Source organism: Lepidochelys kempii, chromosome 2 (genome assembly GCF_965140265.1).
Source record: "Lepidochelys kempii isolate rLepKem1 chromosome 2, rLepKem1.hap2, whole genome shotgun sequence".
Lineage (NCBI taxonomy): Eukaryota > Metazoa > Chordata > Testudines > Cheloniidae > Lepidochelys > Lepidochelys kempii.
In genome coordinates, this window is record NC_133257.1 from 85,563,720 (window position 1) to 86,625,135 (window position 1,061,416).

The 1,061,416-nt window shown below is 42.1% G+C and overlaps 5 protein-coding genes across 20 annotated transcripts; 2 read left to right on the forward strand and 3 right to left on the reverse strand.

Annotated features, from left to right (window-relative positions):
• Positions 1-33,820: 33,820 nt before the first annotated feature.
• TGIF1 (TGFB induced factor homeobox 1) lies at positions 33,821-45,059 on the forward strand. The gene is made up of 3 exons (XM_073331495.1): positions 33,821-34,680; positions 42,266-42,492; positions 44,075-45,059. The coding sequence occupies exons 1-3, from the start codon at positions 34,665-34,667 to the stop codon at positions 44,636-44,638; spliced, it is 807 nt and encodes a 268-aa protein (XP_073187596.1). The 5' UTR covers positions 33,821-34,664; the 3' UTR covers positions 44,639-45,059.
• Positions 45,060-76,117: 31,058 nt separating this feature from the next.
• On the reverse strand, positions 76,118-715,712 carry DLGAP1 (DLG associated protein 1). Of its 14 annotated transcripts, none has more exons than XM_073331534.1 (14): positions 715,457-715,712; positions 477,955-478,064; positions 402,648-402,756; positions 400,937-401,011; positions 283,253-284,278; positions 263,645-263,859; positions 216,777-216,954; positions 213,944-214,184; positions 118,753-119,126; positions 105,380-105,471; positions 94,282-94,703; positions 86,055-86,146; positions 83,013-83,165; positions 76,118-79,947 (listed from the first exon to the last, which is right to left on the reverse strand). In XM_073331534.1, the coding sequence occupies exons 5-14, from the start codon at positions 284,204-284,206 to the stop codon at positions 79,738-79,740; spliced, it is 2,931 nt and encodes a 976-aa protein (XP_073187635.1). In that variant the 5' UTR covers positions 284,207-284,278; positions 400,937-401,011; positions 402,648-402,756; positions 477,955-478,064; positions 715,457-715,712; the 3' UTR covers positions 76,118-79,737. The 14 variants fall into 14 exon arrangements, with proteins under 14 accessions (XP_073187635.1, XP_073187636.1, XP_073187633.1 ...); XM_073331535.1 differs by having other exon boundaries at positions 400,928-401,011; XM_073331532.1 differs by having other exon boundaries at positions 400,924-401,011.
• Positions 715,713-718,747: 3,035 nt separating this feature from the next.
• LOC140906117 (uncharacterized) lies at positions 718,748-720,521 on the forward strand. The gene is made up of 2 exons (XM_073329622.1): positions 718,748-719,391; positions 719,980-720,521. Exons 1-2 carry the CDS (start codon positions 718,809-718,811, stop codon positions 720,519-720,521), a joined length of 1,125 nt encoding a protein of 374 aa, XP_073185723.1. The 5' UTR covers positions 718,748-718,808.
• A 232,825-nt stretch (positions 720,522-953,346) lies between these two features.
• On the reverse strand, positions 953,347-983,198 carry AKAIN1 (A-kinase anchor inhibitor 1). The gene is made up of 2 exons (XM_073329430.1): positions 983,057-983,198; positions 953,347-953,734 (listed from the first exon to the last, which is right to left on the reverse strand). Exons 1-2 carry the CDS (start codon positions 983,070-983,072, stop codon positions 953,544-953,546), a joined length of 207 nt encoding a protein of 68 aa, XP_073185531.1. The 5' UTR covers positions 983,073-983,198; the 3' UTR covers positions 953,347-953,543.
• A 10,185-nt stretch (positions 983,199-993,383) lies between these two features.
• On the reverse strand, positions 993,384-1,002,834 carry ZBTB14 (zinc finger and BTB domain containing 14). Of its 3 annotated transcripts, XM_073331498.1 has the most exons (4): positions 1,001,897-1,002,274; positions 999,356-999,438; positions 999,177-999,226; positions 993,384-998,804 (listed from the first exon to the last, which is right to left on the reverse strand). In XM_073331498.1, the coding sequence occupies exon 4, from the start codon at positions 998,787-998,789 to the stop codon at positions 997,461-997,463; it is 1,329 nt and encodes a 442-aa protein (XP_073187599.1). In that variant the 5' UTR covers positions 998,790-998,804; positions 999,177-999,226; positions 999,356-999,438; positions 1,001,897-1,002,274; the 3' UTR covers positions 993,384-997,460. The 3 variants fall into 3 exon arrangements, with proteins under 3 accessions (XP_073187599.1, XP_073187598.1, XP_073187597.1); XM_073331497.1 differs by lacking the exons at positions 999,177-999,226; positions 1,001,897-1,002,274 and adding an exon at positions 1,002,520-1,002,834; XM_073331496.1 differs by lacking the exon at positions 999,177-999,226.
• Between the last annotated feature and the right edge of the window lie 58,582 nt (positions 1,002,835-1,061,416).

Consider the following 1,061,416-nt stretch of genomic DNA (forward strand, 5'->3'; position numbering starts at 1 on the left):
AAAATCCCAGTGATACTAGAAACTACCGTCACTCTTTGTCTATCCTGTTTGTGCAATCATTCTAAATAATATTGTAAATCTAAAGAACAGCCCTTTTTTCAAGAGAGATTCAGAGTGGAAGAACTAGAGAGTAAAACCACTCACTTGTAGATGTCTTGGCCACACAGCTGAGGATCCTGACTGAGACCTAAAAAAGTACAATAGCATGGCGGCAAGGGATGCATCTCCCCTAAAAGTCCCTGATCTGTATATAAAGACAAACCCCAAACTGGATCCCAGCCCCCTCCCTGCCACCTACCACACCCCAAAAAGTTAAGATAAAGTTCTAGAGATGGATTACTTGAAGAAAATACATTATTATAAAATAAAATGCATGAAAGCCAGGAAAGTCTAAGTTTAAAGATTTTTTTTTTTAAATATGAAGGTTTGGAAATCTCCTAACTCTGCCTTGTCCCTTTATTGTGTCATATGGTGCAGAGTCCACAACATGGATTTCTCACATTCAGAACTATCACAACTAACTTTCAATATTTTGTCAATCTAGCTAAAGTCAGAGCCTGCTGAATTCATTAGGAGATTGAGATACTCTGTGGCTTATGGTTATTATTTGGTCAGTGGATGGGGTCAGGGTTGAGAGCTGATTTATGGATGCTAGATCTCAGACCGAGGAGAATTAAGATACTGATAGTGGTATGTGCATTCTGTATGGAGATTAAACAGGGTAGATATGACTGTACCAGCTCTGTTGCCTTGGCAATTGAACTCCTTGAAGTGGAATGCTTCATAATGGTGAACATATGGGGACTGTACCTAGCAAGTAGAATGTAAACATATTGTGGTCTCGTGACCACAGTGAGAATGTGAAATAGCGGAAGAGACAGGGTTCTGGTCATTTTTTAAAAGTATACAACTGCAACATTATATTGAAGTTAAAAGACTATTGAGGCTGCAAAGTCAAGCACTCAAAAGTTAGGAAATGCCAAAATTTGGGTTATTCATGCAGCATTAATGCAGCCCTTTTGTGCATATGCATTATGATACAGTCTTTAATTTCATGTTTATATCCTATTTTTAATACAGGAGTCCTGCCCCTTTCAGTGAATTAGTAGTTATTCCGTATTTCTTTTTTATCCTCCACATTCAGTGGGTGGCACCAGGTCTTACTTAACACACATCATCCAAACCCTGCACTGAATGCAAATGTGTTCATTTTCCCATTAACATTTCCATGGTACTTGGTGCTTCACAAACATTAATTTATTTTCACAACCTCCCAGGAGAATAGGTGATATTATTACCTTTTAATTACAGTGGGGGAATTGAGGCAGAGAGAGATTAAGACCAGCATTGCCAAAGATATCCACTAATTAGGGTTAAGGCTAAGATTTAGTCATGGTTAATTGGAGTAAAAGTCATGGACAGGCAGAGGTGAAAGTAAGCCGGTACGCCCCCGTACAATGTACCGGTAAGAGCCGGTGTGCCATACCAGGACCAGCTTTCCCAGACAGCAATTTAAAGCCCCAGGGTAGCTGCGGCGGGGACTTAAAGGGCCCCGGAGCTCCAGCTGCCACTACCACCCTAGGGCCCTTTAAATCCCCGCCTGATCCCTGCTACCCGAGCCCTGGGGTAGGGGTGGGGGGGTGGGCTTCCGGCGGGGATTTAAAGGGCCCCGGAGCTCCTGCCGCCACTACTGCCCTGGGCCTTTAAATCCCTGCTGGAGCCCTGCTGCCTGAGCCCTGGGGTAGCAGCAGCAGGGCTCTGGAGGGGATTTAAAGGGCCGGGGCGGTAGCGGCGGCTGGAGCCCCGGGGCCCTTTAAATCCCCGATGGAGCCCGGCCACCGCTACCCCAGGGCTCGGGCAGCAGGGCTCAGACGGGGATTTAAAGGGCTTGGGGCTCTGGCAGCCGCTACCACAGCGGAGCCCCAGGCCCTTTAAAACTCTGCCAGAGCCCCGGGGTAGCGGTGGCAGCCGGAAGCCCCCAGGGATCCTCAGTGATTTAAAGGGCCTGGGGCTCCACTGCGGTAGCAGCAGCTGGAGCCCTGGGCCCTTTAAATCGCCCCCCAGCCCCGGGGTTCCCAGCCGCCTCTGCAGCTGGTAGCTCGGGGGTGATTTAAAGGGCCTGGGGCTCCCAGCCACCACTACCACAACTGGAGCCCTGGCCCTTTAAATTAAGATTTAAAGGGCCCAGGGATTTAAGGCCCTGCTTCTTCTGGTGAAGGCCACGCCTTTTCCAGTTGAGGCCACACCCCCTGCTCAGGACTCCAGCGTACCGGTAAGTCCTCTAACTTACTTTCACCCCTGTGGACAGGTCACAGGCAATAAATAAAAATTCACGGGCCCGTGATCTGTCCATGACTTGTACTATATACCCCTGACTAAATCTTGGGTGTTCTGGGGGACTCTGGGGGCACAACTGCTGCTCTGGAGGGGGGCCTCTGGGGCGTCTGCTGATGATGGGTGGGGGAACAGCCCCGGGGCCGCCACTGCTGGGGCGGGAAGGTGGCCCAGGACTGCTGCTGTTGTGGGGGGCTGGTGCAGCTGGCCCCAGGGCTACCCAAGCTGCTCCGGCAGCCTGGGGGACAGTTGTACCTGCCAGTTACAGAAGTCACGGAGGTCCCGGAAAGTCACAGAATCTGTGACCTCCGTGACAGACTCGCAACCTTAACTATGGATGCCCAACTTGAGATGCCTATGGCCTCATTTTTCAAAATATTTAGCATTTTTACAGCACTTAATACATCTAAAGCACAGCTCCTATCAACTTCAGTTGCAGCTGTGATTGCTAAACATACAATTAACAACTACCTGTGAGTATTTTGCTTTAAATTACTTGCCTAGCACAAGGAACTCTGTGGCATAGACAGGAATAGAATCTAATTCTCCATGGTGGCATTCAAGTGTATTAACCATGAGACTCTCCTTTCTCTTCCTGCAGTCCCCTGCCTCATTCACTACACACCATCCGACTTCTACAACAAATGAGGTATGGGTCCTACAGACAACAGCCTCCTTTACTACACATCGCCAGGGCAGGTCCAGCCTGTGCACTGAATGAAACAGTGGTCCTGTGGGAAAAATAGCACGTGATCATGGAATTAAAGGGGGCTGAATTAAGTTTGCACAGGAAACTAAGGTAGTACTCCTGCCACCCCAGCAGAGGTCTGGGGGAGAGGAGCTCTCACTGCCACCACCCAAACAGACGATTCTGTGTGGGAGCCACCCCTGAAGCAGCAATCTTTGGGGGGGCAGATCATTGTAGTAGCATCTCCCCTGCCTTCTGCTAGGAAGACAGGAAACCACCCAGAAAGCCATGCTTGGCACAGTGGTATCAGTAAAGATTGATCCTTACAGAAGACCTCATTTCCCTACCAGTCCAACCAAGGCTCTGTATAAGGGAGCTGCACAGTTCTGGCAACTGGGGCATCAGAATGGGGGCGGCCAAGGGGCCATGGCCCTCCCACTTTTGAAAGTGAATGGGCCTGGCCTGTCGCTTTTCACCACGGGCCCGGCCCCCTGCCCCTCCACTTCCTCGCAAGGCCCGCCCCCTGGCCAGGCCAGAAGCTGGAGCCCGGTCAGGGTAAGAGGGCTCGGGGAGCCTGGGCAGCTGCAGACAGCCACAGATCCTCCACCTGCCTGGGGTGCCCCACCCCAAGAGTAGTCCCCATCCCGTGTCCCTGACCCGGGCAGGTGGAGGGTCTGCAGCTCCCCACAGCTGCCCAGGTAGCTCTTACCATAGCCCAGCTGCGGCTCTTTGGCCCCCAAGGCCCTGCCCCCAGACCAGGCTGGAAGCTGGAGCTGGGTTGGTGTAAGAGCCGCACAGGCAGCTGTGGGGAGCCACGAACCCACCACCTGCCCTGGGCAGGGGATCTGGGGGGCAGGGACACAGGCCAGGGGCTGTTCTTGGGCATCCCCAGGCAGGTGGAGGAGCTGGGGCTCCCTGGCCCAGTTCCAGCTTGGCTGGAGGCTGGGGCCTCGGGGGAGAAGAGGAGGGGCAGAGCCTCATGCCCCCCCACTTTTAAGAAGAATCCATCGTCCCCATCTGGCAGTAATTTAAAAAAAATCCCCATTCATGGTTTGGTTGTGGGGTTTTTTTGGTGCTACAGTTCCCTGGTGCAGATAAGGCCTGAATCAGTCATGGCATGGGTGGCTTCCCCAGCCTCCTGTGCGGAGCCAAGGTGTTGAGGATTGTTCAGGGCATTTCAAGATCCTGCCTTACAAAAGGACACTTGCATGGACAGAACTCATGCTTCCGTGGAGGAGGGAAGTATCTACCAGCACTACCTCCATAAAGAGCTCCAATTACAGATCCGGAAAGGACACTTTTCGAATTGTATAATTCAGCCTATCCAAATGGGGGTAATTAAATGCAATTTAAAACTTTTTCATTTAATTCAGTCACTGGTAAGCACTAAAATATGCAGTCCTGAAAACGAGTGATACTGCACCAAACAAACTCTGCAGAGGCATTTTTACTGCTCTTTAAAGTGCGGCACCATTTCAGTTCACTGGCAGGCCCCTACCTTTCCTGGGCCTGAATCTTCTCTCACTTATACCAGGGTAAATCAGAAATAACTCTGTAAAACCGGTGTAAATTAGAATCCGATACCTTATTTTTAATTCCTTAAGGTACTGTTTCCATGTCGTTTTTCAGCATGACGTGCAGCAGACACAGCACTTTTCCTAATTAATGTTCTCAGTTTGATTTTTCAGCCTTTCCAAAAAGCCCACATTTCATTCCTGTCAATAAAGGTTCTCCCAACCATTTAAAAAAAGTAAAACAATTGTTCACGGGCAAAATTCTCAGTTGTTGCAAACTGATGTAGCACCATTCAAGTCAATGGAGCTATGCAGATTTACATCATTGAGAATCTGTCTCCATATCCTAAGGATGGTAGCACTGATTCTTATAGGTTGGTATGTGCCTTTGAAAGCAATAGATTAATTACAGTGATTGCTCTTTGGAGCAGAGGAAGAGGAGGGATTCTGAACACGCCAGGAGGACTGTTGCAGCTTATCCACTATCCTACTGGGAGATATTGGCAGAGCTTCACTGTAATTAAGCTCCTGAAGTGTCTCAGCCCTGTCACTGATGGGTGTAGCCACAAACATCAGAGAAAAGGAGATGCGAGGGGACCATCAGTGCGGCAGCATCACCAGAGTTATGGGATAGCGTGTACCTAAAGGACCCTTATTCTCCCCTCATTTGTGAGTGTTAATTGGGAATAATAATTGAAGTCAATCGAGTTTAAAAATGGTGTGCAATCAGAATCAGGCCCACTATGTCCACAACAGAAAAATACAAGATACAAATGTGTCCTGTCTTCCTAAGCTCTGCTCCACAGAGTGTTTGTGGGAAAGTAAATATGAATTTAGATACTTAACTTTAACCATTGTTTGCCTCTGTGCCTGTTTTCCAGTCTGTGAAATGGGGATAGTGACTTGCCCAATGTCATGCAGTAAGCACGGCCAGAAACAGAACCTCTTGATTCCCAGCCCATTGCTATTCAAAGCAATCCACCACGAGACCAGAGCTACTCAAAGGATAAAAGAATATTAAGAAGCTGACAAACCTAGGGTCCAATCAGGATTACTCATGTGAGTCAAGGATCAAAAGGTTTCAAGATTATTCTTCAAAATAAAACTATATTCACTTTCTGTTAAACCAACGGCCAGATTCTCAGTTAAGGAGCTCTAGCTATAGAACAATCTTCCTGAGGAGATCAGGCAAGTCCAGAGAGTGACCATCTATATGAAACACTACCAATCTCTGTTACAGCCTATCCCACTACCCCTCTCTCCTCACCAATCAGTTGCAAGTAGACGCAACATGCTTCCAAGCAGACTGGATCTGGGCAGAGCCAGATCACTGTTCCTAGCTCTGGGTCTGTGACACATGCTCCTAGGGTGACCAGATAGCAAGTATGAAAAATCGGGACAGGGAGTGGGGGGTAATTGGTGACTATATAAGAAAAAACTCCAAATATCAGTACTGTCCTTATAAAATCAGGACTTCTGGTCACCCTACATGCTCCCAGGTTCAGACATATTGTTTGAACCGTTTCTTGCAATGTGGGACTCAGCAGTGCAGCACGCCAGACTCTGGAACCAGTGCCTCAGGCTTCTCAACCCCCCTAGTCACTTACATGTGCTCCCTCAGAATCCCACTTAGCCTGTGGTCATGCTGGGCTTCTAGTTTAATCCCTTCAGAAACAACATGGGAGGAAAGCAAGGAACACAGGCTAAGCAAAGGAATTACTTAACCACAGTCTCTATACTCTTAGAAAGCACTAGAGAGCTACAGATCTTTGAATAACAAAAGTTCTAAGGCACCCCTGATCTTACCCCTTCTGAGAGTCCAAGATTTATCAGCGTTTCAATCTCTGTGGAGTCCCTCCTGCTCTCTCTCTCACTAGCTAGTCCTGGTTATAAGTAGTAGTGAACGGTCCCCTGCTCAGAAAAAAAAACCCTTAAATATAGGTTCTCTTTTGTTGCCATGTGCTCAGATTGAGCAGGTGCAGATATTGTTCCTTGGGGTTGGGCCAGCAGTTGTGACACAATGAAAGCCGATGGCCCTAAACTGTTCTGTGATGATTTCTCAGTGACAGTCCTAGCCTCTTTCCTGGCCAGGGCACGTGTCTGGCATGTATTACAGTAAGCCTGCCTTAGGCAAGGTTAGATGTGTTTAGTACATAAGACTAAATTCAGGTCCTAATACAAAATGGAGGTTACAAAGCTAAAAGGAATTCAAAATGTGAGAGAGATTGTGATGAAAACCTAGTCAACCAATGGATAGATTTTGTTTCCCTGCCCCTTGTGCAGTTTACACCACTGCAAAGTGAGTGCAAATTTTTGCCATTCTGAGATTTAGTTGCATTTGACTCCCATTTGTTGCACTGGAGTAACACTGCCACAAGGGACAGAGAAACAATAATGTAGACTAGAATCCTTTTTCGCTTGGGAGGAAACGTCAATGGTACAGATTTTACCTGGGACAACCACAAGTGAAAAAGTGCTAATTGTTCTCAGTGTCTGGGTAGGCTTGCAGGGGCCTCTGTCTTCCTGGCTGTAGTTCAGATTTATCAATGACAGTTGCAGAGAAAAATCAAGAGTATTTCTGTCCAAAATAGATCCTAGCAATGTCTTGGAAGAAACTGTATATAGGCAGGTCCACATTTTCATTAAAAATAAATCCCCCATTGCCTCTAATAATCCTGGCAATTAGCTTTCAAGAGCTGAATTACAGTTGCCTTAGAACAAAAGTGCAAGTGTTCAGGATCTAAAGCAGAAGCTGAGGTGACCACTTCAGATGCTTTAAAGAGTGTATGTGTTCTGACCTGAACGGCACTTCAAAGCCAATGAAAGCTAAGAGAAGAGAAAAAGGAAAATGAAAAAGATTTCTGTGACCACTTAGCCCTGGAATTTCAGCAGTGGGGAAATGGCACATGCTTAGGATGGACCACACTTCCCAACTTCATGATAAGCAAGTTGATATTTTAAAAGAAGCTAAGAAATCAATATTATTTTAACCATTTTAACACATTCTTTTCATACCATGATATTTCATCAGTGAAACACTTTTGTTCCTGACCACAAAGATGTTTTATAAATAAATCATTTGGGGGGGGGGGGAATGGGTTGAATGAACGTTAAGTAAGTTCTACAATATCATAGCCTGTATTCTATGTTTGTTCTTTGCTTAGTCCCTAATCCTACCAATACTTATGTACATGAGTAACTTCATACACAACATGGACCATGTATGTAATTTGCTCTATATAAAATTTCAATGAAGTTTTAATTAGCAGGTTTTACTGCAGACTGCAATTTATTGAAGTCATTGCAGTTTTCCTGCTATACCTATGTGTGTCTATCTGTCCGGGTACTTAATCCTTTAAAAACCACTTAATCTTTTCAAAAAGGAGCATTTTTACATTTTAAATAATCTCAAAGCATGTGGATGTGCACACCTACAAAGGTGATTTAAAAATCTCACCTTTATACCTTCCTGATCCTGCTGTAGCTCTGTACTCGCTGCTTCTCCATGCTGTGTTAGACCAGCCCAAAGGCTATTGGAATTAACACTGGGCTGTAACAGCTATAAGGGTTTGAAAATGCAGCCAAGGATCAATGTAGCACATGAGAATCCTTGCCACAGCCTTTTCCCTTCCATCATGCCCCCTGCCAAAACACACCCATTTCCCCCCTACTATTCTGGCAGCATGGTGGAGTGCAAGGGAAGAAAGGGGCTGAGAAGTGCAGGTGAGTAACGTATAAAGTCCTTTTGTCAGCTCTAAACCACAAGAAGATCACCTTTACACTGGGTCAGACTAATTTACTTTAGGGTCACATTATGTCAGCAGTGTGGTCCAAAGCATCTTGCCCAATGTTTCTGACCCAAATACCAAACTGAGGTTATATCAAACTAGAACAGCCCTGGCTTCCTAGCCATGTTCAATAAACAACATTAAAATGTAAAAATTGGTAACAGGTCAATGATGCAAAAAGGTTGATGAATATTTTATATGGAACAAGGTATTACACATAAACATAAAAATGGCCATACCGGGTCAGACCAAAGGTCCATCTAGCCCAGTATCCTGTCTTCTGACAGTGGCCAATGCCAGGTGCCCCAGAGGGAATGAACAGAACAGGTAATCATCAAGTGATCCATCCTCTGTCACCCATTCCCAGCTTCTGGCAAACAGAGGCTAGGGACACTGTCCCTGCCCATCCTGGCGAATAGCCACTGATGGACCTATCCTCCATGAATGTATCTTTTTTGAACGCTGTTGCAGTCTTGACCTTCACACCCTCCTCTGGCAACGGGTTCCACAGGTTGACTGCATTGTGTGAATAAATACTTCCTTTTGTTTTGTTTTAAACCTGCTGCCTAGTAATTTCATTTGGTGACCCCTAGTTCTTGTTTTATGAGAAGGAGTAAATAACTCTTCCTTATTCACTTTCTCCACACCAGTCATGATTTTATAGACCTCAATTACATCCCCTCTTAGTCGTTTCTTTTCCAAGCTGAAAAGTCCCAGTCATTACGCTCTTCTCGTAATCTCTTCTCATACAGAAGCCGTTCCATACCACTAACCATTTTTGTTGCCCTCTTCTGAACCTTTTCCTATTCCAATACATCTTTTTTGAGATGGGGTGACCATATCTCCATGCAGTATTCAAGATGTGGGAGTACCATGGAATTATATAAAGGCAATATGATATTTTCTGGTTTATTACCTATCCCTTTCTTAATTATTCCCAACATTCTGTTCACTTTTTTGACTGCTGCTGCACACTGAGTGGACGTTTTCAGAGAACTATCCACAATGCCTCCAAGATCTCTTTCTTGAGTGGTAACAGCTAATTTAGACCCCATCATTTTATATGTATAGTTGGGGTTGTTTTCCAATGTGCATTACTTTGAATTTATCAACACTGAATTTCATCTGCCATTTTGTTGCCCAGTCACCTAGTTTTGAGAGATCCTTTTGTAGCTCTTTGCAATCTGCCTGGGACTTAACTATCTTGAGTAGTTTTGTGTCTGTGATGTATCATTCCATATTCTTTATGAAAATATGCTTATGATATGAATATGATATAAGATATACTTTAGGACAGATGGCTCATGTGAGATATCATGGGAATTTGTATTCCTGTATCATTTCTGTATCTGAAGTTAGGAATATTGACTATGTATCTGTATGTCAGCTATGCTACTTTGGGTGATGCCCACTGCTAACACTTCAGGTACAACAGTGGAAAAGCCAGACAGGATGGATGGCCCATCAGCAAGGACAATAGACTGAGAAAAGCTTGGCCTTCCTGTGGATGTTCCATAGTGCCACTGACTCATGGATGCTGTGAGCCTACAGAGTCAGGTGGTCTTGTCAGCTGATACTGAAACATTACCTGGGACTTCTTGTAACTTTCCACTGTAAGGGACGGGGGGTTAAGTTTGGGAAACAAAGGATTCCTGCCTTATGTAAATCCTACTTAAGGGTGGGGAGGAAGGCAAACAGGACTCCTCCTCTCCTTGGCCTGTCTGCCCAAAAAGAAAGATTGACGGCAAGGGGGGAGTCCAGACTGAGACAGGGGTCCAGTCTGAAAAGGAATATAACTGGAACTCTGTAAACTTTGCAAACTGCCTTCAACAATATCTAGGGTGAGAAATACTATTTGTAACCAATTTCTTTAGTGAAACTAGCTTAATTTGCATGTTTGATTTCATTTGCTTAGTAATCTGTTTTGTTCTGTTTGTTACCCCTTTTACCACTTGAAATCTGCCTTTTATAGTTAATAAAATTGGTTTTGTTGATTATTAAATCCAGTTTCTGTAATTTCTAATGGAAGGGAGCGGGGGGAGAAGTGTGCACATCTCTCTCCACATTGAGGGAGGGGGCAAATTTCATAATATATCTTGGGTCTGCACTCCAAGGGAGGTGGACATCTGAGTGCTTGAGCAAGTCCCTTAAACTGAGTCTTCCCAGAGCTGATCTGCAGCTGGGTGTGGCCCTGCCTGTGTGTGTGTTAGAGGAGGTTTTAAGAACTTGGCTCAGCAAGACATGTTAAAGGGGGCCCATGCTGGCGGAACAGGTAGACTTGGTGGTATCTCAGCATATCAGGTGGCTTCCCAGCGGGTCCAACCCATCACAGTATCATCTGCAAATTTTGCCACCTCACTGTTTACCCCTTTTTCCAGATCATTTATGAATATGTTGAATAGGACTGGTTCCAGTCTCCATTCTGAAAACTGACCGTTTATTCCTACCCTTTGTTTCCTATCTTTTAACAAGTTACCAGTCCATGAGAGAACCTTCCCTCTTATCCCATGACAGCTAACTTTGCTTGAGAGCCATTGGTGAGGGACCTTGTCAAAGGCTTTCTGAAAATCTAAGTACACTATATCCACTGGCACCCCCTTGTACACATGCTTGTTGACCCCCCTCAGTGAATTCCAGTAGATTGCTGAGGCATGATTTCCCTTTACAAAAATCATGTTGACTCTTCCCCCAATAAATTATGTTCATCTACGTGTCTGACAATTTTGTTCTTTACTGTAGTTTCAACTAGTTTGCCCAATTCTGAAGTCACCTGTAATTGCCAGAGTCACCTCTGGAGCCCTTTTTAAAATTTGGCATCACATTAGCTATCCTCCAGTCTTCTGGTACAGAAGCTGATTTAAATGATAGGTTACAGACGACAGTCAGTAGTTCTGCAATTTCACATTCAAGTTCCTTCAAAACTCTTGGGTGAATACCATCTAGTCCTGGTGATTTATTACTGTTTAGTTTATCAATTTGTTCCCAAACCACCTCTAATGACACCTCAATTTGGGACAGTTCCTCAGATCCATCACCTAAAAAGAACGGCTTGGGTTTGGGAATCTCCCTCACATCCTCAGCCATGAAGACCGATGCAAAGAATTAATTTAGTTTCTCTGCAATAGCCTTATCGTCCTTGAGTGCTCCTTTAGCATCTCGATCATCCAGTGGCCCCACTGGTTGTTTAGCAGGCTTCCTGCTTCTGATGTACTTAAAAAAATTTTTTTGCTATTACTTTTTGAGTCTTTGACTAGCTGTTCTTCACATTCTTTTTTGGCCTTCCTAATTATATTTTTACACTGCATTTGCCAGAATTTATGCTCCTTTTTATTTTCCTCACTAGGATTAATTCGCTTTTGAAAGGATGCCTTTTTGCCGCTTACTACTTCTTTTACTTGGTTGTTTAGCCACAGTAGCACTTTTTTGGTTCTCTTACTAGATTTTTTTTTTGGGGTGGGGAGAGGTGGTGTGTTTTTTTTTTAATTGGTCCTAGTACAGTTCTTGCTGTATACACGGCATCGCAAAACTCACCATCATTGGCATGCTTTTTCTTTGTTTCCCCCAGTCTTAGAAACCGGGCCAACCCTGGCAAAATTCAGAGGTAATTCACCACTAGTGCAGTTCCATCAATGGTAACAGTGATGGAAGCTATGGAACAGGTTAAACTATTCTTGCCATGGCATCTAGGCACGTCTACCCCCATGTCTTGCTCAGAGCATGGCGAGATGACATACGGGTGAAAAACCTGAGTCTTTCCCACACTACAGCTTCCTCTATTATTTTCCCAGGTGATGCTGTTCCACTAGTGGTTATGCATCCGATGCCTAGGTGCAGAGAGGCCAGCAGAGAGACCAGTGACTGAAATGACTTGCAGAATGAACTATTTTCATACCTAAAAGTGGTCCTGGTCATGTTTGAGGCACATTTGGTGGGAAAACATTCACAGGAAAATGTTTCCCCATTATTTGCCCAGCCCCAGTGACTGGTGTGGACATGGCTTTTCAGCCAGGGAATCAGGCATGGAAAGATATAGGGACTTGTCCAAGGTGAATTAGTGGCAGGAACAGAATTCCTAGTCTCCTAACCACTAGACCATACTTCACACATGTTTACTCACATTCAAATGTTTGAGGCTTTATTCTGAAAATTGCTGCCAACATGACTACTGCAAGTAATATTAGGCCAAATAAAGGCCTAAGATTAAGTTTATCTGAACTGAATCCCAGGTACCAATGTGTAATCTGTCAGAGGATTATATCATACTCTTGTGGTTGGACACACAGTAGAACCTCAGAGTTCCGAACTGACCAGTCAACCACACACCGCATTTGGAACTGGAAGTACACAATCAGGCAGCAGACCCCCCCGCAAAAAAGCAAATACCGTATAGTACAATATGTGTTCAACAAATGACTAAAAAAATAAAGGGAAAGTTTAAAAAAGATTTGACAATGTAAGGAAACTATTTCTGTGCTTGTTTTATTTAAATTAAGATGGTTAAAACAGCATTTTTCTTCTGCATAGTAAAGTTTCAAAAAGTCAATGTTCAGCTGTAAACTTTTGAAAGAACAACATAACGTTTTGATCAGACTTATGAACATTTCAGAGTTACGAATAACCTCCATTTCCAAAGTGTTTGTAACTCTGAGGTTCTACTGTACTCTTTTCAAACTATGGCACTATGATCATAGTCATGTTAAAAAACCTCTTAAAATACACTCAAAAGTACGTGATGGAGAGTAATGTGGATTTGAGAGTTTGGAGCTCAGAGATGGGTCGCTGCTCTGTTAAGTCCCAAACATTAAATATCTGGAAACCACAACTTGGTAGAATCACATAAAGATGCCTAAAATAACCCCTTGTTTTTTGTGAAACAGCAGGAGAAGCTGAATGTCCTAATCAGCTTGTAAACATTAACTTTTATTTACTTTAAAAGATGCCAATATTCTTCTACCCGTTGGCACTCTTGGGGAAAATTTCCTGCGTGCCGAGCACTAAAACAAAAATGCAATAGCATATAGCTTTGGGAGCTCCCAAACTGCTGGCAGCAAGAGGTTATAAATAACCTCTCCCTGAGATGCTAGAAATAAATAATTATGAAATATATTAAAACAAACAATATACTCTTTGATCTTTGTATGAATAGAGCCTCTTTACACAAGCAGTTCTCTATTACCAAAGATGACATCATTAGAAATGGGAGGCTGAAATAAATGGCTTGTCATCCGTTATCTGTCATCTTTGTTTTGTAAACTTCCTGGTCTGTTATAATTTAAAAGTGAATACAGGCATTATCAATTTCTTCAAACAAGTTCTCCCACATTTTGACAAGGGTAGGATCAAAACAAGTTGAGGTAGAGTTCCTAACGGTGTTGTACAGAAATCAAAAGCCTGTTATTTCACTGCCAAAAAAAAAGCTTATTTCTTTTGGGAGGGAAAATGAGTCAACACCAGACATAGTGTTAATAAATTATGATCATCTGCATTACAGCTGTAGAATTCCTACAGTTAATCTTTACACAAATATACCTTAACAGCAAAGCAGCACAATTGAGGCTTGTGTACACATGGCCCATCAACTCTATAAAAAGACCTGCTTTGGGGTAATCAAGTTACAAGATGGTTGTCTCCTGACATGGATTTTAAAAAAAGTGTTCTATTTTGCAGTGACATGACAGTATTCTAGCAACGTTGCAGAACTGCACAAGACTAGGTTATGTCTCATCTGCACTGCAAGACAGAACCACGTTTTTTCCATGACATCAAGGGATAACTCTGGTAATTGGGTCCTATGTCTGCACTTTGTAAATTGTAGATGAGCCTACAGGCTGAAAATGAAGCATAGTATTCCATCCCCATGTATTCTTGGACATCCTCTCTTTCTCTTCCCCAGCACAGCTCAGAATTTTCCTCTCTAATAGATCAGTCATCTTTTATATCTTTTTTCTATCCTGCCAAACAGTTACATTTTATCAATCTGCTGATGAGATCCATCCAGACTAGGGAAACTAATTTAATGAGAAGGTCAAACTATTTGTATGAGCACAGGACTAGAAGTCTTGGAATCTTGCCCCACTGACTGAAGTCAATGGCAGTTTTGCCATTAACTTTAACTGGGTCAGGATTTCACCCAGGATTCTAATACCATTTCTAACACTGTGGCCAAGTAACTAGACCTGTCTGCAGTACTGGATTTACCATAGTGCCATGGCACCAGGCCCACAGTCCAAAGGGGCCCCAGCCCACTCTTCTCTACCCGCCCACCCCACTCTCTCCTGTCAGGGCAGAAGCTTGATCCTATTGGGATCCAGGAAGTGGGCGGGCTTTGCTTTGCCCACCCACTGCTAAAGCATCCCCCCCAAGCCTAAGAGGGGGATCCACAGGACCTGGAAACCAAATAAATACGGGGGACAACTAATAAAATAACAGGGACAGGAGTGTGGTCAAAGGGTCAGACGAAGGGAACCGGACGGGGACACCGAGCAGAGAACCCCAGATAGTGCCCACTGCTCCTCAAAGGCGTCAAGGGAATCAGTGGACGCTGCCCAGAGGAACTCTGCCCGGATACGTGAATGGACGGAGGATCGGAAATAGGCCCCACAGTCACAGGACACTCCATCGGCCAACCTCTTCGCTCTGGTTTTATAGATGGCCATTTTAGCCAGGGCCAGGAGGAGGTTGACCAGGAGGTCCCATGACTTTGTGGGGCCATGGATAGGGAGTGCATAAATAAGAAGGTGAGGGGAAAAGTGCAACCAAAAACGTAACAAAATATTTGTGAGGAGCCAGAATAGGGGCTGCAGCCTGGCACACTCCAAGTATATGTGTGCCAGGGTTTCCCTCACGCCGCAAAAAGGGCAGGTGTCTGGGATGGGGGTAAACTGCGCCAAGTACATGCCCGTGCTCACAGCTCCATGAAGGAGTTGCCAACTGATATCCCCACTGGGCCTCAGGACCAAGGTGGAGTATAGACTGGCCCACTGGGGCTCCTCACCCTCCAGAGGTGGCAGGAGGTCCTGCCATTTTGTATCGGAGTGGGAAGCGAGGGTGAGGATGTGAAGGGTGTAGAGCATGAGCGTGTATAGATGTTTCCTTGGCGCGGTCTGGAAGCAGACTGCTGAAGCTCAATGCTGCTGGCTCCTGCTGCAGCAGGGCAGGCTCTGCCAGCAGCCACGCTCCTCCTCCCCCGCCTCTTCCCCCAGCGTGCTGCATTCCCGCCCCTCCCCCTCTCCCTGCCGCTGATCAGCTGTTTGCTGGCAGGAGGGAGGGGGAAGAGTGGAACCTCAGCACGCTTGCCGCTCGGGGGCGGAGGCGGGGCCTTGGGGAAGGGGCTGGAATCGGGGCATACCCCCTCCAGCCCCCTGCCGTGAGCACCCCCATGACCCCAGCCCAGCCCCCCAGCCCTCTGCCCACCCTGACCCCTGCAACCCCTCACACCTCCCCAGCCCCCTGCCCTGACCCCTGCACCTCCCACACCCCAAGCCCTGACTCCTGCACCCCCCCCATTCCCACCCCCATCCTGAGCACCAAATGGGAGATCCTGCACACCCACTCATTCCCACCTGCACCCCTTGCACCAAACAGGAGCTGCCCCAGGTAAGCGCTCCACACCCCAACCTCCTGCCCCAGCCCTGAGCCCCCTCCCGCACTCTAGCTCCTGACCAGACCCCGCACCCACCTCCCCCCAAAATTTTTTTACAATATTTGGAAAGATCACTAAGTGTCTGAAGAGACCCTCCACGATTTTCAAGTGGTCTGTGGAAAAATAAGTTAGACTACAAGAACGATCAAGATACCTCACTTTATTTTCATTTACTTGCTATTACTTATAGAAGGAGGAGGAAGAAAAAAAAAGAATGAAAAACGGTGGTGGTGGGGAAATAAGAGAGAATGTTCTTTTTCTTGGCTGGGTCCAAAATTGAAACTGAGCACCGGGCCGGGGGGCCCCACTAACTCTAAATCCACCACTGGCTGTCACATCACCTTGGCTGGGGATACTGTGTCAGCTGATCCCCAGTCTCCAACCTACCTGGGCAGTACAGCAGACATGGCCCTGCCCACGAGCTCCTCTCCACTCCCTAGCCCACCCACCACTTGCTTCTCCCCCCTCCCCTCCCGCTTAAGGCTTAGCCCTCTCACTTTTAAAAATGATTGCTTGCCCCTCCGCCTCAGGCTTTTCTGGCTGCCCTGTTGCCAGGTATCCAGTTTTAGACTGGAAACTCCAGTGGAAAATGGGCCTGGGTGTCCGGCTAGCTGTGCTGACTGGAAACTAAAAGTCCGGTTATAGGAGTAACCACATTAGCCTGTGCTCCTCCCACTCCCAACACTCATCCCAGAGGGCTGGAAGAGAACCTGTCCTGCTGCTGCGGGAGGAGGGGCAGCTCAATGCAGAGGGAGATGAAGAGAATGGGCTAGAACCAGGTAGGTACCCACTCTATATGGGCAGGGGCGGGGGGATCTTGTTTACCTCCTCCCCAGCCCTGCCGCGCTTGCAGTTTACCCCCTTGCACCAGGGACCAACCCTAGCTCCTGCCCCACTGTGCTTTTGCCCCCAGCCCCTTTTACAATCATTCCCCGGGGGGCCCACAAATACGTTTGGCGCCAGGCCCACAAAAAAGTTGATCTGGCCCTGCCTGTCTGCATCGTTTTTTCCCCTTGTAAACTGTAACATACATTCCTAATAGGGTTATCATACCTTATGAAATAGTAATAAACCAGTTTTGTCTACTCTAGTCCGGCACTTAACTCATTTTCACTAGCACTTCAATTCTGAAATCAGCCTGGTTCATTTTCCTAGCATAAACCCTCCCATAGGCAACTGATATACAGAGGTCCATCGTTCTCCAGCAGAGGTCAGTGCAACACATGTACAACATGAAGTTCATTACTTTTGACCATTCCATTTTTATTTAAATTTTGTAAAAAGTCAAGTGTTATCTATACATTCATTCAAAATAATATCCTCTGAAAATCGTCTTGGCTACATATTAATTATTATAATAAGACAGCAATGAAAAGTGATAAACTATCCTCAAGAGTCTGTTTTATATTACAAAGTTATAACGTTGTCATATATATATATACACACAAACACACACACACACAATACATATACACACAAGTTATACATTTCTGTACATGCAACTTAAGGATATGATCTTCTCTGTTTATCCAAGAACTTCTAGGATGCTCACCACCTAAGCACCTCCTGAAATCCTTATTCATTGACTAATCACCCTCAATCATGTAAATAGTCCTTCTGAGTCCTTTGGGGGTGGGTAAAGACTGCCAAAGTGGACAAAGTCTAATATACATGCTTAACTTTATACACTGAGTAGTGCCATTATGTTCAGCAGAATTACTCACAGCGTATAAAATTAAGCATGTGCTTAAGTCTTTGCAGGATTAGGGCCTAACAAATCACTATCATCACTAACATGCTTATGGTAATTTACAATTATGTTTTCTATGTCTCAACACACTAGCCAGAAAGCATACACTTGCCATCACTATAGAACCTATTCCTATGTGGACCTCTCAAAATACCCTGCAAAGACCAACAAAAAGTAATTCTTCCTATGAACAAGTGTAGTTTTAAATTCAGGTATTCATTTGTAAATATAAAGTACACTGATCAACAGTCTATGGTGATAGCTGTACCAACTGTTGCAATGAAACTGACAATACATATGCACTCTATGTATTAGTTACTCTTTCCCTAGAGTGGTAGGATTTACCACAAAAAAACCCAACTCTTTTTTGGTCAGTGTATTGTATGTTTTGCTATTAAGCCTATTCTTCAGTGTACACCCACATAGTTTTACTGTAAGGTAAGATTCATCCTGTGCTGTTTCATAGCATGTTAAGATAACATTAATAAAACAGAAGAAAACAAGCTTCTCACCTTAGTAGTATGTTAACTATCTTTGTTAGGACTCTTACATCACCTATCATCTTTTGAACACTTTAACATCCTTGTTCAGTACAAATTACATGTGTCCGAATGTTAACCTTTGGAGTTTAGAACTATTCTAAAATGGTCTATTCTGCTTTGTAGCAAGAGTGAGAAGTATACCCCTTTTAAACAGCAAATTTACTTTGAAATTCCTGTTTGGTAACATATTAAATAACACAATGATTCATTACCAGGCAATGAATGCACTGTCTTGTATGTAATCCTTATCTGCGATCAGATTTAGGCCCTACGTTTTAAAATGAACGACTAGTGCTGCTACCCCAAGTTCTTGATAAAACCCACAAAATCTCTAAAACCACACCTGGAAGACCAACATTTTTTGATTGACACAACAAACACCACTTTAAGGACATGCATAAGCACTGCTCACAGATCCTTTGGATTATTCCAATTATGAATGCTATATAGGACTATATTTATAAATAAAAATAAAATAAATAAATAAATAAAAATTGCAGCTTCACTTCTGTGGCTTTGTCTCCACTGCCAAAAAGGTGGCAGTTTTAACTATAGGTTAACTAATACAGTGTTATTATCCTGCTGTAAAATCCTAGTGGAGACAAGGCAGTGTAGTTTTTACCATTAGGTAAATAAGTAAGGGCAGGAGTATAGTGTTGACTTTGCCCAACTACACTACAATCAAGAGTACAGGGCTTTGTCCCCACGAAGACTGACAGCAGGACAACTAACCAATGTTAGTTCTCCTGTGATAAAACACACACCTTTCTTGGCAGTGAAGACAAAGCCCATGTAATTTCTTTTCAAATAAGTGAAACGTTAGGACACACAAAGTACACCGAATACGTGCATTAGCTTTATTTTCCCCGTTATGAGAAGTGCCAGGGAGCCTTTAAGGACGTCTGTATTTAAATACTCCTAATCAGTGTCACAAGGTGCACTCACCATGGTGGTGCCTTCTGCTGGCCATCCTGAGAATTAGCTCTGGCCAGGCATTGCACCTTCCTCTGGCTGTCACTCCCACACTGTCCTCTTATCCTGTGACACCCCCTCTCATTCCAGGAACTGCAGACTCCTTTTCATGCAGACTCCTTTTCCACCAGGCAGGTCACAACGTGGTTCCCCCTTCCCAGACCAAGTTGCCCCAGGCAGTCTGCTCTCCTCTGCCTGGTACTTGCCATATCACCAGAGACCAATAGGGGAACCTGGGCCCTCCCTCTATTCCAGGCTCCAGCTCAGGAGCCCTCTGGTTAGCAGCCAAGGCCTGCACTGTTTCTTGCTGCTGAGCCTTCTTCTATCTTCCCGGCTGCTCTTTGGGTTTGCCAGCCTCTCAATTCCCTCCTCCCAGGGAGCAACTGTGGACTATCCTCTATAGTCCCAACACACCTCCCTCCTCCCAGGGAGTGACTACAACCTACCTTTCCGCCTTTTGCTCTCTGCTTCTGGGCTTTACACAGGCCCCTCTTGTTCTTGCCTAGCCAAGCCTCATTTAATCAACCCCTGCTCCCCAGCTGCTCCTCCAACTGGAGCCTGCGCAGTTAATTTGGCCTAATTTACCCTCTCAGGGCCAGTGTGGGGAGTACACCCCATCACAATTAGGTTTTGGAGAGAAGTCATTATGATAAATATGGGAGCTTTATACTTCTCTGTATTACTGTTCAGTATTTATGTTTGAAGCACAAATGGTCTATCTCTACTAGGGAAATTTTCTAATCAATTTGAATACTGGTTCAGCTCAAGCTATTTTAAAACTAGTCAAACCACAGTGTAGATCTGGTTTTATGCAGCAAGAGTAGAGATCAAAGTTGGTTACATAAGAAATACAAATAAATTTGCAGTGTAAGTTCTACAAATGAAACAGGATTTGAAGCAAGCAATGCCTCACTCTGAATGATGGTACAAGCAGATTTCAGATCCAGCCTGGGATCACCCTTCTCCAGTTCAAAGTCTGTGTCCTCCAGATGTTCTTCCAGGTGTTGACAGGAGTGGAGGGAGAGAAGAGAAGGGGCCAAGTGATGTCAATTCCCCTCTTTTATATTTTCTTCTTGCTGGAAAGATCTTTGCTGTGACATGGGGATCAGGCAGTCCCCATTGGTCAAGCCGTCTCCATTGCTTACGTACTCCGAGAAGTCTCTGGGATGGCTGCTGGCCCATTAAAGGGACTCTACTCTCGCATCAGAATGTCTGTCTGGTCCTTTGTTGCAATTGAAAGGTTGGCTGTGGACAGCTCAACATATTTCCAGTTACACTTATAGCAATGCTTCATAACTTCATACAATGATAGCACACCCATCCAACAGGACATTAATGTTCAGCAGATCAAGACTTTTAAAATTATACCTGGAGGCATACTTTGCATAAAACATAATTTTATGACAGTGGTGAATATGGGGGTTCCAGGGTGCTACTTTGAGGTACAGAGCATCACAGTAATGCTAACAGAAAAAGAGTACTTTTGGCACCTTTTTACCAAGTACTCCTTTTCTTTTTGCGGCTACAGACTAACACGGCTGCTACTCTGAAACCAGTCAGTAATGCTAAAGATATACTTTGGGTATTTTACTCCACAGGGAATTACAGCATATGAAGACACAGAGGAAACAAGCCCCTTTGAGCTTACATCAAAAGAGGAAGACTCTCCAGAAACTTTGAAAAATGTTATTTGTCAGGAAATTAAAAGAATTCATACTGTCAAAAGACACCAGTACTGGACAGAATTCTGTGATGCTTGCAGTAGAAGCCAGGAGAGATGAGTTATATTGGCAGCTATGAGATGAGTTTTCTAGTTCAGAAGATGTACCACCAATACTCTATCACAGAGGGTGCTTTCAGAAATACTCAAGCAAGTCAAACTTGGCACTTGTCAGAGTTGTATTGAACCAAGGAAAGAAAATACTCTCTGATCAGATTCAGAGTCTATCATGTTAACCTGCTTCTATATCCACCAGAGCAAGCATGCCCTCCAGCAATTGGTCCTGTTGCATTGTTTGCTTGAGGGGGAAAAAAACAAACACACACACACATACACACACACACACACACACCAAGAAACTTCATACAATAGTAACACTGGAGAGCAACCAATCTAAGGGAGGGGGCACTTCAAAAGAGGAGATGATCACACATTGCACAGAATATCTGTGGAAGACTTGATTGCTAAGGATGCAGTTTAATCACTCAAAATGCCTTTCTTCCTACTTGAGTAAATCAAATCTTAAAGCAAAGCCACCTGTTACACTGCAGCAATGTAATCACCTTACAATATTGCATTTTATCAGCTGATTGAAGAGAGAGATCGATCTTGTATATAAAATAGGTTCTTCTCCTGTCCAAGCTGCTACAAGTTCTAAAGCCCTACTACCCTCAGAAGTAGAAATGGCAAGCTATGCCAATAGCAAATTACATGCAAGATTAGAAAAATACTGTGGTTCTGAAATTTCATTCCATGCACAGCATGGATAAGGCAAGTCTACCATTATTCTATGCTGCACAACAACATCAGCTGATGTTATCCAAACTGCTAGTAATCTGAGGCAGGAACTTAAGTCATCTAAATGTTTCGTGGATCTCCTTCTGGTGAGTGAGCTTGACAAACAGCTTTCAAATGAACAAGTTGTTTTGTATAATGCCGCTTCAATCCTTCACTCTGAAATAGCCAAAATGAAAGCATCAGATCATCATCAAAAGTCAGGCAATTGTATTTTACAGAGGTCTTTTGTGTGCAGGAGTTCATAGGTGCTGACTCCATGGGTGCTCTGGGGCTGGTGCACCCACGGGGAAAAATTGGTGGGTGCTCTGCACTCACCAGCAGCTCCCCGTCCCGCCCCCCCCAACTCACCTCCACCTCCGCTCTACCTCCTCCCCTGAGCGCACCTTCCCCACTTCTCCCCCTAGCTCCCAGGCTTCCTGCTGTGAAACAGTTGTTTCGCAGCAGCGAATGCTGGGAGGGAGGGGGGAGGAGGGGGAACGTGGCACGCTTGGGGAAGAGGCAGGGCCGGGGATTTGGGGAAGCAGTCCAATAGGGGCAGGGAAGGGGTGGAGTTGGAGTGGGGATTTTGGGGAAGGGGTTGGAATGGGGGCAGGGCAGGGGTGGAGTTGGGGCGGGGTTGGATTGAGCACCCACTGGCGCCGGGAAAAGTTGGTGCCTATGCAGGAGTTTGTTGTTTGGTTGACAGATAAAGAGGCATACAATTCACCCAGGAGTGTCATCCTTCAGAAGACATTCAAAGAAGGTGCCTCAGAGTGAATAGTATTTAACAGTTCCAAAGTTATCACACTATTGTACATAAGTCTTGCTGCATACCTACACCAAAAGTTTGGGTCCCAAACTTAACTGACATACTAACTTTCATGGATTCTGCATCAATTATGATGAGCTGAGGCGGTTCAACACTAATGCTGCAAAAACTGGAATAGAAAGACTCTTTTGTGTGTTCATTCCAGAAGAAATTTTACCACTTCATGCTGGTGGAAATCTCATCATGAAGGAGAGGATAATGTAGACAACATATAGACCACTGATGGAAAGAATACCTTCCATTCAGTAGCTAGAGTGGTATTACAAGAACAATCTGCACATAGTCCAGGATCACAAGAAAGATCACTGAAGTGTGGGAAAGTTAAAAAACAAACAAAACAAAAAAGCCCCACAAACATAATTCTGGGAGGTATTAGCAGGAATGTTGTAAAAATTACTTCTTGTGTCTTTCTTCCAAATCCACTCCGCACTGATTAGGCCTCAACTTGAGCATTGTTTCCAGTTCTAGGCACCACATTTCAGGAAAGATGTGGACAAATTGGAGAATGTCCAGAGAGGAGCAACAAAAATTATTAAAGGGCTAGAAAACATGATGTGACCAGAGTCCCAGGGGAGCCAACTAAGGTCACTCAATTAGGGTGAACTGCAAAGAATGGGGCAGACAATTCCCAAAGCTGGTAGATATTCCAATACTTAGATTTACCAAACAAGCACAAAACAGCTTCTACAATACCTCACTGGTTACCCAGAAGCCAACAATATAGTTCCCTTAAAGTAACCCAACCTCAGGCCTCCATCTAGGCATGCCAGTCAAATATGATGAGGATTACTGAAAATCTTATTCATCATATCAAAAAGGTTCTACTAATCTCAAAGGATCAGACACATTACCTCCCAGGTTAATGAAATATTTCAGATCTTACCCAAATACATGCTTACAGCCAATTCTTATTAACTAAACTAAAATTTATTAAAAAAGAAAAGAGAGCATTGGTTAAAAGATCAGTATACATACAGACATAAATACAATCTTGAGATTCAGATTCATAGCAGAGATGTTTCAGAGTAACAGCCGTGTTAGTCTGTATTCGCAAAAAGAAAAGGAGTACTTGTGGCACCTTAGAGATTAACCAATTTATTTGAGCATAAGCTTTCGTGAGCTACAGCTCACGAGATGGTGAGCTTTGTAGATGCAAAGAGGTCTTTCAGAGTCCATACATTATAGTCCAATGTCTATATTCAGGGCGGTCCAGTCAGAACTGGGATCTCAGTCCTTATGACTTGGGTTTCCCCTGCATGAAACCTCAAGCAGATCTGAGATGACAGAATCAGGACCCAAGCCATTGTTTATACAATTTCAGGCCTTCTTTGACAGCTCGGAGTCGTTCGGCGAACAATAGGCACTCATGAGGACTTTGAAGTGGCCCCATTTCCTAAGCATTGCAGGTAATTATTCACACAGATTAACATAAGGCAATTACCTGTTTTTCTACCATTCGCAGATGATTTGCTATACATTTCAAAGAGAGATGAATACAGCCATATCCTATGTTTGCAGTTCATTTAAATGTTAAGATGTCCTTTTGATCTCTGAATTAACAGAATACAGCATAGACAGGGACGGCTTGATTACATTTCAGAGTAACCTTTACCAATATATATGTAAATACAGACATATGGGGAGATAATGTGTGTGTGTGTGTGAAAAGGTCACACTCAGAGGCTTGCTATGTGAAAGGGGTCACCAGTACAAAAGTTTGAGAACGACTGGTCTAGATAGTACTTAGTCCTGCCATGAGTGCAGGGAGTGCATCTGGACTAGATGACCTCTTGAAATTCTATGAAGTCGCTCACTCCCCCTGGACAATCAGAGTCTCTTATGCAGTGAACAGCATTTGGGAGAAAGGAAAAAAAAAATGTAGAACACATCCAGAACAGACTCATCATGAAAAAGTACTTGAGAAAATCAACTGTGTGTGTATGCAGAACAATGTTCTCTGCACAGAACTATGTACATGCCAAGGCAATGAAGACTGTGGCAACCCACACACTCAGAGATCAACGAAAATTATGATAATGATGTTGACTAGAAATGTCACCAGTGCTATTACAGTTTAATGATACCTGTACAAATTATTAGAGTTTTTTTTAAAAAGCCTTTTTGATTGTTGTTGTGATACTTTGAGGTCACAAAGAAATACCATTTTATGTCTCAAAATAATACATAGAGTAATTAAACTTGCAGAAATGAATGCAAGTGGTCATTTTAACATGCTATGGAAAGACAGGAAGTACGGCAAGAGACCACCCAGGCTTAACCAGGAGATCTTCAATGATCTAAAACTCAAAAAAAGAGTCCTACAAAAAGAAGAAACTCAGTCCAATTACAAAGGATTAATATAAACAAATAACACAAGTATATAGGGACAAAACTAGAAAGGCCAAGACACAAAACAAGATCAAACATCAAACTAGCTAGGGACATAAAGGTAAAAAGAAAACACTCTACAAATACATTAGAAGAAAGAGAAGAAAGGACAGAATAAACCCATTACTCAATGAGGGGGGAAAGACAATAACAAAAGATGTGGAAATGGCAGAGGTGCTTAATGACTTCTTTGTTTTGGTTTTCAACAAGAAGGTTGGTGGTGATTGGACATCTCACATAGTGAATGCAAGCAAAAATGAGGTAGAATCAGAGTCTAAAATAGGGAAAGAACAAGTCAAAAAGTACTTAGACAAGTTAGAGGTCTTCAAATCACCAGGGCCTGATGAAATGCATCCTAGAATACTCAAGGAGGTGACTGAAGAGATACCCTAGCTATTAGCAATTATCTTTTAAAAGTAATGGAAGACGGGAGACATTCCAGAAGACTGAAAAAGCGCAAATATAGTGCCCATCCATAGAAAGGGAAATAAGGACAACCCGGGAAATTACAGACTAGTCAGCTTAACTTCTGTACCCGGAAAGATAATGGAGCATATAATTAAGAAATCAATTTTCAAACACTTAGAAGATAATGAGGTGATAAGTAACAGTCAGCATGGAATTGTCAAGAACAAAGCGTGTCAAACCAACCTGATAGCTTTCTTTGACAGGGTAACAAGCCTTGTGGATAGGGGGGAAGCGGTAGATGTGGTATATCTTGACTTTAGTAAAGCTTTTGATACGGTCTCGCATGACCTTCTCATAAACAAACTAGGGAAATACAACCTAGATGGAGCTATAAGGAGAGTGCATAACTGGTTGGAAAATAGTTTCCAGAGAGTAGTTATCAATGGCTCACAGTCATGCTGGAAGGGCATAACAAGTGGGATCCTGCAGGGATCGGTTCTGGGTCCATTTCTGTTCAATATCTTCATCAGTTATTTAGATAATGGCATAGAGAGTACACTTATAAAGTTTGAGGACAATACCAAGCTGGGAGGGGTTGCAAGTGCTTTGAAGGATAGGATTAAAATTCAAAATGATCTGGACAAACTGGATAAATGGTCTGAAGTAAACAGGATGAAATTCACTAAGGACAAATGCAAAGTATGGTACTCCACTTAGGAAGGAACAAATCAGTTGCACACATACAAAATGGGAAATGACTCTGTAGGAAGGCATACTGCGGAAAGGGTTCTGGGGATCACAGTGGATCACAAGCTAAATATGAGTCAGTAACACTGTTGCAAAAAAAGCAAACATCATTCTGGGATGTACTAGCAAGAATACTGTAAGCAAGACATGAGAAATAATTCTTCCACTCTACTTCACGCTGATTAGGCCTCAACTGCAATATTGTGTCCAGTTTCTGGGCACCACATTTCAGGAAAGATGTGGACAAATTGGAGAAAGGCCAGAGAAGAACAACAAAAATTATCTAGAAATGTCTAGAAAACATGAAGAAATTGGGTTTGTTTCATCTGGAGAAGAGAGGACTGAGGGGGGACATAACAGTTTTCAAGTACATAAAAAGTTGTTACAAAGAGGAGGGAGAAAAAGTGTTCTTCTTAACCTCTGAAGATAGGACAAGAAGCAATGGGCTTAAATTGCAGCAAGGATGGTTTAGGTTGGACATTAGGAAAAATTTCCTGTCAGAATTGATAAGCACTGGAATAAATTGCCTAGGGAGATTGTGGAATCTCCATCTGTCATAAATATAAAGGGAAGGGTAAACACCTTTAAATCCCTCCTGGCCAGAGGAAAAACTCTTTCACCTGTAAAGGATTCAGAAGCTAGGATAACCTCGCTGGCACCTGACCAAAATGACCAATGAGGAGACAAGATGCTTTCAAAGCTAGAGGGGGGAGAAACAAAGGTTCTCTCGGTCTGTGTGTTGCTTTTGCCTGGACCAGAGCAGGAATGCAGGTCAGAACTCCTGTAAAGGGCTAATAAGCAATCTAGTTAGATATGCGTTAGATTCTGTTTTGTTTAAATGGCTGTTAAAATAAATTATGCTGAATGGAATGTATATTCCTGTTTTTGTGTCTTTTTGTAACTTAAGGTTTTGCCTAGAGGGATTCTCTATGTTTTGAATCTGATTACCCTGTAAGGTATTTACCATCCTGATTTTACAGAGCTGATTCTTTTACTTTTTCTTTTCAATTAAAATTCTTCTTTTAAGAACCTGATTGTTTTTCCCTTATTCTTAAGATCCAAGGGTTTGGGTCTGTGTTCACCTATGCAAATTGGTGAGGATTTTTATCAAGCCTTCCCCAGGAAAGGGGGTGTAGGGTTTGGGAGGATTTTGGGGGGGAAAGACATTTCCAAGCAGGCTCTTTCCCTGTTATATATTTGTTAGAGGCTTGGTGGTGGCAGCAATAAAGTCCAAGGGCAAAAGGTAAAATAGTTTGTACCTTGGGGAAGTTTTAACCTAAGCTGGTAAAAATAATGCAGGTCCCCACATCTGCACCCTAGATTTCAGAGTGGGGAAGGAACCTTGACACCATCATTGGGGATTTTTAAGAGCAGGTTGGACAAATACCTGTCAGGGATGGTCTAGATAATACTTCATCCTGCCTTGAGTGCAGGGGACTGGACGAGATGACCTCTCGAGGTCCCTTCCAGTTCTGTGATTCTCTGTCATTGTCTATCCTCATTTCTGTGGTAACATCACCACTTGACAGCACCACATCATGCCTCCTCTTAAAGTAGACATAAGCTTTCAAATGATGTATATTATGTGTGTGTGGATCTAAATAGAGAGGGTACACTAAATCAACCAGATTGTGGTGTTTGTTGCTTGCCTACAAATTCTTGAGCTATGCTGAAAAACCGTCAACAAGGATTCCAGTTATTATGCTGGTGTTGAATAGACACATGTGTTCCATTACAATACAAAGTGGATTTTAAACCACCAACAGGTTACACACAGAACACAAAACAGCTGAGAGACTTGTCAGTAGTGGACAAAATTGTCACTAATACAGATGCAGAGATGATAGGTTCCATATTTCCTGAGGTATCCCTGACCACATTTTATTTATTTCTAATTCCTGAAAATGAACACCATCTAGTACAGTTAATTATCCTAAATGAGATTAGACCTATAATTCACTCAACATTTTTAAATTTCACACAAATCTGACAAGATTTTAGTGGAGAAATTACATTTCATAAACCTCCCCCATGGCATCTATGTGGGAGGTTTATGTAAATCTTTATGTAAATAAATACTATATTCATAACTGGTTGATTTAAATTATTTAGACTTCCAAAAAGCCTTTGACAAGATCCCACACAAGAGGCTAATAAAGAAGCTAAATAATCATGGTGGGTGGGAGGCAAAGTATTTTCATAGACCAAGAACTGACTAAAACCCGGAAAGCCAAAAGGAGGATTTCATTAAAAGGTTAATTTTCATCAAGATTCCTTACTAGATCTTCTGTTACTTAATACATTAAAGATCTGGAAGAGGGGCAAGTAGTAATTCACAGATGAGGAAAAGTTACTTAGGATTAGTTAGGATGAGAAGACTGTGAGGAACTCTAGAGAGACCTAAACAAGCTAGCTGAACACTCTGGAAAATGAAATTCAGTGTCGAAAAATACAAAGTAGAACCCAGAGGAAAAATTTTAAACTACTCATGCACCTTGCAGTAAAATTTTTTCAGTACATCAGAAACAGGGAGCGTGCCAATCAGTGGGGCCACTGGATTATTGAAATGCTGAAGGAGTACTCAAGGAAGGTAAGGCCACGGCGGAGAAGCTAAATGAATTCTTTGCATCAGTCTTCAGTGCAGGGGATGCAAGGAGATTCCCACACCTGAGCCATTTTTTTAGGTGACAAATCTGAGGAACTTTCCCAGATTGAGGTGTCAATAGAGGAGATTTTGGAACAAACAAATTAACCAGTAATGTGTCACCAGAACCAGATGGTATCCACACAAGGTTCAAACTCAAATATGAAATTGCAAAACTATACTGTGGTATGTGACCTATCATTTAAATCAACTTTTATACCAGATGACTGGAGGATAGTGAATGTGACACCAATTTTTTTAAAAAGGTTCCAGATGGGATCCTGACAATTACAGGCCAGTAAGGCGAATTTTAGTACTAGGCAAATTGGTTGAAACTATAGTAAAGAACAGGATTGTCAGACACAAAGATGAACATAATTTGTCAGGGAAGAGTCGACGTGGCTTTTGTAAAAGGAAATCATGACTCAACAATCTATTATAATTCTTTGAGGGAGGTCAACAAACTTGTGGACAAGAGTAATCGAGTAGATATAGTGTACTTGGACTTTCAGAATGTCTTTGACAAGGTCCCTCATGAAAGGTTCTTAAGCAAAGAGAGCAGTCACAGGATAAGAGGGAAGGTTCTCTCCTGGATCAGTAACTGGTTAAAAGACAGGAAGCAAAGGGTAGGAATACTCAGTCAGTTCTCAGAATGCAGAGAGGTAAATAGTGGTGTCCCCCAGTTATCTGTACTAGAACCCATGCTGTTCAACATATTAATATGATCTGGCAAAATTTGCAGACAATACAAAATAACTCAAGATAGTTAAGCCCAAAGCAGACTGTGAAGCATTATAAAGAAATCTCACTAAAGTGGGTGACTGGGCAACATAATGGCAGGTGAAATTCAATGCTGATAAATGCAAAGTAATGCATATTGGAAAAGAATTCCAACTATACATACAAAATGATGGGATCTAAACTAACTGTTACCTGATGGCACTGGCCAGCACATCCATCCATTATACCAGGAGGAGCAAGCTAGATGAGGGGAGTGAAACTCTATGACTGTGAATCTTATTTCTGTTCCCCTGTTCAGTTACGCCTCCCAGCTAGGGTTGTCAGGCATCCGGTTTTTGACCAGAACATGGGTTGAAAAGGGACCCTGGCTGCTCCAGTCTGCATCGCTAAAAATCCAGTCAGTGGTGCAGCAGGGCGACAGCAGGCTCCCTGCCTGCCCTGGCTCCACATGGCTCCCAAAAGCGGATGGCATATCCCTGTGCCCCCTAGGCTCAGGGGCAGCCAGGGAGACTCCACGCACTGCCCCTGCCCCCGCCCCTGAGCAGCCAGGGACAGCGCACAGAGATTCCTGGCTGTGCCTCCACCTAGGAACCTGCAGGGACATACTGGCCGCTTCCGGGAGCCACTTGAGGTAAGAGCCGCATGCAGCCCGCACCCGCTCCCGTGCCCCAACTGCCTGCCCCAGCTCTGAGCTCCTTCCCACACCCAAACACCCTCCCAGAGCCCACACCACTTTCCGCACTGTGAACCCCTCATCCCCAGCTTGGAGCCCCCTGCTGCACCCCAAACCCCTCATCCCCAGCCCCACACACCAGAGCCTGCATCCCCAGCCGGAGCCATCACCCCTGCATACACACCCCAACCCCAGCTCAGAGCCCCTTCCTGCACCCAAACTCCATCCCAGAGCTCCCACCCTGCACCCCTTCCCACACTCCAAACCCCTCAGCCCCAAGCCACCTCCTGCACCCCAAACCCCTCATCACCAGAGCCCACACCTCTAGCCAGAGCCCTCAGCCCCCCTGCCCCAGCCCTCCCCACACCTCCCCCTTGCCCCAGCCCAGAGCCCCCTCCCAGATTCCAAACTCCTTGACCACACCCTCCATCCCAGAGTCCCCTCCTGCACCCCAAACCCCTCATTCCCTGCCCCACCTCAGAGCCCTCACCCCCCAACCCCCTGTCTCCACCTTGAGCCTCCTCCCACACCCCAAACCCCAGCCTGGTGAAAATGAGTGAGGGTGGGAGTCAGGGAGTGACAGAGGGAGAGGAGACGGAGTGAGTGCGGGTGGGGCCTCAGAGAAGGGGCAGGGCAAGGCAAGGCAAGGCAAGGGGGTGTTTGGTTTTCTGAAATCAGAAAGTTTGCAACCCTACTCCCAGCCGAGTTTTTCCTGGACAGTGTCCACTGACTCCTTAGATGCTTCTGAGCAGCACTAGGCACCATTAGTAGTTCTCTGCTCCGTGTCTCCTCTTGTTATCTGACTTTTACTCTGACCGCCACTCCTGTCTGTGTTTTCCTCATTTATTGTCCCCAGAAATCACTGGTAATCTGTGCTTAGTTGAGGGAGTAGGCCTTTAGTTGCGTGGCCGAAAGCACCTACAACCCTCTAACTTCTACAACAAAGGAGACAGGGGCATCTCAGTAACCATGATTGGTACACAACCCTAATTTATCCTCACCAAATGGCTCTACTTGTTTTTCAAATACTCAAAATGTACAAATTAAGATTTAAACTATTAACATGTAAGTAATTGCAAAGCCAATAAGAAACTAGTAAGTGAGAACTGGCCTGGCCATTATGTAGCATCTTCTAAAGCAGGGGGTCTCAAACTTTCCAAATTACCACACCCCTTTGAGGAGTCTAATTTGTCTTGCATATCTCAAGTTTCACCTCACTCAAATACTACTTACTAACAAAATCAGACATAAAAATACAAGTGTCACAGCCCATATTCTGAAAAAATTCTTACTTTCTCATTTTTACTACAATTATAAAAATAAATCTATTTCAATATATATAGCGTATAAAGCAATAAAAACAAATAATTGTCTGTATTAAATTTTAGTTAACTTTGCTAGTGCTTTTTATGTAGCCTGTTGTAAAACTAGGCAAATATCTAGAGGAGTTGATGCATCCCCAGAAGACCTCTGCAAACCCCATTAATTATATTTTAGGATTATGTGGCAAAAGATGTGCAAAACCCCAGTTGTAAACGCAAATCTCACATCTGGGAGCAGAAAAACCATCAAATAAAAAAATCCCATGAGTCATCACCAGTGCCTCAGAAGCTGTGTTATTTCATTTCAAGTTAAAAATACCCACCCTTGACTGGGTCTCTTTCTTTCAAGCTCTTAGAGGGGGATAACTAACTGAGACATGAAAGCTTATAAAGCACCTTGAACTTTAGCTACACACTTATACCTCCCTCACCTGAACCACAGAATTAGTCAATTAGTATTTTTTGTAAAGCCACCCACCCAGCCCCTGTGGCAAAAAAGCTTTAAAAAAATCTACACAGCTGGTTGGAAAAGGAGCTACATTCCCTCACCCCCTCTCCCCAGCTGGAGCTGCCCAACCCATCTAGTAACACCAGGGAGTTTTGAGTAGCAACTGTGTTAGTCTGTATCCGCAAAAAGAAAAGGAGAACTTGTGGCACCTTAGAGGCTAACAAATTTATTTGAGCATAAGGTTTCGTGAGCTACAGCTCACTACATACATCTGATGAAGTGAGCTGTAGCTCAGAAAAGCTTATGCTCAAATAAATTTGTTAGTCTCCAAGGTGCCACAAGTCCTCCTTTTCTAATTTAGGCTTTGCAAAAGGTAACCCACTCTGTTGTTGCTTTCAACAGAGTTACACAGCATTCCCTCCCCAACCTATGCTCTAATCTGCCCTGCTTGTCTCCTCCCCTACTCTCACTACACTGGCCTAAGCCTCTGTGAGTCAGTATGTCTGGCTGGCTGTCGCTAGGCCCTTCCCCACTCACTCGTTGCTCAATCGCTTTCATACAGACACACCGGATATGAGCTACCAATCCCTGTGCCAAACTGCCCTAAGTTACATAAAAGAGAACCACTAAGAAGGCAGCAGCAAACACTGGTGCCTTGTTAACTTAAATTGCTCCAAAGCCACCCGCCCCATTCCGCATATGGCCCTCATTCAGAACGACCCAGCTGTTTTATCTTCAGCGATGGCAGGGTAATTACTCCCTCGAAAAACAGCTACGAGGTGTTTCAGGGCATTTAAAAAAATACTATTGCTTCCCTTTCTGTGTCAGATACGAATGGGCTTTTGTGCATATATATATCACTAGAGGCTGCTGGACCTAAAGTAAAGCCACGGTTCCTGGTCTGTTTCTTTGTGTAATTTAAAACCAGATTTACTTTTACAACCTAAACCACGAGGAACGCTCCGTCCTTAATTCAAACACTGTTACACGGTGTTGAGAGTGAGTGCACAGGGGCTAGCTTGCTTTCCCTGCTAAAGTTCAAGCAGAGATGAGCCTCTTGAATTCCTCGTCTCACACGTTTTATGCGAATGCTTTTATTTGTCCTGACCAAACAAAATCCAATTTTGGAACCGCTGAAGGAAGAGCACAAAGGAACTCCGGGAAAGCAGCCTTTGCTATTTTACGAGTTGGAGCCAGCTCCCATTTCAGTCAATGGAAAGACCTGGCGGTGGGGGAATGGATTGAGCCCTACAGGAACAACTACCTCCAATTCCAGCATGTCTCATCTCAGAGTCAGACTCAGAGCAAAATAAACTGTTGCTGGACCACGTGATCACTTAAAGAGGAATGAGTCGAGCTGGTTTTTAAAAACCCACGAGCGAGCGTGTCTCGTTGAAACGCACAGCAAAGCCCATCAAAAAAAAAAGTGAAAACAAAACAAAAAACACCTTTAAAAACCGGTTTAAAATAACCTCAGCAGGAGAGAATCTTCTTTCACCTGACAAACCCGAACGAAGGGGGACTTTCTGTGTTGTGTTTGTGCCTCAAAAAATAGTAGGCTGGATTGGGGGGGAGGAGAGGGAGAAACAACCCCGAGGCCACCAAATCCGTGGGGGCCAGGGGTCTGGATTATTTACCGGATGAGCTGCTAAAGACGCGTCGCCCCGCTTCCAGTAAGGGCAGCCACAGCTGGGGGCTGGCTGGGACGAGCGAACTGCAGCGCGCTGAATCAGAGCACGCCACGCTGCGGCGCGCCCCGTGATTGAGAAGTTTGAAAGCATGTGAGAATGACAGTGTGTCTCGGGCTGCGGCGTGCCAGGAATTTCGAAACTGCCCCGCAAGCCCATCAGCATCATAACAAGGCGCCTCCAACCATAACAACCCCCGAGCAGAAGAAGGAGCAAAAGAGCCTCTTGGGGTGGTGGTGGTCCCCTCTCCCGCCCCTTTTTTTTGGTCTGAAACTAGTCCGTGGGGGTGGGGAGGAAGAGCGGGGCTTGTTCAGTGCTATGCTAATCTTTTAAGCGCTCTTTTCTTGCTCTACCCTGCTTTTCTTTCTTCTCCATTCGCTTCACCCTAAGGAATGGGTGGCTCATCCGGCAGCAACAGGAGGAGGCTAAGTCAGGGGCAGCTGTCAAAATCCTCCTCCCCCGCCCCCTTCCCAGTTTAATGATCAAACGCCTGGCTGGGAAGAAAGGCAGGAACCAGGAGGCGCAGAGGCTCTGCCCTGCACTGTCACATCACACGGTCTGTTGTGTGTGTGTGTGTGTGAGAGAGAGAGAGTATCCCCTCTCTCCCTCCCCTCCGCTGACAACCGTCTCCGCAGCCAGGGAGGAGGAGGAGGCAAAGCGGCTATTGCTCTGTTACTCTCTCACTTACTCATTGCTGAAAGGTGGGCGGAGGGTACCTTTCCCCCTGGTGCCTTTTCTCACGTTGACAAGCTGGGGCCCAGCACCGGAGGGGGGGGGGGGAAGAACAAAGACAGAAGAGGAGGGAAAGCACTAAATCCGGACCAAACATCCCAGGCAGAAGGAAGCTGTCAGCTGGCGGTGACACAACACACAGCCCATTGAAGCGCCCTGGTTAGCAGCCACGGCTGGGAAGGGAGCCCTCTGCCCGCCTTCCAAGTTGCAAAGCGGGGACTGCTCCGCACGCAAGAAAAGGCAACTTGATTTGTGCGTGCGGTGCCCGTTGGGTAGCAAGCCTCGCCAGCTGGTGCGGTCCGCGGCTCGAGACCACGATGAAAAGTAAAAAAGGTAGGGAGGGGTGCGTGCGTGCGAGGGTGAGAGAGACAGAGTGATTTGATTCCTCAGCGTGCTGTGGCGAAACCTGGATGGGAAAGTGGAAAGCATGTTGCTTTCGCCATTTGGAAATAACAGGCGTGTGGTTTAAACTTCACTGCAGTTTGATTTGGCTTATTAAATAAAGTGGAACCGGTTTTCTTCTCGCAACCCCCCCCCCCCCCCGCTTTTTTTCTTTCTAAGCTGGTCCCTTTCCTCTTTGTTGAGCTCATGTCTGAAATGGCAGTTGATAATGTTTCACTTCCAGACAAAACACGAGGGGCTGTTTGGACGCTGCTTTCTTTCCATGCTGCTTGGCTCCCTGTCAAAAACCTGGTCAACTGCCTGCTTTGTCCCCAACAAAGTTTTATTTTCGCTTCTTTTTTAACAGCCTTTTTCTTCCCTCTTTCCTCCTCACCCTAATTTCCCCAGTCCGGTCCCCAAGGACGGGACTGGAATTGTTTTCACAACTTTAAAAACCAAATCCCAACCCAAATACAACTCTCTGAGCAATGCAGTCTGAACAACGGGGTGGCAGGAGCTCTTTGTTTGCGAGTTAGCGTGGGGAAAGGGGACAAAAGCGAGGGGCTGTAGGAGAATTTAAAGTGAGGTTTTTTTAATCGATCTGCAAATTTATCTCCAGCCTTTTGATCAAAGACTTTTCTTTCTTTCTTTCTTTTTCTTTTTTGGAAAAGACTAAAAGTAAAGTGATTTAAAAACTTACCCACCACGTGGCGGGGAAGCAGCAAAAAAGACGTTTGAAAAACTTTTCATTGGTGTTACTTACGTAATTACCACTTGGACAGACTTTATAATCAAGGGATTGTCAGTATTTCCATCTGTAGTCCTCTGAGTATCTTGAAACCTTAAACGTGGCTGCGAAGAATTGGAAAACATTTTAAAAATTTGTTAGTCTCCAAGGTGCCACAAGTACTCCTTTTCATTTTGAAAACGTGGCTGCTGTTAAAAAAAAACATTTCGGATGTTTGTTTCCTCCTCAGTTCCCCCTCTTCTCATTTTTAAGGGCTAATCAGTCATGTAGATTAATGAATTTTTTCTATTTAAAGACCTTTAAAATATCCGAGATACTGAGAGTTTAAAAAGCAGCACTGCGCATGTTTACTACTCTAGAGCAGTGGTGTTTTTCCTGCTACAGGGTCTTGTGGTTCAAGAGTACAGAAATCTACTTCATTGTTAATGTTCCTGGAGCCATCAGAGTATGTGTTTATATACACCTATTAAGCACCTTCTGAATTCTTGGTGTATAATTTAAGATGTGCTCTAATATAGTTTGTAGTTCTCATAAGTAATCTTGGACTATACTGATTTAAAACAAAACATACAAAGGAAATTCAGCCCCAAAAACAAAGTTTAGACAACAGTCAGTGCCGGTCCTGTTTACACTCTCAAAAAAGCAAGGAATTCAGAGTTAAAACCGAAACTTTGTATTTATATAACCCACCCTCCCTGCCAAATATTTCAGTGTTCTCCTAACTGGAGTGATTTTAGATAACAACACGTGTTGCATCCCAAGCCCAGCCCTCTGTACCTAGAGACAGTTACAGCCTTGACTCTAGATTTTCCCATTTTTGTAGATTTGTTCAGATTGTTACGGTTACTGGAGGTATATGGTTTTACTGAATTATTTAGACTAGTTATTTTTAGAACATTCCTGTGCTCCCTATTTGCACAGTAGTGGTGATGAGTTGTCTTCCTGTCTGCTGCTGCTTCCATTGTTCAGATTCCTCTCCCGGAGGGCAGCTACTGGTTGTCTAAATACCAACTTCACACACTTCCAACTCTTATTGTCATCTCCCTCCAAACTAAATATGTGTGAAAAATGCTGACGAGGTTACCATGTCTGCCTATGTATTTCTCTCAGTGTGTAATCTGCCTTGTGATTTGGGAGTTCTGCACTGCAACAATGAAAGGCGGCATGTTGGAAGGCAAACCTTTGAGACAGAAGACCATTGGTTTAGAGTTTATGTGGCAGAAATTAGGAAGTGAGAAGAAACTCAAAGATGCATGGAAACTTTTCAAGGAAGTTAGGACAATGATTTCTGTTGGTTTTTTTTAATTAAAGGTTGGGCTTGCAGTTTGCATTTGTGGCCTGTATTTTGATACTCAAGTTTCAGAGCATGACCTGATTTCAGATTTCTTTCTTGTAGTCTAAAAAAAATTAAAATTTGTTTTCTATAGTTACAGCCAAGTTTGCCTACTCTGTGAAACCAGTAAAGCTCAAGCAACTCAGAGGAAAGAAAACTGGTTCTTCCACTTGTAAAATCACATTTAAAGAAAAAGGAAAACTTTTCTAATTTTCTGCTATGGAAAATTCCCTTACACATCCCCATAGCTCCTGTGTCTGATCTGGTTAATTATCAATACTATTTAACTTGATTTTTTTAAAAAAAGATTCACAAACCTTTAACTAAAGTTCCTTTCCAAATTGCTATATCTTAAGTTAAATCCCTTAAACCTCTTCCCGTGGGTGGCAAAAGTTTATTTCTTAAATAATAAAAATTATCAGGGTACACTTACTCTATAGGCTGGTATGTTTTTACATATTAATGACATATTCATACCATCTGTTATTTCTGGCCTAGCCAGTTATTTCCATGTTCTTTATGGTGTACCTGTTAAGTCCTAAAGACTATATGAAGTTAGGTAGCCCCTACCTATACTAGCTTCCTTTTAACCATCCTCACTTATCTGTATTAAAGGTCACAAACGTACATACATATATATACTTTGTTTTAGCTCATCATCACCTATCTAGGCTAACAGTCTCAAACATATGTATGCTAACTTGTATTAGCTCAGCATGCAGGATGCGGCCTGCAGGTTCCTTGCATTACAGCCAGAAATACTCTTAATACAAATTTATAATCCTATTATAAAACAAATAATCAAACCCATAAGAAAAAATATATTAGCAGGCAGGCTAGCCCCTATAAGCTACACTTGCTAGTTAGCTATTGTAGTCTCCAATCCTGCAAAGACATAGCCCTGTTGAAGATTATGCATGTGTAGTCCTAGTGAAGTCAATTACAGGAAGATTGGGGGCTTTTTAGATTGGAAATAATATCTAGATATATACATGTAAAACCCAACCAAAGAAATTCACAGAAACATAAAAATTGAGCTAGATTATCCATGAGCTGATCTAATCTATTCCTTCTGCCAAAGGAGACTGTGCCTTGCAGTATACTTATTCAGTTTCAAGTGATTCAAACAATTGGTTTCTACCAGTTCTCTTGTGAAGCTCTGCCATAATACAAGAGGATATTTTTACTGATATTCAGCCTAAATTTTAATTTTCTTAACTTCATTCCATTTCTCCTAGTTAAGGCCCCAATCCATCCCAAATAATTCTTTCTCCTTTTTGGTGTTCATACCTTATAAGTACTGATAGTTTTTTCCATATCAACTTTAGTTATCATTTTGAAAAACTATGCACATAATTTTTTTTCCCTCATCAGATTTATGCCTCCAGGCCTTTTAACCAGGAAGCTTTAACTGAATTCTTTCCTGTTATTTAGTATCATCCAGATATTGAGGTGCTCAGAATTTTATGCAGTGTTCAAGGCATGATCTCACTAGCAATGAACAAGAAAGGGACCTAGGAACTCTTTGGCCTGTGATGTCATGCATGCATGTATGTATGTATGTATGTTAAATTCTCTACATGCTGCAAGACTAGAAGCTGGGTGCAGGTAAATCAATTCACATTATATAAAAGAGAGGGGGCCTGCTGATCCTACAACCTTTAGGAATAGTCCTCACTGAAATCAGTGAAACTATTTTTGTATGAATAAGGACTGCTTATCTGAGTAAACCTTATAGAATTAGAGCCAGGGTCACTTCTTAGGTCCAGTTTACATACAGTGCACCAGTTCAGTTTAAGTAGTGCAAAACACTCTGTAGACATTCTTGCATCAGTTTAAGAGGGGCTTATTTTAGTTTAAACATATAATCAACTGAAGCTAACTTGTAAAAGCCTGATTTAAACAGAAATAAGTGTCCACAAAGCCTTTTATACTAGTATAACAGAATCAGTTTAAAATTCACAACTTAAAAATAAAATGGAGGTATTCTGCATGTAGAGAAGCCCTTATTCTGGGTTTGTAAATAACAGTAAATGGTCCAGACATGGAGCTTAGGTGGGAAGCCTTTCAACTGTGCCCTGCTAAAGAGGAAACCAAAAGCATATAGTCTGATTACTAACAAGAAGGAAAAACAAAGCTGAGTTGCAATCAGCATGAATGTTCTAATGAAAACAGAGGTTTGACAGCAACAACGTGGCTTCTGCTATAGTAGAGTATCAGCTGAGGTTGTATGAGATCTACAGCCTTAACTTCCTGTTGCTACAGCTTCCGCACATGCCGTTGGAGAGGTTTGTTAAAGGTTCAGAGGTCTGGGGCTCTTTTATTTAAATGAGCTCATTTGAATGAGAAGCTGCAATGCCCTTTGTTCCTGTTTAACCAAAACCTGTTTTGTGTCATAAAATTGAGGGAACACGGCACACTAAGGAAGCAGCTCAAAGGGCAGACTCCAGTGTTGTTTCATATCTTTTTTCATTACTGTGTTACAGTTAGGAAACTTACAGTTGTTTGAAGGGCATCTTTATTATATTTTTAAAAAAGGAAATGTGAACTCAGAAAGATTGCATTTGCAACAAATATTTTTGGTGGTTGGTTTTTTGGGTAAATCTTTATGTCAAATTTTAGCAGCGGGTAAAGAACAATGGTTCCAAACCTAAACCTTTGTTATCAAAGCAGAGCTCTGGTCTTACTGTTTAGAAAGAAGCTTTGCATGGAATGTTTACTTAACCTAGAGAGTTTAATCTCAAATGATTTTTATATAACTGCACTTATGAATGTAAATTTACTCTTGTGAGGAGGCACACTGGCTGCAACTCCTTGGTTCCTACTTTGCACCATAGCTGTGCCTTCAGCTCCTTCATTTCTGCTTTTCACTATTGTCTTTTCCTGTCTCTCAAGGTCTCTGTTTTGATAAGTGGCTCTGTAGTCTAATGTTTTTATTATCCTCTTAAAAAAATCAGTGCAGCAACATTTTTAATCTGCCCCAAGCAAAGACAGCAATGTTTGGAACATTAGATAAATTCATAGATTTCAAGGCCAAAAGGAACTATTATGATAATCTATTCAGACCTTCTGCATAGCACAGGCCATAAAACTTCCCCCAAAATAATTCCTAGAGCAGATCTTTTAGAAAAGCATCCAGTCTTGATTTAAAAATTGTCAGGGGATGGAGAATCCACAACAACCCTTGGTAAATTGCACCAATGGTTAATACTCTCACTGTTAAACATTTAAAAACGCCTTATTTCCAGTCTGAATTTGTGTAGCTTCAACTTCAAGTCATGGGATTGTGCTATACCTTTCTCTGAATTCTGTAAACTAATTTTAGCTACTCATATGTCTACTTTACAGTTAGTGAACTGCTGTGTTGAGCCATCATAACTTACTTTTCAAGCAAAGTAATATTTTAATGTGAAGCTATTAGAGTCCTGATAGATTTCCATCCTCCCGCCCTTGAAAATACCACATACATGCACTTCTGAAATACAATTCAGAATTTACCGTGAGTTGGTTATTTAAATTACCTGTCATTGTTTTTGTTCCCTGACTGGATAACTTATGTAACTAAGCATCATAGGGCAAATTGTATATTCAACTGTAACATTCAGAGTGTTGGTTAGTTACATAAATCATCCAGACAGGAAACAGAAACATTACCCCACAAGTTACTTAAGTAACCACCACAGACTGAATTGTGAATATTTTTATTAACAAAAAAATTCCCTGGATAAATCTGAATAATTGCAAATGACAAATTCAAGAATACTGTGAGTTGCTCGTGACTAGAGATAAGGCAAAATTTCAAATGCTTAACTCTGTCACACTGCATTTGTGCATTTCGTAGGTATCTGTGAAAGTACTATGCAAAAACTCACAATTAGTTCTCTCTTTTGGGTCTGACATCAATTGCCATTAAATCTTTAAGTATGACCATAAATGTAGAGTTTCATAGTTGTATTTTTTCACAGGCATGGTTTCCATTTTAATAGAACTGATCTTTTTTTCTAGTTTAAGTATTAGTTTTGAAATTTGGACAGCTGCCCATATGAAGCCTTTCTGCCTGGTGTTTAACTTTGCTTGCTATTATAAAAGTGAAAGTTTCTTCTCTTTTTTAAATGAAATGGATGTTCAAACTAACTTAAAAGTGATTTAGGGCCTCGTTTTCCTTTTGTCATTTCTAGAAAATGCTTTTGAAACCTACTGTGAATCAAAAAAACTTCTGAACTGTGCTAGCTGAATCTAATGGTATCTGTGATTTAGATTTATATATGGTTTGTAAGATTCCTAAAATTTCTGGTGGGATTAAAGTACTTAAAGCCAAAGCAAAGTTTCCTTTGTGGACTTCAGTGCTATTGGTTTTGTTTCCTCAGTCACACTGTACACTTTACTAAAAGAGCAGAATTGCAGCCCGTTGTTCAGCCACAGAATATGAAGTATTTGATTGTTCACATATTGTAGTTCCAAATTATTAGTAATATGGTTTACTGCATTAATTATAGAAGACAGAGACTAAATGAGATATTGAAATAAATTCCTTCTCTGTGGGAGAAAAATGTGCAGTAAAACTGTAAATCTAGAGTCCTTGCAGTAAACATATGTCAAAATCTGAATAAGTACACTACTTGAAGTGTGAGGAAAACTATAAGGTTCAAAGCATAGGTAATTAGGGCAAAGTTGAAGTGTGGCATGTTCTCTAGAAAAATAAATGATAGCAATTCTATACTACCTTGTGGCACTATTTAGGCACTTACTGTTACCTTGCTGTACACTTTTTCCTCAATGAGTGAATTTTGTGTCACTTTAGAAGAACCAGCCACAACTTGCTTTCTGTTCTTTTCTTGTGTCATTCATTTTTATTAATAATTCTGGAAAGCGCTGTTAACATTTTAAACCTATAAAGCTATCCTTAATCAGAAGGAGACACACCAGCATGTTAAATTGTAATTCAATACAGCCAAGGTTTAGGTTGGGTGTATGTTTTGAAATTCTTTTTTATTGGCTTTTTGCCTAGCCATGAAACAGCCTTGAAGAAAAAAGATTGTTGGAGGCATACCACAGTAGCACCCTTTGCTGACCAACATTTGGCATGATATTGGCATCAGATGGAAGTTACTTACTGCATGTGACCAAATAAAAGGTTGCTAAGGGAACCAGTAAATGAGGTTGTGTGGAGAAATGTCCCCTAGGAATAGGTAGTTGGTGCTACTTTTGTTACAGTATACATCCTCTAAACATGAGGCCTGGTTTGACTCACAATAAAAGCACAAGACATCTGAACTGGCAAGGAATTGTCCACTTGTTAATGCTTCATAAATTAAAAAATAATTTATTTGTTTACATATAATTATATATTTTTAAATTAGGAAGCAGAGAGAGAGAGAGAGGTGTTGAAGTGAAAAATGCTGCAATAAGAAGTGTATTGAATTGAAGTGACTATTCTCACCTTTTTATTACTGTAGGTGTAGCTGCAATATCTGGCAGTGAGACGGAGGATGATGACACCATGGATGTCCCACTGGATCTTTCCTCTTCCACTGCATCAGGCAAACGGAGGAGACGTGGTAACCTGCCCAAGGAATCAGTGCAGATTCTTCGGGACTGGCTGTATGAGCACCGATACAATGCCTATCCGTCAGAACAAGAAAAAGCAGTATTGTCCCGACAAACACACCTTTCTACACTACAGGTATTTTTAAAAGCTCCAATTAAAATAAAAATGAGCCTTTGTTTTAACTTCTGAAGTTACCCACTCTGTAGTCTCTCTAAAAATGTTCATATTACAGATGTCATTTTCTTTATATGTTGTTACTGTTTGTGTTGTGGTAGCACCCAAAGGCACTGACTAGGATTAGGACCCTGTTGTTCTAGGTAGTGTATGAACACAATCTTACAGATGATGTCCCTGATACATGCTTAATTTTGCACATTGTGACTAAAGTGACTTCAATGGGTCTACAGACAGTGCATGAAGTTAAGCATGTGCATTAGTCTTTGTAGGATTAGGATCTAAAAGACACTTTGCATACAAGCAAAGTGATCAGGGTGATAAGCACATGTATTAGCAGTATAATTTTCTTTACTCTATTAAAATGGTGACTTTGGGCCTAATCCTACACTTGAGTATATGTAACTTTTATTTATATGAGTCTTCATGATTCATAAAGTCAGTGGGACAATTCACATGGGTAAAGCTATTCATATGCATGAGTGTTTGCAGGATGAAGCCCTTATTTGGGAATTGTGAGTCAGGAAATTTGGGTTTTATTCTGCCACTGAAACATGTGTGACTCTGGGCATTTCACTTAGCTTTTCTGTGCCTTTCTTTCCTCCATTGTAATATGGGCATAACCTCATAGGAAAGCTGAGAGACTTTAGGGCTTGTCTACATTAGCGAGTTTACAGTGGCACGACTGTACTGATGCAGCTGCACCACTGTAAAATCGCTAATGTATCCTGTCTCCTGCCAAGAGAGTGCTGTCCACACCGGTGCTTCTGTTGGTGTAACTTACGTCACTCCGGGATGTTTTTTCACAGCCCTGAGCGACATAAGTTATACCAACAAAAGTGATAGTCTAGACAAGCCCTTAGTTCATGAATGCTTGTGCATTTTAAAATCTTTGGATGGAAGGTCATGTAGGATTGCAAAGTATTATTATTAGTGGTAAATTTTATTTTTTTATCTTTATAGAGCAGTATTTTGATATAAATGTTGCAATTAGTTAAGTAAAATCTCTTTAATATAACATTGTGAGGAAAAACTACTTTATATAGAAGTACTTAAAAAAAAAAAGACGTTAAGTCATCTGTTATTGCCCAGGAAACTGGTTTGATATTTAAACAAGGATGCATTTCAATGAGGTAATTCATGTTATGTCTGTTGACACAGTCAGTTGAGCAGGAAAAATCAGTAACTGTTTGTGGGAGGAGTGGCTCTTTTAATAGAGAACAGGTTTTCCTGTTGTTAATTAACCTAAATGCAGAGAACAATAGGTAATAGGTTAATATATGTTCAGAGTTAAAAGCTAAACCTTTCACTTCAGGCTAGCAGTCTTCTTTTTTTTTTTTTGCAAGGGAGAGAAGAGTTGGGGGTAGAAGAAGAAAGAAGAGAAAGGTTTTTACTAGATGTGTCAGAACTTGTCGATCAGTCTCTTTTGTTGTAGAGTTAAGGAAACTGCTTGGAGGGATTCATTAATCTAACTGAAAGACTCTACTGGCATGTAGTGCGGAAGTGAATGAAGGTAGAAATTAAGATATCATTATGTTCTCAGGTCTGCAACTGGTTTATCAATGCACGCCGCAGGCTTTTACCTGACATGCTGAGGAAGGATGGCAAGGATCCAAATCAATTCACTATCTCACGAAGAGGGACCAAGATTTCTGAAGGCAACCCAGTGGAGTCTTCCACAGGCACAAAAAACTACATTCCACTGTTAGAAGAGAACTCATTTCTTTCTGGTACCACAGGACTAAACAAGGCTGTCTCTTCTAAACCTTCTTCCCCAGGATCTGTTTTGGCTCGACCTTCGGTGATTTGCCATACCACTGTAACTGCAATGAAAGATGCCCCTTTCCTTTTGTGCCAGTCATCTGCTGTAGGCCCGACCACCGACCTGCAGCAGACATCAGCTAGCAGATTCACAGACAACTCTCTTGCATACCACGAGGATGCTTCTAAACTGGGACCTAGTACAACTGCACAAAGTGGCCTTTTCAACACTCCTCCTCCTACCCCACCAGACCTCAACCAAGATTTTAGTGGATTTCAGCTTCTGGTGGATGTTGCACTGAAAAGGGCAGCAGAGATGGAGTTGCAGGCAAAACTTATGGCCTAATTCCCCCTTTTTTTTTCAGGCAGGAATTTAACAAATATGTGATTATTGCTGCCCATGTGATATCAAAAGACTAACTGCATTTTTTATTATTATTATTAATCTTATTTGCACAAGGGATTGCTTGAAATGAAGCTTCCTGTCACTGAGGTGGTCTTCAGTGAAATATGGTCATTCCAAGAATTATAAACTTAAAGCTACTGTAGAAACAAAGGGTGTTTTTGTTTGTTTGTTTGTTTTTATGTTTCTTAGTAGGTTTTTCATAATGTGAGATGGTTCCCAAGATCATGTGATTTTTGTTTTCGTTTCTTTCAGACTGTGCAATATCTAGTAATGATGTAGACTTCTTACCATTCCTATGTGGAACAGAATATACCGACATGCTGTCTAAAACAAATGTTCAATTTTTTTAAACAATATGAATCTGGATGATTATGCTTTTTTTCCACGATGTAATAAAATATTTTCTTTAAAAATGGATGCATACAGTGTGTTTTGTTGAACAGGAGCTTCACAGGGGACACCAAGTTGTGCTCCAAATATAACCAAAATAGAAAGAAGCCAGCATGAGCTTGAAAAGGATGCCTTCTCTCTGTGTCGATCAGAGACCTACACTAGCAAATTACAAAGTTGTTGTAAAAAGGATGTTTATAGGGATGAGGTGGACCAGAGGTACCTGACAGTGTCCTCTGGGGCTGAGCTTTTCAAAGGAGCCAAAGGGAGTTATGTGCCCAACTCCCATTGACTTTCAGTGAGATTTGCGCACCTCTCTCTTCCTTAGAAATCCCTTAAAAATCCCAGCCTCATTCCTTAAATATTGCTGAATTGATGTACATTGACAGCTCAGGGGAGAACATTCTTTTGAAGGTGAACTGAAAAGAGTAGACCAGTTGCGTTTGTGCTCATCACTGGTCTTTTGTGATGTACAGAGAGGGCCTCAGAATTTTTTTCCTGCTTCTTTTCTTACACCAGTAATGTCAGGGGGTTGATTTGCCTGTTTTTTCTGGTAGACTGGAGTGGGATAGACATCACAATAAGTTGAAATATGACGTGCAATTTTCCCAGCCCGGAAGTGAGATATGAGGGATAAAATTTTCAAAAAGTCCGAGTCTATGGGCTCGTGTTGAGGCACCTTTCTGCTTAGGTACTTAGTAGAATTTACGAAAGCTCTTAAGTGAGTGAGGAACTTAGGATCTTTTGTAAAATCACACAAGGTGCCTAAATATCTTTGAAAATGTGTCTGAAGTCACTTCTGAAAATGGGCCTTAAGCTTCTAAATCACTTACCTGTTTCTAAAAAAAATTTACCCTAAGAGCTGCAGCTTGGATTTCAGTCTATTTGAATGTTGCTACCCAACTCCAGTCCTCCAGCTACAAAACCAACCCCCGCCTTTCTCTGAAAAATCAGTTCCCTAATGATTTTACAGTGTTTTGGGGGTATGTCAAGGGGAGGGTCATTCAGGACATCTTTATATAAGTAAAAACAATTCTTTTTAATTTTGGTGCATTGCAGTAGACTTCAATCCTTTGGAGATAATAGACAGGTCTATATCCTCCTGAGTATTCTTTGGCTGGAAGTCTGGAACTCTTAAAAGATTTAAACTTCATTGCTGCTTTAGCTTTATTTATTCTGCCCATCTCTTGCTCTCCATTCACTTCCATGTTAGGGGTTACATGTGCTGCACTTTTTAAAAACAAATTCAATGGTTAGGCGACTCTTTTGGTTGAAAATATGACACTCCAAGGTCATCTCGTATGTTGTATGTTTAGAAAATACTAATTTATTTCCCAGCCTGGCTAGACACAGTTCTTTCTTCTTTGTGCTGTTTTGATTGGAATACCTATACAAAATGTTTAATTCCAGTTTTATAACTACCTGTAAATATATATCATAAGTATGAGGTTGACTCTCAGAAGGAAAAATCTGGTCATAGATTGTAAGGCCAGAGGAGTGATCATGTAGTCTGACCTCCTGTATAACATAGGTCATAGAACTTCCCTGAAATAATTTCTAGGACGTATCTTTTGGAAAAACATCCAATCTTGATTTAAAAATAGGCAGTGATGGAGAATCCACCATAATGCTTGGTAAATTCCAATGGTTCCAATGGTTAATTATCCTCTGTCTTTAAAAAAAAGTACACCTTTATTTCTAGTCTGAATTTGTCTAGCATCAACACCCCACCATTTCTAGATCAATGAGTTAGAATCAATCAATCAATTGCTAGATCAATGAGTCCATTATTATATATTTGTTCCCTGTGTAGGTACTTACAGATTGTAATCAAGTCACTCCTTAACCTTCTCTTTTTTAAGATAGATTGAACTCTTTGAGTCTATATATCTCTATAAGGCATGTAGTCTAATCCTTTAACCATTCTCTTGGCTTTTTCTGAACCCTCTCCAATTTAGCAACATCCTTCTTGAATTGTGGGCACCAGAACTGGACACAGTATTACAGTATTCCACTGAATGCATCCGATGAAGTGAGCTGTAGCTCATGAAAGCTTATGCTCAAATAAATGTGTTAGTCTCTAAGGTGCCACAAGTACTCCTTTTCTTTTGGCAGATACAGACTAACATGGCTGCTACTCTGAAACCAGTATTACAGTAGTGGTTGCACTAGTGCCAAATATTGAGGTAAAATATCCTCTCTACTCCTACTTGAGATTCCCCTGTTTCTGCATCCTAGAATTGCATTACCTCATGTTCAGCCACCAGGACCCCCAAATCAATAAGGGAGGAATTGTTTTACATTCTCCTGTGGTATGGGTATTGTCTGAAATGGTGCTAGAGGCTAATTACTTTGATGATCTTTGCTTTGAAGTTTTATGTAACATACAAGAGGGAGATGGAGTTTGCTGCTCACTATCCTGACTCACACACCCCAGGCATTGGGTTAAGGAGAAACTGACCTTAAGCAAAAATTAAGCTAAATGTTTTCTGAAGTGTGTAAACAAGCGCCCATTCACATAGTTTTCCCCATGTTACAGATTACTTCTGGCTGCTGCTAGGGTGTTATGAGTCGGGGGAGGGGTGAAAAATGGAAAGAAACAAGGCCATAAAAAGGCAGTCTTTTCTGAGATCTTTTTTTCATTTCTTACCCTTTTAAATGGGACGTTTACTCATCAGATTGAAAAATATTAAGAGATTCACTTGCTGACTTCTGCAGTTCCACTAGAATAGCGACCAGCATGAAGGTGCAGGAGGATGAGGGAGAAAGCTGCTGTTGCTCATAGCTAAAATAGTCTTAGCTGTGAAATAAGAACGGTGGGCTGTAGGCCTGATTTTCATTTACCCATATGTCATGGGATCAGGCTAATAATCTCTACTGAATGGTATAGGTACCATTCTGGGGACTTTTTGAATTTGCAACCTATTTTATTTGGGGCCAAACTTTATTATTTTTGTTAAAGCAGCAGCTAGACACCCCAGTCAAGAGTAGAAGCCCTTTGTGCTGGGTGCTACTTAACCACAGAGTAAGGACTCTTCCTGCCCTGAGGAGTTTATTTAATTTGGAGGTAAAAAATGTGACTCATGTCGAAGTGTCTACCAAAATAATCTCAAAAGAGAGTTTTATTTACTGTTTGCTGTAAATTAGTCCTGGTAAGCTCGGGGAAGACTTCTCAACAGATTGGAACAGTGGCGATGCAGTCACTGCGGTACTAGCCAGCAAAGGGACTAAGATGACTTCAGAACAAAACCGTGGCGATAAATTTAGGGTATCAGATGGAGCTAGAGCTCAAAACTGAACATGAGGCCATGTAGCTAATGAGTAAGGCTGGGAGAAGTGTGCCTGCCAGCCACTCAGCCTTGAAAGAACAAAAGCAAAGTTTATTTCAGGAAACGATGTTTAAAAAACATTCAAACAAAAAAAAGAAAAGAAATAATGAGACGACAGAAGCAGCTCTGACAGTTTTTGCTGCTGGGAAAACTGGTGCTATAGCTAATTAAAACAAAACTGTCAAGTACTGACCACTACCTAAATTCAAGAGGCACAACCAGATTGACATTTAGCACCACTCGCAGAACCCAAGGAGAGGAGGAGAGGACATGACACAGTTGTTTACCACATTTGACTAGAGAGCAATAACGTATCCTCCACTGGAACAGAGTAAGTGACCAGAGAGGCATGACAGACCTATGCCAGTAAAAACAGCTCACTCACAAATTGATCAAAAGCCAAGAAAACTATGTTGCTGAATATCTATAGCTTGAGTGACGACAGAGACAGTCTCTGTCTACGATGCTGAAATGATGAAACTCGACTCAGGAATCTTCAGACTGGGGCTGGTGGTATCACAACTGCGGCTGTATTCTTAAGCTTAGTTCAGTGCAGAGGCCTGGGAGCTTGGAAGCATAGCAGCCAGCTTCGTGTGCTGAAGGGAATAGTCTCACAGCCAGCACTGCACTCTCTTGCTGGTGCTAGGGGCCATTCTCATCCCACTTTCCCCACCCTGCCCTTCTAACAAGCCGCAAGGAGGGGTGGAGCTAGAGACTGGTCTAGCTCACTTGAAGTCGGAGCAGCTTGTTTCCAGGCGCCTGGGTGGCACTGACCCAACTTCTGGAGTGCTGCATGTGCACCAGCAGAGCATGAATTGAACCGGGAGAGTGAGAAGTAAGGGTGGAGTCGGTACCATGCTGAATGGGAAGAGGTTTGAAGGAGAAAGGAAGCAGAACTTGGGATCTGGAGGGAGCACCAGTGGAGAGCATAACAGGAATATGTATGGCCTGGAGAGAGGGAAAGAATACCCAAAGTCTGTAACCAAATGATGTGGGGATGTACTGCCTATGTTGTATGTGTACGATGAACATACTGAGTATTAGTTATACCTATTGTGTTTATGTCATTTACAGTTAACAGCACATTGTATAACTCAAAAGTTTGTATTGTTCAGATTATTGGTCTGCATGTTTCAGCATTCTGTGCTGGCTTTCTGCAAATGCTATAAACATATTTCGATATTAGCGTGCAATTCTTTTAAGATCCATTTCAGTTTTTTCTCCATGCCAATGACTGTTTCAATCCAGTGTGTATTACGTTTGTTAACCTTTTCTCCTTGTTGCCAGAAGTCAAGTCCACAAACACAGCAAATGTTGCTGGTGCAGAATGTTACTTGTTTTAAGTCTGTTTACTGGGTTCTCACGTTCTTATGTCTTCAGCCTGTTTCACTGGTTTAGCTGGATCTTTGCCTGTAGCTCCAGTATTTAGATTAAAATGAAAGAGGTTAGATTATCCACAGTCTAGTGCAATGTCACTTAATCCTGGCCCCATTCTTGATGTAATAATTACATTAATGTGTGCTGTATAGTCTCCACTGTCCACTTGAATAATCCGTTCCATGTCATGACTGGGATTTCCTCACAGTTGTGCAACATATTGACTTCCAGTATTACACAAAATACTGCTGGTTATGTTGCAAACTCAAAACTCAGACCAGCTGTATCCAAAGGCTCACAAAGGTTTGTACCAGACTCACATGAAATTCAGTATTTCATGGTGTTTCAATTTGAAATTAGATGTCGATCAGCCATTTCGCTTGACGTACACTTTGAGATTTGGAATTCATTGGCAGGGTTGCACTTTTGCCATCTCCAAGCATTCAAAAGTCAGGAGCCAATTCCCCCCCCTCCCCCCGCAAGTCATGAGATTGGCTTAAGAATCATTAAATCTTTTTTTTTAAAAATGGATTCTGCCTTTTTCATTTGCCTTCTGTTTTTTGAGCCTTTAGGGTGTAGCTGGACCACATGTTCAAGCTTTTCTCCACACCCATAAAAACTAAAGGCTTGCTTTGTTCTTTAGAAGGAAGCTGAAATTCTTGCAACCACATGACTCCAGGAACTAGGGCTTAAGGAAAATATTGCAAGATTTACCAACTACTCATGAGAGTTTTCAGCACTGGGTTGCAAACCAATGAGGATATAAACTTGAGGCGGGAGTTTGTATGAACTCCTGTGACATAAAAGTGCAGGGTTGCACATCTCTACAGTTAGGTTATACGTATACAGCAGCCTGCCATGGTGAGCCTTGATTAAGTATGGATCAGAGTTACTGTGTAAATCAGACTTGTCTCACCAGCTAATCCCATGCTTGGAGAGTGGGCAGAGTTGCTACCACCCTTCTTTAGTGTTTTCACCCAGAAAGAAATAGCTCTAGACCCAGATCCTGCAAATACTAGCACACATGCTTATCTTGGGGAACAGGGGACTACTCACATGTGTAAAGTTTCTCTCAGTGATTCCACAGGAGAACCGTGGTGATTGGTTTCTGAGCGGATGGGTTGAATTAGGGCATCACTGGCTGTTCTGGCCATGCCCCCATATCCATTTGGGGCTGCCTCTGACCATTGGCTGGTCCTTTCCCAAGGATGCGGATGCTGCTTTTGACCACAGCAACTTCCCAGCATTTGTCCAAAGGCTTTCCATCAGTGTTTGGCGGGGTCTTGTCCCTGGGTTTATGCCAGTGGAGTCCAGTATGAACATGGTCTGAATCTGGCCATATATCACATGTAAGCAACTCAGGCTTGGTCTAAACTACACAGTTAGGGTGACATAAGCTGCTTTACTTTGACCTAATAATGTCTGTGTCTACACTACAAGGTCACTTCTGCCGATGCAACTTGCCTGCTCCGTCGACTTTATTACTCCACCTCCAAGAGAGGCGCAGCACTTAATTCAACACAGTTAGGTTGCAGTAGTGGCAGTGTAGACACTGCATGGCTTATATTGACTTAACTGGCCTCCAGGAGGTGTCCTGCAATGCTCCACTGTGAGCACTCTGGTCACTGTTCTCAACTCTGCTGCCCAGCAGCCAGGTACACAGGAAACAGCCCCTTCCCTGTTAAGGGACTGGGGACTCTTGAATTTCCATTTCCTGTTTTTTTCCAACTGATCATGCCTTCTCCACGCACCCCTGCCTGAAGTACACAGGAGGTGGTGGAGATTCTGGGTCTGCAGGGAGAAGAGGCTATGCAGGCACAGTTCCGATCCAGCTGTAGAAGTGTACAAATCTACATGCAGATAGCGTGGGGACTGGAGGAGAAGTGCTACACCAAAGAGACACAGCTGTGCCATGTGAAAATTAAGATGCTGCAGAAGGCAAAGGAGGCGAACAGTCACTCTGGTGCAGCACCGCAGACATGCCACTTTTACAAGGAGCTGGATGCAATTCTCAGAGGTGATCCCCCCACCCGCCACCCCCCATCCAAGAGTAGTGTGGATACCTCTGAGGAGTCAGAATCCCTGGCCAGCACAGGAGGAGAAGAATGGGAGACAGGCGAGCAGGAGATCCATTGTCCTGGAGAGCCAGGAGCTGCCCCAGAGCAGGCCAGCCAGTTGCAGCACAGCAGCATGGCCAAGTGCGATGCCAGGAAGGACCCTCTGGTGAATATTCAATTTCAAGGGGAGGGAGGGATGTGCACAAGAAAGAAACGAAGCACTCACAGCAACATTCAGACTATGGGAAGGCACAATACAGAAAAGCAGTGCGCATTACTGTGGGTCATTACTAAAATGGACTTTTCAAAGCCTCCCTGAGATGCATAGCTCCACACTGAGCTTGTCTTATAGCCCTGGTATATGGCTGCTCAAAATCAGCAGACAGTCTATCCACCTCTATGCCCTATCTCTCTGGAAACTTCTCTCCCTTTGCTTCACAGATATTATGAAGCACACAACAGGCAGCTATAAACATGGAGCTATTTTTGTCACTGAGGTCTAACTAGTGAGCAAACTGCGCCAGCGACCCTTCAAACAGCCAAAGGCACATTCAACCACCATTCTGCACTTGCTCAGCCTATTGTTGAACTGCTCCTTGCTACTATCCAGGTGTCTGTTGTATGGCTTCATGAGCCCTGGGAGTAAGGGGTAGGGTGGGTCTTGCAGTATTGTTGGATCATATTAAAGAAGTTCTGTATTAAAATCACAAATGAGTTTGATTCCCCAGAGTTTAAATTCCAGGGTATTACTAATTAAGAGGTCTCTTGGTTTTTGGTACTGTTTCTCTCCCTCTATGTGTGAAACTTGCAAGCTGCTAATTGTGTTAGTACATTCTAAGACAGAGTCTGTTCTCAAAGCAATTCACAGAGAGAGAGACTCAAAGCAATACTCTAACAACAGAAACAGCACCCAGAGACTCCCCACCCTTTTGTTGTATTAACAATTGTGATTAAAATAGAGGTAGAGGATGTATGTGGATGGATGCTTGGTGTGGATAATAACTGAATGATCAGGGAGGTGCCAGCCTAAGAATCCAGTGTCCATCGGCTGAAGAAGGCGTCAAGTGGAAATAACCAGACGACCCCCCCCCCCCGGAGGGCAGACTGGAATCCACCCAACAGCCTCAAGGATGGGAGAACCAAAGAACAAGATAACATCTTGGAGCCATCAGGAATGTGCTATCTGCTGATTGATTCAGCAACAGCATGATGAAGCAATTCCCATAGACTGGCATAGGAAGAAATTCCTATAAAAATAGACTCTAAAAAGTGAGAACTTTGGGGTCTGATTCTGCAAACCAACTTCCAGGAGCATCAGATGAGCATCTGACAAGGCCCTGCTCCCTCCTCATGTCCAGGCCACCTGGCCAGTGGCTTGGCATGAGCAACTCTAAGGCTGGTAACTATGATAACAACCTTGCAGAACCTGTGTGTGTGTGTGTGTGTGTGTGTGTGTATGAATGAGTGAATGAATGAATGTGAGAATAAATTTGAGATTGAATGGAATGTTATAACTATAACTAACTGCTTACTATGATTCTTTCTGTATTCACAATAAATGTGGTGTTTTGCCTTTTTCCCTTTAATAAGATCCTGCTGGTTTTTATTTTATTGGTACAACATTTTGGTGGAGAATTGCGAAAGGGGGAATATTGGTAAAAAACCTCAGTTATTGTAAATATTGGTGTGCACACCGCCAGCTCTATTGAGCTAGGCATTTCTATTAGGTTAACCAGACCTGCTGGCCTCCGAGAAGGTAGCAGGGAACCTGCTGGCCTCCGAGAAGGTAGCAGGAAAAACAGATTAAACCAGACCTGCTGGCCTCCGAGAAGGTAGCAGGGGACCTGCTGGCCTCCGAGAAGGTAGCAGGAAAAACAGATTAAACCAGACCTGCTGGCCTCCGAGAAGGTAGCAGGGGACCTGCTGGCCTCCGAGAAGGTAGTAGGGAAAACAGATTAAACCAGACCTGCTGGCCTCCGAGAAGGTAGCAGGGAAAACAGATTAAACTAGACTTGCTGGCCTCCGGGAAGGTAGCAGGGGACCTGCTGGCCTCCGAGAAGGTAGCAGGGAAGAACAGGTTAACCGGACCTGCTGGCCTCCGAGAAGGTAGCAGGGAGAAACAGGTTAACCAGACCTGCTGGCCTCCGAGAAGGTAGCAGGGAGAAATAGGTTAACTGGACCTGCTGGCCTCTGGGAAGGTAGCAGGGGACCTGCTGGCCTCCGGGAAGGTAGCAGGGGAAAAACGCATAGATTAAGCTATGATTTCAGAATCTAGGCTGTGTCACTTGCTAAGTAATACCAGCAGTGACAAAGAGATTGAAATATCCATGTTAAGATGTTTAAAAGAAAACAGGGTAAGCCAGTACTAGAGGGAGGAATGGAGTCAGAAGGAACTCCAACCTCACCTTTTGTTAAAGAAATTACACCTTTTAAACAAATCCTTCAAAAATTTGGGCACAGTCCTTGGACTAAACAAGCCCTAGCTGATGTCTGCACTATTTCGGACCTAGAGGATAGATTGGCTCAGTATATCCTCATATACAAACCTTCTAGTGCTGCCAAAAGAGATGCAGCAGCAATTTGGTTGTTGTGGGAGGCATGTAAGGATTCTTCCCTCCGCTTGTCTTCATGTAAAGAGGAAAAGGCACAATTGGAAAAGGGAGCAGACAATTGGAAGGTGCTGGCTACAAATACCCAAAGCCAGCTGAAAATAGTGAAAGAGGCACTCCAGGAATACAAAAAGAGTGAAAAAGTTAACTCTGCAGAGGCTGGAGGGAGGCAGGTAAAGGGGGAGAAGGTCCTATGTACGGCACCACCAGGCATAATTACAAAGAGAAAAGAAGAGTAAAAAAAAAAAAAAAGTTAACTCTGCAGAGGCTGGAGGGAATTAAGCAGTTAAACTTTGTATTTCACCCAAACAACTTTTAACCGAAAATGTTAAAAAGGAAAAGTGTTAGAGCATTCTTGGTTTCTTTGCAGCCATTCTGAAAGAAAAATGGGCCCTTTTCCAAAGGAATGTCTGTAAATTAGCCAGGCAAAAATAAACTATCTGATTAAAATAATTTGACTGGACAATTTAGTCAAATTTGCTAAAAGAACATAAGAGGGTTCTATTGGAACTTAACTGCCTCAAATGTATAAAGGGAATGTAAGATGTAAAAAACAGAGCAGTGTGGAAGGGATGTTAAGGAAAAGAAAATGTGTATGTATCTGTCTGTGTGTGTGTAAATATGTAAAGTTCTAAGGACCAGTTAGTTTTGTTTTTGTTTTAAATAATGCCACTAAAAATCCATTTCACTCTTTAATTCAAAGTTGCAAAACTGACAGACCTTTTTGCTAGACACAGGTAATTAGTGTTGTTTGGCTTTGGGATTTGGCATTTAACCCTTAAAAGGTAACTCAATGCTTTACAAAATTTAAAATGTTTTTAAGTTGTGGCTGCAGCAGGGCAGTCAAAATCAGGAGAATATAAAAAAAAAAATTTGGATTCTTTTTGTTTGTTTTTTGTTGGTTGTTTTTGTAACAAAATAGCAGATGAGAGTTGTAGTAAAAAAAAAAATTAAAAAAAGACAGTGCCTCTCTGAAGCAACAGCAGGGGTGAGGTGCACAAAACAAAAAGAAGCAATGTTAGAAATACTGAGTCTTAAAAAGGCTCTGAGTAATCAGACTGTCACTTTGATAAAGGTACATGAAAACTCTGTAAGCAAAAAAAGAAATAGTGACACCTTATGTAAAAATGGATCTGGATAATGTTATAGAAGTTAAACTATGGAAGGAATGTGCATTTGCCCCAGAACATGTGCAGGGTATATTGTAGAAGGGGCAAAAGAAATGCAAACATACCATGCTACTTAATTAAAATGCTATTAGGGCTCCAAAGGGAGCCACAATAGGTTGGGTTTTCTTTTTCAGATTGCTGTGTGTTTTGGAAGCAGAAGTTAAAAGTAATCAAAACTCTGGTGAAAGTTGATTGTGTCCCTTTTAAGATAGAGTCTCTGAGCTGCTGATGGCTTTAAATCCAAAAGCAGGAAGTTTCTGTGAAAATGCAAATTACCTAAATGATAAAGGAAGGAAAGAACTAGCAGCACAAAGGAGCTGCAGATAAAGGACATACCTGGTCAGCAAACAAATTGTCTAAATAAAAGGCATGGGATAACAAGATAATTTTAATAAATTTAATGATAATAAGTATCCCTGTAACAACGTATAGTGTGTATGATTTTTGGAAAAATCCTTTAAGGTCGTATGGTAATGATGCTTCTCAGTTATTACCTGTAAATAAAACTTAAAGCTTAACACAGCAGGAAAAACATTATAAACTTGGTCTGCTGTATAAGAAGGAAAACTCAGGGATTTAATGACTAAACAGTGGGATAATTTCCCCATAACCCTTAAAAGATAAAAGCCTTTGAAACCTGGCCTGCCTATAGAACAAAAACAGGAAAATATGGGGGCAATTTCTCTGTTTTGCCTGCAATCAGCAAGGGTATTTGTAAAAGAAATATTTTAAGCAATAATCTGCCACCCCAAAAGGGGTAGAAACATGTTCTTTTTGTCTTTCAGAAAATCAGGAAAAGCTGCCAGCTGAAAAGCAACCCAATACCATGAATCTACTGTCACAATAGAAATTGTGTTCTGTGTTCTATGTTTTGTCTTGTGTTTTGTGTTGTTGCTAGCACTGTTGTGTGTTTAAAAAAAAAATACTGAAGACCTGCAGGAACTTAAAAATAAATTAAGCTTTCTGTCCCAGCTACAGGACAGCCTGATACAAAAACAAGTACATGCCAATGTAGACTTGGTCCAAACTGGTCTGGGTAACCTAAAAGACCAATGGAATCTTTAGTAATGGCTTAATACTACCACATGGCTTATCCATAAGAAAAAAAAATATTAGAAATAGGAAACTACACAGCCATAGCTATGGGATGCACTGAAATGCAGATACTTGCACTAGCTACTTTGGAACACAAAATGTTCTGGGTCATATTGGGAAATATTAAGGGTTTGATGCATTTGTTAAAAAAGAAAGAGATCATTGTTTGACACTTATCAATATGAATGGATGCAACATGTTTCCACTATTGTAAACCAGACTTGTTAATGGGAGAAATTGTTGTCAAAATTGCACACCAACAGTCCCTGGAGGCAAAGGTATTGAAGGTTAACCCACTCCCCATATTACACATGGGATCCTTTTGGCTACCCTGGACCTTGAGCCAGTGGGCTGGGGAGGGAGGGAAGCTATTGAACACTAGAGGTTGTACCGAATGGACTCCTCAAAAGTGGGTGTGCCTCACCTTGCCTGTTGCCCCAGAACCTTGTAGTAAAGATACATCACTAGGATCATGTATGTGGCATGAATTGGAATCACAAACTCAAATTGCCTCACAGTACTTTCTCTTGAATAGGCTACATAGAAAGTGACACTGACGATTATAAATCTTAGTGTCAAAAGGGTGATTATGTTGGATCATATTAAAGAAGTTCTGTATTAAAATCACAAATGAGTTTGATTCCCCATAGTTCAAATTCCAGGGTATTACTAATTAAGAGGTCTCTTGGTTTTTGGTACTGTTTCTCTCCCTCTATGTGTGAAACTTGCAAGCTGCTAATTGTGTTAGTACGTTCTAAGACAGAGTCTGTTCTCAAAGCAATTCACAGAGAGAGAGACTCAAAGCAATACTCTAACAACAGAAACAGCACCCAGAGACTCCCCACCCTTTTGTTGTATTAACAATTGTGATTAAAATAGAGGTAGAGGATGTATGTGGATGGATGCTTGGTGTGGATAATAACTGAATGATCAGGGAGGTGCCAGCCTAAGAATCCAGTGTCCATCGGCTGAAGAAGGCGTCAAGTGGAAATAACCAGACGACCCCCCCCCCCCCCCGGAGGGCAGACTGGAATCCACCCAACAGCCTCAAGGATGGGAGAACCAAAGAACAAGATAACATCTTGGAGCCATCAGGAATGTGCTATCTGCTGATTGATTCAGCAACAGCATGATGAAGCAATTCCCATAGACTGCCATAGGAAGAAATTCCTATAAAAATAGACTCTAAAAAGTGAGAACTTTGGGGTCTGATTCTGCAAACCAACTTCCAGGAGCATCAGATGAGCATCTGACAAGGCCCTGCTCCCTCCTCATGTCCAGGCCACCTGGCCAGTGGCTTGGCATGAGCAACTCTAAGGCTGGTAACTATGATAACAACCTTGCAGAACCTGTGTGTGTGTGTGTGTGTGTGTGTGTGTGTGTATGAATGAATGAATGAATGAATGAATGTGAGAATAAATTTGAGATTGAATGGAATGTTATAACTATAACTAACTGCTTACTATGATTCTTTCTGTATTCACAATAAATGTGGTGTTTTGCCTTTTTCCCTTTAATAAGATCCTGCTGGTTTTTATTTTATTGGTACAACAGTATCACTACTGGCATGTCAACGTGATTTTGTAATCTGGAAAGAAAGTCTCTGCTTGCAGTTTTCTGAATAGGTCTGTGTTCTTAAAGATGCATGTGTCATGCACCTTCCCATATTGATGTTGGTAAAATGCCCCCAATGATCCACCGGTGCTTGCAACACCAGAGAAAAGTGTCCCTTTCTGTTTACGTACTCTTTGGCAATGTGGTGTGGTGCCAGGATAGGGATATGCATACCATCTATTGCCCCACTGCAGTTACCCCACTGTAGTAAAATGATCCAGTATCTCCTGCACATTGCACAGAATCACAACCCTTCTTAGCAGAAGGCAATTAATGGCCCTGCGTACTTGGATCACAGAAACCCCAGGGGTTACAATAACATTGTTAACGTTATTGAATATTTGTATTACATTAGCACCCCTTGTTCTGGGTATTTCACACAACTACTACAAAGGAGGGTCAACGATCTCTGATTGGGACCTATATGTGCTACCACAATACATATACTAATAAAAAATATGAAGCTGTGCTCCTTTTCCTGAAGTACTTATAATCCTGGAATTACAGATGGGGTGGTGGGTGAGTGGCTAAGCTTGCCCCCACCTCTCTCCCACAAGTGGATCTTCCTATCTGCAAAGGGTTGGCTGCAGAGTCCCAGGTGGGGCTGCAGCCACATGGGGAACTGTGCCCATACAGGTCCTGATGCTTTTATATATCTATCTATCTAGCTCTTTCTCTATATATATCCTTGGAAGCATGATCACCCACAGAGTGAGGCGTGCGGTACTAGAGGATGAACCCTCACCATCTGATTAGTCTTTGATTCATGTGATTTATGGACCATAAAATTTGGTCATCCCTTTGCTCTTAACCTCATTTGTAGCCTCATTCTGTTGTAAGTTACAGATGCAAAACTGGTTCCCGGTTTGTTTGGTGACTGAACCTTTAATGCGTTGGGTACAGGACTTCAGCAGTCTGAAAGTTGTGGGAGGGAAGAGAAATCTTTATGGTAATTTCCAAGAACTACTGGATTTTTTTCAACCATGATATATTTAGTATTATAATTAAAGCTCGTGGTTGAATTCCATCTATTGCTAGGCTAGGAAAAATTTGTTTTATTTGACACATTCCCGCTTGCTTTGTAAAGTTGTCTGGCTGGTTTCGAAGTTGTGGATACTAGACACACATTCACTGTCAAGATGGCAATTGTTGTGTTAGTTCATTGAGTAAGCATTCAGCTATTTTGCCAGTCCTTGTTATTTCACTTCCCTTTCTAGCCCACAGTGTTCTGATTGTCTGACCTTGTATTAAGCAGCTCTTATTTTTTCCTTTTGTATGTCTAATATCGTCATGTGGTTGAATACTTCCCCCTATTGTGTCTCTCTTCTGTGTTATTTTAGAGTGCTTACATAATATTACATGTAGTCTAATTAACTAGTTTAGCGGTTATTTTGACTATATTTGTGTTGTTTTGCAAGTCATCTAATCCTTGTGTTCTCGCTAACAAAAAACAGCCAATCCCTACTTTGCCAGGAAGCAAACATAGTACCCGTATGGTATGAAAGGAGATTATACAGGGACACCAATGTGCTGTTCTTAAACATGTGACAAGTGTGGCTTTTTCTAATTTCTGCTTTAGTACTACAACAAGGCACAGTTTAAAAGAGAATGCATTAAGAAGCGCTAGGACTGGTAAAAATGCACTCAAAAACTGCCAACTTTTATTTTGATCAGTCAACTGTTTAAAAGCTGGTTTGTGGCATCTTTAGTTTCAATAAAAAAAATTCTTCATCTGGACTGCTGAACTGCATGCCAAATTTTTACTCTGTTGTGATTTGCAACAGCCAGATATTAACTCCCCCAAATAAGGTATAAGGCAGTAGAAATACCAGCGCCAAGCCTGACTCAAAGGTTAGTTCAGGTTCACGCTACTGATGTCAGCAGGTAGGTGCTGCTGTAATTCATGGTTCATTTTAAGTACAGCAGTTTTTATTCAGCTGAAGTGTTTTGAGCGATGTGCTGTCTAATTTTAACAAAGGGCTCCCTCAAAAAGTTCCATAGTTATACATGCGACATTTGATGGGTAAAATACTTCACCACTATCAGAAATGTCCATTTATTCCATCCCAATCACCACGCTCTTCCTACTGACCGATCTAGCAATCCTTTCACTACCTCCTTCAGCCCAGTCCCTCTTGACCCACTGTACTGCCCCTTCATGAGTAGCTCCTCCCTAGAGAGCCGCTACTCCTAGCAGTTCCTCAGAAGAGCAGCAACTACAGTGGCAGTAGATGGACCATCATGCAATGTCTGGCCTTGGGGTTAGATAGGGAGTGCATCCACTTTGGTGGTGACGTGGGTGGTCAGTCAGGGAATAAGTCCCCTTTGGTTATTTAAGTGGGTAGGCCTCCTTTGACTTCTGAAGCTCTTCCTGGGCTGGGGGGTGGGAGAGGAAGGCCCAGCTTCTCCCCTCCCCCGGAGAGGGGGACCAGGGCTCTTTGGACTCTGGACTGAGGTTGGGTGAGCATGCAGACTCCAGCTGCAGTAGCAGCAATAGATACAGGACTTCCTACCCAGTGCAACAGCATCTTGCTCCATGTACTGCATGTGCGACTGGAGTGGCAGTGGCTGGTGTGGACAATGCTACCCACCCACCTCAACAAATGGGAAACTTGAAGAGGGGGGCTGGTGGTGATTGGGATAGGCCCAGTTAAACAGGGGAAGGAGAACAGTACACTGAGGGGATGCAGAAGTGCCCCTCCCCTTTGGGGTCTCTAGCCACTCATTGGCTAGCTTGAGGAGGAAGGGAGCTGATTGACTCCTTGCCAGCTCCTTTCTTTAATTTAAACCCTAGCCTGGCTCAGGGAGCCTCTTTTTGCACAGTCCCAGCTGTCCTATCCTGTGCTGGTAGCCCTAGTTGGAGTTGTGTTTTGCAGATGCTGCAGATCTGACCAATCTCCTTTTTTGGGGTCAGAAGGAATTTTTCTTCTTATACCCCAAATTGGTAGTGGTCAGGGGAGTTTTTCCGCTTTCCTTGCAGTGTCCTGGAGATGCAGTGAAGTTAAATATGAACAGGATTAATAATTAGTGATAGTACTTGGTAAGGATGTTGGTTCATTGCAACTTGTGGCTGGTTTGCAGTGCAGTTCAAAGGAAAGATTCATAGAATCATAGAATCATAGAATATCAGGGTTGGAAGGGACCTCAGGAGGTCATCTAGTCCAACCCCCTGCTCAAAAGCAGGACCAATCCCCAATTAAATCATCCCAGCCAGGGCTTTGTCAAGCCTGACCTTAAAAACTTCTAAGGAAGGAGATTCCACCACTTCCCTAGGCAACGCATTCCAGTGTTTCACCACCCTCCTAGTGAAAATTTTTTTCCTAATATCCAACCTAAACCTCCCCCACAGCAACTTGAGACCATTACTCCTTGTCCTGTCCTCTTCTACCACTGAGAATAGTCTAGAACCATCCTCTCTGGAACCACCTCTCAAGTAGTTGAAAGTAGCTATCAAATCCCCCCCCCCATTCTTCTCTTCTGCAGACTAAACAATCCCAGTTCCCTCCTAAGTCATGTGTTCCAGACCCCTAATCATTTTTGTTGCCCTTCGCTGGACTCTTTCCAGTTTATCCACATCCTTCTTGTAGTGTGGGGCCCAAAACTGGACACAGTACTCCAGATGAGGTTTAAACTTTCCCAGAAGTAAAAGCCCTGGGATATTACTGGTGGGCCTTATACTCATGGGATAGGGCAAGATCTTGCGGCCTTTGCAGCCCTGCTTTTAGTACCCCCTGAACCCCGCATGGGGTGGCAGGACTCAAAAGAGTGAGCTGAATCCTCAGAGTAGGCTGACGTGAGTAGGCTGACGTGAGTCTACCTCAGATTATGGGTTATATGGTAGAAGCCCTGGAATCCCCACACTGGAACCACTTAAAATGCCTAATAGGCATGGGTGACAGGGCAGGTAGCCCCCTCCCTGTGTTAAGTTTGGTAAAGTTGCGGCCTGCCACTTCAAATCCGTCCCTTGGTTTGTTCTCATTCCTGGCCGTGTTTACATCAGTGCACGTGCCTAGAGGCTCTGGTGAGGGAAGACGAGAAGAGAGTTCCTCTTGCAGCAGCTGCCAGAGTCACTGCACTCAGAGAAGGCTGCAAATGTTAACAAGCAAAGTCGGCCCGCTTTTGGGTGGGCTGCAAAACAGAGCAGTGCTGCCACCCCCTTTTGTAATAGTTTCCTCTTTCCGGTTATCATACCATGGATGCACAGAGCCAGCCGAAGGGAAGGATTAGCGAGATGCTTCTTTTGGCTGCTCCACAACCAGTAACTCACTAATTTAAATAAATAGTATCTATGGAAGTGGAGAGGGGGGCATTTTGGCCCATCTTGCTGAATATTCCTTTTAGTCTTTGCAATCACTTTGCATCAATTTTCAAAGCTAGCTTTAGCATGAAAAGAGCTAGAAACTTCTTCATTTATTTAAATGAAAGCTAAGATTCTCTACAGGGACAAAAAGATGGCTCTGGTAACAAGGGATTTTCAACTGGCACGTTGACGTTCGTCAGGCTTTCTTAGTGATTCCATGAGAGATTTTCTTGGGGCACAAAACAACACAAGGGTAACTCAGACTATTCTTGTTTAAATTCCTGAGGAGCAGAGCTCAGCATCTCTCTCACTTCCCTTGAGAATCTCCTTTTATTCCCAGCACTACACCCCACCACGCTCATTGAGCTGACCAAGACTGTAAGAGCTTCCTTCCAAAGCTCATTTGCACTGCTTCTTCAATGGTCAGTGGGGTTGTTGAAGAGCAGTTGGAGGCACTCTCATCACCCAGGGACTAATTACTTCTGTAGCCCTTCCTGCGGGCCTGGGAAATGAGACTACACATAAACCGCTACCACAGGTGCTGACGTTTGTTTTTAACCGCTGGGTGCGCCTCTCTGCTCCTGGGCAAGCGGCATTTGGGACCTTGGGGGGGAAGAGGCCAAATCGGGGAGGGCCTCAGGGTGGAGCAGCGGGCAGGCCTTCAGGGGAAGAGGCCGAGTGGGGCGGGGCCATAGTCCGGGCGGCAGGGCCTACAAAAGTTTAATCCAGCCCTGCGGGTGTTGCTGAGCACCCACTATTTTGTTTTGGTGGGTGTGTGAGCTCCAGAGCACCCATAGAGTCAGCGCCTATGACAGCTACAGTGGCTCAGAAGCAGCACTGTAGTGCTTCAATGTAGATACACACTGCCGCAACAGGAGGGGTTTTCCTGGCACCGTAGTTAGTGTTCATGTCGCACGCCCGGGCCGGGGAAGCTAATGATCCAACCAGGGGACCAAATTTGGTGATGAATCCTGGTCACGTGCCACCTGAGGCACTTTGTGCATACACTAAGAAGAAGATTAATGTAGATGGACAGAAGAATTCTTCTGTCAAACTAGTGCTGTGTAAACCACAAGGGAGTGGATTTTTCACATCCCTGAGTGATATAGCTTGGTCAATCTAACTTGTTAGTGTAGAGTGTTGTAGGAGCAGCCGTGATCTGTATGCTTTATATAACCTGTAGGTTCAAAAGGTCTCTTATACCTCCCCCGCCATTTTTTGTCTCCTCTCCGTCTTTGAATACCTGTGAAGTGACTTTCCCCCATCTCGTCCCTCCTGGAATACTTGTGGGATGAATGGGCTACTCGAGCAGCTGGAAGATCAGAAGAACTCCCAGGTAGACAAGGTGTCTGGCACTCTGATTAGGCAGCAATCACACTCCCAGTGCATGGACGCTGCACAGACAATGCTCGAGGTGGAGTGTGACCAACCAGATGCGGCCATGAGAAGGTCCTTAAAAGGGGAAGGGGCCATGTGGTCAGGAGTGCACTCACAAGATTGTACCTCCTGTGAAGGCCCTTCGCCCTAACTGCCTGGCCAGTTGTTCGCCACGTTGCATTTCATCGTGCCTCGGGAAGACTTACCTTCATCACATCGTCCATTGCTGCACTGTGGAACACTTACCTTGAAGAATCCTGACATCTCCAGTGCCGTGCCTGTCCTGGGAGCGTGAGAATGCGAGTGTGAGTGTGACACCCCCCCTACCCTCGCTTCTCTTGAGCTTAGCTATCATTATAATAAATGTGCTGCTTTCTGCCAGACTCTGGTGGGTCATTAGTCCTCCCTAAGCTTACTAGCTGGCCCAATTTCAGGTAACATAGACCTGGCCTGAGGTAATGTCCATGCTACTCATGGACATTCCCAGAATACCGGACGTTCCAGTATTTCTGGGAACAACGTGGGAACGCCCCCACACCAGTATGACCTCACACACATGGTATGTTTGAGATCATGCCACATGAGTGATGCCATTTTTAAGAGACCATCCCCTTACCCTCATCTGTATTCCTGAGCTATGTTGTCTTCCGCCTCCAGCCAATGGTTCCCCTACACTGCATACCTGTTGCCCATTGGCCAGTGCTGCTATCAGGTACTGCCCCCAAAACAGCTTATTAAGCCTACTCCTCAGTTCCGCCATGCCTTACACCCGTTGGCCAGGCTTCCCCAAAGCACTGCCCCCTTCCTATTTCCATTGGTCAGTGTTCCTTCTCCACTCAGCTTTTTGAAAAAGATTGCTTTGGGCCAGATGCCTTCTTCTTTGGCAACCTCGAGCATCCTCCTTGGCCAACTTCTGTGCCAAGTCAAGGCTATTGCCTGCTGTGATTGGATGACACTGGGGATGCCTGCTGAGCAACTGGAAACACATGCTTCAAAATGGTCTCCCCTGTCCAATACTGGACGAAACCCTGTCCAATTCTGTCTCAGTAAATCCTTGAAAAGCAGGACTGTCCATGTGGCCTGCCTACACTATGGTATTGGTTGCTACAGCGATACAGCTACAGGTATGGTGCTGTAGTGCAGATTTTTCCTACAGCAATGGAAGGGTTTTTTCTGTAAATGTAGGGGAATCCACCTCCCTCAGAGGTGGTAGCTTTGTCAATGGAAGAAGTCTTCCATCTATTTAGCCATGTTTACATTGGAGGTTAGGTCAGCTTAACTATGGTGCTCAGGGCTATGAATTTTTTAACCTACCTTTTAAGAGTAGACCAGGCCTAAGTCTATCCTTGAACTTTTTTGGCATAGCCCCCTAGCGTAGGTGCAGCCTGGGAATCAAACATGGTCATTTCCATACCAGAGCACCAGCAGAAATTTAGTCTTTGGTGCATTGCTTAGTTTTTGCAATTGCTAGGGAAGGCCCTGTTGTATCTCATCCACATGGAAAATAAACATTTTAACAGGCATACTTAATGATAAAAATTAACCTGGGGGACTTACCTTGTGGGTTTCAGTCCTTTAAACTACAGCCAGTAATTACTGCATCAATAAAAGCTGTTGTGGGTTGGGAGAAATGTCATTGAAGCTGATGGGTGTAACTGCCGCCCTTCATTTAAGATAGCTGTAAGAAATAGTTAAGCTCCTTTATGAAGCAATAGTGGCCTCCACTCTGAACTTAGGCATGTCACCACACAAAAAAGGCATATGTGAGACTGCTCAAGAATCTGACCTCTATGGGAGGGGGGATTGGCTGGATAGTTCTTCCAGTAGAGGGATGTGTGTGTGCGTGCACGTGTGCACGTGTGAGAGAAGCAGACAGAATATCCCAGAAATAGACACCATGAAGGACCCGAAAGCCAAACACAGCATGAACAAGCACGGAGTGTGTGTCCCTGAGAAAAGCCTAGAGATAGCTCTTTTGAGCTGAGTGCTGGCTGTAAGGGCATTGGAGCTCTGAGTAAAGAAACTAGCTCCCGTTTGTTGGATCCCTCCTGAGTTCAGGGAAACAGGACGTCGCAGTCTTTGTAAACAGGACTGCATCAAAGATACCTGACGCCATCATCAATTTCGCCTTCTACAGGTAGCAACTAGCAAGATTGGCTAACTGCCCAGGCCGAAAGGGCTAACACTACAATGTGTGTGTGTGTGATGGGGAGGTGCATTTTTAGGCAGTTTTATTAAAAAATTAAAATGTAAACAAATTAAATAATCTACCCAAGAAAAACTGCTTAGTCACCTGTACCACTCATTTAAATTTACATCCTTAAGAAATGTCAAAGTCAGGCAACACTTAGAAGTTACATGGAAAAAAACATACATGTAAAAAAGGAGCTATTATGCTACCATCATAACCTGACCTTGATCATATAGCGTCTCACTACCATACTACTGATCTGAATTACTATACATTTAACCAGATGTATACATATCAAACATGACAAAAATCTTCTAGTGCAAAAGTAAGTAGGTAATATCAATTCTTGAAACCACATACTAATAGCTTGCAGCTAAATGGTTTGGATTTTCACATTATAGCAAAGATAATAATATTGTGACTGAATTCCCATTGTTTCTGTTATTTTTCGTAATGCTGATGACCATAATGATACACAGTCTAATTGTGCAACCATTACTCAAGTTGGTGAGCACCGACAGGAGTAATTCAGTTGACTGCAGTGGGATTCCTCCCAGAGTAAGGCTTGCGCATTTTGGCCCTTTGGCTGCATTTTTGTCCTGGGCGTCACAGGCACTGCTGGTTTCATGTTTGTGTTTAAATCCCCATGACTTTTGACATTTGGGGATTTTTGCTGTTGGGTGGGTGGATGTGATGGTAACAGACGAAACAATTTCACTGAGAACCTTGAGAGCTGCCAAGGCTGCATGGAAGATTGAAAGAGGGCAGCAGCTCAGCAACAACACCCTAACAGCACAGACCCAGGTCAGAGAGCTTTGAGGGCTTTAGTTCCCCTGAGAGTTATGAGATTTTGCCTTCCCCAGCGTTTTAAAAGTAAGACTGTTAAAAATGTGGCGGGCGGGGTTGGGGTTATGATGGTCAATGTGACCACTGCTGTAGTCAAAACTGTAGTTACTCTCCATCTCAAGGACAGCTCCAATTAGCACTAAAACTAGGGGAAAAAATAAGTTATTTGGTGTACAAACCCATGTGCATGACACAGGACTGTTCATTTTTTAAAATTTGCATTTTAACCATCCTATGAATCTTGTTAGAGGACTAATGCTAACCAGAATACATTCTTACTCGTTTAGTCATAATGCCTCTTCCCAGCCCTTTTGTGCCTGAGGGACACATTGTTGGTTGGTCCTATGGATCCTTCATTAGCTAATTATTTGTTACCTGCCTGGACTATGCAGAAATGTAGACACCATTCATTATACATAGAAGCAGCCACTAAACGGAGTACAGGCTTTTCTTTGTTCTTCTGGATTTTTTTATTTCCCTGTTAATCATTAATCTATGTCTGATGTACATTACTACCGTCTGTGCTATCCCACAATAATTAAAAACTTAATAACTAAAACAAGTCTGGGATAGAGCTTTTCACTACAAAAGAAACAAGACCTTTGCATTGTCATATGCTGACATGAAACTATATTCCAAATTTGCAGCTGTGACTCACTCGCCTCTCCTGTGTAAAGATACCAAAGTGCGTATATAGAAATCAAAGTTATGTCTGTGTTTGACAACATTGCAATGTTTTTGGTTATCCATGAAGGACAAAGCTGGCAGAGATCAGCACTTTTGGATGAGATCCCTCGTCTCTGGTTTCCCTAAAGTGGTGGAAACAAACCTATAACCAATAATGTGCTGTGTGTAAGATCAAAGTACGTGCCCGTGATGGTTAGGGGCTGAAACATTAACCAGACCTTGGGAAATTGTCTGTAGTTGCTGCTTCATGTCCTCAGCAGCACTTTTGCAAATAGGGAATACGAATCGTCATATTACTGTGTGTGGAAAGGGCACAGCAGTGTTTGCACAATGCAGCCGGAACTACTTATGGTGGTACATAAAAGTGTCTGGTGTGCTGTACAAACAGCAGTAATTAAAAGGTTTGTTCTTGCCAGTAAAGAGCAGCAGGCGATCTGTCAGAAGTGGAGAGTCTCCTGAGTCAGAGATTCTGGCTTTTGGCTCATAGAAATCATAGGCACATACTATATCTGATTTTGTGGGTTTTCTTTTTTTACGTGTGCCCCTGCTTTAATAAACTTACCTCACCTCCATGTGGAAAACTCACCCTTTTAAATCCCCCTTCCCCCCCCCGCCCCCACGCACTTTTTAAACAAACCTGAGCTCCCAGAGATCAAGAACAAAGATACAGCAAACCACCAAACACTGCTGAATGCCGGGATGTTGTAATCATCTTACTTCTCCTTGGGCTCGAATTACACAGCTTTTCAAAACCAGTAAGCAGCGTAGGTGACAATATATAAATCTTAGGGGCACACTTGGGAAAACAAGTCTTTTGCAACCTTGTAACCGTTGTGTTTAGCTGATATCTGGCAGTGTTCAGATGGGCAATGCAGTGCCCAGATATCACTGCAAATGTTTTCTGCCCAGCTGGAGAGGAGCCAACATGTACATAACCACAGACACTCACAGCTGTAAAAATTGTCATTCTCTTTACGAACACTCACACCTTCAGTGAGGCTCTCAGATTCTGCTTACACTCAGTTCCTTGGTCGCGGGCCATAAATGTCTCCGCGGGTTCCTATACTACCTGCTTGTATACCATCTCTAAAAGCATTAACTCACCTGAGTCCCACTTTTAGCTTTCTCAGCGGCTACTAACTAAGCTTGCCTCACTAGAAGGGCTGTTTAGGAATTAGTCCCTCCAATAATGGAGGAACAGCCGAGTTTAGCTTCCTTAAATTGCACAATGTCACACACTATTCTTGTTCTGGAATAGCAAAATCCTTTTTGGTCATTAGTGCTTCACTTGGCGTAAGATATTTTTGTTTGCCCACAGCCTCTGCCAAAGGACTAGCTCAAGATTGTCTATCTAAATGGTAACATTTTATTTAGATTGTAAATTTGTTCGTGCATAGAACTTTGTCTTTATACCTCTCTGTAAGTGTCTAGCACACTGTTAGTGCTAGACTAGTAATACATTAAAGAGGACTAATTATTGGGACTTCAAATAATAATATGCAGCTCTTTTTTGCATCTTTTTGCATCAGTAGATCTTAAAGCACTTCACACTCTCGAATAGATATATCTTTACCTGTGCGGTAGGGAGCTATTACTATCCCAGTACGATACATGGGGCACTGAGGTGGGAGCTAAGTGACTTGCCCAAGGTTGTACAGGAAGTTTGTGGCAGAGCAGGGAATTGCCTCATGGTCACCTGTGTCCTAAGTTAGTGCCCTAAGCACATAGCACTACTGTAATATAAATACTTTCCACATACACTATTTGCAAGTTTGTTTTTAATTCTGTGTTTACTTGAATGGAATACTGTGGAATTTTAATTCTCTACTGTTGAAAATAATGTTCTGGTGCAATAATGCATCAGTGTGATGAAACAAAGTTTTGATTATATTAAGACCCTGGTCTGGTCATGTTCTTCTTATCACACTCATAAAGGGGTGACTGGATTTCAGATGCTATTGATAGGAATAAACTCATCAGAACTAGATGGTACCAAGAGAGGAGGACATGCAGAAATTAAAGCTGTATAAGATGCTACAGAAGGTTCCAAGTATTCTGCATCCAAAAGGGGTGGGGGAGGAATGTTAAAAATGTCATTTGCCATGTTGACCTCTGGACTTACACTAGTGGAGCAGGGAGAAGACCTTAGCCATTTCTCAGTTCTTAAATGCCGGGTAAATGGAATAATCCCCCTTCACAGAGGTGTAGCTGAAAGCAGGCTTCTAAGCCACTTGCTGGAAATCTATGGGGCTACCTCAAAGATAGGAAGCTGCTTGAATGGCATTTGGCTCAGGACCTAAGGTATGACATCCTTATTCAGGCTCAGTAATTTCTGGTCCCACCTGTGTTGAATTATTGCTACCTGGAAGTGTATAGTTAGTGCTTCACTTGCACTTTTCACTTGCAGCAATTTCTGAGTTAGCATGACAAGAGGACATAGGCTAAGACATGTAGGTTTTCTGTTGCCATGGCTTACTGGTATGTGAACAGGAAAGGGGACATAAAGGGAGGTTCTGAAATAGCAGAACCTCAGTTGTTGGTTTGCTGGATAGTATTGGGACTACCCAACTTTGTGGCTACGATTGTACAAGGAAAGTCTAATACTTAGCACATGAGCTTTGTGGCACCTGTTTTGTGCCCTCAGGTGGATGCTGGATCTTCAGATCATGTTTGCCATTCATGGCATGAGGCCACTGAACATTAATTTTAACTTACATGCCCTATTGATTGGGTATTTAGCACATAACACTCACATTTTCAGTTTCAAACCTTTACTGCTCAGCTTCAAACTGATACGTGCACGTGTTTATGATCAAAATCTACTTTGTAATTCTTAGAATCTAATGACAAATGTCATCTACATTTTGACAGCCATTTTATTTTAAAAGTTCACCCCTTTGTCACTGAAAATTGTTTGTTATTTTTATTTTGGCAGTTACAGCCAAATGTACAGGATCTGGTGGCTGCCTGAGCTCTTGCTGCGAGAAACGAATTGAGAATAATAATAAAAATCAGGAACATCACTATTCACTTACATTGCATTTTTCATCTGTATGCAGTGCACAGCGGTTTGCTAACATATGGCTGAGTTCCTAGCTCTACGTACATTTCTGCAGACATCACTGCTGCTGTCATGAGGCTTTTCCAAAGAAAGATGGAAACTAAAGGAAGTTGCCTTGTCAGCTGACACGTAAGATTAGAGGAACCATATTAAATTGTAGCTAATAGAGTTTTTTGGAGTGGTACAAGCCCTTAATGACACAAACCATTTTTTATCTTCATACTATTTACTAAGTGGAGAATAAGGACAGTGACCTTGTTCCCTTGCATATGATTGTGGCCTGAAATGCAGGTACTTTAAAAAAAGAAAAGGAGTACTTGTGGCACCTTAGAGACTAACAAATTTATCTGAGCATAAGCTTTCGTGATCCGATGAAGTGAGCTGTAGCTCACGAAAGCTTATGCTCTAATAAATTGATTAGTCTCTAAGGTGCCACAAGTCCTCCTTTTCTTTTTGCAAATATAGACTAACACGGCTGCTACTCTGAGACCTTTAGAAAAAGTGTTTCTGGTTCACTTGGAAATTGATGAATGCACCTTTTCCATTGGAGGAGCTAATATGCACCACCATTGTTATAGGAAAATCAAAAAGGTAATTACACAGGAGTTCTCCTTTCTCTTACAGTAGTCAAATATTGGAGTGAAACTGGATTTAAACTGGTGTGAGATGTGAATGAGACCCATTTGGTCTACCTCAGTGGTTGTCAACGCATGGCCCGCGGGCTACTTGCGGCCCAATCAGCACATAGTTGCGGCCCATGTGACATCCTCAGGGCCCTACAGGTAGTGTATATATTGTGTGGATGAGGCCCACATAACGCACAAAGAGCTGCATATGTGGCCCACAATAGTAAATAGGTTGAGACCCACTGGTCTACCTGAATCTCTGCTGCAGTTTTGATTGGCTATAGCACTATTCTTCTCTTCTTGGCCTAAAACTGATGTGTATTGTTACTTGTGTTTAACAGCTGTCACATTTCATCCCAAAGGCAGCTGCACTTCAGTAGCGTGGGATGAACTCTCCATGTAGTAGAAGCCTACACAGATTTGCAAACATGCTGAACATTTGCAGATCCCATTGACTTCAAGGGGATTTTTGGATGCTCAGCACTTCTGATGCACTTTGAGGCTTGCAAAAGGCACCTCATCAATCAACCAACAAAACTACAAGTATTACAATGACATTGATGTTTTGGAAAGTTGAAATTTCTTCAGCAGAGTAGCATGTTTAGAAACTATTTTTGATGGCAAAGAAACAAGTTCTTGGGAAATGGGTGAAACAGAACATTCCATCCCTGGGTACAAGGCTCAAGGAGCTTAAGGGCTACCTGCCTTCAGTTGAGGTTCTAGAGCAGTGGTGGAAACATTTGGGTCACAAATGAAATTGATGCAATTCTCCAGTGCCAAACTTAATAGTACTATTGTTATCCATTCTCTGCCTTCCAGTGTCTCTCTCTTTCCTCTATCACTATGCTGCTCCCTTCCCAAAACTGTCATTGGCAGCTCTCACCTTCAGCTGCTCATACCAAAGGCATCACTACCTGCAATGTCAGGTGCCTGTTTCTCTCCTGGTGCTAGCCATGCAACCAGGCCTTGTTGCATCATACCCCTTCAGTATATAATTTATGGTCCATCACTGGTACCAGTTTCCCCGTCCAATGTCAATTACTCAATAGCGGGATTAGGCATCCCATCCTCGGGCATATCAACTACTGTAAATCTAGGATACATGAAAAGCTGGGCCATCACTTGCCATTATTGTCTATAGACTAACAAATGATTCAACATTGTTTTCTAAAAGGTGGAAAACTTTTCTGCCTAAGATATCCCAGGAACTGTTGTGTACTTGGTTACAGTGAAGATCATTAAAAAAAAAAAATCAAATGAAAATGGTATTAGAGAAGAACTTTATGAATGGTCTAAATCAGGAATTGGCAACCTTTGGCATGTGGCCTGTCAAGGAAATCCGCTGGCAGGCTAGTACGGTTTGTTTACCTGCAGTGTCCACAGGTTCAGCTGATCGCAGCTCCCACTGGCCGTGGTTCACCATTCCAGGCCGATGGGGGCTGCGGGAAGTGGCGCGGGCTGAGGGATGTGCTGGCTGCTGCTTCCCGTAGCTCCCATTGGCCTAGAACAGTGAATTGCAGCCAGTGGGAGCTGCTCTCAGCTGAACCTGCGGATGCTTCAGGTAAACAAACTGTCCCAGCCCTCTAGCGGATTTCCCTAATGGGTCATGTGCCAAAGGCTGCCGAGCCCTGGTCTAAACCTTCCACCGTGCACTGGGCTTTATTTCATTTGTTTGCATAGGTTTTATAAAATAAAAAAGGAATGGTTTTAGCTGTATTTCAAGAGCTTCAGTAGTCCAAGAATGATTGCATTCTCATGCAGTTACCTCAGGCAGCCTGAGACCTATTAACAATAAAATTGTAAAAAGGAGGGCACATTAGTTCAAAGCCAAAATATTGATACAGGACCCCCCTCCAGGTCTCTCTCCAGAGTTCAATGAGAGAAGGAACTGGTAAAGTTAATACTTCCCTAGTAAAAATAAGTTATCATATAGCAAGCTATAGTATGTGAAGACAGACTGTATAAGGCGTTCCTCCTTATTAAGTATTTAACCATTCAGTCTCCTTTGTTATACTGTTATGAGCCCTTGAATAGGTTTTTACTTCAGCAGAGATTTTACCCAAGTGACTTTTCTTACTCTGTGTGGTTTTACATATGATACACTCAGCCTATTCTTTGCATTCTGGCCTGATCCTTTTTCTTCCGCTCAAGGCCCATTCCTTTCCCTGAATATTTGACAGTTCTTAAATGTACCTTCCACAGAATGGCAGCCCCCATGAGAAGCTCTGAGAGGCCGTATTGTCTGAATCCTCGAGAGGCTCTAAAACTCTCAGATATTTCTCTCTCAATGGAGCCGGCAAAGCCCATAATTGCTTCCTTTCTGTTCGGATGAAAAAGGCACCCAGCCATGGGGATTGTTCCCTCCTGGGTGAGAAGATGGAGGCCTCACTATGAGTCATGCAGAGCAGCTTATGTCAGTGCCACAGCTCAATTTTTCCACCTGGTTTTGCTCGGTGGAGCTCACTCACTAAAGTCAGGATTTACCTGACACAGCAGCACAATAGATAACAATCTTGCATTGGCAGAGGGATTAACACAATGACCTAATAAAGCTTTTCTGTCTCTAATTTCTATGATTATATTGTTACTGGATCAATGAAGAGAACTATGAAAAATACAATTACCAGGAAGCCCCGTTCCTTTCCTTGTTTCTTTGTCTTTGTGCGGACTGTACATGTGTCTCACAGAGAAATACAAGACCTGCTATATTAATTTGCACTAGTGAGAGACTGTTGAATGAAGATCAGTCCTACGCGTGGGAAAGTCTGACTGTTCGCTGAACATGCCAATAGTAGCTGAAAGCCAAACAAATCCTGTGGAATAAAATAATAGCATCTACCTTTTTGCTATACACAATATCCGAGCAAGAACACCAAAGGGAACTGTGAAGCCACCTCTGTACGCACAAAAACATCTTAAAGAGAGAGAGAGAGAATGTGTTTGTGTCACCGGCAGGTGCATGACGTGCATGGAAGGGCAGATATTTTTTAACTTGATGCAGCGCACAGACACACACACACACTAAGGTTTTTTAATGTGTACTTGGGGAAATGTTAGTTTTTTGTAACACAACTTTCTCATGACACGCTGGTAAGCCTAGTTCTATTTGTGTTGCACGTGAAGCAAAGATTTTCCTAGTAAAGGTGCATTTTTATTGACTAGCTGAACAGCTGCATTAACTCATGGCTTGGTGTGCCAGTTAAAAGAATTTTCTCTTTGCCAGGAGTTGTTGTTTGTCACTTTTCTTTCAAATATCTTGAAGAGGAAGAACAGGAGGCGGCATTGTGTTGATTGAACACCACCAAGCTTAGTTACAATATACAAGGAAGCTACAGGTGCCAGTTTTCACACAACGTTGTTCCTATTTATAGTGTGCCACAGTGCCCAATTAGTCATAAAACACAAAAACTACAGGAATTCGCCTTGATTGCATGTCACTATTTTTCTGAGTGAAAAGTCTGACTGCTCCAAACAGTTAAGCACAAACCAACAATGCGTGGCAAATCACCTGATATTAAATCACACTTGCAGGAAGTAATCATAATTCGGTCTTGAAAAACAGGCCAAGTGTATTGGTAGCACAGATAATGTTCACCTTGATTAATCATGAGGGTCGGGTGGAGGTAAAGACCTTGCACAAGGGCTTTGTACATTCTCTCTCTGGAAAACAGTTTGAACATATCTGTTATTTGGTGCATTCTGGTCCATTCTGAATGCAAAAAAAGTCTTCAGAAGGATTTTTAATGAACCTCAGGGATATCACCTCTAGTTGAGACAGTTTAATTGTATCCAGAGAGGACTGAATTCTGTCAAAGAAAGGAAAATTCTCTCCCTCTGGTGGGTGGTAAAGCTTTAACAATGGGTCTCCATCTATCACATCACTGACACAAGCCTCCACTGTAGTCTTCCTGTGCTTAGACTCTGTCTCTTATAGAACACAGTTAGTGTGGTTATATCATGTGAGGGTGACAAATTAAAATGTAATTGGCTTAACTAGCATAAGGTATGGTACATTGTGGAGTACAGGCATGAAATTAAAATAATTATCCTTAATATACTGACTCCACAGCCTGAATTATTTTATAATGTTGGCATTCATTTGTATTGTTATGAAATAGAGATGACAGGCTTAGAATTCAGATGGGCATTGCTTTAAGAATTACAGAATGTCTTTGTCACACATACTGGACAAAGTTCATTCTGGTGGACAGAATTCCACTGAAAGGAATTCAGCTGTACTTCCTTATGCCAATTTGTCTCACCACGTTTTAGCCACAAGTGAAGGTAATTACAGCATGAAGGAACCCAGTGTGATGAAAAATAAACAAACATAGGGCTTGTCCTCACTTCACTGAAGTCAATTGCAGATCTTCTGTTGTCTTTGTGGTGCTTAACCCCATGTAGCTTTGCCTTTGAAAATATTTCTAAGCAGCCAGGCCTTGATCCTGGTAACACTTACATATGTGAGTAACTTTATTCATATGAATATTTCCAGTGAGTTCAATGGGATTCTTCATGTGAGTTGAGTTACTCATGCAAAGTTTTCGGAAGATCAGAATCTAAACCTCTGAATACTTAACGGTAGCTTTCTGGTGGTTATGCTTTTATACTTGACCACATCAAATGAATCATTTTTACTGTTATGGAATTGTGAATTTGCATTGAAAACCCGCAGCTCTTACAAACAGTGCATTAATTATTTTATTAATTTGCTCTTTTTTTACATTATGGGAAACATTTGTCTATTTACATTTTTCTCTCCACACACAAACTAGATAGATAATCCTATGAAAACCCAATTCATAAAGCCATAAAAATGCTTTCCACCCCTCCTTCTAAAGGCTTTCAATTTTGTTCCTTTTTTTCCAAACCAAAAACACTTTTAAAATCACATTTGGGAATGCAGGTAAGCCAGTGATTTACATTCCAGTTATTATTTAAAATATGCATTTAAACATTTTTTAAAAAAAGAAACTATAAATTCACAAAGATAAAATTTAAATTAATAGTGCACATCAGAACATTAAGGGAACACCAATAAATAAACTGAAATATATTACAAATAAGTTATTTCTATTTACCGTTTCAAATATTAAAAATCTTTACTCCATTTCTTCATCATTCTTTACAAAAAGATTATGAGAATTTTATGGAAACATCTGCGAAAAATATAATAAATACTTCTTTTAAAACTTTCAATGCAGGAGACAAAAACAACCTTTTTGTCTTTTAAATTTTCCCCCAAGGGAAAAAAAAGCAACAATTTTATACCAAGTTAAACGGAATATAGTAATTTTTAGTTTATATTTGAACAGATAAGAATAAAAAATAAATAATTACAACTTACACTAAAATAAATGATGTAACAGATGTCTGTGGTGATATGTAATAAGTCAAGTGGCTAACTAGTGGCATTGTAGGGGGCAGAAGTAGTTTCTGCCTGTATTTACCAATATCTAAATTCAAATTTTGCTGTAAAGCTAGGCAAATGTTATAATGGCCGGTCCACAGGTGTTAGGAACCAGCAGGCATTCAACTAAGAATCAATCTAAAATACATTCCAAAAATATCATATAATGTACAAATACAATTCATAATCTACAAGACTAAAAAGTCTTCCATTTTCCATTTTTTGGAATTCACTATGACATAACCTTTGTATAAATGTCTGTAGCCACTTCTCAATCTAAGTCTTAACTCTTCTTTCAGAAAACTTCAACTGAAACGTACTTATGAACGTGCATCTTCACCTGAATGCTGCTTTGTACATCTTAGTACAAAGGAGTTCCAAATAATTTTTAATACTTAACATGACTATATGACCAAAAGTGGCAGTTGGCACTATATATACTGCAAACACTGTGATTTTTCATTGCTGCTAAAAGTTAAATGAAGTGGGTTCTTTTCAAAACTAGCAAATACACTGGTATTCAAATGCTTATAGGGCCAACCTTTCAAAGCTCCCTTAACATGAAGCACTCAGTGGGGTTACACTGGATTTCTGATCACTGTAGTTAAAAGTCTTTTAAATATTAAATTATTAGCCCTTATCTTGTAAACCACAGCAGTAAATATTTGTGCCCTGTTTATAAATACATAGCTCAGATACCAATGGCTTTGAGAGGTAGCAAATTCTCTAGTGGCTTTACAATGTTTTCATGACACTATTTGGTGCCAAAACCTATTACCTCTCCTAATTTCTTGAATGAAATTAAATTAGCACCTGGCTATGTTACATTAAAAGAAGCTGTCTGGCATGATCTTAGATGTATATTTTTAGAAAGCGCTTAACTTTCTGGTGGGAATTTCAAATGTTTTAGATGGGAGCTACACAGTTAAGGCTACCATGCACTGGAATTTTCACAGGTGGAATGTTCACACTGTTTAAATAAGGAGGGCATTTACAGCCAACTTTGGTTGGATGCAAAGTACACATTAGCCACCACTCAGTGGACTCTGTCACTATACTATTTCCAGGTTAGAGAGAAAAGATCTTCCTTTCTTGTAAGGGTAACACCCTGCTGTATGATGTCCAAGTGGGAGAAGAGATGATAAGAACCACCCTGAGCAGGGCAGGATTCTAACCTAGAGCTCAAGAGAGCACTAACAATGGGGAATGGCTACTATGCCAGAAGACACAAAAGGGCATGGTCTGCTGACTAGGGGGCATAGCCAGGTGGGCCCGGCCAACTAGCACCAATGTTGCCTTCTGCAGCATGTTCAGGCTGCTCATTTTCAGCGACATACCCAAGACCTCCTATCCTGTGTTGGCACAATGGCTGGTGTCACTAATGCACAGCCAACGCCTTCCTCCATCAGTGCAATTCCAAGCAGCAAGAACAAGATTTTACCTTAAGTATCAAGTAAATTGCTGAAGACTAGGGAATGCATATTGTTCATGATTTCAAAAGCTAGTGTAGTGAACAAATATAGGCTCATTATGGTCCCACTGTGTCTGAAAAATCCTCATTTTTGAAAAATGGGGTATTTTATATTATTAAAAAAGAGACTAAAGGAGAAACTTACTCCCAGCTATGAACCATCTGATGGAAGCAGTCTGACCTGAAGCTTACAACCAGCTGTGTATAAAACAAAACAAAGTCTTGCTTTGAAAAACATCATGGATTCCATTTACAGTATTTCAGAAACAGGGGTGGATGGGTGTGAAATCTGATCATTTCACCAAGATTAAGACATCAACAAAACCAAGCTGTTTTTTCTTTTTTTTTCTTCTTTTTTAAATCCAATATAATTCATACAATACAATACAATAGGAAATGACAATACAGTACAGTTTTAAAAATTCTTAATACTTTGACAAAAAAGTCCCTTTTTATATTATCTTCAACCATCATTTCTTCTTATCTCCTTTCCTTTTGCCTTTTTATTGCCTTTCAAAATAGATGATTTCCCTGGAAGATTGAATTTACAATCTTCTGCTGATCAGAATGTTTAAGTAGTGATTGATGAAATACAAATGAGGCAGTTTGTGCAGCTGTGACAGTGTGCAGGTATCTTTTCACAGGATCTTTTCTGTCCCTCACCATCTCACCTGCACAATTTACTTCTCCCTCCTTTTTACCACAACACAGCTATCTCTCCCCTTACCTCGCCCTTTGTGACGTCTTAAATTCAGGTGAGATATGATTCTGAGGTTTAGAATAAAGTGCGCCATCTGCTTTAAAAATAATAGTAATAAAAAGAAGGGAATCTGAGCCATAGCTCCTTTAATCTTTAATGAGGAAGACGGCAGAGTCCCAAAGGATCACCCTGCATTACTGAATTTCCAAAATACTCTATAGTTTTATATTGCTGTACACCAGGTAACAGACTAACTTTAGATAAACTAAAGATCATGAATGAGTTAAATGGTGCATTTACTATACAGGTGCATGTGTGTCTGTGTGTACGTGAGTTCTGTATTTATTTCTTAAACAGAAAAAAGGATTGTACTCTCTTACATGAGGCAAAGTGGGAGCATCAATACATGTGACAAAGCATTATAATGACATGGGCAAACCTTTAGAAAGCAACGGTTATTAGAGGACACCTCTTGGATGATCGACAACTACACCACAAAAGTGGACTTCATTGGGATCATTGGGATTATGGAGGGAGAGAGAGAGAGAGAGAGAGAGAAAGAAAGAAAGAAAGAAAGAAAGAAAGAAAGAAAGAAAGAAAGAAAGAAAGAAAGAGAAAGAAAGAAAGAGGAGAATACAAATACTTAATGGTGGCTCTGAATAGGGACCTAGAGGAGCAGATTATACAAGAGACTTGTCTTGCCAGTGAGAGTCCTCCTGGTGGGATCCCTTCATAGCCTCGTCTGGGCTTCGGGGATGTAAATCTCAATGCTTTCAGCGCTCTCAGTGGCTGAATTCTGGCGGACAGATGCGGCTCGTTTGGCAGCCATCAGCCGTTTCCGGGCCTCTTGACGCTGTGAGCTTTCCAGAGAACGTTCCCGTAAGAGTGGCACCTGACCTTTCGCTGGCTTCTTTGGCACTGGAGGAGGGACCCTTCTCTCCTGATCAAAGCAGAAGGTTAATGACATTATACAGCTTCTCAGGGAAAGCTTGGAAAAAACTAGGATAGGTCAGTAGTTAGAACACACATTTTACCTAAGGTTTGTTAGTTCTTATCTGCATTTTTTTCTTCATTGAACTGGCTTTTGTATTCAAGGGTTCATAAAAATAATGTAAGCTTAAAGCAAAGGATAGTATTGATAGCAGTGCTAGTTCTCCACAGGTACGGTGTGTATTAAACGCCTGGCGCTGAAAGGGCCGAAGCTCCCACAGCTAACCAATTAATGCGGTTCCCATTGGGGAATCCAGACTCCTCGTCCTGGTGCCAGGGATTAGAAAGGAGAGCATCTTAAACAGAACTTTGTAGCACTATTTAAGCTAATACAGTTTCATAAACCTAATGTTTAAATTCTACTACGGAATTAAAAAACCCCAACTCCTATCAAACTCTTTGGGTTTGTCAATAAAATTAATTTACTATAGCAGCAATCTGTGTTACAGAAGTGAAAAGCACAAATGATCTTGTCCCTTACACACAGTACATACATAACACTAGATGGGCTTACAACACAGATTCAATGGATATATATCACACAGTAAATGTAATGTAAACTAGCAGCTTGGAGTTGGCTATACAGTTAGAATAAAAAACATGTGCTTAGTGGTGGCTGATCTTGGTAATAGCTCAAATAATCCACACTTTTCATGTCTCACTATAAAAATTCTTTAAATTTAGCACCATGCTGAATGAGCGTGAGGAATTACAATAACCTACACACTGAAAAACGGGTAGGAATTTTAAAAAAAATCACTGAGAGAACATACACTAATCGTCACTTGAGCAGCCAAAGATACGTGGTTAACAAAGATGTAATTTTTATATCTATAAGGATGGCTTTAGAAAAAGTGTGTATTCAGTTCTGAATTTCAGGCAGCTATAAAGTTTTTGTCATGTCAATTTAGATGGTATTTTAAATTACATCCCCTTCCAAATGTGAACATGGTTTCTGAGAGTAGGGATTTTATTACTACAAAGATTCCATTCTAGCCTTTAGTTTGCTCTCATGTTGATCACAACAGCCTTTATTACTTGAAATATAAAGCTGCCTAGTTGCACTTATTGTTCACACTTTGCTTTTTCCTCTACATCTAAAGATTAATCTATGCTGTTTAACAGGCCCAGGGGGGGAGGGGGGGGAGACAGAGGCAAATGCAAATATCAATTCCACAGAAAGTTTTCATTCTTTTTTTCCTTTTAAAATAGGAGATGAACAGTTTAATTTAAAATCACAGTCAAATGAAACAGGAACAGAGTCAGTGTAATTCTTTAAAGTGCATAACCTCTACCTTCCTACTGCAGATTGTAAATACATACGATCCTTTCTTCATTACTGCTTAACTTCTTTTAACCCTTTATAGTCTTCCTTTTGGTGGGATTTCCTTGAAATGTTTTCAAGGAAAATGAAAGGGACATTTTTAGTAAAACTCTCTTTTCTTCATGCTGAAGACTGGACACATTCTTTTGCATTAGAAGCTAATGAAAAATCGTATATTAGCATGTGCGCGCATGTGTGTTTGCAGTTTTACAGCTCCTTCTCAAAAAAGACATATTAAAAAGTAATTACCTGACTTCTGTATTGTAGCCTCAGAAAACAAACAAGGGCCACCCCCAAATAAAACACTAATGGTATTCCTCTGATGGTTTGGGATTAACCTGGAATTTGGCTCTCCTAATTCAGAAACAAAGGGCATGATTTTTTAGTTTTGTTTGGTGGGAACAGGATTCTAACAGAACTGTATTTGGAAGTTCTGTGGAAACTTGTGTTCTGTGGAAATCTGCTGGAAGATTTGTGGAAATCTGTGTTATTATTTGTCCAAAAGAAAATGCCACTTTGCTTGTCCGCAACAAGATGGATCAGAGCTATTTTTAGGGCAGTTAATCCAGACATCAGTTTGGGTTACCCAGACGTATATATTACTTGAAAAAGGGTATAATACTTGGTCTGCAAATGGTGCACTCCTTGCTCCCTTGCCTTTTTGGTGTATGTTATATCCCTACCTATGTGTCATAGTTATCAGCCAATGCCCATTTCCGAGTCTAATGAGGCTAATGGAAACCCAGCTGTAGTGTTAGATGGCAGCAGGAGCATAGCATTAGATTGTACATTCCTCTGGACACAGATCTGGCTTTAAGTGTTTTCTGTGAAGTTTCTAACTCACTTATGGGTTCTATAAAATAAACAATTATGATAACAATAGTTTTGGAGAACTGTATTGTGGCTCACCCAAGGTGCTGTTTGACCAGCTGATCAGCTGTCTTGATGGTGAGGATTAAAAATAAGGATATGTGCCAAACCAGAATGAAAAAAGGAACGTGGTTCACACTTGGAAACCTGGTAGTCTCTTTATGGCAACAACGGAAAACTCTGTTAAAAATAATTACCAGTGCTACAAATGATTTTTGGGCTATCTCAGAAAAATAACATTACCAGCAAAATGAACCCAATTACAAGAATTTCCATTTAAAAAACAAAAGAAAGCAAACAAAAAAAAATGGCATGGAAAGATTACCATGCAACTTGTAGGAAGTTTGGTTTTAGCTCTGTATGACGGCAGTTGGTTTATCACTGTACTTATGATCTGGTTACCAAAGTCAGTGATGATTTCTAGTTTTCTCAGTAACAAAGCCTAGAGTGTGCAAGTAAACTGAATTCTTGCTATATGCAATAATATGCACCATAAATGTGATTTATTTAAATTTAAGAATCAATATATATGGCAGTTCCTTCCAACGACTGATAAACTAGTATGATTAAATGTAAAGTTTAACAAAGTACTACATTCCCATTATCCAATTCACAAAGACAGATTTGGTTTTAAAATATGCCTGAAACATATTACAGATAATATCCCAGATGATTGTTATGTAAACATTGTTGTTACAGTGAAATGAATCTGATATGAGCTTCATTGCACATTTTTAACATCTGTACGCAGAGGACTATTTAATTTGTCCAGTATTTGTGCAGGGTTTTAAATGAAGCATACAAAATCTACATTGTTCTACCTTCTTGTCATGAGGATCCATCTGTTTCCAGTTATTGGCCTTTAACTGATGAAGTTCATCAAATTTCATACTAATATTTTCTATGGACAACTGGAGCATATCCCAAAACCCTGCTAAATCCTGGGAGGTCGGCCTTGGATGTGCATTAGGATTCTGTACAACAGAAGAAAAAATATTTTGGCTTTAGTATCTTTTAATATAAAGCATTTGTGCAAATGGCTATGCACCTCATAGTAAAGCAGTTTACTTTGATTCAAATTGATCAATGAGATACTTAGAAGAAGTTAATAGAAATGAGAAAGAACACTTTTTACTCGTATTTTTACTTATAAAGATTTAGAGCTAAATTCTGACAGGTGTGCTCCAGAAAACCTGTGGTTTCCCCTGAAGTCAGTGGCCTCAATTCTGGCTACCCATCAAAACATAGGGAAAGGTTGCTTCTCCGTCCTTCTGTAACAGGAGCAGCAGGGTGGCACTCTTTGGCACAGCCAAGGGGTCTACCCTTGGTAAAATCCTGGCTGCACTGAAGTCAATGGCAAGACTCCTGTTGACTTCACTGCTGTCAGGATTTCATCCCACATTTCTGCATGTGCATCTACTGATTCAACAGGGCATTAATTCACATTTGTACAGTGCTTCAATGATATTAAGGACTATGAAAATATTACATTTTAAATAAATGTACCCTGGACAGATTATTTATATTCCTGGCAAAAATAATCTGGGCAGAGGGAAATATATGGGGAAAGAGAATATAGATGCACATTAACCCTACTTTTGCAGGGTACTCTTTTGGGGAGAGTTATATGTTGAACCAGAATCTGACTGTTAAAACTTTACTTGTGCCACGGGCTAGTAAGATTTTGACCTTCCAGTCAAATGATACACACTGCTGTGGTGAAGTCTGTCTAAAGGATCTCTTTAAATGATTTACATCAAATAGACTGTTGGATACATGGGTTTACAGCTTGATTTTTCAGAAGTGCTGAACATCCACAACTTCACTTGAGGTAATGGGCTCTATGGGTGTTCAGCGCCTCTTCAAATCAGACCTGTCCTGACACCCAACAATTCTATATGATAGCTGGCTCAGTTGAGATTATGGTTTTATCTCACATTGTGTTAACATATCTTTCTCCAGCAAAAAGTAAAGCAGGTGCTGGTTGTGAAACTGTTTCCCTTAAGAAATTTCTACCACTGTATTTTTTTCATAGTGGGATGCCTATCCCACTATGAGAGAAGCAAGATGCCTATCCCACCAAAGCAGTGACTGTGGAAAAAGAAGAAGTCACTTTTCTGCATAGAAAGGATACAGGTTATAACAGGATTCTTAGTTCTTGACCATTGACATTATTAGGTAGGCAAACTGAAATAGTAACTTTTACATACACAGATATGGGAACAAAATACTTTTTCATTCTTCATGGTAAAAAGAGAAGGACTAACTCATGCAGAACTGATTTCCATTGCATCTTGCAATTTAGGCAGATTTCTAATTTAGGCCCTGATCCTCTGAGGTGCTTTGCCTTCAGTGAGAGCTGAAGGCCCTCAGTACTTTGCCACAGGAGTGAGCCTCTGATTCCAAAGTAGAGTTCAGTATGGAGTTTTTACAGTTATATTTTTCTCTTTAAGGCCTTGATCCAGCTCTCTTTGAGAGACTCCTAATGACTTGGATGAGAACTGGGTCAGGTGCTGAAAGAAAATGTCATATTAAAATATACACTATCCCATAATGTCAACTTGGCATAGTTCAAAAAGTGTTTTTGTAACAATGAAAAACAAAATCAGTTTATCTGTAATTTGGAGCCATGGCAGTCTTATCTCAGCCTGATTGGATGTTTTAAGAAGAGAGCTTAATAACAGGATGGTTAGTGCAGAGGAAGGAAAGCAATGAGTTCTGCGGTCCATTCTCTGCTCTGCCCTGAACCTTTCTGTGCTACAGATTCCTCATGAGTAAATTGGGGGTAATTGTGCTTATCTACTCTGCAATGGTGAATCATTAAACATTTGATAACCGAGGGCTCTTCTGTTTAGCAGACAAAGGTATAACAAGTTGAAGTTGAAACTAAATAAATTCAGACTAAAAATAAGATGAAAATGTTTAATAGTGAGGATAATTAGCTATTGGAACCACTTATTAAGGGTCGTGGTGGATTCTCCTTCACTAGAAATTTTTAAATCAAGATTGGCCAGTTTTCTAAAACGTGTGCTATAGCTGAAACAGGAATTAATTTAGGGAAGTTCTATGGCCTGTGTTATACTGGAAGGTCACAGTAGATGACATCTGTGGTCCCTTCTGGCCTTAAAATCTATGAATTAGTTTAAAACGTGGTTTGAAATCTTTGATAAATGCGAAGTATTATCATCATTTTAGGTATGTGGTATACAATGTATTGTGCATTATTAGGGATAAGCAAACTGATTCTGAGAAATTAAGAACTTTGTTTTGCCTTTTTTGGGGATCTGGAAGAGTTTGATTAGCTTCAATAATTCATTATTTTTCATTTTTGCAAAATGGTACACTGCCTTGGTTTGGAGGCAGATGGGCCAAAACTCCACAATAGATATTGATTTACGGTACATCTGTCCAACTGAAAGCAAGCAGCACTGGAAATCCCATGAGAAAGTGTCATCCCACAAGATTTCCAGTCCAATTTTGAAAACTCAAGAGGTTCACTCAGTTTTGAAAAGCTTCCAAACCTTTGGGTGCTTATCTGAAAAGAGTCCATTCCAAGTGTGAAATCCTGCCTCTGTAGAAGTTATTGGCAAAGCTCCTATTGAATTTCATCCTAAGCCTTTTGAGTTTCTCTCTTTTTAAATTATTATGGGCCTCACAGAGATCTCCCACTGTTTTTACACTGGTATAACTCCATTAAATTCAATGGATTTACATTGGTTGGATGAATCAAGCCCTTTATTGGAATAAATTGGAGATATTCTAATCTAGAAAAAGCTTTAGACAATTTAAGGCATAGTGACTCACAGAGTAAATTCCTTAGCAATAACAGAAGCACAATCATATCTATAATAAACATTACATACCAGGTTTTCTTCACACAGTTCTCTGAACTGGTAAAATTTCTGGGCCATGAGAAGCTGGGCACTGCCCACTGCAGTTCGAATTTTCCCTAGAACTGACAGGAAAGCAAACATAAGTCAGCACCAGTTATACAGTGGTGCCTTTCTGTAGTGATTGAACCAGATACACCAATGAGGAAGTTATGGAGTAAACAACTTTCATTTTACCTCTTTTGCTGGTATAGCTTATACAGGATCCCCAAATGAAAACATTGGTGAAACAGGATAATCTGCCCTTTTAAAGGACGGGGGGCTGGTGATCAGCCAACCCTGTTTGCTTATCAGACCCAGTTGGGAAGGAGAGAGGTGATACTTATAAAGGGCTGAGAGCACTCAGTTGTGGGGAGCTGTGGGACAGAGGTTGGCTCTTGTGACGGTCCCTGGAGCAGAGAGGTGTAGCGTGAAGCCTGTGTTGGTCAGGGGAATAGCTTTGGTTTGTGTTATCTGGTGAGTTTTTTGTTTGAATTAATAAGCACACTTCTATGCTGGTATAACCACATCTACATGGTAGCTTTTGCTGATATAGAAATGTTGTGAAAAATCACCCCCTTTCTGACACTGTTATATCTGCCAAAGTTTCTAATGTAGACCTGATCTCACATGCAGAAAAGTAAAGAGCTTTCAGAAAGTGTTACAAATGTGGAACTAATCATGTGCCATATTGGGGAAACACAGTTTTTACCAAAACCTCTGCTGTTTACCTCAGAAACAGAGGGCCCAGTTCTTGGGTCTGGTTGACTGCTGGCTGGTGCTGGTCCCAGGAGGAGGAAACAGTGGCTGTATGTCACACTTAAAACCCCCACCCTGATCCTAGGGCCATCCAGAGGCTTTTTCAGTCACCACTGCAACTGTGAGCAGCTTCAGGGCTGCTCTCAATTGTCCCCAGCCACCTATGGTCCTAACTGGCCATTTCAATAGCCAACACTCACCAGAGCATAACGGTGCTCCATGTCATGTTTCCCCCAGCTGCGTCCACTACACTGGTAGCCGGGAGGAAGGCAGCAAATGGTCACTATGGCAGCTTTGCACCTCTTGGCAATTCCCGCACACTGGTCAGTTAAATCAGCTTTATGGTCTCTTTGCACCGTCAGAGTGGTGCAATGAGTTAGAGTAGACCCTGGCCCATAGTATATGGTTTTACAACAGTCTGGATGGACTTAAATTGGTATTTACCACTTTACTAATGAAAGACATTTGTTCTGCTTTGATCTGAACCATTATTATTAAAAATAATTATTGTAGCGCCCAGAGGCTGCAACTAAGATAGGGCCCCATTGTGCTAGGCAGTGTTCAAGCAGAGAGAGGCAGTCTGTGAAGAGCTTATAGTCTAAATAGACAAGACAAACAATGTGAAGTAGGGAGAACTGAGGCACAGAGAGGTGAAGTGACTGGCCCGAGGTCACCCGGCAGGTCAGTGGCAGAACCCAGAATAGATCCCAGTCTCCTGACTCCCAAGCCAATGCCATGTCTATGGACCACGCTAAACCCCTATAAATTCAAACACAGTGTTGAGGAGAGCTCAAAGGGGGAAAATGCCTTCGACACTTTGGGGTTGTAAAATCCACAGTAAAGAACTCAGCCCACCCACAGGCCAGACTTTATAGGTGGCTACCAGAGGCACTGCTCCAAAATCATTTAAAACTGAAAGACTCTTCGGGGTATTCACAAACACGGAGACCCCAAGCAAGTAGGGACAAAACTAAGTTATGAACTGAAGTAGGCTTAACTGAAGCCAGGTATACAATCACAGCTCCATGTTTTACCCTTTTAGGGCTGATTAATGTAGCACAACAACTTAGCCGAGTGGAAGTAAAGTTGGACATAGAATACACTGTAAAAGGAAGAAGGGTAAAATAGTCGGGGGGGAGGGAGGGAAGGGGAAGCCTTTTATGATTCTTCCTTCAGAGCCCTACAGAAAAGAATGCCATGCATACACAAGCACAATCCAAGCCTTTCACTTTGCTCCCAGAGCTTAGCACTGCCAGGAAATAGCTCTGAACTAGAAGATTCACTAAGTGGAATATTTTCAGCACGTTGCACCGGGAATTCTACTTACAACTGTCATTATTGTTAGTAAAGGTTGCGTGTCTAATTCCCTGCGCAGTGTGCTGCAAATGCACCCCTTGCAGTGTCTAGTCATTTATGCAACCCAGTGTGCAAACCACTCAACTGAAAGGAACTTTCAATGGTGGGGAGGAGCTACTTTGAGAGCTTTCATGTGGTTCCCATTGTTATGAAAACTCTTCCCACTGTGTGTATTTCAGAACAGCTGCCTCATCTGGAGCTTGGCCATCTGATGCTTCACAACACAGCCTGGGAGTTGAGAGGGGGGAAAATGGTCCCTCAACTTTTCAGTAAAAAGTTAAGATAGAACTTTATATGAAATATACATTGATTGCATGGAGGTAATGTTGAAAGTCTGTTTATAAGTGAATTTAAAATGCACTTTTTGGTGGGGGATGGGGATGGACACGAACCCCTTTCTTTTTGTTTTTAAAGACTACTTAATAAGTTTAATATTCTAAAATAGCATTCGATAGAACTGGGGGGAAAGGACTGGCTAGTTGTTTAAAACCTTCACCCCAGCTGATTGTGAGATGCATGCTGATGTTCTCCACTGTAACCACTTCTGCTGTCGCTCCTGCTGTATCTAGTCAAGTGTGTCGTCGTCCCCCCCCCCCCCCCCCGACTATTTTCCTACCCCTGGAAAACAAGCAGGCCATTAACATGTTACCAGTCAACAAGACCAACCCTGTCACAGAAGTTTAAAAAAAAGACTTCAAACAAAGCAGGTGAAAGACTGAAAGGAATCTCCCCAGAAGGCAAAAAGTCTCCTCAATAGCTAAATACTAACTTACAATACTTGTTGCTTTTAGTTTTCAAGGCAGCGTGCCTACTCCTCTGACTCAGTCAAAATCTCTAGTGCCAGGAATGGAAGGGTTAAGGTGTACTGTGGTAAAAGAAATAAAAACACACTGATGCACTTATCTGGCTAAAATCCTGAGCGGCTCCATTCTTGAACACAAGTTTGGGGACAAATACTAAGTGAATAAGAGGAAGTGACAATATATCAGAAAACGACTGATGGAGTCTTAAGCAGCATGGGGAGGTGAGTGTAGGAGGAAGGTAGTATATATAAAAACATTGAAATTGACTACTTTAGTTCATAATGCTACAAACAAAATTTACAAAGCAAGCAGACAAAAAATCCCTCCTGTTCATTAAATCCATCAAGATGCAGTCATAACAGACCCTAGCAACCATTTACTTCTCTTCCAGAATAAAGTGTCCATATGGGAGAGTTATTGTGCAATAGCTATAGTGAAATATTTAATCTGGAATAGCTAAACTGGTCAATTTCCCAGACATGCTCTTAATCTGGTATATTTTCAAAGTGGTCTAGTACATCGAGCACTGGTCAGGGATTCTGGAGACCTAAGTTTTATTTCCATCTTGGCCATTGGCTGCTGGGTGACCTTAGGCAAGTCACTTCACCCCTCTGTGCCTCAATTTCTCTCTGTGTAAAATGTGAATAATGATGCTGACCTCCTTTGTAAAGCGCTTTGAGATCTACTGATGAAAATACCTAGGTATTATTTATAGCCACACAGATTATAAACTCTTTGGAGCAAGGACCATCACTTCTAATGGTGCCAAGTACACATTTTGGATGATACATAAATAAATGCAGGGGTAGAGGAGTGAAAATGCAACCCCCTTCCCCCACCCAATAAGACAAAAAGTGGAGTTTGGTACATCTTGAAAGGAGTTTGCCTGCATATGTATCAAAGAGTAACAAGAAATAGAAAAAAGTGATAAAGAAGTAAAATTGAGGTGATGTGAAAAGTCATAATATGATGAGGGTTTTTCAAAAATATTATTTGACCTCTAAACACCAACCAAACTCTTTGCACTTTGATTATGATGGACCTCAGGGTCTAACAAAGAAACCACTTTGGGACTGTGGTTATAAAATGCCACATAAAGAATGAACACCTGATGTTTACAGTGTTGTTGTAGTCCTGTTGGTCCCAGGATATTAAAGAAACAAGGTGGGTGAGGTAACATCTTTTACTGGGCCAACTTCTGTTGGTGAGAGAGGAAAGCTTGCCTCTTGCACCAACAGAAGTTGGCCTGAATAAAATATATTACTTTCTCTCTAACACCTGACAGTTAGTCAGGGGGAACAAGCTGGATAACAGAGGAGACAGGCTGACTGCAAGGCTGAGCATCAGGAATAAGGGGAGGGAACAGTGGCAGAAAATAAAATGGACCAAGACTGAGGTTTGTGTTGCAGATGTTAGCTGTGCACTGTGCATATGAAAGAACCCTGCCATAGAGATGGTACAATCCATTTCCCAGCCAGGATGGACCAATATTTAGCCTATTTGTGTCAACAGACTTGCATTTAAATAACTCAGAGCATGACAAAAGCCAGGAAATTCAAAGTTAATGCTAACACTCCTGTCCTTAGTCAGCTATTAAGGAGAAAAGAAGCGGAATGAAACAAGCTAAGGACTGATTCTACAACCTTATACTGAGTAGCATTTATTATTGTGAGTGATCTCATTGGAGATTAATGGCACTATCTGGATGAGTAAGTGCCACTCAATATGAATAAGCATTCCAGAATCAGGCCTTCGGTCCTTTGATTTACCTGGTTTTTTTAGTGTGACTGACAAGTTTTCTAGTTATAGTATTTTGTAGCCCATGGATATTTCTCTTTTCTTTAAATCTTTGTACACTGGCAAGGATAACATCTGGCACCTGGCTCTTCTGAGGCTTTGGGAAATCGGCTGGTGTAGAGGGAACTAGTCGGGGAGAAGAGTTATAGAAAAGCAGAGTACGCAGAAGAGCCAGGGAGCTGTAAGAATAACTGATTATTTTATTTGCTCATAATTAGGACTACAGGAATACATCTGAGGGACAAAGAGAAATCAGTGTTTAGTTTTATTTTCTCATGCATAATCACTTGCAGAAAGAAGAGTCACTCCTATCTCTCTCTAAACTTTCCTCCCTTTTGTTCCTGAGCTTCCAATTTCATACTTCATTTAAAACAAACTACTAAAACTTTGAAAGCCCCACATTAATTTGTCACAGTTTGTTGCCTTTGCTTAGCAGAAACCCTAGATTTGAATACAGGGTTACTACAGATTTGAGGTCAACTTTTATGTCTAAACAAGCCCAAAGGGGTACAATATACATGCTAAGTGATAAGATTGATGATGGGCACAAATTTTGTTAAATTCCTTTGTTTTCTTTCTTAGTCTTTCATTTGTTGGGTCTGACTCATCTCTCCATTACACCAGTATTACACATCAGACCGACTGTTTGCTTTGGACAGTCATCTGAAAGTTTATGAATCAATAAGCTACACTACTTCACAAAGATGAATGGAGATGTTTCTTAAGATTAATGAAATCAAATTAATTTTTGAAACTCTACGTGAATTCAGTATATGGCCCAAGGATTATAGGAATGCTTTTGTTTGTACCCACAACCAGCTGCAAATGTGCCTTGAGATCATATTTCTATTGATTAATACCAGTGTGAGAGGAGAATCTGGTCCATTTATATAAGGTTTGTCAGAGTTTGTTGTGTGGTAGGGTCAGTTAAAGGCCTGATACAAAGTCAATTAAAATAAATGGAAAGAATCCCATTGACTTCAGTAGGCTTTGAATCAGGTCCTTAATACATGCTTAGGTTTGCATGCTTACTTCCAACTGTTTCCTTTCATCAAGAGAAAGCTCTAGAATCATTGCTGAATTCACAAAATAGTAAAATATGGTGAAGGAGTATCTGGTGTCCTGACTGAAAGAGTGAGTATACAACGATAAAGTGATATTAATCTGCCTACTACATATGCTACAGTTTTGTGAGGAAATGTCTTCAGATAAAACCAGCAAATTTCATACAATAAGTAGTTTATGACAAGAAAGTGGGGCAAAGACATATTTATGTATACTGGTATTTCTCCCTTGAATGACTGAAACCCTAACCAGTGTTTTTATACACAGCAGTAGACTGCATTCCTAGCTAGAAACATTCAGTCCCATCTGGTAGATTCATTCCCAGTTAGATAATACCAAACGTATCTATGTAACATACAAGCTACTGTCAAATAGCAGCGAGCCGTCTCCCAGAGACAGCTGTTTCACACAAGGGCTGCATTGTCTGAGAGAAGCTTGTATCATTTTACTTCAAGTGCTGAGGGAACAAGCATTCTGTCAGCTGCCATGGCATTGAAGAAACCTCGCTCACTGCAGATTTTCATTATTTTGTTATCAGGCCAAAAACACACTGCAGACTGTCCGAGTTGAAGGTTGAAAACAAGAGATGCATTCCTTGTTCTACTTACATTTTATCAATTACAAATCCCCTCCTTCTCTGAAGCATTTGTGTGTGTGTGTTTGTGTGTGTGTATGAAAAAGACATGATTTGCTTCTGAGTTTCCAACAACAAGCTTTTGTTCTCAGCACAAGTGAGCCGGCTACTGTGGCCCTCACCATATGCTTTTATTTGGCTTCAGATAGAATAGGAAACTCTGTCCTGCAGTGGAATGTCAAACACAATGTCCTCAGGAAGCAGCTGTCACATTCAAGAATCGTAGATGACATCACAAAGAAGCCAGTAACTCACTAATGATTGTTAAACAAGGTTGACCCCTTTACCCCCTGTAACCTCCACCAAAACCAGGAAGTGACAGTTAATAAAGAGGTAGATAAATAATCTGCAGGATATGTAAAATGTAATTTTACATGGAGGCAATAGTAGAGCCTACATAACTCTTACCTTACTCGCCCCAAATTAGAATTTTTCCACTGATTGCTAAAAGTTTTAAGATGTTATAACTAAAAAGACAATGAAACACATCAACAAAGTTCTCATTAAAAGCTGTGTATAAATTAGCCTTAATAAATTCTATTTCCCCACTTGCCCTACATGAGTAATTGTTTTGATGGGCAAGTAAAATATCATTAGGTTTTTCAATTATCATCAGTCATTATGGTAACAAGCAGGCCAAGTATATTTTGTGATTGGACTGATATTCATTTTTCCCACATATGTATGTGTGCACACACTTTTCAACATAACCCCCACAGCCCAGTTCATGCGTTTTATCGTCTGCATACCTACAGGGGGTAATTGTTCCATTGTGGCATGTCTCCTGTGCAAATCACTGATAATATATATTAAAGATGAAACCCAACCAAAACCCTGAATCCAAACACACCTCAAATTTGGGAAGTTTGGATCTGCCGCTGGAAGTTGTGGTATGGGCTCCAGTTTTTTGGTTCAGTGGAATGGGTAGTTATATCCTAGCATTAAGGTTTTGGTAACACTTTTTTTATAAACCCATTTTCAGTTGTTTACTACCTTGCCAAATTATAACCATTTGGTCTGAAATTCTCCACGGTGGGTTTCTACATTGGGTTGAATAGTTTCAGTAACAATAGTTCAGCCATTTCTGGGAATGAGGCTAGGGAAAAATAAACAGGTTGTAGTCTGAGTGTGCCAAATCTATGTGTTGTCTGCCTTGAACTCACAATGTTGTGTAATATTTGCATGTGCAAAATTAGAGGCCACATTATATATATATATATATATATATATATATATATATATATATATATATATATATATATATATATATATATATATATACACACCTAGTGAGGGTCACAGAATATGGGGAGCCTGCAATATCCAGAGGACCAGCTCAGTGGCAGGAAATCAGCTGTGCAACTCCCATTTAATCTAAAGTTTATCATATAAAGAGGAGCATTTAGCCGCGACTCTTCACAGCATCACATATAGAATAGCGCAGAAAAATTATTTCATATGCCAATCCATACACTGTGGATGTTTATCTAAATAAGGCCCATATTTGTCATCTATACAAATGTACACAAGACAGCTTAATTTCCATCCACGACCTCTTAGGAACATGGTATCCAAGGAAACTATTATGGCCTGACTTCCAGAGCTGTCCCAACTTCAAATGGAGTTGCAGGTACTGGGCACTGCTGCTAACCAGGCCTATCGTCTGATTATTGTGCAGATAAATGGCAAATTGCCTTATCAGACCTCATAGGATTCAATGGAAAGACTCCTGCTGACTTCAACAGGCTTTGGATCAGGTCTGAAATGACTATTTTTAGCAGTGATATTATTGTATTCAGTTACTTACTGTCTTCAGGTAAGTTGCTTTCCTGTTCTTCCCTCTCCATCTGTTGGCACCAGCCCTCCATACGATCTCTTTCTGCCTGAAGAAGCTTCAGAAACCAGTGCCCATCTCTATGACAAACTGACCTTTGAACAGCCTCCAGAGTATCTTCAGTAATAGAATCAATCCAGGGATCCGGAGGGGGTAAAATTGAAGGATCAAAATCTGTATCAAAGTCATCATCTACTGCACATGCATGATAATGGTTTCCTGACCCCTGTATGCTAACAGTGGAGGTGCTTGCATCTCGGGAATATTGTCTTGATATTTGCCCAGTGAATGTACTGTCCTCCTGAGGGTCCACTGATATTTCAAAATTCTCATGGAAGTCCAGGTCTGCTTGCACAGCTGCTGTTACACTATTAGATCGCGTAAACCTGCGGAAGCTTCAAAGAACATAAAAACAAAATGCTTAGTGTTAAAGATATTTTCCTAGATAAATATTCCCAATGATAAACTGGAAATACAATAAAAGATGATATTCTAAGATTCTGCCTCTCCTTGCATGGACTGAGGGAATGGCAGTCCCTGCTATAGATTTTAAATAGAAAGACTGATTTCTTTTTTCATAATATTTTTCAGCATAGATTTTTTTCTTAAAACAAACATTTCCCGCCCTCCCCCGCCCCAATTATGATTTGAAGTTAGCGTTTGTGATGGTTTTTGGATTGACAGGCCTGGAGACTAGGCCAAGATTTTCAGAGATAACTATCGACTTTGGGTGTCCAATTAGACTAGAAACTTTAAAGGAACCTGATTTTCAGGAAGTGTTGAACTTCCATTCTCTGACTAAGACTTCCTTTAAGATGTCTTAAGTGGGCTCCCAAAAACTGAGGCAGCCAAAATTATTAGTCACTTCTGAAAATCTTGACCTGAAGTTCTCTATGCACTAAGCAGGCACAGCCGGAGAAGTGAGAAACCATGCTTCACCGGTCAATATTATCACCTGTAGGTGCCATGGTAGTTCAGCGTCCATGTACATTCAGTCCTTGCCTCTCTGCTGAGATTGCCAATAAGCTATGACCATCAAATTAATAACATAAAGCATTTTTATGAAGGCACAGGTAAGGAAAAGTCTTTTCGGCATAAATATTCTATATGTTAATTTCTAATGTATCTCAATCATGAATAGGTTAATTTACTTCTTCACAAAAAGTCATTATTGCCAACTCTCGTAATTGTATTGCAAGTCTCACAATATTGTTTTTTTAAGGGATTCTGGGATTTTCTAATTTCCTCCCTCAATATCACAATCTTCTGCCCATATCCATAATGGCCACCATCTCCCACTACTCAGCCAGACTAAAGCCACAGGCTACCCTCTGCAAGATGGTCACCATGTCCTAAGATTTGTAGATGACAATGACGCTTCCCTCAGCAAATATGGCCTTCGTCTCCTATTGTTTCTAATAGGGCTGAAGCCAGGTTCCTCTGAGGGAAGAAAGCAGCCCTTTAGTCAGCATGTAAGGGAGATGGGAGAATATGGAGATACCAGGAATGGGACTGTTTGGGGAGGAGGAACGGGGAGTGTGTTGAGGAAATAGTACAGGAAACTATGGGGAGTCAGAGAAAGGCCAGGGCAGGAGGCAGACTGAGGTTAAGTCTATACTACCTACTACTGTTGATGAGGTATGGTACATGTAGCTACACGCTGCAGTGAAAAACAGGCTGTGTTCACACTGCAGTGTGTAGCTACATGGGTCAGTGAAAGACTCTAGCAGCCTGGAGGTAGCGGAGAAAGGCTTCAGCAGCTCCCTGCCGTGAGAGCCTTTCACTGCGGGGAGGAAGAGGGTCTGGCAGGGGAAGGAAGTGAGGAAACACCATTGCTAGAGCCTTTTACTGCTGCCAGAGTCCTTCTCTGCTGCAGGGAAGGGCACCAGAGAAAGATGGTGAGCCTTCCCCTGCTGCCTCTTTGCCAGAGTTTTTTCCTGTGGCGGGGAAAGACTCCAGCAGGAGGGAGGCAGTAGGACACTATGCAGCTGAAAATAACAGTGTAGAGAGGGAGGCACCGCTTGGGCGAGCAGAGAGCTGTGTAGGCTATGTACTTGAGTACATACCCACAGCCTTCTCAGGCACGTCTTTACTTGCCTAAGCTATGCATCACTGGCTACACTACTATTTATACCCATGGTAGGGGGGCCTGCGCATATGTACGCGCCGTGCTCCCAAAAGAAGCATGCAGTGTAGACGTACCTTGAAAGGGGATGCAGCAGGAGAGCGTGAGAGGCAGGAGGCAGACAGAGAGGGTACAGGAGAATGTGGGGGGAAAAGGCAAACTGAAGGGGCAAAGAGGAGCGTAAGGGGCAGGAGGCAGACTGAAGGGTTGCAGGAGGCAACTGAGTGTGTTGCAGGAGAATGTGGCATGGCAGAAATGGTGAATATGAGGGGTTGTAGATGGTGAAGAGAAATGGAGGGAAATATAGGGGGTCAAGTGAATGTTGTGAGTAGGTGAGGTCTGGAGACCTGTGTGGGAGCACAGAGGAAGAGGAAGTAACCGGGGCAGCTGTCTAGCCTACCTCTTTAGGGAGGAGAACAGAGAGCGGTGGAATGATGAAATAAGTAAAAAGGATAACATTTAAATTAATATAATTAGGCTTCAGAGTGAACATCCACCTGCAATGATTAGAGACAGTTCATACCTCTCCACACTGCTAATTCAGGCTGTCTGCAATAGTGTCTGTCTGAATCTGCATTAGTTTACACTTGGTTCACAATCTGACAATAATCTCTGCAGCCATAAATTCTTTTGCACAGCTCCAGTGATGCAAAGTAGCCATAGAGCCCTGCCCCCCTTAATTAGCCAAAGTTAAGCCAGGTGTACCACTGCTCTATTGTGGGAGAAGTGCAAAGCAGCAATAGTGTACTGGGGAATCCAGCCCTTAATTGTGTTTAATGTAAACATAGATTCTGGAGTACAAGATGGCAATTGCCTCCTGCTCCTCACTCCCTTTCAAAGAAAGTATCTGCTTTCCAAGCTACTGTCAGCTAGCCCAGTTTGAACCCTACCCTTCGAAGACCATGGCTCTATTTTCAGGCCTAGCCTTCTAGCGGGTGGGAATACAGGAGAGGCACTAGGCTGGACTCAGACCTCATTTTCATTTGTTCTCATTTTCATTCTCTTCTTATTGCTCCACTGAAGAGTGAGTCCAGATTTACCATATGTAATTGAGAGCAAAATCTGGTCAAGTGTATTTAATCCCTGGTGGAGTGATGGATGGGAGGATGGTGAGGGAGAATCTTGCATCATTTAATAGTGATCATCCAGGCAAGGAGCCTCACTGACAGACTTAGAAGAGAATCCTCTTTAATCCTACTGGAGCAGAAGAAGAATGGCTATTGATATGAAGCTTTGAGAGAGGCACAACAAGGCAAAATGGGAGTTGGGAGGGGCTCCTCAATACTAAAACAAGACACAGGGTTCTGCAGGAAATTGTTCATGGTACCTGTTGTGTTCTCAGTAAAACAGATTTGTGTTATCTGCATCTGTCAAGCTCATTATAATTATAGAGACTTTTTTTTACATCATACAACATAATGTTTTTAATGAAGCAGCTGCTTTTGTGCACTTGTTTTGAAAAAGGTTGTTAGGTGGTGCAAAAGTCAGTTATCCAATTAAAGTTTTACATGATAGGCTCCATTTGCACTGACAAACTACAAAATATGATGTAGACAGATCTCTTCAGTTTTAGGTATTTATTTATTCTTTAATAAGCAAAATTCTTTCTTCACATTTTCTCACTTTATATTTCTTATTACTCCCCTCTTCCTGGAGTGGCCACCAACATATACAAACGCACACGCAGACACACACACACAGAGTCCCCTTTTAGTTGTTCAGTCAGGATCCACAGATAGCAAGACAATTTTTTTTAAAAAGCATTCCTCTTCTAATGATAATTAATATCCTGGGACAGCAATCATGGGGGAAAGCAATTCCTTTAATATGGACAGCACCTCTTCCCCAGGCCCCTCAGGAGGTCTCTTGTGACTTCACCACAGTTTGTGTGTCTAAGGGCTTGTCTACACTTACAGCGCCGCATGGGTGCCGCTGTGCCACTATAGTGCTTAGTGCAGATGCTACTATGCCAACAGGAGAGCTCCTCTCATCAGCGTAGGTACTCCCCCTCCCCAAGAGGCCATAGCTATGTCAACAGGAGAAGCCCTCCCATTGACATAGCACTGTCTACACCAGGGGTAAAGGTTGGTATATCTATGCTGATCGACGTAGTTATACTGACGTAAGTTGGTAGTGTAGACCAAGCTCGAGTCAGATGTTGATATGCTTCTTCCTTAGTGTCTGTGACTTTTTGAACTGCAGTTAACAGTCTGGCTTTCCAATATACAACAAATCCCACGTGTGAAAACATCAAGCTCTGCTTACCAGGACGATATATTGCCAGAGGCACCACATTTTAAAACTTTCAGGAGTACATCCTTCATGTTTTCCATATGAGCTGGTGCCACCAAACACAGACTCCGCTCAACATATAAAAGAGAATGGCCTAGTTTTGCTTGCCTTTGTTTTTATCTAAGAAGAACAATGCTATAGACTTGCCTAACAGACTGTTCTTGGCACTGGACTGAGTAAAGGCATCTGCCTTCAGAAGAAAAATGACTTGTCAACAGAATACAGCATCAGGTTAGAATTAAATAACTCAGAGGTTATGTCTACGCTTAAACTGCCACACTCACTACAGCAATGGGAGGGGTTCTCCCTCTTTTGCCATAGTTAATCCATCTTCCTGAGAGGCATTAACTAGGTCAATGGAAGAACTGGTCCGTCACTAGCACTTCTGTCATCCACCCTAGTGCTGTCTACACCAGGAGTTAGGTGAGCTTAACTATGTCGCTCAAGGGTGTGGATTTTTCACACCCCTAAGCGATGTAGCTGGGTTGACCTAACTTCTTAGCGTAGACCTGTCCCAAAGAAATACAAATTAATTGCATGAAAAAGGCTGGAGATGGAAGGCATTGCCTTTGTGCCCAGAGCATACCTATACAAACTGCCTCAGCTAATATTTGTTTATTCCTGAAAGTAACGTCTGTCCTCCACCCATTTCTAAGATGTTCTATTCTTACAAACTACTATCTGTATCCAGAACCTCTCTGCTTATGTCAGTTAGAATTCCATGCTGCATACATGACTGCATTACAGTAATACAAATAAATAATAATATAACAACAACAACAATAATGCAGAAGAGTTTCTACAGCTAACGTGCAAAGTTTACAATGTCTTTACGCATACAGAGCATTCACAACTAGTTAAGTCTGGAAAAAAAAGCTTTCGTAAATTGCTGACTGTTAGAGTAAGGATCTAAAAACATGAACTCATGGACTTGCCTCTTCCCCTGCTTTTAGATTCAGTTCTTTCATGCTCGTTTGTGCCCTGCAGGCATAAGGTGTAATAATTACAACTTTGGAGAACAACAGATATCTGGCCTAAGTGCAGAAAACCATGAAACCGCAGACTGGATAAACCAGTCTGGGGCACAATACAGTGTCTGTTCTGAACAGCAACAGCAGGGCCAGTCGTTAGTATTCATCTCTCTGCTGCTTCTTTGTGTTCCTTTTGAGAAACATGTTTACATTTCTACTGCAAGAGGTTCCAAAACATCTTACAGATGGCAACTCACAAAGGCACTTCTAATAATTTCAACTGGCTTCATTACGTACCTATTGGTTCTGTTGTTTCTTGTATTGTGCTTGTCTGCCAAGGTTATGGTGATGCTAATTAAACAAAGCAAGTTGTGGAAAAGGCTAGCAGATTCAATATCATTGACATGTGTGTCTTGTAATGGCAGGATCCCGAACCATATATCTTCAAGATTCATGTCATATATAGGTAATAGACTAACGGGGCTATCAGGTTATGGAATCTTTTGTTTGTAACTATCTTTCTTCTACTCCTCTATTGTTGTTCTATGTTATTATGATCTTTTAGAATTGTTCAGTGAAACGTTTTCCACTGACAGAATAAGTGGGGACAGACAATGCTTCAGATCAGAACCAAGTCAATATGAATCCTAGCACCTTAGCTGAAGTACAGATGGAGATTTCTCACCTAAAGATCTAAGATTTGAGAAGTTTGACTTCCAACAGAGGAACAACAGACTACAAACATAAAACAATAAAATCCAATAATCTGCTGGCAGATTAATTTTTGGGTTAAAGCGACACAAGAAGGAACCCATGTAAGTTTGTTTTAATGTTAATGCAACAGCATCTAAGCTAAATTAGATACTAAGTGAAAAAGGCAGCATAGGAAGTATTGTGCTCCACAAACTCATAAAAGCCAGAGTAAAAAGAGGGCTCTCTTTCTTTTCTTCTCATAGCATTTAAAGCAATTGTAGAAGTCTTGGTCGATTTTTCACATTTTGCTGAAAACATTTTGCTCTGTAATTTAGCCTCTTAGAATATGTTATTGTTCTATTTTAGTAGGTTAAAACCCCCCAAACCAAAACTGAGATACTATTCCTTAATGTGAAAGAGTCTCCGTGTACATAATAGATAAAATCTAATGTACTAGACAGAGCAGAAGTGTATCCAGGGGAAGAGGGCACCTTTCCCTGGCCTGGAAAGGTGGGAAGGCACTTATGTGGGTGTTTAACACCCCTGTTTTGCCCCAGGACAGTATTCTTGGTCAACCAACTATGATTATTTCACTGGCTGCATGTCTCTTTCTAATAAACCATTTATGACCGGCTTACGTCCAACGAACCAATGATAGTTATCAACTTAGAATGTGAATGAGAGGTATGGGAATGGCATACCATAGGGATAAAGATAGGGAGGGGATACCATGGAGGCCTAGATCGGGCTGGAGGGGACAATGTGAGGGTCGCAGAGATAGGGAATTACCATTGAGCAGTGGGACAGGTGAGGGCACTGCAGCTGAATCAGTCTAGAACAGTACTAGTGAGGATGTGGAACAACGCTTAAACCAATTCAGAATGGCTAGGGTGGGTGCACGGAATAGCTTGTGCTTCAATTGGTTCGATACAAGTAGTTGAAGCACAAACAATTCAAGTATTCAGTGTAGACAAAGCCTTAGAGGTGGTCCCTTCAGGTGAAGATTGAGTCACAGGTGAACGGAAAGATCAGGAGAGGAGTAGAGAAAATGAAAGACCACAAAATAAGTCTCCATGAACCTGATCCAGCCTATAAAAATGAAGACAGCAAGGGTTTGAAATTTCCCCTTAAATGAGTGAGTCATCTGAGGACTGGGGGGATGTAGTTAGCAATGATGGGTGGGAAAGGGTGAGGGGTAGGTGAGTAACTGCAACCAGTTCATAAGGTTACACATGATCTTTGGACATGTGAAAAGGTGGACAAGGCATCTATATTTGTGCGACATTGCAGAGCTGGGGCTTGGGAGCCAGTATGAAAGAGTTATGATAATAAAGGGGAAAGAGGACACAGAGTTGAATAAAAAGCATAACAGATTTGGACCCAAGGCATTTTTGAATATGGACAACTTTGCAGAGATAATGATGAGGAAATTTATAAACACAGGTAGTGTAGGAAGAGAGCTGTGAGTAAAAGATGCATTAAAGGTCACATATAGTGGACGCGAATGGAAGTCTGAGGCCTCTTCTACAGTTAAAAATTAGAACAACCTACATCACTCATGGCTGTGAAAAATTTCATGCCATGAGTAGTTAGGTGAATTGAATAGTTAGGTCAACCTAACTCTTGGGGTAGATGCAGCTATGTCAATGGAAGATTGTCTCTTGGAGAGATGGATTTATTACATCAAGGAGAAAAACCCCTTCAGTTGGTGTAGGAAGCAGCTGCACTATGGTGCTGCAGCTGTGACACTATAGTGTAGACACTACAAGAGGAGGAAGATGGAAGGGATAGAGCTATGTGTTGAGGATGCTCCCCTTCTGTAAAAGAAGCACTTCTGTTTTTTGAGACATTGAGATGGAGAAACTGAGACAAACCCTCCTGTTTCCTTGGTCCAGACACAGAAGGTGAAGAAGGAGGAGTCATTAAGGAAATAAAAAGACATGTAGAGATGAGTTTCATCAGCATGGAATGGTGGTGAAGATTGAGGGTAGCACGCAGTAAGATGACCAAGGGGAACAAAGTAGATAGAATGAAAGAGAGGGTTGAGAAATTATGGACCTTGTAGAATGCCATAGGGGAGGGCTCTTGATGTAGAGGGAGGCCAATTTTGTTGCTTCATGACATACGTTGATTTGGCTGGTGCAATTTTGTTGCTTCACAACATACGTTGATTAATGATTCGATTAATATATCTATCCTTTTAGAGTCAGTCTTCTACTGTATTTTTTCTTTCAGTGCCCTGGAAGATGATTTCTTTAACAGGTTTATTTCTTTGTCATGTATCCATCTGAAATGAGTTCTCTGTGTTTCTGCAGATGTTGTGGTTTGGGGCCAGGAAGAATGCACTCCATTTACAAGTCTATCCTTTAAGAGATATTCATTAAAAGTCCTCCCCTATGTTAACAAAAGGCATAGGAATCCAAATTGTGATGATAAGCCCTTTGTGTCTTGAGTGCACTCATTTTCTGACTATTAGGTTGCTGTCTTTTATCAGTCAGTTCATTTCTGGAAGTACATGATGGATTACTATTTGCCATTTTGCTCAAAACAGCAGCAGCTTCAACTTTATCAGCAAGAAATCCCAAAACACAGCTGTCCTTAGGTAATGCAGAAATAATGCTATCTCAGTATAGACCTTGACAGGCAAATCCTATCTCTTGATTTTGCTCTCTAGAACAATAAAAACAGCAACAGAAAGAATACTGCTTAAGTAAGGTATTTACTATCAGTGGTTGGCTTATTTTGGACACTTATTTCTTTTGTGCTTGGGGAGGAGTAGGGTGGCTGTCATCACCTATTTAAATGCGCTAATTTACTTAACACTAGAAAAGCAGTGGGGGGTGGAGGCTCAGGATGCGTATGTAAAGGAATGTCTTCCAGAAAGAGATGTTTTAACAGTTCATGAGGATCTTGCTTAGCAACAGCATAATAAGGTCACTACAGTTCAGATTTCCCCCCTGAAGTCCCCTTAACCTTTTAGAACCACAACAGAAATGCTCAGGTAGAAGATAATGACATGCTGGTCTATTTAACAATTATGTAGGTGATTTGGTTATCATCTTAGCAAATGTGCAACAGTCAAATATAGAAAATTAGTGCTAAATACTTTTCTGACCCACTCTCTACTACTGTCAATGGGCCAAATCCTGCAGACTGTAGGAAAGTGCCAGGCCCCAGCTGGAAGTGGTTCATAGAATCATAGACTATCAGGGTTGGAAGGGACCTCTGGAGGTCATCTAGTCCAACCCCCTTCTCAAAGCAGGACCAAATATTTGCTGGTGGGAGGGGGTTCCCCATCATGGAGAGTCTGCACAGGGGAATTATTCTCCCACTGCCTGGAATGAAGCAGTTCTTCACAGTGCTCTTTAGGTTACTGCCCAGCGGCTTTTGGGCAGAGTGGCCCACGGAACCAACCAAAACTCCCCACTGAAAGGGGATCATAGGGACTGTGTCCGCCTCTGCAGCCGTGGCAGTAGAGCACCTCCGCTGGTGCTCCATGTCCTGAGAGGAAGGAGAAAATTCTGCCCCTCACCCAACCCTCATATGAAACCCACTGAGTCAGGTTTGTGCAGGGATCTGGATTTGCCCTACATGTTTGGTTGGTCATAGCTTAAATGTACAAGGTAAAAGTCACTTTGGCAATTTCGCAGAGATGAAGTGCACTTCAGGCGGGGGGGGGGGGGAAGCATAAATACCAGAGGTGGGTTTCTTTATTTTTATTTCAAGCACTAATTTAATAAACAACTCTAGAAGAGATTCAGGTTTTATAAACTGACGTTTTACTTTAGGTGTCGCAAAACAATGGGTTACAAAAAATCTCAATGAAGGATAATTACTCAAAATTTTATGGCTCTCTGAAGTATATAATGTTTTTCATTTAACTCTCCTACCATTCCTGAAAAATCAGTGAGACACAACACTGAATCATACTCAACTTTCCAGCACAGCAACCCAACAACAGCCAATCCAGGAGGTGAATTTTATCATGATTGCAGGCACTCATGCACTTCAGCTCCATCCCCTGCTTAACCTATTTATTAGAGAGACCAAGGCAGGTGAGATAATATCTTTTACTGGACCAACTTCTGTCTCTCTCACCACCTTGTCTCTCTAATATCCTGGGATTGACATGGCTACAACAACACTGCATATTACCTATCTGTTGTCCTCTTGTGAACAAGTAGGGGGATGAAATGTACAAGAAGCCAGCTCCTTGCTTCTACTCATGTACCCACAAACGTCAAGATGGTGCATTTAATTCTAGACTACCAGCTTCAAAACTAGCAATACATATTGTCACTGTATTGGTCAACAGAGCAATAACACAGTATTATTTTTAAAGTGGTTTACAGATATTACTTTATAATTAATCCTCACAGTATAGGCAAGAAAATATTACTATCCATCTTTTACAGATAGGGAAACGGAGGCAGACAAATTAATTGACTTGTCAAAATCCCGCCAGAGATCAGTCTCAAATCCAACATTTGAACACAGGCCAGCCTAATTCCCAGTCCTGAGTTCAGACCACGACCACACATCTCTGCTCAGCTGCCATTCACCTATGATTTCAGACTACAGTGTTTTACTGAGAGAGATAATATCAACAGAAATGGTCTCCTATGGCAAGATTCATATTATTTTTAAGTGAGATTTTGTTTGTTTATTCTTTTAGAAAAGATTTTGAAAATGTTTTTATACCTTTTAAAATATGACATTCCTAATGAACATGCATCACTTTTAATGTAATTGTAAAACAGGAACATAATGAATTGTGGAAACATGTACATGCTTTACCTTCAGGGACCTTTGTTCATATCTACTTTTTAAAATACGAAATGTTATAAAAACTCAAAAGGATGCTGTTTGCGTGCCAGGCTCTTGGATATTTGGTCTCACTGGTGTGATTTTGCTTTGAGATATTTTTATTAAGGCATGAAAGGGAATATTGTACATGTGCATTCAGAAGATCAAATGAATGTTTACTCACCACTTCTCCTCCTCTACTTGAACACCTATGGATTGGAACTTACTGGTTGCTTTATTTTCACCTGGTTTGGTGGATTCTTCAGCATCATCAACCTGAAGAAATAACCAGATATAAATAGAAGGTATTTTTAAGAAAGATAGTAAGGCAGCTGAATCACTTTACTTATTATTGTCTTAATTACCAAGGACATACACACATGGCTGGTACCATAACTACATTCATCTACTCAGATAGTTTGTGTGCCAAATGGTATGCACATTTATAATGTTATTCAAATAACAGTATTTTGTGCTAATTTTTTTTATGAAGTCAATGATGGACTCTCAAAATGCAGATGAAGTTTATCCAGTGTATTACAGATGCTGGTTATTCTACAACACACTTTAATTAACGTGAATGTGAAGTGATGTTAAAATTAAATTTTTAAAGGAATTTGTTTTATTTAAATGTTAGGGTTCTGGAACTGACTATTATAGATACAAGATTTAAAAGACAATTAAGGTTACTTACTTGTAACCCAAGTTCTTTGAGATGACGCTGCACCAGTCAGTGCATTACCCAGAAATGGGAATATGCAGAGCACTCAAAGAACTATCAACTGCTCTTTATTGATGGTGTTATTTTGTTGCTCTCCATATTCATGCATGCAGATATTCAGTGACTTCATATGACTTTTCTAATTTAGCTAGGCTTGCTTTACAAAGTAAATTGAAGTTAAAATTCAATCACAGGAGATTTTCCATTGACCCAGCAGGATTGTAAACTCTTATGGGATTGGGCAGCGAACATCTTTCTCTGTAAAAAGAAAAGGAGTACTTGTGGCACCTTAGAGACTAACCAATTTATTTGAGCATAAGCTTTCGTGAGCTACAGCTCACTTCATCGGATGCATAAGCTCAAATAAATTGGCTAGTCTCTAAGGTGCCACAAGTACTCCTTTTCTTTTTGCGAATACAGACTAACACGGCTGTTACTCTGAAACCTATCTTTCTCTGTGTGTCTTCTCATGTTGAGAAGAATCTTCCTCTGGAATTAGTGCCACTGTAATTAGTGGGATTACTCACGATGTAAAGGACTGCTCAGTGTGCACAAATATATGTAATAGAAATTCTACTGTCTACATCAGGACTGCTGACATTTCATAGCTCTGCTTCAGAGGTCTGGTTAACAACAGCAAGAAAAACAACAACAAAATTAAAGAGACCTGCCACAAAAATGTTTCCTTCTTTCTGACAATGGTTGAATTTCCCTCTAAAGTTACTATTATTTGAGATTTGGGTGAGTAGTAGACCTGGATCAGTGAAAGATTTAAGGTGCAGTATCTCGCAAAACGTTTAAGGGAGCATCTCAACACTGTTGCTTGAGACAGACAAATTCACTGGACACTGTTATGGTTTACAAGTAACTAACATTCCCGCCGTATTTTCAATATGCCTTTCACACTTTGTATAAGGAATATAATTACTTGCAATCAGTTTAGGTCAATATTTTAGGGGAAAATTTCAAAGGCACAAACAACAACTGCCAGTTGTGCCTTTGAAAATTTCCCCTTAATGGCTACTGCAACACAGTGTTAAGTTCAAACGGATTTTACTTACAGCAACAGTTATTTTAAGAATGGATTGAGAGACCCCTAGACAGCCGTTTTAGATTAAGGATTGACAATACTGTTGTCAATTCAGGTTTCCTCCAATGTGATCCGCACAGATTTTTTTTTTTATTCCAAGAATTTTACTTCTAGCTTTGTAATTTTTTCCCCTGTAGGATGTTCTTTGTCAGCAGTAAAGTTGTTCCTTGAAATGAGGGACACAGGGCTAGATTGTGCCATTGCTTTATGTGATGTTATTGACATAATCTGGGACTTTATAGATCATTGTTGCAACCAAGGTCCTGTAGTGGCACCAAATCTTCTATAAAGGGGGTCAAATAAGGTGTCGAAGACAAGGTTATGATTTGCTGGTTATGATTATGCTGTCTATATGTATGTATTATTTTTGTAGTTAAAGTTATAAATATTGGCTCTATACTGTCTGTATTTCAAATTTATGCTATGCTTCTGGGTAACACCCCAGACAAGTTGGTGTCACTGTGCCTAGCCTTCTTGATGGCCCATTAAGGACCATCAGCTATACAACTGACCCATTGAGAGAAGGCAGATATGCCTTGTGGCTCAGCAAAGTATGCAGGGACTTCCCCATGTGACTCCAAACTACATTTTGCTGTAATTTTCCACAGTAAGAACAAAGAGGTGTCCTTACACCTGGAAAAGACTATAAAAGGCTGATGCCTCATCTTGTCTTCTTGTCTTCATCTCCATCTTGTCTTCAATCCTGCTTCATACCTCTGGAGGAACTTTGCTACATTGAAGCTTTGAACCAAGGACTGAAAGACCCATCCCAGCTGTGGATGTACTCCAGAGACTTGATTTGAACCTGCAGTTTAGTCTATCACTGCTGCTAGCCTGAACCAAAAACTTTGCCATTACTGTATGTAATTGATTCCATTTAACCAACTCATGCTTTCATCTATATCTTTTTCCTTTTATAAATAAACCTTTAGATTTTAAATTCTAAAGGATTGGCAACAGCGTGAGTTGTGGGTAAGATCTGATTTGTATATTGACCTGGGTCTGGGGATTGGTCCTTTGGGATCAAGAAAACCTTTTTTCTTTTACTGGGGTATTGGTTTTCATAACCATTTGTCCCCATAACAAGTGGCACTGGTGGTGATACTGGGAAACTGAAGTGTCTAAGGGAATTGCTTGTGTGACTTGTGGTTAGCCAGTGGGGCAAGACCAAAGTCTGCTCTGTTTGGCTGGTTTGGTTTGCCTTAAAGGTGGAAAAACCCCAGACTTGGGCTGTAACTGCCCTGCTTGAAGCAATTTGTCCTAAATTGGCACTCTCAGTTGGGTCCCGCCAGAACCAGCATCATTACACCTTATATGACTGATTAGGAAAGTAAGAAGAATTAAGGGCTCCCCAGCTTGCTCAGCCTATCTGGATCTTGGTTTCAAGTCTAGTGCTGAGCACAGGCCCAGATATCTGGATACTTCCTCCTGCAAGCAAGTGGGTAGGGAGGAACTAAGGGTACAAGGAAAGCAATAAGCTGCATCCTTTCAAGGGCTGCAGAAATTTAAGGCTGGTCTACACCTCCGCGGTAAATTGATCTAACCTACGCAACTTCAGTTACGTGAATAATGTAACCGAAGTCAACGTAGTTAGATCCACTTACCACGGTGGCTACACTGCGCTGTGTCGATGGGAGAAGATCTCCTGTTGACTTCTCCTATGCTTCTTGGGGAGGTGGAGTACACAAATGGATGGGAGAGTGCTCTCCCATCGATTTAGCGTGTCTCCACCAGACCCGCTAAATTGACACACTCTGCATCGATTGCAGCTGTGCTGCTCTACCGGTAAGTGTAGACATGTCCTTACTCTCCACACCCCTGAGCATACGGACCTGGTGGGCTAGAACCTAGGTGTCCAGGGTTCCAGGTGACTGACACTTCCATGCCACCACCTGGCAGCCACAGCACAGCCAAGATCGCTGCACTGTAAATCCTGGGAGACGAGGCACCACAGGATGTGCCAGCCATGGAAAACCTGAATGGTAGCACCCCCTGTGATGCTGATTGGTTCAGGTGCTACTATTTAAGCATGGAGGGAGTCCCAGGAAGCTGTGTGCAACAAGGCCAATCCCTGACCTGTTGCTGGTACAGACCCTGCTTTGTTCCTGCTTCACTGCTGTCTTCTTCTTGTCCCTGTTTCCTCGCCTTGTCCCAGACCTGTCCCAGCCTTGCTCCTGCCTTGAACCCAGCTCTGCTCTTGCCTTCCTTCACTCCAGGTAATCTGGTTCCAATTCCTGGTTCTGACTCAGGTTTGAATTCGGTCTCTGAGTCTGGTTCCAATCCTCGATTCTGTTTCCCAGTCCCTGATTCCTGCTTTGACCGCTAGGCCTGACTGCCCATAACCCAGTTTGTAATAGATTGCACAGACTGTCTCTGATCAGATGATGCCCCAGTAGTAAGATGGAAGGGATGGGCCTCCTTCTGCCTAGCACACCACACAGGGCACCAGATCCACAGAAGCAGGTCGTCTGTCTCCAGACCGAGGTTCATGCTCTGTGGGCTCAGGTGATGCAACTTTTAGCAGAAAACCAAGCCCTCTGTGAATTAGTGGGCTGCTTGCAAGAGAAGAATGTTACACTCCAGGCATGAATGGTGGCTCAACCACTCAAACAGGGGCCTTGACTCAAATGCCTTGATGGAAACCGCCAAAAATTCAAGGGATTCCTTAACCGGTGCCATCTACTTTTTATGTGTCATCCCCACCAAGCAGGCCAAGATCGGACTAGTAATCAGTTTGTTGACTGGTGAGGCACTGGACTGGGTCTCTCCCTTGTTCAAGTGAAATAGTCCAACAATGCTGGACTGGAACACCTTCCTTTGGTCTTTTTCTGTGATTTTTGGTGATCTCCCATCACAGGTGGCTAACTGAAGACACCCTGATAAGGCTCCAACAAGGACAGGGGCTGGCTGCCCCGTATGCTGAACACTTTTGACAGTTTACAGTGGACGCCAAGTGGAACGAGGTGGTCCAGCTGCACCAATTTTGATTAGGACTCAGCAAGGAGGTTAAGGACAAGCTAGCCACATGCCAACTCCTGCAAACCTGGATGCCTTTATCAACCTATCCTTCCCTGTTGACAATCAGTTGTGCAAGTTGAGAGAAGAAAAGAGGGGAGTTATGCCATCATCTTGACCATGTCCTGAGACAGTATCCCTGGGCTCAACTTCCTGGACCCACGCAGGTTGGCCTTGACACACTGGCACTTAACCACCAACCAAAAGGAAAAGGACATTGGTGCAACAACCTATGTTTCTACTGTGGCAAGCCAGGGCATACACATGCTTTGTACCCATTGCAGATGCCAACCAGGAGATAATTGGGAAATGAATGTGCCCAGGCCCTGTCGGGGACCAGGCATGGGTACAAATGTGAAACTATACTTTGGAATGATCCCCCAGTTCCCGATGGGACCCCATCCAGGCTCACTTGGGTCCTTGCTGCATCTTCAAGTGCAGATCCAGCTACGCATTCCAGGCAAGGCCATGTGGATCCCACCACAGTCTGTGCTCATCGATAGTGATGCAACTGACAACCGTGTGGATCGAAGACTCTCCAGGCCCTGTGAATCCCCATCCAGCAGAAGCCTAGACCAGATTTCATGAAAACTACAGCTGGAACCTTCTTATCCTTGGGGCCGATGACTCAGGAGACCGTGCCCCTGCACACTGTAATCAAGGGCCACTGAGAGGTGATACAGTTCAATGTGATTAGTTCCCCACACTTCCTCATAATCCTTGGGGGGGTCACCTGGTTGGCATGGCACAACCCCCACAGTCTCTGTCAGGAACAGAAATTAAGCATATTTTCTGAGCATTGCCAACGGATCTGCCTATGCATCGGCAGCAATGAATTGTTGGATCTGGGAGACCATCCCAGGCAGCATCAATCCCTCCCTTGAAAGAATCCCAGATTGCGGCAGCTGGCAAGTGGGGACCACCCCAGCTTCGGCCTCACACATTCCTGATAAATACCAATATTATGATGACATTTTTCAAAAAAGAAATGTAGACACACTACCTCTGTACTGGGATTATAACTGCCCCATTGACCAGAAGCCCAGGGTGAAGGTCCGTTATGACTGAATTTACGCAATGTGTTGATTACTGCGTGTTGAACCAAAACCGATATTCCCAGATAATCTCAGATCTATTGGATCATGAGCAATCTGTGTGGATTATTCACCACACTGGACCTAGTGCATATCCAGATGGGTACAAGTGGAAGACCACCTTCTGGACTCGTTATGGCACTTTGAATACTTGGTAGTGCCATTCAGAATAACTAATGCATGTGCAACCTTTGAACACTTTGTTAATAATGACAGGTTTCAGAGTAGCAGCTGTGTTAGTCTGTATCCACAAAAAGAAAAGGAGTACTTGTGGCACCTTAGAGACTAACAAATTTATTTGAGCGTAAGCTTTGATGCAGCCAATGCGTCCGATGAAGTGAGCTGTCGCTTATGCTCAAATAAATTTGTTAGTCTCTAAGGTGCCACAGATACTCCCTTTCTTTTCGTTAATAATGTGTTCAGAGAAATTCTGGACCAATATGTAGTAGTCTACCTCAACAATATGCTAGACTTTTCAGAAAACCATGAGCAACACAAATGCCACGTTAGGTCTGTCCTGGAGAGACTTCAACAGCATGGCCTGTATGCAAAATTAAAGAATATACCTTTGACCAAACTTCTGGAGTTTTTGGGGTACATCCTTGCCCCAGAAGGCTTTAGAATGGACCCCCCAGACTGATCAAGAATCAGGACCAAGAGGCAACATTTCATGCAGGACAGAATAATTTATGTTGATGATTGCATATACGTTCTGCAGTTGGAGGTCCTGTAACTGTACCACAATAACCCCCCTAGCAGGCCATTTTGGGTGCCTCAAAACCCATTGTCCAGCCTCCTGCTTATTTTGGTGGCCCTGAATGTGGGCTAACATTGGAGCTTATATTCACTCTTGCGACCTGTGTACCCATACTAAGGTACACACACTAAGCTGCTTGGCACCCCTGTGACAGCAGAAACCCCATCCATGCCCTGGGCTGCTGTCACCATGGACGTCATTGTAGAACCCCCTGAATCCAACAGCTACATGGCAGTATCAATGGACCAAGATGGCACATTTTGTCCTCTGTGACCACTTGCCCTCAGCCAAGATGACCGCTCAGTTCCTAGTAGTGCATATCATTCGCCTCCATGGGTTTCCTGATTGCATCAAATCAGATCAAGGACCACAGTGCAAGGCCCTCCGGTTACTAAATGTCCACTCCTCTGTGTATCATCCCCAGATGACTGGCCAGACAGAGAAGGTGAATCGAGTATAAAGCTCATGCTCAAATAAATTGGTTAGTCTCTAAGGTGCCACAAGTATTCCTTTTCTTTTTGCGAATACAGACTAACACGGCTGTTACTCTGAAACCTAGCAATATCTATGATGTTTAGTTAACTATCACCAAGAGGACTGGTCCACCTCCTGCCTCTATGATGAATTTGCATACAACACCGACCATGCCTCCACTGGGCAAAGCCCCTCTTTTTGCAATTACAGGTGTGATGGATTGACAATATCCTGTAAAATCCTGAACTTTATAGAATTAAGTTAAACTTTACTGAATGAAGTTAAAACTTACTGAACTAGGGTTAATATCTTTGGAGTTCACTGTATGACAAATGCAAATGTTTATGTACTATTGTAAGATTGTATGGAACTTCTTTAGAACGAAAACAAGATTAATGCAATTTCTGGAAGTTCAAAGGTCGCTTTGGAACAATATGGGTGAATATGGGATTTTCCTTAGGAAATACCTTGAGATGAAAGGAATGCAAATTCTCTCACTGTGGAGCAAAACTTTTGCTAAGTTATGGCCTGGGGAGAGAGACCCTTTGTAAACTAACTGCTTCTGGAAACTCCAGTTCAAAGACCCCTGAACTGTACAAAAAAGGAAACTGAACATGTTATGAGTGTGCCTGTTCTGAGCTGGAGTTATGATGAACTTTTAACCACAAGGAATTCCCTAGGGTGGGGTATTAAAAGAGTGCACTTGCCAGAGACCATGTGAGAGTTGGAATGGTCTCTGGTAAGTTTATTAGAATGGGTTTAGGTCCTTCTATTTTTTTAATATGTTTTCTCTGTAACGCTTTGTACCTTAAGAATAAAGTAGGCTTGCCTAGAAAGAGCTGTGGGGTAACTTACAGCTGTAGCAGCTGCACTGTTATTCATCTCTCAAGAGAAAGCACAAGGTATCCTTGGGCAACCTGTCTTTGAGGGGAATTGTACAGTGAAAACAAGGTAACTATCCAGCCTGGATATACCTGGGTCAGAAGAGAGACACTGTCTCTATCCAAGAGAGGCAACAGATGGGGATCTGAAAGCCAAGAGTGGGTACTCTTGCTGAACCCCTGAGAGGACATACAGGTGCAGTTTCCCTAAACTGTGCCAGTGGTTTCCACCTCCAATTCTACCCCGTGCTACTGACAGCCTCCCTGAAGCTGGAAGGGGCAGACTTGGTTCGGCAGATTCACCACTGTCAGAAAGATGTAAAGGGCCTTGAGTATGCTAAGGACGCCTAAAATGGCACACAAACCACCAAAGACAGGAAGCACCAACCTTTCCAGTAGGCCAAAAGGTTTGGCTATCTTTCAAAAATCTCTACACAAACAGGCCATCTCACAAACTAGACCATCAATTCCTCAGACCGTATCAAATTTGTCAGAAAATCAATCCTGTTACTTACAAGCTCCATTTACCTAGGTCTCTCAGCCTGCACCCTGTCTTTCATATTTCCCTCCTAAAGCCATACATTGAAAACCCATTCCCCAACCAGACGCAGCCACCGTCCTGCCAGTTCCAGTTCAAGACCATGAAGAATGTGAATTCCATGCCATATTGGATTCCAGATTGAAATTAGGCAGGCTGCGGTACCTCATAGAATGGGACAGCTATGGTCCCAAAGAACAGTCCTGGGAGCTTGCCACACCCCTGAACAGGTTGAGAATTTTCACAGGAAACACCCAGATAAGCCTGGCCTAGCATCAATGACCCAGGGAACCCGAAGGGGGAATGATGTAAAGATCTGGTGAGCTAAAGCCTGAGTGTGCAGGGCTCTGGGTGACTGATGCTTCCATGCTGCCACCCGGCAGCCATGGCAGAGCCATGAGCAATATGCTGTAAACCCCGGGAGATGAGGCACCACTGCAAGTACTGCCCATGGCGGACCCAATTGGTAGCAACCCCTATGGCTGCTGATCGGTCCATATGCACTATTTGAGCATGGAGGGAGTTCCAGGAAGCTGTTTGTACAACAAGGCAAATCCCAGGCCTGCTGCTAAGATAGACCCTGCCTTATTCTTGCTTGCTTCCACGTCTTGTTCCTAGTCCCTGTTTCCTCTCTTTATTCCAGCCCTGTCCCAGCCTTTCTCCTGTGTCGGCTCCAACTCTGCTCCTGCCTTCCCTGATTCCAAGTACCCCAGTTCTGACTCAGGTTTGACGCATGGCTTGGGCATTTGACCTCTGACTCTGTTTTTTACTCCAGTTTGATCCTTCGTTCTGGCATCTGTTCTGATTCTGACCCTTGGTTCCGTTTCCTGGGCCCTGACTCCAGCTCTGACCTCTAGGACTGATCGCTTACACCCTGGTTCCTCACAGCAAGCACCCCAATATAGACGCGGCTAGGGGAGGTGGTTTACCTACATCAAGGCAACTTGGGTGAGTGTTCTGCAGAAAAGGACCTAGGGGTTACAGTGGACGAGAAGCTGGATATGAGTCAACAGTGTGCCCTTGTTGCCAAGAAGGCCAATGGCATTTTGGGATGTATAAATAGGGGCATTGCCAGCAGATCGAGGGAGGTGATCGTTCCCCTCTATTCGACACCGGTGAGGCCTCATCTGGAGTACTGGTGTCCAGTTTTGGGCCCCATACTACAAGAAGGATGTGGAAAAATTGGAAAGAGTCCAGCGGAGGGCAACAAAAATGATTAGGGGACTGGAACACATGAGTTATGAGGAGAGGCTGAGGGAACTGGGGATGTTTAGTCTACGGAAGAAAAGAATGAGGGGGGATTTGATAGCTGCTTTCAACTACCTGAAAGGGGGTTCCAAAGAGGATGGCTCTAGACTGTTCTCAGTGGTAGCAGATGACAGAACAAGGAGTAATGGTCTCAAGTTGCAGTGGGAGAGATTTAGGTTGGATATTAGGAAAACCTTTTTCACTAGGTGGGTGGTGAAACACTGGAATGCGTAACCTAGGGAGGTGGTGGAAGCTCCTTCCTTAGAAGTTTTTAAGGTCAGGCTTGACAAAGCCCTGGCTGGGATGATTTAATTGAGGATCGGTCCTGCTTTGAGCAGGGGGTTGGACTAGATGACCTCCTGAGGTCCCTTCCAACCCTGATATTCTATGATTCTATGATTGATTGATTCATGAAATGGTAGAGTTCATGATTCTAAGGAGTGGTAGGAGGGAGTACAGCACAATAAAGACAATGGATTTCAGGAAGGCAGACTTTAGCAAACTCAGGGAGTTGGTAGGTAAAATCCCATGGGAAGCAAGTCTAACGGGAAAAACAATTGAAGACAGTTTGCAGTTTTTCAAAGAGACATTATTAAGGGCATTAGGAGCAAACTATCCCACTCCGTAGAAAAGATAGGAAGTATGGCAAGAGACCACCCTGGAGATCTTCAATGATCTAAAACTCAAAAAAGAGTCCGACAAAAAATGGAAACTGTCAAATTAAAAAGGATGAATATAAACAAATAACACAAGTATGTAGGGACAAAATTAGAAAAGCCAAGACACAAAACGAGATTAAACTAGCTAGGGACATAAAAGGAAACAAGAAAACATTCTACGAACACATTAGAAGCAAGAGGAAGACCAAGGACAGAATAAACCCATTACTCAATGAGGGGGGAAAGACAATAACAGAAAATGTGGAAATGGCAGAGGTGCTTGAAGACTTCTTTGTTTCAGTTTTCACCAAGAAGTGAATGTCAATGAAAATGAGGTAGGATCAGAGTCTAAAATAGGGAAAGAACAAGTCAAAAATTACTTAGACAAGTTAAAGATCTTCAAATCACAAGGGCCTGATGAAATGCATCCTAGAATACTCAAGGAGGTGACTGAGGAGATATCTGAGCCATTAGCACTTATCTTTGAAAAGTCATGGAAGACATTCCAGAAGACTGGAAAAGGGCAAATATAGTGCCCATCCATAAAAAGGGAAATAAGGACAACTCGGGAAATTACAGACCAATCAGCTTAACATCTGTACCCGGAAAGATAATGGAGCAAATAATTAAGAAATCAATTTGCAAACACCTAGAAGATAATAAGGTGATAAATAACAGTCGGCATGGATTTGTGAAGAACAAATAGTGTCAAACCAACTTGATAACTTTCTTTGACAGGGTAACAAGCCTTGTGGATAGGGGGGAAGTGGTAGATGTGGTATATCTTGACTTTTGTAAGGCTTTTGATACTGTCTCGCATGACCTTCTCATAAACAAACTAGGGAAATACAACCTAGATGGAGCTACTATAATGTAGGTGCATAACTAGTTGGAAAATTGTTCCCAAAGAGTAGTTATCAGTGGTTCACAGTCATGTTGGAAGGGCATAACGAGTGAGGTCCCGCAGGGATCGGTTCTGGGTCTGGTTCTTTTCAATATCTTCATCAATGATTTACATAATGGCATAGAGAATATACTTATAAAGTTTGAGGATGATACCAAGCTGGGAGGGGTTGCAAGTGCTTTGGAGGATCGGATTAAAATTCAAGATGACCTGGACAAACTGGAGAAATTGTCTGAAGTACATAGGATGAAATTCAATAAGGACAAATGCCAAGTACTCCACTTAGGAAGGAGCAATCAGTTGCACACATGCAAAATAGGAAATGACTGCTGGAAGGAGTACAGCGGAAAGGGATCTGAGGGTCATAGTGGATCACAAGCTAAATCTGAGTCAACAGTGTAACACTGTTGCAAAAAAAGCAAACATCATTCTGGGATGTATTATCAGGAGTATTGTAAACAAGATACGAGATGTAATTCTTTCGCTCTACTCCGCGCTGATTAGGCCTCAACTGGAGTATTGTTCCAATTCTGGGTGCCACATTTCAGGAAAGATGTGGACAAATTGGAGACAGTCCAGGGAAGAGCAACAAAAATGATTAAAGGTCTAGAAAACATGACCTATGAGGGAAGATTGAAAAAATTGGGTTTGTTTAGTCTGGAGAAGAGAAGACTGAGGGGGGACATGATAACAGTCTTCAAGTACATAAAAGGTTGTTACAAGGAGGAAGGAGAAAAATTGTTCTTCTTAACCTCTGAGGATAGGACAAGAAGCAATGGGCTTAAATTGCAGCAAGGGAGTTTAGGTTGGACATTAGGAAAAACGTCCTAACTGTCAGAGTGGTTAAGCACTGGAATAAATTGCCTAGGGAGGTGGTGGAATCTCCATCATTGGGGATTTTTAAGAGCAGGTTGGACAAACACCTGTCAGGGATGGTCTAGATAATATTTAGTCCTGTCTTGAGTGCAGGTGACTGGAGTAGATGTCCTCTCGAGGTCCTTTCCAGTTCTATGATTCTATGATTTCTATGATCAACAGAAAAACCTTTTCTGTCACTGTAGGAAGCGTATACACTATGGCACTACAGTGGCATAGCTTCAATGCTGAACGTGTGCCACTGTACCACCAGAAGTGTAGACACGGTTTCAGTCATAATTCAATCCAGGGACTGCTTCCAATTCCACACCACATGCAGCCTAAAGTCTCAGCCTAGTCCATAGTAATTAGATAAACCTAATAAGACCAACATAGTGGAAATCTGTGAGAGACCATTCATGTGCAAACTTCATCTTTGGGAAAAGACTAACCACTTTTTCCTGGGGGAGGAGGGTTGGTCAGTTTGAGGACACTGCCCTATTTGCTTGAGATTCATTTTCCCTGCAAAAACCAAAGCTGAGTCTTAGTCTGGGTTGGAGTCAACTATCTTGTTCTAACAGCATGAATGAGCAAGTAGATAGTAAGTAATTATGAGTATGTCATACTTCTACAGTAATTATTTAAGGGATGCATGAGAGAGATTAATAAAAAAAGTTAGATCAAATCTAAAATGGAAATGTATAGTTTATTTACATTTACCTTTTCCCTAAGCCTCAGCTGAGTGTGGTTGGATTAGTTTTCTTGTTTCATTTCAGTAGAGGTAATGAAGTTTAATTTATTTTAAACAAGGGCTAATCAGAAGGATCTTATCCTGTGCTCTTGTGGCTGAGATAACAGCTAAGTAGAACAATGCTGCCTCATTCAAATGACTAACAGTTGTTTCCAAATGCATGAATAAGCAGTGACAATTCAGCTAAGCTGCCTGAAAATATTTTTCTGGTGATAGTGTAGTGTAAATCATTGTTTTACAGATTCTCTTTCAATGATTTCATTGACCCCTGCTGTGATATGATTCATCGGTTTGTGCACGTGTGCAGTTTAGCAGAGCTGAATAATAAGTAGCAAAAAGACTCAAGAAATCCTTACATTTGATATATTTAAGATTAATTAGGAAAACATCACCCGCAACACTGAGAATAATTAAATACCACTGAAATCTCTACAGTCACCTGACAGAAACGGGCAACTAACCAAAAAGGGATTCAAAAGAGAAAAAAATGGACCGTTTCATAAGTAATGTAGAAACCCCCACGCCAACAAAACCAGACACTTATCTGCTACGCAAAACCCTACACTGTACCTGTATTCCAATGGATAAACATCTGTTTTTCTTGAAGTGATCCTTCTTTCTGTCTTCTACAGCAACAGTGGCAATGGCGGTGGTTGTGGTGACTGTTGCAGTATTGTTGCCTATATGCTGACTTGCCGGGCCATGGATCTGTGCATTAGCAGCCTCAATCGCAGCTGTCAGGGCCTTCATACTGTCCAAGCTTTCTGTAGAGTTACTAAGTCCAGACTGACTGATGATATCTCCCCTTTGCCCCTGCCCATCCATGTATGCATCTTGGGCAGACTCTGTGCTGCTCTGGGCTGTGATAGAAATAAAAGGTTTTGTGGTGGTTCTTGGTGGAACAGGAGGTGGTGTCTTCTTATATGTGGTAATGCAGGATGACACTGGAAAGAGGAAGAAAGACTCTGACTTACATTTCAGTTTTCACATTTGAGTAGGAAAAGAATGGATTCCAACCATGCAAAGGTCAATCTGTATGGGTGGGGTGAAGGTGAGGAAGGTCCTGTACGTCAACAAGCTGCAGTAGGCTCCAGTTAGAGAGCTGCATGACCCTACTTAATAGTTCTACTCATTCAAATGTGAATCACATGATTATCAATACAGGGGATGGTAAAGACAGACATCTCGTCCCTCCTCTGCCAGTTTATTATTTCCTTCACTGGATTTTTCTATTAATTTGTGTCAGTCCAGTTTTTAAATGAGTCAAGCAATGGGACTTCCCCCCAAATGTCATGGTTTTCAAACAAGATTAACAGAGATTGGCCTCCAGACATTCACTCTGGCTAACCTGTATCATATGCGATGTTTTACTGCAGCCAGGTTTTGTCTCTCTCTAGGTATTTTTACGGTACTTATCACAGTGGTATCAGTATACAACGTTAGACCCATGTTTAGGCAGAATTTTTAAACACAGGTCTTTGGACAGTGAAGACGGGAGCTGCAGCTACTGCATTTGAGGCCTCGTTTGCATTTAAGATTTAGGTCAGCACAGCTACTGTTTCTCAGGGAGGTGGTGTTTTTACAGTGATGGAAAAACTCTTTCCATCGCTGTAGGCTGCAACCACTGTATGGGGTTATGTCAGCATAAAGACGGGGCCATAGCAATGCCAGTACAGTCCCCATAGTATAGGCTTGGCCTAAGAAAATCAAAGAGCATTTAAGGTAAAGTCTGTTACCACTAATTATATGTAAACCTATGTCTATGCATCTGAATACAATAGATGTTCTCATTCTTTGCCGTGGTCCTCAGGTCTCTTTGAAATATTTATTAAACATGAAAAATCACTGTAGAAGCCACTTAAAATAACCCAAACATATTGCCAACCATTATCACAGATTTCTCCTGTGCTAATGACGGCCCCAATTTTGCAAAGGTTTATGCACTCTTTAATTTTACACACTGTGAGAAGTTCGATCAGTGTTTGCTGTACTGGGGCCTATAAAAAAAGATCATCATTCATTGGGATTGTGGTGCCCTGCTTTTCAGAAGGTCAGACCACTTTTATTCAGGTGCCTGAATATGAATTTGGAAGCCTAACTTTACGTTCCCCCAGGTTTGAGAATTTTGGCCTGTGCATACAAAATTAAAGAAATAAATAAAAATCTATCCTCAAAGGCCATTTGGCTGCTCTGTGTTAGTGAAATCGTGGGATGCTCTAAAATGAGAAAAAATATTATTAGGAACCAAAACCCAGTGAAGCCATATTTTATTTTAAAGAAAATAAATACAGGCACTAATCTGTGCATAGTTCAGATGCAAACATGTTCATACACATTATTATTAACAACAATCCCAAGACAAGAAATGACTTATCAGAGCCTCTTAACTGGCAGATATCTGTGCCACCCACATAAAAGGTAACTGTACTACAACTGTTCTGCTGCCTGTTTGAACTATATGTTTGTTGAGCCAGAAGCCATTATGGCATTAATTTGGCTAACCCAGATCCACACAACTGATATCTTTTTGATGGCTGTATGAATGCATTTTCTTTGCTGTGGAGTAAAAGGCATCACCAGGTCATGAAATCACATATGGATTTTTTTTTATTTTATTTTTTAAAGAATTCCAGTATTTCTGGTAATATGTCTGCAAATATAAAATTCTCCATCAGTGGATTCATCAAGCATGTGAAACAAGGATGGAAAAAGAAAAGCTCACTGTAGTAGTTAGGGTTTTGAAAGTATAATAAAGCAAACTGTGATTGGGGCTGGTCTTCACTACAGGGAGTTCAACGCTGCTGCAGTCGATGAAGCAGGGATCGATCTAGTGGAGCTAGTGAACACCCGCTAAATCAGTGGCAGAACGCTCTCTGGTCAACGCCATCCAGCTCTCCGAGAAGAGTAAGGGAAGTTGACCAGAGAGCGTCTCCCGTCGAAGCAGCGCAGTGAAGACACTGGGATAAGTCAACCTAAGCTACGTCGACTCCAGCTGGAGTGGAGCTTATTCACATAGCTGGAGTAACGTAACTTAGGTCGACTGACCCCCGTAGTCAAGACAAGCCCTGATTTGTGATGTATCCACCAGAAACTACAAATTCTTTGTGGGATGGAGGTAGTGTGGGGGGAATGGATAAAAACAAGCTCCTAATATTTTAAAAACAGTGCAGTTAGTAGTTTTCTATGTGAACTAAGGTCTGGTTTAAACAGCCCTTGAAAGGACAAGTTGGTGGTGCTAAAGAAAAGGTAACAATTTCTGAACAGAACTGAATATTATATAACCCTTGACCAGTTCTGGAGCAGCCAAAAGCAGCACCGCATTTATGATGCAAAACCTACTGATGTTCAGGAGAGTTAACAGCTGTTGATGAAGCACATGCAGATGGACTTAAAAAGAATAACAGAGAATGTGGTTTGTGTGCTGATGAAACACATCTGCACCAGAAGTGACTGAGCTGCTTAATGGCCAGGAGAATGTCCTTGGAGTGTTAGGTTTCAGAGTAGCAGCCGTGTTAGTCTGTATTCGCAAAAAGAAAAGGAGGACTTGTGGCACCTTAGAGACTAACCCATTTATGTGAGTTCACGAAAGCTTATGCTCAGATAAATGGGTTAGTCTCTAAGGTGTCACAAGTCCTCCTGTTCTTTTTTCTTGAAGTGTTAGTGACAATACTTTGGATGATCCCCCCTGGAGGCACAGCAATTTGCACTTCCCTGTATCAGAGGGAGTGAATTTGGCCCGTTAAATAATTAATTCTCATAATACCCCAGCAAGGTACATGTAATTTTCCCTATTTAATAGATGGAGAAACCATGAAAAACCTTGAGGAGAGGTCTCAAATGGGGTAAGATCCTCCAAAATAGAAAGGAAGCACTAATAACACACACTGCCTTATCACTTGTCACCTCACACTAAAAAAAGAAGCCAATAAACAATATCTACTATATGGTGGTATATACCAGCAGTCTGGCACTTCCTGAGAGCACGTAAGCATCTGGTTTAGAAGTATTTTATTCCACTGCTCAATGCATCCAATGGGGAAAACAGTTCACACTGTGAGGAAACATGCCTGCATCTAGTTAAACACAGCACTGTTCTCGAGAGGAGCAAAGAATCAAGAAGTCATATGCTGAAATTGTAAAAAGAAACAGAAGAAGAAAAAGACAAAGTTGTTTTAACAAGTCAATACATAGCCTTATTTTCCTGGAGTCACAAGGCACATACTGAGCAAATCCAGGCAGAGTGCAAGCCATAAAAAAGCCCCAGGCACTTCATTACTGGAAGTGATGTAAGCTGCTGCCACTCCTTTGCTGAAACTACAACAAAACAATGCAAAACCTGCAATCTGTAGCAGCTGCTCTCTAAATGTCAGAGCTGACTGAGCCCTTCAAAAGTCTGCAACATAACAAGCAAATGGACTTTGTTCCTCATTGTTCTTCCCAATCACTTTCAAGAACCTGGCAACTTGTGATATGGCAACCGGTAGGGTCTAAAAAGGCATTTGGCTTTTATGTTTGCTACCACATTTGAATATTAAAAAGGTGTTTAAAAATACTAAAAAACCTGGCACTCTGCCTAGCCCAATTGGGACTGAGTGGTCAGTCAGTGTGGGAGAGCATCATGTTGATTTCCTGGCTATGCCAGGAGCTGTGTTAGTGGGGGCCAAAGAGAATCCCACCCTGCTCTCCTCTGCCAGAAAAGACCACTAGGAAGGTGGGCTTTGAGGGAGAAGGTTGCACACTGGTGGATGAGTGACAAAGACAGGAAATCCTTCACCCAAACCCAGAACATTACTATGGTTTTCTAGATACAAAGCTATCATATTATCATATAAGGCCCAGAGTCTGCAAAAGAGTCTATTCTTTCCTTCCGGGGCATACGTAGGACCTGATCCAACCAGTGAAGTCAGTGCAAAGATTCCTACCGACTTCAGTGAGGTTTGGATCAGGCCCATCATTCCCATTTGTATTAATGGACTAACGAAAAATGTCCTAATCATTATTTTTGCTCTTTTCCTATTTTTGTGGCATGACTACTTGTGATATTTTGATCCCAAATACCTGGTGGGACAGAATTTTTTCCAAGGTGGAAAAGAAGTGAGAGTGTTTCTTTTACTAGCTAATGTTTCCGAAGTACTAACTCACAGGACAGGAATTTGCAACAAGGAGTGTCAACCGCCCAGGCCAGAAGGAAGTCCAATGGTTTAAAAAAAACCCCAGGCTTGCTTAATATCAAGACTTGAATTCAAACTTTTCATTGTAAGAGCACTTCTGTTGTTTAAACAAGCTCACTAGGGAGAAGAATGCTAGGGAACAAACACGAGCATGCAATCACAGGCTTGTTGTATAAACCAGTGATGGGTGCTTTACTAAACCCGCAGGCAGACAGATTGAGCTGTGCAATGGGATCAGTTTCAGACAGTATTTTGGACAGTGCAAATGAGAAGATATGTAAGCCATGCAATTCCCTGTCTAATTTGACAATTTCACATAAGCATGGTTAGCAAAAGGAAGAATAAGTGAATGCAGATTTAAAGTTAAGTAACTAATAGTCACTGTCTCATGGCGGGGGGGGGGGGGGGGGGGGGAGGGGGAGCAATTAAGTCCACAATTTACAGGGTGCAGTAAAAGGGTTAATCAGTACTTATATAACACAAATTATTAAACTATAAGGTAAACATAGTTACTTGGCCACATAACCTATAGATGGTGGCCACTTTTCTCATTTAACTATTGTTAAATATCTGTACTGTATTACGTAGTGCCCATATATCCCACCCAGATGCTGTACAGCACGTGGGTAGACAGGGACCCACTGGTAAAGATCTTACAAACTAAGAAACCAGCCTGAGAGTCGTAATTCAGATTCGAAAACTCCCCAAATTCCAGGGTATTTGGGCTTAGGGTTTTGATTTGGCCTGTTACAGAGATAGGACCCAGACACGAAATGTGGATTACAACTAAGATGTCAACCTCCTTCTCTCCTACCCACACTCTACCCTGTTCCATCCAAGTGTGGGGGAGTGCCAGGAACTGGAATTTTGGTTTGGGCACATATTTTATATACTTTTGATAGTACACATTCAATGTTTATGCTTTCTTAATAAAAAAAACTTCCTTATTTCTGAATGGCAGACGGCTGCTGAGGCAGCAAAGCTTTATAATTAAAAATAAAATTGAAATAAAGCCTTCCATAAGATATTCTAAATTGACTGTGAGCATATCAGTGTCAGTTATGGGTATCATCCCAAATGAGAGCCAGTAAAGCCATCATGTATTCTGGGTATGCTTACATGTCACATAGAGCAGCAATTTCTAGCCCTGCAGTGAAGCAAGAAATGAGACCAGAAACTTGTCACAACTATAAGGCTGAATAAGGCTACCCTGCAACTCAAACTGTACTGAGCAGAAAAGATGAAAATATTTCTCTGGCATGTTTTTTTCTTTCCCCCCCTTAGCTGTTTGAAGCTGCTGTGATGTTCAGAAATGTAATCACTGTCCCTGCAGAGATAAATTAGTGTGTGGAGTGCAAGTGAGGCCACGAAAGGAGTCTATGTGCAATTTATTACATGGATATTGCTACCATCTAATAATTACATATAAGGAATTATATGCACACGTCATTCACTTGTTACTGAAATTTAGCCCCCTTGTGCTGAAACAGAGCAGAAGGTTAACAGTACACAGCAGACATTACACAACAGCTGTAGGGGAAGTAAAGAAACCCATACACAATTGAAACTGTAGGGGGAGTTTTATGTAGACTGAATGTAGTTATCTAAATTACAACTCGGCTAGAACAGAGTATAACACCTTACTCATGAAAAAAATGCAATGTAATCTTTAAGGGTTTCAAGTAGTTACGACTTTGATTTTCTCTTATCTGAAGGACATAGATAAAATAGATCTGTATACTGTGCATGGTCAAATCCACAATTCATCTCAGTGAATGAAAATGAGTGCATTTGCGTTAACATCCTGTCTAGTGAAGTAACAAAGCAAATGAATGGCACTCGCCTCTGCTTTGACCTGTGCCAGCCAGTAATTGTCTGAGGAATATTAAACTATTTAGAGAGAGAGAGAGAGAGAGAAAGAGAGAGTTTCTACTTTACACAAGGACTCTATGGATAACATCAAATCAGCCAGTAACCTACATACATCAATGGACTACTGAATGGGAATTCACTCAGGCTGATGACTTCTCATTAACCTTTGGCTACTGGTAAACCACCTGGGAAAAAAGAAGTTGAGAACAGCAGAATCACAGAACCACTATAAAACAATAATGTGGCACTCTTCCAGACAGATTCTCTCGAAAGGAAACTGGTTTAAAACCACTGTGGCAGGTTATACACAATAAAAAACAAACCTCTATGCTCAGTGAAATTGGGGTGTGTTGGGAAGGGAAGAAAAAACAGAAGACTGTTACTTCTGTTAGTTGACATAAGGTATGAAATCATTACACAAGGCTGCAACAGGGGGTTGTGTGTGTGGAATCCAGCATTACTGTCCTGTTTAGTCAGTCTGTAAATTATTTACCCTCTCTTTTCAACTTTACAGTGTTAAACTGAGCTAATCAGGGAAACGCCGTTTGAGCTACAGCTTAATTCAGTGAGCTTTCTTAATTCTTTCTGAACTTAAATTCCTCCTCAAACCCCATTGATTTATTTGAAGAAGACAAGAGCAATATATGAAATATTAGATGAAAAAGAGTCCTTGAAAAGTACCTTATGCTACAGAACTTAAACGTGGTCACAAACATTACAGTAAGAAATTGAAAAACTTTTTTGAATACCATAAATTTGTTCAATAAAAAAAGCTTTTAGAGTGAAGAGAAGAAACTATATTAAAAATGGGAGTTAATAACACTGCAGTTGATGAATGTAATAACCTGCTTTTTAAAGAGATCAGGTCCTTTTCCTGTACATCTTCTAGGAGCTGCATGTCTCCAGCAAAACCCTTTATTGGACACTGGTATTTTATTTGTGTTACGTTTTACTACAATGCACATAAACAGCAAAGAGTTCCCAGCACTTTCTATCAGGTAATATTGTCAATAAATTGAAATGGGCTAAATTTTCAAAGTATGCACAAACAGGTATTTGAGTGTCAAAAACCTGCATATGCATATACCACGGGCCCACTTTCAGAATAACTCAGCTTTGGATAAGATTACCAGTTTTTGTATTACTTTGCCACTTTCTGGTGAAAAGCTTTAATGACCCTTTTCCCCCTCACTTGGGACCAATGTTCCCTGTAAGCTGTGCATCCACACAGCAGGCTTGTAACTGCTATGCATGTCACATGGTAGGAACATGGACAGCACCTGGGTCTCCCTCTCTGGGCCAGGTCCTCAACCTGCTGAAACCGTTGTGGCTCCTTAGGCACTGGGGGTTGGGAAGTAGGATGGACCCGATGCTCACCAGGAGGCAGGGATAAGGAACGGGAGGGGAGACAGGGCGGGGGGAAATTAGTCATAGTTGACACTAGGACTCCTTTTGTTGGTGGGGGTGGCCGGCAGCTGGTTTTCTGTATCCTGGAGGTGGCAACCCTGGGGCTGGACTTTTTTTTCAAGTGCTCAGCACCCACAATTAGGGCCAGATTTTCAAAACCGCTCAGCACCCAAACTGGTTTTGAAAATCTGGTCGCTTATGTTGACACCTAAATAAGAGCTGAGCTCTTTTGAAAACTGGGCCCTAATGGTGACCTAGCACATTGAGCGCTACACTTTTATGAAAATCTGGCCGTGTGTGTCACAATGGGAGATATTTGGGTGTGTGGAATCCAGCTGAGCACTTGACATTAAACCTTATTTAGATGCCTAAATGGGAGCAGAACCCTGTCAAAAATCTGACCCCAACTGTGGTTGCTGAGCACTTTTGAAATCTAGCAGAAACAAGCACCTGTTTCTATGCCACAATACCCATTCTGAGCATGCCAATGCGGATTCTAAGTGCAGTTACTTTATTGTATAAGTCTATATTTTTTTCAGGTGCAACTTAGGTGCCATTTTAATCATTTTTATTCAATATGTGCATGAAAAGATTATGGCATTAGCCATTTTCACCCATGCCCCCCTTTACACACAACTGGAAAGAATACTTAAAATGTATAAGGGGCCACAGTCAACATACGGGTAGCCAATGTAAATCAGAACTAAGTTCAGTGAAACTGGTTAATAGTCCTGTAAGGAGCTCAGAATCAGGCTCATCATTTACTAAACTTCTCATAAAAGAAAGCACTGCAGGTCATGACCTCCTTCACAGTTCAACTAAGGAGCAATTTTTTGTTCTTGCTGCTCTTCTGTTATCTCCTCTCTACCTGATGAATGCTGATGAAACAATCAAAGCTGCAATTTCAGCCAGTCATTTTAGAAATAGCTAGCTCTACCAGCAGTAATTGGCCTCGATGCAGGAATTCTATTCTATGGCCTATGTTATTTATACAGGAGGTCAGACTAGAATGGGGTTCTCAAACTGGCGGTCATGACCCTTCGGGGGGTCGTGAGGTTATTACGTGGGGCTAGCGAGCTGTCAGCCTCCACCCCCAAACCCCGCTTCACTTCCAGCATTTATAATAGTGTTTTTATAAAATGTCAGGTTTCAGAGGAACAGCCGTGTTAGTCTGTATTCGCAAAAAGAAAAGGAGTACTTGTGGCACCTTAGAGACTAACCAATTTATTTGAGCATGAGCTTTCGTGAGCTACAGCTCACTTCATCAGATGTTTACCGTGGAAACTGCAGCAGACTTTATATACACACAGAAATCATGAAACAATACCTCCTCCCACCCCACTGTCCTGCTGGTAATAGCTTATCTAAAGTGATAAAATGTGTTTTAATTTAGAAGGGAGGGGATGTTGTACTCAGAAGCTTGCAGTGTGGAAAGGGTCAGTCAATGGTACAAACGTTTGGGAACCGCGAAAAATCTATAGGTAATGTCTTTGCATACAGTCACAAGAATTCATGTGTCTTTCAGGTACTAGATTACTTGATTTAGCCAATTAGACGCCATATGATCAAATTACTCACAGATAATCGGGTTGGATATTAACATATCTGTCCATCTGTGTTTTAAGTACTTCACTGCAAGCATGGACTGCTTTAACCACTTCACAACAACCATCTTTAACTGGACTATTGACAATTTAAAGCAGTGATCTCCAACCTTTTTACACACAAAATCACTTTTTGAATTTAAGCGCAATCCAGAATCTACCCCGCCCCTTCCCTGAGGCCCCACCCTGCTCCCTCCAGCCCCCTCCCACCATCGCTCGCTCTCCCCCACCCTCACTCACTGGGCTGGGGTTGAGGAGTTCGGAGTGTGGGCTCTGGGCTGAGCCTGGGGCAAGGGGTTAGGGTGCAGGAGGGTGTTTGGGGTGCTGGCTCTGGGAGGGGACTCAAGGCTGGGGCAGGTGGTTGGGGTGTGGGAGGGGTGCAGACTCCCTCTGGGCAGTGCTTACCTCAGGTGGCTCCCAGGCAGCAGCGCAGCGGGGTTAAGGCAGGCTCCCTGTCTGCCCTGGCCCCGCATCACTCCTAGAAGCAGCCAGCAGGTCGCTGCGGCCCCTGGGGAGTGGGCAGTGTGGCTCAAGGCACCAACCCGCAGCTCCCATTGGCCACAGTTCCCCATTCCAGCCAATGGGAGCTGCGAGGGCGGTGCCTGCAGACAGGAACAACATGTGGCGACTCCCTGCACCCCTCCCCCCAAGGGGCCACGCGGCTGCAGGGATGTGACAACAGCTACCAGGAGCAGCATCGGGCCAGGGAAGGCAGGGAGCCTGCCTTAGCCCTGCTGTGCTGTTGGACTTTTAGTGGCCAGAGATCGTGATCGACTGTCAGAGGCTCCAGGATCAACCAGTCAATTGTGATCTACTGGTTGGTAACCACTGCTGATTCTTCGCTGAATGCAAATATAACAACTGCTCCTTCCTCCTCCTCAAAAGAACAGCTCCATTTGTGAATTCAGAGTAATTACTGCTGACGTTAGCAACAAAACACAAATTTTTACCGTTTTTTACTCCCAATAGCCCTGCAACGCCAATTCAATTATGATGGAATGAGCATGATTCTATTTTATTGTGTGCATCATGAACAGAATTGTTTCAAGGGGATGGTCTATCCATTGTTTGAGCACCAATTTAAGTAAACCGCTTTAGAAACCAATTAGGTTAAATTGGTCCAAACCAACCTCTTGCATGGATAATTTTATTCTGGATTAGGCTATTAAAAATTAAACTAAATCAAAATCGGGCTGAAATAAAAGTGTCCACACAAGAAATTGACCCCAACTGAACTCAGTTTATTGGTTTCGAAACAGACTTAGCTACATTGGTACAACTTTTGTGTGTTGACAAGCCCTAAATTCTAACAAATTATACCTGTGCTACCCCACTGAAGTCTGTACAGGTGTAAATGAACTTGTATTACTGATGACAGTGCATGGAATGGAAAGAACCCAGCTTCACTTTTAGATCCCAGGCTGAGTTTGCAGAACTGGCATATTTTTTACCTGTAAACTGAACACCTTTGATCCAGAAATCTCTGAAACACAATAAAAATGAGGCCATTTTTACGAATTTGCTTTTCAGAGTAGAACCTCATCTTAGAGAAGTTATACATGTGATAGATATATTTAGATACATGTAGTGAACTTAGGAGTGTGTATTGTTCCATAAGAATTGTATGTTTGTCAGCACTGAGGTTGTTCAGACATATGCCATCATGTGCCAGCAATGCCCCTCTGCCATGTACATTGGACAAACTGGACAGTCTCTACACGAACGAATAAATGGACACAAATCAGACATCAAGAATTGTAACATTCAAAACCAGTAGGAGAGCACTTCAATCTCCCTGGACACTCAATAACAGACTTAAAAGTGGCCATTCTTCAACAAAAGAACTTCAAAAACAGACTTCAGTGAGAAACTGCAGAACTGGAATTAATTTGCAAACTTGACACCATCAAATTAGGCCCAAATAAAGACTGGGAGTGGCTGGGTCACTAAAAAAATTAATTTTCCCTCTGTTGATACTCACACCTTCTTGACAGCTGCTGGGAATGGACCACATCTACCATGATTGAATTGGCCTCGTTAGCACTGACCCCCCCCCCCTCCTGTCTTTTCATGTGCTGTGTATTTATACCTGCGTACTCTATTTTCCACTCCATGCATCTGATAAAGTGGGTTTTAGCCCACGAAAGCTTATGCCCAAATAAATTTGTTAGTCTGTAAGGTGCCACAAGGACTCCTCGTTGTTGTTTTTTTTGTTAGATAAACTTAATAAACAAGTTATTTAGCATAAAGTATGTAAGATGCAGTTTAATATTTTAAGTAGCTGCCTATATTATTCTTTAGCAAACTACTTGATTATGTTGAAAGAGAGTTTTCCTAGGGCTTCTTCACAGTGCTGAGCACTTTGGCCCTGATCCAGCAAAGCACTTAAGCACCTGCTTAACTTTAAGCATATGAGTAATCCTCTTGAAGCGAATGGGTCTAGTCACATGCTTAAGTGCTTTGCTGGATCAGAGCTACAGTGCTCAGCACCTTGCAGGTGTCATTGCAGGTGTCATGTCATTGAATGTCACCAGCACAAAAGAGGTTATATTGACATCTCTTTTACTATCACCCCAGGAAACAGATAAGACCATTTCAATAACTCACAGCTCAGAAATCACCTATTGTCTGGAATCCTGGGCTAACACAAGGGCAGTAGCCACTCCCTGTTGTTTCAGAAAGTAAAAGATTTAGACAAGGAAGGATTGGGATCCTGGGAAACACGAAAAGAGAAAGGGTAAAACCAGCCTCAACAAGAGCTGAGTGAAAGACATTTTCTTTTTTTCCCCCTAACCCCAACAATATCCCTGAAGAAATGCATGTAAAATGGGTTATGCAATGGGGGGAGTGGGAGCCTGGGGTCCCTGAGGAAATTCGAATCCACTGCATGTAAGAGACTTCAGACATAAAATCTTGTAACTTCTGTGCAGGCTACATACTCAGCATCAGCTGCCTGTGATAATGGGCTGCCAGCTACACTTTATCTACCTTCATAATTTTTTAAAAATAATGTCAATTTCACAACAAAGGAATTTTAAATTTTGTCAAGATGATGAACATGCTGCCCCGAAATTTGAATGTATCTCATGTCATTCCCGTGGCAAAACCCAAGGTATACTTACCATAGTTCCCAGCATTACAAAGTAGCACCATTATAGTAGAGAGACTGTTGATGATTTGATTATATATTTCTCTCTCTTCATCCCCCTCCGCTCCAACCCAATTTGCCCCACAAGATTCAACTGCAACTTATCTAAAGCAAAGATTTAGGAATTCATCCTGGATGAACACTATCCCTCATTCACCCCTACCCAACACAATTGTTTCAGGATTTCTGAAATTCACATGAATATAGGAACCTAAAGATACATTTTTATGCTTGCATAATTGAAAGTTAAGGCTGGGCCATCAGTTAAAAGATACACCCCTCCCCCCCAAATAAAAATACATTGGACGTTGACAATTTGAACTATTTAGACCATTTTTAACCTATGGAAACACTTGTGGAGATCACAAACTCACATAAAATCTTTGCAAACTCCTGCAAAATTAATCCCACAAATTCATAGAATCCCACAAATGCTTGTAACACATTTTTGTAAACTAAGGTGAGAGGAAGACTGAATCAGATTTTCAAATAAAACACCTTTTCTTTCTCCCATTTTTCCTTTCTCTCCCCACAACTTTCAGCACTGGCTCTTTGCTTCCTCTTCCTGAGTCCCACCTCTAACAGGTCCCACTATCTACACAAATATATTCTTTCTCTAGGTCTGGTGTCTCTTCTGCAGTCAATATTTCATATTCTGGGACTTCACTGGCCAGTGCTGCCCCAGAAGACAACCTTTGATGCTGGCTGAGGAAGGTAGAACACATGGAATTTAAAAGAGAAAGCATCCTCTACCTTCAAGTCTGGATCCTGTGTCCAAATCAGTTAGCCATAACTAATCACATAATTCAACATTTCTTTTTACTTTCCTACAGAAATTATAAAACAGAGATTACAGCAGAATATTGAGAGAGCTGGTAGAATACTGCAAAACAGTGCCAGCCACCACTGATTCAGATTTGAAACAGCTGTTCTATTTGACCATGCTCACACCTTTTGTTGTTTGCCATTTGCAAACATTTGTGTGACTTGAATTTTTGTTTGCATTAATGTTTTGGGAATGGCTGTTTTACAGATTGACACCTATATGTGCATGCCAACTCTGGCATGAGTTTATTCACTATTTGTTATTCTCATCCAATCAGGGAGAGGAAACATTACCATTGGTAGATGACCAATCACAGAACACAAAGGACAAATAGTGAACAGTTCATGAATAATCCACAGACTAAAATTTGTTTGATAAACTGCTTGTGGACTAATTATGAACAACAAATAGATTTATAAAAATCAATGAAGCATCTGCAATCAGGGAAAAGGGATAAATTTGCAATGAATGTTAGTCACAATGAGTAATTCAACCAGCTCAGGTTAGTAATAATGATCATATAATTTACATTTGTCTAGCACCTTTTATCATAAAGGATCTGAAAGGATATATACACCACATATATCTAAAAATCACATTAGTGTCACCCACTGCTCAAATGCAATCTCGCCTGGGCACCACACTGAAGCACTGGTTCATTAGGGCTTGTCTACAGTTGGAAATTTACTTAAATAGTTATTCCAGAATAATTATCACTTTCAAAATGGAAAAGGAACTCTTATTCTGGAATAAGTGTTCATACAGCCACTTATTCTATAGCTATTTTAGTAAATTTCCAAGTGCAGACATGCTTAATTGATGCAGAGGGAAGAGTGCAACTTAGTGAATCACCAACCCAACTTCCTGCTGCTACCTTTGTTTTGTAGAGATCTCCCATCAAAGTGCTAACCAGCTTAACTTTGTTTAGCTTTTGAGATCTGATAAGAGCAATGATTCAAGATGGTTTGGCCTAAATTTGGGTCAGGCAGGCTTTTGGAACACAGGAACGGTGTAGATGAAATCAGTCCCATCCTAGAATTATCAGGGAACAGAATTATTAAAACCCCTCAACATAAAACAATTAGATAGTCATACAATTCAAAGGTAGTTTGTCACAGTAATGGAATCTTTGTGTGTACAACACTGGTGTTTAATTAATGTAGTGAATTTCAGGAGTGAAATTCATTTCATTTGAGAAGTGAAATTTACTAATATAACAGAAGCAAATATTTTTAGAAGAGCATGTTTTCTGACGATATCCCACTTTATCCCATTTAGTTGACTTTTCTATACATGATAAGAGTGTGAGGTATATTAGCAACCAACTAGGCCACTGCATCTGCTTTCTCTGAGATTGGGAACCTGCTGATTTGACCTGTTCATCAAAAACGTCACCTCAAAAGGACAAGATTGTTTTAAAAATTTCCTTCCTATTTTTCCCATTTCCGATCCATCTTTTTTTTAAAAAAAACCCTGAACTACAGAGCCAGACTAAAATATAAAAGCATTGTAGGACAAAACCTTTCCCCCTCTTGTTTTATAGAGTTTGAACTTAGCTGCCCCTGTTTGTAACCATTGTTCTTCCAAATGTGATGCACATGTCCATGACACTAGATGTGTATGTATGTTTCATGCACCGATGCCAGGAAGTTTTGCCTAATGGTATCATATGGGTGGCATGCCTGCACCCTGCTGCTCCTTGTGCTCCAAGATGAGGGTATAAAGGGTAGGGAGCCCCCCATCCCTTCTCAGTTCCTTCATACTGGATCCTTAAACAAAAGACTCTGGTGCTTTGGGGGAAGTAGGGTGGGTCGTGTCATGGATGTATGCAACATATCTCAAAGAACAACAGTTAATAAGGTAAAAAGAAAAGGAGTACTTGTGGCACCTTAGAGACTAACCAATTTATTAGAGCATAAGCTTTCGTGAGCTACAGCTCACTTCATCAGTTAAGAAGGTAAGTGTTCTTTCTTTTTTGAGTGACTGCATATGTCCATTAAATTAGGTGATTCACAAGCAGTTTCCAGTGAAAGTGGGGCTGGGAGTCTCACTGGAAGAGGAACATGAGAACGGCTTTCCCTACATTAGCATCTTCCCTTGATGTGTGAATAAGTGCATAAAGTCTAGCAACAGTATGGACTGTGGACTACATTGCTGCTCTGCAAATGTCTACCATCAGGACCTTACTCATAAACGTCATGGATGCTGAGTGAGCTCTGGTTGACAATTTTTCTGGAGGAGTAACATCCTTAGCATTAAGAAAAGGAGTACTTGTGGCACCTTAGAGACTAACAAATTTATTTGAGCATAAGCTTTCATGAGCTACCGCTCACTTCATTGGATGCAATCCTTGGCATTGTAGTACATGGCAATACAGCTGGTGATCCATTTGTGCAACCGTTGTGCCATCACAGGATGCCCCCTCATTTGTTATGGGTAGGAGATGAACAGATGGGAAGATACATGAAGGGGCTTTGCTCTGTCTAGATAAAATGTCTGGGCTTAGCAAACATGCAGAGTCTGAGACTTTTGCTTTGGAAAGCAAACCTGTAAATAAATAGATTTCAGAGTAGCAGCCATGTTAGTCTGTATTCGCAAAAAGAAAAGGAGTACTTGTGGCACCTTAGAGACTAACCAATTTATCTGAGCATAAGCTTTCGTGAGCTACATCCGATGAAGATAGCTGTAGCTCACAAAAGCTTTTGCTCAGATAAATTGGTTAGTCTCTAAGGTGCCACAAGTACTCCTTTACTTTTTAAATAAATAGAGTGGCTGAGATTAAAGTCAGATATTACTTCTGAAAGAAATTTAGGATGTGGCCTAAGCTGTTCCTTGTCCTTGAAGAAAAGAGTGTTTGAAGGATCCATTACTAGGCATGCAGCTCTCCTACTCTCTTCATGGACATGGTGGCTACGAAAAGGCCCCCTTCACTGAAAATTGTAACCATGAGCAGGAGGCTAATGGTTAAATTCAAATCAGATTGTGGAGTAGGGTCCCTAGAGAAGGTGTGAAAAGTCTATCTACAGCTTTTCAGAACCTAGTTGTCACTGGATTAGATGTTATCAGTCTGAATAACTGGCGAGGGCCATACCAAGAGGCTCAAGAGATCTTTTGCAGATGCGTAGGCCTCCAGGGTGGTCAGTACCAAGACAGACCTTTGCCCCACTGTGATCAAGAGTGATGGTCTAATACCTGCTCTAAAGGAGCAGCTGGCCTCGACAGTTCTGGCTTGGTAACTGGATTCAATGGCTCTGCTGTGATTAAGCCAATAGGGAGTGGTACTGTGGGGCAGTGAGACGACAGGCACTCTACCTTCAGTTCTGAAGTGGAAGCCACCCCTTTCTTTGGCTTCAGAGGTTGAGAGGGCTCTGAGTGCTTATGTCTTTCTGAGGAGTGCTTTGACGAAGGCTGGGAGAGCACTCCTGGATGGGCAGAAACTCCTTTCTAACTGACCAATGCCAGGGAAAGCGTGGCATCCATCAGAATATACCTGAAGCGTTCTTCTCTTAGCTTCTTAGGTGTTGACTTGAAGCCTTGGCAAACTGGACACCTGGTCCTGATGTGATCCTCCTCCAAGCATTTCAGACAGCAAGAGTGAGGGTCACTCACTGACACTGGCTTGTGACATTCAGAGCAAGCTTTGAAGCCAGGGAACCTATGCTGCCCAGAATCCACTGATTGACCAACAGTGAAAGGAAGAAAGAAAAGGGAGTTTGAGGACCCCCCAAAATGAGTACTACTAACTAGCCAAAATCAAAAGCAATACTTGTGGCACCTTAGAGACTAACAAATTTATTTGATCTTAAGCTTTCACAAGTACTCCTTTTCTTTTTGCGGATACAGACTAACATGGCTGCTACTCTGAAACCTAGCCAAAATCACTAACTGCATGTTCACAGAGGAACAACTGACAGCACATGGCCACCACTGACCAGGGATGGTAAAGAGGAACTGAAGGGAGGATGGGGTGGTCTCTGTGTGTTATGTGGGCCACATCTACACAATATATATACTATCTATATATATATACTGTATATAATAATATAGTCCCTGGAAAAATCATGGAGCAGGTCCTCAAGGAAACCATTTTGAAGCACGTGGAGGAGAGGAAGGTGATCAGGAACAGTCAACATGGATTCATCAAGGGCAAGTCAACCTGACTGCCCTCTATGATGAGATAACTGGCTCTGTGGATATGGGGAAAGCAGTGGATGTGATATATCTTGACTTTAGCAAAGCTTTTGCTGCAGTCTCCCACAGTTCAACAAGGAGAAGTGCAGAGAACTGGACTTAGGAAGCAAGAATCCCATGCATCGCTACGGGCTGGGGATCGACTGGCTAAGCAGCAGTTCTGCAGAAAAGTACCTGGGGATTACAGTGGATGAGAAGCTGGATATGAGTCAGCAGTGTGCCCTTGTTGTCAAGGAGGCTAATGGCATATTGGGCTGCATTAGTAGGAGCACTGCCAGCAGATCGAGGGAAGTGATTATTCTCCTCTATTCAGCACTGGTAAGGCCACATCTGGAGTACTGCTTCCAGTTTTTGGCCCCCCACTACAGAAAGGATGTGGACATCTGGAGAGAGTGGCAACGAAAATGATCAGGGGGCTGGGACACATGACTTATGGAGGAGAGGCTGAGGGAACTGGGCTTGTTTAGTCTGCAGAAGAGAAGAGTGAAGGGGGAGTCCAAAGAGGATGGAGCTCGGTTGTTCTCAGTGGTGGCAGATGACAGTGTGACATTGCACTCCATATGCTTTATGAAAATATGCTTATGAATGTGAATATAATGTAACTGGAATATGCTTTATGCAAAAGGTCTCTGGTAAGGTTTCATTACAAAGCTTATAATACTGAGTGTGTTCATCCTATTTGTATGCATGTATATTCTTGTATCTGAAGCTAGAAATATCAAGTATAACTTTGAGGTCCTATTGTAATTATACAAAGTGTGGGCCATTAATGGTGGTTTGGAATCTTGATGGCTCCCATTGACTAGGACAATTGGTTGTAAATGGCTTATTCACCTGCAAGCCTTCCTATGTACATGTGGGCAAGCCTGTGGGTAATGAAGAATGAGGTTTCACAGGGACATGTGACTGTGTCACCTGATAATGAAATCCACCTTAAATCTGGTACTTTTCCATTTAGAAGGAGGGGTGGGGACTCAGAGAGACAAAAGATTCCCGCCTTGTGCCAAAGCTATAAAAGGGGTTGGAACAGAACAAAGGGGGCGGCCAGTCATGAGAAAGCCCCTGCTTAACACCTATGATGTCTGCTGGAACTAACAAGGACTGTACTAGGGGAATGGATCGGGCCCAGACTAGGAAGGAGTCTAGTCTGTGAAAGAAGCTTATTGGAACATCTCTGAGGGTGAGATATTACCTATAATCAGTTTCTTAATGTATTAGGCTTAGACTTGTGTGTTTTTGCTTTATTTTGCTTAGTGACTTAATTTGTTCTGTCTGTTATTACTTGAAACCACTTAAATCCTACTTTTTATACTTAATAAAATCACTTTTGTTTATTAATGAACCCAGAATAAGTGATTAATACCTGGGGGAGCAAACAGCTTTGCATATCTCTCTATCAGTGTTATAGAGGGCAGACAATTTAGAGTTTACCCTGTATAAGCTTTATACAGAGTAAAACAGATTTATTTGGGGTTTGGATTCCATTGGGAGCTGGGTGTCTGGGTGCTGGAAGCAAGTAACCTACTGAGCAGTTGTTAGTTAAAGTCTGCAGCTTTGGGGGCATGGACCAGACCTGGGTCTGTGTTGCAGCAGGCTAGCATGTCTGGCTCAACAAGGCAGGGTTCTGGAGTCCCAAGCTGGCAGGGAAAATGGGCTCAGAGGTAATTCCAACACGTCAGGTGACAGTCCCAAGGAAGTCTCTGTGACTGAAGCCGTCACAGAGAGAACAAGGAGCAATGCTCGCAAGTTGCAGTGGGGGAGGTCTAGGTTGGATATTAGGAAACACTATTTCACTAGGAAGGTGGTGAAACATTGGAATGGGTTACCTAGGGAGGTGGTGGAATCTCCACCCTTATTGGTTTTTAAGGCCCAGCTTGACAAAGCCCCGGCTGGGATGATTTAGTTGGTGTTGGTCCTGCTTTGAGCAGGGGGTTGGACTAGATGACCTCCTGAGATCTCTTCCAACCCTAAATTTCTATGATTCTATCTATATGGCCCTGAGGATGTCACATGGGCCGCACATGTGAACTGATCGGGCCGCAAGCAGCCCATGGGCCGCAGGTTGAGAACTACTTCTCTACCCTTTATGCTCTCTGCTCAGAGCATCAGAGGCACCTGGGCACAGGTATGGCTGCCCCTACGAGTACAGCTAAAGAAAACTCTCCAGTATTGGAGTATGAGATTCGCACACACCTAGTGTAAAGGACATATGCAATCACTTGAAGAAGAAAAGCTTCTTTACTTTATTTAAAAATAGACACTGAAGTTGGAAGGGCTGAGCGCTATAACCTTTATTTTACTTCTGTGCAAAGCACAGCTATTTCTTTATATGTGCTTTTAAAAATATATTCAGTGAGTGTTTGACTCTTAAAAGAATAAATAAATGTTAGCAGTCCAGTACTCATGAGCTACTTCGCAGTGATAAATCAGTGTGCATGCACAAAGATGGCAGAAATGAGCTTCCAAGGGTTTAAAATATTTTTTTATATAAACCACAATGAAAAATGTTATTTTAAAAATCATATGAAATATCCTGAAAGAGGGTATCCTTTAACAAATGCTGGTGGTAAATGGATGATCCCTGAGGCCTTCAGAAGAGGCCCACATCTGTAAAATGTTTTACATTTTCAAGATGGAAGGCACTACATTTCTGTATATATATGTTGTTGTTATAATCAAATATTTTTGTATACTATAATCTGCTGTGGAATGGTCTGCAGATTCCAAGGGCTTAATTTTCCTCATGTATGCCAGTATAAATCAGGAATAAAATCCACTGAGGTCAATGGAATTACAGTGGTATCACTTAGGAGAATCAGGCCCAGTATCATCTTGTTTTTTTTATATATATATAAATCTGCTGCTAATTTTTAAAAAGCTACTCTTTACATAGAAGTTGTAAAAGTTCAAAATGTTGCATGCCATTTACCCACATCAACTGAGAATTGAAAACCCATGTGAATGCACAGCCTGCCATGGGGGATATTAGGCCTGCATGACATGTTCAAATCTGTGCATAATTAAGACACATGCCTATCTGTGCAACTTTTTCTGCATTTCTGCAGATTATGCGGAGACAGAACTGAGTGATGATTGTTACTGTGTAAATATGATTTTCTAATCACAACAGTTTGGGTAGCTCTCCATGCAATATCACTCTTTGAAATATAGTAGGAAAAACTCACTATACAATATACAGTATATATGACCGCAGGCCTGGTGGGGCACTGCAAGTATACATACAGTGAACAGGCAGAGTCTACAGATCACTCTTACAACATGCGTGCTTGTGTGCATATGTGCATGCACACGCCACCCCCCAGTATTCAAAATGAACCTCTTCCTGAGTTTTGTCTTTTCCCTAAACTGCAACTGCAGTGTATGTTTTCTCCTGAGCTTGACTTTGTCCTTTGGGTTTCTCCCACCAAGGCCCATCTGTATTTCTGCCCCTAGTTCTACCCTTCCCCTCTTAAACACATGAACCCTTCTGTACCATAGATTGGAGCTAGTGAGACCTGCCTTCCAGGCAAAAACCAGTATGACTCAGAAGAATACAACTGCCTCCCCCTGCAAGTTCCTGACATTTCACATCCTCCCAGAATGAGCATAAGGGGAGGTCTTCAAAAATCATTAAATCTTTGAAAAAAAGACAATTTTCTCCTGTCACATAGAAATGCGTGTGTGTTACTCTAGCTGCTTGGCCAATTTGATTTGCCCCTTATTTCTTTAAAATCTGGCCCTTGATGTTTTATTTTCTGGAGAGCCAGAGGGCTTGTCACAGAGGGCAAGAGGGAGCACAAGTTTAACTAATGCATCTTAATCACTCAGCAGTTCTGCCATAATGCTGCTATTGCACAAAACAGCAATTAACTAAGACCAACACAAAAAGGAAGAGAAAGTTGTCAATATCAGTTTTAATTTCAGACAAGGAAAAACATTGCTAAATACAAATGGGAAAATTTGTAGGAATTTTGTTCTGAAGTATTTAAGACAACATGGAAGAGAAGACAACAGCAGAGGCATGGTTTACTGATGTAACGCATGAGGCCTAGAATACCTAGCAATTCTGTGGTCAGAGGATCAAATCCCAGCAGGGTTGTCTTACTGTCTATGGGTCCCTTTGAATGAAACCTTAAAAAAAACCCCAACATACTGTCTACTCTGGGTAGGTATTAAATAGCCCTTGGTAGCTTTGTAAGAGCAGAGGTTTTCCCTGATGTTGTCCATGTCCAAAATTGACACAATTCTCTGGCTGTAACCTTCTAACCCAGAGTGGCTGCTTTTTGTATGTCTGGTACTGTATATAGTTTTCAAAGTTCTTCAGGAAGAAAGGCACTAATATAAATATGTTATTAATCTGGAAAGAAACCCACCAAAACCACATTATGAAAAGATACATGAAATGTCTTAATTAAAAATGATATGAAAATAACAGCTGCAGCAATGTTTCTGCTTCTCCATACAAAAAATCCATCTGGTTGCAGCTGATGTAAGCTAGTAACATGCCAATGAACATACAGTCTCTTTCAGTTTTAAGATAAATGAAAATGTGTTGCATTATTTTTTTTTGGGGCGGGGGGAAGGAGGAGAGGAAGTAACTGGGGTCTGAGAAATGATAAGATCTTTGATGCATTTGGAACAGGGAATTTTAGTTACAACCACCAGATGGGTGAGCCCTTTCCTGTGTTTTACTGGCCTGGGTGCGACAACACAAACAAAAGCTGCATCTCAGTTACACATGGAACCTGCCTACTGTGACAAAAAAAGTTCAGCTCTAGATACACATTACCTCACCGCTTATTCTATCCCAACTCCACAATTACAGTATTCTTGACCATCGTCCACATTCCCTGACTCCCCCTTGAATGGTGGACTACAAGCTTTCCAGTACTGAATACTAATTCAGTGGCATGATTACCATTTCCACAGGATGCCAAAGTGGTGGAATATCTGATATAAGTATGAGGTAGATTCAGTTATTCAAAGAGAATTTTCTTTGCCTTTCAGACTATTCATCGGTCAAACACAAGGAAAAATATTCCTGAAGGAAGTCCTTTGCAACTTGGTTGATTTTTCTTAGAGATCACTAAAACCCCAATTTTAAAATTCCAAAAGTTAGAGTGTGTTTAGATTGGGATTTTATTTTGGCTCACTTTAAAGAGGGCTGTCATTTGCAGAATTGGCATTCAGATTCAGACCTTGGTTCTATGGTTTAGTGAGTGCTTGATGACCTTTAATTCGCTAAGAACTCTGGTGTCTGCAGAGAGACAAGCGGTCATTTTGTGTTCACTTTGGTGCAGAAAGTTAAAAGGGAGACACACACAAGTCTTAGAGGTTTTAGTTTTGTCTTTTTCTAAATCTAAAAAAGGTCATTTTCACTAAAGGTAAAATATCTGCTCTTTGCATACAGAGAAACGTAACAGCTTTTAATTTGATTTTAATTTTAATTTGCCAACATTTAAGGGAGTTTGGATCTGAGGTTTTGGTTGAAGCCCACCTCTAGTTTTTGTGTTATAAATACATGATGAGAAGAGGGGTTCTATTAATAATTTATTATATTAACTTTTAAAAAGTTAAGGGCCAGATCACTGGTATGCACCTACTGCTGTAACATAGCCACAACCCCACCTAAATAAACTGGTAGGTTAAACTGGGTTTACAGCTGCTTATGTTGCTAGAGCAACACAAAGCAGACAGAGCATGTCGATCAGTGGTTCTCAAACTTTTGTACTGGTTTCCATTTCACATAGCAAGCCTCTGAGTGTGACCCCACTTATAAATTAAAAACACTTTTTTATATTTAATACCATTGTAAATGCTGGAGGCAAAGCGGGGTTCAGGGTGGAGGCTGACAGTTTGCGACCCCTCTCCCCCATGTAATAGCCTCCCGACCCCCTCCCTGAGGAGTCCCAACCCCCAGTCTGAGAACCCCTGATGTAGGTGAATCTGGTCATATGATGAGTTATGAGATTAATATTATTTTGGACTAAATTATATTGAGAATTTTCTGTTTCTTCTTGTGCAATTTTATGTCTCATACAGCAATACAAATCAGAAAAGGCCTCAATGGTTTATAAACAGAGTTCAGAAGTGTGTTATCAAGGAAAAGCGGGTTTGACTTTCAAAAGCATTTTAATTCTTGTCTAGATATAATGATATCAAATAGACTATTCCGCACATTGCTTTGGTCCTGCCAAGGGCTCTAGGCAGAAGTAAGGATTTGCCTGTGCAGAGTTCCACTAAAGTCAATGGGACTCTGAACTGGGAGAGTCTTATATCCACAAGGAGCCTTTGCAGTTTGTGGCTTATGTTTGTAAAATTTATTTCCTGCTACATGCAGTTGTAATCTCTAAGCCACTCCTTGTATACTCTACTCAATAAAGGAATGTTAAAAAGACTAACAGAGAGGTACAAAGGAACCTGTAGATTTCTTTTTGACATGTTTCATGACACAGGAGTGTTTATTATTTGACAGACTACACCCTACTACATTGAAAATAATTTGTAAAAGACTATTATTTAATTAATAACACTTTCTGTAGGTTACATCCAGAGATGTTTAGAAGAAATTGTGGTTAAAGAAATATTTCCTTGTAGTTTTTGTTAGATAGTATGTGTCTGCAAACTGTCAAAATCTGTCAGTAGGCTCCAGCTACAAAAATATGACACACCCACACCCCTTTTCTCCTGACTGTTATTGCCAGGACTCTGGTTTCCCCACTCTAACAAGGTTTTAAGCAAACAAAAAGACCATATTTGGGCTACAACAGAAACTAAACCCTCATAACTCAGTGTCACAGTCTGTCTGTTCTTAGAGATCACATGCACTACATCCTCTCCCATGACTGCTGCTATCACCTTTACACCAATGACTTTCAAATGCACCTCTCCTGTCCTGACTTCTCCCTCTCTGTCCAGGTTGCACCACTTCATTTCTTTCCAACGTTTCTTCCCGGATCTCCACTGCTTTCTGACATTTAATATGGCTAACACTGATCTCCTAATCTTTCCTCCTAGATTCTTTCTCCTCCTCCATCAATATGGCCATTGATGTTGACAAAGCCACTATTATCTCAGCCACCCAGGCTCTCCTCCATGTAGATCTAGCATGTACCAATAGATCTAGCATGTACCAAATCCCAGTATTCTTTCTTTACAACTTACCTTTTTTTTTTCCAGCTACGACCTTTTTTCCCAAGCTTTGCTTGACCTTTTTTCCAAGCCTAAAGACTACTGCAACTTCCCCCTCTCTTTAATTCCCATTTCACACTTTTTTAGTCCATCCGAAGTGTCAAAGTCCAAATGCCAAGATTTTCAGAAGCGGCTAATGATTTGGGGTACCTCAGTTTTAGGGTGCCGACTGGAGACCTCTTAAAGGGGCAAAGGCAGGCCCATTTAATGTGTGTCAAGTTGAGCACCCAACAAATGGGTGACCCCAAATCCCTACACACTTTTGAAAATATTGGCCAGAAGTCATCTTCCTGTCCTTCTGCAAATCACCACTACCACCAATATTATAATTTCAGCTGACACTGGGCTCAGTTACTGCAAATTTCCATTTTGTAATATAAATGACTGCATTGCAGTGTGGAGTCAGATTGTTCCTCTTTGGAGTTTATTCGTTTACTAAATTTTTACAGAGTTTTGGGATCCTTCAGGATGAAAAGTGCTGTAGAAATGAGAGAAAATGTAAGTACTAGCATTAATGTGCATGTATCAAGGGGAGATTGGGTCCCATAGAGATTCACAAAGAAATTTAGGCACGGTGTGACCTATCAATCTTCGGAGGGAGTTTGGTACCTAAATTTGGGCTGCCTGGAGGTGCCTCCCTCTGTCTGCTTGAGATTCTCAGCTGCAAACCCTCTCTTGGGAGTTAGGTGCCTATGCCATTTTTGCAAGAAGGAAATACCCACTGAATACCCTCTGCAGCCTAGTTAGTCGGGAGTTGGGATGTTTAGCACATATTTCTGGGGATTGCTCAGTTTTTATTCTACCTTTGTAGCACTCAATTTTAAAGCTTCTAAGCAGTGCACTTTTTCTGTGATTTTTATTCTTAGTCATCATCCTAGAAACAACAGTGTCAGCCTCATAGTGGAAAACAAACTGAAATAGCTGTCACCAGTGTCAGTAAATCAGAGTCAGATAACAGGACTAATGTATGAGTCATGGTGGGTCAGACAGATAAATATACAAAAACAGTACCCTCAAATCTGTGTACCATTCATTTTGTATATGCAAGTTTTGGGAGTCAAAATTGCACCTGCAAAGAAGTCTTGTGTTATTTATTTTTAAAATTAATAATACCAGTACTTGAATTTGGCTGCACTAAGAACAAGTCTTTTTTGCATGTTGACTTTGCACTCAGAAAACTATAACTGCCTGCTTTGCCGTTGCACCCAGTTGGAGGAAGTGAAACTACTCCGATGTGTGCCTGTAATAGATTCTCCACTATAGCCTATATTCTATATTATGCACCTAGAGATTATAGCTTTTGTAAAATGCTTTGGAGGAAAGGTGCCATATAAAGATATGTTGATTATAAATACTTCCACATTTGGAGATAACCAAACTTTTCCTAACTGTCTTTAATACTATATAGAAATTTGCTGTCACGCTGAAGTTCACTGACACTTAATTCATTTCACATATCCTGTAACTGCACAAGAGGTATTATTCCAAGTGCCCTTTTGATGTTACAGACTATTTCCACCCCACATGACTAAATCAAAGCATTCCAGAAAACCAAAGGGACGGTTAAGTCTCTGGAATTTCAGAGCAAACATTTCTGTATGTCTGGTGCTTCAACTTCTGCCAAGTAATTTCTCCTAGCAGTTGTGCATTTCGTTTAGTACACTAATATAGTACTGGTGTGCGAGTACACTAGTGCTGTTAAACTCATCTTGATTCTCATCTCCTTATACTTAATTTGCATTGGTGTAATTCCGCTGATTTATTCCTCGTGTACATGTGATCAAAATCAGGCCTCCTACTGCTCTTTCAGTAAAATGAATCAAGAGCAGTAGGCCTGGCTTTGATCTCATGTACACTAGGAATAAATCAACTGAAATCAGTGGAATTACACCAGTGTAAATTAAGCATAGAAGATCAGAATCAGGCCCAGCGTGTATAATGTAGTGGACTCTAATTAGTTTTTTAACATAAAGACAGTGGTCAGTTCACGGACTTAAATCTGTGCCGCATGGAAATATAAAGACTCTAATGAGAAAGTGGGTATGCACTTAAACTTGATCTACAATATTTATGTCCTCCAATGGGAAGAATAGTTCATTATGATAATACTACTATTTATTGTAGGAACACATGCCCCAAAGCATCTGGGCATCTTTACAAAGGATAACTAAAAATATAAGTTTCAATCAAACAAGGCAACATGCCTAAAGAACCACAAAACTTGAATGAAGAAATAACCCAATGTACCAGCTCCACATTTAGTAAATAATCAACATGTAACCTACAAACAACAAAACCAAAATTGTAGGTCCTGTAGCTAAAATGACCAAACATTTGCCCCCATATAAACTGACGTCTTTCTTAAAGTTACATCAGTGAAAGGTGTGTGTGGAGGTGGGTTATAGTAGAGCATAGGAGGGTTTGGAAATTGCGATGATTATTACTGATGTCCAGAGGAGCTGATTTAAGCAAGGCTTACCATAGAGTGGAAAGGGCTACTCTGGGGAAACATAACTGGGAAATGGAATGGGGTATTTTGGTGACGGGTCACTGGAAGTGGTGTGTAACTATGTGTTTTATTATTATTAATAGAAGTAAATATTTGTACTATGATAGTGCCTGAAGTCCCAATCAGGAACCGGGCTCTATTGTGCTGAGTACTGTACAAACATCAAAAAAGAGAGTTCCCTGCTGGAAGGGCTTACAATCTAAACAGGTGAATGTGTTACTATGCTATCTGGTTTCCAGAGTGTCACCAGGCTGTTCGGAGGGGAAAATGTGCTAGAGTACTTGGGGGAGTCAGATGGGTCAGTGAAGGGGCTGCTTGCCCCTCCGGTCTGCCAGTGTCTCATTTCTGTCCCATCTTATGTTTCAAACCCCGGCTCTACACTTAAAATTTAGAGCTATGCTTAAAATTCAAAACTAGCTATGCTGTTTGGGGGTGTGAAAAATTCACACCCCTGAGCATTGGACTTAAGCTAACTCAGTGTAGACGCAGCTAGGTCAATGGACGAATTCTTCTGGCAACCTTGCTACAAAGGTGGATTACCTACATTGATGGAAAATCCCGTTCTGTCTAGGTCGGAAGCATCTGCACTATGGTGCTGTGGCAGCATAGCCGCAGTGCTGTAGCCCCTGGATTGTAGATGTGGTCAGAATGTTCAAAGTAAGACTTTGAATCACACTCGGCAAACGACAGACAGCCTGTAGAGCAAGACATCATTGTTTCTGCAGGCCCTTGAGAAGTTGTACTATTGGATGCTGCAGTTTATGTCTGGTTTTCAACAGTATCCTCTAACAAACCACATTCCCTAGAAGTCATGAATGTCATGAAAATGGCAATAACTGAAGCTTTCTAAAAAAAAAATTCAATATGTTAGCACATAAGTCACCTCTTCACTGCTAGCATGGTGAGATCATGATTTTATTACCATTTCTCCTCTGAGACATTTGTTCAAATAGCTGCCTAAATACACTCCCCTCTCAATACACTGAAAAATAATAATGAACAGTCCCAGGTTGCAAAGGATACATCGCACAAAATGCAAAGCATTCTGCCCCACACTACCACCTAATGCATTTTTCTCTGGTTCACTATATTCCCTACCTTTAATTTGTTTCAGAAGTGAGCAATACCAGCTACTAGTTATCACTAGTTGAAAAACAAAAGAGTGAGTATTTCAGATGGAGGATATAAACTGTTTGATATTTCAGGGAGTGAACAAACCCCACGAGCTGTTAAAAATTTGGACTGTGTAGGACAACTTGTGGGACTAATTAATACAAACTATGAATCTAAGTGAGTTCAAATACAGCATTATATCTATATAAGATTCAGAGTCTTTTAGCTAGGTGCCCTCTGTAAAGATAACCATAAGAACTTTAACACTTTAAATATACAATATAAGGCCACACATCTTAAGGATTTAATGAATGTGTGCACTACAGCACTTTTGAGGTTCTACAGTTTCCTTTTGTCATTTTTAAAAGCACGGAAAAACGATGAGCAACAATATTTGTTGGAACTTGGAAGGCTGTGCATGGCAGTAAAACTACATTAAGTGTATAGCTGGGAAAACTTTTCATAAACAAATTATTATTATTTTTTTTTTACAAATTATGAGCAAAAATACTTAGATATTTGTGTGTTTGTTATTCAGAATCATTCCATGTACACTTTGTGTGGAGCTGTTTCAGATTAGAGGTTGTTCTCAAACTATTCACTTTAGTTATATCTTGGAGTATTGAGTATTTGTGGTGTGTGACTGGTCCTCTTTATTACATGGGACTGTTTCGGCTTCTTCTTTGGATGACAAACTTTCTTCTACAAAGGGGAGAAAGATCAGAGGCTTCAAAATGGCTGCAAGAACAACCCTAGCATGAACACACATTCCCCTCAAGTTGTTGTGAGACATTTTGGCTTTCTGAGAACGAGCTTATACTTAAACAAACATTTGTGGAAAATACATGGCAGGTCACAAATACTGTCAAACAAATTCATACTTGTTATTAATTCCCAGATAAAACCTACGTTAAGGAAGAGTTAAGGCTGAGAGGGCATATCAGTGATTTAGGGTAAAACATATTGTAATTATCCCCAAACCAACCATTATAAAACTCAGGAAATTCAAAGTTAACACTAAAACCTAAAATAAATCCAAATATGTTAAGGAATGGAATGCACTGGTGGGCACCAAATAACCTAACCTCTGCCCTGCAGTGACACCATGCAATAGCCATGTTCTTGTCATGATGGCATTTTAATGCTTATGGACCCAGGTTAGATTGAACAGGTTTTAAAGACACGTTAGATTTTGTTCTCGCCTGCCTCCCACCCTTACTCTGTGTCCCTTGCACCTCCTTACATTCCTCTGTGTATACACCAGTTTCTCCCTCCATCATATTCCACTTGCACGCACTCACATATCTTTGCTTCCTGTTGAGTAGATCTTGTGCGGTGAGTAGTTAATAAAAATATTTTTAGGATGAATGGTCATTTTTCACCGTCGTTTTTGAAAAGTGATAGTTTATCTGTCAGCAGTGGCTAGTGCATAAAGTCACTGCCTTCCAAGCAACTCATGAAGAATTGCTGTCATTCAAAGTAACTGCTGTCTCCCAAGGTTCTCAAGAGGACTTGGCCACTGCCTCCCAGTGACAGTGAAGCCAAGCTGCCCTCACTTGTTGAGCTCACATGCTGTCAGGAGGTAGAGCTCACCAGTCAGTCCCATTGAGAATAATGGGAGATAGGTACCTTTCTTAAAAGGCCCACCTGAGACTCCTGGCCTATTGAGAGCAATGGGATGGAAGCTCTTTCTGAAAATGGCAGCTCTTCATGGCATCCTCTGTAGTTGAAGATTATGCGTCAACCTTTGTGGAAGGATTCTGCATGACCAACTCTACAAAATGTGATTTCAAGCCCTGCTGAAGCCACTCTCCCAATCATGGAAATTACCCTCTGACTGGCCACCTTCCTCCCTTCCCCACCTCCTGGGGAAGAGCAGCCAATCAGAGCTGCTGCAGAGGCAGACAGAGCTCTGCCCCCTCCCATCAGGAGCCAGAGGAGTTTTGGGATAGAGGAGGGAGCAGCCAATACCATTTTCATGAGCGGGCAAGGCAAAGGAGGGAGAAGAAAGGGCTCCACATGTCAGAATGGTTCTTTTCCCCTCCTCACCCATCCCCTACTGTGAAAAATGGGTCTCTCTGTTCCTCCCCTCTTCATTACTGCAATTCCAGGCCTGCAAAGGGGGCAGGGGGCGGGAGGGAGAAGAATCCCTGGAGCACAGGTGTGTTGGGGGCAAGGGGCAGACCTGGGGCTGATGTGAGAACTGGTGGGGGGGAGTTGCTGGAGGGTGCATAATTAATTGCTGGGGGAAGACAGATGTGAGCAGAATGAATGAATTAGTATTTTGGGGTTTGGTGGGAAGCCAGAAGCTTTGCACCAAAAGGCAACATTATATACAAATCTTTATAATTGGATTTCAGTTGGATCTTCCAGGAAGAGCTCCTGCAGTGGGGATGGGCAGGGGAATTCAAATATTAAAAGAGACAAAAAATACTGTTTTCCTGTGTGTGTGTGTGTGTGTGTGTGTATGAGGGTAGGGGAGGCTGACTTATGAATTTGGAAGTTTTGGGGAGTTGGCAATACTAAGAACATGAGAAAATTAACGTTAAACCTAAAAAGACCCTTCAAATGTAGCCTATGAATAATATTTCAGTTGGTTTAAACTATATGGGAAGTCTGCAGCATTCGTATTATTCTGTTAAGATAACTCAGGACAACAAAAATGGTTGGTGACCAAGTGCTGAATTTCTTAAAGGACCCATTTTAAAATTAATTTTAACTCCTAAACTAATTAACAGATTTACTTGTAAATTATCTGAAAATTTGTTCTAAACGGAAAGCGCTGTAATGTTGGGAGGATATGCTGTATTTTTCATCCATAGAACAAAGATGTTGAATCCCTGCTTGAAGTGAAAAAATTCAACCTCTACTGTGCAGGTGCAGCTGTCACATTTATAAGGTTTATATTTAAATAAATGTTTGCAAATACTTTTTGCAATATTTGCCCAGCTATGTGTCAATGTGAAGTGATGTCAATTTTGTACCATAATCTCATTTGTTGTTGCTGTCTGAAAGTACAGAAAAAAAATCACTAAATTATATACACTAGATACACTAAATAATATACACTAGATACAGGTGCTTCACATAATCCAGCTGTTGATGATATGTGCAAATAAAAGGTATATGCCCTCTAAATGTATATTTTGATTTATCTGTGTATACTTTTGCATTTATCTAACCATTTGCCAGGACCTGTCTGTTTCAATATGAAACTTGCTTCATGACAATGTTACACACAACTACACAAAGCTTGTTGTGACCCTTCTCCTCAGTATGTACTGTTCCATTGGACTACATACTAGATCAAATTACTATAAATAGACATGACATTATAGGAAACATAGTAGAATTCATCCATGCTTCCTAACATTCTTAATTCCTTACTGAATGGGGGAGGCAACCTCCTGACAGATGATGTGGAAAAAGCTGAAGTACTCAATGCTTTTTTTGCCTCGGTCTTCACAGACAAGGTCAGGTCACAGACTGCTGCACTGGGCAGCACAGTATGGGGAGGAGGTGAGCAGCCCTCACTGGTGAAAGAACAGGTTAAGGACTATTTAGAAAAGCTGGACATGCACAAATCCATGGGTCTGGATCTAATGCATCCGAGGATGCTGAGGGAGTTGGCTGATGCGATTGCAGAGCCACTGGCCATTATCTTTGAAAACTTGTGGCGATTGGGGGAGGTCCCGGATGATTGGAAAAAGGCAAATATACTGCCCATTTTAAAAAAGGGAATAAGGAGAATCTGGGGAACTACAGCCTCACCTCAGTCCCTGGAAAAATCATGGAGCAGGTCCTCAAGGAATCCATTTTGAAGCACTGGGAGGAGAGGAAGGTGATCAGGAACAGTCATCATGAATTCATCAAGGGCAAGGGCAAGTACCTAGGGAGCTGGTAGAATCTCCTTCCTTAGAAGTTTTTAAGGTCAGGCTTGACAAAGCCCTGGCTGGGATGATTTAATTGGGGATTGGTCCTGCTTTGAGCACGGGGTTGGACTAGATGACCTCCTGAGGTCCCTTCCAACCCTGATATTCTATGATTCTATGATGATTCTAAGTCATGCCTGACCAACCTGATTGCCTTCTATGATGAGATAACTGGCTCTGCGGATATGGGGAAAGCAGTGGACGTGATATACCTTGACTTTAGCAAAGCTTTTGCTACAGTCTCCCACAGTATTCTTGCCAGCAAGTTAAAAAATTATGGATTGTATGAAAGGACTATAAGGTGGATAGAAAGCTGGCTAGATCGTCGGGCTCAATAGGGAGTGATCAACGGCTTGATATCTAGTTGGCAGCCCGGTATCAAGCGGCTATAACAGGTGTTAATTAATCTCTTAGTCCATTGTCTTCTTTTTCTCTAATTTCTTTTACGGTAACATTGCTGTATGATGTGAGATATTTGTATGAAAGACAATTAAGTTCTACAGTGTAAGTTACAATGAACAACACAATGAAAGATAACTAATTTTTCCATTATTCCTTATATGCCATATATCCCTTTATCCCTGGCCAGAGGAGATACAGCTAGACACCGTTGAGCTGAGGAAGCTCAGTTGAAGAAAGAAGTTCCAGAAGAGAGGAGGTAGGGAGTTCTTTCCTGCTCTCTCTGGAAAGGGTCTGGGGTAGGAAGATTGAGGAAGGCACGTGGAGAGAATTGATCCCTGTGATGGGCCCTGGAAAGGGAGAAAATCCAGGCAGAGATTGCAATGGAAGCAGGACTCTTCTACAGAGAGAAACCCACAGGGAACAGAGTAGGCTCCTGTAGGGAAGCCCTGAGTTACAGCCTACAACAGGTGGAAGAGACCCACAGGGAGAAGTGTAAGTGCCTGTGGATTTGTAAGTGGAAGTAGAAGACTTCAGTAGCCCAAAAGAGCAGAAGAATTATTCAGATTTGTTTGGACTTTCTTTTGGACTTATTTGTGATACTCCGGAAGAGGTGTGAACTTCATGTGACTTGGCTGGAGCGCTGAGTCACAGAAGACCAGGTGAGAGGCAGATGGCCCGCAGGAGGTGCTGTAGCTGAGGATACCAGTGATGTTACACGTGGGTGGAAGGGTGCTCTAAGGATGAGTGTTTCCCACCTCACTGCCCCAAAGAGGTTTTGGTCTAAATAGCCCGGAGCAGCTCGCACTGGTAACAGTGATCTTGAGACAATGCTCTTATAGTAATTTGAATAGTGGCATATACTTTAGGCCCTCTGTTATTTCCATGCAGAAACAACCTGCAGGTTTCAGTATAATGTAAAAACCCAGTGCCTGCTGCTCCAGCTTCAATTTTAAGCTGGAGTGTCCATGTCTGAATATCACCAAGAAAAGATATTAGTGGGAGATTTTCAAAAGGCACAAATGGCAGTTACTGATCTTCAGTGGGTGTTGGGTACAACTGCCATTTGTGCCTTTGGAAATCTCCTCTTTAGTGTACAGAGAGTTTTAAAAAATAACCATCCCTTATAACACCACTGTAAATGAGAATTATGAACAAAGCACCTGTTTTCAGACAGGTTGACTTGACTTTCATGCAGGACAAATATAAAGACAGAAACCATTAAAAGGACACAGTCAACCAATTTAGGTCATAGAACTGACAAGCAGCATCTTTGGAGAAAGCCATTTATATATTTCAAAAACAAAAAAGCCACAAAAAAAACCCAATGTTTTTTGGGGTGAGAGTGTGTGTGTGAGAAAGAGCTATTCAAGTATGGATTTTATGCTGGTTTGTCATGAAAGCCCCTTTCCAGCATGGAATCCTCCTTTGGAGCAAGTCCGTACTTGGTTTTAAAACAAAACTCAAATGAAAATGTAGTTCTATAATCATGTTTTGTTATTTTAGCCCCTGCCTCCTGTCAGGAGTGGCGAGAAGCTTCCTAAAAGTGGGAGGGTCATGGGAGCCTGAACCATGGCCCCATCCCGTGTTGCCCCTTCCCTGCTGAGTCCCCCCTCACTCTCTCCACCTCCTTCCCCCTGTCACTCGCCCTTATGGCTGGTAAAAAGTGGTGGGGGTCATGACTCCCTACCCCCCTTGTTCCAGTGCCCCTGCCCTCTTAATAGGAGGCAGGGGTAGGACTGTGATGAGTGAGGGGTGAAGCATTCAGTACTGCCGCACAGATGATCTTGTGACACTGTAGTAGTAAGTAAAAATATCCTCCACTGCTAAGGACCTAGTTAGGGAGGGCACTAAGGGAAGAAAGGTACAAACACAATACTGGGGTGGGGGAGGGGCAGGGAAGTGAACCCTTTAGCTGCTGGGAGCCTGGCAGGGAAGGAAAGGGGCTAGGGATGCTGACAGGCTACGGACCAGCTGCTTTTCCAGCTGCAATGAGGGCCAAGGGAAGAGTCTTTGATCTACTGAACAGGCCTGGGCTTGCAGCCAGGAGCTATATCCTTTCTCCACCCATGGCAGCGCACTTCCTCACCAGTTCCTCTCCTACCGCCTGGTCAAAAAACAAGTGACGTACCTTGGACTGGGACTTCACTGAAATTTTTCTTCTGTTTCTGCCATCGCAGCAGAAAACATGTGCTATAAACCCCCCGAAGTACCTGAAATTATTTTCTCATTCATAGGAAAAAGTATCATAAAGTGCTCTGGATTTCATTTTGGGGAGTCTCATTAACAAAAAACCCACAACCCTCAGACATACCAGTGAATCAAACCAAATCCACAACTGCAGCACTGTTGCTGGATAAGTACCTTGGCATGGTAAAGGGAAGCTGCTTTTTCAGGTAAATCTTAACTGTTGTTATGGGAGTTTTGAACAGGCTGTTACTTCCAGGCCTATACATAAAACCATGTAATCAAGCAATTACTTTAACCTTATACATTATGGGCTGTTTCAAGAGAACTCTCAGCAATTTTAGATACATAAAGTGAGACTATGGGCCCAATTCTGTACTGCATTTCCTTAGCAGCATTGCACAGGTGCACAGCCCAAGAATGGGGAGGGCAAGTGCACCACCCTTTGTGCCTCCCAAATTTTGGACCCGTCTGGTGGGCCAGTGTGGCTGCAGCATAAATCAACCCCACGAGTTGCTCTAATTTATGGTGTCCCCCGTGGCTCCCTATGAGGCTGTCTTTCAGTCCAAAATAGCTGGAGAAGAGAATCCCCTGTCACCCATCAATATACTTCTACGCTGGGGACTATGTATGTGGGGGTAACGGAGCTTATGCTACACCTGCACTGTGGGTATTCCTGGTAGGGAGGATCTGCCTGGGTTTACTAGAGCAACCAATGGGAGCTGGCCCTATATCACAGCCCAGAAGCAGGGTCTATTTTGTGAGACTGAGAGGTTTAAATGTTGGAAAGGTGTTAGATTCATTCTTCCTAGGAAGTGTTGGGGTTGTTATTTCACATGGTTACATGGACGTTGATGGTTACCATGTATGCTGAGACTGCTGAAGAATAGGATATAATTTATACATTGGCTCCAGAAGTTTGGATGTTTTTCTTAAGTCGATCCAGATCTTCTCTTCAGGCACAGTATCTTCCCACTCCCTCACTCGAAGAGATCTTGGCCTCTCCCTGTGAAAGTTACTCTGAGAGTAGCGGCAGGTTCTCTCAAGAGGTGCCTGGGAAAATGTTCCTCATGTCCAACATCTTTTCCTTATTCAGAGGGGTAACCCTGCACAGGGGGACTCAATTATCATTCCACTGGGCATGCTACTTTCACAGCTTTAAGGCCCAATCTAAAACCCATTGAAGTCAATAGGAGTCTTTCACTGGGACAGTTTCTCAGCTGGCATAAATCATCAAAGGAAGTCAATGGAGCTAAACCAGTGTATACCATCTGAGGATGTGCCACATTGACTTCAATGGAATTTGGGGACATTCTTCCAGGTAATGCCCTGTGTTGCTGCCTTTCATTTGGGCAGATTCTCTAGAGGGTTTGCTTTTTTGTTTTTTGATTTACTTTTACAATAATATCTGGCATTAAAATGTATGACATTTTAGAGAAGAGCCTTCAAAAATACAGTTATTAATTGATGGAACTGAACATCTAATAAATACTCATAAACACACTCAGTGGCCAGTAAAAATCTGTAGAAAAATCAGACAAAAACAGTGGAATTTCTCCCCCATACTACAGCATAATTTGTGTTACTAGCCCTGTGCTTTAAAAGCTTCTGTTTTCAATAAGACAACGAGTACCAGTTCTTGCTGACAGCATAAGTACTAACAAGGAGCCCAAGCCACAAAACAGGAGCATCAATAGTTTTGAAATCACAAGGCCAAATTCTACCTTCTGATACATGCACCCAACTCCCATTGATACAATTGAATCTGTGTACATGCACCTGAAGGCAGTATCTGGCCCAAAGTGTTTACTGAACAATTTTAAACATGAAATGCTCTGAATTTTTTAACACTTGTGACACTTCCCGGTGTGGACCTACTTGCAAGAAAAACCTATATATTTAGAGAAGCTCATATTTGGAGTCCATCCATGCTGACAATGACCATTTTGGTCAAATCTAATGAGTTTCTTTGCTCATTACCATGATATTTGAGCACCTAAGTAATTAAACATGTATTTTACAGGCTGTATACCTATATATGTGTATATAAACATAGTGAATCTTCTTCCTCACCGTCAATGAACAATTCATTTACTATTATTTTGGTACTGTTCAAGCTTAACTGTGACCCTTCATTTAAAATACATGAATCACAAGCCCCCACCTAAGACAAAGGGTATGTGAGCCAGCCCAGAAATTAGCATAATGTGGATGGAGGGTTCCACTGGGTATTGTCTAACTAGAGTGATGTGTGTGGTATGGGGCAGGGGTAGGATCAAGGTCCAGACTCCAGAGAAACATTTTTCACACCTCAATAACAATAATGATCATAATAAATTAAAAAAAAAAGATTTTGCAATCCATTTAGAAGTGTTTGGCAGTCCATATTTGGCCCACGGTCCATCAGGTGACTACTCATGGTATGGGATGTGTGTGTGAGAGAGACAAGGTGAAGGAGAGATGAGAAAGAGAGACACAATGAACAAGCAGCTGGCAACTCACTGCTGGAAAAAGCCTAGAAAGCGAGCTTTTGGGGTGCTGGCTGAAAAGAGTGCTTTGAGGGCTATAAGCAGGGACACTGTCCCCTGTTAAATTTCTTCTGTGTTTAAGGAAACAGGACTTTGTACATTCCTTGAAAATAAACAGAACTGCATTCAAAACAAAACAAAATCCAGACTCCATCATCAATTTCTCCTTCCAACTGGAACACCCTCAAGACCCTGAACTTTGACTAGCCACTTGGGTCAAAAGGGATAACAGTATGATCAGACCAAAATGCCATCTATGTTCTCCCCTCATTGCTCTTTTGTTCCTGGATTATTCACATTGCTGCTAACATCACTGACTGATGTAAAGACAGAAACATAAACAAAAGGGAGACATTTGCAGGACCAGAAATACGACAAAATAAAGTGTTTGCCAAATGGAAAAGGATAAAATGGATAGTGAAAGATAGTTTCCAGCTTCTAACTGTTCATATTACAAGACACAGAAAGATTGTTAAAAAGAAACAGATCTGAAAAAGTAGCTGCCACTTTTATTTTATAAGATGTAAAAGAGATAAGGTTTTGTGTTGCACAAATGCTTGAAACTTCAGTTTTAATTTGCCATCTGTAATAAACATGAGAGCTGTAAAACTGTCAGCAGGGTTTATATGAACTTAACACGAATATAGAGATATCTCTGCAGAGTAACAGGGAAAATACAACAGTCAAACCCTTTTCACTCGAAGACTTAGCTTAATAATCCTTCTTTTCTGGGTACAATGCTCGTGTATGTAGGTTAGTAACTCAGAAATCCCAGAACCTTGTTGGCATATCAGCTGGACGAAATATCAAAGAAGAAGTGACAGTTTTTAAAAATCATTTGTAATAAAAATGAACACACAACGTTCACAGGGGCTTTACAGAGTGCATGGTGTATGGGAGACTCAGGCCCTGATTTGATAAAGCACTTAAGCATGTGTTAAGTCCATGCCAATTCAGCATAGTACTTAAGCATGTGGTTAAGTGCTGTCCTGAACAGGGATGCTTTCCTGACACTAACAGAAGGTCCCCTACTTAGGGAAGATCATAAATGGTATAACTTGGCCTTAGTAAGCACAATACGTTCCCAGAATGTAGAGGTGAGGCTCGCTCAGATGGGAATCCTGAACCAGAGATGGATGTCTGTTTTAGCAATGTGGCTGTAATGAAAACCACCAGCCTGTCTTCTGAGTCCCTACTTCCAACTAGTGGTAGTTCTGTAGGTCCAGGCTGTGGCTGGCATCAGACAAAAGAAGGTAAATGTATATAATCAGAAACAAAAAACACTCTCAAAAACATTGCTATTAGCATATTTTTCACTTATTTTTGAACATATAATTTATGCTGGCCACTCAGAAACGTGGTCTGCTGTAATGAGTGAGAGATATGCTCATGTTTGTATAGGACACCTACCTCATCTCCCACACCTGCACATTTTAAAAGGCTACATTTTGTAGCCTTCACACAAACATCTGCAACCATTTTAAGAAATGAAACAGTCTCACTATCTTCCCTAGGCTTTTAAAAGGAAGGTACAGTTGATGTCATTCTGGTATTTTGGATTTTCAAAAGAAACCAATAGGTTTGTAGGCAAACCACATCACAGGACATGCCATGGTTATTAGCTCAAATTGCTTGATCAGTTCATCTGCTGCTGCTGTGTTTCATCATGTCTCTCTGAGGTCAGGCAGAGAACTGCTAGCCCCAAAATATACATCTGTGTACACAAAAAGCTTCAGGCTTGGCGTATTTTCACCTCTAAAATAATCCTCTGCTTACAACATATCAAAATGGTTTAGTACAGGCTTGGTCTAGGGTAGGCTTTAACATGAATCATGGACTAATTTAAGAGTGGGTGTTTTGTGCTGTTGTTTTTAAGGGTACAAGAAACAAAGATGAGGTGAAATGCACATTCTTACTGCATTGTCCTGTTGCTTTAATGCAAAAGAGTTACTCAGCCTTATTAATTTATAGACTGTTTGCACTTTGTTCTTTAAACTGGTCAACATCAGAGACAGAAAGAGAAATAAACCCCTATGATCAGGTCCCTGGTGTGAGAAGGTAAATTAGATTCACATAGATTTGTTGGTTAGACCTCAGTTTCTTTAAATGTTGCAAAGTATATTGGACACATTTTGGGGCCCTGCAATGACTCAATGCTGATTCAGGTCTCAAAGTGTGACAGATTAGGTTGGACATGGCAGAGAAAGCGTAAAACTCTCTGGGGATGTTCTCAGCTACCCTGAAAATGCTCTCAGTTAGCAGCCTCTGAAAGAATCTGCCTGCCTCAAGCAGAAAAGAGACAGCAAATCCAGAGTCGATTCCAATGTAGCTTTGTCAAGGGAAAGGTGCTGTATAAATGAAACAAATAAGATCTGATGATGGGGATAATGATAATTTATCTGCCAATCACTGATAAAAGATACTGGTTGACTAAACCTAACTGGCCAGGCACAGTAGTAATATAGGTAAACTAAATGTTGGTAAATCCGTGCTTTCAAAAACTTTGGGGCACATGCCCTAATTTACCATCAATCTGGGAGATATGAAGGCTTTTTGAGTTTTGGAAAATCAGGCAGCAAGATTCTTCCACCCTTACTTCAACAGGACTATTTGTACAGTAAGGTACTATTCCAGTGTGTCTGAATCTGAGGCTGTGTCTACACTTGGAGCTAGGGATTTGATTCTCAGCTTGCATAGACGTACTCACCCTAACTCTCATTGAGCTAGTGCGCTAAAAACAGTAGTGTGTCCATGTAAGCTCGGGCAGTGGTAGCGGTTGCACGGGTTAGCCACGTATCCACGGGGGCCAGGAGGGTTTGCACTTGGGCTAGCTAGCCTGTGCTGCTGCTTGCCTCTGCACCTGCAAATGCAGCTACATTACTGTTTTTAGCACGCTAATTCTCATCAAATTAGCGTGAGTGTGGCTATGTGAGAATCGTACCCCCAGCTCCAAATATAGATGTAGCCTGACTCAGAGCTTGTAAAACTGGGGTTCTAACCAACTGTTCAACAGGCTGGTATCGCAGACAGGAGAGGCATAAATAGGACATTTATAAGAACTAAATTTTGAAAAGTGAACGCACACACAAATTAAATGCCCTAACTACCTGGTGCAAAGACTTTAGACTTTAACAAGAAAGGAGTCACATAGCACACTCATCCAAACTCTGACTTGTGTGCCCAGGTTGGGAGTTCACGTTTGAAGATCTGGTTTTATTTTGTTGCTAGGATTATTGCCCCCAGACCTGGGCTTCTTGTCTAACTCCTGGTCTTTCTACAGTCCGAACTATGTTGAGGGTTTGTGGAAGCGACTGGGTGACATCTCATGATATGAGATTTGCCTTAATGAAAGCGGCCCTCTTACTTCTGTCAGGTGATTTTCAACATAGGCACATATACACAGATTTTAAAAATATATTAGATACTGTATCATTTTACAAACTATACGCTCCAAAAGGTGAGCTAATCTTTTTTTTCTTTTCTTTTTTCTCCTCAGACATGAGGTTTCTTTTCACAGTGGAAGCCTCTGAAGGAATTGTAGAGAGGGAGGGCTCTTTAAATTTAGAAGGTCCTCATTTTACAGACTGCCCACACATGCTGCATGGCAAAAGATCCTGAGGCTTTATTGTAATACTACAGCAGCTTAGACAATGATGACATCTCAGTCTGTTGAAAAGGAGAAGATATTTCAATCCAAATCTGAGGAGGCATTGGAATGCATAAGGCACTTCAAATGCCTGGGTGGTATGACTACAAGGGATGTGAGACATCACTTAGCGATCTGACATAGAATTTGACTTGAAGAAAAGGAGTACTTTTGGCACCTTAGAGACTCACAAATTTATTTGAGCATAAGCTTTCGTGAGCTACAGCTCACTTCATCGGATGCATGCAGTGGAAAATACATTGGGAAGATTTATATACACAGAGAACATGAAACAATGGGTGTTACCATACACACTGTAACGAGAGTGATCAAGTAAGGTGAGCTATTACCAGCAGGAGAGTGGGGGGTGGGAGCACTTTTGTAGTGATAATCAAGGTGGGCCATTTCCAGCAGTTGACAAGAACGTGTGAGGAACAGTGTGTGTGTGTGGGGGGGAATAAACATGGGGAAATAGTTTTACTTTGTGTAATGACACATCTGCTCCCAGTCTTTATTCAAGCCTAAATTAATTGTATCCAGTTTGCAAATTAATTCCAATTCAGCAGTCTCTAGTTGGAGTCTGTTTTTGAAGTTTTTTTGTTGAAGAATTGCTACTTTTAGGTCTGTAATCGAGTGACCAAAAAGATTGAAGTGTTCTCCAACTGGTTTTTGAATGTTATAATTCTTGACATCTGATTTGTGTCCATTTATTCTTTTACCGCACAGACTATGCTGACAGCTTGTGCCACACACTCTCAAAGAAACTGCGGTACCACCCTGATCAACGTCCTCTTCAGCAAACAGGGAAAGATTAAGAATGAGCTCTCAAAACTGGATACTCTCATAAAAAAACAACCTTCCACACAAACCTCCTCGTGGCTGGACTTTACAAAAACTAGACAAGCCATTTACAACACACACTTTGCTTCTCTACAAAAGAAAAAGGACACTAAACTATCTAAACTACTACATGCCACAAGGGGCCACAACAGTGGTTCCCTTAACCCACCCAGCAATATTGTTAATCTATCCAACTATACTCTTAGTCCAGCAGAAGAATCTGTCCTATCTCGGGGCCTCTCCTTCTGCCCCTCCACCCCTATGAACATGATACAGTTCTGTGGTGACCTAGAATCCTATTTTCGATGTCTCTGACTCAAGGAATATTTCCAACACATCTCTGAACAACATACTAACCCACAGAGACCTTCCTACCAAGACTACAAAAAGAAGGATTCTGGGTGGACTCCTCCTGAAGGTCGAAACAACAGACGTGCACGGGCTGAAATTTGGAAAAGCAGCATCACTTGCCCCATAACCTCAGCCGTGCAGAACACAATGCCATCCACAGCCTCAGAAACAACTCTGACATCATAATCAAAAAGGCTGACAAAGGAGATGCTGTCGTCAGCATGAATAGGTCGGAATATGAACAAGAGGCTGCAAGGCAGCTCTCCAACACCACTTTCTATAAGCCATTACCCTCTGATCCCACTGAGGGTTACCAAAAGAAACTACAGCATTTGCTCAAGAAAGTCCCTGAAAAAGCACAAGAACAAATCCTCACAGACACACCCCTGGAACCCCGACCAGGGGTATTCTATCTGCTACCAAGATCCATAAACCTGGAAATCCTGGACGCCCCATCATTTCAGGCATTGGCACCCTGACAGCAGGATTGTCTGGCTATGTAAACTCCCTCCTGAGGCCCTATGCTACCAGCACTCCCAGCTATCTTTGAGACACCACTGACTTCCTGAGAAAACTACAATCCATCGGTGATCTTCCTGAAAACACCATCCTGGCCACTATGGATGTAGAAGCCCTCTACACCAACATTCCGCATAAAGATGGACTACAAGCCGTCAGGAACAGTATACCCGATAATGTCACAGCAAACCTGGTGGCTGAACTTTGTGACTTTGTCCTCACCCATAACTATTTTACATTTGGGGACAATGTATACCTTCAAATCAGTGGCACTGCTATGGGTACCCTCATGGCCCCACAGTGTGCCAACATTTTTATGTCTGATTTAGAACAACACTTCCTCAGCTCTCGTCCCCTAACGCCCCTACTCTACTTGCGCTATATTGATGACATCTTCATCATCTGGACCCATGGAAAAGAAGCCCTTAAGGAATTCAACCATGATTTCAACAATTTCCATCCCACCATCAACCTCAGCCTGGACCAGTCCACACAAGAGATCCACTTCCTGGACACTACAGTGCTAATAAGCGATGGTCACATAAACACCACCCTATACTGGAAACCTACTGACCACTATGCCTACCTACATGCCTCCAGCTTTCATTCAGACCACACCACCCGATCCAATGTCTATAGCCAAGCTCTACGATACAACCACATTTGCTCCAACCCGTCAGACAAACACCTACAAGATCTCTATCAAGCATTCTTACAACTACAATACCCACCTGCTGAAGTGAAGAAACAGATTGACAGAGCCAGAAGAGTACCCAGAAGTTACCTACTACAGGACAGGCCCAACAAAGAAAATAACAGAACACTACTAGCCATCACCTTCAGCCCCCAACTCAAACCTCTCCAACGCTTCATCAAGGATCTACAACCTATCCTGAAGGACGATTCATCACTCTCACAGATCTTGGGAGACAGGCCAGTCCTTGCTTACAGACAGCCCCCCAAACCTGAAGCAAATACTCACCAGCAACCACACACCACACAACAAAACCACTAACCCAGGAACCTATCCTTGCAACAAATCGTTGCCAACTGTGTCCACATATCTATTCAGGGGACACCATCATAGAGCCTAATCACATCAGCCACACTATCAGAGGCTCGTTCACCTGCACATCTACCAATGTGATATATGCCATCATGTGCTAGCAATGCCCCTCTGCCATGTACATTGGTCAAACTGGACAGTCTCTACGTAAAAGAATAAATGGACACAAATCAGATGTCAAGGATTATAACATTCAAAAACCAGTCGGAGAACACTTCAATCTCTTTGGTCACTCGATTACAGACCTAAAAGTGGCAATTCTTCAACAAAAAAACTTCAAAAACAGACTCCAACGAGAGACTGCTGAATTGGAATTAATTTGCAAACTGGATACAATTAACTTAGGCTTGAATAAAGACTGGGAGCGGATGTGTCATTACACAAAGTAAAGCTATTCCCCATGTTTATCCACCCCCCATACTGTTCCTCACACGTTCTTGTTAACTGCTGGAAATAGCCCACCTTGATTATCACTGCAAAAGGATCCCCCCGCCCCCCGCCACTCCTGCTGGTAATAGCTCACCTTACCTGATCACTCTTGTTACAGTGTGTATGGTAACACCCATTGTTTCATGTTCTCTGTGTATATAAATCTCCCCACTGTATTTTCCACTGTATGCATCTGATGAAGTGAGCTGTAGCTCATGAAAGCTTATGCTCAAATAAATTTTGTGAGTCTCCATGGTGCCACAAGTCCTCCTTTTCTTTTTGCGGATACAAACTAATACGGCTGCTACTCTGAAACCCGTCAGAATTTGACTTGTGACTGCTGCTTTGGTGACATTCAGCCACTTCTGGAGGAGGAATTACCATGAAGTGTGAAATAAATTTGCTGTAGTCTCATGTCTTCAGCATCTTGGTATGTGCATGCAAGCCATGGACTCTAAGGAAAGTGGACATTCAAGGCTTTCTGCCTTCAAATTGAAACGCTACAGGTGATTGCTGTGCATTAGCTGTACCTCACATGTGACTAACAAGGAGGTACTTGCCCAAATTTACAGCATAACTGGAGTGAAACTGGATATCATCAACATGATCTGACAAAGAAAACTTGAGTTTGTGGAAAAGGCGGGTTGGATGAGCATCAGAAGATTGCCAAAGCAAGTTTTGCAGGGGCTGGTGCCAAGTGCCAAGGGCGCCTGCTGCGAGCGTGGATCAATGATGTGGCTGACTGAATGAGATTTGGTATGGCTTCTCAAGGCTGTGTGAAGACCATGAAACAGGGAGGAAGACTGTTGGCCAATGACCCCAGGTGTTGTGTTTAGTGTTTATTGTGATGTGAGTGTACGGTGCTTTGCACGATGAGAGAATGTACAACAGCGACTTCAAAGCATAACACATTCCTAAGTGGCAGTATCCTATTTTTGAAACTGTTGGTAATTATATGGGTTTGTACAAATATTATTCCAACAATTAAAAGTGCCGGCACTGAAAAATGGTCAGTGCCAGCATAGCTTATATCCACTGACATCCTGTTTGACAGATTAATTCAACATTTCTAAACATGTGATCGACAGCAAGCCTACTCTGCCTCATATGCATGCATTTCACATCCTGCCACGTCATATTCTTCCAGGACACCAGCAGCATTCAGTATAAAACTTGATTTACACGGTTTCCTTCCACCATCAGTATTGTCAAACAACATGGTAGCACTCCCACCTGCCGGATACATAACCTTATTTGTATACTTTTAAAATACTTTTAGGGTCTATGCTCCCACTGGTTATGTAAGCAATTCACATAGGTAACTCTTAACCTACAAGGTAGTGATGAAAACGATCCCTATTAAAGCTTATGAAAATTACAAGTAGGTCCCCTGCATAGTGATGGAAGACTAGGGCCAATCTTCTGATTCTGATCTCAATTATATCTATGTAAATCAGGAATAACTCAATTGGCTTTTAATAAATGGATTTAGGGCCAGATTTACAAAGGTACTTGAGCACCTAAAGATGCAGACAGGTGCCTAGTGGGGTTTTCAAAAACACCTAAGCAGGGAGTTAAGCACTTAACCAGCTCAGACGTTTTTATATATTCCATTCGGCACCTGTCTGCATCTTTAGTATCTTGTAAATCTGGCCCCTACTTTGTATTTAAATTGGTGTAACTGAGATGAGAATCTGGTCCTAGATCTCTCTGATTTTTTATGTATTGAAAGAAAGATTTATGGTATGGATATTTTGTGCATGGATCTGATTGTCTGAGGTCAACAATTAAATTGACATCTGATGATGTTCCCATAGATTATAAAAAAGTTTTTTTTTCTGAAGATCAACTAGAAAAATGTTACCTTCTTCCTCACTAGATTTGCTTCCTGAGTGTATTAAAAGTTCTTCTCTGCTCCATTAGTCACAAAACTATGATTTGACTACTTTTTATTGCTAATTAGCCCCATAGAGCTAACACAGTTGAAAGAGTGCGAGCGCTAGGTTCCATTGTATACCACACAATGCCAACGGAATTGTTAACCAAATGCAGAATATTTTTTTGAAGTGGTGACATGTCAGCCAGAAAGAAAACAGCTTGACTTTCAGACCCCAGGTTGGTTCTTAGGAACATTATCTTGCTACTTGTAAAGGAGTAAATTTGTTTTGAAAGCCATTGAGAGACCCTAAACATGAAACCCCATAATGCCACTTTTACAAAATCCCCATTTCAGACTATGGCTGCACTTTGAGGTCCTCCCTTTTGAAAAGGCAGATTGTTTCTGTAATGAGCTGCTTTATGTTTTTACTTTGTACAGGTGAAACTCAATTCTATGGCTATGGAATGCTAAGTACCTTGTAAATAATAGAACCTAACAGCCAGAGTAAAAAAGCAGCAATTTCAAGTGGGTGAGGTCAGAGAGAGACTACATTTATATTATTATTGTCTTGGAAGTTCAAATGGAATGATCAGAAGCCCTCCTTCAGAACTGGTGTTGTGCAAATGGCTTTGGAGTTGAATCTGTTTGTACATTGAAACATCCTTCTAATAAATGCACAGATTCATCTTTGGATTTTCTTGGTGCTTTGACATCTGCTTAACCATTAGTGGAAAATCATATAGATAGCACCAATAAATATACAAAGAGCACAATGGCTCGTTTTTCCTGGATCTGGACATCTCCCTTAGCATGAAGGAGGCTGGCTTTAAGCTGGCACAGAGACAACATAGCCAGCCCCTATGTTGGTCTCAGCCTAAGGGGTGAGATTGGGAGTGGAAAGAGGCATGTCTGTAGCAAGGCTGAAGCACAATGCACTTTAGTAATCACCAGACCCAGAGAGTTAGGGAGCCTTAGCTCACAGCTCCACGCCTCTCGGGCCAAGTTCATCTTGGTGTAGGAGAGGATCTGGCTCATTTGTGGAACAGTGCCACAGAGCTAGAACTCCTTCACCAGCAAGGAAAGTGCTCCACATGTGGACAGTAAGAAGATGACCTGGGTCTATATCTGTGGCAATGTAAAGGGAGAAGATTTGTGTGGGTGAGTGGGGTGAGAAGAGAGTGTAAGGGACAATAATATGTGTCTAGAATGAAAGAATTGGGAAAATATTAAGGCCTCAGTCTACCGTGTTCACTGATTACAGCCAGGTATAAGACTTGCGCCTAAATGCCTGGGGGACTGGACAGCATCATCATGTATAGAGGGAGGATGCATTAGAATAGTTCAACAACAGTCTTATTTAAATAAACAAGCAAGAAAGGTTGTTTCTTATTTCCTATTTATCTGGCTCTGATGCTAAAGTGTCATTATTCTAATATTGCAAAAATACCTTAGAGCCATAGTACCATCATATAAAACAAGCAGTACATTACAGCCCTACTCTCCCCCTCAAACTGAAAAATTATGCAGAACGTAACCTCTGTTAATCTCCACAGAGCAATCAAAAGAATGCGAATGACAAATAGTGAAAGCAGAGCTCCTTCCTCACAGATTTTTTTCTTCAGGCAGAGACAGAGTTCAAATCAGACCCTAAGTCTTTCCTTTTATAATTCGTCAGTAGAACTACAACTCCCTCTGGTGTTTGCCTGATGTTGTTACTTCTTCATCCACAGCAACGGAAAATGCTGAGAGATAATTTATGTATTATAAAAATGAACACTACACCTGCTATTACCAGCAGGAGAGTGGGGTGGGAGGAGAGAAACCTTTTGTAGTGGTAAACACCCATTTTTTTCATGCTTTGTGTGTATAAAAAGATCTTCTACACTTTCCACAGTATGCAAAAGCTTATGCTCAAATAAATTGGTTAGTCTCTAAGGTGCCACAAGTACTCCTTTTCTTTTTACTACACCTTCTGACTGTATACTGGACCCTTCACTGAACACGGGAAAGATGACTTGTGCACATATCAGGTAGACACCCATCCCAAACACACTCAGATTCAGGTGAACACCATTCTAGACTGAAAAGTCAGTTGCCAAATTTTCATGGGAAAACTGCTCCTACCATTCTGAACAGTTCTCCTTGCCAATGAATCATTAATCCGCTGCCTGGATTTATTTAATTATACAACTGTTCAGCTAATAGTAATGTTTCTGGATGCAAACAAAAATACAACTATTTACTTTTGCTATGATGATCTCATTGTATGAATGATCCAAGTGCCAAGCATAACAGAACCCACTACGTTGTCAGAAGGCCAGCACCTTGTAGACTTTCACAATATATATATTTGCATTAGTATTGGGCACCCATCTCTGTAGTATCCAACCTCCACCCATAACAAAAATAACACCAGACACGGCCCAAACTGGGGACTATATTTTTACCTCCTTCCTAAGAGGTTGCTGGAAATTCTTCTGCACACTCCCTTCTTTCAGGGTGTGCACATACGCTCTTGTTTTCCTCCCCGTCTACCTTTTCTTAACTATTGTTGAGAGAAAGCTAGGCTACAGAAGTGAGTCTTCCCTTTTATATAAAGCTGGTGTGGTCTGTGGTCCAGAAGGGAGTTACAGAATTTTGAGCCAATGACTGAGAAAGCTCTGTCCTCAGATTCATGAATCTGACCCTTGATGTTGACAGCTTAATGCAGGGGTACTGGAACAATTTTTATAGTGGGCATGCTAGGAGCCATTAAACCAAACTGTAAACACTGTATATGATGACAAGTTTCAGAGAGGTAGCCATGTTAGTCTGTTTCAGCAAAAACAACGAGGAGTCTTGTGGCACCTTAAAGACTAACAAATTTATTAGAGCATAAGCTTTCGTGGGCTATGAAAGTGGGTCATAGCCCACGAAAGCTTATGCTTGAATAAATTTGTTAGTCTTTAAGGTGCCACAAGACTCCTCGTTGTTTTTACTGTATATAATGGAAACCACTTCAAACCGGGGGGAGGGGAAAGGGGGGTTGGCAGCACCTCCAGTTCCAGCATCTATGGCTTCATGTTCTCAAGGTGTGTAACTGTCAAGGAAGATCTTGATCCAATACCATTAAATTTAATGGCAAAGCTCTCAAAGATTTCAGTGGAGCAGGATCAGGCTCTTAAGGATGAGGATCACACTCTTGAAATTAATCTGGTGTTCTGAAGCCAGCCACTTTAAACAAGCAAGATAAAAAACTAAAGACTTTTTTTCCACTTGAATATCCCTGCTTTCATCACCATATTATGATCTTTAGCATTACATGCGCTGTTTACTAATACCTAAACACCTTTAGCTATTAAGCTAGACTTAGCTGAAAAACGGGGAAACCAGTAAATGAAAATTTCTGAAATTTCAGAGTTGTTTCAATTTCACAGGGCATGAAATGGATCAATTTTCCAGAAAATTTTTATTGAAATTTAGCAAACAATGCATTTGTTTACTAAAAACTGAATAAATAATAATTCTAAAAACAATTTCAACAAAATGCTGCGGATAATTTCCTGAAAAACAGAAAAAAAAAGTTTCATTTTCACATCAAAACCTTCGTTGACGAAAACACTTTTTTGCACAAAAGATTCCAACCAGCTCTATATAAAGCTTAGGTTATTATCAGAGATGGGATGAGCCTGAATCAGAATATTGGATGTGATCCTCCTCAAATGTTGAATAAGAATTTTGGAACCAGGACAGATTGGATCCAGACCCCTAGAACTGTGTCCCCCTTTTAACTTTATGGCTGAAGGTCATTCCAAATACAAGAAATTAACTTCCTTGAACTCTTTGAGAATTCAGATCCAGATTATTAACTGTGTTTTTAGCTCTATGGGTACATCTGCACAGCAGCTGGGAGGTTTAATTCCCAGTTTGGGAATTAGTCTGCTTGAGCTAGTGCCTAAAAATAGTGGTGTGTCTCTGGCTACGTGGGTGGCAGCTTGAGCTAGCTATGCGAGTATGCACACATAGGGTTAAGGGGGGGTTATACTCAGGCTCCTAGCCTGTGCTGTCGCCCATGGTGGCATGGTTACATTGCTGTTTTTAGGTGCCAGCTCAAACAGAGCTAGCACATGTATGTCTACCTGAGCGGAGAATTATACCTCCCAGATGCTGTGTCGGTGTACCCTAAGTGATGGAAACTTTTCAAGAGGCCTCCCAGCGGTTCTGCGTTAAATCATTCAAAAAGACAAATGAGTATTGTACTAGGTTTTTGAAAATAAGAGCTCTACATTTCCTGATGATTTCAAAACTGGTGAAGCGTGTCGTTAGTAAGAAAACAGGGTAATAGATTAATGTTGTTTAAAATGCGGCATCACTCTTTGTTTGATGCACCTCTAGAACTTAACTCTACACTCCCATTTCCAGGGGGACCCAGCATACGCACAGGGATATGTCAAATAACTGGACAACAGTTCAGGGAGTCAATGAACTACCATGCAACTTCACAACGCTCCTAGGGACATTATCACAGCTTCCTGGCCTAGAATTTGATCTACAACTTATATTTTTAAGTTGTATCTGTGGACCCAGGTAGCAAAATGAAACGTATGAGAATCCTGCTCTCTGAAATACTCATTGCCCCAGTTTGCACTGACACCCATTTATTTTGTGCTATTAAAATGGTAATTAGCAATTTTGTTGTAATCTAACTTTTCAAGTAGTTGCAAGGATCAGTCGGGAAAAGATTTACATGAAAAATTAAGAGAAATTCAGATGTTTGTGATCTAACCATGTCAAAAACCAGGAGAGGCCATTTGTTGGGCAGACAAATAATGACTGTTTCTAGAAAGAGCAGTGCAATTATTTTTTTCCATTGGATATTCTTCATCCACCAATGGAAAGGCTTTTAACATTTGACCTAAATTTCTGGATTTTGTTTTTTTAACACACCAGAGGCCAGGAATCTGTAAGAAGATTATTTTTTGTTGTTGATGCACCTCCGAATGCAAATAGCTTGCAGTTTGCTTGCTTCAAATGCTGATGTATAAAGCTAAAAACACAGAAACAAAAGTTAAAATGCTTTCTGTTCTCAAAGCTTCTACTAAATTCTAGCTGTCTGGCACAGTTCTGTGTTTTACGAATAACCCAACTGCAGAGGCTTCCACTGCCAAGAGCCTAGTACAGTGTGTACAGTATACCTCTGTATGTAAAATTACTCTACTTAAATGACCTGTAATCTGTGACTCTCTTTGTCTCTCAAATAATAATCTTTGTATATGGTAATCCTCCTAAAATCACATATGCTCTTTCAAGCTCTTTCATCATAAATTTTTCATATGCAGTTTTCTGGCTGCTAGCTACCGGCTGCTAGGGAACACACTTTTTTCCTTACTTGACCATTATAATTAGAATTTTTAAAATGAATGAAACTGTGCTGGATTTGATACTTGGCTGGAACTAGATCAATTTAGCAGTTTTCTGTTGCTAAGAATATAACATCACTTTTTGACCTGTCAAAACTGGGACATTACGTTTCTGGGAGAATTGGAGTCAGGCTCTAGGCCTGGTGGCTGGAGATGGCTATAGAGTCAAGACTGGGACAAAGGAAGCACTGAAACATGACACTTTAGAAGGTGCATGGTACGAAAAGGAGAATTAGGGAGGAAAGATTCAGAGGAAAAAAGTTCTTCAGAATAACAAAAAAACCCACCATTCCTCTCTCCTTTCTTGGACCACTGGAATAGGGGAGGGATAGAGAGTGCCCCACGTTAACTGCTGGCCACTTGCTAGCAGAAATTAAAAAGTTTGTGACTGCTCTAGGTTTCCTTATTATGATATTTCAGATTTGCAGATGTTGCAATACTTCTCATGTAAAAACTCTGAGTGCACCTCATCAAAAGTTGGCTGTTAAATGACAGTGGTCTGCTTAGGGAAGTAGAGGCTGCATCACGATCCTGTTGTCTCCTTTTTGTCCCACTGGGTCTGCATCAATGCTCTCTCTTCTCCCTCTGGCCCAGTAAACCAGACAGGGTGAAAGAATCATCTAGAAACTTTGGGTCTGCTGCTGGCTCATGCCAGCAGCTCCCAGGGTGGATAAACAAATATTGTTGTACTAAATGGCACAGCTATCTGGCAAATTGTTTGATTTGCTCATCCCTACTTATGCATCATAATGTGGGTTGTTTGATTTTGTGACAAGGAGGCTTAAAGCTGTCTTCTGAAGACACATGAAACTATAATATGAATGGAATTAGTAATGGTAGTCGTCATCAAGTCCATATATTTATAATTGAGAACTGGTGACATCATAGCAGAATTTTCAGAAGCCTTCTTAATCCATGGCTAACTTCACACACTCAACAGTTGACTTCTTAGTGATCTGTTGCACACCACCTATCCATCTCTCGCTGGTCGTCCCCTGCTACAATGACCTGCTACCATTTCTTCTATGATAGTTTCTCCAGGTTATTTCCATCTCTACTCCTGATGCAACCAAAGTACGTAAGTTTTCGCTTGTTGATTTCTGAGGGCAGAGTCCACTTCTCTCCAATAATATTTCTAACTTAAGCATTCTTTTCCACCCAGGATATTCGTAAAAGTCTTAAGCAGCACCACATCTCAAAGGCAGACTTGGAGGCCTTGTTTAATACTCTGCCCAATGGAAAACCATATGCTGCTGCCGGCTGCTGTTCTCACCATGATCTGTTGTTGATAGCACAGACTTGAAATAAGTCCAAGAAGATGTTTTGGAATCCCCATGTTTGCCAATCTTCTGCAGAGATGGTCATATTGCATTGCATGGTATTGAATATTTTGAATAGTCAGTGGAACCCATGATCAATGGCTGATGGTACTTTCTGTATTTTTCAGTGATATGACAGATATTCACAATTTGATCTCATCCCTCTCTGAAACTAGTTTGTTGTGGTTGGAGTTTTGCCTCTATCATTCACTTCATGAGATCCTGAATTATATAGAGCGGCACTTTATTTGATTGCAGTATCATGGAAACGGTATGAAAGTTACTGTATTTTGTTATATATCCTTTCTTTGGTAAGGGCAGAAAGCCTCCCTTCATCCAGTCGTCAAGCCAATTTCTAGTCATCCATACATTGTTGCAAATTTTCCACAAGATCAATATTGTGGTCAATATTCACTTTTAGCAATTCAGCTGATATATTATCTATCTCTGGTGCTTTCTCAGGCATTTCTCTTCATTTTCATAACAGTATGCACCACTTCTCTCACAGGATTGATGGCTCTGTACTCTCTTTTCTGTCATGCTGTATTGATATGGCTCTAAAGAGGCATACAGATTGGCAGAGTAATCTCTCCACCTGCGTTTGATATCATGATCTTTTATAATGCTCGGTCATGGGAAAGCTCTGTGGTAAGAAGTCTGACAACTGTGAATATACTTGTGTGTTATTACTTTCTTTATAATTCTCAAGTTCCTCGCATTTTGCCTGGTGTGTTCACTCTTGTCTCATCTAGTTTGAATCAGTTTCCTCAATTTCTTGTATTCCCTCCTGTGATCTTCAGCCTCTAAGATGCTTTTACTCTGCATCGTTTTTTACTGTCTTCATTAATAACCATGGTGCGGTCCGATACGGATATTTACCGATATTTTCTCAATGTGTGCTTTTGATCATAACAGTTTTCATTTTATTCCAAAGTTTGTTTGGGTTGGTCTCCTCTTTCACCTGTGACAATGACCCTAACTGTTCTGTAAAGAAGTCATATAGTTTTCATTGATTTTGTACAAGTCCAGAGGCTGTAGACCTGCCAAAGGTCTTGTCTTTATTTATTTATACTCATGCTAAGGAGGAGTGCAGTGTATGCACTCCACATGCTGCCATAATGAGTGTGCATCTTACATCTTTCCAATTCTTTGGTCACTATGCCAACCTTCCCTTCATACATACTCCTCACATTCAGTGCTTCTACCTTGATGATTCGTTTACGAAGGTTCAGGCCTTAAAATTCAGGAAATAAGTACAAAAGGATATTTATATTATATAGATTTATATCATAATGACAGCTGGACAAAGTTGAACGTGAACGTCCGCAAATCTGAAGGAGTTTGGGGGATGTGTTTTGGTTCAGGCTATTCTAGAGACAGGCCCAACTGCAAAGATCCAGATCTGAACTTTGCCTAAAGTTCAAGGGAATTTGGACCTACTCCACTGGGCAAGTCTGTCTCTAATCATAACAGTGAATAGTATGCTGGTCATACACAGACTCCTATGCTAAAGACTGCAACCTGAGCATAACAGCAATGATGTACAGCACTGATAAACACTCACAACCATATACTCCTGTCTAGCATGTGGGAATTAGCCCATATTATCTCTTGCAAGGGGACAGGAATATAAAAATTGGCCCTCTTATGCCATTCCAGTGTTCACAATAATCAGCAAAATTAATGGCCCTAGGAGAAAGACACTCTTGCTCATTAAGAAATCCACTGCACTGCAAGTAAACTTGGCAAATATTAGTTTCCTTACAGCTGTTCCAACATTTATTTCCTACATTTCAACTAATTAAGTCATCTGAATTTTCTCATGAGTGCAAACATTCATTTGGCAAAAAAGACAAGTCAAGTAACAAATAAGGGTAACTTATTAAATATAGGCATCTAAGCTGTGCCTGCGCAATATGAGAACGTATGCACAGAGACATACACACAAGCACACACACATATAGTTGTATGTACAAAACGAGCAAGAAATAGAGAAAATGTTAATGCTTACATTACTTGTGTGAATGTCATACAAATATAGCCCCTCCAACTTCCCCCCTACCCTCAAAAATACCCCAAACAGGAAGACTTTAAATGTTGTGACATTAAATATCTTGACTCTTTGTATGCAGTTAACATTTCTAGATTCTAAAATTCAGCAGCAAATATATCTTTATAGCTACTAAAAAACTTAAAATGAATCAGTTTCAGTTTCGTGATCAAAATTATTGAAAGCCAGAAGGCCAGCACACCCCGAAGCCAAATCATAACATCCTTCCTTTCCAGTTCTGGCCTTATCGGGGCAAAGAGTAAAAACCCTGGCTGCTTGCTAAATATTAATAATTAACAAAATAAATATGTTACCAAACATCTGATGCAGTATATCTTAAAAAAAAAAAGACAAATTTTGTATTGTAACACACTTTGCCACAGATTCCCTCCCCATCTGTAAAATGGGGATAATGAAACTTATCTTTGTAACGTGCTTTGCAATCTATTGAAGGAAAGCATTATATAAGAGCTATTATTGTTATTATTGTTTCATAACACATCTGACTTCTGAAATATAGTAAGGAGATGGAATGGAAAGCGATTAGAACAGAAGCCGAAGTAAACATGCTGCATATAGGTCACTAAAATGAGGAAGAGGTGTCTTACCATATACAAATGAGAAGTCTAGTGGTATCAACATTAGACTGTGAGCCAGGATGTTCAAATTAAAGCTCTGATTCCCTTTCTGTTACAGCTTCCTCATCTGTGAAAAGGGACTAATAATACTCATTTAGCTAGTTCACAGAATTCTTTCAAGGATTCATTTGTTTGTAAAGTACCTTAGAGATGAAAAGTGCTAGGTAAACGTTGAGTATTATCATTACGAGTTATTAGTTTTAAAAATTCTGGATAAAATCATAGTCATGTTCAGAAATGTAATGAATTTACAACTTCAAACACTGGGCACTGAATCCAGCAGGGAATAATAAAGTGTGATTAGGAAAAAATGTGTTTGTTTTATCTTGGAAACGGGAAGGTTTCAGGAAGTGCCATATTGCATTCACTGACATTTGTTGACATTCCATTCCGAGGTCCAGTCTAAGATGGTTTATGCAGAAACTGTTCACATTTAAATCAATCATACACTCAGCTTTTTGTTGATCTAGGTACAGTGTAACCCCAAAGAGTGGGTCAATGAATAAAAAAGAGGAAGACAGAATTAATAAAGAACTTTGTAGCTAAACATGTATTTTTAAAAAGTCAGTGATACTGGAAAGAAAACTATTAGTCATTTATTTTTTAAATGGAAAAAATTAACCCTACATGAAAAATCATAGCAAAACAAAACGATAAATTGTATAATTACTGCAGGCAAATAAGTCTTCTGAATATATTAAAAGTAATCTAAGCACAAATCAATGCTTTAGACCTGGGTAGGGCATACAGTATTCACAATTTCCTTGTTACTGTTTCACCAACAGGTCAGTAGAACAACAAACAACAATAAAATTAAAAGCCTTATAAATTCTAGGCCAGATCCTCAGCTGGTGTAAATCAGTATCCCTGTCTTGCTAATTTACACCCCTTTGTTAAATCCAGTCCCCTTTTCACATTACTGACACTACTTATTTGGTTATTATTTCTTCTTTACACTGCATTTTTCAGGACTCTGCTCATTTGCCAAATTGGGATTGCAATGCTATACCCAGGAGGAGGATCTGGGTCTTTAACTTTATTGTTCTGAATCTCAACAAAACTTCCTGTTGAAAGGTCATGTTAACCAGATAGCTGCTGATAGAATGAATATGATGCTGCTTTGTGAAAATTAACAGAATTCTCCCCTACTTCCAGGGCTGGATTAACCTTTTGTGGGCCCGGTGCCAACCATATTTGTGGGACCCCGTGGAGGCAATGGAGCATGGCGCAGAGAGGTCAGTCCCCAGAGTGAGAGGCTGGCCAGGGGTAATGGGGCATGGCAGTGGTGGCCCCACTCTGCCTAGTCCAGTGCAAGGCACTATTTACAAACTGGCAGTTGCCAAATGCAGTGGCCCTCCCAGCCAGCATGCCCCTTCCCCTTGGGAGTGGGTCCATGCCATGCCACCCAGCCCCCCGCCAAATGTGCTGACTCTGTGGGTACTCTGGGGCTGGAGCACCCACAGAAAAAAACATAGTATGTGCTCAGCACCCACTGACGGCGCCGCCGATCAGCTCCTCCCCCTCTCCCCCCCAGCACCTCCCACTGATCAGCTGTTCAGTGGCTGGCAGGAGGTGCTGGGGGGAGGGGAAGGAGCAGGGGCAGGAAGAGCTGGGGTGGGGTCTTGGGGGAAGGGGTGGAGTGGGGTGGGGTCTAGCACAGAGTGGTGGGGGTCAAGCACCCCTGGGGAAATCAGAAAGTGGGCCCCTCTGCATCCCTAACCCCCAATTCTCTATGGCTGGAGCCCCTCTGGACCCGCTAAGCCCAGCGCCCCCTCCACAAATGCACAGCGCCCAGCACAACACTGCCCCTGCCCTGCACCTCCTGCCCACAGCCCCACCACAACTACCCAGCACCCCAACACACACAAATCTTCCTCGCCCCGTCACAATCCAGCAATCCCACCCCCAGAGACCCACTCCCCCATACCCTGCCTCCTGGCCGCACTCACTGGCCCTGCTGGGATGCGACTGTACCTGCTAGACTGAGCCGGCAGCACAGCCAGGACTGATCCCCAGGTGGGGAATCACTCCGGTCCCTCCGGAATGGTGTGATCAGCCAGGCCAGGGCCTGCTCCCCTGAACGGGCCAAGACTGGCCAGGCTTCTTCACCAGTCCCAGGCGGCTCAACTCTGGGGAGACAGGTGGGGCAACACAGGTGGTGGGAAGCAGAAACTGTCCGGAGCTGGAGGTGCACTGGGGTCCAGCCGGGGGCAGAGAGGAGCTGGTGAGTGGAGCCAGGGGGCAGAGAGGAGCGAGTGGGCTGGCCGGGGGCAGCCAGTGGGCTGGCGAGGTCTTGGGCTGCAGTGCAAGGAGAACAGGCCAGGGCCCCTTCTGAGCATGGACCCAGCTCCAGGTGCCACCTGCACCATTATAAACGTTGGTACTGCCTACTTCCCAAAAAAGACAGTCAGTCAAAGTTCAAGCACACTACACCGAGAAAACCACATTGTTAAGCTGTCACTAGCTGCCATGGGCCTCTGGCAGGGATAGTATTTTGAAGGGAGAAGGAAGAATTTTTCCACATTTCGGGGAGAAGGAGGAAATGCTTTTGGAAAACATTAATTTTAAAAATGGCATCTGTTTGAAGTTGTTTGATGTCTGGAATATTAAAATAAGGATATTCCACTTAACCATTTACCTCAACGTAATCACCTTTTCTTCAACTTCTGTTTTTTATACTTGTTTACAGCACATTTTAATGCATCTGTGTGAGACAAATGGTTACATGCCAAAGGCAAAGCACCAGTGCATTCATCAGTGCTATAACAACGAGGAATCCTTGTGGCACCTTAGAGACTTACACATTTATTTGGGCATAAGCTTTTGTGGGCTAAAACCAAAAGCTTATGCCCAAATAAATTTGTTAGTCTCTACAGTGCCACAAGGACTCCTTGTTGTTTTTGCTGATACAGACTAACACGACTACCCCTCTGAAACCCATCAGTGTTATGTTGCTCCAGCACCTTTCACTTTCATTTGCCAATATATCTTTAATAACTAGCTCTGTTTTCTGTTTATTTGCAGCCTTATGTTATGATCAATTGCTTCTGAAACACACTGTAGGCCCTTACATATTGTACAGCTGGTTTTACAAAAATATTTTACGTCTGACATTATTGCCCAAGCTGTGTGCTCTGAAAGTGTTCAAAAGCTGGGTGAAATACTTTGTAAGAGCAGAATTGGTAACAGAGGACCCCTAGTGGGGCTGATCTCTCTTTGCATCTCATAGGAATACTGTGGGACTGCTAAAAAGACTAGGAATAAATAGAGTGTTGCTCATGAGCAGACTGACCTGTTAGAATAAGATTTACAGGAACTTCAAGATGGAAAAATACACACACTTAGGCTATGTCTACACTACAGACCTTACAAAGTTGTGCTGCTGTAAGATCTCCCATGTAGCCGCTCTATGCTGACTGGAGAGAGCTCTCCTGTTAGCATAATTAAACTACCACTAACGAGGGGCAGCTGAGCTATGTCGGCGAGAGAGCGTCTTCCGGCAATGTAGCACTGTTCACGCCGGCGCTTTTGTTGGTGAAACCTATGTCGGTGGGGGAATGTTTTTTTACACCCCTGACCAACAAAAGTTTTGCTGACAAAAGTGCTCGTGCAGACATAGCATTTGGCTGAAACCCAAACTGAATTTGCAAAGTAACGGTCAAAGGTCTGAAAGTTAAGTATCACACATATATACATATAATATATATTTGGACATTACCCCTCCCCTCCCCATACACCATATTTATGTATTTGTTATCGATATCTATTTATATAATATAAATTAAAAACTATTAAAAGAACATTATGAAAGTCGCAAAATCAAGTACTAAGAATTTAGGAAACTCCCAACCTTACAACTTCATCTCCCCCCTTGTGCATATGTATTATGATACAGTCTTTGACTAGGTTTCAGAGTAGCAGCCGTGTTAGTCTGTATCCGCAAAAAGAAAAGGAGTACTATTTTTTCTACAGGAGCCCTGCCTCATTCAAGGCACAGGATGGACAATTCTGGGGAGTAAGACTAGATGACCCTTGCGGTCCCTTCTAACCCTATGATTCTCACTTAATCAGCAGCTATTCAATATTTTGTTTTCACTGTTCAATGTGTCGCTCCAGCTTTATTTACTGCACAGTATTCAAATAGAATTATTAACTTCATTAGTGACTTTTCTATGGTTGCTCATCATTATAATATGAGTTATTTTATGTATACAATGTTTATTTATATAAACATTAATTTATTTTCACAACACCCCTGGGAAGTAATGGGTGATATTTCCCCCCATTTTACAGATGAATACCAGAGGCACAGAGACACTAAGGTAAAAAATACCACTAATTTTGGGTGCCCAATTTGAAATACCTAGGACCTGAACATTTAGCATTATATTAGTAGTTTATATGTTCCAAGTACGGCACCCACTGATGTCAGTTGCAGCTCTGAGTGCTGAGCTCTTCAGCAAATCAGAATGAAGAGTCTCAAGTCAGGCACTTATAAAATGAGGAACACGCAGTTAGTGACAACCTAAGAAATGTTTGGTTCACCCAGGAACTCTGTTGCAGAGGCACGGATAGAATTAGTTCTGTGAAAATAATTAATTTTTTGGTTTGCAAGCTGTTGAAAAAAAAAAGTCGGTGCAGGTCAACTGAAAAAGATTTTTTTTCTGAATTTGTGGCAAATTAAAAATAAAGAAAAGAGAAGAAATTACTTTTGGGTTGAACAGAATGCTTTGTTTGACTTGAAATGTTCTTTAGTGTTTTTAAAAACATTTTTGCATTTGCATTACATTTTCAATATAAATTTGAAGGAAATTCCAAAATGAAACATTGTTTCAACCCCAAAATCAAAATATTTCATTTAGAAAATGTTTTCAACTTTTTCCAATTTTTCGAGACAAACAATTCATCAAAACAACACAGATTTATGAAAGATTTCAGTGTTATTGAATTTGCTTTATTTGTCAAAAAAAAGTTTCAGCTGAAATTATTTTTGCAGCTCTAGATAGAATCCAACTCTCCCAGGGCAGCATTCAGCTGCTTTCACCATGAGACCCTGCTTTCTCTTCCTGCAATCCCCTGCCTCATTCACTACACATCTTCCAGCTTCCACAACATATGAAGCAAGGGTCCTACAGACAACAGCCTTCTTCACTACACACCTTGATTAATTCCCACAGCAGTTCCATCCTGGCACACTGAATGAGACAGGGGTTCTGTGGGAAAAATAGTGTGTGATTATGTAACTAAAGATTGAATCTTAATGCATATATATACAAGGGGGCCAGAATAAGGTTGCCCTGGCAACCTGAATGCTGATGTTTCCTAACTTTGGAATGTTTGACTATGCAAATTTAATAACGTTCTCTTACTGTAGCTTTTTGTGTGTCATTTCCTGGTTTTTTAAGAAGCAAACTGAAAAAAAACCCAGCAGAAATTCCATCACTTGGCACCATATTGACACCCATATGGGTCATTAGCAGAATTGAAACCTTTAGATCCACTGCGCAGACATGTGCCACTTGAGCTAACAGAGTAACTGATAGCAATAGTAGTTTTCATCCTCTATAAAGACCAGTATTAAAGGGGGATGAGACACACCTTCTGCCAGTGTGTCTCACAGATATTTGCTTACAACAGAGGCATGGTGAGACTCAGAAATTCTGGGTTCCATTGCAGGCATTGAAGGCGAGTGTGCTCTCGTGGGCCCAGACACCTCTGACCATTCCCCCCACGCTTGACCCTTTCTGCCCTGTCCTCTCCAACCTCTCCTTGTCCTACTCCTGTCTCTTCCCCACCCCTCACTCCTCATTCCAGTCTCATTCTCCTCATCTAGCCAGTTCCAGTCTCCACTCCTCAGGCTTCTTGTCCCAGTCCCAGTTATGCCTCAGCAGTCCCATCTCTCTTTGTCCATCGATCTGTCTCTCATCTCCTTTCCTGCTTTCCATCCCCAGGGTCTTCCAGTCCCAGTCTTTCTCCCAGCACCCTTCTCCAATCCTTGTGGCCTACTCGCTGGTTCCTTGTCCTAGTCACTTTGCTCCTCATTCAATAACAGTCTCTCCTGCACCCTGGTTCCTTGTCAGATGTGTCTCCTCTTCCTCTGGACTTCCATCTCACAGATTGCCAGTCCCAGTCTCCCTCTTCCATTGGCTTCCAGTCCTGATCTTCTTGCCTAACCAGCTCCAGTTTCCTATGTCCCCTGGCTCAAGCCAGTCCCAGTCTCCCTCCACCCCAGACACAGTTTCCCTGACACCCTCCAGTCCCCATTTCCCCATCCCCAGGCTCCTTGTACCAATCTACTCCTATAAACACCTCAGGTGCTGTTCGTGTCCCATCTGCATTAGAATCAGGCAGCTTACTCCTTCTCAGTGCCTGGGTGTTAGCAGAAGGGACATTGAGAGCATAGGAGAGACAGACTCCCTGCTTTCAGTTCTGGTGCCCAGATCTGGCCCCAGCCTACACCAAAAATTGAAGGGAAATTCCTGTTCAGAGCCAGATGGGAGCATGCCCAGTGCAGAAAGAATCTTTGGGGAATTTAGCAAGTTTCTACTGAACATGTGTGAACTGTATTCACAGGCTTAAAAGTTCACCAAATTTGGGGGGATTTTCATGGGGACATCAAAAGATGTATCCTTTACACAAAGACCTCCACTTCATCAAATTTCAAGTCCCTGCTCCAAATGCCTGAACCATTTCGGCTGAAATTTTAAAAAAAAAAAAACGGCCTGAGGCAGATACCTGACAGGGAAAATTTGAACCGGAAAGTTGAACTTTGGCAAAGTTACAAGCAACTGAAAACAGGGTCATAGAATGGAAAGTGCCAGGCAACCTTAGTAACTGGTACTGCTACCAGCTCCACCTACAATGCACACAGAAACGTCGGTGATTAAAAAAAAATTAACTAAAAATGGTCTTATGTATAGGTGTATTTTCCTTCAGCAAAGAGGTTAATAAGAGAAAACCAACTTTATTCTTGATGCACAAGTTATTGGGTGAAGAATTCCAACACCCTTTTTGTCTTCTGTAACTCACCTAAAGAAACATCTATTATTTTTGTTTCCCTGACTGCTTTTAGGTGACCTCTTTGCTTTAGGTGAAAGATATTCCTCTCCTTAGTTATTTCTTTGGGTTGTCACAGCCTTTGAAAGTCAATATTTTCCAAAGATTCTATTTATCTTCCTTTTCCCCCCTGATTTGAATATAAAATAAATATTAACAGCATCTGATCCTATAATATGGAAATAACAGCATGGCCTCTGCGATCTACTGGATTTAGTGCTAATTCTAATTTATAAAGTATATTGTAATATTTCATATTATTCTGTAAATAGGTAGTACAACACATTTCAAATTGATGCTTCAATTTTAATTCTTGAATAAATTTGTTTCCTAAATGAGATTAAAATATAGTTGTACTAGATTAGTTTATTTTGCCCTCTAATGACTCCCCAGAACAAAATATGAGATGGCATATGAGATTGTTTGGGAAACACCGAGCAAATAAAATACTCGTGTTGCTTAGGAAAGAGAAATTCTTCAATAATTCTGTAAATCCTGTCATAACCAATCAACTCTATTAAAATCTACATAATCAAAATCTGCCCGCTACATACTTTCATGCAGGTCACCAGGAAAATACTGTACTTTTCACTTAGCAGTCTTGGTCTGTGTGTAGCTCTAAAAAGGAAGAGAAGCTGATTTAATACTACTACTGTGTGCAATTGATAGTCTCAGAGTGGCAGAAATTAGTGAGAGCTCTGTCTCAAAATCCTGGACAAGTTCACCTTTAAAACATTATAAACAGATGAATGACAGCTTGAAGAACACATAATGAGAAATGTAGAAGAGAAAAAAGCGACAAACAGAGAAGCAACCACTTAACAGTGTAGTCCTGAAAATCTCCTCCGTTAAAGCATTACAGATAGCTGAAACTTGTTACTCCTTATATTAATCAACAGCTGCAAAATGTAAAACAAACATTGTATTTAACATGAACTTTATCAGTATCCTGTTTATGCTATATATATAAGGACACTTACTACTTATTAACACACTGTCAATCACCAATTTCAGCTAGGTTTCTGCATGCTTTCATGAAGATACTTTTTAACATTAAGTTTTGTAAAAACACTTACAAATATAATTAATTTTTGGATTTAAACTATGAAAATGAATTCATCCAAACAAATGCCACTCAGATTAAAAGCTGGGCAACTAAAACACCAAATACAATCAAATTATGCCATAAGAGAATTACAGTGGAGATCCTGATCAACAGAACGTTGACTCATTAGAATACCTAGTCAGTGGCCAGATGAGTGTATCTCCTCTAAGATGAAGACCATGGTTGATAACTCTGCTCCTTTGGCACCACGGAAAGCTGTACAATAAGGGTAAAGCTCATCTTTGTGGGAGAAAGAACTTTCTTGGGGGACAATCCGAGATAGTGGAATGAACTCACTCAGGAACTAAGGACAATCACAAACCTCAGCACCTTTATCTCCAAGTGCACTGCGCATTTCTTTGATCTTACCTTCTCTAACACAAATACATAGGTATGTTAAAAACAAACAAACAAAAAGACCCCAGTAACAGTAAACAAAACAGCCCTACCAAAACAATACACTCCATTGCACACTTCTTCCCCTGGAGAGAGGTTGAGAGAACACACACCACATGACAGACTTTAGTCATATTGTTTAACTCTTATTGGCACTCACACACCTTAGTGATGAACATGGTATAGGAGCCTAATATAGGATAGAATAGAAAGATCCACTATCTCAGAAAAACATACAATCCTAGTTTAAAGGGCTGTGAGAGTCAATATACACTACTCCTTTGAGAGAAGCTGGGGCAGACAGCAAACATTTTGCTGTCTGCTTTATTCTCTATATGGAGAGCAATTCTTGGGATAGAGTAACTTCCTGGGAACTATGCACTGGTCCCTGGGCTGTGATTTCTGGGAGAGGGGAGTGCCCGCATGCTTTGTGACTGCTCTCTTCCAGGATCGGTGTACATGTGTAAATATGAGTTATGCTTAGGTTACATCTACTCTCCGAGCGAGGGGTCTGATTCCCCTGCTGGTGGAGACATACTGGCACCAGCTCCCATCGAACTAGCAGGCGTATGAAGAGCAGAATAGCCACGGTAGCACAGATAGCAGCACTGGAGGCGTGTCTGAGCCACACCAAGTATGAACCCATCTGAAACCAGTGGGTGTATACTCAGCATGGTTCTGCTGCCACTACACTGCGATTTACACTCACGCTAGCTCGATAACAGTTAGCACAAGTATGCATACAATAGCAGGGGAATTACACCCTTAACTCGTAGTGTAGACATATTTTCAGACTATACATAGACTCTGCATCACTAATTTCTCATTCACTGGGAAGCCAACCTACAAAACCATAGAATCTGACCACTTGGCAGAAAGAGGACCCTGATATCGGCCGTGGGACACTAGTTTCAGAAGAGTGGACAACACTATGGGATTTTGTTTCATTGTGGTAGGACCTCTATAGTTATGGATTTTGCAGTTGCCTCTAAGATAGTTCATTTCCCCCCCCTTTTCATTAGTAATAAGCCTTTACCAAAACCACAAATGACTTCTACTTTGAGAATTTAGGATTCAGATCTGAACTTTTTGGCTTGGACCTAATCTCTACACTAATTTAAAGGCAGATGCAAATGAAATACTTTGGCTCAAAGGATGTAAAAAGCCAGAGGACAACTTCAAATGCAAACCCTTACAATTCTTGTCAAGAAGAAACAAAAATGATAGACTGGCTAAAAGTTAATAGGATAGAAACACATTAACAAAACAACAAAATAATCGTTGCATAACAGTAAATTCTTCTATCTGTACAATGCATATTCTTTCCCAGAACTGGAAGTAGGAGTGCATCTGTTAAAATATTTTACCATTTTAATTCTAGACCAACTCTATACACTGGAATGATCTAACCTCAACATTTACTGTTACCTGTGAAGTTCTGAATTATATCTTGGCTGTGGCAAGCCCAAACTTCTTGTACAACTGTGCCTCACAGTCTGTAAAACACTCATATTACATTGGGAGGCATGGATCAGTGTTCATGTCGCATTCCCTGTCAGTACCCAGCCCGGGCTGGGGAAGTTAATGATCCAACCAGGGGACCAAATTCATGTATCCTGGTCACGTGCCACCTGAGGCACATTGCACATATGCTAAGAAGAAGGTGCTAAGACGAGCGGTGCTTTCCCGATTTTGTTTTGATTTCACAGATATCCTCACAGATTTCAGAAGACATGACGCAATAGCATTCCCTTCTGCTATTTCAGAAGGATTATCTGGGTTCCCTTTATTTCAATGACAAATCCATTCCACCTATGAGAGACACTGCTGCCTTTTGTACTTAGCAAGGGATATTATTGTATTTCACTCAGAATGTGTGTACAACAGAAAAGGGGGAGTTAACCCAGGACTTTTCAGACCATCAGTACTGTACATAATTCATAGGTGGCCCTGACTATGAATCAATCCATACATTAAAGATTAGGCAGTTTTATTTAGTTTAAATAGAGTTAACAGATGTGTACCTCTGCGTTGATCTCGATCCTTGTGATGAGTTTTGACATATAATGAAATTCCCTTCAGGCAATCAAAAGAGATGAGACAAATCCACCTTAGCGCTTCTTATGCACATACAAAAGCACTCCCATCCTTGGCCACACAGGATATGGATTTGAAATGTAACACAGCTTCTATTTTCCCAATTCCATCTACCTTATACTCACATTTTCTATTCTACCAGTTGAAAGAATGCAACATATTTAATTATACTATATTTATAACACCTTGTTCAAAAATGGATTTCAGTGAAAGGCAAATCATAAGGTGAAATGGAGCCAGACAAATTACTTATGAAGCCTCGTGCTACGTATGATTAGATAAAGAGAAAATGGTTATAACGGAAAATTGTCTCTCTGCTAAACTTGGTATAATTATACTAAGGGTGAGGTATAACCTATTATTTTATGATTGAATTCTGTGTGCCTCATGAAATGAAAGGAAAACACACACAATCTGTATGTTTGACCTATTCTATGCAAAACAAGGACCAGGTGGTGGAAATGTGACATTAGAAGTAGCACCCTCTCCTCCCTTGTTTGGCTGAATACCCCGTCACCTCGCCTACTCTCTCTCTGCTACCACCCTACGATCACACAATTTTGAGTGGTGGGACCGTGACCCTGGCAGAAAGGTCTCTGGATTATCCAACGGGAATTTTACCTGATGTATGACATTTTAAATGTGTATGTTCTGTATTCTTCTTAAAGATACATTTCCCTACCCTGAGCTCTGCTGCATGTCTAGCTCCTTTTTCATAGAAATAAAATACGATTAATGATGCAATTCTGAGAAGCTTGCTGTACAACAAAGCAGCAAAATTCATATGTAAGCAAGACTTAGAGACCTCTAACAAGGGCTGTTATGGCCATCGTGAGGCTGGGAACGAGCATCCAACTTCTATTAAATGCCCCAAATGGCCAGCAAAACCACCACCCCCGTCAGCCAAACTTTCTTTTAAAAGGTGAGTGTCTGGTGCCTTTTAAAAGAAACCAGACTGTTCAGGTTAGGTGGGGATCTTCAGCCTTGGCAGGCAGCTGCCTAGAAGAAGGAAAACTCCAAGTTCAAACCAGGGATGCCACGCTTCTCAAAGTGGAGGAAGACAACAGCAGTAGATACTGGAGAGGGGATGGACACCACCATAATTACTGTCCATAATCGCTTACAATGCTTTGGTGACACTTCAGCGGAGACGATATGTTAGATACAATATTGGGGGGGAACTGACATTTTGCACTGGATAATTCCAGTGATGCATTTGAGAAGGGGCAACTGGATTTCAAGCAAATTAAACTGGCTAAGCAAATGTTCTCCACTGGCAGATGGAAAGTTTGTACCTTGAAAGCAGGTTACCCACAACTAATACAAAATGAGCTCTTGTCCTATAAGTGGAGTTTGATTGGTTTGTGAGACTCCAGATGCACTGGGAATGGAATGATGATTACTGCGGAAAGAAACATGCTAATCTGAAGTGGGGGCAGCAGAAAAAAGGCAGCATGCAGTTGTGCTGCTGATCAGGAAGCAGATCAGCCCATACGTGATGGCCAACAAACTGGGGCTGATGATCATCGGATTGTCAGCTCATTCCTGTAATGTAACTGGTTTTCCAGCGACTCGTGACTGAGGCTGAAAAATTCTATGGTAACATCAATAAGAAGTTAGCAGCTGTTCAGTGTTGATACATCTTAATTGTACAAGGTAACTGGAATGCACATATTGGTCCCAAGAGTTACCCAGAATGGTGCAGCTGTGTTTGGGAATGACAAAGCAAGGCAAACAGCAGAGGATTGAAACTCATGCAATTGGTAACTGAAAACAACTTAGTATTAACGAATACCTTGTTCAAGCATAAACCATCAAGGCAATGGACTTGGACATTGCCTGATTTGTGGACTCAGAACCAGACTGACTTCATCATAATGTCGTCAGTTCCCATTTAAAAAAAGGGGGACCTAGCTCGGTAGATAGACATATATGAAGTAAATAATCAGACAGGACTCAGTGGAGCAGTTGAAATGAATAAAGGAGAACTGAGTGGCAGATGACTTACACACCTGCAATGTATGAAACATTATCGGTTTTTGTTTCATAAAATGAATGCACTGACATCAAACAGTTTTTGTTAGGCTAAAGATTTTCCTAATTTAATCTAATTTCACAAATTCTAAACTTTTCCTATGAAAACCTGTCATTTTGTGACTTATTAATAGTTTGGGGGAGGCTTTGCGCAAATGTAAGTTTTGCAAAATGTTCATTTTTCAGCTGCAAACTGCCCCAGTGAAAAGGTCTGCCTCATCCCACCCATGTATTTTTTGCTTAATTGCCAACAGGTAAATATGCCCCAATTTTAGTTTACATGTAAAATGTTTCCCACAACAATACAAATGAGCTAGATATCACTGACAGCCTGAATTAATAATTTCCCTTGGCTTCTTTTTCTCCTAAAGAAACAAAGGTCATGCTCCAATGACAATAACACATTTTTCAGGAGGAAAAATTAGTTGTAAAAACTATGCCAGATGATGCCAGTGTGGTACATCAGAAACTGACAAAGTAGTCAAGGCCTCAGGGCCAATTGAAATAATTATCACATTGCCAAGCAATTAAAGAAAGAAAGAGGAAAGCTTTTGGTGCATATTTTTGAAATAGTGACATAGACATTCTGGAAGCCCAGGAAAAGTAGTGGATGTCTAATACTGTTCTCGTGATTATCACTGTTCACGTGATGTATCTCGTGTTCTTCAGTGATTCATGCCATATAGCCAGAATGGTTGCATTTGTATAGTCCTAGAGACACACTATATGTTCTGATACATCCACAGAGATTGTTAGTTATTATTACTTATACAGGGCCAGATTCTGGCCTGGAACAAGAAGTTTAATCCTTCCTTGTGGTTCTGCAGAAGATATTGGCCAGAATACATACTGGATGTGTCGTCCTTGCTCCCTCTCCATGGCTGCTAGGTTCTGGAAAGGTGGCAGGTGAGGTTGGAGACAGTGGTCAGCAAAGTACCTTCTTGCAACCTCTTCAATGGTGGTAAAAGTAAAGGGTCATGTCCCATGTCTGCACTGAACTTGGGAGGATCACAGACTGTAGGAGGGAAGAGTTTGGAGGAGGCACCAGGAAGTTAATCTCTATGTGCATATGGCTAGGATACAGCAGGAGAATCTTTGAAAATAGTTCTCTTAATAAAGAGCCAGTTAAGTTTTACAAGCATGGAGTCCTTTCATGTTATTACCCAGAATGTAGTACATGAAACATGGTGGCAGTGATCAGTCTAGTGAGACCCACAGCAAGGAACACAGTGTGAACAACAGGAAAACAAGGCAGTATCTAGACTAGAACAAACAAACAGCATGGAGGGACTCAGTCCACTGGGAGTGCTGGGTTTCCAGACAAAAAACCTTGGGAGAAAGAATGAGTCTGTATAAAGAGCTGACCATGGAGGATAAAGAGGAGAAAATGAAGATAGAGCTTTTTTACTATCTCATAGGTAAAAAGGATGAGAAGTGAGTGACAGTTGCCAGGAATAATACCTGAAACACTGGAACAACTGATAAAGGGGTTGGTGAGCATTGTGACCACAGACAGAATCAGGCTATAGAGAGATACTGTTTATTTTTTAACTTTGTAATGAAGCTGAGAAACCTCACTCCAGCACAGAAAGGATTAAAGAGAGCCTATGGGCCCAGCTGTACTTGCAGTCAATGCCAGGCCTGAGGGGAGAAGAAAAGGAGGAAATGTGTCTCAGTTCAGGGCTGACTGGCAAAGACGCAGGAGCAAGTTGCTTCCCTACATGAGGGGAGCATCACTAGGAGCCGGAAAGCCAGGATAGCCACCAGGGAAGAAGCACCGAGGAGCACCCAGCTGTAAGTGAACAATGTGAGTTAACTATAGAGACATTGTGCCCCACCAATCTTACAGCCACCCTGCCCAGAGGGACCTGAGACTGCAGCAAGGCACCACAAAAGGTTCACTTGAGTTGAGCCACTATAGACTGTTTAGAATATAGAGGCCACATGCCAAACTGAAAAGACTGAGATAGAAAATAGCCCAGGCCAGTGGATTTATACTTTCTGCTGGGAGGACCCTGTTGGTGTTGCTTCACACAGGGCCCTGGGCTGGGATCTAGTGGAAAAGAAGGGCCTGTGATCCACACCACCCTTCCTTAAGGACTGTGGCACCTCTGCCAGGGAAGAAAGAGGCCAGAAGTCAGGCATGCCTATCACTGGGCCACCCAGCCCTCTGAGCACGCTGTTACAAACTTGAAACCAAGAAGCAGAAGAGGGAATAGATACTTATGTTACACAGCTATGGGGGATATGCTCAGATAGACAGATTCATAGAATCATAGAATCATAGAATATCAGGGTTGGAAGGGACCCCAGAAGGTCATCTAGTCCAACCCCCTGCTCAAAGCAGGACCAATTCCCAGTTAAATCATCCCAGCCAGGGCTTTGTCAAGCCTGACCTTAAAAAAACTTTGATTCCATCAGTGCACCTATGGTTGGGTGACCAGATAGCAAGTATGAAAAATCAGGACAGGGGATGGGGAGTAATAGGTGCCTATATAAGAAAAAGCCCCAAATATTGGGCCTGTCCCTATAAAATCGGGACATCTGGTCGCCCTAACCTGTGGGTACAAGGTGGATGTGCATTTTGATTACAAGCCATTAGAAAACATCATGAAGAAGTCACTGCTGAGTACACCCAAGCAACCACAATTCATGCTATTGAGACTACAGCACTATGAGGTGAAGACAAGGTACTGCCCAGGAAAGTCACTCTTGGTGGCAGATACAATGAGCAGGATATACCTTACAAAGTGAAACACATATAGTTCAGTGGAACAGAAAATCGAGTCTATCAACATGCTACAATATCTTCATGTCTTTGATGGGATGCTCCAGGCAATCCAACACAGCACTGAACAGGATGGGGTGCTGCAGGCAGTAAAACAGTTCATACTCCAGGGTTAGCCACCGGAGGTTACTCTTTACTCCTACATGAGGGACGAGCTGTGTGCGCAAAACTGGATTTCATTAAAAGGGGTCTAATAGTAATCCCAGCCGATTTAAAAGCTAACTTCATGAGATGGATACATGCTTCATACCTGGGAATAGAGGCATGCCTGAGATGAGCCAGGAAGTGTAACTATTGGTCAGGCATGAATGCCAAACTCAGAGGTGAGGTGTGCAAAGCATATAAGGATTGACAACACAAGAGTCAATAGCCACATGAAATCCCAGCCTTGGTAAAAGTGTAGGTTTGTTCATTTTTAATGACAGGAATTACATCATCACACTAAATTACTACTCCAATTTTTTGTGGGAGGGTAGACTGCCTGGAGGATACTCAGGCAAGAACTGTGATAAAAAAAATGAAGGTCCATTTTGCAAGATACAAACAATTCAGTGCCAAATGGGAATTTAAGCACAAGAGGTATTTCTTTAGGTATCCACAAAGCAAGGGAAGGCAGAGTCAGCACAAAAGAGAGCCAAGAGACTGCTGGCAAAGGCAAAACAGACAGGAAAAGATCTCTACCTGGCACTGTTGAACCATTGCAATACACCCTCCCAGGAACTAAGTAGTAGCCCAGCACAAAGATCGATGGGCTGGAGCACCAAGACTCTGCTTCTCATGATGGATAGTATACTGAAGCCTAGCGGAGAACCTACAGACAGTACACGGAAGCAGTTAAGTTAAGCAGGGGGGACAGCCTGCTACAACAAAGGAGCTCTGGATCTGAGGCCACTATGCACAGGGCAGAAGGTCTGGATCCAATCATCAAATAGCCGCAAAATGCAATGGCAAAAGGCAACTGTTCAAGGTACACTGGGACACAAATCATAGGTGGTAGATACACACTCAGGAGAGCAGTGGAGATAAAACCAAAGACAACTGCTGAGGAGTGACAGAAAGCCAAGTCCAGGAGGACATAGAAGGAGCCTCAGCCATCAGCTAGCTTGACATAGGAGAGCCATAAACAAGATTTATAAGCAAGACAGAGGACCAACAGGGCACCACTCAACAGAAAGAAGATGGCAACAGGGTGGAAGCACGTCCCCCACCAACAATAATAACAAACAAGAAATGGGAGACTGGTTTGAAAACCATCAGACTTGATGGATTATCATAGAGCCACAGAACTGGAAGGGACCTCAAGAGGCACTCATGGCAGGACTAAGTATTATCTAGACCATCTCTGATGGGTGTTTATCTAACCTGCTGTTAAAAAATCTCCAATGACAGTGATTCCACAACCTCCCTGGGCAATTTATTCCAGTGCTTAACTAACCTGACAGGAAGTTTTTCCTAATGTCCAACCTAAACCGCCCTTGCTACAATTTAAGCCTATTGCTTCATGTCCTATCCTTAGAGGTTAAGGAGAACAATTTTTCTCCCTCCTCCTTGTAACAACCTTTTATATACTTGAAAACTGTTATCATGTGCCCCCTCAGTCTTCTCTTTTCCAGACTAAACAAACCCAATCTTTTCAATCTTTTCAACAACTCTCCTGCTAATACATTCCAGAGTAACATTTGCTTTTTTTGGCAACAGTGTTACACTCATATTTAGCTTGTGATCCACTATGACCCCCAGATCCCTTTCCGCAATACTCCTTCCTAGGCAGTCATTTCGCATTTTGTATGTGTGCAACTGATTGTTCCTTCCTGTGTGGAGTACTTTGCATTTGTCCTTATTGAATTTCATCCTGTTTACTTCAGACCGTTTCTCCAGTTTGTCATTTTGAATGGATTGGAATACAATTACAAATTATGAGGCCTAATACACTGCAATGGGATGGTACTAAAGGCTGTGTCCCTACAGTGGACTATATACTAGTACCTCTGGCCCCAAGAAATCAGCAAACTTGTACAAAATACACAACAACAACAAAACAAAAAGTTACACAACAAAAGTTAGTACAAGGAAAGATGTAGCAATCTGCAGGGGATTTGGAGGGAGGAGCACAGGTTGAAGGAGGGAAGAGTTTGCAGGAGACACCAGAAGGCCAGTCTGTGTGTGCAAATGGCTAGGAATGCTAGTTGCAGTTACAGCATGTCTGGAAATAGTTCTCTTAATAAAGAGCCAGTTTAGTTTTACAAGCTCGGAGTCTTTTCATATTATACCCCATCAATCTGCCCTTCCCACAATTTTTGTCCTCCCTGACAGATTTTGGGTCTCATTTATTCATGTAAGCAAAGGGGATGATCTAGCCATTGCTCAAAAGTAAGTGGCCCTTGCTGTGTGTATGTTGTGGCATGACTGCTTTCCGAGACAAGTAAGCAATAGAAGGTATACATTCCCCAAGATTTGTTATCTAGTAACAAACAATTCCATTTGAAGAGATTGTCCAGAAATTATGATTTACAAATCATGCTTTACATCACTCCTATTTTCCAGAGGGAAGAGAACAATGAAAAAAGAAGGCTTTTAAAGACTCTCATAGATTGGGAGTGATAGGAATCTTTTTTTAAATCACTGCTTAGGGAGCTTTTCTCACAGGGAGACAGGTAAAAGCTTAAAGCTTGCCTCTGAGATTGAAGCTTTCATCAGAACAAGAACCATAAAAGCTAGGTTTATATTTTTCAAAAGACATTGTAAGCTGGCTTCCCACACATTTATTCCCCTGACCCAGTCTCTTCTCATCGTAAAACCCTCTGCAGCAAAGGAAATGAATGAGATGCTTCTCTGACATCAGGCATATGGAAATTATGGACCAATCCTGTGGTGCTGGCAGTTGAGGATACACAGCACCTCACACTTTTAGGCCATAAAACAACAAAACTTGCCATATAAATTCTAAAAGAAAAATATAGCTCACTTTTACAGCATGACAGAGTGCACTGGGTTGCAATTTTACACTTAAAAATGTAGTAAACTTACTGGGGAAAGAGCAAGTGTGACCGGGTGGGTGTGTGGGGGGGGAGACAGCAAATAACTCTGCACCTTATATAATGAAATTTAATTGCTTTGTTGCTGCAGTCCCCACAAATTTCCAAATCCATTTAAGTTTACTGCTCCTCACCCATTATCTGTCATGTTTAATATTTTCCATTCACTATTTGAGTCTGTCTTATTAATGAGGAGGAGACCTTTGAAGAAGGCATTATTTTTTATGCCTACCAAGCACCTTGTGTGTATCTGCTCACTAGGAGGAAACCCAGCAAACCCATTTTTAAACATGTGCTAGTTACAACATATTAGCTAACACATTTTTAAGTGCATCTTCTTTTCCTACCCTAGACACGGCCCATGGAGATCTTGGACGGAGAAAGAGATGCCCTCGTATGTCACTGCACTAGAGCTGGGTGAATAAGTGATGTTTTGGTTCACAGAAAGTGCTGACAAATGGAAAAGAAAAAGTCCGTTCTTCCTGAACCGAAACCAAAACTCTTCAGGCTTTCCAGCAAATCAAAAAAGTTGACAAAATTTTTGTTTTGGGTCAGACAAAATATTTTGTTTCTAAGCATTTATATTAAAAACTAACTAAATAAAAGCAAAGGAAATGAAGGTCTAGAATGACATGGGAGGTGGTGGAGGTGCCCCCTCATATCCCATAAGCCAGTGCTAAGGGCACTTCACCTGGGATGTAGAAGACCTAAGTACAAATCCCCACTTTGTAGCAGGTGAGAGACCCAAGTCACTCCCATCCCAGGTGAACGCCTAACCATTGGCTATTGGGTATAAGGCTACTGCTGCTGCTGCCACCGCCTCCTCTGATTTTGTGAATGGCTCCTAAGTCCTCTCATGAATTTAGATAATTTTTTTGTCCAAAACTATTCTACAAATTCATGTAAAATTTGCAAATACTATTGGTCAAACTGAAATGGCATTTTTCACTGTATAAACAATTTGTCCAAAACGTTTCATCCAGCTCTGCTCTGCACAGCTGTGAAAGGGTGTGCTGGAGTTAAGGGGGAGTAAGTAAGATTAAAACATTGTTCACCCATTCCTCCCTGTAGGATCAGGCATAACTGAGAACTACATTTTTGGAACAAGCTATTTTTGTGGGATGGAGCACATTTCTGTATTATAAAATGAGTCCAACCTTTCTTGGTCATCTGATAACTCAAAAATAGCTTATTTTTACACCATCAAACCAGTTGCCCCTCGAGGAGGACATGTTCCTTGGAATACTATGAACAATTCTTGGTTAGAATATTAAAAACCTAGAACTGTATAAACGCCTATTCCTTTATAGACACATGAACTTTCATTATGTGAGCTCAGCATCTCCTGAAATTGTCATCCAACAGTCCCACCCATACTTACAGGACACGCTGCTAGTCTTTGCACTCCTCCTAACTTTCTCAGATCCTCCACAAGGAAAGGATATAGTCCCATCCCAGTACTGGAAAAATGGAGGGGAGGCTAAAGGGAGTCTGGTAGCCTGTACCTGAAGGCTGGAAGGCATGAGAGTTGTGAGGATAGTTAGAGTTACGGAGGGGGGTTTCAGGCCTTGTCTAGATTGAGAAATTACATTGTATTAGAACAGGTGTTAATTAACATGATGTTAAACACGCAGTGTAGACAAAGACAGTCCTTTTTAACATTGTCTCCATGACCAGACGACATGATAAACACAAGTGTTTGTTTATAATGAATTCACCGTCATTAACACATGTTCTAACATGATACAATTCTCCCATGTAAATAAGGCCTCAGTGAAACGTGGAGCAAAGCTAAGAAGCACAGTGGTAAGGTTGACAGTGGAAGCTTAATAGCTAACTTCTTGCCCTTAACACTGTGATTAATTTGTCTTTTCCAGAGAATAAAATGAGTTGTGCATTAACATTTTAAGGGAAACTCAACTCTCTGTGTTTGGGGAATGGTGATTATGCTGCACCCTCCTTATAACAACATCCCAAGGAAACAAGCATGTTGAGCATTGCAAAAAGATTGTATTATTGGGTTTAATCCACTTCTCATTGAAGTAAATAGTAAGACATCCATTGACTTTAATGGGAGTTAGGTCAGATCCACAGTGAGAATAACATGAATGGGAATTTAACAAAGGTGAGTACCACGGTGCAGTAGCCTTATTGAAGAGAGCATGTTAAAACAGAACACCCATACAGAAAGTGAAGTGCAACGTAGTAATACACATTTTATTCTTAGAACCATTTTTTATAGTGCTAAACTTTAGATATCTTTGACTTGCAGGTAAAATGCCAAGTAAGCATTCATAGAGCTGAGTGAGTTAACACCTCTTTAAAAGTGCGATATCAATGTGACAGGTGTAAATTATTTTTCATACACTACACTGGGTCCAGGGAGTGAGATTTTCTAAAGGCATTTTGAGACAGCCAGATTATTTTTATAATGCATGGGCTGCCTCAGTTTTATGCACAGTTCGTTAATTTCTGACCTGCTGAAAGCATTTCTAAAATAACACAGTATTAATGATACTGTTTCTGACATAGTTAGTTCATTTTATCTGGCAGTTTACAAAGTAACAAGGTAACACACTGTGCTAACTTAATTGAAGGAAGCCAAGAAGAAAGCTACAACTTTTAAAGCCAAAAAGTCCTAACTTACTTTAAAGAAAGTGTATCATAATCATCATCTATTTCGTTACAATATTGCACAAATCTTTGACTTTTCTCTCAAACTTTCCAACCTAAGTTTTATTTTAAATAAACAGGCAGCTTACTGGAGAATCATTACGACAAAAAGAATGCGATTATTAAGTTGGGTTTCACTGTTTCCTTGGCCGTACTGATGAAAAGCTTCAGGACAAAAACTGGAAGTCTTTTGCAGCAGAACAAACAGAAGATATGTCCTACTAGAGGGATCTGCAGGATTATTTATTTGTCTTTCTCCTTTGATAGTGTAGCTCAAATCCAACTGTGATCAGAGTGACTAGGAATTATTTTTAGACAGTTTACTAAATTTTAAGGAGAATGTAATTTTAGGGCACTCCCAGCTGACCAAAGCCAAATTCAATAAGGAAAAAGAAAAGAAGTACTTTTGGCACCTTAGAGACTCACAAATTTATTTGAGCATAAGCTTTCATGAGCTACAGCTCACTTCATCAGATGTCTCTAAGGTGCCACAAGTATTCCTTTTCTTTTTGCGAATACAGATTAACACGGCTGCTACTCTGAAACCTGTCAATAGGGAAAGTAATTTCTGAAGACCAGAATATCCATTTATTCCATCTAGACGAGCTCTAGGGAGAACAATGGTTGGAGGAGCATTAGGATCAAATACCAGCACCTGCCTGTAATGTCTTTGATCAAGCAGATACCAGGCTCTAATAAGACAGCTAAATTTTCTCTCTTTACAAATAACAACATTAGACTTTTTTACATTTCTGTATTTTTAAGTCCTATTGTGCCTTGTTATTGCAAGCATCTGAAATCAGTGACGAGCACTGAAATGAGATGAGTGCAGACGTACTGCAATACCAAGGCATAAGAAGGTAAATTACATTTGGATGTATATGTCATGTCCTTATCACTTACTAAATGTATGCTTATTGTTGCTGCTTCATTTCCTTTGGGTTTCTCCTTTATGGTTTTTTTAAAAAACAATAGAATATTTGGTTTGAGAACTGCTTAATAATGTATGTGCCAATAGTCCACAGCCGCTTCCAAAAGCCAATAACTGTTATGAACTGTTGTATAAATACATATTTAGGAGGTTTGAAAATATATAGTATGTATTGGAGCACGTAAATAAATATCCAATATGGGAGCTTTGAAATGGGATTATTGACATGATGAAGTGCAATGGCTCCAAAGGAGTTGTTCTGTAGTAGAGAGACCCTGCAGGAGCTGTGCTCATTAAATCCACTTATTAAAAATTCTTACAAAGGTTTTGATTAAAAACAAAATGACGCAGTTGTTTCAAAGAACCAAAGAAACCTGTTTGTGAGTGCTTGCAAAGTCCAATAGTATCTCAATGTGCTAAAATTATTATATGTGGATGACATAAAATTATTCAGGTTAGTGAAGTCTAAAGAGGATTATGTGAAACTTCAGAAGGATTTAAAACTAAGTGATTGGGTAACACATTGGCAGTTGAAAATGAGTGCAGAAAGGCACCTGGTAATACACAATGGAAGGAACAACATGAATTATTCTTACACATTGATGGATTCTAAATTAACTGTAACCACTCAGGAACAAGACCTAGAAGCCCTTGTAGATGGCTCAGTGAAATCATCTGCTAAATGCACAGCTATATTTAAAAAAGTGAACAAGATGTTAGACTGTATTAAAAAGGGGACAGAGAATAATACTGAAAATGTAATGCTACTACACAAATCTACAGTATATCTTCATCTTGAAGACAGTTTGGTCACTCCCATCTCAAAAAGGATGCAGCAGAAATAGAGAAGGTCAACAAAAATAATTAGAAGCTTAGTAAGACTTCCATATAAGGTAAAATTTGAATGATTTTCTGCTCAGCTGTAAGTGGCATCTCTACAGGGCAAAATATGAATCAGAATTCTCTTGTTTCATTGGAACTGAGGACTAATTTGCATACAGTCTTCTTGACAAGGGCTATATAGTCCTTTCATAATTCATCTAGTAAGTGGAAACTGTCTAATTTTTATTTTATATTTTGGGACACACAACAATTTTAGCCATGGGTAGCCAGTGACCCGGCTATTGGGGAAGGCTAGCTCCCGGCCGCTTCTCTTATGCCCAAGGCCTCACCCCTCCCCTTCTGCTCCTCCTGGTTTTCTGCTTCCCTCCACCCAGAGCACCCTCACTGTGGCCCCCGGCCCCAGCCCTGGTGTACCGGGCGGCCAACCCAGAGTACCAGGTAGCATGGCTGCAGTGTCCCCAGCCCTGATGCGCTGGGCAGCATGGTCTGAGTGCTGGGCGGGCAGCATGGCCCCAGCACCAGTCGACCTGAGTCCCTGCAGGAGGCAGGCCAGCCAGCCCCAGCCAGTTGGGAACTGCAGGAGGGGGCCTGGCCTGGGGTGGAGCATGGGCGGGGTCACACTAGGCTGTTTGGGGAGGCACAGCCCCCCGCACCTACGATACTTGCCACCCATGATTTTAGCCCAGATTAGCAGAGAAAATTTGTTTCCTTGAGATCAGAATTCTCTTCTTGTATCAGAACTGATGCCTAGACCCACTCATAGTTCAGGCAACGAAAGAAGTTAGTTGAAAATATGTTGATGCCAGACTCCAGTTATTGATTTGAAACAATATTTACCCAGGGGACCACTGACATCATTAAAATTTCAAATGTATTGATATCTTTAACAAAATAACCAATAACTAACTCTCAAGCCTGCAACGTGTGCCCATGGCCAGGTGACGGAACCACCTTTCAGTCAGTGTTACACTCATCACACCGCCTCCACTCCCTCTACTTGTTTCTTATATCAGCTTGTTGCATTTTGTCTCAATTTAGGCCCTGAGCTGGTAAAACACTATGCATATATTTAACTTTAATCATTTGATTAGTGCTACTGAGGTCAGTGAGACTATTCGCATGAGTAAAGTTAATAACATGCATAAGTGTTTGTAGGATTGAGGCCTCAGACTGTAAAACTGTTAGGTCACAGACTGTCTCTCACTGTGTCTTTGCTCAGCACTCAGCGCAATGGGATCTCAGTCTCACTGGGGATCTGGGTGCAGCTGTAATAAATAATCACACTGGGCAAATTTTGGCGCATGTGAACTCATACACTCCTGTTCTGATGAAAAAGCCTATATCGCACCAAATCTGATTCCTGAATCTGCGCAAAATGGGTTTGGCACCTTTGATCACACAATGATGCATATAAATTTCACATAAGCATGTTCTGACTGTAAAAGCACCCCAATGCCAGAAGGCAAGGGGCTCCCTGCTATGTAGCAGTAAGTCTCAGTTGGCCTGACCAGCTCAATGCATCCCAGCTCACTGTTGTTGTCATCTGTATCTAAAAGGTGTCATGTAAGGTGTCATATGAGAACGGGTAAGTGCTGGTCATCATTATGATTGTGCTGTGTGTGTATATGGGTGATGTATGAAAAATTCTAAATATGTGCTGGAAATATGCTCTTAAAATGTGTTTGCAGGTAGAGCTTAACTCACCCCGCTTTAATTGAAGAAATGTGGTCCTGCCTGCTTGAATGTGTCTCTAATGTAAATTGAGCAAAGAGAAACAAAAGAAAGACATATACATAAAAGGTAAACAAGGCCATCAAACCAGCGAGTGGGGGAGATGGCCGCTTAACTACCACGGTGACAGGAGGAGATGCAAAAATTAACATGGTATCAGCTCCCTGGTGGACACGGCAAGCGGAGCCCCCAGGAGGGCTTCCTGACTTTGAAAACAAGGATAAACTTTGAGGATATAAGCAGAACGAGAAAGCCATTTGGGCATCTTTCACTGGACGAGACAAAGAAAGCAAGCACTTAGCCAGGATCCAGCACAGAGCTCAAAGAACTGGCCAGCCATGCTGGAAGAATAACTGTGGTGAGAAAACTACTTTGAACAAAAGGCTCGAGTTTATTAAGTCAGGTTTGAGTCTTAGGAATTTTTACTTTGTTTAACAATTTCTAAATTCCTTCTACTTGGTAACACTTAAATATCTGTTTTTGATAAAAAACTTAATCTTGTTTTATTCCACAACCATCTCAGTGTTTCAAAGTGAAGAGCAACATTCTCAATCAACTGCCAGGCTTGTGCTGCGTTCTGTCTACATAGCAGCAAACTTGCTAAGGTTTTGTGCGTGCTACAGTGAGAGGGGCTGAGCACTGCAAAGAAGCTGGTTTTGGGTAGACTTGGGACTGGAAGGACTGTTGGTGTCACCTTGCTAGAAGTAACCAGGATGGTGGAGGCCAGGGTGAGGTCACTGGGCTGTAAAAGCAGGCTACTGGTGTCAGAGCTCTGAGCCAAAGCTGCACAACACTTAAGCACCCAGGGTTCTGCTATGGGTACCCGCATGGCCCCACAGTATGCCAACATTTTTATGGCTGATTTAGAACAACGCTTCCTCAGCTCTCGTCCCCTAAAGCCCCTACTCTACTTGCGCTATATTGATGACATCTTCATCATCTGGACCCATGGAAAAGAAGCCCTTGAGGAATTCCACCATGATTTCAACAATTTCCATCCCACCACCAACCTCAGCCTGGTCCAGTCCACACAAGAGATCCACTTCCTGGACACTACAGTGCTAATAAACAATGGCCACATAAACACCACCCTATACCGTAAACCTACTGACCGCTATTCCTACCTGCATGCCTCCAGCTTTCACCCTGACCACACCACACGATCCATCGTCTACAGCCAAGCTCTGCGATACAACCGCATTTGCTCCAACCCCTCAGACAGAGACAAACACCTACAAGATCTCTGTCAAGCTTTCTTACAACTACAATACCCACCTGCAGAAGTAAAGAAACAGATTGATAGAGCCAGAAGAGTTCCCAGAAGTTACCTGCTACAGGACAGGCCTAACAAAGAAAATAACAGAACGCCACTAGCCGTCACCTTCAGCCCCCAACTAAAACCCCTCCAACGCATTATTAAGGATCTACAACCTATCCTAAAGGATGACCCAACACTCTCACAAGTCTTGGGAGACAGGCCAGTCCTTGCCTACAGACAGCCCCGCAACCTGAAGCAAATACTCACCAACAACCACATACCACACAACAGAACCACTAACCCAGGAACTTATCCTTGCAACAAAGCCCGTTGCCAATTGTGCCCACATATCTATTCAGGGGACACCATCACAGGGCCTAATAACATCAGCCACACTATCAGAGGCTCGTTCACCTGCACATCCACCAATGTGATCTATGCCATCATGTGCCAGCAATGCCCCTCTGCCATGTACATTGGTCAAACTGGACAGTCTCTACGTAAAAGAATAAATGGACACAAATCAGATGTCAAGAATTATAACATTCATAAACCAGTCGGAGAACACTTCAATCTCTCTGGTCACGCAATCACAGACATGAAGGTCGCTATCTTAAAACAAAAAAACTTCAAATCCAGACTCCAGCGAGAAACTGCTGAATTGGAATTCATTTGCAAATTGGATACTATTAATTTAGGCTTAAATAGAGACTGGGAGTGGCTAAGTCATTATGCAAGGTAGCCTGTTTCCTCTTGTTTTTTCCTACCCCCCCCCCCCAGATGTTCTGGTTTAACTTGGATTTAAACCTGGAGAATGGTCAGTTTAGATGAGCTATTACCAGCAGGAGAGTGAGTTTGTGTGTGTATGGGGGTGGGGGGGATGTGAGAAAACCTTGATCTATGCAGGAAATAGCCCGACTTGATTATGTAAAGAGTTGTCACTTTGGATGGGCTAGCACCAGCAGGAGAGTGAATTTGTGTGGGGGGGTGGAGGGTGAGAAAACCTGGATTTGTGCTGGAAATGGCCCACCTGTTGATCACTTTAGATAAGCTATTACCAGCAGGACAGTGGGGTGGGAGGAGGTATTGTTTCATGATTTCTGTGTGTATATAAAGTCTGCTGCAGTTTCCACGGTAAACATCTGATGAAGTGAGCTGTAGCTCACGAAAGCTCATGCTCAAATAAATTGGTTAGTCTCTAAGGTGCCACAAGTACTCCTTTTCTTTTTGCGAATACAGACTAACACGGCTGTTCCTCTGAAACCTGTCATTATGCAAGGCACTGCATTTAGCCGTATGGAGTGGAAATCTATCAACTGCATGAAGAAACTTGTACAGATACAGACAGACATCATCTTCCTTTCCAAATGCAAACAGATGGACATCGTACCAAAAGGACTGAAGGTCAAAAATCCATTACAATCTACATACCACACAGACTATGCTGACAGCTTGTGCCTCACGCTCTCAAAGAAACTGCGGAATCACCTGATCAAGATCCTCTACAGCAAACAGGGAAAGATTAAGAATGAGCTCTCAAAAATGGATACTCTCATAAAGAACCAACCTTTCACACAAACTTCCTCGTGGCTGGATTTTACTAAAACTAGACAAGCCATTTACAACGCACACTTTGCTTCTCTACAAAAGAAAAAAGACACTAAACTTTCTAAACTACTACATGCTACAAGGGGCCACAGCAATGGTTCCCTCACCCCACCTAGCAATATTGTTAACCTATCCAACTATACTCTCAGCCCAGCAGAAGCAGCTGTTCTATCTCGGGGCCTCTCCTTCTGCCCCTCCACCCCCACGAACATGATACAGTTCTGTGGTGACCTAGAATCCTATTTTCGACGTCTCCGTCTCAAGGAATATTTCCAAAATACCTCTGAACAACATACTAATCCACAGAGGTCTCCCTGCCAACACTACAGAAAGAGGGATTCTAGATGGACTCCTCCTGAAGGTCGAAACAGCAGACTGGACTTCTACATAGAGTGCTTCCGCCGACGCGCACGGGCTGAAATTGTGGAAAAGCAGCATCACTTGCCCCATAACCTCAGCCATGCGGAACGCAATGCCATCCACAGCCTCAGAAACAACTCTGACATCATAATCAAAAAGGCTGACAAAGGAGGTGCTGTTGTCATCATGAATAGGTCGGAATATGAACAAGAGGCTGCTCGGCAGCTCTCCAACATGAGTTTCTACAAGCCATTACCCTATGATCCCACTGAGAGTTACCAAAAGCAACTACAGCATTTGCTCAAGAAACTTCCTGAAAAAGCACAAGATCAAATCCGCACAGACACACCCCTGGAACCCCGACCTGGGATATTCTATCTACTACCCAAGATCCATAAACCTGGAAATCCTGGGCGCCCCATCATCTCAGGCATTGGCACCCTGACAGCAGGATTGTCTGGCTATGTAGACTCCCTCCTCAGGCCCTACGCTACCAGCACTCCCAGCTACCTTCGAGACACCACTGACTTCCTGAGGAAACTTCAATCCATCGGTGATCTTCCTGATAACACCATCCTGGCTACTATGGATGTAGAAGCCCTCTACACCAACATTCCACACAAAGATGGACTACAAGCCGTCAAGAACACTATCCCCGATAATGTCACGGCTAACCTGGTGGCTGAACTTTGTGACTTTGTCCTTACCCATAACTATTTCACATTTGGGGACAATGTATACCTTCAGATCAGCGGCACTGCTATGGGTACCCGCATGGCCCCACAGTATGCCAACATTTTTATGGCTGATTTAGAACAACGCTTCCTCAGCTCTCGTCCCCTAAAGCCCCTACTCTACTTGCGCTATATTGATGACATCTTCATCATCTGGACCCATGGAAAAGAAGCCCTTGAGGAATTCCACCATGATTTCAACAATTTCCATCCCACCACCAACCTCAGCCTGGTCCAGTCCACACAAGAGATCCACTTCCTGGACACTACAGTGCTAATAAACAATGGCCACATAAACACCACCCTATACCGTAAACCTACTGACCGCTATTCCTACCTGCATGCCTCCAGCTTTCACCCTGACCACACCACACGATCCATCGTCTACAGCCAAGCTCTGCGATACAACCGCATTTGCTCCAACCCCTCAGACAGAGACAAACACCTACAAGATCTCTGTCAAGCTTTCTTACAACTACAATACCCACCTGCAGAAGTAAAGAAACAGATTGATAGAGCCAGAAGAGTTCCCAGAAGTTACCTGCTACAGGACAGGCCTAACAAAGAAAATAACAGAACGCCACTAGCCGTCACCTTCAGCCCCCAACTAAAACCCCTCCAACGCATTATTAAGGATCTACAACCTATCCTAAAGGATGACCCAACACTCTCACAAGTCTTGGGAGACAGGCCAGTCCTTGCCTACAGACAGCCCCGCAACCTGAAGCAAATACTCACCAACAACCACATACCACACAACAGAACCACTAACCCAGGAACTTATCCTTGCAACAAAGCCCGTTGCCAATTGTGCCCACATATCTATTCAGGGGACACCATCACAGGGCCTAATAACATCAGCCACACTATCAGAGGCTCGTTCACCTGCACATCCACCAATGTGATCTATGCCATCATGTGCCAGCAATGCCCCTCTGCCATGTACATTGGTCAAACTGGACAGTCTCTACGTAAAAGAATAAATGGACACAAATCAGATGTCAAGAATTATAACATTCATAAACCAGTCGGAGAACACTTCAATCTCTCTGGTCACGCAATCACAGACATGAAGGTCGCTATCTTAAAACAAAAAAACTTCAAATCCAGACTCCAGCGAGAAACTGCTGAATTGGAATTCGTTTGCAAATTGGATACTATTAATTTAGGCTTAAATAGAGACTGGGAGTGGCTAAGTCATTATGCAAGGTAGCCTGTTTCCTCTTGTTTTTTCCTACCCCCCCCCCCCCAGATGTTCTGGTTTAACTTGGATTTAAACCTGGAGAATGGTCAGTTTAGATGAGCTATTACCAGCAGGAGAGTGAGTTTGTGTGTGTATGGGGGTGGGGGGGATGTGAGAAAACCTTGATCTATGCAGGAAATAGCCCGACTTGATTATGTAAAGAGTTGTCACTTTGGATGGGCTAGCACCAGCAGGAGAGTGAATTTGTGTGGGGGGGTGGAGGGTGAGAAAACCTGGATTTGTGCTGGAAATGGCCCACCTGTTGATCACTTTAGATAAGCTATTACCAGCAGGACAGTGGGGTGGGAGGAGGTATTGTTTCATGATTTCTGTGTGTATATAAAGTCTGCTGCAGTTTCCACGGTAAACATCTGATGAAGTGAGCTGTAGCTCACGAAAGCTCATGCTCAAATAAATTGGTTAGTCTCTAAGGTGCCACAAGTACTCCTTTTCTTTTTGCGAATACAGACTAACACGGCTGTTCCTCTGAAACCCCTTACTTGTTTGGGTGAATCCCCAAAGTGTCACATATGTATGATGCAAGCAGAGTACAGGAGTTTAAGGCAGAAGGGAATCCAACTTTTGCTTAAATCCTCCCATTCCCGACATGACAAAAGGCAGCCAGAGGAAACATTAAATTAATTCAAATATACAAAGACATTCAAAATGAAGGAATCACAATTACACCATATAAACTATATATGAATGAACCCCCAATATGTTCAATTAGTAAAACTAACTGATTATCTATGCATGTCTGATAAAGCCACCTTCTCTGGATAAATCCATGCTTTCTTATTTCATTTAATCCTGTCAAACCCCTATTAACTCTCACAATCAGATATTCTATAGTTAGCTTCATCAAACTGAAAGACACTTTCAACAATTCTTACACATAGGGCATGTAGCTGAATAATACACTTTTCCCCCAAGATGATTTGGCAAAAGATATGATAGACAAAAAGCTCTTCTAAGTGTGGATGGCTGACCAAGGAAACAAAGAATTCGCTAAGAGCAGGCTGACCTCAAGAAGCTAAAGAGGGAAAGAGTAAGTGAGACAGGTAAAAAGAAAAAAGTATCATACATGATAGTCATAAGAGGATGAGAAAAGAATCACAAACTGTACTGTATTTTTCTGGTATATGGATATACTGGCTGATATAGAAACAAACTCTGAGTTGGGAACAAGGAAAATGGGATTAAAAGTAAAAAAAAGAGTTAAATAAAAAGAAAACTGATACCTTCAATTAGCGATCAGATGGATGGAATACTACATGATGAAATAGAAAACTTAGCTCACTGAAGTCTGGCAAAATTTTTGTGAATTCTTAGAAGACAGTTAAACTGCAGCTGAAACAGGCTTTCCACATAAAACTGTATTTTATCCTTGCTTTTAAAATGAAAAATCGAGAACCTGATCTTACTACTTGATATAGAGATGGAGACATGCCCCGTGCACAGTGCATGAAGAAGACATTTAGAAAGCAAAAGTCATACTATTACTGTAGCTTGACTGGAAAGCTAACAAACAATCAATCAAACAAACAAAACATTCCTCTTAGATTTTGCTTTATTAATCCCTGTTTTATATCATGTAGCTATGAAGAGAGCACAGAAGGAGCACTTTGCCATGCTAACAAAGCTAGATATTACTTTAAAGTAAGGATCCCAAATATGCTTTCAAATGTATATTTAATAAAATGAAATTGAGTATCACATAAACATTGTGACAGACGAAAAGCTGCTACGCATTAATCTATGGTTGCTGACATATAATAGAGTGTGATATAATAGTGTGTAATAGTATGAATATTGTAAATATCCTAGTTAGTGAAGTAAAGCTACTTATAACTATGGTGGGTTATTAGAATTTTCTGAATGAGTGTACTGATCTAAGCTAGTAAGGGACTGCGGGAAGAGCAAACAGGAAAGCCACACAATAATAGAGCTAGGTAGAAAATAGTTTTCCTGTCCCATGACGGTTTTTGAGATTTCAAAAATCTCTGTTTAAAACAAAACCAAAACCAACCAACCAAAAAAATAAAATAAAATCAAGTTGTTGGTCCCTTTGTAATCTGCGGGCTACACAGTACATCAGTTGTCGCACAGCTTTGGTTGGGATACAAGGCTTTTTTGTTTTGTGAGGTTTTCGTTTTGGAAAGTGAACTGAATTATGATTTTAAAACTTAAAATATCCTTTACTCAGTACTTGCTAATTTAGATTCTTCAGCTAAATAGGCTGCTTTTATTTCCTCCTTTGGATATCCGGCCAAGACAGGGTAGGTGTTTTATGTACAAATATCTAAGGGGATTGCATACCGAATAGAAAAACTGCAATTGAAATAAACAAAGAACTTGTGGCAGGCAGTATTTAGAAATAAAATGCACATGTACCCGGGGGAGAAAGTTGGAACTGACTGAGCACCAGCTATTTCAAAGTTCTGTTAGACTTCTCAGAGGTTTTTGTCCAAGGGCAAATCTGTCCATAAAGAAACAGATACTTGAGTAATTTAGGAACATTTTAATTCTTAGGATTTTCAGTTTGATTTTCAGTTAGTGAGGAGTCACAGCTGGAGAAAATGCCAAGAGTGAGGCAGAGCCAGTAAAGAGCTGGATAAAAAGTAGCTAAATAAGGCCTTCATGGAAGTTGAGACTGAATTTTAAGATAGATTGAAAAAAGACGTCAGTTCTGGTTAGGCTGTAACTATGCCTCTACAGTGAGAGCTACATACTTGCAGAATCGAGCCTATGATGTTTAAACATATTATAATTATCTAGTTGAATCTGAATGAAATGAAGAGTTAGGGAGCTTAATTTTGCATGAAACCCCACGCTACACATTTGAGCGGTCCTGAAAGAGTTGCTATATCCTATCAGTTCTCTGATTATTTCAGATTCATTTGGTTTCACTGAAAGAAAAAAAAAAAGGAAGAATCCTGCCCCCATCCAATAATAGCTCTCCTGTCCACTATAGACTTTGATGACCAGTGCTGACCAGCACAGGGACCAAAAGTTTTTGAAAATATTGTCACGGCCAGATGTCAGTGGAGTATGCATTTATAAGGGACTGAGTCCTCTGGGGTATGTCTACATTACAGGTGCTACAGTAGCACTGCAGCTACACTGCAGTAGTGTAGACACTTACTACAGCAATGTTGATTTAAATCCACCCTCTTGAGAAGCAGTTGCTAGGTTGATGGAAGAATTCTTCTGTTGACCTAGCGGTGTCTACACCAGGACTTAATTATGTCTGGGAATTTGTCACATCCCTGAGCAACGTAGCAAGGTTGACTTAAGTTTTAGGTGTAGACCAGGCCATGTAAGAATGTGCTGTCATTACCCATTAAGTGAGAGAGAGGTGATCAAATAAAATTCTGTACCAAGTTAAAAGGAAGGCTCTCCTCAGGAAACTGATGACAAGTAAAACCTGTGATAACTGAGGCCATGGATATCTATACTCAGCCTAGATTAAATCTGTTTATTTTGGGTCTCTAAGAAGAGGAGTTTGTAGCAAGTGACTGGGTGGGAACTCTCCTTTTTCTCTTTCCTTTTCTTGGTCCTACTACCTCATGTAACTTAATCTGGTATACCCCCAGGCCAGAAGCAGTTAAGACAGTCTTTGCTGCAATGTACAATCATGGCCGGGTGTCTATGAGTGAGCGAGTGGCAGGCCCACTTAGAGGATAAGAACATAAGAGCTGCCATCCTGGGTCAGACCATGGTCCTTTTTGCCTGGTATCCTTTCTTCTTCAGTGACCCATACAAGAAATTCAGGGGGAGTGTACAGAACAGGGTAATTATTGAGTGATCCAGCCCTGTCTTCCACTCCTGGCTTCTGGTAGTCAGAGATTTAGAGATGCCCCAAGTACAGTGTCCCTGACTATCTTAGTCATTGATGGACCTATACTCAATAAACTTATCCAGTTTTTTCTTGAACTCAGTTATACTTTTGGCCATCACAATATCCCATGCCAATGAGTTCCACAAGTTAGCTGTGCACTGTGTGAAAAAGTACTTCCTCTTGTTTGTATTAAACCTGCTGCCTATTAATTTCATCTTTCATCAAATTTTCACCTGGTTTTTGTATTGGGTGAAAGGGTAAATAACACTTCTCTATTCACTTTTTCTATACCACTCATGATTTTATAGACTTCTATCATATCCCCACTTAGTCATCTCTTTTCCAAGCTGAAAAATCCTAGTCTTTTTAATCTCTCTTCATATGGAAGCTGTTCCATACCCCAATCATTTTTATTGCCCTTCTCTGAACCTTTTCTAGTTCCATTATATCCTTTTTAAGATGGGGTGACCAGAACTGCACAAAGTATTCTAGGCATGGGCACACCATGGATTTATATAGTAGCATTATGATATTTTCTGCCTTATTTTATATCCCATTCCTAATAGTTCTTAGCATACTGTTAGCCTTTTTGACCACTGCTGTTCAATGATTGGAAGTTTTCAGAGAACTATCCATGGTGATGGTGACTCTAAGATCTCTTTCTTGGGTGGTAACAAGCTAATTTAGAACTCATCATTGTATATGTATAGTTGTGATTGTTTTTTCCAATGTGCATTACTTGGCACTTAACATTGAATTTCATCTGGCATTTTGTTGCCCAGTCATCCAGTTTTGTGAGATCCCTCTGTATTCTTTGCAGTATGTTTTGGACTTAACTATCTTGAATAATTTTTTTCATTGTCTGCAAACTTTGCCACTTCACTGTTCACTCCCTTTTCCAGATCACTTACGAATAAGTTGAACAGCACAGGTTCCAGTACAGGTCCTTGGGGGATCTCACTGTTCACCTCTCTCCACTGTGAAAACTTACCATTTATTACTACCCTTTGAGTCCTATCTTTCAACCAGTTACTGATCCAGGAGAGGACCTTCCTTCTTAACCCATGGCTACATGTCTTTCTTAAGAGCCTTTGGTGAGGGACCTTGTCAAAGGCTTTCTGAAAATCCATGGACACTATATCAACTGAGTACCCTTATCCATGTGCTTGTGGACTCCCTCAAAGAATTCTAATAGATTGGAGAGGCATGATTTCCCTTTACAAAAGCTGTGTTGACTCTTCCTCCAACAAATTATGTTTATCTATGTGTCTGATAATTCTGTTCTTTACTATAGTTTCAATCAATTTCCCCAGCACTAAGGCATCCTGTAAATGCCAGGATTCCCTCTGGAGAACTTTTTAAAATCCGTAGTCCATTAGCTACCTTCTAGTCATCTGGTAAGGAGGCTGATTTCATCAATTGGTTACATACTAAAGTTAGTGGTTCTGCAATTTCATTTTTGAGTTCCTTCAGCACTCTTGAGTGAATATCATCTGGTCCTGGTGACTCATTACTGTTTAACTTATCAATATGTTCCAAAACCTCCTCTATTGACACTTCAGTTTGGGATAGTACTTCAGATTTGTCACCCGAAAATAGCTCTGATGTGAGTATCTCCCTAACATTCTCTGCAGTGAAGACTGATGCAAAGAATTTGGTCAGCTTCTTTGCAATGGCCTTGTCTTCCTTGAGTGCTTTGTCATCTAGTGGCCCCACTGCCTTTTAGGAAGGTTTCCTGCTTCTGATGTACTTAAAAAATACCGTTAGTTTTTACCTCTTTAGCAAGTTGCTTCTCAAATTCTTTCTTGGCCTGCCTTATGATACTTCTACAATTTATTTGCCAGAGGTTTTGCTCCTTCCTATTTTCCTCATTAGCTGCCTATTACTGACAGTGAAAGCGTGAATTAATAGAGGCCAGTATTTCTGGAGTAGGTGGAACAGGTTTCTAGTCCTGGACTATTAAGTGCATGTAGATTTTATTGTAACTGTGTCTGATATCTGCAGCAAATATATCTGTTATACCACCTTTAGGGAGAGGTACCCGATACTCCTTTCCCCTCCTTCTGTATCCATCTAACAGACCTACTATCTGTTGTTACGGGGTGGGAATTACCACCACCCATCATGTAAAATGGTGGTAAGAAATGGTTAAATTCCTTTATAGAACCAGATAGCTGAAACAATAGGGGTCTCCACCCCAACCCCAGCCACATCACCGCCCAAAACAAAGATACATGCAAGGCACATGTGGGCAGAGGGGTTTTGGTGTCTATTATTTTGTGAAAGACTGCATCTGTGAAAGTGAGGAAAAAGGTACAGAGAAGTTTAGAGAGAAGGCAGCAAGGAAACAACCGACACAGCTTGAATAAAAACTAGGAATGTGGCCCTGAGAAAAGCCTAGAGAAAGAGCACTTTTTGAGCCGAGTGCTGGCTGAAAGGGTTTGGAGCTGTGAGCAAGAAAACCTCTCTCCTGTTGTTCAATTCCTCCTGTGTTCACAGAAACAGGACTTGTTTATTTACAAAGAATGTACACAAGATTGCATCAAAATTACCTAACTCCATCATCAATTTCTCCTCCTAACTTGGAAGAACCTGCAAAACCCCTGAATTTCTGGCTAACTGCATGGGTCAAAAAGGATCTTCTTTTTTCTACCTAGGCTGACTATTGCATTACTGCCTATCTGTGAATCAGCCTGAGGCAAGGGCAAAGGAGATTATTACATGGATGCTATAAGATGGAATTAAACTACCAGTTGAGGTTGTGAACCCCACAAAAGGTATGGTTAAAGTGGTAATAAAGGACAAAATGTGACCCTGAAGAGCCTGGAAAGACAAAATAAAAGGCAGAATAACCCAGTAATTCCTAAAACACAGGAGAAAGAATGGAAACATGCAGCAGTCTTTTAAATCCTTCTGCAATGTCCAGTATAGGGCTGCAGGTGCTCCCCTCTCCGGACTTTAAAGAGGCACCTGGAAAAGGAGTAGCAAATGACTAAAGATCTGTTTCTTTAGATTATAGTTTTAGGGCCATATTCTCCAACCCACATTCTCTCCTCAGTCCTCTGGGATCATCTACAATCATCTTTCATTCTCTTACTCATACCCTACCCCACCCAATTTTTTTCTAAACCACCAAAACTTCCTTTCAAGTACAAAAAGAATGGACATTCTTCTTATGTGGGTTGATGCTTAGAGTTATTTTAAAACAGGAAACATTTTAACATAGCTTTTCTCATTCTTAAGAAAAAATCAATTTATTGAAAAGATATCTCTCACTTCCAGGCATCCATTACAGGCTAATAATGGCACCTACGTACTGCAGGCTCTCTGCCTTCAGCTGCAAGCCTCCCAACGCATTGGAAATGAACTATTACTGTATGATGAAACAACACACATTTTATGTAAATCCCTCAGCTGCGATTGGGTGCAAATTACATGGATAAATCGTGCACACAGAAAAATGACCTTTCACATTCATAACACTGTAGTTTGGAAGTTGTTTCTTACTAGTCATTGGTTTAGAAGAGAACTGTGCTATCACAATTGTTCAAGATGTTTTGAAGTTTATGATGCGTTGCCAGCATACATCCAATAATGCTTACACTTGATATTTTAAATGGTATAAATTAAGCGGCACATTTTTGATAAAAGGACCGAAAAAGCCTTTTGACGATGAAAACCAGTTGAAAAAGTGGCCTTGTAGAGGGAAAGAGATCAGAGACAAGGAACTCAAGCAACTGCAAGCGTGAGATAACACACAAGAAAAGGGAAAAAATTAGGAAAGACTGTAGAATTAACAGAACATGGGAAAAATGGTAGGTGGAATATGAGATGGCTTCTAGCAACCTGAATGTAGAATGAAGTGGTGCTTGCGTGAGGCAGTAGAATGGATACAGTGAATGGATACAGTCATGGTTATCTTTGCACGTCAGAGAGCAAGAGTTTCTTATTTTCTTTCTTTTTCTTTTTTTTTTAAGCAACCATAAATAATTTAAAAGATTTGAAAAAATCATCACCCTCATATCTTCTGGTTTCTGTTACAAAGCCTGAACCCCATTAGGCAGGGGAGTGAGACGGACATGCCCACTTTTTGCTATCCTGTTTAAACAAAGTGGCTGAAGGAGTAATTCATTACCACCTCTCGTCCCCTCCAATTTTTAAAATGTGATCACACCACCGCAAGGAGGAGGACTTTATGCAGGTTTTATTATGCAAGAGGATCCTCTCAACTCATCTGCAAGTAGAGGGCCAAATCCTCAGCTTGTATAAATCAGCATAGTTCCACTGAGTGCATTGATTTACAACAGGTGAGGGCTGTTAGGATGGTGTTAAATTATTAGGAATTATTGTGATTGATACGAATGAATGTAGACAAACATGATTTTGGTATGGCTTGATATGTCTGAATTTGATAGAGGATTCTGGGAGCAGGGTTCTCTTAGCATCAGACACTTAGTATGGAAATTTACTGAGAGTGATCGGAGGCTCTATCTGTGTGTGTGTTTCAACATGGAACTTTGGAACATATCAGCCGATGGCCCGCTCACCAAGTAGAGAAAATGCAAAAACACGCAATCAATGAGCTTGACACAGGCTGACCAGGGTCAAAATGACCCTTTTGGATGGCACCACCCTAAGAGCTCAAGTGAACAACTGATGAGAGGGTAAATATCAACTGATCTTTGGTCTCTGTTTTGCAGTTCCTTTTAAAATATTAATTAGGAAAAACAAGTAATGAAACGTCCACAGGGCATATTTTGAGGACATGTGACTCCTTTGAGAGCCGAGGGCATAAATGTTAAGAATATCATATGTACAGTTCTTAGTTCCCCAATTAACATCTGAAGAGTTCTGTGATGCTGTAAGACAGAGGGTCTTAGGGCAGCCAACACCCTGCTATGAGGGATTTTTGTAGGACTTTTGAACCAGAGGGCCTCGGGGTAACCAAGACCCTGCTTTGGGGGACATTTGAGAGAAAAAAAAGAGAAGAAAAGAAAAAGAAGTCTCTATCTAGGACTGGTAGCTATACCTGCTTTGTTTGCCAATCAGGATACTGTGTAAGGCCAACATAGTTACTGAGGGTTTATGCTTGGGGAACGGAGGCTTATTAGGGAGGTTTCAGAGTAGCAGCCGTGTTAGTCTGTATCCCCAAAAGAAAAGGAGTACTTGTGGCACCTTAGAGACTAACCAATTTATTTGAGCTTAAGCTTTCGGAGCTACAGCTCACTTCATTGGATATAGCTCACGAAAGCTTATGCTCAAATAAATTGGTTAGTCTCTAAGGTGCCACAAGTACTCCTGTTCTTTTTTTATTAGGGAGACGTATTATATAACCTTTTATTGACTGAGTAATTCTTTCTCCAATAAACTGCTGTGCATTGAGCAAATTGAATCTGAATTTTCACTGGTACCAATAACCATCTGCCCAGCTGTGGGCCCGTAAAGATCCATTTCAACAAGGGCCAGAATGTGTAGCTCCTGCACAGCCTAGCTGTAGCTGCATTCCTGGGAGCAGAAAGAGTAGCAGATGTGACCACTTTGTTCTCCCCACCCCTGTGTTTTTGAGTCAGTGGATCTGCATGTCTCTCCTTACACTATTGACTCTCCTGCTCCCAGGAAGAGCATGGTTCTATGGTATGTGGGGATATGCAGGTTTCCCAGTCTGATCCACATACGCAGAAGAAACTTAGCATCTCCAGTGCATTTCATGCCTAGCAAGGATTTGGAGCAAGCATTTGACTCCTAGTGTAATATATATGGTGCCAAGTGGTGCCTTTCTTTTGCCCCATCCTGAATTCCCTCTTTGTTACTCACCAGTACTGCTCTGAATGGTCCTCACTGTGGTGGCCGTGCGTGGGGGAGATGAGGACCTCAGGGACACGCATTCATCATCTTGGGAACAGCCCTTCTCAATTGCTCTCACATAGCTGTGGCTCCTCATGCGGAAGCAGCCTGGCACTGGCAGATCCAGGGCCTCGACGGCCTGAGACTCTAGTTCGCTGAACACTGACTCACAGACCGATTCAAACTGACCATTTACTTCCATCTCACTCACCTGCAGGCCAAGAACAGGTAGTTTCCTGTAATTATATCTCATTAGATCAATCTATCCTGTAATAACATTTACAAACAAAGATGGAACAATACCTAAAATTTCCATTAAAAGTTCCCTTTGAACAGTAAATGATTTACACTTTAAATCTTTTTTTTTTAACACAGTAACAATTCTCCAAGTAAAATATAAAATGTGCATATTCAGAGTGAAGAAAACAGAGCTGTGGACATTGAGGGCTCAGTCCCAATCTCATGTAAGTAACCCTATTTGGGCCAACAGCAGGGATTAAATCTGGGACTTCTAGGATTAAGAGTCTGAGCCTCTCCAATTTGAATGAAAGGACTAACTCCCTTGGCTGGCAGCTATAACAGACTATTTAACCCTTTTTGAGAACCAGCTCCCAGAGAGAAACAAAGAGCCAGACTCTCCTAGCTTGAATGACACTCAAAACCACATGGCCTTGCCGGGTATCTTACAAACGCTGCAACCATTTGCCTGTGCTTATATGGCAATGGGCACCCACATTTCTAAACTCAGGATTGAGCCTTGAGACTGGTATTAAAATTATAATAATCACAATAGGGAAAATGCAAATCTGAGACAATAATATATACCATGATTTCACTATTTCTCAGGCATTCCAAAGGCACAGAGACCAAGGGAAGATGTGGGGTGGTCGAGGAAGATATGAAAGATGCTAGACTGGGATGAATTTTAAGAAAAAATAGGCTGAGATTCAGGCCATATTTCTAAAAAGTGAAATCTATTAGACTGTGGAATAACTTTCCACGGGAACTAGTGGAAAGAGATTGATTGCTTGAAAGAACAATCCTACATTGGCAGGGGATAAACTAGATTGTCAGACAGGTGTCTCCCAGAGCTCACTTCTAGGATTTCTTTTAAGCTTTCTATTTTTATTGGCAAGGAAGCCTACACTCTTCGGAGCACAGATAGCTTCAACCGTCTCACAAATCCATCAGTCTAAACTGGAGTCAAATGGTTTTATCCCACACTTACAATTTCAGTTTGCTGGTTTCTGCTGGCTTCCTTCATAACTCAGTTTCTACAGCATCTGCTTATACTTTATGCTAGTGCTATAGACCCCTACAGCATATAATAAGCAGACGACTCCTTCGAACATCCACATTCAGCAATCCCTGCCTGAGCAGTGTAGACTTCATCTTGGACCGAAGTCACTTCTCTAGCCCATTTATCCTGCATAGAAGTCCAGGGGTGAAATCCTGGCCTGACTAAAGTCAGTGGCAAAGACTCAGTGAATTAATGGGGCCAGGACTTCTTAAGTCCAACTAGTGACACTTTTAGAATGCCTTGATATTTATATTACATGAACACAGGGACAGCATTATTTTTATGCCATGAATACTTTAAAATGAAAATTGATCTAAGTCCAAAAAGGAAATCTCCACTGAAAATGTACTGTCCAGTTAAATTGGCCTTTACTTTTGCAGGCATAAATTGGAGGTTCAAAACGGTGACAGCATCATCTACAGCATGAGTTATTACCAGTGATTTAGAGCATACAACACCAAATGAAATGCAGTGCCCTGCGCTAGTTGGCAAAAAATACACAACATGTGAGAATACCCTCGCAGAATAATGTATCTGACTATGATGTTTTAATGTGCATATTCATTCAAGTTTTCCCAAAGAAAATTACCTTCTATTTGAGCACCATTTCAGGGCCCAATTTTGTGAAGTACTGAGCATCCTTCGCTCCCACTGTTTTTAAGCAAAGTTGAGGGCACTCAACACATCCCTGACCTGGATCCTATTTTGCATGCATGGCAGCTAGACAGATGTGACAGCATGATGACTCCATATGCATATTTTATACAGGAGCAGGATATTCCACTGTGTCAACACTCACAATTTAAAATGCCCCAAAGTACACAGTATTCAACTGACAGACTGTAGCTGGCACAGAAGAGGATGTTATGATTTTTCAGGAAAATAATGCACATCTTCATAATTAATATGTGAACCAAACACATATGTACCATGTACATCGTAAAGTCAAAGCTCTATCAGAATTAAAAATAATGCGTAAAAGAAGTAATAAACCTTTTCAAAATATTGAATTAATGTCAAAACAACAATTGTGGAATATAAAATACCAGTAACCCTTATTCTTTTCCCCCCTCAAACATTTTATGGTCCTCACTCCTTAAAGGAAAACTCATTCTCACTAGGAATCCAAGTCCTACATTTTTAGAAGTGACTCGTTGTTTTGTATGCTAAACCCGAAACTTCTTAGAGGGAGTGCTGAGCACCTGTCCACTAAAAATCAGGCCCCTTTAAGACATTTCACATTGTGCAACCAAAATCACCAAACAATTTTCAGAATTTAGACTATGACATTTTCAAATCTTAGTCCTTCACAAAAATGTACATGAAAAACATCCCCATAAGTCCTTTTAAAATTTAAATGCTTTTGAAAATATGTAATTTGTTACATGTCTGACTTCACTGCACAACCAAAAAGGGTTTCTGGTTCTACACGTTGCACATACAGCTGAACTGGCTGGGGATTGATTTTGATCTTGTTCTTAGCTGTGCATGCTTGCCACTCACCTGACTAATCGTGCTCATGGCTCTCATGTAGCTCTCATTCCGGGAACGGAATTTAGGAGAAGTTAACAGACTTGCAGGGTCCAGACTGTCCAAACTCCTGTTGATTGAGACTTCACTCACTGCCCTCAAGTAACTGTGGCTCCGGATTTGAAGTTTTGGAGAGTGTTCGCTGGATATCCTTGAAGGAAACAGTGGGAAAGAGACATTTCATCAAATCCAAATAGCTTAACTGTGACTGGGAATGACAGTAAATTGTTCTACAGGAAAGTAAGACTAAAACCAGAAATTATGTAACCCTGGGGCATTTATACATTCAGTACGGCCAGTTCCAGTTCGTTTATAAGTACAAATTTTAGAAGTGATTTTATACACATGCTAGAAGTCTAACTACTAAGATGGGTGAACTTGAGTGCCTGGTATTAAATAAGAATGTTGATATAATAGGCATCACATAAACTTGGTGGAATGATAATAATCAATGGGACACAGTAATACCAGGGTACAAAATATATTGGAAGGAGAGAACAGGTCATGCTGGTGGGGAAGTGGCACTATATGTGAAAGAAACCATAGCGTCAAATATAATAAAAATCTTAAATGAACCAAACTGTACCATAGAATCTCTAGGGACAGAAATTCCATGCGCCCCTGACCAGGATGGTGATGGGAAATGCTCAGGGAAATTAGAGAGGCTATAAAAACAGAGAACTCAACTGTAATGGGGGATTTCAACTATTCCCATACTAACTGGATACATATCACCTCAGGATGGGATGCAGAGATAAAGTTTCTTGACACCATAAATGGCTGCTTCTTGGAGCAGCTAATCCTGGAACCCAAAAGAGCAAAGGCAATTCCTGATTTTGTCCTAAGTGGAGCACAGGCTCTAGTCCAAGAGCTGAAACACTTGATAATAGCGACCATAACTGAGGCTACGATTTTGTCATGGATATTTTTAGTAAAAGTCAGGGACAGGTCACGGACAAAAAACAAAAAATCATGGAAGACGTGACCTGTCCCTGACTTTTACTAAAAATATCCCAAACAAAATGTGGAGGGAGGAGGGTCCAGCACCCTGTCCCCCACCGCCACAGTGGCTGGGAGCTGCAGGGACCCCATTGCCCAGTGGCAGGGAGGGGTCCCCCTGCCGCCCTGCGGGACTAGAGCTGGGGGGACCCCCCACTACCCTGCAGGACTGGGATCTGCGTGGGGAGTGTGACCCCTGCTGCTCGTGGCAATAGGGGAGCTGCAGGGTGGGGCAGTGTTAGTGGCGGAGGCTGGGGAACAGTGGGGAGCCCTTGCCCCCAGCCACTGAGCAGCTTCGGCGTCTGCGAGCTACAGGGGGCCCCTGCCCGCGGTCACTGAGCAGCTCCAGGATCCCTCTGCTGCCATCACTGGTGACTGGGAGCTGCGGTGGAGCCCTGGCTGCTTGCAGCAGCTGAGCTGCTGCAGGGGAGACCCCTGCCAGCGGGGACGGCTGGGCAGCTCAGGGATCGCCAACTACGGTGCCAGGTGGTCAGTTGCAGGGGGTCCTGCCACCCACAGCCCCCCCACGACCCACGACCCCCGTGACATAATCTTAGCCTTAACCATTATACAATTAAATTTAACATCCCTCGGGGGGTGGGGGTGGGGGAGAGACACCCAAAGAAGCCCACCGCAGTATCATTTAACTTCCAAAAGGGGAATTACACAAAAATAGGAAGCTAGTTAAAGAGAAATTAAAAGGTATCACAGTCTCAAAAATGAAATGCCTGCAAGATGCATGGACACTTTTTAAAAACACCACAATAGAAGCTCAAATTAAATGTATACCCTAAATTAAAAATATAGTAAGAGGACCAAAAAAGTGCCACCATGGCTAAACAACAAAGTAGTGAAGTGGTTAGAGGCAAAAAGGCATCCTTTAGAAACAAAGAATCCTACTGAGGAAAACAGAAAGGAACATACACTCTGGCAAGTCAAGTGAAAAGGCATAATTACAGGCCAAAGGTACAATTTGGGTCATTTAAGATTTTTATTATATTTGACTCTATGCTTTCTTTCACATATAATGCCACTCCCCCACCAGCATGACCTATTCTGTCATTGGTATATATTTTGTACCCTGGTATTACTATGTCCCATTGATTATCATCATTCCAACAAGTTAATGTGATGCCTATTATATCAATATAAGGCCAAAAAAGCATTTGAAGAGCAATTAGCCAAAGGCTCGTAAACGAACAGCATTTTTTGTTAAGTACACCAGAAGTAGGAAGCTTTCTAAACAATCAGTGGGGCTACTGGACAATCGAGCTGCTAAAGGAGCACTTGAGGAAGATAAAGTCATTGTTGAGAAGGTAAATGAATTATTTGCAATAGTCTTCAGTGCAGAGGATATGAGATAGGTTGCCACACTTGAGCCATGATTTTTAGGTGACAAATCTGAGGAACTGTCGCAGACTGAAGTGTCATAAGAGGAGGTTTTGGAACAAATTGATAAATTAAACAGTAATAAGTCACCAGGACCAAAGGGTAGAAGAAAAGGCCTACTGGAAAGCCATACAGTTGACTGGTTCATCAAGCACAGAGCTGCTGAGCATCCACTGTTCACACTGAAATCAGTGGGAGTTGCAGGTGCTCCGTTCCTCTTAGGGTTTGTCTCATAGGGAGGTAACCTGGTGCTAATCTTTTGAAATATACATTTGATATCCTATCTATGTATGCATTTTACAGCATATTCCAGTTAGACTTGACAGCTTGCTTCCTAGGCAATTCTAGGAGATAAGGGCCGCTAACTGTAAATCAATTACATAGAATGTACACAAAATGCAGCTGGAGTGATTGGACAACCTAACCCTAACCTTATAGTAAATCATTCCAAGAATATACTGCTACATGGGTGTAATTTGGTTACATTCAATAGTTGTTTTGGATAGTGACAATAGCTGCCAGGTTGGTAGGCATTTTTCACGTCAAACAGCTATTTTCCATTTTCAGGAAACGCATTAAGTAGCTTCTAAATGCACATTCATTTAAATTCAAAAGTTTGAAAAGTCCATTTCTGTTTTTCCACCTATAATGAACACATCATAAGAAAAATGGGGAACTAGCTAGAAGCTGAAGGTCCTCTTTCATCATACTGGGCCAGACAGACCAACGATAAACACATTTCCTTAACTGATGTGTTATTTGACCCAAAGCAATAATATTGTCATCATAAGTGGGAATAATACTTTGTATGGATTCCAGTGTCAACAGTGACTCTCTGGTTGTGATTTCGTATACTGAAATTGTAGCAAAGAAAATCATTTCTGTTTTACAGGACAAATGCTATTTAAAGTTATTGCACTGCCTTGTTCATCATAGTTATCTGATCATGCACATTTCAAATATTTCTGTTAGTAAAACATTTCAGAGATGATGTTTTGGGACAGGTCAGAGGGGGCCCCGTATTCTGGGCATGAGGGAATCATTTTTAGACTTGCAACTCATTTGATGTTTTGTTGAGGCTTGACACTGAAGAATTTCTTGAAAGGAAAGAAAAATGTGTAGAAACTAAAATAAGTTATCTTCAATAATGAGGCGTTTTGGTACTTTTAAGGCAGTTGGAAAAACAATTATAAATTCAGTTCATCCTTTGATTTTTCTCTCTCTCTCTCTCCTTTAAGAGGAATATTTGCTTTTGTATGGTCCATTTAGGATACTGATTTTCCCTTTTAAGAAAACTAGAGTTTGTAGCCAACTGTATTTCTGTTATCCATTGCAGACACATTTACTGCAGGGGTGTCCAAATTTTATATTACCGGTGGCTAACAACACTTGAACCTTACTAGGCACAGCAGGGCCACAAATTCTTTTGCTCAAAATTGAAGAAATTGCAGCCTCAGCCATTCAAAGCTACAAGTCCCTATATGAAATTCTCCATCTGAGCAACTTTTTACATAGATAAAGATGGCACAGTATGGTCTCCACAGGCTGTATCACCATATAAAGAGGATGGCAGCTACACAGCAAAGTGGTCTCCATCATGGCCTTCCACTTAAACAAACAGCTTTAGAGATTTTTTTTTTTAAAGAGCACAGAGTGCAGTAAATGTTGAAAGGAACAGCTCTTCTACATCAAACATGATTTTTTTTCCTGGGGGGATGCCCTCAGTTCCTTACAAAGATGGCTTGGTCACAATATTGAACAAGTCAGTTTTCCATTTTGAAATGGAAACCTCACTACTGTCTGTGTATGTCTGTGTATGAATGAACGAGAATGAGAGACAGAAAACATAAAATTAGTCATAAGAAATACACACGAGGCTGATTTAAAGAGAACCTGTGTGCCATTCTGTGTTTAATTTCTGCAAGCAATTACAGATATTGTGCACTCAAATATGTAATACTAGTTATTTGTATGTGCAGTTGGAAAACTGCACATACAAATAACTAGTATTACATATTTGAGTTTAATGGTTAGACCCCAGGTGTAATTATGACAATACTGCAAAACCTATTAGTAAGGGCCACAATTGGAATGCCATGTTCTCTGGATGATCTAATAAAAATGAATTTGAACTGTTTACTATTAAATAATTATTATTACAGAATTCTGTCACCACTTGAAGACTGGTCATTCATTTGCCTTCTTCAATCAGTGAGTCAGTAATTGGATGGACTAGATATAAAAAATGTTCAGATTACTCTTGGGGCAATAATTCCAGATTTCCAAATGGAATCTGGAATTTCATTTAGGATATTCTCCAGCAGTGCTCAAACACAACACCACACACACACACACACACACACACACACACCACTAAAAATAAAATGGCTGACCTAGCTATCACCTCTATTTGTGGCTGGCAGAGCCTTTTCATAACAATTTACCAGAACCTGATCAGTAGATTTCTTGAAAGTAATTCCTTGTATGTCATTTACTTGGAGCACTGAGAATATGCATAAAATCCAAGTTAAATGAATAATTCATTACAAAAAATTTATCAGATGAATACAAACTGTATTACTGCTCTCTGTAGAGCTGCAAGCAGATCAGAAGGTCCTCAAATATATTTGTTAATCAAATTAATTCATTTTTTGTTTTATTTTATGGATTGATTGTAAGCAGTTTGCTGCCCGTATTCAATATTTGTTATAAAAAATTCAAACTGTGTTGATTATTTACAAATTAATCAAATAAGTCACCTGGTGTTGTTTCTGTTCACTGATTGGATGAGCATGCAAACAGTGAATATAACAAATCACAAAACTCAGTGCACAAGTATAAACAAATTAAAAATGGTTTTTTGTAAATACTCATGCATGCATCTTTGAAATTTGCTTTCTGCAAACGTCTGGTCCACTGTAACGAGTCATACAGATACCTTAGTCATCAACAAGGAACAAACTTGGGATATTTGGTACCAGAAACAAAGGCCTCACCCGCTTGAGCTAAAGGAGATCTCTCCACGGCTATAAGTGCAAGGTGTTCTAGTCAGAGAGACCTGCCATCAGATGGAGACATGATCATGTGCACTAGGCGCCACTAAACTTTGATTGCTTGAATGTTCATAGAAAGCAAATACCAAAGAAGCATGAATCCATGTGAAAATCTGAGCTTTTGTTTGCACAATTTTTTGCAGTATTTTCCCAGTTCTATACAAAATCACCTAATTTCTCTGCCATGGTATATGCTTCTTATTGTTTCTGGATGTGGGTGGTTGAAGCAAATAGGTTCTTTTTCTGACTTATTTTGGTCAGATAGTTGGTCCTTAACTATACAACTGACCAGTTCAGCAGGTGTTTAGAAATGTGTTTCACAGATGGCTACTTATCACATCACTGGTTTACATGACAGATGGGCAGTTACGCAGGGACTGAGATTTTGGCAGCCACTAGAGGAGGTGACTGTTGCTCACTGATGACCATATTCACAGGTTTCACTATGTTTAAAAACGGCGGAAAAAATAACTAAGGTTTAAAATACAGGCAAGGAGTAAATACAGGTAGTTAAATTGTTGTTGAATGCATCCCTTATATAGCAAAAGAGTTATTCAACAGCTCCATACCTGTTCAGGATTGGCACTTTATAAATGTGTAATAAATCATTATCATCATCATATACCACTATAACTATACAATAGTCTTTAAAGAGTAGCTGAAACGCCACAGAAAACTTTGAAAAACATTCTGTTTAGGAATAAGTCTGCCAATATAGCATAGTTTCAAGTTTTCACTTCCTTAGTTTATTATCAGAGACTTCAACCAACTATGATTCACAAAGGATTGACTATGGGCAAGATCTACAGCTGAAGTGAAATGGCTTAGCTAGCCCCACTGACTTCAGTGCATACAATGATTAGCAGCACGAGAAGATGAACTCAAAGATCCTGGAACCAGCTCCTCAGGTGTGTTGCATCCTCTTTGCATTGCAATGCCTGTCTCCATTACTCAGGGATGATCACTCAAGTACAAGAGTGGCCCTGAAGGGAGAGGTAAAGAGCTTACTTATACAGGGCTTGTACACCAGACCCCCTGTGAGTAGTAGAATGGAAAGATAAAGGTGTAGTTGGGGTGTCCTTAAGCTTATCTTGATCTGTGTTTTGATCCCTTGTGGCCATTACATGATGGTGTAATTTAGAGAAGTCTTCAGGCACCTTTAACACAGCACAAAGAGGACAACTTTTATCTAAGCACCATACAAACAGTAGTGAATTGATCCTTTCCAAACTGCTGTGAGACAGGGGAGTATTATTAGCCCCAGATGTAGAACCGAGGCAAGGAAGATGTAGGCCCTGGTGCTGCTACCCTTACTCACACAGCGTGCCCCATTCATTTGCCTTATTCATTTCAATGGGACTACTCGCAGGGTAAGGTACTGCTCAATATGAGTAAGTGTGGGAGAATCTCGCCCTAAATGATTTTCCTAATGTCACACAGGAAGCCTGTGGCAAAGGCAACAAGTGAATTCTAGTCCAGTGTCTAAACCATAAGATAACTGAGGATCAGAACAGTGCAAAGGAAAACTTTTAGCCCCCTTTGCACACCACTTTGTGACTAGTGCTCTGTGCATATTGGCCTACCTGAGTTGGCCTCTGACTTTTATTCAAATACACTTACGGGGTAAAACTATATTAGCAGGATTCCGTCTGAATGGAGTGCTTCTGAATGTTTTACAGGAAAAGCCACTGTATCTTCAAATTGACTCTGAGATGGAAAAGGTAAGATGGACAAGGAGGATTTTTCTGTTTACAGGAACAGGGAAAATCTGATGGTAGGAATATTTCCTTTTATTTTTGAGAGATTGGGAAAAATTGTACTTGTGCTGTCTATGGCAAATGTATTAGATGATCATGTGATCAGTGCAGGCAGCACCTCCACCAATAGGTGGCACAGTATTTTTTTTCTTAGTGTTGTTGTGTACTTTGATATTATGTTGTTGTCTTGGTTTGGGGTAGGGTGGGGCAGAGGCACTAGGAGGATGTTCAGTCCTGCCTGTGTGTGCTGGGGTTGGTACTTGCAGTGTTCCAAGAAATGCTTTGATTTCTGTCAGCAAGTATTACAATGTTTCACTTGTGCATGAAAAGGAGTGTAGAGTCGGGAGAATGTGTTGGCAGTGACTGACTGATTTTTTTGGGAAAGCTCTGACAATTAAATAAGATATCCCTAAAAAAATATAATTAGACGGTCTTTCAATGTGCGAATTCATAGCACAAAACAGAGTGTTGTACCACATGGGTTTCTTGTCATCTCAATATAAAGAGTCATAGCTGTACAAGACAAAAGAAAATGGTGCTGTGTCCAGAAGTATGTAATGAATACCTCCACTAGTCAGGCTGTGAGGAGCAGCCAGTGTAGAAAATATATTTTAACGCATCTTTAAAAAAAAAAATCTTTGCCTCTTGCTGGTTAAACATCCCAGAATTCATTTTTCTAGGCTATCCCTGATAGCATAGTTCCCATGGAGCTAATTATTTCTGTGCTGAAAGTGCCCCCTCCCCTCAACCCGTCTGGTGGGAGCACCCAGCACATAGTTCTGTGTTTAACTATAATTTCATGTTAGCTTTTGCTTTAAGGGAAAAATCATCTGCTGTCTGATGCTAAGTAAAAGCAATGAAGAACATGCACAGAACAAAGCCGTTCAAGTGTATTCAACTTATTCCCCAGTCATGACATGGGCCATCAGATGGGTAATTTTGTCGCTGTTGCACTTGCATTATGTTGTGTTAACTTTTCACTGCACAGTGTACAAGGCTGTCACGGTACAGAAATTGGCAAGGGCAGAATATCAACTACTTTGTGCATTTGTTCTCACTAGAAGTTTGCCACATTTTGAAAAACCTCCTTTCCCATACTTTTTAAAATAATACGATTGTCTTGCTAAGGGTTTCACACTTTGAAGATAAAATCTCAGTACATGTCACGGTACAGTTGCTATGGAGCCAGCCATGAGAAAGAAAAACAAAAACTTGCACATAACCAGAATATCTTACTTGCTGAGCAGAAATTCAACAGCAATTGTACAAAAGTGGCAGCTGTTTCCCTTTTGATTTTGACTCCATTAGTCGGATTATAAATCACACACACCAACTGCCATTCATCCCCATTAATCATGTGGGGTATGCATTATTTTATTAATAATACCTTACACGTCCTTTTGAGGTGGATCAGATGCCAGAAAGAGACAGGGTGAGAAGGGGCGGTGACTTCAGTGTTTTTTCAATCATATTTGTCTCTCTGCCTGATATTACAGACTCTAATATGATTGAACAAGATATCACTTAAAAATTAATCCAAAACTCAGCTCAGTTAAATGCCACACAGCTTTCTGATGTGTCTATCTCCAGCTGGCAAAATGTGCTGTTTTTCTGTATAAGCACATGGTGTCCTGCCAGAGAGCCCTTATTTGTTTGATAGATAAAGGACGAGAGGACCTTGATCAATTAATATTTATAAACATTTTTCAAAAGCACCATTTCTTTAAAGCTACCTGTGACTGGCTGGCCAGGAAGTCACTGCCAGTCAGCTCAGACTCAATCTAGAAATCATTCTTCTACAGCTAGCTGTGGTCCTAGATGGTCTCAGGATGGTCTTTGTTTCTGAGGTTGTGCTGTAAGGACCATGGGCCAGAATCAATGGCATCTTCAGTCTTTAATTGTGATATCACTCTGTGCTTCATCTATTAATGTCTCAGCTCTTATTATACAATAAAGCCATATATGTATATAGTGCTTTTCATCCCAAAGGATCCCAAAACACCATATACAAACAAAAGAATAGGCCAGATAATTAGGGATGCTTTCACCCACTGCTGGAATGCAGTTGCTCTTAGGGTGAAATGCAGCAGTGTTTAACAGTGCACAGCAGAGCTACACAACAGTTATGGACAAATGAAGCAGAATACGATATTGAATTGAATCTACAGGGGAAAATCTAGATAGGCATGATATCATTTTCTTAACCAAAATCTTGCCCAGATACTGGAATTAACCCCTGTAATCTTGTCAAAAGTGGTGTGATGATGCTGTGTCTTTTACATACAGTCTGAGAGCTGATAAAAGAAATACTGCAATGCAGTACTCTGCAGTTTCCAGTAGTATTATTATGGTGGTGTGTAGGGCATTACGATAGAATATTGCAGTATTTTTCATTCCTCTCAGAAAAGAAACCCATCCCGTTTAGTCAGACTCAGTCTGGCAAGATATAACAAGATTGGTAAGGCCTGGTCTGCAACTAAACCTTTGGTCGACCTAGCAACATCACTCAGGGGAGTGAAAAATTCACCCCGGGGAGACATGGTGAAGCCCATCTAAACCCTGGTATAGACAATGCTAAGGTTGATGGAAGACTTATTCTGTTGTCATAGCTACTGCTTCTCCAGGGGGTAGATTTCCTTGCAGAGATGGAAAACCAATTCCTTTGCTGTAGCAAGTGTCTACCCTACAGTGATTCAGCGGCACAGCTGCAGGGCTGCCGCAGTAGCACTCGGACCACGGACATGCCTGAAGGTGCCCAGCTTCACTTCTTGAGGTGTATTAAAACTTTCCCCTCAGTACATACTACAGAGGATCCACTAGCATAGCCTGTGACCCGCTAAGATTTCATGTTTGCTCTGGTCATTTGTCTGGCTATGCTGAAAGAATGACAGGAGACATTAGATATGGGTTTATCAGGCTGCAACTTTATTATTAGACAGATGTCTGAGGCTAACCCGGTGGATGAAATGTGCAGTGCAGGTGCAAAATTTATGTCCCACCAGCAGATCCACTGCTGGGACCTTACCAATTAGAGCCAATTTTGGCAGCAGGGGGCGGGTGGGGGGGCTTCCACCAGCTCCCCCTCCCCTTTTTATCCAGGTCCCTCCAGCAATTCCCTTGCCCGGACTTTACTGACCCCCACCCCCGCAGGAGGGATTAAAGTGGACTATAATGATGGGGGTGGGGGTGGCTCCCGGCTGTACCAATCAGAGCAGTCCCCAACTGCCCCCGGCTTGCTTAATTACTAGATAGGTAAAGAGACTGAAGTTTACTAATCCTCCACCGTTCCCCTAGTCTAGATGCAGAGTAACACATTTTACCTCAATTTAGCTGGTCAAGGTGGTCCAAATTTCAACTTCGTTTACTAATTTAGACAATTCCTAAATTAGATAGTCCAGCATCTTCACTGTTCGTCTCAAGCTGCTTACATTTAATTTATAATTTTTCAACTAGGGGACTGATTTACCTCTGCTAGGAGAGGGAGGAGAAAACGGCAACTTCCTGCCAACTGCATCAGTAAAGGCTGCTACTTGTCAGGAATGCCACCTTAGAGAGCAGCAGATGGTATTTGCATTGCTGCACTCCCTGGGAGTTCTCTCAGTTAGCCTTACAACACCCCTCTTTAGCCAGTGCCTCCCATTTGTGAGACAGCATTGGTCGGCTCTGGACTCCACTGTGGAGTGGGGATAGAATGCTTCTTTACAACAAAAAACATCTTTTGGGCTGACTTTCCACCAATGGGGGCAGTGTGATGGCACTATATGATGCTGGTCAGTATACAGCATATTTTGCCTTTACTTATACTGGTAAAGGCATACAAACAACGTTTGCTAGGTGCAGACTATAATATTAAAAAAACAAACAAACCCACAATCTAGTATTGAGTGCCATGATTACTTAAGAATAAAGCAAAAAGCTTCCTCTTCTGAGAACCTCGGCATACTTCCTGCATAGCACTTTCAGCCCCACGTGGCTTGGGAAACTTGGGATCAAATCTGGATACCGTAAATTCAGGGAGATTAGACTACAGGACCTGCCAGTATTTTTGTTTTTCATTTATCTTTTTTATAGGGGAGAAAATTTCTAAATATCTTAGTTTGGTCTGTCTAGCTCGAAGTAGATAAGTTTAAGAGCATTTCTTGGTTTCACCAATCAAGAGCACTACCCAAAGTTTCACAAATGGTGGAGTGACTGTTTGTTTATGTGAAAATTTACAGCAGAAGTGCACTGCTTGTTAGTTCCTATTTGTTTTCCCCAGTTTAAAACATTTCAGTCATCCAGTGAAGGAGCAGAATCAATACCATGTGACTTATGTAACTAACCACACAACACACATAGCCAGCTACTCCTGAGTGCAGTAGTACTTACCACTGCAAGTGGTTCCATTGACATCAGGTAAACGTTTGAAGGAGGAGAGCCTAGACTTGTAATGAGTATTATTTGTAACAAATAGTTTGACTAGTTCTCAACTTTGAGTATGCATTTTCTGGTTAACACCTGCAAACTGTGGAGTTGTGCTGAGCTATTTTTCTTCGCTTTCCCCCTCATGGCATAATTTGGAGTGTACACTTTTACTAAATGGTTATTTCAACATCCTCCATTTTAGCTTGTTTTGTATTTTAAGAACTCTAAACTATCCAAAGTGCTGCCGAGGAGTCTGCTTTTCTTCTTTGCAGGGTACTTTTTTTAAGCAAGTGGTTTGGATTTGGTAAATTTTCTTTTCCTTTGAACACCTGTGAGCTGTTGAGTTTAATAAGGATAGAGCTGCTGCTGCTGCCTACTGTGTGTGAATTGAGAACATGTTGGGAGCGAGGACCAGTGCCTACTGGATGTCATTATATCTAGTTTCTCTAGCTGTGTCTTAAAAAGGGTAGCTTGAAGCTCAGATATGACCCGGATCCAGCTTCTCCCTGCAGCTGCAAGACCAATGTAAAGCCGTTCAATTGAGTTTACTGTTGGCTAAGAGAAAGCAGCAGCAACTTGTACCTATATATCAAGGAAGATAGAAATACAAAAATACAGTGTTGTGTGCATTTATTTGTGATAAAAATAAATCCAGCATCTAAGTAGCTATGAAAATTAGAGAAACCCGTTGGTTCCTGCCAAGTCAGTCACGGCCCAATTCTTTATTACTTTAAGGACCATTTTCTTTTCAAGTGACCTAGGCGGTCATAAAGGCAATATCCCTGGAGCACAGAGGTTTCCCCTCTGTGCCACCCAAAGAATCTCCCTAACCATAGCTATTGTTCGAGTAGCAGATCCACTGCTTTTCTTTCAGCTTTTTCTCTATTGAAAGAAATCCAGATAATTCCAGATAGCCCAGTTGTCTGTGTGTGTTTCACAATTTCCTGCCCTCTTCTCTTTACAGCTTTGCTTTATGGAAGCTATTGGAGACTTTTCAGATATAGTGAGGATTCAAGAGAGTGGTAACCTGTTATTTCAGATCCGTGTGAAATCTAGTGTTGCCTGGATAATTCAATAGGTACCTGCGAAAGCAATGTTAAACTGTTAAACAGCCTAAGGTAGAACGTAGAGCTTATTTTCACTTTGCAAACTCTTCTTCAAAATCTGAACATGCTCAAAAAAACTCAGAATTGCACTCAGACAAAACATTTTTATTTAAAAAAAAATCCAGATACTTTTTGTGCTATAGGCTGTCTTCAGGCCAGCCCTGTGCATAGTCATTCATGGCAGACAGGAATTGGTTACATTTTTGAGTGAGAGGGAGTACAGCAAAAAAATAGTTTGCAAGCTTGCCTAAAACTGCCAATGCCAGCTATAGACTTAAGCACTCTCTCTTGCAGTCACTTAAAGTACATGGTTTGTAATCTTGTGAAAGTGAAACAAACTGAAACACTCATTTGAGCTTGGGAATAAAGGGGTGAAATTTTAAGAACCAGGGAAAATGTCATTGGGCTGCTAGAGACTCAAGTAGTGCAGGGCTAAAAATGAATGTGAAAACCCTTCAAGACTGGGATCCTGCAAAGTGGTGAGCATCTGGTATGAGGGGATGAGCATCCTCAACTCCCAATAAAGGAATTCAGGAAAGGCATTCAGTCATACTTGCCTAAGCTTCAGTGGGACTTAGGCATCATGCTTAAAATTAATTATGCGATTAAGCATTGAATGTGACTAAGTGCTTTGCCATAGTCTACACATTGCCTATTTAAAATGAAAAGTCAGAAGAAATTCCAAGCAGGGTGGATAAAAATTGATGATTAAAAAAAAATAAAATAAATCGGATTTTTTTATTTAAATCAGATTTTTTTGATAAAATGCTTTTTGAGGGAAAAAAACCTACCTAAAGATAGTTTTAATTAAGATACATTACAGCTCAAAGATATCTCATCATGGAATAGGGATTATAAATTCTAATTCTATAGTATGAGACAATATATTCATGTAATGTTTAAGAAAAGTTTTATAAATGAGTTCCAATAGTTCATGGATTAGGGACCCAATTTTATGGGGTTCCAGGGGCTCTGTATAGATTATTTAGGTTAATCTTTCTATCTACCCAATGGGACTCAGTGCTCAGTCTAGAAGATACCATCAGATATGCTTAGTTTTGCAGTTCTCAAACTGTGGATTTGTGTCTCCAGAGATAAAATGCTTGTTAATAGCAATTTTTTTAAAAATAGATACATAAACAAACAAAAATTAGAGGTGAGAAATAACAGACCTCAACCCTCTTGTCCCTCTGCAAATTTGTGTACACAGAGTCAATCCCTTCCCTCTCTCTAAAAGTGCAAAGTTTAAAAAAGTTCAATGAACAGAAGATTGTTGGGGGCGGAATAGATCTGGACAAGGAGAAGAAGTCTGGAGATAAATGTGAGAAGGGAGGGACAAGCAATAGAAACAAAAGTGAAACTGTTTGAGCAGCATATTCTAGAAGTCTTGAGGTCTTTCTGAGTGTAGTCTTTATTGATTTGAGATCTACCATACCATTCTCTCACTAGAACGGAAAATCTATAATGGTAGAAGGCCATAAAAGAGACCCAGTTTGGGAATAGTTTAATGAAATTCCTCTACCTGTGGATAAGACAGGCACACGTGCAAAATGCAAAAAGTGCCACAAAGAAATGCAAGGCCTGGTTGCCTGAATGAAACAACATCATGAGAAGTGTTCCTTCTCAGGAGGAAGCTGCGTTGACGATGATGAAAGGAATATATCTGAACATGCAGGATCTTCAGGTTGGTAAACTTTTTAATTTTATACTTCTTTCTTAAGGACTGCCCGTCTTCCTTCTGGATTATTCTTGAATTCTCATGTTTGAGCAAAAAATATAGTTGTTACATAATGGTCCTATCATTTTAGATACAGTTGTGATAAAAAATAAATAGCTGAAATAGGCAGATCTTTCTTTTACAATTTCACCTTTAAAGTAGTTCTGAGTGTCGGTGAATGCAATGAGTAATACTAAATGAGCAGTATGGTAATAATAATTAAATAACTGCATTGACTTATTTTGTTTCGGAGACTCCATCCTCAACATACAGGATTCTGAAGACTATTCACCTTCAAGATCACCATCATTTTCCATAGTTTCATAGTTACCTGCCAATGATAGTGTTTCAGTCACATCATGTACGTCACATAGCCAAAGTATAACACCGGTAGCAAAAAGAAAAAAATATCTCCATCATCCAGAAACAGCCATAGATAAGTTTGTGATAAGAACCAGCAGATTACAAAAAGAGGTAATTGGTAAAAAAAATTGTCCCGTTTGTTTATGCAAACAACTCTCCTTTCCATGTGATTGAGAACCCACACTTCATTAACATGGTTCAGTCATTAAGACCAGGATACAGTCCACCCAACAGAGCAGATGTCGCGAGCAAATTGCTGGACAAAGCGTATGAAAAAGAAATGGAGCAGTGTGCAAAAGGTCTAGAGGGTGAAATTGTTAACCTGAGTCTTGATGGGTGGAGCAATGTCCACAATGATCCTGTTGTATGTGCTTGTGTGACAAAAGAAGGGAACGTCTTCCTTACAGAAACAATCGATACACCAGGAAATGCACACACAGCAGAACACTTACAAGTAGCAGCAGTAAAAGCTATAACAAACTGTGAAAAAAAATTCAAATGTCTAGTACGCAGCTTGGTCACAGACAATGCTGCAAATGTATCCAAGATGAGAAGAAATTTAAAAGAGTGATGAGATTTCCAAGCTAATAACATAACGGTTGCAGTGCTCATTTGATGCACCTCCTAGCCAAAGACTTCAGTGTTCCAGAAATAAAGGCTAATGTTGTTGAAATTGCAAAATACTTCCGTAACAACCACTTTGCAGCAGCTGCTCTGAACAAAGTGGGAGGAACCAGGCTAACTCTCCCACAAGACGTGCGATGGAACTCAGCAGTGGACTGTTTTGAGAACTATATCAAGAACTGGCCCAATCTGATGACAGTTTGTGAACAAAACCGTGAAAAAATAGATGGCACTGTCACAGCCAAAGTTCTCAACATTGGGCTTAAGAGAAATGTTGAACACATGCCGAGTACCCTGAAGCCTATTTCTGTAGCCTTGAACAAAATGCAGGGAAACAGCTGTTTTATTGCTGACGCTGTTGACATTTGGAAGGAACTGAGTGAGATCTTAAAAAGAGAAATATGCAATGACAGAGTTAAATTACAAGCATTAAAAAAACGAACTGGACAAGCACTATCTGCAGCTCATTTTCTTGCAAATATTCTCAATACTCGGTACCAGGGTCAAACCATGGTCAAAAGCTGCCTTAGGAAAAATAAATCTCTCTCTTAGATTAAAAACACTAACTACAGAAGTGCTGATTTATGGAACTTTTTTGTTCAGTATTTTTGTTGATGTTTGGATTATCTTCCTTGAAAAGGTCAGCTGAATAAAGACGTGGTGTTTTAGAAAAGTTATGGTAGGTAGAGCTGGGAAAATTTTTTTGGCCAGGTATACAGGTTTGGGTTGACTGAAAATATTTGTGAATTTGACATAAATTCACTGAATATTTTTTGACAAATTTCTTTTCCAGCAAGATTCACTTAGGCACTACTTGAGGAGGAAGAGGTGGCCAGGATTTCCCCCCCTGCCTTTATCCTAATGCCCTGTGGATAGAGCACTCACCTGGTTTGCGGAAGAAGCAGGTTCTAGTCCCCACTCTGCATGATTCAGAACACGGACTGGAACTTGGGTCTCCCACATGCAGAGCAGTGCTCTGAATATTAACTGTTAATTGGAGCAAGGACTCAAACCACTGGTCTATATGGTAAAAGGAGGACCTGGGCTCCCCCACCTCCTCTTACAGTTTTGTGAATGGCATTTCCTAAATACCAGAAAATAAAACCTTTTAACTGACCCCAAATGAATTATGGTGGATTATTTTGGTGGGGAGGACATTGGGGTTTTTTTCCCCTGAGAAAACTGAAATTTTGTTTTGGAAACAATTTTTTAATGTTTTCAATTTGGCCAGTGAACCAATCAATCAATCAAAAGTTACACAGCCCTAGAGAGAAGTCAGGAAAGAGTAAAACACTGAAATTACACACTTTAAACAAATTACAATAAAGTCTACATTGCTTCCCAAAGCTTCTGAGCTCACATATGGATTTCTGAACCTTACAGGGGGCATACAGTTTTACCCTATGTTTTCTTTAACTGAGGGCTGTAAATGCCTTATTCTCATCCAACTTATACATAGATATCACATCTTTGTACAGTTGACCTTTTCTTTTCCTTACTTGGCTGCTTTTGTCTTTGTCAAATGTTTGTCATCACTTACCACTTACTTTTATTTTCTTGCGTAGAAAAATAACAGTCATGGCAATGTATTAATCCATTTCCCCTTGGCATGAACCACAGACTGAAGACATGTCTAATGACATCTGAATACAGAGACTTCCTTGTGTTTATGTGGGAGATGGCTCTTCCAAGCTCAGTTCCAAACCCTGAGCATTTTGCCTTAAGGCCATGGGGCATGCCCACTATGCTGCAGGCCAATGAGGACTATATGTACCACCTTCTTGAACCCATTAATTCTGCTCGTAACCAGCAGGAGGTTATTACAAAACAAAATTAGGTTCTCCCTCTTGTAGAGAGCCAAGCATGCCACTCTACAGCACATCTAATCTCTCCTGTCCCAGCACTGAAGGGATGAGTTTGATCCCTTTTATGCCACCTAAGGGTCAATGCTGCCCTATGCTAAGTGGATGTGATGAAGTGGGAAAGGGCTCAAGGAGCTCTTTCCACTACTAATTTACCCATGCAGTTCCAGAAGGTGTTTATAGCTGGAGGCTTCTAGACAATCCACCCAGCCCAAATCCACCACATATTAAGTTTAAAATCATCTGCACAACGTGCTGTACAGATACAGACTCCTTGTATTTAATTATGTCGTATGTTAAATTAGCCAAAGTGTAGTATACTGCAGAATCTCAGAAATGTAATAAGAAAAGGAGTACTTGTGGCACCTTAGAGACTAACCAATTTATTTGAGCATAAGCTTTCGTGAGCTACAGCTCACTTCATCGGATGCATACTGTGGAAAATACAGAAGATGTTCTTATACATACAAATCATGAAAAAATGGGTGTTTATCACTACAAAAGGTTTTCTCTCCCCCCACCCCAATCTCCTGCTGGTAATAGCTTATCTAAAGTGATCACTCTCCTTACAATGTGTATGATAATCAAGGTGGACCATTTCCAGCACAAATCGAGGGTTTATTATCACACACATTGTAAGGAGAGTGATCACTTTAGATAAGCTATTACCAACAGGAGAGTGGGGTGGGGGGAGAGAAAACCTTTTGTAGTGATAAACACCCATTTTTTCATGATTTGTGTGTATAAAAACAAACATCTTCTGTATTTTCCACAGTATGCATCCGATGAAGTGAGCTGTAGCTCACGAAAGCTTATGCTCAAATAAATTGGTTAGTCTCTAAGGTGCCACAAGTACTCCTTTTCTTTTTGGGAATACAGACTAACACGGCTGTTACTCTGAAACCTGTCAGAAATGTAATAGAAGCAGACTGATAAAGTGCTCTTCTCGGCACCTCTAATATTAGAAGCCTATAGAGTTTGTAATAGAGTTAAGTCAAATTAATGCCGAAATCCAGCAGCACTTTAGCACAGGTAGCCTGATAAAGATGAAAGCAGTGTAATGAAGACATGGCCATATACATAAACAATATGGGTTCCCAAGCAGGCCCTGAACCAGAGAACTTTAGCATCAAAAGCATAACCCCTCAGTAACTGAGCTAAAGTAGTAACTCTGTTAGACGTCAATAAGTAGCTGGTATTATGCTCATCAGGACTAGTCAGCCATCAGAGGGAGAAATAATCCATTGTTACCAACTCTTGAAATTTTGTAGTGCGTCTTGTCTTAGCTTACGTTTTTCTTAAAGACCCAGCTCCTGGAGGCATTAGATTCTCAACTTTCATTTAAAGAAAAAGTTTCTAGCCCTTATGGTTGTAAAAAAAACCCTTGAACACACGAACCCTAAGGACTCTAAAAGCAGAAGGCAAACAACAAAACATCCAAAATTGTTTAAAAATATATTCTGACTTTTATGCACTTTTTGGTATTTTGAAGCATGACTCCTGAACATCTAGGGCTGGCAATGCTGATGATCACACACGAAGCCCATGTGCAGCAGTAGCATTTACTATACAGTGTTAAATAGCTGCAGAGTTAAAAGATTTTTATGTACTCTTCACAAAAACTACACTTCAGTTATTTTATATTTATTCTATTTGTTCTGGTCAACAAGGAAATGTTGATGATGAAAAAAGGAATAGACTTTCTTCTCCAGAAGCTAGCAGACCTGTTAACAAGGTAATCTGCACATGGCTGAGCAGTGAAGCTCCATGGAAGCGGAAAATGGACAGAGCCCAATGTAATAATACACTTATGATGACAATATCTATATTTCCTGTCATTTGTTTGCATAGAGATAGGAATGCTAAATGTCCATTTGTAGGTATGGCAATCTGGATACACATAGGTAGGATTTTTCATGTACACTTCTTCACTAATCATCCTTGTGTAGCAGCTACTCAGCACTTGAAAATATACGATAACTGGATGATAAAAATAACTTTTTAGTTTTATGCAGTATCTGCAGCTATAAAATCCAAATGCATAATACAGGGGCGACACTGACCTACATGAGGAATCAGATACACAGTTTCAATTATTGATAATAGATCAAATCCTGAGTTCTTGACAGAGTCTGTCAATGGAGAAATCAGTTTTAAAATGGATGGCAAAATACCATTTCCAGTTATTATTCAATCATGACTCAGACAATTGTCGCTGAAATGAATGGGACCAATCCTGCCCCCACTGACTTCAATGAGAGCAGGTTTAGGGTCAGCGGGCATTTGGCTGAGGAAACGGGCCAATAACAGTAATAAAGAGTGACTGTTTCAAGGAGGGTAAGGGAACTTGGCTGAGCCTGATAGCCTGCTAGAAATTTCCTGGGGATCCTGGGGCAGCTGCACAAAACACCTTTCCTTCCACAAGCTATTTTGGATGCCCTTTCCCAATCAGCATGGTCAACTCATCGATAGTTTACTAGTGGCACCTTGTCATGGCGGCTGCATTCTACCTTTCAAAAAGGGTAAAAGCCACAGTTTGGAAACCTGTGGAATTTCTGACAAAGTCTCCTTTGAAAATTACTTCTGCTAAAAGCAACATTAATTTCCCATGAGAACACAATTCATACAGGATAACATGGTGACTCTCCTACCATCCAAACTGTGACCCTTTGTGTTACAGTGTGTACGTTCGCGCCCCTCTGCCATACACATGCCAGGAGGCAGGGTCTTGGCAAAATATTTTAAAACATCTTGTGCTACCTATAGAGGCTTTACTTTTCCTGTTATAAAATAAGTCCATGTAACCCATCTGCTGCAGTGTGGAGGAGAACAACTTCAAAGAAAATCTGTAGCTAATGGGGTAGGGGAATTGCACTGAAGGGAACAGAGTCTACTGATCATACCTTCTCTCCCCCACCATGGATCCATCTGTGGGCTCTCTGTGACATATGTCAGTGTTGGGTGTGGGCAGAAGGGGTCAAGGAAGGGGAGACATGCTTGTAAAATGCAGCATAAGATACTGCCGCTCCAAGCAGTGCTAATCCTCCCTTCTGTGGCTGTTAGACATCATGGAGGGAGGGAGTATGTACAGTGGATGGGAAGTCAGCCAATGGCAGCATGACGCATGTGGGAAGATGACTAACAAATACAGGAACTGGCCTCTTTTGGCCCCTGGATCCTCTGCCTACCTTCATTTGAAGGGCCCTACCCCCTGGTGATTCTTCAACCCTAACCACTCTACATCCAAGAGAAATGCATGTGGAGGATTTCACCTCTTCCTAAAGTCATGCATCATCTGCATGTGAAATATACAGGGGAGTTTTCTTACATCTTGGTTAACATAAAGGAATATAATTGCAAGTATTCCTGTAGGAATAAAAATCCAGGGCTAAGAGTATAGTACATAACTAACAACAACAACGGGTTGTACTTCTGTAATCTCCTCCATACACGGTTCTCAGATTGCAGTACTACCATTAATTACAGGTTTCAGAGTAACAGCCGTGTTAGTCTGTATTCGCAAAAAGAACAGGAGGACTTGTGGCACCTTAGAGACTAACCAATTTATTTGAGCATGAGCTTTCGTGAGCTACAGCTCACGAAAGCTCATGCTCAAATAAATTGGTTAGTCTCTAAGGTGCCACAAGTCCTCCTTTTCTTTTTACCATTAATTAATTGATTCTCCTAACATCCCCGATGTGAAGCAGGTAAGTACTATCCCCTTTTTACTCCTGGGAGACAGAGGCACTGACAGGTTTAACAACATACCCAAGGGCACCCATGAAGCTTGTGGTAGCACTGAGAATAGAACCATCTCCTGACTCCCAGTTCTTTGCTTTAATCACTAGACTGTCCTTTCCCTTCCCTACTTTAATGTTGTGATCCAAGTATTCTCATTCCAGGTGCACCCATCATGTTCTGTTTGAATGTGACAGATGCTGAGAAGACAAATCATACCTTGTGGTGCTCTTGCACTATAATTAACCTTAGTGTATCATTTTATGGAAGAAGAAGCTTTTAGATTTGTCTACGCTGAAGAGCCTAGAAGAATAGCAGTAAAATGCTGTTTTTACAAGCAGTTTGGTTTATTCACAGTAGATGTTGTCCTCTGCTTAAAGCAACTGTATTTGTATGGTGGGGGAGGGGGAGTTGACATTTTAAAATTCAAATCTGTTTTGTTGATACCCTCCCCCGCCCAGAAAACCAACTTGCAATTTTAAATACTATAGATGATGCAACTAATAAGCAATACCTTGTAGATGAAGGACAGAGGGTCCAGATCCTGCTTGCTCTGAAGTTCCCAAGGACTTCAGGACAGGATAGGATCCACAGCTTGACACCAGTTTTTCTTTATCATTATTAATTCAAATGAATTAGAACTGAAAGATATCTATATAACATTGGTTTTGGTGGACTGCATATACTGGCATGGAAATATGCATAGGTGTGACAACATGGCTGTTATACAATTAAAATCCAAATAAAACCATATATACAAAAGTGCAATATCCATGAGTTTTTCTCTTGAGAGTGCATTGGAATTTTTTATTCATATTCCATATAGAGGTATATATTGTGTACACGATTGTTTAAAAAAAAAGTTGTTTGGATTATATTATCAGGGACAGGTCCAAATGGAACGTCAAATCTGATTTCTACCCTCATCTTTTTGTGGGGGGAAGGAGGCAGAGGGTTTGCCCTCAAATTCCCACATCCAAAGTCGAAGGAGGCCAGTCTTCCTAATCTGGTTTCAATACAACACAAAATTGCAGAAGCACCGGGGGAATAGCTTGCAAGATTTCAGCCTAATCAAATATGAACCATAGCCCTTGTCCACTCTGGAACTGAATTTTAAGTGTTAACCTAAATCTAATCCTTCCCCTACCTTCTTGGCCCATCTCTGGATAGTATATGTAATTTGCTTAAATGACCTTCTACAGAAAAAAATTAAGCTATATTATTCATGTTGATAATTTAAAACATTTTTTTTCAAATGCACTGTCAGTAAGTTCCAAAAAGTTCTGAAATGGATGCTTTAAGTAGTATTTTACATGGAAATTATGTTAGTTCCTATTTCTTTAAAGATAGATTACTTGTAGAAATGATTGATCCTCCTTTGTAAACCATATGTATAAAATACAACTCATTTAAATAACATCTAACCTCAAAATGTATAAATAGATAAAAAATTCTCAAGAGACTAGGAACAAATTAGTTAACTAGTCTGTTATGGAAAAGATTTATTTTTGTTGATTTACATAAATGTTGAGTTGACTTTTTTTAAACAGTGACTTAGGTTGTTGCCTTTATATGAAATAGCATAAATTAAAGAATTATCTGTATTATCATATGGACTTAGTGATTTGAGTACAAAAGAAAGAGCAGCTTGAAGACAACAGACATACACCTAACTTCAATACGGACAAGAAAATGAAGAGTTGTTTATATTATGGACAAAGCAGAACACATGGACAAGCACATACTGGAAAAAGGAAATCATCCTGGATACATAAAGGATAAATCTGCTACATAAATGTGATTGAGGAAGAGACAATGAGAGTTAACAGGAATAAAGCCACATACTTTGGACTTCATGCAGGTATTTGACACAATACAACATTCAAAGTACTATATAAGGTTAATAAGGATGTTACTGATAGTGGATAATAGGATAAACAACTGCTTAAGAACAGGGTATTCATAAATGGGTACAGATCACGGAGGGAGGTGGGAAGCAGAGGTCCACAGAGATCAATATTAGATTTGGTGTTGTTCACATTATATCTTAACAACCCTGAAGATAGGACCTACCACAAAACACCCCCAACAGATAATCAGCACAATATCTTGCTTCAGTAAAGAAAGGAATTAGAAAATCTTAAACACCACCTTTGGGAATTATGCTTGACTCTACCCAAATGCTATTCAGTCATCATTTGCACAACAATAAATTTATGTAAACAAAAGTAAATAAAATAGAAAACAAAACTGATAACTGGGATGTGCGAACATGTATAGGGATGGTGAGACCACAATACCAGGGGTTTTCCAAGCACAAATCTTGGCACTGTGTTCGTGAAAGAATAGTGGAGAATTAGTAAAAAATTCAGAAAAGGGAAGCTAGGAATGTAGATGGGCTTTGGGAGAAGTTAGAAAAGTGAGGGCTTGATCCTGCAAAGATGCATATGCTTAATTTTAAAAGTATATGATTTTTCCTCAAATTCAATGGGATGACTTAAGTGCTTAAAATTTGGGAACATGAGGCTTTTCTATTATAGGCTTGTATGACTCCTAAGAGATGGAAGCCCAGCTCCTTGTGGTGCACTGCTGGAGGATTGTGGACCTAAACCCAGTGTAGCTGGCCATGGGAGAATTATTCTCCTGGAGATTGAGCCTTCACTGACAGCAGGCCCAGTGCTTTGTAAACCCCCCCACCCACCTCCTTGGTGCCAGCACAGGGAAAGGTGGTAAATGGCCACGACTTTCCTATGCTTTGCTGATCCCTAGCTGCTATATTAGCTGCATGGGACTGATGGCAGTTGGTGCAACTTTGGGCAGGGGATGGCCCCCTAGGATACAACATGCACTAAATCAGGCTAACAAAAAGGCCACCTTTTCAGCCACTCCTGAGCACCGTACTGTGTTCCTTGGCTGGAGGCATGGATCTTGGCCTGAGTTTAAAATTGGCTAAAAAAATCAATATGGCAGGACTGAAACTTGGTAAAGCTCTTTCCAAATAAACAACTGACTTCAGAAATTGTGGGAGCTATGGACACATTTCTTGGGAGCATGTGCATGGCTGAGTAAGAAAATTGATGGGATTTGTAACCTGCTTTCTTGTATTTTGTGTTAGATGTTAATTTATTTATATATATATATATATATATATATATATATATATATATATATATATATATATACACACACCCACTATGTATATTATACATATTCCTGTGCTGTTTTGCAATATTTTGGATTGTTTTGCAATATTTCAGAATGTTTTTCAGTTATATTCTCTTTTCCTTCATAAGATAATAAAAATATTCATTTTTAATAAAAGAAAGAACAAGAGTAGAACAACAGATGCTGAGAAATCTCATGCTGCATGCTTGAAACACTTTTTACTGATTTTACACCATCACAATGGCACAGAGAGACCACAGTGCATATAAGCAGTGAGCTCAAAGTGTCAAATTAAGGCTTTAATGTGTTACTATAATATGGTATAATGCGTATCCCTTCAAGTCAAATGCCACTGTTTGAAGAAAGTAAATGGCAATTAACCCTTGCCCTACTTCACACAAGACATAACGTATGTAACAGAAAAAAGACAGAGTTATTGCTATGTGAGAAATTATGTTCTATTCAATAGCAAAGGACTGAAAGCTGTGATGGAATAATCTGCCTCCGCAGAATTTCAACAAAATCTGAGCAAGAAGTACCGACTCTTTCCAAAGTACAGAGCCTATGTCCCTGAGTTCTATTTGACTCTAGAGTCTAGAGTTGACTGTACATGAGTCAAAGTGGCTCTGGATCAGTCTTAGTGGAGGTTCAGGTTTGAGGTAAAATCAGATCTAGGGCTCCGAGCAGACAGTGCCAAAACACTAAGCGATTTCCAACACTTTGGACTGAAATCTCGTAAGAATGGCCATTCTTGTGATATTCTAGCTGCATTCCCACCAGAAAATAATACTCCTTCAATTTTAGAAGCTGAGTTACCATCCCCTCCCTTGAAATTCAAGGCACTGAATTTCCCTTGAAATTCAAACAGGTACGGATTTAAATTTTGAATAAACATCACCGTAAATACAGATTTTTTTTTGTCCAAAACCCCTGTTATTATAGCAGCACCATTTATGGGATGAAATCTTGGCTCCCCTGAAATCAATGGTGCCAGAATTTTACCCTGGGCATTTATAGACTTTGTGCATTACTTACACCCGTTTGCAGGTCTTAATATATTCTTGACTAAAACATGGCAAAGCAAATCTCAGTCCAGAAATAAATTATTTCGGTAAATGTGATAAAAAAGCAATACAGCAATTCTTAAGTTAAAAAAAACCCAAACACAAACCAGATGCAGTCAGATTCCTAATGTCATTTTGCAGCTGATTACACGTCTCAAATATTGTCAGGCAGACAGTGAATGGAATGATGAATAATACTGGGTATTATTATAAGGAGAGAATTTTGACAGGCTTCTGTCTAATTTACTGACTGCATTATCGCTACACTTGTATGACAAAACCATAAATTCCTGGGACCAGAGTACAACATTTTTGGGGACGAGCCCTGCAGAAAAATGAGTGTCTTTCCATGGGAGTTTTTCAATATTTCCTCTGAAGCGTGCAGATCTGCAACACCAGGTGTCAGATATGAAATGGGAGAGATTTATGTGTTCACCCTGAAAGCTCCTCAACCTGCTTTCAGCATTATACATCACTGTCACATTGCAGACATGCACTGATAAAAAACCAAAACCAAAAGACAAACAAACCATGGTTGCCACTCCTACTTCATTAAAAGAAAAGAAAAGGATTTGAGTGTTCTATATGCAGCTGCTGGCACTCAGAGATGACAAAGTCAATTAGGGCTGGCTAGACTCTGTGGTCTTGCCACAGGCCAGGCTTTGGGCAGCAGAAGTATAGTCTTATCAGGTATCATAATCTTTCTGCATAGTAGCTGGAAATTACTGTAAAACTTAGAAGATGTGACAACAGAAATTTCTTAAATAAGCCAATGACTGTTGTGGTATCTTCAATAAGCACCTTTTCTTACATGAATAAACACAACAACCAATGATCATGTTAACGATCAGACACAATGGTTCCATGACTTTGCAGCATCCATTTAATTAGAAAGCAAGCACATTTTGAGAAAAGTCAAACAGGTCCCCCCGCAAAAGAGAATTATTTATATATTGGTTAGGGAGAAGAGGCAGATCATAAAAAGTCAAATCTGATCAAATGAACTTTGCACTCTCTTATCTACGTGGGATAAAGAGCAATATTTGAAGCTATTCTTTTTCATATTATTCCATGTTTGTTCCTGCTGCGTGCCAGGCTCTGTCATTCTGCCCCCTCATTCATAGAGATTATTTAAAAACACTTTGAATGCTATTTTAGCTTCCTATATAAAACAACTATGCAAAAGTATATGATATAAATGAATGTGCATCAACGTATCTTCTTGCATTATCAGTCAAAGGGTAGCAGAACTTCTCACATTCATGTCTCTCTCACCTAAGGCTGTGTGAGTCAACAGTCTTAGGGTATGTTTACACAGCAGCTTGAGGTGTTATTTCCAGTTTGGGTGACATACCTGCGCTAGCTCTGATTGAACGTGCATGCAAAAAATAGCAGTGTAGTTGCTGCTGCGTGGGTGGCAAGATGGGTCAGCCATCACGAGAAAAATCCTGTGTGAGACCCCAGGTACACACTGGAGCAGCTGACCCATCCATGGCCACAGTATAATTATTATTATTATTATTTTAGTGGGCTAGCATCATCAGAGCTAGTTCAGGTATGTCTACCTCCAGTTCCAGTGTAGACATATCCTTCAAGCAAAAGATACCAAAGAGTTCACAGAGTATGAGACATCTTCATCTTGTAGGAACACAGTATTAAAAAAAACAAAACCAAACCAACCATATATTATTTTATATCACTTTTGCAGTTATAATATAAATGTTCCAGAGTTTCATGGTGAACTAACGTCCACATTCTATGTACTTCTAGCTGCTCAGAACAGAAAATTACCATGAATAATTAACCAAGTTATTGTTGCCTGTTTGCTTATCTCATTATACTGGACGATAAGGACTCTAAATGGAATTTTGTGTAAGTGCACTTCTCTTTTTATTCCTATGAATTTTCTGCATGGCAGATTTACTACAACAGCTGTACTAATAAGAACATAAGAAAGGCCATACTTGTTCAGACCAACAGCCCATGTAGCCAGTATCCTGTCTTTCAACAGCGGTCAAAGTCAGTTGCTTCAGAGGGAATGAACAAAACAGTGCAGTTATTGAGTGATCCATCACCCATCATCCAGTCCCAGCAACTGGCATTCACAGAAGTAGGGACACCCAGAGCATGGGGTTGCATCCCTGACCATCTTGGCTAATAGCCATTGATGGATCTATCCTCCAAGAACCTATCTAATTCTTTTTGAACCCAGTTATATTTTTGGACTTCACAACATCCCCTGGCAATGAGTTCCACAGGTTGTCCGTGCATTGTGTAAAGAAGTACCTTCTTTTGTTTGTTTTAAACCTGCTGCCTATTAATTTGATTGGCTGAATCCCTTTAGCAAACTAAACCAGAGAATACATCACCACACACTGAGATGTAAGTGTGGTGTGGTTAGCAGCATACTAAAGTAGTTTCCAAATGCTGGCATGGGGATTCCACTTAAGGTATATGAAGGAATTGTGCAGGTCTAAATGCAGGCTGAATACCTGTACTTATTATTCAACAACAGAGGAGCAGTCTCCATGACCATGTAGAACCTAGGGACTAATTTCACAGGACAGGAGAACTGCTTCATCAAAATGCATCAGTGCCAACAGTCCTTAGGCCAGTTGTGATCCCTGAAAAATTACTCCCTCCTCTTCCTCTGTGGCACGTACCACTTGTACGCATTCAGATAATGGGCATTTTAATTTTTGAAAGAGATGACTAAGAGAGCAGATTACTAAGCACTATCAGCTCTTCGGTGATAGTAGGAACTGAATGAGGATTTTACAAAAACTACAAGTATGGAACATGGTGCTGGACACAATCAGTAGCTTGTGATACTGGAATATAGACATGGGTGGAGGAGCTTAGAACAAATGGATACAGTTTTCAACAAAAAATAGATCTGGTGCAGAAAGAGACACAAATCTGGAAGACCTGAATGCCTGATATAGATGTAAAACTTGGTTTTGTCCAATTAATCACTATGGAGTTTCTGAAACTATGTCCCACAGTTCTACCCCTAAGATACAGAGACAGACATGTCCCTCCCAATGGTAAGTGCTTTAAAGAGGGGGTAGTATAATTTGCTATTAAGTTAGTAAATAAATACCAGTAATAAATTGAGAGTATGTAAGAATCCCCTACTCTGTTACTTTCTACTTACCATACTTAATCCACTAAATACCAGATATTGCAAACACGTTTCCACATACTCAGATTAAAGAACTCCAGTTGAGTAAAGTGAATCATGTGTATAAGTACTTGCAAGATCAGGGTCTTAATTGTTATGACTGGGGAAAAAATAAAGATACACTGACAACAGTAGTTGCTTGTCATATAAACCAGCAAGAACAATCTGATGATAAAGAGACAGCAAACAGCCATTCTGCTTCCTAATATACTGTTAAATTACTCCTCCTAAATAACTTCTAGCAACTCCTCTGAACTATGATTAAGAAGGAAGTGAAGAACAGAATTTATATACAGTAGTCTCAAATCCCCCCCCCAAAAAAGCGAAGGCATCACAAAATACTGGTTTTTGTATGGAGGAAGAGGTAATTTTTACATAAAGAACCAAAGAATCACAGGTTCTCTGCACTCTTCTACTTAAACAGGAAATACAACAGAAAGTAATAGCAGTCCATGCATTTCTACAAAGCAAGCCAGACTCGGTCAAAACACCTGCAAAATAGCTTTCCCCACCCAAATTAAAAAAAAGAGTCAATAACCATTTCAATAATATTTACATAAAACTTTTAAAATATTAAATTTGGGAACATTTTTGAAAAAAAATAAAAATGGGCCTGTTCTGAACTCTTTGAAAGAAAAGCAACTTTGAAATGTTGATTTTTTCCCCCCCAGCAGTTATAGTTTAATTTTCAATCATCTCTGCTGCAAAGTTTGTTCATTTAAATTTGCTCTCAAAGAATCACCTCTGCAAAGAATCATGTCTTTGTAGGAGTTCAGTGGTGTAGCGCAAATTAAGCAGTCCTTCGTGCTCCAATGAAAACGAAAGCAAACTGGGAAGGGCTAGCATCTGAGAATGGAAAGGGAGAAGAGATGGGTAAGGAAGATCCACTTTAGTGCTGACAGCTTATATTTATGAGTAAAGCTCATTCATATACATGATAAAGCCATGATGTTGTTGTGGGAAGATTACCTGGTGTTCTGGCTTCTGACTGATTACAGCTGCTATTAGATATTCAAGCTAGTCTCTCCTCAGCATTTATCCTGGAGATGTGGACTGCAAAGTTTGAACTGGGATCTGAACATTCCCAAAGCTTGAGGGTGTTTGGATTCAGGCTTATTCCAAATGTATCTTCTGGGCAGCTGGGAATTGTCTTATTAAGCAATGAATAAATGTCAATTAAGTGACCTTGTTGAGAGAAAACATTTCCTCCAAAAGAGATAGCTCTTGCTGCTGCTCTACAGTTGAGTGAATAGTATCACAAATAATTTATTCAAATGTTTTAACCTCTTTTTCTGCTCATGGGTTATTTGCAAGAGGTTTATGATTTTTTCTGAAAGTATGCATTATTCAAATTTATTTGACAGTTTTTCTTTTCATTATTGGAATTAATCAAAAACATTCTATTGCAAGCATTTGATGTTAATTATTTAAAATGTGAACTGCCCTGCTTTGTTATGATTGGTCACATAAGTTGCATGATATTGTTTCTGTTCCCAAATTGCACTACTGTGCAAGTACTTATACTGTAAATACTTATACACACATTTAAAATTCAGTTTCCACAAATATTAGCACTTGTGTGCAAATGTGCTCTCCGAATTTGTGTCAGTAAGTCATGATGGTTGGAGTGTTCACAGAAAGCAAACAGAAATGGAAATGGGGAAATGAATTCATTGAAAATTCAACTTGATATCGATGGGAGTTATTTTACAGTATTCATCTAACACTAATGCTGACATAGATAGTGATATTAGTTAGGAAATCAAGAAGTCACTTTAACCAACTGACAAGGAAGCCCCTATTGGTTCAAATCCCGACAACACGTAAAATGACCAAAAGAAATTGGATGGATATTTGGTGACATCACTCCAGTCCTTAATGATTCACATTGCCAGTTCACAAAACACCCCCCCGCTAGTAGCCTCAGCTGCCTTTTGGCAGATTCAGCAAGAGGCTGAGATACAGAAAGTGAATGGACATGGAGACTGAACTAACCCCGCCTCTGCTCCTCTGCCTACACTCCGAGCTAGGGGGGCGTCATGTGCTCAGCAGTGTAGCCTGGGCAGCAGCAGCTCAGCTCAGCCGGGCTGAGAACAAACCCATCCGAATCCCCTGGGTACGTGTTCTGCCCAGCTAAGCTAAGCCAGTGCTATTCCAGTGTGGCTATTCCACTATTTATACTGGCAGTAGCTCTCAGCAAGCTTGTGCCAGGATGTGCCCACAAGCTGGGAATCTCACGCACCGCTCACAGTGTAGACACAGCCTGAGGGTACACCTACCTTGCAGCTGGAAGGTGTTGAGGACACAAACACACCCTAGCTCTCACTGAGCTAGCATGCTAACAAACAGAAGTGTAGCCAAGGTAGTGCAAGTGCAAGGTGGGGAAGGGCTAGCTGCTCCAAGTATGTATGACACATGACCAGGGAAGAGTATAAAAATATCGCTCGGGCATGCAGGAGGGAAATCAGGAAGGCCAAATCACACCTGGAGTTGCAGCTAGCAAGAGATGTTAAGAGTAACAAGAAGGGTTTCTTCAGGTATGCTGGCAACAAGAAGGAAGTTAAGGAAAGTGTGGGCCCCTTACTGAATGAGGGAGGCAACCTAGTGACAGAAGATGTGGAAAAAGCTAATGTACTCAATGCTTTTTTTGCCTCTGTCTTCACGAACAAGGTCAGCTCCCAGACGACTGCACTGGGCTGGACGAGCACAAGTCCATGGGACCGGATGCACTGCATCAGAGAGTGCTAAAGGAGTTGGTGGATGTGATTGCAGAACCATTGGCCATTATCTTTGAAAACTCATGGTGATCGGGGGAAGTCCCGGCCGACTGGAAAAAGGCTAATGTAGTGCCCATCTTTATAAAAGAGAAGAAGGAAGATCCTGGGAACTACAGGCCAGTCAGCCTTACCTCAGTCCCTGGAAAAATAAGAGAGCAGGTCCTCAAGGAATCAATTCTGAAGCACTTAGAGGAGAGGAAAGGGATCAGGAACAGTCAGCATGGATTCACCAAGGGCAAGTCATGCCTAACTAATCTAACTGCCTTCTATGACAAGATAACTGGCTCTGTGGATGAGGGGAAAGCAGTGGACATGTTGTTCCTTGACTTTAGCAAAGCTTTTGACACGGTCTCCCACAGTATTCTTGCCAGCAAGTTTCATAGATTCGTAGATAGATTCATAGATATTTAGGTCAGAAAGGACCATTATGATCATCTAGTCTGTACTCCTGCACAATGCAGGCCACAGAATTTCACCCACCACTCCTGCGAAAAACCTCTCACCTATGTCTGAGCTATTGAAGTCCTCAAATCGTGGTTTAAAGACTTCAAAGAGCAGAGAATCCTCCAGCAAGTGACCCATGCCCCATGCTACAGAGGAAAGCGAAAAACCTCCAGGGCCTCTTCCAATCTGCCCTGGAGGAAAATTCCTTCCCGACCTCAAATATGGAGATCAGCTAAACCCTAAGCATATGGGCAAGATTCACCAGCCAGATACTACAGAAAATTCTACAGAAGTTAAAGAAGTATGGGCTAGATGAATGGACTATAAGGTGGATAGAAAGTTGCCTAGATTGTTGGGCTCAACGGGTAGTGATCAATGGCTCCATGTCTAGTTGGCAGCCGGTATCAAGTGGAGTGCCCCAAGGGTCGGTCCTCGGGCCAGTTTTGTTCAATATCTTCATAAATGATCTAAAGGATGGTGTGGATTGCACCCTCAGCAAGTTTGCAGATGACACTAAACTGGGAGGAGAGGTAGATACACTGGAGGGTAGGGATAGGATACAGGGGGACCTAGACAAATTAGAGGATTGGGCCAAAAGAAATCTGATGAGGTTCAACAAGGACAAGTGCAGAGTCCTGAACTTAGGATGGAAGAATCCCATGCACCGCTACAGACTAGGGACTGAATGGCTCAGCAGCAGTTCTGCAGAAAAGGACCTAGCGGTTACAGTTGATGAGAAGCTGGATATGCGTCAACAGTGTGCCCTTGTTGCCAAGAAGGCCAATGGCATTTTGGGATGTATAAGTAGGGGCATTGCCAGCAGATCGAGGGATGTGATTGTTCCCCTCTATTCGACATACGTGAGGCCTCATCTGGAGTACTGTGTCCAGTTTTGGGCCCCACACTACAAGAAGGATGTGGAAAAATTGGAAAGAGTCCAGCGGAGGGCAACAAAAATGATTAGGGGACTGGAACACATGACTTATGAGGAGAGGCTGAGGGAACTGGGATTGTTCAGTCTGCGGAAGAGAAGACTGAAGGGGGATTTAATAGCTGCTTTCAACTACCTGAAAGGGGGTTCCAAAGAGGATGGATCTAGACTGTTCTCAGTGGTACCAGATGACAGAACGAGGAGTAATGGTCTCAAGTTGCAGTGGGAGAGGTTTAGGTTGGATATTAGGAAAACCTTTTTCACTAGGAGGGTGGTGAAACACTGGAATGCGTTACCTAGGGAGGTGGTGGAATCTCCTTCCTTAGAAGTTTTTAAGGTCAGGCTTGACAAAGGCCTGGCTGGGATGATTTAGTTGGGGATTGGTCCTGCTTTGAGCAGGGGGTTGGACTAGATGACTTTCAGGGGTCCCTTCCAACCCTGATAATCTATGATTCTATGTAGGACCTCACCCCTCCTGCTATCGTGCAACCATAGCTACACTTCTATTTTGAATGCACGCTAGCACAGTTATGTCTCCAAGCAAGAATTTTCAACTTCCAGGTCTAGTGCAGACATATCCATAAAGTGGTTCTCCCAGGTCGGGACTGAGCCATTGTGGTAGAGCACTGTAGGGGAAGCTTGCCTATGCTGAACCTCTTCTAAGGATAAACAAAGGACTTCGGTTTCCAAGGATGTCAGTCTATATCTTTCACAAACATTAAAAAATTCATTCACAACACTTAAAAAAAAAAAAAAAGCAAATTCCTTAACATGAAACTCATAACACCCTTGTGCCACTTAACTGCAGTTACTCTCCTGAGTGAAACATGAATGAATAAAATCTAGGGTGAGGCATCAATCATAATATTGCCAAACTTGTAAGCAAAAAATAAAATAAACCCCAACCATAAGTATTAAGTTAATGAGGGAGAAACATAACTCTGAGTGTATTTGCATAGAACCAACAATAATGGCTGAACAAAGGAGAGATTAGGGCTACATCTTCACTCTCAAAAAAGGATTTTTTTTTACTATGGGATAACTAACACATGTTAGCTATCCCACTGTAAAAACCTGAGGGGTAAACGAGGCCAAGGGTAGCGAAGGATATAGTGCTGACCTCACCTCGCTACCTTACAGTAAACACTACAAGTGCCTTGTCTCCAGTAGGACTTTCCAGCTATCTCATTGTTCGAAAAAACCCAACCCATCAGTGCCAGTGAAGACAGAGCCTGCAAGAGAGGAGCAGTGTTCCTGACATTCCTGTTAGTAAAAGCAAGGATTAAATAACCAAACATGCTTTACATCTAGAATAATTGCGTTCTGCTGCCAGTGGAAAGTTACAATAGTTGGTCTCCTATTGCCAAGGCTGTCTCATTCTAAGTTCCCACAACAAATCAATATTCTCTAACCCTTAAATATATCGTATCCCATATACAAAGCTAATGAGAGCTGCCATCAAGAAACCACTGCTCCACAACTGCTTTCAGCACCTAGTACAGCACCTAGTAGTATAAATTTGCCAGAAGCTGGGACTGGATGACAGAGGATGGATCCCTCAATAAATGCGCTGTTCTGTTCATTCCCTCTGAAGTATCTGGCACTAGTCACTGTCAGAAGACAGGATACTGGCTTAGCTGGACCATTGATCTGACCCAGTACGGCTGTTCTTATCTATTAACCCTAACTGAGCTCTCTCTTGGCTCCTGGGTCTGAATAGAGAAAACGCTTGAAAACAGGCTGAGCTCTACCTTACAGAGAGAAGAGGGGGTTGCGATGAGTAACAAAGTAATAAGGACAGTAAATGAATTACTGTGACTGGGGCTGGGAAGGTTATTGCAAACCAACTTTGTTTCTTAAATTGGGATCAGGCCTTCTTGGGGAGACCGCATTCTCTTTTTTGTAGGCCCAAACAAACCCAAGGAAAACGAGAATAAAATATTTCTCTCTCTCTCTCATTTACTAAAGACTTGTTGAAACTGAAGCCTAGTATTAAATTTTACTAATACTAACTACTCAGTGAAATATTCCACTTGTACTGAGCCCTAACTGAAAATCACCCAACAAGAAAGCAAAATGAACAGGCTGTCCTATTGGTGTTGAGAAACACATCCAGAGTGAAGATGAAGACCTTTGCTCCCTGCATTCTGCCTCTCCTCACCCTTGGCTGAAATCCTGGCTACTGAAGGCAATTAGATATTTGTCATTAACTTCAATGGGGCCAATATTTCACTCTCCATTTTTGAAACCGCTTGTTTGCATTAGGCCTGAGACGTTTTAGGAGATATTTGCAAAAGTGCCTGAGGGATAGAGGAAAACAAATCCCGTTAAACTCTCCCCCTCTGTACTACAGCCGACAAGGTGGGAGAACCTCACTCTACCACGCAGGGCACTTGCAGGAAGGTGTTTTCCAAGCTGTACAAATTTCTCCCTCCATTCTACAGTAGGTCTGACAAATTCTGCAAAATGTATTGTTCTTTCTTTTTCTTCCCTGTCCCTTCCTTATTTAGCTAATCTTCTCCTGAATTTTTTTATTTTATGTTTACCCTCTTCCATTTCTCTTCTCCTTATTTCCATTTGGTTCTACTGTGGCTTCCCACATCTTTCTTTTCCTTCCTTTTCTTCCTCTCCATCCCACTGCTACTGTTTAAATGCCAGGCCTTCCTTCCTCCCACATCAGTTTAGGAAAAACAGAGAACAATGCAAAAATCATGAATTTCATTATCTTATTTGTATCCCTTTCTCCTGAAATATTGAGCATAATGCCAAAACAGAATCCCAGATATGAAAGCTCACACAACAATGCCTCTTACTACATTTTCAATGCAATCATCTTTTTGGCACTCTTTTTCCCTCCTTTCATTGGGCAGCATCCCAAATGTCAAAATATGTTTCATGTGCTAATATAGAAATAATCCTGTTGCTGTTGCATTACAATGGTGGTCCTTATCATGCAAATGCAGCACACTTCCTCCCAGGTGTGTGGGCTGAGCGTGTGTGCACCTGCCATCCCAACTCTTCCCTCCACAAATTAACTCTGGAGCAAACTCTCTGAGACCTGTGTAGATTATGTGGGATGTTCTGATGTTACAGCTCCATGTACCAGTGATCATGGTATCTCTCTGCCCTTTTATCTCCAGTGGCTTTTTTCAGCCTAATAATGAATAGTATGTTTATTTGGTTATATTTTATAATAAAGGGGGTGGATTATCCCAAAGGTTTGCTTTCTATCTGTAAAGTTTAATGTACCCCAAATGGGAACCCAACCTGGGTCCTAATGCAAATGTCAACATGTTGCAATACAAAGCTTGCCCTCTGGGAGTCCAGGTGGTAGGAGAGTAATAACCATGGGAAGAAGCAGCCAGGGACGAGTTTCTAAAGGAAACAGGGTTTCCTCAAGTGTCTGGCCCTTTTCCGCAATCCAGGCCACTAGCAGCCTGCATGCTATATTGTACATGCAACCCCTGCAAGGTTTATCTGACTCTTGCAGTTTAGTTCTCCAGGGACAGATCCAGGATCAACCTTTGAATAGGTGTTGGGAGACTTAATTCCATGATTTGTAATCAGCTGCCCATTTAAAAAAAACATATAAATGTTACATTTTGTGGAGGTGCGTGGGAGAGCCCCAATTATTTTCTTTGGGTTCATATTATTATTGCAATTTTATAATGAATATTCTGTCAATGAATATTCACTGTAGCTCACTGTATACTGAAACAGTGGGTTTGGGACATCAGGGGGCAATAGACCAGGCTAATCTCTGCTACAAGTCTACTGTTGCCACTGCCATTACTGGGGGTGTGATCTCTCACTCTTTCTGTATCAATTTATCATTATTGTTTGAGGCGGTTGTATAGGTTCTTAGAAGACAGGACACAGAGATTCTCAGTCTCATCTCATTAGATTATATCCTAACACACACACACATTATATAAGTGCACGCTCATGCACACACACACACACACACACACACAATATAAGCATATAATAAGTATTTCTCAGTATATAAATTTTAACGTATTGCTTCCAGCCTATGATTAGTAGAAGGGAGTGTTGGCTCATCTTATTTATAAAGTACTATTTATACTGGTAAGTGGGAGGCCACAGGAAGAGACACACTGATGAAATAAGTTACATAACAGAATTCTGTAAATTATAAATCCTTCCTAATGCTTTCCCCAGACATATGCTACTTCTCCTGTGTGTTACTTTCTCATCATTACTGATGCAACTAATTGTGTAGGGTACAGATCAGTAATGCTGTATATACAACTGGGATGCATAAAACTAACTTATCCATAAAATGGTATATTGAAAAAAGTATGGATTTGTGAGTGTGAATTTCCTCTTACTCATCTCTTTGTAAGTTCTCTTTTATAAGACTGGTGAAGGAAATGCATTGGTGATCGAGTTGGACTTTCTTCCACAACATGTATATGATCAAACATGAGATCAAAGCAACAATGCTTTGATCAGATATAATCCAAAATGTAGAGCAAATGGCTGGAAATGTATCCACATTGATTGTGATATTTTAAAAACATATTCTAAAATCCCAGAAACTTCAGTAACCCTATGCCCCCAAACCAGGAAGGATGTTGAATCCGGCAAGCACAGTCAGAACCCCTGTTTTAAACAGGGAGTTTTTGTATGCTGGAGCTGTCACAGTTCAGGGCCACTGCACCTGTATTTCCCCTCAGTGGTCCAGCACAGGCAGCCACTCAGCTTCCAGCTCCCGAGCTATTGCCTGTCTTGGGTGGAGATGTGTCTCTGTCCCTTCTGACCAGGATATTCCAAGGCTGGACAGCTGCCTTTCCTTTACTGTTGCATATAGTGTTGCTCTAGAACAGGGGTCAGCAACCTTTCAGAAGTGGTGTGCCAAGTCTTCATTTATTCACTCTAATTTAAGGTTTCGCGTGCCAACAATACATTTTAACGTTTTTAGAAGGTCTGTTTCTATAAGTCTATAGTATATAACTAAACTATTGTTATATGTAAAGTAAATAAGGTTTTTAAAATGTTTAAGAAGCTTCATTTAAAATGACATTAAAATGCAGGGCCCCCGGACCAGTGGCCAGGACCCGGGCAGTGTGAGTGCCACTGAAAATCAGCTCGCGTGCCGCCTTTGGCACGTGTGCCATAGGTTGCCTACCCCGGCTGTAGAAGAAGAGTTCTGTGTAAGCTCATCTCTGTTTCCTTCACTGAGTCATTCCTAGCACAGAGATGTTACCCTAGGACATCTGCTCCCTTTCTCTTCAGAGATGGATAACTGTGTAATTGCCATAGCTGTAAATTACCAGACAGCTCTTTCTAAGCAAGCCTTCTTTATTTTTAAGGTACAAAGCATTACAGAGAAAACATATTAAAAACTATAAAAGCCTACACACATGCTAACGTACTGTCAGGTGATTACAATTTTTTAATCTCAATTAATTGTGCTGTTCTACAATAATAGAGTACCATTTATTTAAATATTTTTGGATGTTTTCTACATTTTCAAATATATTGATTTCAATTACAACACAGAATACAAAGTGTACAGTGATCACTTTATATTTATTTTTGATTACAAATATTTGCACTGTAAAAAACAAAAGAAATAGTATTTTTCAATTCACCTAATACAAGTACTGTATTGCAATCTCTTTATCATTTGCAGTAGATAATGCTGCCCGCTTTTTGTTTACAATGTCACCTGAAAGTGAGAACAGGCATTTACATGACAATGTTGTAGCCCGCATCGCAAGATATTTACATGCCAGATGCGCTAAAGATTCATATATCCCTTGATGCTTCAACCACCATTCCACAGGATGTGTGTCCATGCCGATGATGGGTTCTGCTCGATAATGATCGAAAGCAATGCGGACTGACGCATGTTCATTTTCATAATCTGAGTCAGATGCCACCAGCAGAAGGTTAATTTTCTTTTTTGGTGGTTAGGGTTCTGTAGTTTCCACATCAGAGTGTTGCTCTTTTAAGACCTCTAAAAGCATGCTCCATACCTCCTCCCTCTCAGACTTTGGAAGGCACTTCAGATTCTTAAATTTTGGGTCGAGGGCTGTAGTTATCTTTAGAAATTTCACATTGGTATCTTTGCATTTTGTCAAATTTGCAGTGAAAGTGCTCTTAAAACGAACAACATGTGCTGGATAATCATACGAGACTGCTATAACATGAAATATATGGCAGAATGCAAGTAAAACAGAGCAGGAGACATACAATTCTCCCTCAAGGAGTTCAGTCACAAATTTAATTAACACATTATTTTTTTAACGAGCTTCATCAGCATGGAAGCATGTCCTCTGGAACAATGGCTGAAGCATGAAGAGGCACATGAATCCTTAGTGCATCTGGCACGTAAATAGCTTGCGACGCCAGCTACAACAGTACCATGTGAATGCCTGTTCTCACTTTCTGGTAACATTGTAATTAAGAAGTGGGCAGCATTATCTCCCGTAAATGTAAACAAACTTGTTTCTCTTAGCAATTGGCTGAACAAGAAGTAGGACTAAGTGGACTTGTATGCTGTCAAGTTTTACATTGTTTTGTGTTTGAGTGCAGTTATGTAACAAAAAACCTACATTTGTAAGTTGCACTTTCATGATAAAGACATTGCACTACAATACCTGTATGAGGTGAATTGAAAAATACTGTTTCTTTTGTTTATAATTTTTATAGTGCAAATATTTGTAATAAAAATAATATAAAGTGAGCACAGTACACTTTATATTCTGTGTGGTAACTGAAATCAATATATTTGAAAATATAGAAAATCAAAAATATTTAATATATTTCAATTTGTATTCTATTGTTAAGCAGTGCGATTAATTGTGATTAATTTTTTGAATCGTGATTAATTTTTTTGAGTTAATCGCGTGAGTTAACTGTGATTAATGGACAGCCTTAGTTAATACATTTACCAGAATTCATCCCAACTCTCACATGAGCTCTGGCAAGTGCAGTCTTTTAATACCCACTCTGGGAGCATCCTTGTGGTTACACAAGTTCATCATAGCTTCAGCTCACAACAAGCACACAGTCTTATGAGACTCTAATAAGCCAAGTCCCTCCATTCTTCCCCACAGGACTGGGGCCATGAACCAGGGGTCCTGTCTGTTTGCTGGAACAGGAAGAAGGCCCTGAGGCACATTAAACCCCAGACTTTTATCCAAAAATCTTCTTTGTCTGTTGGTCCCAGGAGAATCCAGTTTGAATTAGTATATGCATATCTTCCTAAGGAGGTGTCTAATGGAGGAAGTACATACGCATCCCCTCACACCCCCATCCCTACTAGAGAGGGTACGTACAGTGTCACAACAACACATAAACAGGTGCATTTGTAATTGCACTCCAAAGGCATTAACCCTAAGTCAATAAGGTTTAAAGTAACTCAATAAAGCTTATCTTAATATCATAAGGTATGTTCAGTATATTACAGCATATTGCCAGTCTGTCAGAAGGGCAGAAGGGGACTAGTGTGCATAGAAGGAAGGCACAGAGAAAACTTCCTTTGATTCCAGGTATCAGGAGAACATATGCACCTTTCGCTGAATATTTTACCTACACATTGGATCAGATAGACATGGATGGGGATAAAGACTGCCTTATACCTTATACTTTTATACTACTTTTCTTACCATAACTAAAATAATTTAAAGATGACTGCACATAATAAAGGGAAAGGTGCTGGTTCAGGATAGATGCACCAGGAACATCAGTCACCTGTTTTGTGCACATTCTTTAAAAGTCAGATTAATAAATCCTGTTTCTATCTATTCAACAACAAAAGATAGTCAAACTATTTACCACTTTTCAGTACTGGGCAGAAAAATGTCACCTTTTCTGTAGGGCCAGATTTTACGAGTTTGTTAATTATTAAAATCCAGGGGGATATTGCCAGCAATGAAAAGAAAAAGCTTCTCCCTTCCTGGTAGGATAATGGGAGTGCAGCAGAGGAGGTGTGGATTTTGAGATCACAGCAAGCTGTGCTTTATTCAGAATTTTACCCATAGCATTTGAAACATGTTCTGTAACCACATGGGAACCATGGCATGAGAGGAAGATTGTAGGAGGGAGATTGTATGGTATAACAACAAAAATCAGCAGAAAACAGAAAATAAATTTCATATGACATAAAGGAGATATGACACAGTTGTGCTTTTAAAAGGTTGTTACTTATAGAAAAAGAAACACAGATAATGAAAAGCATTTCTTTCCTTGGAAGAGAAGAAGAATGAGCAATGGTAGGTAGGTGGGAGGGAGTGTGTGGGCTGTGTGAGGCAAAGTACATTTGGAGAGAAAAAAATCCCACATAATGAAAAAACAATGAAAGCAAAAGAGGAGATGGTTTTAAGTTACCCGGCCCATTTTTCTCCCAAAGATAAAGTTAAGACCAACTAGATGTCACACAGGAGTTCATACACAGGGTGGTGGGGGAAGAGATGAGACAAGCAGAAAGGACTGCTAAAAGTCCCTGAAACATTACCACTGCTGTCTCTTTAGAACAACTCCTTTCACATCCACCACTTTCTCTTCTTCACAGTTAGAAAAGACAAGATTGGGGAGGGGAGAGGAACTCAGCTGCAGGGTATTGGAATTGGAATTTAGGGTCTGATCCAAAGCCCACTGAAGTCAATAAGAGTCTCCATTGACGTGAATGGATTTTTGATCATTCCCATAAAGTCTTTTATTTGTGTACAGATTTAGCCTGAGTCAACAGTGACCAAAGGAAGCAATTTGTTATGTATCTCACCATTGCTAGGTAGCCTATGTGAAATGATTTAGGGGCTTTAGTGCAGATCCCAGCAGACATGATCACAAAATCGAAACTATAGATTCATATATTCCAAGGCCAGAACGGATCACAGTGATCACCTAGTCTTTATCTCCTGTAAAGCACAGGCCACAGAACTTCCTCCAAAATAATTCCCAGAGCAGATCCTTTAGAAAACATCCAATCTTGATTTAAAAATAGTCAGTGATGGAGAATCCACCATGACTCTTAGTAAGTTGTTCTAATGGTTAATTACTCTCAGCATTAAAAAATATGCCTTATTTCCATCAAAACTGTAGGATTGGACGACTCAAAGTCATAGACTTTAAAGGTCAGAAGGGACCATCGTGATCATCTAGTCTGACCTCCTGCACACTGCAGGCCACAAAACCTCACCGACCCACTGATCAGGGAAGCCGAGGAATGAACACACAGAGAAAACAAACTATCCTCAACCCCCCTGAGATGGTCTCCTTAAGGTCAAGGTTGAGTCATATTAATAGAGCAGTGAGAAGAAACTTGCACTGCCACTGACTGGGCTGGTTGGGGCTTGTTTTCTGGAGCATACTTGAGTTCCCAGAGATTACTTGGATACTTTTCACAAAAACTCACATTAAAAAAAATATTGTAGAAGTACGTTTCACGCATTAAGACCCTGGGAACGGTGTGGGCATGATCTCACACAAAATGTCAATCTGGACTGTCAGAAAACGATTCTATTTAACATTATTTCATATTGAAAAGTAGATAATAAGGAAAGAGAATTCTCCATTTTTTCCATGTTAGTGACTTAGGTGCTGCTTCATCAAAGCCCATAAGTTTATGACATCAATGGGACTTAAAGGTGCTTAAAATTAAGCATGTGCTTAAATGCTTTCCTGAATAGAAAAGGACTTAAGAAGAACTTACTTAAAGTTAAGTATAGGTTTAAGTACTTTTCTAAACGGAGGCCATAATGAAAACAAAGCTCCTGCCCTCCCCTTTTTTAAATCTCTGGCTACCACATACATTTCTGCTGCTTCGCACCTTAGATTTCACTAAAACCATTTTTAAGTGGTGTGGAGAACTTGTGTTTTTATTTTTTAATTAATTCCATGCATTTTTACTAATCTTGCCTCTCCTATGTCCAAGAGGGAGCATACTTGATGTGGAATATTTTAACCTCCCACCAAACAGCATTTCTATTGTGAGTTTTAGTGTTCTTGGAACTAACAATGGACTTTGGGTCCGATATATTCAAAGGGCTCCATCAGAAGAAGTCAGCACCAGTCCTGGTAGTGTCTCAGCATAAAAGCCACCTGAGTGTGGGGTTTGTGGTGGTGCAAGGTGTTTAGGTCCACTTTCTGACAGGTACTAAGCAGGTACTGCCCCCATAAGTGGAAAATTTTGGCCTAAGAGAGAATGTGGCAAGAGCTGCGGCGAGATGTGCTGATTCACTGTAGCTTTGAGCAGTCATCACTGAGCCTATGAAACTCCCTGCAGAAATTAAAGCTGCCCTCCCCAATGGACACCAGGTAATGACAGTAACGGAAACAACACCTGGCTTCCCCTAGGTCAGAGTGGATCAGGCTGGTATGGAAAGGCACAATTAGCATCTTCTTGTGCCAGAGGGTCTGAATTCGTCCTCCTGTCTATTCATTACTACGGTCAAGAATATGACATTGTTAATAATAACCAATGACCACCATCTCAGATGAGGTGTCCGAGACAAGTGCAGGACAGGAGGACAAGGAATGAGGGGAAATTAATGAGGGAAATTCAGAAGGATACTTTTGTCACTAATCACAGACAACAGAGGAGACATAAGTTAAAAAAATTAAAAGCTGTAGCCCTAGGCATCTTTTACTAATTTTAGGTTATTTTTTTGGTTCAGTGAGTTATGATTCACTATTACAGCTGTGAGGTTCTGCAGAGAACAGGGAGAAACAATTGTTAGCTTAAATCTCAGGCAAGTAAGACTCTAAGTACACCATTCTCTTTTATGGAACAGCATTTCTTTTACAGATTTATGTCAATTCACCAGTCTAGAATCACTTTACTATACATGTATCAGTGCTGCCATCTCTACAATTTTCCTGTGACTCTCATGACATTTGGAGTTTTTCTTAGAGCCCTAGATGCTGACTGATCTCAGCTTTCATTTTTAAAAAGAGGTTTCTCGCTCTCTTGGCTGCAGAGAAAAGTGTTTGAAAATGTGAACCCTAAAAGCTGCAACAAAGGCAACTAAAATTAACCTATATTTTATTATTTTTAACATCTCCAAAGTCAAATTGTAAAAATCCCAACATTGTAAAAATCCCAATGTATTAAAGCCCATCAGATGAGTTTTTCTTGCACACTTGGGGTTGGTGGTATTGAAGTCCAATGAAGCCCTGAGTAAGAGATACAGCATAAACTGCATGTAGAGATTACGGAGATTTTGGCTGTAAATATTCATACCTAAGGCTAAGATTTTGTCATGATTTTCTTAGTAAAAGTCATGGACAGGTCATGGGCAATGAACAAAAATTCAGGGAAGCCATGACCTGTCTGTGACTTTTGCTGCTGCAGCTCCATGGTTTCCCCCACCACCATGGTGGCTGGGAGCTGTGGGGTTCCCTCTCCGCTGTGGCAGCTGGGAGCTGCAGGGTGATCAAATTTCCCAAAGAGAAATTGGGACACCCCAGCTGCTCACCTGAGGCATCCCCCCTGCCACCACAAGAGGCTGTTGCCCGTCACTTGTCGCTACTGTCGCCGGAACCCTGCCAGGGCCCCACTGGCTGTCAGCTCGAGAGTCCTGGAAGCCATGGATTCCCTGACTTCTATGACCTCTATGACATAAATGTAGTCTTATTCATAACTAACTCCAGGAGTGGCCCTGGGTATAATCAGGGTGGATTTGTGACTCTGAGTATCAAAATTCCTCACAGGGCACCTTTCTTATCCCAAAAGGAGGGTAATTTACTGCGGCCGTGATGAGGGTGCAGGTTACTTTTCCCAGTCTGTCCAGCTGTGTGGGCTGGCATATTGGGGCAGAGCCTGCCTGCTCCCTGCCCCTTTTTTCCCTAGTCCCAGTCACTTTATGCGTGGGAGTAGCAACCACTCTCTGAACAGGGCTTGGACTCAAGATCCTTACGTCTTCACCCCTACTCCTCTGCATTGGAGTATGACAGCTACGAACAATCTAGTGCTCAGTTAATTCAGTTAAAAATGTAATTCCCTGGACAATATCACAATGGCACTGTAATACTCTGACAAGATACAGACAGACAGAAGTTGATCAATCTTGGTGTTGCTAGCGAGCCAAAAACACCAGTGAAATCTATGCTTAGTTGATTCATGGCCTCTCGGATGAACCCACAGAACAAAAGTGACAGTTAACAAACTAGGTTCTATTTGTAGCTTTGCCATCCATTTACTGGGGAATGGCCGGGGAGCGGGGGAGAGGCGGGGAGCGGAGTAATAGATTTCTGTATTTTCTAACATGTAGTTTGTTCACTCTTTGCTCCCAACTGTTCTTCCATGTCTATCATTTTGGTGGCATGACTGACTTTAGGGGACTACTCGTATGCTTATTAAGCATAGTGCTTAAATGCTTTACTGGATCAGGGCCAGAGTGCTCAGCATTTTGTAATATTGAGACCAATAAAATTAAGAAGCAAGAGAGTAACTGGAATCCATTTAGATTAGGCCATGGAGCCCCAGGCCAGAACATGGCTTTGCTGTCACAAGGGGAAAAAAAAGTTCAGTAACAAATTCTGCAAACTAAGATTTCTGAAACCTGAACACAAGGCCACAGACTGTGAACACTATCTAGAGTTCCAGGAGAGAAGAAGCCAAAGGACAGGGAATGACAGACACTGATCCTGGATGTTGCTGAATTGCCCTGCCTACACTCGGAAAACATTTAATGATTTCCTAGTATTGCTAACAACAGTTATGCTCCACTGCTATTAGCCATAAATTCTGAATTAGAATCTGACAGATATTCCTGCTTCCCTGGAAATAATAATTCATTAGAAACTCTTTTCACCTAATGTAAATCTAGAGTTTTCTGGCTACTGCCACCAGTTCACAGTTACTCCCTTCAACTGGACACATTTAACTTAATCTAACCTAATTTAACATAATCTGGTCGATCATATTCTGCTAAGCGATTGTCACCTTGGTATCTCAATGCCTCCCAAAATTATGACATGTACACATGTTTTCAGTCTCCTTATTAGATGCTTTGGCTCACTCTCCTGTCTGAGTTGTTGCTTGGGTACTCTTCCTTTCCCCCTCTTTCATAGTGCACTGCATAGTAATCAGTAACATGTTTCCTCAATTTCCACAATAACAACATTTTTCAAATAGTTAATTTGCATTATTATGAATTTTTACTTTGGGTCCCAGCTGTTAAAATATTTTACAAAATGTTATGACATTCTCACAAAGAATCTTCAGAATGAATGTTTGAAACATTAGCCAGCTCTAGTTAGATAAAACTATTTGATTTTTAGTTAGTTTGGGTCAAATCCTGCTTTGATGTAAATCAGTTGAAGTTTTGCCACCGATTTCAGTGGCAGAAGCAGTGGGCTCTTGTTCTTTCATTGTTGTTTTGTGTTCTGACCCAGCACAAATGTAGATTAAATATATGTTATACTATTTGAGTTTTTTAAATTATATACTGAATGTTTTCTTTGGTCTTAAAAACACAATCTATTTTGAGTGCTGCTTTTAACTCAAAAAACACATTCCAAGCAACTTAACATATCTCCAAAGTTGTTTCATCTAGCAAAGCTCTATCCACAAGCTACTACCTCCTCCAGTATATTGACACTTTGCTTCTCCATTATCTGAAACTCCTTAGGGACTTTAGCCTTTGTGAAAAGAGCTACAAATATTAAAAAATGATGATTTTAGATTCTCTGTGTCACTTTGTAATTTTTTTATTGAAGTCTTTTTAAAGCAATTCTCAGTCTTAATTTTTTGGTCATAGTTCTCAATTAAATAATAATGTAATTTTGGATTGGGGGGTTGAAGATATGGACTTCTCTATTTTCTGATGCTCACTCTTCAGGGCTTAATGTCAAAACCCTCTTTGAGGATTTACAAAGACTGATTTAGGGCTAATTTCACATGCCTCGCTCATGTTAAATTTTACTCACCCTTGCATAAATACATATACAGTTGAGTAAGGCTTGTGGAATATGGCACTTAAGGTTTTAATTCAACAAGGTGTTTAAAGAATGTATGTAATTTTGAGCATGTGAGCAGTCTCATGGAAATTAGTGATTTTAGGTGCTTTTGTTGGTTTGAATCCTGAACATGAGTGCCCCAGTTCAGGAAAGCACTTAAACATGTGTTAAAATTCACCCCATTCAGGAAATCATTTATGAGGACTCAACTGGGACTTTAACACATGCTTAAGCACTTTCCTTATTTTGGGCCCAGAAAGTGGAGAAAGGAGAGAGGAACAGAAATGTGTTTCTCTGAGGATCAGTGGTTCATTCCGACACTGTCTTACTTGAGGGTGGTGAGTTCCGTAAGTGAGGGCTGGGTGGCCTTGAGATAGCTCTCCCTTCGTGCTGCAATCTTTGGCGATGGCTTTGGGCTGGTGTCTGAGTCCCCACTATCATCGTCCCCCATGGCTTTAATGTAACTGCCACTGCGCATCCGCCGGCATGGAATCTCGTCATCTTTGCCTCGCGGAGCATACCCGGTCCATTCATCTTGGGGAACCTAGAGTAATAAACACAATTCACATATTCAGTATACCTTCTTCTGTAGCAACAGTAAGATTAGAAAACAGTAAATTGCAACTGAGCTTTCATTGAAAGGATATATGACTCTGATTTTGGTTTTCTAAGTAAAGCCCTGTGGCTCCAGTACAGTTAACATATTTGCAGGAAAGAAAAGGGTTAGCCCTTTGCATGGTACAGAGGGGACAAATCTAGATTCGTGAATCAGAATCTCTTCAAACACAGTGTGTATGCGTTCTGATCTGAACCCAAACCTAGGGTTTTGGTTCAGGATATATTCCACACCAGAAGGCCTTACTTTCCATTTCCAGTTTAGATGCATGTTAAATGTAATGAAGCAACATATATAGCTGTGTGACTCTAAGGCTGTTTTCTATGTACTGCACCTTTTATAGTAAAGTGAACCCAACAGTCTGCCTGCAGGGATGCTCCCTCTGAGTTTCAGAAGTTCAAAATGGCTGTGTGTTCAAAATCACACCTATACACCCCTCTCTCTCTTATGGTGACTTTATATTTGTTCTTTCTCCTTGTTATTTCCTTGAAATTAAAATAAAAATTGTCCAAACATTATATTTTCCCCTTGTTTATAGAAAACCATAACAATGAGAATGTGTTTTCAGACAATTTTGGAAATTCCATGAGAACAGCTGCCTAGTCCATGCCTTGCCTCCCATTGCTGTTGTCCTGGGGTTACTGGACATCATCTTGGCCCGGGGAAGTGGAGAAAACACGTGCCTGAATAACAGCAGCAGCAGAAACGAGAGCAGATGTGAAGTGGAACAGGGTTACTGTAGGAGGGGTCCTGCAGTCAGTTCTTTTACTGAAGCACCCCAGGTTTCCCAGAGTGGTCTAATTTGAGTAGACTCTCCAAAATCAAAAAAGCAAGTAGGCAACATTTTAAAGAAATAAAGTACCTGTAATCTTTAGTTTTCCCACCTATTCTTTTCTCCTTCCCTGTACTGAGATCAACATATAAAGGCAATTTATATGGCTCACACAGTGATCATTATATGTTATACTAAACAGACACGGTCAAATTTTAGGGGTCAAAATTTGATCTACAACATTTGAATAGTAGTGTCCCCCTAATAGGGATTACAATTTGTAGTCCCTTTTCATGTGGAAATTGGTGCTATATAAATTGTTAAATGTGATCCCACAACACACAACTTTCAGTGCAGCTTACTGAGTGTGCATTGCTTCTTATATACTGTCTCCTCTTATAGGACTTATGCAGCAGTTCGTTTAACCTGTCATAACGAAAACTCAAACATTTACCTAGTTGTTTGTTAAATTTAAATTAACATTCAGTTGCTGACTTCCCACAACCAGGAACATGACAAGTCCTGAAGGCAGATAAGCCCTTTCAAATGTAACTACAGCCAATGCAGGTCAAGCTTTATGGCATACGAACTCTGGCAATGTTGCTATAAAACATAACTCAACAAAACACTGCACCAAACGAAGAAAAAAGTATTCCACAGACCCCAAATGATTATAATTAGCCACCCAAGCAAACTGGTGCAGTTTTTGGTTCTTTTATTTTTTTTCCTGTCTCATCCAGGACCTCATCAAATCCTGAATCCTTTCTTCACAACATTTCCAAAATTCATTCCTTCTTCCCTCCCTACTGCCATGACAATATTTCTTTTTTTGGTAACTTCATGCTGACTATTGCAGCTTTTTTCCTTTTGACTTCCTCCTTTCTCATCTCTTCTTCCTCCAGTTCATCATCCTTCTCTGCTACTATTATTGTGTCATCATCTTACTGGAATTTCTGCACTGGCACCTCCTCCTCTTCTGTATTAAGCTTCTGTTTCTCTTCCAAAGTACCCCAGGGGTGCAAATCCTGGCCCTACAGAAGTCAATGGGAGCTTTGCTATTGATTTCAATGGAGACAGGATTTCACCCCATAAGTCTACTCTTGCCTATATCTCTCCCATAATTTCTTTTTACCACTCAAGCATCTTTCCTGACTGCTCCTTACTCCTTTGCACGCTTCTTTCTTCATGCCTTCTTTTACACCCATCTATATCCTTGAAATAATTCCCAGTAACTGTCCTGAAAACTCTAGTTCTGTGAAGCTTTACAGTTCAAATGACCACAGCACACTGAGTTTGTTTTGTATTGTGTTGCACTCTATTGTACCTATTAATGCCTCAGGAATTTAAGCTCTTCAGAGAAGAGACATATTTTGGGTTGGACCTAGTTCACCTATTAAACAATCCCACATATATTTACATTGCCATATGAACCCCCCCCACACACATTTAAATAAATCTCTCTTCCACCCCTCTCCTTCTGAATAACTGGTGGGGGACTTCAGAGGAAGGTACTTTCAGCAGGAAGTACCTGCTAAAGGGAAGGTGGGCCACCTGGAGATCAGGAGTTAAGAAACCAAACAAGAACTGTAAATTAGGCCCAAATCCAGCTTTGGTTTCATATTAACACTCCAGGGACTGATTTAGAGCTGATGCCCTGAACATGATACACCTAACTCCAAATTTGGAGTTCCAGTTCATGCCCACTTCTTGTATGGGTACATTTGTACATGTACATATCTTTTGATATTGGCTTTGACTTTGGATCCACGGCCTATAGAAATAGGGAGTATTTTACACTTTTTCACCAGTACACTTGTGACACACACACACAAATCTCCTTTTCTGCTTAGATTCTTGCACCGTTTCCAGGGTAAATAAAATAAAATGCGTGCAGTCCATACCCTTAGCATTTCTCAAATACACCTAGGAGCATGCAAAATCACCCCCTCCCGTTACCTCCTGTGTTGGGAATAAAGAGTTGAGTTTCCAAATTGTTCATAAAGAAGTTGACACAAGATTAGTAAAATCAGGGCTTGCTGACATCGTGAATGAAAAGTTGGGACACCTCACAAGAACTTTACAACAAATAAGAAAAGCTCAAGAAAAATAGATTTCTAGTCACCCTTAGGATAAAGATTATTTAAAGTCTTATTATGTCCAGTACATCTGAATGCTCTGAGGAAACATTTACCTCATAAATCTCTTCTGTTTAATTTCCATTCATTATGTTTGATTTTAGTATCTATGTTTACCTTGTTATACTAAATTAATTAAAAACAAATTATACTGAATTAAATTAAAAACCTATGTTAATGCAACATTAAGGCTGAGACTTTTAATTGATCAAAAGTTTGGGAATTCAAAGTTAATACACATCACCCATATTTCAGCCAAGTGGAGCGCCTGTAGTTTTTGCAATGCTGTATGTATTGTTGGATGTCATGTTTTAGTATTTAGCTGTAATATAGATGAGACATAGTGTTGTGGGAACCATTACTCTAACAACACAACTTAAGAAATTCAGTGTCTTAATGCATACAGTGCCTTTTGTAACAAAGATTATCCAAGTGGTTTAGATACTACTGAACAAGTTTCCGAAACTGGTTGGAATGGGTTTGCCACATAAGCTCATACTTACATATGCACAAATGCGGATCCTGTCCAGCTTTGAAAATTTAGCTGCGTGTGTGCATGTGAACATAATGCATCAGATCATAATTCAGAAGTCTAGGCTCTCCTAGCTCAGTGACACAGGTTCATTTAGTGAAAAGCAACAAACAATCTTGTTAACATCCGCTTTGCTGTTGCAGAACTACTGAGATGTGAAGGTACAGACTGAGAATTCAGCAGGCATCACAGACAACTGGTTGCTGCTGTCTGAACAATTCCAGAATGGGGGGAACTTGCTGGTGTGAAAATATGGAGGTAGAAAATTTCTAGTACCATTACTACACGGAGGCTGGTAGGGAAAGTCCATATTTGACAAAGAAAATGACAATATACATAGGTACTGGAACTAGGGGTGCTGGGAGTGCTGCAGCACCCCCTGGCTTGAAGTGTTTTCCCTCATATACAGGGTTTGCAGTTTGGTTCAATGGCTCTCATCATCCCACTATACAAATTGTTCCAGCACCCCTGACAATATGGTAAGGGAAAAAACTGAGCTAAACACAGAGTTATGTGATAACTCAGAATGCAGTACCACAAAGAGAAGTCTAATTTCAATTCGTGGCATTTGTGAAGTCAGGTTATGATACATACTGTTCAAGCTTCAGTGAACAAGGAAGTACAAAGACAATTTCACAAAAATAACCATTCATTAAAAAGAGGTGGTACTAGTTACAACTTTTTTTTTTCTGTGCTGAATGCTATATAGTTTGCTTAGCTTGCTTGCAGAAATCCGTTTAAGCCAATTTTCATTTTTGCTTTTCAGGTATCAATTTTCTAAGAGAATATTATAATATTATATTACACAGGACCTGATTCACTACCGCCTTACTCCAGTTTTATGATGGAGTAACTCTATCTATTTTAATCATCTTACACCAGGGTAAAACTAACTAGGAGTCCTTGTGGCACCATAGAGACTAACAAATTTATTTGGGCATAAGCTTTCATGGGCCAAAATCCACTTCATCAGATACATGGAGTGGAAAATACAGTAGGCAGGTATTAAATACACAGCACATGAACAGGTGGGAGTTGCCTTACCAAGTGGGGGGTCAGTGCTAACGAGCCAATTCAATTAAGATAGAAGTGGCCTTTTCTCAACAGTTGACAAGAAGGGGTGAATACCAGGGGAGGGAGAAAACACTTTTGTAGCGCTAATGAGGCCAATGCAATCAAGGTGGCCCATTTCAAACAGTAGACAAGAAGGTCTGAGCATCAGCAGAGGGAAATTACTTTTTGTAGTGACACAAGATACAACCACATTTGCTCCAATCCCTCAGAGAGAGACAAACACCTATAGGATCTCTATCAAGCATTCTTAAAACTACAATACTGACCTAATGAAGTGATAAAACAGATTGACAGAGCCAGTACCCTTCTGGCTCTGTCACCTACTACAGGACAGGCCCAACAAAGAAAGTAACAACGCCACTAGCCATCACCTACAGCCCCCAACTAAAATCTCTCTATCACATCATCAAGGATCTACAACCTATCCTGAAGGATGATCCCTCACTCTCACAGACCTTGGGAGATGGGCCAGTCTTTGCTTACAGACAGTCCCCAACCTGAAGCAAATACTCACCAGCAACTACACACCACACAACAAAAACACTAACCCAGGAACCAATCCCTGCAACAAACCCCGTTGCCAACTTTATCCGCATATCTATTCAAGGGAAACCATCATAGGACCTAACCACATAAGCCACACCATTAGGGGCTCATTCACCTGCACATCTACCAAAGTGATATATGCCATCATGTGCTAGCAATGCCCCTCTGCCATGTACATTGGCCAAACTGGACAGTCTCTACGCAAAAGAATAAATGGACACAAATCAGACATCAAGAATTATAACATTCAAAAACCAGTCAGAGAACACTTCAATCTCCCCAGACATTCAATAACAGACTTAAAAGTGGCAATTCTTCAACAAAAAACTTCAAAACCAGACTCCAACGAGAAACTGCAGAACTGGAATTAATTTGCAAACTGGACACCATCAAATTAGGCTTGAATAAAGACTCCGAGTGGATGGGTCACTACAAAAAGTAATTTCCCCCTGCTGATACTCACATGTTCTTGTCAACTGTTTGAAATGGGCCACCTTGATTGCATTGGCCTCATTAGCACTACAAAAGTGATTTGGGCTTATGCCCAAATAAATTTGTTAGTCTCTAAGGTGCCACAAGGACACCTTGTTGTTTTTGCTGATACAGACTAACACGGCTACCACTCTGAAACCTGTCAGGGTAAAACTGTATCACAGTGATGAATAAGAGCATTTGCAAGGGGAAAAAATGCTGATAAAGTAGTTGACATTTAATTTATTATTAGCTATGTCTCTATAACACCTTATATGAAAGGATCTTAAAGTGCTTCACAAACATTAATAAATTAAACCACACAATCCCCTTACATGCTAGACATTATTATTATTCCCCCTTTGCTGATGGGTAAATTGAGGCACAGAGCATGTAGGCCAATATTTTCATACTTCATATAAAGTTAAGTACTGTGTTGATTCAGATACCTAAGCTCTAAAGTAAGTGATCTAATTTTCAGAGCTCATTTAGAGAGTCCCCATTATGGCTGATTTAGTATATATTTACACATTAACTTTAGGCATCCAAATCTGGTAATTTTGGTAGAAGCGATATAAGCATAGTCTTAAAAAATGAGTTTGTGGCAGAGTGGAAATAGAACCCAGGAGTCCAGCTGAGTCCCAGTGCTCTGTCCTACTAGACTAAACTCCTACTACATATCAGATCCTTATTTTAAAAACTCAACAACATTATATGTATTTCTTGTATTGCCACTTCTACACATCTTTTTAATATAAACAGTAATTTACGAAAAGTATTTCAAATCCATGCCCGGTTTTGGTTTTTTACTTATTGCCTCTAGGCTCTTAAAGCAAAAAGCTTCTGGGGCTTAGTAGACTGATATCATCTGCTATCAGAGAAAAATGTTTCAGATTCTGGGGAAAAAACATATATATTGAGTACTTAGAGAACTAAAAATAAAATTAACTATATATAACCAAATATAAAACAATAATATTTCCAAGCGCCTTATTATTACATTCTCAGATACAGTGTCACATATTACAGTGCTGTGCATCCAAAAGTACTAGGGAAATGTTGAGGAAAGGTGGCTATGTGAGTTTTCAGATCATATTTTCTGATTGGGAGGTTTGCTCAGCTCTTGCAACTTTTGATGGCCAGCATGTATCTTGCAAGGTGAAATACTATGCTGCATGTATGTATGTGTAGATAGTGGCTGTTGTCTTTGAAGATGCAGGGGAATAAGATCTATATATCTTAGAAAGTCAGCACCTTCACTTTTCTTTAATGTTTAAGCATACTGTAATTTCCAATTGCCTCAACCGTATAATTTTTTCCAGCATTAGGAATATTATACTACAGCCTAACTAAATTAAACCAGCCTGCATCATACAGAATATTTTTACTTCCAGAGGAGAGGGGGAGAAGGAGGGACAGAGATAGAAATATAGAGAGAACAGTGGAAAATAAAAGCCAAATCCAAAGAACGTCCCCTCTTTAATTAAAATCTCATTTTTATTATCAAGCTGTTAAACAAAATAATATGGAGACTAGAGGCATTTTATTTTGCAAGTGGGCTTTAATAAATTTAAAGTGCGATCTTTCATAGTGATTTTTCATTCTTTACAGAACTAATAATGAAGAATGTGCTTTAATTAAACAAAGAAGTCTGATGAAATAGAAAACAAATGTAAGGAAGAAAAATAGCACCTAACAGAGGCCTCAGAACTGGGTCAGCTAATGAAACACACCACTTCCATTATAAGTAATCACGTAGAAATATAATGTTCCTTACAAGTATGAAAAATAATATTGACTATGGTTTCTTTCTTTCTGCTCAAACATCAGCTATTAGATTTACTGTACATAAACAGACCATACAAAACACATACAGTCAATAGCCAATCCTTTCATTGGTTTCAGTTGCATTTGCTGTGCCATTTACATGCTCTGATCTTTATCTAAATTTACTTTGCTCTGAAAGAGACTAAATTTATCATTAGCAAGCTTGCGGTGACTGGTAAATTTCTTTTCGTATTCTTTTTGTGCAAAAAGCAGGATTTTCCTTATGTATATTTCTGGGTCCCCAAATAAAGAAAAGACAGGTATATAGTGGCACTCAAGTGCTAGATTATTCATCTCTAATTCACACATTGAATGAAATTTGAAATAAACTCCAGCATGTGAGGATAAAAATATGGATTTTATTCAGGTTTTAAACAATAAAAAAAGAATATTTTCCTTTCTGTTGCCTAGAATGTTTGTTAACTTACCTTATTAGATGAAATATCAAACAGACTGTCTTTTTGGCAAATTAAGTTCATTATTCATCTCAATTTTGATTTGGTTTACTGCAGCTGAGAGCATTAAGCTTCTCCCTGTGCTTTGCCAATGCAATGTGGGTGACTGGAAGTAAACACAAAAGCTAGAGGGGAGTGGCTGGCCATCACTCAACAGTAGACTCGAAACTTTAGCTTTCTATTAGTATGCAAATACTTAATGAAATGAAATCACACAACTAAGAACAATACTTAATGATTGCTCAGTGCAGATTTTCAAACCCATGCAATTTGGTTCTCTTAGCAGTTATTATGGCTATTTTGTATGTTAGAGAAAATTCAATTGCCCTCTTCCACTTTCTTGGTCTATTCTTGGCAGTCATGAATACTGAATTCTTAGAACAATAAAAATGAATATCATAGCATCCTTTCCATGTGCATTTTTTTTAGGAGTCAGTGAAATATGCAAAAAAGGAGGACTTAAGATATAATTAACACTATATGTTTTACTGTATTTAAAAATAACCTTCAGCAGTTTTCAGAAAAGCAGATATATAGGTTATTTCCATTTAGAGAAAATCAAATATCTGCAATATCCTTGCCAACATTTGTTTCAACTTGTGGGATTGTAGCAATCAGGTTCTATTTTAAAATCAGTTCATTTGACTGAAATATCTGCATGCATCTTTACATGGGGAGAAACTGTTATTAAGTTCCGAACAGCCAAGACCAACAAGACTGAGTCAAACTGTTCTTAGCTTAGACCAGTCTGCCCGCACTGGGATAATGCAGTTGTGGTGCTTTTTGATCCCTACTTCAATCTGGGAACAAGATGCTTAATTTAAAATAGCAGAAATATTCCTTACTCCTCACCCTGAAAAAGAGAAGCATCACTTTCAACATTCATCTCCAAACTACTGTACATATCTCCTTAGAAATGAGCCAACATTGTAGAGTTCAGACCAGATTTAGATCTGGATCCAAACTGTCACCGAGGATGGGGTTGTCCAGAACAGGGTTTGGTTTGGGCCCATTATAGAAAGACCCAATCCATAAAATTCAGATTCGAACATCCTCAGTGTTCATGGTGACAGGAAGGTATCAGATTCAGGGTTCTGAGATAGGACCACATCTAGTCTATGTTTTTTCTCTGGAGTTGGAGTTGTTACCAGGCATCAACTTTAATGTCTTAGATACAGTTTCCACAAACACATCTCACAGCTTCTAAGGTAATTTATGATGGGATAACTCAAACTGCTGTATTTAATGGCCCCTTTCTACTATATACTAGCATCACACAGTTGAGAGGAGGCATAGATCCAAGTGACAGAATTTTATACAGAGTGGTAAACATGCCGTTTGAATGAAAGGATGTTCAAGCAAGCTGGACAGTGGTACTGAAAGTCAAACTAGAACAATGTATTGTGTATTTGTGTACAGTCACTGACACTGAGAAGTAATGGAACAGTAGATGGGAAACAACAATCTCAAGTACAATGGCAGATAAAATTGCAGTCATAATCATTAAAGAGCGGACATTGTCATAGAAGATCTAGCTAGGTATTTACAGGACCTCCATCAGTGGGGTACTGAGCAACTAAGATGGGACAGCTATGCCAAAGACCAGCCCTTAACTAATTGTATGAGAAAATGGTGGTTGTTAAAGTGAAATATACAGTGATGTCATTCTCATCAATTGTAATAACTAAGGTGATGGAAAGTTATTGTAGGGTAAATTTGAAAAGAGGTTGCGAGGGGAAGACAGGATTACCTAGAAATGTTCTGCTACATTTATGGGTTATTTTCATAGGAAAGATTTTTCACAGCATATCCAAAGGTGTCTTCGATAGATAGAGAATTAGGCTGACGACTATGTATGCCTAAGTAGAAGATCTGGTTGAATTATTCATTATGAATATATTTGTTGCAAATGTAGCTCCCATTTGTGAATCATTTACAAACCCATCCCAATTTCTACAGATCTACTCATTATTCATAAGCATTCACCAACAGGTTGGATGAACAATTTTCATGGTTGAAAAACTACTTTTGGGTGAATTATGTTTTTCAGGTATGAAATGTGAGATAAATAACCAGTTATGCTACAGTTCAAGAAACTTTTGGGATTCACAAACTTTTTCATGAATACCTGGAAATGGTCCAAATACTTGAGAATAATATAATCCCATTATTATATTTGGTGTTTTATTTGCAAGTATATTTGTATATTTTTCTTTTCAATTATTTCACCAGCTTTATTAAGAAGTATGAAGTAAAGATCAGGATAAAATGATAATAGGAGGCTTCAACTTTAGCCGTTTTGCAGAGCTGATAAGAAAATTGCAGCTGTAAAGGACAGATTTACCATTGAGTGGAAGAAAGGAGTGGAGAATCAAGTCCTAGATATGTAGACTGCAGTGGAGAACAAGACAAGGACACATTGAGTAGATTAATTTAGTAATCACTTCACCGTGACAGAAATGCAAACAAAGTTCACAAGAAAAACAAGTAGAAAATGATTGCAAATTCAGATGAATGTGCACAGATAAACCCAGCAAAACAGATTTTAAACAAATTACTATCCCAGAAGAATAAACAATTTACCAGGTGATTTAATAGACTAAATGATCAAATAATATGATAGCTCACTATACAGAATAGCACCAGGAAGTTAAGCAATAAAGTCCATTTAGCCTTATGAAGAAATGACTGCATCACACCTAAAGGGAGGCAGAATTTGTCTGGGCTTATCCAAAAGAAGGGCAGCTCTACTTTGTGGTAGAGGAAGAAGGCAAAAACTGCTGTAAAAGGTGCTCGGTGGTCAGCTTTGAGGCAATGTCCCCCCCCGCCCTCCACACCAGGCATGTGCATAAAGGTACAAAACCTAGGTGGGGCAATATATCCAATAAATATGTCCAAGCAGCAAGGAAGCCAGCACCCACCCTCCTTCCCAGAGTGGAGGCGAATGGCAGCCTGGGTTAGGACCTGCTGTAGGCATTACACTAGTCGCCCCATTTAAAGGGAGGCTGGGAAGGAATTTTTCCCAGACCACCAGAATTGGCTTCAGTGGAGTGTGGTTTTTTTACCTTCCCCACAGCGGGTGTGTGGATGGACCTTTTCTGGTGAATAGAAAAGGTGGTAGGCCATATGTCACAACTTATTTTGTAAATTGGGCGGATGTTCAGTGCAGGTACTCCATAGGGAGGGCAGCCAGCGACCAGATAAATGGCCTGGTAAAGGACTTAAAAGGAGGTAGTGGATAAAGGAACAGAATGGGGGAGGGGGTTCATGGACTCCTATGATTGGTATGGCAGGGAGCCAACCCACCCTGTTCTCATAGCCTCCTTAACCTTCTTACAAGGCTGGTGGATGGTAAGGTCCAAGCCATGGGTTGGCTGGGGGACCTGAATGGAAACAAAGGGGGGCTGGTGGAAGCCCTGGACAATTGATTTGAATAAGCATAGATTTGCCTGCACTGTACACTTTATCTGCTGGGTAGTCCCAGACATCTATATAATAAAGTTGCGGCCTGATGAAAACCCATAGCAAGTCTCCTGTCCTTCTTGCAGTGTACCCAGACTTTCTGTACACTGGAGTAGATTATGGACATTGTTGATTCATAGATTCATAGATTCATAGATATTTAGGTCAGAAGGGACCATTATGATCATCTAGTCTGACCTCCTGCACAATGCAGGCCACAGAACTTCACCCACCACTCCTAAAAAAGACCTCACACCTATATCTGTGCTATTGAAGTCCTCAAATTGTAGTTTGAAGACCTCAAGGAGCAGAGAATCCTCCAGCAAGTGACCCATGCCCCATGCTACAGAGGAAGGCGAAAAACCTCCAGGGCCTTCCAATCTGCCCTGGAGGAAAATTCCTTCCCGACCCCAAATATGGCGATCAGCTAAACCCTGAGCATATGGGCAAGATTCATCAGCCAGATACTACAGAAAATTCTTTCCCGGGTAACTTGGATCTTACCCCATCTAAAAACCCATCACAGGCCATTGGGCCTATTTACCATGAATATTTAATTACCAAAACCATGTTATCCCATCATACCATCTCCTCCATAAACTTATCGAGTTTAATCTTAAAGCAAGATAGATCTTTTGCCCCCACTACTTCCCTCGGAAGGCTATTCCAAAACTTCACTCCTCTGATGGTTAGAAACCTTCGTCTAATTTCTAATCTAAATTTCCTAGTGGCCAGTTTATATCCATTTGTTCTTGTGTCCACATTGGTATGGAGTTTAAATAATTCCTCTCCCTCTCTGGTATTTATCCCTCTGATATATTTATAGAGAGCAATCATATCTCCCGTCAACCTTCTTTTAGTTAGGCTAAACAAGCCAAGCTCCCTGAGTCTCCTTTCATAAGACAAGTTTTCCATTCCTCGGATCATCCTAGTAGCCCTTCTCTGTACCTGTTCCAGTTTGAATTCATCCTTCTTAAACATGGGAGACCAGAACTGCACACAGTTTTCCAGGTGAGGTCTCACCAGTGCCTTATATAACGGTACTAAAACCTCCTTATCCCTACTGGAAATACCTCTCCTGATGCATCCCAAGACAACATTAGCTTTTTTCACAGCCATATCACATTGGCAGCTCATAGTCAACCTATGATCAACCAATACTCCAAGGTCCTTTTCCTCCTCCGTTACTTCTAGTTGATGCGTCCCTAGCTTATAACTAAAATTCTTGTTATTAATCCCTAAATGCATGACCTTACACGTCCACCAGCGTCTAAGCCATAAGGGAAAGTAAGACATAGGCTCTGGGACAAATCAGGCCCTTCTTTACCAGATCCAAACTACAATAAACTAGAAAATATGCATATAATACCCAAGCCTTTTGGTTTAAAGTTTTATCGATTTTTTTCCCCCATGTTGCTTGTTCATGGGCTGCTGGATAAAGTATGGTATGGTGATAGCTGCATAGGCTTCCTCACCGACCTGATACTTCACTTGCACACCCACCCTGCCACTATTTTACGGCTAAGTCTTCCTTGAACTGTAGCTACCAGAAGCAAAGTTCTACTTTCTGTCCTGTGCCAAGAATATAAAATGATTATTTATACTGCGGTAGTGCCTAGGGGCCCCCAGCCAAGGCCCTCACTGTGCTAGGCACTGTACAAATACATAAGAAAAAGATAGTTTTTGCTTCAAGGAGCTTAGTGAATGCCAATTAAAGCCAGGAAATAAATAGCTTGCTTTCCCTATCCTGTGTGTCTTGATACAAATGATTACAGTGTGTCATGAAAAAACACACGACTGACCCAAATAAAAAAAATGGGGGAAAATATGAAAAATAATCTGTGAACTTTTTCTCTCTTTACGGATAGGCAAAGGCTAGGAAAACAATTGTGGAGACTATCCAGCAGTACACACATCATTAGAGACTAACTGCGTAGTGAGGTAGTGTTGGTGCATGAACTTCCATAGATCCATAAAATTAAGAATTGTAAAATATCTATGCATTTAGACCCGTTTCTTGGCCAGGGAAGTATTGCTTCCTACATTACAAATTCTAGTGATATGTCTAACTTAGAATATTCCGAAGGACTGCCTACCGTAAGCCTTGGGAAACTGTTCCACTTCCTAACATCTCACTGTCAAGGCATGGGGAACTATCATGGATAAAATAAGAATGCTCCTTACCATCTCCTGCCCTCCACTGCTTGGACCATTCCTAGAGCTGAATCAAATCAGAATATTTTCTCGAGGTAAGGAAAAGTTCAGTACAGACTGTACCCCATTCCCTTCCCTCCCACCAACACACACCTACATCCCAGAGAAGAGATGGGGTAGTTCTAATTTACCCTATGCCCACATAAAAGAATAATCTATTCTCTCCCAAAGTCCACATTAATGCAAGCGCCTGTGCACAATCTCCATCCACAGGTATCCTGCAGAAGCACAGAAATATCAGCCTAAGCATACTGTGAGATTTAAAGGAGCAGGTGTAGCAGAACCTAACAGTGAGCTTCTGCCTTTCACTACTGTAGAAATGGTGGGATGGCAAGTTTCCCAGCCCCCGATAATATTTCGCTTGGGACTTTATTGGAGCAGGTCTCCCTGAAACACCATCCCATAGGAAGCGGCAGAGGCAGCAGGCAAGACACCACCATCTCAGAAAAGCAGGTGAGAAGAGAGGTGGTCTATCAGCCATCCTCCTAAAACAGCACAGGGGAACTCGCAGCTACTTGTATAGAAAATGGAATTGGGAGGGGGTCCTACTTGCCACTTCCTCCTTGGACACTTAGCTTTCCTACAGCTAATGGAGCCTACTGGAGAGAGGAAAGATTGTGTTAAGAGGAAAGAATGGGTCCTTGAGGAACATCCATAGGTTTGGATAGCAACCTTAGGTTTGCTCTGAATCCACACTCCAAACCTTCAGAGATTAAGCCATCTCTAATATGGACAAATGCCAGTTGAGGACTATGTTGAAATAATCAAACTTAAGTTATTTCTTCTACAGAGTGAGATTGTTATTGCTTGTCATTTCTATGTCTAAATAATGAGGTGTTGCGATACTACAGTAATAGAGTCCATAAAAACAGCCAGGTATGTAGATTCATAGATAGATTCATAGATATTTAGGTCAGAAGGGACCACCATGATCATCTAGTCTGACCTCCTGCACAACGCAGGCCACAGAATTTCACCCACCACTCCTAAAAAAGACCTCACACCTATATCTGTGCTATTGAAGTCCTCAAATTGTAGTTTGAAGACCTCAAGGAGCAGAGAATCCTCCAGCAAGTGACCCGTGCCCCATGCTACAGAGGAAGGCGAAAAACCTCCAGGGCCTTCCAATCTGCCCTGGAGGAAAATTCCTTCCCGACCCCAAATATGGCGATCAGCTAAACCCTGAGCATATGGGCAAGATTCATCAGCCAGATACTACAGAAAATTCTTTCCCGGGTAACTTGGATCTTACCCCATCTAAAAACCCATCACAGGCCATTGGGCCTATTTACCATGAATATTTAATTACCAAAACCATGTTATCCCATCATACCATCTCCTCCATAAACTTATCGAGTTTAATCTTAAAGCAAGATAGATCTTTTGCCCCCACTACTTCCCTCGGAAGGCTATTCCAAAACTTCACTCCTCTGATGGTTAGAAACCTTCGTCTAATTTCTAATCTAAATTTCCTAGTGGCCAGTTTATATCCATTTGTTCTTGTGTCCACATTGGTATGGAGTTTAAATAATTCCTCTCCCTCTCTGGTATTTATCCCTCTGATATATTTATAGAGAGCAATCATATCTCCCGTCAACCTTCTTTTAGTTAGGCTAAACAAGCCAAGCTCCCTGAGTCTCCTTTCATAAGACAAGTTTTCCATTCCTCGGATCATCCTAGTAGCCCTTCTCTGTACCTGTTCCAGTTTGAATTCATCCTTCTTAAACATGGGAGACCAGAACTGCACACAGTATTCCAGGTGAGGTCTCACCAGTGCCTTATATAACGGTACTAAAACCTCCTTATCCCTACTGGAAATACCTCTCCTGATGCATCCCAAGACGACATTAGCTTTTTTCACAGCCATATCACATTGGCAGCTCATAGTCAACCTATGATCAACCAATACTCCAAGGTCCTTTTCCTCCTCCGTTACTTCTAGTTGATGCGTCCCTAGCTTATAACTAAAATTCTTGTTATTAATCCCTAAATGCATGACCTTACACTTCTCACTATTAAATTTCATCCTATTCCTATTACTCCAGTTTACAAGGTCATCCAGATCCTCCTGTAGGGTATCCCTGTCCTTCTCTAAATTAGCAATACCTCCCAGCTTTGTATCATCTGCAAACTTTATTAGCACACTCCCACTTTTTGTGCCCAGGTCAGTAATAAAAAGATTAAATAAGATTGGTCCCAAAACTGATCCTTGAGGAACTCCACTGGTAACCTCCCTCCAACTTGACAGTTCACCTTTCAGTAGGACCCGTTGTAGTCTCCCCTTTAACCAATTCCCTATCCACCTTTCAATTTTCCTATTGATGCCCATCTTATCCAATTTAACTAATAATTCCCCATGTGGCACAGTATCAAACGCCTTACTAAAATCTAAATAAATTAGATCCACTGCATTTCCTTTATCTAAAAAATCTGTTACTCTCTCAAAGAAGGAAATCAGGTTGGTTTGGCACGATCTACCTTTTGTAAAACCATGTTGTATTTTGTCCCATTTACCATTGACTTCAATGTCCTTAACTACCTTCTCCTTCAAAATTTTTTCCAAGACCTTGCATACTACAGATGTCAAACTAACAGGCCTATAATTACTTGGATCACTTTTTTTCCCTTTCTTAAAAATAGGAACTATGTTAGCAATTCTCCAATCATATGGTACAACCCCTGAATTTACAGATTCATTAAAAATTCTTGCTAATGGGCTTGCAATTTCTTGTGCCAATTCTTTTAATATTCTTGGATGAAGATTATCTGGGCCCCCCGATTTAGCCCCATTAAGCTGTTTGAGTTTCGCTTCTACCTCAGATATGGTGATGTCTACCTCCATATCCTCATTCCCATTTATCATGCTACCATTATCCCTAAGATCCTCTTTAGTCTTATTAAAGACTGAGGCAAAGTATTTGTTTAGATATTGTAAATGTAGATGGGGCAGGGGGAGGGGCTGAGATAACTATTTCACTTGTGACATATGCCAGACTCAAGCCTGTAGCGTCACAGAAAAAAAAATCATATTGAATATTCAGTAGAATAAAAAAGTCACTTATCCATTGTATTCAGACACTTATATCACAAGGACAGTTTACATAAATAAAAAACTAGGCTCATCCGAGGATCATGTAGTCCACTTGCTGGGTCATCAATAGAAACTTAAATTACAAGTGAGTTAAGACGAGCATCTAGTAATCTGGTTAACACGTTAAAAAAAGCAGCAAAGAAATACCACATTAGTCAAAGTCATTATCAGAGTTGTCCAACACTATCATGGCTTTGTAATTAAGTAGTTTTATCTCAATTAGTACATTTCAAATTGTCCTAACACAGGAAACCAGCCTACCTATGTTTCAACGGGAAACATAAAAAACAGTTGAAACATATCTACATCTTATTTACAGAAGGATACTGATCATTTTTATTTATAATATTTATATTGCAGTAGAGTTTACAGGCCCCAGTGTTCTAGGAGCAGTACAAACACAAAGGAAATATTGTACATGCCTTAAAGGGCTTCTAGTCTCAGATGACTAAGGGGAAGGGAATGGGAAGCAGTTAAATATGCACCATTTTTTTACTAACATATACACTTGCTATTTTTTAAAATTGTCAATAGATAAGAGTAAGTTTCAGTTGTCTCAGACTGCCTCTTACACTAGCAATTGTTAGCTGATTGATGTCTTATAATGCTAGCAATGTAAATTAGGGCTTGATTAAGATTTTCCTCTGCTTTTTAGCAACTTCCAAACACTTACATTTTACTGTTTTTTTTTAAAGCAAGTATATAATAATAAAGAAAAACAAACCAAAAATAACATCTGGACATAAATAGCATGGAATATGTATAAGAGAACGTTCAGTTGTTCTAATTCCTGCACTAAAGGATTGCTGGACATATTTCCATGAAGATACAGATAGTGTCCTCTAATTCCACTTATAAGCCTATTCCTGTCAATTAAATATTATCTAAAAGTCCCTATGGAAGTGCTTATTTGAAGCTGATGTTGGCATAGTTTTTTTACTCTTTTTCTATCCATCTGGTTACACACTGAATTGTCGGCTATTCTATTAATACCTGCCTTGAAACTGAATGAGTAAACAAACACATCAACAACAAAAAACTTCAAATCCAAAATAACCAAGACATTCAACTCCAAAATTAAAATTTCTTCTAGCTCCCAAAACTCAGATTGAAGAAAACTACTGTATCAAACCTTTAAAATGTTGTAACTCAGCCCTAAAGTCCCTCCCCACTCCATACGCGCATCTATACACACACTCTGAGCACACATACTTTCTCCATTTCCCCTTCCCCCATGTTGCTATAAATTAATGGAAAACATACACATCCTTTTTTTATATTGTAAACTGAGAGTTTCAAAGCTTAGTATTCTAAATGATTGTATATGCCATTTAACCTATACAGCTCAATTTTAAAATGTGGGTGCCTTAATAGGACCTGCCCTTTATCTGAGTAATGACTTGAGCAACAAAACGTGCAAACCGTATGTCCCATAAAGGTAACCACATTAGAAAAACAGGCTGCTGTATACATTTAAACATGCAAGAGTTCCATTATTTTAAAGCAAAACAAAGTTCTCTTCTCAAACCTCTTTTTTCCTCATGGTCTTCTCTCTTCTCTGTGTAACGTTATTCCATTTTACACATACACTTAGATGTGCCATAACTGCTTCGTTTAAAATGCATAAAAGCTATCCACAGCTCAACTAAGAATGAAACAGTTTTAGTATTTTCTGATCCATGTTTCTGCCACACACATTCACCGGCAGTATGATAGCTCCAAGAGCAGACATCTGATTCTTGACATTTAAAGATACAATACTGGTGAAAAATAGTGACGCCTTATTAACTGCAAACAGCTTGTGAGGGAGTAGGTGATGTACTCTTAAAGTGCATAATCAGAACAAGCACTCATTACAGCCTTTCAATTTTATATTTTTGAATCAATGCCATAAGAAAGAGAAATAGCCAGAGATACAAATCTGGATACTTTACAATAACTATTTCATCTTTTCAGCTAGCAGTTTTTTTCCCTGGTGTCTAAAGGATTAAGACATCTCAAAGTTTCCAAAGGGTCTCTAATTTTCATAATAAAATAAGAACTAATGAAGGCAAACCCTGAAACTACAGAAACAAAAGAATTTGTATACTGGTAACCATAAGTGCTGGAACTAATGGGGTGGAGGGTGCTGCAGCACCCCCAGGCTTGAAGTGGTTTCCATTATATATACAGGGTTTACAGTTTGGTTCAATGGCTCTCAGCACCAGCACTAGAAAAACTGTTCCAGCACCTCTGCTGATAACATCCTGTTGAGTGACACTGTAATCCTAAATAGAAGCAAAGCAACCTCCAACTCCCTATGTCCCTTCTGTGACCGCCTTTGGAATCCAGCCCCCCAAAAGCTCTCATTCTTCCCATATGGGAAAAAAAAACATCAGCCTGTTGCCCCCTGGAAAAGTTCATTTGAAACACTGACTTCTAGCATTAAAATGCACATTTATTTTAAATTTGATCTGGATTCCCTTTCTCTTTTCTACGCCCAATGACCTCTCAAAACATGAGAGACGATGACCTCTGAAATATCACAAAAAGAAAAGGAGTACTTGTGGCACCTTAGAGACTAACCGATTTATTTGAGCATAAGTTTAAAATTGGTTAGTCTCCAAGGTGCCGCAAGTACTCCTTTTCTTTTTGCGAATACAGACTAACATGGCTGCTACTCTGAAATCTGAAATATCAGAGTGAAAAACCATCTGCAAAAAGAACAATTCAGTAAACAGCAGTCAATGCTACATACTATACCTGAAGGTATTGACAAGACCGCTCCTGTTGACATGTCTCTGACTTCACTAGTGTCTGATCCATATTAACTGAAGCTTTCTGGTAAACCTCGCGGGCTCTGCTCACTGTCAGTGTAGAGGACCAAGAGCTTTTCTTCATTAACTGGGGATCCAAATTCACGGGCAGGTTTGCACAAGTAGAGCATTTGACATCATTATTGCTTTTGGATGACTTCACAGTATGTTGACTTACAGTATTATAGGCTTCCATAAAGTACTGAGAAGTGGAACGATCGGGGCACCTTCCCATAGTCATAACCCCACTGGGAGCATGATAAATGCAAACATCATTGTCCAAGTTGTCATCTGAACTCCACCATCCTGGTGCATTGGATCTGGACTTGCCTTCTAACCTCCTTTCTTTACTCTTGCTACGCTTCCCATACCTCATAGTCTGTGTCTCCTCTGGGCTTGCTTTGCCACCATTTACACTTCCCTTTGATGGTCCTTCAAGAGAATGAGACTTTGTGAAGAGCTTTTGAACAGAGTGAACTAAGTGGCGGATCCTCCCTGGACTGTCACTGCGATGTTCCACAGCAGTCCGTTTGTATTGTAATGTATGGTAGCCATCTCGATTAAGAGGCAACTGCCTTTCAAACTGATCCAAAAGATTGGCAGGAATGCGATTAGTTTTATTAGCTGTTCCATGGGGAACAAGAGCACACTCGTCTTTAAGTTCATGGTGGGAACTGTAATGTCGCCGAGGAAATGTGCTGCTGGCAATTTGATCGTTATAAGGTACCATGCATTCTGCCTGAAAAGAGTTCCTCTGAGTATAATAAGGGTGATCGGCAGGGTGAGGGTCGACTGGATTTAACAAATATGACTGCCTGTCTGGGTGATGTGGCAGATTGTCACATGGAGGGTCACAGGTAATCCCATGATGATGACTGCGGTTGCTGGATAATCCTTTCATTATTGATGTAAAGAGTGTCCCAAAGTCATCTAATATGTATAGTTATGTTAGAGACAGATCTCAGAGAAAGGCCTAGAAGAATGGAAAACAACAGAAGATGTGAGATATTTAAGCCACTGCAGTAATTAACATGCATATTTTTCATATAAATTGCCTTTAATATCAGAAATCTTACACATAAAATCCTTTCTCACACCCCTTTGTTAGACAATTGGTCACTCCTTATGCATGGCCTTACATCATCACAGAAAGGATAGCTTAACAAATTACAAAAAGTGAACTTGTTTCACCGGAAAACCAAGTGAAAACTAGACAAGGGAAGATTTTCTTCTGTAAAACCCACCATTGCTAACTAACTGCAGTAAAAATGCTGTCATCTAGCCTCTAAGCCCCAATCCTACAAACACTTACACATGTGTGCAAATCCTTATATGTATATTCAGTGGGTCCCAAATTACTCACATGCATATTTGCAGGATCAGGCCTGAATTCATTAAGCAAAATCATGCTCTTTCAGAACATTTTCTGGGTTACTTATGGCCCAATGCAAAGCACAGAGAAGTCAATGGGAGTCTCTCCGCTGAATTCACTGGATATTGGATCAGGTTCCAAGTGTACTTTCCATTCAGTTTATGTCTTTTCTCTACTCAGATTGTAAGCATCTTTTCTTTCTTATACTACACTAAGAATAACTCACATGATTTATATTTCAGCATGAGACTTTATTTCTTCAGGGGAGAGAAGCAGTGTGGGAGACATGCATCTCAGTTGGATAGTCCGTGTCTTTGCACAAGTGCAGAGAAAAGGTCAGAGTAACACAGTTAGAAAGACCCAGAAACTTCCAGAACATGGTGTGGTAGTTAGCAGATATGATCAGTAGCTGTTCTAAGGCTCTATATGATGTTTTCATTGTGGGCAACTCGCCTGGCAGGTGATAACCTAGTCATCCTCTGAGAGCTGACTCAATCAGAGAGCAAGGTAGTCTGTGGGAGGGGGAAGGTTACAAACAAAAAAGTTCAATACAGCCCAGCAGACCCAGCAGTTAATTGACACAGGACAGGAGGAAAGTCTGTATGAGAACACCATAAATTTACATAAACTACCGTAAATTTACTGCTTAATAGCTTTTGTTTAAAAGTTATTCATAGTACTCTAAATACTATTTACAAGGTGGTTTTGCGCACATTAAATGTTTGTTTTTAGTAAGAGTATGGTATGCGCTCTTTGAAATCGACTGGGAACTATTAACATTCATTTATTTGGGGTTTACATACAATAGCCTGAGGTTTAATTCTGTGTAATGCTTTTTGAAATGTCCTGAAAAGACAGAACCCTGGCCTGTGCTTGAGCGAGGAATAAAGCTGAGGTGCAGGAAGAAGGGGACTGTCATAGATTTATACAGTATATTTTCTGAGCACTCCATCCTTTCCCCCGTCCCCAGTACATAAGCACAATATCAAATCAATAATAAAATAATAATAAAGGTTGCTGACTCCATGAAAACACACCCCAACAGTAATAGTTTTACAGTACACACCTTTGGGACCATTACGTACCTACTGACTTACTCCTACTCTTTACCAGAAATATTTTAGACTTAGAGCAGACTGGTATTTTGCTATTCAGATTTATTCTCATAAATTTTCAAAGAACGAAAGTGTTTGAGTATCACCTCTCCCTCTAAAGTCAATGGGATTTGTACAACCAAATCTTTTAAATGGCTTTTTCAAATGTAAAAGACTATATTATTTGAGTGGATTGGAAACATTTGGCCTCAGAGTGACTTTCAAAGGTTACAGTACTACCACTAGCAACCAGATATATTCCTTTAGCTCAAGTGATTCAATAACTACAACCTTTCAAGTCCCCAGGTCATATCTCACCAGTGGCAAATTTAGCAGTCCAAAGGACCAGTTGGAGTAATGTTGCTGCAACATCTACACCGCTAATGTATGAATTGCTAATGTTGCAAAATAATTCATAGCAATGTCTAAGGAGCTGGTGCGTAGAAGGGTGATGCAGCAACATTGGGCTTTTCAGGGGCATTTTTGTTGTGCAGTCTCTTTGCAGTTTCTTTTAACATAAGTAAACTGGAACTTTTTCACCTTCACTATTGTTTCCATTGGGGCTTATAATGCATTGTATCTCTTGGAACACTATTTCAGTCTGAGTCTTTCTTGGGAATGTGGAAAGTCTTGTGTAGCAACTGGAGTGGCAACTGTAAGGTATTTTCATCAGGTAAGTGTTTATGTTTTAATGAGATGTTGACATAACATCTACCGGAAAATCAACCACAAAGAGACTTTCTGAAATAGCATTAAATTGGTCTTGATCTAGCAAAGCCTGTTTTGCATTAACCAGAACATATTTTATATTTTCCTCTGAATCTCTAGCAAGCCAAAAATGTTTCTCAATATGCTACAGATCTGATGTGGATGTGCTGCATTTCACTCTTCTATACCACCTCTGTGCAATGCAGAAAATGTTCATTGTCCGGAGACCTTGAATGCTAAAAAGTTTTCAGAAGATCACAAATGGCATTTGAAATATTCAAACAAGATAAGCTCACTGGTTTACTCAAATAGAGACATGATCTAAAGTACTTTTAAAAGCACTAAAAGAGACTATGTTCAGAGCTCAGGTCTTATCAACTACACAGTACTTAAAGTATCCAGCAATTCTAAAGAACACTTTACAGCTTTACCAACTCCTTTACAAATATGATCTATTAGGCTGTGGAACAGTCACGATTACCAAGGGAAATGGTAGTAGCACCATTACTTGAGTCATTTAAAATGCAACTTGACAAAGAATATACTGTCAAGAACAGTTCTGCAAAATGGACCTGATGACCAAATAAGTCTCCCTCATTCTTTAATATCTATGAATATAGGTTCACACTATAAAGCTTGGCAAATGGGGGCTTCAACCATGTAATAATGTTGACAAAAATTCCTTCATTATCATATTGTGAGCCTTAGCGCTAAAATAATTATTATTATTATGTAATCTTAACAAAATACAAGTTCACCACACAAGAAAATGATCACAACAATTCCACTCCCAAAGATCTTACAATCTAAAACATAGACCTAAAGGAGACGGGGTGGAGTAGAAAAATTCAGAATGGTGAGTGAGCAACTTTTATTTTTTAATTATTCATGTTATTATGAATTCCCAACTTGTGGGTATTGTGAAAGAAGCAATTTTGCAGAGGAGAAATTTGACTGAGAAGGGGTGGCTGTGGTATAAGAGTTTGAAGACTTGACAGGAGGCCATTCCATGCATAAGGCAGCATGGAAGAAGTCATGGAGATGAGAGTGAGGGACGGAAATGAATGGCATATACAGACTGGTGTCACTGGTGGGGTGGAGTGGTTGTGGGAAGGAGCAAGAGCACCAAAAGAGGAAAGGACTGATTTGTAGGCTGCAGCGGAGCTGTGTGGGAACTAGAAGGCAAAGATGAAAAGTTTAAACTAGATGCGGTGTGCAAGGTGGAGGGCTTCAAAGAAATAGAAGATGTGGTTTGACTGATGGAAGAGGAGAATAATTTTACTAATGGACAGGTTGTGGTCTTGGACGACTGGATGGTGGAAAGGCTTAGGAGGAAAGTTAGAGTTCAGTTTTATATCCATATTAAGTCAGTGTTGTCAATGAATCATCCAGGAGAAAATGTTGGACACAAAGGAGAAAATGGACTGGACCAAGAGTGAGAGAAGATTTGAAAGTCACTGCCATGAAGACGATAAGCTTCACCACTCACAAGTGTATGCAGGGTTACAATGAAGAGGAGGGGCTAAGAATAAGGCCTGGCAGAACCACTACAAAGAAGGTATTGGGGAGGAAAAGAAACACCTACACAGTGCTGAAGATCTCACAATGGCTGGAGAACCAAAAGAGGGCAGAGCCAAGGAAAAAACAGGCTGCCATGGAGAAGGGAGTGATCAGCAGTATCTAAAGATATGGATACAGATAGAGTAAAGGCCAGAAATGTATTCTATATAATGTAAAGTAGAGTAGAATTTTTTTTATTCTTAACCCTTAGGCTGCTATTATATTAAATTATAGAGGTCCTTACATTGCATTGACTGTTGTGAAAATGATAATGCTGAAAATATCTACCCAGAAAAGAGCACCATTCTTTTATCATATATCAAATATCTAATTAACAAAGATATGTCCCACTGTACTTTAATTATTCTGCTACTATAGGAGGATCATACAAAAACAGAAAAGTATCAGGCTAAGTTGGTGAGCTGATGTACATTACATTGAATAAAGCATACTGGTCATATATTTTCCCTAGATTACAGAGGTTTATAGTGCTTCTACTACATATTTAAAGGACTATCCTTATGAACAGTAAAAAGCACATTTGTTTTCATTACTATATAAACTACATTCAGAAAATACTTGAAATACTGACAAACGATATTAAACAACTGCATGCCCTCATCCCATTTGGAAAATGATTTAATATGATTTTACATAACAGAATTGGTTAAACCTATCAAGGAATTTTTCAGTGTCATTAATAGCCAATGGGGAATCTGATCATAACACGAGTAGCTGAGATGAGGAAAATTGAGTTTGTGCTGTATTGTTATATCTTTGCCAAACCAATACTGTTTAATCAATCATAAAAATAATAAAGGATCCTTTCTGAAGATCTTACAGATTTATAAACAATGGAAATCGCAGCTCTGTAACTAGAAGAACAAAAGACCGCTCAATAGCATAGTGATGGATGACATAATAGAGAAATAAAACATTATCTTGTAAGGCTGGAGAAGTCTAATCTTATTCAGAATCAGTATTATGTTTGCCACTGTTATTTTAAGTAAGCGAAGGGGATAAAAACCTATTCATACTTATTTCTGACACAGTATGACCACACATATTACAGTGCACAGTACATATATCAGTTATATGTTGGAATGATTTAATGTGCTGGAACATTGTGCCCTAAATTATTCATATGCCACTAGCATGGTTTGGAATCAAAGTGGCATACAAAACATCAGAACCTGAATATACAAGTTTTACAAGCTTTCAAGTATTCTATGCACATACACTCTATTATGGTGTTTATTTGTATTAACTAATATACAAATCATCTATATTCTGTGTTTATTAATGTGCAATGCTTTCCAGAGACCTGTTTCCTGTTTTATATATCTGTGGAAACCTCACCCTTTTAAAAAGATATAGGGATATGTAGCATAGCCTCTCCAACTTTATCTGAGAAAATCACACAACTACATTACCTGTGTGTCATAAAAAAACATGAAGAAACTATTAGGTAGCAAAATTCTTTAGCTACAGTCATGTGCAAATAATATTTATAGATAAGGCTGCGAGTCTGTCACAGAGATCATGGATTCCATGACTTTCCAGGATCTCCATGACATCTGCAGCAGTCGATGCGGATAACCCCAGGGCTAAGCAAGCAGCTGGGGTGGCCCTGGGGCGAGCCGCACTGGCTGCTGCTGGACCTAGGGTGACCAGATAGCAAGTGTGAAAAATCGGGACAGGGGCTGGGGGGCAATAAGAGCCTATGTAAGAAAAAGCCCCAAATATCGGGACTGTCCCTATAAAATCGGGACATCTGGTCACCCTAGCTGGACCCAACCCGGGGGCCAGCTGCTCAGGGGGTGCCAGAGCTAACTGCAGGGCCCCCAGAGTCTCACCCCCAGCAGCAGCAGCGCCTGGGCCCCCCTAGAGCACCTAAAATTTAGTCAGGGGTATTTGTAGTAAAAGCCATGGACAGGTCAGGGGCCGTGAATTTTTGTTTATTGCCCATGACCTGTCCATACGGCAGAGTAGAGCAGTAAATATAGAATGTAGAGTTAACATTTGTGTATTCTTATGTATTCAGAAATAGGTTATAGTTAGTATCAGAGGGGTAGCCGTGTTAGTCTGGATCTGTAAAAGTGGCAAAGAGTCCTGTGGCACCTTATAGACTAACAGACGTGCATCCAACGAAGTGGGTATTCACCCACGAAAGCTTATGCTCCAATACGTCTGTTAGTCTATAAGGTGCCACAGGACTCTTTGCTGCTGTTATAGTTAGTGTCTTACAAAATACTGCATTATAGGTTAGATGTTTCTTTCATGTGGACAATATATTATATGTAGTAAATACTGATTATTTTTCTAGGAAATTCAGAATTTGATTATGCAACAATAAGATTCATAATGAGACAAACTCCATAACATATAGAAGTACAACTGATACTTATAGAGGGCATTTGAAGGAATCACCACATAATTATATTTGTATTTATATATTGCATATTTTAAATATAGATTTCAGAGGAACAGCCGTGTTAGTCTGTATTCGCAAAAAGAAAAGGAGTACTTGTGGCACCTTAGAGACTAACCAATTTATTTGAGCATGCTCACGAAAGCTCATGCTCAAATAAATTGGTTAGTCTCTAAGGTGCCACAAGTACTCCTTTTCTTTTTAAATATAGAAAAACTCAAAGAATTGAGAATTTTATGAGCAACAAGTGAACATGAAAACTGTATTAGCAATACACAATATTAAGACCAAATAATTACTTTGTGTGAAACGTATGATTTCCTACTTACGGGTAAAAGTCACCTAAGCCAAATTATGTAATCCCTGCAGTACACATCTGTTGAGAAAATGAGGGCCAGACTCCTATGGAGGTTGAATTTTCTTTGTGCAGTGAACATAATTCTTTTGAAATGTCATTCAGTGAGTCACAGCCTGATTTAAAAAACCTCATTTTCAGACAGGGTCAGACTAAAACTATGGCTCTGATTCAGGAAAGCACTTATGCACCCTTCCTGTATAGGATGCTGTCCTGAATTGGGACCTCTGTGTCTAAAAACAGGATCGTCTTTCCAAAAAGTATTGTGTGTGGCTATTTGGAACACATTTCCCCCCCCCCCCATATGCTTTTTAATGTTGTCATCTATAAGTTCTTGCATCTGATCCTATTGTATCCATCCTGGACAAATGGAGGAAATTCTCCTTATCCTCATACTAAATCCTGAGGATTTCATCCATATACTTAATGTGTGTCACCAAAAAGAATAGCTGTTAACAGAGAATACCAGGGATTGAAAATGCTACCTCAAGAGTTCTAACCCCTTACAAACACAGGAAAAATACATCAAACTGCCATAGACTCCTCAGACATAACACAGAGCACTGACCTCCCAGGTCTCATAGACATATAGATATTAAGGTCAGAAGGGACCATTATGATCATCTAGTCTGACCTCCTGCACAATGCAGGCCACAGAATCTCACCCACCCACGGTCTCGATATTTTACAACCAGTTATTCTGGGCTGGCCTTTCTATTGGCTTTAATAATATCAGTGTTACATCACAATAAAATAAATTAATTGTATTATATATAAATAAATACAAGGCTACGTATGTAAAAAAAATGTGCCATGTACTTTGTTAAAGGTATCCAGAGTCCAACAAAAGGAAAATAAAAGATGCCACATTAAGTTTTCCCAATCCTTTTTGGCATATGTCTTGCGCTGAAATGTGTTTAGGGTAAAAGTCTCAAAAGAATGCGTAGATTTGGGTGCCATGCCAAGCAGTCAGACCAGACAAATGACGTTTAAATTATAATGACAGCTTTGAATAGCAGAAGGGAATCCTCAAGAGAAAGATTCTGCTTGTTCCAACAAACAGATCAATAAATGGGAGTATCTTGAAGAAAACAATCACACTCTTGTTGATCTTTGAGGAGTGTATTGAAATTGGCATAGTAGTGAAGGAAAACTCACAACAGAGAGAAACAACAGGATGATGTGATTAGAATGGATGGATTACAACAAAAACACTTTTTTTTGTTATTGTCTACTTTTCCTGTCTGCGGTATCACACCCCAACATCTTTAAGTTCACAAATGACTGTGGTGAACGGTGCCCAATACTTATATACCATAGAATGTGATCACAAATGACCCACTGCATTAGATACACCTAATGGAAACAGCTAAGCATACACTTTGGGGGTTCTAAATGCTATATCAACATAGGAACCAGATTTTCACTAAAATGGGTGTTTGAGGTGAGACAGTATTGAAGTCCAAGCTTATCATGTTATCTGCCTCTGGTAGTTTTTTGTCTCTATGGCTAATAATAAATGAATTCTCTGTGTGTGTCACTAAGATTGTAGTCACTGCAAGAACCTTCTAACACATAATTAATCTGTGAGTCTCATTCAAATACCATTACAAAGTCTGCAAAAGCTGCAACAGTGATACATGTCTGCGACATTTTGACATATTGAGACTGAATTTTAATCATGTTAGGTGTGCAATTATTTGGATTGCATGCACAAATCTGGGAACTGCATATAAAAAGGCACACAGTGATAATTTTCACTCCCACTTACCTCATTAACACACACACACACACAATTGATCCCTTTATATGTTTCTAAGTCAGGTCCATTATGATAAATAATGATATACTATGTAATTAGACTGCTTGTAGCCATGCATTTTCTGTGGTACTTCAGTACAGAATCTGTCTCTCAGGGTAGGGTGCAGCAATTGTATGTAGAATTTGTGGTACTGTAGGTCCTATCACAGATTCATAATTACCATTTTCTATTCTTGCCTTTCAGGAGGAAAATGACCCAGCTGCTTTTGATACATTAAAATATCTAGATGAGCAATATATTATGTTACACACATTATTATATTATAATTGGAGGGCTTGTCTTGTTATGAATCTTTTACTATTGTTACATAATCAAATTCTTAAATTACTAGACATGTGTATGTATACACACACACACAAGGATGTGTATAGGAAAATATATTAAATTATACTATTTGGGAAACACTATGTGAACATACATTTAAAGACTATATTGTAAAAGTATATGTATAAGGAGATCAGTTTAAAGTTGCATATGAAACTCTAATTCTATTTTCTGACTTTTGAATGCTACCTTAGCATTCTGTTAACAGTGTTACATAAAAGTTCAAGATGGATATTTGAGGAGAAGAAAAGCAAAATACCATAATTTGGAACTATATGGTTATATACCACTTAGCTGGCTTGTGTCATTTATCTCACTTCAAACCTAAGGATCTGCAGAGTACCTGTTTTGGTTGGGAATTCTAAAGATCTTTCACTTATTGTAGTGGCACAGTGATCCCGTATTATTTCAGAGCTCGACGTCATAAAGCGAAAGGAGAATCTGGATCATTGCATGCTGGTCTCATGGCATTCAAATGATTGGAACTGCTCAGGATCACACAGAGAAGGAACCTGTCTTGAATTCTCAGTAGCGGCAAGTACCAGAATATACCTAGGACATCCCAACAACACTGAACGTCTTCTGAACATGGAAGTACTGCCACAAGAAGTGCTACATTAAGAACTTACATGCAGAGATATGAAATGATTCATTTTGTATACATTATTCACTTACAAACTGTTGAAGGCTTGTGTTTTCAATCAGAATGCGATGCTCAGCAGATAAAACCTACATACAATACGTGTAATGTACAATGCTATTCTTGTAGAAGTCAGTGTGATACAGCATGGCCAGAGGGCAGCAGGATAGTGTGTTTTTTTTTTTAAAGCAGAAAAGAATTTTATTTGTGTAACACTTAAAAGGAGTCACCAAAAAGGATAAAGCAAAACTATGCAACAAAACAAAAGCAAACACAAGGTATAACACAGCAGCCTTCAGGAGGGAGAAGTGTTCAGGCTAGCCTGGACCCAGAGCGGGGGGGCTTCCTCGACACTCGTGGTCTTCCACCCTCTTGAGTTACCTGGTGGCCTAGAGCGGGGGGGCTTCCTTGACACTCATGGTCTTCCACCCCCTCGAGTTACCTAGTGCCACACCCAGTGTCACCGATTATTCCTCTCCTGAGAGTGCCCAACAAAATGGGCACGGCTGCGGGGTGGGCGGTTTGGGGGTGGGAGGGAACGTACACCACGTGTGATAGGACCCCTCCTTGGTGACAGTGATGATGGTATCCACAGCGGCAACAGCTGCGGCTGGGGTCTCTCGCTCTTCCCCTCAATCAAAGGGTCAGACAGAGGGAACCGGATGGGGTCACCGAGCAGAGAACCTCGGACAGCGCCCACCGGTCCTCGAAGGTGTCAAGGGAGTCGGTGGACGCCGCCCAGAGGAACTCCGCCCAGATAAGTGAATGTACTGAGGATCGGAAAATGGTCCTACAATCGCAGGACGCTTCATTAGCCAATCTCCCCTCTCTGGTTTTATAAATGGCTTTTTTAGCTAGGGCTAGGAGGAGGTTAACCAGGAGATCTCGCGATTTTGTGGGGCCACGGATGGGGAGTGTGTAGACAAAAAGGTGAGGGGAAAAGTGTAGCCAAAAGCATAATAAATTATTCGTGAGGAGCCAAAAAAGGGGCTGCAGCCTGGCACACTCTAAATATACACGCGCCAGGGTTTCCCTCACATTGCAAAAAGGGCAAGTATCCGGGATGGGGGTGAACCATGTCAAAAACACGCCCGTGCTCACAGCTCCATGAAGGAGCCGCCAACTAATGTCCCCGACGGGCCTCGGGACCAAGGTGGAATACAGGCTGGCCCACCGGGGTTGCTCACCCTCCAAAGGTGGCAGGAGGTCCCGCCACTTGGTATCAGGGTGGGACACCAGGTGTTGGCGTGAAGGGTGTGAAGTGTGAGTGTGTATAGATATTTCCGTGGCGCGATTTGGAAGCTGACCAGCTGCAGTTCATGCAGCCGGCTCGCAGTGAAAGGGTGAGGGGTTTGTTGGGATCTACGGTGTAAGGGCCCAATTGAAAGGTCCGGCGGACCTGGGGTAGAGGGTGGGCGGGGTGCACCCTCACGCAGGGCTCGGTTGAGATAAGCCCGAGCAGCAGGTGTCAAGGAGGCCTTCACCTCCTGAAGTACGCGCTGTGGGGTACGAGGTCTGGAGAGCCCCATGCGCTGAGTGAGCGTCAGGGGATCCAGCCAGTCTCCCCAGTCGTGGTCTAGGAGGTCTCCAACTCTCGTGACTTCCACCAGGACCAAACTCTGGCGCACCGAGTGGGACTCCGCCACCTTCACACGGAGCTGGGGATTGTGTAGCAGGAGCTCCGTGAGGAGATCTGCTCCCACGGTGGCCGCCACGGACCTGGTCGTTGAAAACAATTTCCAGGTCCGGAGGAGGTCCTCGAGAAGACCAGCAGCCTGGAGAGGTCTCGCGGAAAACCTCTTGGACAAAGATAAAAGAGCTGCCGGTCGTATCGGAGCCCTTGGAAGCGGCGCAGGAAGGCGTGCACCAATATGCTCCACGTCGAACTACCTGCACTATAAAGGAGCCTCTGCAGGGCCTAGAGGGCGGAAAACACGGACCTGAGTGTGTAGACACTTCAGGCCCTGCCCTCCTTCCTTCAGGGGTAGATGAAGAACCCCAACAGGGGCCCAGTGCATTCCTGACCAAAAGAACTCTAGAATCAATGTCCGGAGGTTGGTCAGGAAACCTAGGGCCGGGACCAGGGTGTTGAGCCGGTACCAGAGCGTGAACAGGACTAGTTGGTTAAGTACCAGTGCTCTCCCTGGGACGGAGAGACATCGGAGTAGCCTCGTCCATTTTCGGAGCCGCTCTATCACCCCACCTTCTAAATTTTGCCAGTTCTCTGGCGGAGAAGGGTGCCTGGCAGAAAGGTAAACGCCTAGGTAGAGCAGTGGATCCTCGCTCCACTGGATGGTCTGTAGCGCGGGTGGGAGGCAGCTCACCTGCCGCCAGTCCCCCACCGCCAAGCCAGAGCTCTTGACCCAGTTGACTCGGGCGGAGAAGGCTGCCAAATAGATGGCCTGGCAAGCCTCCACCCGTGCCAAGTCGCCCAGGTCCTGGACCACGAGGAGCACGTCATTAGCGTATGCTGACAGGACCAGCCGCAGCTCCGGTTCCCACAGCACCAACCCCGTCAACCTCCTGCGGAGGAGACAGAGGAAGGGCTCGATCGCCAGAGTGTACAGCTGGCCCGAGAGGGGGCACCCCTTCTGTACTCCTCGCCTGAAGCTGACCGGTTCAGTCAGGGTCCAGTTGAGCCTAACCAGACACTCTGTGGAAGCGTACAGCACCTGGAGAAAACTCACAAACTGAGGTCCGAATCCAAACGCCTGCAGAGTGCCCAGAAGGTACCCATGGTCCACTCTTTCGAACGCCTTCTCCTGATCAAGAGACAGGAGGGCGAATGACAGACCGTCTCTATGCCCAAGTTCCAAAAGATCTCGGTTTTGACAATAGGTTGTCAAAAATGCTGCGACCCGGAACAGCATAGGTCTGGTCTGGGTGGATCACATCCGCCATCACGGACCCTAGCCACAGCGAGATTGCTTTCGCTACAATTTTGTAGTCCGTGCTAAGGAGTGAGACGGGACGCCAGTTTCGTAAATCGCGGAGGTCCCCCTTCTTCGGCAACAAGGCAAGCACTGCTCGCCTGCATGAAAGAGGGAAGACTCTGCCCTGCAAAGACTCAGCCCAGACAGTGGCTAGGTCTGAGCCAAGGATGTCCCAGAACGCGGTAGAACTCCACAGTCAGCCCGTCCATGCCCGGAGATTTATTGGTGGGCATGCGACGGAGGGTTTCCGAGAACTCGGCCAGGGTGAGAGGCAGCTCTAGTTGGTCTCAGTCGCCCACGCTGACTGTGGGGAGTTCCTCCCAGAGCACCCTGCAAGCTCCAGGATCGGTCGGATCCGGGGAGAAAAGGCTCATGTAGAAGTCACGGGCCCTCCCACACATCTCCACCGGATCCGTGAGGGGGGCGCCGTCTTCTGCTAGAAGGCAGGTGATGTTTTTCTTGGCCCCCCTCGTTTTCTCCAGGGCGTAGAAGAAACGGGAGCCGCGATCCATCTCCCGAAGGAGGTGGATGCAGGATCGAACAAAGGCACCTTGGGCCCGATGGTCCTTGGGGGCCTGGAGCTCCTCCCGCTTCTCCCGGCACGCTCCGCAGAGGAACGGGTCCTCGGGGCTGGCGGCCAGATGCTTCTCCATCTCTAAGACCTCCCGTTCCAACTGCTCTATCGCTGCATTTCTCCGTCGGCTGGAGCCCCGGGTGTAGTCATGGCAGAAGAGCTTGGCGCGCACCTTCGGGAGATCCCACCATCGCCGTGCTGAGGGAAAGGCACACCGCTGCTCTCGCCAGGCCAGCCAAAACTCCCAGAAGGACGTCACGAAGCCCTCATCCTCCAACAGGCTGTTTTTAAAGTACCAATAGGCCGGCCCCGGCCTCTCTGCACGGAGGGAGGCTGTTATGGTGGCTAGATGATGGTCGGAAAATGGGGCCTGCCGAATGTTGGAGGAATGGGCCTGTGAAAGATGGAAACAGGATAAATAAATATGGTCCAACCGAGAGTGGTGTGACTGATGGGCCTCCACCCAGACAAAGGTGAACGTGGAAGTGTCATCTGGGTGGTGGTCATGCCAGACGTCTACTAGGGAGTAATGTTCGACTATTTCTCGGAGAATGTTCGCAGCAGCCGGGCTCAGCTCGGCCCCTGAGCGGTCCTGTTCCTCGAGGGTGGTGTTAAAGTCCCCTCCCAGGACTAAGCACTCGTGAGAATCTAGGGTGCTGAGGAAGTCGGACACCCGCTGATAGAATTGCAGCCGCTTCGGGCTCATTGTCGGGGCATAGATGTTAACGAGGTTGACCACGAGCCCCTCCATACGGACTCGGAGATGCAGCAGGTGGCCCGGCATGGCCTCAGTGACCCCTAGCACCTTGGGCTGTAGATTGGGGGAGAACAGGGTCGCCACTCCAGCTTGTCGAATCGTGAAGTGGCTGAAATAGACCCCGTCCACCCACTCCAGCCGCCAGCTGTCCTCAGCGGTCGGATCCGTATAGGTCTCCTGCAGGAAAACCACAGAGTACCCCCCTTCCCGAAGGTAAGAGAGCACCTGGGACCTGCGGAGAGCCATCCTACAGCCCCTGGTGTTCAAAGTTGCAATAATGACGGGCGTCATGCGGAGGGCTGGGTGGGTGGCGGTTCCATGTTGGCGGGGGTGTTCGCAGCCCCTGGTGGGTCGCGCAACAATCCGTGACCCATCCCGTAAGTGAGTATATCGTCACGGAAGCTGCGGGCCTGCCCGTAGGCCGCAGCACCATGCCTTCCTTTCCCTTTACCCTCCTTTATAAGGGCCCTTGTGGCCTGGAGGATTTGATCAAAGTCCCCCCATAGCTGGAGAGCTAGCTGTACCCTGTTGCGGGAGCCACGGATGTCTTCTAAAAACTCTCGCAATGCTTTTCGCAGCTCATGGGGGGGTGGGGTTGTGATTACTGGGTTATTCCCTGGTGGGGCTCTTGGTGCAGCCTCGTGGTCCACTGAGGCGGGCAGGCAGGGTGCAGACCACCGACGGGGCGTCTGACAGGCTAAAGTTATTAGGTCCGTCTCAAGCCTTGGGGTAGAAGAGGATGGCGGAGGGGAAATTGCAGCTCCTAATGGGTCGCGGCAGGAAAATGCAAAGGCTACTCCTTGGGGAGGATCCGCAAAAAACAGGAAAAAAATAACCCCAGGGGCGGCAATAGCATTGCAGGAGGAGGTGGATTGGGCAGGGACAGGGGTAGGGGTGGGGGCAGAGGCGAGGCTCTGGGCTTCGGGAGGCAAGCAGCTGAGAGGTGGTGCCTCCCGAACAGATTTGAGGGTTAAGTGGGTGGGAGGGGGCTCCCAGTGACACTAGGCACAGGCTCTGTGGTGGATTTGGCAGCCATGGCATCAGGTGGTGGACCACCTTCTGCAGGGTGCTCGCCCGGGAAGGCGGTTAGGGGGAGGGAGCATGGGGAAAGGGGGACTGGGGCAAGGTTGCCCAGATCGAGGCCAGTCGGCAGTAGGTCATTCTTTCCCTGGGTGACCGGGGTCAAACCTAGGGCCTCGGTCTCATACATGGAGGAGAGGTCGTCTTCTGCCACACGGGGGGTCTCCCCTCTGGCGCCCGCTATGACGGTTGCTTCGGGGTTCGCGGCAGGGTTCGGGTGATATTCGGGCAGAAGGGGCTTCCTCAGGGGTCTCGGAGGGGAGGGTCTCCCATGGAGGGAGATTCTACCTTCCAGTGCTATTTTGTCTTCCCTTCCTGACACCGGCGGATGGATCTCACTCGTGGGCATAGCGGAAGGCTCAGTGTCAGTGCCTCCCTTCCTGGTTTTCTGGGGGGCCTCCGCATCGGATGGGTGCAGCGGAGCTCGAGCCTTCCACTTGCCTTGCTTTCCCTGGACTAGGGTCTAGCCCTCCATAGCATCGTCTGGGATAGCAGGGGTTGTGTCTGGGGGCAGAGGCTATGGTTCAGGGGCTCGGGGGGGGTAACGGTGAGGAAGCATGGGGGGGGCGGTTCTCCTTGGGGCTGGCCCTCTCCTATGCCTGGTAAAATCTTTGCTGCACCCTCCTCCATAGGCTCTCCTGGATTGTTAACAGCAAGGGCAGGGCTCCCTTGCTCGTCTGGGCATTGTAGGGGAGGTGTCTCTTGGGCCTGGGTAGGAGCAGCGGTGGATCGAGCAGGTGGGAGGTGGTTTCAGATGTCGGGCGGCCAGGGGCGTCAGCAACGATGGAGCCGATGTCCTGCTGGGTCTTGGGGGTCTCGGGTGCCTCTCCCCGCCAGGCCAAGGGCAGTCTCTTCGGACATGCCCCGCTGATCAGCAGAGGTAGCACCGGGCCTCTCCTGTGGAATAGTAGACCCAATAGCGGGCTCCCTGGTAGGGGACTAGGAAGGACCCCTCGAGCGCCTCTCTGTCACGCGCCGCTGGCGGCAGTAGAAGTTGCACTTGCCGGTGGAATGAAAGGACGTGACAGAGGATGAGGTCCTTGCAGCCCAACGGGAGAGGGCTGATGATAGAAACGGGTTTCCCCAGGGTGGAGAGAGCGAGTAACAGGGCGGCATTGGGTAGAAAAGGAGGGACGGAGGTCAGGACTAGGCGGACGCCCAGGTCTTCTAGCAGCTCCAGGGGGACAAACACCCCCACCACCACCAGGACCTTCTCCACCATCTCCTAGGCGGCAGCCTCCGATGCTAAGAAAAAGACGACCTTCCCGTACATTTTGGAGGCCGCCACAATAGCCGTGGGTCCTACCACCCTTGCCAACGCCTGCACGTATGTCTCCACGTGGGGCAAGGTGGGGACCAGGAGGCAACGGACGCTGTGCTTCCTGGTCATGGTGGGAAAGGGGCCCCGGCCGCTATTGATGATAGCGGAGGCTGTGGGTGGGAGAGATGACGAGGCGGCAGGCGGGGGGGGGCTGCCACCGCCCGGGCATATGCCCTGGGGGCCGGGGGAGGGACGTTCGCAGAGCTGGTGGAGGGAACAGCGGGGAGGGATGCCATGGTTGATGACGAGGCCACAGCAGTGGGGGCGGTGGCAGGTGTTTTGGCAGCAGTGGGGGGGGCTTGGGGGTTGGGTGGGGGGTAGGTGGGGGAGGGGCAACTGAGGTTGTTAGAGGGGCCTCACCCCTCTCATTCCCCACCATCGTAAGCAGGGAGAGACAGGGAGACACCAGAAGGAGGAGGGGGGAGGGGGAAACAGATTAACCACTTCTCCCTGTTGGGCTGCAGGCGGGGGGGGGGGCAAATGGGTCGGACTGGACAGGGGAGGGAAACAGGAGTTGGGGTCAGGTAATAGGGGCAAACTGTGGGGTGGGCAGTCCGGGGGGGGGGGGGAACGTGGACCCACGCGTGTTTGTCCAAAGAGTCTTGTTTGGTCGGCTGTTGTGTCTGGTCCCGATGATGGAATTCAGGGCAAGCAGTTGAGTCTAGAGGCAGATGGCAGGTTGCCAGCAGGGACGGATGGTGGGGGGGGCCGTGACGGTTGTAGTAGTGTTGGGGGGGGCACCGATGGATCGGGGGGCATCTCCGTGCCACACCCCCTGTGCCCCTATAGATGCAGTTAAGACGCAGTCAAACTCTCCCCACACGAGAGTACAGTCTTACAGCCCCCTCCACGATGATTTATAGCTTCCCTGGCGGTTTTTTCTGTCGGCTGCCTTCTCTTCCGGGTTTTGTACCTTTGAACAGCGGGGCTTTCAGCAGGCCCGGAATGTCGCAGAGATAAGAAAATTCTTCATGGCTCTGTATGGGACCATAAACAAACAGCAAAATGGTTGAGTCTGGGGGCTTCCACTCCCCTCCTCCGGGGAGCGGGTCGGCAGTCCTCCCCCTCTCCTCCGGGGGTTGCAGCTGAAGCAGTAGCAGTGGCCGAGGGCAGGTGTGGGGGGGCTGGCAGGCAAGCTGCCAGCCGACCAGCACTCGAACAGCAGCAAAGAAAAACAGCAAAAAAAACCAAAAAAACAAAAAACGAAGAAAAAGCATCTGGCCCGGTCAGGGTCGGGGGACGACTAAAGCAGGGGCAAAAAGCAAGGAAAGCCCAGGCCAGAGGGCAGCAGGAGAGTGTTAGAAGGGAGCCTTCTTCCCTGTAGAGGGAAGAAAGTTTGCTATGGATTAATTAAAGCACCTGAAGCCAGTCACCTGATAAAACCCCCCTGCTTCAATCAGACAAGAAAAGGAGTTGAAGCAGAATGGATTGATGTTGGAGCAGAGAGCAGTTTTGAGGGAAGCAGAGGAGAGTTTGGAGAAGTGCTGTGGTGGGCTAAGAAGACCAAGACCCTAGGTAAAGGGACACCTGGTTTGTGCAGAGGGAGGGCAGGAAGGCCCACAAGCTGAAGGGCAGGAGAGGGAAGTAGCCCAGGGGAAGGAACTGCTAGTTCAAGCGGTTTACCGCTATCCCTAGGGCCCCTGGGCTGGGACCTGGAGTAGAAGGCGGGCCCGGGTCCCTCCCTCTCCACTCTCCTCCTCTAGGACACTAGTGGGGCAGTTAATACCCCAGTTCAGGGGTGAGAAATGGTGCCCTGAACCCTCCCCAAGAAGAGAAAACACAAGACCCATCAAAGTAGTGCCGGCAATTTGCCACAGTCAGGTATTTTAATGTTGTCAAATCCTGGTCATTTTTTTAAAAAAAGGTCACCTTTAATTTATATTATAAAAGCAGGATTTGATCTGAATCATCCAGACAGTACACATCACTGATCAAAGGACATTGTGGTAATCAGTAATTATTTTACAGCAGAATAATGAACACTGCTGATCAAAGCCTACATGGGACTTCCACCAACATTATCCACGGTTGCATCTGCAGATTACTAATCCACTTTCTGCTAGCTAGTTTAATAGTCTGAGCTTCGTGAAACTCTGCTAAATTCTGACCTCAGATACTGACCACACTCCACCTTTAAGCACTGTCCGGCTTGCTGAGAGAAAGGGAACTGTGCTGGGGGGAGGGGGCGGAAGAGGGGAGGGAAACGGAGGGGAAGAGATCAGAAGCTGCTGAAAAACAGGATGTGGATACAGCGTAGCGTTGCAGACTCATCGCCTAGGACTGGAAGGGCTAGGGGTTGAAAAGAAGCAAGCCCAGGCATGAGAAGCCCTTTTTCCATGGAGCAGGCAAGGCAGCATGTGTTAAAGAATTTTAAAAGGAGGTATTGGTTAAAGGAATGGAATGGGTGGAGGGGTTTGGGCTCCTATGAATGGTATGGCAGGAAGCCAACCCCCCCTTCTGATTGCCCACCTTAACCCTCGTATGAGTGGGGTGGTGGATGGTAAGGTCCCAGCAATGGGTTGGCTGGGGCACCTGGATGGAAAAAAAGGGGAGCTGGCAGAAGCACCCCCGGGTAGTTATTGAATGAACATGGAGTTACTTGCACTGTACATTTTTATCGGCTGGGTAGTCCCAGACATCTAATAATAAAGTTGCAGCCTGATTAAAACTGTATCAGATGTCTCCTGTTCTTCTTTCAGTATAGCCAGACAATTGTTTGTATGGTTCTAAGAGGATTCTTGTACACTATCCTGAAATCACAGTATTCAGATTCACGTCAGGTGCCTGGCTTTTCTTAGTCCCATGTGCAGGGGTCCACCCCATGCACAACACATACCATTACGCCTAAGTTTTTATGGTGATGGGAGTCTGTGTGTATGTAACTTTATATGCTTTCAAATAGTGATATATTAAATTCAGAAATTCATTTACTAAAATGGCTCGTTTTTAGATTCATATTTCTTATTATTTAAATATCAAACTGAACATTGTTTTAAATAAAATGCTTCTTCATTTTTTTCTCCCCCTCAGCTGAGAGCACCAGGCTGTCTTGAACATCATAAAATATAGTTTTATGAGGCACCTTCCATTGCTCTTGCTTTCAGCATGGAGTGCTTGTAGGCCTCAATCTACTTAAACAGAAATATAGGATTCTTTGTTTCCTTTCACTACTACCCCCTGCCAGTGACTCTTTACTTTTTACAGGGTATGCTTCTAAGTCCAAGCAACATTATATTCCATACAGGATGTCAATATCACATTCTGTAAGCTTTCCATTTGCCTCTTGTCCTGGACCAGGTTGTCAGCTGCTGGAACTAGTGGCGGAATAATACCAACAACCTCAATTCTGATGAGGCTTTTCCTGAAGGTTTGTTGCCTACCCCCCACATTCCAAATAAATATAATTGAGTCTCTAATGGAACAGCCAGGGCCACGTAAGAACTTGGAAGGGCTTAGTGACATGACAAGAAAGATGAGACCATTGGCCTTAGTAGCTGGGAATTCCATACGCTGCCACCACAAGTCCACCAGAGTGTCACTGGACAACCAATTGTAAGGAACCATAAAAATGCCCCTGAAAATATTATTAGGGGAACCCATTTCACAGTCAGGCTATGTATTATGCAGCCTTGAACACATTCAGAATTTTGCCAGTGTGGTTACCTTGCATGATCCAGGCTCTCCTGCTTCCTAAAGGCTAGCAAGGCATGAGGGTGCTGTGGAAGAAGTTCTATCCTTGGATCAGAAAACTATCCATGAAATTGCTCTTCACAGACGACGATGTGGTGCTGATGGGTTTTTAGTTCTTGGGGAAAAAAATTATTTGTAAGGTAGGGCTTAGTGAGAGTGTTGTGAATGCTTTGGAGAAATTAGGGGGGATCCTGATGATTCCTCTCAAAGCTCTGATTCCTACCAATTATCTGCCCAGACCACATCTATTCAATCGGACACCAAGAAACCAGGCAAGAGGTACAGATGTGAGGAAGTTTCACTTATATTAAGGGCCTACCAACTGCTGCAGGAAATATGCTTAAGGAACTACCCTAAGGAACTTTTTGAACTATCTTATGTATACCACCTCGGACAGTGGCAAAGACAGTTGATAAGATAGAAACAAAATACCTTTGCTTAGCTGAAAACTGGAAATAATTTTTAGAATGCTCTTCAAAATCAACTTCTACAAACTCCTCATTCTAGAAGCAACAGGACACAAAATAATTAATGCTCAGTTCATCTCACTTTCATCTAAATTGCAAAATCAGAAGGAGCTTGGATTTTTCCTGAGCTAATTTCCAGACACCCTTTTATTAAAAAAATGTTAATATGGTGGACTCTTGAGATTCAGTGACCCACATAAAAGGATTATCTGAGCAAATACCTTTAAAGAAAGGTATTGGTACTGGTAAATGTATCATGTTGTTTAAACAGACAATTAACAAAAAGAAATTTAAAGCTCTCCTATAATTCATGAAAGGATTTCCAATTCACTTTACCGAACTGCCAAAACTTACCACATTAGTTTTTGTTGACACTGTATTGCTTGATTGGTTTGTTGCAAATATACAAGTTTAATACATCTAAATATATTCCCAAATTAAAACAAAAACAAACAAAAACCTTGCAGCAAAATGCACTAAAATTGAGTAAATATCAAATATAAGGGTAAAATAAAACAGGGATGTTACAATTATCACCAAAAGTAGCATTATAAATTCAAAAGAAATCCAAACATGTTAAGGTGTGAAAATGCACAGTTAGGGACCATTTTAAAATTAATTTTAACTTAAACTAATTGATTTACTTATAAATTCTTAGAAAATGCATTCGGTGCTCAAACCGTAAGTGCTGTAGTTTTAAGGAAGTTAATCTGTATTCATATGTAAAGATCAGTTCAACTCCACCTTAACTATGGAAGCACTTAATACATATATTTTAAATAAATATAGTTTAAAGGCTTTTAAAAGAGGTTCCCTCTACAATCACAATTTTGGATTCTCTTTTGGCTATCAGCCTGACTGTGAAAATTGAAGATTTGGTTGAATACCTCAAGTATTTCCACTAATATTTGTCCAAACAAAAAATGTAATTTGCTTCAGCTATGTCCATGGCCTTTTTGTGTTCATTTTTCATGAATATTTCAGTGACTTGGTTCAGTGACCTGAATGTGTATGTAAACCATTAATTTTAAGACAGCAGCATAGAATATTAATGAAAAGCAAGTTTTGAACTTCCGTAGTCACAAAAAGAACCTGATTTTAAGAGTTATCTCATCCAGTTAAGTAGCAGAAAAGAATGCTGTGTATTCCATGGGTAAAATCAAAACTAACATTGCTCAACCACTGGATTTTCAATACTTGCAATGAATGACTTGCAAATAACACAACTAAAAATTACTCACAGAAACTATTCAATTAATAATTTAAAATATTGAACAAGTATCAGAAATTCAGAAATTGCTTGTGGACAATTAGCAAACGAGGAGGCAAAATCCATTGGATCAGTTATTTGCTACAAGTTATTCGCTCAGTTTCGTAAAAATAGGGATGTAGGAACTTGACTAACATTGTTTAGCTCAAAAGAAATAATGAATAAACGCTCTGATATCCTGGATTGAACTGGCCAGCTCTAGAGTTCCATGTGTAGTTGATTGACTGACCTTTATTTGCATAGTCTGGGACTGATTTTTCATCAAATTAGTGAGGTCACAGATGGTTAATTCTGAAGCTTTGGTTCTCAAAAGAAAAAGACGGAGCCCCCGCTGGAGGATTATTAGATGTACTTCTTGTTCCTGTATACATGGCAAACAGAATTCAAGCCATGTTGTCTCAGTCACTGCATATGTTCTCTCTAGAAATGCATCACAAACAGCAGAGGTGAAATAATATCAAAAGGTAAATGGGCATGTTATTACTGAAGGATGCCTGACTTTGTCACATCTCCAGCCCCATTACTGTATGTTGTCTATTTAGCTCTATAGGACAGGGACAATGACTGCACTGTACTTTAAGTGGGGGTGTGTGTGGGGGTGTGTGTGTGTGGACTTGTCACATTTGCCAGGAGGCTTTAAGGCGGGGGATAGAGAGGCATGGACATAGCTGCAGATGCAGAGTGGGTCAGCATGACAACGCTCGGGGACCATACGAGAATCTGATAAACGGTGAGCCCGGCAGGAGATAACCCTTGTTCCCCAGACCAGGCAGAGCACCCCACAACCTCACAAGTAGCGAAAGACCAGGTTTGCTCAGGATCTGCTGTGGGCACTGTGCTAGCACTGTGGTTGCTCAGGGGCTGGAAGGAATTTTTTCCGTCACTGCCAGACTGGCCAAGTCAGAGTAGGGGTTATTTTGCCTGCCCCTCAGCGGGTTTGGGGGAGGGCTTAGTTAGAGTGAGCAGGAAATGAGAGTTAGGCTATGATGTCACAACTCATTACATAAGTGAGGGGCGGATGACCAATGCAGGTACTCCATTGGGAAAAGATACAGCGATCAGATGAAAGGTTTGGTAAAGGATTTAAAGGATATGTTTGTTACAGGAGTGGAAACATGGGGGTGGGGGTGTGTGAAGGGCTCTTATGATTTGGACGACAGGGAGCCAACCCCCCTTTATAGCCCACCTTTAACCCTAATTTGCGGGGAGATGGTATGATCCCAGCAGCATTGGCTGGGCACTAGGATGGAAATGCGGGGGGGGGGGGGCGATGAAAGGCTCCCCCTCCCCCCGGGTAGATACTGAAACGATCATGGAGTTACCTACACTGTACAGTTCTATCTGATGGGTACTCCCAGAGAGCTAATAATAAAGTTGCTGTCTAATTAAACTATATCCAGGGTCTCCTGTCCTCCTCCTGGTATAGCCAGACAACGTAGATGCACAGTCTGCGAGGCAGCTGCAGATTGGGCACAAAGGCACCAGTGTGCGTTCCTCGTTTTTCTTTCTCTCTGGAGAGTGCCAAACGCACTGCTAGCACCAAACATAGTAAGAAATTGTAATTATTAATAGTTACAAGTAGAAACAGAATATATTCAAGAATATTTCCAATTCACTTGAGCTTTCCTGCTTGGAAGCATTCTCAGGCAAACAGGGAATTTATAGACTCAGAGACTTTAAGGTCAGAAGGGACCAGCATGATCATCTACTGTGACCTCCTGCACATTGCAGGCCACAGAATGTCACCCACTCCTGAAACAGACCCCTAACCTCTGTCTGAGTTACTGGAGTGAGTCCTCAAGTCATGGTTTAAAGACTTCAAGCTACAGAGTATCCACCATTTATACTAGTTTAAACCTACACATGACCCACGTCCCATGCTCAAAGGAAGGCAAAAATCCCCCAGGGTCTCTGTCAATCAGACCTGGGAAAAAATTCCTTCCCAACCCCAAATATGGTGATCAGTTAGACTCTGAGCATTTGGGCAAGACCTGCCAGGCAGATGCCTAGGAAAAAATTCTCTGTAGTAACTCAGAGCCCTCCCCATCTAGTGTCCTGTCCCCAGCTGTTGAGGATTTTGCTACTGGCAGTCATCAATGGGCAACATGCCTTTGTAGGCAATCTCACCATACCATGGCCTCCATAAATTTATCAAACTCAGTCTTGAAGTTAGTTAGGTTTTTTGCTCCCCACTGCTCCCCTTGGTAGGTTGTTCCAGAACTTCACTCTTCTGATGGTTAGAAACCTTCACCTAATTTTGAGCCTAAATTTGTTGATGGCCGGTCCATATCCATATCGGTTCAAAAAAGAGTTAGATAAATTCATGGAGGATTAATCATCAATGATTAATTAGCCAAAATGGTCAGAGATGCAACCCTATGCTCCAGGTGTACCCAAATCTCCAACTTTCAGGAACTTGATCAACAGGTGGTTGATCAATCAATAATTGCCCTATTCTGTTAATTCCCTCTGAAGCATCTGGTACAGGCCACTGTTGGAAGACAGGTTACTGTGCTAGGTGGACCATTGATCTGACCCAGCATGATCATTCTTACGTTCTTATTTGTAGGTCCTACTGCAAAATGGCTTGACCTGAATGTTTTAAATGATACAAGCTAAATTTACACTGTGATCTGTAAAAATTGTTTGAAGTTCTAACAATATCTGTACTAAGCAGTTGCAAAGCACTCAAAATGCTTCAGAGGAACTATGATTGTTAAGAAGTACTAAAACCTTCAAAATGAGAAAACTATAGAATTCAAATTAGCACACAAAAACACCATGGTAAATTTTTTCCATCCATCTTTCCCTGTCTCCATCACATTTTATTTTGGGGGTAAAGGAAATGAAGTTCATACCAATGTTTTGTATTAATCCCTCAAATTATGCATTTCACAGAAACTACGAGCAGGGAAAAACCCAACTTAAAGTACACACAGACGTTGTCAAACAATATCTTCACTTTGATTATTATGTCTTTGCTATTCAGCAGAAATCCTGCCTTTCCATTCAAAACATTGGGCATATACTCAATTGAATACCAGAATAATCAATTTTTAAGCGTAGAAGGGACCATAAGCACCATCTAGTTGACCTCCTACATAACGCAAACCATAGAAATTTGTCCTTTAATTCCTGCATCAGGTCCACACTTATGGTCCATATCTCCTGGTTGACCTATATCACATCTTTTAGAAAGTATCGGGGGTAACCGTGTTAGTCTGTATCCACAAAAACAACAAGGATGCAACAAGTGGGTTTTTTTACCCACGAAAGCTTATGCCCAAATAAATATGTTAGTCTTTAAGGTGCCACTGGACTCCTTTATCTTTTAGAAAGACATCCACTTTTGATTTAAAGACTTCAAACAATGGAGACCACATCCCTTGGAAAGATGTTCTAATGGTTAATTATCCTGACATTTAAATATCTATATCTTATTTTCTGTCTTATTTTATCTAGTTTCAGCTTCTAGCTATTTGATCTCTTTATGCTTTTGTCTCCTCTGTCATCAGAAATCTTCTCCCCAAGTAGCACTTCTAGGGTATGTCTACACTACGGAATAAGGTCGAATTTATAGAAGTCGATTTTTTAGAAATCGATTTAATATATTCGACTGTGTATGTCCCCACAGAAAATGCTCTAAGTGCATTAAGTGCATTAACTCGGCGGAGCGCTTCCACAGTACTGAGGCTAGAGTCGACTTCCGGAGTGTTGCACTGTGGGTAGCTATCCCACAGTTCCCGCAGTCTCCGCTGCCCATTGGAATTCTGGGTTGAGATCCCAATGCCTGATGGGACAAAAACAGTGTCGCGGGTGGTTCTGGGTACATATCGTCAGGCCCCCGTTCCCTCCCTTCCTCTGTGAAAGCAAGGGCAGACAATTGTTTCGCGCCTTTTTTCCTGAGTTACCTGTGCAGACGCCATACCACGGCAAGCATGGAGCCCGCTCAGGTAACCGTCACCCTATGTCTCCTGGGTGCTGGCAGACGCGGTACGGCTTTGCTACACAGTAGCAGCAACCCAGTGCCTTCTGGCAGCAGACGGTGCAGTATGACTGGTAGTCATCCTCGTCGTGTCCGAGGTGCTCCTGGCCACGTCGGCTGGGAGCGCCTGGGCAGACATGGGCGCAGGGACTAAATTTGGAGTAACTTGACCAGGTCATTCTCTTTAGTCCTGCAGTCAGTCCTATTGAACCGTCTTATGGTGAGCAGGCAGATGATACGGATTGCTAGCAGTCGTACTGTACCATCTTCTGCCAGGCAGGCAAGAGATGAGGATTGCTAGCAGTCGAACTGTACCATCTTCTGCCGAGCAGCCATGAGATGTGGATGGCATGCAGTCCTTCTGCACCGTCTGCTGCCAGCCAAAGATGTAAAAGATAGATGGAGTGGATCAAAACAAGAAATAGACCAGATTTGTTTTGTACTCATTTGCTTCCCCCCCTCCCCTGTCTAGGGGACTCATTCCTCTAGGTCACACTGCAGTCACTCACAGAGAAGGTGCAGCGAGGTAAATCTAGCCATGTATCAATCAGAGGCCAGACTAACCTCCTTGTTCCAATAAGAACAATAACTTAGGTGCACCATTTCTTATTGGAACCCTCCGTGAAGTCCTGCCTGAAATACTCCTTGATGTAAAGACACCCCCTTTGTTGATTTTAGCTCCCTGAAGCCAACCCTGTAAGCCGTGTCGTCAGTCGCCCCTCCCTCCGTCAGAGCAATGGCAGACAATCGTTCCGCGCCTTTTTTCTGTGCGGACGCCATACCAAGGCAAGCATGGAGGCCGCTCAGCTCACTTTGGCAATTAGGAGCACATTAAACACCACACGCATTATCCAGCAGTATATGCAGCACCAGAACCTGGCAAAGCGATACCGGGTGAGGAGGCGACGTCAGCGCGGTCACGTGAGTGATCAGGACATGGACACAGATTTCTCTGAAAGCATGGGCCCTGCCAATGCATGCATCATGGTGCTAATGGGGCAAGTTCATGCTGTGGAACGCCGATTCTGGGCTCGGGAAACAAGCACAGACTGGTGGGACTGCATAGTGTTGCAGGTCTGGGACGATTCCCAGTGGCTGCGAAACTTTCGCATGCGTAAGGGCACTTTCATGGAACTTTGTGACTTGCTTTCCCCTGCCCTGAGGCGCATGAATACCAAGATGAGAGCAGCCCTCACAGTTGAGAAGCGAGTGGCGATAGCCCTGTGGAAGCTCGCAACGCCAGACAGCTACCGGTCAGTTGGGAATCAATTTGGAGTGGGCAAATCTACTGTGGGGGCTGCTGTGATGCAAGTAGCCCACGCAATCAAAGATCTGCTGATATCAAGGGTAGTGACCCTGGGAAATGTGCAGGTCACAGTGGATGGCTTTGCTGCAATGGGATTCCCTAACTGTGGTGGGGCCATAGACGGAACCCATATCCCTATCTTGGCACCGGAGTACCAAGCCGCCGAGTACATAAACCGCAAGGGGTACTTTTCGATAGTGCTGCAAGCTCTGGTGGATCACAAGGGACGTTTCACCAACATCAACGTGGGATGGCCGGGAAAGGTACATGACGCTCGCATCTTCAGGAACTCTGGTCTGTTTCAAAAGCTGCAGGAAGGGACTTTATTCCCAGACCAGAAAATAACTGTTGGGGATGTTGAAATGCCTATATGTATCCTTGGGGACCCAGCCTACCCCTTAATGCCATGGCTCATGAAGCCGTACACAGGCAGCCTGGACAGTAGTCAGGAGCTGTTCAACTACAGGCTGAGCAAGTGCAGAATGGTGGTAGAATGTGCATTTGGATGTTTAAAGGCGCGCTGGCGCAGTTTACTGACTCGCTTAGACCTCAGCAAAACCAATATTCCCGCTGTTATTACTGCTTGCTGTGTGCTCCACAATATCTGTGAGAGTAAGGGGGAGACGTTTATGGCGGGGTGGGAGGTTGAGGCAAATTGCCTGGCTGCTGGTTACGTGCAGCCAGACACCACGGCGGTTAGAAGAGCACAGGAGGGCGCGGTACGCATCAGAGAAGCTTTGAAAACCAGTTTCATGACTGGCCAGGTTACGGTGTGAAAGTTCTGTTTGTTTCTCCTTGATGAAACCCCCCGCCCCTTGGTTCACTCTACTTCCCTGTAAGCTAACCACCCGCCCCTCCTCCCTTCAGTCACCGCTTGCAGAGGCAATAAAGTTATTGCTGCTTCACATTCATGCATTCTTTATTCATTCATCACACAAATAGGGGGATGACTACCAAGGTAGCCCAGGAGGGGTGGTGGAGGAGGGAAGGAAAATGCCACACAGCACTTTAAGTACAGCACTTTAAAAGTTTACAACTTTAAAATTTATTGAATGACAGCCTTCTTTTTTTTGGGCAATCCTCTGTGATGGAGTGGCTGGTTGGCCGGAGGCCCCCACACCGCGTTCTTGGGCGTCTGGGTGTGGAGGCTATGGAACTTGGGGAGGAGGGCGGTTGGTTACAGAGGGCTGCAGTGGCAGTCTGTGCTCCAGCTGCCTTTGCTGAAGCTCAACCATACACTGGAGCATACTGGTTTGGTCCTGCAGCAGCCTCAGCATTGAATCCTGCCTCCTCACATCACGCTGCCGCCACATTTGAGCTTCAGCCCGCCACTTACTCTCTTCAGCCCGCCACCTCTCCTCCCGGTCATTTTGTGCTTTCCTGCACTCTGACATTATTTGCCTCCACGCATTTGTCTGTGCTCTGTCAGTGTGGGAGGACAGCATGAGCTCGGAGAACATTTCATCGCGAGTACGTTTTTTTTTCTTTCTAAGCTTCACTAGCCTCTGGGAAGGAGAAGATCCTGTGATCATTGAAACACATGCAGCTGGTGGAGAAAAAAAAAGGGACAGCGGTATTTAAAAAGACACATTTTATAAAACAGTGGCTACACTCTTTCAGGGTAAACCTTGCTGTTAACATTACATACATAGCACATGTGCTTTCTTTACAAGGTCGCATTTTGCCTCCCCCCACCGCGTGACTACCCCCTCAACCTTCCCCCCTCCCTGTGGCTAACAGCGGGGAACATTTCTGTTTAGCCACAGGCAAACAGCCCAGCAGGAATGGGCTCCTCTGAGTGTCCCCTTAAGAAAAGCACTCTATTTCAACCAGGTGACCATGAATTATATTTCACTCTCCTGAGGATCACACAGAGAGATAAAGAACGGATGTTGTTTGAATGCCAGCAAACCTACACTGCAATGCTTTGTTCTACAATGATTCCCGAGTACGTGTTACTGGCCTGGAGTGGTAAAGTGTCCTACCATGAAGGACGCAATAAGGCTGCCCTCCCCAGAAACCTTTTGCAAAGGCTTTAGGACTACATCTAGGAGAACCACGAATGCCAGGGCAAAGTAATCCTTTCACATGCTTGCTTTTAAACCATGTATAGAATTTTAAAAGGTACACTCACCAGAGGTCCCTTCTCCGCCTGCTGGGTCCAGGAGGCAGCCTTGGGTGGATTCGGGGGGTACTGGCTCCAGGTCCAGGGTGAGAAACAGTTCCTGGCTGTCGGGAAAACCGGTTTCTCCGCTTGCTTGCTGTGAGCTATCTACAACCACATCATCATCATCATCTTCTTCATCCCCAAAACCTGCTTCCGTATTGCCTCCATCTCCATTGAAGGAGTCAAACAACACAGCTGGGGTAGTGGTGGCTGACCCCCCTAAAATGGCATGCAGCTCATCATAGAAGTGGCATGTTTGGGGCTCTGACCCGGAGCGGCCGTTTGCCTCTCTGGTTTTCTGGTAGGCTTGCCTCAGGTCCTTCAGTTTCACGCGGCACTGCTTCGGGTCCCTGTTATGGCCTCTGTCCTTCATGCCCTGGGAGATTTTGACAAAGGTTTTGGCATTTCGAAAACTGGAACGGAGTTCTGATAGCACGGATTCTTCTCCCCAAACAGCGATCAGATCCCGTACCTCCCGTTCGGTCCATACTGGAGCTCTTTTGCGATTCTGGGACTCCATCATGGTCACCTGTGCTGATGAGCTCTGCATGGTCACCTGCAGCTTGCCACGCTGGCCAAACAGGAAATGAGATTCAAAAGTTCGCGGTTCTTTTCCTGTCTACCTGGCCAGTGCATCTGAGTTGAGAGTGCTGTCCAGAGCGGTCACAATGGAGCACTCTGGGATAGCTCCTGGAGGCCAATACCATCGAATTGTGTCCACAGTACCCCAAATTCGAGCCGGCAAGGCCGATTTAAGCGCTAATCCACTTGTCAGGGGTGGAGTAAGGAAATCGATTTTAAGAGCCCTTTAAGTCGAAATAAAGGGCTTCATTGTGTGGAAAGGTGCAGGTTGACATTGATTTAATGCTGCTAAATTCGACCTAAATTCCTAGTGTAGACTAGGGCTTAGACTATGATAAAATCACCTCTTAAGATTCCCTTCATTAGCTAAATGGATGGAGCTTCTTAGTCTCTCATAGTAAAAGAGGTTATCTAGACTTCAGATCATTCCTGTAAGATCCTATTTCACCCAGACCTTAAATCAATTTTGTATGTATCAATCAGGGGTATCGCAAATATAAAATATACAAATGTGCCACCAGAAATCCTGTCAGTTTTAAAAGTGAGCACAAGGAAACAGTATGACAATCATACAAAGATATATCACTTCCTCAAACAATTAAACCATTAACTCATCTATTTATATACATAAACACCATTTACAAAAATCTATAATTTGCAGCCATTGGCTATTCTCCCATTATTGAAGTGGGGATTTACAAGCATAACTTCTACCAGTGGTTGTATCAAAATAAGCACAGATGGATAGTACTTCTGATGTGGTGAACTGTCCATTAAGAACTAGAGTGAGCTCAGATTGTGAACTCTGCAAAGCAGGGATCACGTCTTCTCGTGTCTCTGCAGAGGTTCCCACACCTGAATGAGGCTTGAGTGCAACCACAATACAATAAATCAAAAAATAATTAAAGAAAACTAATTTCACAAATATTACTTAGGTTTGGTCACTACCATCTGGATCAGATTTTGAACTGGTGCCAAACTGTAATGGCTCTGTCCCCTCCATTAAGCATCCCTAAATCACCCATGTCCCCTCAGTCCTTACCCATTCAGATAGAAGGAAGTTGTCACCTGACCTCATCCTGTTTAGCTGGTGATGTAATGCAAAGCTCAGTTGTTTAGCTTTGCTCAGTTCCAAGACTTTCAATGCAAAATCATCAGAGACAACTACAAACAATCAAAACCTCTTGAAGACATCTTGAGGAGCAAGATGGTCTCATTAAAAATTGAACCCTGCTTCCTGTGAAGCCAGACAGCACTGCAACAGACTGAACTTTGGGGGAGAGGGGAACCTACTTTATTAGATAGAAAAATTAACTGCTAAGAAGTGCAGACTCAGGTTCACAACTTATGATTTTGTTTTGTGTCATAACCATTTTTGTCCACCACTCTCTCTTGTTTCTAGGTTAAAACTTTATTCTTTTGTTTTATTACAAGCAGTCATAAGTGCGCTGTGATTTCACAGGAGTGGCGATACAAGGTAAAACTAATCAAATGGGGCACACTTCCCTTTGAGGGCAGAGGAGCTGGGATTTCTGTGAGTAGCCAGTGTCAGTGGCTAGATATCACAGGGGAATGATTCAAAGGGTCTCGGGGACTGGGTTGCAAGGTGAAGCGAGGGCTGGCATAGCCCAGGGAAGAGTAGTTGAGTGGCTGGTGGTTAGGGAGCAGACACCTAGCCAAGCAAAGGCAAGACTCCCTCATGCTAGAGGCAGGGAGTAACAAGGTAACTCACAGTCCTGGGTGCCCCCAGAACCATCACAGTCTCCCAGGAAGAATTCTGGTTACATTATTCATATGATATCTATTTAGGGAGCTGGGTTTAAGTACCTGCCATTCTCAGAAACAATGAAAGTAAGCCAGAATTTATTTCTACTCATGATTAAACCACCCCTCCCGCCCCGTGCTAGTCTGAATTAGGTGAATATAAAAATAGCCATAGAAAGAAATGAAGGAAAGACATAATGGAACAAAATCTCTCGTGGAATAAACTGACACAATTCCATTGACTTCAATGGAGCTGAAGCAATAACAGCAGAAGAGAATTCGGCCACTGCACTCAGAGTTCCTATATTTCTTGCTCAGTTTGACTGTACTAAGCCTCTCACTTGTATATCTTTTATCAGCTCTCGTCCTTCCTTTATGCTTCGGGTTCAGAAAACAGATTCAGAGAGGAATATAGCTGAGAGGTAGGGTGGGGGCAAAGGCCTATTATTTTACCTCACAATATCCATTAGAGAGTTCTGTAAAGTACCGTGCATAGGGAAATTTAAAATACACAACGTCACATGCATCATATAAGCTATTGAAAATGTTGCCTTAAATCAGAACACATAAGTAGCGTCAATCTATCCTGGTATTTTTTATATTAGTGGAGATGTACAATGCTAAGAAGGGGTGACTCCAGTCTCCCTAAGGAAGAAAGGAGATTATATGATTTTTTTAGGCTGCATTCATTGCCGGATGATTACTCAGTCGTGTTCAGAATAGCTTTCAAAAAAAATCATTCATCTCCTCTGTAAGCAGAGTCAGGATGAGCTCCACCCTGACATCTGGTGGTGAGGTGTGGCAAGTTGTGGAAAAGAACTTCAGGGGCCGATCTCATTTGCATAGGCACACCCACCTATGGTCACACCTTTGGCTGCTGTGGAATCCCCAGTGTCTCTGTTATTGGGGCAGGAAGAATAAATTGTTATTACCCTGATTATGGGAATCAAGGACAGTGGAACTGTACTTGGCCTTTTGTTATGATGGAGGGACTCGCCATCAACTAAGTAGCACTCGCTAGGCAAGGGACATGGGTTCCAAAACTCTGTGAATTGAGAGAGGTTGGGGACAGGTATTAATACTTGGTGGCATGGGTCCCCTGGTGAGAACCTTACATGCTGACTGCATTTCCTTCTCTCTCCACTGTGGAATATCAGAGCTAATTTTGATCCCATTAGGATTCTAGTTACAGGCTGCTGAGCTGAATTCACTTTGGGCTAATGGTGCACCAGCACTGAGGCTCCCTTACTACAAGCTGAAATCACAAAAGAGCTAAACTTACTAAGAACTGAAATCACTGAGTGTTGTGTTAAGTAGTGGGGGAGCCTGAAGCTATATGGTAGAGCAGTTTTTGGGATGGCGAGTGGAGCGGCTGAAAGAGCATTGCAGTTTGCATAGCGTGGAGCGGCTGGTGGAGCAGAGCAGTTTGCGGGACAGCGAGCGGAGCGGAGCCCCATGGAGAGGTGGGGCCATCAGCGTTGGACCATGTAAGGTGCCCCTTAAACCCCCCCCCCCCCAATTTCCACCCAGGTTGGGAGGTAAAACTCTGCAGATAAACTTTTGAAGTCTGGGGCTGCCCTGACCAAGGACTTGGACTTTTGGGACTTTGGGTGATTTTGGGTTGCTGGACTCAAGAACCAAAGGGAAAGTACATGCCCCAATTTGCTTGGGGTGGGTTTTGCTCATGGGTTGCGTTATGAATCCTGTTGGTGGTGTTTCCCCAACATAATGCCACATTGTTTCTCTCTGTTATTAAAAGGCTTTTTTTTTTTGCTACACTCAGACTATGTGCTTGCGAGAGGGGAAGTATTATCTCTTGGAGGCGCCCAGCTGGGATGGTATATATTTGTTCCAGGTCACTGGGTGGGGGCTTGAGCCGGTTTTGCATTGTGTTATTGGAATGGAAGCCCTAGATACTGAACCTGGCCCTTGTTGCTGCCAACTCTGACAGGCAGAAGGGTTACACCTCTCCCAGCTGAAAAGTGACTGACAGGTCAAGGGCATCTGGGCAGGAGGTTTGGGACAGAATCTGGGAAAGAGCTGTTATCAAAAGAAAAGGATTACGGATTTCTGCCAGAATAAGTAGACAGAAGAAAACTCTTTTGAGACCCTTAATGTTGGTTTAATTCCATTACACTGTGGTCTAAAAGAGGCTTTTATAGTCTTAACATAATAGTGATGAGAGTGATCTCAGACCATTACCAAAAAGTCTTTGAAGACTACCAACGAGATTCCTGATAATAAAAAAGATGTGTTAAGTATTATTTTATGTTATGACAATAAATAGACTTGTGTTATTATCTGTAATGTTTTTGTATTCTGCCTTATGACAAGTCTTTAAATCAATACATCAATGACAGGAGGACTGGATGCTGATATCAACTAGTCTAAAGGAACAAACAATAAGTTATCTTAAACCAGAAATGTATCTAGTGACTGCTGCTCTTGACCTGGCTCGATAACATGCGGCATTGCTGAGTGTGTCATTAGATGAAATAATAAATTGGAAGGAGAATTTCTGTTGTATTATGACAATTATAAACAAATTATATCTATGTCTCTTTCTGTAAGGGATCAGGGCGTAGGCTGTCTGGCTTAGAAGTCACAGCTGGGCTGAGGTCTGCCCACCAGAGACCACAGTCACTGAGCAGGAGTTGGAGGTAGGGTTGACAACTGTCTAATCACACAAACCCAAACATCCTTGCCCCGCCCCCTGCCTTGAGGCCATACCCCTGTCCCACCCCTTCTCTGAGGCCCCGCTCACTCCATCCCCCCTCCCTCGCTTGCTCTCCCCTCTCATTTTCACCAGGCTGGGGCAGGTGGTTAGGGTGCAGGAGATGGTGCAGGCTCTGGGAGGGACTTTGCACGTGGGGTGCAGGCTCTGGGCTGGGGCAGGGGTTTGGGTGTGGCAGGGGTTGAAGGGTGCAGGCTCAGGCGGGGCGGCACTTACCTTGGGCAGCTCCTGAAAGCGACCAGCACATCCCTCTGGTAGTGGTTCATGGGGGGGGGGAAGGGGCTCTCTGCGCACTGCCCCTGCAGCTCCTATTGGCTGCAGTTCCTGGCTAATGGGAGCTGCAGAGTCGGCGCTTGGGACGGGGGCAGTGCGTGGAGACCCCCCGCCCCCCCAGAGCCACAGGGATGTGCTGGATGGTTCCGGGAGTGGTGCGGAGCCCGGGCAGGCACGGAGCCTGCCTTAGCCTCGCTGCACTGCTGGACTTTCAGTAGCCTCTGGGAGATAGAGCCTGATTCCGGGAGACTGCCAGTGAAACCGAGAGGGTTGGCAACCCTAGGAAGCTCAAGAGTCAGGTTCCATAAGCAAGAATCAGGGTCGGAGTCAGGCTGGGGTTGGAGACCAGAGATCAGAGGCAGTACCAGGCTAGAACTGAGAGGCAGGCATCAGGATCAGAGGCAGGCTGGAGTTGGAGACCAGAAAGCAAGAGATCCAGCAAAGTCTGGCTTGGCAGCAAGGCTGAAGTCTGTGTGGTTGCCCAGACAACTTCCTAGAGAAACCCAAGGTTAAAAAGGGTGCTTGTCAGAGTGTAACAGGGTACTGTCACTTGGGCCTCTTGGGTGGTACTTCCTGCAGCGCCTACTCTTTTTAGACAAAAGAACAGGAGTACTTGTGGCACCTTAGAGACTAACAAATTTATCTGAGCATAAGCTTTCGTGAGCTACTTCATCGGATGCATTTAAATAAATTGGTTAGTCTAAGGTGCCACAAGTACTCCTTTTCTTTTTCGGATACAGACTAATACAGCTGCGACTCTGAAACCACTCTTTTTAGGCTTCCTGGCTCTGCCTCTGCATGATCTCCCAATGGCACTGTGGGAATATCAGCTGATCCCAAGTGCTTACATTTTCTTTCTGTGTATTTATTTTGTAAATACGAAAACATCACAGAGTAGAATGTACTGTATTAAGAAGCTTTGAAATTTGATTTCCTTTGATAAGATGTTTAAGGGCCTGATCTAAAACCCAGTGAAGTCAATGGAAAGACTCCCACTAACTTAAATGAATGCTTAGCTATTATAGCAAGTATAGGTAGCGTCCGTTGTATAAAGATTACAAAACAGTTTCCATGAAGAGGTCATTTTCATGTTTGTTTATAAATGATATTTTCACACTCTCATACCTCTGAAATCTTCCTTTTGGAGCTCAAATGTATCAAGTTTGGCCTCTGCCCAAAGGCTTTTAAATGTAAGCAAAACGCAGTAATATATTTTCCCCTTTTTATAGTTTGGTGCCTCTGGACAAAAAAAGACTATTCCCCTCCTGGGTGGTATGTACATGCATATCAGAGAGCAGAATCTGGACCACTATCTAAAATCAATTTTTAAAATTGTACTAACAGCCAAAACAGAGATTCATTTCCCATGCAGTCAAAATAAACATGCACTGAACAGTATTATTACAATAAAGAGACTATGGGCCATCCATGACATAACTCCAGTGACTTCAATGGAAACATCAGAAATAAATTTGGTATTAGATCTCTATTTTAAGCCCCTTCTAATGACTAGTTAGAACAACTGGCAGAATTAGGATAATTACCTGACTTTCCTTACAAATTATTCATTGAAGATTTCTCTCTTAAATTTTTGGTGACAGGCTAGTTTTCAGAACTAACTAAACTCCACAATGTATGATTTTCTCAGCGTCTGTCTGGACAAATCATCCAGGCTAGCAAGACTACTCTGACTCTGCTGTCCTGTAAGCTTATTGATAGCTCTAATATGAAATATTCAACAGGATTTAAAATAAACAACCTTTTCACAGACCTTACTGAATCCTACTGTATTTTGAGCTGCCAAAGGGATGAATAACTAAAACCTAGTTCTCTAATACTGAATTAGAATGTGCTGGACTTTTTTTTTTAAAGAGATAGAAATTATCATGTGATCATACCATGAATATATTTGGCACAATCTTTAGACTCCGACGATAATCTCAGCCATTAAAATCTGACTGTCAATTTGCCTATTTATTTTTGAATAATGCAAAATTCAACAGCGTTTGAATGTAAACAGGTATGAAGATGAATTAGGCACGAAAAATGGGATGAAATATGCTACAGATTGCAAAGTATTATTATTATTATTACCTATATCAACAGGAAAATTATAGCTTTTTAATACCATTTATTATTAATCCTCTTTCTAGATGCCTGGCTGGAGCATCTTACTCACATGCTCAGGGACACACTGATCAATAGGTTTGGGTTTGGGAAGGAATTTTTCCCCAGGTCACACTGGCTGGCATATTGGTGTTTTTTCCCCTTCCTCTGGCATGATTCAACTGCTAAAATCATCTGGGCATATCTCACCTAATCCATTCCCTGCCATTGCAGAGGCTGTTGTCACACCCCGATGGCCCCCTCCCTCAAGGGGTCCCCTGGGGAAGGCAGATCAGCATTGTATATTGCTAATGCTGTTGCAAGCATTGCAGGATATTTTGGGAAGGGTCAAAGATGTGAGTGAGTGTGGAATGGAAGATTCTTTTGCAGGCTGCAAGAGGCCAAACGGGGAAGGAGAAAGAAAGCAGAGAACAGGTTAACTCAACACTGTAGCTAGCAAGCTCAGTCCAACTATAAGACGCTGGCCCCAGCCCAAGGACGCTGCTCACAGCCGAGACTTGGCTCACAGCCGAGAAAGACGGGGGCGTGAATGTGCCCGAGCAGCCGTGAGAAAGAAAAACCCAACTGTGCAGATCTGCAAGGCAGCGAGGCCAGCAAAGAAGAAAACAAGGTCTAGGACTGCAGAGATTGAAAACTCCGGCGAGACGGCAAGAGGGGGAGCTCAGCCTTGTGTTTTGAGAAAGCTGAAGACACCATGGAAAGCTGGTTTGGACTGGCACAGAGGACATCAGGAGCAGAGGTCCCTGAACGAAGCACCCCCACAAGGAACCCCAGACTTAAAACCCTCCTGAGAGCTGGAGCAACTTGGAGATCACAGCGGATCCTCGGACAACCTGGGCCCAGGACAGAATTCCCATCCACCCTTCCCCCTCTTTTGCTTACGTTACACCCAGGCTTGGTCAGCCTCGGGTACAGCGTGTGTGAGTATGAAAGTGGGTTAGGACTTGCGGCACAAACGCATTCTTCCTTCCTCTGAGTGACGTGGGAAGCACCCACCACTCTCTGCTGTTATTCTATTATTTTATCAATAAAGCTTTAAAATGTAGACACTTGGTGTGTTACGTCATCTCCTCCCTTAATGATCCTGTGGCCTCAGACTGATCACCTGACGCTTCAGGAAGATTGGTAACAGAAATTTGTCACGCTGTGAGCACTAGGGGGTACCTCAGTCTTTCCTGTTCTCTCCCCGTGGCACACAGTTTAGTTTCCTGAGGATTAAAATGCTTTAGACTAACTAAAATGTTTGGGGTTAATACAGGGGTATCTGGATGAAAAATAATGACCTGGGAGATACAGGAGGCTGGACTAGATGATCTAATGGTCCCTTCTGGATTTAAACACTATTAAATTATGAATTATTCTGTATTATTATTAAATATTTACATACTGTTGAAAGAGCAGTAGGTACTTTACAGACAGACATGAAGAACTACCCCCCCCCCAAAAGAGATCCCCATTATGAAGACAGTGTTTACCAATAGTAAAAACACCACAGTACACAGTATCTGAGGTACTGCCGGTATTTCCCTCTGCTAAGAACAGGAAATAGCTGTGGTACCTCAGACATGGCAGTGTGCTAAATATTAAAATCTGCCAACAGTTAAGGGGGAGATTTTTAAAAGCACCCAATGTATTTTCGAAAGCACATTAAATGCTGATTAATATATGTTTTCCACATAGGGTAAGATTTTTCAAAGCAGTGCAGTGGCTTTAGCCACACATGTCCCATTATCTGTAATGGAAAGATGGGTGGCTAAGTTCCCCTGCACCGATTTGAAAAGCTCAACCCGTATATTTTTTATTGTTCATAATTGGTATAAATTACAAAGCCAAAGAATCATAATACAACAACAAATGATGTTTCTGGCTATTATTTTTGAAAGTGGGAACTTTAAATGTGTTTCAAGTTTTCTAGGTGAGCCCTGGATCCCCCAATGATACTAGTCAGCTCTGTGTTTTTGGGGAACCAGGGTGCAGTATCTAGCCTGTCTGGCTCATGAAAGACACCCCACCCCTCACCAGTCCCTGCTTGAACCAAAACCAATCAGAAAAAAGGCTTGCAGAGAGTAATGAAGGGCATTGGGAGACACACCTAGACCCCTCCTGACAAGGGTGACAAGATTAAGACATCTCATTAGCTTACAGAATGGAAAACAGAGAACCACACTGAACTCTGGGACCAGAAAAGCAGGGAAACACTGCATCATGGGGGATCTCTGCTCCAGATGTTAATGAACCTACACCTGCACACAGGCAGCTCAGCAGTTATCAGACCAAATCTAGTACTGAGTCCTTGATGGATATCCAAAATACTGAAGCAGCCTAGTTGCATTGTGAGCTCCCTGGAAGAAAACACCACCCATAGCCAAGAGTGATCAGCTCCTACTGTCTAGCCTAAAGAAAACCCTTGAGTCATTAGTTTACCCATAAACAAATCTAGTGTTCTCCCTTGAATCATTGTTGTTTCTCTACAAAAACCCCTACCTATGTTCAAGTAAGGGTTCTGATGCATGGACCCAAACTCTGTATCAGTTCCACTAGGATTTCATCTTCTCCTGACTGATCGTGCTGGGGGCTCTGCCTGTCTCCAGCACTTAGGACCTTGAGCTACCACCATCACCTGGGAATCCCGACCAGTTCAAGCTCCATGAAATGGGTGAGATCCCTCTCTCTCTTCTCTCTCTCTGTTTTCTTTTCTACCTCAGGTATTAACCGTTCATAATGTAACTGTTATGCTGGTTTAGGCTCTCCTTGTGTAGTTATCACTATTATTCAATAAATAACTTTTATGGTTAAGCTGGTTGCTTCTCCCTCTCTCTCTCTGAACTTTACTCTTTTGTGTTTTTAGCTTCCCCCATTTACTCTGCAGAAATGCTTCTTTTACCTAAGCTAAAGATCCCTGCAGTGCCCGAAATACTGTGGGGTTTGCTCATCCAGTGGGTTACTACCAGTACAATTTTGACGAGAAAATGGGGATAGGGATGTGTTAAACCTGTGGCATATAAGGTGGCAGCTGAAAGAGCTTCTTGGCCCAGCCTATTGAGACCAGGGGCATATAAGGGTGACAGCTTGAAAGTGCTGCTTGATCCAGCCCATTGAGTACAGGGACATAAGGGGGTCACCTTCAGAGTGCTGATTGACCCAATCTGCTCAGACTTGCTCTGTTAGAGTGTGTGTGTGTGTGCGTGGGCGTGTTCATCTGGTCCTAGGGCTGGAGGAACCCAGTCCTGGGGAACCTAGGTCCTGCAGGATAGCTCCATTGGGAGGGAACTTGCAGAAGGAAGGAGTAGACCTCCATATGAACACACAAGTGACATAAGCAGTACATTAACAGAATTACAGACCCCCCCAATCCCAGAAGAGTAACCCTAATAAATGAGCATACCCCAAAGTAATGGGCATATCTGGTAACACCAAATGCTTCCAACACTTATGCACTAGTTAGGCAAAGACATTCCATAGTGAGTTACATTGATGCCCATGCAGAAGCAAGGCTAGGGGATCGGTAGCTGTGTGGAATTACTTGCTACTGAGTGACTGTAAAGAGGCACACAATTGCTGAAAAAAGAGAAGGAGTACTTGTGGCACCTTAGAGTAACAAATTTATTTGAGCATAAACTTTCGTGAGCTAAAGCTCACTTCATCGGATGCATTCAGTGGAAAATACAGTGGGGAGATTTATATACATAGAGAACATGAAACAATGGGTGTTACCATACACACTGTAACCAGAGTGATCACTTAAGGTGAGCTATTACCAGTGGGAGAGCGGGGGGGGGGGAGGAGAAACCTTTTGTAGTGATAATCAAGGTGGGCCATTTCCAGCAGTTGACAAGAACGTCTGAGAAACGGGGGAGGTGGGGGGGGGGGAGGAAGGCGATAAACAGGGCAAATAGTTTTACTATGTGTAATGACCCATCCACTCCCAGTCTCTATTCAAGCCTACCTCTGAACAACATACTAACACACAGAGAGCTTCCTACCAAGACTACAAAAAGAAGGATTCTGGGTGGACTCCTCCTGAAGGTCGAAACAACAGACTGGACTTCTACATAGAGTGCTTCCGCCGACGTGCACAGGCTGAAATTGTGGAAACGCAGCATCACTTGCCCCATAACCTCAGTCGTGCAGAACACAATGCCATCCACAGCCTCAGAAACAACTCTGACATCATAATCAAAAAGGCTGACAAAGGAGGTGCTGTCATCAGCATGAATAGGTTGGAATATTAACAAGAGGCTGCTAAGCAGCTCTCCAACACCACTTTCTACAAGCCATTACCCTCTGATCCCACTGAGGGTTACCAATAGAAACTACAACATTTGCTCAAGAAACTCCCTGAAAAAGCACAAGGACAAATCCGCACAGACACACCCCTGGAACCCTGACCAGGGGTATTCTATCTGCTACCAAGATCCATAAATCTGGAAATCCTGGACGCCCCATCATCTCAGGCATTGGCACCCTGAAAGCAGGATTGTCTGGCTATGTAGACTCCCTCCTCAGGCCCTACGCTACCAGCACTCCCAGCTACCTTCGAGACACCACTGACTTCCTGAGGAAACTACAATCCATCGGTGATCTTCCTGATAACACCATCCTGGCCACTATGGATGTAGAAGCCCTCTACACCAACATTCCACATAAAGATGGACTACAAACCGTCAGGAACAGTATCTCCGATAATGTCACGGCAAACTTGGTGGCTGAACTTTGACTTTGTCCTCACCCATAACTATTTCACTATTTTGGGGACAATGTATTCCTTCAAATCAGCGGGACTGCTATGGGTACCGGCATGGCCCCACAGGATGCCAACATTTTTATGGCTGACTTAGAACAACGCTTCCTCAGCTCTTGTCCCCTAATGCCCCTACTCTACTTGTGCTACACTGATGACATCTTCATCATCTGGACCCGTGGAAAAGAAGCCCTTGAGAAATTCCACCATGATTTCAACAATTTCCATCCCACCATCAACCTCCGCCTGGACCAGTCCACACAAGAGATCCACTTCCTGGACACTATGGTGCTAATAAGTGATGGTCACATAAACACCACCCTATACCAGAAACCTACTGACCGTTATTCCTACCTACATGCCTCCAGCTTTCATTCAGACCACACCACATAATCCATTGTCTACAGCCAAGCTCTATGATACAACCGCATTTGCTCCAATCCCTCAGACAGAGACAAACACCTACAAGATCTCTATCAAGCATTCTTACAACTACAATACCCACCTGTTGAAGTGAAGAAACAGACTGACAGAGCTGGAAGAGTACCCAGAAGTCACCTACTACAGGACAGGCCCAACAAAGATAATAACAGAACGCCACAAGCCATTACCTTCAGCCCCCAACTAAAACCTCTCCAACGCATCATCAAGGATCTACAACCTATCCTGAGGGACGACCCATCACTCTCACAGATCTTGGGAGACAGCCCCCCAACCTGAAGCAAATACTCACCAGCAACCACACACCACACAACAGAAACACTAACCTAGGAACCTATCCTTGCAACAAAGCCCGTTGCCAACTGTGTCCACATATCTATTCAGGGGACACCATCATAGGGCCTAATCACATCAGCCACAATATCAGAGGTTCGTTCACCTGCACATCTACCAATGTGATATATGCCATCATGTGCCAGCAATGCCTCTCTGCCATGTACATTGGTCAAACTGGAGAGTCTCTATGTAAAAGAATAAATGGACACAAATCAGACGTCAAGAATTATAACATTCAAAAACCAGTTGGAGAACACTTCAATCTCTCTGGTCACTCGACTACAGACCTAAAAGTGGCAATTCTTCAATAAAAAAACTTCAAAAACAGACTCCAACGAGAGACTGCTGAATTGGAATTAATTTGCAAACTGGATACAATTAACTTAGGCTTGAATAGAGACTGGGAGTGGATGGGTCATTACACAAAGTAAAACTATTTCCCCCTGTTTATCCCCATCCCCCCACCCCCCACTGTTCCTCACACGTTCTTGTCAACTGCTGGAAATGGCCCACCTTGATTATCACTACAAAAGGTTCCCCCGCACCCTCCATCTCTCCTGCTGGTAATAGCTCACCTTAAGTGATCACTCTGGTTACAGTATGGTAACACCCATTGTTTCACGTTCTCTATGTATATAAATCTCCCCACTGTATTTTCCACTGAATGCATCCGATGAAGTGAGCTGTAGCTCATGAAAGCTTATGCTCAAATAAATTGGTTAGTCTCTAAGGTGCCACAAGTACTCCTTTTCTTTTTGCGAATACAGACTAACACGGCTGCTACTCTGAAAATTGCTGAAAAGAGATTCTAGAATTAAGGCTGAAGCAGTAGCCAGAAGAAGGCTTACCTCTTTCTTTGTGACCTGAGGAAGGATTTCTTTCCTCCAGAGATCTTCAGCATGTAGCTCTGCTCCTTGGTGCTATGAACATGATTTGCCCCTAAAAATATATCCCAGGGTATCTATGACAGCATTATGAATTTTAGGAACACCCAAGGAGGAAGAGGAGAGGAAACAAAGTATACTAAGGTCAGGTTTCAGAGTAACAGCCGTGTTAGTCTGTATTCACAAAAAGAAAAGGAGTACTTGTGGCACCTTAGAGACTAACCAATCCGATGAAGTGAGCTGTAGCTCACGAAAGCTCATGCTCAAATAAATTGGTTAGTCTCTAAGGTGCCACAAGTACTCCTTTTCTTTTAAAGTATACTAAGGAATCCTGTAAAGGGGTGGGGAGTCAAATAGTAATAGCTACATGGCCAGTAGTATTGGCTGCCTCTGCAATATAATAGTGAACCTGGAAACTCATGCTGGTGCTCAGGAGCATTGTATGGCAATGTTAAAAACCTAAAAAACCTTTTCCTACTATTAAAATGTTTCATGTACAGATCAATTACATCTCAAGGGACATGGGCTATATTTCTTAACTTCTTGGAGTTCAGCTTCCTGTGCAGCACGAAGAAACAGAATGTGCACAACTTCCCAGAATACCATGTGATATGAAAGATGAAAGAAACTGCAATATCTCAGTGATGCCCACAGGAACAGTAGCAATTGCCAGTTGGTCACCATGCCTCTGCAATTCCAGAGCACACATGAGCATATGGATAGCTTAGGCTTTATGCCATCAACCTACAGTGGGAAAGCATGGTTCATGCAAATACAATCTGGATCTGTGTCAGTGGAAAAATATCTCCATTGCGATTGGCTTACTGGACTCAGGTAAGAAGGGTCTTGCACTCTGGCAATTCTAGTAAAAACTGCTGTCCTCCACTACAGATTGCTATCTAGTGCATCAGAGTGTTTCTTCAGTGCTTCCCTGTGAGAAGTGCTGTACATGTGACATATGAGTGCACACTGAGATTATGAAACGATGTATGAAACAGGAAATCCTTGCCTTCTGTAGAATGCATAATACTGACAGTGCTGCACAGACCCTGCGTAGAGCCAACATTGTGGAGAGGTTTATTTTTACCATAATTAATGCAGGCTGTGATGTGGAAATATGCGCACACAGCGCTTTCAATTATCTGTACAGGCAGTTGGAGTACTCCTTAGTAAAGGAAAGACATTACCAGAACCCTTAACAGGAAGCTGCATATGCACATCTTGGAAGGGAAAAATACAACACTGTGGAATTGTTACCAGCACGCTTCGAAGTTCAATTTCCTTGGCAAAATATTATTCCCAGGTCTGTATAAGAACCATGAAGGGGGATGGCACAGTGGATAAATGGCCTAGTCTTTCACCTTTCAAGAAATAAATCCCAACTTGTTCTTCAATTACATTATCCACATGACAAAACGACCATTTGGTACAGTTTCCTATATTTGTTTAGGGGAAGATTGTTTTTAAACCAAAAAAATAATATAGAAAAATTTCCTTCCTATGCATCTGACCCTGTAATCTAGTGTCTGATCCATAACCTTTTTAGGATTTCTAGGAACGGTTGCTAGCTGACAATCCATTTGATATTTTGGTGGCAATTATGCAGTTATGATATTAATGAAATATCTTGGTCCATTACAAATAAGAAGTAGAAAAATATAAAATGGTACAAGTTCAATTCATTACTTGTTGTTAGCCATAGAGCCATATATTCCTCTTCTGTGCTCCAATCCTGCAAACACTTACACATGAATAACTTTACACACACAAGTAGTCTCATATAAGCTAATGGAACTACTCACATCAGAATAATAATGCATATGCTTAAATGTGTGTAGGATTGGGGCCAAAATGTTCATAACAGCCTTGCAACTGAATACGGAAGTGTTTGAGAATACTTTTTAGCCTCTGTATTCCATTTTTCAGCATTTAATTCAGTTTCCTTTGCACTGACTGACATACAGTGTGCAAGGAGGATTTAACAAGAACTCTTTAAATATTAATAATCAGGTGGAGGTGTCTTGAAAAACAGAATCTTGCCAGTTACAACATAGATGCATTACTTATTTTCCTGAGTGATGCTTACGTGAGCAGCACTGTAACTGTAACAGTGAAAACACTATGAGCCAAATATGTTCTTTCCTATCTTAAATTAGGTACCTTTTCAATAAATATAAAGAAATACTCTTGAGTCAGCATTACTCTTTATCTCTGATCATCTATGGCACATCTATCTTTAATAAAGGAGCACTGCTCACCCTCTGTCTTCTCTTCCTTGGTTCCACTAAATATAGTAAGTTTCTCACTATTCTTCATATCTGACTTATCTAAGTGGTTTTATATATGTTTCATATGTTCCTTTGAAACTAGAAATGTATTGTGTTAGGTTAAAGTGGAAAACCATTCATTGCGTTTCAATAGGCCAACACTTAAACACTTGCCATACGTTTTCATTAAAAGAATATACACAGAGATTCACCTACAATTATTAAATGGATCTCCTGCACCTTAGATTAATGCATTTACTAGGTTTAAATTTAACTAAAAACGGAACATGAATAATTTCATACAATCTAAGTAACGCTGTTAAGTAAAATAAAACATATATCAGGAAACATTCCTTTTATCATCTATGGACCAGGTAAATAATTATGTGAGGCCAAAATTTCAAATATGGGAACCCAAACTATGCTTTCAAAATTTGCACATGCACCATTCCTTGTAAAACCCCATTAGTAATGGCTTGCACAAACAGGTGCGTATATGCACTATTACCCATTCTGTGTGCACAGAAATCTTTAAGCATAAATTTTGCAAAATATACACATGCAATTTTTATGGGTACAAATCAGACACCAGTTTTGAAAATCTGGTTCATGTATTCCAAGTCTGTTATGCCAATATGGTTATATTCTATAAATAAAAGAGGAGTCAGGACAGTCATGTTTGTTTGGTAAATATTATAACAAGAGTTTATTGTAACCTTTTACATGCTCATAACATTCTGAAAAATTCTTCTTATGAACAGTTCTCATCTACTTTGAGGACCTTATTCTCATTTACACTAAGGCACTTTTATACTGCTCTGGCAGTATAAATGGGCCTTAGAGAGGACACAAATTACACCTTCCCACCTCTTTCAGGTTTCTTCACATTGTCAAAGTGGTGCAAAAAGGCCTTTAGTGTAAATTGTTCCATCCTGGCCAAACCTTATTGAATTAAATTAAACTTTACTTAATTGAGTTTAGCATCTTTGGAGTTCATTGTATTACAAATACAAATGTTTATGTATTATTGGGAGATTGTATTGAACTTCTTAAGCAGGAAAAAAACATTAATACAATCTCTGGAAGGGATGAGGAAGTCCAAAGATCTTTTTGAAACAATATGTGTGAAGTGAATTTCCTTAGGAAATAATTTGAGGTGAAGGGAATGCAAATTCTCCCCTCTGAAGCCAACCTTTTAAAGATATGCCTGGGGGAGAGAGACCCATTGTGTATTACCTACCTGCTTCTGGAAGCTCCAGATCAAAGACCTCTCATCTGTATAAAGGGTGGACTAAACTTTTTCATGAGTGTGCTTGTTCTGAGCTGAAGTTGAGATGAACTGGTAACCACAAAGACTCACCAGGCAGGGTTGCTCCTGCCAGAATCTGTGTTAGAGTTGAGGTGAACTCTGGCAAGCTTATTAGCATGAACGAAGATTCTTTTACTGTATTTAGTATGTTTTCTCTGTAACGCTTTTACCTGAAGAATAAAACAGTGGTAGCATATCTGTAGCAATCATTCTTCTCAGTCTCTGGAGAGAAAGCAAGCAGGTCTGCTAAGGCAGACTGTCTTTGTTGGGAAATACACAGTGAAGGCACGGAACGGTACAGCCTGGAAATAGCCCTGTCAGAAGGGAGAGTGATCCAGGCCTCCACTCAAGAGAGGCAACAGCTAGGGAGCAGGAAACCTAAGGGTATGTCTACACTACGAAATTACTCAGATTTTACAGAAGTCGATTTTTGGCAACAGACTGTATAAAGTCGAGTGCATGCATCCACACTAAGCACATTAATTCGGCGGGGTGCGTCCACAGTACCGTGGCAAGCGTCGATATTCCGAGCGGTGCACTGTGGGTAGCTATCCCACAGTTCCCGCAGTCCCCGCTGCCCATTGGAATTCTGGGCTGAGCTCCCAATGCCTGATGGTGCCAAAAATTTGTTGCGGGTGGTTATGGGTAAATGTCATGAGTCAACCCTCCCTCCGTGAAAGCAACGGCAGACAATCATTTCGCGCCCTTTTCCCTGGATTGCCCAAGCAGACGCCATAGCATGGCAGGCATGGAGCCCGTTCAGCTCACCGCAGCAGTTATGACCATTGTAAACACCTCGCGCATTATGGTGCAGCATATGCAGAACCAGAAGATGAAAAACCAGGCAAGGAGGTGATGGCAGTGCAGTGACGAGAGTGATGAGGACATGAACACATATTTCTCTAAAACCGCAGTCCCCGGCAATTTGGAGATCATGGTGATAATGGGGCAGGCTCATGCTGTGGAATGCAGATTCTGGGCCAGGGAAACAAGCACAGACTGGTGGGACCGCATAGTGTTGCAGGTTTGGGATGATTCCCAGTGGCTCTGAAACTTTCGCATGCATAAGGGCACTTTCATGGAACTTTGTGACTTGCTTTCCCCTCCCTGAAGTGCTAGAATACCAAGATGAGAGCAGCCCTCACAGTTGAGAAGCGAGTGGCAATGGCCCTGTGGAAGCTTGCAACGCCAGACAGCTACCGGTCAGTTGGGAATCAATTTGGAGTGGGCAAATCTACTGTGGGGGCTGCTGTGATACAAGTAACCAACGCTATCAAATATCTACTGATATCAAGGGTAGTGACCCTGGGAAATGTGCAGGTTGTAGTGGATGGCTTTGCTGCAATGGGATTCCCTAACTGTGGTGGGGCCATAGACGGAACCCATATCCCTATCTTGGCACCAGAGCACCCAGCCGGCAAGTACATAAACCACAAGGGGTACTTTTCAATAGTGCTGCAAGCACTGGTGGATCACAAGGGACGTTTCACCAACATCAACGTGGGATGGTCGGGAAAGGTTCATGACGCTCGTGTCTTCAGGAACTCTGGTCTGTTTAAACAGCTGCAAGAAAGGATTTACTTCCCAGACCAGAAAATCACTGTCGGGGATGTTGAAATGCTTATATGTATCCTTGGGGACCCAGCCTACCCCTTAATGCCATGGCTGCCACAGGCAGCCTGGACAGTAGTCAGGAGCTGTTCAACTACAGGCTGAGCAAGTGCAGAATGGTGGTAGAGTGTGCATTTGGAGTGTGCTGGTGCAGTTTACTGACTCAGTTAGACCTCAGCGAAACGAATATTCCCACTGTTATTGCTCCTTGCTGTGTGCTCCACAATCTCTGTGAGAGTAAGGGGGTTACATTTATGACTGGGTGGGAGGTTGAGGCGAATCGCCTGGCCGCCGATTACATGCAGCCAGACACCAGGGCGATTAGAAGAGCACAGCAGGAAGTGCTGCACATCAGAGAAGCTTTGAAAACTAGTTTCATGACTGGCCAGGGTACTGTGTGACACTTCTGTTTGTTTCTCCTTGATGAAAACCAGCCCCCTTGGTTGACTGTAATTTCCTTTAAGCCACCCGCCCTCCCCACTTCGATCACAGCTTGCTTGCAAAGGAAATAAAGTCACTATCGTTTAAAAACAATGTATTCTTTATTAATTGATTATAAAAATAGGGAGATAACTCACAAGGTAGCCTGGGTGGGGTGTGGGAGGAGCGTAGGAGGGAAGGAAAAGGCCACTTCAAAACTTGTTGAATGACAGCCTTCTGTTGCTTGGGCTGTCCACTGGGGTGGAGTGGTTGGGTGCCCGGAGCCTCCCCCACCACGTTTTTGGGCGTCTGGGTGAGAAGACTATGGAACTTGGGGAGGAGGGAGGGCAGTTAAACAGTAGCTGCAGCAGCAGTCTGTGATCCTGCTGCCATTCCTGAACCTCCACCAGATGCTGGAGCATGTACGTTTGATCCCACAGTAGCCCCAGCGTTGCATCCTGCCTCCTCTGATCTTCCTACTGCCACCTCTCATCTCGATCGTCCCTCCTGTCCTCACGTTCATTGGCTGCTTTCCTGTACTGTGCTACTGTGTCCCTCCACACATTCTGCTGAGCTCTGCCAGTGCCAGACGACTGCATGAGCTCAGAGAACATTTCATTGCACGTGCGTTTTTTTTCACCGCCTTATCTGAGATAGCCTTTGGGACAGAGGAGGGAGGCTTGAAACATTTGCAGCTGCAGAAGGAAAAAAAGGGAGTGAAGTATTTAAAAAGATACATTTTACAGAACAACGGCTATACTCTTTCATGGTGAACAACACTATTCACATTACATAGCACATGTGATTTTGGTACAAGGTCACATTTTGCATCTTATATTGAGTGCCTGCGGCTTTGATGTTAGAGATCACACATGCAGTGCCGGGCAACAGAATTCAGCTTGCAGGTGGCCATGGTAAGTCATAGTCTTTTGGCTTCTGCAACCTTCATAACAGCAGTGCCCTCCTTTCCCATACCAAGCAACGCCTGTTGAGTTGGCCATTTAGTGCTGTGGTTTTCGTGTTAACATGCAGCAGCAGAAACCAAACAATCCCCCACCCCCCATCCAATTCTCTGGGATGATCGCTTTAGCCTCCCCCCTCCTCGTGGCTAACTGCGGGAAGATCCCTGCTAGCCAAACACGAACACCTCAGTGCCAATGCCCCCCGCACCACGCGTGGCTAACTGGGGGAAGGATTTCTTTTCAGCCACAGGCAAACAGCCCAGTAGGAACGGCCACCTCTGAATGTCCCCTTAATCAAATTTCCCTATTTCAACCAGGTTACCATGAACGATATCACTCTCCTGAGGATAACACAGAGAGATAAAGAATGGATGTTGCTTGAATGCCAGCAAACACCGAGACCATACACTGCCAGGCTTTGTCATGCAATGATACCAGATTACTTGCTACTAGCATGGTGTGGTAAAGTGTCCGACCATGGAGGATGGAGTAAGGCTGCTCTCCCCAGAAACCTTCTGCAAAGGCTTCTGGAGTACCTCCAGGAGAGCTTCATGGAGATGTCCCCAGAGGATTTCGGCTCCATCCCCAGACAAGTTAACAGACTTTTCCAGTAGCTGTACTGGCCATGAACACATCCCAAGTCCTCAGGGCAAATTAATCGTTAAAAAACTCTTGCTTTTAAAACATGTATTATATTTAAAAAGGTACACTCACCAGAGGTCCCTTCTCCGGCTTCGTTGGGTTGGGAGGGTATTTCAGTCAGGGTGATAAAAAGATCCTGGCTGTCGGGGAGAACGGTGTGCTGCGTGCTCTCCTCAAGCTCATCCTCCTCATCTTCCCCGTCCACAAAATCCTCAGGCATGGTGGAGAGTACCCCATCATTGGAGTCCATGGACAGGGATGGGGTAGTGGTGGCAGCCCCCCCTAGAACTGCATGCAGCTCAGCGTAGAAGCGGCATGTCTGAGGCTCTGTCCCAGAGCGTCCATTTGATTCTTTGGTTTACTGGTATGCTTGTCTGAGCTCCTTAAGTTTCATGCAGCACTGTGTTGCGTCCCTGCTGTAGCCTCTGTCCCTCATGGCCTCGGAAATTTTTTGAAATGTTTTGGCATTTTGTCTTTTGGAACGTAGTTCTGATAGCACGGATTCCTCTCCCCATACAGCGATCAGATCCAGTACCTCTCATTCAGTCCATGCTGTAGCTCTTTTTCGATTCTGGGACTGCATAGTCACCTGTGCTGATGAGCTCTGCATGGTCACCTCCGCGGATGAGCTTGCCTGGCCAAACAGGAAATGAGATTCAAAAGTTCCCAGGGCTTTTCCTGTACACCTGGCCAGTGCATCCGAGTTCAGAGTGCTGTCCAGAGCAGTCACAATGGTGCACTGTGGGATAGCTCCCAGAGGCCAATACCATCGAATTGCATCCACACTAACCCTAATTCGAAATGGCAATGTCAATTTCAGCGCTAATCCCCTCATCGGGGAGGAACACAGAAATCGATTTTAAGAGCCCTTTATGTCGAAAAAATGGCTTCGTTGTGTGGATGGGTGCAGGGTTAATTCGATTTAACGCTGCTAAATTCGACATAAACTCATAGTGTAGACCAGGCCTAAGAGTGGTTTGCCCACGCTGGACCACTAAAGGGAAATACAGGTGCAGTTCCCCTGAACTGTGATATAAATAAGAATTGGGTCCTGAGCATTTAACATTAGGTTAGTCATCATGTCATCTCAGAGTTGTGCTGTAACATACTGTAATTTCCCAGAGTAGACTACCCCATACTGCAAAGACTGTTTCCCCAAATGGAAGCATCTCCTGTACCCATTTCCTTTCTTAATATTTTAAACAAATCTTATTAAAAATAGTTGCATTTTGTACGTCATCAAATATTATTTCAATTGCTTTTAATTCTGTTAAATACTGTATCTAATATATCTAAACATTAAATTGATATTGGTTGAATAATGCAAAACATTTTCTGCAAATATTTGGTTTTCATTTTTAAATAAATTCACTGGATTACGGTTTCTATACCTTTTGTGTTTGCTCATATGGTCAAAGAAAGCTATCAAATTTTACTGGCAAACTTATTGAAAGCAAATTTTATAATTGTGTGTAAGTATTCATATACACTGATTTTTAAATTGGCATACACAATTATTTGGGTGGGAAGTACTTTTCCCTTCTCATCCAGTCAGGAAACAAAACGATGCCAGGTGACATATCTAGCTAATCACCACTAAGCAACGCAGTTCAAAAGTCCAGTATTCACAGTCATTCCATAGAATAAAATACTGAAAATATTTTTTCTGAATACATTCTAATAACAAAAACAAACTGTTCAGGGATATTCTGTGAGAAGAAAAAACAATTTCATCAAATACATTATTTTCTCAGTGATAAATTATGTCTTTGTTCAGGAATTTGGGAAATGCCTACCTGCCTGACAGCATGCAAGTTGAGTACTGTTTATAAGCCTAATGACGGAATGATGCTACACTAAATCAGGACAAAATGTAAATTCAGCTGTTCTTTAGTAGTCCCATTTTTCAATCAACTTTAGTGGGTTTTGGATTAGTCCCTATGCTCAAATTTAAAGTTACTTTGAGTAGATGATTGACAGCTTGGCATTGTCTACACTGGGGATTTGCCCCAAATACAGCCCTTGGTACAAATCTGTAGCACCAACAGGCAAAGCTGCTATTTGAACCAATTGATCTTATCTGTACTTGAAACTGGGGTAAAGTCCACTAGTGTAATAATAGTTTTGCCTCTCTATGCTGGGTATTGCACTGGTGCAGCTAAAATAGTGGCTGGCAACTGATGGCTGTAGTTGGGGTATGGCCCTCAGTATAGCACAATGATGAGCATTCCTTTTTAAAACAAGGATTCTCTTCTAATAGCACCCTGTTCTACTTTCTATTAGTTCCTGCTCTGTTTCCAGAATAATCTCTACAGTGCCCTCTCCCTTCACCGATAGGGGGCATGCAAAGGAATGCCCAAGTATAATGAGACTGTGGCTTAGGATGCGAGACAGGCAAAAAATAATTTACCAGATTTTCTCACACTGTCCGTTCTCTGAATTCCTTTCTCACACATATACATCCCCTCCTCCTCGCTCTTGATTTAGTACTTAACTTTTGACTAGGCCCTGGTCTACACTAGGAATTGAGGTCGAATTTAGCAGCATTAAATTGATTTAACCCTGCACCCGTCCACACGATGAAGCCCTTTTTTTCAACTTAAAGGGCTCTTAAAATCGATTTCTTTATTCCACCCCCGACAAGGGGATTAGCGCTTAAATCGACCTTGCCGGGTCGAATTTGGGGTACTGTGGACGCAATTAGACGGTATTGGCCTCCGGGAGCTATCCCAGAGTGCTCTATTGTGACCGCTCTGGACAGCGCACTCAACTCAGATGCACTGGCCAGGTAGACAGGAAAAGGCCCGCAAACTTTTGAATTTCAATTTCCTGTTTGCATGGTCACCTGCAGCTTGCCACGCTGGCCAGAGCTCATCAGCAGAGATGACCATGATGGAGTCCCAGAATTGCAAAAGAGCTCCAGCATGGACCAAACGAGAGGTACGGGATCTGATCACTGTTTGGAGAGAGGAATCCATGCTCTCAGAACTCCGTTCCAGTTTTCGAAATGCCAAAACATTTGTCAAAATCTCCCAGGGCATGAAGGACAGAGGCCATAACAGGGACCCAAAGCAGTGCCGCGTGAAACTTAAGGAGCTGAGGCAAGTCTACCAGAAAACCAGAGAGGCAAATGGCCACTCCGGGTCAGAGCCCCAAACATGTCACTTCTATGATGAGCTACATGCCATTTTAGGGGGTTCAGCCACCACTACCCCAGCCGTGTTGTTTGACTCCTTCAGTGGAGATGGAGGCAACAAGGAAACAGGTTTTGGGGACGAGGAAGATGATGATGATGAAGTTGTAGATAGCTCACAGCAAGCAAGCGGAGAAACCGGTTTTCCCAACAGCCAGGAACTGTTTCTCACCCTGGACCTGGAGCCAGTACCCCCCGAATCCACCCAAGGCTGCCTCCCAGACCCGCCAAGTGGAGAAGGGACCTCTGGTGAGCGTACCTTTTAAAATAGTATACATGGTTTAAAAGCAAGCATGTTTAATGATTAATTTGCCCTGGCATTTGCGGCTCTCCTGGATGTACTCCCAAAGCCTTTGCAAAAGGTTTCTGGGGAGGGCAGCCTTATTCCATCCACCATGGTAGGACACTTTACCAAACCAGGCCAGTAGCACGTACTTGGGAATCATGTAGAACAAAGCATTGCAGTGTATGTTTGCTGGCGTTCAAACAATATCCGTTCTTTATCTCTCTGTATTATCCTCAGGAGAGGGATATCATTCATGGTCACCTGATTGAAATAGGGTGCTTTTCTTAAGGGGACATTCAGAGGTGCCCGTTCCTGCTGGGCTGTTTGCCTGTGGCTGAACAGAAATGTTCCCCGCTGTTAGCCATGGGGAGGGGAGAGGGGCTAGCCACGTGGTGGGGGGAGGCAAAATGCGACCTTGGAACGAAAGCACATGTGCTGTGTATGTAATGTTAACAGCAAGGTTTACCGTGAAAGAGTGTACCCATTGTTCTATAAAATGTGTCTTTTTAAATACCATAGTCCCTTTTTTTTTCTCCACCAGCTGCATGTGTTTCAAGGATCACAGGATCTTCTCCTTCCCAGAGGCTAGTGATGATAAGAAGGCGAAAAAAATGCACTCACGATGAAATGTTCTCTGAGCTCATGCTGTCCTCCCACACTGACAGAGCACAGACGAATGCGAGGAGGCAGACAATCTCAGAGTGCAGGAAAGCACAAAATGACCGGGAGGAGAGGTAGTGGGCTGAAGAGAGTAAGTGGCGGGCTGAAGACAGGGCTGAAGCTGAAAGGTGGCGGCAGCGTGATGAGGAGGCAGGATTCAATGATAAGGCTGCTGGAGGATCAAACTAATGCACTCCAGCATATGGTTGAGCTGCAGGAAAGGCAGCAGGAGCACAGACCGCCGCTGCAGCCCCTGTGTAACCAACCGCCCTCCTCCCCAAGTTCCATAGCCTCGTCACCCAGACGCCCAAGAATGCGGTGGGGGGGGCCTCCGGCCAACCAGCAACTCCACCCCAGAGAATTGCCCAAGCAACAAAAGGCTGGCATTCAATAAGTTTTAAAGTTTTAAACTTTTAAAGTGCTGTGTGTCCTTGTCCTTCCCTCCTCCACCATTGCTCCCGGTGCTTCTCTACTCCAGCACCCTTCCCAGGCTACCTTGGCAGTTATCCCCCTATTTGTGTGATGAATTGATAAAGAATGCATGAATGTGAAGCAACAATGACTTTATTGCCTCTGCAAGTGGTGATTGAAGGGAGATGGGGAGGGTGTTTAGCTTACAGAGAAGTAGAGTGAACCAAGGGAGGTTTCATCAAGGAGAAACAAACAGAACTTTCACACCGTAGCCTGGCCACTCATGAAACTGGTTTTCAAAGCTTCTCTGATGCGCACCGTGCCCTCCTGTGCTCTTCTAACCGCCCTGGTGTCGGGCTGCGCGTAACCAGCAGCCAGGTATTTACCTCAACCTCCCACCCCGCCACAAACATCTCCCCCTTACTCTCACAGATATTGTGGAGCTCACAGCAAGCAGTAATAACAGTGGGAATATTGGTTTCACTGAGGTCTAACAGAGTCAGTAAACTGGGCCAGCGTGCTTTTAAACGTCCAAATGCACATTCTACCACCATTCTGCACTTCCTCAGCCTGCAGTTGAAAAACTCCTGACTACTGTCCAGGCTGCCTGTGTACGGCTTCATGAGCCATGGCATTAAGGGGTAGGCTGGGTCCCCAAGGATACATATAGGCATGTCAACATCCCCAACGGTTATTTTCTGGTCTGGGAATAAAGTCCCTTCCTGCAGCTTTTGAAACAGACCAGAGTTCCTGAAGATGCGAGCATCATGTACCTTTCCCGGCCATCCCACGTTGATGTTGGTGAAACGTCCCTTGTGATCCACCAGTGCTTGCAGCACTATTGAAAAGTACCCCTTGTGGTTTATGTACTTGCCGGCTGGGTGCTCCGGTGCCAAGATAGGGATATGGGTTCCGTCTATGGCCCCACCACAGTTAGGGAATCCATTGCAGCAAAGCCATCCACTACAACCTGCACATTTCCCAGGGTCACTACCCTTGATATCAGTAGATATTTGATAGCGTTGGTTACTTGTATCACAGCAGCCCCCACAGTAGATTTGCCCACTCCAAATTGATTCCCAACTGACCGGTAGCTGTCTGGCGTTGCAAGCTTCCACAGGGCCATTGCCACTCGCTTCTCAACTGTGAGGGCTGCTCTCATCTTGGTATTCATGCGCTTCAGGGCAGGGGAAAGCAAGTCACAAAGTTCCATGAAAGTGCCCTTAGGCATGCGAAACTTTCGCAGCCACTGGGAATCCTCCCAGACCGGCAACACTATGAGGTCCCACCAGTCTGTGCTTGTTTCCCAGGCCCAGAATCGGCGTTCCATGGCATGAACCTGCCCCATTAGCACCATGACGCCTGCATTGCCATGGACCATGCTTTGAGAGAAGTCTGTGTCCATGTTCTCATCACTCTCGTCACCGCGCTGGCGTCGCCTACTCGCCCGGTTTCACTTTGCCAGATTCTGGTGCTGCATATACTGCTGGATAATGCGCATGGTGTTTAATGTGCTCCTAATTGCCAAAGTGAGCTGAGCGGGCTCCATGCTTGCCGTGGTATGGCGTCTGCACAGAAAAAAGGCGCGGAACGATTGTCTGCCGTTGCTCTGATGGAGGGAGGGGCGACTGACTACATGGCTTACAGGGCTGGTTTACAGGGAATTAAAACCAACAAAGGGGGTGGCTTTACATCAAGGAGAAACAAAAACAACTGTCACACAGAATGGCCCGGTCAAGGATTGAACTCAAAACCCTGGGTTTAGCAGGCCAATGCTCAACCCACTAAGCTATCCCTCCCTCTGGTATTTCAGGCAGGACTTCATGGAAGACAGGGGAGCAAATGAATACAAAACAAATCTGGTCTATTTCTTGTTTAGATCCACTCTATCTATCTTTTACATCTTTGGCTGGCAGCAGACGGTGCAGAAGGACAGCAAGCCATGCACATCTCTTGGCTGCTCGGCAGAAAATGGTACAATAGGACTGCTAGCCATCCTCATCTGCCTGCCTGCCTGGCAATAGATGGTACAATAGGACTGCTAGCCCTCCACATTTCCTGCCTGCTCACCATAAGATGGTACAATAGGACTGCCTGCAGGACTAAAGAGAGTGACCTGGTCGAGTCACTCCTAATGTAGTCCCTGCACCCATGTCTGCCCAGGTGCTCCTGACCGACGCGGCCAGGAGCACCTCGGACATGACAATGACGGCTACCAGTCCTATTGTACTGTCTGCTGCCACAAGGCAATGGGTTGCTGCTGCTGTGTAGCAATGTAGTACTGCGTCTGCCAGCACCCAGGAGTCATAGGGTGACGGTTACCTGAGCGGGCTCCATGCTTGCCGTGGTATGGCGTCTGCACAGGTAACTCAGGAAAAAAGGCGCAAAACGATTGTCTGCCCTTGCTTTCACAGAGAGAGGGAGGGAAGGAGGGCCTGATGACATGTACCCAGAACCACACGCGACAATGTTTTTTGCCCCATCAGGCATTGGGATCTCAACGCAGAATTCCAATGAGCAGCGGAGACTGCGGGAACTGTGGGATAGCTACCCACAGTGCAACACTCCGGAAGTCGACTCTAGCCTCGGTACTGTGGAAGCACTCCGCCGAGTTAATGCACTTAATGCACTTAGAGTATTTTGTGTGGGGACACACACAATCGACTATTTAGAACGATTTTTAAAAAAACTACTTCTATAAATTCGACCTAATTTCGTAGTGTAGACATACCCTGAGAATGAATGAATGAATCTGAAAGTGCCCTAATTCAACACATTTTCCCATGAGTCAAATCATGATTTGAGGGAAATTTTCCTTTTAACGAGAGGTTGGTTACCTTTTGAGAGTATTCTCAGTATGTTCCAGGTGAGCTCCATAATGGTATAGGAACCACTGGGTCCAGTTCTGCTCTTGCTTTCATCAGTTTTGCACCAGTGTAACTCCGTTAAATTAAGTGGAATTATTCCTAATTTAGGACCTGATCCAAAATCCACTGAAGTCTATGGAAAGGGCTTTGGACTAGGCCCCTTATATTAGAGTAAGGGAGAAGAGAATGAAGCCATCTTTTTATGGGTGTGCTTCCTAAAGCTGCAGCTTAAATACTGAAATTTTTCTGAATCTGTAAATAAAAATGAATTTTTATTTGTAATGCAATTGGGAGCATTACATTAAGCATTATTAAACGAGACAAGAAAGCCTTTACTGCAAAAGTGGCTTCTTCTTGAATGTCATATTGGCTTTGCTCCTCTGAAGAACCCAGATTTCTAGCCACCATAGTGTGAAAATCCCCCTCAAACTTGGGCAAGTTAAAAGCCTTAGGAAAAATCACAGTTCACATATGCTCAGTAGAGACTTCCTGAGAATGCCTACACTGCACATAAAATGTGTGTTCTTAAACTGCGTTAGCTAACTCGGGTTAAAATAGCAGTGATGACATGGCAATTCACTTTTAACTCAGGTTAGTCGCTTGAGTTACAGTCTATCGGATAGTAAACTCAAACTGCTAACCAGAGTTAAAAGGTGGTTATCATATTTTCATGGGCAACCTTGTACAGGCAAACTTAATACTGGCATTTCCTAACTTATGAGTGCTTGACTTGGCAACATTAATAATGTTCTTCTAACACACATTCTTTGTGTATGTTTGATTTATCTATCTCACACATACTATACACTTGCAGGCTTATAGAATGCTACATGAAGAGGGTGTGCATGCACATGAAAATTAATTACAAGACGACTAATTAAAACAGTATTATAATGAAATGAAAATATTTTTTTAAAGAAACCCCCCCCCACTATCTCCAGTTTTGAAGCAATATAAAAAAAATTAGGAAAAATGAATGAGAAATTCCATTAAAAATATTCCCATCAGTCCTCACAGGACTCAGAAATTCCATCTTGATGGGAGTAGGAACGATAAGCATGCTACTGTATACCAGCTTCCAGGAAGCTACCCAGCCCGCACAATTCTGTAAATATTTTCAGTGTGTGCATTAACAGTTAGTGATGTGAGTGTAAATGAAATAACTAAAATATAAGTGAAGTGTGTGTATTGAGCCCAACACTGTGATTACTGTACTTTGGAAAGGTGAGGTGCTAAAATACTTTTTGTCTATGGTCAGGATGTATGACCTTGACTATGACAATACTATCATAAAAACTGAGCACATGACAAGTGGTGCTGTAGTCTGATTCCTGATCTTGTTTTATTTCACAAGCACAAAGCTGCCTCCCCTCCAGCACAATGGGTTCCACTTGATTTGTTATAACCAAAATGATCACATTTTGCTGGGGGTAAACTGATCTAATAATTTGAGATAAACACACACCTCCTGCCTCCTGAAACCGGGGAATATACAAGCAGAACAAAAGGTTTTTAAGGACATAGATGAGATTTTTGCAACGCACATCACAGAAAAGCACAGGGGTAAATGAAGGAGTACTCTCTATTACTGCTGATAAATAAACAGTCACAGCTAGACACTGAAAGAAAAAATATAAAATAGCCTGCCTTACTGAATTTGGAGCAAACAGTGAATAAAGACCCAGCTGAAAGTTGTAAAAATCATAACCAAGTTTCAAAAGAGTTTAAAAGAATGGAAAGTTTGTTACTTAAGAAGAACATAAGAACAGCCATACTGGGTCAGACCAAACGTCCATCAAGCCCAGTATCCTGTCCTCTGAAAGTGGCCAATGGCAGGTGCCCCAAAGGGAATGAACAGACATGTTATCAAGTGATCCATGCCCTGTCACCCAATCCCAGCTTCTGACAAACAGAGACTAGGGTCACGATTCCTGCCCATCCTGGCTAATAGCCATTGATGGACCTATCTTCCAAGAATCTATCTAGCTCCCTTTTGAACCCCGTTATAGTATTGGCCTTCACAACACCCTCTGGCAAGGAGTTCCAGAGGTTGACAGTGTGTTGCGTGAAAAAAAATGCTCTCTTGTGTTTGTTTTAAACCTGCTACCTATTAATTTCATTTGTGGCCCCTTGTTCTTGTATTATGAGAAGGAGTAAATAACACTTCCTTTATTTACTTTCTCTATACCACTCATGATTTTATAGACCTCTATCATATCCCCCCTCAGTTGTCTCTTTTCCAAGCTGAAAAGTCCCATTCTTATTAATCTCTCCTCATACACAAGCCGTTCTATACTCCTAATAATTTTTGTTGCCCTTTTCTGAACCTTTTCCAATTCCAATACATCTTTTTTGAGATGAGGCAACCACATCTGCAGGCAGTATTCAAGATGTGGCCATACCATGGATTCATATAGAGGCAATATGATATTTTCTGTCTTATCTATCCCTTTCTTGATGATTCCCAACATTCTGTTTGCTTTTTTGACTGCCGCTGCACATTGAGTGGATAATTTCAGAGAACTATCCACAGTGACTTCAAGATCTCTTTCTTGAGTGGTAACAGCTAATTTAGACCCCATCATTGTATATGTATAGTTAGGATTATGTTTTCCAATGTGCATTACTTTGCATTTATCAACATTAAATTTCATCTGCCATTTTGTTGCCCAGTTTTGAGAGATCCTTTTGTAGCTCTTCGCAGTCTGCCTGGGACTTAACGATCTTGAGTAGTTTTGTATCATCTGCAAATTTTGCCACCTCACTGTTTATCCCGTTTTCCAGATTGTTTATGAATATGTAAAATAGGACTGGGCCCAGTATAGATCCCTGGTGGACACCTTAGGACACTCATCTGGGAGGGGACACCCACATTACAGTCCCTGCGTCAGTGAATATTTAATTTATATAAAGCGGAACAGCTTCAACAGGAGAGGTTGAGAAAGCCCAAGCACAGACTATCCAATCACCTTGTGGTCAGGGCACTCAGTTAAGAGGGGAAACACCTGGGTTCAAGTCTCTGCTCTGAAGTGTGGATTTGAACCTGGGTTTCCTACATCCTGGATGAGTGCTCTAGCTACCAGGCTATCTGGCACAAAGGGGGTGGCACCACCTCCATTCTGTGAATGGCACCTGAGTCCCCTTGTGAATCTAGCCCTTTGGTCTCAAATTTTGTTTACTTTTCATTAGAAAAAAAAACAGTTAAAAAGTCCTGAAATAAAACGTTTCATCTCAGGTCAAATGAAGCGTTTCATCTGACCTCAAATGATATTTTTTCAAATTTCTTGGTACTACCAGTAAACCAAAAAAATCAGCGATGGGCACAGCTCTAATAAGGAGTGTAGTTCACAGAGAACTTGAGTTAAGTGGAGATTGTGGCTTACCCCTCTCAAGAAATGAACTGCTGCATTCTGTGTAAATTAATCATTCAAATCCTTTTCAAGGGTAGTCCCAAGTGGAAAGCATTGCAATAATAAAGGCTGGAGGTAACAAAGTCCTGGATCCTTTGTAACTGAATGACTTCAAGAAGGAAAGATCTCCGCTTCCTGGCTGACTATTAACAGAAAAAGCTACTATATACAACAGCTGTCATGTGAAAATCTAGGAGCAGTGATAGATCCAAAATGGACAACTGCACTAGGAATGTACCCCAAGAGAAAGCACAGTAATAGCCTTGCCCATATCTTTGTCCATGCTTTCCCTTGCCTTTGAGCATTGCGCCTCCATCTTATGTGATCAGTATGCTCTCATCTACATCCCCATCTCTGTCAACACTTGGAAAGCACAGAAACTGCAGTAACTATGCTCAGCGAAAAAGAGATGTAGACCTGAGTGCTAGCCATGAGTGATGCTGCAAACCAACATCTCCTTTAATGGATGTGAATACACACTGAATAGTACGTAGTAAACAGGAGGGCTGAGACATGGAAACCTGTAAAAATTCTTGTCAGAGCTGAGGAAAGGAGCAAGAAGTGCTCATTACTATCCTCAAGAACCTCTCAATGGCAGGAACAAATCTCTTGAGTGCTTTTTCCATCCATCTCTGTCAACTCTTGGAAACCACAGAAACTGCAGTAACTATGCTCAGCGAAAAAGAGATGTAGACCTGAGTGCTAGCCATGAGTGATGCTGCAAACCAACATCTCCTTTAATGGATGTGAATACACACTGAATAGTACATAGTAAACAGGAAGGCTGAAACATGGAAACCTGTAAAAATTCCTGCCAGAGCTGAGGAAAGGAGCAGGAAGTACTCATTACTATCCTCAAGAACCTCTCAATGGCAGGAACAAATCTTCTGAGTGCTTTTTCCATCCACTCCCACAAGACTTCAAAGTGTATAAACAAAACTATATGGTCAACAGTATCAGCAATCTGACAAATCCAGAAGAGGCATTTTACTTGTGTCCATTATTAGGAATAAATCATCACACACAGATAACAAAAATGGGGAAACTGAGGCAAAGAGTGGTGACTTGACTTGCCCAGCATCACTCAGTAGGCCAGTGGGTGAGATGGGACTAGAATCCCAGTCTCCTGAGTTCCAGTCCATTGTTCTATCCACTAGGACGCACTTCCTTCAAGTTATCAATACCCCAGAATGGTTTCTTGGATTATGGGCCTTTCCACTATTTGCTTACAGGCAGCTGGCACCTTGCATTCACCAAGAGAAGTATTTACTCAATCTCATTAATAATTAGCCCCAAACTTCCCAGCTGTTCTTTTACCAGCCACAAGATGTGTGGATCAAACTTGCAGGCAATCTAGCATAGTTTCCCAACACATTTAAGGAAAGAAACAAACAAACAAAAACACCACCACCATGAAACTGAATCACAGAATGGAAGTGCATGCACTGACTCTTTTTCTGACTTCTCTCCCATCATTTTCACTACCTCCTCCTGTTTATCTAGTTCACTATCTTTTTTCTTCAGATACTTGCTCAGATACTTTCATCTCCAGAAATATCATCTGTTCCACATATTCTGAAGCTTGCCAAATTTGATGGAGATGAAAAACTAATGAAATCATTAGTCAACATTTTTTTTGTAACATCAGCTAAATAAATGTATCTGAGAAATACAAAACTACTAATCGGTCTGTTCACAGGACAGCTGTGCTTAGGCTGAGATTCTCTGCTACTCATACCCATTTTTGCAGCTGCATACTGCAGTCACGAATAAGTGATTTGGGGTGCAATTTTGCATCCACCATTATCTGTACCTGCAAATGTGAAGGGCTGGTTTGAACTGGGCTGGTAATTTGGCCTCTACTTAATTAAATTCAAATCCCTATTCATAATCCATAATCAAAGGAAGTTTGGATTCTTTGTAATTAATTATTATTATTTTTAGTTACTTACTATAAGGACTCAATATCAAGCCCATAATGGAAGCATCTCTCTCATATACTACCCCTTCCTATGTTCTTTGCAATAGATCATTGATATTTTGCAAAGTATATGGACTAAAGCAGATGTCCACCAGTGCACTACTGAGACTGATTGTACTGTGACCAGAATTGCTGTGCAATGTTTTCTTCCTTAATTTATAAGTACATAAGAATGGCCATACTAGGTCAGAGCAAAGGTTCATCTAGACCAGTATCCTGTCTTCCGACAGTGGCCAATGCCAGACACATCAAAGGGAATGAACAGAACAGGACAATTATCAAGAGATCCATCCTTGTCATCCAGACCCAGCATCTGGCAGTCAGAGGCTTAGGGACACCCAGAGCATGGGTTTGCATCCCTGGACATCTTGGCCAACAGCCATTGATGAACGAACCTATCTTCCTTGAATGTACCTAATTCTTTTTTGAACCCTGTTATAGTTTTGGCCTGGCAACGAGTTCCATGGGCTGACTATGCACTGTGTGAAGAAATACTTCTTTTTGTTTGTTTTACATTGATGCCTATTAATTTCATAGGGTGACCCCTTACGCACTTTCTCCACATGAGTCATGATTTTACAGATCTCTATCATATCCCCCTAGTCTCTTTTCCAAGATGAACAGTCCCAGTCTTTTTAATCTCTCCTCATATTGAAGCTGTTCCAGACCCCTAATCATTTTTGTTTGCCTTTCTCTGTACATTTTCCATTTCTAATGTATCTTTTTTGAGACAGGGTGACAAGAACTGCATGCAGTATTTAAGGTGTGGGTATACCATGGATTTATATAATGGCATTATATTTCCCGTCTTACTATCTATCCCTTTCCTAATGGATCCTAACATTGTTAGCTTTTTTGACTGCAGCTGCACATTGAGCAGATGTTTTCAGACAACTAATCATAATGATTCCAAGATCTCTTTCTTGAGTGGTAACAGCTAATTTAGACCCCATCCTTTGGTATGCATAGTTGGGATTATGTTTCCTACATGCATTACTTTACAATGATCAACAATGAATTTCATCTGCCATTTTGTTGCGTGGTCACCAAGTTTTGTGAGATCACTTTGTGACTCTTTCAAGTCTGCTTTGGACTTAACTATCTTGAGTAACTTTGTGTTATCTGTGAACTTTGCCTCTTCACTGTTTACTTTTTTTCAAGATCATTTATCAATATGTTGAACAGCACTGGTCCCAAAACAGATCTCTTGGGGACCCTGCTATTTACTTCTCTCCACTGTGAAAACTGACCATTTATTCCTACCCTTTGTTTCCTATCTTTTAACCAGTTATTGACCCATGAGTGGACCTTCCCTCTTATCCCATGGCTGCTTACTTTGCTTAAGAGCCTTTGGTGTGGGATATTTTCAAAGGCTTTCTGAAAGTCTAACTACACTATATCCACTGGATTACCCTTTCCATATGCTTGTTGACACCCTCAAAGAATTTTAATAGATTGGTGAGGCATGATTTCACTTTACAAAAGCCATGTTGATTCTTCTCCAACAAATCATGTTCATCTATGTGTCAGATCATTTTGGTCTTTACTATAGTTTCAACCAATTTGCCTGGTACTGAAGTTAGGCTTATTGGCCTGTAATTGCTCGGATCACCTCTGGAGCCTTTTTTAAAAACTGGCATCACGTTATCCATCCTCCAGTCATCTGGTACAGAGACTGATTTAAGTGATTTACATACCATAATTAGTAGTTCCGCAATTTTGTATTTGTTTTCTTTCAGAACTCTTGGGTGAATACCATCTGGTTTTGGTGACTTATTACTGTTTAATTTATCAATCTGTTCCAAAACACCTTTATTGATATCTCAGTCTGAGACAGTTCCTTAGCTCTGTCACCTAAAAAGAATGGCTCAGGAGTGGGAGTCTTCCTCACATCCTTTGCAGTGAGGACGGATGCAAAGAATTCTTTTATCTTCTCTGCTACAGCCTTGTCTTTCTTAAATGTTCCTTTCGCACATCAATTGTCAAGTGGCCACACTGATTGTTTGGCAGGCTTCCTGCTTCTGATGTACTTAAAATAAATTTTGCTTAGTTTTTTGGGTCTTCTGCTAGTTACTCTACAAATTCTTTTTTGGCTCCCTAAATTATACTTTTACACTTGACTTGCCAGAGCTTTTGTTCCTTTCTATTTTCTTCAGTAAGATTTGACTTCCAATTTTTGTCTCTAATCACCTCTTTTACTCTGTTGTTTAGCCATTGTGGCATTTTTCTGGTCCTCTTACGCTTTCGTTTTTGTTTTTATTTGGGTGTATATATTTAGTTTGAGCCTCTATTATGGTGTTTTTAAAGAGTTTCCATGCAGCTTGCAGGCATTTCTCCATTGCCACTGTTTCTTTTAAACTTCCATTTAACTAGCGACCTCATTTTTGTGTAATTCCTCTTTTGACGTTAAATGCTACTTTGGTGGTCTTCTTTGGTATTTCCCCCACATCAAGGGATCATAAATTTAATTATATTATGATCACTCTTACCTAGCAGTTTAGTTGTATTCACCTCTTGGACTAGATCCTATGCTCTACTTCGGACTAAATCAAGAACTGCTTCTCCCCTTGTGGGTTCCAGGACTAGCTGCTCCAAGAAGTAGCCATTAATGGTGTCTAGAAATTTCCACTCTGCATCCCATCCTGATGTGACATATAGCTAGTCAACATGAGGATAGTTGAAATCCCCTATTATTACTGGGCGTTCTGTTTTTGTAGCCTCTTTTCTCTCTGAGTATTTCAAAATCAATGCCACCATCCTGTGCAGGTGGTCAGTAGTATATTCCGATGGCCATATTCTTATTATTTAAACATGGAATATCAATCCAAAGAGATTCTATTGTAAAGTCTGATTCATTTAAGATTTTTACTATATTTGACTCTTTGCTTTCTTTCACATATAGTGCCACTCCCCCAACAAACTTTCTTAGCTCAGTGCCCCGGAGGCATCCTACTTTCTTCCTTGTTACCCATCCTGAAAATCCAGTCCTTCTATAACAACCACCACCCCATATGGGCCATCATAATTTAAAAAAAAACACCAAACAAGACCATCTGAATTAAAAAGAAAAACAAAACCTTTTAACAGTTCTCAGGGTCTCCCAGCATAGATTGTCTATCTTTCACATGTAAACTTCTTGAGCCAGACACTATATTTCTATTTGACTTGTACAATGTTTGATACCAAAGTACATGCTTAGTTATTAGAGACAGATGTGTAATTTATAACAAATCATTTATATGAATAATTTCACCTTTTTTTTTGTTCTTGGAAGGTCTACAGACAGATTGTGATGGTCTTGAATCTATTCACAACATGAAAGCATTTGACAAAATTTTTCAGGAAGGTAGTTTATTTTTTGCTTTGCTGTTTGAAAGCTAAGTTGCATATCTTATTTCTGAGTAGGAAAAAACAAAAGAAACTTCATCCTCATCATCATTCTTTTCCCTGACTAGGTGAGTGTAATTCTTATCAGATTGCTCGCACAAATGTTCACAAAAAGCTCATATGAATTGGCAGTGGGATCAGAGACAGGAGTAGAACCTAAAAATTGAGTTAGTTTTTTTCCAAATTGACTAGATTTTAAGTGTCTCTTTATGTCTTTTATTTTGTTGCCAACAAATTTTTGTAAGTGTACCAATGGCCAGTGCTGCTTTTTATATCATTTCCAACTTAGTTCTTTTTTCTTGAAAATAAATGCTGATATTTGCTTTCCTTTGAAAAAAATCACAATATGAAGAGTGAGATGATAGGGACTAAATGGTGGTGCAAATCACAATGGGAAAATATCTTTTTTGAAGACCACCTGTCTACTCATATTTGGGCAACAAATGTTTTGTTTTCTTTTGTTCAGGGAAACAAATTCACTTAAAATCCAAAACACAGATGGTAACTGATAAAACCAACAAATCATATGTTGGTTTTTTCTAAGTCATCTGAACTTGGAATGGAAGGAGATATAAACTCTTCTCTGTGTCCGTTGCTCTCTCGTAATGGTTGTCTCTGTATTGCACTCTGGGAGTTCTTTATTGGAGTGATAATTCTAACCTTGAATGTTTGGGCACAAAACTTTCTTTATGATGCTTTCAGCCTTTACTCATGCAAATCTGTTTCATGCATTTTTCATTAGTTTATTGTAAACATTTTGAAAAAATGCTTGAAGCCATTGTATTTATACAAGTTGGTTAAAATGGCTGTTGATTGTGCTCTTGACCTGAAGAAACTGCTTCCCCTCCCACATGCACACAGATTCAGTCCATCCATTAATGTTTTCATTGGTTCAAGAAAAGATATCAGATTCCCTTTCTTAGCCACTCTATCCCAGGATGAGCCATTAAATCAGTTGAAACTCAAATCTAAAGGAAATGTGAACTGGCATTTTTTTTTATCAGATACACACAACAAACTATTCACAAATAATCTAAAGACAAAGAGTTAGCTGCAGAAATTATTTGTTGAACAAAGAATATGTTTCAGAAATTCACAAACTGTCCTTGGAGAATTCACAAAGAAAGGCGAGATTTGTCTGATAGATTCTCTGGTATGGATTAGCCACCCAGCTGTACTCGTGCGGGTCTAAAGCTGGATTTTTGATTAGGGGAGCTCTTGGTGGTGACTTGATGGCAGTACAGAAGGCTTATTGGCTAACTGCACCAATCTGGTATATATCCCTAAAATACATTAATCTAAATTTCCTTTTTAAACTGGAAGGATAAAACAAGGAATCTGAATGGCCAGTGAGTTTTCTAGGCTAGTTATCAGATTAAACTCCTTTTCCTAAAAGCAGAACTATGTTTCGAGAAATCAAATTATACATGAATATAGGCTCACTTTTTGGACCTGATCGTTCCCCTGAGATGCACAGAGGGAACCACCCATATATGAATCTCATTCTTTGCTCACGGAGGAGTGTTAGCTATTTACATGACACTAAACACTGTTCGGTCAGGGATCTATGGTTAGAGAAAGGGGCAGGCTGGGGCACCAGAGGAAGTATGCACAAGTCCAGTAGGGAATTTTCCATCCAGTGCTGTGCAGAATACACACACACACACAATCCAGCAGTCTATGGCTGTGTTAGCTTTCACATTTTTGCACTGCATATTTCCCACCTGACTTCCTGGACAGGCACAGTAGCTGGTAGAGAAAGCCCTGGCTGAGTGCCAGAGACAGGACAGTTGGCCACAGAGCTGGTGTAAATGGTCCTCAGAAAGGGATTCATAGTTTCTTAGAGCAGAACTCCTTGGTTGTTCTAAAGGGACATATCATCTTTCCACCACACACACAAACAGTTGGGAGGCACTCATGGAGTTTTCTTCTCAGAGGATTCCTTCCAGCAAGTTTTTCACTCAGGAGGAGTGTTTGGGCCCCTAGAGTGGTTACAGGCTTGTGACTCACAACATACAGGCACTCTGCAAGGTGCTTTTGCTGAATGGATTTTTAGGCAGTTAGATCACTCAGGAGACTGAATGGCCATAATGGTAGAATTGGGAATGTAAAATTATTTAGAATATGATAAGCTAATGAGTCCTGAAGATATCAAACTATATCCACACACGTTAGGACTCAGCCAGATTGCAATTAGCTGTCTAATAGCAATAAATCAGTAAAAGGGCAGAAAACTAGTACTGTTTTCTGTTTTTTAAATTCACTGTAACTTAATATTGTAGCACTATAGGGTGTGATTCTCATTTATGCTAAGGTCCCTTTATACCCCTCTGGCAGTATATCTATTTTACGACCCCCTACCTATTGTCAGACCAGTATAGTGCCTTAGTATAAATGAGAATCAAGCCTTATAGACTTTAGAACGGCTGCATATTGTTGCCAGAGTGGTTAGGCAATATTCAGGGCCTTGCTGGTTTGTTTCTGTTAGGAAGAGACACTGATGATAGAGTCAGATATTTCTGTGGTGCAATCCTGTTTATTTACAAACAATGTACCCAGAATCCTGTTTCACTCCAGGGAAAAAACAACAGCAGGTAATTTGCTTGCTCAGAGTTTCCATGCCTGCCTCTCCAACCATCACTCTCCAACCATCACTCTCAAAAGAAGCTATCTCTTGGCTTCCTCCCAGGGCCAACTCACACTCTCTGCTCACTTTCACTTCTGACATACACAGCCCTACCAGTCAATGCTGCAGCCCTTGCTTTTCCCATCAGTCCCAAGGAAACCGCTCTTATTGTCCCTGAGTGAGTTCTCGCTCCTGCCTTCTCATGTGTCTCTGTGCCTTGGGCAGCGGCTTCTCTATTGCTTCAGTTACCTTGCTCCATAAATAAGCTCAAACGCTTCTTTGATTTGACCTCAATGAAAGGTGGTTAGTGTGCCTATCAGTTTCAGGGATGTCTGTGTTTGACTATAGATCAAAGACATGTTTATTAGTAGCCACCAACATTCCTCAAGCACAATATTAAATTCAACTGCACCAACAAATGTGCATTGCATGGCTGTAGTTCCCAAAAACTTTGTAACTCCTGTGCTCTTAATCTGCCTGTAGCGTTTAAATCTGAGTTGCAGCAGAAAATTATTTTTATGCAAGTCACTCTCTGAAACCTACCTTTCACTCTCTTCAGTGTGTGTATGTATTAACCTTCAGATTTCAGCTAAAGCCCTGATCCTGACATTACTGAGCCCCTTTACAACTCTCACACTGATGTGATTGGGAGTAGTGAGCACCTTTACCCACAAAAACTTCAGTTTGCCAGTTAATGGGGCGTAGCACCTCCCAGGACTGGATCTGCAAGGCAGGAATGTAAAGCATTTCATTGTATAAATACTGATTGGTGTGAGAATGTTATTTATGTTAAGAATAAAGAATTATTAGTACAGGCGTATCAATTTCAAAGCCTGTCGGCATATCTAGAGCACCTCAGTTTCTAAAAGTAGCTACAAAAGCTAAGATTTTCCAGTTTCCTTTACGCCTTTATTGTTTCTACTCGAGATGGGCCCCAATCAAAACCTCAGGTCCAAATACCTCTGCAACTTTGGGGAACGCTCATCTTCATTTCCCAACTTCGCAGCTCAGGCCCATTTCCAGCTTTACATGAGGATAGATTCAATTTTAAATAAAGGGCTGAATTGTGGCATTGTTGTGCTGCATCAGGAACAGCTTGGGAAGGAAACTGTGACTCACAGTCAATCTGTCTCCCAGTTCCTCCTTCCCTTGGTGGTGGGAGGTGGCCCCAGAGACAGCCTAAGGCTCCACCCATCCCCGCTCCCACCTATTCTCTTCCCATTCACCAGCACGGGAGGGGAAGCAGCAGCTCTGCAGAGGCTGCTTATTTCTTTACACTGTTACCTGCAATACAATTTATGCAGAGCTGCTGCAGAGTAAGGAGGCACCTTACAGCCCCTTATTTCCTGCATGGGCATGCAGGACAAGGCACAATCATGCCAAAACTTTAAAAATGATTAATGAAAACATAATCAAATGCTATCTCCCCCCTGCCAAGCCAAAGCTTCCTCTACCCAGCACCTTACATAACAAAACTAGCCACAACACGTCTCCCCAAGACTGTACAATTGCTCACATGCAAAGAAAAAGACTTCGGAACATTCTGTGTAGCAATCTCATGGTGACACCTGCCATAACAATACATATAGTGGAAATATTAGCAAGTTAGAAGGCAAATGGGAATCGGTGCTATATCTGTAATATAGGCAATTTGAGGGGGAGGGGGGATAACGTTTTCAGAAGCACCTGAGTGACACAGGAGCCTAAAACCTAGTGAAAAATCAATAGGACTTATGTGCCTAAGTCACTTAGTTGCTCTTGAAATGTTACTTATTTACACATAAACACATACTTATTTACACAGATTTAAAATACATGACAGTCATTAGGTCCCACTTTCATGAATGCTGAAAGTCACCAAAATTAAGCATCAATTCTGAAAATAACCATATCAAGATCTGCTTGAAAGCCTAATGCAGTATTTAACTTTTAATTTTTATTCCTTGCCAAAGAATTTACTGAAAAGCAGCAGTGGGCCTTCACCAACTAATAGAGAGTTGCTGGGAAATTTCCCCCTTAACTGGAAAATTAATAATTTTGAAAGCATCTTTTGAACAGTCAGTTTCAATATCTAAAGAGCATCAGTACTTTGGAATGAATGATATGCACTCTAAATCTCTAATCCAAACAAACAACAGAGCTGAACATTGCTTTTCAATTTGCGGCAATTACTGCACACCATCCACTGCTCACAGATCCTTTCGCTCTCATAGAATCCCTCATCTTATTAAGGCTGAATCCTCTGCCTACTATTTTAGCAGAGGCTGTGTGTTGCTTCTGGGCATCTTTCTTTTGCAACACTGTTTATTAGAGCGTCTCTCTCTCCTCTCTGTCGAAGGTTCTGAACCTGCCAAATTCTCTGAGGGTTCTTTGAAGAATGAGCGCGGGGGGCGGGGGGGAGAACAGACAAAATCCCCATGATTAGCAGCAAGGACTTTAGTCATCTACGTTTACAAACTTACTTTATCTTGCACAATGTTACTGTCATAATATATTATCTTACTGATGGAGCTCTCTGAGACTGTAGTTCTGCATTTCCAACGGGTATGTGCACACACAAAAACATCAAAATATTTGACTGGATGAAAGCTGAGCTCCTTAATCACTGAACATCTGCCTACATTTAGTGTAGGTCTTTAAGCAGCACCCTTCTAACACTTGTTACAGAATAATTTAATTGGATTGCACATTGTTTTATAACAGTAAAACCCAATTAGAATGGAAGCTGATGGGAAATAATTCTTGGTTCTGGCACTAAAGTGCACTTTAACTAAATGATACTTTGTCCACATGATGAATCCGTGTATTGAGCTAGAAGCTGCCAGAAAGACAAACATTTCACTGGCATTGAAAATATACCCTCAATTAAAATATCATTAAAACAAAAAGATGCATTACAGATAGTTGATTTAGCTGGCTTATAGTTGACTTAACTATAGTTGACTCATAGTTGACTTAACACTGTTGCACATTTTAAAGAAAAGCATACAAACATATTTGTAAAACAAAGAAAGCATTATTTTCTAAATAGCTCAGAGCAAAATGATATAAACATTTTCATAGTTTTAAGGATATATTTTTAAAAAGGTCACAATAATTTCTCACATAGTTCATTCAAAATTTTATTCTCCTTACTGAACTAGATACATTTCTGACAATGTAACATTTTAAAGCATGTTATCAGTGCAACAGGAACTAAATTTGTAATGGCAAAATGGACTTTCATTTTTAGATATTTTGTGTAGATGCGTGGGGGGGACAATGGGTGTATAGCCACAATAATTTCTCATATATAAAATGCAGTGTATGTTTGTGTCTGTCTATATGTATGAGTGAGACAGGGAATGCATGAGACTGTGGTGTGGCTTTATTAATAAACTTTGAAAAGTTTGCATTATACTTGCTCATGAGCAGCAAAACCATGAGTGAATTATGTAAGCTCACTCCAAACAAGCATGGACCAAATCATAGAATCATGGAACCATAGGGTTAGAAAAGACTGCAAGGGTCATAGAGTCTAGCCCGCTGCCAAGATGCAGGATTTGTTGTGTCAAAGCCATCCAAGGCAGGTGGTTACCCAGCCTCCTTTTGAAAACCTCCAGTGAAGGCACTTCGACAACCTCCTGAGGCAGTCTGTTCCATTGTCCTACTGTTCTTACAGTTAGGAGGTTTTTGCTGAGATTTAATCTAAATTAGCTATGCAGTCGTTTGAACCCATTGCCTCTTGTTCTGCTCTATGTGGCAAGAGAGAACAACTTTTCTCCATATTTTTAATAGTAACATTTCAAGTATTTGAAGACCGCTACATGTCCCCACTTAATCTCCTCTTTTCCAAACTGTGTACTCAGTTCCTTACAAAATCTTTTATACTACACCAAGCCATCATCCCTGGTGTATGCAATGCATTTTACAGGGGGGGAAACTATTTCAGAAATTCTTTTAGCATTTAAAATAATTTTATTGAGACTCTTTTGTTGTGTCCCTCCACCTGTTTGTATGAAACAGGGCGTTGCCCTAACTACACCGATATAAGCCTTACGCCTCTTGTGGAGATGGAGTTAGGAGGTCGGTGTAGTGGGGCTCTTACATCGGTGGGGGGGAGGCGATTGTGTGTACACTGAAATAAGTAGGTCGACTTAAGCTGCCTTACATTGACCTATCTCTGTAGTGTAGATCAAGCCTGAGTCAATAGAACCAACAACTTTTTTCCCCAGCAGCACCAACACCTGCACACAGGGTGGGATGTTTCATACAAACATTGCCTAATATAGGGGCGGCCAACCTGCGGCTCTGGAGCCACATGCGGCTCTTCAGAAGTTAACATGCGGCTCCTTGTATAGGCACCAACTCCGGGGCTGGAGCTACAGGCGCCAACTTTCCAATGGGCCGGGGGGTGCTCACTGCTCAACCCCAGGCTCTATCACAGGCCCTGCCCCACTCCACCCCTTCCTGCCCCCTCTCCTGAGCCTGCCGTGCCCTCACTCCTCCCCCTCTCCCCCAGAGTCTCCTGAACTCCACGAAACAACTGATCAGGAGGTGTGGGGAGGGAAGGGGAGGCACTGATCCACGGGGCTGCCGGTGGGTGGGAGGCGCTGGGAGCGGGGGAGCTGATGGGGGGGCTGCTGACATATTACTGTGGCTCTTTGGTAATGTACATTGGAAAATTCTAGCTCCTTCTCAGGCTCAGGTTGGCCACCCCGGCCTAATACAACAGATATACTGCAGTACTGGCATGTTTTTTGTTTGAGGCCTCTGTTAAAACAGAAAGAAAATCCTTCCTACAAAATGTTAATTCCAGGCTATGATGTGACAAGCTTATAGTGCAGCTAAAACTCTTTTCTATGTGCTCATCATTGCCAGGGCCTTCCCAATTCATTACAAGTCATATGAGATGTGGTTGCTTCATTTTACAAGTATGAGGGAGGGAAACAAGCACTCTAATGAAAGCATGAGAAAGCATTTCCAAATTTGCACTCTTAAATCACTGTATACTGGTTTTACTATATGCAAAGTAAAATGAGAATCAAGTGCTAGAAAAATAACAATCTGTAGTAAACCCGTACAAAAAGATGAATGTCATTGTCACAACATCTTAATGAACATCCTTATGTTTTATAAAACTTGCTCTCTTGCTGAAACAGTGCAGGCTGCATTAGAAAGAAACATGTGAAGAAGCCGCTTGAGGCTACAGATAAATAATAGATTATGCTTTTCCCAAAGGAGAAACATTAAGTGCTTTAAAGCACACCAAAATGAAGAAAACCCATGCCAAGAAGTGGAATGGAGGTAGAATTTCATATGAAAAGAACGTGCTATTCTGTTTAAATTTATAAAGTTGCTATTATCACTGGATTTCTCGGTCAGTGCCCACTCCTGAGGTAAAACAACTTTTGACACATTTTAAAGTGCTACTCACACGATATCAAAGGACAGACAGGAAAATATAAACCTCTAGTGTTTAGCATAGGACATAGTCACTTTGTCTTAAAGTTGCAACAGACAGGAAGCCTCTGCACACTTGAAATTTCAAGTTACATGGTAGCTTAACACAGTAACAAGCAAGGCTTTATTGCAATCCTGACACTGTATTTCATTTCTTGGTACTTCTATTCTAAATGAAATCACTGTAGTTAGTGATCCTTTTGGGATCAGGCAAAGATTCCTCCACGAAGCTTACTGTGCCCAGCTTAGGTTCAGGTCTTTGCTATGTGACAGACGGACTTCATACACAGTAAATGCTATTTTTGCTTTCAGTTTACTCTAGTGTTCTTTAGCTTCATTCTTTTTTAAAAAAAACAACTTCTATATTCTTGAATGCAAAAAAATCAGACATATGAGAGGGCAAAACCATAAAATAATTCAGATTTCCTACCTTTTTCAGGACTAAAACAGGCCCAAAACAGGATCCTAACGCAAGGAAGAAAGGAGAGCAGCAGAATTTGGACCCTGGACTTCAGAATAGGAGACTTTGACTTCCTCAGGGAACTGATGGGCAGGATCCCCTGGGAGAATAACATGAGGGGGAAAGGAGTTCAGGAGAGCTGGCTGTATTTTAAAGAATCCTTATTGAGGTGGCAGGAACAAGCCATCCTGATATGGAGAAAGAATAGTAAATATGGCAGGCGACCAGCTTGGCTTAACAGTGAAATCCTTGCCGATCTTAAACAAGGTTGAACAAATGACCAGCAAGGAGTATAAAAATATTGCTCAGGTATGCAGGAGTGAAATCAGGAAGGCCAAATCACAATTGGAGTTGCAGCTAGCAAGGGATGTTAAGAATAACAAGAAGGGTTTCTACGGGTATGTTAGCAACAAGAAGGTCAAGGAAAGTGTGGGCCCCTTATAGAATGGGGGAGGCAACCTAGTGACAGAGGATGTGGAAAAAGCTAATGTACTCAATGTTTTTTTTGCCTCTGTCTTCATGAGCAAGGTCAGCTCCCAGACGACTGCACTGGGCAGCACAGCATGGGGAGGAGGTGGTTCAGGACTATTTAGAAAAGCTGGACAAGCACAATTCCATGGGGCCGGGTGCACTGCATCTGAGGGTGCTAAAAGAGTTGGCGGATGTGATTGTAGAGCCATTGGCCATTATCTTTGAAAACTCATGGCAATCGTGGGAGGTCCCAGATGACTGGAAAAAAGCTAATGTAGTACTCATCTTTAAAAAAGGGAAGGAGGAAGATCTGGTGAACTAGATCTCACCTCAGTCCCTGGAAAAATCATGGAGTAGTTCTCAAGGAATCAATTTTGAAGCACTTAGAGGAGAGAAAAGGGATCAGAAACTGTCAGCATGGATTCACCAAGGGCACGTCATGCCTGACTAACCTAAATGCCTTCTATGATGAGATAACTGGCTCTGTGGATGAGGGAAAAGCAGTGGACGTGTTATTCCTTGACTTTAGCAAAGCTTTTGATACCGTCTCCCACAGTATTCTTGCCAGCAAGTTAAAGAAGTATGGGCTGGATGAATGGACTATAAGGTGGATAGAAAGCTGGCTAGATCATCGGGTTCAAAGGGTAGTGATCAATGGCTCCATGTCTAGTTGGCAGCCAGTATCAAGTGGAGTGCCCCAAGGGTCGGTCCTGGGGCCGGTTTTGTTCAATATCTTCATTAATGATCTGGAGGATGGCATGGATTGCACCCTCAGCAAGTTTGCAGACGACACTAAACTGGGAGGAGTGGTAGATACACTGGAGGGTAAGGATAGGATACAGAGGGACTAAACAGATTAGAGGATTGGGCCAAAAGAAATCTGATGAGGTTCAACAAGGACAAGTCCAGAGTCCTGCACTTAGGAGGGAAGAATCCCATGCACTGCTACAGACTAGGGACCGAGTGGCTAGGCAGCAGTTCTGCAGAAAAGGACCTGGGGTTACAGTGGACGACAAGCTGGATATGAGTCAACGGTGTGCCCTTGTTGCCAAGAAGGCTAAGGGCATTTTGGGCTGTATAAATAGGAGCATTGCCAGCAGATTGAGGGACATGATCATTCCCCTCTATTCGACATTGGTGAGGCCTCATCTGGAGTACTGTGTCCAGTTTTGGGCCCCACATTACAAGAAGGATGTGGAAAAATTGGAAAGAGTCCAGCGGAGGGCAACAAAAATGATTAGGGGACTTGAGCACATGACTTATGAGGAGAGGTTGAGGGAACTGGGATTTTTTAGTTTGCAGAAGAGAAGACAGAGAGGATTTGATAGCTGCTTTCAACTACCTGAAAGGGGGTTCCAAAGAGGATGGCTCTAGACTGTTCTCAGTGGTAGCAGATGACAGAACAAGGAGTAATGGTCTCAAGTTGCAGTGGGGGAGGTTTAGGTTGGATATTAGGAAAAAATTTTTCACTAGGAAGGTGGTGAAACACTGGAATGGGTTACATAGGGAGGTGGTGGAATCTCCTTCCTTAGAAGTTTTTAAGGCCCGGCTTGACAAAGCCCTTGATGGGATGATTTAGTTGGGGGTGGTCCTGCTTTGAGCAGGGGTTTGGACTAGATGACCTCCTGAGGTCCCTTCCAACCCTGATATTCTATGATTCTAAAAGCTAGGAAATCTCTTTTGTTTTCATATGAAAACTGTTGTCAGAATACCTTCCAGTTAGAAAGCTACTGAAGGGTAACCCCCAAGAGGGATTAGGAATATTTTGTGAGGAATGATCCTTGCCTCTTCACACTGTAATTTTTGTAGTGTTAGAGTATGCTAGTTCATTGCCAGCAATGACAGTGTTAAGCAATCAGAGAAGAACTGCAGTATGACCAGACTCAAATGTTCGAACAGCATGACTGAGGTCCCTCCCAAAGAAATGATGAGATTTTAAAAATCAACACATTGTGTGTGCTTTTTATTTGCCTTCAGTTTTTCAAGCCTTTAGGGTTTAAGTTTACAGTGCCATGGTTATCTGTGCCTTAGACAGCTGAGGATAGCTCAATCCAGGAGGCAACCTATTAGAAGACCAGATGTATAAACAACTATCTCCCAACTCCTTAACTGCACCCTTTCAAATACTATACCTATTAAGTGATCTTGGCTCATTTTGTCCAAATTTTGCTTTGATTTTTCTGGCTTTGCACAGATTTGAAACTGCAAGTGAAACCTGCAACAATGGTGAGCCCATCCAGACTGAAACCAAAGAATATATGCCCATGCTCCCCTATGAAGCAAAAGTGCTGATCGTCACACAACTTTTCAAGTTGTTCGTTCCCTTGCCAGTGCTAGACTGGCCCTCCAGTACATTTTTAGTACATGCTGCCTTCAGTTTAATTTGAATCGACTCAAAGGAAGCCAATTTCAGAATCTAGCCCTGTTAGGAATTCAGATTTAATACAACCACTGTCTTTAATAAAATGGCATTTGGGAAAAATTGAGGCTGAACTGTATTGTCATTTATTCAGAGATAACTCATTTCTCACAAAACCAGCTATTCAGACAGAACAAAACTTCAGGGAAAACTGCTAGACTCTCGGTTTGAATGTAAACAACAATATATGCCTGCCTCAGCATTTTTGCCCACAGTGTAAGATTGCTTTACCTTTGGCCTAGAAAATAAACACAGGATCAATCAAGGTAGAGTAGAAATAAGCTTTCCATACCTCACTCAGCTTTCTTTTTTATCCAGTCAGTCATATGGGGACGCTGCACCAGTCTGAATGGTCCCCTGCAAACATGATCAAGCAGCTTGTTTTTTTAGTAAAAAATGTGGAGAAAACAGTAGGACAGATCCTCAGTAGCATTACATATGCATGGCTGTAAGGATCAGTGAGACTAGAACCTGGGCCTGCAGAGCTACCAGGAAACCAACATCCTCATATTGCCACCGAGCAGCAGCTATAAGCTGGTCACTCCTTGTGACTCACAATTTGCAGAAGTTCAATGGCACAGGAAGTTCCACCTGAAGTGACCAGACTGACAGTGGTCTTAGTGATCCCTGATAAGCTCCTTGGCCCTATATAAACCCACGGGGCATATCAGGAAGTGTCCAGGCAATGATGTGGCTCCTAGCTAGCGGTCATGACTGTACTATTTCTCTGTTCCTGAACTCCTGGTACTGACCTCCACTCTGACTTGGATTCTGACTTCTGATTCACCCCCGGAACTCCAACAAGAACCCTGACACCTGGTACTGACCCTCGGCCTGATTCCTGCCTCTGACTCTTGGCTCTGATTCTTGACTCTGACTCTGGCTTGACCCGCAGCTTGACTCCTGAACTTGATACTGGATCTGATCTCCAGTTTCAGTTCTGGAATCCCAAGCTCCTGCCACTAGTCCTGCCTATCTTTGCCCAGGATTCTGACAGCAGCTTCATAGACTTCAGTAGAGCTGTACTGATTTACATGTGCTGAGGATCTGGCCCAATACGTTTTGTTGAATTCCATGTTTAGTGGGTATCTGCACCCTCAAAGTTTCTCAAACTCCTAATTGACAGTATTCTGTTTAGACCAACAGGTAAGATTACTCACTCCAGAAACAACAGATGAAATCCTGGCCCAATGAAGTCAATGGCAAAACTCCCATTTACTTCAATGGGACCAGGGTTTCACCCAATATTTTAGAATATTTGAAGAATTCCCTGAATTAATAAAGGTTTTATTCAAAACATTTACTGTAACATTAGCCACTACTCTGAAACTACAGCTGGTCGGAAAATTTATTTTCTCTGATAGAAAATGTCAAAAAGGAAAAAAAAAGTCAAAATTTTCTATTGAAATTTTTTTTGGCAAAAAACCCGAAACATTTTGGCCATAAATCAAAATGCCTTGAATTGGAAGTGCCACCACAGGGCCTCATGGGAGTTGTACTTTTGGTTCTTCATGCTTCCATTCGCCTCTATAAGTTGGGCTCTATCTCCCATGATGCACTATGGTATCACCTCTTGATGAGGGAAGGTGATGCATCATGGGAGTCCCTGGCTTTGGTACATTATGGAATATGTAGTTTGGCTGGGGAACCTGTCCCACAGTGAAGAACTGGGACATGAGGCACCCAAACTATAATTCCCATGAGGCCTTCATGGCAGCGTATGTGAACTGAAATATTTTGGGTTTTGGCTAAAATATGTCAGCTGAAAATCAAAACCTTTTCAGTTTTTGAATGTTCATTTTTTGTCAAAAGATCAAAAATTTCCAAGGAAAGCAGACTTTTTTCATGAAAATTTTTGTTGAAAACACCTTTTCACCACTTTTTAAAAGGTACAGCTAATGAAAACATTTTTCAAAAATTTTCATAACAAGCATTTCAACAACTGAATCTCATCCTCAGCAATTAGCAATGTATGAAATGGAACACAGAGTACCACAAACACAGTGCTTTTACCTAAATCATAATTAAATTTACATGAAAATCCATCAGCTATGTTTGGATGTGCAATCAGTTGACAAACCACAGCTGGGGAAAGTTGAACCTGTTACTGCACTGCAAAATCAGCATCCAGCTTTTCTCCACACCCTAGTCCTTCTGTGATCTCATTTCACTGCACAACGCACTTTTAATCTCAGAATGGATTTTCAGGCACAGTTTATGATCATATTTAATCCTGCAGCACAAGTACATCCTTTTGAATATTTAATTCTCTCTTTTTAATTAATTGCTCTATTCTTTTCAGCCTAACAACAAAGCTAAAAGCTGTAAAACTGTGCACAGACTAACAGGTTAGGTGTTCACATACAATGGTGATGGGTATGGAAGATGAATCGAAATAGAATAGAATAGACTTTTTCTAGAATTGAACAGTGAGGGGTGGGAGGGAGGGATTGCGGGAGTTTTAGAGCAAGAAGTCTTCCCACCTGCCACACAGGCTAAACACAATCCTAGTCCTTGTGCTCCTAGGGTCTGATCCAAAGCCCACTGAAGTCAATGGGAGTCTTTCCACTGACGTCAGTGGACTTTGGATCACGGCCCCTGGTGCTCAAGGACTGGAGGAATCTGGCACTAGACTTCCCAGAGTGGGTAGGAAATAAATAGGTAAAGGCGATGGCCCTGTCCCTTCTCTGCATCAGCCAGCAAAGCTGGATGACTGAAGGCACTGTGCCTTCCTCAGATACTACGCCTCGGGGGGTGGTCACATAAGTGCAGCCTTACACTGACCCTGCAGTGTACAGAGATTTTAACTATCAGAATTCTATATATTTGTGTTAGAGTATGTTGTGTTATTTCTATAACAGAAGCCAGGAGTGGGAGCATGGAAAGTCAATGGGCCGAGGCTCCCTTAAGGGGCAAAAAAATTCCTCTCGCCACCTGGACCTTTATAATAACTGTATCCAATGCACATCTTAACTGATCCAATTCTGCTTCTGCTCCTGTGGGTCTTAAAGTTAAATACCCCAAAGGATGAGGGGAGGAGAATCCTGCTCCCATTTCCTAGGTGTCTAATCAACCACTCCATTGTTTTGTTTCTCCTCTCTAACTTGGGAACACAATGGGGCCAAGTATTTTGCATGAAAGCAAGTGGCAGGTCAGTATAAGTACACACGAGCTGTATCTTTATATATCAACACTTGCACTTTTGTTAATTCTCAAAGTGCATAACAGATATTCTTACGATGGCTCTGGCTATTTATAGTCCTAGTATTCTAGTAAGGAGCACACACAAAATATGCTTATTTGCAAATACCACAGTCTATTGTAGATACTGTGTTTAAAAACACTGGGTGTAGACACTGGGTTTGTGGAAACAACTATGACAAAGAAACTGTCATCAAGCAGGAGTGTCTTGGCCAGTTCAAGAATAGTAAGGACAGCGGGCAGACAGACTTGCATAACAGTTTCACACCCTAGCCAGCTAATGCTTCCTAAGCATGATAAGCTTCCAGCTAAACTGACCTGCAGGATAGAAGAAAACTGTGCTGAAAGGAGCTTTTACCCTGCAGACAACTCAGAGATGGACAATCTCACCAATTCCAAAACTGTCTGATCCAGTTTGCTACCACTGAGGTCACCCCTCCACTGCACAGATTTCTCACCCCTCATTTCCAATTCCCCCTCCAGCCAAACTCACAGACTGACTTCAAGAGATGACATTATTCCAACATAATGGAGACTGGGTGCCTCATTTTAATTTGAAATGAAATGTACTCAAATGAATAATTAAAAGTGTTTTTCTATTTCCATTCCAGTCATCAGTATTTAATAATATTGCCTTTTTATCTTTACAGTTCTTAAGAGACAGTGGAAAATACTAATAGAGGAATAGTCGAAATAATTAAACTACTCTATATAAGCTATATATAAGCCTCAAAAGCCTCTCTTATAAAGTCAATAAAAACATGCACCCCATATTCCTGGAAGCTTAAGACATTCTTCATACTTACAAAAACCTGGGACAAAGTTACACACACACACACACACCCCCAATGTTACAGAATACAGATACCATAGTTTTCTTATATTAAATGTAACAGTTTCCCTTCATTAAGAAAAAAGACCAACTGACTTTGAAAGATTTTGGATCAGGTCTTAACTCCATAGGTACTGTAGTATGTAAAAGATCAGAGCAGTCTGAATTTCTGGAGAGGGTAGATATAATGGGACAACCTTTTATTTTCCATTCCTAATGAGTCCTACCTTCTGGCCCACACAAAGGACAAATTCTGGCCCTACTGAAGGTAGTCGGAATTTTGCCATTGACTACAGTGGGGGCAGAATTCAGCCAAGCATTTAAGCTTGGTGGTATACAAATTATTAAACCTGGCTCAAAGCAATCTTGGAAGTGGTTATACACAGATACCCATTAATACGCAAGACATAAAAAATACCATTAGGAAAAAAACAACACTGCTTATTCCAAATATGCAATTTTCTTTTCCAGGTGGAAGAGATTTAATAATTTACATGAAAACATGTTCAAGATGATAAACATCTTGCCAACTAAAAAGTGTTAAATAAAATTAATATGTATCTGCATAATAAATTACCCTTTTCTTAAAAAAATATTGTCCACTGGTGGTGAGAAAAGTGAGTTCAAGTGATACCTTTTAATGCCACTTAAATCATTTTACAATCATACAAAAACGCATTCTCTGGATTACTGAATAGATAAAAACTTGTAACAAAGTGTTATATCGAAGCCAGGGAAATCAGAGCTAAAGCACAGCACTGAATTGCTGCAGGACTCTATGAAGATAAGGAAAATGATATATTTCCTATCAACTATATATTTCATTTGGAATCTAAGAGTCAATCTACTTTCATTCTGTGCATGAACTTCCAGGTGTGTCATTAGGTGTATCATTTTTGTGCAAAGACAGAGATGTATATATACACCTTTGTTCAAACAAATCCCAGTTGTCCTCTCTGACGCATGCAAGTGTGTGAAATTAGAAATTTTAAAACAAATGTTTCTAAATTTGTGTTTTTTTAGTTATTCAATTGTAAAGAGGGCTCCTCAAATACGTTCTATCAAGTTAATATTCAATTTAGATGCACGTTTCTTGGGACATGGATCATGTCTTCCTCTCAGTCAGTTTGTGTCCAGCCCACTAAGGATGGTAGAGATGGGCGCTTTCCTACCCTTTTGCACCAATATAGAGGAGGAGCAAGAGAGGAGTGGAAGCACCTGCACTTCTGTAACACTGGCAGTCAGGCAAAATGACTGTAGAAGCTCTTGCAGGGGATGTTTTTCTACAGCTTGCCTTATTATTGGCTGTGGCTTAAAACAACATATAAATAGGCTTAGGAGGATTAGATTTTTATCAGTGAATGTCGATTTTGCTGCACCCACACAAACTGAGAATAAAATATTTCCAGCAATAAGAATAAAAACTGACAGATGGATAAAGAAAGAAAAATGCTGCTTGAAAACTTAAATCAAACTAAGGATATTTAGTTTGCATAGTGTGACATGTGATGTTGACAATTTGTGTTTTAATGGTTACTAACCTTTAACTTTTTGAATATCAACATCTATCATTTAATAACTGTCAGACTCCCCTCCTGTAATTTCCATAACTGTGAATATTTAAAATCAATAAAAATAGAAAACAGAGGATTTAAACACATAATTTTGCACACCTATAAACATTAAACATGCTAAAAATCAGAAAAAATGCTAAAAATAATGAATATTATCCACCAAAATTATAAAAATTGAGGTCTGCCCAACTTACTTATAAACTTGCTAGGATTTACATAGCACCAAGATGACAAATAATACTCAATAAAAAAACAACTGGATATTTAAAAATGATCAGTTATAAAATATCTTTAAACATAATTCCTGGGATCAGATGAATCATAAGAAAACTAAGTCTCCACAGTCATTGTTTAAACTAAGTTAAAGTTAAGAGGCACTGGAATAGGGAATTGGAATGAAAGCATCAACCCATCCCAATAGCAACTATTGCACCAGTATTGGGATGCTGAATATATATTATGGAGATGGGTTAACTGGTTCAGAAAAATAAGAAAAGACCTTAAGATTCACTGAAAATGTAAAAGGAACATTTTTGAGGGTTCGTAATATTTGGCTTCCTATTCTAATTTTTGTTTTTTGAAAGTGATAATATGCAACAGTTCTAGAAAACAAAGAATAACCCATCAGAATGAGTATTTCTAATAAGAGAATTTAGGTAGGCAGACAACAATCACACAATTTGAATTTGGCTAGGTTACCAGTGCTAATACTCTTACTCTGGCAAAAATCACTAAGGCATTTTTAATAACAAGTGCATCCAAAAGACATTTTTTAAATTGACCACCCATTTGCACAATTAAGCGATGTGAAATTTGCAAAAATGTTTAGAGAATGCTTCTTGAAGAGAGAACTTCAATACTCCAAAAGAAAATTTTCTATCGAACAATTCAGTTACTATGATGAACATAAAACAGCCAGACTGTGTAAGCCACCTGTCCATAAATACATAAATATACAAATACGAGAAGGAAAAAGGAAATCCCAAATGCACATTGCAGAAAATCCAGAGCGTAAAAATAGGAGTCAGAAATAAAGATCCAGTTGCCACCTAATGGCATTTGGAGATGAGTTTGGTATTAAACTGCATGAATGGACAGGTTGCTTTATTTTCTTCACTTTCTAATAAGAAATTGACTGCAGATTGGTAACTGGACAACTTGTCAAGAAGCAACCTTCATTTTCAAGGACTTTTTACCCACCAGGACTTGTGTGGAATCTTAAGGCATGAAATGGAACCGGGGGGACATTTACAAGGCTGAAACAGAGGTTTCTAACTGCTCCCCTCCTCCCCCATCATATTGGAAGTCCACTGCAGACACTAGTATTGACCTTACGCAAACATACATATGAATGTATGTATGAAACAATGGTGCATCTTTGAAATGATTAATTTAATCAGTGTAACAATAAAAAGAAATCTTGCCATTTTAGTTCTTAAACAGGGTATTAAAAGCTCAAATGTTTCCTCCTGTATCTAACTCAACATTGACGGAGATCATATCTCTGCTTTTGTGAAGTCAATTTAATCCAATGTCGAGCTTTACAACTGACTTCAGTGGGCACTGGGTCAGGTCCTTAAGTATTTCTTTCTCAGACGGCAAAGATGACATTTCAAAATTCAGTTAAGAAAAAAAATCACTGGTGGGATAAGACTGCCACCATCTAAATTTTGAAATGAATAGGAATGTCATCCTTCTTAGATAACATATGCAACACAAAGGAAAGTCAGTCACACGCTATGGCCCTAAGCAGTCACATGCTATGGCCTTAAGTCAGTGGCCATTATACCTTAACAGGACTTCTCTTCTTGGTAATTACAAAGGGGTTTTCAAAGGTCTGCAAAAACAGCCAGGTGTGGAAAATGTGCATCCACAAAACTCTATTTCAAGTGCACCTATTGGGTATATGTGTAAGCTATGGTCAGTGTGTTTTACCTGTCCCTCCATCATGTGGCAATTATAGCCCACAGCCACAAAGCCTGGTTCTTCATCTCAAACTGTAAAGACTGATACTTTCTACTCTGGATTTCCCTGGTTCAATCCCTGCACGTTTCCCCTCCTGCCTTTAGAAGCATTGCTTGTAAAGCTTCAGCAAACAATTATAAACACAGAAACACTAAGACACATGCCACTTACAAAGCTCTGAAGCATCTGAATTTACACATGATAAAATAATGTCTATATATAGTCTATATAACAGTTAGGCCTTAGTAAAGTTCCCCAAATGCATCTGTTTATTGGTTATTTTTAGAGTTGTGAATTTAGTCAGCAAGGGCTACTTGTCTGTTGTTGGATGTTATTTTACATAAAAATCTTATAAATAAGGTTTGTATTCTTTCTCAGTTAAAAACATGTATTTTTCTTCTTGAAATGGTATTTGTGGATAACAACACATATTCATAGAATCTGACTAACAAAGAATGAGATGTGTATACGTGTCCTAAGGGCCCCATCTAGCTGAAAATACTTACGACCTTCTCTGCTGCACATCCTGGCTTGGTGGGAATCTGGCCTATCCAGCAGAAAGGTCAGCTTGTCATCAAAATCCTCCCCTGCCTTAGCACCCCCTTATAAAATAAGTAACTCATCCACAGTTGCAAGTTATGGAATCTCTGAAGAGCTCATTTTGCATTCTTAACTGTTACTGTTCAGGATTGTTTCAAACCTCACGCCTCACCACATGCCCTTGAATCAAGAATCACTGCAGTTCTAAAATCTAACTTTCATTAATATCATTCTTCTGTGCAACTCACCATGGGGAGAAGGAATTTCGCAATACGGAGGGAGGTATTACACATTGCTGACAATTAGTATAACCCCTTTTTAACTTCTTCCAAGACCGGCAATTTCAGTCCTAAGGGTGTCCAAGGAAGAAGTCTAAAGACATGGTAAGGCTGAGGCTTATTTAACAAGAGATTGCAAAAACTGGGAATATTCAGCTTGGAAAGAGGAAAATAACTTGAGTGTGACACACTCAGAAAAGTACAGTGAATATGACATACGTGCTGTGAGGGCATAAGAGTGTGCTGGAATCTAAACCTTGATTTGGATCCAATTCTTGCTGCTGGCCCCATTTTTATTGGGCAGAAGAATACTACAGATTTAAACCCTTGAGATTTGTGTATTTGAAGTCCAGATCAAATTTTGGTGATGTGGGCCCATCTCTAGTGAAAACTGATCAGTAATTCAATGGCAGCAAAACTTAGAATAAATAAAAGAAAATGAGAATCTGTAGAAATAACCATTTCAGCAGGCTAAATCAAATACTGTGGCTACATTTTTTAAAAAGGGCAGAATATTACCACCTAATTAAAACTTGGGCTTTGAGATGTAAACTGACCACCTGGTGTACTGTGGCCTTTTTATAATCCCCCATCTGAGATATCAGATAATGGATGCTTCTAGAACCAGCTTTTCATACTTTATGGACAACTGTCTGATGCATCACGGCAAATATTATGTTCCAGTTTCTGATGTTAATGTCACTGGTAAAAGTTTACTTAGCATGAAGAATACGTTCAATATTCCTAGTCCACCAAGTCACCAGATTTTCCTGCATCAAGTGATGTTGCAATGGAACGGCGTAATGGAAACCTATGGGTATAATTTGTCCATCTTCAGAATGGGAGATACAGTGGAGAGGAATAGGGAAGAGGGAGAGAAATATAGCCATTCAATTATTATTCAACTGCTGGGGATCAGACAGCTAAATCCCTCTGCACCACTTTTACAACTCAGAACATTGTGATTAAGGACATTCATTAAAGGAAATTATTGACACAGATTTGGCTTTAGAATAATGTTGGTTAAGGTGAATTATATGCTTTATAGATTTTTTAAAAAATCATTTTGCAGAACTTTAGTCAGTACCTTGAAGATCATGTCAAATAAAAATTATTATAAAAAAATCTGTAGGTCAGCTTCATTCAAGCTGATGCAGGGAAGAGCCATTGCACCTCTATGCACCTGCTCACTCAATGGGATTGATCCTAGCAGAGAGCAGTTTTAGGTTGCTGTCAAATCTCTAAAGTAACCCTGCTAAATAAGGTTATTGAAAGGATGAGTTAATTCAATGTATACCTTGGCCATCCCACTCTTCCTGGCCAACACAGCAATTTCTGGGCAACTGCTGGACATCTATAACCTCTCTCTCAGAGATGGGAAACTGCAGCTGCTTTCTACTGCAATAACCTTTCTTTAGATCCTTTTCTGCTGCCAAAGCCCTGTTGTCTGTGTAAACCCAGGCTAAATTTAACTCTCTGATCTACATTCAGTAGGATTCTCTATAGGTAATTAGCATTGTTGAAATGGATTCTTAGAAATTCTTTTTAGTAATGATAAATTATGCAGTCTAAATTATGCAGGCTGCATTAGCAAAGCTTTAAGTGTTTTGCAAAATTTCCTCCACTGCTCACCTAAATCTGTTGTTTTCCATCTATGCAGAGTTTTGGAAGAGATTTAACACCTCTTCCTAAAAGTGTTTTGTACTGTTTTGAGACTGTGTCATATAGATTACATTTATTCAAAAAGCTATTCAGTTCATTAGAATGGGTAACACATTTAAAGCTGACATAATGCACTGTATATATGTACTGCTGCCCTTTAAATAGGTTTGGCAAATCCAGTTTTTATTTTTTATAATTTTAACCGATATTGATGCTAATTTTCAATTGTGTAAAATATTGGGGGCTTTTTTTCTACTTTTATTTAAATTTTTGCGGTTGTAGGAAACTATGAGTGGGTGGTCAGGCAATGGGAGGAGTGGCAGACAATAATTATTTAACTTTTAGAATCTCAACGTGTCGTCATTAAAGCTTTATAACTATTCAAACACAAGTTGTCAACATCCCATACAAAATATGCAAAGTAAATATCCTTAAATCAAACTCAAATACATTCTCAAGTAGCATTTTTCTTAATTTGCCTGTCTGTAAATTTCAACTATTATTGATGGGAATATCTTTTGCCTGTTTGTGAAACCAATATTTATCTATAAAAATCTAATCATAGAATCACAGAATATCAGGGTTGGAAGGGACCTCAGGAGGTCATCTAGTCCAAACCCCTGCTCAAAGCAGGACCAATCCCCAACTAAAACATCCCAGCCAGGGCTTTGTCAAGCCTGACCTTGAAAACCTCTAAGGAAGGAGATTCCACCACCTCCCTAGGTAACCCATTCCAGTGCTTCACCACCCTCCTAGTGAAAAAGGTTTTCCTAACATCCAACCTAAACCTCCCCCACTGCAACTTGAGACCATTACTCCTTGTTCTGTCATCTGCTACCACTGAGAACAGTCTAGATCCATCCTCTTTGGAACCCCACTTCGAGTGGTTGAAAGCAGCTATCAAATCCCCGCTCATTCTTCTCTTCTGCAGACTAAACAATCCCAGCTCCCTCAGCCTCTCCTCATAAGTCATGTGCTCAAGTCCCCTAATCATTTTTGTTGTCCTCTGCTGGACTCTTTCCAATTTTTCCACATCCTTCTTGTAGCGTGAGGCCCAAAACTGGACACAGTACTCCAGATGAGGCCTCACCAATGTCGAATAGCGGGGAATGATCATGTCCCTCAATCTGCTGGCAATGCCCCTACTTATACAGCCACCAATGCTGTTAGCCTTCTTGGCAACAAGGGCACACTGTTGACTCATATCCAGCATTTCATCCACTGTAACCCCTAGGTCCTTTTCTGCAGAACTGCTGCTTAGCTGCTCAGTCTTTAGTCTGTAGCGGTGCATGGGATTCTTCCGTCCTAAGTGAAGGACTCTGCACTTGTCCTTCTTAAACCTCAGATTTCTTTTGGCTCAATCCTCTAATCTGTCTAGTCCCTCTGTATCCTATCCCTACCTTCCAGCGTATCTACCACTCTTCCCAGTTTAGTGTCATCTGCAAACTTGCTGAGGGTGCAATCCATGCCATCCTCCAGATCATTAATGAAGATATTGAACAAAACTGGCCCCAGGACCGACACTTGGGGCACTCCACTTGATACTGGCTGCCAACTAGACATGGAGCCATTGATCACTACCCTTTGAACCCGATGATCTAGCCAGCTTTCTATCCACCTTATAGTCCATTCATCCAGCCCATACTTCTTTAACTTGCTGGCAAGAATACTGTGGGAGACGGTATCAAAAGCTTTGCTAAAGTCAAGGAATAAGACATCCACTGCTTTCCCCTCATCCACAGAGCCAGTTATCTGGTCATAGAAGGCAATTAGATTAGTCAGGCATGACGTGCCCTTGGTGAATCTATGCTGACTGTTCCTGATCCCTTTCCTCTCCTCTAAGTGCTTCAGAATTGATTCCTTGAGGACCTGCTCCATGATTTTTCCAGGGACTGAGGTGAGGCTGACTGACTTGTAGTTCACCAGATCCTCGTTCTTCCCTTTTTTAAAGATGGGTACTACATTAGCTTTTTTCCAGTCTTCTGGGTTCTCTCCCAGTCACCATGAGTTTTCAAAGATAATGGCCAATGATTCTGCAATCACATCCGCCAACTCCTTTAGCACCCTCGGATGCAGTGTATCTGGTCCCATGGGCTTGTACTCGTCCAGCTTTTCTAAATAGTCCTGAACCACTTCTTTCTCCACAGAGGGCTGGTCACCTCCTCCCCATGCTGTGCTGCCCAGTGCAGCAGTCTGGGAGCTGACCTTGCTCATGAAGACAGAGGCAAAAAAAAAGCATTGAGTACATTAGCTTTTTCTACATCCCCTGACACTAGGTTGCCTCCCTCATTCAGTAAGGAGCCCACACTTTCCTTGGCTTTCTTCTTGTTGCTAACATACCTGAAGAAACCCTTCTTGTTACTCTTAATATTTCTTGCTAGCTGCAACTCCAACTGTTATTTGGCCTTCCTGATTTCACTCCTGCATGCCTGAGCAATATTTTTATACTCCTCCCTAGTCATTTGTCCAATCTTCCACTTCTTGTAAGCTTCTTTTTTGTGTTTAAGATCAGCAAGGATTTCACTGTTAAACCAAGCTGGTAGCCTGCCATATTTACAATTCTTTCTACACATTGGGATGGTTTGTTCCTGTAACCTCAATAAGGATTCTTTAAAATACAGCCAGCTCTCCTGGACTCCTTTCCCCCTCATGTTATTCTCCCAGGGGATCCTGCTCATCAGTTCCCCGAGGGAGTCAAAGTCTGCTTTTCTGAAGTCCAGGGTCCGTATTCTGTTGCTCTCCTTTATTCTTTGTGTCAGGATCCTGAACTTGACCATCTCATCGTCACTGCCTCCCAGGTTCACATCCACTTTTGCTTCTCCTACTAATTCTTCTCAGTTTGTGAACAGCAGGTCAAGAAGAGCTCTGCCCCTAGTTGGTTCCTCCAGCACCTGCACCAGGAAATTGCACCAGAAATAATCCTTCCAAGCCTACCTTTATTGCTTAAAATGTCAGACCTGCACCAATGTTTGTGACTATGTTGCTCTCTACTGCTCGTCTTACAGTGTTATAATATTAAGAATAAGTTTAATAAAGTTAGTTACTTGGTAATAAGGCTTATTAATAATAAGCCTTAATAATACTACAATTAACAGAGATTGTCCTCTAACTCAAGTGACAGAGGCTTGTGGTTTTTGGAACCAAAGGTCTAGAAGCCTGTAATAGCAATGAAAATAATGAGATTGTGGGGGAAGATAATGGAAAATCATGGGCCCAAATCTGATCTTTCTTAAAATAAATATTTTACCAATCCCCTTCCCTCAAACTCTTCAGGTGCACTACATGTCCCTTGGATAAGAAACCCAGAGCCCATCTCCCATTTTACTTAGGAATGTTTCAGATCTGGATCTTTAACTTGTTTTTAAGTTTTAACTATGAGAACCAAGTATGTTAGACACCTCCCCCCACACACCCTCTTATTCTCATTACAACTGTATGATTAAAGTAATAGAAGCTAAGACTTTTGTGATCAAACCATGCAACTTGCAAGCATCATTTCTTGATTTTAATTTAAATGCATTTAGATAATTTATATTTTTAGAGCCCCAGGTTTACTTTTAAAGCAGTTTTTTACACTTCATTTCCCCACTAATTGGTCAAATAATTTTCATTCTTTTCTTTCTCAGTCAACCAGGTTTGCCGTTTTCTTATCTTATGTTCCACATATCTAGATCCCTGGGTTACATCTGATTATACATTATTTGTCTGGATTCAAATCCACCTTGACAAAGTGCGCTAATTATATTTTATACCATCTATGAAACCAGAAGCCACTGATTTTTCCTGTCTCAAACATATCCTTGTTTTTCCTGTTAAATTTATCTTCCTCTTGGATTTTGTGTGAGTAAGCGTGAATTTGATTTCTAACAAAAATAGCAGCAATAACATCAGTTGCGAAGTTGAAGAGTAATCATCATCATGCCTCCTACAGAAGGCTAAAGTAATGAACCAGAAGAAGAATTTTCCTTAAAGTACAAGTTTTAAATGATGAAAAAAAATACATAAATTTTATCAGGCACCAACTGAAGATATACTGGGTCTCCATAGTTCAAGATGCCCTCTTTCCCAAATCCAATCTATTTTCATTAATAACGCAAAGTAAACTGAGAGGGACCAACCCAAGCACTCTATTTGGCTAGCTCATTGAATGAATTCCCACAGGAAAACAGGCAGGTCAATTTCACATAATTAACTAAGATGGAAAAGCTTATGCTCAAATAAATTGGTTAGTCTCTAAGGTGCCACAAGTACTCCTTTTCTTTTTGGAAAAATAATATTCTCTCTCTTCTGGGTGATTTATCCTCTGAACCTCTAAGAAAAGGATTACTAATACCCATTGTCAGAAATTATTAATAGAAGATTATGGTTTTGGATTATTAAGACCTTATTCAATATTAAATCTTAGAGATTTAAACATTTCCACTAATAATAGTCAGTGCATGCCAGGATGTTGGCAACATTTATTAATGTGTCTGATAAGAATCAGCAGACACAGAACGGTCATTGTTAAAAAACATTTCAGTGACTCAGATAACTAATTAATATCACCTCAATATAAAAATACTGTCAAGTATGAAGGAATGCTACCTCGTTATTTAAGTCAACACTGGAAAGATTTTAAGGCTGAGTACAACAGTTCACAATTGGGATAGGTTTGCAGTCCACAATACACAATATACACACAATACACACAATATTGTGCAGTCCACAATACACTTTTACAGCAGTATCACAAGTCAGACCCTTTCATCCACCTGAAAGATAGGTTTAGCGACACACATTTTAAAGAATTATTGGGAGACTGGTGTTCTTTCAGTCAGTGTTTTACCCATGTAAGGCATTGGTCAGCTAGTAATATATTCTCTTTTTAAATTAGCAATGTTTAGCTGAGCAAGATTCAATTACAATTGAGTTTTAGCTTGTATGACCCCAATTAAACAGATAGCAGAAAACAAAAATACTTACATTTTATTGACATCACAGGAAAACAGAGGAGATGTTTAACGAAAAAGCAATGTGTTATAGAACCTCTCACCTCTTTACCATTTCAAATTCTGCCAAATTTTGTAGTGACAAAGTTGTTAACCTCTGGTGACCATCTTGTGGCCGATGTAAAATGAGCATATTGGTCTTCAGTACAGTTACAGCAGAGATGTTCACATCAGAAAGCCATGACCTCAGCTGACAAATTTCTTGGCACCTTTAAGGCATGTCAGCAAAGCAGTGTGGGGAACTTGTACTGCCATTGCCTATGCTGGTCTGGTTGATAGACAATTTCAAGGCTCAAGGACACTTCTCAGAATTAGTAAACTCACATTTCTGAAAATTACATTAACACAGTACATGTATTACACACTCTCACATTCAGAGACTACAAAGAGATGATGTATACAAAAATAAATATTAATAAAAAGCTAACTCTATGTAGACGTTTATCCACTCCACATCTTTATTGAGATAACACTTTAGGAGACTGATATGCAATGCAAATATGGTATTCAAAATTCTTTTTAACTCCCTTAGAACTCCTGTGCTGTATTTGTGCTCTTTGGCTGCTCTTAATTCCTTTGACACTACAACAAGAGCAGGACATACCTTTATAAAATGCATATTATTTTCATTGCAGATCAGAAGAAGAATTTTACTTCCCCTTTTTATTCTGCTTAGTAATTTGCTGGTGTAGTATCCCATAGGGGGTGTGGAAAACTTTCAGTTGCTTTGTAACTTGGATACTTTAAGTATCTTGTTACTGTTGTTTGCTATCTGCGTGAAACAGAGTTACAGTGATTTTAGTTAAATTGTCTGTCTGCCAACTTCCTCTTTTTTTCCTAGTACAGACAGTTTTGTTCTCTTTACAAATTGACAAGATGGGCTATACTGTGCCAGAGGAAATCCTCTACTGCTGGCATGCTCCAGAGTGTGATGGAGTCTACCTGAATTGTTAAGGAAAGAAAAGATTAATTAGATCCAGCAACTCACCTAAACATATTCTAATTAAAATATTTTATTCCTGGACCTTCCAATTTGAATACGGTTTCACCTGGAGTAATTCTCTAAATCAACTAATATTAGCTGGAGATGGACAGCTACTGCAAGCTAGGCAAATTCAATTTTTTATTTTACAAGTAGCTGCAATTGTCCTTTAGCTCGGTTATCCATTTTTTTACGCTGGTGAATCTTGCTGACATAGAATATATATTTTATATCCTAAATACAGTACAGACTTTCCACCAATAGTTTTTCAGCCTCTGGTGGCCTTTTTCCCTTTTATTTTGATTATCAGGGTAATTTGTCTATAGGCCCAGGGTAACTAAGTATGACATGGCGTGATACAGTAATTGGATCTCTAAAATGGGGACTCAAACCAAATAATAGAGAATTAGGTCAGTGGGTAGATAGACAGTGTATACCCCTAGGCAGTCAAGTAGTAACAAACCTCTATATTGCTCCATGTTTGCGGATGTGCCCATTTTCCCAAACCAGCCTGTTATCTCTATTTTTAAATGTATATTGTAAGCACCTCATGATGTGGCAATCTTAAGTGTAATTTACTCATGATTCAGAGAATTGCACAGCATACAGAGCTACAGTAAAGCGTGAACAGATTTTAAAAAAATAGATAAAGAGCTTGCTTTTGCTCCCATTTCAGTCAGGCACAATTCCCATTGACTCCAATAGGAGCAGAAATATGTTCAAAATAGAACAAAGCATAACACTTATCCTAGGACTATCATAGAATCATAGAATATCAGGGTTGGAAGGGACCCCTGAAAGTCATCTAGTCCAACCCCCTGCTCGAAGCAGGACCAATTCCCAGTTAAATCATCCCAGCCAGGGCTTTGTCAAGCCTGACCTTAAAAACCTCTAAGGAAGGAGATTCCACCACCTCCCTAGGTAACGCATTCCAGTGTTTCACCACCCTCTTAGTGAAAAAGTTTTTCCTAATATCCAATCTAAACCTCCCCCACTGCAACTTGAGACCATTACTCCTCGTTCTGTCATCTGCTACCATTGAGAACAGTCTAGAGCCATCCTCTTTGGAACCCCCTTTCAGGTAGTTGAAAGCAGCTATCAAATCCCCCCCTCATTCTTCTCTTCTGCAGGCTAAACAATCCCAGCTCCCTCAGCCTCTCCTCATAAGTCATGTGTTCTAGACCCCTAATCATTTTTGTTGCCCTTCGCTGGACTCTCTCCAATTTATCCACATCCTTCTTGTAGTGTGGGGCCCAAAACTGGACACAGTACTCCAGATGAGGCCTCACCAATGTCGAATAGAGGGGAACGATCACGTCCCTCGATCTGCTCGCTATGCCCCTACTTATACATCCCAAAATGCCATTGGCCTTCTTGGCAACAAGGGCACACTGCTGACGCATATCCAGCTTCTCGTCCACTGTCACCCCTAGGTCCTGTTCCGCAGAACTGCTGCCTAGCCATTCGGTCCCTAGTCTGTAGCGGTGCATTGGATTCTTCCATCCTAAGTGCAGGACCCTGCACTTATCCTTATTGAACCTCATCAGATTTCTTTTGGCCCAATCCTCCAATTTGTCTAGGTCCTTCTGTATCCTATCCCTCCCCTCCAGCATATCTACCACTCCTCCCAGTTTAGTATCATCTGCAAATTTGCTGAGAGTGCAATCCATACCATCCTCCAGATCATTTATGAAGATATTGAACAAAACCGGCCAAAGGACCGACCCTTGGGGCACTCCACTTGATACCGGCTGCCAACTAGACATGGAGCCATTGATCACTACCCGTTGAGCCCGACAATCTAGCCAGCTTTCTACCCACCTTATAGTGCATTCATCCAGCCCATACTTCCTTAACTTGCTGACAAGAATACTGTGGGAGACCGTGTCAAAAGCTTTGCTAAAGTCAAGAAACAATACATCCACTGCTTTCCCTTCATCCACAGAACCAGTAATCTCATCATAAAAGGCGATTAGATTAGTCAGGCATGACCTTCCCTTGGTGAATCCATGCTGGCTGTTCCTGATCACTTTCCTCTCATGCAAGTCCATCAGGATTGATTCTTTGAGGACCTGCTCCATGATTTTTCCAGAGACTGAGGTGAGCCTGACTGGCCTGTAGTTCCGAGGATCCTCCTTCTTCCCTTTTTTAAAGATTGGCACTACATTAGCCTTTTTCCAGTCATCCGGGACTTCCCCGGTTCGCCACGAGTTTTCAAAGATAATGACCAATGGCTCTGCAATCACAGCCGCCAATTCCTTCAGCACTCTCGGATGCAACTCGTCCGGCCCCATGGACTTGTGCACATCCAGCTTTTCTAAATAGTCCCTAACCACCTCTATCTCCACAGAGGGCTGGCCATCTCTTCCCCATTTGTGATGCCCAGCGCAGCAGTCTGGGAGCTGACCTTGTTAGTGAAGACAGAGGCAAAAAAAGCATTGAGTACATGAGCTTTTTCTACATCCCGACACTAGGTTGTCTCCCTCATTCAGTAAGGGGCCCACACTTTCCTTGGCTTTCTTCTTGTTGCCAACATACCTGAAGAAACCCTTCTTGTTACTCTTGACATCTCTGGCTAGCTGCAGCTCCAGGTGCGATTTGGCCCTCCTGATATCATTCCTACATGCCCGAGCAATATTTTTATACTCTTCCCTGGTCATATGTCCAACCTTACACTTCTTGTAAGCTTCTTTTTTATGTTTAAGATCCGCTAGGATTTCACCATTAAGCCAAGCTGGTCGCCTGCCATATTTACTATTCTTTCGACTCATCGGGATGGTTTGTCCCTGTAACCTCAACAGGGATTCCTTGAAATACAGCCAGCTCTCCTGGACTCCTTTCCCCTTCAAGTTAGTCCCCCAGGGGATCCTGGCCATCCGTTCCCTGAGGGAGTCGAAGTCTGCTTTCCTGAAGTCCAGGGTCCGTATCCTGCTGCTTACCTTTCTTCCCTGCGTCAGGATCCTGAACTCAACCAACTCATGGTCACTGCCTCCCAGATTCCCATCCACTTTTGCTTCCCCCACTAATTCTACCCGGTCTGTGAGCAGCAGGTCAAGAAAAGCGCCCCCCCTAGTTGGCTCTTCTAGCACTTGCGCCAGGAAATTGTCCCCTACGCTTTCCAAAAACTTCCTGGATTGTCTATGCACCGCTGTATTGCTCTCCCAGCAGATATCAGGAAAATTAAAAAGTCACCCATGAGAATCAGGGCATGCGATCTAGTAGCTTCTGTGAGCTGCCGGAAGAAAGCCTCATCTACCTCATCCCCCTGGTCCGGTGGTCTATAGCAGACTCCCACCACGACATCACTCTTGTTGCACACACTTCTAAACTTAATCCAGAGACACTCAGGTTTTTCTAAAGTTTCATACCGGAGCTCTGAGCAGTCATACTGCTCCCTTACATACAGTGCTACTCCCCCACCTTTTCTGCCCTGCCTGTCCTTCCTGAACAGTTTATAACCATCCATGACAGTACTCCAGTCATGTGAGTTATCCCACCAAGTCTCTGTTATTCCAATCACGTCATAGTTCCTTGACATCACCAGGATCTCCAGTTCTCCCTGCTTGTTTCCAAGGCTTTGTGCATTTGTATATAAGCACTTGAGATAACCTGTTGATCGCCTAAAAGTACTACAGTACTTTTCTCTCACTTTCCCCACTCCTGGTCTATTTATTTATTTTTCCTTTAAAGCACATGGATTTGCAACGCATACGTGTTCAGTTCACCTCTTCGGAAGTTATAACCTACTGTAATATATGAATGAGGAGTGCAATTTATGCTGAAAAGAACTGACATTTCACCTGACAATTCCAGTTAAATTCAAATAGTAGTTTTAAAAGTGTGTGTGTGTGTATTTCACTGAACTTGATCTGCTATTCTCTTTGCTCAGACTATCAGTTAAAAGTATTTAAAAAAAATAACAGAAGGCCAAATTCACAGCCCCACTTCTCTCTCTCATATAGTTCAGGCAGTGTAAAAGAATGGAAACTGTACACCCCTCTATAAGAGGAAATCTCCTGGTCTGAGGGAACTCTCTGTGAGTTTACAGCTGGTGCAGTTGGTTTGTACATGACCACGCAATGGCCCCTGGAATAGGGGCCTATAGAGGTGTGGCTGGAGTGTGCTGTCCCTTTGCCAGCCCTAGATAATCCGTTGGAAAGCATTTACAGCTGGCACAATTTACAGCAGCACCACAGTCTTTAACCTACACTGATTCCAAGATCAGGCAGAGAATCGGGAGCGGGTTACAGTTCACTGATGGGTCCCATCCTCTGCTGTACTGAGTGATTCTCAGCCCAGCTGAAAATCTATCCCAAAGTCATTCTTTATGAATAACCTTATAAACTGTACTAGGTTTGGTCATCTCCATCTGTGCATAGTTTTTCTATTAGTGACAAGACACCAATTCATCTCAGTATTTCTGTTTAAGCATCTGAATATTATCTAATAACAGTAACTGTGTTATATAAATGACTCTGCTCTCCTTCCATTCAAGGGTATTTTTAAGACTTTAAATTGCGTTCTGATTATTTAACAGAAAAGCCCTTATCTGCTCTCTACACCAATAAAATAGAAAAATAGCAGGCAGTGGCAGAATGTATTCATGTAATTTCTTCTGAACATAAAGTTACCATATTTACATGAAAGAGAAACCTGGGTCCTTTCAGCCACTTACTGGAAACAGCTGTTGTAGCGCTTGAAGCATTTAAAGGTGACATATTTTAAACAACAGCTTTTAGAAATATTCTAAAAGCAAGTTGAAAGCAGGATTCTTGAATATGATGAGTGCAGAATTAGGGTATGTCTACACTATGAAATTAGGTCGAATTTATAGAAGTTGGCTTTTTAGAAATCGTTTTCATATAGTCGATTGTGTGTGTCCCTACACAAAATGCTCTAAGTGCATTAACTCGGCAGAGTGCTTCCACAGTACCGAGGCTAGCGTCGACTTCCGGAGTGTTGCACTGTGGGTAGCTATCCCACAGTTCCCGCAGTCTCCGCTGCTCATTGGAATTCTGGGTTGAGATCCCAATGCTTGATGGGGCAAAAACATTGTCGCGGGTGGTTCTGGGTACATGTCATCAGGCCCTCCCTCCGGCCCTCCCTCTGTGAAAGCAATGGCAGACAATTGTTTCGCGCCTTTTTTCCTGAGTTACCTGTGCAGACGCCATACCACGGCAACCATGGAGCCCGCTCAGCTCACTGTCACCGTACGTCTCCTGGGTGCTGACAGACACGGTACTGCATTGCTACACAGCAGCAGCAACCCATTGCCTTGTAGCAGCAGACAGTACAACAGGCCTGAAAACCATCCTCATCATGTCCGAGGTCCTCCTGTCAACCTCGGTAAGGTCGGTCCGGAGCGCCTCGGCAGATATGGGTGCAGGGACTACATTAGGAGTGACTCGACCAGGTCATTCTCTTTAGTCCTGCAGGCAGCCCTATTGTACCATCTTCTGCCGGGCAGACACGGGATGTTGATGGCTAGCAGTCCTATTGCACTGACTGCTGCCAACCAAAGATGTGCAAGACCAATGGAGTGGATCAAAACAAGAAATAGACCAGATTTGTTTTGAATTCATTTGCTCCCCCCCATCCCCCCCCGTGAAGTCCTGCCTGAAATACCAGAGGGAGGGATAGCTTAATGGGTTTAGCACTGGCCTGCTAAACCCAGGGTTTTGAGTTCAATCCTTGACCGGGCCATTCTGTGTGACAGTTGTTTTTGTTTCTCCTTGATGTAAAGCCACCCCCTTTGTTGGTTTTAATTCCCTGTAAACCAACCCTGTAAGCCATGTCGTCAGTCGCCCCTCCCTCCATCAAAGCAACGGCAGACAATCATTCCGTGCCTTTTTTCCGTGCAGATGCCATACCACGGCAAGCATGGAGCCCGCTCAGCTCACTTTGGCAATTAGGAGCACATTAAACACCATGCGCATTATCCAGCAGTATATGCAGCACCAGAATCTGGCAAAGCGAAACCGGGCGAGTAGGCGACGCCAGCGCGGTGACGAGAGTGATGAGGACATGGACACAGACTTCTCTCAAAGCACGGTCCATGGCAATGCAGGCGTCATGGTGCTAATGGGGCAGGTTCATGCCATGGAACGCCGATTCTGGGCCTGGGAAACAAGCACAGACTGGTGGGACCTCATAGTGTTGCAGGTCTGGGAGGATTCCCAGTGGCTGCGAAACTTTCGCATGCCTAAGGGCACTTTCATGGAACTTTGTGACTTGCTTTCCCCTGCCCTGAAGCGCATGAATACCAAGATGAGAGCAGCCCTCACAGTTGAGAAGCAAGTGGCAATAGCCCTGTGGAAGCTTGCAACGCCAGACAGCTACTGGTCAGTCGGGAATCAATTTGGAGTGGGCAAATCTACTGTGGGGGCTGCTGTGATACAAGTAGCCCACGCAATCAAAGATCTGCTGATATCAAGGGTAGTGACCCTGGGAAATGAGCAGGTCATAGTGGATGGCTTTGCTGCAATGGATTCCCTAACTTTGGTGGGGCCATCGACAGAACCCATATCCCTATCTTGGCACCGGAGCACCAAGCCGCCGAGTACATAAACCGCAAGGGGTACTTTTCAATAGTGCTGTAAGCACTGGTGGATCACAAGGGATGTTTCACCAACATCAACGTGGGATGGCCAGGAAAGGTATATGATGCTCGCATCTTCAGGAACTCTGGTCTGTTTCAAAAGCTGCAGGAAGGGACTTTCTTCCCAGACCAGAAAATAACCATTGGGGATGTTGAAATGCCTATAGTTATGCTTGGGGACCCAGCCTACCCCTTAATGCCATGGCTCATGAAGCCATACACAGGCAGCCTGGACAGTAGTCAGGAGCTGTTCAACTACAGGCTGACCAAATGCAGAATGGTGGTAGAATGTGCATTTGGACAAAAAAAACGCGCTGGCGCAGTTTACGGACTCTGTTAGACCTCAGCGAAACCAATATTCCCACTGTTATTACTGCTTGCTGTGCGCTCCACAATATCTGTGAGAGTACGGGGGAGACGTTTATGGCGGGGTGGGAGGTGGAAGCAAATCGCCTGGCTGCTGGTTATGTGCAGCCAGACACCACGGCGGTTAAAAGAGCACAGGAGGGCGTGGTGCACATCAGAGAAGCTTTGAAAACCAGTTTCATGACTGGCCAGACTACTGGGTGAAAGTTCTGTTTGTTCCTCCTTGATGAAACCCCCCGTCGCCCTTGGTTCACTCTACTTCCCTGTAAGCTAAGCACCCTCTCCTCCTCCCTTCGAGCACCGCTTGCAGAGGCAATAAAGTCATTGTTGCTTCACATTCATGCATTCTTTATTCATTCATCACACAAATAGGAGGATAACTGCCAACGTAGCCCGGGAGGGGTGGTGGAGGAGAGAAGCACCGGGAGGGGTGGTGGAGGAGGGAAGGACAAGGCCACACAGCACTTTAAAAGTTTAAAACTTTAAAACTTATTGAATGCCAGCCTTCTGTTGCTTGGGCAATATTCTGGGGTGGAGTGGCTGGGTACCCGGAGGCCCCCCCCACCGCATTCTTGGGTTTCTGGGTGTGGAGGCTATGGAACTTGGGGAGGAGGGCAGTTGGTTACACAGGGGCTGTAGCGGCAGTCTGTGCTCCACCTGCCTTTCCTGCAGCTCAGCCATACGCTGGAGCCTATTAGTTTGATCCTCCAGCAGCCTCTTCATTGAATCCTGCCTCCCCTCATCATGCTGCTGCCACCTTTCAGCTTCAGCCCTCTCTTCAGCCCGCCACTTACTCTCTTCAGCCCGCCACCTCTCCTCCCGGTCATTTTGTGCTTTCCTGCACTCTGAGATTGTCTGCCTCCTCGCATTCGTCTGTGCTCTGTCAGTGTGGGAGGACAGCATGAGCTCAGAGAACATTTCATCACAAGTGCGTTTTTTTCACCTTCTAATCTTCACCAGCCTCTGGGAAAGAGAAGATCCTGTGATCCTTGAAACACATGCGGCTGGTGGAGAAAAAAAAGGGACAGTGGTATTTAAAAAGACACATTTTATAGAACAATGGGTACACTCTTTCACGGTAAACCTTGCTGTTAACATTACATACATAGCACTTGTGCTTTTGTTCCAAGGTCGCATTTTGCCTCCCCCCACCACGTGGCTAGCCCCTCTCCCCTCCCCATGGCTAACAGCGGGGAACATTTCTGTTCAGCCACAGGCAAACAGCCCAGCAGGAACGGGCACCTCTGAATGTCCCCTTAAGAAAAGTACCCTATTTCAACCAGGTGACCATGAATTATATCACTCTCCTGAGGACAACACAGAGAGATAAAGAACGGATGTTGTTTGAATGACAACAAACATACACTGCAATGCTTTGTTCTACATGATTCCCGAGTACTTGCTACTGGCCTGGTTTGGTAAAGTGTCCTACCATGGTGGATGGAATAAGGCTGCCCTCCCCAGAAACCTTTTGCAAAGGCTTTGGGAGTACATCCAGGAGAGCCGCAAATGCCAGGGCAAATTAATCATTAAACATGCTTGCTTTTAAACCATGTATACTATTTTAAAAGGTACACTCACCAGAGGTCCCTTCTCCACCTGGCAGGTCCAGGAGGCAGCCTTGGGTGGATTCGGGGGGTTCTAGCTCCAGGTCCAGGGTGAGAAACAGTTCCTGGCTGTTGTGAAAACCGGTTTCTCCGCTTGCTTGGTGTGAACTATCTACAACTTCTTCATCATCATCATCATCTTCCTCGTCCCCAAAACCTGATTCCGTGTTGCCTCCATCTCCATTGAAGGAGTCAAACAACACGGCTGGGATAGTGTGACTGAACCCCCTAAAATAGCATGCATCTCATCATAGAGGCGGCACGTTTGGGGCTTTGACCCGGAGCGGCCATTTGCCTCTCTGGTTTTCTGGTAGGCTTGCCTCAGCTCCTTAAGTTTCACGCGGCACTGATTCGGGTCCCTGTTATGGCCTCTGTCTTTCATGCCCTGGGAGATTTTGACAAAGGTTTTGGCATTTCGAAAATTGGAATGGAGTTCTGATAGCACGGATTCCTCTGCCCATACAGCGATCAGATTCCGTGCCTTCCATTTGGTCCATGCAGGAGCTCTTTTGCGATTCTGGGACTCCATCATGGTCACCTCTGCTGATGCGCTCTGCACTCACCTGCAGCTTGCCATGCTGGCCAAACAGGAAATTGAAATTCAAAAGTTTGCGGGCCTTTTCCTGTCTACCTGGCCAGTGCATCTGAGAGTGCTGTCCAGAGCGGTCACAATGGAGCACTCTGGGATAGCTCCCGGAGGCCAATACCGACGAATTGCGTCCACAGTACCCGAAATTCGACCCAGCAAGGCCGATTTCAGCGCTAGTCCCCTTGTCGGGGGTGCAGTAAGGAAATCGATTTTAAGAGCCCTTTAAGTCGAAAAAAAGGGGTTCGTCGTGTGGACTGGTGCAGGGTTAAATCGTTTTAACGCTGCTAAATTCAACCTCAACTCCTAGTGTAGACCAGGGCTTAGCGAGAACTGCTCAGCTGCCTAATCCTCTTTGCACAAAGTGGCACAAAAGGTCCTATGAATCTTAAAGCAGCAGGCATTGTTGCACTACACAATTTCAAATATGTGAAGAGACAGAATTGAAGAGAAAGAGACAGAGAGAACAAAAGCAACAAAAATATTCCTCTTCAATTTTCTCCTTTGATCTGAATATATTTCCCTGTTATTTTTATAGTCTATGTCTCCCGGGTACAGGCCACCAATCTAACACTCAGAAGAGTTTGTGCTAATCTAGACAGGAGAGAGAGAGAGAGAGAGAGAGAGAAAAGAACTGATGAGCAGTAACTGAGAGCAGGAGACACACATTTTGTCTTTTTCACAGCTGGGGACAGCAGAGTGGGTTAAAAGAAATCTAGAAGATGCCTTGCAGTGCTCAGCTAGCTAACAAATAACAAAAAGAAATGCACCAAAACATGGGGAAAACACAGATTCAGTGAAAGAATCCCATAAATTTACAATTCCAAACACTACTGTCTATATCATCCATAACAGACTCAAAGTCCAAATCCTAGTTGATATCGATCAGTATAGTTGATTGACACCAGCTGAGGATTGGCTCTTACAATTATATGAATACGGTACTTCTGAAATCTTGCAATAATGGTATTTCAAAATGGAATCTATGCAATGTAGAAGGCATATTAAAATGTTTTTCTCTATTTATTCTTTTTGCATTTGAACCATATTTATACAGCATCTCATAAGAAGAAAAGATTAAAGACGACTCCTTTGGTCCTCAGCTAATTGGTCCCAACTATAGTACATTTTATGCCACCTCATGCTGTAATTGGTTGCAAATCAGTCATTCTATATTAAATAAAGTATATCCAAAATGGAGTCATTTCTTTTGCAGTGCTACATTACACTATTATTCTCTAAGAAATTCTTGTTAAGATTCAGATTTATCTACTTATCATTCAGTTTTGAAAGATAAGCTGTTAAATAAGAACAGGGTGCAGTCTTCAACATTTTTCATGGACAGTAGCAAAAACATCTCCTTTTCTGTCTTCATTTTTCTTTTTAAGTTTCTACAGGCTTGAAAAATAGTTATGCACCATAAATATTTCTGTATGAGTCATTCACCTAAGTGAACAGCTGCCTGCTAGTTAGCCAAATGTTCTTCATTTTAAATCATACAGTTAAATGAACATCCCGCAACAGGCAGTAGAATGAAGTAGAGGAGCTTTTCTGCACACTTGAAATGGAGCAGACTTGCCATTAGTAGTAAACAGTAGAGGTCAGTAAACTGACCCAGTTCCCAGTGGCTATTACAAACAATCCTGAGGTTACAGGCTGAAAGACGCACAGTAATTCATAGTTCGGTAGGTGGTGAGACTGAACATGACAAATAAAACTGGCTCATGCAGGTGATACTGTTTTTGGTTAAATATGTGCACTGATACAACTTTAAGGATAACACCGGCTATGTCTACACAGCAAAGAAAAACTCATGGCTGGCCCATGCCAGCTGACTCAGACTTGCAGGGCTTGGGCTGAGTGGTTGTTTCATTGCTGTGTAGACTTCTGGGCTTCGGTTGGAGCCCAACCTCTGGAAATCTCCCACTGTACAGGGTGCTAGAGCTTGGGCAGCAGTCCGAGCCCAGAAGTCTACACAGCAATGGAACAGCCCTGCAGTTCAAGCCCCATGACCCCAAGTGGGCGGGCTCAGGTCAGCTGTGGGCTTTTCTTTGCTGTGTAGACATAGCCGCTGTTGTCCTTTGTTCTGATAACAATTATTTCATTATTGTCACATGAACAGTTAGATTAAAAAGTTGTTAGGAAAGATAAATCCAGTTAGGTTTATTTGAAAACAGATGGCCTTTTTATGTAAGGCTAATGATTTATATTGTTCATGAAATCTGATGTCAGGACCAACAACATGTGCTTTTCTTGAAGAAAAAAAGAATGCCTTCAGTGGATTTGAATGGGAATTTTGTTCAATGTAATAAAAAATATATTATATAGACTTGAGTTTCAAGCTAAAGTTAAGTGGTAGCCATTCCTAGAGGATACATTTAAAACAACAAAATCGCTGATCCATTCCCCCGCTAAGTGGCATGAGATGTGCCTGCCGGCTTTCTCTTCTTTCTCCTCCACTTACACTATATTGAACCTTTTGCTAGGCATTGTCATGATATCTCTGGCATGAAAGTGGATAATACTTTATGTGGATGACATTTGCATGGTCACAGGGTTAGCTGCACCTCTGCCCCCTTTTTGATCTCTCTGAGTGCATCCACCCAGTGTCAGGCCTCATGCCTTTACTTCTCCTGGGGTAGAATTCTGCAATTCCCCAACTTTAATGGGATGCCTACACTAGAAGCTAGGGTTATGACTCCCCATTTGAGGAGACATACTCACACTAGCTCTCATCGAGCTAGCATGATAAAAATAGTAGTGCAGTCAAAGTAGCACGGGCAACGGCGAGAGGGGCTAGCTGCCTGAATACTTACCCATGGGTTCCAGATGGGTTTGTACTTGCGGCTGCTAGCCCCTCCCAGTGCACACCACTGCCCATGCTACTGTGGCCACACTACTATTTTTAGCGGGCTAGCTAGAGCAACCATGATTGTGAGCTGGGAATCACACCCCCAGTTCCAAGTGAAAACACACCTTTACACCGAGCCTTGCACTACAGAACCCTGTGTATCAAATGGGCTTACCCAACATGTCTAGCTGAGTTTGGGCACCTGTGGTCCTTCCTTCTATGAGTCTGTTGCCAGTGGTTAACACAGTGACCAAGCAGTCTTCTTGAAACCAGAGCAGTGATCCAAGAACCTTTTAATGCCAACTAGCAAGAGGGTTACAGGAATATCCAGATTCTGGTATGGATATTTTTGATCACCAAAAATGTTGTGTGAAGAGATGCTGGAACAATTTGTATAGTGGGGGTGCTCAGAACCATTGAATCAAACTGTAAACCCCATATATGATGGAAACCACTTCAAGCCAGGGGGTGCTACAGCACCCCCCCGCAACCCTAGTTCCAGCACCTATGGTCATGCGAGGTCCCAAATGAAAGCTGGTGTCACACTGGTTATAATTATTATTGTGAAATTTATGTACAGATACTACATAGGGAGTTATCTATATATACACTGAAAATATGTTCTGCGAGTCCGAATCAAGGTACTACTCACCAGCAGAGGTGAAAAACAGGTTTTCTGTCAGACAACAGATGTTTATTCACCTATCTCTTTGTGGGGATGTAAGCATTGTACGCTAACACAATGGATACCCATTTGCATACAAAGGCAAATGTTAACAAAGATATGGAATCAAGGGGAAAGGGGCACACAGGAAAAAACATGCCACAAGAGATCATCCTGTCTATGAGTAAAGACAGTGAAGTTCAGGGGTATTTCTGGAAAGCGAAGATGACAACTTGTCATCCTGCATCTAGGAAGTAAATGGACAATGCATTTACATTCATGAAAACAGGGTCCCAGACAACGTTGGTTGAAAATGCTAAAAAGGACTTTGGGTGAGAAGTTTCTTTTGACAGGAGGTTCACCTGTTACTTAAGTTTAGTCTCTAGAAAGCATATTATGATTTTGTTTTATATGTAAGCATTTGTTTCCAACATCCTTACTCACTATTTCCTGAATCTCTAGTCTTGGACGATAAACTTATTCTTGTTTTCACTATAAATATATCTCAGTGCTGTGGTGTTAAGCAAAGTGCTGGTCCTGAATTGAATCTTAGAAGCTGATGTGTATACTGTCCATTTGGGGACAACAAACCTCATAATTCTTTGAGTGTTCAGCAGATTAAGGGGCTGAACACTGCAGGGAACACCCTGAGACCTTGGCGGTTGGTGTGTGCCTATTGCTACCTTTATAGAGACACCAAGGTCTGGAGGAGGTCTAGAAGGTAGCGCTTGTGTTGGAGAGGTTGCTGGATTCAGGGAGCTGATCCCCAGTAAGGTCAGCCAAGGCTGTTTCATGCTAAGAACAGGTAATAGTGAGGTGACACACAACCCTGTGTATCCTAGGGAGTGTGACAAAAATATAGATTAATTTCAACAGTAGGAACAAAGAAAAAAATATTTTAAAACATCAAGCATGTCTATCTTACCCAAAGGGTTATACGGTCCTTTAACGGTAGCCTAAGCAGGTTGAGCTTCTTCTAACACTCCAGTGGGTGCCTGTGTCAGCCTGGACAGCTTCCCAATCTCTGGGGAGAGGGAGTGGGAGTCCTTCTACCCCAACCAGAATGCCTTTATTCTTGTCAGTTCCTGAGCTTTTGGCCTTTTGGACCAAGGCAGTGTGGTAAGACAGCTGGAGCTCGGAGGTAATATCTTCACAGCTAATAGTCAGGCACTGTCTCTTACAGCAACTCTTAAGTGTGCACCAAGAAGTGACTTATCTGGAGCCACTGTTTCCTTCCTGCCTGCTTTTTCCTTCTAGCACACTATTAAACTAAACCAACAGTAAACATCCTAAATACCTAGTCAATATATAGTATTCTAAATTATTACAGTGCTGCTCCACATCTATGGCAGACAAATCCTTCTTTGTGTACCTAAACAAATGGATTTCGACCTCACCTCTCAGAATTCCTGTTAGATATCTTGGTGTTTTTCTAGTCTGCTCTTCTGCCTTTGAATTATACACAGTAAAACTGTAATATGCAATTTTTATTTCACACACTATCAGAGCCATTAAATAGAGAGTTTCAGCTACCTCTAAATTTGACAAAGCTATTTAAACTTATAAACTTTCCATTATTACAGATGGATCTTCTTACTCATTATAATCACTATCCTATCCAGAGCGCCAAATGAGGATTATATTGCTGCCATTACCCTCCTCTGGAAGTGTAAATTACATTACTAGCTACTTCTTCTGCTGGAAAAAAAACGGCTTTCACTTCTATGAAAAGTACCACATGGTAGTTTAATTTCTATCACCATATATAACAGGCAAGGTTAATAATAATTTACATTTACAGGATACTTTTCATTGAAGGATTTCACAACAGTTTAAAAATGTTGAATTCCACAACATCTCTTTCAAATAGAGAATATAGAATTGGAGGTTTTTACTCCCCTATCTCATGGGGTGATTTCCATTTAACAACAACACTGAATTCCGGCATGACAGGTGGCAGTTTAAGGCTCCAGGATTGTATGAAAGCTAGTTTTCAGATTAGCAAATTGAAAAGTGAGAGTTTTAGGCTGCGATTGTCAAAGGAAGGCACCTTTGAAAGTCAGTAGGATTTGGGCACCTCACTCCCTTTCACTCCTCTTACAAAGTCACAACAGACCACAATGATATTTAAGCACCTAAAGATGCAGAAAGACTGATTTAAATGGTAACTTCCTTGGGTGCTTTCATAAATCCTATCTGCATCTTTAGGCATCTAAATATCCCTGTAAATATGGACCAATATGAATCAGTGGTAGTGTTGGGATAGAACCCTGGAGGCCTGACTTTAAGTCCTCTGCTTAAATTACTGGACTTCTGGGTTTTTCAATAAAAATCAAGCAGACTGAATTAACATAGAAAAATATATTCCCCTGTTGTCTTCTTCTCAGAACCTTTACTGCTATCAGTACTTCTACGTTTCAGTTGATAAACAAATTACAGTATTGACAGAGGTGAGAGATACCACACTTGGAAGCATTCTGATCTGATTTAATTAGGTTTCTAATCCTCTTTCTAATCCTAATGCACATTTTTTGTTCCATAAACTGGGAGGTGTATTTAAGCCATTCACAATTTATTGGGTCTATAATATTACTAAGATAGCAGTCTCCACTGAAAGTTATTCATAGAATAAATCACTGTCAAATGGGGATAGACCAAAGTGAAGGGCTTTAAACGTGAACTTGTCAACAGCATTTGCAATATTTTAATTTTTTTTAAACCAGTCTTCAATAAAGAAAGATTATCAGGTTGGCCACTTTTTTGTACCTGGTTTTGCAAAGATACAATATTCTGGTAATCATTTATATTTGTAATGTTGTTTTATATGTGACGATTAGAACAGTTGTTAGGAAATATTCTACATTATTTTAGAATAGTCACTGATATTCCTTCACTTTCTTCCATAAATCACCACCAGCCCAGAGCCATCTTTTTTCTGATGAGCTGAACCTCTGGCAGTAGTTTTTTTCATTTCCTTTATCAGTGCTTCAATCGTTGAGTCTTGGAGTTACAAACAATTAAACACTTCTGCTTTACTGATGGTTCATAAATTCAGTGGTCTATCTACATACCCACTTCCACAATACATTGAAATCTGGCCAAAAGGCAGCACAAGATTAAATCAATCAGAATGTTTTTCACTTTTGGAGCTTGATTTTCAAAGGAGCTGAGTTTCACAGCTCTCACTGACTTCAATTTGAATTGTGGGTTCTGGGCACCTATGAAAAAATAAAAATCAAGGTCATACTGGCTTTTCCACCCCTTAATGAGATGTGCATGACTACTCAAAGCTTCCGTTTCATGAAAGGAAATAACAGGAATGGATGGGCAAGAGACTTCTTGATCCAGTCTGTACTGCCACTCAGAATTAATCATTTTAAGGAACCTGGTTTGTAATACAGTCTTTTCATTCTTCCGTTTACAAAAATTGATAATATACTACAATGAATTTTGTCTCATCATGAAACAAGACACCATAAACTGAAACAGTATTTAGTACAATAATTCAGGTGCAGTATGAACAAAGAATTCATAGGACACAATTTGTTATTAAAACCTGCAGGTACCATCTGTTCATTCGAAAAATAAACTGCATCATTCACCTGATATGTCTCTCATCCTTGACAATACCCCTAATTCAACCGCAAGCCTCATGATTTTATAAGGGATATTTGTACTCCACCTTTTAAATACCCAAATTCCATTTCATTACCACGGGCTGTTGCAGGGGCTCCTACGTGAAAAGCTGACTCTTCCTATGTCAGGTCTTCTCCTGAAGTCAAGTGCGCATCTAATCAGCTTTCCACTTCCTGTTCTAGCTATAGCACACGCAAAGTGCTAATTAGACAAGCACGTCAAGAGCAGACCTGGTACAGGAATACCTGGGGAGAGTCCTCAGTGGTATCAGGTAAGGATTAAGTACTCAAGTTTTATTTGATTATGAAAAAGGGATTGATCTGGGCTAAAGAAGAGAGAGAGAGAGAGATAGAGAGAGAGAGAGAAGGTATTAGAAAAGAGAATGAAGAAAATGAGAGGGGGATGGAGAGAGGATTCCCGCAAGACATGATGGCTGGGGGGGGGGTGTTACTCCTGTGGGATTCTACACCAAAAACCTAAAAATTCTGCAAGAAAAAATTAAAAATTCTACAAAATTCTCCAAATTTTATTTATCAAAATAACATACAGTCTAATCACACCAGTTTCAATTATTTTGGTAATTTATTTCAAAATACCTGTCAGCAAATATGTCTGAAGCAATACAGACAAAAAAGATTCAGGAAATGTTTTTTTGACAAATAGATTCCTTACCAGGCACATTAATACAGAACTCTGAGTAATAATTCATTTAAACTACAATACAGAAATGTATTTCCTGTACCCCTCAGAAGCAGTGCAAAGGCTTGGGAGGAGCTGATGAAGGGGGAAGGAACCTGGGAATAAACCTGGAGGATTGTTGGGTGTGGGTGGGAGAAGTATGGAACAAATGTTTTTGGAGAGGGGGCATTGTTAGGGAGTTGGGAAGCCTCCCCCATGTAGACCCTAGCTGGCCCCTAGTCTCTCCCATTCAGTCAGGCACATCTGCCCCTGTACCCAAACATCCCTGCACCACCTTTCCCCTGTGTCCCTGCACCTCCACTGAGTCACCCCCTGCTCATCATCTCCATGTGGCCCTGTACCCCCATTCCTATTCAGCCCTTACCCCAGTCTGTCCCCCACACTATCTCTTCTGAACCCCAATCTGTGTGATCCCCCAGCAGCTCGTGTGCCCACTCTGCCTATCCCCCATCCATATCCCGTATCTCCTAACCTGGACCAGTGGGCAGGACGCTATGAGGAACAGAGCCGGCTAATGGCTGCTACTGCTGGTGAGCCAACTGCTCCGTGATCTGACACCACAGCAGCCCCTGGTGGGCAAAAGTTGTAACTGCAGCGCCTCTCCAGGGGAATGTATTTTCTGCGGAGAAAAAAAGAATCTGCAGGGGACATGAATTCTGTACGTGCGCAGTGGCACAGAATTCCCCCAGGAACAGGGTGTAGTAAAGTATCAAAAGTGACTGAAAGTGATCGTGTTTATTTTTCAACCCCAAAAGTCAATCTGATTAATTCTTAGGATGGATTTAAAGTCCTGTCACAACCATGCAAAATAACGGGTGTAGTATTGAGAAGGAGGGAGATTTTCTGGCCAATGGGAAGCAAAGCAGGCTAGGATAAAGTCCCACATCATATATGCTCCTCATAATCCTCTGACTGGACAAATGATAAACACAAGATGAAGCACCTTATCCCCTTGCTGTCAGTTCCTGACACTTCCCTCAGGTTGGGTAGTTCCTGTCAGGAGACTGGACTGCAGATAGCAAAAGAACTGGAATGGAATCTCAGAGATACAGGCCCAGCACCCAAGATGAGGCAAGCAGGCATTATGAGGCCATTGGCTTATTGGGAAGCGGATGTTCTGACACTCACATTGTGCCGGATTCAGAGCTCACTGAAGATAATGAAAATACTTAAATCGGCTTTCGATCAGGCCCATTTTGTATGTGGAGTGTGGCTATAGAGTTGTGATGGTCTCACTCCCTTTGGAGGAAGAAGAGAGTGGGAGCAGCAGCTGGAAGGAAAGTGGGACACCAGAAACTGTGATTCAAGGTGATTCTGTAGAAAGGACACAAAGATAACTAGATCTGTCCTCTTTATCTTCAGGAAAGGAGTCCCAAACTGAATCTAAGTCACCTTGAACTTCTGTGTACAAGTTACTTAGAGAGACATGCAGCCCAAAACAAATAAATCAGTCAAGAGATTTGAAAATAAATCCTTGCCGGTGTGAAATGAAGGTTTATTTTTAGTTCCAGACTGGGATATAAAACGGAGAAGATACTATAATATAATGTTGCAATGCTATAGGTAAAATTAAGACAGTCATGCAGTACATTTTACTGAGGTCTGAATTTCAGTCAAAAGTCTGCACATAGTTGTTTGCTTATCTGACCTAATTTACAGATGACTATATAGTGTTCTGTGTGCACAAAGCCACAGAAATGCACACGGACTTTCAATCTGAAAATCAAACTTGAACGTGCAATAAATTACAAAAATAAAGTTAAAAGTTCATAAAGTTGTAGACATTTGCTTTAAATTTCATCATTACATTTGTGTTTCAGTTTCCTAATACCTAAATCACTTTTTAAAATGGAATTTACGATTTTATTTTCAATGAGACTCGGCTCCTAAGTACTGAAGTCATTTAAATAGTCATTGGGCCAAAGAGAAAGATAGATACTGACTCAATAATCCTGTGGTCAGAGCACTTGAAAAGGGGATTTTGGATTCTAAATAATTTAGTAGATTTAGAAAATGTTACCCTGTATCAACAATCTTTTTTGCATTACTTTTTTTTTTATCTCTGCATGTAATGATTGTTTTTGCTTGTTCCCAAATGCTATATGAGCAAAGACATAGAAGATGAAAAAGGCCAATTAGTGGTGGTCATTTAGTCAATCTATCTACTGGTGCAGGTTTTGACCTACTGTACACTTTATAGTATATTGTCCAGTCTAGTGTTTGATGAGAAACAAGGGGACTTCAGCCATTTCTTACAGCAGATTATTCCACAGTCTAATAAATTTCAATATCAAGAAGATTCTTTTGATATTCAGCCTAAATTTTCCCTGTATTAGTGCCACCATATTATTCTTTACAATTCCCTCTCCCCTATCTTATTCCATCCTAAATAGTTCAGCACTTGTTATTTATGAAGTTCAGAAGTCCCAAACCCATGAATAATATAAACAGCTTGTCACTGAGTCTTATAAATGAAAAAACAAAACAAAAATAAAAACAAAAAAACCCTGTGTCAGAGCAGAAATATCTAGTACCTTTCAAATGCCACATTTGGCTGTGCCTTGCCAAATTGTCCTCATGACCTGTTTAAACCCTAAGAATTCTTCCTCAGATTGGCAGGATTCAGTACGAGTATAAGAAGGCTGTAATATTAAGACTTCATTGACAGCCATGTTGGCCCTGAGGCTGTTACAGCTGTACACACATTACTTACTCTCTATTGAAATCAATATCAATATGCTATTATTAGTGATGCACAAATGTGAACTGAAAATATCTGAAAATGATCAGTATTTGAGTGAAGTTCTTCAAAGTAAATTCCTATTAAATTCCTAGCTTTAATATTTCTGCATAGATTTTGTGCTAAATGCATATACCTGCCAAATATCAGGCAGATGCTTAAAAAAAAAAAGAAGAGGCACAAGTAGAAGAAAAATCTTGTTCAGCCCACGAGAACAAAGATCTCACACAAACACCCATGCCTGGGAGCAGATTCTTTTCTCTCCACCCCCACCTATTGATACAGGTGGTGCAATCATAGGCTTATATCTAATATCGACCGTCACTGTGACATCTGAAACCCAGGATGACCTCTTAAAATAATTATATTGGGGATAACCGCCTGGAATGAAAAGTGTTCAAGAGCTGATCTCCCAGTGTTCTGTTCTTTTAATGCTAAAACTGCATTGACCAAACGTGTTTCACAAAAGACACGAGGCAGAGATTCAGGAATAATTCACAGGAACTTTGTCGCAGCAAAGAAGATTTAGAAAAAAAATTCAGAAGACTGAGTAAGATTTGATATTTAATGTCACCATACTATTTCAGACATGACAAACCCGTAGAAAAAACACAGAAATGGAGCTTGTTTTTGGCTTAATTGGCTTGTGAGTTGCTTGTTGGTTAGTTTTTGGCTTGTAGCTTGTTGCTTCTTTCTTTTGATCGGCTCCCAGCAAGCGGGAGCAAGGGGGGGCAAGCAGGGAGAAGGAGGGGGGACAGTCAGAGGTGCACAGTGGGCCCACCGCAGTCCCAGACTGCACGCCGGGGGGATCTAGTCACATAAAGTGTTGGGGTTCTTAGGGATTGGCTTGTTTTGGCCTTGTTTTGAAATGTGACTAGCTTGATTTTTGCCTTATTGTGAAAGTCGGGGTGCTTATTTACCTCGTGAAAGTTGGCAACTGTGTACTATTTTTGACTCTACTAAAATAGGTGAAGTAGCCTTAAATTTTACACTCTAACATTACTCGAGATGCTAGATAGCTGAAGAAAACCACTCCAAATCTATGAGCAAGTGTTCATGAACAGCAATTTCTAGGGCTATCTGAAAACAACGGCTACAATGTAAAATCATGACAGCGTTGAGCTGTAATTTTGTGATCACTACTACTGATTGGCTATGAATTGTTCACACAGCTAATTCATGTGAACCCATCCTGTAATGTTTGTAACTCTTTCCTCCCTGATTGATTGTTTCAACCACCTGTTATGTCTTGTATTTTAGATTGTAAGCTCTTTGGGGCACGGACTGTCATTTATTGTATGTTCATACAGTATGAACTTCAATGGGAGCCCAGCCTTGTTGAGAGCTTTAGGCACCACTGCAATCTAAATTAGAAATAATTTTAACAATGACAGACACCACAGTGACTAGAAATATAGCCTTCTCCTTAGAAACTCTGGAATATGGCCAGAAGCACATGATTAAATTGTCCTTTCTTGTTTTGAGGTTTTGGGTTTTATTGGGAGTTTTGAGGAATGTATCACTGAATGCAAAAAATGTATGTTTTAGATTATTCAGAACATCACATTTTGCAAACTTAATCCCAGGTGAAAGCAAATAATACTGTATCACCTAGTACATTCAAAGTATTGGCAGCTACTTCATTAAAATACATTGCTGTAGTTTTCAGTGCATGGATTTTCCACAGGATTTAAAGAATGAAAGTGAAAAATCCATTATAAGTACATAGAAACACACAATATGATTTATGAACCTGTTCCCAAGAATCTGGAAGAACAACAATAAAGTGAAGGGAGGAGAGGGAAAGAGGAAGTTCTAGGATAAATTGAGGTCACCATCATACCTGTCAATCGAGAAGAGAGCAAGGGAGCAGTTTGCCAGAGAACGCAGCACATACAGTAACAAGCAAGCTTGCGAGTCACATCAGGAAAAAACATGAGTCATTCATAAGGGTTTCATATCTCCCTTCATTATAGATATGTGATGTGACATTAAATGATTAGAAAGATCAGATTGTCAGCTTTCATCAGCAGACACTTAAATAGGTCAATCAGAAGGAGCTTTTGAAGTAATCATGTTGTAAATGAGATGGGGCGAGTCTGATATAAATAAATAAATAAAATTACTGGTGCGATGGGAGAGAAGAGGAGGGAAAGTCCTTCGTCACAAATCCTCTCTGGACAAGGTCTGAGGATTAACACTTTCAGCAGACAAGAAAAATCTCTTCAAGAGAGAGACGGCAGCAGAGGGATACAGATGAGCACAAGAATAAGAAGAGTCTGGAGCTCCTTAGTTCTACTTGTGACCCCCATTGACCACTTGCGGCTTTCAGGTCTGTCACTGAGTTTCCTTGTGTCTTCGGGCAACTCACTTAAGCCAACATTTTCAAAAGTGTCCACTAATGTTATGCGCCTCAATTTTTGGTTCGCAATTTATGAAACCCAGAGCCTCCTGTGGGAACTGAGAGTGGATACTTTTGACAATTTGGCCTTAACCTCTATTGATTCTCTTATTTTTGCCTTCTTTAAAACTGAGATACTAACACTTCAAGTGGTTTTATGAGGATCAACTAGTTACAGTTGTGAAGCACCTTAAAGAGGGAAAATACTATTCAAAAAGCTAAAACACTGGTATGGATAGTCTGTAAGGCAAATTTAGTTGGGATAGAAAGGAAAAACCTAATAGAAATCATTGGCATGGGATATCAGGCATGACTATAATTGCCCTATCATTTAATTTCATCCTTCAAGTAGAATCCCTTTATAAATTCTCTTTCTTTATTTATCAGATATTGTGTTTCATGTTTTATGATTTGTTAATTAAACCTACTGCGTTCAACAAGGCTACTCACATACCTAAAAGTTATGTGTTTAAATTCTTTGGTGTGTTGCTGCATCAGGGCCTAACAGAGCATAACCCTCCCTAAAATGTCCTTCAATTATATTTATTTGAATGAGCAAATACTTGTGCTTAGTCCTACTATTTATAAACAGTATAATCCATGTGGCTTCCTATCAGCACTTTCAAATGAATCATTCATGCATTCAGGAATTTGGTTTTTTTCTGCAATTGGTGTCTGCCCATGTTTTTAATTAGGCTGTACTGTTTGGTCTCATTCTTGCACACATTTTAGGGTGCTTATAAACTTTATTTCTAATGATTAAACAAACCATCAGGAACACTATTCTCCTTGAAATATTCATTTTGATGAAATGTCATTCCATCTCAATGCTCATGGCTCTAATTAAATACTTTTTTGAAGGAACTGCAATATTTTTGTTTACCTACGATGCTTACTGTAGCTGCATCCGCTCTCGATATTAAAAGATGATCAAACGGTCACCACAGCTGCATTTCTGGTTCCATTCTTCCCTGGAATGGAAACTTTAAATTAACTGAAACGAATTGCATTTAGCCATAACCACCACTTTGGCAATTTCCCTTCCACACAAAAAGAAAATTCAGGTAGCATGTACTATTTAAATCCTGTATGCTCATTTCACTCTTTCCAAAAGATGTCTAGACCAGTGGTTCCCAAACGTGTTCCGCCGCTTGTGCAGGGAAAGCCCCTGACAGGCCAGGCCAGTTTGTTTACCTGCCGCGTCCGCAGGTTCGGCCGATCGTGGCTCCCAGTGGCCGCAGTTCGCTGCTCCAGGCCAAATGGAGCTGCTGGAAGTGGTGCGGGCCGAGGGACATATTGGTAGGTAAACAAACTGGCCCGGCCCGCCAGGGGCTTTCCCCGCACAAGCGGCGGAACAAGTTTGGGAACCACTGGTCTAGGGGCATTCCTCAGACAACAGAATAGTAGTTTTAATGAGAGAACTCTATGCAAGACTGCTAATCTCTCTGATAAAAAAAGATAAGCACCTTTATAAAGAGAATGAAAGGATTTTTTTTGTCAAAATCTGAGTAACAGGCTTTTAAATTTGGTCCAAGTGACATGAGAGAGAAAAAATGTGCTATATCACTTACTCATTCCTCTGACAAGGCAGTATTGTTCCCTAAAAAGAATATTCTTGAGTATTTTGCCAAATTCAGTTCTTATAATTGATGTGGATAGTAGGAATTTGGAGATTATTCTAGACCCAAAATAATTTCCAAATATCAGGAACATTTACCCAATATTCAACCTAGATTTTCTTTGCTTATTTTCATCCCCTCTTAATATCCCTGTGCATCCCAAACAAGTATTCTAACTCCCTAGGATTTATATCCTTCAAATACTGTCAGTCAGTTATCATAAACCACTCTAATCCTATCTATCTGGTGATTATATAGACCTCATCATGGTAGTAGCAGAGTGCCCCACAAACGTGAATATATTTATCTTTACAACCACATGGTGAGGCAGGGAAGTATTATTATCCTCATTTCATATCCAGAGGACTGAAGAAAAAAAAGAGATTAAGTGACTTGCCCAAGGTCACACAGGAAATCAATTGTAAAGCAAGGAATGGAACTAAGGTCTCCTTGACTACAAGATCATCCTTTCTCTCATTAGCCCTCCCATAGTTCTATTTAGTTCTCTCAATGACTAGATCCATTTAATCACTTTTGTTGCTCTTCTCTGAATTCCATCCAACTTCTTGATATCTTTCTGACACTAAGCTGCCCAGGACTAAATACAAGATGCATGTTGGTTTCATGAATACAACATATGGAAAAACACATGCACTGTTACAGTTGCACAAAGCATGGACTCTGTGTACCTTTGCTCTTTTGGCTGTGATTGTGTGGGTTTTGATAATGCTGCATCAAAGCAGTGCTGAGCAGAGCAGACAGTTAAGAGTGGCAGGAGAAAGCAGGGAAACAGCATGGCTTTTAATTTGTATAGCAGGTCTGCTTACCCAAGGCAAGTTTCCTTAAAAAGATCTCCCCCTATCCCCCGCAAAATGTTCACCACATCGTTGAAAAACAATATATAGTGCTTATGATGAATATATAGAAACTAGAAGTTTGACAGAATCTACTGAAAGAGCTTTGCTGAAGGTGAGGTATTCTAGCTTACTTTTATTGTGTGCATCATCACCCACACAAACGGATAGATGAATAATTCCCGCGTGGAAAAGTGGTGCTGACGTATGGTTTTCACACGCATAGATATCACCAACAATTGTCTGGATCAGAATAAAAAAAGAATGCTGTCAACAGCTGAATTTGGAGATATATTAATTTTGAGATAAATAATTCTAATTGAGAGTCATCCGCACCAAGACATGAATAATCGCTTGGCAGTATGGAATGTTCTAGTTTGCCATTCTAATGTATTACCGTTCTAATCTAGAACATCACTGCAATTGTACAACAGTAGTACAAAAGGAGAAATGACTTTAAAAAGGTGTGACAAAGAAGAACATTTTCAACATAGTTTTCAAACTCCTCTTCATAACATACAGGAGTTACTGTCTACAAACAGTTCCTCACACAGCATACTAAAATCAAGTTATGTCCAGTGTTCAGTCAGAAGATGCTTAACCTTATAATCCAAAAGTCAGTTTTGTAACAATACTTGCTCAGTAAACAATCCAACAGATGCAGCATGTGCAAAACTACTTCACAGGCGATTTAGATACTGCTGGACATGAGAGGCAAACAGCTGCTGATCCCCCTCTCCATGAACCAACTCACACTATGCTTATGAAAAAATATGGAATTAAAGAAAATCTTACCCAAATCTTTTCAGAGGGGACACCAAGTGCATCTTAAAGAGAATGAGAAAGTAACAGGAGCAAAATTTTGCTTCTTGATGTACAGATATAGAAATGGATAGAATAGTCCGGAATCACTACACTGTTATTCCAGTTTTATGTCGGGGCACTTCATTGATTTCAAATGAGTGATGCTGATGTAAAACTGGAGTACTGGGGCGGTGAATAAAACCCAGTACTTTTGTGGAGCTCTTGATGGAACTCTGTAATAATTAAATTTTATATATAAAAAAACAAAAAAAATTGGAGCATTACGTAAGAGCTGATGGGTTAACATATTCTAATAGCAACACTATTTCAGGTTGTATATTATGTATGTATTTTAAAGCACTGTCATTTGTACCTAGGCATTTTTATTTTTATAAATCAAAAAGAAATAAAATATTTAGGAGGCAGAGCTGTCTTCTTAATTTCTCCTAATACTAACATTCTACTGTCTGAGTCACCTACTAGGACATGGGGGGAGAGAGGGAGGAAGATATGTGTGGGCATGAGAATGGTTACTTCTTTACTTACTTTGGATTCAGTGTGGGAGGGTTTGGAGTTTTTCCTGCTCTTTTATTGTACCTGTGTTTCTCAGAGCATGCCTATGGACCAATGCTGTTTTGCCAAGAGGTTTAACATTTTGATTGGATTATTCAGTGTATAAGGCTATGATATTAAATTGTACTCCCATCTGTTTTTAGATTTGTGCTGTTCTTTTCTGTTAATTTCCTTTTGACCATTAGGTGTCTTTCACTTTTATTAATGGTTCATTGCATTTGTGTACCCTCCTCGGTCTCTTAAGCGCAAAGATACTATGCTTACCCTTATCACTCTACTTTGAGTGAGTTTACTAATGGGTATCTACTACATATGCATTTTTAATGCTCCTAACACTACAGTACCTAAGCCTCTGTATAAATCTTTTATTCTTATGTGAAACATTGTAGGTCAGAGATTTTACTGATTTCGTGTTAGTTAAACCAATATAACTTTCATGTGTAGACAAGATCTAAATCATTTTCAAAATTAGAGTGGCCCTCAAATGTAGGGAAGGGGGCAGTGACAGAATTTTATCTAGCACATTACCAAGGCTGATTTCTTTTTTTTTCATTTTTTAACTTCCACACTCCTAACCAAGAGTAAAGTAAAATATACAAAACATAATAACACACAGGCTTTCAGTACATCAGATTAAGGCAACCATCTTGTTAGTGGAGGGGGAATGGAGAGAGGTGATGGTGGGCCCCACTGAGGTGGAAAGATACAGACAAGAATAGATTAGAAGGATATCTCAGAGTTGGGTTTTTGAATGATCAAATATCCTTTCCATTCTAAATAATAAAGTTAAATTTATGCAAGGTTAACTTTATCCTGCTTATCTTGCTTCCATCTTGTTCCTTCACGGACTTCACCTATTTTGGTGGCAGCCTGACAGATAATGGTAGAACACCCTCTCTTACATTATCTGGCAGCATGGTCCATGGACAGAACACTGAATTGGAATTCGAGAAACAGTGATTCATTCCTAGCTCTACTACTGACTCACTGTATGACTTTGAGCAAGTCCCTTGTCTTGCCTCAGTTTCCTCATCTTTAATATTGAGATAATAATGCTTACCCAACCATATAAAGTGCTATTATTTCATGTTATTTCTTCTTCTTCTTCTTTATTATTATTGACCTTGCTTGTTCTCCTCCAAACATTTCAATATATAATTTTTTTTATTTCAGAGGTTTTAAGGGGAATATTTGATTGGGAATAAAATTCCATTGCGTATATGTGCTGTCAAATGACCAATGGACCCATCAGAAGCACTGTGCAGAAAAACATTTTAAAATTGCTAAAAAAAAGTATTTTAAAGTGAGCTAAAACTCATGAGTTAAGTTATTTTTGTGATGTATTCTACACATGAAATGGCTAATTAGCCCTCCATAGTTAACAGCCTCCTGCCTGCAGAAGTCTAATTAGCAGATGACAGTATGCTCTGCTATAATGTTTTTCTTTATTTTATTGGTTGAATAAGTTGTCATTCAGTGTCCTGGTAAGAGTGTGTAGGTGGAGTTCTCTGAAAACTGATCCCAGCTGGAATTAGCTTTCATAGCTGTTCACATAGTTGAATCAAGCTCTTAATAATATGCAGCTGATGGTTTTCCAATTCATTTCAGCACTTTTAATAACTTTCCTCAAAACACAACGCTGTAAACCAAAAACATTTAGCAAGCTACAATTTTAAGTACACATCACCGCAGGGAGGCTCTCCCAAGCCAGTTGTCTCCCAAAACTTAAATTCAAATACCCATCCATTGTCTAGCAAGGCAGAGACAATAGAGGATCATTAAAGTTAATGAGAAGACATTGAATCTGAAAAGAACACCCCAGTCTTGGAAAACTGAAAAAGGAGGGAGTTTCCCCTCCTCAGAATGGCCATGAGTCATAAGAAAGAAAGAAAGAAAGAAAGAAAGAAAGAAAGAAAGAAAGAAAGAAAGAAAGAAAGAAAGAAAGAAAGAAAGAAAGAAAGAAAGAAAGAAAGAAAGAAAGAAAGAAAGAAAGAAAGAAAGAAAGAAAGAAAGAAAGAAAGAAAGAAAATCTGTTAAAAAGGCTTGGATCTGGGGCTTTTTAATCCATAAATGGAAGGCCATCATCTAAGCGGGATCACACATATCCCTGGATGCTAACTCACCACCAGCAAAAAAAATTAGAGTTGGGTTTTTTCAAAATGGAAACCCCAAATCTGGACTCATAACACTGTTCTTGGTTCTTTCTCCTTATACCCAAACTCAGAAAAGATTCTAGAAAAGATTCAGATATTGAAGTAAATCTGCATGATAGATTAAATATGCTTGATACTATCACTTTTGTTTTATGAACCAAGAGTGACAGACACAGTGATAGTCGGGTCTTGCTCAGGCCTAGCAGAATAAGACGTCAACGGCTTAGTGCTCAGGCCCCACATGCCAGTACCTCAGAGGAAGATGAAAAGTTACCTTTACTCTGCGTAACTCCTTCTCAATGACTTACTCAAAGGGGATAGAGAGAAAGTCTGCTCCTCTGACAGGTGCCCCTCCCAGTGCCTCAGGTAGGAGGTTAAGAACATCACCTGTAGCTCCCAACAACCTATTTCCCAGGACCCAGCAAACAAAAGATGGAAGGAATGAAAACAAAGGTGGAAGATCAAGACATCGTGGGCGGAGAAGGGATGAAACCAGGGTGGGATACACAGAAATACCAGAGTAGTAGGAAATTAAAACACATGGGAGTAAATATGAAGGAAGGGGCAACACTGGGGAAGAGGAGGTGATGGGGAAAGGAGTAATAGTAGCAGGACAAAAGAAATAGAGACAAGGGTGGATAAGGAATGGGGAAAGAGGTAGAAGTGGCACAAGAGAAAGGGTTGATACACTTCATTAATCTCATTGTCCTAGGAGCAGAACAGGAATTATCAGAAGGGGAAAAGAGATGATCAGTTTAGCGTGATAATGTGGCAAATGATCAAGGGAAATTTGGAAAGTGTAAAACAGATATTATCAGAGATCACAAATTCTGAAGCAAAATCATGAGTAGTTTTAGTTGTCACTGGAAAGGCAAAAGTAAAACAACTGAGGGTTTTGCCAAAACCAAAGCTCACCTGCCCAAGCCCAACTCTTACAAAATTACAGTATTCCATACTGACAATATTCACATACTTTTACTGACAATTTCAAAACAAAAAGGGCCACCTGAAAAACTACTCAGAGCTTGGAAATAACCATTCAAAGGCCATTTGAGATTTATTACAATTCTCTTTCTAGTCAATTTGTATAGCATCTATTATTTTCATTATCAATGGTCTTTCCACTGAATTCAGTGGGTTTTGGATCGGGCCTTCTCTGGAGACAGCTGCCTAACTGGGCGTAGGAGAAGGGTTCATGACCCAAGGAAAGGAAAATTATCCTATAAATCTTGTTTTTCGCCCTCCAGTGCTTGGTGAGTTCTGTGCCTAAGATTAACATAGGCATAAATAAACTCTGATTGCAAAGCAGTAGCTGTGCACTTAGCACAGGAAGATTTTTCAGTTCATCTATCATTTCCTATTTACGGCAGCCCACCATCAATCTTAAAAGGATGCAGGGCTTCAGTCACAGGTGTTTCCTTGGGTTGGGAGGACCCCACTGGGAAGCAGAGAGAGTTCTTGCTTGCTCCTCAGTCTCTCCCCACAACTTGTATAAAGAGTAAGTGTGAGCAAGCTATGCTGAACCTCTCTCCTTGTGAATCCCGGACGGCCAAGAGTTTGCAGCTCACCGATGGCTAGGACTCATTTCATCCCCAAATGTACACAACTGGAAAAGACATCTGAGGTTAGGGCAATATGAGGCACCATAGTACTTTCCTCCCTGGCTTTCATCTCCCAGTTGCTATACCTGATCCTAATGCTTCTAGACTAGGTAGGTGGATCCTGTTAGCATAAATAGGGCAGTTGTTGGTGATGTGTCACATGCTTTGTATCTCACACTACCAGTATTTTATATTTTAAATTGTTCAAATTTTATTCCAAGTGGCTTGAATGTGAGTGCTGTCAGATCTGCGTATAATCCAGCACAGCATTTGTCCCAGTACAGAATATCTTTAGAGACGTACATCCATTATTAGGAACACTATACATCGGGGTAGGAACATCCTGTCAGTCCAACATGGGGAATTTTCTCCATATCCTAACATACAGATATGCCAAATGAAAGATTGCAGTTTCAGTGTTCTGAATCTTCTGTTGCTTAGTACAGTTTATAGCTTTCTGTATAAATCAATGGTCTTGGTACAACTGAGGTGAGGGAAAGCAAAGGTGACTTTAGACCTTTACTCCCTGCCTCTGCTCCCACTCCACGATGCAGGCCATGAGCTCTAAATTGCACCAGATAGTCATGAACCCAACAAGAATATGATACAAACCAAGGATTGCAACAGCACTGTGGCTTTGCTGCCCTCCCCCAACATGCATCCTGTATGGGAGCTGGGATTAGGAGAGGGAGTGACCTACATGTGACTTTGCTGGCTCTAGTCCACTTGGGGATTCCCCAATGCTAAAGAAAACCCCAACCAGACAGTTACACCTGTTTTATGCTGCTAGATTGATACAAAGCAAGAGATTAAGGCTCTGGACTTTTGTGCAGGGTAAGTAGGGTACTGAAAGAACAAAACAATTCAGTTCCAATTTACATAGACTGGAATCATAGTCTTTAAAGACACTTTTTTCTTGCTTTTAGGCTCATGCTGATTTTGCTTGAGTTGCAAACAGCATGGCAAGAAAATAACTCAAACAACATTCTTGGAGAGTCAACTGGCTGCATTCTTATTTATCGCAATAAAAAAAGTCATTTCACTCTCAGAGAAACAAATTGAGATACTCTGGAGAGCAACACTGGAAAATGGAATAAAATAGGAAGAAACTGAGGAAAAAGAAGTGAGGTGCACATTATAAAATCTCCAGTAGCTACCTTCACTTTTCTATAAGTGGTATGTTATGGCCTCATCACACTGGATAGTTTCATAAACACCACACATCACTTGAATTGGCATAGGCAGATAAACAGAAACATCTTTATTCTTATAATATTGCTTGACCGTACTTGTTTGTTTTTTCTTTCCTCTATAGGCAAAAGCAACATTATTTTCTTACGTCACACTTTCTACAGTGTGCTTAAGATTTGCCCATCACAGTAGGCCTGAAAGGGACCTTGAGAGGTCTTCTAGTCCAGTCCCCTGCACTCAAGGCAAGACTAAGTGTTATCTAGACCATCCCTGACAGGTGTTTGTCTAACCTGCTCTTAAAAATCTCCATTGATGGAGATTCCACAACCTCCCTAGGCAATTTATTTCAGTGCTTAACTACCCTGACAGTTAGGAAGTTTTTCCTAATGTCCAACCTAAACCACCCTTGCTGCAATTTAAGCCCATTGCTTTTTGTCCTATCCTCAGAGGTTAAAGAGATCTTTTTTCTCCCTCCTCTTTGTAACAATCATTTATGTACTTGAAAACTTATGTCCCCCCTCGGTCTTCTCTTCTCCAAACTAAACAAAGCCATTTTTTTCCCAATCTTCCCTGTGACAAAGCGCTGTCCTTGCCTCCATGGATCCCGCATTTCCTGGAGGATTTCGCTAGCCTCAGAGACTCACTGTGACCTTCCATGTAACCCTTCTCTCTCTAGAGACAAGGGTCACAGTCTACTGAGCCATTTTCATCATAAGCCAGTGAGGGAGGTGAGGAGGAGTTATCCTTCCTTGCACAGTCTCTGTTGTCTCCCAGTCTCAGTGATTAATCAGGGGGCAAAGGGGGGGTGGGCGTGGGAGCCTGGGCCCACCCTCTACTCCGGGATCCAGCCCACGGACCCTAATAGTATCAGCTATGGTAGCTGACCTTTTAGAAACATGACATGTACAATTCCTTGGGCTACTTCCTCCACAGCAGCCCCCACTTCCTCAAGCTCCACTTCACCCTTACCTCAGGGCCTCCTTCCTTGTGCCTGATATGGTGTGTACTACTCAGTCTCTCCAACAGCGCAACTTCCTCCCACAGCTCCTGACATGCACACCCACCTGACTAACTGGGAGGCTTTTAACTAGTTTTAGCCAGCCCCTGATTGGCTTCAGGTGTCCCAATCAACCTAGTCTTCTCCCTACCTTCTGGAAAGTTCTTAATTGCCCCCAGGCGTCTTAATTGACCTGGAGCAGCTGCCATTTCGCTTATCCTGGTACCAGGGATTTGTTTAGCCTGGAGCTAATATATCTATCTCCCACTACTTTTCTATAGCCATCTGACCTTGCCCTGTCACGTCATGTTTTCTAGACCTTTAATCATTTTTGTTGCTATTCTCTGGACTTTCTCCAATTTGTCCACATCTTTCCTGAAATGTGGCCCCCAGAACTGGACACAATACTCCAGTTGAGATCTAATCAGTGTTGAGTACAGCAGAAGAATTATTTCTCATGTCTTGCTTACAACACTCCTACTAATAGATCCCAGAATGACATTTGCTTTTTTTGCAACAGTGTTACAATGTTGACTCATATTTAGCTTATTATCCACTATGAACCCCAGATCCCTTTTTGCAGTACTCCTTCCTGGTCATTTCCCATTTTGTATGTGTGCAACTGATTAATCCTTCCTAATTGGAGTACTTTGCATTTGTCCTTATTTAATTTCATTCTATTTACGTCAAACCATTTCTCCAATTTGTCCAGATCATTTTGAATTTTAGTCTTATCCTCCAAAGCAACCGCTCCTAGCTTGGTATCGTTCACAAACTTTATAAGTGTACTCTCCATGCCACTATCTAAATCAGTGATGAAGATATTGAACAGAACTAGAACTGATCCCTGTGGGACCACACTTGATATGCCCTTCTAGCTTGACTGTGAGCCACTGATAACTACTCTCTGGGAACAGTTTTCCAACCAGTTTTCCAATCACCTTATCGTAGTTCCATCTAGGTTGTATTTCCCTAGTTTGTTTATGAGAAGGTCATGCGAGACAATATTAAAAGCCTAACTGAAGTCAAGATATACTACATCTACCACTTCCCCCCTTATCCACAAGGCTTGTTACCCTGTCAAAGAAGCTATTAGGTTGGTTTGACATGATTTGTTCTTAACAAATCCATGCTCTTACTTATCTTATAATCTTCTAGGTGTTTGTAAATTGATTGCTTAATTATTTGCTCCATTATCTTTCCAGGTACTGAAGAAGTTAATCATCAAGAAAAGAAATTGAGAGTTTTTCCCCTTACATTGTCAGAATTTTCTTGGTGTTATCATTAGTGATCCCTGTTTATGATCCTCCTGCCTTTTTAAAGTGATGCTGGGATAGCTTTTCAAACTTCTTTTCTGAGTATGTATTATCTTTCTTGTAATTTTAATGGCTTTTGGTTAGTGTAATAACTGTGACCAGTTTGTACAATATTAATTTTATTTGATGCAGTTTTATAAATGAGTGGTTTCAGCCTGTGGTCTGCAGATCCCTGGGAGTCCACAGACTATGTCTAAGATTTCCAAAGGGATCTGCACCTCCATTTTTAATTTAAGGGTCCACAACTGAAAAAAGATTGAAAAACACAGTTATAGGTAATTTCTAATGTGGTATTCAGTATTAATCTGTTATTCAGAAGTGTGCTATTACATACAAGACTAAACCACCTTGAGTAAAACTGAGTGAGGTGCTAATTAAGTTCTGCTACTAGAAAGGTGCTGATGCACTTATTAGGAAGATAAAAGGAGGGTTAATTAGAAAATATGTAAAGATCTTGTTTCCTTTATTTCAAGTGTGGAAGTTCCCTGTGGTCTATGTAAAGAAAAGCCTTTTGACAAGCTTCCTTGGAAACACACAATGACATCAATGCAGATAGGGGAAACAAAATACTGTATCCTTCATCAAATGTCAATACATTTTTATAACAAATGTTCATAATTAGGTTTATTTAGAGCTACAAAAGAGGAGGATGTTTAATCAGAAATCTTTTTTGAGATGAGGGAACCACATCTGTAGGCGATATTCAAGATGTGGGCATACCATGGATTTATATAAGGGCAATAAGATATTCTCCGTCTTATTCTCTATCCCTTTTAAAATGATTCCTAACATCCCATTTGCTTTTTTGACTGCCGCTGCACACTGCGTGGATGTCTTTAGAGAACTATCCATGATGACTCCAAGATCTTTCTCCTGATTAGTTGTCGCTAAATTAGCCCCCATCATATTGTATGTATAGTTGGGGTTATTTTTTCCAATGTGTATTACTTTACATTTATCCATATTAAATTTCATTTGCCATTTTGTTGCCCAATCACTTAGTTTTGTGAGATCTTTTTGAAGTTCTTCACAGTCTCTTTGATCTTAACTATCTTGAGCAGTTTAGTATCATCTGCAAACTTTGCCATGTCACTGTTTACCCCTTTCTCCAGATCATTTATGAATAGGTTGATAGGCAATGCCAAGAACAACTCTTTGATAACAATCTGATTTCCTCTACCATCTTGTGTAATTCATGTTCTATAGCCCACTCTCAGGATTTTGTCTTAAACCCCATATGAAGACATATGCATTTTAAACTAACTTTTATTTTCTGTTGTGAGAACTGCCTTTAAGTATTACTTTGGTCCAATCTAAAATGAACTGGGCTCTAATGAAAGATAAAGAGGGGACTGGGATTTTCCAAAGGGCCTGTTTAAGAGACTATGCCCTGTCTAAAGGCTTTGCCTATATCAAACTTAGGTCAGTATAACTGGGGATTTTCCACACCCCTGAGCGACAGTTAAACTCCCATCAGCGTAGGCAGTGTCTTCACTAAGCGCTATAATCACTGCAGCAATGTAAGCGTAGACAAACCTTTAGTACACACATTCCATTGAAAGTCAATGGGATTTCTGCTATTAAGTTACTTCAAGACTACCTGGGTCTCAAAGGCACAAAAGTGGCTGTGCTCTTCCTCTACAATAGTGGCATGGAAATGCATGTGAATACCAATGTGATCACAAAGTGGACCAAACAGACCTTGAGGTTCTGTCATAGTTTTGACTTTTAACTGTGCAGTGTTCAAGCACCTTGGCAAGGAACATTTTGTAACTGGTGAAAATCATTCCATTAGTTCAATGGGAATGTAAATAGCACCTACAGAATACTCAGTGTATACCCACCTAAACAGCTCTATGTCTGGTCCCTGGTGAAAGGGCTATTTTGGGGTAGGCTGGGGAAAAGGAGGGTATATGGCTGGAGTACTTGGCACTCTGCTGTCTATGCCAGCATCACAGCTGATAAAGAGCAGTTACAAGCTGGCATGGGGGCCAGGACCAGGTAAAAAAAAATGGCATAAAGCTACCTTTTCCCCTCTTCTTCCCTGGCCTCAGTGTACGAAAGAAGGAATGGAGAATCTGACTCAGTGGACTTGCCCTGGTGTGATCAAAGGCATAAATCTGAAGAAAATGATGAAGCACAAGAAAAAAAGAACAGAACTTGACTTCCAGAACCCAGGCAAAGTTTGCAGGTCTACCATTTCTAAAAGTCCTCTTGTAAACTGGAGGTCAGCAAGGAACAATACATAATGGAACCTCACATTGTCTTTTTGAGAGGACCATTTTTCAGAGAAGAATCACACATTACACAAATATATTTGGAAAAGCCACATAAGAATTTTCCAAACTTTGCATCATAAAGATGGATCTGAGTCCAGAAAATACAAATCACATGTACCGTAGTTTAAAAAACACTATCCTATTATGCAGCTCACAGTTGTGTTTTCAACTTTATTCTCTTTTACTGAGACCTGCTATATAGTTATCTATTCTTCTGATACACAGCACTTAATATAAAAAAGTGTCCTCAAGCAAAACATTGATAAAACAAAGAAAAATAAAAGACTGATTGCCTTCAGAAAAATGCCCCAGTATTTTTCAATAACCAGTTGCTATCAGAAAGGACAGCTTTATTTAGAACCTGAGAAGTTCCCTGCAATTGTACTATTAGACATCTAGCTGTGATCTGTAAATCACATTTAGATAGATTCATAGACAGATTCATAGATACTAAGGTCAGAAGGGACCATTATGATCATCTAGTCTGACCTCCTGCACAACACAGGCCACAGAATTTAACCCACCCACTCCTGCGAAAAACCTCACCTATGTCTGAGCTATTGAAGTCCTCAAATCATGGTTTAAAGACTTCAAGGAGCAGAGAATCCTCCAGCAAGTGACCCGTGCCCCATGCTACAGAGGAAGGCAAAAAATCTCCAGGGTCTCTTCCAATCTGCCCTGGAGGAAAATTTCTTCCCGACCCTAAATATGGCGATCAGCTAAACCCTGAGCATATGGGCAAGATTCACCAGCCAAATACTACTGAAAATTCTTTCCTGGGTAACTCAGATCCCACCCCATCTAACATCCCATCACAGGCCATTAGGCCTATTTATCAATTTATTCAAGCATGCCAAGAACGGACGAGATTACTCTTGATATCTTGAAAAAAATATTAATTTGGTGGTGGCGGGACAATATCTAAATCTGATGGGAACTCCCATGCCATCAAATTCAACCTTTGTAACAGGGTTTCTGGCCTAGCGGATAAGGAGAAAGCAGTAAATGTGATGTATATAGATTTTGACACAGCCCTGTGTGACATTCTCATATGCAAACTAGGGAAATGTGGTTAAGATGAAATTCCTAGAAGATAGGTACAAAATTGGTTTAAAGACAATACTCAAATAGTAGTTATCAATGGTATACCACCAGAGTGGGGGGATATATCTAGTGGGGTCCTGCAGGTACTGTCTTGGGTTTAGTACTACAGGTATTCAATAATTTTCACTGAAGACTTGGATGCTTATAAATTCTGTAGATGACACCGAGCTGGGCAAGGTTGCTAGAGCACTTTGGAGGACAGGATTAGAATTCTAAAAGATCTTGACAAATTGGAGAATTGGTCTGAAATCAACACCACAAAATTCAATAAAGACAATGTACTACACTTAGGAAGAAAAAAGTTAAATGCACAAATAAAGATTAGGGAATAACTGGCTAGGTGATAGTACTGCAGAAAAGGATCTTGGGGTTATAGTGGATGACAAACTGAATAAGAGTCAACAGTATGATACTGCTGCAAAAAAAGGCAAATATCATTCTGGGAAACTTAACAAGAGTATTGTATGTAGGATAGGGTGGAGGGGTGGAAGGTAAGTGTCCCACTCTATTTGGCTCTAGTGAGGCCTCAGCTGGAGTCCTATGTCCAGTTCTGGGCTACACACTTTAAGAAAGATGTGGAGAAATTGCCAAGAGTCCAAAGGAGAGCAACAAAAATGCTGAAAGTTTTAGAAAACCTGACCTACGAGGAAAGGTTAAAAAACTGGGCATGTTTAGTCTTGAGAAGAGAAGACTTAAGGGGGCACATGATAAGTTTTCAAATATGTTAAGGGCTATTATAAAGAAAACAGTGATTATTGTTCTCCATGTCAACTGAAAATAGGAAAAGAAGTAGTTGACTTAATCGGCAGGAAGGGAGATTTAGGATTAAATATTAGGAAAAGCTTTCTAACTGTAGGGGTAGTTAAGATCTGGAATATGCTTCCAATGGAGATTGTGGAATCTCTGTTATTGGAGGTTTTTAAGAACAGGTTAGACAAATGCCTGTCAAGGATGGTCTAGTAGGGTAACCAGAGAGTAAGTGTGAAATATCGGGATGGGGAGCAATAGGTGCCTAAAAGCCAAAGCCCCAAAATAGGTGCCTAAAAGACAAAGCCCCAAATATCAGGAGTGTCCCTATAAAATCGGGATGCCTGATCACCCTATCTAGAAGATATACTTGGCCCTGCCTTAGCACAGGAGGTGGATAAGATGACCTTTTGAGATCTCTTCCAGCCGTACATTTCTATGATTCTATGATTACACAGATTGGTTATCTGAATGGTTATGAATCTAACACACCATCCTCCAATAACCAACAGAAGCTTTAATATGACCACTCAATTCTCTGCAGGCCTTAATATTTGAACTAGTCTGAACCAACAGCTTGCAGCTCCCCTCATGTCAGGGTTTACTAGGCTCTGAAATATACTGGCTTCCTACTAACCACTAACAAGTGCCAGAACAATTGACATTTCAATGACATTCCCAATGTCATTCTTGTCTCCTTTTGTCTAATTAAGTTTTATCTCTGTTCATTAACAGCTTTCTGATATGCTGCTCTTGCATAGACAGAGAAGGCTGAAGATATTTACATTTAATAAGCTACTCTCATATAACAAAGTTATTCTCCTGCCAAGGTCTAGACTGAAAAATATATGGTGACAAAATATAGGGTCATTCCCATTTTATTTTAGCTGCATGGATAGGCTTCCCCAACAAAATCTCTTCCATTCAATTCAATCCCCTTTGAAAGAACAGTAAAAATAACGCCTGTTAAAATTACAAGTCTAACAAGACTCTCCTATGTGTTTTAGCTTCTGAGTCTTAGGGATAAAGACAATGAGATCCCTCTGAATTAAAAATGCAAATAAATTTGTCCTACAAGGCTGAAACACATGTCTGAGTGTACACTGTAGTACAGGGATATTAACAAAAATGGATAGTTTTTGTAATCTGTACAATGCGAGACCAGATTATCTGCCAGGGATGCTTACATCTGATCACATATGAAGAAATGAGTCATCCCACACTACATCATTTCCATCTAGGCTTTAACCCTTAGAGCAGGTTCTACATACAATTCTACTGGATTTGCAGCTACAGGATATTCTCACATGCTTATAGCTGTCATATTGCCATCATGCCACTGACTCACTTGACACTAAAAAAGGTGCTATTGGCTATGGCTAAAGATTTGATTTTATCCCATTTATTTACCAAAGGGCAAAGCCTTAGTCTTCATATGAGTGGGTTTGGTATCAGGGTTATGGACAGTGGGAAAAATAGAATCTTCTCCTCAGTAGGTCACAGAATGGCAGTAGGATCTGAATAGTTGCAGATCCACCAACCCTGCCCCCACTTTGCCCCAACTTTAACTCATTCTCTGGTGTAGAATGAACCCACCATGGAGCTGGAAAAAACAACTCTGCACGGAGACCCAAATCGGACACTCCCATGACTCAGTGGAACCACAATGTCCATAGAAGGAATGGCTGGATTTGCCCCTAGGAGAAAAACTACTTAGAAATTTGTTACAGCGCAAATAATGAATGACTTCCTCCGGCAATTTTGAATTAATTTGAAATTCTTTTATGGTAGGGAAATATATCACATACCTATTTATGGCCTACAGGTTGTTTACTAAATGATATGCTTAGTTGTTAAGGTCCCCACAATCAGACATCTTTGACAGCATTTCCATTTTTTCAGAAATTTCCCGAACACAATGAAATGAACCTGTTTAATTTCAGAAAGAACAGTTACGTTGCCATGGTCTTCCAGAAAAAAAATTCTCTCATTAGCTCAGTGAGATATTGCTGCATGAAGGAGGCCACACACAAAGTATACTGCAAGGAACATTGTATGTCAGTGTAAGGACCTTTATAGAAACAGACATGATCAAACAAAAGATAGGTAAAAATAGAACGCCAAGAACTTGCACCATACAGTATTAAAGAAACACAGTCTCATTTATTAAGGCATACCACATTATGATGTGCTAGGACAGAAATTGTCTGCAGTGTCTTCTCTCTTGCTGTGTACATTTGAAAATAGCAAGGGTGAGAGTCTGTGCTAATAAGAGCAGCAGAATAGAACTTGTAGCTCAGGGAAGGAGTGGGGCAGGCCACTAAGGTGTCTTTAAGCCTCTGGATTGGTGAAGGCCTGGAGTGGCCCCCAGTATGACAGACAGCCATGAGGGCCAGTCTAAGTTACAGCAGCCTCCCTGGGCTGCTCTGTGAGCAACAATGCTGTGGCCCTGCCTCCATAACACCTTTCCAACCTCTAGCCCCCATCTGCCAGGGCTTGTGAGGGGGTCATCAGAGGGCTGGCTTTTCTGGCTGTCTTCCTCAGTTCCTACAACTGAGGAATCCTCCAATGGCTGAAATGGTGATTTTAGGCCCTTTTATGCCTTGTCCCTTTTACTTGGCCTAAAGAGGCTGGAACACATGCTTAAAATAAAGTAGATGTTCAAAGACTTTGCTGAACTGGGGTTGCAATGAACCAGGGTATTCATTAGTTACCAAAGAATATTAAAAATGCCTATATTACATAGATAAAACTGTTTGAACAAATAAAGCATTATCACTGAGTGCTATTATTCAAGGTAAGGAATTAACAATTTCTACTTAGTTTACTATTTTAAATTAATAGAAAATGAAATCTAAACCAATGGCTGACAGAGATGATTAGCATTTTGTAACCTTGGATTTGAGTTACGACTTCAAGATCTTATTAGTAATACTACTGGCAATAATTAAGGAGATAACTTTAGCATCTTCCATCCAAAGATGTTAAAGTGCTTCATCGATATTGATCGATTTAGCCTCAAAACCCCTGTGAAATAGGCAACCATTATTAGGCCCATTTTACAATGGAGTAGGCTGAAGCATAAAGCATAAAGGGAAGTAATTTTCATCAAGCATCATAATAAATGTCTGCAAAAAGATTTTGTATGTGGCTGGAAAAGCGTCATGACAACACTGCAAGACTGATAACAATATCCTTTCTTAACATCATGCTTAAAAAAGGATCTTTGTCAAGCTAGCACAGAGAGTGTTCCTTTTGTAGTTTCTCCAGTCCGACAACAGATTGCACATAAAGCCATAGCCAATTAATTATTACTCAAATAAACCAGACCTATTAACTTTCTAAACATTTTCCTCTGCCTAAATCTGCTACCCTCTCAGAAGAATCAAAAAATCTAATATTTTCAATGACTGGCCAAAATGTACAATATAGTTCAGTACACTTTACACTCTCTTTGAATAATGAAAAATTACCCTTTGTAGAATATTTTCTCCTGAACCAAATCATTTTGTATTAAGTAAAAGCATGATTCTTTAATAGCAATGGTCATAAAACCATTTCCCACCTAAACATCATTGATTTTACTGTTCCAAACGGCACCTACATACCCTGCCACTGATTATAGGCTTAGGGGAGTTTGAAACCTGCAGGATTCAAGTATCATAGTGAGAGCCTAAAGCTCCTTTCCTCCATTGTTAATCAGCTTTCCTTGGCATTATTATTAATTATCTGTATTACATTAGCACCTAGAGATCCCAAACAAGATGAGGGCCACACTGTGCAGGGTGCTGTGACTGTACATAGTAGAGACAGACAGTCTCTGCCATGAAGAGAGTGTATAATTTAAGAAGACATGGCAAACAGCTTGACAAGACAAAGGGGAGGAGAAAGGAAGTCTATTACCATTTACAGAAAGAGAACTGAGCAGAAGTGAAAGTACGTCGGTACACCCCGGTACAGCATAGCGGCAAGAGCCGGTACACCGGACTGGACTGGCTTCCCCAGGCGGCAATTTAAAGGGCCTGGGGCTCCCAGCAGCAGCTGGAGCCCCGGGCCCTTTAAGTTGCCGCCAGAGCCCCGCTGCTGGAGCCACCATGTAGCAGAAGTGGTCGGGACCCCTGGGGCTCCAGCAGTGATTTAAAGGGCCCGGGGCTCCGCTGTGGTAGCAGCGGCTGGGAGCCCCTGGCCCTTTAAATCACCACTGGAGCCCCACCGCCGCTACCCCAGGGTTCCGAAAGCAGGGCCCAGATGGTGATTTAAAGGGCCTGGGGCTCCGGTGTAGTAGCTGCAGCTGGAGCCCTGGGCCCTTTAAATGGCTCCGGCAGTGATTTAAAGGACCTGGGGCTCCCAACCGCAACTACAGTAGCCGGAGCCCGGGGCCTTTACATCTCAATTTAAAGGGCCCGGGGCTCCAAAGGCCCCGCCTCTCCCGATTGAGGCCACGCCCCTTCCAGTTGAGGCCCCGCCCCTGCTCAGGACTCCAGCATACCGGTAAGTCCTTTAAGTTACTTTTACCCCTGGAACTAAGGCACAGAGATGTGAAAAGACTTGCCCAAGTCAAACAGGAAATCTGCAGCAGAGTCCAGGTACAGTGCTTTAGCCACAAGACCAACCTTCCTCTCAAGCTTGTAATACTATCTGTTTGTTAATGCATGTAACAGGAAATGAGCAACATGTTTTTAAACAAGAGGCTTCTACAGGTTTGTTTGCTTGATTTGGATCACACTGGTAAACAAGTAGTAATGCCACGCGAGCTCATGGCGTTTGTTATACCAGAGTAAAACCAGTATGCAAGATGCAGGTCCGCCATTTTTTATCACTTACGGTACTTTGTATGAAATGAGAATTTGTTATGATGAACACACACAGTATTATAAACTCAGTCTAGATTTTTTAAGAGACAATGAAAATGAAAAGCTAGCACATGTAGCATCATCAGGTGTCAGTCACCTATACTAGTGGGTTCCAGATGAACTGAGCACCATCACTTTCTTCATTTCACACCCATCTTAAGGGCTTCAGCCAGGATTTATAAAGCCAAAAATAAAGCAGAGAAGTTATTCCCAAAAAGTTCCCAATGGCTTCCAACCTCAAGGCTAGAGATAGGAAGTCACTGGCTGGCTATTTTATGGAGCTCTACCTGAAACAAAGAAGAAATCCTATTTCCACAAAGGCCTTAACACCCGACCCATGTAATAGCCTGAGTTTTCCTTTACCAAGGAAAACATTAGAAACGCAGCAGAGCTTTAGTCCTTAGCAGCAGAATGGCCCTACTATCAACAACTGAAACCTACAAGCAGGCCAGGCATTAGGGCAAGCATCCCTGAAACCGGATGAGGTTTAAGGCTAAAGTATTAGATGGAGGAGGTTTAGCTCATTTTCTTTCTGGATCTGCTTGTGTCCTGGGATAGTAGAAGGCAGCAAAGCCAACATGTCACGAGTAGCCCAATGCAAAAGCCTTTAAGTGGGACAACTGATTGCTATCGAAGGAAAGAAACATTAGTGCCCTAACCACCATGGCTAAAACTTGTAGAAATGAAGCTCATTCTAAGCTCCTAACCACTATTACCATAAATGGACTTTGTTGAGGCCAAGACTGGGATGATTTCTCTGATTTTCCGTGCACAATGGAGACCTGGTCAACCATGCCCCTAAAGTCACCAGTATTTTACAAACAAAATGTAATATATTTTCAAAAGAATAAAATTAATAAAAAATAAATCAATGTGGAGAACAAAGTTTAAGAAAAGTGCATATTAAAAATGACATTTCCTTATATTATGTTCGTCAGGTTTCCCTCTTTTTTATGAGGCAATTAAATAAACATGCAAAAGAAAAATGCCACGTAAATGAGCCACAATCTCATGATATCCCTGGTTACCAATTGCTTTTCCACATGCACCTTTTCTAAGGTGTCAAATATACTGCCCTGCACAACACATGGAACAGCTAATTCTCACCTGGGTCTCTCCCACACTTCTTAGTAGAGGCTTTCAGAACACATTGGAAAGTTAGCTTCATTTCAATGACAGGTTTCAGAGTAACAGCCGTGTTAGTCGGTATTCCCCAAAAGAAAAGGAGTACTTGTGGCACCTTAGAGACTAACCAATTTATTTGAGCATAAGCTTTCGTGAGCTACAGCTCACTTCATCGGATGCATACTGTGGAAACTGCAGAAGACATTATATACACAGAGATCATGAAACAATACGTCCTCCCTCCCCACTCTCCTGCTGGTAATAGCTTATCTAAAGTGATCACTCTCCTTACAATAAGAAAAGGAGTACTTGTGGCACCTTAGAGACTAACCAATTTATTTGAGCATGAGCTTTCGTGAGCTACAGCTCACTTCATCGGATGCATACCGTGGAAACTGCAGCAGACTTTATATACACACAGAGAATATGAAACAATACCTCCTCCCACCCCACTGTCCTGCTGGTAATAGCTTACAATGTGTATGATAATCAAGCTGGGCCATTTCCAGCACAAATCCAGGTTTTCTCACCCTCCGCCCCCCCCCCCCCCCCCCCACAGACACTCACTCTCCTGCTGGTAATAGCCCATCCACAGTGAGCACTCTCCTTACAATGTGTATGATAATCAAGGTGGGCCATTTCCAGCACAAATCCAGGTTTTCTCACCCCCCCCCTTTTTTTCCAAAAACCACACACACAAACTCACTCTCCTGCTGGTAATAGCTAATCCAAACTGACCGCTCTCCTTACAATGTGTATGATAATCAAGGTGGGCCATTTCCAGCATAAATCCAAGGTTAACCAGAACGTCTTGGGGTGGGGGGGAGGGTGTAGGAAAAAACAAGGGGAAATAGGCTACCTTGCATAATGACTTAGCCACTCCCAGTCTCTATTTAAGCCTAAACTAATAGTATCCAATTTGCAAATTAATTCCAATTCAGCAGTTTCTCGCTGGAGTCTGGATTTGAAGTTTTTTTGTTGTAAGATAGCGACCTTCATGTCTGTAATTGTGTGACCAGAGAGATTGAAGTGTTCTCCGACTGGTTTATGAATGTTATAATTCTTGACATCTGATTTGTGTCCATTTATTCTTTTTCGTAGAGACTGTCCAGTTTGACCAATGTACATGGCAGAGGGGCATTGCTGGCACATGATGGCATATATCACATTGGTGGATGTGCAGGTGAACGAGCCTCTGATAGTGTGGCTGATGTTATTAGGCCCTGTGATGGTGTCCCCTGAATAGATATGTGGGCACAGTTGGCAACGGGCTTTGTTGCAAGGATAGGTTCCTGGATTAGTGGTTCTGTTGTGTGGAATGTGGTTGTTGGTGAGTATTTGCTTCAGGTTGGGGGGCTGTTTGTAGGCAAGGACTGGCCTGTCTCCCAAGATTTGTGAGTGTGTTGGGTCATCCTTCAGGATAGGTTGTAGATCCTTAATAATACGTTGGAGGGGTTTTAGTTGGGGGCTGAAGGTATCGGCTAGTGGCGTTCTGTTATTTTTTTTGTTAGGCCTGTCCTGTAGTAGGTGACTTCTGGGAACTCTTCTGGCTCTATCAATCTGTTTCTTCACTTCCGCAGGTGGGTATTGTAGTTGTAAGAATGCTTGATAGAGATCTTGTAGGTGTTTGTCTCTGTCTGAGGGGTTGGAGCAAATGCGGTTGTATCGCAGAGCTTGGCTGTAGACGATGGATCATGTGGTGTGGTCAGGGTGAAAGCTGGAGGCATGTAGGTAGGAATAGCGGTCAGTAGGTTTCCGGTATAGGGTGGTGTTTATGTGACCATTGTTTATTAGCACTGTAGTGTCCAGGAAGTGGATCTCTTGTGTGGACTGGAGCAGGCTGAGGTTGATGGTGGGATGGAAATTGTTGAAATCATGGTGGAATTCCTCAAGGGCTTCTTTTCCATGGGTCCAGATGATGAACATGTCATCAATATAGTGCAAGTAGAGTAGGGGTGTTAGGGGACGAAAGCTGAGGAAGAGTTGTTCTAAATCAGCCATAAAAATGTTGGCATACTGTGGGGCCATGCGGGTACCCATAGCAGTGCCGCTGATCTGAAGGTATACATTGTCCCCAAATGTAAAATAGTTATGGGTAAGGACAAAGTCACAAAGTTCAGCCACCAGGTTAGCCGTGACATTATCGGGGATAGTGTTCTTGATGGCTTGTAGTCCATCTTTGTGTGGAATGTTGGTGTAGAGGGTTTCTACATCCATAGTGGCCAGGATGGTGTTATCAGGAAGATCACCGATGGATTGTAGTTTCCTCAGGAAGTCAGTGGTGTCTCGAAGGTAGCTGGGAGTGCTGGTAGCGTAGGGCCTGAGGAGGGAGTCTACATAGCCAGACAATCCTGCTGTCAGGGTGCCAATGCCTGAGATGATGGGGCACCCAGGATTTCCAGGTTTATGGATCTTGGGTAATAGATAGAATATCCCAGGTCGGGGTTCCAGGGGTGTGTCTGTGCGGATTTGATCTTGTGCTTTTTCAGGAAGTTTCTTGAGCAAATGTGTAGTTGCTTTTGGGAACTCTCAGTGGGATCATAGGGTAATGGATTGTAGAATGTGGTGTTGGAGAGCTGCCGAGCAGCCTCTTGTTCATATTCCGACCTATTCATGATGACAACAGCACCTCCTTTGTCAGCCTTTTTGATTATGATGTCAGAGTTGTTTCTGAGGCTGTAGATGGCATTGTGTTCAGCCCCCAACTAAAACCCCTCCAACACATTATTAAGGATCTACAACCTATACTGAAGGATGACCCAACACTCTCACAAATCTTGGGAGACAGGCCAGTCCTTGCCTACAGACAGCCCCCCAACCTGAAGCAAATACTCACCAGCAACCACATACCACGCAACAGAACCACTAACCCAGGAACCTATCCTTGCAACAAAGCCCGTTGCCAACTGTGCCCACATATCTATTCAGGGGACACCATCACAGGGCCTAATAACATCAGCCACACTATCAGAGGCTCGTTCACCTGCACATCCACCAATGTGATATATGCCATCATGTGCCAGCAATGCCCCTCTGCCATGTACGTTGGTCAAACTGGACAGTCTCTACGAAAAAGAATAAATGGACACAAATCAGATGTCAAGAATTATAACATTCATAAACCAGTTGGAGAACACTTCAATCTCTCTGGTCACACAATTACAGACATGAAGGTCGCTATCTTACAACAAAAAAACTTCAAATCCAGACTCCAGCGAGAAACTGCTGAATTGGAATTCATTTGCAAATTGGATACTATTAGTTTAGGCTTAAATAGAGACTGGGAGTGGCTAAGTCATTATGCAAGGTAGCCTATTTCCCCTTGTTTTTTCCTACACCCTCCCCCCCACCCCAAGACGTTCTGGTTAACCTTGGATTTATGCTGGAAATGGCCCACCTTGATTATCATACACATTGTAAGGAGAGCGGTCAGTTTGGATTAGCTATTACCAGCAGGAGAGTGAGTTTGTGTGTGTGGTTTTTGGAAAAAAAGGGGGGGGGGTGAGAAAACCTGGATTTGTGCTGGAAATGGCCCACCTTGATTATCATACACATTGTAAAGAGAGTGGTCACTTTGGATGGGCTATTACCAGCAGGAGAGAGAGTTTGTGTGTGGGGGGATGGAGGGTGAGAAAACCTGGATTTGTGCTGGAAATGGCCCACCTTGATTATCATACACATTGTAAGGAGAGTGATCACTTGAAATAAGCTATTACCAGCAGGAGAGTGGGGTGGGAGGAGGTATTGTTTCATGGTCTCTGTGTATATAATGTCTTCTGCAGTTTCCACAATATGCATCCGATGAAGTGAGCTGTAGCTCACGAAAGTTTATGCTCAAATAAATTGGTTAGTCTCTAAGGTGCCACAAGTACTCCTTTTCTTTTTAGGGTTTATTTAGTTTCATTGCATGGCCCTTTATTTTTGCAGAGTCCATTTCACAAAACCCCCACATAAATGTTATCCAAGATTTAAAAAGCATTCCTACAATTTTTGTTTACATTCCGACTATTGAACAGAAAACCTTTCATCATGTCACTGTCACGAACAATGCTAAGAAATGCCAACAGTGCAATACATGATTCTGTAGTTTCAGGACCCATCTTGTTTGGATTAGACCTAATATCTGTAATGGGACTCAAATCCAAACAACCGAGGGTTGCAGCCAATTACATTCACAGCAGAAAAATGTTTTCAGCCGAAATTCAAGGAAGAATCTACTATTTTGGAAAGCAGACTTACCTTTGTGACAACTCGGCAAATATACAAGCCCTACATTCCAAGGCAGAGTCCTTTAAACATCCTCTGCTGACAGGTGTGCTTAGGGAGAATGAAGGGTTGTTTACTTTAATGTTGACATATATTTTCTGCAGCTTGGTTATGCTAGCTAACAACAAAGCATCTTTGAAAACATGCTGCTGATGTAGTTCTGTGCTGTGGCTGAATAGTAATGGCGAAGTGGATCCAGTCTTAGAAGTGCAACATCTACTTTTTTCTTCCTCCTTGGAAGTAAAGGAACTAAACAGAGCCTTTTGAAGTAAATAATGCAGCATCAGGTCAGATATCCAATGCACCATTTGCTTTTCCATCACACACACAGGTACACATGGAAGGCAGAACTTTGTAGCAATAGCAATAGGAACGCATGGTGAAGAAATGCGGTATCGGTTGCAAAATGTGGCAGTGTACTAGGTTAAACCAATCTAAGCGAAAAAATGTTAGGATCTTCTTGTATCTGTCTATATAGAATATACCCCTTTTTGCCTCTGTGTTTGATTCCCCCCATACACACACTTTAGACCTTGGGTCAAGTTCCACGCCAGCCTACACTTCATACAACACCAGCTAAGTCAATGGGTGTATAATGCAGCACAGAATTCAATTTTAATTAATTGACTGTAATTTCAATTAATCATTTAATAGCAGAACCCAACGTCTGAACATCATTCTGTTATTGTGCAGACACTTTCACTTTTTTCCTAATTGTTTTTAATGTGCTTATCTGTATTAACATCAGAACATCTCCATATTACAGGCTAACATAATCCAACAATATTGTGTGAACAAGCTCTTCAGTGCTGTTATCACCTGCATTATGAAAACATTGCAGTAGCCAAATACAGATTAACCCAGGGTTTTATTGTCTTTTCAATAATACATGGGTTTGAAGAGTGCCTAAGCATGTGTTAATTTTGACGTTTCAGCATTTGTTTTTATCCTGCATGGGAATGAAAGCTAGACCTTTTGAATTTCTTTGTGAAAAACATAGGGTGATATCCTCTCCAGAATAGTTAATAGCCTAGTTCTTTGCTCACTCACCTGGGATGCTGGAGACAGAGGTTTAAGTCCCTGCTTTGAATCAGGTAGCGCTTTACTTGAATCTGGTCTCATACACCCCAGTTGAATGCCCTAACTGCTACATCGTAGACGAAGTCAGTCTTTCTTGGGCCCAATGAATATTTAATTTATTTATTTCTACAAAGTGGAACAGCTCCAACGAGAGAGAGAGAGAGCGCGAGCAACTGACTCGATAAACCAGTGGTTAAGGCACCCACCAGGAATAAGGAAGATCCAACTTCAAGTCCCTGATCAGCCTGATTCACATTGCAGAGAGCTCTCTCTCTCCCCACTTCCCAACACTACAAGAAGGATGTGGAAAAAATTGGAGAGAGTCCAGCGAAGAGCAACAAAAATGATTAGGGGTCTGGAACACATGACTTATGAAGAGAGGCTGAGGGAACTGGGATTGTTCAGTCTGTGGAAGAGAAGAATGAGAGGGGATTTGATAGCTGCTTTCAACTACCTGAAAGGGGGTTCCAAAGAGGATGGAGCTAGACTGTTCCCAGTGGTAGCAGATGACAGAACAAGAAGTAATGATCTCAAGTTACAGTGGGGGAGGTTTAGGTTGGATATTAGGAAAAACATTTTCACTAGGAGGGTGGTGAAGCACTGGAATGCATTACCTAGGGAGGTGGTGGAATCTCCTTCCTTAGGGGTTTTTATGGTCAGGCTTGACAAAGCCCTGGCTGGGATGATTTAGTTGGGGATTGGTCCTGCTCTGGGCAGGGGGTTGGACTAGATGACCTCCAGAGGTCCCTTCCAACTCTGATATTCTATGATATCCTCCCAATTTGACAGCAAACAATTGATAACTTCTCTTTAAGTATGTTTTTTTTCAAACCATTTTGCAGCCATCTTCTAATAATTTCATCTAGACCACATCTCCTTAGTTTGGTTATGAGAATGTCATGTGGTACTGTCTGAAAATCATTACTAAAATCAGGATATATATCACTTCTACTGCTTTCCCCATACCCAATAGGCCAGGAATCCTGTCAAAGAAGGAAATTAGGTTGGTTTGGCATGGTCTGTTCTTGACAAATCCATGTTGGCTATTACATACCACATATTATCCTCTAGATGTTTACAAACTGATTGCTTAGTAATTTGTTCCAGTATCTTTCTAAGTATTGAAGTTAGGTTAACTGGTCTATAATTCCCTGGGTCCTCTTCACCCCCCCTTATAAAGATAAGCACTATGTTAGCCCTTCACCAGTCCTCTGGGACCTCACGTGTCCTCCATGAGTTCTTGAAGATAATCACTAAGGCTATGTTTTAGTCATGGGTATTTTTAGTAAAAGTCATGGACAGGACATGGGCAGTAAACAAAAATTCATGGCCCATGACCTGTCCATGACTTGTACTATATACCCCTAACAAAAACTTGGGCTGGGAGGCCGGGGGTGTTCTGGGGGAGGCACTCTGGGGGCGCCACAGGTGCCTGGGGGTGGTGGTCCCAGACCCCCGGTGGTGCTGGGGGGAAGGCGGGCAGCAGCCCAGGACCCTTGCAAGTGCCGAGAGGGGGTGTGTGGCGGCGCAAAAGTCACAGAAAGTCACGGAATCCATGACTTCCGTGACCTCTGTGACAGACACGCAACCTTAATAATCACTAATGGTTCCAAGAGTACTTCAGCTAGTTTCTTAACTACCCCAGAGTGAATTCTGTCAGGCCCTTACAGACTTGAATAATCTGATTTACCTAAATATTAACTGTTATGAGGGATAATAAACATGGAGCCCCACAATGCTATTTTTACAGTTACTTTTCAGAGAAGAATTAGACTTTAAGGTATTTGCATAAATCCTTCATGGTATTGGAACAGCTGTAGAAATAATGTCTTAATCAGTTTTGTTTTCCACTAGAATGTCTCAACTAATAGTCTATCAACACAAAACTATATGTTTTATTGTCACATATTTCAGTTATAGTTTTATATAAAAGCTTAAACTATAATATTAAATATAAGTGAATCTCATTAGATATTAGTTAAGAAGCATTAATAGATGTGGATTCTGTCCTTTAACAGTCAGCAGTGATGTTTAATACCAGAAACTAGAAGCACAGAAAATCTGAACTGGACTTTGACCTGTCAGTTTCTTAGGGTATTTTTAAATACATCAAATGATAAAATCTTGTCATCAGCTATGGAGAAATCTCCTGATTTCCCCCCCTTAGATTTTGTGTACTCTTAAGGGTTTCATCAGGAAAATGGCCCTAATTCTCCTCTCATTTACTCCAGCGTGAATTAGGAGTAACTCCACTGAATTAAAGGGAGCCACCCTTGTGTAAGCTATATGATAATCTAGTTCAATGCTGATAAAGTTCCCAGGGAGTGTCATTATGGTGCCTGACAGGGAAGAAAACAGATCATATCACTAGACTAATGTCTTCAAAGGGGATTGGAGAAAACTTTTCTAAAAGAATGAAAACCAGACTATTCCCTGTAATTTTAGGGGTCAGCAGCTCTATTTTTCAGACTCTCAGGTCTGACTTTGGAACCAAAGGTCTAATTTTTGCAATAATCCTTGTAATCAAAAATATTTTCTTCTGGTATCTGAAAAGTTCATTTTGTTATTTGGCAACATATATAATCACACCCTCTCACAAATCTCTCTCACCATTTGACAGAAGCACACCTAGCTCTAGAGATATCCACACCTGTTGTATACATACGTGTTGGAGAGGAGTAATTTTGTACATTAAGTAGTTCCTGTGGTTAGACTTTTGGTTCCCTTCACAACTGAATAAAAGAGTCATTCTTCTGTAGGTTTTGGCAGCTTTTGCTGGATAAATGAAAAGATTTACTGGTCTTCTAGTATGCCACTGGTTTTAATGAGAGGATGGGACTGTGAATATACTAATACGAGTCTGCTGAGCTTTTCTTGGTTGATTTGCAGTCTAAACTTTTTAAAATGGCATTTTTCTCTCAAGAGCGTGACCAAAAAAATGGCCTTATATAGGGAGAGTAAGGGCTTGTCTACAGAGTGCTTTAGTCCATACAACCAGGGTGTAAATTTTAGTCTGCACCAGCATGCTGTGCAGTAATTAGCTTGCACTGACGCTGCTGGTGCATGCTAAAAGTTCCCTAGTGCGCATAAACACAGTCCTGTTTGAAACAAAAGTTTGAAATGGGACATTAACAAACACTAGGGTACTTTGAGTACCCACCAGCAGAGTCAACAAGCCAGTTAGTGCATGACACACTTGTGCAGACTAAAATTTACACCCCTCTGGTACATACTAAAGCACTGTGTAAACAAGCCCTAATCAACTTTACCTTCCAAAAGAAAACCATTCTCAAACTTACCAATATTGGGTATCATATCACCACTTCATGAGTCAAGCCAGCAGGTTCAGGACATCTTTGGACAAATTAAGTTAGCTGTAAAACAACATGTTCAGCATGTCTAAAGATTAAAAAGACCTGTGACCTTTGACAAGAGTCATGGAGGTCCTTCAGAGGAACCGAGGTTGCATTAGTGGTGTAGTTATATTTTACAGTACTTCTGGATTACCAAAAATATTAAGACTTTACGTAAGACCTTATTTCTTTTCTTTTCTTTTCTCTTCGGGGAAAGACAATGGCCCTGACTCTCACTGAAACCACTGAGAACTTTGCAGTGTTGTCAAGGCTCATGGTTTCATCTGAAATATCAGAATTTTCTTTGAGCCCCATCTCTGAGAAGCATGTGAATAGGTAAAAATCTCCTTACATTACAAATAAAGTAAGTTTCTCTCGTCATAATTATTGCATAGAAACACGTGAAAATGTGAACCAAGTGCACCCTAAAAGCCAAGAAGGCAAATAGAAAGAATCCTGTATATTTTTACATAAAGCCTCATGCTTTTTTAGTCAAAATCATGATCTTTTGGGAGACTGGCACATCTTTTTGAACACTTGGAGTTTGCAGTACTGACTTTGTCATTTATTTAAATTGGAGTAGGAGCAAGGCCATTGCAATTATCCCGAACAGCCTCTAAGAATTAGCTGCTTGGAAAATGTACATGTATTATGATGCCTGGGAGTTTCCATTTTCAGTCTTCTTAGTGTATGCACAATGTGCCTCAGGTGGCATGTGACCAGGTTTCATCATCAAATTTGGTCCACTGGTTGGATCATGACCTTCCAGTAAGCACAAGAAGGACTCAAGTTGAAGGGGCAAAGTAGTACTTTTACAGATGATGTCTTCATCAGTTTTTAGAACAAATGAAAATGTTCATTCTCACTGCTTGGAAACTATAACAGAAGGTTTTACTGTTGTTTATGGTATTCACAGTATTTGCAAGATTCTTTATGTAGAATGAGGAACTATCAAATATTGCTGTAGCTATTAAACAGTTGAATATAGTGAAGACAAATTTTTTCTTGGTGCCCACATACTGAGGGTACTAGTGTTTCTAGCTCTCTTTTTCCCCCATTAGAATAAAAATCAATGTAACTGTAGTCTATCTACTCCCTCCCAAGCTTTCCATGCAAGCTGAAGAGACCACTGATGGGATTCACAATGGGAGGGGAATTCTGCACTTGTTCCCAGATTCCATGGCCTTCTTAACGGTTGTACTATTATGGAGAGTCCTGCCAATATCGTACCCTGATACCTTCTCATATACCCACTGTGGTCCAGAACCTGGGGTAAGTCAGCATTGTTCCATCAACTTCATTGGAGGTACATCGATTTACACCAGCTGAGGCTCCTGTAGACCTTGCATTCTGTGGCCCTATGGGACTGCCAAAACATCAGAGTTACTAGTTTTGTAAAATATGGCATGACAGCTGTACAAAGATGTACCCCAAAGCATCTGGGAGGGTTGAACAGAGCAACAGTCATCCACCTTTAGTTCCAAAAGGACACTTTTATATTGTTAAATATTGGGAAGGGGAGGGTAATTTTAAAATTTGTAGTTTGAATTTAATACTGCAAAATATTTTCTATTAATGTTCTCTGAAATTTAAAGCATTTTATTTGAAGATATTTGTACCTTTGCTGTATGAATTTTCTTCAAACAATAAGAGCTATCCAGTTTTACTCTCATGAATACTTGCAAACAGCAAAATTTCAAAGTTGATTTACGAGTATTCACAGAAATTATATTTAAATTAGCATACCTGAGTATTCTGATTGAAAGTGGTTACATTACTGTTTACATTAGTGTGCATTATTTCCTGCCCCTATTTTCCTCTGTGGAGGCCAAAATAGAGAGGCTGTAAGTTTGCCAAATCTGTAGGACTGCAGCAGGAGGGGATGTTGTCCATCTACTACTTTGTGTGCATGTCGCTATATTAGATTTTGTCCACCAGAATAAAGCCCCAAGCTTCACATACTGAGTAAGATCCAAAGGATTCACACCAGCTGAGATCCTGGCCCACTGTGTTTTATAAGTACACTTGTTCCAATACAACAACAAGTACACTTTAAGATCAGTAAGCCCCATCTCTCACTGAAAAGCTATTTAAATACCTTCCTGGGCTATGTCTGCACAAACTTAGTCATTTTAAATGCCTCACACAAATTCAGTAAAATAAGATTGTAAAGTGTCACTGAAACACATTTAATGGCTGAGGTACAATGAATGAATGAATGAATGGTCTATTGAGACATCACCTCCACCAAAATACATTGTATTATGTTTTTCTATAGGTACTTTATAGATTTCTCAGATCAGTTCTGGCTTTTCCTGCTTTTTAGAGTTATTTTTCATTAACTCTGTAGTTCTCTTATACCACATACATTTATTCAATAATTCCATGGAAAGAAGGTCAACAGCATCTCCTTTTCAGAATCTTGCTGCACTGGCATTACTTGTATTTTATCAACCTTTCCTGGGTTTAAATGAGATGCCAAATATAAATTAGCCCTGGAAACATGGCCTGTCAGGCTCCTTTGCTGAAAATTGGCAACTTAGCTGCATATGTCAAATGTGAATCTCCCTAAGCGTTAGCTATAGACCAAGTGCTTGGCACACTGCAAACCGCAAAACTGATTAAAGCAATACTGCCAAAAATAATAAAGACTCCCATTCAGTTTGAAACATCAGATTGTTCACTTGCTTCTCATTTGCACTGCTGGTTAAATGTGCAGCATTAATTCTTAAAATTAAATGTAAAAGGCCATTTAGGCCTTAAAAATATGAAACATTAAAAAACAATGTTGTTGGTCACAGAATTCTGTTCCTCTCAGAAACTCATTCCTTCTTCCCCCTACACAGTTTTTAGAAACTGCTATCCTACCTCTCTCTGCCCTCCCTGGTTGCTCTTCCTCCCCCTTTTCAGCGTACCTTCCTTTTAAAACTTGTTTTATCCTCCCTTTCTAGTTGTCCATGTTCTGCTCCTACATTTCTTCTTTAGCCCTTGTTTCCCTTTTCACTACCCTCATCATACATGATAGTCTACTACATCAGGCACATTGTGCATTGTGTTTTATTTTGCTGATAGCAGCTGAAACATGTCTCCAATGATCCTTCACCTGTGTTCCATTTGAACTTCAGTGGTCAAAGACCTCCGAGGTTCAGAATTAATCCTGAAAATGGGCTCATAATATACTAACAAAAGGATTTTAAAAGTTTGTGATTCATCAAAATTTGATAAGCAAATATCATTAGGCTTGGACAATAAAAAGCAATATTCAGACAAAAAAGCTGAAGTGAAACCTACCTCCCCCTGTTCACCAAACTGCCACTCATCTATACGCATATAACCAGCAGTCTCTTGAACAATATATTACAATTTCTCTTTTTCATAAAGCAGCCAAAAAATTACCAAAATCCTTTCTTCAAGTTCTGTTTACTAATCTTAGATTTGCCTTGTTTGTACTTTTATACTGTTATCAACATGATTCACTCCACTGCATGTACAAAATCCCAACCACACTTACGTGTCTCCTGGGTAGAGAAGTCCAAGAGCAGGAGGCAGCAAGCCCCCAAAAGGGATGGTTTCTGGTTCCTATGTATTCACTATGACAAATGCTATAAGGAACTTCCATAACGTGCAAAAGCTTGAAGTTCTCCTATCAAGATGAAAAAGTCCCATCTTTTTGTTCTAGTGTTTATGGGACTACCTAATAAGCAGGTGAGAGGGAGAGCAATTCAGAAAGTCAAGCCACAAACATTACAGAAGATTGATATGGACTGAATGAAACATTAAAAAGGCTATCAGAAAACCATATGGTCAATTTTAGCCTGCTCTTGAAAGTCAGGGGAATAAAAGTCATTTTCTATTTATCAATCATTGTTAAACACAGTTTAGGCAGTTGTACTGCACCTACCTTTGGGATCCTGAAGATGAGTTACTCATTCACAACATATTGCAATGAGGGATGAGAACAGCTGGTTGGATAGCTTCCAACACACTTCCAACCCAGCAGCCACTCCACTTTTCCTATACAGCTTACTCCTCCTTCCACTCTTCAAAATGAAATCCCTGCCGAAACACACCACCCAAAAACCTCTAGTAATTCCCGTTGCTATGGGCATAAACAGAGTCACTACCCCATACAGAGCAGACAGCTTCACTCCTCCCTTCTGCAACGGGGCCAACTTTTTGGCATGGAACCTAAAGCCTCCCATCTATGGACTCTGCTGCATATTGTTACTTCCTGAGCTAAAGTAGAGGACAAGAGCTGGCAGGAGTGGGAAGTCAAGGGTAAGTCACCCACTGCAGGTTGGAATCACAACTTGGATTTGTGCCTCCCTGGCACAGAACCTTTTAGGAAAATTCTAGAAATTGTCATATTACGGTGCAAGCAGGAACAAGACCCACAGAGGCATATACGGTTACAAGAGTGGTCCATGTTGGAAGTGACAGTCACACAAACAGTCAGCACTACCTCTAGGTGAAGTGAGACCTTCAGTGTTAACTCAAAGTGCCTTCTACCTCAGGAACTGTTCGAGGTGACAGCCACGGAGGAAGTGGCCATCTACTAAAAGCTAATTAGAATATTACTTAGAACAAGCAAGAATAATAATTATTCATTAGCGTACTTAATTTCTTTTCTAGTCACTTCCACTTCTCTATGTACTTTAATAAACTTTTGATACTGCAAGCACAATTGCACATACATCCTATTGTATCTGCAAATACTGAAATATTTAAATAGTTATACTTAAAGAAGACAATATACTGAGATTTTAGGATAGTTCAAGTAAAATCATTTCTGGAAGAAAACTGTCTACCCTCCATCATATACAAAACAAAAATATTTTAATAATATTGATATTATTGTTGGGATTATTGTATCATAAAGTGTAAGGGCAACCCACTATCATCCAATTATTATACCTTTTACAAAATGTATTTTATTTTTAGTATAATAGGCATAAAGGGAATGTTTTCAAATGTCAGTGCCTAAGTTATACTTCTAATCTGCAGGTATATTACATATACAAATTGTGCAAATACATGGCTAAGTACTCATTACACATACAATTACCCAATCTGCATATACAAATGTCTGTCCGCATCTGCAAATGTGGTTGCTGCACACATAGCAGCTGAGCAGACATATATTGCAGACAGAACTGAGATGGCCATATTTTAAAATACGGGGCTAAGTGTTGCTTGAGTCAGAAACATTAATACCAGCTCCTGTTTTCAACTTTCCCCTCTGCTGTGGTAGTAGAATTTTAATCAAATACAAATTTAATCAAATTTAATCAAAATACAGGTCCAGAAGCTACTCAATGTAATACCTTTACTTCTAAGTAGATTTTTTCCACCATATTAAAGTTTTGAGATAAGAACCAGTCTAGTATGCTTGTATGGATTCATTAAAAGAAAAATCAAACAAATATGAAGCTAAGCAAATATGTCACTAATTAATTTACTTTTAATTTCCCTAAACTAATCAAATATAACAGAATATCATGATCAAATTAAGGTTACAATTGAAATTCAATCAATAGATTAATGGTTCAATTTATCTGGCTCACTAAATTACTACAGTGAGTAATTACATCAATTTATAAGGTTAACACAAGAAACACTTCAACAGGAAAGTTAAAGAAGAAAGCTTTTCTTTTAAACTAATCAGTTGGGCTCAGAGTCTGCTAAAAAACAGATTCTGACTCTCAACTCTGTTTCAAGGAAGACAACTCCTGGAGTTATTCCTTTATAGCAGTGGTTCTCAATATTTTTGGGCTCAGGGCCCATTTGTAAATGGGTAGGGCCTGTTGCGGCCCAGTAAATAGTCTGGGGATGGATGCCCTGCCTGGGGGCAGTGGAGGTCCTGCTTGGCAATCACTCCAGAGTGGTGGCTCCTGCAGCTCCTGTGCTACGGGGCCAGCTGGGCTTGGCTCTCTGCTTCAGGCATTACAACCTCTGGGGTTGCAGCGCCATTCAGGTTTGGCACTTCCTCTGACTGGACCAAATTTGTAAGAGTGGAGTTGTGACCTGGCTCATGCGGTTGCAGTGGCACTCACTCAGATTTGGCCTACCTGGACTCCTGTCATCATGACATCTGGGCCAAACCTGAGTGGCACTGGGATCCCAGAGGTTGCAGTGCCTGGAGCAGGGAGGTGAGCCCAGCCAGTCCTGTGGAACAGGAGCCACAGGAGCTGCCACATGACTCTCTGAAACATTCTGGTGACCCAATTTTCAATCCTGACCCATTGGTTGAGAAATCTGGCTTTATAGTTTCCCACTTTGGTGTTCCACTTAAGTTTCTCTGAATATAAATACAGTCCAACATAGGTTTTACTTGGCTTATTCTCCTTCTCAAATTAATACAATGTCTGTATCTTTCTGGCACTCTTATATAGAGATGCAGAAGTGATTCTTAAAAATCAGGTACTTTGTACTTTTTGGAATAACATGCTTTTAACCCAAAATATTTTCTTACTAATTAAATAACAGACTTGGATTTTCAGTATCTGCCTGGGAAAATGGTTAGTGACTCTCAAAAACACACACTTTCTCTTTTTCTAACGAAATGTTGGTGATTCAGATGTCCATGGATTCTATACAAACACCTCATGTTATTGTCTTCTTAGAGTCTAACTCATGTGGTTGGTCTTATTTGAGAACTAATTCTGGTATTGTAAATAACTTGAGCTCATTTCACATGCACAGAGGTGACTGATCTTTTCTTTCTCTTACTTGTAGACTCTAGATTTGGTTTAGCTGATGGTCAGCATCCTTCAATTCTCCTTCTCTAGCTGACTGGTTCAGAGAAGAGAACAGGATACAATTTTGGGTGTCATTGTTGGTGGAAAAGAGTCCCCACTTCTTTCTGCCTGATTAGAGTCTTTTGTAGGGTTCAGTGTCCCCTTGCTCCATCTTGGGGACCATCCTTGTCCCATTAGAGATTCCAGCATGTCGGCTATAGCTCAACATGGACAATAATTTGATATCTTGATCTACGGTCATAGTTGAAGAATCCAGTCTAAGATGGACATTTTCTGGCACAATCAATTGGTGATAACAAGTAGATGTCCTCTTTGTAAGCAGGACATGTGAAAGGCCTGTGTGAGGAGGAGTCGGCAACAGACTGCCATCTAATGGATAAGGCCCATTCTTACTTTGATAAATATAGTTAAAGGTTCATCCTCAATTACCCTTTCACACATTTCCATTAATTCCTTGTGATAGTAAGCATGACAAGGGAAAAGGGTTATCTTAGGGGGGCCAAGTCCAGGGTGAGTGCCTGGCCTACTCCATTTTTTCACCTAAAATCAGACGCTTTCGCATTCCTTAATAATACTAAACTTCATTTAGCATTTGACCAAATAAAGTTATCTGGCCCAGTCAAAGTTGGCCCACATTCCCTACACCTCAGATATTCACAGCTAAAGTTCATGAACCTGCACGCGAGATGAATATTGCTACTTTCCTGTTGTTCTAGAATCAATTCAGCAAACACAGGAAACTACATTCTGAGATTTATCCGTTCCCTCACAGGTGAGACATTGCATAAGGAGACTGCATTTTTCCAGGAACTGGTAATATATGGTGACCAAGCGTCTTTGCCATAGGTGTTTGTTGGCCTATGTACAATAAGACCGATCACAGCAGACACGTAAACACATCACACAAAAAAACCCTGACAAATTTGTTGGTATCAACAGCAGAAAAGCCAAGGATTGAATGGACAAGGATTACCTTCCATCACCTCAAAAGGTGTTCCTTCCAGACCATGGCTGATGTACAACTGTAAGGCAGTCTGAGGAAACTTACACATGTTCTGTGGCTAAATAAGAGACTTCAGTCTCCATACATCTAAAAATGAATCTAGCAAAAGTAGAAAAAGTACAAAATTTATTAAAAAAGGTTAGATGTTTTTAGCAAATTAAGTATTTTCAGGGGACGCACAAAGTCTTCCATCTCCGTGACACTACTTCAGACTTCCTTTGCAGAATATTTTCCACCTGTGTCAATCCCAAAAAGGCAGAGAAATTAGTTTATTCAATGACTTCAAGCACAGAAATCTGTATTTCTACCATGAAAGATGCCCAAAAGACTCAGATCTCGGAAAATGGAACACTGTATGTAGCTATCTTCTGTCTTGTACAGTAGTAGTACAAATTCAAGATGGATTTGATAGCAACTTTCACCAAAGAACTTTATATCTTCATAATGTGAATTTCACGTTCAGATGTGGAGGGTTATCATTACAAAGTGAAATGCACCAAAAATTACCACATTGTGGTACTGAAGAGTCCACATTCTAAGTGTAAGCAAGTGCTGAGGTAACACGGTAACATGATTACTGCTGGTAAATGTTCACTGTTCAATGGTGATTATTGTAATACCAGAACAGTGTGCAGTTAGACTCGAGACAGAAATGTACTTCCATATTATGGTACAGAACATGATATAATGCAAGACAATCTATTACGAATGAGACAGAAAAATAAAGAACAAAAGGTTCTTTATGCAAAGGAACATGATGACCATTTCCTACAAATCACTTCCCCTTGACAATGTAACTGCCAAGTGTTCGATCGTGCTAATTGAGAGATGCTTTTACACGTACACTGATGTTATGCAATTGTAAGATCTGTCAGCAAATGACAGCCGCCCACCAGCAAGTACTCTACTATAAATCAGAAATAATATCACAGTTTGATGAATTCCTGTAGCATTTCCAAATTAAGATCTCAAAATACTAACTGGAAACCACTTGTTGCAACAAACTAAACTCACTGCAACAGCTACAGTATTATCAAAATCAGATGACAACATGCTGAAATGATGCCACAATATAGCCTTTGCTGCTCCAACTATACTTCATGATCTAAGGTGCTATAATACCTAATAAAAGGATTAACAGAGGGTTTCCCAGCACTGCAAATGCAGTGGTGAGCAAAAGGAAATCTTCCTTTTTTTCCTTTTACTGACCACTACAATGATAGTTCTAATTTTGAGTATATAAATAAGCCAATTTAATCTTATACTTAGAGAGAGGGAGGGATTTTTAACAGTTCCTTAGGGAGACTGATGAACAAATACTAGTAATATTCAATATTATCACTAGTATTTATTTGTACTTTCATAACACCTTGGAGCCCCAATCATGGACTATGACTTAATTGTGCTAGGTGCTGTACAAATACAGAACAAAACAACAAACCCTGCCCCAAAGAGCTTACAATCTAAGACAATAGCGGGATGCAGACAAATCGAGAGGGGAGTACAAAGAAACAATGAAACTATAACAATGAGATCAGCATAATAGGCTGTGGTCTCAGCACACAAGCTGCCTAAAATCCCTTATGTACTTTTGGAAATTTCCTTCATAACATTTAATCATATCAGAATATTTAAATGGAATTTTACTCTATATTCCATATATCACTTGATCAGGACATGCAGGAGAATGATGACGTAGACACGTGAATGGTTTTAAAGAGGGAGGCTGCAACTTTATTAATTTTAATGTTAAAGGAGAAGCTGACCCCCACTTCAAACTACCGGGCATTAATAGTGGCTAGTGTGGGTTGAATGGCTTCATGCCATACAACCAGGGAAAAAGGGTTGGTTTCTTACTCACCCCCCCACTACTCAAGTTCTGATTCAGCCTATTCTGGGATCCCAAGAGGCTCCCTCAGTCTCTCCCAGGTCAGATGCTCCAGTTATTGCAGGAGATGGCCCCCTGGAGATTCTTACCCGCACGTGACATCGGCTACAAGCTGTGACAATTTGATATTTTTATACCTCTTTTCCCCTCCTTTTTTAAAAAAGTACTCTCACCAATTCTTATTGTCCCCAACTTACCAGGCCGCCAGGGTGTTGTGAGGAATGCAAAAACACTCTGGACACCTTGCCAAGTTGTACGGAGGGAAGGATTCCTTCCTGACCCCAAAAAGGTACTTGGGTTAGACCCAAAGCAAGCCTCGAAATACAGCTTTGACAGCCACAGCACCCACAGGGCAGGGTGGGCAGGGCAGCTTTCAGCAGCAAGAAGGGCTGTTGTGCACCCTGGAACACTTAAACACAAGGGAACCAGTTGCATTCTTCGCCCCCTCATATAGGACTGAGGGCTGGCTAAGGCAAACGAACCATTCCTTAACTCTCTCTAGCCTCAGCCCCACATCCACACACATTCTGGGTGGGGAAGAGAGGGAAGGGAGAGGGACCCTACTGGTAGAGGGCATGCCCTAACCCCTCCCAGCAGGACGACAACGGGTAGGCATTCCCCTGCCTGTCCAAACACCCTCCCTCACCACTAAGACAGAAAGACATTCATCTATTCATCATAAAATTTTTAACATAGTAACTTGATCAGAAAAATAGCATTTGCCTTTTACTAGGGCAACTTTCAGTTCAGCTGCTGGGAAAATAAGATCCTTTAAAGTAGTTACTGTAAATACAAAAAAAAAATTCTTACTGACATGGTTTCTTTGAATGCTTAGACTTCATTTTAAATGACAATCCTTTTGCACAAGCACACTACCACCTCACCTCAATATGAGGGTTTTGTTTGTGTGTATATGAGTAGTAGAGGGCAAAAACAATAGGGTCCATCTTTTCAATACATAGGGATATACAGGGTTTGATCTAGAAATGAATTCCAAGATTTTTTTTTTAATTCCTTAGTTCCTCAAACAACCCCCCCGCCTCCCACTCTATGTCTGTGATCCAAACTGCGCTACCACTGTTGAACAAGTCTGTCCTCTGTACTTCCTACTGACCTCAAAGAAAGCCCCCTTCCTTCTACAATATGAACAAAACTGCTGATAACAGAGGAGAAGGCTCCCATGTCTTTGAAAATATATTCTTCCCTCAATGCTGTAGCCACCTTGATTTGACCTTGCCTTTCCCATGGACGATGGTGGGAACCCTTCCAGCTGTGGCTGATCCAGAGGCATGGGATCCTAATGGGGAAGGGAGAGGGGGAACAGGAGTGGATGGGGAAGAGTCCAATCTACGAACCCTACCCCACTGCTGTATGTGTTCCACATGTATACATCAAATACTGACTCTCAAAACAGTTTAAGAGAATATGACCATCTGCAGCTCTTCACAGAGAAATTCATACATCAAAGGTACTGACTGTTTCATAAATGTGGTTTGCAACAATGCATTAACAGTCTATAACAGTGACAGTCATTGTTCACATTTAGTAAAGTAATAAAATACAGATATTATTAATCACAATTAACATAATTTTGTACCGACATGCTTCTGTCGAGCTGCTGGAGACACTTTCAGGTATGGCTTGGTTTTGTTTTGTCACTGACAGTTGTGCTTCATCATTGCAAAATAAAATCATTCGGCTTTTTTTCTTTTTCCTCCATTTCATGCTCCCAATCATTATACCTGGCTCACCAGTTCAATTTTAAGATACATCACTGGGTCGTTTATGCAGCAATATTAATTTAAGCTGTATAAGTCCCCTCCTGCCTGCTGTCTCTCTTTCTTTCTTTCTTTCTTTCTTTCTTTCTGTAGCATTCCTTCCAGAACCTTCAAGTCAACACTAGCTTCTCTTTGTCCTGCTATTTTTGCTGACTGTAACATGACCAAACCAACTGCCATTATATATGTGCACAGCAGCACCGACCACCTTATGTTAAATGCCTTTTCCTAGATATTTTAAACAAACACACCCACACAAAGCATGTAATCACTTCTCAGCACTCAGTAACTGAAAATCTTCTTCAAACATTTTAATTATGAATGTTTATTTCAAGCTTTCAAGTCTCCACTGGTAACTTTCTCCCTTTCTCCCCACTCAAATCCTAAATAAATTGGTGTAAGTGGAGGAGAAATTGGCTAATACTTCTCAGGTACTTCTAACAAATCATATTCAACAGATCCCCCATTTTATATGTCAGCTCATACTAATCATGTTCCCCACTTTTTGAACCCGACATCAGCTTTGGTTTTGTCCTTTCATTCACAGATATACTGTTGCCAAGGTCCAACTATTAAATAATGAGTTACAAGATCCTCATTTAACAAAGCAACAAAGTAAACATGTTATTTCTAGCATCATTAGGCTAGAAAAACAGCACCAAGACCCAACTCTAATAATCTGGAATATAAGAATTAATAATCATATTAAATAAAACGTTAATGAATTCTGCAGCAGCACATGTCAAACATGATGCAGAGTTATATATTTCTATTAGATGTTTTGAAAAGTAACCTTGAATTATTTCCAGTTTGCACAGCATTTATGTTTGCATCCCAACAGCACAAAATGTGTCAAAAAACCTTATTTCAAGGTCTAAAATATAAGATTATGAGGTTGGTCTATCATTCGCCCAGAATACATACATCTGAAATCCTCCTCATACCATGCTAAAGACACTGACACTTATTCACTTTTACTGTAGTCTAATCAATCAAGGTGGAATTTATTTTTTCTAACAGTACTAATATTCAGAAGCAATTAACACATAAATTATGTAGTTTCTCACAAATCTAATAGTTTAGTTAGGTACTCATAGCATAGGGTTCTATGCATTCAGAATCACACACGTAAACCCCCCACCCCAAAACCACTGACGAATTGAAAGTTGTTATAACACAATAGAAGGCAAATGTTTCCTAGTAACTGCTCAAGGGTTTCTAGGATTTTCGGTTTCAAAAGGCAGTACTAGCCACAAGAAGCTGAAAGTTCTGTCCCACTGGGGTATGTTTGTGTGACGTTCCCCAGGATACAATCTGGACTGATTGACAGCTGTGTCCTCTCAATTCTCCAACCTGGTGTGCCTTTTACACTGCTTTGCTGTGAGAACAACCACTCCTGGCCTTCTCACACACACACAGCTTCTAGCGTGTAAATTACTCCCAGCTGAGTTATACAAGTGCTCCTAGCCAGCCACTCCTGAATTATATTGCAGAGTGACATCAGCAAATTCCAAGTCCCAGCCTTGTCCCTAGAAATGTGAGTCTTGTACTGCCCAGTCCCCTTCTGGACAATACAAGCTCACAGAAAGTCTGCCATTTCATTAACAGAAAATCATATGCACAAATCCTGTTATCTCAAATGGAAGTTCCAAACAGTTCAATCCAAACACATTCTGGTTTAGATAAAACAATAAAACAAGTTTATTAACTGCAGACACATTTAAAGCAATTACAAGTAATAAGACATAAAAGTCAGAATTGGTTACAAAAAATAAAAGGTAAAATGCAAACTAACACCTAATTTATCAAACGAAGAGAATTCAAAGCAAAAAGGTTTTTCTCACCACATGCTCACAGTAGTCTGGCTCAATATTTCAGGTAGTACCCCTCTCCCAGTTCAGTGATGCTTTCTTTGTCTTTCAAATGTTGTTGATGTCACGAGTAGAGATGAGGGGAGAGAAAGGATTTGTGTCCTCTGTTCTCCTTTCTTATAGCATTTCTCTTCTTTGAGAATCATTTCCAGCTGAGTTTCAAGCAACAGCAACTCTGTTTCCCAAGATGTAAATTTCTCACTCTCATCCTTCTTCCTACCAAAGAATGGCTGCTTAACCAGGCGATAGTCCATTTGATTTTGTTGACACCTGGCTGTGACGTCAGTTTGCCTTTTGTGTCTGAGAAATTGCTGAGACATGCTCCAAGTTTAGAAAAGCAGGCACAGACCAATGTCATACTGTAGAACCTTATAACTTAACATACAACGTTGCCACACATATTTTACCCCAGGACAATAATGATCAGTTATGAATTTTCAAATGATATCTCACAAGGCATACTTTGTACAAAATCCATTATAGTTTTGTAAAAAGGATGTGTGGCGTGCTGTGCCTCAAAGCAGCACCTTGGAACCCCCATATTCACTATGATCATATAATTATGATATGTTTCGTACAAGGTATGTCCTGTGAAGTATCATTTTAAATGTCTTGGTCTGCTGAATCTTTATAACCTGTTGGATTGTATATGCTATCATTGTATGTGAAGTTACAAATTTTTGCTATGTGTGAGTTACTGAAATATGTTGTGGGGTTGGGAACACCCACAACCAGCCTTTCAGGTACAACAATGGAGGAGCCAGACACACCAATGACCCATTAAAGGGAATCCAAGGACTATCCCAGGAACTGTACACAATGGAGACTTCTCAGAGCTAGCACACAGACAATGGAGACTGCTTGAACCACATTATAAGAAAGGTTCTTTCCAGCAAGCTGGAAGAAGCTATAAAAGAGAAGTGACATCACCACTTGGCCTCACTCTCCCCACAACTCAACACCTGGAAACATGTCTGAACGACAAAGACTGAACTAGGGAGGTGGTCCCAGGCTGAAGGAGAGTTCCAGCCTGCATATTGAAGATCTGTGACCTGCAGGGTGAGACACTGCTTGATTCAAATCGTGCTTATAGAACTTAAATTGTGTGCTTATTTTTATTTTCTTTGGTAGCCATCTGTATCCTTTAAGACTACCACTTATAATCACTTAAAATTTATCTTTCTGTAGTTAATAAACCTGTTTAAAACAGTACATTTTGGCTGAAGTACTTGGGAAATCTGCTCAGGAACAAAATCTGGGATATGTCCTCTCCACATTGAGGGAGGGGCAGACTGGGTTATAAACTTACACTGGTCAGGCTTCTGACCAGGGCAGGACTGTACAGCCCCGTGGTCCTAGGCCAGGGAGCTGGGGGAATTGGCCGAAGCCTCTATTGTTAATTCATGAGTGTCTGGAAGAAGCATTCATGCAACTCAGCTGGGTGTGTCCCTGCCTGTGGATGGCTATGTAAGTACACCTGACAGAGGTTTGTGGCTTAGCAACATCATGACAGTGAGAGAGGGAGCTCAGGTTGGAGGGACAGAGGGCTCTGCACTACCCCAGTTCCAGGTTGCACTGCAGGAAACCCATCACAGGGTACAGACTTTCACAGTTTGTACATGCATGCATGTTTTCACGTGTGACAAACAGTAATGTCAATGTACAGCATTCAGAAGTCACGTGAGGTCCCAAAAATCATGATAATGACTTAAAACATCACGAGACTTTCAAAAATAATAAACTAGGAGGGAGGGCTTTTTATTTGCCACCTGGATTTTGAATCTGTAGGGGTCTTGTTTTCAAGCATTTATCCACAACCATGAAGGTTTTTGGCCAAGCTTGTGAGGCCTTACACTCAACTTGCTGTCATTTCTTGGTTTTTATATAAAATAACTTTTGAACTAACTCTGCAATCATCTATAAGTCAAAGAACTGATTGATGGCAGCCACTAACACATCCCAGAACAACAATACTCATCCATTTTAGCTCTACTCATCCTCCCAATACAGTTTTATAATGTTAACATCCTGAAAGAGAAAGAAAGGAAGAGCCCCTGGTGTGTACAGTGAGTTCAACATGCAGAAGCAACAAAATGTGTGATCTCCTAGTTAAAAAATGAAAGCTGAGATTCTTATGTAATAACATGACTCTAGGAACTACTTCAAATTGGCTACCACTCCCTAGAAGGTTGGCGTAACAGCCCGACCTAACAGACCATAGAAGAACAGTGGAGTTCTGTGGATCCTGACACTCCAAGAAAAGAGCAAGGAGAGACAAACTTCACTTGGGGTGAACAGGCCCTGGGTCTAATTTCCACTTGCAAACACTTACAGCTGGTTAGATCCAAAACTGAACGTATGGCTTAAGTCCCCATATTGTAGATATGAACACCCCAACAGTTAGGCATGTTTGGATCAGGAATTTTGATGCAATCCCATCTCTACTTCCCTCCTCGCTCCTTCTAGCTGCCCACTGTTATCCTACTCTCTGTCCCTTCACACAACCCCCACCATTCTGTGCCAGAGCCTTCTTCCCCCTCGCCTTGTCATTTCAAAATAACCTCCTCTCATCTCTCTGCTTCACTGACTCTCCACTTTCAAAACTCACCTGGAGATATTATTTTCTCCCCTTGCCTACTGTGCTAAAACAGCATTAATCTGTCAATAATTCATGTTTGATATAGAGCTGAATTAATGCCAAGAGGGTAAAATTCACCCTTCTGCAGAGGGTCAGCACGAAGCCACTTTGATGCCAATTAAGCCCTGAATTTCACCCAGATACAATTATAAAAATTATATAAGCCCTATGCCTTTAACCACTAATGCAAGGAACTCTGAGCAGGCTTCTGGCTGAGACCTCCAGCCAGGAAAACCAACATGCAGCAGTATGGTTCCCTAGTCTAGAACAAAGGGCAAAGAGGCCTGGAAGTGAGTAAATTTATCTGGGAATAAGAATGTGAAAGGTGAAGACCAAAAAAATACAAGAATTTAAATGTTTATCCAAAGCAGCAAGTACAATTGTGAATGACTGGAAAACATATGACAGGGCATGAAAGATGTATGGTAATATCTGCCTCAGAGACATCAGCATACACTCTTTTGTGGTGTGACAGGCACAAAGAGACCTAAAAAGCATAGCACCGAGAGCCAGAAAGGTGGACTTAAGAACACTTCAGATAAGCCGTGACAGGCTGCCTGTCAAAAAGGGTCAAAGGGCAGCCGCTAGGTGCTGAGATCTTGAAAATATGGCCATAATAATAATTTACTATTGATGTCATTTTGCTCAGGAACAGAGATACCTTGAGCTTTACTGACTCTTAAACTGGATAACCAGCTAATGTAGCCAAGAAATTCAGTCATAAATGTGGAATTGTAAACATAGTTTATCCTAGCAACCCGAATATCAAATTGTAATATCAGTATAAGAGATGGACCAAAACAAAAACCTCAAAAAAATGACGTAATTCTTCATAATAGGCCCAACCAAAACACTGGATTCACCTAAATTTTGACCACTATTAAAAATCCAGTTCCAAATTTTCAGTTTGGCTCAACTCTACTAAATATTTTTTCTCAAAAATATAATTTTTCATTAGACAGATATTATATATATCCTATAATTATTCTGAAACTGAACATACAATTCTTGTTTTATTTCAGAAACACATGCAAGTAACCTCACAAGAAAACACCTTGCCTGTTCGGGACAGAACAAGGCATCAATATATTGCTGTGACATTGGTACAAGTAGACCCTGAAAAGCAAGCCCAGTGTTATGAATCTAGACTGGTTACTGCATATGGTTTTAGACTATCCCATGATAACTCCTTATAACCTTTTCTCTAGTAAACTGCACTTCATCCATACTTTTTTAATTAGCACCATTTCCTTTTTTTAGTTTATTTCATTCATGTTATTAATATAGTGTGTGTTCATCAAATTCTTGTTCGTCAATCAGACTGGGTAGAAAACAAGAGTGAAAAGTAATTTTAGTATCACAGACAGCCTGAGACCTATTTTTGATAGCTTGGCATTCTACTAAAAATGTTTGTCATGTAAGATTTTATTCTTCCATTAAAAATGCTGTATAGCATCTAGTGAAAGAGCTTATGTTCTTGTTTACCAGGAATGTGAAGTGAGCAACAAACAAATCCAAACTCTGTTTCTAACCTCTGAAAATACCAGCATCTTGTACTTCCTTGCTTAGCTGATTTTTTTAAGTGTTTCATAAGTCAAAGTTCTGAGACAATTTCTTAATTTTAAAGCCTATTTCAGTGTAGACTACTTTGTACCCCTTTCAGGAGTCTGATTTGTCTTGTGTGCCCCCAAGTTTCACCTCACTTAAAAATACTTGCTTATGAAATCAGATATAAAAACACGGAAATGTCACAGCACACTATTACTGAAAAACTGATTTCTCATTTTTACTACATAATTATAAACTAAATCAATTGGAACAAATATTGTACTTATATTTCAGTGTATAGTATATAGAGCTGTATAAACAAGTAATTGTATTAAATTTTAATTTATACTGACTTCGCTAGTGCTTTTTATGTAGCCTGTTGTAAACTAGACAAATATCTAGATGAGTTGATGTACCCCCTGGAAGCCCTCTGCATACCCCCAGGAGTTCATGTACCCCGAAGGGTATATGTACCCCTGGTTGAGAACAACTGCCCTATTTCATTGTACTAAATATTAGAAGGTAGTGCTTTAAGATAAAGCTATACATTTACTAGAAAATAATCTAACAAGATCAGTCCTGATTTTCTAGTTTTTTGAAATGTGCATTGAATCTAGTATCTCTGAAGCAGTTATATATATAGTCAGTAGTGAATTCTTTTAAGACCCTTATTTCAAACCATGAAGCAAATATCAACTTCTATGGACACATTTATAAAACTCAGTATGGAAATCTATTTATTACAATCTATTCAAGAAATCTGCAGTCTCCTAATTCAAAAGTGTACAGGGAAAGTAGGAAACACCTACTTGCATATGAAATTCTCTGTGACTTCAGTCATTTATTTGTTCCTTCTCTGTATTTTGTACAAAATTACTGATGCAAGCTTTGCCCTGTGAGTATAATGGAGTGAAAGACTAAATGAGTAAATGGAAAACTTGGAGCTTCCTCTGAAGAAAAAATAAACTACATATACTAGTTAGAGTCTTTTTACGTGTCAGCTTTTTAAAAAATCAATAAACGATTTATTGCACAGACGTAGGTCTCCTAAAAAGGCAGAGGTGGCGAGGCGCTTTGGAATTTGGGGTTTGATTATCTAACCCATAGCAGTGATTATCTTTATCAACATGCAATTCAGTTATATGTTAATTAATAGCTTTATCTCCATTGAAGACTATGCACTTCCCTATTTACATCAGCACAGCACAGTTACATCATCTCATGCTGTATTATAAGGCTTTTCTTCCCCTCTCCATCACAGTACAAACCATTAACTTTGCCTCACCTACTGGAATTAGACTGCCAATTTATATTTAGACTAGTATTAAATATTAAAAAAGCCTTTAAATAACAATGAAAAATAGAATAACTTTTTAATTACAACAAACTGCACTGTGATGTCTGTCTAGAAGTGGTTTACAAATTCTACAAAGATTAAGGGGTGATATACATGTGGTGTTTAGATGTTGCTTGTAATTACTAGAATTGGGAGCACTGGCTGTTGGGAGTCTGAAAGTACAGGAAACAGGAAGGAGGGGGGAGGAGTTGAGAGGCTGGGAGCAAGCCACAGAGGGTGCAGCAGCATCTTGGTAAAGAGGTTTCCACTTTGAAAATAAAGTCCTGTTGAAGCTTGTTAGTACTTGCCTGGTTGATACAACAAGAAATAGCTCAAATTTATATGAAATTTCTTCCTAGCACCTCAGAATGCATACTTAATCTCCATTTGTAATGAGGAGCAAGAGAGTCATCTCTGATCCCTGCACTGAAGCACTTCCTTTGGATAACTTCAACATTTCCCAAGAGTTGCTTTACAAAAATCTGACAGTTTTCTGGGGTCCTTATAATATAATCCTCCCCCCTCTCACCCACACACACATTTACACATTTGTATTTTCATGCAATTTAACAGGGTTATTTTGCTCTCTTTCCACCTTGCTCATACATCACACATCTTTCTCTAAAAACTGAAATACTCAAAACTCTGTTACAAGGAGGAAACAATAATTTCATGATCAGAATAGATTTTTTTTCACTATATGGGTAGCAAAAGGCAGTAGGCAAGCAATATTTGGATTTCTGTGTTCTAGTCACATTATAAAAAGAGGAATACAGAGAAGAGTGTTACAGTGTAGGACAACCAGGCTCATACAGAAACACAAAAATCTCTGCTTTTCTAAAAGCTTTGATAGAAAATGTAGGTCTGCATTTCTTTAGCAAAGAAGAGATTAAGGGTACGTCTTCACTACCCGCTAGCTCCGTGGGTAGTGATCGATCTATCGGGGATCGATTTATTGTGTCTCGTCTAGATGCGACAAATCGATCCCCGAATTCACACCTGTACTCCACCTTGGCAGGAGGAGTAAGCAGAGTCAACGGGGGATCCGCCGCAGTCGACTCGCCGCCATGAGGACGGCCAGGCGAATAGCGTAGCGAAAGTTGCGTAGCTTAGTTTGAATTCTCCCCCTCTGCCCCCCAGTGTAGCCCAGGCCTAAGAAATGGCTGTATCGATACAGCAAGGAATAGAAAATATAAGGGTATAACACTGCATGAACTGAAACAAGAGCAAACACCAGCCTAAGCTAATGACAGAGAGGAACAATTTATGAAACTTATTTACATAGCTGACACTTCAATAAACTTCAAATAGTTAACCTCAAACTATCCGGGTCCACCATAGGAATCACTAGTATGAAACCATGTTTCCTTGGCATTTCTAATCTAATAGAAACACTTCCTCAACTTTTATAATAGCATACAGCCTTTTAAACAACTGGGCATAATTATAAGTAGGGATGAGCTTTGGGTTTGTAAGATGTCATTTTTAATTCTATCTGTTTGGCACTGTTATGCTGGAAGGTATTAATGGCTGCCATCAAGTGTCTCTCTGATTTATAGGCAATCACAGGCATTGTTAAAGCTGTTCGGCATGCTAGCTGCCCTTCATTCAGGCTAAAGGGAAGAGGCAATTAAGCTCCTTTATGGAGTCAGCTAGCCAAAGGTAATGGAAGTCAAGGCACTAGGTTGCATACCAGGCTGATCAGCAGATGTTAAGCCATGCATGCAAGGGGCTTCCCTGGGGACTGGTTGCAAACACTGGGGCTGCGGCATTGATTGGTTGGAGCTATGTGTGTCAGAGGCAGAAGGCCAGAGAAAGCCAGATTAGCATGGCCGTGGCAGGGAGCAGAGACAGAGCTCCTTGGGGCACAGGTCTAACTGGAAAGGCAGGCTTGGAAATTGTAAGCAAGTAAACTACCTCCTGTTGTTTGGTCCTAGTGTGTGCAGGGAAACAGGACATTAGGTACATTCTTTGTACATAAAGAATAGTGTACCAGAAATACCTGGCTCCTATAATCAGTTTCTCCTGTTAAGGAAAACTACCCTGCAAAGCCATAAATATTGGCTAAATTGCCCAGACCAAGGGGCAACAGTATTTATTTGCCAGAACATGAACAATAATTTGAATTTGGACTTCTATTAGAAGGGCTCATTGTACCACCCCAAACTTCATTATCACATAACAAAAGAGTTAAAAACACCGACATTCAAAGTATCAAGTAATTTTTCATTTTTAATATCTCCTTCAGTTCTTCTCTCTAGTCTATAGAGTCTTTCAAAAGGGAAAAACTGTGCTCGACGGTCTCTCAAATGGTGGCAAATGACCTTGTTTGGGGGAAAAAAGTCAATATTAGGTGGTCCTCAGGTTGTTTTGCTCAAGTCTTAAGAAAAGACAAACAATGGGGAAGTGAAGTAAATATTGCAAACGACAGGAAAATAGAGCTGTTACCTTTGGATTGTAGCTGAGCTACTGGAAAATTTGAAGCACAACACACGACCCAATTAGCTTTATTTTGCCACCATGAAAAACATTTGGGTAATATACTTTTTATTGTCATCTTGCTAGTTTGTGGGAGATCAACATTTTCACTATGATCAGGAATTGTTTTTTGCTTGCCAAACTGGTCACAGCAATACAAATTTAGGTTTGCCTTGGTTGGCTAATCCAGATTCTCATTGTATAGACAACAAAAGAGAAGAGGAATAAAATGTGGCTGCAAACAGGATCCTTAGGTTCACACCTCAGGAGCTGCTCAGAACAGAGCTGTGAATATGTTGATATTATCTGGTTCCCTCTCCTCACTGGGTCTGGTTAGAACAATTTGCAAATCAAGAATAAGGCAAATCTCTGTGTCCCAGCATGTGGTCATGGTCATAACCATGATGGCAAAAGCTGATAAGGATTCTTTTTACACTTTCCAGACACACTGGAGCAGTGTAAGCTGACAAATGCTCTTCAAAAAAGAAATATCAAAAAAGAGTGGCAACCTTGTTCCATCAAAATTATCCAGTCAAAACACATTTCTGATCATTCATATATAGACACTTCCTTTCACCCCTTGGCAACAGTTTTTAGTTTGCATCTTTTTTTACTGTGTTCTGCTCTTTCAACAGAAATTTTACCTACAGGTTTAGAGGTTACAATGCCCTTTCTCTAACTTTTCACCCACCTTGGGCAATGTAAGATTTCATCCTGGGGGTTGAGTTCAAAACATCTGATGGACTAACCAACTCAGGGAAGGTCAGAACCTTTATTTATTTTTTAGAAAAGAACTTGTAACAAACCTTTTGAATTCTTAAATGATCATTCTTAAATGATATTTTTTTATTTTGTACATCTTGGCTTTGGGCAGGACCACATACACCAAAATATCTCTAGAAAGCTTGTATTTGTGTATTTCCGGCCAAAAACAGAAGCAAAAAAATTCCCACGAGAAAACTTACTCTCACAAGATTTCCAGCCTAGTGTTACAGAGTCAAGAAGCAAAGTATCAGCAACAGAACTTTAGAATGCTTTAGAACTCAAACTCCAGATCAAACAGCCAGGAGAGACAGGTTTGGGTAAACTATATGAGGCAAGTGAACAGATACGCAGGAGCATAAACTGAAGTATTCTACTGGAATCCTCTCTTCATTTTGGCCAAGATTCAGATACCTTTACTCATTGGGAGTAGCACCCTACTCCACAAATGGTCCCATTGACTTCAATGGGTTTACTTGTAGAGCAAGATACTTTTACCAAAAGTAAGAATAGCATAATCTAGCCCTTACAAAGGAATCCCATGACAGTAAAATGAACAACAACATTTCTGTGCTGTTGCTGATTTTTCGGTGAATGGGTTGTCAGGATATAGAATGTAGAAATGTGTTCAATAGGTGTATGTTTCAGTAAGAGTTTAATTCTAGCATTACTACTTACATTACAAGTGCAGATACAGACACCATGATTCTAGATTGAAGTTTATGGCACCTACCCTTAAAATACACACAATCGTTATCTTAATGTAGGTTTTTTGATAGGAGCAGAATAGTTTCTCTTTATTATACTCACTAGTTTGTTTATATTTTACCATCTCTGTTTATATTTTACCATGCAAGTTTTTCAATACATACTGTCTTAAGGATATTTATAAAAATGTCAATAAAATCAATTTTTTCATATTGCCTCCTTACACATAGTATCAAAAAGATATACAGACAGTACCAGTGACATGCTAAAGAGAAAAGGAATGCAAGAGGAGAACTAAAAAGATGAACTGGGTCAATGCTTCAGTAGGAGTAAGAGGTCATTCCAGACTGACTGACCCATACAAGCAGAATGGCGACTTTCAAATCATAAGAGGAAAGGGGAATGAATATTAAGGAACCCAAGAATGGGGGACTCAAGTGAACAGTGTTCAGTTGATAAGACTACTTTTTTGTAGTCACACTCTTGCTACCAATACCTTCCTAAACTAAATACAATTGTCTTGAACTTCCAGTTCACTGAGCCACGTGAAAATACAGTTAAAGAGCCTGCTTTACCTAATTGGCACTGCCTAATTCTGCAAGTTATACTGGGTCCACTGGAGTTTTATAATAAAAAATCAGAATAAGTTTAGAAAACAAAAATAAAAGCAAGATAACTTGTTTATTAAAAACAATACCCAGAGACCATATCATTGCCCATAGAGAACAACCATACAATCAATACCCAGCTACATAGTACAAACGTGTGCCCTGGAACCAAGAAAAATTGCCTCAAAAATGTTTCTATTAGAACACAACGTCTTGCATAGGGCCATTTAGAGGAGAATTCTGATGTTAAATTATGTTAAGACCACGGCTCTGCGCGCTGCCCTTGCAGCTCCCACTGGCCACAGTTCCCAGCCAATGGGAGCTGCAGGGGCGGCACTTGGGGCAAATGCAGCATGTGGAGCCCCCTGGCTGACCCCACACCTAGGAGCTGGAAAGGGGACATGCTGCTGCTTTTGGGAACCACGCAGAGCTGCGGCATGTGAGCGCGGAGTGGCCCCTGACCCTGCTCCCCAGCGGATGCTCGAAAGCTGGATTAAATCAGTTGGTGGGCTGGACGTGGCCCATGGGCTGTAGTTTGCCCACCTCTGTTCTAGAATGTTACACTGTAACATGACTTTATTTCTTAAAATCCAGAACCTTACCACACAAGAATCAGAGAGAGAGAGAGAGAGAGAGAGAGAGAGCAGGCTACTCCCTAAGGCAGAGAGACATAACTCATTCCCATCTTCCACTAGGGCAGGCTCTTTGCACACTGACTGAGGAAAGACCCAGAATGCATGCTTCCCTACTGAGCCCCCTGGCCTGTAAACAGGACCAGGAAAACCCCTGAGAACATAAAGTGGTAGCTTATAATTTTAAGCAGTTTTCAACATACCTTGGCTGCTGAAAGGATGGCGTCCCCACCTCCCCGAGGCTAATCTGACAGTGATGGAAAAATTCTTTCCCAGCCATAAAAAGACAACTCACAATATGACTACAGTAAGGCTCAAAAACCCAGAGCTACTCTAACCCCAAGGCAGGGAGAATGGGTGCTGTTGCTTCCAGGTGCAGAATGGCATCGTAGGCAGGGCGAAGGCTTATGAACACTCTCCCCCCATCCTTGTGTGTGTGTGAGCCAATAGGCTTACAGTATACCAATCCATCCCACCAATCGGCATAGGATCCCCCATCCACAATTCAGCTGAGTGCCTAACGAGGCAGGGAGAAAAAAGCTGGGGGTAATTTATGAACTGGTCCAGGGATTCGCTTTCCCCTACTGGCCCAGATGGCGGTGAAGTACATTGTTCCCCCAGTTCTACTCCCATTAAGTGTGCATGTTCTGCATTATTCTTCCCTACAGGCACTAACTTGAAATGATCTAGCTGTGATGTAACATCATCATTCATTTAATTCTTACCTAAGAAGTTATTACTTAATAGAATATTTCACAACCAATCACAATGAAAGATCTACTATGAAGTAGGACAATGTAGCAGTGCTTTGAAAATGCTCTCAGATTACTTGCTTATGAAACAAGATATCTCTTGGCTGTATAAATTCTTTCTGCTTCAAAAAAAAAAAAAACTTGCATGACACATGCTAAAACATTCTTGACCTGCATGATTCAGTGACTGAATTTTAATGGTCCCTTGAAACCCTGTGAAAAAAATCATTAAAAGCAAAGTAAAAGTCCTTGACAATGAACTGTTTTACAGCTGCCTGAATTGGGGGAGGGGAGGAGGAAAGGGGTGCAATGAATTACAGCCCATGACTTGATCGAACGTTTCCCTCAAAAACATACAATAGAGAGAGAATGCATGTTTACCAAGTCTGTAAAGTAACCACTGACAATTAAAATGCACTTTATCATCAAGAGAGCTTTAAAGGATTCATTACTTCTGAAGAATGCTGACAAAACAAGGCCAATGGTTTAGCTGGCATTTTCTTCACTACTGTCAAAAAGCTTTACCCTGCCAGTAAATATTATCAAGCTGCCCAATTAAATTGCTACAGGCCATCAAATAGTGTAATTGATTGGGTAAAACAGTTAGAAATGGATTCTTATCCTCATTGTAAATGGAACAGCCAAACAATAAAAGTCATGAGTTTAATCCTTCACCTGACAGAAAGTCAATATGAAAAGACTGTGTTTGGATCAGGCACAGCACTTTCACAGTAGTTACCTACAACTTTATTTACATTTGAATCTTTTAAAATTTAATTAATTAAAAAACAGTTCCATTAATTTAGTGCTTATGAAAGGCTTATGAAAGGTATGAAAGAGTGAGGTATGTTGTCTAAGTGTGGCACTTGGCATCTACCCCAGGACATTATCAAAGATGGAAAGGAGAGAAAGGCCTGGAGGTTAACAGATGCAGTGATTTAAGCAGCACCTTATTTGCCCATAAATCAAGTTTTCTCTCTTGCCCTTCCTGCCAGAGTTAGGGTGTTTTTACGACCAGCCTGTGTTGGGGGTGAGTGGGACAAAAAGAAATGCAGACAGCTAAGAAAGAAAAAGGTATATGTCCCTGTAGTGAGGCGGTGTGGTTTCCTGCCGCCCCGGAGAGGGACAAGCCCCTCTGGACACCAAAGTGGGCAGAGCCAGAGGAGCCTGCGCCCACCCCCGAGAGGTCAAGGCACAGGACAGGAAGTACAAAAGCCCCACCCCAGAGCTCACTAGGGCCCCAGCTGCTGGAGAAGCCAGTCACCTCCCGGTTGGGAGACTCCTGCAACTAGCACCCAACCCGAGGACTGGCCAGACCAGCTGAGGCCTGATGCCAACCAGACCCCTGAGAAGCTGTTAAGCTTGCCTATGGCAAGTTACCCAGAGGAGCTGCCAAGCCTACTGCTCGCCAGGAACCCTGAGGAGCCCATGGTACTTGATTTCTTGGAGGACACCGTCCCGACGCAGGTACCTCTAGACTAAAGGGGGAGGTAGGAAGTAGCCTGGGGGCAGCAGACCCTAGTCTGGCTGCAGCACACCCAAAGCCGATGTCAGGGTGTTGGGGCCAGGATCCCCACTGACAAAGCAGCAGGCCTTCTGCTGCTACGAGGGCCCCGGGCTGGGACACAGTGGAGTGGGTGGGCCTGCGTCCCCCCTGTCACCCAATGTGTCGGTGGCACTCTCCCCCTCTCCCAGGCCCTTCAGAGCCAGGCCCTGGGCTTGTTGAACGTAACTGTTTGCTCAGCCCCTGCCTGAGGGTCTGAGCCACAGACTTTGTACAGCCCGCCCTGACACAGGGCCTGGGCCTTTCGAACTTACTTGTTTGCTCGGCCCCTGCCTGAGGGCCTGAGCCACGGACTCTTTGCCGCCCACCCTAGCCCAGGGCCTTGGCTTATTGCTTAACGGTTTGCTCTGTCCCTGTCCAAGGATTGGATCATGGGGCTCACTACTGCCCGCCAACCGGGTATGCGTAGCCCTTGTTTTGCCTCTACCGCTGCATGAGAGCCTGCAGCCAGACTAGTTCCCCAAAAGAACCAAATGGATGTAGCAAGGCGGTGTGGTTCCCCACCGCCCCGAAGAGGGACAAGCTCCGGCCAAACCCTTCTACAGTCTCAGTGACTTAAACCATGTAAAAATTATTATTACTGGCTGACTTGTCAAAAGAATTACAGTACATCTGCAGTTAGAGAATACACAACCGCTGTAATGGCCCACTAAGGTAATTTTTAGAAACAAATTATGGGCTGTTCTTGCTGTTTTTAATCAAGTCACTACAATATCTGTAGCTGATAAGATATTTATTTGTTAGATTTTTATTTTTACACTGCTGCACAAATAGTAGCCTTAAGCAAGCTCTTTGGTCTGAGAAGGCAGTAGACAACAAAAACAGAAGAGTCACTACTAGAAAATTACAGTATACTATATTCTAAATACAGCTGAGTGAACAGTGGATATGATTTTTTTTCCAAATCTAAAAGTGAACTGCTCTGATCATGCTAACACCTCTCTAACATGTTCACTTTCCATGGATAATTCAAATTGCTTGAGTTTTGCTTAACTGAATATTAGCAAAACATTAACAACTCAGTGCAAACTGGGTGAAATTCATTCTCATGCACAGAGCCAGAATAAGACTATAAAACACTTTAGCTCTATCTTGACTGTTAGTCAGATATGCTGTTTGATTTTTACACTGTTACATAATTTACAGAACAAAACACAAAATGCGTATTTGATTGTAATATTTGCAATTAAAAAATGAAAACAATCTGCTGCCCACAAATTAATCACAACAAATTATGAGGGAATATTGAATCAGTGAATTATGAAGAAAAATTATGAAACAATTCACTCTGCCATTAACTGAAACATCATAATATGTAACTGAGTAAAGAAAATAGGTTTAAATCATGCCAAAAATTTTTTTAACATTTTTCATGATCTAGGTTAGGAAAGAGGAAGCAGTTCATCACTCTAAAGCACAAGAAAAGCACAGATTGGCAGATTTAGAAGGTAAATTCTTCGAAGAAAATGAAAAATCAATACACTTTCTATTTTTTTTTTAAACGCACAGAAGTGTCTTTACAACAATTTACAAAAACTTTCCCATGCTTCAAAGTGGAAAATTGCATTTTCTGTCAGTCAAACTGTTTCCCAGTGTAATGAGCAGCCTTGAATTCCGTAATGATTACAGGCAGGTCAATGGCAACTACTCCGAACTCCTAGATACCCAACTCATATGTCTCCTTAGTCAATCCACATGATCTGCCTCACTGTCATTTTATGACTGGTTATCCTAAAGAAAAACATGCCAATCCCATTAGTTCTTTTCCTGAGGGCAGAATCATCACACTGCTGGGGTGAGATTGTGAGCTGTGGCATCTCCGGAATGACCTGTAAAAGAGAGCATTTATAGCTAGCCACAAGCAGTTCAAGATAGCCCTCTCCTGCACGGAGAGGCAATTGTTAATATTTAAGGCCTGATCTATACTTAGAAATTAAATTGACCTAGTGATGTCACTCTGTGCTATGAAACATTTTACGTTTGAGTGGCGTCAAACTAATCCCAGTGTAGATGTAGCTAAATTGACGAAAGAATTCTTCCATTGACCTACCTACCGACTCCCAGAGAGGTGGATTAGCTACATTGACAGAAAAATCCCTTTCATCAACATAGGAAGCATCTACACTGCAGCAGTGCTTGTTACTTAACCTGTGTTAATTTACTTTTGAAAAAGAGGTTTGCAAAGGAATAAAAGAGAATTGGTAAACATGTTATGGATTTTCAAGGTAAGAAACAATGAATAATTGAATATCTATCAAATAAAACTGTGTGACTCAAATTGGGTTTTTTCCCCTCAGAAATGGGGCATGGGGAACACTATGGTTTAAAACTCCCAGAGAAAATAGAAACTTTTAAAAAATTCCAAACAGCTGAGGAGAAGCCTCCTGGATTCAATCTTGGATTCAATCTCCAGGATTTTGGTACTGTACATTGAAGACCACTCTGTTTCCTCGCTAAAAACATGCATTCGTACTCTGTTACTGTAACTTTATGTGCATAGTGGAAGATTGTGAAAAGCAATCCAGATTCACTTTCCTTTCTAAAGTGACTAAATATACACAAGGTCATCTAATGTGTGTGACAGGCCTGCAGAGTATAGTGTTGCAGCAACTGAAGGGAATTCAAGGTAAATTTCCCTTGCTGGGAGTAACACTTTTCGACAACCTCATATGTCACTAAACTTGTTAATTAGTGTATATCAAGGCAGATAAAATGGTAAGATGTCACCTTACTATGGACAACCACATGCAACTAAAATTATTTACAGTCTACCAACTAATCTGAGTCTCCCTTTCTTCCTCTGTAACTCAAACAGCCTCTCCACTAAACCAGCACACTTTAAAACATTTAGCTGCCTGAGGTCTGCCACTTTGTACTTTAAACAACTTTTGAGAATGGGAGGCAAAATATAAAGTGTTTACTCATGAACATCTATGACCTTGTCAAATGAAATTGTAAGTGGATAGTAAGAGGCTAAATTTACACTAAAACACTAATGCAATTTATAGCAATCACCTAATTAGCTTCACAGAAAATTATTCATTATCTTTTATGCAAAATCACCATTTTTCAGGAACAGCAAAGAACTATTTGCTGTAAAGAAAGAAAAGTATGTATTTGTAGAGATCTATTATGCCTCTGGTTGTATTTTATTTATATAATTTAAACAAAACAAATTATACTATGCTATAGGCAGTAACTTTCACCAACCACTTTGCTGCCTTCTCTAATAAATAATACCATCTAGTCCTTATATGGTGCTGCTTCTCATGGAGTAGATCTCAAACTGTTTTACAAAGGAGGTCATTATTACCATGGCCATTTTAGAGATGGGGAAGCAGACACAGATAGGAGAAGTGATTTGCGACTCACCTAGCAGACCTGTTGCCCAGCCAGGAATAGAACCCAGGTCTCAGTTCAATACTCTAATTACAAGGCCACACTGCCTTCCTAAGCCACTTCACACACTGAACATGCCGATAGCTAACTGACATGCATTTTGTCCTAAAAGAGTCTCTGGACACTAGCTCCAGAGCCATCTAACCTCCTCACTGAAAACACCCTGCTGCCAGCCCTTAATTTCTGGTACCTTCAGCAGGAGCTCATCAATTAATATTTAGGATAAAATTATAATTGTCAGTGCCTGCATAAACTATTTGCCATTTTTGGTGCTGCTGATGGGTGAAAGCTAATTGTGCTCAGCAACATAGTCAATGGACATGCCTCATCTTCCAGGATTATTTAACTTGTATTGAATGTAGCATGTCAAGTCTTACTGAAAATCAGCAGCAGCAAGTTCCCCAGCACAAAACAAGATGCACATATGCCACCAAATTCAGCGACAGCAGAGATATTTATGGAAGGTGGGTCTCTCCAAATACGTGGAACTGACAGGATCCTGGGGAGCGGTGGAAGTCTACGACATTCCACTTTTCAACAAAGAGCTACTGACAGAAATTTGAAACTGTTTTCCCATTCAATTTCAAATTCCAAGCCTGCCCTCCTCCCATCTAAGAAAGAGACACTTCTTCACATTTGGGCAGGAGGCCCTATCATCTCAAAAAACATTGCCTTTCCTTGAGACACCCACATGCCTCCCACTGAAGAGTGGCTTTCTCTTTGGTATACCCTCTCCAGCTCACTACTTTGCTACCTCACAGGGTGGAAAGAATCAATTAATTAATGTAGGTGAGGAGCTCAGATACTATGGTGAGGATGTTGACAGATCCAAGCTCCTGTAATATCTATGGGAAATCTTATTGGATTTAGTTTAAGTATCTTTGGAGTCTATTGCATTAAATGCAAAAAAGTTATGTATTATTGTGGGAGACAAGAATGAACTTTTGGGACACTATGGGTGAAGTGGATTTCCTGAGAAATATGTAGCAGGAGGCAAATGCAAACTGTCCCTCCCACACCAACACACCCACATCCATTTACCCTTTGCCTCCAGTTAAGCAAAAGCCCAGCCCTCTGAAGCTATGCCCTAAGGAGAGGGTGACTGCATGCTGATTACCTGTTCCCAGGGTCCCAAGATCAGAGGCCCAAATTACATAACAGGAGACCTCAAAATTCTGCGTGTGCTTGTTCTGAGATAATAGCTGTTAATGAACTTGTACCCACAGAAAAACCCCTTGGTGAGGTTGAAGGACTGATCACCTGCCAGAGCCCTTGTTGCAGTTTAGGTGATGTCTAGTGAACTTATTAGCATGCATGTAAGTTCTTTTATTGTTTTTAATGTTTTTTCTATAATACTTTGTACCTTAAGAATAAACGTGCTTGCTAAGAAAGGGCTGAGTGGTAATTTATAATTGTTGACAATTACACTGCTTATATCTGCTCTGGGAAGAAAGCAAAGCAGGACTGCTTAGGCAGTCTTACTTGTTGGGGAACTCACAATGTAGGCAGGGAACTGTGCAGTCTGGAAAAACCTGGTCAGGAGAGAGAGAAATGCGGGTCTCTGCCCAAGAGAGGTGACAGCTGCGAAGCCACGAGGCCTTGTTGGACCATTGAGGGTGAATACAGCTGCAGTTCCTGTGAACTGTGACAATGAGCCATATAAAAGCCAGTTAACAGAGTAAATACTTTCAGTTCAGTTGTTCCTTCTTCATTTCATCAAGATGTAGAGTACCCACGCCACCTCTAAAAATGAGATAAATAATTTCAATGCAAAACGTCTATGTTTAAGAAAAATGTCTGCACTGGATGAAAATAGAGACATCTTTGGCTATGAAAGTATTTATTTAAGCTGGGATTTGAAAATCCCAGTTTTATAATTGTCAGACTTCGAACAATCATTAAGACAGCAGGAGAAAACAACTGAGTACAAGAAGGCAATTCACATTAGTTTAATCTAGATTTTTTTTAAAGCCAATGTTTGATATATAAATAACCTAAGTTAATCAAATATGCCATCAGTTATATTTCCTTGGATGAGTACAATATGGTACTCATACCTGGTACAGCTTCTTTTGTTTTTGAGACTTTATTGCTATAAATAAGTCTACTAGCTATTAACCTTCCTTGAAAATAATGACTATAAAATACTTTAGAATGTCAAATGTTTTGCAGAGGTCAAAATTTGATCAACACTGCAGATATTTCACAAAACTGGAAGCTTCCACTTCACAAAGTTAGAAACTATTGCACATTTCCATAGAGAGTGAACATTGAAATTTAAATCAATTCAAGAATGTATGGCAGAATAAAGTTTATGTTAGACATATCATAAGACTACCTAAAGAGCATAAACTGTTGGTAACTGTAATGAACAGGATTCCATCTATCTAGCTCTAGCCAAGAAGTATCTCTGAGAAGGTATCTGGTCTATTACGAAATATCACAATATCACAAAATTTTGTACCTGATCACTATATGGTACTTGGAACGGACAGGACAGCTCTGATTCAAGAAAGTAGTAATAAACGTAGACTAAATAACTACATTATGTCATCCAGAATTTGCTCCACTGTTTGATGTGAAACACAAATCAGCAGGATTAGTCAATTTTAACTGAAACCAGAAAGTCTGACCTCATGCCAGATATTTTTCCAATTTGTATTCACATGGTAGAAACACATTGTAAAGAGGAAAAGAAAAACAGTTTTAAAAATGTCATTAGGTTTTGTTTAAATGGAAAAAAAATTAAAAAACAAAAAGCAAATAAAATATAGGTAGACAAAAATATACATTTAAAGCCCAGTTAATGTGTACCACACTGACTTCATAAGCAAGTTTTGTATATTAATACAGCTATCTTTGAGTCGCCTTACATGTTGGCTCCTAACCATTTACTTGACAGGACATACCACAACACACACAACCTTGGGTTTTATGTGTACTTTAATACAGGAGAGAGAGAGTTTAGTAATTCAGAATGAAAACCTTCTATCTAAACTATCAAGTTTATTCAAGGAAACAGCAGATAGTCAACACTAGATAAATAAATTCTGGCTGTCCCTAGGGTATCAGGATACTTGATCATTAATGATTTTCTATTATCTCATCCATTCAAGTCACAGATCTCAGTATGGCCCAAATTCATCATGCAAGTAGTCCCAGTGTATTAGTCTGTCCAACCTTAAAAATGGTGTTCTCCCAAACTTGGCAATTTCTAAAACTGCACTGCAGATATATCTGTTATATCTGGGTCTGTCATACTTTTCCCAAAGCATGAACTTCTTGGAGTCATTGTGGCGCTAAGAAACTAGCTCTGTTCATGATTCTTTATGAAAACTGACTGACTGGTGTCACCAAACATTACTGACTCAAAGTTATATTAGAAATTCTGCTGCAGGACTAAGCTGATTCTTCTTGTAACTTTCCTCCAAAAACGAATGACCCTAGGGTAGTTCAATAGCCCCGGGGTAAAAGGTGCCTGTTCTGGTATTGTACCCAGCTTATATATCACATAATAAGATACATCTTAAACAGCTTCCAGGAGGTGTGGTATCTGTGCACTCTCTTGATTGCTCTTGATCTTAAACCTAAAGTAGCTCTACAGATGTTATTTAAAGGAACACTCCAACCCAGTGGTATAATTTCCCTTCTGATGTCATGTTTGCAGATTGTCTTCAGTCCTGCCCTGGGATTATTCAGCTTGAGGGCAAACTCCATACCATATTAAAGAAAATATGTTTTGACCTAATCAGTACAAATTTGTACTTTCAGGAAGGATGGGTTGCCTCATTTCATACTGCACAATTTACCAGTTGCATATACAGTAAAAGCTTTGTTACCTGGAACGCTGGGAACTAAGAGGAAGGGAGCTGGGGTGCAAGATAGGGCTCAGGGCTGGGGCGCAGGGCACGGGCTGTGAGAGGGAGTTTGGGTGCAGAAGGGGGCTCAAGGCAGGGCGTTGGTTTTTATTACAAGTATTTGCACTGTAAAAAAAACAAAAGAAATAATATTTTTCAATTCACCTAATATAAGTACTGTAGTGCAATCCCTTTATCATGAAAGTTGAACATACAGATGTAGAAGTACGTAAAAAAACACACCTACATTCAAAAATAAAACAATGTAAAATTTTAGAGTCTGCAAGTCCACTCAGTCCTACTTCTCATTCAGCTAATCGTTCAGACAAACAAGTTTGTTTACACTTGCAGGAGATAATGCTGCCCGCTTCTTGTTTACAGTGTCATCTGAAAGTGAGAACGGGTGTTTTCATGGCATTGTTACAGCTGGTGTCACAAGATATTTATCTGTTAAATGCGCTAAAGATTCATATGTCCCTTCATACTTCATCTACCATTCCAAGGGACATGCGTCCATGCTGATGACGAGTTCCACTCGATAACACTCCAAAGCAGTGCAGACCGATGCATGTTCATTATCATTAGTCAGATGCCACCAGCAGAAAGCGGATTTTCTTTTTTGGTAGTGTGGGTTCTGTATTTTCTGCGTCAGAGTGTTGTTGTTTTAAGACTTCTGAAAGCATGCTCCACATCTCATCCCTCTCAGATTTTGGAAGGCTCTTCAGATTCTTAAATCTTTAAATTCTTTAGAAATCTCACATTGGTACCTTCTTTGCTTTTTGTCAAATCTGCAGTGAAAGTGTTCTTAAAATGAACAACATTTGTTGGGTTAACATCCGAGACAGCTATAACATGAAATATATGGCACAATACAGGTAAAACAGAGCAGGAGATATACAATTCTCCCCCAAAGAGTTCATTCACAAATTTAATTAACACAATTTTTTTTTAACAAGCATCATCAGCATAGAAACCATGTCCTCTGGAAAGGTGACTGAAGCATGAAGGGGCATACGAATGCTTAGCATATCTGGCATGTATATACCTTGCAATGCCGGCTACAAAAGTGCCATGCAAATGCCTATTCTCACTTTCTGGTGACACTGTAAATAAGAAGAGGGCAGCATTATCTCCTGTAAATATAAACAAACTTGTTCAACCCATCACTAAGACAAACAAGAAGAAGTAGGACTGAGTGGACTTGTAGGCTCTGAAGTTTTACATTCTTTTGTTTTTGAGTGCAGTTATGTAACAAAAAAAATCTACATTTGTAGGTTGCACTTTCATGACAAAGAGATTGCACCACAGTACTTGTATGAGATGAATTTAAAAATACTATTTCTTTTGTTTATCATTTTTACAGGGCAAATATTTATAATAAAAAATAATATACACTTTGATTACAGTTACAATACAGAATACAATATATATGAAAATGTTGAAAAACATCCAAAATATTTAATACATTTCAATTGGTATTCTTTTATTTAACAGTGCGATTAAAACTGCGATTAATCGAGATTAATTTTTTTGAGTTAATCACATGAGTCAACTGCGATTAATTGACAGCCCTAGTCATAAATTTTTAAAATCACTTTAACTAAATTATTTGTTTTGCAGAGTCATTGTTGCATCATATAGCCTAAACATCCTTTCAGTGCTTGCTCATAGCTCCTACTTTTATAAACCTTCCAAAGAATATACAGTAGTTGTCAGTAGCAATTTGTCTCAAATATATATTGCTTCACCTCCTTGTTGGACTCGATGGTCCATGCAGAGCATCTACACAATCACAATGAGAACTGCAGCAATCTCATCAGTATAATTTTTATTCTGATAATGATGTATGGTTCTTGAAGATCACAAATAGCCTCTATAGCACTGATATTACCGCAACAATCTACAATTAGATCTTAGTTGTCAAACAGATGTCTTGTATAATCAGGTTCCAAAATATCCACAACAGATCAAACAGGGAATCAGACATATAAAATATACAATTTATTTATATTTTGAATTTAAAACACTGGGCTCACACATTTGTGTGTATATATATAAAAACACCATTTTAGAATTATATAGGAATGGCAAGACACAGAATTTGAAAGTATATAATGTGTATAGCAGATTATCCTATTTTCTGTTCTGTTTCCATATTGTAAATGTATAGCCGATTCCTGAGTTTGTGCTGAAGAATTCTCTCAGGATAAGGCCAATAGACTGTTTTATTATTCATTTCATATTATTCCTCTACATTTATAGACAGGCTATTTGTGAAAATTCAGAGTTCCACAGCTCTTACAAAAGTCAGAAGCTTCACCATTGCCTGATTCTAAACCTGATTCAAGAATGCATGAAATTCAGCGTATATGACCTCTACTTCATTTTCTCTGGCCACCTTTTCTCAGTTGCATGTCTGAGAAATGACCTACACACCGAAAATAGCTTGCAAACAGGACCTATGTGGGACTATCAGAACTATTTAACAAAATGGGCACTTCTAGCCATTCTGACCCCAGGACATCAGAATCCAGAAAAGTAAACAAAATGGAGTAGCAGATGGAGAGTATGTTAGTAGTGGGACAACTATTCGTGCTAGTCTTGGCTGATCATACATATATTATGTCCACATTGCCACTAATTCAATTTAATTCCAACTGAAATAGAGTGGTGTCTTCCGCAAACCAGATTAACATGGATGACTAACATCACAGAGTAGGTGTGTTTCTAGCATGGCCCCCAAGGATCGGTTCTTGGTCCTATGCTAGTCAATATTTTTATCAATGACTTGGAGGAGAACAAAGTCATCACTGGTAAGTATACAGATTGAGGGAGTGGTAAATAAAGAGGACAAGTCACTAGTGCAGAGCAAGTTACATCGCTTGATAAACCGGGCACAAGCAAACAGTTTGTGTTTTAATACATTTAAATGTAAATCTTTACATCTAGGAACAAAGAAGTAGGCCATACCTGAACGATGGAGGAATCTATCCTGGGAAGCAGTGACTCTGGAAAAGATTTGGTATCAGCTGAACGTGAGTTTCCAATGTGATTAGCACTCTTGGCCACAGCATGTAATCTTGGGATGCATGAACAAGTGAATCTCTAGTAGGCATAGAGAGGTTGTTTTACCTCTCTATTTGGCATATTGTGGAATACTGTGTCCAGTTCTGGTCTCCATACATCGAGACGATGTTGATAAACTGGAAAGTGTTCAAAGAAGAGCCACAAGAATAATTAAAGGATTAGAAAACATACCTTATATCTATTTAGCTTAACGAAGAAAGTTTGGGGATGACCGGATCAAAGTCTATGGCTATCTACATGAGGAAACAAATATTTAATAATGGCCTCTTCAATCTAGCAGAGAAAGGTATAACACGATTCAATGGCTGGAAGTTGAATCTAGACATATTCAGACTGGAAATAAGGAATAATTTTGTAACAGTGAGGGTAATTAACCACTGGAACAATTTAACAAGAGTTGCAGTGGATTCTCCATCACTGACTATTTTAAAAATCATGACTGGCTGTTTTTCTAAAAGATCTGCTCTAGGAATTATTTGGGGAAAGATCTGTGGCCTGTGTTATACAGAAGGTCAAACTAGAAGATCACAGTAGTCCCTTCTGGCCTTGGAATCTCTGAAAATCCTAGCCCTAATCTTGATTGAAAGCCTTCAAGGGATAGAGAATCCATCACATCCCCTAATAAATTGGTTCCCATGGTTATTTACCATAACTTAAAAATGTACACCTTATTTCTCATTTGAGTTTTGTAGATACTACTTCTAGCCACTTCTTGGATCTTGTTGTGCCTTTGTCTGCTACATTTAAAACGCCCTATAATATTCGTTGTCTTTTCCCTGTGAGGTTACCTGTAATGAAGCCACTTAACTCGCAATTTAATAAATGAATAGATTTAGCTCCTTTAGTCTCTCAATACAAGATGTACTTTCCAATCCCTAATCATTCTTGTAGCTCTTTTTTAAACCCTCTCCAGTTTTTAAACATCCTTTTTTAAAGCAATGACACCAAAACTGGACACAATAGTCCAGTAGTGGTATTACCAATGCTGGACACAGAAGTAATATTCACATGTCCAATGATCACACTGGACCTATTGGACCAAGATAAAGCATAAGTCTAGGAGATCGTATTCAGCTGGTGATTCAGCCTGACCCCCTACAATATTTTGAGAGTTACTTTTACAGGAAAGAATTTTCCCCATCTTGTAAAATGGCCTTCATTTTTTAAAAATTCCTAAACGTATAATCCTGTAACTGGCTGTATGACTCTGACAGCATCCACTTTACGAAGTCATCCAAATAGTTCTGTTTAAACAACCCAACCTCATCAGTATTTACCACTAACAATCTTTGTGTCACATCCAAAATTTTATCACAGTTACTTTATAGTTTCTTCCAGTTCACTAGAATTTCCACAGTTTCCCAAGATTTATTAAAATCTAACATCAGTGTTCCTGAAAGTTTCTTGGCTCATTCTTTTGAAAACTTTTGGGTGCAAATTATTCTAACTGCTAAATTTAAAATATTTAAATGTTTTCTCCCTCTTTAAAACATATAAAGGACGAAGATATTAAGAAGAAATTTCCACCCCACTGAAGCTTCAATAAAGGCCTCAGACAAATTCTTGCTTAATATGTGATCTGAGAAGAAAACATGATTGCTGCAAGTTTTATAATTACAGACGACAAAATATATTTTGCTGCACACCACTTTAAGTCAAGTCCTTTTCCTTGACTTTTTTTTCCTTTGGATCTTAGAAACACACCAAGTGGCCAAGTGACTTGTGATTCTGAATACCCTCTTAAGGGCCTTGTTTTTAATTAAATAATGAACACCCATCCTTTTCAATTAGGCTCCTTTAAAGTGTCTCCATTTGGACATCCAAAATAGAGGTACTCAGGCCTTGTCTACACTACAGGGGAAATTCGATCTTAACTACGTAATTTGAGTTACATGAATAGCATAACTCAAATCAACATAGCTTAGATCTACTTACCACGGGATCCACACTATGCGATGTCGACGGGAGATGGTCTTCCGTCGACTCCCCCTACTCTTCTTGATCTGGTGGAGTACAGGAGTCGACGTGAGAGTAATCTGCGGTCAATTTAGTGGGTCTTCACTACACTCACTCAATCGAAAGTCGATGCATCGATCGCCACTCATCAATCCCCCAGTAAGTGTAGACAAGACCCCACCAGAATCCATTTTTGAAAACCTTGGCCAGAATATGTAGAAGAAAGTAACAACAAATTGAAGGAGATAGGAATGAAATTAAAAGATAATTTGAGTTGATGTAATGGTATCCCAGAGATAGAACAACCTTGTAGATATAGATTAAGAGAACAAACAGATAGGAGAGAGAAAGGTATAGAGGCCTTTTTTTTAATAAATCCACAAATGACCAAATTACCACCTCCATGCCAACATAACTTTATATTACCTAACACCTTTGAAGTACGTTTCCGTTTATACTAGGTGTCAAGGTTCCTCCCCCACTCTGAACTCTAGGGTACAGATGTGGGGACCTGCATGAAAAACCTCCTAAGCTTATCTTTACCAGCTTAGGTCAAAACTTCCCCAAGGTACAAAATATTCCACCCGTTGTCCTTGGACTGGCCACTACCACCACCAAACTAATACTGGTTACTGGGGAAGAGCTGTTTGGACGCATCCTTCCCCCCAAAATACTTCCCAAAACCTTGCACCCCACTTCCTGGACAAGATTTGGTAAAAAGCCTCACCAATTTGCCTAGGTGACTACAGACCCAGACCCTTGGATCTTAAGAACAATGAACAATCCTCCCAACACTTGCACCCCTCCTTTCCTGGGAAATGTTGGATAAAAAGCCTCACCAATTTGCATAGGTGACCACAGACCCAAACCCTTGGATCTAAGAACAATGAAAAAGCATTCAGTTTCTTACAAGACGACTTTTAATAAAAATAGAAGTAAATAGAAATAAAGAAATCCCCCCTGTAAAATCAGGATGGTAGATATCTTACAGGGTAATTAGATTCAAAAACAGAGAACCCCTCTAGGCAAAACCTTAAGTTACAAAAAAGATACACAGACAGAAATAGTTATTCTATTCAGCACAATTCTTTTCTCAGCCATTTAAAGAAATCATAATCTAACACGTACCTAGCTAGATTACTTACTAAAAGTTCTAAGACTCCATTCCTGGTCTATCCCCGGTAAAGACCAGCATATAGACAGACACACAGACCCTTTGTTTCTCTCCCTCCTCCCAGCTTTTGAAAGTATCTTGTCTCCTCATTGGTCATTTTGGTCAGGTGCCAGCGAGGTTACCTTTAGCTTCTTAACCCTTTACAGGTGAGAGGAGCTTTCTCCTGGCCAGGAAGGATTTCAAAGGGGTTTACCCTTCCCTTTATATTTATGACACTAGGCCTGACATCTGCTCTTCAGTAATGGCACAGATTTATCTTTTCATTATTTATACAGCAGTTTGGATACTTGTTAAGACTGAATTAAAGAGGTCTACTTGAATCAAATATACGCTGGAGTTAATGCTTTCATCATCATCATTATTATTAATAATAATAATCTTATTCCAACAGAATACAGCATAACCTGTGTTCCCATCTGTGTGAGATTACTCACCTGAGTAGTCTCATTTTACCTTTGTGTCCATTTCCTTTCCCAGTGTTACGGTGCCAGAGTGAGCTGTACCTTTGACTCCTCAGTCTTTCTGTGGGCACCCCTTGCTAGGTAAGGTAATGTTTAGATAAGTCCCACTTGATTCCCGCTGCTACAACACTGGAGCTGAGCAAGGCAGCCTCTACCCCCGCAGCAGCTGCCTCTGTCAGTCTGACCATCAGTCAGCATCTATCCCTCTGAGTTCACCAGCTGACTTTTTAATTCATTTCAAAGTTCCATTGTCCTAAGACCCTTGAACCTAGCTGATTTGGTTTATGCATCTCAATGGAGGGATTGGAGGTAGATTTCCAGCCATGGATTCACTATATTGTCCATTACTACTACTAACTCAATTGCCAATGCTTATTTGCCTACCTGCAGAGAACCAACTGCCCAGGACTGTGTTTACTCTTTGTATAGAACACATCTGATGTTAATCAAAAAGACAGAGGTACACATATTTATTACAAAAATAATATAGATATCTCCCACTTTCTTCACACTCAGTCTTGTCTATTTAAATTGTAAGCTCTTCAGGTCATGAACTGTGTTTGCACAATGCCTAGCACAGTAGATTCACAGAACTAAGTTGGGGGTCTCTTGGCACTACTTACACAAAACATTCACGTACATACACATCTACCTAGAATTTATTTACATACTTTTCAAATAAAGTAAGGGGAAAACAGACAGATACATACATTTAACGATCAAGCCATCCGTTTAAGAACAAATATCCATACTCACTTAAGTTTCCTCAGGAAAATGACAGGACTACCGAAGTAGGATTTTGAACAAGAGGCATGAATTTGGTAGGGGGGTTACTTTAACTTAGGCTCTCCAACTATCATCTCACCCTCCATCAAAGGAATCTTCATTTAAGAGTGTCAAATTGGTGCATTGCATAGGAGTCTTCTAGGACTCCTCACTCTTCTGGACACAGAGTCACAGCTGTAAAAAGTGGTCTCCTCTTCCAACTATGACTAGCCAGAAGACTGGAGCACTTCTTATCCTGCAGAGTTGGTGACAGGGATTCATGCCTTCAGAAAGACCCTTAATCACCTTTTGAATATCCTCAGTCTTATTAGGTCTCGTCCTTTATATTGTTTGTGTGTCTGGGCATTTTTGCTTTAAAGATTTATTTCCTGATCTTTCTTTTGAGGCTGTATTTTCACATGTGTAGAACTGAGAATAGAATTTTTGAAACAATTCAAGTGCTACTTTTATTTCAAATTCCCTGTTTCTTCTCATGGTCAAAATATTTGTCTTTCCCCACCCCCACATTCTAAGCTTGTATGCTAGGAACTCATGGGATTTGTTTCTCTGTTCATAGAAATGTTGCTCAAGCCATAATAAAATCTACTATTTTTTCTAAAAAAGTATCATGTTCAGTTAGCCCCTGAGAGCTCTGAGCTTTTTCAAGATTTCTTTAAAACATGTTTCTTTCCATTGTTGTTCCACTATCTTTATTTCATCTAGACATCTACACTTCTTCTGTGAATTAAAGCTGAGGCTCTACTTATGAGTTTGCCCCTCATTATAGTATAAGCTACAACCTCCACCTTAGCCATCATTAGTCAAATAACCTACGTTTCCTTTTCTATGCCATCTAAAGACCTCACATCTTTCAACTGGTGATTATTTGTCCTCTAGGTCTTTTGCCCTTTTTCCACAGGCCCAACTGATTAGAAAGACTAAGACTGTAGCATGATCAAACTATATCAGATGTCCAATATTGGCTCTAACAGCAAGAGGAAGAAATTAAGAGAGGGAGAAATTACAGTGATACCCATCCTCACACAGAGAAATTGGGGGTCAGAATGACTCAGCTCCCTCCACATACCTAATAGTCAATTTCCCACAAACCTTCATAAACACTTTCTTCTCTTCTGCCATGAGGCCTTTCCTGTTTCAAATTTATTTATATTCCCCTCTAATTATATTTGCTTATGCAAAAGTGGCAAAAATAGGGTGAATTAATTGTTTAAATCCCATTTTTCAAACATAAAGGAAGCATGTCACTTCTTTCCTCATTAGTGAGTTAAAAGATCTCCTTGCTTTTCACTACACAAGGTCTCAAGTTGTAGTGTTTTTCACAAGTGTCACAGATTCACAGGGTCTGGTCTATGCCATGGCCTGTCACCAGTCTTCTAAGAGTATCCCTTTGGTGAACTTGAGCCCAAGGATCCACACAGCTCCACAGGACAGGTGGCCCGCAGCCTCCACAGCTCTAAAACTGGGTCTTTGGGTTCCAACAATCCTTGTTTCTCTCCGCGACTTCCTGCAGCAAGTCTAGCCAAGCCAGACTCCTGCAGGAGACTTGTTCCTACACTACCAGGGTGTAATGCTCTGAGGAAGTATCTGCAGTGACACCACACAGCCTTTTAAAAACAAGGTAACCACTTATTAGTCACCTGGGACACAGAATAGTGAAGTCAGTAAGTTGGCATTAGAGAAGCAGGCTTATGATATTGTTTCTGGTGGTGGAAGCCTGGGTTCTGCCATGCCTTGCTCCCCTTCTGTCTTCCAGTTCAAGAGAGTTCCTTCTGTGACTGTGTACCCTGCTCTTAACCCAGACATATGACACCTTCCCCCTTTGTTCTCCAGCTCAGGGCCTTTGCTCTGAACCCTTGCAGAGGTGTATGTGGAGGGAATCCTTTTCCACTTGGCTGTTGGTCCTTAGGTGTAAATGTCCCAGCCATTGGAGTTTCCATTGTCTCTTCCAGATCCTCCATTCACATGTGTAGGCTCTATTAACTTAATTATTCTAGTGTCCACCAGGTGGCTATGTGAGTCAAACACCTGGTCCCTTCCCTTTACTCTCAGTGCATAGCAGTACAAAGCACAGAAGGAAACTGAAGCGCATATATGAATCATAAAAATGTTACCAACATTCCCACATTCATCACATCAAGATATTTGTTACCTCCCTCCATTTTTTTTTGGCCCAGGAAACGAACTCCTATCGAAAGCAGCCATACACTAGTAGGCTTTTATAAACCTTTGAAAAATGTGAGCCTTTTTACAAATGACGAATTCGTGATGGGATCATATTAGTTCAGTCATGACCCTCTGTCACTTCACAAGTTGATTTAAGCCCTGTGCATTAGATTATAACTTATTATTTTCATTACCATAGCACCTCAGAGCCCCAGTCAGAGACCAAGACCACATTGTGTGTTGTGCAATTAATCAATGGCATCCCCATAATGTTTTGGTTACATTAATGCTATTTTAATGAGAATTATTATGCTCTGTAAGAGTTCTATGTGTTACTTCCTTACGTTATTTTTCAATTCCTTCTCTAACAATTTGATACACTATTTTTATTGTAAAAAGAAAAGGAGTACTTGTGGCACCTTAGCGACTCACAAATTTATTTGAGCATAAGCTTTCGTGAGCTACAGCTCACTTCATCGGATGCATTCAGTAGAAAATACAGTGGGGAGATTTATATACATAGAGAACATGAAACAATAGGTGTTACATACACACTGTAACAAGAGTGATCACTTAAGGTGAGCTATTATCAGCAGGAGAGCGGCGGGGGGGGGGACGACCTTTTGCAGTGATAATCAAGGTGGGCCATTTCCAGCAGCTGACAAGAATGTCTGAGGAACAGTGGGGGGTGGGGTGGAGGGCATAAACATGCGGAAATAGTTTTACTTTGTGTAATGACTCATCCACTCCCAGTCTTTATTCAAGCCTAAGTTATCTTGTATCTGCTGGTACAATTGTACCTGCTGGTAATAGCTCACCTTACCTGATCACTCTTGTTACAGTGTGTATGGTAACACCCATTGTTTCATGTTCTCTATGTATATAAATCTCCCCACTGTATTTTCCACTGAATGCATCTGATGAAGTGAGCTATCGCTCACAAAAGCTTATGCTCAAATAAATTTGTGAGTCTCTAAGGTGCCACAAGTACTCCTTTTCTTTTTGCGGATACAGACTAACACAGTTGCACAACACAGCTGAAACCTATTTTTATTGTGAATGTATCTGTTGCTTGCACAGGTGCCGACTTTCCAAAGTGCCTGGGGGTTCTCGACCCCCAAAATTGCCCCAGGCCCCACCCACCCCTTCCCCGAAGGTCCCATCCCCACCCAGCCCCTTCCCACCCTGCCTCTTCAACCCACATTCCACCTCCTACCCAGAGTGTGCCACATCCTCACTCCTCCCCCCCAGAGCCTCCTGAACCCCACAAAACAGCAGAGAGGGGTAGGCGCTGATTGGCAGGACCCGCCAGCAGGCAGGAGGCACTGGGGGGGGGGGGGGAGAAGTTCTGATGGGGGGCTGCCAGTGGGTGCTCAGCACCCACGATTTCTTCCCAGTGGGTGCTCCAGCCCTGGAGCACCTATGGAGTCGGTGCCTATGGCACCTGTCCTCTCTTTCAGCTCCATCACCAGTTCCCCAAATATTCTGCCATATTGACAGGCCTCCTCTGTGGCATTCTATACCATGAGTTTCTAATGAAGTAGTCTCTTGTCCACACTCCAAGAGGCCTTGCTTGTGCTTCTAGTGTGTAGGCAGCGGGCTATGATATTAAAGAGGGAAATGCTCATCTGCACATATAGGTCCCTTTACACCTAGCCCATGACTGAGCTTCTAAAGCAAACAATATTACTGATTCCAAAGGCTAACCTCTTAATCAATCATTGAAGAAGAAACTCATTTCACTCAATTATCACCAATAATAGAATTGAGATGCCCAGTGGAAAAGGATGCCCCTGGGTCTTCCAGCCTGTCTTTATTCCAGTCTCCATTGTGACCATCCCCAGCACCTCACCTCAGTCCTTACCCTCAGCTCCATCTCAATCCCTTCCCCCACACCCCATTTTCTCATCACAGTTCTGCTCCCAGCTCTACGTCCTAGTCGTCTCCCATCCCTTCACGCCACTCCCTCCCCTTTAGCTACTCAACCTAGTCACATTCCACCCTTCCCTCCCCCCGACTCCATTCCTGACCGCTGTCATAATCTTCTCCCTCACCAGTCCCCCAGGGCTGGCTCCTCACCCTTCTGTGTTCCAGCCAGGCTTCCTCCTTTTCCTAGTCAGTGCCAGAAGCAGGAAAACTGATAACATAGGAGACAGTCTCCCTGCTACCCTTTAGTATACCTGGTGCCATGACAGCTGTTAGCTGTCACAGGCTGCAACTGCAGGGAAAATCCTGTGAAGCACCTGAGGCCTGGGGTGAGGGGTGCTGGAACAATTTGTATAGTGAGGGTTTTGAGAGCCACTGAACCAAACTGCAAACCCTGTATTATGATGGAAACCACTTCAAGCCAGGGGGTGCGGCAGCACCCTCAGCACCTGTAGTTCCAGCACCTGTACCTGGGGCTGAAGCATGCTCTGTTGCTCTGTGCACATGCTCAGTCCAGTTGTGAGAGAACTGGAGCATGCCCAGTGCAGACAGAATCTAGCCACCAAATTCTAATAAGTGTCTACTGAGCATGTGTGAAATGAGATTCAAGAGACTCAAGTTGGCCAAATATGGGTGGACTTTCACAGGTAGAGCAAAAGGCACATCTGTAACACCAACTCATGCCCCCACAAACACCACATTTCAAGTCATTGCTCCAAAGAATGGAGTGCTACAGCTTCTCAATAGAACGGTTGTAAGAATATTTTTTTAAAAACTTGGGCAAAATACATTTTCTTTAGCCTCATTGTGAGAAATGGCTGCAGTTTGCAAAACAAAACAAAAACCAAAACAAAAACAAAACAAAAAACAAACAAAACCCACACCTCAAGCAGGCACCCGGAATGGATAATTTCAGCACAAATGGTTGAAGTCTGATAAAGTTATAAGTAACTGAAAATAGGTCTTATAACCGTCTGAGGCAATGCTATCTATAACATAGGCTTCATTGAATATAATGTGCACGCACACAGGAAGAGACTTTTTAGATTTCAATTTGTACTACTATTGATGCCAAAAATATAAGCAACCAATAAATGTATTATTGAATGTATTGCTCTTTTATATAGCAGCTTTTACTGGGGAGAGTCAAAGCCGTTTACAAGCATTAACTCTCATCATCCCTTCAAGTAAGTATTATAGCAGTTTTACAGAAGGGTAAAACAGAGGCATAGAGAGTTGAACTGACAAAAGCCAATGGCACAGCCAGGGAAAGGACAGCGACATCCTGGTTCCAAGTCCTAACCAGCAGTCAATACTTCCTTTAATATATGCACACAGGACAATTAATCAAGGACACGGTCTGGCAGTTTCAGAAATATTGCCAACAGCACTGATACTTTATTTCCACCAAATACACTAAAATGCACTGTATTTGCCATTGCAGACACTATCTTTATTTAAAAGGAACAAATTACTGGTAACTCTTAAAAATACACATTAACATACCTATTGATAAGCAGTTACTTTTGCAATCAACAGAGAGTATATTAAACCTAATAACCAAATAGGGGAAGAAAATCTCTGGTATAAAAATGTTCCAGAGACTGCAAAACACTGGGTTTGATAAATCAAGCTCAGCTAACTCAGGGAAATCTAGCAGGTGCAATATAAGCATGGTATAGATCTAATTTTGATGTTCTATTGGTCACAGCTACAATATGCTACAAAATTAAATGTCCTTGATTTTTCAGAGGTGCACTAAAAGCAAGTGCTGAGAGTTATTTCACAAAATAACTACAGTTTTATAACAGCATAACTAATGTTCTGAAAGGAAACCTTTCTTTAAAACCCCCACAAAGTTTCCTTCTCCTATTATGTGGCTTGTCAGGCCAGTTGTGTGCTAATGCTAAAGGCCAGATTCTATACCATTTAATTTTCTATTGGCTCCATTAAATTAACATTGGGAAATACAATTTCTCTCTTTTTTTTATGTCTAGATAGGATGTATCTAGGTTTGCATAATGAGTAGTATGCATTCTAAAGTCATTCTTTCATTTTCGCTAAATTACATACTAATTTTTTTTGCAGGAGTGCAAATGCCAGTGTTTTTAAGGTTGGGATCAAAATTTTACAAGTAAGAGAAAAAATATGTTGATGTAAATCAAACTGGGCCACATTTCACCATCATACCAATTGCCCTCAATAGGGTAGAGTTGCTAGAGGCTTATTTATCTTCAATATGTGTGTATGAGATCCATAAGGTCCTGTTTTTCTGCAGCTTTCACTGTAAGGAAGCTGTGGAGAGAGCAGTTCTTTCACTCTCAAAACTCCTCTAGGCCATTCCAATGTTCTTTCCAAGATGCTGCAGCCCTTCCCCCATGCTTTTTCTGTGCTCCTTTTCTGTTCTGATCTCCCTCTCCCCCTCCCTGCCCCACTCCTTCAGGCCAAACCAATCCTCTCTCTCATGCTCTCTAATCTGGCTCTACAGTTACAGTACGTGCAGCCCTTTGGGGCTTTACCCAACAGTTACGTTTATATATTACATTTTTCTGTTCATGCAAGTCCCATGAAAATAGTTTACTGAGATGGAATAATGTTCACAGAAGACTAACCATGTTAATGCTATTTAAAACCTGCAAGCGCTGATGTCTACAGTTACAGGCACCAAGTACAGATACTTTTCCAAATGAAAGATACCAAGTCACCAGATTTATATACATTTTCATTAAGGAGGCAACCAATTTGGGGTCAATATACTTTTAAGGTCGCTTACCCAAAATGTTCAGCGCTATAGAGAAACGTCCAAAAGAACAAATGCAGAGGCAGACTGGAAAAATAAAAATCAGACTAAGAAAAAAGGGCTCACCTCCTTTAATCAGTTTTCCATTTTGGTTTGTTTCAAGGCTTAAAGAGGGAGGAGAATTTTGCACAGTCTTTAATGCAGAAGTCAGTTGTGATATGTGATGCTTGACTGTTCTGAAATATAATAAAAATGCAATAGGTAAACAACTAGCCTGAAACAAGATAAAATTTAACAACAGTCTCAAAAGCAACTACTTATTCAGCCATTAAAAGTAATCACAGTGATGAGAGATTTTGAAACCAAAGCTACTTGGTGCCACATTCTACATTTTTCTGTGTGTAAGGAAAAAAAAAATAGAAAACTGAAGCATTTATAAAGCCACATTCCTGGTACTTACTTGACTTTTTTCCAAACAACATACAAGCACACTGTTTGTTCCCTTACCAAGCCAATCTATGTATGTATATGTTTGACTTTGATAGTTCTGCCACACTTGACATACTTAATTTTCTTTCCTCTCACCACTTCTTCCACCAAGCTCCCAACCCCTTTATCCTACAGCCTTTTTCTCACAAGCCAACTGTAAAAGGATGACGGACAAGGTAGAGAAATGATGTAAAAATAACTCAACCAGCAGAAGGTAGCTCAACCGGAGGCACCTCCCCCACCAACATCCAACAAGTAACTGTTGAAATCCTGACAGCAAATCATATACATATTAATTATATATAAAAGGTGCATTTAAAAATTGTTTAAGGTAACTGAAAAATATTTCTTTTCAAGCCAGCCTCTCTCTCTGTATGAAAAGTTCCATTATTTTCAACATTTTAAAATGATATAGATTATCTTTCCCCTCTAGTGGAATCAAAACTATGTGTTGAGAATAAAGTAAATAAATGTCTTCTCATTGTTAAGCAAGTGAGATGAATCATCTCATCACTCCAAATTTATTATACATCTCATCAAGTACAGGTTTGTTCATTCACATTCTATTGCAGTTTTTCATGTGGACGATACACAATGGTGATTTAGACCAACTTCAAAAACCTTTTTCCTAGGTTCCAGCCTCTGCTAACAGGGCTGATCAAGAAGAGAGCCCTGCCAACCTGTTTATCCACAGAGTAAGCAAACTGAAAGAATGAGAATGAAATGGTATGTTTTAAATTTCTTTTAGTTTTACTAACCTCAGGGGTTACTTTTAACAATAGCAGGTAAAACATTTCAGAGCAAAGTCTGTGGGTGTTTTTAAACTATTTATTTGTTTCGGAAGTTTTAATGGTTTACAAATCCTTGCCCGATAAATATCAGAAACAAAACAGTAACCATTACAATAGTTAGCTTTTGTTTACAGAAACATTACACAGTAATATAATCATCAGAACTCTCTGTTTAACAGTTTGTTATCATATTACAGAGGAAGCATCTTTACATTAACTGTGACAAAGCATTATTTTTTAAACTTGATGGTGTCACAGATTCAGAGATTCCAAGGCCAGAAGGGACCACTGTGATCATCTAGTCTGACCCCCTGCATTACACAGGCCACGGAACTTCGCTGAATTAATTCCTGTTTGTACTAGAGTATATAGTCTAGGAAAACATTCACTATTAAAGTCCCTTGAATAGCACATTATAGCAGGTACAGCTTCTTAACATTACACACAAGATATGGAAGAAGGAATATCTGAGGAGAAAACTGGGAAGGTAGGACAGAGAAGGCCTTGGAGGGGAAGTGTAGGAATGACCATACTCAAGGAGGCTGCAGTTTATGTTAGATTATTGTTTTTTGCATGAGTAATAAATCCAAACTTCCAGTAAGGGGTGAGTTTCAACACTGATTCAGGGTCTGTGAACCCTACAGAAGCAAGGATAGAAAGTCATCTCATTAACAGCGCAGTTGACAGCACTTTGTGTACAACATTGTGTTGTCAATTTGTTAGCCAGTTTTACTGTGTTTGTGTGGGTCTTTCATGGGAGAGGAATTTAATAAAAATAAAATAAATAGTGATTCTAAAGCCACAACAATTGGCAGGAAGACATATGTGGAGGTGTAGTGCTAGATACCCCTTTTAACTCATATTTTGAAATTTAGTAGATTTCAAATTGAGGGTGTTTCTTTAAGGAAAAGACATTAATTTAATGACAATACTAACTTTACCATAAATTTTTATATTTCATTACTGGAATGTAATATTGCTGCAAGTCCTTTTTTTAAAATCATGATTTTTTTAAAATATCTACCTGTACTATATTCACTTTAAAATTAAATCAAAGATGAAATTCATCCAAAGATATACACCAGATGCTTTAATTTTCAGATGTGCTGAGTATCTGCACTTTCTGTTGAGTTCAACAATACCTCTGAAAGTAAGCCTCAATGGGACTTTGTTTTGGTTCCATGTTTTTCCGTTGTTTTTCCCTAACCACAACCGTAAGGCTCTGCATTTCCCCAGATACACAGGTTTCCCTTTGCAAGCTGTCAAAGTTGTTCTTTAAGACCCCAAATCAGCAAGGCATTTAAGCAAGTGTCTAATTTTAAGTATGTGAATTGTCCCATTAAAACTCAAGTGCTTAAGTACCTTCCTGAATTGAGGCTTAAAAAGGAATTGCTGCTGGCCAGCAGAACCTTACAGGCTGAATGAGTTACCTCTGCAAACACCACCACCTCCCTAGGATACAAGAAGTTGGAGCCAGGAACGGAAGAGATGTCACCCACATGGCTGTGTAAAGTACTGAGTGCTAAACCACTGAAAAAGCCCAATACACAAATTAAATTTTGCTTAGTGTTTTTCATCAGCTATCAGAAGAATTTCCTGAAAAAAATAAATGTATTGTAAATACATACAACCCACTTTTTAGAGGTGATCTCTAATTTTCTGTGCCTAATTTTTTTGCATGCTCAGCTGTGGGCTGGATTTTCTCCCCCATCATGCACAGGACTTGCAGATACTATTGAAGTCAATAGCCCACACTGGTTTGGGCCTTTAAAATATTATTTTCAATTCTTCATCCAGTTATTTTTCTACTCACAACATACATTCACTCTCTGCCCTTCTCTCTCACACACTTGCACAACTTTTACCTGAAGGTTTTATCAGAGGTCTACCGTTACTGTATGGCCAGAACAGATCTCATTGCAATAGTTAAACTGCTGCCACACCAACTCTTCATTCTGTTAGCCAGAGGAATTGGAATTCTGATTGAACAGAAGGTAAGCTACACTTGTGATATAATGGTTATAAGACAAAAGTTCCTAAAACTAAAGCCTTTAAAAGTTATTTATGCTCCTTTGAATGATGATTGACTTGCATCCTTAACTGGAACACTAGAGATTTATGGTTTGATCAATGTCAGATCACGGTGCTTTAGTGAAATAACAGGATTAATACTTCACTGTATATTTATGAATTCTCTTCACTGCAAAAACCTAAACCTGAAACTGCTTCACAGACTGTATGTACCTTTTTTCATAACAGATTCACTCAAAATTCAGCTAATGTAAAAGTCAAAACTTTATCTAACCCCTATATAAAAGGTAGACATCTTACAACAAATGAGTCATTGGCTCAATTTCAGCACATGGTGGGGACCAAAATCTTTCACACCCATTGACAATTGTTTGACAGCCTATTTACAGAAAGTAGATTATTAAAAACCAGTTCTTGCTACCTATCACCTCTATCTGTGGCTCCTGTAGTTTTGGTCTGAAGGGAAGCACAAGGAAGATAAATACCCTCACCTCAGCTGTATCTATTATGTGGATTAATAACAGTCTTCAGTTCACAGTGCTCCCATAAGCATTAATATAAGTTTCAGTGAAAAAATCCAGTTCAGAGTTCAGGGCCCTGAACTGCGTTAGACAATTGACTGTGTAGCTTATTTTCTCAGTCTGTTGTTTTCTGCCATTTTGAGTTGACAGGGCATTGTATAGAGGTGACATTAACATTTCAATTAGAGACAAGCGCCTTTGTCCACGGTTATTTTGTTGTTTTTCTTAATATAAAATAAAAATAATTCATTGTGAATGTACATGGTTGTTCTTTGTGTTTGGAAAAGCATGACATCAACCACAGCAAAACCAAATATGTAATCAGAGGGGCCTCACACAATTTTAATAAGCCATTAAAGTCATTGCATTGCACACAGCAGATATCCACATATGTTCAGAAAGGCCAGACATTAAACATTTGCTAACCCTTAGGTACCAGATAGGTAAGTCAGATATTTGCTATCTTATATACAGAGAAAATTGCAGTAACCTCAGATACAAGAACTATTGTGTGGTAACTATTGGCAAATGAGGATTTTTTTATCATCATCATCATCAACCTACTTTGGCAGTAAGAGAAATAACCTAGACAAACACACAAAAAGAAACAAACTTCCTCCTACAGCCACAATACATACTGTTTCCTCCCACTCCACTTCATCTGTAAAATTAACCATCTCCCTCTGACAATTAGAAATCATGCTGCATGCTGAGCCACAATAAATTACAAATATAATTAAATAATATGAAAGCCCACGTTTCTACTTAAGCCTTCTACCAAGTCAACCAATTCAACTAATTCACGCACAGCAAATATTAATGCAATACTTTATTTTCTACAGCTCAATCACTGACGTATGGTAATAATAATGCACATAGATTTTGCTCTAAGTCAAAACATACTGATTATTTTTCCCTTCACAACTGGGGAACCGCATTACCAATACTGAGCTGTAAGTATCTTCTGTCACACTGCAACATTTAGCCTCATTGTATTTGCCACCAATTATACACACACATAAGACTATATTTTAATCTAAACTGAAAAGGAGACACCCTAAAGCTATTTAACAATAAAGGATAAAAAATGAATGCAGATTAAAGTGATCTACAAAGCGTGGTTTTTAATTATGCTATTTTAGGAAGTCAACAGACAATCATTATAGACAATCACTTCTTCCTGTACCTGAAGCAGAAATTATTCACATCTTAAGAAAAAGTACTGATATCAGTGTCTAGCACAAAAATGAAGAGGCATTTTAAATCTCTGAATCACTGAAGACTTCAGCTGTGCACTCTGCAAGAAATGAGAAGTGTCTAAAATCATGCTGACAGCTCATGTTACTTGCTAACAATATATTCTAGTGATGATATAGACTGGTATCTGTTTACACAGATAGACTAAATCTGATTTCATTTATTCACGATTAAAATATGTATTTATTACATTATAGCAGCATGTGAATGGCAGATGCTTTATTCTCGCTGTTCCACTTCAACTGTATTATTCTCAATCTGACCTTAAGTATTAATTGCTTATGAAACTGAGTGGTTAGTCTACACATAACATAATGGAAAAAACCAAACATAGGCCTTTATCCAGCTATCAGCCTGTAAGTGGAAATTCCCTACAAAATATTCAATTAAAACCAATGGGAAGTTCTGCATAACAACGGATGATCTCTGCTGATTAGCTGCAGAACTTGGCCCCTTCCAGTTCACTCTTTTATGCAATGGAAAGAATCAAGTTTTAAGTCTCAGTATTTCTAAAACATTTTCAAATGAGATTGCTCCATCCTCAGGTGGCCAATTCATATGAGAATGTTGCGCCATTAGATTCTTATTGTTCGTTCTCAGGCCTGTCTGAAGGAGTGCCCGAGCTCTAGTTTGGAAAATAACCAAATCAGCCTAACAACAAGAACTGGTCAAAAAAAGAAGGGGGGAGGATTTTTTGATGAAAAGTTTTCAGAAAAAAAATGCGTCGTCCATCAAAAAAATTCAAAACTCAAAACTTTTAAAACCCTAACAGCAACATTTTAGCAACCTTAATAGTCTCCTTGAAAAAGTTTACTTGGATACTTGTAGGAGTAGGATTTTATATTTGTATTAGAGGTTATAATGATTGACAGTTATAATAATGTAGTATGTATTAATGTATGATTTGATCATCCTGCCAGCCACCTTTTTTGAACAGCGGACAGGAATGACCCTCTGGGACTATGGGGTCTTGTTTCTTATATATGCATTACAAATTAGGCCCTTTAGTTAAATATACATTTCTTCGTTTTAAGATTTAGTTAGTAAGAGACAGGATCTTGTATTGTATTGTATCTTGTGTCTATGTTAATGAGATTAGAGGAATGTTGAAGGCCCGGGCCACAACGTGAACTGTTTTGATTACAAGATTTAGTAAGGTTTAATTTACAATGCCTTTCTTGCTCAACATAAAAACTGCTGCATACCTTTGAAGGTCTCTGTAAAAGACTGTTTGTGTGAATGAGGAATGCATGCATCAGGAAAAGAGAAGGTGTGAAGGCCATTGTTAAAGTCAGATGGTCATGGTAGGAGGAGTGAAGAAACTTAACGACACCAGAGAACCATCAACGCGCATCCATAACTGAGGAAGGGAAGATTGACGACCCTGAGATGGAGGCTGGCAACCCTAAGGACAAGATAAATCAAAACCAGGACAGGATGACCCTCTCGGAGGTGCTTTGGAACGTTAACATCAAAAGATAAAACCAATTAAGGAATAATCGGTCACAAACTGACACAGCAAAATTCATAGACTTCAACAGAGAAAAAAGACTATAAGAACAGGGTGCTTGGCCATGGGGCTTTGGGTTTGTCTTGTCACCAACTCCAGGAGCATTGGATTGCGACCGACAAAGCCTGGCTCCCCTCTGCAATCAATCTGGCTGGCCACTAGATTGATCCAGACTCTGTACTGGTAACTATAAACATCGAGTGGAGAGAGAGTGTGTGTGTAAGAGAGAGAGACTGAAAAGCTTATGCTAACTGTTGTATTCTCAATAAATGTGGCATGCTGCCTTCTCCCCTATAAAAGATCTTGTGTGCTTCTTATAAGCATAAAATACTCACCAAGGTCTCTTCTTCCTATTTATTTGGGAATTATTTCTGCAACTTCATGTAACAGCTGGAGTAAAAGGGTGAGTTTTTTCCCCATAGCTCATGTATGGGAAAGTACATCCAGGAGGAAGAGCCATTAAAAGTGGACATTTATCATCTGCAATATTTGAAAACACTGCAGTATTTGCACTCAAAGTGCAGAATATAGTGCAATAAATATCAATTTTTAATGGCAGAATGCCCTGAATGATATTCCCCATTCTACATAACTGAAATGTAGCTGATGTCCTTTTCTGTGGCTGTCCATGGTACTGACTCTTATTGAACTCCAGATACTCTGCAGTGGGGTTAGCATTGCCTTAACTATGGGGAGTAAATTCTACTGGAGAATATCATTCTACTGTCATGGCACTAAAGCTACCCAAATGTTTGTGACTCTTTTGTCCATTGTGGAGTAACTGGCCTCTGAAACAAATTATCATTTATATAATTATGCTAAAAATAGTATTATTGGAGACTCTAAAGGTTACATATGTTAGCAGGTTAGCTTACAATGGTCATATCTGTAGGTATGCAGTAACAAATAATTACAGACTCCGCAAAGCTCCACGTGCTCCATTATCTCCACACTGGGACCATAACAGAGAAGTACTTCAGCCGAATGCAGCTCACAGTAGACACTACCACGCTATACATAAGAACACAGCCATTTTTCCTCACTATGGCTCATTAAAGACAGAACGATGTCAGATGGGAAGCCATAAGTCAGAAACCTCAGATGGGCTCACATAAAAGATTTGAAGAAAAAAAAAAATCACCATTAATCTGGAGGGAGGCCATGAGAAGCCTAATGGAGATTATGGAGGAGAAGAGAGGAACTTGTGAGAAACTAAGAAAGAAGAGGTCCTATACAACATTTATATCTTAAATATAACCATCTTAACAGTGTGATGTCATTCTCTCATTATGCTTAACATCACGGGGTGAACATAAGTATTCCTAGCCCTGGTCTACACTAGGACTTTAGGTCGAATTTAGCAGTGTTAAATCAATGTAAACCTGCACCCGTCCACACGATGAAGCCCTTTATTTTGACTTAAAGGGCTCTTAAAATCGATTTCCTTACTCCATCCCTGACAAGCGGATGAGTGCTTAAATCGGCCTTGCCGGGTCGAATTTGGGGTACTGTGGACACAATTCGATGGTATTGGTCTCCGGGAGCTATCCCAGAGTGCTCTATTGTGACCGCTCTGGACAGCGCTCTCAACTCAGAGGCACTGGCCAGGTAGACAGGAAAAGAACTGCGAACTTTTGAATCTCATTTCCTGTTTGGCCAGCGTGGCAACCTGCAGGTGACCATGCAGAGCTCATCAGCAGAGGTGACCAGGATGGAGTCCCAGAATCGCAAAAGAGCTCCAACATGGACTGAATGGGAGGTACGGGATCTGATCGCTGTATGGGGAGAGGAATCTGTGCTATCAGCACTCCGTTCCAGTTTTCGAAATGCCAAAACCTTTGTCAAAATCTCCCAGGGCATGAAGGACAGAGGCCATAACAGGGACCCAAAGCAGTGCCGTATGAAACTGAAGGAGCTGAGGCAAGCCTACCAGAAAACCAGAGAGGCGAACGGCCGCTCCGGGTCAGAGCCCCAAACATGCCACTTCTATGATGAGCTGCATGCCATTTTAGGGGGTTCAGCCACCACTACCCCAGCCATGTTGTTTGACTCCTTCAATGGAGACGGAGGCAACATGGAAACAGGTTTTGGGGACGAAGAAGAAGATGATGATGATGATGAGGTTGTAGATAGCTCACAGCAAGCAAGCGGAGAAACCGGTTTTCCCAACAGCCAGGAACTGTTTCTCACCCTGGACCTGGAGCCAGTACCCCCCAAACCCACCCAAGGCTGCCTCCTGGACCCGGCAGGTGGAGAAGGGACCTCCGGTGAGTGTACCTTTTAAAATACTATACGTGGTTTAAAAACAAGCATGTGAAAGGATTAATTTGCCCTGGCATTCACGGCTCTCCTGGATGTACTCCGAAAGCCTTTGCAAAAGGTTTCTGGGGAGGGCAGCCTTATTCTGTCCTTCATGGTAGGACACTTTACCACTCCAGGCCAGTAACACGTACTCAAGAATCATTGTACAACAAAGCACTGCAATGTATGTTTGCTGGCATTCAAACAACATCCATTCTTTATCTCTCTGTGTTATCCTCAGGAGAGTGAGATATCATTCATGGTCACCTGGTTGAAATAGGGTGCTTTTCTTCAGGGGACACTCAGAGGAGCCCGTTCCTGCTGGGCTGTTTGCCTGTGGCTGAACAGAAATGTTCCCCGCTGTTAGCCATGGGGAGGGGAGAGGGGCTAGCCACGTGGTGGGGGGAGGCAAAATGCGACCTTGGAACGAAAGCACATGTGCTATGTATGTAATGTTAACAGCAAGGTTTACCCTGAAAGAGTGAATCCATTGTTCTATAAAATATGTCTTTTCAAATACCGCTGTCCCTTTTTTTTCTCCACCAGCTGCACGTGTTTCAATGATCACAGGATCTTCTCCTTCCCAGAGGCTAGTGAAGATTAGAAAGAAAAAAAAACGCACTCGTGATGAAATGTTCTCTGAGCTCATGCTGTCCTCCCATACTGACAGAGCACAGACGAAATGCATGGAGGCAGACAATCTCAGAGTGCAGGAAAGCACAAAATGATCGGGAGGAGAGGTGGTGGGCTGAAGAGAGTAAGTGACGGGCTGAAGAGAGGGCTGAAGCTCAAATGTGGCGGCAGCGTGATGAGAGGAGGCAGGATTCAATGCTGAGGCTGCTGGAGGATCAAACCAGTAGGCTCCAGTGTATGGTTGAGCTGCAGCAAAGGCAGCTGGAGCACAGACTGCCACTACAGCCCTGTGTAACCAACCGCCCTCCTCCCCAAGTTCCATAGCCTCCACACCCAGATGCCCAAGAACACGGTGGGGGGGCCTCCGGCCAACCAGGCACTCCACCACAGGGGATTGCCCAAAAAAAAGAAGGCTAGCATTCAATAAATTTTAAAGTTGTAAACTTTTAAAGTGCTGTACTTAAAGTGCTGTGTGGCATTTTCCTTCCCTCCTCTACCACCCCTCCTGGGCTACCTTGGTAGTCATCCCCCTATTTGTGTGATGAATGAATAAAGAATGCATGAATGTGAAGCAACAATGACTTTATTGCCTCTGCAAGTGGTGATCGAAGGGAGAAGGGGCGGGTGGTTAGCTTACAGGGAAGTAGAGTGAACCAAGAGGTGGGGGGTTTCATCAAGGAGAAACAAACAAAACTTTTACACCGTAGCCTGGCCAGTCATGAAACTGGTTTTCAAAGCTTCTCTGATGCGTAACGTGCCCTCCTGTGCTCTTCTAACCACCCTGGTGTCTGGCTGCGCATAACCAGTGGCCAGGTGATTTGAAACAGACCAGAGTTCCTGAAGATGCGAGCGTCATGTACCTTTCCCGGCCATCCCATGTTGATGTTGGTGAAACGTCCCTTGTGATCCACCAGAGCTTGCAGCACTATTGAAAAGTACCCCTTGCGGTTTATGTACTCGGCGGCTTGGTGCTCCGGTGCCAAGGGATATGGGGTTCCGTCTATGGCCCCACCACAGTTAGGGAATCCCATTGCAGCAAAGCCATCCACTATGACCTGCACATTTCCCAGGGTCACTACCCTTGATATCAGCAGATCTTTGATTGCGTGGGATACTTGCATCACAGCAGCCCCAACAGTAGATTTGCCCACTCCAAATTGATTCCCAACTGACAGGTAGCTGTCTGGCGTTGCAAGCTTCCACATGGCTATTGCCACTCGCTTCTCAACTGTGAGGGCTGCTCTCATCTTGGTATTCATGCGCTTCAGGGCAGGGGAAAGCAAGTCACAAAGTTCCATGAAAGTGCCCTTACGCATGCGAAAGTTTCGCAGCCACTGGGAATCGTCCCAGACCTGCAACACTATGCGGTCCCACCAGTCTGTGCTTGTTTCCCGAGCCCAGAATCGGCGTTCCACAGCATGAACCTGCCCCATTAGCACCATGATGCATGCATTGGCAGGGCCCATGATTTCAGAGAAATCTGTGTCTATATCCTGATCACTCACGTGACCGCGCTGACGTCGCCTCCTCGCCCAGTATTGCTTTGCCAGGTTCTGGTGCTGCATATACTGCTGGATAATGCGTGTGGTGTTTAATGTGCTCCTAATTGCCAAAGTGAGCTGAGCGGCCTCCATGCTTGCCTTGGTATGGTGTCCACACAGAAAAAAGGCGTGGAACGATTGTCTGCCATTGCTCTGACGGAGGGAGGGGCGACTGACGACACGGCTTACAGGGTTGGCTTCAGGGAGCTAAAATCAACAAAGGGGGTGGCTTTACATCAAGGAGTATTTCAGGCAGGACTTCACAGAGGGTTGCAATAAGAAATGGTGCACCTAAGTTATTGTTCTTACTGGAACAAAGAGATTAATCTGGCCTCTGATTGATACATGGCTAGATTTACCTCACTGCATCTTCTCTGTGACTGACTGCAGTGTGACCTAGAGGAATGAGGGCGGGGAAGCAAATGAGTACAAAACAAATCTTGTCTATTTCTTGTTTTGCTACACTCCATCTATCTTTTACATATTTGGCTGGCAGCGGACGGTGCAGAAGGACTGCATGCCATCCTCATCTCTTGCCTGCCTGGCAGAAGATGGCACAATACGACTGCTAGCAATCCATATCGCCTGCCTGCTCACCATAAGATGGTTCAATAGGACTGACTGCAGGACTAAAGAGAATGACTTGATCAAGCCACTCCAAATTTAGTCCCTGCGCCCATGTCTGCCCAGGCGCTCCTGGCCGATGTGGCCAGGAGCACCTCGGACATGACGATGATGGCTACCAGTCCTATTGCACCGTCTGCTGCCAGAAGGCAATGGGTTGCTGCTACTGTGTAGCAATGCAGTACCACATCTGCCAGCACCCAGGAGACGTACGGTGACAGTGAACAGAGCGGGCTCCATGCTTGCCATGGTATGGCGTCTGCACAGTTAACTCAGTAAAAAAGGCGCGAAACGATTGTCTGCCCTTGTTTTCACGGAGGGAGGGAGAGAACAGGGGCCTGACGATATGTACCCAGAACCACCCGCGACAATGTTTTAGCCTCATCAGGCATTGGGATCTCAACCCAGAATTCCAATGGGCAGTGGAGACTGCGGGAACTGTGGGATAGCTACCCTCAGTGCAACGCTCCAGAAGTCGACTCTAGCCTCGGTACTGTGGAAGCACTCTGCCGAGTTAATGCACTTAGAGCATTTTCTGTGGGGACACACACACTCGAATATATAAAACCGATTTCTAAAAAACCGACTTCTATAAATTCGACTTAATTTCGTAGTGTAGACATACCCCTAGTGATGTGAAACCCTCTGAATATAGATGAACAACAGTGAGCTCACCAAACAAATGAAATTACATTTTTAAGTTAAAAGTATCCTGTTGACTTAGGATATAGTGATCTGGCATATAGTCAAAACTATCTCCAATGGCAACAGTGCTGATAGCAATAGTCATTACTGTACAAAAGAATAATTAAACAATTAGTCTCAAGAAATTTATATTCCATGTAAATCATATATGAGAGTTTTCTTAAATATAAAGCAAAAGAATAGGAGAAAAGAATCAAATATTTTAAATATAATTATTACTTTAAAATATTTATTAGGCAAGCTATAAAATATTCACATTGCAGGTGTAGTAGTGATATCAATCTGATAATTGCAGAGTCAAGTAACATTTTGCAGAGCTCATGTTACAAATTTTATCTATCATACACCTTTGTTCATTTGGCCTGTTCTCTGCCTAAAACTCATCCATGCTGGAACTACTTCTAACATTTCAAACCTCTGTCATTTAAAAAAAAAAAGTTAACCTGCCTGGGGGTAAAAAAATACCTCCCCCAAAGTAGAATTTGTCCTCCAAATTACTCTGGTCTGAGGCCCAGGTCAGGCAATTTTCAGCCCTGGACTAGTGACAGATTTATGATCTAATATCTCATGACCCATCCTTATATCATTAGAAAAGGAAATGTTCCAAACTATCAGACTTTAATTGTCATATTTTTATGAAGAGTAAGTTCTTTTTAGTGCTTAGTCGTTAATTTCCCTGCCCTCACCCTCAGAAGCCTATACAGGGAGACATGTATGATGACATCTTGGTGTACAGATACAAAAATATTCCCACTAGAAAATATATTTAGAAATGTTTTAGAAAGTTTCAGTAATTTCCTGTGATTTATGTAAGTTGTACAGGATACATAATGGTATGGTTAGGGTACATTTTCACTTCCCTCTGGATCGGCGGGTAGTGATCGATCTATCGGGGATCGATTTATCGCGTCTCATCTAGACGCGATAAATCGATCCCCGAATCGACACCTGTACTCCACCTCGGGAGGAGGAGTAAGCGGAGTCAACGGGGGAGCTGCTGCGGTCGACTCGCCGCCGTAGGGATGGCCAGGTAAGTCGAACTAAGATACTTCGATGCGTATCTTAGATCGACACCCCCTCCACACCCCCTGTGTAGCCCAGGCCTTAGAGTATTACTGGCACTCGTCTGGAATATCATATAATGTAGTAGCTCTGCCTCTATATTGAATGTTGAGGTTACCTAATCTTATGCCCATGCAGACTTTAAACCACCATTTTACTCTCTCTTCTGTACCCTTCAGCCCAGGACTACATCGTCTCATGAGTTATTGTATATTTATATATACACTCAGTTTTCATCCCCCTTTCTCTTTTCCTACACATTAATGAAAGGGGATAATAAAAAGCAGAGGAAGCAGAAAAAACTGTGGATTCAAGAGTTTTCTGCTTTTCACAAATGTTAGTATACTCTCTAGAATCCATTTTAAATGTTAGTACACTCTCCATTTTAAATGTTCGTATACTCTCCAAGCATTCATTTTAAATGTTTCTATCTCATCTGTAATCAGTCTTGTTTCCCCCTCAGTCAAATATACACCGTTTATCTCAAAGCGGTTTTTACCTGAAGTCTCAATTTTTTACCATTTTTGAAGGCTAAGCCAGTGTGTCCACCACAGAAAGATCTGGCCCTACTCACTGATATCTGATTATTTCATATTAAGCTACAATAAAATGTGAACTTTTGCTTTAACCTTTATTTTCAATGAGAAGACGTCTGGGATCAAATAGTTATCTCTAGACGCTATAGGACAATTTAATTTCAACAAAGCAACAATAATCTAATTTACATCAATTGTGTAACTGGCCCTAAATTATTTCTGGGGTTTTTCTGTTGTTGTTTTTTTATTTTTGTTGTCAGTGTCTAGAAACTGTACTTAGTTGCAGTGAGTTCTCATGAGCGCTAATGTAAACTCATGGCTCTCTCCTCATTTTTAAAAAATGATAGTGACAGACATAGTTTAATGAATCAAATACAGACACCGCCCCACATACCTCAACATGCTGAAAGTAAAATTAAAACTGCTAACACATCTATCATCATAACAAAATAAAAGCCTTACCCTGAGTAATACAGTGCCTTCAGTTTTCATTAAGGATCTGTAATACCATGCAGCCAGCTCCCAAGGAACCCCTCATGGCCAGCAGTCATTCTGCACCACTCAGCCTCTGTTTCTGCCTCTTCAGGGCCCTTTAAGAACTCAGTTTGAAGGTGGTTCAGAAAAATCCCCATAAGAGATCCCATTTATTTGGGCCTCTAATACATACAGGCCCTGTAGGCCCCAAGCAGTTCAATGTCTTTCCTGCTTACCCCAAAATAAAATAAAATCAACACACAAACTCACACAGCCTCCCAGTGTCTTCCTGGAGATTTCTCTCCTGCTCTTTCAGCAGTTTTCCCTGCAGCACTAGTAGACCAGGTGCCAGTTCCTGCCAATGCTGTAGGCATTAGCAGAGCACTGAAAAATTCATAACTGGAAACTAGAATTGCTGCATGTATTAATCTTACTTGTAATGTCTCTATCCCATGCTATACGGTAATATGGAAGTTTTGCTTTGTAACTGTAAAATGCTTGCTCTGAACTTGTGAACCCAGGCAGGAGGATTGGTTCCCCTGCCCATCAAGAAGGACTATCAGAACTAAATGGGCCATTGGGAACATTGGGAAAGACTTGGTTGATGGCCTCTCAGACCTCTGAAAGTACTACATGCAAACAAACTTGTCCCACCCATCATCCTGAATTCTGGAAGAAGGAAATAAAGACAGCTGACATGAATATTTTTTCTCTCTGCTCTCTGGACTCTCACAGGGCTGGAGCTAGGAAAAAGAAGCAGAGATCCCCAGGGTCAACCTGCATTAGCCCTAAAAGACATTCAGTGCTGACAGATTACCACCACTCTATCACCTTTTGGAACCACACACTGTAACTCATTTGTGTATTTATGCTGCCTGCTATCACCTGTAAAAAACTCATTTATTTTTTCTAGTTAATAAATTCGTAGATAGTTTGCTACAGAATTGGCTACAGGGGTAGTCTTTGGTGTGAAATCTCAGGTACAAAGTGACCTGGGGTAAGTGACTGGTCTCTTGGTACTGGAAACAACCTCAATCTTGTGTGATCTTTGATGTATAACAACTACTATCACTAAGTCCAGCTTGCCTGGGTGGCAAGATAGACTGGAATGCCCAAGGGGACTGCCTGTGACTCCAGGGTAAGACTGTTTTAGTGCTTCAGGAGTTCACACTGGTTACTGGGTTGGTGAAACCTAATTATAGAACATATCACCAGTTTGGGGTGTCTGCCCTGATTTTTGACATTCTGCTTTGAGGTCGTCACTCATTCTCATGAACCACTCCAGACAGAGTGACATACTCTGCAGAAGCCTTCTTGCTCCCTGGCGTGTCTACAGAGATCTGCAGTTTCCCTGACTTCCCCCCTTTACTGTAACTTCCTGCTCTTTTCATCCTGGGATCACTTCATTTAACCCAGATGTGACTCATCCTGTAATCAGAGCTGGATTAGCCTCAGGCTCTTCAGCCCCTGGGGCAAGGCATACTCTTACAGGTCATTAAGTAAGTACCAAATACCTTGAAAATGTACTCCAAATAAGTTGCATGAATATCGTACAAAGCTACAATGCAGCTACAACTGTAAGGTCTATTTCATCACCAGTTTATCAGTGAGAAAGTTGAGAGGTAACTTGATCACGGTTTGCAAGTGCTTACACAGGGAGAAGGTATCTGACCCTACTGGGCTTTTTAATTTAACACCCAAAAGCATAACAAGAACCAACTGCTGGAAGCTAAATTAGAAAAACTGAACCCTAAAATAAGTTTTAACTTTTTAATAGTGAGGGTAAGTAACCATTCAAATAGCTTACCAAGTAAAGTGGTAAGTTCATCATCACTTAGAGTCTTTAAATTGAGATTAGATGTGCTACAGTTCAATCACAAGTGACTGGGCTTGATAGTATTTATCTATCTGGCAGGGAAGAACAATTCCCTCCACTGCAGGAATTATTGGTTGAAATTCTATTGTCTGAGTTAAGCAGGATGTGAGACTAGATGATCATAGTTGCCCTATCTGGTGTTAAAAATCTATGACATTACTTTACTGTTCTCTTATCATTTGTAAATACAGTTACATGATCTTTTAAATGTTGTAGCAGAATGTATATGTAGACAAAGAACACTGTGGCTGGATTTATTTTAACATTTGTTTTGAATTACTCTTTGCGCATTTTAACTTTTAATTACTCTCTTTGGAATTGTGAATCTCAGTTGTACACTTTGAAAAAGATTCAAAATCTGGTCGTTTTAAAAAAAACTAGTTAAGAGGGTTGCTAGTGTCCCTTTAGGAAATGAGGTATAATTAACTTTCTATCTTATTAAAGTAAAACAGAAACTTAGATATAAGATTACATTATATGGAAGAGGGACACATTTCTTTTTGGATACTTTAACTTTACTTGCTAAATTTATTTATAGGACAGATTTTCTTACCTGTGTTGGCCAACAATGACCACTTATCACATCAGTATCATGACTGTGTTTCAGTAAGTAGGGAGATGAGGCCAACAGACAATAGAAAACAGAACCCATGTTATGTCCTGCGATGGACTAGAATCCTTGCCTTTATTTATGGTGGTGGAGTTGTGTAATCACTGAAATGTACTTCACTCTAAAACTTTGAAAGCCTGCTTTCAATTATAGCTGAAATAGCACTTGAGATGCATTTAAACCGTTTTTGATAACATACAAACTAACAAACTGCATCCAGCTGACGGCAGGGTAGAATTTTTGATTTCACAGTTGGTTGAAAAACACACTAGAGAGGTGAAGAAGAGCAAATGCAATAACATTCTACCTGTGCAATAGAAGTATACATCAGTCAGCTAGGGAATATTCTACTTATCTTGTCAAGACAATCTGTAATAAGTAATTCATGAAATAATATATCAGACTATATTCCACAGCACATAGGAGCATATTTATATATTTGACTGTAACTAGGCAAAGTCGTTTCTTGTTTACTTTTCTTTACTATTCCCTATTGAAAGTCTTCTTGCGCTTCCCTTGTCAGGTGCTTGTATTTCCATATTATAACCTCTCCTGTGGACCAAACTCAAATGTTGCTCTATGTGTATGCCTGCAGCTGGAACTGCATATGGACAGAGCTGACATTTTACTCTGTGGAAAACTGATGGATAATCTCCATAGACCAGACATATAAAATACACTCACTCTTCATTCAGTAAAGGTACCCCAAATCAAACCTGAGAAATGCTGCACGATATTCTGGATACCACATTCTGTCAAGAGAAAAAAAGATTGCTAACAGGAGCTTCGTTAAGTCTTTGAAGAACTTGGAATGCATGGAATGCATGGAACACTGGCTGGTAGAAAATATTGGAGAAAATTCACTGCCCAAATGAAAATGTGTATAGCATTTTGGATTCTTTAACATTATAACTTATAGCAATTAATAAATGCATTTGAAGATTATAGGAACAAAAAAGAATTTGTGTGTAATGATTTGACCTCACAGCAAATGAATTTAAAGAAAAACACAGCAATGACTGTCAAGATAATTTAAATCAAAAAAAGAGAATTAGATTAGTGGGAAAGAAAAATTGCTAGAAAGATTTCAAGCCTTGGGGGGTTTTGTTAGTTTGTTTTGTGCAAATACAGTATTTCAATGAGGTATTTGAAGCTTATCATAATCTCTTCTTTTTGACGCTCCTTTACTGTTACCCATTAAAATCCATTGCAAGGACAATTCTGATAGCTTGTCGCACGGAACCTCTAGAGCAAGAAAAGAAAAGCATAATACTACTTTAAGGACTAACGGTTTTATAGTTAGAAAATAGGTGCCTTTTTGTGGAGGACAAAAAAGTCCCCACAAAAATCCCCAGACATTAAGATGAAGATGAAGATTTTTGGATCAGGGTATTTTGCACCAAAATACCCAAAGTTTTCTAGCTATTTTAAATTAAAAACAAAGTTACATCACTCCAGCAAAAAATCTTAATTGCTATTCAGAATGGTACTGGGTGACATGCAAACAAGCACATTAAAATGAAGAACAAAAATAAAATGAATAAATAAATGAATGTCTTAAAGCCTTGTCTGAAAGATGACCGGGATCTACAGTAGCAAAAGGTCAAAAAGCAGGCTTCTGATGGAAATGGACATGGCTTCTCAGTTACTCAGGTTCACACCCTGGAATGGGGCATCACCTTAACCCCACCGTTCTCAACTGTCCTAGTGAGACAAGGGGCAGTAAGGATTAGATGTTGTTATATACTGCAGGATTACAATATACCCTTACTAGTGGAATACATTATGTTTTTCATCCTCTGGAGAAGCTATAACAAGATTGAGTCATCTTAATCAGGTTGAGGATGAAAGACCCAGACAAACGTTACCTAGATTTCTCAGGTTTATGACAGTCTTCTCAAGACAGCTGTTTGCAAATAATATACTGACAGTTATATCATCATCCTATTGTATATATCGGAGGAAACAGAATCTCGCTGTACATCTCCAAATGTCAAAAGATTAAGTTATATCACTACTACTCAAAAGAATTAGATTTGTGCTTTATTAGTTATAAACTGAAAAACCTGATTCAAACTTTTTGAAAAGTGAAACAGCAGATAGGTTTATTTTTTAATAACTAAATTTTGCTAGCTGTGAAACACGGCATCAGCAGGCATTTTGGCAGCCCTTTATTCCACAAAGAGCAGGACTTCTACCCTCGTCATGGTGTGAGGTCAGTCCACAGTTTTCTCTTGTTAGCCCTTACCCATAAGCAAGAGGCATTCTGAGTTCAAGATCGCACTGCTTCTTGAATCTTAAGCATAGGATTTTAGGGTTTGCCTATCTCTGATCCTATTGAAGACAATGGGAATTTTGCCACTGATTTCAATGGAAGCAGAGTCAGGCCAATCACGACAGCTTCAGAAAATCCCCTCTCATTATGTAATCAGATTATTTTAATTATATATGCAATTATATTAAGAAGTCTCATTTAAGAAAACTGACTACATCTCCTAATTAGGTATCTCGTCTATACATGCTATTCTTGATTAGACTTTATAGTGTAGCAGTGTGCAAGAGGTTCCTGATTCTACCAATTTTTCAAGATGCAGTACAATTGCTTGCTGTTGTTGCTTGATTAATTAGTTTATTAACTGCTTGATTAGTTTGTGCAGTGCTTAGAAAATGTAAAGCAGTATAAGTGCAAATTAATAGTATTATTTAGGTGACATTTAAGTGCAGTCGCAATTGGTGAGTGAATAATAAAAAACTATAAATATAAATACTGGTGAAGAAACTGGCTTATATTAGTTGAGGAACTAGCTTCAGGGGGCAAAAAAGGACAAGGAAACAGTCACTGTTAGCAAAGGAGAGGAAGACACTGCATGAAGTAGATTTCACTGTAAGAGACAGAAGATGATGTGAATGAATGATATGTAAAAAAGTTCCCCGAGTGTTCACACTGAGGAGACTATATGGAGGAAATGAAGCGAAATAGCAGAGAAAAGTGACAGTGCCGCTGGATTGCAAACTAGGAGTAATAATTCCACCATCCAGGGAGACAGGGTAGTTCTATATTTTATTATGAGCTTTGCTGGACACAGTCTTGGACTCATGAATTAGGGGATGTGATACAACAATATTTAAGGCAGTGAGCTTGGAGCTGTGAAGGTGCTTTTGTAGGCACTTCTGAGGACCCGACGAACCCATTCTAACTGGAACATTGGTTACTGCTGTCACAATGACTTAGGAGCTGAGTAGTAAAGGGACGACAGGGTATTTATCACTTTTACCAAGTCTAAGATCATGCATAAATGGATGAAGCCAGCTGAACAGACTGTTCACTGATGGTAAAAAAAAAAAAAAAAAGTGGGAGAAACAGACAAGGTATATGAAGCATGGAGAACGCAGAAAACAGATAAAGATGCATTGCTTTAAAAGTAAAAGTTTCTTTGAGGACTATGGAAACACCTGAAGAATACAGATGAGAAAGAAAATACCCTAAATAATTTACAACAAATGTCACAAATTCAGTATGGTAAGATACAAAAAGATAGAAATGTTTTGCAAGTAGAACTAAAACCTTCTGAAATATTGTAGTTTAATTTCATAGGTAAAAAGTAAAAACCTCCTAAGAACATAAAAGTGAAAAAGTTTAAGGAAGAGGACATGACAAGTCAAATCAATTTCTCCATAATTGTAAGAGAGAACATTTATATTCTTATATCAAAATTATTTCCACAATAGTTAATCCTCAACAAGTTTTGAAATATATATGGGGTAAACTGTAAACATATTCATAGGGAGGGTTTTTTTAATGTTTCTTTTTCTCTAGCTCTCTGAAATATGAAAATGATCTGCAGAGAGGCTTTAGAAAAATCAAGTAAATGCAGCCAAGTATACAACACACTATATTAGAAATTACTTTATGCTGCTGTGTATACAGAGAAGGCTAGATACTCTACTGGATGCCCACCCTGAAAGGCAGACTTCTGCAGAGTTAAAGTATCATCATCATCAGAGCTGAGTGAATAGAGCAAGAAACGTCTTAATATTCATTTGAATTTTTAAATGAGTTTGCCTTGGCCATGTGTGTGCTCCTTTTGCTTTGCTTTCTGTGAATATTTGTTACTGAGATTTTTTTTATGGTTATTTGAGGGGCATTACTATACTTTATGTTAATGGCATGCACTTGTAAATCTGAAGCCATCAGAGCAAACATGGATGAGTCTCTTTAGGGGCCCCTTGCTGTAATAGGTTATTTTCCTGAGGACATCAGGGTGGTCAGACAGCTTTAATGTTTTGAAAGAAGTAGCTACCCTTTTGCCCTCCTCAACAGAACTTTAACATGCATCATAGAGCAAGGCTATGACACTATGTCTGTGGATTTTAGGAAAATCTTGATAGATTATTTTCCCTTCAATATACACAAACCCTACCCCGATTAACATTAATGGGAGATACTCACACACACCAGGGAGAAAGACCACTCTTCTATGGCCATTCCATTTTGCATTGGCCAGGGATGGGGGGAGGACACAGGGAACTCCTTCATCCAATATCCCGCAGCCTAAGGGAAAATGCACTGTGCTGGGAGCCAGGGGATCATGAGCTCAAAACTCTACTGACAACTGTTTACATTTTATGCACCAAGACCTCACCCCCTGAACCGCAGATGACAATCAAGAATTAGCCAGTCCCAGAGTTCAGTACAGCATTCAAACCCACAACTAGGTAGTCTCCTCTTGGCACCATTAGAGCAGTGTAGGCAGGGTGTGCTCTAGTGGCAGGCTAGTGGGTGAAAGACCAGGTTGGTTCCAGTGGCTGATGTTCCTCCATCTGTTGGAGGCTGTCTGCAGACTCAGTCATATTTCACTCCATCCATTATACTCAGGTCATATTTTTAAGTTTTCTTCACAATCATGAGCACTAGACTACTTTTTTTAAATGAAAGCTGAAATTTTGACATCATTACGTGACACTGGGGCCTACAATGTATCTGAATGGCATTGAACAGGAGCCCAGCAGACCCCGGATAATCATATTTTGAACATAAACAAAATCTGCTGCGAGTGGCAGCTCATTTTTACATTTCAAGTGTGTGGAGCTTAGCTTGTGGACAGAGACTGTGAGACACTCTCCCTCCCCTCACTTTTTAGCCCTGCTTCTGGCAGAATTGCCAATAGATCCAAGCTTTCTAATGTAGCCGACCCAAGCTCACTTGCTCAGCCACAGCACCTTTCAGACGGAACAGGCCAGAGCCAGAGATGGAACCCAGGGTACCTGATCTCTAATATTCTACTGCTGTCTAGCAAAGTAGCTGAAACACATTTTGGGTTACACAACTCTCCCCTCTAGTGGCTGATCCAACATAGAGGATATCAATTACTCCTGTGGTTGTGCGGGGATCCGAAGGCCCAGGGTCCAAACAATGCAAATAGCGGCATGTGTGGGGGAGAAGCTGATTGGTGGGGCTGCCGGTGAGTGCTGAGAACTCACTATATTTTTTTCCGTGGGTACTCCAGCCCCAGAGCACCCTCAGAGTCAGTGCTTATGTGTCTGATTCCTCCTGATAAAAGCAATTTTAAAACAAAAATGTTCATACGAAAAATGCCACTAAATATCAGGAGACTAAGAAACTAAAAGCATTTAGCTAAGTTAGCTGAAATTCTGGGCCAGATCCTCAAGTGGTGTAAACTGATGTAAACTTCAATTAAGTCAATGCAGTTACATCAATTTATGGGAGGTGATGATCTGGTCCTTCTTTCTGCTAATTTCTCTCTTATGCATTTGGATATGAACAATGGGAATTTTCTTTTTTGTTTCTCATTTATTTAATTAGTCAAACTAATCTCTACTGACATTAGCTAAAACTTAATGGCAAAAATATGCCTATATCTGCTACTCCATTTAAAAATCTGTTATATGTACATTGGCAAATCCTTGTAGTCCCTGCAACTTTGTAAATAGCTTCCCATTGCATATAAAGAGGGCTGTTTAGTGGAAGAAGAAAATCAATGTGTTTTTAAAGAACAGAGATTCTGTTGCCATCTTGACAAAGTCCAGAAACCATGTTTTCTTCACCTAAACACAGCCACCTAAAGAAAAATATAGGCAGAGCATGTATTAACGGTTTATGAAGCACTAGGCAGAGCATGTATTAATGGTTTATGAAGAAAGAGAACTAAGGTAAATACAATAGGCCTAATTCTCCCCTGCTCCACACCTTGTGTGGTGATTTACACCTGTGCAAAGTAAGAGCCAAATGTCTGTCAAGTGCTACCAATCATAACAGTAGCATTTTCCATCTACTTTACCCAAGGGTAGATGATTACACAAGGTACAGGAAAGTGGAATATCAGGTCTAGCATGTTTAGTAGGAGCCCAACAGAATTCAGAAAATATCCACCACAGTAAAAACTCCATGATATGCTATGGAAGACAACCATAAACATGTAATGACTGTTTATTGATGAGTGGCACAGTAATTCACAATCCAAGTGAAGGTTTTCTAGCATAATCCTCAATCCCCTAGATGTGTCAGCCGGAGACTTGACAAATCTACCTGGCAATATCTTTTCCATGGCAAACAACAGGTTTTGAGAACAATTTTTTTCCTTCCCGGCTTTCAGTAACATCACCACCTCTTTCTTAAGACAGCTCCTGCCTCTTGCTATTCTTTAGGAATTAAAAAAAAAAAAAAAGAAGACGACACTGACAGTGGTATCCAACCTCACTATGAACAACTCCTCTTCAACAAACTTTCTTAATGGGTGAAGGGGCTTCTCTTATTCCCTCACGTGTAACACATGCAAGAAGTTTCATTTCCCTACAAGAAAATCCTTGCCTAACTGGAATGTTGTTCTGGAGATTCACTACCATCCTATCAGGCTCTCATCTTAGCCACAGTGGTTCTCTGAAAGCATGCTATTTAAAAGTGTGCTTGCTCAACCATGTTTTTAGAGATGGATAATTCCGGGGGGGTTTCTCATCAAATGCTGAGGAAAAGATTAATAATGTACTGGGAAAATATGCAATTAATGCCTCTGGCACTAGCTCTACATAGTGAAGACTCAGATGTCTTAATATGCTCATTCTATACATGTTCTCACTATGCTGGTGAATTTAATCATTGGCATCTAGTTGCTAGATCTGCTGTAGTAGGCGGCTTCATATAAGAAATTATTCAGATTAGTGAATATAAAACACTGGCATTACACAATACTGACAGTGCTGTAGCATCCCAAGTAACTTCCTGTTATATTAGCAAAGTACATACGTTAATATTACATGTGCAATACACTGCCTGAATTAAATACATTTTATTTATGACCATATAAGACGGCTTACACAGCATGATTGCTCAGGTATTAAAAAGAGCTGGCTCTCATGTCTGACAGAAATATGAACAGGGAGTTCTATATTTTCCTCCTAACTATGCTGCCCAGGGAGTGTCTCCACCCCATTGTAGTCATGCACTAGTGTTGAAACAGTGCAGCCATAAAAGGTAGCCTGCAATTTTATATTTGCAAAGAAAGCGTATTGTAGGATGAATCATTTCAATGGATACAGGTTACTTTGATCCAATAGATGATGGGTGAGTTTTTCCCACCTGAATATTTCAAAAAGACTCACCAGAATGGTGAGTGAAGAGTAAGAGACTCCTTTTCCACAATTTCTAGTTTGAATATTGCACCACACTAATTTGGCATCAAATTTCTGGCCCAATGCTGGTTTTTGCTGGATAACCACAAAAGATATATAGTGTTTTGACCAAAGAATCTGTAGGAATTCAAATAATATTTTAAAAATATTTTCCTATCAAATAAATTTCTCTGATTGGCTTAAGGTATTGAAGCAAAGAATCAACCTGCCTGTCACATTTGGAACCAAATTCGTAGTGACATGTCCTGCTTATTACAATCCTTATATAAGACACAGTAGTATTGTTATGACATTACAATTGACATTAATAATAGGACCACCTATACTGCAGCCATTTGATTTAGACTAAAATTTGGTATAATGACATCTCACCAGAAATGAGTTATAAAATGATTCAGATGAGGATTTGTGTCACAAAAAAAGCTGTTACTTGAATCAAATGCCGTTTTGTGCCTTTCTATAATTAAAAAAGCAGCTTGCGTTTTTTTCAGCTGAAGTTCTGCAGACCATCTGTGCACAGAAATTAGCTCCTATAGGTATTCTACCAAAAAGAAAATCACTAACAATTATCAAGTTATTTTATTTAGAAAAGGGGGCTATAATGTAAGCTGACATATGCACCTATAATTTCAAACTATAATTTGGCAAATCTTGTCACAGTGAACAAAATTTGAATGTAAGAGTCCTACACTTAATATAAAAGACTCTATGATAAGTACCTCTTGCACTAGGTGAAAAACTTCTCTAATTCTGGGTTTTATTTGTGTGACAAGACTAGCTTATTTTGCATTTTTGTACTTCATTTAAAAGTAAATAGTGCAGCTTTCAGTCTTTTCTTGAGCTCTCAGACACTTCCGCAACAGATTTTTCTCCTCTTGTAATCCTCAGAAAGGGTCCTCACAGTATCCAACATTATTACAGTGAAGATGTTATTTTACAAATAGTGCTAAGCATATATATTACTCAAAGAACAATTAAATATAACTTTTTTATTGTATAGTCTCTCCTGAACTTTAATTTTTTTTGTACCACATTAGCAGTAGCATTAACTAACTTTCTAAACTAGTCCTTCGATTACATCCCTGTTTCAGTAACTATGAAAGCATTAAGTATCCAAATAGGAAATGGAGTATCTATCTAGTCAAGCCTCAAAAATTGGAGTTCACTAGCTTAAACAAGGGTTCCACCAGAAAAAACATTTCTGCTGGGCTGCAAATATGCTAAGAAAACCTTTAATATAAATATACAAGGACATAGTTTGTAACAACTTATTTATTGCCATCTTACAAAACCTTACCACAATACTCTCTAAACTAGTTTAGTACTCGAGTATCTTCCATGTATCACACCCTCAAAAAGTGCTGCCTGCTAATGACACTAACTCAAATTACAGTGATTTACCAACCCTGATTGCAATAGTCTATAGTCTTTCCAAATAATTTAACTCTCTATAATAAACTCTGCATCTCATATGTAATACTGGCCATTTCCTTGTGCACTGGGACCTGGATCAAGGACCAGAAGAATCATTCTAAGACGAGATGTTCCATAGGAATTGCCATAACAGACTAGATCAGTGGCCCATCCAGCCCAGCATCACATCTCTTACAGTTCTCAAAGTTCAGAAGGTGGCACAGGAAAGCACATAGTGGATTTTCCTCCTAAACAAATCAGTTAGAGAATTGTTGGCTTATTCCCTGGAGCATGAGGGTACTTATATCCCCTTTCAAAAAGTCCTATCTAATGTAACCGTGGCTGCTATCATTATCTATAAAAATGTTTAGGCTTTGTTTTGTTTTTTTAAATTCTACTTGGCTTCAACGAATTCTCAGGTTAATTATTAGTTGTGTAAAAATGTTTTTCCTTGAATGGCACCTTATTCTGGTAGAGGATCACCCAATTTACCATCTCTACGGCAGTCATTATTGTGTATGCCTCTTATTGTCTCCTCTCTAAACTAAATATCTCCTTTTCAATATCTCCATTTATCTCAATATATGGGTACTTAGCACAATTTCATTTTAAGAGTGCAAAAAGGAAATATATTGGGAACAACTCCACATTCTTACTTGAAATGGTCAGAGAACTACTGAAATAACAGGATCTTGAGATCATACTTGTTAGAATACAAAAGATCAAGTCTACCCCATAACAGAGGGCTTTCCACGAAAGATATTAAACTGGCATTACACTTATTCTTAAACCTGCTCATTAACACAATACGCATACTGAGATGCCGCTGAAATGCATTCGCCAGCAATTTTAGCTTTAGTATTGAAGTGGAAGCTACTGAGCACATATCACTCAAAAGCTGGAGGTATGATTAACAATATAATGAGGATGATATTGATAGGACAATTCATGGCCAAATAGCTTATGTCATAAGGCATGCAACATCACATCTAGCAAGTACAGCATCTGTGTGGTACATTGATAGAAGTTAAACTGCATTTAAGGATTTATTTTTGATGCGCAAAGAAAGGTATAAAAGGAGCTTCTGTTGCACCCTTGTCCATGCTAACATCAGAACTTTATGTTTATTTATATTATGCAATCATTTTGACAAAGTTAAACAATATACAACTAAACTAGAACATAGATTATCAAATACAGCAGAGACTCTGAATACCAATCATGTAAAGAATCAACTTATATTTTTTTTAAAAAAAGGCATATTCTACGATGTTCATAAAGTAGCCTTCACCTGATCTTCTAATGCAGAAAGGTTTCAGAGGAACAGCCGTGTTAGTCTGTATTCGCAAAAAGAAAAGGAGTACTTGTGGCACCTTAGAGACTAACCAATTTATTTGAGCATGAGCTTTCGTGAGCTACAGCTCACTTCATCAGATGTTGTGATCATCAACATCTGATGAAGTGAGCTGTAGCTCACGAAAGCTCATGCTCAAATAAATTGGTTAGTCTCTAAGGTGCCACAAGTACTCCTTTTCTTTTTTCTAATGCAGAAGAGTACCAAGCTGTACTTTTTTCACCACCAGATGGTACACTGGCTCTCCTTATTTAAATCTGAATTGCAGAATTCACACTTCCTCTGAATCACTTCCAGGAACAACATATTTCTTATGTTTTGCAAAGAGTCTGCACACACTACATTTTTCTCAATTGCCACCATTTGTACTCCACACAGCATGTGCTTGTTTATATGCCAAAGAAAGATATTCTCATTTTTTAAGTCAGTCATGTGTTTGCATTCATAATGCCTCCAAGATCAGAAAAGCAAGGTTCCAACTGTGCATATGCCTACCACCTTTTCTTGATGGAGGGTAGTGCTTTGGAAGGGCTAACTGGGATAAGAAACAGAACTGGCTCATCCAGGATTTGAGAGACCCTTTAAAGCTGAGTGGGGTTTGTATCCTTTCACTGCCGTAGGAAATTCATTCTTGCTCCCAAGAGTGATTGAGAGCTCTATTGCTCTCTCTCTTTCCTGATTAGTTTTTGTTTTCCCAAACAGCATTTGCAAACCTATCATACGGTTTAATGGTGCAGCGACTCACTTACTCTGAGCTTCAGATAACCACACATTTAAGAGTCAGGATGGGTAGTTTTTCTTCTTGTTGCCAACAGGCAAATGCAACTAGATATTTTATTTATTTAGTCCCTTTCTCCAAGTATTCTGTGACTGCTGCTGAACTTGCTGGTTTGTGGCTATAACAATGACATGCTCAAAGCTCTTATTTTTGTCAGGTATGGCAGTATGCCTTTTTGTTTTTTCTTACACCTGTCTGACATGCCAACTGTGAGCAATCTGTGGGAAGAGCAGTCCTATTTTTTTTATTACCTGTCTATACAGTGCCTTGATTTGGGGTTCCTAGGCACCGCCAGAATATAAGAAGTAAACAATAACAGCAGCTTTAGAGGGGCAGGAGTCTACTGTGATAGTGGCACATGAACACGACTAAAGCTTGTATCCTAATTCAGGATACAGATGTAACAGGGAACACGGCCAGGATACAAAGTATGTTTTTGGAAACAAAGGGGAAGGATGGGCTTTAATTTTAGAGTGAGGTGCTCTCTCATTGGAGTGCAATACTTTTGCTTGAAATAGAGATGGGTTGGAAGAGGTCAGTCTCGACTGCTGTAGGGGCTAATGGAGAGTCCCAGTTTGGTGTGTTATGGCCAAATAACTAATGAGAAGGCCTGAATTGGATAGGTTTGCTACTGGGTAAGGAGAGAGAGAGTGTTTCTCATTAAAATACATTTCATGTAACAAGGTCACTAAAAGTTGCAGCATTCCGTTAGATCCAGATCAATATTGTGGAATCTATTTTTCAAGATCATTGGACGCTGTACTTCTTAGGCTCTCTATGCCTTGGTCTGAAGTAAGCATTGATTAGTTTTTAATACTTAGGCAGATATTGTATTTCCTCAACGTTTTAATATCTCTATAACTGAGAGCCAATGTTCTGATGCACCTCAGTTTCACCATTCCTACTGAAAGAAAGTTGGCATAGATCTCCACAATAAATCCACAATTTAAGGCAAGTGGACAGGCTGAATCCCTACCCAGTTAAAACACAGCACACAGGCCGGTACGGGCAGATTTTCAAAGGTATTTAGTAGGGCTGTCAATTAATCGCAGTTAACTCACGCGATTAATTAAAAAAATTAATTGCAATTAATCGCACTTATGACAATAGAATACCAATTGAAATGTATTAAATATTTTGAATGTTTTTCTACATTTTCAATATTGATTTCAATTACAATACAGAATACAAAATGTACAGTGCTCATTTGATATTTTTTATTACAATAATTACAATATATGCACTGTAAAAATGATAAAAGAAATAGTAAAAAGAACAGGAGTTTCTAACAACTAACAAATTTATTTGAGCATAAGCTTTCGTGAGCTACAGCTCACTTCATGCGGATTTGTTAGTCTCTAAGGCACAAGGTGCCACAAGTACTCCTTTTCTTTTTGCGAATACAGACTAACATGGCTGCTACTCTGAAAAGAAACAGTATTTTTCAATTCATCTCTGAATTGAAGTACTGAAGTGCACTCTCTTTATCGTGAAAGTGTAACATACAAATGTAGATTTTTTTTGGTTACATAACTGCTCTCAAAAACAAAACAGTGTAAAACTTTAGAGCCTACAAGTCCACTCAGTCCTACTTCTTATTCTGCCAATCGCTAAGACAAACAAGTTTGTTTACATTATTGGGAGATACTGCTGCCTGCTTCTTATTTTCCATATAACCTGAAAGTGAGAACAGGCATTCACATGGCACTTTTGTAGCCAGCTTTGCCAGGTATTTACATGCCAGATATACTAAACATTTGTATGCCCCTTCATGCTTCAGCCACCGTTCCAGAGAACATTCTTCCATGCTGATGGTGTTCATTAATAAAAATAATGCCTCAATTAAATTTGTGACTGTACTCCTTGGGGAAGAATTGTATGTCTCCTGCTCTCTTGCCTAAATTCTGCATATATTTCATGTTATAGCAGTCTCAGATGATGACCCAGCACATGTTCGTTTTAAGAACTTCCACAGCATTTTTGACAAAACAAAAGGTACCGATGTGAGATTTCTAAAAAATAGCTACAGCACTCCACCCAAGGTTTAAGAATCTAAAGTGCCATCCAAAATCTGAGAGGGACACTCTGATGTGGAAACTACAGAACCCAAACCACCAAAAAAGAAAATCAACCTTCTGCTGGTGGCATCTGACTCAGATGATGAAAATGAACATGCATCATTCCGCATTTCTTTGGATCATTATCAAGCAGAATCCATCATCAGCATGGAAGCATGTTCTCTACAATGCTAGTTGAAGCATGAAGGGATATGAATCTTTAGCACATCTGGCATGTAAATATCTTGCCAAGCCAGCTACAACAGTGCCATACAAATGCCTGTTCTCACTTTCTGGTGACATTGTAAGCAAGAAGCACGCAGCATTATTGTAATAGCTGTGTTAGTCTGTATTCACAAAAAGAAAAGGAGTACTTGTGGCACCTTAGAGACTAACAAATTTATTTGAGCATAAGCTTTTGTGAGCTATAGCTCACTTCATCGGATGAGACGTTCCCCTCTGGTGTTATCTGGACCGGTGATCTGCTAGGCCTCTCCAATCCTTGGCTCTAGGAACTAGCCTTACCCTGCTCTGCTGTGAGAACCCCCACTCCTGGGCTGTTCACGCACCGCCTCTGGCATGTAAGTTGCTCCCAGCTAATTGCAAGCAAACGACACTAGCCAATATCTCCGGTCTCAGAAACAACCCTAGGAAACGCCATCTTGCAGTGTCCAGTTATGCCCACTGGACGCTGCAAATATGAGTTTGTCAATTTAACAAAAAAATTGATATGTAACAGGCTTGTTATCCCAACGGGAGCCTCTGATACACTTCAAACCAAACGCACTGCTTCAGGTAGAAATAACAAACTAATTTATTAGCTATAAAGATAGATTTTAAGTGATTATAAGACAAAGCATAATATAATTGCTGCGCAAAAGTCAACATGGTTTCTGTAAAGGGAGATCATGTCTTACTAATCTATTCGAGTTCTTTGAGGGGGTCAACAAACATGTGGACAAGGAGCATCCAGTGGACATAGTGTACTTAGATTTCCAGAAAGACTTTGACAAGGTCTATCACCAAGGGCTCTTACGTAAATTAAATTGTCCTGGGATAAGAGGGAAGATTCTTTCATAGAATGAGAACTGGTTAAAAGACAAGGAACAAAGGGGAGGAATAAATAGTAAATTTTCAGAATGGAGAGGGGTAATAGTGGTGTTCCCCAAGGGTCAGTCCTAGGACCAATCCTATTCAATTTATTCATAAATGATTTGGAGAAAGGGGTAAACAGTGAGGTGGCAAAGTTTGCAGATGATACTAAACTGCTCAAGATAGTTAAGACCAAAGCAGACTGTGAAGAACTTCAAAAAGATCTCACAAAACTAAGTGATTGGGCAACAAAATGGCAAATAAAATTTAATATGAATAAATGTAAAGTAATACACATTGGAAAAAATAACCCCAACTATACATACAATATGATGGGGGGCTAATTTAGCGACAACTAATCAGGAGAAAGATCTTGAAGTCATCGTGGATAGTTCTCTGAAGACGTCCACACAGTGTGCAGCGGAAGTCAAAAAAGCAAATGGGATGTTAGGAATCATTAAAAAAGGGATAGAGAATAAGATGGAGAATATCTTATTGCCCTTATATAAATCCATGGTATGCCCACATCTTGAATATCGCCTACAGATGTGGTCCCCTCATCTCAAAAAAGATATACTGGCATTAGAAAAGGTTCAGAAAAGGGCAATTAAAATTATTAGGGGTTTGGAACGGGTCCCATATGAGGAGAGATTAAAGAGGCTAGGACTTTTCAACTTGGAAAAGAGGAGATTAAGGGGGGATATGATAGAGGTATATAAAATCATGAGTGGTGTGGAGAAAGTGAATAAGGAAAAGTTATTTACTTGTTCCCATAATATAAGAACTAGGGGCCACCAAATGAAATTAATAGGTAGCACGTTTAAAACAAATAAAAGGAAGTTCTTCTTCACTCAGCGCACAGTTGACCTGTGGGACTCCTTGCCTGAGGAGGTTGTGAAGGCTAGGACTATAACAGGGTTTAAAAGAGAACTGGATAAATTCATGGAGGTTATGTCCATCAATGGTTATTAGCCAGGATGGGTAAGGAATGGTGTCCTTAGCCTCTGTTTGTCAGAGGATGGAGATGGATGGCAGGAGAGAGACCACTAGATCATTACCTGTTAGGTTCACTCCCTCTGGGGCACCTGGCATTTGCCACTGTCAGTAGACAGGATACTGGGCTGGATGGACCTTTGGTCTGACCCAGTATGGCCATTCTTATGTTCTTACAAGTCAGATTTGATCAAATGAAATTAAAACAAAATGCATTCTAAGCTGATCTTAACACTTTCAATGTCCTTACAAACTTAGATGATTCTCACCACAGGCTGGCTGGTTACTTTTTAGTCAGGCTCTCTCCTTTGATCAGCACTTCATTCGCGTGGTGGTGGTGGTGGTGGTGGTGTCTGTATATGTAGGTGGAAGAGAGAGAGCATGGCAAAATGTCTCTCCCTTTAAGGGGTTGACTCCCTTGAGACGCTAACAGATTCTTTTGTTGCTGCCTAAGCCAGTGTCCATTGTTCCTGTGAGGCTGGGCTTGGTTTGTCCCATCCATGCCCCGACGTCGTGTGAACTGCTTCTCTGTTCTTGGAGAGTTTTTGCATGGGCTTGCTTTAAGCCCTGAGGATACATTTTCAGCCTCATAACTACATACATGAAATTATAACCTATAACCTTACTATAACAACCATGCTCCGTGCATCATGAGCGTTCCAAATTAAACAACATAGCACAAACTTAACATAAACACGCAACATAACAAACTTTGCATTGGATACCACACAGTCATTTTATAAAGATGAACATAGTGGTGTAGGGTGTTCCCCCAAGGTACAGAGTGTCAGAATTATCTCCTGCAAATTGTAACCAATCTTGTTTGTCTGAGTGATTGGCTGACCAAGAAGTAGGACTGAGTGGACTTGGTGGCTCTAAAGTTTTACATTGTTTTATTTTTGAATTCAGTTTTTTTTGTACATAAGTCTACATTTGTAAGTTCAACTTTCATGATAAAGAGATTGCTCTACAATACTTGTATGAGGTGAATTGAAAAATAATTTTTTTTTGTTTTTTACAGTGCAAATATTTGCAATAAAAATAAATATAAAGTGAGCACTGTACACTTTGTACTCTGTGTTGTAATTGAAATTAATATCTTTGAAAATGTAGTAAACATCCAAAAATATTTAAAATAAATGGCATTCTATTGTTGTTTAATAGTGTGATTAATCACGATTGATTTTTTTAATTGTTTGATAGCCCTAGTATTTAGACATCATGGGGGACTTTCAAAAGAGCCTAAGCAGGTAGGGACCTAAATTCCATTTAGCTCCCCTTGAAGCCAATGAGGGAATCTACTTGGGTGCTTTTGAAAATTTAAATAGACACTGATCTGCACCTTTAATTGCCTAAATATCTCACCTCGTTTCTGGGATTTGGCTTTTTTATAATCCCCCCGCAAAAAAAAAAAAAAAAAAAAAAAAACACACCCAGCATAAACCTCAACATAAGCTTCCACATCAAGCTGGACTGTTTCTAGAATTTCCAGCTTGACCCAAACAGATCCTCTCACCATTTTTATGGTATATTCTTCCTGCCAGCCTAACTCTGCGGTAATTGCCCTGAAACTTAACGCAGGGTTTTCCCATCTGAGCCTAGGGTTACCCAACAGAAGAGTAACACATTGCTATGCAGAGTCTTACAATCTGCCACCCTATTAAATGTGTACAAAATGTATGCAGCAAATACACTGCTTTTGTTAAACCAAAGTTACTTTAAAAAAAAACAATAAATACTGGAAATTACCTTGAAGCAAGTCTGTAGCTTTTCCTGTGCAGTCAAACAATGAGAAGGACTTCCCTTTTACCTCTTGCTTAGTGGCTCAAATTCAGCTTAGGTTGGTTCTGACCATCTGATAGCTGTTGAGATGGTGAGTGTTTTTATGATGACACCACTACAAACTGTCAAAACTCTCATCAAGAAGGGTAAGCTGAATAGGCATGAAGACTGAACTACCTTCTCATGCCTAGTAGTGTCCTCTCCAGATATTTTAGTGTCCAGTACTGGTTGCCAGTCACCTTTCTTGAATACTAACCTTTCTTGAATACTAACATTCACTTTTTTTTTAAATAATACAATTCCACTGTTTCAACTGCTCCACTTCACTGCTTTTTAAGTTTTAAAAGTATGCATGATCATATACTGTTTTTCCACACGACGTCTGCCTCACTGATTGCACAAGATGGATGGTGTTCTCTGAATAGGTAGTTATTCACTTTTTTTATCCTCATCATTCAACATGTGGCTCTAGGCCTTATTTACTGCACACCATCCAAACCGTGGACTTAATGCAGAATTATTAATTTCCTCAGTCTTTTAGGGTGCTTGTCACTGTAGTATGAGAATGCACAACAAATATGAAAATATCTTCACACCATCCCTGTGAAGAACCCCAGAACCTCTGAACCCCAGAACCCCATTTACAGATTATTACCCCCATTTTACAGATGGGACACTGAGGCACAGAAAAATTAAGTCCGTAATTGTCAAAACTGTCCACTAATTTTGGGTCACCATCTTGAGATGCTGAGGTCCTTTTACTTAGTATGTTTGTAGCACTTTATATGTTCAAAGCACAGCTCCCACTGACTACAACTGCAGTTATGAACATTCAGCTTTTCTGAAAATCAGGCTCCAGATGTCTTAAATTGGTCACCCAGAAAATGAGGAACACAGAAGACAACTTGAAAACTTTGGTTGAAGTGATTTGTCCAGCATTACACAGGAAACTCCATGGCAGAGGCAGGGATGGATTCCACTTCCCCGGACAACATTCAACTGCCTTAACTGCACAACCATTTTTGTCATCCTGCATTCCCCTGGCTTAGTCACTACACATTTTTCAATTTGTGCAACAAATGAAGCCTGGGTCCTAAAGACAGTAGCCTTAGTCACTAAATAACTTCACATTCATTCCTTGAGAACTGTTCATCCTGTGCACGAATAAGGCAGAGGTCCTGTGGAAAAAGACAGCATTTTTAATTCCATGAATACATCCTACCACAATGCATATGCTCAAAGGGGCCAACTTAAGGTTGCTGGGAAACCTTAATTCTGGCATTTCCTAACTGGATTGCTTGCCTTTGTAACCTTAACACTTAGCGTAGCTCTCTTTTGTAATAAATATAAAACCCCCAGCCATTTCAAAATAAGATTAACTATTTAAATTGTCAGCTAAAAACAAGAAGCAATTAGAGATAATCTCTCTTCTATGGTCTTTATCAGCAATGACAAAATTGGGTCTAGTTCCCTGAAATGCCTTTGAAAATCCCAAGCTAATGTGCTTCCATTCCATAAGTATCATTTTCTAAAGAAAAAAAAAAAACTTAGCCTGCCAAAGCAATGACTCCTAATTTATAAATGTCAAAAGATGGTTTAGTAGTCTTATAACAGATCTGAAACACCTAGATTCTCTTGAACTACAAGTTCAAATCTCAACAGGTTTAACTCAGCTCATCATCTTTCCTTCCAAGCTAAGATGAATAATATCTAGTTTACAGGTTGGTCTTTTGGGCAGCTCCTAAAAACAGACTCCTATATGTTGATTTTCATGATATGTAGTTCAAGCTCCAAATGCATTTTTGAATACAACTGCTGTGACTGTGCTTGCAAATCTGGTACTTGCATGAGCCATTTACATTTCTAAGTGGCAAAACTACATTCAGTCATGGAAAACATATACAAATGCATCGGAACTGCACAAATGTAAATGGACCTCTGGCTCCACTTCATGGCAAACTGATTGAAAAGACTGCATATAATTGGAGGTTTATCCCTCTTCCTACTATTGTGAAATGCTGATGGTTTCCTTGACAGCTGTCTTCCATTGAAGACTTGGATACATTTCAGTAATAAAGCGTTTCCTGCATGTATATCACTGGTAAAACACATCGGGATAAGCAGAATGAAAGACTTTTTCAAAAAAGCTCTTATTGTTTTGATACAATTATCTTAAGTTTATGGTTCACAGACAATTCTGCACTTAAGGATATGTGAAAAACAAGGGACAACAGAAGTATCAAAAGAAAAAATTACTAAAAAAAAAAAATCCCACACAGATACACCTCTACCCCGATATAACGCAACCCGATACAACGCGACCCAATATAACACGAATTCAGATATAACACGGTAAACACAGGGGGAGGGATAGCTCAGTGGGGGGGGAGGGATAGCTCAGTGGTTTGAGCATTGGCCTGCTAAACCCAGGGTTGTGAGTTCAATCCTTGAGGGGGCCATTTAGGGATCGGGGGGAAAAATTGGGGATTGGCCCTGCTTTGAGCAGGGGGTTGGACTAGATGACCTCCTGAGGTCCCTTCCAACCCTGATATTCTATGATTCTATGATTCTATTCTATGAAAGCAGCACTCTGGGGGGTGGGGCTGCACGTTCCAGTGGATCAGCGCGTCAGCGTGTCTGGCTCCGACATGTTGCTGCATGTTAAGGGTGCCGGGCCGAGGCCAAGAGGTTGGATAAGGGGCAGAAGGTCTTGGAGGGTGGTCAGTGGGGGTTGGATGGTTCGGTGGTTCTGGGGGCGGGGCAGTCAGGGGACGGGGGTGTTGGATAGGGTGTGGGAGTCCTGGGGGGCCTGTCGGGGGGCAGGGGTGTGGATAGGGGTCGAGGCAGTCAGGGGTTGGGGGGTTCGGTTTAGTCCTGGGGGTGATTAGGGATGGGGGGGATCTCTTGAGGGGGCGGTCAGGGGTCAAGGAGCAGGGGGCCTTTTGGGAACGGATGGGGTTTTGGGAGGGGTGGTTAGGGGCAGGGGGTCTCTGGAGGGGGTAGTCAGGGGACAAGGAGCAGGGGGGGTTGGATGGGTCGGGGGTTCTGAGGGGTCAGTCCGGAGGCAGGAAGTGACTATTAACGGAAATGTTCAAGGCCAAAGCAAGTTCAATATAACACGGTTTCACCTATAACGCAGTAAGATTTTTTTGGCTCCCAAGGACCGGGTTATATAGGGGTAGAGGTGTACCAACAATTCACTTCTCTCTACATCATCATTCAGGTGCCTGGCTATGCAACGACAGACATGAGAAGAAAATATAAGAATCAGAGACATTCATGAAACAACTTTTAAGATAATGTTTACATATTCCTTTCATCAGACTATTAGTTAACCTCAAAACTTTTCTGGACAGCAATTTTCTGTGAAATTTCGTACTAGACAGTCTTATAAATGAGATGGAATAAGGTCTTATCCTGATAACTTCTCTGTTTGGAGTAAAAGGGACATCGCCAAGTTTCTAATGGTTTTTAGGATACAAAGCTGAGCCTACTTGAATTCCATTGTCAAAAATGGATGCTGAAGATATAAAACTAAACAGAATTATGTTGTTTAATATCACTGATAACAATTTTAATTAATTTTGACTTAGACAGTTGCTTACCTTTGCCAGAGAATTTAGACTTTCAAACACCAAAGCAGTGGTAAGATTCCAGAAAGAACAAAGATTCCTCCAGCTCTAGGTGACGGAGCATGCTTTCCCCAATTTCCCATCAGCTCCTCAATCTTGGCTGGACTGAGCCTCAGATCAAACTTGCTATCGTTTATGTCTCAGTTTTGCTCAGACACTAAGACAGATACCTGTATCTTCTGCACTGGATAATACAGAGAAAAGCTACCTATCAGCAGCACACTGCAAGCACATCAAGCCGTTTCCTCAGTCCTCACTAATTTTGAAACAACTTCATAGGTGCACACTGATCTTCAGCATTGTCATTTTTCAGCAATGACTATAAGCTAGCACTGATAGAGAAAAAAATTTCTGCAAACCCACCAGCGTTTTGAGCAAATTCACATCTTCCAGGGTATGCTCAGATTCGACAAGAGAGGAAAAGGCAGACGTTGGTGGTGTTATGAGGAGTGCATTCTTCCGTGTTTACCATCTTGGACAGGCCTTCCATGAGAAACCACTTTCTAACTAAAAATCAGCCTTTTTCCCCCTTCAGAAATGTGTGTCAATTCTAACTCTCTCCAAAGCTTATTTAATTTAAACTGATAGCAATGAACTCTGTGTGAGCCAATTAGCTAGCTACATGTTTGTCTTTTATTTGCAGACAATTACTGGTTAGGAAAAAAGAAAAAAACTTCCACCATACAGAAGATCGATACCTCAATAAAAGCACAGGGATGAACTGATGTGACTATGTTAGTGTCTGCTTGGCTGAAACAAAGAATTTTATATAATTTTATCCTATTATAAAACTGCAACATTTCATTAATGGTACAATGAATGTGTTTCTCGTCGGGTCTATTACATGGTTTTCATGTATTTTACTTACAGTAGGAGTTATTCGACATAAGAGTATTTATTTAAATTATTTCATATAACAATTATGTCTACGGTCCATTCTGTCCAAATTCACCTCTTATGCTTTATTTCATTAAACTTGCATTCCCCCTTTTGGTATTCATAAATTTGTTGCTATGACGAGAAAATGGTTTCACATTTTGCAGATACCTCTTGGGGAGCCAACTATGTATTGCCATTGAGTGCAGCTCTAATCTGAAAAGTGGCACTAGAAACAGCATAGTGAAGTTCAACATTTATTGTCACATAAGGATTTCCATTTCAAATTCGCTAAGGTTAGAAGTAAAAAAAGCATGGGTTTTCCCCTCAGCCACCAGCCCTGCAAACCAGCCATGGAAATTCAGATCAAGTTGGACTCTTCATCTGGTCCATCACCAGCCCTGCAGGACAAACTATTCACTCAGCCACACCTATGCAACCCATTTGCATTCAGTCAGTTTGCTTAAATGTAGCTGAGCAGACCTCAGTACACATCTGGACGTGAAGGAATAGAATCCAGCTCACTCTCGCCACATGGTGTAGGCTTTTAAGTACTAATAGGAGTAAAAAGCAGCAAGAATTAATTTTTGTCCTTAGAGTAAGCATGAACCCAAATTCTCAAAAGAGCAGACCTGTTATGATACTGCATTGTTACATATTTATGTTTCAGGGTACAAAATTGCTTTATGGCGGGTCATGTTGACAAATCTCATTTTAGGACAAACAAGTGGAACCGTTATGAAACTTTGTACTGGAAGACCAGAGATAACATACAGCTTCCAGATCAGCATGGAACACTAGACTAGTGTTTGTCAAGAAATGAGAACACTGGATCCACATCAGTGTGGATATGGCTCCACCACAGCCTAGTTTCCATGCCTAGTTTCCTAGGTAGAGCTGACAGAGATCCTTTCAGCATAGTGGTTCACAGGCACCCTTCATACATGCTGCGATCTGACCCAGCCATCCTCACTAAAGGTTAATTTGAGTCTTCCAGGGTTTTGCATGGGAGTGGGACAAATAGTGCAGCTTCAACTTTCTCCTCATTAAAAACCTTTTAAATTAGTGTGAGCAATCTTCTTTTTGTCTGAAGGCTTGGACTCAAGTCTGAAAAAAGCAAAATCCACTGTGTATTTTTATACAGCATTTTTTTCATTTGTCTAGGTCTCACTAAGATTCTACCTTTACCTTATAGCTCAGCAACTTTAAAAATAATTGTTTTTCTATCCATTCATTCAAAATTGGTCCTATTATTGGTACTACTGTTGTGACACGATAAGCTTTTCAAGTTGAATAGGGTCTTGTTAGATTTAAATCTAATAATTCAGAAACCAGCAGCTCCATAAACAATTTCAAATCATCTTCACTATCTAAAAGCCCAAGTAATCTCATATTTTTAGTCTGTGTTGGGCTCTACTTTGTGGCTAAGGATTTTATTCTCCTTTGTAAGTGCACTAACAGTTTGAGATAAAAAAAATCCATTTTCTAATCCCCTTTTTTTAAAAAATAGTCATTGTCCACTTTGAAGGTTTTGTTGTTGACCACATCTACCCAATGTTATTACACTTTGCCTCACAGAATCCAATCCTCCAGCCATGACGGCAACTGTAACATGTATGCTTTGAAATTTTCTGTTAATTTATTCAATAATGCCTTTAAATGGTTCTTTTGAGGATTTAGTTGCAGGAGATGTGGCTGAATGTCAGAAGAAGACAGCAGAGTTTTTACATTCAGTTTTGTTTCTATGTCAGATGATCTTCTCTTTGGGTTCAGGCATTTCAGGTTCAGTGGCTCTGTGCAAGTTTCTGGTACCGTTACTCATGCTCACTACTATCCACGCCCACAAGTAGCCAACATTTTCAAAATCAGGTGCCTAAAGTTAGGTTCCCATGTCCCATATTGGGTAACTAAGCAACAGCCTGATTTTTGAAAGTGCTGAGCGTCAACAACTCCCACTGAAGTCACAGCATAATATGAGATCAACAAAAGTGTTTTCTTTCTTCTCAATATAGTATTTACCCCTTTGAGAGGACACATGGATATGCAGAAGGTACGCCTTACCATAATCTGCCTTCATTCAATGGGAAAACAAGATTTACCAGCTGGAAACCAAGCTCTTTTACTAAGAGCAATAGCCCTTCCTCAAACCCCAGTAATGTTGTTGTCTTAATACAGAAATCCAGCGTCTACTGAAAACTGTTAAATAAAATTTGGGGGGGGGGGAGAGTGTTTGTTTTTTTTAAAAGGACTAGGAAAGAATATTAACAATGACTTCAGCTGTGGACTAGCCTCTCTCAACTCAAATGAAAAAATAGAACGTAATAGATCTTATAGCTCAAGCACTGCAAGATGTGCTACATGCCTCAAAAATAGGAAGGAGGCGTGGTCCATGGACTGAAGAACAGGTACTCTAACTTCATCGTGACACATCTAGTGAGTTGTAACCTGATAAAAAAGACTGTGAGAAAGAGAAGAGGGTGGGCAAAGGTAGCAGTAGTCAGGTCATAAAATTAGTCAGGAGAGCATGTATGCATGAGGCACTTATTTTTGGTTACTTACCTATGCCCCCTCTAGCTTCTCACGGATAACAGAGGAAGTGGAAGAGAAAAGGGCATTTTTAGGAGGGATTTGAATGTGGTGAGGAGGGAGATTGTTGGCAAACAGGTTTGGGAAGAGTGAAGTGTGAATGGTAATACGGAAAAAGGCATGAAATGCATGTGAGAGACAGATGCAAGAAAGAGACATTGAGACTATGGGGAGTGGAGGAAAAACAACATGGGGAGATCTGCTCAGAGTCAAGAAGCAGGCAGTACTGCACAGCGGTCATTCCTTTTCCTACCTTTCAGTATGCAAAGAAAGCCATATTCTACCACTTCATGTCTTACACTAGTGTTTGTTTCTGTTGTGCATTGTATAAATGACCTTGAATTCTGCCCCAAGAGAATGATATTTTATCCCTCAACTATTTACCATTAAGTATATATATTCACCACAGTAGCATATTAGTAAACTAGAGAGTAATTCAGTTGAACTGGCTCCCCAAAAGCAGATTAAGGAATCCTAAATTGCCTTGGATGATTTGTCTCTGAAATCTATTTGCAATCAGTGGTATTGCACAGCAGACAACAATTGGACTAAAGAATTCATAGACTCTTGAGCATGGATTAGAGGAAATTGTTCCTGTTTCTCTCTGAAGTGTGGGAATATATAAATATTGGTGACATTGATAGTCTAGTAAAAAAGTAGAATCCGAACCCAATCTGAGCTATCATGTATTTTCACTCATACCTGAATTGTCTTCCTGTAACTAAGAGTACAACCTCAATTTCTTTGTATTCTTAACAAGCCTCTCAACTTTACAACTGTAGCTGATAACTGCTTCACTATTACTATTACATCTAGGACTGTAAAAACAAAACATATTAGTGCCTAATAACTTTGTTTATGATCCAATATCTTCCTCCTTGAACACAGGAACACAGATTATCTCAGTCTGCCAACAGAGGCAAACAACGGCCAGAACCGTCACATAATCTCCCGTGACGTGAGTTGAGAAACACACTAAATTAGCTGTGTGGAATGATTGAATCACTACAGCTGAGTGATCAAATGCCATTCCAGAGCGGGCATCATAGCTCACTCCACTAATGAGACTTTTCTGCTTTAGTGAATCTGTTAGTTTGATTTTCTTTTCTGGCACTATTCAAGTGCTGGAACTGAGCTCACCTAAGAAAGGGAGACCAAAACGGTTTACTTAATTCTCGTAAGTAAAAGAAAAGAAAATGTAAATACTCCGAATACTGGTGCCAAGAGGACTCCCTTCACTCACATTTTCAGCAGCCTCTAAGTTGTCACAGTAAAGAGGATGATTTGCTCTTAAACCAAAAATAACTGCTTTTGGGAAACTACTTTGCCAAACCACCTCTATCAGTTTTAACAGCCACTAAGCAACTAGCACATTCTGTTGCTTAAAAGTGACAGAGAAAGCATCTAGAAGTGCTACACAGCTTCTAGAAAAAAACCCAAGATCCCCTTCATCCAAATTCTAAAAATTTCACTTGCTAGTAGCCATTATAGATAGTCAACAACCTAATAATGCTCTGTAATAATCTTTAAGTCAACTTCAAAAAAGTGTCTAGGGTGCCCAACCTGATGTACTTTAAGGAGGCCTGACTTTCAGTCATCCTCTGAATACCCTAACCTTTAAAAGGTAACTTGGTTTCAGGATGGCCAATGTGAGTCACTCGAAGTCCCTTATCACTTTTGAAAATCTTAGCTAACATCTATGTACACACATACCTCACAGCTGTCACTCAGGAAACATAGTAATTTCCTTTGTACTTTGAACATTATAAAGGTATTTCAGATACCACTATCTTAGAGAGGCAAGGTGGGAGAGTTAATATTTTTTTTTAGGGACAAGATTTTGAGCTTACACAGAACTCTTCTTTGGGTCAGGGAAATGTACCTATATGGCGTATTATATGGTAATTAGGAAAAATGTTGCCAATGTAATGCTTACCACTGTAATAATAACACATATATAGGTTCTCCACTGCACTGATCCACAGTTATAGATGCCCAAAGGGAGACCCTCTGGGCATTAATAAAGAAGACAAGTGTACCTCATTTGGGAGCATCGGACAAGGAAGACATAATATAGCAAATAATCAAATGGTATAATGCTCCTAGTTTGCTATAGAAAGTAAGAAGGATTTTTTAATCTTTATTAAGACACGTTTGTGATTTTCTATTACTGCTGGCCCTGTAAGATACACTTCCAGAAACAATTTAAAGCATCAATTTTACCAGATTTTTAAACACCCAGTTAAAAAATGTTTCTATTTCATTATGTTCCTAAAGCAGGAGACTACTTCATTAAGGAAGCAGGAAGACAGGTTTCACAACTAAAGCAGGGCATCTATGGCCACAGTGGAGTTGCAGAGTTTAATATATTTTCATAAATCACTCCTTTAACTCATGAATAGAGATGGACTGCTCAAAATTTGATCCAGGTCACAAACCTTAGTGAAACTGGGCCAAGTTTTAAGTCTGCAATGAAACTAGAAACCAGCCAAGTTTCATGTGATTTTGGGGTTTGTTACAAAAAGGTCACCCACTTCAAATAATGCTTTCTAGCACAATGGATATGGAGCCAGGTTCTGTAAGGAACAGAAATGGTACTAAAACATGGAACCATGACAGTAACTCCAAACGAGCCTTAATAGAACTGTGCTACTAGGTGAGTAGCAGCCAGTTAACCTGACAAGGAATTGGAATTGTTCATCGAGAGCATGCTAAAGACAGCAATTTGTACAGTCAGAGCTCAGCTTTTGTTTTAATTGGGCATGACACTTTCTGTATACTTACTGCTGATGGAGAGCTCTTTAGTGTGGTAATACCTAAGAAGCCCTGCTAAATTTAATTTCAATTTCCATTTGACACCAGCTAAAATAGCAGCTTGTCATTCACCATTTAATAGCCATGACACTCCATATTTCAAAAAGTCATACAAGCTTTTAAATTTGGTTTCTGAAACTATTTTAGTAAAACTCACAAGACAGACCATATTAAACTAATTGGAATAAAGTGCCCTTGAGATGTAAATGGAAAATTTAATGTTTTAGTATACAACAGCTAAAAAAGTTATGCAATCAAAAGCCCAATCCTGCAAATACTTATGCATATGAGTGACTTTTCTCATATGAGTTGAGTTTTTTTTCAGTAGGACAACTCACATTAGTAAAGTTAGGTCACTAAGTGTCCACAGGTTCCAGCATAAAACGTGTCCCTACTGAGCTCCTAACTACTCAATTAACCGAGGGCGCATCCTTTTTTCTGCTACATTTTCATGTGTGTTCCTCACTGTGGGGAGCTATTGTTACTCTTTTGTGTCTGAATGTTAATAAACATTTCCGAACAAATGCCCAATAGTACTGAGAGAGAGCGAGAAATAATTTTTTGCCAGAGATTTATTTCCCCCAAATAGGAGTAATTTTGCATTAGAAATCAAATACAAACCCACAGATATCTCACTTCCTTACTCTGCCTTAATTTTATGTTCATTGTAAGTCTGATTTTTTTAAAGCATTCTGAAGTGTAATGTTTGACGGTTTGGATGTCAGTAGCGCAATTTTGAGAAGCAGTTTTGCTGCTGTCATAATGATACTGCAGCTTTGTAGTGAAATATTAAAAAGAGTTGGGTGTGCTTTTTTTTAAGAAAAGGAAGCTGGAAATATATTCACAAAAAGAAAAGGAGGACTTGTGGCACCTTAGAGACTAACCAATTTTATTTGAGCATGAGCTTTCCTGAGCTACAGCTCACTTCATTGGATCCGCTATATTGATTTACATCAGCTGAGGATCCAGCAGTCTTATCACTGAATCCAGTGGAAGCAGTATTAGGCCCTTATGTTGCAATGAGAATTGTTTTTAGTGTTCAGAATTTTTCATTCCCACAAACATACCTTACTTACCTTTTTCCAAAGAGAAAAGGAATACTAGTGGCACCTTAGAATAGATTTCCACTCCATACGGCTAAATGCAGTGCTTTGCATAATGACAGGTTTCACAGTAGTAGCTAGTACTCCTTTTCTTTTTGCAAATACAGACTAACACGGCTGCTACTCTGAAACCTACAGTATTGTGAAGAACCATCCATTAGGCGGACACTACCAAATTGTATCCCACTTGCAAGGCTGAACAGAAGCCACCAGAGAGCAAATATCAGTGTGTATTTATCCTCCCTGCCCCCTAGATTCTTACTGTGACTTCCCAAAGACGAGAAACATTCACCTTAGGACACTTTCCAATTTTTGTTTTTAATAAGCAGGGAAAATATTTTATTTAATTTCCAGTGGATGTTTTACAAGAGGCCCTATGCCAATCATTCCCACAATAGGCTCTGGGTGATTTTAGTCCTGTATTTACAAACACAGAGAGAATGAAAGAACCAAACAGCCAAGTGACAAACACATTATAAAAACTATATAAAATTACATCAAAGAAGTGACAAAATGGCATAATGCACATGCTGTACAACCATACAATATACTTTATCTTGCCCTTTGGACCCCAGAGACAAAATGTGTCACTGTATTCTCTTAACACATGAGAAAATGAATGAAAAGGAAGTTAAAAGGAAGCCCAGAATAATAAGTACAAGCAGACTTGCCACAACGGGCCAGAAGCCAGGAATTCCCTTATTCTGGTTCTAGACATGGTAGGGAGACATCAAGAAATATGGTTGGCAGAGACATGAGACAGGAAAAGCGACATCACCCCCACCACCACAGACGCACAGGGAAAAGAGACTGGTTAGCTCAGGGGCAGTGATCCCATAAAGAGATACTTCTCAAGAAAGTATGTGTGCCAAGAGATACCCAGAAACTGGTTCTGCTTCTCAGTCCATCAGACAGACTTGTGGAAAACAGAAATGATGTCTGTGGCTGTGCCTGTTCAAGCCTGTTCAAGCTTGTGTAGTTTATTAACTTACCAGATAGCGCTGTCTGAAGGGCGACCTATATGCTCCCCTCTGCTATGCAACATGGAACATAGTAAAAACCTCTTTACTGCTATGAAAATGGGTGGGAACTTATGGAGAGGAAATGGAGATAGTTCACATAAAAACAACAACATCTAACTTTCCCATTCAGTTGCTGAGCGATAAGCATCTGATACGTTCTAGTGGTTCTACTAGGATCTACTCTATGTCTACATAAAGTGCACTTTACAAGACTTGGAAAAAATAAATTCCATTCCCTGATGGGATTTACTTTGTTCATCTCACTGAGGACAAAGAATCAAGCATGCCACCTGAGAAATCTGTAAAGAATTCTAAGCAAAATCGAGGAGAATGAGAAAATGGCCTGTAGCATTCACTAAGCACTCAGAGCTGCAACTGAAGTCAATGGTAGCTGTGCTTCAAATATAAAAAGTATGATACAAAATTAAGCACACTATATAAAAATAAGGCCCTAGATATCTAAAGTTGGGCACACAAAATTTACAGGACACTTTTGACCTATCTGTGCCTCACTTTGCTATGCACAAAATGCGGATAATACCCCCACTCACTTTACAGGGGGTAGTGTGAAACCTAATGTTTGTGAAAAACTCAAATACTGTAAAGGCATCTGATCCTACTCAAGGTAGGGGCTAAAATGTTCCAGCTATTTCCGAGAATGAGGCAAGAGAAAAATTTATTATTTTACCCATGTTAAACAATTCTTATAAATGTTTCATTAAGAATCTCTGGTGCCTCCATCCTTTAAAGCAGGGTCTTGAAATTTGGTGGGGAAACTGTCCTGGCATCAGAGATGTGCCTTTTGCCATCCCTAGCAAAAGCCACCAAAAGTTAGCCCTCCAAAAAATAATCCGTTTTCCTGTGCTCTGTCGGTTAGTGTTTGGCAGCTAAATCCTCCAAAGAGTCTTTCGGCACTGGGCATGATCCAGTGCAGGGCTACAGGGAAAATCCCTGCAATTGCTCCTCCTAGTTGCCAGGGGCTGCTGTGGAGTTGTGACACAAAACAGAGAGCATGGAGGCTCTCTCCTGCGCTCTCAGTGGTCCCACAACAGGTGCCCATGGAGAAGAAGGAACAACCAGATTGACTTGGATGCTGGGGAAAGTAGGGCAGAGGTGAGGAGATGCACTGAATGAGGCAACGGGTATCATAACGCATACATACAAGGGGGCAGTATTAGGGTTACACTGGCAAACTTAATTAGGGCATTTCCTAACTTTTGAGTGTTTGACTTTGTAACCTTAACCTAAACATATATGGCTTTCTGTTGGACAGAGTAATAACTATAGCGCAGTAGTACCCAAACTTTTCCAGTGTCACTCACACACCCCCTTACCAGTAATGGAATCTGTCCACACACACCCTCCATTTCTGCACAGCTAAGGCTTTGTCAACAGAGGAGCTTGGTCTGAAGGCGGAGCTGGAGGCGGAACTGGGAATGGGGGAGGAGCTGGGGCTGGAGCTGCCCTAGGGGCAGAGCGGAGCTGCTGCTGGGGCTGGAGCAGGGGGCAGAGCGGAGCTGCGGCTGGGGGCAGAGCAGAGCTGCGGCTGGGGGCAGAGCGGAGCTAGGTGGTTCTCCCTCCCCACTCCCATAGGGGCTGTCCTGGGCCCCACCACATACCTCCCCAAATGTTCCTCTGCACCCCTCTAGGTGGGTGCATCCCACAGTTTCTGGACCACTGCTATAGCATGTTGAAAAAACATACGTAAGGATCAAAATTTTCAAACAAGGGTACATAAAGTTAGGAATATATATCTTTATTTACGTACATAAAAAAAAGTTTTCTGAGATGCTTGCCTTTGCAGCTCCTAATGATATCAAAAGGAGTTGTGTGTAAACAGCACCTCTTAAAAAAAATCAGACCTCTTGTTAGGTGCCTAAATATAGATGTTTGAAAATTTTGGCCAAGAATTTTACGGAAATATTTTAGTATGATTTGCAGTCTCTCTTAATATAGGGTATAAAAATTTTAAAACAGCAGAATGAAAAGCTAACGTAGGCTACAAAAAATGGGGAAAATATTTACTAAAATAACTGATGTTAAACAGTATATTACATATATCAAGCACAGAGGGGAAAATAAATGGAAAGGTATGCCTCAGACCACCAGGGCAGACTGGGAACTCAAACTAAGATACTTAGAACCAGCCTTCACACAGTGAGATGGTAGGTTTACCCACCAAATTGGCTGAAAGGATATGAGCTTTGAAATGAGTGAGTAAAAGATAATTTTGCAAAGAGCTTTCCATATATTTCAAAGATAAGAACTGACCCTGATGATGACGACAACACTGCCAATTCCTAGTAATTTAATCAGTTGAGGACTAGTTGCATGCAGTGATCAGGATTTATACAATTTCAACAATGGTAAGAGGTAATTAGTTAGAAAGAATAATCAACATACTCAGAAGCCTTGACCTCCACTATATCATCATCTTTGGCTGTCATACTTTTCTAAAAACTTGCTTGGCAGGAAGACACAACGTGAATATTAAAGTTTAAGGAGCACATATTTTAAAGGACATTAAATTCCAAAAAAAAACAAACCCAGGAGTACTTGTGGCATCTTAGAGACGAACAAATTTATTTGAGCATAAGCTTTCGTGGGCTACAGCCAGCCCATGAAAGCTTATGCTCAAATAAATTTGTTCGTCTCTAAGGTGCCACAAGTACTCCTGTTCTTTTTGCGGATACAGACTAACACAGCTGCTAATCTGAAACCTGTCATTAACTTCCAAGTCTTCCCCAGGTGAGTTATGGAGATGGATCTTGATGTGCAAGCAACTTCTCTGTATGGCAAAAGGATATGCAGCTTGCTTATCACCACACAGAACATCAAAATAAGTATCTGTGTCTCACCTTCTGCATGAGGACTTGCCTAACCACATTTGTGTATATTTTAAACAGAACAATCTCAAGTAAGGTGCCAGTCCTGAAAACATTTCAGTGCATGATTTAACTTTAAGCACATGAATAATTCTATTGATTTCAATGGCACTACTTGCATGTTTAAATATATACATACTGTATGTGAATTGTCTGCAGGACTGCGGCCATAAGTGGATCACTTTACATTTTATTAATTAACAAAGAAGCACCATCTGTTAGAAAGAAGTGGACAAGAAGAGATTGTTTCCATAGCACTGAATGCAAAATATATCCTCCACACAGCCTGCCTATGCCAACAAATCTGATTCTCCCACTGCAAACAGTTGCTATTATTCATTATTTTATAGCATCCAAAAAGGTAGCATGCACTTCAGAGAAAATAACAAAAAAACAAGAGAGTATTCAAAGAGCTTGCAGTCTAAATTACACTCCTGACACAACAAACAATGGTGACAAACAGTCGGTGGGGAAAGGGTACAGACAGACATGGTCTACAGCAGCATGATCATGTGGCAACAGGGTATAGACAGGCGCACATCTTGGTGGGTCAGGCGGTTAGTTATTTTAATATATACCCTAATCAATAATTTTGAATCTATAAAAATATTGAATTACTTATTGTGGGCTCTACAGAAGAGATGACATGTACCACAGTTTGGCCAGAGTACATGGTGAGCCAACTATTCACAATATTGCATACCAGAAAGTAACATGTAGGTATACCACACTCAGCTCTATTTTCAAGCCTCAGTACAGGTACTTAGACACACAAGAATCTTCATACGTGGGGCAAGTTCATGCCTAATTAGTTCCACACCTTGTAAAAAAATGGAGGCAGTGTAGAAACTGAGAATCCAGACAGGCAAATAAAATCCACTATGAAAATTTGCATTGGCAAATCAATTTCTACTATGCCTGCTTTAAATGACTGAACTCCATGACTATGAAAAATTAGAGTGACTAATATTTAACAAAACACAAATAAGATGACTGGATTCACCAGTTACAAAGATACCTGGATTTGGATTAGCAGATGCTATGTCCTTACGAGATTCAAGAGACCAGATCACCTGGGAACAAACTGATCCATACATATACAAATTTCTAGACATTCCCAGAGCCCACAGAGGAAGGGAGCAAGTGTACCTAAAGGTATGACACACTGTACTGTTGATATTTGCAAGCATCTTAGAAATCAACGTATAAAATCATTCTTCACATATGCTTCAAAAATCATACCGTAACTTTCAGGCAAGAGGTCTATTTAACAGCAAAAATTTAGAGATGCTTTCTACAGAGAACAACTTCCCGTAAGATTTGAACTTGCAACTGTGAGACAGAATAATCTGCATTAATTCGATCAATTCTAGGATACAGAGAAGATCCAAATGATAACTGGTTGAATCTCAAACTGGAAAATATTTCATGATCTGAAAATAATTTCTTTCCTTAAATACTTGTGGTAATTCAAATGTAATGTTTTGGGTTATGAAATATAATTCCACTAGCAATTATGCATAACACACTATTATTGAATTAATTGGTCTGGTTCATTATTGAATCATATATCCTTTAGGAGCTATTTTGAGACAGAGAAGGTGAAAGCATCATTTACTGAACATGCCAAAAATGGTTGGGTTTTCCCCATATATTGGTAATTCAGAGCATATAGGTTGTGGTTTTGTACGGTCATTTACCTTATCATGCATCTAAGTACACCAACCTCATACTGTAAAACAGAATAAGGAATTTTCTTTCTGGATTACCGGATATCATTACATCAGTTGTTATGAAGTCATTTTTACCTGATTTTTTCCAAAGTTCACAGATCTGGTTCTTGAACCTGCTTCATCAATTTGGGTTCTTTCATGAATACAACATCAATATCTAGGACGAATCTATCATTTTAAGAGGGAAAAAGTAGGTTTTAAAAAAGACCTTATAAAATACTTATCCTACAGTAAATCTAGTTCAGTGGTTCTCAAATTTTTGTACTGGTGACCCCTTTCACATAGCAAGCCTCTGAGTGTGACCCCCCGCCCCCATAAACTAAAAACACTTTTTTATATATTGAACACCATTATAAATTCTGGAGGCAAAGCGGGGTTTTGGGTGGAGGCTGACAACTCACAAGCCCCCAAGTAATAACCTTGGAACCCCCTGAGGGGTCCCGACCCCCAGTTTGAGAACCGCTGCTCTAGTTCTTCAAAGATGTGCAGTCCACACAGATTCCACTCTTGGTGTGCATGCACTCCATGCATCTGAGATCAGACTGCACCCTGGGAGCCTTTGTGACTTCCACAGCTGAGGGTAGAAGTGGTGGAGAATCATCAACTGCAGCTCAGTTCCTCCACCCATAAGAATCCCATGTCTCATGACTCCTATTAGCAGGGATCGAGGGTGGGTTGTGGAATCAAATAACTACAGTTACAGTAGGGTAAGTAACCGTATTTTCTTCTTTAAGTGACTGTCCACACAGATTCCACTCTTGGTGACTTGTAGGCAGTATCCTTTCTTGAAGATGGGTAAAGAGTCCTACTGTAATACTGACTGGACTGCTCTATCAAAGCTTGCATCTGATTTAAAGGCCTGCAGCAACACACAGTGAGTGGGGAATGTATAGATCAAACTCCATGTTGCTGCCCTACAAATCTCCCTCAGGGAGTTCAGAAAGGTCAGTTGAAAGAGGTGACAGAAGTGATTTGAGTTCTAGTCTAATGAGCTCTAATAAATACAGGTAGATCTTTCTTCACAAGAATATGGCAGGTAAATACCATTCTGAAACTACTTGTACAGTCTTTGTGAGGATACTGGCTGACCCCTTGTCCATTCTATGAATGCCATAAACCGCCTCAGACAGGTCCTATCCAAGTAAAAGGACAACGAGGAGGGGGTTCTCTGGTTAGTTGAAAGGTATGGGTGGTCCCTTAAGGAATCCTGTCACGGAAGGGAAAGAAAATATTGAGTAGCCCTGTACTGGGGGATGGTGAGCCAATATGGTGGCCAGACAGCCCTTAATAAAGCTGGGTGATAGCAACAATTGTTTCAGTGAGAGCAATAGTCCTGAACACCCAGAAGCAACCCCTGTAGGGATGTCACATACTACTGTTCAGACCAAATGGAAAATTGCCTCCATTTAGGTTAGCTAGATTGTTTCATGGACAATTTCCTGCTCTGGAAGGCGACGTTCAGGACAGATACTGAGTAACTCCTCTCAGTGGGTGTCAGCCAACCAGCATCTAGGCCCTACATCTGCAGGAGTTGCTGCATCAAGGAGGTAAGCCCTAGCTGCTCTTCTTAGACAGCAAGTCAGGCAGGCTCAGTAACAGCTGCAGATTGACAGTTCCATCATATCTGAGTACCAAAACAGTCTTGCCCAATGTGATGCTTGCCTGGGGTACCCAGGGTTGCAAGGCACCTTGTTGTCATCTGCCTTAGAGTGAGGAAGCCTTGTCTGTGCCTCTCATGGGTCAGCTCCCTGACTCTCCCAGCCACAGGCAGTACAAGAACTGCCCTCTCAGGCTCCACTGTCCCTCTGCAGGTAAGCAATAGTCACACTCCAACCCCTGAGCGCTACAAGCATCCCTCTGGACTGTCTAGCCTCTGCTCCACTGGACACTCACAGATCCACAACTTCCAAAGGAACAGTACGCTCCACCTTATCAGTTACACCTCAGGATCCCCGCTCCACTTAACACACAGCACATAGATTTGTATAATGAAATCAAGTACAAGATTATTTAACAAAGGACAGACATTCAAGAAGAAGCAAGTAGAATTAGTGGCAACAAATGGTTACATATAAAATAAAATAACACACTTTCTAGAACCTAAACTTAACTAAACAACTCGTTCTCCCGTCTCAGGGGTTAGTTCACCCAAAGTTTTTCTCCCAGGTTTAAACTGCCATACTGGCTGTGATCGTCCATTCATAAGGCAAGCCAGCTGGCAACTTGTCCCCTAGGTGAAGGATACCTGAGTGTACCTCTGCACTCCCAGATATACAGTTTAAACCATCTATTGTCTTCACTTGTAAACAGGATAACACCTGCTGCTTGCTTTTTCCTGTGTAGAACCTCTTCTGGAGACTTTGCAGTCACTTGATTAACATTCTGCTCAGACTGAAAAATAGGTGTTCATTGTGAAATATACAATAGTCAATTTACAAATAGGCATCTCCTGTCTGAAAGAAACTTGTTTATCACCCTCTGGCGATCAGCCCCAACTCATAGACTTTAAGAGCATAATTTTCAATATACACACACAACTCCTTATGCACATCCATTCTGCAATGACTATGTGATCTGTGTGAAACAAGCTTTCAGTAGAGGCCACCCTCCTTTGACAAACTATTATGTAGAGAGCAGATCCAGGGGATCCCTGTAACCCTATGCACCCCTATACCATCTGCCAGTTGGTACCAAGAGATTCCTAGGCCACACTAAACTGAGGCTATCAGGATTATAGTCCCGGAGTCCTAACTGAGTTTCCACAGGACACTGGAGATCCTAGGTATCTATGGAAGCCCATACAGGAGGTCTGGACCCCATGAGAAAAGCATTGGTGAGGGATCCTGGATTCTCATCTCCTCTGGAACACCACCTTTCGCATTTGTAATTGTAACTGTATAAATGTCACACACCGGTCTATCATCAGGTAACCCCATCTGTGAAAGACTGTCTTGAAGGACCAAGGACTTGCGTGACCACTCATGGCTCTTGGAGAAGTCTCTGCTGAGCTAGTCCACCAGGGTTTTCTGAAGACCTAGGAGACAGAGCTCCAGGGTGACTGGTGCAAAACACTCCACAACCACAGACTCATGGCTTCTCGGAAGAGTGTGATGATCAGGCCCCTCCTTGCCTGTTGATGTAGGGCATTGCCATTGTGATGTAAGAATTGCCAGTACCAAGGTCTTTTAGAAAAGAAAGAACAAGGGTCTGAGAGAGTAAAAAAATCGAAGTCTAACAGCAGGGTTTCTTCGGACTTTCCTCAGACTACTCGGTAAGTCTGAGGAAACTCAGAATTTCTACAGCCTCTCTCAAGAGTGTAATATAACCCAGAACAGGCAAGAACCTGCTAACCACACCATTCTTGCAACTGAATAGACTTCCCTTGTACCCATTCTCTAATCTCCTGAGAATGGATGAATTAAAATATAGATACTAAATATAAAGAGATGGTATGAGAGGTTGCCAGATAGAACAGAAAGGGAAAAATAGAAAACTAGACTGAAAAAAATTATTTCGTTATTGATTTAGACTCGGTGTTAATAATTAAACAGCTGACATTTTTCTCAGCTTCCTCTGGTTGAGACCCAATAAAAAGGCAATCCCTTTATATTACATTAAAAATCTCTGATGGTTCCTTACTACCCCAGAAACCAGTAAATACTCACGACACTTATGGAGCAGGGACTGATATTGTATTTGAACTGGGGGGGAAATGTGGCTTCTTTGGACGAATCATCTATTATTGCCAGCTGTACAATGGGAAGGAAGCTTCAGAGTTTACATAATATGTGAAGGAGCTTCCTTTAAATGGGACTGATTCATGGAGAAAAATTCTTATGGGAGTGTTAATTTTGACGCAGATTTTTTATGCATGTAGGGTTTAAATGGAGTGTCTGATTAAAGAAAGAAAACATGCCTGGTCTTATGCAGATGTAGCAGCATGTGGGCTGAATGTGCAAATTAGCAGAGATATATTAAATGCAGTTCAGGGAAGAGACCCTTTTTCTTGTCAGTAGAAAGGATGGAAAGATGTGTACAGTATTATAAATCCCAACTGTATTTCATGAGACAGTGGCGATTGTGCTTGTGTCTCAGAGCCGAATTTGGCCCTTCTATGACTCGAGGATCAGATTGGCAGTTTTTTGTTGTTTTTTTTAACATTCCCATAGCAGAACTAAGAACATTATTGGAGGGGAATGAGTGATCCAGAGTGATGATCCTTGCACTCCCTAGGCACTCCCCCTCTAAATGCGGTATAGTAATTGTAAAGCTGCCTTTTGGATTTGATGAGTCATGGTGCTACAGCAGGGACGGTTATAAAAACTAATCACTTGTGATTTTAAAGGAAAGTGCTTCCTGCACAGCTTCAGTCCTGTGGATCCCAGCTTATCCCAGGTGCCCCAATTTTAGGGCCTTCTTGTTAACATCAAATCAGCTGCAGTCTGATGGAATGCAGCCTGGCCACCTGCAATAAGAAAACTGACATAATTTGATTGCCAAGGTGAGATTTATGTTAAGTGGCTGTATATAGAAGAACTGATTGTGTAAAATTTACAAACAAATTACTAATCTTTGTCCTATGAAAAGAAACAATAAGCAATAAGCAACTGAAATTACATTTAAAGTTCACAGTATTTATACACCTCCGCTGTAAAGGCAAAACTCCTCTTATGGCAATGACATTTTAGAACAGTTTTCTGTTATTTGAATAATAGTTAAATATTTGAATGTCTAGCAAGTCATCACTAAAATGGTACAGCTTTGCAGCTGACTGTTCTCTCTCCATAAAATGTGTACATGTATAGATTTTTTTTCATGTAGTAATAGCATATAGTTAGGGTGAACACATGTCCCGATTTTATAGGGACAATCTTGATTTTTGGGTCTCTCTCTTATATAGGCTCCTATTACCCCCCACACCCTGTCCCGATTTTTCACATTTGCTGTCTGGTCAGCCTACATATAATGTACCGATCCAGACCTGTAACACCTAAAATATCTAACTAACTTAAAGTGTCTCTGTCTTTTTCATATTCTTTTGAAACTGTCTCTCTGGATACTAGGAAATGGCGGTCTGTGACATTTTAAACAAACCATCTTATGTAATACAGACATTTGAAACATAATTGGTGTGCAAAGAATCTTATTCTAGATGTCAATTTCGAAAGGCCAAAATATTTGAGAAAAGCAAATAAATCATCTATTTGTGCAAATGGACTGCCAGTACCATCAATCGGATTATAATATAGTTTACCATGTGGCTGATTCTAAATTTTGAGATTAAGGTTATAATACATGGTCTGTCCTGAATAAAAAAAAAAAAAAATCAGAATCCAGTTTTGCCTAAATTTGATCCACAGCGCAGCTATTTTCTGGCCTTCTTCACAAGAAAAAAGAATGAGTGTAAGAGAGATGGAGACTGAGCTACAGCAGTGCCCCAAAGTTGTCATATCACTAGGCCGATTCCCACTCACTATGATTTCAAATATAGCAGTGAGCGAACTTCAGGGGGTAAATTTAAAATAAAGTTAAACTAGAGTTATATTCTGGAAAATATGAAGTCCTAGTTCCACATCTAGTTCTCTGGGTATATTTTGCCACCATTAAAAATATGTTGGTCAAACCAATGAGCAGTGGGAACTCTAGTAGTTTAGACCAAGGATTTCCTTCAAAATTCTCCTGTTGCAGGAGGGATAGATGTGGAAGGGGAAGTGTCACTCTCCTTGGGTCACTGACAGGAGCCTTCTGATGCCCGGCATTTGCTAAATCCATAGGGCGTCCCTGCTTGCAAAAACGTGAGTCTTCTCTATACTAAATTAAGCCAAAGTGTCTGCATTTGATGGAGATGAGGATTCCGGGCTCCCCACTCAAGTCCTTTCAGTAGAGTCCCCCATTCACCTACAAGATCTTTATCAAGCATTCTTACAACTACAATACCTACCTGTGGAAGTGAAGAAACAGATTGATAGAGCCAGAAGAGTTCCCAGAAGTCACCTACTACAGGACAGGCCTAACAAAGAAAATAACAGAATGCCACTAGCCGTCACCTTCAGCCCCCAACTCAAACCCCTCCAACGCATTATCAAGGATCTACAACCTATCCTGAAGGATGACCCAACACTCTAACAAATCTTGGCAGACAGGCCAGTCCTTGCCTACAGACAGCCCCCCAACCTGAAGCAAATACTCACCAGCAACCACATACCACACAACGGAACCACTAACCCAGGAACCTATCCTTGCAACAAAGCCCGTTGCCAACTGTGCCCACATATCTATTCAGGGGACACCATCACAGGGCCTAATAACATCAGCCACACTATCAGAGGCTCTGTCATAAATATAAAGGGAAGGGTAAACCCCTTTAAAATCCCTCCTGGCCAGAGGAAAAATCCTCTCACCTGTAAAGGGTTAAAAAGCTAAAGGTAACCTCGCTGGCACCTGACCAAAATGACCAATGAGGAGACAAGATACTTTCAAAAGCTGGGAGGAGGGAGAGAAACAGAGGGTCTGTGTCTGTTGGTATGCTGCTTTTGCTGGGGATAGAACAGGAATGGAGTCTTAGAACTTTTAGTAAGTAATCTAGCTAGCTATGTGTTATATTATGATTTCTTTAAATGGCTGAGAAAGGAACTGTGCTGAATAGAATGACTATTTCTGTCTGTGTGTCTTTTTTGTAACTTAAAGTTTTGCCTAGAGGGATTCTCTATGTTCTGAATCTAAATTACCCTGTAAGGTATCTACCATCCTGATTTTACAGAGGTGATTCCTTTACTTCTATTTACTTCTATTTCTATTAAAAGTCTTCTTGTAAGAAAACTGAATGCTTTTTCATTGTTCTCAGATCCAAGGGTTTGGGTCTGTGGTCACCTATCCAAATTGGTGAGGATTTTTACCAAACCTTTCCCAGGAAGTGGGGTGCAAGGGTTGGGAGGATTTTGGGGGGAAAAACGTGTCCAAACTACGTTTCCCAGTAAACCCAGTTAGAGTTTGGTGGTGGCAGTGGATATTCCAAGGACAAAGGATAAAATTAATTTGTACCTTGGGGAAGTTTTAACCTAAGCTGGTAAAAGTAAGCTTAGGAGGTTTTCATGCAGGTCCCCACATCTGTACCCTAGAGTTCAGAGTGGGGGATGAACCTTGACAGGCTCGTTCACCTGCACATCCACCAATGTGATATATGCCATCATGTGCCAGCAATGCCCCTCTGTCATGTACATTGGTCAAACTGGACAGTCTCTACGTAAAAGAATAAATGGACACAAATCAGATGTCAAGAATTATAACATTCATAAACCAGTCGGAGAACACTTCAATCTCTCTGGTCACGCGATTACAGACATGAAAGTTGTGATATGACAACAGAAAAACTTCAAAACCAGACTCCAGCGAGAGACTGTTGAATTGGAATTCATTTGCAAATTGGATACAATTAACTTAGGCTTGAATAGAGACTGGGAGTGGCTAAGTCATTATGCAAGGTAACCTATTTCCCCTTGTTTTTTCCTAACCCCCGCCCCCCCAGACATTCTTGTTAAACCCTGGATTTGTGCTGGAAATGGCCCACCTTGATTATCATACACATTGTAAGGAGAGTGATCACTTTAGATAAGCTATTACCAGCAGGAAAGTGGGGTGTGGAGGGAAAGAAAACCTTTTGTAATGGTAAACACCCATTTTTTCATGGTTTGTGTGTATAAAAAGATCTTCTGTACTTTCCACAGCATGCATCCGATGAAGTGAGCCGTAGCTCACGAAAGCTTATGCTCAAATAAACTGGTTAGTCTCTAAGGTGCCACAAGTCCTCCTTTTCTTTTTGCGAATACAGACTAACACGGCTGTTACTCTGAAACCTGTGTAAGGGTGGCAGCACAGAATGCATAACGGCTCACCGTGGGGCTTTGCTGAACCTATCCTGTCCAACCAGTGCACTGGGGCCAGCTGCCTCCTTGTAGGTGCAGGGAATCAGTGAATGACCTTCTTGAGGGTAGTTTCCCTGAAGTTCTACAGGAGTTCCTCGTGGGAGCTGTAGCACTACTGTCTATTCTCTCCCAGAGCCCCCCACCAACTGTCTGGAACTTCCTGCTTTTAAAACCTTATTCAACTCTGACATAATTGAAAGGGCCAAAGGAGTGGACCAGCCTTTAATCCCTTTGCCAATGTTGCAGGGTTTATACAGCCTGTCACGGGGGTACTGGGAAAGGACGAATTACCAACCCCATGGAAATGACCCGAGTGTCAGCCCCATAAATGCATACCTCTCCCAGGGCCAGGGCTATGCACATGAAGAACCAATACCGCTGTGTAGCCCCTCAGTTTCTATGGCAGTATGGCTCTGAGCCTTCACTACATGCACCTGTCCAGTCTCCTTGGGGAGGCGGGGGGATTTCACTTTAAAGTGTACCATACCATGTAAGCTAACATTGACCTCATGATTGTTTTTTGTGTGGAGATTGCAGTGGGGTTTGAGAGAAGTGATGGAGGCCACACTCCATTCCTTCTAACTCCTAGGCCTGGTCTACACTACAGGGTTAGGTCGAATTTAGCCGCATTAGGTCGATCTTACAATGAATGTGTCTACACAAGCAACCCTGTTCCGTCGACCTGAAGGGCTCTTAAAATCGACTTCTGTTCTCCTTCCCGGCAAGGGGAGTAGTGCTAAAATTGACCTTGGTGGGTCGAATTTGGGGCAGTGCGGACACAAATCGACATTATTGGCCTCCGGGAGCTATCACAGAGTGCTTCAATGTGACCGCTCTGGACAGCACTTTCAACTCCAATGCACTAGCCAGGTACACAGGAAAAGCCCTGGGAACTTTTGAATTTCATTTCCTGTTTGGTCAGCGTGACGAACTCAGCAGCACATGCAGAACTCATGCAGTCTCCCCAGAATCACAAATGAGCTCTAGCATAGAGCGAATGGGAGACACTGGATCTGATAGCTGTATGGGGAGAAGCATCTGTACAGGCAGAACTCCGATCAAAAAGAGAAATGCTAATATATATTCCAAAAATCGCACAGGGCATGATGGACAGAGTCTACAACAGGGACACACAGCAGTGCCTTGTGAAAGTCAAGTTGTTCAGGTAAGCCTACCAAAAGACAAAGGAGGCAAACAGTCGCTCTGGGTCAGAGCCCCATACATGCCACTTCTATGATCAGCTGCATGGCAGTCTGGGGGTGGGGTGGAGAACCCTACCACTACTCCACCACTGTCCGTGGACACCTGCAAGGGGGGAGTCTCATGCAACACGGAGGAGGATTTTGTGGATGAGAAAGAGGAGGAGGAGAATGTGCAGCAGGCAAGCAGTGAATCCGTTCTCCCCAGCAGCCAGGACCTTTTCATCACCCTGGAGCCAATACCCTCCCAAGGCAGGATCCCTGACCCTGAAGGTGAGAAGGCACCGCTGGTGAGTGCACATTTGTAACTAAACATTATTGCTTTTAAACCCTGTACTGTAATATTTGATTTGCCTTGAAGACTTTGGTTGCATTTGCGGCCAGTACAGCTACTGGTAAAGTCTGTTAATGTGTCTGGGGATGCTGCGGGAATCCTCCCGGGACATCTCCATGGACCTCTTCTGGAGGTACTCTGAAAGTCTTTGCAGAAGGTTTCTGGGGAGGGCTGCCTTATTTCATCTTCCAGGGTAGGACACTTTACCATGCAAAGCCAGTAGCAAGTATTCTGGAATCACTGCAGCACAAAGCATGGCAGCAAATGGTCCTAGGTTTTGGTCTCATTCAAGCAACATTCGGTCTTTATCTTTCTGTCTTAGCCTCAGGAGAGTGGTGATATTCATGGTCACATTCATGGTCACCTGATTGAAATAGGGGAATTTTTGTAAGGGAACAGTAAAAGGACCCCGTTCATGCTGGGCTGTTTGCACTTGGCTAAAATGGATCATCCCATAGCCATGCGGCGGGGGGAACGGGGGAAGGGATCATCCCAAATAGCCACGCGGAAGGGTGTGGGGAGGCAGGAGGCGTGTGCTGCACATCCACCCAAAAACTGCAGCCCCTCCTTTTAAATGGCAAACCCAACCGGCATTGCTTGCTGTGGGAAAGGAGGACGCTACAGTTTGAAAACATTCCCACATGTTATGAAGGCGTTAGAAGCCAACCCCGTGTACCCCTTGACTTACCATGGCTTCCTGGAAACTGAATTCTGTTGCCCAGCCATGTGTGATGTGTCACCATACCAGCAGGCACTCAATCTAAAAGGCAAAATGTGACCTTGTACCTAAAGTATATGTGCTGTCTGCTGTGAACTGCTTGATTCACTGTGAAAGAGTCTCCCTTTTGTTCTCAGAAATGTATCACCTTAAATTTTACTCTCCCTTTTTATCCCCCTGCAGGTGCAAATGTTTCTATGCTCCCCCATCATCTCTGTTCCTGAAGTTATCGCAGATTAGAAGGCAGAAAAAAAACCGCACTTGTGATGACATGTTTTCCAAGCTCATGCAGTCCTCCCGCACTGATAGGGCACAGCTGAATGCATGGAGGCATTCAGTGACAGAGTCCAGGAAAGCATTAAGTGAGCGCAATGAGAAGAGGCAGGATGCAATGCTGAGGCTAATAGGGGAGAAAAGGGACATGCTCAGGCATCTGGTGGAGCTGCAGGAAAGCCAACAAGAGCACAGACTGCCACTGCATCCATTGTACAACCACCTGCCCTCCTCCCCAAGTTCCATATCCTCCTCACCCAGACGCCCAAGAATGCGGGGGGGGGCCCTCTGGGCACGCAGCCACTCCACTCCAGAGGATGGCCCAAGCAACAGAAGGCTGTCATTCAAACAGCTTTGATTTGTACTGTGGCGACAATAAGCAATGTGCCCTTGTCCTTCCCTCCTCCCACACCCCACCCTGGCTACCTTATCAGTTATCTCCCCCCCCTTTTTTTTTAATTAAGAAAGAAAGAATGCATGGTTTCAAAACAATAGTGACTTAATTTTCTTTGCAAGCTGTGATCAAACGTGGGGGAGGGTGGTTGGCTTACAGGGAATTAAAATCAACAAAAGGGGTGGATTTGCATTAAGGAGAAACACACACACACACACACCCACCCCTGTCACACCATAGCCTGGGCAGTCATGAAACTAGTTTTCAAAGCTGCTCTGATGCGCAGCATGCCTTCCTGTGCTCTTCTAATCACCCTGGTGTCTGGCTGTTCAAAATCAGCAGCCAAGCAATTTGCCTCAACCTCCCACCCCGCCATAAACATCTCCCCTTTACTGTCACAGATATTATGGAGCACAGAGCAAGCAGTAATAACAATGAGACTATTGGTTGCGCGGAGGTCTAACCTAGTCAGCAAATGGCGCAAGCGAGCTTTTAAACTTCCAAAGGCACATTCTACCACCATTCTGCACTTGCTCAGCTTATAGTTGGGCCCCTAAAGTGTGGGCCCCTTACTGAATGAGGGAGGCAACCTAGTGACAGAGGATGTGGAAAAAGATAATGTACTCAGTGCTTTTTTTGCCTCTGTCTTCACGAACAAGGTCAGCTCCCAGACTACTGCACTGGGCAGCACAGCATGGGGAGGAGGTGACCAGCCTTCTGTGAAGAAGTGGTTCGGGACTATTTAGAAAAGCTGGACAAAGTCCATGGGGCCGGATGCGCTGCATCCGAGAGTGTGAAAGGAGCTGGCGGATGTGACTGCAGAGCCATTGGCCATTATCTTTGAAAACTCATGGCGATCGGGGGAGGTCCCGGATGACTGGAAAAAGGCTAAATGTAGTGCCCATCTTTAAAAAAGGGAAGGAGGAGGACACGGGGAACTACAGGCCAATCAGCCTCACCTCAATCCCTGAAAAAATCATGGAGCAGGTCCTCAAGGAATCAATTCTGAAGCACTTAGAGGAGAGGAAAGTGATCAGGAACAGTCAGCATGGATTCACCAAGGGCAAGTCATGCCTGACTAATCTAATTGCCTTCTAGGACGAGATAAATGGCTCTGTGGATGAGGGGAAAGCAGTGGACGTGTTATTCCTTGACTTTAGCAAAGCTTTTGACACGGTCTCCCACAGTATTCTTGCCAGCAAGTTAAAGAAGTATGGGATGGATGAATGGACTAGATGAATGTGGATAGAAAGCTCGCTAGATCATTGGACTCAACGGGTAGTGATCAATGGCTCCATGTCTAGTTGGCAGCCGGTATCAAGCAGAGTACCCCAAAGGTCAGTCCTGGGGCTGGTTTTGTTCAATATCTTCATTAATGATCTGGAGGATGGCGTGGATTGCACCCTCAGCAAGTTTGCAGATGACTCTAAACTCGGAGGAGAGGTAGATACGCTGGAGGGTAGGGATAGGATACAGAGGGACCTAGACAAATTAGAGGATTGGGCCAAAAGAAATCTGTTGAGGTTCGACAAGGACAAGTGCAGAGTCCTTCACTTGGGACGGAAGAATCCCATGCACCGCTACAGACTAGGGACTGAATGGCTCAGCAGCAGTTCTGCAGAAAAGGACCTAGGGGTTACAGTGGACGAGAAGCTGGATATGAGTCAACAGTGTGCCCTTGTTGCCAAGAAGGCCAGTGGCATTTTGGGCTGTATAAGTAGGGGCATTGCCAGCAGATCGAGGGACATGATCGTTCTTCTCTATTCGACATTGGTGAGGCCTCATCTGGAGTACTGGGTCCAGTTTTGGGCCACACACTACAAGAAGGATGTGGAAAAATTGAAAAGCATCCAGCGGAGGGCAACAAAAATGATTAGGGGACTGGAGCACATGCCTTATGAGAAGAAGCTGAGGGAACTGGGATTGTTTAGTGTGCAGAAGAGAAGACTGAGCGGGGATTTGATAGCTGCTTTCAACTACCTGAAGGGGGGTTCCAAAGAGGATGACTCTAGACTGTTCTCAGTGGTAGCAGATGACAGAACAAGGAGTAATGGTCTCAAGTTGCAGTGGGGGAGGTTTAGGCTGGATATTAGGAAAACCTTTTTCACTAGGAGGGTGGTGAAGCACTGGAATACGTTACCTCAGTGAGCTGAGCAGGCTCCATGCTTGCCCTGCTATGGTGTCTGCACGGGTAAGCCAGGAAAAAAGGCATGAAATGACTGTCTGCAGTTGCTTTCATGAAGGGAGGGAGGGAGGGAAGACTGACGATACTTGCCCATACTTCTTTAACTTGCTGGTAAGAATACTGTGGGAGACCGTGTCAAAAGCTTTGCTAAAGTTAAGGAATAACACATCCACTGCTTTCCCCTCATCCACAGAGCCATTTATCTCGTCCTAGAAGGCAATTAGATTAGTCAGGCATGACTTGCCCTTGGTGAATCCATGCTGACTGTTCCTGATCACTTTCCTCTCCTCTAAGTGCTTCAGAATTGATTCCTTGAGGTGGTGGAATCTCCTTCCTTTGAGGCTTGACAAAGGCCTGGCTGGGATGATTTAGTTGGGGATTGGTCCTGCTTTGAGCAGGGCGTTGGACTAGATGACCTCCTGAGGTCCCTTCCAACCCTGATATTTTATGAAATCACAGAGCTCCAGGAAAGTGGCCTTACACATGCAAAACTTTTGCAGCCACTGGGAATCATCCCATACCTGCAAGACTATGCAGTCCCACCAGTCTGTGCTTGTTTGCCGAGCCCAAAATTGGCATTCCACTGTAATCAACCAGCCCCACTGCCGCGATGATGTCCCAATTGCCACATCCCATGCTTTCAGGAACGTCTGTATTCACGTCCTCCTCGCAATCGTCCTCCCGTCTCTTAGCCAGGTTCTGCACATACTGCAGTATAATGTGCGAGGTGTTTACAATGCTCACAACAGCAGCAGTGAGCTGAGCGGGCTCCATGCTTGCCCTGCTATGGTGTCTGCACGGGTAAGCCAGGAAAAAAGGCATGAAATGACTGTCTGCAGTTGCTTTCATGAAGGGAGGGAGGGGAGACTGACGATATGTACCCAAAACCCCCCACAACAATGTTTTTGCCCCATCAGGCATTGGGAGCTTAACCCAGAATTCCAATGGGCAGTGGAGACTGCGGGAACTGTGGGATAGCTTTCTACAGTGCACTGCTCTGTGAGTCAATGCTAGCCACGGTAGTGAGGACGCACTCCGCCGACTTAATGCGCTAAGTGAGGACATACACAATCGACCGTATACAAATCGATTTCTAAAAATCAACTTCTATAAAATCGACCTCATTTCATAGTGTAGACATACCCCTAGACTGCCTCCCCACCTTGTACAGCCTGTTCCCCCGGGGCAGTTCTGGTGGTAACCATAGGACAGGTGGGGAGAAAAATCAAACTATAGAACATTTTTTCCTTTTGCATCCATCTGATTCCTGCTCCTTTCTGCTCATGGGGTAGAGGGAAAAATGCATCTCATGCCTGACTAATGGTCTAAAATCATAATTTGTCCCTCTACAAATGTAAGACTGTTCCTATAGTAGATTTTCTAGACACAAGGCTCATCAAAGTCAATTTAAAAAAGTAACATCACCGAGGTCCAATAGTATTTAATAAAAACAACTACCTAAATAAACAGGAAATTTATAACATTTATTTTTATTTACTTAAAAATAGTTAAATAACTAAAATGAAAATACCCAGTAAAATTATCTATATAGATATCTGAAGTAATAATATATAATACATACAAATATGAATCCCATGTATTTTCCACTGCATGCATCCGATGAAGTGAGCTGTAGCTCACGAAAGCTTATGCTCAAATAAATTTGTTAGTCTCTAAGGTGCCACAAAGTAGTCCTTTTCTTTTTATCAAAATTAAAGTGTATGTGTCATATATATATGCACATATTTAAATTTCCCAGCACTATTTCTTTTTCTATTTCTAGGAAGCATCAAATGTATAGTATGTTACCATTAGGATATTATTAACTATAATTAATAAAGAAAGTGCATTTATTGTCTGAGAGTATTTGAATTTATCCTGTATCTGTAAAAAAAATACATGACTTCTGTTAAAAAATCTAATACTGGGGAAATCTCTTTAGAGGAACAAAAAAGAAAAATCTGCAGGGTAAGAATGCAAATTAACAGACAATTAAAATATACATTAACCCCATGCACATATACTACCATTTGAGGCTCTTTTTCCCTCTGACGCACAGAGCTGTCCAAAAAGCAGCACCACAGATTGGCAGGAAACTTGGAAGTTTTGATTAACCCAACGTACTGGAGCTCTTGGCAACATGCCTGGATGCTTGAGATTACTGCTTCTATAGCAGTTCCCTTGGGTGATTGCATTGCTTTTCTTTTTCCTTCCTCTTTCTGAAGTGTTGCTCTTTGGGGTTTTTTTTGTCCTCGATAAAAGCAGTTTGCTCCATTTAGCAGCGTGTGCTGCACTACTGTTCTATCCTCACTCAGTAAATGGTACAGCTACACATACAGCTATTACAGATCAAAGGCATCATAAAAGAGTCTGCCATATGCCTTGTCATCTGGCCAAACTGATGACACAATTCTTTCACTTACAGAAGGCTGAGTAATTCATAGGAGGCATACATATTCAGAAGATTTGGAATTCATTTGCATTTCTTTAATAGCGATACTATTTGCCGTATTTTTCACACGAAAATAAATATAAATTAAACCTTTTCAGTTTCAGTTTGTACGCAGTTAATATTGCAATAGTAACAGTTATAGATGTTTATATCTTTTCAAAAAAATTAATTTATGTTAAGCAGATTTGGTATTCCTACCTTTTTTTCCCCCAAGGCACTTGTGGTTTTTCTCTCAGATGGTTTAAACAATGTTCCCTCTAATATCAATGATATCCTTCAATGGGAGCAGGATTAGGCCCCAAAACACTTCCCAAAGAAACAAGCTGCTACAATTAACTCACTATATTTTCATGGCTGAATATATATGATTATTTAATAGTAGAGAACCAGTCTAGTGCAATAGCTTTTGCAGAAAGGAGGGTCCTCAGTGCAAAATCAATTTAAGCAAGTGACTCGATGACCTTTGGCAATAAATAATCTATTTGTTCTTACAGCATAATTAGGGAAAGGTTGTCTCAAAATCTATAGTTATGGAGAACCTCTCTCAGTTGGGAGACTCATTGCAAATGTAACGTATATGGGATTAAGTCATGAGGTGTGTGAGGATCCTCAATTCCCAAGGAAGTTAATGAGAGTTGTGTATGTTCAGCACGCGGAGGCATATATTTTGCAGGAATGGATGCTTAGAGAATAGACAACTAAAAGCAAGCATAAAGCCTCACAAAATGTACTCTGTTTATTTGGGTTTTTCAGTGATAGTTTAAAGCAGATGGATTGCACTTACTCTCAGCAGTTCAGCAAAGTGGTAATTTTCTAACTTTTATCAAACACAAAATAAGTTCTGTGTCTCTAAAATAAGTCTCTAGTTCATATGATTGTGAACAGAACCTTCAAAAACCAATCAGTTTATATCGCTTTCATATCTGCCTGCATTTGCAGAGAGCCTGAAACAACAACTCTCAGAATGGTGCAAGCTGCTCCTGTTCATTTCAAGGGGCTGGTGACTCGGAAGGCTATAACAGGGAGAAATGTTTGCTCACTAATGTCACTTTGAGCACTTATCTCATAAGTTCCCTTACACTTCCTGAGCACAAGGACCATGACTGTGTCTGGCCCCTAACACAGGGGGTGAAGAAAGTAGTGAGAAAGTTTCTTATACTGATCCAAGCTTACCAAAAAGTGAGAGATTATTTTCTGAAGATCTTCACTATCTTATGAATAGCATTTTACTGAGGCACCACGAGTGGGCAGAACTTGACTTACAGTTACTCTGGTGAATACCGTCACCTATTTTTTCCAGTCTGCCCACTGTGTAGCTTAACATTAATTATTTATGATGATGCTTCATAATGTGCTAATAAATATATGGTCAATACATTTTGTAAAAATAATTAAGTCTTACCTTAATACTAAAAAGATAATAAAATATCTCCAACATCACATTGCAGAGTGGGAGATCTAATATGGCTTCCTACTTCAGTTTCTCATCCTCAGATTGGCATGGTCTCAGAATACTATAGCGGCAACACATTCACACTCTGAGTGGAGTGTGGGTGTTTCATCACTCTCCAGCAGTCACTTATGGATGACTGAAGGAATTTCACTGGCAGGCTCTGAAGTGATGCACAGCCATCCACCCTCCCTGGAGGAAAGGTCACTAAAACAGAGTAACTGGGGAGGGATAGCTCAATGGTTTGAGCACTGGCCTGCTAAACCCAGGGTTGTGAGTTCAATCCTTGAGGGGGCCATCTAGGGATCTGGGCCAAAAATTGAGGATTGGTCCTGCTTTGAGCAGGGGGTTGGACTAGATGACCTCCTGTGGTCCATTCCAACCTGATATTCTAGGATAGTGACGGGAGAGAGAAGACTGGGAATTTTGAGTGCAATCACTAGGAAAATAAATAGATTTTTAAAGGAAAGTGCTCAGAACTGGTCTACTAAGAAGAAAGGTCTGTCTCCCCGCAGTAAAATATAAAATGTTGTAAAAATCAAAAACCAATAAAACTAGAGCAATATTCAGTATTATTGTTAAAACACCCTCCAGTGCTAGATTTACCATCCAAATCTCTCAAAGGTATTCAGCACCAGTAAAACATAATATTTTGTAGCATTATTTTCTGACAAGACGTTTTCCCATGAAAACATTTCCTGACATTTTTCACAAAATGTTTTCTGCCTTTTATATGGGAAAATCAGACTACGCAGCTAAAATGACTGTATTCAGAATTATTTTCTCAAGGCTTCATTTTTAGGTTCCATTTATAGGTTTCCATTTTTCTCACTCTACATTCCCAACTTCAGAACCCAACAATAATGTCACAGCCACACCCTTCTGATACAGAGAAATTGGGAGGGACTTCCTCTTTTTCAGGTCCTCAAGATTTCTCCATTATTGGCGGAAGATATCATTGTTCAGTTATGTAAGGCACTTATTTATGCAAAGGTTCTAATGGGTTTATTTTATAGCACTGCCAGCACTTGCCAGCCTGCTGATCAAGAGACTGGGACCAGGAATAGTAATCAGCTACTGTACCTTTTCCCAGATCTGGAGGTGAAAATCATTAACACAGGATCACTTTATTTTTCACAATTAATAAATAATAATAATAATAATAAAAAAACTTAATTCACTAATTAACTACCCATATGTGGACGCACAGGAAGAAGTACCAGAATCTGTCTCAATTTCTTGAACTCCTGTGTAACAAGCCAAGCACAATCATGGTCCTTGTGCCCCAGGAGAGTAAAGAATTTATGAGTCAAGTGCCAAAAGTGACCTTAGATTCCCCAAAGAAGAAAGGGCAGGATTCTGTCCTCTCTTCCCATCTTTCACATCAGCCAGCAGAACTGGAATGGCATATGTGGGAGGACACATTCTGAGAGGATGTAGCAAGTACAGCAGTGGTGTCACTGGTCTGCACTTCCAGAAGCACGGTACTTGATTCACCCATAGGACCCCCATCTCTGTACCCCTCTGTTAGAGGACTGTGACTGAAGAGCCATGATTTATCCCTAAATATGTCTTTTATCTTCTTTTATTCCAGCACAAGCTCGCCCTATCTTGTTATTGCAGGGCTGCTAGACTCAGGATTTGTGTTCTTTTCCTCCTGAAAACAGTTATAAGGAGAAAAACTTATAGCTCAGATTTTAGGCCCAACCAACTGAACAATGTTTGTCTCCAACATTAAGCATTCACATTTGCATGCCTGAAGTCCCAGTATTATTTGCTATGACACTGACTAAATCAAGGCCAACAACGTAAGGGCCAAATTCTGTGTGCAACTCTTTTTTATTTCAGTGGGAACCACATACATACAAACCTGGGTAGGATTCTGCCATGAGAAAGTTCTCCAAGATATCAATTGCAGCTATTTACCTACTTAAGAAGTCTAAAAAATAAAATCCTCTTTAAATGTAGACTACAATGACCACGTAGCCAGAACATCACTGAAATACATGCATATATTCAAGACACTCTTTTCTCCTGATAGATACGTCTATTTGTTCATTTGAAGCCACATTCTATCTATTTCCCTTTTTCTCATACCCATTAAAGTTTATCACCTATCACTTACAGCTGCTGCATTTGTGAGAAATTTAAATGTCTGAAAAATAAGACATAACTGTGTGACTTTCTCAGCCCTAAAGGAAAAAGAATATAGCCAAAACATTAGAATTATGGGAAGAAAGGGAGAGTTTCTTCTCTTTCTTTGCAATGACATAATGTAACACTTCAAGGGCAGCCAAGGCTTGATTGTCATTACCAGCATGTCTTCTTAACATGTCTAAGCTACATTGCATAAATAATAATGAAAAGTCTGAGATGACCAGGATAGTGAGATAAACAGGTGATCTCATAATGGCAATAGCCCCAGAAGACAAATGCAAATCACACCCACCTCCATATACATATAAATGAACACCAGATCCAACCTCATTCATGCAGAAGCTCACACAAAGTCTTTGAAGGTCAGAAAAAGGACTCAGGCTTGAAAAAAAGCAACATGCCCGGAGATCTGCCTGTCTGGCAGCCATCTCTAGACTCTTTGGTCTTACAGTATTTTCTCCTTCTCCCCCGAGGGTGGAACTACAGAAGCAGAGAGCACCCTTTTCAAGTGGCAGTAAGCAACACATGCTTCAATCATTGAAATATGTCATGAGAACAGTCATACTGGTTCAGATCAATGGTCCAACTAGCCCGGTATCCTGTCTTCCGACAGCAGCCAGTGCCAGATGCTTCAGAGGCAATGAACAGAACAGGCAATCACTGAATCATCCATCCCCTGTCATCCACTCCCAGCTTCTGGGACTCAGAGGCTAGGGACACCCAGAGCATGGTGTTGCATCCCTGACTGTCCTGATGGACCTATTCTCCATAAACTTATCTAATTCTTTTTTGAACCCCATTATAGTTTTGGCCTTCATAACATCCCCTGGCAATGAGTTCCAGAGACTGATTGTGTGTTGTGTGGAAGAAGTGCTTCCTTTTATTTGTTTTAAACTTGTTGCCTATTAATTTAATCGGATAACCCCGGTTCTTGTGTTATGTGAAGGAGTAAATAACACTTCTGTACTCATTTTCTCCACATCAGTCAAGATTTTATAGACCTCTGTCATATCCCCCCATAGCCATCTCTTTTCTAAGCTGAACAGTCCTGGTCTTTTTTTAATCTATCCTCCTAGGGAAGATGTTCCATACCACTAATCACACTTGTTACCCTTCTCTGTATTCCAGGTGTGGCCATATCATAGATTCATATAGTGGCATTATATTTTCTGTCTTATATCTATCCCTTTCCTAATGATTCCTAACGTTCCGTTAGCTTTTTTGACTGCCACTGCACATTGAGCAGACGTTTTCAAAGAATTATCCACAGTGACTCAAAAATCTCTTTGTTGAGTGATAACAGTTAATTCAGATCCCATCATTTTGTATCTTTAGTTGGGATGTTTTCCTACATGCATTACTTTGCATTTATCAACACTGAACATTTTATCTGCCATTTTGTTGCCTGGTCACCCAGTTCTGTGAGATCCCTTTGTATCTCTTTGCAGTCTGCTTTGGACTTAACTATCTTAAGTAATTTTGTATCATCTGCAAATTTTGCCACTTCACAGTTGATCAATTTCTCCAGATCATTTATGAATATGTTGAATAGGACTGGTCCCAATACAGATCCCTGTGGAACACCACTATTTACACCTCTCCATTGTGAAAACTGACCATTTTCCCCCTACACTTTGTTTCCTATCTTTTAAGCAGTTAGTGATCTAAGGAGAGGACCTTCCCTCTCATCCCATGACAATTTACTTTGCTTAAGAGCCTTGTGACATGTCATTCCATATTCTTTATGAAAATATGCTTATCATATGAATATGACATAACAGATATACTTTATGCAAGATGGCTTATGTGAGATATCATTGGAAAGGTTATGATTTGTTGAATGTGATTATCCAATTTGTATGCCTGTATCATTTCTGTATCTGAAGTTAGGAATATGGACTATGGGCATGGCTACACTTGCAGATGTAGAGCGCTTTGAGTTAAACCAGCCTTCAGAGAGCACAGTAGGGAAAGCGCTGCAGTCTGTCCACATTGACAGCTTCAAGCACACTGGCATGGCCACATTTGCGGCACTTGCAGCAGCATTGGGAGCGGTGCATTGTGGGCAGTTATCCCAGCATTCAAGTGACTGCAACGTGCTTTTCAAATGGGGGAGGTGGGGTGGAGTGTGACAGGGAGTGTGTTGTGTGTATGTGGGGGGAGAGAGAGTGGGTTTTTGAGGGGCTGAGCGCATGTCAGCATGCTGTCTTGTAAGCTGAGACAGCAGCAGACCGCCCCTTTTCCCCCAGCCTCCCGCTCTCTCTCACATACACACACCATTCCACACTAATGGTTGCTTTGTCTCAGAGCAGATAAGCATGCCGGTTGTCAGAAACGGAGCTTTCAAAGGGCATATCGGCATTCCTACAGCGAGTTCAAAACAATGAGAAGAGTGGCCACTTGACTTAAGGGGATTATGGGACGTTTCTGGAGGCTGATCAGAGTGCAGTAATGCAACATCTCGTTCACACTGATATCCGGGCATTTCAGCCAAGGCGCAACAAGCGTTAATCTTCTCGCCGAGGTGGAGTACCAGGAGCACTCTAGCCATGGAGTCAGAGCACTTTATGTGCCTTGCCAGTGTGCCTGGGGCTCTTTTATTGTGCTGTAACTCACAAGGGTAGCCAAGCCCTATGTATCTGTATTTCAACTATGCTACTTTGGGTGATGCCCACTGCTAACCCTTCAGCTACAACAGTGGAAAAGCCAGACAGGACGGATGGCCCATCAGCGAGGACAACGGACTGTGAAAAGCCTGGCCTTCCTGTGAACGCTCCATATTGCCACTTAGGGCTAGTCTTCACTGGCAATGTCAATGTGGCTTGTGTAGTCACAGTATAGCAGCGCTCTAAAAAAACCCACCTCCTCGTGGGGAGTGGCTCCCCACCCTGGTGCCCTGTCTACGCTGGCACTTTACAGCGCTGAAAGTTGCAGCATTCAGGGGGGTTCAACTCTCTCGCTCACACCCTGTGCAAGAAAGTTGCAGTGCTGTAAAGTTCCAGTATAGATAAGCCCTGACTTATGGATGCTACAGAGTCAGGTGGTCTTAAACCCAGTTTCTGTCATTTCTAACTGCGGGGGGGAGGGGGGGAGAGGAGAAGTGTGAACATCTCTCTCCACACTGAGGGAGGGGGCGAATTTCATAATATATCTTTGGGTCTGTACTCCAAGGGAGGTGGACATCTGGAGTGCTGGAGCAAGTCCCTTAAGAGGAGTCTTCCCAGAGCTGATCTGCAGCTGAGTGTGGCCCTGCCTGTGTGTGGGGGTTAGAAGAGGTTTTAAGAGCTTGGCTCAGCAAAACAGGTTAAAGGGGGCCCATGCTGGCAGAACAGGTAGACTCAGTGGTATCTCAGCACATCAGGTGGCTTCCTAAGGGGTCCAACCCATCATAAGCCTACGGTGATGGACCTTGTCCAAGGTCTTCTGAAAGTCCAAGAGCACTATATCCACTGGATCACACTTGTCCACATCTTTGTTAACCCCTCAAAGAATTCTAATAAATTGGTGAGGCATAATTTCATTTTACAAAAGTCATGTTGCTTTTCTCTAACAAATGGTGTTCATCTATGTATATATCATGTCATATATGGCAATGTATAAGATGACAAAACGTATACTATACAAACAATAAAAAAAATCTGTTATAGCTTTTATCTGCTGCATTATCTTGCTCAATCGGGCAAGTTCAATTCTCTGGCATCTGTTAATAACTTTAATTCAGGAATCCATTACCATAGTATAATTCCAACATGGCAAACTGTTAAGAAAAAACAAAGAAGAAGAAAAAAAAAGCTAACTTGATGAAAGTTAGCCCTGCCCTTCATTAGGACAATATTAATTTTAGGGGTCTAATAGTAAGCCATTAATATTCAGGCCAAATCACTTTTGGAAAAAAATCTGTGCTTGTTCAACAAGAACAGGGGCTTTGTTTGTAATCCAAACATTGTAATTTCCTGGTAGGCTATTATAACATGAATGTGAACATGGCTCTATTTTCATAGAAATCATCATCATCCAAGGTGAACAAAGTGCAAAACGTAAAAAAAAAAAAGTATTACTGTGAAAAGTTTTAGATTTTTAAAATTCTTTCTAGTTTAGTAACTTAAGATGTCATTGAAAAAATAAATAGATTAATAGCAGACTTTGGCCCACGATTTTTAATCTAACAGTTTCTCCATAAGGGAAACATCATCAGATATACCAAACTGTTAGCAAGTCCTCAACAAGCAGGTTAGTCAGAAGTGAATTCACAATACTTCTACTGAGTGATGAGCTCTTGACTCCATATACTTTCAGTTTTATGTTCCTACTGAGCATGCTCAGCATCGTATCACAGCCATTAACATATCATTAGCATACTCAAATTGCAAAATCTGATCAGCATAGTCATTCCGTTAGGAGTAAATCTATCCATCCATGTATCCCTCTTTTTAGCAACTGTAACTACTCTATGACAATTGGAAATAATTTTACATATGTATGGCCAACATATTTCAAAATACTTTTCAGTCATTTAATCAATTATACTTTATTTCAGATGTATATTTATCTAGCCACTTTTCCTGTGACATGGTTCCCAACGTCTCTCAAGGCTACTTATATTTTATGTCACTGTGCAGCGGCACTGCACTGGAGAATCTAGCCACCATCTAGCTATGCAACCTCAGTGTCAGACATAGGATTCTAGGTGGTAAAAGACAAGAGTGGGGGTTTTTCTAGATGTGCTTTCAAGTGATTTATTATCAGTTTCATATTCTTGTAACAGGTATACATCATGGGGGCTCTAGGCCTGTACCTGATTATGCTCTTTATCAAACTCTGATCTAATGTTGAGGAAATTGGTGTGGGAGGGATTTCATAGCTAAGTTTTAGAAACACAGTGTTTGCCCAATAGTTACTCCAATATTTAGGGATAGATTTATGCTAATCCAAGATTCCTCTCCCTGATCTCAAAGCACACAAGGAGCTCACTAGGTATTTTCTTACCTGAAAGCACTATCCTCATACTAATCAAGAAGCATCTGGTCATTAAAGAGAGACAATTTTCCCTAACATGAAACTAAGGACACCAGGAAAAGCAGGCAAATTTCATCACATATGCCATACTGCACAGAATGCACAAGGTTTACTAGTATCAGAGGTGTAGCCGTGTTTGCCGCTTTTCAGATCCAGATTAAGAGTCCTTTGGCACCTTATAGACTAACAGACATATTGGAGCATAAGCTTTCGTGGGTGAATACCCACTTCGTCAGATGTATGATGACGCAGTGGGTATTCACCCACAAAAGCTTATGCTCCAATATGTCTGTTAGTCTATAAGGTGCCATGGGACTCTTTGCCACGGTTTACAAGAATGCAGAGCTTACAGCTTTTTTTCTTGAGAAATCTTCAGCTCCTACCTTCCTTTTATTCCCTCCATGCTCCATTTTGTTGGGAGAGGGCAGTGAGAGGGGAGATCAGCTGATGTCATCTCAGGTGCTGAGATATTTCCCTAGAGAGCCACCTGTGGATCACTGACAACTAGTTCCTCAGACTGGCACTTGTAACAAGCAGGTAGATTGACAACATATTCTGGAGCAAAATTGGAGGGAGACATCATTAGGTGCAAGGATGGGGCATGCATGCTGTTGGGGAATGGTGGGAGTGGAGGTACAAAAGGAACGGGAGGCTTGCAAGGGGAAAACAACAAACACACACACTTTTATATATATATATATATAATCTCCCACCCCCACTGATTCACGACAGTAAACACCCCCCCCGCCCGCCCGCCCACCCACCCATGTACGTTGGATTGAGACTTTCATAAAATACTGTAATTGTTAAAAAGTTTGTCTGACAGTTAACTGTCTGCCTGTCCTTTCAGGCACAGTTAGCACCATCACCACAGCCAACTCTTTCTAAACTTGGAAAATGTATAGAGGCAGCTTGAAAACAAAAACAAGCGATGCAGCCATAGATAACATCTTCACTGTTTCTTAGACCTCACACGTACTTACAGTACATAAAAACCCATTAAATGAGGTTTTTGGTGCATATATCCATGTTCACCATTTAAGCAATAGTTCATTGAATTTGATACTATCTAAAATGTTCAGGCTGCAGTCAAGCATACACTTTCAAAGATTTAAATAAAGTGCATAGAAAAATATAGTTTCCAGCTTACTGCTACTGTAAAAGCTTTAAATAACCCCTGAACATAAATTCCAGATTTTAAGAGATTTGAATGTTTGACAGAAGAATCTGATATAAAATTCTAGACTCCGACATACTATAAGATATCCAATTTTAGAACTATATGTATTAAAACATTTTATATTGGGTTTGGAATATAAAACATCATGGTACGAATGTGATATGTAACAAAGCAAAATAAAAAAGTTAACCAACTTTAGAAAATGAAATGGTCTTTTAAAGTATATTCATTCTGTTTGTCACAAGTTGGTCATCTAACCTGGTTGCCTTTGAATTATCATCATCCAAACATATGGATATCAGACTTTTCTGCTGAGTAAATTATTTCTTTATTCCGCTGTCAGGAATGATTCACTATTTCCTCATTATGGAGCTGAATAAAGTGAGTCGGCGATGTTATTTATGAAATGATTGCTACCATTTTAAAGTAACTTCTGCACTAACAGAAGAACATTTGTTTCAAACATTTGCTTCTAGGCATTGAAGAGCCCATGTAAATCTTGCATGCTGAAATGGAAATTTGCACATGAAAAATCAACTGACTGCATGTCTAATAGCCCAATTTGCATAAACAAATATAGATTTTGAAAGCACAAAGTAACATGTCTTTCTCACCAACAGAAGTTGGTCCAATAAAAGATATTACCTCACCCACTTTGTCCACCCCATGCAAACAAAAACACTCACTAGCTCTGAAGTCAATTTCACCCTAAGTGCATATAAAACAAATGTAAACAAAAATAGAAGAAAAATTCTTAATAATTTAGAGGAATGAAAGAATTTCAGAACAGCACGTTTTCATAACAAACTTAATGTACTGTTATCTATAATACTGTAGTTGATCTTTTAGTTTTAAAGAATTTATGAGATAATAGCGTCTTTTGCAAAACTATCTCCGTAAAAGTTAAACAAAAAAAAATCAGTCTCCCTCTATATTTATGCCAAACTACATTATGTACTAATTTAACCTGGAGTAAAATACCAGCTCCATGGACATAGTATTTCAGTACACTGCTGTCCTAAATCTGTGATTAATGCTGTGAGCTACACCCAGCCTAGCTTTCCTAATCTCTAGGCTTTCTAATTTATAGCAGAGATGGATAGGCTATCAGTGGGGAATTATGAGGATTACTAGCTGTTTATCTCTCCCTTGCAGAGACACTTTACTGCTTACAGAATTACCATAAACCCTCCAGCTACATAGCTACTTCTATACTTATCTGGAAGTCTGGTTCCCAACAGCACCAGGGTGCAAAATGTTTTGGTAGCTATTGCCAAATTATTACAAAATCGAATAGTGAACAGATGTATTTTTATAAATGAACTGATCACAGTGTCAAAACCAGTCATGTTACTTCACTGGTAATTTATGTTGTCTGCATGTTATCTTGTGTTCCCTCAAAAAGCCAGCACTGTGATCCTGTCCACACTAATTAGAGTTCAGCATTAAGGCTTAGAGGTTGCCCTAAAGCATCACCACAGGTGGAACTGTTAAACATGTCATTTCTGAACTAGGAGCATATTATGTAATCCCCCTTCCCCCAAAGAGATTTCATTTTTATGGCCAGAGGGAATATTATTGACCTTCATACCACTACACTTAAGGTTTTGTTAATGCTCCCATGAAAATCCCTTATTTTCAGGACCACAAGTTTTTGCTCTAAGATGAAACTAAACAGAGAGTCCTAGCCTTACAACAAATGCCTTATTTACTTACTTTGGATGCTTGGAGCAAAAAGTAGGAAACAAATCTTTCTTAATTTCCAGCAGGATGCTTTGGGTATAAATGCTTATATACTCTGAGCGCACAACGGTAATTTAAAAAGGAAAACAGCAGAAATTAGAACCACCATGTTCTGTTTTCAGATAGGGTACTGTCCAGGAGCAGTAAGTTTAAATAATTGAAAATGTCTAGCAATAAGATTTTTTTTTTTTTGGTACTGCTTGTACATTCAAGGTATCTGCATTATCACAATGCATTCTAGTCTGATAGCATTCTAATAGCCTTTCAGCTCCAGCTGTTGCCCACACACACACACACACAACGGACTCCTACTGAATTCAATAGCAGCTGCATCCAAAGACAGAATTTGGCCCTTAGTATGTACATACCTAACCTGGTAAATATGAGACATTTTAAGTAGTGCAGAATTTAAAGCTTTGATCATGCATCTAAGCATATGTACATATTTCTCCAATTTACAAACAACACAGGGGCATGTTTTTGTGCTCAAAATCACATTGTAATCAACATCCTTACCTGGAGAGAGGTGCTCTCATTTGCACAATATAAACAACCATTTCCTTCTTAGTGGTTATTCAAATAAACAATGATTGTACATATCTTTGTAACCAAGAAGAGCTTTCGCAGTGACAAATTTGTAAGAGTATTACTTGAAACATGAAAACTTATTTTCTCTTCATTCCCTAGAGTTACTCATTTCAGTTTGTCACACCTACACACCTTCTGAAATACTCACTCCTCTGAAAGAGTTAGAAAAACTAACCTTTTGCCTGCATTCTCCCTATAACCTGGTGGAATGACTCAGCACAAACACAATGTAGGTGCAGTCAGCAAGGCTTTTTCTTCAAGGGATCATATTTATAACAAGAAATCAGAACAAGTTACCCAAAAGAAAAAGAGTGACCACAAATTCCCCAGATGAGGTTCAGCTCAGTTCTGTGACCCTGAGGTGTGGAATCCTGCCTTCCACTAACACTTTCCACTCTCTAAACAAATCTCCAGCTGGTGCAAATCAGCATAGCCCTATTATATTCCTTCTCCTGAGCACCTGTGTAAAGGGGAGGGGAGGAAACCTGAGGTGAGGCCAGCCCCTTGGTTCAGGAAGGATCAGTCAATGCACAATCGCTCCTGCACACTATCACACTCTACTAGTAGAGTGAAAACACCTTCTTACTTCTGTCACTTTTTCCAGTTCCTGTTGAAAACATGCAAGATTGTTTGGAGTTACCAAGACAGATTTGGCTAGATTTATACAGGCAGATTTGGCAGCCTTTCCATAGGTACTTGAAATCTAATTGTGTATTTTACATAAGATGTGAGGCTCTAAACTGTACCATCTGATTAAGCATCTGTTATTGAATCAGATATGGATAAGAATTTTATTAATACAGCACATATATTTCTCATCACCATAGTCCCATTACCACTGTACTTGTTGGCTATGAGTACATATGTTACAGTTTCCCCCTGTTGATTGCTTAAGATTGTAGCCCAAGAACATAGTCCAGAAGCAGGCCACAATTCATTTCCTGTTCCCTCTTACTTCTGGGAGACAGTAATTTGCTGCTGGCCTAATAGCAGCAGAAAACTACTGAGTCTTGCTGGCTCAGCTCCTCTGACATACTCATGAGTAGGGGCAGGCCAACTCCATTCCTCTCCCTTCCCCAGCCCTCTACAAAGGTAAGTGGGTAAGTGTGTACACAGCACCTCTTATGCTTGCATGCCTAGACTCAAGATCAGGGTAGCCTGTGTAATAGTTTAAGGAAATTATAAATGTCCCTTCACACACCTCTTTATGATTGTGCAGTCAAGGTTACAAGTTAGCCCCCCCTTTTTTTTAAATAAGCTTTGCTTTGTGTATTTTTCCTACTGTAGGTTGTAGGATTTTGTGATTGATTCTTAACTAAGGAACACTTTGTCTCAGAGAGAACATATAAAGCAACAAGGAAAACACAATTTCTAAATATATTTCAATTAAATACTCCACTCTGTAAATTTTATTTGTAGGAAAATATGTACAACTTTCACCCCTGCATTGCAAGTGCAACTGGATGGGGGGAGAAAGCAGAGGGGGGAAAGACTTATCTTGTAGCTGACCTACCTATTTTGTACTAATTTAGAAACACTGTCAAATAACTACAACAGAGTTTGCAAAAATGTGTGCATATTCCGCATGGCTGACCTGGTTTCCCATGTTTGTGCCCTTTTTATTTGTTAATAGCCACAAGTGTGGGGTTTTGTTATCATGTCTGCTTGGGGAATAACTTTTTTTTTAATGGATTAATTCACCTCTGCACAGACAACCAGAAGGAAGCCTATGTAACAGTTAATCCCATTTAAGAGGCTAAGCAGAGGGCAGGTCTCGTGCAGGTCCTCGGTGTGGGGATGAATTTCACCCTGTTTCAATACTAGTATCATTGTGACCACAAGGGCATTTATGCATGAACATGAGTATTCACTCTTCTACATTTTCTAATCATCGTTATTCATCAGTTTAAAAATCTTTCAGGGATCCATATAAGGAAGCAGAAATAATACCACATGATTTAAGCGGCCAATCACATGCCATGAACAATAAATAATGAAAAGCTGAACTGAACAGTTAATGAAAACTCCACAGTCAAAAACTGCTTGTTCAAACTATTTGGTGAACACTTGTGAACAAATACATCTGCATCAGTTTGCAAGTTATTCATGATCATAAAGGGCTACATCCAGCTAATTTCTTTGCTATAAAATAATCCAACTAGCTCCGAAAAGTCCGCCAGGGACCTCAAAGCTGTGGAAGCCCCAAAATACACCAGAGACACTATGATTCAGACCCATGAAGAAAGAGAGGGAGTAGAGAGGCCAGACAAGGGACTCCACATCTTCCTGTGCTCTACAGAGCTAAGCTCTGCTGTAGGTCTCTAAGTGTCAGCATGTGAGGAGAGGGTCAGGCATGGGGAGTGGTAGATGGGGCCAAGAGGTCTGCAAAAAGAGTGGATTCGCTTCATACAAACTGAGCAACTGCCTCCTGGTTGCACTGATACTTGGCCATACCCTAAGCTGTGGGAGGTCTTCCTCCTACAAACTCCCACAGTGGTCCTCACACAAAGTCTGTTTTGTCTTTATGTGTGCAAATTACACCTTCTTAAGCATCGCCCGAAGGAAAACAGTAAGTTAATTCACACCAAATGGGTGCATAACTTCATGTTTACATGCACTTGGGCTGTGCATCTTTCTAAAATATTTACTCCTTTACTTTATTCAGTCAAAGACTTTTGCAGCTTAAAGGGACACTGTCGCATTGTTCAGGTACAACATTTCAGTTATCTTAAAAACAGAGGTAAAAATTAAAAACCTACTACAAATATTTTCAGATACTTTTTTTAAAAAATATTTTTAAAAAAAAGAAAATATTCCCAGAAGTGTCAAAAACCCATATCCACCAGAAAATGCAACCAACCAGTATACTGTCACTGCCATAGATCAGTGCAAGAACTAAAAAAAAACCTGGAAAATAAATTTGCTTTTTATACTTTCCACTCTAACCATTTCTAGTGTTATTAGTATTGCTGATAACGAAACTGGGTTATTTAAAGTACATGCTTTTTATCCAAACAACCTCTTCGTTAATTACAAACTCCTTATCTGTCTTACATGCAAAGAATTTGTATCAGGAATGTAGATGCCCCTGTATTTTCAAGATCTCATAAAAAACAAAACATACTATTCTCAAAAGAAGAAAACAATGAGCTGAGTCTTCAGGAAGAGAGTGGCTCATGGCATTCTAATGACATTCACAAGCTGAATTTCATTACGAAAAATGATGTTTGATACTAATTTTCCTCATTATTTGCATGGAGCCACAAACTAGGCATTGTCAGTATGAAAGAATTAAAAAAGGCACCTTCCTCGAATGCCGCTGTGCAGTATCACAGTGCTGTCTGTTTCATTTAGGACTCCATTTAGCAGGACCATAGAAACAAGTGAAAATTATCTTTGGCAGTAAATTGATAGACTTATTACAAAATGATTGCAAAAAAATTACAATAAATATAATTACAAACTAGTTCTCCTCAGACAATGCAGACATAAGATTTATTTCCTTTGACTTGAGCAGTAAAAATCCTCCTTTGGCTCAGATACTAGACATTGCATGAAGATCACCACCTGCTTTAAATATAAAGAACATGCACTGATCCTCCCCAGTTGAGGCCTACATGAAGCTATTCTTACTTTCAGATTACTGATAAATCTTAGCACTGAAAGTAATTGTGTCATTCTATAAATATCTGTACTCTGCCAAAGTATACTCAGCCACACCTTAGGGCATGCTTCTTTCTCCCTTCAGCCTCTGCCCCTCTTTTTTATGACTAGTGAATAAAACTTAAAAAATGAAAAGAAAAAAAAAAAGCAAGAAGAGAAACAACACATAAAAATGCTAAGGATTTTGTACAGAAAACCCACTGGTGGAGAATATAATACAACTGAAATAGTGAGGGTGAGATTTTCTCTAAATAAGCCCTTATTGTTGAGTTTCAAAGACTAACTGTAAAGATCTGAAAAACAACTGTCTAGCAATACATGTGTAAGGGGACTGTTGCCCCCTTACTAACATTCAGTGGGGGTGTTTTAGTTGCTAGCTAGCTCCCAGTACTAAAAAGGGGAAGGGTGTATGGGAAACCAGGACCCTGAGACTGATAGTCCCCAGGAACAATAGGGAGAGGCCAATGCTCTAGGTCAGCCTGAATGACAGGGCAGGCAGGCTAATCAGGGAGTCAGGAGGCCAGGGAGGCCCTGTCCTCCATGTGAGCTGGATTTGCCTGGGTCAGATAGAGTGGGGCCGAGCTAAGGAGCAAGCAGGGGCCCAAACTAAGCTGGGGAGCAGAGCTGTGCCAGATCCAGAGGGACCAGAAAAGCAGCCCAGAGAGAGCAGACCCTGTCCTGGGAGCAGAGCTGCAGCCCCAAAGCTAGAGGCATGGCTCAGAGAGAGCAGACTTGCCCTTGGAGGAGAGCTGCAGCAACCAGAGCCAGAGGGGCCAGAGAAGCAGCCCAGGAAGCAGGTCAGTGCTGGGAGCAGAGTCACAGAAGCAGCCTGCAGAGCAGACCTGTCCTGGAAGCAGAGCTGTAGCAACCGGAGGCAGAGGGGCCAAAGAAGCAGCCCAGGGAGCTTGAGGCAGAGCAGCAGCAGCAGTGCTGAGACAGAGTGGTGGAGCTGGGGCTGGAGCAGTCCGGAGCTGGGTGCGGTGAGCAGCTGGGGAGAGCGAGGACCACCCTGGGCAGCAGGCCCAGCACAGGGAGACACCTCAGCCAAGAGGCTCTGCAGGCCAGGCTTGGATCGTAACCCCGACAGGGCGGGGGCAACACTGGGAAGAAGGGTCCTACCACTTAGAGCCTGAGAGCATGTGGCCACCACCAGAGCAAGTGCCCAACCCACAGCATCCCTGCAGCACAGCCAGGGCCTGAGCAGGAGGCCTGGGACTTACAAGGAACAGACTGTGAACTGCCCTGACATTCCAGAGACACTGTTTGTAATGTTTCCTGCCACAGAGTGGGATGATGTGTTTCCTTTAACCTTTCCCATTTTTCCTTATTCTTTTTAAAATTAATTGTTGATTAAATAACTTGCATTTGCTTTAATTTGTATGTAATGGTTCTAGGTGACTACAGCAGGGTTGGGGGTCGATCCCCCCAGGAATCCTGGGCCCAGCCTTGTTGGGGTTACAAGGACTCTGTCAGACAGGAGAGTGGAAGGGGAGTCCTCAAGGGCAGGAAGGCCACTGGGTAAAGGAAGTCGGAGCGAGGACTCAGATCCTTTCGCTAGCCCATTTCACCGGGGTAGTGCAGAAATCAGCAAAGTTCCACACAATAGCGGGACTATTCCCCTGCTTACACATGGCATGCTGATTATAAAAGAAAATATTGCTATGGGGGGAAAAAGCCACAATCACCTTCTGCTGGGAAACATTCAACAGAACCATGTTCAATGAGGTATATATTGTAATCAAGTTGCAATTATTAAGTCAGAAAGGCTGGAAAGAAAGATGAAGATGGAATATCTCTTTTAAAGTGAAAATAACTCAGGATAAGTACAATAGCGGTGGGAGAACTAAAACCTAGTAATATAGATTATATAATGCAATATAGTCAATCATAAATGATGACTCTCTTGAAGTTAGAAGCATTAGTGTCCAGAGATGCACTCAGCTGAAGCAGAAGGGCAAATGCTTTGTATACACATAGAAGTTGCAAATTGGAAGCTGAGGTACAATCCTGCTTCCATTATCATTAAGGGACAAAAATGCTTCGGAAATGTGGGAAATGAAATTCTCATCTGAAAAACAGCACTAGAGAGCTTTTCTTTATGGAAACAATCAGCTATGCTTTATATTGCTAGCCAAGATAATAAAGCCATCCCCTAGAGAAATGTAAAAATATTCCCCTGGGGAGTTTGTGATCTCTCTCTTTCCCTCCCCCTGACAATCTCAGCATCCAGAGCATATGCTACATTTGCTGTAATAAAAGTTATTTCCTAACTTTGAATTTTGCTTCAAAGGTGTTATCTATTAAATGCTGCAAGAATCAATTTGTTAGATTTGCAGTGATATGACTTCAGACCTTTGCTTGCTGCACTGTGGTTGCCTATGAATGAGCACCTAGCACCACATTCAAGCACTGATGAAACTCTGATGGAGTCCTCACACTCAATACTTCAAAATCATGCACCATGAAGTGAGCTACTTTTCACTACAGTTATGCTCAGAATTTCCTGTCAAAACAATTTCCTCTTTTCTCTTGTGAACCTTCAGCTTCGCATAAGTCTAGATCTGCATATATTATTTGTACTAATAAAAACTACAGTATATTTTTATTCTTCTTTTTTCTCATAAGAACAATCTAAGCAATACTGTAGAGTACGTAAATGATGCATGGCCCAGATCAGAGGTACACTCAACAGGGAAACACCTAGCCACCATGCATCATTAGTGTTTCTGAATAGCCTGATTACTCTACTAGCAAATTCCAGGAGCTGTAACTCCTCATGCAATATTTTCTCAGGAGTTTAGGACGGTTTGTATCTGTGTGAGAAACACTGATGGTAAAGACACTGTACAACTCCATTCATTCTCTTTCACATGAGAAACGATATGGGCCAGATTCTCAGGACTGTAGAGGCTCCTCAGTGCTGATCTAGCAGCACAGACAACTTGAAAGTCATCCTAAGATGATATTCAGGAATTCCCATATCCTGGGGGAAATCACTATATGGCATAGGGCTGCTGAAGTAGCCCTATGTCACCTCTTATGTCTCCATCACTGGGGAATCATGATAGATGTCTGTTCCCACGTGACAGAATGGCCCTTTGGGGCTGTCAATTTACAGCAGGCCAAGGCTCCTCTAAAATTTAATTTGGAATTAGACTAGTGTAGGATTCATGCAAGGTTCATGCACTTGGCAACATTCAGGGCACACCCGGAATGTTGTGTAGGAGCAGTGCACACATGGCTCCTCTCAAGGGCATGAACCTTGGAAACTCGCCCAGATGACATGAACCATGGGAAGCCTCCCAGGGCTGGGCTCAAGGCCCGAGAGCAAGGAATGCGGTAGATAGAAATTGGTAAATAAGAATATTAAACAAAGCCAGTGTATTCCTTTTATCTGTTGGAGTATGTAATGCGCAGGAGGAGGGAGAGAAATAAAAGAGAGGGTGGAAAGCTGACAGGCAGACCAGCCCGTTGGCAGACCAGCCTGCTTGCTTGCTTAAAGCCTTGTTCTGTCTTGTATTTGAACCGCAATAACTGGCGCCCAAACGTGGGGCCCTCAGCACTCACCTCGCCCGGCAAGGGTTTCAGATGCGTCAATCATCCGCTTCGCGGATCCCGGTGAGTATTTTTCGTCGTGGTAAGTATGGGAAGCTCCCTCTCTGCTTTGCAAGTACAACACCGCAATGAGCTACAGTATTTGCTGCGTAAGGCTCAGCATGACTGCCCCACTTGAGAACTCACTCTCCTGCTACAGGAGGTAAGTGCCCAATGCCCATGGTACCCTGAAGCCAGAACCCTTAAGCTAGCGGACTGGGAGCGTTTGGGCCAGACATTACACAAAGAGCCTCGAGCGCCCTTGCAGGCTTTACATGCCTGGCACCTCTGCTGCGACGTGATACAGCGTGTCACCTTGGAAAGGCCTCCCTCGCGCCAGTAGAGAGGCTGGTGATCTCGCCACTCCCGTCCGCTCCTGCAGCCATCCCCCCTCCTGGCGATGCGACACAGCGTGTCGCCTCGGAAAGACCCTCTCCAGCGCCAATAGAGGGGCTGCCGATCTCGCCACCCCCGTCCGCTCCTGCAGCCATCCCCCCTCCTGGCGATGCGACACAGCGTGTCGCCTCGGAAAGACCCTCTCCAGCGCCAATAGAGGGGCTGCCGATCTTGCCACCCCCGTCCGCTCCTGCAGCCATCCCCCCTCCTGGCGATGCGACACAGCGTGTCGCCTCGGAAAGACCCTCTCCAGCACCAATAGAGGGGCTGCCGATCTCGCCACCCCCGTCCGCTCCTGCAGCCATCCCTCCCCCTGCTTCGCCCCCAGTGCCTCAATTACTGCCACCTCCTTTGTTTTCCCCTCTGGAGCCGGTGAGTGGTCACCATCCCCCTGTGGGGCCCCATGCTCCGGGGCCCCCCGGGGGGTCATCTGCGTCTGCTCAGGGGCTTTCGCTGGTGCAACAAATGGTTCACTCAGTGAAGACTCGCCCAGATCTTACGGCAGAGGAATTAGCTGATCTGGTCTCAGTTTGCCCGGTGACCTGGCAGGATGATGGACAGGGCAGCCAGCTTGCAAACTGGCTCAGTTTGCCTTACTCGGTGATCAGAGAGGTAAAGAAAGCAATTCGCGAGTTCGGCCTCACTAGCACGTATGTACGTGGTCTCCTTGAAGGGCTAGGTACGGGGTACACCCTGGTCCCTGAAGATTGGAAGGCGCTGTTGTGCATGATGCTGATGCCCAGTCAGTATGTTATTTAGCTTAGTGAGTATCGGCAGATGGCGGAACGCCAAGCCCAGGTATATATAGCGCAAGGTGTCACTTATGAGCAGTTAGCAGGGGAGGGTCTGTTTGCTACCGTTCAGATGCAGTCTCAATTCCAGCAGGCTGTCTTCCCCATTATTTCTGCCTGCGCCCAGCATGCTTTCCGGAAGGTCCCGGATTCAGGCAAGCCTACGAAAAGCTTTGCCAGTATCCATCAGGGTGCATCAGAGTCCTTTATGGATTTTACCAACAGATTGCAGGAGGCTATCCTCCAACAGGTGGATAACCCTGCGGCCGCTCAGGAGATTCTGTTAAAAATGGCGGTTGAAAATGCGAACGAGGATTGCCGCTGTGCTCTCCAGGCGGCACAAGCCGCTGGCGTTCTAGAGCTGTCGGACATGCTGCGGGCATGCCAAAACATCGGAACCCAAGCACATAAAGCTGGGGTTCTGGCTGCCGCCCTGCGGAAAAGCGGGAAGGAGGGGAAGCGTTGTTATCGCTGTGGTAAGGAGGGTCACTTTCAGCGGGAGTGCCGCTCATCGACGGCGCCCGCCCGCCCCTCAAAGAAGTGCCCCAAGTGTCGGAAGGGCTATCACTGGGCTAATCAGTGTCGTAGCGGGTCGGGAAACCGCACGACGGGTCCCCCCCGAACCCAGGGCCAAACGGGGGTGTTCCCCACTCAGACAACTGTTCCTCTGCCTTAAAATCCATAGACTCCATGAGGGAGGCAACTGCCGGAAGTGCAGGGCTTGATTTGATTATGCAGGAGGATGCTGATTTTCAGTTGCCGGGGGAGGTTTGCGCCATACCTACACAGGTGACGGGACCTCTCCCTGCCGGATTTGTGGGTCTGGTTCTCCCTCGCTCACACGCTGGAAAACAGGGTTTTTTTTGTCATTCCAGGGGTCATTGACGCCGATTACACCGGCGTTATTAAGGTTCAGGTATGGACCCATCTTCCGCAGTCGCTCCCGCGTGGACGGTCAATTGCACAATTGATTTTAGTCCCCTATCAGGTGCCAGCCGCAGAGGATCGAGCCCGGGGCGGAGGCGGCTGTGGATCGACGCTGTCTCAGTCGCCGCCTCACGACACGTCCTCTCAATTTGTTGCTCTAACAATGTTGCTCCGCCCCTCGAAACCTCAGTTAACACTTCTCTTAAATGATGTTCCTTTTACAGGGCTGGTGGACACTGGAGCTGACGTTACGGTGATTCGTGATCCGGAGTGGCCGGTCAGTTGGCCAACAGTTCCTTCTAAAGAGTTGTGGGGGATTGGGGGTAGCAAACCCGGGCGCCAAAGTTTGTCTTGGGTCACGGTCTCTAAACCAGGAGGTCGTGCCCTTGCTACGATCTGCCCTTTTGTGCTCCCTGTCCACCTCAATATTTGCGGCCGTGACTTACTTGTAAAGCTGGACACCACCCTCGATATTAATATATAATGGCTCAAAACCCTCCCCCACCCACCTTGCCCTCCGCATTACCACTGGTATGGCAATCCTTAGAGCCCGTATGGATTGACCAGTGGCCCCTCCCCCTAGAAAAGCTGAAAGTGCTTCATTCGCTTGTGCAACAACATTTGCATGCACAGCGCTTGGAGAGCTTCACTAGTCCTTGGAACTAGCTGCTGTTATTTTGGCCTTTCAATTTTTTGCTGACTGTCCCTTTAATTTGATTGTGGACACGCATTATGTTTATTAGGTAATTGATCATTTACCCCTAGGCCTCATTACCCCTCAGATTGATGCGCACCTCCTCCGCCTGTTTTTGTCCTTACAGTATCTCCTCACCACTTGTAATTTCCCTTATTTTGTTGCTCATATTCGCAGTCATACCCCTCTGCCTGGGCTACTCACTGAGGGCAACGTGCGCGCTGATCGCGCATTATGTGGTCAGGTAAATTCCCTTTTTTCTGACCCCATCGAAAGCCATTCCTTTTTTCATCAGTCTGCCTCTGTTTTGGCCCGACAGTTTCACATTCCTGTTGATCATGCATGTTCTATTGTTTGTTCCTGCCCCCACTGTGCCGCTGCTGCCCCTATCTTTTCTTATGCTGTTAACCCCAGAGGTACCGCAGCAAATCAGCTGTGGCAAATGGATGTCACTCACGTGCCACAATTCCGCCCCTATTCGTTTTTACATGTTTCCATTGATACCTATTCGGGATTCCTCTGGGTGACCCCACAGCGTGGGGAAGCCACTCCCAAAGTTATTCACCACTTGCTAGCCTGTTTTGCTGTTATGGGTCGCCCGAGCCAGATAAAAATGGATAATGCCCCAGCCTATTGCTCCACAGCCCTCTCCATCTTTTGTGCCCAATGGGACGTCCGTCTCAAACACAGGATCCCTTATAATTCCACAGGCCAAGCCATTGCTGAACGTGCAAATCGCACGCTAAAAACCTTGCTTGACAAACAATTAAAACAAGGGGAGCTGCGTCTCCGAACCTTAGGAGACATTCAGCAACAATTGCATGTCCTTTTGTTTACTTTAAATAATTTAACACTGAATACAGATCAGCAGACCCCCGCGGATTGGCATTTTCATAAGTCCGAGGTGCTGGAAAGACCACGTGTCTATTACCGTCAGCTGCCCGATCCGCAATGGTTGGGCCCAGTACTTTTAATTACTTGGGGGCAGGGATATGCTGCTGTCTCTCTCCCTGCAGGACCGTTGTGGGGTCCGGCCCGGTGTGTGCGACCGGCACTGAAACAGCATGGCATGGCACCAGGGGCTGTCGAACCCCATACCGGAGTTTCAGCTGACCTTGGAGGAGAACGCAGTGCCTCCCGGGTCGACAATGGCAGGACGGAGACGGAGGAGACGTAGCGTCCCAAGCCAGCCCATGACATGGGGAGCAGTGAAAGCATTGGTCGCCGCGGCTCAACGAAGACTGGCAGCAAACCAACAGCCAGAGACTCCTGAGACTCTGTTTGTGGCCATTATCGCCCAAATCACTGCTAATTCTGTATTGATTGCGTGCCTTATGTGCCTGCTATTTCCTGTAGGGGTTGACTCGGGAGCGCCTCCTCCATTATGGGCCCGAATGACATATAATCTATGGGAAAGATTGGCTTCAATAGCAAATGTTACCCACTTTTGTTTATTTGATTTTGTAGCAGCTGAAGAATTGTTAGGTACGTGCCTTATTCCAGTATGTCGTCACCCTGAGGAAATAGGGAATGAGATGATGCTCGCTGCTTATGCGAACCTCTCTTCCCAGTACTCTAGCATGGCTAATTGGGGCCCGGCCAATTACACTTTACCTTCTTGGGCTTATTTCTTGTTGTTGCTGTGTGCAATGTATTTCCTTTTTGTTAAGGCTTTGTCGAGAACCGCCCTGACAGGCTCCACGAGTTATGGCCTTGTCTGTCCGGGAGTTAATGGCTTGCAAAAGCAAACTGATGGCTACCATGAGATGGCCGAGCACAAATAAACAAAAAAGGAGGGGATGTAGGATTCATGCAAGGTTCATGCACTTGGCAACATTCAGGGCACACCCAGAATGTTGTGTAGGAGCAGTGCACACATGGCTCCTCTCAAGGGCATGAACCTTGGAAACTCGCCCAGATGACATGAACCGTGGGAAGCCTCCCAGGACTGGGCTCAAGGCCCGAGAGCAAGGAATGCGGTAGATAGAAATGGGTAAATAAGAATATTAAACAAAGCCAGTGTATTCCTTTTATCTGTTGGAGTATGTAATGCGCAGGAGGAAGAAGAGAAATAAAAGAGAGGGTGGGGAAAGCTGACAGGCAGACCAGCCCGTCAGCAGACTAGCCTGCTTGCTTGCTTAAAGCCTTGTTCTGTCTTGTATTTGAACCGCAACAGACTAGTGTTTAGCAGCCCCAGCTCAGGGAACTGACACTCCCCTGTATGCACCTCTGCTGGCATAACCCTTTATGCTCTCCCCGCAAACTACAGCGGGTGAAAAAATGGCTGGTCTTGAAGATTTGGCCCCATATAGACATATTTATCTAGAACCAGGACATGCACTGTGCCATGTAGACTCACAACAACGAAGAGATCCCCTAGTCATGGTAAAAAATTACTTTAAGAAAAAAACCCATGCGTTTGCACAGATGAGGTTGGACTGTGTTTTGTACACCTTTTAATAGGAAGGCTTTTCTTTTCTGAAATCCTTTTCCCCTACTTATCCCAGATCTCTTCCATGGACCAGATGGGAGGATTTTGCCATATCTCTAGGTTGAGAAAGTAACTTCTTTACAAGGCTGACAACTGCACAGGCAGCCAATAGGCGTCTGGCAAAATACAACAACTAAAAAATGTTCACTATTCAATGGATTTTAAAGGGACAACTCTACCCCAACAGACTCAGATTCACATAAGACCTTAGCAGCTGAAATACATCTGGTCCAAGGACATTAAAATACCACAATCCCATTTTAAGAACTGGATTTTTCCCTGGTGTCCTTGGGAAAAATTTCCCCTCCTTCCATTGTTGTTCACTATGCCGTTTGTTGATTGGTTGCCCACCCTCCAAGCTAGATATGTGCTGCATGCATATGGTTATAACATGCTTTGCTAGTCTTTTTCGCAGAAGCACTTCAGTAAATGTAAGGATTTTATCATCACTCACTAGTTCTGCGGATGCACAATAAAAAGCAAAGAAATACTACTGCTATAAAGCAGGCTCAGCTGAGGCATCGGACAGCATCACTAAAAGCTTGCAATAGATCGTAATTTGTTAGACATGATAAATAAGACCATTCCATAACGTTTTCACACTATCATAGTGGATTTGAGGATTTCAAGTTTAACTCTCTTTCTAGCCCTCTCTTTGAAAGATTATCTATCTCTGAGATAATTTTATTAAAAATTATTTCTGTGTTTTTTGCTAAGAATATTTTAAAGGCTTCTAGTAAAGTGAATAAAAATCAGCCAATAAAGTTAGTTGCTGTAGAAGATCATGCATCATTCAAAATGTGAAAATGCCAGAATAGATTTTATATGCAGTATAGTTCCAAAGGACAGAGATGTCCTGACATAAATATTATACAGAACGTATGTCTGTGCACAACAAAAGAGAAAAATCAAACAAAAAATCAACGGTAGAATTTTTTAGCTGAATTTTACTAGTACATAGGCATGTGTCTGAAGAAGGTAGTCAAAAAAAATCCAGAATTTGTAGAGGAACTCCAGATTTTTGATGTGGTATTTCACATTCTTCATGCTCACTGCTTTCCTACTTAGAACAAGCAATGCAGAAGATGCTGCAGGCAATGCAGTGGAAACATTCATTCTACAGTCATTATTTTCCTGAGGAATCAGGGTTGCAACTTCCATTTTCAATGCTGACAAGTTATCTGGAAGGACTGAAAAATTCCTTAAGGGGATCTCTCCCTTTGGAGAGTATCAGCACACAGCCCCACATTTTGGTATACTTAATCTAGCAACCTTACCTGTGACTAATTACTTTAAAATGCAAAAGGATTTGGTGCCAGAAGGAATGACTATTACATTATATATCAGCAGAGATTTCTGGCTGGCTGTCAATAATATCATACACTAAAACGTAATGAATACAAAGATCTCTTTTCATTATTATTATTATGCATTAGTTCCACTTTATAATACTAATAGAACAAAAATTCTCAGGTGGTCAAGTAATTCTCAAGTTTCAAATCACCTGGGACCCAATGCTGTCAGGTTATTCACAGTGAATAACTGTGCTTTATTATGTAAATAGTCCCACACTGATTGATTGAACTACTAAGGGCTTGGCTACACTTGCGAGTTAGAGTGCATTAAAGCAGCCCGGGTGCCCTACCTCACTATCCGTCCACACTGCAAGACACGTAGAGTGCTCTGACTCCACGGCTAGAGCGCTTCTGGTATTCCACCTCGGCGAGAAGATTAATGCTTGTTGTGCCTTGGCTGAAACGCCCGGGCATCAGTGGGAACGAGGTGTTGCATTACTGCACTCTGATCAGCCTCCAGAAATGTCCCATAATCCCCTTAAGTCAAGTGGCCACTCTTCTCATTGTTTTGAACTCGCTGTAAGAATGCCGATATGCCCTTTGAAAGCTCTATTTCTGACAGCTGGCATGCTTATCTGCTCTGAGACAAAGCAACCATTAGTGTGGAATGCTGTGTGTGTGTGAGAGAGAGAGGGAGGCTGGGGGGGGAGGAGGTGGTCTGCTGCTGTCTGAGCTTACAAGACAGCATGCTGACATGCTCTCAGCCCCTCAAAAACCTACTCTCTCTTCCCCCACATACACACAACACACTCCCTGTCACACTCCACCCCCCCCCCCGCCCATTTGAAAAGCACGTTGCAGCCACTTACATTCTGGGATAGCTACCACAATGCACTGCTCTCTGTGGCCTTTGCAAGAGCTGCTAATGTGGCCATGCCAGTCCGCTTGTAGCCTGTCAGTGTGGACAGACTGCAGCGCTTTTCCCTACTGCGCTCTACGAAGGCTGGTTGAACTCAAAGCACTCTACATCTGCAAGTGTAGCCATGTCCTAAGGCTGGCAGAATTAGACTCTTGATTTTTTTGCATTCTGTCTTGTAAAACCACCTCAAACAAACTAAAATTGCCTAGAATTGCTCTCTCTGTCATGCTTTATTACTTAATTCTAGTCACAATCAGGAATGGTCTGGTACAGCTAAGTCTCTAACAGCATTTCTAGTTTCAGAGTAACAGCCGTGTTAGTCTGTATTCGCAAAAAGAAAAGGAGGACTTGTGGCACCTTAGAGACTAACCAATTTATTAGAGCATAAGCTTTCGTGAGCTACAGCTCACTTCCTCAGATGCATATCGTGGAAACTGCAGCAGGCTTTATATATACTCAGAGAATATGATATCTAGTATATATCACAAAATCACAGCTGACATGGTTGCATGCAACATCCTCAGTCATCTAGTCTAAAACACACAGGAAGCTACTTGAATTCATTTTTACTGAAACTTGGTGTACATGCTTGTCAACACAGGATCTGATTTTTATTCATTAGCAGCACCATTAAAAGATATACGTTTTTCTCTTTTGTAAGTAGTTGTGTCATATTTTAACAAAAGGGAAAAAAGCTGATATTTAACATTTAAGCCATTTCAGACAGTTATCCCTTACTTGACTATGTATATTTTAAAAAACTGAAATATCCAATTTACAACTAATAGTTTTAAAATTATTTATAACAGGGTTCTTGTCCACTTAAGGTGATCAATTCCACTTAATATTTTTTTAAATGGAATTCACCTAAGTTCCTGAAAAAAAACCAACCCCCGCCACCCACTCTCTGTAAGACATTTTACAAAGATATGACCATATGCATTAAGGCCCCAATTCACCAAAGCCTACGCCTAATTTTAAGTCCTTTGACTTAAACATGTGCTTAAATACTCATCAATGGATCTTGAAATAACTTCCTTTACACTACTACAAAGCTGGAACTACGTCCCACATATTAATATCTCCATAGTATGGATTTGACATAAACATGCACATTACACATTGTGTTTATTGTGTATCAAAAATGTTCTCAGGAGCCTCGGGTATCCTTGTTACACACGTTCCTTTGGACATAACATCAGAGCTACCCTTTATACACCTTCAAATTTGGTGTATTTCAACACAACACACAAGTGCACAGCTAAAATAATTTCCTTTACAATTAACAATCAATGGGAGGCATATCCTTTGTGTTTTAAATATCTTGCCACCATGATGCTGCTGCTGAGAAAATAAAAGTAAACAGTTACAGTTTATGCAAAATCCTACAATATACACAAACATCAGACATCTAACAAGAACTATGCCAAGGATATACAGGATCAAAAAAGCTTATGACAACAAGAAAATAGCATATATTCTCATATGCCATAAAAAAGAAAGCAGAAGTTAAGTAGTTCCACTGTTCTATAGATATAAGGAAAAAAACACAAATTTTCCAAACCCACTGCAGTATTAAGGACAAAGAGTCAGCAAGCTGAATTTCCTAGCTTTTGTTGGTTTTAGTCACTCAGAAATAAAGATGTTCTTTAAACTGCAAAGTTTAAGATCTAGATTTCAAAGATCCTAAAGTTTGTAGGTATTTGAATCCAGGGTTTTGCCTATTTCCACTCAAGAATCTTCACATTATTGTAAAATGGTTATTTTATTTTCAATATAAATCAGTTTTGGTCCCAGCTCTCTGTATAACCATTTTTGCAATAACAGCATCACAGAATCTGAAAATATCTGGATTATGTGATAACCACTCTCCTTTTCTTCTACAATATTTTACTGTTATTGGAATGGAGTCAACCATAGAAGTTTTTGCAGAAATATAGTTGGTAACTCAGCAATCATTTCTGAAACAGAATTTACAAAGACCAAGTTGAGAAAGTTGGACAGCTACAATAACTGCAAAAATTCTAACTAGAAAGAAATCCTTTACGAGATATTGAACATTTTCATCACATTCATAGAAAGGATTTGAGCTCTAAAATTTAGCTTACTTCATTGTGGTCTTTTCAAAGATCTCAGTCAGCAAGCTACTGGAAGAGTCCAGTTATGAAGGGTAACAGCAAATCCAATAGAGACATGAATATAAAACAGACATCATATAATTTTAACTTTCTTCCTAACAGAGAACCAGCACAGGTAAAGGTACATTCCCATTGTGCCTATCCATAGAGTAATTTTCAAATGTCAAAGAATTCTCAATGAATGCTAACAATAGGGAACACATGCTCAAAGGCTAGCATGGGGCTGAAGTAGGCACAAAGGACCCACTCCTGCAAAGTGCTTAAGTAAGATAGATGTGGGCAGTCTGAAGAAAGGACTCTATGGATCAGCACTGGAACACTCGTACACAGGATAAAGGGGATAAAGGACTAGTTTAGGGGAATTAAACAATAAAACATACCACCAAGTTTTGTACTTAACATTTTGTTTGTATGCCATCTGTTTATTATAGATTCATAGATTAACAGATTCCTAGACTGCAAGGTCGTAAGGGACCTCTGTGATCATCTAGTCTGACCTCCTGTGTAACAGGCCAAATAATTTCCACAAATAATTCCTTTTGAATTAGAGCATATCATTAAAAAAATTATCCATCTTGATTTAAAAACTGCCAGTGATTGAGAATCCACCACAACCCTTAGTAAATAGTTCTAATGATTCATTACCCCTCACTGTTAAAAATTTACACTTTATTTCCAGTCTGAATTTATCATGCTTCAACTTCCAGCCATCAAATCTTGTTATATCTTTGTCTGCTAAAGTGAAGTGCCCATTACCAAATATTCCTTCTCTGTATAGGTACTTTTAGACTTTGATCCAGCCACCCCTTCACCTTCTCCTTGTTAAGCTAAATAGACTGAGCTCCTTGTATCTATCACTATGAAGCACGTTTTCTAATGGTTAAAAAATCATTCTCATGGCTCTTCTCTGAACCCGCTCCAATAAATCAACATCCTCCCTGAATTGTGGAGACCATAACTAGACACAATATGCCAGCAGAGGTTGCACCAGTGCCAAACACAGAGGTAAAAATATTGTCTGACTTGTCTATTTATAATGTAAATTCTTAAGTGCAGGGAACATCTCCGGCTCTGTGCTTGTACAGCATCTAGCACAATGGGGGCTTCAGTCTCTGAATGGGGCATACAGAAGCAGCTGTAATTCAAAACTACCATAAACAACAACAACATTAAAGTCAATGGGACTACTCACATACATAGGTGCTGGAACTAGGGATGCTGCTGCAACCCATAGCTTCAAATGATTTCCATCATAGACAGGGTTTACAGTTTGGTTCCATGGCTCTGAGCACCCCCAACATACACATTGTTCCAGAACCCCTGCTAAGACGCTTCAAGTTTTACATGTTTAAGTACTTTGCTGGATCAGGACCATGGTCTGGGGTAGACTTGCCAATAATGGGGGAGGAGCAGGGTAGACTGCCCTGGTTCCCATTTGCCAGCCTTCAAGAAGGATGTTAAAAAATTGGGAAGGGTTGAGAGAAGAACCACAGGAATGACTGAAGATTGGAAAGCATGCCTTATAATGCAAAACTGCAGGAGCTCTATCTATTTATCTTAACAAAGAGAAGGTGAAGAGGTGTCTTGAACACAGTCTGTAACTACCTGCCTGGGGAGCAAACACTAGATAATGGGCTGTTCAAGGGAGCAGACAAAGATAACAAGGTCCGATGGCTGGAAGTTGAGACTAGACATATTCAAACTAGAAATAAAGTGCAATTTCTTAACAGAGAATAATTAACCATTGGAACAATTCACTAAGGATTCTGCTGGATTCTCCATCACTAGAAATGTTTAAATCAAGATTGGATATTTTTCTAAAGATCGCCTTAGTCCAGTTTTAAACTGGATAGTCCTGTTCTTCTAACGCTTGGCGCTCTTCCAGAACTGAGAAACAACCAGAAGTGGTCTTGTCTGTTAGCAGATGGGTGGGTGCCATATGAAGCATGCACCGCTCTGTCTGCTAGAGTGACCTTGCACACACCGTGCGCATAAAGTCATGCTAGCTGAGGGGGTGTGGCATACTCTCCAAAACTGTGCCTCTCCATGCAGCATCAATTTGCATGCACTGTGACCTTGCACACACCATGCATGCGAGGTCATGCTCGGGGGAGGCAGAGGAGGGGAAACACACCAGCAAGGGCAAGGCCATACCATTTCCAGAAATACCAGAATGTTTGGTATTCCTGGAATCTGAGAGTGGCCACCTTAGTTCTAGTTCAACCACAGCTATGAAGCAGGAATTAATTCAGGGAAGTCCTATGGCTTGTGTTATGCAGGAGATCAGACTAGATGACCATAATGGCTCCTTTTGGCCTTAAGAAAAAAATTTGATGAATCTCATCTGGTTGTTGGACTGGTCTACACTTAAAAGTTACGTTGACATCACTACACTGCTATGGTATGTAAGTTTATCACATCATGGAGTGCTGTTGCTAGGCAGATCTAACCCCCAGTGTAGGCGCAGCGAGGTCAACAGAAGAATGTTTCAGTCAATCTAGCCACTGTCGCTCAGGAAGGTGGAGTTGCTACAACAATAGAAAAATCCCTTCTGTCACTGTAGGAAGCATCTACGCTGAATTTCAATCCCCTTCGACCTGGCCTCCCCTTACCACAACAAAGGTTATCCCAACTACACCTTTCAAGTTCTCTCACTTCTCACCAGGTCATACACTCCTTTATGTTCCTCACCAGGTAACAGAAATTTTTCCATAGATGTTTCACAAATTTTCCAAAATAAAATTTTTGGTAGAAATTTCTAATTTTCTAACTTTTTTGACCAGTATTATAGAGGAAAAAATATTTTGTTAAATGAGATACTGGTTTGAGCTGGTCTTACTATTTACTGAGTACAATTGATTCACCAAGGGTGAAATCCTGACCTCTTTGAAGCCAATGGGATTTCTGCCATTGCCGTCCGTGGGCTCAGTATGGCATTCCAAGTTTTCCCCTATATTTTCTGAGTACAAATTGTCCACAGATCATGATTTTTACAAATGTACTTGTTGTCTGAAATTGTCAGAGTACATTTTACAAATAAATTAGAACTCTGGATTGGTCAAAAAATATTTGTAGTGAGTATTCAGTCAGTGATTCAATATTTGGAAGGAAATTATTACTCAATCTTTCTGATTGGTCACTTAAATCATGTAGTGCTGTTCCCATTCCTTGATTAGATGACAAAGTTTTAAACCATATTTCCACTGAAACAAACTTAGTTACATCATGAAACAATTTTTGTACCTGGATGAGCAATATTTTGGATACGGCCCCAAAATTTACTACTGGCACAAATGTTTGCCAACTAAACCTAAGTATTATGAAGATTCAGGAACAGAGCTGGGCAGAAAATGTTGATTTATTGAAAGAGAAACATTTCTGTGGGGATTTTGATGAATCGTTTGAAGGAAAGCACGAAGGTTTCTGACACAAACCTGCCTGGTTTCCTGACACTTACCTACCCACTTGCTTTGCTGGCTGCTCAGCAACCTTCCAGTCAGGGATTTTGGGTGCTGGACTCCCCAAGCTCTCTGGTTCCTCGACAGTTTGCCTGGTGGGCTACTGTGGAGCTGGGGCTCCCAGGAATGTTGTTTCAGAAACACCAAAACATTCCTGCTGAGGGAACGTTTCTAAAGCAAAATATTGCAGAAATTTCATTTTTGAGAAAGTTTTCAAGGTTTTGGCTTTTCTTCTCAGTTTGGGGTCCCCTCAAAATTCTGCATGGAAATGAAATAGTCTTTCAGGCCATCAAGTGTTATAAATGGGCTAAATCACAACCAAGTTTCAAATTCATTTAATTGTTTGTGAATAAGGTTTTACACTATCTGACTAGCTCTGATAGAATTCATTTGTAGAGAATCTGGGCTGCTTTCAAAGGTCAGGCTGGAGGAGTATTTGTTTGGAATAAAGGAGTAAAAAGAAAAAAAATTGCTCAAGAGGCTATTGTATCACTGTGCTGAACTGCAGTACAAATAGAGTTGTTAATATGCTTTTCAATTAGTGTTATCTCATTATATCCCCTCCAACTTCAATTTCCAACTACTTTGCTACACTGTGTTTCATTAATACAGAGGGAGTAAATGGGAGTGATTTAATTATTAATTACAAGAAAGGTACTGTACAAAGAAGAACTGCACAAATTAGATCTTCATTAGTTTATTAAATGCCTTTCACTGAGGTAATCCTATAGTAGGACCAATGATTGGAGGTTTTTCCCATTACTTATAATTTACTAATACATAATGGGCTATATGATCTCAGTGCTTAATGCTTCACCAGATGTTTATTTTGTTTTGCTATATTTAGTGGCGACAACAGATTACAAAGCAATCTCAATAACGTAATTATAGATGAGACAAATGGCTAAATATAGCCAATGCACCTTACAATTTAATTCCCTTTAAATGGCTTATGTTGAGCACAGCAATTAAAAATACTACTATTACAAAAAAATAAATAACTATTTTGATAATATGAGTAAGACCAGAAGGACCTATTTCAGTATCATTGTTTATATATTACCCCTTTATTCATTCTGCTGAAACTAAGTCAGTTTTCTTTATCCAGACTGTTTAGTCAACACAAATTGTTATTTGACCACCCCACCCCCCACCCCGCCCAAAAAAAAGGTTTTGGAAAACTGATATCTTCCCACCTTAACATTTGTACGAAGCAAAAAGAAGTAAATACTAACTAATGTCCTGACATTTCAAAATCCTTGTTCACTCTTTTTCTTGGTTTCTTTTTAACTTGTTTTTGAAAACAGCTTTGCTTAAGTAACGATGTGGCAGGGTCATGCTTTGCGATCAGCTCAGAGAGGGAGGATGAGAACTGATTGTTACATCAAAGAAAAACAAGAGTCCACAGTGTAATAATCTTCGGTGTAGCTCTATGGTATCTCTTCCTGTGATTTATATGATACAAGTTTAGGACCCAATAGATCTAGACTGGTGTATCAGAGATTGTAGACTTCCCTTTCAGGGGTATCGAGTGAGGGGATGTGTGTGGGGGGGAAGGCCTGAACAAGATCATCCTAAACAATGGCAACCCCAAAGATCTTAAACTGGAATTGTTCTTATTTCAGGGTGCCTTCTGAAAGCTGGTCCTGTGGAGTGCTTAGCACTTTTGGGGTAAAAATTAGTAAAGTGATATTTACTTACCACCGTTCCTTGATTTAAAAGACAATCCGAGAGACTGGCAGATTGGCAATCCTAGAGACTGACACTCTCTGTTTTCCCTCAGACAGGTATACCATGGGCAGCAACAGTGCAAACTTTCATAAAACATCCCACCAATGTACCTCAAACTTGACCAGCTCCGAACAAGAAGGTAGGCTAATTTTTATGAGTGTTCAATGCCTGCCCACTGTGCTGGGAAAGGAGCCAATTGTGATAGGCATATTTTCTGATGTGAATAACTGTCCAACAACTAATGGAGTTAAACCATCAACTCATTTTATTCAGGCTACCTGCACTTGATACCAACATTGTCTTGCTTTATTACCAACATTGTGTCGCTTTAATCCAGTGCCCCAGAAATGGAGACTCCATAACCCTCTGAAAGCCCTTGAGGGTATGTCTCAAGTGAAGTTATGATTGTAGACACATGGAAGCTTTAATTTAGCTAGTACGGATAACAGCAATGTTGATATGGCAGCATGTACTTCACCATGGTATAGCCACCAGAGTATAAGCTACTAAGGAGCCTGTCACTCAGTTTGTTAGCCATGCTGCCACATCTACACTACTATTGTTACCCAGGCTAGCTAAATTAAAGCTTGCACATGTATGACTGACTACCTGTGCTACAATCACACCTTATCTTGCAGTGTTGACATACCTTAGGCGATCTCTAAACCAATTCCATTATTTTTACACCTTCCATGGGACTATTAATACATGCTCTGAATGCTATTGTTACTCTGAATGCTATTTAAACAATGATGATATTAAATATTACCAGTACATGTTAAATACACACACAGAAATAGTTGTGCCACAGGGCGTAGCTCCTCTCCCGCCTTCTCCCCACAGAAACTGCAAGGACTGCAGTGGTTGTGCTTTCACTTCATTCTTTTATCTTAAGTTCCCTCTGCCATTTCTACAACAATCCCCGTACAACAGTCTATGTACAGCACCAACAGCACTCTTGAGGGGAAGTGAGGTCTCCCTCCCTTGAGGCCTCCGTGTTTCTGAACTCAACTAGTCCTGGTCTGCCCTCCCTCTCCTCCTGGCACTTCCTTCCTGCCTCTTTATCAGCCTTGGACTGATGGGGTAATTGGCTTTTTTAGACCATCCAGCCGGCCAGCTTGATTGTCTAATGACCCCCCATCAGCTTTCTCAAGGGGAACTGATCACTCAGATGTGAGAGTGCAAACTTACCTGTTTGCTTACCTGCATTCTGTCACAGGCTGCATGATACAAGCTGACCACTGACTCAAGGCTTACATTTTCTGATTTCCAAATGTGATATATCACATTGCAAACTTTCTCTCCATTTTAACTTACACTATAGAACTATAGCTCATAAACCTCTTATCTCCCTGGATACCACTGCAGTTAGACCAGACAAATTCATTTAGTTGTGACTCTCAAGCTGTTATCCCAAGTGGTCAGTCCACACTGGAGGAGGGGTTGTAGAACCACTTTACCTACATTTGCCTCTTCCTGCAGTGCAGGAGATAGTGCATAACTTCTAGTGAATGTTGGAAGAGAAGACCATGTTGCTGCCCATAATCAGAGCATTCTGTGCCACAAACACTACGCAGGCTGAATGTGCTCTACTTGAGCATGCTGTGAATTTGTCAGGAGGTGTTACCCCTTTGACAGTCTAACATATTGTGATGGAGGTGGTGATCCATTTCAAGAATCTCTGAGTCATGACTGGTTTGTCTCTCAGATGTTTGGCACAAGAAATAAAGATCTGGGAAGAAACTCAGATATACAGACTGATTCAGGTGGAAGTCTCTTTTTAAGAGAAATTTAGGGTGTGGTCTAAGCTGAAACTTGTCCTTGAAGAAAACTGTATATGGTTATCAGTGACCAATGCATTCAGTTCTCAATTCTCCTTGGAGGGTAGGCGATGGCCACTCAGAAAGCAACCTTCACTGACAGATGTAGGAGCAAGCATGGTGCTGGGGCCTCAAGAGGAAGATCCATAAGAACGTACAACACTAAATTCAAATCCCAAGAAGAAGTTGGATATCTATCTAGAACTTTCAAGAATCTGGCCATATTAGGGTTAATGAACACAGTCTACCCATCTATAGGGTGAAACACTGAGATGCACCCGAATAGAGCTGATGGCTAGATCTGATTTCTCAAGGTGCAACAGATCACCCAAGATTGTTTGACTCTTAATCTGAGCCAAGGACACATTATGGGAAGTTGCCCAGATAGAGAAATGCTTCCACTTACTCAGGCAAGTAGCTCTTGTGGAGGTTTTCTGATATTAAGGAGAGCATTCTTGACTGCTACTGAACACAATGTACATTTGCATTCAACCATTGATCAATCATGATGTGAGATGCAGCACTTGAGGATTCAGGTGCAGCACAGGATCCTGGCTCTGTGTCATGAAGTCTCTGGTTAATGGTAACAACAAGGGATCGAGTGGATAATTTTTACAGAACTGAATACCAAGTCTGCCTGGGCCAGGCTGGAGCTATAAAGGATCATTCTGCCATTCTTGTTTGAGCTTGAGGATGACCCTGGGAATGAGGGATACTGGTGAGTATACACACAGCAGACCGTAGTCCCATGGCAATAGCAAAGCGTCTGATATTGGTCCATGGTCCAAGCAGCCCTGGAACAGATCCAGGAACATTTCCTGTACTGCCCAGCTGCAAACAGATCCACCAATAATAGAAAACCCCCCATGTATGTGTTTAAATTGAAGGATCTGCTCAGACCATCCACCAGGCCATTTTGAACCCCAGCAAGTGAGATAACCTGAGTGTGACCAACCTCTGAATGCACAAATTCTGCAACTTGACTGCCTCCTGACGGAGACCGTCTGACCTGGTACCCTCTTGCTTGTTCACATAAGACAATGCTGTGATGTTGTCAGCAAATAATTGGACAGTTTTGCTCTGAATGTAAAGAAGGAACAGCCAACATGCCTGGAATATTGCATGCAACTCAAATACATTTATGTGTAACTTGCCCTCATGGGCAGTCCACAAACCTGGCTGTGGAATCTGCGGCATCCAAAAAAGCCTGCAGAGCTGACTGAGACATGAGGCAGCCCTGGGTGATGAGTGATTGCAATTGTTCTCCGGAACCCTCTGGCAGCTTGCTTGCAATGAGACATTGCCTCCCAGTTAGAGAGGTCAGACCTTGAGACAACAGAGTATTATAGTTGGTGATCCGGAGTTGTAATCTTACTGCAGAATATTTTTTCTACCAAATGTTTGAGCTTTTGGGGATCTTTATTTTTGGGGGTAGCCCTAGCCCAGCCCTGCCAACTCCTCTCATTCACCATGGCCACTACTAATAAGCTAGGTGTGGGATGTAAATAAAACTGCTCAAACCCTTGGGACAGAAGCTGGTATTTATGTTCCATTCATCTGGCCATAGGTGGAATGGAGGAAGGATTTTGCCACAGTGTTTTGGCTGGCTGCATAAGGGCCTCATTGATAGGCAGGGCTACCATTCCTACCACGACAGGATGAAGACTGTCAGTCAGCTTGTGGGTATTCTCCATCACTAGCCCCACTTGAATGCCCAGAGAAGCTGCCATTCTCCTGAAGAGCTTCTGAAATGCCTTAAAGTCAGAGATGCATGATGAGGAGGATGCATAAGGGGGAGGCAAAGGAGTTAGCTCTCAAGGCTGTTCTTGTGGTACCAGGGCAGGTTGCAATTCAGAGCAGAGCAGGTAAATCCTGAGCTTGAGGTTCTGAAGGCTGATTGGTATCAACCATCACAGTCTCCTGGTACTGGCAGGAGATAGCTCCCTTCTGGGGGATCAACTCATATGAGCTATTGGCAATATAGAGCTGGATGCTGCAGGCATCCTAAAGGGCAACCAACAGGGCCATTGATGGGGCTAGAACAGTACCGGGACCCCAGGCATATCTGGTCCAAGCATCCCAATCTCTGGTTAAGCTCTTCTCAAACCCATGCTGATAAGTGTGGGAAGTGGATTGGGAGGAAACTCTAGACTCCCAGTATTAAGATACTCAACAGCCTACCTCAGAGTCTGATGAAGACACAGAGTATTCTGAAATCTATGGTGGTGCAATACTGGAAGGGGACCTCGGTGACTGAGATCTAGATCTACAACAGGGATGTGGCACTAGAGAAAGTATGGGCAGCTTCCTAGCCACCAGTCACATGCAGTGTGGAGGAACTGGTTCTGGACCAGAAGAAATGGAAGGAGGCGGTACCAAGCCCAAAGCTGGTGACCCCAGAATAGAGCGTTCCTGTGCAGATGATCTCAGTATCTGTGCCGCCGAGAGTCTTCGACCTGAAGCAATAGTGAAGGTGGTACAACAGGCATAACAAGTCCCTGGGCACAGCAAAAACCTATGGCATAGTCAGTACGGATATGGGTGGCTGTCCCGCAGTGATTTGGGATGACTGCTCCACTGCGACTGAAGAGGTAGCCAGTCTTGCCAGTCCTTGGGAGGACTGATGCACTGATGTCTCAGTGTCTCTGTATGAGCCTGTACATGGTAGCAGCAAGCCAAAGGGCTCGCGCTACCATCAGTACCTGAACAATCTTCTGTAGAGGAGTCTTGCATTCTGGACTCTGAAGTGCCCAATGCCACCTTCTTCTTGTGTTTCTGGGGCCAGAACTGTTCTGAAGTCTTGGGCCTCAAAGAAGACAGTGCCAGTGACAGGGATCTCCCACATCTCCTGTCTGCAGAAAAGCTGGGCGAAGCATTTCGGAAAGGAATCAAAGAACCTCCCATGGATAACCAATGGGGTTCCAACTCCAGCCTAAGGGCAGTCTCAACCAAGATGTAACGGAGATGCTCCTCCCTCAACTTCCTTCTCCTGGTCTTGATTCCATGACAACTAGGCTAATGGACAAACTGATCTTAAACAACCCTACACAAGCACTTGAGACAGTGCAACTGAGGGCCACTGACTGGCACAGTCTCTCTGCAGCCTGAGTAAATTTGAAATCTGGGAACCGTAGTCAGGATCTCCCAGTACTGGGTGGGCACAATGACCTTCCTGGCTGGAAAATACTACTAAAAACTAAAGTTTGAAATAAAATAAAAAATAAAGGAAGAGAATACAAAATGTAAGCATCAAGCGACTAAAAAAAATACCACTAGGTAAAGCATGTGGGTGATATGCTTTTTGTTCACACATCTCTACAGTGCCATCGCGTGGACGATATGTTTTTTGTTCACACACCTCTACAGACATACGCAAGCCCTCAAAGAACAATTACCAGAAATCCTGAATAGCTTGATCAGTGTAGTCCAGCTGAGCCCTGTCACAAGGACATTAAAAAAAAGCTGCTTCTTTAACAAGAATCAACACCCAACAATTTAATACTCTTTGGGGTGAGGGACTCCCTCCTCCAAGCGCTAAGTAGAATAGGAGATCTGTTTCACATTTCCCAGTTAAACTGTTGCAGCTTGAAAGTGAACACCGAATATCTTCTCGAAACAAGCAAAGAGCACCTGTCTGCACAGTTTTTTATCAGTGAAATTTTAGAATAAATCCTCCTTATTTATTTCACAGGAAAGGTACTATTTATATCTATCACATTCTCAAGAAAAGCCATGGGCAACACATCAGTCAGATAGGAAACAAAATCGTTCCAAGAAATATCTCACTTTAATAACTTCTTTAAAATTGCTGGTAAAGTCTGCAAACTTTGTCATTCCACTTACAACCAATGGTTGGCATCACTTGCGTTAATTTGTTTGTCATACAAAAAAGTTCTGCTCTGCAACTAAAAAGGTACAAACCAAACTCTGTAACAACCCTACAGCAAAGAGGAACAGAAATTAAATCCTCATTTTAAGGCTGGCTGGCCAAGCCAATAATATTGAAATTCTAATGGCTGTAACAACATCATGTAAATCTTTCCTAAATTATCTTTTATTCACAAAATGAGCTTCTCACTTTAATTTTGTTATTCAGACATGTAACATCACTTTGGTATTAAGGTATAAGCATGCTAACTTTTTATACTATCTACTGTCAGACTTGGCAGGTACTGGCCTACACTTGTTACACATAAAATGAGCATTTTCCCCATTTTTAAATATATACAACTTCATACAGGGAGACTTACAATAAAGATATTATGTAGTCGAAATGCGGGATTAAAAGACAACTTCTTCCCGCACAGCTTTTTCCAAAGCTGAGAAAAATCAGAAATTTTTCTAACAGAGGCAATGTTTCACACCAGATGTCAACATATATTAAATAAGAGAAATGAAACAACAGAAGTCACACTAACGGAGTCAAGGAAGTATTTATTTGTTGGAACGTGGTAAATAGGCAGTCTTATCTGCTCACTCTTTGTATATCATTGTCTCTCTCCTGTATTTTAATTTACACTATTTAAAAATCTGTCAACTACCATACTTTAATAATCACACATGGCTGTTTGCACTTCCCCTCCCCTCCCCCATCCACCCTGGGAATTTCCTACTTGTCTAGATTCACTGAGGTTGTGTTTAATAGTTTTTTTAAAATATAAAACAAAAAAGGGCCATAAGTAATGTTTTAGCACCGAAATAATAGTTTCTTTATGGGAGACTAATCCATAAGAATAAACTATTCTTAATCAGAGAGAGAGAGAGAGAAAGAGAGAGAGTCAATCAGAATAAATTTTACGTGTGTCTGTGACAGAGTGGAAATGTGTTCACTCAAAATACTGTGCTGTTCTTTCCTGCCGAATACTAGTGATACTTTCCTTTAAATACTCCCCATGATGTAAATTATTTTGAGCAATGTGGCAGCATCCTTATGTATCCCCTTTCATCCACAGATGACCCTTCTGCTCCAGATAATAGCAAACTGACAGCTCTCTCTAACCACACAACATATACATCTTCTGAACTCAAAAGGTAGGCCTCCCCCACCCTTTTCAAAGAGAACAAAAACATTTAACATTGCTCTGCAGCAGAATATTCTGGCCTCTGACTAGATGAAGGTCTTGGTGGTGAAGACAATTTTATTCTGGTACTAATTTGATTACTAGGCCCTTGTTGTTTAGGCCTAAACATGCCTGGTCAAACAGACATATTTCCTTCCTTTGCTACCATTACACCTTACTATGTGCTGATCAGAAGCAGCGTTCCCAACTCTTGCAATTTCACCATGAGCCTTATGACATTTTCTGAAATCTCCACCATCTTTAGAATCACATCATTAGGGGAGTATCTCAGCTTACATTTAAAAAAATGAAAATGTTTCTAGCCCTCATGGTTGTGGAGAAAAGCTGGAGCACGTGAATCCTGAAGGGTCAAAATCCAAGAGGCAAATGAACAGGATTCAGATTTTTTTTTAAATCGCATCATTTTTAATCCAAATTTATTATAGGGGGAGGGACTGACTCATAATTTTTTTTACTGACTCTAGCAAGACTACATCAGTGAAGGCAGCTAATTAACATTATGCAGGGCACTGCTTATTAACACAAAAGGGAGAAGGTTTTCTCAAAACCTCTCGCCACGGCCAAGAAGCAGTTACATGAATCAGAAAGGGTCTGACTGCAGCTTTTGCAACGAGGACGTACTGTACACTCACAACTACACTGTGTTCAAGGCTGCAGTGATGGCAGACAATTACACACCAGTAAATGGAATGTTACTATTGGTATGTTTATATGGCAACTACTCCCTGGCCCTCCTGGCGGGAAGAGAGGCACATCTCTGGCACAGCCTCGATGCTCCAAAGAGCAGCAATCTAGGAAGCCTAATGCAAACTGTGCAAGGAGGGGGGCCCTGAGGGTGAAGTGCCTACTTCTTCCTGTTCCCTTGTGAGGAAGAGTAGGACCAGTGCACCATCTGGCCCAAAATAACCTTTCAGTAAAATCTGAACAAATACATTCAAATAAGTGACAAGCAGAAAGAGACGCTGAACTCTCAAGTATACAATTTGCTATGATGTGTCCACTCAGCTCTGTTCATTACCATAGGTCACAACTATTCACACTTTCGGTCATGTCATGGGGGAGAAAACAGGCCGAAAATATATGCACTCTAAACAAAACAGGCTTCCAGTGACACTAGCAGCGTTGACTCCTGGAGATGCAGACCAGCTGCTGTTCTTTTAACCACTCCCAGTCCAATGCTCTTAGCTTGCACTTCCTCTTATATGCTCCAACTGGCCTCCTGAAAGGCCCACAGGGTTCAGGTGTTTCATGTTCCAGCTGTTAGCCCTTGCCTCACCGGCCTGGAGCCCCACAGCTTTCTAACTGCCACTGATCTCCTGCCTCTCCCAAGACCCAGACATCTAGCGTATCCTACCGTACAGCATATAACAAAATTCCTACAATTGCGAAGTAGTGTATATTTATTGCATGTCTAAGAGTGGGGTTTGGGCAGATGCTGCTATAGGTAGAACAGAACGAATAATGAAAATATTTATTAAGAAGCTTCCCTGATTAAACCATTCAATGAAAATGTTCATGAATTATTCACCCATCTCTATAAGCCGAGAAAATAATGAGCAAAATATCTGAATAATTTATTTGAATAATATCAGAAAATTCAATGAATAAATTATTCAAGATTGTTCAACTACTTCCAGCTATATGCATACAAAAGGTACCAGGCCGTACTGCAGGTTTCTCCTAGATATATTTTATTCTTCATTTGAAAATTTCGTATTGTTCATTATGTTCCAAATCCAGGCCACTGCAATTGGATGCATGCGTGCAGATCACTTTTCAGCTAAGATGATATGAAATCACCCTTGCTAGATGTTTTGGACACTCCTGAGTATTGTATGACTATGACAATAAGTACCTGGCCTCCAGAAACCAAAAGCATCACTTTTCCAGGACAAATTGAGTTTCCCCCAGACCAAAGAGTGAGATTCACAATGAATGCAGATTCCTTAATATAGGCTTTGCTAATGGCACAATTCTGGAACCCAGGATTGCAGTAAGCAGACTGTCTTTGAAAACAAACACACACATTTTCCTTTTTGGTATTCTGTATAATACAAGTGTATGGCAAGCTGTCAGTTGTATTCAGATTTAGCACCTAGAAACTATAGTGATGTAGTCCTTAGAAATGCTTAAAATAGATTAGATAGACTGATTACATATTCCTAAAATTATAGTGAAAGCACTACAGCATCTCTAAATTATGCCACTAAAAATCAGAGTTAGAAGTTACCTAAATCTAAGGTTGCTATAAATTGCCTCTTGTTGAAAGTTATATAAAACATTCTGAAATCTGTCATATTCCACGTCTTCTGGATTTTTTAAAAATATCTCTCAGAGGTAGATCTGCTCAGAGCTCTTTAAGGCTAAAATTGCATCAGGAGCAACCCCACTGAATGTTAGGCTCCATTTTGCATTTAAAGCAGATGTTCAACCTCTTTGTTTCCTATGGGGGAAAAAGTGTAAATCTGGTGCAGAAACCCTGAGTAACGCTTAATTGTTTTTTAAAGAAACTGAACTATTTTCAAGCAAACCTCTTCATTAGTTTCCAAACTCTAATAAATCAAAATTAGCCTTAAAAAAAGATCACATTCAGAGCCCCATAAACTACGTGGGTTCTACCACTAGCATAAAAATACTTAACGGCTGGAATTTTAAAAATTGTACATGGTGGGGGTTCGGAAGTCTGTCAGAGGGTAAGACTTTTTTTGCTCATTATCAAAATATTGTTAACATTATTCATTATAACTGAATCCTTACATGTTGTGGGCAGTGACCAGAAAACGTGGTTTATGTTGACGACTTCTGTTCATTGACCTGGCAATGCAGAACAGTTTGGGGGGGGGGGTGTAAGATTCTTTTTTGTTATAGGACTCCAATAACATTCCCAGCATCTGAAAGGTGGGGATTAACTCAATGCAAGGCAATGGGTTTTTCTAATCCTGGGCATTCACGTTTCATTTCAGAAGATCTTTGTCAAAGCAACAGCTTCTGTAATGGCTCCTTTGTCAAAGACTTCCATCTCTGTGAAACTGTTCAGATGCCTTAGGACTGGCCAAGTCAAAGTATGATAGTTCCATAGCAGACAGAGATTCAGAAGAGTACATCTCCAACCACTGCTCATCACTCTCTGTTTGCTTACTACTCTATACCTCTTGAAAAACACTGACTAAAGCCAACAGCCTTCCACTGCAAGGAGCACACATATGAGGCATCCACCATTTGTCTTCAAGAGCTGCTTTCTACCTAGAAAAATATCAGAGAGCAGAAACAATCCTTTTTTAGTTAGAATCCTGGAATTAGCCAGTCTGATTAACTACTCCTCAGAGTGAGAATTAGGAGGTCTGAATGAGGAAGAAGGGTGGGGGAGAAAAATGTTAAGCAGAACTGATGTACACCAGGGCTCCTGCTGTGATTGGGTTACCTTTCATGCCGTTTGTACAGATGTCTTTTTTCAAGAAGCTTGAACTGATTGTTGGGGCATGTCATAAATATAAAGGGAAGGGTAAACCCCTTTGAAATCCCTCCTGGCCAGGGGAAAGCTCCTCTCACCTGTAAAGGGTTAAGAAGCTAAAGGTAACCTCGCTGGCACCTGACCAAAATGACCAATGAGGAGACAAGATACTTTCAAAAGCTGGGAGGAGGGAGAGAAACAAAGGGTCTGTGTCTGTCTGTAGTCTGTCTGTATGCTGCGCTTGCCAGGGACAGAACAGGAATGGAGTCTTAGAACTTTTAGTAAGTAATCTAGCTAGGTATGTGTTAGATTATGATTTCTTTAAATGGCTGAGAAAAGAAAGAATTGTGCTGAATAGAATAACTATTTCTGTCTGTGTATCTTTTTTGTAACTTAAGGTTTTGCCTAGAGGGGTTCTCTATGTTTTTGAATCTAATTACCCTGTAAGATATATACCATCCTGATTTTACAGGGGGGATTTCTTTATTTCTATTTACTTCTATTTTTTATTAAAAGTCTTCTTGTAAAACACTGAATGCTTTTTCATTGTTCTCAGATCCAAGGGTTTGGGTTTGTGGTCACCTATGCAAATTGGTGAGGCTTTTTATCCAACATTTCCCAGGAAAGGGGGGGTGCAAGTGTTGGGAGGATTGTTCATTGTTCTTAAGATCCAAGGGTCTGGGTCTGTAGTCACCTAGGCAAATTGGTGAGGCTTTTTACCAAACCTTGTCCAGGAAGTGGGGTGCAAGGTTTTGGGAAGTATTTTGGGGGGAAGGACGCGTCCAAACAGCTCTTCCCCAGTAACCAGTATTAGTTTGGTGGTGGTAGCGGCCAGTCCAAGGATAACGGGGGTAATATTTTGTACCTTGGGGAAGTTTTGACCTAAGCTGGTAAAGATAAGCTTAGGAGGTTTTTCATGCAGGTCCCCACATCTGTACCCTAGAGTTCAGAGTGGGGGAGGAACCGTGACATGGTGGCACAGTGGTGGGATTAACCTGAAATCATTTTGAGATCCAGTTGAGATTTTTTGAACTAGAAATACAGATTTTAAAAAGGAATTTTTAGGAAGTCCAGAAGGCAGCTTTGAAACTGAAAGCAGCTTGGTTTCTCTCTGCTTTGTGGCCAAGCAGAGACAAAAGGGGATTATCTTGTGAATTGCAGGTTTTCTTTGCCTGGAGGCAGGGTACTTAACTCCTGCAGGGAAATTCACAGTCTTCCAACCCAGAGGTTTTTTTTTTTTTTTTTCTTTTCTTCCTAAAAGTAAATAGGGGGTGTGTGCTCTACCCATTTGCCTGGAGACAAAAGTGGCAGGGTTTTTTTTAGGATTTTGATTTTTTTTTTGTTTTACAAGGAGCACAGGTTTGAAAAGAAATTTTTTTTCTTCTTTGGGCTGGGTAAGCAGGTTTCCAAGTAGTTGGAGGTTTTTTGCTTTAATTTGGGCCCAGAGCAGAGACAAGGGAATTGTCTTTTTCTGTAGGCTGACAATCACTATCAGAGAATAGGTATTCTATTCCAGCACAGCAAAATTTTACAGCCAAGTTTTGTTTGTTTATTTCTAAACCTCGGGTGTAAAGTTAGTTAAAAACAGAGAGGTTAGAATGGCCAAATCCTCAGCTCGACTACAGCTGGAATTAGCCAAATTTCAGGCTGAGGAAAAACAAAGGGAACATGAAAGACAGATAGAACTCATGCGGCTGAAGAAGGAGGAGAAGGAAAAAGAGAGGAAGCATGTGGAGGAGATGGAGAGGATAAAGGCCCAGCAGAATATACCAACAAACCCTAGCAATCCTTCTCCAAGTACCACTTCCCATCCCAGAAAGTTCCCCACCTACAAGGCAGGTGATGATACTGAGGCCTTCTTAGAAAACTTCGAAAGGGCCTGCCTTGGGTACAACATCTCTACTGACGAATACATGGTAGAGCTGAGGCCGCAGCTCAGTGGACCCTTAGCTGAGGTGGCAGCTGAAATGCCTAAAGAACACATGAACAAGTATGAACTGTTTAAATCCAAGGCGAGAGTCAGAATGGGGATAACACCCGAGCAGTCTCGTCGGAGGTTCAGAGCCCTAAGGTGGAAACCAGACATGTCATTTACCCGACATGCCTACCACATTGTAAAACATTGGGATGCCTGGATATCAGGAGCAAGTGTTGAATCTCCAGTAAATTTGCCCTTCCTAATGCAAATGGAACAATTCTTAGAGGGTGTTCCTGAGGAAATAGAAAGATACATCCTAGATGGGAAACCCAAAACTGTAATTGAGGCAGGAGAGATTGGAGCCAGATGGGTGGAGGTGGCAGAGAAGAAGAAAACTGGTCGCAGTTGGAGCGGAGACCAGAAGGGACCACCCCAGACCACACCCTATTACCGGGGGCCGCCCAAAGCCCCACCTACCTCCCAAAGAACCCTCCAGACCCCTTATAGTCCCACCACCCCGTTCTCCAGCAACCCTCCTCGCCCCAGTGACCCGTCAGCTGGACGATGTTTTAAGTGTAACGAGCTGGGGCATGTAAAGGCCAACTGCCCCAAGAACCCCAACAGATTACAGTTCATTGCACCGGAATCACACCAGAGGTCCACAGGCCCAGATACCTCCCAGATACCCTTGGAGCGGAGGGAAACTGTGAGTGTGGGTGGGAAGAAGGTCACCGCGTGGAGGGACACCGGAGCACAAGTGTCAGCTATCCATGCTTCCTTAGTGGACCCCAATTTAATCAACCCAGAGATCCAAGTGACGATTCAACCCTTCAAGTCCAACTCTTTCAATTTGCCTACAGCCAAGTTGCCTGTCCAGTACAAGGGCTGGTCAGGAATGTGGACTTTTGCAGTCTATGATGATTATCCCATCCCCATGCTGTTGGGGGAAGACTTGGCCAATCATGTGAAGCAGGCCAAGAGGGTGGGAATGGTCACCCGCAACCAGGCTAAACAAGCCGTGAGGCCTAGCTCTGTTCCGGAAACTTCTATCAGGACCCAGTCAGAGGTGATGGACCTGGACCCCAGGCCAATGTCTGCAACAGCAGTAGTGGATCCAGTCCCAGAGACCCAGACGGAACCAGTCCCAGAACCGGAACCAGCCGAACAACCAACACCAGACCCCGTGTCAGCACTGAATCCAGTACTTGCAACCTCAACACCAGAGGGCCCCACCGAACCTGAACTGGCAGCAGCCGATAACCCTACACAAGAGGCTCAGCCGGAGCCTGAATCCCAACATAGTGCACCAGCGGAGAGCGGTTCACAGTCAACAAACAGCTCCATCCCCTATATCGCTTCCAGAGGGACCAAGCCTAGGTCCACAATCCCATGAGGAACTGATGTCTCCAGCATCAAGGGAACAGTTCCAGACCGAACAGGAAGCAGATGAAAGCCTCCAGAGAGCTTGGACGGCGGCACGGAGCAACCCACCGCCTCTCAGCTCTTCTAATCGATCCAGGTTTGTTGTAGAAAGAGGACTTTTATACAAGGAAACTCTTTCTGGGGGACACCAGGAAGACTGGCATCCTCAGAGACAGTTGGTAGTTCCAACTAAATACCGGGCCAAGCTCTTGAGCTTAGCCCATGATCACCCTAGTGGCCATGCTGGGGTGAACAGGACCAAAGACCGTTTGGGGGGGTCATTCCACTGGGAGGGAATGGGCAAGGATGTTTCTACCTATGTCCAGTCTTGTGAGGTGTGCCAAAGAGTGGGAAAACCCCAAGACCAGGTCAAAGCTCCTCTCCAGCCACTCCCCATCATTGAAGTTCCATTTCAGCGAGTAGCTGTGGATATTCTGGGTCCTTTTCCGAAAAAGACACCCAGAGGAAAGCAGTACATACTGACTTTCATGGATTTTGCCACCCGATGGCCGGAAGCAGTAGCTCTAAGCAACACCAGGGCTAAAAGTGTGTGCCAGGCACTAGCAGACATTTTTGCCAGGGTAGGTTGGCCCTCCGACATCCTCACAGATGCAGGGACTAATTTCCTGGCAGGAACTATGAAAAACCTTTGGGAAGCTCATGGGGTAAATCACTTGGTTGCCACTCCTTACCATCATCAAACAAATGGCATGGTGGAGAAGTTTAATGGAACTTTGGGGGCCATGATACGTAAATTTGTAAATGAGCACTCCAATGATTGGGACCTAGTATTGCAGCAGTTGCTCTTTGCCTACAGAGCTGTACCACATCCCAGTTTAGGGTTTTCCCCATTTGAACTTGTATATGGCCGTGAGGTTCAGGGGCCATTGCAGTTGGTGAAGCAGTAATGGGAGGGATTTACACCTTCTCCAGGAACTAACATTCTGGACTTTGTAACCAACCTACAAAACACCCTCCGAACCTCTTTAGCCCTTGCTAGAGAAAACTTACAGGATGCTCAAAAAGAGCAAAAAGCCTGGTATGATAAACATGCCAGAGAGCGTTCCTTCAAAGTAGGAGACCAGGTCATGGTCTTAAAGGCGCTCCAGGCCCATAAAATGGAAGCATCGTGGGAAGGGCCATTCGTGGTCCAGGAGCGCCTGGGAGCTGTTAATTATCTCATAGCATTCCCCACCTCCAACCGAAAGCCTAAGGTGTATCATATTAATTCTCTAAAGCCCTTTTATTCCAGAGAATTAAAGGTTTGTCAGTTTACAGCCCAGGGAGGAGACGACGCTGAGTGGCCTGAAGGTGTCTACTACGAAGGGAAATGTGCTGGTGGTGTGGAAGAGGTGAACCTCTCCATGACCCTTGGGCGTATGCAGCGACAGCAGATCCAGGAGCTGTGCACTAGCTACGCGCCAACGTTCTCAGCCACCCCAGGACTGACTGAACGGGCATACCACTCCATTGACACAGGTAATGCTCACCCAATTAGGGTCCAACCTTACCGGGTGTCTCCTCAAGCTAAAACTGCTATAGAACGGGAGATCCAGGATATGTTACAGATGGGTGTAATCCGCCCCTCTGAAAGTGCATGGGCATCTCCAGTGGTTCTAGTTCCCAAACCAGATGGGGAAATACGTTTTTGCGTGGACTACCGTAAGCTAAATGCTGTAACTCGCCCAGACAACTATCCCATGCCACGCACAGATGAACTATTAGAGAAACTGGGAAGGGCCCAGTTCATCTCTACCTTGGACTTAACCAAGGGGTACTGGCAGGTACCGCTAGATGAATCTGCCAAGGAAAGGTCAGCCTTCATCACACATCTCGGGCTGTATGAATTTAATGTACTCCCTTTCGGGCTGCGAAATGCACCCGCCACTTTCCAAAGACTTGTAGATGGTCTCCTAGCGGGATTAGGAGAATATGCAGTCGCCTACCTTGACGATGTGGCCATATTTTCGGATTCCTGGGCAGACCACCTGGAACATCTACAAAAAGTCCTTGAGCGCATAAGGGAGGCAGGACTAACTGTTAAGGCTAAGAAGTGTCAAATAGGCCTAAACAGAGTGACTTACCTTGGACACCAGGTGGGTCAAGGAACTATCAGCCCCCTACAGGCCAAAGTGGATGCTATCCAAAAGTGGCCTGTCCCAAAGTCAAAGAAACAGGTTCAATCCTTCTTAGGCTTGGCCGGTTATTACAGACGATTTGTACCGCACTACAGCCAAATCGCTGCCCCACTGACAGACCTAACCAAAAAGAAACAGCCAAATGCTGTTCAGTGGACCGGAAAGTGTCAGAAGGCCTTTAACAAGCTTAAAGCGACACTCATGTCTGACCCTGTACTAAGGGCCCCAGACTTTGACAAACCGTTCCTGGTAACCACAGATGCATCCGAGCGTGGTGTGGGAGCAGTTTTAATGCAGAAAGGACCTGATCAAGAATTCCACCCTGTAGTGTTTCTCAGCAAAAAACTGTCTGAGAGGGAAAGCAACTGGTCAGTCACTGAAAAAGAATGTTATGCCATTGTCTACGCTCTGGAAAAGCTACGCCCATATGTTTGGGGACGGCGTTTCCACCTGCAGACCGACCATGCTGCACTAAAGTGGCTTCCCACTGTCAAAGAAACTAACAAAAAACTTCTTCGGTGGAGTTTAGCTCTCCAAGATTTTGATTTCGACATCCAACACATCTCAGGAGCTTCTAACAAAGTGGCTGATGCACTCTCCCGTGAAAGTTTCCCAGAATCAACTGGTTAAAATCGTCCTTGAGATGTGGAAAATATTGTTAGTCTTTATGTACTTGGTAGTATATTTAGAGATGCATGTGTCTTATTAACTCTGTTTTCCTAGAGCTCCAGGAAGAAATCCCAGCCAGTGTTTCACCCTAGCTGAGATTTGGGGGGCGTGTCATAAATATAAAGGGAAGGGTAAACCCCTTTGAAATCCCTCCTGGCCAGGGGAAAGCTCCTCTCACCTGTAAAGGGTTAAGAAGCTAAAGGTAACCTCGCTGGCACCTGACCAAAATGACCAATGAGGAGACAAGATACTTTCAAAAGCTGGGAGGAGGGAGAGAAACAAAGGGTCTGTGTCTGTCTGTAGTCTGTCTGTATGCTGCGCTTGCCAGGGACAGAACAGGAATGGAGTCTTAGAACTTTTAGTAAGTAATCTAGCTAGGTATGTGTTAGATTATGATTTCTTTAAATGGCTGAGAAAAGAATTGTGCTGAATAGAATAACTATTTCTGTCTGTGTATCTTTTTTGTAACTTTAGGTTTTGCCTAGAGGGGTTCTCTATGTTTTTGAATCTAATTACCCTGTAAGATATATACCATCCTGATTTTACAGGGGGGATTTCTTTATTTCTATTTACTTCTATTTTTTATTAAAAGTCTTCTTGTAAAACACTGAATGCTTTTTCATTGTTCTCAGATCCAAGGGTTTGGGTTTGTGGTCACCTATGCAAATTGGTGAGGCTTTTTATCCAACATTTCCCAGGAAAGGGGGGGTGCAAGTGTTGGGAGGATTGTTCATTGTTCTTAAGATCCAAGGGTCTGGGTCTGTAGTCACCTAGGCAAATTGGTGAGGCTTTTTACCAAACCTTGTCCAGGAAGTGGGGTGCAAGGTTTTGGGAAGTATTTTGGGGGGAAGGACGCGTCCAAACAGCTCTTTCCCAGTAACCAGTATTAGTTTGGTGGTGGTAGCGGCCAGTCTAAGGATAACGGGGGTAATATTTTGTACCTTGGGGAAGTTTTGACCTAAGCTGGTAAAGATAAGCTTAGGAGGTTTTTCATGCAGGTCCCCACATCTGTACCCTAGAGTTCAGAGTGGGGGAGGAACCGTGACAGGGCACCATTGTTGGTTACTTGTATCCACAAAGATAAATGACGGCTCTTTGAAATCCTGAACAATATGACTCTTGCGATTTCCTAGGAACTTTGTCTGCCAAAGGAATAAAAGAAAAAAGACAAACAAATATAAGTCAACTGAAGAGCTACAGATTTTAGATTAATAAAATCTTATTTGAAACTGTGAAAAGAAGCCCTTGAGATATATATATAATTCCTCATTACAGAAGAATATTTCTTGAAAAGTAATTAAGACTTTCTAATTAACTAGCAAAGCAGGAGACACTTGTGAAAGCTGAATGATGCACTTAATCGTACACTTTCATTCCCGGCTGACATTAAGAATCTATTTGATTGTATCTAGGTGTTTATACTATACACATCATATGGTATCTAGCCATTTCACTAACAAAGCCCTTATTTGTTACCATTACAAATAATAAAAAAGGTGGTAGGATTCTTAGTGAACGGTATGGAGATGGAGACGACAGGTGTATCTATGAAGCAACAGAAAGATTAGGAATAATGCCTTTCATTGAAAACGAAGAGATTAGCAGGTGCACATCTCTAGAACTGCAACTAATAACTTTGTACAAAGGCTCCTGAAAAACTAGGAAGAGTGAGGTAGCACATTACTGTTAGACATCACTGAACACTGCCAAAATCATATGGTATTGCCAAGAACATCCATAAACTGAGTTCAATACACAGCAAAGCAGACAGCAGGTAGGGTAGGAAAACCACAGTGAAGCGAGTCAGCTATCCATCACTGACCACTGAAGTTGTTAAAATCAGCAGATGCTGCAAAGCATTTGATTAACTGAAGCTGCACATAAAAAGGGATAGTTTGTCTGTAATAATTCTGTCTTCTAAAGAACAGCTAGCCCTCCCTCCCTCCCCTTCCAAAAATCATTCCCTCTTTCTCCAATCTATTCATTGCTCAATCTGTGTTACACATTCCACACTGACAGCAGCTGACTGCAGTGGATAAATTTCTTTCTTTCATACTTCATTCATTAGTTGGGAGATTTCTTCCTTTGCTGATGGCATACTCAACACATTTTAAACAACCATATAATATAGATATTTAGGTTTCCTGTCAGATTTTTTAAAATTGCTAATAATCACTGCAGGAATGGAAGAAACAAAGAGCAATTTGGATAAATTTTTAGCTGCAGCATCCAGCAACTCAAAGTAATGGGCTTTGATAAAGAAGAATAATTATAGCATTTAAAATTCTTCCTAATGGCATGGATAATCCATGGCAGTTTCCTGTTCTTGGTCCAACTTAGATAAGAGGACATAAATAGAAACAATGTAAATATGAAAGGAAAGTTAATGAAAACAGACCCAATATCAAGAGGCACAAAGAAACTAGCAATTCATATCAGCGTGTGAGAGAGAAGGCTCATGCAATACGATTTCCTCACCCATCTCCCTGTGCCAAAAAGACTGTAGCCAAAGAGAGCCCTTGCTTCAGAATCTCTAAACTTCGAACTAGTCCAGGCAGAACTCATTACATTTTCATCCATAACTACAAGAGTTCTTAAATATTTCATAGCACGAACCAAAGATAGGGCCACAAATCATCTCCTTTCCCACATATAATGTCCTTAAGGCAACCACAGTAGTTGCTTACATGGAAAAATAATATCAGGAAAGTAGTAAGTGTGTATTTATCTGTCTTTTATGTGACTTAGTGGCTTGAAAGAAGAATCAGGACCATATGACCAGCCACCTCTCTGTAAACCACCACCAAGTACTCCACAAACCATAGTTTGAGAACCTCTCCCTACTACATTCTGGGCTGCTTAGTTTTACCCTCATAACTACCTTCTCTGATTGATAATCCAAATACACAATGTATCTATGTAAAAAAGAAACCTGACATTTCTGGTAAAGGTATCTCTTACAGCTACTCTCCTGTCTCCTTCAAAAAAAGAAAATAATAATTCACCACGTTCATTTTCAATGAAAGGCAATATTCCTAAACTTTCTACTGCTTCATAGATACACCTGTCCTCTCCACCTCCATACACTTTTGCTCATCCCATAAAAATAAAAGGGAGTTACACAGTTTTCACACACATGAATTTCTTCCGATCAAATGATCAAGTGTCCCATTTCCATTTACACCAGAGGAAAAGGTGGAGGTTTTTTTATTTGTTGTTTTAACAGCAAACATGGCAGCACTGCACTGTTTCCAGAAATGCATTTTTAAAAGTTTTCTGAATAAACAACCCAAAAATGAAGTTGTCATAAATATAAAGGGAAGGGTAAACGCCTTTAAAAATCCCTCCTGGCCAGAGGAAAAACCCTTTCACCTCTAGGGGTTAAGAAGCTAAGATAACCTCGCTGGCTCCTGACCAAAATGACCAATGAGGAGACAAAATATTTTCAAAAGCTGGGGGGAGGGAGAAACAAAGCCTCTCTCTCTGTGTCTGTGTGATACTGTTGCTGGGGTCAGAACAGGAATGGGGTCTTAGAACTTAGTAAGTAATCTAGCTAGATATGCGCTAGATTCCGATTCCTTTAAATAGCTGAGAAAATAAGCTGCGCTGAATGGAATGTAGATTCCTGTTTTTGTGTCTTTTTGTAACTTAAGGTTTTGCCTAGAGGGATTCTCTATGTTTTGAATCTAATTACCCTGTAAGGTATTTACCATCCTGATTTTACAGAGGTGATTCTTTTGCTTTTTCTTCCATTAAAATTCTCTTTTAAGAACCTGATTGCTTTTTCATTGTTCTTAAGATCCAAGGGTTTGGGTCTGTGTTCACCTATACAAATTGGTGAGGATTTTTATCAAACCTTCCCCAGGAAAGGGAGTGTAAGGGTTTGGAGGATTTTGGTGGGAAAGACGTTTCCAAACGGACTCTTTCCCAGTAATATACCGGTTAGACGTTTCGTGGTGGCAGCGATAAAGTACAAGGGCAAAAGGTAAAATAGTTTGTACCTTGGGGAAGTTTTAACCTAAGCTGGTAAAAGTAAGCTTAGGAGGTTTTCATGCAGGTCCCCACATCTGTACCCTAGAGTTCAGAGTGGGGAAGGAACCTTGACAGAAGTTAACAGGAATTTTCAGTCAATCACAAGTATTTCAGCTTGCTGCACATTTCTAGTTGTGAAACTGCCTGGAAGCACATCAGCAAAGTGAACTTGATCAGCAAAGATGCTACTGCCGAGTGTAAAACTTAAGCAAATAAAGTTGAATTTCACTTCGGAGTTTTGTTCTTAACATAAGCTACAGTACCACAAATCATGAACAACAGACCCATAAAAGCAATTCATGAGATACAGGACTTTTCTATGGACACAAGGAGCTTAGTGACATCCTGGCCCCACTGAAGTCAATAGAACAATTCCCATCCACTCCAATGAGGCAAGATTTCACCCTTTATCTTTAAAAGCTGTCCCCGATGAGATTTCATTCAACATAAAAACATCTTGAGGGAGCACTCCTGTTTCATCCAACAGACTGGGCCACATGTAGAGAATACTGATGGGCCAGACTGCGTAAGTCTTCTTTGTGAATGTACAACTGAGGCTAGAGGGGTCAGGAGTTCCTTTTTCTTGTGTCTCTGTATAGCATTTGGGCCTCCTGGCCTCCCTGGAGCATAGAGATTGTTCCCTCCATGCATCTTCTGGGGACCAAAAAACCCAAAGGGAAGGGTTTGGTCACATCACTGCCTTTTCCACAATTCCCCAGCTGAGCTGGCCAGTTGTGCTGAGGGAGTATGCTACACCTTCTGAAGAACTGTGGCGGTGAATGTGTGTCCTCTGCATACCAGTTAGCACCAGGAGAAATTTTCTGACACTTCATTCTTTCTGGGAAGGGAGGATTCTGCACAGTTCATAGCTCCAGGTTCTGCCTAAATGGAACAACAGAGTCTGATCTAATTATTTAAATAACATATGTGGCTTTCCTACAATCAGTGGCAGATGCAGCAAGCACTACACCATGATCATAGATGGAATCTCCATTAAAGGAAGGATGCAGAAATAATTACACAACTGCACATAGTATGTACTGTCTGGGCAGCACGCACACATTTCCTTAAATCACACAGCTATTTCCGAATCAGTTATATTCAGATGTTTGGGAGAATTTAAGGACTTTGTCAGAAAAATTCTGAACACACAAAGCAAGCACCCCAGTCTGAGACAAGTGAAAATTCAACTTTGGGTTATACAGCATTTGTCTTTTCATTCTATTCTCACAGAAAATGTGTTATGAATTTTCCAGTAAAAACACAGCTACAGATTCAAGTTCTATTTTACATACATAATAGAAAAACAATCTATTTGGACAGAATACCATACAGCTGTAGTTATTTTTCACTTCTTGATTGTATTTCTCTTGCTAAGTCAGTCACTATGAAGATATGAATCTCCATAATAATACTAGAACCAAAACACATATCCATAGGAACGAAGTCAAAAGTCAATGGCAGGCTGGGTTAATTTTGTGATAGAACAGATTATCTAATCACATAATAATCCATAAAGAGCACACAGAAAGCCTACTCTGAGCATATTTGTAACAGTTTGGCTGTAAATAATTTGTTAGTTTATGACTCACAGAGTGGTAAACTCAAAAACTTTGAGGCTGTTCTGCAAATGGTTTAACAAGAGTAAACAGAGGAGAGGCGAGCAGCTACCACACACAGATTTATATTTTCAACGTTAATGAATATGATGAAAATACTTGCGTCATGGTATCAGTTTATGCATAGATTTGAGACCAATTCTTTCCTTGGACATGCATATACACATGCATTCTTGTCTAGAGTTGGTGCAAAACGCTACCAAATTAGATTGGTAACATCTTATACCTCTTTGCCCAGGTATAACTACACAAGACACAAGGCAGCAGCAAATCAGCCCCCTACTGTATATATCTATATTTAAGAACTGCAACGGACACAGTACAATGTATCATAACCTGCAATAGCACAGCAGCAATTATAGTTGTGAGTTTTAGGGTTACATTTCTGTAGTGTTTAAAAGCTCATTCATAAATTTTAAAAATGTGTTTCTGTATTTCTACAGTTCTTTTTTGCCTATATCCTCATCGCTCATGATACCAATTTAAAGAGCTGTTTCCAGTGCATTCCATTCTGTGCAACACAGATGCCACTGTTTATGGCTACTTTGCAAAGAAGTTTTGGGACTCACTCTCTCTCTCTCCCTCCCTCTCTCCTCCTAGCAATCAAGGTCCCAAACCTGCAATAAACTCCATCTGAGCAGACCCCTGAGCCTGCATGGAACCGCATTAACTTCAGTGGGGGTACACCGTTCCCGAGCTCATGACAATATCAGGGCTGAGGCAGCATTTCTTTTGCAATTATGACTCAGTGTCAAAACGTAATTCAGAAAAAGTCACGACAGTGACAAGACTTATGTAGGCACAACAATTCCAACCCACCTGAAAATGCCACCAATTGATTGACAAAAATCTATTCAAGGCTCATGACGCCTGTCATTGAAATGCAGCCCTCCTATAAGGTGGAAGGCAGCAGCAGTTTATTAACACGCAGCAGTACCACATGCCATAGTTCAGAACCAATAGTAAAGAGTATTTAGGAGAAATTTAGATATCCGGAATTTGAACTGAGCCAAGAAGTAAGGAGCCTCCTACCATTTGAATTATTATGTAATGACCATAAGTGAACAGGAAATCAGCTTTATGGCTCATCCAGATAATAGCTGTAATGTCCCTAACACCTAGTTTGGGAATGGTTCAGTAGTGATTCAGAGGAAAGAATACTACCAGCTGAATCACCAACACGATTACCTGCAGCATCTGTGTTTTCCTTTGAGGTCTCTCATCTAACTAGCAACTCGGGTTGACCCTGCTTAATGGATGAGATTTAGCAAAGTAACAGCCTCAGGTGCTATTTCTGTAGAAAAAACGTAGCAAATTAAACTGGCTGTTTTATATCTGTACTGGAAAGATGTCATTCCAATAAAACACTAAGGCACACAAATAGGAAATGTTTCATTAGCATTTACAGACTGAAACTTCCTCAGGTGCAATTTCCTAAAAATCTGCAGTTCAATCTACCGCTTTCAGTCACTTCATAGACTAATCTGAGATTCCCTCTCCACTAAATCTGCAAATTAAAAACACTTTCAGGACAGATGTCCTGATTAATAGTTTATAATGCCTACATTCTCTATTGGATAAAATATTTCTTGCTCAAAACTAATAGTTTCTGTCTGGATGCTGGCAATTTCAGCATCAAGAGAATGAATCACCACTGCTTGCTACTGCCACTCACACTGCAGGCATGATTTCTTATCCCCCTCAGTCAGCTATGAACTACATCAGTGAATAGGCTTTTCTGACGCAAACAGCTCATAGGTTGTCCAATATACCTGCCAAAAAAACCAGTGCATTTTCACAGACATCAGATTACTTTTTAATGCCTCTACGTTTGCTAACTCAAAAAGCTTAATGCCTGTGTGAACACTAAAGGCAACAATACAGGTTATAATCCCTGCGTTAGAACTGGAGGAAAGCTTTGTTCTAGCTAAAATATTAATTGGATTTCACACCCATTGAGCAAAACTACATGCACGTGTATACACTGTTTAATCATGTTCTAATCATGGCTTTGGTTGCTGGTTATATCAGCTACGAATAACTATCGTATAGCAAAGAGACAACAGTCAAACATTTCAAAGGAAAAGCAAATATTTTTCATTTATTTAGCATCTTTCATCCAGGGATTTCAAAACTCTTTACAAATAAATAAGCCTCACAAAACCCATATGAGGTAGGTAACATGAACCTCATTTTATGGGCAAATAAATTGAGCCACCAAGGGTGAAATGCTGGCCCCACCAAAGTCAATAGGAATTTACTCGTCAACTTGAGTGAGGCCAAGACTTCACCTAGAGAGTTTAACTGACTTGACCAAGATCAGACAGAGAGTCAGTAACAGAACTAGGAAGAGAACCAGGGAGTCATAGCAACTAGTCCCTGTCTCTAACCATTCATCAACATACCCACACTTATGAAATAAGTGTTTTATTATTGCTTAAAGTCCTACAAAACATTTAAATCATAACACATGGAACTAAACTGGAAAAACCAAGAATACTGAAGATTAACAATGCATCTTTAACTTTGACCATTGGGAAGAAAGAGAGGAAAAAACCCACAAATGTTAATGAAAGCAAAGGTATGTCTACACTGCAAATAGACACCCGAGGCTGGTTGTGCCAGCTGACTTGGGCTTGTGGGGCTCAGCCTGCAGGGCTGTTGATCTGCAGTGTAGACTTCTAGCTCCCGGAAAGTCAAAACTGCAATTAAACAGCCCTGCATGCAGCCCAAGCCCCACGAACCCAAGTCAGCTGGCAAAGCCAGCCACGGGTGTCTAATTGCAGTGTAGACATACCCCTAGTGTATAAGCCTTATCTTTGAATCTCCTAGCTTTCACTGGTTTGTGTCAGAACCATCAAGCTGTAATTAAAATATTTTTAGGTTCACTTCTCTCTCTTTTTCTGTTAAATAATGCCGCTGAAGGGGAGGAATAAGGATGGAGAAATCTTTGTTAACAGAGAATATTATTTGTTTGTGATCATAATAGTTCACAGTTACTGTACACAAATATATATATTTAAAATCTGTTTCAATTACTTATGTTATGATTTGTTGAATCAATTATTACCACCATATATTACAGTAAACATAAAAATGATAAAATATTACCCCACAGAACAGGGGAGAGGAGTGGTTCAGAGGATAGAGCACTGACCTGGGAGTCAGGAGACCTCTAGCTTTGCCACTAACCTGCTGTATGACCTTAAGCAAGTCTCTTCACTATCCTGTGCCTCGGGTTCCCCTTCTATACAATGGAGATAAGGAGAGGTTATTTACCTGTGCAGGTACTGGAGTTCTTTCAGATGTTATGTTCCATATTGTTTGAGTATACACATCTTCAATCCGAAATTTTTCTTCAGCAGTGTCCACGGGTCTGCACTTGCACCCTAAATAATCTTTGCGCTCCATACTGATGGTAAACAGGGAAGGACAGACCTGCTGGTACCCCAGTTCCTTCTTAACTCTGAAGTCCAAAGGCAAAGACTCTGAAGCAGAGCAGAAAGGAAGGCAGGTGGTAGAGAACCCATAGGGACATAACATCTCAAAAGAACTCCAATTACTTTACAGGAGAAAAGCCTATCCTTCTTCGAGTACATGTCCCTACGGGTCTCCACTTTGTGTGGCATCGGAGCAGTATTTCAATATGGAGGAGGGCGCTAAGGAGATGAATCCATAACAGTATGGAGAACGGCCTCACCAAAGGCTGTGCTGGATCTGGAAGCACAGATGAAAGCATAGTGCTGAGTAAATGTACGCACTGATAACAAGGTAGCAGCTTTACAAATATCAGCAATGGGTACATTCTTGAGCAGGGCTACTGAGGTTGAGTTCTTATAGAATGGCTGCCACCCTAGATGGAAGGCGTAACTTGGGTCATTTCAAAGCATGCCAGGCTGGACAGTGTTCATGCAGATGTCTCGGTCTTGCATGAGCAATAGAGATGAAGTGAAAGTTTAAGTGAAAATCTGAAAGATAAGGTCCTGTCGAGACAGAAAGTGAGGGCCCTTCTCTCATATAGAGCATGTAGGCTAGCCTCTTCCCTGGTGGAAGGAATGAGATTTGTGTTAAAAGACCAGTAGTTGGATATCCTGATTGATGTGAAATCCAAAGTGACTTTCCACAGGAAGCAAAGTTGAGGACCAAGAGTCACCTTGTCATGGTAGAACACTGTGTAAAGATGGGTCAGCACTAAGCGTTCCCAGGTCACTTATTTATCTGGTTGAGGTAATGGGTAGGAGGAACACTGTCTTAAAAGGGTAAGCAGAGAAGAGAGAACTTCCCATAGGCTCAAAGGGGATAAAATATAAAAGTGAGCCAGGTGAGATCATTGGTCCAGGTGAGATCATAGGTCCACCTGAAATGTATTAACTTTCCTCTTGGTTGCAGGAACACAAATACCCAGAGCCACCCAGGAGTCCACGAGAGAATGCAGGGACTTGTCCTTCGTGTTCTGAAGAGCTCAGGCCCTTCAAAGGGTATGTCTTCTGTGGTTAGCTATACTTTGAGGAAGACTGCAGCCATAAAGCTCGCCACATAACCACATCGGTGGCCGCAGAGCAACCTGCTGTGTCAACTGCATCAAGGGACACTTGTAAATGTGCCCGAGCAACGGTCTGATCTTCAGAAATGAGGGCCTGCAATTAGTCCCTCTGGTCCTGCGGCACATAATCAATAAATGGAGAGAACTTTGAGTAGCTGGTGTGATCATATTTTGCTAGCAGGGCAAGATAATTTACGACTCTGAATATTGTAATGTTGCTGAGGAGCAGCGATTGCAGCCGAGGAACGTAAATTCTTTGTTGTGCAGAATAGATCTCTGCTGGTGCTGGCTGCTCCTCCATTGCCCAGATCTACCAATGAGGAGGTGGGATGCAAGAACAGCTACTCAGAACTCTTTGCTGGAACATAGTATTTTTTGTCAGCTGTCTTGCACATAGGTGGAACTGTTGCAGGGGTCTGCCAGATGTTACAGGCAGGTGACAAAAGTGCATCATTAACAGGCAGCAGTAGCTTGCCTTGTGATATAGTATGGATGCTTTCCAACAGGGAATGCTAGGGTTCCTGCACCTCCTCCAGGGGGATCTGTAAAGTCAGGAGGAGATGAAGATTTGTTGGAAGGAGGTGTTTCCTCCTCAGTTCTTAGACACTGCTGCTCCTTGAAGTCCTCCTTAGTATAGGGGCCTTCCCGGGGAAGAGATTTTGTGGGTCCGTTTATGGCACCCTGTAAAACTGGTCACCCAAGGGGCCCAAGGGTTCCAAAATGACTAATGGGGCAGGGCAGAATAAAAGGCAGGACCACCTCAGGAATGCTCCTGCTAAGATTGGCAGGGAGGGTGTATGCATCCGATGAAGTGAGCTGTAGCTCACGAAAGCTTATGCTCAAATAAATTGGTTAGTCTCTAAGGTGCCACAAATACTCCTTTTCTTTTTGGCCAGACCCTTGAGTTTCCTCTTCTGGGTATGGTGAAGGGAGTGGCGGAGTGGAATGGAAAGGTGGCTGAATCCCGGACAGAGATGTCCGATTCAGAAGATGCATCATCCCATGTCCAATAGGGAAACCAAGGACAGTGGTACGGGCAGATGATTTGGTAACGGCAGTTGGAGAGGTTTGACACTACTAGACCATGGGTGCTAGAAGAAGCAGGTACCTAGAGCTGGGCATGAGGTCTCCTTAAACCCCAATTTTTGGGGAGATCTCTCCCAGAGACCTCTGACTTCAGCTCCAGGGAGCAAAGGTAAAAGAGGCCACCAGTACACTCTGAGAGACATACTGATGTATGGGACTGAAGGGGAGGAGAGAATCAGCCTATGGTCTCATTCGATGAGAAAAAACTTCAATCCATCTTCCCTCAGCTTGTGAGACTGGCTTTTAAAATCCAACACAGATCTTGCGTTTAAATGAGATATGAGACCCTTCAAGGCAGCATAGGCGACTGAAGCACCCTTTGCTGAGGGGGAAAGACCTGTGGCAGGTCTGGCAGGGTTTGAAGCCCAGAGTTTTTGGCGTATGAATGTGGCCTGGAATAAATCCCAGCTGCAGAAAAAAGGCCCAGGGCTGGAGGTCCTAGCCATGGCCAAAAAAGAATGGAGGGGTGGTGTCCCTCCAACGGCAGAAGGAAACTGAAAACCAGTGCTGAGGTGAAAAACTAAAACTAAAAATAAGATATTTAAGTAGCATACAGAACAAAGAAGGTAAAGATATCAGGTAAGTAGGGGTCACAACACTCCATTTCTAGGCACAGGCAGCTGAGAAGGAACTGGAATAGCAGCGGGTCTGCCTCTCCCTGTACACCCTCGATCCAGAGTATGAGGATGCGCAGCATGCAGGCATGGACCCACAGATACTACTGAAGAAAAATCTCCAGCTGAACGCATAAAGGTGCATACGCACATGTACACAACATGGAGCACTCACAGGTGCTCAAAAAAAAGTTATACTTACCTCCATTACTTATAAAGTGCCATGAGATCAATTTACTGTTCCATGGTGTGCACCATCAAAATGTTCCTCTGGAAACCATATATTAAAAAAATTATATGCTCTGACAGTTCCACAGTAACACCCAACTTGATTAATGCTCAAAGACACGAAACTGTTAAAATGTTCCTTACACTTTGTATTTATTGACCTTTCAAAAATTCCAAAGGAAAAGGAAAAGCTGGGTTCCAGCATAATGGATTTCAAATTTCTCATTCTTTTTCATCCACCCTGCCTATTTGTAGTGCCAACCATAAATGTATAGTTTCAGTTTTACAGCCAGAACACTGACAAAGGGAGTCAACACATGCAAACTAAATGATGAGGAACAAAAGGGATGAGGAGGGAAAAAATAAACAGGCGAGAAAACATTTTAACCATGTCTTTCAAATAAAGTGGATTTTGCCTAGTATAAATAACATGAATAAATAGGCCACAGCAAACTTTCATGATCTACCCATCAGCTCCCACTAGCCCTGGGGAGATTAGGCAGGAAAGGTATTAAAAGCTGAGGGTGCATTACCCTTTCCAATCTCCAGCTCCACACTAGGGACCTCCCAATTAAGGAGGGTCACAGGTTGCACTGCAGCCAGAGAGTCTATGACTGTCCAACGTCAGAGGAGCAACAGCCAGGAAGCTGCATAGGGTGACAGAAACATACAGACACACAGATGGCTCTGGCCTCCTGGCGGATCTACAGGATTTGGCCAATTGTTCGTTTTCAGGAAGGATGGATGGTCTTGTGGCTAACGCATTGGATTGGCATGCAGAAGATCTGGATACATATCTCAGTTCTGCCAGAAGCTTCCTGGGTGACCTTGGGCGAATCATGTAATCTCTCTGTGCCTTGGTTCCTCTTATTTAATAGGGGATAATAATCCTTTGTCAGCCTTGTGTATCTACACTGTACATTCTTTGGGACAGGGATTGTTTCTTACTCAGGCTTGTCTGCACAGTATTTTAGTCCACAGCACCAGGAAGTGAATTTTAGCCCACTCTAGTGTGTTTTGCACTAACTGGCCAGCGTGGACCTTGCTGGGACACATAAACTGTTCCCTAGTTCAAAACAGGACTACATTACATGCACTAAGGAACTTTTAGTGTGTGCCAATAGGGTCCACACAGGCCAGTTGGTGAGCAGCACTTTAGCACGCACTAAAATTCACACCCATCCAGTGTGGACAAAAACACAGTGTAGACAAACCTTCTGTGGATGTATCACATTTAGCTCAATGTAGCCCAGATCTTAGTTGGGTACCTATGTACACATAACAACATAAGGGATCTCTTCCAGAGTTTTCCTTTCCCCCTGACCAGCCCCTTGTATTGTTGAAGGAGGGTATTCCAAGGGTTGGTGGGAGGGAGGGCCGTGAGAAGAGCAGCAATATAGACCACCAGTATTAATAAAACTTAGTTAATATTTGTACAATTCCTTAAAAATGCAAAGCCCCATATGAACACTAAGTAATATATGCTGTTAATTTAACTGACTATGCCATACCTACAGGGACTGTGAATGGAGTGTTTAGTGCACAGGCAGAACGATTCCCATACTGTCATTTTATAAATATTTACTTTGCAGTTATCTTTCATCAAATTCACTCCTTTGTAACGTGTCCCTGTTGCCTGCAGGAGACTTGCCTTCTCTCTGAGTGCCTGTAGGTTATACACTCACTTTACTTAGGTTTTGACCCCCATGTAGTTCAAATGGTTTCCCAACCTTCAGCTGCAGTACAACCTATCTTTTTGGCAGCCATAAGCATCCATGAACACTGTTTTTTATTTCACCATTGTCAGGGATGCTGGAACAATTTTTATAGTGGGGGTGCTGAGAGCCATTGAATGAAACTGTAAACCCTATATATGATGGAAACCACTTCAAGCCAAAAGGTGCAGCAGCACTCCAAGCATACCCTAGTTCCTGCACCTGTGCAGGTTGTTGGGGTTTTTGACACACAAGTCCCAGAAGGTGTAAAGGGAAATATGTCACCAGTGTAGCAATGCTGTCACAGTAGAGAAACTTCCTGCAGGATCACTTGGCATCTATCCTTGGAGAAGTAACATGAACAGTGTGAAGGAGTAGAATGCCATTTAACCAGATGGGTATAAGCGCAGGGATACAAAAGATTAGTTATAGACACAGTGGGCCACATCTGAAGTTGGGGTAAATCCTCAAAGTTCTATTGTAGTAAAATGGATTTATCCAGAACTTCCCCTTTGTTCTGTAGAGACAATGTGTTATCAAATGTATACTGTTGCTTTTATATATTTTCTTAAATTATTTGTATCATAACAGTATTAGAGGCCCCAAAATAAAGTATTTTGGGGCCATTGCGATATTTTCTGTAGAAACACACGGTGAGGAGCAGGCTTTGCTCCCAAAAGCTTGAGCAATCTAAATAGATAAGACACACAAAAGATGGACTGAGAAACAGACAGACCTCAAGTGACTTGCCCAAGGTCAAAGAGTAGGCCAATGACAAAGCCAAAAATAGAATTTAGATTCTTTTGGGTTCCTGGCCAGTGCCCTATCAATTGGGCCATGCTGCCATTCTAATGGCAAATAAAGATTTTGAAAAGAAAACAGTCCTGTCATTATGTTCCGCTTTCTCTGACATTGCTATTTTGTTGGCTTCTAATACCAAACTAGATGGTCACCCATACTTTAGGGGAGAGCCTCCAGCTCCTCCTGTGTCCTGTTTTTTTTATATGGAGAATGGGCACATTTACAAAAACTTTGTCTGTTTAGGGAATATGGTGATAGGAGAGTAGCAGAAACATTAAAGAGCACTTTTATTTTTCAAGTCCAAATAAGAACATGAAATTTGGAGTTTATAGGCCAAGCCATTCTGAAGGTATGATCATCCAAAAAAAATTAGTGAAATGTTCAGAAAGTCAGTGATGGGACCATTTAAAAAAAACTTTTAAACACCTGTTTTTTCCAAACTTTCCATAAAAACTGTACCCTGGGATGAGATATCATGTTAAGGTATTGTAGGGACCAAGGTGGGTACTGAAGCTGGGATTTGAAATGAGAAGCTAGCTTGAATCAACTATGGAGGAGTAACCGCCGCTACGTTAGGAAGTAATAAACCTATTATGTTAATATTTTAAAAACTTATTTCAAACAGTAATTTTTGGCTGCCTTATTCTCATACCCTCCATGGAAGGGTGAGATGCTTTTGTAAAATAAGCCAATAGAAGGCTCTACTAGACTATTTGGATAAGGCAGCAGCATGCGTTTGAAAAATTTAAAATAAATTAAATCTGGCAACCTGTTATACTACAGCAGTGAGACTGCAGAGATAAGCATTAATTGGCTTTGACTCTTGTTACTGTTGTATCATTGCTACTTAGTGAACATGAAACCTTTCTATGGGTTGCAAACTTTTTGCACATTTCTTTAGTTTCAGAAGACAGTGACATAAATGCAGACTTATGACTAAGGATACAGTTTGGTCACAGAGGTCGTGGATTCCGTGATTTTAACAGGTCTCTGTGACAGCTTCGGCTTCAGCCCTGCACATGGCTCGGGGTTCCAGCTGTCAGCCCCAGGCGGCTGGGGTTTCTGTGATTTATTGTTTATTGCCCGAGTCCTGTCCATGACTTTTACTAAAAATACCCATGACAAAAATCTTAGCCTCAGTGACAAGTGCACAAGAAAAGCATCCCAGATCTGGCCTTCTGGGAACTCCACAAGACCCATCTACTTACCCGGGGAAGGACATGATAAAGATGAGTGCTCATGGTATGAAGGGGTATTTATTTAGACTTACCTCATTTGGTTTTGGGGTAACGAGCCAGCAGCATCTTTTATGTGGCAGTATTATTAATTTGTGGCAATTAGACACCTTGCCTAAAGCCTGGCATAGCTAATATGTATTATTTTAAGCTGAAATAAATAAAATAAAGCTTCTCTGTCTTGGTTTTCTTTTTGGAACATTTAAACTCTTCTAAATCCAGTTTAGATTATGCAATAGACCACTTGAATAAAAATAACCTAATGGAAGCAATAATTCCAAAGCCTATTATTTCTGTTATATTGGCTGTCTACTACCACACACCAGAGGTAAAGCAGGAATGTTCATGAATGATCTAGATTAAAGTGTCTCAGTCGGTGCAGCTTCCTATTGCTCAGGGTCTGCAGTTTCTGACACTGTCCCAGCTGTGTAACTGATTTGCTCTAGTATCCAGAGAAAGCCAAATCTCAGACCCAACCTATTTTAAGACTGATAGTTGTGTGTGTGTGCGTGCACAGGCGCACACACGCCCATGTGCATTTTTAAAAAAACAAATATGGATAGAAGTGCCAAACATTATTTCTTCTTTCTCACCACAAAAAAATAAATAGCTGAATGGAAAAAAATATATAGTACTAAACTGTGCATTACATATACACCGATTTGTAAGGTACTGCAAGTTGTAAACTCTTTTATTGGGGAGTAACCCTCCCTACTTGTGTGATACTTGTCTCCTCATCGGACTTTGGCTAACAGGAAGCCTTCCATTTCTTTTTAATATACATAGATAAGGAGAGAAATAACACTCTATTACGGACAAATGTACAGTACATGCACACAGAAAATGGTGAATGTCTTGGAAGTCTGTGCTTATTTCAGTGCAAAGTCATCCCACTGTTACATTGCACACTGAATTAAATAAAGATAGCTCATTTACAACAATATGCAACCATTCACTTAAAAAAAAATAAACTACAGAACTCAGCCCTGAATGGTCATTGTGGGACTTGGGCTCCCTGTAAGTCGGGGCTTCTGGGAAAAGAAATTTGTATAGCTATATCAATTGCCATGGAAGTCTTCAAAGGTATACACTCATTGTAGATCTTTAAGTGTTTCTTTCTTCTGAGAAGGGGAACTTCTGAAGACAAAAGGGAGAAACTTCATGTTCCCCATTTTATGGTATTATGGGGCATTGCAATAAAGAGACAGCTACCCCCCTCTTTTCTCTCTCTGGAGGATCTAAAGAGAATTAAATATGAGGATGAATTATCAGCCCTAGTGTGAATTCTGTGAAGTAATGGGGTTTTATTATACTATTATTTTATTTCCACTGGCTAACAGCTCTCCAAACTTCTTGTTTCATTATCTTTGCAAGTATACCAGCTTCCACCTAAGACCCAGCTGGGCCATTTTAGGATCCAAAGTAGTTCTGTGTCAGTTTTCCCCCTAAACCTCTGACTTAAAAGGAAGAAAGTAATCTGTGGGGTTTGGTTTTGTTTTTTAAGTGCTTCTTGCATCTTATTTTATTATATATTTTTGTGCATTAAAATTGACAAAAGGATTGAGAGAAAGAGGGATGGTGAACATCTAGATCTGGATTGCTTAGAAAGCGGGGCTCATTTGAACAACATTCTAGGTCATACATTTGGCATCAAAGAATGTAGGTCATACTTATAGGATGGGGGAATGTTTCCTGGAAAGAAATGACTTTGAAAATGACATAGGGGTTACGATGGATAACCAACTGAATATGGAGTTCCCAGGGTGATGCTGTTGCTAAGAACGTTAAATACAATTCTTGGATGCATAAGCAGGGCAATATTAAGGAGGAGCAGGGTGGTGACACTATCTCTATATATAATATTGGTAAGACAATAACTGAAGTAGTTCTGGGGTTCACACTTCAAAACAACACAAGAACATTGAGAAATTGGAAGAGTTCAGGAAAAAACTAAGAATGATTTGCAGTCTGGAAAACTTGCCTTACAGTGAAACAATTAAGAAGCAAAGTCTATTTAGATTACCAAAGAGAAGGTTAATAAGCAATTCGATAAGTCTATAAGTACCTACATGGAGAGAAGACTTCCAACAGTAGAGAGCTCTTTAATCTAGCAGACAAGGGCATAGTAAGAGCCAATGTCTGGAAGCTGAAGCTAGAGATAAGATACACACTTTTAAGAGTGAGAGTAAATTAACCACTAAAACTTACTAAGGAAAGTGGTGGATTTGCTATCACTTGAAGACTTTAAATCAAAATTAGATGTCTAAAAATATATTCTAGCTTCAATCAGGCTTGAGGCAGAAATTACTGGGTGAAATTCTTTGACATATGTTATACAGGAGGTCAGACTAAATTATCATAATGGTCCCTCCTGGTCTCACACTCTCTGAACCCTCCCTTTAGTCAGACAACACTGGCTGTTAAAAAATGGCGCATGAGGGTTTATTTACTCTTGATGTTAGAGTCCAGAAAGAGGCTCAAACCTTGTGCTCAGATACTAAGATAATGAACACGCTAGAAAATGAAATATATAGATTACACTGATTTGAAAGGCTATTATGTGGCTTTGCTATTATGTCAGAGTACAATACACTTGTGCTACACTCTTGAGAAAAAAGGCCTTGCTGGATCTATTTATATTGGTGGTAGTTTCCCCACTTAAATAGCATGCTTGATCTCCTCCTGCACTATGCAGATATGGAGGATTGGAGCAAAGTGAGGAAGAGTCATTTGTATTCCTCCCCTTACTGTGAATAGAGGGTGATGTATGGGTGTAACTGAGTGGTTTAAAGAAAGATTCAGTTCAGAACAGTGGAGTGCACATCTCAGAGAAAGAATCAAGGGTGAAGTTTTGACCTCATTGAAGTCAACGGTAAAACTCCAACTGGCTTCTATGGGAGCAGGATTTTATTCAAGATCTATAAACATTAGATTTGATGCATGTTTAAAAATCAGAATCAGTTTAAGTGACTTGACAAATCTTGAAACTTCATTTTTCTGTTTCAATATAAATTGTTGTTGGTGACTTTTTAGACTGCTACCTACTATCTTGAGGGCCACCTATATATTTTAATAAATGCCTTTACTGGCTATTTTGCTTATAGTTCATTATCTATCCACAACCCAACAATTATCAATCCATCTCCCTACCAATACTGAATTGATCCCTTACAGTATATGTACAGTATACTGCTCCAGTTAAGAAATATATCAAGGCCTCAAGCTAGGGAAACGTTCATATATTTTTCCAGAGAAAATAAATTTCACCTCTTCAGAGCTGCAGCCAAGTAGAACCAAATTATTAAGCAGCAAGAAAACTTAAATAAGAGCCCTTTAGAAAGACCAAGGGCAGACTGACAGGTATAATACTTTAATATATTGGCAACTGCAGAGGAATTAAAATAATATATCCCTTTTTTGGGACACTTGAAAGTCATACATATTCAGCTGAGACATGGCATAAGATATTTACAAATTAACTTTAATATTTTGTTAGTATTTCATTTATTATTTGTTTTTAAACAAGATTTTGTTTTTCAGAAAATGACTTTGCATCCCACCATAATTGCTACCATCTAGCATGCATAATAACAAGAAAGCAGGTTTTATTAAATACTGTAGTTGCCACCCTTAGTTTAATTTTTTAAATTAAATTAGTGCTTATTTACAGTACTGGATTGACTGCCATGGAGACAAGTGTCCTCTATTTATCTGCACAATGATTACAGCACACCGGGAGACAGCAGCCCAGGATAGGGATAACTGGTGAAGACTTCTCAGAGAGGGAACATCCACTTTTGAGGAAAATTGCCTTGCCCTGGTCGCAGAAAAACGCCAGAAAAGAAAGGAAAGATAACAGTCATGCAGCAATTGCGGCCCAGCTCTGTCTTCCAACACCACCTGCAATGTCTGCCAACGAGCCTGTGGCTCAAGAATGGGATTCTTCAGTCACCAAAGGACCCATGAAAAATAAAACCTGTGAAAGAGATCATCCTCGATGGATCACCGACCATTACAGCATAGAAAATGGCAGTATAAGCTTTCCTAAATCACCCACATCCTGAGTCTCATCCCTAACCTAGGAGGATTTCCTCTGGAGAGGGCAATTCAATCTCCATGCAAATTCATAGAGCCCTACCACATTCATGGTCCATTTTTGTAAATTTCACAGTCATAGCATTTTAAAAATCTTAAATGTCAGTGTTTTAACAACCAGGAGTATGTATTTAAAAAAATATATATATATAAACATGTAAAGTCCTTAAGACTCAGCGTTTCTCAAACTGGGGGGGGGGCAACCCAAAAGGGGCTGGCAAAACTATTTAGCGGGGTCATGGTATTGCCACCATGGTATTGTTCTGTGCTGTCTTCAGAGCTGGGCAGCCGAAGAGTGGAGGCTGCTGTCCGGGCACCTAACTCTGAAGGCTACACACCCACGCCCCCCACGCCAGCAGCACAGAGATAAGGGTGGCATGATATGCTGGCAGCAGTATCGCCACCCTTACTTCTGCGTTGCTGCTGGTGGTGGGGGGAGGGGACGTAGCCTTCAGAGTTAGATGCCCAGACAGCAGCCGCCACTCTCCGGCTGCCCAGCTCTGAAGGACAGGGTAAAAGTACACAAAAGTTCAGATGTCACAGTCCGTGACATGTTTTTCACAGCCATGAATTTGGCAGGGCCCTACACTTTTAGCTCTCACCTCTCCTAAAAATGCTACCAAGCATGCTAATTATGCTTGTGGTCGTGATATTGTGATGTTCTGCAAATGCAATTCACAAAGGCCACTGAACAGCAGTCAAATGGTAATAATTTGTAATCACTATATTTTACATTGTAGTAGCACCTAGAACAGGAGTGGGTAAACTTTTTGGCCCGAGGGCCACATCTGGATATGGAAATTGTATGGCGTGCCATGATGCTCACAAAATTGGGGTTGGGGTGCAGGAGGGGGTTCAGGCTCTGGGGTGGGGCCAGAAATTAGGAGTTCAGGGTGCAGGAGGGGGCTCCCAGCTGGGGCTGGGGTTGGGGCTTGGGCTCTGGCTGGGGTGCAGGCTATGGGTGGGGCTGAGGATGAGGGGTTTGGGATGTAGGAGAGTGCTCCAAGCTGGGGACCAAGGGGTTTGGTGTGTGGGAGGGGGCTCTGGGCTGGGACAAGGGATTGGGGTATGGGGGGGGCTTGGAGGGGTGAGGGCTCTGGGATGGGACTGGGGATGAGGGGTTTGGGGTACAGGAGGGTGCTCCAAGCTGGGACTGAGGGGTTCGGAGGGTGGGAGCAGGATCAGGGCTGGGGCAGGGGGTTGGGGCATGGGAGGGGCTCAGGGGTGCAGGCTCTGGGCGGCACTTACCTCAAGCAACTCCCGGAAGCAGCAGCATGTCTCCCCTACGGCTCCTATGCAGAGCCGCGGCCAGGCGGCTCTGTGCACTGCCCCATCCACAGGCACAGTTCCTGGCCAATGGAGGCTGCAGGGGCAGCATGCAGAGCCCCCTCACTGCCCCTATGTGTAGAAGCTGGAGTGGGGACATGCCACTGCTTCCGGGAACTACGCAGACCTGCAGCGCGTGTGCACGGAGCAGCCCCAGACCCCGCTCCTCAGCGGGAGCTTGAGGCCCAGATTAAATCAGCTGGTGAGCCAGATGTGGCCCATGGGCTGGATGTGACCGTGGGCCGTAGTTTGCCCACCCCTAATCTACAAGCCTAAACCAGGTCAGGGTTCCACTGTGCTAGGCACTATACAAACATTCTGCAAGTGACTTTTCCTTTTCACAAGAGATTATAATCCAAAAAAGAAAACAGGCTGAAAGGGAAAAAAAGCGGTTGGAGGAAGATGTAGAGAAAGGATGAGTTAACAGTAAAATGTTTTAGCAGTGATTAGCTCTGTGTACAATTCACAGTTATAATAAACTAATCAGGAGCAGTAATCACATCTTGCCACCCGCATAACCTTTACCGAATGGCAGTATTCTGTAGGCATCACAGCAGAGGTAAGTTTTAAAGGGGAATTTTAAGGAGGATACGGAGATAGTTTTATAGATTGTGACAATGGCTGGCTTCAAACCAGCCATTCAAAACTTATGATATTGAAATTAGCCAAAAACAAGTTTGTTGGCAAGGAGTAGCCAGAAATCAAAGATGAGCATAAGTAGCATCGTTCGGATCAAGATTAGATATAGGGCAAGCTTAAGACTTTGGATCTAAGGATGAACTAGAGCTAAATTTTGGGTCTGAATTCAAGGGCACCAAACTCTCACAACTGGTTGTGAAATTTCTGCTATCTCGGGCTACATCTAAACAGGATCCAGAAAACACACACTTTTTGGATCTGGATCTTCACTAGACCCAAAATTGAAAGGATGAGTTCATATCCAAGAAAATGGATCTAACTCTCACTATATTCAGATACTTCAGGTTTCAATCCTCCCTCATCTCTGCCTAATTACCTGGGCCCTGATCCTGCTTTCATTTACACAAATATAGATGGGTGTAAGTCCACTGAACTCAACAGAGTTGCGCTGGTGTAAGTGGGCCTACAATATCTTTAAGACAATTGCCTATCCCCCTTTGACACTTCACAAGAAAACTATTCTCATTACGTGCTTTTTTCATTGTATGTGTTCCTGTACACGCCACTATTACTGCAGGCTCATTTATAATTCTGATAATATAATAATAATATTAATTCTGCCTCTTTCGTTATGAATTACCTGTCACTTGGATCAGTGTTAGTTTTATTTTGATAAGATGCACAGTATAAAACACAGAACTCTTGCCATTCCCTTTAAAAAAAAAAAAAAAAAAACTTTGTTTTCAGTATATTTTGCAAATCCAAGTAATAAAAATGGAACAAATAAGATATGGGAGGAGACCAATGATTCATTGCTGACAGTCTGGGCCAGATTTTTAGAAATGTACCACATCAACCAAAAAAATGTGGGTTTTTTAAATCTTATGAAATTATTAGTTGTGACGTTTTATTAAATCCTTTAGACAGACTATCATTTATGGACTTAGTCATTTTATGAGCTAATCAGCACCTCAAAGTAGCATCTCATGCGTCTTTGAATAATCTGACTTTGAATGATTTCTTAACACTTAATGTCAGCCCACAATGAAAACTTCATTAGGAAAGAGGGGTGAAAATAGCAGTGAGTTAGAGTGTGTGTAGGGGGGATTGTCACCTTGCTGTTAAACATATGACAGAAAAGGGCTGTTCAGCTTAGAAGAGACATATAAGGGGAAACATGACAGAGATCTATAAAATCATTAATGGTGTGAGAAAAGTGACTAGAGTTACCCGATGAAATTAACAGGCAGCATGTTTAATACAAACAAGAGGAAGTACTTTTTCCACACAACACGCAACTAACCTACGGAACTCATTGCCATGGGATTTTGTGATGACCAAAAAAGCTCAAAAAAGAACTAGATACATTCATGGTTCATCAATGGCTATTAGCCAAGCTGGTCAGGGATGTAGCCCCATGCTCAGAGAAACCCTGAATCTCTGACTACCAGAAGTCAGGCAGTGGAAGACAGGAGAGGATCACTCCATAACTGCCATTTCATATGGTCTTTCTGAAGCTCTGGTATAGGCCACTGTCAGACAGGATACTGGGCAAGATGGACCATGGTCTGACCCACAATGGCAGCTCTTAGGATGCTTCCTATTATGGAGATGCTGTCAATTAAGGCATAATTATATTCTTCATTGTTATTCCTTCTACATACCTGATGTGCCTCAAGTCATTATTGCACTCATTAAAAACCAACAGTATTGTAGCCCATTGTATTCACTATTTAACTGAAATAACAGCATACAGATTCCTGACTAAAGGAAAAAACAAAAACAAAAAACCACCTATCTGAAGCATTCCCAATGAGTAGGATCCTTAAAAAACAATAGAAGCCTTGATGGGAAGGATTCTGCATTTGAGACCTATATACACTAGTCACTGAGGCTTTCAATTGTTTTTGCACTGTGTATTATTTACAAGCCTGATGGCAGGAAAATAATAAAGTAATCCTGAAGGGGATGCATTTTATTCATGACATGACAAATCCAGCTTGTAAGCAACCTAAAAACCATAAGCTTCCTTCTGAAAAAATCAAAACTGAGTCAGAGGTTGAATCAGACTATTCTCTTCTCTCTTTGTACAGCACCTAGCTCAATGGAGCCCTGTCCTGCCTGGGGCCCTTTCTACACTTCATAAATAATGTTTCCATCTGAGCAACGGTGCTTTTTTAGGTGCTAAACAGTAAAATTTATGCCTTATCTTAAAACCCATGTACTTTATGTTCGTACTGTAAATAGCTCAGATCATTTCTTTACCCTGCATGAGATGAGAGGTCACATATTATGCACATAATAATGTAATCTCACTTGCAATTATGCTACAGAAAAAAACAAAACAAAAACCTTCATTTGAAGGCTAACTAGATTCAAAATAACCCTGTTCTCATCAGGGTGTTAACACTCAATTCAATTAAGTCAATCAATTTAACAAGCATTTAATTGAAAACAAGTTAGCAAGTCAACAGAGGTATTTGAAATATTTATTAAGTACATTTCAAACAAACAGGATGTAGTTAAAAATCAAATGTATGATTATAAAACGCATAGGCCTATTTCTTTGCAGACATGAACCACTGGTAAAAAACACAATACTAAGCAGGACACTCCAGAGTGCTAAGCATTAAAAGGCAATCAACCAGCCCTTCCTAACACTCTGCATGGTGAAAGTATGTACTACACATTTGGTGCAATACTCCAATACCGAAGTATTGAAAGAAGAAATGAGCACCTATATTCACCAGTTCTACCTGAAAAATTATGATTGTCTATTTTGCCCTCAGCTGTTTCCACATAAGAGCTATCCAAGAAAGTTAAACAAAACAACCTTATTTCTGACGTTTCTTAATTTTTGTGTTCTTTTAACATAGCTTCTTGGGATGTAGTTTCCTACATACTTAAATTGAAAAAAACAAAAACTGTCTTATGAACCACATTGACCACGCCACTCAACATGGGCCATCAGGAGTTCTGAGATCTTTAGTGCTACCACTTCAGCTAACAGTAGCAGCAGATAGCTAGCTGTTATCTTGTATGTGGACTATGCCACTATAAAGGGATGGTAAGACACTTCACTATTAGGTTTGATCATTATTTGCTCGAGAGCAAAGGAATGTTGACACTCAAGAATAACAGGTTCAAATTCTAGGGTCTGTAGGGGAATGTTCGCCATGGTTTATAGATCTTTCTGTCCTTGTCCCTTCCAGCCTCTTCTCCCTGTCCTCTTCTGTTCCTATGCCCAGCTCCTGTCCGTCCACTCGCCCCACATCCTGTCTGCCCAACTCCTGCCCTGGTTCCCCCTCCTCCGATCCTCCTCCCAGTTCTTTTCCCGGGTTTGTACCTAAAGGTCTTTTCATCGCTTCCAGGAGAAGAAAGTTGCACTGAAAGCTCTGAAAGTTTTCAACAGATCATTCACTGCAGGGAAATGGTTTCTAGCAGTGCAGACGGGGTAGGGGCTGGACCCTCTGACCGTACAGATGCTCCAAGGTCCAAAGGGCAATTTGTAGATCTTGAGGCTTCTGGGGATAGAGCCAGCACCGCCACACTATCCCTTGGTCCCTTACCACTGGCAGCACGTGCCACTTTAGGAGCTATGCAGCCTTCGGTGGTCCAACTGCAGGTGCACTTTATACTTCCCAAAGAGAGGCAGAAGCCTGGAAAGAAGCTGCTCAGAGTATTTATTAATTCCTGTTGGAAATATTTTGTAAGCAGATTGGGCCAGATTGCACCAAATGACGGGCATTTGTTTAAAAAAAATGTTCTGGAAGAAGATAAACCCAGACTCACCAGAAATAAAGTCTTAACTCTCATGTCAAGTTACATGGGCTCAACAGTACTATAATATTCATATACTCATTTTTCAGGAACAAAGTAAGAACATTTCCTACAGTACACTGCTTAATATCACTTTGAGTAGTAAGTCATGGTGCCCCATAATTGTTAACTCGTTTGGTTATGATAAGAATGTGTTTTTCTGGGTTTTTTTAAATGAAAAGGTAAATGAATAGATTTCCAATCTTTCACTTTGCCAAGCTTTATTCTAGACTAAGGAGGAAAAAAATTGTGAGTCCGTTGTTAAAAATATTGGCAGCTCATCTTGGGCTCATCCCCTCTCCAGCTGGCCACTTTCCCCCAAAGAAAACCCAGAGAACCCCAAACATACTGTGTTAGTATGAAGCGGCATCTGCCATCTTAGAGGAGAGAGACAGAATGCCTCACAGCTTCTGTTCTCTCTCTCCCACCTTTACTAGCCAGATATGGCTGATATTTACTGTAGCTTAATTCCAACTATGCCTGGCAGCAGAGGGGAAAATATGGTCCTGAATAAAACAGGACACAATCAAAGTTGTTTGGAGACAATAATGAAAGTGATTATCTTCCCTTTCACCTCCATATTTATTCCTGCCTACTTCCTTTTCTTTAGCAAGTAGTACTGGAAGAGAGTGACATCACTATTCCACCAAAAAGGAATGTGCCAATTTGATAAGAACATTACCTATTTCAGCCATCTAAGATCGCATTCAGAATAGCAACCTAATATAGAATGGCTTCGATAAAACTACTTACATCCTGAAAGAGGCAGTGGGCTTTAATAGAACTATATAGGATATTCCCCAATTCTTTTCAAGAGTCTTAGTTGTCATTCTATCTCACTTTCTTTTCCTTTCTCTTCTCTCAGACACCCCCACACTACTTCCCGCTCCTCTTACGCAATTCAGAAAAGGAGTGAAAAATGAGTAGGAGGTAAATGCAGGCAGAGAATGAATGATTTGGTGAATGTGAAATTCATATTGCTTTTTCAGTGTTCCCCACTTCCCTCCTGTAAATACAATCAAAGCCGATTATGTAGTTCCATTTTTGCCCCCTCACTCAAACAATTAAAGATGTCCTTAACACTTAATACCTCAACATCCATGGAAACCCATGACATCCATGGAAACTCAAATGGGTGATATATTTTTAACATCGCTAATGTTCTGCTTATTCTACAGCAGAAAAGAAATAAGGGCTGCAGAGAGACGTTCTCGTGCAACACTATCCTACCTTTCTCTGTATATGAACAAACTCCCTGAAAATATGTTCTCTTGGATGTAAGGGAGCTCACTGCAAATACTGTACACCAGTAAGAAGCATACCTTGTAATTATAGCATATATTGTCAGAAAGGAACTTTACAAAGCTAATATGGGGGTCATTTGTGCAGAGTAAATAATACAGGCAACTTTTTTCCCCAGAAGAATTGTTTTGTTTTTGTGTCCCCCCACCCCACCCCACCCCCAGACACACACATTATTACAGATGACTCAGAAAAGCTCTGTAAAAAAAATGCAAAGTCTCCCTCTGAGAATTCAGTCCAAAGTGGCTTCTGCTGAGCAGGACTCAAACTTCCTGAACACAAGATAGGCTCAGTCAGACACAGGCAAATTGCCTTGCAGCTTGTACCACGTGATCTATCCTAACAAATTAGGCTTTAGATGGAAACAGATCCTGAAGCACAGCCTGAAAAAATGTGCAGGTAGCCAGATGATTCAAAAGATGTTTTCACAATAATTTTATGGACACATCACAGATACAAACAAAATTTGAGCAAACCATTATTGGTTTGTGGATGCAATTCAAACAGAGAACTGAGACTAAGTATGTGTAATTTTGTGGTTCAAGACACATTATTTGCACAGTGCTGGTAAAGACCCAGTGTTAGAATTTAGCTGCCAAATCTGGAGGCCGATGAGGATTTAGTATAATCTCCCATGATGAGGGATACTGTAGTTCCGACTTGAACTGCTAGGGTCAACCCAGGCAAATTAAGTGCACTCCCATTTCCCATAAAAAAATTAGACGGCTGCACCTTCTAGTCTAAATACCACCCAAGCCACACCTGCAGCGTATACATTCCTTAAGCCCTATAATACGTTTCCCAAAAAAATAAGTTTGTGAATTGGGTCCTCTTTCTTCCACAGGGCTTCGAATAAGCTATCCTAGATGTAGCCTTGAGAGTTCTGTTAGCAGATACATTTAGGCAATCCATGAATCAACACATTCGTCAGCACAGCATAAAGCACAGAGCTCCCCTTAGTGAAATCAATGGGGGGGGGGGGGAGTAAAATACAGAACTGGTTTAAGCTAAATTCTGATATCCCATGAAATTAGGGCTTTTTGAATGGGTGTATATAAATATTTATATATGCACACACACAGCACACCAGATTGAAAGATTAGACACAGCTCTGTGTTGGGAAGAAGACATGTCCGCCCCACCTACCCACCCCCCACAGAAGCGCTCCAAGAACAGCGTGGGAATGCACACACTGCAAAATCTTTTAGGATGCTTTCCTCAGTGCCCAATTAAATCCATGGGCCTGATTCTCATTCATCTGTATAGTGACACTCTCTCCATACTGCCAGTTGTGGTGCAAACGGGGCCTAGTATAAAGGAGAAACAGATCCTAGAGATTTATTCCTCCATAACTGAGATCAGAATATGACCCAGAATGAGTAACCTGAGACAGAGAAAACCAATGAGTAACCAGGGTTCAACGTAATAAAATAAAAAACAAAACAACAATTTAATGTAAATTAAGATTGTGTTTACTGTTTAGACTTTATGAAATCTTTGTAGGATGCTGCATGTATTAATATCACTTATATCTGTATCTCATGTTAATGGTAATATTTAAACGTTTGCTCTGTATCTATAAAAGTGTTTGCCAAAACTGTAAATCCCCACAGCCAGGGGAGAAGCATTGCCAAGTGTCAAATACTAGCCCTGGTCTACACTAGGACTTTAGGTCGAATTTAGCAGCATTAAATCGATGTAAACCTGCACCCATCCACACGATGAAGCCCTTTATTTCGACTTAAAGGGCTCTTAAAATCAATTTCCTTACTCCACCCCTGACAAGTGGATTAGCACGTAAATCGGCCTTGCCGGGTCGAATTTGGGGTACTGTGGACACAATTCGATGGTATTGGCCTCCGGGAGCTATCCCAGAGTGCTCCATTGTGACCGCTCTGGACAGCACTCTCAACTCAGATGCACTGGCCAGGTAGACAGGAAAAGACCCGCAAACTTTTGAATTTCAATTTCCTGTTTGCATGGTCACCTGCAGCTTGCCACGCTGGCCAGAGCTCATCAGCAGAGGTGACCATGATGGAGTCCCAGAATCGCAAAAGAGCTCCAGCACGGACTGAACGGGAGGTACAGGATCTGATCGCTGTATGGGGAGAGGAATCCGTGCTATCAGAACTCCATTCCAGTTTTCGAAATGCCAAAACCTTTGTCAAAATCTCCCAGGGCATGAAGGACAGAGGCCATAACAGGGACCCAAAGCAGTGCCACGTGAAACTGAAGGAGCTGAGGCAAGCCTACCAGAAAACCAGAGAGGCGAACGGCCGCTCCGGGTCAGAGCCCCAAACATGCCGCTTCTATGATGAGCTGCATGCCATTTTAGGGGGTTCAGCCACCACTACCCAGCCGTGTTGTTTGACTCCTTCAATGGAGATGGAGGCAACACGGAAGCAGGTTTTGGAGACGAAGAAGAAGATGATGATGATGAGGTTGTAGATAGCTCACAGCAAGCAAGCGGAGAAACCGGTTTTCCCGACAGCCAGGAACTGTTTCTCACCCTGGACCTGGAGCCAGTACCCCCAAACCCACCCAAGGCTGCCTCCTGGACCCGGCAGGCGGAGAAGGGACCTCCGGTGAGTGTACCTTTTAAAATACTATACATGGTTTAAAAGCAAGCATGTGAAAGGATTACTTTGCCCTGGCATTCGCGGCTCTCCTGGATGTACTCCCAAAGCCTTTGCAAAAGGTTTCTGGGGAGGGCAGCCTTATTGCGTCCTTCATGGTAGGACACTTTATCACTCCAGGCCAGTAACATGTACTCAGGAATCATTGCAGAACAAACCATTGCAGTGTATGTTTGCTGGCGTTCAAACAACATCCGTTCTTTATCTCTCTGTGTTATCCTCAGGAGAGTGAGATATCATTCATGGTCACCTGGTTGAAATAGGGTGCTTTTCTTCAGGGGACACTCAGAGGAGCCCGTTCCTGCTGGGCTGTTTGCCTGTGGCTAAACAGAAATGTTCCCCGCTGTTAGCCACGGGGAGGGGGGAGGATTGAGGGGGTAGCCACGCGGTGGGGGGAGGCAAAATGCGACCTTGTAACGAAAGCACATGTGCTATGTATGTAATGTTAACAGCAAGGTTTACCCTGAAAGAGTGTAGCCACTGTTTTATAAAATGTGTCTTTTTGAATACCGCTCTCCCTTTTTTTTTCCTCCACCAGCTGCATGTGTTTCAATGATCACAGGATCTTCTTCCCAGAGGCTAGTGAAGATTAGAAAGAAAAAAAAAATGCACTCGAGATGAAATGTTCTCCGAGCTCATGCTGTCCTCCCACACTGACAGAGCACAGACTAATGCGTGGAGGCAAATAATGTCAGAGTGCAGGAAAGCACAAAATGACTGGGAGGAGAAGTGGCAGGCTGAAGAGAGTAAGTGGCAGGCTGAAGACAGGGCTGAAGCTCAAATGTGGCGGCAGCATGATGAGAAGAGGCAGGATTCAATGCTGAGGCTGCTGGAGGACCAAACCAGTATGCTCCAGTGTATGGTTGAGCTGCAGCAAAGGCAGCTGGAGCACAGACTGCCACTACAGCCCCTGTGTAACCAACTGCCCTCCTCTCCAAGTTCCATAGCCTCCACGCCCAGATGCCCAAGAACGCGGTGGGGGGGCCACCGGCCAACCAGCCACTCCGCCACAGAGGACTGCCCAAAAAAAGAAGGCTGGCATTCAATAAATTTTAAAGTTGTAAACTTTTAAAGTGCTGTGTGGCATTTTCCTTCCCTCCTCCACCACCCCTCCTGGGCTACCTTGGTAGTCATCCCCCTATTTGTGTGATGAATTAATAAAGAATGCATGAATGTGAAGCAACAATGACTTTATTGCCTCTGCAAGCGGTGATCAAAGGGAGGAGGGAGGGTGGTTAGCTTACAGAAAAGTAGAGTGAACCAAGGGGCAGGGGGTTTCATCAAGGAGAAACAAACAGAGCTTTCACACCATAGCCTGGCCAGTCATGAAACTGGTTTTCAAAGCTTCTCTGATGCGTACCGCGCCCTCCTGTGCTCTTCTAACCGCCCTGGTGTCTGGCTGCGCGTAACCAGCAGCCAGGCGATTTGCTTCCACTTCCCACCCCGCCATAAACGTCTCCCCCTTACTCTCACAGATATTGTGGAGTGCACAGCAAGCAGTAATAACAGTGAGAATATTGGTTTCGCTGAGGTCTAACCGAGTCAGTAAACTGCGCCAGCGCGCTTTTTTTGTCCAAATGCACATTCTACCACCATTCTGCACTTGCTCAGCCTGTAGTTGAACAGTTCCTGACTACTGCCAGGCTGCCTGTGTACGGCTTCATGAGCCATGGCATTAAGGGGTAGGCTGGGTCCCCAAGGATACATATAGGCATTTCAACATCCCCAACAGTTATTTTCTGGTCTGGGAATAAAGTCCCTTCCTGCAGCTTTTGAAACAGACCAGAGTTCCTGAAGATGCGAGCGTCATGTACCTTTCCCGGCCATCCCATGTTGATGTTGGTGAAACGTCCCTTGTGATCCACCAGAGCTTGCAGCACTATTGAAAAGTACCCCTTGCGGTTTATGTACTCGCCGGCTTGGTGCTCCGGTGCCAAGATAGGGATATGAGTTCCGTCTATGGCCCCACCACAGTTAGGGAATCCCATTGCAGCAAAGCCATCCACTATGACCTGCACATTTCCCAGGGTCACTACCCTTGATATCAGCAGATCTTTGATTGCGTGGGCTACTTGCATCCCAGCAGCTCCAACAGTAGATTTGCCCACTCCAAACTGATTCCCAACTGACCGGTAGCTGTCTGGCGTGGCAAGCTTCCACAGGACTATCGCCACTCGCTTCTCAACTGTGAGGGCTGCTCTCATCTTGGTATTCATGCGCTTCAGGGCAGGGGAAAGCAAGTCACAAAGTTCCATGAAAGTGCCCTTACGCATGCGAAAGTTTTGCAGGCACTGGGAATTGTCTCAGACCTGCAACACTATGTGGTCCCACCAGTCTGTGCTTGTTTCCCGAGCCCAGAATCGGCGTTCCACGGCATGAACCTGCCCCATTAGCACCATGATGCATGCATTGGCAGGGCCCATGCTTTCAGAGAAATCTGTGTCCATGTCCTGATCCCTCACGTGACCGCGCTGACGTCGCCTCCTCGCCCGGTATCGCTTTGCCAGGTTCTGGTGCTGCATATACTGCTGGATAATGCGTGTGGTGTTTAATGTGCTCCTAATTGCCAAAGTGAGCTGAGCGGCCTCCATGCTTGCCTTGGTATGGCGTAGGCACAGAAAAAAGGCGCGGAACGATTGTCTGCCATTGCTCTGACGGAGGGAGTGGCGACTGACGACACGGCTTACAGGGTTGGCTTCAGGGAGCTAAAATCAACAAAGGGGGTGGCTTTACATCAAGGAGTATTTCAGGCAGGACTTCACGGAGGGTTCCAATAAGAAATGGTGCACCTAAGTTATTGTTCTTATTGGATCAAGGAGGTTAGTCTGGCCTCTGATTGATACATGGCTAGATTTACCTCGCTGCACCTTCTCTGTGAGTGACTGCAGTGTGACCTAGAGGAATGAGTCCCCTAGACAGGGGAGGGGGGGAAGCAAATGAGTACAAAACAAATCTGGTCCATTTCTTGTTTTGATCCACTCCATCTATCTTTTACATCTTTGGCTGGCAGCAGACAGTGCAGAAGGACTGCATGCCATCCACATCTCATGGCTGCTCGGCAGAAGATGGTACAGTACGACTGCTAGCCATTCTCATCTCTTGCCTGCCCGGCAAAAGATGGTACAGTACAACTGCTAGCAATCCGTATCGCCTGCCTGCTCACCATAAGACAGTTCAATAGGACTGACTGCAGGACTAAAGAGAATGACTTGGTCAAGTCACTCCAAACTTAGTCCAGGCACTCCCAGCCGACGCGGCCAGGAGCACCTCGGACACGACGATGACGGCTACCAGTCGTATTGCACCATCTGCTGCCAGAAGGCAATGGGTTGCTGCTACTGTGTAGCAATGCCGTATCACGTCTGCCAGCACCCAGGAGACATACGGTGACGGTTACCTGAGCGGGCTCCATCCTTGCCGTGGTCTTGCACAGGTAACTCAGGAAAAAAGGCACAAAACGATTGTCTGCCCTTGCTTTCACGGAGGGAGGGAGGAAGGGGGGCCTGACGATATGCACCCAGAACCACCCGTGACAGTGTTTTAGCCCCATCAGGCATTGGGATCTCAACCCAGAATTCCAATGGGCAGCGGAGACTGCCGGAACTGTGGGATAGCTACCCACAGTGCAACGCTCCGGAAGTCGACTCTAGCCTCGGTACTGTGGAAGCACTCCGCCGAGTTAATGCACTTAGAGCATTTTCTGTGGGGACACACACACTCGAATATATAAAACCGATTTCTAAATAACAGACTTCTATAAATTCAACCTTATTCCGTAGTGTAGACATACTCCTAGTTTACCACAAGAGATGTCATCTCCTGTGCAACAAAAGAAGGCCTATTGACATCAGACAAGTCACTGTAGAACACCAATGACCAAAAGACTTGTTTTATTGCCTACCTTCGTCCCATCATACCCTGAACACTGGGGGAAGGTGTGGTGTTTCAACGTTGCTTGTAATTATTAGAATTGGGAGCACTGGCTGTTGGAAGTCTGAAAGGACAGGAAACAGGAAGGAGGGGGGAGGAGCTGAAGAGGCTGAGGGAGAGCCACTGAGGGTGCAGCAGCAGCTTGGAAAAGAGGTTTCCACTTTATTTTTTAAAGTCCTGTTGAAGTTTGTTAGTATCTTGCCTGGCTTCTACAACAGAAAGGAATAAAAATCCCTGTTAAGGAGAAATTGTTATCACTATGCTGCTTGGAATTTGGAAAGGACAATATTCTAAAGCATAAGCAAGGGTTCCCCCAGCTGCTTGTTTTGGGTTAGCCCTAAAGGACATATACAGCTTGCACATTATAGCAGCTAGCATTACCTTTTGGAACGTAAGACTGTATCTCATTTGTGTGTGTATATTTATCTGCTTTAACCTTATATCACTCATTTATTTTTCCTAGTTAATAAATCTTTAGTTAGTTTATTACAGGATTGACTATAAGTGTTGACTTTGGTGAGAGATCTAGCGTACAATTGATCTGAGGTAAGTGACTGGTCCTTTGGGACTAGAAGTAATCTGAATATTGTTGTGATTTTTGGTGTAAGGGACCAACTATCACAAAAGCAGGCTTGCTTCAATGTCAAAATAGACCAGAGTGCCCAAGGGGACTGTCTGTGACTCCATTTCAGCGTTCACTCTTGTTTCTTGGTTGGTGAAATCTGATTATAGAAGATACAACCAGTTTGGGGTTTGTGCCCTGTTCCTTGACTGTCTGCCCAGAGGTTGGCTACTCAAGACAGTCTGACAAGCATTATGCCATTTTTCCTTGAAAACCCTGCCCAAACTGTTCATTAATTACATCTGGACACCTGGTGAAAGTTCTGTTACAGAGTTCTTGTTTAAAATGCTGGAACAAACAAACAAAAAAAATCAGTTGCTCATTTGCATGACGCATATAAAAAAACTCAACTTATATTGTCCCTTTTACAGTTTCTAACAAAGGGAGTTCCAGGAGGTATTTTGAATTCTGCTCAGTTTTTTATTAAAACTAATAGGGGTTTACAACTAAAAAAGGTTTCCCACTGAACAGAGTACTTTGAACTATTTCTTTGTATTCAACTACTTAAGAGTTGCTTCTCAAAAAGTAGTAACTTCAACAGGGAAATATTTATTAAAACATATTTTTGTGGACTTTTCATTACAAAAAATCATAAATGCTGTCTACAAACCACACTTCATAAAGATACCAGGATTATAAAATGTCACAATGGATAGTTTAAAAAAATGTTACAAGCCTCTGTTAGAAGCAGATTTGAAGATGTATAATTAAGTCACATTCCTTTTCTTTGCCATATTTGCAGCCTGGTTTTGACGCTATTTCAGCTGTGAACAACTACTGTAATTCCTTGATTTCAAGTTTAACCCGCAACTGGGCTCAGGTGATTTACAGAAGAGGGACTGATGGTGGGCTATGCAGAATAGCTGTTGGCTTTTATCTGGACAAACTGAACCTGTTCTTGGGTCTGGAGTTCAACAGAGATAGCAGAAAATGGGATGCCCGCAAAGAACACAAAATAAACCATGGAGATTTAAGTTACTTATTTCAAACTAGAAATTCAGAACCCAACCCACGATCTGTGCCCCCCTCCCAACTGAAACAGAGGATATTTCATTCAAAAATTGAAAGATCTATAGCATATTTACTGGACTACCACCAATACAAGCTGACCCTCTTACTACTAGTAATCTATCAAAAACTATTTTTGTAATCTACTACTTTCCTTTCGTAACCACTTATAAAAAAGGATACTGGTTGTATTTCTTTTTCTTCAGTGAACTGTACGGTTTGGGTGTAATATTTCTATTATTCATGTTGTTCTATTAAGTATGCATGGCCTTTGAATATAGGTCAAATCTGCCAGAAAAAGAACAGACTCTCTGATATAAACAGCTCACAGTCTAGAGGCATGAGTGGGTGCAATGGAGGGCAGGGGGACGGGCAAGAGGGGCCTAGTATACAGGCAAACACAGAGAGATATGCCACCATTGTAGACAGAAGATTTCACAGAACAGGAGGCTTTTTTGTAATTTGACAGAAGAGCGGGGAGGAGCCTAATTAGCGTCAGTTAGGAGTCTGTTCCAAGTTTAGGAGCCACAGCAAAAGAAGGCATACATTTCACATTGGTAACTAACTTCAGGTGCAAGTTTTGACTTTTAGCTATCTAGTACCTGCTCTTCAGGTGCAATCAGGTAGGTAGAAAACTAGTGATAAACTGTGCCCATAAACAAGTACAAAATTACATCTACCAATTTTCAGGTGCAAAATAAGAGGCTGCTTCTCAAAATCAGTCCCAAAGAAAGCACTCAGGAAATATGCTTGAGAGGACTGTTCCAGGCTGGGGGTACCGGTTGTACAGCCCTGTGGTTAGATCACTGGGTCCCAGCTCTTCCCGTCTTCGGCATCCCTGGCCAGCAATCACACTCTAGCACTGTGGCAGTCCCTCTTCTGATAGGCAGTGACTCTGCCCTCTAGCCAGTTCACCAGTTGAGTCTGCCCACTTCTGGGGCAATGAAGTCCAAGAATTGCTCACAATGGAGTAAACAGGAGACTGCAGGTAGGATAAGGTCAAATAAGAGCATGGCTACTGAACCAGATCTGCTGCCAGTGCCAGCTGTTGAAGTCTTTTGTGAAAACAGGTGTTCTACGTGGATGACCCAAGTTCTATGGACTTAAGCCAGTTTTTCCCACACTTTTTTAAACTCCGTGTGATTGGAAGTTCATGCTCACTTCTTCCATGCAATTTCTAATTGTTCTTTTAGAACTCACTTTTAAATTGCACAAGAGAATGGACCAGAACATTCAATCTCAACTTTGGCAAAGTTTGGATCCAGATCTAAATTCAGGCTTATCAGTAATTGGTCCAAACTGGTCAGAACACCAGATCTGAATACCTTTGGACTTCAGGGTACATCAGATTTAGATCCAAACCACAGTGCTTCAGCCAATCTCAAATTTATATGGTGACAAGTTTTCAAGACAAACATGTAAAAATTGGGACATTAATCAAGTTTTGAGGTATCTCATGACTTTCTTCCCCCCATTCACTGAAAGATGAAAATGTCAGTCATAACTCTGAATTTCTTGACTTTGCCAGTTGTATCAGACTTGCAGAGTACTTTAAATATTTCCACTTCATTTGTTATTGACATTGATTTACAGTTACTGTAGTGCTATGTTCTCATTACTCTAAATCCTTTAAATTATTTCAGTGCATGTATGCTTATCTTTCACACACTGCATGGTTCTCCCCCATTTTATTCAGCTTCTCTTTTATAAACATGGAAATGACTAGAATTAGTTTAATCCATTGCTATTTATGTCATTGTTACAGACCCAGCTGGAGAACCTGGCTCTCTAAAACCTTTGGTTCAAACCCATATCCAAAATCTGTAGTCAGCTCTTCTCTCTCTAATGAGCTGACTCTACACCAGACTGGAACTTTGTAGCTCATGCCCATTTCTTCTTTTAATCACATTTTTCCTCACAGTATCACTGTGAAAGGCAGACACATAACTCAGTTCTACCTTCACCAAGGCCATTTCATAAATTAGCCTTCAGGTGGTTTATTCTGGGCACTCTTGGTGAAGACTAATGTTACTTCACTGATTCAGTAGTTCCAGTCCACTATGTGGACCAAGGAGACGGAGTGAAGATCCCAGTCTCTCCCTGAATGTCTGTCAGATTTTTAGGTCAGATTGGATAGTGCTAGCAAGCTAAGGTGTTATCCAAGATGGCCCCTGTTTCACCATGTACTCAGACACTCAGTACTGGGCATGTGAGGTTAATCTGTGGCTCAATAACCGATGAAAATATAAAAAAAGTATACAGGCAAATTTTTCAAACACAAGGGAAGAATAAATAGCTTTAGCTAGTAGATAGCATTTTATTTTTATTTCTTCCTGGGAATTTGAAAACTGTGGGCATCATTTACCTCTTGCATTTCTAAGGCAGATATTCTGCTTCCTCAAGGTGCATGGATAATTATGTAGGCAGAGTACTGTAGTGCAACTCCACTTTGCACTGGCAACGACTATACATCTGTTAGAAGTGCTAGTGATGGGATCCTCTGAAGTAGTATGTGGAAAGATCCTGGAAAATGCTTATCAGATTGTATGAATTACTAAACCATCATACCATACATTTTAAAGATTAGAAAAGAGAACAAGAAATATGCCTGTAAACATCTGACATACAGTTGCATAGTAATATGTAAGATTTGCTATTAACCCTTTAAATTGTTTATAATAGAAAAAAATGTAAGATTATTTAAAATTTATTGATTATGGGGGAGGAGTCCATAAAGCAAAAAAGGGCTTTTGAATAGACTGTAGGGAATGAACTGTAATTGATAGGGGTTTAAACAAGAAGACCTGTTAGGTCTTTTCCATCTGATATTTTCTGTCTCAAACTCTATGCACCCGGAGGATATGGCATTTGTCCTGATATGAATCCTTGTTTGAGTGGGTTAAAAAAATAACCCTTTGATGGAGTGACGTGCATGGAAAGGGTAGTGAGACTGAACAGCTTTTTCAATAAGAATTTGCGTCAATTACAGAAAAGTAACATTTACTTTTTCTGGACTCTCACTGAAGTCCTTCTGTTGCCACAATTTATTATGAGTAAGGATACAATTGTCACAGCTGTTGCGGAATCTATGAATTCATGTTTGTTTTTAAAATATCTATGACTTTTGAATATTTGAGACTTTTGCAAGTTGGTGTGATATTAATATATTTGAATGTTGAATGAAGACTGAGGAAAGTCTTGAGAGCTGCCAGTCTGCAGCCTGTGCCATGGTGGAGGCCAAGGGCTTGTCTACACAGGGTATGTCTTCATCACCCGCCAGATCGGCAGGCAGCGATCGATCCAGCGGGGGTCGATTTATCATATCTAGTCTAGATGCGATAAATCGACCCCCCCCCCCGAGTGCTCTCCCATCGACTCCTGTACTCCAGCTCGGTGAGAGGTGCAGGCAGAGTCGACAGGGGAGTGGCAGCAGTTAACTCACCACAGTGAAGACACCACGGTAAGTCAATCTAAGTACGTCGACTTCAGCTACATTATTCACGTAGCTGCAGTTGCGTAACTTAGATCGATCCCCCCACAGTGTAGACTAGGTGACAGTGTATTAGTCTGCCCCAGTGGTGTTTAAATTCTAGTGAGCACTAGCATCTCTTGCACTAACTGGTTCATGTGGACCCTGTTGGCATGCACTAAAACCATCCTAGGAGGCGTTAGTAGTACTGTTTGAAATGGGACTATGTTAACGCACACTAGGAAATGTTTATTGTGCACCAGCAGGGTCCACATGATTCAGTTAGTGCACAGCAAGCTGGTGCGGACTAGAATTGACACTGCACTGGGTGTAACTAATGCACTGCGTAGAAAAGCCCTAATAAATAGTCACCAGCCACAGTTAAGACTAGTAGTTTGTCACAGATTCCTTGGTGGGATATGGAAGAAAGGGAGTGGTTTTAGGTTCCAAGAGCATGTGAGTGACAGTTTGAGATGATATTGCTGGTTTATGGGTCAACTGCACAATGTTGCTGCTTTTGCAGAGGCTGATGGAGGGAAGCAGAGTTGAAGAGGAGACTAAAGTGTCTCTGAGATTCACCCACCTTCCTGCAGAGCTGAGTAATCAAGCACTGGAACAGCAGTTTGAAATGGCTTTTAACTCTTTAAATATTATCAAAAGACTTAAAACAGTTTTTAATTGCAAAAGAAAATGTATTTTCAAGACACGAATGACTACTGGCATTTTTACAATGTATTTGTAACTAGCACCAGTTTTACTTATATACATACAAAATCATAGGGGTTTTTGGAAGTTTAACTGTTTGTTTGTTTTTTTAATTTTGAAAATGTCAACATATATACAGCTTTTCAATTACTCAAAGGTTTTGCCCAGCTCTATAGCCAGTTCAAAATCCAGAAAAAAATCATAGAAAATGTCCCGGATTTTTTGCTTGAAAACTGAATTTGAACATTTTTTTTGGTCAAAACTCAGAAAAGTTTTGATCATCTTTATTTGTGCTTTTTGACCTTTTCCCACTGATTTTTTCATATAATTAATTGTGACAATTTATCTGAATTATAAACCTTCAGAGCCGAAACATAAACCAGGCCAGTTTCGTGAGTTAAAGGCAAGTTCTGCAAATACTGTGGAGTGTAGTTTAAGTCAATGGGTCTACATTTATTAGTAAGCAATGTGGGCATTAGAAAGGAATTCTTTAGTTAGAAAACTGTGTGTATTTGTCTTGAGTTAATTCACTATTGGTGACTTGTTACCAAAAGCTAGCATTATTGTGTTCTATTCCAGTAAGGTTTTTGACCATGCTCATCATTTTAGTATCTGTGTCTATTTAAAAAAGCTTTTAAAATTTTTAGAAGGCTATACTTCAATATTAGGAACAAGGAAGAAGTAGTCTGATTGTGACATTGTAATAGCTGGATTTCGTTTGAGATACCATAACTATGACAATGTTAAAATTAAATTATCTGAATAAACAAGATTATATCACTGTAAAACCTGCTTTAGTATTATCCCTGGCTAACTATATTTGTCTAAGTGAACAAAGTGTCAATAAAATTGCTTCAAGTTGGCATGTATTTGTCATAGATAGTTAAGATACCAGAATGAGATCAATTGCTGATATATATTTTAATCTTGAGGACTAGTACAGATTTGTTCTGTGAGTTTATTTGTTTTCGTTTTTAAATAAGCCTAGCATTGTCTTGACTTTTAATAGTGCTGTGTACTCACCTCCCAATGAAGCCAGTGTGAGTAGATGGTTTCAATTAGGTAGATACATTTCATTTTGACTTTACTGACTTGACTTTTTTTTATATTGAAATTTATTACATTATACTGTTTTGACTTTACTGAAATTAAACACTTTGACCTTATTGAAATTCTTTGTTTTAGACCAGGGGTCTCAAACTCAAATGAACACGAGAGCCACATGAGGACTAGTACACTGGCCCCAAGGCCACATCAGTGACCCCTCCAGTGCTGCCCCAGCCCCGCCCCCACTCCACCCCTTCCATGAGGCCCCACCCTGCCCCACCTCTTCCCACCCCTTCCCTGCCCCCATTCCAACCCCCTCCCCGAAACTGGCTGGGAATGGAGAACAGCGGCCAATGGGAGTTTTGGGGGAGGTATCTGGAGGTGCAGCCAGGGCAACACACAGAACCCTGTGCCCCTCCTCCCCCAGGTCCCGGCTGCTTCCCGGAGCAGCACGGGGGCAGGGCGGGCAGGCCGGGCCTGAGCTGCTCTAGGTAACACTGGGGGGTTGTGGGAAGCTGGTGGGCCACAAAAGATAACCCCGTGGGCTGCGTGTTTGAGACCCCTGTTTTAAATTTGCAGTGTTAAATGAATATGTTCCCATGAAATGTCTAAATTTGCAGTGTTAAATAAATATGTTCCCATGGAATTTTTCGTTTTGTCAAATCATAGATTCAAAGAACTGGAAGGGACCTCAACAGGTCATCTAGTCCAGTCCCCTGCACTCATGGCAGGTCTAAGTATTATCTAGACCATTCCTGACAAGTGTTTGTCTAACCTACTCTTAAAAATCTCCAATGATGGAGATTTCTCAACCTCCCTAGGCAATTTATTCCAGTGCTTAACCACCCTGAGAGTTAGGAAGTTTTTCCTAATGTCCAACCTAAACCTCTCTTGCTGCAATATAATCCCATTGATTCTTGTCCTATCCTCAGAGGTTAAGAAGAACAATTTTTCTCCCTCCTCCTTATAACAACCTTTTATGTACTTGAAAACTGTTATGTCCTCTCTCAGTTTTCTCTTTTCCAAACTAAACAAACCCATTTATTTCAATCTTCCCTCATAGGTCATGTTTTCTAGACCTTTAATCATTTTTGTTGCTTTTCTCTGGACTTTCTCCAATTTGTCCATATCTTTCCTTAAATGGGGCACCCAGAACTGGAAAAATACTCCAGTTGAGGCCTAATCAGCGCAGAGTAGAGTGGAAGAATTACTTCTCGTGTCTTGCTTACAACACTCCCACTAATACATTCCAGAATGATGTTCGCTTTTTTTGCAATGGTGTATACTGTTCACTCATATTTAGCTTGTGGTCCACTATGACCCCAAGATTCCTTTCCACAGTACTCTATTCTACGCAGTCATTTCCCATTTTGTATGTGTGCAACTGATTGTTCCTTCCTAATGGAGTACTTTGCATTTGTCCTTACTGAATTTCATCCTATTTACTTCAGACCATTTCTCCAGATCATTTTGAATTTTAATCCTATCCTCCAAAGCACTTGCAACCCCTCCCAGCTTGGTATCATCCACAAACTTTATAAGTGTACTCTCTTATGCCATTATCTAAATCATTTATGAAGATATTGAACGGAACCGGACCCATAACTGATCCCTACAGGATCCCACTCGTTATGCCCTTCCAGCATGACTGTGAACCACTGATAACTACTCTCTGTGAATGGTTTTCCAACCAGTTTTTCACCCACCTTATAGTAGCTTCATCTAGGTTGTATTTTTCTAGTTTGTTTATGGGAAGTTCATGTGAGACAGTATCAAAAGCTTTACTAAAGTCAAGATATACCACATCTACCGCTTCCCCCCATCCACAAGGCCTATTACCCTGTCAAAGAAAGCTATCAGATTGGTTTGACACAAATTGTTCTTGACAAATCCATGCTGACTGTTACTTATCACCTTATTATCTTCTAGATGTTTGCAAACTGATTGCTTAATTATTTGCTCCATTATCTTTCTGGGTACAGAAGTTAAGCTGACTGGTCTGTAATTTTCCGGGGTGTCCCTATTTCGCTTTTTATAGATGGGCACTATATTTGACCTTTTCCAGTCTTCTGGAATGTCTCCAGTCTTCCATGACTTTTCAAAGATAATCGCTAATGACTTAGATATCTCCTGAGTCAGCTCCTTGAGTATTCTAGAATGTATTTCATCAGGCCCTGGTGACTTGAAGACATCTAACTTGCTAAGTAATTTTTAACTTGGTCTTTTCTATTTTTGCCTCTGATCCAACCTCATTTTCACTGGCATTCACTCTGTTAGACGTCCAATCACCAACAACCTTCTTGGTGAAAACTGAAACAAAGAAGTCATTCAGCACCTCTGCCATTTCCAAATTTTCTGTTATTTCCCGCCCCCACCCCACATTGAGTAATGGGCCTACTCTGTCCTTGTCTTCCATTTGCTTCTAATGTGTTTGTAGAATGTTTTCTTGTTACCTTTTATGTGCCTAGCTACTTTGATCTCGTTTTCTGCCTTGGCCATTCGAATTTTCTCCCTACATACTTTTGTTATTTTTTTTATATTCATCCTTTGTAATTTAGAACATAAGAATGGCCATACTGGGTCAGACCAAAGGTCCATCCAGCCCAGTATCCTGTCTACTGACAGTGGCCAATTCCAGGTTCACGCCCTCTGGGGCACCTATCAGGTAATGATCAAGTGATCTCTCTCCTGCCATCCATCTCAACCCTCTGACAAACAGAGGCTAGGGACACCCTTCCTTACCCATCCTGGCTAATAGCCATTAATGGACTTAACCTCCATGAATTTATCCAGTTCTCTTTTAAACCCTGTTCTAGTCCTAGCCTTCACAACATCCTCAGGCAAGGAGTTCCACAGGTTGACTGTGCGCTGAGTGAAGAAGAACTTCCTTTTATTTGTTTTAAACCTGCTACCCATTAATTTCATTTGGTGGCCCCTAGTTCTTATATTATGGGAACAAGTAAATAACTTTTCCTTATTCACTTTCTCCACACCACTCATGATTTTATATACCTCTATCATATCCCCCCTTAATCTCCTCTTTTCCAAGCTGAAAAGTCCTAGCCTCTTTAATCTCTCCTCATATGGGACCAGTTCCAAACCCCTAATCATTTTAGTTGCCCTTTTCTGAGATGAGGGTACCACATCTGTTTGCAGTATTCAAGATGTGGGCATACCATGGATTTATATATGGGCAATAAGATACTCTCCATCTTATTCTCTATCCCTTTTTTAATGATTCCTAACACCCCATTTGCTTTTTTGACTGCCACTGCACGGACTTCTTCAAAGAACTATCCATGATGACTCCAAGATCTTTCTCCTGATTAGTTGTAGCTAATTTAGCCCCCATCATATTTTTTTTCCAATGTGCATTACTTCACATTTATCCACATTACATTTCATTTGCCATTTTGTTGCCCAATCACTTAGTTTTGTGAGATCTTTTTGAAGTTCTTCACAGTCTGCTTTGGTCTTAACTATCTTGAGCAGTTTAGTATCATCTGCAAACTTTGCCACCTCACCCCTTTCTCCAGATCACGTATGAATAAGTTGAATAGGATTGGTCCTCGGACTGACCCTTGGGGAACACCACTAGTTACCCCTCTCCATTATGAAAATTTACCATTTTTCCTACCCTTTGTTCCCTGCCTTTTAACTAGTTCTCAATCCATGAAAGGATATTCCCTGTTCTCTCATGACAACTTAATTTACGCACGAGCCTTTGGTGAGGGACCTTGTCAAAGGCTTTCTGGAAATCTAAGTACTCTGTGTCCAATGGATCCCCCTTGTCCACAAGTTTCTCGACCCTCTCAAAGAACTGTAATAGATTAGTAAAACATAATCTCCCTTTACAGAAGCCATGTTGACTTTTGCGTAACAATTTATGTTCTTCTATGTGTCTGACAATTTTATTCTTTCCTATTGTTTCAACTAATTTGCCTGGTACTGATGTTAGACTTACCGGTCTGTAATTGCCAGGATCACCTCTAGTGATCTGACCTAGTTTCCATTTTTTATAGGACTCTCTTCTGATTTTTAGATCATTGAAAATCTCCTGGTTAAGCCAAGGTGGTCTCTTGCCATACTTCCTATCTTTCCTACACAGTGGGATAGTTTGCTCTTGTGCCCTTAATAATATCTCTTTGAAAAAAACTGCCAACTGTTTTCAATTGTTTTTCCCTTAGACTTGCTTCCATGGGATCTTACCTACCAACTCCCTGAGTTTGCTAAAGTCTGCCTTCTTGAAATCCATGGTCTTTATTTTGCTGTTCTCTCTCATACCATTCCTTAGAATCACAAACTATCATTTCATGATCACTTTCACATAAGCTGCCTTCCACTTTCAAATTCTCAACCAGTTCCTTCCTATTTGTCAAAATCAAACCTAGAACAGCCTTTCCCCTAGTAGCTTTCTCCACTTTCTGAAATAAAAAACTGTCTCCAATACATTACAAGAACTTTTTGGATAATCTGTGCCCAGCTGTGTTATTTTCCAACAGATGTCTGAAAAGTTGAAGTCCCCCACCACCACCAAGTCCTGTGCTTTGGATGATTTTGTTAGTTGTTTTAAAGAAGTCTCATCCACCTCTTCTTCCTAATTAGGTAGTAGGCCCCTACCATGACATCACCCTTGTTTTATAGCCCTTTATCCTTACCCAGAGACTTTCAACAAGTCTGTCTCCTATTTCCATCTCAACCTTAGTCCAAGTGTACACATTTTCAATATATAAGGCAACACCTCTTCACTTTTTCCCTGCCTGTCCTTCTCGAGGAAGCATTTTCCAAATGGAAAAAACTTCAACCAGCTCTAGTGGCAAAAGTCTATTTTATTTGTGTCTCTTTCTTTATGTACTTTATAGCACTGTTGGCATCATTGTTGTTTTTCCTTTTGGGCTATGCAGTGCTACTGCACTGCTATTGATGAATGTTATAATTTAGGGGGGTGGGGAGGTGAGGAAGACATTTAAATATCTGTGAAATACAGGTATGAGTACCCTACCTTGTTGATATTGTGTTCTGAATAAGGCATTCCTTATATGAATCTCTTATGACTCAAAGAGGACAAGTACACAGCTGTCTGCATCTTTCACTTCATTTTCTCTTATAATCCCTTTTGGTCTTTGTGATGGGGTTATACAATTCCCCCCCCCCCCCCACACACACACACACACACACACAAGTACAGAAGGGATTATGAGGCAGTTTTGGGCACAATTGGCGCTGCTTGACAGCATGTGTAAAGCCTGTTCTAGCTGTAGGAGGAGTTTAAAAGAGACCCAGACAGCTCCGTCATAGGTGCCGACTCTGTGGGTGCTCCGGGGCTGGAGCACCCATGGGGAAAAATTGGTGGGTGCTCTGCACCCACGGCAGCCAAGCTGCCCTCCCCACCCCACCCCGCCTCCACTCCTCCCCTGAGCGCGCCACATCCCTGCTTCTCCTCCCAGCACTTGCCGCCTCAAAACAGCTGTTCCGTGGTGTAACAAGCTCCGGGAGGGAGAGGGGAGGAGCACGAATGTGGCGCGCTCAGGAGAGGAGGCAGAAAAGAAGTTGGAATAGGGGCAGGGAGGTGGCGGAGTTGGGGTGGGGACTTTGGGGAAGGGATTTGAATGGGGGCGGAGCCGGAGGGGGTGGGGCAGGGGTAGAGTCGGAGAAGGGCTGGGGGCAGAGGCGGGTCGAGCACCCACCAGCGCCAGCAGAAGTCGGCGCCTATGAGCTCAGTAAGAAGGGAAAATAGCACATAGGATAGAAAGAGGGAGCTATCCCGAAAGCTCCTGAATAAGAATATAGCAGGGGCCCTTTGCTGCAGGAAAGCATGGGTCTGCAAGCAGCAGCTATCCCTGGTTCCAGAGGAGGGACTAGCTTGTCCTTAAAGATTCACTTGGATTGTTTCAGATTATGGACATTCTCTAGAATGGGAAAATAAGTGGTGACCCCATGCTCTCCTACCAACCACCCTTTCATGAAGCGGGAAGAAACCCCTCCTCTCCCTGAGATAATGGGGGATAGAGACATTGTAAAGGTAAGGTAAAGGTAAGGGTGTGCAATCCACAGGGGCCTGGAGATCGGCTGAACTCTTAAGTGGTCCTTTTCATACAAAGATATGTAAACTCTACAACATTCCTTGTATTTCAGACATTTCTTTCCCCTCAGATATCTCACTGTATATTAAAATATGTATTACTCACATTTAGACGTATTTACTGAGCAAGATGTGAGGTAGTCATTTGCTGGTGTATGTGTACATAGAAAATGTCACTGTGGCATGGTGCAAAGTTGAGAGTCCAACCAACCGAATGGAAGAGATATACAGATACTAACATGTTTCCAAAATCCTAATATTGTACCAAACTTTAACCACAATATAATGTCAGAAAGGAGGCATATGCCTGACATTTTACTGTGATTAGAATAACTAATTACCAAACACATTTTCAAAGAAGTTTATAAAAATACAGAACTAGCAACAAGGGAACTTTTTATCTATGTGGAACGCTTTCCATGCAATTCGTAGCTGAAATGACAGTAAATGTCAACAGCTTTAGCGCTTCATTGTTACTAGCAGTATTTCTCTTCATGTAAAAGTTGCGCAATAGAAAAGCCACCAAAAGTTCTTAAGCAATCTCAGGTAGTATTGGGTAATGTTTTACAGCTACACAACATTAAACCGACTCTTACCATTTTGACCAGCATAACAGCACAAGAATATACCAAAATTGTAATGGGATGTGTGTGCTAGGAGAGGAGTAGTACAAGAGTAGTATGACAGCAACAAAACAAAAGAAAGTTTATCAAAAAGGTGGTGTCCATTTGTAGTATGACCATTTCATAAAACAAATGCTCAAGGCCCCTTTACACTGCTCGGAGTTGGTGTAACTCATTTACAACCACATCAAGGCCCCTTTACTACCAGAGCAATATAAATGGGCCTCAATGCAAATGAGAATCATGCCCCAAGTGAAAATTCTACAGCTATATGTAGCAATAAACCTGACCCGTGTAAGTTAGAACAGCTAGTAAATAAATGTATGCAATTTTGATGTAAATCTAATGGCCATTTTTTCCCTTCTGAATTTTAGTGTTTAACAGTGTTATATTGACAGCACTAGATAATGAATTTCTCTGTTTATCCAGACAACAGGTACAGCATGGGTAGCAGCTGTGCAAGCTTTCCCACTCCAACCCATCAAAAGTATAAATGTATTAGATAGCAGATTCCTATGATTAAGCAATGTTACAACCCTTTTTAAAAATAACCCAACATTTACAAATGTAGCTATAATTTTGAAAATTAAGACATTTTAAAATAGAGGTCAGTAGTAACTTGGAACTTAACATTTCATCCTGGGTACACTAACGTTTTGTTAAATATTCATTACTAGTTGATGCATTTTGCTTTGATATCAGTATTCATATGGCCTTCCAAATTAATGGCTAAATGGTAGCAGGAGATATCTAAGGGTTTACACAGGAAAAAGCAGAGTAACACAGAGGAATACTGTGAAAAACTGCCATGTCCTGAACTGGTTTTGAAGTGAAACTGGCTTGAAAAATACTGGTAGACTGTTACTTACCTATATTGTAACTATTGTTCTTCAAAATGTGGGTGCAGGCATGTATTCCCCTCGTGTCTGTGCATGCCCAGTGCACCAAAGTTGGAGAATTTTGCCTAGCAGTACCCACGGAGGGGCGCTTGCTTCCATCCCCTCATAGCCCTTTCCTTGGCAATATAAGGGCAGCATCATCCCAATCCCCCTCAGTTCCTTCACACCAAAATCCCCAACTAGAGACTGATGCAGAAGAGAGATGGGTGGGATTTGGACTACATGTCTGCAGCCACATCTTGAAGAACAACAGTTACAACACAGGTAACTAACCATCTATTCTTTGAGTGGTTGCAGACATGTACTCCACTCAGGTGACTCAATGGCTGTTCCAGCAGGAGGTTGACTCAGAGTCTAAATAAACAGTGAGTTCAGAATTGAAACTAAGAAATTTATGCCATTGTCACCAGATCATTTGCTGAATGAGCCTGAAATGACTGTGGAGGCATCAACTGAGCTACTTCATAAGCCATGATAATGCAGGCAGTTATCCACTTGGAAATACGGACCCTGGACTTCAGGAAAGCAGACTTTGACTCCCTCAGGGAACGGATGGCCAGGATCCCCTGGGGGACTAACTTGAAGGGGAAAGGAGTCCAGGAGAGCTGGCTGTATTTCAAGGAATCCCTGTTGAGGTTACAGGGACAAACCATCCCGATGAGTCGAAAGAATAGTAAATATGGCAGGCGACCAGCTTGGCTTAATGGTGAAATCCTAGCGGATCTTAAACATAAAAAAGAAGCTTACAAGAAGTGGAAGGTTGGACATATGACCAGGGAAGAGTATAAAAATATTGCTCGGGCATGTAGGAATGTTATCAGGAGGGCCAAATCGCACCTGGAGCTGCAGCTAGCCAGAGATGTCAAGAGTAACAAGAAGGGTTTCTTCAGGTATGTTGGCAACAAGAAGAAAGCCAAGGAATGTGTTGGCCCCTTACTGAATGAGGGAGGCAACCTAGTGACAGAGGATGTGGAAAAAGCTAATGTACTCAATGCTTTTTTTGCCTCTGTTTTCACTAACAAGGTCAGCTCCCAGACTGCTGCGCTGGGCATCACAAAATGCAGAAGAGATGGCCAGCCCTCTGTGGAGATAGAGGTGGTTAGGGACTATTTAGAAAAGCTGGACGTGCACAAGTCCATGGGGCCGGACGCGTTGCATCCGAGAGTGCTGAAGGAATTGGCGGCTGTGATTGCAGAGCCACTGGCCATTATCTTTGAAAACTCGTGGCAAACCGGGGAAGTCCCGGATGACTGGAAAAAGGCTAATGTAGTGCCAATCTTTAAAAAAGGGAAGAAGGAAGATCCTGGGAACTACAGGCCAGTCAGCCTCACCTCAGTCCCTGGAAAAATCATGGAGCAGGTCCTCAAAGAATCAATCCTGAAGCACTTGCATGAGAGGAAAGTGATCAGGAACAGCCAGCATGGATTCACCAAGGGAAGGTCATGCCTGACTAATCTAATCGCCTTTTATGATGAGATTACTGGTTCTGTGGATGAAGGGAAAGCAGTGGATGTATTGTTTCTTGACTTTAGCAAAGCTTTTGACACGGTCTCCCATAGTATTCTTGTTAGCAAGTTAAGGAAGTATGGGCTGGATGAATGCACTATAAGGTGGGTAGAAAGCTGGCTAGATTGTCGGGCTCAACGGGTAGTGATCAATGGCTCCATGTCTAGTTGGCAGCCGGTATCAAGTGGAGTGCCCCAAGGGTCGGTCCTGGGGCCGGTTTTATTCAATATCTTCATAAATGATCTGGAGGATGGTGTGGATTGCACTCTCAGCAAATTTGCGGATGACACTAAACTGGGAGGAGTGGTAGATACGCTGGAGGGGAGGGATAGGATACAGAAGGACCTAGACCAATTGGAAGATTGGGCCAAAAGGAATCTGATGAGGTTCAATAAGGATAAGTGCAGGGTCCTGCACTTAGGACGGAAGAACCCAATGCACAGCTACAGACTAGGGACCGAATGGCTAGGCAGCAGTTCTGCGGAAAAGGACCTAGGGGTGACAGTGGACGAGAAGCTGGATATGAGTCAGCAGTGTGCCCTTGTTGCCAAGAAGGCCAATGGCATTTTGGGATGTATAAGTAGGGGCATAGCGAGCAGATCGAGGGACGTGATCGTTCCCCTCTATTCGACATTGGTGAGGCCTCATCTGGAGTACTGTGTCCAGTTTTGGGCCCCACACTTCAAGAAGGATGTGGATAAATTGGAGAGAGTCCAGCGAAGGGCAACAAAAATGATTAGGGGACTGGAACACATGACTTATGAGGAGAGGCTGAGGGAGCTGGGATTGTTTAGCCTGCAGAAGAGAAGAATGAGGGGGGATTTGATAGCTGCTTTCAACTACCTGAAAGGGGGTTCCAAAGAGGATGGCTCTAGACTGTTCTCAATGGTAGCAGATGACAGAACGAGGAGTAATGGTCTCAAGTTGCAGTGGGGGAAGTTTAGATTGGATATTAGGAAAAACTTTTTCACTAAGAGGGTGGTGAAACACTGGAATGAGTTACCTAGGGAGGTGGTAGAATCTCCTTCCTTAGAGGTTTTTAAGGTCAGGCTTGACAAAGCCCTGGCTGGGATGATTTAACTGGGAATTGGTCCTGCTTTGAGCAGGGGGTTGGACTAGATGACCTTCTGGGGTCCCTTCCAACCCTGATATTCTATGATTCTATGATTCTATGAAATGTAGATTGGTTGTTTCTTCATCTGGTCAGCATGTGAGATAAAGAATTGAGGTGATGAACAAAACAGCTTAGTCCTTTCTAAATAAAATCCCATGACATCTACATTGTGTAGGCGCTGTTCCTCCACAATCGGATATGGTTCGGGAAAAAATATAGATAAGTAAATAATCTGATTAAAGTGAAACAGATACCACTTTGGAAAAAAATTTGGATATGGTCTTAAAGCCACCTTATCCCTGAAGATGCAAGTGTACAGAGGATCTACCATTAAGGCCTGAAACTTGCTAATTCTTGCAGATGCTATAGCCACAAGAACAGCAGTCAGAGGAGAGCCCATGAAAACGTTGCTATTGGCTCAAATGGCAGACCAATCAGCACTGCTAGGACTATACTAAGGTCCCACAATGGCACAGTGATCACAGGAATGGGGGCAGGGAGGAAACTTCAGGTTCCCTCCCCAATTCAAATAGAAGGTGTCGGTAAGAGACCCTGGGCAGAGTCCTGCTCGAGAGCAGAATTGCAATATTTACTGTTGTTCTTTGTCTCAAATGAATCAGGGATGCCCCACTGCCAGACAATGGACCTTGGCACCCAATTCTTTTGGAACCTCTCATAGTTGATTGAAAAAGACTGCTGAGGTGATCGGCCAGTTGGTTCTCAGAGCTTGGCACATGAGCCGCTGTTGGTAGAATATCTTCCTCAACGCAGAGGTTCCAGAACTTCCTTGCTTCCTGACAAAGCAGCTTGTTCATGTAATATATTTCAGTGGTATTGTCCATGAGAATATGAATCACTGTCCCTCCCCCAATGTGATCCTGAAATGCCAGATAAGCACTGTATATTGCTTGAAGTTCCAGCAGGCTTATATGACAGGAAGCTTCCTCTTCTGACCAAAAACCCTGAATTTTTAACAATCTCATATGTGCTCCCAACCTATTGTGGAGGCATTAGTAACTACTAGTTTGGTCAGTGGAGGGCAGGCAAAGGGAACACCCTGACACACATAGTGTGCAGAATTTCTGGGAGCACATGAACAAGGGTGTCCAGTAGTTGTCAAGTCAGGTGATAGATTAACTTCAGCCACCACTGAAGAGGGCAAAGGCACAACTTCACATGTTGCATGGCCCAGTCAGCTCAAGCATACCTGGATCATGGTCAAAGGATTCAACTACAGATTCTGACGAAGATATTGTTTAAGATCAGACTCAGTCAATCAAAAAGGTCTAGTGTGAACCTGACATGACAGAGAACCCTACATGAGTTTCTCTGTACCCACTGTGACACTATGCCCGTATTCTTCATTGAGATATTGTTATATGAATATGGCTTAACTAAGATATGTTTTACGCATGATAGGTCATGTGAGATATCATTGGAAAGGTTATGATTTACTGAACATGATTAACCTATTTGTATGCATGTATAATTTCTGTATCTGAAGTTAGGAATATTGACTATGTATCAATTGCAAAAGCGTTCACACTTGGGGAACGCCCACCAGACAAAATGCAATCAGTCTGGTGGGTTAGTCAATAAACCATTAGGGAGAACAATAGGTCTTCTGTCATAGAAGATCAGGGTTGGAAGGGACCTCAGCAGGTCATCTAGTCCAACCCCCTGCTCAAAGCAGAACCAATCCCCAATTTTTGCCCCAGATCCCTAAATGGCCCCCTCAAGGATTGAACTCACAACCCTGTATTGCAGGCCAATGCTCAAACCACTGAGCTATCCCTCTTGAGAAGCTTCCTGGGATGCTGCTTTGACACTGTAGGATCATGTGATCATGTCACCTGGTACTGGACACCATCTTGGACTGCTGGTATTTTTCCACGAGGAGGGTGTGAGGGTCAAACTGGGAAACAAAGAATTCCCACCATATGTAAATCCTATTTAAAGATGGGAAGTGAGTTAATCAGAGATGATTCATCACTGAATCCCCGCCCAAAATGACTGTTAAAAAACACCTAAGACTGAACAGGGGAAGAGCTTGACCCAAGCTAAAAGGTGTCTGGCCTGCAAAGGGAATATCTGGAATTCTAAGCTACAGGCAAAAGAGTTTGTCTTCAAGAATCTCTGCAACCTGCTTAAAACAACATTTAGGGTGAGAAATTACTACTTGTAGCCAGTTTCTAGTGTATTAAGCTTAGCTTGCATGTTTGCTCTATTTGCTCAGTAATCTACTTTGATCGGTTTGCTAGCCTTTATAATCACTTAAAATCTAACCTTTGTAGTCAATAAACTTGTTTTGTTTTCTAAAACACAGTTTGTGCAATTCATAACTAGGGGGTGTGGGGGGGACCAAAAAGCTGTGCATATCTTCCTCCACATTGAGGGAGGGAGCAAATTTCATGAGCTTAGGCTATACATCTTTCTGTGCAGCGCAAGACAAGACAATACAATTTTGGGTTTACACTCCAGAGGGGGTGTGCGCTTGAGTGCTGGACAATCCCCGAGCTGTCTTCCCATACAGAGCTGATCTCAGTGTCTATGTCTTTCTGCAGCTGGGTGTGTCCCTACCTGTGTGTGTGTGTGTGTGCTGGAGGAGGCTTGAGGGCTTGGCTCAGGAGGACAAGGAGGGGGCCGAGGCTGGTGGAACAGGTGGGCTCAGTGGGACCCCAGTATATCAGGTGGCACCCCAGAGTGGGGAGGGAGGGTAACCTGTCACACCCGCTTGCTGAGAAATGGAAAGATATGAATTCCCCTCCTTCTGAGAAACGCTGCCACCATCATCATGCATTTGGTAAAGACGTGGGACTGGTGACAAGCTGAAGGAGAGAACCATGTACTGGTAGGTGGGGGCCTGCGAAGATTGCCATGTGAAAATAAGCACCCTTGAGATTGAAAGCTGCAAACCAGTTATGATTCAGAGCAGGAAGAACAGTAACCAAGGTGACCATGCAGAATCTCACGTACTTGATGTGCTTGTTGAGAGCACAGAGATCAAGGATGGGTCTCACTCCTCCCTTAGATTTGGGGATAAGGAAGCACCAGGAGTAAAACCCCTTTCTGCAAAGATGAGGAATCTCCTCTATAGCTCCAGGAGTACATAAGGTTTGTACCTGCTGAGGGGGGTCCCTGAAGAGGGACAGGATGGGAAGGGAGGAATGGATAGGAACTGAATGATGTAACCTGATCCCACAGAGCTTAGGACCCATCTGTCCATAGCTGTTGTCTCCCAAGCACTGTAGAAGCAAGACAGCTTGCCCACAAATCGCTGGAGTGTAGATAGGACATCAACAACTGAGGGCTGCTTTCGAACCACCAGTCAGACTGTCTAGCCACAGAAGGAAGAGGACAGGCCATCACACTAAAAGCAGACCGAGATGGTTTCCTCCTCTGTGATTTATGCCCCTTGCTGTCTCAGAGTGTAGGAGGGCTGACAGAAATATCACTAAGGACAGGACTGTTGCTGCTGATGGTTCCCAAAATTCTGTCTCTACAGCCTGGGTATAAATCCCCAGTGAGTGTAAGGTGGCCTGGGAGTCTTTGAAATACGGTAACTTTTCATCAGTTTTGGAGACTACCATCAAACAGCAAGTCCTCTATGCTTTTCTGGGTCTCAGTCACCAGAGCCAAGAGCCCCGAGTTCACCCTCCTCCACCCCTCACCCCACTGGGGCCTGGAGTTTTTATAGCATGTTGTGGGGGGGGGAACCTCAGAAAGAAAAAGGTTGAGAACCCCTGCACTAGACCATGCTGCCTCTCATTCATCCTGATTCAAACACTCGCCCAGGGTACGTGCACCTGTACGCTGGGGCTATTCTGCAGGTTTGGGGAGTCACACAATCCCTTATTTTCACAAAAAGAGACATGCAACCTAATGTACATCTGAATTCATGAACAAATCATTGTCCATTTTAGTCTGTATTACTGTATATTTTTTAATGTTAAAAGGAAACAAGCTCTCTCAACTGTAATCCAGACTTTGGTACCTCATATGAGAACACAGCAAGTTTTGAAATGAACTGTAGTACTTTAAATAATGCTCAGCTTTTAAAACAAAGAAAATAGCCTTATTTTACACAGCCAAATGTAAAATAATATTCTAAGAAGGTAGCTTTGATGTTAGCATATTTATAATAATGTTTTATTCATGTGTTTCTTTTGTACTTCTGTCGGTAAGAATTGAAATCAGCTATACACAGTTCAGTTCTTCCAGAGCAAGCGGTGCAATGAAAAGAAATTAATGCTTTTTGATTGAGGTAAAGCCAAATGAAATATTACCTGTCTGTTCTGCTGTGATTAACATTTGCCATACGTTGTGAGATACGACACGTAACCCTATTTTTCAGCCAGTAAGAAAAAAAGGAAGGAATATACACTACTTGTTTTCATATATGTACCAAAGTTCCCTGATGAATATTCAAAAGATTGCACATATCATTTGTGGTACCACATTTACTGTAGTGCCTTGCTCTACTGTTATCCACAATTATGAATCTCAGATTTTTGTGCTAACTTAATTAAGGAAAACACTGTACTATGGGCTACATGCATGAAGCTCTGCCAGTTTACATCAGATGATGATCTGGGCCCGTATTTTTGCCTTCAAGCTGTCTAGATTCGTTTTCAGTTTCATTGAAGCAAAGATTCCAAAGGGTTTTAATCAAGTACAAGGAGTAATTAAAAGTATATGAAGACGCAGATTTTAAAATCCTCCTTTTCTACCACAGAAATAGAAATTAAACAGAAAAATAAATAAATGACAGATGGAAAAGTTTTGACTGTTCTCGCTACTGGCCAGGAAACACACCAGTTCAGTGCCCATTGGGGCAGCAGACACACCATTCTCTACACTGAATGTTTGGAAACAAGGCTTTAAGAGGTCCTCACCCATCCCCATCCAGAGGCCTAAGAGAGCAGAATTCCAGGACAGAGAGGAAGATAGTCAGGTATTGTGACTACACAGATGCAACAGTCAAACTATTGTTACTGGTAAGGAACCTTTCTTCCTTTTGGAAATCTAGTGAGCAGTACAACCTACAAGAAATGTGAGGTGAGGCGTACTAGTTAAGAAAGATTGTAGAACTGTCTTCCCAAAGTGAGTGTCAGATCTAGACGCTAAGTGAGAGCACTCTATTCTGGATCTACACTAGAAAATTAGGTCAGTTTAATGTAGCTCAGGGATGCAAAAAATCCACACCCCCTGAATGGCATTGTTAAGACCACCTAAATTCCCATATAGACAGCTGTAGGTTGACAGAAGAATCCTTCTGTCAACCTGGCTACTGCCTATCGGGGACAATTACCTATACCAACAGGAGAACCCCTCCCACCAGCATAGGTAGTGTCTACACTGAAGCCCTCCTGGGGTGCAGCTGTAGCATTTTAAGAGTAGACAAGCCCTAAATTTGTGAACAGAAATGCAGGTGCAACCCTGCACGGTTCTGTGATGGAAGCTTTAGGAAGGCATGCCACTGAGGCCACTCTAGTCCTAGTCTGAGCTCCAAAAACTTTCATACATCGTCTAATCCCCTTTGGGAATCACTACATGGAAATGGCATTTCCTTTGCACTGATTTCCAAAGGCTACAAAAAGTTTTGGAGAAGTCCTAAATGACTTAAGTTCCGGCCACGTATAAATTCAAAGCCCTTTGAACATCTAGAGTAAGAAGCCTAGTTTCTTGGTGTGAACATGAGGTTTTGGAAAGCAAACTGGAAGATTAGTTAATGTAGGTGAGACTCATACCACTTTTGACAACAGATTTATGAGGAGTACCTAGGACAACCCTCTTCAGCAACGTCTTGGATCCACAAGTGCCCAACATTCCTGATCCAGCACCATTCAAGCCAAGCAGACTTCTGACATTGACTTCAATAAGAGCAGGACCAGGCTACAGGTCAGCAGCAAACAAATGCATAGTGTGAATCTAACTGATAAAATACTGTTATACTGGGGATTGGGTGAAACCTGGTGGGGGTAACAGCTACCCAAGCTCCTTTTGTAGTAACACAGCAGAAATAAGGAGCCTGTTCCCTAAACATGCAAGGTCAGCTAGGAGCTGTTGTAATAGTTGGGACTACAAATTTACCTTAATTATGAACTCATCTATGAGAGCTGAAACAGTTAAAAAAAATGTCAGTGACCTATAATAATTGACATTGATGGGAAAAGATGAACAAGGGAGAATTAATCCAAGCAGAAACACCTACAGATATAAGAGAGTGTTAAGATCATGTTTGATAAACAAGAGATGCACAGGACTGGAAATTAATGCGCAAAAAATGGTGTGTTGGACATTAGGCCTAACTGGTGAACAAAATAATGAGGGGATAAGCTATTCTGCTTATCACTCCTTTTGGGAATCCTTAAACAAAATGTCTTTAGAAGGAAAATCAGGCTGTCCGAAAACCACAGCAAATGAGGAGAGGTCTAGCTTAGCAGGAGTAAGCTTCTCCATCACCACTGCCACCCTAGGATCAATTGTTACGCCGTCAGGCCTGTGTCATCATAAGAAATATCATGACCAGACCAGGCCAGAGAGGGATCCAGATAACATCACCATCTCCACTGGCTATATCTAAACCCCAAACACCACTGTGTATTTAAGACTTGGCTCTTGCTTTCAGCCCCCACTCCCTCACCCCCATGTGTCCCCTTCCTTCCCCACCTTATTTCTTCTTCTCTTTCCTGTCTCTCTCCTTTTACCTTCTGTTTCATAAGAGTCTGGCTTAGTCAGCCAAAAGAGCAACTTTTGCAACACTGCTTTAATCCGGTGACCAAAGAGGTAGCTAAAGCAATGACCTAAATAGCTCAACACTGGGATGAGTTTGGAGGTCTCAGAATGGCTGATAAGACCCTGTGTTTGTGCCTTTGTTTCTTTAACAATGAGGTTGGAAGAGAGAGAGTCAGCACCAAAGACATAAGCTTCGCTTTCTACCTTTGCCATCCATTTCTCTCCCCTCTAGTGTGTGCATATATCTTGTTTTGTCTTCTAGGAAAAGAGGACTGTACTTTGACAACAGCAGCAACAACAGCTAGATTGAGGGGTTTTTTTCCTTTCTACAACCTTTAGAGCTAAACAAAAGGGGCCACAGGATGTTAAAATGGAAGCCTTGATTCGGTACATTTCAAATGCTTTAATTGTTTTTCCTTCTTTTCTGTATTTCTAATAAAAGATTTAAAAGGATTCTGAATGGTACTAAGCCAGCTGAGGTCCCTATATTTGGAACCCCTAGCCTTGTTTTAAATTGTTAATGTTGGTACATTGACAGGATCAGATTAACAGGCTTGATTCTCTGGACCCATTTCTTTCATCAAAATTAATGCAACAGAACTGAGCAATATGGATGGTGGTGTTTCACTGGGGCTTGAATACAAATGCAGAAGGGTGGCGTTTCACTAAGGCCTCAATACAAATGAAGAAAGCTAGGTATTGCTTTTGGTGGAGCTGCATGTGTGTGTGAGAAACAAGACAGCCAGCCTAGATAAAGCACTTATAACATGACCCACTGAGAAAGCTGAGAGCGCTTTTGGGATATAATGTTGGGTGGAAAAGGAGGGTTGAAATACTGAGCAAAGAAACTGCTTCCTACTGTTTTATTCCTCCGGTGTTCAGGGAAACAGGACTTTATGTACATTCTTTGTAATTATAGAACTGCATCAAAAAAATACCTGACTCCACCAATTTCTCCTCCTAATGGAAACAAGAGCCCAAATGTTGGCTAACTGTTTGTGTCTAAAGGGGTAACAATACTACATATAGACATTTCACTGACCACTTGTAAGTCCTGGTCATTTCTGATTAGGGTGACCAGACGTTCCATTTTTAAAGGGACAGTCCAGTATTTAAGCCCTCCTGCAGGTGTCCTGACTTTTTCTTAAAAACAGGCAACTTGTCCCATATTTTGTCCCATAAACAACAAGAAGAAAGCCAAGGAAAGTGTGGGCCCCTTAATGAATGAGGGAGGCAACCTAGTGACAGAGGATGTGGAAAAAGCTAATGTACTCAATGCTTTTTTTGCCTCTGTCTTCGCGAACAAGGTCAGCTCCCAGACTGCTGCGCTGGGCATCACAACATCGGAAATAGATGGCCAGCCCTCTGTGGAGAAAGAGGTGGTTAGGGACTATTTAGAAAAGCTGGACGTGCACAAGTCCATGGGGCCGGACGCGTTGCATCCGAGAGTGCTAAAGGAATTGGCGGCTGTGATTGCAGAGCCATTGGCCATTATCTTTGAAAACTCGTGGCGAACGGGGGAAGTCCCGGATGACTGGAAAAAGGCTAATGTAGTGCCAATCTTTAAAGAAGGGAAGGAGGAGGATCCTGGGAACTACAGACCAGTCAGCCTCACCTCAGTCCCCAGAAAAATCATGGAGCAGGTCCTCAAGGAATCAATCCTGAAGCACTTACATGAGAGGAAAGTGATCAGGAACAGTCAGCATGGATTCACCAAGGGAAGGTCATGCCTGACTAATCTAATCGCCTTTTATGATGAGATTACTGGTTCTGTGGATGAAGGGAAAGCAGTGAATGTATTGTTTCTTGACTTTAGCAAAGCTTTTGACACGGTCTCCCACAGTATTCTTGTCAGCAAGTTGGGGAAGTATGGGCTGGATGAATGCACTATAAGGTGGGTAGAAAGTTGGCTAGATTGTCGGGCTCAACGGGTAGTGATCAATGGCTCCATGTCTAGTTGGCAGCCGGTATCAAGTGGAGTGCCCCAGGGGTTGGTCCTGGGGCCGGTTTTGTTCAATACCTTCATAAATGATCTGGAGGATGGTGTGGATTGCACTCTCAGCAAATTTGTGGATGATACTAAACTGGGAGGAGTGGTAGATATGCTGGAGGGCAGGGATAGGATACAGAGGGACCTAGACAAATTGGAGGATTGGGCTAAAAGAAATCTGATGAGGTTCAATAAGGATAAGTGCAGGGTCCTGCACTTAGGACGGAAGAACCCAATGCACAGCTACAGACTAGGGACCGAATGGCTAGGCAGCAGTTCTGCGGAAAAGGACCTAGGGGTGACAGTGGACAAGAAGCTGGATATGAGTCAGCAGTGTGCTCTTGTTGCCAAGAAGGCCAATGGCATTTTGGGATGTATAAGTAGGGGCATAGCGAGCAGATCGAGGGACGTGATCGTCCCCCTCTATACGACATTGGTGAGGCCTCATCTGGAGTACTGTGTCCAGTTTTGGGCCCCACACTACAAGAAGGATGTGGATAAATTGGAGAGAGTCCAGCGAAGGGCAACAAAAAATGATTAGGGGTCTGGAACACATGACTTATGAGGAGAGGCTGAGGGAACTGGGATTGTTTAGTCTGCAGAAGAGAAGAATGAGGGGATTTGATAGCAGCTTTCAACTACCTGAGAGGTGGTTCCAGAGAGGATGGTTCTAGACTATTCTCAGTGGTAGAAGAGGACAGGACAAGGAGTAATGGTCTCAAGTTGCAGTGGGGGAGGTTTAGGTTGGATATTAGGAAAAACTTTTTCACTAGGAGGGTGGTGAAACGCTGGAATGTGTTACCTAGGGAGGTGGTAGAATCTCCTTCCTTAGAAGTTTTTAAGGTCAGGACAAAGCCCTGGCTGGGGTGATTTAATTGGGGATTGGTCCTGCTTTGAGCAGGGGGTTGGACTAGATGACCTCCTGAGGTCCCTTCCAACCCTGATATTCTATGATTCTCTGATTTTCTCTTCCCCCGCCCTGCAATCAGTACTGGCACATCCTGCTGCTGGACAGATCCCAGCTCGCCAGCTGTCTGCCCACCAGCGGCGAGTCGGGTTCCAGTGGCTGATGATGGGGGTCGGTGAGCAAAGATGCAGCACGTGGGGCTGGCCACTCCCTTTGCTGGTCCGTGAACACAGCCCCTGCTGTGTGCCGCCTCTGGGCCAGCTGGGCCCCATCCCCTGTCCTGTTTCCAGCCAGCACTGGTTGTGCACTGTGATCTGCAGCGGCCAGCGAGAGCAGGCAGGCGCCAGACAGCAGCCGGTTACATGTTGCCTCTGCTGCCCACCCATAGACCCTTTACACGCTCCCCTTCTTGCTGTCCTCTCCCTCTTTGCTGCTTCATGCCCACAGCCCTGCTGCTCCTCCATATCTACCCCCAATGGGACACATCCTTCTCTGAGCACTGTGCAGAGAACCAGCCCCTGGTAGGACTGCACTCAGCTCATAAACAGCCTGGCCGGCAGGCTCCTTCCTTCCTCCACTGCCTCTGGCTGGGATGGTGCCCTGGGAAAGCCCAAGACCCTCCGGCCCGGGACGCGGACCAGGAGGAACCGAGCCCTGCGTGTGCCAAAGCCCCGCAGAGCACTAGCACGGGGAAGCCTCTTCACCTCTCAGCTAAGCTCTGGAGTGTCAAGGAGAAGCAATTTCCAGCCTGTTCATGCCCCGAACCTGTAGACTGCACAGCAGTCACCCCCTCCACACACACACAGGAGCTTAGCACCCTCTTCACCCCCCCCCCCAGCCCCCTGCCCTAGGTCCTGCCCCCAGGGATCACGGGGCTGCTCCATCCCATAGGCACCCTCCCCTGCCTAGCCTCCTCTCTGGTGGGGTTCACTGAAGCCCCTGCAGTCAGGCTTCCTGGGCCCTGGTACACAATGCATTCTTAGGGCTTAACCCTTTCCTGCCCACGCTGTAGCCAGGGGACAGGAGGCGGATGCGTTATGTCAGTGGCCAGCAGCAGCCTGGAGGTGTTAGCTGCGTTTCGACACTGTGTGGGTAGGAGGCATAAGCTGCTTCCAGACACGGGGGGGGGGAGGGGGGGGAGGAGAAGCGATGAGCTCTGGAAAGACACGGGCCAGGTTGTCCCTTCCCACCCTCCTCCTCCCCTGCAGCTGGAAGCAGCTGCCACCCCTTCGTCCTGCACAGTGCCGAAAGGCTGCTGCTGGCCACATCCCAGTGTGAACCCTGACAGAAATCTGGGGGGGGCATGTGAACCTGCCTGCCCCCCTCCCAGGAAGTTGCCTCAGGAAGACATGGTACCAGGTACCGGGAGAGGAGGGTCCGTCCCAGGAGTTCAACCAGACATGGAGGGCGGAGAGTGGCATGCAAGGAGAGGAGGGTCAGTCAGTCACACCCCTGTGTGAAAGAGGTGTACAGTGTGTGTGTGTGACTTCTTCCCATGGGCGTCACCCCTCCCCATGTGAGCCCTAAAGCCTTAAAGATAAAAAGATAAGGTAAATAAAAAGAATCCAATTATGCAGTATTTCTTTTTAACAGGGGCTCAGTCAACTTTATGTTAATTTGAATGTTTGTACTGCATTGTTCTGATTGATTGCTGTTGAACTTGCTTGAATATGAGTAATTGTACACGGTATCCCGTATTCAGCATAAGGAAATACAATCACCCGATTTCTGATGAACCCTTACACCTGTTTAATGCTAAAGAAAATGCTCTTCATAGATCTTAAGAAGTCATATCAATCTTTAAAAAAAACCCCTATATTTAGCTCAGTCAGTCTCAGCAGATACTAAGTGCTTTTACCTTTATCAGTTCTGGTTGAGAGTGATGAAAGTTCCACAGGAAGGATTATTAAGAAGGAATTACATAGTCCATTCTACTGACCAATTGTTAGCTTGTTTGTTGCAGATTAAATCACTGCCATCGGCTTCTAGCGGCTAGCAACTCATACTGTGTAAAGGGTCACCCATCTTCATTATCTCACTAGCTGTGCTCCACAGAGAACAAAATAAAATTTGACCAGCTTGGGGGGAGGGGGTCCCGTGATTTACTAGTATGAAGATTTATACAAATTCATGTGGCATTGGAAATCACATCTATAACTATCCTGATCACTGAGACAGACAGCATATTTTTGATGAAATACTAAATCTGTAGTTTAACACAAGTCTTCATTTCCTTCGACAGAGACACTTGCCTTCATTATTTCTATCTTTAAAGCGGGGTCCCCAGAAAATAGCTTCACTTTGCATCCTTATGGAAGTTAAATCAAACAATCATTTCTTTTGTATTGTAACTTATATTCTTGACATCACATTGAGAGATTTACTCGATAAATTGCTTTGAGATCCTAGATGAACATGCTGAGGAAGAGTTATTGTTCATTACTACTTTTATTATGCCTTCTATACCGACATTGTTGGTGTTTTATTTGTTTCACCCAGTCTTATTTTTGGTAACAAAGATGTGGATAACAAATGGATAATTTTCCAGTTTTTAAGATACTTCAAACATAAGACATACAAGTGGAGAAACTGTATCTGACTGTAATCAGACACGCCTGATCTTAGAAGGGAAGGTGACTATGAAAATGTATCTCACTTGTACACCAAGAGCATATTTTACTCTCTAGCAGTGATCATTTTAAGTTGAAGAGTTGGAAATAAAGTCTTTTGTCTTTGTGAGCTATAGTACCTTCATAATTGTGGAATCCTGAACCTGTAAGTAACTACCATGAACACACCATGTTTAGCCTTAGACACTTCTATTTATTTCTCACACAGTGATCTGACTTTAGCTTTAAAGTCCACATCACCACAGAGTACTTCAGAGGGAAGAACTGCTGCCCTTTTCTTAGTCAGCAGGGCCAGGACCTACCCTGAGAATGAAGGGCTATGAAAGACCCTTGAGTAAGCACTTTCCACAAAGCTCAAGTAGGGACTGGGAAAATGCCACCTTCCTACTCCAATGTTTAGAATTGCTACAGAGTGTTGGTGCAAGGTCCCACTAAATGTAGGCAAGATTTCCTCCTCAGTAAAAGGAATATGCCCACTCATTGGAGAGTTGACGCTTTCCCTTAGTACAAGGAAATCCTGCTTGTTGTGGGAGACTTTGAAGGACCTGTCTATATAAAAGGCAAGGTCAGGAAATAAATTGACTTCCCCATTGTCAGTCCGTGCTGGGGATAATGGAAAAAGGGAAGATGAATGTCTGTGTGGCTGGTGGGCAATTGTGAATGTGGATGCGTAGAGCAGGCTGAATAGATACTATGCACGAGACCAATTGCGTATGCACATGTGCTAGCACACAAGACTACGAATGGGAGTATACTTGTGAGCCTGCGTGTGCACAAGAGTTATTCTGCAAGTGGAAGAATCAATGTAGACAACAGTGAAACAGAGAGTTTGTGAAAACCTATGTGAGCAAGTGACTGTGTAAACATTTTCATTAATGTACTAATAAAATCTGTAGTTGACACAAAGCTGGCAAATAGTGTCAATACAGAGGAGGACTGGAATATAATACAAGATGTGCAAGACCTTGAAAACTGGAGTAATAGAAATGGGATGAAATTTAATAGTGAAAAATCATGCCTTTAGAGACTGACAACAAAGACATTTTGCTAAAGGTTGGGAACGTACCAGCTCGAAGCGACAAAGGCAAATAAAGACCTGTGTGTACTGTTTGATCACAAGCCGCCTACAAGCTGCCGATGTGATGCGACTGTGAAAAAGGCAAATGCAGTCCTAGAATACATCAGGTGAGCCATATTCTGTCGAGACAGTGAAGTATTACCACCATTATACAAGGCACAGGTGAGACCTCATCTGGAATACTGTGTGCAATTCTTGTCTTGCATGTTTAAGAAGGACGAATTCCAACTCGAACAGGTGCAGAGAAGGGCTACTAGGATGATCGGAAGAAGGGGAACCTTCCTTATAAAAAGGAGATTTAAGAAGCGTGGGTCATTTAGCATAACAAAAACAAAGGATGGGGCAGATATGATTGTTCTCTCAAAATACATCAGAAGGATGAACACGGGGGGGGGGGGGGGAGAGGGAGAGAAGTTACTTATTTTACAGGCCAAGGTTAGCATAAGAACAAATGGATATAAACTAGCCATCAATAGGTTTAGGCTTGAAATTACATGAAGGTTTCTAACCATCAGAGGAGTGAAGCTCTGGAACAACCTCTAAGGGGAGTAGTAGGGGCAAACTTGCTTCAAAACAGAGCTTGATAAGTTTGTGGAGAGGATGGGATGATGAGGTTGCCTACAATGGCTATGACCCATCTATGACTGCTATTAGAAAATATCTCCAGTGGACAGAGATGGGATACTAGAGGGGAAGGGCTCTGAGCTACTACAGAGAATTCTTTCCCAGGTGTCTGGCGGGGGATGTCTCACTCACATGCTCAGGGTCTGACTGCCATATTTGGGGTTGGGAAGAAAATTTCCCCCATACCAGATTGGCAGAGACCAGGAGAGGTTTTCGCCTCTCTCTGCAGCCTGGGGCACAGGTCACTTGCTGGTTTGAATTAGAGTATATGGTGAAAAGAAAAGGAGTACTTGTGGCACCTTAGAGACTAACCAATTTATTAGAGCATAAGCTTTCGTGAGCTACAGCTCACTTCATCAGATGCATATCGTGGAAACTGCAGCAGACTTTAAATATACACAGAGAATATGAAACAATACCTCCTCCCACCCCACTGTCATGCTGGTAATAGCTTATCTAAAGTGATCATCAGGTGGGCCATTTCCAGCACAAATCCAGGTTTTCTCACCCTCCACCCCCCCCCCCCCACAAATTCACTCTCCTGCTGGTGATAGCCCATCCAAAGTGACAACTCTTTACACAATGTGCCTGACAATCAAGTTGGGCTATTTCCTGCACAAATCCAGGTTTTCTCACATCCCCCCCACCCCCATACACACACAAACTCACTCTCCTGCTGGTAATAGCTCATCCAAACTGACCACTCTTCAAGTTTAAATCCAAGTTAAACCAGAACATCGGGGGGGGGGAGGGGTAGGAAAAAACAAGAGGAAACAGGCTACCTTGCATAATGACTTAGCCACTCCCAGTCTCTATTTAAGCCTAAATTAATAGTATCCAATTTGCAAATGAATTCCAATTCAGCAGTTTCTCGCTGGAGTCTGGATTTGAAGTTTTTTTGTTTTAAGATAGCGACCTTCATGTCTGGTGAATATGGTGAATTTGCTGTAACTTGAAGTCTTTAAATCAAGACTTGAGGACTTCAGTAACTCATCCAGAGGTTATGGAATGGGTGGGTGAGGTCTGTGGCCTGCCATGCACCGGAGTTCTGATTAGATGATCATGATGGTCCCTTCTGGCCTTAAAGTCTATGAGTCCATCCAAACAACTGAGTGAATATGAGAGCACACACATGACTGAGTGTGTGCAGGGGAAAAGTTAAGGTTGCTTGGGTGACCTTAACTTTATTATTCTATGATTTCCAATGTTTTCTTTGTTTTAAAGCACTGTGAATTACAATTATTTCAAAAAAATTGGTGGGTTTTTTTGTTATTGGATTTTTTTTTTTAAGTTTGGTGATAGGTCTATGTATACTATAGTTAAGGTTAACTAGGTTTTTAATCAGATATGTACTGTAGGACAAAAATTGATCAAGTCAAACTAACAATAATGTTCTTGGGAGTTATTGCCAGAGAGTTGTTATGACTGGCAGCTAATACTAATGGTACGTTTTTAATACACTTGTTTTTTACCTTGAGTTGATTGCCAATTAACTCAAGATACTTAATTTAGGAATCAGGTTAGGATAAAGAACCAATGTTTGTAGCCTGGATTAAACAGGTGGGGAATGTCCACACAGACTTTACATACATATAAGTACCTCCAGTTACCTCTAACTGGTAGACTACCCGTTAGAGATAAAGTCCAGTGAAGAGAAGCTCCATGTGATATACAAGCAAAAGCTGGACTTCTTTATTTTTCTGCATTAACTGGTACATCTATTTATACACAACTGAGAACATATGCAGAGTGGAAGTGCTTGCCTTATGTAAGAACCCCCATGATCCAACAGTATCTGTGCTGCCACTGTATATACTTTGCCCACAAATATGCAAATTCTTAAAAAACTTACACAAAAAGGACAAACTAATTTACAAACCCATGGACAATTCTACAGATCCAATCTGTCCCTCAACTCAGATAAATAGCATCCACCTGAAGCAACTGTCAATACCTAGAATGTGTGTTTTCTACCAGTGTTAAGTTCATCCTTTTTCAGTTCTGGGATAACAGTAGCACCTACAGACAAAGTCAGCTTCTTGCATCCAATTTTCTTTGAATGCATTGGCAGGCTCTTTAATGAACTGCTCTCTCAGGCTGAATTCCCCACCACCACCTCATTCACCCACTCCTCCTCCTCAAAAAACCCACATACAACAAAAACGCTATTTCCCAGCCCAAGTTACCTCAAAGGGCCATGACTGATTTTCAACTCTAGCAAAAAGTCAACGTTAAGATTAATTTTTTAAAATTTGCTGCCTAAACTGAATTTACTAATCTGTTTTTGCATATCTGAATGCTCATTTGCTCACACAATTAGCCATTTCCCACATGTTTATGCAGGTGCAATTTATGGAGACACTTTTAAAATGTCAACTTAATGAATATCTTTGGATTTTTACTACTCTAAAATGAACAGCATCCATACAGGCTCTGGGGCCCCATGACAATCTTTTGAAAGTACACTAAAGAAAAAAACAAATAGGTCCATCAATTTAAAAAGATCAAATCAAATAACCTAGTGACAACATAGTGTACTTAAAATGGACTTCAAAAGGATACATTATTTGGCCCTACATGCCTCACCAATGATTATTTCACATGAGCATAAGAAAAAAGGAAATGCAATCACAAGAGGAAAGAGATACAGGAAAGAGTTGCCACACTGTTGCAATTTTACTGTGGATTTCACAATATTTTGTGCTTTCCTTAAAACTCCTTAAACCTGAATTCATATGATTACATGAGAAACTCACTCTTCATTAAAATAAAATATAGGGTCTAGCCTTCATGATTTGGAGAAAAAGCCTGAAAATGTGACTCCCTGAAGAAAGACAAATAAAAAGACGCCAAAAGCTATTTTTAAAAAAAAATCTCATGTTTTGGGGGGCCTGATTTTGATTTTTACACTTGATGGCAATACTGAAACCCTCCCCACAAAACACACCCCATTTAAGGGACAAATGCTTCCTCACCCCCCCTTGTTTGGGTGTACCTGACCATATTGCATGGGTGGGGCAGAGAAGGGCAAGAAGATGCTATGCAAAGAGATCATACACACAGGCACAGAGCAGAATGTTCCACTGTCTCTCACCAGGGCAACACAGCAGGTGTTTCTGGCTTGCCTGTAAGAGCTGACTCATGAGCAGCTCTATAGTCTACGCAGTTCCCCTGTCCAAAACACTCATATGGGTGTGTTGCAGATTTATAGGGTGCATTCATGGCCACTGAGCTACTACATAACTGCTTTACAATCTGGCTTTGTATGGGTGAAAAGACATCTATATGTGCACGGTACAATATATGCAACGAGAACAATTATTTGGCGTTAAGGGTGGCATGTATTTCAGTTTGGGATAAATTTTTAAAACTATGTGACCAATGCTTTCAAAAAAATTATTTCCCATTCAGCCACATACAGAAACAAAAATGCATCCACACTCCTGGACATCACAGTAGTGCAGTCATCTTTCAACCAAGTGCCTCTCCCTGCATTACGTTTGGTTACATTAATCACCTTTATAACATACAGTAGGTAAAATATTTCCTCCCATATATTGTACATGCTTTTCATGAACATGAACTGTCAGACTTACCAATGCGGGGGGGTTGTTTGTTTTGCTTTTTAATTAAGATCTTTTTCCAGCAAAAATACAAACCATATAATATAATATGAATACATGGAGGGTAAATATTAAGAGATAAATCCACAGCACTGTCTAAATGCGAATGTCTCATATACTGCTATTCAAGTTTTAACTAAAGGTAAGACTAAAAGTATGACAGAATACAACCACTCCCAACTAAATTGATCAAGATAACCATGCCCTGGAGCTGCTAAGTGCTTTACTTTACGCCAGTACAGACACCTTTTTACCCTCTGTACTATTTCTATAAAAAAAGACCACAAATCACTCCTAGATTCGCTTATCTCCTAGGGCAGTGTATTTCTAAAACTTAACACTCCCCATTTTCCTATACTCTGCCGGGTATAAATATTTTCTCGTCTTTTATAACATTCAGACAGCACCTCTTCTGCAGCATGAACAGTCAAACCCAATTATAGCCGCAAAAACAAAATCCTGTTTTAAGAGTTAGAGTTTACATTACATAATGTAGAGAATAAAAAGCATTTAAACTTCATCTTTTCTAGAGTAAAGCCAGGGAAACTGATGCTTGTATGGCAGCTAATGAAAAAGCTTAACTGGTTACCCTGCCCTTACACCTGAAAGCAGTTCAGAGCCCAGAATCAGTTTTTGGCCATCTCAAAAGTGCAGTTCTGGTTTGAAATGTAGCTCTGTAAAGATGGCAGTCTGTGGATCCATGATCACCATCTTTGATATGTCAAACACATTCAATTTTTAAGAAAAAAGATGTTTCTTCTAACTGCCAGTCCTGTAAGCTCATTCTTGGGTCTAAAAGTCAAGCTAGGTTCTCTGTTGTGCATCACTGCCTGCAATGCAGGTTCTACAGGGTGCATTATGCTCTCAGTACACATATGTGGACCATATGCCTTCATATGCACAAACACAGAAAAGATTCCAGTTCACATACTTCCCTAGTTGTGCTGACTCTGAGAACACCACATAAATCACAGTAAACACTTTTGTTTGTCACTAACTTAGATATTTGTACAAGGCAGGTTTCTTTCCCACCCTGGGGTCCCTCACAGTCTTTAGGTGCCTCATGGTCTATTGATATCTCTGCAAGTTTTATTTTACAATACTTCCACCACCATCACAATCCTATGTAATGACACTATGTTCTTCAATTGAGAGGCGAGAGAAAGACCTACCTTCCCCTAACCTCCTCCCACTTTGTGCTTCCTGTGCTTTTTAACTAGCCTTCCCAGCTGGTGGGATAATTAACTCCTTAGCTCATCAACCCCCCCACTCTGCTTAGGCAATTAAGTACTCATCCTCCATCAGACCTCTCCTGGTGGAGCTAATTTATACTTAAGTGATCAGAGTACTAGGTCAGTTACTAGCTTGCAGCATTCTGTCACAATATTACACACTACGAAAAAACAATGTTAAAAATGTTCAAGTTGCAAAGTCAAGCACTGAAAAGTTAGGAAACACCAGAATTAAGGTTGCCTGTATGCAATAACTTCAACTGCAGCTGTGAGTGCTCAGTACTTCTGCATAACCAGACCTCACGGTATCAAGTTGGGAATCCAGAAAATGAGGAACACACAATTAGTGATAACCTGTGAAAAATTTTATTTAAGTGACTTGCCCAGCATCATACAGGAATTCTGTGGCAGACGTAGGGATAGAATACAAGAGTCCAGGGTATGCCTTAGCATTAAGACCTTCATTTCTCTGCCTGCATTTTCCTGTCTCCTTCAATACAACCTTCCAACTTCTGCAACAGATGAAGCAGTGATCCTACAGACAACGTTATCCTTCACTACACAACCCTAATTCATCCCCAGTGGCCACAGACCCTTCTGCCACTGTCCACATCTTACTCCTGTCTCTCCCTTCTCCATGCCCCCCACCACAATCATTGTCCCAGTCTCTTCCCCCTTCCCAGTTCCAATCTCAGTCTTCTCACCTAGCCAGTCCCAGCGTCAACCCCTCTGGGCTCTTCATACCAGTCCCAGTCTCTTTGAGCAGTCAGTCTATAGTCTCCACCAATGGGCTCCCAATGTGAATCCCACTCTGGTACTTCTTCATAAAAAGGCTCACTACTGTAAAATTTGTTAAGTTAAAGATGTTACAGAAGGTGTTAATTCAAGAAAGGTACAGTTATATGTCATAATAAAAAAAGGATGAAAAACAACTGCCCTTCAAAAAGAAAAACAAAAGTTAATCATTCAATGTCACCACACAACATATGGACACATATGACTAAAACAAGTGGGAGGAGAACCATATGCACTTATTCGCAATATAAATCCAGAAAGGATTTCCAAGTTAGGTCATAAATGGCAAGCCCATGATTACAATTATTCAGAGAGTTTTTCTGCAGTCCTCAGAGATTGGGGCTGGATGACAACTAACTGGGTGAAATTCAGTCTGGATAAAATGATGGACAAAGGCCCATAACCTGGCAAAGCTAACAGGGGATTTGGCAGAGTTTATTTCAGTTTCTGTGATTGGGAGATATGCCCAGTGTTTGTCTGTAGCTCACGAAAGCTTATGCTCTAATAAATTGGTTAGTCTCTAAGGTGCCACAAGTCCTCCTTTTCTTTTTGCGAATACAGACTAACACGGCTGTTACTCTGAAATCTACAGCCTGGACGTTCTAGAGATAGCAGTTGCCTCTGGGTGGCCAGGTATCAGCAATGAGGAACAGCAACTGTTTCTCCACCTGTGCTTTTCAACTTTAATTCAGAGCTGGATGTCACAGCCGTTATCCATCTATTCAGACTTTGAACCTAGATTACTGCAATGTATATGGGTATGTCTACACTGCAGTTAAACACCCTTGGCTGGCCCATGCCAACTGACTCAGGCTCATGGGACTCAGGCTAAGGGGCTGTTTAACTGTGGTGTAGTCGTTCAGCTCAGGCTGCAGCACCCTGCAAGGTGGGACAGTCCCAGAGCTTGGGCTTGGACCATTTAAAAGCTACACCTAGCGCAGAAGGAGGCAGCCCACTTAATTAAACACACATCTTGTAGTAAAGTAGTAACACCTGTGTTTGGAGCTGGTTGAAAAATGGGGGGGGGGGGAGGAGGGGAGAGAGAATGTAGCTTCTCCTTCTCCACCCATTTTTTGTCAACACTCTGATAGAAGTTTTCTGATTTGTATTCCAATAACTACACTGGCCTTCATTTAATTTCCAAGTGCAATTCAAGCTTTAAAAAGTCAACTGATAGATAATTTTCAGTGAGGGGCAGTCAGCAATGGAACTTGCTTCCTCCTTTGCTGTGACACGGCTTGAGCTTGCTGACTTTGAAGCAGGGTACAAGGCTTCTCAGCAGAGCATAGGTTAAAAGGAAATGAATTTTGCTATTTCTATACAGACAATGGAGTAAAGAAGAATTCATGATGTATTTAGTTATTGTTAATGATTTCATTGTATATATGCCTAGGACAGCAGCAAGTGCATTTTTGTTTTAAAAAAATTACCTAAAATGAAGCTTTTTTGATGGGGTTGATCCTATAGAGATGCTAAAGAATTTTAATTGGAATTAAATGGGGACTCAGCATCTTTAATGAAGGGGGGTGTCTCAGCATCTCACACATTTAGGGTCTGAGACCACATCTTTAACTAGATGCAGAACACTTTTGCTTTTTCAGTGCCTTAGTGTAAGTCTCTTGGCAACCAGAGATTTTTTCCAAAACACCCTTTCTTCTGCTGACTTAGGAAAACCTTAGAACTCCTTTTGTACTGTTTATAGATACAGTTTGAAAATGAAGAAAACTGTTAATTTAACTCTGTTACACAGTTGTTTACATAATGTATGTGGGTGTTTTTTTCTCACATCCTTTATAAATTTCTTTTAGGCAACAATATTAATTTTGATCAACCTTGCCTCTTCAGGTGAGTTTAGTGCAGTAACAGTTCTCCAAATCTGTAATCCCTATTTCAAAGATAGCTGTAAAGTCTCATTGTAATGTCTTCCAGTTTTGTTCTTAAATTTGTCTGTTTCAGTTTACATTGACTTCAAGATCACTCATACTTTTACACACAAATACTGTTGGCAAGTGTGGATTCCAAAACCAACACCACCTTATTCCAATACTTTTTAACTCTTTCCATTAAACTATTAGGAATCTTGATTTTTTTTCCCCTGCAGGCAGAGAGTGGGAGAGGAGTGTAAGCTTCTATAAATACATTAGCAGCAAGAGAAAGAATGGTAACTGTAGATCCCTCTACTTAGCAGGGAAGGAGAGCTAATAAGGGATGACATCAAGAAGGCTGATGTGCTTAATGCCTATTTTGCTTCAGTCTTAACTGAAAAGGTAAATTGTGACCAGATACTTTACACAATTAATATTAGTAATGGGGGGAGGCAGGGTGGAATGCAAACCAAACAGGGAAAGAACAGGTTAAAGAATATTTAGATAAGTTAGATGTAGTCAAGTCAAGAAGACCTGATGAAATTCACCTGAGGAAATAGCTGAAGCTATCTCAAAACTGTTAGCAATTATCTTTGAGAACTCATGATTGGGTGATGTCCCAGAGGAGAGAGGGCTGGACAAAGGTAAACTATGCTTATCTTTAAAAGGGGGAACAAAGAGGAACCAGGGAATTATAGACCAGTCAGCTTAGCTTTTGTAACTGGAAAGATACTGGAACAAGTTGTTAAACAATCAGTTTGTAAGCACCTAGAGAATAATAGTATTAATAAGTAATAGACAACATGGATTTGTCAAAGATGCCAAAACAAAAACATCCCAAACCAACCTAATTTCCTTCTTTGACAGGATTACTGGCCTAGTGGATATAAGCTATAGATGTGCTATATCTTAATCTTTGTAAGGCGTTTGACACAATCCCACATGACATTCTCAAACTAATTATGGAAATATGCTCTAGATGAAATTACTATACGATGGATGCAAAACTGGTTGAAAGACTGTACTCAAAGAATAGTTATCAACAGTTTGCTATCAAATGGTGAGGAAGTATCTAGTGAGGTCCTGCAGGGGTGTAGCCTCAATCTGGTACTATTCAATATTTTCATTAATTATTTGGATAATGGAGTGCTTATAAAATTTGCAGATGACACCAAGGTGGGGGGGGGGGGAGAGGAGGTCCCAAGAAATTTGGAGGACAGGGTTAGAATTCAGAACAACCTTGACAAAGGAGAGGATTGGTCTGAAATTAACAAAATATAGAGTAGAGTAAAGACAAGTGCAAACCACTACACTTCAGAAAGGAAAAATCAAATGCACAACTACAAAGTAGAGAATAACTGGCTAGGTGGTTATACTGCTGAAAAGGATAGAGGGGTTAACACTGGATCACAAATTGAATGAGTCACAAATTTGATGCAGTTGCAAAAAAGGCTAATATTCTGGAGTGTATTAACAAGACTGTTGTGTGCTAAGACATAGGAGGTAATTTTCCTGCTCTCCTTGGCACTGGTGAGCCCTCAGCTGAAGTACTGTGCCCAGTTCTGAATACCACACTTTAAGAAAGATGTCTACAAACTGCAGAGAGTCCAGAGGAGAGCAACAAAAATAATAAAAGGTTCAGAAAACCTGACCTTTGAGGAAAGTTTGAATGAACTGGGCATGTTCAGTTTTGTGAAAAGATGACGGAGGGGGAAACTGCTGGTCTTCAAATGCATTAAGGGCTGTTCTGAAGAGGATGGTGACAATTGTTCTCCACATCCACTGAAGGTAGGACAAAAAGTAAAGCACTTAATCTGCAACAAGTGAGACTTGTTAGTTATTAGGGAAAATAATCTAACTCTAAGGATAGTTGAGCACTGGAATAGGCTTCCAAGGATGTGGAGAACATCCATCACGGAATGTTTTAAAAACGGGTTAGACAAACCCGTGTCAGTGATGGTCTAGCTATACCTCAGACGCAATGACCTCTCAAGGTCTCCTCCAGCTCTGCATTTCAATGAATACATTTCTGTATTATCTTTAAGAATCTTGTTCATTTTTTTTTGTATATTTTTACCATGACTCATCTTACGTCTTATTTCTAGGGTAAACAAATGCCAGTCTTTTCAATCACTCATCATATGAGCATTTTCTATGGGCCTAAACATCTTCAATGGCCTTATCTTATCCCCTAAATCTGTAATATACTCTTTTGAAATAGGGAAACCAGGATTGCACACATTATTCCAGATGAGGGCAAACCACTTATTTTTATAATGACCTCTCTAAGACTGGGATAATAAAGCTTACTTTCTCATACTCTTTTTCTGTCATCTATTTAGACTGTTAACTCTTTGGTGCAGGGACTCTCTGACTGCGACTGTACAGTGCCTAGCCCTGATATCAGGTGGCATTTTCCCTCTATGGGTTACAGAGGGTTTAGCCATGTGACTACAGGGTACTCATTAAGGCTTAGCTATTACAGTAATGGGCACCCTCAAAGTATTTCAGGTAGACAGATGTGAGCAATGGTTTTCTTTTGACACTGACTGAACCATTCACGTTGGGTGACGTCCAGAGGTTCTTACTTAGGGCTTAATTATGTCATTTGGGTTCAGTTCTGCATGGACAGTGTGGCTCTCAGGGGACATTGAAGTATGACTTACGGAACTAATTCCGAAAGAATTCTTCGCAACTCTAAAGCTCACTATCTCTACTATGAAACTGACCTAAGAACTTTATTCAGATCTGTATATATAATGATCTTTTAATCAATGCTCTCCCCCCCCCCTTTTTAATAAATCTTAGTTTAGTTTATAAAAATTGACTGTAAGCGTGTATTTTGGTAAGATCTGAAATATTCATTGATTTGGTGGGCAATGTGTCCAATCCTTTGAAATTGGTGGAACTTTATTTATGAACAAGATTTTCAGTAATCCTCATCATATCTGACTCGGCTGTCTGGGTGGGAGCCCAAAACGGGTTGCTTAAAGGGAACTGTGTTTTGGCTTCTGGGTAACCACTAAGGTATTGTAGACACTGTTTTGTTACTGGCTCGGTGAATCTAGAGTCAGAGGTTCTCAAACCTCATTGCACCGCGACCCCCTTCTGACAACTAAAAATACTACACGACCCCAGGAGGGTTACTGAAGCCTGAGCCTGCCCGAGGCCCACTGCCCTGGGTGGGGCAGCCAAAGCCAAAACCCAAGGGCTTCAGCCCCAGGAAAGGGCCTGTAACCTGAGCCCCACCACCAAGGGCTAAAGCCCTCAGGCTTGGGCCCTGGGCCCCAGCAAGTCTAAGCTAGCCCTGATGACCCCATTAAAACTGGGTTGCAACCCACTTTGGAGTCTTGACCCACAGTTTGAGAACTGCTGATCTAACTATTAGAAATAGCCACCAGTTTGGGGGGATCGCCTGCTCCACTCTTTGCAGATTGCCCTAATTGAGCTCTCTCTCTCTCAATGCCCCCCATGGAACCCTGGTCGCAGAGGTCTTGCATTATGTTCTGCACTTTTGACTGCAACAACATCAACACCTGAAGCAAGAATAAATTACAAGATGATGTTATAAAAGTTGCACCTGATTAAATCTATGGATTAAAATAGTGTATTTGAACTTTGTACTTATTCTACTCAATTTCAGAATCCCATCCTGTGCACTTTGTTATACCCAGTGTAACGTAACGTAGTAACTGGCCTTCTCTGCTCATTCACCCCACTGGCAGGTATGCATAAAACTGTTATGACACCACAGTTTGCAGATATGGCTCATTAACACTGTCCTGGAAATAAGAAGTGAATGGCTCTTTGAGAGAAAACTGGGGTCAAGGTCAAGAAGTACTCTGCAGGGAAACCCTAGGAACAGCTATGTTTCGGGAGAAAGCATAGCCAAAGGTTTACGGTTTTGCTGTGGGTATTTGAGTTAATAAAACTGAAACCCCAGCAAGGGAGTATTCGTAAATATAGCACGTCAATTCTTTTCAGAATAGAATGGGAAATCCACCCGCTTGCTCTCACCTACAAATTCTGATCTTTGGCCCATGTGTAAACTGGTCCCCTACATGTCCAATAATTGAACCATGCAAACTATTTTAAGAGTGTTTTAAGCTCTGCTTCAGTGATTTTGGATCAGCCTTCAATGTTTTGTGAATTTGAGAGCACAAAAGAAAGCATTTAAAAAAAATTCTTCCCCTCCCCCTTCCTTCATGTCTGACTTATCTGGGGGTTAAAACATTAAAGTGATATGAAGAGAGGATTCAAAGAGAGAAAACCTTCCTTGAGCTGAAATGAATTGTCTGTATTGGCGGACAGCACAGAACAAAATTTCAGGTATTGTAACTCTGATAAGTTCCATGATCCTACGAGTGTCTCTACAGAATCCCACTAAAGTCAATGGGAATTCCCCCACATTCTGGCTTAAGACTGGGTCCCAAGATAATAAATAATTCCTTATACAAGGCCAATGCAAATACACACACACACAAATCATCTTCCCAGCATCCAGACTGAGGGGCTGGATAAGATGCTAGGAACCTGCCTGGGGCAAGGATGAAGGAAATTTCCATTAGATCTCTCCACAGCCCTAATGCTTTGTACTGCAATAGCTGACGAAAACATATGAGCAGATATGCCAACAATGTCACTGATGCCCTACACAACAGCTCACATGGAGCCCTTTCAGGGCAACATTCTATACTGCACAGTGCCACATACAACCCCTGTGGTGGCACCTGATATTCTTGCCGCTCCTCTCACCCACTACAGAACCACGGCCATTTCACTTCACCTGGGGAGCAGGAAGGAAAAACTTGCAGAACCCAAGTTCTCTTTGATGCTGCTCGTACATCAACGGCCTCCATCTCCTAAACAGGAAGCCTGATCTTGTTAATGAGGCCCTTAGCTTTCAGCGTATTTAAGCACATGCTTAACTTAAGCATGTGAGTAGTCCCAATGGTTTGAAACCAAAGGAACACCCTACTAGTTAAAATTCTTAAATGCTTTGAATGATCAGAGCCCGCGTCAGTAAGGAAGAAAAACATTATAAAAATTACACGCTATGATAATCTGATCCAAGTGGAAAAGCTACTATTAATTTCTTCTTAGCAAACAGTTCTTGGAATACTTGTAGTAAAGAGTATTTGACATAGCAATATTTTCCTTTATATAACCTAGATGGAATTTTCACAAGTGCTGATCTAACTCTTCTCCCATTGAAGTCAATAGTTTTACCACCTAAGGAGATGGAAAATACTTTATAAAAGTTATTCACCTGCATTTGTGAAACACAGTATATTTAGCTTCCCTTTGCCTGAGATGAAATTTTCAAGTTAAAGGTGCCTATTCAGCTATTAACTAAATGTAAGTAAACAAAACTCATTTATACATGTCTGAATACTGGTGACATCACAGAAGAATTTTTGGAAGCCTTCTTGATCCATCTGTAACTTCGAACACTCAGCAGCTGGCTCCCAGTGATCTGTCACAAACCATCTATCCATCACCTTATTGGTCCCCTACTACAACAACCTACTACCAATCCTTCCATGATAACTTTCTCAAGGTTATTTCCATCTCCATGCCTGATGTGACAAAAGTAGATAAAAGTTTGTTGATTTCTGACAACGTCTGCTTCTATCCAGTAGCACTTCTAGTATACACATTCTCCTCTTATGTCCAGGATCTAGAAAAGACTTCAACAGAACCACAACTTAAAGGCTTCAAGTTTCTTCTTCTCAGCAGCATTAATTTCCCATGATTCATATCTATATTTTGTTATTGAGACAATTAAACCTTTGTACATTTCAAGATGCCATGTTTTTTTCAAACTTTTGTGAGGAAGGCCATGGCTGAACAAGCCATTTATGATCTTTCAGTTTCTTTGGAACAACCTCCTTTCTCGGATATGTATAAGCCCAGTTTATATCACCACTCACCATTGGTGCTTGGAATGTGCGCATGTTAATGGACTGCACAACAGTAGATGGACCAGAGAGAATACCAACTAGAGTTGTTTGAGAACTGGCCAGATGCAAAATCCAGATAGTGGCCCTGAATGAAACTTGCCAAGCTGAAGAAAGACAACGCGCTGAAAAAAGGAGCTGGCTATACCTTCTTCTGGAGTGGTGGTAGTAAAGAAAAGCAACGTGAAGCTGGTGCTGGGTTTGCCATCAAAACACAGGTAGTTGGCAAGCTTACAAATTTCCCAAAGGGTGTGAATGATAGATTCATGCTAATGAGATGCCCACTGTCCAGGAAAAGATGTGAAATTATCAATTATATCATCCTATGCACCCGCCATGACCAACCTAGATGTAATCAAGGACAAATTTTACGAAGACTTGGGGTCCCTTATCGCATGAGTGCTGAAGGCAGACAGTCAAACTCACCATCTTTGGTGACTACAATGATAGAGTTGGTGCAGATTGCCAGGCAACATCGGAAAAAATGGCCTTGGGAAATGCACCAAACAAAACCTCATCACCAACACAGTTCCGCCTGTCGAACCATAACAAGACGTCTTGGATGAATCCGCACTCCGAGCACTGGCATCTCACTGACTACGTCATCATCAGAAGAGACAGACAGAATGTTAGAGTGACAAAAGGCCATGAGAAGTACAGAATGCTGGACTTATCACAGGCTTATAATCTCTGAGCTGAATATCTGTATACATCGTAGTAGGCGACACAAGGTTAAAAAGCATCCAAAAAGCTTAATGTCTCCAAATTGATACAGGTGAATGTGAAACAGGCTTTTGTTGAAGAACCATGCAACCAACTTGTAACAATTTAAGCGAACTCTAACAACACTGAGGAAAATTGGGCATCCTTTAGAGACTCTGTGTAGTTGGCTGCATCTAATACCCTTGGTCCCATCACAGCGAAACATCAAAATTGGTTTGATAAAAACAATACTGACATAGGGAGACTATTGAACAAGAAACATCAGCTTCATAAGGCCTGTTTAGGAGACAGCACTTCAACATTTAAGGAGGCAGCTTTCAACAACATCAAGAGGACTGTCCAACGTAAATTTGAGAGATGCAAAACTCATGGCTGAGAAACAAGGCAGATGCGATTCAATCCTACACAGGCAGAAATGACATGAAGAACTTCTTTGATGTTCTGAGGACAATATACAGGCTACAGTCATCAGGAACATCTCCAATACTGAGTGCTGATGGCACCACACTGCTCACTGATAAAGAAAAGATACTGCAAAAGATGGGCAGAGCATTTTAACAACATCCTCAAATCAACAAACATCTATTTGTGAGGAGGCAATTGATCGACTGCCCCAGAACGATATCCATCTCTCTCTTGTGGATTCTCCAACACTGAAACTGTGAAAGCTGTCAAATGGTAAAACACCTGCAGCAGATGCTATACTAGCAGAAGTCTACAAGCCAGAGGCTCGCACATGGCTCTGAAACTGGCTGAATTTTTCCAGTCAATGTGGACTCAGGGAACTATATCCCAAAAGTACAAGGATGTATCCATCATCTACTTGTACAAGTGGAAAGGCAACAGACAATCCTGCAACAACTACTGGGGTATTTCCCTGTTGTCAACAGCAGGCAAAATTCTCACCAGAATTCTGCTGAATTGTCTTGTGCTACACATTGAACAAGGGCTCCTGCCTGAGAGTCAGTGTGGCTTCAGGAGAAGACATGGGACTACAGACATGGTGTTTGCAGCTCATCAACTTCAGGAGAAATGCCAGGAACAGAACTCCAACCTGTATATGACTTTCATTGACCTGACAAAAGCATTTGATATTGTCAGTCGGGAGGGCCTTTGGAAGATCATGGCAAAATTTGGTTGCCTGGAGAAATTAATGGCAATGATTCGGCAATTCTTTGATGGCACGCTTGCTTGCGTTGTGGACAACAGAGTCATCTGAACCATTCCCAGTCACCAATGGAGTCAAGCAGGGCTGTGTGTTGGCCCCAACCCTCTTCAGTTGGATGTTCTCTGCCATCCTTACAGATGTCTTTCGTGACAGAGACACTGGGATTGGCATTAGATACCAGACTGATAGAAAGCTCTTCAATTTGAGGAGACTACAGGCAAAGACAAAGGTACAGAAACTGAATGTTCATGATCTTCTGTTTGCTGATGACTGTCCCCTGAATGACAAATCTGAGTCTGACACGCAGCAGCATATGGACTATTTCTCTTCAGATTGTGACAACTTTGGTCCCACAATTAACATCAAGACGACAGAAGTCATGTACCAGCCTGCACCAGGAAAGAGCCAACTACAAAGACCCTGCCTTACATAGAGCTTACTATCACAGTGAATGGCCAAACCCTCCCCGCAGGGGACAAGTTCACCTACCTCGGCAGTACACTGTCACGTGCAGTTCACATCAATGATGAAACCAATGCCAGAATCGTCAATGCAAGTATGGCCTTTGGCAGACTATGTGTAAATGTGTGTGTCATAAATATAAAGGGAAGGGTAAACCCCTTTAAAATCCCTCCTGGCCAGAGGAAAAATCCTCTCACCTGTAAAGGGTTAAGAAGCTAAAGGTAACCTCGCTGGCACCTGATCAAAATGACCAATGAGGAGACAAGATACTTTCAAAAGCTGGGAGGAGGGAGAAAAACAAAGGGTCTGTGTGATGCTTTTGCCAGAGACAGAACAGGAATGGAGTCTTAGAACTTAGTAAATAATCTAGCTAGGTATGTGTTAGATTATGATTTCTTTAAATGGCTGAGAAAATAGCTGTGCTGAATAGAATGAATATTCCTGTCTGTGTGTCTTTTTTGTAATTTAAGGTTTTGCCTAGAGGGATTCTCTATGTTTTGAATCTAATTCCCCTGTAAGGTATTCACCATCCTGATTTTACAGAGGTGATTCTTTTTTACTTCTATTAAAAGTCTTCTTGTAAGAAAACTGAATGCTTTTATCATTGTTCTAAGATCCAAGGGTTTGGGTCTGTGGTCACCTATGCAAACTGGTGAGGATTTTTACCAAACCTTCCCCAGGAAGTGGGGTGCAAGGGTTGGGAGGATTTTGGGGGGAAAAATGTTTCCAAACTATGTTTTCTTGGGAACCCAGATAAAGTTTGGTGGTGGCAGTGGAAGTCCAAGGGCAGAGGGTAAAATAGTTTATACCTTGGGGAAGTTTTAAGCTAAGCTGGTAAAAGTAAGCTTAGGAGGTTTTCATGCAGGTCCCCACATCTGTACCCTAGAGTTCAGAGTGGGGAAGGAACATTGACAGCGTGGGAGCATAGAGGCATTACTCAACAAACAAACTGAAGGTCTACAAAGCCACCATGTTGCCAATTCTGATGTATGCATGAGAAATCTGTATGGGGTACAGACATCAAGCTATGAGGCTGAATCACCTTCACATGGACTATCTGAGGAAACTGATGAGGGTAAGATGGCAAAACAAGGTTCCCGATACTGAGGTTCTCATATGGGGAGGCATTCCACGCATCCATACTCTGTTGATGAAATCACAGATGAGATGGGCAGGCCATGTCACCAGAATGTCACATAAGCGACTGCCAAAGAACATTTTTTACAGTGAGCTAAAGGAGGGAAAGCAAACTACTTGGCAAAGTCTCTGGAGCTACAGTCTATAAGCAGAGGAGAACTGCTGAGGCAAAGCAGAAGCACCATGCAATAGCAATAGCAGCATGTCCGCTACTAATCAAATAACCCAGAGCGGCATCTCGTGTTCAAAGCTCAAATTGGCCTGACAAGCCACTAAACCAACCAGTGATGCCATGGTCATCTTTGAATGTGAAGGACGAACAACGTAATCCCAGATAACTGAATTCATTTATTGCCTCTACAAACTTGGCCATTAATCATGATTCCACTTGCATTCTGTTTTTTGTTAATCATGGTGAATATAAAATGCATGTACATTGACATATTCAGGAATAGTCCATATTTTTCCATATGCTTAATGTTTTTTTCAGATTCCAACAGACCAACTTTTGTTGCATTCCATCAGTGATTGCAGCAAAAGAGTGTCATGTCATCAGGTCAGTTAAGAAGTGTCCACCAATGGAAATCCCATTCCTTTTACTTTATCAAAACCTTCCAAGACTTGTCTCATAATAAATTCTACATACATATTGAAAAGGCTTCGGGACAGAATATACCCTTGTCTCACACCCTGCTTAGTATAAGACCATTCGCTACTGCCTGCTGCTGTGTGCACCCGTGTCTGTCGTTGGCAGTACAGACTTGCAATGAGGTCAATAAGATGTTTTGGAATCTCCATATCTGCCAGTATCCTCCAAAGACCGTCATGTCAGATGATATTGAATGCTTTTGAGTAGTCAATGGAAACAATCAATAGGTGACTGTACTCCCTGCATTTTTCAATGATGTGACAGATGTGTGCCTCATCCCTCTCTGAAACCAGCTTGTTGTGGTGGTAATTCTGCTTCTACCATTCACTTAATGAGATCCTGGATTATATAGATCAGAATTTGGCTCACCTGCCATATCAAGGAGATGATATGATAGTTACTACACTCAGTTATGTCTCCCTTCTTTCATAAGGGTAGAATGATTCCCTTTGTACAGTCATTTGGCCAATTTCTAGTCATCCATGCATCATTGCAAATTGTCCACATGAAATCAATACCACAGTCAATCATTTTTAACAGTTCTACTGGTATGTTAGGTAGCCCTGGTGTCTTCCCAGGCTTCATTTTCATAGCACAAACCACTTCCACTCTCAGGATTCATACCTCTGGCTTCAGATTCATTCTGTCATCCTATATTGCGAGTGGCTCTGAGGCATACAGATTGGCACAGCACTCTCTCCACCAACATTTGATACCATCATTTTCTGCCATCATTATCTTGTATTGTGTTTGGTCCCATTTAAAACCTTTTGGTAAGTCTAACCACTGTGAACATATCCTTTGTATTATTTCTCTTTGCGGTTTTCAAGTCCCATGCATTTTACCCTTATGTATTCACTTTTGTCTCATCTATACTGTCTTCAGATCTGACTGCTCAGTTCCTTGTACTGTCTCCTTCATTCTTCAGTCCCCATGTCATTCTCTCTTTCTCACCATTTCTCCCGTTCAAACACCTTCTCAAGCAGCCATGACAGTCCTATGTGGACTTTTTGGAATCTGTGCTCTGGCAGCTTCAAGCATAATAGTTTTTGTTTATTCCAAAATTCATTTGGGTTGTTGTCCTCTTTCACCTGTGACAATGCCTAACCCCATTCTGGACAGAAATCATAGTTTTTGCTGATTCTGGACATACCCAAATACAGTGGACCTGCCAAACTTCTTATCTTTTTTTAAGTTTTAATTTTATGTTTGAGGCGAACAGTTTATGGTCTGACCTGCAGTCTGCCCTTGGGAAAGTTTTCACCCATCAGAAGCTCAATACCCAGCACTGCATTACATACTCAGTTTGATTCTTTGGCATACCATCAGGTGGTGTCCATGTCTATGAATGTCTAGGGTGTAGGGCGAAAATGGAGTTTATAATGACCAGGTGATTAAAGCAGCAGAATTCAATTAAAAGCCTTCCTCTCTCATTTTGTAAACCAAGGCCATTGTTGCCCATTACTTCTTTATGAGAGCTTACACTTCCACATTCAGGTCTCTAATTACAAGGAAGATATCTCTGCTTGGTGTTTTAAAACCCTACTATTCCATCGCAGTTCTAGATTCCACATTTTACATCTTTCCAATTCTTTGGACACATTATGACCTTCTGAGGTCCCTTCCAACCCTGATATTCTATGATTCTATGATTACACATTCTGCTATTATTAATAAATATTACAATTTTAAACAAGTTTTATTTACTTAACTGTCTATATTTTAAGAGCATATATTTCATGTAGCCTGTCGATACAGCTGAAATGTGTTTGTATTTAATGACAGAAAACTTATGTAATATGCCCACATATAGCACAATATACAAAGGATAATTGAAAAAGGTGCTTTCAGTTGTACATCAAATCTTCTGACGTGAACTCAGTATAAACCTAAAACTTTAAACTGCATACAGCCATAGGAAGGCATGAAATAGCTCTTTTCATCAACCTGAAGTCTAAATAAACCCACTGAATATAATGCAGTTATTTTAAACACATGTGGGCACAGGCAATAACCAGCTGTTAAGCCAGCTCTCTTATATAAGATTCTAAAATATTTTTCCAGTATTGCCAATAGTTATTTTTGGCACATACTCCTGTTTCATAAATACATACTCTCCTACTAGCTCATTCTGGCTATTCTTCTGCTGTAGAACATGGCTTCTTGTTACATGAACAAACAGAGCTGAGTTCAAATGTTTTCTTCCCCTGTGCTGAGTCTTTCCTCCATTATAGATTATAATTTTGATTAAACTGATAATCAAAGGGCTAGAATCTGATCTCAGTTGCTACTGTACAAATCCAGAATAACCCCATTAATTTCATGTATCAGAATCCTTTCCGAGTTCCTTTGGACTTCCACCATACATGGGAGATAAGAATCTAGCTCCAATATGACCAGTAATCATTTTGACCAAGTTGATTTAGATCTGTTGCCTTTTTAATGATGTTTTTAAGAGGGTATAGTAATTTCTATTTTGGTTTATTTATTCATTTAAATGGAAGGGGAGCTAGAGTCTGATACAAAGCCCACAAAGTTAACGAAAGAATCCCACTGGCTTTGGTTTGGGCCCTAGTTTCAAAAGGTGACAAGTTTAGGAATAATCATTTAGACATAGTCATTTCAGATTTTAATTCTTTTTGGCAGTAAACTCTGACATCGCATTACCAAAACAATATAAAGCACAGGCAATATGTCAGATAATAGTTTTAAATAAAACGCATAATTTAAATAAAATAGCATATTAAAACTTACATTTTTTTTGTAACGGACAACTTTACTAATTACTGTAAAATAATTTTATATGAATCTTAACAGTACTGAGTATAAATTGCAGAAGCTGTATTATTCTCTGTAGTGGAAAATATCTGGACTCTGAAGCAACAATAAAACTGCTCCTTTACAGAGTGGGGAAATAACACCGCTAGTGTGAAAAACACAGCTGTTCACTAAGTAAAGAAAAGACAACTGTACTCCTATTACAGCATTATAAACTGCTGTGATTAAAAGGAAAGGTTAAGAAATAAATTGTAAATTATAGAAAAATCTCTGAGGAAGAGGAACTAGAATTTACAGCCAAGTCGCAAGCCAACTTTTGCAGGTTGGAAGGGAGAAACAGCTGTAAAGTGCTCCCTTACTCACTTTCACCAGTTTCCTGCATCATGGGACGGCAAAGCTGTGCCAGCTACTGAGAGGGAGAGGGCTGCACACATAGCACTCACTTAGGACAGATCGTACAGTCACAACATGGACTGCAATGTAGGCTATGACCCTCTACATCAAAACCAGCTAAAATGTATACTTTTACATCAAAATAAAATATTCAGGCAGAGCTGGTCAGGAACTGCAATTTCCATTCAATGGGAAATTCTGACATTTAAAAATAATTCATTCCAAATTGTAACAAAAAGCTGAAATTGAGATTTCCCATTAAAAACATTTTAAAAATCATTTTGGGTCAATAGTCATTTAAGTTTTGAGTTAGACAATTTATTTCTTATTTTATGTTTATCACTTGTAACAAAGTGATTTTTAAACAAAAAACAAACCATAACAAAATGCCTTTTGTTTCCCCAAAACAAAACTGTCAAAATCAAAATGTTCCCATAGAACATTTCAATTTTAATGCAGCTGTAGCTACATTCACACTGAATGTAGAAAAACATTCAGTCTGAAAATGTTTGCCCAGTTCTACATTTAGGTTTAACTAGGTGATACAGACTGCTAAAAGAAATACAAGCTAAACCGCAGTACAGAATGAGACCTTCTCTCCTCTAAACAAGCTAGGAAGCTTGCAGAGTGAGAGACTTTCTCCCTCATCTTTGGAGGACCCAATTAACTGTGACTAAAACATCAAAGAAAAAAATTAGTGTGTGAAAACTCAATCCCACAATATTTTGCAAAAGTGTGGTTGGCTGTTTTTTTTTCTGGCTAAGTCTCTTTCCACTGTTCCCCCACCATATGGGGTTCTAAAGAATTCTGGTACATTGACTGCATGAAAAAAATGAGATTAGAACAACTTGAAAAAGCAATATCCTAAACACTGATAAGAAATGGACCCCATGAACATGGTTCATTTTAACCCCAGACAACATTCAGAAAAAAGTTTAAATTTATACATGAAAATTCAGCTGGAAAAGTGATATAAAAGCAATAAGAGAAGCAGGAGGTGGATGTACTAGATAGTTAGGTGGATTGGTCACTATTATAAAGAGCTTTCACTGCCAGATAACTAGCTCAGATCTACCCTGTTCTGCCATAACTGAAATTTTTTTAATTATCCAAAGGCTGTTTATTGGCCTGTATAATACAAGACGCTAGTCTCAGTGTTGTTTCCAATGGATATTGCCGAGATCACAAAATCATCACTTGACACCCATCTTGTCAGTCTCAACAGGGATACCAAGGCTTTGAGGGGACATGGGAATCTTCCCAAAAGCCCATTCAGATCAGCGATGAGGGCAGATGTGGGAAGCCAATACCTCCCCTGCCCATGGTCTACCTATTGAGAGGATGAGGGCTTTGTACCTAGTGATGTAATTCTTTCACAAAGAATATCCATATTAATATGTATCTTTTTTATAGAGCAAACTAGGGCACATAAAAAAAATCTTACTGTGAGTCTGAAATATAAAGTTTATCTGAGAAGACAAACTCCCTAAATTTCATTAAACAAAACAAAATCATTAATAACTTGTATTTAATATATTGGAAAGCATTTGGAACATTCTTATTTCATAATCAAGACTAATTTCACTTAGCGAAAAAATGCAACTTGAAACAATTTTCTTTACAAACAAGCTTTTTTAAAGTCAATTTATATTTCATAAAGCATGTTTTGGAAGACTTATGTAGCAAGACAGATTAGACCATTTGCCTTCATGTCCAATTTGATCAGATAGCACGGAATAGAGGTGACACACAGTCCTTTGAAGTTTCCTCCAAGACTCAAATTTGAGCTAATTTTCTTATACAAATAAGAACTAACTAGTTACTTTTTAATTCCCGCTTTTCCGCCTGTAAAAGCTTTAAATAGATTGTTCATAGCTTTCCTGTTCAAGTAGTGCTGGGCATATTCTCATCTCAGTGCACCGAGAGTTATGCCTAAGACTCTCATTAAGGATAAACCTCCTCTCAATGAAATGAAACTATAGTCCCAAGGGTTTCTGAATTAAATTCACGTTCAGTTATTCACTGAAATTACTTTACATTTTCATAATACATTAACATAGTAGCTATAACTTCATGGTAAAGACGGATATGCTGCTTGTATTCTACAATAAAACTACAAAAACATTTAAGAGTAGGCTTTGCAATGCTGGTGAGTCCCTTCCCAGGAGGAAGAGAACTGGCAGATCCATTTAGCTGTGAATTCTGCTATATGTGGGGCCTTCTATGGATGCCAGGGTGTCATAAATATAAAGGGAAGGGTAAACCCCTTTGAAATCCCTCCTGGCCAGGGGAAAGCTCCTCTCACCTGTAAAGGGTTAAGAAGCTAAAGGTAACCTCGCTGGCACCTGACCAAAATGACCAATGAGGAGACAAGATACTTTCAAAAGCGGGGAGGAGGGAGAGAAACAAAGGGTCTGTGTGTCTGTCTCACGCTGGTTTCTGCCGGGGATAGACCAGGAATGGAGTCTTAGAACTTTTAGTAAGTAATCTAGCTAGGTATGTGTTAGATTATGATTTCTTTAAATGGCTGAGAAAAGAATTGTGCTGAATAGAATAACTATTTCTGTCTGTGTATCTTTTTTGTAACTTAAGGTTTTGCCTAGAGGGGTTCTCTATGTTTTTGAATCTAATTACCCTGTAAGATATCTACCATCCTGATTTTACAGGGGGGATTTCTTTATTTCTATTTACTTCTATTTTTTTATTAAAAGTCTTTTTGTAAGAAAACTGAATGCTTTTTCATTGTTCTCAGATCCAAGGGTCTGGGTCTGTAGTCACCTAGGCAAATTGGTGAGGCTTTTTACCAAACCTTGTCCAGGAAGTGGGGTGCAAGGTTTTGGGAAGTATTTTGGGGGGAAAGACGCGTCCAAACAGCTCTTCCCCAGTAACCAGTATTAGTTTGGTGGTGGTAGCGGCCAATCCAAGGACAAAGGGTGGAATATTTTGTACCTTGGGGGAGTTTTGACCTAAGCTGGTAAAGATAAGCTTAGAGGTTTTTCATGCAGGTCCCCACATCTGTACCCTAGAGTTCAGAGTGGGGGAGGAACACAAGCTGCTTTCAGTTTCAGCTGCTTTCTGGTCTTCCTTTCCAAAGGAAAAAAAATTTCCTTTTTAAAATCTGTATTTCTAGTTCAAAAAATCTCAACTGGATCTCAAAATGATTTCAGGTTAATCCCACCACTATGCCACCATGTCAAAGTTCCTCCCCCACTCTGAACTCTAGGGTACAGATGTGGGGACCTGCATGAAAAACCTCCTAAGCTTATCTTTACCAGCTTAGGTCAAAACTTCCCCAAGGTACAAAATATTCCACCCTTTGTCCTTGGATTGGCCAATACCACCACCAAACTAATACTGGTTACTGGGGAAGAGCTGTTTGGGGGGAAGGACGCGTCCAAAATACTTCCCAAAACCTTGCACCCCACTTCCTGGACAAAATTTGGTAAAAAGCCTCACCAATTTGCCTAGGTGACTACAGACCCAGACCCTTGGATCTTAAGAACAATGAACAATCCTCCCAACACTTGCACCCCCCCTTTCCTGGGAAATGTTGGATAAAAAGCCTCACCAATTTGCATAGGTGACCACAGACCCAAACCCTTGGATCTGAGAACAATGAAAAAGCATTCAGTTTTCTTACAAAAAGACTTTTAATAAAAATAGAAGTAAATAGAAATAAAGAAATCCCCCCTGTAAAATCAGGATGGTAGATATCTTACAGGGTAATTAGATTCAAAAACAGAGAACCCCTCTAGGCAAAACCTTAAGTTACAAAAAAGATACACAGACAGAAATAGTTATTCTATTCAGCACAATTCTTTTCTCAGCCATTTAAAGAAATCATAATCTAACATGTACCTAGCTAGATTACTTACTAAAAGTTCTAAGACTCCATTCCTGGTCTATCCCCGGCAGAAACCAGCGTGAGACAGACACACAGACCCTTTGTTTCTCTCCCTCCTCCCCGCTTTTGAAAGTATCTTGTCTCCTCATTGGTCATTTTGGTCAGGTGCCAGCGAGGTTACCTTTAGCTTCTTAACCCTTTACAGGTGAGAGGAGCTTTCCCCTGGCCAGGAGGGATTTCAAAGGGGTTTACCCTTCCCTTTATATTTATGACATGGGGTAAGATTTGCCCTTTATAATATCTCTGCGGCATCATACAGAAAAAAGAAGTGGGTCTCTTCTAAACAAAAGAGATGGGGATTTACACCAGTAATTTCCATGATCATGAACAGAGGTTAAAGTGTCTGCAGGCAGACAGAAGGGGAAACTGAACCCAAGGCATACAAAAATATTCTGAGATAATCACTTTATTGGAGAAAGATGGGTTCTAAATGCAAAGTTTAGATCTAGATCCAAATGAATGAATAGTTTGGGTGTGTTCAGAGGTTTGGTCCAAGGGTTTGGTCCAGCCTATTATAGGAACAGGAGCTAGCTCCAAAGTTCAGATCTTTATCCTCTCTTTTCTAAAGACTGGAGGTATTTGTACCATGTAACCCACTGAACCATTACATTCCTCCTCTATACCAATTCATAGTGTTCAAGTACAAAACCTGGCTCTCTTACTCAAGCTGTAGCCTTATGCTTCAGCTTTGTAGATCCCTGGTTCAATACCTGGTTTGTTAGCCAAGATGACAGTAGCCACACTTGGAGCCAAGATTTTGATGTAGGTCCCTCTCCAACATTAAATGATGGGTAAGCAAAAGTGACAATATTTACATTCTGGAAATAATTAATTACACTGACAAGATGTCCCAGGTGGACTGGCCCTTTGAGGACTTAGTAGCTAGCCCTCAGGCTAATTGATGTGTTGGCAACCTAATGGCTAATTAATGACCACAGCTCCGTGTAGCGGGGCATAATTAGAAAGACTGACCCCTAGCTGTGGTTAATAAGCAAGGAGAGCACTACTTAAATACAGCTGGGAACTCAGCAGAGGGGGAAGACCTTGGAGAGAGGTATAAGTAGGCATCCCCTCTGGAAAAAGCCTGAGGAAGTCAGGCTGAGTCACCCACAGGGAGTAGGACAGGCTCATGTGCAGGAAAGTCCTGAGATAAGGCCTGCAAGGAGCGCCTCAGAGGTAAACTGCTGGAGTCCCTGCTGAAGGGAAGCAGTGGGGGAATCCCGCTGAGGAAGAAGCAGTTCAAGACAATCTGCAGGAGCCAGGAAACAGAAGATTTCAGTCGAGCCTGAGAAGGACACAAGAACTATAAGTCTGGACACTGACAAACAACGTTAAGTTGGTCCTTTAGCTACACTGGAAGGGGAGTGAACCATTACCTGAGTTGGCTGGAGGGCAGAGCCACAGAAGACCCAGAGAGGGAGTCAGGAGAAGACACTGGCTGGGACTGGCCATCAGGGGGCCAAGGAGGTGTCCAGCAGGAGGGATACAAGAGGCTAAGTCCGCTGCAATGCTCTGTCCAAGCATGAGGGTGCATCATAAAGGTAGATTTGTGTGTACAGAAGGAAGCCACAGATTTTCGCTAAATAATCCATGCTTTTTAGGAGATCAGAGAGAGAGATACAGCGCACCTTTGAGGCACTTTTTAGACAAAACAGAGATAATCAAAGATAAAGCTTTTTGCTGTTTCGGTAGGTAGGGTGTGGGGGGTGTTCCCTTCTTTGCAATTCATCTTTAGCAGAATTTTTAGAGAGCAGGCTACTTTTACAGGTTGAACACTGGAGTTCAGTATGAAGGAGTGAGTCTGACCCAAGGAATCTTGCCATTCTAAACAAGCAACATCACTGCTATCAGAGTGCCAACTGCCTGCTCCTTTGGTCAGGACTGGGAAGGAGGAACAATTGCCCTGGACTTTGCTGAGCACATTTGTTAGAAATTGCTCTAGAACAGTCATAGTATTTCAACAGAGAAGCGAAGAGAGCTACTCAGAAGTTCCCTGATGCTATGATTAAGCTCTCCTTTATGGGCAATCCAGCTTGGATAAAAATTAAAACCTTGCACAGAAACAATGGTCAAATTTATCCCTGATGAAACTCTTGGAATTACATGAGGAAGGACTTTGACCCCAGACTACATGTTAGCATAAATGTTTGACCTTTCCTCATGAAGGTTCCAGCCCTACTGGTTTCTTTGGTCCACATGTTCATTTCAGGCCTGGTCCTGTGAGATGCCAGGCCCTGGAGGCTCTGAAAATTCTCAATTCTCACTGATCTCCATGGGAGATCTCCTTGAGCTCCAGATGACTTCTTTGACACAACCAAATACCAATCCCTATATAGGATGGGATCAGATGAACATTTCCCACATATCCTAAAGCCTCCCTAATTCAGTAAATTACTTATTTTATAGAAGCAGCGAGAATTTCTCCCCGGTGCTTCATTCTGCAGCATACAATTCAGAGTCTGAAATCAGAGCAACAACACTGTACCACCAAAGCTATTAGCTCACCATCAAAATGTGAATTCAAAACAACTCTGCTCCAATAACATAGTTTTCTATGGAATGTCTTGAGCTGCAACTGTTTCTGTATCTCCAGGGAGTTGGTGGCTTTCATTTTACTCATACTTTTCAGTGGTCCAGCCTGATTACATTTTCTGAGAGAAGAGATACATGGCTCATGGTCTGAATTCAAGATGAAACAAGGACTTTAAAAGGGGACAGCTTTTTGCCAGTTTGTAAATTATTCTTTTTATTGTATTATGGTATCTACTAACTAAGTTATATTTTAAAAGTTTACCCTTCTTTATATTTCAGCCGCGTGGACCAGATTCACCTTATAGTGAACATGCCTTAAACGGATAGAGTCCAGTACATCAGCCTATTTAGCTTAACAAAGAGAAGATTAACGGGTAATTTTGTTACACCCTATACATAGGGAACAAATATTTGACAATGGACTCTTCAATCTAGCAAAGATATACCACTATCCAATGGCTGGAAGTTGAAGCTAGGCATATTCACATTAGCAATAAGGCACAAATTTTTAACAATGAGTGTAATTAACCATTGGAATAACTTAGCAAGGTTTCTGGCACATTCTCCATGACTGGCAATTTAAAAATAAAAATTAGATTTTTTTTTCCCTTAAAATTATATGCTCTAGTTCAAGCAGGAGTTATTTTGGGAACACCTATGGCTTTTGTTATACAGGTGGTCAGACTGAATGATCACCGCAGTTCCTCCTTCCTCCTTCCTTCCTTAGAACCTCAATGGGTGCAGGTGGGGAGAGGGAATGAAGATTGCACCCTTTGCTGGGGTAGTCGTATCATGGGTGGTGTCAAGGTTCCTTCCCCACTCTGAACTCTAGGGTACAAATGTGGGGACGTGCATGAAAAACCCCCTAAGTTTATTTTTACCAGCTGAGGTTAAAACTTCCCCAAGGTACAAACTATTTTACCTTTTGTCCCTGGACTTTATTGCTGCCACCACCAAGCGTCTAACAAATATAACAGGGAAAGAGCCCGCTTGGAAACATCTTTCCCCCCAAAATCCGCCCGAGCCCTACACCCGCTTTCCTGGGGAAGGCTTGATAAAAATCCTCACCAATTTGAACAGGTGAACACAGACCCAAACCCTTGGATCTTAAGAACAATGAAAAAGCATTCAGGTTCTTAAAAGAAGAATTTTAATTAAAAAAAAGTAAAAGAATCACCTCTGTAAAATGAGGATAGTAAATACCTTACAGGGTAATCAGATTCAAAACATAACCTTAAGTTACAAAAAGACACAAAAACAGGAATATACATTCCATCCAGCACAACTTATTTTATCAGCCATTTAATTCTGTTAATTCTCTGGAATAGAAGTGCTTTAGAGTATTAATATGGTACACCTTAGGCTTTCGGTTGGAGGTGGGGAATGCTAGGAGATAATTAACAGCTCCCAGGCGCTCTTGGACCGCGAATGGCCCTTCCCACGACGCTTCCATTTTATGGGCCTGGAGTATCTTTAAGACCATGACCTCATCCCCTACTTTGAAGGAACGGTCTCTGGTGTGTTTATCATACCAGGCTTTTTGCTCTTTTTGAGCATCCTTTAGGTTTTCTTTAGCAAGAGCTAAAGAGGTTCGGAGGGTGTTTTGTAGGTTGGTTACAAAGTCCAGAATGTTAGTTCCTGGGGAAGTTGTAAACCCCTCCCATTGCTGCTTCACCTTAACCTCGCGGCCATATACAAGTTCAAATGGTGAAAACCCTAAACTGGGATGTGGTACAGTTGTGTAGGCAAAGAGCAACTGCTGCAACACAAGGTCCCAATCATTGGAGTGCTTATTTACGAATTTACGTATCATGGCCCCCAAAGTCCCATTACATTTCTCCACCAGGCCATTTGTTTGATGATGGTAAGGGGTGGCAACCAAGTATTCACCCCATGAGCTTCCCAAAGGCTTTCCATAGTTCCTGCCAGGAAATTAGTCCCTGCATCTGTGAGGATGTCGGAGGGCCAACCTACCCTGGCAAAAATGTCTGCTAGTGCCTGGCACACACTTTTAGCCCTGGTGTTGCTTAGAGCTACTGCTTCCAGCCATCAGGTTGCAAAATCCATGAAAGTTAATATGTACAGCTTTCCTCTGGGTGTCTTTTTTGGAAAAGAACACAGAATATCCACAGCTACTCGCTGAAATGGAACTTCAATGATGGGGAGGGGCTGGAGAGGGGCTTTGACCTGGTCTTGGGGTTTTCCCACTCTTTGGCATACCTCACAAGACCGGACATAGGTAGAAACATACTTGCCCATTCACTCCCAGTAAAATAACCTCCCCAAACGGTCTTTGGTCCTGTTCACCCCAGCATGGCCACGAGGATGATCGTGGGCTAAACTCAAGAACTTTACCTGGTACTTAGTTGGAATTACCAACTGTCTCTGAGAATGCCAGTCTTTCTGGTGTCGACCAGGAAGAGTTTCCTTGTATAAACGTCCTCTTTCTACAACAAACCTGGATAGATTAGAAGAGCTGAGAGGCGGTGGGTTGCTCCGTGCTGCCATCCAAGCTCTCTGGAGGCGTTCATCTGCTCCTGTTGGGTCTGGAACTGCTCCCTTGATGCTGGAGACATCAGTTCCTCATTGGATTGTGGACCTATGCTTGGTCCCTCTGGAAGCGATGTAGGGGATGGGGCTGTTTCTGTTGACTGTGAACCACTCTCTGCTGGTGCACTCTGTTGGGTTTCAGGCTCCAGCTGAGCCTCTTGTGTAGGGTTATTGGCTGCTGCCGGTTCCGGTTCGGTGGGGCCCTCTGGTGTTGAGGTTGCAAGTACTGAATTCAGTGCTGGCAATGGGTCTGGTACTAGTTGTTCCGCGGGTTCCGGTTCTGGGGCTGGCTCTGTCTGGGTCTCTGTGACTAGGTCCATTACTGCTGTTACAGACGCTGGCATGCGGTCCGGTTCCATCACCTCTGACCGGGTCCTGGTAGAAGTTTACGGAACAGAGCTAGGCATGATGGCTTGCTTAGCCTGACTGCGGGTGACCATTCCCACCCTCTTGGCTAGTTTCACATGATTGACCAAGTCTTCCCCCAACAGCATGGGGATGGGATAATCATCATAGACTGCAAAAGTCCACGTTCCTGACCAGCCCTTGTTCTGGACAGGCAACTTGGCTATAGGCAAATTGGAAGAGTTGGACTTGAAGGGTTGAATTGTCACTTGGATCTCTGGTTGATTAAATTGGGGTCCACTAAGGAAGCATGGATAGCAGACACTTGTGCTCTGGTGTCCCTCCATGCGGTGACCTTCTTCCTGCCCACACTCACAGTTTCCCTCCACTCTGAGGGCAACTGGGCAGTATCTGGGCCTGAGGGCCTCTGGTGTGATTCCGGTGCGATGAACTGTAATCTGTTGGGGTTCTTGGGGCAGTTGGCCTTCAAAACCAACTCGTTACATTTAAAACATCATCCAGCTGACGGGTCACTGGGGCGAGGTGGGGTGCTGGAGAACGGTGTAGCAGGACAATAAAGGTGTCTGGAGTATTCCTTGGTGTGTAGTTGGGGCCTTGGGCTGCCCCCGGGGGTGGTCTGAGGGTGTCCCTTCTGGTATCCGCTCCAACTGCGACCAGGGTTGTTCCTCTCTCCTCCCTCCAACCGTTTTGTTCCGGCTTGCCCCGCCTCTCTGGCGGTCTAGGACTGCTCGTATCGATCAGCAAAGGATGCCCCGCAACCCCCTCTGCCTTCCAACAACTCTTAGCAGCAGAAGAGGAAGAGATGCTCTGTGGGATAGCTGCCCAGGATGCACCGCTCTGAATATGGATGCAAGTGCCACAAGTGTGAACACGCTATTGTGCAGACAGCTGACAGTGTGAACACACAACAGCAGTTTCCCTTCAGCGCTGTCTGAGCAGTGATGTAACTGCCAGCAGTGTAACTCTGCCAGCGTAGACATACCCTTACTCTTACTAAGATCACTTAAGCACAAACCATAACAAAATCTTTCTAAAAGTACAGATAAGTTTTCTGCTGTTGTGCATATTTCTAGATTCTATATTGCCTGTCTTAGACTTTCCAGTGTTATGTGGGAGCGATGGCTACAAGGTTTAATTGAAATTGGATTTAATAAGTGAATTAATGTTATTTTTCAATAGAAGTGCCTTCTTTTGAAAAGGGGTTAATTGATATACACATTTATTCTACAGTCGCAGTCCCTCTTTAAAAGGAAAGTTGGAAATATTTATTTCATCTTGCAACATTTATAGATTCAATGGCATTTAGGGGCAAATCCCATAGTATTTAATCCAATCAAAAGTCCCATTCAAATGAATGTGCATTTTCCCTAAGAACTGCAGTATCTGTCCCTTAGTAATCATAAACTTTGACTAATAGAGGTTGGATTAAATAAATTCAATTGGAAATTAATCTACACATACACCAAAACAGAGAAATCCTCTTGATTAGCTAATTAAAGCTAAATTTCTGAATGCCTACTGGAATTATACATTTACTGGACAAATATTCTATATAGTTTAGGGCTTGGGAACCAGTCCTAATTTATAATAGCTGTTGGCACATGATGGTTAAATTCTGTATTGCTATTTTCACTTAACTTAAGTCAGATTCTACAGGGAGAAGGAAAAAAGAAACTTTTTTTTAAAATACTAAGGAAGGGAGCAACCCTTCAAAGTTAAATTCCAATTTAAGATATTCAAATAAGGAAAATACACAGTACAGAAAAGGAGAAAAGCATAATATCACAGAGTTTTGCTATTACAACGATTAACAGGTTATACATCTAAATGTAAAAAACCAGAACTTTGGACTTAAACCTAAGATAATGAAAGACTAACTGATACTACCAGCTGACAAGATAAAAGAGGAAGAAGAGGAGTAGAAAAGAATAAACCACAATACATGATCAATACCACAAAGTCGAAGAAAGTGGCTGGTAGCAGGTCTCAAATACAGCTTCAGGGACTGCCATAAGCCAATTTTTGTGTTTACTAAGCTAATCTCTAAATTGTAAATCAAGTTTCATAAAATTGATCAAAGAATGGACCTGTTAATAAAGAAAGATTAGTTGGAAAAAACTTATCGACTTCAAGGTGGCTAGGATTTTAAACCAACTAGGTCCTTATACTTTCTTTCAGAACCCCATCCTTTCCCTAACTGCCTCCATTCATTATCTCTATCTTTGGCATTATGCCACAGTGGGAATAAGGAGTCACGTTTCTAGTCATAAATCATGATAAGACAGTCACATTCACTGGAAGGCCACAGAGGACCATTCCATGCAGTAAACAAAAAGTCAGAAAGCCACCCAACATTTGCAGAAACACTTCAGTAACAGACAAAATAGTAGTTTTAAGGGTGGCCTTGGCATAAAGATCAAACTCTAGAGTCATAAGTATCTGCTGTTCAAATTCATCAACAAGATAACAAGAGAGCGATTAACAGGTTAAGTAGTCAGGGCAGTTAACGAGTACTACTGAAGAGGGTTAACAAGGGCAATAGAAAAATTCAGCTAGATATATATTTTGTCCCTATATTTCTAACAGCTGTTGCGTTCTTGAAGATTTAACTGTAAAACAGACTATTAGTTATTTATATGCAGAACTTGGCAGGAATACAACAACTTTATATAAATACATAACAACTCCTAAAATGTTCTGCAATCTTATACAAAATTACTATACCTGAACTCCCAACTCTGCTAATCCTCATTACAATGATTTGTTAAATAATACCTCTTTACAACATTCAGAATATACCTGCTTCCCAGATCCTATGGTTGTGTGTGTAGTGTGCTACCAAATCCCCTTTAACTTTTCCTTATTAAAACAAATGACATTCTAGCGTTAACTACTGTCTTCCTCTTGATGCATATGAGACACTCTTTTTACCTTTATCTAAGTTAACCATATGAATAAGGGGGAGACTACATCCCTTAAGGGGTGTCGTTTCCAAGTAATCTAGAAGGAAAGAACTGTCAAAACAATAGCCACCACCAGTGGCAATGTTTCCACACAAGAAAGGCTTTCTACAGATTAGGAAAGCTGTTAAACAAGAATAGCGAACTGCTGCTTACTACAGCTCACTGTAACAAAATATTCATAAATATAGCGCCATTTTAATATTTACCATGCTCTCTTCAAAGTGACAGATTCCTAGACTGTAAGGTCTAAAAGGACCACTATGATCTGACCCCCTGAATAACACACTCTATACAATGTCCTTGAGTTAATTCCCGTTTGATTTTAGACGATATCTTTTAGAAAAACATCCATACTTGATTTAAAATTGCTAGTCATGCAGAATCCACCACAACACTTGGTAAATTGTTCCGATGGTTAATTACCCTCACTGTTAATTTTGTGGCCTTATTTTCATTTTAAATTTGTCCTTCAACTTCAAGCCATTGGACCATGTTATACCTTTGCCTGCTAAACTGAAAAGCCCTTCATCAAATATTTGTTCCCCAGGTAGGTACCCATAAACTGTGATCAAGTCACTCCTTAACCTTCTCTTTGTAAGCCTAAACAGATTAAATGTTTACAGACTCCAATAGCTTAGCTACTGATATTCACAACCTATATATCAGAATAGGAAAGTATAATTATTCCTATTATCCAGGGGGAAAAGACTGAAGCAAAGAGGACAAGCGAAGTGACATACCCAGGAACACAAAGGGAGTCATCATCAGAACTGGAACTATGACTGCTGGCTCCCAGATCATATACCCCAATCACTTTTTTTTCCCCTTTTCTTTTCTTTTTATGATAAAGTAGAGCACCAATATTCAGAGGTCCCAAAACACAAAACTTCACTGTTTAATTAAAATTTTATTTTACTTAGAATGCATTCCTTTTCTACCACACAAATTCTATTAGCTTCTGTTTCAACAGAGTTAACATGTTCCTAGAACTGAAGTTGTGTGAAGTCTGAATGATAAGACTCTTAAGGATAGGTCATATTGGTGAGTATCAATGAATATTTTAAGAATATGAAGCATTACAAAATTGGAAGGAACAAGAACAGCATTCTAGTTAATTCCTTCTGGTCTGGCAAGAAAGCATTTTTGTTCATACTTGTAAAGTGAGGGTAGAGACAAGTGAATTTGTAGGTGCCACTTCAAGTATGTTCTAAATGGCCTATGGATTCTGACTACAATGGCCCACAATGTAGGTAGAATTTTCATGTATTTTTGTATTGTCTGCTGTGACCTACAGAAATTTACATTATTACTGTGTCAGACTCATAGTAAAGTATAAAGTTCAGGTGATCTAAACAGAAGAAAGCATGTATAATTAATTCCAAGTACATTTAGCTATGAAATTGTATAGTCATACATTTTTCCCTCACGTAAATGTGTAGGAGAATGTGTGTGTTTACTATAGTAGTAAGGGTATATATGCTTGTTAATATAGTCTATCATTTTAATCCTTCCTGCATTATGTATTGCAACAATGATCCTTCCTGATTCGGCCACTCAGTAAAACAGAATATAATCTCTAGCAATTATCCTTCCTCCCACATTTAAGCAGCCCAAGACCTCAAGGAGTCAAACAAGATCACTTCAACAGATGCATAAAAGTGCACTTTTATACATCCGATGAAGTGAGCTGTAGCTCACAAAAGCTTATGCTCAAATAAATTGGTTAGTCTCTAAGGTGCCACAAGTCCTCCTTTTCTTTTTGCGAATACAGACTAACATGGCTGCTACCCTGAAACAAGATCAGTTTGTCACTGTGCGTGGCCCCAACTCAGATGCTAGACAAATCAGAATCCTCACCCAATCTTTTAAGTATTCCACTATCATTTACCACCCCACCTGTATACAACTAGCTTACTATAAATAGTTTATACAGGTCTATTTAGACAGACAGTTTGCGCATCAAATTTAGCCCTGTACTGGTCCAAAAAAATCATTCACAAGGAGAACATGATTTCTAAGCATTTGTTCAATTTGCCAAATTTTTCACCACATCTTTTTTGCAGACATTTCAGCACTACTGTGCGAACTCAAAGAGTATTAAATATTCAAAAAGTTTCCTATGTCTATGTAAACTGGATAATGCTGACTTACTTGTAGTCGTCCCAAAAGATATAATTATGGAATAATATCAATGCCACAAAGCAACCACTGAAATGATCTAGAGATACTTAATTTTGGTCTATTTTGAAATTCATGTTAGCTTCTGTCAACTGTCATTAATTGTTGAAGCATAAAATGCATTTATTCTCAGTAAGAGTGTAGCTTAATCCACTAACTCTGTTCATAACCAAATAATGTCTCTAAAATGCAATCTTATTAACTTAACATTTCAACAGTTAGGAAAACAAAAATGTGGCCTCTGCCACAAAAATAAATCAGTCACATGCAGTTACTAAAAACAGACTTGAACCAACAGGTAACCTTTATGTTCCCTGGGAAACAACCAGCCGCAGTGAGGTACTTAAATAAATGAAATATTACAAAGTTGTAATTAATCAGACAGCAACTAGTTCTCTTTGGAGCATATAGTTCAACTACTGAACAAACAGGTTCTCTGCTACTGGGCTGAAATGCCAATACCATTCACTGCATTAGGGAAAATGAAAGCACAGTTTAGTCTAAATAAAGAGGGCTACTTCAAACCCTTTTTGAGTAACATTAGTATTTTCTGGGGTGTCAAAAGACATAAGAGGCATACATTGTAAAACTATGATATCTCATATACACGAATAATACTGGAAGAGGTCGTGTCAAGGTTCCTTCCCCACTCTGAACTCTAGGATACAGATGTGGGGACGTGCATGAAAAACCCCCTAAGCTTATTTTTACCAGCTTAGGTTAAAACTTCCCCAAGGTACAAACTATTTTACCTTTTGTCCCTGGACTTTATTGCTGCCACCACCAAGCGTCTAACAAATATAACAGGGAAAGAGCCCACTTGGAAACGTCTTTCCCCCCAAAATCCGCCCAAGCCCTACACACCCTTTCCTGGGGAAGGCTTGATAAAAATCCTCACCAATTTGCATAGGTGAACACAGACCCAAACCCTTGGATCTTAAGAACAATGAAAAAGCATTCAGGTTCTTAAAAGAAGAATTTTAACTGAAGTAAAAGAATCAGCTCTGTAAAATCAGGATGGTAAATATCTTATAGGGTAATCAGATTCAAATCATAGAGAATCCCTCTAGGCAAAACCTTAAGTTACAAAAAGACACAAAAACAGGAATATACATTCCATTCAGCACAACTTATTTTATCAGCCATTTAAACAAAACAGAATCTAATGCACATCTAACTAGATTGCTTATTAGCCCTTTACAGGAGTTCTGACCTGCATTCCTCCTCTGGTCCCGGCAAAAACAACACACAGACAGAGAGAACCCTTTGTTCTCCCCCACCCCCACCCCCCGCCCCTCCAGCTTTGAAAGTATCTTGTCTCCTCATTGGTCACTTTGGTCAGGTGTCACCGAGGTTATCTTAGCTTCTTAACCATTTAAAGGTGAAAGGGTTTTTCCTCTGGCCAGGAGGGATTTATAGGTGTTTACCTTCCCTTTATATTTATGACAGGTCGCCATTAAAAAAAGTATACAGTCTGCAGTAACTACCACATTACAGGTGTTTCCAAGATTTTGCCCGCTTTATGGGGTTGAACAACTCATGGCAGAAGACCACAGTCTTCTCTTACATGGACCGATCACCTTCAAAACAGCTACTGAGCATGGATAGCAATTTCCTGCACTCCCTTTAGTGTGTTGAAATAGCAACTACATGTTTGCAGTCAGTCAAGCTTCTACTGCCACCTTATCTGTGAATGTTTCCATACCAACTCAGAGTAAGCAGAAACAGCAGCTGTAATTACACCAATAAGGCTTTTGGTTGAACACCAATAAAAGCAGGAGAGGGTTAAACACACATACATAGACAAACATAGCAAGTACTTCATTTAAAAGATTTTATAAGCAGCACCTTTTAATCTTTTAAACGAGGCCAGTAAAATTCTGACTAAGGCCTGGTCTACACCTAAAATTTAGGTGGACCTAGCTATGTCACTCAGCAGGTGTGAAAAAAACCACACCCGAGAGACGTAGTAAAGCCAACATAAGCCCAATTGCTGTGGAATTCTTCCATCAACTAGCTACCTTCTCTCCAGGGGATGGATTTACTACTGATGGAAAAACCTCTTCTGTCGCTCTAAAGTGCCTACACTACCTCAGCATAGCTACAGTGCGACAGCTGTGCTGTTGTAGCACTTGTAGCGTGAGTCTTAGCAAGTTACAGTGCACCTAAGTTTAAAAAGGTGATACAGGCAACTTGAACTGTAAATGGGCTTACCAAAAAAGGAAATATTTCAAACTTTGAATTACAGTATTTCTGGTTATTCTCAAGGACAAACACACTTCAGTTTTTAATTTGATTGTTTCCTTCGAATTTCACAGACAAGAAGTTTGGAAGCTACAGCATCTGAACAGATCTTAACAGCTTTAGCGCTATTCATAACTGATAGATCCCCAGAGTTTGGAGGCTTTGGAAGAGGGATTTACATAAAAGTAGACATGCTAGATTGCCCCTCAACAATATAGGCACTACTGCAGACCATCATATCTGGATACCTATATGGCTAGGTCTACAGTACGAGCTAGGGGTGTGATTCTCAGCTTGCATATACATACACATGCTAGTTCTGATTTGAGCTAGCGCACTAAAATAGTGCGGCCACAGAAACAGGGGCAGTACCATGCTAGCCACCCTGAGTAAAAACTCAGCTGAATCCCATGACTATGTGATTCTACAATATAGAACTTCAGATGGAGAAGGGGTTCGGTTTTCCTTATTTAAAAATTTAGCACTTTACAATAACACACACCCACACACTAAAAGAATGGTAGGACTGAAAAGCCAGACGATACCAGAACTAAGCTTGCCCATGCTGTGTTATAGTGCTTATACAGAAAAGGGCTGCATCTGCACTATAATGCTTACCTCTGCAATCTTCGCTTGCCTTTAATATATGGTCCACCTAAGCATACATGACCACAACCATTACAATATATTTCTGATCGTCAGTTATTGAGAAACATGATAAACCCAGGGAAATGGGGTTTTGGCTCTGATGTTCCATGGGGAATAGAATTCTTTCCCCGAGATCACAGTCAGTAGCTCTGAAGAGCAGTCCCTGCCTTCCCTCCAATATTCTTCTGTGCTACACCTCCCAGCACACAGTCCCCTCTTCTGCTGCCTATTGGGGCTTGTGTCAAGATTTTCAGCACTGTAATTACTGGGACTGCCCAGGACACCAAACCCCCAGGGTGCCAGTAGCATGCAAAGTGTACTGCAACTCAGAGGCAAGCACTATAGGTGCTCCAGGAGCTAGGCCTTGCTAGGCTTGGTGGGTCCCAGTAACCACTCAGGCACATGGCTAAGGGAAAGGGAATTTTAATGGACCTGGCAGGAAAGGGAAAGGCTGCAAATACCTAGGTATAGAGGCTTGAACGGTTACAGTTCAAAGCGGGCAATAGCAGTTCTTGCCTGGGTCCTTGGGACAGTATAATAGAGAGTCAAGCCTAGTGCCTGAGCTGCCCTCTCCAATGCAGCCTCTATCTGAGTGAATAGGTGCTTGCAGGTTTCCAAGCCAGGCCCAGTTAGTCTCCCTCATCAGGGCCCCTGTGCACTGGCTCCCTGCAGTCACTGCTGCTCTCCCATATGTCCCACGCAGACCCGCAGCCACAGCCTGCTCCACTTGCAGCTCTGTACAGTTCTTAGGTCTTCTTCTCAGCTCCGTTTGCCGCATGGCTCATGCTTCACCTTCTCCTGCAGCTCCCACTTTGCTGTGCATCCACCTCACCCCAAGGGAGCCTGGCACTTCCTGGCTCAGGACTTTTCCCTTACGTCATCGGGGAAAGGGAAGTGCACTAGGAAGAGTGCTGATGGGCACTGTAGTCCCCTGCATAGCAGATCCATCACAACATCAATAGTAGATCCCAGAGTCCCGTTAGAAGGCCGATACCTCAGCTACATAAAACAGCACCAGATGCTTCATGATCACAGAACTAAGCTGTACACAGGAAGGAAGCACAGCATACTAGTAGTACACACCCCAGTGCTCCCACTACTCTAAAAACATTTCTTAATTCCTAAAAATCAAGCACAAGTCGCTTTCTCTTCAGTCCTAAAATCTTTCTGTAATTTCACCTTGTAGTTTTAAGACTGGGATACTATGTAATTGCACACTCGCGCTCTCGCTCTCTCTCTCATGTTTTCTGTTGCTTTGCCTATATTTTCCAAAGCTAAGCCTAAACTGGATTCCAAAAATTGGTGCAGACATGCACAATATTTCAGCATGAAAAATATACATTTTGCATAAGTACCAGATTGTCCATATGTGTACGGCAAGCTCAACTCAGATACAGAGCTTTAAAGATTTAGCCTCTGAAGTTCAGGTTGAAAATAGTATTGTTAATGAGTAGGTGATGTCATGAATGTCAGGAGGGTCATGGATTATGGGTCTGTTTGTTTTCCCTTAATATTTGTGCCTTTTAAAATGCTAGTACACATGCCAGTAAGTCGGATAGGTGAATGTCCTGGTTACACAGTGGTGCAAACTCAGTCTCAAGAGAAAGATCACTAGAACTCCACCCGAGATTAGACAGACACACGAAAGCCAACACTGAAGGGACACAATGGACTTTACTGATAGACTCAAAATATGTGCAAATGAAGGTAAGAAGTATTGAGGGGCTTACAAGTACTAGACAAATACAAAGGAAAAGGGGTGACAGCAAGGTGCTACAGTATTAGAAATAATAAATGAGGAAGAAAAAATGGATTATGTTTAGAGGCCGATTTTCAGAAGTGCTCTGCACTCAGCAGTTTCTGTTGAGAACACAGTAAGCTGCTGGGTGATGAACTCTTTTGAAAATCTGGCCCTAGTTGTGTGCCCTGAGCACTTTTGAATAGCTGGTTCTCAGCGCACAAAGAGTAATATGTGAGCCTCATTATCCAAAATAGCATTCCATACAAAAAACCTACATTAAGAGAGTATTAAAGTTGATCAGTTAAGCACTCAACAGTCAAGTAAAAGGAAAGATGAGTCTGCATGTTCTGCCCATTCTGCATATTCATTATTGTTATTTCTATTACAGTAGCACTTTGTGGTCCCATGTGAGTTTGGGCTTCCATTGGGCTACTCATATAAACACATTGTGACATTGCACCCCATAATGCTTATGAATGTATATATGACATAACTGAAAAATGTTTTCTGCTACATATGCCGTGTAACATATCTCTGTAAAGGTTATGATCTACTGAATATATTCATCCTATTTGTATGCATGTATCATTTTTGTATTCGAAGTTATGAATATTGGCTGTGTACTTGTTTCATTTTAAGTAGCCTTATTAAAGCATTTGTTCAGCTTCTTTAGAAAGGAATTTGCAAGTTAATTGCCCAATCAATAAACACTTAACTGACAATGGATCTTGGAAAGCTCCAATCCACATAAGAAGTCTACTTGAGGACGTTCAAAGTAGCATGTGAACCATGGCTGCTACCTGTAAGTTCTGAGTCATACATGGACATGTGACTCCAAAACTCCATCTTGTAGTTGTGATTCTACACATGGGGAGGGAGGGGTGTCCACCCACAAGAGAAAGGTCTATTTAAACCCCTGCAAACCCCTCCATTGTGTCTTCAGCTGGCTCAAGAGAGAGTTCTCCACCCCCAAAGGTTACCCGAAAGAGACTGGAACGAAGGACAGAAACCACAGGGGTGGGAGTCATTGCTGGACCCAGACTAGAAGGAGGCTAGTCTGTAAAAGAAGCTTACTGGAACATCTCATAGGCTTGCATGTTTTATTTTATTTTTCTTGGTAATTCACTTTGTTCTGCTTGCTATTACTTGGAAAACTTAAATGGCAGTTTTTGTATTTAATAAAATCACTTTTTACTTATTAACTTATTAATACCTGGGGGGCGGGTCAAACAGCTGTGCATCACTCTCTGAGTTATAGAGGGCGAACAATTCATAAGTTTACTCTGTATAAGCTTTATACAGGGTAAAACGAATTTCTTTGGGGTTTGGACTCCATTGGGAACTGGGCATCTGGGTGTTGGAGACAGGAACACTTCCTAAGCTATTTTCAGTTAAGCCTGCAGTTTGTAGGACGTTGTTCAGACCTGGGTCTGTGTTTGCAGCCGGAAAGCGTGTCTGGCTCAAAGAGGCAAGGTACTGGAGTACCAAGCTGGCAGAGAAAATGGGTTAGAAGTAGTCTCAGCACATCAGTTGCCAGTTCCCAAGGGGTTTTCTGTGATAAACCCATCACACACATAATAAGGGACTCTTGCTGTTCTGGGCACAACAGAACAAAAACACAGTTATCAACATGTGCTTAAGTCCATCCCTGTTCAGAAAAGCACTTAAGCACATGCATAAATCCCACTGTAGTCAGAAAGGCTACTGTGAAATGCTACCATGCATGACTTTTATTCCCTTGCATAGAAATAAGACATCATTGAACCTATTTTGGAAAAAAAAAAAAAAAAGGGTGGTTTCTTTTTTACTTTTACAAGTCTGCCTGTACTTGACCCTGTTCTGAGCATGCAAAGGCATCCTGAGAAATGACATACCAGCAAGGAAAATCAGTAGGCTAACCCTACCACCTGAGAAAAAAAGGAGGAGTCTGGAGCCTAGTATATATAGTAGCACTTCCCCAATTACTAACAAGCTGATTTGTTGGAATCTAGTAATCCTGCTGCTTCCTAATAGAGCTTAGAAGGCTTTATCAATAAACATCTGCTTTGTATTTTATATATTGTTTTAAAATTATGCTGTTTTTGTCTGTGTATGTTCAGAATTTGCATTTGATTAATTTATTAGCATATCAGTTTTATCACTTTGTTTTTCTGGGTTTATTTTATCAATAAACACCATTTTTGATCATTAAATTCTATTTGGAGATGCATTTGCTATTTTTTTCAGCATGTTCTTGCTTTTTATGTTACTTCTAGCCACATGATCACAATCAGATGTTTATGCTGTTCAGTAATACACTGTTTTAGTTCTAACACTAAAATTCTCACAAATATGTGTTATGTAGTGACACATGAATCACTGATGACATTTTAAAAAATATGTACAGAGGGCCTGATGCAGTGCTTATTGGAGTCAACGGTAGTCTGTTAACTTAAACGGACAGCAGTTCAAGGTCCTACGGATTATTCCATTTATACTAAACCATAAGTTATTTCTATATTGATAAATATTTTAGATGTACATTTTACAGTCAGGATTCGTGACAAACTTTTTTGGGGACAACTAAATGAGACTCAATGGGTAAAATCCTGGCCCCATTTACATCAATTTACATCACTGTCTTCAACATGGCCAGGGAGGATTTTACTCTGTATATAAATTATGACAGTATCTCAACAATTCTAATACAGTCTGACCTTAGATAATACCTTACTGAAGTTAATATGAATGGATTGCAATTCAGGTTCTTGATAAACTAAATTTTGTGATTAATGATAGATTTTTAGAAATAGGAGCATGCTTTCCCTCTAACCCCTTATTAATTTCATTTATCAGACAATTATGTGGAAAATAATGGTATTTGTTAAGCACTGTAATTTGTTTATAAATTTACCATTTTCACATTAATGTAGTATTATATTAAGTATTTGTAACAAAACCTTTTTTATTTAACTAACGTAAGTGGTCTGAACTTGCAGAAATGAACTATTTAATTTACCATCCGTGAAATGGGAAATTCACTTCTAAACTGTCATCATAAATACAGGCCTAAATATTTTAAAGCTCGAAGAGACTGATTTGTTACTTTCATGCTTTGCTGTACATTTTTATTACTTGATTTGACAAAGGTCACTTGAACAAAGTGCTTATTTACAGTTAAGCTAGACAAAAACACAGAAATTTAGACTGTTTCAGTTTGATGTAGCTTTCTTCTGTGGTTTAAGTCATAATTTATATATAAATCCTTTTCCTTTTACAAAGCACAGCTTTGCTTCAAATTCATTAGCCAGACAATATAGTTAAGCTGAATAGCGAACATTTCTTTAAAGCTATAAGCAGAAAAAATATTTTTTCAGTTATTTGCTACTGTATTCAGCTTCATACATATGATTTGTCAAATTATAATATTACTGCATAGAAGATAAGCCTTTTCCTTTGCACTTTTCATGCTTGTTTATCTTAACCTCAGTCTACTGTGATGCCTAATGTGGCACTTATAGAATATCAAGTCACGAAAGTGGGGATTGGTCCTGCTTTGAGCAGGGGGTTGGACTAGATGACCTCCTGAGGTCCCTTCCAACCCTGATATTCTATGAAAGACAAATTATTTCCTGACACAATCTAACAGATTTATATCACAGGTGAATTTGTTCCCATTTCTTTAGCCAGTGATGCAATACCCCTGTCAAACAGTCACTTTTCTTCAGAAAAGTATTGTATGAGATCAGAGAATTAAGTATGTGTACATATCATATTCCAAAAATTAGAATTCCAGAACAACCAACATAATGTACTTGGCTCCAAGTACTTAGTTTCACACCTACCTGAATTTGGCATTGGGTCACATTCATCCCTGGTATAACTCCATTTACTTATTGATGATATGCTAGAGAAGAACCTGGCCTTTGGTGCTTAATGTCTCCTGAGAGATAGGATAATGAAAATGTAATTTGTGCTTCCTTGCAGCACTAGGTAGGAATTTACCTAAAATCAATGGATAGAGAGTGCCCAAGGAAAACAGGATCAGGCCTATTTTGACATTATGAAAAGGCTAAAAAGTGTTATTTGGGGGTAGAACTATTTCCTTAGTATTTTTTATGATTTCATATTTTTTATTAAATACAAACTGAACTAGTAAAAATAGTTAATGACTAAGTCATGATTAATTTTGCCTTTTTTTTTCCCAAAAGAGTATTTACCCAACTCTAAATACAGCCAAATTCATCCTACGTTTTCAGCATTTTTCCTTATGATTTTTACAGTGGGTGGGAAAACAACCCTTGAAACTATGTGTACTAAGCTTAAGTAAGTACGCTGATAGATTACAGCATTTATTCAAATTTATCCCGTGAAAATCCAATGAATTTACTCAGTGTGACTAGCAGAATATTGTAAAGATAATAATCGAACCTAGCAGACAGGAAATATTATTCGGAAAGGTTCTGTAAAATTGTTTGTGGGCAATAATCCATGACTAATCTGAAAATTCAGACACCAAAACGTGATTTTTTTTTAGGTCTCCATTTCTCACGGATTTCAAGGTGTGCAGTCCACACACTGATTAATTCATTTTAAATTTTTGTTCACTATATTGTGGCTTTGCTATAATTTGTCTTCTGCAAAACATACAGCAGGCAGTTAAGCTTAAAACAATACTTAGCAAGGATGAACAAACCAGAAAATGACCAACTACTTGGGTTACAAACATTGTATAAGCTTTCGTGAGCTACAGCTCACTTCATCGGATGCATCCGATGAAGTGAGCTGTAGCTCACGAAAGCTTATGCTCAAATAAATTTGTTAGTCTCTAAGGTGCCACAAGTACTCCTTTTCTTTTTGCGAATACAGACTAACATGGCTGCTACTCTGAAACCAAACATTGTATGTTTCAGTATCTAACATACGGCCCAGTCCTGCTCCAAGTGATGTCAATGGGAGATGTACAATTAATTTCACTAGGCATAGGAACTGGCCTCTTGATTACTCAAACTAAAACACAGGCTACTAATCATTTCAAAAATTGTTTGGTCAAAAAGTTACTTGTTTCAAATATATATGAAATATAGTTAATTCAGTGGTCCTTTAAATATTCCTGTATCAAATGAAAGAATGCATTCAGCTATGGCTTTGAATAATAACTTACTACACAAATAAAAACCAATTTGTTTGTATCTGGTTAGACAGAATGAACCACATCTATGAATCTAAATTGTTGTAATAAATTATTAGACTCTACTGGTGGTAGGAAAACCTTTATCATATTAGGCTTCACAGTACAGCTGTACTATAGTCAATTTTTTAAAAATTCATTCATATATCACAGCATACTAAATAATGAAGTGATTATTTACAGTTTGTGTACGGCACACATCTGCTTATATAAAATTCTTTCAAAATACTATTTGCTCTGCCATTATCAATCTGCTGTGGTTATTATAGTGTAAACTTTCCCATTCCACTGTGATTGTATCCATGGTGATATTACATGGTCAGTGGTATTCGACTAACACAGAGTGTTAATTCTCAACACTATAAGTGTGTTTTCAAGGGTAGTATGAAGGGTTTGATCACTAAGGGCTGGATTGGGCTTTCAGGTTTAGCGCAGAGTAAATGTCCTGCCACAGAAGCAGCCCCAGGAAGAAATTCACAGCCAAAACTCCTCCTGAAAGGATTCCACTTACTTCCCCCTTACATTTGCCCTGCTACTCCCAGGCTCTCTCCACACTGTGGGGAGTTTCTAGAGACCAGGGGTAGAACTAAACTGCAGGTAGACTAAGAAGTCATGGAGGTTAAGGGATCTTACCCCCTCCCTGCTTGGCTGAGTAAGACAAGATCCTAAAAGATCAATCCTGCCTAGACAAAAATGCAAAACCTAAAAGGAAGGAAACCTCGGTCTCAGCATATACTCCAGGTTTGCATCCATGTTGCTGACTTAGGGCCAGCAACCATTGTGATTTGGGAGACAGGAGCAGTGAACAAGGCCAACTGTTTGCATTAGCATTGGGCTGAAGCTTTACATGCAATGTCAATAGATTTATCTGTCTTTCATTGTAAAAGACCAATTCATACAACACAACTGGGATAATGCAATGCTAGTCTATTCAAACCGTCCCGGGACCAACATAATAGTCAGTTTTGAATGCATTATAGTTGGGAAGGAAGTTGACATGAAATATCCTGAGCAGGCCAGCATGTCTAAATCGATCTCTGAACCACTTATAAAAGTCCTATATTCTCCTCTACTATGGTAAGGGAAGCAAAGAAGATTAAAATGGGGCAGCAGAGTTCCGAATGGGTCACAATTGTTCTGTAAAAACACACAGTCCTATTGGACCTGTTCACAATTCTGAATCCTCCATTTGTTATGTCTTACTACAATAAGAAGCCTTTTTGAACTATGTTGTGTTTTACAGAATAAGAGCCTGACCCTGCAAACCTTCTCCCAGTATTCTCCATGTGAAGTTGTGTGTGAAAGACTTGCATGATTTAGTCCTAAATAATAACATACTCTATTATACACTGCTCTTCAACAACAGTTTAACATGAGCTCATTATACACAAATAACTAACTTCAATAGTTTGAGATTTTTTGCAGCTCCGATTTACATATGTACATGGTCTCCAGGTGATAGTAAAGATCAGATATGCAGCAGTCGAAGTTTTAGAGGAAAGACTTTCTTCATAAATTCAACTGTTCTCCAGCCTAATATGAAGGTCCAACTCTCTTCTGGCCATACTAAAGTTCAAGAGCCCAAATACTGAGCAAGGTGGATGGCATAAGCCAACCTGCAATGTCCACAGAAATAGAAAATCTGCCAGGGGAGTGGGTCTGGAGGCAGAGAGCCAAGTCCCTGCATCATCTTCCAAGGGGTGTAAACCTTATCCCAGTGACTGAAGAGTTCAGAAGAAACTGAAACATGATGCTGAGTCCTCCTTCTCCTCCTAAGGTCCGCTGCTACAGACAGGTTTTCCCAAGGGCAATCTAGGCCTAGAATAAGGGGAGTATTATTGATTCAATGCATGTACCTTGTTCACTTTTTCCACACTCTGTAGAGAAGTCTGGACTTCTAAAAAGATGGTATGATCGAATCCCTTACTATATATGTTCATCTCCAAAAGTAGCACAAAAAAATAGCAGGTAAGCAGTAGGCTAAGCATAATCAATTAAGGTGTCTGTACAGCATTTGAGTAATGGAACATCCCCAATGTAACACAACACCTACCTGCTGTTCATATAACAAACTCATCCACTTTTGATAGGTCAAGGAGTTTGTCTTGCATTCCCTGATCAAACAGGTCTCCATTAAAGTGAGTGCCGGATCAAGCCCAGGGTACACACTGAAGTGTTTTTGTAGGAACTCTCCATTTCTTATTTATGCAAAAGGTAAAGTGTGTACATTAATTCAAAACATGCTGCATTGGTTTTATATGTACTTAGCACACTATTGGTGCTTTGTAACTAAAGGTAGTCAAATACTGTATTGCAGAACATGTCCATGTTTCTACCCTTAATTATTTGCGATTTTTGAACATTCACATGAATGGGTCTTTGTTTACATGAATTTGGGGGGCCAGGCTTGTCTTAATAAGGATATTCATACTTGTCTAGATCCCCCATTTACCAATGTAATTATTGTTAATAACAGCATATTATTTATAGAACTGGACAAATTATTGGTTGTAAACAAGTTACCTGATTACATTTATCCCCCTTTTTTTTGTTTGCAAACTGACCCTGTAACTTGCAAATAGCTGCCAAATACTTTACACTAATGAACTGTCTCTGGGTTGTAAATGTACTGTTCACTTAGCCCATTCATTATTTATTTGTGGTGTATAATTGGTCACATAAGCCATGCAATGTTGTTTCTGTCTATTGACTGGATGACTGAAACACTTAACTAGTAATAGATGACAAAAGAATAGAAAATACTCCTTTTCATGCACAAATACCCTTGTTCACACATAATTTTGCCATACATCTCCCATTATAAAACACCGTTCAAATTTCCAGATGGCAAACATACACCATCCTCAGTTACAGAGAAGTAAAATAGCATCATGAACATTCTGCAGCCCAGAAATTTATTAGAGCATTGTTGTTGATATATGCTAAGAGATCTTTACTGGTATCACAATTACCATACACATTTGCAGATTTTAAGAGGAAAATGTTAATTACCATGTACTATCTTACCTTATGTTACTAACCTATTAGAAACTAACTGTTATTCATCTGCAATTAAACATTAAGTACTGTAGTTAAACTGATATGGGCCTTATGACAAGTCTGCAGAATTTCTTGGGGGGAAAAACAAAAAACCCTCCCATCTTTCAAGTGATTGTGTCTGTGTCATATCTGTGTGGTTTAGACTATAGTTTTAAAAATGGAAATCTAAGAACCAATAAAACAAATGAGTTCATAGCATCTTAGCAGGTAGATTTACAAATACTGCTCTCTTGGATAAGTGAACAGCCAGCTGGTTTGTTCACCACACATTAGCCTCTACTGACTTCAACATCAGTACCTCTACTACAAATACTTTTAGATTAATCTTCTATCAGCAAGAAAAAATTTGGAGGGCATGAAACAAAGGCTCTATAGTGCAATTTTGAGTTTATTTAGCGCAGCAGATATCTAATCTCTTGACCAAATATTATCATAAATAAGTGCATCAATAAAAATAATGCCTTTTCCCACATAAATTTAAACATTTCCCTGTGATCTGTGAAAAATCAACAATACTCTATACAGTATATATTTTTGTATATTGTATATACAGTATATACAATACTCTATACAGTATATTTTTTGGATACACAATTACTGATCTAATAACTGTCAATGCTAGGTTTCAGAGTAGCAGCTGTGTTAGTCTGTATATGCAAAAAGAAAAGGAGGATTTGTGACACCTTAGAGACTAACCAATTTATTTGAGCATAAGCTTCCGTGAGGTACAGCTCACTTCATCAGATGCATTCAGTGGAAAATACAGTAGGGAGATTTATATACACAGTTCTCTGTCTCCTCACTGTATTTTCCACTGAATGCATCTGATGAAGTGAGCTGTAGCTCACGGAAGCTTATGCTCAAATAAATTGGTTAGTCTCTAAGGTGCCACAAGTACTCCTTTTCTTTTTGTCAATGCTGGCTGAGTCAGTGTATAAACAAACATACAGTGCACACATTTATTAAAATTATAAATGCTAGGAACAAATGTCTAACTATTCAGGATGATTTTTCCCATAGAAAATGGCTTAATAATCTTGTATGCTATGCATTGAATTATACTATATTATACTATTATATAACATCACACTAATGTTTTCCAGCTAACAGACCTATACAATTAGCCTGTTTGGATCTGGATGAAATTAATTTGTTTTGACATCATAATGGTTGTAATATTTTATTGATACAGCCAGCGTGGCTACCACCTAAGAACTCATAAAAATAAGTCCTACCTGCACTATTCATCCTTTGTGTGAGTTTTTCCCTGTTTATTCTAATTTGCTTCTCAGCCATCTAATACACCTCGTCACTGGGAGAAAAAATGATATTTGCCAAATATGTTTAAGAACATTTGTTTAAGTTCCTCTCTTCATCAAATAAGCCTTTACTCCATGAGGAAGAGACCTGCTCCCTCTGAGATGAGGCAAACAGTCAGGTAGCTGACGTGCTACAACAGAATCCCATTTTGTAAGAACCTACAGGAATTCAGTCTTCTTGAGTTCTACAGAATTGTCCTGTGGCAGAAAAGATTAAAACAAAGAGGTATGGCAGCAATACAATTGACAGGAGGAATATCAACTACAATAGCAAATACTGGGCTAAATTATGCCCGGCTGCTCTACAGGTGCATAAGCAGAGAGTGGGTGAGGCCTGGGAAGAACAAAAAGCCTCTTTCAGCCTCCTTGTGAAGTCGTTAGACACAGTTGGAGCCTCAGTGACCCCTCAAACTACTAGCATCCCTTAGGCCCACGGCAAAAGGAGAGGAAGTAGCTGGGCCATGGCCCTTGTCTCACCGTATACCACAGAGATGTACCATTGGCATGGGAGAATGCTCAACCCCTTGAAATCATAGCACCAGGCATGACCTCCCTGAGTACTCGGAAGTTCCATGAGGCAGTGTGTTTTTCGGAGACATGATGCCTCCCCCAGTGCTCCTGCTGGAGCAGTGCGTCTCCACACTAACCCCTTACTAAGGTGGTGGGTAAAAGGTACAGTTGAGTCTATTATGAACTAATGGAAACCAAGGTTTCTTTTTCATTTCAACACTTTTACTGTGTGTAAGACAAAGTGAGAACATCACACAAAGCAGTTCTCAACATGTTAAACCTCCAAGTGTAATGAACATTGCATAAACTGAGATTATAGTCAGAAAAAGTATTCAAATCAGAGAGATACTTACATGCTCAGCCTATGAAATGATCATCTCCCAGTACAGCTGCAGAATACCAGCAAATAATTGGCTATAGAAGTTACTTTTAGGGCAGCTGCCACAGAAACCCCCACTCTCTATTATGGGATGTTTAGATATTTATTAAACACGGGCCTGCCATTTTACCAGCCCACCTTAGAACCTGGAGCATTCTCATTAAAACCAGTTAACTGCCGCTGTTACTTTCTACATGTATGCTCTAACTAGGAGTTAAGACTGAGCCTGGAAGAGAGAGTGTGTCCAAGCAGGTTCTCAGACCAGGCTGCTGAATAATAGCCTGAGGAATCTTAACTGAAGTAAGAGCCAGCATAGGCTCTACATCACTCTATGCCATCCCACAGCGACATCAGAAGTGTTTGCTGGGAGCTGTTAGAAGCCAACACAAGTTAGAGCAACTGTGGTGTTGGTCTAAGTGGTGCTGTGCACCAAAGTAGCCCCCAGTAGTCCTGGGAAGCACAAGATGGAACACATTCTTCTCCTCACCTAGGTCCTGCACAGAATGGAGATTTATCGGACCGAACAAAACTGGGCATAATCTGTGGGACAATCAAATACAAACTGGCAATACACAACTTTGAGAGCCAGAGATAAAATGTCACAACTGAATCAAAGCCTGAAGGAAGACAACCTACTAGCATCTAGTAGCTTACACTTCTTCACACACTTATTCAGAGGTCCCACACAGTTCTCAGATCGCCAGTTTTCTTGTGCATGGGAAATCAGAAAGGATAAGAATCTTTTTAGGTAGGTTTGAGGTTGGAAAGGAAGGAACTGCGAGACAGCGTGCTGGTCTGAAATTCTTACAATATAGGAACAAACACCATGGTGTGGAATTGGAATGATAGTGTCTAATATGGGAAGGGTAACGGACAGCCTACAGAGCAGTAGTCTCCAAACTGGGATGCGTGCACCCCAGGGGGTGCGCGAGATGATCCCAGGGGGTGCACGGCACAAGGAGCGCAGCCAGATGGTACTTCGTCAGTTTTTTTCTTCGGCGGCATCTCTGCACATCCACAGCTGGTGTTCCCCTCCAGTGGCACGTGTGCGGCAGCAGGTCTTCCGGTCTTCTTCTGTCGACAGTACATCTGCAGCAGCAGGTCATCTGGTCTTTACCTTGAGGGGTGCGTGAGCCAAAAAATTTGGAGACCACTGCTATAGAGAACCCTTTGAAAATGGCTTCTCACTGATCAAATACTGTTCCCTCAGCTTAAAAGAAATAAAATGCAGCTGTCCACATACTAGAAAACAGTGAAAAGGGGTGCAACATCAGTTCTCTTTAGTAGATCATGTTCCAAAGGTATCTGGTTTTGCATATAGTGATGGCTTCTTGAGCTGGTATTGATGTGATAGTGAGAACAGTTTTCTAAAAAAGAAGGGATAACGAGGTAGCTCCCATGGAAACATGGTGGAAGTGGAGGATTCCTGGGGCAGAAATATGTTCCATGATTCCAAAGCATCCTGAATCATTCTAGAGAGTGTATAGACCTAACAACTTGCCACCAAGAGTAGTTCGAGGAGCTAGACTTGGAATTAGTATCTTCCTTCTAATTACCAATCCCCAAGTGACACTAGTATTTGTATTAAGGCTGGTTGCTCTAGCAGATGTTTTCAAATTATCCAATTTTATCAGTACACATATCTTTACCCAAATAGAAATCTGGACATCAAATAGCAACACAAAAAGAAAATCACTGCCCCTAGCATATGTTTTCAAATTATCCAAAGCCATGTCATAACACCATAAGAAACTTCGTCCAAGAAAGTCCTACATAACAAAGAAGAAAGGTCCATCATTCCTCCAGAAGTAGAATAAAAAAGAAATGAAATAAATAAGGTTCTGTGAGTTCTTAGATATAGTTAGGGCCAGCACGTGGCAGGTCTTCAAACCAACTGCCTGACAGAAAAAAAGTGCTTTCTCCAAAGAGCAAAAAACTGTATTCATGAAGGTCAACCCTATAGGTATGGAAGGAACAAAATGTGGGGCAACAACTGCAGCACTGCTGCGCGTGTTGCAAGCTTCAGAGAGACCATGCAAGGATACTGTGCACCTCCTGCATGACCACAGCTACGTTTGAGATAGCACAGAGGAAGCATTAGGGAGCAGCAAAGGCCCAGCTATGCAGAATCACTCAACAACAATCCCATGTAGAAGAGGATGTTGCCAGTGACTGCTGTTAGAAGCTATAGAATGGATATGCTTGTATTCTTGTCCTGAGGTAAGGGAAAGGATTCCATTCTTCTAGTTCCCATGGAGATCTCCTATTCAGGTTCCTTTGGCTGGACTTTGTGCAGAGGTCCAGAATTTGGAATCAACAGAGGCACACAACATGTATTATACATTCCTGACAAAAACAGCCTTCTTAAATCTTGAAAGATAACACTGTAGAAGCTGTAAAAATTAATTTTGGTTACAGAGATTAAGGATAGGATACATATCTCATGATTAAGTGCCTTAAGCTCTATCTTCTTAAAATGACACCACAGATTTGACGGCATTGTGCCCGTCTGTTACAGTTAGAATATCTTGAATCAAGTTTTACACTCTGAGACCACAGCATGAAAATCACAGTGTGAAATTGTGTGGATGGTATTTTCAAAAGCTATTTGTTAAGGAATTGAGTTCTAATATACTATTTTATTAACTATATGCACATATCTCTTATTTCCCAGATGCTAACGAGACTAATTCAGTTGCCCTCAGCTGCAATATCATTATAGGAAGGGCAACATTACAAAATCTCTCACACACATTTTATATTTTTTTGATTAAGTGCCATCCAACACTAAATAGATTAGAACGGTCTCTGATTAAGCCACTATTTACAAAATGTAGTATCAAAATGCCAGTTTAGTTGAGAAAAAAAACCTTTAATTCAGAAAAATATATAAAGCGAAGCACTATTGTTACTTTATTTTTGAAGTTACCTAATTACCTCTCTAGCAAATACAGCATTTGTGATGATGTTTGTTTTCACTAGCTGACGTTTGATTTCAATAATTCGGAAGTATAACAGGAAAACAAGTATAAAACGGTGAAGGAGGAAATAAAGAAATACAGTGGTTGTCATTAAACACTGAGTATTCAACAACAGTTAACAGTGGTATCAGATACTCCAGTTGTTTCAGGATAACCCCTGTACTTAACAGGGGGAATACTGGTGGAAAAGGTAACATCTATCAAATCTGCAGAAACTTTTGAAGTGTGCTACTATATCTCAAAGACTTTGCAGGCTAATGTTGCTTTTTTAAAATTGACCACTATATAAAACAGTATATGTTTATTAATATAGTATATGTTTAATAATTATGCAATGCAACAGGGAGAGCATCTGTCAACTATGATGATCTACTTCTAAATTAATATCAAGGGCATAGATGTTATAATCAGAATGTTAGACAACTATTCTCAGTGTTTTCCGGTCTTTATCATACGTCAGCTACTTTTTTCAATAAATATTGCTGGTAGTAATATCTTTTTAAATAAAAATGTATTTCTATAATTCTAGTAAATATAAAAATATGAAAACAATATTATCCAAAAATCAATCACATGTAGAATCAAAGCAGTTCCTGATAAATATTAATTTCTCAGCATTCCCCCCCCAGACTAAATAAGCACATCAATCTTGTTTAAAAATAAACACAGTACAATATTTTCTGGCTGTTATCTTTAGCTAGATTACAAAAATAAAAACACAATTACATAATAGCCCTTGCTAAATGTGATATTTTTCCTCAAGACACTGGGGGATTTATATAAATTTGAATCTGTTCACAGTAGGTGAGAGTAATCCTCCAAAACAAGGTATGTTCCATTTCTCCCACTTCTGCCTCTTAGAAATCTAGAAAATAATGTTTTAAAAAACAAACATGCAAGATTTATATGTTCTCCAAATTTGCTTTTGAAATGCCTTTAATCCCCACCTATACTACCAATCAAGACACAAGAAGAAAAATCTCCTGGTGATTGTCTGGGAGGCCATGTTTACACCCTTTACTTTCTGTACACCATTCCTGCTCAAAAATGCAAACCAAACGAAAATCCCTATTATGAACACTGAGAAGCATCTTGGGCAGTAAAAATACCTTCCCGAAACCTAACCCAAGTTAAAGAACCAAAATTCCTAATCAAATAGCATAAATGAGACTTCTCAGTGTCATATATTTTCCCAGCTGTCCCTAACAGCAACTTCAAATGCCTTGTAGTCCTCAGGTCCTAGCCCAGATTGAATACTGGCCATTTTACCCCCTGGAGGGGGGAGACAAACAATCCTGACTTTTCCGAAGCTGTCCAGTTAACATTTATGGATCTTTACAATATGTTGTTTACATTTGGCTGCTTATTTGTGTTAGATGTTTTGAGGAAAAAATGCCACAGTGAAACACCTCTCTACCATGAAAAGGGTTGGGACAATGAGCTTCTAGTTCATCTAAGCCTTGACCTCCCCACTCATTCCCTTCATACAAACACACAGACCAGGTTTGCTGTTCCTTAACTAGTCATTGGGTTTATTAGCGAGGGCCCTCCAGACATTTCAGTGCTGAACCTCTTTTAGCATCAGCTAAACCAAACGCATTAGCTTCAACTGACAAGGAACTATGACCAATTCATCCTTCCCAGGCTTTTCAGTCACCCTCTCTCGCACAGAGAGAAATTTCCACTTCCTAAATACAGCAGCGCAGACTCCCGGAATGCAGTCTTCATGTCTTCCCCCTTTCTGCCTCGAAAGCTTCTCCAGCAGCTGCACTCCCAGAAAATGAAAGTGTAATTTGTTATCCCCCTCCCCAGCCCTGCGGAGCGGGCATTGTTTGATTTTAAACCTAGCCCGCTTTACTCAATTCGCTCGCCCTGAGCTACAGAATACAGGGTCTTCCCTCGGTGTCAGGGAATACCCAACCCGGGGCTTTGCTGGGAGAGCACACAATTCTCAGCCTACTTCTTTTTCAAGTGGGGGGTGGAGGGAGGATGCAAGCCGAACGAGCTGTCAAGCCCACACAGCGAGCCAGGGACCTATTTTAGTAGCCTCTGCTGTGCTACCATCCTGTGTGTGTGTGCGCGTCTCTGTGCTAGGTGCACGGGGGGGGGGGCGGGCAGCGATCGCTATCATGGTTACTACATCCCCACGGTGTTGTGAACTAGGAATGAGTCCAAGCGGATCGGGGCTGGAAATCTGCTAGAATACCAGAGAGAGAGAGACACCCGGCGGGCGAGTCAGGGGGACAGCAGGCGAGGGAGGGCTCCCTGCTTCCCGCGCAGACACCCGCGGCAAGCCACAACGCGGGGCAAGCCACAAACTCCCCAGCCCTACGATGCAGCAAATGGTGGGGGGGGGCGACACAGGCGCCTTCCCTCGCCACTCTCCAGCCCCCCACTAGTGATGCTCGCCTCCCTGGCAGTAATGGCAAGACCTCGCCTCTCCTGCCCCACACCCCCCGCCAGCAGCAGCCTGCAGCGGGGCCCGCGTTTGCTAAGCACCACACACACCACCCCCTCCACACAGAGCCTGGGGGGTGGGGGGGCGACACCTCTCCCCGGGAAGAGAGTCCCACAGCCCCCAGGAGCAGCCGCCCCCGAGGCCAGGCGGAGGGGGCCCCGCCCGCTTGCCAGGGGCAGAACGCAGCGCCCCGCATGCCGCCCGTTTACACGGCCGGCAAACAACACCGAAGCGCGTCTTTACCTTGGGGTGCCCGCGCTCCCGCTGTCCAGCGCTGGCGGCAGAGCCGGGAACAGGGAGGAGAGGGAGGCAGCTGCAGCTAATCCCCTGTTTGTGGCCAGACTTCCCGCAGCAGCCGTGTGCGGGGCGCCTTTGCTCCGCGTGGCAGCGCGCAGCCCTCCCGGCCGGGCGCGGGCGCCTGCTCTGGAGTCCTGCAGCGCGCGGCTCTGGCTGCGCCTGGGGAGGGAGACTGGCCGCTTGCACAGGCGTGTGCGCACGTTAGTGCTGCTGGGGGGAGGAGGAGGAGGGGAGAGGGGGAGGAGCCCCGCGCTCCCTCGCCCACCCACCACAGCGGTCGCTGCAGCCCTCGCTGGTGCTGGCCCTTGCACCCGCATGCAGCCTGCGCGGTGCCCCGCCGCGGCTCCCCAGGAGCTGGCCGCAGGGTGCCCAGGCGAGCCTGCCTCCCCCTTGACCCTTCAGGGCAGGGGGGAAAGAAACCCGCCCGGGGCGCCCCAGTCCCTGAGAGATCATGCAAAGGATCTCCACCTACACACCCAGGGACTAAAGAAATCACTGACAGCTGCTGAGCTGGAGAGGCCGGGGGCAGAGGGACTAGGGGGGAGATTGGAGGAACAGGGGAAAGTGGTTTACACGTAGGGCTTGCCAGAAATGTAATGCCAGGTTCCTTGGGCAGCAGAGATTAGCCCACAGCAGTTTAGTAGCAGTCTGTACTGCTTCCATTAGGCCTTCTCTACAACGGCCAGACTACAGCAAAAAAGCATAGTTAAATCTGGCGCTTGCGAGAAGGGTGCTAACATCCTTGCCCTGGCCAATGTAGACAGAGCATAGTCAGGGGTGGGACTCCTATTATTACATGTTTATACTGCACCTAGACTAGTGAGGAGCTGAATTCTGATTGGGGCCTCAAGACTAGAGCTGTGCGAATAACTGATTTTTAGCTCCCTGGCCAAACCAGGAAAAAATAGTTTCAGGTCAAACCGCAATGAATTTTTTTGAAATTTTCAGTGAACCAAAAAAGAAATAAAACACACAGACAGACACATTCTCTCTCTCTAGTCTGGGTTGAATGAAACTTTTTTATTTTTGAGGAGGGGGTTACCTTTTAAAAAATAAAACAGCACTCTAAATGAAAAGTCATTTTGAATCAAAAAATTAATATTGAAAAGTTGAAATGTTTTGTTTTGAAAGCATCAAAACAAAACATTTAGATTTTCCCAGCAAAAACAATTAGGCAAATTTGACATAAATTTGCAAAATGTTTTCGTGTCACCAAATCTGCTTTTTTCAGTAAAAAAAATTTTGTCTGAAAAATTTCACCCAGCATTATCGGCATTAGAGGCAACTGATCTCATTAACCTCTGAGGATAGAACAAGAAGCAACAGGCTTAAATTGAAGCAAGGGTAGTTTAGGTTGGACATTAGGAAAAACTTCCTGTCAGGATAGTTAAGCACTGGAATAAATTGTCTAGGGAAGTTGTGGAATCTCCGTCAGTGGAAATTTTTAAGAACAGGTTAGGCAAACACCTGTCAGGAATGGTCTAGATAATTTAGTCCTGCCATGAGTGCAAAGGACTGGACTACTAGATGACTTCTGGAGGTCCCTTCCAGACCTATGATTATTATATCAAAATAATAAACAATGGTAATAATGGCTGGCTGTAAATTCTGGAGGTCTTTGTGCAAAGAGATATGGAAAGGGGTTCTTCGCTCATGGATAAATGACAACAGGGCCCACAAAGAACAGGGGTAGGGAGATCATTCCTGTACCATCCCGGTAGGGCTGACGCTGGCCAGAATGGCTTTACAAGAAAGCACAGACAGGAGAGTGCTGGGTAATGATCTGTAAATACCGCAAAAAGTTATGGATGAACATTTGTTAGAATTTTTGAACAAATTTGCCCTGACTGCATTCCATCTCTTTTTGTGTTCACAGCAAAATTTAGAGTGAGCACTACAAAATATTCACAGAAAATAATGTTTTGAATTTATTTTTGCAAGTATTCAAAGTGGAAACCGGATTTAGGGTTATGCTAATCCAAATCAGAGAACAGAAACATTGTGGCAATTATATGTCCAATCAAATAAACACAAATTTCAAATGCTGTACTTAAAGCAATACTTGCTACAAAGAGTTCTTGGGAAATGTATAAGATCAAAGACAGTGCATTCAAACAATGAATACATTAATGTAAATTGAGATCTATTTACAGACAATTCTTGGGGGGGCGGTCGGGGGGAGGGAAAGGGAAGAAAGGCTAGATCTGATGTATAAACTGTTTCCGGCTAACTCTAGGGCAATATGCACTCCGCTATGTTTCTGGAAGTGACCTACATGCTCACATGAAATCTGCTTTGTTTGGCTTCGAGCAGCCTCATAACCGGGCTTATGTTGTAGAAAGGGCCATGGCACTGGCCTTTCACACAAGGCAGAGTATCACCCTATGAGAAAGTTGTACCAGTAACACTTGTAGTGATTCAGCTGTAAAACTGGGTTTATGTTAAAAAAAGGCAAAATAACTTGCAAAGGAGAAAAATTGTGTTTGGGGTTGTTGTTTGTTTTGCTTCTTTATGATGAGCATAGGTGGCCTGATTTTTTTTAAGTTTCTTTTTTAGTTTCCTTTTGGTTTTTAGTATTAGAAAATCAGGTCACATTTGGGCTAGAAAACTAGATGACGGCTGAATTAGTGGAAAAGTAATAAGAAAAGGAGTACTTGTGGCACCTTAGAGACTTACCAATTTATTTGAGCATAAGCTTTCGTGAGCTACAGCTCACTTCGTCGGATGCATTCAGTGGAAAATACACAAGTACTCCTTTTCTTTTTGCGAATACAGACTAACACGGCTGCTACTCTGAAACCTGGAATAGTAATGTCGCAAAAGCCAAGAACATGAAAGGAGTTTTTACTCAAACTGTTTAAAACTTATGTTTGTTTTTAACATGTGTGTCATTCTTTAAATAAGGAAGTTTTGATGAGATTTAGCCCTCCAATTAAGATTTAGCCCTGGTCTACACTAGGACTTTAGGTCGAATTTAGCAACGTTAAATCGATTTAAACCTGCACCCGTCCACACAGTGAAGCCCTTTATTTCGACTTAAAGGGCTCTTAAAATCGATTTCCTTACTCCACCCCTGACAAGTGGATTAGCGCTTAAATCGACGTTCCCAGCTCGAATTTGGGGTACTGTGGACACAATTCGATGGTATTGGCCTCCGGGAGCTATCCCAGAGTGCTCCATTCTGACCGCTCTGGACAGCACTCTCAACTCAGATGCACTGGCCAGGTAGACAGGAAAAGAACCGCGAACTTTTGAATCTCATTTCCTGTTTGGCCAGCGTGGCAAGCTGCAGGTGACCATGCAGAGCTCATCAGCACAGGTGACCATGATGGAGTCCCAGAATCGCAAAAGAGCTCCAGCATGGACAGAACGGGAGGTACGGGATCTGATCGCTGTTTGGGGAGAGGAATCCGTGCTATCAGAACTCCGTTCCAGTTTTCGAAATGCCAAAACCTTTGTGAAAATCTCCCAGGGCATGAAGGACAGAGGCCATAACAGGGACCCGAAGCAGTGCCGTGTGAAACTGAAGGAGCTGAGGCAAGCCTACCAGAAAACCAGAGAGGCGAACAGTCGCTCTGGGTCAGAGCCCCAAACATGCTGCTTCTATGATGAGCTGCATGCCATTTTAGGGGGTTCAGCCACCACTACCCCAGCCGTGTTGTTTGACTCCTTCAATGGAGATGGAGGCAATACGGAAGCAGGTTTTGGGGACGAAGAAGATGAGGAGGAGGAGGAGGTTGTAGATAGCTCACAGCAAGCAAGCGGAGAAACCGGTTTTCCCGACAGCCAGGAACTGTTTCTCACCCTAGACCTGGAGCCAGTACCCCCCGAACCCACCCAAGGCTGCCTCCTGGACCCAGCAGGCGGAGAAGGGACCTCTGGTGAGTGTACCTTTTAAAATGCTATACATGGTTTAAAAGCAAGCATGTGAAAGGATTACTTTGCCCTGGCATTTGCGGTTCTCCTAGATGTAGTCCTAAAGCCTTTGCAAAAGGTTTCTGGGGAGGGCAGCCTTATTTCGTCCTTCATGGTAGGACACTTTATCACTCCAGGCCAGTAACACATACTCGGGAATCACTGTAGAACAAAGCATTGCAGTGTATGTTTGCTGGCATTCAACCAAAATCCGTTCTTTCTCTCTCTGTGTTATCCTCAGGAGAGTGAGATATCATTCATGGTCACCTGGTTGAAATAGGGTGCTTTTCTTCAGGGACACTCAGTATAGCCCATTCCTGCTGGGCTGTTTGCCTGTGGCTGAACAGAAATGTTCCCCGCTGTTAGCCACAGGGAGGGGGGAAGGTTGAGGGGGTAGTCACGCGGTGGGAGGAGGCAAAATGCGACCTTGAAACGAAAGCACATGTGCTATGTATGTAATGTTAACAGCAAGGTTTACCCTGAAAGAGTGTAGCGACTGTTTTATAAAATGTGTCTTTTTAAATACCGCTGTCCCTTTTTTTTTTCTCCACCAGCTGCATGTGTTTCAATGATCACAGGATCTTCTCCTTCCCAGAGGCTAGTGAAGCTTAGAAAGAAAAAAAAACGCACTCGCGATGAAATGTTCTCCGAGCTCATGCTGTCCTCCCACACTGACAGAGCACAGACGAATGCGTGGAGGCAAATAATGTCAGAGTGCAGGAAAGCACAAAATGACCGGGAGGAGAGGTGGCGGGCTGAAGAGAGTAAGTGGCGGGCTGAAGAGAGTAAGTGGCGGGCTGAAGACAGGGCTGAAGCTCAAATGTGGCGGCAGCGTGATGAGAGGAGGCAGGATTCAATGCTGAGGCTGCTGCAGGACCAAACCAGAATGCTCCAGTGTATGGTTGAGCTGCAGCAAAGGCAGCTGGAGCACAGACTGCCACTGCTGCCCCTCTGTAACCAACCGCCCTCCTCCCCAAGTTCCATAGCCTCCACACCCAGACGGCCAAGAACGCGGTGGGGGGGCCTCCGGCCAACCAGCCACTCCACAACAGAGGATTGCCCAAAAAAAAGAAGGCTGTCATTCAATAAATTTTAAAGTTGTAAACTTTTAAAGTGCTGTGCTTAAAGTGCTGTGTGGCATTTTCCTTCCCTCCTCCACCACCCCTCCTGGGATACCTTGGTAGTCATCTCCCTATTTGTGTGATGAATAAATAACGAATGCATGACTGTGAAGCAGCAATGACTTTATTGCCTCTGCAAGCGGTGATTAAAGGGAGGAGGGGAGGGTGGTTAGCTTACAGGGAAGTAGAGTGAACCAAGGGGCGGGGGGTTTCATCAAGGAGAAACAAACAGAACTTTCACACCGTAGCCTGGCCAGTCATGAAACTGGTTTTCAAAGCTTCTCTGATGCGTACCGCGCCCTCCTGAGCTCTTCTAACCGCCCTGGTGTCTGGCTGCGCGTAACCAGCAGCCAGGCGATTTGCCTCAATCTCCCACCCCGCCATAAACGTCTCCCCCTGTCATAAATATAAAGGGAAGGGTAAACCCCTTTGAAATCCCTCCTGGCCAGGGGAAAGCTCCTCTCGCCTGTAAAGGGTTAAGAAGCTAAAGGTAACCTCGCTGGCACCTGACCAAAATGACCAATGAGGAGACAAGATACTTTCAAAAGCTGGGAGGAGGGAGAGAAACAAGGGGTCTGTGTCTGTCTGTAGTCGTTTTGGCCGGGGACAGAACAGGTATGGAGTCTTAGAACTTTTAGTAAGTGATCTAGCTAGGTATGTGTTAGATTATGATTTCTTTAAATGGCTGAGAAAAGAATTGTGCTGAATAGAATAACTATTTCTGTCTGTGTATCTTTTTTGTAACTTAAGGTTTTGCCTAGAGGGGTTCTCTATGGTTTTGAATCTAATTACCCTGTAAGATATCTACCATCCTGATTTTACAGGGGGGATTTCTTTATTTCTATTTACTTCTATTTTTTATTAAAAGTCTTCTTGTAAAACACTGAATGCTTTTTCATTGTTCTCAGATCCAAGGGTTTGGGTCTGTGGTCACCTATGCAAATTGGTGAGGCTTTTTATCCAACATTTCCCAGGAAAGGGGGGGTGCAAGTGTTGGGAGGATTGTTCATTGTTCTTAAGATCCAGGGGTCTGGGTCTGTAGTCACCTAGGCAAATTGGTGAGGCTTTTTATCCAACATTTCCCAGGAAAGGGGGAGTGCAAGTGTTGGGAGGATTGTTCATTGTTCTTAAGATCCAAGGGTCTGGGTCTGTAGTCACCTAGGCAAATTGGTGAGGCTTTTTACCAAACCTTGTCCAGGAAGTGGGGTGCAAGGTTTTGGGAAGTATTTTGGGGGGAAGGACGCGTCCAAACAGCTCTTCCCCAGTAACCAGTATTAGTTTGGTGGTGGTAGCGGCCAGTCCAAGGATAACGGGGGTAATATTTTGTACCTTGGGGAAGTTTTGACCTAAGCTGGTAAAGATAAGCTTAGGAGGTTTTTCATGCAGGTCCCCACATCTGTACCCTAGAGTTCAGAGTGGGGGAGGAACCTTGACACCCCCTTACTCTCACAGATATTGTGGAGCACACAGCAAGCAGTAATAACAGTGGGAATATTGGTTTCGCTGAGGTCTAAGCGAGTCAGTAAACTGCGCCAGCGCGCCTTTAAACGTCCAAATGCACATTCTACCACCATTCTGCACTTGCTCAGCCTGTAGTTGAACAGCTCCTGACCACTGTCCAGGCTGCCTGTGTACGGCTTCATGAGCCATGGCATTAAGGGGTAGGCTGGGTCCCCAAGGATACATATAGGCATTTCAACATCCCCAACAGTTATTTTCTGGTCTGGGAATAAAGTCCCTTCCTGCAGCTTTTGAAACAGACCAGAGTTCCTGAAGATGCGAGCATCATGCACCTTTCCCGGCCATCCCACGTTGATGTTGGTGAAACGTCCCTTGTGATCCACCAGAGCTTGCAGCACTATCGAAAAGTACCCCTTGCGGTTTATGTACTCGCCGGCTTGGTGCTCTGGTGCCAAGATTGGGATATGGGTTCCGTCTATAGCCCCACCACAGTTAGGGAATCCCATTGCAGCAAAGCCATCCACTATGACCTGCACATTTTGCAGGGTCACTACCCTTGATATCAGCAGATCTTTGATTGCGTGAGCTACTTGCATCACAGCAGCCCCCACAGTAGATTTGCCCACTCCAAATTGATTCCCAACTGACCGGTAGCTGTCTGGTGTTGCAAGCTTCCACAGGGCTATCGCCACTCGCTTCTCAACTTTGAGGGCTGCTCTCATCCTGGTATTCATGCGCTTCAGGGCAGGGGAAAGCAAGTCACAAAGTTCCATGAAAGTGCCCTTACGCATGCGAAAGTTTCGCAGCCACTGGGAATCGTCCCAGACCTGCAACACTATGCGGTCCCACCAGTCTGTGCTTGTTTCCCGAGCCCAGAATCGGCGTTCCACAGCATGAACCTGCCCCATTAGCACCATGATGCATGCATTGGCAGGGCCCATGCTTTCAGAGAAATCTGTGTCCATGTCCTGATCACTCACGGGACCGCGCTGACGTCGCCTCCTCGCCCGGTATCGCGTTGCCATGTTCTGGTGCTGCATATACTGCTGGATAATGCGTGTGGTGGTTGATGTGCTCCTAATTGCCAAAATGAGCTCAGCGGCCTCCATGCTTGCCTTGGTATGGCGTCCGCACAGAAAAAAGGCGCGGAACGATTGTCTGCCATTGCTCTGACGGAGGGAGGGGCGACTGACGACACGGCTTACAGGGTTGGCTTCAGGGAGCTAAAATCAACAAAGGGTGTGCCTGTACATCAAGGAGTATTTCAGGCAGGACTGCACGGAGGGTTCCAATAAGAAATGGTGCACCAAAGTTATCGTTGTTATTGGAACAAGGAGGTTAGCCTGGCCTCTGATTGATACATGGCTAGATTAACCTCGCTGCGCCTTCTCTGTGAGTGACTGCAGTGTGATCTAGACAGGGGAGGAGGAAAATGAGTAGAAAACAAATCTGGTCTATTTCTTGTTCTGACCCACTCCATCTATCCTTTACATCTTTGGCTGGCAGCAGACAAAAAAGGCGCGAAATGATTGTCTGCCCTTGCTTTCACGGGGGGAGGGAGGGTGGGAACGGGGTCCTGACGATATGTACCCAGAACCACCCGCGACAATGTTTTAGCCCCATCAGGCATTGGGATATCAACCCAGAATTCCAATGGGCAGCGGAGACTGCGGGAACTGTGGGATAGCTACCCACAGTGCAACGCTCCGGAAGTCGACGCTTGCCTCGGTACTGTGGAAGCGCTCCGCCGAGTTACTGCACTTAATGCACTTAGAGCATTTTCTGTGGGGACACACACACTCGAATATATAAAACCGATTTAAAAAAAAACGACTTCTATAAATTCGACCTAATTTCGTAGTGTAGACATACCCTTAGTGATCAGAATAAAATGTCTTTGAGACCTCTAACAAAACCAGGGAAGACCAGATATGACATTCCTTATATTGCTTAGGTAATAAACAAAACAGAATTAAAGCAAAACAAAAATCCACACCCTTTCAGGCCATTATACAGCATAAAGCTGAGCACACATACACACACAGACACAAAAAAGTTACAAAAACTCTTTCAAGTCTCCTTTAGCTGAAAACCAGATGCTGAATCTGATCTGAGCTAATTTGGATAAACAGGTTAAAAATAGTAGAGGATTTGTTGTTTTATTTTCTGCTTATACAGAGAGCAGTTTAGTACTTTCAGTATTCAATTGATTGGTCTGGGTCTTAGTAAGAATTATTTGACCAGTCATAATGAACTGTATTTTAATGCTGGCTTCAAACCTGACAAATTCTGTTGTTGAAACTTTGAGGAAAAAAGTGTGAAGACCTCATACTAGAATTTATGTAATCCTCCATATGTAGTTATGTAAAGATTTCTCCTGCCAGCAGTAGGTCTATGAAGTTGTAACTCAGGGTTTAGCAGAGTTACCTGTGTCAGCCTAAAAAAAATATAGTAGAAGGGTTAACGGCATTCTGCCTAGTCTATGGAATTGGACACTAGTAAAAGGGAACAAGTAACACCTTAAGACATGAATTATGTGGCAGCAGAGGCTGAGTTTATGAAGGGTCCCAGGAAAAGAGGTAGCTCCACTTTACTTTGAAGATTAGAGGGAGCTGAAAGGAGAAAACAGCCATTCTTGTGTGATGGTCTTTTCTTATCAGCACCTCCGAACTACACTGTTTCTTGTAAACAACGTAGTCCATATCTGTCAGCAAAATGGTCAATTTTTCAGTTCCTCCATGCTTCCTGGATTTTGGTGTGGGAACCGTAGTTTCCTGATACAGTTTCCTGGGCTAGGCTGGAGGAAAGCCTGAGCTTTCTGTTCCTCCAAGAGGTACATTCATCTCATAACCATGCAGACTTTTTTGTGCATGTGTGATTGTTTTTTAAATTAAACAATAGTGCCCAGCATAGTGGCAGAGTAATACTTATCTTGAAAGAAGTTTATCTTGAGGAGGGATGTGAAAGAGGAGAGCACAGATACTTCACTGGGATGAAGAGGGAATTTCAAGAAGGGATGGAAACAGCACTGGCAGTAGACCCCACGGGGAAGAATATAGGTGTCAGAGGAGCAAAAGGAGAAGACAGACTGCTGAAGACCATGTATAGATCAAGAACAGTGAAAATGGGAAGGTGACTCTTAGACTTGACAAGAGCCTGAGTAGGTGAGATATTTTAATTATTAATCTCTTTAAATAATCCCAATTTTTAAATTGCAATTTTGAGTATTTTTTTTATAATTTACCTCACCCTCTTACTTCTAGGAAGCAGTGTTCTCTCTCATGATTGATGCACAGAAAGATCCTAATACAGGTTTTCAGTACAGGCAAATTAAAATGATTGCAATAATGCTCATATGCTGCCCTTTTAAATGCTAGTATTTACCAATTCAAGCTGCAGGCACCAAGACTTTGTAATACACAATCAGTTTTTGTGTACCATTGCCTTCTACTGGGTAGAAAGTTAGAACTGTTTAATTATATGTCATAATAAGCCTTAATACTGCTATAGCTATTGAAGATTCTCTTGTGTAGCTGAAGGACCTGACTTCAACCCATGGTTACAACCATGAAGTTAGGGCTGGCCTGTATCTGTAGTAATAAGTTTGTTTTTCTTTGCAATATGAATTCAACTGGCTGATCGTAAATCTTACTCCCTGTAATGGCTCCTAATAAGTGGATGAGTATACTTTTAAGAAGGCTGTTCGCAAAAAGACTTTTATTAAGGAACACTTGAGATTTTCAAAGCCATCGAGAAGATTTAGGGCTTGTTTACACCAACACTTGGACCACGGCAAGCTAGAGTGTAAATATACCCCACACTAGCCTTCCACAATCTAACTGTTCACGTGCACCCTCGTTACATATGTTAGAAGTTCATTAGAGTGCTCTTATCTAGTCCTCTTTTAAACGGGCCTACCTCAAAGCGCTCTAATGAACTGTTAAGGCGCATCTGTAAGGTGCACACAAATAGTTAGAGTGAGGCAGCCTAATGCAGGGTAAATTCACACCCCAGCTTGCCACAGTCTGTTTGTGCAAACAAGCCCCAAAACACATCTCTTCCATTAATTTCAACTAAAGATGTGTCTAAATTCACTCCCTGGCACCAGTATTACTTCACTGGCATGAATTCCTAACTTTGTATATACCCGTGTTGCTTTCCAAAACTAGATCTTGTTCCTCTGAATCAGCCTTGTTTCTGCTCCAGAGAGATTGGATTTTTACTGTTAAACCCATCTACAATGCACAATTATTAAAATTCAGTGAAAGGAGGAATTTCGTTTAAAGTTAGTTTAGGCTATATACATCTGATGCACATTTTACAGCTGTCTGTTACCAATTCTTTGGCATAATTAGTTATAGGTAGAACTGGTAGGGCTGCCTATTAAGGTCACTCAACCTTTCCTAGTATGAGGCCCTGTTTTCAGTTGTTTATAATTTTGCCAAATTTTAACCTTTTGGGTTGATATTTTCCATGTTGGGTGTGTGCTTGAAGGCCCTCCCTCTCTGCTGCTATCCAACCCCTCACCTCCTTCCAGATCCTTCCCCCGACCACATTTCTCACCCTTCTGCATTTTGTCCAGACTCTTTCTTCCTTCTCCTCCCTGCTATCTGAATGCCAGCAACACAAGCATTGAGAGCACAGGAGAGACAGTCACCCTGCTCTCAGTTCCTGTCTTCCTGGCACCAGTACAACCGCTGGCTGCCAGAAGGAACAATTTCAGGAAAAATCCTGCTCAGATCAGCTCCTGCTTTCCTGGGCTGAAGCATACTCAGTTGCTCTGCAGGATGGTCCATGCACAATCTGATCATAGACAGGACATGTGAAGGGATCGAGCATGCCCAGCATAGACAAACAATCTTCAGATAATTTAGCGGCCAAACTCTAATAAGTCTCTACTGAGCATGTGCTGAGATTTTTTTTTTTAAATAAGGTGGCCAAATTTAGGCGAATTTTCCAGGGAAGAGCAATAAGGCATATCCCTGACATCAGCATCACGTGCCTCCTGCCAAATTTCAAGCCTTTGGTCCAAGGCATAGTGGTGCTAGAGCTTCTTACTTAAGTGGCTATCTATTGTTTTCTTTTAAAAAACGGGCAAAAGAACTTTTCTTCTCCCTAACCGGGTTGCTAGAAATGGCCGAATCATTTTAGCTGTCACTTTAAAAAAATATAGCCTAAAGAGGACATCTGGCATAGGAAATTTTTGCCCAAATGGTTAAAGTTTGGCAGTTATAAGAGCCATAAACACCTGGAAAAAATGTCTGATAATGGGACGTGTTGGGCTACAGGCAGCACTACCAGTTCTGCCTATAATTAGCAATCTGAAGGACTCATAATAGAGAGTTGTGCCCATCATAAGGCTACTTGTTGCTTCTTACTGCATCACATGAAGCTTCTATAGCAGATCACATCACAGAAAGTTACATATATAGCTCTTCTCAGACTGGATCATGTCATGGTGCCTGGTTATCTGACAAACACACTGTAATACATTTCTTCCTTGTCCCCAGCTGTGTAAGGAAGAAGAGTTGCTGAAATATGGTGTAGAGCAATCCAAATACAATGCCAGTTCAGCACAACTGCCAGATACAGACACATTAGAAAAAGCTTAGCCTTGTTCTGCACCTGATTACGCACACTTGTCTCATTTCTTCCTTTTCTGATTCACAAATAGAATTAAGTATTTTGTCAAAGAAATCATTCTTATGACCCTGTAGGCTATAAAATGAACATTCAATTCCAATGAATCTATCACTCTGGCAAGGGCTTGTTTCCATCCTCAGATCTCCAGGAAATACTTGGGCACAGAGAATGCAAAAGTATTATCAACCATTTGAAGGGCCAGGAAACTCTGACTGGGAGATGAGATTGGATTATTAGTCAGATGTAAATCACTGAGGGGAAAAATGCCATATCTATGAATTTTTCAGTATTTCCTATATTGAAATCTGCCTGTGAACTGAAACAAATATCTAAAACAATATACTAAAGAAAGTAAATGGCAGGATATGGAAGTGTAACCGATCTCTGCCATTTTCCATTGTTATACTGGCCTCTGACTTTATTAAATTGCTTTGGTCAATCTATTTTTCCTTTAGTTTATTAAAAAGAGTTATCCAAAGCCAGACTTGCAGTTTTATGTATGTTGCTCACAAACTTACCTGGACACGGAGTAGTAGCAGAAATCTCAAGAACATTCTCTATTTATAACTCCCTTTCCCAGTTTTAGTTTGCTACTAGAGACATATCTTATTGAGTGCCAGAGATCTGTAACAGGAAGCCTGGCAGAAGGGGGCTAAGGAGGGTTCTAGGCAGAATCTCCACAGCGAACCACAGAAAGAACAAGACACAGCCACAGCAGCTTTATGAATTACACTATTTTCCTTATTCTAATAAAAGTTCCTTGTTCAGTATACAAAGTTAGCAACTCTTCATGAATCTTTACCATTGTCATGTGGCAATGGTGTCAAAAGTAGAGTAATTTTGAATAAGCATAAATAAGGAGGAAAAGAAAATGCTGAAATTCAGCCTTCTATGAGACTTTCACACTGATAAACCTAGGGAATGGCCCGAGTGCAAAAAGAGTCCTTTACTGAGTCTGAACTACAATAAAACTTAACCGAGAGAGTGACGAAGTATAAGTCATCTCATAGATGTATGCAGTGGGGAATGAAGTTCAAGTTGTATAAATCATTTACCTTTACTGAGAAAAGAGCAAATAACTGCATAATTTAATTCCAAAGCCAGAATGCTACACAAGAACAGATAGGCTTTTACCCAAGGGTGCAGAGGCCAGGAGAAAGCATGGAAGTTTTACTAGGACTCATACAAGCAAACAGAGCAGCATCACATGGGAATCAGTAAGAACGAACACAAAAGATTGTCTAGTAGTTGGAGTTTTAAACAGGGAGCTTTCAGAAAAATTACAGTTAGTGTCTAACCTAACTCTAGAAGAGATCATGCAAATGACAGAGTAGTCAGAGCGAGGTTAGAGCCACCACTGCTCTTGGGCATCAGTGGGATCTTCAGCTTCTAAAAAAACACTGCCCTCTGCCATTATTGCTAAGTAGTACTCTTAACAGGTAATAGTTGTAGGCCCTTCTCCTGTATGTAGACTAGCAACTATTGGTGAACATGACACAGCCAGCAAATTACAGAGACCCAGTTCAGCTGCTTATAGGGTTGACATGTTATCCAGGGTTCTCTCAACCCAAAGCTCTTGGTAACGTTACTCTTTGCGAGGCAGTTTCAGGAAATAAATCAATAGAGACAGAACACATCTGTCTGATTAAAGACTGGCACAAACCCAAAGTGCTTTTATCCAAAATTACTGTTGTATTTGAGCTCCAGCACACACAGATATGCAAAAGGTTAGAGCTCCCCAAACCTATAGTTACCCACAATCTGGAGAGGTCTCGAGTGGTCAAATGACAAGGTTCTGGTGGCCAGCCCTCTGCCTGTTGCTGGGGATTCCAAGAGATGTCCAGAAGGTCAAATCCAAATCACTCAGACCTCTTTCCCTTTTTATGCTCAAAATGTCACATAGCTTGTCAGTCACCAATAACCACTGAGCAAGCAATTTGTTAAGCAAGAACTTTCAAGCAGTTAGTTAGACAGATGTGTTTTTGCAGAGTCTACGGTCTCCTGGGCCCCAACACAGGCATACCAGAAGTCAAAAATAGATAGACTTCCAGTCTTTCCAAAACCACATACTTCAGCAGTTTGAAAGAAGCAAGACAGGATGGCGCAGGATCATGCTCAATTCTCATGGTCACTCTCCCTCCCCTCCTGGCCTGCCTAGTTATAATAAGGTTGCTACAAAGGCTTTACAGCTGCTTTTGGCAATAAGCATAATAATCAATATTCCAGTACTGGCAGTGGCCTCGGCATTTAGCTGGGCTGTCAAAATCTCCCCTGACAGATCAGAACAGTTTTGCAAACCTTAGAAATAAATATTTGTCCTAAGTAGCCCTGTTGTCAGTGGACATAACTGCACCAGAGATACTATACAATTGAGATACAGAAGAAAAATATAGCATTTTCATTATTACTTATATTAAAGCAGCATTTAGAGACCCTTGATTGAGACTGGGCCATCATTGTGCTAGTTGCTGTTACAAATATAATAAGAGGCAGTCTTGCCCTAAATAGTTTACAATCTAAACAGACAAGTCAAACAGAAGAATGGGAGATAGTTCTCACAAAAGATGTTTGTGGAAGAGCTAGGAATTGAACTCAGATTTTCTGTGGCCTATGCCAGTGCCATAACCACAAGATTGTCCTTTTCAGCTGTTCTAAATCAGTTTAATTATTGAGTGAACCTCATAACAAAGGTGCTCATGCTACAACCTTACGGAAGGGAGATAATTGTGTTGAGAGGTGTCCTAAACTTATTCAACAGAAGCTGACAACTTTGTGATGATTATCCAAATGAATCAACCAGACAAAACTCTCCTTAAGGTCCAGAAGGTAACTAGATTTGAAAAAGTGGTGGAACCAATGCCTAATCCAGATTGTATATTAATTCTTATTAACGACTGTTTATATAGAAAAGAGAAGGCGAGTGGGCAATAATGTGAAATCTGCCTTTTCTTTAAACCAATAGCAGGGAGTCAGGCAAGAGGGGAGTAGATATCTGCTTTGCAATGAAGCAGAGAGAGACATACTGTAGAGATACAACTGTTGTCTTTACTCTGTTGAAGTTCCTTCTCCAGTGTTAAAAGAAAGAACCTTTCTGTGAGTCTTTGTCCTTGCTGCATGGACAGATGATTCCTGATAAGTCAAGTGGCAAGCACTTGCCTAAGTACATTGCTTCCAATCGATCAAGATGCCCCATATCCAAAATTAAAACACATTTTTATAACATGGTCAATTGCTCTCTGCTTCTCGGCAGGAAGATATGGTGATCTCTCACATTTAGGATAGTTTTGAGGAAAGCTTTTAACAGGAACTTGTAATACAATTAAATTACAAATTTCAATTAATCGATAATTAAGACTTACATCAGTAAAGGTGTCAGTCAAGCCTGGGAAAGGGATTATCTCAAGGTGCAATAAAGACTGATAACTGACATAAGATGACATTTCAGGTTTCTTCCTGTTCCTATGGAAGTCAATGGGAGTTTTGAAATCAATTTTAATGGCAGCATGATCAGGCAATTTGGAAATAAATACATTACTTTTTCAGCCCTAATTTATGTGACCATTCACACAAAAATAAAATGCCTCAATAAAATAACACTAAAATTAAGGATAGTCTTCCTTACAGAACCTGTCGTTAAACCAAAAGAGGCACAGGAACAATTTATTTGAGCTACTAAAGAAAAATTTATGAGAACATACAGCAATTTAGTACTTCTACCATAAAACAAACTTGAAACTGGGCAAAAGAAAATATACTTCATATTTTAGAGTGTAAGCATGTCTTGAGATATGTTTATATAGCACCTCCTAGGACAACAAGGCCCTGGTACTGAATGGAGTCTCTAATACTTAGATTGTAAATGTTAAATAATAAATAGTCATGTTAGGAATTTAAGAAGTGAGCATTTCTTGGATCCCTCCTAAACTTCCTAGGCATCTAAATTCCATGAGTCAAATTCTGCCCTTACTGCCATTCCACAGAAGTCCTTTCTTTTTCTTAACAAACAAACAAACAAACAAACCTTTTAAAAAAAGTCTATGGGTAAAAAACTTTAAGTGACATCTAGGGACTATTATACTCCTGTTGATGTTAGCTGGAGTCACATGGAGAATTCTTGCACACCACTTTCAAAAATCTATCGCTTAATGGGCTATGCAAGTTGACCGCCCCCCCCGGCCCAACCTCTTGCTTATTAAAAACATGAACTATTGCTTATTCCATACTTCCTTAATGCTGGAGAGAGAGAGAGAGAGTGTAAAGTATGTTACTAATAAACAATATAAATAGTGCAGGATTAATTTGGTAGCAGCAATGAAGGTCTAGATTTTTCCAACAAACAGAAAAAAATATATAGGGGATAGGGACAAAAGATTCCATGAAGGACCTCCTCATGGAGTTCCAAAAGATTGTTCCTAGAGCTAGTTGGAAATAAGAGGATGAATTTTTCATACAAATGTTTGAAAAATATGTCCCACTGTTTTGTTGAAAAACTTTGAGATTTGAAAATTTTCAACCACCTCTAGTTCATTTTAGCTCCACGCAGTGTAAGGACAAAGTGTTCCAACTTCCAAATATTTCCAGGCCTTTGTGATCCACCAGAGGCCAAGAACATCCATTCAGGAACCTCTGATCTCCACCCTGCTCCCTAACCCTCCAGTGGCTCTCTCCCTTCCACCATGGAATCAAGTTGACAGGGCTTCCTTTGCCCTTAGCAGCCCCCTAACACAGAGAAACATGCCATATAAAGTTAATACAGTCTATTCTTTTTTCAGTGACTATCTTGCTGATCGCCTGAGGAGAGGAAATTACATATTCACCCCTTTATACTCTCTCCCTTCCGACACATGGATTATACTCCCATGGAAGACATGGAGATAAGGTGTGTGAGGCCAAAAAGGCAGCTGACTTTGCTGTTGCCCCCAGGGGAGGTATCTGCAGGTATTCATTTTCTCAACATATGGAGGCAGAGGGGACAATTGATTCAATATACTTGTCTTACCAGCAGCAAATCAGCAGCTGCTACTTGCCCATAGCAGTTCCCCTGTCTGCAGAGCCACAGATATTACTCGGATTCTGATAGCTTCCTCTCCCCTTGGTAGCAGCCATATAGTGTACTTCAGACATTATGCTGTCACTATTGATCCCAAACAGCTGGGGTGGATTATACAACTCCAAAACAACAGATTTGTAAGATGTTAGGGAACACAGAACTTTTATACCTCCTGTAAGAAGGAAAATAAGGACCTTGTTTATATGAGCTTCTTCCCTCCAAATTTCTTGACAACAATCCGATATTCAGAGTGCATGTGTTTTGCAAGCAGCAGCAAGCCCATTTCCCCCAGTATCAGGCAACTAGTTTCCAGTTTCCATGACCTTTCATAGTTTGTACAGCCTTGGAAAACTGCAGATACATGGAAAAAGTCCTCAGTATACTTTACTCAATTTTCAGAAGGCAGAGACAAAATACATTGACAGCATTTTCATATGAATCACTATTCCAAATGCCATTCCTTGTATAACAGAGAATCACAAAAGATTTGGTTTTGACCCAAAACCATAATATAGGTTAAAATATTTCAGTGATACAAGCAGGTGTGATTAGTCTTTAGTCTTTTAAAAACACATTTAAAATCTATTTTAATATAAAAAGGCATTCAGTAAAGGGGAACAAATTAAAATAAATAAATCACTTCACCACAGCCATCTTTGGGGTAGAGGGCATCAGTTAGAAAATTAGTATGTAGCTTATTAGACAACCCTGAGGGGAAAGAAAAAGAGTTTGGCCAGCGTTACCAGGTGAAACTGCCCACTTATGAAAAATACTGCAGTGTAGGTTAGTCCGTAATTCTATGATGCCTTATGCCCAGCAGCCAGATTCTCTGCAACATTACCACTCTTTCACAATGCTTCAGTGACAAAGGGGCCATAAAGCTGACTTAACTGACTACCATGGAGGGAAAGTAGAAGCAAAAAAGCAAATGCAGTTTTAGGCTGCACACACAGAGGAATAGTTTCATGGGCTAGGGAGGGTTGGATTTGTGAGAAAAGTAAAGTAAAGTATATATATAAAGCTTCAACAAACAATCAAGGGGGAATAGGATAACCACTTACAAGCATGTAAACAGTGAAGGAGCCAAATCATTTAAAGTGTAGTTTAAACTCTCAAAAGTCACTAGGAATGGCACAGTAAGGTCCCATGTTTGTCTCACCACATATTTTTCAGATAGCAAGTTGAAAGATGGCTTTAAAAACTCCTATCCTTGCAATTCAAACTGGAGTCTGAAGGTTATGTTGTATTCTTTCTGGCTCAGGGAACATTACTAATAATTAAGATTCTGACATTGGAATTTGGTTAATAATTCTGTTGTTTGGGGCAGAAACAAATCAGATTCACTTTTGCTGCATTGGTTCTGCAGGGCTAACAGGAGTATAAATAGTAAAAACTTAATATTTTTCAGAAAACTAAGCAGATGTGATTTAAAATATACACAAAGAGAAAAAAACATTGAATAAGAAAGTGGTGCTTTTAAAATCAAATAGCAAGTTTTCTGACCATAACTGCAGTGCAATGTGGTTCTAGGGGGGAGAGAGAGATAGAGAGAGAGAGTGTGTGTGTGAGTGAGTGAGTGGGAGGGAGGGAGGGATGAAACAGACTGTTGCAACCTTTTTCTTGAGATTTAGCCTATACATATTTGATATTAGTCTGTGGAAGACTCCTGAGGGAAGTAGTAAAAGCCTCATATCTTCATTATTAAAAATTTGTTTGGACAAAGCAGTTGCGACTACATTCCTGCACTGCCAAAGTGGTAAGTTAAAAAGCTTAATAGGTCTATTCAAAAAGAGAGACTTTGAATTGATTTGCGTGCATATTTATATGATAAATCCATAACCCTAAAATAAAGGAGGAAGCCTTAGAAGGTGGTAATAATTTATAATCTGGGATTGTGTGAAAAGGAGGTTTGATGTTACTCCATCCCAGAACATGTAGTAGTTTGCTTTTCTTCCTGTAGTTATCATCTTACTTTTTTCTGAGAAGGGAACAGACTACACCAGCCAAACAGCCCACCATCATTCCCTGAGATTAGTCCATTCAGTTTGGAAGAGGTACTATAAATACCTGAAGGAGTCTCATCCCAGCACCTGCAATTCTGACCCCTACCAGTACCCCTACTGATTGGTGAAAGTCTGGAGCAATTGGTCATCCCATGATTGAAGTAGCCAATAGGTCATTCAGGGATGAATCTTCTCTCCTTGAAAACACACTAATCCAACTAAACACTGACAAAACCCACCCTAGATACATTGGATCTAGCCAATTACTACCCAGTATCAAACCTTAAATTCCTCAGAAGGATCACAGAGAAGCTAGCCAAAGGCCAACAACAAGCTGATCTAGCTAAAGCCAGTCCTAGGCCTTGGACAATCTGTGTTCAAGCCAGGACACAGGACGGAAACAGTTTTAGTGACATTGATGGATGATCTCCTACCGTCATTGGATGATGGTCAGACATTCTTATCATCCTGGACCTCATAATATAGAATTCTTATTAACACACTTGACCATAAGATTCCTATCTCCACTAAGAGACATAGCAAGGGTCCAGAAAAGTGTGCTAATATTTCTTCCTTTGTTCTTTGTGTTCACTTTCTATTGTTTTCATGACTAGAACACAGGCTATGTGTTGCCCACAAGATTGTTATGCTTAGCTTGGCTGAGAATGGCCTTTTCAACTTCTAATTTAAATCAAAACATTAAAAGTTCAATTGTGTAAATCTGTCATGCTTTTGGCTCTGACAACTTCCTTAGATTAACTAGAGGCAGTGTTGGGTGGGGAAAGAAAGGCTCAACCAGTCAGTTTTATTGAAAACAGTACAGCAGCCATGGCTCTGAAAAGGTTAAGAGCTACTACACACCACAGTCTTGGACAGTTACCCTTTACAAAAGGAATAATAAAGAACAAGGTCAATTAGTTTACAAAGTTATAAGGGTGTGCAAGCAGTGCAATTAAAGTTAATCAGAATTAACATCCACACATGGTCTTATAGACATCACATTAATCAAAGTGTAAAGTAAACAGGGAGTGGTATATATAGCCAAATCTCTCCCTTTTTAGGTTAAAAAAAAAAAAAAGCAGAGGTGGTGAGAAGAGATCCATGTCTCAGATGGTTGCTCCTCTGTAGTATCATCCTTGCTGCAAGGGGAGACCTGTAGGGATGAAAATTTGGGGTGGGGAATTTTCTGTTAAATATTTATAGAAACTGGGATTAGCAGGGATTGCAGATTTCTGTTTTATCTGAAAACCAGCCCTTATTAATGTGAGTGGCCTGCTCTCAGTGGGACACGATGAACCCATACAGCTCCTTCTCCTGGATGCTCATGTTCAGTCCCTCAGAGGTTGTTGTTCACAGGTCAGAAAGTAGCAGTAATTTACTATTAATGCATCTTCAATTCTAATAGATTTCAAGAGGAACATGCTGCATGGATCAATTGCTCTAACTCCTTCCAGCCCTGGCCATGTCATTCTCTTGTTCCCCCTGCTACTAAGAAACACTATCAGTAGAGGGGTAGATGTGTTTGAGTGAGTGTTGTAATCATTCTATTTAAATTAAGTCTCATCATATTTGATGTTTTTCTTAAAACCTCAGCTCCTGCAGTCATGTAATTATGCCAGAACCTCAGCACAATAAAATGGGGGTCCTGTGGAAAAAAATGGTATGTGATCATCAGGGATCCTAGTTTCCATGATAAAAAAACCCAAAATTCTCTAATTAAAAAACCCCAGCATTTTTCTGCAATTAAAATGAAATGCTGAACTTTAGTTTCCCTAGTCACAATATATAGATAGGTATCAGTTGAACACAATGTGTTACTGATATATTTACAATTTTTAAGCATGTTTGATGCTTACCAGTGCCACAATCATTACAGAATTGAACCATGTATTCCACCTAGTAACAATTGATTCGGGTAGAAGCACTGGCAAATCAACACTCTGTTTATTCAGGTATCTCAAGAACCATGCACAATGAGCTGGAGCTTTTACTAAAAGTGACTTCATGAAAGCAAGAAAGCGATCTGCTTGCTTTAAGTTATCTCACCAAGTATTTCCTGCCGGAGCGACTATACATGCATAGCAATGAATGTGGGCACAGTTTGACCACAGGTTGCAAAGCACATCATTCCAAGCCTTTGCCATGTACTGTCTATTACGAATGCTAATATTCAATCAAGTGGGATGCTGAATTCCACGATGCAGGAAATCAAGGGTTGTGAAATGGTGGCATGATTAACTTTTCCAAGGTACACTGTCTTTACAAGCTGTGGTGCGGTAATGTCAGCATGCTTAGGAGGATCTACCTTGAGGACGTGAAATAAAATGCTGAAAACTGATCTATTTTGGAAGTCAGTTGCTTCATCAGCAATCATGGCAATGGAGTTTCCTTTCAGAAGAAGGTGCTGTTTCTCCTCTTCAAAAAGAGTTGGTAAGTAATGGGAATACAATTGATTTGACTTGGGAATTACACCAACTCCCTTAAGTCCTTGCTGAAAAAAAAATATCTGACAACAGATAATCCATTTTATGCAGAGGAATGTCTGCTTTTACACACATTCGAACAAAATCTGAAATGACAGATTCATGCTGTTGTTTGGCAGTTGCAAAATGCTGGAATGATCCAGTCACAGCACATTATTTCTTTACTGTTGTTGATGGTCCTGCTGTTTGAGCCTCTTGTTTTCATTTCTTTTCGTTCAGTTTGTTTAGTGCTTTCCCTGTGTTCTACACTTGTCTGCCTTCAAATGTGATCTACAGTCTTGCTGTGTCCAGTACGGAACATTAGCATCAACGTGAAATTTGTCCTTGCCAAACTTGTGACAGTCTTTCAGGGTGATTTTTAAAGTTTTTGGCATCTTTTCATAACTTTAATTACTCACTTCTGGAGGCTGAAGTGAAATTTGATGTGCATTTAAAAGACAAACCCCTATACTCCATTGAGGAACCTTTACATGTTGGAAGCAGTTGATTGGAGTATGTTTAGCTGTAAATTTAAAAGGCATTACAAAAAAATCAACCACAAGAGTGGAAAGTGTGACAAAGCTCTGTCCTTGTCTTCCTGGAGGATTTTGCTAGCCTCAGAGGTTCACTGTGACCCTCCACGTAGCCCTTCTCTCTCTAGAGGCAAGGGTCACAGCTTACTGAGCCATTTTCATCATAAGCCAGCAAGGGAGGCGAGGAGAAGCAACCCTCCCTCGCACAGTCTCTGTTGTCTCCCAGTCTCAGTGATTAACAAGGGAAGGGAGGGTGGAGCCCGGGCCTGCCCTCTACTCCGGGCTCCAGCCCAGGGACCCTAATAGTAGCAGCTATGGTAGCTGACTTTTTGGAAATAGGACGTGTACAATTCCCTGGGCCACTTCCCCACAGCAGCCCCCACTCAATATCTCCTTCACCGTTACCTCAGGGCCTCCTTCCTTGCACCTGATATGGATTTGTACTGCTTAGTTCCTCCAACAGCGTGGCTTCCTCCTACAGCTCCTGACACACATGCCTCACTGACTAACTGGGAGGCTTTTAACTAGTTCCAGCCAGCCCTTGATTGGCTTCAGGTGTCCCAATCAGCCTAGCTATCTCCATTGCTTTCTAGAAGGATCTTAATTGGCCCCAAGTGTCTTGATTAACCTGGAGCAACTGTCATTTGGTTACCATGGTACCAGGGATTTGTTTAGCCTGGGGCTAACATACCTGGTCCTCACTACTTTACTATAGTCATCTGGCCTTGCCCCGTCACAGAAGTTGCACACGTTGAAAAAGTGACGCTGTCACTTTCAGTAAAATTTAGTTTATATGTTTTTTAGGGCTGTCAAGCGATTAAAAAAATTGTGATTAATGGCACTGTTAAACAATAATAGAATACCATTTACTTAAATATTTTTGGACGGTTTCTACATTTTCAAATATTGATTTCAATGACAACACAGAATGCAAAGTGTACAATGCTCACTTTATTTTTGATTACAAATATTTGCGCTGTAAAAAACAAGATAAATGGTATTTTTCAATTCACATAATAAAAGTATTGTAGTACAATCTCTTTATCATGAAAGTTGAACTTACAAATGTAGAATTATGTACAAAACCCCCTGCAAAATAAAACAGTGTAAAACTTTAGAGCCTATAAGTCCAATCAGTCCTACTTCTTGTTCAGCCAATCGCTCAGACAAACAAGTTTGTTTACATTTCCAGGAGATAATGCTGCCTGCTTCTTGTTTACAATGTCACCTGAAAGTGAGAACAGGCATTTGCATGGCACTGTTGTAGCTAGTGTTGCAAGATACTTACATGCCAGATTCATTAAAGATTCATATGTCCCTTCATGCTTCCACCACGATGGACATGTGTCCATGCTGATGACGGGTTCTGCTTGATAACCATCCAAAGCAGTGTAGACTGACGCACGTTCATTTTCATCATCATGAGTCAGATGCCACCAGCAGAAGGTTGATTTTCTTTTTTGGTGGTTTTGGTTCTGTAGTTTCTGCATCAGAGTGTTGCTTTTTTAAGACTTCTGAAAGCATGCTCCACACCTCGTCCCTCTCAGATTTTGGAAGGCACTTCAGATTCTTAAATCTTGGGTCGAGTGCTGTAGCTATCTTTAGAAGTTTCACATTGGTATCTTCTTTGAATTTTGTCAAATTTGCAATGAAAGTGTTCTTAAAACAAACAACATGTGCTGAGTCATCACCCGAGACTGCTATAACATGAAATATATGGCAGAATGCAGGTAAAACAGAGCAGAAGACATACAATTCTCCCCCCAGGAGTTCAGTCACAAATTTAATTAATGCATTATTTTTTTAACAAGCATCAGTAGCATGGAAGCATGTCCTCTGGAACGATGTCTGAAGCATGAAGAGGCATATGAATCTTTAGCGCATCTGGCACATAAATATATTGCAATGCCAGCTACAACAGTGTCATGGGAATGCCTGTTCTCACTTTCAGATGACATTGTAATTGAGAAGTGGGCAGCATTATCTCCCGTAAATGTAAACAAACTTGTTTGTCTGAGCGATTGGCTGAACAAGAAGAAGTAGGACTGAGTGGACTTGTACGCTCTAAAGTTTTATACTGGTGTATTTTTTTTTTAGTGCAGTTATGTAACAAATCCCCTCCCTATAAGTTGTAAGTTGCACTCTCATGACAAAGAAATTGCACTACAGTACTTGTATGAGGTGAATTAAAAAATACTATTTCTTTTGTTTTTTACAGAGCAAATATTTCTAATAAAAATATTATAAAGTGAGCATTGTACACTTCGTATTCTGTGTTGTAATTAAAATAGATATATTTGAAAATGTAGAAAAACATCCAAAATATTTAATACATTTTAATTGGTATTCTATTGTTTAACAGTGTGATTAATCGTGATTAATTTTTTTTAGTTAAGCACGTGAGCTAACTGTGATTAATCAACAGCCCTAATGTTTTTATTTTTTCAGAAAATGTAAAAATTAAAGATTCTCTGTAAAAAAAAATACCCCCACACACAAATTCCAGATTTTTCCATGGCAAATGGCTATCTAGGATCCCTGGTGACCATGTAATTAAAGATTGTACAGTAATGCATATGTGCAAGGTGGCCACATTAAGGTGGCACAAGTAACCTTAATTCTGGCATTTCCTAGCTTTGAGAGCATTTTATCTCTATTTGGAGCCTTTCAGCCAAATTCCACTTTCATACAGCTGTAAATACAGGAGTAACTAGCAGAATCAAACCCTCCACCTGAAATTGTAACAGCCAAAGTGGAGCTTTCAACTCCCATAGACTTCAGTAGGCGTTTTGGGCTCCAAGCACAAGTAACTTTGTAATCTCACAAGTTCAGCCCCTCAGTTCAGTGGAAGTCATGAGAGTAAAGATATTCACAGGCTTAAATATTTACATGATTGGAGTCTTAGGGTATGTCTACACTACGAAATCAGGTCGAATTTATAGAAGTCGGTTTTTTAGAAATCGGTTTTATATATTCGAGTGTGTGTGTCCCCACAGAAAATGCTCTAAGTGCATTAACTCGGCGGAGTGCTTCCACAGTACTGAGGCTAGAGTCGACTTCGGGAGTGTTGCACTGTGGGTGGCTATCCCACAGTTCCCGCAGTCTCCGCTGCCCATTGGAATTCTGGGTTGAGATCCCAATTCCTGATGGGGCTAAAACAGTGCCGCGGGTGGTTCTGGGTAAATATTGTCAGGCCCCCATTCCCTCCCTCCCTCCGTGAAAGCAAGGGCAGACAATCGTTTTGCACCTTTTTTCCTGAGTTACCTGTGCAGACGCCATACCACGGCAAGCATGGAGCCCGCTCAGGTAACCGTCACAGTATGTCTCCTGGGTGCTGGCAGACACAGTACTGCATTGCTACACAGTAGCAGCAACCCATTGCCTTCTGGCAGCAGACGGTGCAATATGACTGGTTGCCGTCATCGTCATGTCCAAGGTGCTCCTGGCTGCGTCGGCCGGGAGCGCCTGGACAGACATGGGCGCAGGGACTAAGTTTGGAGTGACTTGACCAGGTCATTCTCTTTAGTCCTGCAGTCAGTCCTATTGAACCGTCTTATGGTGAGTAGGCAGGCAATACGGATTGCTAGCAGTCGTACTGTACCATCTTCTCCCGGGAAGGCAAGAGATGGAGATGGCTAGCAGTCATATTGCACCATCTTCTGCCAAGCAGCCATGAGATGTGGATGGCTTGCAGTCCTTCTGCACCGTCTGCTGCCAGCCAAAGATGTAAAAGATAGATGGAGTGGATCAAAACAAGAAATAGACCAGATTTGTTTTGTACTCATTTGCTTCCCCCCCTCCCCTGTCTAGGGGACTCATTCCTCTAGGTCACACTGCAGTCACTCACAGAGAAGGTGCAGCAAGGTAAATCTAGCCATGTATCAATCAGAGGCCAGACTAACCTCATTGCTCCAATAAGAACAATAACTTAGGTGCACCATTTCTTATTGGAACCCTCCGTGAAGTCCTGCCTGAAATACTCCTTGATGTAAAGCCACCCCCTTTGTTGATTTTAGCTCCCTGAAGCCAACCCTGTAAGCCGTGTCGTCAGTCGCCCCTCCCTCCGTCAGAGCAACGGCAGACAATCGTTCCGCGCCTTTTTTCTGTGTGGATGCCATACCAAGGCAAGCATGGAGGCCGCTCAGCTCACTTTGGCAATTAGGAGCACATTAAACACCACACGCATTATCCAGCAGTATATGCAGCACCAGAACCTGGCAAAGCGATACCGGGCGAGGAGGCGACGTCAGCGCGGTCACGTGAGTGATCAGGACATGGACACAGATTTCTCTGAAAGCATGGGCCCTGCCAATGCATGCATCATGGTGCTAATGGGGCAGGTTCATGCTGTGGAACGCCGATTCTGGGCTCGGGAAACAAGCACAGACTGGTAGGACCACGTAGTGTTGCAGGTCTGGGACGATTCCCAGGGGCTGTGAAACTTTCGCATGCGTAGGGGCACTTTCATGGAACTTTGTGACTTGCTTTCCCCTGCCCTGAAGTGCATGAATACCAAGATGAGAGCAGCCCTCACAGTGGAGAAGCGAGTGGCGATAGCCCTGTGGAAGCTTGCAACGCCAGACAGCTACCGGTCAGCTGGGAATCAATTTGGAGTGGGCAAATCTACTGTTGGAGCTGCTGGGATGCAAGTAGCCCACGCAATCAAAGATCTGCTGATATCAAGGGTAGTGACCCTGGGAAATCTGCAGGTCGTAGCGGATGGCTTTGCTGCAATGGGATTCCCTAACTGTGGTGGGGCCATAGACGGAACCCATATCCCTATCTTGGCACCGGAGCACCAAGCCGCCGAGTACATAAACCGCAAGGGGTACTTTTCAATAGTGCTGCAAGCTCTGGTGGATCACAAGGGACATTTCACCAACATCAACGTGGGATGGCCGGGAAAGGTACATGACGCTCGCATCTTCAGGAACTCTGGTCTGTTTCAAAAGCTGCAGGAAGGGACTTTATTCCCAGACCAGAAAATAACTGTTGGGGACGTTGAAATGCCTATATGTATCCTTGGGGACCCAGCCTACCCCTTAATGCCATGGCTCATGAAGCCATACACAGGCAGCCTGGACAGTAGTCAGGAGCTGTTCAACTACAGGCTGAGCAAGTGCAGAATGGTGGTAGAATGTGCATTTGGACGTTTAAAGGCACGCTGGCGCAGTTTACTGACTCGCTTAGACCTCAGCAAAACCAATATTCCCACTGTTATTACTGCTTGCTGTGTGCTCCACAATATCTGTGAGAGTAAGGGGGAGACGTTTATGGCGGGGTGGGAGGTTGAGGCAAATTGCCTGGCTGCTGGTTATGCGCAGCCAGACACCAGGGCGGTTAGAAGAGCACAGGAGGGCACGGTACGCATCAGAGAAGCTTTGAAAACCAGTTTCATGACTGGCCAGGCTACGATGTGAAAGTTTTCTTTGTTTCTCCTTGATGAAACACCCCACCCCTTGGTTCACTCTACTTTCCTGCAAGCTAACCACCCTCCCCACCTCCCTTTAATCATTGCTTGCAGAGGCAATAAAGTCATTGTTGCTTCACATTCATGCATTCTTTATTCATTCATCACACAAATAGGGGATGACTACCAAGGTAGCCCAGGAGGGGTGGTGGAGGAGGGAAGGAAAATGCCACATAGCACTTTAAAAGTTTACAACTTTAAAATTTATTGAATGCCAGCCTTCTTTTTTTGGGGCAATCCTCTGTGGCGGAGTGGCTGGTTGATCGGTGGCCCCCCCACCGCGTTCTTGGGCGTCTGGGTGTGGAGGCTATGGAACTTGGGGAGGAGGGCGGTTGGTTACACAGGGGCTGTAGTGGCAGTCTGTGCTCCAGCTGCCTTTGCTGCAGCTCAACCATACACTGGAGCATACTGGTTTGGTCCTCCAGCAGCCTCAGCATTGAATCCTGCCTCCTCTCATCATGCTGCCGCCACATTTGAGCTTCAGCCCTGCCTTCAGCCCACCACTTACTCTCTTCAGCCCGCCACCTCTCCTCCCAGTCATTTTGTGCTTTCCTGCACTCTGACATTATTTGCCTCCATGCATTCATCTGTGCTCTGTCAGTATGAGAGGACAGCATGAGCTCAGAGAACATTTCATCACAAGTGCGTTTTTTTTTCTTTCTAATCTTCACTAGCCTCTGGGAAGGAGAAGATCCTGTGATCATTGAAACACATGCAGCTGGTGGAGAAAAAATAAGGGAGAGCGGTATTTAAAAAGACACATTTTATAAAACAGTGGTACACTCTTTCAGGGTAAACCTTGCTGTTAACATTACATACATAGCACATGTGCTTTCGTTACAAGGTCGCATTTTGCCTCCGCCTACCGCATGGCTACCCCCTCAATCCTCCCCCCTCCCAGTGGCTAACAGCGGGGAACATTTCTGTTCAGCCACAGGTAAGCAGCCCAGCAGGAACGGGCTCCTCTGAGTGTCCCCTGAAGAAAAGCACCCTATTTCAACCAGGTGACCATGAATGATATCTCACTCTCCTGAGGATAACACAGAGAGATAAAGAACGGATGTTGTTTGAACGCCAGCAAACATACACTGCAATGCTTTGTTGTACAATGATTCCTGAGTACGTGTTACTGGCCTGGAGTGGTAAAGTGTCCTACCATGGAGGACGCAATAAGGCTGCCCTCCCCAGAAACCTTTTGCAAAGGCTTTGGGAGTACATCCAGGAGAGCCGCGAATGCCAGGGCAAAGTAATCCTTTCACATGCTTGCTTTTAAACCACGTATAGTATTTTAAAAGGTACACTCACCGGAGGTCCCTTCTCCGCCTGCCGGGTCCAGGAAGCAGCCTTGGGTGGGTTTGGGGGGTACTGGCTCCAGGTCCAGGGTGAGAAACAGTTCCTGGCTGTCGGGAAAACCGGTTTCTCTGCTTGCTTGCTGTGAGCTATCTACAACCTCATCATCATCATCATCTTCTTCGTCCCTAAAACCTGCTTCCGTGTTGCCTCCATCTCCATTGAAGGAGTCAAACAACACGGCTGGGTAGTGGTGGTTGAACCCCCTAAAATGGCATGCAGCTCATCATAGAAGCGGCATGTTTGGGGCTGTGACTCGGAGCGGCTGTTCGCCTCTCTGGTTTTCTGGTAGGCTTGCCTCAGCTCCTTAAGTTTCACACGGCACTGCTTTGGGTCCCTGTTAACCCAAACATGTCCTTCATGCCCTGGGAGATTTTGACAAAGGTTTTGGCATTTCGAAAACTGGAATGGAGTTCTGATAGCACGGATTCCTCTCCCCATACAACGATCAGATCCCATACCTCCCATTCAGTCCATGCTGGAGCTCTTTTGCGATTCTGGGACTCCATCATGGTCACCTGTGCTGATGAGCTCTGCATGGTCACCTGCAGCTTGCCACGCTGGCCAACCAGGAAATGAGATTAAAAAGTTTGCGGTTCTTTTCCTGTCTACCTGGCCAGTGCATCTGAGTTGAGAGTGCTGTCCAGAGCGGTCACAATGGAGCACTCTGGGATAGCTCCCGGAGGCCAGTAACATCGAATTGTGTCCACAGTACCCGAAATTCGACCCGGCAAGGCCGATTTAAGCACTAATCCACTTGTCAGGGGTGGAGTAAGGAAATTGATTTTAAGAGCCCTTTAAGTCGAAATAAAGGGCTTCATCGTATGGATGGGTGCAGGTTTACATGGATTTAACGCTGCTAAATTCGACCTAAAGTCCTAGTGTAGACCAGGGCTTAGTCTCAGTCCCCTTAGATATCCAACACCCTCTTCAGGTTATTTTAATGTTACCATGTTCAAATGTAAGTCCCCCTTTATTCACACACAATTCACCAGGCACATCACTGAGAATTATGAAAGATATATTAATTTTTAGGAGTCCGGTGGAACCTTAAAGACTAATTGATTTATTTGAGCATAAGCTTTCGTGGGTAAAAACCTGACTTCTTCAGATGCATGGAGTGAAAGTTACAGATGCAGACATAAATATACTGACACATGAAGAGAAGGGAGTTACCTGGAAGTTAACTTTCACTCCATGCATCTGAAGAAGTGAGGTTTTTACCCACGAAAGCTTATGCTCAAATAAATCAATTAGTCTTTAAGGTTCCACCGGACTCCTTGTTGTTTTTGTGGATACAGACTAACACGACTACCCCCTGTTATTAATTTTTCTACATCAACTTTTCTACTTAGTATTTCTTGCCTTTATTTTCTCTTTAATAAGTATATTTATGAAAGAAAAGGAGTTTTGCATGGAAGTCCCTTCGGTCCTACATGTTCCCACCCTGAAATGACAGCCTTAATCTTTGACACCACACAAACAGTCACTGTTTGTCTCAGGACTGTTACAGTTCCAGGTGAAGAATAAGCAGCCAGATGAAAACAGTGACCAAGACATTTCATTTCATTACATAAACACACACTTGCATTTAGAAGATACAATGTCATTTTTGTTCTGTGTTTGTACAGTGCCTAGTACAATGAGGGCCTGGTCCATGATGGGGGTTCCAAGGAGGTAACAATACAAAAGCTCAATTTTGAAAACTCAGCCATGCTTTGTATACTCTTTGGAGTCTCTGCATCAAGTTATTCCTGCGACAGCTGTCATTCCCACCCCTTTTGGTGACAGAATTCCAGATATCCATGCTTTTCATTACTGTCTCTCCTATTCTGCCTCAAGATAATCTCCACTGTGAAAATCACTTATTTTCATCCCTGTTTTTAGTGGCAAAATTGTTGATAAGAATTTACAGAAATTTGTTAAGGAATTTTAAAAATTCTCCCCGAAAACTCATTAAGAGAACCAAAAAACAAAAACCCCAACCAAAAATCTGCTTCAACAAGCTGCAATAAGTCACTTAGGTCATCAAAGTTTTTGAGTGACATTGCCATGCCCTGAAGAGAAAAAAAGCAGAAAACCTACTCTCCAGTCCAGAAGTTTCAAGCCACTGAAGTATTAAACCCTTCATTTCTGTGTTCACATAACTGCCACTGACTTCAACAGGTGTTACAGGTGCATAAGTTTGCAGGGCTAGGCCCTACAGATGGTGAAAAGGGGGCAATTGTATGAATCACCAAATTTCACTGGAAGAGAGCTAAAGCAAGAATACCAAAACTCGAACTACGAATCCCTGGCTATTGCTTACGAAGCAGCATTCTGAGATCTTAACATACACCTAATTGTGTAGCTATTTTACAAATGGTGGGTTACCTCCCTCCTCAGTCAGGGCACTTATAATAATCTGCAGAAGTTCTTTCAATTGCTTGCTCCAACTATTGGTGTTATTTCAGTCTTAACTGGCTGAAGCTAAATCCAGATAACTCCCATCCACCTCCAATCTCAAACAATGAATCATTCATTCCGCTACACACGTTGATCAGAAATGGAGATGTAGAGTTGTGTATCATTAGCATACAGATATTAATAATCTAATTAAATGCAAATGCTGTACATGTATTAAAATGATTATGCAAAACTCTAGACAAAAATTATGTAAAGCAACTGAAATTAAGAAAACACAAAAACAGTGAGTACAGTTCCATGCAGACAGAATAGAATGTGTTATTTTTCAGTTTCTGTGATTGAGATGGTTGATGACATCAATGACCCTTCATAGAAATTCGGTAAACTTTGATATGGGTATGTGTGTGGATGTCTTATTTGTTAACTTTATAATATCACGTGGTCCTTCTGTTGCTCTTTGTTCCACTAATCACCAAGTGTCAGTGGTGGTCCTAGTGACCTGTGAGAATAAAAAGAAAAGGAGGATCTGTGGCACCTTAGAGACTAACAAATTTATCTGAGCATAAGCTTTTGTGAGCTATAGCATCCAATGCATTGAAAGCTTATGCTCAAATACATTTTTTAGTCTCTAAGGTGCCACAAGTCCTCCTTTTCTTTTTGTGGAATCAGACTAACACGGCTGCTACTCTGAAACCTGTGAGAATAAAGTGACCAGGAATTTGTTCAATGATGTACGTAAGTGGCACTCTTTAAACTGCTGACAGAGAGGCTGTGACAGTATATTAAGTATGATTTGTGTTTATGTATTAAAAATAGCCTTACTGCCACCTTGTAGTTAGAATATTTGACTTTTTGTTTACCAGAAAGCAGAATTTTCCAGTTTTGCTATTCAAGCAACAATACGTCACAGCAATCTGTTCATGTGCTATAGTAAATAGAGCAGGTGCATGAGGCGATGAGAAAGAACTATCAATCATATGATTTATCATACGATTTAGGTAGTTTATTAGGATCTTACTACCCAAGAAACATAGGAGATATATGTTTGCAATAAATAAAGAGGAAACACATAAAATTTAAATATTCATAGGATAGTGCTATACTCTGCTTCTCTGAAGAACTGCAAAATAGGTATGAAATTGCCTACAACTAATTTCCTCTGTTATTTATAAGTGAGACATCAGAAGTGAATGAGCTTTATGGCTTATCAGGAGTTGAGATACATCTGAAATCTTGCAAGACTCCCCAAACTTAATATTTAGAATACACAAGATACCATTAAAAATATCATTAGCATTTGTGCTAAACTGGAACAAACTGAAATAAATTTGGCCAATACTTCTTTGCAGAATGAGTGGAAATGTACAATTTGCTCTACCCAGTGTGTATTTTCCACTGCAGCCAAATATGAGGTTATTTCAATTTGTTACCAGAATATTTAACAGTGCCTAATAGAAAAAAAAAAGTCCTGACAATGGCAGAAAATAAAAGTTTGAGTGTGTATGATAAAAAAGCATTTTACAAAGAGAATGAAACTGAATCTTAGGAATGACAGACAAGTCTCCTTGTATGCCATGGTTTTGCCACTGCAAAATTCACTGCAGGCACAGAATTGTTTTCCAGTATATTTCAGTGTCCATTTAAATAATACATGTGTGTGTTTCTAGCCCTCAGTTGTGAACAAAACTTAGAAAGTGCAAACTGAGACCAAGATATCTTCAGGCATTTGCATACAACTTGTATCAATAACTGAGAGGTATGAACTACTCCAGTCATTTAACTAGGTTTCAGAGTTAGCAACCCAAAGATGAAAATATACAGTATACTGAAAACGGAAAGTGTCAAATAAATTCAATCTATAAAAACAGGAGTTACTGAAAGGAGTTCAGCTGCACTGGAAGGCAGGGAATCCCTACCTTTGGAACTACTACTATGCCCATGGATTTCAAGTTTGCACCATCAGGACTCTCAGCTGCAGCACTGAAGCTGATTGTAGCTGTCAATGTGGACTGTGGATAGGAGAAGGTTCTGGTGTATTGAAACTGTAAAAAATTACAAGGTGTCACGTAAAGTGCAAGGGGTTTCCTGGTTCTCTTTGCAACCTAGAGGGCTCTATAGGGGAGCATGTGATTAGAGTCAGTTCTGCAGGAAGCCAGCCTAGAGTAAGATGAGGTAAGTTGTGCCTGTGTTTTAGGTGTCTGCTTCGTCTGGTTTTGTGTTCTTGGGTTATCATTATGAATTTTAAGAAATAAAGTAGTGTTACATCATGCGAAGGAGCAGAGAGACGGCTGCCAGGCACAGCAGGGGTTAAAGAAAACCTGTGGGTTCAGCTAGCCCCACCCTGTTATACCTGCAGGCAATGCCAAGCCTAAAGGGGGAGAAAAGAAGGGAGCCTCGCTCAGTCAGGGGCAGACTAGCATAGAGGCAGGAGCTCTTTGTGTGTCTGCCTGCCAATGCAGCCACTGGAAACAAGTAAGTCTTCCCCTGCCAAGGGGAATCTACCACCAAGCCCCAACTGTGGGGAAACTGGACTAGGAGTGCCACACCCCAAACTAAAGGATTTACATATGGAGCAGCTCAGACAACAGGTCCTGAGTGCCCCCACCCCTCACAGCTGGGAGCAAGATCCATCTCCCCTGTCTTGGGCTGTGAGTGGCTCAGGACTCTGAGCCAGGACCTGAGGGAAAGGAGGGCAGGTCCCCACCTCCAGCCCCAACCAATGATCTAGCTGCTAAACTGCCCAGCCACTGAAGGCCCTATCACACATCAGAATCTTCCAACAAAGATATTTTATGTTTCTAAATCTAACTTCTGTTTGTGTACCATGAACATAAATGTGTTAAAAGAATGAGCATCTTGAAGAGGAAGCTGCTTTTGATAGGACATTAGTGTGATGTGCTCTCAATCAGTCTTTCCTAACTAGGAGGTAGGCCACTGCATGGTGAACCAAAGGAAGTTTCCATGTAGCCTTTATAGTCAGCTACAGGTACAGTGCATTGAAGCAGTCTAGTCTGAAGAAGGTTAAGTAAGAATAAGTCTGGCTAGCTCCACATCTAGGAGGAAATCTTCTGGCAAAATAAAGATGGGGAAAAGTGCATCTTTGATCATCATTGGCATTTCATAGAATCATAGAATCATAGAATATCAGGGTTGGAAGGGACCTCAGGAGATCATCTAGTCCAACCCCCTGCTCAAAGCAGGCACAATCCCCAATTTGGATCAATTTGGATCACTAGAAGTAGTGATTAGCATAACAGAACTCGTATCGCACACCACTTTGGCAGTCATGCTCCTAGCAGGAGTAAGAGGATATAGTTCCTGCTAGTTCTTCAAAATGCATTCCCACCCTCTTTCCCACCAGCACCATCTCCACCTTCCTTGGGAGCTGTTTGAACCAGTTGTCTTCTGCTCCACATCCTTATTTCTTCCAGGCACCTACATAGTTGATGGTGGCAAAGTTCAAGAAAGAGAATTTACCAATTTTTGTGGCTGGGACATCCATTATTTTGAGTAGTTATGGCCTATAAACACAGTTAGTAAAAATACATTTTAAAATGATGACCTGTTTGCAGGGTCAGGGGTCTTTCTGGTAATAATCCAAGAATGACAAGTTTTCTCATCAGTCCAAATTTAAAAGTCAATATCACAATCAGGTACCACTGACAGAATTCATAATGTAAATGTAACAGCAATACTTTCCTATGTCACCATCGTCATTCTATAGCTAGAGATAGACCTGCATACAGAGAAATGAACACACTTCTGCTGTGTTGTGGGAGGCAGCAAGGATGCTTTGTCCTTTCAGGTGCCAGAGCTGCAACTTCATCCGACAATACAAAGGCAGATTTTGGAGGCAGATAAGAGAGAGTGAGAAGAGGAAAGGCATGGGTGGATTCACAGTACCACAGCAACTGTAGATCAGCTCCATTGCCACTCTATGGGAGGAGGGAGTGCATTTCCCTTACCTGCCTCCATCCAACTGCCATGGAAATCCCAGTGGCTAGCCTGTTTTTAGGACTTCATACAGGAACCAGGTGAGTCACCATGTTTAGGAGCAAATTTAAGTTGGATGATCATTACTATGCAAGTTTTAGACTCTCACCAAGTCAGCAGTTCATATCCATAGCAATCATCATTGAACTTTGGATCCTGCTATCCAGACACAAAATTAAAGCATCTTCTATCTTTGGCAAGGGTTTTTGTGGTACTTACTTCTTAAAAATGAATGCTACCACAGCCATTAGTGAAGAGCAAATCTATATAAGGGGAAGAACAGAAAAATTGCCTTATATCTAATGTATTTACTTAGAGCTGTTCTCTCCTTTTTCTACTTGCTTTGTGTGGTTCCAAGGATCACTCCTACCTCTCTTATGATGTTACGTTAACTACCAGGTTTAAGGTTTATGATGGAAAAATGAATCAAGACTTAATAGATTCAGAGTTACAAGTCTTTGAAACAACCAAAGATAGGTTTTCAGCTCAGATGACACTTTAATTACCTTCCAAGAAAAGTTTAAATTAGTTAAGACTGTAGATTAGCAAAAATTAAAAAAAAATAATTTGTAACTGATTTCTATGTTTTTTGCCAACCTCCATACACAGATTAATTTAAAAGAGATTTCAATTTGAAATTATTCAGGATCTTTATATTAATATAACATTAATTCACAATTTTTTTCAATGAGACTTATCACAAATGCAATCATCTTTACAAATCTATTGTGATGGCCAAGTGATACAGGTAACACCCAACTGGACCACTTACTCCATCCCCTCTGTTCTGCTGGGAAGAATGAAATTAGCAAAAATGTTATGAGCCCAGAGCTCTCCATGGGGAGGCGGAAGGCAGAGTAGCCAATGCTAAGTCTGGGAAGGCCCAGTCCATGAAAAATATGGCTGAAGTTTCCCAAGTTTAGAAGGTCTTGAAAATCACACTGGAAGAAGTTGCAAGCACTTTGAAGAATAGGATTAGAATTCAAAAGGACCTTGACAAATTGGAGAATTGGTCTGAAATCAACCAGATGAAATTCACTAAAGATAAGTGCAAAATACTGAACTTAAGGAAAAGTCAAATGCACAAATACAAAGTGGGGAATAACTGGCCAGGCAGTAGTGCTGCTGAAATGGATCTGGTGGCTACAGTGGATCACAGATTGAATGAGTCAGTAATGTGATGTAGCTGAAAAAAAAAAAGGCTATATAGTCTTGTTAAATTTTGGAGAGTTAATATTTTGACCTGACCGGCTAGGCAAAAGTTACAGGCCCTGTGAATGTTACAGTCTGGAGTAGAAATTGATGATGGGAGTCTGGTAAATATTTTTTATGGAATCTTGTTTGTTTAAAAGGAATGTTCTGTGAAAGCAGAAGGAACTAAAGGCAAAAGAAGAAGTTTCTTAGCTTACGGCCCAAAGCTTTGTTCACCAGACCATGCCCAAAAGCATTCTCCCTCTCTTTTTCCGGGGTCACACCAGGCTTAGAGGCTTCTGTTTGGATTTCTCCAGGTTCTCTGCCACTATCTGATGTGTTCAGCCTTCCCAGACACACAGTATACTCTCTTACCCAAAATATTTGGCAAAAGCCCCTCTGCCCACACAGTTCAAAACTCCTGGGCAAGTTCACATAACCCCTCCTCCCCAAGACAAAAGGGCTGTGATCAATTTATCCTTCCACTTATTTTAATTAAAGGGTATGTTCACACCTATTAATCTCAATGAGGTTTTCACTCAATTTATAACAAGGTTTCACCCAGTTTGTAACACCAGCTCAGCTTTGCTCATCATTCCAATGAGGCTAAAATGATGACACCTAATAACCAATCCCAAACTGAAAGAAAAACAATAAATTAATAAATAGGTGATAAAAATATAGCAATCTAGATATATACAGTGTCTGTCAAGATAGTTTCATAGCACCACCCAACATAATTTTATTCCCACCTACATCTCTTTGGGGCTTTTTATCTCCCTGGATTTCCTTTCAGTGTGCTCCTGATCTGTGTCCGTTGTTTCTGTGGTACTTACTAGTGGTGACAGTCCCCACCCATTCAGTTAAAACATAGAATCCTCTCTCAAACTTCCACAGCTACATTCTCAGTTTCAGGGGGGAAACCACGATGAAATGCTGTCCCCAATACCTCCTTAGATGGATGATTATGGGTGATTTTGGGCTTAATCCTGGGACATAACTTTACCCAGGTTTATTTGGGTCAGTACTGTACAGGGTCCATCTTAGTGTTTCTACTCTTCTTTCTCTAGAGTCTTTATTTTATCAGAGGCTATCCTCAAAGGTGTGAACTTTTTCAGTTTTGTATTACAGGGTTTCTTGTTAATTCACATGGGTCAAAATCCTTTGTTCCTCTTCAGGAAATCCATACAAGAAGATCGCTGAGGTCCTTAACTCGTGCCCCAAAATTAGGAGTGCTGGGGGTACACTTTGTACTCCTTGAATGCGGTCCTATAAACCATCAAAAGAAATGGGATATGCTGCTCCCACTCCCTTTGGGAATTCAGCTGGCTACCTTTGTAGGATAGCACCAAAGTCCTGTTGAACCTTTCCACCATCCCATCAGATTGTAGTGGTGCAGGAATGCTGAGTTTTGTGCATCCCTAGAATCTCACAAGCATATTACAACACTTAAGATTAAAAATTTCTCCTTTTATGTATGAAGCTCACCCAGGATCCCAAAGCTGGTGAAGAATCATTTGCAAGGACCCCTGCTACCATCAAGCCTCTTGATTTCTTATTGACTAAGCCTCAGGCTGTTTTGTGAAGTAGTCCATAGCTACCCTTGCTTGAGACCAGCAAGGGCCCAAGAAAGTTAATGGCAAAATGTTCCACTGGTGAGATACTGCTGCAAAGGGGCTGTCAGTTTTAGGGTGAGCCTTCTTTGCAATGCAAGCTCCACATTTCCTGCACCGATTTTCTACATCCTGCCTGCATTTTACTCAGTAGGACTTCTCTTTTAGATTAACTAAGAGCTTTGCAACCCCAAAATGTCCAGCAGTTTTAAGATCATGACAACCTCTGAACCTTCTTTTTTAATGTATCAGGTACACACATCTGGTACCTGTACCAATCACCTGCCGGTGTCTCCCATCTGCTATACCATATTTCATTTTTAAACACCAAGCTTTTCCCCTCTGTCAAAAAGTTTTTACTGGGATATTGTGAAGGGACACTATATTCCAAGGTGACTGTGTTTGCCTGTTTATTTTCCAATCACCCACACTATCCTGACATCAGGATCCTCTCTTTCAAGAAGGTTTTAGTTGTGTGGGAGCCTGTTCCTGCAATCCTACCCTCATTGTTCCAGGGTTGAATTAGGAACATGGGAACTTCAGCAAATTTGAGGGAAAGAAGCACATCCATCCCTTGAGAAACTAATTCCTTGCTCTCCTGCTTAGGGCAGCATTTGAAATTGGCCTCCCCACCAGGCCGTCTGAGCAAGGCATTAGCATTACCATGTTTGTGGCCACACGTGTGTAATTGTGACATCATAACATTGTAGTTTTTCAAGGCAAATTGCCCCTCAGGATTCCTGAATCTAGAGAGACATTTCAGGGAAGCGTGGCCTGGACTGACCATAAATTTCCTCCTATACAAATAGTGATGAAAATGTTATCTAGATTTAACCACTGCTAGGAGCTCCTTTTGGGTGGGTCCATGATTTCTCTCAGGAAAACGTAGACTTTTGCTGTAATAAGCTACCACCCTCTCAACTATGTTCTTGACTCACTACTGCCACCAAACCATAAGCACTAGCACCTGTGCCCAGTGTGAAAGTGGTTTTGAAATATGCATAGGCCAAGACAGGAGCAGTTACAAGAACCCTTTTCAACTCTGAAAATGCTATATCATGCTCTGCTGACCACTGAAGTGGTTTCCCTCTCTCATCTAGCCTATGGAGTGGTTTTGCAATATTGGCCAACCCACAAATGAACCTTCTGTAATAGGAGCAGAGCCCTATAAAACTGCAAATCTGAAAGTGTCTGGGGAGTAGCTCTGTATAGCCTTAAGTTTCTATGAGTGGAAATTCCCTCCTCAGCCCAGGGACCCTAAGAATGTGCCACTGTGTCCCTTTAACAAAACTGCTTTCAGTTCTCTGGGCCACTTCCCCACAGCCCCAGCCTTCAGTGATGCTTCACCCTTACCTGGGGACTCTTATGTTCAGGCCCAACAGCCAGCCGGGAGCCATTCCTTGCTCCCCAAGTCTTTGACAGCAGTGAGCTGTCCATGGTGCTGCATTTCCCTTCAGCCAGCCAGGAGCACCTTCTGCACTCCTCTGGGCAGATACCTGAGCTCTAATCTGCGGCTCTGCTGTAGCTTCTTTTATACTATCCTGCAACCCTCTGATTGGCTAGCCCCTTCTAACCTACTCCTGATTGGCTGCTTTCCTGCACAATCCTTTAGGTCACTTGGAGGATCTAGCTCCATGTCTCCTTTCCTGGGATGGGTGTGGGAGGACCCTGAGGCCTCCAGCAGAAGGGCTCTGGGCCTAGTCCAACCCGTCATAGGATCCAAAAGACAATACCCACTTTTAAGATCCAGTGTGAAAAAACAGGATGAACCTGTTACATAATATGGGGTATCTTCCATTCATGGTAATGGATAAGAATCCTTTGCGACTTCACTTGATTTTCTGTAGTCCACAGAATCTGGTGGTGCCATCTTTTTCTTAACCAGACTATGGGTGAGTCCCAAAGACTAGTTGGAGGCTCAGTTATGCCTTTCAGATACATTTCCTTAATAGCCTATAAATGCTTCTTCCTTCTAGCATCTACTGAAGTGGCTATTTAATGAGTTAGTTTCCCCCACTATCAAACTTCTCCCAGACTAGTGCAGTATAAACTGTATATTTGCTGCATCAGGAGAACAACTCCTGATTCCTAACCAGAAAGTCTTGGAGTGTTCTGCTGTTCTTCGTTTAAGTGTACAGGATTGCATTAGAACAAGTCTAATAGAAACTCAAGGAGTTCACTTCACTCCTTTCCCCTTATAGTTTTCCTCTATACTAGTATTCACCAAATCCATTTTGAAACTGCAGTTTCCTTTTTTACTATTTGCTGTTTGTCAGCAGCATTCAACAAGTGAACAGGTTGTTTTAGATCCATAAGAGCTTTAGCAGCTAAGATATTCCTCCCTCTCTCTCCTGCAGTACCCTCAGTTTCAAAATAGATTTCAGCCACTCCCTTGCTTGGGGGCAGGACAATTTGTTCATGGAAAACCAATTGCCTATAAACCATTTTTCTCACCTGGGCCATATCTTTAAAGAAAATTTCCAGAAGCTGAATTTGTAAGACATCTTTCCTGACATTGATTACACAGTTATTAGCCATAATAAAATCCAAACCAAATATTAATTCACCTAATATTTCAGCCACCCAGACTTCTTGCTCAAATTCCAGAGGTCCAATTTTCCAACAGGTACCTTTCTTCCAGTCACTGTTTTCATTTGAAACCAGTTAATTGGTTTAGTTTTGGATTCCCGATAAGATGCCAGAGAGGTGACTACTGGACACTTGAAGCCTTAAGATGGTGCCCTCCAGAAAGACCAGGGTAGGGTCAAAGATGCAGTTGAGCCTGAAACTGTGACAACTCTTACTAGAAGAAATGGGCTCAAGTTGTAAAAATCTAGATTTCCTAATACCCCAGGGTTCATGAGTGTTTGAGAATTTTTAATAGACAATCTAAATATTGTATAGAACTCCCATATCTCAGATTTCAGGCACCTCTAAAGTTTGGATCTTGCCCCACTGATTCTAGTTTCTAATTTTCTCAGCTTGAATCTTAGCAGCTTATATTCATGCATATTAGAACAGGATTGTCCATTGTAAATCTGAAGCATGTTTGCCATATTTCAGTATGGCACTTAATGTCATTAAATTCCAAACACAGAATTTGTGGATGTCTCCTCTAGATTTCTGGAGATTTGTAAATCTTCTGTAGTGCCATTTGGGATTTATTTTGGCATTCAACCTGCTCTTAATGAAATCAATGGTGTAAATTCCACATACTTCAAATGGGAGCTGTTTTAGCTCCTTTGGGCATATCTACACTATGATAAACCTGCAGCAAAGAGTCTGAGGCTGGATCAGTTGACTCAAGCGTGTGGGGCTCAGGATGAAGGGCTATGAAGTTGCAATATAGAGATTTGGGCTTGGACTGGGGCTGGAGCCTGGGCTCTGAGACACCTCCCTGCCTCCCCCCACAGGGTCTCAAAACTTTACCATCATGTGAGTGGAATCTTAGCTTTGAATACAAATTACAACCTAATTAAAATTACTTTCAAATTATTGCATGTACTCAAATGTTTTCCCTTGCATACTGGACATTATCCAGTATTTAATATTACAGCATGCATCTAGCTCAAATCCTATTTAAATGTCCCCTCTCCTAGTCTGTCATGGTTCCTCCCCCACTCTGAACTCTAGGGTACAGATGTGGGAACCTGCATGAAAACCTCCTCAGCTTACTTTTACTAGCTTAGGTTAAAACTTCCCCAAGGTACAAATTAATTTTATCCTTTGTCCTTGGAATATCCACTGCCACCACCAAACTCTAACTGGGTTTACTGGGAAACGTAGTTTGGACACATCTTTCCCCCCAAAATCCTCCCAACCCTTGCACCCCACTTCCTGGGAAAGGTTTGGTAAAAATCCTCACCAATTTGCATAGGTGACCACAGACCCAAACCCTTGGATCTGAGAACAATGAAAAAGCATTCAGTTTTCTTACAAGAAGACTTTTAATAGAAATAGAAGTAAATAGAAGTAAAGGAATCACCTCTGTAAAATCAGGATGGTAGATACCTTACAGGGTAATTAGATTCAAAACATAGAGAATCCCTCTAGGCAAAACCTTAAGTTACAAAAAAGACACACAGACAAAAATAGTCATTCTATTCAGTACAGTTCTTTTCTCAGCCATTTAAAGAAATCATAATCTAACACATACCTAGCTAGATTACTTACTAAAAGTTCTAAGACTCCATTCCTGTTCTATCCCCGGCAAAAGCAGCATACCAACAGACCAGACCCTTTGTTTTTCTCCCTCCTCCCAGCTTTTGAAAGTATCTTGTCTCCTCATTGGTCATTTTGGTCAGGTGCCAGCGAGGTTACCTTTAGCTTCTTAACCCTTTACAGGTGAGAGGATTTTTCCTCTGGCCAGGAGGGATTTTAAAGGGGTTACCATTCCCTTTATATTTATGACATAGTCACTATAGCAATTCTCTTGGTGTGTGCATAATGAATATTTTTAACCAGAATGCCTCATTTTTTATGCCATTCTTCCTTCCTGGTACATCCCTCTAATACCACCATTAGGTGCAATACAAGCCTTTGCACAAGAGGGAAAATAGAGACCATGAATTTTCTGAAGAAAAATTCTTTTGAAAAGTTGAAATATGAAGCAGCATAAATAAATATTTTAGCATGTTATATCTGTAACAAAAGACTAGAAGTTTTGTTTTGTTCATTTTTTGAATTGATTGGATTCATCTGAGATTCCCCCATACTATCTAACATACTAGTATCGTATGTCAGGGCAGGAAGAGAATTGTAGTCTGTTTACAAAGTAGCTTTGAGGTTCAAAGTGGAGTTACCCTAATCAAAACAGCAATCTAACCCTGGTACTTATTTGTTATAGTACTTGTCATGTATGCCCATGTCATCTTTTATTCTGCTTATGTAGAGCTATGGATAAAACTTGGTGTCATGACTGGACAATGAAATCAGCTTAGCTGAGGCCTTCACTATGCAAAGTTCAGTCATGTTTGATTGTGAAATCAAACTTTAGAACAAGTGTTTTGAGAAGTGCGGGCACTTAACTACTGCAACCTTAAGTGATGAATGGAACATTCAAGGGGAAAAAGACTATATTTGTATTGAAATAAGTTCTCTAGTGAGAGGAAAGAGCTCTCAATGGCAATACAATTATGGTACATAAAACATTTTCATTAATGTAGAAAAAAATCTTGTTAGAATACTTAAAGTGTTACTGGATTGCATAATAAAGGAATGAGATACAGTAACCAGACACCTTTAAGAGGAATATTACAGACAGCTGTAAAAATCACTGTATAATACAATAAAGAAAGAGAAAGCATCCTGTGTACAGACTATCACAGCCAGAATTTCACACTGAAAAAACAGGAGTATCTTCACTGTGGGTCAAATCCTGCAGTTCTTATAATTTATTTCTGGTAGTCCCCACTATGTACTAAGTACTCTCTAAATAGAAGAGAGCCAACTGCAGGAAGCCAGGATAGAGTCAGAGTTACAGCTGCTTGGAGCACTCTTACTTCCATTAATTCTCATGCAAACTTCTAACTAGAAGTCCATCACCTCTCTAGCAAAACATGCCATGTAAAACATCTGCTCCCTCCCAATAATTAGAAATCCTAAATGCTTGGTAAGCCTGAGGAGGGAAATTCTGTTGCCTTCCAGGCAGGGAAAGCACACTCAGAACCAGCTTCCCCCCACCTCTGTGCCCCTCAACCCAGAGAGTTCTACCTGTATCAGACCACCTGCTGCCCCATACTTCAAAACTTCATTTTCCCTCCCCCCGCCATCCTACCTCCTTAGAATTTCATGGTAGACCCTCCCACTCTGCTGCCACCCCAAAACTCATGCAGCTGTGTCAGAGACAGATGGGGCTGCAGAGACCACTGGGCCCCGGTAACAGACCCTGTGGGATGGGAACAGTGTGACACCGAAGCAAGCTGAAGTAGGCCAGGCCAGGCAGAAAGTCCCTCTGGCCTCTGCCTGAAGCCCTAAAAGTTGCCAAAACCCACTCTCTGCATAGAAAATACCTCCTCTCTCCTCCCCCGCAGCTTGGGAATCTCCTCCTAGTGGCCCTTTCTGTGTGGGTTGGCACCAGTTGCCCAGGACTTGAAAGGGGACCCAACTCCACTGCAATAGGACCTGGACACCAGCAGGGGGCAGCTCCCAGCCTGTAGGACCCAGTCAACAACATAGATCCTCCCACCCCACACTGAGCCATCCAAGCAGGGGGCACTGATCGCCTCTCACAAGGGGACAGAAAGCGCCTTCCCACTGGCTAGAGTAGGAGTTCCCACACCTCAGCCGCCACACTCCTGGCTCCCCAAGGCCAACCTCACACTCAGCCCCTGCACTCTGTCCCCCCAACCCATCCCAGCCTGCCCGGCACCTTTCTGGATGAGTTCCTTGCTGTCAGGCTCATTACCTGGCAGTGCCTTCAGAGCCCAGGCTCAGTGGAGTTGAAGCAGCAACTGCAGTGAGTCCAGAGCAGTGGAAGCGAGGGCTGCCTGGGCAGCAGAGTTGCCCAAAGGGGCTGGATGAGGAACAGCAGGTGCAGGCTGGATGCTGACAAGGAACAAGGCAAGTCACTACACTTGTGGCTGTGGCCAAAGCCATAACAGTGCTCACTGTGCCACCAAGAGAAGCCTTAAGCCACAGCCAGGGTTGCAATCTTACCTGGACTGGAGGCAGGGAGCAGCTGGGAAGAACAGTGGGAGCACCCCTCTGGCAGCCCAGTCAGGGGCTGCTTCCTGCTTCTTGGAGTCCCCTCCCCAGGCAGCCCCTCCACTTCATCTGCTGCCACCACCCATAGAGGGAATGAGGGGCAAGTCTACAGAAATCTGCTGCCCTAGGCAGGTGCCTAGTCTGCTCATAGCTAGAGCACAGTCTTTGACCTGCATAAGTGTAGGAGGATGTTGAGCTTTGACTTTAGGACTCAGCCCCGTGTTAGTAGATATCCGCTTCTTATGGAGTCAGAATCAATATTTTGAGTAGATGGAAAGAATAAATACCTACAGAAAATCTTCAGCGTCCATTAGAGGGTTTCTTGGAGCATCAGAAATTCTAAGTACAACAAACCAACCTCAAGTATCCCACATGGTAAGATGACGATTGCCATATTTAGGACATGCTTTAAGGATGCCATTAGCATGACTTCCATGTCAAATGATGATATGGACACCACCTGGGGAGAGAGAGGGTGACTTAGAGAAACATTACTCAGAATAGAGAAAAGCCAAATCCATCAACATGACACTCAGAGGCCTGAACAGTCTGACACAAGACTCAAATAAATGGCAGAAACTGTTGGTATGCATCTGATGGTGCAGGAAGATAAAGAAAAATGGTGGAATGGGATTCTCCATATCAGGGTCCTAATTCATAACAGTTAACTAAAGCAACAGAATATAGTACCTGTCTCAAGGAAGAGGGTAGGGAGCCATCAGAACAGAACAAGCAAGGTACCAATGCAGTACAGAAATAGGAAAATATACTTGATATCAGTGTAGCTAAATGAGGCTTATCTTTTGAAGATAAACAGTTCTGAGGTGTAAAAAAATCCAGTTGTAATAGAAGACTTCAGTAATTTACATATTGACTTTAGAATTTAGTTCCCAGGTATACGAGTAGGAAGACCCCCAGAGCCCCTGATACAACTCTGACTTCCTGATCTCTCATTTGATTGATTAATAATGCCCACATAGTGGAATGACCCAGTACTGGTAAAAGAAAGGAACCAAATTAAGGAGAATGGGAGAGATATCAGCAAAAACAAGCATATCAAATCAAGCAGAAGGAATAGACATCCCTTACTAGGGTACTGTGCTTCCTTTCCTCTCCCATTTGGTGAGTATATTTCCCCTTGCACAGGAAGAGAGGCAATTACAGTATTCAATATGGTTTTGAGAGCCTGTATGAGTTTTATCCAGAAAGAAGGGGATGATCTTAGAAGTGTCATTGAGGAAGATGTGGCAAGACTTGAACACAATGTGTTCAAGAGGAAGCAGTCAAAAGCAATTCTAGACATGGGGAGATAGCAGTATGTTAACAATAAAAATGGAGTGCAGGGGAAGGGTGATACTGGAGCATGTTTTATATTTGTAATGGAACAGAACTGAAGAGAGAAAAAAGGAGGAGTGGGAGTGCAGAAGGTTAGTAGCCAACAGGGGATTGGGTTGAGAGGACAGGTGGAGGGGTTAAAGACTTCCATACACAAATACTTCTCTAAGGTTACCTTCCCCATGTAAGCAACTGCTATAGTTGCTACAGAGATTATATGCAATTGTGAATGGGGAAAAAAAGGGGGTCCATGAAGCTATTGTGTTGTAGTCCATGCTATGAAAATATTTGAGATCTGTCCTAAACTCTGACCCTGTGAGTTCATGGATACATAATGAAAACACCCTTCCCTTCCCCAAATACATGGAATGGAAGAGGCCAACATCTGTCTCATGGGATAACCTGGGAAAAACCTAGCCATACGTCAACCAGTTTTGGTATTTTTTTAAGTGATCTATATGCAGCTGAACACATGGAGAAAAAAGAGTAGAATGGTGAGTAAAATAATAAGAAATAGGTAGCAGGCCAAGTTATGACCAACACAAAATGCCAACCCGCTGGCAAATGATGCATGCCTGGCTGAGAATTTTAATTGCAAAATAAACAAGATTTAATTGTTGCTAACATATTTTGCTAAGCCGGTGCAGATAATTGATAGTAACATTGCCAAGACTGTGGGGGAAAAACAACCACCGTCATTTGTAATTTGAGAAGTAGAAAAGGGTATACTAGGGAAAACACATTTGATAAATAGCAAATGCAAGGGCAAGATGACCTCCATATTGACATATGGAAATAAAGGTGTTTAAACACTTAATTAGTTCATTTCAACAGATGTCATGATGAGTCATTGTAATTAACACAGTGAAAAAGGAAACTGAGAATTCGATTCTTTAAAGTCATACCATAATGTTCCTACTTCAACACAACTTTATTTTGTTTGAATAATGCAACCCAACTACTTTTAGCTAAATTAGTGGCATGTAGTTATTATTTCTGAAGTCATATTGATGTATGTTGAATTTTATCTAGTTTTGTTGTTATGAAACAGTACTCATATCCTTGGAAACTACTAAAAAAATACTCTATAGATTTGATATCCATCATGGTGAAACCCACATAAATAGCTCTGCTATTTTAAACTAGATTACTGGCCACCATATGCTACGTTTAAGGATACCGGGATTATTGTGTGTGACCAATATGCCTTTATTTTTTTCAAATAATTCACAAGCATGTACAATAAATGCCATTTAACAATCATTTGAGGACCTGGCTTTAAAGCCAGGCTTTAACCCAAATTTTTGATTTTATGGGCACAAATTTACACTCAGAAAATTAAAACAACTTGAATAATAGCTTCTCATTTTGCTAGCTGAATGTTACCACCACCAAGAGACTGGATGTCAGTAATGACACAAGTATGCATTTGTGACAAACTGGGAAATAAGAGAAAGGCCGGGTTTTTTTTTAAAGTCCATTTTATAAAGTCAGTGTGACGGGGTTGGGACTCACCACCACAGTGCCTCCTGCTGACTCATTAGGGAATTAGCTCAGTCCAGTGTGGAACACCCTCCACTGGTGGTGTCCCTTCCATCTCTTGCCCTCTCTTGGCACCTGGACCCATGTTGCTCCCTTCTTGCAGCATCCTCTTCAAGATACTGCCCTCCAGCAACACCCCTTAGTCCTCACTCACCCCCTTCTGGAGGGGGGGGGTTATCAGCAGTCTTTCACTTTGCCCAGCCACAGCAGCCAACCACATCCCAAAGTCTAACCCCTTGTGCCAGGGGTCTGGTGCAGTCCACCATCACCACATCCAATGGCTGGGTGTATGTGCAAGGGGAAGGGGGGGGAAACCCAGGCCCACCCTCTACTCTGGGTCCTGACACAGGGACCCTTTAGCAGCAGCCTTCCTGCCCTCCTTCTCTCCCCTTGTCTGCCTCTCTCCCTGGGTTGCTTCCCCTTCAGCCCCTTGGCACTGATCCGGCCCTTCCCTCAGGGCCTGCAGCCTGGCAGATACTAGGCTGGAGTTCCCTTCTGCTCCCCTCAGCTGCGCCTAGCACTCCCTCACACAGGAGAGGAACCTTCAGCCTCTGAAGGCCTGGGAGAGACTGCCTGCACCCTTCCTGGGCAGCCTTTATATAGGGCTGAACCTGGTCCTGATTGGCTGCCTCTTACTCAGCCTTTGATTGGCTCTCTAGCAGGCCTTCTCTGATTGGCCACCCACCCGCACAGTCTCTCTGGCCTGCTGAAGCCCCATCTAGTATACAAGTGGGACAGCCACCCCACTACAGTCAGTCTTATGAGATCTTTAGTCATTAAACATCTTGTGAAAAGGCAGCTCCACCTTGGGCACCCACCTCATTCAGGCTGTCACATGACTGGTGCTCTTGCCTGAGTTTCCCCTTTCTTTTGGAGACCTCAGTAATACTCTGCATGCTTTCAGAGTATCAATAGCTTTTTATGGGTGTTAGTTTATTACAAATGGTCTCACAACCATAATCCAGCATTCCCCAGTACAGTCTGAACACTACGTTCAATCCTTCAAGTCCCACCATTCATCAACACAGCAAGTACAGCACCAGCCTCTCACCATGCCCTCACTCTCAAGCGGGGCTCCACCATTGGGCCACACCTCACCCAAGCCCCTTTAGCTGGGGTACTTCTCCACCCTATTTCCTTTCCAGGTCTGGCTCCAAATCATGCCTGGAGACATCAGTGAGCTCACTCCATCATTCCTCAGCGCTGAGCCCTTTTTGGCCCTCTGGCCTCAGTGGTCTAGCTCGAGACACAAAGCATCTCCCTCTGCTGCTCTCAGTCTTCAGCTCTCTCCAGGCCTCTGGCCATGGCAGTTCATAGGTGACATCCCCCACCCCAATTGCCTTCTGCTTTCATCACCTGATTTGGCACCCTGCTCCCTTGGGAACTCCCACTTCTCTCTCCTTCAGGGGCATCCCCTCCCTAACTCTCTCAGCCCAGCTCCTCTTTTTGATCTCTCCCCTCTCAGGACTCTGGACTCTCTCCCTAATTGGTCTCTGGGTTCTGAACCCTGTTGCCTATGGACTGTCTCCCCTTTATAGCTCCCAGGGACAGTGCCACCCTCTCATTACACTAAACTAAGTCCAGAAGAGGAGAGCTGGTCCCAATTTCATTTAAGGGTTCAACTACCCTGTTATACACTGGTGGTACAGTGTTTTCTTTTAAATCCTTGGCAAACTAGATATTGCAAGTACAGTCCCAATATTCATGCACCATTCGACACGTGGGGTATGCATCACCCCACTGCTTACTTGAGAAGATGGTTACCATGTTCCTAGCTTTGCTAGTTAATAGTTTCTGAACACCCAGAAGGTTATCTTGTATTTCTATAATATCTTCCTTTCCAAAATATCCCAGTGCATCTCACATAATGATACAGTATTTAGACGATACACACAGATCACTTCATTTGCCTTGATAATCAGCTGGTAAGCATGAACAGCAAGATTATATTAAAGTTTCTCGTTTTCTTATCTATACATCTCTGTACAATAAATTTCTTGTTTGAGGATTCACTGGAATCCACTATTTTGTTGACGTTTAGAATCCTGTGATGTTGCTCGCATTACATTCAGTTCTTGAACACTACTCTTTATCTATCTTCAGACTTCTTAAATCCTAGTTAATGTAGGCTCTTGCATTCTTTGTCTTTGAATTAATGTAGTTTAATCCTTTTGAAAAAAGTCAGCAGTGCAAGGTATTTACCATCCTGATTTTACAGAGGTGATTCTTTTACCTTTTCTTTAATTAAAATTCTTCTTTTAAGAACCTGATTGCTTTTTCATTGTTCTTAAGATCCAAGGGTTTGGGTCTGTGTTCACCTGTACAAATTGGTGAGGACTTTTATCAAGCGTTCCCCAGGAAAGGGGGTGTAGGGCTTGGGGGGATATTTTGGGGGAAGCCATCTCCAAGTGGGCTCTTTCCCTGTTCTTTGTTTAACATGCTTGGTGGTGGCAGCATAGGGTTCAAGGACAAGGCAAAGTTTGTACCTTGGGGAAGTTTTTAACCTAAGCTGGTAAGAATAAGCTTAGGGGGTCTTTCATGCAGGTCCCCACATCTGTACCCTAGAGTTCAGAGTGGGGTTATTTTAGCTTCTTAACCCTTTACAGGTGAAAGGGTCTTGCCTCTGGCTTGGAGGGATTTTATCGCACTGTATACAGAAAGGTGGTTACCCTTCCCTTTATTTTTATGACAGCAACACTTCTCTCCTCTTTATGCCAATACATTTGCATGTCCAAAGTCCTTCATCATACTTTTACATTAGGATTTGATAAATTTACTATCACAGGAAACTAAGCCAAAATAAAGGATATCTCCAACACATTTGATCATTTTAACCCAGGAAGTGGAAACAAATGAACAAAACAGGTTACGCACACATGAATTCAGTCAGCTATGTCAGGAATTATAAATTAAACATGTCAGCTTTGTACTGTTCTTGTTAATTTGACCGTGAACCTAATTCAGTTTGGAATTCTATAATTTAAGGTAATTCAGTCTTTTCTGGAAAATACTGTATATCTATATGAAGCATTAAATGGGTAAACACAGATACACAACTGAGATCTCTACAGGTACAAGAACTTAGTATTGACTTCCAATCAGTTCATGATTTATCATTTCCTACTCCTAATCCAAGCATTAACTGTAATCCTGAAAGTGAATAACTACATGAATATTATTCAGAATATATTAGCATGTAAGCATTCTCCCCCAAGGAAATTGTGTCTTCAAAGATCCTCATTAGTAAGTTCATCTCCAATCTGCTTTACATTTAAGTCCTCCCAAAGCATAAACATTTATATAAGCACAGTGTAAACTTATTTGAAATCTATTAACAACACCAAATATGTTTATTACTTCAGCGTTATTTTAAAGAGTGTTATTAGCTTAAATTAAAGTGTTATAAGTGATTGACAGTTAAATCCAATTAGGCACTATCAGATAATATGCTAACAATTTCTTTTTTAAAAAGGAAAAATAGCATCCATTACTATTTTAAAGGCTGTTTCTTAAGGGGCAGAGTTTTCCATTGGACATCTAAACTTTAAAGTTACCTTACACTAAGACTTTGAACAAGGTCTGGTGAAAGAATAGGTTAGATTCAGCATGTATGATAGAAATCTTAAATGTAATGAATGCAATACCAGTGGTGGCAAAGGTGTCAGACTAAAAATGGAAGTATGACCGGTGCAAGTCTACAAGAGGTATGCATTTCTATCTATCTGTTTTCTGTCAAGCACCAGGCTGTGTGCTTGTGATCTCTGTGAAGCCCAGGGGGAGGGAACCTTTTGTACCCCTGCCCAGGATGAGGAACTGCTATTTCAGCCATTGTGCCTGTATGCTAGAAATGCAGGCAGCCTGGCCATTACTGCAATCTTAGTGTTGGTGGAGTCGCAGCTCCGCAGATCAACCATTCCATCCCATCCCTTGTCATGCACCTTTACCCATCTCTCCTAAATCCTAGGCTCTTGCACAATGAAACTGCACCTGTTCCACTGAGTATGAAGCTCTCTGCACTAAAGAGGGAGCAGTATTTGTCCCTGGGCTATTATGTACAGGTCAATAAACAGGTGTTATTTTAATTATAAACAGCCTCTTCCAGTAATTAAGTCTCATCATTACTGGTGATAATCACACAAGCAGAGAAGTGAGCTCTCTTTTGCTCATGCGGAAGAGCTATGCAGATCTGAAGCATAACTGTGAAACACAGGATGTGTAAATAAATCTAGTTTGTGAATGCTACCTGTTATGAAACTTATTCGGAACCTCAAGAATATCAATTACCTGCTTAAGCAGAATTTTGTTTATCTCAACCTACATAGTTACTGATGCACTGTTGACAACTCAGAATTGTATTGCAAGCCTCACCGTACTTTATTTATTTATTAAATAAGACCCAGATTTCTAAAATGATTACGTGAGAATCTCAGCTTTTATTTATTTTTTACAGTATGTTTCTAGGCCTTATGGTGCAGAGAAAAGTGAGAAAATATGAAAACCTTGAGAGCATCCTAAACCATAAAAAAGCAACAGCAGAAGGGAAATAAAGAGTCAACAGTTATTTACTCATGTAGAAGTCTCATGATTTGAAGATGTGCCTCATGTTCTTTGACCACTTCTTGGATTAGGGCTCCAAACAATCAAATGTTCTGAAAAGTCTTTGCAATTCGTAGAATCATAGAATATTAGGGTTGGAAGGGACCTCAGGAGGTCATCTAGTCCAACCCCCTGCTCAAAGCAGGACCAATCCCCAACTAAATCATCCCAGCCAGGCCTTTGTCAAGCCTGACCTTAAAAACCTCAAAGGAAGGAGATTCCACCACCTCCCTAGGTAACCCATTCCAGTGCTTCACCACCCTCCTAGTGAAAAAGGTTTTCCTAATATCCAACCTAAACCTCCCCCACTGCAACGGGTGACCACTACTCCCTGTTCTGTCATCTGGTACCACTGAGAACAGTCTAGATCCATCCTCTTTGGAACCCCCTTTCAGGTAGTTGAAAGCAGCTATCAAATCCCCCCTCATTCTTCTCGCTCACAGACTAAACAATCCAAGTTCCGTCAGCCTCTTCTCATAAGTCATGTGCTCCAGCTCCCTAATCATTTTTGTTGCCCTCCGCTGGACGCTTTCCAATTTTTCCACATCCGTTCTTGTAGTGTGGGGCCCAGAACTGGACACAGTACTCCAGATGAGGCCTCACCAATGCCGAATAGAGGGGAATGATCCCGTCCCTCCATCTGCTGGCAGTGCTCCTACTTATACAGCCAAAAATGCCGTTAGCTTTCTTGGCAACAAGGGCACACGGTTGACACATATTCAGCTTCTTGTCCACTGTAACCCCTAGGTCCTTTTCTGCAGACTGCTGCCTAGCCACTCAGTCCCCAGTCTGCAGCAGCGCATGGGATTCTTCCGTCCTAAGTGCAGAACTCTGCACTTGTCCTTGTTGAACCTCATCAGATTTCTTTTGGCCCAATCCTCTAATTTTGTCTAGGTTCCTCTCTATCCTATTCCTACCCTCCAGTGTACCTACCATGCCTCCCAGTTTAGTGTCATCTGCAAACTTGCTGAAGGTGCAGTGCACGCCATCCTCCAGATCATTAATGAAGATATTGAACAAACCAGCCCCAAGATTGACCCTTGGGGCACTCCGCTTGTTATCGGCTACCAACTAGACATGGAGCCATTGATCACTACCCATTGAGCCAGATGATCTATCCAGCTTTTATCCACCTTATAGTCCACAATTCACTTGGCTCAGTCCTTCCCATGCTCAACCTAACTCTTATTTGTATACAGACCAGAAGCAGGATTGTAAATTTTACAAGTTCTTCTAGGCAACATATAATTGAATGTTAAAGCTCTGAAGGGCAAAACCCCTAAAACTAGAAGTGCATTTCAGGTCTGATTGAACATCATTTTAAATCAGTGCTCGGGTATTCAACCAGAATAACATTTTCCTAGACTATTAGTGCTATTCCTGAGTCAGGCAGAGGACACCCTAAGGAGCAATATGAGGAAATTCCTTCCCAGTTCTTCCTCCAGGGCTCAGGCTATGTCTACACTACCTCGACGTTGCTGCGATCAATGCACATGGCGTTGATTTAGCTGGTCTAGTGAATACCCGTGATATCAACGGCAGAGCGCTCTCCAGTTGACTCTGGTACTCCACCAGGATGAGAGGAGTAAGATACGTTGATGGGAGAGCGACTTCTGTTGACCCAGCATGGTGTAGACACCACAGTAAGTTATTCACATAGCTGGAGTAGTGTAATTTAGGTCAACTTATCACGGTAATGTAGACATAGCCTCAGTGTGCTGCATCTGCCAGTTTGAAAGCAAACAAGTGGAGTAGAGACTGGACCCCTAATACATAATTTATAGTTTGCTGCTTGTCTCAAATTTGAAGTGGCCCAGACTAAAATCTTTTAAAATGAGAATTGTGTCTTTGCAAAATAGGATAAATTTTGCTAAATTACTTAAATACATCAATTTGACTTGTTTTACCACAAAAAATAGGAAATCATTTTGCCTTATATGTACACAAATGTGTTGATTACGATTCCACTTACCCATGTTACACCACTGACCTTCACCAGTATACGAGAGCAGAATCAGATTGAAAACTTCACAAAAGGGAGGAAAAGGGAAGCTGTTGTAAGTAATATAAGGAAAGGTTCTGAATATGGTTGCTATTTTAGAATTGCTAGTGCTTCTTTGTTGCTACCTTTCAATATTCTGGAGTATCCTGCTACTGTAATCCCATCCCACACTCCCCCCGTCCCAATTTATAGACGTTACACTTTAGACGTTCCAATGCCAATATATCTTTTTTGAGATGGGTTGACCATATCTGCACGCAATATTCAAGATGTGGGAGTACCATGGATTTATATAGAGGCAATATGATATTTTCTGTCTTATTATCTATCCCTTTCTTAAAGATTCCCAACATTCTGTTTGCTTTTTTGACTGAGCTGCACATTGAGTAGATGTTTTAGGAGAACTATCCACAATGACTCCAAGATCTCTTTCTTGAGTGGGAACAGCTAATTTAGACCCCATCATTTTATATGTATAGTTGGGATTATGTTTTCCAAAGTGCATTACTTTGCATTTATGAACACTGAATTTTATCTGTCCTTTTGTTGCCCAGTGACCCAGTTTTGAGAGATCCTTTTGTAGCTCTTAGCAGTCTGCTTAGGACTTAACTATCTTGAGTAGTTTTGTATCATCTGCAAATTTTGCCAACTCAGTGTTTACCCTTTTTTCCAGATAATTTATGAATATATTGAACAGCACTGGTCCCATTACAGATCCTAGGGGACCCCACTGTTTACTGCTCTCCACTGTGAAAACTGACCATTTATTCCTACCCTTTGTTTCCTATCTTTTAACCAGTTACCAATCCATAAGAGGACCTTCCCTCTTATCCCATGACAGCTTACTTTGCTTAAGAGCCTTTGGTGAGGGACCTTGTCAAAGGCTTTCTGAAAATCTAAGTATACTATATCCACTGGATCCCCTTGGTCCACATGCTTGTTGACGCCCTCAAAGAATTCTAGTAGATCGGTGAGGCATGATTTACCTGTATGAAAACCATGTTGACAGTTCCCCAACAAATTATGTTAATCTTTGTGTCTGATAATTTTATTCGTTACTATAGTTTCAACCAGTTTGCCCAGTAATGAAGTCAGGCTTACCGGCTTGTAATTGCCCTCTGGAGCCCTTTTTAAAAATTGGTGTCACGTTAGCTATCCTCCAGTCATTTGGTACAGAATCTGATTTAAATGATAGTTTATAAACTACAGTTAGTAGTTCTGCAACTTCACATTTGAGTTCCTTCAGAACTCTTGGGTAATACCCTCTGGTCCTGGTGACTTATTACTGTTTAGTTTATTAATTTGTTCCCAAACCTCCTCTGAGTTGAAAGTCTGTCCTAATCATCAAAGGATTGATGCCAGCTGCCTTGAAGGGCAAGCTCTCATACTCCGCTGGATAGATGGTACTGTGAACTAGTGGGAAAACTCATGAGTGCAAAAGAGCTCACTAGAGACCTTGCTTCCATGAAGTATCAGAAAGTGAACAAAATATTAAATTTCACTTCTACTTAACTTTCCCACAATACTAATTATACATTATATACACTTTACATTAAAAGAACTACATGAAAAGAACATTAAGGTTGCGAAGTCAGCCACTCAGCAGTCAGGAAATGCCCAAATTAATGTTACACAAACAACTTTATTTCAGTCCCTTTATTTGGATGCATTAAGACATACAATTTCTCCCCTTCCACTTTTTCGTGCCTCATTTCTGGTGCCTGGTGCCATAGCAGCCCAAAGCAACATTTGCCAGGAAGGCCTTGCTCAGTCCCTGCATCCTTAAACAGAAGCATGCTCAGTGTATATGGAATCAGAGTTTAACTGTCAAATTCTAATGAATTGGCAATAATAATATTGAGCATGTGTGAACTGAGATAGTTTTCAAATGCTTTTGACCTTTGAGTGGTTTTTTACAGGAACAGAAAAAGGCACCTCACTCATACCAAGGTGACTCCCTCTCTCCTAACACCAAATTTCAGGCCTTTGCTCCAAAGCAAGGAGGCACTAGAGCTTCTCAGCAAAAGATTGTAAGAATTTTTAACAACTGACAAAACTGTGTCTTTTCCCCTAATCTTGTTCTTGGAAACAGCGAAACCATTTCTTGGAGCTTAAGCCCTGTGCGTGCCACCGCCTGCTCCCACCCCCCCCCCCCCCGCCCAAAAAAACCCACCCTGAGGCAGACATCTTGTATGAAAGATTTCAGACCAAATAGTTAAAGTTGGTCAAAGTTATCAGCAACTGAAAATAGGGTTTTATAAGGGGAATCATCAGACATCCTCAACAGTAATAGGTAGAACTGGTAACACCATCTATAATACTCATTAATTTTCCCCTCTGTGGGAGAGGGTGTAACTGTTCCTTGTGTGCGTAACTCAAGTGTTTGTGCAGCACTCTGGTGGTCTAAAGAGACGGAAGTTTCTTCCACATTCTTCTGTTGTGTTCAGGGGTCTCCACTGTTCTCCTACATGCAGTAAATCTGGCCTTCAACCCCGTAATGGCCCAAAGACCTATAGAAACCTTAGGGAGCTTGCTGGAGGCTTAGGGTTTGTCTACACAGCAAAAAAAAAACAACAAAACCTGCAGCTGGCCCAAGTCAGCGGACTTGGCCTTGTGAGACTCAGGCTGAAGAGCGTTTCATTGCTGTGTAGCTCTCCAGACTTGGGCTGGAGCCTGACCTCTGGGACCCTCCCACCCCACAGGGTCCTAAAACGAGAATCCAGCCCAAGCCCGGAAGTCTACACAGCAATGAAACAGCTCCGCAGCCTGAGCCAGCTGGCATGGGCCAGCCACAGGGATTTATTTGCCATGTAGACATACCCTTAGTTGCCTTGTGCTCTATGTCTGTGCTTTTAGGCCCTTGCTGCTCTCCCCGGATCACTATGCTCCTGAGGGAATTCTGCACCCAAAAAAATTAATTCTGCACACTTTATTTGTTAATAAATAAACATGGAGGCTCCAGCATAGCAGTGAGGAGCACAGGCCCCTGGCTGCACCGAGGTGGGAGATCATCCTGCAGCCCTCCCCGCCCCCGGACATGGACATGGACATGGTGGTGAGACTGCATTCAACCCTGACACAGTGCAAGGGCCAGGCCTGCCCCAGAAACACCACAGGGCCCTGTACCCATCATTTTCTGCAGAGGAAGCAAAGAAATCTGCAGGGTACATGAATTCTGTGCATGTGCAGTGGTGCAGAATTCCCCCAGGAGTATCACTATCAGCATATCTCCTAGCCACACCAACAGGGCATTCCCCTGCTAGCAGATGTCCTTTGTCCGCGCCTCTTCAAGTGAAGAAATCCCCAGAGTACAAAGAGCCTCCTCATTGCTTATTATTAACTGCTGAGCAAGCAGAGGTCCCAGGATTTGGGAGAGTGGATGCTTTTTCCTCTCCCCATGTTCACTGTGACATTTCTCTTCATACGTTCCCTAGACTGGAGAAGAGTCTGAGGTCTGGTAAGCTACAGGAGGGAAGCAGAGTTATGGAAATGGCATTATGGAAGTGTTTGATATACCCAACTTGCATATGTACAGTACAGGCCAGGTATAGATTTACAGGCAGAGAAATTCCTCCACTTGCAAATTTAGGGCTCTGACTTGCTCCACTTTGCTGGAACATTAATTCAGTATGAACTCTGAGGGAAGAATGTCACCTGCTTAAACACCACTTAGTATCTGTTAAGTCTGTCAAGGTAGTCACAGCCATCACAAGCTAGAACAAAGGTGATAGTAATTTTTTTTAGTAGCTCTTGTAATGAGGGCTCTTGTATAACCAATGCCCCATAAAACCAGTTGGAAATGGGGTGTATGTGTATGCACAGTGTATTTTCTCTTTAAAAAAAGAAGAAACTGAGTCCAGGGCAGCTTGGTGGTGGCTATCCTCCCACCCCAGAAGTCTGTGTAGCTGGTTGCAACAAAATATATAAACCTTGTCAAAACAGGTAGTACTAAGCTGCTTATTTTTAAAGTTACTCAAATAGCTCTCTGCTGATCCAGACAGTTTTTGGCTAGAAGAAATGCTCTCTTAAGAAAGAAAGTTTTTAAATGAGTCTGGTTTATTTTATTTGCTCTGTCCTCGGGGGTGCTACTAAAACAAGAGATCTGCTTTTTTACCTGCCATGATCTGGACACACATGCTGAGACAGCCTGGTTTACTTTTCAATCTTTTATGGCTACACTAATGCCAAAACTGAATGTTTAAGATGGTAGAATATTCCACTTTGCAAGTGACGCAGCCAATTTTGTAATAATGAATTTTTTGCCCAAACCTCTTGAAAAAGCCACATGAGTTTCATCAGGTGCAAACTGACTCATAAGGAAAAGCATCTACCTGGCAGCATAGCATGAACTAGTTTAATGTTTAGAAAACAAAATACACTCCACACTTTAAAACGTAGGGATGAGTCAGCGCTCTGTTTCTCACCATATCTCCTTCCCTCCCCCCAAAGAGGTGAGTTCTTAGCGATGGAAGCCTTAAGAACAGATGTCCTTTGCAGCACAAGAATTTTAATTCAACAGCATAACCACACAGGAGTAAGTTCATTCAGGCATTATGCCTGCTTCTATCATGGCTAGGGTGACCAGATAGAAAGTGTGAAAAATTGGGACAGGGGGTGGGAGGTAATAGTAGCCTATATAAGAAAAAGCCCCAAATATTGGGACTGTCCCTATAAAATCAAGTCATCTGGTCACCCTAATCATGGCAGACCCTCAGAAAGACCCCCGGGGTCAGAAAGTTGAGTGCATGTAAGAGACAGAGGGGTAGGATTGTAACCATCTTCCATCGGAATAGTCTCCCCTCTTTTAGTGATTCACGTGGAAGAGTAGCAGAGCTCAAACACTGGGTGGTGATGGCTTGGGAAAGAGCAGGACAGAGTAGCTGGAAAATGCCCTGATTGAGAATATTTCTCCTACAGTCACCATCAGCAGGACTCCTAGGGTGCAGTGTGATCTCAGCGATAGTGGATCAGCCTCCCACAGTGGATTTTAAAGTGGTCCCTTAGCTTTTCAGGGTCAGGTGTGTGTCTGTGGGTGGGTGGATGTTACTCCTACATCTTGCTAGGCTCTAAATTAAGTGTATCAGATCAGAAGAGGGACCTGCGTGTCATCGTGGACATCTCAGTTAAGATCTATTTAACGTGCAGCTGCAATTAAAAAAGCTCCCAGCATGTTAGGATTAATGCTGGCCGAAATGTGGGATTTCTGGTTTGTGGGACATTTTGATATTTGCAAAGTGGGTTTCAGTTTAATGCAGAATGAATTTTGGGGAAATGCACCCCAAGTACAGCAGAATATTCAGAAGGGGCTGAAATGATTTTTTTGGAATGAAGCTACACAGCAAATGCTCGCTAGGAGCGGAGGGTGATTAGAGGTGGAAGAGTAGGTGGGAATAAGGGGGGAGTGGTGAGACTCTGGAAAGGGGGTATTGAGGTGAGTGACAAAGGGACTGGGGGGGAAATAGGGGCAGGTGGACCTGTCAAGCCCACATTCCTCCCCTGTGGGAGCCAGAGTACAGAGGCTCCCCCATCTACAGAGGTCTGACCGTCCTTCATGTGAGCTAAATTCTGGAGGGCGCTTGCCTATCTGAAGGTCTGAGCCCCTCTCCCTACACCTCTACGTGAGCTGGGATTACTGCCCTTGGCAAGTTTCGGAGCCCCATGTCTTGCCTCCCATGCGTGGGCCAGGAGCTGGAGGGCCTCTATCCATGTAAGGGCTTCTGACTGCCCCATTTGTTCAATAACTTCATTAATGATCTGGAGGATGGCGTGGACTGCACCCTCAGCAAGTTTGCAGATGACACTAAACTGGGAGGCGTGGTAGATATACTGGAGGGTAGGGATAGGATAGAGAGGGACCTAGACAAAATTAGAGGATTGGGCCAAAAGAAATCTGATGAGGTTCAACAAGGACAAGTGCAGAGTTCTGCACTTAGGACGGAAGAATCCCATGCACTGCTGCAGACTAGGGACTGAGTGGCTAGGCAGCAGTCTGCAGAAAAGGACCTAGGGGTTACAGTGGATGAGAAGCTGAATGTGTGTCAACCGTGTGCCCTTGTTGCCAAGAAAGCTAACGGCATTTTTGGCTGTATAAGTAGGAGCACTGCCAGCAGATGGAGGGACGGGATCATTCCCCTCTATTCGGCATTGGTGAGGCCTCATCTGGAGTACTGTGTCCAGTTCTGGGCCCCACACTACAAGAAGGGATGTGGAAAAATTGGAAAGCGTCCAGCGGAGGGCAACAAAAATGATTAGGGAGCTGGAGCACATGACTTATGAGAAGAGGCTGACGGAACTTGGATTGTTTAGTCTGTGAGCGAGAAGAATGAGGGGGGATTTGATAGCTGCGTTCAACTACCTGAAAGGGGGTTCCAAAGAGGATGGATCTAGACTGTTCTCAGTGGTACCAGATGACAGAACAAGGAGTAGTGGTCACCCGTTGCATGGGGGAGGTTTAGGTTGGATATTAGGAAAACTTTTTTCACTAGGAGGGTGGTGAAGCACTGGAATGGGTTACCTAGGGAGGTGGTGGAATCTCCTTCCTTTGAGGTTTTTAAGGTCAGGCTTGACAAAGGCCTGGCTGGGATGATTTAGTTGGGGATTGGTCCTGCTTTGAGCAGGGGGTTGGACTATATGACCTCCTGAGGTCCCTTCCCACCCTGATATTCTAGGATTCTATGATCTCTGACCCTCTAGGTTCTGAAGCAGCTTGCCTTTCACAGGGTATCTGAGCCTGTCTCCATGTGAGCTGGGATTTGCGGTTGGGGGTGGGGGGTACTGAAGGTAACCACCTGAATTTAAACATCTGAAATCCAGAAATGTGAATATTTAAGATGTCACCCATGTGGGGAAGAAGGGTGGCTAGCCAGAGTGTGTGGGGAAGGGGCTGGTTTGGAGGAGGGGTGGACTGGGTGGGCATGGGCAGCCTAGCTGAGGCAGGGGCAGGAGTCCAGCTGAGGGTGGGTGGTGGACGAGGGACCGAGTTTGGTGCACAGCTCAGGCTTTGTAACCAAGACAGCATGCAGCCTTCCAGTAGTCCAATCTGTGACATGGATGCAGCAGCACAGGGCAGGAGACAGCAAAGGAGCAATTTCCTACAAGTTAGGGTCTTCTACAGTGCCAACCACGGGCTTAAGGGAACAGGAAGAAGAGGGGAGCTGGAAAAGTTGAAAGCGGGGTGGGGTTAGGGTGACCTACATCCTGTTTTGGCCAGGAGACCCCTTTTTTAAGCTCTGTCCCAGCCATCCCAACTTTTTTGGCAAAAGTGAGCATTTGTCCCATTTGCTCTTGCCAACTTGATCAGTTGCCAAGAGCAAACGGGACAAATGCCCACTTTTGCCAAAAAAGTGGGGTGCAGAAGAATATGTGAGGGGGCAAGTGGTGATGCCAGCCCTCCGCAAGGAGGAGGCAGGGCTCAGATGGGCGACTCAGGCTAGCCCTGCATGGGGTGGCGGTTTGGGGGGGGGGGGGGGGGGAGGACTCGGGCGAGCCCCACTCAGTGTCCCATTTTTCCCTTTGGGAAATATGGTCACTCTAGGTGGGCTACATGTTGCAGGAAAAGGTGGGGCAGAAGGTAGAGAAGGAGACACACACCAGTCTTCTCTATTATACTTAAAGTTACTGTAACAACAGCTCACGAAAGCTCATGCTCAAATAAATTGGTTAGTCTCTAAGGTGCCACAAGTACTCCTTTTCTTTTTGTAACAACTATGTAATACAACTGCCAAGGTTGTGGGGCATAGACCATGGATAACATTTCTCCCACCAGCCCTGTTAACAGCTATGCATTGCAAATGTTTCAAAGCACAACCATTATCCCCACACCACTATAATAAAGTGTGCAGGAGAGCAGGGGGTGGGGAATAACACCGAGGAATCACATAGCAACAAGGTGGCTTAGGGGAGAGGCCACTAGACTGGGACTGTTCCTAGCTTGGCTGCCAGCCGGCTAGGTGACCTTGGGCAAGTCACTTCACCTCTTTGTGTCTCATTTTCCCCATCTCTAAAATGTGGATGCTGTAGAGTTTAAGATCTGATAAAAAGCATTTTTTTAAAAAAAAGTAGATTTTTTTTTTTTGGATTAACCACCTACCGCAGCAGCCCATCAGCTGCAAACCTAGGTGAGGACAACTGTCTAAATGAGCATTAGCGCCTACCAACAAACATTTCTCTATTAAAAAAAAATATCTAGGAAGTTAAATGGCAAAACCTTTGTTAACACAGAATTAAGATTGCTCAGTAATAGCTTGTGGCCTTCCAGAACATCATGTTCAGCAAAACTCACACTTCTGACAACGAGGAACTACAGAGTTAAGGTAGATGCCCATGCAATTTTAACTTTGCCTGCTGGGAGCTGGCTCTAACCATTGGAAGCTAGTCACATGCACTCCAGCTGCAATCACTGTGTTAGGTGCTGCTGTATTGAATGATGGAGGAACAAGTTGGAGTCGCACTGGAGATCTGGGTCTGATCCCCCATGCGTGTTCTCAAAAGAGGTGCATTTGTACCTTGAGGTTCCAGCCTGCATCATTTCAGTACATAATTGTTTAGGGCTCTTCGTGCCATGGGTATTATCAGTAGTGAGGGGGGAAACGAGAGCAGTCTGGATCCAATCATGGATAGGGGAAGTACAGGGTTTAGGTGGTATCCTGTGTAAAGGGATTGTAAGAGGGTATGAAGTGGTTGTTAAATTTTACAAGCATAGTATTCTGTCAGGGCTGTAGGCTCCTTGTTTGAGTGTAAGGCAAGTGCAGATAGTGACTGTCCTTTATAATGAAAAGGCAGAGTGAGTATGCATGTTATGGACATCTTTCAAAGAGGGCAGAGTTAAGGTAAACAACAACATCCATGCCATTTTAACTCTGCCCTCTTTGAAAGATGCCCCACTACACTCTGCAGTGATGGAAGTCATATGTAATAGGGTGGAACCCATCCCTTGCGAGCAGCCCCTGGTTGACAATGTGCATGCCTGCAGTTTTCTCAGCTCATGGTGCCCCATCAGCCATTGCATTTGTCAGGCAGTCTTTGGTGACTCAGCCCTCCAGCTGAATCACACTCTGTCCATGTGTAAAAACTAAACAAAACAAACCCCTTCTGGGGCACGCTGTTCAACTGGGCCTATGTCCTGTAGCCCGCCCCGGGCTCAGTCTCTTCACAGTCCAACAGGGCCCATCATGGTACCCCTCCGTTGGCAATATCTCTGTAGCTTTCCCTGAGCTCAGGCCTGGTTGGTCAGATGAAGGACCAATCTCAGTTCCTACTTGGCCACCTTATGTGCAAAGGTTCTTGCTCTGGGATGGATCAGTACCCCTCAGGGCTTCCTCCCTGGAGGCTCTTTGCCTGCCCTTTAGACCTCTAATCCCAGCTCTCCAGCTGGGTCCATCTCAGTTCAGCCCCCTTCTTGGGAACAAGTCCACGTACAGTCCCTTCCCTGGGTCTGTCTAAACTCCTTTGTCTCAGGTCACCGCCACTTCCCCAATGGCTGTTGGTGGGTGGAGGGAGGGAGAAACCAGGCCTGCCCACTACTCTGGGTCCCAGCCAAGGACCCTCTAAGTAGCAGCCACATCCCTTTAACTAACTGCTTTTCCCTGGGACACTTCACTGTAGCCTGTCTGAATTGAGTCATAGCACCAGAAGCTATTCCCTCATTTCCCTCGTCACTGCCAGCAACTGCCTGCCTTAGCCCCTTCAGCCAGCCAGGAGCACCTCTTGCTTCCTCAGTCCCTGCAAGCAGACTGAACTCATTCTGTCTGCCCCTGCAGCCCCTTTTATATGAGCCTGCTAGGCCCGCATTGGCTGCTCCCTGAAGCCTCTCTGATGGGCTGCATCCCTACAACCACTCTGGCCCACTTGGAGGGCCTCTCCACTGCTCGTTTCCAGGGATGGGTGTGGTAGGACCCTGAAGCCCGAGCAAGGGACCTCTGGGCCTAGTCTAGCCCATTACATAGTGATTAAAGCTCTGTCTGATAATTCCTCAATTCCTAAGAGCTGTATGCATGAACTGGGGGTCAAATGCTAGGATTTTATTGTAACTCCCACTGGTTTCAGAATCAGAATCAAGGAGAATTCCCTAACAGCTGTTATAGCAGACTGACTGCTCCTGTCAGGTGATAGCTGATGGGTGGAGGATTTTCACCCTCTGGTCATCCTAGGACCACATTTCCTAGCCTGCTGCCTCCAATGTCTATCATGATAATTTTACCCCTGACAGATACACAGTATACGAGATTGGCCTGAGGAGGAGGGGAGGGGAGGGGGATGATAATGTTCCCCAGGTACTAAGAACTAGGGCTCACTGCTACTGGACTGTTAGTGAATTATCCCCAAATGCCTTTGTGTGGGAGGGGAATGGTGAAGGAATGTCAAGTTCTGGTTCAAACATTCCTGAATAACCAGTCTGGCCAGACAGCTTGATACCACTATTGTTCCAGTGAATTCTATGTAGCAACAAGTGCCTCCAGCACCTTCCACCCAAGATGTGCCTCATGATGCTCCGCATCACAAATATCCAGACAACCAGAAAAATGTGATCAAACATGGGTGGGTAGCACACTGAGGCTACTGACTTAGCCCTCAAGATCATACTTCTCGATCCACAGAACAGTTAGCAATGTAAACCTTTTCACAGCAGAAAATGATGTGTCCCCACATTTAAATAGAACTATACCAAAGGTAATTCAGTCCTCATATCCATTCAATCATTGCACACGCTTTTGAGGACAAACACTTGTGTATCAAAGTTTGATTGTTAAGATAAGAGCACTTGTTCACTACTCTATGCCCAGTTCTTCTATTAACTCATGTCACAGACTGCTGACCAGTATCAGATGGTGTTAGCTTTTGATCACTGTAGATCTGAGCTGGTTTCAAACTGGCCACATAGAAGCAAAATACTCTGCACAGGATTGGTGATTGGATACAATGTTCCTCCTCAGGTTTAGGGGTATGGGATGGATAAAAAATGCCCCATTTTAACTTGAAATGCTCAGCTATAGCAGACACAGGGCACTCGGACACCTTCAGCTTTAATATTTACAGGTTCCCTCTCATAAAAATTCTAGCCATTGCCTAGCATGAGATCCTATTGTCTCACCCCCTTAGTAAATATAAGCCTGAATGAAAGTACATCACTGATGTTGATCCTTAGTTTTGATGAGTCATATTTCAAACTGAGAAAAAAAAGATTGTGACTGAACCATCACTCAGAGTAATACGGTCAAATTATAAATAAGACATGACATTTCTACTGTCAGGACATTTCATTCTCACTTTGCTGGTTGTGCTTTAAGACTGAATCCTGTCCCTATGAACTATAGATGTGCTTCCAAACCTGGCAGACTTGTGTGAAGTCATCTGGCAATTTAAACAGCTGTTTAATGAGTCCTTCCTGGCAGAACTATCCTGTTTATTGTCTCTGGTACTCTTGTTGGTAAATCATCCTGTATAGCAAGCATTGTGTATCTTCCTGTATGGAATCAGTAACATCAAGATGAAGTGGGAGAGAGAGAGACTTCAGTTACCAAAAGGGATTTATTACATCTCCCGTCGACGTAATAAAACCACCTCAACAAGCGGCGGTAGCAATGTCAGCGGGAGAAGTTCTCCTGCTGACATAGTGCTATGCACACTGCCACTTATGCCGGGGAAATTTATGGCTCTCAGGGGTGTGTTTTTCCCCCAACCCTGAGCGACATAAGTTTTGCCAATATAAGTGGTACTGTAGTGGAGACATGGCCTCAAAGCGCAGGCTTCTGTAAAGGAGAACTAACTACAGAACTGTGGGTTAATTCAGCAACCCTGCACTCCAGTTGGCGGAGGCAATTTCATTTCAGGGTATTTAGGGTTGCATTATTGTCATTTAACATTTCTGTGTGGGGAATTTCCATATGCCTTGCCCCTTGGGGAGTTATTTACCTCTGTGGAAAGCGGAATGGTGCTTTACACCCAATTCAGCAGCATTTAACACCTTTCATAAGTGTTAATGAATCCACAAGGTGCCAGGCAGTGGGGAAAGAAAAAAAAATCATATCAGGCCTAATATACATATATGTCCTGCTACTAATACATTACATTCAACTTCATTAACCGAAGGGCATTTCTTCTGAGCTGTGTAATTCAGAGATTAATCTACACCTTTGAAATTTGTGCTATCCAATCAGCCTGCTAACTCTTTCTAGTCATCTTTATAAATAGCATTTGTCTTTGTATTGTCATTCAAACATGATTGGCCAGGCAGAGAGATTACAGACCTTGATTTTGCATCTCAATGAACAAGTGACTTATTCCCATCAAGAACGTTCAGTGAAATAACTTTGATATATCAAAATTCTGTTCTGCCCAGCATCCCTTTAAACTCTGGTAGCTACAGCATTTTGACTATTGTCAAGCAAACAGTTGGATCAGAAATCCAAGTCTGCCCAAACAGGCTACATCATAATTTTGCAGAGTGAATCCAAGTATTGCAGACACAGATTGGCAGTAGACAAACTACCTTTGGGATTTGGTCCTCCAAGGCAACATTTTGCATCGCGAAGAAGTTATGCCATGCTTCAGAGTGGCCAGTCAATATCAGAAGACCACCAATAAGAGAAGGAGAAGAGATGTTTCTCCGAGCTCTGGGAGCACATTCCCATAGAGAGAGGAGCCCATTTGGTTTCCTTTTGTTGCAGTAAAATAATCTGAAATCCAGGGACTCATCCCTATGTTATAGTAACAGAGGAATGGCCCCATTGGCAATCAGCTGGCCAAGAAAAACCTTGCACTAGATGAGTTTATCCCTAGAGTGGGAGAATGACAAAGAAGGGAGTATGTCATGAGCAGAGAAATGGATAAACATCCACATTCTGGGACCTATCAAATTTTCAAAAAAAAAAAAAAAAAAAAAAAAGAAAAAGAAAAAGAAAAGAAAAAGATCTCTTAATGCACCTCCTGTGGGAACACAGCTCAAGGAATTGCGGAATTTGATTCCACCCAAATCCATGCTCAGACAAATATTTATAACTTTTAGCACAAGTGGAAATCCCCACCTCTCATGGCCTTTTAATAAAGAGCTTCTTCCTAGCTGGCCATGATCTGGATCTGTTCTCTGTTGAAGCTACTATCTTAAAGTTGTTAGCTCAGACTAAGGGAGAGGAAAAAAAAGTCTCTTATACGTTGTGTTTGAAAGTACAAACACAGCTGTAGGCAGTCTCCAAGCTGCCATCATGCTTTATTCTTACTCCTTTCCGAGGCTAAAATACATGACTCCAAATGGCATTCCTGTGAGGAACAGAAGCAATGGAGCAGGCACATCTTGCTTGCCTCCTGGAAATGGAAGGTTAGAATCCATATAAAAGCAACATGGGAAATGAGGGTGAAAGCAATGGGCCAGTTCACCTAGTCACTCTTGAACCTATTTACCATTGTGGCCCACATATGCAGTTCTCTCTGGGTTGCTGAATCCACACACAATAGATAATATGTACACACACACCCCCACACACAACCTGTATGGCCCCTGAAGATGGCACATGGGCCTCAGCTCTGTGCTGATTGGGCTGCAAGAGGCCTAGGGGCTGAGGGTTGAGAACGACTGCTCTTGAATCTTCAAGGGTGGAGGGAAAATTCAGAGGCCAGCTGGTTGTCACTCTGAAGGACAAAGCCACTGTGACACTCCTCCAGCTGAGGACTGCAAAACACAAGGTAGAATCCCAGCGCCTGTTTGAGGACTGCTCAGCAGAATCTTCTTTGAGGTCTGGGAACCTAAAAGAGTTTTGCTTTCGTAACAAAATAGGTCTAGCTACAGCAATTTTGCACATCTCCATTTACTTTTCAGTTTTTGCAGTACCATGGTAGAAGTGCCTCCACTTCCAAACCTGAGGATCTTTGATCTCAGGGCCTGTTAAGGAGGGAGGAAGAGTCAGAGGTCCGTGCACTTTGTCCTCTCTGCACCAAGATGGTAAGCAAAGTAGTTTGTTCTGTTTTTAAAACACACAATTTGGATCCAAGGTAAACAAGATCTCTCAACTGTAGAGCATATGGTGGTGGTGTGTGGACAGCCCGTCAGTTTGCTACAATTATTTCATTAATCATGTTCACATCTGAAACATGAGTACTAAATCCTACTGAAGGAGAAAGTGTGTGACTTCTAATACACCAAACCATAGATAAATTGTCAGTTTGTTCACTGAGCAACCAAGGTGGCATGAAAAGTAATCAGTCAGATATGTAAAACAGCAAATCATTCACATGCAGGTGCAGCAATGATTGGTACTGACTGAAAAGCTGAATCCTCCATAGTAAAAGCTTTATTTGTTTGGGTTTCTTCTACCTCTGCTGAGAGGCTTGCTTAAATGTAAGCTAGCAGATTTTTCTTAATGTGTTGGCATAAAGATGTGTACTTCGCCTGTCAGTGACAGCTTCCAGATTTAAACAGAGATGGTGACTCTGTGCCCCCTTGAACAAGTTGACCTACACATGGAATCTGACAAAGCAGACGTTCAGATGACTCAGAGGCTCCATCATTAAATTAATCAGAAATGGGTCAACTCCTTAAGATGAGGTGCCCTGTTTACTCCCAGGCAGTGCAACCCAGGCTTTAAGTCTCTCACTGGTAGAAATTATTACTCACTCTCCAACAAGAAATAGGAACACAGTAGTGTCAGATGCCCATAACCCCTGCAAGGGATCTAAAGCCGGCTGATGCTGGCTACAAAGGGAGGGGATGGTAGATGCCTGTTCACTGCATCTCCAAACGGAGCTTCCATTTTAGGACAGAGTTGTCCACCTGCACTATTTCCTAAGGGAGAGGGGAGAAGTGGACAGCCACCTGATGGGAGCACAGGAGTGTATTTATATATATATATATATATATATATATATATATATATATATATATATATATATATATATATGTGTGTGTGTGTGTGTACAATAGAGCAAATGCTTCAAGTTCTTTTTGTGCAAGGGCAACACTTGTTTTAAAGATTGGTAATTTACCTAGTTTTCTTATGCAGAGGATTGGAGTCAAGTTGCAGGAGAAGGGAGAAAGGTGATCCCATTTCTTATGGAAAATTTACCAGTTTTTCATTCTACTGCAGTGCGGATGTTGTTTGTAGACAGGCACTTAAAGAATGCTCCAGCTTGTCAAAGAACAGTCATCTTCCCCTTCCTCACATCTTACAATACAGCATGCAAATAAGTCACGCTGATGATGCATAGAAAAGAGTTTTGGTTAATATCAAAGGAATTTTTCAAAGTTAATGCATATCAAAAAGACATCTGAAGTATCCGAGTCACACAAAAAATCTATTTTTAAATAAAATATATCTACATATTGTATAGAGGATCTCTCAGCTATGGCCTGCTTATCCCTCAACTGCAATTCATTGCTACAAGGTCTTTCGCTCCTTTTAGATCTAAGTTTCTCTGTCTCACACAATCCTAACATTAGCTCAGTTTTTACTGGGTCTCCAACAGACATTACCTCATCCGTTTGGTCTCCCCAAGTTTTTATTGGACCAACTTCCATTGGTGAAAGAGACAACCTTTGGAGCTTACACAGAGCTTTTCAAATCAGACTTGTGCAAGCTCAAAAGCTTGTCTCTTTCACCAACAGAAGTCTTCACCCACCTTCTCTCTCTACTCTCCTGGGACCAACATGGCTACTATACTGCAAACAGACAGATACATTGATTTGAATTGAAAGGTCGTAAAAAAAAAGTTTAAAAACATTTCTTGTAGTTTATAGTTTCTCTAGGCACATGCACATTAGTAAGACCAAAAATACCCCCCACATAAGATGTACAATATACTGAGAGAGAACTCAAAGTCCCCAGCAAAGAAACTACAGCCTTCCTCATCAGACTTCTGCTTAATATATACACAAGTTATAGCATGCCTATTAGAAAGGAATTAATTTCACATTTCAAGATTCCTCCTAGGCTATGTACATGTGGACCCAACGGAAGAGTCCTAGAAGGCTACCTTCTTTAACAAAAGGTACACTTCAGAAGCTAATCAGGACAGCAGGTTGAAAGTGTACTTTTTAATATTTCAGATGGTGTTAGGACTCTCACCTAACAGCTATACTATTATTGAAGAGCCTAATGACTGCCTTTCCTTTTCTTAAAGGATTCAGCATGTCACCAGTGTTCATGAAGAGATCCGATTAGCTTCAGGGATATTCCATTCTTCACTATACTTCAAGATGAGAGATACTGAAGACTAAGCATTAGTTCATCTGTTTCTTCAACAATCCCTTTTGTAAATAGATGTGTCTCGTTTCTTGCAGTTTGAAGCTAGAGAAATGTCTTCAGGCTTTTCACCAGATTTATTTTCCTGCAGATATCACCAAAAGCTTGTATTAACTGAGTGAACTGATCCTTCAGACAGCAAAATGTTTACCCTCTCCTACGGGAAGTCGTCTATGCGTTCAAGGTGAATAATTCAAAGTTTGGAGTTCTGTGCACATTTGCATTTAGCTTGCTCCTGTTTTATAAATAATTACACTTTGGATCAACTGTGTTGCAAGCACACAGAGGGTCTCTAACACTGACCTGATTTAAAATATCCTACTGGACAAGGACTTAGAGTTCATCTCATTAAAGAATTCCCTTTCAAATTCTCAGGGCAGGTCTACACTATGGGGCTAAGTCGACCTAAGTTACGCAACTCCAGCTACATGAATAACATAGCTGGAGTCGACATACCTTAGGTCGACTTATTGCAATGTCTACATCGCATTGGGTCAACAGGAGAAAAATCTCCCATTGATTTACCTTATGCTTCTTGTTCCGGTGGAGTAATGGAGTTGACTGAGAGTGATTGGCGGTCTTCACTAGATTGACCCCCGGTGGATCAATCACCATGCATCAATCTCCCGGTAAGTGGAGCCAAGCCCTCAGACAGGAAATTCATTTTCCATTACTTCATTAGAGATTGGATTATAAGTATTTTGAGCCCTGAGTCTGCAAACACTTATGTAGAACTTTACTGACATGAGTAGTCACATTGATTTCATTGGGATTATTCAGATTTGGAAGTTTAAGGACATACTTCCAAATCTGCACAATTGCTGCCTTTATTCTTTAATCTCTGCCTCCAATTTTATCAACTGCATACCATACTGAATAATAAATACACCGGTAATGGCAGTAGTTTAACCAGTCTCTGGTTATTTGCCAAGGTACATCCCCACCTTAAAGGTTAAAAATATGAAAGGTAGTTTCCTGTACATCGGGTTACATTCATTATTGTTCTCTGAAGTTTGGAAATCCCACTGGAATGCCAATTTTTTTTTCTTTCTGTAACCCCTTGGGGTTTAGAGAGCATGGCCCCTTTAAATCTTTTTCCTATTGGGGAGGGGGAGCAGTGAGAGAAAGGAGGGAAACTTGGGGTGTGGCTCTGGAGTCCTGGGAGAGAAGGGCTGCAGCTGGGAGGCCCTGGACAAAGTGAAGGAGAGAGAACCTGCCTGAAGCCTGGGAAGGACAGGGCGGCCGATCGGGGACACCTCAGGACAAGAGCCAGGAGGAGCACTGTGCCAGGGAGGAATTGCCCGAGAAGGACAGGCCAGAGCTGGACCCAGTATCACTGCTGACCAGAGCTGCATGGGGCTCTGAGTACTGGTGCTTGGGACTCTGCACTGGGAATAAGGAGGGAGGCTGCTAGTTAGTTAAGTGTGGAGGTGGTCGCTCTGTGTGGCTTTGCAGAGAGCGGCAGAAGAGGGCACCGGAGGGGTTGTTGTGGAAAGTTCACTGGCACCGAAGATGACCAAGAACACCCAAGACTCAGCACTGGACCGGAACTTTGCTCAGGACTCCTGAACTCTGTGTGCAGACACATTGCTCAGTGTTCTGCCCTTTCAGGCTGTGCTACCACTGGGCCCATGGGGGCCTTGGTTTGGATGCAACCCTGTTCTACTGCTCCCCCTACATTTCTCCTTGTTGGTTTTCTCCTCTCATCCTTCTGTAAATAAATATCTCGCTTTGTTATATCCATTGTATTTTCCTGTGGGTGTGTGTGTTCACTCTGGGGGGTTTGGAACAGGTGCCCCTGGGATGGAAGGAATTTTTCCTGCTGTATTCCTGCGCCTGCTGTCTCTTGGCCAGAGCTGCCTGCAGAGCAGACTCCCTCTTGGCCACGAGGGTGCTAAAGTTACATTTCTTTAAAAAAAACAAAACAAAAAAACCCAGACAAATCACACACAAAGCTAAGTTGTTCCCCCCCAGCATTATTGCTGAAGGGGAAGAAAAGCCACATCTTAAATAGTAATTTTTAAAAGCACCATTGACAGATCCATTATCAGTCTCAGAGCTTCAGTGGAAATATAATGAAATATGTAGTATTTCTGGGACAAACTGGGACCAGCCTGATTGGCGAGAGTATGCAAGGAACCTTCTTCAGTCCCCCATGCAAGAAGGGCCTAGCACAACCATACTCCCTTGTCACGGTTCCTCCCCCACTCTGAACTCTAGGGTACAGATGTGGGGACCTGCATGAAAACCTCCTAAGCTTATCTTTACCAGCTTAAGTCAAAACTTCCCCAAGGTACAAAATATTACACCTTGGACTGGCCGCTACCACCACCAAACTAATACTGGTTACTGGGGAAGAGCTGTTTGGACGCGTCCTTCCCCCCAAAATACTTCCCAAAACCTTGCACCCCACTTCCTGGACAAGGTTTGGTAAAAAGCCTCACCAATTTGCCGAGGTGACTACAGATCCAGACCCTTGGATCTTAAGAACAATGAACAATCCTCCCAACACTTGCACCCCCCCTTTCCTGGGAAATGTTGGATAAAAAGCCTCACCAATTTGCATAGGTGACCACAGACCCAAACCCTTGGATCTGAGAACAATGAAAAAGCATTCAGTGTTTTACAAGAAGACTTTTAATAAAAAAATAGAAGTAAATAGAAATAAAGAAATCCCCCCTGTAAAATCAGGATGGTAGATATCTTACAGGGTAATTAGATTCAAAAACATAGAGAACTCCTCTAGGCAAAACCTTAAGTTACAAAAAAGATACACAGACAGAAATAGTTATTCTATTCAGCACAATTCTTTTCTCAGCCATTTAAAGAAATCATAATCTAACACATACCTAGCTAGATTACTTACTAAAAGTTCTAAGACTCCATTCCTGTTCTGTCCCTGGCAAGCGCAGCATACAGACAGACCCAGACCCTTTGTTTCTCTCCCTCCTCCCAGCTTTTGAAAGTATCTTGTCTCCTCATTGGTCATTTTGGTCAGGTGCCAGCGAGGTTACCTTTAGCTTCTTAACCCTTTACAGGTGAGAGGAGCTTTCCCCTGGCCAGGAGGGATTTCAAAGGGGTTTACCCTTCCCTTTATATTTATGACATCCCTGGTCTCAGGAAAGTGGAAGGACTGTTCCCCCTCCCCACTGTCCCGTAAAGAAGACAGATCCTTGTGTAACCCCCAAGGAGATTACATAGATTCCTGGGACGCTGTCTGCTGGCAGCTCAGGGAGAGGCGCACTGTCCCTGGTAGGGAGGGGGAGCCAAGGCAGATTCAGAGTCCACCCAGCAACCAATAGGGAGTGAGAGGCCCTCCCAGGGAGAAGCCATTCTGGAGTCAGTCTGGAGCCAGCGAGGAAAAGGGCGGGATTGGCTGTGTGGGGGCTGGTGAGTCCTAGGCCTGCATGCAGGGTTCCCCCCTGAGAACAGGCCTCTAGGGACCTGACAGCAGATCCCTCAGCTGGGTTTTTTCCTTCCCCACTGATGATTCCCAGTTTGTAGAGTTTGTTGGGAAACTTCCCAGCCAGGCTGAGTTCGCCTTCCAGCTCCCTAGGTGAGACCAGTCACCACATGATCAGCTCTGCTCTGTCTGCTAGTCCAGGGAAGCTGCCTGCTGACTGTGTGACTGGAGGCTGGGCTAGGAGGCTACAGTTTGGATGTTAGTGTAGTTGTGTAACCTACACCTTGAGCCTTGCACCCCTTTGTGGTGAGGGGAAATCCTGGGACTGAGGCAACCTGATTCCTGCCTGAGGAGGATCCCGGCCAGCAGAGAACAGCCCCTCTGCAGTGACTGCGGAGTCCAAAGCCATCTTCAAACCTGAGGATCATTCATGGAGTTTGTGAGTGCACCATCGTTTAGTTGGTCAGTCAGTCAGGGAATTTGTTCTGGGGACCCCCTACTCCCTGAATTGTGTCCTCAAGCCAGGGAGTAAGGGTTTGAGGGTTTTGTAACCTGCTGCATATTACTCCTGTGGATGGATTTACCACCTTCTCCCACTTGTGAGTCCTTTGGGCTGTACTGAACACAGTCAGCCACGTTGCTAAACCACTGCAGGGAAGAATTTTGTGGTTATAGGTCATCAGGGGACCCAGCAAAGTACGCTTACCAACAGGACACTAATTTTACATTTGCTATATCAAGTCACGGGTATTTGCAGTGTGGGCACTGGTGACCCTAAAAATGGTGTTTTACCCTGTTATGTTGTATTTGTCTCCTGTTTAATATAATTATTGTGTTGAATATATTTTTATGTGTTTGTGTTATTTCTTGGAAGTCTCCAACTATCTGGCAAGTAAGGGGGATTACTCTGTAGTTAAAGTTTTCCTCCCAAGCTGCCCTGGTGACCCTGCCAGGAAGGAGCAAGGAGGTGGAGGCACCACCAAATAATTTCATAGGAAAAAAAGAAAGAAGATACACCCCCCTGAGTGCGGGGTGGGATCCAAAAGAGCCCAGATCTGTCCATCAAAACCTGGAAGTGGATTGGCATTAAAGACGGTAACCAGGTGGAGAGGGGGCGCTACACTTGCCTCCTTAAACACTTCATGAGTTGATCTACCTCTAGCGCATAGCTCTGCCTAAGTGACACGATCTTGGCCCTTTGTAACTAAGCTCGCTGCCACAAAGACAGATTGCAGGGCAACTCAGTGTTCGGATTACTTTTCTCCCTCAAAGCCGTATGTACATAAATTAAAACCAAGTCCCCAGGGGTACAGGTACATAGCAAAAAAGCACGCAGCAGCAAGTCTCAGAGCCCAGGTCAACTGACTCAGGCTTGTGCGCTGGGGCTAAAAATAGCAGTGTAGATGTTTGGGCTTAGACCAGAGGTATGGCTCTGAGATCCTCCTCTTCTCCAGCTTTCAGAGCCCAGGCTCTAGCCCAAGCCCCAGTACCTACACTGTTATTTTTAGCTCACAGTACCAGCCTGAGTCAGTTGACCTACGTGCTGAAACTTGCTACCATGATGTTTTTGCTTTTGGTTTTTTTTTTTTGCTGTGTAAACATACTCCAACAATCCAGCACCAGACAGCCCTGTTGTCTCTGACCACACTCAAACTCTCAGCATCTCTCACCACACATGTATTGCTCTGCCATATCTCACCCCTCCTCACTTCCAGATTTCCACCCTGTCTGACCACATCTCCCTTTGCTGCTCTGAGCCTTAAACCCTTTCTAGTCTTCTCTGGCCACAGCTCTCTGGCTCAGGAAGATCAGCAAGCCAGCCCCTCCACTGCCTTCCTGACAATGCCTCCCTGTTTCCACCTCTCTGCAGCTTTCCCCAAGTCCTCCTGCAGTCTCCGGACTCCCAGGTAGCTCTCATCTGGCCTTTCCTCACTGAACCAAGCAGTTCTGATTCACCAGGTTTCCCTCACCTCTAAGGTCCAGGTGCCCTCTTTTAGGATAAACTCATGAGTCACCTGTGTACTGGCCCTGCTCCCCCTGAGCAATATCACTCTGTGACAATCATTAACAGTTCAAGAAAATTGCATTCACCTGAACAAGGTTAATCAGAGTTAGACATTTACCAGATTTTTCGAGAGAAATGTTCATTGTACCTTTATTCCATTACCTTACTTCTCGTAGATGCAGTTGAAGAATAATAGGGACCACAAACAGAGTTTCACTACCTCAGATTCCAAGAGAAATAACACAGGGACCAAGGAATCAATAGCCGTGAGAAATCTTATCACAGTTAAGGACATGTGGAAACTGGAAAAATTCGGAGAGGTAAAACATTGGCTGGACTCAGCACCATAGATCAGCAGACTCTGCTGGGACCTAGAGATAATAATGTCAAATGGAAGGGGTTTTGTTTTGTTTTTTAAAATGGAGCAGAGTGAAGAACAAAGTGAATTGAAGACCAATTTAAAACGGCCATAAGGGAAGAGTAGTACCAGACAAGCGTACGCTGATTTATGAAGAACCTAGAGAGCTAATCAATCTTTTCTGGCGTTAGATCCATGTGGCACTGTCCTGGAGAAATAGTGGGCGGCATTAAAAATACTACACTGTATTTATCTTTTTTTAAAAAACAGGATTTGTAGTATTCCCTTGAGAAATCTCTCAAATACCCCACCAGATAGAATGTGGTGTCAGTGGTAATTTTAATGATGCTTAATATATCTTGTCCACATTTTACAGATTGGGAAATTGGGGCACAGAAAGGTGAAGTGACTTGCCCAAGGTCACCCAGTAGGCCAGTGACAGAGCCCTGAATAGACTCTAGGTTTCCTGAGTCCCAGTCCAGGCTCTACCCACTAGACCACATTTCTTCATGATGTTTAATGTAGCTGATGCTTTATAATGGGACAACCTAAGGTAAAGGTCAGGAAAAAAAAAAAAAGAGAAGACAGCCAGGGTTTCTCTCTCCATGCTACAATTTTGTCCAGTCAATGAATCTAAAAGCCTCACTAATTACAATGTAAGCTCTTAGGAAGAATCCACATGTGTTACTGTACAAAAGTGGCTTATTACTCACAAAAGGCTTAGTAATCCCCCGCACAAAGGAATGGACATTGTGGAACAGAAGAGCTGTGTTTACGGAGGAAAAAAATGTTGTGAATTCATGCCTTGCAGCCACTGTCAGTCACTCTCACATTTTAAACACTGTTTTCCCCTGCATATGTGTAATATTTAAGACAGTCACTATGATTTGCATAATTTCTTCTTTTCTGTTTGATACAAGTGCGTTTAACATTTTAGCTTAAATCAGTGGTTCTCAACCTTTCCAGGCTATTGTACCCCTTTCAGGAGGCCGATTTGTCTTGCATACCTCAAGTTTCACCTCACTTAAAAACTACTTACTTACAAAATCAGACATAAAAACACAAGTGTCACAGCCCACTATTACTGAAAAATTGCTTACTTTCTCATTTTTACCATACAAATTATAAAATAAATCGCAGTCCGCAGGTTGAGAAACACTGATGTAGTATATAGAGCAGTATAAAGGAGTCACTGTCTGTATGAAATTTTAGTTACTGACTTTGCTAGTACTTTTCATGAAGCTTGTTGTAAACCTAGGCAAATATATAGATGAGTTGACGTATCCCCTGGAAGGCCTCTGCATACCCCCAGAAATACACATACCTGTGGTTGAGAACCACTGACTTAAACAATAGTCATCTCTAGTCATAATTATCTGCATTTATTTGGCTTTTCATCTACAGTTCTCAAAGCAGTACACAAAGTATACAAAAACTTAAACATGTGAGGTAAATCCAAATAAGGCAGGAGCAGAGTGGAGAAGAGTAACTAGGCCTCCTGTCTTGCATTCACATCTGCTAGACCACACTGCTTCCCAGATAAGGGGCTTGATTTTCTGTGCATCGCACTAGGCAAATGAAGACATTTTTCACATACACTAATGGATGTGTATATATACACATATTTGCATTTACTGTGCATGCATACGCAGATAGGCATCCATCTAACCATATCCACGTGAATCAGACTTTATATGCTCACATCAGTACACACTTCGATTACTGAATAATCAGATCCCACGTGGTTAAGAGCTCAACCATTTTTGCCAGTGGAAAGAGTATGCTGAGTGCTTTTAAATGCATATTACATTTATACAGCCAAAGAGTCAGTGAGTTAGACAGAGAGAGAGGCAGGTAGCAAGAGTTTATGCTGAGTAGACAGCTGCTACTTCGTGATACAACTTTGAAAACCCGTTCTGTTTAAAACCAATTCGGATTGTGGATTGGGAAAAAGATTAAGAAGAATATGTGTGTGCATGGGGGATGAGGTAGTGCTAAGCATGGTATAAGAATATGACTCACTACCAGAGCACCCCCTTGTGGCCTGGCATTGCAGGACCTTCCCCTCAGTCACCCCCACCCAATAGTCAGTCAGGTCTGCTGGTGAGCCACTTTTGACTAAGCCTTCTGGCCTGATTACAGATAGTCTCACACCTTCTGGGTTTGACAAAGAATACAAGAAACAGTAGTCTGCCAACCTCACACGGGGTCTCCAGACCAACTCCAGATTCAATACTCCTTTTACCAGGGGGTTTCTGTGCAACCTTCCTTGGTGGCCTGCAGGGGAACCCAGGATTCCTGCTATCGAGGTTCCAGTCCAAAGACTGTAATATGAAGTCAGGGTCCCTCTACTCCAGGGGTTCTCAAACTTCATTGCACCGTGACCCCCTTCGGACAACAAAAATTACTACATGACTCCAGGAGCGGGGGCTGAAGTCTGAGCCCACCCCAATCCCTGCCACCTTGAGCAGGCTGGGCTAAAGCCAAAGCACTTCAGCCCTGGGGTGGGGGAATGTAGCCTGAGCCTCGTCACTTAGGGCTGAAGTCCTTGGGCTTTCGTTCTGTGCAGTGGGGCATGGGCTTTAGCTTCAGACCAGGGCAATGGGGATTGGGCTTTGGCCCTGGGCCCTAGAAAGTCTAACACCAGCCCTGGTGACCCCATTAAAATGGGGTTGTGACCCACTTTGGGGTCCCAAGCCACAGTTTGAGAACTGCTGCTCTACTCTGACCCCATGCTTCCTCCCTGGGCCACTTTCTACCTTGGCCTTTCTTTAGGCCTTTCCTACAGCTCTTCCAGGGCTCATGGTGTACCTGTGAGGCTCTCTAGGTCCACTGCATCAGCTATCTAGTGCTTTCTGCCACTCATTTGGTTCTGCTGCAGTAGCATTTTCTCCGCTATTTTCACTGGTCACTCCCTGACCTTGATGCCCTCTCCTCCAGAGCAAAGAAACCTGAATGAACTCAGTTTCTCCCAGCTTTCCACCACAACTACCATGGGCTCCTTGCTTCAGGCCAACATTCCCTCAGGAAGGCTTTGCCAGGCAGTCACCCCTCCCATAGCCAACAGGCAAGACACTAGAAAGGAACTTAAACAATGGTTCAGACCTACCTTTTCTCAGGGAGGCTCTGTCTAGCAGAATCCAACTGAGCTACCAAGCTCTAGCCAGGCTTCTCTCACTGAGCAAGAGCCAGAGATCTGCTCTACTTCCCTCTACTGACCCAGCTTCAACCCTTTTAGCTCCTTACTTCAGGTTTGACACCTACTGCAGATGTAGCTGGGTGGGGCTGATTGTTATTAAACCCTTCTTGCCCAGTGTGGGGCTTGTACACCCCATCACACACATGGTTTACGTGTTGCAGAATTGGGGCTGTTAGCCAATATCATACATTTCCAGAATGGTTTAAAGTCATGTTAACTTGTAGAACTGTGAACTATACTCCCAGGATGCTTTGTATTCACGCTAAGTTTCTTGTGGAAATTTACTAGGATTTAAACAATTGTAACATCTGTTTCTTCTGCATGTGTTGAATCAGTCAGAAACAAGATGTACGTTCTGTTGAATATTGCCAAATATGAGCAGTGTGCTAGGTACTGTGGGTACGGATGCTTGGGATAAATGGTATAGATGTCTTTGTGCTGCATAAGAAGTAATATGTAAGGTCTGTGGTAATACAGTGGAATCTTCTATCTGCTGTGAACAAGGGAAATATAAATATGAGCAAAACTGAGCTCAGTTTGGAAAACAGAGAAGATTTAACTGCTGCAAGCCTGTTTTCCAGATTGGTAAAGTACAAACCTCTCTGTTTGTGTTGATTTATCTACGTTTAATAAACTGATTAGATCGAGTTACTAGATATCTTATCAATAAATGCAGTGTATTCTCAATAGGGCCTAAAAACAGATGGACAAAGGGGAGAACATAAATAAAGTGGCCAACGTGGTAATTCACCACATCCCAGTAATGCAATAGGTAAATGCATCAGCTGGATAGTGCTTGTACACCGATAACAGTGTTTGACACTTGGGTGATCGTAATTAGGCTTTAGTTATTTCCTGGATACAAAATTTTAATTAGAACATGCATAAGGATTTACAGGATAGGGTCCTAATGGGAGAGACAAGTATAAATCTCTACATATTAATATGAGACTGCAGCCCTACAGTTTTTGAAATCTCTCCATCTTATTGACTAAGATGTGGGTTTAAGAAAAAGCTATTGTTACAACAAGACCCTGGTTTTCTAAGTTCACAGTGCATTTCTGAGGAGATGGGAAAAAGTTAATATGTGAGGCCTAGTGCCTCTTCAATGCATAACACTCATTACTATTACATAGTGTGACAAAGTTCCTCTTCTGCCTTGGTGGGTCCTGCGCTTATTGGTGGATTTGCTCACCTCAGAGATGCATGGCAGCCCTCAGTTTGGCCACTTTTGCTACTGGCTCAAACCTGCCGTTCACTCAGCTAACCTCATCGCTGGCCAGCATGGGGAAAAAGGAGAAGAACAATCCCTGCAGTCTCTGCTGACCCACCTAGTGGGTCGGGGGATAGGCCAGGGACCTTCCCCTCTGGTGGGACCCACAGTCTAAGTCACCTCCTCTTGTCTCAAATAGGGAGTTGAGGGGGATGGCGGGAACCTGGGCCAACCCTCTTCTCTGGGTTCCAGCCCAGGGCCCTGTGGATTGCAACTGTCTACAGTGTTTCCTGGAACAGCTGTATGACAGCTGCAAATCCCTGGGCTACTTCCCCATAGCCTCCTCCCAACACCTTCTTTATCGTCCCCACAGGACCTTCCTCCTGATGTCTGGTAACGCTTGTACTTCGCAGTCCTCCAGCAGTACGCCTACTCACCCTCAGCTTCTTACGCCCTCTTGCTCCCAGCTCCTCACACGCTCCTTACTAACTGAAGTGAGGTCCTTTTTAAACCAGGTGCCCTGATTAGCTTGCCTGTCCTAATTGATTCTGGTAGCTTCTTAATTGGCTCCAGGTGTCCTAATTAGCCTGTCTGCCTTAATTGGTTCCAGCAACTTCCTGATTGTTCTGGACCCGCCCATTACCTTACTCAGGGAAAAGGGACCTGCTTAATCTGGGGCTAATATGTCTACCTTCTATCACTTTCATGTAGCTCCCTGACACGTACTTCAGGAGGTGAGGGCCGCTTTACCGCCTGCTGCTCGGGCCTACCTTGACTGGGTCCTGTGAGAGGGCACGCCCCACCCACCCTCCACCCCAGGCCCTCCGGACCTTTTTGTTGGGCACGTGCCCCGTGGACCCAACCTGCCCCCCTCCTGCCCCTTCACCATGAGCCAGCTGCACGATCCGCAGCCAGTCTGCTTCCAGACCACACCAAGGAAACATCTATACACGCACGTCCTCACCCTCACGTCCTGCCCTGCCACAAAGTGGTGGGACCTCCTGCCACCAATAGAGGGTGAGGAGTCCCGGTGGGCCAGCCTATACTCCACCCTGGTTCTGAGGCCTGGTGGGGATATCAGTTGGTGGCTCCTTCACTGGGCCGTGAGCACGGGTGTGTACTTGGTGCGGTTTACCCCTATCCCGGATACCTGCCCATTTTGTGGTGTGAGGGGAAACCCTGGCGCACATTTATTTGGAGTGCGCCAGGCTGGAGCCCCTATTCTGGCTCCTGTTAGACATCTTGTTAAGATTTTGGTTGCACTTTTCCCCTCACCTTTTTCTTTATGCGCTCCCTATCCATGGCCCCACAAATTCATGGGACCTCCTGGTCAACCTTCTCCTGGCCCTGGCTAAAATGGCCATCTATAAAACAAGGGTGAGGAGGTTGGCCGATGGAGTCTCCTGTGACTGTGGGGCCTATTTTTGATCCTCCGTCCATTCGCGTATCCGGACAGAGTTCCTCTGGGCAGCGTCCACTGACTCCCTTCACACCTTCAAGGAGCAGTGGGCACTGTCCGGGGTTCTCTGCTGGGTGTCCCCATCAGGTTCCCTTTGTTTGACCCTTTGACCGCATTCCTGTTCCTGTTATTTTATTAGTTGTCCCCTGAAATCACTTGGCTTCCAGGTCCTATGGATCCCCCCCCTTAGGCTGGGGGACGGGACGGGACCCTTTAGTACTTCCTGGATTCCAATAGGATCACTTTCCTGTAGCCATCTGGCCTAACCCTATCACAATACATACCAACAACCAGATGGTCCTCTATCTGATCAATGCTGTCAGGAAAAGTTTTGTTTAAAAAAAAAAAAAGCTTTTGGGGGCATTTCCTGATCTGTGAGGGTGGGGAGAAATCTTTGAGGTTTCTTTTGCCTACAGTATTTCTTCTGGTTAGATCATGCCTGTTACAGTCATTTGAGTTTACTTTATTTGCATAGCTGCTGAAGGGAGTTTGTTTCCAACTACTATAAATGTATTTTCTTCTACTGCCATTGAAGATAGATTTGATCTCACTCATTTACAAAAATTAAAATGATTCTGAAGGGATTAAAAAAATCCTTGATTGACCTCTGTATATTTGTGTGGACGGAGGCACGCAGCAGCGTGCATGCCCAGAGGCAGAAACTTAGACACCAAAAGAACATCTATCCTGAAAACTTAGGCACCAAGTGAATTTAGGCACCTATGGCTTTGGCAGGAGTTTTGTGAATCACAGTGGAGCCTCAAACTGGGACTTAGGTTCTTAAACCCCAGACTTATGCACTTAGGTACCTTTGTGGATCCCATCCAGGGTGATTGGCCTCTTTAAAAAGGCCCTTTCATCTGTGACTAATTAGGTGCCTCCTGATAAAGGGCAAAGGGCCTTGCTAAAGAGTAATGGGAAGTAGTAGTGGTACTAACTGGAATTCTCAGGGATGAGGGGCAATGATGACACCTGCATGGATGGAGAGAGAGTGAGCAGTAGTGAAGACCTGGTATAGAGAAATAACTGAAGAGAGTTGGTAGTACAGGACTGGGCAGAGGTGGGGAATGCTGCTGGGTAAAAGGCTCATGTGGAGGCCCCCCCAAAAAAAGAGAGTGTGTCTAGAGGAGCTCTTCAGTGGTGGGACTCACCAGTGATGGTGTCAGAGGAGCGGAATGCTGCGGAGAGCCCTATTGTAGGAGCCCTGACTTGAGGATTTGGTGGAACAGTAATAAGTAATATGAATAATGGCCAGTGCTGTAGAATAGAGACCTGGAACAGAGTCACAGGTATTACAGAATGGGGTTGGTTCCATCCCAGGTAGATGGCCTGGAGAATGGGTGCTGGAATAAGGATAGAGGAAATGGGAAGGGGACTGGTTATAGATTCTTAGGTGGGGGACCTGAAGATAGTGTCCTTGGGGTGGGGATGAAACACTACTGCCTTTCTAGCTGTTCTACTTTTGCGGGGTGGTGATTTGATTTACTTGTAGGGATCTGCTGAGGCTTGGAATTGTACTAATAAATTATACCCAGAAAATGGACTTGAATTGGAAAAGGACATCATTCTTTTCCCTGGAGGGGGAGCGAACCATCCTTTTGGCCTATTGTGTGGAAGATGGGCAACTCATGTGGGGACAGCAAGGGGAAATTGAGGTGAGTTTTGCTTGTACTGCTGCGGCCAAATGGGAGTGAACCTTGTGACATCTGTCCTGCGACTCTTGGAGGAGATGGGGTACTGCTTTTCCATTGTAGTGTACCGCACTGAGGCCTGGCATCAAGAACATGCTATATGTACATCACGCTGCATTGCATCACCAGCTCTTCATGGTGTTCTCTGGAGAGAGCACATACGGAGTCATCTGCTCCCATCCCAGTATAGCAGGCTGTGGAAACCACTGATTCCCTCTGCTATTCAGAGCCATTTACAAGGAATTAAAGGCAAGAAGCCAGTTTTCATTTTCAGTCTGAAATTGGGCAGAATGGCTGGTCAGAGCCAGGATTTAATTGCAAGTTGGCAGCTGTCACTTTGTGGTTACACTTCATTTGTCTCAGTCAGATTTAAGTTATTTTAGGCAACCCACAAATTCTCTTCACAAACACAAAAGGTATTAAGTACATGGGAAATACCTGCAGAGGTATTTTGGGGTGGGGGAGGAGATTAAAAACAAGCATAAAGATCATTTATTTCCTAATTAAAAGTTGAAATTAATATTGCATAAAACAAAACCACTTCTCCTCAAAAAATTTCACCTCATTGTTGATTCCTGGGCGGGGGGTGAGAGGAGGAGGGGAAGAGAACCACTGGAACTCCAGTATCAATCTTCCCCTATCTCAACAATAAAATATGGGTGGATCACAGTCTTTTTAAGAGACAATGTCCACAGGATACCAGGCTTGTTCATATTTCCTTATCACAAGGCAATTATTCCACCATCCTATCTTCGGAGCTCAACAGTAAACCCTATCTGCTCTCCCATCAATGTTTTACAATAATTATTCCTCCCACACAATAATTATTCCACCCACATTCACACCAAAGTTAATTAGCCATTATTGATCATTCCCTTCCTAGGATTCTGCAGTAGCTAGACTTCCTGCCTGCAGTGTAATGCAATTTTATTTGAATTTTTTTCCCAAATATTTGTGACCAAAATTACTTAAGTGTTATAATTGTTTTTACAAAGCACCACCAATTTTACAACATCAGTGACTCTTATTCCTAGAAAAATTAAAAATAAGCCTTGCTAATTTTCATAATACCATGTAAGAGTATGATGAGATAACAGTAACAGTTAAGATGTTCAAATGAAAATTTATGCCAACATCAAGTACTCAAAATACTCAAATAAGGCCCCTCACACTCATGAAATTAAAAAAAAAATAATAAAATTGTGGTTATATTTATTTGCTTTCTGGTTTTTGAGTCTTTAGGGTGCACTCACTTCATGTCTTAACTTTTATCTGAAACAAATAGGGCTAAAAGCTTATTTTTCTAAAAAAAATTGAAAGCTGAGATTCTGATATAATCACTTGACTCCAGGAGCTTGCAATTTAATGAAAAACAATCACGAGCTTCATGAGGGAAAAAAACAATAGTTGGGGTCACTGTAGTTATATTGGGCCTGCATTATCCCAATTTAAGTTTCACTGGCACAAAGATGGAGTAATGCAGTAGTGATCAGGCTTGTTATATGTTGGATAAATGTTTGTGTTAGGTTGCTGTAATATACAGACCACTGGAAATGACAAGTAATGTATTAGCACTTAAATAAAGGATAAGAACATAAGAATGTCCATGCAGATCAGACTAATGATTCATCTAGCACAGTATCCTGTCTTCTGACAGGGGCCAGTGCTAGATGCTTCAGAGGGAATGAACAGGGCAATTATCAAGTAATCCATCCTCTGTCATCCAGTCCCATCTTCTGGCAGTCAGAAGTTTAGGGATGGTGAGAGCATGGGTTGTGTCTCTGAACATTTTGCCTAATAGCCATAAATGGACTTATCCTCCATGAATAAGGCTCTGTGTAGGTCATGGCAGTAACTGATTCCGTGACCTCCCTGACTTCTGCAGTGGCCAGTATGCCTGGCCCAGGGGCCCCTTGAGCAGCCCCCGGGCCAGACAGTGCCCCTGGCTATTGCTGGGCCAGTCTTGGGCCCCCTACCTCCCACCAGCAGGAGTTTGGGCAGGGAGGGTTCAGGGCTGGGGGTTGGGATGCAGGGCGATGCTTACCAGGGGGGACTCCCCGTGACAGCAACTCCCCTCCCTCAGTTCCTAGCTCCACATGCTGCCTCCACCCGCAAGCACCGCCCCCACAGCTCCCATTGGCTGTGGTTCTCAGTCAATGGGAGCCGCAGAACTGGGGCTTGGGGTGGAGCGGAGGCAGTACATGGCGCTAGGAGCTGGGGTCACCACTTCCCAAGAGCTAGGTAGGGAGCCTGCCCCCGCAACCCCCACTCCAGCACCCGCAGCGTGCCCCCCCAGCCATGCTCCCCCAGGCCACCTTCCCAAGCACCCCCCCCCTCAAAGTTTTAGTCAGGGGTATATAGTAAAAGTCAGACAAGTCACAGGGCTGTGAATTTTTGTTTACTGCCCGTGATCTGTCCATGACTTTTACTAAAAATACCAGTGAGTAAAACGTAGCCTTACCCAATTCTCTTTTGAGCCCCCATATATTTTGGTCTTCACAGCATCTTCTCCCAACGAGTTCTTCACATTGACTGTGCATTGTGTGAAGAAGTACTTTCTTATGTTTGTTTATATATATATATATATATGCTACCTATTAATTTAATTGGGTGAGTCCGGACTCTTGTGTTATGTGAAAAGGTAAATAACACTTCCTTATTCACTTTCTCAACGCCATTCATGATTTTATAGACCTCTATCATATCCCCCCTTAGTCCTCTCTTTTCTAAGATGAGCAGTCCCACTTTTCTTAAATTTAGTTTCATACAGAAGTCGTTCCATACCCATAATCATTTTTATTGCTCTTCTCTGTACTTTTTCCAGTTCTAAGAATCTCCTTTTTTGAGATCGGGCGACTAGACGTGTACGCAGTATTCAAGGTGTGGGTGTATCATGGCTTTATATAGTGACATTATGATATTTTCTGTCTTATTATTGATCCTCTTCTTAATGGTTCCTAACATTGTTAGCTTTTTTGACAGCTGATGCACATTGACCAGATGTTTTCAGGGAACTATCCACAGTAATTCCAAGATTCTCCTTCTTGAATGAAAACAGCTACTTTAAATCCAATCATTTTTATGGATAGTTAGGATATTTTCCAGTGTTTCCATTGTACTTACCAACATTGAATTTCATCTGCCATTTTGTTGCCCTGTCACCTAGTTTTGTGCGATCCCTTTGTAACTCTTTGCATTCAGCTTTGGACTTAATTATCTTGAGCAATTTTGTATCATCTGCAAACTCTGCCACTTCACTATGCATTTCCTTTTCCAGATCACTTCTGAATATGTTGAACAGCACTTTGGAGGACCCTTCTATTTACTGCTCTCTACTGTGAAAACTGACTATTTAATCCTACCCTTTGTTTCTGATCTTTTAACCTGTTACTATCCATGAGAGGACCTTCCTTCTTATACCTTGACTGCTTACTTTGCTTAAGACTCTGAAAGCCTTTGATAAGGTTCCACACCAAAGAAAGCCCAAGCACTGTATCAACTTTATCACCCTTGTCCACATGTTTGTTGATCCCCTCAAAGAGATCTAATCGACTGGCGAGGCATGCTTTCCCTTTACAAAAGCTGTGCTGGCTCTTCGCCAATATATCGTGTTCATCTATGTGTCTGGTAAATCTATTCTTTACTATAGTTTCATCCAGATTGCTTGGTATTGAAGTTAGGCCTACTGGCCTGTAATTGCCAGGATCGGCTCTGGAGCCTTCTTTAAAAATTGGTGTTACTGTAGCTAGCCTCCAGTCATCTAGCAGAGGCTGATTTAAGTGACAGGTTACATTCACAGTTACCACATACTAATGTAGGTAAGTAAATTTATGCATGAGAGTAGTCCTTTTCAAAATTACTCATGCATATAAGTGTTTGCTGATCCTAATTTGTTAATAACTATTGTTTTACAATGCCTTGCAAATCAAGCAGGAGTCAACCGTATTGTCAGCATGAGCATATGAACATGAGGAGCTGCAGCTAGAGACACAGGACCCTCTGCAAGCGACCAGTCAAAGATCGATGCACCATTCAAATCCTACTTCTAGGGTAGCTTGAGACCTTGTGCTGTTGCCACAGGAATAACAGGAGATTTGAACAGTTCTTTTCAGGCGAGTGAGAGTGAAAGAATGCATATCCATACCATAGTTACATTTCTAATCTAGAAAGCTGTGGAATTCTCCCGCTATGCCTAGCATCTTTGATCTTTTTATCTTGATAAGAGTAATCAGGCTGTGATTTCTTTTGGAATAATTAAAACAACAGCCCTCAGGGAATACACCGCTGCCTAATTCATATCAATGAATATCTGAAACATCTTGAGATATTTTAGATAGCAGTTTCTTTGATATATCGCTATGTGGAATGAAAGAGTCTGTACCTCTCTAAGGCCCCAATCCTGCAAACACTTCAACATATGCTTAACTTTACTCACATAAATAGTCTAATTGCCTTAATGGGATTAGTACTCATTTGAGTGAAGTTAAGTAAGTGCAGTAGTGGTCGCAGGATTTGGGTATAAGAAAGTAGTGAAAAATCACTTCAGTTCTCTTTTAATACTCTGGAGGAATTGTGCAGTCTGATATAGAGTAAGATTGAAATTGGCACCAAACTGATTTAAGCGTGTGTACAAATTTATATATGAGCTGGAGTCAATAAGATTAGTCACACACATAAAATTACACAAATTTAAGTCTTTGCAGGATTAGGGCCTTAAGTGAAGGATACTGAAGTAAACTGGGAGTAGGACTTCTGGCTCTAGATTAGAGCCACTCCACTTTATTTGAAGAAGTTGAAAAAATGAACACATTGTTGGGGGGAAAGGGGGCCTTTTAAAAACTGAAAAGTTGTCTACATCATAATTTTTTCATTTTTTGCAAAAAGGTTGTGCTTTTAAAAACCTTCCTTCGATTTTTACCAAAAAATATTGATTTTTTAAAACCAAAACCAGGTTTTGGTAAATAAAATGTAAATGATAATTTCAACAATGTGATAAAATAAAATTAAAAATATAAACTTCCCACAGTTCCCCCCAAAAACTAAATAGTGAGTCTTCTTTTGACCATTTCAAATGAAAACAAATTCAAAACTTTGCAAAACTATTTATTATGCTGTTTTGTAAGATCTATAAAAGGATGTGACACATTTGATTGTGCACCATTGCCTGAATTTGTCCTTTTATTCAAAAAGCCTTCAATAAAGAAGCTTCCTGCCAGAGCCTACTTCTTGCTGACCTCTGGGTCTCTACAGCTGTTTTATGACAGTATCTTCCTTACCCCACCAAAAGCTGGCCTGTGTTTCAGTTGAGTGACTGAAAAAGCATGCCAAGAAATCTCTGTGCTAGATAAATTGGTGGTTTGAGAATCAAAGAGATGACCCCATCCAATGTAAAACGAGGAAACAAAGACAGTCTTAGATACTAACAAGCTTCCTTCATTTTGTCATACTATGCAAACCTTGTCATTCTTGCTGCATACTGTCAGCTGGAAAGAGTAGCAATGTACCGGTAGAAGTTTCGTTGTTCCTGCTCAACAGCAATACTTCATCTATCCAAGTCACCTATCAGCTCGGTATCTTCTCCATTAGATCCTCTGCAGCCTGATCCACATAAGTGACCCCTGTACCTATGTACAGCCCCATTGACTTCTATGAAAACGTGACCAGCTTGAGTCCCATGGATCAGATTGAAGGATGGAACCTTGGTATTAGAACGTCAACACATATTAGCAATGTGTTCTAGTATTGACTAACACCCAATGTAATTAACACCACCATAATATTCACCCTAGCTGCCAAAATGTTTCCTCATAAACCTCCCTAGGTTACCTAAACCCACACATTTCCACCAAAAATCGCAGTTTTTCCTGAGATCACTTTCTTTACTTGACCCCAATCTCCCCATCAAAACATTCTGTTCCTTCTCTCTCTTCCCTGACTTCCATTCAGTATAATGTTCTTAACCCATTGATCCAAAATGGCAGGCTGTTGGACAGGGCAATGAAAATCCCATGCTTTTTGCTTCTATTTTTTCAAATGTCATGTTGACTTTGCCTCATATGATTTTCTCTTCTTACCCTGCTACAGTTCAAAGAAAGAAAAAACCTGACGGGAGATTTCAAACATTAACCTCATTTCCACCAAACGGCCAGCCCCAACCAAAAGGCTCTTTTCTTGCTGCACTACAGGCAGGAATAGGTTGCAACTGATAAAAGGGCAAAGGGAAAGAGCCCAAGCTTCTAACATTGCCAGCAAATTCTATCTTTTTAGCAAAGCGGGAATCAGTATCATTGTAAATGGCACAGATATCAGCTGTCTTGGAACTCCATCTCATCCTACACTTTGTAGTGCATCCCCAGGGAGATCCTCCCCACAAAAATCTGTCTGCTATTGAAGGCTATTTCTGAGTGAAATAATCATCACCCCCCAAGAACTTACACAGACGCTGTGTGCAGTGGATAGAGTACATACAATAGCATTATTCTTTAAGCAGAACAAAGTAATGTAAAGCTTTTAGAAGAGATCACTGATGCCACTGAGGAGTGTGTAGAGCATTTCAAACACTGTAATAAATTTTTAAAAAAGGAATCACATTGTATTAAGAGGCCAGTGGGGTGATGCAGAATCTTATCGCTGTCAGCTAAACAGGTAAGCATGTGGAAATCTTACAAGCAGTAAGAGCTAATACAGTAGTACATGTTAATGCTCACTCAGTGAATTCATCTCCACTAATCAGAAGGGGATTAGAGGTGATAACTGAATGCAAAATGGGAGAAGGTTTTAACTGCCATAGTAAGGTCTCTATAAGAAGTCAGACTAAGATAATAAAACCCCCCCCACAGATTATCTACCATGTTTTCATAGAGCATCACCCCACCCCTCTGTCTCACCTGCCATACACAAACACAGGGCATATTCTCAGCGGACACATCATTAGACACTAACTTAATAGTAAGTAGAATCAACAGCCATAATAGGACTAATACTTAAAAAGCAGAGGATGAATTAGAGGAATCACTGACAGAGTCAATTGGAGTATCAGTACCTGATGGAATTACACTTAGAGCTACTATGTGCTGGAGAAAACTAGATCTAAAGTATGGGACAGAAAATTGCCCAAGTCTTTCCCTCCCCCTGCTCTAGTTGTATGCAGTCAATAAATCCAAAATCCTCAGCTAATTACTATCTAAGCTCTTATAAAGAATCCACATGTTACTGTACGAAAGAGGATTTTAAATTTACACAAAGGCTTGGTAATCACATGTGCCATAGGACTGGACTTCATGATAACAGACAGGCTATGTTTATAGAGACCATTGTTAAGAACACTTTTTTGGCAACTGTTTTCACTCATACCTTTTAGTCACTTCACTACTAGTTGATTCTGCTGATATGTAATGTTTTAAAGAATCCTCACATTATTTACATATGCTATTTACATGTATCCCATACTACAGTGGTTCTCAAACTTTTTTTTTCATGGACCACTTGAAAATTGCTGAGGGTCTCGGCAGACCACTTAATGTTCTTTCCAAATGTTTGTAAAGCACTGTGGATAAAGCGCTATATAAAAAATATAATTAACTTTTTTTTCCTACAAATAAAAGCACACAACTCATTTTTAATATCAATAGTCTTACCTTTCTAATGTGATGGATGTGCCCTCTCTCCCCTGCTGCGACAGCCCCGAGCTGAAGCTGGGAAGGAGGAGGGGGGTGTGTCTCTCCCCCACCACAGCAGCCACAGAGCTGAGGCTGCGAAGGAGGGCTGTCTCTCCCTGGCAGCTGCAGCCCTGGAGCTGGCGAAGGTCGCCTCTTTCTCTGGCCTTCACAGTCCTACACATCCCAAATTCTCCCCCACCCTCTCTTCTCACCCCTCCCACCTATCCCTCTTTTTCCCCCCCAAGGCCACCACCTCACCTTACATGTGCATCTTCTTCAGGGTCCAGGCACCTAATTAGTGGAGCCACACCTGCACAGCTCCACTAATTAGGTAGGTGGCCCTTCATTCTCTCATGTGTGGCCACCCAGGTGCTCACCTTAGAGGAACTATCTGCGGACCACCTGAATAGCACTCTTGGACCACTAGTGGTCCACGGACTACAGTTTGAGAACCTCTGCTATACTGCAATAAAGATATTACTCAACATGCCTTCATATAATTTGGTAAGACATTTACACAGTACTTAGTAAAGTGTTTTTGACTCTCTCATTTTAAAATGAAAAAAACCACAGTCATTTAAAAAAACAAACACATAATACTTAGAGAGGTTAGAGAGTTCATGAAATAATGGATTGTGACAAATCTACAAAAGCATTTAAATATTTGTTCAAGTAATAACTGAAATCTTCTGCAATGGAATTTATGCTCCTTTTAAATCACATTTATATGAATGATTTGCTTTTGTTCACAGGAATCTTTGAGGAAAACAAGGTTTCACAAATGCATTCAAGTTAAGATATCCACCAAAGTGCTTGTAGACATCTTGAAGTCTCCAATTTCCCTCTGACTATTTATAAACATTTCAGTTTTCCAATCAGAACCAAAAATTATACCATGTGACCTGAGCAATAATCCTCTATCATGAACAAACAACAAATAGCTGAAGGTAGGGCCAAAATGAATAGTGCATGAACAATCCATGAGATTAAAATGTGTTCACAAAATTGAGTAATTTTTAATATTCATAACCATCAGAGTGTTTGGGACAATTCACAAACAGAAAAAAGCTAAAAAAAATTGCTGAGCTAAAACACAGTCATTACTATGTCAGTCAGATGGTTGTAATCCTCTGTGGTAGGATTTTTGGGGAAGACAACAGGAGGAGCTTGGCAAAGGGAACCAGGACATACCCCTAAATTTTTGATCGCGGTCATTGGATCTTTTCTTTCTGCAGAAAGCAAAAGAAGAATTTTTTGTTTCAAGTCCCCTGAGAAAGGCACAGTCTTCACTGCAGCTCATTTCATTTACCCCAGAAGCATGAGAGGCTGAGTCAAGACGAGTAGGGGTCAAAACTGTGCTTTCAGGGAGTTTTTGTGCTTCAGTCTGGTTTTATAGACCATAAGTCATCAGCTCCATCTTTTGGATTAAAAAAACCTCACCAAAACAGTGCTAAGATTTAACAGCTAAAATTTCCTTTTACATAAAGCTAGTGACTAAAAATGTAGAAGAGAAACAGTAAATATATTCTACCTTTTAAAAATGGCTCTCTCTAAGGATTTTTCAGGGGTCAGTTTAGTACACATTGGTCCAGGGATCAGGGGAGTTTGGGACCATCTAGTGGAGAAACTAAATTCAGCTCTGCCCTCGCTTTCAAAAACTTTAGGAAATAGATTCCCCCTGAAACTCTTGAAAAATTTGTCTAAGTTTTGATTTGAACAGTAATTTGATAGCAGGACTTTTTAATACCCTCCACAAAAACCAACCCTTTGTTAATCAAATTTCTGAAGTGAGAGGGGATGTAAATACGTTATTCTCTGTGGGGGTCTATTCACTCTCATTTTCACTAACAAGAGTTTTTATAGTCTATTCATACTAGGGGAACAGATCACTCTCTTATTAGCGTGTCCGTCTCTAAACAGTGTTTGTTTTATTGAAAGTAGATCCTCATTCAGGGATTTACTCTATAATTAAAAAAACCCAACCTATTATTGGCTGTATAACTGGCCAGGCTGGCGCACACAAGTAATGTATCTAGTCTGTGACAGGACCAGGACCAGATCCTTAGCCTAGGGGAAAGGGCAGAATCCTGAAGTGGACAAATATGCAACAAAATGCTAGGGAGGAGGAAGATGGGGAATAGGAAGTTTGGCCCAGGTGCATGCAGGTTTTTAATCTCCTAACTTCCATTGAAATCAATGGACGTTAGGAGCCTAAATAGCATTTGTGGATCTCTGCCGCTCTTCCTAGTCCCAGGCAGTTAGTGATTGGTATATAGCCTGAATCATGAGGACAAATATTTTATTAAGTTTTTATACTAGCTAGTGCAACTGCAGTTATTGTTATTCATAGAAAAGTGAAATTCAGTATTGCCCAGGAGCCAGCATTATTTTTGAGGATTCAGGTGGTAAATAAGACCTATGTTTGGCATCGCCATTGGACAAAATTCCATAAACATCTAATAATTCCTTAAATCCAGCTAAGTATGGTCTTTGTCTCAATATCTTATGGCAGTAAGTTCAATAGATCAATTCTTAACAGCCCCAAACTTAACACAAAGTTAAGGTTGTTCAGTGGTTCACTGTGCCTTTCCAGAGCAATGAGTTCAGCTGTGCTCAAACCTCTGAAAACCAGGAAACACAAAAATTAAGGTACTTGTCACCCCCATAAGGCAACTGAACTCTGTAGCTGGTAATAGCCACTGGGAATGGTTCAGTAATGAATGACTATGAATTGTCTGAGGGCATTATCTTTGGACTTTGTGTGTTTTCTCAAATGTGTCTCCAGATTTGAGAAAGACACAAGAGGTAGTTTTCCTTCTGTGGAGCTTGAAATTGTAGTAACAAGAGCTGAACCCATGGTAATTTAATACAAAATTACTAACCATTTTTTATTTAAAATGAATTTATAGATAGAACCTCGACACTACAGCCTTCCAGTCCCCACACTCCCTTCATTGCTTCCTCTATCGACAGCCTTTCAACCCCCACACTGCTTCCCACCACCAAATATTTCCCCCTCATTCTCTGAAATCCCCATGCATATACATTTTTGGTGAAGAGGTAGTGAATAAGAATCTGAAAATGTTATCAGCAGTTTATGTTGGGGGCTATGTATCAGGAGCCCTTTGAACAAATGGCTTGTGACCTTATTTTCCTTTGGTCACACTCAGTCCCCTTGTTCAGGGAAAGGGCAAAGAGTATGAGTCATGCTTAGATTATTTTACCTGCATACTAAAACCTTTCATCTTCCCTCTATTTAATTGATGCTATTTTCTCTGTCAATATTCCTAAAGAAAAATCAAAGTTGGCACATGAATTTTAGAATATTGCTCTTAGAATCTGTCAAGATTCGCAGTCTAGCAATGTAGCGGTGGCATTAGAAGGGCTTAACTCTGAGGAGGTTTCCAGGGCACTGGAGAAGTAGGTTAAATTTAAGGGTGGATCCTTTTGGATTCCCAAGAGAGGTATTAGGGTGACCTTGGGACTGGGTGAAAAAGGAACTCCAGTGAATAGTGCTGGATTTAAAAAAAATGCAAAAAAGATAAAAAAAAAAAGACCCCAAACCAAAATCCAGTTATTGCAGGTATAGGTGCTGGAACTACGGGTACCAGCGTGAAGTGTTTTCCATCACATACAGGGTTTACAGTTTCGTTCAATGGCTCAGCACCCCCCTTATACAAACTGTTCCAGCACTTCTGATTGCAGGACTAATCCTGGGAATAGGACCTCTGTGTAGAGAAGTAGGAGAGTTAGTCAGTTATGTGGGAAATATTGAAAAAGAAAAAAAAAGAGTGATATGGAAGAGCAAAGAGATATAGAAAGGTACAGTCTCAGGCATTTTTGAAACAAAATAAAAGTTGTGACAAAATTAGAGAGGTATTTTAGATACCTGTGTAAAGGAATGCTTGGCAGAGTACAGTAGAGGTCTGTTAAATGCCACTGAAATTTTTTTTATAGATGAGACCCACTGACAGCCATGGAAAATTTAGTATCTAGTTTTTTATTAATTATTATTATTAATCCTCTGGCAAAGAAAGCCCAAATCAAGGCATCAGTTTCATGAGGATTATGTCTGGTGACTAAAACTTTACAAATGAAATGTGCCACTTTGGGGGATGAATGCAAAAAGTATAAAGAACACGTCAAAGTTGTAGAATATGAAACAAACTAAATGGAAAAGAATCCTGAAAAGTCAGGGAAAAAAACCCCAAACAGTGTCTGTTATCTATTTGCATAAATCTAAAGAAAAAGTGGCCATCCTTCAAGGACTGTATTTAGGGAGTACAGCTTTGCTGGCACAGCGTACTAAGTTAAGAAATAAGTGAAAAAAACATCATAAACTAAGAGCTGCCAAAAAACTTGGCGGAGAAAATGTGTTATTTTGGGAGATAAGTGATTTAAGGAAAGAGAATTAGAAGTTAAAAGGAGCTTTTGCACAAAGGAACACTTCAGAGTTCAGAGGGAATTAAGCAGTTGGGGGTTGTTTTAAACAGTGAAAGTGTTAAAGAAGTGAATGCTTGGTTTGATAATGAAACCCAGTTATTGAAGTGTAACTTGGTACAGTCATGCTTGGTGAAATCCTGAGTAATTGAATAAATTATGCAAATAGGAGGTCAAGTGGCATGCTTTCCTTTGCCTCCCAAGAAGTCTTTACAGCCATTGTGAAAGGAAACTGGGACCTTACCAATGAATGTATCCATAAATCAATTGTGCTGGCTGCTGCAGGCACAGAGACAATCTGATTTAAATTGTTTGACTATGGACAATTTAGTTAAAACCATTAAAGGAAATAAAAATCCCTGTATGGCTTAACTGCTTCCAAATGTACAAGCAGGGCTGTAACCTGGGCACAGAGAAGGAGGGTAATAAATTGTAGTGCTAAGTTAAAGCAAAAAATAAGCGAAACAGCAACTGAAACTGCCTGTCAGAAAAAGTTAAGTACAACAGTGAGCTTAGGAAAGTCTCAGACAGCTGAGATACAGAAGAAAAATAAGGGAGCAAAAAAGGCAGAGTAATATGTTGCTAAATACAGCAATTATCAGAGCCTAGGCCAAAAAGTTTTCACCTCTGAAGACCTTATTCAAAGGCTTAAATATAAAAAGAGTTTGCAGTATAGAAATGTAGGCAACTTAAATGTGTCACTTGTTCATAATTTACAGTTTACAAAAGGAAAACTTCAGGAGGTAAAACCATTTTAGGAAAGAAGGTGGTTCACGGGCTTTGCTGGCAAGACTAAGCCGAGCAAGTTTAAAATGTTTATTTGGTCCCTCATAATGAACTGTTTACAACATAGCAAAGGACCACAGAATTTAAGAAAACACCTATTTACAAAGAAATTTCTGAGTAAAATGAATTGGCCTTTAAAAGATTCCACTAAAAATCCACCCAAATCTTTCAATCAGTGTTGCAAAGCTGACACACACCCATCTTGGGCAGCTGCCAACATCTCCTAGCAATCTTACATTAAGTTTAGAGAGACAAGGTGAGTGAGGTGATATCTTTTATTGCACCAATTTCTGTTTTTGAGAGAGAGACAAGCTTTTGAACTTACATAGACATGAGGAGCAGCTCTGTGTAAGCTTGAAAGCTTGTCTCTCAACAACAGAAATTGGTCCTGTGACAGGCTGGATCACAGAAACCCTCTTGGGACTGCCACCTGATGTGCTTTGACTACCTCTGAGTCTGTTTTCCCTGCCAGCTTAGGACTTCAATGCCCTGCCTGGTTTGAGCCAGACACTTGCCTGCTGCAAACACAGCCCCAGGTCTGAACAACATTCAACAGCTGCAGGCTTAACTGAAAACGGCTTAAGTAGTGTTCCTGTCTAACACTCAGATGCCCAACTCCCAATGGGGTCCAAACCCCAAATAAATCTATTTTACCCTGTATAAAGCTTATACAGCATAAATTCATAAATTGTTCACCCTCTATAACACTGATAGAGAGATATACACAGCTGTTTGCCCCACAGGTATTAATACAAACTCTGGGTTAATGAATAAGTAAAAAATGATTTTAAATACAAAAAGTAGGATTTAAGTGGTTCCAAGTAGTAACAGACAGAACAAAGTAAGTTACCAAACAAAATAAAATAAAACATGTAAGTCTATGCCTAATACAGTAAGAAAGTGATTACAGATGAAATCTCACCTGCAGAGATGTTCCAGGAAGCGTCTTTTACAGACTAGCCTCCTTCTAGTTGGGGTTCAACAATCACTCCCACCCCTGTGGTTACTGTCCTTCATTCCAGTCTCTTTCAGGTAACCTTTGGGGGTGGAGAGGCTCTCTTGAGCCAGCTGAAGACAAAATGGAGGGGCTTCCAGGGGCTTAAACAGACTCTCTCGTGGCTGGTCCCCTCCTCTCTCCTATCCAGAAATCAGCTCCAAGATGGAGTTTTGGAGTCACCTGGGCAAGTCACATGTCCATGAATGACAGTTCCTTACCAGCCAGGCCACATTCCTGGGAAAGTTCAGATGTGGATTGGTGTCTCCAAGTTCATTGTTGGCTTAAGTGTTTCTTGATTGGGCACTTACTGAGAATAGTCTTTTCTCAGGAAGCTGACCAACTGCTTCACTGAGGCTACTTAAAATTAAACAAGTGCATAGCCCGTATTCATAACTTTGAATACAAAAATGATACATGCATACAAATAGGATGAATAGATTCAGTAGATCATAACCTTTCCAGAGATATATTACGTGGCATATGTAGCATAAAACATATTCCAGTTATGTCATATTTACATTCATAAGCATATTCCCATCAAGCATTATGGGGTGCAACATCACAGGTCCAATAAAAGATACTCTCACCCACCTTTTCTCTCTAGTATCTTGGGACTGGCATGGCTACACAATACTTCATACAGTGTTAACCTTGTTAGTTAGCCTTTTGGATGTCTCAGTGCTTTTACAAAGTTTAACTTTTTTAATTAAGTTAAACATTAAACATAAATTAGTAAATAAAAATAGGAAGTAAAAGGGTGACCAAAACCAGGATATTGGGAAATACCTGGCTCTCTTTTTCAGTAAGAAAGCAATAGCTGAAAAAGGTATTATACAATTAAATTCACATGGATAATATGTTACAGCAAATAAACAGTAAAACATACAAAAAAGTGTACATTCCCATGCAACATGCAATGTATACAGTAAAAAAGTAAACAAGCCATGCTACTTAATTAAAATCCTATAAGGGCTCGAAAAAAGTAGTCAATATGTTGTGTTCTCTTTTTCAGATAGCTGCGTGCTTTGAAAGCAAAAACCAACCCAGCATCAAGGAAAAATCCAAACAAAACCAGTAAACAGTAAAGCCCAAACACCAAAATCCTATTCAAAAGTAATATCCAAATTGTTTTCTTTTAACAGATTATTAATTGTGAATAATAAAGCTACTTTGAATGGTGAAGCAGCCATTGAAAAACATTACAAAACCTCCAACCATTAAAATTCTGTCCAAAAGTTCTGCTTACTGAAGTAGTAAAAAAAAAACAACCCACCAACTATATCGTAGAGTTTTGTAAATAAAAAGATTAAAATGTCCTATACTGGAAACAGGTCCAGATAATTTAGGGTTAAGACCTATTAAGGAGATATTGTACAAAAATGTTGAGTTTGTGTGTCAGTGTTACTATACACAGGCCAACAACTCTCAAGGGAAGGGTGTGCTCACACAGTTTTAACTTAATCCATAACAAGGTTTCACCCAGTTCATAATACAGTCTAAAAATCTGTATAGCTTTTGCACATTGAGATGTTCTCATTGTTGTCCTCAACAATGCCTAATTCTCCCCCCGCCCCCCCGTTAACTTAAAACCTGTCAAGGTGTCTGAGCTGTTCCAATTGTGCCTTCAAATGTGCCTTCCTTGCATGAGTCTACATTGACTTTCATCTACATTGTGTTGTCCAGTCAACTAGTTTTGTTAAACTCCTCTGAAGTCTCTCACAATCCTCTCTAGTGTCAACTAACCAAAATAATTCTATACAGACACCTCTGATGTTTTGAGGATCACCTAGACCAGTAAGAGGCTTTCACTGTCTGCCCTATAACCTTCAGGCATCTTATACCGTGCTCCTATGGCTCAGATGCCTGACACCGGTAGCCTGCCCACAGGCACAAAGCCTCTGCAGCCTAGTTACTCCTGGCAGGGTGATACCAACAGCCCTTTCAGTCCTGAGTGGCGCCAAATCTGTCTTCGGAGTTCTGAATTACCAGGCACTCTGACTTTACTCTTTTTCTGGTTCTTCACCCTTGAAGGTATGAAACCAGCTCTCTAGACCTCAGGTTACTTTGATGCACACACTCTCCACACAACAGAAACCAGTTTGGGGTAAAAACAAAGGTTTATTTAATAGAAAAACTACAGATTCAAAGATGAAATAGTGAGGGAGAGCAAACCTACAAGTTACACAATGAATATTCAGGCTTTACACTTCTATGTTAGAAAAAATGCCTAATACAAGTTACCTATTGCCACTGAACAGTTGACCATTGTACCCTCAAACTGTAGGGGGGAATCCAGTGTGTAGGGAGGAATCCGGGTTCCTGCTTAGAGGCTGTGCTGTCCCTCAGTTTCTGGATGAAAATTTCAATTTCCAGCCTTCCTTTTAAAAGACTTTGTCTCCCCTTTCCTGGCATGGTGACTCATGGTTATTCAGAGTGGTGAGAATTCCCAATTGTCTTAGGGCTTGTCTCCACTTACCAGGGGATCCATGCGTGGTGATAGACCCACCAGGGATCAATTTAGTGGGTCTAGTGAAGACCCACTAAATCGACTGCCAATTGCTCTCCTGTTGACTCCAGTACTCCACCGGAACAAGAAGCATAAGGTAAGTCGACAGGAGAGTTTCTCCTATCGACCCAGTGCGGTGCAGACACCGCAATACATTGACCTAAGGTACATTGACTACAGCCACATTCATGTAGCTGGAGTTGCATAACTTGGGTCGACTTAACCCCGTAGTGTAGACCTGCCCTTAATGTCTTTCCGTTAACTCTCATGTCCCATCATACATCTTTTCCTGGGTTGTACAATAGAACTTGAGTCTGGTTTTGTGTAAACATCGGGTGTGGGAAGTGCCTCTGCCTGGCTGATCACTCATTGTCCTGCTGTGAGGTAACGCTGAAGTTTGAGAGCGCAATTCTGAACTATACAAATTCTTAACTATAGCCTGGATACATCTCAATGATTAAGTTTAGCGCAATATTAATCCTCAACATATTTTAACAGCCCAATAACATTGTATATAATCACTTGATTTGACTCATTCTTTGAGATTCAACCCCTGTTCTCCCCTTGGGGTATCCGGATTATGAGAATCCCTAACCTCCCTGATGGTAGTTAGACTATTTTAGTGGCTAACTTAATCTCTAGATTGACGGTCTCTGGAGTTGTAATTTTCATATTTTCCAGTGTAAATTGCATGCTTAAAGTCTCCTTCACATCCTCCATCAATATGCACTAGGCCATAAGAGTTTTTCCCCCTACACTAAATGGGAAAGGCATTTAGGAGATTTTTCTCCCTGGGAAACTCTTGTGATTGTGTAGCAATAAGATGCAAAAAGTTAGTTCTTGACTGAAATAACTCTGAATTCTTAGTCAGAGGTCCTGTGAAGGCAAGTTAATAGCATTAATCTTTAAACATACAAAGAATGTAAGGAAAATAGCTTACTTAGAATTAAGTGCATTACTTTAAAGGCAAATATACGATATGTGCTCAATGTGTTCTCTTGAAACATTTCTACCCATACATCTGATCATCAGATCTGAGCAAAAAAAGAATGTCAGAAGACAAATCTGATTGAAAATATCAGAGAGGAAGTTAAAAGAATAAAGGACTAGAAAAAAGTGAGTTTACAAGACTATCAAAATGCATAGTCACTAGCTTTTAAGCCAGTTTGATCAATGCAACAAATTTGGTACTTTTAAAGCTTCCTCTAACTAGACAAACAAAAATAGGGAGAGAGAGAGAAGGAATGAATATACAATGTTTTTCAATGATAAAGAATAGCTTACACCCATCTAGAATTAGCTAACAGCACTGTACCATTCCAGGATAACAATTCTATTCAGGCTGGAACTTGATATGCCAAGCAATACTTCATTCCAGGAAGCCAATGTTTAATAGAAAAAAGAAAAGGAGGACTTGTGGCACCTTAGAGACTAACCAATTTATTAGAGCATAAGCTTTCGTGAGCTACAGCTCACTTCTTCAGATGCATATCGTGGAAACTGCAGCAGGCTTTATATATACACAGAGAATATGAAACAATACCTATTCCCACCCCACTGTCCTGCTGGTAATAGCTTATCTAAAGTGATTTCCAGCACAAATCCAGGTTTTCTCACCCTCCACCCCCCCACACAAATTCACTCTCCTGCTGGTGATAGCCCATCCAAAGTGATAACTCTTTACACAATGTGCATGACAATTAAGCTGGGCTATTTCCTGCATAAATCCAGGTTCTCACATCCCCCCCACCCCCATACACACACAAACTCACTCTCCTGCTGGTAATAGCTCATCCAAACTGACCACTCTTCAAGTTAAAATCCAAGTTAAACCAGAACATCTGGGGGGGGAGGGGTAGGAAAAAACAAGAGGAAACAGGCTACCTTGCATAATGACTTAGCCACTCCAAGTCTCTATTTAAGCCTAAATTAATAGTATCCAATTTGCAAATGAATTCCAATTCAGCAGTTTCTCGCTGGAGTCTGGATTTGAAGTTTTTTTGTTTTAAGATAGCGACCTTCATGTCTGTGATCACGTGACCAGAGAGATTGAAGTGTTCTCCGACTGGTTTATGAATGTTATAATTCTTGACATCTGATTTGTGTCCATTTATTCTTTTACGTAGAGACTGTCCAGTTTGACCAATGTACATGGCAGAGGGGCATTGCTGGCACATGATGGCATATATCACATTGGTGGATGTGCAGGTGAACGAGCCTCTGATAGTGTGGCTGATGTTATTAGGCCCTGTGATGGTGTTTTCACATTAATTTCCAAATTAAATTAATCTCTCTCTCTCTCTCTCTCTTTATAATGCACTTTTCAGTATGCTGCTTTAGAGAGAGATCACAGACAGGGCCACGTTCAGCATAACTCCTGGCAGGTATCCACGGGGATCAAGCTGCAGTGGCAGAAAGTCTGCAATCCATTTACCTGGTATGGGGGAAGGAGGCTTATCATAAGGGACCAGACCACTACCACTAACACAGTTAAAAAAAAATCCACTCATTCAGAATGTACCAATTCAGCTCCAGCAGCTCTTCTCAGAATCTCACTCTGGTGAAGTTCTTATGAAGATTCTCCCTGGCCCTGCAAAGCTTCCCTTTCCCCACTGCTGCAACCCAGATAGGGCAACAATGGAATCAGTCCTGCACCACAAAGAGCTTCTCTCTCCATTGTCTTATACTTCAGGCTGATCTACACAAGCAAATTAGGTTGGGTTAACAATGTCAGTCAAGGGTGTGAAAAATTAACACCCCTGAGCAGCGTAGTTAAGCCAACCTAAGCACCCGTGTATGCAGTAGTAGGCTGATGGAAGAATTCTTCCATCCACCCAGCTACTGCCTCTCAGGGAGGTAGACTGCCTATACCAACGGGACAATCCTTCCCATCAGCCCACGTAGCGGCTACATTGAAGTGGTACAGCGGCGTGGCTGTTCTGCTGTAGCATTTTAGCCGTAGACAAGCCCTTAAAAAAAATCTGTTCTATTACAGCAGGTAAAAGCAGCAGAAAATCATCAGGATGGTTTAGCTCCCAAGTCCTTTTATTCAGGTTACAAAATAATCAGAGCTCTCAGCAAAGTGGAATATCTACACCCTCCGTTTTTCTCTGCCTTGGTGTACAGCCTAGTCGGTCTGTAGTCTAAAGCCAGCCCTGTTCTACGTGCTATTCACAGTGCTCAGCTGCAGGCAAAGCATTCTCCGGCATTGCCCTGAAGATTACCGGACTGACTCGAAGTCTCATTGCATTTCTTTATACCACCCGATGCCGGAAAAAATAGAAAAATACAGCAAAACCCACCAATGACTCTGCTCCCCTCCTCGCCCCACCACATTTATAGCATGCCCTAGCCTTAGCATCATCATCTAGACTAGCTTTGGAATGTTAAAGAGATTTGCCTCTTCTGTAATGTCGCCAGTTATATGCGGTTATACGACCATTTTTATTGGGCTGGATACTTTGTGTAACAATTGCTTTGAACTGACTGTGCTGCGGGACTGGAGCACCACCAGCCAGCGGTGCTCCAGGCAGTGCAGTAAGGGGGTAGGGATCAGGGGGGATTGGATAGAGGGCAGGGGAGTTCAAGTGGGGATAGGGGTCAGGGCAGTCGGAGGGTGGGAAACAGGTGGGGTTGAATGGGGGCAGGAGTCCCGGGAGGGCAGTCAGGAAGGAGAGGCAGGGTTGGATGGGGCAGCAGGGGCAGTCAGGGGTGGGAGGTCCAGGGGTGGTCAGGGGACAGGGAGCAGGAGGTGGATGGGGCAGGAGTCCTGCGGGGGGCATCAGGGGGCAAGAAGCAGGGGGTACGGGGGTTGGATGAGGTCAGGGGCTGGGCCATGCCTGGCTCTTTAGGGAGGCACAGCCTCCCCTAACCGGCCCTCCATACAATTTTGCAAACCCGATGTCGCTCTCTGGCCACTAACTTTGCCCTCCCCTAGAGCCACTACACTAGAGAGCTTACAGTGGCACAGTTGCATCGGTGCAGCTGAGCTGCTGTAAGCGCTCTAGTGTAGCCATAGCCTAAGGGTATGTCTACACTACAAAATTAGGTCAATTTTTTAGAGATTGATTAAGAAATTGATTTTATACAGTCGATTGCGTATGTCCACACTAAGCACATTAAGTCAGCGGAGTGCATCCTCACTACTGTGGCTAGCATCAACTTACAGAGAGGTGCACTGTGGGTAGCTATCCCACAGTTCCCGCAGTCTCCACTGATGGGGCAAAAACGTTGTCGTGGGTGGTTTTGGGTACATGTCGTCAGTCGCCCCTCCCTCCGTGAAAGCAACGTCAGACAATTGTTTTGCACCTTTTTTCTGTGCAGACACCACAGCACGGCAAGCATGGAGCCCACTCAGCTCAGCGTCACTGCTGCTGTTGTGTCCTGGGTGCTGCTGTCAGCAGATGGTGCGGTATGACTGCTAACCGTTGTCATCCGCTGCAACTCTGCTCTCCTGCTCTTGTAAGTGAGCTCAGTCTCAATAGCAAATTTCTCCATGTTGGCCTCATCCACCGCTTCCACTGCAACTCTGCTCTCCTGGTGCCATGAATCCACCTCACAGGTCCTCTCATCGTTCTGTATAAATATCTATTCTCGTAGCATTCATCGTCATCCACCGCTTCTGCTGCAACTCTGCTCTCCTGCAGACGCCATACCACGGCAAGCATGGAAACTGCTCAGCTCACCGCTGCTGTTGTGAGCACTGTAAACACCTCGTGCAGTATGTGCAGAACCTGCAAAAGCAGGCGAGGAGGCGATGGCAGCGTGGTGACGAGAGTGATGAGGACATGGACGCAGACTTCTCTCAAAGCATGGGCCCCAGTAGTTTGGACATCTTGGTGGCAATGGGGCAGGCTCATGCCGTTGAATGCTGATTCTGGGCCCATGAAACAAGCACAGACTGGTGGGACTGCATAGTGTTGCGGGTCTGGGATGATTCCCAGTGGCTGCAAAACTTTCGCATGCATAAGGGCACTTTCATGGAACTTTGTGACTTGCTTTCCCCTGCCCTGAAGCGCAAGAATACCAAGATGAGAGCAGCCCTCATAGTTGAGAAGCGAGTGGCAATAGCCCTGTGGAAGCTTGCAACACCAGACCGCTACCGGTCAGTCGGGAATCAATTTGGAGTGGGCAAATCTACTGTGGGGGCTGCTGTGATCCAAGTAGCCAGCACAATCACTGAGCTGCTGCTATCAAGGATGGTGACTCTGGGAAATGTGCAGGTCATAGTGGATGGCTTTGCTGAAATGGGGTTCCCTAACTGTGGTGGGGCCATAGACGGCACCCATATCCCTATCTTGGCACCGGACCACCTTGGCAGCCAGTACATAAACCGCAAGGGGTACTTCTCAATGGTGCTGCAAGCACTGGTGGATCACAAGGCACGTTTCACCGACATCAATGTGGGATGGCCGGGAAAGGTATATGATGCTCACACCTTCAGGAACTCTGGTCTGTTTCAAAAGCTGCAGGAAGGGACTTTCTTCCCAGACCAGAAAATCACTGTTGGGGATGTTGAAATGACTATAGTTATCCTTGGGGACCCAGCCTACCCCTTAATGCCATGGCTTATGAAGCCGTACACAGGCACCCTGGACAGTAGTCAGGAGCTGTTCAACTATAGGCCGAGCAAGTGCAGAATGGTGATAGAATGTGCGTTTGGACGTTTAAAAACACGCTGGTGCAGTTTACTGACTCAGGTAGACCTCAGCGAAAACAATATTCCCATTGTTATTGCTGCTTGGTGTGTGCTCCACAATATCTGTGAGAGTAAGGGGGAGATGTTTATGGCAGGATGGGCGGTTGAGGCAAATTGCCTGGCCGCTGATTAATCGCCCTGGTGTCTGGCTGCGCGTAGAAGAATGCAGCAGGGTGCGCTCCGCATCAAAGAAGCTTTGAAAACCAGTTTCATGACTGGCCAGGCTATGGTGGGAAAGTTCTGTTTGTTCCTCCTTGATGAAAACCTGCCCCTTGGTTCACTCTACTTCTCTGTAAGCCAACCACCCTTCCCCCTTCGATCTCCGCTTGCAGAGGCAATAAAGTCGTTGTTTCAGAATCAAAGATTCTTTATTAATTCGTCACACAAATAGGGGGATAACTGCCAAGGTAGCCTGGGAGGGGTGGGGGATGAGGGCAGTCCTCTGGAATGGAGTGGTTGGGTGCCTGGAGCCCCCGCCACACTGTGTTCTTGGGCATCTGGGTGAGGAGGCTATGGACCTTGGGTAGGAGGGTGGGCGATCAGACAGGGGCTGCAGTGGCGGTCTGTGCTCCTGCTGCCTTTCCTGCAGCTCCACCAGATGCCTGTGCATATCAGTTTGATCCCCCAGTAGCCTCAGCTTTGCATCCTGCTGTCCATCATGCCCTTGGAGATTTTTTCAAATATTTTAGCATTTTGTCTTTTAAAATGGAGTTCTTTGGAATGGAATTCTGATAGCATGGATTCATCTCCCCATACAGCAGTCAGATCCAGTACCTCCTGTTCGGTCCATGCTGGAACTCTTGTGATTCTGGGTCTGCATGGTTACCTGTGCTGATGAGCTCGGCATGGTCACCTCTGCTGATCAGCTCGCCACGCTGGCCAAACAGGAAATGAAATTCAGACGTTCCCGGTGCTTTTCCTGTGTACCTGGCTAGTGCATCTGAATTGAAAGTGCTGTCCAGAGCAGTCACAATGGAGCACTCCGGGATAGCTCCCGGAGGCCAATACCATCAAATTGCGTCCACACTACCCCAAATTCGACCCGGTGATGTCGATGTCAGTGCTAATCCCCTCGTCGGGGAGGAGTACAGAAATCTATTTTAAGAGCCCTTTAAGTCAACAAAAATGGCTTCTTCGTGTGGATGGGTGCAGGGTTAAATCAATCTAACGCTACTAAATTCGACCTAAACTCATAGTGTAGACCAGGGCTATGAAAACACATCTCTAGCATACCATATTCTATATTACTTACACACACACCGATCGAGTGTTAATTATCTGCAAAATAAATTTGTAAGAGGAAAGGTCTTTACACCTACTCACAACTAAGCATTGATAGCAGTAGATATTGTTGCCTTGGCACATCTCCAGGAAAGAACAAAATTGACTTATTGCTAGCATAGATGTTCAGGTGAGTAAATGTCATACGATCCACTTTGAGTTGTGAGGAAAAACAAAGTTTAACCCACTTGATGCAGAGTTGTGCTACACTTAGCATATGGCAATGGGGACTGCTTTGAGGGCACTAAAGGATTCATTTCAACTAGCAAATTGCATTAACCCAATAAAATTAATTAATAGCACCAGTATGCCTCAGGGCTTATCTACACACTGGCACTTTACAGTGCTACAACTTTCTCTCAGGGGTGTGAAAAAACACCCCTGAGTGCTGCAAATTTCAGCGCTGTAACATGCCAGTATAGACAGTGCACCAGCGCTGGGAGCTGTGCTACGCCCCTCGTGGAGGTGGGGTTTGGGTTTTTTTTTTTTGGAGCGCGCTGGGAGAGCGCTCTCCCAGTGCTCTGCCATGACCACTCAAGCCATCTTAAAGCGCTGCCAGTGTAGACAAGCCCTTAAACAGGGTAGGGGCAACATTAGGATAGGAGCTGTACAGAGTAAGGGCATGTCTACCCTGGCAAAATTACAGCACTGCTCAGAGAGTGCAGAAGGAAAACCGCTGTTGTGTGTTCACACTGACAGCTGCCTGCGCAATAGCATGTTCACACTTGCGGCGGTATTTGGAGCGGTGCACTATGGGCAGCTATCCCACAGAGCATCTCTTTCTCTTTTGCTGTTAATACTTGCGGGAAGGCGGAGAGGGTCACGGGGCATCCGGGGTCCAGGCCCAATGCCCGTGATGCATTGCTTCGCGTCCCAGCAATCCCAGTGCTTCCATCTGCATTTGGCACCATCTTTCAATGGTTTGTGTACTGCGTGTCCTGCCTCTTTTGGGCTTTAGGAAGGGATCCCGAACTGCTGACCAGTATGCTGCTCGCTCTGACCAACACATCACAAGTGGCAGTGGAGTTATTCCTTAAACTACAAAGGCAACAGGAGTACGACATGTACCTACCACGCGTGGCGAGATCTGACACGCGATTGCTTGTGGCATTCACAGAGGTGCTGACCGCAGTGGAACACTGCTTTTGGGCTTGGGAAACAAGCAGTGAGTGGTGGGATCACATAGTGATGCACGTCTGGGATGACGAGCAGTGACTGCAGAACTTTTGCATGAGGAAAGCCACATTCATGGGACTGTGATGAGCTCGCCCCAGCCCTGTGGCACAAGTACATGAGAATGAGAGCTACCCTGTCACTGGAGAAGTGCGTGGTGATTGCACTGTGGAAGCTGGCTACTGCAGACTGCTACCAATCGGTCGCTAACCAGTTTAGAGTGGGAAAGTTGACCGTTGGGCTCACAGGCGCTGACTTTCCCTCTGCCTGGTGGGTGCTTAACTCCATCCGCCCCTGGCCCTGCCTCTTCCTGCCCCTGCACTGCCATCGCCCCACCCCCATTCCATCCCTTCCCCAAAATCCCGCACCTTGTGGTAGGCATTCCACAGCTCCTTCATTTTGACCGTACACTGCAGTGTGTCCCAGTCATGGCCCCTTCTGTCATGGATCATGAAATCTGTCCGTAGATATCATAATTCCCACAGCTGGAGCACAACGGGGACTGGACAGCCTCCTCCCCCCAAATGCTGATGAGGTCCAGCAGCTCGGCATTGCTCCAAGCAGGGGATTGCCTGGTGCATGGAACAGGCATGGCCACCTGGAAAGATCCGCTGAGACCACTGCATGCATCACCGAGCAAACAGGAAGGGGACTTTCAGATTTGCAAAGGAATGTATGGGGTGGGGATGCCAGTTGGTCACCTGAGGGAAGGGCAGAAGAGTTCAAACCCATGACCAGAGAGGTCAGACCAGGCATTGTGGGACACCTCCCGAAGGCCAGTTGCAGTGGTGTAATGGCCATGGTGTCTACACTAGCACTGCAGCGCGGGCGCAGAAAGCTGTACGCCTCTCTTTGGGGTGGGTTTTTTTTTAAAAAGAGCACTACAACTGCAGAGTTTCTGCGCACTAAGTGGCTTGGCAGTGTGTACACCTTGGAAGTTACAGCGCAGAAAGCGGCTTTCCTGTGCAGAAGCTTGCCAGTGTAGACAGGGCCTAAACAAAATGATCCTTGCCCCCAAAGACCTTATCTACTAAAGTCAATTAGAAGCGGTTTAGCAATTTAAACTGGTTGATGATTTTTGTAATGGTTAATTTGATATTCTAGAGAAATAATGCAAAAAGACAATGCAATGGGCCACATGTAACAGCTCCTCACTCGTCTCCTAAGGCAGTGCCACATACATGGGTCTTGCAGCAAAGCTCTTTGGCCCTTGTATATTACAAAAAGGTGCCAAGCTTTATTAGACAAATACAGTAATACTCCAAGCCTCTGTAAAGAGTGGTGGAGAAGTTTGAAAGCAGCAAGAGTATTTGTAACAGCCACTGTGGGGGTGGCAGTCAGATTCATTTGCCTAGTGCCAATTGACACTTCATGAGGTGGTGATTAAGGGTGGGGGGCACCATTTCAGTTGCAGAGTACAACTAGTTTTCCCAAACTCAGTGAATTTTTTTGTTCCTGCACACTGCCAGTAGTCTGGCAAGCCAATCTTCCTCTGCTGATTCTGCCAGATGTCTATGATATAGAATGCTGCCCACAACCAGACAGACTGGCAGTTTATGATTTTGACAATTCCTCATGGCAAAATTATAATTAGTGCACCAGTGTTGCTATGCATTCTAAATTGCATCACGCTGCTTTTTGCTCCAATTTTTAAAAAATCAGTACAGATACAATTAAAAAAACCTGCTGAAGACAAAAATAGAAAGTACAGTGGTTGCCATTAAAACACCAACATTTACCAAGCCTTGGTATTGGGACACTGCAGTATTCCCCCCACCCCAATATTTAGAATCGGAAGCAACTTCTGTATAAAAGATATTTAAAGCCCCTTCATTTTCAGTTTAAAATTGATTTACTGAAAAAAAATCCCAGGTTTTACAAGTAGTATTATTCCTTCCTCCCTCCCTCCCCAATTTCCCCTCTACTTTTCTATCATTCAAATATATTAAAAAATACCGTATTAGGAAAATATAATACATTGCATGAGATATATGTATTATGAGGATACATTAGTCTATGTGTATATATGCAAAGCTACCTGTTGAAGTAAGGCTATTAGTTTAAAGATACACACAGCAAATAGGCATGGACACAAGGTCTGTAGTGCACATACATCTGAATGTACTGATGAATCTCCCTCCCACCACGCACACATTTCAAGTTGTTAACAGAGAATGGTCCTTCGAAAAGACTCCTTTAAAAGATTGCTGTGAGCCTAAGCTATGAAGGATTTTTGGAAATTACACTGAAGGACTTCACATAAGACTGAGTGTTTATAAATATTTTAAAGTATTGGGCCCCAATTATTAAATGTAAATATTTATAGGCTAATAGTTATAAGTCTACAACAATATTTGTTTATTCAAATGAAGAGTTTTATTTGGGTATTAGAGAGAGATATTGTTTTGTTGAACTCAGAGGTGACATTTTGTTTTGAGTTCTGTTGCCGTTCTGCAGCAAATCACATTGAATTCTGTTCATCAAAGCATTAATCTACTGAATAGTTTTTCCCTCGTCCTTCCATACACCAAAATAAACCCCAATGTTTAACAGGAAAAATTAGTAATTTTTGCACCAGTTTTCAGCAGTTTTTGTTGTAGTAATAAACACTGATAAATTCCCCCCAAAAATTAAATCACAGAAACAAAACATGAAGGGCCCTAAAAATAGTATACATAGAGATGCTATGCAGTCTGAACTAGCTGTAGCAGAGGCTAGCCAGCCTGGTAAATCTATCCGTGTTAATCTTAGGACAGTTATGAAATGGCTTTGAATGACAACTGTGTGAAGTTTCAAGTGAGATCATATTTCCCAATGAATGTTAATGCCAGGATTATACAGCTTCTTCCGCAAGCAGAACACACTATTATGAAGTATTTTAATCACTTTAGGGCAGGGAAAGAGTGGATGGGGAAATACAGGACGCTCAGGAGAAAGGTTTTGAAGTTAAAATTCCTCAGAGAACAGGAGGAAAAATAAAGAGACAGTGCCCCCCACCACACAGGTGTTCTTCCCTCAGTAGTCACTCACTACTCCCCAGGAATTCTGGGGCTGGATAAAAGCCTCAGTTGTGGCTGCTTTTGTCTGAGGGGGGTGTTCAGGGCAGGAGTCTCATTTTAGTTAATTCCTCAGGCTGTTTTAAGTCTGGACCCTCCCTTGAGAGATTCTCTGCTGTTCTGTGGCACTTCTAGGACAGTTTGAGTCCACAACATAAATAAAATATTGTTTTGGACTTACTAAGGCCTGGTCTACACTACAGAGTGAGGTCAGCTTACGTCAACTTAACTCTAAGTGTCTACACTACAATGGTGTTCCCACTGACATAATTTGCCAACTACACCGACTTAATTCCAACTCTGCGAGAGGTGTAGTGCTTCAATTGATGTAGTCAGGTTGATGCAGTGTCCGTGTAGACACTGCATTGCTGACATTGACTGTTGCTGCCTTTCAAAAACAGTCCCACAATGCCCTACACTGGCAGTTAAAGCGGTTCAAGCGCTCCTGGTGAAGATGCATACTGCCAACACAGTGAGTTTAGTGTGGACGTGTAAAACAGATTCCATAACTGTTTTGGCTGTATGTCGATGTAACTTCGGTCAATTTCATTTTGTAGTCGAGACTTGCCGATACTGACAAAGCTATCTCCTCACAAAGATTGCTGCCATGGCTGCTTGGTTCTATGTAGGGAATAAGAGCCTTTTTAACTGATGCAACTCTGCAACACAGTAACTAGATTTTTAAAAATCCTTGTTCCTATATAAATTGTTCTAAATTATGAGGACTGAGAGGGTAGAGAGAGAATCTTCAACAACTCCAGTTGCTCCCTTATAATGGTTTCTAGTTATGGCCACCTCGTTCCTGGTGACTAATCTTTGATTCAGTAGGAAGGCTTGCGTGTTCCAACAACCTTGAGAGCTTTGCTGGTTGGAGTTTTAACTCCTTGTAGGGGCATCCTACAAGGTAGGATGCAGATGCAGAGCTGTCCACTGGCCCTCCAGACTGGGGGCTGAGGGATAGGCCAACAACCAGTATTAACAAGCAAGTTAGTTATAGAAATAACCAGGTAGCCGTGCCAGCAAGCAGCATGATAGACAGGGATGGCACAGCCTCATTCATGCCCGAAAGGACATTGGTCAGTGTGGGAAGGATTCACATTTGGCCATCTACATAATGAAACCTCAACAGTGCCTATGACTTCTGCTCCCTTCACAGAATTGAATAGCTGCAGCAAAGGAATAGCCCTCTGAAGAGGAAATTGCCCCAGCAAGACACAGGTGCCTGCTGTGTTCAACAGCTCTTGAACGAGCTGGAGAATGTCAGAGGACATCTGAAAATTGAGAAAGGGCTAGACTCAAAGCACTAATAACAAGCGCATTGGAGAGAGACAACCTTGGATTCTCCTGGATAAAACTGTGCCTGCTGCAGACAGAGGCTTTTCAGCAATGACCACAGAGTTAGGCTCTAATCAGCCCGAAAGAACTTGTGAGCTTTGGGGAAAGCCAGTACAGTGAAGAACATAACATCAGCCACAACATTATTAAGAACGTTGTTCCACAGAAGAGAAACTAGAAAGACTCCTCTGCCCTTGGTGGGAGACTGCTACTGTGGTGATCGACAGAAGCACTCCAGCAGGAGGAGTCCCCCCGCCCCTTTTTTTTTTTAAATATATAAGGGGATATGGGTGCTTCCAGGACTCTCCTCGTGAGTGTTTGGCCTTTGAGATTTCTCCCATTTGGACAAATACTCTAAAGGTCTGTTGATTTGGCCTAAGTGGGGATGTTTTATTATGTACTTGTTGACTGGCTTAACTATGTTAGGTGGGTGGTTGCGGTTTTAGTTATGGTGAAAAGAGCTGGAGTAAGTATCTTTTCTGTAGTTATACCAAATTAAGTATGACTTAAATCTTCTCTTCTGAAGACTATGAAAAGAAATGCAGGAGAGCATACAATGAACAGCAGCTTCTCTCTTTAAACAAACATTAAGATGTCTTGTAGCATAGGACTTCAGTCAGTACAGGGAATAGTGGTAACTGATTCAGATAAAATAACCAAACTTTTCCAAAAGTATAAACTCCTATTCTGTCCTAAGAGCATTTCAGACCCACTTTCAATGAGTTTAAAGTGACTATTCAGGTGTAAGGCTGCAGGGAACCAGGCCCCATCAAAAAAGTCTATTCTGACAATATTTTCCCAACCAAAGAGGTTTCATTTTTTCTAATCCAAATATCTATCCAAAAGACAAACCATTAGGCCTTTTGAGGCTCCATCAGCACTAATGCATGCACCACTAATGTCCTGAACCACTTTGCTAGGGCTCATTTAATCCAAAGTATGTGTTTAGTGACCAACACATAGCATTTGAAATCTAAATTCAGGATTGAACAAGAGCATTATTGTCACACTCTTGAAACTAAGCCTACACATACATACACTATTAAAGGTTTATTTAAAAAAAACAATTTTTGTCCACATGTAGAATGCTTCAGATTGGAAAAAAGACACTACAAAAAGGGTATTACCTACTACCCAGTAATACTTATTCTTGGCCTACATGATTAAAGTCTTCTGGAGATTCAGGAAAGATTCACAGGCCCTGCCTTTAAGATATTCCACTGTACAGTAATGCATCAGAGTGTTCCTATGGTACACATATTAGTGTAACAGATTAGGTAGCATTCACTTGGTAGCAGTACTGAAAAATGTACTAGAAAATATTATGGCAATAAACCTACTCATGTCCTGGGCTAACATCTCTATATCTGGATTGGGAGCAAAGAGACTACTGGAGCATGAAATCAAGAGTTGGAGAAAGAGTATTGTTAACATGAGTTAACAATGGGGAATGGGCAGATTAGGGACAGAGGGTAAATTGGAGGGGTGGCTGGGGCACTTTCCCAAAAAGTGAAAAAACATGCCACGGCACTGTGACAATTCCCACCTGGATCTATGTAGGTTTTATCCCCTTCTCCTAATTGTCTATTTAGATTATAAATTCTTTGTGGATGCTGAACACGACTTCATGTATCTGTGTAGTGCATAGAACACCAAAGACTGTTAACACTATAGGCACCAAACAACAAGAACTATTGTCTGACAATCACTTATTTAGGGATGTTCAGGAAGCTAAGATTAGTTATGTTCAACCAAATGTGACGTGCATCAGCTTGATCTGTTTGGACGAGTGATTCCACCTACAAACCAATTTGTTGTCTTGCATTACAGTTGACTAAAAGATGTTGGATGGCATGAAGGCATGCCTAAAAGGATCTAATTTCCTCTTCATCTGCTTAATAGTATTAACAGTTGATGATCAATCATTCCCTGCCAAGACTACATAATATCCTTTAGTAGTCTGAAGATTCTGAAAGAGTGGAAACATGAGGGGGGCTATTCTAATACTCCCAAGGGAATTCTGTGCCACTGTGAACGTGCAGAATTTATGTCCCCTGCAGATTTCTTTGCTTCCCCACAGAAAAATGACTTTATGACAGGGAAGCCACAAGAGCAGTCATGCGACCCTCTTAAGCAGTATGTTCTAGGTACCCAGAGCAGCTGGCAGAGAGGTAATTCAATATGGGGCATGAGGAGGGATGGGGGAAAAAGACCCGGCTGGCAGCTCCTACCCTGCACTGGGCTCAGCTGCTAGTCCTGGCTGGGCTGGGGAGGACAGGACATCCTCTTTCTATGCATGGCATCTGGGGCCACCGCCAGACTTCTCCCTGGCTGTAGGAAGCTCTGCAGACTCCCTCTCCACCCCCCAGGCTTCCTGCACCCATCACTGCTCAGCTACAAGGGGAAGATCACTGTACAGGGAGCTACTCCCCCATCCTCCCAACCCCCACACATCCAGACTCCCTCATACCCAGACCCTACCACCTCTGTGCAGCCAGTGACCTGTGCTCCACCATGCCATGCTTGAGCCTCCACATTTGACAAATACAATTTATAAAATTTTAAAATAGTGTGCAGAATTTTTAAATATTTTGGTGCAGAATGTCCTCAGGAATTATAAGCAATAGACATCTCTTTCCATTTATAAACTATACTCCATTCTCAAAGATATTTTCTAACCTTTCCACACAGCCTACATAAATTTTATTAAATTCTCCTTTTAGTTATTTGTTTTAAAAAGAAGCAGACTGCCAATATTGCACAGCAAAACCCACAAGAATTCACCTTGTGTCATAAGCGTCAGATTGTGCTACCTCCAATGACTATCAGTAAAAAACAATTATTGACAACTTTTGTTGTTGTTGCCAAATGCAATGTTTTGCCATGTAAAACATCCCAACAATTACACTGGGGAACTTACATGTGTTACATCCACACCTTCAGATTCATAGCAGACCTCTTCCACTAGAGTTCTTGGAATAACTGATTTGGGAGAGAGCAGGACATGCTGTTCTTCTCAGTGCAAGCCAGCTCACACAACACATATCATTAGTGGGTTAAGTATTGTGAGATAGCAGTGGGACACTATGCATCAGAATTGTTGGTTTCTCTTACTGGTTCTGGGAGCAGATTGCGGTCGAGTAGTTACAGATGTTGCCAAATGAAACAATTCCCATGTTTGGGTCACGAAACAGCTCACGAAAGCTTATGCTCAAATAAATTGGTTAGTCTCTAAGGTGCCACTAGTACTCCTGTTCTTTTTGCGGATACAGACTAACGTGGCTGCTACTCTGAAACCTATCATTAAAAACAGTGGTGTAGCTGTTCCCGCTCAGGCTGAGCTTGGGTTCTGAAATCCAGTGAGGGGGGCAGGTTTCAGAGCCTGAGGGGGGAAAACATCTACAGTGCTGTTTTTAGTGCAATAGTGTGAAATTGAGGCTGTAGTCCCAGGCTCAGACTCACTGCTCTTTTTTTTTCTTGGTAATAGACATCCACATTATCACAATGGTTTTACAGAAGGATCTGATTTGTAATGTTTCTTCTGAAAGATTGTGACAAAGTAAATGAGAGTTGGCTCTGTGATATTAACAGCCCTGTTTGAAGTGACCTTCTGTGAGCTCTCCCTTATCTTATCTGAGACAAGTGATGGCTATACCCCAAGAAAATTGCAGTATGAAACCTTGGCTCATAATGAGGGTTGTGAAGTGCACAGAAATATTAATAAGTCAGCAGAAGAGCTTGGATTAGACCTCATGATTTGCAGTCTTGCAGTTTAGTGCACCTTCTTCGGGGCAACAGGTCATCATGTGCAAGAGCACTCCTCACACTCTGCAAGTTAGCTTTCCCAAAATTATGGGGCATCAAGCGATTTTTGCATCATTGCAAGATTGCCTGCAATAGGGGCCAAAATCATGGAAGGCTGGGGACACTTCCTTTTCTGTGATGCAGTTCCCCCCCACCCTGCCCACTCCTCCCCAGGCTGTACTCACACCTCCCTCGATAGCCTCTCCTAGCCCATGGCTGCCCCTCCTCACTGTCCCATGAGAGTGAGCATGTAGGAGTAAGACTCCTGCAAGAGGAGCTGCTTCCAATCCATTCATGGAGGGAAGGAGACAACAGTTTTTGCGAGGGTAATCAGTACAGCTGATCGCATTAAGAAAAAGGTATATTAAGTTTGCCATTTTTCATTGAATAGTTTCAAATGAGTGTGTTGTAGTCAAGGATTATATCCCCTCTTCTTCCCCCCCCTCAAAATCCCATCTCCAGATTCACCATTCTCTAAATGATATCTAGAAGATTTACACATAGAAAGCTCTAGAACAAGTGTGGAGTCAGTAGAAACATTAGGCAGTGGTATGACATTCAACAACTTGTCCGTTTAATCACACTAAAACATGGCAGGAAGTGAAGTGAACTGCCTGGGTATAACATCTCTAATATAGTCTACATGTAACCTCCCCCACCCCCACACACGCTGACTATGCAGGTGCATTAGTAGGAGTTGGTGAAAGACAGCTTTGCCATAACCCAACTGACCCGAGAGGAGTCGTGCTCACTTGCACCAGGATTGAATTTGTCTAGCCAGATATCCCCTCTTGCTGTCAGCGACTTCAAAAAAGGAAAAAACGCAGCTAACAGAGAAGTGATGTCAGAATGCTATTTCACACCCTACAATTTAGGACGCGTGATTAGCTAGCCAGTCATTGTAAACCCCGAGTCAGTTGTGGAAAAGGTGTATAATAGATTAGTAGGTTCTCTTTCCTCTTTCCTCTCTGCAGAGATATCTGTCTGTTAATGTTTCAATATGAAAACCAAAATAATGTTTCCATCAGAACATTAGTTATTGTGGTCACCTCTTCTGATTAGATAAGGATAATAGCTCCCTACCTTATTAACAAGGAAGTGAGGGAAAGATTAAGACCAACATTTTCAAGGCTGACTAGGGGCTTTAGGGGCCCTAGGCACCTCAAGATTTGCCTAGTTTTCAGAAGCACAGAGCACCTGTAACAATCAATACAAGTTACAGAACCCTGAAAATCAGGTCCAAGGTATCAGAGTTGTGCACTCAAAAAATCAGTAACCACTTTGAAAAGCTTGGACAAATGGCATGCAGTCAGGTCCCAAAAGCAGTCTTGTGCCTTAATCAAAGTTACTCTTTCATCATGAAGACCACAGGGAAATTTTAGGTGCCAGTTTTGTTGAGAAGGGAAAGAGGGGACATTATTCCTGTGGTCACAGTGCATGCATACAATACAAGTGCCCCCAACCGCTATAAAAGGTGCAAACTCCAATTTTTTTAAGAAAGTCATCTTGCAAAATGGTGTGTTTTCTGCAAGACAAAAAAAGCAACGGATTAAGAGTGACAAACCGCATGCCATTTAAGGCCTGGATTTACAATGTATAAAAAGAAATTTTTAATCCTGGTAATTTAGCCTGCTATTAAAATACAGTAAGAAAAAAAAATCAGTTTGGCTGTTTTCATAGAGGGGAACATAGTGTCAAATAAGAGCCGCTGATAAACAGGCATGCTGAATTGCCCCAGGCTGATTTAGTCCAGACATTTTCCACACAGATTTTTGGGCAATTTCCTCAATGGAAAACCAGAAGTCATTTAAGACTTTGGCTTGTTTTCATTTTCCAGTTGTTGGAGAGGACCACAGATGTACCAAACACTGTGCACATTGTGAAATTTAACAAGATATTAATTCCATTTTACAGCAGTGGTAAAAACAGTTTTATAGTTCCAGCTTTAGGACCTGATGCAAATACTATTGAAGCCAACAGAAAAAGAGTCCCATTGACTTCAGTGATCTTTGGATTAGGGTTATAATTTCTTCCTGTGAAAGCAATAACTCATGTCTGGCATTAATATTTTTTCTGTACAGTTTTCCTGATCTTGATAGATTTTATACTCTTGTTGCAATTCACATTTGACCATCTAGGAATTAAGCCAAGGTATACATACTATACTGCATCCACTCTTTTTTCTGCAACAGGATTTAAAGAAATCTTTCCTTCATAAGCAAGAAGAGAAATGTACCTAATCTGCTATAAACTGTTTTATAAATGAGTCATATTTTAACATCCAAGAAGAGTCAGAAATCTCCAGTGTGGATCCAGAACGTATGGTTGCTATGGTGATAACAGTTGGCTAGATTCGTCAGCCAGCCCCTGATATTTTAGTGCTAGCTTAGTTAGGAATTCACTGTTTGAGGAAATTAAAAACACAAAAAGATACAATGGTTTATTACCCTACTAGTTAAGGCAGGATATTTTTTCCTACAAGCAATAGCCTCTTCCTGCTCCAAGAGGGGAACCTACATACACAAATCCCGTGTGGCGTTGATATTGCAAAGTCATGTGACAAGTTGCATTTGCCATATACCTTCTACCCTCCCGCTATCATCCCTAACTGTATCCTAAACCCTAATTGGTCTCTACTGAGGCTACTTTTAACACACCAGCTCCCCAAGCAGCTTCAAACAGCTGCCTTTTGTGTGTGTATAGACAGTTGTTTTTCTTCCACTGCCTCCCTCAAACAAAATACACACACAGCAGAATTCCCTTCCCCAACAATGCACAAATCTGAGCTGCAGGAGAGCCAGCTCTCAGTCCTACACAGTGACAGGTTCAGTGTGAGACATCCTGCAAAACATTAGGACTAGGAACTTTAGAACATTACGAATGGGAAGTTTCATTTTCTGGTGAACACTTGTGTTAGGCTAGGTGTTAAAAATGTGAGCTGAAGTAGATGGAATATTCAGAGGTTTCAAATGACCTTATGTAAAATGGCTGAAACAGTAGGTGGTCAGAGAAATGGCATGAAGTGTGTTTGTCTTTACTAGAAGAGTTGCTTATTAGGAGTTTTCAAGACTGCTATATTCTCATGAGAAAAAAGTGATTATGGTAACAAGCCAAGTTCCTGTTCAAACAGAGCCAGCTTATGGAGACTTTACACATGGTGCAGGCAATTCCTCCTGAGTAGCCCCATTCACTTCAGTATGATTCCTTGTGTAAGTGATCACCAACATGATTAACAGCCTCACATTTCAAGCCTTTTACTAGCAGAAGCTTACTTTGAGGCAACCCTTTGATTAAGGTTGCCACCCCTTTTACACATCTTTCTGGAAAGACTTGGCAATTTCAGGGGCAACACCACTACATTTGCCATCTTCAGCACCACTCATTACCATCCCATACTAAGAACCAGCATTTACTATCATATTTCCTGATCCTGGAGGACAGTGGATTGGATCTGTTCTGGGTAGGCCCGATGATGAGAAGAGTTGCTATTTCCACTGTTCTGAGCCTCTTGCAATATGAAGCTAAGCTTCCTGCTCTCTTACTCAGTACTTTCTCATTTTCAGTCCCCTCCTCTCTCTGGGCCGGTCTAATAACTGGCCAATTTTGTGAGTTACTGCAGGACAAGTTTAACTTTAGTATTTTCCTGTGATCAGTTTGGTGGATTGAAGACTAGGCTTTAGATACCTGACCCTGATAAAAAGATGTCTTGCCTTCCTCAACCTGGTGAGACACAAAAGTCAGAGCAACTCAGCTAGAGCAAGTCAGTTTTTGTAGCCAGAGTCCAGAAGTTGCTGATAAGGTTGTGTACTGTTCCTGCTGTCTTCCAGTAACCCAGAAAAATGAAGCTCTGTTTTCCTTTTATGTTCTTTTCTCGTTGCCTTTGTATGCATTTGTCAAAACAGGTGTCACAAAAATAGGAGCCTGTCTCTAAAAGCTCTCCCTCACACCCCCCAAACAAGGACATTGGATGCCATTTGAGATACTTTCCAGCATTTCTTCCCTCCCTCCATTACATGATTTTACACAAGAGAAAAAACACAGTATATGGAAGTTGAGAACTTTTAAAAGTTCCACTCTACCTTTTTATAGGATAAATGAAAGAGAACCAACATGTTGCTGGCAACAATCAAGTTGTAGTTTTAAAAAAACCCAGTTAAGTTGTAACATTTGATAAACCTTTTCTCCGTTTACACAGCAATACAGAACTCTAGCTTCTAATTCTGGGAGATCCAGAGATATTGCCATTCTAAGATGTACCATGGATGGAAGAGCTATTTTTGGGTGATGTACAGAAGTTTCTAAAAATTAGTTACAAATTATACCCTCATTTTGAGCCATGTACATTTGGGTTAGTGGTAAGGGAACCAAGGCACTTGGTTTGCAGGTGGAAGGATGTGAAAAAAGTCAGCAATATACATTCAGGGTAGAGAGCACCGAGATGCATTGGTCTGACAACCTAGCCACCTTTCTAGGACACGAGCCACACTAGCCACCTTTCTAGGACACGAGCCACACTAGCCACCTTTCTAGGACTCTGAAAGCTCCACATATAGTTTGGGGATCTGCAGTACTTTGTGGGTAGGACTAGAGGGGAGTAGCAAAGGGACCAGCTTCACTAAAGTGCTCTGTGGCATTATTCCTTGCTGATGCCTCAGATTTATTAGGAATCTGTGCAGGTGTTAATGGTATTCAAGGTAGTATTTGTTACCACAGAGTCCCCTCTACTAATACGACTACACAACCGAAAGAGGTGGTTTGGGAATGGCAGTGCATCTTCTGCAAGGGAAAAAGGTGGCCTGAGCAACAGAGGGAGAGAAAGCTCTTCCATAGGGCAAGACGTTAGGGGAAGAGATGGGAGGGAAAGGAACGCTAAAAGAATGATTTGATAGGAATTCCCTAGTTCTCTTACCCTTCACAGTTATCTACACCAGTGCTTCTCAAGCTATCTGATGTGAGGGACTGGCAATTTTTCCCCTGCAATGTGCTCGCAGACCAGCTGCCGATGGCTCGTGGACCGGCACCAGTCCGCGGACCACCACTTTGAGTAGCACTGGCCTACACCACATAATGTGCCCACAGCCACCTCAGACAGTTGATATCTTGTTTTCAGCAGCTTTAGTTATGCTAAGATGTGATTTCTTGGGGGGGGGGGAGAGAAGAAGAGGAGAGTTAGCCCCACACACTGCTATCCTACCTCAAAGGATCCCAGTGACAGACACCCCAACCTATCCTGTAGTTAGTAAATCCTCACACTCAGACCAACCCTCTATGAAGAATTCTGACCATCCTCTAATAACCTTCACCAGAGCAACTCATATGGCATCAACAACAAACAGTGTTGTCTTAGGTTCCCAATGCAAGAAAGTTGAACAAAAAATCTGAGAATCTGTAACTATTTTGGACATAAGAGTTTTTGCCTCCCTTTAAGAAAAACTTGGTAGTTTGAAGGGTTTGCAGGAGGACTGTTTTCTGACATTCTAAATTAAACTAGAGTTGTAGCCTGTAACAGAATGTGCTGTGTCATTTGCATTAATCTCTGTTTGCACTTTGAATCTTTGCACTACAGCCTCTTTTGGAGGGAGTGACTTCTTTTATACAGAGGAAATCTTCCATTTGGAGTCATAATGAGCAGATGGAAGTGAATTAGAGTAACAACTGTTTTCTTCCTGCATACACTGATGCATGTCAGAACAAAATGAAACTAATGCCCTCTATGGATACCGTCTTTTGAGCACCCAGAAATGTCTGGTAAATTTGACAGCTTCTCAGAAATAGACCAAAAATCAAAAGAAATCAAGCAAGCTTGTGTGGAATTTTAGTGAAAAGGATGCTAACGGTGTAAAACAAAAGCCACCACATTATGCCAAAAGCAAAGCCAAAGCTTTGAGAGTTCCAGGAGGAGTCAGAAACAAACATAGCAGAATTTACAGATTTATGAAAGCCACAGCATGTCAATTATAGGTGTACAAGCTCTTTGAAGTGACTGAGCTTTCAAGCATTTAAGAAGAGGAAGAGTTGTCTGACTTTACAGAGCACGGTAAAATAGTGAAAACTCACTAACCCTGCAATACAAATTCTCCCAGAATCAGTGATGGTATCTTACATGAAAAAAATGTGTTCTAGAAAAACTGACCAATTCAGCTAGATCCAATGAACTAAATGCAGCATATACCAGGTAGGACACTAGACTGGGAGTCAGGACACGTGGGTTCTATTCCTGGCTCTACCTCTGAGCTTGTGTGTGATGTCTGGCAAATCATTGCAGAGTTAGCTCCTCTCAAAGTTCACCTAGCAGCCGTACTGCAAAATAACTCTTGAGCTGCACAGAATAATTGTTTTATTGCTCAGAGGGATTGTGTTAGCACAACTTGTCAGTTGCTACCTCAAGCTGTAACCAATACTTCCCGATGGGCCAGCCAACTCATGTTAAAAGCATCTCCACACTCCCATGAAGGGGTTAGTGGGTGTAGATAGGACTCAACGTAGGAGGAACAGTGAAAATAGTCTCTAATTGACTGTTTCCCCCTTTGCCCGTTGTCTGCTTTAATTGTTAGTTCTTCAGGGACTCTTGTCCACTTTGTGGAGTACCAAGCATAATGGGCCCTGACTGCAATCAGGGCCTCCAGTTGTTTCTGTAGGTAGAGACAACTCATACCTGGAGATAATGGGAGGGCTGAGTGAGGGCAGCTGGCTTCAAGAGTGTTACTGAGCATGCACAGTACAAGCCAAGCAGCAAATCGAGGGGCCCCGTGACCCTGCATGCCTGTCTCCCATGTTTTACCTCTGGCTGTAGGCCAAGCACATTACACACAGCAGGGGCCCTCAAGTTGCTCCCGACAAGCTCCTTGTGCTCCACCTTCCCATCTTTCTATGGTTCAGGGACTCCCTGAAACTCCCCCACCCCTCTCTCATGCCTTGGGATTGTCCCCCATGTTCTCCATATGCCAAGGGCTCTGTGGGCTCCCCCCACCCTTCTTCCTTTACCTCTTTCAGGAACTGTATGCCCCATGCATTCTTCTCCTCATATTGCCCCCACAACCCCCAGCAGGGGTTCCTTGTGCCCTCATTCCCATTTCTTATTTTCTGGGACTGGGAGAGAAGAGAGAGCATGGGGGCTGCCCTCAATCATTTCTTTGAGCTAGACAGACTGACACTTGTGAAACTACTGGCTCTGCTAACCATTTGGCAGGAGTTGTATGTGCCCCTTTTGTTCCTCCCCCCACATGGGTGGCAGGTATCATAAGTAGGGGGAGGCTGTGCCTCCCCAAACAACCTAGCATGGCCCTGCCCATGCTCCACCCCCAGGCCAGGCCCGCTCCTGCAGTTCCCAGTGCTCTGTCCTGGCCCAGGCTGCCGGGGGCTGGCTGGCCAGCCTGCCTCCTGCAGGGTCTCGAGGCGGCTGGCGCCAGTGCTGCACTGCCTGGCAGGCACACCGGGGCTGGCTGCCCGGCGCCAACAGCACCAGGGCTGGGGGCACTGAGCCACACTAGGCTCCTGTGGGGAGGGAAAGACAAGGTGGGGGGGGGGGGCTAGGCCCCTCCCAGTTTTCACCAGTCAATGTTATGCCCACCGATAGCTGATCAGCTTCAGGGAAGGTTCTAGGTGACATGCAAAACAAACCTGACATTGAATTGAGTGCAAGACCTCACATTGCTCAGTGTATACTCAAGGAGCTCAGGAGAATGCTGCTGGAAGGGAAGTGATAGATGTTTTGCCAATGAGTATTTGCCTACAAGAAGAGCAGACAAACAATACAGTAACAAACAGACACCACATAGAAATGTCCCCTACAAAAGGGGATCCACTGTGCAGTTTGCAAAGGAATATTACATCCAACAAAAAAGTTGTGCATATTGTTAACCGATAGGTGACAGGGCAATGTTTGCCATTACAATGGACTTTACTGACAACAGCACCCATGCTCAGAAACACAAAGTTAGGTCAAGCACTTATTAATCTCATTATGTTCCTGTTGTTAGAGCTTCCAAGGCTGCTATTTGAAAGCTTTAACTCCCCCATGTAACCAAGGTGGAATAGTGCTTGAGAGCTCTACTAAAAGCTCTAGGAGGCAGTTACATATTTAGTCTACTTTCATAAAGTTCAGCAAAAGTTTTCCAAGAACGCGTGTGTTTCAGTTGATAGGTGCCCAACCAGAGACACCTGCAGCTCCCCACTGGCCTCAGATCGGTAGTGTCACACAAATATAGTTTATCTAGCCACACAGAAATAGGCTGGAGAAGACATTTTGTGCTGTGGACTTTTATAGAAATAAACAGGGGGAACCCCCCCCCCCCAAAAAAACAGGAAATAAGGATGTGCCACAACCCCCCCCCCCAAAAGAGGTTTTAAAATGCTGTAAAGCAGATAACCCCTCGGTAACTGGGCAGGCAGCTCTCCCCCAGGAGGTGGCACACAATTTTGGACACCTTTTGATTGTCCACACTTCTGTGAATTTTCATTTATGGTACCACCACTAAGCCACCATCAAAATCCCCATGCAACACTTCTACCTACAGTGTCCTTCAATGCTCAGTCCTTTCACCAGGAAGAGGGACTACAGAGCTCTGCTAGTCCCTTACTCCTCCTTTTACGCATCCTTCTAGTGCTTTAACTACTTTCTCAGGCAATGGGATAATTAGCCCCTTAGCTCATTACCTAATCAGACCAATTAAGTCTTCCACCCCACATTCAGGGCTTCTCTGGGGAAACTAGTTAGTTTGAAGTGACCAGAGTGCTAGGTCAGCTTCTGGCTCTCAGCACTTTGTCACACCCTCCCAGGGCATACAGTATCTGTATGATCAACACTAAGGTGCACATCCTCAAAAGTATTTAGGCACCTAATTACCTTTGAGGATCTGGGCCTAAGTCACAACTCTCACAAAACAAAGTTCAAAAGGAACCTAATAATCTTTCCTAAAATTGGGTTATGCAAAGTTTTCCCATGCACAGAAAGTACTGTTACCTCCCTCAGTCCATTACCCAGGTTTCTCAAGTTGAATGCATCCTAATAACAGAGTGCTGACTATAACCACCTGAGAGAAACCTATGACACTTGGCTCTCTCAGGTGTGTGGCTGTAAAGTGATTAGTTTTGATAGCACAGGGGTTCCCTTCCCACGATTCAGTACATTGGCCACATGCAGCTTCATTTTAAAGAAGGTCTCTCAATTTTGGAAATCTTGGGTACACACACACACTCTCTCTCTCTCTGCATTTTAATTTTATCTAAGATCATTTCCCTCATCTTCTTGATTGTCAGGTTTAATGTTGGAATTGAAATGTCTAACTAAACTGCAAATGCTCACATTACGGTGTACAGTATGGTAGAGGTTTTTAATTTTTAAATATCTTGTCTGCAATGCAGTGACTCAGAGGAAGTGTGAATGACAGAAGGAAACTTCTTCGATTAAAAACAGTTTGTTGGAGGGAGTGGGGAAAATCAATTCACACACAGGAACAGATCCAATGTTATTTTATTAGCAGAGATCCGGCAGCCTGCTTTCCATCCGTTCACGTACTAATCACTGATCCTTGATGGTGGGATCTTTAAGTTATGGCCAGATGGCAGCTTTAAAGAAATACACCATTACATAAGAAATTTCCCCTATATTAGACCTCAGTTCAATTCAACACAGCTCACTATGAGCAAGATTCATGGTCTCATTCTGTTTTTAGGATAGAAATTTCTAACATGCATCATAAAAACACTATAGCATTTGGTACAATTCAGTGCCAGTGGGAGCAGCTGATCAGAACTGAAATAGAAGGAGAGTTAAGGGAATGGTGAACCAAGGGCTCCCGAAGGTAGGCAATCTAAGTGAGAAGCCCTATGATGTTTCATGGGGGATAGCTAGGTTCATCACAGCTCTGGGTAACACTCAGGGGTCAGCTCCCTGACTCTCCCAGCCACAGGCAACACAGGCACCCCCCTCTCAGCCCATGTGGGCTCCGCAATCCCTCACACAGGTTAGAGATAGGCACATTCCAACCTCCTAGTGTCTCCCTGTAGTGTCCAGCCCCTCACCCACTGGAGGCTCATAGGATTCCCAGATCCTCTGTTCCTAGCTTACAGCTTACTAGTTACACCATAGAACACAGCTCTGGTTAATGAACAACACTTGGATATGTTTATAGTGAAAGCAAGTGTATGTTCATTTATTGGAGAACAGATTCAAATGATAGCAAACAAATATTGGAAACAAATGGTTACATATAAAAAAAACACAACATGCATTCTAGAGCCTAAACTCAGCTCATAAGGTGCCCAATTGTCTAATAAGATACTGCACACCTCAAAGTCTGAAACCTTCTTCTCATGAACCCAAGCTCACTGGTAGCTTGTCTCCTCATGATGAAGGATGCCAGGGCAACTTTGTGCCGTTCCGTATATTAGACCCGCTCTTCTGTCCTCCCCCTCCCAGTTGTTTATCTTCCCTGTTAATTTTTCCTTCTAAATTCCCTACAAATCTCTTAATTAGCATGACTTATTACTTATTGTAATCATAGGCAACATGTGGGAGGGGGGCATGCAGGGCCATGTGCCCCTCTGGATCTGCTGCTTGGCTTGTACGGAGCATGCTCAGTAATGCTGAAGAAAGCACTTCCCTCACTTTGTGTCCCCCCACTACTGGGGGGCATGGGGCATCTGATTGTAAGATGCACAACGGTCAGCTAGGAAGATAAATGTCTCCCACTATCTGTCTGGAGAAATCTGTCTCAAGGCATGCTACCTCTGGGTGACTTGCCTTTAACTACAAGGCCTTAAGAACAGATTATACACACCCACACCTCTCTCCTTACATAGTATCCGCAGACACATTTTACAGAAATTCTCATGACCAGTGACACACATGGTTTCAGTAGAAACTTTAAACGGTGCTCTTTGGTGAACTGGAGTATAAATATCAGACCCGGGGATCCTTGTAACCCTTTTGCACCCCATGTACACTCTGCCAGTTGGCATCAAGAGGTCCTTGGGTCACAATCCTCGCACAGTTTCCCGGCTCACTCCATCAGTGCCTAAGGACCGGCCACACACCTACCCCAGAATTAGCCATGGGACCTACCTCCATATTTTGCCCCATGCCTTCCCATTAGTTCTGGATACACTGGAGTCATGCTGTCAGAGATGAACTTGGCCACAGCCAGGGTGCGCAAGAAGCCTCTTTGCCCCTTACACAGCAGTCAAGCATAATGGTGGCCTCTGGAGTTTCCAGATACCACTAAGAGTATTTTACCTCCTATTTATGTGAGAGTGGTGTTTTCCCTTTATCCCTTTCCAAAGTATTATATTTAATAGTACATGAAATCCAATGCATTTTATTGCTGGGTGCCATATAAACTACGCTTATTTCTTGTTTTTATAACTCATTGCATAATAAAAAAACAACAAAAGCAATGGTTCAGCATCTTTGAGAAAAATGTAGTTTCCGTGCCTACCTAAAGTACTTCGCCTTTAACCTTTCTGTGCTGCCAACTCCAGAGAGACTCTTTAGGAGTTGGAAAATTGCAGGTGCACTACCACAATCTTCAGCAGCAAGAAAGAAGGATAGTAACCCAATAGTTTCACTATGTTTGGTGGGTTAACAGATGTTTTTGTAGCAGCTGGGAAAGGGATAATTGACACATCAAAGGCATGCTAACCTGACACATTCTGTTGCCAAGCAGCAAACATGGGCTGACAAGCATTTTGGCAAAACAACCCCGAGGAGGAAAATTAAGCAACTCCCCTGAAGTGTAAAATGGCAAATGAAGAAGCATGTATAAAAATAGTATAGGAGAGATTTATTCCTGGTGTAGCTCCACTGATTTCAAGGGAGTTAAGCCAGATATGAATATGACCCAATTTCTCTGCATTGGATAAATAATCAACAAAAAAAATCAAGAACTTTGACTTGTGTCAAACATCTATTAGGTATGTTGAATGCAGTGGTGGTGTAGCTGTGACAGTCCCAGGATATTAGACAGATAAGGTGGATGAGATAATATATCTTATTAGACCAAGTCTCTCAGTGAAAGAGAGAAGTGTTAAGAGTTACACAGAGCTCTTCTTCAGGCCACACGTTGTCTATCAGGTATGTTGAAGACATAAGTACACATGATGCACCAAGACTGAGGATATGAAACTGCTCACAGTTTGAAAGCACATATCAGAATTTCCTCACTGACCCCCAGACTGAACGAAGGCAGAAAAGCAAATCCAGGATTGCAAGGATTGACTCACCACAGCCTCCGCTGGACACTTGGTATTGCAGCATTTGTGCACTTACTGTTTTTCAACTCTAGGTCTACACAGACAAGAAAAATCTGTGGCTAGACTGTGCGTGTGGACTCTGGCTCATGGGGATTGGGTTGAAGGGCTGTTTCACTGCTGGAGCCTGGGGCCCAGGACCCTGCAGAAGTATGAAGTGCATGTGTACTACACAGTATCTTTCGTCGGAGATTCTTTAAAATTCCTAACAAAATTAAAATTCATTCAACATGCCTGTGAGGCAGGTAAGTGTTATTGTAGACATTTTGTGGAGGGATAAATTGCAGCACAAAAAGATGGACTTGCCACACACTGTGCGTCAAACATCTGGCAGGGATTTTGAAGTGCAGAGGATAAACCAGATCCACAGCCAGAGTAACATTGACTTCAACAGAGCTTAATTAACACGATACTAAATCGGGCCAGATCCTCAACGGATACAAGATAGCGGGAAGAAAATAGGACAGATCAGCTGTGGCAAAATCTAAGAATAAAAGGCTGGTACAATCTGAGAGCATCAAGTATCTCCCTATAAGGAGAATTTATAATGACAAAAAGCACAATAATGCATCTAGCCTTAGGATGTAAAAAACACAAACACACAGCTTGCTTTTCCAGGTATTGCTAACATTAGTTGCACATCTACTACTAATGCAGGCCCCAATTCATCAAAGTTCATAAATTTAAGCATGTGAGTAAGCCCATAGATGGCTATGGGTCTGCAAATTATGCACGGGCTTAAATACCTTGCTGAATCTGGGCCTAATAGTTTTATTTATGAACTACTAAAAATGTAGTTTCTACAATCTTTGGTCTAGATTCTGCCCTCAGATTCATTCTGCGCCTAGCAATTTAAATGTATGTACCTACGTAAAGGCAGACTTTGGCTCATCATACTGTACATTCATTTCAGACAACCTGAAAAAGAAGTTATGCAGTGTTAATCAAATTTAACAGTTTCAAACATTTTTCACAGGACCCTGATGAGTGAGATTTAGCTTAAAGTACATTAATGCTTGAAGAAAAACCATCTACTGTTGGCAAGAATTAGGACATTAAAGAGGTTCAGGAAAAACCACAGTCCCCATGCATCAAGGTCAAGTGAACTAGCAACAAATCTAAACACCATGTCTGTACTTTCCCAGTCTAAAACTTTTACACAGAGAAACACCTATATTGAAGCACTACACTAGAGACAGTCCAGGGTACTGTAAATTCAAAATAATCTTTTCGGAGGAGAAAAATGGTGGTAGTCTCCACTGCAATAAAAAAATTATTTTGCTCAAAAGATGATTTTTAAATCAGAAGAACATGTAGAATACTTTATGGCTTACTTTTTCATATAATAAAGATACAAGTTTTTGCTCAGTGGAGTGTTTCAGAAATGTGTAAATTTCTCCTTGGAGCAGAGATCCCATATAAAACTCTCAACACTATTTTAAGAGCCTTGTGTGAAAACTTATCCAACCCAAGAGACCAGGACAAGTCTTTGTATATATATATATATATATATGCACATATATACACACACACACACACACCCCGCTTAAATTTACTTAAGTTATTTTGCACAATTTATTGAATTCATTATTTTTCCCCACAAATGTCAGTGACAATAGATCAGTTTCATTTTTGTTTCTACTCAACTTCTGTTTTTTCATACCTAGCACAATGGTGTTGTGTGTGGGCTGTTAATGTAGCCAGGGACCACTTACTACAAAAATCTGTAGAGACAGCTCTTTTTAAAAATAAATAAAATAAAAAATAAATAAAAATACTGAAAATATTGCCCCATTTACTTCAGATTTTGTAATGTCTTTTTCTTAAAGCCAAAATACTGGGCTTGAATTAAATTGAGAGCATCATTTTAAAAGAATAAGTGAAAAAAAAGACCTAAGCCTATTTATATTGAATACATTGGAGAAGCAGTCTACTCTTGTGCAAAGAAGGGATCTCATCATGCCAGGAAAATCAGTCAGACAGATTCTGATCTCACTTGCACCAATTTAAATCCAGCATAACTCCATTGAAGACAACAGGCATTATGTGGGTTATACATACTACACGTCAGCCGCACAAGCCAGAAGCTAGGGCAGAGCAATAAAAAATAAAATAAAATGCTCATTCATTTCATTTCGCTTGTAACAATTGGTGTAACTTATTGTTTTGTCCTCTTGTCTTTTTACCTCATTCCTAGAGACTGTCCTACTGCATTGGGAAATATATTTAAGAAGCTATTGATTTGGAGTAGGACAAAAAAACAACCTATTTTCCATTTAAGGTACATAAGAACTGGCTTTATCTTGTATATCTGCCTTGAGCTCATGGTTCGTAACTGCTGCATAAGCATTAATATTACATAAATATCTTGTAATATTTGTACATGGCAGTGTACATTTCATTTATAGAGTGAAAAATGCCAATTGCTTTCTCCCCTCCCTTAAATTTGTGGGAATTTTCTCCATCAATTTCATCACCATTATCTTTAAGACTTAAGGGTTTTCAAAGCAGACTTGGGAAAAACTGCCAGAATTTATTAAACTTTAGGACACACAAAATTAGTGTAATTTCTCCCTGGATTCTTATATCTTGGCAGATATGAGTGATATAAAAGTTCTCTGGTTTCTCTGCAGCTTGTCATATTAGTATTTTATGTGAAATCTAAACCAGCAATGAGACAAGTAAGCCTGGGAGATGTATGCTATAGTAACAATGTTACACTGGTGCTGTACTTGAGTACTCCCTAGATGTTTAGTATTGGTGGCTAATTCTGCGCAAAACAGAACCACCGCCAGCCAACCAATCCACACCCCTGAGAGATGCAGCTAAGCTGTTCTAAGATCAGCTATAGACACTGCTAGGTCAATGGAAGACTTTTTGTTGCTCTAGCTATACCTCTTGAAAGCGTGGAAATCCTCCTCACATTTTTGTAGGAAGTGTCTATAGTGGAGTGCTTGTAGACAGACAAATTGATTTTAAACCACTCAAACTGGTTTAGCCCTTTTTGATGGAGCTTAATGCAGTAGTTTGCTTCAATCAGCTTAGCTTGCATTGGTATACTCCTTAACAGCTCTAATTTCCACTGGTCTGACCAGTGCAGGACAGGGGATTCAGAACTGGTTTCCTGATTATTTTCCTCAGTCCCTGCCTCCCCCGACAAGGTCTGCTAAGGCTCAATGGAGAAGAATCTAGTCCATAATTTCACTGCTTCTAGGTATCTTAGGTCTTCAAGCAAAATGCAACTAACAGAACAGGCTACATTGCTTCTCAGCAAATAAATGCTCTGGACAAAGTCAGTAGAGTCTGTGGGACCAAACCAGAAGCCGAGACTCCGTTTAATTAAGGAAAGCTTGACAGTGAAGTAGGTCAGGACACACAGCATGCAAGATTCTTGTTTGTTTGAAGAAAAATGGGCAACCACCATTAATTACTTTTAGAATCATAGAATATCAGAGTTGAAAGGGACCTCAGGAGGTCATCTAGTCCAACCCCCTGCTCAAAGCAGGACCAATCCCCAACTAAATCATCCCAGCCAGGGCTTTGTCAAGCTTGACCTTAAAAATATCTAAGGAAGGAGATTCCACCACCTCCCTAGGTAACGCATTCCAGTGCTTCACCACCCTCCTAGTGAAAAAGTTTTTCCTAATATCCAATCTATACCTCCCCCACTGCAACTTGAGACCATTACTCCTTGTTCTGTCACCAGCTACCACTGAGAACAGTCTAGATCCAACCTACATTACATGGACTTACTACTCCAACATAGCTAGATACCAAGATACCACAATGACAGGGCTGTATAAATACATAACGTAGGCAGGCAGATCGATGGATATGTACATTCATTAATGAAAACATGTTCATACCACCCCCCAACAGGTAGAAGTTTGATATAGATTCATCAGCAGTGATGCAATGCTTTCTTGTGAGAATGTTAAAAAAAGAAGAGGCAGAGAATGCTGTAATGAGACTATCCTTTGCAGTTCACCTGGAGCAGACCAGCTTGCTCATGATAGTACAGTTTTCCTTTGAATCCTGTGTGCTGTTGATCTGATCAGCCTGCTTCTGCATCTGGAAGCAAAACACTGGAGTGTGCTAGCCGTATTGCTCTCTACCAGCTACAGTTCTTCAGTTAGTTAAAGCTATGAAACCAGTACAACTGCAGAACCTTTAAGTCAGGACATTAATTCAAAGTTAATCTCTGAACACCCTGACCTGGACAGAATTCAACTGAAGTGTACAAATTGCTTCTCTTCTGCAAATCTTCTGTCAGATTTGAGGGTCAGTTTATTTTTTGGTGAGTGCCGAAAGCCACAGTTTAAGTGGAACAGAAAGTATGTAAATTAACCTTTGGTGCAAAGAGAATCTTCTCAGTACAATATTCAAATGGTGGCATACTGTAAACAACAACTATAGAGCAGTTGCTGTGGTAACCACATCTTTTTGAAAAATCAGTTAGCAGATGACAGTTATGCAATATAACACACTTGTCACTTTGGCATAGGTGAAGCATGCAGTGTATGCACTGTTCTTGCATAAGCATTTATTTTCCTCCCATGAATATGAATATTTCACACACTGAAAAATATGGCACCTCACTTCTAGTATGCAGTCAACCCTAAAGGGGAAAGAGAGAGAGGAGGAACAAATACATGGAAGGAAGTCGTCCCATGGTTTCTCTGTTCAGCTGTGGTTGACAGCAGCTCAAACAAAATCTTCCATCCTACATTGGATTTCTTTGAGGGCGATCCAACAAAAGGAATGAGAAGGCCAAAGTTATACAAGTATGATAGAATTATAATTATGTAGTAGTAGAAATAAAGATATGCAAAAGAGTATATAGGTATTGTAAAAAGGTATGAACATCAGTTCCATGCTGTTGAATTTCACTCTGTAACAAATGCAAGGCCAAAGTGCTAATTATTTCAGGCCGGTACAGGACAAAGAGTCTGTGCTGGAAAGTGATAAGAACTTTGAGGAAACAATGCTGTTCTTTAAAACACCCTGATGCTCTTCCCCCACGGGGGACCCTTGTCATGCCTATGTAAATCTTGGTATCCAAAGAGGGAAAAATAGATAGTGGGATAAAACTTGTTAAATGAATCAAAAGTCATAGATTGTGTTGTTAAGTAAAAGAATGAATGATGCGTGCATGGAATTGAGAGCCTGAAGCAGGGAAATAATTGGTTAGTAAATGGTGCCAGCCTAATCCTAAGAATTTCAACCTTGATATCGATGGGCCGAAGAATATGCAAAGTGGAGATAACTGGATGACCCCCGGAGGGCGAACCGGAATCCACCCAAAACGCATCAAGGAAGAACAAGAAGATAACACCTAGCCATCATGGAGCCATCATGGATGTACCCCCTGCTGATTGAGCCGATTGATGGTCATCTCAATTGTAAATTCAGCATAATGAAACAACTTCCATAGACTTGTATTGAACCAGAGACCTACAAAAATTGGGTCCAGGGACTGTGTTCTTTGAGTCTGGTTCTACGACTACCCTCCAGGAGCATCGGATGCGCATCTGACAATGACTTGGCTTCACTCTCGTGTCCAGGCCACCTGGCCAGTGACTTGGCATGAGCAACATCTAGGCTGGTAACTATAACCACCTTTATGTTGAACCTGTGTGTGAATGGATCTATATAGAAATTGCATATAGGAATATTTTGTTGTATTTACAATAAACGTGGCAATTTGCCTTGTCCCTCTTACAAGATCCTATTGGTATCATTTTTATTAGTGTAACACTTCCCCCCCCCCCCCAATATTCATTTATTCTGAATTACATGGATTATTTATAATCTTCTACGGGGAATTTCAAATGTACTACTTCATACATTTTGTTATATAGATGGGGCAAGTCAGGGTATCTTTAGCCAAATCTACTGACTAAACAATTTGCATAATTCATACCACAGAAGAAAGTGTTGCTAAGAAACTTCCTTCACTTGGCTAATAATCAGCGGATACACTTTTAAAGCATGCAAACTTGATTTTTTCCCTATTAAAAAGGACTCTACGCAATACAATGAATCCTAACGTACATTTTGGAGGATATAATCAGGAACTAGACTTTACAAATTAAAAAGCCAGAAATGGGTTTGTAGGATTTGGATCCAATTAAAGAAAACATGAACACCAGTATATTTCCCACCCCTAGGCTCACACATGGGAGCCAGTGTACTTTTGAACTCATGTATTTTGACTATGTTGAGGCGGTTTCCCCCTATGTCCTAATAAAAGGGCACAGAACAGCATGCAGGAAAGCAACTTCAACAAAAATGCACACAAGAGCACAAAATGAACTACTCCATACATATGCATTTTGCTATGTTGAAGCCACCCAGTTTAGAGCATCACACTGAAGCATGCAGTACTTCTGATTCACAAAGCAAAAGTGCATAGGTGGGGGCTGGTTGATCCCATGCCCTGATGTACTTTTGCTACTACGCTGGATTTTTGTTAATGGACTGATTTGCTGGGTGAACCTCGGTTTAAGTTTGCTAATGATGGACACTACTTTTGTGGATGCGTCTGTGCACATGTGGTCAAGAATTGGCATTGGTTTACTGTATTCTCGAATATGAATGTCGAAAATACCAGGGGATGCTGGAGGTTGTTTTACTGCATGCTCCTATATAGTATCTAGATTTGCCATGCTAAGTCTGGGGTGTGTATATTTTTAGTTTATTCCCCTTGTAACACTAGATCATAAGTATTTAGCGTCAGGTACTCATGAATGACAAGGGGAGGGTTGTGGGTTTTTTTGTTTTTTTTTAAAAACATTTTCCTCAGTTGTACGTCAACTTCAAATAAAAAAAACCCCACAAACAAAAAACACAACCCACAAACAAGTGGAGTATGTGCCTATAAAACCAAAAACAACTGGGTTTGGCAAGCCCCAATCATAGCCCATCTCCATTTACCTGGACTGGAAAATTACTAGAGGAAGATAAGGCAGAGATAAAGCCAAACACTCCTTTGGTAGTCAATTGAAAAGGAGTTTTGAGGATATGTCATACTATGGAAGAGGTTCATTATGGCGGAGTTGAGAGTATGTGACTATGTAAAAGCAATTGTTGCCATGGGGAAGGGTGGCTGGTGAAACATAACAAATAAATGTCAAATGGCTACAATGCTTATAACAGCACAAATGAGTAGTTGGTGGATTAGCATTTGAAGGTTGAAATATTTGTCCAAATGCATTCAGCATACATGCCTATGCTGGAAGTTTAGGGGAGGAGTTGTCAGCATACCCACTTTTGTATCCATTTATATTCAGAGAAAAGAGCGAATTCTGCAGGTTAATATTATTGTTGCCCTCATTTTGGCAAAACATTTTTATTACAGAACTCTGTGGTACTAAGCATTGCTTGTGATATCTTGGTGCTTAAACATAAAGCTGTGGTTAGGATCCATTATATCAGGTTGTTAACCTGAGATAGGTAGATGAATAGTGGGCATCATTTCTCAAGCACACTATTGCATAACTTTTTAACGTATATATAATTGTCACTATGGAGCTGTGAACTGAAGGCACATTGGGCCATCTTCTGCTCTGTTACACCTGTGCAACCTCATTGACTTCACACTTTAATGATCTACCTGCAAAGATCTACTACACAAGGGATGACTAATCTGGGGCTGCAGGGTTTAAGTTATTATTATTTTGGTCTTACCGATTGTCCCTCCTGAGCACTTGCATTCTTTAATTTTGTGTGGCACTTAGCTATGACCCTGATAGAGGTTATGTAGAAATGGAAAGAAAAATAAGACAGACAAGTGAGGTAGATAGGATTGTATGGATTTGTAAGAAACTTGGGGTGGAGGGTATTTAACCAAAATCTTAGTGTGAGTAAGGGTCAGATCTTGTTCTCCATTGACTTTAATGACCCAGACAAGCCCTAAAATGCTGATTTTTTTCTAAAATACTGGGACTTTTACTCAAAAGTTTTAGTTTTGTTCTTCATTATGAACTATTCAGCCCTGATAGACCAACTAGTCGACTTACAGTAATGGGTCTCTTGCAAAGCTGGGTCTTCTCCCTTACTCCTCTTGGGTATAACTCCCCTGACTTCAGGTGGAATCAAGCCTGCTTTGATCAGAGCTGAATCTGGCCTACTGACTGAAGTGTTACCACCAGTCAATTGCACAAAAATCCCAGGAAAAGATGGCCTTTTGTCATGTTAAATAGGCTTCCCTTATAGCGGAGCAGGGATAATTGCAATAAGCAAGTGTCCCTTAAAACACCCCCCACACACACACCACCATCACCGCTCAAACGTACTGTTATAATGCCCTTGTACGGGCTGAGGTTTCAGTCCAACTATCTGAAATACCGATGCATTTCTGATGCTCTTATCATGGTAGCACCTAGGCGCCCTGTATCTAAGTTAGGAAACATCTTTTCTGTCACTAGTGGATCAGAACTACAGTCTGCCACGCTCCATGTCCCCAAATGAAAGCTGAAACCACACCACTGGAGCCATGAGTGAATCACTGTTGACCCAGCACTCAAGTTATATTTTAAGCATCTTTCCACTGATGCAGCATCAGCACTGCCCCAGGGAGTTCCAGCATTATCCAGTACACCAATATGGCACATTAAAAAGAAGGGCTGCGACAGCCCGGAGGCATAAAGCAGAGTACTAAATGTGGAGTGCATCCTCCACCAGAAACAGTTAATGTAAGGTATCTTAATGGGGTTTAATTCCCTACTTCTTTTACTCCAGTCATTTACACAGCAGACTCATAGAAGAAAAAGGACAGCCCAGCATTGGTGCGGATGGATTTCTGAAATGAGACTCTTGTGACAGCAGTAAGATGATCTGCAGTGCTAGTTTCTGCCTCTCACAAGTTACTGCAGTTTCACAGCTTCATCTTTAGCTTCTGCTATGGCCGAACCATCGAGCTCTGCTGTTTGCTTTTCCACTTTTACAGCGTGTAATCTTTTTGGCCACAGATGGACGTGGGCGTGCCTGTGTATGGGGAGGGAACTGAGGGGGACAGGGCAGAGCAGGGGGTAACGGTAGAAAGGAAACTCAGAGCAGGTCTACACTTAACGCTGAAGCTGCACTGGTGCTGCTGTGCCTCTGCACGGCTTCAGTGTAGATGCTACCTGTGCTGACAGGAGAGCTTCTCTCACCCATGTAGGTACTCTACCTCTCCAGAGGTGGCGGCTATGGAGGTGGGAGAAGACCTCCCATTGACAGAGCCCTGTTTACACAGTGGGGTTAGGCTCAGTGTAATTATGTCACATGGGGTGTGGATTTCACACCCCTGAGAGATGTAGTTATACCGCTGTATGTTTATAGTGTAGACCTGCTCTCAGCGTTTGTTTTTGCCCCCTGCTCCTGGTCATTTTCCTTCTTTTGGTTCTTGTCAGGTTCATATTTATGTTTTCCAGCCTGGCTCTTCCCCAGTAAAAAACAAATGTTATGATATTATGACAGATTTGAAGTTTCTGTAATAATTTAGGAATGCTGTCTATTCCGCTGACTGTTGTAGGGAGTCACTTCAAGCAGGGGTTGACTACACATAAGCAGGAAGGCGAGATAATGGCTCCACATGAAAACCAGCTCCTGGCAAACACTTCAGGGATAATGCAGAGCTATCTACTTTGAAGTCCACCACTGACCCCCTGCTGCGCTACCCAGACTAGTTTAACCAGGCTCAGGAAACACAGCAGGGAACAAAGACCTTGAGGACAGCGGGACTTCAAGAGAGTAAGATAGGTCTGCCTAAGCCTTTATACACATACATATCTTGCCTAGACAGTGTGCTTAAAAAGCCTCTTATGCTTTGTTCTTAACAGTAGGAAGAAGGCCAATCTTTCTTTTAGGAAGGCTGTTCTGGGTCACTGCATTCACCACTGCTTTGTGGCTCTCTAAGGGAAGAATCACATGTATAGAGACCAGTAGGACCCACTGTGGTCCTATTAGACCTGTCTCACCACCTTTAAGAATAGGGTAGTCATGGGATTCTACCCCAGGTAGGTCAAGCATGAGGTCTTCTACTAGTGGTAGTGGGGGAACAGGTGCACTCAAAGGCCTGAACAGGGGTCAGAGGTGCAGATAGCTCTGAATTGTAACCCTACTGAATGGCATTTAGAAGGCTGAATTCAACAAATTCAGAGTTCTACTCCAGAAGGTCTGGCTCCAGATTTTACCAAAGGTGGGTGCACAGGAGAGCTCTGTGCCTGGTTATCACAGGACTAAATTTCGGTGAGTTCAGGTTCTTATGCAATTGGCAAACATGACTTAGCTCCAAGAATGTTCATAAACTTCAGTCTACACAAGCAACTTCGACCTGTCTCTCTGTAGCCACCCCTTCTAGTCAGCTTCTGGGACCCCTGAACTTCAGATTTTGTCAAGGACTACAATAACTGCTCCATTCCAGGAATAGGGGAGTCCATTCTGTTCCTTCTCATTGTTTTCAGGTGGATCTGGGTGGCCACTCTCCCCTGCAGCCCAAGTAGTAACTTTTCAGATCTTCTTACATTGAGAACACTCCTTCTGCCAACTGGTGCTCTATTGAGCCAGTCCCACAATCCATAGCGTTAAATAAATGATCCTTTTAAAAAATTTACTTAAAAATGACAGTGTGGCATCTTAAGTCTGTCTCTCTCATTAACTACATATCAGTAATATTTTGTTGCTGACTTGCAGTGAATGTGTACTTCATTGTTTTAGAGCATATTTAATTTCACACTTAACATGGTAAATGCTGACTTGTCACTTGGTGTAAGACAGTAGAATGTACTGGTGTAATTTCTCATAGCATCTCTGACAGTGTTCCACCCAATTCAATTTGCACAGCTGGGGGGGTCATGTGGCCAAAAAACTACACCAATAAAAACATTAACAGAACATCACTGTTGCACACTTAAACATTAGAAATTCAGGAAACAAACTCTGAGGTTGCATGTGCAATATGATAGAGCTTAATTACATGATTTACTGTGTCAAATAGTAAAATACATTATGAAACTGGTATTAGGCAGATAGGAAGGGATTCTGAAAACATGGGTTTTAGGAAAAGAAGGGAGAGACATTCCCCCCCACCTGTGTTAGGAGCTCTGTAGAATACTTCCTTCACCCCATGGACACATTACAAGGTGTACAGGGGCGTAATCAAGGATGCTTTAGGAGCCCTTGCCTGTCCTGTTGCTCTGTAAATGCTTAACTCCCATCACTGCTGCATCCAAGTTCCTCAAGTCCTGCACAACATCTTCTCTTCCTCAGTTCCCCCTACTGAATTTAGCAATAGGTGACGAGCCATTTGATGGCAAAGCTAATTTACTGTGGATCCAACTGCAAAGGCAGGGCAGCTTTCCTTACCTGAGCATTTAGTGAGTGCAGTGGGGAAAGTCCAGCACACCTGCTCAAAGTGCATTTTTTCAGATACTCCTGACTGAGAAATCAAAGCCAGTTTCTTTCAGAACAAGCTCGTGTACAGATCCCCAAAGTTATTGCTATGCCAAATTTCAGGTTTCAAACATCAGTTGTGTGTGTGTGTGTGTGGTGGGGTGTCTTCCAAACAGATGGTAAGAGTATTCCCTTTTTGTTCTCTTCTCAGTCAAAAGTGGTTGAATAGTTTATCTTCAAACTTTTTTTTGGGGAAAATTGCCTTCAGTCTGAGGCCATGCTGTTGGAAGACATTGGTCCAAAAGACAAAAAAAATGAGAGCATTACAAATGACTGAAAAATGGGGAGTTTGAATAAAAAAATATTATGTGACTTTAATTATAGTGGGTCATGCCCAGCACCCAGCTAAGTAAGTGCTGGGAATTAACATTTTACATCTTCCAAGAACTTTTAAATCATTAATAGGGTGACAGCACACAATGGCAACCCCCATACATATAGCACTTCTGTACTTCAGTGATTACATAGCAATTCAGTTTATACAATGTGCTTTGGAATCCCAGGATGAAGAGTGCTTTATAAAACAACATAATGGCATTCCCGCTGCAAGATTGCTACAGCTCAGTTCTAATTGAGTGGTTTACTAACTTCCCTCTGATAGGCTGGTGGCAGATATGGTTGTAATAGGTCTTTTATTCCATTTTAAAATTCACAGATCATTTATTCCTTTAGGAAATTGGAAAGAAAAAATTATTCAGAGGCAATAAAAGAAACCCAGCCCCAGTTTAATAAGTTGTGGAACCTAATTTGTGTAAAAACCACACACTGTGTTTACCAGGGAACACTTGATTAGGTCCTGCCCTGAAACAATTTATTATGTAATACTGAAAAAATATTTGTATGTGTTTGTCAAAAGAAAGAAGAAAAAACAATAGCAAGATACTGCTATCAGCAAGATCTCAGGAGTAAAGAATTCCATTATACCAGCTGTGAGCTGTTCTGTTCAGCCTTTCATACTGAGCTATCATCATTGCTATAATTAGCCTTTGCACATTGTGCCTAATTGGTTATTTCTGTGGCATACAGGCATGAAATATAGGTGCTTTTTAGTCACTTTAACGCTAAAGTTAACTGCCTGTCGAGGTCAAAACTGATTAATGAAGCTTATTCTTTCTGCTTCATATTTCAGATTTTAGTCACTGTTCAGCTGTAGCTCCATTGTAAATATGTAGTGCTCATTTGCTACATCCATGAATGAAAAGACCTGGAATTTCCCCTATTGTGAGATAATTTGTTCAGGTTTGTTTAGTCTTCCTGAGCACAGGCTAGCACTAATAACTCAAAGCTAGTTAGAGATGGGCCTAAATGGTTATGGAAACTGGGTAAGTCTGTACATGGGTCTCCGTCTAACTTGGGGTATAGTAGTTTAAGTACCACTTCTGTGCTGCAGACAGCAAGAGAAACCAAATACACTTGTCCAAATCATTCTTGGAGTAAGAGGCGGCCCCTAATAGTGGATTGGGGCTCTGGAGAACTGGATCCAGTTCCCAGCTCTGCCCCAGACTCCATGTGATCTAGGGCAGGTAACAATCTCTATGCACCTCAGTTTCCTTTCTGTAGGACAGAGATGATAGTGCTTTCCCATCTCAGAGGAGAGATGCAAGGATACAATTGTTGGGGGATTGTGAGGTGCTCAGATCCTACCAGGATGGGAGCCATATCAGTACTTAGAGAATGGTAAGAAGGAACTTTTGTAACAGTTTCCACAACTTAAAAAAAAAAAAAAACACCCAACAAAAAACCCCCAAAACCCAAAACTATTTCTGCCTCTCCACCTCTTCTAGGAGTCAGTTCAATTTTTCTAATCACTGGCCCTATATGATCTCCCCTGTGAGGCAGCAGATGAGGAACATTCTGCTACTTCCTACTTGAGAACCTGTTAACTTTTTCAGAAGAGCTTTATGTGGTTTAAAAGTTCTACTGTGACAAGCATTAAAAAGGACTTGTGTGTCTTTCATGAGACTTCTGGGTGTAATAGGCTTGGCTCACTGTGTTTCTGACTAAGCACACACTATTGACAAATGGTGCAGCACCACACAAATTGCAGTGCCAGTTTGTGTCTGCTGGATAGGTCTTTTGCATTTCATACCATACATCACTCTTTGCTACCTGCCCTGATTCAACAAAATCATAAATTCTTAACTACAAGAGGATCAGATAGTGTCTTCAGTCCACACAGAGGTCCCATTGATATCTCAGAGTTGGTCTCCTGCTCTCCCAGTGAAATGACTTTAAGTACTAGGAGACCAGTTTCAGAGGTCACCTGAGAGTAGTGTGCAGATCAATAGCAGTGCATGGTCAAAAAGATGTTGGGTTGTCATGAAAGACTGGACCACCACATACACAGAAACCATGGATTTCCTTTCCATGGCACTAAGATAAATAGGAATATATTCTTTGGTTTTCAGTTTGAAAAGTTACTAAGAACTTGACTGCAGCTATGTGAGCCTTATGTCACCAGGTCATTTTTTGACTTCATAAGACTGCCTGCTGAGTTTTATACCAGTACACTACTTTTACTGTCCAAGCATATTCAGAAGGATGAATTGTTGCTCTCATTATTTTTTTATTCTGATTCATTGATTCTAATACCATAAGTGACCTCTATGATCTAGTCTGAGCTCTTGCATAATACTCACCATAGAACATGCCTGAAAAAAAATTCCTGTTTGAAGTTGAGCATATCTTGATTTAAAAGCCACCAGAGATGGGGACGCCACCATGACTTTTGGTAAGTTGTTTCAATGATTATTCTCATTGTTAAAAATGTACACCTCATTTCCAGTCTTTAGTGGTAGTGAAATGGGACTTTATAGGTGACCAGCATTGATGAAGTTGGTAATAAGGAAGAAAGAGCAGGCACATGAGAATTACCATATTGTATTGGACCACTGGGTCCATCTACTCCAGCATCCTCTCTCTAATTCATAGGAACATTCATAAACCTCAGGATGGTTAATTATGGGCTAACTTGCTCACTGTTGGGGTTTCTTCCCAATCAACTAACACCATTTCCTTCACCCAAGGAAAGAAAACAGGATGTAGGCCACAGTTGCCAACTTTCACGTAGTAAATAAGCAAACAAAACAAAACAAAAACCCCAAGCTAATCCCATTTCAAAACAAGGCCAAAACAAGCCAATCCCTAAGAACCCCAACACTCTATGTGACTAGATTCCCAGACTGCACTCCTGGGGGTCTGTGGTGGGCCTGCTGTGCACCCCTGACTCTCCCTGGCCCCCTTGCCAGGAGCCAATAAAAAAACTGCAGCAAAAAGCTACAAGACAAAAAACAAGCCCAATTTCAGTGTCCCTCCCCCACAGGTTTGGCATGTCTGATGTAGGCCTGCATAAAGGAGGAAGATAGGGTACCTCCAAGCAGTCATCTTTTCATTTCAAAGTATAGCAGGAAAGTGGTCTTCAATAAATCAAACCTCCATTCATTTATAAGAGTCCCCCAGTTCCATTCAGGCCATGTCACTTGTATTCTGAGTTTCTCCTACAGCTACAGTCCTCAAGCTGCACCATCTTACAGGAAAAAAGTGTACAGTAACTCCTCACTTAACGTTGTAGTTATGTACCTGAAAAATGTGACTAAGTGAAACGATAAGCAAATCCAATTTCCCCATAAGAATTAATGTAAATGTGGGGTTAGGTTCCAGGGAATTTTTTTTCCACCAGACAAAACACACACACACACGTGTGTGTGTGTGTGTGTGTATGTATGTATGTATGTATATACGCACAGTATAAGTTTTAAACAATTCAATACTGTACACAGCAATGAGGATTGTGAAGCTTGGTTGAGGTGGTGAAATTAGAGGGTGGGATATGTCCCAGGGAACGCCCTACAGCTAAATGATGAACTAGCATTCGGCTGAGCCCTCAAGAACTAACACATACATACAGCGATGGCAGTGAGATCCACAAATGATTATACAAACCCTGAAAACACAGATTGGTCCTCATTGTAAACTGATCAAAATAAGGGCACTCCTATACTTCCATTTAAAAAATCCCCAGGCAAATAATGTCTAGTTCATTTCAATGGAACATTAGGCATTTCCTCTGCAAAGCATTATCTTTTAACAACAGATCTTCCTATACCATTACATTTGATGCAACAAGTGGCTCAGAGTGTTCCAGGTGTTAACATTGTGTTCCTGTACAGCACTTAGAGTTAAATGTGGTTCAGGGTTTCAAATACAGAGACCTTTGCCTGTTCAGTCCTATGGCAATCACCATTAATTTTTTAAATAAACTTTTATTAAACATATAGAAAAGGAAAAACAGTTGAAACATTTATAATGTGAAGTATTAAATAAGGCTTTTATTTTAACAATATCCCTTATTCCCTATAGAGTTTTTATAAGGAATCTCCCTGTTTGACAGTTATTTAGATGATATTAAAAATGGAAGTAATTGTCCTTTTTAGGGAAGTGAAAATAAATTAGTAGAATGTGATCTGGGGTTGGAGTTGAAGTTTTATCTGCTTCCTTGGAGACAAAATGAGGGACAATAACAGCAAAGATAGCAAGTGCAGTGTCTGTCCCTGATGCTGATTTTTACTTGGAACCTTGCTGCTTGGAGAAAGAAGAAATAAGGTGGGGGTGGAGGAAGAGAATGCCCAAGGAAGGAGGTGATAGCAGGAATCCAAGTCTCACATTCCAGCTGGTGTTCAGGATTTAGCCAAAGCTGGTGGATGTGGTGATATCATCAGGATCCCTTGCCCTGGTCAAGAGATCTCTCTCAGGATCAGGATGATGAAACCCCCAGTGTCATGGTGGATTCTGGGATCCCAGGAGACAGTAGCAGCCATGAGGTTTTCTCCTTTCAGTCCACCCCTCTCTCAGCCATTTTGATCCCCACCTGAAGCCTTTTTTGAAGGCCCCAAAGGGGGATAATGGGTGGAATAATCCCTCATTACTTTGACCACCAATTAATCCTAACTTCCACCACTCCAATTTTGGCCCATTAATTTCTGGTCCCATTCTCCTCTTGTTCACCAGACATGATCAGACTCCTTGGGCAGTATCAGTAGATCTTTCTGTTTGAACTAATTTGGTCCACTTCCCTTTTGCGTCTTTTCCTAAGCAATTTTATATAAAACAAACAAACATTCTGAGCTGGACCTCTGTTACCTTGAACAACTTTGATCCAAGGCCTCTGCACAACAGATCCTTCCAAATTACAAGCTGGGCCTGCTGAACAGAAAGTAGTTCACAGGTTTTAAACTGGACGCAGTACATGCCGAGACAGGATTCAGGAGTTTTAGGTACTGCTGTGTACATGTCCAGGTAGCATCGCTATGTTCACTAAAACTAGTCAGTCACGTTAATACTAAGTCTTAATACTGTAATTAGATATACTATATTTTTCTGTAACCTGCTCTCCACACAGGTGCATGGTTGCAAACAGCCAAATAAAGATGTGCCCAATGGAGACTATGAGAAAGTATTCACCTTAACTGAGTAATTTTGCAGAAAACTTAAAAGAAGAAGGGTTTCCTAGAACAAATGCAAAAGCTGTAGTTTTTTTAATAAAGAAATCCAAAGATGTTTCCATAAACATTCCAACAGTTAAATGAAGTTAAAAATAGAGCTTATGTTAGTAACTTAAGTTATATATGGATGGCTTGTTAAATGAAGATCAATATTGTAACTATTACAGATGTAAAAAAATGTAGGGTTTAGTGTAATCTTTTCATTGTTTTATGTCAGGTCATATTTTATATAGTCCCCTAGAAAGTATCAAAATCCTTATGATATCCTTGAGTAATGGATTTTATATTGCTTTCTTTAGAGTAAGTGCCAAGGTATGTGAAATTACAAGGGGATAGAGAGCTCTCTATTGACTGCAGATGTAAGAAAGTTCCAGGAATCCATGAAATGTCTTGCACTCCTTTCACTCTAATGAGTGGAAAATTATCGAGTTAAGTGAGGTGTTCACTGTGGTCTGGATGTAACTGTGTTCAGTTCGGACTTCAAGATCAGTAGTGCTCTGGAAAAGGGTGTAAACAGCACTTGAATGATATTCACTAATGAAGTTATGGCTGATTCAGAGACCAATCATCATTCATTGTTTTTAAAAAGGAAAGTTTACAGTATCCTTATTTGGTGCCCAATCCAACCCCTTTGGAAGTCAGTGAGAATCCTTCCACTTTTGGAACAATTCTTATAGATGGCAGCTGGATTGGGCCTGTGGGTAAGGGGGAAAATGAAAGAACCTCAGCTTGTGGGAAACAAGAGATAGGTTATCTTTCTTGAGCTCTAGGCAGAGCCACCCCCTAGGCAACTCTTCACATCCTCCATAAAATGTGGAAGGACTAGTTAAAAGCCAGGTGATAATTAATGTTTTAAATCTGGGATTGTCAAAGGATACTCAGGGCATTCAACTCCACTGAACTGTAAGGGGACCTGGGTGCCTCTCCCTATTTGGCTGACAGGAAAACTATACAATAATGAAAACTAAACACATATGAAAATGAAGATGTCTGTTGAGCAGACTATACAGATAGCCAGAGTTTTCCCTAGATTATAAGAAATAATGTTGAATCGTATAATCATCGTATAAAGGTAATATCCCCTTATTTATTAAGTCCCAAATTCATAGGTCAAATTTGAATCAGCATGAATCCTGATCCAACAACTATGATAGGAAGCCACTTTCCAGACTAAAACTAAAGACAAACACTCAGATTAGGTCTCCCAGTGTATTTTTACATTACCATGGAACTAGATTTACATGCCTTGGGACAGATACCCTATCATCTTTTAAGTCTTCTACAGTCCCCAGAACCTAAGTAAAAAATAACCTTCTCTTTGAACCTAATGTCCATATATACATTCAGGAAAACTTACTTTATAAATTAAACAACATTCTAGAGTGTAACAGTTAATCTCAATCAGTAGTATTCAAACATACTGAGTATACCTATTATCTTGGAGAATGACAATCTCCATTAGTTGCGATTTACATAAGCTACCTTCTAAGGAATAAGAAATTGGTGAGGAGAAATCTTGCTTGTTTCATACTTTTGAATTTTTATGCTTTACATCCTTAGATAGGCCTTTCAACAATAAAATAAACTGATTAGAAGTAGTGAATACAATTTATAGAATTACTTTATGTTTTGCTTAACCTATAAGTGATGACAGAAATTGAAATGCTTCAGTGAACATTAGAATTCACTTTAGAATCTATTTATACTGGTTCCTAGTTCAGTGTGATCATTTTCTTGTGAACCCCAAATGATTGCTGTTCAAAGTTCTGTGGAAGACATTTCTTCCAACCATAAACAGTGTTTGCTAGTATAAATAAGGCAAGTGTGTAGCACACAAATCCCTGTTAAGTACAGCAGGGGTTCTCAAACTTCATTGCACTGCAACCCCCTTCTGACAACAAAAATTACTATACAACCTCAGGAGAAGGGAGATGGGGGAGCCCAAAGCCAAAGCCCAATGGCTTCCGCCCCAGGCAGGTGGCCTGTAACCCAAGCCCTGCCGTCCAGGGCTGAAGCCCTCAGGCTTTGGGTTTGGGCTTTGGCCCTGGGTCCCAGCAAGTCTAAGCCAGCCTTGGTGACCCACATTAAAAAGGGCCACTTTAGGGTCTTGACCTACAGTTTGAGACCCCCCCCCCCCCGAACAGGATTTTCTATTTGAGATAAGTGAGCCAACTTGGATAGAATCTCCTTTGTGACAGAGGCCCATCAGCAGTTCACTCCTCTCTGTCAGCAACTCTTAGCAGGTGTAGTGAGTTTGTCAGGCCTAACATCATTTTCATAGTACGTAACCAGAAAGTGTCTTTAAGGTATTAGATAAAAGCTGGTGACAAACTGGTCATTAATATCTGTGTGAAATGTATGTATTGACATTCTACACTCTGTGGGAAGGGACACATCAGAATCTGCTGGGTTTGTTTAAACTCAGCAAGTCAGAAAATTTTCTAATGGAACATTTTTCTGTTGGAAAATGCCAATTTGATTAAATCAGAATGCTCTGTGGGAGCATGTCACTTTCAATGAATCATCTTCCAATGGAAGCTAAGCAGGTTGCCTAGGGAAACCTGCCTGGTTTCCTACTAGGTCTCCCTCCTGCCTGGTAGCCCACCTGGTGGGCTGCTCCTGAGCCGATAGCCTGGAAACAACAGCTAGAACCAGGATTCTCAGGGCTTCTAGCCTCCTCAGTCTACAGCTGGGAGTCTGGATGCAGGGCTGTCAGATCTCCAGGTGGCCGAGGGAGCCTCATAAATTGGATTTTGAAAAATATCAACATGACATTTTCTTTTTACTTCAAATTTACCTTTCAAAATTCCTGTTTGATGGGATATTTCTAAATGAGGTTTGTTCTGATGTGGAATGATTTTTTTTTTTCATTCAGTATTTCCCATGGAAAGGAAACTACGGGTTCTGACCACCCCTATTTAAAATTCTGAATCTCACGAAAGGTGGGTATTTTAGATGGACTCCGTGCAATACATGCACCCATGCCAGGGTCTGAGAAAAAAGGAAAAGTCAGAGGAATGGAGAGGGTAGGTGGTGATGAAAGCCAAGGCATCAATAAATAAAAATAAAAAAGTGGGGCTTTAACCAAAGCAAGTTTGGAAGTCATTAATCTACAGTGAATGTACTCATTTACCCATCACAGAAATTCAGCCACCACTGAGGTGAAATGTAGCAGCTGCCTAACAGCCACACCACTCAACGCTGCAGAGCAGGAAAAGGAGTATTGTACACAATTAATGCTATAGGCAGAATGAAGCTGCCCCATTTGAATGTGTCCAAAACATCAAAGTTAACACTCCAACTTCTACAAAAAGTGAAATGTGATTAGGAGATCCACAATATATTTCTTCCTCAGGTACATCTACACTTTGCTAACAGACAGAGGTTCTGACTTTTGATAGGACTACTTAACTATCTACTTTACCTTCATACATGGGCTGACTGTGGAGGAAGTGCCATATCAGCTATCAATTTCTCACCATCCTCAAACTGCTTCCCATCCAAAAACCAAGAACTAAAGTCTGTCTGCAGTTTCCCCATGAAGAATTCACACCTTTCCATAAGTATTCCTGTTGCCAAGTTGGCAACTGGTACAGATCTTATGGTGATGGATAAGGTAGAGGAGAAGAACTTTAATAGAACAGGACAGAATACAATTCTGGCATTTGTTCCACTAGATCCACTCTCCCCTCTCCCCCCCCCTTGTGTCCTTGAGCCCTTTTCCTTTTCAGGTCCACCAGCACTACAAGTCCTTTTTGTGTGTTGAGAAGATCTTTAAGATTATTGAATGGCCTGAACTGAAATGGCTTCTTTTTAAGACAGACCTGGGCTTATAACCATAGGGTAGGGGACATACAGAGCCACATGCATTCTGATAAATATGATTCCGTCAGTGGCAAGCTGCAGCTGGAAGCAACTTGCTGAAATGGGAGTTAACTTTTATTTCTTTTACAGAAGCAGGCTTTGGAAAATCTAAACACAGAGAAATCAGATCAGTGGTTCTCAGCCAGGGGTACGTGTACCCTAGGAGTACGCAGTGGTCTTCAAGGAGGTATAGTAACGCATCTAGATATTTGCTTTGTTTTACAACAGGCCACATAAAAAGCCCTAGTGAAATCAGTACAAACTAAAATTTCATAGAGTGACTGTTTATACTGCTCTATATACTATACACTGAAATGTAAGTACAATATTTATATTCCAATAAATTTATCCTATAGTTATATGGTAAAATGAGAAAGTAAGCAATTTTTCAGTAACATACCGTGACACTTGTATTTATGTCTGATTTTGTAAGCAAGTAGATTTTAAATGAGGTGAAACTTGGGGGTATGCAAGACAAATCAGACTCCTGACAGGGGTACAATTGTCTGGAAAGATTGAGAGCCACTGGTTTAGAAAACAGTTCAGCAAACCACTTAAGCAGCTGCTTAAGCTAAGCATGTACTTAAATTAAACTACTACTGGGACTTAACACCATGTTTAAGACTAAATTCAATGTCAGGTGAGGGTACTCAGGTCCATGTGGAAGCTATGTTCTGCCATTTTTGTCAGGCTTTCTTGTGCCAAAGCCATGCGCAACTGAACAAACAAGAAGCTCAATTTGCTATGGCCTTGCCCCTTGTATAGTCATTTACACCCGTGTAATGTGATTGTAAGCTGCCATTTTAATCAGGTAGTAGCATTTACACCCACTTTGTGCAGGTGATGCTAGATGGAAAGTCAAGCCCAGAGGCCCCTTTTCTGTACATTAAGCAGGATAGCACTGAATTTCACTTCAGAGTTTTCTGTGGTAACAGTGAGACTGTGATCACATTTAGTTTTGCTTTTAATGGTGAAATTACATTTGAGAGAGACATTCTCTGTTGTGTACATTGGGATCATGGGGAGAGAGGTCAGGAGACTTAAGAGTCATTTTAAAAAATAGCTGAGAAACTAAAAAGCAGATACTGTATAACAGCTAATTGAAATGCTGCCTCGCTTTACACTTCTCTGATGAGGTGCACTATAACCGTGACTGAAATAGCTTTGGGTAATGGGACTACCTCCTTTAATCTACTCAAGGAGGAAGTTGTTTGTTAATTAGGGTGGACAGAAAAATCACAGGGCTGCTGAACAACTGCAATTCGATTTGCAGTGTTGACTAGACCCAATTAAAAATTAATGCAGAAACTATGCAAATATACACTCTTTGGTAGATTGGGGGTGTATAGTCTAGATCTACATGCCCAGAGAATCTAACATCAATCCTAAAATTATGTTCTGGGACCAGTTCATTGTTTTTAAATCTTTAGAACACCAGTTGGAAGCAGCACTTCTGTTGGAAGGAAGGAGACAATCCTATTATAAACTCTCAAGTGTTTTATAACTTCAGTATAAAATAACCCACAAGTACACCATGCTACTACTTCTTGCCTAAAAAGTGGCAAAGTCCTGGGGGTGCATGGATGCTTTTAATTTTTTTTTTTTTTTTTAAATTCTGCCCTCCTCTCTAAAACAAAGATAATCAAATCAAAGTCTGCAAATATGCTAGTTTGAGTCTGCTGTTACCTATGTACCTACCGTTACCCACTGATCTCCCTTGGCCCCTAGCCTGCAATCACTGATGCAAAGTGATGCACATGCATGAGCAGTCTCTACTGGTTTTGAAACTTCTGGCCAAAAGTAGGGTTCTAAGACTATCTTTAAGTGTGGGATTTTCCAAAGCACCTCTGTGACACAGGAACACAAGTCCCACTGACTTCAGTGAGACAGACAACTCATTGGCCTACAGCTGTGCATAAGGGTCTGCAGGATCAAGGGTTTGGTTGGTAGGAGCACTGTCGTGCAGCACCCAACTTAGCTCTACTAGTGCCCTCAAAGAAGGTCCTCTCCCTCAGTGCCTCTTTTTTTAAGAGGTTGCAATAAATCACATCTTTAACCACCACCACCCCTAGAACACAGGCAGGAACAGGCTTCCTAAGGTGACATCTACCAGGCAACTAGGAAGTCAGAGTGCAGCATATGGAGACATACCTGAGCTAGCTTTGTTGGAGCTACAAACCAGCTCTTACGTCATAGCAGCCCAGGTTATCCACCTGAGTACAAGCCCACTGGGGACCCTGGTATGTACTCAGGTGGCTACAAATGCCACCACTGTGCTGCCACAGCTTCACTGCTATTTTTAGCAAGCATCAATAAAAACCTAGTAGATCTATAAAAGTTTTTCAAAAGCGTGAATAAAGCGAAAGATTAAGACTTTTCAACCATCCATGTTGGAAACACTTGATTTCACTCTCTGGAGCCCAGAGCCAACACTTCATGTACATGAGTGACAGGAAAGGGCCTTTCTAGATTTGATTCTTTTTTTTCCAAATCAGCTCCACAGCCTTGTGGAAGACTGACATTAGCTTGTGCTGTACTATCATCCAGCCATTCTGATTCTTTTTAAAAGTAGGTTAAAGCAATGCTATGTAGGTTGCAAGTTCAACTACTTAAAGTTTAGGAAATGCCAGGTATAATATTGCCAGTGCAACCTTAAATTTGCCCCTTTGTATGTTCATCCTGTGCATTGAATGAGGAAGGGATCCATGGAAAAAATATAGTATGCAATCATATAATTAAAACAGTTTCAGAATACATAAGCACAAAAGGAATTGTCTTAGGATCCACTCACTGTGAGCAGTGCCACCTGCTGGCAATCCTGGGGACTAGTCCTGCCAGTTTGCGCTCTCCCTCCATTATTGTCTTCTCCTATCTTGTCTCAGTCTGCTGCCCCACTCACTCCTGGGTCTGCAGCTTCCTCTCTGTGGCATAGTCCTCCAGCCAGGTCACTAAAGTATTCCCTTTCTGGGGAATTCAAAGTCCAGACCTGCTGTCTGGATATCACCTCCAACACCCTTGCCACTTCCCAATGGCTGGATAGGGGAACTCAGGCCTGCCTGAGTTCTAACCCAGGCGCCCTATAACAAGCGGCCACAGTCCTACCTGTTGTTGTTGTTGTTTCCCTACGCTTCTTCCTATATATCTGGCTTCCCCCAGCTCTGGGTTTAGCCAGCCTCCAATTCCATCTACTCAGGGACTGACTGCAGCCTACTTCCCTGCAGCCTTTCCGATAAGCAGCCCCCCTGCAACCAACCCAGCTACCTGGCTTTGTACAGGCTCTGCCTGTTCCTGCACAGGTGAGCCTGTCCTTAATTAGCTATCTCCAGCCTAAATCTCCTCTGCTTGCAGCCTAATTAGCTGATTGGGCCCACCTGTCTTAATTCAGCTCTTGCAGGGCTAGTATGGGGACTCCACCCCATCACAAAATGGAATTAAGATTATATGGGCAACCTTAAATTTTACATGTCCTAACTTTCAGGTGTTTGACTTCAAAACCTAAATAATAAGGTTTGAAACTAGGGCTGTCAATTAATCAGTTAACTCAAGCATAACGCAAAACAAATTAACTAGATTAAAAAATAGTCACAATTAATCACAGTTTTAATCACACTGTTAATAAGAGAATATCCATTTAAATTATAAATATTTTTGGATATTTTTCTGCATTTTCAAATATGTTGATTTCAATTACAACAGATTATAAAGTTGTCAAGGTTCCTTTCCCACTCTGAACTCTAGGGTACAGATGTGGGGACCCACATGAAAACCTCCTAAGCTTACTTTTAACAGCTTAGGTTAAAATTTCCCCAAGGTACAAACTATTTTACCCTTGGACTTCTACTGCCACCACCAAACTTTATCTGGGTTCCTGAAAAAACATAGTTTAGAAACATTTCCCCCCCCCAAATTCTCCCAACCCTTGCACCCCACTTCCTGGGGAAGGTTTGGTAAAAATCCTCACCAATTTGTATAGGTGACCACAGATCCAACCCCTTGGATCTTAGGGCAATGAAAAAGCATTCAGTTTCCTTACAAGAAGGCTTTTAATAGAAGTAAAAAAAGAATCACCTCTGTAAAATCAAGATGGTGAATACCTTACAGGGTAATTAGATTCAAAACATAGAGAATCCCTCTAGGCAAAACCTTAAATTACAAAAAAGACACACAGACAGGAATATTCATTCTATTCAGCACAGCTATTTTCTCAGCCATTTAAAGAAATCATAATCTAACACATACCTAGCTAGATTATTTACTAAGTTCTAAGACTCCATTCCTGTTCTGTCTCTGGCAAAAGCATCACACAGACAGACACAGACCCTTTGGTTTTCTCCCTCCTCCCAGCTTTTGAAAGTATCTTGTCTCCTCATTGGTCATTTTGATCAGGTGCCAGTGAGGTTACCTTTAGCTTCTTAACCCTTTACAGGTGAGAGGATTTTTCCTCTGGTCAGGAGGGATTTTAAAGGGGTTTACTCTTCCCTTTATATTTATGACAAAAGTGTACAGTGCTCACTTTATATTATTTTATTACAAATATTTGCACTGTAAAATAGAAAAAAATAGTATTTTTCAACTCACCTCATACAAGTACTATAGTGCAATCTCTTTATCATGCAAGGGCATCTCTTTACAAATGTAGAATTTTTTTTTCCACATAACTGCATCCAAAACCAAAACAATGTAAAACTTGAGCCTACAAGTCCACTCAGTCCTACTTCTTGTTCAGCCAATCGCTAAAAAACAAACAGGTTTGTTTACATTTATGAAAATAATGCTGCCCCCTTCTTATTTACAGTGTTATCGGGAAGTGAGAACAGGTATTCACTTGACATTGTCATAGACTGTGCTGCAAAGTATTTATGTGCCAGACATGCTAAACATTTGTATGCCCCCTCATGCTTTGACTTGTAGATTGCCCTTTTTTTTATGGTGCAATATTTGTTTGAGTGCACTGCCATTACAGTTAATTATTTGCAGTTTACTTTAATGTAACTAGAAGGTAACAATTCTTCACTGTAAATCAGATGCTACTGCATTAGATGTTTCAGATTGGCATCTTGACATTCAGGGTTATATATTTAGTAGCCAGGAAATAAAGACTGCTCTCTACTTACAAAATTTTAAGCAAAGTCTTTCACTTTCAAAGTTGTGTATATTTATGCAAGGGATACAGGAGTCTTTTCACTGACAAACCTCATTTATTTGCGCATATATCGTTTGGAGCTGGATCCTGCAAACCCCACTCATGGAGGAGTCATATTGAAGCCAGGGGGGCATTCACATTAGGAATGAAGTTGTATGAATAAGGGCTAAAGGATCAGGCCACTTTGTGTTTTATGTATGTGTGCATAATCTGTTACATATCGGAGAATGTACCAGATTTTACAAAATCCACTGAATGAGGCCCAATATGGAACCTCCGCTCCCTCCACTGATTTCCATGAGCTTTACATCAGGTCCTTATTACTGATCTGTCTTCTGCTGAAAATATTGCAATAGCTTCTATTCTCGCTGTTTTCAGTTAGAAGATACTGGAATAAGCAGTTACAATATTTCCAGTGTGGTCTGGGACCACTATATGTGCCTTTGGGAGCGGAATGTAGTCCTAAGAGTGCATATCTGAGAAACAGAGGAAAAGCAAAGAGGCAACTAGAAAAGGAAGGAGTGTAACAGATACAGAAAAAGCAGACAGAAGTAAGGTAGCAAACATAATATTGGACGAAGCACTTAGAGGGCCAGGATAAAGAGAGAGGACAAAAAAAAACCCAAAAAGAGGGCCAAATTTGGAAACGTTTACTCTGTTCTTATTTGGCTGGGGGAGAACCCTATGAAAGTCCCATGCTGGGTCTGTCTGAGGCTGAGTTTATTTGTAGGAAGTTTCACCTAAAGTGTTTCAGTTCATTTCCAAGAATAAAATATATGTTCTTTTGCCCATGTTAAAACTGTTTTGTTGAGAACCTCTAGCATCTCCATGGTTTGGAGCAGGGACTTGCAATATAGTAGGGAAAATTTAGCAATAGGGTCTTCCTAGTGTCAGGGATGCCCTTTTGTGAAAATATGCCCAAACTTGGCCAAGTTAGAAGCCTTATTTCTTCTTTGTAGTGCTTAACTCTGCAGCCTTAACATTCTTTTTACATAACGTTTATATAATGAACCAGATTCTCCATTCTTTTACATCTATTTATACTGGGATACTCCCATGAATTTTTATGGAGTTACACTGGCATAAAAATGGTGTTGCAGAGTTTATCATTACTAACAGGAAAGAGAAGTAGGCTTTGATATACTTTCCATGCTAGGGTGGCCCAAGGTTCTAGGTTCCCCCAGCACTTTGAGACAAGAGGAACATCATAATGGAAAGACCTAATGCCTAGGTGATGTCTGAAGCTTCGATTTAGGGTCCATCAATCTTGAGCTGGGAGGTGTGATTCCCAGCTTGGGTAGACATACATGTACTAGCTTTGCCTGAGATAGTTCCTAAAAAAACCCAGCAGTGTGGCCATGCTGGCCTGGCCAGCAGCTTGGGCTAGCCACCCAGGTATGCACCCAGAAGGTCAGGCAGGGTTGTACTTGGGTTGCTAGGTCAAGCCACCATCTGTGCCACTGTGGCCACACTGCTATTTTTAAGGCACTAGCTTAAGCTAGCACACAGGCGTCTACCCAAACTGGGAATCACACCTGCCAGCTGTTGTGTAGACATACTCTTAGATTGTGGGTACGGTCTTCAGAAGTGCCTAAGAAAGGAAGTATGAGATGCTCAGACTTAGCAAGACTTTAGTAAGTCAGCAGGGAGCCCAACTGCATAAGTGATAATTAATCGTGGTAAAACTAAGGAAAAACTGATGAAATTTACAAGAGTTTTGAAAAGTGAGTTTCAATACTTTTGTTCTGCACAGGCACAAACTAGAAAACTATTCTACCAGTTACCTCTTCATAGTGTAGTGAAAGCTTCTGTACACTATGAACTCGCAGCAGAAGAGTTGTGTTATCTGAAACCCCTTCTCCCCCTACTCCGCCCCCCACTATAGCAATGATGCTTGCAGTATGGCAATATCAAATCCTATGGGCAAATCTGGATTATAATTACAGATTGTCAAATAAACCAGTTGATATCTGAAAGGAAAGAATTTACCTTCGTTTCTGTTAAGTAACACATATGTGCTAAAGCCATTACATTTTGCCTTACTGCATGTGGTACTACTGCCACTCCCTTATATCTGAAAGTGAGATTATCCTACAACAAAACCTCTGTATGTTCCCCTCTTACAAAGTTGGTGGTATTCTCAGTCTAGATCAAAATTTTGTGGTTGACCTCTCTGACCTTTTCTTTCTAAAAATGGAGGAAAACCAAAACCCTGGATCTAACTTTGGGTGGGAAGAGGGAATTGGAAATCGAGATCTGGATTGAAATTCTGCAGTTTAGGCCTATCTAATTGTAAACAAATGAAAGGGAATTAAAATGTTTGATTCATTTCAAGTTATGTTCAGGTTACTTTAGATCATTTTCTGTTTAGTTTTTTATTCCAGGATGGATCTAACTATAAACATGGGTTTTCTCTAAGTAATTTAGCTAGTAAGAACAATTTTAATTTTTTTTTCTTTCAGTTCATTGCAGGTAGCAAGACTATTGAAGTATGTATGTGCTGGTAGGTCTGTTCTGAACTCCTTTAATTTGAAACCTAAGTATTCACTGTGGACATTGGCATGAATCAGTTAGGCAGTGCGGCTCTTTGGTGAAGGCAAAAGGACTTGTCAAAAAGTGAAAACAAAAGGAAATAATAGGATGGCAGCAAAAAGCTTTAAAATGTTCTCCTCTCTCATATTAATGGGGAATCAAGGTCAGAGAGACACACTGGAGCAAATGGATTTCAGGCTTTAAAAACATCCTGGGTTGCATTAAATAAAAAAAGAGACTGCACAAAAGTGTGCAGGATGCTTCCTTCTGAACAAGAAATCAATGATTATTTGTATTGAATGCTAAAATCTTATAAAACAAATGACAGAGCTACATAAAAAACAAACAAACAATCTAGAGTCGTTCTAATTCTATATACACTGCCAAACAACGAACAGAGTTAAAATGTTGCTTTTCCTTCCTGTGCCACCTTCTTTCTCTGTTTGGAAATCAATTAAAATGACAGCTGGCTAATTATCAAGTGCTGAACACCTACGACTCCAAATAAAGTCAACAGAAGCTGCAAGGGTTCAATATGTCTAAAAGTCAGGCCCCTTCTCGGTAGACTTTTCTGTTTATTTTCCTTATGCTTCCCCTTTAAACACATTAGATCAGGGGTTCTCAAACTTTGTTTTGCTGGGAAAATAGTTCAGGCTGTTATGACAACCCCCCTCACCCCCGCAAGAAAAGTGATAGCAAGTTACTGTACATACTCACAGAAACATACTCATGGTATTGCCAGCCTTACTTCCGTGCTGCTGTTGGGGGCGCTGCCTTCAGAGCAGGGCAGCTGGCAAGCCATGGTTGCTATACCGCTCCAGCTCCTCTGCACTCCGGCAATATTTTTTTTAATCTCGATAATCAACCTTGATTATCACTACAAAAGGTTCCCCCCCGCCCCCCTGCCGGTAATATCTCGCCTTAAGTGATCACTCTCATTACAGTGTGTATGGTAACACCCATTGTTTCATGTTCTCTGTGTATATAAATCTCCCCACTGTATTTTCCACTGAATGCATCCGATGAAGTGAGCTGTAGCTCACGAAAGCTTATGCTCAAATAAATTGGTTAGTCTCTAAGGTGCCACAAGTCCTCCTTTTCTTTTTGCGAATACAGACTAGCATGGCTGCTACTCGGAAACCTGTCTCTTTTCAAGTGCTCTCAAGCATATAAATAACATATTGTAAGCCACCCACGTCCTCCTGTAGCATAGTTCTGCATGATAGAACTCAAAAAACCTCACCACAGATTACCTGCTGCACACTATTCTTTAAAAATGTAACATGCTATTCATGTCTCTCAGCAGCATGCTTTTTGCTGCTAACAAATGCGTACAGCAGGGAAACTGTGCTTCTTGCACAACTGTTGGCCTATTTTTTTTACATTTTATTTTTTATTCTCTTATTGAGTTAGAGAAGTCACATGCTAAGGGCCAGATTTTGCACTCAGGCCTGGATGGGGGAAGACGTCACCCTAGTACCAACTTCATTATCTCTTTCTATTCTAGTTTTATTTCAGAGAGTATTTTTTTCATTATAGGGACTTTTTGCCTCTTGTAAAACTCCTTGCATAACTATGACAAATTATTAGTCTTAGTATCAGGATTCAGATTACAATCTCTATAAGCAAAATGTTTCTGTAAAATTAATGGGAAGCATTTTTCAAAAGTTGGATCAGTTTAAGAGATTTCTCTTGCATTAAATAATGTAAAAAGCATTTATATATACACAGAACAAACTTCATAGAAGTCTTTGTGTCACAATCACCTTAGCTTTCTTGGCATCCAGGCAGACACCTGCCTCAGTTTCCCTACTCTGATCAATTTGCTGTCTTCCCACAATATTCCTCCAGGTCCCAGTGCTGCTGGATCACTCACCAAAGCCCAGCCCTTCTGCAGATAAAAGTCCAATGAAAGACAATCTTGCAGCCCAACTCCAAGCTCACCAGTTCTGCCACCCTCCATGTCAGATCTTCACACCACCAGCCTTGGTGGGCCTATAGCCTTTCCTTTACTCTGGGTTCCAGTCCTGTAGAAAACAAAGGTCCAACTTGCTTCATCTCTCTGGACCACTTCCTAACCAGCATGTCTATAGGCCTTTTTCACATTTCCTTCCAGGGCTTTCTGCATGTTTGCCTTTCACTCACTCAGTTTCTTCCCACTACAGACTGCCTAAGAGCACTTTCTGACATCCATATGACTTTACTGCACAAGTACCTTCCTACTCCTCTAGAGGTCTGTGTATGTGTGTCTCCGTTTCTCTCAATTTCCTGCAAATATCACCCTCCAGCCCAACCACAGCAGACTTCAAGTAGGAAGCCTCAATGCTCATCATCTGCGGCTGAGCCCAACTCTCTTAAAGGGCCAGCCTGCCCTGTGCTGCTCTATCTATATGGCTCTGTTCAACATTAAAACATTTCAAAAAGTGAAACATTTATCAAGGTTAAACAGATCACCACAAACCTCATCAGTTACCATTTCAAGTGCAAGACCTTACCGTCAATAACACACACTGCACAAAAATAATAATAAATAATAAATAATAATAATTTGTTTTAAAAATCCACATATAATTTTTCCTCCTGGGTTGGGGAAGAAAATAAAGATTGAAAGAGCCACAAGTGAAAGACATGTCATTTAATGGACCACTGGATGGTGCTCAGATACCATAATTATGGGAAGAAGAGAAGAACCTGAATATGATGATGTTGGACAGATTCACTGAACTTATATGTTACACCTTTCTGTGTCTGCCTGGCATTCTGCACCCCAGCATGGCTTAACCCAGGGAAGTAGGAGATCAGTGGCAGTGCAGTGTAGCTTTACATTACGGGCAGGGCACTCGCAGGAGAGACAGTCATGGCTCAGTGCTGCTGAGGGGATGCATTGGCTTACCACTTACCTTCGCTATCCTTCCACCATGTTTTTGCTGACTCTCAGCCTCCTAAGGGATAGGTGGGGAGGTTCTGGCTATTTTCCAGCCTCCAGTGGTAAAACTTTTTACCACTGATGCCCTGTGCATAGGATTTTGGTGGCAGAAGTTACATGAACCCCTGGTTAAATATTGTTCTTGACTTTAAGAGAACTTATAGTAAGAGTAGCCAGGTCAGGCAATTTTTAGAGTATGTTGTTCCTGTGAGTAATCTATAGTTCCCATTCTTTTTGAAAAAGAGCACAGAGGGAGGGAACTGGTTACTTTCTTTAATTTGTCTTTCCCTACAGTATGGCATTATCCTAGTATTTTCTGCTTGTCCTTCATTTTTAAATGGTACAAATTTTCCTTCCCCCATAAAACAGAAATGATTTCTATTTGAGAATTCTGGCTATTGAAGTTTTGATACTGGATGACTTTAAAGTTATCTTTGGCTTCTAATTTAGTAATCTGTTAAATTTTAGGGCCAAAATTAGATAAAGTTTAAATTTAATCTTTGTCACCAAGATTACTCTTAATGTGATGCTACGGTCACATCATACAATGATTTTATTGATCTTTATCCATCCTCGAAAGGTGAGAATTCCCTGCCCCATGAGCTGCCTATGGAGCAGGTAATGTCATTTACTCCTTTAAATGAGTTCTGAATTGTAGCAGTGTGATTTGCTGGGTGTTCACAACCTGGTAAATTGTTTTAATTCTTCTTTTTCTGCTGTCATTGCCACAGTGACACCGTTGTGCAGTCATTTCAGCCTAACCTCCATTAGAGCACTCTGGCTAAACAATGAACTCAGTAAATTGGAAGTAGTAGGTCAAAGATTAGAACATGAATGGAGAATATCAAACCTTGCTGTGGACCTTGGGATTTGGAAATGGCATTTGTCATGCCATCAGAAACCTATTTCTGAGGCTTAAAGCAAACAGTTCTTCATCTGTCCTTCGGAGGGACAAAAACTGACCAACTGCATTCTTCTGATACTGTTGCTCATTTGTGATATCCTTCTCTGGCTGACCAAAATGCCACTCTGTACCTTAAAACAGCACTCTGGAACCTCCCTATTCACCTGTCATATAATTATGCTATATTTCATACACAGCATGACATGTAAGCTATCATATGAAAGGTCATGATCTGCTGAAGCCCATTGTGCTGTCCAAATATGTATATTGTTAGTGTGCATGAAGTTATGAGATTTTACTGTATGGTTGTTAGTGATATATATTGTAAGTTTGAGAGTCTCTAGTACAAAGGCAGTGATCCATTCCCAGGAGTGTGTTAAGTGACCATTAATCGGTAAGGGAGTTGTAAACAAGTGATAAACAATTCAATGATGGTTGCACAAGCATCACACAATGGGGACTGCTCAACTCTATGACTCCGTTGCACAAGACCACACTCATGGGATTTCTCAACTCTGTGCCTCAGCAAAGTCCACCAGGACATGTCTGGGCTAGTATTTTCCAAGTACATGGGCTGAGGGTATATAATAAGGGACAGTGCCATTATGTCTTTGCCTTTCTCCTCCCCCACCTATGCTAGAAGCAACAAGAATGCTGGGAAGACAGACTTCAACTGAGGAGACTGGTCCCAGGCTTAAAAAGGGAAGCCTGTGTGTTAAGATCAGTAACATCCAGAAAATTGCTTGGTCCAAATACTGCCTAGTGTGATAAGGTTTAAGATTAAGCCCTGGTCTACACTAGGAGTTGAGGTCGAATTTAGCAGCGTTAAATTGATTTAACCCTGCACCCGTCCACACAACAAAGCCCTTTTTTTTTACTTAAAGGGCTCCTAAAATCATTTTCTTTACTCCACCTCCGATAAGGGGATTAGCACTTAAATCGGCCTTGCCGGGTCAAATTTGGGGTAGTGTGGATGCAATTTGATGGTATTGGCCTCCGGGAGCTATCCCAGAGTGCTCCATTGTCACCACTCTGGACAGCACTCTCAACTCAGATGCACTGGCCAGGTAGACAGAAAAAGGCCTGCGAACTTTTGAATCTCATTTCCTGTTTGGCCAGCATGGCAAGCTGCAGGTGAGCGCAGAACTCATCAGCAGAGGTGACCATGATGGAGTCCCAGAATCGCAAAAGAGCTCCAGCATGGACCAAACTTGAGATATGGGATCTGATCGCTGTATGGGGAGAGGAATCCATGCTATCAGAACTCCGTTCCAGTTTTCGAAATGTCAAAACCTTTGTCAAAATCTCCCAGAGCATGAAGGACAGAGGCCATAACAGGGACCCGAAGCAGTGCCACGTGAAACTGAAGGAGCTGAGGCAAGCCTACCAGAAAACCAGAGAGGCAAATGGCTGCTCCGGGTCACAGCCCCAAACATGCCTCTTCTATGATGAGCTGCATGCCAGTTTAGGGGATTCAGCCCCCTCTACCCCAACCATGTGCTTTGACTCCTTCAATGGAGAGGGAGGCAACACGGAATCAGGTTTTGGGGACAAGGAAGATGATGATGATGAGGTTGTAGATAGCTCACAGCAAGCAAGCAGAGAAACCGGTTTTCCCGACAGCCAAGAACGGTTTCTCACCCTGGACCTGGAGCCAGTACCCCCCAAACCCACCCAAGGCTGCCTCCCAGACCTGCCAGGTGGAGAAGTGAGTGTACCTTCTTAAATAGTATACACTCTGGTGAGTGTACCTTCTGAAATAGTATACATGGTTTAAAAGCAAGCGTGTTTAATGATTAATTTGCCCTGGCATTCACGGCCAGTACAGCTGCTGGAAAAGTCTGTTAACGTGTCTGGGGATGGAGTGGAAATCCTCCAGGGACATCTCCATAAAGCTCTCCTGGATGTACTCCCAAAGCCTTATCAAAAGGTTTCTGGGGAGGGCAGCCTTATTCCATCCACCATAGTAGGACACTTTAACACGCCAGGCCAGTAGCACATAGTCAGGAATCATTACAGAACAAAGCATTGCAGCGTATGTTTGCTGGCATTCAAACAACATCCGTTCTTTATCTCTCTGTGTTATCCTCAGGAGAGTGGTATCATTCATGGTCACCTGGTTGAAATAGGGTGCTTTTCTTAAGGAGACATTCAGAGGTGCCTGTTTCTGCTGGGCTGTTTCCCTGTGGCTGAATAGAAATGTTCCCTGCTGTTAGCCATGGGGAAGGGAAGGGGGGAGAGGTGAGCCACGCGGTGTGGGGAGGTAAAATGAGACCTTGGAATAAAAGCACGTGCTATGTATGTAATGTTAACAGCAAGGTTTACCATGAAAGAGTGTACCCATTGTTCTATAAAATGTGTCTTTTTAAATACCACTGTCCTTTTTTTTTCCTCCAACAGCTACATGTGTTTCAAGGATCACAGGATCTTCTCCTTCCCAGAGGCTGGTGAAGATTAGAAGGTGAAAAAAAACACACTCACGATGAAATGTTCTTTGACCTCATGGTGTCCTCCTACACTGACAGAGCACAGACGAATGCTTGGAGGCAGACAATGTCAGAGTGCAGGAAAGCAAAAAATGAGCGGGAGGAGAGGTGGTGGGCTGAAGAGAGTAAGTGGCAGGCTGAAGAGAGAGCTGAAGCTGATAGGTGGCAGCAGCATAATGAGAAGAGGCAGGATTCAATGACGAGGCTGCTGGAGGATCAAACTAATATGCTCCGGCGTATGGTTGAGCTGCAGGAAAGGCGGGAGCACAGACCGCTGCTACAGCCCCTGTGTAACCAACCGCCCTCCTCCCCAGGTTCCATAGCCTCCTCACCCAGACGCCCAAGAATGTGGTGTGGGGGCCTCCAGCCACCCAGCCACTCCACCCCAGAGGATTGCCCAAGCAACAGAAGCCTGGCATTCAATAAGTTTTAAAGTTTTAAACTTTTAAAGTGCTGTGTGGCCTTGTCCTTCCCTCCTCCACCACCCCTCCTGGGCTACCTTGGTAGTTATCCCCCTATTTGTGTGATGAATTAATAAAGAATGCATGAATGTGAAGCAACAATGACTTTATTGCCTCCGCAAGCGGTGATCGAAAGGAGGCGGGGAGGGTGGTTAGCTTACAGGGAAGTAGAGTGAACCAAGGGGGGGCGGGGAGTTTCATCAAGGAGAAACAAACAGAACTTTCACACCGTAGCCTGGCCAGTCATGAAAGTGGTTTTCAAAGCTTCTCTGATGCACATTGCGCCCTCCTGTGCTCTTCTAACCACCCTGGTGTCTGGCTGCACATAACCAGTGGCCAGGCGATTTGCCTCAACCTCCCACCCTGCCATAAACGTCTCCCCCTTACTCTCACAGATATTGTGGAGTGCACAGCAAGCAGTAATAACAATGGGAATATTGGTTGGAGTGCACAGCAAGCAGTAATAACAATGGGAATATTGGTTTCGCTGAGGTCTAAGCAAGTCAGTAAACTGCGCCAGCGCACTTTTAAACATCCAAATGCACATTCTACCACCATTCTGCACCTGCTCAGCATGTAGTTGAATGGCTCCTGACTACTGTCCAGGCTGCCTGTGTACGGCTTCATGAGCCATGGCATTAAGGGGTAGGCTGGGTCCCCAAGGATAACTATAGGCATTTCAACATCCCCAATGGTTATTTTCTGGACTGTGAAGAAAGTCCCTTCCTGCAGCTTTTGAAACAGACCAGAGTTCCTGAAGATGCGAGCGTCATGTACCTTTCCCGGCCATCCCACGTTGATGTTGGTGAAATGTCCCTTGTGATCCACCAGAGCTTGCAGCACTATTGAAAAGCACCCCTTGCGGTTTATGTACTCGCTGGCTTGGTGCTCTGGTGATAAGATAGGGATATGGGTTCCCATCTATGGCCCCACCACGGTTAGGGAATCCCATTGCAGCAAAGCCATCCACTATGACCTGCACATTTCCCAGAGTCACTACCCTTGATATCAGCAGATCTTTGATAGCGTTGGCTACTTGTATCACAGCAGCCTCCGCAGTAGATTTGCCCACTCCAAATTGATTCCCAACTGACCGGTAGCTGTCTGGCGTTGCAAGCTTCTACAGGGCTATTGCCACTCGCTTCTCAACTGTGAGGGCTGCTCTCATCTTGGTATTATTGCGCCTCAGGGCAGGGAAAAGCAAGTCACAAAGTTCCATGAAAGTGCCCTTACGCATGTGAAAGTTTCACAGCGCCTGGGAATTGTCCCAGACCTGCAACACTATGCAGTCCCACCAGTCTGTGCTTGTTTCCCAGGTCCAGGATCGGCGTTCCACAGCATTAACCTGCCCCATTAGCACCATGATGCCCACATTGCCAGGGCCTGTGCTTTGAGAGAAGTCTGTGTCCATGTCCTCATCACTCTTGTCACCGAGCTGACGTCTCCTACTCGCCCAGTTTCGCTTTGGCAGGTTCTGGTGCTGCATATACTGCTGGATAATGTGCATGGTGTTTAATGTGCTCCTAATTGCCAAAGTGATCTGAGCAGGCTCCATGCTTGCCGTGGTATGGCGTCTGCATGGAAAAAAGGTGTGGAACATTGCTGCCGTTGCTCTGATGGAGGGAGGAGCGACTGACGACATGGCTTACAGGGAATTAAAATCAACAAAGAGGGTGGCTTTACATCAAGGAGAAACAAGAACAACTGTCACACAGAACGGCCCCCTCAAGGATTGAACTCAAAACCCTAGGTTTAGCAGGCCAATGCTCAACCCACTGAGCTATCCCTCCCCCCAATATTCCAGGCAGGACTGAATCTCCATTCAACTTTTCAAGGTGCCCCTGACAGACCTCACCGAAATGACTGTTGGCAGTTGATTTCATGGAGGGAGGGAGGGGGGAGCAAATGAATAGAAAACAAATGTGGTCTATTTCTTGTTTTGATCCACTCCACCTATCTTTTACATCTTTGGCTGGCAGCAGACAGTGCAGAAGGACTGCAAGCCATCCTCATCTCCTGCCTGCCCGGAAGAAGATGGTGCAATAGGACTGCTAGCCATCCACATCTCCTGCCTGATCACCATAAGATGGTACAATAGGACTGCCTGCAGGACTAAAGAGAATGACCTGGTCGAGTCACTCCTATTTTAGTCCCTGCACCCATGTCTGCCCAGGTGCTCCTGACCGACTTTACCGAGGTGGCCAAGAGCATCTCGGACATGATGACGATGGTTATCAGGCCTATTGCACTGTCTGCTGCCAAAAGGCAATGAGCTGCTGCTGTGTAGCAATGCAGTACCGCGTCTGCCAGCACCCAGGAGACGTTTAGTGACAGTGAGCTGAGCGGGCTCTATGCTTGCTGTGGTATGGTGTCTGCACAGGTAACTCAGGAACAAAGGCATGAAACGATTGTCTACTGTTGCTTTCACGGAGGGAGGGCCTGAGGACATGTACCCAGAACCACCCGTGACAATGTTTTTGCCCCATTAGGTATTGGGATCTCAACCCAGAATTCCAATGGGCGGCGGAGACTGCAGGAACTGTGGGATAGCTACCCACAATGCAACAATCCGGAAGTCAACACTAGCCTCGGTACCTTGGAAGCACTCTGCCGAGTTAATGCACTTAATGCACCTAGAGCATTTTGTGTGCGGATACACACAATCGATTATATAAAAACGATTTCTAAAAAACTGACTTCTATAAATTTGACCTAATTTCGTAGGGTAGACATACCCTTAGACTGTGCACTTTTATCTTTTATTTTCTTTGGTAACTATTTCTGACCTTTTGTGCCTACCACTTATAATCTATCTTTTTATTGTTAAAGCTGTTTATATTTTACCTAAAACAGCGTGTTTTGATTGAAGTGCTTGGGAAATCTCAGCTCAGTTTGCAATAGCTTTTGTATGTCCTCCCATAACATGGGAGGAGTGGACTGGGTAATAAACTTACACTGGTCAGGCTTCTGACTGGGGCAAGACGGTACAGTTCTGGGATGCAATGCTGGGGACCTGTGGGTGGAATTGGCTGGTACCTTTCTGGCTGGTGATTCATGAGTGGCTCAGGGAAATTCATGCAGTCTGGCTGGGTGTGGGGCTTCATATACTGTTGTACTGAATGATAACAGCACCTGCAGCGATTTGCTTCTTGTCATTAGCAAAGAACTGTGAGAGACAGCCCTGGCTGGAGAGTTAAGGGGGCACAGCAGTTCCCCAGTTCCATGGTTGTAGCCCAGGGATCCCATCAAACCAGTCTCAATTTTTTTCTTCCAAGGAGGATCCCAAGCAGTTTGGTCTGTTTTCCAAAAGAGAGAGATCTGCCTCTTAACATTTTGACTGTTTACTCTTGCTATCTCAAGTCAGGGGAAATACTGGAGGCATTATATACAGTACACCTGATAGAAATGAATGGCGTCAATATTAATACAGTAGTAACCAGGCCATGGGCAACCTTTCCAAATGGTCACAGTGAGAGGCTGTCTTAATGGTTGGAATGGAGGTAGCCAGGTCTAGCAGCCAAGTCAGGAGCAAAGTTATCAAGTCCAGGCAGCAAGCTAGAGCTGAAAACCAGGAATCAGGGTTCAGAGTCAGAGTAGGGACCAGGAGTCGGAAACAGGGAGCAGAACCAAGGACAAGGAGCAGGAAGTGGGAACAGAGGTCTGGAGCAAGGGCTAGGAGCAGGTAACAGGCCCAGAAACACAGCTATAGCCACCACAGAACCCTATTGAGCAGCCAGGGAGCAAGTACCCCTGCAGGGTTTAAGACTGTGCCTGCTGGAATCTTCATTAGTTGACCAGCTGAGGGCAATGTGCAGGGTCTGGCTTCAGCTGTGGGTCCGGCTTCAGCTGTGGGGCCCTGACATACAGGCTCTTTGGGCCAATGAACTATTTTAGAAAAAAATATTTCCCCCTTTTGGACTTCTGCTGGAGTTTGTGAAAATCTGCTCCGTGCTCTGATTAATTTAAAGGAGGATTAAAGGCTTTTGCAAAGAAGGGGAACTAATTTACACTAGAATGTAATTAAGAATAGTTTAAAGATTTATAGTATTGATTTCTGTGAGCACTTTGAGGTAGAAGCAGGGGGAAGAACCTATAAAAATTGATCTGTGATTACTACAGGTCTTTACATATCTGGTAAAAGTAGGTTGAACTTTTGGCAGTCTACTTGTAACAAGCGTGTCCCACAAGATCGTGCAGCACCTGCTCTAAGGTAGCTGTAAGCCTTGGGATCATAAGTTATCACTAGAACTGGGTTAACACTGTAAAATAAAAACTTTCTTGAATATTCACTGTAATTTCTAAACCAATTTGTATCAGTCATGTTCTCAAGCTTTATGTATTCATTTTCTGTGAAAATTTGCTTTCTGCAAGAATTTACAACAGAAAGCTGATGATTTATGCTCATCATTTGGGAAACAGAAACGATATCATGTGACTTATATGACCAATCACAACTAAGCAGCTCAGACATTCTGATCTGGAATTCATAGAGATAATTAAAAATCTTTGTGAAATAATTTTTAAAATGTTGACATGTTAGAGAAAATTGTGACCTCTTTATAGGTAATCCAGTGACAGAAACAGGCAAAACTCATCTCCAGAAATGATATTCATAGCATAGCATTTTAAATGAAAGCTAAGATTCTCACATAATCAGGAGCATGGCTTTAATGGAAAAACACCAAATATCACTGGTCATAAAACTATGAGTTGGCAAAACTGCAAATGTCGTAGTAATACATGGCTATTTGCAACCGATACCTGAATGGCACTACAGATTCCAAGGTAGATTTTGTTGAACATTCAGAAACTAAAAATAGAAACATCATCCACCAAATCTAGGAGTGACATCCTGGATCTGTTTAAATCAATCAAAATTTTTTTCATTGACTTCCATAGAGCTGTATTTCATTCGAGATCTTTGCCATGCTTCACAACAAAAAGTTTATCCTGATTTGCTACTCAGAAAAGTTGTTATGTGGAAAGAAGAAATTAAATCCTACATAAACAGTGGGAACTTTTTTGTTGTACAGTTTAATAATTTACCATTAATAGGACTTCATATCCAAAATGGACTCCTCTGGCCTAATAAGAGGAAAATTAACAAAATGTAAGGTTCCTCTGAATATTTTCTAAACTCTCACATTTCCTCCTCAAGCCAATCTACCTAGAAGCTGGAAATTAGTTTGTGTGTATAAAAAGAAAGGTAGTTTTTTGAAAACTCATTTATTTTCTGAGGTAAGAGCTGTGGTTTATTGTAGATCATTATCTTGAACACCTAGCCAGTTTACAGAAGATTGTATCATGTTTGATTTGTGGTCTGAGCAGACCAGTGCTTTAACTAGAACCCCTAATGGGACTTCCTCAGACTTGATAGAGGAAAGAATTGTTTCTTTAGAATCTCCTACGTCTGAATCACAGCAACTTCTTTAACACAGAAACCAGTAAAATGCCCTACATTAAAGAGGGTTTCAATCAGAAACATTTTTGATAAATATATTTTCCATGTGTGGCCTTTTCTTTGCTTGAAAAATATCCATAGTGATTTTTCTTGGTTTTCTGGAGTCATCAGAAGAGAAAAGAATATTTTACTAGATTTAAGAATAATAATAAATAATGCCAGACCAAACAAACAAACAAAAACAGGCACGTTACTGGAATACTTACGGCCTGACTCCCTCCACCCTTCTGTTCTCTCCTGGCAGCAGCAGCCGGATTAGGGGTCTGGGTGGCAGCTATTTGGAGACTAGGTAGCACAGGTAATGTTAGAGGGGAGTGCAGCTCTCTGTGCTCTCAGAGCCAAATCTTGCGAGGTGCTAAGCACCCTTACTATCACTGCTGCAGTGGGAGAGGAGGGAGGTCAGCACTTTCCACAAGGTGTTCAGCAATTCACAGAATCAGGCCTTTATGTTCATCTTCTCTTGGGAGCAGTGGCAGTCTCAAGAGATAGAGGGAGGAATGGTAGATCACTAAAGGCTGGTCTCTTCCCCCCTCCTCTAGTACAGCAGCAGGGAGTCAATGGTAGAGGATTAGGGAGGAAATCCATCAGGGTGGATAAAAATCAATTTTTTTAATTTAAAGCAGATTTTTTTTGATAAAATGCTTTGAGGAAAAAACCTATCTAAAGATAGCTTTAATTAAAGCTATATCTTTGAGCTATAATGTCTCATGGATGAGAGATTATAAATTCTAATTCTATAGTATGAGACAATATATTCATGTAATGTTTAAGAAAAGTTTTGTAAATGAGTTCCAATAGTTCATGGATTAGGGGCCCAATCTTATGGAGGCCCAGGGGCTTCTGTATAGATTATTTAGATTAATCTTTCTGTCTACCCACTGGGACTCAGTGCTCAGTCTAGAAGATACCATCAGAAATGCTTAGTTTTGCAGTTCTCAAACTGTGGATTTGTGTCTCCAGAGAACATGCTTATTAACAGCAAAAATGTTTTTAAATAAATATAAAAAGAGATGAAAAATAACAGACCTCAACACTATTGTCCCTCCTCAAATTTGTGTACACAGAGTCAATCCTTCCCTCTCTCTCTAAAAGTGCAAAGTTTCAAAAAGTTCAATGAATAGAAGATTGTTGGGGATGGAATAGACCTGGACAAGGAGAAGAAATCTGGAGATAAATGTGAGAAGGAAGGAACTGGCAGTAGAAACAAAAGTGAAACTGTTTGAGCAGCATATTCCAGAAGTCTTGAGGTCTTTGAGTGTAGCTTTCATTAATTTGAGATCTACCATACCATTCTCTCACTAGAACAGAAAACCTATAATGGCAGCAGGCCATAAAAGAGACCCAGTTTGGGAATAGTTTAATGAAGTTCCTCTACCTGTGGGTAAGACAGGCATGCGTGCAAAATGCAAAAAGTGCCACAAAGAAATGCAAGACCTGGTTGCCTGAATGAAACATCATGACAAGTGTTGCTTCTCAGGAGGAAGCTGCGCTGAAGATGATGAAAGGAATATGTTTGAACATGCAGGATCTTCAGGTTGGTAAGCTTTTTAATTTTATACTTCTTTCTTAAGGACTGCCCGTCTTCCTTCTGGACTATTCTTGAATTCTCATGTTTGAGCAAAAAATATAGTTGTTACACAATGGTCCTATCATTTTGGATGGGGTTGTGATTAAAAAATAACTAGCTGAAATAGGCAGATCTTTCTTTTACAATTTCACCTTTAAAGTAGTTCTGAGTGTCAGTGAATGCAATGAGTAATACTAAATGAGCAGTATGGTAATAATTAAACAACTGCATTGACTTATTTTGTTTAGGAGAATCTATCCTCAACATATAGATTCTGAAGACTATCCACCTTCAAGTTCACCATCATTTTCTATAGTTTCACAGTTATCAGCCAATGACAGTGTTCAGTCGCATCATGTATGTCAAATAGCCACAGTATATCACCTGACGCAAAAAGAAAAAAAATCTCCATCATCCAGAAACAGCCATAGATACATTTGTGATAAGAACCAGCAGATTACAAAAAGAGGTAATCGATGAAAAAATTGCCTGGTTTGTTTATGCAACAAACTCCCCTTTCCGTATGATTGAGAACCCACGCTTCATTAACATGGTTCAGTCATTAAGACCAGGATACAGTCCACTCAGCAGAGCAGATGTTGCAGGCAAATTGCTGGATCAAGTGTATGAAAGAGAAATTAAGCAGTGTGCAAAAGGTTGAGAGGGTAAAATTGTTAACCTGAGTCTTGATGGGTGGAGCAATGTCCACAATGATCCTGTTGTATGTGCTTGTGTGACAAAAGAAGAAGAGAATGTCTTCCTTACAGAAAGGACTGATACACCAGGAAATGCACACACAGCAGAACACTTACAAGTAGCAGCAGTAAAAGCTATAACAAACTGAAAAAAAATTCAGATGTCTAGTACGCAGCTTGGTCAAAGGCAATGCTGCAAATGTATCCAAGATGAGAAGAAATTTAGAAGAGAGTCCCAAGCTAATAACATACGGTTGCAGTGCTCATTTGATGCACCTCCTAGCCAAAGACTTCAGTGTTCCAGAAATAAAGGCTAATGTTGTTGAAATTGCAAAATACTTCCGTAACAACCACTTTGCAGCAGCTGCTCTGAACAAAGTGGGAGGAACCAGGCTAAATCTCCACAAGACGTGCGATGGAACTCAGTAGTGGACTGTTTTGAGTACTATATCAAGAACTGGCCTAATCTGATGACAGTTTGTGAACAAAACCATGAAAAAAAAAGATGGCACTGTCATAACCCCAATGTTGAGAACTTTGGCTAAGAGAAATGTTGAACACATGCTGAGAACCCTGAAGCCTATTTCTGTAGCCTTGAACAAAATGCAGGGAAATAGCTGTTTTATTGCTGACATTTGGAAGGAACTGAGCGAGATCTTAAAGAGAGAAATATGCAACTACAGAGTTAAATTACAAGCACTAAAAACGAATGGGACAAGGACTATCTTCAGCTTATTTTCTTGCAAATATTCTCAGTACTTGGTACCAGGGTCAAACCTTAACTGCTGAAGAAGAGGAGTTGGCTATGACATGGACATCCAGCAATCATCCCTCCATAACGCCAACTATAGTAAACTTCAGAGCTAAGAGTGAGCCATTCAAGAAATATATGTTTGCTTATGTTTTAAGGAAAGTCACACCAGTGAACTGGTGGAAGTCATTTAAGCACTTGGATTCAGAGACTGTTGAAGTGATAATCTCACTTTTAAGAGCAGTAGCTTCTTCTACCTGTGTAGAAAGAATATTTTCTTCCTTTGGACTAATTCATTCCAAATTGAGAAATTGTTTGGGACCTGAAAAAGCAGGAAAGCTTGTTTTTCTTTTCCAGATTATGAACAAACAGGAAAATGAAGGTGAAGACAACTGAGTTAGCTGCAGAAGACAATATTTTAAGTGTCTCATGTTGACCTGGCTGACATAATCGATTTAATTTTTGTTTTTGTTTTGTTTTTTTTTAAATCTCATTTAATTATTTTAGTTAAACAAAATCAAACCTATTTTAAAAAACTTTAATATTAAACTAAATTCAAATGCTTGTTTTGTTAAATTATTATGTTTGCTGTTGAAGAAAAAAAATCCAGAATAGATAACATTGTAGTTCAGTTAAATAAAACAATGTTCTCATCCTAATACAGCATGGCTAGAAAATTCTCCAAATATTAATGACTAACCTGTTGAACTAACTTGTTCACCTCCCAATGACTTAATAAATATCTGCTTCAATTACCTTTGGTAAATGAAATACCCAATCATTCATTTTCCGATACAGCTGTAAAACGAATCTGAAAAGTTTTCAAAATAAATCACTTTAAAAATGTATAGTGTGTACCTTCTAAAAATGAAACCTACATCTATCTGAGTTGTGAAGAATATGTATTAAGGTTATAACAACCAACAAGAATGCACTTTTATGTAAAAATCCATGATTAAATCGAGTCTTCCTGACTTGTGAATTAAATCAAGTCCACCCTGAAATCCATAGCATTATTTTCAACCTGGTCAGTATCTGTTTTTATTAATAGACAGACATGAAGATGACCTGTTAGAAAGCATCCTGCATTAGCAGGAGAATGCACTACAGTACATTTTCTACTGCTTTGTCTACTCTGGGCCTTTTCTAATCATTGGATCAAATTCTTTGCTGATGTAAATTGGTTCTGCTCCAAGGATGGACCTCAATGAAGTCAACTTACACCAGTTGAGAATTTGGCCATTTAACTTAAATAGAGTTAGCCCTGCTTAAAACTGGTTTTACAGACTGGAGAATCAGACTCATTCCACAGTTCATTTATTGTTGCTGCCATTTTTTGTTCCTGTACTTCATTCTATTACGTATCATGCACAAAACTAAAATATAAGTTTATTCCTATATAGATCTAGAAAAGGATGTGTTTCAACACAATCATCCCAGTGCTATCAGCTTGTAAATATCTCAAGCTCTTTTTGGCAAATATTTTAAACGAGTATTTTCCAAAAATGTTGTATATTCCTCCAGACTCAGATCCCATGATAAAGGTTCCATTCACTAATTTTATCATCAAAACTATGTAATGATTGACCATTATAAAAGTCTAGGCTTTGTATTTTACATTTTAAGATACATTTATATAGCCTTGTAAAATTTACATAGTGAGCAATTTCTGATCTCTCAACCGATTTCACTATTCTCTGACTCAATACTCAATTTACAACTCAAATATCCAGTAGACTCAATTGTCCCATAGATCTGGACACTGGGACTTTTGAAGATTTTTGTTACGCTTATGTCAAAGGAGTTAAATGTTTTCCTTATGAATGACTATCATTGAAAAGTAAATAGAGCCAGCCATTGTGTTGGCATTTGCCAATCATGGAGCAGGTACTGATAGATAGTGATTTTTTTAAGCTACAGTAAATCAGCTTAGCAGACTGCTAGTCTCTTCAACCAATGTAATTATATCACTTTTTGCTCAGAAACAGTTAGATCAGTTTCTAATAGCTGAGAATTCAGTACATTGCCTTAAATACTGCTACTCTAGCTACTGGGACAACTGTAGAGATATTGAGTTCTATTTCTGATAATGACTGATATCCTATGGGGGAGGGGAAATAAATTAAATGTATCTTTTTTTAAAAAAAGTCTGTGTAGAGCAATATTTTAAAACTGCTTTGACTCTAAAGAAAAAATTGTCTAAGCATCATTACACAAAAGAGAGGTGCACATTTATTAGTCATTTAATGCATTCATACCTTCAACTCAGCCAAGGTGTGTATAGTCAGTGGATGACTGACAAATGCTCAGCCATGAAGATCAATTTTTAATTTACAATATGTAATTGCTTTCTGGAAGTTTAGCATAGGGTCAAAAATTCCAATTCTGTGTTGAATTCCATAAAAGTGAATTAAAAGACTTTTAAACCTGCCAAGACTGGAATTCAAGCTTCTAGGCCAAATTCTGGTCTCTCAAACACATTGGGATTTAATGAGCAAGTGAGAGCAAAAATTAGCACAGATTGTGAATCTCCAGCAATGGTATACACTTTGTGCAGGGAGCTGCCTTCCTTGGACTGCTTTGGCAGTTAGAGAGATTATGAACAACAGAAAAGGAAACAATCTTTCTGATGAGCAGTGTGGTTTCAAAATAAACACTATGCGATGAACAGGAACCATGTACGGCTAACGAAACTTTCTATCACTCTGTGTTGCTGTAGCCTGTGACTATCTTTTCCTGGGCTTCTTTGTTGCTGCACCACAGCAAGTGTTGCCAACCTCATAGCTTGAGGTTTTTGCCAATCTGCAAAAAAGTACCCTCAAAATTGCAGAGATTGGCAATATTGCTCCTTCCACACCTCCCCGCCAGCAGTAACCTTCTTCCCCTGCTGCCCCTGGAGAAGCAATATGCTATTCTCCCCCCCCTCCCCCCAAAAAAAAAAAAAACAGTAATACTCTCCCCGACTCAAAGCAAGAGGTTCATTCACCACTGCAGCATCTCCTGCTGGCTGTCCCGGAGATTAGCTCTGTTACCCAGTGCATCTTCTTCTGATGGTGTCTCACCCACCATCATCTCTGCTCCTGGACCCATGTCACTCAAAGGACTGTTCAGGAAGCAGCCCTCCAGCTGTCTCACACTCTGTGCTCCCCTCTTCTGGGGGGAATGTACTGCAGTCCAATAGTCCAGCCAGTTCCCTTAGCAGCAAAGTGCGGGTTGGGGGAAAGAGACCCAAGTTCATCCACTACTCTGGGTCTTGGCCCAGGAACACTGTAGATGGCTGCCACTTGCTGCTTCTCCTCCAATGCCTCTGTAGATCTCCCTGGGCCACTTCCACATGGCCCCAGCACCCTCTTTTCCCTTGCCTCAGGGCCTCAGCCTGCAAATCCCTACAGCGTGCCAGGAGTTGCATTTAGCTCCTCCATCCCTGCCTGTAGCACTGCTCTATCTAGGGTGCTTGCCACCTTCAGCCTGCAAGGCAGCCAGTCCACCTCCCTCCTCAAGCTCCAGAGTGAGGGAAGTTGCTCTGTGCTACAGCTCTTCTTATATGGGCCAGCCTGGCCCTGATGGGCTGCTCCTTGCAGCCCCTCTCTGATTGACTGCCTCCTGCACAGCCGCCCAAGGGCTCTGTTAACCCCTTAGAGCCCAGTGTGAGGCAGACGTCCCGTCACCTCCCCCCACCCCCCTTGAAGTTAGGTTAGGCTGCTGCTGCCTCCTACTCCTCCCCATACATGTGGCTGCAGCATCTGCATCCCCCCGCCACCCTCTCTCCGCTGCCTGCCTGGCGCTTTGTTTCCTGCCATGGGCCAGACGAGAGAAAGTGCCTGATATCACAGAACAGGAGAGTCCAATGAGTTTGGGGGCTTTGGCCCGCTCAGCCAATTGCCCTCACTCACCATTGCCGTGCTGCCCAGGGGGCAGGGAGGGCACAGAGTGGGGGCAGCAATAATTCAGGGGGGGAATGGGCAAAAAGTGCTGCCAGCAACAGATGCTGGGAGCTGCTGCACCCGCACTTTCCATGGAGGTGGCACAGCAGCAGCCACCACTCATGCATGTGGGTCGCTTGCAGATTTATACCCTGCCCAGCTGCACGTGCCCCTTGGTGGCTGCTCATTCTGAAAGTGAATCAGTGAGACAGGCAGTGTCGGAATCGCCCAGATTTCATCACATGCATAGCTGAAAAAGCTGTGTCACAGAGTGAAGATTTTTTGTCTCCGAGTCCTTTCAGAAGTAGCCCAATTGGTGAAAAAAAAAATCACCAAGGCTGGTAACACTACACCGGGATGTGTTCCAGGAAACCAAAGACAGCATCCAGAATGTCCAGGAAGTGTGGCAGCTCTATACTTTGTGGAGGACTTATTCTATTACACACTTTCTCTTTAAGAATTTCCTGACTGAACTGAAGCACTATTAAATTAAACCATTGCACTAGTACAACTGACATAACTTCACATTGCTTAAAACACAACCTTAATAGGTCTTGATCATTCTGAGGGTGTTTCAGCACACAGGTCCCACCTCCACCTGACCCCTTCCCACCCCTGCCTCGCCTCTTCCCACCCAGTTCCGCCTCAAGTGTGCCTGGCGCTGCTCCTCCCTCTCCCTCCCAGTGCCTCCTGCATGCCACAAAACAGCTGGTCATGGTGAGTGGGGTGGCACTGGAAGGGAGAGGGAGGAGCTGAGTGGTGGGGCCACCAGCAGAAGGGAGGCACTGTGGGGAGAAGGGGGAAGCACCCAGTGTGTTTTTCCTGTGGGTGCTCCAGCCCTGGAGCACTCACAGAGTCAGTGCCTGTGTTTCAGCAATCTTCCCGATTTGCAGGATTGCAGACTCCCTTTAGGCAAATCCTTGTCTGTAACAGTCTGTTTGGCCTCATAGTCAATAACAGGGTCAGTTCATGAATTGCTTTCACTTCACTTGGCTCAGCCAAGTTGTCAGGTATCTTGAGCAGATGCTTCCGATTCCTTTGTACAGTTTTGCCTTCATCTGTGATCACCAAGTATGAAAAAGTAACTCTTCACTTACTGTAGCTTTGACTGGCCAGTGCCAATTTTGCCCCATTCTCACCGAGTCTTTGATTTTTAAACTGTGGAAAAGGTCTTTCCCTTTAGTGTAACATTTTGTCCGATTGTATTTTCCCAGTCTTTTCTTTGCTATCAGACTCCTTAATCATCCTTTGTTTTTGTCCCATATATGGTAATCGAGTATTTATACATGTTGAAGAGGAGTTCAGCTGGTGACTTTCCACATTACAGTGGTGTAGCTCTATAGTTGAGTGATGCTAAATATGGATCTTCTTTGCATCCATTGCTTTTCTGAGCAAGTTCACTATACTTATTCCACATTACGCCTGGTGGAATTCTATGCCAAAAAAATTAAAAATTTTGCTCACAATATTTTAAAACTCTGCAAAATTCTCCATGTTTTATTTGTCAAAAAAATAAATTATAATCACGCCAGTTTCAATTGTTTTGGTAATTTATTTCAAAATACTTGTCAGCAAGTTTGTCTGTAAAAATACAGACAACAAAAAGATTCAGGAAATGTTTTGTCAAATAGATTCCTTACTAGGCATATTAATAAAGAACTTTGAGTAATAATTCATTTAAACTATAATATAGAAACATATTTCCTGCACTCCTCAGAAGCAGTGCAAAGGCTTGGGGGACACAAGAGGGAGAGGAAGTAGCCTCTGGGTTGGGTGTGGAAGGGAGAAGTATGGAACAGGGTTTTTTGCGGGAGGGGGGGTTAGGGTGTGGCAAGGATTGTTAGGGAGCTTTTCCTATGCAGATCCTAGTTGACCCCTAGCCTCTCCCATTCAGTCAGGCACATCTGCCCCTGTCCCCATGTGGCCCTGCACTCCCCACCCCCATGTGGCCCTGGCTCAATGCTGTCACCTCCCTAGCTCCTGAGTCCTGGTCTGTCCCTACCACTAGCCCTTCTGAACCCCAGTCTGTGACCCCGCCACCCCCAGCAGCCCTGTGTGCCCCGCTCTCTCCATCCCACACCTTCTCACCTGGCTCTGCTGTGAGAGGGAAGAGGCTGCGTTCCTCACTCTCTGCCAGCTGACTGCCTGCTCTTCTGGCACCACAGAAGCCCCTAGTTGGCAAAAGGTGTAACTGCAGTGCTTCTTCAGCAGAATCTATATTCTGTGGTGGAAAAAAAAGTCTGTGGGGCACATTAATTCTGTGTGTGCGCAATTCCCAGGAGTACCACATTCAGCTAATCTATTAGCTTGAGGCTAGATGTCAAGGGTACTAGATGTTACAAAAGACATATTTTCACAGAGTCCAAGAATTCCCTATTCTTAAACTGTGGTCTGTTATTACTGTTCTTGGAATTTCATGACATGCAAATACAGATTTAATGTGCCTCAACTGTTGCTGCTGTGATATTTTGAAGTGTGACTACTGTGGTCAGATGTTTGGCTCTGCGTGTGTGTTCTCCCAGTGTGCTGTCCCAGCTCTGCACAGACAGCTGCACAGCTGGACCGAGTAGTCCATTATAGCCAGGAGGTCACATCTTCTCAAGTTGAACAGGTAAATTTCAACTTTCTCCCATAGAATGAGTTATTCAGGTGGTAACATTCGTTCTTTCTGCTGGGCATCACTGTACTTCTGACATGCTCCACACCTGCTCACCATTTCTTTGGTATCAATATTCTTCTGTGTCCAGAATACAATTTCTCTAACGCTCCTTTTGGATTTGGTCATTCCCATGTACCCTTCTTGTATTTGTTCTAATATTTTCCTTCTCATCACTGTGGGAACCACGGTCTATGTTCCCTTCAAAAGTACTCCTGAGATCACTGAAAGCTCATTATGCAAGTAGGAAGTGTTTCCTCCCCTCCCACCGCCCCGCACTTTATAGAATTGCTTATATAGCAGATCTCAGCATTTCATCTTGAGTTAGTTCTGTCTCCACTTCATTCCATATGTCTGGAGGTACAGCACATAATGCATTTACCATGTTCATCTTCTTGTTCCAGATCATCAGGCTGTGTACTATCAGTTAGAGTGTATGTTCTTGAGAGTGCATCTCCCATTACAAAGTGGCATCCAGGGTCACATCATACTTTTGCATTTTCAAATGTAATATATTCTTGGTGGTGTTTCTCCAAGTCCCTTTCTGTGTATTGCAGTCAGAGGTTTGTGATCAGTTTCTGCTTTGAAGCCATGACTACAGAGAAAGTCATGAAATGTTGTACTTCCATCCACCAGACCTTGCATCTCTTTTTCAGTTTGTGTGTATGTGTGATGGGGTTAGGACTCACCACTGCTGGCACCTCCCGCTGGTTGCTCCAGGAATTAGCTCTGTCCAGTCATGGAGCACCTTTTTCACGTGGTGCCTTGCCCTTCGTCCACTCTGCTGCTTTGGGGACCCTCGTTGCTCCGTGCTCAGCAGCATCCTCTTCAGGACACTGCCCTCCAGCAGTGCCCCCTGCTCCGGTCTCACCCCCTTCTGGGGGTTTGGTGTTATCAGCAGTCCACAATCTGCACCTGTTATAGTGGCTGGCTGCAGCCTCTAAGTCTAGCACCTTACCGCAGGGACCAGCCACAGCCTGGATCAGGCCACGCTCCTCTTCAGTGAGGTGTAGTGCAAGGGGAAGGGGAGGGGAGGGGACCCCAGGCCCACCCACTACTCTGGGTCCCAACCCAGGTACCCTCTAGCAGCAGCCTCTCTGCCCTCCTTCTCTCCCCTTGCCTTATTGTCCCTGGGCCACTTCCCCTTCGGCCCTATGCACCTGCCTGGCCTAAGCCAGCAGGCTGGGGTTTTCCTTGGCTGGAGCTCCCCAGCTCCTTCTGGCCTTCCCCAGCACTGCTCGGTCCAAGGTGCTACCTTCCAGCTCAGGAGTCAGTCCTCCTCCCTTGACCCCAAAGGAGAGATTGCTTGCTCCCTTCCTGGGCAGCCTTTATATATGGCTGAGTCTGGCTCTGATTGGCTGTCTCTAACTCAGCCTCTGATTGGCTCTCTAGCAGGCCTTCTCTGATTGGCCGCCTACCTGTACCGCCTCCCTGGCCTGCTGAAGCCCCATCTAGGATAGGAGTGGGGCAGCCACCCCACTACAGTATATCTTCTCTGTCATAGCCCTCGATGCACATGAGACTGGCAACCAATCAGTTCCATGACACTATAAGTGTACTGCTCCCAACCCTCCTTTTGAGGGTTTGGATATCTTTCAATGCATCAAAAAATGTAGCACTGGAGCTGATGTCAGGATATGCTTTAAATCAGTGGTTTCCAAACTTTTTACTAAGGTGACCCACCGACTGCATTTTCTTTTTTGGGGGGGACCCACCATTACCTCTGCTCCCTCCTCCTCCCATTCTCAGCCCTCTGCTCTCCCTCCTCTTTCCAGCCCCCAGTCCCCACTTCAGCCTTCCAGCCCAGTCCCCAAGGCCCCATCCCCCTTGCTCTGAGTCTCCCAGCCCTGCCCCTTCCTGAAGCCCCAGCTCGCCTCTCTCTCCTTTATCCAAGCTGCACATTGCTACAAGGCAGCTACTGACTGTCCACTTGCTGGCTCTAGCCACTTGCTCCTTGCTACTGCCACTGCCTGTTGCTCGGAGGAAGTGAGAGCGAGATCTAGGCAGCAGTGGCACAAAGGAAACAGCTAGAGCCACCAAGCAGATAGTCAGAAGCCTGTCTCCCCCCACCCCCCACACATGTCCTAAAAGCACTCCCTCCTGTGCTCACACTTCCCCTGGGCAGCATCAGCATCCTGTTCCCACTTTGCACATGCCCTGGAGGTGCTTTCTCCATGATGCTGATGCTGCAGCCTGCTGCCCAGGGGAAGTTAGAGTGGGCGGGGCTAGAACATGCAACCCACCTTGACTCTCCCCATGATGCACCATTAGTAGACACTGCTCTAGGGTTTTTATCTGTGTTTGTTTTGCTGTACTGCTGCATGACGTATACATTTTATCATTTCTAGTTTCAGATCCACCTCCCTTAGTAACCACTAATGGCCTGTTTTTTTTCCTGTTACACCCCAGAACAATCTTTAATGAGAGCATCTTAATATTCCATATGCTATTTAGTTCTAAGTCTGTGACAGACTCCTTGTAGGGCAGTTGCGGCTGTCCCTCTGGGAGGGAGGCCAAGCTCCCTCTCTACAAGGCCTCTGGAGGGGCACAGTTCGGGGGAATTAGCACCGGGGCCCCCGCCACTCAGCTGGGTAGAGCAGTCAGTAACCTCAGAGCCAGTTCCTCTGAGAGGACGGAGCACCAAACAATTAGAGGGTTCTGGCCTGCAGTCAGGGCGGAGCGGCAATATCTATAAGCCCAAGCCCTCAGGCACGGCAGGGCAGCAACGTCTATAAACCCAGGTCCTTAGACAGGGTGGGGCACCAAACAGTCAGGGGTCCTGGCTGTGGCAGACAGCTGACAAACGCAGGCCTTTTGGTTTAGAGTGGGGAGCCTGCCACCCTTGGGTGGGGTTGCAGGAGGTAGGGTGACCCGTGCCCACCTGAATCTACCAGGTCCCAGCTCAGGGCCCTAACAGTGGTGGAGCAGTCGGCCACTGGGTCAGGGGGAAATCCAGTCACAACAAACTGGTCGGCTGTCAGTCAGCAATGCAGTCAAACCATATTTGGATCCCCTAGGCTACTTCCAACACTCCCATTCGGGGTGGGGGGGTTAACCCGGGTCGCGGGGTCATCGTTCGTCTTGCTGGGATAACCAGCTAAAGGCAGCCCCAACAGCTCCTTGGTGTCACCTGTAACCAGCAGTTCCAGCAGTCCCTCCGGGTCTCAGGTGCTGTAGCGGCTGCTGTCAGGTCCGTGCTCCAGCAGTGGATGGGTGATGTCCTTTTCCTCTGGAGGTTCCTCTCCAGCTGAGCTGGAGGGCCCACCTTTTATATTTCCAGTTCCTATCCTGTCTCTCTGCTTCCAGCTGGGTGGGTGTCCTGGCTCTGCCCATCAGGAGGCAGTCACGGCTGTCTCACCATTCATCTGGGAGGGACGTCATACCCCCTCGCTACACTCCTCTATTATTTCTCTTTCATTCTGTGTTCTCATCCTAAATACATCTCTTTCATAAGTAATGTTTTTTCTAGGAACAATGATCCTCAAACATTTTCATTATTTCCACAATTTTCCTCTATTTCCCTGCCACAATTTGTATGGAATTCATTGTAGACATCTAAGGTTTCTATGGCTGCCCCTGTTAAAAGCAGAACAATTCTTTGACCATCCTGCCATTTATTTTGCTCTGTGGCTTTCATATATAGTTCAAATTGCTGTTTGAACCTTTCCGGTAATGTTCAGCATTTCCCTGGATTCTCAGGGCAGGTGGGGGGAGTTAAATACAGTAGCAGAAGTTTTGTAGCAACCATTACAATGTTACCTCACACTGGTTCTTCCAATACATTGTGCCTTTCATTGGTGGTACCGTGTTGTACCTTTGACAAGCAGATCAAGTTCTTGCAGTCCTACCTTTCTGTGTCTACATACTACTCAGCTACTGCCTGCTCCCTTTTTTCTGCTTCTGTCCACTCCACCCCCATCAGCTCCTGTCCCACTCTTCCTCTGCTTCCTCCCACCGTGGCCAGTCTTTTTTTGCTTCCCCCTCAGCTCCAGACCTTCCCAATCAGCCCTCTGCATTCAATTCAGGCCATTTCCACCCTCTCCCTGTTGACTAGGTAGCAGCAGCACAGGAGAGAGAATCACCAAGCTTTCAGTTTCTGTCCCTCATCACCCCTGGCAGCTGTGATGAGCAATTGCAGGAAAACTTGCGCTCAGTCCATGCACCCCTGGGCTGGAGAATGCTCAGTCACTCTGGGAGGCTACTGCATGCACAGTTTGATTGGCACGGAGGAGCTGTGAGGGGATAGAGTATGCCCAGCATAAATAGAATCTCCAGAGCGGCCAAAGTCTTACAAGTCTCTGCTGACCTTGTGTAAACCAAGATTTTTCAAAGGCTTATAACATGACCAAATTTGGACTAAATTTTCATTGGGGTGGCAAAAGGCACATCCCTGGCACAAAGGCTGCTCCCTTGCCAAATTTCAGGTTCTTGCTTCAAAGCATAGAAATACTAGAACTTCTCAACAAAGTTGTAAGAGTTGTTTTAATGTGGACAAAACAATGCATTTTTCACTAGCCTTTTTCTCGGAAGTGGCTGAACCAATTTTAGCTGAAGATTTCCAGAATAATTCAGCCTGAAGCAGTCATCTGGCATGGAAAATTTCAGTGAGAACATTTAAAGTTGGGCAAAGCTGTAAGAACCTGTTTTCATTTGCTTACAGTGGAAAATGTCATGCAACCGTAACTATTGGTGATGCTACCAATGCCTACCTATAATTTCAATCAGCACTGCCTCCCCAAAAGAAGTTTTTGTTGTCGCTAGATCCAGAAGATATGGCAGAACAAAGGAGGAAGGTATGCACATTAATTTTAATTATTATTTTTATGTATATACGTCAGCCTGGGAGGTATGATAAGATGGGAGGTGGGCATTCTACTGTGCTTAATGAATCGGAAAATGTAGGATTTATTCTCCTATAAATTTGTATAATTGCCTACATCAATCTCATGTGCATTAATGGGAGAATAAATCCCTTAGACTAGAAGGAAGCATAATGTTGTAAAAATAAGAAACTCACCAAAAGCATATATTGAAAACTGGAATTTCAGCGTGTCCTCAAGGGAAGTAATATAGAAAAAATATGTGTGTGTGTCAACTGGAATAAATATAAATATTGGATGGAAAGGAAATGTCATTTTAAAAAGGAAAATCATTATAGAACAACTTAAGCTTGTTAAAATTCGATGTCTTCACAAATACTCTGAGCTGTGTATAAGATCAGAGGCAACCATTTTAGAATAGCATTCTTCCACCATGCAGTGGTACTAGTGTTGCCTGAAAATTATTCCAGCCCTGTTTCACTTATAGTTTCTGACAATGTTAGTGAAAGGCATGCCATGGAGCATTAGCCAGCATCGTGAGAATTAATTACATGGTATTTGTTTAATTTCTCTTGTCATCTGTCTGATCCTCCAGTTTTCATAGTAATTGACTAAGCTAAGTGATCTCTCCTTCCTCACACTAGTGTCTGTGTCCTGTCAGGCGTGACACATTCATTTTCTCTTTTCGAAGGACCAAAGAAGCAGTGATATTAAAATAACCCAAAATTTGTAAAATGTAATAACACATTTTAATAAAAACCCAAAATTTTTGATCAAATCCATTTAGGATCAGGCTCTCATACCTTTATTCATGTGGAGTAGAATCTAATCGCTATAAATAGTCCCATACACTTCAGTCAGGCTGCTTGTGGAAGAAAGTGCTACTCAATATGAGCAAGAATATCACAGTCTGGCCTGTACTATTTAAGCACACTTCATTACAATTATTTTAAATTATGCCTTATTTTCTAAAGCCCTACCCAACCTTCTCTGCAGTTTATCTACACTATTCTAATTCTTATGGCTATAATAGAATGAAAAGACCACATACATGGGCACCTGGCTACTGTAACCCCTCCTCCAATCTCCATTATTTTCTTCCCCCTTATTTTCTCCTATTGTTCGATTCTCCTCAGATATACTTTTTATAATCCCAGATCATCTCTCCCCTCACTGTCAGATTGCAGATAATGGCACAATGTTTAAGAAATGGGGACTTCAAGACATATGCTTAAGATAAGCCACAACATATGTATGACATATGGACATATGTAACAGTCTCTGTTGGAAACCCATAAACCATGATGCCATTGCACCAGATCCTCAGGTACTGTAAATGGAGTTATGCCAAATTTATACCAGCTGAGGATCTGACCCATTATGTCCAAGTCTACCCATTCTTCCAAGTCCTTCTAGCCACCATCAGTAATCGCAACATTTCTGGGTTAATGAAAAATATCTAGCCCCCGTAAGAACAGAGAAAGAGCAAATAATATTCCTACAAACCGAAGCATTTTGAGTAAAGGTAAAATTACAATGTATTTATGTGTCAAGTTATCTTTTATTACTTCAATCCTTTGCATTTTGTTAAATGTTATATTTCAAAATGGCTTAATAAAAAGATTATGTAGAGTAATTTAGGATCCAATTCTGCAATCATTGCTACTGCAATGTTGAGAGGTACCTTACTATTCAATGAGAGCTTACTGATTTCAATGAAAATACCCACAGAGTAAATTACTATTCCATATGAGTAAAGGTGGCAGAATCAGAACAGGGCCCTTAACAATTAGATATGTAATAGCAATAGTATTCCATAGTTTTGCACAGTGTTCAAGTGGATTCAAAATTAGGTAATACGTATTCAACTCTCTCTTGTGTATTACAGGCCAGATTGAAAGTCCAGTGAAGTCGCTGAATTCAATGGACTTTGAATCTGGCCAGCACATTTGTATATTACTGATTTGCTGAGATAATACAAATGCAAATGACTAAAGCAACTGAGAAATTCATTAAGAATAAAGTACATCACTAAGTGATAGAAGTAAAAACAAAAAAAGACCATTTCAGGTCAGTATAATTTAAATGATAATTATCTTTTGAGCAAAGCCCACAAAGTGGGTAATTCTAAGTATAAATCACAACTGAATCATTAATTTCACTTGGAATTTATTCAGCAGAACTAGCAAGTCACTTTTTAAAAAGTGAAAAGGGCTAACTTCTTGCCTCATATGTACATGGGGCTCCAACTGACTTATGTTTGGCCAAAAGCTGCATCTTCCCTCTGAGGAAATGTGAATTAATAATAACTTGCAGAGTGGAGGTTGTGCCCATATTATATTAATCTTTTGTTGTCACAAGTGTTCACAATGCATGTATTGTTTTTTGCTACTATATTCAGAAGCTTCATCCACACAATGAGGTCCTGCACAGCTTTGGGATGAGGCAAAGGGAGGAAAGAATCTTTCCCTCCTTGCATTCACAGGGCCAAAGAATTAATTGGCAAGTTTTACTGGCTTACACCAATTCACTGATGTGTAAAAAAATCTGTGTAATTTACATGCTGAGAAGCTGCAAGGTCTGGGTAGCCTACTGTCATTTACACTCTTGGTTTAACTGCTTTTCTCACTGCATCCTGCTCTCTGGCCTATGAATTAAGCAAACAGACTTCACAGACAAGTTCCAGAGGAGAATAGATGTAAATTACACTCATTTAAACTCCCTTTACTTTTCCTCATATGTAATGTAAATGTTGAGGGGAGTCCAGAAGAAGGCATAAATTACACTCACTAAAATTTCTCTCAGAATTTGGCCCACAGACTAATCCCAATCCTTCTCTGAAATGTTTTGTGATCCTTCGCTGCACCCATGAGCTCCAAAAGTCATATTGTACAATTGATTTTTAAGCAGGACTTTCCACTGACTTCAAGGTAGAGGATCTCCAAAACAATGACTGATTATCATCCTATTCAGGGGCAATTCTGCTTCTGTGTCATTGGAAGTATTTTTCCCCCCTCCTTGTTTTTACTGTAAAAATATTTACATAAAAAGAAAGCATTTCAACATCTAGGGCTTCATCTGCTCTTGCTGCTTATTCCACGCCTGAAGTCAGAATCCTGTTTCTGATGTCACTGATTGTAATGTGGAGACACTTGTGTTTAAAGTGGATTAGAATGTCCGGTGCTGAATGAACAGCAAGAGCAGATGACTTACTAAGAAACAAAGAGGTCATTGTCACTTAAAGGACCCTAGCAATAAAAATAAAAGAAACAAAAGAAACTAGAAAGCCCGTGCAAGATTATTCCCTGACACGCACAATTCCTGTTGAAATCAATGGGAGTTGTATGCAAATCAGAGAGAAGAATCATCCATACAATACATAATAGGAGCAATGTTGTTCCCAAACATATATTTAATCATATTTTATGAGACATCATATGATCTTCCAAAGCCTGTAGCATGCTGCAAAAGCCAGATTCCCCCCCCCCCCCCGAGTTACATTCCTGTTCAATCCCACTGATTTCACAGGTGTATTGGAGGAGACAGTTTGAACTAACAAGTTCAAGGACGTTAACATTTGAGAAGACTGCTCTATTTGAAAGATGCAAGGCATCAACTAATTCTTAAAATGAAACAATGTTTGGGTGACAAAGCCCCCAAAATCCCAAAGCAAATTAACAGCAGACACCAAAAACCCTTTAAAATACAGGAGGTGATTTTTGGAAGACAAAATAGAAAATGCTTATTCTTTGGGAGGGTAAGATACTGAATGTTAATTTCAACCAGCCAGAGAAAATCTGTACTTTCATTTTTTATATTGGGCTGATTTTTTAGCTTGGAAAAAAATCAATATAAATCCTATTATTAAAAAAAATCATCTTATAGACTATTTTCATTCTGATGGTTCAACTTAATATATGTGGCTAATGGTATCAAAAATAGTTAAATAATAATTGTATGCAATTAATTAAAACTACAACAGTGTTTTTCAATGTCTATGTTTCTAGGAGCACAATATGAAAATACTAACATACCAAAATTTTTGCCCTCTGATATACATCAGCAGCCACCATTGGCTTCAATGGGAATTTCACCCATATATTGTGTCCTGTAATAAAAGGACATCAGTACTCTACACTTACATGCCAAGTGTGCTAATTACATGTTTCCAGAACACAAATAGCAAACATTTAGGTGGAAGTTTCCTTTGTGATTTTTCCTTATTTAATTAATTTCATAAATACTTAAACCTGAGGAGTTTCTCCTTCCTCCAATTTGAGACAAGCCTCATTCTTACAGATTAGGAGAAATTCAAAGTCATGCATTGTTTAGGTAATTTAAAAGCATAATCAAGGAGTACTTTTGTGTACATTAACTTACTGCAGACTGCACCTTGATTAACCACACTATCGCTAAAGAGAAGAAAATGGTGATGAATTAGAAAATAAATAAAATAGCATCATTATTCTTTTTATTACAGGAGTGCCTAGAAACAGATTCAGAAGAGCCCCATTGTGCTAGGCACCATTTAAAGAGGGACATAGCAACAGCTGTATTGCAATGTTTTAACTTTGCAAAAGAATCCTCAGTTCCTGACAGTGCTAAGCCTGTTTTACAAAACTAAACCCTTGGGCAGAAGGTTGGGAGTGGTAGATGATGGCTACTCTGCTGGAAAAGATGGGGTTGGAGTAACAGAGCAGTCAGAGTGAGCCAGTGTAACAGTGAGATGGGGAAAGAAAGGTGAGAGAAACACAGCACTAGGATTCAGACAAAAGCAGTCAGGACCAAGGGTCAGTGCAGGGTCAAATCTGAGAAGAATAGCAGAGAAGCTCACACTCAAGTTTCAGGCTGGGCTCAGTACCAGAGTCTAACTCCAGGACCCAGGTCAGGAGGCGAGGTCCACATCAAGCATGGGTCAAAGCCAGGGGTGCAAGAGCAGACATAGTCATGACAGCTCCCCTAAATCCACACTGTTGCCTGGACACTTCCTGGAATGCCCCTTAGGTTTATGTAGGGAGGGGAGGCAACCAGGAGCCATGAGACTGCTGTCTGTTGGACCCTTTGAGCAGTGAGTCATGGATAGTGGAGAGTGAGTTGGTTACAGCTGCTGCTGGGTGGCAATATGGTGCTGTTTGCTGCCTGGCAGCTCTACAGGCCTGGTTTTGAGACCTGCTAGACTTGACATGGAAAAGGTATGGGGTGTGTAACAGACGGGATGGGGCCAGGGTGGGATAGGATTTGGAAAGAGTCAAAAGAAATAATGAGCAACATTATGAAGGTGAACAGAGTAAGGGTTCGGAAGAGGATGGAGAAGAAGTGTGGAGAGGCAGCAGCAGCAAGGAAGGAGCGGTGGCTGAGACAAGGTGTGAGTGCCTATAGAATGCAGATATCTGTGTTACATATAAAAAGGGTGATTGTGCTTTATGTAGTTGTTATTCTATTGAGGGAGTTCTGGTGATTACATAAATCACTTAAGCTTTTCTTCCAGTGGAACTGGAACCCAACAGAACTCCATTGTTTATAATGGGCCAGATCCTCAGTTGCTGTAAATTACTGCAGCTCTGTGAAAGCCAAAAGCAGTTTCACTGGTCTATCGCAGGTGGCACGGAAATCTGACAAGCTGGCCCAAACACAGAGCAGAGGGGCATTTTGTGGTCATTGGATTTACATGTACACTGTATGATGCACTCTGGCTCCTCTCTTACGGCCTAATTTGCTGACCCTTGGCCCAGAGCTTAGGGAGGTGTTTTGCCTGAGGCAGACACAACCCCTCTCCAAACCACCAGATATTCTGAATCAGAGTTAAACAGGCTGCACTCTATCCTTCTGCTCTTGGGGTGCTATGTTTCCTAAGAAGTGCACAGAAAGAGCAGCCCTTCGTTGCCCTGAGTGTATAGATTGCTATTTTGACAGGCCCTTACATAGACAGTAGAAGTGGTGAGCCCCCGATATGCACTTTGTTACAGCCAGTCACAATCTGACCATTAATAAGCATTCAACAGGGCATTTGGAGCTGTGTGCTAAATTACTTTTCCTGGCTATGTTTGCCTCAATGATTTATATATTTTTGAGCTTTAATGCCTGTTGGGCCCTGCATCTGCATTCTGTAGGATGTCCATTTATATAACTGGGACTGGCTTTTGCTCTAACCACAACCTAAGGAATTCCTGGTTTTTTCCTGGCTAAAAGAAGGCACACTGCATTGTGAAATCTGTCACCTAAAATTCTCCTGTAGTAGCAAGCACATGATGCAATCTTATAAATAACTATATTTTTCAATAGTGGGATTTTCACGTCCTTTACCTCTTATTTAATTATTTATAGAAATACATTTTCCCCACAATCCACATTCTTGTCAACCCCAGAACAGCCCTTCTCATGTGATTGGTGCAGTGTTGCTTTCAGCACAACCTTGCACCTGCAAGTGCAAATTAGCAAGTAAATGAGGTGGAAGGGAAAGCAAACCAAGTTCCTGGGACCGTCAAAGGTTTAGTTCAGATTTGTTTTAAGATACAGTATGTATCAATCAGCATTTGTAGTGATTTGTAGTGATTCGTCCCTAATCAAACAATCATTTTCTTATTCTGCAGACATAGGGCCATATCTTCACCTCACAGGTATGTTTTTTTCCCACAGACCTGTTGGGTGAAAAGCACAATCCACTATACATGAGCATAAAGTGCAAATAAAGCCGATAGAGCAGGATAGTGTAAAGATCAATTACACAGTCCTGGGGTACAGACAGATTGTTTTGATCATCATCCGATCCATGTCAGTCTGATCTGATACAAGTCCTGCATTCTCCCCCACCCTCAGTTGTTAAACACTCATTCTTTATACCTTGGCTTGTACCATCACACAGGTGCAGATGATTAGAATAGACTGTTTCTGGATGAGGTAGTTTTAAGTATATTTTCATACACACTAACCCCACATCCTTTTAACTAATACATTTTTATTTATCCTTCTAGAACTCTAATTGGAACCTCTCTCTCTCTCTCTTTTTTTAACCCATTACTATCCTCCTCCTTACTCAATCCAGCAGTCTGTTCATTCATGTGATCAAATGCACCCTGTAATAATACCCTAAACACTATTGTAATGCTCTTTGTACAAATTATGCCTTGTGAGGGATCATCTGAAAACTAATAACTCACTGGTCAGCAATATCATGGTGAAATGTATGTACCAACACTATGTGTAAAGTTATTAATTGCCCCTGTATGATGATGTTGGCATGTGTTCAAACCCACATAGCCCTGACTAGGCAGAAGTTGTTAAATAGGTCTGTCTTAAACAAAGAAATGTGTGTTTACATTAATTTACATATAAGTAGTAAACAGGGTCCTTGGGACAGCAACACAGGGCAAACCAGTTTCACAAAGGGCATGGCTACACTCAAAACAAAGCTCACGAAAGCTCATGCTCAAATAAATTGGTTAGTCTCTAAGGTGCCACAAGTACTCCTTTTCTTTTTACTCAAAACTTCGACGTGCTGCTGAGGTAGTGCTTTGAAGTGTGAGTGTGGTCGCACGCCAGCGTTGGGAGAGAGCTCTCCCAGCGCTCCTGGTACTCCACCTCCACGAGGGGATTAGCTCAGAGCGCGGGGGCACTGTTTACACTGGCACTTTGCAGCACTGTAACTTGCTGCGCTCAGGGGGGTGTTTTTTCACACCCCTGAGCGAGAACGCTGCAGCGCTGTAAAGTGCCAGTGTAGCCGTAGCCTTAGACAAAGGACAAGGTGCTCTCTTAGTCTGGTGTTAATCACCCCAGTCAAGTGGCCATTCTTTGGCAACGAAGGGGGTCAGGAACAGGTTGCTTGCTAAAATGCAAATCCACAACATGGAACCTCTTTCACTGGGAGACTCCATGTCTCCATCCTCACAGGAGGAAGGAAATTTATCTAGGGGTAACCCTCAGGAAAATGCATTTCAAAGGCTGACTGGACTGTAAAAGTGAGCAGCAAAAAATACCCCAGGTTATCCATCTTTCTCTCTCTTTTACCCAAGAAGACAAAAGAACCAGCTCTTTGACTTTGGGAGAATTCCTGACCTGAAAATTTGGTCAGCCATGTTGCTGGGAACCTGTGGTAAGGATTTTACCTTGAACCAAGTCTAACTTAAGTTTCAGCTCCCACAAAGCATTTTCTCTTTATTTCTCTTGTAATAATTTGTGACTTTAATATGTTATACTTGTACTCACTTAAAATCCCTCTTTGTAGTTGTTTTATATGTTAATCAAATTTTTAAACTGAGCTGTTTGGTAACTCCATTTAAAGGCTGTTGGATATTGACCCCTTACAGCAGCAATGGACCTATAATATCGAATCTGTCCAGGAGAGGGCTGGACAGTGCAGAACACATATTTCGGGAAAAATTTGGGCCTGGGAGTCGGTTGGGGTCACCCTGCAAGTAGTAGGGTGGTGGAAGTCAGAGTGTGGGTGGTGTGTTGCTGACAGGCTGTTGGAGTCAGAGCTGCTGGACCAGGGCTGCAGACACCACATCCCCTTGCATCTGCCCAGCCAGAGTAGGCACTCCACACAGCTGCCCAGCCGCAGCTGCAGTCGCAGCCAATGGCTGGGGGACCCTGCAGCTACCCAGCCCCAGGGGCAGCGGGAACTTTGGAGCTCCAACCCACCTACCCCTTTTGTCAGGGATATTTCTTAGTGAAAGTCAGGGACAGGTCATGGGCTTCCATGAATTTCTGTTTATTTCCCGTGACCTGTCCCTGACTTTTACTAAAAATATCCGTGACAAAAATTTAACCTTAACCATGATAAATGGAAAATAGATTAATGTCAGAATAGCTTGTTTTGTTAAATACTATTCTAACCAGCATCGTGTACAGAATGTTAGGCATGTCAAACATGGATGGGTAGATGAGATTTTCCCTACTTATGTAATTTATATAATCACAGAAATATGCAAACTGCAAGAGAGAGCTTAAAGAATGTTGTCATTTTATGCATAATTAAACTCATTAGTGCCAGGCTGATGGCTTAGTGTTCTGTTTACATCAGTACCTTAACCCTGTAATTGCATAGGAGAATCCAGATGTAGATTATGGTATGTGTGATATTTCTGAATCTCTAACACTTCAGCTGCTTTGTATAGTTATTCGTCCATAGGCAGTAATATCAGGCATTCTAGATGTGAAGGGAGCTTGACTGAAATGGAGGGCAGGAATGAGATGGAAGACACGGCACATGAATGGCTCTCTTCCCAAATATTTGACATAAACATGCAAGCAGAATAGTTGAGAGGTTTATTTTCATCCCTCATATGTTACAATGGAACTATTTTTCCCCCTAGTTTACCTCATACTTATACCCGGCCTGGGAAGTTTCAATACCAAAGGGGCTTTGTTTTGTCTAGCTCTTTGGAGAAAGAAGGTTAAAACTACTACTCAGCTTTATCTAAAGTTTCCTAATGGAGAAGAATCCTGTATTAAGACAGCACATCTGCACTGCCTTCTTGAAGTACAAGCTTGAACACCTTGTATGAAGAGAAAAGACAGGAATAGAAGTTACTTTCAGAATGAAACATACATATTTAATATTCTGGTATCTTCAGCCCAATCATGTAGTGTCTGAATCAAAAAAACATCACAAAACAATAGTGATGCAATTTATGAGGAAAAGACATATTTAGTTATACATTATTGGATTGTCCCGTTTGTTTACATTTTAGAATATGAATTAATACCCTTACTCCTGAACACAAATTATATAAGATACAACAGAAAAGGGATTTTCTTCTACAATAAGAACTCCGTTCTTGATGTGCAGAGAACTCTCAACTGAATGGTTCTACCCTCTGGTTATATTAACAAAATATTCAAGATATTTGAAACAATTATGGAGAACAGTTTTAGGCAACACGCAGAAATTTAATAGAGAGAGATTGTGGAACAATTGAGAAGCAGTAAACTATTAAATAGATGCTAGAACTAAAAAAATGGGACAAAAAGAACCACCTGAGCAAATGGAATTAACATAAATAGAAGACAAAAGAAAGAGGACAGACAGTTTTGTGGTTAATGCACTGGATTGGGACTCAGGAGACAAACTGAGCTCAGTTCACAGCTCTGCCACAGACTTCTTTTTTGACCTTGGGCAAGTCACTTGATCTCTGCACCTCTGTTCCTTATCTGTAAAATTAAGATAATAATACTTCTCTTCCACCCTGTGTCTGTCTCGTCTATTTAGACTGTAAATTCTTCAGGGCAGATGCTCTTTCGTATTCTGTGTCTGCACAGCACCTAGCACGATGGGGTCTGGCTCTCATTTGGAGTCTGTGATACAACTATAGTACAGCTATTTAATACTAAAAGGAGCTACATAATGCCTAACTGCACTGGAATTGTTTAAGATGCTCCCTAGACTACATTTACTCTTTCAGAAATGCAGAAGTTGCCATGAAGATCAACAAATACACTGAAAAAGTACAAGTGAACTAAATAACTTTATTTGTATATTTCTGCACTATAAATAAGTGCATACATTCCAGGAAGCAATTCTGGGACAGGGGGCAGACACCTGGCACACAGCTCCAAACTTCCCACCCATTGTGAATATCAACTACCCAGAAGAGTGTGTGTTACCAAACGCACAAATAGCAAAACAAATAATCCTTTACCGCCCGATGGGGCACTTCACACATCAAAAGATCAGTAAAACTGATCACTCACCCAGGACATCAGCCTATGAAAGAACATTGAAAACGTTTCAAAACTAAGGGCCTAATCCTTAAAGGAGCAGGCTAATTGATAAGACTAGATAACTAAAAAGTTTATTAGTAAGATATTATAGTTCTAAAACGTTTATGGTCTCATAAAATTTTCTTTTACTACAGTAAACAAATGGTGATAACTTCCTGGACACTGAATGAGATACAGAGCTTGTCTTTGTTCATTTGTGTTTTGTTTTTGTCCTCTCTCATTCTTATGGTCACGTAACCACTGCTACTGTAAACTGTTCTCTTATCATTTGTAATTTTCTATTAAAAATAAAAATGCAAATGATTATAAATGAAGAGCTTTGCTTCTAACGTTGTCATTTACTGTCATCACAAGGACAGGCAATAATAATCTTGTGTTGCATTGAGTGATAGCATTATTAAATATAGTGATGCAATATTTTATGGTAATAGCTGTAAGATACGTAGGATCCTTGGAAAAGAAAAATCAGATTGACATTTCTGTTGCTGGGCATTAGGTGGCACAATTGTTCTGTTTTTATGTTATATAGTCTAACTCCCAATGCTCTTTATATAAAATATACTTTAAAATGCATATGAGTCATGGAAAAAAAACACAGGAGACTATCTATTTTTCTTAATATAATTAGTGTAAACATAATTTGTTAAATGTGTACATTGCATTCCATTTTTAATTATAGATGACTAAATAATTCATAGTGAATAGTTTATTCAGGTGATTTGGCCTCTATTTTTGTTCATAGGCCACCCATGAGCATCTTATGATTCTCTTAGATTTGTTATTGGAAATTATTTTGCACATCATTTCCACAAATAAATATTTCTCTATACATTGTGAGAATTGTATATTCAAAATTCATGCTGTATTGGCAGTTCTTCACATGGCACCGCAGGATTTCTGTTTCCTCAGTGGAGGTGAGAAGCTTGACAGGTTTTGTAATGCAAATATTCTTGTTTAAAAGCAATCGTTAAAAAATGCAAAATTCACTGTTTTTCCAAACATTCCTGCCTGTACATTTGCTAGAATATTCACAGAAATCAAACGTGCAAAACAAGTACAGATTTCTATGTGAAAGGATATTTGCAGAATACAGAGGTTTTTACCTAGCTCTGGGAAGGATGCTTCCTTTTGCTGTGGCCACAGCTAAAGTGCCTGTGGGGGAACCCCCCCCCCCCCAGTCTAGCTGGGAGAGAAGTCCTCTGGAACAGAAAATGAGTAGGACACTTGCAGACAGTTTTATGGGTCCCATTCTGCAAGCCCGACTGTATGCCAGAAGTGGTGCCATTGCAGATGCCACTCTGGTGATTCTGGGCAGGGCTGCCACCCACAGGAAGTTTAGTTTGGGCTCCCTAAGTTACACCTTGAATAATCTCAGCCTTGAGAGCAGCCCAGAATCTGGAAGGCACAAAGGGAAAGCTGGTCAAATATTTTTCCATCTCAAAGTTGGTGGAGGGAAGAGGGAGACAGAAAGTTTTTTACCCAAATTTCTGTTCTTATTCTGGATGAAGATTTTTCCTTCTTGATAAAAAATGGTTGACATTTTTCATTTCATTTTGGTGGGGAAAAAAAAATCTCCCTCTACTTTTAAAAATGTTCACCCTCCCTTTTTCCATTAGAGGGAAAGAAAGAAGAAAAAGAGAAAACAGTTCCCTACCCCCCCCCCCCAAATGAATTTTGTCATAAACACACTGAAACATTTCATGAAATCTTTGAAGCCAAATTAAAAATTTTTATTTTTTTCCACAAAATATACTTATTTTTCCCCAGCTGCTCTATGTAAAAAGGAATTAAAAGCCCCACATCTTCCCTCTAGGCTGCAAGCTTTATATGGTGCCTCTTGCAACCACTGCACAAAATCACACTCTGCTTTTAATACTACTCTTGAGAATTAAAGAATTCTGCCATGAGCTAGGGGATTTGCCAGTTCTGTGACCTTTTCCGTGTGCCATATCAGGAATAGAGTCCTACAGATAGAGTTATGTGAATAACTAATTATTGTGGAGGTAGGGCCAGCAGACTGAACAAAGAAATTGGTTTTGGGTTAAACCAAAATGAAAATTTTGCTGCAAATGGAAAAGTAAAGATATATTTAACCCCAAACAAACAAAATGTTTTGTTCAACCCCAAAAGCTTTCATTTGAGCTTTGTATTTATTTTACAAAACAAAATTGAAATATATTTCAAAACCAAAAAGTTGTTTTAATTGACATTTTCACAAAAAAACATTTTGGGTTTTTTGGTCCCTCCCCCCGACTGAAACAATTTAGTAAATTCAGCATGAATTTGCGAAGTGTTTGGTCAACCCAAATCTCTGAGAGCAGACCCCCCCACCTCACATCACTTTGCCAGGAAATTTAGCCACAGCTAGATTTGGTCAAAGCTATTCTGAAGCAGTGTTCCCTCTAATTTTTCCCATGCATGTGCAGAATGAATTTTGTTATGTGTGACACATCACCTACATATTGGTGCACAAATAAAATGCATGTGGCAGAGGTGGGGCCGAGGGGTTTGGAGTGTGGGAAGGGGCTCAGGGCTGAGGCAAAGGGTTGGTGTGTGTGGGGTGAGGACTCTGGCTGGGGTGTGGGCTCTGGAGTGGGGCCAGGGATTAGAGGTTTGGGGTGCAGGGTGCCCTGGGGCTACCACAGGGAAAAAAGACTCCCCCAAGCTCTCTCCCCACAGCAGCACCTGGCTGGTGGGCAGAGGTGCCTCTCTCTGGCCATGGCAGGTCCAGGGCAGGGCTAGGTTGGGCCTGGGGGAGGGGCGCCTCTTCCCTGGCCATGACAGGTCTGGGGTTGGGCTGGGGCCGGCGGGGAGAAGCAGCTCTCCCTGCTGGGGCAGGTCTGGGCTGGGGGGAGAGGCCTCTTTCCCTGCCGTAGCACTGAGCCCCTGCCCGGTGTTTAATAGGCTGCTGCACAACCATGTGGCCACACAGCTTAGAGGGAATTGAGCTCTGAAGTCTCTTTTCTCCTTCTGGCTGCGAAAAACAATCAGGTGATTCCATTATAGAGGAGAAACAAAGGAAAGTGGAAGGATTGTTTTTCACATGACTCATTGGACTGCTATTCAGGAGACATGGGTTTAAATTATTATCTCTACCATAGTCTTTCTATATGAGTCTGGGCAAATCACTTGACTCCAATGTACCTTCCCTACCACATTTCCTTTGCCTCAAAGTCTGCCTGTTATGGCTGAACACTACCCCTACTGCTTGGTGGAATATCTGTCATGAATAATTCGATGGAAAGTTGCTTCGTTGGACATATTCATTTGAATACTACTTAGGACAAAGGCAACAGCTTTAACTGTCATAGCACTTAAATAGTGGATAACCTAAAGTCCCCTTGGCTGCATTATGGGGGAATATTTATTTAATCATTAACTACTCTAAAAATGTCTCCAATGTTTTAAGGTACAAACATTTGCCTCCGCATCAGGCCTGAATGACTATTCCTTCTCTTTCTTTCCACCTCCCCACCATGCCCTTTCCAATTATTCTAAGTAGCTTAAATGACAACCTTGTTGTTTTTTTAGGTTGAAATCCTCCATTCCCTCTTCTTTCCCCATCACCTCTCTCTCTCTTAGCATTGGCTGAAAAACAAAGTTTTGTTCCACAGACATAGCATTTTACGAAGATAACCCTTGACGATTCAGGTTCCACAGTGTAACAATAGATTCATAGATTCATAGATATTTAGGTCAGAAGGGACCATTATGATCATCTAGTCTGAGCTCCTGCACAACGCAGGCCACAGAATTTCACCCACCACTCCTGCAAAAAACCTCACACCTATATCTGTGCTATTGAAGTCCTCAAATTGTAAAGACTTCAAGGAGCAGAGAATCCTCCAGCAAGTGACCCATGCCCCATGCTACAGAGGAAGGCAAAAAACTCCAGGGTCTCTTCCAATCTGCCCTGGAGGAAAATTCCTTCCCGACCCCAAATATGGCGATCAGCTAAACCCTGAGCATATGGGCAAGATTCATCAGCCAGATACTACAGAAAATTCTTTCCTGGGTAACTTGGATCCCACCCCATCTAATATCCCATCACAGGCCATTGGGCCTATTTACCATGAATATTTAATTACCAAAACCATGTTATCCCATCATACCATCTCCTCCATAAACTTATTGAGTTTAATCTTAAAGCCAGATAGATCTTTTGCCCCCACTGCTTCCCTTGGAAGGCTATTCCAAAACTTAACTGTTCAGATAACCATCAGAGGAGTGATCTGTTGCATTAATAGTATTTAATAATCTACTATGAGGAAACAAAACTATCATTTGTTTCCAGATAGGGCTCAGTCTATCGTTTAGGGACAATAGGTGGACAAAGAATCATTTGAAGCTATTTATGGATACTCCGTTTGAGAAATTGGTTATTAATGACACTGCTCCCTTTTTGCTGTGAATAAGTATTGTCAGGATGACTTAATTTATTGGGGTCTTCTGTTTTGACCCACATAATAGTTATCTTCTGAGGATTTACAAAGGTTTTCTGTGTGCTTAACCACTTTGAGGGTGCTAGAGGGTAAACTGTTGGCTGGAAGATTATAGTAAGGGTTTGAGAATTCCTAGTCAACTGAGGGAATGCAGTGTGAATGGGGAGAACTGTGAAGCATCAAGTTATCCGACCCTATCTCATGAAGCTACTATAACTGCTCAAACTTTTTCAGTGTAATCTTCTAACTGGAATGAAGTCATTCACCAACATTACCTTAAAATGGCATATCAGACCAACTTTATTTGGCAACCTGGCCTAGGGGCCTCACAAAAGGCAGTTCAGTCATGCTGTACTAATCAACAATGGACTGATTGTTTTATACAGGCTATTTCCCCAACACCAAGCAACATGCAGATGCATTGTGACTTGAACTGTTCTCCATATTCCTATCTGAAGCATGCCTTCCACCCAAACCCTGCAAGGATTTACGGTACACAAACTGTGCAGACACATTTATGTTGTTCAATACAATATTGCCCTTGCACTTTGCCTTGATTTTTTGTGTAATGATATATATAGTTTTTCCCTCATCTATGACCGCCTCAGATCTCCCATTCTTAAGTATGAATCAAATGTTTCAAAAGCACCTCCCCCGCTTCATGAATCTTCTTTTAATGAATTATTATAAAACAAGTTCAGGTTAATAAGTATATTAGTGTAATAGGAACCTTGACGAATTCAAGATGTTTGGAAACCCTTGATATAGTTTCAGGGTTTATACAGGTTAGTCAAGTCTTGATTGCAATATGACTTCCTGCAACACCTTTGTAATTTAAATCTATGAGCCCAGACTTTCAAAGTCAGATGCCTAAAGCTGACCTGATTTTCACAGCTTCCTTGGACATCCAAAGGAGCTGAAGATGTTCACCTTCTCTGCAAACAATCTCACTTTTATTTAGGCACCCACCTTTAAGCATCCCTGTTTGAAAACATTCACTATGGTTTTTCAGTGGTGATTCTATTTCGGCTGAAGACTGTGCAGCCAAAGGAGAGCCAATGCTGCACAATAAGGATGGAAGAATTTCCACAAGAAACAAGGCTGGTGTATAGGCTGCATTTATTTTTCATTAGTATTTCTCTCTTGCCCTGTTTGTTTAGGGTGTTTGTGTGTTTTGTTTTTTTTGGTGGTATAAATTTAGGCCAAGATTTTCAAAAGTGGCTAGTGATTATGGGTACTCTACTGGAGATGCCCTAGAGGGGCTTGATTTTCAACAGACTGGTACTCAATGCTTTGTGAAAATCAGGTTGCTTTAAAGGTGTCTCAGGTTAGATTTTGAAAAAAAGTTATAAAAGCCTGGTTACAAGCTCCAAAAATACTCCTTTGTAAGTGCCATGACCAGCGGAGCCATAAGTGGAATTAGGGAAATCTATCACCAACAATATTAGGAGATAGTGAGTATGAAAGAAATAAGAATTTTCTTGAATGTAAGGCTGCCTTTAAGACATAGAACTACAGACCATTCTGAACAGAACCAAGTAGAGTGGGAAGATGCAGCCTTATTTAATAGAAACATTTGAAGTGACAAAACAGTGCTAACTCCTGAGTAGTAAGTGAATGAGCATAGAATTAAAATTAGGCAAGATAAATGTGTAAGCAGTGCAGTCCTTAGGGGGTCTGGAAACCACTTTGGTTCTTAGGTCTCTGCTGAGGGATCGTAGGGGAACTTGGGTGCACCCAATTCACTGGCTTCCAATTCAAGGTCCTTAAACCAGGCAGGCTGAATCAAGCCTCAACAACAACTCCTACTGTGCCCTGACCTCCTTCCTACCTCCCTTGGTCCTGTATGCTTCTCTAGCTTGTAGGTCCAGTCGTCTCTTCTGGGGGGTGTCTTCGCACCAGCTTGCTGGCAGGACTTTCCTTCTGAAGCCTGCTTGCTCCTCTGGCAGTTGTGACCCTGCCCCTCCACTTCTCAGCTCTTTTATTCTCCCTGCCAATCAGCACAGGCAGGTGGTTGCTGCATTAGCCCTTGTTTGTCAGGCCAGCACGGGCTCTAGACGCTGCCTGACACTGCACTGTGGTTTGGCGCAGCTCACTCTGCTCTGGTCCTGCCATGGACCCTAGTTCCACTGTCGCTTCTCTGATACTGTCTCACTGACTGACTTGCATCAACTCTGGTGTTGACTCCTCAATACATGCCCTAGTTGAACAGTGTGGGTTCCTCAGATCAGATGTTTCTTTGGTCACTTCTGGATGGACTGTTTATGTCTGCTAGAAATGCCAGCTTCTCTTCTGGTCCCTGTGTAGACTGGACTCTTAGTGGTTTGGTTGATTCCAAATGGGCTATAATTTTCTTTCTTGATATTGGCAGGAGCACCCAGGCACATCTACATTGATTACAGAAGAGTCCCTTTGGCTCTTAACATTAATGGGTTCCCCCCACTCCACCTTTCTAGCAAGCTGACTACTCAGATTTCCTTTGAAGAAGAGACCGAACATTTTGATCTTGATCTCCAGAATGAGTCATCAATCACGTTCAGTGGAGAGACAAACTATCGTAGTTAAAAAATGTTAGGCCAAAGCCAACATCAGTCCCTTGCTGCAATGGCTTTTTTTGTTAAATCTATCCCAGACATTTTCATGTTCCATTTGGGAAACATATATTCAATTATTAACAGATTTAAAAGAATTTCATCTATAAAACATGTTAAAAATAAAGACATCACATTCTGCACTAAAAAAGTCTGTGATCAATATATGACCAAAGGAAAAATGTTGATTTGAAATATCCCAAGATAAATATATGCAATACTAAGGAATAGAAAGACTGTGTTGATGCTGAATTGTCTTAATAAATATTTGATTCAGTATTCTCTACCGACTTTGTCCCTAGGTCTCTATGTGAGACTTTAATACACTTTTTTTATTCTCTCCCAGTTGGTTTAAATCCTCAGATTTCTACTTATCTATGATCAACCCATTTCTTGTTACCAAATTGTGACTGGCAATATTGATCCACCTGTCAACATGATGTTCATTCTAGACTGTTAAAATGAAGTTTAATTAAGCCATTTTTCTCTGCAGAGGAACAGGCAGTGTGTCAGAGTCTCAGTAACAGAGCGTGGTAATTCTCATCAGTGTCATCAAATGTGGAATTCAGAGAGCGCAGAACCCATTCTTTCTTCAATGGGCCAATTTTTTTTTTAAGGTAATGGAGCATAATTCTCATTCTGCTGAAATTTTATATGAAACACACACCTGAACAGGCGTATTTTTGAGAGAACATGTTCTCTGTACATCAAATGGTGCAGAGATTTATTTATTTTTAATTCTTTTTACAGTGATAAGAAGAAACCACTATACTAAATTCTGTTGAGAATAGATGCCACTGGGCATTGAACATTTCTGAAAATCTGATCCCATTGGCTGTTATTGTTTACAGAGCATCTAATACTTTAAGTGAATATACACACAAGAGAGAGAGACAGGCCCAGCAGTTTGTAGTCTCAGACTAGGATAGAAGACAGAGAGACAACACAAGGAGAGAGATTAGGCACACATCTTGTTTTTTGTTTATATTTTAAATAAAGCCACCTCTTTTGTTGTTTGGAATTGCTCCCGATTGCTGTGCCTCCTTTAAAACAATCCATCATCTCTCTTCCAACCTGGCGTTCCCCATTTATATCTGAACGAGAGGTGGTTACAGACACCCGAGTAAGAAAACCTAGTTATTTTCATCATAGACAGCAAGCTACCACTCTAAGGGCTAATACCACTCATTGGCAAAGGTAGAGCGGTATCAAACTACAGCAGTGATAGCAAGGAGGAGACACGGGTCTGGTCTTTTCTTCTCACTTGTTGGCAAGTCTTGCATCATGTATTCACTCTGTTCGAGTCAAATAATTTCTTGCCAGTGATTATATATCTGCCTGAGAAGTGAGTAAAAACCTGTGGTTTGCTTCTATTTTTCGAAGAGGCAGACAGATAGAATTTGCATTAGCAAATGTCAGCTGAAACTGCAAAGAAGGGAGTTAATTAGTGCCATTTGCAGTATGGACATCTACACTAAGCTAAGACCAACAGCTTGCTTTTCATAGACCAGGCTCTGATAGATTAGAAAAGGGCCAAAGCTGCAAAATCAAGACCTGATTTTACATTTCCCCACCCCAAAAGTTCTGAAGTGTGTAGATCAGGGTTTTGGATTTTGCCAGTTACAGAACTACGGGCTGAGAAAATTGGAGCTGGATTAAGATATTATAATCCTCCAGAGTCTGGATCTGTTCACATCTAGGTGTCTGCTGTGGGAGCATTACTCAAATATTCTGTCAATGCTAACTTGGTGTGAAATTTGAATTGGTAAGCCCTTTGGAGGTAGAAAAGAAGTAAAACTACTGTTGACCTTGAAACCAACCCACTGTCTGCTAATAAAGAGACAGTATACATTCTTCTCACTATAAACTCCCTCCTGTCAGGATTTTCACCCTAGATAAAATATGAATTATTGACAAAAAAAATCTGTACCAGACTGAGACATCTAGTACCTCATGTGTTTTCAATTTATTATAATTAATTGTAAAAAAGGTATTAAATGAACTTTTTAATGACTGGATTATTGGCAGCTATTTTTTTTCTCTGTTGTACACACTATGCATTCTCAATCCCTAATCTTCAAGATTTTGCTGCAGCAGTTATTGTATGAAAGTACTTGTCAGCCAAGAGCAGGGGCAGGAGGCTACCTCAAAAACTAGTCAACATGACCTTTTAGATTGCAAGGTATTCAATACACAAGAAAACGGTTTTGATAAGGTCAAATGAAATAGCGGATACCACAGAGTAGAAAAGAACTCACCATGTTGTGTCTAGTTTTCTAAGCAGCTTCCCAGGCAAAATGCTCCTAACAACCCAACGTGGGTTGGGTGTCTGTAGTACTTATTGTTACCAGCACTGTCGTGCCCCCAGGTTGGAATTTATGATTCTAATTGGGAGAGATGTTCAGTACTTCATGTACCTAATTTGACTCCAGTGTCGTGCCTTGCGTTATGTCACTACATATGACCACATCACCCTGAGCCCTGACCCTTCCTGACTGCTGCACCAACAACCTGTGTTGTCAGGGTTACCTTTCCAATGCCAGTATTGTCCCACGATCCTGATCACTGCTTGGCCACCCTGACTCTGCCTAAGTGTTGTCGGCAAGTCTGAACTAGTGCTAAGAGCCTGCTCTGTTGATGTCTGTATAGAATTGTTAAACTTCTGTTATACCTATTACTAGATTGAAACTACTAAATAAAAAAGGTATCAAATCCAGTGCTTTTTGGATGCGTAACCATCCTCCCTCTCAAGGTCAGGGAGGTGGTATCGGGGAGTCAATGTTCCTCAGCTGTTTGGGTGGTCACCTTGCGGCTACAACCATCACCCAGATATTCGTTCTAGTTTCCAAAAGGAGAATTCAACACAGCACCAATCAGCTGGTAGCCTTGGCTTCCTGGCTGGGGTGCACAGCAGAGTCTAAGGCTCCGGCCCTCACGGCGTGGGTGAAGCACTTCAACAGTCTGTAGCCCTCTACCTCCCAGCTGGGGCAACAGCAATAGACTAGGGCTCTGGCCCTCTGGTGTGCGCAGAGCAGTTAAACAGTCTATATTGCTGGCCTTCTGGCCTAAGGGTTAGCACACTGTCAGCCCCACGTCTGGGGTTGAGGTTAGGGATAGGAGGACCCAGGCCCATCCTGCTCCAGCCCAGAGTCCTAACAGTGGCGGGTGATCCTGCCTCTTGGTCAGCAGAGAAATGTGCAGTCAGTGCCTCACGTCCCAGCAGCATGACTGGACCAAAGTCTTGTTTCCCTGGGCTACTTCCTATTGGTTCCTTCTGGCACTCGGCTCTCAGTCTCATGATCAGGTGGCCCTTCCTCCAGTCTCTCCCTGGAATCTTCCATTTCCTGGGGCCCTGGGTTGCCTTTTTTCCCCCACGGCCAGTTGCGGGCTCTGCTGAGGGCTCAGTTTCCTGGGCGGAACGTTTGCCTCCTTCCCTGGTCTGGCTGCAAATGAACTGCTGAGCCGCTTTCTTATACTTCCTGCCCCAACCCTGCACTTCCCACTGGTGGGTGCAACCAACCACACCCTGCCCTCCTCCCAGGAATTAACCCCCTCTGTATTGGAGGGAGGCCAATCTGCCTCACTACAGGATGTAAAAAAGAAATGGATTTTACCTGGATAGTCTGCCTATCTGCTGTATCACAGAGTGGACAGTTCACTATCCAAGCCTTGCTTGTCTGACAGTTATGGCTTTAAAATCAATTTGTTTAAGGCATGAGTTTGGAACAAGACCTACAGTATCACTACGCTGACTTAGTAGGTGTGCAATGGAGGAACTTGAAAATAGATTGAGTGGCATTTTCCTTACTGCATCCAAAGTAAATGTGCATTCAATGGAGGAAAAAAAATAAAGACTAAGAAGCTCTGCGTTCTGGATTTTGAGAAGCAGCTTGTTCATGTCTAACACACTGATGAGTTTTTTGGAACAGTTTTTGCTCATATGAAGACTGTCTTATAGTGCTGCCAAAATGTGTTAAACCCAGCATCACCCGCTGTGTTATGGACCATCATGCAAGATGAAGCTACCCAAAGTGGCTTTTTTACAACACCTGTTTTACCGAGTTAACTTTTTAAGGCTCTCAGAATCCAAAGTTGTGATGCAAAAACATGCGTGACAGCTATAGGTGAAGGTAAGTTCAAATCCCACATATGGGAAGTACATTATAGGTCTTAAACTTTTTCAGAGTGCAGAGTAGTTAGGAGGTTCCCTTTCATGGGTGACCTCCCTTCCCAAGCTCCAGATTCTGCAACATCACTTTGACAAATACAGTACTCTAACATAGACAAGTAATATTAGTAGAGCATTTTCTCTATATTAGTTTGTAAATTACATTTTTAAAAGTATTATGATTATGGCTATCAAAAAAATCTGCACTGTCAGATCTGATTAAATTGTAAATATACCAGAGCAATATTTAATTCAAGTTCAAGTACCTTGTCTTTTTAAAAAGATTAGCACTACTGTCTCTCCTTGTTCTGCATATTTCTGATCCTCTCTTACTTTATCACTCCCTAATTTTTGATGCCTTGGACAAGATCTCCTTTCTTCTTCAGCAAGCCGCTCAGGATGAAGTCTCCACTATCCTTGCCCTTCTGCAGCCTGTAGCACTAGCAATCCCCAACAGAGGGCTGCAATTAATAGCTACAATTTAGCCCCTTGCATATGCAGTCAGATCTTCTTACAAAGCTGGCCGAGATTATATGTCTGGAGCCCAACCCTGCCTCCACCAGTGCCTCTTTTGCAACGACAAGAGAAACACGCTTTCTCAGAGGCCACATTCATTATTTTTTACGGTCACCAGAAAAAAGGAAGTCAGATTTAAACTTTCTGTGTCTTGTTTTTGGGTTAGCAACTCAAATAAAAGCAGAATATCCACAAACAGGCAACATACCATGGAGGGCTGTCCAAACAGACTCTACGAGCTTCCTGAGGAAAATGCAGAGCCAGCACTAGGCATAAGCAGACTAAACAATTGCGTAGGGGTCCTGAGCAGCTCAAGAGGGCCCCACATTTACTTTTTCCTTATGTGTTGTGTGTGTTGGGGGCAGGGGGAAGGAGGCAAAAATAATCCTGTTTAAGACGCCCTATGGGCTAGCACCACCTCTGGGAAAATGGAAACCCTTCCTTTTGGCAGCTCCCTTTTTAGAACCTGCCCACTCCTTATGTGCCTCTCTTAGAAACGCATTGCAGACATCTTAAGTAAATCAGGCTCAAAGGAGTCCTCCGCTGGGTCCTAACTTTCTCTGGAGCTATCCTGCAGTAATCTGAAGTGAAAAATAGGACAGGGTGTATGGATCTAGGAGTGTGAGGGGCCCCTAGCATCTGCCCTGCCCATCCCAATGAGCAATACCCTTCCTAAGCCACATTTCCTTAGAGAGCTCTCATTGTCCAGTAGTCAAATGCACGTTTTTGGCAGTATCCATTCAATTTGTTTTGTGGTTTCTGAATTTAGAGTCCCTACTTCAAGGAAACTGCCTGATGGCACCTTGTCACTGTTAAGCGTTTTGAAATATGAACAATTACCACCGCCTCCTGATTCATGAAAGTCTGGAGACAGTGAAACCACTTACACTGAATTCCAGTTACTTTTCAGTGAAAATTTCACACTAATATTTTGTTATGGAACATAATTTAGTTAGGAGGTATATATGTTATATTTGTATCAGCAGTATACCTTGCTAGTTCATCTTATCCCTTCCACCCCTGAGCCATACCGAAGACATGCTTCTTGTAGTCTCAGAGCATGGTCACTTAAATTCTTACATACTAACTTATGAAAATTAATTTTCAAATATTGGACAATTATAGACATTAATAGATTATAAACCAAACGCACACCACACATTTATTCTTTGTGGATCTCTTGTGTCATGTCTGACTTGAAGGATTGCTGCAGATGCAATGGCCAGAAAAGCCACTAATAAGAAGCTAGAGCAGTGCATAGGTCTTTAGACCCCACTAAACACCCATAGAGAAGAGTAAACATTGTCAGTGGTAGACTGCCACCACTATCAATGGAGATGACACCCATACAATTGGAATTAATCAAAAGTAAGAATTTGAACACAGCTGGTCCCCAAGGTTCTATGGCACAGTACCACAGATATTGGAGACACTGGCAGTAACAAAAAAGCATATATAAGTTGGTCCAGCATAGTCCTTTGACACTAACCTTATCTATTCAAGAGTGATTGATAAACCTCCAAGGACGTTAATGAGAGGTTGATATCAAGAATATTGTCACGAGTCGACTCCTGCAATGTAAACTGGTTCTGGTGACATGAGGATTGCCAAGGCTAAGTCTTCCCTAAAGATAGAGCTGCAGAGGGGTCAAACTAGACAGGTCAGAAGACATCATCTACAGTCATTGACGGTTCTGCGGTTCTTTGGGTAGTACACTAGCAAGTGGTATCATCAAGGGCTTTGTGGTCAATTTCAGAATCTACATTTAACACAAGCTAGCAGCAGGTAATGTATTCCTTGTCTGTGACAAGTACAAAGACTTCAGCACAAAGTGTCACAAGAGCCAGAAGAGCTACCGAAGCAAGCATCCGATGAGTACAATTATCCAGCTACCTCGACAGAACAGTCTTGATGGTTACTAAAACCAGAAACTGTTGACTGACATCATTTGTCCAGAACTTATTCGAGACAGGAAGTTTCACCAACGACACATACTAAAACACAAGCTAATCATCACAGGCAGAGACAAAACCCCTTGAAATCAACCAGAGGGTGTGGGGATCAACAGAAAATATGGCCACTTTGAATAAGGAAGCTGACAATATCCTTGTTCAACAAATGATGGTTGTAAAAAAGAAACAGGTGTGAATAGCAGTATCATTTGACACTGACATACTTGTCTTACCATTGCACCATTACCTTGAATAGGGCCTAACATCGTTAGTGATTAGAGAATTCATAGTGCAAGAGAGCTGTAATAGACATTTGTGCAACTGCAGAAAAACACCAGAACTTTGTACCAGGACTATTAGGCATCCATGTAGTCTCAGGCTGTGATACAGTAACTTCCTATTTTAACCTCTGAAAAAACATTGCATTGAAGATTTTGTGGGCTGGATATTCCCTCTCTGCTTGGTGAGATCAAGGAAGCAGTGCCTGATGTCATTGAATAGTCAACCAAATTCATGACTGTATGTACAGATAATCATATTGTGCTACTGTGTCAGCAGCACGGCAGAAATCACTGGCAGTGAAAATTGGCAAAGGTACCATGTCAACATCAAAGCTCAACTCCTTACCACTAACAATTGAAACATTTATAGAAAATGTACAGTGAGCATGTCTTCAGGCATACATGTGGAAAAGTGCTTTGGATCCAGTTGCACCACCCTTTGATCCACTTCAGCATGGATAGAAGTGCTACAGTGCCAAGTCTGTTTCCAAAAACCTGTACCAGCCAGTGATATGCTTGCGCCTGCAGATACTTTGAAGTTAATCAAGTGGTCTTGTGAGAGTGATGCATGTTATAAATCTATCTATGGTAGTGCCAAACTACCATATTCCATATTCTGTGCATGCCCAGAAGGCGTGGTGTGTTGCCATGACCTAACAAAATCAGCCTTAACATTTGCAGATGAAAACAGCTATGACAAGCAGTGTCTCTCTCTCATATTTGGGCAGCGTGCTGTAGTTTGAATGAGACAGAACATTAGTAATCATTTATAGTGATTCCAAAGTGTAGTATTTGATGAAAGTTATAAACTGTTGAACATATGCACATATATTCCAAATGTGTTAAATATTTTTCACCTTAAAAATTGGTAACTGTATCAAATGAAAATGGAGCTCCCTCAATCCCCTTCCTCCCCCCTATTATTCAAATATGTACTGTAGTAAGATGAGGCCCTGAAACATAAACCCTTGGTATCAGAGGCCCGGTATGAGGCCTGAGGCCTGAACTAAAGTAATGGTCAAGACTTTGCTAACATAAAGCAAAGTTAAGCTGTGAGCCAGATGCAGGCCCTGTTCACAAAAGTTGGCAAGAAGAAGACTAACTGAATGTTTATACATATTTAAAGGGTATCAAGTACTAATAGGATAAACAAGTGCCAGGATGGCACCAGAACATTCCGGTATGAATACGTTCCACAGAGATAATGAGGAACAGGCTGACCCATCCTAAAAGACAGGGTCAAAAGAATATGATGGATAGACTTGTTTGTTTGAACTAACATATACCAGGAGAGAGGCACCACCCCAACACACAGGGGGGTTGTACCCTGATGTGTCAGAAGTGATGTGTAACTTGTTTATACCTGTGTATAAGTACGCATCCCTGAGTGGGAGTCTTTGTCCAGCCTACGGGGCAGCGTAGAGTCCCGCCACTGACTGAGCTGCGTCCATTGTCGGGGGCACATATTGGTAGTATATCCGGTAGAGTCTGCGGGAAACTATTAATGTGCTTTGTTTGACAATAAACCTGGCCGGGTGCCTTCATACCTTATTGGAGTCTGCAGTCATTGGGGGTTCTCTCGGGGTCTGCTGTATCAGCGATTTGCAGTGCCAGGGCAGCACACTGAGGGAACATACGCACGCAGCTGACTGTTAACATTGGATAGCATGGAGCACCACACTGGTGATATCTGACAACATGTATTGATATTGCAAATGTTAAATGCATGTATTAGGACACTTCTGCTTTGATTTTGTATGCCTAAATCATGCAAACTCTTACTGATTATGGATCCTAAAGCAAGGTTGACCAAAGTAGCTGCTGGACTATTCCTGCTGGCAGCTTCAATTTACATTAAATCATGATTAATTAAGAGAAGAAGTGGGATTAGGATGCTATGTACTAGCATTTTTCCATATTGAGGAAGTATTTTATTTTGTTCACTTCTTTTTTACGTAAAACTATAAAATATTTTTAGTTTGACCCATATGCTCTAATCTTTCTCTGAAACTAGTGTGTATCTTAGTGAAAAGAGTCGATATTAGTCATCTATGACCCTAATCTCATTTATCATCATTTTAATAGTGTCAAAATAAATCTAATGTTAAGTGAGATCTTCTCCTCACTATACATTGAAAACATGTGCAGGCTTACGGACAGAACCTATAGATAATATATGACACATATATGACAACTATAAATCAGAGGAAATCAAGAAATATTCCAAGAAAAGAGGAATATTCATATAGTTGTCAACATTATATTTTAAATTCCTGAAATGATTCTGAAAAGAAGTTGAGACTTTGAGGGCTGACCAGTGTGGGAGGGGGAATCGCATATGGAATTTTAGATTCTTTTGATATGAACAATTCAAGGCTGCTGACTCTTAGGCATTCAACTAAACAGCGAGAAAACAATGGAGTCCCCTCCCCAGGCGATCACCTCTTCTTCAAAAAGTCCCCATCTCCATATGTTCTTCTGTCTTCTGTCAGTGTGGGTAGGTTAAATGGTCTGCAATTCCCTAGCCTGTTCAGGAAGGAGTATCAGGCTTGTTTCCCCCTCTGTCATATTCAGGAAGGTCTAGCAAATTCTCTATTAGGAGATGGGAGGTTTGCAGGATCTTCTCCTTGTTGTCTATCAGTTGGGCCTCCAGACTTCTTCCCTCATTGTCTCTCCTGTGAGCTAGGGAACTCTGAGGTACTCCCTCCCTCCCTCCGTCTCTCTATCCCCCAGTGAACTCCCATGTGGTCCCTAAGCAGCTCATTGATTTCTCAGGGATGGTTAAAACATACAGGGACAATCTGTCCTGCCCAAATAAAGGCCCAGTCCTGCAACTGCAGACCTCTGCAGCTACGTGTTGCCCCAGTGAACTATGTGGATGTCTGCACAAAGGCAGCGGCAGAATCAGGGTGTAATTCTCTCTTCCTGCCAAAACTCACCATTTGATGCAATAAACTGGTTATAGACAAATCCTGAGCAGCAACCAAATCCCCCACCAGCCTCTTGAGATCCCACTACTGCTGCCTTCTGCTGCCTGTACAAGCTCAATCAGTGAGTGGGCCTATCAGGGATCGATAGATAGTGTAATAGAGCCGGACTCACCCAGCGGCGCCTCCTGCTGGTTGTCCTTGGGAATTACCTCATCAGCCTCTGGAGCGCCCTCTTCCGTCTGGTGATCCGCCTTACCGCCGGCCCTAGTCCCTCCCAGGACCCGGTGCCGCCTCCCACTGGGGTGCTGCCCCCTGGCAGTAAACCCCAACAATCCCTGAGGGTCTCCCCTCCCTGGGGAGCCCCCACCTACTACCCCCACCTCGCCTCAGTCTTGGCTACTGCCAGTCATCACTTAGCCCCGCTCCCCGGGGCAGACTGCAGTGGATCAGCCACTCATCACAGGCAAAGGGGTTTGGACCTGCTGCCTCTGGCTACCCGTGGGCTGCCCCTTTGCAACCCCAGTACCTAATAGGCCCTAATCTAGGCCTTGTAGCCTGGGGGTTTCGAGACCGGAGCTCCCTTGGCCTTTCCCCCTCAGCCCTGCCCCAATCTAGGTGTTCCCTCAGGTCCCTGCAGCCAGGCCCTTCCCTCTCTGAACACAGAGAGAGAGAGTCTAAGTTTCAGCCTAGCAGCCCCTTTGTAGGCCCAGCTGCAGCCTGATTGGGGCATGGCCCAGCTGCGGCCATTTCCCCCCAGTCAGCCTAACTTTTCTTGCCCTCAGCCTTGGCTCTCTCCCAGGGCAGGCTTTTAAGCCCTACAGGGCAGGAGTGGGTAATCACCCCACTACCCCTCCCCAAGATCCCGCCACTTGGGGGAAGGGGGAACTCGTGTCTTCAGGTCCCCAGAGCCACCCCTCGAGCCTCTGAGGCCTCCCAGCCATGGGCCATCTCCTAGGTCTGGGCCTTGGCCGATCTGCAGGCCTGCTCTGCAGCCTCTAGCTCGACCTGCAGGTCTGGGTCCCCTAGGCCCTCTACCCTTCGGGTCTGGGTTCCTACAGCCACCTTCTCCGCCCCCACCTGGGTCCCGGCCTCCTGCTGGGCCCAGTCTGTCTGGGTCTCCTGGTGGACAACCGGCCCGGTGACGGTTCCCTCCTTCGTGGGGTTCCCTCCTTCGTGGGGTTCCCTCCGCCCCAGGTGTCACCACCACTTTTGGCCCACCCGGGCTTGCAGGCATCTCCCTCTGCATTTGCCCGCCGTCAAGGGGGCAGTCCTTCTTTAGGTGGCTTCTCTCCTGACAGCCAAAGCAGGCTCCCTGCCTCCTTGCTGCCCGGGGCATCTCGTGATCCACATGGTGTCCTGTCCCCTTACTGGGGCTATCCTGGACCCTCCACGTCAGACCTGGACACGTCCACCTCCTGTGGCCCTTCTGCCCACAGGCCCAAAAAGTTGGCAGCTGCCCGGGCTTCCCCACCTGGCAAACTGTCCTCAGGGCTTGGCCCTGTCTCTCCCCTCGGTGAGGCACCCGGCCCAGTAGGGACAGTCCTGCTTTAAATGTCCCTGCCTCCAGCAGCTATAACACTTCCAGCGTTCTACCGTGGGCCTCCTGGCCCTGAGCTTCTCCTCCGGCTCATGGCAGTTCCTCCTGAACTCCCTCCGAAGTAATCGCATTAAGGCCCGCTGCTCCTTCGCTAGCTGGGCCATCTGCCCTTGGAGGACCAATAGCGCCTCTCACAGTCCCTGTTGTGTTTCCCAGAGAGAGAGTCTATGTTTCAGCCTAGCAGCCCCTTTATAGGCCCAGCTGCAGCCTGAGTGGGGCATGGCCCAGCTGCGGCCATTTCCCCAATCAGCCTAACTTTTCTTGCCCTCAGCCCTGGCTCTCTCCCTAAAGAGATAACTAAAGATAGATAGATAGTATTTTATTTTAATTATATATCTGAGTGGGTTTTGTTAAATCCAGATTGGGTTTTGTTAGAGAAAGACTGGAGATTATATGCATCTTGGCAAAAATGAAGTTCCACACTGAGTTCAACATACATAGATACAGACACGGGGTCTGATTCTCCACTGCATTGCACTCAGTGTAGTCATTTACATCTGTGCAATGTGTGCATAAAACACAGCCAAATCAAAATGTCCAGAAAACTCTATAAAATCAAGGAAATGGAGAATCAGGTCTAAGCTGTGCAAAGATAAGACTTTTTTTTCTAAAACTAAATCGGAATAATTTTGTAGGCACTTACGGTACAAACTAATAGCACTGGATGGAGGCGGACATAATGCAGGATAATGCTGAGAAAGCCTTGCCCACATAGCTCTGCTAATTCATATCAATAATGGCATGAAACACTATTCCTGTCTTGAGCAAAAGCTGGCTCTCGTGGGGTCGCTTTGTGATGTAAGTGCTAGGAGTGGGAACGACATTCCCACACTCATTATTACTTTTGAATTTAGAAAGATGTGAACAGATCTCCTCAAAACTGAAAAAACAGGGGTCAGATTCTTGGAACCAAGTCCATGATAGGGTGGGAGGTGAGTGCGGGGAGAGATGAGAGAGAGACCCTAAAGGACAAAGTCAATGAGGCTTCGCAGAGGGGTCTTTCTCCATGGAGAACATTACTTTGCCACAAGCTACCTCCCAGACAATGTTATTCATATAAATGAACAACAGTGGTCTGAGGGTGGAAACCTATGGCAGATGTTTATTATCAGGATATTGGTTGCCAATGGTCATTTTCTGTGGATGCTTGAACAGTACTGCAGCCCATAACCAACTGCAGTGCAATATTGCTAACAACACTAAAATCAAGTTTTCCATTAGTATGACCATATGAAGATGATTCACAGCATCAAAGCCTAAATTCTCAATTTAAAATCTTGCTGGGATCCATAAAGATCCTAGCAAGATGTTTAAACTCAGAGAATCATTTTCAGCTTTCCAAAGGGCAGAATCAGAGGAACCATCAAGCTCTAAAATAAACCAAACTGCAGCAGTGTTAAAACTATAATAATAAATAATAATATTGAGTCAGGTAATCTGAAACCTGACTGCAATCAACTTTCTTTAAAGGTTACGTGCTACAGACAAAATCAGAATTTTTTTTCAGTGGCTTAGATTGATTTTGCTTCCCTTTTTTGCCAGGGAATAACCTTAGCAAAATTTCCAAATGGAAAGTAATTCACTAGCTTCAATGGGCAAATGAAATAAATCTTTATTAAAGAGGTTTGCATAGGGAAGGAGAGCTTAGGGCTCCAAATCATCAGTCTATGTGCTCTGCGTAATTTGATACTGAAAAGAGCTCAGCTAACTTCATCAAGCAGATGAAGGTGAAATTGAGATAAATTATCACATGAAAAGAGGCAGAACAGAGAATAAACACTAGCCAATGGGAAGCATGTCTTACTCCCACTCTTATAGAGCAATAGATTTTATATCGGAGACCACACTACCAGTGAGTAAAATTATAAGAGGCATGGTGTTGACATCATCCAAATAAAAAATTGGTAGTTGCAGGTCTCAAACTGGCTTTAGCTGTTGATTATTTTCATCCCAGTAATTAATTAAAACTGGAATTTACTCTCCTTACTAACCATTTTACACCTAAAGGGATAACCATAACCTGACAATATTGATTTTCTACCTCTCTACCAAGTAACATATCTTAATACAGAAAACTAATGACTAATCCTGGAGCCCCAAAAGTCTTGGGATTTGAAATTCTCATGCAAGTTTGTAACATTGAACAATTACCGCAGGAAGACCCCAGCTGATACATCCGTGCTAACAAATACTAACTAAAAGGGTAAACCATCACTTGGACCTTGCTAGCTTGTGGAGTGCCAGACTGAGACTGTACAAAAGACTACAACTGTAATGGCTACCAGACCCCTCTAACACCATTTCCAAGCATGCTTGGAGTCAGGAGTGGGGACAGAATGAACTAGAAACTTCTGCTGGGACCAATAAGGAGGCTTCTGCATAGGATAATTTGGGCAAGCAGTTTTCTGGGCCAATAATGAGCCAGGGGTGCTGAGCTCCCCAGTGGAGACACTGTGTGACTCAGAGAGACTAGTTTTAGTTTCAATTTTGGCTGCATGTATTGTTACAGTTCAGGGCGACAGCACCTGTATTTCCCCTCAGTAGTTCAGCAAGGGCACCCACTCTTGTCTTTCAACTCCCTAGCTATTACCTCTCTTGGGTGGAGATGTGTGTCTCTCCCTTCTGACCTGGATATTCCCAGGCTGGACAGTTCCCTGCCTTCATTGTGTCATTCCCAGCTCAGATAGGTTTCTCCTAGGACACCTGCTTGCTTTCTCTTCAGACATGGATAACAGTGTCGTTGCTACAGATATAAGCTACCACACAGCTCTTTCTAGCAAGCCTACTTTATTCTTAAGGTAAAAAACATTACAGAAAAAACATATTAAAAACAATAACAGAACCTACATGCATGCTAATAAGTTTACCAGAATTCATCCCAACTGTCACACGGGTTCTGGCAAGGGCAATCTTTTAATACCCCACCCTGGGGGCCTCATTGTGGTTACAAGTTCATCAGACATTCAACTCAGAACAAGCACACTCATAACATGTTCAGTTTCTTTTTATACAGTTCAGAGCATAGGTGCTGGAACTAGGGATGCTGCTGAAACCCCTGGCTTGAAGTGGTTTCCATCATATACAGGGTTTACAGTTTGGTGCAAGGCTCTCAGCGCCCCCACTATAAAAATTGTTACAGCGCCCTTGGTTCAGGGGTCTTTGAAAGGGAGTTTCCAAAAACAGGCAGTCAATATACAAAGGGTCTCTCTCCCCAGGGCATATCTTCAACAGATGGGATTCAGAGGGAGAGAATTTGCATTTCCCTCACTTCAAGGTATTTCCTAAGTAAATCCACTTTACCCATATTGTTCCAAAAAGACCTTTGAACTTCCTCATACCTTCCAGAGATTGCATTAATCTAGTCTTTCTACTAAAGAAATTCCATACAGTCTCACAATAGTACATAAACATTTGCATTGGTAATATAATGAACTCCAAAGAACTTATCCCTAATTCAATAATGTTTAATTTAATTCAGTAAAGGTTTAACTTAATTCCACAAGGTTTGTTTGGGATATTGATTGTCTGTTTCATGTATGTAACCATTTATGTTGGCAGTTATCTTCAAGGACTCATAGAGGATTGGGGAGGTTCCACAGGGCTGGAGAAGAGCAAACATAGCACCTATCTTTAAAAAGAGGAACAAAGAGGACCTGGAACAATAGACCAGTCAAGCTAACTTAGTGGAACAAATTATTAAACAATCAATTTGTAAGCACCTAGAGGATAATAGGGTTATAAGGAATAGCCAGCATGGATTTGTCAAGAACAAATCATGCCAAACCAACCTAATTTCCTTCTTTGACAGGTATATTGGCCAGGTGGATGGGGGAAGCAGTAGACACAATATATCTTGATTTCAGTCAGGCTTTTGGCACAGTCCCATGTGATATTCTCATAAGAAAACTAGGAATAGATCGGGGGTCTCACAACAAATTTTTTGGTGGCCTCAGAGTACAGCCACCAACTCTTGCTGGTGGCCACTCTGAAAATTTTTCCTAAAATACTTAATTAACTTTAGGAAAAACAAATAAATATGCACATATGCACATCAAAATCATTTAAATTTATTTATTGCTAGCTAGTAAGTCTGCTGCTGTGAAAAGCGATATTTGTATGTTTGTTAATATTTTTCACAGCTTCCCAGCTAGGTACTAAGTCTGCTGTGAAAAGTGATATTAACAAACATACAAGTATCACTTTTCACCACAGACTTACTCAGCCCCAGCAAGCCTGGTGACAAATTAAGCCCTGGGTGGGGAGGTGACTGGATAGGTAGCAGGGGCCAGGGGCACTGAAGGATGGAGGAGGCAGTGAGGAGCCAGAGCTGGAGCCCGAAGCCCAGGGGACAGGGACCCAGGAAGGAGCTTGAAGTCTCTGGGCCACAGCATGAAGCCTGATGGCCAGAGGATGGAGCCCTGTGGCCAGAGGACGGAGCCAGAGTCCGAAGCCCCATGGCCAGGGCCCATCGACAGAGCCCAAAGCCTGAAGCCCCATGGCCGGAGCCTGCCACCCTGCCACCCCAGGGCTGAAGCCCGAGCACCACCACCCTCTGGAAGGTGGAGAACCCACCAGCTGCCTGCTCTCCAGCACTGTGCCCCAGGTGTCTCCACAGGGGGGCAGGGAGAGGACCCTTGGAAGCCTATCCCAGAGCTTAACTACCCTTTATAGTTAGAAAGTTTTGCCTAATATCTAACTGTCCCTTGCTGCAGATTAAGTCCATTACTACTTGTCTCCAGTGGACATGGAAACGATCACAGTCCTCTTTATAGCAGCCATTCACATATGTGAAGACTGTTATCAGGTCTGCCCTCAGTCTTCTTGTCTCAAGACTAAAAATGCATGGTTTTTTTAGGTCAGGTTATCATTTGTTTGGTCTCCTCTGAACTCGATCCAGCTTGTCCACATCTTTCTTAAAATGTCCAGAACTGGACACATTACTACAGCGGAGGCCTCACCAGTGCTGAGTAGAGCAGGACAACTAGCTCCCGTGTCTTACATATGACACTCCTATTAATACCAGAATGATGATAGCCTTTTTCACAACTTTTGACCTTAGTCATGCCACATAAATTTAGCAAGGTCCATATGTGCCCCCCATAGATTTAGCTGAGCTCATTCTGCATTGCTGCATACCTCCGCTGCCAAGATATAGAGTAGGATTTGCATTGTGTGCAGGCAGTAGCTTTATTAGGTTAAGGGGTTATTTTTGCTTTCATTGAAGTCAGTGATAAAAGTTTTATTGGGTGAAATCCAGGCCCCACTTAAGTTAATGGAAATTTTGGCAATGACTTCAGTGGGGCTAGGATTTAATTCGTTAATTTTGTCTAGGTCCTATATTAGGCTAAGATTTTCTTCATGTGGAAAAAACTGTTACATCTTATTCAAAATATTAATCAATTTAATTAAATCTTCTGGAATAAAAATGGACATAGTGTGGCTTTCATAAGGGAAGTGGACTAGAGACAGTACTCAGCCAGTTGCCTTTCCGACAGCGACAGCAGATACTTCTAATACACTTAAAACCTAAATGTGTCAGATATCTAAACATCAGCCAGTGCCTGTGGCTTTTTTGGTATGTCTAGATTGATACAGGCTACTGCATCATGGATGGCTGAGCAGATTGTCCTTTTGCAAAAGGACAGGTACAACTTGCCTCCAAAAAGAGATAATTTATTATAACTCTTTAGTCCCCTTGATAGAAAGTGACAGCTACGTAGCATTGTATTGTTTCTGGAAGGTATTCATGTAGATGAATGTGAAATCAAAAGCTGCTTGGATGAGATTTTATGGTCATTGTGGATGACAGATAGCAAGATTGTAGGTAGGACATTTAGTTCTGAAGTGCACTTCTTGTGAATCAAGGTTTTTCAGTATGCGTTAACAAAACAGACTCAGGTTTACAGTTCTCAAATAAATGTTTGCTTTTCTAAAACAATTACTAGACCTACTAATGTACCAAACTCAGATCAAATACATTCTGCCTCCCACAATTCCCTAGCAATTTCAGTCAAAATTTGGTATTTTTCATTTCTTCATTTCTGCATAGCATAATGGTTTTCCTCTAACCACAAAACAAGAAAAGCTGCCTTTATTTTTTAATAGCCCTACCAGCAGAAGCCCCATCAGCAGAACAGGTAGGTATAACACCTACCTCCAAGGAGAACATTCTATAAGACCTTTATACCATGAACCATTACAGATTGTGGAAACAGTCTTGACATTCTACCATGTATGTCCACAATGGCAAATGATATCTAGTCTGAATCACAAAGCATCATGGGATTTGTGAGTCAGTGTGATAGGGTGCTCAGAGGGCTGGGTGGTCTAGCAGACATAGTGGATAGCATATATGACTTCTGGTCCCTTGCCTCTCTGTCAGGCCAGTACAGGTGCCTGTTCTTCTCCCTAAGCTAGGAATCTTCAGCTCTCCAACCATATCTGAGCCTTGGCTAGGGTTAGGGTTGAAGTTTGCTGCCTGATGCTACTTCCTACCTATTTGTCCCTTCAGTTTGGGACATGGCCCCTATAGTCCAAATCATCAATCACATAACAAAAGAGTCAAAAGGAGAAGGGTCCTGCAGGACCAGCTGGCTCTCAAAGGGTGAAAACGCTGCAGCAGTATAACCCAGAGGTGACAAAGACATGCATAACAGTTGCAAAGTCTGCATCCAAAAGAAACTAATGCAATCTTCTGGCTGCGTACAAACAGAAAAAATGGATGTTGCCATAGCTGGTGGTCTCCTCTCAGGCTCAGCCTTCTGACTGGCTTCCTGGAGAACACTTTTTCTCTCCTGCAGGTAGTCCACCACCCTTTGCCTGGTCTTCTGAACTCCTTTTCTTAGAATATCAGGGTAGGAAGGGACATCAGGAGGACATCTAATCCAACCCCCTGCCCAAAGTAGGACCAATCCCCAACTAAATCACCCCAGCCAGGGCTTTGTCAAGCCTGACCTTAAAAACTTCAAAGGAAGGAGATTCCACCACCTCCCTAGGTAACGCATTCCAGGGCTTCACCACCCTCCTAGTGAAAAAGTTTTTCCTAATATCCAACCTAAACCTCCCCCACTGCAACTTGAGACCATTACTTCTTGTTCTGTCATCTGCTACCACTGAGAACAGTCTAGATCCATCCTCTTTGGAACCCCCTTTCAGGTAGTTGAAAGCAGCTATCAAATCCCCCGTCAGTCTTCTCTTCTGCAGACTAAACAATCCCAGTTCCCTCAGCCTCTTCTCATAAGTCATGTGTTCCAGTCCCCTAATCATTTTTGTCGCCCTCTGCTGGATGTTTTCCAATTTTTTCCACATCCTTCTTGTAGTGTGGGGCCCAAAACTGGACACAGTACTCCAGATGAGGCCTCACCAATGTCAAATAGAGGCGAACGATCATGTCCCTAGATCTGCTGGCAATGCCCATACTTATACAGCCCAAAATGCCATTGGCCTTCTTGGCAACAACGGCACACTGTTGACTCATATCCAGCTTCTCGCCACTGTAACCCCTAGGTCCTTTTCTGCAGAACTGCTGCCTAGCCATTCGGTCCCTAGTCTGTAGCAGTGCATGGGATTCTTCTGTCCTAAGTGCAGGACTCTGCACTTGTCCTTGTTGAACCTCATCAGATTTCTTTTGGCCCAATCCTTTGTCTAGGTCCCTCTGTATCCTATCCCTACCCTCCAGCATATCTACCACTCCTCCCAGTTTAGTGTCATCTGCAAACTTGCTGAGGGTGCAGTCCACGCCATTCTCCAGATCATTAATGAAGATATTGAACAAAACCGGCCCCCGGACCGACCCTTGGGCACTCCGCTTGATACTGGCTGCCAACTAGACATGGAGCCATTGATCACTATCCGTTGAGCCTGACAATCTAGCCACCTTGCAGTCCATTCATCCAGCCCATACTTCTTTAACTTGCTAGCAAGAATACTGTGGGAGACCGTGTCAAAAGCTTTTAACCCACTCCTCCAGTCGGAGCATGCTTGGCAATTCTGGAGACGCAGGGCTTCCTGGGCCCAGTATTGCCTTTTAAACCTCTCAGATCCTGTGTGTGGTTGGTATATCCCATCATAGCCAGTTATGTCATATATGGTCAACTACCCTTCAGAGAGAGCAGATTTCACCTATTGCAACGTGTTCACAAAAAAAAATTGACTGACCTTACATACCTCGGGGTTTAATAAAAATGACCAGGCAACACTGAATGAGCAACTTAGTCTGATCCACAAACCATCTACTTTCTGCAAGCAAGGTGTTCACAGTCCTCACTGAGCTCCTGTCAAGGTTGATTCCCCACTCTGGCATTTTGAGTGCAGAAGGTAGGGGCCTGCAAGGACTCTAAAAATTAACACAAGCCTGGAGTGGCCAGTATTAAACTCCCAAGGTTACAGTTTTTCCTCTGACCTTGGCTGGGTAGATGCTGCCACCACCCAAATGCAAAACACCTTGGAACACAAGAAGGCGCACTTGGGAATTCCTTCCTGTGGGGTACCCTCAAGCCCTTTCACCCCTCCCCCATCCGGGGAAGAGCTGAGAAAGGAAAACAAAGAAATCAGCTGTTGCCACCAGATAATTAAAAAAAACCATGTGCACAGACTTCTTAAGACACTCCAAATCCTGTTCTTAAAGGGTAAATTTTATTAAAAAACAAAGAAAAAAATACATCTGGATCTTAGACTTCTACTCAATTTAAAAATCCCACTTACAAAAAATTAAACATCAAGAATAACCTTCTTGAGGTCCAGCTTAAAGGTTACAAGCAAAACAAAAGCATTTGGGGTTAGCACAGAGGAGTCCACAAGCCTCACAGAAAAAAATAAATAAACGTAATTGCGTCTTTCTAGACATTTCTGATCTACTTACATATCTGGGTTGCCAAATAAGCAATTTCTAGGTATGATTCTAATGATTTTCAAAGCTGGCCTTCAGCTTCTCACAGCATAACTGCTGCCCTGTTCCCCTCTTCCCTGGAGAACAACAACAGACACAAAGGGAAAGTTTTTTCCCCCACAATTTTAAAAAGTTCTAGCCTTCCCATTGGCTCTTTTGGTCAGGTGCCCACTCCCTTCCTTTACTGTGGACTCTTTTTTAACCCTTTACAGGTAAAGCAAGTAGAGAACAGCTACTAACAGGGATTTTATAGCTAACTGGCTGGGTGTCTATAAAAGGGAGCTATCCCTCCCCCCCCCCTTTCATTTATCACAGCTCCCCTTATGGATACTCACCAGGTAGCTGTGTTTGGACCTATGCTGTGAATCCAGGTGCTTTTAAGCTTCTCTGAGTCTGGGTAGGTTCCATCTGCAATGGCTGACTCTGGCCTTTTAGGCATGCTCTCTCTGTCTAGGAAATGAACTGCTGCAGCCCAGCTGCCATACACAGGACCAGCACTAATCCCCCAAGAAAAGCCAGTCCCTCAAACACACCTACCCAGGGGCTCCACCCTCACAGGTACTCTAGTTTTTAACCCTTCAGGACCAGTTGACACAAGTAATGAACAGACTTTGCAGAGCGACTTCTAAACCAAACACACTTTTCACATAGGTAAATCTACATTTATGTCATGGAGGTCATGGAATCCATGACTTCCAGAGACCTCAGTGACATTTTCTGCTTCAGCTCCAGGGGCTGCGGGACTGGAACTTGCAGCCAGTGGGGCCCGGCAGGGTTCCAGTGACAGGTGACAGCAGCGACAGGGGACAGCATCCTCAGGGGGGTCCCCCCTTCAAGGTTCCAGCCACAGATGACAGACTCCTGAGGGGGCCCTCCTCAGGGTTCCAGTGGCACACGACAGCCTCACATGAGAAATATAGTCACCCTGCAGCTTCCAGCTGCCGTGGGCAGAGGAGGAACCCCACAGCTCCCAGCCACCATAGTGGTGGGGGAAATGATGGAGTCGCAGCAGCAAAAATCAGACAGGTTGCGGCTTCTGTGAATTTTTGTTTATTGCCCATGACCTGTCCATGACTTTTACTAAAAATAACCATGACAAAATCTTAGCCTTAGTCATAGAAATCATACGAGATACATAAATCTAGACAAAATAACATACATCTGTACTGAATTCCCTCCATCCAAGTCCTCACCACTCTTAAGAGTTCTTTGCGTTTCCAGGAGTGCTTTCAGGGGTCCCAAATTCTCTCTCCTGGACCCCATTCTTCCTTCTCTTGGTCAGTCTTGACTTCTGTTCTGGTTGATGTGCCAGCTAAGAGAAGACGTGGTCCTTTATTATGGCCAGTCCCCTCTGCCATGTGATTTATCTGGTCAGCCTCACAGTCCCCCCACCCACCCCGCAGGTGATCACTGTCCCCTGTCAAGTGATCTGTTACAACCCAACTGAAGTCCAGACCAGAAAAAGTGGTTTATTGCAGATTTGGGACACTCTTTAGCATTGTATTACCAGGGCAAAGTCATTCAGTATTAATGATCCTTAATTGTTTGGCATTGTTTGCCCTTTGTCAGCACTTCTTGGACTTTCAGTCCAAGCTAGAGACAAAAAGATAACAGGGAAGGGATTGTACAATCTTACAGTCAAAATGGTGCTCACAAAACAAAATTGAATTTGTAGCTTGATGTAGATACATGGAGACATATACTAAATCATCATTCAAGACTTGTACATTATCCTTCTAGTAAGACGTACTGAAAATTAATGGTATCCTTGCCCCTGTGCAGAATGTTTGATATATTCCTGAGTAATGACACATTTCTTATCACAAATGATCTGAAAATTTGAGCTATGGATTTCTGTTCTATAGATTGGGGCGATTGGGTGAAATAATGTGATCTTAAAATATTAAAGAACTGAGCAATTACACAGAACCCATTTTTTGTCTGTTGTCTGGCCTCTGTGGTGAGGAACACAATGTAATAATCTACATATCCTACCTATGTCCTAATGAAATGAGACAGACCTTTGGGAGACTGAAGACTGATACGTACTGACAGCATCACTAGCTACACACTGAAAGCTGCAAGTGACCTGGACAGGCAGAGACATCATGATCTCTTAAAAATTGTGTATTGCTGCACATCTACCTACAGCATTTTTCCAGGTCAGACAAATCCAGGAGCAATATGCAATCAAGCCTAAGTCTTCATATGCACTCCCTATCATCCTTCTCTAGGATCCAAATTCTGAGCCTGTAAACACATTTCCTGGGTACACACTGTACTCTTCACCACACAAAGTAAACATACCAATAGTATTCAAACCTTCCATCAGGTGGATGTGTAATGCAAGCTTTCCTATGAACACAAATGCTTGCTAACTTGTTAAAGGGTAAAGTGGATATTAACCAGGGCCGGCTCTACACTTTTTCAGGGAGAGAGATAGCTCAGTGGTTTGAGCATTGGCCTGCTAAACCCAGGGTTGTGAGCTCAATCCTTGAGGGGGACATTTAGGGATCTGGGGCCCAAATTGGGGATTGGTCCGTCTTTGAGCAGGGGCTTGGATTAGATGACCTCCTGAGGTCCCTTTCAACCCTAATATTCTTTTCACCGCCCCAAGCAGCACGTCGAATTGCTGCCTGAAGAAGGACAGTGGGGTGGGAGTAGGTATTGTTTCATATTCTCTGTGTATATATAAAGCCTGCTGCAGTTTCCATGATATGCATCTGAGGAAGTGAGCTGTAGCTCACGAAAGCTTATGCTCTAATAAATTGGTTAGTCTCTAAGGTGCCACAAGTACTCCTTTTCTTTTTGCGAATACAGACTAACACGGCTGTTACTCTGAAACCTGCCTGAAGAAGGAAGCTGCCACTGAATTGCCGCCACGGGCAGCCGAAGAAGGGGGCTGCCGCCGAATTGCTGCCACAGGACTGCGAAGATACAAGCTGACGCCGAATTGCCACCGTAGTGAAAAAACCCATGCCGCCCTAACAATGCACGGACTGCCGCCCCTTTAAGATTGCTGCCCCAGGCACCTGCTTGGAACGCTGGTGCCTGGAGTCGGCCCTGATATTAACCCAATCCTTAACAGATCAATAGAGCTAGAGTTGCTGGCCAGATAATGGATACAATCATTAAGTGAAATCCTGGCTCCCCAAAAGTCACTGGTGTGACTTCAGTGAGGCCAGGATTACACTCATAGCATATAAAGGAACCTCCACTCCCTGAGAGTCACTGGAATTACTACTGAGCCCTGGTCTACACTAGGACTTTAGGTCGAATTTAGCAGTGTTAAATCGATGTAAACCTGCACCTGTCCACATGATGAAGCCCTTTATTTCGATTTAAAGGGCTCTTAAAATCGATTTCCTTACTCCACCCCTGACAAGTGGATTAGCGCTTAAATCGGCCTTGCCGGGTCGAATTTGGGGTACTGTGGACACAATTCGACGGTATTGGCCTCCGGGAGCTATCCCAGCGTGCTCCATTGTGACTGCTCTGGACAGCACTCTCAACTCAGATGCACGATTGTTTGCCATTGCTCTGACGCAGGGAGGGGCGACTGACGACACGGCTTACAGGGTTGGCTTACAGGGAGTTAAAATCAACAAAGGGGGTGGCTTTACATCAAGTAGTATTTCAGGCAGGACTTCATGGAGGGTTCCAATAAGAAATGGTGCACCTAAGTTATTGTTCTTATTAGAACAAGGAGGTTAGTCTGGCCTCTGATTGATACATGGCTAGATTTACCTCGCTGCACCTTCTCTGTGAGTGACTGCAGTGTGACCTAGAGGAATGAGTCCCCTAGACGGGAGGCAGGGGCGGGCGGGTTGCAAATGAGTACAAAACAAATCTGGTCTATTTCTTGTTTTGATCCACTCCATCTATCTTTTACATCTTTGGCTGGCAACAGACGGTGCAGAAGGACTGCATACCATCCACATCTCATGGCTGCTCGGCAGAAGATGGTACAATAGGACTGCTAGCCATCCTCATCTCTTGCCTGCCCGGCAGAAGATGATGCAATAGGACTGCTAGCAATCCGTATCGCCTGCCTGCTCACCATAAGATGGTTCAATAGGACTGACTGCAGGACTAAAGAGAATGACTTGATCAAGTCACTCCAAATTTAGTCCCTGCGCCCATGTCTGCCCAGGCACTCCTAATCAACCTCACAGAGGTGACCAGGAGCACCTCGGACATGACGATGACGACTACCAGTCCTATTGCACCATCTGCTGCCACAAGGGAATGGGTTGCTGCTGCTGTGTATCAATGCAGTACCGTGTCTGCCAGCACCCAGGAGACATACGGTGACAGTGAGCTGAGTGAGCTCCATGCTTGCCATGGTATGGCGTCTGCACAGGTAACTCAGGAAAAAAGGCGCGAAACGATTGTCTGCCCTTGCTTTCATGGAGGGAGGGAGGGAACGGGGGCCTGACGATATGTACCCAGAACCACCCGTGACAATGTTTTAGCCTCATCAGGCATTGGGATCTCAACCCAGAATTCCAATGGGCAGTGGAGACTGCGGGAACTGTGGGATAGCTACCCACAGTGCAACGCTCCGGAAGTCGACTCTAGCCTCAGTACTGTGGAAGCACTCCGCCGAGTTAATGCACTTAATGCACTTAGAGCATTTTCTGTGGGGACACACACAATTGATTGTATAAAAACGCTTTCTACAAAACCGACTTCTATAAATTCACTACCTTTCGTAGTGTAGACATACCCTGAGATACTCTTTCCCCAGTCATAGTTTTATACATGACTCTCACAGTGGGTGTGCAGGAAAGGCTGTGTTAAGAGCCTGTGTACAATAATTACAACTCTCTGTTAATGTTCATATTGATGCTGGGGGAATGGCAGACAGGGGAAATTTGCACGGAGCATAATCTGGAAAGTAACCATGATAAGTGAGAAGCTGATTCTAAGGGTTCTGTGGGAAAGCTGGCTCAGCAGAACTTTATGTACCAAGATCCACAACCAAGGCACGGACAGACAGAGTGTTTAGGTCCTTTTCTGTGCTGGATTGGCTTTAGATAGTAATATCACTCTTCTTAGAGCTATAAAGGAATGAAACAATTGATTCATTACATTATATAGCCTACCCACCCTTCTTTACTAGATAATTACACTGTGAAGGGCACTTTCAGCAGTATAGTCCTTTCACCTCATCAGATAGTGATGAGAGTGGGTTATTGTACGGCACAGTTCACTGGCAGGCAGCTATATGCAATCAAACAGGAATCTGGTTTGTATGCTCACTCATACTTGCTAATGCAGGCACCCTCACTGATCTCATCTGGGGCACTATGGTCTGGAAAGTTGTGGTCTTTCAGACAGTAGTCCCCAGGCCATTTAGGGCTCTAAAGGCCAAAACCAATCCTTTAAAGTCTACCAGCTACTTAATGGGCAGTTAGCACATATCCAAAAGCACTGGTGTCATGTGCTCCCAGCAAGAGGTATTGTATAACAAACAAACCTCTTAATTCTGCAACTGCTTCAATTTCAGATAGCCCCTTGAGATGTAGTCCCATTGAGTACACCGCAGCAGTATACTCCAGAGGTGACAAAGACATGCATAACAGTCACAAAATCTGCATCCAAAAGAAACTAATGCAATCTTCTGGCTGTGTACAAATAGAAAAAAATGGATGTTGCCATAGCTGCTGCCTGCTCTTACAGTCCGACTAGCCTCCAAGATTTTCCACCTCCCCCACATATGTAGAGCAAACCTTATCAATGATAGATTGTGATGTTCTCTGCCATTTCTTTCAGCTTTTTCTCCAAACCAATTTACATCACCTCAGTCTTCTCTGGACTGAGTCTCAGCTAGCTAGCTTCATCCATGCCCTGATATCATTCACATGTAGTGTCTCACTTTAGAGTGGTAATGGAGAGTCTGCATCTACTAGCTGGAAAAGAAGGTAGGATGTGGAAGACCCTCTCCACTCAGACTTTTGTTCCTTTGAATGAGGTTGCACCAATTATTCTTTTTCCTTCCCTGAACGTTATGGAAGCAAGAGCACAATTTGGACCTGGGACTATTAATGAATGAATAATAATTTTAGAATGCCCTAGTTTATTGTATTTTCAAGATCCTTGTGCCTCAAAAAAAATCATGCACATTTTCTAGAAAAATACATTAATATTAATTGGACAATTCTTTTCAAAGATCTTCTCTATGAATAAAAGCTTGACTTGGTCCTAAAATGTGAAGCTCTGTTTAAAGTATTGAATCAGAGCGTACAGTCCTTATTCTCTCAAAACTCTGGGAGACTTTGATGAAAATTTGGCCTGAATAAGTGTAACCCTTCTGACCGTCAGAGTTGGCAGCAACAAGGGCCGGGTTCAATATCTAGGTGATTCATTCCAATAACACAATGCAAACCGGCTCGAGCCCCCACCCAGTGACCTGGGACAAATATATACCACCCCCGCTGGGCGCCTCCAAGAGGCAATACTTCCCCTCTCGCAAGCACATAGTCTGAGTGTAGCAAAAAGCCTTTTAATAACAGAGAGAAACAATGTGGCATTATGTTGGGGAAACAGGATTCGTAACGCAACCCATGAGCAAAAAAAAAAAAACCACCCCAAGCAAATTGGGGCATGCCCTTTTCCCTTTGGTTCTTGAGTCCAGCAACCCCAAATCACCCAAAGTCCCAAAAGTCCAATGACCCAAAAGTCTCTGTCCCTGGTCAGGGCAGCCCCAGAGTTCGAAAGTTTATCTGCAGAGCTTTACCTCCCAACCTTGGTGGAGATGGGGGGGGGGAAGAGATAAGGGGCACATTACATGATCTGAAGCTGACCGCCCCACAGCTCCATAGGCCTTCGCTCCACCAGCCGGTCCACGAACTGCTCCGCTCCACGTCCCACAAGCAGCTCCCACCATCCAATGACCTGCCAGCCTGTCCACAAGGCACTCCAGCCGTCCCACAAACTGCTCCACAATGTATCTTCAGGCTCCCCCACTACTTAACACAACGCTCAGTGATTTCAGCTCTTAGTCAGTTCAGCTCGTTGGTGAATTCAGCTTGTAGTAGGGGAGCCTCAGTGCTGGTGCACCATTAGCCCAAAGTGAGCTCTGCAGCCTGTAACTAGACTCCTAATGGAATCAAAATTAGCTCTGATATTCCACAGTGGAGAGAGGAGGAAGTGCAATTAGCATGTAAGGCCCTCACCCAGGGGCCCAAGCCACCAAGTATTAATACTTGTCCCCAGCCTCTCTCAATTCACAGAGTTTTGGAACCCATGACCCTTGCCTAGCGACTGCTACTTAGTTGATGTGAGTCCCTCCATCATAACAAAAGGCCAAGTACAGTTCCAAGCACAGTTCCCATAATCAGGGTAATAACAATTTATTCTTCCTGCCCCAATAACAGAGACACTGGGGATCCCACAGCAGCCAAAGTGACCACTTGGGCAGCTATGGCCTCATTCTAGGCGTGGTGGGTGTGCCTATGCAAATGAGATCTGCCCCTGAAGTTCTTTTCCACAACTTGCCACACCTCACCACCAGATGTCAGGGTGGAGCTCATCCTGACACTGCTTACATCAGGATTCTAAGAGTCAACCCATGGCTTTTTGATTTCCTGTTGATGGTAGAGTGTTTAATTAATCAAGACTTTTCAGTGTTCCTATTATGCTGCTTGATGCCGTTTGGCTTTCTGTGGCCTATTGCTAGATTATGTCAGGGTTTTTTGCAATCCTGCCTTATTTCTTCGTCTGCCTCTTCACAAGAACCCTTTCTGTACTTCCAAGCCTCAGTTACAAGTAATTTCTCTTCACGTGAGAAGTGAATGATTCCTCACAGAGAATTTATATTGGTTATGACATACCTGCTTTACCCTAAATATATTTTTAATGAAAGGGTTTTTGGCAAAAGTGGGAGGTGACAGGGCCATGCAATAAGAAAAATAAATTCCCATGTCTATTTCAGAGAAAATGTGAGACAGCAGAAGCTATCTTTTTATGTTTCAATATTGTAATACCTACAGATCTGTAAATGACAGACAATTTACAGTCTATCATTCCTGATTTCTCCCTAAATCACTTTGTTTAGGTAGTAGCATAGGCCCATAGATCTGAGCTGAACATATCCAAACTGGACTTTAAAAAACCCCTGATTTTTAAAATAAAATAATAAAAAAACCTCCCATCAGGTAGTCTGGGGCTATTGAACAATACTACCAGATAAACTACATTCGCTCACTCAGCTTCAGTGCTAGAAGCCTCTCAACTACCACTGAGCGGAACCCAATCCATATAATCACCATTCAGGCAAAAACCTAGAGGACTGAGTGTCAGACTTTTGTGAATGGGTGTGGGAATGGCATTTCAGAGCTAAAGTCCTGCAACTAACAAAATCCTGCCACCAGCCCCCCATTTTTTAGGTCTAGTCAGTATTAGTTCAATTACATCAGGTGATCTCAACTGCTGTTATGACAGTTGGAAAAATAGGCTGTTTCTCAGGCATGCGTACCATGATGCTGTAGCCACAAAGTACATCTGTCATGGTAGATCCCCTTGCACTCAATTCCCTCCTACTTCTTCCAATAATTCATTCGTAAACCAGAGTACTATGCCATTTCCCACTCTTGGGGGGTTAGTTTATTAAGCTCTTAAAGAATACCTTCTGCCCCTTCAGCCCCAAGCCCTTCCTTTTTGGGCTCCAACTCACTCTTATTCCAAGGCTTCAGATTCCAGCTGTCCCCAGTGCCCTCAATCCAGGTCACTATGCCAGTCCCTGTCTAGCCCCTGGCCTCTCTAGGAAGTCTTTTCACTAGATCCCCTCGAAGTCCTGATCTCACAAACATTTTTCCCTTGATTCCAGGGCTTCTTCCTGGAGCTGTGTTGCCATGCAGGTAGGCTTCCCCATAACCATAACCATAACCAACATCCAGGTTGTGGTCTCACTCCAGTGAGCCTAGACTCACAAAATACTTCCCCTCGTTCTGGGACTACACTGTAATTCAGTGGATGCAACCTTAATGCACCATCATCCAGGCTCTGGTTGCTATTCCAGGTATCTCTCTTCTAACTCTATGCCCCCTATGGCTCTTATTCCCCAAACCAAATGCCTTGGAATCACCTAACAGTTTCTTTCCCCTAGACATACTAGAGAAGCCTATCTGCTTCTTACAGATTTTCAGCTGAGCTCTTTCTGGCCTGCATGAGAACCAGCTGCTCTTCAAGCTATCCCTTGCTCCCTAGCACCACAGCACTGATTAGTCACAGGTGGGACTACATCTATCTCCCCTTTGAGCACCCATCACTGTGTGACAGAGGCTTTTTTAGGTTAACGTTCACACAAAATTTAAATGTCTCTCTTTCGGTATGTAAACAGGACACGTTCCCATCATATAGTTACAAAACAATCCAATGAAGTAAGCTGTAGCTCACGAAAGCTCATGCTCAAATAAATTGGTTAGTCTCTAAGGTGCCACAAGTACTCCTTTTCTTTTTGCGAATACAGACTAACATGGCTGTTACTCTAAAACAAACACAAAGAGTTGGAAGGTCCTGAAGTGTGTAGTGTATTTTGAGAGATCACCTGCTAAAGACAGTTGAAAAATGCTTCCTTTCCTCTGTAATATTATTTATTGCTGTTGCTAGACTTGAATAAACACTTGATGAATGGGGGAAAAAAATCCCCACAACATCATAGCACAACCTATAATTCCACTGAAGTGCTAGTCAGTAAAATAAGCAAAAATAAGTGAATTAGTATTTCTTAAGTCTTAAGACTAGCAGGTCCATACACAAACCCCAATAAATAAATCACTGGGAGAAATATTCTAAAATAAGCAGGATCTTGGAGAATAATGTCCTTACATTTTTTTAAGTAAGCAAAATAGAACCTCTACCTGATTAATGAATACAACAGGAGTAAAACCTCTGCTTTTGATAATCCCATACTACTGTGAGGAAGAATATATTACCATAGGCTCACTTCTTAACCCACTAAGTACAGGATCTTGCAAGCTGTTGTGCACATGTGGACCCCTGCACTCTTGTAGGGCTCCATTGAGATCATGAGGCTGTGCAAAGGCCAAGGGGTTTCCTCTCATGGGTCCCGAGTGGGTAACCAATGGAATGTGGTCCGTCCCATATCCTTTCGAATAGCTTTTTTATCCCCAATGGTTCCAAATCAACTAGGTCAGTCTCCTTAAAGATATTCGTTTAGCAGAGCTATTCTATATAGGTTTTTATACCACACTTATCACTGTAGTATCGCATTGTCTTCCAGAATGAACCCAAAGTCCCGTGACACTACACCCTTTTTTTTATAGTAATAAGTTCCCATACAAGTCTCTGGACCTTGCTGTGTTACATCGGAGCTGTTCAAGATTGCTCCAATCAGCATTATTTGGATTGTTACTGTGAGTTATCCACAGCTGTTTCTTATTTCGTCCCTCTGGCTCCACTCTTTATCTTGTCCTTGGGCTATGTGCCTTTGCTTTAGGGTCATCAATCTGCCATCCGGGTGAAAGATGGCGCCTCTCGACTCCTCCACTCCCTTCTTGACCAACTGGCCCAGCTGTCCTTTTTCAGCGAATTACCATACATTTTTTACTCACACCGAACAGTAAATAAGGCAATTACAGCCATAAAACGTCTATCCTTTTAAGAACGCTTATTAACACAATCAGTAAAGAATAAACTCAGAACAATTTCTTCTTACTAATTCAAAGCTAGCAAAATGGAGTATAATTTTACTTGAGACAATTTCTTCCCATTAGGCTTTTGCTTACACATTAACCAATGTGACTGTGACATTATCTGATTAAAATATGACGATGCAAATCATTGTTTCTACCACTGTTATATAATTGCAACGAAACTTATACAAAGTATGATGCATGGCCAGAAAGGGTTAAGCAACCTGCAGGATAAATGACCCAGAGTTAACCTTGAGAGACACGTTAGAAAAGTATATGAATGGTAATTAGGGCCAGTCCATCTTAGATAGGCTAGAACTCTGAAGTGCAAACCTGTATTGTTAGAGAATTAGTGATACTAATTGTATGGGTTTACTTGTATCTTGTTAGATGTTAGCCATGTAAACAGACAGTTCCTGTCTGTCACTATAGCTATTGATTCAGAGATCAAAAGGGAATATTAACATTTAGATGAATCTTGGGTGAAATAATGTCATTGTCTATCTGTCTCTTTAACATAAGGCAATTTATCCATTGGTCATAAACTTTAATCTGTGTAGCTAAGTACCGGTGATGCTTAGGAAATAGGTCTACCTCAAAGTCTCCATGATTGCCTATTGTTTGCCTAAGGACTCCGAGCTGTTGAGAGAAGGCCCGGAACTGTATAAAAACCCCTTGGGTCCTGATCCTGTTATCTCAGATCTGCTTGACGCTTCACGCAGGGGAAGCTTAAGCCATAAGGCTGAGATTGCCAAAGTCCTGTCTGGATCACCCTGAATATGGACATTGGAATATAATCTATGGACTAATTCTGAGAGAACTCTTTTCAAATACAAAGCTCACCATCTCTGCTATAAATCTGCTCTCAGAACTGTACTCATGTCTGTATGTATATTGATCTCTTAACCAATACTCTTTCTCTTTTCCTTTTTAATAAATCTTAGTTTTTAGTTAATAAGAATTGGCTGTAAACATGTATATGGGTATAATCTGGAATATTCATTAACCTGGGAGGTAATGTGTCCAATCCTTTGGGATTGATAGAACTTTCTTATATGATGAATAAGATTTTCATTAATCCTCCTCATATTTGACTTGGGTGTCCAGTGGAGGCCTGAGGCTGGGTTGCTTTAAGGGAATTGTGTTGCTGAATTCTGGGTAACCAGTGAGGTATTATAGAAGCTGTTTTGTGCTGGTTTGGTAAATCTAAGTATTGGACTATTCACCAGCTCTGGGGATTGCCCCATTCTTTGCAGTTCACCTTAACTGAGTGACTTCAGCATGGCTTCCTGGGACCCCAGTCACAGTGACTAACATTTGTTGTTTGTTCCCTCCTCCTCCCCCACACCCAGCTAAAGAAGCACATGCAGTAAAGTGCCTTGTTTTGGTAGGGTTCTGTTGTTGTTTTTCAATAGATATATCTGTTCCTATGTACTTTGATAAGACCAGGTGAAAGAAATGCACCTTGCACTGGAAGTCAAAAGCAGTGAAGTTTGTGATGGTCATTTTTTGGGTGATTTCATTCCATAGGCTTGGACCAGCCCCAGAGAAGGTTCTCTCTCCCGCACAGACGAGCTTTATTCTTATTGTGTTTAGGTTGAATGCTGCATTCATCTTCCCCCATCATCTCCTATTTGTACACTATGAGAGATTATCTAGTGAATCCAAGATTTTTTTCCTTCTTCTGTTAATATAAACCTAGCGACTTAATAGCATTTGTATTTCATGTCACATATAAAAATGACAATCTGTATATTTCAATTAAGTTCCTTCAGTAAGAGGCTCCTTAACTGCTTAGTATGTTTATTCTTATTGACAATTTCCATTCTCAGGTGCTGTAATGATAGTGGAAAATCAGTTAGACACAATGGTGAACAGTAACTATAATTAAAATGTTGCATGCACATTTTGTGATATTACCAACAGATATACAAGATGTTTGAACTCTAGCAACAATGTTAATTTAAGTCATAAATAAAATGCATAAGCACTAAAATTAAAACAAGTGTGTTTCCAAATTATAGATGAAAAGTATGGACATACATTGCACAGGCAATTAGACACAACGCTTTGTTTCTATTTTTCCCAAAATCTTTAGAGGAAATGTTTGATCACAAATATAGTGCAGTTAGTTACCTGGAAATAAGTTATAGAAGTTAACCTAACAAGAAGGATATCAATAAGCATGGCTGGGGATAGTCATGGAAGAACCCAGTCTTACTTAGCATTTTTGTTTTTGGCTGAGCATGAGTACTTCTATCTATTCATATCTCCTTTTATTTCTTCTTCAAGTGGTGTGAGAAATTATTCTATATCTTACTTTAAATATTTTCATTGTCTCAAACTCTGTTAAAAGATGAGTGTTTGGGTTGAACACTGCATTCAACTTCCCCCATGATCTGCTATCTGTGCACTATGAGAGAGCGTCTAGTGAAGATAGCTTTTCTTCTGCCGCTGCTGATATACACCCACCCATTAGCGATGTGCACCACCTGCCATTTTTGAGTATTGGTAAACAGGCCTCCATTTTATCTGAAATAATTTCTAGTCAGTTACTTTTGTCCAAAAACATAATCTTCCTACCAAATACCAAGAAGCAGATTATGCTTCTTTACCATACTGAATATGCATTAAGATAGGGTAAAATTTTCTTCCGTGAGCTACACTGCTGCTCACTTACACACAGGGCAAATCATAACTACATATTCTGAGTGCAACCCATGTATGGGAACTCCCATTGTCAACAGAAGAGACTAAGTATACAATATGTATTACAGATACATACTATGGATATGAGACCCACACTGTACTTCTGAGAGAAACTATACTATTTAGATAACTATTGTTTTCAATGCTTCCTCCATGCCCCATCTGTAGTTTTAATCTAATGTGACCTAGGCTTGAATAGTTTCAATCTGAAAATTAAGCAGCTAGATCAAAGAATGAATTCTTTTCCCTTTTCCCCAGAACTCAGACATCTGTCATAACAATGGAATTGGTGGACATGATTTACCTGTGGAAAAGAGTGTTAAGAATAGCTAAGGCACTGAACATAATGAAAAGTGATCTAGAATTCCGAGAGGCCATATTGCCACTAAGCTAAGGAGGAACATGACACACACACTGCACTTTAGTTTTGAGAACCAGAATTTCAAAGGGATTTTGAAACTGCACTGAAGGTTTTTATGTATATAAGCCAAGATTGTTTGGGTTAAACAGACAATTTAGAGCAACTTTGGGAAGGAAAAGGACAACCTGGGATGTTTTCTATGAACAGAAAAAAATATCCTTAAAGGGATGGTGGGCATCTCCTTTCCTTTGCACTCCAAGTAAGAATTTCAGTGGCTGAAAAGCATCCTCAGCCTCCAACTATGGAGTCACTCCAAACTAACATCATATTCTAAATTGCCCTTTCCTGCCCGCCAGACTCAGAATTGGACCTTGCTCTTGATCTACTTTTCCAGAGAAACTAGTGATCTGCTGGTTGTTTAGACAGGAGCCATCTCTCAGCTCAAGGTTGATACCTCCCATCAGCCATCTGTCATATGACCATAAAAAACAGCAACACAACAGCTTCTTCCTCCTCTTAGTTTTTGTCTGTCTTTGATTAGTGAAATTCACTAAATAAAAACTAAAAACTATGTGAGTAAGCTGAGGATGTTTCATTGCAGTTCAGTTCAGCTTTCCATCATTTAAGGGTTAACAAAAACTGAATTATTTGGATTTGGACTGGGCCAGATCATTATCTGGTTTAAATCAGCATTGATCAATAGAAGTCAATAGAACAAAGCAGAACATTAGAGGATGGGTGGTTATTACGGAGTTAAACCTCAGCCCATGAGAAAGAACCTTGAAGTTTAGCACTGGCAGTAGTTTAGTACTAGCAATAGGGTGCACCAAGTAATAGACAGTTAATCTATAAACCGAAAGAATACTCTGAGAAATGTCTCATTGAGTAGCAAATGCATTTAGGAAAGTTTTTCTCCCTCTTCACAGACTCCTGACTCTGCATCTGCTTTCCCCAAGTGAAATATTTATAGATGTGCTACAGCTTGTGCTCATTGTGGCCAGTATTATAGAAATTCATTTGAGGCAAAGGCAAGATCATTTCTTGCCTGGTGTAAAATGCATCTTCACTCCACTGGTATCGGAATGCAAGCTACAATTCAACAGCTGAACACAAAGTGAAAAAGTCACGTTGAATTAATTTGGCTTTCATGTAGACTTCGTGCACTTCTATCTCAATTTGGTATTAGCATTTAAGAGCATTTTTAAAGTGTTACTTTAGTGTACATGTATATAATGTGAATCTATATTAAAATTGCAAATAGTTGAAGTCATTTTAGACCCAGCAATTGGGAAACAAATGTCTTCAATCACAAAATTTATTCTCAGTGTATTTTCAACTTCTTGAATTTTCATAAATTCAAAAGCTTTACATATTTTAGCTATTTTAATTCTATTAGTTATTATAAATCTAAGCATACATGAATTTGCAAAACTGGAGGAAGAATTAGGCAGCTGTATAATACCCTGGGTTCTTTTCTTTTATTATTGGCAAAATTAAAGGAATCTTTGAGGCTCACAAATGATTTTTGTGCAAAAGATTAGAAATGTGCTGGATATTTGCATCATCTGCACATAAGGAGTGAACTATATAGTCATAGATAATGTACTTTGTAAAAAGATTGAAAAGAGATTTGTGCATGAAACTTTCCAAATCCATTTTACAGCTGCTATTTTGCACAGCCCACATTCTATCAAAATAAAACACAAACTCGTGTTTCAAGGAGCCTGAAAATGCATCTCCTACACGCTACAGTATATTGTTTAGTTGACATAGACAACCCGTAGTAAAATCTGTAACTCAGTGGAGATATCTGCCAATTGAACAGACACAGATGATGCACATAAGATTCATACAGAAGTGCACTAACAATAAGCTTTTGCATATAAAACTATCCCTTAAGAAGAGATTGTGCTTGAAACTCTTTTATAGCTACAGTATTTTTGTTTGTTATGTTTAAGAGGCACTGCATAAATATGAAGTTAGTCACCTAATGCACTTAATATTTCTCAATTGAGGACTATTGCAGCTTTACTCTATGTCTAGGTGCTGATTATACTTTGGTTTGCTTTACAGTAGTAACATTGCACTGGCAACACAGGTGATACTAAGAGGAAAGCTGGAGACACTGCCAACTGGAGGATTGAAACAAATAGTTCACTCTTTTACTTCTTTTCATGCTTCTTGGTTAATTCCCCTCTTTCTAACTGCAGACTCACACTGCTGTTTACTTTCTTCTCCTGTTGTTGGCTCTCCTGAGAGACTTGCTGAACTGCCTGCAGGATGGCAGTTTGCACAATCTGTTTGCTGGCATTCTGTAACGCAACTTCTTCTTGTTCATTTCCAGATTTCTCACCTACAAAAAAAAAAGTTTGAAAAAAAGGAATTTAAGACACCTGCTATAACAGGAGGTGATCTAGAAAGGTGGATCTATCTACAACATTGTCAGAGTCAACACAGCCTTCAGCAAGAATGAAGAGGGATGGCTTGTTCCTGCATAGATTCACCACCTGAATGGAGGAGGGGGTGTGCATCAGATAGAAGTGCTACTGAGATGTGGAATGGCCACATGTTCACTTGGTAGGTTGAGAACAGAGGAGCCTTCCGCCAACCCTCTTGGGCAACAATTTACTTGGGCTATGCGCTTGGATGAGGATTTAGACTTAGCATATCTGACACCTTCTCCTTTACTGCTATATAAAGAAAGACTATGCTTCTAACAGTTTATTTATCTTTAATAAAAAAAAAACCCACCAAACCCAATTCCCACTGACATCAGTGTCAACATTTCCATTGGCTTCAGAAATAGAATTATTTTAAGGTGTAAATTGATTAATCTTTAACAAACTATACCTGCAAATATATTTGCAATAAAAAGTTACTTACCTGCTCTGTAAGTTCTGCTCGTGAGGGCACAGACGTGTATTCCACTTTGGTGCATTTGTGCCTAGTGCACCAAGAGTTGGAGACTTTTTTTCCCCTGCAGGAGAATCTGTCACTGTCGGGACAGCATATACACCCTGGGTCTCCTCATGGCCCCTTCTGAGGCTATGTAAGGGTGGTGTTACCCTAATCCCCCCACCTCAGTTCCTTTGGACCAGACAGCTAGACAAAGACTCCAGGGAACAAGGGGTGGAGGGTGGGTCATGGAATACAAATTTGCACCCACATCTAAAAGAACAACAGTAACAGAACAGGCAAGTAATTATTTTTTCTTCAAATGTTTGCAGATGTTCATTCCACTTAGGTGACTCACCTCCAGTATACGCTTGAATCTAGTTAAACAATGACTATAATATTAATTTGCCAAAATTTTCATCTGGTCCGGATGCAATTATGATGGCATAGTGATGCGTGAATGTATATAGTGAGGACCACATGGTAGTCCTACAAATGTCCAATATAGGAACATCCCTCAGGAAAGCGACTGATGAAGGTGGAGTCCCTGTGGAATGGGCTGAGAGTCTTGGAAGAGGAGTGTCAGCTATCCAATATGCTGTTGTGATCCAGGAGGTGATCTATCTTGAAATCGTCTGCATTGAGACTACTTGCCCTTTCATACAGTTTGGATACAACACAAAAAGACAAGGTGATTGGACTCTCTCATTTCACTCCTGAGCCCTACCTTGTTCCTGATTTCTGCCTTCCTGTCCTATTCCTGGTTCCTGTCTTATTCCAGATCCCTACTTCTCTGCCCCACCCCTGGCTACTGACTTTGGCTTTGACCCTTGGCTTGATTCCTGACACCAGCTCTGACCCTTGGCTTGACCTTTGGCTCTGACCCACACCTCTGATTCCTGGCTCCTGACTCCTGCAGCGACAATTAGGCCTGACCACCACTGGTCTGACCACCTACATCCCAGCCTATGACACCAACCTGTTCAGGTTGTGTCTGGGTGATAGACAGATTTCAACCATGAGGCTATGTGTCCCAGCAATCTCAGGCAAGTCCGAACTGTGGTGGACAGAAGAGATCTGAGGGACTTGCACAATTTGTGAGTCATTTAAAACCTGTGAGGAAGAAAAGTAGTCAAATTCACAGAATTGAGTAGGGCCCCAATGAACTTAAGCCTCTGAGTTGGAATAAATAGTGACTTTTTCCTTGTTCAGAAGGAGTCTCAGATGACTGAAAAAGCAGAGATTAACCTGAAGAGGCCCCAAATCTGATCCTGTGAAGAACCTTGTACCAGCCAATCACCCAGTTAAGGGAAGATGTGGATATCGTTCTTCCTTAAGAAGACCGCCACTACCACCGAACATTTTGTGAATACACGAGAAACTGAAGACGGGCCAAATGGAATTACCATGGCCTGGCAATGGCGGTTCCCCCCACCCCTCACCAGAAAGCTGAGGAATCTCCAGTGATTGGGCAATACCACCACTGGGAAAATATGTATTTCAAAGATCAAAAGCAGCAAACCAATTGTTGATATCTAGGGAGGGGAGTATAAAAGCTAGGGTAATCATGTGGTATCTCAGTTGCTTGATGAATTTGTTGAGAACCTGAAGGTCCAAAACAGGTCTCAGTCCTCCCTTGAAATTGGGGATAAGGAAATAATGGAAATAGAAGCCCTGTCCTTGAAACTGCAGGGGAACTTTCTCTATAGCCCTTAGGATGAGTGGAGTCTGAACTTCTTGAAGGCGCACAGACTTGTGAGATTGGTCCCTGAAAGGGGACAGGGAAAGGGGGACAAATAAGAACTGGATCAAATATCCCAGTCCCACTGTACTTAGGATCCACGTGTCCAAGATTATTGTCTTCCAAGTGAGAAAGTGAGGAAAATCTGTCCCAAATTGGGGGGGGAAGGGGGGGAAGGGATGGGTAGTTAACTAGTGGTTGCATTGCTGGTCTTGAAGAATTCGTGAAAAAAGCTGTTTCCCTACAGCAGGTTGAGGGCAATACGATTGGTTAGACTGGAACTGGATGCTCTCCTCTTCTGAGGCTTCTGTCTCTTCCTAGGAGAGTCCTATTGCCTTGGGAGATAAAAGGGTTGCCTCTGATATTATTGAGAGTATTATTGAGGAGGCTTATATTGGCATTTCTTGGTGGCCAGTTATAGGACATACACCGCCTCCCACCCCCAGAATGTGTGAGTCTTAAAAGAGTGCAATACCTCATTCGTGTTGTCTGAAAACAAATATCGACAGTCAAAACATAAGTCCTCAACAGACTGCTGAATGTCCAGCACTATCCAGAATTTACATAACCTTTCCCGTTATAATTGCAGAGGCCACAAACCTGGACGAAGCATCTGCAATGTCTAGAGGAGACAAGAGTGAAGTCTTTGCCATCATTAAGAAGGCCCTGAACTCTTCCTTTGTATTGTCCAGCAATTTGTCTGGGAACTTTGACATCACCTCCTAATTAAGGAGGGTTTGCTGGTTTACTATCCTCATCTGGAGTGAGGCAGTAGTATAAATCTCTCCTCCTAATGCATCTAGTCTCTTAGACTCTTTATTTGGAGAGAGGGGTCAATTGCAATGTCCCTGCAGCGATCTCTCATTAACAACTGTGACAACTAGGGAGTTTGGGAGTAAAAACACTAGAACCCCTAAGAAGGGACGTTGCTGACAGAGTTAGAGATGCTGATGTGAGTCACAAGATTTTCTCCAGCTGCAGAAGGGCATCATTAATCAGGAAACTATCCTTTCCAGTGTAGATGCTTGGAGGATATCCAATAACTTGTGGGTATTTTCCTATACCAGTTCAGGTTCAATGCCCAGGGCTGTAGCCATTCTCTTAAGTAAGTCTTGGTAGAATTGAAAATCCTCTGGGACTGGAGAAGAGGAAATCAGTACCACCGAGTCATTCAGAGAGGGCAAAGCCAGAATTGCGGGGGTCAATGTTTCCTCTTGAGGCAAAGATTTATCATCTGGCGAGGGCTCTCCCACAAGAAGCCATTCAGGAGGACGGGTATCCTCCCGTATCTGCATCAAAGGGGGCTCTGGAGGCTGGTCTGCCTCACAACTGGACAGAAGGGGGAATCTATCCTTGGACAAGCGCTGAGGTCCTGACCTGAGGGAGAGAGATCCACCCCATCAGTCCCCTGAAGGCCCTTGTGGGAAGGGCTATGGCACAGTAGGCCAGTACATATTGGGCCAGGATGGTCTGCCCTTGCTATAAGAGTGGCTGTGCTCTCAGTACCAATTTTTGTCCCCTACCTGATGCTTGGATGTTTTGCCTGACCCCTTTCATTGAGACTGAGATGAACGAGAGCTGGACTCTGACTCAAAATTTGATGAGTCCTCAGGGCATTGGTGGAGCCCATCCCAGTGGGACCACTGGATATCCCAATCTGTATATTGACCAATGAAGGGGAGGTACCATCAGTAACTGTGGTGGAACCTGAGTTGTTACTGGAAGGGTGTCCTGAGATGGCTATATGAATGGGTCCAGGACCAGAAAGGAGCATACTGCTGGTACTGATGAGCCTGATGGAGCCAGTCATTCCAAAAAGCAACGAGGTACCAAACAAGTAAGCAAATGCATATCAAGGTCAGAAGTGTAGCAGGCACTGAAGACAGAGGGTGCAATTGCACCAGCCCCACAGGCACAAAGACCATGGACAGTACCTGTTTCTTCATCAGTATTGGGGCCATAAGCATTTGTAAACTAGGCCCTGAAATCAAAGGATGTGCTGGACATAGAATCACTGTGGGTACCAATGTAGGGCTGACCTCTTGTGTAAACAGAGATGCAGGCACAGAGAGACATAGAAGATCTGCTCCTGCCATAAAGGATTGCAGGATAAAAGGTACTGAAAGGGATAGCACTGCCACAGTGTTCCTAGGTACCGAACTCAACAGCTGTCTCTCGGATGGTTCTGGAGTCAACTGTATAGTACCACGATCCTCCCACTTCACTACCGGGGAGACACAAGTTGATGGCCCAGCTCTACCCTGGGTTCCTGGGTCTTGATGTCGCTTAGTGCCTGTTATAGATGAAGAGGATGATGAATCTCTCTTCAAGGTCTGCTGACTCTGATCTATTTTATGGGTCCTCTTATTGGGAACCCCAGGAGAAGGTGAACGACCCCTTTTCCTTCTCAGAGGAGAATCAGAGTCTAGGGGTCTGTCCAGAATTACTGCAGAGGTAGAGGATGGCTGGCCAAATGATCTGATGATGGCCCCGGTGCTGAGGCAGGCCTCACAGTTAGATCCCTACCAAATTCACAGCCAAGAAAAATGTGTCATGGACCTGTGAAATCTGGTCCCCCACTGTGAAATCTGGTCTTTTGTGTGCTTTTATGCTATACTACACAGATTTCATGGGGGGAGACCAGCGTTTCTCAAACTGGGAGTCCTGTGTCAAAAGGGAGTTCCAGGAGGGGGTCACAAGGTTATTTTAGAAGGACAGTCATGGTCAGTGTTCCCTCTAATTTTCCCCACATATGTGCAGAATGAATTTTGTTATGTGCACCAATATGGAGGTGATGTGTCACATATCACCTCCATATTGGTGCACATAACAAAATTTATGTGGTGGTGGTGAGGCTGAGGGGTTTGGAGTGTGGGGGGGGGGCTCAGGGCTGGGGCAGAGGGTTGGGTGCCGGGGGGGGAGGGGTTGAAGGCTCCAGCTGGGGATGCGGGTTCTGGGATGGCGTTGGGAATGAAGGGCTCTGGGCTGGGGCAGAGGGTTGGGGGTGCAAGGGTGAGGGCTCCAGCTGGGGTGCGGGCTCTGAGGTGTGCCCGGGAATGAGGGGTTTGGGGTGCAGGAGGGTGCTCTGGGGCTACAGTGGGGAGAGAGGACTTCCCTCCAGCTCTCTCCCCCTGCAACAGCACCTGGGCTGGTGGGAAGAGGCGCCTCTCCCTGCTGTGGCAGCTCCGGGGCTGGGGCCACGGGATAGGCCATGGCAGGTTCGGACCGGGGGCGGGGCACCCTGGCCACAGCAGGTCCATGGCTGAGTTGGGGATGGGGGAGGAGCACCCCGGCCACGGCAGGTCCGGCCATGGCTGTGTTCGGGCCACACTTCCCCCAGCTGTGCAGCGTACAGGAACAACTCACTATTGCCACCCTTACTTCTGCACTGACTTGGGAGCTGGGTGGCCGGAGAGCGGCGGCTGTTGGCCGGGCACCCGGCTCTGAAGGCAGCACCCCACCAGCAGCAGCACAGAAGTAAGGGTGGGAATACCATACCATGCCACCCTTACTTCTGCACAGCTGCCTGCAGAGCTGGGTGGCCGGAGCGTGGCAGCTGTTGACTGAGGGCCCTGCCCTTATATGGCCTTGGGAAGGTCCATGGAGAGGAGCAGGGTGTGCACACTGCCCCGATGGGTACTGCTGTGGGGAAAAAGTCTCTGGCTTTCAGTGCACCGGGTGTGAACACATCTGAGTGGAATACCACTTGAACTACCCAGATTACTGAAAAAACAACAACTAGAGGTGCATATTACTTACTTAAGAAAAGTTGTCTCATTGATTCTTGTTTCATCAGTGTTACAATCAAGAGAACAATTGGAGTGATGTAGCAACAGAGGGTCAGGATCCTCAACTGGTGTAAACTTGGTGCAGCTCCACTGAAGTCAATGGAACTACAAGGATTTACATGAGCAGAGAAGCTGGCCAAAAGTTTGCAGTGAAGTAAATGTAGGTGGGCTACAGTCAGGAATAATCATTCAACAGGAAAAACATTGTATCATGTTAAGGATTTGTCTTGATCCAAGAAAAGAAATTTCAGAGTTAAGGACACAGGGCCAGATATTTTAGACATGTAGGAATGCAGATAGGCACCTAATGGGGTTTTCAACAGCAAGAGATAGATGCTTGGGCCCAGATACTTGATTTCAATGGGAGTTAGGTTCCTAAATACCTTTTGAGGATTGGGGACCTAAGTGATTTTGAAAATCGCACTAGCCACCTATCTGCATCTTTAGGCACATAAATGCCTTTGAAAATCTGTTTGAGCGTGCTCATAAGGCTGTGAGTTTGCCACGGAAGTCACAGATTCCGTGATCTCCATGAATTCTGCAATGGCCACTGCCCCACCCCTCCAGCAGCAGCAGCAGGAGTTTGGGTGGGGCACTGGGGGTTGGGGTGTGGGAGGCGGTGAGGGTCTGGGCAGCACTTATCTCAGGGGGCTTCAACAACTTCCCTCGGCTCTTATGGGGAGGTGCAGCCAGGGAGCCTTGCGCACTGCCTCTGCCTGCAGGCTCTGCCCCCACACATCCCCACTGATCACAGCTCCTGGCCAATGGGAGCTGTGGAGCCAGCGCTCAGGGAGGAAGCAGCGCACAGAGCTGCATGGCCATATCCCCACCTAGGAATGTCACCACTTCCGGGGAGGCACGGAGCTGGGTAGGGAGCCTGCCAGCCCCACCAACACCCACCCCACACGCACCAGCGCGGGTCCCAGGCCGTGTGGCACTGCCTACTCCCCCCCGCCCAGCACCAGTGGGAGTCCTAGCCCCCCGCCAGCACCCGCAGCACACACACACACACACACACACCCCCCGGGCAACCCTCCTCCCCAAGATTTAGTCAGGGTTATATAGTACAAGTCATGGACAGGTCAAGGGCTATGAATTTTTGTTTACTGTCTGTGACCTGTGCATGACCTTTACTAAAAATACCTGTGACTAAAAATGTAGCCTTACTCATAATGCAAACTCTGCATAATGAGTGAGCTCATTTCATTCTTAATTGGCCCTGTTGTGCCTAGGTATCAAGATATGTAATTGGCTCTCTGTTCTGAAGCCACATGAGAGGAGCTCTTTACATAATAACTGTGGTAAATCAGAGTCCACTGAAGATTAAGCTCTGAGTGAAGCCCGTCTGTTTTGAGCTGTGAGAAATTCCCAGTCTTTACTTTACAAATCTTTCAAGATAAAATTTAAGATTCTTATGACAGGGTTAATAGCAAAATATTGTTCTCACCTGGTGGAAACCAATGCAAAGTCTTGGTGTTATATGTCCAAATCAGAAGCACGACACCACCCAAACTCCTAGCCTTATGAGAAAGGGAATTTGTGAGCTCCACTGCTTTGTAAGGAGAGATGTTATTTAGTTTTAGCAAGGTCATTTTGAAATGTAATGATTAACTTAATGTAATTTTATTTTTAAATTACCATACCTTAAGATAGATTTTGCTCAAAATATAAAATAGGAATGTGGTTTAAGATTTTGAAAGAATTTACACTTAGTATCTGAGCTGACAAAATTTGGTTCCATGTTAAAGAAGCTAAATCAAACTCCTTGAAAGCCAGATTTCAGATGAAAACATTGACACAATGGAACCACTTGAATTCTTGGCACTATCCGCTCCCTTCTATTCAGTTTCTTCCATTCCCAAGCATTTGAAACAGTAAGTGTTTTCTGGATTTAGTTCAATGTCATTTAACAATAAACTACACAATATTTCTCTATTATCCAAGAACTAATGTATCACAGAGTCAATTTGTCCTCTTGTAAGGCAGTCAGAGATCAGCCAACTTCAGCTAGTGTCCTAAAGGTGATATTTTATCAAGAAGGATGGATAAATATAAAATTGAAAACAAAGCAAAATGTATTAAAGTAGGGTTTATGCAGTCTCATATAAATTTCTAGAAGCTTGATGTGTGTCCAAAAACTTTGCTTCATCCACCAAATCAGTTTTTATTCTTAATAAAAACATACTGCACCATGCATGATGCTGTTGAATGTTGTTCCTTTCCCCCCCGCTTTATCTAGGGGTACTTCCATGTTTATTTCACAAGTTCTTTCTGATTTTCTGCATTTAGGTTATAGTATATAAATCTAAACATGAATTTATTTCTGAAGATGATGCAGCAGGGGTCTTATCCACAGAGTTTCACAGACATTTTTCACACTGTGAATAGCCACATGTGAATGAATTTTCTTCCTGTGAAGTTTGTTCTCCCCACCGCCATGAAAAATGGCAAACAATTAAGTGTGGTATGTTTCCCAAATCCATGAAAATGTCACTTTTTTTTTTTTGCCTGTGGTGATAGAATTTTTGCAGAACTCTGGACTGCAGCATGCATAATGCAACATGATTAATTTGTTGTTTAGTGTTTTGAAAGTATCCAGCAAATCACTGATTTATTTTGTTGACATTACATAATGGATCAGCCTATGACATTTGGAAATGTGTAACAGTAAGCAATTTACTAAAACCCCACACAATATTGCTGTGTGAGTATTTGCAAGAATGTTTGTCCTAATTATTTTACAAAGGGAAAATTCTGTCCCCTGCCATGTACGTGTGCATGTGTGCAGGGGGACCTCCATTCCCAGAGTGGCGCTCTGAAGGGGTTGGTCCATGGCACCAGGCAGGGTGCTTTGAGGACAGGAAAAGGCTGCGGCTGGTGCTGAGGAGTTTTGTTTTGCAGTAGGTCCACTTCCAAAAAACTCTAACTATAATGCATGTTTCAGCAGAGGGTCTGTAGTAAGGTAACAGCATTGTGTCCAGAAACTAGCATTGTTTAATGACTAAGATCCTGTTCTGGGTATCAAAGAGTAGGAAGGGATGATTTGGTATCCATACATTTTAATCTAGGTTTTTATACTGGCACCTATCACTATAGTACCTCTATCTATATAATAGAAATTTCTAAGTTATCTGACTATTAAGTAAAATAAAACAACTTAGTGCTTGCAGAGCAGGGAGTGGTTATATTATCACTAATAAACAGCACCACTTTTAGCTAGTTGTTCAATTCCTGATACTGCATTTAACTGCTACTCCGGCTGACACAACACATGGAAAATGGTTTGCACTTTCAGTAGTTTTGTACCCCACCCCCCAAAATAATTTGAGAGGTTTAGGAAACCTCAAACTCTAATGGTACATCTACACTGCTGCTGGGACTGTGCTTCCTATCTTAAGTAGACAGACATATGCTAGCTCTTTTTGAGTAGTGTGGCTCAGGCTAGCCACCCGAGACGCAGGGGGTCTGGATGGGTTTGTAGTCAGACAGCTGGCCAAGCTGCCAGCTGTTCTATCCCTGCTGCACTGCTATTTTTAGCACACTCACTCAAGCAGACCTAACCTGTCTTGCTATACAAGCTGCAAAGCATGTTTCCAGCTGCAGTGCAAACGTACCCAAAGAGTCACCAATCTCAAACTTCGAGTTCCAGTTTCACCGAAAACTGGCATGGTACATCAGCAGCTCAGCTTTTTAGTACTCTTGGCTGGGATCAAAGCTGCTCTCCATGAAAGAAAAACAATTAATAATTTTGGGAAAATATAGTATTATAAATAGATGCCAAGGCTTTTTTTCATAAATCAATGGAATTATTGTTACTTAAAATCAAGAACCTCTTGTGAGGAAGATCCCACATGCGCTGTGGTGTTTCCTGGCTTCAAAGTACAGGAGTATAGGAAATGCTTTCAGGGAAACTGAGTTATAAACTAGGACTACAAGAACAGATTAAGATTTGCAGAAAGGTGTCAACCCAGTGTGCATATAGTCACCTTCACACACACACACACACGCACACACACGCTCACACACACCCCTGCACCTGCTCCACCCCCTCACAAACATCATGAGTCTTCTTGCATGACCTTGAAATCAAATCTCTCTCTCACCCCCTATAATGCAGGCCTTCATTCAGACTTGCTGCCTTCAGCTTGTTACAGACCGGCTTTAATAATGTGTGTATGCCCCAGGAAGTGAGTTTGCAACAGACAGTCATGCTACAGTAAGTCTCTGAATCACTCGCTTCTCTCCACATATCCATGCACAAAGTTGTGAGATATTATTGAGAAGTTAACACGCTAAAGACACGAGCCTGCTATTACACAGGGATAAATTAGAAATAGCTCCATGAAGGTCAATGAAGTTTCAAAGGTATAAAATTGGTTTAAGTGGCAGCTGAATCAGGTATTTAGCAGGAAACAGAAGCAGCATTTCTGGTGAATTAAAGGAAAGCAGTGGCAAGATGGTAATGAGGAGTGATCATGAGGGATCTTAGAAAATTGAAAATTGAGTAGACATCACTCCTTACTGCCAAGCAATGTGGTGTTTATGCACCCCATCATATCTTCCTACAGCAAAGGGCTGCTGTGACGGGTTCAGTCCCAGAGACCCCCTTGGGACTGTCACCTGATGTACTGAGATTACCTCTGAGCCCATTTTCCCTGCCAGCTTGGGATTCCAGAACCCTGCCTTGTTGAGCCAGACACACTAGCCTGCTGCAACACAGACCCAGTTCTGGGCCACACCCCCAAAGCTGCAGACTTTAACCAAAAACTGCTCAGCAGGTCACCTATCTCCAGCACCCAGACATCCAGCTCCCAATGGGATCCAAACCCCAAATAAGTCTGTTTTACTCTGTATAAAGCTTATACAGGGTAAACTGGTAAATTGTCCGACCTCTATAACACTGATAGAGAGATATGAGCAGCTGTTTGCACCCCCAGGTATTAATCACTTACTCTGGGTTTACTAATAAACAAAAGTGATTTTATTAAATATAACAAGTAGGATGTTCCAATAAGCTTCTTTCACAGACTAGACTCTTTCCTAGTCTGGGCCCAATCCTTTCCCCGGTACAGTTCTTGTTAATTCCAGCTGGCATCTTAAGTAAAAAGCAGGGGCTTTCTCATGAACGGGACCCTCCTTGTCCTGTTCTACCCCCTTTTATAGATTTGACACAAGACAGGAATCCTTTGTCTCTCTGGGTCCTCACCCCTCCTTCTAAATGGAAGAGCACCAGGTTTAAGATGGATTCCAGTATCAAAGGTGACATGGAATCCATCTTTCATTTTTCATTACCCAGGGGCTGGCCTACAAGTACACAGGCAGGCTTGCAGGTAAACAGAGCCATTTACAGTCAATTGTCCTTGTCAATGGGAGCCATCAAGATTCTAAACCACCATTAATGGCCCACACTTTGCATAATTACAATAGGACCTCAGAATTATATTTCATATTTCTAGTTTCAAGTACAAGAATGATACATTCATACAAATAGGATGATCATATTCAGTAAGTTATAACCTTTGTAATGATACCTTACAAGAGACCTTTTGCATAAAGCATATTCCAGTTACATCATATTCAGATGGCTTATTGAGGAAATGCACACAAGCACAAGGATTACCTCAGGAACTCTGAACAATAGAAACCTGTCAGAGATAGCACTATACAAGGGGAACTGCAACGTCACAGCTTCACTGAAGACTCGTGAAATGAATGGCACTTTTTCCTTTTCACTGACAAAGTTAAGGAGTACTTGTGGCACCTTAGAGACTAACCAATTTATTTGAGCATGAGCTTTCGTGAGCTACAGCTCACTTTGAGCTGTAGCTCACGAAAGCTCATGCTCAAATAAATTGGTTAGTCTCTAAGGTGCCACAAGTACTCCTTTTCTTTTTGCGAATACAGACTAACACGGCTGTTACTCTGAAAACTGACAAAGTTGTGACTGCTCACTAGCATTGAGGATCCCTAAAAGCAGCTGTAGTAAGTGGAGCCAGGAGTTTCATCTTTAATAGCACATATTATGCATGAACATGTATGCATGTGAGGAGAATGGCTGAGCACATATAGCAGGTTGCACAAATCCCAAGCATTCGAAGAAAGGAAATCGGAGGTAAAAGTTTAGGTTCTGCTTCATAGTAGCAATCAGTGTAGTTTCATTTAGCAGACATTTACACTAGAAACTGTTCTTTATTCAGGGTTCTTTTGTGTAAACAGCTTTCAAGTTACCCATATTTAAAACTAAAAATCACATTCTTTTTGGCAAATTTCTTGGTAGTAGTTTAGCACTTTTAATTGAAGCAATGGGGATTAATTTATCTCACTTGGCTACAATCTTAATTTATGTAAATACTTCTAAATCTGAGTGAATCTTGAACCAGATCTGCATTTTGAAACTGCTTATCAGTAGTACTTGCATATAGTCTCCATCCTTAAAAATTTACCATTTAATTTTATAACTATACGGTTTTGGATTGGAAGACTAATGATTTACATAAACCTCTTTATGCATCTGCATTTTCATGGGTGTTATATAATGTACTGTGCTATTTATTTGCAATATGATAGCACAATTATGATTTTTTTTTACTCTGATAAAGTCAGGGTACAGCAAACCGACAAAAATATTGCTGTCTAGAAAATCAATCTCAATCATATTTTAAAAGTTACTAAAATTAGATTTATAAGTCAACAACTAAAAAACCCAAATGAAATGTCAAATTGGGATGGAAGTGTGAGAAAAGGAGACTATGATTAGCTAAGAATTACAACCACCTCTTTTTAGGCACACTTTTAATAGAGGCAGAGAGGAGAGAATACTGCTGAAGTAAGGTATAAGTGGAGTAGATGTGTTTCGTCTCTGTGGAAGAAGTTACAGGATGTTGCCTGTAATATAAAGTAATTGTTAACAGTCATGATAGTAATTTAAGCTGTGTGCAGGTGGATCCCTGCATCTATATGGAGTTCACTGCAGAATCAGGACCTTAGTTTGCAACCCATACATCTTCCTCTCGGTTTGTGCCAGTGGAAAAATTCTTAAAGGACATGTTGTCTTCATTTTTGCTACATTAACACACTGTAGGCTGCTGGCGTGCTGAGATCACTGCCTATCATGCTGACCAATAGTATTTTATTGTTTCCTTATGCTCCTCTGTCCATCTGCTGTCTCTTGTCTTATACTTAGGCTACATCTACACTATGAGCTAGGAGTGTAATTCCCCTGCTTGCGTACATATACTTGTGCTAGCTCTCATGGAGCTCACACACAACTATAAATAGCCATGTAGCTATAGTAGCATGGGACGTGGCAGCAGAGGCAGAGCTTAGAGGTGCTGAGTACATCTGAAACCCCCCAGATTCAGGCGGGTTTGTACTTGGCCTGGCTAATCCAGGCCTCCACTGCCACTGTCTGTGCTACCACAGCGGCACTGCTATTTATAGTTGTGCTAGTTCTCATTGAGCTAGCACAACAAGTACGTGTACACGCACAAGGGGAATGACGCGCCTAGCTCGTAGGATGAGAATAAATTATTTGGGGCAGGAACAGTCTTTTTGTTCTTTGTTTGTACAGTGCCTAGCACAGTGGTTCTCAAAGGGGGCTGCGGGAAGCGGCGCGGGCCAAGGGATGTGCTGGCCGCCCTTTCTGCAGCCCCCATTGGCCTGGAGCAGCGAAACACGGCCTGTAGGAGCCACGATCAGCCGAACCTGTGGACGCGGCAGGTAAACAAACTGGCCCAGCACGCCCGGGGCTTTCCCTGAACAAGGGGTGGACCACAGCTGAGAACCACTGGCCTAGCACAATGGGGCTTGGTCCATGAATGGGGTTATCACAGGGTAGTTGGTCTCTGTGGCTAGACTGAGCCCAGTGCCCCTGGACTGGAGCAGGTGTGCCTACTCCAGCTAATTAGAGCAGACCGGGCTATACCTGGGCCTATACCTGTGGTAAGTCCCTGGAACAAGGTGGAGCCAGAAGATCAGGGAAGCAAGCCTGTGGCTGCTGCTCCAAGCCAAAACCATTGGGTGAGGGTAGGAAGCTGCCAGGAGCTGGATTGGCAGAGATCCCTGGGAGGGGTGGTCCTGAAGCCTGGGGACCAGGTATTGACTTAAGATTGTGTTCTGTTTGTTTAACCTTTGTTATAAAAGAATAAACCTCCTTGACTGGGAGTAGCAGTGCATGCTTGGAGACGGGGTGCAGCAGCGATGCCACCCAGGGACAGGGTTTCTGAGCACTATAATAATACAAATAATAATTAGGGTGGGTGGTATGTGGCACTATAGTGTACCACAAAGTGGGAAGCTGAGGTCAGTTCCTTATGCTTAGGTTGGCAGTAGGAGTTGGGAGAGTGAAATCTTCTTCCATCTGATGATTCTTCTATGGTTACATATTTTGCATATGTAATGTGTGTAGCATGATTTGTCTTTAACATACAATTCACTATAAGATGATGAAAAGCTTATTTTCTAATTACTTTTATAAACTGGTTGAAGAGTTTCAGTTCTGGAAGCCCAACCAAAATAAGGAGGATTTCAAGGAGAGATTTAAAGGGTGAGGCTGCTTGATGTCCAAAATCAGGGAGTTAATTGGTCACGTTGCTTGTATATTAAGACTGAATGAGGCAGTTACCAGGACCCCAACCTTGCAAACACTTATGCAAATGCTTAACTTTATGAATGAATAGTTCCAGTTGAATTGTTTGCTGGAGTAAGGGCCTGCTTTGGACATATCTGAATCTAGATGTGTGACAAGAAACCCTGGGTGTACATAGTAGGATTAAGTTGTAACCTTAACAAAAGTATATGTTTAAGAGACTGAAATTTCTCTTTCATTGTATTAGAGTTAGGTGTGTCTAATATTGCCTCTTATTCTTTATTCTGGAGTTATATGGAGACATGACTGACTAGCATGGAAAGTATGAGGGCAATACCCAGCTAATTCTACAGCAGAAAGAGAAGAGAATCAAAAATGCCTAAAAACAGTTGCACAATCAGATTCTTATGTGTATTTCAGTCTCTAAGCTGTGAATGAATAAGATTCATTCATTGGTTCCATATACTCCTGGGGGAATTCTGCTCCACTTCGCATGTGCAGAATTTATGTCCGTGACACTCTGACACCCCAATATTCACCACTGTCATGTAATTAGAATATGCTTTGTACAGAGTATGACTTGTGAGGTATCATTCTAAAAGTCTTAATCTGCTAGACATTAATATCTCATTGGATTGTATGTGAAGTTATTAAGTTTGGCTATGTATGTGTTACTGAAACATGTGAGGTTGAAAACACCTACAAGCAGCCTTTTAGGTGCAACTGTACAAAGGCCAAACAATGTTAATGGCTTATTGAGGAAATGCACACAAGCACAAGGATTACCTCAGGAACTCTGAACAGTAGAAACCTGTCAGAGATAGCACTACACAAGGGGAACTGTTTGACTCAGATCACAGCAAAAGAGCTTTCCAGCAAGTGGGAAGAAGATATAAAAGGGGGACAATACATCGTTGGGGGGACCTCACTCTCCCTGCAACAACAGACCTGGAAACACCCGAGGGGCAAGGACTGAACTGTGGGAAGTGATGGTCCCATGCTAGAAGGATCATTAGCCTGTATATGAAAACCTGGGAAAGCCAAGGCAATTTGTGCCTTAAGAGTCAGCCAGCCAGTTTATCACTTAGGGTGAGAATTTGCTAATTTATATCCCACCTATCTAGTGTGTTAAGCTCAATTTGTGTTTTTTGTTTATTTACTAAGGTAATCTGCTTTGATCTGTTGGCTATCCCTTATAATCATTTAAATCTACCTCTTGTACTTAATAAACTTGTTTTTGTTTTTAACCCAGTTTACATAATTCGTAACTGGGGGTCAAAAAGCTGTGCATATCTCTGTCCACAGTGAAGGAGAGCGCAAATTTCAATTAGCTTATGCTGTACAGTTGTCAGTGCAGTACAAGACAATAACATTTTGGGTTTACTCTCCAGAGGGAGAGTGCCCTTGAGTCCTGGGCAATTCCTTAGGTGAAACCCTTCCCATGCAATACTGATTTCAGTGTCTGTCTTTCTGCAGCTGGGTATGTCCCTACCTGTATGTGTACTAGAAGAGGCTTGACGGCGTGGCGTGGCAGGACAGGGTGAGGGAGCCCAGGCTGCTGGAACAGTCAGGCTGAGTGGTACCCCATTACATCAGGTGGCACCCTGGAAGGGGGGGCGGGAAACCTGTCAAATGTCCTCCGCAGATTTCTTTGCTTCCCAGCAGAAAAATTACTTTCTGTTGGGGAAGCAAAGGGAAGCCACAAGAGCGGACATGCGACCCTCCCCAGCAGTACGTTTTGCCCAGGGTAGCTGGCAGAGAGGTAAATCACTGTGGGTGCAGGAGGTGGAGCTGGGGAAGACCTGGCTGGTGGCTCCTACCCTGTGCTGGGCTCAGCTGCTAGTCCGGGCTGGGCTGGGGAGGACGGGACTTCCTTTTCTCCTGCATGGCATCCAGGGCTGGGTCAGACCCATCCCCAGATTTCTCCCCTGGCTACAGGAAGCTCTGCGAACTCCTCTCCCTGCTCCTGCTTCCTGCACCCATTGCTCCTCAGCTGCAGGGGGAGGGATCCCTGTACAGGGAGCTGCTCCCACATCTGCCCAACCCCTGTGCATCCCGAACCCTTCAGACCCTCCCACCAGGTACACACCCCCTGCACCCAGAACCCCCCTGCAATGAGCCCCACTCCCCCTGCACCTGGACCATCCCAACAAGCCATCCAGACCCCCCCTGCCAAACTCTATCCCCCTCACACCTAGACCCCTCCTGCTGAGCCCCAACCACATTTACTGGGATCCCCTGCAGAGTCCCATTACCATTGCACCCAGAAATCCCAAAGCCCCTGTGCATTCAGATCCCTTCCGCACCCGGATCACCCACTGAGCTGCCTGGACCCAGATTGTCCCACACAGAACCTTCTCAACCCACACCTGGATCCCTTCACACTAAGCCCCTCCACACTTGCATCTTGCACCTGGCATGGGGGGGCATGGCCCTGCAGTGTTTCTGGGGCAGGCGCCGTCCTTGCACTGTGTCAGGGTTTGGTGCAGCCTCACCACTGAGTCTGTGTCCTGCGGGGGCAGGAAGCTGCACAGTGATCTCCCACCTCAGTGCAGCCAGTGGCCTGTGCTCCCCAATACCATGCTGGAGTCTCCACATTTATTTGACAAATAAAATTTGCAGAATTTTAAAATATTGTGTGCAGAATTTTAATTTTTTGGGTGCAGAATTTTTTATTTTTTGGCACAGAATGCCCTCAGGAGTAGTTCCATATTTTCCTAACTTAGTTTTAGGGGATATTTTAGCATTCGCTCTTACTAGAACATATAGGGCTCAGTCATCTTTTTCTAAAAGATATGCTCTAGTTCAAACAAATTTAATTTATGGAAGTCCTATGGCCTGTATTATACAGGAGATCAGACTAGACTAGTGCTCCTTTCTGGCTGTATAATAATCTATGAACCCAGCATAGCTCCTACCACAACCTTCTGTCCCTGGAGCCAGCGCTGAGCTAGGACAGATCACTTTGCCAGCCACAATCAGGGGCAGATAGATTGTGACTCAGTGTGATCCAATTCCGAAAGAACAGGGAGATGAGTATAACCTGTCCCATAAGCTCTGATTTAATGCTTAATTCATCATTTACATATTTAAGAAGTATCTAGATATAGCATCCATGCAAGAATCTCATAAAGCAGAGTTTTCATGACTTCTGTCTGGTGGTTTTTCGCTACTTTACAAGAAGCAGAGGAAAAAATCCCCAGGAATTTCAGTGGATATGTTAGTTGTATCAACATTATATTTTTAAAAAGACTTCTGTGAATTTTCTTGTTCTGTTTGAAATATTCTCACTATAAATGAAGCATCAAACTTGCATTAGGGATTCATAAGTTCAAACAATTTTTTTAAACTGGTATATTTTTGTTGCTATTCTTAAACTTGTTCCCACAACTATTTCAATAAGATTAACTAGAAGCACATTAAGTTTCTCAATTTAATACATTCTAGAAGAACATTCAAGTTCTAAATAGGCCAACTATATAATTTACCAAAAATAAAGATTCAGAACTCTGTTGTTATGGGCTATTCAAATTAATCATCTATAATAAATATGTTCTGCAAGGAGCTATATTTATTCTTCACCTGCAGGGGCTGGATGCAGTTTTAGTTCTTTACTTTAAACAATTTTAGCCATTAGAAATTTTGCAGTACACAGACTACTATTCATATTTGTGCTATACAGTTTATTGGAGATAATACATCAGGATAAAATATTTTGTTGCGACTTCAGAATATGACTGATACACAAATCTGGTAAGCAGACTCAGCTCCGAGAGAGCTTTATGGAACTAAATTTGAAGGCTAGTCTAAACAAAGGTTTCTTGTAGCCAGCGTTCAGCAAACGAAAAAGCTGATTCTTACAGAACATCTGAGCCCAGTTTTTCCAAAGCTAAAGGGAGACTTTAATTTCCCTTTTTACAGTTATTTCTTTTAATGGATAAATTAACTGTAGGTGAACCTCTCTCTTAAAGAGCACAATCTCTGCAGCAAGTTCAGGAATCTGCTGAAGGGAAGACCTTAGCAGAGTATACAGCTTCTCTAGAGTGGAAAACCATTGTGGGCCCAATCCAATTCCTACTGAAATAAAGAGACTGCTGACTTCACTGTGATTGGATCAGGTCTTATATGCATCATTGTAAATTTAAATGATAGATGAATGGAAGGTGTCCAACAAAGAGAACATAGTGGATAATATTAGATTTTGCCATTTGATGTAATGCTTTGTGCTTTTACAGTGATTTGCATCTGAAGATCTCAAAGAACTTTACAAACACTAATTAAGATTTATAACAACATCTGTGTGGGGTAGGAATTATCCTATCTTTCTTTAGATGGAAAAAGAATCAGTGAGGTTAAGTGACTTAACCAAAGCCAGTGACAGAACAGGAATAGAACTAAGATCTCCTAGTTCCCACTCCCCAATCTCTTACAAACTATATATGCAGTTAAAGATACCTGGCATCCAAATTACCAACATGATAGCTGCAAACAGCATTGTTTCTCATTTGAATACAGAGAGATGGGTGAATTAATGTGAAAATATTCTTGACTGGCCTAGAACCCCAATGGTCATCTTGCTTGCCTAGTGAACACAAACATGAGCTTTTTCGAAATGTGAATGGAAATGCTCTTTGAATTTTATATATATATATCTGCTTAATATCCCTAATTGTTAAAGGGCAGTTCTACTCTGAAAATGGCATGTGTGTCTGTCAATTTGTGTATCAGATGTGCTCAGTCTAAAAGTGAAGACATTTTTTTTTCTCAGCTGCCCACACTGCAAGCTGGACCCTTAGGCTCCTTACTAACATTTACTCTGACCCACTAACACACATTAAAACTACAAATTGTCTCATTTTACTTTGTGTTAGTTACCACTTGTTAACTAACACATGCTAAAAACACATTTTTCCTAGTGTGGATTTACCTGAGGTCATTTTTCCTTATTGTATAACAAGGTAAATTCATATCTGATTTGTTATCCATTATTCCCTTTAGGGGTCTTTCAAGCTGGGTCACTTTCAGATGATAGTGAAGTTATCAGCAAGTTAAAGAAGTATGGGCTGGATGACTGCACTATAAGGTGGGTAGAAAGTTGGCTAGATTGTCGGGCTCAACGGGTAGTGATCAACGGCTCCATGTCTAGTTGGCAGCCGGTGTCAAGTGGAGTGCCCCAGGGGTCGGTCCTGGGGCCGGTTTTGTTCAATATCTTCATAAATGATCTGGAGGATGGTGTGGATTGCACTCTCAGCAAATTTGCGGATGATACTAAACTGGGAGGAGTGGTAGATACGCTGGAGGGCAGGGATAGGATACAGAGGGACCTAGACAAATTGGAGGATTGGGCCAAAAGAAATCTGATGAGGTTCAATAAGGATAAGTGCAGGGTCCTGCACTTAGGACGGAAGAACCCAATGCACAGCTACAGACTAGAGACCGAATGGCTAGGCAGCAGTTCTGCGGAAAAGGACCTAGGGGTGACAGTGGACGAGAAGCTGGATATAAGTCAGCAGTGTGCCCTTGTTGCCAAGAAGGCCAATGGCATTTTGGGATGTATAAGTAGGGGCATAGCGAGCAGATCGAGGGACGTGATTGTTCCCCTCTATTCGACATTGGTGAGGCCTCATCTGGACTACTGTGTCCAGTTTTGGGCCCCACACTACAAGAAGGATGTGGATAAATTGGAAAGAGTCCAGTGAAGGGCAACAAAAATGATTAGGGGTCTGGAACATATGACTTATGAGGAGAGGCTGAGGGAACTGGGATTGTTTAGTCTGCGGAAGAGAAGAATGAGGGAGGATTTGATAGCTGCTTTCAACTACCTGAGAGGTGGTTCCAGAGAGGATGGTTCTAGACTATTCTCAGTGGTGGAAGAGGACAGGACAAGGAGTAATGGTCTCAAGTTGCAGTGGGGGAGGTTTAGGTTGGATATTAGGAAAAACTTTTTCACTAGGAGGGTGGTGAAACACTGGAATGCGTTGCCTAGGGAGGTGGTGGAATCTCCTTCCTTAGAGGTTTTTAAGGTCAGGCTTGACAAAGCCCTGGCTGGGATGAATTAATTGGGGATGGGTCCTGCTTTTGAGCAGGGGGTTGGACTAGATGACCTACTGAGGTCCCTTCCAACCCTGATATTCTATGATATATACATAGTCTAATATTGAAAATTGCACAGTTGAATCCTGACTACAGGAGAGTTCTTCCCTTCTCTCACTCTAACCAGTAAAAGGAGATGACCCTTTTTGGAATGCAAGGGAAAAAATAACAAACCACTGCACATTTTTGGGACAGAGGCCTGGTTATTTTAGAAAGCCAGCGGAAAATTAAGCCTCTTCATGAGGTCTCTCGGGAATTCAGACTGATTATTTACAAGCAAGGTCACAACTGACAATAAAGCAAACAAGATTATGTACATGTGGAGTACTCCTTCAATCAGTGAAGAGTATTTCTCTGAACAACAGCAGCTCCCCTCTTAGGAGGCTATCCTCTTTTCAAGTGCTGTCAGAAATTGGGTGCGGCTGACCTGCTTCCTTTCCTTTAGGTCCTACTTGTCACTCTCCAGACAAAAGCAGGAAACCTCAGTCTGCAGGGGGTTGGGGGAGGAAATCATAACCAGGAAGGCTTTTTTATGGGCTAACAGATGTGCACCCCCTTCACACTGACAAGTTATGAATGGATGCAATAATCAATAGTGACCATTTCATGTTTTCAGCAGCTGCTCTAATTAGAAAAGCAAGCTAGAGTTTGTTGTAGTACTATGTTAAAGATGCATCTCACAAAGAGCACCACTGTAAGTAGCATAGAGTGCATCACACATTCTGCCTCACACATTTGTGCATCCCTAGGAAAGAAATATGGGCTCATCTTATTCCTTCGGGTAGAAGATTCCAAGATCTCTTGTAGACAGAGGTAGAAAGAATCTTCTGATAATGCTACTTCAGAGATTAATGAGGCTGGATGAGAGCAATACAGAGCTCACCTGCCTGGACTTCATAGACTGAAGAAACCTGAAGCAGTGTACTGTTAAGGTCAAACTATTCATTTCTGCCAGCACTGACACAGATACTGCTTCAATGACAATCTTTCAAAATGTAATGCATGCTATTCTGTATAAGTGTACAGACTACTAGAGAGTGTGTGTCAAGGCTGATTCCTCACTCTGGCACTTCAAGTGCAGAAGGTGGGGCCCGCAAAGATTCTAAAAATTAATACTGGTCACTCCAGGCTTGTATTAAACTCCCAAGGTTACAGCTTTTCTCTGACCTTGAAGGGGTAGATGCTGCCACCACCCAAGTGCAAAAAACCCCTTTTTGGAACCCAGGAAGGCACACTTGGGAATTCCTTCCTGTGGAGTACCCTCAAGCCCTTTCACCCCCGACCCGGGAAAGAGCTGAGAAAGAAAACAAAGGAAATTAGCTGTTGCCACCAGCTAATAAAACAACATGTGCACAAACCTCTTAGGACACAAAAATCCAATCCTGTTCTTAAAAAAGGTAAATTTTATTAAAAACAAAAAGAAAAAAATATATCTGGAACTCAGGCTTTTTGCTAGGTCTTAAAAAAACAGTTACAAAAATGAAGCATCAAGATAGCTCTCTTGAGGTTCAGCTTAAAGGTTACAAGCAGAACAAAAGCATTTGGGGGTTAGCACAGAGGAGTCCACAAGCCAATAAGAAAAAAAAAAGATAAACCTAATCGCATCTTTCTAGACATTCCCTGATCTACTTACATATTTGGGGGTTTCAAATAAGTAGTCTCTAGGTATGATCTGATGGTTTTTCATACCTGGCTTAAAGCTTCCTACAGCATAACTCAGCCCTGTTCCTGCTCTGCGTCTCCTCTCTCCGGAGAACAACAACAGCAGACAAAGGGGAAGTTTTTTTTACCAATTTTAAAAAGTTCTAGCCCTCCTATTGGCTCTTTTGGTCAGGTGCCCACTCCCATCTTTTTACCTATGGGCTTTTTTTTTTTTAACCGTTTACAGGTAAAGCAAGTAGAGAACAGCTACTAACAGGGATTTTATAGCTAACTGGCTGGCTGGGTGTCCATAAAAGGGAGCTATCCCCCACTTAATTTATCACAGAGTGTGTATCCTGATCATAGACTGGCCACTTTGAGGCAACTTATTTCAGCCAGTCAATATATAGATTGATTTTTAATTTGAAAATAATTTTTATTTAACTCCTTATTTGTACCCTTAATACAAGGGAGCCCAGGTTAACAAGAGTATATGAATAAATCCAGCTTTCACTATAGTTGATAGTACATTTAGGTGAATTTATTTCTCATTAATGTTGCTAGACTGAAACCACTGGAAAATGAGGTATCATTTATCCATAGAGCAAGTACAGCAGACATTAGCAGAGCAATTTTCTCTAGAAGAACAATTCCCATTCTGACCTGGAGGGAAAAACTGTAGAAGTAAGAGTAACTCATTCTATTTTTCCCATTCACAGCTTTACTTCTCTGCTTAGTAGATGCAGATTATTCCCAAGGCCAGTAGTGGATATGTCTGGAACAAAAAACCCCACCAAAACCAACACTAAGACCATCTCATTTAACATGACCACTGCACAGAAACCTAATTTCCATTATTTCTGGTGGTCGCTAATGACCTACTTTGGATTCAGCCCATTTACCTGGAAGTGAAAGGTGCCTTCAACTATTTATCTGAATTTGTCTTAATGTACGATCAGGATAATTTAAGAAAATAAATTGTATTTCAACTCTCACTATATTAACATGTTTAAGATTTTTTTCTTGACAAATTAAATTCAGATCTCAAATTAATAATTGAGCTAATTCTGACCACCCCTTAATCTTCTTGATTTTGTTGTATATTTCAGGTACTTGTTTGGGATTGCCTGCATAATTCTCCCATAGCTTAACCACTCAGCCACACCAAACTAATTGCAATACAACCTTTATATCATATTGTGCCAAGCTTGTAGGGTTTGCAAAACCTTATCTTATGACGAGTAGAAATGTTGCTATACAATGAGTTCTGTCAATCCTGAGCTAAGGAGCAATAATCCTACACTAGCCATGCTTTTAAATCTTACATTGATCTTCATGAATTGGCTTCTGTTTTTACCTTCGTAAGAACTGACTAGAATACTGGAGGGCAACATTTACAGCCATAAGGGATTTTGTATGATAACCACTAGGCACCTAGTCCATGCTCTACCCTGCCACTGCTACTTTCAGGGGTCAAACTTCCTTTGGAGGTAGGGCAGTTCTAGCTGTGTCATGATAAGGAACTAAGACCTAGGACTGAGAATCTTACAATAGGGCACCTTCAGAGAAGCAAACTTACAGGTATGTAATTCTCTCTTTGTTTCTTACTCCCCTAAGGGCTTGGGCAGTGCACTGGAGACAGAGTTTAGGATTGAGAGCAGCCATTGCAACCATAAGTAACAAGCAAAAAACACCATGTAGTATCATGTGGTCACATCAGACTACACACCGGACCCCAATCTCTGCAGCTTTTAAATTAGACAGGATTATGACTATTCAGATGAGTAAAAACATCTGTTTAAGTATGCAGCTGCTATCTCTTCCATTGCATTTTAGAACATAAGAACATAAGAATGGCCATACTAGGTCGGACCAAAGGTCCATCCAGCCCAGTATCCTGTCTGCCGACGGTGACCAATGCCAGGTGCCCCAGAGGAAGTGAACCTAACAGGTAGTGATCAAGTGATCTCTCTGCTGCCATCCATCTCCACCTCTGAAAAACAGAGGCTAGGGACACCATTCCATTTTAATGTGACTTCTAAAATTCCTTTGATACAGGATGCATTCATAATCTGCCGTGTCGGCATGCAAGTTAGCAATACTAATAGCTTTAAACATTTTACGAACAGCTGTGCTAGTGACAGAGTTATTGTTGCAGCAAAATGGTGTTGAGCAGTGAATACCATGAAGTAAAAGTCCAAGCTATTTAGACATTATAGAAATGTGCTTGCTCAATGATCCTCATATAGAAATACTGCCAGGTTTAACTAACCCCAACCTTTTCTTCCCTCTTTCATGACTGTAAGCACCTTTACAGGTAGAAAATACTAGGTATTAAAGGGCTATAATCTAGCAGAGAAAGGGGTAACAAGAACCAATGGCTGGAAGCTGAGGCCAAATAAATTCAAATTAGAAATTAGGCACAATTCTTTTTAACGGTGAGGATGATTAACCACTGGAACAAGCTACCAAGAAGAGTGGTGGATTCCCTATCTCTTGAGGTCTTCAGATCAAGATTGGATGCCTTTCTGGAATATATGCTTTAGTCAAACACAATTTCTGGTTTACTCAGATAAATCATTGGGCTCAATACAAGGGTAACTGGGTGAAATTTAATGACCTGGGATTACAGGAGGTTAGACTAGATGATCTAATGGTTCCTTCTTGCTTTAAACTCTAGGAAAGTACCATTCTTGGCAACTAATAAAGATGCAATAAGTTTTATGCAAACTTACAATTATCCCAACATTAGATCATTAGCAAAATAAACACATTTTTATATATTTAACATTTTCAGACTCACTTCTGAAAACAAAAGCATTCCTTATGCAGGAATATATACATACACAGTTTGAAGGATTAAAACAAAATAGATCTGAGTGCAAAATAATGTTAGACAATTGCCTTAAAGTATGAAAGCCACATTCTTTTTGCTCATGCCTAGACAAATCAAAATGACTGGTTTTGATTCAATATTTCCACATGGGGGGAAAAATTCACATTTGGGTTGAGAATAAGCATGAACGGCTACAACTTGAAAAATAAATTATGATAAGTTACTGAAAATACGATATTGGAAAGTAATTCTTAGTGGTACTATAATGTATTTTTTAAATTGTTATAGAATATGTTAGAAGCATTTGTAAGAGACGTAATGAAATGTTACCTTTATTTTGAAATAAGCCTATATAAAATTAATGTTTATATATGAATATCTTAGGTTGATGATGGACAAGAGGAATTAGTTTGTAACAGCTAGGTAACAACACTAAATTCTAAAATTCCTTTGATACAGGATGCATTCATAATCTGCCGTGTTGGCATGCAAGTAAGCAATACTAATAGCTTTAAACATTTTATAATACTATAAAGTAATATATACTATAAAGTACTAATAATAAATAATAATAATAATAGTAATAATAAATAAGTAATAATAAATACTATAAAGTAGTGTCACTTTATAGAATCATCTTTTCCTAGTTTGTGCCAACTATTGAATGCTTTAATAATTTGGTATTCATTACATTATGAAAACAAAGTGGTAGGTTGTAGAATTATTTATAATAATTGGCTTTATATAGCATATAGTTTTGCAAGCTTTTTTTTTTTTTTTTTTAATATCTGGAATTCATTTTTAAGACAGACTGCAGTTTGGGCAGTGCAAAGTTCATTTTCTTTTGACCTGACCCAGGTCCATTGCAGTCTCCCATCCACCCAATGACACAAATGGGGCGGGGGGGGGGGGGGACTAGTCCACTCTGTAGGCTGCCTGAAGTACTTTTGCTGAATTCAGCAAGCAGACAAAACTTCAAGACATAGACCCCATGGTTTGGTCCTGGCTGAACTGTACTGCAGCCATGACTTGGGGTGAGGAAGGATTTCACACCTCTTTTACAGCCTCCTAATTTGGGCCAACAAAAGGCCAATTCACTCATTGGCACGAGTTAAAGCAGTAACAACTGGGGTTAGCCAGAACACAAGGGTCCTTTGTCCATGCCACCTTTTCATGGACCATATACCTTCCACTGTGAGGAGAATAGCATAGGGGAGCTACACCACCAGAGGATGTCCCCTACATTGTAGGATCTCCAGGTACCTGTATGAAATGGTTTTACAGTCCCTGTACATTGGCAAAGAGTCTGGCCCATAGTGTCTAAGTGATTAGCAAATCAACCAATGCAGTGAACCAGAGTAAAACAAACAAACAAAAAAATCTCTGCCCTTTGGATTAGCTTTTCCACTCCCTGGCACCTTGTATAGTCATTTATACCTATCTTCTGTGAATTAAAAGTGGGTGTAAAACACGATCACATCAAAGTGGTAGCATTTTATGCCCATTTTGCACAGGTGTAAATGAGACACATGGTGGAAGTCAGTGAAGAATTAGGCCCATTTTCTTTTGAACACTGAAAGATGCCCATCATTTACAGGCTTTGATCCATCAGGTCCAATGATTTGTAGGTACCTGTATATTGGTAGCAGTGGGTGTGAGAATTTAAGGTAATAGATATAGGTAGCAGGAATTTAAAGGAAAATATCTATTTGTCAAGAGTCAGTTGGGTTAGCCTTTTAAAAGTTCTATTTAAGTCAGAAGATTTACTTCTATTTCACAATTTATAATCTAGTATAAGTTTGTGCTGTGGAGTAACTTATTCATTATTATTTCAGGAGTTGATAGATTTTTTTGAATATAAACAAAATGAAGCTATAGCTGGCTACAGCTAAATAAGATGCATTATCCTAAATCCTATTATTTTCTGGAACCAATGGCTGCTAGATGTTTATCATTGTAGACATTAAATTTAAGGAAATAACTGTGTAACCATTTCCAGTTATACAAACAATCTTTATGTGCTGTGAAAGGCACATAAATGAAACAGAGTACCATCTCATACATAATAAGATAAGAGCAGAAAATTTAAGACAGAATGAAACTCCTATTCCAAAGCAAATGTGGAAAGTGTTTTGTAGCACAGCTACTATAAGAAAGGTAAAGGTTTACAAAATATTTCCCCAATCTTCTTATAAAATTGTAAACTTCTTGTATCTAAAGTAGAAATAATACTCAGACTGATTTGTAATAAGAAAACTGATTAAAAATGCAGTTCACTCAAGCTTTTGCCTTTCTCATTTTAGGATAATGTCAAACTCCCATGATTGATTTCTAACCTCCTAGATATCCCTGTTCGTTCGTTACCTTATCTATGATATGGCACCAATTGTCATAAGGGAACATGGCTGTTTGAAACAGAATTTTTGCATAAAACAATTTCCTATTTATGGATTAGGCATGTGAAAAGAAAGTTCTGTGTAGCACAAGATATCAATGGAAGATTTGTTGTCAGTTTATTGCCATCCTTTGGGGGGGGGGTTGTTTTCATTATTTTATCTCTTGCTGCAGTACTCCAGTCCCATGGTGCTTTTTTACAATGCCATGTTTAATGGTGAGAGACATCTGGACTGTCAGATAAAAGGAGTGTGAAGGGATGCTACAATAAAAAGAGTCTGGTTCAGTTAAGACAAACAACTTGTTTCCTTGGTTTTCTTTCCAATCCAAAACATTGGGGGGGGGGGGTGTATCTAATTAGCAAGCAACTGGGCAACTTGAAATACACACTAATATTTTGAAAACAGATAATTTCTCAAAATGCTGTGTCTTTCAGTTGTCAGGCTAACCGGTTCAACCCAAACAGGCTTTTTGAGGCTATTATATATAGCCTTCCAGCATTTCACACTCATATCCCTTTAATTGACAGGATATAGACTCTCAAAGCAAAAGAAAATTGAAACTAGGAACATGAAAACTTTAAAAATTAAACCCTCTCAAATTACATCCCTCTTATCTCACTTCTGCTACACTGGTCAGGACCAGTTATACTAGTACCCTAAGTTTTAGGGAAGAAGTGAAAAGCAATAAGCTCCTCCTGACAAATGCCATTTTATACAAGTTACGTTGACCCACACCACACTGATTTTCTTCAGTCTCTCCCCACCCCACCAAAATACACGGAGTCCAATGCAACTCCGGTGATGATCTTTTCAGCAATGATTCTGCATCTTAAGCCTCTAGGGCCAGATCCTGCAAGACGCCCCGTGGAGTTTGTTTGAGTGAGGATCGCAGGAGGGGCCGGGGGGAACTCTCCCATTCGGATACTCTAGATCTCTTTAGTCGGCAAGTAACATTTTCAAAAGGACCTGAGTGACTTAGACGCCTAGCCCCGAGGGAAAGCCTCTGGCACTTCCCTTTTGAAAAGGAGAGGTAGGCTCCCCCCTCACTTGGGTACCATGCTGTGCCCGCTCTCTGGTACAGCTGCTCCCTTGCCTGCCCGCAAGGAGTTTTCTTCTGACAGCAGCCACCTAGGTGACCTTTTGTTTCTAACTTACCCAAGTTTAGCCCTAGGCAGCCTCCCCTTCTCCTCCTCCTCCTCGGTGTAAAGACCACCCCACCTGCTAGCAAGGCTGTGCATTTTCTTCTCTTCCCCCTCCCACGAGCCTTTCCAGCCTCCCTCCCTCAGCCCCCCTGGCTGGAGGCTGGTCTGTCGCGCTGCCCCACAAGCAGCTGAAGCCAGGCGCACTCAGCAGCAGAGCCTGAGCCCCGGCCCCACCGCCGGCACAGCATCCCGTGCCCCCGCCAAACTTAGCCCTGCGCGGGGGGTGCCAGGTGGCCCCGAAAGCGGCTCCGGGGGCGGAGGGTCTGGGGCTCCGCCCGGCGCTTGCCCAAGGGGACCGCAGCCTCCGCGGAGCCAGGCTCGCTCTGGGACCCCCCACCCCCACCCCAGGGTCTGCAGGGGCCGGGCGCGGGAAGCCGCCGGCGAGCGTGTGGCGCTCCCAGGTGAGTAGCGAGGGGATGCTCAGCCCCCTCCCCAGGAGAGCGGGGCCCGGCCCGCCTGCACCCGCTCACTCGCCAGCCGAAGGGCAGCGCGTTACCTGGAGCAAACACCATGCTCGTGTCCGGCCGGGCGCCGCGGGCAGGGCGGGAGGGCCGGAGCGCCGGAGCCGGCGGGGGTGTCGCAGGGCCCCCGGCACCTTGGACAGCTCCCAGCCTCGGCGCTTCCCGCTGGCAGGAGGCTTCCCCGGCGGCGGCGGGACGCGGGCTCCCTCCACAATGCACCGCTCCGGCGGCAAGGGGAGGAGGGGGACCGGGACTCGGCGCACTCCTCGGTCCTTCGCCTGCTGCACACGCCAGTCCTGCGCAAGGAGCCAGCGCAAGCACCCCCTCAGCCTGGCGCAGCAGCGGGAGGAAGGGGAAGGCGGGCGAGGGACTAGCAGCGCTTCCCAGCGGGGGCAAGCTAATTGCTCCTCATTAACTCCTGTCAGCGGCCCCACTGGAAGCTGCCTGACATTTAGGGGTTTGCCTTTCGACCGTCGTCTGCAACCCTGGCTAATGGGCTCAGGCTTCGTGCGTTTAGTTCCCTAGGGTTAAGATTTGAAAGACTTCACAAGTTGATCTCCTGGGCTGGCCGCCGTCTACCCAGGCGCTGAGGCGTTTAGGCCACGCGAATAAGGACAGAAGAAATGTGAACCGTGGAAAGAGGATGGGAGAAAGAAAGAAGAGGTTGCTGATGCCCCAGAGGCCAAATAAAGGGTAGAAGGAGACACGGTGGTGGAGGAGAAAACAGTTCACTAACTTTTGGACCCCCCATTCTCTGTGGTTGTTATGAGGGATACAATTTAGCACCCACGTTTCTGGCAGAACAATTTCTTCATCTCCACAGTGGAATTTAGAACAACCCTGGGCAGACAGAGATCGAACACAAATGGAGGGGAGCCGCTTGTACAGGGACACCTGGCCCTGCTTGGCATAGAATCATACAATCATAGAATATCAGGGTTGGAAGGGACCCCAGAAGGTCATCTAGTCCAACCCCCTGCTCGAAGCAGGACCAATTCCCAGTTAAATCATCCCAGCCAGGGCTTTGTCAAGCCTGACCTTAAAAACCTCTAAGGAAGGAGATTCTACCACCTCCCTAGGTAACGCATTCCAGTGTTTCACCGCCCTCTTAGTGAAAAAGTTTTTCCTAATATCCAATCTAAACCTCCCCCACTGCAACTTGAGACCATTACTCCTCGTTCTGTCATCTGCTACCATTGAGAACAGTCTAGAGCCATCCTCTTTGGAACCCCCTTTCAGGTAGTTGAAAGCAACTATCAAATCCCCCCTCATTCTTCTCTTCTGCAGGCTAAACAATCCCAGCTCCCTCAGCCTCTCCTCATAACTCATGTGTTCCAGTCCCCTAATCATTTTTGTTGCCCTTCGCTGGACTCTCTCCAATTTATCCACATCCTTCTTGAAGTGTGGGGCCCAAAACTGGACACAGTACTCCAGATGAGGCCTCACCAATGTCGAATAGAGGGGAACGATCACGTCCCTCGATCTGCTCGCTATGCCCCTACTTATACATCCCAAAATGCCATGGGCCTTCTTGGCAACAAGGGCACACTGCTGACTCATATCCAGCTTCTCGTCCACTGTCACCCCTAGGTCCTTTTCCGCAGAACTGCTGCCTAGCCATTTGGTCCCTAGTCTGTAGCTGTGCATTGGGTTCTTCCGTCCTAAGTGCGGGACCCTGCACTTATCCTTATTGAACCTCATCAGATTTCTTTTGGCCCAATCCTCCAATTTGTCTAGGTCCTTCTGTATCCTATCCCTCCCCTCCAGCGTATCTACCACTCCTCCCAGTTTAGTATCATGTTCCCTTGCAGGCTGTTCAAGCAATACAAATTAAGCGAAGTAGAAAGCAGGTGGAAAAAGTGCATTTCTGCATTGTGCAATACATTTTTGCACTTAATCTTCATAATTGACACAGGCTCCTACAACCCCACCTTCAACTTCCTCCTTTTCTACTCAGCCATCTTTCTCTCTAACCTGCCCCCTTCTTCCCCAAAAGTGAAATTCAGGACTCTGCCTGTGAGTTATGGAAATCAAATCAACTTCTAGTTCTTAACATACATTTTTTTAAAAAGAGGTCATTCACACCTAATAGTAAATTAACTCAAATGTGGAATCACCACACTCTTTTACTGATCTTTTTGGTGATATCTCCCACTACTTCTTACTGCTCTTTTTCAGGGAACTACATTTATTCTGGTTATGGAGCTATCATTACTGCCCTCCAGGCTCCTTTTCATCCACCATCTTCTCATATTTTGCCTCCTGGCTGCCCTCATCCTCAGCAACTTCAATTTCCCTTTGGCTATCCTGTTCATCCCATTAGCCATGTGACTCCTTGATCTCACATCTTTGCCTGCGCTTCAGCTCTGGATTACTGCTCCCAAAAAGCCACTCACCTGACAGTCTTCTCTAAACCCTGTCCCATTTGATCTCTCCATAGCTGAGCTCCTCTCTTTGACCACAACCTCTTCACCTTCAGCATAACCAACCTTCCATCAGTTCAAATTCACCCCAGTTCTGAAAATTGTTATGGAGGCCTATGTGAAATAAGTTAGTCTTAGTCCAATTCCTAGTAGATAAGGCCTGGATCCACATAGGTACTTAAGTGCCTAAGTATCAGGTTTAGGCACGCTGATCCACAAAACTCCCACTTGGCTGGTGCCTAACCATATAGGCACCTAAACTCACTCAGCACCTAAGCATTCAGCAATAGAAGTTCTGTAGGCAGAAACATAGGTGCCTCTGGGCATGTGCACTGCTGCCTCACTCTAGGTGTCTGGACCCAAAGAAATCCATTAGTCAGGGGACGCTAGATGCTCAGTGTCATAATGCCTAAATTTCTTTGCGGACCTGGGCCTAAAGTGGCTTTGTCATACATAGAAAGCATGATATTAGCACAAGTTAGCACCTGTATTGGTAGTCTCAGTGGGAAGGTCAGGGATTGATTAGGCATGCTATCATTCCTCAGAAGTTCAGTGGTCTAGGTCAAGGCTAAGGCACAGTTTTAGGATAGCACAGGAAAATTTGCGAAGCTGCTTTAGTTTATGATGTACACTTATGTGGACTCTTTCTTTGAGTTTCAAGTATTTAATGGAGACTTGACCTCAGCAGAAAGAAATGAATTCAAAATCTGCTTATTCTAAAATAAAACCTATTCATTTCCATTGCTATTAACTAGACTATTGATGGGGTTACTGGTGTGTCATACGATAATGGGTTCCTGGGAGGAGAGCAAGAGGTGGTTGGAGAGGTGAGGGGAAGGGAGGGAAGACATTTTTTTTGCTTAATGAAGCCTGTTTCCAAAAAAGATTTTCAAAAAATTGTGTATTATCTTGTGACATGAACTTCCATAGTTCCCCATTGTAACTCTGGGTAGATGTGTTGGATTTGTTAAGAAACTGAAGGTTTTTTTTTTTGTTTGTTTTGTTTTTGTTGAAGGACAGGTGATTGCTATCCACTGTTTATATATGAAGTTGTTTAATCATTTATTTGATTAGTGGAATTCTATATTTATACCTCAAATTACCCAATGAGTAAGGCAGAGTGGACATTTTATTTCAGAATCTTAGCATTTCTGGTTCATATTTAATGCCAACACAAATCAATGCTTTCTAGACTATGATAAATATAAAAGGCATCTTATTGGTTTATTCCTATCTAATGGAAAAAATTTTAAATACAAGATTGTGTCACAACCTTGAATATTTTTTTAAAAAATGAGATGGAATACAATTCAGGACACATCATCAGAGAAGTGGAATCAATAAGTACTTACTGAAATAATTGCAAAGGGCCTTGTTCTGTACTGAATGGTTATACTCAAGAACTGAAGTATTAATGGAGAGAAGATTTTCCTTCCATGTAGGCAGCTTTTCAGCTGTTGATAGACACAGTAGGCAAGAATTATAATTAATACAGCACACGCTTATCCAGAGAAAATACAGTAATAATGATTGATCTCTCATTCAACTGCAAGTCAGTGAAAAAAAATACCATGCATGGTCAGGTTACTGAAAAAGGACCTTAACATTTTAGGACCACATATTATGCCAGATACACTGTAATGTAGCAAGAAATTTGTATTTGCTCATTTAAAGGGTACTATCAATGGGGAGGGGGGGAGTTAGGGGAAGAAATCATATATCTGTGTGAAAGTTTTGTACCTGCTACTGTTACAACACCTAAGATTACTAAAACTGACCAATAAATTAGTGATTTTTTGTTTAGTCAGTTTCATTGTTTCCCTTGTATATCAGTCAGGTTCTCCCTGGCTGAAGAGACCCGTATAAACATCAATAAAAGAACTGAAAATCCCTTATAAAATATTTTAAAGGATTGTTTTAAAAGTTTTGACCTATTTAAAGGGTGGTCAATCAGGAACTGTATTTTTGTAAAATGAGTCAGTAAAAAAAAAATCAAGTTGATAGTGTCCCTTTAAATCACATAAATATTTCATTAGATCTCCTGTTATTTAAGCTTCTTGTCTGTACATTGTATTGCTATGGTTTTACTTCTAATCCCTTCATTTTAACCCTGATAAATGCCATTATTTGGTCATACAAATTCATAAGCATAACAATCAAAATATGATCCCCCAGCACAAATAGACACAAGTTTATTATTAATACATTTTTGATAAAGAAAACTATTTTAGATTAAGAACCTCAAGATAAAATGAAGTCATGCTTGATAGCTCTTTAAATGTTATTTTTTTCCAATTGGAATTTTGATTCCCAGCTTTTGGGAACGATGAAACTCTTTCCTATCAGTCCTTCCAGAAACTCTCGTATTCTTGCACCTGAATTGCTACTAGCTCTAAATTTCAGTTAGCATGATCTTGCAAAGATGTTCAAACATATTTCTGCTTTTTAAAGAGTTTCTATTCCTTTCTCCTTCTGTATTATTAAGTGCCCTCCTGAGTTGCTTGTGTGATACCAAGCACAGCAAACCATAAGTAAGAGGTTTATGGAATCAGTCAAACAGCACATGAAAACATTTTATGGTATCAGAAAGGTAGCCCAGCTATTTTAAATTATTTTATAAAAGCTTCCATCCCAACACTGAGAATGAAGCAGACTGGTAGCCATTGTCTTGTGTAAGCGAATGCCCCTTTTTACCCCAACCCACCAAAAACCCAAAGCATAATCAGATTGCTAATCTAATCAGTAAATTGGTTGAACTATTTTAGATACTTTATAGGGCTGGGTATTATTGTTATAATAAACTTTAACCTCTTTTTGGAATTTCATGAATGACGGTCAGATGAAAGCCCTAACCAATCAACACATAGTTCATAGCATGTGAAACTAAAAGGAGGCTGTCGTGAAGATGTCATTGGAACTCAGTGTCGGTTTGAAAGATCAGATCAATTAACAACTTGTTGTTAAAGTGATTTACATGAATGTGAAAAGTAGTAAGTAGCAATTGGTGTAAGTAGCCATTTAGTACTGGCCTAGATTAATGCCTCAGTAATTAACAATAAGCACTGAAATATACAGAGGTGGGGGAAAAGAACAAAGGAGAAAATGAAACCCAGAGACAACTTGAAAAGAAAATAACAGAAGAATGGCCATACTGGTGAGACCAAGAGTCCATCTAGTCCAGTATCCTATCTTCCAACAGTGGCTGGTATCAGATGCTTCAGCGGGAATGAATAGAACAGGGCAGCTTATTGAGTGATCCATCCCCTGTCAGACTCAACTTCTGACAGTCAGAAGTTTAGGGTCACCCAGAGTGTAGGGTTGTGTCCCTGACCATCTTGGCTAAGAACCTTTGATTGACCTATTTTCCATGAACTTATCTAATTCTTTTTTTAACCCAGTTTTACTTTTTGTCTTCACAACATCTGCAGGCAACCAGTTCCACGGGTTGACTGAGCATTGTGGGAATAAGTACTTCCTTATATTTGTTTTAAACTTGTTTTAAAATTACTGCCTATTAATTTCATTGGGTGATCCCTAGTTCTTGTGTTATGTGAAAGGGTAAATAACACTTTCTTAGTCATTTTCTCCCCACCAGTCATGATTTTATAGATCTCTATCTTATCCCTCTTTAGCGGTCTCTTTTCTGAGCTGAACAGTCCCAGTCTTTTAAATCTCTCCCCTATGGAAGTTGTTCCACACCCCTAACCATTTTTGTTGCCCTTCTCTGTACTTTTTCCAACTCTAATATATCTTTTTTGAGATGGGGAGACCAGAACTACATGCAGTATTTAAGGTGTGCTGTAGCATGGTTTTATATACTGGCAATATGGTATTTTCTGTCTTATCTATTCCTGTCCTTATGGTTCCTAACAATGTTAGCTTTTTTGACTGCTACTGCACCTTGAGCTGTTTTCAGAGAACTAGGTACATTCTTGATGTAATCTTTTTGCAAAAAAAAAAAAAAAAAAAAGTACACAAAGTCCTGTTTCCATGAACACCATGGAAAATGAATAACAGCAGACAGATTCCTTGCTCAGAAATCCCCAAATGTGTCAATACAGTGAGTTCTTTGTCTAAGAAGTTGGGTCTCTTTGCTTCCTTTCAGGGTCACACTCACAACTTTCTGTTCTGGCTTGCTCCTTCTAACATACAACCTGTAACCAATATTTTAGCCCCTGGTTTGCAAACAGGGGAACCTCTTCTGATTTAGCTCTGCCCTGGCAATGAGCCACATGTATCTATAGTTATTTTTACTACATAAAGGGTCTTAATTGTTCCTTCTGTTGAGCCTATAAAGGAGGACTTGACACATCCATTGGCATTAATGAGGTCTCTTGATTGTCTTTGGATCCAAGACACTCATCCTGACAATGATAGCAATTTGTACCCATCTAAACACAAAATTCCCCCACCCTATAAAGAATGGTCATATAAATATAATGAGGTACATACTGAGTTGTAACTTTTCTTTTTGACTATAAAAACAGTAAACAAGACACCCCTTTGGCTTCAGTTGGATTCCCCTTGAAAGAAGACTACAGAATCCAGGCCATTTAACAGAAAGAAGAATGCAATAGGAAGAAGAAATGCAACACAGTGGACAATGCTATTCCACAACAGATGGGAAAGGATCAAAATGGAATTTGTAAGAGACAGCTCCTGGAAAACTCTCTTCAAGGGTGTCCTCAGTCCTTTTAGGCTACTTAACCAAAAGACAAGGTTCATAACAGAAAACAAATGAAACAGAACTCCTAGATTTTGAGACCCACTAGTCTGGGAGTGAAGAGCTGTTTCCGGTGATCTGAAAAAAGCGTGTGTGTGTGTGTGAGAGAGAGAGAGAGAGAGAGAGAGAGGGTGTCTATCATCACCCCCACATCTGCCCTTCCCCCTGCCCAGAAATTAATTATACTCCCCAACCCCCAATTCTTCCCCCTTGTCAGTTATGCCCCTCTCCCTAGCCTCACCTCTGCTCCTCCTGGGATAATTCAACCCTCTCCCCCAGGCCTGCGGGCTGCAGCAGAGTCCCCTGTCCCCCTTCTCAGGCTGGGTGTTGCAATGAGACAGGGAAGCAGTGGAGTCATACTGAGCGTTGGGCTCTTTATCTTCTTCCCCCCCACTCCCTCCTGTAAGAAGAGAGGGTGAGGGGAGAGCTCTGCAGAAACCCTGATTGACCTCTCTTCCCCAGGAGGTAGGCAAGTGGGGAAAGCAGCCAATCAGAGAAGGCCAACCACTAACCCAGGAACCTATCCTTGCAACAAAGCCCTTTGCCAACTGTGCCCACATATCTATTCAGGGGACACCATCACAGGGCCTAATAACATCAGCCACACTATCAGAGGCTCGTTCACTCGCACATCCACCAATGTGATATATGCCATCATGTGCCAGCAACGCCCCTCTGCCATGTACATGGTCAAACTGGACAGTCTCTACGTAAAAGAATAAATGGACACAAATCAGATGTCAAGAATTATAACATTCATAAACCAGTCGGAGAACACTTCAATCTCTCTGGTCACACGATTACAGACATGAAAGTTGCGATATTACAATAGAAAAACTTCAAATCCAGACTCCAGCGAGACACTGTTGAATTGGAATTCATTTGCAAATTGGATACAATTAACTTAGGCTTGAATAGAGACTGGGAGTGGCTAAGTCATTATGCAAGGTAACCTATTTCCCCTCGTTTTTTCCTCCGCCCCCCCCAGACGTTCTTGTTAAACCCTGGATTTGTGCTGGAAATGACCCACCTTGATTATCATACACATTGTAAGGAGAGTGAACACTTTACATAAGCTATTACCAGCAGGTGAGTGGGGTGCGGGGAGAGAAAACCTTTGGAGTGATAATCACCCATTTTTTCATGGTTTGTGTGTATAAAAACGTCTTCTGTATTTTCCACAGTATGCATCCGATGAAGTGAGCTGTAGCTCACAAAAGCTTATGCTCAAATAAATTGGTTAGTCTCTAAGGTGCCACAAGTACTCCTTTCCCCTGTGTGATACTAAAGTTGTGCACCACTCAGTGACCCAGCTCACTGCTTAGAAATTTTATTTCCCAGGTCTGTGATCCATTTCCACCTGGTGCACTTTAAGTGCTACAGCAGCACTTACCCACCATGTCTGCTGCATTATATTTGCACCTATTAATTGGATCCAGTTTCCCCAGCCTCTGCTCCCTGAAGCACAAGTAAAATATTCCTCTGGGTCCCAGGGCCAGAGATTAGCTGTTTCATAAGAGAAACTGCAAATAGGGGAAACATAAGGAACATATTTTGGGACCCAAAGGTCCTGTACTGCCCAGACCAGAAGTTGTTAATGGGAAACAGTCATATATTTCTATGATGCAGTTGAAATATACAAATATAGACTGGATGTAGATTTAAGATACAGATTAGATTAAATTTGGCATTTAGATTTAGGATATAGTTTACAGCAGTGATTTTCAAACTTTTTTTCTGGCAACCCAGTTGAAGAAAATTCTTCATGCCCACAACCCAACAGAGCTGGGGTGGAGGGGTTTGGGAGGGGCTCAGGGCTGGGGCAGAGGGTTGGGGTGCAAGGGTGAGGGCTGCAGGGTGGGGCCAGGAATGAGGGGTTCAGGGTGTGGGAGGAGGCTCTGGACTGGGGCAGGGCTTGGGGTATGGGAGGGGGATAGGGTTCTGGGCTGGGGGTGCAGGCTTTGGGGTAGGGCCAGGGATGAGGGGTTCGGAGTGTAGTAAGAGGCTCCAGGTTTGGGGGGGCTCAGGGCTGGGGCAGGGGATTGAGGCACAGGATTACCTTGGGTAGCTCCCAGTCAACAGCGCAGCAGGGGTGCTAAGGCAGGCTTCCTGCCTGTCCTGGCACTGTGGACCGTCCTGCACCCCAGAAGCAGCCAGCAGCAGGTCTGGCTCCTAGGCAGAGGCACACAAGCAGCTCCTCATAGCTCTCACCCGCAGGCACCGCCCCCTCCCCCACTCCCATTGGCCGGGAAGCCAGTGCTCAGGGTGGGGGCAGTGGGCGGAGAACCACTGCTCCCCCACCTAGGAGTCGGACTTGTGGCTGGCTGCTTCCGGGGCGCAGCGCAGTGTCAGAACAGGTAGGGACTAGCCTGCCTTAGTTGGGCAGCACCGCTGATGGGCCTTTTAACAGCCCGGCCGGCGGTGCTGATGAGCACCGAGACAACCCAGTGCCTTACATTCCGTGACCCAGTACTGGGTCTTGACTCGCAGTTTGAAAACCATTGGTTTACAGGTAGTAAAACATGTCAACTGATTGTGGTAAACCATAGCTCCTCAGCATTAAGCATCCCCTAAGGTTACCCACAACCAGCTAACCAGTTTTTCAATACAACTTGTCCTGTCCAGAGGTAGCACGGTCTAATGACGACCCAGCACGTGCAGTTCATTTTAAGAACACTCTCACTGCAGATCTGGCAAAACACAAAGAAGATAACAATGTGAGATTTCTAAGGATAGATACAGCACTCAAACCAAGGTTTAAGAATCTGAAGTGCCTTCCAAAATCTGAGAGGGATGGGATGTGGAGCATGCTTTCAGATGTCTTAAAAGAGCAACACTCCAATGTGGAAACTACAGAACCCGAACCATAAAAAAGAAAATCAATTTTTTGTTGGTGGCATATGACTCAGATGATGAAAATGAACACGTGTCGGTACGCACTGTTTTGAATCATTATCGAGCAGAACCCATCATCAGCATGGACGCAAGCCCTCCGGAATGGTGGTTGAAGCATGAAGGGACATGAATCTTCAGTGCATCTGGCATGTAAATATCTTGCAACGCCAGCTATGACAGTGCCATGTGAATGCCAGTTCTCACTTTCAGGTGACATTGTAAACAGGAAGGGGGCAGCATTATCTCCTGCAAAGGTAAACAAACTTGTTTGTCTGAGCGATTGGCTGACCAAGAAGTAGGACTGAGTGGACATGTAGGCTCTAAAGTTTTACATTGTTTTATTTTTGAATGCAGGTTTTTTTGTACATAATTCGACATTTGTAACTTCAACTTTCATGATAAAGAGATTGCACTATAGTACTTATAATGGGTGAATTGAAAAATACAATTTCTTTTGTTTTTTACAGTGCAAATATTTGTAATAAAAATAAATATAAAGTGAGCACTGTACATTTTGTATTGTGTTGTAATTGTAATCAGTATATTTGAAAATGTAAAAACACCCACAATATTTAAATAAATAGTATTCTATTATTAACAGCACAACTAATTGTACGATTAATCACGATTAATTTTTGTAATCGCATGATTAATCGCAATACATTTTGTCAATCGCTTGACAGTCCTATTTTTTGTACATTATACCATTTTTTTTGTACAACTTGTTGCATATATTGACTGAAATCCTGGTCCCACTGAAGTCAATGGCAAAAGTCTTACTTCAGTGGAACCAGGATTCACTCTGTGAATCTGACACAGTGCCAGCTGTCTTTGGAAATGAGTAAGTATACAAACTTTTAATTTAATTTGGAGTATTAACTACATCTTATAGCTAACATCACCTATACATTTCCATTCTAAGACTCCTTCTAGAATTTTCAGTTTTGGGCAGCAATTTTCCAAGCCTAGTCATTGTCTGAGATTGAAATATTTTGGAAAGTGAGCAGAAGTTGTTCAGATGTTGTTTAGAAAGGAGAGGAGAACGTATACAATTCCCAAGAAAAAGAACCACCCTTCTATGTATTTGAACAGGTATAAAACAGAAAGTGTTGGGGACAGAAAGCTGACATTTGGCAGAGAAAATAGTCCTCAGGGAAGATAAATGCCTCAGTGTTCTAGTACATGCTGTTGTTGTAGCCGTGTTGGTGCCCAGGATATTACAGAGACAAGGTGGGTGAGGTAATAGCTTTGCTTTGATTTTGCCAAGTTATCAAGTTTGAAGAACATGCACAGGTTTTTTGTTGTGGTAAGAGACTACAATTTTATCTCCCAACATCCTAAAGGAAATCAAGCATGGGTAAATTACTTGTATAAAGAAAAGTGTAAGTGAATTTGTGCACTGAGATCCCAATCCAGCAAAGCTCTTGAAACAAAATCTGTTTCTAAATACTAGCTTCCCTGAAGAACCTCATCACTACTCCTCTCTGGAATAAATAGTGATTCTAGAAATTGTGGAGTGTAGGTAACTAAAATTTAGCAGAAAGCCTAGTATCCAATTCTGCAGTCCTAGCAGTAGTCCCATTGCTTTCAACAGATATACGGCTGTGACTGAGGGACTGCAGGATTGAACCCCAAATTATGTACTTATGCAGCTGTGCAAATCATTGGGAACAAAAAGGTTTTGTCCTATGTAAATTGTAATTATTACAGTATGTTTTATTGTTATTTTTTCCACTGCAATACCTTATCATATTTTGAAATTATACCGAAACAAAGAATATACGGGGGGAAATATTGCAGCTATTTTAAAAAAAGACTGAAAATAAAGTTTAAAACATTTTTATCTCACTATAGCTATTAAATTATTGAAAATTGAAACAAATCTGTTCCTCATTCCTTAATGGTGTATGCATTAGTTAATTATTTTATGGCATTTAATATGTGGTGAACTGTGTTTTAAGAAACAAACAAGATTAAAACTTTGCAACCACTAGGGAAGAAAGGTGCAGCTCACATTCTGAATCTACCACCTTTATCTATGCTTATATACAACAAACCCCAAAATACGTTTACACTACTAATTTAGTTCCTTCCTTTGTGGGACGCTATAAAATGAAATGAGTACTTATTATTTGACGTTGCAAAAATATAAAATGGATAGTTGATTTACAAACTAAAAGCGCTAAATGTAAAACAAAGAAACATTTAAAAAAATATATCGGACAAAGTCCAAAATTTACATATTCTAAAATATTCAATTCATGTTTTATTTACAGAACAATGTTCAAACTGTTGTTGGTATTTTAATATAATTGCTAAAACTGCTGATTACATGAAAGATACACAATGAAGTTGTAACAAAAATGATCAGTTACAAAAATGTTATTTTCAATTTCTATTTAGAAATGCAAGAGGTGATTTACCACACTATAGTTTATAAATACTTGTCTGACAACTTTTATATGTCGTGGGTCTCTTAAGTGACCAATTTATTCCAACCTGATGTGCAAAAGAGTGCATTTTTGCCCATTTATAGTTGAAATATAACATTGATAATAATTATTTACACTTAAAATAAAGAAGTGTTCATGTTCCTTAGGATCATTTTAATAATTAATACTGTGAAGTTGTAACTCCCTATTTCCATATACAGGAGACAGCTCAGTCTGTAGTACTTTAAAAGTTTTCTTGAGATTGTGGTAAATTAAGGAACAATTAACAACCCCTTCCCACCCCTCCCACCCCAAACTAAAACAAACAAAGGAAAATAAAACCTTGCCTGAATGATTTCAAAAATAGATTTCACAGATTCTGAGGCAATGATAGTTGGAAACGCTGGCCAAGATAATCCCTTCCCATGGGAGATTTCTCAGAGGATAAACATTTTCACACAGATTCCCCTATGGAGATCTTTCTACACACAATCCTACTGGGAGGTGCCCCCTAAAAGGCCATGGAACCTACCTTTAAAGTTGCAGGCAGCGAACTGCGGGGTTCCTGGTACCAAATCCCTCCCCTTAACAGCACAGCTAGTTCCACTGAGGTGTATTTCTAGAGACATTCCTTCATAGAGGTGCCAAGTTTCTAACCTGCCCAGGAGTTCTCGACCCCTGGCTCTGCCCAGGCCCTGCCACCATCCCACCCCCGTCCTGCTTCTTCCCACCCTGTCTCTTCCCTGCCCAGTTCTTCCCCCTCCCCGAAGAGCGCTGCACCTTTGCTCCTCCCCGCTCACCCCCAACGCCTCCTGATGCTGTGAAACAGCTGATCTGCAGCAGGCGCTGGGAGGGAAGCGGAGGCACTGATCAGTGGGGCCCGCTGGCAGGGGGCTGCTGGTGTGTGCTCAGCACCCACCATTTTTTCCTGTGGGTGCTCCAGCCCCAGAGCACCCACAGAGTCTGCACCTATGCATCCCTTTGCCTCAGCTGTCCTGGGGAGAGTGAGGGGGAAGCTACATGACAAAGACAGTACAGTCTCAGATTGTATTATCTTTGATTAATTTTCACGGGGCCAGATTTGGAACAATATATCTCTCTACACATTCTGCCCACTTGTTCCCCCTCCCACCTCCATTCCATCCCCCGTACAGTGCACGAAAAGGCCTCTGAAGGGTACGTGGAGGCAACTAAGCCCCACTCCTTTCAACACAGAAAGGGTAGATGAGTGCTGTGTCCTCTCCATTTGTTGATCCAGGGGACATATCTAGACTATTATGAATGTGAAAAGTCTAACCTTTAGAAGAGCAAGTATTGTATGCACCAACTCACCAGCCAGATTAAAGAGAGGAATTTAAGGGGGTGGACAAAGAAGCAGGATAACTCCGCTTGACCAACTACCCAAAATAGCCAACCTACTGCACTAATAGCTAATAAGTACAGTGAATGAGGAAAAAGGAGGAAATAAAAATGTCAGGATTCCAGCAGATGAATTTTTGTGGGTTCTAGGTGTACTATATGGTCCTTATGAAACTACACCCAAAAATCTTAAAAAAAAAAAAAAAAATTGTTCCCACACTTATAACTTTTTCTACAAATTTCAGTTTTGTTAGACATAATTTACCTCATTGGTACTAATGTGTACAAAGGACAAGTATGCAGAGGTTGTACTAAAACATCAAATAGAGATTTCCTCATTTTGTTTATAAAGGGCTCAGTCATTTTCTGAAATTAAAACATGTTAGTGCTAATAACAAAATTATTTTTATACTCTAAGAATACATATTTTTGAAGTATTTTAAAATACCTAACCAAGCACTGCTATATGCTCCTATGCAGTGTTCAATCCCTCTAAAAATATTTTATCTGAAAAGGTAATGATCAGTCTAAACATGTTTCAACATTTAATTTTTGTTCAATTTAATTTCTTAAATTACTTTTTGGATAAAGTTTTCTGCTTTTGTTTTTAACTACAAGCTATAGTTTCAAGTTGCTGCTCTGCTTCAGCTGCCATGGCTGCTGCCTGTAACTGTTCTGTTTCACTCTGGATGGCATTGGCTGTAGTAATTTGTTTCCTTTCACTGTGCATATTGTTCTCATGCCTTTTTAGATCAGATGCTTTAGCAAATGCTTTAGTGCAAGAGCTGCAGACAAAAGGTTTTTCCCCTCGGTGTCGTCTTTCATGATCTTTTAGATGGGACTTGTGCTTGAAAGCTTTATCACACATATGGCATGCAAATGGCCTTTCATTACTATGGACTCTTTCATGCTTTTTCAGATCTGGAGCTCGAATAAAAGACTTTCCGCAAACCTCACAGCTATAAGGCTTGTAACCTGTATGGATTTTCAGGTGCTCTTTCAAGTGAGCCTGTGTGGTAAACCCTTTAGTGCACATTTCACAAACAAATGGTCTATCAGCAGTATGAAGCTTTTCATGTTTTCTCAATCGTGCTTCATCAGTAAATGTCTTACCACACGCTTGACATGCAATCTGTTCCCTGTGACCATAAAGCAAATACTCAAACTTCATGTCAGCAGCTGCTGTTGTCCATCCTGGGGTCTGTTCATCTTTCACTTCACTTATGCCATCATTAAATGTTAGAGCTTGAGGGGTTTGAGATCCTAAGTCTTTTGATTCAGTTGTTTCCATGGGCTCCACTTCTTGACCATAGCAGTTTACTTTTCGAACCTCTTCACTCCCCAACTCTTTCAGAATTGCTTCTTGAACTCTTAGTGTATTAGTAGGGGATTTCCCATCTTCCTGACTTGGAGGAGTTCCTTCTACTGTCACATCTGATGGGCTATCATCATGATCTCCAATTTCCTCAACCTCATCATCTTGGTTATCATTAGATTCTCCTATAGATCGATTTATTTTCAGACAATACTTACTCTTGGATTGGGCATTTTCTTCGGGGCTAGATACATCACGTTTCTGAGAACAGAGTTTATCCAAAAACCTAATACCAAGAATCTGACCTGATGACATCATCAAATTTACATCTTCCTTCTTAACTGAAATCTTTGCAGTATACATATAATTTAGAACCTCTTCAAATATATCAGAACGAAGGAAATCTATCTCTATTACTGATGAGCTATCAACCTCCAATTTCTTGAAAAGCTTTTTGAAGTAGGTACTGCATGCAGCAAGCACACACCGGTGCGCTCTGAATTTCACATCTTCTACCACAATAGCTATGTCACAGAATTCTCCTTCCAGACGTTGTTCATTTAATGTTTTCAGAAACACAGTTTTGTGATCATCATCATTATATTTAATGCTTTCAGACATACTGATGAAAAACTCCTGGAGAGAGAGAGAGAGAGAGAAAGTCTTGACTTTTTACAAGTTACTCTAAAACACTAAATCATAAGACATGATTCTAAGTGTCATCTACAAAATCAAAAATAAGAATTATCAAATGAAAACTTTAGCTTAATTTGATCAGAACATGTCCTCCAGACTGTAAAAAAGATTAATGTTAAATCTCATTTAAAACTATTACATATGCAAAGGTTTTTCACCTAGTACCATGTACATACTTTGAAGAAAAAATGCTATTTTTTTCAATGACCAATTTTATTTTGAAGGAAATATAAATTTACTCACATATTTACATTAAATCTGCTTTTGTAATTCTAACTAGTATATTAAAATTTGCATTTCAATTTGACTTACTTAGAAACTTTGTGAAGTAAATTCCTGAAACTGCTGCAACACTAGTATTTCTTATAACAAAAAGAAATGTCAATAAGTATTTACACATTTAAAACATGTAAGCTCTAGAAATGTACATAAAATAACCATTTACCATTGTGACCAAAACTAAATACAAAATATAAAAGGTTAAGCCATACCATGAACAATGCAGGAAATTTTCTTAATAATCGATCACTAAACTTTTGACAGAAGATTAATCCTTATTATGCTCACTTTGAAACTGAAAAAAAGAACATTGGGGAAGATAAGAACAGAGAATTATACACTGTCTTAATCTGTTTCTCAAATTAAAGAACATTTTCAGCAATATTACAAGTTATTCAGGAAATTAAGAGTCTATTCTCACATTTTCAAGAAGTTAAAAACTATATAACATGTTTTGTTAAAGTAAAATGCAAATGAAATGAAGTTTTGACTGATTTTATAGCAAACAGTATTTGATCTATGAATTGTATAGGTGATTAGGAAATAGCTATACAAGTACACCACAGCTGCAGAATTGTGTGCTAAAGGCACAATGGAATCCACAGCCACAAGTTAGAGGTCTAGGCTCCCCATACAATTCAAAGATTCCAAAGCCAGAAGGAATCATTGTGATCATCTAGTCTGACCTCAAGTATAACATAGGCCATAAAATGTCCCCAAAATAATTCCTAGAGTGTACCTTTTAGGAAAACATCTAATCTTGATTTAAAAATTACCAGTGATGGAGAATCCACCACAACCCTTGCTACATTGTTCTTATGGTTAATTACCCTCACTGTCAAAAATTTACACCTCATTTCCAGTCTTAATTTCTCTAGCTTCAACTTCCAGCCATTGGATTGTGCTGTACCCTTTTCTGTTAGATTGAATAGATTTATTATATATTTGTCCACAATGTAGGTTTTTACATACAGTAGCGTTGGAATAATTTTTATAGTGGGGGTGCTGAAAGCCACTGAACAAAACTTTAAACCCTGTATATGATGGAAACCACTTTAAGCCGGGAGTGCTGGCACCCACTCCAGCACCTCTGGTTTACAGACCGTAATCAAGTCACCCCTTAACCTTCTCTTTGTTAAACTGAATAGATTAAGCTCCTATCACTAGAAAGCACGTTTTCTAATCCTTTAATAATTCTCGTGGCTCTTCTGTGAACCCTTTCCAATTTATCAACATCCTTCTTGAATCGTGGACACCAGCAGCAATCGCACCAGTGTCAAATACAGAGGTAAAATAACCTCTCTCTGCCTACTCAGGGTTCCCGTTTATACATCCGAGGATCGCAATAGCCCTCCTTTTGGCCACAGCATCACACTGGGAGCTCATGTTCATCTCATTATCCACCATGATCCCCAAATCTTTTTCAGAGTCACTGCTTCCCAGGAAAAAGTCCCCCATCCTGAAAGTATGACCTACATTCGTTGTTTCTAAATGTATACATTTACATTTAACCATATTAAAAAACAAACAAACACCATACTGTTTGCCTGAGGATTCATGAGGAGAGTTAGGTGCCAAACCTCTGGACTAAAATTATAATGGGGACAGTGGCACCGGCTCCACCTCCTCTAGCTGTTTTGTGTGGGGTTAAGCATGCTTTGACAACATCTACTCCTACTGGATTGGGACCTGCAGGTTTAGGCATGAGATGGTCTCCAGAGAGCCTAGACTGAGGCATGTTCACTGGCAGAAACTTAGGCACCCATGGGACTTGAACAATATATATTTAGATGACTAGGGAGATTAGGCACGTACAGAGAGTTAGGTGGCAGCTAAGTGGCATTTCTGAGGCTCTCAGTGGCACCTCAATGTTGGCCTCAGGCGCCTAAGTCCTTTTATGGATCAGAATTCCCCCCCAATTAATGACATTCTAAAATAATCAGGTATGAGAGGTGTACAGAACAGTTTCAATGTATAAAAGAAAACAAGAACAACTTTAAAAACTATGGGACTAGGGACTAACTTTTTTACAAATTGTAAAGAGTGGTTGTTAATGGTCAATAGCATGTCCTTTTGCTTTTTTGTATAAACAAAACATTGATTTAAAATTTAAGAGTTTTTCTGTTGTCTCACTGATAAGCATCTTTTCAACCCAACAGATTGTTATGGGGAAACTGAAATAGTGTATACATAACACATGATCAAATCTCCTACCCAGTACCTACCCAGGGAACAAACACTGAGGGGGCTTTTCAATCTAGCAGAGAAAGGTATCACCTGAGCCAGCGACTGGAAGTTGAAGCAACAGAAATTCACACTCTAAGAATTATTTTGGGGGAAGTTCTCTAGCCTGTATTATACTGGAGATCAAACTAGATAATTAAAACGGTCCCTTTTGGACTTGGAAAATTTAATCTGTATAAATGCACAGGTGTATACAAACTGAAAATAGAAAATTTGCTAGCTTCTTTCAATCCTTGTAATCTTACAGCATGCACTGTGCTGCCTACTATAGAGCTAGTGTGCAGTGTAAGGCAACTGTGTAAAATTCCACTGAAAGAAGGGCCACTTTTTTTTAAACAGGCAAGTAAAATTATGTTTTGTTTCCCCCTTTTTAAACAGTTCCCCGTATTTTTGTTCTGTGGTGTACACACAGCACCCAGCGCTAAGGCGTCCCGACGGCCACGGAGCCTAACGTAAAACAACAACAAAGCTGCAGGAAGCCACGTGGTGTTTTTTGCACCTCAAATCACCTGGGTTTAGGCAGCGGCGCGCACCTAATTGCAGCGAACACGCGAGCCAGGGGCCGAGCAAGGGTGGCCCTGGCCCAGTGCGTGCACCCGGAGCCAGCTGTGCGAGCGTCCCCGGGGCCGCAGCACGAGTCCAGGCGCGCGGGCCATGGCGGTGCGCGGCGCCAGGCGGGCGCTGCTCCTCGCTGCGGGTTGTTCGGAGCTGGAGCCCGGCTCCTTCTCCAGAGCGAGCCTCGCAGCGCCAGCCCGGGCCCGTCCGCGCCGCCTCTCGGGGCGGCGCCGGGGACAGGCGGAGGCGGGATCCCCCCGCCCGGTGCCCGCGCAGCGCCCGCCCGCAGAGCGGCGGCGGCTGCCTCGCGGGGCCGGGCCGGGGCGCGCAGGCGGCGGCCCCGCTCCCCTTTGTTGCGGTGGGGGCTCAGGGCTGGCGCGCGGCGGCGGCGGCGTCTCCTCGCGCGCGTCAGGAAGGGGGGAGGGGGAGGCAGCGGCGCGCGGCGGCTGCTGCGGCGGGCGCGTCTGTGGTGGCTCCGTGTCCCCGGCGCGAGCCGGCCGGGCTGACGGGCAGCAGCCTCAGCGGCGAGAGCGCGCGCAGCGGCCCCGCCGTGTGTGTGCTGGGGAGCCGCGCTTACCTGCTGCCGCCGCCGCCGCGCTCAGTGCCGCAGTTCGCGGGGACGCTGCTGCCGGTGGGATCGGGGGGTTGGGGGGGGGGGGGTCTGCGCGCGTCTCTCCGGCCGTCGCCGCCGTCTCCTGCACGAGCATCCAGTGCGCGCGCGCGCCGGGGGTACGTGCATGCGCGGTGCGGGCGGGGCGCGCCTGCCGAGTGGGGGCAGGGGGACTCGCTCATTCTCGCGGGCGGGTCCCCCTTCCCCCGCGGGCCGCGCTGCCGGAGGCGAGGGGTGGGGGGGTGCTCGCGCGCCGGGAGGCTCGCGCGGCCGCGAGGCGGTGACGTCATCCCCATGCGGGCGCCAAAAGAAGGAGCCGTTTTCTCGGGAACCCGCCCAGCCGCCCTTGCGTGCGCGAGCCTAGCGCCTGCCCGCCTCGCGCAGCCGGCCCCCAGCGCGGCAGCGACCCGGGCGGGGCGCCCTGGTCCAGGCCAGCCGGGGAGGGAGCCCCGGCGCCCTGCTCGAGCCACTGGGGATGCGGGGCGGCGGTTGCCGCGGGGCCGCCCCTCGCCCCTCTCCGCAGCGCCGGGCTGAGGCGATGCCCCTCGCCGCGGGCCCGGCTGGCGGAGGAGGTTGAGCGTCGTGTGCGACCGCCAACGGGGGCAGTTGTCGCGGGGCCCCCCAGCGCCTGTGACAGCGGTGTGCGGGGGAGCGGCGGGCCCAGATTCCTCCGGCCGGGCCTGACGGCAGCGGGGGAGCCGCCCCGGGGCGGGGGGTGAAGGACACCTGCGGAGCCGTAACAGAACTCGCAGCGGAGGCTGATCGCCAGCAAAGCGCCCCTTTGCCGTGGTGCGGCGGCGGCGACAAGGGCAAAACCGGACCAGCTCCCGCCCGCCTAGAAGAGGCGCATGAGCAGTGGCCATGTGGATATATTTGTCTCAGTACAACAGCTGCCGGATCACCCATCCCTCAGCCGCAGCAGAGCAAGGGCCCTGGCTAAGGAACCACATCACCCCTGAGAACATCACTTCCAATTGCTTCACACATGTGGGGCGCTGGAACAATCTGTATAGAGGGGGGTGCTGAGAGTCACTGAGCCAATCCTGTATATGATGGAAACCACTTCAAGCCAGCACGCCTAGGGCCAGCACCTCTGCTAGGGTTTCAATTTGTGCAAGAATAATATGCCCACTAAACAGCAGGGGAAAACATTATTTCGTGATCAGTCTTGTGTTCTCTTCTATTTCCAAATGAAAAATGAGTTCTTAAACTGCCAGCCAGATGGCAAGGTGTTCAGTGAAATAATTTGCAGGTAAATATAAATTTAAAATGTTACAAAATACTGTCTAAAGCTTTTAGACTAGCACGAAATGCAGAAGTTGATTTGGAAAAGATTAATGCAGCATCTTGATGGCTACATATCCACTGACTCAGGAACCGTTTTTGACAAAGAATGCCAGAGAATATTGTAATAAAAACTTACTAGAAAAATCAGCTCAAAACTGTTGGAGAAATAAAGTGACTTAATTCACAACCTTCATAATTGCTGGCCCTTATCCTGGTGTCTCAATTCTCCATGATATTTTTATGTAATGATATATATATTTCTGTTCATTTTCTTTCTACTGGAGCCACATATTTTAACTGTTAAAGGCAGGTTCTGTATCACTTGTCTGTCAGTTGCAGATACAATAGAAATAACTCCTTATTGTGCCACTGGATATTGACGGTTGCCAACCTTAAGATTTGACAGTAATATGGGTAGGTTATAGCCAAGAAGTAGTACTTTGATTACACTAAAATAATACTGTTATGAGCTGATTTTCTGGAAAACACAAATTCTGAGTTTTCTCATGCATGAAGGGAGCATCTCATAAACATCTACAAAGACATCTCGTTTTCTTCCTTCAAATTCCCCCTTAAAACTACTTTGCTGTTGTAACCCTTCTGCCTGTCAGAGTTGGCAGCAACAAGGGCCCGGTTCAGTATCTAGGGGTTCCATTCCAATAACACAATGCAAAACTGGCTCGAGCCCCCACCTAGTGACCTGGGACAAATATATACCGCCCCGGCTGGGCACCTCCAAGAGGCAATACTTCCCCTCTTGCAAGCACATAGTCTGAGTGTAGCAAAAAGCCTTTTAATAACAGAAACAATGTGGTATTTTGTTGGGGAAACACACTAACAGGATTCATAACACAACCCATGAGCAAAAAACCCACTCCAAGTAAATTGGGGCATGTCCTTTCCTTTTGGTTCTTGAGTCCAGCAACCCCAAATCACCCAAAGTCCCAAAAGTCCAATGACCCAAAAGTCTCTGTCCCTGGTCAGGAGCAGCCCCAGAGTTTGAAAGTTTATCTGCAGGTTTACTTCCCAACCTGGGTGGAGATTGGGGGGGGTGGGCGTGTTAAGGGGCACCTTACATGAGCCAAAGCTGATGGCCCCACCTCTCCAGGGGGCTCCACTCTGCCAGCTGCCCCATGAGCTGCTCTAGGCATCCAACAAACTGCTCTGCTCCACAAACTGCTCCACCATAAATCTGCAGGCTCCCCCACTACTTAACACTCAGTGATTTCAGTTCTTCTTAAGTTTGGCTCTTTTGTGATTTCAGCTTGTGGTATGGGAGCCTCAGTGCTGGTGCGCCATTAGTCCAAAGTGAATTCAGCTCAGCAGCCTGTAATTAGACTCCTAATGGAATCAAAATTAGTTCTGATATTCTACAGTGGAGAGAGGAGGAAGTGCAATTAGCATTTAATACCCTCACCAGGGGGCCCATACCACCAAGTATTAATACCTATTCCCAGCCTTTCTCAAATTCACAGAGTTTTGGAACCCATGTCCCTTGCCTAGTGAGTGCTAGTTCGTTGATGGCGAGTCCCTCCATCATAACAAAAGGCCAAGGACAGTTCCACTGTCTTTGATTCCCATAATCAGGGTAATAACAGTTTATTCTTCCTGCCCCAATAACAGAGACACTGAGGATCCCACAGCAGCCAAAGTGACCGCTTGGGCAGCTATGGCGTCATTCTAGGCGGGGTGGGTGTGCCTGTGCAAATGAGATCAGCCCCTGAAGTTCTTTTCCACAACTTGCCATACCTCACCACCAGATGTCAGAGTGGAGCTCATCCTGACTCTGCTTATACTATCATACCTAGAACAACCTTGACAACAGATAAGCAGTTGGTATACTGAAACCACTGCTTATTTTGCTGACCCATATTGTCTCACTGTTTCTTAGTGCTCCTTCCAGCTGCTATATCCACCTGTTATTTTGTTTTATATTTATATTTTAAATGCTTTACTGCAGGAGCAAGCTTTGATGGGTTTGTAAAGTGGATTGAATAATGGGGACCTGTCCATTGTAGGCTCCTGGATATTACTACTGCAATACAAATAATGAGAGTCCTTTAAAGAACGTCTCAGTGACACAGCAGGTGTTGCAATTTGTTTTTTCTTCACCTTTGTGTTATAGGGCTGTTGAACGTGTGTTTGAATGTCCCTCTAGCGGTAACTCTTGTAGTTCTACTTAATACAGGAAATATATGCATACTACTCAGAATAGTTTGCAGAAACTGTGGGTACATCTACACAGCAAAAAGAAGAAGAAAAAACAACCCCACAGAGCCTGTGTCAGCTGACTCAGGTTCACACTATGTGGCTAAAAATAGCAGGGTAAACATTCCAGACAGAGCTGGTACTTGGAGACCCCTTCCTCACCAGATCTCTGAGCCAGCCCAAGCCCAAATGTCTGCACTGTTAGTTTTACCCTACAATTCAAGCCCATGTTAGTTGACACAGGCTCTGGGACTAGTTCCTGTGGTTTTTGTTGCGCTTTTTGCTGTGTAGATGTACCATTTGTGTGTTTGAGGAATGAAAGATAAAGTATGGTTCATTGTTAATATAAAACCTTAAGCTTAATGTTTTCTTATACACAAAATTCTGACTGCACAATGTGATACAAAAGTTGGCAATGATGTGGGTGTGACCCTGAGCACCTCATACTCATACCCTACACACTGTCATAATAATCTGTACAAAATGTTTATTGTGAGGTATCATTTGAAAACTAATAATTCATTGTTCGTTAATATCCTTGCGGGATATATGTGCATGGTGTGTATTAAAAGTTATGGATTTCTGCTGAAAAATGATCAAAGTGTATTTAAACCAGGCATGTCGGGAAGTTAGTGAACTGAGGTGAAGTTAGGTCTGCCCTAGACAAAGGAATGTGTTTGCTTCTCTGACCAGCTCATGAGGCAAAGACAATCAAGGTCCATTTTTACATATTAGGTAAGCAAAGCTAACAAGGGGGGTGTGGGACAGCCTGGCATCTACACCCAGCAGGAGAGAGATCTTGATCTGGGTTTTACTTTCCAAAGACTACATTTCAAAGGTTTACTGGTCTATAAAGACAGGGTGCTGAACCTCAAATGATAAACAATAGAATCAACTGATTCTGTATAATATTGCTGTATTATAAAAGTGTATAGAGTGAGGTCTTTTCTGAAAACTAATGTCACACTAATGATTAATATCATTGTGAAATGTATGTATTAATATTATATAAGGAAATATAGATACTTAATAATGATGTGTTTTCAAGTCTGTCACCAAACAGAGAGAAACAAGTTCCCTCTCAGACAGGAGAGAAGGAAGCTATTTACCTGTCTCCCAGGTAAATTAAATATGGTGAAACAACAGAAGCCCTATTTACATACAGGAGGGGTGGGAAATTCATAGAAAGGGGAAAAAAGCATGAGGTCATCCTGCCTCTTGGAACAAAGTCATTGAACTTTAGAAGATATAAGCAAAGACAGAAGCTGTCTTTGGCATCCATCAATAGACAGTTTGCTGGAATCAGAGTTGCTGAACCAAGGCTGACTGCATAGCACACAGACTCTCAGGATGTGACCTGCATGTTTGTTGCTGACTGTTAGCATCCCAGGCAGAGAGCTACAGTAGCAACCTTGGGTGCCTCACAATGCTTTGCTACTGTAGCTCTCTGCAGTGTGAGCTACTCAGGGTTACAAAGTAGGTGACAAAAAGAAAAGGAGTACTTGTGGCACCTTAGAGACTAACCAATTTATTCGAGCATAAGCTTTCGTGAGCTACAGCTCACTTCATCGGATGCATACTGTGGAAAATACAGAAGATGTTTTTATACACACAAACTGTGAAAAAATGGGTGTTTATCAGTACAAAAGGTTTTCCCTCCCCCCACCCCACTCTCCTGCTGGTAATAGCTTATCTAAAGTGATCACTCTCCTTACAATGTGTATGATAATCAAGGTGGGCCATTTCCAGCACAAATTCAGGTTTTCTCCCCCCCCTCCCCAAACCCACTCTCCTGTTGGTAATAGCTTATCTAAAGTGATCACCCTCCTTACAAGGTGTGTGATAATCAAGGTGGGCCATTTCCAGCACAAATCCAGCGTTTAACAAGAATGTCTGAGGAACAGTGTGTGTGTGTGTTTGGGGGGGAAATAATAAACAGGGGGAAATAGGTTACTTTTTATAATGAATCAGCCATTCCCAGTATCTATTCAAGCCTAAGTTAATTGTATCCAATTTGCAAATTAATTCCAATTCAGCAGTCTCTCGTTGGAGTCTGTTTTCAAAGTTTTTTTGTTGAAGGAGAGTCACTTTGAGATCAGAAATCGAGTGACCAGAGAGATTGAAGTGTTCTCCGACTGGTTTATGAATGTTATAATTCTTGACATCTGATTTGTGTCCATTTATTCTTTTACGTAGAGACTGTCCAGTTTGACCAACGTACATGGCAGAGGGGCATTGCTGGCACATGATGGCATATATCACATTGGTGGATGTGCAGGTGAACGAGCCTCTGATAGTGTGGCTGATGTTATTAGGCCCTGTGATGGTGTCCCCTGAATAGATATGTGGGCACAGTTGGCAACGGGCTTTGTTGCAAGGATAGGTTCCTGGGTTAGTGGTTATGTTGTGTGGTATGTGGTTGCTGGTGAGTATTTGCTTCAGGTTGGGGGGCTGTCTGTAGGCAAGGACTGGCCTGTCTCCCAAGATTTGTGAGAGTGTTGGGTCATCCTTCAGGATAGGTTGTAGATCCTTGATAATGCGTTGGACGGGTTTAAGTTGGGGGCTGAAGGTGACGGCTAGTGGCATTCTGTTATTTTCTTTGTTAGCCCTGTCCTATAGTAGGTGACTTCTGGGAACTCTTCTGGCTCTATCAGTCTGTTTCTTCACTTCCGCAGGTGGGTATTGTAGCTGTAAGAATGCTTGATAGGTGACACAAGCTCTTACTGGTCTGGAATGCACTCCCAACCCCATGACAGAGCAAACAGAGACAGACTTGTTGATTTCTACGTGGTGATGCTAGAGCACTGTGTGATTGTTAGTGATGTGGCTGAATAAAAACAAGTACGTGCCTAAACGTAACAGGACCTAAGGTTTTTGGTTACTTAAATTTAGCAGCACCACATAATGAAACAAATTACATGGGAATTAATAAACATCTTAGCTTAAATTGTTGGTGGGAGACTTACTTATTTCCCTGTTTCAGAGTAACAGCCGTGTTAGTCTGTATTCGCAAAAAGAAAAGGAGTACTTGTGGCACCTTAGAGACTAACCAATTTATTTGAGCATAAGCTTTCGTGAGCAACAGCTCACTTCATTGGATGCATACTGTGGAAAATACAGATGATGTTCTTATACATACAAACCATGAAAAAATGGGTGTTTACCACTACAAAAGGTTTTCTCTCCCCCCACCCCACTCTCCTGCTGGTAATAGCTTATCTAAAGTGATCACTCTCCTTACAATGTGTATGATAATCAAGGTGGGCCATTTCCAGCACAAATCCAGGATTTCTCCCCCCCTCCCTTTTTTCCACACACACAAACCCACTCTCCTGTTGGTAATGGCTTACACAATGCAATCCACAGCCTCAGAAACAACTCTGACATCATAATCAAAAAGGCTGACAAAGGAGGTGCTGTTGTCATCATGAATAGGTTGGAATATGAACAAGAGGCTGCTCGGCAGCTCTCCAATACCACTTTCTACAAGCCATTACCCTCTGATCCCACTGAGATTACCAAAAGAAACTACAGCATTTGCTCAAGGAACTCCCTGAAAAAGCACAAGATCAAATCCGTACAGACACACCCCTGGAACCGCGACCTGGGATATTCTATCTACTACCCAATTTCCATAAACCTGGAAATCCTGGGCGCCCCATCATCTCAGGCATTGGCACCCTGACAGCAGGATTGTCTGGCTATGTAGACTCCCTCCTCAGGCCCTACGCTACCAGCACTCCCAGCTACCTTCGAGACACCACTGACTTCCTGAGGAAACTACAATCCATCGGTGATCTTCCTGATAACACCATCCTGGCCACTATGGATGTAGAAACCCTCTACACCAACATTCCATACAAAGATGGACTACAAGCCGTCAAGAACAATATCCCAGATAATGTCACGGCTAACCTGTTGGCTGAACTTTGTGACTTTGTCCTTACCCATAACTATTTTACATTTGGGGACAATGTATACCTTCAAATCAGCGGTACTGCTATGGGTACCCGCATGGCCCCACAGTATGCCAACATTTTTATGGCTGACTTAGAACAACGCTTCCTCAGCTCTCGTCCCCTAACACCCCTACTCTACTTGTGCTATATTGTTGACATCTTCATCATATGGACCCATGGAAAAGAAGCCCTTGAGGAATTCCACCATGATTTCAACAATTTCCATCCCACCGTCAACCTCAGCCTGGTCCAGTCCACACAAGAGATCCACTTCCTGGAAACTACAGTGCTAATAAACGATGGTCACATAAACCCCACCCTATACCGGAAACCTACTGACCGCTATTCCTTCCTACATGCCTCCAGCTTTCACCCTGACCACACCACACGATCCATTGTCTACAGCCAAGCTCTGCGATACAACCACATTTGCTCCAACCCCTCAGACAGAGACAAACACCTACAAGATCTCTATCAAGCATTCTTACAACTACAATACCCACCTGTGGAAGTGAAGAAACAGATTGATAGAGCCAGAAGAGTTCCCAGAAGTCACCTATTACAGGACAGGCCTAACAAAGAAAATAACAGAACGCCACTAGCCGTCACCTTCAGCCCCCAACTAAAACCCCTCCAATGCATTATTAAGGATCTACAACCTATCCTGAAGGATGACACAACACTCTCACAAATCTTGGGAGACAGGCTAGTCCTTGCTTACAGACAGCCCTCCAACCTGAAGCGAATACTCACCAACAACCACATACCACACAACATAACCACTAACCCAGGAACCTATCCTTGCAACAAAGCCCGTTGCCAACTGTGCCCACATATCTATTCAGGGGACACCATCACAGGGCCTAATAACATCAGCCACACTATCAGAGGCTCGTTCACCTGCACATCCACCAATGTGATATATGCCATCATGTGCCAGCAATGCCCCTCTGCCATGTACATTGGTCAAACTGGACATTCTCTACGTAAAAGAATAAATGGACACAAATCAGATGTCAAGAATTATAACATTCATAAACCAGTTGGAGAACACTTCAATCTCTCTGGTCACGCGATTACAGACATGAAAGTTGCGATATTACAACAGAAAAACTTCAAAACCAGACTCCAGTGAGAGACTGTTGAATTGGAATTCATTTGCAAATTGGATACAATTAACTTAGGCTTGAATAGAGATTGGGAGTGGCTAAGTCATTATGCAAGGTAACCTATTTCCCCTTGTTTTTTTCTACCCCCCCGCCCCCTCCTCAGACGTTCTTGTTAAACCCTGCATTTGTGCTGGAAATGGCCCATATTGATTATCATACACATTGTAAGGAGAGTGATCACTTTAGATAAGCTATTACCAACAGGAGAGTGGGTTTGTGTGTGTGGAAAAAAGGGGGGGGAGAAATCCTGGATTTGTGCTGGAAATGGCCCACCTTGATTATCATACACATTGTAAGGAGAGTGATCACTTTAGATAAGTTATTACCAGCAGGAGAGTGGGGTGGGGGGAGAGAATACCTTTTGTAGTGGTAAACACCCCTTTTTGCATGGTTTGTATGTATAAGAACATCTTCTGTATTTTCCACAGTATGCATCCGATGAAGTGAGCTGTAGCTCACAAAAGCTTATGCTCAAATAAATTGGTTAGTCTCTAAGGTGCCACAAGTACTCCTTTTCTTATTTCCCTGTTGAAACTGGGAGAAAAAGTTTCTGACTGTATTCAGTCTTTAATGATTTGCAAATTGTGAGCTTAGGACTCAAGGATTTTACTTTCCAGTTAACTTGTGAAATATGATTAAGCAGTAGAGATGGCCAACAAATAGGGCAAATGTAGTGTGGCACAGCAAAACCAAATGTTTTTGCAGAAACCCTAATGTATAAAATATTCCTACAGTGATCCAATGAGTAAATAAACTAAAATGAAGAAAAAAGGACAGAAGTAAAAAATGTTGTTGGCATGGGGAAAGGATACATTTAAAATCAATTAGTTTCACCGTTACATGATTTGCTGAAGAGTGACAAATTTTGGGGATGATCAAATAATACTACTTTTAATATTATGGAGGGAGGGATAGCTCAGTGGTTTGAGCATTGGCCTGCTACACCCTGGGTTGTGAGTTCAATCTGTGAGGGGGCCATTTAGGGATCTGGGGCAAAAATTGGGGATTGGTCCTGCTTTGAGCAGAGGGTTGGACTAGATGACCTCCTGAGGTCCCTTCCAACCCTGATATTCTATGATTTCTAAGGGAAAACAGCAGCTATTCAATAGAAATGTATTTGTGCATTAAGACACACAATCTTATGTAGCTTGCAATGCATATGGAAAAGGCACTGTGGTATTGCTTATGAGGAAGATAACAAGCAGAGACTAATTGGCCTTGACTCGAACTAGAAGGATCATGTACACAGAAAAAGTCACCGTCCATAATTTTTGGTGTATGAAAATTTCATAACTATATAGCTGAAAATGTACCTTAGTTACTGACCACAACATCTTGATGGTCATTTAAGGTTCTTTGTCAGCAGTATCTGCTCTCACCCCACTAAAGATGCAACACTGGGCATTGATCTTACTTATATTTATAATATTGAATAATGGAAGTCATTAGACCTTGGAAATGATGACAACTTATCAATATCACCATGTAAAGATCTTCATCCTTCAAAAGATATTGGTGAAGGGATTGGAGAAGACATTCTATCCCAAGTTTAATCAATGGCTGGCTTAGTTTTTCGGCTTAAGGTGGCTTTTCAACTGTACATAGTAATATTTATTTCTGGTGACCAGGACTAGATTATACCAGACAAAATCCTCAATTGGTGTAAATCAGTGTCATGGCAATGAAATTTCTGACCCAGTTGGTGTCAGTCACCATGGAAATATCTGACCTGTATGTACACAGGCATAAGGTCTATATGACAGGAAACATAAATCTGTAGAGACTCTCCATCCAAGTGATCAACTCCCTTCTAGTGGACTTTCAGGGTCTGATTTTCATTCACTCCTGATTTACGCTGACATAATTCCATTGATTTCAAAGAACTCACTCATAATTTACACCAGTGTGAGAGAAGAATCAGGCCCCTCAGAACTTTTAGAAGTGATTACAACAGTCAAGGAAACAGTAGGTACCAACCAACAGGAAGAGAAGTGTTCAGGCAGTCTATACCAATGGCACTCTGCAATGGATAGTAGTACTGTTACCTCTGAAAAAATGTACTTGGAAATTCAGACTGCATACTACAAACTGAAATAAGACATGAATTCACAAAGCCTCAGAGACATCACCCAATCTGTACTCATAAATCTCCTACCCAAATGGACATAAACAGTTAATCCAGTTAAAAACATATCTACACCTACAGGACCTAATAATCTGAATTTGTTCACAAGGTCAGAGAAGTCTACCTTGCTATAATAAATAATATAATGAAAGCACTTAACAATTTTAAAGCAATTGTTAACTATTTTACATATCTTATATAAAATGTTAACAATGTGTGTGTTTCCTTATATGTAATAGAGCAGAAGAGTGTAACAGTAATAGGAGCATATAGTGACACATCCTATATGCGCACACAACTCCCATAGAAATTAATGTAAATTGTACTTGCATATCCTATTAAAAATTAATAGAAGTTGCAGCTGCATATCTGAGGACAGAATTTAGCCCACTATATGTTAAAGTAAATATTTAATAGTCAACCTAATAAAAATGTAATATAACAATGTCACTGTAAGTTAATTTTATTATGCAAATCTTAATCTTTTCATAGTCTGACCAGTGTGCATTTAAATGTGTACCTTTAGTGTTGCAGAAACATACTGTAGGTTTTTGCATTTACAGCAGTTTTCTTGGATCAGATGCTTCTCTCTACTGTGCTGAATAAGCAAAAGAATAAGAAAATAAACACAAGGGGCCCAAAGTTAATTAAGGGGGTGGGGGTAGCAGAACTTGTTCAGCATGCTCTCCCTTGGCAAACTGCATTTGGACCTCCATGGGAGGAAAGTGAATTTACTAGGGCAGAGGGGGATGGAGTCAGGGAGCAGATGCTTTGTGCAGCATGCTCCCCTAGCAACCTGGCAGACTTCCCAGTTGAAATCTGCGTGGGAGTTAATGATGTTTCTTGCAGCATTAGCTCCCCTCTGTAGTTTCTAGAATCCTCAGAGAAGAGGATAGCATGAAGACACACTGGGAGGGCTGGGCTGCAATATGGGCACAGCCCTTGGTTGAGCTGTTCTACCAGGAAGAAGGGGGAGGCTTAGGAGCGGGGCAGAGTGAAAATGCCCCTGTGGATTCCCAAAATTCAACGGGATTGGAGGATCCTTAAGCTGTGTATTATTAAAGGTCTGTGTACCCTACTGTGTCTACAGTGTAGCCAAAATCCTTTGGTCCTAAATTACTATACTGCACTAACATTGCTTAAGTAAGTAATTTTCTTAGCAAAGGTTGATGTACTCTTTGTGCCACAGATACACAAGGTTGTACATGTATTTAAGATTGTGGGACAGTATACATTATATTGTATTTTGTATTCTTACTGGTTCCCATTGGTTCCATTCCCAGTGGTTCATTTTTGATTACCAGCTCACCCCTTTGGAGCAAAGTTTTCCTAGCAAAGTTGCCATATCTAGCTGTTGTTTGCATATTCTTGTGTCTTTTTTCTCTGTCTGTTCTTTGCCCTGTTCTCCTGGGGTTTTTCTTAAACTTGTTGATTTTGGTTTTGCTTTCCATTTTTACTCTTCTTTTCTCTTGCACACCCATTGTCTCCTTCTTTCTTGCTCTTTCACTCTCAGTTCTCTTTGTCTACATCCAGTCCTTGCCTCCCTTTCAATCCTAAATACCTCTTTCCCCAGTGATCTTCTTTCTTCTGTGTCTCCCCACCTCCAGTGTTGGCATCCCTCTGCTCTCTCTTCACTGTTTCGGTGCTGTTTCCCTGCACCCCGGTTCTGGGCTCCCCATTACCTCCTTGCCCATTCCAGCTGCACATTCCCTCATGCTCTTCCTTCACTCCATGCTAAGCAATGTGCTCCCTGCCTGTTGTCATAGAGACTGTAGGGAGCAGCACTGTATAGCATCACCGATGGGAAGGGAGGAAGGGATGGCAATGAGTAGGAGCAGCAGTTCCCAGGATAAAAGTGAGATTTGGTGCTCCACATGCTGGGACTCTTTCTCCTAACTAAAGAGGATATTACAACATACACATTACAGATTACACATTCAACCTTAACTTTGGCATTTCTTGACTCTTGAGCAGTTCCGATTGCTTTATTGGAGGGATACTTTTGCATTTGATAAATTCATTAATATTTTTTAACACTCTGAAAATATAAAGTATTAAGAATTATTACTTCTATGCTGAGTTCCCTTTTGTATTTGCAGGTTGTGCAAACCATTAAGTGAATGCACTGTATAAAGAGGCTGGCCCTTTTTTATGACTGGTTTATCACTATGAACACAGGGTCAGATATATCCTTATGCACAGGGTCAGATATATTTTTGATTTACACAGCACACATACCATATAGCCTATGAGACGAGCTGTCAGGTTTTAGTCCATTTGCAATTCAGTTTCAAGACAGATTTTTCAGTACGTAGTTAATGGAAGAGTTTAATTACTCCTTGGTCAAACATTTACTTGATGCCTTCTTAGTCGAGTAGTTTGATTAGGTTTAGGGCAGATTTCTTGGATATTGTATGTGTTAGGGGTAGGAGTAAGGAGCGTGAGCCAGTTTAGTTCTGCTTCAAGGTAGATTTGTGGCTAGCAAACCATAGTGAGGAATCTTGCAATGTCTATGTGTCAAATCCCTATTTTTAGTTACAAAATGTGTGCACTTTCGACATTGCACAATGTTTTTCCCATGGACTGAATCTATTGAACATGCCAAAATGTAAACAAGTGCCAAATACCATAAGCTAATTATTTTGTTTAAAAAACAAGTGAAAGCAGCTTCTAGTCTGTGACATTCATGCAGAAGATATTGCCTCCAAAGTGAGCACATTCCATGACTGAGAAATCATGTTACTGTATTGCTACAGCCCTCATCCTCTTTTCCCAATTCTTTGTAAACTGCACAGTAGCCCATGTCTGAAATTAAACTATAAGCTCTTTATGGCAGGAAGAGTGGGCCAGAGTCTTCATTGCCTTATACTCTCATTTACACCTGTGCAGGCAAATGCAAAGTACTTTAATTCTTATTGGATAGTTTCATACCCACAGGTATGAATGGCTAACCAAGGTGTAAGGATGTCAATACCCCTGGTGGAGTCACTTGCAGGTACTGAACCCAAGACCACTGAATCTAAACACTTGAATCCACATGGTTTACACTAACGGACAAGGGCCCTTAGCTAGGAATCAAGATCCAGTAGCAGACTCTTGAACCGCAAAAATTAGTGAGGAATCAAGAATCACACTGGGTTAAGGTGTGCTACAAAAGTCCGCACAGAGTAAGGCTCTATGTCTTTTTTATTTGTTCTATGAAGCACCTAGCATACTTTTGAGTGCTACAGTTGTTTCCTGCAACAACTGATGCAAAGCATGATTTCCTCTCTCTGAAGGTATATAGCAGGGGTGGCCAACCTGTGGCTCCAGAGCCACATGCAGCTCTTCAGAAGTTAATATGCGGCTCCTTGTATAGGCACCGACTCTGGGGCTTGAGCTACAGGCACCAACTATCCAATGTCCTGTGGGGCGGTCACTGCTCAACCCCTGGCTGTGCACAGGCCCTGCCCCACTCCATCCCTTCCCACCCCCTCCCCTGAGCCTGCCATGCCCTTGCTCCTCCCCCATTCCCCCCAGATCCTCCTCCACTTCACAAAACAGCTGATTGAGAGGTGCAGGGAGGGAGGGGGAGACAGATTGGCGGCGTTGCCGGTGGGTGGGAGGCGCTGGGAGCGGGGGGTGGGGAAGCTGATGGGGGGCTGCTGATGTGTTACTAAAAGAAAAGGAGTACTTGTGGCACCTTAGAGACTAACAAATTTATTTGAGCATAAGCTTTCGTGAGCTACAGCTCACTTCATCGGATGCATTCAGTGGAAGATACAGTGGGGAGATTTATATACATAGTGAACATGAAACAATGGGTGTTACCATACACATTGTAACCAGAGTGATCACTTAAGGTGAGCTATTACCAGCAGGAGAGCAGGGGGCAGGGAACCTTTTGTAGTGATAATCAAGATGGGCCATTTCCAGCAGTTGACAAGAACATCTGAGGAACAGTGGGGGGAGGGTTATGGGGGGAATAAACATCGGGAAATATTTTTAATTTGTGTAATGACCCATCCGCTCCCAGTCTCTATTCAAGCCTAAGTTAATTGTATCCAGATTGCAAATTAATTCCAATTCAGCAGTCTCTCGTTGGAGTCTGTTTTTGAAGTTTTTTTGTTGAAGTATTGCCACTTTTAGGTCTGTAATCGAGTGACCAGAGAGATTGAAGTGTTCTCCAACTGGTTTTTGAATGTTATAATTCTTGACGTCTGATTCGTGTCCATTTATTCTTTTACATAGAGACTGTCCAGTTTGACCAATGTACATGGCAGAGGGGCATTGCTGGCACATGATGGCACATTGGTAGTGAAGAAACAGATTGACACAGCCAGAAGAGTACCCAGAAGTCACCTACTACAGGACAGGCCCAACAAAGAAAATAACAGAACGCCACTAGCCATCACCTTCAGCCCCCAACTAAAACCTCTCCAATGCATCATCAAGGATCTACAACCTATCCTGAAGGATGACCCATCACTCTCACAGATCTTGGGAGACAGGCCAGTCCTTGCTTACAGACAGCCCCCCAACCTGAAGCAAATACTCACCAGCAACCACACACCACACAACAAAACCACTAACCCAGGAACCTATCCTTGCAACAAAGCCCGTTGCCAACTGTGTCCACGTATCTATTCAGGGGACATCATCATAGGGCCTAATCACATCAGCCACAATATCAGAGGTTCGTTCACCTGCACATCTATGAATGTGATATATGCCATCATGTGCCAGCAATGCCCCTCTGCCATATACATTGGTCAAACTGGACAGTCTCTATGTAAAAGAATAAATGGACACACTTCAGACGTCAAGAATTATAACATTCAAAAACCAGTCGGAGAACACTTCAATCTCTCTGGTCACTCGATTACAGATCTAAAAGTGGCAATACTTCAACAAAATAACTTCAAAAACAGACTCCAACGAGAGACTGCTGAATTGGAATTAATTTGCAAACTGGATACAATTAACTTAGGGTATGTCTCTACTATGAAATTAGGTCAAATTTATAGAAGTCATTTTTTTAGAAATAGTTTTTAAATAGTTGATTGTGTGTGCCCCCACTCAAAATGCTCTAAGTGCATTAATTCGGCAGAGTGCTTCCACAGTACTGAGGCTAGCGTCGACTTCCGGAGTGTTGCACTGGGGGTAGCTATTCCACAGTTCCCGCAGTCTCCGCTGCCCATTGGAATTCTGGGTTGAGAACCCAATGCCTGATGGGGCAAAAAACGTTGTTGCAGGTGGTTCTGGGTACATGTCATCAGACCCTCCTTCCCTCCCTCCCTCTGTGAAAGCAATGGCAGACAATCGTTTTGCGCCTTTTTTCCTGAGTTACCTGTGCAGACGTCATACCACGGCAAGCATGGAGCCTGCTCAGCTCACTGTCACTGTATGTCTCCTGGGTGCTGGCAGACATGGTACTGCATTGCTATACAGCAGCAGCAACCCATTGCCTTGTGGCAGCAGATGGTACAATAGGACTGGTAGCCATCATCATCATGTCCGAGGTGCTCCTGGCCACATCGGTCAGGAGCGCCTGGGCAGACATGGGTGCAGGGATTACATTAGGAGTGACTTGACCAGGTCACTCTCTTTAATCCTGCAGGCAGTCCTATTGTACCATCTTCTGACGGGCAGGCAGGAGATGAGGATGGCTTGCAGTCCTTCTGCACTGTCTGCTGCCAGCCAAAGATATAAAAGATAGATGGAGTGGATCAAAACAAGAAATAAACCAGATTTGTTTTGTATTCATTTGCTCCCCTCTCCCTCCCTCCATGAAGTCCTGCCTGAAATAGGAGAGGGAGGGATAGCTTAGTGGGTTTAGCACTGGCCTGCTAAACCCAGGGTTTTGAGTTCAATCCTTGACCGGGCCATTCTGTGTGACAGTTGTTTTTGTTTCTCCTTGATGTAAAGCCACCCCCTTTGTTGATTTTAATTCCCTGTAAGCCAACCCTGTAAGCCATGTCGTCAGTTGTCTCTCCCTCCGTCAGGGCAACAGCAGACAATCGTTCCGCGCCTTTTTTCTGTGCAGACACCATACCACGGCAAGCATGGAGCCCGCTCAGATCACTTTGGCAATTAGGAGCACATTAAACACCACACGCATTATCCAGCAGTATATGCAGCACCAGAACCTGGCAAAGCAATACCGGGCGAGGAGGCAATGTCAGCACGGTGACGAGAGTGATGAGGACATGGACACAGACTTCTCTCAAAGCATGGGCCCTGGCAATGTAGGCATCATGGTGCTAATGGGGCAGGTTCATGCCGTGGAACGCCGATTCTGGGCTTGGGAAACAAGCACAGACTGGTGGGACCGCATAGTATTGCAGGTCTCGGCGATTCCCAGTGGCTGCGAAACTTTCGCATGCGTAAGGGCACTTTCATAGAACTTTGTGACTTGCTTTCCGCTGCCCTGAAGCGCATGAATAGCAAGATGAGAGCAGCCCTCACAGTTGAGAAGCTAGTGGCAATAGCTCTGTGGAAACTTGCAACACCAGACAGCTACCGGTCAGTCGGGAATCAATTTGGAGTGGGCAAATCTACTGTGGGGGCTGCTGTGATGCAAGTAGCCAACGCAATCAAAGATCTGCTGATATCAAGGGTAGTGACCCTGGGAAATGTGCAGGTCATAGTGGATGGCTTTGCTGCAATGGGATTCCCTAACTGTAGTGGGGCCATAGACGGAACCCATATCCCTATCTTGGCACCAGAGCACCAAACTGCAAGGGTACTTTTCAGTAGTGCTACAAGCACTGGTAGATCACAAGGGATGTTTCACCAACATCAACGTGGGATGGCCAGACCAGAAAATAACAATTGGGGATGTTGAAATGCCTATAGTTATCCTTGGGGACTCACCCCTTAATGCCATGGCTCATGAAGCCGTACACAGGCAGCCTGGACAGTAGTCAGGAGCTGTTCAACTACATGCTGAGCAAGTGCAGAATGGTGGTAGAATGTGCATTTGGACATTTAAAAGTGCGCTGGCGTAGTTTACTGACTCGCTTAGACCTCAGCAAAACCAGTATTCCCATTGTTATTACTGCTTGCTGTGCACTCCACAATATCTGTGAGAGTAAGGGGGAGACGTTTATGGCAGGGTGGGAGGTTGAGGCAAATCGCCTGGCCACTGGTTATGCGCAGCCAGACACCAGGGTGGTTAGAAGAGCACAGGAGGGCGCGGTGCGCATCAGAGAAGCTTTGAAGACCAGTTTCATGACTGGCCAGGCTACGGTGTGAAAGTTCTGTTTGTTTCTCCTTGATGAAACCCCCTGCCCCTTGGTTCACTCTACTTCCCTGTAAGCTAAGCACTCTCCCCTCCTCCCTTTGATCACCACTTGCAGAGGCAATAAAGTCATTGTTGCTTCACATTCATGCATTCTTTATTAATTCATCACACAAATAGGGGGACAACTGCCAAGTAGCCTGGGAGGGGTGCTGGAGGAGGGAAGGACAAGGACACACAGCACTTTAAAACTTTAAAACTTATTGAATGCCAGCCTTTTGTTGCTTGGGCAATCCTCTGGGGTGGAGTTGCTGGGTGGCTGGAGGCCCCCCCACTACATTCTTGGGCGTCTGGGTGAGGAGGCTATGGAACTTAGGGAGGAGGGCGGTTGGTTACACAGGGGCTGTAGTGGTGGTGGTCTGTGCTCCTGCTGCCTTTTCTGCAGCTCAACCATACGCTGGAGCGAATTAGTTTGATCCTCCAGCAGCCTCAGCATTGAATCCTGCCTCCTCTCATCACACTGCTGCCACCTTTCAGCTTCAGCCCTCTCTTCAGCCCACCACTTACTTTCTTCAGCCCACCTCCTCTCCTCCCTGTCATTTTGTGCTTTCCTTGCACTCTGACATTATTTGTCTCCACGCATTCATCTGTGCTCTGTCAGTGTGGGAGGACAGCATGAGCTCAGAGAACATTTCATCACGAGTGCATTTTTTTCGCCTTCTAATCTTCACTAGCCTCTGGGAAGGAGAAGATTCTGAGATCCTTGAAACACATGCAGCAAAGGGACAGTGGTATTTAAAAAGACACATTTTATAGAACAATGGGTACACTCTTTCACGGTAAACCTTGCTGTTAACATTACATACACAGCACATGTGCTTTCGTTCCAAGGTCGCATTTTGCCTCCCCCCACCACGTGGTTAGCCCCTCCCCCCTCCCCATGGCTAACAGCGGGGAACATTTCTGTTCAGCCACAGGCAAACAGCCCAGCAGGAACGGGCACCTCTGAATGTCCCCTTAAGAAAAGCACTCTATTTCAACCAGGTGACCACGAATGATATCACTCTCCTGAGGATAACACAGAGAGATAAAGAACGGATGTTGTTTGAATGACAGCAAACATACACTGCAATGCTTTTTTCTACAATGATTCCCGAGTATGTGCTACTGGCCTGGTGTGGTAAAGTGTCCTACCATGGTGGACAGAATAAGGCTGCCCTCCCCAGAAACCTTTTGCAAAGGCTTTGGGAGTACATCCAGGAGAGCCACAGATGCCAGGGCAAATTAATCATTAAACATGTTTGCTTTTAAACCATGTATAGTATTTTAAAAGGTACACTCATCAGAGGTCCCTTCTCCACCTGGTGGGTCTGGGAGGCAGCCTTGGGTGGGTACTGGTTCCAGGTCCAAGGTGAGAAACAGTTTCTGGCTGTCGGGAAAACCGGTTTCTCTCCTTGCTTGCTGTGAGCTACCTACAAATTCACCATCATCATCTTCCTCATCCCCAAAACCTGCTTCTGTGTTGCCTCCATCTCCATTGAAAGAGTCAAACAACACGGCTGGGGTAGTGGTGGCTGAACCCCCTAAAATGGCATGTAGCTCATCATAGAAGTGGCATGTTTTGGGGCTCTGACCTGAAGCGACCGTTTGCCTCTCTGTTTTTCTGGTAGGCTTGCCTCAGCTCCTTAAGTTTCATGCGGCACTGCTTTGGCTCCCTGTTATGGCCTCTGTCCTTCATGCCCTGGGAGTTTTTGACAAATGTTTTGGCATTTCGAAAACTGCAACTGAGTTCTGATAGCACGGATTCCTCTCCCCATACAGCAATCAGATCCCGTACCTCCCGTTCGGTCCATGCTGGAGCTCTTTTGCGATTCTGGGACCCCATCATGGTCACCTCTGCTGATGAGCTCTGCACTCACCTGCAGCTTGCCATGCTGGCCAAACAGGAAATGAGATTCAAAAGTTCGCGGGCCTTTTCCTGTCTACCTGGCCAATGCATCTGAGTTGAGAGTGCTGTCCAGAGCAGTCACAATAGAGCACTCTGGGATAGCTCCCGGAGGCCAATACTGTCTAATTGCGTCCACAGTACCCCAAATTCCACCCGGCAAGGCCGATTTAAGCGCTAATCCCCTTGTCGGGGGTGGAATAAGGAAATTGATTTTAAGAGCCCTTTAAGTCGAAAAAAAGGGCTTCATCGTGTGGACGGGTGCAGGGTTAAATTGATTTAACGCTGCTAAATTCGACCTCAACTCCTCGTGTAGACCAGGGCTTAGGCTTGAATAGAGACTGGGAGTGGATGGGTCATTACACAAAGTAAAACTATTTCCCCGTGTTTATCCCCCCACACACACACTGTTCCTCAGACGATCTTGTCAATTACTGGAAATGGCCCCCCTTGATTATCACTACAAAAGGTTCCCCCCCACCCCACTCTCCTGCTGGTAATAGCTCACCTTAAGTGATCACTCTGGTTACAGTGTGTATGGTAACACCCATTGTTTCATGTTCTCTATGTATATAAATCTCCCCACTGTATTTTCCACTGAATGCATCCGATGAAGTGAGCTGTAGCTCACAAAAGCTTATGCTCAAATAAATTTGTTAGTCTCTAAGGTGCCACAAGTACTCCTTTTCTTTTTGCGAATGGAGACTAACAAGGCTGCTACTCTGAAACCTGATGTGTTACTGTGGCTCTTTGGCAATGTACATTGGTAAATTCTGGCTCCTTCTCAGGCTCAGGTTCACCACCCTTGGTATATGGTTTAATAACCAGGGAATCACTCATTAGAGAAAATACTGAGAACAAGTGTCTAACAATAGCAACTTTGTATATACATCTAAATTTCCATATTTAGAAAGCATTAGTTTCAGCCACTGTTTGTGCATGACAATGATTCCAAACAAACAAACAAAAAGTAGAATAAAGTAGGAAATCACTCTCCTCCCTTCCCCCGTTTCACTTCCTCATCAATATAAAGTCAACAGCAGTTCAGAGAGAGGCATGAATTTGCAGAGATTACAGGAATTCCTCTGGAGATTTTTTTCCTAATGTCAATATATTTAAGGAGGCTTCTCCAAGTAGTTGAGGAGAGTGTTTGGAGAAGCATATGTTAAAGACAGATGGAGCACTTCACATAGCTGCCAAGTTTTGTGCAGCTCTATGTGTGACATTTATGAATGTTTAATGAGCGAGTTTGCCTATTTACAAATAACTATGAACTTCAGCTTGGGGAAAAAAAGCGTGATTTAGTGCTCATGAAAGGCATGCTTCCCATACACCCTGCCATGCCAGCGGGACACAGTCCCGATCTGATGGGGAACTTCCTTCCTGGGTAATAGGAGTAATTCATGACAATGCTATTTTTAAGTCTCACTGCTGAGTCTGACAGTACATGCAAAGTGTGGTGATAATTTTGTGATATCAGAGCTGGAATTGAGATCCACCAAACTCCTCTCATATAGCGGGCACCAAACATCCATTAGATGGTGTAACTGTGCCTCAGTGGGTCACAACTGAGAACAACAAATTCAGGACAAACTGCTGAGAAATAGGGCAGACATACCCCAAAACTGGTGGTTATTCTCCCATAAGATATACCAAACCAGCAACAAAAGTAAACTTCTGTTTCACTACACTGGCTAGCAAGAAGTCAGAACAGCAGTTTCCTTAGGCATTCCAGTCCTTGTATCTTCACCAAAAGCAAGGAACTTAATGATGAGTGGTTATTTAAAACCAATTTAATCAAACAAAAGGTTCTTCTGATCCCAAAGGACCAGCCACACACCCAGGTCAATATATAACTCAGATATTACCCAATAATCATGCTGTTGCCAGTCCTTTAGTATCTAAAATCTAAAGGTTTATTTATAAAAAGAAAGAAAGGTGAGAGTTAAAATTGGTTAAAGGAATCAAATACATACAGTAATTGTAAAGTTCTTGGTTCAGGCTTCTAGCAGTGATGTAATAAACTGCTGGCTTGTTAAGTCTCTGGTTACTTCCAAATCATTGGAAGGCCCTCAGTCCATTGGTTAGAATGCTCCCATTAGTATAAGTCCATAGCCCAGAGGTTTCAGCAGGAAAGAGGCAAAATGGAGATGTTTCCAGCACCTTTTACAGCTCATCTCAAGTGAAGAGAATGCCATTGTTCTCACTTTGCAAAATTACAGGTATGAGATGGAGTTTGGAGTCACATGAATGTAAAGTCACATGAGGTGCAGGGAGGGAGGGGGAGACAGATTGGCGGCGTTGCCGGTGGGTGGGAGGCGCTGGGAGCGGGGGGTGGGGAAGCTGATGGGGGGCTGCTGATGTGTTACTAAAAGAAAAGGAGTACTTGTGGCACCTTAGAGACTAACAAATTTATTTGAGCATAAGCTTTCGTGAGCTACAAGCTTACTTCATTGGATGCATTCAGTGGAAGATACAGTGGGGAGATTTATATACATAGTGAACATGAAACAATGGGTGTTATCATACACATTGTAACCAGAGTGATCACTTAAGGTGAGCTATTACCAGCAGGAGAGCGGGGGGCAGGGAACCTTTTGTAGTGATAATCAAGGTGGGCCATTTCCAGCAGTTGACAAGAACATCTGAGGAACAGTGGGGGGAGGGTTATGGGGGGAATAAACATCGGGAAATAGTTTTAATTTGTGTAATGACCCATCCGCTCCCAGTCTCTATTCAAGCCTAAGTTAATTGTATCCAGATTGCAAATTAATTCCAATTCAGCAGTCTCTCGTTGGAGTCTGTTTTTGAAGTTTTTTCGTTGAAGAATTGCCACTTTTAGGTCTGTAATCGAGTGACCAAAGAGATTGAAGTGTTCTCCAACTGGTTTTTGAATGTTATAATTCTTGACACCTGATTTGTGTCCATTTATTCTTTTACATAGAAACTGTCCAGTTTGACCAATGTACATGGCAGAGGGGCATTGCTGGCACATGATGGCATACATCACATTGGTAGATGTGCAGGTGAACGAGCCTCTGATAGTGTGGCTGATGTGATTAGGCCCTATAATGGTGTCCCCTGAACAGATATGGGGTCACAGTTGGCAACGGGCTTTGTTGCAAGGATAGGTTCCTGGGTTAGTCGTTCTGTTGTGTGGTGTACCACACGATCCATTGTCTACAGCCAAGCTCTATGATACAACCACATTTGCTGCAACCCCTCAGACAAACACCTACAAGATCTCTATCAAACATTCTTACAACTACAATACCCACCTGCTGAAATCAAGAAACAGATTGACAGAGCCAGAAGAGTACCCAGAAGTCACCTACTACAGGACAGACCCAAGAAAGAAAATAACAGAACGCCACTAGCCATCACCTTCAGCCCCCAACTAAAACCTCTCCAACACATCATCAAGGATCTACAACCCATCCTGAAGGACGACCCATCACTCTCACAGACCTTGGGAGACAGGCCAGTCCTTGCCTACAGACAGCCCCCCAACCTGAAGCAAATACTCACCAGCAGCCACACACCACACAACAGAATCACTAACACAGGAACATATCCTTGCCACAAAGCCCGTTGCCAACTGTGTCCACATATCTGTTCAGGGGACACCATCACAGGGCCTAATAACATCAGCCACACTATCAGAGGCTCGTTCACCCGCACATCCACCAATGTGATATATGCCATCATGTGCCAGCAATGCCCCTCTGCCATGTACATTGGTCAAGCTGGACAGTCTCTACTGTGACAGGGTCAGGCCAGATGGCTATAGGAGACTAATTTTTTTTTTAAAGCAGAAAAGAATTTTATTCGTGTAACACTTGCAAAGAATCACCAAAGAGAATAAAGCAAGTCTATGCAACAAAGCAAAAGCAAACAGAAGGTATAACATAGCAGCCTTCAGGAGGGAGAAGTGTTCAGGCCTGCTAAGAGAAGGTGCCGCCTGCTGCGGGGGGGTGGCAAGTATCTTGACAATAGTGTCGGGGGGGGGACCTTGGGGGTCGGGCAGGAGTGGTGGCGGCGGAGGGACAACTAGTTTTATTGAAGTGGCCTCACCCCTCTCACTCTCCGCCATTGTGAGCAGGGAGAGACGGGGAGACACCAGAAGGAGAAGGGGGGAGGGGGACAAGAAAAAAACCACTCCTCCCCGGTAGGCTGCAGGCGGGGGAGGGGGGGGAATGCCGAGGGAGTTGGACTGGGAGGGGGGGAAAAACAAAATTGGGGTCCAGTAATAGGGGCAAGCTGTGGGATAAGCAATCCGGGGGCGGGTGTGTGCAGACCCACACACATTTGTCCAAAGAGTCTCGGTTGGTCGGCTGTTATGTCCGGTCCGGAAGGCAAAGTTCAAAGCGAACAGCTGGATCCGAAGGGAGATGGCAGGTTGCCAGCAGGGACAGATGGCGGGGGGGCCGTGACAGTTGTAATAACGATGGGGGGGTAGGGGCACCGATGGATCGGGGGTGGGGGTCTCCATGCCACACCCCCTGTGCCGCCACAAACGCAAGTAACCACAGTCAAACTCCCCCCCACGAGAGTATAATTCAGAAAATTACTGAGTCTTACGGCCCCCTTCACGATGATTTATAGCTCTCCTGGATTATTTCTCCTGTCTTCTGAAATCTTCTTCTCCGGCTGTGTTGGCTGTGTTCCAAGGCTTCCGGCATGCTGAGAATGATGTAAAGTCCGAGCTGCTAGCAAAACGGCTGGGTCTGGGGGTTTCCACTCCCCCCTCCGGACAGCAAAATCAGCAATCTTCCCCCCCCTCCTCCGGGGGCTCAGCTAAGGCAAATAGCTGCGCCCGAAAGCAGGCGTGGGGGGTGGGGGGGGCGGGTGCTGGCGAGCTAAGGGCCGAAGCATGTAGACGGGAAAAAAAACCAAAGAATCAAAAGAAAACAAAAAAAGCGTCTGGCCCAGTTGTGGGGGGGACTAAGGCAGGTGCAAAAAGTAAGAAAAATCCGGGCCAGGGGGCTTTAGGAAAGAATAGAAAGCAGATAGCTGAGGAGCAAGCAAAAGACGTTCCGTTTCCCAACAGGGAAGGTTCCAGAACAATCAGGAACCTTCTGGAGACAATTAAGGCAGGCTAATCAGGGCACCTGGGTTTTAAAAAGGAGCTCACTTCAGTTTGTGGTGTGCGTGTGAGGAGTTGGGAGCAAGAGGCACTAGGAGCTGAGAGTGAGAACACGGACTGTTGGAGGACTGAGGTGTACAAGCATTATCAGACACCAGGAGGAAGGTCCTATGGTGAGGATAAAGAAGGTGTTGGGAGGAGGCCATGGGGAAGTAGCCCAGGGAGTTGTAGCTGTCGCACAGCTGTTCCAGGAGGCACTCTAGACAGCTGCATTCCACAGGGCCCTGGGCTGGAACCCGGAGTAGACACTCCAGGTGTGTAAAGAAATCATATGCATGCAGCACTGCCATTGCAGTATGATCACCACTCACCACGTATCCGAGTAAAAAATGTTTTGTGTATAGAACATACTGCTGATGTGTATTAAATCATCCTATGAGTGTCTCAGGTGTCCAGAGCAAGTACAGATATGGAGAACACCTTCAGTTACTCATTTTATCTTGTAGAAAGTTCCTTCATATTGTGCCAAAAGACAAAGCAAGCATCATTCAAATATTGGCAGCTACAGAATGTGAAATTGCATCAAAAAAACAAAAAATAAAGAAATAACCAGTCTGTAAAAGAGAAGGTGCCATTGCTCATATTTCATTCCCTTTATGGAGGCCTTTCATCCTTACCATACAAACACTGCAAAATCCATAAATATGTTGTAGACCACCATCTCTTTCTACAAATGCACAGATTACTATGGTCACCTACTACTGTACTTTTGAGAACTTCATGACCCTTGCTCAGCCTTGTGTCATAATCAGGAAGCGGTACATTCAGGGCCGTCCCTCAGGGCATGCATGGCCTGGGACAAATCAGCCTGTATGGGCCCCCCCTTAACAGGTGAAATCTGGTGTGGGGAGGGGATACCAGTGCTGGGGGGCAAGGGAAGATGGAGAGTCACAGGGTGGCACCTGTGCTAAGGGCAAGGGGGCCCCCCGTGCTGAGGGGTCCTGGAAAAGGGAGGGTTCTGGGGTGGAAGAGCAATGGATAGGGTCAGCCTGGTGCTGGCGTGTTCCAGTGGCACTAACATGCTGGTGGCTGATGTGGTGGCAGGCGAGCAAGAAATACAACACGTGCTTCCTGCTGAACCCTGCTGCCAGCACCAGGCCCCCTGGTAGCCCTCCTGGGCCAGCTGGGCCCCCCCAGGCACCTCTAACCCCACCCAGCCTGGGCTGGCCTAGCTCCCCACATGACACATGCACACTGAAACACGGTGGCCCCCACAGCGCGGGGCCCAGAGCGGTCGCCCCAATTTGCCATACCTAAGGGATGGCTCTGGTTACATTTTTGGTCATCAGCCTGACTGAAGTATAAATGAAATTTGCTATCTATGTCAGGAAGGAACCCCTTTGGTGATAGAAGCAACCAAAGTTTAGAAGTTCTATGCAATGCACATGTAACTGCAGACTGCCATAACTGATAAAATACAAGCATATTAAAACAGCCCACAGTGCTAAGATTTTTCGTCTCAAATATATTCAATAGCTTGTTGTTGACGTTTCTGCTAGCTATTTAATTTTCTGCCCATCAATGCCCAAGGGAATAGTGCAAACATATTCTGAAAACAGCAATTTAGGTCACATGATGGAGTGTCTAAACAATAAACAGCCTGTTTCCAGTAAGTCTCTAATGGACAAAAAATTGTGAGAATTAAGAATGAGGTAGCAGCATTATTAATCTCATCAGCTGTAAACATCTCAGCTTATAAAGAAACTGGTGTCTAGTGAATTTATGTTGCTATCATTTCACTATCAAAAGTATTTCCTTGCAAGTCTATCACATATTTCGTCGACAAAGGCCATTTAATTTTTCATCTTATGTGGAGCACATGCTTGTATCAAGATAGACAATGCTTGCTTGTTTTTAGTACAGTAGAAGCTCAAAGATATGAACACCAGAGTTATGGACCGACTGGTCAATCGGATACCATGTGAAAATTGTGAGAATTAAGAATGAGGTAGCAGCATTATTAATCTCAGCTGCTGTAAACGTCTCAGCTTATAAAGAAACTGGTATCTAGTGAGTTTATGTTGCTATCATTTCACTACCAAAAGTATTTCCTTGCAAATCTATCATATATTTCGTCAACCAAAGCCATTTAATTTTTCATCTTATGTGGAGCACATGCTTGTATCAAGATAGACAATGCTTGCTTGTTTTTAGTACAGTAGAACCTCAAAGATATGAACACCAGAGTTATGGACTGACTGGTCAATCGGACACCATGTGAAACTGGAAGTAACCAATCAGGCAGCAGCAGAGACTGTACTGTGCCTGGTTTCAAAGTGGTAGCCATGTAGCCCATGAAAGCTTATGCCCAAATAAATTTGTTGGTCTCTAAGATGCCACAAGTACTCCTCTTTGTACTGTGCCTGTATTGCATCTTAAAGGTAGGCAATCTCATTTGCCTGTCCCCACCCCCACGTGCAGGGCAGCCACTTAGAGCAAGACACTGGGGCTGTCAGCCCAAGGGAGCCAGAGCCAGCAGAGGAGGAGCAACGCTGGAGTCTGCACCACTTTCACCCCTCCTCTCTTGCTGTTTTTCACCCTCCCTCTTCTGGGAGAGGGACACACTGTTTTCACTCACAGACATCCACCTACCCACCCCAGGCGGGGGATAAGCTTGCAAACTCATGTGGGCACTGAGTAGGGAGCTCAGCTGCTGCTGAAACCTGGCCTGGAGTGTCAGCTGCTGGATCTGGAGCCCAAACTGTGTTTTGTTCAGAGTTACGAACATTTTAGAGTTTACGGACAACCTCCATTCCCAAAGTGTCCGTAACTCTGAGGTTCTACTGTAGTGCATGGTATTAAAGGCTGTTACATGTGGTTGGATACACTAGGAACACAACATTAAATGTCCTAACGTTAAGGAAATTTGGTACAGTGATCATCTGAGAGTCATACTTATGATATAATTTCTATGTCAAATATGTGCAGCTATTATACATTAATGTGGACTACCTGAAAGCATCTAAAAATAACATTGGCTAGATCCCAAGGGAGCTACACTGGCTTCCATGAGCTGAGAATCTGGCCCCATCAATTTATTATTTGCTTTGTTAATGTCAGAGATACAGATAATTATAATTTTAAAATTTAAAATGAGTTTTAGAAAAAATAGTTTACAATATGCACAAACTCACCCACCGTAGCAATATCATGAACGGTACTCCTTTTTCACTGGTTACTGGTGTACAATTTATTCCAATTTTTCAAATAGATAGTTATACATTAAAATTCTTCATGGCATAGTCATAAACTTAGAACGTAAAAGAGCAGCTTTATAAACAGAACACCAGATCATATTTCAAACAGGTGTTCTGAAATGTTACCTCTCCAGTGGTGGTGGGGGTTATACCACATACATTCATCCACAAATAGGTAAGTTCTGACTATTTCCAAAGCCTAATTTTTATAACACTTCCTTAAAACCAAAAAGCAAATATGCAAGTTATAACTAAGTAGATATATTTCACACACTCACAGTTATGTGTGTGATTCTCTAGGAGACCAACAGGGGCAGCCCTTACTTAGGTCACTGGTTGTAAGTATCCACTTATGAAAATCTTGACCTATCAGAGTAACACATACCATAGAATGTAGATCACAGTCCGTCCAGGCAATAACACTGCTCTGTGTTTACTTTGATTTTTATTCTGTACCGACATATTTAAGAGAGCACTAATATTTCACGCACTGTGGAGCAGAAGTCAGAAACATATCAGTAGTAATGTTTACTGAGTTTGATAGTGTACCACTAGTCACCCAATGTAAAATATAGCTTCTAGTTCTATTACCTTTTGATTAGTATGTTGCATGCTGTTCACAGTATTCATAGTTTGCCATCACAATTATAAGACCTGCATGGGTCTATGTAGTCAGCTCAGCACCAACATGTGTATATCGAACAGGGCTTATTCTTCCAATATTCTTTGATAACATTACTTATGCAAGGCACTGCATTTAGCCGTATGGAGTGGAAATCTATCAACTGCATGAAAAAACTTGTACAGATACAGACAGACATCATCTTCCTTTCCAAATGCAAACAGATGGACATCGTACCAAAAGGACTGAAGGTAAAAAATCCATTACAATCTACATACCACACAGACTATGCTGACAGCTTATGCCACACGCTCTCAAAGAAACTGCGGAATCACCTGATCAACATCCTCTACAGCAAACAGGGAAAGATTAAGAATGAGCTCTCAAAAATGGATACTCTCATAAAAAACCAACCTTCCACACAAACTTCCTCGTGGCTGGATTTTACTAAAACTAGACAAGCCATTTACAACGCACACTTTGCTTCTCTACAAAAGAAAAAGGACACTAAACTTTCTAAACTACTACATGCTACAAGGGGCCACAGCAATGGTTCCCTCAACCCACCTAGCAATATTGTTAACCTATCCAACTATACTCTCAGCCCAGCAGAAGGAGCTGTTCTATCTCGGGGCCTCTCCTTCTGCCCCTCCACCCCCACGAACATGATACAGTTCTGTGGTGACCTAGAATCCTATTTTCGACGTCTCCGACTCAAGGAATATTTCCAAAATACCTCTGAACAGCATACTAATCCACAGAGGTCTCCCAACCAACACTACAGAAAGAGGGATTCTAGGTGGACTCCTCCTGAAGGTCGAAACAGCAGACTGGACTTCTACATAGAGTGCTTCCGCCGACGTGCACGGGCTGAAATTGTGGAAAAGCAGCATCACTTGCCCCATAACCTCAGCCATGCGGAACGCAATGCCATCCACAGCCTCAGAAACAACTCTGACATCATAATCAAAAAGGCTGACAAAGGAGGTGCTGTTGTCGTCATGAATAGGTCGGAATATGAACAAGAGGCTGCTCGGCAGCTCTCCAACACGAGTTTCTACAAGCCATTACCCTCTGATCCCACTGAGAGTTACCAAAAGCAACTTCAGCATTTGCTCAAGAAAATTCCTGAAAAAGCACAAGATCAAATCCGCACAGACACACCCCTGGAACCCCGACCTGGGATATTCTATCTACTACCCAAGATCCATAAACCTGGAAATCCTGGGCGCCCCATCATCTCAGGCATTGGCACCCTGACAGCAGGATTGTCTGGCTATGTAGACTCCCTCCTCAGGCCCTACGCTACCAGCACTCCCAGCTACCTTCGAGACACCACTGACTTCCTGAGGAAACTACAATCCATCGGTGATCTTCCTGATAACACCATCCTGGCTACTATGGATGTAGAAGCCCTCTACACCAACATTCCACACAAAGATGGACTACAAGCCGTCAAGAACACTATCCCCGATAATGTCACGGCTAACCTGGTGGCTGAACTTTGTGACTTTGTCCTTACCCATAACTACTTCACATTTGGGGACAATGTATACCTTCAGATCAGCGGCACTGCTATGGGTACCCGCATGGCCCCACAGTATGCCAACATTTTTATGGCTGATTTAGAACAACGCTTCCTCAGCTCTCGTCCCCTAAAGCCCCTACTCTACTTGCGCTATATTGATGACATCTTCATCATCTGGACCCATGGAAAAGAAGCCCTTGAGGAATTCCACCATGATTTCAACAATTTCCATCCCACCACCAACCTCAGCCTGGTCCAGTCCACACAAGAGATCCACTTCCTGGACACTACAGTGCTAATAAACAATGGTCACATAAACACCACCCTATACCGGAAACCTACTGACCGCTATTCCTACCTGCATGCCTCCAGCTTTCACCCTGACCACACCACACGATCCATCGTCTACAGCCAAGCTCTGCGATACAACCGCATTTGCTCCAACCCCTCAGACAGAGACAAACACCTACAAGATCTCTGTCAAGCTTTCTTACAACTACAATACCCACCTGCAGAAGTAAAGAAACAGATTGATAGAGCCAGAAGAGTTCCCAGAAGTTACCTACTACAGGACAGGCCTAACAAAGAAAATAACAGAACGCCACTAGCCGTCACCTTCAGCCCCCAACTAAAACCCCTCCAACGCATTATTAAGGATCTACAACCTATCCTAAAGGATGACCCAACACTCTCACAAATCTTGGGAGACAGGCCAGTCCTTGCCTACAGACAGCCCCGCAACCTGAAGCAAATACTCACCAACAACCACATACCACACAACAGAACCACTAACCCAGGAACTTATCCTTGCAACAAAGCCCGTTGCCAACTGTGCCCACATATCTATTCTGGGGACACCATCACAGGGCCTAATAACATCAGCCACACTATCAGAGGCTCGTTCACCTGCACATCCACCAATGTGATATATGCCATCATGTGCCAGCAATGCCCCTCTGCCATGTACATTGGTCAAACTGGACAGTCTCTACGTAAAAGAATAAATGGACACAAATCAGATGTCAAGAATTATAACATTCATAAACCAGTCGGAGAACACTTCAATCTCTCTGGTCACGCGATCACAGACATGAAGGTCGCTATCTTAAAACAAAAAAACTTCAAATCCAGACTCCAGCGAGAAACTGCTGAATTGGAATTCATTTGCAAATTGGATACGATTAATTTAGGCTTAAATAGAGACTTGGAGTGGCTAAGTCATTATGCAAGGTAGCCTGTTTCCTCTTGTTTTTTCCTACCCCCCCCCCCCAGATGTTCTGGTTTAACTTGGATTTTAACTTGAAGAGTGGTCAGTTTGTATGAGCTATTACCAGCAGGAGAGTGAGTTTGTGTGTGTATGGGGGTGGGGGGGATGTGAGAACCTGGATTTATGCAGGAAATAGCCCAGCTTAATTGTCATGCACATTGTGTAAAGAGTTATCACTTTGGATGGGCTATCACCAGCAGGAGAGTGAATTTGTGTGGGGGGGTGGAGGGTGAGAAAACCTGGATTTGTGCTGGAAATCACTTTAGATAAGCTATTACCAGCAGGACAGTGGGGTGGGAATAGGTATTGTTTCATATTCTCTGTGTATATATAAAGCCTGCTGCAGTTTCCACGATATGCATCTGAAGAAGTGAGCTGTAGCTCACGAAAGCTTATGCTCTAATAAATTGGTTAGTCTCTAAGGTGCCACAAGTCCTCCTTTTCTTTTTGCGAATACAGACTAACACGGCTGTTACTCTAAAAGCTCCAAAGTAGTTACACATATGAATTCTTTAAAGGGAAAGAAACAAAACCATAAATCTTGGTCATGCATGTTACCTTTATTTGCCCTGAAACGTGCCACGTGTTGCTTACAGTAGTCCATGAAAATAATAATACAAATGAGGCTTAATGAGTTCATAGAATCATAAACTATAGGGTCAGAAGGGACCACCATGATCATCCAGTCCGACCTCCTGCACAACACAGGCCACAGAATCTCACCTACCCACTCCTGTAACAAACCCCTAACCTATGTCTGAGCCCAAATCGTGGTTTAAAGACTTCAAGGTGCTGAGAATCCTCCAATAAGTGACTTTTGCCCCACACTGCAGAGGAAGGCGAATAACCCACAGGGCCTCTGCCAATCTATCCTGCAGGAAAATTCCTTCCCGACCCCAAATATGGCGATCAGCTAAACTCTGAGCATGTGGGAAAGACTCACCAGGCAGACACCCAGGAAAGAATTCTCTGTAGTAACTCAGATCCCACCCCATCTAACATCCCATCACAGGCCATTGGGCATATCTACTGCTAATAGTTGATAATCAATTAATTGCCAAAATTAGGCTATCCCATCATATCATTCCTTCCATAAACTTATCAAGCTTAGTCTTGAAGCCAGATGTGTCTTTTGCCCCCACTGCTTCCCTTGGAAGGCTGTTCCAGAACTCCTCTGATGGTTAGAAACCTTTGTCTAATTTCAAGAATAACTTCCTGATGGCCACTTTATATTCATTTTTCCTTGTGTCCACATTGACACTGAGCTTAAATAATTCTTCTTCCTCTGTGGTATTTATCCCTCTGATATATTTATAGAGAGCAATCATCTCTCCTCTCAGCCTTCTTTTGGTTAGGCCAAAACAAGCTAAGCTCTTTGAGTCTCCTTTCATAAGACAGGTTTTCCATTCCTCGGATCATTCTAGTAGCCCTTCTCTGTACCTGTTCCAGTTTGAATTAATCTTTCTTAAACATGGGAGACCAGAACTGTACACAATATTCCAGATGAGGTCTCACCAGCATCTTGTATAACAGTACTAACACCTCCTTATCTCTTCTGGAAATACTTCGCCCAATGCATCCCAAGACCACATTAGCTTTTTTCACGGCAGTATCATATTGGCGGCTCATAGTCATCCTGTGATCAACCAATACTCCAAGGTCCTTCTCTAAAACAACAAGGAGTCCTGTGGCACCTTAAAGACTAACAGATTTATTTGGGAATAAGCTTTCATGGGTAAAAAACCACTTCTTCAGATACATGGAATGAAAATACAGATGCAGGTATTACTATACTGACACATGAAGAGAAGGGAGTTACCTCACAAGTGGAGAACCAGTGTTGTCAGGGCCAATTCAATCAGAGTGGATGTAGTCCACTCCCAATAATAGATGAGGAGGCGTCAATTCCAGGAGAGGCAAAGCTGCTTTTGTAATGAGCCAGCCACTCCCAGTCCCTATTCAGGTCCAAATTAAGGGTGTTAAATTTGCAAATGAATTTTAGTTCTGCTGATTCTCTTTGAAGTCTGTTTCTGAAGTTTTTTTGTTCAAGTATAGCTACTTTTAAATCTGTTATAGAATGTCCAGGAAGATTGCTCCTACTGGCTTTTGTATGTTACCATTCCTGATGTCCGATTTGTGTCCATTTATTCATTTATGTAGGGACTGTCTGGTTTGGCCAATGTACATGGCAGAGGGGCATTGCAGGCACACGATGGCATATATAACATTAGTAGTTGTGCAGGTGAATGAGCCTCTGATGGCATGGCTCATGTGGTTGGGTCCTCTGATGGTGTCGCTAGAGTAGATATGGGGACAGAGTAGGCAACGAGGTTTGCTAGAGGGATTGGTTCCTGGGTTAGTGTTTCTGTGGTGTGGTGTGTAGTTGCTGGTGAGTATTTGCTTCAGGTTGGGGGGCTGTCTGGAAGCGAGAACTGGCCTGCCTCCCAAGACCTGTGAGAGTGAGGGATCGTTTTCCAGGATAGGCTGTAGATCATTGATAATGTGCTGGAGAGGTTTTAGCTGGGGGCTGTACGTGATGGCCAGTGGTGTTCTGTTATTTTCCTTGTTGGGCCTGTCCTGTAGTAGGTGATTTCTGGGTACCTGTCTTGCTCTGTCAATCTGTTTCCTCACTTCCCCAGGTGGGTATTGTAGTTTTAAGAATGCTTGATAAAGATCTTGTAGGAGTTTGTCTCTGTCTGAGGGATTGGAGCAAATTTGGTTGTATTTTAGGGCTTGGCTGAAGAGAATGGATTGTGTGATGTGTCCTGGATGGAAGCTGGAGGCATGTAGGTAAGTATAGTAGTCAGTAGGTTTCCGGTGTAGGGTGGTGTTTATGTGACCATCACTTATTTGCACTGTAGTGTTCAGGAAGTGGATCTCTTGTGTGGACTGGTCCAGGCTGAGGTTGATGGTGGGGTGGAAGTTGTTGAAATCCAGGTGGAATTCTTCAAGGGCCTCCTTCCCGTGGGTCCATATGATGAAGATGTCATCAATGTAGTAGAGGAGGGGCACTAGGCGACGAGAGCTGAGGAAGCGTTGTTCTAAGTCAGCCAGTTTATAACAAAAATTCTTGTTATTAATCCCTAAATGCATGACCTTGCACTTTTCACTATTAAATTTCATCCTATTACTATTACTCCAGTTTACAAGGTCAGTCAGATCTTCCTGTAGGATATCCCGGTCCTTCTCTGTATTGGCAATACCTCCCAGCTTTGTGTCATCTGCAAACTTTATTAGCACATTCCTGCTTTTTGTGCCAAGGTCAGTAATAAAAAGATTCAATAAGATTGGTCCCAAAACTGATCCCTGATGAACTCCACTAGTAACCTCCTTCCAATCTGACAGTTCACCTTTCAGTGTGACCCGTTGTAGTCTCCCCTTTAACCAGTTCCTTATCCACCTTTCAATTTTCATATTGATTCCCATCTTTTCCAGTTTAGTTAATAATTCCCCATGTGGAACCGTATCAAATGCCTTACTGAAATCGAGGTAAATTAGATCCAGTGCGTTTCCTTTGTCTAAAAAATCTGTTACCTTCTCAAAGAAGGAGATCAGGTTGGTTTGACACGATCTACCTTTTGTAAAACCATGTTGTATTTTGTCCCAATTACCATTGACCTTGTCAAGGTTTCTCCCCCACTCTGAACTCTAGGGTACAGATGTGGGGACCTGCATGAAAACCTCCTAAGCTTATTTTTACCAGCTTAGGTTAAAACTTCCCCAAGGTACAAATTAATTTTATCCTTTGTCCTTGGAATATCCACTGCCACCACCAAACTCTAACTGGGTTTACTGGGAAACGTAGTTTGGACACATCTTTCTCCCCAAAATCCTACCAACACTTGCACCCCACTTCCTGGGAAAGGTTTGGTAAAAATCCTCACCAATTTGCATAGGTGACCACAGACCCAAACCCTTGGATCTGAGAACAATGAAAAAGCATTCAGTTTTCTTACAAGAAGACTTTTAATAGAAATAGAAGTAAATAGAAGTAAAGGAATCACCTCTGTAAAATCAGGATGGTAGATACCTTACAGGGTAATTAGATTCAAAACATAGAGAATCCCTCTAGGCAAAACCTTAAGTTACAAAAAAGACACACAGACAGAAATAGTCATTCTATTCAGCACAATTCTTATCTCAGCCATTTAAAGAAATCATAATCTAACACATACCTTGCTAGATTACTTACTAAAAGTTCTAAGACTCCATTCCTGTTCTATCCCCAGCAAAAGCAGCATACCAACAGACACAGACCCTTTGTTTCTCTCCCTCTTCCCAGCTTTTGAAAGTATCTTGTCTCCTCATTGGTCATTTTGGTCAGGTGCCAGCGAGGTTACCTTTAGCTTCTTAACCCTTTACAGGTGAGAGGATTTTTCCTCTGGCCAGGAGGGATTTTAAAGGGGTTTACCCTTCCCTTTATATTTATGACAGACCTCAATGTCCTTAACTAATTTCTCCTTCAAAATTTTTTCCAAGACCTTGCATACTACAGATGTCAAACTAATAGGCCTGTAGTTACCTGGATCACATTTTTTTCCTTTCTTAAAAATCAGAAGTATGTTAGCAATTCTCCAGTCATACGCTACAACCCCTGAGTTTACAGATACATTAAAAATTTTTGCTAATGGGCTTGCAATTTCATGTGCCAGTTCCTTTAATATTCTTGGATGAAGATTATCTGGGCCCCCCGATTTAGTCCCATTAAGCTGTTCAAGTTTGGCTTCTACCTTGGATGTGGTAATATCTACTTCCATATCCTCCTTCCCATTTGTCATCCTACCATTATCCCTAAGCTCCTCATTAGTCTCATTAAAGACTGAGGCAAAGTATTTGTTTAGATCAGGGGTCAGCAACCTATGGCATGCGTGCCAAAGACAGCACGTGAGCTGATTTTTAATGGCACACTGCTGCCTGCCAGGTCACAGCTGCTGGCCCCGCTCAGCCCACTGCTGAACCCAGGCCGGGACCCTGGCAGCTGTGTGCCATTAAAAATCTTGCCCATCCCAGCCCGCTCTTCTCCCCCCTCCCCCGCCTCTTCCCCCAGCATGCTGGGTTCCTGCCCCTCCTCCTCTCCCTCCCTGCCACCGATCAGCTGATGGCCCTTCCGAGGGAACGGGAGAAGCCGAGCTGCAGCACACTTGCTGCTCCGGGGAGGAGGCAGAGAAGAGGTGGGGAGGAGGCCTTGGGGAACGGGGGTGGAATCAGGGCATATCCCCTCCAGCCCCCTGCCGTGAGCTGCTCCAGGCTGGGAGCACCCCTGCAACTCCAGTTCACACCCCCAGCCCTCTACCCTGACCCTTACATCCCCCCACCACACCCCAGCCCCCTCCCCTGAGCCCTGCACCCCCCTCACACACACCCAACCCTCTGCCCTGATCCCTGCACCCCACATCCCCCCAAACCCCAGCCCCCTGCCCTGATCTCTGCACCCGCACAGCCCCCAGCCTCCTACCCTGACACCTGCATGCCCCACGACCCCAACCCTGATTCAGTAACCCCCACACATACCCAGCCCCCCCACACCCCATGTCCTGACTCTTGCACCCCACACATTCCCACCCCCACCCTGAGCACCAAACAGGAGCTCCTGCACCCTCCGACATTCCCACCTGAACCCCTCTCACCAAATGGGAGCTGCCCAGGTAAGCACTCCACAACCAACCCTGAGCCCCCTCCCTCATTCTAGCTCCTGGCCAGACCACCCCAACCCCCAGCCTGCTCCTTCACTCCCAGCCCTGTGCTCAGTGCACTCCCACCCTCAGCTCAGTGCAGAGAGAGAGGAAAAGAATGGGCTAGAACCAGGGAGAAGGTAGGTACCCACTCTGTGTGGACAGGGCCGGGACCCCAGACTGGCAGCAGGCTGAGCCGGGCCGGCAGCCAGAACCGTGGCTGGCAGGAGCTGGCGGACGGAACCCCAGATCGGCAGCGGGTTGAGTGGCAGTGGGCTGAGCCGCTCAGCCCACTGATGGTCTGGGGTCCCGGCTGCCGGCCCCACTCAGCCTGCTGCCAGTCTGGGGTTCTGGCTCCTGGCCCCTTGCCGGCCAGGGTCTCGGCCACAGGCCCCGCTCAGCCCGCTGTCAACCTAGGTGAACGGAACGCCAGGCTGGCAGCGGTCTGAGCGGGCCAGCGGCAAAAGATCAGCATTTGAATTTAATTTTAAATGAAACTTCTTAAACATTTTGAAAACCTTGTTTACTTTACATACGACAATAGTTTAGTTATAAAATATATAGACTTACAGAGAGACACCTTCTAAAAAACATTAAAATGTATTACTGGCACGTGAAACCTTAAATTAAAGTGAATAAATGAAGACTCGGCACACCACTTCCGAAAGGTTGCCGACCCCTGGTTTAGATATTGGGCCATGCCTAGATTATCCTTAACCCCCACTCCACCCTCAGTGTTTAGCGGTCCTACTTCTTCTTTCTTTGTTTTCGTCTTATTTATATGGTTAGAGCCTTTTACTATTGGTTTTAATTTCCTTTACAAGGTCCAACTCTACATGGCTTTTGGCCTCTCACACTTTATCCCTACATGTTCTGACCTCAATAAGGTAGCTTTCCTTGCTAATCCCTCCCATCTTCCACTCCTTGTAGGCTTTCTGCTTTTTCTTGGACACTCATTGCAGACGCTGAATTATTTAACCACGGTTTTATGATAAATTACAGAACTCGAGAACCACAAAAACTCACATGGTATCCCAATTATACATTGTAATTAGCAATGGTCGGCTACGGTAAGCATATAGAAACATCAGGCCTGTTCTCGTTTATGCTGGTGGAGTGGGGGGGGGGCCTTAAAGTGCTCATAAGTGTAATTCATGCCCACTTTAAGGCCCTATTACACTTCCAGAGTAGTGCTAAGGGACCCAAGCACAAATGAGAATCAAGCACACTGTTTATTTCTTTTACAATTTTTCAGTCACCCCGATTGAGTCTTGGCATTTTTTGTTCTCCCTTTTAGCTTGGTGTGGTTCCTACTGTATGTGTCCAATGATGACAGCAGCTGTATCTTTTCCATTAAATCCCTTGGGAAGTTCTTTATTTCTGAAGCTACCATAATGTAGAGTTTACTCCCATTTTCTTGGACATTCTCATCTGTGGATGATCTGGTAGCTGTTTCTTCATTTTAACAGTGTTTCAAGCCAGTAGCACAGGTGAGGATTCAGAGCTCCATCTCTGTGAATTTGTTCAAGGATTTATTATTATTTGTAATTCATTTGTTTTGATTAAAAATCATTTTGTTAAGCAGACTTCGTTAGCCTGCCATCCTTTCTAATACTGCATTTTGAGGCTTTGCTTCAATTTCACAGAGTGGGTATATTTCTTCTCAACCTCTTCTGGTTTTCCTTCAACCTCTCTAATCACTTCTTCAAAGTGTCCTTTGAAGGATCCTCCTCATGCGCCCTCCAACTTTCTGCAGGAGTTCCACAGGGCTCTTTTCCTGGTTCCCTTCTCTTCCTTATCTCTGTGTAATCTCATCCACAAACACATATTCAACTACCATTTCTGTGTTGGCATCTTACAGATCTACCCTCTACTCCAGATCTGTCTTTTGTTGGAACCAAAAATCTCACCCTCTTTCCCTGACATCTCTTTGTGGACATCTAGCTGTTGGCTCAGGATCAACATAGCTAAAAGAGAGCTCTTAATCTCTCCCTCCTCCTAAAGTCTTCCCTACCACCTCCTTTCTTGATCATTGTGGAGAACACCATCCTGAGAGTTATGCAGGCCCATAACCTGAGTGTCATCTTTGATTCAGTTTTGTCTCTAGGTGCTTACATCCAGACTATGTCTAAATCTTGCAGATATTTTCTGCATATCATCTCTAAGATATGGCCTCTCTTATCCAGGCGCTCATCAGGTCATGTCTCAATTACTGCAACATCCTTCTCTCTGGCCTTGACAATGCAGTCTTGCTGAGTGCTGCTGCAAACATTATCTTTCTAGCCTGTCGCTGTGACCATGTGATCCGTACTTTGCATCCCCCCCACTAGCTCCCCTTCTTTATCACATCAAACATAAGCTACTTGTCTTCACTTTCAAGGCCCTTCACGGCATAGCCCCATCATCCCTCATTCACTATCGAGATGTCACCCACTGCTTCCGAGTGGACCATAATGCCAGCCTCCAGTGCCCATTTGTTAAATTTTCAAACACCTTTGTGCTTTTATCCAGGCAGCCCATCACATTTAGAAGGAGCTCCTTGTAAGTGTCTGCAAAGCGACCTCATTATCATCCTTCAAACCCTCCCGAAAACTCCCCTTTTCTGGGATGCCTGTAAAAAACTTGACAGTAGTTAGGCTGCTCGTGTGCTGGTGCCACTGTCTATCATGCTATTTAATATTGTCTCATTGTTTTCTTGTACGCCCTGGTCTTGCTGTCTGTGTCCACCTGCTGTCTCGTTTCATACTTAGATTATAAATTCTTTGGGGCAGGAACCATCTTTTTGTTCTGTGTTTAGCAGCACTTAGCACAATGGGCCATGGCCCAGGGCCCCTAAGCTCTACAGTAATACAAATACATAATAATGATGCTGTTTATCATAGAACCTCCAATGCCTCAACAAATACGTTTGGCCCATCATCCTTTCCAGCTTGGGTCAGGCAGTCCCTGCTTCACTTGTAGGTTTGGGTTGCAGTGAGTGTTAGCAACACTCTGCTCGGGTGTGCCAGGAATTCTGGAACAGCATCATGTGTTTCAGTTAATTCTGTATTAGTTTCTCTCCTCTCCTGCACATTTGCTGACATGTTTCCAGCATAGTTATTTCCACAGGATATTGACATAGCACATATGATGTACAACATCTATTACAATAAATGTTCCTGATTTTCCTGAACCTGATCCCAGGATTTGCTGGACAGTGTGTTTTCTTTGTTTCTCCTGTGGGGGGAAAAAAAGGCACTGCAGTTCAAAACATGTGCATCTTTGCCATATGAATTACCGTCACGTGCGGGAAACAACCCCTCATCCCAAAACATCTGCTGTTTTATGGTTGCACTTGCTTTGTTTATGTTTGGTGTCTATACTCAATTTATGAGGCAGCTATAATATTGTAATTCTAATAATTTGCTTTGGGCTTTTTTCCAGGTCTTGGGCAGAAAAAAATCAGCAGGCATTAAAAATATTGGTCCCATAATCTATATGGGTGACACAAGATCATTCGCCAAGAATGCCATAAATTGAGCAATTTTAAGAGGACTTTGGCGACCACAGGTTGTAAGAGCAAAGCAGGCTTTTCCAAGTTGTAACTAGTGGAACTGTTGTTACAAAAGTGTGTATCATCACATCACTGTTATCAGATGCCTGAGATCATGATGATCCAAAAGAACATCTGTAATAATTAAAGTGACTTACTAGAAATATATTTAAGAGGTTAAACTGGGCATTTTGGGGCCAAAATGCTTCCAAAGTAGACTTCTGTTTTGTCTTATCTGTCAGGGTTTTCAAGTTATGTTCCTATTATGTTGTTTACTAACCAATTTTACTGCTTCCCAAAAAGTTTTATTCAAAAGTCAAAATAAAATCCTTGGCTCCTTCCAGCCCAAACAAACCATAACAATCAGATCTTTACTGCATTTACTTTGATCCCTAAGTGAGGACCCCTCCCCTAACTGTATCTTATGGCTTTTTTTGGTCCAAAACTTTAAGTTCCTCTTGGTGGTACTGATTTGGGCTCTTCAGCTCCAGCTCGTCAGTGGAACCTTTTCTCCAAACTAAATCATACCTTTTCTATGAGAAGTCTTTTTAATCTTACCCCTCTAACTGAGGCAGGGGCTGTATTTTCCTCCAGTTCTACCTCCACTATACACCTGTAAGTTAGTGAGGGTAAATGCATTCCCTCACACAGGCGTTTCTCAGCAGTGCTATCCCAGGTAGCTAAAACTCACCACTTTTTCTTCAATTCTCCAGTGTCTTGTCCCTTGTGTAGTTATTTACAGCTGTGTAAAGAGGATGTGAACTGATACCAGATCAAAATGGTTGAGTTTTTCCACTTATTTGGCACAGGTTTAAGTGACTACATACAGCACAAGGCAATGATATATCAAGTCCATGGCTTGTAGAGCAGTTGTGTCCACATGGTGGGCTTCTCTGCTATGATCTATACACCATTTAACTCTCAAATCAGTCTCACTTACTGAAATCTGGTTTTTCAGAGCCATGACCAGAGGATTTTTGCTGCAAAGGCAACAGCTGCTGCTGGAATTGAATGCACTTAAATATGTTTTAGTCATAAGAAATATGCTGTGATTACAGTTATTATAAAAATGTAGAAGCAAGTGTGGCTGTACATTGTTATTCCCATCAAAGGGGGGCTCACATCCCTATTTATTTGTGGGTGAAATAAATTAATTACTTATTGAATCTTGATTGGCAGGCCATGTGACTGCAACATTTGTGGATTGGTGTAGCTGCTGTGATGCAAGACTTTATGTCAAACTACTAACTAATGCTGCTTGTTAGATTTGTTTGCTTTGACAAAATGAAAGACAGGAAATGTAGAGATAGTCTTGCCTACTTCTTAATGTCCCTCAAAATGAAATTTACACCACATTAAGGTTTAATACGTAGACTCATACACTTAGTGACTTGTAAGTATCAGCAAAGTGTAGCTAATTTAGTATTCAATGATTGTCATTTACTGCCATTTTTTATTTATTGCCACTATTTGTTTTATATTGTTAGTTGTACATTGTGGAGAATGAAGGTGTTATCTGTATTTTGTATGAATAGCAAATGCACTTCAGTTTATCTGCTTGTTATTATCCTGCTTGACTGCAAGGAATTGAATCAGAGGGGGATGCTGGGTTGGGGATGGGGGCACAAACAGGAGATGAAACTATGAGTAATAAAATAAAGTATAGCTAGAGAGAATACCCAGGGTCCTTGAGGAAACAATGGGGATACAATTAATTGGGGAATGTCCCTGTCTGGCTCCATCCAGGATAGCATGATTTCGTATCCACAAACCTAGGGGATACATTATAAAATTTCATAGATTCCAAGGCTGGACCTTTGTGATCATCTAACGATCCTGGTCTAAGGACAAAGAGTGCATCTATTCAGCAGCATCTAGGGAGAAGTCTCTGAAAAAGAGAGCGAGAGGATGCGGCAGGGCATTCTCTATCACTCCCAGCCCAGGTGTATGGAGGGCTGGGCTCAGTAGGATTTAGCCAACGCTGGCAAGGCATGAATATAGTGTAGGTATGACCTAGGCATAGAGACCTTTATACGTTTAACCCTTGTCTCGAATTGCTATGGATCTTTGGGTAAACAAATAAAGAATACTTTGTTTTGAAGATGCTGTCTTTCAGTCACTTTAATCAGCTTGTCACAGTTCCTTGGGGTGAAAGGGCTTACAAGTGCCAAAACCAGTTGTGTCTGTTGTATTAACATGGTTGGAAAACAGCCTAGAGACCCTTGAGAGATGAAGAAAACCAGGCCTGCTACCTGAAGAGTGCCCTCAAAAGGGACAAGAAGTGGTCTAAAGCACAGCTCATCCTGTAACAGTGACAGCCATTAAATGAGGAGCTCAGTTAGCCAGCAAAACTGCCACCTACCCACCAATGCAGTGTTTTCAATACTGCTGAATGCATCGCATTAGTAATAGCTGTGCAAGTGCCAAGGAGCAATTCAATGGTAGTCCAGGAAGTCACTAGTGATGGAGGCTATAAATATGCATGCAATTTGTATCTACGGCTACACTCATAGCACACTTTGAAAGAAAGACATGGAAGTAGAGGGCTGCCTTGGAAAGCCCCAGAATAGGACTCTAAACATGACTAATCATGAGACTATTAGGAGAGTTTACCTAGACAAGTCTTCTATTACTGGCATTTTGAACTTACTCTGAGCAACGATCAAGCAGTACTTTTGGCAGTTCTAGTAGCTGTAACATTTCAGCACGTAATAGCTGGGGTAGCTGGCCTCAGTCATTAGTTTTACATTGCATGACAGCCCTTATCAATGTATTAGTTATAAATATTGCTGGTTTTATCATTTTCCCATGTACACCTGCAGCCATACCTGTGATAAAAGACGCTTCTTTAGGTTACAGCTCATTTCCCGTGCTATAGCTGGATGGCACAACCCAGTGTGCAGTCTGCCCAGTAACCAAGACATATATCAGTGGGAAAAATTTCCAGGGCTAGAAGGTTCTGGGTGTATGTGCAGTGTGCATAACATCATTATAACTATTCATGCTAATTAATTAGGCTTCCCGTTATGACTCTGATGGGAGCTCTATGCAAGGAGCCAGTGCTGTGTGCTTTGCAGGGATAGGGTGACTAATAGGTGAGAAAGGGGTTGTGCACTTCAGCCACTTAGACTTGGGGCACACAGGGCTGGAGCACACACGGGAAAAAATTGGTGGGTGCTCTGCACCCACTGGCAGCTCCCTGCCCCAGCTCACCTCTGCCGCAAGCACGCAGCGTGCCTGCTTTCCCCCACTCCCTTCCAGTGCTTGCTGCCGTGAAACAGCTGTTGGGGCAGGAACTTTGGTGGAAGGGGTTGGAATGCGGGGAGGGCCAGGGGTGGGGCATGAGCACCCACCACCGTCATGAAAAGTTGGCACGTACATTGGGGCAGCCAGCACAAAAACCCCAGAGCAGGGGATACTCTGAAGCAAGGCTGGGAGTGCAGAGGAGGCAGTGGGACAAGACAGAGTGTGGTCATAGTTTCCAATTCCCCATGGGCATAACACCATAAATTTATGGCACCAAGAAAATTAAGATAGAGCAGCCCCATGACAGCCCTAGCTTGTGCCTTGGCCACAGCAACAGCAGAAAGGAAATGCAAGCAACCTCCTTTCAGTCCTTGTGTTGACTCTAGCACTGGGATTGAATCAGGCGAAGGGGTTGAAGTTCACCTCCGTGCAGCAGGCCTGCAGCAGGCCACCAGTAGCCCCAAGAAACACTTAATAGCTATTGTCATAAATATAAAGGGAAGGGTAACCACCTTTCTGTATACAGTGCTATAAAATCCCTCCTGGCCAGAGGCAAAAGCCTTTCACCTGTAAAGGGTTAAGAAGCTAAGATAACCTCGCTGGCACCTGACCAAAATGACCAATGAGGAAACAAGATACTTTCAAAGCGGGGGGGACGGGGATGGGACGACAAAGGGTCTGTCGGTCTGTGTAATGCTTTTTCCCAGAACAGATCAGGAATGCAGCTCAGAACTCCTGTAAAAAAGTTAGTAAGTAATCTAGCTAGAAATGCATTAGATTTCCTTTTGTTTAATGGCTGGTAAAATAGGCTGTGCTGAATGGAATGTATATTTCTGTTTTTGTGTCTTTCTGTAACTTAAGGTTTTGCCAAGAGGGATTCTCTATGTTTTGAATCTGATGACCCCATAAGATATTTACCATCCTGATTTTACAGAGGTGATTCGTTTACCTTTTCTTTAATTAAAATTCTTCTTTTAAGAACCTGATTGTTTTTTCATTGTTCTTAAGATCCAAGGGTTTGGGTCTGTGTTCACCTGTACAAATTGGTGAGGATTTTTACCAAGCTTTCCCCAGGAAAGGGGGTGTAGGGCTTGGGGGATATTTTTGGGGAAGACATCTCCAAGTGGGCTCTTTCCCTGTTCTTTAACACGCTTGTGGTGGCAGCATAGGGTTCAAGGACAAGGCAAAGTTTGTACCTTGAGGAAGTTTTTAACCTAAACTGGTAAGAATAAGCTTAAGGGGTCTTTCATGCAGGTCCCCACATCTGTACCCTAGAGTTCAGAGTGGGGAAGGAACCTTGACAGAGGTTGGCAGAGGTGGGATCTTTTTGAAAATTTTTGGGGGATCATTTTGAACCAGAAGCACAGCAGGATTTTAAAAGGTTTTGTAAATTCTGTGTGTCTGCCTGGGGGACAGAGCAGCAGGCATAACAAAAGGGATCTTTCTTTTTTCATCTGGAGTTTTCTCTACCTAAAGGCAGGGTAGTTAACCTCCTGCAGGGAAATTCAGAAGTTTTCACAGACCTGAAAAGTTTTTTTGTTTTTTGTTGGTTTTTTTTTTAGCTAAGAGCAGCGAGAGGGTTTTTCTGTCTATTTGCCTGGAGACAGAGATGTTAGCTTTTTTAACGGATTTTTCTGTAGGCTGAGAATAGCTATCAGAGAACATAGGTATCAGATTACAGCACAGCAAAATTTTACAAGCTTGGTTTTTTTTGTTATTGTTTGTTTTGTGGTTTTCTTTCTAACTCTCGGGTGTAAAGTTAGTTAAAAATAGAGATGACAGAAACCAAGGCACAACACAAACTGGAGTTAACCAGATTGGAGGCAGCAAAAGAGGCAGAAAAAGCCAAAGAGGCTGCCCACAGGAGAGCTATGGAGGCAAAGGAAAAAGAAACGGAGGCAAAGGAAAAAAAGAGTGGAAGCATGCACTGGAGATGGAGAAAGCAAAGGCTCAGCAGAATATACCAGATAAACCTAAGAATCCTTACCCAACAATCCAAAAATGGGAGTGACTATGTCCACAGTATGATGAATCCAGTGATATTGCTGAATATTTTCTCACCTTTGAGAGACTGTGCATACTCCATAAAATTCCTGAAGCTCACAAGATGACCACATTGGTCGCAAAATTGACTGGAAGGGCTCTGGACATATTCAATAAGATGCCTATTGATGAGGCATCTGACTATAATAAATTCAAGGATTTGGTTTTAAAGCAATTTCAAGTTACACCTGAAACTTACAGAGTAAAATTTAGAGCCCTTAAGAGAGGACCTGGTTAAGTAATGTGGCTTATCTAAACCAGATGAAGGACCTGTTAGATAAATGGGTCAAAGGAAGGGGTGTAACTAGCTTTGAAGGAATGTGTGATTTGATGGCTCAGGAGAAATTCCTGAATATGTCCAAGGAGGAAATAAAGCAGTGTTTAAGGAATAAGAAAATGGACACAGCAGAAAGTCTTGCTTCTTATGCTGATCAATACGAGCAGTGCCAGACCGCCAGAGAGGCAGGGCAAATCAGAACAAAACAGGTGGAGGGAGGAGAGAGAAACAACCCTGGTCGCAGTCGGAGCGGATACCAGAAGAGACAACCTCAGACCACACCCTACTACCAGGGGCAGCCCAAGGCCCCAACTACACAACAAGGAACACTCCAGACACCTTATCGTCCCGCCACACCATTCTCCAGCAACCCACCTCGCCCCAGTGACCCGTCAGCTGGACGATGTTTTAAATGTAATGAGCTGGGGCATGTAAAGGCCAACTGCCTCAAGAACCCCAACAGATTACAGTTCATTGCACCGGAATCACACCAGAGGTCTGCAGGCCCAGATACCTCCCAGATACCCTTGGAGCGGAGGGAAACTGTGAGTGTGGGCGGGAAGAAGGTCACCGCGTGGAGGGACACCGGAGCACAAGTGTCAGCTATCCATGCTTCCTTAGTGGACCCCAATTTAATCGACCCAGAGAGCCAAGTGATGATTCAACCCTTCAAGTCCAACTCTTTCAATTTGCCTACAGCCAAGTTGCCTGTCCAGAACAAGGGCTGGTCAGGAACGTGGACTTTTGCAGTCTATGATGATTATCCAATCCCTATGTTGTTGGGGGAAGACTTGGCCAATCATGTGAAGCTAGCCAAGAGGGTGGGAATGGTCACCTGCAGCCAGGCTAAGCAAGCTGTCACACCTAGCTCTGTTCTGGAAACTTCTACCAGGACCCAGTCAGAGGTGATGGACCCGGACTCCATGCCAACGTCTGCAACAGCAGTAGTGGATCCAGTCCCAGAGACCCAGACACAGCCAGTCTCTGAACCAGAACCCGCAGAACAACAAGCACCAGAACCATTGCCAGCACTGAATCCAGTACTTGCAACCTCAACACCAGAGGGCCCCACCAAACCTGCACCACCACCAGCAGATAACCTACAAAAAAGGCTCAGCTGGAGCCTGAACCCCAACATAGTGCACCAGCAGAGAGCGGTTCACAGTCAACGGAAACAGCCCCATCCCCTACATCGCTTCCAGAGGGACCAAGTCTAGGTCCACAATCCAATGAGGAACTGATGTCTCCAGCATCAAGGGAGCAGTTCCAGACTGAACAGGAAGCAGATGAAAGCCTTCAGAGAGCTTGGACGATGGCATGGAGCAACCCACCGCCTCTCAGTTCTTCTAATCTATCCAGGTTTGTTGTAGAAAGAGGACTTTTATACAAGGAAACTCTGGTGGACACCAGGAAGACTGGCATCCTCAGAGACAGTTGGTAGTTCCAACTAAGTACCGGGTCAAGCTATCAAGCTTAGCCCACGATCATCCTAGTGGCCATGCTGGGGTGAACAGAACCAAAGACCATTTGGGAAAGTCATTCCACTGGGAGGGAATGGGCAAGGATGTTTCTACCTATGTCCGGTCTTGTGAGGTGTGCCAAAGAGTGGGAAAGCCCCAAGACCAGGTCAAAGCCCTTCTACAGCCACTCCCCATCATTGAGGTTCATTTCCATTTCAGCAAGTAGCTGTGGATATTCTGGGTCCTTTTCCAAAAAAGACACCCAGAGGAAAGCAGTACATATGGACTTTCATGGATTTTGCCACCCGATGGCCGGAAGCAGTAGCTCTAAGCAAAACTAGGGCTAAAAGCATGTGTCAGGCACTAACGGACATTTTTGCTAGGGTAGGTTGGCCCTTCAACATCCTCACAGATGCAGGAACTAATTTCCTGGCAGGAACTATGGAAAGCCTTTGGGAAGCTCATGGGGTAAATCACTTGGTTGCCACCCCTTACCATCATCAAACAAATGGCCTGGTGGAAAAGTTTAATGGAACTTTGGGGGCCATGATACGTAAATTCGTAAATAAGCACTCCAATGATTGGGACCTAGTGTTGCAGCAGTTGCTCTTTGCCTACAGAGCTGTACCATATCCCAGTTTAGGGTTTTCACCATTTGAACTTGTATATGGCCGTGAGGTTAAGGGGCCATTACAGTTGGTGAAGCAGCAATGGGAGGGGTTTACGCCTTCTCCAGGAACTAACATTCTGGACTTTGTAACCAACCTACAAAACACCCTCTGAACCTCTTTAGCTCTTGCTAAAGAAAACCTAAAGGATGCTCAAAAAGAGCAAAATGCCTGGTATGAGAAACATTCCAGAGCTCATTCCTTCAAATTTGGGGACCAGGTCATGGTCTTAAAGGCATTCCAGGCCCATAAAATGGAAGCGTCGTGGGAAGGGCCATTGACAGTCCAAGAGCGCTTGGGAGCTGTTAATTATCTCATAGCATTCCCCACCTCCAACCGAAAGCCTAACTTGTACCATATTAATTCGCTGAAGCCCTTTTATTCCAGAGAATTAAAGGTTTGTCAGTTTATAGCCCAGGGAGGAGATGACGTTGAGCGGCCTGAATTTGTCTACTATGAAGGGAAAAGCGATGGTGGTGTGGAAGAGGTGAACCTCTCCATGACCCTTGAGCGTATGCAGCGACAGCAGATCAAGGAGCTGTGCACTAGCTATGCGCCGATGTTTTCAGCCATCCCAGGACAGACTGAACGGGCAAACCACTCCATTGACACACGTAATGCTCACCCAATTAAAGCCCAACCTTACCGGCTGTCTCCTCAAGCTAAAACTGCTATAGAACGAGAGATCCAGGGTATGCTACAGATGGGTGTAATCTGCCCCTCTAACAGTGCATGGGCATCTCCAGTGGTTCTAGTTCCCAAACTGGATGGGGAGATACAGCATTTAGCTTACAGTAGTCTATGCAAAAACGTAACTCGCCCAGACAACTATCCAATGCCACGCACAGATGAACTATTGGAGAAACTGGGATGGGCCCAGTTCATCTCTACCTTGGACTTAACCAAGGGGTACTGGCAGGTACCACTAGATGAATCTGCCAAGGAAAGATCAGCCGTCACCACATGTTGGGCTGTATGAATTTAATGTGCTCCCTTTCGGACTGCGGAATGCACCCGCCACCTTCCAAAGACTTGTAGATGGTCTCCTAACGGGATTAGGAGAATATGCAGTCGCCTACCTTGATGATGTGGCCATATTTTCGGATTCCTGGGCAGAACACCTGGAACATCTACAAAACATCTTCAAGCGAATAAGGGAGGCAGGACTAACTGTTAAGGCTAAGAAGTGTCAAATAGGCTTAAACAGAGTGATTTACCTTGGACACCAGGTGGGTCAAGAAACTATCAACCCCCTACAGGCCAAAGTGGATGCTATCCAAAAGTGACCTGTCCCGAAGTCAAAGAAACAGATCCAATCTTTCTTAGGCTTGGCCGGATATTACAGGCAACTTGTACCGCAATACAGCCAAAATCGCCGCCCCACTGACAGACCTAACCAAAAAGAAACAGCCAAATGCCGTTCAGTGGACCCAAGAGTGTCTCAAGGCCTTTAACCAGCTTAAAGCGACACTCATGTCTGACCCTGTGCTAAGGGCCCCAGACTTTGACAAATCGTTCCTAGTAACCACAGATGCGTCCGAGCGTGGTGTGGGAACAGTCTTAATGCAAGGATTGAATCAAGAGTTCCATCCTGTCATGTTTCTCAGCAAGAAGCTGTCAGAGGGAAAGCAACTGGTCAATCAATGAAAAAGAATGTTACGCCATTGTCTACGCTCTGGAGGAGCTACGCCCACACGTTTGGGGACGGCGTTTCCACCTGCAAACCGACCATGCTGCGCTACACTGGCTTCATACCGCCACGGGAAATAAAAAATGTATTCGGTGGAGGTTAGCTCTCCAAGATTTTGATTTCGACATCCAACACATCTCAGGAGCTTCTATCAAAGAGGCTGATGCACTCTCCATGAAAGTTTCCCAGAATCAACTGGTTAAAATCGTCCTTGAGATGTGGAAAATATTATTAGTCTTTATACAACTTGGTAGTATATTTAGAGGTGCATGTGTCTTATTAACTCTGTATTCTCCTAGAGCTCCAGGAAGAAATCACAGCCAGTGCTTCACCCTATCTGTGATTTTGGGGGGGGAGGGGGGGCGGCGTCATAAATATAAAGGGAAGGATAACCACCTTTCTGTATACAGTGCTACAAAATCCCTCCTGGCCAGAGGCAAAAGCCTTTCACCTGTAAAGGGATAAGAAGCTAAGATAACCTTGCTGGCACCTGACCAAAATGACCAATGAGGAGACAAGATACTGTGACAGCTGGAGCGGGAGAAGACAAAGGGTCTGTCTGTCTGTATGACGCTTTTGCTAGAAACAGATCAGGAATGCAGCTCAGAACTCCTGTAAAAAAGTTAGTAAGTAATCTAGCTAGAAATGCGTTAGATTTCCTATTGTTTAATGGCTGGTAAAATAGGCTGTGCTGAATGGAATGTATATTTCTGTTTTTGTGTCTTTCTGTAACTTAAGGTTTTGCCAAGAGGGATTCTCTATGTTTAGAATCTGATGATCCTGTAAGGTATTTACCATCCTGATTTTACAGAGGTGATTTGTTTACCTTTTCTTTAATTAAAATTCTTCTTTTAAGAACCTGATTGTTTTTACATTGTTCTTAAGATCCAAGGGTTTGGGTCTGTGTTCACCTGTACAAATTGGTGAGGATTTTTATCAAGCCTTCCCCAGGAAAGGAGGTGTAGGGCTTGGGGGGATATTTTGGGGGAAGATGTCTCCAAGTGGGCTCTTTCCCTGTTCTTTGTTTAACACGCTTGGTGGTAGCAGAATAGGGTTCAAGGACAAGGCAAAGTTTTTACCTTGAGGAAGTTTTTAACCTAAGCTGGTAAGAATAAGCTTAGGGGGTCTTTCATGCAGGTCCCCACATCTGTACCCTAGAGTTCAGAGTGGGGAAGGAACCTTGACAGCTATTTTGAGGGTTTGTGTATGATTTAAGACGTGCAGAGCTAGTCTTGTGCTGGCCTTCTGCTGAGAAGTGAATTTCATCCTTACAGAGTTGCTTGTGGAAGTTAAGTTAACTAGTTGTGCATCAGAACTATGTGCAGCAGATGCATCTTTTATCTTAGGAAACACAAGATGGTATTTTTTTCGATAGCACGGTGATCATGTTTAGTTACAATCTGTCTAAATTCTCCTGAGCACTCTGCGTTTATTTGTAGACAGTACGATGTGTATGCCAGGCTGAACGTGACAGAACCTTGTGAATGAGGTGGTAATGGTGAATAAGCAAGCTACACGGAGTGTTATGATGCATAGGATTTTTCTTTCTGGCAAACGTGATCCTATGCGCCTGCCCATACCAGACTGATGCAGGATTCTTCAATCTGAATTCTATTTTATTTTAATTTTCCGCTAATGATTTCTCTTACTTTAGAACCCAAAGCCCAGTGTTAAGTCACTTTGGAGTCAGTGGATGCTTTAGGAATTGTTTGTGATAAGCCAGGTTATAAAAACAGGAGTAGTATGCAAATTGCCAAATGGGATAGCATGGCAATTTGTGTATTAACTATTACTTATTATAGAGAGGAAGGGCTGTCCAGTGGTTAGGGTGCTAACTTCAGGCTTTGCAGACCTGTTTCCAGTTCAATCTTGTTCTGCCACAGATTTTTTGAGTGACCTTAGGCAAGTCACTTAAGTCTCCCTCTGTCTCTCTATGTCCCCTTCTGTAAAATGGGGAGAATAGCATTTCCTTACTTCACAGAGGTTTTGTGAGGATAAATATATTAAAGATTGTGAGACACTCAGATACTCTGGTAATAGCAGCTCTGTAAGTTCCTAAGATAGTCAATTGTGTTGTGGTAGCACCTAGGGGCCATGGACATGAATCAGGGCACCACTGTGCTTGGTTCTCTCCAAACACAGAACAAAAAGATCACCTCTGGTCCAAAGAGCTTACAGACTGCACATCATAATCAATGACATGTGGCTGCTGTGTGTGGTTGGTAATTGTGAATGCACAAAATAGCGATATGATCCATATCTCTATATATTTATCTGCAAGCCCTGAGAGCGTAGGGCAGTGAAATGAGTATAAGTGCCATGCATATTTTTTGTTCAGCAATAAATAATAAGAAGGTATCCACATATTACAATGGGTGTATTTTTATAAAGTAAATCCAATTATTTATTGTTTTCATAGGTGCTCTATTCCATTAGTGTTTCACTGTGAATTTTCATCTACCAGGGCTTTGAGCTTAGGACAATTTGTCCAAATATTATTTTGAAGTATTGTTTGACCAGGTTTGTTTTTAACTGCAGATATTAGCTGTGTAGAATGCTGAGCGTGTTTGTGTGATATGAACTAAATGATATCAATGGGTGTGGTATCCAATGCATTAACTGCGGCAGATGGATAAATAAATGTAGTGCTCTGAAGCGGTACTGTGCTATTTATGATAACATGGTTTCAACATGACAGAAAATGATCAGCACCTTAATGTTCTGTCATTGCAGGAGATAGTGGAAGAGAAAGTCCCTCTGTGTTTACTTACACTGTTCCGGTACCAGTCAACTCTGGCAGAAGCAGCTTATAATATTTCCTATTGCAAAACATGATAAGTGATAGGAATGAGAAAGTCTGTTTTGGATAACGAAGATGTACTTTCACCACTCTGTGATAGAACCCAGGAAGTCTTACTGGCTGGCTATATAGTTGAACAGCCACTTTGCACAACGTTGAGGGGCCAAGAACTCTTCCCTTGAATGAGGATGATACTGTTGCTGCAGATAGCTTTGACAAGGAACAAGGGGCTGTCATCTGCAGAAAGGAGGACAATAACCTCTCTGAAGATGACAGCCCCTTGTTCCTTGTGGTTCCTGCCTCTGGCTTCACAGGGGTGTATGAAGAACGGATACTGCTTCCTACAACCCAACACTCGTTCGAAGAGCTCATCCTGGGACTTGAACCGGAGCTGTGTGGAGATCATCTCCACACTCAGCTCCTTCTTACGCCTTGGGGAGGAAGGTCTGGATGGCGGCTGAGAACTGCCTGATGCCAACCATATTTCTGAAGAGGTTTTGGACTTGGACATGACCAGTTTCTTGGACAATGTGTCCCAGAACTCAAAACTGTGAAGGTATCTTTGTGCTCTTCATTATTATGGCTATAATCCCTCTCTCCAGCTTCCCCAAAGATCCAGGTCTCTCTGTAGCAATCTATCAGACATGTTTGGATCCAGGCCTTGACAAACTCTTCATTGTTGTCAATGTATTTCACACAGTCATTGATGTCCATCTCCTCCAGCAGCTTCTTCTGCATGGTGAATTTGATGACGCTCTGGCTGCTGTACTTGATGCATTCTCTGCAGCAGAAAAAAAAAATCATCCAGGTTTTCCTATCCTGAGTCTTGTCATACAGTCCTGCAGGGTAGGTTGCGGACATTGGTTGCAGAAATCAAAGGCCCTCTTCTGACAGGCATCCTTCTTGTAGTAAATGTCTCTGAAGGAGGAGTAATACTGAGGTCTCAGCTCCTCCAGGTGATGCTGAGGACTTTTGTTCTTGCAAAAGTCTTCATGCATCTTCTGGAAGGCACTGGCCACATCCTCTGGATTGTGAAGCTTCAGGTAGACTTGGAAGGAAGCACTGGTGTGAAGTTTCCCACGATTCTCCTGCTGGAGCCTCTCACTGATTATCTGCAGCAATACCCTGCAGTAATCCCTACATAAGTGGACCTTCAGCCCAAGATACCTATTCCTTTAGAGACATAGCAAACTCAATTCACACCAACATTCCTGCATTAGAAACTCCATACTGTACCGTGCCAGGTCCAGATACTCCTCCTTCATGTGGAAGGGTTTTCTTTGGTAGCTCAGCTAGCCCTAGGCTGTATGAAGCATTTACTTGACCAGACTCCGTCTGTTCTCCAGGTCCCTTATATGGCTGGTAGTGGACATCTTTGTGGATTTGGAGCTGGGGTAAGCTCCCCAGTGGCAGCTCTGTTAAGGTTTCCTTCCACATTTTTGAAAACTCCCATTCCACCCTCCTTGGGTTTCAGTGCCCTCTTCCTCTCTATCCTGACCCACATGAGCCTGCTCATGAGCCTTCCCTTCAATGGCTTTCATGTACCCAGCCTGCAGATGGTCTAACTTGTGCCAGCCTTTCTGGGTATCAATGGCCTCTTCAGACTAGCAAATAGCTCTTCAGCCCACCTGAAGATATGTTATGCTTCAAATAAAGTCTTCTCTGTATTTCTCTACCATGTGTAGGCTCTCACTTCTACTCTCAAAGTAGCTCTGTAGACTCTGCAGCATCTTCTGCTGTCTATCATCCAGCATCTGGTAGACTTCCAACCTTAGCTTCTCAAAGGTACTGGAGCTGAGGTCATCTGAAGACTGGTTCTGGAGCGCGGTTTCTGCTTTGGATGCCCAGAGATATGGATGATGGCTGCTATTGTAAAGACTGATGAGATAATTTTCCCCCCAAATTGTGTATCCCGTGAGACACATTGTCATTAATCAAGTTGAGTGTAACAGGCTGATAACGTTACCTGATGTTTCAAGAGAGTGAGATCTTTTCCAACTCAATGGAGCCGTGAACTTTGTCCTGCTGAGGCACTAGCTGGTTTCTCTTACTCTGCAGTGTTAGATGTCAGCTATCCACAATGATGAAAAGCCCATTCCATACCAGAGAGGACAGTGTCAGCCCTCAATGACTGACTTGTCTTCCTGGTCAAAAGTATGTAATTCTATGCAATTTGAGCAAGGAGCCAACTTCCATGGGGTTTGCTACCATCATTTGGGCACAAACTAGCTTTTGTTTCTGAAGGGATCTGTCTCTAATGCATATGACACAAGCTGTAGGACTTCAGAACAAGTAGGTGTCAATTCATTGATGATGTAATTAATTTATTCCATTACACTAGTAGGTAGCTTATTACATAGTAGTCATTGCATATTGTCTTCATGTATGGTTAAGAAATTGCCAAGGATGATTCTGGCATGAAGAAAGGGCAATTTATTTGTCCATTATGGGGAAGCATCATGAAATCATGGATATTCAGACATGTCTTTGCAGACATGTATGTAGTTGGTTATTAGCAAAATATGAAGCAACATGACTTCATACAAATTGCAGCAATTTTGTAAGGGTAATCCTCCAAAAATAAGCTCCTAGGTTTGCTCAGAAGTTTGATTGGAACTACAAGTTACCAAAACTTTAGGACAGGCATAAATTCTGAAAATTTTATGTATTGGCAACTTGACAATGGTTTCAAATGAAAGTTACTCCTGGCCTCTTATTTTCCCACAAAGGGATTCAAACAACCTTTCCATGAATGTATGTTCCTAGCGCAGAGGCACATGCAAAGTCCAGATTAATTTATTAAATGGAAGGAGAGTGATTCTGTCCTTACCCCACAGAGTCCTCCTAGGTCAGGTATACACTTATACAGGAGAATACTAAAAACACTGTACATCAGCACACTACAACTACCTTGTAACAGGTATGTGCTTAGCATTAACCATTTATGTTTTTCATAGGTAGCAGACGTTATTATGACAAGTGTTTGTCTAATGTCTATTCCAAGGATGACATAAAGGAAGCACTGCTTTGCCAGAGGCTGTACCACAGTCAATCTCAGTACTGCGCTGCAAGTTAGTATCACTGACAGGCTTTGGCATTAGAGCTATGACCATGGTGCACATGTATGGGTTTCATCAGTAGCTAGGGAACCAGGAAGTGTGAGGTACTAGTGGGTAGATTAACACCACCCCCTACTGCTGTGTAACAAGATGTACACTTGTGTGAATTATGTGCAGGTTGTGGTCTAGATCAATGGAATAAATGCCTACGCCCCTGCTGCCTTAGAAGTCCCTGTGAGAAGGGCACTTAGCTGAGGGATGCACTCTTTGTGCTATTTCCACTCCTTGTGCCAGGGATGAGCATAGTGTTTGGCCTGACGACTCCTACTGGAAGAGGTTTTGTAGACTCATGAATATTTTGATTTTGTACCTTCACATTTTTTCTTCCCTTCAGCGTCAAGTCACTTCCCTTGACCCCATTCTACAGGAAGAATTTGGATACGCTGTATATCCATCACTGGATATGCGTTTTATCTAAGCTTTATCTTTGGGACTATCATCACCCTGAGAAATAAGACTGGGCCTTATCCAGGAAAAAACACTCTGTCAGTGCTTAATAATAACAAAGCCTGGCTTAGAATACAAGGTGAACTTTAATCCATCCGTGTTGAAAAGTACAGAATAATTTGTGATTCTTCGAACCAGTAAAATGTTCTAGTATCCAGGCAGAATTTTGCAAAGCAGAATAGTACTGGGACTGGCATCACTGTTGGGGTACGTTTGTGTGAGTGAATGGAGGAGCTCATGTATCACTGGAACATTTCCTGCTAAATAGCCGTGTGATTTCTTAAAAGAAAATAAAAAAAAATCCTGGTACATCTTGAGAGGCAGGACATCTCTCAACATAAAGTGGCTGTTAGCTAAGCTATTGTACTGGAGAAAACAGACCTGATAGAGCCTTCTAAAGATAAAAGTAAAATAGCAATGAGGCTACTATTATTGCTGGCATCTTCATTACTTTCCTTTAAGGCTCTCTCTCCAGTATAGCCATTAATCCTAATTATGTGGAATGGTGATTATGTTACAGACTAGAATGAGGCCATCAGACTATAATGGTGAGTTCTGAACTCTAGACCACGAGATGAAAGGAGAGGGGGTACTGTGGATTACATATAAGCAGATCAGTCTTCTTTCAAACTAGTATTTTTAAATCCTGGAGCTAACAGTCTGAGAAGCATGACTGTGCATTCGAATAGGAGCAAGGAAAGGGAAACTAATCAGATATGAAGAAGCACAAAGAATATTTAACAAAATTACTAAGTGGCTACTATTACTTCCAATAAAAGGTACTATTTAGTCTTCAAGATAATGAATACAGTATTTTGTGACTGCTCGGCAAGACTAAGCAGTGTCACACCTATTTCTTACCTCCCCTTAAATCTCTACTTTGAGATGGAACTACAAGATGCATAGGTGGTAATGGTCTTACTAGCTGTCTGATAAAGCTACGTATGCCTAGATGTGGAAGTCTAATCATGTTTTCCACTGGGTTATTGGAAGGAACCTCGAGCAAGCCAGCCACAAAAGACTGTTATTCACCTTCTTGTAACTGTTGTTCTTCGAGATGTGTTTTTCACGTCTATTCCAATCAGGTGTGCGTGTGCCGTGTGTATGGTCATCAGAAACTTTTTCCCTTAGCAGCTCCCGTTGGGTTGGCTAGGGAGCCCCCTGGAGTGGCGCCCTCATGGCATTCAATATATGACCCCGTTGACGCAACTCCCCCTTCAGTTCGTTCTTGCCAGCTACTCTGACAGAAGGGAAGGAGGGTGGGTATTGGAATGGATGTGAACAACACATCTCGAAGAACAACAGTTACAAGAAGGTGACTTGTCTTTTCTTCTTTGAGTGCTTGTTCACGTTGATTCCAATCAGGTGATTCCCAAGCTCTTCCCTGGGAGTGAGGTCAGAGTTAAGGAATCGCTGATTGGAGAACTACCCTGCCGAAAGCTGCGTCGTCCTCTCTAGCATGCTGGGTGATGGCATAGTGGGTGGTAAACATGTGCACCAAAACCCAGGTTGCTGCTCTGCAGATCTCCTGGATGGGCACCTGGGCCAGGAAAGTGGCAGAAAAGGCTTGAGCTCATGTCGAGTGGGCCATAATAGCCAGGGCTGGGACCTTGCCGAGATCATAACAAGCACGGATGCAGTCTGTGATCCAGGAAGAAATGCGTTGTGAGAAGACTGGAAGCCCCCTCATCAGGTCTGCCACTGCTACACTTCTTTTGACTTCCTGAAAGGCTTCATGCACTCAATGTAGAATGCTAGTGCTCTCTGGACATCTAGTGAGTGAAGCCTCTGTTCCTGTGCATTAGCATGTGGCTTGGAATAGAAGACTGGTAGAAAAATGTCTTGGCCAATGTGGAATTAGGATACCATGTTGGGCAGGAAGGTTGGGTGCGACTTGAGTTGTACGTTGTCCTTATGGAAGACTGTGTGTGTGTGGGGGGGACTGGGGTCGGAGGTTAACACTTTTAAATCTGACATCCTCCTGGCTGATGTGATGGCAACCAGAAATATCACCTTCCATGAGAGATACAGAAGGGAGCGTGTAGCCAGTGGTTCAAATGGGGCCCCCATCAGCCTAGAGAGGACCAGACTGAGATCCCAAGCAGATACTGGCAGCCAGGACTGTGGATACAGCCTTTCCATACCTTTCAGGAAACAGCCCACCACAGGGTTGGTGCATAGAGCCTGGACTGTGTTTTTGGAAAGAGCAAAATGTTGGACACTTCCTGTTGCTCA

Bases quoted from the DNA above. Each gene is read 5' to 3' on its own strand.
- TGIF1 (XM_073331495.1), top strand. The intron at 42,493-44,074 runs GTATTTTTAAAA...TTATGTTCTCAG, and splicing joins CACACCTTTCTACACTACAG to GTCTGCAACTGGTTTATCAA.
- DLGAP1 (XM_073331531.1), bottom strand. From the start codon at position 284,206: ATGAAAGGATTATCCAGCAACCGCAGTCATCATCATGGGATTACCTGT. The intron at 263,860-283,252 runs GTATAGTATGTA...TTATTACTCTAG, and splicing joins GGTCTTGTCAATACCTTCAG to GTTCCCCAAGATGAATGGAC. The intron at 119,127-213,943 runs GTGAGTAACAAA...TCCTCTTTCCAG, and splicing joins GACCATTCAGAGCAGTACTG to TGTCATCCTGCATTACCACA.
- LOC140906117 (XM_073329622.1), top strand. From the start codon at position 718,809: ATGCAGAGCTCATCAGCACAGGTGACCATGATGGAGTCCCAGAATCGC. The intron at 719,392-719,979 runs GTGAGTGTACCT...TTTCTCCACCAG, and splicing joins AGGCGGAGAAGGGACCTCTG to CTGCATGTGTTTCAATGATC.